Genomic DNA, 1,153,433 nt, shown 5'->3' with positions numbered 1-1,153,433 from the left:
CGAAAGCATCCATGTCCAAGTGGTATAAAATGATGCGTTAAGTAATAAAGGTAAAAAACTTCATAAAACCTCCAAGAAGGACTCTCCTGCTCTTCCTGTTGAACAGAGAATTCTAGAAGGATGTTATAAAGATCTGCCTAAAGTTAGGGAAGTGCTGTTGGCTGTGCATATATAGCACCAGTGAACCTCAATTGCTGTGAACACCGATTTTGGCCAGACATGTTGTGTGGTTCAGCTGTATTAAAAATAACAAACTAATGTGCTTTTATGGACCTGTCAATACATTTCAGATTCAAAAAAACATAGAATATAAAAAAGTCAGCCCTTTTCTATGAAGTGGCCCCAACACTATGCCAAAGTGGTGCTGATTTCAGAGGTATTTTCTCTGGGGTTCTGGCATTTCTTATACATCCTTTCTGGGAATATTATCATGAAATTTGAGAAATTGTGTGAGAGGTCTTCTAAACAGCTTGAAAGAACACGGGAGTGAAAAGATGGAGAGGAAAGTGGGGAGACTTCCTCCTGCCCTTCTCTGGATGCCTCACATCTGTTCCCTTCTGCTCATCCCTTAATGAAGTGACCCCAATAAGCCGAGGCAGTGGAACTGATCTCAGAGGTGATGGGGGCAGTGAGGGGAGGAGCTATTCATCTGGTGCTCTAGACAGGGCGCTGGCACCAGGGAAGCTGGGCAGAGAAGCAGCCTCGATTCATCCCAAGCTCTTGACGCTAATATGCTGTGGCTTTGCGCGAGCATCACTGGCCGTGAGGTTCAGGCAGGGGCCCAGGCTCAGGCCAGGGTGTACTGGAGAGAAGACAGGAGAGCCATCTTATCCCTCCCCTCCTCCTGTTCCACTTTGCCCTGAGAGCTAACTGCAGGGCACAGGGCTCTGCCCTGGAACACGAAATAAACAGATCTTATTTGTTACTGAAAGCAAAGGAGCACAGCAGCTTAACTGAAACACAATCATTTAGACGTTTGTTGTACTTAAAGCACCTAAGACTTCCAAGGAGGGAGTTCTGACCTAGTTGATATCTGATTACCACTACAGAATTTGAGGTGTTTTCACCATTTCATTAAATTGTGTTCTCATTTGTGTATGACAACTGTCTTAAGCTACCATAACAAAATACCATAGACTGGGAGGCTTAACCAATAAAAATTTATTTTCTCACAGTTCTGGAGGCTGGGCATCCAAGTGCCAGTGTGTGGGTTTCTGGTGAGGACTCTCTTCCTGGCTGGTACTTCTGCCTTCTTGCTGTGTCTTCACATGGCAGGGTGGGTTGGAGGGAGAGACAGACAGACAGACACACAACACACACACATACTCCAGTGTCTCTTCTTATAAGGGCACTAATCCCATCATGAGGGCTCCACCCTCATGACCTCCTAACCCTCATTACCTTCCGAAGGCCCTATCTCCAAATACCATTATATTGGGGTTAGGGCTTCAACATATGAATTTTGGGTGAACACAAGTCAATCTATACCAACAACTTTTTTTTTTTTTTGTCTTGCGGTACGCAGGCCTCTCACTGTTGTGGCCTCTCCTGTTGTGGAGCACAGGCTCCAGACGTGCAGGTTCAGCAGCCATGGCTCACGGGCCTAGCCGCTCCGTGGCATGTGGGATCTTCCCAGACCAGGGCACGAACCCGTGTCCCCTGCATCGGCAGGTAGATTCTCAACCACTGCGCCACCAGGGAAGCCCTATACCAACAACTTTTAAGCCAAACCTATTTTATATGTGTAAAAGTAATAAAATATATTTTTAGGATTAATGAATATGGCATAAAATATCCTAGGTATATTTTAATTTTAAGGTAAAATGAGTTTCCCAGTTTATTTTGGGTTTATTAAATATCAAAAAAACAAACTCACACGTCCCTGGAGGCCCTCCATGAATTCTGACCACAGACCTTCATTTAGGTGGTGTCCCTGGAGGCTATTTCCCTGCTAAGGGAAGTGTGGGGACAAGAAGCAAGGCACTGACTCTGGGTCTGGACAGGATTCTGGCCCTTGGGGAGGGGTAACTACAGCAAGGATATCCTAGAGGAGCTTTGAAGGCCATGAAAGTTTGTCCAGGCAGCAGGGTTTAAAGCATTATCTGACTCCAGAACCCATTTTTCACAAGGTATGTGTACTAGCTTTCTTTTTTTTTTTTGATGGTTAATTTTATTTTTAATTCCCCCCCAGCTTTATTCAGATGTAATTGAATACAACATTGTGAAAGTTTAAGTTGTACAACATGTTGATTTGATGTATTTATATATGACAAAATGATTACTACCATGGCATTAACTAGTAACTCCATCTTGTTACATAATTACTATCTCTTTTTTGTGATGAGAATATTTAATATCTATTCTCTTCACAACATTCAAGTATATGATACAGTATTGTTAGCTGTAATCATCAGGCTGTGCATTAGGTTCCCAGAACTTGTTCATCTTATAATTTATAACTTGTTAGTCTTATATATACTACATCTTCTTTATCCATTCATCTGTTAATGGACATTTAGGTTGTTTTCATATCTTGATTATTGTGAGTAAAGCTGCAATGCACATGGGATTGCAGATAGTGCTATAAGATCCTGATTTTTAACTCCTTTGGATAAATACCCAGAAGTAGGATTGCTGGATCATATGGTAGTTCTATTTTTACTTTTTTGAGGAACCACCATACTGGTTTCCATAATGGCTGTACCAACTTGTATTCCCACCAACAGTGCACTAGGGTTCCCTTTTCTCCACATTGTCGCCAACATTTGTAATTTGTGTTCTTTTTGATTCTAACTGGTGTGAGGTAATACCTCATTGTGGTTTTGCATTACCCTAATGATTAGTGATGTCAAGCACCTTTTCATATAACTATTGGCCATTTGGATGTCTTCTCTGGAAAATCAGTTAGTCCACTGATTTAAAAAAAATTATTTATTTATTTGTTTATTTTTGGCTGTGTTGGGTCTTTGTTGCTGCACGTGGACTTTCTCTAGTTGTGGCAAGCAGGGGCTACTCTTCATTGCAGTGCACGGGCTCCTCATTGCGGCAGCTTCTCTTGTTGTGGAGCACGGGCTCTAGGCACCTGGGCTTCAGTAGTTGTGGCATGTGGGCTTGGTAGTTGTGGCTTGTGGGCTCTAGAGCGCAAGCTCAGTAGTTGTGGTGCATGGGTTTAGTTGCTCAACGGCATGTGGGATATTCCTGGACCAGGGCTTGAACCAGGGCCCCCTGCAATGGCAGGCAGATTCTTAACTACTGCACCACCAGGGAAGCCCTCCACTGATTTTTTAATTGAGTTGTTTGGGTTTTTGCTATTGATTTATATGAATTCTTTGTATATTTTGGATATTAAGCCCTTATCAGATCTATGATTTGCAAATATTTTCTCCCATTCAGTAGGTTGCTTTTTCATTTTGTTGATGTGCAGAAGCTTTTTAGTTTGATATAGTCCCACTTATTTATTTTTGCTTTTGTTGCTTGTGCTTTTGGTGTCATGTCCAGGAAATTGCTGCCAAGACCAATGACAAGGAGCTTTTTCCTCTTTGTTTTCTTCTAGAAGTTTTGTGGTTTTATATCTTAAATTTAAGTCTTTAATCCATTCCAAGTTCATTTTTGTGAGTGGTGCACATTCTTCTGCATGTGGTTATCCAGTTTTCCCAATGCCATTTATTGACAAGACCGTCCTTTCCACATTGTGTATACTTGGTGTCTTGTCAAGTATTAGTTGACTGTATATGCATGGGTTTATTCCTGGGCTTCCAATTCTGTTCCATTGGTCTATGTGTCTACTTTTATGCCAGTACCATGCTGTTTTGATTACTACAGCTTTGTAGTACGGTTTGAAATCAGAACGTGTGATGCCTCTAGCTTTGTTCTGCTTTACCAGAATTGTTTTGGCCATTTGGGGGTCTTTCGTGGCTCCATACAGATTTTAGGATAGTTTTTATATTTGCATGAAAAATATCATTGGAATTTTGAGAGGAATTGCTTTGACTCTGTAGATGGCTTTGGGTAATAGGAACATTTTAACAATATTAATTCTAAACCATGAACATGGATTATCTTTCCATTTGTTTGTGTCTTTTTCAATTTCTTTTATCAAAGTCTTATAGTTTTCAGTGTACAGATCTTTCACCTCCTTGGTTAAATTTATTACTAAGTATTTTATTGTTTTTAATACTACTGTGAATGGGATTGTTTTCTTTATTTCTTTTTTAGGTGTTTTGTTGTTAGTATGTAGAATCACAACTGTTTTCTTTTTTTAATATAAATTTATATATTTATTTATTTTTGGCTGCATTGGGTCTTCATTGCTGCGCATGGGCTTTCTCTAGTTGTAGCGAGTGGGAGCTACTCTTCGTTGTAGTGCACGTTGTTGCAGAGCATGGGCTCTAGGTGCGTGGGCTTCAGTAGCTGTGGCACGTGGGCTCAGTAGTTGTGGCTCGTGGGCTCTAGAGTGCAGGCTCAGTAGTTGTGGTGCATGGGCTTGCTCTGCTCTGCGGCATGTGGGATCTCCCCAGACCAGGGCTCAAACCTGTGTTCCCAGCACTGGCAGGCGGATTCTTAACCACTGCGCCACCAGGGAAGTCCCGCACAACTGTTTTCTATGTGTTGATTTTGTAACCTGCAACTTTACTGAATTAGCTGATTACTTCTAGCACTTTTTTTTGGTGGAGTCTATAGATTTTTAAAATGTAAGATCATGTTATCTGCAAACAAGGTCACTTTTACTTCTTCCTTTCCTACTTGGATACCTCTTATTTCTTTTTCTTACCTGATTGCTCTGTCTAGGACTTCCAGTACTAGGTTGAATAGGAGTGGTGTCAGTGGGCACCCTTTTCTTGCTTCTGTTGTTACAGGAAAAGCTTTCAGTCTTTCACCATTGAGAATAATGTTGGCTGTGAGTTTGTCATATATGACCTTTATTGTGTTGAGGTACGTTCTTTCTGTACTCAGTTTGCTAGGAGTTTTACCATGAGAGCCTGTTGTGTTTTTATCCAATGCTTTTTTCTGCATCTATTGAGATGAATACATAACTTTTATCTTTGATTCTGTTAATGTGGTGTATCACATTGGTTGTCTTGTGTATGCTGAAATCCCACTTGATCATGCTGTGCATTAGTTTTGTAAGGATGCCACACAAATTACCACAAGCTGAGTGGCTTAAAACAACAGAAATGTATTGTCTCACAAATCTGGAGGTCAGATGGCTGAAATCTGTAAGTCTGAAAGCTGTGGGCAGGACCATGCTCCCTTTGAAGCCTGTAGGGGACAGTTCTTCCTTCTCTTTTCCTAGCTTCTTGTAGTGGTGTTGATTCTTGGCCTTTCTTGGCTTTCAGCTGCATCTTTCAATCTCTCCAATATCTGTCTCTGTTGTCATGTGCTCTCCCTGTGTCTGCACATCGTCCTCTTATGAGGACTCCAGCCGTACTGGATTAGGGACCCATCCTATTCCATTGACCAGTTGATTCCAGTGAGGTGACCTTATTGCATCTGAAAAGACCCTGGTTCCAAATAAGTCACATTCTGAGGTACTGGGTATTAGGACTTCAATATATCTTTCTTTGTTTTTGTTGGGAAGGAGGGACACAATTCAACCCATAACTATATGCTAGAATATTTTCCATCTTTGGTGTGGATGGGAGTAGTATGTTTATTAAGCTATGGGTGTAAAAGGAAAGGAGTGAATTACAAAAATCTTCCAGTTACTTGTACTACATTAAACATCTGTACCTATCCTGTCCTGCAGACTTCCCAACATGATTAGTGAGGGTATGTGGTTGACCTGGCAAAGACACCTCAATTCAGCATGGTAATCAAGTATGCTCTGGGTCAAAATTCCCTCTCTGGAAATTTTAAATAAGTTAGACTATATTCTACTTTTACTAGCCCCCAAACTCCCCTTAAAAAAGCTTTCAGCAGAATGCATAGTCCCTCTGCTGAGGTTGACAGCAAAATAACGGGGAGAATTTTCTTAGCATTACTGAAGTGTGGGTGTTTCAGCTTTTACTTGAAGGTTCTTACACTAGAGATGTTGCCATATAAAATATGGGGACGCCTAGCATCAGTTCTTGTAGGTAGCCAGTGGTTAAAAACAGAAGTATTTGAACGTATCCTCCAAAAATGCATCCTCAAGATGCAAAGAAAAGGTATTCCACATGTTAGGTTTATTCCTGGCAAATTCTTTTTTGATGCTTCTCTTAAATGTTTTGCCATTTGGTTTGGAAAAGTTTTCAGGCATCTTTGCCACCTCATCATGGACTATTTCCAAGGCTTTTGAGGAGCTGCCGTAAACAGCAGATCCAGAGTTGAGGATAAAGCACTTGTTTTATATGGGTTATATCATGCCTATTAAGAATGGGAACATAAAATGGGCTGTTTAAAAATTTAAGATGCCAGTAGTTTTTCAAGGTAGATGTGTTATATGACTTTTGATTATGTTAAGTTTCATATGGCAAGTTCACGTGGATGCAAAAAAATATGAAATTGAATGACTTCTTTCTTCAAGAATTTTTTTGCACTTTATTGCCCGAATCTTTGTTGAGTTAATGAACTTATCAAAACCATTATATCAACATGCAGGTGTGAAGTGCTGCTTTGACATAAATATAGTAAGAGAATATCTTTAACTGTGAAAATTCAAGCTATAGGAGGTGTAATAATATACAGTAAAATCTTTCTTCCCATTATTCTGGTGCTCTAGTTTCCATAAAAAGTGTTAGAGAACATCTGGACAAGTTATAGAAGAAGGAAAAACCCAGCTCTCCCTCCCCTTCCCTCTCCACAAGTTATGGTGTCTTAGAAATAGTACAAAGCAATTTAGGACTGCACAGTGTTTAAATCTGAGAACTGTGTTAAAGCAAATCCAGGAATGTCAGAGGAAATGCCTGTATGTGGCAAGTGGTCACTAGAAGACATTTTTTTTTTTATCTTTAAACTTCGGGTGTCCTCCTGCCTTTGAAAGTTCATCTTAGTATATTAAAGATGAACAGACAAATTTTGCTTTGGCTTTTTCAAGCTCAGTGTATTTCAAGTTCCAAGTCGTACCAACCTTGCCTTCAGCAATAGGAATGAATTGTTTTAAAGATTTTTTTTCTCTCTCTCAAGGTAGCCTTTTTGTGTGATTGGAATTTCTGAGAATGACCATTATGGGCTAAATCCTGGCAGTTTATTATGCAGTTTATTAGAACTTGCTTTTTTACTTTAGGGAGTTGAACATTGTGCTTTTAAAAAATATATACTTGGTTTAAAATAACACTGAGATACCACTCCAGACCATTAGAATGGATGAATCTAAAACACGGACAACACCAAGTGCTGGCGAGGATATAGACCAACAGGAGCTCTCATTTGTTGCTGGTGGGGATGCAAAATGGTACAGCTGCTTTGGAGACAGTTTGCAATTTCTACAAAGCGAAAGATGTTTTCACCACATGATCCAGCAGTCACGCTCCTAAGTGTTTTCCTAATGAATTGAAAACTAGGTCCACACAGAAACATGCACACAAACATTTCTAGCACTTTTATTCATAATTGCCCCAAACTGGAACAAATCAAAAAGTCCTTCATCAGTGAATGGATAAACTATGGTACAAACATACCATGGAGTATTCATTACTCAGTCATAAAAAGAAAGGAGCTAATGATGGACACACGTCCATATACATCTGTCATAACCTGGTGAACCCTAATGTCAAAGTGTGGACTTCAGTTAATAATAATGTATCAGTATTGGTTCATCAATTACAACAAACACACCACACTAATACAAGTTGTAAACTGTGAATGTGTGGGGAGAGGGGGTTTGTGGGAACTCTCTGTACTTTCTGATCTATTTTTCTGTAATCCTAACACTGCTCTTAAGAAAAAAGTCTATTAAAAAAATCTCTCAGGTCATGAAAAGACATGGAGGAACCTTAAATGCACATAGCTAAGTGGAAGAAGCCAGTCTGAAAGGGTTGCAGACTGTGTGATTCCAACTCTGTAACATTCTGGAAAAAGCAAAACCCTGGAGGCAGTAAAAAGATCAGTGGTTGTCAGGGCTTGGGGTGGGAAAGGATGAACAGGCAGAGCACACAGGATTTTTAGGGCAGTGAAACTACTCTGTGGTTTTGTGATGGTGGATGTGTGTCATAATGCAGTTGGCGGAGCCCATAGACTCTGTAAGCAAGAGTGAGCCTTAATGCAAAGTGTATTAATAATAATGTATCCATATTGGTTCAGCAGTTGTAACGAATGTTTCACAGGAATGCAAGATGTGAGTAATAGGGGCAACTCAGTGGGGTGGTTGGGAACATATGGAAACTCTGTACTCTCTGCTCAATTTTTCTGTAAACCTAAATCAGCAAAAAGGGAATTGAAATTCAAATTTCGGTGTCCATAAATGAAATTTAATTGGAGCACACACACATAAATACACAACTGCAGCACTTTGGAGGATGCCTCTTCTGACATGGTAACCGTGGCTGCATCACTGTCTATTAATTTAAAAAATCAGCAAAAAGTGAAATGAAATTCAAATTTCGGTATCCATAAATGAAATTTTATTGGAGCACACACACATAATCAGGCTGAAGAAGACCATCTGCATCACCGTCTGCATAGGCTGGATGGGAGGAGTCCTCCCAGGGGCGTCTGTTCTGAGGTGGCCTCCCCTGAGCTGCACTAGTTCTGTTTTGGAATCTTCCTGTGGTTCTCTCCGCAGCCCCCGAGTCGCTTCCCACGCCCACCCGAGGGGGCAGCCCAGGTTCTCATCTAGAAGGCGGGAGTCATTGTTCTTCCTTTTTCTCTCGAGTTTTCTTCTCATTCGACTTGACACCCACAGGGATGTTGTAAAGAAAATGATAATCAGAAACATGGGTTAACTTTCTGGATGAATCGAGCTCCTGAAAGATCAGCCTGGTAGGGTATCAGGGGAAATGGAGCCGATGTAAAACCAGGTTTCCACACTTTGAGGGATAGATATTTTTGCAGCTGGAAAGGACCATAATTGATTTTTTATTTCTAATGCCAGCAGGCAGAGGACTCTTCAAATCCTTACTTCTTTGAACCTAGCAGAGTGTGTCATGTAGTGGAAAAGTCTGGGCTTGAAGGCAGAAAAACATGGGCTTGAACCCCACATGTTCACCCTGGCAGCTGAGGGGCTTAGGGTGGAAGTCGGCCTCTCTGAAGCTCAGTTTCCTCATCTGTAAAATGGACCGGCCACACCTACTTTATAACCAGCTGATTCAATCAGATAGCATGTATTACGTGCCCTCCACGGGGCCTGCACAGCATGGGGGTGGGGGACTGTCCACACAGGTTTAATAGTGAGCAGGGTGAACTGCCAATTTCATGCTTTCCTCCTCGAAGGTCTCGGAAGAGTCATCTCCCTCTAATCTGTCCTAGTTTTCTCCCTCCTCACGTGGTCGGGAAGATGTTTTTTAATGTCAAACTAAACTGTCTTTTTTCAGTGTAAGTCTCCTTTCCTTTGTCTCATATCCTCTGGACACTCTCTCAAGAGCCTTCATCAAGGTGGTAATTAAACCACCTTCCTGACTTCCTCTAGATTAAATCACCTCTATTCCTCTAACTGATCGATGCCCCTTTGAAAGTATCCCTTCCCTCTCTCCAGCACCTCCTCAGTCCATAGAGACATGTGGGTCAAAAGGGACCATGTGTCCTCCTGGACACACACAGAGCAGTGAGGAATGACCACACTGGGGCCTTTCCTGTTGTGTCCATTGTACTCTCTTTGTGTCCTTTTTCTTTCCTTCCATATTATTGACTCCTGTGCTGCCCTTTTCTTTGACTTCCTTTTTTTTTTTTTTTTTAAATACTGCTTATTAGCTAAGGCTCTGGGGCTGGCCTTCCTGGGTCTGAGTCCCACCTCTTTTACTTACCTAGCAACTGCATCCTTGCCCAAAGTACTTAACTTTTCTGAAACTCATCTGTAAACTGTGATGAACACAGTGTCTACTGTAAAGATTCAACTAGTTAATGTGTGGATAAATATCAAGTTCTCAGAATAGTATGGCTACACAGAGAGTACGCAACAAATATTAGCTATTTTTTTTTTTTACATTTTGTTTTGAAATCATTGAGACTCACAAGAAGTTGAAGAAATATTATAGAAAGTTCTGAATCCACCCCAGCTTCATCTAATGATAATATCTTCCATAATGATAATGCTTTATCAAACCCAGGAACCTGACATTGCTATAACACTACAGATCTTACTTAGATTTCACCTGTTTTCCATGCTTTCTTTTGTGTGTTCATGTGTATGTGTGTACAGTTCTATGAAAGTTCATGACACGCCTTTGTGTAACCACCACCCCGGTCAGGATGCAGAATTGATCCGTTTCCACAGTGGCTGTCCCGGCGCCGTCACACCCTCCCCCCGACCATCCCCCAGCAACCAAGCATCTGTTCTCCATCGCTCTTGGAGAACGTCGTACAAGGGGAGATCATACCTTTTGGGATGGGTCTTTTTCACTCAACATAACGACCTTGAGGGCCATCCAGGTTGTTCGAGAGGTGGCAGTGCCTGACTTTTCACCGCTGAGTAGCAGCCCATTGTATGGATGTCCCAAGTTTGTTCATCCATTGACTGCTGGAAAGACGTTCAGGTTGTTGGCTATTCTTTGGCTGTTACAAACAAAGCTGCTATTAAAATTCATGTCCATTTTGTGTGAGCGTGTTTTCATTTCTCAAAGGATAAATACCTAAAATTGTGATTGCTGAGTCATATGTGAAGTGTATGTTTAACTTAAAAAAAAAAAAAAGTCAAGCTATTTTCTCTAGTGGCTGTACCATTTTACATTTCCACCAGCAATGGAGACATCCAGTTTCTCTGCATTGCTGTTTTTTATTTTTGCCATTCTAATAGCTGTGAAGTGGTATCTCACTGTGGCTTTAATTTGCATTTCCCTAAAGGCTAGTGACTCTGGACATCTCTTCATGTACTTATTTGTCATCTGTATATTCTCTTTGGTGATGGTCTGTTTTCAAGTCTTTTGCTTATTTAAGAAATTGGATTCTTTATGTTCTTACTATTGAGTTTAGAAAGTTCATATATTCAGCATACAAGTCCTTTGTCAGATACATGATTTGCAGATATTTTCTTCCTTTTTGTGGCATCCTGTTCGCTGGATGTTTTGCAGAGTGAAAGTTTTTAATTTATTGATTTTTTTCTTTTATCGATCATGCTTTTGTTATGTCTGAGATTTCTTTGCCTAACCCTAAATTATAAAGGTTTTCTCCTATGTTTTTTCCTAAAAGCTTTATATTTTTAAATTTTACATTGAGATCTAGGATCTATTTTGATTTAATTTTTGTTTAAGTTATGAGGTTTAGATTGAAATTCTTTCCTTCTTTTTGTATATGGATAAACAATTATTCCAATGCCATTTGTTAAAAGCACTGTACTCCCTCCATTCAGTTGCTTTCGTGTCTTTGTAAACAGATTCATTGGCCATACTGACGCAGAGCTATTTCTGGGTTCCAAAATCTGTTGTATTGATCTACCTGTTTGTTCCTCTGCCAGTAAATCCCACACTGTCTTGATTACTGCAGTTATAGAGTCAGTCTCAAAATTGGGTATTGTGATTCCTCTCTCTGTAGTCTTCTTTTCCAAAGTTGTTTTTAGTTATTTTAGTTCTTTTGCCTTCCCCTATTAATTTTAGAAGCAGCTCATCTTTGTTTAAAAAAAAAAAGGCCTTGCTGGGGTAAGCTGTTATTTTAAATGTTCCTATTACTTTTTTCGTTCTGTATTTGTTTTATTGCCTCACTTTACAGTTCTCACATTATCATAGAACCAAAGTGGGCTTTCAAGATCATTTAGCCTGGGACTTCCCTGGTGGTGCAGTGGTTAAGAATCAGCCTGCCAATGCAGGGGAGCCCGGGAAGATCCCACATGCCGCGGGAGCAACTAAGCCCGTGTGCCACAACTACTGAAGCCTGCGCGCCTAGAGCCTGTGCTCAGCAACAAGAGAAGCCACCGCGGGCTTCCCTGGTGGCGCAGTGGTTGGGAGTCTGCCTGCCGATGCAGGGGACACGGGTTCGTGCCCCAGTCTGGGAAGATCCCACATGCCGCGGAGCGGCTGGGCCCGTGAGCCATGGACGCTGAGCCTGTGCGTCCGGAGCCTGTGCTCCGCATTGGGAGAGGCCACAACAGTGAGAGGCCCGCGTACCACAAAAAAAAGAGAAGCCACCGCAATGAGAAGCCCGCGCACCGCAACGAAGAGTAGCCCCCGCTCACTGCAACTAGAGAAAGCCTGCGCACAGCAACGAAGACCCAACGCAACCAAAAATAAACAAACAAATACATACATAAATAATTAAATTTTTTAAAAAAAGATCATTTAGCCTGATTCCAATGTTTTCTGGTGGAGAAAATGTCATCTTTCTTTGGAACAGATTCAGTGTGGGTGAGTGGCTCCTAAGGTCACTCAGGAGGTTAATTGGTCAAGGACCAGTGTCCATGGCTTCTGACTGTCGTCTGCAGGATTTTCAATTTTCCACAAGGCCTCCCCTCTTAAACCTACTGCATCTTTTCTTTTTCCCATGCATTGTTCTCCTTTCTTGGAAGGGATTATTTAGACTTTGCTGTTGAATTCCAGGGGTAACAAGATGGAGTCCCTTGGAGACTTGTTAAGAGTACAGGTTCGTGTACCCAGTGGTTCTTATTCAGTAAGTGTGGTGCAAGGCTCAGGAACCCACAATCTGAAGAGGCACCTCAAGGGCTCTGATGCAGGTGGGCCCAACCTGAGATGATCGAGAAAGCACATGGCGTTGGAGTCATCGAACTGGATCAACTCCTCACTTGCCTGTTTACTAACTCTGTGCTTTGGTTTCTTCATCTATAAAATGGGGATAATGGCATCTGGCTCACAAATCTTCTTTCTGTTTAAACACAATGTGTGTGAAATTGGTACTCACATCAGTCAAGGCCACTTCCTTCCTCCTTCCTCCTTAATGGCCTGGGAGGTTTGATGTTCACTTGAGGCTGGGACAGCGTTACAGGTTTAACAGACCATTTCACTTTCCTCCTGATCACAGGGGACCACACCTGCCTGCCCCTTGACATCGGGGTAGGGTCATGTGACTAGTTCTGGCCAATGGAATGTGAGCATGGCCAGTGTGTATCACTCCAGGGCTGAGAGGCTAAGTCTGACCCTGTCTGGTCTGACGTCCCTTGTATGCGTCTGCTTCTGCTGCACAATACCTGGATGACACTGCAGCAGCAAGGTGGCGGTGGCCTGAGTCCCCGAGTCACTGTAGTGGTTTGAAAGAGAACTAAACCTTTGTTGTTTTAAACCACTGAGATTTGGGGGGATGGGTTACAGCACTTAGTGGTAATTACTCCAATTAACGTACTGATGAATGTTTAAAAACTTAAAATAAAATTATCTTTTGAATATTATATTTGTTATAATACTCTAAATGCTTCATGATTTTAATGAGCTGCAGGAAGTACATTAGGAAGCCTGCAGGCAATTTAGTAGGAGGCTGTAACACAAGATCTTCATTTGTGATGAATATAAAATTTCAAACTAAAATATTTCTGAGAGTTTTATGTGATTGTGGTTTTATGTGTGTTTTATGTGATTTTCAAGCATCAGAAGGCAGGTCCTTTATCCAGGTGAAAGTCAAGGCAGTAGTCCCTTAAGGATAAGGGGCATCAGGAGCCAGAGTGGCAGAAGGAACCAGAGTCTCAGAGGGCCTCCTTTGCTGAGGAGGTCGTCTGGATGGTCTGATGGGGGTGGGCATTCTTCTCCTGGGAGAGTAATGCTGGGCACCAGAAGGAAAGACTGTACCATTTCTCACTGTAAAACAGTGTGTTCCATTGGGGTGGCTACCCAGGGTCTATATCCAAGGTATTTAACCATCTGCTTCCAGTGACCTCCCAGACACAAGCAGGAGGGAGGCCTCTTCTCAGGCGGAGGCTCAGAGTGTGCTTCGTTAATAAAAATGACCGATGGGCTTCCCTGGTGGCGCAGTGGTTGAGAGTCCGCCTGCCGATGCAGGGAACACGGGTTCGTGCCCTGGTCCGGGAAGATCCCACATGCCGCGGAGCGGCTGGGCCCGTGAGCCATGGCCGCTGAGCCTGCGTGTCCGGAGCCTGTGCTCCGCAACGGGAGAGGCCACAGCAGTGAGAGGCCCACGTACCACACACAAAAAATAGACCGAGATCTCAGGACAGCACGTCTTGAGGGGAGCAGACCTCTTCACCACTTTCAGTGGATAGATCAAAAGATGCTTTTGATTTAGAGGTTTTTCCGCCTGGAAGAATTTATATTCTCATTATCATTCAGTGCTAAGTAGTTTTTGATGATGAATTATTTAAAAGTTTATTGGTTAATATCCAGACACCTGGGGATTTTTCAGTTCTGTTCTTGATTTCTGGCTTAATTTTACTGTGATCAGTGAATGCACTCAGTGTAATTTCCATCTTTAGAGATTTGCTGAGACATGCTTTCTGGCCCAGCATGCAGTCAGTTGTTGTAAACATTCTATTTATTCCTGAAAAGCATGCGTATCCTACAGTTGTTGAGTGTTCAAGAGTGTTAATAGCATTGTTTAATTTAAAAAATGTGTCAGACCAACTTTATACTGCTTATAAGAGATAATTCTTGAATTAAGGACATAGAGAAGTAAAAGGGTAGAAAAATTGAATTTTTCAGGTTTATTCTATTAGCTCCTGAGAGAGGTATGTTGAAATATCTCACTATGATTATGGATTAGTGCTTGTGATTATTTCTCCCTCATTTCTTTTACTTTTTGCTTTATATGGTTCAAGGCCTGTTACTACCTTTATACAAAATATAGAATTGTTTTACTAGTCTGATGACAATGATTTTTCCCTTAAAGTCTACTGTGATTAACATAGCTCTTCCAGCTTTCTTTTGGTTAGTGTTGGCATGCTCTATGTTTTTAAAAAATCCTATTACTGTCAAACATTTTCATCCTTATGTTCAAAGTATGTCTCTTACAAGCAGCATAATTAAATTTTATTGTGCATCTAGTTTGTCAGTCTTTGTCTTTTAATTGGACTAGTCTGTTTGCCTTTGAAGTTACATATCTATTTTGATTTCAAGCTACCGTATTACTATTTGATTTCTATTTGTCCCACCTCTTCTTATATGCTACTACATTCATGTATTTTGAATAACTCCATGAGCAATGATAATGCTGCATTGTGGTAAAATTGATAGGAAGTAATGGTTCTTGATTATTTAATATCTTTGTTTAAAATTTTAAAATATAACTTATTTAATTATACATCTATATAATTTATTTATTAGTAATGGTTGTATTTAACAACCAGTTTGCAAAATCCTTAAAATTATCTTTTTTGAGCCAGTATGAGCTGGCTCAGGCACCACTGAGTGAGGTCTTTTTTTTTTTTAAGATTTTGTTGTTGTTGTTGTGGACCATCCCTGGAGTCTTTATTGAATTTTTTACAATATTGCTTCTGTTCCATGCTTTGGCCCTGTTGGCTGAGAGGCATGCAGGACCCTAGCTCCCTGACCTGGGATTGAACCCGCACCCCCTGGAAGGCGAAGTCTCAACCGCTGGACCACCAGGGAAGTCCCTAGTGAGATCATTTCTTAGACTGATAGCCAAGTTTAATAAAAGTAATCCTTGGAATTCCAAACATCTCAGCATCTAAACATGGGTATAGATGATCCCTAAACAATGAAACAAACACCATGTTTTGTCAAGTTCAACAAATAGGGCACATTTTTACTGATGACCTGGATGAAGGATTGAGAAGGAGTTTGTAAATGTGCCACAATGAGGTACCTGCATGGTGGAAACACCATATAACCATGTGCTGCTGCCTTCCTTCCAAGCCCTGTTGAGTGGTGGGCATGCTGTGGATTGAAACTGGCCTCGGTGGAATATTTACTTCTTGGGAGTATTGGCTCTACGTCAGAGCATGATTTGTTGTTTTGTTTCCTAGACTTAAGAAAATTGCAGATTAACTTTAATAATGTCTCCTGGGGCTTCCCTGGTGGCGCAGTGGTTGAGAGTCCGCCTGCCGATGCAGGGGACACGGGTTCGTGCCCCGGTCCGGGAAGATCCCACATGCCGCGGAGCGGCTGGGCCCGTGAGCCATGGCCGCTGAGCCTGCGCGTCCGGAGCTTGTGCTCCGCAACAGGAGAGGCCACAACAGTGAGAGGCCCGCGTACAGCAAAAAAAAAAAATAAATAATAATAATGTCTCCTGTCTGTAGCGTTACATCATGAAAAGCACGAAAAATTGTGGAAATATTCTTCTAATATTAAAAACAGTTATCTGACTCAGCAAAAATGCATTCTTGCCATTGATAAGCGAGTGATGTGTTGTCTTGCTCTTGATGTAAAATAAAGTATGGACAAGCATTCATCTTGGAACTAATACACTCATTTGTCAGCTGCAGCCATCATAGGTTTTCTACAGATACGAGAATTTAGCAAAAATTAATGAATGAATTGGCTATATGGAATTTATAATAAAGAACAATGTATATTTTATTGTTATTTGTAAATTGTGTACTAATACTCTACATCAGTAAAATTCATAATTTACGTATGTACATAGGTATAGATATACAGGCAATTCCTCTTTTTCCAGAGAGCTGGTTGCTAACATTCGCCAGCACACCACTGAATCATTCCTCTAAAACTAGTTAAAAGTGTTGTTATTGTATCTGCTGACTTAGGAATCCTCCGATGAAAGGTGACAGAAGTTACTGACTTAAATACGGCAATTGCTTCTTTGTACATTTCTTTTTTTTTTTTTTTTTTTTTTTTTTGCGGTACGCAGGCCTCTCACTGTTGTGGCCTCTTCCGTTGCGGAGCACAGGCTCCGGATGCGCAGGCTCAGCGGCCATGGCTCACAGGCCCAGCCGCTCTGCAGCATGTGGGATCCTCCCGGACCGGGGCACAAACCCGGGTCCCCTGCATCGGCAGGTGGACTCTCAACCACTGCGCCACCAGGGAAGCCCTTTTTACATTTCTTTACTAGCGTTTCCCCCGAACTTGGACACGTTGTCCTCTTATCACCTCTGTCAAAACTACCCAGGCCTCACTCAAGGTTTTCACAATATTTACAATATGTTTTATAGTAGTGGGTTTCTCTGCTTATCTATTCAGAATACAAAGTAGATAATCCCTCTCCTTTTGCTTAAAAGACTTTTCTGTTACTCTGTCAGCGCCTTCTAAAGGTGCGCTTCCCTGAGTCCTGCTGGCAGATTCTGGATGGGAACGCCTCACCGTCCCCCGTGAGGACCTTTGCTCCCTCTGATGCCCCTGCTTGAAACCAGGAAGGAGCATCTGACCGTGGCCGTTAAGTCTTTGCTACCTGCTGGGTGTTCATGCTCTCTTTCTTGCCCAATGCCCAGAACTCAGGATATCTTAACAGTAAAAGCTAATATTGTAAATTAAAATGTTATTCTTTTCCAGCCCTAGGAAATCCTCTGGTACTATATAATGATAGCAATCACTTGAGGGGCACTCACTGGGGTCAGATCCTGCATTTTGCACTTTCTCCTTATATCAACCTGCTGACTGACCTCCTTATGTAGACCCCATCCTTACCCTCATTTTAAAAATGAGAAAACTGAGATTTAATAAGGAAAACTTGCCCGAGGTTTCAAGTGGCCAGCCTGGGATTTGAACTCAAGTTCACCTGTCACTCTAACCGCTATGTTGTCCTGTGACTGGTCAGCGGCCTGTGCTGTTTCTCCTTTGTCCCTCAAGTAACCTCACTGGCCCCTGCTTCCCTTTTTATTGCCAGAATTTAGTCAGGATTCCTTGAAATTTAGAGTCTGAGGACAGGACCATTTTGTTGTGGTTACACAAGAATGTGTAAATGATTCAAACATGTGTTTTGAAAAAGAAGAAAGTTAAGTTTGAATAGCTTCCTCCTTTCCCTCACCCGATGGGAGAACCATCATCTGTCCCGAGTGCCTGCCTGGATGTCCCCTCGACCTGCCCCATGGCACCTACCCCCCTCACCTAGCCCCCAGTCCTTTCGGCTGGGTGATGCTGGAGCCTTCTGGAATGTTCCACACCTGGGGTCCTCACCTCTCCAGCCCAGCTGTGTCACAGCCCTACAGTGAGCATTTTAAAACACAAGTCTGACCATTTCCATCTCTCAATTTAGTTCTGTTAGTGGCTGCATGACCTTTTGGGCACAGTTCCTTCCTGTAGGGAGGCTCCCAGCCTTCTCTGCCCCCTTGCCTGCTTCCAGGGCCCCCAGGCATCTGCACGTCCAGCCATATTTAATGCTGTTTTCCTCTCTCTTCTTCCCTCCCACCTGCCTGTCGCGGCTCAGGTGTGAGTCTGAGCCCCCTACTCTGATTAGATGCTCCCCCGGCAGCTGTAATGCACCTCCAGACCCCACAGCCTTCTGAATTTTGGATGGTGGTGGAGCAGAGGGTCTGTGAGCTCCCTGAGCGCAGGGGCTGTAGCCCCACCATAGAACTGGACCCTTGAGGGCCCTCGGGACATTTCTGTTGCATGAGTGAGAAATGGGAGGTTTACCTGTTCAAGCACCTGCTCTCCACCCCATTAAACATTTCTCTTCTCCTTTTGAGGTAAAGAGTTCAATGTGGATGAAAATGGGTGGTGGTGATAATTACATTATGTAGCTCCAGCAGGGGGGGGGGGAATTCTGAAGGCATGACAATGCGGCTACGCTAGGAAAGAGCTCCAGCTAAGAACTTGGACGAGTCATTGCCCTTCCTGGGCTGTGGTTTCCAGGAGAAGGGGACACTGGGCGCCGTGATTGCCGGGATTCTTTCAGGTCTGTGGCCCTTACTGCCACACCTGATAGCCGATGTATTATAATTTGGGGGGGGGGTATATTCTGCAAAGATACAGAACGTCTCAAAAGATCTGGAATCTGATTATTTCCTAATCATGATAGTGAGTACAAATCTCATTTTAAGCATATAGGAATATAATGAATTTTATTGAGTCCGTCTTGTAAAAGCTTATCTATTCTTCCTTCAAACTGTTAAATAAATGACATGGTAACATAAATCAGTACAATTTTATTTTAAGATACCCTAACATGTAAAATATGTACATCAAAATGAATGCAAAGTAATTCAGTGAAGTTATCCAGGATGCTGTTCCCAGGAGACTGCCTTTGCTTAAAATACGTTTGGAACTTCTGTTCAGAATCATCCTTGAGAACTTGCACATTCTTGTTTCTAATGCAGGCAAATCTGTCTTTGCAGGATTGATTTGTGAACAAAGTGGGTGATCGAACTGTGTTACTGCTTTGTTTACTTATTAGTTTACTTGTTCTGTGTTCATTTGGAGAACGTAGAATAGAAAAGAAAATTAACATAGTTTATATTCCAGTTAAAAATTAGTCAGTCCTTGGAAGAAAACACTAAACATCATGGTTTTAGATCTTGAAGGTGCTGTGAGGTTCAGAATTCTCATCCTATACAAAAAGTCTTTTCTTTAACTCTCTTGCCAGTGCCCTGGGACAGGGTTTGTCTGTGTCAGGAAGTCTGGACACCTGAATTCATTTAAGGAAGCAAAGTCCCCTCATGCTATCTTTTCATTTATCTTGGACTTCAGGCCCTCTTTTTTTTTTTTAATAGGGAAAAATAGTGTAAAAAGTAACTAAATATCTACCCTAAGTTAACCAGAGTATTATTTTGGTATACTTTTTCTAATTTAAAAATTATCTCATGTATATTTTATTTTATTTTTTTCATGTATATTTTATTTAAGACAAATAGAGATCCTACTGCCTGTATCTTGCCTCTTTTATTTAGTATTGTATGATGAGTACATTGCCATTCATTAAATTTTTAAAAGGTGATTTTTAGTGGTTACATTTTATTCCATCATATGTATCCATACTGTATTGACCATTTTCCTATTGTCTTATTAATAGTAGCTCCTGGATGTGTCTTTTTGCCTGTACACTCAATGATAAAACTATTATAATTAAAGTATATTCACCAATTTGATAAATTAAACTGCTTCTTAAAAGCAAAATTTTTATTATTAGTACAGTTGAAATTTTTTATGTAGTCTGTTTTGTTAAGTGTTCTTTTGCCTCAAACTGTGCCTTATTTGGTATAAATATTGCTATCTAAACCTTCCTTCCATTTGTGTTTTCTAGAAACATCTTGCCCTTCTTTTTATGTTAGATTTCTGAGTCATTTGGTTTTAGGTCTGTCTTATAAACAGCATATAATTGGATGCTGGGAATCCTTGTCTTTGTTGGGGTCTGTTTAACCCATTCATATTTATTGTCATATTTGATAAATTTGATATTTTGTCATTAAAAAAATTTCTTTTACTTTATATGTTTCTTGTTCTCTGTGCTTTTGTTATATGGATTATATTTTTGTTCTCTTTCTAGTGATTTGAAAGGCAACATCCAGTTTTTATTCTGTTGTTGCCAATTTTATAGCTTTAAAAGTAAAATTGACTCATTAGCTCTGAAAGTTCTTGTAAAAGAGGGCGTTTGAAAGAAGTCATGAGCAATGGAGCATTATTGGAGTAAGTGTCTACCCAACCAAGGAGGTTGCTCTGACAGGCAAACTCATTTGATTTCAAGTGTTGATACTTTTATGTAAAAAAAAATAGTGTTTTACAGTAAGGTCAGCTTACTGTAATTTGACCCTTTGGTTACTTAAAGACTCATTTAAAATAAAGATAGCAAAACAAAATCTTTGTCTAGGCTCTCTCTCTGCTGTGCACCCTGCCTTTTCTGTCAGCCTCACTGTGACTCCTGTGTAAGGAGTGGCAAGCAGCCATCCAGACCTGCGTGGGCAGCATGGTGAGGCAGAAATAGCTCTGAATATTAGGTCCTTTCCTTCTGGGCTTCAGTTTCCACACTGGAAGTTTAGGAGGTTGGGACACATAATCTCTGAGGTCACTTCTAGGTTTCAACCTTCCATGATTAAAGAAAGTTTATTAAACGCTTATTTGCATAGCTTCAGTACCAGGCCCTATGGAGAATGAGAAGCACAAAACCTGTCTGTGTTTAAAAAGTAGAGAAAAGATCCTAAGTTGATAAAAGACTCTTGTGTCTTGATCTGTGTGGTGGCTATATTGTGTATATGTATGTAAAAACACATTGGCTGTACCTTTAAGATGAAGGCAACTTAATCACTTTACTTGTATGTTTTATACCTCGATAAACAGGATAGATAAACCAAAAAAAAAAAAAGAGAGAGAAGAAAAACTGGCAAGATGTTTAAAGGTTGTGGTTATAAGGCAGGATGGTGTATGGAGAATTCCCAGGAAGTAGATAGTGAGTTTGAATCCTGACATCAACTCTTAGCCTTCAAATCACATTATTTAACTTTTTGAGACTCAGTTTCTTAAGTGAAAATGACATTTACAGTGTCTACTTTATGAGGCAGTCAGGGGTATTAAGTGAGTTACAAGGCACATAAAGCACCTGGCATGTAGTAGATGATCAATACCTATTTTTAAGAAGAGGCAGTAAGAGTATTAAACAAACATATGACAGATTCAAAGAACTAAAATACTTTACATTAATCTTTTGAAATCACCCCAAAATAAATAAAACCCAGAAAGCCCAGTGTTAAAGAGACTATGAAGAAAAAGCTAGACTCATAGTTTTCTGGTGACATTGCAAATTGGTAATGCTTCTTGTGGAGAGCTCCTGGCAACTTGTAATAAAAATCACCCAGCTGATTATGGCCTTAAACTGGTAATCCCACTTTTCAGATTACAGCCTGAGGAAACAGCTCAAAAAGGAAAAAGAAAATTTATTTATTTAAAAATGCTTGACTGAATTATAACGGGTGGAAACAATTAGATGAAAGATGGCTTAATTAAACCGTTTTAGCAATACAGTGGAATATTTCTCCATTTAAAATGACAGATATGAGGACCAAGTAGATGCATGGAGAATTCAGGCAAAAAAGTTAGAAAATCGTGTGCACATCTGAACACAACCATGTAAAACCCATGCCTGTGCAATGATAAAGGTTGGAAGCAAACTTTGTGAATCTCCAGTTTTATGTGGGAAAGAGGTGATCTATATTTTAATTTTTGGTTCATTATATTGATAGTATAATGATTGCTAAGTCAGTCAATAAAAATATAAATTATATGTTCTGAGATAGAACAGAGTGTCTATGAAAAGAGAGTGTATGAACTACAGAATAAAAATGTAGAGCAGAAATACAGGTCGAATTATAGAAAAATAGACATTATGCTTCCCTTAATTTTTAAGCGTTTGCCTCACCGGTGAAAGTAGTTGTCACACTTGATAACTGTTACCACACACACTTTTCCCAGAAATAATTTTAAAGGCAGCTAAAACCCTCAAATTTGGAGAAGAAAACTCATAGAGAAGTTGTTTTTAGGATATCTGGTTCCCTGTTAGTTGCATTTTTTTCCCAGCGGCTTTTCCTTCTTTTCTTTTGTGACAAAGGAGGCAGTTTTATAGATGCTGAAATGGTTTACAATTGCCTTACTTAGTTGCCCTTATTTTTTATGTCTCTCCAAAGAGTAACAAAAATTCATCATTTAAAAAGAGAAAATGATCAGTTTTTAGTGTAAAGAGAGAATAGCCACTTTAGAGAACCAACAGGAATGGAGATAAATGGAGCCTGGCCCCATGGCCACAACATGCTGAGTACTTTGGATCATCTCAGATGTTGGAAGCTTTACAGGGAAAATGGAATGAGCCACGGGCAATGGGGTGCCTCCTTTTTAACTACCTGAAAGCCCAAACCAACTTTAAAAAAAATGTATTTTTAATTTTTTTAATTGAAATATAGCTGACATACAACATTATGTTAGTTTCATGTGAGGTATACCACATAATGATTCAACATTTGCATACATTATGAAATGGTCTTCCTTATGCTGTGTATGACATCCCCTGACTTTATTATATAACTGATAAAACTGGAAGTTTGTACCACTTAATCCTCTTCACTTATTTCACCCAGCCCCCACTCTTCTCCTCTCTGGCAACCACCCATTTGTTCTGTGTATCTAAGAGCCTGTTTTCATTTTGTTTTGTTTGTTTATTTTGTTTTTTAGGTTCCACATATAAGTGAAATCATGTAGTATTTGTCTTTCTCTGACTTATTTAATTCAGCATAATACCGTCTATATCCATCCATGTTGTCGCACATGGCAAGATTTCATTTTTTTTTCATTTCATATATATATATATATACACACACATATATATATATGTACATATATGTATACACACACACACACACATATATATACACACACACACACACACATATATATATAAAACCACATCTTCTTTATCCATTCATCTACTGATGGGCACTTATGTTACTTCCATGCCTTGGCTATTGTAAATAATGCTGCAACGAACATAAAGGTGCATACATCTTTCTGAATTACTGTTTTTATTTTCTTTGTGTAAAAATCTACAAGTGAAATTGCTGGATTGTATGGCAGTTCTGTTTTTACTTCTTCAAGGAACCTCCATACTGATTTCCACAGTGGCTGCACCAATTTACATTCCCTCCAACAGTGTAGGAGGGTTCCCTTTTCTCCACATCTTCTTGTTATTTCTGGTCTTTTTTGATGATAGCTATTCTGACAGGCATGAGGTGGTATCTCATTGCAGTTTTGACTTGCATTTCCCTGATCATTAGTGATGTTGAGCATCTTTTCACGTGTCTGTTGGCCATCTGTACATCTTCTTGGAAAAATGGCCATTCAGGTCTTCTGCTCATATTTCAATCGGGTGTTTGTTTGTTTTGATGTTGAGTTGTATGTACTTTGTATATTTTGGATATTAACCCCTTATCAGATATTTCATTTGCAAATATCTTCTCCCATTAAGAAGGCTGTCTTTTCATTTTGTTGATTGTTTTCTTTGCTGTGCAGAAGCTTTTTAGTTTGCTGTAGTCACGTTTATTTTTGCTTTTGTTTCCCTTGCCTGAGAAGACATATCAAAAATATTGCTAAGACTGATGTCAAAGAGCATACTGCTTATGTTTTCTTCTAGGAGTTTTATTGTTTCAGGTCCTCCATTTAAGTCTTTAATTCACTTTGAATTTATTTTTGTGCATTGCATGAGAAAATAGTCCAGTTTGATTCTTTTGCATGTAGCTGTCCAGTTTTCCCACTACCATTCAATGAAGAGGCTGTCTTTTCCCCATTATATAGTCTTCCCTCCCTTGTCTTAGGTTAATCGAGCATATAAGTATGGGTTTATGTCTAGGCTTTCTAGTCTGTTCCATTGATGTATATGTCTGTTTCGGTGTCATACCATACTGTTTTGATTGCTGTAGCTTTGCAGTATAGTGTGAAGTCATTTCTGTGAAAAATATTCTAGTTTGCTAAAAATGACATTGGGATTTTGATAGGAATTGCATTGAATCTGTAGATTGCTTTGAGTAGTATGGTCATTTTAACAATTCTTCCAATCCACGAGCATGGTACATCTTTCCATCTGTTTCTATCATCTTCAATTTCTTTCATCAGTGTCTTATAGTTTCCTGTGTCTTTCACCTCCTTGGTTAGACTTATTCCTAGGTATTTTATTCTTTTTGATGCAATTGTAAATGGGATTATTTTCTTAATTTCTCTTTCTGATAGTTTGTTGTTAGTGTGTAGAAACACAACAGGTTTCTGTATATTAATTTTATATTCTGCAACTTTACTGAACTCATTTATTAGTTTAAACAGTTTTTTGGTGACATATCTAGGATTTTCTATATATATCATCATGCCATCTGCAAACAGTGACAGTTTTCCTCATTCCTTTCCAATTTGGATGCATTTTATTTCTTTTTCTTGTCTGATTGCCATAACTAGGACTTCTAACACTGTGTTGAATAAAATTGGCAACCTTGTTCCTGATCTTAGAGAAAGTGCTTTCAGCTTTTCACCATTGCATATGATGCTAGCTGTGGGCTTATATATGGCCTTTATTATGTTGTTATGTTCCCTCTATACCCACTTTGTTGAGCATTTTTATCATAAATGGATTTGAATTTTGTCAAAAGTTTCTTCTTTATCTATTGAGATGATCATATGATTTTGATTCTTCAGTTTGTTAATGTAGTGTATCACATTGATTGATTTGCAGATATTCAACCATCCTCGTATCCTCAGATAAATTCTACTTGATCATGGTGTATGATTCTTTTAATGTATTGTGAATTTGATTTACTAATATTTTGTTGAGAATTTTTGCATCTGTGTTCATCAGTGATATTGGCCTGTAATTTTCTCTTTTGTTGTCTGGTTTTGGTATCAGGGTGATATAGGCCTGGTAGAATGAGTTCAGAAGCATTCTTTCTATTCAGTTTTTTTGGAATAGTTTGAGAAGGTAGAATTCATCTGTGAACCCATCTGGTCCCAAACTTTTGCTTATTGGGAGTCTTTTAAATTACTAATTTAATTTCCTTACTGGTAATTGGTCTGTTCATGTTTTCTATTTCTTTTTGATTCAGTCTTGGGAGAGTGTAACTTTCTAAGAATTTGTCCATTTCTTCCAGGTTGTCCATTTTATTGCTGCATAGTTGTTGTAGTAGTCTCCTATGATCCTTTGTATTGCTGTGGTATCAGTTGTAATTTCTCCTTTTTCATTTGATTTTATTGATTTGGGCTCTCTCCCTATTTTTCTTGATGAATCTGGCTAAAGGCTTATCAATTTTGTTTATCTTTTCAAGGAACCAGCTCTTAATTTCATTGATCTTTTTTATTGTTTTTTTTTTTTTTAGTCTCTATTTCATTTATTTCTTCTCTGATCTTTATGACTTCTTTCCTTCTACTAACTTTGGGTTTTGTTTTTTCTTCTTTTTCTAGGCCCTCTAGGTGTAAGGTAGAGTTGTGTATTGGAGATTTTTTGTTGTTGTTCCCTGAGGTAGGCTCATATTCCCTTTCAGAACTGCTGCATCCCACTGATTTTGGATCAGTGTGTTTTCTATTTTCATTTGTCTAACTGTGATCTTTTCATTCTTCTAATTTCTAATTGTGGTCTTTTCTTTTCCACTTAGAGAAATTTAGCATTTCCTGTAAAGCCAGTTCAGTGGTGCTGAACATTTTAAGCTTTTGTTTTTACATAAAACTCTCTATCTCTTCCTCAAAACTGAATGATAGCCTTGCCAGGTAGACTATTCTTGTTTTTTTTTGTTTTTTGTTTTTGTTTGTTTTTTCTTGTCATCATTTTGAATATATCGTGCCTCTCCCTTCTGGCCTGCAAAGTTTCTGCTAAAAAATCAGATAGTCTTAGGGGAGTTCCCTTCTATATAATGAGTTGCTTTTCTTTTGCTGCTTTTAGGATTCTGTCTTTATCTTTAATTTTTGCTGTTTTAAGTACAATATGTCTTGGTGTGGACCTCTTTGGGTTCATCTTGTTTGGGACTCTCTGTGCTTCCTGGACCTGGATGTCTGTTTCCTTTCCCAGTTAGTGAATTTTTCAGCTATTATTTCTTCAAATAAATTCTCCATCCCTTGCTCTCTCTTCTTCTGGGATCTGTATAATGTGAATGTTAGTATGCTTGAGTTGTCTCAGAGGTCTCTTAAACTGTCCTCATATTTATTTTTTTACTTACTGATTTAGATTCTTTTTAAAAGTTATTTTATTGAAATATTGTTGATTTACAATGTTGTGTTAGTTTCAGGTGTGCAGCAAAGTGATTCAGTTATTCATATATATGTAAATATATATATTCTTTTTTTTACATCCTCTTCCATTATAGGTTATTACAAGATATTGAGTATAGTTCCCTATTCTATACAGTAGGTCCTTGTTGGTTATCTATTTTACATATAGTAGTGTGTATATTTTAATCCCAAACTCCTAATTTATTCCAAACTGTCCTCATTTTTAAAAATTCATTTTTTCTGTTCAGCTAGATGATTTCCACTACTTTGTCTTCCAGATCACTTATCTGTTTCTTTGTATCACCTAATCTACTGTTGAGTCCTTCTAATGTATTTTAAATTTTAGTTACTTTATTCATTGTCTCTGTTTCATTCTTCTTTATATTTTTAAACTGTGTTAAGTTTCTCACTGTGTTCATCTATTCTTTTCCCAAGTTCATTGAGCATCTTTATGGTCATTACTTTGAGCTCTTTATTGGGTGGATTGTTTATCTCCACTTCATTTAGTTCTTTTTGTGAGGTTTTGTCTTGTTCCTTTGTTTGGAACATATTCCTCTGTTTCCTTATTTTCCCTAATTCTCTGTATTTATTTCTATGCATTATTTAGGTTGGTCACATTTCCCCGTTGGAGAAGTGGCCTTATGTAGGAGATGTCCTGTGGGGCCCAGCAGCACAGTGCCCTCACCAGAGCTGTGTGCTCTGGGGTGCCCCTGTGTTTGCTGTGTGGACCCTTCTGTTGTGATGAGGCCAACTTCTCTGGGTGTGGCTGGTGAGCTAGGCTGCCTCTGGCCTGGTTGGCTGCCGGGCCCTGCCTCGTGCAGTGGCTGGTTGCTCGCTGGTGTGTGGGGCCAGGTCTCCCTGGCTGCATGGCCTGAGTGGTGGGGCTGGAAGTGGTGCCAGCCCACTGGTGGGCAGGCAAGCCCCTGGCAGTAATAGGCTAGAGGGAGGGCTCCAAAATGGTGCTCACCAGCACCAGTGCCCAGGTGGCAGAGAGAGCCCTCAAAATGGCTGCCTCCAGTGTCTATGTCCCCGGCGGTGGGGGGTGTGTGTGTGTCCCAGTTGCCTCCTGCCTTTCTCAGAGGCTTTCCAAGATCACCAAGAGGGTCTCACTCAGGCTTCTTTCAAATTACTGCTTCTGCCCTGGTTCCCAGAGCATGTGAGATCCTGTGTGCCTTTTAAGAGTGGAACTCTATTTCCTACAGTCCTCTCATTCTCCCATATACAAGCCCTGCTAGCCTTCAAAGCCAGACATTCTGGGAGCTCGTCTTGCCAGTGCAGGAACCCTGGGCTGAGGAGCCCAACGTGGGGCTCGTACCCCTCACTCCATGGGGAGACTGTGGTTATCGTCCAGTTTGTGGGTGGCCCACCTGGGGGTATGGGTCTTGACTATAACACGTCTCTGTCCCCCACCCATCTCATGATTCCTTCTTTATATCTTTAGCAGTGGAAAATCTTTTCTGTTGGTCTTTAGGTTGTTCTCATCAATAGTTGCTCTGTAAATAGTTGTAATTTTGGTGTGTCCATGGAAGGAGGTGAGCTCAGGGCCTTCCTACGCCACCATCTTGGCCACACCTCTCAAGTCAATGTTTTAGTGTTTTTGAAGTGGAAAAGATTGTTAGTGTGTACAGGGGAACGTGGTGGGCTCTGATTGAGCGACCGTCCTCCTTTTCCTTGGGCCTTCCCTTAGCACTGTCCTTTGGGAACAGAATGCCTCTGGGAAATAGTGAAGGGATTTGCTAGGTGCGGGTGCTAAAAGAGATGGAGGAAGGTTTGTACCGGAAATGTGTTTGGTATCATGGAAAAGTTTTGACCCAGGTTACAAAATGCAAGGCGTATTACCCCAAAGAGGACTGGCAAAATCACCAATCTGGAAGGAGCCTTAGAAATTGATGAGTCCAAACTCTTGATTTTACTGAAGAGGAGACAGACTCCAGGAAGAGAAGTGACTTGCCCAAGTGTATACTCATCGCTGAGGACATGGCCAAAACCAAATCTGTTGATTTCCGGGTATTATTTTTCCTGCTCCCCCTGCTGCAGTTCCCCTGCCTTCCACCACCGCTTCATTACTGACCTTTTCTGTGCTACCACAATTAGACTTCAGACTTAGAAATGTAGCTGTTTAATGCACTGTTTCTTTAAGCCATCAGAGGTGTGAATCAGCAAATTGTGACCCACAACACTGGTCCAGGATCCTGTTTGTCTAGCAGAGGGTGAGAAGTTTAATTTCAGGAGCTCAACCTGGGTTCATATCCCAGCTCCACCACTGGGCTGGTGAAGGACGTGAACTTCTCTGAACTTTGGTATCCTCATCATAGTAGGTAGTACCCAACTCTTAGGTTCCTTAGGTGAGGATAAAATGGCTCAATGTTAGCCATTGTTATTGAGACTCTGAGGGTAGTTAGAACTATTTCTGTGAAAAATCCTAAGGAAATAAAAATTCTCTCTATATAATATACCAACAATCAGAAATCTTTCTTTGGTAGTCTTTTATGGGTCTAGTGTAGCCTATTTTTTTCTGTAGCTTTTCATCCAACAGGTATCTTAATTGCCTCAAAATATAACTACTCCTAATCTTTAAAGTTTTTTCCCTATTTTTGTCTCTCTACTCAATAATTTTTATAGCTTTATTGAAGTATAATTGATATATAATAAACTCACATATTTAAAGTACACAATTTGATTAGTTTTGATATACACATGAAACCACCCCCCAAATCAAGATAATGAACATATGTACATCATCAGGACAGTTTTCTTCTGCCCCTTGGTAATCCCACCATCCTACCCCTCCTGCTCCCTCCTGGCGCCTCCCAACCCTCTACACCCATCCCCAGGCAAATGCTAGAATGGTGTGATCTGCTAGAATTTTATATTATGCAATCATGCAGTACGTTTACTATTTGTTTGGCTTCTTTTAATCAGCATAATTATCATCCTGTTGATATGTGTACCAATAGTTCATTCCTTGTTACTGCTGATTACTCCAATAATATTTTCTTTGTTTACTCTTTACCCCTGTCTTGCTTAACTGGCCATGGTATGGAATGAAAACATATTTTAATGATTTTTAAATACTCCTTGATTAAATATGTATTTATCCTTCTTAGTTTTCATTTTGTTGTTATCCAGTATACTTAGTAAATAGTATATAGGAATTGTACGTTCCCTGAGAGCAACACGCATTATATTCTGTATGCATATTTAAAAAAATTGATATCCATAAGCAATATTACTATTTATTTATTTGAACACTGAGATGAAAATTTTCTCCTGTGTTGTTGGCTCTCACTACACAAAAAAAGCATCCTTCCATTGGCTTGACTCAATAAATTGATTGAAGAAATTCAATTATATGAATATTTACACATAGTTTTCATTTTTATGGTGAAATATTTCTTCTGTTAATGTTATAGTTTTTTTATGAAAATGTGGACAGTATGTTCTCAATTCCCTTGCAGCTGGAGCATAACATGAAATAAACTAAAAAAAATTGATACAGCAAAAGTAATACATTTGCAAGATAATAAAAGATCATTTGGGCAGCAAGTCCATTTTTGTAATGACTTTTTACCAACATCATAGTATCTCTCAACTGTTGACATTTCTGCATCTGGGAAGGGAGAAGATAAAAATTACCATTCAAAACGCCTGTTCAAGTTTGGCGAAAGGTTTAATTTCTTCATCTATCACAGTGTTACGAGCCCTATGAAAACTACAGATCAAAACTCAGTGCCAGGAGTGCAGAGACTTGGCAGCGGCGAGGGCAGAGTTTAGCCATAGGGGATCATAAAGAAAGCCAGAGAAAAGAAACTTCACCCATTCTGCACCTCAGACTTGTGTTCTGGTCGGTTGTCCTAGGAAGCCTGGGAACGCACTAATTTAAAAACTGAGCCCGTAAATGGAGTTGTATATACTGGCCTTAAAGATGCTGAAAGGATTCTAGGATCAGATAAATTTTTATGTAACACGGTAGAAAGTAAGTCAGTTACTTTCTGTGCTGGAAGGTTAACATGGAGATGATCTGGTCCAGACTTTTATTTTGCTGGTGACCAGCCCAAGGTCACACAATAACTTAATGGCAGAACTGGGACTAGATCTGGGATTTCTGAATCACACACTCATGCCCTTTCTGTGTTGCTGCTTCTGCTGTGTTGGGGCTGGCTTGTTGGTGTGTACGGGGCAGGAATGTGTGATTTGTTCTCTCTGAGCTGCTCCGTGTAGGGGTCCCTGTTCCCTGGGGCACCTCAACCTGACAGTCTCTTCTTCCTGAGCATCCTGTCTTTGGGGGGTGGGTGTACTTCAGTGAATGGGGGGTTGTGCTTCCGGCTCTAGCAATTATGTGAGATGTGACGTTTGGTTAATGGACAAACGCATGATTTTATTTTTTTTTTGTTTTTTTGTGTGTTTTTGCGGTACGCAGGCCTCTCACTGTTGCGGCCTCTCCCATTGCAGAGCACAGGCTCTGGACTCGCAGGCTCAGCGGCCATGGCTCATGGGCCCAGCTGCTCTGCAGCAGGTGGGATCCTCCCAAACCGGGGCATGAACCTGTGTCCCCTGCATCAGCAGGCGGACTCCCAACCACTGTGCCACCAGGGAAGCCCCTAAACGCATGATTTTGATCATCAAATTACCCATTATCAACTAGTCTGGTAGAATCTTTATACTTAGGAAGGCCATAACTTTAAGTCTTGCAAGAGCTTGTGCTTTTTAAAGTTCCCTTCCCTCCCCTTCACATCGAAGTCTAGATGCTGTCCTGCCTCATCTTCCTCTGTCTGTGTTGCTTGTTCCTCTCTGCAATGTATCTTTTCCACAGATGTAATCCTAGTGGGGAGGGGAGGCAGCCGATAAAGACCATCCTCCTTCACTGAGAACCATGGCCTGGTCCAACCCCTTACTTACAAATCTGGAAACACAGGCTAAGAAGTTATGAACTTGTATACAATCTCACAGCAGATTTAAGATGATGGTTTAGCTCAGGCCACTGTAACAAAACACCACAGGCTGGGAGTCTTATCAGCAACAGCCACTTTTTCCTCATGGTTCTGGAGGCTGGAAGTCCAAGATCACGGTGTCAGCATGGTCTGGTTTTGGTGAGGGCCCTCTTCCAGACTGCAAACAGCTGACTTCTCACTGTGACTTCACGTGGCAAAAAAAGAGCAAGCTAGTTCTCTCGTGGCATCTCATGAGGGCACTAATCCCACTCAAGAGGGCTGCACCCTCATGACCTAATTACCTCCCAAAGACCCCACATCCAAATACCAACACACTGGGATTAAAATTTCAAATATGAATTTTGGGGGGGGGGCAGAAATATTCAGTCCATAACAGATGAAAACCTGAATCTCTTGCTCTGCTCAGGGTTTAAGTGCAGCAGGTCCCCTCATTAGCATCTGTGATGTTGTCTAGCATGTGCTGGCAGCTGCAGCATCTCATAGGGGCAGGGCTGGCCTTGGAGGAATTTCCTGGGAGAGGGCGTTGAGTGTAACTGCAGACTGTGCTGCGAAAGAGCTCTCTTTTATGAAGGAGCATCAACTGTCTGTATCCCAGCTGATTTAGGAGAAAGATTGTGTTATTGGTCTTACGATCAACGGCAAACAGAGCGCTTTAGTTTCTTTCCAAGAGGTAAGATGGAACTCCGATTCTCTCCAGTCCTAGCCCATCTTTTCTGATGCTTTAATGGCATATTATTTGTGTCTATTCAGCATGTGAGTCATTTCATTGTCTCTCGTATTGGTGGTTTACATGTTGATTGTGTGGAGACGGCTCACACAGGGGCCTCACAGGGACCCCATGGCCTAGGGTAGGAGGCACTTGGTAAATCCTTGGAGCATAAGGAAATCTACTTGATACCTTTAAGGTAATATTAGACCAATGCATTTTAAAAGAGGCTTCAAATAATTTAGCATCATAATTCTGTTCATCATCTTCGTAGTTCTGGTCATAGTATCTGTGCTTATCCTCACTTACCAGAGCGAGAAACTGAAGAAAGTGAGGGTGGCCGACTTCACGGGCAGGATTAGGATTAAGAAAGGGGCATCTTCTCATTCAGTCCACATCTGTACACACAAGACCAGAACACAGAGACCCTGTTTTTCATTTCACAGAAGAATAGAAGACAACATTTTGGGGGAAGAACTCATGACTTTTAAAGTCAGTTGAGTCCTAAAGCATATTGTTTTCAGTAAAATTATTTAATGTGGAAGGAATCTTGTCAAGCCTGTAATCACATGCCGCTTGTAACATGTAGCATGCAAGGGCACTTTCTTTTCTGAAACATATTCTTGAGAAAGATAATTTTAGAAGTTGGCTGCGCAGTTCCTGACCCTAACCCTGCTATGTCTCCCAGTGCTGCTACCCAGGGGACTCCCATCGTTTTATACAAATGAAAACACTACCATCAAGATTTTAAAACATGTATATTACTATCCACATTTGCACAAAGAAAATCCCACCAGGCAGCCTGAGTCGGCAGACACGTTTCTGGTCTTTCGGTGCTTTTGTTTGTTATTTTAGGCACACTGATGATGAAAGGGCTTTTTCGTCTTCCCGTCTTACTTTTCACATTTCAGGAATCAATGTGTCTGACACAGACGTGGTTTAGATGGATTAAAGATTTAGATTTACATTTATGAATATGAGGAAGCCTTGGAACTTAACCTACACAGATGGCTATAGTCACACCATTGAACCAATTGTGCCTTTGAAGTTCTTTGTGAGTGCGGGCGACTTTCGCTTATTCATTGTATGTTGAATAGCACGGCTTCCTAGATTGTTAAAATAGTATTGATCTCAGTGTGCTCGTTTTCAACTGCTCTTTTCCATAGTTGATTTTTGGCGGGCTTCTTTGGCATGATTAGAAGCTGACTTATTTATGGAGTGTTGCTAATTGACGGATGTCAAACTCTATTACTGTGGCTGTGGGGTGAGGCAGGCTTCCCAACCTTTAGAATCCCAACTGGGAGATTTCCAAAACCGAGTGTGTGATTTTCCCATGGACGCTCTCCCAGCCACTCTCAGGCGCATCCTGCCTTCTCCTGCTCACTCTTTACCATAACTAGAACTCGGGAAGCCACAGAAGCCCCTCTGTAATCCACAGAAGCCCCTCTGTAATCCTCACTCTCTAGGCCAAACTGTTGAGAACAGCAGGGCATCAGATGACAGGAGAGGCGCCCTCAGACCTGGATTTAGCCTGAGGGATGTCGACGAGAACTATTTTCTGAATTGGACAAAGAAAGGTACTCTCTCTACTCTGTACCTGCAGTTGCTTCCCTGGATTTAGCTTTTATTTTTGGCACATTGTTATTGTCTATTTCTCTGATACTCAGGAAGGCTCGTCCAAGAGTGGCTTTGTCACTGTGATTTCTTATGAAGGATGAGGGAGGCTCTTTGTTCCCAGTACCTCACGGGCAGCCTTTGGATGCTGGCAGCATATCTGCCAGGTTACCACTGGCGGCAGCCACCCACCTGTTGGAGAACCACCCGTGAGGACTAGCGCTTGCAGACAAGGCCACGTTGCATCCTAGAAGAAGTAAAGGCTTGCGTTTCTTTCTCTTTTTCGAGCTTTGGTTTTGAAGTCAGAAAAATCCTGGCTTTACCATGTACCAGTCGGAGAGGTTTCTTAACACCTTTGAGCCTCATTTTCCCCATTTGCAAAATGGGGATGTTAACGCAGACATCCATGGCATCGCTGTGGGGATGGGGGGAGCGCACACGCAGAGCCGCTCACTCAGTGGGAGGCGTGTGGGAGGCGTGTGGGTGATGACACTTCCCTTCCTCCTAACAGGGTATGTTAGCTGGACACGCCCACCTGTCCTTTGCATACTTGTGGTTCACCTCCAGTAATTTTCCAAGATGCTAATTCCCATCCCACCCTGATCTCTAGGGAGTCTTGCCAGTGGTTCTGCCTTCCTGTCTCTTTCCTTTTCCATCACCAGCTAGAGATGACTACCTTCCCAGGGCACATGATGTTTGGAACTGCTAAGGAGACAATGTACTTCCCAGAGCCAAGGATCCGAGTGTTAATGAGTTCTTTACTAGGAAAAGAGGAGGCGCTGGGTTGTCCTGTGGCTCTTAACCTGCAGTTTGGCATCACCAGGATCAGGCACTGAGGGGCCAGATGAATGGGGCCTCTGTGTGGAGATGAAAACACTGAGCATTTCTCTTCAAGTTGCTGGAGTGAGAAGAACAAATTAGATTATTAATGATCATGTGGTAGTATGAGCCGACAGTCTATTTAGTTTCACTGTTAAAACAAATGTGGTTTTGAATGATGTGGGCTTTTCCTCTTTTTATTTGTTTGGCAAAGAATATTCATGACGGATATCAATGAAGACCACGTCGGTGATTCAGCCTCCAAAGCTGCCCCCTGCATGCTAAAAGGCAGAAAAGGACATTTAAGTGGTTGAGAGTGAGAAGAGAGCCTGGAAGCCAAATTATAAACTCATTTCAACTCCTGGCCCCGCAGGCTCCGGAGGGTAACATTATTTGTTGTCAAGGATGGAAACAACTCAGATTCGGGTCCAAGTGATTATTCGATCTTGGCATTGCTGCCGTTCTGCCAACTGCAATTCCATTTCAACACAGATTAATTCGCCAGGCAGGGACGGAAGTGGCTTTTAGGAGAGGCGTTGCCGTGGGGCCCCGGCTGGCCCACTTGCAGGAAAGTGGTGAGAGTGTGTGGACACGGATGGCTTCCCAACTTCTACGGTGACGCTCCTCACACTTGTACTGACTGAGTGTCAATGCCGCAGAGAAAACCTTCAAATGTAACGGGAGGGGGGAACAAACACGTGACAGCCCCGCTCTAGCACCAGGAGGCCAACGCAGCGGAGCAGGGGGACTAGTTAGTGGTCGCAGACCTCAGCAGCTTATCAGTCTTTTCTTTGTCCTCGTATAACCACCCTGGGCCTTTTTTAATTCCTGCGTGTGAAAAGGGAACCATATAGTATTTTTTATTTTTTGCTATGACTTAAATCATAAAGACAAATGAGATGAAATCACAAACTCGGGAAAGACGACTCTGCGTGAGAGTTGAAGGTAGCATTACTAACATCTACTTAGCAGGGAGGCTCAGTCCCCTCCAGAGTATTTTCCTCGCCTTCGCTTCCCGGGTGTTTTGCTCTTACCTCTTCCCCATCTGCGTCGATCTCCGTGGACCCAGGGGCGGCTCGGTGGGTTCCTGCAAGGCCGGGCGCGGGGGCGCGGGGGCACGGGGCGCGGGGCCGGGGGGCATGTCCCGCGGGCCAGGTCCCGCGGGCCGTGCGCGCCCCCGGGTCGGGGCGCGGGGGCGTCCGCGGGGGCGCGCGTCCCGGGGAGCTGGGCTCTCCAACTTCCCGGGGATTTGCTGTTTCGTAACATTTCAGTCCCTACGACCATTAAAAAAAAAAAAAAAAGTGCCGGCGCAGTGCGCGGTCCCCTGACCCAACCTGAGCTGCGGCTTCCGTGCGGACGCAGCGCCCAGGCCCCAGCGGGCGGCGGACACCCTGCTTCGCTGCGAGGTTTGCTTTTTGGGGTCTTTTCCGAGCATGTGACTCTGCTTTGCTTTTACACACACTTCTGCATGGCTCTCAGCATTTGTTTTAAACCTTGATTATGTGTGTGTGTGTGTGTGTGTGTGTGTGTGTGTGTGTCTTAACAAATATTTTGCATTTTACCCATTAAGATAGAAAAGGGAAAATACCATCCTGCTTTTTGGGGCAGAACTTTGGATGAATTGCATTTTATCTCCTAAATGATTTAAAATTTCGTAATTTAAGACATGGAAATTCACAAGGGCGACTCCTATTTTTATTTTATTTTTTTGTATTTTAGATTCCTTTCCATTTCAAGGAGAGAAGTCAAGATATTATTACCCAGTGAAAAAATGATGTAGTTTCCTCGTAACCTTCTTTTCCTATACTTCAGGTAAGTGAGTCTGTTAATCATGAATTACTTAAGAAATGAACCTCTGTATGATCTGAGTTTATTCAATATTGTGGCTGTGTTTGAAATGTGCTAAATTTCATTTTACTTTCCATTAATAACAAATTACCATTTTAAGATATGAGTACTTTTTCAACGTAATACAATTACTTGGCTGCTTTGGAAAAGCCTTTTCTTCACTTGTAAAGCCTGTAATCAACATTTAACTTTGCCAACTTCCTCATAATTTGTCTCTTCTCAGAGTAGCAAATGCCTGAAACCAGTAATGTAAACAGTTAGAAGAACTGCATAATTCTTTTTAAAAAAAGTTCACTTAAGTAGGAACATTTGTTCTCCTTTTGGAAGTTGTGACAAAATGTTAAGCTTTCTCAAATATTTAACTCATAATCAAAAGGGCATCGTAATTTTCACCATGCTACAAAATAATTATTTAAATAAGATGTTTAGGAAATTGAAGGATGATCTTCCTTTCTAACTTATAATATCTTAGGGGAATACTTTCTAGAATTCTTGGAGAATAATAGTACGCTGATGGATTGTACGGTTGGTTTCAGACTGGGGACGCATGTAAATCTCAGGAACGTTGTTTTAGTTCAGCTGTTGTAACCAGTCATTTTGAATTTCTCGGCAATAATTATTTTATTACATCTGGCAATACTAAACTTTGAAAAAAACAAGAACCTCGGGGACATCATGAGTTGAAATGGAACAGCATGAGGTGGGAAGTCGTATATGTGGTTCTTACCTTCGGCAGAGCTAAAACCCTTTTTTAGTTTCCTCTGGACATGATTCTGGGGCCATAAAAATGAAAATAGGTAAGCTGTGCTCAGCCTTCGCATATCTTCAAGAAAATGCCTTCACCCTCCTTCATTTAGCAGACTTCTATGGAGGTTTTGTTCATGATTTTGTGTTTTTTGTTTTTACTTTTGTTACACTGATTAAGATAAAAGAGTGAAAGTCAAAACACAGGATGTGATTTTGGGTTAATGTACCACTTTGTACTCAAACAGTAGAGAATGAGGAGTTAAAGGCACTGTATCTGAGTCACCAGTAACGAAAAATAAAACCAACCTTGGCCAAAGTTAATAATCAAACAAAAATAACTAAAGAATAATTCTTCACAAGTTCTTTTCTGAGTAGAAAGTCGAGTGGCTAAGAGGCCTAAGTCACTCAAGGCCGGCTTAAGGGTCATAATGGAATTCTTCTAATCTGAGGTCTTGCGATGTTTAATGTTTTTGAGAATTACTTGGATGATGTAGAAGAGAGCAGTTCGTTAGAACTCCATGATATTAAAGCCTTGAGGTAATAGTAGAAAAGAGCCAAAGTCAACTGTACAAAATAGAGAAGTAATCAGAAGCCGATTAAGATGTTTATCCTTCAGGACGAGCAATGAGGGCGGCGGACCTGGGTTTTGGCAGCGGCCTGGGGGCTGTGCATCCCGCTGCAAAGACTGGATATTTCCAGGGAGTCAGGCTCCCGCGGGGCAGTACGAGCTTGGGAAAGCCTTTGGTTTTCCAGGAACTGCTTCTTGCAGACTGAGTCCTTTATAGACGCAGGGACTTGAACGTCCCTCGGTAGTGGAGCTTCACCAGACCTGTGGGGAGCAGTGGTGTCAACTGGGGAAAGAGTGTCTGGGGTGTTGGTCGGCAGGTGTGCCACCCCCATGCACGGTGCTCATGGATACCAGCCAGGAGAGGTGACTGATTCAGATGCACACCAGCACGAGGCCTTGAAAGGCTTGCCGGGGCATCTCCCGGTGGCCCCCGCGTCCTCCCCGGAGCCTGTGCTGCCGCCAGTCCTTCTCGGTGAAGTGCTGCCCTCCGTGTTTGTGCCCCACTCCGTGCCCCGTGTCTCCACACTCTCCTTCCCACCAGCAGCTCTTCCTTCCTTGCCACCCCCCAGGGGACGTTTACTGGTCCTTCAGCAGCAACCCACCTGTGGGGCTTCCGGCACTCAGAAGCAGGGCCTGGCACCTGGAGGCACAGAAGGAAGCAATGAATGGGTGAGCGGGTGCGTGGGAAAGGGAACAAGCGGGGTCCCGGCCCAGCAGGAGCCACTGGCCCCTGGCCCTCACACCCTCTCGGACTGGCGCCCGTCACTGCCCTGTCATCCCTGTTCCACGACGGCCTCCCGAGCGCCCCGCCCCCGCCGCCGCCCCCCGCAGCAGGCCGCAGACCCGTCTGTTCTCACCTCTGTGATCCACTTAGTTCCTCGCCTCATGTCTGAGGGATACAAACTCTGTCTGTGGACGGATAACCCCGTCGTTCTCTGCAACTCTACAAGCCCGTGACACGCGTCTACCAGCTCACGTAAAATGGTAGCTGATTCCGTTTTATGTTGGAACGAAGCGGGTATTATAAGTAAATACTAATATAAAGCTATAATGGAGACACTTGGCAAGTTGCGCATTTTTGCAAAACTAGAGAATTCAGTAGGGCAGTTTGTGTTTTATAAAGTAGGCTTCTTTGGGACCTGTTTTAGACTCTCAAAATCTTTCCATTTAATGGAATGAGACGTAAAGTCTGTAGGCTTTTCATGAGTGTCAGTGTTTGCTGCTGCAATTTTAACTCATCCTCCTGAGCACAGTTTACTTTCCGCAGATGAGGCTTCTCCGGGCCACACCAGGAGGGTCACGCTGGCACCAGCGTGGGTGTCCACTGGTGCACGCCTGCCAGTGGACCGCCATCTCTCCCTGTTGATCGACACTTCCTTAGGCCTGGCCTTTGTCTTTTCTGCCCTGTTCCGGGGCTCTGCTCTTTGAGACGCTCTTCCATCCCGTTGGTTTCTTGCTTCAGCCTCTTAACGCCTGCGTCTTGTCCTGGCGGCCCCTCCCCTCCCTGCCTCCTCTGTCCTCTGCCCTCCAGACTGCGTTCCTTCTCTGGACTCAGGACTCAGCCCTGGAAAGCCTTTTCCTGAGCCTTTGCCTGGCCTGGGGCTGGGCCTCTGTGCCCCCCTGCCACCTCCCACCTTATTTCTCCATTGCCTACAGTTGTTTACCTGCTAGATGTCTGTCCTTTGGCTGCCATTGTCCTCAAAGGGAGCACTGTCTCTACATTCGCAGCCTCTAGCGTGTTTGTTTATATTTATAAACAAATGTTGGGATGAATTTCCGGTTGTGAGTTTCGGTCTCAGCGTTATTGCTCCTCTCACTGTAGTCTGATAAGGCATCTTAGCTCTTAGCTTAGTACCTAGGAAGTCAGATTATGGAGATGCGTGTGCCCCGACACGCGTCTCTCCAGCATCCGACACTCCGACCACTGCCCTCGAAACTCTCGCTCCCTTGGCTTATGTACGGCGACAATGAACTTTCCCTGGTTTTCTCCCTCTTTCTGTGGCTGATCCCTGTGGCCCCCTTTCCCGTCTCTTGTTCCCAGCATTCCATCCTCTCTGCCCTCTCATTCTGTATTATCCATGCAGTTTCCTCTGCGCTAAATGGTGAACTTCTGCTGACTTCACATTTGTTTCCCCAGGTCCCACTGCCGTCTGGCACCGCGGACTCTCGGCCATCTCTGCCACGTGTCCTGTCAGCACCCTGCACTCGTTACGTCCCCTCGGGCTCCCCCTCAGTCACCAGCCAGAGCCCCCCAAGGCATCCTGACTTCCTTACTGTTGCTCAGGTGCTCATGCGGTCCGTCGCCGAGTGCCTGCCTCCCACCTACCCCTCTTCCTCGTGCGTCAGGCTGCACTTGGACTCCCCAGGCTGTCCTTACCTCACCTCCACACCTTCACCCCCACCCGCCCCCCGTGGTCACAGCGGCCCTTCTGAGGTACGTCATCTAGGCTCACGTTGCTCCTGTTCAGAATCTCCCAGTGGCCTCCCAGCACCTCCAGGTGGCCTGCGCGCTGGTGCACCAACCCTGAGGGCTCTCTGGCTTGACCTGGGGCCTTTGCTGGGACCTCTCCCCGGGACGCCCTTCCGGGCTCATTGGCCGGGCCGGTTCCTACTCGTTCTCCGTGACTTGGCTCAGGCCTCTCCCCCTGGACTGACTTGTGGGTTAACCTCCCGATTTTTGGCACTCACTAAATGGTGTTATTCCATTTGATTTTCTTGCCTTTCTTTCCTGTTAACTAACCTGAGGTGTCTGGAGGGTCCTGAGCCCCATCGGGACCACTTGACACCTTTGGTGCCTGGCATAGAGCACGTGCTCAGCGGCACGAGTGGTTGGGTTAGGGGGTGAGTGTGAACCGGCTGGGAGCGGGCCCACCTGTGCTTCTGACAAGGACGGTGGATGCGTGGATGCGTGGATGCAGAGGACCCGAGCTGTCGAGGGATTCAAACCAGCGTCTTTCTTCTCCCCTCTTCTCCTGCTCCGTGGCTTCCCCTCTAGGAAGGGCTCTCATTCTTCCTGAGTAAAATCATGGGAGAAACTTAGGACAAAGGACGATATGAATGAAAGAAGATAATTAACTTAAAGAGTCAAAAGTGCATCAGAAAAATAGCTTCTTGTTTACCCTACCCACTGCCCTTCTCACTCCTGTTTCCAGGTTTTTTACTTTGGTTTGGGGATCATAAGTACGTGGCCACCAGCCTGGCAACTTGCGGACTGCATGTCTCCCTAAGATGTCTTTGTCCTAACGTGCGTTTCTTCCCATTAGAAGCAGACTAAAGGTGTACCTAGGCATCCCCTTTCTTCTGAATTTCTTCTTCTTCAATTCAGGGCACAGGTGGCTCTCACCCTGGCCCTTCTGGTTGTTCAGCCAATTGGCGTTGAGGTCTACATTTCCCTGTTTCTAGAGGCAAGGCAGTTGGCTTCACAAAGACCCTAGAACTGGGATTGGAGCCTCAGCTCCATCCCTTATTAATCCTGTGAGCTGGACAGGTTGCGGAACCCCTCTGCCTTCTCCTCTTCTGGAAAATGAAACGAATGGTACCTTTTGGAGTTGTTGTGAGGATTGAAAAGTTCCTGGCACATAGTGGGGATGCAAGAAATTATCAATATTAACTAACAGCATGTAAATGTTTACATTATTCTAAAATGGAAAAGAAAATCTGTGGTCCCTGCTTCCTCCCTTTTCCTTTCCCAGCTTCCATAATTGAAAGAATTCACTTGTTTGTTGGTTAATTAATTAATTAAGCAAACGTTGGCTTGGGTGTCGGCCATGAGCCCTCCACTGCTAGACGCTGGAGATTTGGTGGGATGGACGGTCCTTGCCCTCCAGGAGCCCATGGCGGGGTCCTTGAGCCACTGCACTGAGTCATCTGGGATGCTGGGGACCCACCCAGAATCCCAGGCTTCACTTGGAATTGGAATCTTTGGGGAGCTCCGGTGTTCTGGCTCTGCCCACAGGAGCCTCAGGATAATGCCAACTTCACCTCCTCGTGGAGAACCTCTCAACCAGGGCCCCCCGAAGGAGGCGTGACCTTTGCTCCAGGCTGGCTGTCTCCAGTTTTTTCACTGTCCCTGCACCTCACTCCAGAGCCTCCAACAGGCTGATGACTGGAGAGCCTCTTTCGACGTGCTCTGCTGTCATCACACTTGGGTTATGGTGAATGTCCTGCCACCGAGACCACACACTTCTGATATGCACATTCTTTAGCTGTGGTGCATGTGTCATGTTTAGTTATTTAAGCAGTTGTTTTCTTGTGCCCAAATGTGGTTCAGCACTTTACTGTTTGAAAATACGTTATTTGGAAATAATTTCAAATTATCAAAAAGTTGTAAACATAAGAATAGAACCATGAACATTGTGGTACATGACTCTTTTTGAATTATGGTTTTCTCAGGGTATATGCCCGGTAGTGGGATTGCTGGGTCGTATGGTAGTTCTATTTTTAGTTTTTTAAGGAACCTCCCTACTGTCCTGCATAGTAGCTGTATCAATTTACGTTCCCACCAACAGTGCAAGAGGGTTCCCTTTTCTCCACACCCTCTCCAGCATTTATTATTTGTAGATTTTTTGATGGTGGTCATTCTGACTGGTGTGAGGTGATACCTCATTGTAGTTTTGATTTGCATTTCTCTAATGATTAGTGACATTGAGCATCCTTTTGTGTAGTGTCCATCGACAGATGAATGGATAAAGAAGATGTGGCACATGTATACAATGGAATATTACTCAGCCATAAAAAGAAATGAAATTGAGTTATTTGTAGTGAGGTGGATGGACCTAGAGTCTGTCATACAGAGTGAAGTAAGTCAGAAAGAGAAAAACAAATACCGTATGCTAACACATATATATGGAATCAAAAGACGCAGAGGTAGAGAATGGACTTGAGGACACGGGGGGCGGGGAAGGGTAAGCTGGGACGAAGTGAGAGAGTGGCATGGACATATATACACTACCAAATGTAACATCAATAGCTAGTGGGAAGCAGCCGCATAGCACAGAGAGATCAGCTTGGTGCTTTGTGACCACCTAGAGGGGTGGGATAGGGAGGGTGGGAGGGAGATGCAAGAGGGAGGGGATATGGGGGTATATGTATATGTATAGCTGATTCACTTTGTTATAAAGCAGAAATTAACACACCATTGTAAAGCAATTATACCCCAATAAAAATGTTAAAAAAAAAAAAACAGAACCAAAAGTACATAAGGCCTTTACCCAGATCCACCTATTGTTAATATTTTGCACCGTTTTTTATTTGTGCATTCTCTTCCCCTCTTTCTCCTTCTCTCTATCTATATAGTATATATACACATAAAGATTATTGTACATTAGGTTTTTTTCTGAACCATTTAAGTTCATACATCATAGCCCTTATTCCTAAATAGTTCAGTGTGTATTTCCCAAGAATAAGCATGTTTCCTAATATAACAATGGTGCAGGCATCATTCAGTCAGTTTAACATTTATTTCCGTTTATCTTATTAGATAACAGACTGTACTCTGACTCTGTAAGTTCACTTATAATGTCCTTTATAGCATTTCCCTCTAGTACTAGGACCAGGCATTCCATTTAGCTGTTATGTCTGTATCTTCCTTAAATCTGAAACGTTTTCGTAGTCTTTCTTTTGTGAAATGATGTTTTTGAAGAATACAATCATTTTTCTTTTAAAGAATATTCATTTGGGGTTAGATGAATGATCTTGTGGTTGGATTCACGCTGTGCGTTCCTAGCAGGGCTTCTGCTTAGGGATGTGTTCTCATCAGGTCCCCATCTGCCCCTCACTGGTGATGCTAATTTTGATGACCCAAGCAAGGTGATGATTCATTTCTTCACTGTATGGTTGCTGTTTTTCTCCTTGTAACTAATGAGAAATACCTTACTTTTATCCCTTTTGTTTTGATGCCTATCCATCAACTCTTTGCCCGTAATGAAGTTAGCAGTCTTAAAGCCTACTCTGTACAATTCAGATGCGAGGCTCCCGCATGATCTTAATTTTATGGCAGCAGTTGGATGGACTGGAGATTGATGAATAGGAGGCCTGAAAAGGAACTGAAGTAACCATCAGTGATGTTTTACAGATGCTCTCATGGTGAATTATTTCGAAGAGCTCACACTCCTAAATTCATGATAAAAAATTGCAGTGACAATGTGGAAATCCATCTTTAGCTTGTAGGCTGTGTTTATTGTACATATTCAGTCATTCTATCCTTCTGTGTTTGAACCCCAGAAACAAAGGTGGCAGTGGCCAAACAACGTGGGGAGCTGGTGGTCCTGGCGGTCCTGGCTGTCCCACGGGACGCACAGCAGCGATGCCGTCACCGTGACGCTTGAGGAGGCCGCCCAGGAGTGGACCTCTTTTTCCAAAGATCTGCCCTTTGCAAAAGAAACTTTCCTGTTCCCTGCCTTGTTTTAGAGATTGACCGAGATGTTTAGGTCAGAGGTTTAACAGTGTCGTTAGTGTCCCATTCATTTTCCCAACACCCCTTGGCTAAGAAAATGGCTAACGTTTTTTTTTTTTTCCCCACTAAGTAGTAACATTCATTAGCTTGTGAGTGTTTATGTCCTAACAACTTAGTAGCTGTTTGAAAAAATAATACAATAAATTGAAAGAAAAATACTTGCTTTATCTCGTTCTTAACCGCAGTTACTTAATAATGGGATGTGTCTCTCTCTAGGGTGCTGCACAGCTCCCCAAACCTTGGGGTCAGATTAGACGCTTCATCTCATGTAGCCGTTGCTTTTCATCACAGGAACTGCTCAAAACGTAGTTTCACAAAGCTGTGATATCTTCAAAAGGAATGTAGCTCAGTCTAACGTTGAAAGTGTGAATTACCTGGAGCCAGCAGTTTGCATAATGTTCAACAGATGTCTAGTATCCAGTGCTTTGCTTGAAAGTTTAAAATATTCTGAAGCACAGCTCTGAGCTCCCTTTGGTGCCCCGGGGTGCCTCGGGACACAGTTGTGAACCATCAAGTTAGGCGTAAGAATCTTTCTGGGGATGCTTTATAACCCTTCCATAGCCTTTAGCCGCCCAAATCTGTGCCTCCAGGGCAAGTTAGGGGTTGAATAACTGTTAGCAGCAAGATTATAACTTCACAGCACACGGGCCAGGAGACAGAGATGGCATTTCAACCTAATTGGCAAAAGGTGAAAATGCCTTCTTTTTTTTATGGTATGGCTCAGGTAGGAGGCCTGATCTCTGCCTTTTGGTCAGTACTGCTTTATACCCTGCTTACCATGGATAAGCAGATAGCTGTTTAACTACATTGTTTATTTGATAAGATTTTCTTATGTAACCTTTTTGGTTTGGTTCACATGTTATTCTCCCCACAAGCTGCTTATTTTCTATGGATTAATGATTAGCTTGTCTTCAGGCTTTGTAAGAATGGTGAAAATCATCTCAAAACCAAAGTTGTCATAAGGTTTATATCTTTGGTAACAAGATGCGGATTAACTAGCTCCTAGTAGAAATTAGATCTAGTTGACATAATAATTGCAATTTTATATATTTGAGCTTCAGCTATGAAAAGGCTTTTGTGAGAGGAAGGCGGATATTTTGAAAATCAGTGTAGCTTTAAAACAGTGACGAGGGGCACCTGCTCTACCCAGTGTGGGGACTTCAGGGTAGAGGAGCATGGCAGGCGGCCTCCCCATCAAAGGCCGAGACTGTCCTTAAAGAGAGGAATGGCCCGGTGTCCGGAAGGAGCCCCCAGCCATGTGTAGCGATCTCGGCCCTGTGCCATCTCTGTGCTCACAAGCTCCGTGGCCCGGGCGAGGCTTGTCCGGGGACGTGCAGGGTGTTTGGCGTTCCTGGGCCCACTCAGCTGTTGTGTCAGCCAGGATCTGCCCCCTCCAACATTTCCAAACACCCTCCACTCCCGTGCTTGGGTCAAACTCGAACCCAGTCCTTGTTTAACAGATGAGGAAACTGAGGCTCAGAGCAGGAAAAGGGTCATCTGAGGTCACAGGTACGAGTACAGCCAGGATCTGGTCCCCTGCCCGCCTGCCTGGAGTCCATGCCAGGGACAGAGCGGCCCCGGTCATTTCCTTCAGCTGTGATAATCCAAGATTTTTGTGATCAAAGAGAGATGGGAGGTTTTTTTTTCTTTTATTGAACTATGTTTTTTATCTACAGTGTTGTGCTAGTTTCAGATGAACAGCAAAGTGATTTTTTTTTGCAGATTATATTTCATTATAGGTTATGACAAGATATTGAATATAGTACCCTGTGCTATACAGTAGGTCCTTGTTGATTATTTTATACATAGTAGTGTGTATATGTTAATCCCAACCTCCTAATTTGTCCCCATCTCTTTTCCCCTTTGATAGCCGTAAATTAGTTTTCTATGTCTGTGAGTCTGTTTCCGTTTTGTAAATAAGTTCATTTGTATTGTTTTTTAGATTCTACATATGAGTGACATCATATGGTATTTGTCTTTCTCAGTCTGCCCTCCTTCACTTAGTAGGATAATGTCTAGGTCCATCCATGTTGCTACAAATGGCATTATTTCATTCTTTTTTATGACTGAGTAGTATTCCATTGTAGATATGTACCACATCTTCTTTATCCATTCATCAGTCAATGGACGTTTAGTTTGCTTCCATGTCTTAGTGCTGGTGTGAACATTGGGGTGCACGTGAGATTGGAGTTTAATAGTGAAGAAACCTTAGAAGAAAATGGAAATGGCAAAAATCCAGTTAACTTGCTAAATATTTAGATTCCTGGATCTAGAATAAAAGCTTCAGGAGGGCGGGGATTTTTGTCTCATTCACTGCTGCATTTCAACCTCCTAGGATACTGCCTGGTGAAGAGGAGACACTCCGGAGATGTGTGGATTGGGAGCAAAGGCACGCTCTAACTTATAGGTAAAGTTTGTGGGTAATACTATACTTAGGTAGTCAGTACTCTGGCAGGATATAAGTTACTGCATTCTTTTAAGTTTGCTTAGATGAACTTTATTTCATGTTACAATCAAATATTAATCTGCAGAAATAATAATAATGTCTGTGCTGAGTTCTCACTGGCTAGAATGTGATATTGAAGGTAGTATTATGACATTAGTATTTTTGTCATCACCAACTGAATACCCTGCCTATGACTTTATTCTGTTGCGTATTTGCAGTGCCGGCCACAAAGGAAGTGCAAGTGTGATCCGATCATAGCCGGCGTCTGTTGCTTATGTTGAGTTTAAAATTCTGACCCCCCAAGAGGGGAAACAGAGGAAAGCTGTGCCCCTGTGTGACCTGAGGTTGGAAGGTGCCTCCCTTTTAAGGATCTCTCTTGTGATGCAGGGGTGTTTGTGCCCTTGGCACTAGCTCCTAGAATAACAGCTTACAGGGCTTGTACAGCATCATCTTTTTGGGAGGAGGTCCGCACAAGTTTGCAGTATCATTGAGAACGTGGATATACCTGGCAACTTTATTCCAAGAAATTTGGTGCTGTGTGCAGAGGCTCACTTTCATTCACTGCTTGGGAGTCATTATTACCTATGTGTGTTTCTGTTGGGACCAAGTTAGAAGAGTGTTGCGCTGTGTAGAGCAGCATCCCAGGCGGGGAGACATGGGAAAAGAGGTCCTCGTCACCGGATTCTCGACTAATCTCCGAGTGGAGTCGTCATTGCCCCTCCTTGCGTTCCAGCCTTTTCACTGTACTGTTCTTTCAGGAAACCTCTAGAAACAATTAACGGAGGACAGTTTGTCAGACCCAAAGTGTTTCCCAGAGATTACTAGAGCTACCAGACATTTTTCGAAGGGAGAGTTTTCTGATCAGATAAGTTTGGAAAATACCATATAGCGTATTCCTCTCTTGTAGTGTACAATGAACCTGGGCCTGTTAAAGGTTCTGGAAATTCTAAAGGGAAGACTTAAGTTTGGCTTAACCTCATGGGTCCCAGCTTTCTTCTCCACAGAATCCTTTTCCAGCATGACAATTCTTAACTTTTTAAGAACAGTGTTCCACCCACCAGCCTTGAAGAAACACTGCCCATGATGGGAAAACCTGATTCTGAGTTTGATTTGCTCCTCACTAATAGGCACAGATTCAGCCAGTTTTTCTCAGCCTTTGTCTTGGAGCTTTGAAAAAATACCAATGCCCAAGCTCATCCCAGAGTTTCTGATCCTGAGTGTCTGGGCTGGTGCCAGTGACGTGTATTTTTAAGATGCTCTGCAGGTGGTCTCAGATGTGCTGGACGTTGAGAGTCACTCTGCTTGGAAGAGGTTTCTAATTCTGTTTTTTTTCTCTAAGGCTGTAGTAGTTGTCTCCACTTCACGCTCTTTGATGCTGGGATGTTTCCTCGAGGGAAATGGTTTCGTGTTGAAAAACATCTGATGTGACGTGTGGCTCAGAGGTTCTCAGCCCCTGGGCCTCCTGCTGTTGTGTGCCGGGGGTTTGGCCCCGGTCTCTTGAAGGTGTGGTCCTGAGGTTGCTGGAGGGTGGAGGGAAGTGGTGAAGAGGAGGGCATGTTGAGGGTCCTGCTTCTGAGCCCTCAGTGCTGTTTAGACCTGGATCTCTGCCCATCAGTCAGCTGGTGACTTGGTGACGTGGAGGTGGGTCTCAGGTCCTCTTGGAGGAATGTCCTGTTAGGTTCTTCTGCTCTTTCCCCTCAGGACCTGACATCCTCTCGAATCTCTGTTCCTCTGCCTCGTACCATGAGAAGCCAGGTGGGAAATGGCTCAGTGAGGTGGGTGGGTTTTTGCAGTAGCTCCTCAGGGAATTAACACAGGGAGAGTAAGGTAGGTCCTGCAGCCACGGGCTGTGTCCCCCGGGAACTTTTCCAGGAAAGGGCCCAGGTGAGAACATAGGACACAGAAGCTGTCACTAAACTCAGGTCCAGCTGCTCACGGCTCACAAGCCAATACTGGAGACACAAGTGTTGGTAGAAAGGAAAGGTTGCTTTATTTTGGAGGCTGGAAACCAGGGGAGAAGACAGACTCATGTCCAAAGGCTGACTCCCCCTGCTGACCAGGGGGCAAGAGCTTTGAAGGGGGAGCTTCAGGGATGTACAGGCGGAGGGAAGGGGCTACGTGTAGAAACAGCACCGTCAGCTCGAAATTGGTCCTGCGGTGGTCTGATCAGCGTCAGGTTGATTGTTTTAAGTACAGTTAATCTTCAGTTCCAGGGTCGGTTAGTTCCCATTTCCTTGAGGCCAGTTCTCCGAATTGCGGCAGCTTATGTCATGGCTACAGCCTGGTCAGTGTGTCGTTGGTTAACTTCTTCCAGCTGGTGGGAGTTTCAGTATCTACAAGACAACTCACAGGACATGGCTCAGATTATCATCCATAGCCCTTGAGGAGGAACTAAAGGTCCTTGACGTTGTTTAATGACTAAATTATTATTATTTTGTCCTGTTTAACTGCTTTTCTTTGCTTTTGTATTCTCTCACTTCTCTGATTAAGTTTATTCTTTGGCTAGAGGTTTTCTACAGACAAAAGGCAGGAATAGGACATGGTGGGTAGGGGTCTGTCCTGGGAAGGCCGCATAGGGTCCTGCTCGGGTTTAAATCCAAGTCAGCGTCCACCAAATTGATCCACGCGGCATGGGGTGTGGGACAGGCCCCAGCAGATAAATCTTGGATCAGAGGCAGGCGAATCAAGCTGTCTTCACATGGTCAACGTGGGGTCACTGGCCTCACCACAGAAATGATGCCAGTTGTCACCAGAGTGTGTAAACTCAGACAGAAAGCAATCCCCGTCCTGTGAATTTATGGGCAGAGGAAAGAGCCCTCACTGTTCTCTCTCTGTGGTGCTGGGAAGTGACCAGCCCAGGGGTGGGCCAGAAGGTGAGAAAAGGGGACCACTTTCTGCACGGGGTTCCAAGCACTATATAATCTACTTCACATATACTGTATAATCCCCCCATTTGTTCCCCGCCACAGCTATGGACAGTACTTCTTATTAATTCTCTAAGTAAAGATGAGAGACACGGAAGCTCAGAGGTAAAATATCTTGTCCAAGGGTACACGGATGACTTGAGAGTGACAGGCCTAGAATTCAAACTTAAATCTATTTGATTCCAAAGTCCACTTGGATGTTCCCAGCCTGTCCTGCTGTCTGTTGCTGGTCTGCATGTCAAGGTTGCCATCACTCTTGCTTCTGAATATCTTTTTTGTGGTTGAGCTGGATAACAAGTTCTTAAAAACATAAAGAGATGCCTTGTAATGCTTTATTGCGTATCAGATACTACTGCAGCCATGGGACAGAGCACTTTTTGTCACCAGTCATTCTGGGACAGACTCTGAAAGGAAAGGACATGGTGGCACAGGATCCAGCCTTTTTCTCCTCTGAGTATATTTAGATTGTGCTTCTTCTGATTTTATAAATAGATGATTGGTTTTCAAATAAGCAGTCAATAGTGCTCTCTGGCAGTGTGCCCTACATCTAGAATTTGTGGCATTAGCTAGAATTTTATAATGGCATAAAAAATTTCCTGGAGGAAATAGGATATCACCATGTGATATAAAGCCAGCATTAGTAAGATAAATATTAATCCAAGGTTAACTGTTAGCCTAAACTTTCTCTTAATTCAGAATCCAAGCTAAACCTTACTGTGTTAAAACAAAAAAAAAAAAGAGAAAGAAACCTTTATTTCAGCTCAGTTTGAAATTGCAACGTGAAAATCACCATAGACTTGCAAAAGCTCAGTGTGAGTAATGTTAACTGTCTCCATAACTTAATTCCAGAAGCCAGATACCACTGCCTGGGAGGCACGTGGCTGTAAGCTTTCAGGCTTAGGGAACACAGATTTCTCAAATGTTAGCTCTGGAGGGTGATCATTTAGTTTGACTAAACTTAAGTCATAAGAACATAAGCCTTCTACAGATGAAAAAAGTGCAGAGGTGAAGGGTCTTTTGAAAGTTGCAAGGTTGGTGGGTAGCAGACACTAGCCCCCTACCCCCAAATATATTTCCCCTAGTTGTGGTTCACAGAGCATCTTGGATTTGCAGCTCAATATCCTTAATTGGTTTTGGAAAACTCTGGGTGAGTATTTCTGCAACTATTGCTTCTTTCTCCTCTTTTCTCCTTTTGGGATTCAAGTTACAGGCATGTTAGTTCTTTGATCCATGTCTCAGGTGCCACTTCAGCCCTCTTCTGTATTTTCATTCTTTTGTTCTCTCTGTGCTTTTTATGTGGATATTTTCTCCTTACATCTCTTTTACTTTAGGAAATCCCTCTTTTGCTTTGTCTAATCTGCTCTTAAACCTGTCTATTGCATTTTTAATTTCAATTATTATATTTCCATCTAATTCTTTTATATAGATTCCAGGTATCTGAAAAATTCTTCATCTTTAATCTATGTTTTCTAGCACACAGCAATTATAATTATATCAAAATTCCTTTTTGATAATGATTGTATATCCCCTAGATAGTACACCTAGAGTGTATATATTATCCGTCCTTTCTCTTTAGTTTTTGGTCATTTGTTCTTGTCTCTTGTTGTGCTTTGTAATTTTTCATTAAGGACCTGACATTGTATATGAAAATCGTAAGGTCTCTGGATGCTGTTACCTTCCTCCAGAGAAGACTTAATTTCTTTCTGCTGGGCAGTGGAGTAAATCTATTCATCTAGGTACAGTCAGTGATCACGATGATTGGGGTGGAGTTCAGGCGGGTGTGTTTCTGTTGACCTGACTCCTAAGGCATTTGGCAATCAGGGCTTTGTAAAGGAGCTCAGAGGTGACCTCAGGAGGGTCAGTGTGAGTGGAGTGGTGGTGAGGCAGCCAGACTGAGGGGCTGAGAGGTGAGAAGACAGAGACAGCAGGGTGGATGCTGTTCTGAGAAACCTGGCTGTGCGTCAGTATTCACACGCACACTCAAATGTAAATTCATGGATGGCACAGAGGTGGTAGGGTCTGCAGTCCTGTAGAACAGACTCTTCATTTCATGTGAGTATTAGAGACTGGGCTAAACTACCCCCAAATACAGTGACTTAAGTAATAGTTAATTTTTTAACTTAAAATCCAGGGTGATGGTTCACCCTAAATGCAAGAGATCCTGGAAAACTAAATGTCTTCGTTGAGGCAGAAGATCATAAGGTTGATTCCTCAGTATAGGAGGTGTGTGCACAAAGCCCAGGGCATGGCAGGTGTCCACTGCATTGGCTTATCCTAGGTCTCTCGGTGGCCAGGGGCTGGACTAGCTCTCATAACAGGACTCGGCTTTTGGGAGAGATAATATTAGAAATTGTGATAAATTGTCATCCTGAATGCCAGTGGCAGGGTGAACAGCTAGGGGGAGTAGAATCTCAGGGCAGCTTCTGCAGCCCACCTGCTGCCTTGTGACTTGGGCGTGGGCTGTGCACACCACCTGATCTGGACCCTGCACCGGCCTGTAGGCTGTGGCACAGTGTTTTCCACCACTCCATTCAGGGAACCACACCTACAGGGCCCACACCAATGGGCTCTTCACTTTTGAATCAGCTGTGGCAGAGGGCTGGGATCCCAGAATGCCAGGAGTTTCGTTCGTCGGCCTCCAGGCCTCTGGGTCAGGGAGTCATCTCGGCCACCTCTCCTTTCCTGGTGACAGGGGCAAAGTCTTCACAAGGCTCCAGAGTCTTCCTCAAGGCAGAGCCCTGGGAAGTGTCAGGTCCTGTGCCCACATTCACTCCCTGTGATGTCAAAGCCAGTGTGGCAGGTCTCATTTGCCTTCATATTCTCATTGCCTGATGCCTAGTAGATGCAGCAGGGCAGTGGGAGGTGCTGGCTGAGATCTTTTGTGCCGCACCCCCCAGCCCCAACAGTAGAGCTAGTGTCCTGTTGAGAACAAGTTCTAAGTTCTCCAAGGCCCAGTACACCCCCAGTTGGTTTCCATGTGCAAGGAGGGACACTGGGGACTTCCCTGGTGGTGCAGTGGTTAAGAATCTGCCTGCCAGTGCAGGGGACATGGGTTCGAGCCCTGGTCCTGGAAGATCCCACATGCCACGGAACAGCTAAGCCCGTGCGCCACAACTACTGAGCCTGCGCTCTAGAGCCCACGAGCCACAACTACTGAGCCTGCGCTCTAGAGCCCGTGGGCCACAGCTACTGAACCAGCACTCTAGAGCCCGTGGGCCACAGCTACTGAACCAGCACTCTAGAGCCCGCGGGCCATAGCTACTGAACCAGCACTCTAGAGCCCACGGGCCACAGCTACTGAGCCTGTGCTCTACAGCCTGCGAGCCACAACTACTGAGCCTGGGAGCCACAACTGCTGAAGCCTGTGAGCCTAGAGCCCGTGCTCCGCAACAATAGAAGCCACTGCAGTGAGAAGCCTGTGCACCTCAATGAAGAGTAGCCCCCACTTGCCGCAACTAGAGAAAGCCCACGCGCAGCAACGAAGACCCAGTGCAGCCAAAAATTAAATAAATAAATAATAAAATAAATTTTTTAAAAAAGGGACACTAGTTTGTCAAACTTCTGCCAGTGACAGATAAGAAGAGGGACTTCTGGAGACAACCTTTGTGAATCTCCCAAAGGAGAGCAGAGAGGCTAAGGGGGCTGGGAGGGTACCACGCTTCTGAGCTGAGGCGGAGGAGGGGCCAGAGGATTGCTCATCAAATTCCTGGGGTCTTCAAGAAGCGAAGGCTGCATGTGTGCTATCTTACTGGATGTCTGCTGAGCTACCGGGCCTGCTGACCTGCCCCAGGGCTGATGGAGCACAGAGCAGAGCATTGATGACAGAGGGTGTGGTGGGGTAACATGCAGAGGACACAAGACAGCCCCCTCGAATTCAGGGTCCCTGAGAAATAGGCAGGCAGGCTCCCACCATGAGCAGGCCCACGTCCTGGCCCACAGAGGGAAGACTAGCTTGGGCTGTCACGGGCGTGGAGAGAAAGCTCTCGTATCAGCGCAGAGTGGCATGATGCTGCTGGCGGGGGTTCACCTGGAAGGTGCATTCGAATCTAATGCCATCGATGCCCAGTTACTGCTCGGGATTGAGCCTCCTGCCAGCAAGCCTTGCTGGGGCCTCCACCCATCCTTCTGTGTCCATTGTGTAAAGGAATAGGACACCAGCACAGAAGCAACTAACCACGAACCTCTCTGCTCTGCGACCAGGGGAGCGGGTGCAGGGAAGAGGGAGTGGTGTGGGGAGCAGACTACCCATTCCTCTGCCTCTGCCCACCCACCTCTTCCCTCCTCAGCCATTAGGACCAACAGCTTGGCCTGCTTTACAGAGAGGAGGGAAATCTTAGAATTGAATGTGAGATTGAAATGTTGCATGGACTTAAAAAAAACCCTTTTATTGTGAACATATTTAAATATACACAAAAGTAGAATATAATGAACTTTCATGAGCCCATCGCCCAGTCTCAACAGGTATCAGCATTTTACCCATCTTGTTTCTTCTCTCCTTCCCCAACTTCTACTTTATTAAAAATTTTTTTGTGAGAATATTTTAAAGCAAATCCTAGCCATTATGTCATTTCACGTGTAAATGCTCTTGTGTATATTTCTAACATATGAGGACTTTTTTTTGCAAAACCATTATGCCATTATTGTTTATAACAAAATTAATATTAATTCCTTACTTAATATTATATAACACCCAACTCACATTCAGATTTCCCCAGTTATTTCAAAGGGATCATTTCACAGTTGCTTTTCAAATTTGTATATAAACAAGGCCCACATTTTGCATTTGGTTACTGTGTTTTATGTCTCTTTTATTATGTTGTTGTTCCCCTAGTGAACTCTCTCTTTTTTCTTCCTGACATTGACTGATGGAGAAGCAGGTTCATTTGTCCTGTAGAACATTTCACCCTCTTGACTGATTCCTCTTGGTGACAATTAACTTGTTTCTCTATCCCTGGTATTACCTGTAAGCTGGTAGGTAGATTTAGAAACTTGACTAGATTCAGGTTCATTTATTTTTAGACAAGACACTTCATAGGTGGTTATTTTAATATATAAATATTATTATTAATATTAATGTTATTAATATTTTAATAAGCAGAGGAGATTAAAACATTTGGGAATGGACTGAGAATAAAAATCACTCACTTCCCAAGGGGAAGGGGGCACAGTGTGCAGCTCGCAGTTACTGGAAAAAGTAAAACCATTGGCTGTTAATCAGCTGAGCCTATTAAAGTTAATTCCTGCTGCTGTACAGGAAAGTGATTCGGTTATACACATATATACATTCTTTTTTTAATATTCTTTTCCGTTATGGTGTGCCGTAGGATATTGAAGATAGTTCCCTGTGCTATACAGTAGGACCTTGTTGTTTATCCATTCTCTACATAAAAGCTTACATCTGCTCACCCCAGCCTCCCCCTCCATCCCTCTCCCAGCCCCCTCCCCCTTGGCAACCACCAGCCTGTTCTCTATGTCCGTTGTGTCTTGATCACGTTCTCTGGTTGTGCTTATTCAGCGTGCTGGTTGCTCAGACAGTGCATATTTGGATGGAGTGGGTGGGAACTAATTTGCTGGGTTGGGCTGGGTGAAGAGAGTATGAACCAAGCTGACTTCATCTTTTTCATGTCTTGAATCAAAGTAAAACCTCTGAAGAGCAGCCGAGGGAGTGTATCCTTCTAAATGATCTGCTGGTGGGAGCGCCAACCCGCTGTCTGTTAATTTCATCCTCTGTCCTCTGTGTAGTTCTCCTTTGATGTCATTTCCATAGGTTGAAACGCGTACAGTTTTGACATGAATTCCCTTGTATTGTCTTCTTTTCTAAATATGATTTTCAGGGCCATGGCAGTTTTCTAGAGAACGTGCACAATTATATTTCATTCCAGGTTATTTATCTTAACTGGAACAAAATGAAAAGTAGTGTCTTTTGTCTTTCATAGACATCCATGAAAAGCTTGAATTGTCACAAGTGGCCCGATTAATAAAACATTGTGTGTAAACATTTAATAGTCCTTATGAAATGCCATTTTTAGCATTTGCTATCCAGTTTCCTCCCTTTTGCATAAGAAGTGTGCCTTGCAAATTATCCACCCAAAGGGTAAATTTATTTATTTGTAGTTGGGTAAATAGAATTAATTTGAACTGCTGAAATAATTTATTATTTTTGCTGAATTTAAACTTTTACTTTGTGAGTAGTGTACACACAGAAAGTGATTCTTTTGCTGGTCAAAGAAACATTTGATATTTGAGCCTGAACCATTCTTAAGGCTAGTTTCCCAGAAGGGACTCTTGAATCTTGTTGCTTTTTACTTTCTTGACTTCCGTGTTAACCTGTTCTGAAAATTACTCTGATTTTTTTTCTTAGAATCAGTGTTAAGCCTAAAATACTACTCTTCTCTCACTGCCTCATATCCATGAAGAATGACAAGAAAAGGAGAAAATTAATCGTGTGAATTTTAAAGTTTTCATCCCTTTCATCAGGGGAGATGAAATTTTATAGATGGATAAACATTTAGGTCTTTGGGGGAAGTGACTCGATAATATTTTAAGGGGAAGTATTTACATTTTTGTTGTTGCTGACATTTTTCCAGTTGATTGGCAGATTTTCCTGTTTTCAGTATGAAGAAAACACTTGATGGTGGATGATTTTTCTATAGCCATTTAAAATACGCAATTATGAGGTGATACATGATGACTGTGTTTCCCGTTCAAGCGGGAAGTCGGCTAAAGGGAAAAAATGATGTAATGACTTTTTTGTTGATGAAAATGAGGCCGGCAGTTTTCATCTAAATATTTTGAAATGAATCCAACTTATCTATCTAGACCCCACTGAAAACTTAACAGCATCTTCATAGAATTCAGAGGTATCATACCTTAGCTTTTCAGGTAGCCAGTTCTGGTAGCAAAAAGGGCAGAGGTCTTTCCATTTTGCTGATGGACTGTAGGTTTGCTCGAAAGCTCTGAAAGTCAGTGGCTGAAATAGCCGAGGCCATTTTCCATGGGCTTTGGCTGTGGAAGCTGAAGTTAATGCCTTTCTCTGTGGCTTTTCAATATTATTTTTATCCCAAATGTTGGTTATTGTCATCTGGAGTTTCTTAAACAACAATAACAACTCCTTTATGTTTAATCATTAACTTAAAATATGTTTAGCACCTTTTTCATGCAAATGCCATCGTAGCCACATCAGTCAGTGAGAAAGAGGTGGCAGCTAACAGCGACCCTTTCCCTGGTTCTGATTTCTGTCTGCTTTCCGCTGCCTTTGTCTTTCCACCATAGACACACCAGGCTCATGTCAGCAGTAATTCTCCTGCTCTAGTTTCTGTAACTTCCTGACTAACAGGTCTTTAGCTGGCGACTGGCTCATATAAGACAGAGGGTCTGGCCAGTGAGTGTCTTATGCATCTCAGATGTAGAGTTTCAGGAATCAGAGGCATCGCTGTACACGTCTTATTACATTAGGAGAGTCCTCAGGGGTAGCAAGAGCAGTGCCCTGAGCCCCTGGGGCCCCCCAGTCGCAAAGCTGGAGATGCTTCTCATTTCGGTGCCTGTCCGCATTACCTCCTGCTCTCCGTTGATGTCTGGATTTTGATTAGGTCTTCTTTGAGATGTTAATGAGGACCAAACTATTGAGACAGAACCGCTTAAATATCTGAGTTGGGAAAGAGTCCTGTTCTTTATTTTGTTGGCTAAAAGTTCCTTCCAAGTGTTTAGATGTTCAAATTATTGCCAACAGCAAATATATGTTTAAAGAAAATTGGCTTCTCATAATTAAAGTGATTAAAACAAATTTTAAACATTGATAAACAGCCACCATTTTTTCTTATTTACCATTTTGATGAGGTATAATTTATATAAAGTACACAAATCTTAAGTGTGCAGCTCAGTGAAGTTTTACATACAAATATACCCACACAGATCACCACACAGATCAAGATTTAGGACATGTCTAGCACCAGAGAGGCTCCCTGTCCACCCCTCTCTCACACTTAATACCCCTGCCCTCAAAGATAACTGCTATTCTGACCTCTGATCTAATCCAACATCTTGGATTAGTTTTGCCTGTTTTTGAGCTTCAGGTAAGTGGCATCATAAGGTCTGTGTTCCTTTGCTTCTGGCTTCTTTCACTGTGTGAGATTGATACAACGGTTTGTTCTTGTTTGTTGCTGTGTAGTGTTCAATTGTAGGAATATACAGCAATTTATGTATCATTTTACTGTTGATGGACAATTTGTGTCCATCATACAATGACTATTACAAATAAAGCTCTGGTGGACACATCTATTCTTGAATTACTGGATCACAGAGCCTATGTGTATCTTTAGAACTCACTAAGAAACAGTTTTCCAAATTGGTGGTGTCAGTGTAGACTCCCACCAGCATTGTTTGTGAGTTCCAGTTGCTCTATATCTTTGTCAGCACTTGGTTTTGTCAGCAGCCAACTTTTAACATTTAAAAAAATGCTATCTCTAATTTAAACATATAATTTTTATATCCCCAGAGCTAAGTTACTTGCTTTTAAATGAATTTTCAATTCACCAAATGCTATTATTGAGTATTATTGAGGGCTTTATTGTGCCTTAGGGTCTGTAAGAGAATAAAACATAACCCCTGCTTTCATGGGTTTACCATATTCCACTGGGGTGCTGTAGAGAGCAGGCCATCAGCACTGCAAGTCAGGTTGTGAATAAGTGCCATATTCAAGTCACTCAAACACATCTTGACAGCAGGACTGTGTCCTCAGCTACACTGTCAAGTGCATTATGCTTGTCTCTGGCGTCTTTTCACTTTTCCTTTAGCACTGTGATGTTGTCAACTTTGTACTTTCCAGCATGCCTCACTGTGCCTGCCCATCTGGCTAATGGTAGCACTCTGTACTCCCTAAAAGTACTGTGCCTTTCTCCTGTGCATTGTCAGATTTGATTCCCCAAAATCTTGCTTATGAGTCAGGTAAATTAAGTTTTGTATTAAAATTGGATAATGACTCATATATATTACCTCCTCCAAGAAGTATTTTTCTTTTAAAAATGGATCCCAGGAGGCATAGTGTCTTAGCTCAAAGGAATTACCATTGATGCTTGGATTTTTGATGTTTTCAGGCTAATGGAGAATTTTGAAAAGTCTGCTTTATAAATATCACATTAAGGGAAGCTATCCATTCCACCTACATTTAAAGGTAGCTCTAACAGGGGAATAACTAAAAATTACGGCAGAAATTTCAAATAATTCCCATTAAAGGATGAATTGGCCCCATTATATATCCATTGGTTTGGACCACTTATTCTAAATAGATTGGAATAGAGTAGATGGAGTAGAATCTCAGATGTGTTAAAATCGTATACGTATCTTTAGGTATGTGTTAAAGTCACTTTAGAGCTTATAATCCAATAGACTTTTCTGTATATTCATTGTAAAATTAAAGGACTTAAAGTCCTTTTGTTTTTCACAGTTAATATAGTACTTAGTGTGGAAAAGTATGGTAATTCAAATGTTTCTTCAATGTTTACTTAAAACATGGGATAATGATAAGAAGTCTTTCTGGTCTACAATCAGAACCTACATGGTACCTGTCTGATCAGAATTCTTATTTAATGCGTCAAGATACCTCTAGATTTCAAAAACCAATTTTGAATGAGAAGATATGGTGATAATCATATCCAATTTATTTTTCTTTCATTTGTTATGACTAAAACCCATGCACACACCTGAGTTACTTTTAGAAAACTCAGTAAACTTGATAATTTTCCTTGTATAGGTTTTGCACATCTTTTGTTAAACCCCTTTCTAGATACTTTATATTTCTGATTATGTAGTCAGTGGTGTCTTTTAAATATTTCATTTTCTGACTCTTTGTGCTGATATATTGAAATACAGTTTATTTTTACATACTGAATTTTGTATCTAGCAACATTGTTAAACATGCTTATTAGTTCTAATATTTCATCTGTGCTTTCTTTTGGATTTTTGACATATATAATCACACATCAGTAAATAATGACACTTTTATTTCTTCGTTTCCATCCCTTATCATTTTTATTTCTTTTTCTTGCCTTACTGCATAGGCTGAGATCGTGAGTACAGTGTTGAACGGAAGTAGTGGTGGTGGGCATCCTTATCTCACTCCTGATCCTGAAGGGAAAACTTTTATCATTTCACTGATAAGTCTGATGCCTGTTGGAGGGTTTTTGTAAATACCCTTCATCAAATTAAAGAAGCTGCCTCCTATTCTCAGTTGTTAAGAATTTTTAACCTGTTTGGGTGTGAGTTTTATCACACACTTTGTCTCTATCACACTTTCTCTTTAATGGGAAGATGTCAGTGCTGACTGACACTCATTAAGATGTGACCTTTTGGATTGTTTATTACCTGGGATGGGTTCCAGGCAGATCCTTTCGATCTCTTTCTTGGCTAACTGATGCTGGAAGAATTGATGTTTACAATCGCCTGACACCTCCTTTTTGTGCAGGTTCTGTGTAGGGTCTGGCTCATTATCCTCAGAATACATTTTGGGTTTTTGTTTTGTTACTTTTCCCCCCATCAGGCCTACGCCAGAGTCTTTTCAGTGGAAACAATCTGTGTTGCAGTCCCATGCACGGGTGAATTGGGAATATTGTCCTTATCCTTCTATAGGCAGCACATCCTTGTGCAAAGGGCTCTTGGCAGAGTCAAGGTACCTAGGGTCCCCTGGCTCTCGCAGGGCAAGGGCCTCACCCCGTGAGTTGTTGTGTTTCCCTCCCTGGATCGAGGTTGGCGCTAAATTCTCCTCTAGGGCTACTGTAGCTCTAAGACTCTGTGAATCTTTGAGGGGTTGTCTGTCATCGTCTTTTTTCTCATTATCCTTACGACCGTGAGGGGGTCAAGAATTTTAATCTTGTATTTTCAGGTGGAAAACTGCCTTACAGAGATCAAGCGATTGGCTTCAAATCATGAGGAGAACAGAACACCATATTCTTGATCTGTCCTGCAAATGGAAATTGAATATATTTAAATTATACTTATTTAAAATGTAAATGTCAAACTTTATTTACTTTAAAACAAAAACATTTTTTGGATAGCTGTCAAACTTCTTGTGACGTGCTTTTCATAGTGTCTAGCACATCTTAATGGTCAATTAAGTGACCATTATAACAAATGTTGTGAAATGACCACAAACTGAAAGCTTAAAACAATAGAAATGCATTGTCTCACAGTTCTGGAGGCTGGAAGTCTAAAAGAAAGGTGCTGGCAGGGCTGTGCTCCCTCTGAAGGCTCCAGAGGGATCTGGTCTTTGTCTCTTGTAGCATCTGCTGGTTGTCGGCCACCTCGTTCCAGCCCCTGCTTCCATGACCACATTGACTCCCCTGCTTCTGTCAGCATCTCTCATCTAAGGGTACATGGGTTTGCATTTGGGGTGCAACCAGATAATTCAGGAAAGCACCTCCTCTCAAGATCATTAACATAATCACATCTTTTACCATGTAAGGTGATATTCACTCTTTTGCCATGTGAGATAATATTCACAGGTTCTAGGGTGTGGATATATCTTTTTGGAGACCACCATTCAGTCCCCTAAAAGTAAAGCTATTTTTTGGTGGTGATTTTCTTGGTGTAACTAGAAATGGACACTTAAAGACTAGATCAGCCTTGAATTTCTTTAATATATGAATAGAGATGCCTCTACTTTTAGTACCCAAAAAGTGGAGCTAGAGGAAATAATATTTGAATATATCTCTCATTTTTCCTTTGGACTACCTGTTTATTTCCACTAAAATTGATTATTAGGGGGACTTGAGTTTGAAAGATTCTCTAACAACCCAATTATATGAATAAATGTCAAAAATACAGAGTAAAAGATTTAATTCAAAAAATTTACACGATGTCGAAGAATGTAAGTCAACAGTCATGCTGCACTGCCTGGGGAGGTGACAGTTTTTGCCAAAGGAAATTGAAGGGATGCTTTATTTTAAATGTATTCACTCTGGGAGTCACACAGACTGGTAATTGTTTTATATGATGCGTATCAATTTTACAGTTTTTCTGAAAGATGGATTTTAGTCTTCAATATTTCATTCTATAGATATGGGAAAAGGATATTTTTCAGGAAGGCTGACTGTAATGTTTAAAGTTTGGCTACGTTTGTAACACAGTGTTGATTTTCATGAGGCATGGTAGATAGAGGTGACCTAGATTATTATTTTGTTTTTTTGCTTATCACTCATTTATTCAACAGATATTTACCGAATTGCTGCTGTGTGCCAGGCACTGTCCTAGAAGCTTGGGAAGCTGTGATGAACAGCACAGATAAGGATTTCACTTTGGTGGAGAATAGACAGAAAACAGCCAAGAGAAATTTAGAGAAGGATAAGTGCTCTGCAGATAACTGAAGTAAGAAGTGCTACAGAGTGACCAGTGGCTTCTTGACTGGGGGATCCAGCCAAGAAGACCTCTCTCAGGAGGTGATACCTACGATGGCACAGGAAGGAGTGAGCCTGTGGGTGGGCTAGAGAGGGTGCAGAAACATACAGGGCAGTGGCAACAGCTCTTGCAAAGGTCCCAAGGGCAAGAATGAACTTGATGTCTTGGAGGAACCAAAAAATGAGCAGAGTGAGTGAGGGGTTTATGGGAGGGAACGAGGCTGGAGAAGGGCTTAGAGCCGGTCACCTGGTTCTGCGGTTCTCAGCCCATAGAAACGTCTGCAGGGGCCTGAAACCTTACCTGGACCTCACCCTAGAGAAACTAAATGTGAATCTATGAGGGTGGAACCGGCATCCATTTTTGTGGCTGTTTTTATTTGTTGTTTTTTTTGTTCCCAAGGTGTTATCGGTGAATTTAACAGTAATTCTGCCACTTTTTTACTGTCTGGGATCCTTTGTTCTAAGACGGCCCTCAGAAATTACTTTATGATCAATAGCCAATTAGAACATCTGATATAAATGAAATGTTCCTTAGTACCAATTTGAATTGCTGTAATTCCAGCCCAAAGCAAAGGATCTTTGACTTATTACCTGCTCTCTCATCGGCTAACGTTGGGGAATAGCCCACGAGGCCGCACTGCTCTCTGGGGGGAGTCACTGTGGGTGTGGCGACTCTCCAGGGGTGCTTATGGGTTTCGCACATTCTCATGGTTATTTTGTTTCTGTTTCTAAGAAAGTACAGCTAAGTTCTAAGCTAAATGTGATTAATGCAAGATCAACAGTTTAGTTTCTCTTGATTTATTTCCTTTACAAGTTTTGGTTTATTTTTAATAAATGCTGATTTATAATTGCAAAAAAAAAAATCCTCATCTAATCTAAAGCCAGCATGGTAATTCGGGATTCTGAAAATGTAAGGAATTTTATTTTAAAATCAGTGGAAGGTCATGGAGTCCTTTAACAGAGGGAATGGCATCATGGGCTTTATGTTTTTAGAAGGTCTCTCTGTGTCCTTTGTGGAGAAGGGATTGTAGGCCGCAGAAGAGACGGGGGCCACAGGGAGGCTGTGGGAGACATGGGGGACTGCAGGCAGTGCCAGTGGGGCCGCTGATGGATCGCATGTGGCGGGGAGAGAAAGGCATCCCAGATGCCTTTCCAGTCTGAGTGACCAGGTGGACCATAGCTCTAGGCACTGGATGGGAAGCCCAAAGGAGGAGCAGGTTTGGTGAGGGAAGTTAGGAGTTTGGCTGTAGACATGTTAAGTGAAATAAATACCTCAACTGAAGCTTAAGCAAAGTCTTGTGGGCGCACAGAACACAGAGGGGTCAAAGCAGGCTAGGGAAGTTCCCAGCGGAAGGCACGAGATTTCAAGGAGGAGGTGTTTGGTGAGTAGGGCCGTGAAGACACACCTTCCAGGCTTCAGAGAGAGCCGGTGTGGGGTCATCGGGAGTGGGGCAGCATGGGGTGCCGGAGCAGTGTGGGGTGGAGGGGCAGTGTGGGGCATCACGGGGCAGGACGAGGGGGGCAGCGTGGGAGCATCGTGGGGCAGGATGAGGGGGGCAGCATTGGGGCATCGTGGGGCAGGACGAGGGGGGCAGTGTGGGGGCAACACAGGGCAGGACGAGGGGGGCAGCATGGGGACAACACAGGGCGGGACGAGGGGGCAGCATGGGGGCATCGCGGGGCAGGACGAGGGGGGCATCGTGGGGGCATCGTGGGGCAGGACGAGGGGGGCAGCGTGGGGGCATCGTGGGGCAGGACGAGGGGGGCAGCGTGGGGGCATCGTGGGGCAGGACGAGGGGGGCAGCATGGGGGCATCGCGGGGCAGGGCACACGATGGAATGGGGGCAAGATGAGTGGGGGCGTCATGGGGTGAAAGGCAGTGTGGGGTGGAGGGGCAGCGTGGGGCAGGGAGAGGCAGGAAGAGGGGGGCAGTGTGGGGGAAGAGGCGAGGGGGCAGGCCGAGGCCCCTGAGTGGTACGCAAGGAAGCTGCTGGGAGCCCTTGCATGGAGCTGAGGCCGCGAGGGTCTGAGCAGGCTCGGAGTGGGAGGCCTGGGGGGTGAGCCTGGAGCGAGAGTGAGGCTGCGGGGCACGGGCCTGCTGTGGGAGCGGCGGTGGAGCTGGGGTGAGCCCTGCATGTGGGGAGCAGGTGGGCGTGAGGGCGGTGCAGTGGCGTGGATGGTGGAGGTGGGCTGTCACCCAGTGGGGGCCAGCAGAGGTGAGTCCGGGTCATCAGGGACTCGCCAGTTGCTGCTGTGGCTGAAAATGACTTTTCTTTCTAAGTTCTTACTACTCTGTGCAAGGGAACTTCAAACTGATCTTTTGGTGTGAGCCTAAAGAACTTGTACTAAATGAGCAAGTCATCCTAATTGGAAAAAATACTTTAAATCAGCGGTCCGGGGCTTCCCTGGTGGTGCAGTGGTTGAGAGTCCACCTGCCGATGCAGGGGACCCGGGTTTGTGCCCCGGTCCGGGAAGATCCCACATGCCGTGGAGCGGCTGGGCCCGTGAGCCATGGCCGCTGAGCCTGCGTGTCCGGAGCCTGTGCTCTGCAACGGGAGGGGCCACAACAGTGAGAGGCCCCAAAAATAAATAAATCAATCAAATAAATAAATAAGCGGTCTGCAACTTTTTTGGCACCAGGGACCGGTTTCGTGGAAGACAATTTTTCCATGGATGAGGGATGGTTCAGGCGGTGATTGGAGCCATGGGGAGCGGCAGACGGAGCTTCGCTTGCTCACCTGCAGCTCACCTCCCGCTGTGGGGCCTGGTTCCTAACGGGCCGTGGTCCGGGGGTTGGGGACCTCTGCTGTAAATGACCACAAGTGGCCTTTTCAAAGTTGAAAACTGAAGGAAGTGTCTTAAAGCCTGAGGTCCTTTGCTGTAGGTGGAGGTGGGGGATCAGGAGTGACGAGTGGGGAGCCGGCCTTGAGCTGGAGTAGCGACCTGTCCCCTGCCTGTGTGGCCCCGTGGTGGCTCAGGTCCCCCTAACTCCTCGGCCGGCGGCCCCTGTGGCTTCCCCTGGCCGTCCTCACCCTGTTGGTTCCTTGCAGGTAGAACCAGTTTCAGCGCGTGTTTTTCCTGCTCTTGGCCTTGTGATAGTTTCTGGCGTCCAGGCAGATGGGGTCATGGTGTCTTCTCTTTTGTGCCCCCTGCCCATCCCCCCACTTCTCTATTTGCCCATGTGAAGGAAGACCAGGCTGACACATATGTCCTGACCCATGGACCACAGCACAACAGGCTGAGGTCAGCTGTAGCAGAGATGGACGCAGCACTTAGACGTGAATTTTTTCTGTGGTTCAGTGGAGGGAACACAAGTGAGAAGCCAAGGGGGCTAAGAAGAGGGACAAGTAAGTAGGGAATAGCTTCCACTCTTATTTGTAATCTATTTCTTATCATTCTCCTATCATCCTGTACTTGCTTATGACAATGAAACTTTAATAGCTCCAAATCAAACTCTAGAATTTACATATTTTTCAGTAATTTTCATTATAAAATATAACAGATGTACGAAAACCCCATAGACCATAAATATATAGGTTAAAGAATAATTAGAAAGTAAACACCTGTGTAACCGAAAGCATGGACAGCCTGCCGGTCTTTTCCTGATCGTACCCCTTCCTCCTCACTCAGGTAACCATTCTCATCTTTATGATAATAATTTTCTTGCTTTAAAAAATAATCTCACCACTCTTTAAATAATATCATTTGGTTTTTCTTGTTTTGGGATCATAGGTAAGTGGAGTCAGACTGTACTTCTTTTGTGTCTTCTTTGTTCTGCATTAGGTTTGTAAGATGCATCTGTTTTGTTGTGTGTAGCTATAGTTTGTTAAATTCTGCTGCCATATAGTGTTTCATTGACTGAAAATATGACATGTGCTTCTCCACCTCTTGCTTTTGCTAACAGTCTGGGGAACACAGATGAAGCAGCTATGACTATTCTGTGCCTGTGTCCCGTGCACAGCTTGATGTTCTCTGTCAGCCGAGAAGGGGAGTTTCTGGCTGTCTTCACCTCTGCTGTGTTCCAGAAGGTCATCTGACTTTGCCAACACTTAGTGTTGGCAAACCTTGTTTTTTGCTATAAGAGAGTGTGTAGTCATATCTCTTGGGGTTTTTCTTTGCTCTTCTCTGTTTACTCTGAGGTTGATCGCTTTTTCATATGTTTATGGCCATATGGATTTCTTCTTTTGTGAAGCAGGTCATTTTTCTGTTGTGTCGTCTCTTTTGTATTGTTCCAGAATTCTTTACACATTCTGGATCCTAGTCTCCTCTTGGTTCTACATATGCCTTATCTCTTCTCCGGCTCCCTGATGACATTCCTATGGTGTTTCTTGGTAAACAAAATTTTAATTTTGATGTAGTCAGATTCATAAATTATTTCCTTTATGGGTTGTGCTTTTTGGACCTTGTTTAAGACATCCTTTCCTACCCCAAGATAAGGAAGTATTTTCTATATTAAATTCTATATTCAATGTATTTTCTATTAGGAACTTCAGTATATTTAATGTATTCTTTTTTTGAATTTTATTTGTTTATACAGCAGGTTCTTATTAGTTATCCATTTTATACATATTAGTGTATATATGTCAGTCCCAATCTCCCAATTCATCCCACCACCACCACCCGCCCCCACCACTTTCCCCCCCTTGGTGTCCATATGTTTGTTCTCTACATCTGTGTCTCTGTTTCTCCCTGCAAACTGGTTCATCTGTATGATTTTTCTAGGTTCCACGTATATGCGTTAATATACGATATTTATTTTTCTCTTTCTGACTTACTTCACTCTGTATGACAGTCTCTAGATCCATCCATGTCTCTACAAGTGACCCAATTTTGTTCCTTTTTATGGCTGAGTAATATACCATTGTATATATATACCACACCTTCTCTATCCATTCGTCTGTCGATGGGCATTTAGGTTGCTTCCATGACATGGCTATTGTAAATAGTGCTGCGATGAACATTGGGGTGCATGTGTCTTTTTGAACTATGGTTTCCTCTGGGTATATGCCCAGTAGTGGGATTGCTGGGTCATATGGTAATTCTATTTTTAGTTTTTTAAAGAGCCTCCATACTATTCTCCATAGTGGCTGTATCAATTTATATTCCCACCAACAGTGCAGGAGGGTTCCCTTTCCACCCCACCCTCTCCAGAATTTGCTGTTTGTAGATTTTCTGATGATGCCCATTCTAACTGGTGTGAGGTGATACCTCACTGTAGTTTTGATTTGCATTTCTTTAATAATTAGTGACGTTCAACAGCTTTTCATGTGCTTCTTGGTCATCTGTATGTCTTCTTTGGAGAAATGTCTATTTAGATCTTCTGCCCAGTTTTTAATTGGGTTGTTTGTTTTTTTAACATTGAGCTGCATGAGCTGTTTATATATTTTGGAGATTAATCCTTCGTCCCTTGATTCATTTGCAAATATTTTCTCCCATTCTGAGGGTTGTCTTTTCGTCTTGTTTGTAGTTTTCTTTACAAAAGCTTTTAAGTTTCATTAGGTCCCATTTGTTTATTTTTGTTTTTATTTCCATTTCCCTAGGAGGTGGATCAAAAAAGATCTTGCTGTGATTTATGTCGAAGAGTGTTCTTCTCTAAGAGCTTTATAGTGTCCAGTCCTACATTTAGGTCTCTAATCCATTTTGAGTTTATTTTTGTGTATGGTGTTAGGGAGTGTTCTAATTTCATTCTTTTACATATAGCTGTCCAGTTTTCCCAGCACCACTTATTGAAGAGGCTGTCTTTTCTCCATTGTGTATTCTTGCCTCCTTTATCAAAGATAAGGTGCCCATATGTGCATGGGTTTATCTCTGGGCTTTCTATCCTGTTCCATTGATCTATGTTTCTGTTTTTGTGCCAGTACCATACTGTCTTGATTACTGTAGATTTGTAGTATAGTCTGAAGTCTGGGAGCCTGATTCCTCCACCTCTGTTTTTCTTTCTCAAGATTTTTATGGCTATTCGGGGTCTGTTGTGTTTCCATATAAACTGTGCAATTTTTTGTTCTAGTTCTGTGAAAAATGCCATTGGTAGTTTGATGGGGATGGCATTGAATCTGTAGATTGCTTTTGGTTGTATAGTCATGTTCACAATATTGATTCTTCCAATCCAAGAACATGGTATATCTCTCCATCTGTTGGTATCATCTTTAATTTCTTACATCAGTGTCTTAGTAGTTTTCGGCATACAAGTCTTTTGTCTCCCTACGTAGGTTTATTCCTAGGTATTTTATTCTTTTTGTTGCAATGGTAAATGGGAGTGTTTCCTTAATTTCTCTTGCAGATTTTTCATCATTAGTGTATAAGAATGCAAGAGATTTCTGTGCATTAATTTTGTATCCTGCAACTTTACCAAATTCATTGATTAGCTCTAGTAGTTTTCTGGTGGCATCTTTAGGAGTCTCTATGTATAGTATCATGTCATCTGCAAACAGTGACAGTTTTACTGCTTCTTTTCCAATTTGGATTCCTTGTATTTCTTTTTCTTCTCTGATTGCTGTGGCTAGGACTTCCAAAACTATATTGAATAATAGTGGTGACAGTGGACATCCTTGTTTTGTTCCTGATCTTACAGGAAATGCTTTCAGTTTTTCACCATTGAGAATGATGTTTGCTGTGGGTTTGTCATATATGGCCTTTATTATGTTGAGGTAGGTTTCCTCTGTGCCCACTTTTTGGAGAGTTTTTATCATAAATAAATGGGTGGTGAATTTTGTCAAAAGCGTTTTCTGCATCTATTGACATGATCATATGGCTTTTATTCTTCAATTTGTTAATATGGTGTATCATGTTGATTGATTTGCATATATTGAAGAATTCTTGCATCCCTGGGAGAAATCCTACTTGATCGTGGTGTATGATCCTTTTAATGTGTTGTTGGATTCTGTTTGCTAGTATTTTGTTGAGGATTTTTGCACCTATATTCATCAGTGATATTGGCCTGTAATTTTCTCTTTTTGTAGTATCTTTGTCCGGTTTTGGTATCAGGGTGATTGTGGCCTCATAGAATGAGTTTGGGAGTGTTCCTTCTGCTGCAATTTTTTGGAAGAGTTTGAGAAGGATGGATGTTAGCTCTTCTCTAGATGGTTGATAGAATTCACCTGTGAAGCCATCTGGTCCTGGACTTTTGTTTGTTGGAAGATTTTTAATCACAGTTTCAATTTCATTACTTGTGATCCATCTGTTTATATTTTCTAATTATTCCTGGTTCAGTCTTGGAAGGTTATACCTTTCTAAGAATATGTCCATTTCTTCTGGGTTATCCATTTTATTGGCATAGAGTTGCTTGTAGTAGTCTCTTAGGATGCTTTGTATTTCTGTGGTGTCTGTTGTAACTTCTCCTTTTTCATTTCTAATTTTATTGATTTGAGTCTTCTCCCTTTTTTTCTTGATGAGTCTGGCTAATGGTTTATCAATTTTATTTATCTTCTCAAAGAACCAGCTTTTAGTTTTATTGATCTTTGCTATTGCTTCCTTCATTTCTTTTTCATTTATTTCTGATCTGATCTTTATGATTTCTTTCCTTCCACTAACTTTAGGTTTTGTTTGTTCTTCTTCCTCTAGTTCCTTTAAGTGTAAGGGTAGATTGTTGATTTGAGATTTTTCTTGTTTCTTGAGGTAGGCTTGTATTGCTATCAACTTCTCTCTTAGAACAGTTTTTGCTGCAACCCATAGGTTTTGGATTGTTGTGTTTTCGTTGTCATTTTTCTCTAGGTATTTTTTTGATTTCCTCTTTGATTTCTTCAGTGATCTCTTGGTTATTTAGTAGCGTATTGTTTAGCCTCCATGTTTTTCTGGTTCTTACGGTTTTTTCCATTTAATTGATTTCTAATCTCATAGTGTTGTGGTCAGAAAAGATGCTTCATATGATTTCAGTTTTCTTAAATTTACTGAGGCTTGATTTGTGACACAAGATATGATCTGTCCTGGAGAATGTTCCATGAGCACTTGAGAAGAAAATGTAATCTTCTGTTTTGGGTGGAATATCAATTAAATCTATCTGGTCTATTGTGTCATTTAAAGCTTGGGTTTCCTTATTAATTTTCAGTTTGGATGATCTGTCCATTGGTGTAAGTGAGATGTTAAAGTCCCCCACTATTACTATGTTACTGTCGATTTCCTCTTTTATAGCTGTTAGCAGTTGCCTTATGTATTGAGGTGCTCCTATGTTGGGTGCATGTATATTTATAATTGTTATATCTTCTTCTTGGATTGATCCCTTGATCATTATGTAGTGTTCTTCCTTTTCTCTTGTAATGTTCTTTATTTTAAAGTCTATTTTATCTGATACGAGTATTGCTACTCCAGTTTTTTTTTGATTTCCATTTGCATGGAATATCTTTTTCCATCCCCTCACTTTCAGTCTGTATGTGTCCCTAGGTCTGAAGTGGGTCCCTTGTAGACAGCATATATATGGGTTTTGTTTTTGTATCCATTCAGCGAGCCTGTGTCTTTTGGTTGGAGCATTTAATCCATTCACATTTAAGATAATTATCGATATGTATGTTCCGATTACCATATTCTTAATTGTTATGGGTTTGTTTTTGTAGGTCCTTGTCTTCTCTTGTGTTTCCCACTTAGAGAAGTTCCTTTAGCATTTGTTGTAGAGCTGGTTTGGTGTGGCGCTGAATTCTCTTAGCTTTTGCTTGTCTGTAAATCTTTTGATTTCTCCGTCAAATCTGAATGAGATCCTTGCCAGGTAGAGTAATCTTGGTTGTGGGTTCTTCCCTTTCATCACTTTAAATATAACATGCCACTCCCTTCTGACTTGTAGAGTTTCTGCTGATAAATCAGCTGTTAACCTTATGGGAGTTCCCTTGTATGTTATTTGTCATTTTTCCCTTGTATGTTATTTGTCGTTTTTCCCTTGTATGTTATTTGTCGTTTTTCCCTTTTTGCTTTCAATAATTTTTCTTTGTCTTTAATTTTTTTCAATTTGATTACTGTGTGCCTTGGCGTGTTTCTCCTTGGGTTTATCCTGCCTGGGACTCTCTGCACTTCCTGGACTTGGTTGGCTATTTTCTTTCACATGTTATGGAAGCTTTTGACTGTAATCTCTCCAAATATTTTCTCGGGTCCTTTCTCTCTCTCTTCTCCTTCTGGGACCCCTATAATGTGAATGTTCTTGCATTTAATGTTGTCCCAGAAGTCTCTTAGGCTGTCTTCATTTCTTTTCCTTCTTTTTTCTTTATTCTGTTTTGTGGCAGTGAATTCCACCATTCTGTCCTCCAGGTCACTTACCTGTTCTTCTGCCTCAGTTATTCTGCTATTGATTCCTTCTAGTGTATTTTTCATTTCGGTTATTGTATTGTTCATCTCTGTTTGTTTGTTCTTTAATTCTTCTAGGTGTTTTTCTTTAATTCTTCTTGGTCTTTGTTAAACATTTCTTGCATCTTCTCAATCTTTGCCTCCATTCTTTTTCAGAGGTCCTGGATCATCTTTACTCTCATTATTCTGAATTCTTTTTCTGGAAGGTTTCCTATCTCCACTTCATTTAGTTGTTTTTCTGGGGTTTTCTCTTGTTCCTTCACCTGGTACGTAGCGCTCTGCCTTTTCATCTTGTCTGTCTTTTTGTGAATGTGGTTTTTGTTCCACAGGCTGCAGGATTGTAGTTCTTCTTGCTTCTGCTGCCTGCCCTCTGGTGGATGAGGCTATCTAAGAGGCTTGTGCAAGTTTCCTGATGGGAGGGACTGGTGGTGTGTAGAGCTGGGTGTTGCTCTGGTGGGCAGAGCTCAGTAAAACTTTTAATCAGCTTGTCTACTGATGGGTGGGGCTGGGTTCCCTCCCTGTTGGTTGTTTGGCCTGAGGTGACCCAACACTGGAGCCTACCCAGCTCTTTGATGGGGCTAATGGCGGACTCTGGGAGGACTCACGCCAAGGAGCACTTCCCAGAACTTCTGCTGCCGGTGTCCTTATCCCCACGGTGAGCCACAGCCACCCACTGCCTCTGCAGGAGACCCTCCAACAGTAGCAGGTAGGTCTGGTTCAGTCTCCCCCGAGGTCACTGCTCCTTTCCCTGGGTCCTGATGTGCACACTACTTTGTGGGTGCCCTCCACGAGTGGAGTCTCTGTTTCCCCCAGTCCTGTCGAAGTCCTGCAGTCAAATCCTGCTGGCCTCCAAAGTCTGATTCTCTAGGAATTCCTCCTCCCGTTACCCCAGGTTGGGAAGCCTGACGTGGGGCTCAGAACCTTCACTCCAGTGGGTGGACTTCTGTAGTATAAGCGTTCTCCAGTGTGTAAGTCACCCACCCAGCAGTTATGGGATTTGATTTTATTGTGATTGCGCCTCTCCTACCGTCTCATTGTGGCTTCTCCTTTGTCTTTGGATGTGGGGTATCGTTTTTGGTGAGTTCCAGTGTCTTCCTGTTGATGATTGTTCAGCAGTTGTTCTGATTTAATGAATTTTCTATATTAAATTATTTTCTTTATGTAGCCTTTCACATAGGTCTGAAGTTCACCTGAAATTAATTTTGATGTGTGATGTAAGGTTAAAAATCCAGATTGATTTCTTCTCTATGGATATGTAATAGTCCCAGTTCGGTTGAAAAGACTACCCTTTCTACTTCTGTGATGTATCACATATCAGTAAGAATGTGAGTCTGTTCTGTTGGTCTATTCTATGCCTATATCACACTGGTTTATTATTTTCTGTAATATCTATTTATTTATTTATTTTGCCTGCACTGGGTCTTCGTTGCGGCACCTGGGATCTTTGTTGCAGCATGCCGGATATAGTTCCCTGTCCAGGGATTGAACCCGGGCCCCCTGCATCGGGAGCGTGGAGTCTTACCCACTGGATGACCAGGGAAAGGCCCACACTGGTTTACTTTTTTTAAAAATGTTGATATGTGAGAGGGCATGCTTCTTCAAGAGAGTCTTGATGTGTCCTGGCCATTTACATTTCCATTTAAAATTTTAGAATCGACTTAGTGAAGTTCAACACCCCCCAAATAAAGTTTTGGAATTTCGAGTGGGATTGCATTGAATCTGTGAATTAATTTGAAGAAAATTGATATTTATAATACTGAATCTTTCTCTAAGTCTTTTAAAATGTCTTTTAATAAAGTGCTGTAGTTTTTTCCTTAGAAACCTTATGTATCTTTTGTCAGATTTATTGCTAGGCACTTCACAGATTTTTTTATACTCTTGCAAATGTTATTGTTTTTAGGATTTAATTTTCTGTTTGCTGCTTATATAGAAATTTAATTGGTTTTTCTGCATTGCTAATTGATTTTTCTGCATTGTGAAACTCTCCTAACAGCTTATGTGTAAATACCTTTGGATATTCAACAAACATAATCATGTCATTTGTGAAGAATCCAATTATATAAAGCTTTCTTTCCAAGCCTTATACCATTTATTTACTTACTCCCATTATGCTGGCTGGGGTCCATTTACTATTGACTAGGAAGGTGGACATCGTTGTCCTTTTAATTTCAAAGGGAAATTTTCTGCATTTAACCATTCAGTATGATGTTTGCTATAGCATTTTGGGGGAGGGCGTAGGTAATTTAATAAAGAGGAAAGATGTGGTATTCTATTCCTACTTTTCTAAGGATTTTGAATCATGAATATTGAATTTTACTAAATATATTTTCTGCATTTGTTGAGAAGATTATATGATATTTCTGCTTTAGACTGCTAATGTGAGAAACTAGATTCCTGATTTCACTGTGTTAAACCAACTTAGTATCTGGAATAAAATCAACTTGATATTTTATATGTTTGTGAATTCAGTTTGCTGACATTTTGAGTGAGGGTTTTTGTATCTGTGTTCGTTAAAGAGGTTAGTTTCTGATTTTTTCCTTTTTCATACCTATGTTGTTAAACTAAGGCCTTGAAATACCGAATTTCATTCTGAAATTCCCTGAGGAATAAAAATTAAGCTTTTTAATATGAAAGGTACCGTTGCAATGAAATAGAACTATTTACCCATGCATGTAGTGCAAGGAATATCAAGTATTTGGAATTGATTTCCTTTGGAAAATTTCAAATCATGTTCAGAATTTTTTTGTTTGGCTAATAATGAGCAAATTCCTTTATACAAATTTTTCATGGAGGAAAAGAGTTCTTTTCAAAATCGTTACAAGAATGTTGTTGACATGTACGTAATGGCCTCATCCTTTGAGGAACCAATTTTTAAAAGATAATTAAGATTTCAAACTTGCCCATGATTCCATTTCAGTCTCTAAACTAAATGTCAGTGTGGAAAGAGCTTTTCTTTTCCTGGATGACCAGTGACACTAACAATTTGAGTATTGAGTCAGTAATTGAGTGGTGTATTTTCTTTTTTTTTTTTTTTTTTTTGCGGTACGCGGGCCTCTCACTGTTGTGCGGAGCACAGGCTCCGGACGCGCAGCCTCAGCGGCCATGGCTCACGGGCCCAGCCGCTCCGCGGCATGTGGGATCTTCCCGGACTGGGGCTTGAACCCGTGTCCCCTGCATCGGCAGGCAGACTCTCAACCACTGCGCCACCAGGGAAGCCCTGAGTGGTGTATTTTCTAAAAACAGTTTTTAGAAGGAAAAGACAAGTGTTATAAGTTTAAAAAAAAGTAAAATCTAAATAAAAGCCACATGAAGTAAAATATATGTTATAATTTTGATTGATGTTAATTAGCTTTCCAGATCATATATATCTTTCTCTATGTCAATACATTCTTTGTGAGAGTGTTCAGAAACCACCTGGAAACCCTGATGATATGACTTGCTCAGCTACAGGGACCCTTGCATCCCTAATTACAAATCCCCCAAATTTCTGAGATAGTTTTGGGAAGGACAAAGAGCTAGGTAGCCAGCATGAGAAAAGGGTTCCTATCTCCCTGGAGTGGCTGTGCAGGTGAGTATATATGTATAAACGGATATTACTGACAATTGAAACAAATCGGATGTTAAGGAACCCCGAATCCATAAAAAAGGAAGGTGTGCTAAGAGGTAGTTTTCGTGAACACCTGCAAACATGTTACATACTAATCGGATGGTAGCTTCCTGCTGTTTCATGGTGGCGATGAGCTGATGAAGGAAATATTAGCATCTTAGAATAAGAGGAGACGTCAGCAACCATGCAGTATTACTTCCTCATCCCAGAGATGAGACCAGTGACGTGCCTATTTATTAGAGTTGGGACTAAATTTGTTTGTTTCTTCATTCCTTTATTCAACACACATTTACTGAGAACCTATTATGTGTGAGAAATTGTTCTGTATACTGGGAATATGGTGGTGAACAAAGTCCTTCTCTTCCTCCCAGGATTTATATTCCAGAGTAGAAGACTGGCAGTAGCAGAGAGCTATGTGATAAAGTGACAGGTGTGGAGAAGTGGGAAGAAGAGAAATGAAGTGGGGGGTGGGAGTGAAGGTGACAGGGATGCTGTTGAGTAGGTGGTCAAGAAAAGTCTCACTGAGGAGGTGACCTTTGAAATGAGGGAGTGAGCCCATGGTCTTGGAGAAGAATGTTCTAGGAAAAGGGAATAGGAAGCACAGATGCTCCGTGTTCTGGACAGCCAGGTCAGGGGGTGGAGGCAGGTGGGCAGGGGAGGTGGGCCAGGAGGTGGGGTGAGGCCTGGGACATGTCACCAGGGCCAGAGGCCTGCTGAGAACCTCAGGATTTACTCTAAGTGTCGGAAGGCTTTGCAGAGTTTTGAGCAGGGAAATAACGCAGTCTGACTGCAGGTTTGAAGGGTGCCCTCCGGCTGCTGTAGAAACGTCTGAAGAGAGGCCAGGATGGAAGAGGGCTTGGTGGGGAGGGGAGGTGGCTGCAGTTTGATGGCGCGAAACCAGGAGTAGCGAGCGAGAGAGACAGTGTGATGACTTCTTGATATATTTTAAAAGTTCAGCAGCGAGATTGGCAGAAGAATTGTGTGTGGGATACAGGGGGGATCCAGGCCCTGCACAGTTCTGCCTGTTCCCTTCCACCCGACTACCCCTCCTTAGAATGCTTTGCCGGAATGTGCTTTTGCCCGTCTTTCTCAGGGATGTTTTTGAGTCAAGCCTTAAGGCTGTTTGCTGGGCAGATGTCCTTCTCATCTGCGGTGATGGAAGGTTTGTTTACAGCCCACCTGCCCACAGGTGTCACTAACTTGGCATGGGATTGACTTTAAATGCCTGCACCCGGTTCAGTTTCAGTTTACACCTGAAAACTTCGTAATGTTTTCCTTTAATCTCTGCATTGACCTGAAAATTGCTAAGTCTTTTTGAGGCTAGATTTGCTTCAGGATAGATGGGGCATTAATATGGCTATTGTAGCTTGGCGTGTTGGCCCTAAAGAAATTATCCTGGAAGGAGAGAATCTATTAGTTTGTGCCTGCTCGCAGCAGAGAGGAGTTTGCGTACAGAGCAGTCCCAACAATGCAGTGTTCCAATGGTGCCAGCTCATTAAACAGACCGGAGGACAGTGCTCTTGGAAGGCAGCGTCCCTTGCTCTGGTTCAGTGACACTGAGTCTTGACTCTGAATTGATGCCAAAGGCAGATCCGTTAGGTTTCGTGAATGCTGATTGCCGGCTGTTTTTTTCCTTCTTCTAATTAAATACAAGGAACACATACTCAATCAGGATTTCTTCACTAATGGAATATTCCTTTTCATGTAGTCTGTTAACGCCAGATGTTATTATTGCTTCTTATTGTAACTTTCAGTGTTATTGTTGTTCTTATTTTTGAGGGGAAAACACACCGCAGCATAGACATTCCCGATGGCTGGTTTTTGAATGGGACTCCAGAATGGACATGAGCGTTTTACTTCTCCAATTTCTGACCCAACCCCACTGCTGAGTTACCAAGGGGAGGAATGCATGGAGTTGGTGTGTTTCCAAAAGTGGCATTTTCAGTAGTTTATACACCAGGTTGAGGGTTCCTCACAAAGCAGGCATCCCATCTTTCTAGGCAGAGTCTGTAAAGGTGACAGTACCTTTCATTCTGAAAGCAAGTATGAGTGGAAGTGGATCTTAGTTGTCCTGGAGCCCAGCCACCTGTTAGGTGCAGGTGCAGTCTAGATGTGTAGGGTTTGGAACACGAAACAGCACCTTAACCACGAGGACGGTTTGAATGCTCAGAGATGCTTCCAGTTAAGCTGACGTTAAGGTCCTGTTTTAGCCCCTTATTAGCTGTGTGGGAATTATGCTTCAGTCTATGCATAGACTTCAGATCCTTATAACAGAGTGCTTGCAGGTAGCATAGGAGACCTTGAAAAGTGTGGGAGTTACGGCCCTTTAAAGCGACCTCTCTTTTGCATCTGATACGTTTGTCAGTTTCCTTCTTCAGACTCCACCCCTCCAGCTCCCGTGACAGCAAACCTTCCTGGGTCTCCCTCCACATCACCTGGATCTTCTCCAGAGTTTACCCTTGGCCACTCCTTTGATCCCACCGCATATTCTTCCCAGATTGCCTCCCTCCCGCCTTTTTAACAGCCTGTGGACAGATGCCTGTGAGATGTCGGCTCCAGCCCATGCCCCTCCCTGCAGCTTTGGCCTGCGTCTCCAAGTCCCCTTAGTCCTGTCCTCCTGGCTGTCAGTCACCCCGTCCTCTACAGCTTCTCCACCAGAGTCTTCTTTTTTATGACGGTCTTATCTAGTTATTTGGCTGCGCCGGGTCTTCGTTGCAGCATGTGGGGTCTTTTTAGTTGAGGCATGCAGGATCTTTGCTGCCATGTGCGGGATCTTTTCATTGTGGCATGCGTGCGGGATCCAGTTCCCTGACCAGGGATGGAACCCGGGCCCCCTGCATTGGAAGCATGGAGTCGTACCCACTGGACCACCAGAGAAGTCCCACAACCAGGTTCTTCACGTTGCCCTCAGCCTGGTCTACTCTCTGAGAGCTGTCTTGGTTGGGGGCCCTGCTACCCGTCCCCCAAGGCACTCCCAACCTCCGCTGCAACAGCACATCAATAACTGACTTATAAACGTGTTTTATGGTATAGCTTCGTTTAAAATTTTTATCGAAGTAACTCACGCCCATGGTTAAAAAGTCAAATAGTGCAGCATGGCTTAGTCCCCTTCCCTTCCTGCCAAAAGGAAACCCTTTTAACACCTGTAACTGCTTTTTCTGGTGGCTCTTGCCATGTATCTGAGTTCTACACTCTCGCTGTTATTTCTTCATCCACCAGTTTGGACAGTGTCTGCTGGTTTCCTGCCATACTTTCCCATCTCTCCTTCCCCCTTTACCCAGTGTGGTTGTATCAAAATCTTTCATTCCCCTATTTCAGTAATTTAAGTAACATAGTTTTATTGTGTATCTTGTTTCATCTCTCCTGGTGGAGTCACCTGGTCCCTGACTTGTAGGCTGAGGTCCCGGCACCTCTCCGCCTTCTTCCTGTCCCCTTCTGTCATGTCCACGGACTTTCCAGTTGCCCATATTGATACAGTTTATTTGATAAGTTGATACATTGCTTTTCTCTCAGAGCTTTGAGACACTGCTCCACTTTGGGGTCTAGTACTGCTGATAAGCCTGATAACAATCTAGATGTCTTTCCTTTGCAGGTGAGCTGTGCTTTCTCTTTGGAGACCTTTAGAATATTTTCTTTACTTTGGGGTCCTGAAATTTCTCCATATTGTGTTCAGGAGTGTGTGTCTGTGTGTGTGAGTGTCTGTGTGTGTGTGTGTGTGTGTGTTTTATTTCATTAATTTTCCAATTTCTCCTACTAACTTTCTCCCATTTTCTCTGTTCAGTTTTTCTAGAACTTCTGTTAGATGATGGACAGTTGGACAAGCTGAAAATCATCTTTTAGATGCTGTATTTTCTTTTTCTATATTCTGGATGGTTTTCTCTGCTTTATCTTCCAATCTTTTATTGATTAAAAAGATTTTTGTGCGTGTATTCCTTTTTTGTTCTGTGATTGATTTTTTCATAACATCCTGTACTTATTTTATGGATGCAGTATTTTCTCAGCTCTGTGAGAATAATAATTACATTTTAAAAACTTCTTTTAAAGGTGCAGAGGGCTTCCCTGGTGGCACAGTGGTTGAGAGTCTGCCTGCTGATGCAGGGGACATGGGTTCGTGCCCCGGTCTGGGAAGATCCCACATGCCGCGGAGTGGCTGGGCCCGTGAGCTGTGGCCGCTGAGCCTGCGTGTCCGGAGCCTGTGCTCCGCAACGGGAGAGGCCACAGCAGTGAGAGGCCCGCGTAATGCAAAACAAACAAACAAACAAAGGTGCAGAAATTTCTCATATACCCTCTGTTCCCATGCATGCATAACCTCGCCCATTGTCAACATCCCCACCAGAGTGGTACACATGGTATAGTTGATGAACCTACATTGACACGTCATAAGCACCCTTGGCGTTGTATATTCTGTGGATTTGGACAAATGTATTGATATGATGACACGTTTCCATCTTTATATTATCATACAGTGTATTTTCACTGCGTAAAAATCCTCTGTGCTCCATCTCAGCATCTGTTCCCCCCACCACCATCCCTTGCAACCACTGATATTTAATTGTCTCCATAGTTTTTTGGTTTTTCTTTTTTTTTTGTAGCATTTCTTGTAGTTTGACTTATACTACAGTGTGTGTAGCCTTTTCAGATTGGCTTCTTTCACTTAGTAACATGCACTCAAGTTTTCTCTATGTCTTTCATGGCTTCAGAGCTCATTTGTTTTTAGCAGTGAATAATATTCCATTGTCCGGATGTACCACAGTTTATTTATTCACCTACTGAAGGACATCTTGTTTGCTTCCAAGGTTTACAGTTATGAATAAAGTATCTATAAAATCCATGTGCAGGTTTTTGTGTAGACATACGTTTTCAGCTCCTTTGGGTAAATGCCAAGGAGTATGACATTTGGATTCTATACTAAGAGTATGTTTAGTTTTATAAGAAACAGCCAAACTATCTTCCAAAGTGGGGCTGCACCATCTTGCGTTCCCACCAGCGGTGAATGAGAGTTCCTGTTGCTCCATATCCTTGTCAGCATTTGGTGTTGTCAGCGTTTGGGATTTTGGCCGTTCTAATGGGTGTATAGTGGTATCATTGTTGTTTTAATTTACACTTCCCTGATGACATATGATGTTGAGTATCTTTTCATGTGCTTATCTGCCATCTGTATATCTTCTTTGTTGAGGCATCTGTTAAGACTGTTGGCCTGTTTTTTAATCAGGTTTTTTGTTTTCTTCTTGTTGAGTTTTAAGAGTTCTTCATATATTTTGGGTGACAGTCTTTTATCAGATGCATATTTGCAATTTTTTTCTCCAGTCTGTGGCTTGTCTTCTCATTCTTTTGCCATTCTCTTTAGCAGAGCAGAAGTTTTTAATTTTAATGTAGCCCAGCTCATCAACTTTTTCTTTTATGGATTGTGCCTTTGGTTTTGTAGCTAAAAAACTCATTGCTACATCCAAGGTCATCTGTGTTTTCCCCTATGTCATCTTGTGGGAGCTTTATAGTTTTGCATTTTACACTTAGGTCTGTGATCCATTTTGATTTAATTTTTGTGAAAGGTGTATCTAGATTCATTTTTTTTGCATGTGGATGTCCAGTTGTTCCAGCATTATTTGTCAAAAGACTGTCTTTGCTCCACTGTATTGCCTTTGCTCCTTTGTCAAAGATCAGTTGACTGTGTTTATGTGGGTCCATTTCTGTGCTATCTGTTGTGTTTCATTGATTTATCTGTCTATTCTTTCATCAATACCACAGTCTTGATTACTGTAGCTTTATAGTAAGTCTTGAAGTTGGGTAGTATCAGTCTTTCAACTTTGTTTTCCTCCTTCAATTTTGCATTGGCTATTCTGGGTCTTCTGTCTCTCCATATAAACTTTAGAATCAGTTTCTCAATATCTGTAAAATAACTTGCTGGGATTTTGACTGGGATTGCATTGACTTCATAGATCAGGATGGCAAGAACTGACATCTTGACAATATTGAGTCTTCCTATCCTTGAACATGGAAAATCTCTCTATTAATTTAGTTCTTTTTTGATTTCCTTAATCACAGTTTTGCAGTTTGCCTCACATAGATCTTTTACATTTTTGTTATATTTATGCCACAGTGTTTGCTTCACATTCGGGGGCACTAGTGTAAACGATACAGTTTTTAGTTTCCATCTGTGCATTGCTTGTATACAGAAAAGTGACTGACTTTTGTATGTTAACCTTGTAACCTGGGACCTTGCTGTAACTGCTTATGAGTCTCAGCATCCTCACTGGAGTTTGGATTCACTCAGATGAATGACAGTGACATCTCCTTGTAGCCTTTCTGCAGTGAGTTGGTGTTGTATGATTCCATTTTGGATCCCTTATCAGTTTTTTTTTTTTTTTAAGTTATAGAAAAAGCATGCAGGCACATCTGGAAAGAAACACACCAAATTGTTAACAGTAGTTACTTTGTCAGTGTGGGGTAAGGACTCAGTATCTACTTTATGTAATGCTGTATTTGTTTTCTTTGACTACTTAGATTTTTAAATAAAAACTAATAAAGAAAAGTAAATCGTACATGTACAGCTCAAAGAGTTACTTAAAGTGAATACCTGTGAACCACTGCCCAGATCAAGACACAGGGCAGCCCAGCCCCGCAGAAGCTCTGCCGTGTCCTTCCCCAGTCACAGTGCCTCTGTCACCCTAAAGTAACTGCTGGCCAGATTTGGATTTCTTTATAGTTTTACCTAAGTATGGATTCCTAGTGACTTTTTGGGAACTGATTTAAGATGAATCATGATTTAGAATCACGTTTAAATGGAGTCATCGTTTGGGCTTCTTTTGCTTGCCTTCATTTGTGTGGGGTTTATTCCCATGGTTACCTGTAGCTGTAGTTCATTCATCCTCATTGCTGCAAAATATTCCATTATGTGAATATATGACAGTTTCTTTAGCCAGTCTACGATTCGTGGACATTTGACTAGTTTCCAGTTTTACACTGTTGTGATGCTGCTAGGAGCATTCTTGTACGGGTGTCCTGATGAATGTGTCCTCGTGGTTCTGCCAGGTGGATACTGGGGAGTGGAATTGCTGGTCATGGAGTATGCATGTCTTCAGCTTTACTAGATGCTGCCAACAGTTCTGAAGGGGTTTTGCCAATTAATGCAGCGTATTGTCAGATTTTAAAAATTGTTATTCTGATAGGTATAGAGTGGCATCTGTTTGTAGTTTTTCTTTATATTTTGCTGATGGCTGAGTTGAACTCATTTTTACATGTCATGTGGCCATTTGGATTTCTTCTTCACTGTTGGGTTATCTTTTTCTTTTTGATTTGTAGGTTTTTTTAAAAAATGTGTTTTGGGTTCAAGTTATCTGTCAGTTTTATGCGTTACAAACAGCTTTTGCCACTCTGTGACTTGCCTTCTTACTTCCTTTGGGGTATCTTTTAATAAACAAATATTTTTACTGTGGTCTAATCAATATTTGTGGTTAGTTCCTTTTCTGTCTTATGTAATAAATCTTTTCCTAATCAGAGGTCAAGAAGGTGTGATTGTATTTTTTTTTCTAAACCTTTGTCTCTCACATTTAGGTCTTCTGCCTGGAATTGACTCTTGTGCATGGTATGAGGTCAGGCTCAAATTTCTATACTAAAAACAAATAGACACAAACCTATGTTTCTTTAGCAGCAACATGAAAATCAAGCACGTGATGGAGGCAGGGCCATGTGGTTGAGCCTTAACCTGACCTTGCGATGTGGTTTCCGTCCATCGTACATGCATCCTCCTCTGCCTCTGTCCCTTCCGGTAGCCCCTTAGTAGCCACCGTTCTGCCCTTGGTCAGTGTGTTATCGAAGGTGAATGGGAAAGGAAAAGTCTTATAATAAGCATTCTGTTTAGCTGTAGTTCGACTCTGTCTTCATGAGTCTTTTTACACATAGAAACTAATACTTTGTAAATGTGCATCTTATTGCGAAGCAGAATCTAAAACTTTAGCAATGATGATTTTTGTCTCAGTATTGAAGTGGTCACCCACATTTTGAATGTAGTCATGCTTTTAATGTGTAGAAAGTCAGTCTTTAATTTCGCTAAAAAATTATTGGAACTTGCAAGTATGAATCTTGAAATTGAACTGAACTTACTTTAAAAATAATCTTTCTTATTCCCAGAAGAATGTTTCTATTAGCAAAAAAAAAAAAAAAAAAAAAAAGCTTGAAATAGCAGTGATTATTTTCTGCATGCAGGTCTATTGGAAAGAAAAGAAACATGCAGCTGGAAGAAATTTAAGAGGTCATCTAGTGCAGGATCTTACCTCTAAGAAGTGGACTATTCTTGCTTTTAATATAATTCCAGAAAATAAAATTCCACACTCTCCCCTGGTAATGTTTAATATACTTCACTGTCAGTGAATTTTCCTTATGCTATGTCTTAAGTGCATTTTCTTACTCTGCTTCAAAAGGAAACAGAGAAATTGGGCCAAGCTTCTTGTGTCTATAATAATCCTCCACCTACCTGATGGCCATTGCTAAATCCCACACCATCCTTCTCTTTGTGGCATAATCTGTTTGTTTAGCTCTTTCTCTTAAGCCAGCTTCCAACTTCTCTAATTACTGTTTTTTTCCCATGTAAATTTTCTCCATATCCTCTATAACTTATGATTTATAGATTCAAAAATTGAACCTAATACTTTTGCCAACATATGACCATTTGGTCATACCCTCAATGAGGGTGTCACTCTATTTAGAGAGTTCTCTAACCGAGACTTCTAACCTGAGGTTTTTTTTCATGATAAAAAGATTTTTGGACTGAAGGCTCTACATGGCAGTTTGAACACACTTGTTTATGTCTGCTTCCTAAGATTACCCAGATTAGGCAGCAAATAAGAAAGGCATAAATCCACTCGGACAAGGAAGTTGGGAAATGAGGCTTAGTGGATGAAGAGTGTCGGCAGAAGTTCGGAGGCTTGACAGGGAGGTTTGGATGGGTGGGAGTTGAATTGGCAGAGGAGAGGAGGCTGAGAGCCAGGTGCCCACAGGGAGGGAAGCAGCCTGGGAAGAGTGACTGTGGTTGGGACCTAGAGGCTCTGCAGTTGGCACCCCAAGCTGTACAGAGGGCGGGTGAGGGAGAGGTCGGGACTGGGGAGGGTGGGAACCCAGGTAAGGAGTAGTCGGACTCCTTCTCTCCCCAGGCTGCTGGACGGACACCCCTGGTAGGTATATTGTCTGGAGAAACTAGAGCAGAGACGTGCTGGACTTGGAAACAGCTGATACAGGTGAGAGTGCAGGTGAGACACTTTGGAGCAAATAGGAGTGTTATGTAAACGTCTACATGTAGAAAGGCGCCACCTCCCTTCTGGGCACCCAGAGCTCTGAAAACCAGGCTTGTATCCCTCCATCCCTGGATTAGAGGACTAGAAGGTTCTTCTCTTGGAAACTGACCAGTTGAGGAGATAAGACACAATTTCACCTTTTTTGGGTCCCACGGGCACAGCCAAGGATCACCACACATTGAGGGTCATCTCTAACACGAACGAATGGGACCAAAACAAGTACACAGTCAGGGAAAACAGAGAGAAATGCAGAGAGGAGAAAAAGGTCAACAAACTATAATTGGTATTCTTTGAGAGGTTAGAGAAGATATTGCGTCTGTGAGAGAGGGCTTGGAAATTGATAGCAGAAATTAAAAATTCAGTGAAGAGTTGGAATGTTGACAACAGAAAACATGAGAGAAAAGAGGAGGAAATGAGAGACTCCTTTCAGGAAGCCCAAAATCTGATTAGTAAGAGGTTTAGAAAGAAAACAAAAATGCGGAAAACAAAACTAAAGGAGAATGATATAGAATACTCTTTCAAAATTGAAGGACATAAATTTCCACACAGAAGGGGTACATTAAGTACAATATATAACAAAGGACCAATTCCAAAACATATTTGATAAAGTCTGTGAATAACAGACATTTTTGCTACAAGTTTTAACAGAGAGAAAAAGTAGGTCACATACAAAGGTTCAGGCACCTGACTTCTCAACTGCAGTAGTGCAATGTAGAAGAAATAGAGCTTTACCCCCAAATTTGAGGGAAAATAACCTCCAGTCTGGAATCCTGGAACTGGCAAGATTGTCAGCCACATGCAAGAGTAGAATAAGGCTATTTTCAGATAGACATGAAAGGTCTCAAAAATTGGCCTCCCATGACTCTTTCTTGGTGAGTCCCTGGAGGAAGTGAAGGGGACTTCCTTCTAGGAATACGCCAAACACTGTGCGGGGAGCAGGAGAAAGGGAGGGAAGTTCCCTGATGGGAGGAGAAGGCATGTTCCAGGTGACACCTGCATAACACCTGCGTGAGGCCTGGAGAACTGCCTTTCCAGAACAGACGGGGATGGAGAGGCAGGAGAGAAGGAAACAGCAGCAAATCAGAGAGATCACCTAGGGTGTTTACCTTTGATGACATGAGAATTCTGCTTCTGTACTAGAGTATCAGGGGAATGAGTGTTAGAGACCTGAAAAAATTCAATCAAATGGAAAATTGAGGTAATTATTAACATTAGGAAAAACAAAAGGTTGCACAAGAAAAGAAATATAATTATAGTACATCATGGGGCTCAGCTTTTTTTCCCCACATCTTTATTGGAGTATAATTGCTTTACAATATTGTGTTAGTTTCTGCTGTATAACAAATTGAATCAGCTATACGTATACATATACCCCATATCCCCTCCCTCTTGTGTCTCCCTCCCACCCTCCCTATTCCACCCCTCTAGGTGGTCACAAAGCACCCAGCTGATCTCCCTGTGCTATGCGGATGCTTCCCACTAGCTATCTATTTTACATTGAGTAGTGTATATATGTCAGTGCTACTCTCTCAGTTCGTCCCAGCTTACCCTTCCCCTGCTGTGTCTTCAAATCTGTTCTCTACGTCTGCGTCTTTAATCCTGCCCTGCCACTAGGTTCATCAGTACTGCTTTTTTAGATTCCATATATATGTGTCAGCATACGGTATTTGTTTTTCTCTTTCTGACTTCATTCTGCATGACAGACTCTAGGTCCATCGACCTCACTACAAATAACTCAATTTCGTTCCTTTTTATGGCTGCATAATATTCCATTGTATATATGTGACACATCTTCTTTATCCATTCATCTGTTGATGGACATTTAGGTTGCTTCCATATCCTGGCTATTATAAATAGTGCTGCAAAGAACATTGTGGTACACGACTCTTTTTGAATTATGGTTTTCTCAGGGTATATGCCCAGGAGTGGGATTGCTGGGTCGTATGGTAGTTCTACTTTTAGTTTATTAAGGTTCCATACTGTTCTCCACAGTGGCTGTCTCAATTTACATTCCCCCCCAACAGTGCAGGAGGGTTCTCTTTTCTCCACACCCTTTCCAGGATTTATTGTTTATGGATTTTTTGATGATGGCCATTCTGACCGGTGTGAGGTGATACCTCACTGTGGTTTTGATTTGCATTTCTCTAATGATTAGTGATGCTGAGCATCTTTTCATGTATTTGTTGGCCACCTGTATGTTTTCTTTGGAGAAATGTCTATTTAGGTCTTCTGCCCATTTTTGGATTGGGTTGTTATTTTGATATTGAGCTGCATGAGCTGCTTGTATATTTTGGAGATTAATCCTTTGTCAGTTGCTTCATTTGCAAATATTTTCTCCCATTCTGAGGGTTGTCTTTTCATCTTGATTATGGTTTCCTTTGCTATGCAAAAGCTTTTAAATTTCATTAGGTCCCATTTGCTTATTTTTGTTTTTATTTCCATTACTCTAGGAGGTGGGTCAAAAAAGATCTTGGCTGTGATTTATGTCATAGAGTGTTCTGCCTATGTTTTCCTCTAAGGGTTTTATAGTGTCTGGCCTTACATTTAGGTCTTTAATCCATTTTGGGTTTATTTTTGTGTATGGTGTTACGTAATGTTCTAATTTCATTCTTTTACATGTAGCTGTGTAGTTTTCCCTGCACCACTTATTGAAGAGGCTGTCATTTTTCCATTGTATATTCTTGCCTCCTCTGTCAAAGATAAAGTGACCATATGTGCATGGGTTTATCTCTGAGCTTTCTATCCTGTTCCCCTGATCTATATTTCTGTTTCTGTGCCAGTACCATACTGTCTTGATTACTGTAGCTTTGTAGTATAGTCTGAAGTCAGTGAGCCTGATTCCTCCAGCTTCGTTTTTCTTAAGATTGCTTTGGCTATTCGGGGTCTTTTGTGTTTCCATACAAATTGTAAAATTTCTTGTTCTAGTTCTGTGGAAAATGCCATTGGTAATTTGATAGGGATTGCATTGAATCTGTAGATTGCTTTGGGTGGTATAGTCATTTTCACAATATTGATTTTTCCAACTAGGAACGTGGTATATCTCGCCATCTGTTTATGTCATCTTTAATTTCTTTCATCAGTGTTTTGTAGTTTCTGAGTACAGGTCTTTTGCCTCCTTAGGTAGGTTTATTCCTAGGTGTTTTATTCTTTTTGTTGCAATGGTAAATGGGATTGTTTCCTTAATTTCTCTTTCCGATCTTTTGTTGTTAGTGTATAGGAATGCAAGAGATTTCTGTGCATTAATTTTGTATCCTGCAACCTTACCAAATTCATTGATTAGTTCTAGTAGTTTTCTGGTGGCATCTTTAGATTTTATATGTATAATATCATGTCATCTGCAAACAGTGACAGTTTTACTTCTTCTTTTCCAATTTGTATTCCTTTTATTTCTTTTTCTTCTCTGATTGCTGTGGCTAGGACTTCCAATACTATGTTGAATAATAGTGGCAAGAGTGAACATCCTTGTCTTTTTCCTGATCTTAGAAGAAATACTTTCGGTTTTTCACCATTGAGAATGATGTTTGTTGTGGGTTTGTCATATATGGCTTTTATTATGTTGAGGTAAGTTCCTTCTATGCCCACTTTCTGGAGAGTTTTTATCATAAATGGGTGTTGTATTTTGTCAAAAGCCTTTTCTGCATCTATTGAGATGATCATATGGTTTTTATTCTTCAATTTGTTAATATGTTGTATCACATTGATTGTTTTGCGTATATTGAAGAATCCTTGCATCCCTGGGATAAATCCCACTTGATCATGGTGTATGATCTTTTTAATGTGTTGTTGGATTCTGTTTCCTAGTATTTGGTTGAGGATTTTTGCATCTATGTTCATCAGTGATATTGGTCTGTAATTTTTGTGTGTGATATCTTTGTTTGGTTTTGGTATCGGGATGATGGTGGCCTCGTAGAACAAGTTTGGAAGTGTTCCTCCCTCTGCAGTTTTTTGGAAGAGTTTGAAAAGAATGGGTGTTAGCTCTTCTCTAAATGTTTGATAGAATTCGCCTGGGAAGCCATCTAGTCCTGGACTTCTGTTTGTTGGAAGATTTCTAATTACAGTTTCAATTTCATTACCTGGGATTGGTCTGTTTATATTTTCTAATTCTTCCTGGTTCAATCTTGGAAAGTTGTACCTTTCCAAGAATTTGTCCATTTCTTCCAGGTTATCCATTTTATTGGCATACAGTTGCTTGTAGTAGTCTCTTATGATGGGGCACAGCTTTGAACAGTACTTAAACAGACATAATAGTGTAATGCAAATGCTGAGTGTTATTGCAACCAAAAACTGATATAGTTAAATTGAGAGGATTTGGGGGGGTTGCTGGGAAGTGTGTGTAGAAGGCAAGAGAGCTAAATCCTCACTTTCTACAGTAGGAAGCCCAGAGACAGTAAAAATGGGTCAGAAGGTGCAGTTGAAGAATATTTGTTAAAATGTGAATGTAAATACTACAAAAACCCCATAAAACAGCTAAAAGGGCTGAAAGTGATTGCCTTTGGTTCCTGGGACTCAAGTGTTTGGAGGGCAGGGAAGGCAGAGCTCTGCCATTTTAATTGTGAGCTTGTGTTGCCGTTCAGTTTGGAAATTATGTGCATGCATTATGTTGATAAAAGTAAAGTAAACCATTTACATAAAAGTATGTTTACACATGTAAACTTTCATGTATTTCACAAAATACTTTATTCATTAATATTTAAGAAAAACTAACAGCAATGAGTTTTTGGAATATATTGAAAAGGTCATATTTTTTAGTTTGTTTTGAATCCTGGATTCAGAGTCATGGTTGGTTTGATATTTGACATTGGAATTTGTGAGAACATAGCTTTATTATTCACACATGGTGTGTTCAATTTACTCTCTAATATTTATTAAGCATTAGAAAACGGTGCCAGAATCATTGGAATTCAAATTTGCCTTCCTTGAGGAAAATTCCAGTTATAGTGAAATGGGCAAGTTGCCTCTTCTGAGTTTAATGATTAGTGTTGATTGTGGTTTGGCTGAAATATACTCCAGATGCACTATTTATTTTAAACATTTAACGAGCCTATAGTGGTCTCCTTCCAGCTCTGGAATCTTCAGGCTTTCAACCTCACAGAGTCCGGGTGACCGATGTGTTACATCATACATAGGATTTCGTAACAAGGTTCTTGGGACAGGGTGGAAACTGAGCCAAGAACCTTAGCTGCTTTCCCCTGTCCCTCCTCCATCACCACGGTGCCCCCCAAACACACCCCAGTCCCTTGGGGCCCGGTGGTGGCCTTCTTGTCCTGTTTGTCTTTTATATAAGTTTTGCTCTTTCCTTCACTTCTGAGAATTATTTACTAGTCAAAATTTATTTTCCATATCAGTGATCTGTGTCTTTTTCCAAGGAATTTTAAATTATTATTCTTAATGTGAGTTGAAAGTCCCTAGAATACACTGTTGTTTCTTCTAAATATGTAAGTGCATTCTGATCCCAAATGACCAGGCCTGGACCATAAATAAAAGATTTTTCTTCTCTCCCTCAACACGTTATATAACCAAAACATGTTATGTAAACATGTACCTTAAAACATGTTACATAAAGCCTCAAAAAATCCAACAAGTGATGAGCAGACTTTTGGCAAAACAGTGCTTTTATTGTTGCATCATCTAGAACCTTCATCTGTTGGCTAACAGATATTTTTTTTAGCGAGTAAGACTCCGGGTGTCTTTTTGTATCTGTTATATTTTGGGTGAAATACCAGGAGATTCTCCTTTGAGGTACTGGTGAGCTCTCAGAAGGTGTTTTTGGAAAATCACTGTCAGGTATTTCTAGGGAAGAGGCTACTGATGAGTCAGCTGCTGTCAGCTCCCTCTGGGAAGAGCATCTTGGCAGTTAATGGACTTTGTGAAGCCACAGGAGTGCCCTGCACCCTGGCCCTTAATGTGACACTGATTCAGGGACCTCGGTTACAGTGGCAAGACCTCAGCTTGGTTGATTTAAAGTTCTTTGCAAGGAACAGTTGGGTTTGTTTTTAGTTTTCATCTGAGTTTGGGTAGAGAACAAGACGGCTTTTAAGATATCAGTTTATTAGCAGTTTAGCAGGATATCTAAATAACTGCATGATGAAACAGTTAAGTGGAAGCATGCAGTGTCTGGCTTTTTATGTCTGGCTCATTTCACCGAGCATAATGTCTTCAAGGTTCATCCATGTTGCAGCAGGTGTCAGAATTTCCGTCCTTTATAAGACTGAATAATAGTCCGTTGTATGTATAGACCACATTTTGCTTATCCAGTCATCTGTCAGTGGACATCTGATTTCTCTCTTTTGGCTAATGTGAATGATCCTGCTATTAACATTGGTGTGCAGATATCTGTTCATGTCCTGAAGGGCCAATTTCTGATCTATAGGTCTCCACAACTCAGTAGACTAAAAGAGAATTTAACTTATATTCTTAAAGAATTTCTGTTGTTGTGCATTGTCAGAGGATATTCCAAGTATTTATTTTCTAAATGATTTGATGGCACGTTTAGTGAAGGAAATTCTAGTAGGCTTTATGACCTCCTTCTAATTCTTAATGATGCGTTCCTGCCTCATTGGAGAGTGATGAGGCACAGTTGTTCCAACACTTCTCTTGAGGTTCACAAATTTCGTCGAGGTAAAGGCAGAGCTCTTATTAGAAAGAATAGTGTCTAGGGCTTCCCTGGTGGCGCAGTGGTTGAGAGTCCGCCTGCCGATGCAGGGGACACGGGTTCGTGCCCTGGTCCGGGAAGATCCCACATGCCGTGGAGCGGCTGGGCCCGTGAGCCGTGGCCGCTGAGCCTGCGTGTCCGGAGGCTGTGCTCCGCAACGGGAGAGGCCACAGCAGTGGGAGGCCCGCGTACCTCAAAAAAGGAAAAAAAAAAAAAAAAGAATAGTGTCTAATAATTTGTGTGTGGTCAGTAACTTGCACAAAATTGATTGTTGTAGCAGGAATAAGTTGGACATGTGGGCATTTTGTTATTTGGGGGAAGGAAAAAATACAAACCTTAATATTGAAACACAGCCCCTTAAGCATACATTAAAGCCATATTTAACTCATTTATCAAAATATGCTTAAAGAAATACTTTATTATGTTGGAATATTTGATATACAAATATCAGTGAGTATAGAAATTGGGTAAAATATTGAAAGTAAATATTCTACTTCACTAAATTTTTCTGCATACATTTATTTGTATAATTGAATTAAACATGTAAAGCATATTGAACGTTTTCTTGTTTCCTCGTAAAACCTTTTTTCCTTGCGTTAAATGAAGGGAAAAGTACTCTAGTGATTTTATCCAACACTACAGCAACTGCACATCCTGAATTTCAAACTCTATCACACTCCGAAACTATACTTACAATTTACACACTATGTGCCTCGCTTATTTGCTTTTTTGTGTTTTTTTAAAAATGGGGTTGTTGTGTTGGTTCCATGCCAGCTGCTCTCAGCATCTTCCATCCTTGCCTGTCTGGAGACTTTGGGAGGAAAAGTGCGTTGTGGTTTAGTCTGATCATTTGACTTGTTATACTACCTAATCTCTTTAACATACCCATTTCATTCATCCAGAAACATTTACTGAGTGCCTTTTATGTTTGAAGCCCTGTGCTAGGCACTGGGAAGGAAGGAATAGCAAAAGGCAAAATCCTTGCTGTCAGCAAGAAGCCGTGCACGATGGCATTTTATACTTTCCAGCGTCCATTATCATCAAAGAAAAAAAGAGCCGTTGGCCAGGGTCTGCCTTTCTGGGATACGTCTGTGAGAAAATTCTCAGCATCTCGTTTTCCATGAGAGGCTTGTCTGTGAATTTACATCTTCAATTAAATGGTGACTGTTCTATAGAAAGTCTTTTCTTGATATTTCATACATTTCATCTCAGCTCAACCAGGAGGGTGGCCACATCCTCCTACAGCAGACACCCAAGGTGGCCACTTAACCACTGTGAACAGGCCTCCCTGACAGGCCAGACTCGGCCTTGGTCGGTCAAGTCCAGAAATAGGACTTGAACGGTTTCACTGGAGACAAATGCATCATTTGTAGCCTCAGGGATGACCTGGGAGTGACCTTGCTGTGCTCCAGTCCCAGCCCCAGGAATCCCTGTGCAGCTGTGGTGTCACCCTCGTCCTGGGAGATAAGCTGTTGAAAGTAGAAAGTGTCTGAAAGAATGGCTGGTTTCTCCCATGGTTCCTGCCCTTGAAAGCTGCTCTTTTTGAAAGTAAAGAGGCTCAAAGTCCCTTCCATAAAGCATAGTCTATTTCTTTGCTGTCTTCCCAGGGGGCTTTTCTTGTTTCTTAGATTCACAGCCTCCATTTGGAGGATGAGGTTGGATGTCCATAGTTACTGAGTGGGATGGATGAAGATCAGACCTACTGTGTAATCTACATACATATTCTGTGTAATCTCCCAGCATGGCTCTGGGGCCATTTTCTGTATTTCTCTAGAAATGTAATGAAATATTTGGATAGCCAGTTGCAGATCCTCTCTACAGTTTGTAACGTCAGAGTGGTTAAAAAAGGAAGGTCTTCCAAGCTGGTGCATGTTTATTTGGGATCAGCTTTGGTTCAGTTCTGTGTATTTCGTCTTTTTTAATAAAGATTTTTTAAAATAAATTTATTTATACTTGGCTGCATTGGGTCTTCGTTGCTGCGCGTGGGCTTTCTCTAGTTGCGGCAAGTGGGAGCTACTCTTCTTTGCGGTGCACGGGCTTCTCATTGCGGTGGGTTCTCTTGTTGCGGAGCACGGGCTCTAGGTGGGCGGGCTTCAGTAGTTGTGGCTCATGGGCTTTAGAGCGCAGGCTCAGTAGTTGTGGCGCACGGGCTTAGTTGCTCTGCAGCACGTGGGATCTTCCCGGACCAGGGCTCAAACCCGTGTCCCCTGCATTGGCAGGCGGATTCTTAACCACTACGCCACCAGGGAAGTCCCAGTTCTGTGTATTTCTAAAATAGTGAAAACAGAGTTTTGTTCTTTCAGAGTTATCAGGAAGCTCTGTGTTTTTTTTAAATTGAAGTGTAGTTGATTTACAATATTATATTAGTTTCAGATGTACAGCATAGTGATTCAGTATTTTTATGGATTATACTCCATTTAAAGTTATTGCAAAATAATGGCTGTATTTCTCTGTGCTGTACAATGTATTCTTGTTGCTTATCTATTTTTGTACAGCTCTATAGTTTTTTTTCTTTTCATTATTGGAGAAGAAAATTAAAATCTTATGTCCTTATTTTGAACATCTGAATTTTCATGCTTATTATGTTCCGTGTTTCAGTAATAAAAATTAGTGATAATTTGTTCCCAATATCTTTTAAAGTATATATATATATTTCTTTTTCTTTTTTCTTTTCTTTTTTTTTTTTTTTGCGGTACGTGGGCCTCTCACTGTTGTGGCCTCTCCCGTTGCGGAGCACAGGCTCCGGATGCGCAGGCTCAGCGGCCATGGCTCACGGGCCCAGCCGCTCTGCGGCATGTGGAATCTTCCTGGACCGGGGCACGAACCCGTGTCCCCTGCATCGGCAGGCAGACTCTCAACCACTGTGCCACCAGGGAAGCCCTAAAGTATATATTTTAAAAGTAGTGGAGATGAGTCTTATTAAGTTATATTTTTCTTAAGATTGAATTAGAGAAATAAAGTCTTGGTCTCCTTGGTGGCGGTCCATATCCCAGCTGTCTGCTCTGCTTTATTTTGTTGCCTCTGGCAGAGAGCAGATTTATCATTTGGGTTCTTTCTAAATCTATAGTTTGACAGCCATGTCCTTGTGGTTACCAAACTCTTCTTTTTCCATAAACTAAATTGCAACAAACAACTAAATGGCAAAACACAAAAAAGTTACAGTTGTGTCTCCATAACGAAAAACCCATTACGTTAGCAGCATCAGGTTATTATGTCAGCTGGATTTAATGACGGCAATCTAATTTTCCCTTTAGAAAAATTAACAAACACAAAGTCTTTATCCAGTAAGAGCTGATATTTTGTTTTAAGCCTTTTGGAGGCGTAGTTTGGTGATTTACTAGAAGGGCTCACAGGATCAGCATGTGGCCACACTTACGTCTGGGGTGTTTACAGTGACACAGCAAGGGTTGTGCAGTCTTCCTGTGCCGTCTGTGTGAAAGATACCCAAGCTACACCCTCCCGAACAGCGAAAACTACAGCTGACTGTCTGCAGAGCTTTCTGCCCAGAGAAGCCCGTTTGGGCCTGAGTTTAGGGTTTTATTGTGGGGATGGTCAGGTAGGCACTGTCTGCCTAGCACGCCCACTAAAATTCCAGCCTCCCAGAAGGAAAGCAGATGTTCACCATAAATCACATTTTTTATGCTGACAGCCTGGACACAGCAAAACCACGTTATAAGTTAGGAGAGGCTTCACATCGGTTTCGGGAGTTTTGTACAAGCCAAGTTCCCGGACACCAGCCAGGGGCCAACCTTGTAAGCAGGCCTTTCTAAGGACAGCAGCCTCGGGCCTGCTGTGTGAACGCTTTCCCACACAGGCCTGCATTCCATTTTTGTAAACTGTTTGCAACAGTACGCTGAACTCTTAAGTGACAGTGATGGGGAAAGCGATATGATTGTTCCTCTGAACTGTCATCAGGATCAGACTTTGCATTTTATAAAGGTACCTGGAGCCAAAGATGAAAAACTGTGAGGTTCTCTGTGTAATATACTTCTGTTTTTAGAGGTCTCATGAGCCTAATATTTTTAAGTTATAATTCAGTCACCGTCAGGGTTACATTGTGCAGATGCAGGCAATTGCTTCTGAAATGCTCGAGCTTGGGCATCATACGGTTTAAATTGGTTTTATTGCCAGTAGTTTATCTTCGTGTTCCTGAAGGATTACACCTGTGGGTGAATATTCTAGGAGTAGCTGTTACCTCTCTGATATTTCATTATTGAAGCTTGCAGAACTAAATTGGATTTATCAGGACACAGAATTGGAATGTAAGGAAGGGCTTCATAAAGTGCTTACAATGTTACTCTTATAAATTAACCCAATCTCTTTAGAGCCATTTAGGCAATTAAAACAACTTAGAAATTATGTTTTCTTCTTTTCTGGTTCTGTTTTGAATAACAACTGTTCTAAAAACTCAAGGGAATGACGAGGTTTTAGGTAGGTAAATAAATAAAATTGACGGAATGAAGAAATGGCAAGCAGAAGGGGACTGCCTATTTGTCTTCCTATGAAAGGACATGGAAGTGTGTTTTGCTCCTCACTACAAAGGAATCATCTCTGGTCTCCGTTACTCCTTTAGTGTAGTTTCACGAGGTGTGACTCAGGACCCGACTTGAAAAGAGGGAGGATGGCAAGCACTTGTGAGGAAGGGAAGAAGCAGGTGAGAGGGGAGGCCTGGGAGGGCATCCTCAGGAGTGCCAGCCAGCCTGGGGTTTTAGAGTCAACCATCCCTCTGCCACTAACGTGGTTTCAATCTTCTGTGAAATGGACAGTCTTCCCTTCTTGCTGTGGCTGAAGTGACACAGCCCTGGTTTGGCTGACTGTTTTCTTTTTCATTTTTTTGGCGATACGCGGGCCTCTAAGTGTTGTGGCCTCTCCCGCTGCGGAGCACAGGCTCCAGACACGCAGGCCCAGCAGCCACGGCTCACGGGCCCAGCCGCTCCACGGCATGTGGGATCTTCCCGGACCAGGGCACGAACCCGTGTCCCCTGCATCAGCAGGCGGACCCTCAACCACTGCGCCACCAGGGAAGCCCTGTTTTCTTTATAAGGAACCTAAATGACCTTCCTTTGGGTTAATCTAAGAGGCTTCAGTTACACTGTGTGTGTGTGTGTGTGTGTGTGTGTGTGTGTGTGTGTGTGTGTGTGTGTGTGTGTGTGTGTGTGTGTGTGTGTGTGTGTGTGTGTGTGTGTGTGTCCCCATGTGCCTTCCGTCTTCTTTCTTGGATACTTGGAATGAAATCCTTGTCAAAACCAAGTGGCCGGACCTCCCTTGTGGCACAGTGGTTAAGAATCCACCTGCCAATGCAGGGGACACGGGTTCGAGCCCTGGTCCAGGTAGATCCCACATGCCATGGAACAACTAAGCCCGTGCGCCACAACTACTGAGTCTGTGCTCTAGAGCCTGCGAGCCACAACTACTGAGCCTGCGTGCCACAACTACTGAAGCCCGTGCGCCTAGAGCCTGTGCTCCACAGTGAGAAGCCCGTGCACCACAACGAAGAGTAGACCCCACTCGCCACAACTAGAGAAAGCCCTCACGCAGCAACGAAGACCTAACACAGCCAAAAATAAATAAATAAAATAAATGAATTTATTTAAAAAAAAAAAACAAAACAAACCAAGTGGCCCACAGAAGAGAGCATTCAGAAAATGCTTCTTTGTCATTTAAATACTCCTTTTCCTTCCTCCACCCAAAACTAGACAATCTTCTTGGATTGGAAATATTTTCCGTAGTAAAATCTACCTGTGCCGAAGTTGCCTTTCTTTTGTATAAAGGTGTCTTGTCTCCACTCCAGCGTTTGTTGGTTACTGAAGACCTTTCCTGTCAGATGTTGTAGGGTTCCAGCGGGAACTGCCAGCAGCAGTGTTAGACCGGAGCGTGGAGGACCCTCATCTAGAGCCTCGTACTCTACTGCAGACACTCACTGGAGGGAGTGGGGAAGTGGAAGCATTCAGGAATTACATTTACTCTCTACTACAAAATACATTTTTATGAAGCTAAATGTGGAAAACCTGTAAGAGTCAAACTAACCACAGAGAAAATTCTTTTATTGTCCTACTACCCAGAGAAAATATTGACACGGGTGATTGTCCCATATGTGCTGATATAGGCCTGACAGCATGGAGGCAGCAATGAATAGGACAGAGCTCTTTCTTTCAGTGACGGGCAGTCTGGGGATGGGGTGGGGTGAACAGGTGGCCACAGGACAATGTGAGGGGGGCTGTGTCAGGTGACCACTCGGGGGGTGTTTAACCAGAGGTCACACGAGGATTCCTGGAGGCCAAACTGATGCTGAAGGATGCACGAGAATATTCAGGCAAAGGTACTGGAGGGAGAGGACAGCCTTCCCAGGCAAAGGGAACAGGACGAACAGAGCTCTCCAGGCAAGGAGAAGGCGTGAAGATTGAGAAACCTCCAACGTAAGTCAGTAGGGCTGAAGCGTCAAATCCAAGAAGTGGGGGCTGAGAGTTGAGGTTTCGAGAGGAATGTTCCAGGCAGAGATGTGTACAAGGCTGGGGGCAGGAGTGAGCTTGGGGGACTCGGAGATGACACAGCCTGTCAGTGTGGGGTACTGGGGAGCGAAGGGGCAAGGGCGGGAGACGTGCTTTATAACCTTGACCCCAGTACACAAAGAGCACCGTAAAGCCCTGCCCTTTCCACTAATCTCACAGTCACCTGCAGCTTGCCCTGCCTGAAGCACACCTCGATGTTGTTTTCTCCAAGCCTGTCTCCATCAGCTCAGGAAATGAAACCATCCAGTGGCTCCCAGAATCCATAACACCTCCTGCCTCCCACATTACCATGCAGTCGCCCAGTCCTTCAGTCTTACGTCCAGCAGAGAGCCCAAGTTCCTTCCCTTCTGCCCCACCCGCTCCCTCATGCTCATCTGGACCACTGTTATCTTGTGCTTGGATCACTGCCTTGGCCTCCTGGCTGATTTCCCACCTTGCAAAATGTCTGTTCATGTCCTTTTGCCCATTTCCTAATTGGATTATTCGTGTTTTTCACTGTTGAGTTTTGAGAGTTCTTAGTATATTCTAGATGCTAGGCCTTTGTTGGATATGTGGTTTGCAGATATTTCCCCCAATCCGTAGCTTATCTTTTCATCCTCTTGACAAAGTCTTTTGCAGAGCAAAAGTTTTAAATTTTGATGACATCCAATTTATTAATTTTTCCTCTTATTCATTGTACTTTTGGTGCCAGTGAAAGAACTCTTTGTCTAGTCTTAGATCCCAAAGATTTTCGCCTGTGTTTTTTTCTAAAATCTCTATAGTTTAACATCGTACATTGAAATTTGTGATCCCTTTTGAGTTAATTTTTCGTCGACATTGTGGGGAGGAGGGACTGTGGATAGTCAATTGCTGTAGCACCCTTGTTGAAAAGGCTGTTTGTCCTCCATTGAATTACTTTTGCACCTTCGTGAAAACCCAGGTGGGCATATCCATTGGGTCTATTTCAGGTTCTCTGTCCTGTTTCATTGGTCTGTGTGTCTGTCTCTCTGCCAGTATCACACAGTCTTGATTACTGTAGTTGTATAATAATTCTTGAAATGGGTAGACTGATTCCTCTCATTTTATTCTTTTGCAAATTGTTTTAGCTATTCTAGTTCCTTTGCTGCCTTATATAATTGTTAGAATAATCTTGTCTGTATGTATAAAACAATTTTGCTGAGATTTTTATGAGTTGCAGTAAATCTGTATATCAGTTTGGGGAGAATCTGTATCTGTCCTATGTTGAGTCTTTGAATCCATGAATACGTTTTCCAATCCATGAATCAGTTTATTTAGATCTTTCAATACTTTTGTTAGCATTTTGTAGTTTTCAGCACATAGGTCGTATATATGTTTTGTTAGATTTACACCTAAGTATTTCAATTCTTTGAGTGATTGTAAATGCTGTTGTATTTTAAATTTGTGTCCACATGTTCACTGATAGTACGTAGAAATATGATTGATTTTTGTATTTTCTAGAGACAATCATGTCATCTACAAATATGGGCAGTTTTATTTCTTTACTTCTAGTGTGTCTGCCTTTTCCTGACTGTTGCACTAGCTAGAATTTCCAGTACTAGATCTAACAAAAGTTACGAAGGTGGACATCCATGCTTTGTTCCCAGTTCAGTATTTCACCATTAATGTAATGTTAGTCGTAGTTTTTTGTAGATACTCTTTATCAAGTTGAAGTTCCCTCTATTCTTAGTTTTCTGAGAGTTTTTTTTTTTTATCATGAATGGATGTTGAATTTTGTCAGATGCTTTTTTTGCATCAATTCATCAGATCATGTGATTTTGTTCTATAGCATGTTAATATGGTGTATTACATTAGCTTAAATGTATGGGTTCAATCTGCTATCTTGCAACTGGAATCATGTTTAGTTTCTAAATTTCCAGACACTGAATTGGAACATTATGTTTCCCTCAGTTATAAGAAACAAAACCTCACTTTTCAGTTGTTAATCTGGGGCTATTAATCGTTGTTTAAATAATTGCAAATGTTTAAAATGTTAACACTGTTATTAATGGACATTTAGTTGAACCAGTAATTTTGAGATCGAGTGTATATTTTTTCGAAACGTTCTAATCAGGAGAGCTCAGTTGATGAATCACCCATTACAAGAAGGTCTATTTTAAGTAGTAATCAACTTTTATCCCATTTTTTTACTGTTGTCATTGGAACAGAAGTTGTCAATTATTAAGTTATCTTAGACCCTTGATTTTGGACATAGTTTAAGGGGCAGCTTGGATGATGAATCCTTCTTTGAGGTGCTGGGAGAGCACCCTGAAATTTTTTTTGCAGGCCTTTAGAGAACTGGAAGACTTCACTAATTGTTCTATAAAATTAAACATGGGAAAAAAACATGGGAGAGAATGTTTCTATTCTTACGTATTGTATGATCTAGTCTACTCACAGATAACAGGCACAGGGCTTATAATTTGGAAGTCGGTTTAACATTTTTTAAAGTACTAGAGACCTCTTTCCACATTCTTTTTCTCTCCACGGATGGTTTCGAGCCTTTGCTGTTCTCCTTTGTAAACGCTTCTCTGCAGACTCAGTGCCCTCACCTTCTTTAACCAGCAGCATCTTCGGCCCTGTCAGCCCCACGCGCTTTGGCAGCTGCCTGTGATCAGAAGCTTCTCCTGGGAGGAAATATTGGGAAGTGCAATGGAGAGGCACAAAATATAATATATTGTTATAATCACCAAAACTGTTTGGATTGCAAACTCCCCACTTAACCGGAGGAGGAAAAAATATTGCCGCTTGCAGGATTAGTCCTGATCAACTGCCTATTATTATTATTATTCGATTTCTTCCAGACATTTCTTATGCCTCTTTAAGCAGTCATTCCCTGTGCATTTTAGGTACCTGTGAGAGAGTTTAGGTCACTTGCGGCTTTTCCATTTCTGATTCAGTTTTCTGTTCCTTCTGCCTTGAGTTCTGACAAGAAATAATTCTTGGTGGATTTCATTTAACTTCCCCGGCCCCTGGTTTAGCGGCCTCTGCAGGGTAGTGATGGGTGTTTTCCTGCTCACATACCACCATCTGCAGCAACTCAATAGGCTGGCGTTTGATTTCCCTGCAGTTTGCTTCTTTGTTATGTAACTGCTCTCCTGCAGCTGAATATCTCACCCCATATGAGCTTGATAATAGCAAGTGTGTTTTGGGTTTTTTTTTTTTCCAAACTTTATTCTGATTTTCACACATCACTGAATAGGATATATTTTCATATTATACTTACTTTAATTTAGGCCTTTAGGAAAGAAGACAAAATGCTGGATCTGAGTTTTTTATGACAGTGGATTTGGTCGGGGGTGGAGGTGCTGGGGAGACCAGCCAGAACATTTTGCGAGGCTGTATTTTGATCTAATACAAAAGATTCTTTTTTTCCTCCTTTCATGCTTTTGAGTATCTTTTCATTTTAGCCATTTTAAGAAGTTCTGTCTAAGCTTTGTCATATATCTAATTTTTTTCTTTTCAATTATACTGCATATTCCTTGAAGAAAAGAGAAGGATCTTTAAAATTCTCTTCTATACTCCCCAGGATGGAGGCTTCCAAATATATTGTAGATGCTCAACAGATTGAACGTTATTCTGTGCCCTCTGTGCTGTCGATGTACAGAGTGGGCAGGTCCAGTCCTGCCCTCGAGGGGCTTGCAGTCCCTTAAGAGGACATGAAGTGCCTAGAAATATGCGATTGGAGACAGGATGTCTGCGCCACGAGAAAGATGAAATCAAGGGACTTGAAGGCTAAGCAGGAGAGAATCTGTAGCAGTAAAGAAAAGCTTCGTGAACAGTTAGGTATTTAAGATGAGTCTTGAAGAAGGAGGCAGATTTGGAAAGGAATAAATTAAGAGTAAGGAATGGGGCTTCCCCGGTGGCGCAGTGGTTGAGAGTCCGCCTGCCGATGCAGGGGATGCGGGTTTGTGCCCCAGTCCGGGAAGATCCCACATGCCGCGGAGCAGCTGGGCCCGTGAGCCATGGCCGCTGAGCCTGCGCGTCCAGAGCCTGTGGTCCGCAACGGGAGAGGCCACAAAAGTGAAAGGCCCGCGTATCACAAAAAAAAAAAAAAAATTTGGCAAGCAAGGCTTGTGCCATCTGGCCCCCATTTCCAGTGAACATGCAGCCTATATCCTTGTGATTTCTAACAAGTCAAAGGAGACTCTAGCTACACACTGTTCCCTTCCCTGAATCAACTTTTCTTCACAGGGTGTTCAGCATGTAGCGAACTCGCTCATCCAAGGAACGCTCTAGGTAGGCTCTCGGGCCTTAGTCTCTTCTTAAATGCTGCAGTTTAACAGGAAGAGCTCTGCTTTAATTACAGTAGGAATGCATGCCGGCTATGTCCTCATGGTATGGTGTCTTTGGGTATGAGTTCTTAGAAGGAATGCGAAGCAGATTGTTTTTCTAAGTGCAGCTCAGATGAGGGCAATGAGGCAGACTTCCATGGCATGTAGGACGTGAGAGAACAGATTTCCTGGAGCTGTTGGAGTGCTGAGGAAATCTAGCTGTCCCAAGGAAGAGTGCAGTGTGTTGCCCTACACTTGGCATACACAGAGTGACTGGGAAGGGCTTCCGGGCCTGGATTTCTGAGCAGGCCAGCGGAGCCTGCCGCTACTCAGTGTCCTTGCAGGGAATAGGGTGCCCACGCGAGTGTCCTAAGTGTCCGGAAAAGTGTGCTAACATTAAAATAATGCAGAACTTCGGGCTTCCCTGGTGGCGCAGTGGGTGAGAGTCCGCCTGCCAATGCAGGGGACGCAGGTTCGTGCCCGGTCCAGGAAGGTCCCACATTCCGCGGAGCAACTAGGCCCGTGAGCCATGGCCGCTGAGCCTGCGCGTCTGGAGCCTGTGCTCCGCAATGGGAGAGGCCACAACAGTGAGAGGCCTGCGCACTGCAAAAAAAAAAGAGTAGGGAATGAAGAAGAAAAGACCGTTGTAGACTAGGGTTACACCGTGAACAGGTACAGCAGGAGAGTGCAGAGCATGATGGACAAGCGGCTTGCTTTCCGTTCCAGTTGTGGTCCAGAGGTGGAGCACGGCCCTGGGGGTGGACGGCCCTGGATCTGGGTACGTTAGCCGACGCCTCGCTCTCTACGCCGGCTGCCAAGGGCTGAGCAGCCTGAACTTGCGCGTCTGTGGGGCTGGAGGGTTCACCACCTGCCCTCTGGGCACGCCCCTGGCTAGACTGTGGAAGAAGGCAAGGCTGGAGGGCGGCAGGGGTCTGCATTAGCGGGACCCTGAAGGTCAGCGTGAGGGGTGTTTCCAGTTATTTATGATTAAGATCATAATTGAAGATGTGAGTTTAGTAAAACCCTAATGGCAGCTGTGGAGGAGGGTAATGGAGTGGGAAGACGGGCTGGGGAGCTCTTTGTATGATCAGAACCTGAAAGAGAGATGTTTAAGGGCCTAGAAAAGAGAGGACATATACAAAAGCCTTTCGTAACATGGATGATGTTTTGAAGATACCAATGTGTCTTGTTCCCAGTAGCCCCTGAGGGTTCCTTGCTGCCCTGCAGCTTCCATCCATTGAAACCAGGACCTTGATTGTTTCCGGAGGAGGGTGGTGCTGCCTGGGTGTAGCAACCACGGCTGGGCTTCCAGGAGCAAAATGAGAGTTGTTTCAAGGTTCATAGTTGAGACAGTAACCTGAAAGTACACACTGAATATTTCCAAAAGCTTGGCTTTGTTGAGAGGGAGAAAGAAGGAAACAGTCCAACAACAGATAGCTAGTGGGAAGCAGCCGCATAGCACAGGGAGGTCAGCTTGGTGCTTTGTGACCGCCTGGAGGGGTGGGATAGGGAGGGTGGGAGGGAGGGAGACACAAGAGGGAAGAGATATGGGAACATATGCATATGTATAACTGATTCACTTTGTTATAAAGCGGAAACTAACACACCATTGTAAAGCAATTATACTCCAATAAAGATGTAAAAAAAAAAAAAAAAAGGATCTGTGTTTTCCTATAAGCCCAAGCTGACGGCCTAAGAGTAGAATTTACAGTAAACCAGGGTCTTGACGTGGGGCGTGCTCTCCAGACTGTTTTCTTGGGAATGGAAAAGAAAACTCAGGCAGCAGCAGGAAGCGGAGAGGTTTCCAGGGGCCGGACCTTCCATTCCCCCCAGGAGCCTTGCCTGCAGGAGAAGGGCAGGAGCGGTGGGGAAACCTCGGGGCACTGCCTGCTGGAGGAGGTGCAGCTCTGGGCTGCACAGTGATGCACAGGCCTCGTTCAGGTGTGCAGCGGTGCTTGAGCTGGGTCAGGCCGTGGCGAGTGCACCAGAACAGACGGGAATCTGAGGTCTGCTCCCTGCAGGTGGGGGCCCTGAGAGCAGATTGAATTCAGCTGCAGAAGATAAAATTCTTTTCTTCCAAAGAAGTCATTGTTGATATACAGTTTCACCTTGGCTACACGCTCCAGAGGTGAGACGTTCAGGCCTGTAGCCAGAACACTCAGGGAGGCTGTATTTTGGTTGATACTTAAGATTCTCTTTCCTCCCCTCCTGGTTTTGAACATCTTATCATTTTGCCATTTTTAAGAAGTTCTGTTTAAGCACTGCTTTCCACATATTTAATTTTTTCCCCTCGAATTACATAGTCCTTGAAGAAAAGGATCTTTAAAAATGTCTTCTATCCTCCCATAGCAAGGAGGATTCAGAATATATTTTTTCTTCATTATGTGTAGATGTGAATGAATATTCTGGCAGGCTGATTCATTAATTATTTTACATTCATCTAGAAAGCTCGTGCTTTGGGGATTTAAATTTTTCCTTCTCTCAAATAAGGATAATAGATATCTGATCCCTTAGTAGCATGTCATGAGGATTAGGGAAATAATCTTGTCTGTGATGAGTTTCGAGCTCCCTGGAATTAGTCAAAGGTTTTAAATTTATCATCGTCATGTTTTCATTTGATGGGAATGGCAGCTTTACCAAGTAACCACTGACTGGGGTTCTTCAAGCCCAGAGCGCAGCCCAGGTTCTAGGTTTGACCTTGAGCACCTCTGACCTGTCTTTTTTTTTTTTTTTTTTTTTTTTTTTTTGCGGTTCGCGGGCCTCTCACTGTTGTGGCCTCTCCCGTTGCGGAGCACAGCCTCCGGACGCGCAGGCCCAGCAGCCATGGGATCTTCCCGGACCGGGGTACGAACCTATGTCCCCTGCATTGGCAGGCGGACTCTCAACCACTGCGCCACCAGGGAAGCCCCTGACCTCTGTCTTGAAGCAGCTGCTTCCGGAGAGGCCGGGGCATGGCTGCAGCCTTGGTCCTGCTGTGTGTGTGGTGGGAGAGCAGCTCCTGGAGGCCCGAGTGCAGGGAAACGCTGTGCTGAACAAAACTCCGTGGCTGCTTCCAGGGGCCTCTTGTTGTCACCAGCCCCGTTCTCATTCGAGCCTCTGTGAGATGAGACGTAAACTCTGCGAACTTTGTGGACAGTTGCCTTTTTCTGCTTTGCTCTTGGTTCCACAATTTTATGGAAACGAGATTTTTAGCGTCTGAATTACGGTGAAGCATATATAACATGGTTATAATTTATAAATGTAGAGACTAAACTAAATACAAAGTCTATTACTGATCTATGTTAATGAAGGAAAGAGTTGCAGATATTATGAAATTTCATAGATACAATCTTCTCATTCACTCCTATCTGTGATACTTGGTAATGGGGAAGCGGGGATTTGTGGTGATGATAGTTGAACGTTGATCAGAGACCAGAGCCTAAGGGCAGAGGCAGCCGCAGGAGGCAGGGTCTTCTCTTCTCCATGTGGCTCCCCTTCCTTGCTGCCTGTCCTGAGTGGAGGTCCATAGGTCTCACCTGTCACATGACATCACGCACCTTTCCAGCTCTCTCTGCCTTCTCCCTTGCAGCTAAACTAGAAAACGTTTTCCATACTCATTGTCTCCATCTCCTTCCCCCTCTGTCTGTAATCCATCCTAACCTGCCGTTCACACCCATCAAGCCAGCAAGAGAGCTTTCGCTGAGTTACCGTGACCTCCTTTTCTCAGCTCTTAGCTTGACAGCTCAGCAGCATCTGACATTGTTATTTTGCATCCTCCTTCTTAAAAGTATATTGTTAAAGATTCCAGACTTAAAACATGTTATTAAGAATATGACAGCCCCACATACCACCCACTATAAGAAAAAGAATCTTAACAATATCAACACCTGTTTCCTTCTAGAGCTTCCCAGGCTCTCCATCCTCCCTGCTTACATTCACCTGCTCCCTCCTGAGAGGTAACTGCTGTCCTGAGTGTCCTGTCCTGGGGCCCTAGGGCTCAGTGTATTCATCTTCTTCACCTGAGTTCCGTCAGTTGTCTCCAGCCACAGACAGGAAGGCGGTACTTGGTCTTTCTGGGTCTGTTGCTCATTACAATAAAGACACACTGTGGAGAATCCAGGGGGCGTCAGGAGAAGGCTGTTCGAACCTAGTATATGGATTTGGGTTTCAGTTGGAGGACCTGCAGGTGGGTCTGAGGAAGGGGAGATTTGCTCCAGATTGGATGCTGTCAGAAAGCGGGGTTAATTCTCTGATTTGGCATCTCAATAGATCTTATCCATTGCGGCAGTGGCTCAAATGGGGAACTAGGAAAGAAGTAGCGGTCGGTCACTTTGGCCAAGAAAGGGGCTGTTTGGTATTTTGTGGGTGACACTTTCTTTGTTTTTGTCTGTGATTAGACAGAATTATGAAGTGGCCTTATTTTGTTTGTGTTTGTTGGTTCTTATCCTGGTCTCAGAGTGACCTTGTGGGAGGCTGGTGTTCTTCAGATGGTTTATGTCTAGTACGAGGGTACATGGCCTTGCTGGGAGGGTCAGGGCAGCTTCTGAATGTCCGGAGTTGCTTTCTTTTTCTCAGTTCTGAACAAGTGGAGAAACTGTATTCAGGCAGACGGAGACCACGAGATCAGCTTTGTTAGAAGGTTAGTTTGCAGGACATGGTTTGAGTATGTGGCAAAAGTGGGCTACCTGATATTGACCCTAGAACAGGCAGACTCCCACCCATTCGTGGATGGCGCGGGAGATGCGTAGGCCCAGCGGCCCAGGGTCTTTGTCTCTAGATCGAAACAGTGCCGTGAACTCGGAGCTCCTGGGAAGTCCCTTCTCAGCTCCTTTGCAGCTCCTCTCCTTTTCCTGGCCATCTGGTGCTGGAGTTCCTACACTGGTGTGGGGACCACCTTTGCTTGCTGCTCTGTGCTCTCCCCACATTATCCCCTTCGGCCTCAGGGTTTCAGTACCGTCTCTACAGCGATGGCCTAGATGCTGTACCGTCTGTATGCTAGACTTCCTCTTATTCCCCATCTCCACCTGGATGTTTCCGAGGCATTTAACATGCCCAAGGCCAAAGCCAAATTTATAATCTCTACCCTAAACTCGATGTTCTGCGCAACCTGATCCCATAGCTCCAGCCCCTGCTCCAGCCACCCTGATGGCCTGCACGGCCCATGTGCACCATGTTGCTTCCTGCCTCCAAGCCATGGGGTTATTTCTGCCAGGAATGCTCTTTCATCCTTTCTCTCCCTGCTAAGTCCCTCCTTCAAGACCTAGCTCAGGTGTCACCGCCTGCAGAAAGCCTTTTCTCTAGCCTCAGTGCTGGCTTGGCTGCCCCTGTCTGTGTCGATCCTTTCTTGCTTTTGCTCCTCCAGCAGTGAGCTTATTGTTCATGTGCTTGCCTCCTGCAGGGTCTCTAGCTTGTGCATCTTTATGTCTTGAGATGTATCTGTACATCTATACTTTGTCTATACTTAGATATCTGCACTTACACTTGTATCTAAATGCAGACATGTAGCTACGGGTCTGTATGATATAGGTAGTTGATACCATGAACTAGACTTGTCACTTCATTCAGTATATTCAGTGCATGCTTGTTGTCCAAAGACTCTGTTAGCATTTTGTCCAGTCCTGGAATGACCAGAGCTTTGGTGACTTTAGTATTGAAAAGAGTAAGCCAAATTTTTTTTTTTTTTTTCTGTACGCGGGCCTCTCACTGCTGTGGCCTCTCCCGTTGCGGAGCAGAGACTACAGACGCGCAGGCTCAGCAGCCATGGCTCTCGGGCCCATTCGCTCTGGGGCATGTGGGATCTTCCCGGACCGGGGCACGAACCCGTGTCCCCTGCATCGGCAGGCGGACTCTCAACCACTGCGCCACCAGGGAAGACCTAAGCCAAATATCTTTTATCTGGGTGTCTTTTACTTTACTCAGAATATAATTCAGAAAAGTAGTATCTGGATTGAAGTTTGTAAATTACACAGTTTTCCCCCATTAAATTACAGGATATTTTCAGGAATGCTTTATTTCCGTTTCTGACGGACTGCCATTGGGTTATGACTCCTGAGAGTTTAGGTAATATCTTTATCAGTCAAATAAGCATTTTTCATTTTACCTGCAATTTTTATCTATAAACCTTAAATGTATCTATACGCTCAAAGTTAAGGGTCCTTAAATAATGGCTATCGTCCCCTCCTAGTTGAGGGAGTGCAAGCCTCTGGGTGGAACCGGGGCTCCAGCCTCCTTATCCTGTGTTCGTTAGACCCCGTTGGATTTTAGGGGCGGGGGCGGGGTGTGGGATTGTACAAGGAGCAGCTTTACGGGACCTGACGGCAATCCCTCCGCAGGCAGCAGGGAGGAACTGCCTCTGGCCTCACCGGTCGGGTCTGACGAGGCGCTCAGGTTATGGGCCTGCAGCTCTGGACATCCTGTGACTCAGCCACGTGCCCCAGCTGCCACTCCCAGTGGGCAGCTTCCCCCTGGGTCATTGACTCCAACCTTCTGAGCAAGGCCTCTGGTGGTCTCGGCTCAACCTTTTGAGCCAGACCACACACCAAGCCGTCTCTCCGGCTGCCCATCTCTGGGGGAGGGGAGGCCTCTCAGAACACACCTGGTGCCAGGTGAAGGATGGGCCAGGTGAGCGCAGGTCGGGGGGGCGGCAGGAGGAGAGAGGAGCTGGGAGGGAGAGTCGGAGGCCAGTGATCTGAGAACAGACTTGGCCTTGAACTTCCTGTGTAAACAAGAACTTTTGTTCCCTGATTATCACCTCCTAATTTGGTTTTCTCCAGCGTTGTTCCTTTGAAATTTCTGCAAGTTCTTAGTGCCGGTCATAATGAAGCTGAAAGCAGTAATGATCCCATGCATCGTGAGGGTTTTAGTTGGTACTCTGCATTTTCACATTTGTTTAAAGAAAATTGACGTTACTTTTTCATCAGCTTTGCAGCTGGGATTGTGTGCCCTGGAGGGAGACCTTGACCTGGCAAATAATGGGATAAAGAACATGAAGTTTCCGTGCTGAGGGGCCTTGCTTGCTTTTCTGAATTGCTATAGATAAAGACATAACGGAACAGTGAATTATATGCAGTGCTGAGGCCTGAAGGTGTGGTCAGTGTGTGCTTTGCCCTGTTTGTAGATTCCCTGGAGGCTTCTCAGAGCCAGCATGCTGGTGACCACAGCCGCAGTGCTGGTGAGCAGAGCCTCAGCGGGGATGGGATGGCCTCCTTTTGTTCTTTTCAGCATCTTTCGTCTGATTCTGAGGCTGAGGTTGTGCCATGTTTGACAGAGGTACCCTTCGTTTCGTTATGTTTTTGCTTATGTCAGCCCTGTCCGGGAGCCAGAAACTCAGAAATAAACATCTGCCAAAGGTAGACAAGCAACAGGGTCAGCCTCTGTAGCTCAGGAAGCTCCTTAAAAATCTCATCTCGTTAGAGGCTTTTAATAGAGATAAAGCAACATTCATTTAAAGTGGAGCCCTCCTCAGACCCACTTCTCCACCGGATAATGGCCTTTGTGTCAATCTTGAGACCCATTAGCTTGGTTTCAAGGAAAAAAAATTCAACTCTTCTTTCTATGTAGAAGGAGCTGATGTTAAAAAAATAAATAAAAGAGGGCTGTGACAAGGCCATGGAGTTTTCACCTGGCTTGGGACACATGAAAGAGATTTGAACACAGAGAGACACACTCAAAGACACAATCTGGGAGGGGGGAAGGATAAATTAGGAGTTTGGGATGAACATATACACACTGCTGTATATAAAATAGATAAACAAGCACCTACTGTATAGAACAGGAAGCTCTACTCAATATTTTGTAATAACCTATAATGGAAAAGAATCTGAAAAAACTAGGAAAAACTAGAGACTGTGAATAAAATGCTGAATTTTTTTTCTTTTTTTTTAAATGCTGAATTTTTATAGTTCTTTATCTTTTTCCCCTTTTAAAAATTAAGACAATAGGCATCCTAAGTAGTGGAATTGGAGGAGTGGAAAACCTTAACTAGGTCTGCATGTTTTATAACCATGGTCATGGAGGGATTCTCGGAGGGTCCCCAGCTCGGCCATCTGGAAGTTTCCTCTGATCCAACTGTTCCAATCAGAACAGTCTCTCCTCTGAACCACAGTGACATCTTGTTTGTCTTAATGATGATTGATCACATCCCCCTGGCAGCCAGCTATTTTTCACCTGTCCCTCTCTCCCCCTTCCCGGCACCTTGTGAGGACGGGGACCTTGACTAACCCCTCCTCTGTCGCTGTCATAGTCCAAACGGTCTCCTTCAATATGTATTCAGTGACTGGGTGGATAAAATTCATGTTAATTATAACATCGTTGCTGAATTTCAGGAGTTATTTTCTGTGCTGCTGTTACTATGGAGAAAATGCTTGTCACGAGGGTTCCACGTGCTACCCTCCGGTGGGAACTGGTGGGCGTGGGGAGAGTGGGGGTGGTCTCAGAGCCCCCGGTCATCTTCCACCTGTCCCTGCTGCCCGCAGGTCGCTGCAGCTGGGGTGAAACGCTGTGTGTGTTTTGCTCCTTTGAGATGGGGTCGTGCAGTTGTAGTCATTTTAGCAGGTGTTGCAGACTCAGTGTGTAATCAAAAGGATAGTATTCCAGTTTATCTTTCAGGAAGAGGCATTTTATGCCCACCCTGAGCAGCTTGGAACTGAGAACTGTTATGTGTCAGGATGATGATGTGCAGTCAGAAGAGGGCATCTTGAAGCCTCATTTAGAGAAGCAGGTTTTATTGTTGTTTAAAAAATTTTTTTGAACCCCAGGAATATCTCTAGTACTGGCAGCTAAAATTAGAACACTGCCGTATTGAGTCATGTCATTTTGAGCTACTGGAAAATTGCATTTCAGAAATATCTTAGGAGGGTCTGAGATTTCTCCCAAATGGCGCCTGCTGACCTTTCACCAGGGACCTGGTGGGTCTGACCTTGGCTGAGCTGTGCCCGTGGTCCAAGTGGGCAGTCCGCTGGTCGGACAGTCTGCTTGCTGCTTACAGCCGGGAGGTGTTTGTCCCGAGACCTGAGTGATGTCTAGGAAACGTGATGACCCCCCACCCCCGCCCCGTGCCTGGGCACCGAGCTGAGCCTTCACATGCAGTGGCCTTTTAAAACCCCCCGGCCGCCTGCCTGGGGTTCCCGCCTCTCTGTTTAAATGCAGTGTGGGGAGAGCTTTTAAGATACACTACAGTTTTCATCTTTTTTAAAAAAAATAAATAAACTGGGCTTTGGGGGATGGGAAGGATGTGAGAGAACTACTTTGATGTAAAATTTCTGCAGTGCGGGGCAGAGGCAGGGACCGGTGTCCATCCAGAGCCATGGGCTCTGGTTCTGACGGTGCTTCACCCGAGCCCTCTCACTGTCTAAACACCAGCTGTTTCTCCGAGGCTAAGCTTCCTGGTGAGTGAAACAGTGCCAGTGCCGGCTCGGCTCTCTGATCAGGTTCCGCCTGCGTTCGGTTGACTGCTGGCTGTGCAGGTGTGATGCTCGGGGGGTCAACGGGGCGACCCCCCGCCCCTGTCATTTCAGCAGCAGCACCCGTCGGGCCTGTCCAGCACCAGCCCATCTTTGCCCTGGATCTTCCCCTGTGCCTGTTCGCTTCCAGCAGTGGCTCCGTCCTCCACCCTCGTGCTCCCTGGATACTCTCTATCCCGTGTCAGGCCGGTCTGCAGGCCCTGGAGATGCACCTGACACGGCGCTCTAGGACCACAGTCCACGTTTACGGCTGCTATCCCCACATCCCTTATTTGGACACCGCAGAGGTGCGCTGGCCACGTGCCCATCTCCCCGAGGCCGGTCTCCCCTCTCCAGTCCCTCTTAGCACTGCCCGTTTGCTGAAATTCAGTTCACATCATGTGGTTCTCCTATTTAAGAAGGTAGCTGGCTGGCTAACCCATGCCTATAGGCTACCGTACAAAGTCCCCGTCGTGACAGGAGGCCTGTCTTAGGCCAGACCACTGTTCTGACACCACAGACCAGGTGGCTTAAACAGCACACGTTTATTTCTCACAGTTCTGGAAGCTGGAGGTCTGAGGTCAAGGTGCCAGCCTGGCTGGTTGGTTCCTTCTTTTCAGGCCCTTCATGCTCCAGCACTGCTCCCTGTGCACCCCTCTACAATGGCCATGCCTCTGTTAAAGCACGTAGAAAATTGTAGAGAAGCGTAGGGCCCAGTGATGAACGCTGCCTGAGCTGGACACCCAGTTCTGCTGTTTTGTTGCTGAACACCCAGTTCTGCTGTTTTGTTGCTGGGTGACTTGAGCCAGTGACTAACCTTTGCCTCCATGACCTTTGCTACGAAATGGGTATGATGTTAATAGAACCTGCCCCATCGGAGGCCTCAGAGAAGCAGGAAGAAGATGCAGAGAGGGTGGGGTCCTAGAGAGGAAGGTGAATGTTTCCAGGAAGTGCAGGGAATATTTTAAGAGTGATGCAGAGGAATATTAGCATAATATTAAGTAATATTAAACTGAAAAACAAACTTGGATGAAGTAAGCACTCTGTGCTGTGTACCTTGTGTAGAAATAGGACAATTTCTATTGCAGGTAAATTTCTTTCTGGGAGTAATATCTTTTTTTTTTTTAATAAGTTCATTTATTTTATTTTTGGCTGCGTTGGGCCTTCCTTGCTGCGCGTGGGCTTTTCTCTAGTTGCGGCGAGCAGGGGCTACTCTTTGCTGCGGTTTGCTGGCTTCTCATCACAGTGGCTTCTTTCGTTACGGAGCACGGGCTCTAGGCGCGCGGGCTCAGTAGTTGTGGCGCATGGTCCCAGTTGCACCGCGGCATGTGGGATCTTCCCGGACCAGGGCTCGAATCCATGTCCCCTTTATTGGCAGGCGGATTCCTAACCACTGCGCCTCCAGGGAAGTCCCTGGAAGTAACATCTTGAAATGCTTTAGCTAATCCCTTAGTGATCAGTTGACCCCCGCAGTGGGTATAGTGGGCAGTAGGAGAGTCTTGGCACTAGTGTGGGGTGCAAGCCGAGGAAAGGCTGGGACGCCAGAGGAGGGGCCTGTGGCGTGGCGGGCCGCAGCTGGACCACAAAATACAGTCTGCAATCAGCTCTAGGTTTTATTTTTGCGAAAATAATACGACACCTTGCATTTATATAATATTGGACTAATATTTTTCTGCATTATTGGTTCTACTTCTCTGCTCAGATAGACGGCTCTGCTGATCTAGCCCCATGGGGTTTCTAAAGTAATTCTGTACCATCCGCACTTTCTCCAGTCCTGTTCTGTAATAGCCACTTTCTAGAAGCCAGACCCTCGTTTTGTGTGCTGATGCCTCCTTGTCGGTGGGGAAGAAAGAGGAGAATCAGGCAGAATCAGTCCGGTTATTTTGTCTTGACTCAAAGTGGCGGTTTCCTCCTTAACCCTCTCGCTTCAAACATGCCAGCAAAACACATCAATGGGCTCGAGGGCGTGGGTCCCAGCACCTTCGATTCAGGATGTGTCCAGGGGTTGTTCCTTCGTGGCCGAGCTGCAGGGTAAGGAGCTGCTGTGCTCACCCCCTTCTTTCACGACACCTGGGGTGACCACACTCATACATCAAGTTGGCTGATGCCCGGGGTTGCAGTGACACCCCTGGGAGGGGCAGCACACACCAGCCGCGGGATGACCACAAGGGCCAGAGGAAAGCCGTGGTCGTCACTGTTTGCAGTGAAGCCGAGTCTTACCCAGGGAGCCCAGGATGGGGAGCGGGGAGAGCTTCACGCGTCTCCCCAGCTCTCACCTCCAGGTCCAAGGGGCTCCATCTTGCACTTTTAGAGGCTGGTGTCTGGTTCTGCTCCTCTTTAGGGCCCGTGTTATATCCTCTTTGTGGGGCTTTCCCTGCTGCGTTGCTCCCTGTGGCCCTGCTCGTGGGCGTGGCCTCCCCTTTGCTGGTGAGGTTTAGTTCTGTGCGTGTGGCAGCTCTGTCTGCACTCTGGAGCGTCAGGCTGATTGGTGTCGATGACTTTGGGGGTGTTTGGGGATGTGGAAATCGCTGGCTGTGTGGGTAAGTCTCGGGCCTCCCCACGTCCCAGATCCTAGTCTCCAGACTGGGATCAGCCACTCACATGAGGTTCAGGTGAGACAGCAGGCGGTGCTCGAGGTGGTCCAGTGATTCTCGGAAGGTCCTCAGTGCAGCCCCTGGGGTTGCCTGGAGGGCCACCAGGTCCCTGTCTTGGACTTTCACCTGCTCTGGGAGCTCTGTGTCTAGAAGTGTTATAAAGGCATTGGCTGGGACATGGTGGGGGCATTTGGGGAACCTTATTTCTCATCCTCCTCTTTCCTTCTCTGATCTGCTAGTGAGGTTCACGGATCATCTTACCAGGAAGCAGAGAGCCCCGCTTTCCCTCTCTGTGCTGCCCTCGCTGTAACTGAAGTGGAGCCCACCTCAGCCTTCACGGCACAGGGAGGGTGAGTCACAGCTCCGACCCACCCTTGGAGCTGACCTTTGCTGCCCAGCAGCTCCACCCAGCATCTGCTTGGGGCCCTGTGCTTGCTGCTCAGCTGGAAGGGCGCACGAGCACCACTCACTTTTAATTACCCTCTCCTGTGAATCAGTAGCGCGCCTTTCCCTGGAAGCTGGGGCCTGGTCTCCCCAGCGGCACACTTCCCTGAGTCTCCAGCGGTGTCACCAGTGGTCGGGGTGACTTCTGCCTGCATGGGAGCACGGTAGGGGACTCGTGGTGCGTGGCACTGCATGGGCAGCTCCTTTTGCCAGGCTCTGGAGGACGGAAGGGAGAAGCCAGTGTCGGGCAGGAGAGAACTCATGGTGAGGCCAGCCAGCAGCTTGGTTAGCCTACTGAGAGATGTCCTGTCTCTCTCCTTTCAAAGAAGAAATTCCACTTGCCAGGAGGCTTTTTAGTGGGTGATAAGTGGGTGTAAGCTTCTGACATCTGCTCAGAAGCCCTTGGATGTCGCAGGGGGTGTTCTGTCCCGAGCCCACCGAGGGGCCAGAGCAAGGCTCACACCAGGCACAGCTGGGATCGGCATTGTTTCCAGGGATGGTGTGAGTTTGCAGAGCTGGTAAGGGATGTGGACATGCAAACCACAGCTAAGTGGGGAGGCAAAACATCATATAGAGAAGAGAAGATTGCTTTATGCTACATTTGAGGGGCCAGGCAAGATCCACTAGGCATTCAGAAACAAGAAAAATTGGACAGGTTGGGTGCAAGACGAGGAACGGGTCTTGGCAGGCAGTTCGGGATTAGCGAGGGTGCTGAACGGTACAGCCTGCTGGGTAAGAGCAAGGGTTAGCATCAGACTGAGCTGGATTTGAAACCAGGCTTGGCCGCTTGCCAGCTGTGCCCCTTGGGTGCGTTACGTCACTGCTCTAAACCTCAGTTTCCTTATCTTTAATGGGATAATAAGACGTAGCTCATAGGATTGTTTGGAGGATTAAATGAGATGATGTTTATAAAGTGCTTAGTCTGGTGTCTGGCCCGGAGCAGATGCTCTCTAAGCGATGTCATCGTGAGCATCAGGAGGTGCTGGGAGCCTGGTTTCTGGGGCTCTTGCTTTGGGGGCAGGGTGACCCCACCAGCCTCAGAGAGCCCGCAGCACGGGGCAGACGGAGGCCGGGCAGGTCTCTCAGCAGGGTTTGGGCAGCTGACTCAGGTCTGCGTGTCTGCTTGGGGCATCTTCCTGCGGGAAAAGGTTCTTGGTTCAGCTTATCCTAAGTAGCATGTGTCCTGCCCTCTTGTACCAGTGCCCTTCTCTCTCGTCACTCCCCAGGCCCCATGGCTGCCACCTGTGCCGGTTGACCCCCTTAGATGCTTCCTGAAACAAGGTTGGAGGTGGCAAGGGCCGGAGAATAGAAAAATCTACGTGTGTTCAGGAAGACCCTCTCTTTCAGTTCTTCTCTACAAAGGTTCACCAGTGAATTAGAAACCAAAATCAAAAGAGACTAGCAGAAAGGGCTTGGGCCTGTTTCCTGGCTTTTTGGCTTTCAGAGCTGTGATTAATCTCCGTGTGTTCATTTTCTGATTAGCAGACCCCAGTTTCTTTTTCCACATTTCCTTTTTTCTGCTTCCAAGTAGGGAAAAAGGAACCAATGATTCTTGCAGAGCAGTGTAGAGATGAGGGGATTTCGGTCCCTCTGGGCCATGGGGAACCCGGATCTGGTTACAGGGAGGACCTCAGAATGGACCCTCTAGGGTGTCTTGAAGGCCACGTCCAGGTCCTCTGGGTTGGAAGGGCGGGAAGCATGTACCTGGCAGGGCCCAGGCAGTGTCTGGGGAGCAGGTATTGGGGACCCTGGGATGGAGCCAGAGGTCCAGAGGCAGGAAGGTCACCCTGAGGAGTGGGAACCTGCGATGGGGCCCTGGGGTGGGTGGGGATGCAGCTCTGTCCCGGGGACACTGGGATGAAACTCAGGGCGGAGGGCAGTTACTTGGGAGCTGGAAGCGGGTCCCTGGGGAGCCTGGGACGGTTCCTCAGGGTGAGAAGACATTAAGAACAATTTTTTCGTTATTTTAGGGGTATTGTTTTGGGAATACATACTACAACAGTACTCTGACTTATCAATGAGCACGTTAACATGTGGTGCTCGTCCACTAGTTATTTCCTGCCTGGAACGTGCTATTTATGTTGGTCAGTTTGGAGACCCCTGATCCGAGTGCCAAGGGCGAAGGAGGAGTGCGACCCTCGGAGCCTGGTTCTGTGTCCGGGCAGAGCCTCGGGCCGGGCAGCCTAGTGTCAGGGTGGATGCGGTCCACGAGGACGCTTCTCGGCAACGTTGATGCTGTGATGGCATGTGGAGGCCTGTGCCCCCCTGCTTGCCCATACCTTGTCCAGTGTGGACAGTGACACAGGGCTTCCCTCCGCTCCCCAGCTGCTGTCAGAAGTACCCCGAGGATAAAGCATTTGGCCCGTGATGGATGCTGACTCAAGCCCCAGTGGAGCAGAGACGCCTGCGTTCCGGAAAGGTCTGCCACGCCTGAGGAGCCCTGCTCCGAAGCCCCCGGGGGTGTGGTTTGGGGAGACTATGCTCATCCTTAGGCTGCTTGAACTTCTCTGCAGCGTCTCGCTCTGAAGCAGAGGTGTGCACAAGAGCCAGGTTGCTGTGGACCCTGCGGCGGCACTGCAGACGTTGTGTGTAGACGCTCGTCTCTATTAAGAGACCAGATAGAGAACAGTTAGGAGGAATTTGAACAGGAGACAGCGAGCAGGGGCTCGGGGCTGGGGGGGTCTTCGTCTCCTGCAGTGGCTTTGGTCTGTGTTCTGCTGGATTCTGCAGAATCCCCCCACTCCGGCCGTGTGGCCCCGGGCTGATGGCGGGAGGTAGACGCCGTGGTGGGAAGGCAGGGACGCGGAGGCCGTCCTGGGGGCCAAACGGAGGCGGAGGGGATTCTAAATGCAGCACTGAGGCCGGGTGAAGTGTACAGAGTTACTTTATATATGTTTCCGAGACCATCTCTGAATAAGAATCTTTGCAGGTTGCCTTCTCCACACACGTTCAGGATGGTGTGTTTACCCAGGAGATAGGACCTCGATTTATGTTTTGTTAGTACAGCTAATCCTGCCGCTGAAGGTTAGCTGTGCCCCTGCTGTCAAAGAGCTGATTGTCTGTGCCCAGGAGGAGCCGATGCACACAGCGGCCTTGGGGCCCTGGCCCGCCACTTCCTGGCTCAGGACACACTGCTGGTTTTCTTCCCCACCATCCATTTTGGCTGTGTGTGTGCACAGGGTGGAGCTGTCCCGTGGAATTTATTGCCACTCCCTGAATGGTCTCCTTTATCACTCACAAGGCCTGTCATTGTGGTGTGTTGTGCCTCCCGACCTGGTCTCGCCACAAAGCCACCGTCCTTTCCGCCTACCGCTGCCCCGGCAGCATCTCACAGCCGGGCATGTCCTGCGGGCCTCGTGATTTATGAGCCTTTCATGGACGTTCTGTCACAGGACACAGCCCTCGTGACCAAAACGTCCCCTGGGGTCTACAGAGTAAAATGAGTACAGCCGTCCTAATGGTGCCTCTGTCCTAGCTGTGGAAGTTCTCATTTCCACTGTCCTCATTTTGGTTGAGTGTCAGACTCTGGACCAAACTTAGACCTGTCTTAGTCTCACTCTCAAAGAGTTTCCACTCTTAAGATGAAATGATAAACAGTACCTTTGGCCACTTGCCTATCTTATTTTAATGAATGTTGTTGATTCCTAACATTTATTTTAAGCTTTTCTCATTTGGAAATTTATTTATTTATACTTTTCTTCTCAATCCCCACATACACCCCCTCCGCCCCCCCCCGCCCCGCCCACACATTTGGTAGGTGGGAGCATGGCATTAACACTTTGTATTTGTTTTAATGACGTTTGCCTGCTGGGGGCTCATGTTATTTACAAAGGGCTTAATGCCTCTACAAGCTCATGAACTTGCTGATGGAATTTGTGTTTGGTTCACTTTTCATCTCCTGTAACAACTTATCAGTGTATGATAACAATAGATGCTCAGTAACAGCAAGGATGAATAATGACAGTATCCTGGATAGCATGGACTGTGATTCTGTCCTATGGTTGGGCCATCGTTGTGTTATTTGGAGATGCGGGGCTGCCCAGGATGCTTGCTGGTCTGGTCAGGATGTCAGGGCTGCCGGACAGCTTTTGCACCTGGAGTCTGAGAAACCCACCCATTGCTGGACCCCTTGGCCTAGGGCCCCCTGCTTCTTTCAGACTCTCTTCCTTAAATGTTCAGAAAGAAATTCCTTATGCAGCCCCCTACCTGTATACCCCAGGGCAGAGCTCTTAGGGTTATTCAGTCTGTCCGTAGATCCCTTGTCCAACTTGAGAGTTTGGGGAGTAGCGCTGCGTTAGGTTGGCTCACCCTGGGGCATCTGGCGAGCATTGCTCTGCAGCGTATTCTCCCTTCACAGAGGACCGTGGAGGAGGCTCCGCCCACCGTTTTGTTGCCCAGAGAGGTTGTAAGAATGGCAGCAAAACTGCTGGGCTTGGATGTCTCTTCAGTCTAATCAATAAGTTCAGTGTTTTGGACAAGGTGCATCACAGAACATCCTCGGGGATTTGGCAAGAGGCAGGAAAGCACTGGGGAGAGCGCTTGAGAAGGATGGACGTTTAAAGTGTAGGTGGCAAGACACCTGACGAGCACGAGGGATTTTCTGTGGTTAAAAAATAGGAGCACACACCTCCCTTCACCCACACTTCCTAACGTTGGTCACTGACAGGGCTGTATCTCGCACTCCAGCCACCCCAAAGATGGAGCTCCTCTGAAATCTGGGTGCCTTTTCTAAGTTTTTAAAATAGTAGCACAGTGCTGCTGGGATGGTACAGTTGTATTTACACTGTCGTCTCTAACTTGTAATAGTGCTTGGTAATTACATGGTGTTCTCCATCTGCAGCTGTAAACACATTATAAAAGTTAACTCTTTAATTCTCCCAGCATCTCTGCCGAGAGCGGGAGAGGTTGTACAGGTTTGGCTGTACGTTTGGTCGGGGTTACATCTCATTGAGGCCATTCTTTCCTGTATGTGGTAGAGCTGGGAAATTCAGATCTATGCTGCAGATGAAAAACCCGATGTCTCCACAGAAGCAAGAGTGCGAAGGAGGAGCCTCCTGACTCTAGCAGACAAATGTGTGGCCAGGTGTTACTATTATCATTACAGGTTAGATTGCTAGAAACATCCCCAAAACACTGTGTGTTAAAAGATCTAGAATTTTGTTTCTGACATACATTATCTGCTCTTGACATTTAAAAGGAGAAATCCATCACTGCTCCTTTGGCAGTAATTTTTACAGCTTTTATTACTTTTAAAAAGTCATTTCTTCCTAGATCTGTTTTTTTCTCCTTTTACATCCAGAAGAATGGAATACCAAATAACTTTGAAATTTATACTAGTGAATTTCAAAAGCCAGACTAGACTTTCAAGAGACTTACGGAACAGAACTAATAATTGTTGTACAGTTTTAAACTTCTTTAGCCATTGCTTTAATACATTGCTTTGGTTAACCAATGTGATTTCAATTTATTATGCAAACATAACCATTATTCCGTTAAAAATATGTTAGAAAGATTGCATACTTTGTTTCCACAGTACAACAAATGGTGTTAAACCTTCCATTTTTGTTATTTGATTTGCTTATTTTGTCTTTAATGACAGTCCATTTAAAGTAAAAGTCTTTAAAGTAGCCGCATAACATGATAGCATGTCTTCACTGGTAATTTAATACTTGGATATAGTGAGTTCATCGGAGCGATTTCCTTAAAAACAGCAAGGTGCCTGAATACCAAAGCTGAGATGTTTTAAATCACAGAATTATAGTAATTATACAAAGCCTGAGATTTTCATCAGACAGAAAAGGCTTCCACGGCTAAACATACACTTTAAACTCAGCACTGATAACCGTGTATTGTGCTAAATTATAGGAGAGAGAAAATCCTCAGGCCAAGGGAAATATTGGAGTGAATGTTATGTGTTGAATTTTAAAGGAAAATTGGGAAATAAACTATTTTGATAGCATAGTGATATATGTAAGAGGCACATCACCAGGGAACTAGGAGAGGAACTCGAGAGTGTGGCCATAGGACATGGCAGGTGACTACTCAGACCATCAGTGAGCCTTACTGTTTACGGTATTTTCAGTGTAGGGAGGATGCCAGAAGGATCATCTCTCCCTACTCCCAGGGGTCCTGAAGTTGCTAATTGACTGGAGTCCTTCCAGTCAGTAAAGGGGACAGCCCACCAGTAAATGAGGTGAGAATCTGGGTTTCTAGGTCGGGTGAAGACCGTAAAAAGTAATTTAGGGAATTCCCTGGTGGTCCAGTGGTAAGGACTCTGTGCTGTCACTTCTGAGGCCTGGGTTCAACCCCTGGTCAGCGAACTAAGATCCCACAAGCTGCAAGGCATGGCCAAAAAAAAAACCCCAAACAAACAAAAAACCTTAAAAAAAAAGGTAATTTAGTTTTCATGGGGATTTTTTTAATGTTGAATTTTTATAAAATGGCCAGGACACAGTACCCTCAGGGAGGTTGTTTCAGAGAAGTGATATAAAAAGATGCATCTAGGAAAGTTTTATTAAAATCTCCCTACAACAAGAAATCTTATTTGATCCATTTATCATTCTTTTTTTCAGCTCAGATGGGCAGGGGAGCTGAGGAAAGGGGATTAAGGAAGGGAGGGCACTGAGGAAGGAGTGCCAGGTGGAGGAGGGAGGGGCTTCCTGGGGGAAGGGGACAGCGGGTGAGAGCCAGGTGGCTCCTCATTTGTTTGGGGGGGCGGTGGAGTTGGATGAAAGGCCCTGTGGTCTGGCTGGGTGTTTCTGATGAGCCGCCAGGACACGAAATTGCTCCCAGAGGTTGAGCAGAGGCGTCCTGGGTTTGAGTCCTGACAAAGCAGTATTTCTGGTCTACTTCTCCCAGCTCCATCCCTTTCTGTGGTAAACTCATCATCCCCTGTCCTGGAAGAACTGTCCGGATGCATTCTGAGTGTTATCATTCCCACTTAGCATTTGCATATTTGGGCCTCCAGGTGCTTCTTCACTTCCTCATCAGACAGTATGAGGACCACCCTGAGCCAGCTTGCAGGTCTACCCTGGTTGGGTGGCCTCAGGAGCCTGGGATGCTCACTGTCTGCATCCTCGGGTGCTGGGAAGACCCTGTTCTGCAATTTCATTGTCATTCAAGTTTTGCTTTTTCCTTTTAACCATGAAAATAACATGTGCCATTGTGGACAATTTGCAAGATAGAGAAAATTACAGAGAAGCAGAAAAATCACCATTAATCCTTCCCCCCAGAGAGAATTCACATTTTGCCATGTTTTCTTCCAATCTTTTTTCCTCATCCTTTGTTCTTTGTGTACGCTACTCTGCAGATGCATATTTGCATTCTGATTTAGAAACACTGAACAATATTTAATCACCTGTTGTAAGCATTTTCCGTAAACTCCATTGAATATTGATTATTGATTGCTGTGGTGAACACAAGGGGGTTATTGTCCTAAGTGTTATTGTCATTGGTCTCCCCAGGTTCCCTCTGGAAGGCTATGATGGGAATGAGCGTGACAACTTGGACGGTTCCCCTGGCTCGTTGCCTCTGCCTGGAAGTTCATCCTTTAGAAGTCAGGAGCCTGCTGCCCTTGGTGGTGGACTCCCAGGAACAAGACGCTGTGTAGACCGAAATGGATGAGAGCAGCTCGGGGACCCCCGGACGTGTGCTCCCTGTGGTCTAGTCCAGGGACGCCCCTCACAGGCCGGGTGGTCTGGGATGAACGCCGTGGCTGCTGGACGCGTGGCTGATCCCTGAGCGAGGATGGTGCGCCGGGGGCTGCTCACCTGGGTCTCCCGGGTTGTGGTCTTGCTTGTGCTCCTCTGCTGCGTCGTCTCTGTCCTCTACATGCTGGCCTGCACGCCAAGGGGTGACGAGGAGCAGCTGGGGCTGCCCCGGGCCAACGGCCCCACGGGGAAGGACGGGTACCAGGCGGCAATGCAGGAGTGGGAAGAACGTCACCGCGACTACATCAGCAGCCTCCAGAGGCAGATCACACAGCTCCAGGAGGAGCTGCGGGAGAGGAGCGAGCAGCTCAGGACCGCGCAGCGTCTGACGGGGGACCCCGCGGGCCCCCCCGGGAGGGCCCAGGCCGACCTGCTGGCCTTCCTGCGCTCCCAGGTGGACAGGGCGGAGGTGCACACCGGCGTCAAGCAGGCCACCGAGTATGCCGCTGTGCCCTTTGACAGCTTCACCCTGCACAAAGTGTACCAGCTGGAGACGGGCCTGACCCGCCACCCCGAGGAGAAGCCCGTGCGCAAGGACAAGCGGGATGAGCTGGTGGAGGTCATCCAGCTGGCCGTGGAGGCCCTGAACAGCCCGGCCGAGAGCAGCCCCGACCAGCGTCCTTACACGGCCTCGGACTTCATCGAAGGTTGGCCCGCTTGCGAAGGGGGTGGAAGGTGGTTGGAGGGGCACCCGGGTCTGGGCCCAGGCAGAGCCCGGCTGCAGAGGCTGGCGGTGGCTTTGGGGATGACGCATAGGCAGCTCTGAATGAGCGACTGAAGGCAAGGCTTGGCTTTTTGTATTTTTCAGAAATATCTGCTTCCACTCACTTCCTCGTGGAAACTGCAGTCACTGAGTGGACAGGTTCATTGTTTCTTGGCAGAAGGTGGAACTTCCTGCTCTCAATAAAAAAGAAAGAAAACAAAATATAAACATGAAATATTGAAACCCAAATAGAGTGTGATAGGCAGTTTTCGTTTTATGCCTTCTCCCAGGCACGTCTAGAGACGTGCCCTGTCATCAGGCCCCGGACAGGACAGTAGTCGCGAACATGTACTTGTAGCACTTAGGTCCGCCCAGCTCTGTTCTGGGAGCTTTACACTGGCAGTGACCCCTTTTGCGGGGTGCGGGAATGGAGGCTCAGATTAATTAAGTAAATCACCTAAGGGGGCTCTGTTAGCAAGTGACAGAGCTGGGATTTGAACCCTGAAGTCTGATTCCAGCATCCACGTCCTTAACCACTAGGTCATATTGTAGAGGTGGGCAGAGCACCTGGAAACTAGGAGCGTGAATGCCTCACCTTTCTTCATGGGCACAGAACAACCTAGTATTAATTGTGTTTGTGTCAATTTTAGAAGAAAGCAGCCTCGTCTTGGAGTTTCTTGGAAGACTCTTCTTACCAATTTTTCCGTTGTTACTGATTCAAAAATCAACTAATAATTTGGAAGAGGAACTGCCTTCGAGGGCATCCAGCTCTTCCTCCTGTTTCCGGAAAGGAGATACTTCCCAGACACATGGCTTGTCCACCTTACCCTGCTCCCTACTTGGGTTCTGTAACAACCGTCTCATCAACCTGTGGGAAGACAAACCCTCTTTAGTCATACCAGAAACCCTCCCTCTGCTATTTATGCCTGTTCTCTCTGGATGCTTTCCTGTCTTATGGTTTTTTCCCCTTTACATGTGAACTGTAAATTAATGCAATTTTGGTATATTATCATTTTTCATATACCTAGACTAGGTAAAGAAATCTTTTGCAAGATCAAGCTTTTGGTCTGTCGACTGAAAAAAAAAAAAGTACAATGTGAGAGTAGTGAGTTAAATTTTATTTGGGGACAAAATGAGGACGATAGCCCGGGACAGCATCTCAGACAGCTCTGAGGAACTGATCCGAAGAGGTGGGGTGGGGTCAGCATATGTGTGACTTTGGTGAAGGGGGTCCATGCAGTGAAGCACACGTTCTGGCAGAAGGTGGCTGCCATTCATGAGGAGCAGATGTCACCATTCATGATTTTAGTGCTTTTCTATATATGAGAAGATGCAAGAAATTGGGCTCATAAAATCTCCTGAAAATCTCTATCTGAAGGCCTGTTCTGCCAGTGTTTCCCAGAGCACAGAGGGCCTCGTTCCTGATCTCCACCCTGAACTCCTTTCAGGGTGAGTTGAAGGTCAGCGGCTGCCGTGGCTATTGACCTCATCCTTGTAGAGGCGGATGGCAAGTGACAGGTTTTCGTTCACCGATGTCAGGATTTTACTCATTTATATGAGGTATTAAAAGTGCCTAGTGCACTAGGGAGCTAGCAAGTATATAACACAAGGTAAGCACTCAGTAAGCGTTTAAAGTATCATGAGGGTGTAGCATCCCATTTTATAGTGCTTTAGAGTTTATGAAACATTTCCACAACTATTACTTGCCTAGCTGACCCCCAGGGAAAATCATTAAACATCCTTAAAAAGGAAACCCTGGTTGTGGAGTACGCTGTCAGAGCTGCCCTCGTACAAAACACTTTCAAAAGAACTTGATTACAAATCAGTGATTTTTAATCTGCATTCATGTCTGAAATCCCCGTCCGCTTTTCTGTGTACAGGATCTAAAGTGCAAGGCCTGTGCTTCTCGGTGACTCGGGCCTCTTGTCCCTGAGCTGAGGTGCTCTGTGGTACGTCTGACTTTCTGTCCGAAACCCTCTTGTCATGCTGCCCCGTGGGGCTTAACACAGCCTGTGCGTGAAGGCAGATCAGTCCACACACACCTTCCAAGTTTGGGGAAAGTCTTGTCAGCTATGTTCATATGATGAGTAAATAGACACAAACACTTTAAATATGTTTCTATGTATTTGACTGTCATACACAGTTGATCTCACTTTTTCATTCTTATCACAAAAGATGGTGGAGGGGATCTTTTATATTCCCAGGAATTGGGGCATCATAAAAGGCTTCACTAGTCAGGGAGCTGCAGGAAGGCAGAGTTAGATTCAGCAAAAGGAGTAACTGTCAAACAGTGATGTTTCGGAGCAAAGTGGGATTCCCGTCACTGCAAGGGTTCTGTCATCAGCTGGATGGCCAGGAGGTGATAATTCATGACTCTAGCATCAGAGACGTGGTTGGACTGAATTACATTTGAAGACCTTTGCAGTCCTGGCTCACGATTCTTTGACCTACACCTAGTTGAGGAGAACGAAGGGAACGGAAGGGTCTGATTTGTAATCTGTGTTTTATAACGTGTGAGGACAAGCAATGGGACCCTGTAAAGATGAAGTGTATCTTTAACATAACGTATTTGGGTTTTTAAACATAACCTTGGAGAGACCGTTTTGTGTTTGGGTGTCAGTAGTCTAAACGTTGGGGCAGTTGAGTGGAAGTCCATGGGCAAACCTGGGTTCCACACCCTCAGAGAGCTCTACACGAGGGCCACGGATTCACTGAACCCTGAACTAGTGTGATAAGGATGGGGGTTCTTTGTGTTTAAACGAATAATAATAAAACCCTGTGGAATGCTTCTGGATGATAACAGTTGAGTAGACTTAAAGCCAACCGTGGGGCAGGAGGCGTGATGACACAGCAGAGGCTGTGTGACTCTGACCCAGACCCCTCACCTCCTGGTGGCTGGGGAGAAGTTGACTTTCATGTCCCCCAAGGCCCACCCGGCCCAGCCTTCTGCAAAATACGAAGCACCGCTTTGGCTTTCTTCTTGGCTTTGCCGAGGAACCGTCCCTGAGGGGTGTCCTGCCCCCCCTCTGCTGGGTGACAGGATATGCCCCACCCCTTGGGATTCTGCTCTGTGGAAGAAGGGATTCAGACAGATGATCTGTAAGGTCTGCTCTGACCATGGCCACTTCCTGCGGTTCTGTGAAGCCTGCGGAGGGCGAATGCCTATTGATGACCATCTAATTTATTATCCATGTTGATTGAATTATTATCTATCTCTGAAACATAGAGGGAACAACATTTGCCCCAGCTTCCCTTCACCAGATGTTTCACTGGCACTGATTCTTGCATTGGATTCTCACATAATAACGTGAATTTTTTGTACAACCGTCTGGGAAAAGAAGATAAAATAGAAAAGCATGATCAGATCCTGTGCTTTCGGAAACCTAACTGTTCATCTCCTCAAGTGAACAGAAAAGCTCTCTTTGTGTTTGTGGCTCATGACTCCTGTGTGGGATACACAGGCTCCTGTTTAAGTCTGAGTGGCACAATTTGGGGCTTTGATGGTACATTTAAATAGAGCTCCGGGGCCTACATTCGACGTCATTTCATAAAAGTTTAGCCTCCTGAATTATTCCCCTTTTACAACCCAAACCCCCAACACCGTGAGTCCTGTGTGAGGTGCTGTGTCTGCTGTCTCCATGGGGAGGTTCTGTACCAGCCTGGGCAGCTCCCCTCCTCCAGCTTTTGCAGGGTTAGTGGTGGCAAGAGTGTCTCAGACGCCAAAAGACTTGATTTTACGGTGAGATGGAGTCAAGCCACCAGCCACAAGAAACTGAAGGTTTTGAAGGCACCCTGAGATGCGTCTTAAGGGGATACGGGAATAGCTCTAAAGCCTTGGTGACCGCCGCCTGCCCAGTAAGCTCCCACCTCCTGGGCTCCACAGCCAAGACCGCGTGCTTCCTGAGTGGCTGAGGCACCGGGTGAGGGCCCGGAGATTTGTATGTCCATTGTTGGTGCCTCCGCATAACCTCCAAGGATGCCCGGTGACCATGTTGCTGAGTCCAGCCCCAGGGCCAGGTGCTTGGAGACCCGGGTGCTCGGGACCGTGATGCTCGGCGTGCATTTCAGGGAGATGCTCCTTTGTGACTTGGGGAGGAAAGGTAAGGCAGGCGTTCAGGTGCATTGCCGGGCCTTTGGGGGCGCCTGGGGATCTTGGTGCAGAAATAAGGGAGAACAGGTATTCCGCGCAGTGGATGGGGTGTGGAGGGAAGAGAGCAGTGGTGCAGGGAGGTTGCTGTGGGCAGGACATAGGGCTTCAGGTCCTGAGCGGGGCCCCAGTTCTCAGCCAGCATCTCCAGGGAGGCGAAGGCCGTAGAACCCAGGACAGCCCTTCCCACCCGCCCTCTCGTCACGTGCACGGAAGGACCATGCGTGTTTACTGTCCAGTTCCCACCGGGCCTGCGTGGTGTTAGTTTCCTCTGTCACCGCAGCCCGTTCCATCTGTCTGCTTCCTCCCTGAGGTCTCCTCGTGTGTTTGCTGATGCTTTACGTTCCTAAAGCGGGAGAAATGCTTTTTATTCTGAAATCAGAGATAAGAGGCTTAAATGCCAATAAATGTTTTGAGGCTACACTATAGAGGGATTCTTCCTGGGGGGCTGGCGAGAAGGAGGGTAGCGGCCTTGCCCTTCTGCAGGGGCGGGACCCCAGCCCCCCTTCTGGGGAGTGGCTGAGCCTCCTGCCAGGCTAGGTGCTCTGCTGTCTCAGAATATTTTGAAATTCTCAGTAAGTTGTGAACAAGGGGCCCTACCTTTCCATTTTGCTCTGGTCAAACTGGGCAGCCAGTCCTACCGCCGAATAGAGAGGCCAGGAGGGAGGGTGAGGCAGGGAGACGGAACTAGGACACTGTGCAGCCTGACACCATCGCTGAGGCCAGCTCTGTGGACCCACGGCAGACCGGGACAGGCGCGACCTTGGTTTGACACCCATCCTGTGCGTGTGGAGTACTTTCTAGCAAGACTGCAGAAACCGGCAAGTCTTAACTTTGTTTTACGATAACCTTGTTGTTAGAATTTTTTATTGGACTCATTTGAAGCACTTTCGTTCCCAGGGGATTGTTCTTAAATTGAGGTGTCACTGTTCTTCCTGCCTCGCGTTTCCTACTAGGGATGTGCTGTAAGAGGGAGCTGGGGATGCTGTGGGAACGTCCAGGATGAAGGAACGTGGCTGCGTTAGCGGGAGTGCTGAGCAGAGGCGCGATGGGCGGAGGCCTGGACCCGGGCCTCGGGCTCCGTGGGAGGTGCGGCGGGGAGACGGCAGGCAAGGGGTGCAGCCCAGCGGGCCCAGTCCGTCAGCCACGTTGGGGAGGAGCTGGTGTTTGCGGAAAGGAGCCATAGTTTTTTAGCCAGACCCCGAGTTTGTCCTGTGCGGGGTCGTGGATGAGGCCCGGTGCCCAGGCTTAATCGACATGCATGAACGGGACACCTGCTCTGCGGGCAGAACGTCCCCAGTGGCCTGAGGGGCAGGGGAAGGAGGATGAAGCCAGGTCTCTGGCCTGAAGGACCCGGTTCCCCACATGGGGTGACAAAGCTCTCAGTGACTGAGGTTCAGTGGCGGAAAGTGGCCGTTGGTCCGAGAGCGTCAGAATCGGTGCCTGAAGGCCCCTGGGGCTCGGGAGAGACCTCAGAGCAGGTGGGACCTGAGCCAGCCTCGAAGGGGAGACGGGGTTATGGGGAGGGGCGAGCGAGAGGGGAACAGATGGCAGCAGAGGGCGGGGGCCAGAAAGCCGACTGACCGGGAAATAGGACCAGGGTGGGGTTAGGGGGAGATCAGCCCAGCCAGCAGGCGGGACCCAAGAGTCACTGGGGATGTTGGACACAAGGACCCTGAGGCCTGGGCCAAGGGCTTTAGCTCACAGGGTCGCCTGGATCTGTAGTCAGACGGTCCCTCATTTGGGGGGCGGTGGGTAGTGAGCTCAGCTCCTGAGTCCCGCTCAGCCCACCGCTGCCTCCTCACACTTGCTGTGGTTCTCAGGTGCTCAAGCAGCATGGCATCTTGGGGGTCCCGTGGTCGGAGATGGGGACCCGTGGTTTATCGTAGCTGGTCTTGTGTCTGCGCACCAGGCCCTGTCCTGACATCTCACCAGCACTGGTTCATCTCATCCCCTCTTCCACCAGCACCTGGATTCATTTTACCTCCGTTTTGTCAGTGTGAGTCTGGAACTCAGAGGTTAAGTAACAGCCTCCAGGCCACTCAGGTGGCAAGTGATGGGCCCAGATGCCAGACCTTCAGATCGTAGCTCCTGGCCATGCCACCTCGGACCTCCGAGGGTCTCTGACCTGTCCACACGCTTCTCTGGTCCCGGATGGTATGGGGGAAACCTAAAAGCACGTCCAAGGGGTGCAGACGGTTGGGAGAGGCCCCACCCGGGTGAGCTGTATAAATGTTCTTGGGAAGAAGTTTTTAAAGGAAGAGAAGGAAATTCATGAGCTCCTGGGGGAGACGGGCAGACAGCGGCACGGGAGGGGCCGCATCATTCAATTAAGGGGAGGGGGTCATGCGGGGCTGGGCGCCTTCAGCATGAAACGCTTTACTTGAACTGATCGGGGTGCGTTTCTTCTGAGACTCCTACAGCAGTGTGGAAGAGGGGTGGGAGCTGACGAGTCAGGAGAGAAGATGGAGTGCAGAAGAGCCAGTCGGGAGCTGTCAGGGAGCCGGGTGGCGGGCGTGTCCCGTGCTTAAGGGAAGAGACGGGGTTTACCGTCCTGTTTTCTTCTCCAACATGCGCACTTTATGTGAGTTCTGGATTGGATGAAAGCCCACGGTGCCGGCAGTCCTGGGGGCCCCCGCCCGCCTTCTGATCCCAGTTTGCCTGCCAGCTCTGTTCCCGCTGCTTCTCCTGCCCTTCCCCCCCTCGCCCAGTGCCCAGCTCTCCTGCCTGCCCTGACCCTCCTCCTCCCCGTGCGCCATCCTCTGCACCCAAGGCCCTGTCCCCTGTAAGCCTTTCCCCACTGCAGTCTTCAGGTTCTTCCAGCCAGAAGTTCCCTGTCATCTTCCCGAGGCCGTGCGATGAGCTCGCGGACCCTTTTCCCTCTGTCGCTCTTGGTTTATCAGACTCAGCTCGTCTTCCTCACCACATCCAGCAGCAGCGATGGGTGCTCAGTGCTTTCCCTGTTCAGTGGCTGCAAGCCCTCACAGTGGTGTTCCCCATTCGGGAGCCTAGCCTGGCCAGAGTCTGACTCCCTCGAGGTCCCCCCCGACCCCACTGGCCCTGGGGTCTCGGCTTCCCGCTCCCCGTGTCGGGTGAGCAGCATGGGCCTGGGGCACCAGACCCGCGGCCCATTCAGCTCCTGTCTCTGAGTACACCCTGCCCAGTCCGTGTGTATAAGAGAGATGGCTCGAACCTTGTGGAAGAAAGTTTACAGAAAACCCAAGGTACCCAGTTCTCTTCAATTTCCATTGTAAATTAGTTCTCGGCTCTTCAATTTCCATTGTAAATTAGCTGTTTGTGGGAGGATATTTTCCATCAAAACAATACCATAAAGAGTACTTGGGTTCCTGGGACCCATCACAAATCAGATTTAAACTCTAAACTCAAGAACATAAATGCCAGAGGTTGGGGATGAGTGGAGAGGACGTCTTTAGAAAGTTATCTTCATTTTCTGCCCTGGGTGTTACTAGTACATTCTCAACAGAGTACCTAACACCAAAACCACTTTTAAGAAATGCTGTATTTTGCAGTCATTTTGGAATTACAGGAGAGTTGCAGGAACAGCGCGGGGTTCCCGCCTGCCTCTCCCCAGCTTCCCTGCGGTCAGCATTCTGCACGTGTGCAGGCAGCAGCCCTGGGAGGCAGCGCGGGTACGGCACTGTCTCCTCGGTTGTGCCTCAGCTTTGCTTTGTTTTTGTGTTTCTCCTGCCTGGTGTTCTCGGGACTGCTTTGCTGCGTGGTTTGGTGTCTGTCATTCATTTGGGGAGCTTCTGAGCCAGTATTTCAGCCTGTCCTTCTTTGCCCCGTGCCTTTTGTCTCATTCTGGACTCCACCTGTGTGAATGTCTCACAGCTAGTGGATGTTCTGTTTCTTTTTTGTTTTCACTTTTTTTTTCTCTTTGTGTTTGGTAACTTCCATTGACCCACCTCAAGTTAACTGATTCTTCCTCAGCAGAGAGACTACCCATCAAGGCGTTCTTTATGCCTATTACTGCGCTTTTAATTTCTAGCATTTCCATTTATTTCTGATCATTTCCATCTCTCTGCTGAAGTTGCCCATCTGATCGCATGTGTTGTCCACTTTTTCCACCTTTAACATATTAATCATAGCTATTTTAAATTCCCTATCAGATGACTCCAGCATCTGTGTCATCCCTGAGTCCGGTTCTGATGATTGCTTTGTGTCTTGGATTTTTTTCTTGTCTTTTCCAAACCTCATAACTTTTGTTGACTCTGGTGTAGCTAGTAGAGACTGAGATAAATAGTGTTTATGCCTGGAAATGGCACACTTTTCCCTTTCCTGTGCCGTGTGTATGCATGCACGGGAGCAGGAGTGGGCGGGGCTTGAGGTTTGTGGTTGCTATGGTTACCCTCAGTGCATCCCAGGCTCCAAATTCTTCGGTCATACCTTGTGTTAGGGTGGAGGTGGTTCTGCCTGAGGGCTGTCCGTCCAGCCCTGTGACCCCTCGGGGAAGGTCTCCTTGTGCTCCTGGCCTGTCCCCTCCCAGCATTTCTGCTGTCACTTGCTATTCAAGCTTGTTCGCTTACTGCAGGGCAGTGGGGAGTGGAGCTGTCTCTGATGTTCTGATTAAATCTCAGTCCTACCAGGTCTTTGGTTCTTGGGGTGTCTCCTGTCCCACCCCAGGAATAAGGCTTTTTATTCCTCCCTCCCCAGCTGCAGGGAACTTTCACCAGTTCCTGAGGGTGAGAATGTTTGTTGCACTTTCCCCAACAATAGGTTTTGGTTCCAGAGAGGGGGACAGGAGGAAAGGGCCCCCCGCCCCCGGGCCTGCACCTCGTGGACACTTCTAAGGCTCTGATTTTCTGTGAGTACCCGAGGAGGCTTCTGGAGGAAGAGCCGGGGGTACAGACCTCCCCATTCTCTGGAGCCCCAGGGCGTCCCTGTGCCGCCAGCCTGTGCTCAGCCTTCTTTCTTCCGCCCCATGTCCTCCGCCCCTCTGGGCCAGCGCTGCCCGCTCTCCCCTCCCTGCAGGCTCCTGTCTCTCCTCAGATTTGGGACCAGCCCTTTGTTCTGTGGCCTCAGCTCTCCGCGAAGTTCAGAAAAGTCCTGCATTTGAAGGGAGTCTGGCTCTTTTTCATTGTGAGCAATGTGTCTTTAAACTCATCATACCCTGGAGTGGAAGCAGAAGTGTGAAACCACTTTTTAAAATAATAATTTAAGATCTATTGATTACTTCATCTGCTTCCATTTCTCTATGAATCAGTAACCTCTTCTCACAATTTGTTGATGGTTTCACCCATCGTGCTCAAGCCAACAGTTTAAAAGCGCTGAATTGCATTGATCTCGCTCATGAGCGGGAAGTTTGGGACATCCCACACCTGGGTCCTCTGAGCGGAAACCTTGAATGCCGTGGTCTCTCCTCTGTGGCCATGAATCAGAGAAATGCCAGGTTGCTTAAGCCTATCTGGTACCATATGTCTATTCTTTGAGTTTTAATGTTTCAGTGTTGGCCACTTGGATTTCTTCTATCAAATGTCACACGATCATAAAAAGTAACAGTATTGTGACAATCGATCATTTCCAAGCACACTTCCCCAAACTGGCGTGTGGAGCTATCCCTGCCTTCTGCGTTGTCAGAACTTGGGGTTACTGTTTTCCATCCCTTTCTGCCTTTCACCTTGATCTGCCTGGGATCCCCGTCACCCTCCTGCTGGTGTTGATGCGGGTCCTGTGTTAGCTGGGTGGGGGGAGTTAAGGGGAAATGGGGGAAAGGTGCTGTCCTGTTCCCACATCAAACATTCGCCTTCTTCCTGCATTCCACCCTCTCCCACATGTCCCTGCAGGCCTGGGGACACTTTGGTGGCTGAAGCTGGCACCTGCCACCCCACCTCTTTGTCACTCTACACAGACCGTTGTTTAGGAAATAAAGCCAAGACTTGGAAGCGCTGGGAGGCTGTGCTCTCCCCTCTGTGTCCTGTCCTGCTGCTTCCTCTGGGGCTCTGTCCCTGGCTGTCACCTTCCTTCCTTCCCTGCAGCCAGTGCCGCTTGTCCCCGGTCTTGTGGGGGAGGGAGGGATGGTCCCCTGTCCCATCCGATGTCTGTCGTGCTGACTTGTGGAGCCGTAACTGGGACTGGACCTCACGACCGTGGACTCGGGCTGGTTCACGGCACTGGGTGCATCTCCGCAGGCGCGTGGTGGATCAGGGCCCTGTGGCTGGCCCAAGGACGTCACCACCACAGATCCTAGCGTTCCTGTGCCTTCGGAGCGATTTACACGTGCACTCTTCAACGCAGCCCACTTGTGGATAGGGGATCCCCCCCCATTTCCTTTGCACTGTAAATGTTTCTGTCAGCAGCAGCCAGCGCTTCCTGCATTACAAGTCAGACCCCATCCGACTCACCCAGGGAAAGGGAGCATATGGGTGACAGTGATGAGCTTCTCTTTTATATTTTGCTTAGAGTTGTAAGTGGTCACCAGGGTCTGTGAACCGTCTCTCCTCTCTCTCTATCTGTTTCCACCCAGGCTGCTGATCAGAAGTCGGCATCCGCAGGGAGATGAGCTGGCAGGGCCGCTGAGCCTTTGCCCCGATGACTTTATTCTCATTGTAGGACTCACAGGAGCTGAGGTGGGGGAAGAGAAAACACCAAGGGGCGTGGCTCCATCTCGGAAACGCTGGCCTGCGTCCTGCCCGGCTCTCCTTCTGCCCTCAGCCCCCCGTCTTTGCTGTGAATGTAGATGAAGGGAAGGAATAGACTTTTCTATCCTTGGAAGTTCCATTGGTTTATCAGTTGGTCTGGAAAACACGATTTTGTGAGGTTTCGTCACGTGCAGGTTCTTGTAGGGAGGATGCTGAAGGTAGAGGACAGAGCCGAGAGGAAATGAAGTTCCAGGAGGAAGTGATTATGTTAGGCGTGACCTGAAGCGTCGTAGCTTCTTAAATGCAGGACTAGATGGGTAACGGGAGAGTTATGCTTTGAGGTTTTGAAAGACTTGGGTGTTCAGTCTGTTCATCCATTGGCTGTGCCCTCTGTGCCGGCATCGTCCATGCTAGGGGTGGACACAGTCACACGCCAGGTCCCTGCCCCTCACAGGCGATGACGGCAGAGTCACACCTTAAACAAGTGGTACAGGGGGGAGAGATTGGCCGTAGGTGGCGGGGTCAGAAAGGGCATCACGGAAAAGACTTTTGAAAGACGATTCGAGTTGTCTCAGGTCAAGGGCGTGTGCTCTGGGGCGGGGAAGTGCTCCAGGCAGGGGGAGTGACATGGGCAGAACCCGGAGGCATGTGAAAGCTTGGGACAGTCGAGGACCTGCAGGCAGTCAGAGGATGCTGGAGTATTAAGTAGGAGGATGTTGGTCTGGGTGGGAGGAGGTGTGGCCAGATGACGACCCTGAAGGATTAGGACCAACATCATCAAGGGTTTATATGCATTTTAGAGTTTCTAGTTTAGCCTGCAGGCCATAGGCACTGTTGACCATTTTTAATAGTGGTTAGATTGGCTTTCCAGCTGGGTCACTATGACAGCAGGGTAGAGGGGATATTGGAGTGGGCTGGGAGTCAAGGCAGGTTTGGGAAATAATTTGGCAGTTCCTCAACATGGGAAATGTAGAGTTACTGCATGACCCAACAGTTCTACTCCTAAGTATGAACCCAAGAGAGAGGAGAGCATACATTCACACAAAAACGTGTTCAGGATAGCCAGATGGTGGAAACAACCCAGATGTCCACCTGTGGATGGACTGATAAACAAAATGTGACTTATCCATACAAAAGTATTTGCCGTAGAAAGAAATGAAGTACTGATACACGCTACAGCACAGATGTCCCTTGAAAACATGATGCTGAGTGAAGAATTCAAATACAAAAGACCACATATTGTATAATTCGCTTACATGAAATGTCCAGAACCACCTAATGGGTAGAGACAGGAAGTAGATTTTTGGTGGCCTAGGACTCCAGGTAGGTGGGTGGGTGGGTAGGTGGGGATGAGCAGTGACCACTAATAGGTACGGGTTTCCTTTCAGGGAGTTGAAATGCTCTAAAATTAGATTGAGGTAGTGGTCACACAACTCTGTGACTATAGTAAAAACAGTGACTTGTGTGGTTGAAGTGGTGAATTGTTTGGTAGGTGAATTATATCTCAATAAAGCTACTTATAAATAAATAAAAATAAATATGACATAATCTCTGTCCTTAAAAGAACGTGAAGGCTGGGAGACTAATGACAAGGCATTATAAACAGTTGAGGTGGTGACGGCTCCTGTACCGAGGCTGCAGCCGTGGGACAGGAAGGCGGGGCAGGGGGTGGGGGTGGGGGGGTTGTGGAGCTGAGTATGTTGGGAGGTGGTAACTCCTTGGGTCCAACCATAGAATCCTGGGCTCTTCCATAGGCATTTCTCCGGAGTGTGTAATGAACAAGCTACCAGGAGCATATGTACTTACATCATGGCTTTTGCAAAAGGGAATTTAAGGCAGCAGTGGTATTTATTGATGTCAAACCTCTTTCCCCCATATGTAAGTGCTAAATCATGTCCTTCTTATATGAGACACTATTATGGGCAGACGCTGGGTGGGGAAGTAGAACAGAGGCTGAAAAAAGGAAGACCCACATCTTATTTTTACTATAAGTTTAATTCAACAGACAGAAATACGAAAAATCTCTGTTTACGTGTTTCTGACCATAGTCAACTGACTGCCTTAAAAACGAATTTCCAGTTTGGGAATCATCGTCCAAACACGCTGTCATTAGTCTGAGGCCAAACATTCAAGCATAAGAACCAAAAGCGTGTGTGCCATCGCTGGTCAGTGGCCATCAGCAGAGGCCTGGGAGCTGGGCTGCAGGGTGGACCCGCTGTGAGACCAAACCACAGCTGGGCCTCCAGCTGGTGTTGAAGGGGACAAAAGCCTTTAGGGCAAAGCCTGGTCCAACTGGGGTGTCAGGCCCAATGCAGGCAAGGTTTGGCACCAGTTGGCAAGGAGGCCCAAGCAGGGCAGGAGGTACAGAGTTCAAGGGGCTCAACAGGGATGAAGGCCTGGGGTTCAGCTGGACACAGGGAACAGGCAGGAGATGTGATCTGAGTCAGGTCAGGAGCAGTGAGCTCGGCACCCTGGGACAGTTATTTATTCAACAAACACTTACTGAATGTCTACTGCGTGTCAGGCAGAGCCCAGGGGTATGTTGGCTGATCTCAGGGTGAGGACTGTGTGCTTCTCTGAAAGGAGCCTTCACAGTTCTCACGTAGATAATATTATGTTACTAAAATCCTCTAAATTTCTGGACATTTTCTTAGGGATTCTCACTAGTTACCAATGTTCCTAAAAGGCTGTAGTTTAAACATGTTATTATTTTCAAGTTCATGGCTGAACCTCAAATTATGAATATGTTGATGGTCAGTAAGTAGAGTTTATTAATAGTACGGAGTATACTTTGGCCTTCTCTACATGTTTAATGAAATCATTAATCTCAGTAACCTCTAGCCACAAACTAAATTGCACTGGAATTCATGAAAAATAGCAGACTGTGTGGCCTCACGTCAAGTGTGTGGATATAAAAGTATGTCTTAGTACCCTTCAGTTATGTACCAGATTTATTCAGAATCAGTCATGTCCTTTGCAGATTATTGGATAACAGAGAGACACACATCAAATGCTAAGGGTGAAATCTAAACAGACCCTGCTTTATTTGGCTAAAGGTACAATGAGCCTCATATAAGTTCTTGCTTAAACTTAAGTCCAGACAAATATTATGAAAGATAAATGCGCTAAAGATATGTACAGATCACAGAAGAAGAGACGCGGGTGCCTGAAATACACATTAAAAAGTGAAAAACAGTTAAAAATGAAAACAAAAGTTGAATATTAAATTGCCATAATTAAAAAAATGGCAATACGTGGCATTGGTGACGGTGAGGTGAGATGAACATTTATACCTAGTAATGTGAATATCTGTGGGTCCAACCATTCTGTAAGGCGGTTTGTATCAAGAGCCTCTGAAATGTGCATACCTTTTCCCAGTATTTTCATTTCTGAAAACTTATTCTTGGTGAATATTTATATCAAGAATGTACGCCATAGAAATGGTTATAATAGTGAAAAAGTAGAAACAACTCAGATGCCTGACGGTAGGAGACTGGTAAAATCATGTATCTTTAAAGTGGGATGTTGTACAGCAACTAAACATCATTTATTCAGTAACTATTAAGTAAAATGGGGCAAAGCCTATGTCATGAGCAAAACTGTAATTTTAGCTGTGAAAGTGATGATAAAGTTTACACCTAACTATGTAAAGAAAAAAGATTAAGAGGATGAAAATGCTATATCAAAGCATTTATGGATTTATTCGCAAGTGGTGGAACTATAGGTGATGCTTTATTTCCAGATATTCTACTTTGACAATCTGTTGCTCTTATATTTTGCAAAAGGATATAGCAGTGCTTGAACGATGTTGACATGATTAAAAAAGAAAGTAGCGTTTGATCTCCTCAAAGTGACAAAATCTGGTGGTTGAAACAGAGAATCCAAGGTGGTGGTGGTAGTGCATTTCTGTCCTGCTTCTGGAGACTCAAGAAGAGGAAAACACATTGTAGGTCGCTTCTCAGTCTTGACCAATCGTTACCCTAAATACCAAGCCTGGAGAAGACAGCCAGCCCGCAGAAGTGAGGGTCGTTCTTAGAAAGGCAATGGCCAGCCTCTCGGAAGAGGCTTGAGCACAGCTTCTTCGTGCCCTGAGTTGGGTGTCCATCCTCATTATGATGGATCGCAGATGTCCAGGCTGGAGGGAAGGATTCGGCAGAGAGCCATATGTTCACCCTCGTCACCAGCTCTGCAGGACGGTGGCCCTGGGTCCTGTGGCCCCTGGACAGCAGTTTGGTGGAGCCTGTGCTCCCGACATCCCCGCGTCTCTGGGGCTCTCCGTCCGAGTCCCTGTCCGCATGACGTCTTACTCTGTTATCTAACTTTCTTTTTTTTTTTTCCGTATCAGACAAAATAGATTTTATTTTTTGTTGTTGTTGTTATTCTGTATACATAGCTTTTTTTTTAAAAAAAAAAAACCTTTTATTTTATATTGGAGTGTAGTTGATTAAAAATGTTGTGTTAGTTTCACATGTGTGACAAAGTGATTCAATTATACATATACATGTACAGTATCTATTCTTTTTCAAATTTTAACTTTCTTCAAAGCCCTCCCAGGACTCCTGTGAGAGGAACAGGAGTTTCAAATGTCAAGAAGGAGAACAAAACACCTCTTCTTCCTCCTCTTGGAAAAAGACCTTACTGTCAATGGTGCCTTTTTTTTAAGCCTGTCTCTCCCCTTTCCCTTCTTTTCCAAAAATATGTCTTGCAGTCAGTCGGTTTGTGAAAGACAGCGTGAGCTGCGGCAGCCTCGCATATGTGGCTCTCCATCTGTAGCTTGGTGTGTATGATGTGCCATATATTTAGCTGCCTAAATTGGGACTGTTCCGTGTGCTGTTTCAAGAGTAGCTGGGAAGTCAGATGGGAGAGCAGGGCTACTGATGGGATTGGCTGCTGAATGCTGTTGGCTCTTACCTGCGAATCCAGAAGTTCGAGACATTTCGGGACATCAAGAGAGCAGTTGGCCCGTGAAGGCAGCTGGCCCAGGCGGTAACTAGTCCGTGGAGGCAACTGGTCATTTTCTGGGCTTGGCACAGAATTTCGCGTCTTTGCTGTTCAAGTTGTGGACAGAGGCTTTGGGTAGAAAATGTGTGTAAGTGAATCACCACAGCTGAGAGATAACAGCTCTTCTTGGCCTCCCAAATGAAAGGTTCCTAGCGAAAAGATGGAAGGAGAGGGGTTTTGTTTGTTTGTTTTAAATTTGAAAGTAGAGATTCTCAACTCTTTAATTGGGGTAGAGAAAGATGTCTTTGTCAAGGGAGCCAGCGGAAACCCAAGCTGGGGCATTTGGTGCTGACCCCATGCACTTCTCTTTCATAGCATTTGTGTCCTGTGATTGCTAAGTTTTCCCACTAGCCTGAGATGAGGGACCATTTCTCATACCACTTTCTAGCCCTAACACTAAGTGAGGTGCCTGGTACATAGACGCTGACAGGTGTTGGTTGGATGAGTAAATTAATTCACAGGAGCACAGGTAGAGGGATTAGCCTGCCCAGGAAGAAGGAGGATGCTTCCTTTGAACTGGAGGAGGGGGTGGCCCTGCAGTGTGATGAGTAAACTTTTGCTCATTTGATTTTTTTCCTCTGAGAGAGAGACTAGCAATTTAAGGTCTAAACACATAAAAATAACCACTGTACTTACTATTCAATAAATGTTTGACAGTGATGATTTCATATGCACTTTTATTCTTCCATATCTCTATGTATTTGAGTGTTTAAAGTAGAAAGCTAATTTAATGTGTGTTTGGCATTTCTATTTTAGTAACCATCCTGGTTCTTGCCCTCGGTCCATCTTCCTTCTCTTCCAGGGATGCCTCACCCCGCTGCGATTCACAGCAGTCTCTTTGCTGTTAACCTGTCTTAGGTGACCTGGCATTCTCTTGTTCATCTCCATACTGCACCAGTAGGAGATGCATCTTCTGCCCTTCAAAGGGGGGCCAGTGTGGGCCAGTGTCATAACTGCATATAACTAATTTTTTACAACCTTGGTCTATGTAAAATGCAAACCTTCTCATTCTACTGTAACTCATGGACAGGTAAAAGGGTTCTGTGCCCAATTCCAATGTGTGTGTGGGGTTTTTCCCATACATCCAGCAAGGAATTCTCCGACACCAGCTGGGCATCATAGAATTCAACTCAGTTCTGATACTTTCTACCTGGAGAGCGCATCGGATCCCACAGGTTGGGGGCTCAGTCCCACAAGCCTGCCCCCTTCCGCAACTTCAGACGCCAGTCGAAACCCAGGTTACCACCTGTGCTTCCGACTGGCCAGCTATAGATTGGAGGTTCCAATGCCCCCACTGGATTCAATTAATTTCCTAGAGTAGCTCACAGAACTCAGAGAAACATTTTACTTACTAGATGACTAGTTTATGATAAAAGGATATGATAAAGGATACAGATGAACATAGAGATTGGAGAGAGATGTAGGGTAGGATATGTGGGAAGGGACAGAGTTTCCATGGCCTCTCTGGGTGCCACCTAGCATCTGTACCTGTTCGCCAGCCTGGATGCTCTCTGAACCCCCATACGTTTGGGATTTTTATGGAGGCTTCATCACACAGACATGATCAATTATTAACTCCATTTCCAGCCTTCCTCACTTCTCAAGAGAATGTGGAGGTGGAGCTGAAAATTCCATGCTTCTAATCATGACTCTGTCCTTCCGGTGACCAGACCCCATCCAGAAGCCCACCCAGAGTCACCTCATCAAAACAAAAAACACTCATGTCACCCAGGAAATTCCAAGGGTTTGAGGAACTCTGTGCCAGGAACCAGGGCAGAGACCAATATATATTTTCCATGATCTCACAGTGGGAAACATGTGTTGATATTAGACTATCCCATCCCTCTGCTGTCTTCTTTCATAAGTATGGCTTTGGAGTCGAGATGCCTGGATTTAAATCTCAGCTGAAGGGACTTCCCTGGTGGCGCAGTGGTTAAGAATCCGCCTGCCAGTGCAGGTGACGTGGGTTCGAGCCCTGGTCCGGGAAGATCCCACATGCTGTGGAGCAACTAAGCCTGTGTGCCACAACTACTGAGGCTGCGCTCTAGAGCCCGCGAGCCACAACTACTGAGCCCGCGTGCCGCCACTACTGAAGCCCACGCGCCTATAGCCCGTGCTCCACAACAAGAGAAGCCACCGCAATGAGAAGCCCACGCATCGCAACAAAGAGTAGCCCCCGCTCGCTACAACTAGAGAAAAGCCTGCGTGTAGCAACGAAGACCCAACACAGCCAAAAATAAATAAATTAATTAATTTTTAAAAAACTGTTAAAAATCTCAGCTGAGCCATCTAACTAATTGTACCTGTAGACGTACAGACAGAAACCACTCCCGTTTCTCTTATCTGCACAGTGGGCATTACTAATACCTCATGAGATTGTTGCAAGGAATATATGGGTTAATACACATAATGCTTTTATAGTGGCCCCTGGCACAGTAAATGTTAATTATTATTACTGCTTTTGCTATTTGTTGGTAGGCCTGGGGGAAGCATTTTTATAGCCCCAGAAATTTCTTAGACTCCTTCCCTGGTTCCTCATACCCTCCTGAATTATAGTTGATTTTCTCTAAGACGCCATTGAGATAGTGGTGAGTTCATTTCCCTTTCCTAACTCATCTCCAAAATATCATTTAGGGCTTCCCTGGTGGCGCAGTGGTTGAGAATCTGCCTGCTAATGCAGGGGACATGGATTCGAGCCCTGGTCTGGGAAGATCCCACATGTCACGGAGCAACTAAGCCCGTGAGCCACAACTACTGAGCCTGCGCATCTGGAGGCTGTGCTCCGCAACAAGAGAGGCCACGACAGTGAGAGGCCCGTGCACCATGATGAAGAGGGGCCCCCACTCGCCACAACTAGAGAAAGCCCTTGCACAGAAACGAAGACCCAACACAGTCAAAAATACATAAATTAATTAATTAAAGTACCCTTAATTAAAAAAAATCATTTAGTGCAAGCAAAATTAAAAGTTTTCCAGTGAAGAGGTTTTGAAAAGTTCTCTTCACAAAGTTAGAGTTCTCATCTAACCCAGTGTTAATATTATGGTTATCAGTGGTCATCTTTAAATGTCAGTAGTATCCTAATCATAGTTTTGTGCATCAGAATCTATTGAAGTAAGAGGGTGTCTCTTGGGAAAGGTGTAATGTGGAGAATTGTGGATCTCGGATGATTATCAATACATTGATCTCAGCACATCCTGGAATGTGAGTTTGCGTTCTCTGTCATTTCTCTCTTTGGGCAGCTGTGTTCCATTCTCAAACCCCAAGCCTCCTGTTGCTGGAGAGCCCAGTGATTTCGCGACCCCTGCAGGATCTTCTGGATGAGAATCCTCTTAGGAGATGGTGGCAGAGGAGGGGTCTCGCGGTTGGCACGTGAAAAGGCACTTCTGTGCTGAGAGCTACTGTCAGCAGCGGGCGTGGACCACGCCCTGTAGCTGAAGCTGCAGGCAGATTTGTTAGTGCTGTGGCTTCTTGCCTGTTGGAGTTTATGAGTAGCTGAGTCTTTCAAAGCCTGACCATTTTTCTTGTCTGGAATTTCACCCATTAGTCTTACTGACTTTCCATTCACCGTGTTCATTGCGATTAGATGCTCCTTTCTCTGGCCCCAGACTCATGTGTTCCGCCTGTTGAACTCGGTGCAGGTTCGGCCATAGCGGCCCCTCCTCCACGGGGGGCTGTGTCCAGACCTCTCTGTCATGAGACTGGGCGGCCAGTGCTCTTGGGATCTGGGACCAGTGGGACTAAGCCAGAGCAGAAATAAAGTAAATTCATTCTTTTATTTCAGCACCCCACAGCTACCGTGGGGAGGTGGAATGGTCATAACTTTGGGGTGTCGGTTGGAATAAAACTGTTTGTCTTTCTAAAGCAGTACTGTGTTTTAAGATACAGTTTATTTCATAGTGCTTTTCAAGTATTAACCTGATAGATGAGTCTCCGGGGCAGATGATGGGTAAATGTTAAAGCACAGCCTTTGGAAATAAAATCCAAGCTCTTCAGAGTTGTCAGCCTGAGGGAAAAAAATGAGGTAATAACTTCAGAAAGGAAGCATCATATAGAAGTGTGAGTTGGCACCTGAATATAGGTTAACTTTCTTCCCCAGAAATAATGGTGAAAGGATTTCTCTTTACCCTGGCTTCCTGACGCGGCGTGGTAAATCCTGAGACGTTCGCACAGGCGTTAAACAGCAGACAGCCTTCCCGCTCCCGTTCATCCCGCGGCATCACTGGGTGCCTGCTGTGTGCCAGGCGCCATCCCAGGCACTGGGGGCCCAGAAGTGGAAACCCAGACACGGAGCCTGGCTCGTGGAGTTTACGTTCTAGCTGGTGAAGAGAGTCAACGTAAACCTAAAGGAGCAAATTATGCGGCAAGAGTAAAGACAGGCCCCTCTATCGGGGAAAAATAAAGGAGTTTAAGAGGAGTGGGGGGCTGCCCGGGAGAGTACTGCAGTCTGAAATAAGGCGGTCAGACGAGGCCTTGCTGAGCCGGTGACAGGTGGACAGAAGCGTGCAGAAGGCGAGGGAGCTGGTCCTCCACGTACCTGGAGGGAGAGGGGTCCAGAGAGGACAGGCGGGGGCGCTGGCGCTGCCCGGTGCCTGGGAGGGAGGTGTGGGCAGCCGGCGAGCCGGGCAGAGCTGCGCGGGAGGAGAGGGGAGATGGAGCCGGGGGGAGGGTGTGTGCGCCGCATCTCACGGACCGTCGTGGGGACTTGGCTTCACGTGCCTCGGTGAACTGGGGAGAGCCGGCTGGCTCTCAGCTGAAGGGTAGCACGGTCCCACTTGAGTTGTGGAAGGGTTATTTTGGATCCTGTGTTGGGAGTAGACCGTGGGGTGGGTAGAAGCCGAAGGCCTGTCGGGGGCTGTCGCAGGGACCGCGCACAGGTGGAGTGGTTGGACCAGGGTGGTGACAGGGGAGCTGGTTGACAGTGGTCGGATGCTGGGCGTATTGTGAGCGTGGAAGTGGCTCATTGGCCGGAGGATTGACGAGCAAAATAGGGGAGTCAGGGATGGTGCGGGGACTTCAGCCTGAGCATCCAGAGGGCACGCTGCAGTTGATGGAGATGGGCCGACTCTGGGCAGAGCATGTGTGTGTGTGTGTGTGTGTGCGCGCACGCGTGTGTGCTCTAGTGCATATGTGTGTATGTTAAAGAGGGGTCTGTTTTGCAACTTGCAAATGTCTTTCTCGTGTCTAAACTACATGAAGCTTGTTTTTGAGAAAATGATAAGAAGCGTACTCTGATAATAGATTTCCTGAACAAGTACACACACGTGTGCGCACACATGAAGCCCAATATGTTCAGGGAAGGTAGAGCCCCGTGTAACTGATGGTGGTCATTGTTGACCCCAGGGCTGCACGACAAGTACCATAGATGGGGGAGGGGCTTAAACAACAGATGTTCATTTTCTCACAGGTCTGGAGGCTGGAAGTCCAAGATCAAGGTGTAGGCAGGGTTGGTTTCTTCTGAAGCCTTTGTCCTTGGCCTGCAGGCTGCCACCTACCCGCCCTGTCCTCACACAGTCTCTCCTGTGTACACACATTTGTGTTGTCTCTGTGTGTCTTAATCTCTTCTTTAAGGGCACCAGCCTCTCTGTAACATAATCACTTCCTTAGAGGTCCTGTCTCCAAACACAGTCACATCCTGAGACACCCGGAGGTGATTAGATATGAATTTTTGGAGGACAAAGTTCAGCCTATAACGTTGGTCATCTTTGGTATCTGGAAATCTGAAGGTGTGTGGTTAGACTGTCTTGCAGCTGGGAGAAATGACCCCTGGAATGAGAATGTCAATAATATTCCTTATGTTAAAGGACAAAGCATTGAAATAAATGCTCTTGCTGCATATATTCATCTCACTCGCTCAGCACTGTATTAAGTATGTCTGACGAGTTAGGCATCGAAACAGAGATGAATGAGATAGTGTCCCTTGTCCAGATGGGCAGCCAAGTCCACAGTGATCACTGACAGTGGCGAGATTCCATAGAAGGAAGGCCACCAAGCCCACTCCTGTAGGGTGTGGGGAGGACTGGCTCCTGCAAGAGATACTCTGTGCTGAGTCTTGAGGGATGAATGGGAGCTGGGTGGGGACTGGGGGAAGGCAGACTGGAGGTGGGGGGCCAGGGCCAGTGTGGAGATATTCAGAGCCCTGGGGACAGGCAGAGCTGGGTGAATTCATGGGCTGGAACCCATTTTGACTGGAGCTTTGGGTTGGGGTCAGGTGTGTTGAGATCAGGCTAGAAACGTCACTGAGAACCAGATGACCAAAGTGCCTTAGCTTTACATGCCTGGGAACTTGACCTTGATGACACCAGAAAGCCACTGGACGGGGCTAAACAGAAGGGTGATACTGTCAGAATTTAGAAGTATCACTTGGCTGCTGTGTGGAGGATGAATCAGAGGGACTCAGCCCAGTGGGACAGAGATCTGTTGTAGTGATTCGGGGCTGGGATGATGTCAGCTGATCTGCGCTAGCAGAATTGGTGATATGAGATGTGGACGGTTCCAGAAATGGTGATTGATTCCATGATAGTAATACCCGACATTTAGCTGAAGCTCACTGTGTGCCAGGCAGGGCGTAGAGAGGGAGGGGTTAAGGTTGAACCTCAGGTTTGGGCAGCTCTTTTAATGCTGGTGCCATTTACTGTTCCTCAGAAGAGGGAGAGCAAGGGGAGACGGTCAGCCCAGCTTTGGTGGTGACTTTGAGGTGTCTCTGGGACCCGTGAGGGGAGATGGTCAGGACTGTTGGAATATGGGTTTGGAGCTCAAGACAAAAATCAGGTCTGGAGCTACAGAGGTGGGACTTACTAGGGTGTTGATGTCTATCCAATCTATGGAGCGGAGTGAGATGCTCTGGTGAAATACCTGAGACCAGAAGTCTGGGCACCCAAGACCCACATTGAGTGACCAGCAGAGGGAGGGCACCTGTGCAGGAGGCTAGAAAGGAACAGCCAAGGAAGCTGGCAGAAAACCAGGAGAATTTGGTACCTTGAAAGCCAAGGAAAGGAGGCAGTTTTTGATGGAGAGAGTGGGCATTCTTGTGGGATGCTGGTGAGAGGCAGGGCAAGATAGGGACTCACAGCATCCCTGGATTTGCCCCAGGAGGTCACCGATGCCCTGGGCTAACAAGAACGTTTTCGGTCGTGTGGTGGGACAAGAATAAGATCGCAGTGGGTGGAAGAAAGGGAGGGGAAGAGATGGAGTCCTCGGACACAGACATGGTCTGGAGCGGCTCTGCCAGCACAGTGGCCACTCACATATGTGGCTACTTCAAATGAAAGTTAAGATGCTATCAGATTAATATTCAGTTTCTCACTTTCACTAGCCACATTTCAAGTCTCCAGTAGCCATCTGACAGCACAGATTCAGAACATTCTCATCATCACAGAAAATTCTGTTTGACAGTCATGGTCTAGATGCTGAGCAGTGAAGGAGTGGAAAGAAATGGAGCAGTGGCTGTTCTGAGCTGTGTGTGTGTGTGTGTGTGTGTGTGTGTGTGTGATGAGAGAGACATAAGATATTTAGAGCTGGGTGGGAAAGAGCTCATGTGTGAAATATATGTTTGCCTCTGCCCCATCAGGTAGCTGTAGTGAATAGAAAAAAGATCCCCTCTACTCCTGCCAGCATTGTGATACCCTTAGAAAATTATTTTGAATACTTCTAGGTGTGTTTAAAAGTTTGCTTGGGAAGAGAAAACATGGTTTTATCCCTGTACCTTGATAATTTTTAGCTTTTCATGTAAAGCGGGGTTGGTACCTGTCTGTTGACTTAAACTCTGAACTCCTCCTGGGGCATTGGTGCTGGGTGACATACTGCACGGCGTGATCACATGGCGTCGTGTGCTGAGTGCGTTCTGTCCTCCAGCTCCTGAGCTGGGCGTTGAGGACGTGGAAATGAATTTTGACCATAGGAATGCATGTGTGTCCCCAGTTTTGCACTCTCTGTCCCCAGGGTGGTTCCCAGGTCCACTTGGGTGTTGCCCTATGCCATAGTTGGGGGTCTAGAGACCTATGATGTTACATCCCTGACTACATGGCAACCCCTAAGGTCACCCCTGTCTGCACATGTTTCCTGAGCTCTGGCTAAGTGCCTACCCATTTACTTCTCAGCCGCGGACCTTCCAGACCACAAAGTTTCAGCATCGCTGCTCTTTGCTAGGTTTGTATAAAATATACTGCTTATTTCCTAATCAGAATTAGAGAAGGAGGCAACTGAAATATGCGCTGCTGTAGGTATTTATAATTCGAATTTGAGAAAATAAGCCTGCTGTCCTGAGAATTACTCTTTAAGGCTCTGCTATCAGGTATCTGTCCTTCCTTTGTTTACGTCACTCCTGCTTATATATATATATATATATATATATATATATATATATATATATATAATTTCTTTATTTTTATTTTTGGCTGCATTGGGTCTTCGGTTGCTGTGCGTGGGCTTTCTCTAGTTCTGGCGAGCGGGGGCTACTCTTGTGGTGCGCAGGCTTCTCATTGCGGTGGCTTCTCTTATTGCGGCGCACGGGCTTTAGGCGTGTGCAGGCTTCAGTAGTTGTGGCTCGCGGGCTCTAGAGCACAGGCTCAGTAGTTGTGGAGCATGGGCTTAGTTGCTCCGCGGCATGTGGGATCTTCCAGGACTAGGACTCAAACCCATATCCCCTGAATTGGCAGGTGGATTCTAAACCACTGCACCACCAGGGAAGTTCATGCCTGCTTCTTTAAGAGCTTCTTTATAGCTGTGGCCCTTGAGGTGTCTTATTCTGTGTCAGTGCTGTGATGACCTCCATTCTTTTTTTTTTTTTTTTTTTGTGGTACGCGGGCCTCTCACTGTTGTGGCCTCTCCCGTTGCGGAGCACAGGCTCCGGACGCGCAGGCTCAGCGGCCATGGCTCACGGGCCCAGCCGCTCCACGGCATGTGGGATCTTCCCGAACCGGGACACGAACCCGTGTCCCCTGCATCAGCAGGCGGACTCTCAACCATTGCGCCACCAGGGAAGCCCATGACCTCCATTCTTATTGGAACGGATGGGACCCTGGGCCCAGAAGACAACTTTTGCACAAGCTTTACGGATGGGTCCCTGTCCTGAAGGATGATATTTTTTCCTATCTCTTCCCAACTGCGTCTCTTCACCATGACAACCCACATCCCATAGTAGCCATCAGGAATAAGACTTTTACCCTGCAGGGCTTTCATGCTGAATTCCATGTCTAAACACCATCAGACAAGCCGTCTCCAGGCATTCATGGTGTCCTTGTGCCCCCAAGGTTCCCCTCCATTTCTTCTCACAGAAATGTCCACCATTCACACACTGGCAACCTAAAGTGGGTTTTATAAAATGGGGAAACCCGGGGCTTCTCAAGCCCCTTATTGTTACACGCGGTGAAGGTACACAGCGTACTGAACAGCCATTTTAAGGAGGATGACAAGCAATGAGGGCAGGAAGCTCTTCTTGGTTTCGGGGTTGTTCACACCAGTTCACGTGAACACCAGGCCTCCAAGGGATGAAACCTCTGCCACATCAGGCCCCTGCAGCCGGGATGCTCCTTTCCTGGTGCAGTTTAGAGTGAAGCGTCAGAGTGGTTCAGGGTGGAGAAGGGGGCATTGTTCCTGTCCTTACTCACCTCCTAGAACTGCTCTGCAGTGCAGACCCCGCTCCTGCGATGGCCTTGCTCCATTTGGAAATCACTGGCTTGTGGAAGCACTGACGTCATAGTCTCTAAAGCAGTGCTTTCCAACCCTGGCTGCACGTTGCAATCTCTTGGGGAATCCAGGGCACGCTACAGACTAACTAAATCGGGATCTCTAGGGGCAGGGTGTGGGCATTGCTGTTTTTAAAGCTCCCCGGGTCACTCCAGTGTGCAGCCGTTGTTGTGAACTGCTGCCTTGAAGGAGTCGCCAGCCCTAGAACTGGAACATCCTCCCAGGTAATAGTTCTCAAGCCTGTGCCCGTTTGGGGGCTGGTCTCTGGAAGTTGTGATACTCTTTGTGGAACATTATGAAATATATTTGACCTTCTCTCTGTAACTAGCACATGACCTTCATTTGGTCCTTTCCTTCTCCCCAAATAATACTCTAGCTAACACTTACTGAGTGCTTCAAGCATTTTGTGTATTAAGTGCTCTATGTGTACTTCAGTCCTCACGAGGACCCCATGAGACGGGTCTTATATTACAGTCCTGCGTATTTACAAGCGAGGACACAGGCAAAGAAGGCTTCAGTCGCCTACCCAGGATTACAGAGCTGGCACTTGAACCCAGGTGCCCTGGCTCTGGGGTCTGCACTCCTGCCTCCTGCCTCTCAGTCCACGGAGAGAAAGCCAAGCACTGATTCATTCAGTAGGCATTAACAGAGCCCCTACAGTGTGAAAGGCCCTTACTCATACTTTTCATTGTCATTAACTAGGGGTGGCTTAACAGATAACAGACCTGTGTAATGCTGTCAGAAAAAAATGACTTAAAATCAATTTCAAAATAATTATTCTTGGTTGATGTCCTATAACACCAACTCTTCTATATCTAACAACCTCAAACAGCAAGTTAACTATCTAATTGAATGTACTTTGTTTTACTTTCTTTGAGATGCCCTCTTTGACGCATGGATTATTTAGAAATGTGTTGTTTAATTTCCAAGTGTTTAGTGATCTCCTTGTTTTTCTGTTACTGGTTTCTACTTTGAATTCATCATGATCAGAGAACACACTCTGTATAACTTCACTTCTCTTAAGATTGCTGGTTTGTTTATGGCCTAAGATATAATCTGTCTTATTGAACGTTCCATGGGTGCTTGGGAAATATGTGTATCATGCTATTGTTTGGTGGAGTATTCTATATACGTCAGTTAGATCCTGTTGCTTGACTGTATCGTTCACACCTTCTGTACCCCCTTTTTTTTTTTTTGCGGTACACGGGCCTCTCACTGTTGTGGCCTCTCCCATTGCGGAGCACAGGTTCCAGACGCACAGGCTCAGCGGCCATGGCTCACGGGCCTAGCCGCTCTGCAGCATGTGGGATCTTCCCGGACCAGGGCACGAACCCATGTCCCCTGCATCGGCAGACGGACTCTCAACCACTGCGCCACCAGGGAAGCCCTGTACCCCCTTTTTTTTTTTCTTCTGTATCCTTTATGATTTTATGTCTAGTAGTTCTATTAGTTGCTGACAAGGGGATTGAAGTCTCCAATCATAATTGTGGAATTGTCTGTTTCTCCTTTCAGCGTTATTGGTTTTTGCTCTATGTATTTTGAGGCTCTGTTGTCTGGTGCGTATGTAATTAGGGTCATTGTGTCTTCCTGGTGGATTGATGCCTTTATCATTTTATAATGTCCCTCTTTGTCTCTAGGATTTTCTTTGCTCTAAAGTCTACTTTATCTTATATGGCCACTCCTGTTTTATTAATGTTTGCGTGGTACATCTTTCTCCACCCTATTTTCTTTCAGTTTATCCACGTCATTTGTCAAATTTGAAGTGAGTTTCTTGTAAACAACTGGAGTTGTGTTATGTTTTTATTAATCCACTCTGCCAATCTCCTTTTTAAAATTGGTATATTTAGGCCATTTAGACTTGAGGTAATTATGATGTGTTAAAGTTTGTCTCCCAGGTTAACAGTTTACATAACCAGGGTACATTTTCTTTAGAGAGCTCACCAAGAGATGAAATTAACAACAGCTGTCAGTGGGTACTTGACCAAGGGATCTTTGTTTATTTGCATGATTTTATGGCCAAAGTAAAAGTTTGATGTCACCCTCTTGAAAAGTTTTCTAAGCTAAATTTATTGAGATCACACTTAATTGCATGGGGTTTTAGCATCTCAGCTAAACTCAGCTAATGCCCATTGGTTCATGTGTTTGGTGGACACAGAACTTTCTTCTGAGGAATATTTGGTCCCATCTGGGGACTCCCTGTGTGCAGCTCCTTGCTGAGGTCAAGTGGCCGTCTGTTCTGGTATGTGCCCTGTGTGTCATAGGAGGATGTCATTAATACTGCAGTCATGGTGGCTGACAGTGTTTGCATCTGCTCGTGGTGACCAGCATGGTGTATTTTCGTGTCTGCACGCCCTTATCAGTTGCTCTCACTCCATTATTACTGCTGCATTGCAAACTATCCTAGAATTTAGTGGCTTTTGATCCCCATTTTCACATACTGACGGATTCTCTGGGTCCAGAGTTCAGAAAGGAGCCAGTGGGGACGACTGTCCCTATTCCAGCTCCTCTGGGGCCACATCTGGGAAGGTGGGAAGGTTGGGGTGACTCAACCCTTGGGAGACAATCACCCAAATGTACCTTCCCTTGCAAATCTGGCAGCTGCACTGTGGTGGCGTGAGCACCAGGACAGTCCCTGGAGCTAGGCGACCCTGGGGTAGTTGACCTCTTACGTGGTGGTCTGGGCTGTAGGAGAAAATGTTCCAGAAAACAAAGTAGCAGCTGCATCACTCCACGGTCCTCTTTTGGACAAAGTAGCCACAAGCCCACTCAGATTCGAGGGCATGGGCCCTCCCTTGATGGGAACCTTGTCAGATAATTTGGGGGTCATGACATACTTGAGAAAAAATATTTATGGAGTACTGCCACCTAGATAGGTTAAGTGGTATCTGTTCTTTTACATTCTCTAAGTTAAAAAAAAATTATATTAACTATCATTTGAAAACTGCATAGCCTAACAGACCACCTTGTTTTGATATGCTGTGGAATTACTTTATGCTTGACTAGTAGGTCAGTTTCAGGCTATGTGAGTAAGGTTGCTGTAGGAATTCTCTAGAGGTTCATAACCCTAAGATGTGTTTCGCTGGGTTTATTGTGATTTCACAGACGCAGTGAGTCATGTGCTGTTTGTTGTGTGTCCTGTGCAGTTGGAGAAACTGAAGCTTTGAGAATTGACTTTGTCCAAAGTCACAGAGCAAGTTAATCGTTGACTGGAATTAAATTCAGTGTCTTTTTCTCCTGGGGCAGTGTCTATGTAAGAACGTCCCTGGCTCTTTCATCTAAGGTGTCCCTTTATGACGTGCCACCTCACGGGGTGATGGACACATAGCTCGGCGTTCTGAGCAGATTGTTTTACTAAATGGGAGGTTCCTATTGGGTGACAGACCTCACAGCTCCCAGTGGTTGGTGTTCCATTAGTGTGCTGTTCACCCCAGAGGAGAAGCATGTTCACTTCCTCACAGTGTGTGTTTCCCTGGTGATCAAGCTGAGGCGTGTGTCCATGTCTGTTTCTAAGGATGGGGAAGAAAGTGGGGCATAGGATTCATTCTTCTAAAAGAAAGCTAATCTCAACGGGGTTTTCTTCACAACCCGTTATGGAGATTAGGACATACTTTTTTGCAGTTTAGGATCGAGATTGTTATATTTTAGCTAGAATGATTGTCAAAAAGTAAAAGAAAATCCACAAACCAGGATCCAAGCAAAACCAATAACCTGTGTGTTCGTCTGGGGACCCACCTGGACCCTCTCCCAGCCTTAGGACTGTCCGAAGCTTTCTGCATGGACACGTCCACCTCCTCTCCGTTACTCAGTCCCCACGTCTCCTGCACAGAGCCAGGGGCTTCTCACCGCCACCCCCCACCCCCGACCACAGTGCTCTCCAGGCAGGCCTGGGTCTTATTCATCTTCATGGCTCTAGTCTGTTACCGTGATGGAAGGTGCGTATCAAGGGACCGTGGAGTGAAGGAGCAACTGGATTGATGGTTCACAGAAGCATAACCCATCACTCACTAGCCTCTTGCCTTTCCTTCTGCCCTTGTGGCCCCAGTGTTTGCAAGAAATGATCCATTATTCACATTTCATTTAAAATACTGCTAAAGTTTGGGCCATAGCTCCAAACTCTCTCATGTTATGAAGGAGATGTTCAAATAGAAAAAAAAAAAAGGGGGGATTGGGGTCTGAAAAGTGCTTTCTTTCCGTGTTAGTTTTCCAGGCTGTTGTGGCCTCAGTTCCTCTCCCTTTCTGTGACCCTGGAAGCAGCAGGGGTCGCAGGCCAAGCCGTGCTCTGGGGCCTGCTCCAACAAAGCTCCGTCCATTCAGAGCATCATTATTTATTGCAATGGCTACTTCTGGTGTTTACTGTCTAATGTTGGTACCAGTTTGGGGGTAAACCAGTGGTTCCCCAATTTAACAGGTCTGGTGGGGGGGCCCAAGAATCTGCCTTTTCTAAGGCTGACCAGTTCCTGCCAGCAAGGACAAATGCAGGTGGACCCGTGTCTGTTGTGGTGGAAAATGGTGACCTGTGTGCCAGGCCTTCTGATTCTTTTACTCTTCCGCTTGCTGTGGTTGATCTGTCTTGTGGCAGTTCCACAGAAACATACATGCTTTCCCCCGATAGCCAGTGGTTCCGTGTTACAGCCTATCTGTAAAGCTAAAGTGAATTCTTACCACTGACTAATTGGATAAGTTAGCCAAATAAAAGAAATGCTTACAGGAGGTCCAACTTAGGATACTCCTTGAGGCACAAAGCAGTCGACATGGATGCTTTGACCTTACCCTGTGATTCGATTTTTAAGACCAGGAAGTAAGAGCTTGGTCTCGTGAAGTATCTTGTTTAAAGTGTTGTGAAGTGAGTGTGAAGCCAGGGTTAGTCCGGGGTCTCTGGCTTAGGTGCTGCCAAGCACAGTGACTGTCAGGACAGCTCGGGACCTGGACGTGTCCACAGCGGGAAGGAGGCTGCTCTAATTGTGTTGATGGAAGGGGTGTAGGCATGCTACGGTGCAGGGTGGTGCTAACCACCTCTGTGTAGGGGTGTAGTCAGATAAAGCGTTGTGGTATCTGATAACTACAGGTCAGTGATTTGAAAATTCCACTTGATATTATACATTAGAAATGGGTTTCTCAAGCAACGGGTAAAAAAATTCTGTTGCGATATTGCTAAGAATGTGCCTTGACTCAGATTTTATATATGCTAGCTTGTATATCACCAGGCCTTTTACCAGAATATCAAGAATCCTGGTCTCATACAGATGGCCAAAAGGCACATGAAAAGAGCTCAACATTGCTAATGATTAGAGAAATGCAAATCAAATCTACAATGAGGTATCACCTCACACCAGTCAGAATGGCCATCATCAAAAAGTCTACAGATAATAAATGCTGGAGAAGGTGTGGAAAAAAGGGAACCCTCCTACACTGTTGGTGGGAATGTAAATTGGTGCAGCCACTATGGAAAAACAGTATGAAGGTTCCTTAAAAAACTAAAAATAGAACTACCATACATCATATGGTAGTATATGCCACTACTGGGCATATACCCTGAGGAAACCATAATTCAAAAAGAGTCATGTACCACAGTGTTCATTGCAGCTCTATTTACAATAGGCAGGACATGGAAGCAACCTAAGTGTCCATTGACAGATGAATGGATAAAGAAGATGTGGTACATATATATAATGGAATATTACTCAGCCATAAAAATGAATGAAATAATGCCATTTACAGCAACATGGATGGACCTAGAGATTAGCATACTAAGTTAAGTCAGAGAAAAAGACAAATATCATGATATCACTTATATGTGGAATCTAAAAAATGATACAAATGAACTTATTTACAAAACAGAAATAGACCCACAGACACAGAAAACAAACTTATAGTTACCACAGGTTGGAAAGGAGGGGAGGGATAAATTAGGAGCTTGGGATTAACATATACACACTACTATATGTAAAATAGATAACCAACAAGGACCTACTGTATAGCACAGGGAACTATACTCAATATTTTATAATAACCTATAATGGAAAAAAATCTGAAAAAGAATATATATATGTGTATAACTGAATCACTTAGCTGTACACCCAAAACTATCACAACATTGTAAATCAACTATACTCCAATAAAAAAATAAAATTAAAAAAAAATAAAGAATCCTGGTCTCTGGGTCCACAGTGACTTAAAAGAATGAGTTATTGGATCCAGCTTCCAAGCATATTTGATGCCATTGTATTGATATATAACACAGCAAGAGGAGGGCTTGCCCAAGCCTGGACCCATCTGACTGAGAGCAGTGATGCAGTCAACGACGAATGGGGCAAAGGGGCATGATGTCATAGTATTGATAATAATAGTAATGACGTCGTTATCGTTATTACCACTGCTGACATCACCGAGTGCTTCCTGGGTGCCAGGCATGTTTACATGTGTTAATTTATTTAATCTTCACAACATCCGTATAAAGAAATAGGGCTGTATTTTTATTGATCCCGTTTCTTAAAGATGAGGAAAGTGGTATCAATGAATCAGTCCATAATACATTATCTCAATCTTCAAAAGTGAGTCTCGAGACTGACTTTTCTGATATACTTTGGACAGTTATTGTCTTTCTGAAGTATCTTTATTGATGTTTTTCTGTTCTCAAAAGTCAATCTCAAAAAGAAAGGAAGAACAGAAAAGAAAGAAGACTTGTAAACATACTTTTGAAGGTGAGGTTGATCGACCTTTAAGAGCTTGGGCATGACAGGCTCTTGGATTCACAGCCGTCCTGCCCGTCACCCTGTGAGCAGCATGTCATTCGTAACGTGGAACAAGTTACTCACTTACCTTCTGGAAAGGCCTCCATTCTCCCGTCTGCAAAAGGACGTGGTAAAGGGCGGACCCTCTGGAAGCCTCCTTCGAATCGAGGTGGTAGTTGTGAACGTGGTCTGAGCAGCCACGAGCAGGCACAGCTGTTTGGGCTGCGTGGCCTCTGCTTCGGGATGAGCTGGACGAGTGGTCGTGTACACACAGCTCACGGTCCCCAGAAAAACGGCGAGGTCACACATGCCCTGCTCTCTGACCCTTAACCCCTGCGCATCGCTGCTGCTGTATCTTGAGTTGCTGCTTTTCCCACATCCTGGACGTGCCGTCCGCAGCTGGTGGGAAGCGTGATAACGGCGTCCGAATTCCTGTCCCCGGGTTGGCTCTGGAGCCTTGAGACCCCCTCCCTGGTCCCTGCTCCAGGCCCCTCAGACTCTGCTCAGTCGGGCAGCGTCGCTCTGTGTGGCTTCCACGTTGGTTCCCTAGAGGGAGGAGAAGGGTGCATCCCCTGAGACCCCGTCCCCGCAGAGTGAGAGCTCGGGTGGGGTTGCGGTCTGTCCTCCCAGTGTGGAAGCCTGGCCTCCCCGGGAGCCCGCTTTTCCACGAAACCTAAACGTCCTCAGGAGCCTTTTCCCGTGACTCCGCTGTCACTTCTGACCTCGGCCCCTGAGCTGCGGATGCTCACTTGGCCCGATGTCCCCCCCTCCGATCCTGCATTGCCTTCGGCTCTCCCCCGCACCCTCGGCCGGACCCCAGTGAGTCCCCTCGGCTACTTTCTTCGCGGTGCCGACCCCCTGGCCCTGCACGTGTGTCCTGCAGAGCTGGGCTGGATCCGCAAGTCCTGTCTCCCCGTCCTTGCTCTGCTCCTCCAGCTGCCGGGGACAGTCCCCTCGTGCACGTGCTCTGTCGGGGCTCATGGGGGCCCCCTGTGCCCTCGTGCCCGGCTGTGGGCCCCTCTCACCCTGCCTCGTGCCGCCCCGGCTCTCCCGTGTCGCTCCTAACCCCCGTTCTCAGCCTGGCCTTCCTCCTGCTGCATGAGAAACTGGACATTCGTCCTCGTGCTTCCTTGAGTTCCTCGTCCCACCCCTGCGTGGTCCGCACCCCGCTGGCCTCCTGCCCTGTGCTAGGGGGTAGGTTGCCCCCTCTCTGTCCCTGGTCCTTCCCTGGGTGGGGCCCCACCGGGGCCCCACTCCTCCTTCCATCCGTGTGTCCTCGTGATCTGTTTCTGTTTGCTTCTTCCTCTCAGCGCGTGACGGACTTGTTCTTTCTACTTTTCAAGTCCTTCATGAAGGACTTGAAGGACTTTCCAACCCTCTGAGTTCCTCTGGCTGCCACTCTGCTGGGTCCACCCCTTCTTACCCAGCACCTCCCCACCCCACCTGCCTTCTGCGCCACAGAAACAGAGCTCTGGCTCCCGTGGAGCTCAGCTATGGGGGGGCACAGGGGTGAGGAGGGTGAACACCCTCAGGTAACGGGCGGCGACGGCGCTAGAACAGGGCGCGTGGAAGAGAGGACCGAGGGGGACGAGAGACGGCCTCGTGGAAGAGGTGCATCTGGGTTGAGACCTACAAGGGGGGAAGGATCCGACGGTGCCCAGCCTGGGGAGGCATCCCAGGCAGAGGCGGAGGAAAGGGCAAAGGTCCTGGCGCAGGAAGGAACTTGACAACTTCCGGGAAACAGAAACAAGATGCTTTCCTCACCTAGCTCACTCCTGCCCCTCGACCTCTCATCCTCTTTCAGATTTGCTGCAGACCCTGTTGCTTCCGGGAACGTCATGGCCGGGGCCACCGTTGGGCCGCTTGCCATCCAGTGGGCTTGCCCCGTCCTCATCTTACTTGACCTTGACGCAGCAGCGGGCGCTGAGCTGCCCTGGCCCACCGTGAGCTTCCCTGCCGCCCAGTCCTGCGCCTGACCTGGCAGCCTCCCTGCTGGCTACGCAGGACCGGCCTCCGGGGCCCCTCTTCTCACTCTCTGCACTTCTGCAGCCCCCCAAACGCTGGGGCATCGCACTCTGCAAAGGGCCCGTCTGCTGAGCTTCAGACAAAAGCTCCTCAAGTCAGCATTTCAGACTTTGAACTCATAGGCCTCGCCTCACCTGCAGCTCACTCCCCTCGCCTGCCCTCTCACCTCTAACCGGTTCTCTCCAGCCTTTGCCACTTGCCCTCCTCTCGCTGGCGCTGTCTCAGCTTCCTGCTGAGTCACAGTCTTCCCTCAGTGCTCTGACCTCACCCCCGTCCTCCATCCACACCTCTGTCAGGCGATGGCACTAACGCCACTTCACCTCTCCCGAGCTCGGGGAGGGTTTGCTCCCTAGGAGGCCCTGGTGGCCAGCGTGCTGTGCCCTTACCTCACTGCCCAGCTTCACCCCCTGCACCTGCCTCTTGTGCCCCAGCCTGGCTGAACTGCTGCAAGTTTGCCAAACATAACAAGTTGGTTTTGTTTGTTCAGTATCTTTATTATCTTTCCGTGGAATGTTCTCTCTGATTTTGTAGTCTTGGCAAACACCCAGTCTCCAGTTCTGGTGAAATATCGTCTGTCAGCGTGTCCACACCCTCAGCAGGTGGAGACGCCCTCCTTTCTGCTCCTTGCACCGTGGGCAGACTCTCAGGTGCTTAGTATGTTATATGTGCCTCTTTGGTTTACCTGTCTGCCTTCTCTCTAGAATGTGAATTCTGAGAGCACAGTGATTTTCTTTTTTAATCTTTAATTTATTTTTGGCTGCATTGTGTCTTCACTGCTGCATGTGGGCTTTCTCTAGTTGCGGCGAGCGGGGGCTACTCTTTGTTGCGGCGTGTGGGCTTCTCATTGCAGTGGCTTCTCTTGTTGCGGAGCACGGGCTCTAGGCATGTGGGCTTCAGTAGTTGCAGCACATGGGCTCGGTAGTTGTGGCGTACGGTCTTAGTTGCTCCACGGCATGTGGGATCTTCCTGGACCAGGGCTCGAACTTGTGTCCCCTGCATTGGCAGGCGGATTCTTAACCACTGTGCCACCAGGGAAGTTCCCACAATGATTTTTTTTTATCACAACCCTCTTTATATCTCTAATGGAGAACACAGTCCATGGTGAATGATACCCATAAGGAAAATCAATAAGGATAAAAATAACCATGTCATGTGACTATGAATTGTGCGTGGCTGGTGGTACACCTGGTGAGGAGCCCAGCCCGCTGCTACGCTGGGATCATAACACGTCTTCGCTTCCCACTTAGTATCAGGTACATGATTGTCCTCATGGAGATGATCTGTAGCTTTGTGGGGAAAAGATGGCTCTGAAAAGAAGTCGACTGCCAGTATCAGTGATGAAGTAAGGAGCAACCCTCAGTAAGTGAGGTTCTTAGAAATTCTTGATGGATTAAGAACTAAGTGTTGGAGCCCGTGCTCCACAACAAGAGAAGCCACCGCAGTGAGAAGCCCGCGCACCGCAATGAAGAGTAGCCCCCACTTGCCACAACTTAGAGAAAGCCCGCACGCAGCAACGAAGACCCAACGTAGCCAAAAATAAATAAATAAAAATAATTTTTTTAAAAAAAGTAGCAAGTGTTGAGTTTGTCTGCATGGATCTACAGCATGAACAAATGCAATAAATAGGAATAAAAAAGGGGATTCATGAATTGTTTCAAGCAAGGACATCAGTCGGTGCAGCCGTTTCTTATCAATAGAAATGTTTAGTGAAAGTTAATGGGGATGAACCTGAGTCAGGACGAGTACAGAAGCGGCTGTGAGCTGATGCCCTGTGATGCAGGAGAAACAAGGTGTGTGGGCGTCCCGTAACCTGGCAGAGGAGGAAAGCTGTAAAGTGGTTACTTTTTACTGTCTTTATGGGGAGAATTATTTACATTGTGGTCTCTGAGCATTTGGGGATTCACGGCAGTCTTTCGCAAATGTCAAATGTCTGCTACTTTCCCTAAGAAAATAGAGCTGACAACAGACGGCACTGTGATGATGTCTTGTTATCCCACGTGGCCTGAGAGTGAGACGTTTCATCTAAGTGGAATTCTCTAGATAACTGAAGTACCACAATAGTAGAAAATTACCGTTGTGAAATAAAATCTTTCTCAGGTATGTCCCAGTTTCTCTTTCTGAACAGACTAAGGAGATTAGGCTCCTACGCTGATGTCTTCAAAGGCAGTTTACATGGGTGGAGTTTTTTTTTTTTCTTTATATTAGATGATCCCAGACATTTCTGTTAAATTTAAAAAAAAATAACGTTCTGTCTCCCCCTGCTGTTAGGAGGTGACCTGTCACTACTTACTACTGTCAGCATTTCTGCCTGTTACACCTTTTCTTTCCGCATATACTCTCCTTTTTCTGGAAATTTTTTTTTTTCATGAAAATCCCCCCCCCCTTTTCAAAGTTTACTACTTTTAATGTGTTGTAGACTCTGAACTCAGATAATTGTTATTTAGCAGCTGTTAGAGCTATGGGTAAAAAAAGAGAAAAGCTCCAAGGGGGCCTGTAAGGGTTATCTGAGGGTAAAGGAGCTATGAACCGTGGTTTTTACCACAGACCTTATGTCGTTTGTCTGACTTCTCAGACGCTGCTGCTTCTTCCTTTGCTCTGAGGGGTTCATGTTGGGTATGGAAGATGACCTCGAGGGAGGAAACAGCTTCCCTGTCTCGATGTACTCGTCTGTAAAATGAGAGGCTGGACGAGACCATGTCCAGGGGCACATGTGTCACGGGCCAGGAGAGCAGCTCCACACAGAGGTGTTTAAGCTCTCAGATCCGCGTGCCTGGAGGAGCCGAGTGATCACTTAGGATTGAGAAAATCTGGGAATCTTCCCAGGGGACGAGGGTCCTGTTTAGAAGGGGTGAGGGGGGACCGGTGGGGACCTGTGTCTTGAGAAAGTGCCAGGCCTTTTCACAGGACAGCAGTTATTGTGGTAAAATACACATAACGTAAAATTCACCGCTTTAAGCTTTTTTTCTTTTGGCCACACTGCGCAGCTTATGGGATCTTAATTCCTCAACCAAGGATTGAACCCGCGCCCTCCGCAGTGAGAGCACGGAGTCCTAACCAGTGGACCACCAGGGAATTCCCTATTTTAACCATTTTTAGGTGGCATTAAGTACACTCGCATTGTGTGTAACTGTCATCCCCACGCATTTCTAGAACTTTTTCATTATGGCGGACTGAAACTCCGTGCCCATTAAACGCTAAGTCCCCTCCCCCTGTCCCGGCCTCTGGTGAGCCCCAGTCCACTGCCTGTCTCTGTGAATTTGACCACTTTAGACTCCTCGTACGAGGGGGTTCATACAGTCTCTGTCCTTTTCTGTCTAGCTGACTCCACTTAGCTCGTGTTTTCGGGTCCATCCATGCTGTAGCATGTGTCTGAATGCCATTCCTTTTTAAGGCAGAGTAACAGTCCATTGCATGTATAGACCACGCTTTGTCCACCCATTCACCTCTTCATGGAGGTTTGAGTTGTTGCCACGTTTGGCTGCTGTGAATGATGCTGCTGTGAACATGTGTGCACACGTGTCTGTTCAAGCCTCTGTTTTCAGCTCTTTTGGGTGCACACCCAGAAGCGAAATGGCTGGGTCAGATCATAATTCTGTGTTTAACTTTTGAGGGAACTGCCAGGCTCTTTTCCATAGCTGCACCATTTAACATTCCCACCAGCGTTGCACTTTCGTTGCCAATTTTTCCAGGGGGAAGAGTAGTTGTATATGCTACATGCTCGACGTAAACCCAGTTTCATGTGAGGCAGGGGCAGGACGTACAATTAGGACAGGAGTCGGGAGCCAGATGAGGGAGGGTTTGAAGGCTTGGCTGTAGTATTGGTGCTTTGCTCTCTGGGCTGTGAGAAGCTGCGGGGCTTCTGAGCTGGGCCAGAGCAGGAGTAGTGTGATGCTATAGGAAGCTAAGGGCCCCAGGGTATGTGCAGGCTGGACCGGGCCCTGGAAGTGGGGCAGGGGTGTCAGAGGTGGCAGGTGTCTAGCTGGGGGACCTGGGCTCCATGCGGGAAGGTAGGAAAGGCGGGGATGAAAGTGGAGATACCTCTGGGCTCAGCAGTGCAGCACTGGCCGCAGCCATGTCCACTCGTCCTGAGTGAGGGTGGGGACGTGAGGGCGGGGACCTTCAGCATCATGATTTCTGAGGTCCTTAAGTGGAAGGCAGGATGGAGGGAGTCACGTCCGCATCTGGTAAGCTCCTCGCCTACTGAAGGAGCAGACACTTGCAGCAGACCGAGGAGCTGTATCTTGGATTCCTGAAGGTGTCCCCATCTAGTTGTTGGTCCTGGGGCCTGGACCCCTGGAGGAGAGCAGGTCAAGCACGGGTCTGCCTGCACAGGGAGCAGAAACAGCAAACTCACAGGAAGGTCGGCACCTAGTGGCGGAAAGAGGGAAAAGGCGTTAGACTAAGCTCTAAGCCAGCTCCAGAGTCCTTATTTATTTATTTATTTATTTATTTATTTATTTATTTATTTATTTATTTATTTATTTTGCGGTACGCGGGCCTCTCACTGTTGCGGCCTCTCCCGTTGCGGAGCACAGGCTCCGGACGCGCAGGTTCAGTGGCCACGGCTCACGGGCCCAGCCGCTCCGCGGCATGTGGGATCTTCCCGGACCGGGGCACGAACCCGTGTCCCCTGCATCGGCAGGCGGACTCCCAACCACTGCGCCACCAGGGAAGCCCAGTCCTTATTTTGATCTTTAATTTGCGTAGTGGATAAGAATGATACTGCCCTATAAAATATTACTAGGGAGGTATTCGCGTGGCCAACCTGCTTTGCCTTTGCCATTGTGCGTGCAGCTCGTTGGCTGAAAACCCGATCCTGCCGCGGTGCTTCTTTCTGCTCCCTTTCTCTCAGAGGGAGACTGTCCGAGTTTCCACCCCTGGGGGTTTCCAGGAGGCGCGGGCTTTGTTTAGGTGCTGTCCTTATGTCACAAGGAGACTGGGGTGGGGGGACGTACCTGTGGGTGTGGTGGACGAGGGCTGGTGCTGGGTTCTGGTGGACACAGGCTGCAAGAGAGCTTTAAGTAACTTATTTAAAATAGATGGGATTAAGGGATCTAAAATCAGGTTTATAAGACATAATGAATTGAATTAGGCAGAGTAGGGGGAAATATGCTAAAAAGTTGCTGATGTAATAGCTGTTTCAAGGCACAGGATGCGGGTGATACCGACAAAGCAGCTGGAGCTGTGGCTGAGATCAGCCTGGTCCACTGGCTCCTGGTGGTCCCGGAGGCGTTGGGGGAGGGTGTGTCCGGGAACCAGGAAGGCAGGCTGCTCCTGTCCCCCGGGATGCTGGTGCGGCTCCCTGCAGGCATGGTCGTAGGAATCATTATTAATAAGGACTGCTATGTTCTCTCGTTCTTTATAAATGCACGCCCATCTCTTGAGACAGGTGCATACCTGCATCTTCAAATCTGTGGATTTAGATTTTAAAAGTTAATGATTCTGATCCTGGTGCTGAGAAAGAAAATGACTCCAATTCTGAGAAGCCATCGCGGCCCGCATACTTGCTATCTGCAGGTTCAGCTGTAGCAGCCTTGCGCGGGGGTTGCCGTGGAGAGCAGGGGTACTTGCCGGCCCCGGGTCACAGCTGTGTTTCCGTCCAGCAGAGATGCTGTTAACTGAGCCGGCTGCTTCCTGACTCAGCCCCACCTCACCTGGGCCCCTGGGAGCTGGTGGCTGCCCAGCTGCTCTGGGCAGCAGAGGTGGGAAGAGCCCATGTCCTCTGCGAGGACCAGTTGCCTGAAAGGGTGAACAGGCTTCGAAGGGAGCCACTTCACGTTTTCAGAGACATCCTCCGAGCCTCGTGAGAAGTGCCCCTCCCTTCTCCCATGAGTGGTCCCGGTGGGGATGCTGGGACCTCGTCCCAGTAGGAGCTCGGCAGACCTTCTCTCAGCTTCCCCGACCCGCACTGGGGAGCCCAGGGGGCTTCAGGAGGGAGCTCTGCCCCATCCTCGTAGCCCTGCGCCCAGGTCCTCGAGTCCCCGAGCCGCCGGTGTTGGGCTGTGCGTGTGAACCTCTGGGCGGTGGCAGGTGAGGCCCCCTGGAAGATTCGCAGCCCAGGCTCCTCTCTGCGGCCCTGGAGGGAGATCAGAGAGGCCGCAGAGCCAGGGGTGTGGGGTGAACAGCTCCTGGAACGGGAGGAACAGAGGCGTTTGTGCAGCAGACCTGTGGCCCCCACAGAAGAGAGGAGAGCGGGGGTGAGGATGAAAAGAGAAGAGCTCGGAGAGGCCTGGAAACCGGCGAGCCCAGGAGGATGCCTTCTGTGGAGTCGCCTTTGTAGCTACTCAGGGCCCAGGGTGCGTCCCAGCCAAAGTAGGGGCTCAGAGGAAGGGAGGACGAGAAAGAGAAAACCTGGCCAGTCAAGAGAAGAGAGACGAGGACGCTTCTCTGGTGACTTGTCGAACTGGATGGGTTTTTCTGCCGGTAGGAAAACACCCACAAGCCCAGTGACACGGGGAGGTGTGGAACTTAGGCCCCAGGCGTTGGTTGGCTCGCGAGGCGGGGAAGTTCCGTCTGGTCAGGCCTGCGGAGCCTCATCCCGTCGTTGAGCGAAACGCTGGGTCACACGGTCCGCCCAGCAATGAGACAGTGGAGTTCCAGTGACGGCGACACTTGGGGGGCCCATCGTCGCCCCAAGTAGGCTGGCTCTGAGGTGCTGGCTGTGCTGCTTCCCAGAGGGGAAGTTACGCAAGACGTGCACCTGCCGCTGTACTGGTACTGTACATGCCGTGTGCTTTAGTGCTTCCGGAAGCTTCCTTGGGGCCACATGACCCATGGGAGCGGCCCAAGTGGCTCCCAGTGCCCCGAATGGACCACTGTGGTCACTTCATATGAAATGGCTGTCGTTTCTCAGAGATCGTTTTAACACACTTCTTAAATTAAATATAATATTAAAGTATGTATCTTATCATATTGTAGAAATGTAGATGAATAGCAGAAAAGAAAAAACACATAACCCTTCTCCACAGCACAGCGAGTCTTATTTTGACGTATTTCCTTACAGTCCTTTTTTAAATGCCTCTGAGTAGTATAAATGCAGCTTTGTATCCAACGTTACAAACTTTTTTTTTAACATCTTTATTGGAGTATAATTGCTTTACAATGGTGTGTTAGTTTCTCCTTTATAACAAAATGAATCAGTTATACATATGTTCCCATATCTCTTCCCTCTTAGGTCTCCCTCCCTCCCACCTTCCGTATTGCACCCCTCTAGGTGGTCACAAAGCACCGAGCTGATCTCCCTGTGCTATGCGGCTGCTTCCCAATAGCTATCTATTTTACATTTGGTAGTGTATATATGTCCATGCCACTCTCTCACTTTGTCACAGCTTACCCTTCCCCCTCCCCATATCCTCAAGTCCATTCTCTAGTAGGTCTGTGTCTTTCTTCCTGTCTTACCCCTAGTTTCTTCATGACATTTTTTTATTTTCTTAGATTCCATATATATGTGTTAGCATACGGTATTTGTTTTTCTCTTTCTGACTTACTTCACTCTGTATGACAGACTCTAGGTCCATCCACCTCACTACAAATATTTCAATTTCGTTTCTTTTTATGGCTGAGTAATATTCCATTGTATATATGTGCCACATCTTCTTTATCCATTCATCCGATGATGGACACTTAGGTTGCTTCCATGTCCTGGCTATTGTAAATAGAGCTGCAATGAACATTTTGGTACATGACTCTTTTTGAATTACAACGTTACAAACTTTTTGCCATGTGTTTTTTTGAGGTCTTCATAACCGATTTTTAAATTGATGGTATTTTCATTTCTTTTGCTATTTAAGTGGGAGCATTTTGAGTTTTCTAATAAGTATTAGGCGTGGAGATTTAATCTTAATTTTTTAAAGTAAGGCATTTTGTGCTAGCTCTTGGCTATTAAAAACACTCAGCAGCCACGGTTAATTTTTAGAACTGTCTCTCCTTGTGTCTGTTAACAGGCATCTACCGCACAGAAAAGGATAAAGGCACTTTGTACGAGCTCACGTTCAGAGGAGACCACAAGCACGAGTTCAGACGCCTTGTCTTGTTCCGACCGTTTGGCCCCATCATGAAGGTGAAGAAGGAGGATTTGAACATGGCCGGCACGCTGGTCAATGTCATCGTCCCACTGGCCAGGAGGGTGGACAAGTTCCGGCAGTTCATGCAGAATTTCAGGTGGGCCTGTTGGCACGTGTGTGTGAAACGCTGATGGTGCGTCCCGTCCCTCCCTGGCCCCTGTCTCTCCCTGTTCGACTCTATTTTCTTCCTGTAAAGTTTATCGTTGTATCTGCCTTTCCCTAAAGCAATTAGAAAGCTGCCAGATAAGCGGATTTACCTTCAGAAGCGAAGGTTAGGAGGACTGGGTTTTCATCGGGATCTGTAGGGTCATGCCTGCTGGGTTCCATTCTGACTGCAGTTGGGGGACCATGAGGCCGTGCTGTCCCCTCACTGGACTGGGCCCCTCCCCGCCTCCGAAAGGCCGGCACCCGCGTGGCCGTGGACCCGTGTGCTTGGCTGCAGCCTGGCTTCCTTTGGTGTCCTGCCCTGGCAGTGGCTGGAATGCATTCAGTCAGAGTCTTTTTTATTTTAACCTGTGTCTCCTCGGAGATTACATGTAAAATTATGCCGAGAAGCCTCCCAGCACTCATTTTTGTAGCTACTCAAGAAGATTTAAGCGGGTTTTATGTTCCGATGCGGTGTGTAGTTTTTACACGTGTCTTCAAGCTCCTGACTGTGCGGTGTTGGATGTTACACTCTTGTGGACGACACTCACGCGCTGCTTGAGGTCAATCAGCCAGCTGACTTAGCCAGCTTATTTTGAAGATAGAACGTCATGCGTGCCTAATGATAAATATCGGAAGATCAAACTTATTTTTAATCTTTTATCATCAAATTCACTTTATTAAAAGCCAGTAAGGCTCAGTATAAGGGTGTAGTTGATGCTTCTCAAAATTCTGGATGATGAACACATTTGAAGAGTAACCCGTTTCTGGCCAGGCTTCAGAGATGAGAGTAAATGAAGTCCAGCACTTATGTATCTGGGTCCCTTTCTGTGTTGTAACCTCAGTCTGAATGTGTCCTTCAAGCAAAGATGACAGCTCCTCTCAAGATGGCCCTTCCCTCAAGATGGTCTCATTCCAGCTTCCAGAACCTTCTCCACTAGCATATTCAGGGCTGGAGATGATAACAGCTCTGCAGTCAGTAGGAGGGGATATTGCTCTCATCCCCGTGTCCTCCTTACACCCTATCATTAAGCTTTGTAAATAGGTCCTTAATACATCTTCTCCAACTAAAAAGAGTAACCCTTTTCTAGCTGCATTTTAAGGTCAGAACCCGAGTCTTTGGGGGGCCCTCTGACCTGGTCTTCCGTGAGTTCAGAATCGCTCAGCGGCACTCCTGATACGGCTGTGTGCGTGTGGTGTGTGCGTGTGGTGTGTGCGCATGCGTGCCAGGGCGAGCTGCAGCTCCGGGTAGAAAGCTCGTTGTTACTTGCACCTGAAGTCTGCCTCCCTGTAATTTCTACCCAGTGGGTCTAGTTGTGGCCTTTGAAGCAATGGCTGCCTTTGTCTTCTCCGGGTTTGGGAGCTGGGCCTTCAGCATGACGTCCTGTGGAGTTGGCTGAGCTGATCTTCCCACACCCACACCCCATCAGTTTGGAGAACACCCCGGCGCACAATCCCACGACTGTTGGCAGCGCCCCTCTGGCTCTGGCACTGAAGTGTCTGTGTGGCTGTGGCTCCCTTCAGCCCCCCTGGGTGCGTCTGTGTCCCTCTTGCCTTCTCTTCGGACCGGCCGAGTGCACTGGCCGATGAAGCATCCATCCTGGGAGGACAGACCAGGCCTGAAGGCAAACCCTGACTCCCCGCAGCCAGTGTGCCTGTTCCCAAGACAAGTTTATAGAAAGTTCCCTCGGCCAGGAAGCTGCCTGGAGCCTGGGGCAGGGCCCTGAGGTTGGCTTTAGCACACAGGCCGGTCGCTAGAGAGCTGAGCTTGGCGAGATGGTGCCCCCGCCGGAGGGCTGTCTGCTCAGGGGACAGCCAAGCCCTCCTTGCAGGACTCCGGAGCCTGGAAGAAGGATTCTCTTGGGTGCATATGACTAATTATTATGACTGATTATTGCCTTAGTGTCACAAGGATGGAAAGTAATTAACAGTAGGAACAAAATTAGAAGAGAAATATTGTTGAAAAAAGAAAAACCTTTACAAGTCTCCAAAGTGGAAGTGCTGAAATGAATGTCATTCTAGTTAATGTTTTAAAAACAAAAATCCAGGGGTCCTTTCTCTTGCCTGTCACTGTTCAGATGCCTGCTATAGCAGGTGGGCAGGAGAGGGTGGTCAGGGAGACTGGTTCCTTGGGGACAAGGAGGGCCTGTGTGTGCACCGGACACTGGACCAGATGGAGGGATAAGAGGAACCTGGCTTCATGGAGAGAAGAATCTTAGTCCCACAGAGATAGAAATAGAGACCAGGACAGTGGGCCAAGAAAGGCTTTCCAGATGGAAGGCACTTGAGCAGAGGCTGACAGGGGAGTCTGCTCCGTGGACCAGGGGCTTCCGAGCACGTTGAGGTCTCTGAAAAATTGGCATGATAGAGGGTACTCAAGCCTAGGGTATTTAATTCCGGGTCAGAACTTGGTAAAGGTGGCATTTCAAGTTGGCCAGCAGAGAATGCATTGTTCAGAGCGTGGCTTTAGGACAACTAACCAAACAGCAGAAAAGATTTAATTCTGACTTTACACCAAAACCCAAAGTAACCTCTGGTCAATTAAATATTTAAATGCCATTAAATTGACCATAAGAGTATTGGGAGAAAATATAAGGGGCTAATTATTCAATATTTGATGTTGTCTTTATGAAGTCCTTTCCATCTCAGGAGTGGAAACTGTTAACTGTGGTTGGCACTGAATATGGAACTATGAGTGATTTTTATTTCCTTCTTTTGGATTCTCTCCGTTTTATAAATTTTTGTATTTTGTAAATTTTTATATAGTTAGCATTTTTTAATGTTTTCTTTAAAAATTCAACAAAATATATCTTTTTGCTTTTATAATTTAAACCTGACTTTTAAGTTTATAAAAGTGACACGTGGCTATTATGAGATGTTTAAACAGTAGAATACAACCAAGAGTAAATTATTTAAAAATTCACTTTTGGCCCTGCTTCCCTAAATTAGCCATTTTTAACATTAATTGAACATTCTAGCCACCTTTCTTTGCATATACACAGATAGAAAAATAACATGCTTGAAATGTAATTAAGCATGAGACATGCTATATGTTCTATTTTTAATTAAAGTATTAAATTTTACTTTACTTAAATTTATAGAAGAGAATCTGAAGTATAACAGAAGAAATTGCTGATCTTTGAGAAAATGTTTCTGTGCTATAAAAAATCCCTCTAAAATTAAAAAAGTGACTTTACAAACCAGAACATATTGGAATCATTATGTATTTTTACTCCATATTTTAGTTTTAGACTACATTGGTTGAAAAATTATAATAAGAAGAGGAGAGCAGCGCAGTTATATTTTCTCGCTCTCCTGGTCCCATCTCCCCATTTACTCTATCATTTTTTTTTCCTTTAAAGTACTTTTTTTTTTTAACATCTTTATTGGAGTATAATTGCTTTACAATGGTGTGTTAGTTTCTGCTTTATAACAAAGTGAATCAGTTATACATATACATATGTTCCCATATCTCTTCCCTCTTGCGTCTCCCTCCCTCCCACCCTCCCTATCCCACCCCTCTAGGTGGTCACAAAGCACCGAGCTGATCTCCCTGTGCTATGCGGCTGCTTCCCAATAGCTATCTATTTTACATTTGGTAGTGTATATATGTCCATGCCACTCTCTCACTTTGTCACAGCTTACCCTTCCCCCTCCCCATATCCTCAAGTCCATTCTCTAGTAGTTCTGTGTCTTTATTCCCGTCTTGCCCCTAGGTTCTTCGTGACCTTTTTTTTTTTTTCTTAGATTCCATATATATGTGTTAGCATATGGTATTTGTTTTTCTCTTTCTGACTTACTTCACTCTGTATGACAGACTCTAGGTCCATCCACCTCACTACAAATAACTTGATTTCGTTTCTTTTTATGGCTGAGTAATATTCCATTGTATATATGTGCCACATCTTCTTTATCCATTCATCCGATGATGGACACTTAGGTTGCTTCCATGTCCAGGCTATTGTAAATAGAGCTGCAATGAACATTTTGGTACATGACTCTTTTTGAATTATGGTTTTCTCAGGGCATATGCCCAGTAGTGGGATTGCTGGGTCGTATGGTACTTCTATTTTTAGTTTCAACATTGTGAAAATGACTCTACTACCCAAAGCAATCTACAGATTTAATGCAATCCCTATCAAACTACCACTGGCATTTTTCACAAAACTAGAACAAAAAATTTCACAATTTGTATGGAAACACAAAAGACCCTGAATAGCCAAAGCAATCTTGAGAATGAAAAACGGAGCTGGAGGAATCAGGCTCCCTGACTTCAGACTATACTACAAGGCTACAGTGATCAAGACAGTATAAAAACATAAAAACAGAAATATAGATCAATGGAACAGGATAGAAAGCCCAGAGATAAACCCACGCACATATGGTCACCTTATCTTTGATAAAGGAGGCAAGAATATACAGTGGAGAAAAGACAGCCTCTTCAATAAGTGGTGCTGGGAAAACCGGACAGGTACATGTAAAAGTAGGAAATTAGAACACTCCCTAACACCATACATGAAAATAAACTCAAAATGGATTAAAGACCTAAATGTAAGGCCAGACACTATCAAACTCTTAGAGGAAAACATAGGCAGAACACTCTATGACATAAATCACTGCTCTATCATTTTTACCTCGTCACGGTTTGCAGCCCTTACACTTTGCATTGTAACCACAGTTCCTGTGTGTTAAGTGGATTTAGTGCATTCATCAGCTGTCCTCCAACAGCGGCTTCTTCATTCCTGAGGTTTGGGTTGTCTGGATTTCATGGTCAAGACATTTCTTCAAGAAGGGTCATGAGTGCTTGAGAATAGAATGTCTGCTTGTTATCTGCACAGTTTAAGGATGACGTGACTGGGCTTAAAACTCTGGATACACTTTCTTTCTTTAGGACCTTGTAGAGGTTCTTCTGCATCTGATGATACAGTGGTCTGATGATACCGTGGAGGAGTGTTAGGAAAGCTTTATTTTGTCTCTCCTGAAAATGATGGAAGAATGCCTTCCTTCGTTGCGAATCGTGATCACTTAATCAGCATATGTCTCACTCAGCTCAGTGCCTGTTGTTCTCTCTCCTGTAATTCAGTTTCCTTGTTTGTTTTGTGGATTCTTTCATTTCAGGGAACTTTTTCTGGTGTTCTAATTTTGAGTACTTCTCCTGCTTTGGATTTGATTTCTCTGCTTCTCAGACCCAGTTGTGCATCCCATAGGTTTTCTCCACTTACTAGCTTCTCTCTAGTTTTTAATGCATTAGTCTTTTATCTGCTTTCATGTAAGCCTTTCCTTTATGTGAGTAATCTGATTTTCAGATACATCTATTCTGTACCTTGCTGTTTCTAATTTACTTCTTCTGTTTCTTTTGGTTATCACGTTATTTTTCTGAGCACAGAATGTGCTTCTTCATCATAATCTGTTATTCATATCATTTCCTCTTTGAACTTTTTTTATTGAATTCACATTTTTATTAAGAAAGTGTGAAACATTTGTAAGATGTTTTCTTCACTTAGAGTTATAGTTTCTCTCAGACTAGGTTTTGCTTTCGCGTTTTGAACACTTGCTTTCTGAATGCCCTCTCTTTCTTCCTTTAACTTTGCTGCTGTCCATCAGATGTGGCTGTCTGCTGTTTGTCTTCGTCCCCCTTGCGTGCGGCGTGCTTTTTGCCGCTCTGCGTTGTAGTGGTGGGTTGTCCTTGGCTGTCCCCCACCCTGACTGAGGGCTGTGTCACACTCCCAGCTGTATTTTGTGTTCTCCTCACGTTCTTTGTGGTCTGGAAGAGCAGGTGAAGGAGGAGACAGCTCCGCTGGCCTTTGTGCACCTTTCTTAGAGGCTCCAGATTCCTGCAGCCCCTCTGGGCCTTGGGGCAGGCGTGTGGTGGTACCAGCCTCACTCTACCTGGTTGTGGGTGGACCTTCGTCCTAAACCGTGGAGGGGGGGACCCTTTGGCTCCCAGCAGGGGCCTCTGTTAAGGGCTGAGGCTAAAACGTCAGAGGGAATCGGCCCCCGTTCGTTTTCCTCTCTCATCTTACCCACCGGTTGTTTTCAGCTCTTTCCACTCCCACAGGTAAAAATGGGGAATAAAGATGAGGTTTTGGCCCTGTATTTGCTGGGTGGCCGGGGAGGGGTCTTGCTGTCAGTGCCCCTCGCCCCGGCTCCTCTTCCGGCTCTTACGAAGGATATTGACTTAATGCGATGCCTTTTCCCCTCTGGTCCTGCCACACCTGCCTCTTTGCGGGGGTTAGTTCACCGAGCATCATTAGGATGGCCCTGCTTCCTTCACCACTTCCCACGCGATGTGGAGGGACCAGATACCCCGCTGTGGCCGTCCCTGCGTGGAGACCCTGCCCCGGAGCCGGGGCCCCTGTCCCCCAGGCTTCTCGTCCGCTGCACACCTCCAGCCCCTCTTCTGCAGCACTTGTGGAGTTGGAACCACGAGGCTACTGTGGACTCTTCCACTTCTTTCCTTGGCCTCCTCTTTGTGATGTTTATGGCAGATTGTATCTCTTTTCTTGACCATTTGTTGGTGGCGAGATTTTTGCCATTTTCCACTATTTGGGGCACCTGGTTGCAATGATCACCACTTGAGGTTATTTAACACGTTATTCTCCCAGTGCATCTCCTTTAAAATGTAAACAACCTTTGCTCTGACACCATTTGGCTGAGGACTTTTACAAGTCACTTCATGCATCTGGGCTTTAGCATCTTCTGTAACATCAAAGTACTGGTCCACGTGAGTCCCTTTCACCTCTGATGCTGGTTGTTAGGTTTTTTATTTCCCACTTCAGTATCAGTTTGCTAAGTATTCAGCTAGAAAAGACCCAAATGGCTAAGAATTATAAAAAATATGTCTTCTTGGACAGAAGAAATCGATGTAGAGCCTGGAATCCCCCAGAGAGAGCAGGCCTGGTCGCAAGACACAAAGAGCTCTGGGGAAGGCTGGACCTGAGAAATCGCTCACTTGGGGTGATGGCTGGGCATGGGGTACCATCTGCAAGGACCAAGGACCAAGCTTTCCTGGCCCAGAACTGTGTCTGGTGTGGGGTGGACCCCTGTGACAAAATTGACTCCTGGGTTTATGGAGTTCATGGCCTAAGGTATTTATGATGATTGCTCTTCTATTCTCATGATTATTAGAACCATCTCAACAAATCCTAAGAATTATGTGTGTTTATAAAAAATACAAATTCCATAAAACCATTTTTATAAAGGTCAGTGGACAAGTACTCAGTAACGGTGCGGAACAGGGGTGAAGTACACCTGGGCGCTGGGACTGAGGGGAGCAGTGCAACTTGTCAGAAACACCAGCTCTGAACCCCCTGGCAGGCAAGGGGGAGAGAGAAAAAGAAAGCCTAGTTTCCTTCAGCCTCAGTGCTTAATGAGAAGGAAGCTGCTATTTGTTGGGTGAGACAAGATTTTCCTAGCCCTAGACCCTACGGGCCTTTATTTAAGAGGCCATGAACAAGAATGGGTGATGTTCTGGGATTTACAAGCAGTTAGGAGTCTAAGCACAGGGAGATCATCTTGGTGCTCTGTGACCGCCTAGACGGGGGTGGGGGGGGAATAGGGAGGGTGGGAGGGAGACGGACGAGGGAGGGGATATGGGGATGTATGTGTACGCATAGCTGATTCACTTTGTTATAAAGCAGAAACTAACACACCATTGTAAGCAATTATACTCCAATAAAGATGTTAAAAAAAAAGAAGTTAGGACGCTAAAGCTCCTCATAACTTGTCCCCTTCCTGAGTGGCAGTGACACCCGGATGTGCCCTGAGGAGAGGTATGGACCCTCTGGTCAGTTGCTGTGGGGCTGCTTTGGGGCCTTCGTGCTCCGGGCTCCACTGTTGCTATGGAGATAAGATGGCGCTTTGCTCCAGCAGCCTCTTCCTCCCTTGCTCTCTGGTGGTCCTGATCCCTGGATGAGCCTCGCAGGCTCCACGTGCCATTTCCCCTCCCAGGACGGCTTTACGCATGGCCAGGGGTAGAGGGGGAGCCCCCAGGAGAACTTGCTTCAGATTCAGTCCCCTTTGCCCAGTGGTGTGTTGCTTAAACCCCCCTCCCCCTCCTCCTTCTCTCTTTTTTAATCCCCTCATTCTGCCTTTCTTGAAACTATTCTCACGTTTGCTTTTTGGCTGCTTAGTTTCCCTTGGCATCTGGCTTATCGGTTTTAAGCTCATCTATTGTTTTATTGTGTACTTTGTTCGCAGTAGCAGGAGGAACCTCACGGTAACAAAACTATAGACGGTCTTAGTGTCTTTGTCTCTGAGCCTCTCCTAGAAAAAAAGGATTTCTATGGAAATGATTTTTTGTGATTTTCAAAGATCTTTCTCAGTTCATTCCAAGTTTGCTTGATTTTTATTCTGACTCCTTCCAACTGGACTGAGAACCCTTTTCCATGTTGCTGTGGGTCTCCTCAGACTTTGCTGTTTATTTCTGTTTTAATCTGTCCCTTTCTCCTTCCTCTGAAACTTCTCTTGGTCCCTCTCTCGGCATTTATAACATTTAAAGGTAGTATCAGGGACATCTTTTACTTGAATTTTCTTCAGCAATTTTTAAAATCCTTTTCCTGCTTAGCGCCATTAAGATGTTTTTGTGGACACTTCTGGATCTTTAAAAAACATTGACTGTGGACTCTCTGAGACTGAAGTGGGGCTGCAGCGTGGGCTCAGCCGGCGTGTGTGCTGTGGACCAGCTCAGCCCTGCCGTGCGTTGTGCGGGGCCTCACCCGCAGGCTGCGATCCAGGAGGTGCTCGGTCTTCGTTGTGTTTCCCAGAAGGAAACCTAGCGTACCTTTCCCAGTACCATCCTCCACCCCTGCCTCGCTCCACTAGCTTTCGTCAGGCAGCCCCTTCTCTGCTCAGACCCCAGTGTTGCACCCAGGAAAGTTTTATGGTTTACATGTTTGAGAAACACGAATCTACATCATTCACCTTATTTCCATAAAAGTTTCTCTGTGGGACCTGCTAAAAGTTGTTTTTCACTTCATTTGAGCCACAGATTATGTAGAAACATCCATTCAAGAGAAGAAAATGGTCAGTTGGCAATGGTGCCATTTGCTATTCTGAAACGTGCAACCAGGAGGGCAGGTCCCGATGGCTTGGTTGAGGGTCCCTGTTCACTCTCACATCTCAGCTTGTCAGATAACGGTGTCCAGGAGTTGTGTGTCACTTCAGCGTGGGCTGCAGGAGCGGGGAGAACCCACCAAAGCAAAAGAAGAACGTCATTTTCTAAAGCCTGATGATGACAGGCCCCCACCACTCTCTGTTCCCTCCTCCGTCCCTTTGTGCCTGAACACGTTTCTTCCTGGTGTCCTCAACGACCAAAGGGAGAGATGGTAGCCTGACAGGCTGTTATGTGTTATTTCATTTGCATGGGACATAATTAAGGCCTGAACAGGGTTTCTTCTCATACCTGATATACCTGAGTAGCAGATTGACTGAGAATAATCAGGACGTGATTTCCTTGCATCTGCGCCTTCTCAGCCAGGAGAGCCCTTTCCCTGGTCCTCTCCACCTGCGTGGCATCTACTCACCTGTCCAGGCTCGGCCTGGATGCTGCCTTGACCTTGGTACCCGTCCCCATCACCCATCAGAAATGAGTCACGTCTCCGCCGCACTCCCCTGGCTCATTAGACCTGTTACTGCCGTTATTCTGTCCCGCCTTGTCCTGTGCTCTTCAGATGCCCATTCCTTCCTGTCAAGTCCCTGACGCAGGAAGGGTGACCAGTTGTCCCAGCTTGCTTTGAGGTGTTTCCTGGGATGTGGACTTTCAGTGCTAAACCCTGGAGAAACCCAGGCAAACCTGGATGGTCCCCCTACGGGGCCATACACGATGATTCTTTTAAAATCTTACTCCAATGAGAATTACGCATCACACAACGAAGGGACTCAATAATGTTTGTCATTGAAACTGTGTTTCCACAGGCTACTCAGCCCAGGGTATAAGAACAGGTCCCGTAACTATGAGAAACATGGTTTTCCTGCTCTCTCTCACCTTCTGTGGCGAGATGTTCAGCCTCCTGTGCCCTCTGGTCTTTGTCCGACTTACCAGGGAGGTCTCACACAAGGTCAGATACACTTCAGCCTCCGCTAACTGCCAGGTCAGCTGCGTGGTGCAAACTCAGTGCTTCTCACAAGAACAGCGTCGTTGGTCCTCACGGATGCCGAGGGGCTTTGGTGCTGCCATGCTCACTGCCAGCAGCATCTGTCCTCCACGTGGCCATGCCCACTACCCAGTTTTGTGCTGGGGTCCTGAGTGGTAGGACCAGAGCCGTGAGGCATCCTGGGTGCATCCCTCACCCTCGCCAAGGAAACCTGAGGTACCAATACCGGGCTGGTCCTGAGGGAAAGTGGGCTGCATGCCTAGGTGTGCAGGACATTGGAACCCCTTTTCTTACCTGTACAGGTAGGGTGTGAATGACAGTCAAGGGTTTCTTTCCACGGTGCGGTTGTACAGATTAGTAGCAGAACTCAGAGACCGTGACGTGCTCTCAGCCTCTTGGGAAATAAAAATATAGGTGTTTAAGTGGCGGTGATCCATGTGTTCTGGCTGAAAAGATATCTTATTTAGTCTCTATACTCTGTGTTACAATATCCTGGGTGAGAAGGAACTGTTGTTTCCTCTCTAAAGTCCTAAAAAGATAAGGTCTTGGTGACATAGAAACAGAATTTTTAGGCTTCCAGGTTAAGGTGGAAGATAGTCCAGTGCGGAGCTAAAGCAGTGGAGCCCGTCGAACCGAAGAGCTTCCCAGAGGGTTCTTAGGAAGTTGGGTTCCCTGAGGTTCGTCCCAAACACCGCCATCCTGCTGTTACAGAAACGAGCTAGCAGGGCACCTGAGTGTGGGTCCAGGTACAGATAATTGCACCAGAACACACACCTCTGTGCCCACAGTCACCCAGCTGCACAACTCCTGCTTACACATCTTTCTGGGGGTGGAGTCCAGTGAGAAGTGTTTTGAAAAATATGAAAGTTACAAGATCATCAGACATTTGGTGATGGTGTTTCTCTCCAGCAGTGTGTGTTGGCTGCAGTGCAGATAGCTTTAAGCATGCAGTCTCCAACCAGATGGAGAACTACTCAAAGGTAGAAACGGCCTACTCCTTTTTTAAGATTTATTGTTTGGTTAAGGAATGAAGGAAGGAAGGAAGGAAGGAAGGAATAAATGAATAAATAGAAAGGGCCCTGGAGGTGGCCCTCAGAACAAATTCTGCTTTGCCTTTTCGGGAAGCCTGAGCTGGTGAATGAAAAGTAAAGGTCCAGCGTGTCTCTGTTTTATTCCTTGAAAACAGGAAGTCCTTTGATGGATTTTAAAATGCCAACAAAGATGTTACTAGAAAAAGCAAGAATGCTTTTTATTCAGGCTCAGCGGGTGACCCTCTGCTGATTCTGGGATGGATTTGTCCAACTGCCCACACTTTTAAAGCATAGTTTTTCGAGCACTTGATGCTGTGTGTGGGCTTTTATTCTGCCCTGGCAAAGGAAGTTACAGCGTCATCTGGCAGGTTTGCAGAAGGGATCTTTTATGTACAGGGAATTTTGTGCTCGGTGGGTGGTAGCTCTGTCTGCAGGGCTGAGGCTGGGGGAGCACGCAGTTCTGAAGCAGGAATAGCACCTGGCCCCATTCCTGGTCCCTTGTCTGCTTCTCGGAGCCCCGCCCTCCATCTGCTTTTAGAATCAGCTCTTCCCTTCCTTCCTCTGGAAAGAGAGGGAATTCTCTGAGCCAAACCTCTGACCAGGTGAGCCCTGGTGCCTCCGCCCAGGGTCAATAGAATCTTCCCCAGTACTTCTTCCCTCTGGATTCTCTCCTCCTCCTCTCTGCCGTCCCAAACCCGGCCCATCCTTCAGGGTTCCAGCCATCCAGCCCACAGGCTTGGCCGTGCTTTCTGAATTCTGTGAACTTTTTTTTTTTTTTTTTGTGGTACGCGGGCCTCTCACTGTTGTGGCCTCTCCCGTTGCGGAGCACAGGCTCCGGACGCGCAGGCTCAGCGGCCATGGCTCACAGGCCCAGCCGCTCCGCGGCATGTGGGATCATCCCGGACCGGGGCACGAACCCGTGTCCCCTGCATCGGCAGGCGGCTTCTCAACCACTGCGCCACCAGGGAAGCCCTGAATTCTGTGAACTTTTATCAATGCCACGATGTGTCTGATAATTTCATTTGAGCTCATTTATTTCTCAAGTAAGGTTTTTGAGTGCAGGAACAGTATCTTCTCTGATCTTCCCAGAAACCCCAGGTAGGCAGTCCCTCCTTCTTGATGTCACGATAAAAATCACTGCATAAATTGGCTTCTGCAGTTAGAGATCAGAGACTCTGAAAGACTCTGACGTGGATTGTTGTCAGGGGTTCAGGGAAGTTGCAACACAGCGATAAAAGGAATGACGTGGGAGGGCATGCAGAGCATCAGCGTATCACAAATACCATCCTGCCAGTAGAATCGTTCCATTCATCTGCTTTCAGAAATCTGCTAAAATGACACACACACGTACATATCTGTACACACATATGTTTTACACGTAAACACATTTTTATACACATATATTTACATATACATCCATATACACACATCAACACACATTACGCACGTGATACACACATGTATATGAAGTAAACCCTCAGCAGAGGACAGGGCCCGGGCAAATAACAGATATGCTTTGGTGGGGAAGGCAGGTGTAGGCCTGGCCCCGCCCAGGAGGGCTGCCGGGAGCCTGGCGTGTGTGTGCCGGGTGCCTGGGACCAACAGCCACAGAGAGGAGCAGTGAAGGAATCTGCCTAGGGAGGGTGAGGTACAGCAGCTATGCTTTTGGACCATTGCCCCTCCACACAGCCATGACACTGGGTGTCCCCAGGGTTTCTAGGGTTCTAAACAAATAAATGTCTTTTTACCTTTGCTCGTTCAGTCTCTAAGACTATTTGTGTCGCACACACGAGAAAAGGCAAGGATGAGGAATCCAGTCTCACCCTCGCTGGACTTCAGTGTTCTCATCTGTACATTGGGCTTTGTGTCTTCTGTACTTTGTAGATTTCTTGTGGCAGAGAAGGGTACAGACCCAGGGCCATTCTAGACACTGGATCCAGGCCCTGATGGGCTGGACCTGAGGCAGGTTGAGCCTGTGGCCTCTTGCATCTGAGTTTTCATTGACCAGATCTGCATGTTTAAATTTCATGGTTTTCTTGGTAAGAGAAATAGGAATACAGGTGATAGCAAGAGCCAGCCAGAATGTCCTGTCCCCTCTCTGCTCTCCTGGCAGCCCAGTTCCCTCCCTGGACCCTTTTGCACTTTACAGAATAGGTATTTGTTTCAGCTTTGCCTGTTGCTGTGAACACAGGGCCAGACATCCGTGTTTTGTTTTCTAGGGAGATGTGCATCCAGCAGGATGGGAGAGTTCATCTCACCGTCGTTTACTTTGGAAAAGAAGAAATGAATGAGGTCAAGGGAATACTTGAAAACACTTCCAAGTAAGTCTGATGTGGAGCCACGGTGGGGAGTCTGGAACCTTAACGCGGGAGGAGATACCTGAGCTCATGCAAGCCGTTTTCACTGTGGGCGACCCAACCCGAGAGAGTGACGGGCTGGCCTTTTGCGTGTGGTAGTGTCGGGGGTGGGAGTTCTGCGCCCTCCTTCCTGGGGACCACCTGCCTCACACCCGCCCTCATTGTGAGGAGTGTCAACTTGGACAGTGGAGACAACTGCCCGGAGCACCCAGGGTGGGGGGCAGGGCTCCTCCAGCCCCCGCCTGACACAGCAGGTTTGGGGACCGCACGTGGCAGGGGTGGACTTGGGGAGCACAGCCATGCAGGGAGCTCCTTCTCAGTCCCCGCTCGTCAAGGTTCGCTCTCATCCACTTAGCAAATGGCCTCACCCTTCTGACTGTCACTCGTTCTGCATTTTGAGAGATCAGGGGCCAGTGATGCTGGGGAGGGACCCTAGATTAACAGAAGCTGTTTAACCAACACTTTTGGACCGAGAGCTCTGGATTTTTACCTCGTTCATCAGTTACGTGGAGGATTAAATGTATTCAAAAGCAGAAGAGAGGGGTTTTTCTTACCAGAGGAAATGAACAAGCATGTATTTAATGAGTACGTATCTGTGGCATTTTCTACTGGTGAGGAAGCTGGCAGCACTGCCCACTCCCTCTCGTTCACAAGCTGCAGGTGAACGACGAGGTGGGTGGTTTCTCCATAGGTGCAGCTTGGAGGGTGGTCAGAGGTGCTGGGGGCAGAAGTCGTCTGAGTAGGTCCGTATGGTCTGAATATAAACAAGTCCCTCTGTTTTGAGTCTTTGGTAAATGGTAATAGGATGATAGTCAAAGGATAAGATGCCGAGACTGAGTGCACTTTTTGTATTTATTTTCAGGCTTTATTACCAATTTTGTGTTACGAGCACAGGATCAGAATGCTAATTATTATTCAAACATCTGAAGCAGTGCACTGGTCAAATTCTGTCCACACTTTTGTAAATAAAGTTTTATTGGCTAGCAGGCGTGCTCATCTGTTTCTGTATTAGTTATGGCTGCTTTCGGGCTACAGCTGCAGGGCTGAATAGTTGTGACAGATACAGTGTGACTCGCAAAGCTGAACCCTTTACTGTCTGGTCCTTTACAGAAAAAGTTTGCTGACCTCTGTTCTAAAGCAATAAGGAGTTAAAAGAGTTTAAAACTAGTACCAGCTTAAAGCTATGGTACCTGTTGAAGGGAGATCAAAGGGAATAAAATAATTCAATATCCTAAATGTAAGTGAAATAGAAATCTCTCGACTCCAATGCATTGCAATATCCTTTTCATCTCTGCTTAGGAGTGAGGAGTGTGTTACTAGAATTCACATCCTCTGCCCAGTGGATAGGGTTTAACATCTCTGCAAGTAGCCACCCCTGTGGATCTTTTTCAAGTTTCCCAGATGATTCTGACATGCAGCCAGGATTGAGAACGATTGTTTGGGAAAGTGGCGCCCCCCCCCCCCCGCCCCCAGGGGCTGCCCGAGGGAGGCCTTGTTTGCCGCCAGCTGCCTCCTTTCGGGATATTTTGAAGTAGAGATCCAGGTGATTCGAAAGCCCAGCCAGGACTGAGATATCAGTCCTGTTGGCTCTGGCACCTTCCGAGGACATCAGAAGGTGATCAGATGTCTGATAGATACGTGTAACCAACTTTCCTCGGGTCTGATGGACGAGTGGAAGGCCAGTTGAGACAGTGTTACAGGAAATACCCTTTCTGGTGACCGGAGCGCCCAGGATTCTATCAAGGCATTCTCCGCCGTATCACATGACCTGGCAAGCTGAATTCGCAATCAGAAGGTTGTGTGGTGAGCAAAGAATGAATCTGAACGAGAAAAGTAAAATCATTTGAGGGGTAGGGGTGGCTTGGAAAGTTTCCAGAGGTGAAGCTACCCGTGATGGGGACGTCGTCTGGAGCCCGAGTCAGTCTTTAAAGCAGTGCGGCAGAAGCTTCGGCGAATTCATTGCAGCGCCATTTTCCGTGTTGATTCCTCTTTCTGTTCACTGGCGACACTGCAGCGTTGATGTCGCTGATGCCGTGGGGTGTGTCCTGCCCCTTCCAGGGCGTTGCTCTAGGAATGCCCTGCCCTCTGCCACCAGCCTGAGCTGATTTCCCACGGCCACCTGCAGCCCCACCGTCCAGATGAAGTTCCTCATCACCCACTGTCCCAGCCTGGTACCCAAGCTGGCTCTTACTTCTAACTTTGTTTTGATGACTTACTGCCCCACAGCCAGATGGGGGCTCAGTTTACCCTTTGTCTTCACGCCCATTATTCTCTCAGGTTTTGCCTTCCCTCCATCCTCCTTCCTATTTCCTCAGACCCTCTACCTGTGCATCCGCACCCAGGTCCCTACTCTGGAGCTCATCCTGACCTGTCCTCTCCTCCCTGAACTGTAACCATACACCCCTTCAGCATCTCTTACCTGTGGCACTTGGCATATGACTTGCCTGTTTACGTTTCTTTCTGCTGTCCTCACTAGATTATACGCTGCTTAGTAGTACTGTGTCGCATGCTTCTGAAACTCCAGCTCTTGGCACTGGGCCTCACTCAGGTTTAAAATGTCCAGTGTTCATTCATCAGGAGAAGGACAATGCCAGGTGTGTAGTAGATTTGTACACATTGTAATCTATATAAAACGCATATACGAAGCTTTATTTAAATACCATTTTTATCATTCTCTTAAGATGCTAGAGCTTTTATTCAAATGCATCTTATCTTTGAATAATATAATAACCATTGTTATTAACATGAGTGATGTCATTTAATATTCACAGCAACCTTATGAGATAGAAGCTGTTATTAACCCCACTTCTTAGATGAAGAAATGGAGGCTTAGAGAGGTTGTTACTCAGGCTGCCACCCCTGCCCAGGGGCACAGCCAGATCTGAACCTCGTCTGTAACTCCCGGACTCCAAGTCTTAACATTGCACCAAATTCTCACTCCAAAAACCGATCATTGTTCATTGAGAATAATAAGATTTAAAACCAGTTTAAATGAAATTTATTTCATTTGGCTATCAGCATTGTGATCAAACTGTTCTAAATGTAGCTAATGTATATATTTTAAGAATATCTTGAAAAACCCCAGTTTAGTGACTAGCATGCAGTGTCTGTCTCTCGGTTTACGCTTACTCTGTCGAGCTTTACATCTCAGTTGATTGCTGTAGAGCAGTGTTTTGCAAACTACAGTTTGTGATTCATTAGAGGGTTGTGAAATTGATTTAGTGGGTTAGGTGCAGTGTTTTCAAAAAATCAAAATAGAATAGAAGATTATCAGAATACATCGCAAGTATTAAAGATAAATATTGTTTCATGAAACTTTAATTTCAGAGTGTGTGTGTGTGTGTGTGTGTGTGTGCACGTGTGTGCGTGCGCTGTGTCATGATTTATAATATATTCTTTTGAAAGGGTAAGGGTTGTGGTCAAAATATTTAGAAGCCACTGACATAGATAACAGTACAAATCAGTTTTCAATATCTGATTTTTATTCCACAGAGTTTTTCATACTAAGCTTCAGTTAATCTCAGATTACACCCTAGCTCAGTGGTTCTCAAATATAAATGTACTTTGAATAACCTGGGGTGCTTTTTAAAATACAGATTCCTGAGATCCAGCCCCAGAAAGTCGGAGTCATTAGGCCTGAGATGAAGCCTGGGAACCAACACTGAGAATGAGCTCAACCTGTGATGCTGATGTGGGTGGTCCATGGCCCACATTTTGAGGAATTCTGGCCTAGGTGGACATTTGCTTGGAGCTGTGTATTAGGAAATTTTAAAAAATTCATACTGGTTGGTGGATTTGCATGAGTTATAATTTACTGCATGGTATCTTCATCTTTGTCCACTCGTCAGGACACAAAGGCATCTTTCAGTAGAATCACCTCTGACATTGAAGCACTAGAACTGAGATACTGCCCTGTCCTGTGAGTATGTGTCTGAGAGAGGGTTTTGTGTGTGTGTGTGTTGTCAGGAAAATGCCCTGTTGCCATGGTGTTGTCCACATTTCATGCCTCTTTGAAGGTATTTGCTTGATGTGTACCCTCAGGAACATTTTATCAGAACATCCCAAAAGAAAATTGGGGGGAAAGTTGTCTGAAATTTGAGAATTGTTGCTTTGTTTTAATATTTTTTCATAAACAAGGACGTTTTAGATAAGAATCTCATCTGCTAAAATGAAAAAAGCTACACAATGAATTCCTTCCTAGAAGATAAAGAGTCTTGGATCCCGGGAAGCACCTCATAGGTGAAGGCAGCACCTAGGCCTGTGGCCATCTCACTGGGCATCTGCCAGAGAAGGGGCTAAGCATGACTCTGCTTGGTGACCAGCTCTTTGTGGAGATGTGCCTGTATTTTTAGGTATTCCAAGTTGTTCTTTGGGGGATTCAAACATGGCACATAGATTATAGTATTGTGACAGTGTTAAATTTCTTGAGTGTCATTATTACATTGTTATAATGTTATAAAGGAGAGTGTCCTGGTTCTTGGGGAGTACTTATCTTTGAAAGTGAAGTTGCCGTGATGTCTGTAACTTCAAATGGTTCAGAGGAGGGAAGAAAGGGAGGGAGGGAGGGGGGAAATATGGCAAAACTTTAACACTTGGTGAATCTGGATGATGGTATATGGGTACTTTACTATGCTTACAACACTTCTAAAGGTTTAAATTTTTTCCAAGTGAAACATTGGGGGAAAATATATTATGGAAAAAATTAAATGATATTAAGTTCATACAATGGAATATAATGCAACAGTTAAAAAAAGGTGATATCAGTGAAAATGGTGGAATAAAGAGCTTGCAAAATTCTCCTCCATAAAAACAGTGAGAAAATTACTAAAAATTCTCAGAATCAACTTTTTTAAGAACTATGGAAATTAAAGCTTGCAACAGTCTGGAAAGTGTTTATCCAAATGACTGAAGTTTGGTGTGAACAGGGAGCTTTGTGAACTTTGACTTGCCCCATTTCACCTCCGCCCCCAGCTCTTCAGTAGCCTTGAGGACCAGCAGCGCATAAGAATCACAGCCGGGCAGACCCTGCTCACTAGGTTGTCTTCATTTGACCTGACTCAGAGGCCTCCCCGTGGAACCTTTTATCCAGGGGTATTTGACAAAAAACAATTATAGGAAGTCTTTACCTTTGTGGCTGCCTGAGGTGTAGACAAGAGTTGGGGCAAACAGTAGACTAACCAAAAAGCTCAGAAGGTGAATCTGAGGAGTGAGATCTCCAAAGGGGCTTTGAAAGCTCCAGCACATTCCTGGGGATCCAGAGGCTGTGCTTATACTTAGGAAAGACCTGAGCAGGCCCTTACTTTTTACCTCTGACTGATCTTGAGGCTCTGTGCAAGAAGGAAGTAAAGGCTCAGGTAAGTTGTTACCTGATTGGTTGTGTGTTGATGACATGCCCCACCATACTCACAGAGTCCCCACCATGCACACAGAGTCCCCTGGCAAAGACTGGGAGACTTGTTGGTTCCAGACATTTAAGGAAATCCCTGCTTAATCATTTGCTTACCACTAAGTGGTCACACACAAGAGTACACTTTACAGAATTAGTTCAGGAAAGTCACTAAACAAACAAACAACAAACAGCAACAATAGCAAAACCCTGAGGGGGGTGGAGATTCTGATTTCCAGGGCTGCCACATTACATTATTTAAAATGTTTAGCTTTAGGGCTTCCCTGGTGGCGCAGTGGTTGAGAGTCTCCCTGCCGATGCAGGGGACACAGGTTCGTGCCCCGGTCTGGGAAGATCCCACATGCCGTGGAGCGGCTGGGCCCGTGAGCCATGGCCGCTGAGCCTGCACGTCCAGAGCCTGTGCTCCGCAACGGGAGAGGCCACAGCAGTGAGAGGCCCGCGTACCAAAAAAAAAAAAAAAAAAAAGTTTAGCTTTAAACAAAAAATTATGAGGCATGCAAAGAAACAAGAAAATATGGCTCATGCACAGAGAACAAAATCAATCATTAGAAATTGTTCCTGAGGAAGCACAGGTGTTGTACTTACTAGACAAAGACATTGTCAACTGTATTAAATATGTTCAAAGAGTTAAAAGAGACCATGTTTAAAACACAAAGAAAAGTATGAGAACCATGTCTCACCAAATATAGAGAGATCAGTTACAAAAAGAACCAAATAGAAAGTCTGGAGTTGAAAAGTACAATATTTAAAATTCACTGTGGGGCCTCAACATCAGGTTTGAACAGGCAGAAGAAAGAATCAGTGAACTTTAAAATAGGTCAATTGATATATGATATAGTTTGAGAAACAAAAATAAAAAAGAATGAAGTAATAGAAAACCTCAGAGACCTGCAGGATACCGTCAAGCATGCCAACATAGACACAATGGGAGTGCCAGGATAGGAGAGAAAGCGGCAGGAAAAAATATCTGAAGAAATAATGGCCCCAGACTCCCTGTATTTGATGAAAACATTAATCTACACATCCAAGAAGCTCAAAAACTCCAAACAGGAAAACTCAAAGAAATGCACATTAGACATATCAGAGTCAAATGGTTGAAAAACAAAGAGAGAAAGGATCTGTGTTACTGAGTCCAAGCTCGTACTGCTTACTGCACAACAGGCCAGTAAATCAAGAGACAAATTGTTGGGGCAAGGAAGGAATAACGACTTCATTTGGAAAGCCAGCAGACCTGGAAGATGGTGGACTAGAGTCCTAAAGAACCATCTTTCCTGAGTTAGAATTCAGGTTCCTTTTATACTAAAAGGGGAGGGGGTGTGGTTAGTTGTTGAAAACTTCTTGGTGCTGGAATCCTTCGTTCTTGCAGCTGTCCATCTAGGTCAGGTAGGTCAGGTAATGTTGTTCCTGTAAACCTCCAACAAGACAAATGTTGTTCTCTGTTCTGCAACTTTTTATCTCTATATGAATGGAAAAGAGTTATACCTTTAAAGGTCAGAGCCTTGAGAATGGGCTACCCTGTATATTTCAGGCTATAGCCAACGTATTTAATTTCTAGCAAAAGCAGTATACAAAGAAAGTAAAAGAAACAGATCCAATATGGAGTCAGATTTGTTCTTCCCTATTACATAAGCAGCAAGAGTGAAGCAACTCATCAGGTCCATGGGATCCTTAATGAGATGGAAAGTGGGGTGGCATATTCAAAGTGCTGAAAGTAAAGTACTGGCAACCAAGAATTCAATATTCAGCAAAACCATCCATCAAAATTGAAAGAAAAATTAAGACCTCCTCAGTTAAGAACTGAAAGACTTTATCACTAGTAAACCTACCCCACAAGAAATAATGAAAGGAGTCCTTGAGGCTGACATGAAAGGACACTGGACACAAACTCAAATCCATGTGAAGAAATACAGAGGGCCAGTAAAAGTTACTACATAGGGAAATATGAGACACAGTATAAATGTATTTCTTGCTTATGCTTTTTTCTTATCTGATGTAAAAGTAAAAAGATAACTTCATAAAGCAGTAACTATAAATCTGTATTGATAGACACACAACTGATTTTTTTATATGTTATTTTGTTCCCTGAAACTTTACTGAATTCATTTATTAGTTAAAATGGTTTTTCTGGGAAGTCATTAGGGTTTTCTATAGATAGTATCATGCCATCTGCAAATAGTGACAGTTTTACTTCTTCCTTTCCAATTTGGATGCATTTTATTTCCTTTAGTTGCTTAATTGATCTGGCTAGGACTTCCAATACTGTACTGTATAAAAGTGGTGAGAGTGGACATCCTTGTCTTGTTCCTGATCTTAGAAGGAAAGCTTTTAAATTTTTACCGTTGAGTATGATGTTAGCTGTGGACTTATAATATATGGCCTTTATTATGTTTAGGTACATTCCTTCTATTCCTAATTTGTTGAGAGTTTCTATCATAAGAGGATGTTTGAATTTTGTTTGAATTTTTTCTGCATCTATTGAAATAATAATATGATTTTTATTCATCATTCTGTTAATGTGATGTATAACATTTTAAAATTTGCAGATGTTGAACCATCCTTGCATCCCAGGGATAGATCTCGCTTGATCATGGCCTATGATCATTTTAATGAACTCTTGAATTCAATTTGCTAGTATTCTGTTGAAGATTTTGCATTATGTTCAGGGATATTGGCCTGTAATTTTCTTTTCTTGTTGTGTTTTTGTTTGACTTTGGTATCAGGGTAATGCTAGCCTCATAAAATGAGTTTGGAAGTGTTCCTTCCTCTTCAATATTTTGGAAGAATTTGAGAAGGATTGGAATTACTTCTTTAAATGTTTGGTAGAATTCATCTGTAAAGCTATCTAACCCTGGGCTTTTATTTGTTGGGAGGTTTTCATCTCCTTGTTCATTATTTGTCTGTTCAGATTTTCTATTACTTCATGATTCAGTCTTGAGTGTTTCTAGGAATTTATCCATTTTTACTAAGTTATCTAATTTGTCAGCATGTAATTTTTCATAGTTGTCTCTTACAATATTTGGGATTTCTGTGGTATCAGTTGTAATGTCTCCTTTTTTTGTTTATAATTTTATTAATTTGAGTCATCTCTCTTATTTTTCTAGATAATAAGCTAAAGGTTTGTCAATTTTATTTATATTTTCAAAAGAAACTGCTAAAACAATTGTATAAGCAGGCTTGTATATAAGCTCAGAAACTAGAAAACTCTAAATTGTTTAAAATGCCTACTGTGAACAATTGGCTGAGAATATATTTAGCCTTAAATTACTTACCGCATTCAGATCGCTTTAGTAAATAGAACTCATAAGAAATGTCAATATTCAGGGCTGTTAGATTTAAATTTTTAAGTTATACATCAAATATAATATTTCTATGTAAATTTTTAAAGGTTTTTTCTTCTTTTTTATGAAGGGCTCTTGTGGGAAGTGTCACATTAAGAGAATTTCCTTGCAGGGGTGGGAAGAAATTTGTATTAGAGTAAATCACATTAGACAGCAAGATCTTTTATCATTTTTAAGGCAGCAGTTCTGGGAAATGCATGTCAATTAGAGAAATTAAATCTCCGGTTGAAACAGTGGCTGCCTCAGGTCATTTTAACCTCTGTCAGCATGACTACATACAACCTGGAGGAGACCCAGTGCATCAGACTTATGATATAAAAGAAAGGAATTGAATGAGAGACTCACGAGTTTCATCAGTTGATAATACAATTCAAGAAGAAAAGAGAAGAAATAATTATAAGTAATCCTGGGGCCATTTGGAACTGCAGACTCTGATTCATAACAGGAAATTACATAGTAGAGAGTATAATGCCCACATTCTACCATGAAAAAGCCCATTCCTCATGAGGCCATTACTCTAGACATGCCGCTAAATATTTCATTTCTTTGTATGGCTAAATTAAATATTTCAAACCAAATTGCATTTTATTTTCTTCAGCTCTCTTTTTTTCTGTTACTTACATATTTGTCATCTTCTTAAAAGCTTTGTTTGTGCCTGTCCTTGGGAACGTGTTGGCTGGAGCCTCTTTCTGATGGGGGAGGTGGGCTTAGGATGTGTGAGGGCCTCTCCGGTGCCCACCTGAGGGGATGAGGTGGTGTCTTGGGGCAGCATCTCCCACAGTGACAGGTCTGAGACACACTCTGTGTTTTACATTGACTCGTCTCTTGATTCACCCAGTGTTTATTGAGCTGCACTGTGTCCCCGTGGGCGCCACTTACCGCACAGTGCTGATAATCTCTGAAGACAGAGATAAGAAAATAAAGCAGTCCCTGTCCTCCAGGGTTTAGAGGACAGACCAGGTGGTCCAGTGCACAGGGCACGAGAATGCACTGGGCCCAGGAGAACGGAGGCGGAACTGGCCCAAACGCCTGGGGGCCCAGAGAGGGCACCTTGTTTCACAGGAGGGTGAAAGGCAGTGACACTCGATGTGGGCCATGAGGATTGGGTGGGATCTTCACTGGAGTCAGGGGAGGAGGTGGATTCCAGGGAGAGACCACTGAGCTGACACAGGAGGCCCCAGTGCGTCCATGCTCTTGGTGCCCATCTTCCGGCTGGTCGCTGCGGAGGGGATGGGGATGAACAGAGAACTAAACAGGGCCCCTGCCCGTGTAGCTCTGCGGCCTGCATCTGGGGTTGTGGCCCTGTGGTCGTGTCATGCACATTCCCAAACCCACGACCCCACGGGCCAGTCAGTGTTCTGTGTTGAAATGTGTCCTTGCTTCTGCACAGCCTCTTAGTATGCTACGTGCTGCTGGGCAGGACGCTTGGGCCCAGCGAGCAAGTCCCTCTGCGGGAAGGTCGGGGGCCTGGTTATCCTGCAGAAGCTGCTGTCCCTTCATCCCGTGCACCCTGTGCTCCGGAGCTGGTGCTGATGTGTCCGAGATGGGAGGGGGCGTCCCACTCCCAGCCCAGGTGCTTCGCAGTGTGTTCATCTCGCCATTCTGGAGAAGAGGGGAGGGAAGTTGTTCTGATTTGGTTTCTGGTGTCTCCCGCTTAGCCCTCTTTCTCAGCAGAGATCACGTGTCAATTATCAGAGGTCCTTCCTGATGGCAAGAGAGGAGAAGGAGGGGTCCTGGTTAATTATAGGGGGTGCTGGGCTGAGTGATCAGGAAGAGGGCAGCACCGATATCCACCTGCAGACAGACGTGTAACTGAGCACAGTGACCTGGCCGCCCCACTGGGAACCACGGATGGTGACAGAGTTACCCTGCGCCTCTCCAGGGCCCAGGACCAGCCGATGGGGCTTCCCAGGCCAGCAGGGACTCGGTGTGCAGTCTTGTCCAGGTCCCTCATGTCCCCTGCCGGCCGGCGTTGATCAGGGTGGATGGGAAGCCAGGGTTCTGTGGGGCGTGGGAAGCAGAGACGGCCGGGGCCCGTGGGGCAGAGGGGCCGCTGTGTGGACAGCAAGTGGCAGGAACTGTGTCCTGGGGCTTTGCGTCCGGCCTGTGGACGCGCTGGAGAGTGGGTTTAAAGTGCACAGTCAGGTTGGGTGGTGCCGTGGGTGTAACATGGCTTATCTCATCCTCGTTGGGAGGTTGGACAAAGAGGAGGCAGATTGCGTGTGCATCCGGCCATGGACCTGGCACCCGTTCCCCGAGAGCTCTTCCTCTACAGACCACACACTGAAGCATGGAGGCTGATGTTCTAAGACTTTAAAATAAATTCTACCTCAAGGTCATCTCAAGCACTAGGACGGTGAGCTGTCCCAGCCCCCTTTCCCAGGGACGGTGACCAACAGGCAAGCTCCCTTCCCTGCCCTCCCCTCCCCCACCCCTCCCCCGCCCCTTTCTTCCCTCTTCCTCCCCTCCCCTCCCCCCTCCCCTCCCCCTCTCCTCCCCTCCCTTTCTCCCACCTCCACCCACTGCAGCAGGGCAGAGAAGAGCAGTCCATCAGCAGAGTTCAGGCCAGGGCTTGGGGCATTGGGGGACAGAACAAATGAGACAAAGCTCTGTGTGGGGTACGTGTGTTCCCCCAGTCACTACTCTCCCTGGACCTGTAGCCCTCTGCTGCCTCCCGACCACTCACTCAGCCCCCTGGCTGGTCATGCCTTCGATGCTGTTAGTTCAGCTTCTAATGCTGCCTGTATTCTTATGTAAGTATTAAACACGACTCCACTTTGTGTAAATGTTTGATATTCTACACAGTAAATAGCAAATATACTATTTGTGTGTAAATATTTGATATGTCAACACAAATGGACTGTAAGCTGTTTGGGACAAAAATCTTGCTGGTCTTTAACACAGTGAATTAAGGACCTGCCTTCCCCTACTCTTGGAGAAAGTTTCTTGCCATCGTTCAAATGTGAAGCATTTTTCTATTTGCAATCTCTAATGATAGACCCTGGGAAACCTCTGGGAGGAGCCACCTGGGTCATGAGTCAGATACACGTGAACAAGGATTTGGTGCTTGGGCACGTAAGCCCTCCCTGCCCTGGAAGTTAGTCCCTGTGGTCTCACAGAGTATGAACTGTGAGACAGTTGAGAAAAGAGACCTGCTACAGCTGTGAGAGAAAGCCAGCCCACTGCACAGTGGACAAGTTCTGTGAGGCTAGCTAAGATGAACAGGTGAAAACCCAGGCATCTCCCAAGGGTAGAACTTTCCTGAGAACTGATCAAGTAGGGCAGGGGGAAGTGGGCTGTAGAAACCTCCAGGGGATGCAGAGATGCTGCGAGGGTCTCACTCCACCTGGATGTCTTCTTTGCGGACAAGGGGGCAGCGCTGTCCCTACCAGGGAATGCTGGGGCATAACCCCCAGGCGACTCACAGAAAATAGGAACTGGGGCCCGCCTACCCAGAGAGAAGAGTCAAAACGGAGTTCTGAAAGAGTAGAACCGGGTAGAGCAGTGCTGGGCTGAATCATCCAACAGCAGAACCTTAGCATGTAAAGGGCCTGAGGTCTGTACCATGAGGCTTTGCAGCAAGGAAACTGAGGCCAGAGGAGTGAAGTGACTGCCCCAAATAATGAGAGGCAGTGCTGGATTGCAGTCATTCGTCTGTGGACACGGTTAGTCACCAGCATCCACTGGGTACCCAATGGGGCTGGGCAGCTCCAGGCCCTGGACCTGGGCTCCTGGCTTACACTCCAGTTCTCCTCCAGGCACCAGGCCTTCTGCCTTAATCTGAAAAGCATGTTTGGCCTCAGACTCAGACAAACTTGGGCCCAGATTCCCAGGATAAAAAACCCAAGCTCACTGCCAGGTCTGAAAGGAGGTGACAAGTCAAGGAAGGGGTAGCAGAACTAGTTCCACCGATTAAACTACCAGATACAGTTGAAAAGTTTATGACTGTATTTGTGGTGACCTTTACCCGAGATAGTTACAGACTTTAAACAATGGAGATGGGTTTTGAACCTCTTTTGAGGCATCAGGATTAGAGAGAATCGGGAGATGGGATAGGCTGGGTGGGGGGAGGACTCTGAGCTGCGGGCGAGGAAGCCATCAGGACAGGAAGGGTGTGTCGCGGGAGAGGGGCTGGCCAGATGCCAGGCCTGTACAAGTGGAGTTGGGAGTCCAGTAGGACCCAGAGTGGGTCTCTGGGAGAAGACAGTCCCTGTCCCACTAGGTACTAGATGAATTCCTGGAATTTTTGCTCAAGATGTGCCGCATCTCAGAAGGTTCTGGGAGAGAGCAGCCAGGTGAAGAAGCACCTGGACTCCATTCCCTCAGGCCTGTGCTGGTAACAGACTGGCTGATGCTCCCCTGGTGCGCGTTATACTCTTAGCGTCACTTACCACGCTGATCACCCTGAGAGCAGTTAAGGAAGGTGTCGTTATTTCTGTTTTGCAGATGAGGCAGCCGAGGCTCCAGGAGATTAGTGGGCTTGCCTAGATCACAGTGTTAATCCACAGGGGAGCCAGGTCCCAAACGTCCCCATCTTCTGAATCCAAGTGTCATTTCCTTACGGTGCTCGGCTGTTTTACCTTCGGGTGGGGAAGGGATCCAGGTGTAAGCGTGTCTGGGGATAGACGTACACCCGGACCACGCTGCCGGCTTCCTGGAGGGAACCCCGATAAGAAGCCGCTCAGTGGGGCCATTGCAGTGCGGCTTTATTTCCTTGGCCACTGGTTTCATTGGCTCCAGAGGCATTGGGATTGTCCCGGGTTCTGTCGCCTGGTCTTCACTGGCTCACGTTCTCCCCCGCATGAGGAGCACACGTTAGCCGTGACAGTAGTTTTCAATATGGGGAAACTGCTAGAAATAGAAAAAATAAATTGGTGCTAAAACTTCTCAAGTGTCCTTGGTACCCTTAATCCCAGTGCCCTCGGGTCACAGAAGACACGTGGTGAGATGTCGTGGGCCTCGGTTGTGTGTTTTCCAGGGGATTCCACCGGCAGCAAGCCCGGGCACCTGAGTGACTGTGTGTGGTCTCACCTTTCAGAGCCGCCAACTTCAGGAACTTCACCTTCATCCAGCTGAATGGGGAGTTCTCTCGGGGAAAGGGGCTGGACGTGGGTGCCCGCTCCTGGACGGGGCGCAACGTGCTGCTCTTCTTCTGCGACGTGGACATCTACTTCACCTCCGAGCTCCTCAACACCTGCAGGCTGAACACGCAGCCAGGTGGGGCTCCGCTCCCAAGCACCTCTTAGCTCGCCCCGCCGACCCGCTCCTGGATCTGCCTTATTTGCCCCCCTGACAAAGACAGGGATGCCGTCTGCTTTGATTCCTCCTTTGGTGTCGTGCTGGGGGCCTGCCAGCCACCATAGCTCTGGGACTCTTGGTCCCAAGTTCGTGTGTACAGCCCTTTTCCATTCTCCCCTAGAAGGTCAGCTTTAGGGGATGACCAGGGAGCAGGTGTGGTGGGGAGGATTGGGCCTGGGAGACACCACTGAAACCGAAGGGAAGGAGTGGCTATGGGCATTTGCCAGGGCAGGAGGGGCTCCAGACAGAAAGAACCCACAGTATGAAAATTGTTCTCATAGCTTTGACTCGGCGGCAAGGCCGATACTCAGCTGATAACCACTGGAATGGCCATGTCCGTTGTTCAGATACTGAAATTCTTCTGTGAAAATTGGTAAAGAGCAGCTACCCGGGCCTCCCAAAGTCTTTTCCTGCTGCCTGAGGTCACCCTGGCTGACTGCCCCACGAGCCAGCAGTTAAAGGGTTAAGGTCTGGCAGGACGGGGGCACTGGGGCCCTCTTTCACACCCACTCCCACTAGTTGTGCCCAGTGCCAGGTCCACTGGCCGTCAGAGCTTAGAACATTACCCTTGGGCTGGGAAGTCGGGAATCCGTGTGTGTCCATCTGGTCTACCTGCCGCAGTACTGCTAAGGTCTGTGTCAGAGACCAGTGGAGGCAAAAGGGACAGTGGACGCAGATCCCTAGGCTGTTTCTGATGGTCGCATATAAATGAACAAACCTAACAGCTTTATCTGTCGCTTAGCGCATATGTTTGTTTTCTGGTTTGCAGGGAAGAAGGTATTTTATCCGGTCCTTTTCAGTCAGTACAATCCTGGCATAATATACGGCCATCATGACTCGATCCCTCCCTTAGAAAAGCAGCTGGTGAGTGCTCCCCCGAGGGGCCTTGGTGGGGCTCTGTTTCATGTCTTTCGTCACCAGGGGCACCTGACCATGAGTGGAGGTGAGTGGAAACCTGTGGATTGCTTCCCAGAGTAATTTGTAAGTGTGACAGGTGTTCTGGCCTTTGTTCCCAGCGCCTCGTTGATTAAAAGGCTTGCAGTATTTAAAAGTGGAAAATAAATAGGAACAGTACCTTACAGAAAGGTAATTTCATAGTTTTCTTCTACGGTTTTGGAAACCAGTATTATTGCATTATGGTTGCAGCACATTTCCCCTTTATTATTACAATCCTCTGAGGTAAGAAAGGTGAGATTTAGGTTCCCATCTGACAGGTGGAAAACGGAAGTCAGGAAGAGGTTCCCCCCTCCAGGCACACAGTGGGGCAGGGGCTAGATCCCTGCTCTCCGTCACCATTCCCACATTAGCATCAGAAGTGTCACCAGCAAGGTGGCTTTCACAGGAATATGGGAGGGACTTCTGTGCTAAGATCCCAGCCGCACAGGTGATGGGTAGGGGACCCACACAGCACCCAGGCTCTCTGTAAGCGGAGATGTCTTCGCTGGTCCATTCCGCAGAGAGTACAGGCAATAGGAGGACGGGGTGAAGCCAGCAGAAGGTCCCTATGCTGCTGGAAGGTGTGCCCCTCCGAGGCAAAATGTCCCACTGTTGTCATCGCCAAGCTGGGCTGTGATCTTCTGTAGAGACGCCAGCAGGGCTTATCTGAAGCTGTTGCCAGCTCAGGCTGAGCCTGGGGGGCGGCAGTAGGAATTGCCTCAAGCGGCTGTCTCTCCTGTTGAGGTGGCGAAGCTGTGTTTCTTTACCTCTCAGGGTGGAGAAAGGAAGCTGCTGTCTGACCATGAGGAGGTGATGGGACTCAGTCTTCCATGCTTCCCTGCAGTGGGAAAGTAAACTGATTTTCATTGAAAATGTGTTCTGTGGAATTCTTTGGGAAGACTGATTCTGTGTTGAAGCTTCCAGAAGTAGGAAAACCTGTTCCCTCCCACCCCATCCTGGGTCCCCTTCCAGTTAACCTCTGGCAGCTGATGTAATGATCTTTTCCAGCCTGGGTTCCTCTAGGCTGCACCAGGTTCATTTCTCACCATGTCTTAGCGTGGCTTCACTTGCGGCGTGAGGCACACAGCACAGTAATAACACCGTTCTCTCTTCCCCCAGCGAAATTGTAATACTGCACATTCGTTGTGTATCTGTACATACTGTGTGTATGCATGTGCTTTATACGTAAACACAGTAAGAGTTTTCCACTCCTACTTAGAGGTGATATCACTTCTGTTGAGACAGAAAAACTTCATGTTTCCTTTCCATAGAGTTCTAAGCTTCTAATAGGGATTGAGGCGGGATTTATTTTCTTTCAACCAATCAGAATAAAAGTTCCTTTGATTTTAAATAAAGTACTGCTTTACATTTGACATTGAATAGGATTAATGTTTCAACTTCAAATCAAGACCTTATTTGCTTTCAAGGAATTCATTTAATTTCACAATTTAAAAGTTTTATCCTTTTATTGCCATTCCTGCAGGGAAGCTCAAGGTCTGGCATGGTCCAGCCAGCTTCTCAGGTCCTCAGAATTAGTGGTCAAGTCAGAAACAGAACTCAGATTGCTGTGTCCACAGCTCCGAGGCCTCTGAGTTATCCTGCAGCCTTTACCAGTCACCTCCGAATACAGCTGAGACCTTCCACAGAGCGCACGGGTCTGGTATTTTAGGAGTCAGTATTTATGGCTCTTTATCCTAGAAAGAGCAATTGTCTCTGAGACAAAGGGGTCTCTGTCAAAAAAGAAAAGCATCCATTATGTTCTTACTGGATGAGCCATTTCAGGAGCACTTGCTGCCCATAGAGAGCTAGTTGAGGTGTGCGTGGGGCAGTCAGGGACTGGAGCAGTTTCCTATGCGTGGCAGTGGTGCCCCAGGTCATTTCACTCACTCACTTCTTTCTCCTAGACTCGCCCAGGGTCACACAACCAGCTAGAGCTCAGGCCAAGACCAGGATTCCCTTATCTAGTGTGGCAGAGACAGAGTTGCTTAAGTTCTAGGTGAGAGCGGAAATAGAAAGGGAAATGACCAGAGGAGAGCCTCAAACTCCTGAAGTTAATATGGTGGAGAGAAAACATGTGGGTGCAGAGAAGGTATAAAATAACAGGTAGTGATTGGAGGTTGGTAAATTAGGAGAGACTTCCTGCCAGGGGTTCCTTTTGGCTCAGTCTTGAAAGATACGACACATATATATTAATAAATTCTTGAGAGCCTGCACTGGAGTACATCAGTATCAAGGTGACAGGAAAGCCCAGGTCCAGAATGCGGCTGTGACAGATGACTGCCATGTGCAAATGGGAGCCTTGGCCAGCAGCCCTGAAAATACAACCTTGGTAGTCAGTGTACCACTTATTGCTTCTGGCTGTTGCCACTGACAGTTGATAACGTTTGCCTGCAGATAGAGGCGAGAAACCAAATTTACAGGGATTTTTTTGTGTGTTCAGGTTACTTCTTTCTTTACATTTGAGTACAGACCGTTAGTAATCAGTAGTAAGTGAAATCATGGGGTTTCATACTAATATTTAATTTGTAGAGTTTTAAACCTGAGGTGAAACTTGCTGATGCTTTAATGTAGAAACAGCCTTCCGAGAAAGGAATAACCCTCATTTATGTAACCGCTAACTTTAGACATCCCCTCTCTTGGTTTGAGCCTTGTCAGTTCCTGCTGAGGCCACTGCAGGAGCCATCTAGATCCATCTCTCCCTCACACTCCAGTCTCTCCTTCACCCTCGGCCAGAGATGCGTTTCCAAAACACAGATTAATTCCACTAAAAAAAAACCTTTGAAGGCATAAAGTCAGTGGTGTGCTCAGAAGTGTTTAAAGCCCACTCTCCGAAGCGGGAAGGAGCTGGCTCCCAGTGCTGGCTGTCTATCTTCAGGGAGTCAGTCCTCCCGCAGGCTGGTGCAGGCTCCCCCATGGCGTCTCTGGACAGGGCTGGGAAGAGACTTCCTTGCCCAGGTGGTGGGCTGGTCCAGGCCGTGCCAGCACAGCCCTGAATCCTGATTCTTTGGGGGATGAACTGCCCTCCACAATCTGACTCTCGTACTGATCACCGGGCAACTGTCTGCAAACCCGACCCCAGCACCTGGGCTTGATGCCAGCCGGAGCACCCCTGCCCCGTGTCTCCTGCGCTGCCCTCCCCCGAGGGCCATCTCCTCTCCGGCGCTGATGCCCACAGTGCCTGGCCGCTCCCTCTGCCACGTGGTCCTGCCTGGCACTGTCTGACGACTGGTCAACGTACGCCTGGTCTGCGGATCCTGTCCTCACCTCTCTCTCGTTACACCCTTCTCTCTCCTTTAGTCCAAAGAGTACTACACCACTGACCTGCATTTCAGTTTAAATTTCTAAAAAGTGCTGACTGGGCCTGGTCCGTCCTTTTAGTCTGTTTCTGTTTGTTCAGGAAGCAGACATTCGCTGAGAACAGAAGTCACATTAACAGATGCCACGTCCGTGGCCTTTGGGCAGCCGGCACTCTGCCCACGTTGTCGTGTAACAGTCAGTAAGGTGAAAAGGAGTGCTACGCTCATGTCACGGGTGAGAACGTTGAAGCTCAGAGGCATGTGTCACTTGCTCAGACGCCCTCAGCGCTGGGTGGCAGGTCGGGAACTCAAGTGATGGGACCAGACTGCGACAGCTGGGGGCAGGGGCACGTTCTCCACATCCGCGTGCTTCCAGGGGGCAGAGGGTCTGACTTTGGGTTGCAGGCTCCCTGGGCAGAGTCCTGGTCCAGCAGGATGCCCTTCAGAAGACACTTCATTTTTTTTTTTTAATTTATTTTTGGCTGTGTTGGGTTTTTGTTGCTGCATGTGGGCTTTCTCTAGCTGCAGCGAGCGGGGGCTGCGCTTTGTTGCCGTGCGCAGTCTTCTCATTGCTGTGGCTTCTCTTGTTGCAGAGCACAGGCTCTAGGTGTGCGAGCTTCAGTAGTTGTGGCTTGTAGGCTCAGTAGTTGTGGCTCACGGGCTCAGTAGTTGTGGCTTGTGGGCTCTAGAGCGCAGGCTCAGTAGTTGTGGCACATGGGCTCAGTTGCTCTGCAGTATGTGGGATCTTCCCAGACCAGGGCTCGAACCCGTGTCCCCTGCATTGGCAGGCGGATCCTGAACCACTGTGCCACCAGGGAAGTCGCAACACTTCACTTTTTCATGCAGATGCCGATGAAAGGAGACTTGTAGAAAAGTGTGGGTTAGTACAAATCCTGGAGGAGGTGGCAATTGAGTCCATTCTTAGACCAATTCTTTGAAAGCCGTGGCTTGAGAAACACCTTATTTGTCAAGAAATGGACACCGTCATGGCCACCCTGGTGCTGGTCTGGGCTCGGCCTCGACTGGCTGAGTGATCGTGGGCAGGTCATGCTGCCTCCCAGCCTGAGGCCCGTGCACACCACACGCAGCCCCTGGGATCCTGTGCATGTGACCCCTGAGCCTCAGGGCCCAGCCCACGCAGGGTGTATGGGGGGCGGCAGCCCGGCCTCGGGACCCCTGCAGCCCAGGCTGTCTGCCGCTCACTGCGTGACTGCACAGCCCAGTGCACGGTGAATTCACAGGCCCAGTACTCAGGATTTACTAAGACTTCAAGGCAACAACGGCAGAGCCTCACATCAGGCACAAGGCCTGTAAACCCGGGGCCCATGGGGTTTCCGGTGACGTGAGGCGGGCCAAACGCAGCCTCGGTTCCTGGGAGACTCTCTCCGGTTTAGAGGAAATACTCTGCCTGAGAATTTGTAACTGATTTTATTTTCCAGCCCAGATTGCTTCCCTGGCATTTGCCAAGTCAGCCACGTGGAGCCCCACAGGTGTGGCTGAACCTGTGGGGCCTCAGGGAGGAGCCTTCCCACATCTGTGGGGAGAGGCACTGATTTGTGCTTTGTGTTTTGGTCCTGATAGGAAGTTATCACTCCCGTCACATGACCTCCCTCAGAGCGCGTGTCTGGGGGCTCCCCGAGGGAGGGCGGACGTGACCACTGTCCGGTTGTCCGGTTGTGGTGTGTCGTGCCGGGCAGAGCCTGCTGGAATCCGGGTGCAGAGGGTGCTGGGGGTCGGAAGGGGGCATGGTCTTGAGGACACAGCCCTGGAAGCAGAGGAGTGAGATCCAGGGCAGGGGGATGGTCCTCTTAGAGTATCTTCTCCATCTCCTTCACGGTAGTAGACGTCACGCGCATGTGTAGCTCCGTGTAGGAGCTTGGGGCAGAGGTTCTAAGAAGTCGAGCCGTCTGCTTAGAGCCCAGGAAGGGGAAAGCGTTTCTGCCTGTGGGTCCAGAGCCCAAGGTTCTGAGAGCTTCCTCAGTGGACTCCGAGGCCTGGGCTGAGCCCCTCACTGCTGAGAATTCCCTACCCCAGCCGTCTCCGTTTCCACTGGCCGGTTGTTCCTCACTTGTTCCTTGGAGAAGGAGTGACTGAGTGCCTGCTGGGTGCTGGATTGGACCTGCCCATCCAGCCTGAACGAGACCAAGGCCCTGAGCTTACGTTCACCAGCGGTGGTGGGTGAGGACAGCAGGCGGAAACAGCCCCTCGACAGGAGGGTTTCAGAGAGCCCTCACGTTACAGAGAAAATAAACCAGCTGATGTGACGTGACACTGGCGGGGGGTCAGGGTGACTGCTCTGAGCAGAGCCCAGTGGTGAGCAGGAAAGGGTGACCCCAGCCGGGCAGACTGCGGGTGTCCAGCCTTGGAGACCTGTGAGCTGGCGCATTCGAGGGGACAGGGGATGGACAGGGCAGGCAGGGGCAGGTCACGTGGGGCCTCTGCAGGCCGGATGTTCCTGTGGATTTTATTCTGATTGCCTGGGGGAGGGTGCAGTTAACCCACCAAGGGCTCAGAAAGGGGCTGTGCTGTGGCCTGCCGCATGCTAGAGGCCTCATGGGCTGTCGAGGGCGCTGCTTCAGTTAGCGCCCAGCCCACCTGAGGGGCGTGGACTTGGCACGCGCGCCCGTCTTGCCCGCACGGTACATGCCGAGGGCACCACTGGATCTCTTCCCACCAAGGGCTGAACTTCGACGCACTGTTCAGATACTGGCTTTTCATGGCCTGCGAGCTTTAAAGCCCCCGTTAGTAAGTGTTTGTGTAGCTCATTCCCTGCTCACAAGTTAGTTTGCCTCTGTCACACTGTCCCCAGGTGAGGGTCATACCTTGCCGGGCACTGTGTCCACTCAATGGTCCTGGGAGGCTGCCTCTGCAGTCCCTCCAGGGCTTCTCCCTAAGCGCTGGCCCGTTGTTTTCCCTGTGTGGATGGGTCCTGGGAGGCTGCCTCTGCAGTCCCTCCAGGGCTTCTCCCTAAGCGCTGGCCCGTTGTTTTCCCTGTGTGGAGCTTCCTCTCTTAAATGCCAGGTAGACCACTGCCAAATATTTGAAGTTCGAATGCTGCACGACTCTTTGACTGCATTTTTTATATATATAAATTTATTTTATTTATTTTTGGCTTTGCTGCGCACGGGCTTTCTCTAGTTGCAGCGAGTGGGGGCTACTCTTTGTTGTGATGCGGGGGCTTCTTATCGTGGTGGCTTCTCTTGTTGAGGAGCACGGGCTCTAGACGCGAAGGCTTCAGTAGTTGTGGCATGTGGGCTCAGTAGTTGTGGCTCGCAGGCTCTAGAGCATAGGCTCAGTAGCTGTGGCTCACGGGCTTAGTTGCTCTGAGGCATGTGGGATCTTCCCGGACCAGGGCTCGAACCTGTGTCCCCTGCATTGGCCAGGCAGACTCTTTAACCGCTGCGCCACCAGGGGAGCCCTCTCTGACTGCATTTTTACCCAGGCCATGTCTGTGTCCCGGCCACCAGAAAGGACAGTGAGCCATTAGCTGTGGCAGAGACAGTGTACCTGCCATGACTGGGATGGAACAGAAACCATTTTTTAAAAATGACTCAGTGGAAAATTTTCCTGACTTTCCTGCCCTGTGAAATCTTTCCAGTTGATACTAATGACACTTGTGGCTGGGGAGCTAGCGTACAGCAGGCCTTTGTTCTGGAGTCGAGGGGGAGAGACAGGCCTCTCCCGGCCCTTCTTCTCCTTGGTCTTGATTTGTGCTAACCATAGTGTAAGTGACATCCATGTGTAGGTTGTGGTGAAATAAGATGGTTTCATAGGTTGCAGAGTACAGGAAATGTTAAGTCCATCGCCGCTTCTGCAGGCCATTTGTCAAGTGTAGTTTAGCCTGTGGTACAGGTGGAGTGAGCCCTCGGGAAGGTGGAGGGCAGCGGAGGGGTATTTGGGTGTCAGGCTGGGAGAGTCCTTGGGGCGACTTGGCTGAATCTCCTCATTAAAGGAACAGAAACAGAGAGACTGAGGGGCCTGCCTGAGGCAGACATGCCGGCCAGAGGCCCCCCCCGGGCGGGATGAGCTCTCTCCAGTTAGCGGGCAACAGGCAGCGCGGGGGCCCTGCTGCGGGACCTCATTTCCTCCTAACACCTACGCGAGCGACCAGGACAAATCCGGAAAAACAGCCATTAGGGTCGCAAACCCACTCCCAGGATTAGTGCAGCCAAAACTACGTAAACGACAAAAACCATTTTAAAATTAGTCTTGCTGCTCCAGCAAATACATTAGAAACGTATTTGCAGAGTGAGACACGGGGCAGGGCCAGGCCCGGCTTTTCATAGCCGGTCCCTGCCTGGAGGCCCCGCACGTGCGTGGGGAGCAATTGATGTTAAAACGGACCGCGGATGAATGGACAGAGCGTGTCCTCAGGACCTGGCCTCTCGGTGCCCTTGTCCAGGGCCAGCAGCGCAGCCTCGGGTTTTCTTTTCAGTCTCTGAGGGAGTCCAGTTCGTGCCCCGGGCCAGGGCGCCTGAATTCTAGGTGGTTCTCTCTCCTTCTCTCAGCTTCCTGAGCCCTTTGCTGGCCGCCCACCTGGCCTGTGGGCCCCAGGCCTCCTTCTCGCCCGTGCAGGTGTCAGGCCAGATGTGTAGGTGGCTTTTCCATGGCGCCGCCCCAAACTGGCTCCCCACCCCGGACCCCACTGCACTGTGAGAGTGTGTGTGTGTGTGTGTGTGTGTGTGTGTGTGTGTGTTCAAGCCTCTGCCCTGGAAACATTCCGGCCACAGGTGCCCCAAATCACAGAGCCCCTTGGGGACGGGTAGCTTGCTGTGTCCTGACTGTTGTCCACGTCCCCAACCAGGGGGTGGCTGTGTGTCAGCGACGCGCCCCCCACGTGTGACACCCCCATCCATGTTCACTCTGTCCTCCTCCCTCAAGTGATGGTGCCCTCCCTGCAGGTCATAAAGAAGGAAACTGGGTTCTGGAGAGACTTCGGGTTCGGGATGACGTGCCAGTACCGGTCCGACTTCATCAACATAGGTGAGCCCGGGGCCCTGGTCCCTAAGGAGGACGCTCTCCGGCCACGGATGTGGGTGCTGGGCTGAGGGCGCTCGGGCAGTGGGGACCCTGTCTTCTCCTTCAGCATCTCTCAGTGTCCCTGGGGGAGGACAGAAATGAGGGCAAAGTCAGGCTGTTGCATAAAGGCGGCTTCGAAGCAAGTTGTCCAGGGCCTCCCTCCAGCCGGGCCGGGCTCCTGTGTCCTCCGCACAGAACGTCCTCCACGGAGAGGGGATCCACCAGAAAGAAGGGCAGCACGGAGGACTGGGGAAAATCACACAGCAGGAGGATTCCGGTTTCTCTCTGCTGAACCTGTGAAAATTCCAGATGTCACTTCAAGTCCGGAGTGCGCAGTCACTGTCAACAGGCACACATACATGTACACAGATGCATGGACACGTGCACACGCACACACATGTACATGCACAAGCGCACTCAAACACACACACACACACGGCTCCCAGAACACAGAGAGGAAAGGCCTTCTGGTTGCAGATGAGGGACCGAGCCTCTCAGAGGCAGATGGACCTCACAGCCATTGGGGGACATAGTCAGGCTCAGCACCGAGGGTCTCCTGTCCCCTGGGAAATAGCACACCACCCCCCCCATGGCAGCACCTACTCAGGTGCCTCTGGAGGGAATAGATCTGTGGATTGTACATGACCGGGGATGAGTGAACAGGCCCAAGCCTTGACCTTGGGCCCAGAGGCTCGGGTGGACCCTGAGCGGGGTGGAGCTAGAGGCCCGCCCTCACGTGGAGATTCCCACCCCTGCGTCCCCCTGGGGCCCCTTAGCCCCCTGTCTTGCTCTCTCCTGGCCCTGTCCCATCCTGCCCAAGGCTTAGGGCTTCTCTCTGTAAGGTCAGTGAGTCAGTCTGAGGAGGCCAGTTTCTTTCGCTCAGAAGTGCGGTGGACATCAGGGACTACAGGACCCTCAAAGAGACCACCAAGTTAAAAAGATTAAAAAACCCAAACGTCTTGAAGTCAAGTCCTGTTAGAAGCAGCAGGACGTGGGGGACATGGGTCTCTGAGTGGTGGGTTTGCTCAGGTTCCCAGCAACTCACCACGGGTGCTCCTTGATTTCTTTAAGAAGTCGTCCTAAATGATTATGTGCAAATCTAATTTCCAAAAGTGACGTATTTTTAAAATGTTCTGAAGGAAATTTCCATTTTGAGAAACTCTTGTTTCCTCACTCTGTGTACAAGCAAAGGTGATTTTGAGATGATGTACGTTTATCAGTTTTGGAGTTATAACACACTGGATTTTCCTAACGATAGAGCATAACTGTCACCGACAACCATGGGGGTGGCAGGCGGGAAGGGGGCTCGTGCTCAGAGCCTCTGGGTCCCATCTGGACCCCCTCGCTCTTTGCCATCCTGTGCATATTTGCAGGTGTCTCACTTGTATGCCTTCTATTTAATAAGTAGTAATGATACCGGTGATGAGAAATCCATCACAGCCAACCAAGCACTGCCCCTTACCCTACTGCCTCATCTGGTTATGGCACCTGCTGCATTTCAGGGTAAAGAAACTAAACTTAAGAGAGGGAAAGTGGCCGCCAGTATGATAACCAAGGCTCAAATTCAGGCCGTGACTCAGGATCTTCCTGTCCCACGTCCGGGGGCCACACGGCACCCATGTTCACCGCCAGGGGTGCAGGCTGGCTTCCCCACTTCCCCCTCCAGTGGAGGTCTGCATCGGAGCCTGGAGACTACAGGGAATCAGGGGCTGCGCGACAAAGACACTGAGTCACTTCTCCACAAAAGGTCCAAGAAACCTCCTCAGTGAGAAAGGAGCGGTGACGACAGCAAGGCCAGTGCTTCTTGGTTGTCTGGGACGCCGTGGCTTGAAGTGAAGAGAAGATGTGAGGCCGTCTCAGTTTTCAAAGGTGACCCTTCCTCACTGTGTGAAGGAGTCACTAGAACGTGAAACGAGATTCTGTGAGTCAAACTTCAGAACTGTGAGGCCAGTCCCTTTAAAATGACTCCTTTCACCAGCCTGTGGAGGACACACAGCTTCGGGGACCCCCTTTAGCCGATAGGAGGAACAGTGCTTTATCGGGCTGTGAATTTTTCACACTGCAGGGCCCTGGTCTGCAGGAAGAGGCCACGTTCAAAGAATCCCACGAGGTTTCGTTCAGAGGTTCTGGTTGGGACGTTGGGACGCTGCGGCAGCCCTTGGTCTAAGGCTGGGGTATCGCTGACCCCAGAGCTGTTATAATTGCGGCCCGCCACGCTGCTGGGGCCTCCTGGGAGCAGGCGAGGCTGGGATGCTGTGTGCAGTCGCGCTGTCTCGGAGCTGGAGCCGCTGCCAGCAAGGCCGTCTGTGTCTGGGGTGTCTGAGCTCTCTGACCCCGGTGGACGCTCATCACTTGGCGGGGCGGGGAGACCTCCCCGAGATGCTCCTACTCTCCACGCAGCGTCCTGTGCTGGCGCGGATCAGGGGGCCCCCGGCAGCGTGTTCAGCAGTGTGTTCTCTCCCACAGGTGGGTTCGACCTGGACATCAAAGGCTGGGGTGGCGAGGACGTGCACCTTTACCGCAAGTACCTGCACAGCAACCTCATCGTGGTGCGGACGCCCGTGCGGGGCCTCTTCCACCTCTGGCATGAGAAGCGCTGCGTAGACGAGCTGACGCCCGAGCAGTACAAGATGTGCATGCAGTCCAAGGCCATGAACGAGGCGTCCCACGGGCAGCTGGGGATGCTGGTCTTCAGGCACGAGATAGAGGCCCACCTCCGCAAACAGAAACAGGAGACAAGGAGCCAGAAAACATGAGCTCCCGGGGGCCCATGTGGCGAGACGGTTTATTTTTTTCCTTTTGCAATTACCAAATGAATGGCTGCAACAAGGAAAAGATTGCCCTGAAGAGCAAGAAAAGAATTTGACTGATGAAAAGAATTTGATGAGTAAAGCAGGCGAGGGGAGAGCCTCCCGTTTCCCTCTGCCTGTTTAGCTTCTGCAACAGGAGCTGAAACCCCTCAACCTGGCTTGCAAAAACAGCCCAAACGCACCCGTCCGGTGTCTGACAAAGGCGGCCTGATCGTGAAATTGTGAGCCTAATGGTGTGTTTACAGCAAAGCAAGAGCTGTTTGTTTTCTATGCTTACTGAAATATTCATGAACAAAGACCAGTTTTGTAAAAAGTTCATTAGAATGGAAGGCCAGCACATCCCTCCCCATCTGAGTGATTATCAGCAGGGCTGTAGTGTCTGGGATGCTGAAATGTCAGGAGGCCGGTGAGGAGAGACCGTGTGAAATTCAAAGATACGCTCATCGTGATCTTTGTGAATATATCAAGCAAAACCAAATGGACTAAAAATGAAAAAGAACCCATAGCTATTGTATCATCTCTGCCCAAGATTAACCAAAAATAACCTGCTCATCCATATTTTTGGTTGTAGTTTTAACAATCTGTTAATTTTATTTAAAATGCACTTTTTTGGCTTATGAGTTATATTCTGCTTATTTAATTACCAGTTCGCAAGCCTTACTAAGAGAGCATAAGTAGCTACATTTTTACATTTTTTTGAGAAGATACTTTTAGCTGCATTATGAGAACTTTCAGTTCAGAGCATGGGATTGTTACCCACATCCGAGGACGTGGCAGTGCCCTGCGGGCACTGGACGGCAGACGGTCACCGTGGGGAAGGCATGGCCTGGGGCTGCTGACCGAACGAGACACACGGATACTTTATCTGAAGAGTATTTCCGGAGAGGAGCAACTGAACACTGGAGGGAAAGGAAAATGTACTTTTTACCTTAACAGAAAAGGAAACATTCAGACTGGTGATAGAAGTCAGAAAACACATTTTCTCCTCAGGGGAACTGGGGACCACTTTCTTACCTGTTTAAATAAACCAAAGCTGACTGTGTGAACCAAACATTCTCTTTTCCAAGCAGGGTGCTGTTCCTGGCTTCTGGCTTCCACGAGAAGAAACGCAGGAAAATGTCTTTTGTGAAAGGTCGCTCCATCTGCCGGCATCACCAACCCCAGCCAAGGGGCAGTAACTAATTATTTTTTAAATTAAGCTGTTCTACCCAGTCAACCAAGATGCTTCTGAAAATTGCCTTTTATTATAGTTTCCAACTATTTAAAAACAAAATAAACGCAGTTAACATTGAGTGGTTTCTACATTCATGTGAAAATGATTAGCCAGCACCAGATGCATGAGCTAATTATCTCTCTGGGTCCTTGCCTTCTGTTTGCCCGCAGTCAACTCATTGTTTAAAAGCTTCAGGAACATTCAAGCTGTTGGTGTGTTAAACAAAAAAAAAAATGCTTTGTATTGATTTGTACTGGTAGTTTATAAAATTTAATTAAAACCCAGGACATGAATGGAAGGTGGCGTTGGACAACTAATAAAATGTGATTTGTGGGTACGATTTCTTCTTGGATTAAGAACACCACATCTTTAGTTTTTGTGTGTAGACCAGGGTTCCCTGGCTGTGGCCCTATAGCGTTTCAGGCTAGATCACTCCCTGCTGGGGGCTGTCCTGTGCCCCCAGCATCCCTGGTCTCTCCCCCCTCGAAGCCAGGAGCACCTCTCACCCAGGGGGACACCTAAACTGGCTCCTGTCACCGCCAGGTGTCCCCTGGGGGGAACTGGTCTAGAGAGAGGAGAGAACTGTAGTGAAGAACCTGGCAGTTAATACAGTCCGCTCGTCTTTTTGATTAGGAAACGTTGAGGAATGGTTTCCAGGAGCCCTTTTGGCTGTACGTGCGTTTCGTACTTCCGGAGCTGGGAGAGGAGGCTCCGGGCACCTGTCTGTCTCTCCACTGGGTCCTGGGCTTGGTGGGGCCGACCTTGCCCACTCCTGCTGTCTTTCTCTGGGTCGGGAGGTTGCTGTCCCAGCAAGGTCCACAGCGGGAGCGAATGTCTGATTGTGGAATGAGGTCTCGGGGTCCCGGGATGGGGGCTCCAGGACGCACTGTGGGGGGACCAGCCATTTGTGCGGGTTTAAATTGGATATCATGGGTGCCTGAGGCAGGGGTTAAAAATGGGATTTTTTTTTTTTTTTTTTTTTCGGTACGTGGGCCTCTCACTGTTGTGGCCTCTCCCGTTGCGGAGCACAGGCTCCGGACGCGCAGGCTCAGCGGCCATGGCTCATGGGCCAAACCGCTCCGCGGCACGTGAGATCTTCCCGGACCGGGTCACGAACCCGTGTCCCCTGCATCGACAGGCGGACTCTCAACCACTGCGCCACCAGGGAAGCGCTAAAAATGGGATTTTAAAGGATGCTGAGGGTGGCTGAAGAGACAACAGCATAGTGTTAAACTATCCCGCTTTTCAAAGCTTAGGTAGGTAAACGGTTTTATCAAGAGGCAGGAGCCCTCGCAGAGCACGTGCAAGAGGGGTCTGTCTCAGCTTGGTCTGTAACACATACCACAGACAGGGTAGCTTCATCAACCGACGCTGATTTTCCCAGGTTCTGGAGGCTGAAAAGTCCAAGGTCAAAGCACCACAGATCAGGTGTCTGGTGAGGACCCCCTCTTGCTGTTGTCCTCACATGGCTGAGAGCAGACAGAGGGCTAGCTTTCCTTCGTATTCTTAAAAGGACACTAATCCCTCCATGGGGGCTCCACCCTCATGACCTAGTACCTCTCAAAGGCCCCACCTCCAAATACCATCTCATTAGGCTTCAACTTAAGAATCTTATGGGGGCACAAACATTCGTTCCCTAGCAGGGCCTGTCCCGTTCCCTGCCCAAGATACTTATTTATAACAGAAGGGTTGGTGATGCCCCGCTGGAGCATTATAATCAGGAACTTGACATTTAAAATTTAGACAGCAAAGGATGGCAGTGATGAATGACATCTTCTAAAGGAGGAAGGATGCTACCAGGGAAGCACTGAGGCTGGGGCTTGTCTGAGGTCCCTTCCAGCTCTGCATCCTCCACTGTTGTGACTGTATGTAAATCGCCCAGGAACTGGCCCCAGTCACCCCGCTGGAGCAGGGTCCCTAGTAGAACCTGGGGTTCCGTCCAGCAGCCGTGCACCAACCAGCCTTGTGAGAGCCAGTTGCTGGCACTCCCTCCCGCTCCGCACTTGTAACCTAAAGACACGTTGGCAGCTTGCAGTCAGCTCCGGTGGGGGGGACAGTCCTCTGCTGGCATCCACGGGGCTGCTTTTGTGCAAGTCTCTTATGTAGGATGCATCGTATTTGCAGTTTCAGTTCAGCGTGGGAATTAGTATCAGGGTTTCCCCAGCCACATGCCTGGGTTCACGTGCGGTTCTTTCACTTCCAGCCCATATGATCTTAAACTTGACACTCATCTCCACCCGTTTCCTCGTTCAGGTTCATGAATGCAATCACATTTATATCATACGACTGACCATGGAATTAGGACACGTCATGCACGTAGCAGGTATTCAAATCCATTTGTTATTATCTGATACCAATTTTGCATTCACGACTGTGTCTGCTGTACTTGCCAGTGCACCCTGCACCTCTTGGGTATAATCAGACAGTGGGTCACACAGTAGAGATCATGAACCCATCATGCGTGCACCACTGTCATTTATTTCTGTCATTCTGAAAACAGTTTCAGTCTATCCGCAGAAGTGTTAGTAGGAGTGTACAATATAATGAACAGCTCCTCCCTTAAATTCTGTGCTCAGTGATTTGGAGTTGGTGACCCCCTAGGCAGTTGAGAGACATTAGAGGTTTTTGAAGTAAAAAGCATAGCCAGGCACCTTATATACAGAACGCCAACCTTCTAAGGCAGCTAATGTCATTACTTCCATTTTCCGGGTGCAGAAAACCAAGGCTCAGAAATGGTCAGGAACTTGCCCAGAGGCCTGGCCAGAAATTGGCATCATGTTCCCTCCCAGGACCAGCTCCAGAGGGCTTGATGGTCTCAGGGAAGGGGCAGGAGCTTTGGCCCGGGTGGAGTCCAGCACCTGTCCTCTTGTGCCTCAGGTTCCCACTGCCCCTCCAGCTCTGGGTCATCACTGGCAGGTTGGAGGCCTCAGAAGCCAGCTCTCCAAGCAGGATCCCAAGGTGTTAGATGTAAAGTCTACCTTGGGTTGGAGGGGAGGGTAGGTGGGAAGTCTTGCTTTTTGGAAAGGATCTGACACTGTTTCTGAGGATTGCTGATCAGAGAGAATGCCCTTGGGTGGGCCCTTGGAAGGGTGGGTGTGTTTTACTCCCAACACCCATCAAAGAGCTGGCAGCTTTGTGTGGTCCCTATTCTGATGAGCTTCATATCTGAATTCAAAGCTGTTTCTCTTGGCAGGACTCAGGGCTTTGCTGTTGATGCTGCCAAAAACTATGGGGCCTGTGCCAGTTGGTTGGGGGATTTGGATGGTGTTCTTTTTCAACATAGAGAAAAAATGTTCTCTTCAGTCAGCAGAGGTGCCCTTCAAACATCTCTGCATCACTGATCCTCTGACACACCCTCTGGAGTAGCCAGCCCAGTGCCCCTTGGCTGTGTCTGCCTTGTCCACTCTTCCAGAGGTGGGGAGACGAAGTGACACTGTGCTGCCTCAGGCTGTCTTGGCCTCCATCATCACGCAGAGGTTCAGAGAGGGCCAGGCCACATCCATGGCCTCTGCTCAAGACTCACCTGGTGGCTGGCTGTGCAGATGGCCTGCCTTCTACACACAGGCAGTACCCGGGGTGGCAAGTGGGGACGCTGGGTGAACTGTACTTACTCTTCATCTACTTGAGGGTCAGACATGTTAGCTTGAATCAAGGTGAGTACGGCACCACTGGCAACTCCCTACCTCAGTCGTCAATCCCCCAGCTTGTAACCCCACCACCAAAACCACCTCCAACTCCAGTGTTTACAAATCTACAACAATTAACATCACCTCTTTGGCTGGGATGTCAAACCTCATTTGAAAAGGGTAAGAAAAATAAATGAAAATTAAAGACAGACCCCACAAACATGTCTTGATAAATTTAAGAGGATTGAGATCATATCGAAGATCTTTTCTGGCCATGAAAGTATGAAACCAGAAATTAATTACATGAAGAAAACTGGAAAATCACAAATATGTGGAGATTAAGCAACATACTACTGAATAACCAATGGGCCAAAGGAGAAATTTAAAAAATACCTTGAGACAAAAACGGAGACATAATATACTAAAATCTATGGGATGCAGCAAAGGCAATTCAAAGAAGGAAGTTCAAAGCGATAAATGCCCACCTCAAGAAACAAGAAAAGCCTCAAATAAAAAACCTAACTTTACACCTCAAGGGACTAGAAAAAGAATGAAGTTTAAGGTTAGTAGAAGGAAGGAAATGACAAGGATCAGAATGGAAACAAATGAAATTGAGACAAAAAAGATAATAGAAAAGATCAATCACATTAAGAGCTGGTTTATGGAAAAGATAAACAAAATAGACCAACCAGTAGCTAGCCTCACCAGGAAAAAGAGAGGACTCAGATAAAATCAGAAACGAAAGAGAAATTACAACTAATACATCAAAAATACAAAGGATCACAAGAGACTACTGTGAACAATTATGTGCCAACAAACTGCACAACCTAGAAGAAATGGATAAATTCCTAAAACATATAACCTACCAAAACTGATTCATGATGAAACAGAACATTTGAACAGAATGATTAACAAAGAGATTGAATCAGTAATCAAAAACTCCCAACAAACGAAAGTCCAGGACCAGATGGATTCACTGGTGAATTCTACCAAACATTCAAAGAAGAATGAATACCAATCCTTCTCAAACTCATTCAAAATATAGAAAAGAAGGGAGCTCTTCCAAACACATTTTACAAGGCCAGCATAACCCTGATACCAAAACGGGACAAAGATGTCACAAAAAAAAAAAAAAGAAAGAAAAGAAAATTACAAGCCAATATGCCTGATGAACATAGATGCAAAAATCCTCAACAAAATATTAGTAAATCGAAATCAGCGGTACATTAAAAGGATCATACAACTGTGACCAAATGGAATTTATTCCAGGGACGCAGGGATGGTTCAATACCTGCAAATCATTCAAAGTGATACACCATATTAACAAAATGAAGGATAAAAATCATATAATCATTTCAATAGATGCAGAAAAAACATTTGACAAAATTCAACATCCGTTTATGATTAAAAACTATCAGCAAAGTGGATATAGAGGGAATGTACCTCAACGTAATAAAGGCCATATATGACAAGTCCACAGTTAATATCATACTTAATGATGAAAAGCTGAAAACATTTCCACTAAGATTAGGAAAAAGACAAGGATGCCCACTTTTGCCACTTTTATACAACATCGTATTGGAATTCTTAAAGCAGTAAGGCAAGGAAAAGAAACAAAAGGCACCCAAATTGGAAAGGAAGAAGTAAAACTGTCATTATTTTCAGATGACATGGTACTATATATAAACCCTGGATATTCCACCAAAAAAACTGTTAGAACTAATGAATGAATTTCGTAAAGTTGCAGGATACAAAATTAACATAGAGAAATTAGTTGCATTTTATACACTAATAACAAACTATCAGAGAATTTAAGAAAACAATCCCATTTACAATTGCATCTAAAAGAGTAAAACACTTAGAAATAAATTTAACCATGGAGGTGAAACACCTGTATATTGAAAACTATAAGACATTAATGAAAGAAATTGAAGAAGACATAAATAAAGGGAAATATATTCTGTGCTCATGGATTGAAGAAGTACTGTTGTTAAAATGTCCATACTACCCAAAGCAATCTACAGATTCAATTCAATAGCCATCAAAATCCCAGTGGTATTTTTCAAAGAAATAGAACAAACAATCCAAACATTTTTATAGACCCATAAAAGACCCCAAATAGCCAAAGCAATCTGGAAAAAGAGGAACAAAGCTGGAGGCATCATGCTCCCTGATTTCAAACTGTATTACAAAGCTAAATTAGTATGGTATTGGCATAAAAACAGAAACTTAGATCAATGGCACAGAATAGAAAGCCCAGTAATAAACCTACGCATATATGGTCAATTGATTTACAACAACAGAATCATGAATATACAATGGGGAAAGAATAGACTCTAATAAATGAACTTGCAAAAATTGGCCAGCCACGTGCAAAAGAATTAAACTGGATTACTCTCCAGCACTGTACACAAAAATTAACTCAAAATGGATAAAAGACTTGAACTTAAGGCCTGAAACCATAAAACTCCTACAAGAAAACACAGGTTGTAAGCTTCTTGACATTGGTCTTGGCAATGATTTTTTAATTCTGACAGCAAAAGCAAAAGCAACAAAAGCAAAAAGGAACAGGTGGGAGTACATCCAACTAAAAAGCTTTTGCACAGCAAAGAAAACCATAAACAAAATGAAAAAGCAACCTACTGAATGGGAGGAAATAATTGCAAGTCATATATATATATATATTTGTGTGTGTGTGTGTGTGTGTGTGTGTGTGTGTGTGTGGTACGCGGGCCTCTCACTGTTGGGGCCTCTCCCATTGAGAAGCACAGGCTCTGGACCCGCAGGCCCAGCGTCCATGGCTCATGGGCCTAGCCGCTCCTCGGCATGTGGGATCTTCCCGGACCGGGGCACGAACCCGTGTCCCCTGCATCGGCAGGCGGACTCTCAACCACTGCACCACCAGGGAAGCCCAATAAGTCATATATTCTGATAAGGGGCTAATACCAAAATATGTAAAGAATTCCTACAACTCAATAACAAAAACAAAAAAATCTGATTTTTAAATAGGAGGTAGATCCGAATAGGTATTTTTCCAAAGAAGGTTTACAAATGGCCAACAGGCCTATGAAAAAATGCTTAACATCATTAATTATCAGGGAAATGCAAATCAAAGCCACAATGAGATACCACCTGTTAGAATGGCTATTATAAAAAAAGTGTAGAAATAGTAAGTGTTGGCAAGGATGTGGCGAAAAGGGAATTCTTGTGCACTGTTGGTGGGAATGTAAATTGGTGGAAAACAGTACGTATGTTCCTCAAAAAATAAAAAATAGAACTACTACATGATCCAGTAGTTCTACTTCTGGGTATTTATCTGAAGAAAATGAAAACACAAAATTGAAAAGATATATGTACCCACACATTCACCACAGCATTCTTTACAATAGCCAAGATAAGGAAACAACCTAAGTGTCCACTGATGGATAAAGAAGATGTGGTAAATATACACAGTGGAACATTATTCAGCCATGAAAAAGAATGAAATTTTGCCATTTGCAACATGAATGGACCTTGAGGGCATTATGCTAAGTGAAATAAGTCAGAGAAAGACAAATACCGTATGATCTCACTTATATACGGAATCTGAAAAAAAGAACCAAACAACAACCCAAGCTCATAGATATGAAGAAAAGATCGGTGGTTGCATGTGGCAGGGGGTGGAGGGGAGGATAAATGGATGAACTGTTTTAGTTTTTTTGGGGGGGTGGGTATAAAAAAATTAAAAGCAAGCGTTAGAGCCTGCATATGCCTATACTTTACCCCAGTCAGGACAAACAGAATAGATAAAACAGAAAAAAGCTCACACCCACAGTGTGTGGGCTGCCAGGAATGTAGGGAGTGGCCTGGTTAAGAAGCCTTCTCCAGAGCTCGGCCACACCATCAAGAGCACCTTCCAAAGGTGAGGCGCCCACGGTGTTGCGGGGTGTTGAGGCCCAGAGCGATGGATGGGTACCATGTCTGGACTCAGGTGGTGGGAAGACTCATGAAGGAACATCCTTTCAGTGGGAGAAAAGTAAAAGCTGACTTAGACTGACAAGGGTGTTGGGCCTTGCCCCCTCCCTGGCCATCTGGCTTAGCACCAGCATGGCCTGACCTCTTCGCAGGCAAGGCAGAGTTAACTCCCAAGCGATCTGGGTTTGTAATAAGTCTTCTGGTCAAAAAGAGAGGCAAATACTTGCGGATTTGTGACCAGGAATGCCAAGGCAGCTGAATCTGTTGTCAATGGCCAGCTTTGGGGTGAAGACTGGTGACTGCTAACTTGGGTGATGTCAAAATCAGACGTTAGAGAATGCCCTTTCCATACCATTTCAAATCCAAACTAAGTGAGCCATTTCTCTGCAAGTCGACTGGCTGATATATTGTGTGATTCACCATTAGGTCCCTTACTCTATAAAAGTTTCCCTTTCCCCCTAAATTCATCCCAGAAACTCTAGCAAAGGGGCCATTAGGATACACAGCCCATTGGTTATATGAGCTGAGCTGATAAAGGGGGAGATGGATCCTGGGCTCAGGACTCACAGGAATAACTGCTATTTGTGGAGAATTTTGTATGTTCCAGGCACTTTACAAATTTCTTTTCTAAACCTCAGAACCCAAAGGGTGACTTTAGAACTCCTGTTTCGGAGATGAAGCTGAAGCTCATACAGCTTAGCTTTTTTTTTTGAAGATTCCACACAGCTGGTTAATGAAGTAGCCAGGATCCAAACCCAAACCTGCTGGGCTTTCCCTCTACTATACCAAGCTACCTCATTACCAAATAATGCATTTTTACCACACAATAAAAAGATCTTTTATGCCTCCTGGTGGCTTTCAGTCTGGGGCAGTAGTAGGACATCTACAGATTCCCTGAACAGGAAGGTAAAGAGGCAGAGCCAATAATTCTGGAAACAGAATTATTAATGTCCACACTGCAGGCTGTACGGGCAGAATTAACACTGCGGAGAATGTAACCTGTGAGTGGAAAAGAAAGAGTGAGCAGTTCTCCTAAAATACAAGGAAGAGGATGGAGAGAGGAAAATAATAATGAGGAGATTACAACAATGGAAGGCAAAGGAGGGAAATCTAAGTAAGATGTATAGTGATAAATGGAATATTTATGAATGGAATATTTCCTGCCATATCAGTAAACAAAGGATGTCACAGTCACCAATGATTGCAGCCCTGCAACGAGAGCCGGAGGAAACTCAGGGCTGAAAAGAATACCTACCATCTAGCAGCCAACGGACCGCAGTCACTCCCTGGGGTGAGCCCCGAGGAAACTCAGGAGGTGAAAACGAAGGATACTGGCCCCAGATAGTTCAATGCATGTCAAAGGAATGATTTCAGTGAGCCCAGACTCTTGCATCTTCCCATGCATAGAAAAGCGCTAAATTCTTTAACTTGAGATATCTGGTTTTCTTTAATTAACAATAATCCTTTGACGTTCCCGACTACCTGCCCTTCGTTGCAAAACTCCTGTGTCCTGGCTCCCCCCTCGCCTCCTTGGAGCAGTTTCTCAGAGTTATCTGAAAAGCCGTGTCCTGGGCTGCAGTCCTTATTTTGCCCCAAATAAAACTTAACTCACAACTCTCACGTTGTGTATTTTTTTAAGTCAAAAATAGTTACTCCGGAGGACGGGAACACATAATTCAAATTGAAGTATTATTTAAAGATATAAATGTAGAAAACTGATGTTCTAAAACAGAAAACTGTGCAATGCAGTCTGGAACATGTTCTTGACAAAATGAAAGCAAAGAGGCCCCATGAAAATACATCCGAGCATCCCCCACAAATCATTTCTGTGTCTTCTCTGTGCACCAAATGCAGGAGTCCCAGGGTATATATATGTGAGATATGTGAGGACATAACCAATGTTTGGATGCGTGTGCGTGAAGAAAGCCGCCCCTGCAGAGGTGGCAATTGCAAAAACGTAGACCATAATTTTAAAAAATTAATATTTATTATTGGCTGCGCTGGTCTAGTTGCGGCGAGCGGGGGCTACTCTTCATTGCTGTGCGTGGGCTCCTCATTGCGGTGGCTTCTCTTGTTGTGGAGCACGGGCTCTAGGCGTGTAGCCTTCAGTAGTTGTGGCTCGTGGACTCTTGAACACAGGCTCACTAGTTGTGGCGCATGGGCTTAGTTGCTCCATCGCATGTGGGATCTTCCCAGACCAGGACTCGAACCTGTGTCCCCTGTATTGGCAGGTGGATTCTTTAACCACTGCGCCACCAGGGAAGTCCTGACCTTAACTTTTTTAACCTAAAAACAGACCTCATGCCACATCAGCCATGACCTTACGCTAAAAGGATGGTCAATTCCAAAGCATTAGCTCAGAGAGGCAATTTCTGGTGCAAATGCCCCTGAGATGTCTCAAGTGATCTGCCTGTGCCCCGGGTTCACTTTTTCTCTGGCTGTTCCTGTGTCTTCCTCTTCTTGGCGTAAGGTTTGAGCCAACTGACACTTCTGCTTGTCACTTAGCCTGCTGGGGATGCCAGAGTACAGAGTGACTCTCTGGTGCACCCTCCTGTGCCTTGATGGAGGTTTGGTGGGAGTGTGAGGTTCTGGCAGTGGGGAGGGGCAGCGGAGGGTCTGGGGCAACTGTAGGAGACCCGCAATCTCCCTGGGGGAGAGAAGAGTCACCACGGTCAGGGAGCGGTATTCAGCACAGTCCCACGGAGGTGGGCACGTTGCAGCGCCTGGGGCTGGGGAGCATCCCAGACCAGGAAAGCTCGACAGGCAGGTCTGGGTGCTGGCCTTATCGAGGCCACAGGAGGGCGAGAGCAGGCCAGAGGCTGGACGTCCTCTCCTTCAGCCTTAACCAGGCTCAGACCCTGGGACACTGAGTCTAATTGCAGAGCTGGGATGAGAATTCAGGCCTCCCCAACCCTATTTAGTGGCAAACAGTTTCTAAGTTATGTAAACCACTCTCCCTCGGAATATCAAGTGCTACTCTTGGCCATCTTATCAGCAAACACTGGACAGTTTCTTCCTCTGAATATCAATAGCCAACGAGGTAAAAGTGTAGAGAACTCAAGTCTGCCCCTCCTGGTAATATTAGGTTAATTCAGTCTGGTCACCTGTTTTCTAAGTCTTCCTCCGGTAGGGTGTCACTCTGTAGTTACATCCGGATAGGACTGTACTTATTTCCTCCAAAATAACTGTAGGCAGAGGGTGATGCTAGAATCTTATATGTCTTCATAATTACTAGTGGCTATAGGGTATTTTTCTATTTATTCCAGAACCTTAAGATTTCAGAGATGGATGAAAATAATAATTACCTGGTTATCCCACCTTGTTTTGCTAGAAGTGAAAAACTGAAGTTCAGAGAGGTAGAGGGACCTGTCCAAGGTCACACAGCTAATGGTGGGAAGAGATGGGAACGCAAGTTTTTCTTTTCTTTTTAAAATTTTTATTTATTTTTGGCTGTGTTGGGTCTTTATTGCTGCACGTGGGCTTTCTCTAGTCGCGTGAGCGGGGGCTACTCTTTGTTGTGGTGCACGGGCTTCTCATTGCGGTGGCTTCTCTTGTTGCGGAGCATGGGCTCTAGGCCCACGGACTTCAGTAGTTGTGGCCCGTGGGCTCAGTAGTTGTGGCGCACAGGCTTAGTTGCTCTGCGGCATGTGGGATCTTCCCGGACCAGGGCTCGAACCCGTGTCCCCTGCATTGGCAGGCAGATTCTTAGCCACCGCGCCACCAGGGAAGCCTGGTAGCAGAAGTTTCTGACTTCCAGCCCTGTGTATGTCTGCAATTTTATAATGTCATGACTGCCGGACTACTGTTAGAAATGAAAGCTAAGAGATAGGTTCTCTTAGACAACTGACCATTGTCTCTCAGACAACAGAAACCACACGGAACATTTCAAGAAACACCTAACAATGATCAGTTTAAAAACTTTCTCATTAAAGCACACATACACCCATGCACACTCACACATATACGTGTACCCCACCCTCTGGCTACATTTTACACTGTCCAGGTGTGTCTTGCACAGCCAACAACTTCACGAACAGACTGCTACAACCCTATGCGTCCTTTAAATGAATGCCACCACAGGAGCCAAGCCTGGAGTACCAGCAAACCCCATCCTCCCGCGTGATCCTGGTGGCCGCCCAGAGGCTGTCACCCTGCTGGGCTGGCCTGGGAGCTCCTGCATGAGGGGCCTGCCTGCCTGCCTGACTGAGCAAGTCTGCGTCGAGAGCCGAAGAGCCAGGGGGAGTTATCTCCCGCCTTCCCTTCCTCAGGAGGCTGGCGGGCTGTACGGCAACCAGAGGTACACAAGGCACATCAGGGTCTGCAATTACATAAACGTCTGTATTAGTTTCCTAGGGCTGCCTTAACAAATTACCATAGACTCGGTGGCTTAAGACAAAAGACATTTATTCTGTCATAGTTCTGGAGGCTACAAGTCTGGAATCGAGGTGTCTGCAGGGCCATGCTCCCCTCCAGGGCTCTGGGGAGTCTGCTCCATGCTGCCCCCCCGGCCCCCGGCGTCCCCTGGCTTGCGGCTTGTCACTCGGGGCCCTGCCTCTGCTGTCCCCTGGCTGCCATCCCCTCTGCTTACACACCTCAACTTCCCAACCCCTCTCTCCTTATAAGGACGCCGGTCGTTGGCTTTGGGACCTGCCTTAATCTGGTCTGACCTCGTCTTAATTTGATCACATTTGCAAAGACCCTGTTTCCAAATAATGCCACGTTCACAGGTGCAGGGGGTTAGGACTTCAATGTCTCTTTGGGGGACTCGACCCACAGCACCTAGTGTCCACAAAGCTCACTCTTCTGCCCTTGTCTATCCAAGGCACGCATGTGGCTTCACCCTCCTCGGCAAGGTCCTGGGTAGAGCCCTGCCCCGCTCCCCAGAGCCAGCGAACCCCTCACACAGGGCCCCTCACCCCCTGCCGTCGTCCGGAGTATTTCTGTACATGTGAAGGCTCTCGTCCTACACCTTCAAACTCCTCATTCAGTTCACAACACCCGCAACTTGTGTTCCCTGTGTGTCTTACACCCTGGCCCACACATGCACCGCAAGTGAGGTGTGCAGGGCCATGGGCTCAGCCACTAGTGCATGCTCTTTCGCCAGTCCCTGACGCCACCGAGGAACTTCACAGGAACAGGACCCCGAGACCTTCCGAGATGAGGCAGAGAGGGAGTGCCAAGGCCATGGAGGACTTCTGGTTTTGAGGTGCTCCTTAATTCCTAAAAGGTTCCAATTTCTTCTTCGTTTATTCCATACATCACTAGGGTTGTAGCCTTCATGTTGGGAGCTGCAGAGATGGGGGTTCTTCTCCCTTTATTGCTGGGGTGCGTACAATGCAGAGGTGATTCCCTCTTAGCGTTAATTAAACTCCAGCATTTGTGCAAAAGAGAGGTCGCCATGGGACCCCCAAGGGTCCTTTCACTTGATCAGGATCGGCTCGCTGCAGGGCGATGTGGCTTCATACACAAGTGTCCATCTCCGTGGTGTCTGTCTGTCCAGAGGATGGCCCAGCTGGCGGCTGCAGGATGACACGATGAGGTTGTCACTCAAACAGGCCCTGGTAGTCGGGCGGCTGCTCCTGCTGACCGCAGGGGTACAGAAGGAGCTCCTTCCCCAGGGAGGTGATGGGTTCCTCCTGTGAAGCAGAGGGTACAGGTCAGGCTGTGCCCAGTGACAGCAGCACAGGTATCAGGCGGCTCCGGAGTCTTATTTATCAGACAGTTTAGTAGGAAGCCCTGCCTCCCTACCCCGCCGGAGCACACAACCTCTGGTCTCCCTTGGTGTTCACAAAGCTTCCAGAGCACATAACCTCTGGTCTTCCTTGGTGTTCACAAAGCTTCCAGAGCACACAACCTCTGGTCCCCCCTGGTGTTCACAAAGCTTCCAGAGCACACAACCTCTGGTCTCCCCTGGTGTTCACAGAGCTTCCAGAGCACACAACCTCTGGTCTCCCCTGGTGTTCACAGAGCTTCCAGAGCACACAACCTCTGGTCTCCCCTGGTGTTCACAGAGCTTCCAGAGCACACAACCTCTGGTCTCCCTTGGTGTTCACAAAGCTTCCAGAGCACACAACCTCTGGTCTCCCCTGGTGTTCACAGAGCTTCCAGAGCACACAACCTCTGGTCTCCCCTTGGAGTTCACAAAGCTTCCAGAGCACACAACCTCTGGTCCCCCCTGGTGTTCACAAAGCTTCCAGAGCACACAACCTCTGGTCTCCCCTTGGAGTTCACAGAGCTTCCAGAGCACACAACCTCTGGTCTCCCCTGGTGCTCACAGAGCTTCCAGAGCACACAACCTCTGGTCTCCCTTGGTGTTCACAAAGCTTCCAGAGCACACAACCTCTGGTCTCCCCTGGTGTTCACAAAGCTTCCAGAGCACACAACCTCTGGTCTCCCCTTGGAGTTCACAGAGCTTCCAGAGCACACAACCTGTGGTCTCCCCTGGTGCTCACAGAGCTTCCAGAGCACACAACCTCTGGTCTCCCTTGGTGTTCACAAAGCTTCCAGAGCACACAACCTCTGGTCTCCCCTGGTGTTCACAAAGCTTCCAGAGCACACAACCTCTGGTCCCCCCTGGTGTTCACAGAGCTTCCAGAGCACACAACCTCTGGTCTCCCCTTGGAGTTCACAAAGCTTCCAGAGCACACAACCTCTGGTCTCCCCTGGTGCTCACAAAGCTTCCAGAGCACATAACCTCTGGTCTCCCCTGGTGTTCACAGAGCTTCCAGAGCACATAACCTCTGGTCTCCCCTGGTGTTCACAGAGCTTCCAGAGCACACAACCTCTGGTCTCCCCTGGTGTTCACAGAGCTTCCAGAGCACACAACCTCTGGTCTCCCCTGGTGTTCACAGAGCTTCCAGAGCACACAACCTCTGGTCTCCCCTTGGAGTTCACAAAGCTTCCAGAGCACACAACCTCTGGTCCCCCCTGGTGTTCACAAAGCTTCCAGAGCACACAACCTCTGGTCTCCCCTGGTGTTCACAGAGCTTCCTTGGCTTAGGCAGCCTTGAAAGAGATTTTTCTTGCCCGCAAACTGCCACGTGGTCTCCCTCCCTCCTGGGCTTGTGCTCTAACTTAAGAGTGTTCTCATGATGGAAAAGAATATATTAAAAAAAAAAAGAATGTATATATATGTATAACTGAATCACTCTGCAGTACGGCAGTAATTACCACCACACTGTAAATCAACTATACTTCAAAAAAAAAGGAGTGTTCTCAGATGTGATCAGAGTGCACAGATTTTGTAGCATCTCCTGCATGCTCTGCCCCAGTGGGTTCTCCCTGAGCATTTGAGGAGGAACTAGGTTCAGTGATAAAGGAAATGCCATTGACAATCCTGATTTTCAGGAGGGGTCATCAAAGGCTAATCCCCCACTGCTTGTGTCAGTCATTTTTCTTGGAATTGCCTTTCACTGTCAGAGCTGCTGCAGGACCCCTATCACGAGCCAGTGAAGTCTGCGCATCGCTTCACCTTGTGGTACTCCACCAAGTCAGCCAGGCTGGCATGCTGCAGCTGGTCGGCACCCAGGAAGCTGTACGAGTCCGTGGAGGCATCTATGAGGAAGTGTTTGCAGCCGTCCTTGGACAGATAGGACAGGACGTAGCCCTTGATCCTCTCACTGACCCGGATCAGAAAGCTGCCAGGCACGCACGTGCTCAGCAGCTCATTTGCTCTCTGTACGGTGAGAATTCCTGTGGGAAAGAAGAGGTGTTTCAGCCAAATCATTTCCAAAACTCCCCTCTGTTAAACACAGCCGCGTGGATAAAGCTAATAAAAATCTGAGCAAGTTTAAGTCCAGTTTGGACTTCTTAGGAATACGGTATAGTATCATTCGTCATCTGGTATTTGGTGACTGGGCCGGGGTAGGTTACATAAGCAAATGGATAGTATAAACGAGAGCTGAAACGTTTACCCCTCAGAACACATTCCCACTCGCACACCCACTGACAACAGCACAGGCGTCAGGTGGCTTCTGAGTGTCGTCGGACCCTTGACGGTCGTCCTGGGAGGGTGAGCTCTCCCCAGGTGACTGATGGGGACTCTGTGGCCTGGGAATGATCCTGCTTGATCTGGAACGGTAGTTCTCACCCAGGGCAATGTCTGGAAATGTCTGGAGACATTTTTGGTTGTCCTGGGCGGGGGGCTACTTTCCTCCAGTTCGTTGAGGCAGGGATGATGCTAAACTTCCCACCGTGAACAGAACAGCCTCACTACAAAGAGTGATCCAGCCCCAATGCCGTCAGTGCCGAAGGTGGACACCCTGGTCGGGTGTCAACAAGTGAGTGACAGAAGCGGGATGGGCCCAGGCCTACCCAGTGCCCTCTGCTGTGGCTACTCCTAAATGAGGCTTCATTTACAGGAATGAGGGTAGATATACAGGTATATGCATGTGCATGGGTATATATATGCTTATCTATTAATATTTATGTCTTCACATACATTCAGAAGAATGAAACCTTCATGTATATACACATGAGCTTTATACACCTATGTATACATGTGTATAGTTTGGATGCCTCATGAATTCACACTGATTCAGACCGGCCTTTCCCCCAATGAGTCCACACTCATGACGTCTGACCCGTATTCCCGGTTCCCCTTCTCATGCCTAGTGTAATTCTTCAGATGAACCAGCAATGTGATGAGACGGCCAGAAAGCGCACAGACACGTCTTGGCAGGGTGGTGAGGGCGGTGAGCGACTCTGACCTCTGACCTGGGGAGCAGCGTTCTCTGCGCCCTTTCCCGCGTCAGCAGATGGGACCCCCTGCCTTCTCCCATGCTGGTCCTCAGTATCGTTATCAGGAAAACCCAGAAAACCTCCTGGTGGAAAGGCAATGGATTATCACAGCCCTTTAGTCTAACATGACTAAAGGTGGTAAAGTTAATTGAGAATTAAACCTAATTATCCAGGGTGAAGCCTAAACTAAAACTGCTTCTATGTTCTCCCTTGTAAGCAGACCTTTAATAACGGGAGGACTGGAAATCCAGCTGACCGGCCCGCCTCCTGCCCCGTCCCCCCCTGCAGGGCCCGCACCTGCACGTCCCGGTGCGTGAGGCCCAGCCCCAGGGCGACGCCAGGATGGGGGTGGGAGTGGGGGCGCTGGACAGGAAGTGAGCCTGCCGCCTCTCCTCTGGCCCCAGCTCTGCTGTGTCCCTGCCCCATGGGGCACCTTCTCTGTCCTCTCCAGTCACCTTCCTGCCCTTCCCCAGCGAGACTGAGCCACTGGACACGGCAGGCACCGTGACCCTGAGGAGCCCCTGGGTCAGCTGCTGGGTGTCCGCGTCAGGTGCCCAAGTGACGCCCAGGTGAGCTCCCCCAGCTACGACCGCTTCTGTCTGCCTGTTGTACCTTCTGCACACACCGGTCCCACGGAGGGCAACCGGAGGCTGAACCAAGGCCACAGGTGACCAGCCTGCCTGGGGCCTGCAGGGCACCAAGGTTTGAAGACTCTGGGTCTGTCTCTGAAACCAGGGGTATTTTTCACTGACTTCAGAATCGAGCTGAGGGGCTCATTCTGAAAAGATTTCTCTCCCCTCCCCGACTTACTGACAGGCTGACTCTGAGATTCCAGATTACTTCAACAGATGGGACAGATGTTATAATGTATAATGTCTGGATTTTATTAAGATGGATTTGGATTCCTAAAATGAAAGCTATTCTGGAAAATTATAACCAGAATAAGGCAAATTCCTCCTAAAATCAGGTCATGTAGTAGCTGTAGATCAAACCATCCGAGAGCCTCCCAGTCTGTAACTATTCCTCATTACACACAAGTCCTGGTGCTGTCTCATCTCCAGAGACACCAGAACTTGGTCCTAATGGGGCCTCCTTCCACTCGGTGGTACCCACGGCAGGTGCAGAAGGTGAATGCTACGGGAACTAGGCTTTGTTCTTTTTGCTTTACAACAGCGTCACCACGCCTGAAGGGCATGCTCTCTTGGTGCACCTGTGATACAGGTCGATGGACAATTTCTCACGATTCCATCGAGGGCAGCGGGTGCCTTCAGGGAGGCCTGACTGAGGTCACTGCCAAGCTCCCCCGTAAAGGGAGCTCTTGAATGCAATGCCGAAGTCCAGCATCAGATATTAATCACCACGGACTCGTGCCCCGTGCACAACTCTAAGAAATTAATTCTAGAGCAGTGAGTGGCCTTCCTCCAGTCCCTGAGGCTGTGACACCTCCAGGCCACCACCCTCGCACCAGCTCTCCTCACACAAGAATCAAACCTGTCTAGGAGCATAGAAGGATCTCCGCACTAGTGGAAACGGATACATAAAAGCTTCCTTCTGCTTCACCAGTTTTTTGAAATGAACCAGATCTTCACCCAGCGGTCTATTTTGGAGCTGAATCCAGGCCAGGTGGGGCAGAACGGCGGTGGCCCGGGGGACAGCAGAGGGCATTGTGCCAGGGGAAGGGGCTAAGCTCCCGAGAGCCTGGACCCCCGGCTTGGAGGGGAGCAGAGAGAAAGGTCTCACTTGTCCCGGTCGTCTGCGTGATGCCCGGCGCCCTCAAGAACAGTCCCATTCAACAGAACTTTCTGTGACAATGGAAATGTTGTCTGTGCCGGTCATGTGTGGCTACCGAGCACCTGACATGTGACTGAGGGACTCAAGTTTTCATTTTAATTAATTTTGCTGTAAAGAGCCAGGCATGACTAGTGGCTCCATATCGGAGAGCACAGCCCTAAACCCCTGTGAGTGTAGGTTTAGCGCTCCAGGCCAGGCTCAGGAAAACTGTGTTTGCACAGGAGACAATAAATGGACCCCAGGAGACCTGAAACAACTCAGAACCCCCCGCAGGACCCTCACTGGAAAGCCAAGTGACAGCGACTCCCCTACAGAAGGAGGGCAGGTAAACGGGATGCCCTTTGCCGGCCCTTCCTCCGTGTTCTCCAAGATTCAGCCCAACAGCATGAAGCGTTCTCATCTCTCCCTGAGCAATCTGAGGCTGAGGGTCCTCAGGCCCGGTGAGCACTCACTCAGCCTCTCCAAGGGCTCACCTGGCCCGACCTCCACCTGGGCAAGCGCCGTCCACAGCTCTGAGGGGACCACGGCACATTCTGCTTCGTGTCTCCCTGCTCCACCGCGCGAGCAACGAGAGGGCAGCCACCACTCCTTATTTATTTTCACAGCCTCAGCACCTGCCACTCAGGATGCCCAGAAAAGGTCTAACGAATAATTTTGTCTTACTTCTTTCTCTAGGACACTTCTAGCAACCACTGCCTCTGGTCTGAGAATTGTTACCACGGGGACAGGGCTGCACTCATGTTTCTCCAAGGCACCACCAGGTCTAACTCTGCTGATACATGTACATCTGTGTGACCTGCTTCCAGTATCTGGAAAAGCTGTGTTTAATAACCAGACGAAAGATACCCAATAACAACAGCACTGAGGGTTCTTTGTGTCTGCCTGGCACTCCTCCAGGTGTGCATCCCCTCATTTAATCCTCACAGTGGCCTGAGGAAGAGGCACTGTCACTGCCCTTCAAGGACAAAGGGGAAGGCCCATGTTGCAGAGTTCCTGACATGCGTAAGGTCTCTCGGGTGGGCCCTGAGTGCTGGCTGGACCAGGTGCCTGACCCGAGGCCAGGATCACACACACCCATCTGGAACACCTGTCCCCGGCGGGCACGTTGGTTCTTCCAGGCAGAGCCCTGCAGACTGCGAGTGTACACGTTATCCCCGGGGAGTCTTAAACTTGGGAGAGAGCTCCTTCCTACTTTACACTCTCTGACCCTGCAGCATGTAAAGGAAGCACTTTCAGAGAGGCTCTGGGTCCTGCCCTGGTCCTCTGTGTAGAAGGAGGCGCACCGTGATGCTGACATTCACCCTTGACGTCTCAGGCACCTTAGGGATGATGAAAAACGGTCAGAGCTCTTAAAGTATTATTCATAATGTTTCCTTAATAATTCAAAGGTTAAAATTACATCGTTTGTTCTCACCTCATCACCATGGCTAACACTTACTAACCAGGCCTGAGTATGCGTCACACACAGTTCTAAGTACTTTATGTATTTTACCTTGTTCAGACCAGCCCTGGGAGGCAGGTAACGTCGTTATCTGCATCAGACTGATGAGAGTCAAGTGCAGGAGTCGTGCGACTTGCTGAGGCCACACAGCCGGTTGGTGGGGGACCGGGAGCTGAGCGCAGGCGGCCAGGCCCCAGAGATGCGCTTGTCGCCAGTGCGCGTGCTCGCCTACCCGCACCGGCTCAAGAAGCAGCGTCTAGCCTGCTCTGGCTGTGGCAGCAGAAGTCCAGGACACAAGGCACGTGACAAAGAAAGTCTGACAACAAAAGCGTGGACTTAAAGCTACTTCTCTAAAGAGTAGAATGCCCCTTTCCAGAAACGCATCACAAGTAAACCCCCAAGCAGAGCCACTCCCTTTGGTGGGACCCACCCACTGCCCTCTCTCTTGCCTCCGAGGTCCCTCCAAGACCACAGTGGAAACCGCAAACCCAGAGCCGCGGGCGTCAGTGATGGGAAGCGTGAGGCTCCGAGTGCCGGCAGGCCCTGACCCCGGTGGCCAGCAGCGTCAGGGTGAGGACCCAATTGCATCATTTGAAAAACTCAAGGAAGAGAGGGTTTGGGGTTAATGGACTGTTCTCAGCATTATTGGAATAACATACTAAGCCCTGGGTAATTTATGAGAAAAGCCAGGGTCTCCCAGAAAAAAAGCAATGCGTAGTATTCGCTGCAGAAAAGATAGCTCTTCTCAAATCTGAATAAATACCGTAGCTTTCACCTCTTTATGTTTCATCTTCAGGTATTTCAGAAATCTGAACTAACACTACGCAGGCACATAGGAGAACCGCAGAGAATAATTTGGACAAAGTGCTCTGATGCCTCGTTGTAGATGAAGCTTTGATGCTGAATGGAGGTGACTCCTGGGGCTCGTGGCTCAGGCCCTGCTGGTTCCTCCCAAGGTCAGGGCTTCCCCGTGCCCTCCCCTGCAGAGGCTGGAGATAGCCAAGCCAGGCATTTACAAGCCAGGCATTTACAACTGGCCTCCCGTTTACATTTCAGGGGGCAGGAAAAAGTGGGCTTCAGGCCAGACTAGTCTTCTGTTTGCATTTCCGGAGACAGGAGATAGACAGGTTCTAGGTTAGACATTTAAAATCAGCCTCCTGTTTGCTCTCCGCAATGGAAGTGACAACAGAAACAGTGTAAATAGCCAGACTCTGTCTCCTGTGGATGCCTGAAGATAACAGCCGTGGCAGGAACAGAGAGGGGCTAAACTTTGTGTGGGTAAAGGATCAAGAGGTCACATATGTCCCACCCTTGGGGCAAGGGAGATGCTGCACATGTGCAGAAAGCCTCCTTGAGGGTCAAAAAGGAGGGGGCACTACTCCATAATGGGTGATGCTAAGGCCGTCCCATAGGCCTCTGGGCTGGAATCCATCTTGGAAAAAAGTTGTGCACACACGTGTTAGGGAGGGTCCTAGGGCAGGGCAGGTGCGGAGAAAGAAACCAGATAACTAGCCAGAGGTAAACAGAGACCCAGAAGAACTGCCCTGTATAAGTGACTTCACCGCCTCTTTACTGAACTCCTCATTAGGGAGGACGCCCACACCCGTTCTCTCCGGGTGTGCATCTCTGCCTTGTTTCTGTCTTAACTAAACAAACTGTTTCCCTGTGTGCTCTCCCACTTGCTGTGCTGTGTCTCTAATAATAAAATTGTACCTGTTTTTACAGTTTTTGCCTCTGTGAGAAATGCATTTTTCACTGCGGGCAAGAGCCAGGGGTGTGGTGGCTTGGATTCCTGGTTTTCATCCAGGCTCCCCAGGTTCAATTTCTGGGCAGGGAACTTAGATCTCCCTTCACGCCACCACTCCCTGCTGCCTCTGCGAGATCACTGCCACGCACAGGCACCGACGTCCTCCTGCTTCCGACCACAGCCTCTTCCACTCCATGAGGCAGCCGAATCATAGATGTAAGTGAGGCAGGGTGAATACATTTGGGTGACTTTGAAAAGTCACACAAATCAGTAATTTGTGCTTAAGACAGAAGCTTGAAAAATCCCTTTGTGAGAGATGGGTAGAATTTTGATGGCCCCCCAATTAAGAAACCTCCACTCCTCAGCAAAATAGCTGAAGGACAGATTATCGCTTATGGATGCCAGTTTCCAGGTTAATTAAGGTTTTAGCCTGAAAGAAATCTAGGGAGGCTTCTGTGAGACTTTCTCAATGCAACCCATCCAGGTATATACACTCAGCCCTGGAGGACTGTGTTGATGGAGCGTGCATGGCACACTGCAGGTATGATGGAGAAGAACAAACCTGACTCCATATTGGACCTATTCCTTTAGCTCTAACTTTTGAGCTCTGTGGCCTGTGCTTAATCATGCAGGCTCTGCACCTTTGTAAAAAAGAATGCTGCCTATATCCTGAAATATACAGGGTAGCCCATTCTCAAGGCCTGACCTTTAAAGATACAATGCTTTCCATTCATATAGAGATAAAAAGTTGCAGAACAGAGAATAACCTTTGTCTTGTTGTGACCTGACCTATGTGAACGTCGTGACCTATGTGGACAGCTGCAAGAACAAAGGATTCTGACACCAAGAAGCACACCACCTCCCCTTTTAGTGTAAAAGAAGCCTGAATTCTAGCTCGGGTAAGATGGTTCTTTGGGACACTAGTCCACCATCTTCTCAGTCTGCTGGCTTTCTGAATAAAGTTACTCTTCTCTGCCCCAACACCTCATCTCTCAATGTATCGGCCTGTCGTGCCCTGAGCAGTATGAGCTTGGACTCGGTAACACCGGGAAGACAAAGACACAGGACTCCTCCTGGACAATCATCTCTAGGGAACTTAAGTTCCAGAGAATAACTGCCTCCACAGAAATGGACAGGATTTACCCCCAATGGAGGATGAAAATTTGGAGGGTGTAGCAAATATGGAAAGGATCAAAATAGTTGCAGTATGAACTGTGTTGGTAGCCCATGGATGTTAAAAGGATTTGCTTTTTAAGTAGCTTAAAATGTAAAGTTTTAAAAAAATGTAAAGCATTTGGAGGGCACGTTCGATCATATGCCACGACAGCAAAGACATCCATAAGAAATAAATCAGGTGGAAGTATTTCATCAACAGTCTAAGCATTTCCAATTTCGGATAAGGAAGCATAAATTACATTTCAGAGGAATAACGATCAGCTGTTGATGCATAAAGCAAGCATGTGACTTATCTAACAACAACAGAAGTAACTAGAAATTTCCTAAATCAGAAATCTGTTTATACATTTACTTCTATCTTTTTCCCACCTTCCCACTCCTAGTTCCTGCTGGCTCCTAAGCTCCTGACACTGTTGCATATTTAACAGGGGTAGGAAAATGGACGGAATGAAGAAATAGGTCTGTGGGTTTCTGGATGGACCTTCAAACTTCAGTTTTATTTATTCCTTGGCCCTTTTCTCCAAGAAGTGGTACGATTAATTACATATCTACCCACATTGAAGCCTCACAGCAGGAAACAGAATGAGTGAAATGACTTTGCTCAGAGGGGTGTTAAGTTTGGCCAGGAAGGCTCCCCAACACTTATCACCAACTGCACAAACGGTCCAGACCAAAAGGCGCTCTAATAGGGTGGCCACACGCAAGAATGAAATGGATAAAAACAAGGATATATTCGAGTGTGAAGACAGTCCTGAACTCAACACAAGCATGCGAGGAGATAAGCAGTGAGGAACAGAGAAGAAAACAATCCCTCTTAAGGAAACAAAACCAAATAGACTTAACAACTACACTACTCAGAAAATTATAAATCTAGAAAAGAGAAGACACGCTTCAGTGACCCTAGGACTCACTGCCATCTCACCACATCCTCCCTCCTAACCCCACACTCAACCCTAACTGCTTGTTATGCTGAACTTTCCACACAGCTTTATTCCCTGTTTGTGGGGTGGCTATCCGCTGGTCCTTCCAAATTACTGTTGCCTTCTGGGGTGACCTCCAGGGCTCTAGGCTTTTAAAGGACAGGCCCTAAGTAAATACTTGAGGAAACAGCGTAGGATGGTTTGGGCAGTAATTAAGATCTATTTTGTTGAAGTGCTGCCTCTTCCTCGTATGTGACGCTGCTACTCAAGACAATACTTTGTGGTGGGGTGAGGGTGATGAGGAACAGAAGGGCAGGGAGGACAGGAGGGGTGAACTTCCAATAGGAAGCTGATCGGTTCTGCTTACAACAGAAACACTGCACCAGGCCCTAAGCACTTCACGCATGTCAGCTGACTTACTTAAAAAACAGTGCTGTGGTGTAGATACTATACCCATTTACAGAGGAGAAAACACACCTGAAACCCAGTGATCCATCTTGGAGTCTGGTACTAAGCCTGCACCATACTACCTTTCCGAGCTAGGAGCTAAGAAAACTCTGTGCTGCTTTGGGGCATTAAATTTTTAAAAATCAGTTTGAGATATCATTTACATGCAATAAAATTCACCAATTTTAAGTGTGTCATAGATCAATTCTGACAAACGCATAATTTGGGTACCTACTGCCACAATCATAATAAGATTGCACTTCTGTTACTCCAAACCCTGTGGCCTTGGAGCATTTGTATGTCAAATAACTGCTTCCTGGAATCCCACCTGGAAGTGAGCAAAACAGTGTCCAGACAAAAGCGTGCTTTTCCCTTATTCTCAGAGGCAAGGATGGGGCAAGACATAGCTGAATGAGGTCTCTTTGACACTCCCATTTCACCACTGACTGTGAGACTGAGTGACCTCGTTCATTTATCAGAGAAGCAAATCTCTGTGGTATTACTGTTCACTGATTTAAACTTCACAGGTTAATAAAAAGCACCACATGGGCGTTCTCACTTGTCCTAGTGCAGATACACTGTGGCTTTGAAGTCAAATAGATCTGGGTGGGAATGCTGCCTCTGCCACCACAGGTGGGGAAAGAACCTACCATCTTAGTTCCTGGGTTCTTCTTCTATGGAGTGGGAATGAAAGTTACCTTCTTCAAGAGTGCAGTGCAATGCTTGGCCCACGTTAGCCCTCGAAATATTACAGCTCCAACAGAATACTCTGACAGTAGAATTAATAAGAGTCCAACAGTGTTACTGGACTCAAGATCAATATATAAAAACATAACTTCTTTACACCACCAACAACCAATTACATACTTTAAAAAATCTCTTTCAAAATAGAAACAAAAAATATAAGTACATACAACTAAAGTCTGGTTTGCTTTCTTTAAAGTGCATGCCATGTATGGGGAATTTATTTAATGATTTAAAAAGAAATATAAGGAGACATTTACCATGTTCACGGGCGGAAAGATATGATAACATAAAGATGGCAATTCCCTCTCCAAATTAATCTACAAATTCAATGCAATTCCATTAAAAATCCCAACGAGCATTTTAAAACTTGACATTACCAATCAGTGGAGAAAGGAAGGACTATTTAAGGAATGATGTTGGGACAACTGGCCACTCGTATGAAAAAGGATAAATCAAGCCTCTATACCACATATCATATATAAAAATAAATTACAGGGTGGAGTCAAGATGGAGGTGTGGGAAGACGCAGACTTTGCATCTCCCCACAACTAGGGTACCTGCCCCAATGCCCAAGGAGATGAGAGGAACCCCCAAGCGAACCGGTACGATGTGCAGGGACTGAGAGGGCAAGAGAAATGGAGGCTGGACAGGACCGGTGCCCCTGAGGGGTGACTGAGAGGGGGCAGGGGTTCCCACACCTAGGGGGACCCTCAGAGGCTCAGATCGGGGGGATGCGAGCCCAGCGTTTCCCCTGCCCAGTTAGCCGGGGAAGTCTGCCTGGCTCTCAGGCCAGGTCCTACGCCTTCAGAGGTCCCCCTGGGGCTGGGTTGGTGCTGGGGACATAGAAGGGAGGCGGGGAGAGAACAGGAGAGGCAGGCGGGAGGGGCCCTCCAGGACCAGAGGAGTGGGAGAGGATCACAGGGCGTTTGCCCTGCCCACTGGGGCCTGGGGAGCCTGCTAAGCTCCCAAGCCGATCTCCCACCCTCTAAAGCCCACTCCAGACCACGTGGGTCCTGGGGACATAGGAGGGAGGCTGGGGAGATCAGGAGAGGCAGGCGGGAGGGGCCCTCCAGGACCAGAGGAGTGGGAGAGGATCACAGGGCGTTTGCCCTGCCCACTGGGGCCTGGGGAGCCTGCTAAGCTCCCAAGCCGATCTCCCACCCTCTAAAGCCCACTCCAGACCACGTGGGTCCTGGGGACATAGGAGGGAGGCTGGGGAGATCAGGAGAGGCAGGTGGGAGGGGCCCTCCAGGATGCGAGGAGCAGGAGAGGAGGGTGTTTGCACCCCCACTCGAGCCCAGGAGGCCTGCTAGGCTCCCAGGTGGGGTCCCCCACCCACTGAAAGCAGGGGTGGGGGCATTCCTGGGTCCCTTATGTTCCATTGAGCCTAAGCCCCACCCCCCTACCCCCCACCTTTTCCAGCCCTGTGGGTCCTGAGCATAGGCCCCGCCCACTGCCCAACCCTCACCCTTGCTTAGGCACCACCCTCCACAACCAAGGCCTTTTCCACCTTTTTTTTTTCCTCCTCCTCTTTTTCACTATTGTGGTTCTGTTTTACCTTCTGGTTGTTGTTTCATCTATATTTTAATTTTTATATTTTTTCTAACATAGCTGTTAGTTTCCTAGTCTAATTTTATTTTTTACATCGTTTTGTTTTGTTTTTTTGCCACCCAGTGCGGCTTGCGGGATCTTGGTTCATGAGCTGGGGGTTGGGTTGAAGCTCCTGGGGTGGGAGCTCTGAGTCCAAACCACTGGACTAACAGAGAACCTCAGGCCCCAGGGAATATTCATCGGAGTGAGGTCTTTCGGAGATCCTCATCTTAGCACCAAGACCCAACTCTACCAAACAGCCTACAAACTGCAGTGTTGGAAGCCTCAGGTCAAACAACCAGTAAGACAGGAACACAATCCCAGTCATAAAACAAAGGGAAAAAAAATGAGATGCAAAAAAATATGTCACAGATGAAGGAGCAAGGTAAAAACCTACAAGACCAAAAAAATGAAGAGGAAATAGGCAATCTACCTGAAAAAGAATTCAGAGTAATGATAATAAAGGTGATCCAGAATCTCGGAAATAGAATGGAGGCATGGATTGAGAAAATACAGGAAATGTTTAACAAAGATCTAGAAGAACTAAAGAACAAACAAACAGAGATGAGCAATACAATAAGTGAAATGAAAAATACACTAGAAGGAATCAATAACAGAATTACTGAGGCAGAAGAACAAATAAGTGAGCTGGAAGACAAAATGATGGAAATATCTGCTGAGGAGAAGAATAAAGAAAAAAGAATGAAAAGAATTGAAAACAATCTCAGAGACCTCTGGGACAACACTAAATGCACTACAGGGGTCAAATTACAGGGGTCCCAGAAGAAGAAGAGAAAAAGAAAGGGTCTGAGAAAATATTTGAAGAGATTATAGTTGAAAACTTCCCTAACATGGGAAAGGAAATAGTCACCCAAGTCCAGGAAGCACAGAGAGTCCCATATAGGATAAACCCTAGATGACACACACCAAGACACATATTAATCAAACTAACAAAAATTAAATTCAAAGAAAAAATATTAAAAGCAGCAAGGGAAAAACAAAAAATAACATTTAAAGGAATCCCTATAAGGTTATCAGCTGATATTTCAGTAGAAACTCTGCAGGCCGGAAGGCAGTGGCAGGATATACCTAAAATGATGAACGAGAAAAACCTACAACCAAGATTACTCTACCAAGATTACTCAACCAAGGATCTCATTCAGATTCGATGGAGAAATCAAAAGCTTTTCAGACAAGCAAAAGCTAAGACAGTTCAGCACCACCAAACTAACAACAAATACTAAAGAAACTTCTCTAGGCGGGAAACACAAGAGAAGAAAAAGACCCACAAACCCAAAGCAATTAAGAAAATGGTAATAGGAACATACATATCAATAATAACCTTAAATGTAAATGGACTAAATGCCCCAACCAAAAGACACAGACTGGCTGAATGGATACAAAAACAAGCCCATATATATGCTGTCTACAAGAGACCCACTTCAGACCTAGGGACACATACAGACTGAAAGTGAAGGGATGGAAAAAGATAATCCGTGCAAATGAAAATCAAAAGAAAGCTGAAGTAGCAATACTCGTATCAGATAAAATAGACTTGAAAATAAAGACTGTTACAAGACATAAGGAAGGACACTACATAATGATCAAGGGATTAATCCAAGAAGAAGATATAACAACTATAAATGTTTATGTACCCAACTTAGGAGCACCTCAATACATAAGGCAAATGCTAACAACCATGAAAGGGGAAATCAACAGTAACACAATAATAGTAGGGGACTTTAACACCCCACTTACACCAATGGACAGATCCTCCAAACAGAAAATAAATAAGGAAACAGAAGCTTTAATGACACAATAGACCAGATAGATTTAATTGATATTTATAGAACATTCCACCCAAAAGTGGCAGAATATACTTTCTTCTCAAGTGCACACAGACCATTCTCCAGGATAGATCACATCCTGGGTCACAAATCAAGCCTCAGTAAATTTAAGAAAATTGAAATCGTATCAAGCATCTTTTCTGACCACAGTGCCTATGAGATTGGAAATCAATTACAGGGAAAAAAACAGTAAAACCACAAATACATGGAGGCTAAACACTGCGCTACTAAATAACCAAGAGATCACTGAAGAAATCGAACAAATAAAAAAATACATAGGGCTTCCCTGGTGGCACAGTGGTTGAGAGTCTGCCTGCTAATGCAGGGGACACAGGTTCAAGCCCTGGTCTGGGAAGATCCCACATGCCGTGGAGCACCTAGGTCTGTGAGCCACAACTACTGAGCCTGCACGTCTGGAGCCTGTGCTCCGCAACAAGACAGGCCGTGATAGTGAGAGGCCCGAGCACCACAATGAAGAGTGGCACCCACTTGCCGCAACTAGAGAAAGCCCTCACACAGAAACGAAGACCCAATGCAGCCAAAATAAATTAATTAATTAATAATTTTTAAAAAAGAGTAGCTATTATCATCACTGAAGGGAAATAAAAACTTTAAAAAAAATACATAGAAACAAATGACAACAAAAACACAATGACCCAAAACCTATGGGATGCAGCAAAAACAGTTCTAAGAGAGAAGTTATATCAATTCAATCTCACCTCAAGAAACAAGAAAAATCTCAAATAAACAATCTAACCCTACACCTAAAGCAAGTACAGAAAGAAGAACAAAGGAAACCCAAAGTCGGTAGAAGGAAAGAAATCATAAAGATCAGAGCAGAAATAAATGAAATAGAAATGAAGAAAACAATAGCAAAGATCAATAAAACTAAAAGCTGGTTCTTTGAGAAGATAAACAAGATTGATAAACCCTTAGCCAGACTCATCAAGAAAAAAAGGGAGAGGACTGAAATCAATTAAATTAGAAATGAAAAGGGAGAAATCACAACTGACACCACAGAAATAAAAAGGATTATAAGAGACTACTACAAACAACTATATGCCAATAAAATGGACAAACATGAAGAAATGGACAAATTCTTGGAAAGGTACAATTTTCCAAGATGGAACAAGGAAGAATTAAAAATATAAACAGACCTATTCCAAGTAATGAAATTGAAGCTGTAATTAAAAATCTTCCAACAAACAAAATTCCAGGACCAGATGGCTTCACAGGCAAATTCTATCAAACACTTAGAGAAGAGCTAACACTGATCCTTCTCAAACTCTTCCAAAAATTTCCAGAGGGAGAAACACTCCCAAATCCATTCTATGAAGCCATCATCACCCTGATACCAAAACCAGAAAAAGACATCACAAAAAAAGAAAATTATAGACCAATATCACTGATGAACATAGAAGCAAAAATCCTGAACAAAATAGTAGCAAACAGAATCCAACAACATATTAAAAGGATCATACACCATGATCAAGTGGGATTTATCCCAGGGATGCAAGGATTCTGCAATATATGCAAATCAATCAATGTGATCCACCATATCAACAAGTTAAGGAATAAAAACCATATGATCATTTCAATAGATATAGAAAAAGCTTTTGACAAAATTCAACAACGATTTATGATAAAACTCTACAGAAAATGGGCATAGAGGGAACCTATTTCAACATAATAAAAGCCATATATGACAAACCCAGAGCAAACATCATACTCAATAGTGAAAAACTGAAAGCATTTCCACTAAGATCAGGAACAAGAGAAGGATGTTCACTCTCGCCATTTTTATTCAACATAGTTTTGGAAGTCCTAGCCATGGCAATCAGAGAAGAAAAAGAAATAAAAGGAATCCAAATTGGAAAAGAAGAAGTAAAACTCTCACCGTTTGCCGATGACATGATACTATACATAGAAAGTACTAAAGATGCAACCAGAAAACTACTAGAACGAATCAATGAATTTGGTAAGGTTTCAGGATACAAAGTTAATGCACAGAAATCTCTGGTATTCCTATACACTAACAACAAAAAATCAGAAAGAGAAATTATGGAAACAATCCCATTTACCATCACAACAAAGAGAAGAAAATACCTAGAAGTAAATCTAACTAAGGAGGCAAAAGACTGTACTCAGAAAACTATAAAACACTGATGAAAGAAATCAAAGATGACATAAACAGATGGAGAAATACACCATGTTCTTGGATTGGAAGAATCGATATTGTGAAAATTATTCTACTACCCAAAGCAGTCCCTATCAAACTACCAATGGCATTCTTCATACAATTAGAACAAAAAATTTTACAATTCGTAGGGAAACACAAAAGACCCCACATAGCCAAAGCAACCTTGAGAAAGAAAAATGGAGCTGGAGGAATCAGGCTCCCTGACTTCAAACTATACTACAAAGCTACAGTAATCAAGACAGTATGGTACTGGCACAAAAACAGAAATATAGGATATGGTATAGGATAGAAAGCCCAGAGATAAACCCATGCACGTATGGGCACCTAATTTATGACAAAGGAGGCAAGAATATACAATGGAGAAAATACAGCCTCTTCAATAAGTGGTGTCAGGAAAACTGGACAGCTACATGTAAAAGAATGAAATTAGAACACTCGCTAACACCATACACAAAAATAAACTCTAAATGGATTAAAGACTTAAATGTAAGGCCAGACACTATCAAACTCTTAGAGGAAAACATAGGAAAAACACTCTTTGACATAAACCACAGCAAGATCTTTTTTGACCCACCTCCTAGAGAAATGGAAATAAAAACAAACTTCAACAAATAGGACCTAATGAAACTTAAAAGCTTTTGCACAGCAAAGGAAACCATAATCAAGATGAAAAGACAACCCTCAGAATGGGAGAAAAATTTGCAAATTAAACAATGGACAAAGGATTAATCTCCAGAATATATAAACAGCTCATGGAGCTCAATATCAAAAAAACAAACAATTCAATTAAAAAATGGGCAGCAGACCTAAATAGACATTTCACCAAAGAAGACATACAGATGGCCAAGAGGCACATGAAAAGACACTCAACATCACTAATTACTAGAGAAATGCAAATCAAAAGTACAAAGAGGTATCACCTCACACCGGTCAGAATGGCCATCATCAAAAAATCTACAAACAGGGCTTCCCTGGTGGGGCAGTGGTTGAGAGTCCGCCTGCCGATGCAGGGGACACGGGTTTGTGCCCCGGTCTGGGAGGATCCCACATGCCGTGGAGCGGCTGGGCCCGTGAGCCATGGCCGCTGAGCCTGCGCGTCCGGAGCCTGTGCTCCGCAACGGGAGGGGCCACAACAGTGACAGGCCCGCGTACAGCAAAAAAAAAAAGAAGTTAAAAAATCTACAAACAATAAATGCTAGAGAGGGTGTGGAGAAAAGGGAACCCTCTTGCACTGTTGGTGGGAAGGTAAATTGATACAGCCACTATGGAGAACAGTATGGAGGTTCCTTAAAAAACTAAAAATAGAACTACCATATGACCCAGCAATCCCACTACTGGACATATACCCTGAGAAAACCATCATTCAAAAAGAGACATGCACCATAATGTTCATTGCAGCACTATTTACAATAGCCAGAACATGGAAGCAACCTAAATGTCCATCGACAGATGAATGGATAAGAAGATGTGGCACATATATACAATGGAATAGTACTCAGCCATAAAAAGAAACGAAATGGAGTTATTTGTAGTGAGGTGGATGGACCTAGAGTCTGTCCTACAGAGTGAAGTAAGTCAGAAAGAGAAAAACAAATACCGTATGCTAACTGGACTCTAAAAAAAAAATGGTTCTGAAGAACCTAGGGGCAGGACAGGAATAAAGACTCAGATGTAGAGAATGCACTTGAGGACATAGGGAGGGGGAAGGGTAAGCTGTGACAAAGTGAGAGAGTGGCATGGACTTATATACATTACCAAACGTAAAATAGATAGCTAGTGGGAGGCAGCCGCATAGCACAGGGAGATCAGCTCGTGCTTTGTGACCACATAGAGGGGTGGGATAGGGAGGGTGGGTGGGAGACACAAGAGGGAGGGGATATGGGTATATATGTATAAGTATAGCTGATTCACTTTGTTATACAGCAGCAACTAACAACAACGTAAAGCAATTATACTCCAATAAAGATGTTAAAAAAATAGTACATTAAAAAAAATCATGGTGAATAATATTTGATTTTTTTAACCAATAAAGAAGTCAATATAAGGCTTTTCATGGAAATTAATGTAAGAATTGGAAAAATAAATTCTTTATAAACTAATTAAAAAAAGGCTAACTGGACAACAAATCAATGCTAATTAAATTAAGGTGGTTCCACCGCAGGCTGTTAGATTAACAAAGAAGTCTGGCAATACCACGTATGTCAAGTATATAGGAAGAAAAACTCTCAAGTATAGCTGGTGGGAGTATAACTTTGTATAATCACTTTGGAAGGCATTTGGCAATATTTAATATAATTAAAGATGCACATACCCTACCTCCCAACATTTCCACTTCTAGATGTATACCCTGAAGAAATTATCATGAATGTCTACAATGAGACATGTTCAGGGTGTATACCACATCATTTTCTGCAATAGCAATAAAATGTACCAAATGTAGGAGAAGGGATGAATGAATAATGATATGTGTGTGTAATAAAATATATATCATCGTTAAACACAAATAAAGCATTATGTGTTTTATAGTGTGTGTATTATAAATATTTAAATAACATATATCATACAACACTGCACTACAGGTAAAATGAATGAGCCAGTCTACATTTATAAACAAAGAAAAACCCAGATAACATAATGTTGAGAGAAAACACACATTGCAGAAGAATGTCTATAACATGATACCCATGTAAATGTTAAACACAATATTCTGTTTTATAGAAACATATATATACCTATGTTTTATATTTTTAAAATATATTTTATAGAAATACACAGGTATGCATATATATAATAAGAGTATAAAAATATGGATGGAAAGGACAGCTTCAGAAGAGTGGTTCACCCATTGGGAAGGAGAGAATGAAATAGAATCAAAAAGGGAATAAAAAAGAAGCCTTAATTCTCTCTGTCAGGATTTATTTCTTAATAAAAGCAGATGTGAAGTAAATATGGTTTTTAACATTCACTGTATCTGGAGAGTAGCTATAACATGTTTCATCACTGGCACTAGATATATTTCCCTCTGTACTGTTCTTGTTTAAAATATTTCATAATTAGAAAAATCATGTTTAGGGACCTCCCTCATGGTCCAGTGGTTAAGAATCTGCCTGCCAATGCAGGGGACACGGGTTTGATCCCTGGTCTGGGAAGACCCCACATGCCACAGGGCAACTAAGCCCATGTGCCACAACTACTGAGTCTGCACTCTAGAGCCGTGAGCAGCAACTACTGAGCCCATGAGCCACAACTACTGAAGCCTGCATGCCTAGAGCCCGTGCTCCACAACAAGACAAGCTGCTGCAATGAGAAGTCCGTGCACCACAACAGAGTAGCCCCCGCAACTAGAGAAAACTCACGTGCAGCAAGGAAGACACAGTACAGCCAAAAAACAAAAAAAAGAAAGAAAAAGAAAGAAAGAAAGAAAAGAAAAATCATGTTTAAACGAGGAGAGAAAATCCTCCATAATGTGGGTGGGCCTCATCTAATCAGTTAAAAGCCTTCACAGGACAAAGACTGACCTTCCCTGAGCAAGAAAGAATCTGCCAGGGGGTGGACAGCCTCTGGATCTGAGCCACCAATCTGGCCATTCTCCCTCTGGCTGGCCTGCCCAGCAGGTTTCGGACCCACCAAGCCTGGGACAGAGACGGAGGGGTCTCTGCTCCTCTCTGCCACTGCGCTGAGTGGTGGCTGGCACTCCCTCAGGTTCTGTGCCTGGTCTTCCTCTCTTACCATCTTCCCAACTCACCCCTGGAAAGTCTCATCCCCTCCATGCTTTTAATTATGGGCTAACGATCCAATCTATTATCTCGGAGGGTTGGCCCATTAACCTGTTGCCAAATGGATACTTTCACACAGCGGCCCCCCAAAACATTCACACTCATCATATCCCAAACGAGTGCACTGTCCCCCCCAGGTCCCTGCATCCTCCTGGGCTCCTGTCTCACCAACAGCGTGCAGCTGCCACCCGCCCCACACGCCAAAGGCCCAGCAGCCCTCACTTCCCTGGTCTCCTCCTACCCAGCCCCACCTTACCCAAAGCTAATTAAGAGAAAGGGGTGAAATAGAAACTTCTGTGGGGTGGAAGAGTAGGTGGCCAAAACAGTAATTTAGGAAGGGTGATTAACGGAGTGCATGAAAATGAATGGAATATGGCAAACCAATAAAGAAGAGCTTCCATGCCGCTATTTCAAAACAGGCTTCCTGATAAATAAACAATTATATTTCCAAAAGATAAGATGTGATCCATCTTCTCTTTGTGATAGAAATGTGAAATTTTGTCTTCTTAAAACTGAAGATAATGATTTACATTGACTACCTGGCTGTGTATTTATTTATTATTACCTTATTTTATTGTATCATATTATTTGCTTTGTTTATAACTATGATGTTTGTATAAATAAAAATAACTCAATAACAATTAATAAATTATATGTAAAACTCAAGAGTCTTATTTTTTAACCAAAGCTTCAACTAGATTTTTAGTCTGACTGTGTCTTCCTAGCTTGTAGCAACTGTTTCAAACAGATCTGCCCATTGAAGTATCAGGATTTTTAATAACACCAACACTTTGAATTTCTCACTCCCTGCTGTTAAAAAAGCTACCACCCTTTCAATCAGGGATGACAGCATCTTCTGCCCAGTGACACAGAAGCTACAAAGTGGCTGATTTCCTCACTGCTTATCTTAAAAAGGAAAAAAAAAACAGGCAATGTGGGGCAGCGGAGTTGACCATGACAGACGGGTCACTGACCATGTTCTTTCTATTCATCTTCTGATGCTGTCGTCACTCTTTCCCCCAGTGTCTTCAGAGCAGAATGGAAAGGAAGGACCTGGTCCCGGGAGGGCTGGGCTGGGGGGCTCCTCTGGGGATGGACAATTACAAAACCTAAATCGCCAAAGAACATGCACTTTCCAGGAAAACTAGGCTGCTGTGCTGTACCTGTAAAGGCAGCTCTTTGGCAATGAGCCTACCGCAGATAACGTGGTTCTTTTTAGAGGAGTTTGCCATGCTGTGTGTTTGGGAGCTTGCTTTTGTGGCTTTATTTATGTGTGAGACGATCCTACTGAAAAGAGAGTAAGTAGCCTTAAACATAACTCAAACCGAGATACCCGTTAGGACAAGTGTGTTCCATGAGAGGATGTGATCTCTGTCTTAAAGCTGTCGTTGGGACTTCCCTGACAGTCCAGTGGTTAACCCTCCGTGCTTCCACTGCAGGGGGCACGGGTTCAATCCCTGGTTGGGGAACTAAGATCCGGCGTGCCGCACCGTGCGACCAAAAAAAAAAAAGCTTTTGTTGTCCACGGGACCAGTGAGTCCAACCCAACCACAGACCTCGTGGAAGCCAGTCGAGGCAGGAAGGCACCTCCTTCTCTTGAAGTTCAAGAAACGGAGAGGTCGGTGAGGCAGGCGCTGGGTAAACAGAGTCTTGGATGAGCCTAGCTTCAAGGGTCGAATGAAGACGTGCTTTACGAGCTGACCTCTGCTCAGCCCCCAACAGACCCACTTCGCAGCCTTAACCGCATGGGTCAACTTTTAAGTTCAAGATCACAAAGTCCCACCCCTTCCCTTAACAGATGAGGAAAGTGAGGCTCAGATAAATGGAATCACTGCGGAGAACGATGATCTGCTCAAGGTCACTCAGCCCGAGACCTTCCGGCCAACCACAGAGGCCACACCAGCCCCTCCCTGGGTGGGGGACGGATGACAGCGCTGCCATCTGGGGCCGTCCCAAGGGGCCTGCCTTCCCTCCGCCCTGAAGATAACTACTGGCCCCACACAAAAGGAGATCTTTGTTTTTTATTTTTCCATACTCCTAACAGAGAAGGATTTTTAGTTTTTATTTCAGAGGAAAAGGCTTTAGACAGTTGTGTTTCATTAAATCAATATTTGGTTTCTCTTGGTTATTTTAAATATCATCTTCCTCCACACCAGAATATGAAAAAATCATGTAATAGCAATAACCAGGAGAAAATAATTTTATATTTAGTGAAGATAAGGGATGGGGGTTTCTGCTGTGATATCACTGCATTTTTCTTTTTTCTTTTAACATCTTTATTGGAGTATAATTGCTTTACAATGTGGTGGTGCCCGTCCGGGGTGATGAATCACCCCCGTGCTGGGAGCCACCGTGGCGTGGGCCTCTGGTTGTGAGACTGCAGCTCCCTGAGAAAGCCGGGAAAAGCTGCTCTGTGAGAACAAGGTCAGAGCCTCTTCGGGGGCAGCTCAGGTGAAAGGCAGCCCTGACCCTGCGTGCCTGGAGGCCGAGCCGGCTCACCCACTACCAGGGGCGGGGCCGTGCACTCACCGTGGAACCATGGGGCGATGCTGTCCGAGGTGCCCAGGTAGCCGGCCCGCAGCGGGAGCTGCTCCTCCCGGAACCAGCGCACGATGTCCGCATGGGCCGAGTGGGACGCCGGCCTTGCCGCTGCCTGGTTTCTGACATTCATGAAGGGTTTCAAGTTAGATTCAACTTATTGGAAAATAATGCTTTCAAAAATCACACACACACGCAGAGAGTATAACACGTCTGAAGATCTGGCCTCGCAGCTGAGCTCACGGGGTGTGACCCTGCGCACAGTTGTCACACGGTTCCTTCAGGGCAGGGAATAGAAGGGAGCAGATCTGTCACCTGCCCTTCCAGTCCTGCAGGCTAGCCGTGAGCTGCTGCTGTACCGACACACAGATTTTAATTCATTTTTAATATGAATGAGAAGCTCCATTAATTAAAATTTGACAAAATGAGCATTAAAAAGTGAAATACACCCCCAGCCATATTTTCCTGGAGAGCATGTACTTGCAAAAGGAGGAAACCAGATGCAATAGAATAAACTTTCTCCCTAACACTTTCATCATTCACTTTCCTCTTCTTTCTGTTGCCACTAACCTCTCTGACTTGCTTCCTTCTCTCCCATACTTTGAAGAGTTCTGCTAAAAGGCAGTCTCAGAAATAAAAAGTAAAAGCAAGAGGAGTGTTTGAAGATAGGTTAAGAGAAAGATACAGGCAGCAGAATGGATTTGAAATAAATTCAGTAGCAGAACTTAAGTCAATTTCCACTATAAAAACTAATACTGCAGTGTAACAAATGTATTCCCAAGTTCCAGACCCACAAATTCTGAGCAGAATTCAATGTAAAAACAACAAGTTTGGATGAGCTACCGGAATATCCTGCCATGTAAATTACGTTCTTTATGCTCTTTTATGGTAACACATGCTACCAGGAGTTACATGTGACATACATGTCAGATATATACACATGATGTATATGCATGTACATACATACATAGCATTTTGGAGAAAACAGCTTATAATACTTGACTTTCCAAGGGAGCAGACACTGCACACACATGAGATTACATGTTAAGTTCTCCTCCCGGCCTTCAGATTAGGTTCTGTTCTTCGGGAAATCTTTGGAGGTAAAGCAGAAACTCCAAGGACAGCCTGTGTCTGTCTTTCCCTGGGCTGGCTCCTAGCTGACCTTGGTCATCACTGTTTGAAGTCCCAGCCCTGAAACCATCCGGTCTGGCCACCTCACAAAAAGCACTTCATGCAAGTGGCTTAAGTTGGAAAAAATGAGCTACTGGAGCTTAAAACATCGTCTTAAAACCCTCATTAAAAGGCACCTTCAGGGCTTCCCTGGTGGCGCAGTGGTTGAGAGTCCGCCTGCCGATGCAGGGGATACGGGTTCGTGCCCTGGTCCAGGAAGATCCCACATGCCGTGGAGCGGCTGGGCCCATGAGCCATGGCCGCTGAGCCTGCGTGTCCAGAGTCCGTGCTCCGCAACGGGAGAGGCCACAACAGTGAGAGGCCCGCGTACCGCAAAAAAAAAAAAAAAAAAGGCACCTTCATTGCTGTCAGTCACATAAGCTGTGCTCTAAAAATACTGTGGGTGCGGGTGTATGACAAGCTGTATTCCACCCTTGGGGGAGCCTGGAGAGGCACATAGCCTGCGGGGACCTGAGGCCCGACACAGTGACAGGCTCGGGTGTGGGAGGCACCTGCGCAGGAGTTCACACTCCGTGCCCCAGGCACAACGTTGAGGGGCCTCTCTTGTTGTCATAAGGAAAAAATGGTTCCCCAAACTGTCACTCTGTAGAACATGGTCAGTTAGTGCTGGTCCCCAAGTCCCCAGATGGAACCTTTCAACTGAGTAAGTATAAATAATCATAGAAGAGAAAATGGTCCACCTCCTGCTTCCTCTGAGGACAGAATCCCCATTAGGAAAAAGCCCTGAAGATAACTACTGACCCCACACAAAAGGAGATCTTTGTTTTTTATTTTTCCATACTCCTAACAGAGAAGGATTTTTAGTTTTTATTTCAGAGGAAAAGGATTTAGACAGTTGTGTTTCATTAAATCAATATTTGGTTTCTCTTGGTCATTTTAAATATCATCTTCCTCCAGACCAGAATATGAAAAACTCATGTAATAGCAATAACCAGGAGAAAATAATTTTATATTTAGTGAAGATAAGGGATGGGGGTTTCTGCTGTGATATCACTGCATTTTTCTTTTTTCTCTTAACATCTTTATTGGAGTATAATTGCTTTACAATGTTGTTTTAGTTTCCGCTGTATAACAAAGTAAATCAGCTATATGTATACATGTATCCCCATATCCCCTCCCTCCTGAGTCTCCCTCCCACCCTCCCTATCCCACCCCTCTAGGTGGTCACAAAGCACCGAGCTGATCTCCCTGTGCTATGCTGCTGCTTCCCACTAGCTATCTATTTTACATTTGGTAGTGTATATATGTCCATGCCACTCTCACGCTTTGTCCCAGCTTACCCTTCCCCCTCCCCGTGTCCTTAAGTCCACTCTCTACGTCTGCATCTTTATTCCTGTCCTGCCCATAGGTTCTTCAGAACCTTTTTTTTTTTTTAGATTCTATATATATGTGTTAGCATACAGTATTTGTTTTTCTCTTTCTTACTAACTTCACTCTGTATGACAGATTCTAGGTCCATCCACCTCACTACAAATAACTCAAATTTGTTTCTTTCTATGGCTGAGTAATATTCCATTGTATATATGTGCCACATCTTCTTTAGCCATTCATCTGTCGATGGACATTTAGGTTGCTTCCATGTCCTGGCTATTGTTAATAGTGCTGCAATGAACATTGTGGTACATGTCTCTTTTTGAATAATGGCTTTCTCAGGGTATATGTCCAGTAGTGGGATTGCTGGGTCGTATGGTAGTTATACTTTTCGTTTTTTAAAAAACCTCCATATGGTTTTCCATAGTGGCTGTATCAATTTACATTCCCACCAACAGTGCAAGAGGGTTCCTTTTTCTCCACACCCTCTCTAGCATTTACTGTTTGTAGATTTTTTTTTTTTTTTTTTGCGGTACGCGGGTCTCTCACTGCTGTGGCCTCTCCCGTTGCGGAGCACAGGCTCCGGACGCGCAGGCTCAGCGGCCATGGCTCACGGGCCCAGCCGCTCCGCGGCATGTGGGATCTTCCCAGACCGGGGCACGAACCCGTGTCCCCTGCATTGGCAGGCGGACTCTCAACCACTGCGCCACCAGGGAAGCCCATTTGTAGATTTTTTGATGATGGCCATTCTGACCAGTGTAAGGTGATACCTCTTTGCAGTTTTGATTTGCATTTCTCTAATGATTAGTGATGTTGAGCATCCTTTCATGTGTTTGTTGGCAGTCCATATATCTTCTTTGGAGAAATGTCTATTTAGGTCTTCTGCCCATTTTTGGATTGGGTTTTTTGATATTGAGCTGCATGAGCCTCTTGTATATTTTCGAGATTAATCCTCTGTCAGTTGCTTCGTTTGCAAATATTTTCTCCCATTCTGAGGGCTGTCTTTTCGTCTTGTTTATGGTTTCCTTTGCTGTGCAAAAGCTTTTAAGTTTCATTAGGTCCCATTTGTTTATTTTTGTTTTTATTTCCATTACTCTAGGAGGTGGGTCAAAAAGGATCTTGCTGTGATTTATATCATAGAGTGTTCTGCCTATGTTTTCCTCTGAGAGTTTTATAGTGTCTGGCCTTACATTTAGGTCTTTAATCCATTTAGAGTTTATTTCTGTGTATGGTGTTAAGGAGTGTTCTAATTTCATTCTAATTTCAACTGTAGCTGTCCAGTTTTCCCAGCACCACTTATTGAAAAGGCTATCTTTTCTCCATTGTATATTCTTGCTTCCTTTATCAAAGATAAGGTGACCATATGTGCGTGGGTTTATCTCTGGGCTTTCTAACCTGTTCCATTGATCTATATTTCTGTTTTTGTGCCAGTACCATACTGTCTTGATTACTGTAGCTTTGTAGTATAGTCTGAAGTCAGGAAGCCTGATTCCTCCAGCTCCATTTTCCTTTCTCAAGATTGCTTTAGCTATTTGAGGTCTTTTGTGTTTCTATACAAATTGTGCAATTTTTTGTTCTAGTTCTGTGAAAAATGCCATTGATAGTTTGATAGAGATTGCCTTGAATCTGGAGATTTCTTTGAGTAGTATAGTCATTTTCACAATGTTGATTCTTCCAAATCAAGAACATGGTATATCTCTCCATCTGTTTGTATCATCTTTAATTTCCTTCATCAGTGTCTTATAGTTTTCTGCATTCAGGTCTTTTGTCTCCTTAGGTAGGTTTATTCCTAGGTATTTTATGCTTTTTGTTGCAACGGTAAATGGGAGCGTTTCCTTAATTTCTCTTTCAGATGTTTCATCATTAGTGCATAGGAATGAAAGAGAGTTCTGTGCATTAATTTTGTATCCTGCTACTTTACCAAATTCATTGATTAGCTCTAGTAGTTTTCTGGTAGCATCTTTAGGATTCTCTATGTATAATATCACGTCATCTGCAAACAGTGACAGTTTTACTTCTTCTTTTCCGATTTGGGTTCCTTTTACTTCTCTGATTGCTGTGGCTAAAGCTTCCAAAACTATGTTGAATAATAGTGGTGAGAGTTGGCAACTTTGTCTTGTTCCTGATCTTAGTGGAAATGGTTTCAGTTTTTCACCACTGAGAATGATGTTGGCTGTGGGTTTGCACTGTAGTTTTATTCAGGGATTTTCCAAAACAAATTGTTGTGCCTAATTCCCCCCACAGCCTAGGAGGCAAAGGGACCACCATGGCCAAATAAAGTCTTCATTTAAAAAAGAAACATTTCCAGCTGCTGCATAGCACAGGGAGATCAGCTCAATGCTTTGTGATGACCTAGAGGGGTGGGGTAGGGAGGGTGGGAGGGAGGCTCAAGAGGGAGGGGATATAGGGATGTATTTATACATATAGCTGATTCACTTTGTTGTACAGCAGAAATTAACACAACATTGTAAAGCAATTTTACTCCAATAAAGATATTAAAAAGAAAAAAGAAAAGAGACATTTCCAAATTCTCAATCTATGAGCTTGGCTGTATATCCCAGAATGAGAATTATCATCAAATCTTTAATCCTGAGCAGAGGAAGTGTAGCTCTGCTCATGATGTGAAGCCCGGCAAGCCTGGGTTCCTACTGTGATGACCCCCCAGTTGTCCCCCCTCCCCTCACTGGCTGTCACCAGGTGGGGGTGAGCTGGGCTGGTGGCACAGGACCTCGCTGAGCATCTTCACGAAATTCCTGGCTGTGTTAATGGTACCCACAGTGGGGATTTTACAGATGAGGGGAGATAAAGGGCTGCCCAGGTGTCTCAGAATCACAGACTCAGAGGTGGAGCCGGATTGAATGGCACCAGTAGGCTCTCTCCCCGCAGCAGCCATGCAATTCATCTGTTTTAATCAGCCATTTCACCGCTTATGCTTAAAGCCACCTGCATGGCTTCTTACCTGAGAGGTCTGCAGGGGTGTCCCGAAGGGCTCAGGAACTGAGGCTTGGGTGGAAGGGGGGGCCTCCGAGGCTTCTGGGGGCCGCCGAGGGGGCTCTGTGGCCCCTCGCCGCCTCTCCCCCTCTGGGACAGCCTCTTGTAGTCCTCCCGCGCCTGTTTTGCCAGGGAGCGCCTCCTCTCATCAGCTGCCTTGGATTTTCGCACTAGAAAAACAGTGGGGTTTGAGAAAGGCCCTCATGAGCCACGGAGATGTTTAGAAGAATCAGCACCTCAGACGGTGAACAGAACGGACTCTGGTAACAATGAACAGGCACCAGCAATGCCTAGCATTAAAGACCCTAATGCAGGATGTAAGAATAAGCTTTACTGAGTGTATCTGTACTTCAGACATTATTGATCAGAATCTGTTATGTTTGATTTCACAGAAATGCCTGAAGTCTTCCATTACACTAAGATTTCACTGCATATAAGTGATTGGATCTGGTAAACATTTTCACTTCACAAAAATTGTCATTTTAATGGTGTTGATTGTGATGGAATTCCCAACATTCTGCAAACACAGCCGCCCCTGTTCTCCTCCTGTTGCTTCAAGGGATGACCATGCAGTTAGGGTGTCTTTGTCCAAGTCAGATGGAAGCTCTAATCCTGTTTCAAACCCAAATCCTCCCAGCATCCTCACACATGCTCTGCTCTGCCTTCATCTGCACTGGCCTCTCCCTAGGAGGACGATCTCTGGGAAGTGCTAACTCAGAATGGGGCAGGGTTGAGCCATAGGTGTGGAAGGGACGCTGACACATCCAGCCTGTCACACCTGTGTTCTTCTGATTACAAAGTTAAGATGTGTTCACGGTTGAAAACTGAGAAAAATACAGAAAAACGAGAAGAATTCCAATAAATAACCTTGAATCCTGCCTCTCTAAGAAAACTAATGTTAAGATGTTAACCTGCCACTTCTTTTCCCTCATATACTTAGACATTTTTAAGTAGGGATATTTTTCATACTATTTTATAATGATTTTCCTTCTCCAAGCTAAAAAGATATAAACACATTCCAAGGACTTTAAACACTCTTCCAAAACATTTTTTCATAGCTAAATACCATTTCATCATATACATACATCATAATTTTGATGGTACAAAGATGAATTGAGAACCTTTCTGCCATTCAATGCTGAGATGAGAACCTTTCTGCTATTCAATGTTTAGATGGCTCTGTAGCCTTTGAGTAATAGTTTAGTGTTAAAACATCTCTCAGGCTTCCCTGGTGGCGCAGTGGTTGAGAGTCCGCCTGCCGATGCAGGGGATACGGGTTCGTGCCCCAGTCCGGGAAGATCCCACATGCCGCGGAGTGGCTGGGCCCATGAGCCATGGCCGCTGAGGCTGCACGTCTGGAGCCTGTGCTCCGCAATGGGAGAGGCCACAACAGTGAGAGGCCCGTGTACCGCAAAAAAAAAAAAAAAAAAAAATCTCTCAACAACCACTCTAAGTGCTTCCTAGATGGATCATCTTATTCTGTGAACAAACTAGCTTAGTGTCACTGTTATGGAGGCCTCTGGGTACTCACAAGAGGCCTGCCACTCCGAATCTTCTTTCCAGCTCTTATAAATCTGCTTGGTTCTCTCTTCATCTATTTGTTTTACTTCTTCATCTTGTGTTTTCTTCACAGATTCTTTCTTCTGTTTAAAAAACCAAAAACAAATACTGGTGAGGGACTCTGGCAGTTTCCAGCAGTGAGGCAGGCACTAGGCATGGTATGGGCACAAAAATGGGCATATAGATGAATGGAAGAGAATAGAAAGCTCGAAAATGAAAACACAACCTTACAAAATCTATGGAAAGCAGCAAAAGCAGTTCTAAGAAGGAAGTTCATAGCACTACAGGCCTTCCTCAAGAAACAAGAAAAATCTCAAATAAATAACCTAACTTACCACTTAAAAGAATAGAAAAAGGACAAACAAAATCCAAAGTCAACAGAAAGAAGGAAATAATAAAGATCAGAGAGCAGATAAATAAAATAGAGCTCAGAAGAAAAATAGAAAAGATCAACAAAACCAAGAGCTGGTTTTTTTGAAAAGATAAACAAAATTAACAAACCTCTAGCCAGGTTCACCAAGAAGAAAAGAGAGAGTACCCGGATAAACAAAATAAGAAATGAAAGAGGAGAAATAACAACTGATACCACAGAAATATAAAAAAATCATAAGAGAATACTATGAACAATTATATGCCAACAAGTTGGACAACCTAGAAGAAATGGACACATTTCTAGAAACATGCAGCCCACCAAAGCTGAGTCAGGAACAAACAGCTAATTTGAACAGACCGATCACTAGAAGTGAAATAGAATCTGTAGCTAAAAAAAGAACTCACTGCAAACAAAAGTCCAGGACCAAATGGCTTCACTGGGGAATTCTACCAAACATACAAAGAAGAACTTACACTGATCCTTCTCAAACTCTTCGAAAAGACTGAGGAAGAGGGAACACTCCCAAATTCATTCTATGAAGCCACCATCACCCTGCTGCCAAAACCAAAGACACTACAAAAAAAGAAATTTACAGGCCAATATCTTTGATGAATATAGCTGCAAAACTCCTCAACAAAATATTTGCACACTGAATCCAACAACACATAAAAAGGATCCTATACCATGATCAAGTTTGATTCATTCCAGGGTCACAAGGATGGCCCAACATATGCAAATCAATCAATGTGATACACCACATCAACAAAAGAAAAGACAAAAAACCCATGATTATCTCAATAGATGCCAAAAAAGCACATGACAAAATTCAACATCCATTCACGACAGAAACTCTCATCAATATGGGTATAAAGGGAACATACCTCAACATAATGATGGCTAGTTACAACAAACCCACAGTCAACATCATAGTCAATGGTGAAAAGCTGAAAGACTTCCCAAAGGAACGAGACAAGGATGCCCACTCTTACCACTTCTATTCAACATAGTATTGGAAGTCCTAGCCACAGCCACCAGACAAGAAAAATAAATAAAATGTACCCAAGCTGGAAGGGAAGAGTAAAACTGCCACTATTTGCAGATAACATGATACTCTATATAGAGAACCCTAAAGTCATAACACAAAAACTACTAGAACTAATAAATGAATTCAGCAAGATAGCAGGATACAAGATTAATACACAGAAACCTGTTGCACTTCTTTACACTAACAATGAAATTTAAACATGATTTTAAAATCATGTCAAAACAAAAACAAAAACTTAGGAATAAACTTAAGCAAGGAGGTAAAAGACCTATACACCGAGAACTATAAAACATTTATAAAGGAAACTGAAAATGATTCAAAGGAATGGAAAAATATCCTATGTTCTTGGATTGGAAGAATAAATATTGTTAAAATGGCCATACTACCCAAAGCAATCTACAGATTTAATGTGATCCCTATCAAAACACTCAGGACATTTTTCACAGAACTAGAACAAATAATTGTAAAACTGATACGGAACCAGAAAAGACCCAGAATTGCCAAAGCAATCCTGAGGAAAAAGAAAAAAGCTGGAGGAAAAATCTTCCCAGACTTCAGACTATACTACAAAGCTAAAGTAATCAAAACTGCATGGTAATGGCACAAAAGCAGACACATAGATCAATGGAACAGAATAGAGAGCCCAGAAATAAACCCTCGCACCTATGGTCAATTGATCTATGACAAAGGAGGCAAAACTGTACAATGGAGAAAAGACACCTTCTTCAACAAGTGGTGTTGGGGAAAGCTGGACAGCTACATGTAAATCAATGAAATTAGAATACTCCCTCAAACCATACACAAAAATAAACTCAGAATTGCTTAAAGAACTACATATAAGATACGACACAATAAAACTCCTAGAAGAGAACATAGGCAAAACATTCTCTGACATAAACCGTACCAATGTTTTCTTAGGTCAGTCTCACAAGGCAAAAGAAATAAAAGCAAAAAATAAACAAATGGGACCTAACCAAACGTATAAGCTTTTGCACAGTAAAGGAAACCATCAACAAAATGAAAAAACAACCTATGGAATGGGAGAAAATATTTGCAAACGATGCAAACAACAAAGGGTTAATATTCAAAATATACAGACAGCTCATAGAACTCAATATCAAAAAGGTAAACAACCCAATCAAAAAAGGAGCAGAAAACCTAAACAGATTTTTCTAAAGAAGGCATACATATGGTCAACAGGCACATGAAAAGATGCTCAACTTCACCAATGATTAGAGAAATGCAAATCAACCACAATGAGCTATCACCTCACACTAGTCAGAATGGCCATCATCAAAAAGTCCACAAATAATAAATGCAAAAGAGGGTGTGGAGAAAAAGGGAACCCTCTTACACTGTTGGTGGGAATGTTAATTGGTACATCTACTATGGAGAACAGTAGAAGGTTCCTTAAAAAACTAAAAATAGAGCTACCATATGATCCAGCAATCCCACTCCTGGGCATATATCTGGAGAAAACTCTAATTCAAAAAGATACATGCACCCAATGGTCATAGCAGCATGATTTAAAATAGCCAAGACATGGAAACAACACAAGTGCCCACCAACAGATGATTGGCTTAAGAAGATGTGATATTTATACACAGTGGAATATTACTCAGCCATAAAAAAGAATGAAATATTACCATTTGCAGCAACATGGATAGACCTAGAGATTATCATAATTAGTGAAGTAAGTCTGACAGAGACAGACAAATATTATATATCACATATATGTGGAATCTAAAAATTAATACAAATAAATCTATATACAAAATAGATTAGAAATAGAAACAGGCTCACAGACACAGAAAACATATTTATGGTTACCAAACGGGAGAGGGAAAGAGGGAGGGAGGAACAAATTAGGAGTATAGGATTAACAGATATAAACTGCTATATATACAACAGACAAACAACAAGGATTTACAGTATAGCACAGAGAATTATACTCAATATCTTATAATAATGTATAATGGAATGTAATCTGAAAAAAAAACTTAATCATTTTGTTGTACACCTGAAACTAACACAATATTGTAAATCAACTGTACTTCAATAAAGAAAAGAAAAAATAAAATATACAAAAATATCTTTTAAAAGCATCCTTTTTGAGAAGGAAAAATATAGAATAAGAAACATGAGTCTTCCTTAAAAAGGAAATATCTTATTGAAGTATAGTGGTCTTACAATATTATTTACTGTGGTAAAATACATATAACTTAAAATTACCATTTTAAATTTTTTAAAAATTGTGGTAAAATATACATAACACTAAGTTTACCATCTTAACCATTTTGACATGTACAGTTCTATAGCCTAAGTACACCCAAGGGAATTCGTTTTTAACCAAAGAGAAAACTAACACACCAAAGCACTTAAAAATTCCTTTGTTTCTTTGAGGACAACCTTCTGAGTGTTCATGAGAAAAATGAATTTACAACTTGGTGTGGCAAAAAGCCTCGTCAGCTGAGTCATGAAACAGGCTGAGGGGCGGGAAAGACGGGCCGTGCTTTGCTCTGCACCACAGAAATGGTTTTTTTCTCTTGTGTTTTCCTATAGAAAGATAAAGACTTTCTTGTGGTTAAATTATTTCACCACAAGTAAAATACGAACCTCGATGCTGTGAAACTGGTTTCAATCACCATTAAAGCACAGTTAGCACAGAAGATGGTGATAATCATATTATGCACTTCACCTCAGATGCAACGAAACTTTTGTGGTTTCACTGTTTTCACTTTTTTTCTTACATTCTTTTCCTGCCTAGAGCTAAGCCCCCCTTCTTTAGTTAATATTATAAAAACCAAAGAGCAGCTTTTGGTGTTTGAAATGACTTAAAATTTGCCATTGCCTTATTGAAGCTGTTGGCAAGCCTGAAAATATCAAAAGTGCTGGTAGAAATTTCTAAGCTCAAACAGAAAAAAATTCAAAGGGAGCTTTGTTTGTCTTCCACACACATATTTTTAAATGATTTTAAATAATTAGAAAAATATAGCTACAATATTAAACTATGCTATCATAGCATACTGTTATACTAAGGATACTGTTGCTTAGGAAAAGCAAGAAGTTTACCAAGTGAGTCTACTTAAAGAAATATATTAAGTAAATAATAATTCGGGTGGTACTTGGCTGCTAAGTTGATACTCCAGTGTCTGAGAGAGCTGTGTTTAGTAAGTCTCACTCCTTTTTCATCCACAGTGTCATTATGTATGAGCACAGTGAGAAAGGAGACAAAATTAATGTTTCACAGAGTAATAGCAGATGAGAGCTGACCCTGGCCACTGTTTTTATTCAAAGCAGCTAGAACACTCAAGAACTTGTCCCGAGTTTCTCTAAGGATTCCTCCAGAAAATTTACTTTTAGAAATGTCTTTACAAGTTGATCTTTACTTTCCCTGTTTAGAAAACCATCATTTCTTCTTTAGAAGTGTTCTGCTGAAGCACACAGGTCCAGGATGAAGGCCAGGGAGTGGAGGGGCAGCAGGGCTGAGCCTGGACACTGGTCCAGACGCCCAGGGGCCGGGGTGTGGAGCCAGAGATGGGAAGACGGAGCTGTCAAAGGTCCCTGACACAAAGCCGCTCGTCCCGGGCTGCTGATGCAAATACTCCCACCAGCTCCCTCATCAGCCCCTCACTACGTCTCATTACTGACTTCTGTGCGTTCCTCCACCATGTCCAAGAGCTCTTGCCTCTGTGCCCTCCTACGTGCTGTTCCCTCTGCCTGGAACACACTTCCCCAGCCATCCCCATCACCCCGCCCTCATTCTTCAGGTGTCTGCTCCAATGTCAACTTCTCTGGCCACCTCTATAAAATCCAATTCCCACCCTCCCTGCATTCCTCAGCTCCCTCATCCTGCGTGATTTTCCTGCAGAGCTCTTAGGACCTGAGTTCACACACAGATGTATCATCTGTCTCCCCATCAGGGGTAGAAGCTTTCCAAGGGCAGGGACTTTATCTGTTTCGTTCACTGTGTCTCTAGTGCCCATAGCAGAGCCTGGCACGCAGGAGGAACTCAACATAGGTCGTCTGAACGAACACACAGATCTTCTGTCCTTTCTTCCTCACCTGCCCTCATTTAAAATGGCATAATGTAATCAGGGCAGGGTCACTGGGGAGTTCCTTTAGGGACTATTGCTGCTGTTTTATAAAGAGGCATGTATTACATCAGCGTCTGCACACCAGGCCCACAGCTCCAGACCTCCCCATGACTGACGCCTCAAACGTGCGAGCTCTCCAGCTCACACGTGGCCCTGCAGAGGAGTCCGGGCCTGGGTCACCACCCAAGGTAACCAGCCCCAGCCGCCTCCTGACAGCCTCCATCCCAGCCTGTGGCCCCCAGAACCTTCATTTTACAGCCTCATCTCTCACTCCACTTTTTCAGACCATCTGTGGGCCAAACCCTACAGGGTTTCCAGTCTCTGCCTCAGTTATCCTGAGCCGCATGTATGGTAACACGGCAGTAGGATGGAGGGAGCAGAGAGGTCCCTGTCCGGATGGACCCGGAGACCTGAGCGCCTGGAGGCCCTGCAGGCACCGTGGGCACAGTGACCCAAGCAGCTGCTCAGCGCAAAGGGACAGGCTCGAGAAAGAGTGAACACCTAGGGAACCTAATGTGAATTCACGATTTCCGCCAAGTTTCATGCTTCGTTTATCTCTCTCTGAAATCAGTCTCCCCAGCGTTTGCCTCTGTCCGGGATGCTATCTCACGTCAGATCTTCAGGGAGGAGTCCGATATGTCCTGACGAGCAGATACGTCCTGGTACATCCTTTCCATGATACTCAAGACTCTCCAACTCCAGATAAACAGGTAAAGATGAACAGCTGTGCTCACAAGCTTTTCAAAGATAGAGTTCACAGTCTGCTGCTTAATTTCATTTCTGCATGAGGCTAATAAAACAATTTGTGAAACATTAGTGGAACTGGCTCTGCACTTAGCCCCTGAGACGGAAGGTAAGTCTTTTACCTGGTGAAATCCATATTCCTTCATACGACTGATAGAATCTGCCAACATTTGGTGAATACTTCTTGAGGAACTGGAGGGCAACTAAAAATTAAATGAAACACATTTTTATGCCATTTAGAGCTGCAGTGCAATTCCAGAAGATAATCTGTTAATGCTTCCCTCATGTCGATGTTCCCAAATGCTGCCCCCCCACCAACTGGATCCATCCCTTTCCCACCAGCAAGTGAGCTCCTGAGCCCATCCTGACTGAGGGGGCAGGTATATGAAGCCCCAGCCTCTGCACTCAGTAGGGTTAGAGATGAATCACTGCCCAGCAGCCAGGAGCTGGTGGTTTGCTCATGTCTTGTTCCCAGCTGGCCCCAAGGTCCCTGGGATGACTTTAAGACATCAACACTACTCCTTAATCTCAATTCCCTTCCTTCTCTCTTAATCCCTGCTCTACCCCAACCCGTGTTTTGGGTCGGACCAGAGAAACACCTTAGTTTCGGCCACTTAACTGCATTCGCCTCTCTCCCCTTCTAGGGCTGGAGACATACCTGGAACACCCAGTGCCTGGGAGCCCTGCCCACCCTCCCTGCCCGCTCACATCCCCCCTGTCCCCCCACTTCCCCCACTTCCCAGTTCCGGCTTCTGCTGCTCTAGACGGATTTCCCAGGAGCCAGCTCCTGCCAATGGGATTCCTAGTTCTGCTGCCTGGATTCCCTGGGACCATCCTTGTGGGCCGCCTGCCAACCCCTCTGGCTCAGTGACTGAGTTGGCATAGCACACGGGGTGCCTCGTAAGACCAGGTCAGTTACACCGGCCCCAGTCACCCGGTCCCTGGCCTGAGTGCAGTCTGGGCCAAGGCCAGCATGGCAGCCACGTGACCTGTGTGGCCGATATTAGACACCCTCAACCCACGGTACCACGACTCACGAGCCTTGTGCCTGAGGACTCCTTCCTGGGTCCTGGCTTAGATGAGAAATTGCCTGCAAAGTTTCAGCCAAAGGTCTGTACCAAGATTCAGCGTGGAGCACAGTGGGTACTCTAGGGTCACTTCTATGCCAGCATGAAACGAACCAGCACGGCTACCTCAATCCTGCCCCTGCAGTTAGGTGCCCATGTGAATAATTATCTCCAAAATAATACAGGTGATAACTGGTATTGGCCACTTCTATCCAGGCCCTTAAAACCTCCTTCACATGTGTCTCCAGGCCATTTCCCCCTTCTTTGGGCTGGAATGGTGTCAGCAGTCATGCTACTAGAAAAACAGCAGAGCCTCCAAAGCCTGAGTCCCTGAATGGCTGTGTAGACCTGAGCCTTCCTAGACCAGAACACCCATCCTGGACGTTACAAGGGAGAAAGATGAACTTCCATGACGTTTTGACCATTGCCTGTTTGTTCTATTCTATCTTAGCTGATAAAGCTGGCCACAGCAATCGCTGGCGGCCCTGGACTCCGGCTCTCTGCTGAGGTCATTTACTGATCACAGGAGTACAGTCGATGCTGATTTCCCTGATGGCTGAGGGTCACTGGAGCCTGTCCTGCCCAGGCTCTGCATCAGGGCCTTAGTAAGTATCATCTTTACTGCCCACAGCATCGCTGCTGGAGGGGCAACATTACGCCCATTCTCAGGTGAAGGAACTGAACCTCAGAGGAGTTGTGCAGCTTTCTGGGATCACACGGCCAGCCTGTGCCCGAGTCCACGCTTCTCCCACTATAGCAATATTGTCATGACAGGGAAATGAGTTGCAGGTCAAAAGATTTCTTATACCTACTACTTGGCAAAGTAATGAATCCTATAGGTTTCACAATTGCTACTTGCCATATTCTGTCTCCTTTTTTTCTTATTCTGATACTATAAAAGGATATGTAGCTGCCCTGCATCTAAAGTAGAATAGGACAATAACCAGTTCCTCTACTGATGAACAGATTAGAACTCTTCCAACAGGTTTTGTATGTCTGTCTGTTCAAAAGTCTGAGATGGCTTTGAAGGGCTCAGGCTTGTGGTGTCTGAATACATTTCCACTATAAGCACTGTGAACTTTAAAAACAGGCTCACTCTCCCTTCTCTCAATGATATAAGATCTGTGGGGCATTATTTTTCAAAAAGGATGCTTCTTCTATGCTGAAAATTAGGAGGCAGGTGACTGTGCTCCACGGATACCTCCTCAAGTGCTGTAGACAATGCTGCAGCCCCCGCTTCTCCACTCATGTTTCAGAGGGACCTGGGCTTTGCCACTAGCAGAGCTTTGGACCAAGGTTTCATCAGCAGCACCTCCACCACGATCAGCTCCTGAACAAACTCTTAGTTGTTTCCTGAATTAGCGTCAGGCTAATAGATATCTGACGTTGCTCTTCTAAGTCATATATCCCAAAGTGTGGTCTATTTTGTCAAGCATTTTCCCCCATCACTTGCCAATTACTGTCCTCTGCTTGGACATAAAACCTTCAACACACTGTACAAGTTATTCTTTGTCCCTTAGCAGTATTCCTTCAATGGAACTATCGATCTCATGTATACACACAGAAGTGTTTTCTCACCACTTGCTTTTTAAGAAATTACAATCTGGGTTTTTTCCATCATCATCATGTGCCCTCTCTCACTAGCACTTTCAACATGCTCACTGCTTCTTCACTTGTCAGATATTACAGGGTCATCAATATTGTTAAAAGAGCTCAAATCTAAGCACAGATGCAGGAACAAGACAATTTTCAGGACTTGGTGCCAGGGACTGAAGGGACCTCTGTGACCGTCAGCACCGCCTACTGGTGCCGCTCAGAGTTGACAGCCTTTCCTTGTCTGAAGGTTTAGGTTTTGTTTTTAGTACATCAAAGCTCACAAGTTGGTTCTTGAGTAGATAAGATTTAGCATAAACAGCTGATTAATTTAACAACCACCCCAGAGATCAGTACTTCTATTCAAATCCTTCCATGTGTCCAAAACATACTGTCAACTCTAAAACCATTCACATATACTAAGAACCACATTTATAAAAATTCTCATTTTAAGGGTGAGCGAAGATTCGCTCTTATTCCAAAATGTTAAAATAATATGAAGAAGTTAATCAAGACTTGCGCAGAGCTTACCCTTCCCCCTCTGCATATCCTCAAGTCCATTCTCTAGTAGGTCTGTGTCTTTATTCCTGTCTTACTGTGACAAAGCGAGAGAGTGGCATGGACATATATACACTACCAAATGTAAAATAGATAGCTAGTGGGAAGCAGCCGCATAGCACAGGAAGATCAGCTTGGTGCTTTGTGACCACCTAGAGGGGTGGGATAGAGAGGGTGGGAGGGAGGGAGACACAAGAGGGAAGAGATATGGGAACATATGTATAACTGATTCACTTTGTTATAAAGCAGAAACTAACACACCATTGTGAAGCAATTATACTCCAATAAAGATGTAAAAAAAAAAAAAGACTTGCGTAGAGCAGTTCATTCAGATACACTTACATGCTTACAAATCCACAAAGCACACCATGTACAATGGAATAGACTGAAAGCAGTGTGAGCCAGATCTCCTTTACTAAAAAACAGCCAGATCCATGGCTCAAAAGTGATGATTCGCAATGTCAATACCAGAAGGAGACAGCCTCAGGAATAGCACTCTGAGCATCGCCAGCTCAAGGATGAAGAGAAGTCCTGAAGAGGGTGCCGGGCCCTCTCTGAAGCTTCCATAGGACGCTGGGTCCCAGGGAATAGACTCTTTAGCTATTCCAATTTGCAACTCAAGGAAGGTTGGAAAACTACCCACCTCCCTGCATAATTTTTTCTTACAAAGAACTTTCAAGTCCATGCATCATTTGACCTTCATATCAACACCATAAGGGTATCAAAGCAGGTATTATCCCTTTACCAAAAATGTAAGGCGACCTGTTCATAGGTAGGAAAGCAGGGTCTGAAACCCTCGCCCTGCTCCTTCTGTGGGTTGTCCCGGAGAGAACATCTGTCTGTTCTCGTGCACAGAAGCCATGGCAGTCCCCTCCCACCTGCTGCATCACAGAGACTTCTGCAGCTGCTGAAGCCCTATGGGCAGAGTTAAAGCTATTGTATCCTCTACATATTTGTTTTATTTAAAAATGAAAACTGCCATGGAATATTTATGCAAAAGCTCCAAAAAAATAGAGAGAAAACTTGGAAGGCAACGACATCACAAGCTAGTGGACTCTCTGCAGACACCAAGTCAGAATGGTGACTCTCCAATCAATGTGGACCAAGGAAACCTGGGAGTGGAGCCCCTCCACAATGACCAAAGGATTTTATAAGTATATATAAATTACCATTAAACTTAGAAGTATGGCCATTCAAATCTATATAAGCAATGGGTAAACAAAAGACGCTGCCAGCAACGTCAATATTATATGGTTACAAATTGTATTTCCTCCAGAGACTGTGTGTCATGTGAGAATTATTCTAATTATATTCACTTTTTAAACTGGTCTGAAAAATGGTTCATTCTGGCTTCTAACCTAATATTCACTCTGTTTAAAAGTAGGACTATACAACCAAACAAACATCAACAGCCTTTGGAATAAACAAGAAAGCTCCAGTGAACAGAACATTTTTAGCGCTTATATTTTAATGGTGAAGAAGAAAATGATGAATTAAGGCAGGCGTCCCCAAACCGCAGGCCGCAGACCACTAAGGGTCCCGGGCCCGTTAGGAACCGGGCCGCACAGCAGGAGGTGAGCAGCGGGCTAGTGAGCGAAGCTGCATCTGCCGCTCCCCATCGTTCCCCATCACCCGCATTACCGCCTGAACCATCGGCCCCATCGCTCGCATTACCGCCTGAACCAACCTCCCCATCACCCACATTACTGCCTGAACCATCCCCCATTCACCCGCCATCTGTGGAAAATTGTCTTCCATGAAACCGGTCCCTGGTGCCAAAAAGGTTGGGGACAGCTGAATTAAGGGGCTAAAATCAAGAGTTTTCATTTGAAAACAAACTGCTAGTTTAAGTATTGGCTCATCCTGATCTTACACCTCTTAAATCCATGGTATCCCTTAACAGACTGATGGTCAGAATAGTAACCTCTGTGAGTGCAAAGATCACGTCAGCTTAATTAATTCAAGATACCTGGAGCCCCAGCAAAGAGAACAGTGACTGGGCACTTACTAGGGCCTCAATAAGTATTTGGTGAATGAATGAACACGCTATATATTCATGAACACGTTCTCAATCATTAAAAGATATTCAGTCTAGGGCTTCCCTGGTGGCGCAGTGGTTGAGAGTCCGCCTGCCGATGCAGGGGATGCGGGTTCGTGCCCCGGTCCGGGAAGATCCCACATGCCGCGGAGCGGCTGGGCCCGTGGCCCATGGCCGCTGAGTCTACGTGTCCGGAGCCTGTGGCCACAACAGTAAGAGGCCCGTGTACCACAAAAAAAAAAAAAAAAAAAAAAAGAAAAAAAAAAAAAAAAAGATATTCAGTCTAGTTTTAATACTAATAAGAGAGACTTAATTCAAATTCTCCAAAAATCGATGGCCTGTCCCCATGCTTTGCTAACCAGGTCGCTGGAATAATCAGATTCCTATTTCTTTTCTCAGCCATTTTAAGTGAAAAGGGAATTTCCCAGTGATGACTATAATAGTAAGCTTTTAAGCATACTGGGGTTTAACATTGTTTTTTTTTTCTTTCTAAAATAGTGAGAGAGGCAGAATAATGAAACCATGCTTTGATAAAGTGACAAAGAATAATAATATAGAGAAAGTGGAGATACTTTCCTAAGGCCAACTAGACTAACAGGATGAAAAAGGGACATTGAGTTTTACTGCTGAAGGTATGTCGTGTGGTCCCTGTGGAGAGATTTTACTGAAACATGAACTAGGACAACGGAGAACTTAGGGAATCTTTTCCCCATTTCTCTAACATTGTTCCTAGCAAAATCTATGCACAAAGACTACTGGAGAGTCCGGCTTGAAAATACGGTGGACTCTAGTATGATGTGCAACTTTATGGCACCTCTTTAAATAATGCATTAGTCTTTAGTGCCTGAGTTTATTCTGGGCAGAGCAGAGCATGGAACTGTCATGCTGCATGAAGGTCTGTCCGCCGGCGTCGCAGCTCACCCACGACTCCTCCAAACGACGTGCAAACAGCAGAACTGGGCAGTAACATCCTCAGGAAATGCAATAATCAGAACTAATAAGGGTTGTTAGGGCAAAGTGTTTCAGATATGAAAGAGTTTCAGAGGCCGCTCTTACAATTTCACTAGGGAGAATGTGATCCATGAAGGAGAAAAGGAAGACAGCAAGAGAAATAAAGTAATCGTTAAATGTAAAGTTTAAGGATATTATAAATATATAAATATTTATATATTCATTATATTTATACAGCTGTAATATACATAAATATAAAGTATAAGGATAGCAACAAAGGGTTGTTAGGACAGTAGTCAAAGAGTCTTAAAAACATGGTTGATTTGGGAAGTCTTGACGTAACATAAAATAGGAGCCTAACAATAAATAATAATAGAAAATAGTATTTACATATATAATATGTTACTCACATCCAACCCAGTGATTTGTAGCTACTGTAACCTCCATTTTTCAGACCAGGAAACTGAGCCCCAGAAAGGTCAGCTAGGCCCCACAGGGTTCCCTATTTTTCTTCCCAGCATGCTACTCCAGTGAGGGATAAATGAATCATCGCCAACATCACGTGCATCACACAAAATGAAGTTGTGTTACCAACTTTGTAATGTACAACTCTCAACACCAGAGCTGTTTTTCTCTTTTGTAATTCACTTTATATGAAGCTTTTAATATAACATACTACTTTTAAAACTCCAACAGCTTAAAAGGCTTTTATGGGCTTACGATTCTGTGATTCTATCTTATGTAAAATTTTATTCTACAAACTACCATGAAATTCTATTACAGTTATACAAACACTACTGGGGTAATTGTGTAACTCTCTGATTGTGGCTCTTCTCTTGAATTAATAAAATGAGCACGGTTAATTCCTCGTCTGTTTTTACCTGGTATACGCAATAGTTTCATCTCTCACAAAAATAATACTGAAATGCTTCCTTCATGTATACTAGGAGGGAATACACATCAAGAGACAAACGGTTACTGGTTTGGGATTATCTCTCTTTTTTTCTTCACATTCAACTCAACCCTCAAAATTCCACTTGCATTTCAAGAATACATTTCCCCTTCTGTTTGCAGTGGTGTCCTCATTATTAGCGTGACCCCTACTCCCTCCGAGGGACTGGCAACATGTCTGTCTGCAGACGAGAGCCAGCCGTCCCGCGATGGCTCCACCAGGCCCTGGCACAGGGCGTCTACCCCTCGGTGGGGGAGGGTTCTCCACCCGCCTACTCCCCTAGGTTAAGTCACCTAAGGAGCTGTGCGCTAATACTACTTTTCACTCTTAATAGAAAGCCGGTGCCACATAGAACCCCAAACTTTGGTTGCTATGTAGAAGCACCTCGAGATGAATAAGGGTCCAAAGGTAGCAATCAAGCATATTCTTTTCCATTCTCTTCAAGTGGTCTGATCTCAGTACCTTGCTTTTGAATCTCTCCTTTATGAAGGCAAACCATCAAAATCCAGTTTTAGAGAACTGCTGGCTTCTGAGTAGACAGCAAGCTTAACAACTTCAGTCTGGAAGGGATGAAGGAGGTAAGGAAGAAGGAAAACCTAAGTGGAAGCCTTCCATTGTGTCTGAAAATCATTTCCCAGGTGCCCCTTCACTGTTCTCTACTGAAGGGAACATAACGCTATGAGTGAGAATAACACCTAAAAACACAACTGAACACTACCACAGTTTCAATGTCAACTTTACGATTCAAATGCACATTTTAGTGGCATGTTTTGTTATCAGTTGTTATAGTGAAATGACAGATGTAAAAGCAGGTGCCAGAGCCTTGGGGCAGTGTGGGAGGTGTGTGTGTGTGTGTGTGTGTGTGTGTGTGTGTGTGTGTGTGTGTGTGTGTGTGTGTGTGTGTGTGTGCGCGCGCGCGCAAGTGCCCGTGCATAGTAGAGGTGGAGAGGTGAGAGGTCTCATCTCTAGCTCCATTTGGTTAAAGAAGGTACTATGTATGACGGGGAAGACTCTTGCTCAAGGGTTTTTAATCTGCTAGCTTCGAGGTCCTTTTTGGGGTTTTTTGAACACTTTGAATTCCAAATGTTTGTGTTCTAATTTTTTTTTAATCTCCTGGTTTGCAATGTGGTCCACTTTGAAGGCCATTTCTGTTAAAAACAAGTAATTCTCCGGAAATAAAAATCTAAAAGTGAGCAGATAGTTTTATCCAAGGTCCCCTTTGGGGCAAGGACAGTCAGTCTACTGATGAATGAGTCCCCAGCCCACAAATCACCTGACACAGAGACACACAAGGGCTTATCTCTTTTTTTTTTTTTTTTTTGCGGTATGCAGGCCTCTCACTGTCGTTGCCTCTCCCGTTGCGGAGCACAGGCTCCAGACGCGCAGGCTCAGCGGCCATGGCTCACGGGCCCAGCCGCTCCACGACATGTGGGATCTTTCCGGACCGGGGCATGAACCCGTGTCCCCTGCATCGGCAGGCGGACTCTCAACCACTGCGCCACCAGGGAAACCCAAGGGCTTATCTTTTAATTAGCATCCCACCCACCACCCTCAAACCTGTTCTTTTCCCTCCCAAATTCTCATGTGGGAAGGGGTTAAACACTGACTGCTTTGGGAGGGCTGTCCACGCCAAGGGTCCCTAAGGATCTCTGCTCAGCAGAGGGGTACTCCTAGTTCTTACCCAGAATCCCCCAGGGAGGGGCGCCTGCTCACACAGTGCCTCATCTGTCCTCTTCTCTGGCTCTTACTAACTGCTCATCAGACTTGTCTCTGCCTGGGAATGACCTCTGCTTCCCAACCTGCATGTCTCAGAACATGGCTGGGTGACAGCTAAATTCTCATATTTACCATCACCTCCCATTGAGGGACAGGCTCCCAGCAACACTGAATGTTTGCTGTGATCCACTGAGAACCAGAACACTCTCACTAGATATTAAGCAGAACATCATTTCTGAGTTTCCCAAGTGCTGCCACTGCTGCCAAAAACAAGGAAAGGGCAGGCATTTTGTAGAGGGCAACAGCTTCCAGAAAAGAAGCCATGCAGGCAGCTCTAATCTAGGGATCATTTCTGTCTCCTCAGATTGCACCAGCCACTCAGCCTCCCTCTGCCTCTACCTCCTCAACTGAAAAATGAAAAGGACCAAGCCTGGGCTCATGGTAAGAATAGCATCTCATAACTGAAGGACTTCAGGGGCAATTCTTGCTGTCTCCATCAGATGATATTAGGCAAGCAACCTCATAAATTTTTTTCAGCTTCCTTTGTAAAGAAACAATGTTGCTAATTTAATCCCTATTCTATAGAGGGAATTGATTCCTGTAGGATGGGGCCCGCAGGTCACAGAGCTGCTTCTAAGGATGGAAACCTCCATTCCCAGACTAGAGGTATTCTATGTCAGCTGCACTGTTTCAAGGTATCTGGTACTTAACTGGGCAGTCTTACTTTTGGTTACCCATTTGTTAAAATGAAAATTTTAAGTTAACATAAATGTATAAGAAGTATTTTGTAAAGATTATCCTCAGTGTGTAAAAAGATGCTGAGACTGGACCCCAAGTTTTCCAAACCCTGAGGCAGGCATCAAATAACTCTTCTCAAATCCCCCAGGTTTGCTTCTTGTGGATCTAAGGGTTAAGCAGAAATTCTCTACCCTTAGGAATTGAGACAAATCTTTCACTGTTCTAGAAAAGATCTCCTTGGATGAAGCCATCTGCCAATGAAGGTATAAAATGAATCATTGTTACATTGGTATAAAATAATCCAAATGCAAACCTAAAGATTGGGCTGTTTACTGTTCTGGTTCCATGGAGGGAAGGGTACAGGTCTCTACAATTTTTCATATGTGAGAAGATTAAGTAGACCCAGGTGAGTCAAGAGGTATCGTTTACAATCTGGGGCTGGAGGGCTGTGGTGAAAAGCTGAGGATAGGCTAGCCAATTGACTAAGGAGGACGTAATATGCACTTTATTTCCAGAAATGGGGCTGGGTTAACCTCAGCCCTGTACTGCTGGGCTTGGACCTCACACCCCTGCCTAATTCCTGCTTGGATGTGAAAGTCCAGCCCTGGTGATGTGATTTTTCCAGTGAAACTGCATGGAAACCCTCCTTAACAGCCATAAAGACATGAGAAAATATTCGCCTTCAGGCCACACAGGCATGGGTGTTGTTTAGGATCACCGGCATTTACAGCTGGAAGGCTAGGAGGGGTCATCTCAGCAAATAGATTCCATCTCTAGCGCTCGCTCCCAGGACTGAGCACGAGACATCTGTGGACAGGACGCGAGGGCGCATGTGCCCTGGGTCGGGGGAAGGAGAGCTGCGATCCATTAGTGATGTCTGCCCAGGTGTAGGTGCGTAAGAGGTCTTATGCTTTGTGTCTACATACCTTTTAAAAGCCTCTCATTTTATAGATAAGAAAAAACGAAATCCTGCAGACACAGAGAATGAAAGCCCAGTTCTTCTGACTACATTTACCATGCTTGCTCTCATTATGTTAACACAGAGCAAAAACCTACCATAAGTCCACAATCCCTTATTAACAATTCTGAAATCCAACAAGCTCTGAACGTACATAACTCATATTGAGGGGAAAACCTGACTTGGACTAACATGAGATCATTTACAGTATTTACAGTAACTGATTGCAAAGTGTAACCAAACCCTGCCGGGGACACTATATATTATACAGTATATACACAGCATTTCTTCTATAAAATCTGAAAAAATCTGAAATCTGAAACACATCTGGCCCAGGGGTTTGGATAAGGGAGGGTAGGCCAGTGGTACTGAGTCCACCGCCTAGAGGGTGTGGCAGGTAGAGTAGCCCCCAAATGTCTACACCCTCATCCCCCGGAACTTGTGTCTGTGTTATGTGACACAGGAAGTTTGCAGGTATTCATTATAAGCTACAGACCTTAAAATAGGGAGACTTTCCTGGATTGTTCTAATGGCCTCAACTAATCACATGAGCCCTTAAAAGCAGAGAACTTTCTCCAGCAGGAGTCCGAGAGATGCAGCAGAAGGTCAAGTCTAGAATCTTAGCATCTCTCTAAATTCCAAGCAGGAGAGAGACTCCACCTGCCTTTGCGGGAGGGGCCCCACTGGCGGCACGAGGAGGCAGGCAGGCAGCCCCAGGACTGTCCCCAGGCTGACGGGGCTTGCCGTGGCTCATTCGCCAACGACCTGAATAAGCGTGGAAGCGATTCTTTCCCAAAGCTTCCAGATAAGATCCCTTCTCAGCCAACACCTCGATTTCTGCCTCGTGAGAACGGAAGACCCAGCCAAGCCATGTCAGATTTCTGACCTGGGGGCTGTGAGATAACAAGAGGGTATTAAGTTCATAGTAATTTGCTACAGCAGCAACACAAAACTAAACAGGACGAGCCTGATTCCTCCCCCATGATACAGCCTCTAGACACCCTCCCAAAGTGCCTTCCCCGCGTCCCAGCCAAGCCCCGCCTGGGTCAGGCCGCTCCCTCCCTGGACCCACTCAACTTGCTTTCACTCTGACACCCTGCTGGCCCCCAGGCTTCCCCCGGCCAGCTCCGCCCTCCCTGGCCAGCCCCGCCCTCCCCACCAGGAACTTGACTCTGTCCTGCCTCACTGGGTGCAGTGCTTTCCAGGGGGTGTCCCTTCTTCCTCCCAAGTCCTGAAACACCAAGACCCAGTCGGGTGCCTCCCTTATGGCCCCGTAACACCTATCACTACACGTATGGAGCCCCTGACAAGGCTTAGCTCACAGAAGGACCGATTCACCTCAGTCGGCCTCACCGTGCAGGGTGCACGCAGGGCAGGCCGGGTGTAGGACACTGTCACGCAGACCAGGCAAGGCTTCGCGTGTTTCTGGTTAAAATAACCCCTTGGAGTTGTAGTGGGATTTGCAGTTTTCCAAGAGTTTCCAAATATATTATCTCATGTAATTTTTACAAAATAAACCATGAGATAAAACAAGGCAGGTATTTTTAATTCCCAGTTTTTACAGGTGAGAAGACAGAGGCTCTAAAAGGTTCTGAGGTTTGTCCGCTAGCCCACGTGAGAAACCCTGCCTCACAGACTCAGTGCTACCACGCGCAGCGCAAACGCAACTCTGAGAATCTGGCCGAGGCAGCAGCAGGGCCACATTGCGAGCTCTGGGGACACTGCCGTGGATCCGCTCTGGCAGGTGTCCAGGCAGTTAGATCTCATTGCGTCTGTTTCTCCACTCTCCTCTTTCTCTTTCTCCGTGTTTTCTTACAGAAAAAAGTCTACGGTTTAATTTGAAAGCCAACAACATCTGGGTCTAAAGCACTCCTGCTTTGGGGGCACAAAAGCAAAACCTCTCTTGCCAGCAGTGTGATGGTGACGATGCAGCCATGATAGCTTCCCCGGGGCAGACGAGATGGCCCAGCTCTGCCTCTAACACAGGCTCTGCACAAGCCACTGCTCTCTTCCTCCCCTCGGAGAACAGACCCTGTTTCACATCTCCGACAGCTGCTGTGAGGATGGAGTGAGACAGTGCATCTAAGTCATTTGGCAACTGTCCAGGGATGCATGCACGTGAAGTGTCAAATTCCTCCCCCTCGCTGTGATCACCCCAGTTACCCATACGAAAGCAAATCTGCCTTTTCACCAAAGAATATCCCAGGCTCCTGGCTATGCTCTTAGGATGTGCTGTTTTCTCCTCTTGAAGCTGGCTTTGGCATTCTTTTAAGCTGATTTCATCTTATTCAAAATATTAGTGGGTAAAGAGGGAGGATAATGAAGGAATTAACTGTGGGATTGGCCCCCAAGTCCTACACAGGCCCAAAGGGGTCCCTGACTACATGTTCTTCTCCATTCACAAGATAATCAGAGCAGAGCTGAAAAGACACTGGCTGATACAAATGCAGAAACCCAGTCCACTCTTATACCCCAGTTAAATCATTAACTAAGAAGCACCACCTCCTATGAGTGACTAACTCTTACACAAGAGCTTCCACGGTGCTGAAGGCACATCAACATTTGGGTTGAATTTAACTTTTATCTCTTCTTCATAACCCTTCAGAGATTTTAGATCAGACTAGTAAGGAGTGCTTTCAGATTCAGGTCTGGAGAACTTTCTGAGCATATGGGGCACATTTTCTGGTGATGATCTGTCATGTGGAAATTCATTACAAGTCCAACAAGACCATTTTATTTTAGTAAATCTATAGCTGATTTTCCTTGAATACTTTTTATAATTCTGGAAAACTGATGGCTCTTTAAATCCTCCCATGGTTATTCAGATAAGCATTATGATCACTAACATCAATAAAAATGGCTTGATGATTTTTCCTTTTATAATAAACTTTAGGCCTTGTGTAGGCAATGCAATTTTAAAGACGTGACAATATCCTTCTAGATACTATGGTTAAATTATGGCCGAAACATTGAAATCTTTACAGCGCAAGCCTGGATTGCATTTGGAAACATGCACTGGGTGACTTCCAAAGCTCCTGCCTTGGTTTCTCACTAGAGTTCTTGTCCAAGGAGCAGATCTGGAGAAGACAATCTGTTTTAAGTACATCAAAGTTATGATGGGAGTGGAAGTTCAAGTAGATATACAAAAATGAGGACTTTCTGAGATATGGGGGGCAAATCAATCTCTCTTTGGGCATTAGTTTGTTCATCTGTACAAAAGAAATCATACTTGAATTGTGTTGTAAAATGAACTCAATCCATGAGGAAAAGCTCTGTGAACGCTAAGTCAAATTGTGTGTGTTTTATTCTTTTGTATAAAATCAACTTACATCTCCACCTGGAGGAGAAGTCCCTGATGTTTCTAAACCAGACTCATCTTCTTTAAAACCAGCAACTGCTCCAGCAGTTCGTTCCTGTTTATGCTGATGACACACCCACACCCCCAGGCATCCAACCTTGGAAACATGGGCTGTGCTAGAAACCTCACTCCCCTGCCCACTGGGATGCCCGGTCAGTTCCTTTCAAAATATGAATCTGCTTAGGTCAGCCCCTTGCTCAAAAATCACTGACAATTTCCAGCTGTTCCTGCACAAAGGGTCAGAACACGTAAGTCGCCCCCAAGACCCTGTCCTGTCTGGCCTTGCCCAGCCCCTCACTCTGTCATTCCCTCTGCATTCCAGCCACACAGCCCTGCCCAACTGTCCCTTTGCTGGAACCTCCAGCCCCAGGCAGCCTCTGTGGTCACCTCCAGCTCTGAGTCCCCGGCAAAGCCATTATGCACGCCGCAGTAGTGCTCACGTCCTGGGGTGAGAGAGGCACAGAAACATACCCCAGTCCTGGAGCACAGCCATCGTTTGAAATGAGATTTTATGTGAAGTCTTTCCCTGCTTCCCCAACTACGAAATTCATGACAGCAGTGATTCTATTTTCACTCCTGAATTGTCATCTCAAGCCTAGCACATAATGGGTACTTGTTCATTGCATGAGTAAATCAATCAATCTTGGGATCTTCTCCTCAATACACCTCCCACTTAACAGCCTCCAAGAGGTAGAGAGCACACGCAGCGTCATAGAGCCAGAGACCTAATGGAAGCCACACAGCTGCAAATCCCCTGTTAGTTCTCAGGGTAATTAAATCGTTGGCAGAAGAAATACTTCACCATATAGTTTCATTATTCTTCCAAACCATAATCCAAGCCGCAAATTATGTTTGAGCTTTTTAAACCACCTGACCTAAGAGAATCATCCTAGTTCTGAGTATAGAATGCTGTTGTGTTGAGGCAACAGCTGTTCCACAATCCCAGGCAGAACCTACGAAGCCAAGAGACACTGATGCTTTGTCCTCAACAAAAGAGGGGACCCATTAGGACATATCTAGGTCCCAGAGGTGCCCGTGTTACAGGCAGGCCCAGCAAACTGCAGCCCGAGCACCAGACCCGGCCCCAACCATCCTGGTGAGTAAAGTGGCCACAACCTGTACACACCTGCGACAGAGGCCGCAGGGCCCAGGAGCTCCATGGTCCACCATCTGGCCCTTCAAGAGTCTGCCGGGCCATTAAAGAAGGCATATAACACGGAAAAATAACCCCGGAAATGTCTTAAAATGCAGTTTTATATCTAGAGTTCTTTCCTCACACCTTCTCCCATGGAAAAGGGCGCCTTATACTGTTTGTGAAAAGGCAGGTGAGCCAAACCCCCGAATCTCCCAACAAGGAGTAACAGCAGGGCCTTCAAGCTGGGAGGGATTTGTCCCAGAAAAGCCAGTTTAGGATCCTGACGCTCAGTGACCCCAATACCTCCATCTCCCCCCTCATGAAATTCCGCACATTTACAGACAGGAAAGACTCACAGGCGTTTTCTGCTCTTCTAGGGGTGAAGCTGGCCCGCGGCCACGCCCGTGTCCCCCCTCTTCTGCCGCCTTCTCACACACGCTCCGAGGCTCCCGGTCACCTGGTGCCCGCACATCGGAGGAGTGTGACTTTGGTTTCAAGCTGCTGGTGAATTCTCTGGACTGAGTTTTTCTGAAGAGAAACAAATGTGGAATTATCAAAAACAGTCTTCAACAAAGACAGCTTTCCCAAAGTAGAGGTCTGCATTCAAATTACATGGAAACCAGTAATGGGTACCATTTACTGAGCGCTGATGGTAGGCTGAGCCCTTTGCTAGGTATTTAAAGACATTAACTTAATCCTCATAACAACCCTGCGAGGAAGGCGCTGTTATCCTTGCTTTGCTGTAAGAGGCTCAAAATAATGGTATCACTCATCCGAGGCCACGCAGCAGCCAGGACTGAAACCCAGGTCTGCCCGGCTCCTGGTTCGGAAGCTAAACAGCCAGGGCACACGGCCTTTGTGTCATCAGCAGCAAAGAGTCCCTTTCTCTCCGTGTGCCCACTTACGGCTGTGAAGTCACAGGACCGCGGCACGAAAGAGAGGCCCACGTGTCTGTTCCTATTTCCCCGCTCGCACGGGGCTGCCAACACTTCGCAGAGGCCACCCTGGCACCCAGCCCAGGGGACCCATCCCCTGCCTCACTGCTCCCACCCAAGCTACCTTCCTGTCTCTGCAGTTGATTATGTCGCTTCCTCATTCACCACCTCCTCACTGTCACAGAATAAGGTCCAAACTCCTAAACCTGGCCTTCCAGGCACTTCAGAGCACGGCCCCCCTCACCCCTGTGCACCCCAAACAGGCAGAAGGACGCACCATCACCCAAAGCGCCATACATGCCCCATCGAGCGGTCTTGATGACCCCTCTGCCTGCATTGTCCTGCCTGACCTTCTGTAGCTGGAAAACTACTTACCTTTCAAGGTTCACCGCCGTGGATCAGGATGATGGGCTCGGGGAACCCTCTGCCTGACCTTAGTCCCAGCGCACACCACAGCCTGTGTGTCTGCCTGTTTCTCCTCCTGAACTGCAAGCTCCTGGCCCGTCCCTGAGCTCCCAGCACCCAGCACAGACAAGCACCCTCGGGCCCACTTCCTTCGGGGCCCCCGGAGCCTGAAGCCCGAGGGGTCCCCGCGCCTCACCCCTCCCACAGCTGCACTGTTCCAGCGCGAGGCTAGGGAAGCCCAGGGTCACCAGGGGACCACCTCCACACCCAAGCAGGAAAGCGAAACGGCCGACATGGTGGCGCTGTGAAAATGAAGGGAGTCGCCAGAAGTCTGAAGGAAATTTCCAGAAACTGGGAGTCACCGTGCGCCCTCAAGTCCCACCAGGCCCCCCACAGGGTCTGAGAGCGAGAGGCCTCGCAGCCCCGTTGTGTGGTGCCTGGCCAGTCCCTCACGGGTCTGCAGGTTCATACCTGAGCTCCCGCACCTCCTGCCCCGACTTCAGCCGTGCCCTCTGGGCACGGATCTCATCACAGAGCGTGTCGTAGGGTTTATCGAGGTGGTGCTCACCCATCACCCACACCCAGACTTCCTCGTCGGCTCCCAGTTTCCAATGAACCGATTTGCCGTTGTCTGCAGGCAAAACAGAATTTGGATGAACAAGTATCTTTAGCCATGGGTTAGGATGTTTTCCATCATTAAAGTATCTGAAAATCAGATGAGGCAAAGCCCGTCCAACCTGCTCAGAATGAGCAGCATTCCCAGGGTGCCGGCAGTGGGCTGCAGTACGTTTGTTTGAAAATATGATGAATGTGGTGCCCCTTTTCTAAGTGAAGATGCAAGATGGGAAGAAAGCAGGCATTGTCTGCATTATGTTTAGGGTAACAAAGCAGCATCAGGCACCAGAACATCTACAGCCTAAGAATCTCCCTGCAACCCGGCTGCTCCAGGGCTTGGGGTGTCCACTACATTTCTAGGTTTCATTGCTGAGTACAAGGCAAACACTTGAGAGTCAGACCGGCTTTAGTCTAAATCCTAGCCCTGCCACTTAGCTGTGTGGCTTGGACAAATTATTTAATCTCCCTAAGCCTCAATTTTCTTATCTGCAAAATGGGATCTCCCTAAGCCTCAATTTTCTTATCTGCAAAATGGGAATGCTAACATCTACTCAGGAGGATGGCTGTGGGGAGGCGGTGACAGCCGTGCAGGCAGGTCCCCAGGTGTCTGACACACGACACGTGACGGACTCACGGGAGAGGCTGGCGCCACCGTCCCTCTGTGCTGTTGACAGACGGACGTGCCAGCTCAGAGACTCGGGCCAGCCCATGAGAGATGACACGCCCGAAGTGTGAGACGCGGGGAAGCTACTTGAGTAACCGAACTTGCGCCTGCTCCCAGCAGGGGTTGTGTTACATTCTCTCTAGTTCCTGCTCCTCAGATGCGGCCACACAGGTCATGTTCCCTGAAACCTGGGACGGGACCATTCCCAGGAGAGGGGGTGGGCAGTCCTAAACCTGAAGGCCCCAGAGGGGACTCACCAGGGCTATCATGGTCCACGGCTGGTCAAGATGCCTGGGCCTGAGGACCCACACTAGCCAGTGGTGTTGAGTGTGTGACATGGGCAGCAGCTGGCATGCAGGCCGGGCCGTGGCCATGCCACAGGAAGTAGAGTGAAGGTAAAGAGGCAGAGGTTTTGGGGCAGGAAGAAAGGGAATTAGATAGGATGTGTCAGATTTAGCGGCCCTGACAGGGGTCTCTGCTCTGAAGACACTGGGGTCCTCCAGGAGGCCCACACAGCTCCCTGAACCCAGGGAGGGGGAATCATTCCCGTAAAGTGAGTGTCGGCCTGGTGCCCTCTGCTTCGTACCAAGATAGGGGGGCTAGCAGGGCCTCTGTGTAGCTCCTTCCACAAAATCCTACTGCGCTCCTAACGCTGGCAGGATGCAGAGCTGGGTGCTGCGGAGATGTGGGGTGAAACATCGTCCTGCAGGTCACCCAGAGCCTGGGAGAGAAAGACTAGGGTGGTAGGTCACTGACTTAATGAACTTCACTGCGTATCTGCTATGTGCCAGGCCCTGAGGTAGACACGCATGAACACTTACAAACAAGACAGACCAGTCCCTCCTTCTAGCTGGGGGAGGCAGGTGCTGACCAACTAGTTACCTAGAGAAGTCGCAGTAACTGGGGAGGGGTGTTGAAGTGCTGTGGGATGTGTGGAGGGCCGGGGACATACACCGTAACCACGAGAGATTTAAGTCCATTGAGGATTCAGAGGACGGAGGATGCTTCAGAAGGACAGGGAAGAAATAAGAAGTTCTTTGTGTTCAGTTTGGGAGGATGGATATGGAATCTGGACAGAGAATAGGGGTGGGTTTGGTGCTGGACACAAGGAACAGCATGACCGAGATCAGAGAAGGGAATCAATGTGGGGCCACGGGGAACAAGGGTCTCCATCAGAGCCGGGAGGCATTAGAAGCCACCTGGCCGTGGGCTGAGGCTCGTGCAGGGGGAGCAGGTGGCCGCCTGGCACAGGTCCCAGACACCAGGCTGAAGAGTTTAAATGTAGGCCCTGTGCTGCATAAAGCCAGAAAGTGGTACTAAAATCCCAGGGCTTCTACCAACTCTTTACGTGACCATGTATATATCACAATATTTCTCTGAGCCAGAGTTCCCTCTTTGATAAAACAGAGGTAATGAGTCTGAACTCACAGGCCTGTCACATGACAAGTGTTCAAAAAGCATTAGCTCCATGTTCTTGGTCTGAGTGACCAAGCAAGAGTCCACACCTGTAAGACATGACACCATAAAACTCCTAGAAGAGAACATAGGCAAAACCTCCTCTGACATAAATTGTACCAATGTTTTATTAGGTCAGTCTCACAAGGCAAAAGAAATAAAAGCAAAAAATAAACAAATGGGACCTAACCAAACGTATAAGCTTTTGCACAGTAAAGGAAACCATCAACAAAATGAAAAAACAACCTATGGAATGGGAGAAAATATTTGCAAATGATACAAACAACAAGGGGTTAATATTCAAAATATACAGACAGCTCATAGAACTCAATATCAAAAAAATAAACAACCCAATCAAAAAAGGAGCAGAAAACCTAAACAGATGTTTTTCTAAAGAAGACATACAGATGGTCAACAGGCACATGAAAAGATTCTCAACTTCGCTAACTATTAGAGAAATGCAAATCAACCACAATGAGCTATCAACTCACACCAGTCAGAATGGCCATCATCAAAAAGTCCACAAATAATAAATGCAAAAGAGGGTGTGGAGAAAAGGGAACCCTCTTACACTATTGGTGGGAATGTAAACTGGTGCATCTGCTATGGAGAACAGTATGGAGGTTCCTTAAAAAACTAAAAATAGAGCTACCATATGACCCAGCAATCCCACTCCTGGGCATATATCTGGAGAAAACTCTAAGTCAAAAAAATACATGCACCCCAACGTTCATAGCAGCATGATTTAAAATAGCCAAGACATGGAAACAACGCAAGTGTCCATCAACAGATGAATGGCTTAAGAAGATGTGATACATACACACACACACACACACACACACACACACACACACACGCACACACTGGAATATTACTCAGCCATAAAAAAGAATGAAATATTGCCATTTGCAGCAACATGGATGGACCTAGAGAATATTATACTAAATGAAGTAAGTCACACAAAGAAAGACAAATACTATATAATATCGCTTATATGTGGAATCTAAAAATAATACAAATGAATCCATATCAGAAACACACTCATAGACATAGAAAACAAACTTATGGTTACTAAAGGGGAGAGGGATAAATTAGGAGTATGGGATTAACAGATACAAACCACATAACAGGTACATAAAATAGATAAACAAGGACCTACCATATAGCACTGTATAATTATCGTACTGCATAATTATACCTACTGTATAATTATATTCAATATCTTATAATAATCTATAATTAAATCTAATCTGCCAGAAAACCCCAAAACCAAACCCTATGATGTACACCTGAAACTAACGCAGTATTGTAAGTCACCTCGACTTCAGTTATAAAAAGAGTCCAGGACAGTACTGTGCAGGTGGTGCCAGGACCAGGAAGCCCTGCAGCGCGTCCACACGCAGGCAGGACCTGGACCAGGCGGTGTGCAGCGGGTGTACAATGATGTTGCAGGAGACAAAGGGTGGAGAGAAGAGGGGTGAGGCCAGCCGGGCCTGCGCGAGGGGAAGACGGCCTCCAATAGGGCGATGGCGTCTGGGCGGCCGAGGCAAGGAAGGACTCAAAGATGAGGCCGAAGGTTTGAGAACGTGGGATGATAAACAGTGACGTCAAGAAAATACATGTGTTTGAGGCGTTAGGTAGTGAACGTTTTGGGAAACGAAGAATAAACTATTTTCAATTTTACTAGAAACCCAGATGGCAAGGTTGAGCACATACCTGAAACATGGAATTGAAGTTTAGAGTGAGGTCAGGATGCACAGTGTGAATGTGGGGATTACTTTACAGATGCCATCGTGGATACCGCTGGCCCAGAGAATGAAACCCAGGAGAGACCCTCGGAAAAGCATGTGCTTCGTCAGGACACAGAAGAAAAGACAGGGGAAGGAGAGTCCTGATTCAAAAGGAAAAAGAGGGAGAGGGAATTCTGACTCCTAAATAACTGGAAGGAGAGTGGGGAGGATGCCTTGCCTCCAGGAGAGGAGAGGTTCCGACCTCAGAGACGGTCACTTCAGACAGACGGGGCAGGCTGCACGGGGCACAAAGGACTGGGCACAAGTTACTAGGGGAGGAACAAAGAGGGTTCGGCGGGGCTCAGCAGGCATCACTGAGCTCCTGCCACAACCCGCTGTGCCCGCAGGCAGGACAGAGCAGCCCAGGCGCTCAGGGGAACGTGGACACTTCCACTGGGTTGCTGGGAGGGGAAGGAGTATGGACTCCAGGGACCAGGCCGGGGATGGGGACACAGGGACAGGAGAGAGCAGGGAAAGAGGGTGCTTTTGAGGAGAGAGAAAAGCTCAGCTGCTTAGAGTTGAAACCTGGCTGCACGGAACCACGTTCAGTTCCCAGTGTGCCTCCTTAAGGTAAAGGTACAAGCATGAGGGGTGTTAACAGGGCAGGCACTGCAACCCTTCCTGACTTAACGCTCTCCAGGTGTCCTGGGCCTCCTGCTGACTTCAACTCAGAGGACAGTGAGAGAGGGACCTGTTACAGCGCCTCCACTGAATTATGAGCTTGTTTCCCAGTCTTCGACTCACGTTTCTATGCTGCAGTGCTCTCAAGTTTGCTCTTAGGGACTCAAGAGGCAGTGCTGTAGAATGTCACACAAAAACAGTGACGGGTCACGCACGTCCCTGGCAAGGCCACGGCCAGGCCCATTCCGCTCTGACGGGGGAGGGTGATGCCGCTCATGCAGTGCGTGTCGGGCCCGCAGGGAGCAGGAGGCAGCGCCCGGAGGTGTCAGCGGGGTCGCCTCCTCCACTGAGGTCAACGCGACCCCCGGGGCTATGACTGTGCCTCAGAGTCAGCATCTGGTCTCCACTCCGACTGATCCACTTGGAGGGACGAGCGCAGTAGCAGGTGAGCACGAGAGGGAGAGGGATGGAGAGAGGGAGAATTGCATGCTCTATCCCCACTGAGAGAAGACCACGGACTTGGAGAACAGAAGCCAGAAGAGCAACAGAACCAGGGCCCCTAACGCATCATGCACGAACTACACCAGGGCTGACGGAAGCAGGGCTCCTACCAACCCCAGGCTGCCGTGTCCATATGCTCCCTGAACTCACAACATCCCAGGACTCTCCCACCACTCTGGCCGCTCCTCTAGGTCACCCACCTCCAACCCAGAAACCAAAGGGTGAATGAATGCCTGGCCGGGGGGGCCTCCGGGACTCAGGTGCTATGGCCATGTCCCTTCTGACTGATGCCCGTGCCAGGTCTGCCTTGAAATACTTAGAGCACCACTGAGGCTGTTACTAACCCTACTTGACCACAAGGAAATTGAGGCTTAGGGAGGGTAACTTGCCCAAGATCATAGAGGTGGTGAAACTGGAACCAGAATTCAAAACTCGGCTGTGAGATGGTAAAAGCTGTGTTTAGAGCCACCTCTGACGCATTGTCCAAACGGAAATACTTTTGAAAGCAAGAAAGGAAACCCACCAACAGGAATGGCAGGAAATGGAGAACGTGCAGGGCTCTGCTGAGCAAGCTGGGTGTGGGGTCACTGGCATGTGCCCTCACGGCCCTGCAGAGCTGGACAGCTCCAGCCTCACGTGCATTTAGTGAAGGACAAGGCCCAGTCCTACAGGCACTTCCTGAAGTTAACCTGGTAAGAATCCTGCAGTTACTAACACAGGTCCATCCTTGAAAACTTCAAAAATATTTATGCTTACTATAGAGACAAAAGGACAGGAAGGAAGTTGGAGAATGTGCATGGCACCATGGTCCAGGGAAGCAGGTGGTGGCACAGACAAGTGAGAAGGTGAGCCAGGAGGGAGGCCCGCTGAGTCCACAGCTCGTGGAAGTGAAAGGGAAGGGCAGCCAGTGAGCATCTGCATCCGGTGCTCAACGCATAAGACACCAAGTCCGTTACACTATGCAGCCCAGAGTGAGGGGCACAGACAGGGCTGGGACCAGTGGCTCAGAACAGACCTGGAGTAGATCTGGACCTGAGTTCAAACCCTGACTCCACCGGTGACCCACACAAGTTACTTTCTCCAAGTTTGTTTCCTTATTTGTAAGAATAAGGGGGACAACGTTCACCTCCCTGGATTCTTGTGAGGATTAAATGAAACAACATAAATACAAGGCTTCTGGCTGGCACACACTAACAGACAAGCAGGTTGGTGGGGAAAACCTCCCTGGGATGGAGCAGGTGGGATGCAGTGAGGTCAGGAGTAACCAGGGGACTCCCGGGTTTCTGGCTTTGGTGACTCAGGGCCACAGATCATGGTGGAGATTGAGAGGCAGGACCAGGCCTGGGGGTGGGGAGAACCATGGTGATGTTGATTAACTTGGTTTTGCATCAAGTTTGTAGGGCCTAAGGGTCTTCTGAGCGGAGATGCTCATTGGGTAACTGACATGGAAACCAAAGCTCAGGTGAAAGGTCTGGCTTCGAAATACGGGTGTGAGAGTCTGGCATAAAGAGCAGAAGAGATGCCCCAGGGAGAGAATACAGAGACCCTACCCTTAACCTAGTCTCTGAGGTTAACCTAGTGAGTTAACCTAACCTAGTGACTGAGCCTCAGGGAGTCTGTGAACATTGGGAAACTCTACACGAAATGTCCTCTGTGTGCATTTTCCTGGTCCAAGCTTCTCATAAGTGTTCCATGGAGTCTACGGGTCCCTCAATCCCACCTCAAGGTTACCAACCACCGGTGTAGAGTGAGACTCCCCTGGGGAACACGGGTATTCAGGGTCAGGCAGAGACGAAAATGAAGCCGTCATGGAGACAGCAAGTGACCATGACACCAACGAGAGACTCTGAGAGGCAGCTCACAGGGTCAGACGCAGCTGAGGAATCGACTGAGGTAAGAACTGACTCTAGCAGCAGACGTCACCGTGCTGGGTCAGGAATGAAGGGAGGGGAGGAAGTAGACACGGCAGGTGGCACAAAGCAAGGCTTTATCATCATTTCATGAAAAAGGGAAGGTTTTGCATAAAGGAACTTGCCTGAGAATCCACAAATGAAATTTCACAAGCCCGAGTCTATTTCAGGGGCACACGTGGAGCCTCTCGGGCACCACACACGGCGCCCAGAGCCCAGCCTCCTGCGTGAGGCTTCTGCCAGCTGGAGAGAGGTCCATTGCTAGGCAGCCTCCTTTGTGTGTGTTACCAGAGAGAATCTTACAGAATAAATGCTCCACGGCAGGATGCCGATGCAAGCACGTGTTCAGACGCGAGCAGGGCACCTGAAGACAACAGGAACTGTTACAAAGCTCCAGGTAAGCTGAACGGGTGGAATGTTTGTTGACAGCATTGGCTCCGGGAGAGTCAGACTCAGGGCCACTTACTAGCTGCTGCCCTGGGCAAGTTATTAAGTCCCTCAGCCTCATTTTCCTCACCTGTAAAAGGTGAACGGTAACTCAGCTCCAGGCTTGGCTGTGACTATTTAATGAGATGATATATTTAATCACAGAGTTCAGGGTCTGACACGCCTTCAGCTCAATCAGTGCTGGCTGGTGCCATGTTTACTGTCTAGAGCAGTGCTGTCCAGTGGGCGCTCTGCCTGTCATTATACATTTTCTAGTAGCCCAACTAAAAAATCAAAAGAAGAGTTTGCCCAAGATGATGGAGTAGAAAGACCCTGAGCTCACCCCCTCTCACAAGCACACCAACATCACAACTATCTGCAGAACAACCATCGATGAAAAAGACCAGAACCTTCAAGAAAAGATATTCTACAACTAAAGACATAAAGAAGGAGTCACAACGAGACATGTATGCCAGGTGGGTGACCCATAGGCTGGAGAATAATTGTACTGCAGAGGTTCTCCCACAGGAGTGAACATACGGAGCCCCCGTCAGCCTCCCCAGCCCAGAGTTCCTACACGAGGAAGATGACCCCCAGAGCATTTGACTTTTAAAGGCCAGCAGGGCTTAATTTCGGGAGCCCCACAGGAGTGGGGGAAAGAGAGACTTCACTCTTAAAGGGCACACACAAAATCTCACATGCAGCAGGACCCAGGGCAAAAAGCAGTAATTTGATAAGAGCCTGGGCCAGACCTACGTGTTGGTCTTGGAGAGTCTCCCACAGAGGTGGGGGTGGCTACGGATCACCCTGGGCCCATAAATACTGGTGGCAGACATATTTGGGAACATTCTATTGCGAGAACATTGCTGTTGGCGGCTGCCATCTTGGCTCCTGAGCGCCAAGATCTGGTCCCACCCAACAGCCCGTAGGCAGCACTGCTAGGATGCCTCAGGCCCAACAACCAGCTGGATGGGGACACAGCCCCACCCATAAGCAGGCTGCCTAAAGACTTCCTGAGCCCACAGCTGACTCGAGACACACCTCTAGACTTGGCCCTGCCCACCAGCGGGCCAAGACCTAACTCCACACACCAGTGGGCAGGCACTGACCCTTCGCTCCAGGAAGCAGGCACTAGTCTCTAGACCAGACTCATTGGCCAGGAGGCAGACACCAGAAGCAACAAAACTATGATCCCACAGCCTGCAGATCCAGCCCACCCACAGCTCACCAGACCCTACTGTGGGACCAGCTGGGACCTGGCCCTGCCCACTAGCAGGCCAGCACAAGCTTCAGAACACCCCAGACCCCAGACCCAACTGTGCCAGCAACTGGCTCCCTAACCACCAATGAGTTGAAATGAGTTCTGGGATCCCTGGGCCCTGCAGCCAGACTCCAGGACCTGGCTCTGCCTGCCAGCAGTCCAGCACTAGTGCCAGAACCTACGTTCACCTGTCAGTGGGTGCACAACATCCCTGGAGTCTTTGGTACCCTGATTCCACTCACCAGTGAGCCAGCACTAGCCCCAGGGCCCCCTAGGATTCCTCAACCAGTCACCTCATGGCCAGATGCATCTACACAGCAGCCGGCAGCATCCACACAAGGCAGGGCCTGAGAACCAACCAGGCTGGGGACCAACCAAGCCCCCCAGATGGCCCGCACACTCAGCCCCTATGACAGAAGGGCCGACACAGTCCTCTTAGGGGGCACCCCTAGAGCCTATACCTTGAGTGACCAGGTGGGAGTGCGCTGCTGGGACACACAGGACATCTCCTACAGAGGGCCACTTTTCCAAGGCCGAGAAACATAACTAACCTACCACATACATAAAAATACAAATAACAACTTAGACAAAATGAGGCAGCAGAGGAACATGTTCCAGATGAAGGAACAAGATAAAACCTCAGAAGAAGAACTAAGGGAAGTGGAGATAGGCAATCTACCCAAGAAAGAGTTCAGGGTAGTGCTCGTACAGACGATCAAAGATCTCTGGAGGAGACTGGATGCACAGAGCAAGAAGTTCGAATTTTTTAACAAAAGAGTTAGAAAATATAAAGAACAACCAAACAGAGAATACAATAACTGAAATGAAAAATACACGAGAAGGAATCAATAGTAGACTAAATGATACAGAAGAATGGATCAGTGAGCTGGAAGACAGAGTAGCAGAAATCACTGCTGCTGAACAGGAAAAAAGAAAAAAGAATGAAAAGAAATGAGGACAGTTTAAGAGACCTCTAGGACAACATCAAATGCACTAATATTCTCATTATAGGGGCCCAGAAGGAGAAGAGAGAGGGAAAGAGTCTGAGAAAATATTTGAAGACATAATAACTGAAAACTTCCCTAACCTGGGAAAGGAAATAGTCACCCAAGTCCAGGAAGCACAGAGAGTCCCATACAGGACGAACCCAAAGAGGAACATACCAGGACACGCTGTAATTAAAATGACAAAAATTAAAGATACAGAATATTAAAAGCAGCAAGGAAAAAGCAACAAATAACATACAAGGGAAGTCCCATAAGACTATCAGCTGATTTTTCTGCAGGTCAGAAGGGAGTGGCACAATATATTTAAAGTGATGAAAGGGAAAAACCTACAACCAAGAACACTCTACCCAGCAAAGCTGTCATTCAGATTCGATGGAGATATCAAAAGCTTTACAGACAAGTAAGAGCTAAAAGAATTCAGCACCATGAAAGCAGTTTTACAACAAATGTTAAAGGAACTCCTCTAGGTGAAAAAGGCCACAACTAGAAACAAGAAAATTACAAAATGAAAAAGGCAAACATACAGTAAAGGTAGGAGATCATCCACACACAAAGCTAGCAAGGAGGTTAAAAGACAAAAGTAGTAAAATCATCTATATCCACAATAACCAGTTAAGGGGTACACAAAACAATTAGATGTAAAATATGATATCAAAAATAGTAATTGTGGGGGAGGAAAGTACACAAGCAGGGTTTTTAAAATGCATTTGAAATTAAGAGATCAGCAACTTAAAACAATCACATATATATATATATATATATATATATATATATATATATATATATATATATATATATATATATATATATATAGGCTGCTATACAAAAGCCTCCTGGTAACAGCAAACCGAAAATGTATAATAGATATACACATGAAAAAGAAAAAACAATCCAAACATAACACAAAGACAGTCATCAAATCATGAGAAGAGAACAAAAGAAGAAAGGGTGAGGGGGAAGACCTAAAAGAAAGAATCCAAAACATTAACAAAATGGCAATAAGAACACACATATTGATAATTACCTTAACTGTAAATGATGGACTAAATGCTCCAACCAAAAGACGTAGGCTGGCTGAATGGATGTAGATCAAGACCCGTATATATGCTGCCTACAAGAGACTCACTTCAGATCTAGAGACACATACAGACTGAAAGTGAGGGGATGGAAAAAGGTATTCCATGCCAATGGAAAACAAAACAAAACAAAAGCCAGAGTAGCAATATTTATATCAGATAAAATAGACTTTAAAATAAAGACTGTTGGGCTTCCCTGGTGGCACAGTGGTTGAGAGTTGGCCTGCCGGTGCAGGGGATGCGGGTTCGTGCCCCGGTCTGGGAGGAACCCACATGCTGCGGAGCGGCTGGGCCCGTGAACCATGGCCGCTGAGCCTGCGCGTCCGGAGCCTGTGCTCTGCAACGGGAGGGGCCCCAACAGTGAGAGGCCCGCGTACCGCAAAAAAAAAAAAATTTAAAAATTAAATTAAATAAAGACTGTTAAAGAGACAAAGAAGGACACTACATACTGAGCAAGGGATCAGTCCAGGAAGAAAATATAACAACTGTAACATTGTTACAGTTGTATATGCACCCAACGTATGAGCATCTCAAAATATAAGGCAAATATTAACAAAGGAGAAATTGACAGTAATGCAATAATAGTACAGAACTTTAACACACCACTTACAGCAATGGACAGATCAGCCAGACAGAAAATCAATAAGGAAACATGGGCCTTAAATGACACATTAGACCAAACAGGCTTAATGAACATACAGAGGGCTTTCCATCCAAAAGCAGCAGAATACACATTCTTTGCAAGTGCTCATGGAACGGTTTGCAGGATAGATCTTGTGCTAAGCCACAAAACAAGTCTAGGTAAATTTAAGAAAACTGAAAACATATCAAGCTTCTTTTCTGACCACAATGCTATGAGACTAGTTCTATCAGTTTTTCACAACAGAAGTTCATTACTCCCTTAAATTTAACACTTGGAACAATATGTTTTGCACCACAGTGGTTCCTCTTTGACTACAGAAAAGGAAAAGTTCTGAGAGTCTTTCTCCACTTCCCCCATAAAGACAGGCCTCCTCTGCGTCTCATCTTGCTCTGTCTTCGGTGATCAAGCCACAGAGAGTCAAGGCCGTGTTGTCATGGCTGAGGCTCCCCAGGCTGAACGAGGCCCCAGCTGCTGCTTGTCGAGCCCTCAGCATGTGTTCCTCCTCGACGGTCTGGATGACTTAAGTGCTACTTTTCCTTAGTGGTTCATAGCTGGGCTGTGGCTTTGAGCTTGTCCTTTTCTTGGCTCATAAATATATCTATGTCCACCCCATTCCTTTACCATTCTACCTCACCACTTAGCACTTCTTTCGCTGTCATCCGGTCATTATTTTCTCTATATAGCCTACTGTGGTGAGTTTTCAAAAAGCATCACTAGACTTTTAGTGATAACTAGCATATTATGTATCCCAGGAACCTGTCCACCTTACAGTAATCCTCAGGCCAAAGTAGGAGAGGCTAAAAAACAATCAGAAGTATGGATTTAACTCAGTAACAGATCAGAAAATCATTTCGAAATGTAGCATGAAAATATGATTGTTAGAGAGGGACAGAATTCTGGACCTCGTCTGCCTGCTGGGGCGTAATGAGAGGGCGGAAGCTGCAGGGTCCAGTCTGGTAGCCGCTGGCCACAGGTCACTACTGAGCACACGAAATGAGGCTGCTCTGGGCTTAGGTGTGCTAGACAGGTAAATGACCAGAGACTTGGTAGGAGGAAAATTAATGCAAAATACCACATTAATACTTTTATATGCATTATATATTGATATGATCATATTTTGGGCATCTTGGGTAAAATAAATATATTAAAATTAATTTCACCTTTTTCTTTTGATTCTTTTCTGATTTTAATTTACTTTTTAAAATTTTTAAACAATTTTAAAGGTTACACTCCATCTACAGTTATTACAAAATATTGGCTCTATTCCCCGTGTTGCACACTACACACTTGTAGCCTGTCTTACCCCCAGTAGTTTGTACCTCCCACTCCCCCTCCCCTACGTTGCCTCTCCCCGCAACCGGTAACCACTAGCTTGTTCTCTACGTCTGTGAATCTGCTTCTTTTGTTATATTCACTAGTTTGTTGTATTTTTTAGATTAGTTAAGTGATCATTAAAAAAGTATGTTGATATACACCCATTCCACTGTGTAAATCAACATACATTTTTATGATCACTTAACTTATAAAGTAACATAGGTTTTTGAAGAGGTAGATTCAAACCCTGCAAAGGAAGAACTTAAGCAAAGAAACGGAAATTATTGTCTTAAGTCAGCACGAGGAGAACAATTCAGCAAACATGAGAAGCCCAAAGTGTTTCAAAGAGCCTGGGCCAACGATTCCAGGGGCAAGAGCCCTTCTGCTGTCACCAGGCTTCAGAGTCACGCACCACATCTGTGTGTTATGTTCACAACCAGCATGGTGCCCAGTGGCCTGGTTACACCTGGTAAACTCTGACTGAAGGATGCAAGGAAATGAAGGAGCCAGTTCAGAAAGATAAAAGCTCATGCTTCAGTTTGGACGCGTTACCTCTAGAAGGAAAAACAAGTATCTATTTGGAGAGTGTAGGGTACTGTGAAACCCAGAAGATCTGGGCACTAACTGGTGGTGTGACCTTGCATTTATTACTGAACTTCTCTAAGTTTTTCCATCTGTAAAACAGGACAACTGATACCTATTTTGCAGAAATATTGTGAAGATGACATATAATGTATGTAAAAGTGCTTTGCGTGGTGTCTGACAAAACAGGTGTTTAATAAATAGCTGTCATTGATGATAGTAATAATAAATGAGATACTCATATTTGTTTCCGTATCACTATAAAGGCTTAATTCTAAAAGATGCCGCATGCTGCAACTAAAGATCCCACATGTCACAACGAAAATCCAGCACGCAGCAACGAAGACCTGGCGCAGCCAAATAAATAAATATTTAAAAGAAAAATAAAGGCTTAATTGGAAAAAGGTTTTAATGAAAGGCAGTACAAGGTAAAGGTCACTAAACTGACTTCCTTTTTGAGTCTGTGTATACAAGTTAGATTCATGTTCTCAATCTTTGAAACCCTGAATGGTTTTATCAAATTTAAGTTTTCCTGGCTTAATGAAAAATGAAGAGAGATTGATCTTGAATACCTCTCTGTAAGTGACCTTGAAAACTGTGTTGTTTTTTTCCAAATGATAACATTTTATTACAGAAAAAGCATCCCAAATATAGGATTTCATAAACACTGATAAGTGAACAAGTGCAACTTTAAAAGTAAATACAAAGTAAAGAGGCAAAACCTACAAGCATTTTGCCTTTAAGAGAAAATGTAATGCTCTCCTACAGAGGTGATCCCACCCAGAGCACAAATGTGGCTCCATCTCCTGTAAAGACATCAGGTTTGCTTTCTGAACTATGCCCAGTTTAACAATTTCAAAATGATAGCAAGAAGTGACACGGAATAGATCACTAAGACCAATTAACTTTCTATTGACTATTACTCAATAAAGGCTCCCCATCACACTTTGACAATTTAAAGCCGAAAACTGTGCTTTTTTAAAACAAAATAGGTATTCATCCATAACAGAATGTGCGTGTGTGTGTGTGTGGTGGGGGGGTGTTAATGTGTGCTTTTCCACATCTGTGTGTGTATATCCTGATGTACAAGGAATTCCTCCTCACCCATGGTCCCAAAAGGCCTTCTCAAGTTACCAGGGATTCCTTGAGTCAGGAAGACGTAGTACATCTGAAAAACAATCTCACACTAAAAAATTAGTATTATGACTTTTTTCCTGTTAGTAGTATTTGCATTTTAAGAGTGAATCTCCCTAAAAAAGAAAACTCAAAGAAACATCTCTTAGAATCTAGGAAATGCAAACAGCACTGCTACGAAGATTTTGACACAAAGACTTTGTATGCTGGTAGCAGAATATTAGTTGTCTGTGACAATATGGGGATAGAACTCTTCCTTAATTCCCCTCAGGTCCAGCCCCACGGGTGACTTTTTACTGCAGCTTAAGATCAGCCTGGTTTCGAGTAAGAGATCTGCTTTTGGCCGCACAACTCCAGGGTAATTGCCATGTGCGTGCGTGCGTGCGTGTGTGTGTGTGTGTGTGTGTGTGTGTGTGTGTGTACATGCACGAGCATGGAGACTTCAAGTCAATAAACTGCACCATTAAAATCTCAGTAACACTGAGGGTCCACCTGCCAAATTAGACCTCACACCTGGCTTGCTTCTGACTGGTGTGAAACGTGGGAAAGAGCGGGGAGGCATCCCACGTGCAGGCTCCCAGGCAAGGCGGGCTCCGCTTACCTTTCTTTGGTCTGGGTTTCACTGGCAAGGACTCCTGTTTTTCCATTGCTGCTTCTCTTTCTTTCCATCGGCGGACCTGCTCCTCCCTCATCTTGAAGAACAGGATCTGTTTCTGTTCTTCGCTGAGCTCTGCCAGCAGATCAGGATCTATGTACATCTCCGACAGTATCTGTTTCAGCATCTTTGCAAGGGTGGAGTCTTTTACACCTGTGGCAAAAGTTCTTGAAAATGGCTTCCAGGGCTGCCTTCACCTGGGCTGGCCCTGGGAGGCACCCGCAGACCTTCCCCGAGACTCGAGGGGCTGGGACAGTAATTCAACAAACTGGCTCTGGGTTCCCGGCACCAAGCATCCTGTCCAAAACGCCACTCATGAACCTGCAAAGAGCAACAGGCAAAATGCAGGCCGTGTTAAAAAGTGTTAAAATGTGCAGACATGGGGCCAGGACAGGCTTAGGAATAAAGCTTGGAGGAAATACAGTATTGCTTTTCATTTCACAAGAAAGCTGAATCAAGCTTTGTTAAGAGTTTGTGTAACCTGTATCCTGTAATTTCCAAAGATACTTTATCAAAAAACAAAACAAACCCTAACAGGTCAATCTCAGGGAAACAAAAAAATGAACAGAGGTTTGGCCTTCTCCCAACTAAGCAAACATACTATTACCTCAGAGCCCAACAACCCACTACGTCCATGGCTAAGAACAGAGTTAAAGAGACAAAGGCACAGGGAAAAATTAAAAGAAGTTATTTCAAAAGGAAATACCGTTTTTGAGATTTCTCAGAATTACCCACCCAAACCCAAACCAAACCTAAGCCATGCTCAAGGAAGGAAAAAGAAGAAATAAACATTAGACCACAGTGCCATTTTCCCATTTCTCCTTAAAAGTAGCACTAAATAAATACAATTATGTACTTTCATCTTCACAAAAGGACAATACAATGTTCAGACAACACACTAGAACCATGAAAACTGTGCAGGTGCAGGAGAGAACATTCATGTACATTTTGGAAGGTCACCAGGTTTTAGGTGTACCTCTTCCAGATAACCTAATTTAATAGGATCTAAATTTACAGACCAGATAAACTGGGGGAGTGGAGGTGACCAGGCTCATCACAAAGGGTCCTGGCTCTGTAAGAGAGTTTCTCAGAGGAAGGAACCTTGGACCTAAGCACACAGGTTGTTTCATGGGGGTGCTTACCCCACTGCGGTTTCATTCTACTTCACATGTTTCTATTTGGTCTATTTAAAAAAATATACCAAACCTTCATATTTTTGTAATCAGAAGGAAATAATGTATAGATTTCCATTCTGAAAAAAAAAGATGTTTATTTGCTTCCAGTATAATAGGATACACAAAAAAAGCTTACTTATTTCGACTTTCCAGGATCACCTATGTTCTAAGAAACTGACGAATCCTTTTGTGCTTACAATGCCTCAATAATCCCACCACTTAGCCACGCCCTCTCAAATATCTTTTTCTCCAAACTAAGTTCAAATGCTCTTAAACCTCAGAGTAGTCACTTAGCCACACCATGGCTCTCCCAGTTCCATCACCTGGTCCTTCTCCAGCCAGACTGTGATGCTCCTCTCACCCCTGGGAGGCCCCTGCAGCTTCACCTTTTCATACTCCTCATGAATGTTTCTCCATTTACACCAGTCTTCCGAGAGAAGCATGAGCAACAGCCCAAGAGCCAGGGTACCCAGAGTGGTTTGCATACACAACACATAGCTCGATTCACTAACGAGTCATTGTGTAGCAGGGACCTTTACTGAGGCTACCACGACTCCCGTTAACTGCATCCTACAATCTGCCGCATTCAACTACCAAAACTCAAATGGAACACAACGTTAACAGAAAATTTTAATTAAAGGCACTGTCTGACTTTAACTCAGTCAGCCATGCCCGCCCCCGGCTCCCTGGCTAGCTTTGTATTTTGCTTTGAGGTGATCTTCAAAGGCTGTAACGGCCACAGTACTGAAGTTCTGTGATGCTTTCTTGACTCTTGGGTCTCACAGCTTCTCCAGGGGTGGGCCAACTAAATCCACACTAAAGGGAGGTTTCCTGAGGCTGAGCTCTTAACTGTAGGTGTCAGAACCGCAGGAAGAATGCAGGTCCTCAGCTCACTGGACTCCGGTGCTCCCAGACCAAGTGGTAAGAAACCAAAGGGAAAGAGTCCTTGACATTCCGGTAAATGTCCTTATGCTGGCACGTTCCTTGAGCAGGGGTTGACTCACAGAAATTAAACATGCGGAGGGAAGCAGCCCAGTGAAGCTGGAGGCTTCCACTCTGTTTCCCAGTTTGAATTGGGTGACTCCCAGCAACAGGGACAGTGTGGGTTGAGCCTAAAAACTAAAACCCTGAAAGGGCCAAATCCCCCCCCACTTCCCCACCCAGAGCGCTCCTGGTCACAAGTGCTGACACCTGCCGCGCAGCCGCTACCTTGAGCGCTTGACATGCAGTAACTAATGAATCTTTGCCATAATCTTGGAGTTCAGTCCCTCACTATCCCCATTTTATAGAAGATGGAAAGGCGTACGCCGGGCGGTCTGGCTCCAAGTCAATACAGCAGAGTCTGTGAACCCAGAATCAGAGCATCATCGGGATGCGGTACCACTGGTGAAGTTTTAGAATGAAAACCAGCAAGTTCTCGCGAAAGCGGAAACGAACCAAAAGCACATGAAGCAGGGTCCCTCTCAGGGGCAGAAGCCTCACCCCTGCAACTGCAGGTGAGCTCAGGGGAGGCCAGGTATTGAAAAGCCCCCACCCCAGGAAGGACAGCGGGAAATGCCCGCCATGCCGGCCCAGGCGTGGGCGATGCTGCCCACGGCATTCACCGGGCACTCAGTCTCCTGGCTCCCCCTCCCACTGTCCCTGGGAGCAGCACGGGCGGGCAGTGGGGTGCAGGGCTGCTCTGCACCTCGGGGATGACACCTTCAAGCTCTCACAGCTTCCATTTTGTGCTGTTTCGCCTTTTGTAGCAAACATGGGTTTTTTTGGCATTAAAGATAACTAATGGACCTTAAGGGAAAGACACTGGCTTCCCTCTGTCCTCAGAGAAAACTAGGGGACCCAGCTGACAACATTCATGTGGGGCGAGGCTGCTGAATAACATGCACTGCCTGCCACGCTGAGGCTGTGGACTCCCAGTGGTGTGAACGAACGCCTTCCTCAAATACAGCTCAGGCCACTTACGGGACGGCCAGCTCTGCCTTGCGGGCTGTGTGTCTCTGGGTTGTCACTTCACTTCCCTGTAGGGAGTTTCCTCACCATGAAATGAGCCTGAACTGTGACCCTTTGTAATCTGAGGTCTAGGCCATATAATCTAGCGGGGAGTTACGGAGACAAGTGGAGCCGGGGTAGAGGAAGTAGAAATGAGGAAATTAGCTGACCAGGGTTTCCCCACTTTATCCCGGACAATCAGTGCTGCTACTGATTCAAACGGGCATGACTTTCCGTGTCTAACACACTGAGGGCAGCAGGCTTCCACTTATGCAAGATCCAGTAAAAAGGAAAGCTCGGCTAACTCGGTTTTCTTCTTGTACAACACTTTTCTTAAAAGACAGAAATGACAAGCAACAAGTCCACATCTGCTACTTTTTCCAAAAATAAATTTCTAATGGGTCACAGTTGTCTTTCAGGATGCCTAGAGATGTGGCCTAGCTCTCACACTTTCCAGAGCCACTGTCCTATTTTTTTTTAATTGTATTTTTAATGACTCTGAGACCTTACCCCAAATGCCAGAGATACAGCCAAATCAATAATAAAAATAGTGTGATATGGACGGTATAACTTTAATGGTAAGAATATAGTTTGAATTCTAATTCTTTTAAAACAGCCAGCTCTGTTTTCAGACTTTCAGTTATCTTACTCAACTTTATGTTATTAATCTATCTGCACACGGGCTATCTTTGAGGATAAAATGAATTGCCAAGGGTGACAGCAATTTGGTAAATTTTGTAAATATACACCCCTCTTCAGAAATTTGAAATCACTGTACACGGATTTACCCAGAAACTCCACTCATGCCAGATCTATGCCCGCATACGCCTTCCACTTACTTCTTCACTCAAAAAAAAAAAAACAAAAAACCTGTATCCAAGTCGTTCTATTAAGCAGGCAGTCAAACAAAGCCCTTTAGGAGGCGAGCAGGGACTAAGTTTAGAAAGAGGGGAGCTTGCCTGCCTCCTTCCTGTGACTCTGGCGGGGGAAAGACGACTCTGAGCGAACCTGAACAGTGACTCGCCGCGGCCCCTAACGCCACCCCGGGGGCGCCCGGCGAACCCGAGGGCGGGGGGAGGTCACCGCCGGGCCGCCTGCGGCCACCGTCCGGGCCCGTCTTCCGGGGGCGGCGCGCCCACCCCGGGCCCCGCGCCTTTCCCCCGCGCCCACGGTGCCCTCGAAGGAGGGAAGCGTCCCCGCCGCCCGGCCCGCGCGCGCCTGGCAGGGCGTCCTTCCCCGCCCGCGACCCCCACGCGACCCCACCCCGCCGCCCGCGCGCTCCCTCCCGGGCAGTCCCGCGCGCGCCCCTCGGGGACCCGGCCCGGAGCCGGAGCTGCCCGTGCGCCCCGCGGCCCCGCGCGCCCCTCACCACGACCACCGGCCTGGCCCTCGGCGCCGCGGCTCTCCCGCCGTTGCTGCGACACCGGACACCCGACACCGGACACCGCTCCGCCGGCACCTGAGCCCGCCGGGCGGAGGAGCGTGGGGCCGGCCGGCGGGACCCGGACCCGCGGGAACCCCCGCGCACGCTGGCTCCTCCCGGCCCTTCCCGGCCGCCTCCAGCCTACGCGGGGCTGGGCCGCCCGGGGCCGTCGGGCGCCGAGGGAGGGGAAGGCGTGGGCCGAGCACGTCCCCGCCCGCCCCGTCCGTGGTCCAGGCCCGCCCGGGCCGCCCGCACCTGCGGCCGCCGGGGCTCATCCCTCCACGCGTGTCCCGCGGGTCGCGGCGGGTCCCGGCCGAGCGCCGGGCGTCCTGGCAGGTGGGGCCCAGGCAAGGCGGGCGGGACCTTCTCAGCTGCACGGGCTGAGCTTCTGCTACGGCGTCGCTGGAGCTCACTTTTTTTTTTTTTCTTTCCCTTTTGTTGACCTGAAGTAAATTATCAAACTCTCCGGCGCTTGTCCGTACGGGTGTGGCTTCCTAGGGAGCCAGGACCAAGGAGGAGAAAGGTTGGAAAAGATGAAGACAGCGGAGAGAGGGGAGAAAATGAAAGAAACGCGGCGAGAAGGAAAGAGGGTAAAGGAAGGCCGTGGACTGCGGCCAGGCCAGGTCGGGGTGTCGCACGGGGGGAGGAGCTGGCTGCGGACGGAGAAGGAAATCTGGGAGGACAGTTCAGCAGAAGCAGAGCGGAAACGTTGGAGGGCATTTTACGTCTAGAGGAACGTTCAGAATGTGTGAAGCAAACAGCCTGCTTTGGTGACGCCCAGGTCGCAGGTGTCCGGGAGAGAGGCTGTAAACGGCGAGTGTGGACCTCGTCTACGCAGCCCACCTGACTTGCTCCTTCAGAAATGAAACCCATTTCTAGCCTCTCCAGACCTCGGAAGATACTCAAAGGTAGAACCTGGGGGCAGAGGTCAGGACTGCCTAGGAGCTATTTAAGAACTTTTCTAGGGATCCTATCAGGGAAGAATTTCTGGTTGGGTTTGGTTCCCACTGCTTATTAAATGAATGGCCTGTAGGGTGTTTCTGGCCGGGGTGTCATTTGCCCCCCGGCTAGCTGCTGTGGCCAACTCAGAGTGAACCCTAACACTGTATGGTGGAGCAGTTGAAGAACTACAAAGTTAGCATTTGACACATCCGAGAAGCATTTAATGAATACCTGCTGGGGGCCCGGCCCGTCGTGACACTGGGACCCACAGGGAGCAGACAGCCGGGCCCTGCTGCTGTCCTCGGGGCAGCACTGCCTTGTACAGTAGCTGTGTGTATGTTTTATGCCTCTTTGAAATCATAAACGTGATGCCAGGACTCATCCCAGGCAAGTTTGAATCCTACCTGACACCCAGGCACACAACAGGCACGCAGTACACATTGGTTGAATGGATGTTAACAGCCCGACTGAGCACAGACTGTACACTGCATCATTCTCTCAGTTAGGAGCCCCGTGTGTCTTTCCTTTTCTCTGCCGCCTTCTCTACATCTTCCTTGCCATGGGCCTCGCTCCTGTATTGGTAAAATATCTCTTCTCTCCTTTCTCTGCTTCCCCCTTCATCCTCTTCACCTTGTCCCCCTCTCCGCCACCACCTTCCCTTTCTGTTCCTTCTCTCCCATCACCCGTTATTTCCTCTTTCCATTGGCATAATCTGATACAGAAAATATATTTTTTCATTAATTTCAAAAACAGACAGCTAAAATGTTTTCTATTGCTCTAAAAACAACAATGGCTCTGTTACTTAATTATGAGGCCCTCAATTATCTTCCCTCTGGGCCCATGCCCTCAGAAGAAAGCATGTACCCACCCCGTGATCCAAGATGAGTTGTGGGAGGGTTGCCACCTTCACATGCTGGCAGTGCCCCTGTCGAGTGTGAGGTCTGGGCATTGGCAGGGGCTGGGGGCTGAGCCTCTCCTGCTTGCTGGCCACAGGCGAGTCACAGACCCCTCTGAAAGGAGTGTTCAGGAGTTCCCTATGCCCATCCAGGGCAGTGTTCCAAGAGAAGAGCTAAATATCTATTTACTTTATACTAATTTTTAAAATTAGTCATTTATTTGTAGTAATGGATACCATGAAGCAGATGGCCTATGTTTTGATGAACACGTTCCGTGGCATTCCTTTTAGAATTTTGCTTAAGATCCCTGCTTGTAGGCTGCCATGTACAGCCACGCGGCTGGCTCTGTGCAGCTGGAGGGGCGCCGAGCAGAGGCGACAAAGCATAGGTCATCCCCCAGCTGTGAGACACAGCAGCCCCAGTGCTGCCAGGAAGACCAAGAAGACCACTTTTCATAAGTGTGTGAGTTTTATAGAAAATGAAAGTTACCTTCAGATGTTTTCTTTAGAAAATAGCATAAACACCAATAATGTTTTTCCTGTCATACTTTATCATCAGTAACAGAAAGTCCAGCCATGCTTTTAATTCTCCAAGAAGTAAGCTATACATGTGTCCCTTAGTGACTGTGAAGTAGATGTGAAAGAAAAAGACTAAGAAATTTCAATTTTACTAAAAATTGACCAAATCTCAAAATAAATCTTAGTCATCAATTTTTTTTTTTTAACGTATTGAAGGGCTACTTTGTCTTCAGTTTTTTGCCAGCAGTTAGATTTTATTTTGAACGATTTTCATTCCTTTATGACTCTGTGTGGCTTTTATTTTTTCATCTTCATGAATATCAAGATAAATTATTGGTCTTTACATCATTTTTAAATTAATTCGATTACTCTAATTTTTGATGTTTCTGCTGAATGACCGTTATGGAATTGTTTCCTCCAAACCCACCCTATGGGCTGGTGACAAGACCATAGCGTTCCTCATTTCTTGTGTTTCTGTAAAAGCTGTTGCTAGCATCCTGGCATCCTTGGATCTTCCCAGGCAGCTTGGAGTAGGTCTCCTAATGCAAATAAAACCAAAGTCTCATCGCTTAATCTTGGACCAGATTCAGAATCAGGTTTTGATTTCCTAACCTCTTTCTTACGTACCATCTTTTCAAAAATTACACAGATTCATTTTAGTTTTATAAAGCTTTACTGCCGGGATCCCAGAAGTAATTCTCAAGCACATATTAAAATAACCTAAGGGAGGTTTAAAGTTTGCCCCTTTGTCCCCTCCCCCAAGGGGTTCTTTTTTTTTTTTTTTTTTGCGGTACACGGGCCTCTCACTGTTGTGACCTCTCCCGCTGCAGAGCACAGGCTCCGGACGCGCAGGCTCAGCGGCCATGGCTCACGGGCCCAGCCACTCCGCGGCATGTGGGATCTTCCCTGACCGAGGCACAAACCCGTGTCCCCTGCATTGGCAGGAGGACTCTAAACCACTGTGCCACCAGGGAAGCCCCTCAAGGGGTTCTTTTGATGGGGATGGGATGGAGCACAGACATCAACATTTTTCCAGCGCATCCTAGGAGGTCCTAAGGTGTGGCCAAGGGTGAGAACCACTAAAATATGTGGGAACAAAGTTAATTGGTTAAGGGAGATTTTGAAGGAGTAGTAATGGCAGCCCCTAGACTTTCTTAAAATAAACATAAAACTGGATGTTCACCTTCTTGGTTCTGGTCTTGAAGTTAGTCCCACAACCTTGTCTGGGGATGGACAGCCTCACATTTCATAAACGCAGTGTCTGGCTCGTCACTGCTGCTCAGTAGGCCTGAGTTTTGCTTCTTTCCTTCCCTTTACTACTTCCTGGTTGTGAAACCCAGATGTTCCCTCTGGCCTTTTAGTTGAGGACAGGGCTTCGCACTCTGGCCCAAAGACTCCCACCTAGGCTCCTGGCTCCAGACGTTCTTCTCTTCACGTCCTTGCCTTTCCTGGGGATAGCTCTTTAGTTCTGCCCTCTAGGGCCATCTCCCCCATTATACTCTGTTTGCCTAAAGACTCTTCTTTAGCAGCAAGGAGAGCCTTACCCTGGGGTAAAGTAAGCTACTATGCCTCTTCCCCTAAGTGTATGTTTGAAGAAGAGCCAGTTTATGGCCTCAACGGTGAATGCCATTGTTTTAAGTTTGAAACTGGAGAGTTGATTTTTATTGGCATGTCAGCATTTTAACAAGGACATTTGTATAGCATCCAGTATTATGGAAGGTTATGGCCAACAGATAACAGATCATGCTTTATAAATAGGGAATATGAAAGAGGACAGACTCCCTTTGGAGAAAGGAGTCTGTATTCAGAGTTTATATAGCCACACTGGGAACCGTCATTGGGAGTGCATGCTACAGCTCTGTCCTCACTAAAGGATAGTACATCATATACAATGTTTAGGGCTGGAAGGAATTTGGACGTTAATCTGGACCTCATTTTGCAGCTGAAAAAAATGGGGGGGAAAGCAAGGTTAACCATAACAGAGCTTTATTGGTGAAAACAGAATGAAAACAAAGAGTTTCTGACATACAGTCTTTACAGAGTTATTATACTGTAATAAATTAACCAGATCATTTACTTTACTGAGTTCAGGAGTAAGAATGAAGGGAACCATCACCTGTGTTTCTCTTCCAACATAAGCACCTCTGTCTGGTAATGAAGGGGCAGACAGGAGCCTCTTCGGGGCTGCACCAGCTCGAGGGCAGCTATGGGGCACAGGTCTTCCCTCTGGGCTCTGCTGGCCATGCTCATAGCACTTGCAGAAGGAGACCTGCAGGTGCCACATCGAGATTTTCAGCCCCTCTGGAGAAGGCAGACCTGAGGCTGTGACCCTCCCTCTTTCTTCAGTGCAATAAGCAGGTACTGATGGAACCACCAGTCAATTCTGAGTGTTTCCTTGGGTCAAATTCTGCCCAGAGGAAGAGACGTAAGAAGAAGGAACAGAGGAATCAACGCCAGAAGAATAAAGAGAGTGGAAGTGATTTTTTTAAAACGTCTACATGACTCAGCTGATTTCCTAAGTGAGCTTTGCTTCCCATTGGTGTTTCCTGTGGAGCCTCAAATCTGTACTCCTTCCTAGCAGGGGAGGGGTTCACACATGAGGGGGGGAAGAATGCATCCAGCATCCAGAAATTACTTTGAGTCTTTAATGCAAGAGGAGGAATTTCTGGTCAATACTGGGCTTGAAAGCATGAATTTTATTGCTAGTTTTGCTGTGTGGTGAGCAGCCCTCCCAAAATGGCTGAAAGAAAAGTCTAATCAAATGCCTGGGAAACAAAAGACTCAAATCCTACTGTTTTTTCCTTTCAATAACATTTCCTAGTTAGACTCCAAGGAAGTAACATATGTCACTAAAGAGATGACACGTAATGTCAGATAGAAATGGTTTCTAGTCCTCCAAGTGTGCACTAAATCATCATGACACCGTAAATCTGTACAGACCAACATTTCAAAGCACTTTCAAGCTATGATTTCCTTCAGTCCTCCCAACATGTTTGGTGAGATAGGCCTTTTGATCTTAATTGACAAATGGGAACACTTGGGTTCAGGGCAATTCCATGATTTGCCTGGTTTATACATTAGCTTGGGTAGTAGTGGACCAGGGCTGGGACTCGGGTCGTCCCACACCTAGTCCAAGGCCCTTTTCCCCACACCCTACTGCCTCTGTCACCCTGTCATTCTCCCTGCGTGCATAGGATGGCTGGAGCTTTGTCTCATTATTTTTGCAGCCCCCAAGCCTAGCCCAGGCTGTGATATAGAGTAGATACTGAACACATGTTTGTTGACGAGCTGAAGGAATCTAAATTTGGGCTTGCCCAGAGAGAATCAGTGCCTCCCTGCAGAGTCTGGGTAAGCTTATTTTTGGAAATTAAGGTTAAGTAGCTTTGCAGCCTAAGAACTCATCAGTGTGTTTTGAGGAATTATCTTAACCCCAGGAATGGCTCATGTAACTTGAATGTTCTGACCTGAGATGCTAGTCTGTATGAAAGGAGGGGATAATCTCATGGGGATTATATTATTATCCTGCCACAGAATCATATGCCTTATTTTTATTTTCCCTTAATGCTTTATTATTTTTCAAACTATTATTCATTATGTGCAATGATGTAAATCTTTTATCCCTATGATGTGAATGACACACACGTGAGCAGCTATTGTTTTGAAATACATAGCATTTGCTGACCCAGAAAGATGATTATTTACATGATCAATCTTGCAATTTTAGGAATGCACCATCTTGAGTTATTATTCAACTGTTTCATTGCTGTTGGTTCTCCAGCTAGATTATAAATTCCTTCAGATAGACTCGTGCATTTTATGTATTTTATCTCCCTCATGCCTAATGAAGGACCAACACAAAACATGGATTTCTGAGTACACAGATCACGGCAAAGAATGTAGATTCCCTTGATGGAGCTCTTGGTGTAGTCTGGCAATGTTCACTAGAGAATTTTTTTTTTTTTTAGTTTTCATCTTGATCCAACTTAATATTGTAGTTGGGATGGAATTCTGTTTTATTAAACTCCTCATAGTATTTCCTAAGAGTTATATATTTGTATAATGAAACTTTCTGTTGGTAGGGCAAAAAAAGTAGACGGAATTGAGGGAGCTGCTTCTAGGATATTTGCATTAAGAAGAGAAACCACATGTGACCTCACCTTCTCTTCCTGCTTTTCCCTCTCTTCCTTCTCAAATAGCATGTGAAAACCTACAGATGGGAATTTCCATTGCTAAAATGAGAAGGAAATGAATGATTGCTTCTGCTGGCTTGTCAAACATTTTGTAAACACGTGTCTTTGGGGGGCAGGGGGTAATGAAAAGAAACAGTCCCTGATGGCCATTAGCAAATACCTACAAGAGAGAGATGTCATGAATAAAAACAATTAAAATAATTTTAATAACGAGGTTGAAAATATAAATACTACAAAGGCCACAGAGATAAAGGTGTGAGCATTCATGAGAAGACAGATTACATCAACCTGAGGGACTTTGGAAACTCTGGTGGTTATCAGAGAACTCATCGTACATTCCTTCCTCCTTCCGGTAGCTTAGTCATAGGGGATGGTGGGAATTCGTGGGGCAGTCACAGAGGCACTTGGGGTTGTCAGTGAGGCTGAACACGTAATAGGATTTTATGAAGGTTTTCTTAATTAGAAAGTTTTAGTCCTCTGGTCTGATCTTTCCAGCTTGTGTCAGTTATCTCTTGCTGCATAACAAACACCAAAAACATAGTGACTTTAAACAATAACCTTTAACATTCCTCATGGGTCTGTGGGTTGCCGGGAGGGTTATCCTGCTGGTCTTGCCTGGACTTGTTCTTGCGGGGCAGCTGGACCCTGGGGCAGGCATGTGGCCTTTGACTGTCATGGGGTCCAGGCGGATTTCTCCACCAGCAGCAGCAGCATTCCAAGAGGCCATGGCCTGGTGTGTCACAGCACATGTGCTCGTGTCCTGCTGGCTGAGGCAAACCCAAGGCCACCTCCAGAGTCAATATAGGAGGGGCTACACTGCACAGATTGTAGAAAGTATGACTCACTGGGACCATTACTGTTACAGTGTACCACACAGTCCAGCACAGAACTCTCTAGAACATGGACAGCTTGCCCAGGAGAGCTCAGAGTTCCATAGGAGTTTATTCCGCTGTTTCCTGCATTAGCTTGTTTCTGTAGATGTCTCATGTGGAGTGTTTGGACGGCCCCTGGACTGGGATAAACCACTGGTGACAGTACCTGCAAGAACCTTTTCTTCCTTTTCTTTTCTTTCTTTCTTTTCTTTCTCTTTTTCTCTCATTCTTTCTCCCTTCCTTCCTTCCTTCCTTTCTTTCTTTCTTCCTTCCTTCCTTCCTTCCTTCCTTCCTTCCTTCCTTTCTTTCTTCCTTCCTTCCTTCCTTCCTTCCTTCCTTCCTTCCTTTCTTTCTTTCTTTCTTTCTTTCCTTCCTTCCTTCTTTCTTTCCTTCTTTCTTTCTTTCTCTTTCTTTCTTTCTCTCCTTCACTCTCTCTTTCTCTCTCCCTTCCTCCTTCCCTCCCTCCCTCCCTTCCTTCCTTCCTTCCTTCCTTCCTTCCTCCCCCCCCTCCCCTCCCTCCCTCCCTTCCTTCCTCTCACTTGCCCGTGCTAACTTAGGGAATGTTAAAGACTAGAATTCAGATCTCAGTCTAATGATCTCTGCATAAGCCACCTCCCTCCCTCTCCAGCCCCTGTGGATATCTTGTCTCCAGTTTCATTTACTTTGTAACATTTGAGGACTTCTTGTCTAATATTTTATGTGCTTTTCAATATTTATAATTAATTTATTTGCTGTTTCCTCTACTTTGCAATGCTATGAATACTCCTTATTACTTCACAATCTCTCATTAATTTCATTTTTACCATGTTTAACATTAACTAGTAGAGACACTACAGAGGAATGATCCCAAACCAGATCCTGCAGCCCTGAACCTTACATTCCCCAAACTGTGTTTCCTCCTGTTTATTATTAACTTTGATTTACTTTGCTTTAGCTGGTATTCTGACCATGAGACTATGTCTGACACTTGATAATGTCAGTTGTTTTTCAGAAAAGAGGTGATAATTCCACATCAAACTTACAAAGCTTACAAAGCTCAGCTTGTAACTGTAAGTGAATTCAGAGCACATTTCTTACAGGCTTTATTTTTCATTAAGCCTAAGGGTTTAACTTAACAAACAGCAGAGTGCTGAATAGGAACAGGATGTTGAGTACTTCTTTCTGTTGTGCCTTTTCTCTGACTCTCAGTTCCCCAGTCTGTCAGCCACTGTGCAGGGATAGGTGGGCATCTCTGGGAGCCACAGTAGTGCTCTCAGCTTGCTTGCACTTCTGACTCAAGCCAGGAAGTAAATTGGCATTAGGATAGCAGGTCCCTGAGCAAGGCACATAGTCTTTGTTCTGTGTGTAAGGTTCAGGTTAAATAAGCAAACAGATCCAAACCTATGGGTTCCCTTCCTCAGGAGCGCTGGTGCTGGGTCTATGCAGTGCTGTCATCCATGGGTTGCCTTGAGCCTCGTCATCACCCCCGTCATCATTATTCATATTGTTCTCACTTGTCACCAAGCAGCACATTTTTGTTCAGGCTCAAGTGCATGTGAAGGGCATGGAGAGAAGAAGAGGGGGTGTCACAGGAAATGATGTCAGGGTTTTTCTTTTGGCTCAGTTTCAGGCTGTTGGAAGGAAAGGTTGACAATTTCACTGTATCCTCCTTCGGTCAGGTTGCCTTTGGGAAATTTCGTTTGAATTTGAGTGCCACAGTTAAAGGTGACATCAATCATGGACAAGTGTAGTTTTTCCAGGGAAGAATGGATAAGTTAAGTACAGTTAAAGGAATTGGGGGGTGATTAGCCTGAACCCAAGAAAGCTTGGGGGTATGTGGGAACCTCCTCAAATATCTGAAGGAGTCTCATGTACTAGAGATACCTTGGACAAATTAGGACATTTGAAATTTGAGGTCAGTTATTGCTCACGACATCTCATCTCTTCTGGTAATCATCATTTAGCAAATGAAGGACAATGGAAACTTACCACCACCTTCACTCTGTCCTGGTCCATTTTCTTATTTATGGCTACACTGGGTTTCACAGATGTCAGTTCTGGCTGTGTCTCCTTTCAAGATATGTTCACCTACAACTGCTGTTTCTAATCTATTATGTTTCTTGCATTAAAGCTCATTTTACGGTGTCAGACTGTTTCATTAAGCTGTCCCATCTCATCCCTTTCACCACTGTCACCTACTCAGCTCCCAGGCACTGCCCCTCACTCACAGACTTTGAGACCTGTTACAAAGTCTTCCCCTCCACTCCCATTCCTGCCAGCGACCTGGAAAATCTCACCGTCTACCTGATAGATGATCCATCCCACAGCACAGCTCACCCTTTCCTGGGTCTCTTTAATTCCGAAGACATCCCCTGCTCCTTTGGCTCTGTCCACAGCCTGGATCTTCTGTACCTCTTAAATTTGGTATTTGAACATAGCAATTTCTGGCCACAGCCTGCTGTTCTCCCAATTTTCTCATGAACTCACACTGCACTGCTCTTTTAGCTCAAAGGAACTTTTATTCCCTGATTCCTTTCATTTTATTGGCTTATCAGCTACCTCAGCCCCTTCCTTCTTCTCTCCCCAGCATAGTCCTCCTTTGCTGATTTCTCACCGCCACTTTCCATTCCCTTACTCCTCCCTCATTTTGCTGGAGAAGGAAAATCACACAGTGATGAGGATAAGGGCTACCTAGAGTCATGGCTCTAACTTCAGCTGGACCTTAAGTCTGCCGCTAGTCTTGGGTTAGCTTCCTCTCCCGCTGTTCCCACCAACTACTCTAATAATACTATCATAATCACACTCTTCAGGCCTCCATCTCTCAATTTCAGCAGATGACCTGCCTCCTGTCTTGAGAAAACTGATGCTTTTAGATATGTTGGCTGCATCAGTCAGGGTTCTTTGTTACAAACAACGGAATCCAATCCACTGGTTGAATGGCATGTTTGTTAGAAGTTACTTTGCAGTTCAGAGAATCTGCTCTCTCTGAGAGCCCTTGGAAGCTATTCGGCCCCAACCATGCCATGGGGGCTGTTATGGTAAACACCACTATCAGAATCCAAACCTTAGCTCGCACCATGCACTGACAATGCTCACAACCGAAAGCCGGAAGTTCTGTTCCTACTGTGCTTGAAGAGATAAACACTTCTCCACTTCATTTGCTGAAATATGGAGTCTGCGTGTACCTACCTCCTTATGCTGCTCCCATCCAAGTCAACAGAAGCATCTGACCCGTGGGAGGTGGATTCACATGCCTGCCTCTCAGCAGCAAGGGATGCCAGAGTGAGTTCTGGTTTCTACCTTGTGGAGGCAGGATTCATCATATGAGAAATTCTCCAATACAAGAGGGGTGACCAAAGACATCACATCTGATGTCAGCTCTCATCACACACACAGGATTAACATTTCTCCTTTATTCTAATTTCTTTTGGTTGGTGATTTCAACCAGTCCCTCAAGTTATTCTTACCATTTCCTTTTTCTTTACTATCCCCCATGTTAATTCTAATCTGGCCATGTCGATCCTAATGCCATTTCTCGAATTCATCACAGCCTTTCCAGCTTTGCTGTCATTGGTTGAGGGTCTCATCATCTCTTTCTGAATTTCTAACTGTCCTCCTTTCTTCCCATCTCATCGTCTCTAAATCCATACTCCACATAGCCACAAAACAGGATATATTAACCAACTGTGCTGTGACATCTCAAAGCCCATCACTGACGCCCAGGGGGTGTCCTGCCTCTCCAGCTTCATCCCTCACACTATGTGTCCCATAGTTTCGACCTCAACAGCACTAATGATTTATCTAGTTTCTTGCATTTTCATGCTATTTTTGGCTTCTCTGTCATTGTGCACGCCCTCTCTCTTGCCTGGAATGTTCTTTCCTTTCTCCTCTCTATATTGACACCTCACCCCACCCCCCAAAACCACCATTTAACTCCCCCTCATCCTTGCATGCTCAGCTCAGGCATCAGCTCCTCCACAAAGCTTTTTGGGCCTCCTTTTTCGTCCACTGCAGAGTTAGAGGCCCCTCTGCCTGCTCGCATAATGCCGGTTACATGCTCCTCAAAGCACTCACTGGATATTTTATACGATCAAGTTATAATAGGTCTTTTTCCCTGTGAGAGTGTAACTTTCTTAAGGGAAATAGTGGTCTCATTCCTTGCTGTAACCTCAGAACCTGGTAAAGTGCCTGACAGCTGGTAGATACTTCATTAACGTTTGAGAAACAAATGAAATAATGGATCTCCTTTACAAACCCTAGAGTCAGGTGTTGGTGCCAAGATGCTAACCCTCTCATTGTCCCCTGTCACCTCCCCGATAGCATATGAAAAATGGTTGTACCGTTAGACAATGGTTAAGACTTGCAATGCTGCCTACACACACTTCTGAAGGTACTTTAAAAGCTAAGTTTACACAGTTGCCCCATCAGTATCAGAAGCGTGGCAGAATGAAGACAACCCTTGGTCTAAAATCATGAAGCAACGCTAACACTGACCCATGGGCTCAGTGGGTAATCAGAGCATGTCCAAGGTTGGAAGGTAAAATAAAAAGAAAGACTATGCCAAGGGAGAGGAAAATAGCTGATGTGCTGCGCTGCAATCTTTGGGCTGAAATTAGAGCAGGTGAGAGTTTCAAAGATCAGTTGTTAAATATTCCAGCCTGTAAATATTACAGTAAAATGAAGATAACAAAAATGTGTTACGGTGAAGTAATATAAAGTATTTTAGGCACACATTTTATGTTTGAATTGGAAACGTATGATTGGCTTCCACTAAGGTAGCTTGAAAGGGTTGGTGGGTTATTTTAATCTACAGGATGCATAGCTCAGGGCGAACTGGCCGCTCTAGGCCACGATTGCAGGAGCCTTTGCTCTCAGCCTGTGGAATGACGTCCACTCTGGTTCTTGCTGTTTTGTTAAGCTCATTGGAACCCCCAATGGAGCCACTCCTTCCACTCCCTGGGGACATGTCAGCTCTTGGCCTGAGGCCACCGTCCCCACTTCCCTGCACCGCCACCATGCACTACCCTCTGCCCGGCATGGTGGGAGCAGTATTCACCATGGCTAGGAGCGCCCCCTTCTCCCCCCAGCTGGGTCCCCGTGTGACCAAAGACACCACTGGGACTGGCACCCAGCGTGGCTGTGTCTCTGAGAGGGAACGGACTTCATCGGAGGACAGAAGCAGCTTTCTGCAGCCCCTTTTGGAAGTGGTGAGTTAGTCATTAACTAAAACACCTCTGCTTCTGGGAATCAGTCCTGACAAGATGAATGCTGTTCTCTTGTAGAAGTGGCCCGTGACTGAAAGAGGGATGGCAGCTGGGAGCAGAACAAAGACCAGCTGAAGAGTGGAGAGAGGAGTAGGACCACGTGGAGACTCATCTCAGCTCTAACAGAGCAGAGGGGGCCCAGGGCCTGGCAGCTCCTCTCTCCCTCCCGTCCTTACTACATAACGAAAGGCTTATAAGGGAAGGGGCCTAAAAGTCCAAAATTCTACATACCCATGAAACTTGAGAAGCAGACAACTAATTAGCCTGAGAATCTGAGTTAAATGTAATTAAGGGCATATGCAATGAATTTCAAGTTCCAACAAATATTCTATACAGATTTATAATAAAGAATAGTTGGGGAAATTTTTGAAGATGCCAATAGTCTGTTTTTTCTGGCCCATGACAGGGTTTATCCAGTTGTCAATCTATTTCTTGTTCTTTTCATAAATCAGACACCTAATGGTTTGAGGTTCAAGTGTGGAACATTTCAAGACTAGAAAATTCGGTTGTGTCAGTCGGACTAGAGCTGTGTTCTTATAACCACTTAACTTTTTTTTTTCATTCTTAAAGATCAATCTGAAATCCAAAGGCTGGCCAATTATACTTATCAGCAATGGCAGTTTGCTGAAGCCTCACTAAAAACAAGGATCTGGGAGGAACTAAAGGTCCTTCCGACGTTTCTTGTGAGGAGGCACCTGGATGAATTTCAAAACTACTCTGCCATCTGCCAAGGTCAAATGACATCAGATCCAGGCCCCATCGCACGGTGGTGGTTAGCAAGAGGCTGGTGACATATGAGGCTTTGGAGACCAGTTCCCCTGATGGGTTTCCAACACTTGGAGAGCCTTCCCAAGTGCACTGCCTGTTCTCCAGCATGTCCCCCAGCCCTTCCAAGGGAAGGGGTGCAAATGCACGGGCTCCTATGTAGAGCTGAACTATTTGGATGATTCTGTTACAGGTTTTCAGGATCCGATCCAGCAGTCAAAAACGATGTGCCGAGCGCTAGCACGTCTGAAGCACAGTGCCAGGTTGGGGAAGATGTGAAAAAGCAAGAAGACAAGGCTTCTGCTCTCAGGTTTTCAGAGCAGTGGGGAAGGATGCCATTCTCCAGGTTGACGTGACAGATTCCAGGTAGATTTCTACGAGGCTCCCGTAGCAGAAGACCAGGATTAATTGGGTAAAAACATCACTCAGACTGTAAATGTCCTGGTCACCACCTACCCTCCTAAAAGGCCCATTGGCCAGAGAGATGGCATGGGATTGATTTAAGAACTCAAAGCACTGGGGAGGTGGCATCTTCCCTCATCTCGCTCAGGCTCCCATGCCCCCTCTTCTCTCTTTGCCTGGCTCTACTTTTGTCCTCTGTGTACACATACTTTGAGATGGAAAACATTGACTCAATGACTGTGGTCTATTAGCTCCATCCTGGAGGTTATCTACCTTGCAGGTGGTGTGGTCCTGGATCACGTATTGTGGGTAGACAACAGAATGTAAACACCAGTGGACAAAAGTCACGTGTAAAGGGGATGCAGGGAATACTCACACGGACTCTGTCATTCCTCACCTTTCCTTTTCTCCAGCTGATTTCTACAACTGGATGTAGTCCTGAAGAAAAGGGGTAAAAGGTCCAGAGACCACTGCCCCATGTGGACCAGTGTATTCTTTACGAAACAATTCAAATAGCCTTCAGTGAAAAAACAGCTTACATCGATGGCGTGTTTACCGTGTGCCAGGCACCACATGTCTCATAGTTAAACCTTCTGTTATCTGCACATTACAAATGAGGAAACTGAGGCAGAGAAGTAACTTGCCCAAGATCACACAGCTAAAGAGTGGTAGACTTGGGAAACCAATTCAGGCCATTGAACTCCTAAGTTTGTGTCCTTAACCATTACAGGTTCTTCCATCCTGGAATGAAAATAGATTGGGAGTCTTCTTTGTCACATTCCACATTCCTCTTGAGTTTGTGTCAACCGTGTTGCCATCTGACGTATGCCTGGCGTCCATGGGAACCAATCAGTCTGCAGCACCAGCCTCCCCTGCCGTGAGGCAGCGAACATGACCCTGAGTGGGTCACAGTGTGAGCATCTGGCTGAGCTTGTGCCTTCCGGGCCAGTGAGTCTGGGAGTGAAGCCGTCTAACTGGCTTTTCCACTGACATCACACAGGGAAATAATTTTTAAGGCATCTCTGTACTTTTCCAACTTCCTTGAATAATGGTGTTATTTATGTGGTTATGAAACATGGCTTGAGAATTATTCTTCTTTGATTTAAATAAAAATGTCATTAATGAAGCATGTCAGTTTTTAGCGTCATTGCATAATGTGTTGCCTTCATAAAGTGTGCTTCATAATTTGGATTGTGGAATATTCCATCAGTATCATGCTTTTGAGAGGGAACCAGTCTCTGAAAATCATAAGCAGTTTTATATAAACATCTCCTGCTTCTTGACCTCCATGGGATACAAATCTATCCATCTTAGGTTGTTATTTGATTGTTTTAGGTGAATTTTAAACTCCTTAAGGATACCTCAAGATAGCTGGGGACACAATAAGTGCAATACCTAATAGATATTGTTGCAGAACTGCACAGGAAATATACAGGTACTAACTTATCATTAGGTACTAAAAATCAAGACTTGAATGATAAAACTTCAGAATTAATTTTGAAAACAAATATTCTCCTTCACTCCCCAAGGGACCACAAGTCTCCTTTTCTATTTCTGTTTTAAAGTTCAAATTAAATGACCCATCTTTGTGAATATAATGGAGTAGTTATTGTAAAAAGGGATCTTATAAACTCAGAGTGAGTTTCTGAAAGACATTAAGTCCAATGAACAGATATCCTACCTTTCTCACAGAAGAATTTTAAATAAATAAGTAGTCAGAGTTTATATTTTAATCTATTCCATTTTATTATTTTTACAGAGAGGGAAGTTTCATTCCCTTCCGTGTTGCAGCCCCACTCCCCAACCTTGGTAGAGTTGGAAGCTTTGAAGGTGGCCTTGAAAGGAGGGCGGTCTAGACATAATGTTGTCCTTCAGCCACAGTCCTACAAAAAAGGAGAGCTGCAAATAAAAACGTAAATCTTCCAGCTGGAAGTGTCAGCTATTGTCTGTTGTTATGGAACCCAGAACTTGGCTGTTAATTCTTGGGGCCGGCAAAACGCATGCAGATCAGCGATGGAGTCTTGTTCTTAAATAGTGCTTTTCACGATCCTGGATCTCAGCTCGGAAGCTAGTGAGCAAATGGCCTTGAAGGATGACCGGTGATGGATGGCTGTGGGGAGAGCAAGGGCAAAAGCCATAAGGCAACGTGTTTTATAAGCTGCCTCCCTCGAGAAACAGGCCCGGCAGTGGGGGAGCGGAGTGAGGTGCAGCATATGTGCCCAAGGACAGCCCAGGCTCAGCCGGGAGGAGTGCACGGTGGCCTGTGCGCGAGCTCGCACCAGGGCGGGTGGTGGGATGTAGGCGAGGAGGGAGACGGCAAAGAGACGGGTGCCAACTAGTGCACGAAGAGAGGACAGACCTGCCCAAGAAGGGAAGGCAGCTGCCTCCAGGCCTCGAGTTTTCCAACCTTCAAAACGAGGAGACTGGCTTATGTCTTAGCTTGATAGTAGTTCATAGGAACTCACTCTCGCTGGCTAATGCAAAAGCGAGAAAATACTGGAAGGATGCTGGGGTGTGGAGAATCCAAAGAAGGGGAGAAAACCCAGGCCTCGGAAACAACAGGGACCAGGAGGCTGCAGGAAGCTAGGCCGCTGCATCTGTGGCATTTCTCTTTAGAACATTGCTGTGGACGAAAGTCAGCAGCCAGGACCCTCGCCTCAACTGCCCCCACTCCCACCCCCAGAGCTCCGTGTCTCTCAACTCGAAGTTTCTAGTTTCTGGGAGAGACAACCGACAAGCTTAGGTTGGGTCAGCCGTCCACGCCTGGACTGGTCACTTCTGACCAGGAGATAGGGTCTCGGGAGCACAGCCAGAGCTGTTGGGTCCCACCCTGTGTCTTGGGATGGAACAGAGGTGGACAGAAGCAAATAGACGAGAGCTGGGTGGCCACACCCATATCTTTCAGTTCCACCTAAGGTTCTAGTGAAACTACTGCAGCTCACAGGGATATTTATGTAATAGCTTTCACGGTGCAACTAGAGCCAGGTGAGTAGATCAGGAAGGAGTTCTCAGAGGGGAGCAGGTCTGAATGGGGATTTAAAGGGCCCTGCTCGGTTCAATGGTGGGAAGAGTGCACAGACGCTCAGAGTGAACAGAGCTTACAAGCGTAAACAAGTCATGTTTGGGGAGAGGAACCACTTTGTTTGGTCAGAAAAATTATAGACTAAAGCATTGAGATAAAATGGCTTAAAGGTGAGCCTTTAGTTGGGAGGCAGAGCCTAGAGTTGGGAGGCAGCCTGGAGGAGAAGAAAGAGCAGTGGCATGGGAGCCTGGGAGCCTGGGATCCGCCACGAATTGGCAGTTTCTCCTTGAGTAATCGAGTTCCCTTGGCCTCAGGTATTCACCTGTAAAAGGAGTCTATGTTGCTACCACTGGCAATCGTGTTTCATTTATTCATCCAAAAAATGCTTATTGAGCAACTACTATGTGCAGGCACCTCTAAGTGCTGAAGATTTGACAGTGAACAAAACATAGTGCCTTCTGTCCTGGAGCTGTGTACCCAACTGATAAAGTAACCATCAAAACAAAGTTTGATTCAGACTGAGGATGGTAAGTCTTGCCTTATTGTCCTGCCCCTGCATTTCCTGCACACACTTCCTTTCATGGAGCCCCTTCCTGGGGCTGCATCATTCCTTTGCTAGCTCTCCCTGTCGTGTCAGATGGCACAGTCATCATCGCAAAATATTGACCTGACTCTTAAATTGAAGTGTTTGAGGAGTCCTGAAATAACACCTTTCTTTCCTTTCCACGTTCTGAGCCATTTCAGAAATAAGACAAGAGTAAGGCAGACGGGAGAACCAATCTTAACCCCTAATCACTGATAAATGCCAGGCTTAGTTTACGTCTGCTGTGAAGCAGGCTTTCTGACACTGAGCTCCAGAACCAGACACCCCCTCCCCCGCTCCATCTGCCGGCCTGCCCTGAAAGGTCTCCTGGCGGAGGAGAGGGCAGATTGCATGCTTCCTGCGGGCAGCAGGCTCCGGGACAGGGGACAGAGCCTGGCCTGGGCATGCCCAGTGCCCCTCCCCCATCCCCCGTCAGGAAGTCACTCCTCCCCCTGAACTTACTCCCTATTGCTATGTTATTATCCATTTGCTAAATTCCTTCCTATTTGGATAAAGGGGGAATTTTGTTGCACTTCCCCAATGGAAACAAGGCAGAGATGGGGACGCCAGGAAGCAGGTCCTGTGTCACACTGCTCCACATCCCCGCCTGCAGGAGGGCCAGGGTCTCATAACTACTAGGGCACAGCCCGCTTTGACGCGTTGTCTAAACTCTCGGGTAACGTTGTTGTAAGTTCTGGGGGTTACGGTGAGTTTCCCATCAAAAACTTGGAAATTAGGAAAACTGCTTCCGTAAGAGATGAGACACAGATATGTCACCTGAAGGACAAATAAATAACTACCAGGCCAACAGTAGTTGACTGAGTGAGCGGCTAGCCCTGGGATGTCCAATATGGTGGCCACGTGTGGTGACTTAAATTAAAATTAATGAAAATGGAATAAAATTAAACCGTTCCCCAGTTTGACTAGTCGCATTTCAAGTGCTTACGTGGCCAGTGGCTATTACGTTGGACAGTGCAGATCAAGGACATTTCCATTGTCACAGAAAGCTCTGTGGGTCAGCGCTGACCTAGAAAAGCTCCCGTGATCTGGAGAAGAGTTGGCCAGCTGACTCACCTTGCAGACAATGGAGAATCTCCAGTTAAACACTGGTAGTGAGGTTGCATCTGCCTGGGTCCTGGGAGAAGTCAGATGGCGCTTGAAGGGTTAACTGAAGAGGGTGTAGTAAACAGATTATTGACAAAGATAGGGCTACACTGATCTAAAATCGAACCCACAGAGCTGGTGAAGCATCTGGGGCCTTTGCACAGCGGGGAGCTAGCACCACGCTGCCGATGAGAGGTCTGAGGGGGTATGATGTCACTGGGCCCAGTAGCTGCTGTCAAATTGATAGTCCTGCCGTGGGCATTTTGAGGGAATACCCTGCTCTTCCTGCCCTTCATCTGTCTGGCTGGCGTCTCCTGCTGGCGTCTGACTGGAGGCCTGAGGGCACGAGAGCCTGGGCATGAAGGCTGCCCCCGGGGTGGGGGGGGGCCCAGAGAAGAAAGCGAATAGAAACGGAGGGGGCAAGGAGAGGGGCCAGCCCTCCCTCCAAGCGCTGCCCTGGGGCCAGGGGGTTTGACCTGGCCGAGAGTGGTCCAAAGCTCAGGCGGGGTTCCTAACGTGGAGATGGAAGCCGGAAGGTTGTATGATGCTGCGATGGTTTAGTTTCCACGTGGGTCTGGCTACACGGGAAAGAGTATCCACGGCCTGTGGTGCTCACGCTTGCTGGTGGGGCAGTTTTCTCTCTTGCTGTGAATTTGAAGTTTGAAACACCTGGCCAAGCGTCTACAAGGCTGCAACGCCGCAGGCCTTGGGCCAGAGTAAATGGACCAAAATGACGGGCATGGCCTTGTGAACGCTTTTGGGAAACATCCAGCTGGCCTTGCCCTGAGAAGGACTCCAAAATATCACATGGGCTTAAGGACAAACATTTAAATTCCTAAAATAACACCTGCCCCACGGAATTGCTGAGAGGGTTCCAACACATGACTTAAGTGAAGCACCCGGCACAGACCAAAGAACACAAAGGGCATTTGTTCATTCACCTGATAATGTCTGATAAGCGTTTATGAATGCCTGCCATGTGCTGGGGATGGAGCAGTAACTAAACAGGCAAAATGTCCTGCCCTCGTGGAGTTGGCATTTTGGTAGGGGAGAAGGATGGTAAACAATGGAGGTAAGTACACCATATATTATGTTGGACAGTAGTAAGTGCTGAGGGCAAAAATAACGCAGGGCACAGGGATATGAAAAGGGGTGGCCTTTTATACAGAGAGATAGGGTGGCCGGGGAAGGCCTTCCTCAGAGCATGGAACTGGGGAAAAGCCAAAAGAACATGAAGGAACAAGCCAGGGAGACCTCTGGAAGAGGGTGCCAGACGGTGAGGGTAGCTTGTACAGGGCCCTGGCGGGAGGGCCCTGACATGCTCAGGAACAGGGGGGTGGTCAGAATGATTGGAGCAGGGGAGGGGCAGGGAAGACCAGGTCGGAGCCATGGCAGGAGTTGGGTGGAAGATCACGTGGCCTTGCAGTGGATGGGTGCTTGTGACTGCCACGTGTCAGCCTTATACCCCGCGACCTGTCCTCACATATGGGACTCAATTCTCCTGTCCTTATGTAATGTTCCTTCTGATCTAAGAGGCTCACTCAGAGTACTCTGGAAGCTAGGCTCCTGTCGTGTGTGTGTGTGTGTGTGTAATGTGTGTATGTGAAAGTGTATGTGTGTGTATGTATGTAAGTGTTGTGTGTGTATGTATGTGTACGTGTGTGCACGTGTGTGTGTATTAACCTGCTTTGTCCAGCATAGTACCTGACATCAAGTTGATGCCCTGTGGATGCTGACTGACTCATGTAGAAATTCCCATGTGGTCTTCAATTTGCTTAAAAAAAAAAATCTGTGATGTCCCTGTCCCAGTGTCATATGGACTCCTGGAAAAGATAGCACAGCTTTTTAATCTGACAGCAGATTAAAGTAAGCTTTGTTTATCTGCATAGTAATAAAAACCCGGGCCATATCCTGCAGGAATATCTTAGGTTATCACTCAAGTAATAAAAAAACAGAATAATTTTAGTGTCTATTTAAGCTTTCAAATAATCTTTGACCAGGACCAAAGGCATCTCCAGCAGCCTGACAACAGGGGCTGGATGTACCAGCTGCGGCCGAGATTGATGGGCTTGGAGCTGGCAGGGCAGCGAGCACACGGCTTGCGGAAGGCGGCTGCACTCATACATCACCTGTGTCTCTCAAAGAAATGACAACTTGAGTGCTGTGCTATGCTAAGGACTTGATTGAAATTTCTCCGGTAAATCAAAATGAACAAGATATGTTTGCACTTGAATCAAAATGAGGTTTCCTAGTTCCCCAAATGGAAAGCAGGACCATGAAGCCAACTAAACTAAACTCCATTTAGTTTATGTGATGCTCTTATGTCTCCGGGTTCTGTGGTCCACAGGCTCCCTATCTTCCCAGGATGTCTTTTTTATGTCTCCCAGCCCTATGGGCCATTGTCCCTTCTCTTCTCATTTCCTTCTCCTCCTTTATCTAGTAGAACGCTGGTCTCATTCGTTCTTTTCTTGCTTTACCTTCATAGCCCCACTCTCGTAGCCCCTCGCATCCACCCTGTCTCCCCTACCAGATGTTAGGCACTGTGAGGGCAGGTGCCTTGTTTAAGTGTCTACCACTCAACCCCACCGGAATGCCTTTGATAGTGCTGGGCATACAGTAAATTCTTGTTGTTGTTTTTTAAATCTAGATGTTTTATTTATGTAGATAATCATCTTGCTGCAGTGGGAATTTGAGATGACTTATAGAAATACACAGAGTTCCGTAGGTTATTTTTCATCAGGATGTTGTAGTGGAGATTGGAAACACTGGTCTTTATCCCACATATGATTCTTCTTTGGGTCTTTCCCACACAGCGTCCTCCCATGATACAGCAAAACCTCGGATCCCCTGAGGCAGGTCTCCTCCTGAGCGCTGCCCTCCCCAGAATCCACCCCTCGTGGGGAAGCAGCACAGCCCCCTGGCTTGACTGAAGCTGAGCGGGTGTGCAGGCCGGCCTGCTCTATGCAGTGGCCGCTTTGAGACAGAATGTTTGCTTTCATTTAATCTGTTTGGTTTCCAAGACATTCCAAAAACGTTCAAGAAATGTTTTTTTCTTCTTTGGCACTGTGCCTGCAATTAAGGAAAAAAACTAACAAGTGAATAGTGATATCTGGCAGGCCAAAACTTCTTGCCTTTCATTTTTGATGTAGTTACTCCAATCATAAAGAACAAAGTATGCTTTTCTAATTCAACTTTGCCCTGATTTTACTTTCTTTTATTATACCAGGAAAAGTGTACCACATTTAGTATGGAGAAAGTCACCTGTTACTCTAACTCATAAAGTGTAATTTTTTAAACCTTTGCTTCTAAGATGTTTACTAGTTTTAACAATAGAGCCTTGTATTGTGCTTTGTTCCTTGATGTTATTTTCTGTTCAGTAATTTTAATATCTGCATAACATTCTTTCTATGATGTACCATGATCATTCTTCATTAATTGGCATTTAAATTGCTTCCAATTTTTCATCGTTATAAATACTGCAGTGAGCAACTACGAGCATATGCTTTTTCTTATAGTTTGGATTATTTCCTTAAGATAGATTCCCAGAGGTGAGATTATGGGCCAGAGGGCTTTAATATTTTTATGATTCTTTACAGATATTGCCAGATAACTTTCCAAAGGATTGTACAGCTTTACAAAGCCACCATTGATACAGGAGGTAGCCGACTTCATAGCTGCCTGCCAACTCTGGAGTTGTATTAAATCTGTAAATTAAATATGGGGGAAAATTTACTAAATTCAGTCTTGCAATTAAGAAGTCTACCTGTTGCTGTATTAGTTATTGTTCGTTTTTTATTTGGCTATACATATGCCTATGTGGAATATATGCATCTACATACAACTGGCATCAGGGAAACCCCTGACTCTGTTTTGGAGCAGGATGGACCCTGGCTGCCCAGAGTGTCCCCCTCAAGCCTCCACCTGTGGCCCTGGCCTGGGACTGATCCCAGGGAGCCCAGTCACCCAGCCCGAGGGGAAGGGCGCATGTGCAGTTCCCTCCCTGCGCCTCCCACCCTCAGGAATCTCGTACCTCCAGGCTGTGTGAACAGGAGCAGAGCCAGCCCGGCAGGTGACACCCTGGAACTAGGTGCAGAGTGGGGAGGTCGTCGGGTCAGAGCCCAGACGATACACAAGGCCTCCATGGGAGGCAGGTCTCCCAGGTAACTCTCACTGAAGGGCTCCCCGGGATTACTCCCTAGAGGTCCCATGAGATCTGGCATCAGTGGAACCGGCAACCCTGTTCTGGAGGCTGTGGTGGACCTTGGCGTTGCTGAGAGTCCCCAGAAGTCCCGACCGGTGGCCTGGTCTATCCCCATAAGTCCTGGATCCGGAGAGGATCCCACGGTGCCTGGATGCTGAGTCACAGATGCCTGCACCTGCGCAGTTCACTCCAGCACCCCTGCCCTCAGGCATCCTGGATGGCAGGCCTGTGTGGACAAGGGCTGCTCCCGCCCAGTGGGCGTGTTCCTGGTGCCAGCGTCCCAGCACTGAGCTCCTGATGCGGAGCCTGGAAAGGTCCTCCGGGGTGACCTCCCCTGACCCTGCCGCAGGCCGTTCTAGGGCTCTGGCCTCCCCGGGATCTCACGCGCCTGCTGGCACTGCACGGCTCCCCGATATCGTGAGATATGCATTCGGGCGAATTGGCATCTCTGTTCAGAGCAGGCTGGACCTTGGCAGTGTGATGTGCCCTCCAGAAGCCCCTGCCTGCCATCTGGCCTGTCCTTACCCGTCCCAGACTCAGGGGCAGCTCTCAGGGAGACGGCGCCCTTGCGTGCGCTCGCGGAGGTCGCTGCAAAGCCCCTGCCCCGCAGCCCGGCTCTCCCACCCGGACTTACATATGATCGGATGTGGGCACAACAAGGTCCCTGGGGCCACACCCCCCTCTCGTCTCCTTGCCTTCTACGTGCTCCCTATCCTCCTGTCTTCGCCCACCAACTTCTCCATAGCAATAATTAAAACACAATAACCCACCCACCCCCCCAAAACACCCCCAAACACCCACAATCACCCAGTGGCAGAGACAGTGATTGCATCCAGCCTGGTAAAGCTCTGCTAGAGGCTGACTATCTGGGACACACGTGTCTTGAGTAGGTCATGCCCACCTGGAATTAGATGGGGGGGAGGTCAGATTCACAGCAACATTGGCTGGCACTGGAAACTGTCGTGTCCTCAGGGAGGTGTCCCATTGTACCTGAAAAGAATCTTGGTCCCCCTGGCGTGAACGTGTACACAGGCTGCATATGAGCGTGAACTGATGAAGGTGAGTGTTCTTCCTCGGCGCCGTGCTCTAGTCTCAGGGGCAAACTGTGTTCCGTTGGCAGGATGGCACTTCGCTGCTCTGGGCCAAACGATGAAGGAGGTCCCCTTTGTGATGCTCGCATACCTGCCTCGCTTCCCCTTGGCTGGCTCCTGACTCTCCTCTCTTGCTCCAGCCCAGGTAGAGAATGTCTACACAGGGCAGCGTCCCAAGGTCTGAGTTGCAGAATCTCAGGGCTGAAATGTGTCTCAAAACTCACCTAGTCCAATCCTTTCCTTTTGAATAGATGAGGAAACTGAATCCAAGAGAAGTAGCGTGGCTTGACCCAGGGGAGTCTGTGGCAAAATCAGCCCTAGAACCAAGGTGTCTGGGAAGAAAGGGCCTGAGATAAAGGGTCAAAAGATGGACTGGGTCTGAGCCCTGCCTTGTAGGAAGCGCATGGCTTAGGGTAAGTCAGTTACATAGACTTGCTAATTTCCATAACTGTTCTGGACCAGATGAAATAATGGATGTGACAGAGGACTTTAGAAACTGTAAAGCATCCCACCAATGAAAGGTTTTACTATGCCCGGTCAGTGGTGTGCCAAGGTCAGCCATCAGGAAGGTGCATTGTCTGTAAAGAACTTAAAAACAGTTATAAAACCAACTAAAAGTGAGCTTCCTTTTTGTTATCACTGTGTTTGGCAATTCTAAATAATGTCAGTGATAAAATACTCTTTCCTGAAAAAGTCTTTCATAGGTCTGAATTCCAAGCAATTCTTATGGTTACTATTGAATTTTAATAACATATATGAATGCTTCAACTTACCACATTTTTGTTTCTTATACTTTAATAAACCTTGTCTTCTCCATGAAAGTTGGTCAAAGATCTCCCAGTTAGGGTTGACAGATTGATTAAAGAAAAACAGAGGGCACCACATAATTTTAATTTCAAATAACAATGATTAATTCTTTAGTATAGCTACGTCTCATGCTTACTTGGGACATACTTATACTAAAACAAATTTATTGTTTACCTGAAATTCAGATTTAACCAGGCATCCTGTATTTTGTCTGGCAACCCTACTAGTTATACGTGAGGATGCAGCTACCCGCTTAGGTTCAGAGAATGAATTCATAATGGTTTAGAATGATTTGAACTTACTTGGAGCACAGTTTGTAACTCCAACCCTGGTACCTATACACATACTTTATTTAAACAGTAGATTTTAAATAACAATAGCACAGGAGTGGTAAAAACAAAGAAACAGAACGTGAGTCCTTCAACTCTGTCATTCCACATGACCACTTGGAGTTTTTATAGGGTTTTAAAAATTTAAGAGTAAAATAGAGTGTGAACTGCGAGGTGTAATATTTTTGTTTGGTAAGTGCAAATTTTATTTCGCATGACATGTAAGATTGTTTTAAATTAATTGATTTATTTATCTAGGCAGTGCCGGGTCTCACTTGTGGCGAGACAACAAAGGGATCTTTGTTGCGGCATGCAGCCTCCTCAGTTGCGGCCTGCATGCGGGATCTAGTTCCCTTACCAGGGATCAAACCCAGGCCCCCTACATTGGGAGCACAGAGTCTTACCCACTGGACCGCCAGGGAAGTCCCAACACTTAAGATATTTTATTAAATGCTATGGGTTGAATTGTGTCCTCCCAAAAGATATATTAAAGTTTTAACCCCCAGTACCTTAGAATGTGACTTTAATTGGAAAGAGTATTGTTGCAGATGTAATTAGTTAAGATGAAGTCGTACTGGAGTGAAGGTGGGCCCTTAATCCAATATGACAGGGGTCCTTGGAAGAGGAGAGAGACACACATGGGGAGAGGAAAGCCATGTGAAGACACAGACACCCACAAGGACGCCATGTGACAATGCAGGTGATGCAGGTGACGATGAGAACGATGACATTGCATGGCAAGGAACATGGAGGCCTGGGGACCCGCCAGGAGCTGGGAGAGGCAAAGAAGGGCTCTCCCCTGTGGTCTCACAGGGAGCACGGCCCTGCCCACACCTTGACTTTGGACTTCCAGCCTCCAGAACTGTGAGAGAATACATTTCTGCTGTTTTAATCCACCTAGTTTCTAGTACTTTTTTATGGAGACCCTAGGAAGCTAGTACACAGAATCGGAATGACGTCTTTAAAGTTAAATGTGTTCCTCTCTTTAAAAATCGTCATTTTCTCTAATTTGTTGTTTTTGAACTTCAACATTATTATTTATCACATGTTCATTCCCTTAAAAAACCCATTAATATAGTTAATATGAATCTATTTTTTTCCTTTTTTTGTACTGTACTATTTCATCTTTTATTTATTTAAAAAATTTTTAATGGCATAAATAAGTATAAGGTTCGATAAGAGACAATTTTCATTGCCTATTTCTTTTCTGGTTTTAAAATTCTTTGTTTTGTATCATAATTATTACTAAACATAATTTTGCCACATAGAAGAGGGGTATAAAAAATGACCCCCTCGGGAGTGTTAGGTGAGCCACATACACAGCTGTGCCCGTTCAACCATCTGTTCATTGTGGGGCTTTGTCAAGTTTCTTAATCTACCTGAAGCACAGTTTCCTTATGTACAAAATGAAGCTACTAATACCCACCTCAAAAGTTGTTAGAATTAGATGAGATAATGCATGCAAAGGGCCCAGCACTGAGCAGGGCATAAAATGAGAATGTGAATAATATTGACAGCTCTCTTTACGGTGCTGCTATTTTAATAGCTGAAGGTGTGATTATCTAAGAGTAGCACATTTTTGAAGACCACATGCTCAAGGTGCAGAAAGATGTACCGCAGCTGGAAGAACAGGAAGAGGTGACCTGCCTATGAACACAGCGCTGGAGAGGAGGGTCACTACCTGGACCTGAAGAGGGAGCTCTCTGACCACACGATTCTCCTTCCCACACTTCACACAGGGCCTCCAAATGGAACAGCTCTGAGCAGTGGTTTGAAATGTTCCTACCCCCAAGAAGACTGGTCATTATGCTTGGGGGCGCCCTGAGACTGGGGAAGCCACTGGGAGAACAACATAAGCAGCATGAAGCCAGAATAATAATAACAGTAATAACATTATGATAATGAAGATGACAGCCAAAATGCTGGCGTTTATTTTGCTTTTACTGTATACTGTGCTGTATTAAATATATATTACTGAACTTAATCCTGCCAACAGCTCTGTGAACTCATTACTTCCACTTCACAGATGAGCGCCCCGAGCCTCAGAGGGGTAAGTGATCTGCCCAGGGACCCAGGGCTGGTCAGCGGCTGGACCATTGCCACTCTGAGTCATTGTCCTGAGTGGCCAGACGAAGAGGAAGCATCAGAGCCACCCAGGGCCTGGCTCTCTCTGCTCACCCTTGTGCCCTGGACCAGCGACTCCATTTACCATGTCCCACGTGTCCTGTGCCGTGCCTGAAAGGACCTCGAGGAAGCCCGGGATCCAGGGCTGACCGCCGTGGCCCCTTCCTTTATCCTCGTCCGGGGCCCTTCAGACCTCCTACTGTTTGAACCTCAGTCTTTTCCTCCACCTCATCAGCTGCTGGCCTAGCAAGCCCATGCAGGGAGAGACCAGGTGGGATCTGCTGTCTCCAAGGAGGTACCTGGAAGAGGCTCAGGGCAGGATTCAGGGGGTGGCACGTGTGCCAGGGGACCTGCTGCCTGGCCTCACTCTGCCAGCAGCTCCCAGAGGGGTGGCGCTCCGGCTTGTGTAGGTCCACCGGCCCCAGCGTGTCTCTTGACCTCTCTTGCTTCCTTGGCCATTTTGCCCAGCGAATCAGGAGAAGAGCACCACCAATTTCCTCCTGCTGTCCTGCACTAACCTCGTATCCTCCGGACCATTACCACCCTCCTTCCACAAGCCTGGCACCAGGCTCTGCATATCATATGCTCTCTCACTGATTTCCCCAGGAAGAACTCATGAGACAGGCACTGTATTATTCCCATTTTGCATATGAGGAATGATGATGTTCAGAAAGATTAACTACTTTTGCCTGAGTTACCCAGCTGGTAAATGTCAGAGCTGGGATTTGAACCCAAGTCTCCCTGACTTCAAAGCTCACATCCTTTATGTTACCCTACACTGATATTTAGACCTGTTCAAGCTGAGAGTAGCAGAGGAAGAAAAGGAGTACGATTACACATGGATTCAACCTTTAAAGTTATTTTCAGTGGTCTGCCCTTGCCTTTTCTTTCAAGGCTGGAGTTGCCCAGCCAGCAGCAATAGGACACATCCTAAGTTTTTTTTTTTTTCTTTACCATTTTTTAAATTGGAGTAGAGTTAGTGTACAATATTGTGTTAGTTTCAGGTGTACAGCAACGTGATTCAGTTATACATATATGTATATATCTATTCTTTTTCAGATTCTTTTCCATTTAGGTTTTTACAAGATATTGAATATAGTTCTCTGTGCTATACAGTAGGTCCTTGTTTATCTATTTTATATATAGTAGTGTGTATCTGTTAATCCTAAATTCCTAATTTATCTCTCCTCCTCTCCCTCCCCTCACCCCCGCGCTATCCCCTTTAGTAACCATAAGTTTGTTTTCTATGAGAGTAAGTCTGTTTCTGTTTTGTTAATAAGTTCATTTGTATCATTTTTTAAGATTCCAGATATAAGTGATATCATATGATATTTGTCTTTCTCTGTCTGACATAACTTCACTTAGTATGATCACCTCTAGGTCCACACATGTTGCTGCAAATGGCATTATTTCATTTTTTTATGGCTGAGTACTATTTCATTATCCACATCTTCTTTATCCATTCATTTAGGACACATCTTATTAAGTAACACCACAGAACCTGAGGGAGGTTCCAGATCCTTCTAAACAAATAAAGTGGCACAGTCTGAGAGGCTGGGGAAGCTCTTGAGAAAATAGGGACTTCACAGGAATTTCAGTCTCTGTGGAAACTCTAAATAACCATCGAAGGGCCTTAGATTTTCCTAATGCGCAATTTGAGAGCCAAAGATCCTTTGTTTTGAAAAATTCTAACATTTTCCCTCCCCAATCCACTCTATTCTCAATGGCATTCTCAGCCCAGTCTTTCGTAGTAATTCAGTTACTGTTGCTGTCCTTAGGAAATCTATGCTACTGAAACGGATAAACAGAACGAGTAACTGTAGTAGGTAAGCATGAGGAAGTAAACACCAGGTTTCAGCTCCTGCAGCGCCCAGGCCCAGATGCAGCGGAAAATAACCAGCTGTTCCAGCAGGCGACGCTGTAGGCCGCCGGAGGCTTCGGGACCAGGTGCGCGTCCTACAGTCAGGAACGAACTCGCTTTCCGGGTTCATTCAAGGACAGGGTGGCGTGCCCAGGATTTCATGCTGGGATCCAGCAGCACTGTCGTGTGATCCTTCTACAGACAAGACAGTAGCGGCCACGTGGGGACGGGTGCCCGCAGCCTTCCTAGGACTGCAGTCCTGGAGAGGGAAGGGCACGTCAGCCCAGGTGCCCTGAGGATAATCCCGTGAGGCCCCAGAGATGCTGTGTGGACAGAAACTGCGCTAACAAGCGAGCCGACTAAACCAAACAACTTCAGTGCAAACAAAGCCTCTGGTGATGCAGCGGTTCTTAATCAGAGGTTCGCTTCAGAATCACCCTGAGAGCAAAATAAGCATCCCTGGGTCCCGCTGTTGAGCTCTGGTGGGTCCGGGCGGGCTGGGCGACTGTGTTCTCAATCTCCACGGTGATTCCCGCGCGGGATCCCGGCACCTCCGCAAAGCTACCCGCCGTCGTGTCATCCGTGTCCCTCGGTTAGTGTGATACAACGGGAAGAACACGTCACAGCTGTTTCCTCATCTGTAAAATGGACCAAGTGGCCGAGATGGGCTAGTTCCTCAAACCGAGAGATCAGACCTGAGCTATGATCAGGGGTCAGAACTCTTGGTGTGCCCCGCCCCCACCCTTGAAGCAAAGCTCGGCACCATGCTGAGTGGAGAAACATCGCTGTTGAGATCGCTGCCTTCCTCAGTAACCGACTGTGATATAGTGATGTCAGCAAGGTGAGCTTGGTCCCTTCCCTGAGGCTGGGAAGTATTAGGAAACTGAGCCTCTTTCATTTTAAGTCTTAAAAACAGTGCTCATTCGGGTCACCCATTGTTTGATGATTTGGGACTCAGAGACTCCTCGAAGGAATAATTAAATCTGTTCACGGTAGGAGGAAAAGAGGAAAGGAGAGGACATTTATGATTTTGCTTACTCTTTTCAAGAGAAGAGAGGAGAAGAAAGACTTCCTGAGGACACAGGAACGGGGACACCTCCAGCTGACGGCCGCCAGCCCCGGGCTAAGCCCAGTCCCCTTGTGAAACCGTCCTTCCGCCTTTCCTCCGCTCCCCCTACCCAACACTGGCCTCCACACCCCTCACCTGGGAGTCAGAGCTCAGCATCCCGGGGGGCCTTCCGCCTCCGCGCCTCCCCCAAGCCTGGTCCCACCCATCCTGGCCGGTTATGTTGTAAAGGCGTCTCTCCCTTAGACTTGGAGCTCCCTGAGCGCACAGGCTCTGACTCATTCGAAGTAGAATGAATGAATTAATGACGCAGGATTAACAGACAGGGAGAGTTTTCCTTACCTGCAGGGAATGTGGCTGGTCATGTCAGGGCTATGCCTGAAATAAAGAGAATTTACAACACCCCACCTCCCAGTATCCCGTATAGTAGCCTAGCAGGTATTTAATTTTGCCAATAATTTATTTCTTTGGGTTAAACTTTGCCCGTGCCTGAGGGCCTCTTTGAGAATAGAAACATCCCCAGGAAGGATGGACTACCCCCTTGGAATAAGTGTGATTCCCAAATCTCAGGTGGGAGAAAGGGCTTAGGATGACTCCTTGAATCATGCCTGGGAGCCAGGGTTTGAAAGACAAGTGTCACCCGGGATTCTGCAGGGAACCAGCTCTGGGCAAAGGGGTGTCCTGCTAGGAAGGCCCAGCTCTGATCCTGTGGGGCGTCGGCGGGGAGGGAGGGCCTGCAGTGGGGTTGTGAATGAGTAGGATTCCAGGTGGAAAGAGAATCAGAACCTTCATTTCGTAGAACCAGCGGCTGAGGCCCAGGGAGAGGAAGGACTTTGCCCAGGGTCGGCATGGGGATTCAGAACCCCCAGGCAGGACGCTTACAGCAGTGGCATCTGCAGTGCCCTTGTGCTGCCCTGGTGCCACCAGGTGGCCACATTCCTGATGCCAGAGCTTTGCTGGGTATACCCGCAGGCTGCTCATTAGAATCCTCCAGGGCTCTTTTTTCAAAACCCAGGGACTGTATTTTTAACACAAATCTGCATTTTTAGCAAGTGCTCCCAGGTGATTCTGATGCACAGCAGGTGTGGGAACTATCGGCCCAAGTTATCAGGACTGTTTGTATAGATGACCATAGAGTTCTTTTAACTGCTTAAAAGGACCTTAGACATAGCATGGATCCTCTTTTTTTTTTCCTTTTAATTACAGAAAAGTTTTTTTTGTAAATTTTATTGGAGTATAGTTATTTACAATGTTGTGTTAGTTTCAGGTGTACAGCAAAGTGATTCAGTTATACATACACATATATTCTTTCTTTTTCAGATTCTTTTCCCATACAGGTTATTACAGAATATTGAGTAGAGTTCTCTGTGCTATACAGTAAGTCCTTGTTGTTTATCTATTTTATATATAGTAGTGTGCATATGTTAATTCCATAGTCCTAATTTATCCTCCCCCCCACCATGTTTCCCCTTTGGTAACCATAAGTGTGTTTTCAAAATCTGTAAGTCTGTTTCTGCTTTGTAAATAAGTTCATTTGTATAATTTTAAAAAAATTAGATTCCACATGTGAGTGATATCATATGGTATTTGTCTTCCTCTGTCTGACTTACTTCACTTAGTATGATCATCTCTAGGTCCATCCATGTTGCTGCAAATGGTAATATTTCATTCTTTTTTATGGCTGAGTAATATTCCATTGTATATATGCACCACATCTTCTTTATCCAGAAAAGTTATGCATTACTAAACACAGTCTACTTCCATGAAAAAACTATAGAGACCAAAGAAGGCAGACTAAAGAAGAAGTCAGAGAAAAAAATAAGCTTATGAATACTGTATCTTAGTGTCTCCTTGGCCCTTTTTTTTTTTTTTTTTTGCGGTATGCGGGCCTCTCACTATTGTGGCCTCTCCCGTTGCGGAGCACAGGCTCCAGACGCGCAGGCTCAGCGGCCATGGCTCACGGGCCCAGCCGCTCTGCGGCATGTGGGATCTTCCCGGACCGGGGCACGAACCTGTGTCCCCTGCATTGGCAGGTGGACTCCCAACCACTGCACCACCAGGGAAGCCCTCCTTGGCCCTTTCATTTCCCAAAGGAGAAAACCGGATTGAGAGAAGTTAATGATTTTTCTCAAAGTCACACAAGAAGCTTGTGACAGAGCTGGGCCTGGAAAGCCAGGCCCTCAGGCTCCACTCCCCCAACCCTGAGGGGCTGTTTGAGCTCAGAGAAAAGGCCTGTGGGAAGGAGACCACGAGGTCGCAGCGGTCACCTCTGGAGGCCGAGATCACCCACGCGGCCTTTCATTCTGTCTCGTTTGACCCTAGTCCAGTTATAAGCAATGCAGAAGGCTAGGTTACCTGAAATCCTCCACTTCAAACACTTCACTGGGCGGTATCGCCTGTTGCAAACAGCCCTGTCAACACAGAGCTGAGTGTGCAGAAAAGTAAAGGGATGCTTCAGCGCTGAAAACCAGGCGGCTTTGCCTGGTGCCTCCCTGCCCTGGGGGTGTCGGCCTCAGCCGGGAGGTGATGCTTCTGGCCCCGCAGCAAGCAGACGTCTGGGTGAGAACCCCACACAGGCAGGCCTGGGAGGGCTGAACCCACAGGAAGAGGAAAGGTATCCCTGAGAACTTGCAACCCATGATTTATTCAAGTAGAAATTGTAGTTTATTCAGGAAAATTAGAAGTTAATAACAAAGGTATAAGTTTTTAAAAAATCCTCTATGTTTGGAAATTTAGTAAACCATTACTAAATAAGCCTTGGTTTTAAGAGGAAATAAAGTAAACAAATACATGCTCATAATTAAAGGATAATGAAAACACGACATGTTAAAATGTGTGCAATAGCTAAAGAAGTACTTTTAGGTGAAATTATAACCTTAAATATGTTTAATAGGAAAGTTTAAAAGGTTAAAAATTACAAGCTAACTGTTCAACTCAAGAGTTTGGAAAAGGAGCACTGGAATAAATACAAAGAAACATCACGAAAGAAAACAAAAATAAGGACAGAAATCAATGAGCTGGAAGAGGAAAAATAACAGAGATGAACAAAAACAGCAGCGGGTTCGTGAAAAAGATTAATAAGAAAGGTATCTGGAGGTAAAAAGGGAGAAAATGCAAATATGCAAAATGTGTAATGAAAAGGGGGGACACTTGAAAAATTTTAAAGGTGATTGTAAATGAATATATACAAATGAATTTGAAAAACTACCTGAATCAGATAAATTCCTAGAAATGTAAATGTGTAAAAATTGGCACAAAGAGAAATTTTAAAATTAAACCAACCACTGAGTACACAAGGTTTTCAAATGGAATTAATGAACCGTCACTCTCAAGGCACAAGTGCCCATGTACACACGCACACGCACACACACACGCACACACAGGACAGATGGGGCTAATCAAGCCCCTCGGAGTCAGCGTCGAGACTGTGTCACAGCCCCTCTTGTTTCCGCCGTCCTGAGACATACGGTGGTGGGTGGCCTCTGAAGTGGCCCTTGTGACCTGTCTCCTGGGGTTGGTGCCCTTGAATGTGGGCTGGACCTAGGGACTCTCCTAATGAATCGAGTATGGCAAAGTGATCGGACGTCACTAGGTGTTTGGCCACAGGGAAGCTAAGGCCCATTCTGCTCCTGCTGTCCTCCTCTCCCTCTCAGCCCTGCTCTGGGGAAGCAGGGCGCCTCGCTGGGGGTTCCCCAAAGGAAAGGCCCAGAGCCAAGGACTGAGTCTCCTGCCAACAGTCAGTGAGGACCCGTGGCTTCTGAGCAGCCGTGCGATTGGGCTGGGAAGTGGATTTCTGAGTCCTGCCAAGAACCATGTGAGTGAGATGAAAAGCAGATTCTCCCTCGGGAGAGAGCTGACCCACACCACATCGACGGCTACTTTGTGAGAGACCCTGAGTGAGAAGCAAGTAGGCCCACAAAGCTGTGAAGTGACAAATGTGTGTTGTGTGAAGTCACTAAGTTCTAGGGTAGTTTGTCACATGACGAGAGATAACTCATACATACAGAGACAACACACCTGATTGATTTTACTGGTGAATTCTGCCAACGTTCGATGAGCACTTGTCTCCTGTCTTATAAAAGTTGATCCAAAAAATAGAGAATGAAACTACGCAGTTCATTTGTGATGTTAATATCATCATTTCATTATGATGATGACGACAACGATGATAAAATTTAAGGCAGACGTGCACAGACCTTCAGTGTGCAATCAGGTGGGTGATGACGAACACATACTCCTGTGTATCGATGCGCCAATTAAGACAGAATATTTCCATTACCCCAGGAAGTTCCCCTGTGCCCCTTTCCAACCAATCTCCCTTCTCATAGGCAGCCCTACCCTGATTTCTATCACCATAGGTTATTTTTGGCTGTTCTTTGGAGGAATCGCATAGATATGTACTCTTTTGTGCCTGGTTTATTTTCCTCAACACAATGTTTTTAAGATTAAGCCCCATATTCCCCTCTCCTATATTAATGCCAACTTCCTTCTATTTTCCAGACCCATCTCTGCTCACAAAGCCAAAGTACCAAATTAAAACGAGATCAAATATTCGGTCCAATTGAAAAACATTTAAGCTGGTCTTTTAACTACAGACTAATGACTAAGTTGGAGATGTACAAAGAATTAAAATTGTCTGGTAGCTTAAAGTCAGGTGTAGGGGCAGGAAATTATTAGAGCAGAAGGTTAGAATTTTCTATCTTTGTGTAGAGCACAACACTATGATGAAACAAGGCAGGTTGTGTGAATAAGACTGCTAGTCAAATTATACTGAATAATTTTGTCTTTGGCATATACTAAAAGTAGCTTATCTATAGAATTTTATCTGAGAATTAGTATGTGGATGTGTATACCTCCTTGTAGATTGTTTTTTCTTTTTTTATAACTAGAGTTTTATTTTTTTAATAGATCATTGAGGGAGGTGAGGGGACCACTGATCATTGTAGAAATGTAAGTAATTAAGAGTTAGTAATCTTGTGTTATCTTACAATAATCATGTTGGGGATGGAGGATTCTGGGCACTGAGGCCACAGCACCTCCCCTTCCATGCACATGATGGACGTCACTAGCCCACCACAGCACTACACAGACGTCACTAGCCCATCACAGCACTTCGCTTTCACAGAGCTGCCTAAGAACCCTTCCCAGACAAGTGCTCCAGGCAGCCACCATCCATCTATGGAGTTGGCACGGGGGTGGAAACCTACGGGACAACTATTCCCAAACCTATGAGAAACCTATGGGAACACACTGTGCACAGGAGTATGTTGAGATACAAGTGCTACTTCATTGAAATGTTACAGTGTAAGTGTGTCGAGGGAAAAGCAGGGACATTGGCGTCTAAGAGCCCTGCATGTGAATCCTGCCTCTGCACTTGATTTTCCAGGTGACTTTGGCCAACCACACCCCCTCTTCAAAGGAGAAATGATCACTGTTATCTCACTGAGTTCTTGTGAAAAATGGAAATAACTTTTTAAAGTGCTGAGCAAATAATAGGGGTTCATTAAATGGTGACTGTCACTCTCATCACAGTGGAAAGAGTATAGGTTTGGAATCAGGCACAGCTAAATTCAGATCCTGCCTCTGCTCTTTTGCTGTGACTTTAGATAAGTTACTCACTCACTCTTAGTCTGTTTCCTCACAGACAAGAAAAGGATAATAATAATGGCCTTTATGGGTTCTTTTGTAAGAATCAATGCTAATATGTGGAAATTGCCTGAAACTTGGCCAAAGCTTGACCAATAACAGCTTTTATTTTTATTTTAATGGTACTGTTTTTATTATTCTTCCCTCCTCCCTCCCCCCAAAATATGAAAAAGAATTGAGAGGATGTGCTAAACCATTGATGGGGTAAGTGTGCAGGCGGGGAGGGCAGAGAACTTAGAGAGCTTTCAATATCTCCAACTGGTGTTTCTGTATTGTTTGAATTTTCAAGATTTTGATTTATATCTGAAGTTAAAACCCAATATAATAGTAAAAGTTAGAAAAGTAAAATGCGTATTAACTATCTATAAAGAGTTTTTCAAATATTGACTCAACCATAATAAATAAGACTCCAAAAAAGAAAAGATTAAGCCATGTTGTTGCATGTATAAGTAGTTCATTGTTTTCTTTTTGCTTTTAATTCATAAGTTTTTTAAGGTTTTATTTATTTTATTTTATTTTATTTTAATTTATTTTTGGCTGCATTGGGTCTTCATTGCTGCATGCGGGCTTTCTCTTGTTGCAGCGAGCGGGGGCTACTCTTCATTGCGGTGCACAGGATTCTCAATGCAATGGCTTCTCTTGTTGTGGAGCATGGGCTCTAGGTGCATGGGCTTCAGTAGGCTCAGTATTTGCGGCACGCCAGCCCTAGAGTGAGTGGGCTTTAGTAGTTTTGGTTCGCGGGCTCTAGAGTGCAGGCTCCGTAGCTGTGGCGCATGGGCTAAGTTGCTCCACGGCACGTGGGATCTTCCCAGACCAGGGCTCGAACCCATGTCCCCTGCATTGGCAGGCAGATTCTTAACCACTGTGCCACCAAGGAAGCCCAGTTCATTGCTTTTTATTGCTATATTCCAAACAATTTGTTTATCCAATTTCCTCTTGATACACATTTGCATTGTTTTCATATTTTGGTTATGATGAATAAAGCTGCAATAAACATTCTTGTACAAGTCTTTTTGTAAATATGTGTTTTCATTTCTCCTGGATAAATTCCTAGGAGTTGAATTACTGGTTTATATGGCAGATGTCTATTTAACTTTATAAGGTATTGCCAAAACTATCAGTTTTCTAAAGTGGTGAAACCATTTTACTTCAGCCAGTAAAGTAGGAGAGAGTTGTTGTTCTACAACTTCACCAACATTTGATGTTGTCAGTCTTTTATATTTTAGCCACTATTGTGGGCATGAAGTAGTACCTCATTGTGGTTATACTCTGCATTTCCTTGGTGACTAATAATATTTAGCTTCTTTTCATGTGTTTATTTACCATACAGAGATCCTTCTTTGTGAAATTAATTTCAAGTCCTTTCCCCATGTTTTAATTTGGGTTGTTTTCCTTTTATTGTTGACTTAAAGCTCATCACATATTCTGGATAGCTGTATCCAAGTCTTTTCTATATGTATATCTTCCCTCAGTCTGTGATTTTCCTTTTCATTTTCTTAATGGAGAGATAAATTTTAAAATTTTTATAAGTTCAATTTATTTCATAAAGGTCAATACCTATTTATAAGTCTTTTTTGTAACAGTAACTTATGAATACAATAGAACTTCTTTACCTTGGTGAAGGTTTTATCCAAAACCTATAGGAAGAATTATACTTAATGGAAAAACTTTGAAAGAATTCCCTTTAAGATAAAGTCCACAATCCCCAGTATAGTTCTGGCCAATACTATAAGGGGAAAAGAGGAAGTATAAACTGTGAAAGAAAAAGAGATAAATTTTTACTAATTGAAGATCATATGATTATCTATTTACCCAATGAAAACCAACAGAATCAATATACAAATTAATAGAACCAATAAGAGAGTTCAGCAAAAGTGCCAAGAAAACATCAGTGCAACAAGAACTACATTCTTCACACCACTGATATAAAACTAGAAAAATATAATAAAAATGAAGTATCATTTACATAGTAACAAAGATGGATAAAGTGTCCAGGAACTAACCAATTTATTCATACAAGTTCCCAGTAGAAAACAGATGATACACTCAAATTTGATAATTGAGAACAGATTAATAAAACGATTATTTATCAAGGTGGGAACAGAGTGTAGGGAAACCCCCAGGTTTGGTAAAACATTTTAGAGCTTGTAATATCAGGAGGCCACCACTACTCCTAGGGCTACAGTTTTTGAAGTTCTAATTTTGCATTTCGTTGCTGATATAGTTCAAGGTGGCTTATTTCCTTGTGTGTTTTGTGATTTTTTATTGTGAGTTCATGTCCCTTGGAAATTTATTTGTGAAAATTCAAAAAGACCAGGATTTGAAAATGCTTTCCTTGTTTTTGACAGACACCTGTCATCCTGAGACTTCCTTAGACTAAATTTTGACTTTTCTCCTCCATGAGTAATGTGGCTTCGGGCCCCAGATCCACAGTGGTCTGCTGTGGTTAGGGATTCTGAGTGGAGAATTGTTTTCTGTTTCTTGTTTTCTCTTTTCCTTCAGAGCCCAGACTTACCCAGGCAAATATTCTTACCCTCTCACTCTGCACGACAGATTGTTGTAATTCCCGTTATTGTGTACTTTGTTTTCTAGTTTACCAGCTGAGGGTGTGGCTGTCAAGGGGTGAATGTTCCCATGTTTGGCTTCCACCCACCTGCGTGGCGGGACCTCCTCTTCCTCATTGCCCTTTCTTGACTCCCCTCCCTGCTCAGCTTCCTGAGCTCCTTTGACAGTTTGATCTTTAGCAAAGGCTCTTGCTCAAACCTGCCTCATTCTGGCAGATAGTTTCCTTCTAGCCTTATCTACGTCCCAAACGTATTGATTGATTAATTAATCCAATGAATATCTGTTAAGAACCATTCTGGGGATATAATAGTGAACAATACAGACAAAAATTCATAAATTTATGGATCTTATATTCCAGTGAGGGCAGATAGACAATAAATACATAAAAATATATAAGTAAAATAATTTCAGATACTGATGAATGCTAACTATTTCTAAAACTAGGTAATGGTATAAAGAGTGACTGGACAGGGATGGGATGACCTTAGTTAGAATATTCAGGAGAGTTCTCTCCAGGAAGATGATACTTGCTTTGCTTTGAGAAAATGATGAGAAAGAGACAGATGTGAGACAACCTGGAAGGTAAAGCTCTCTAGAAAGAAGAGAGAACAGGCAGGAAAGCACTGGTGTGTGAGGAATGCAGAGGAGACAGGTGTGGGAACCTAGTGGTGAGAGTGAGGAAAGGCCGGGAGATCAGGGGATGCTTGTGAGCAGGGTAAGGAGTTTGGGATTTTCCAGTGCTTAGAAGTAAATAGTTTCAAGAAGGGGTGTGGCATGATCTGGTTTCTGTTTAATAAACATATCTCTTGCTGCTGTGTCTCGGAGCGTATTTGGATTGTGGTGAAAAATGGAAGATCCATCCAGAAGCTCAAAGACAGCTTCTAAGTGGCTTTACAAGCATGTCTGCTGACTGAGGAGAGCTGTGGAACGGGAACAGAAAAGGGGAGAGCTTCTGCTAGGTGTTGGCAGTTGTGCTTGCCCAGACCCCTTGGAAGACTGAAGGAAGACTCTTCTGACCGCCTTGAAGATGTATAGGAGTATGGAAGGTCATTAGGGCTGTCACCAGTATTCTGCATCTCCTCCTTCCTGACACCTCTCATGATAGGTGTGGCCATGTGACTCTGTCCAGTTAGTGGAAGTATGTGATTTTCCACAGCCATTCCTCCAACATAGTGACTGGAGGCATTCCAGACAGTGGAAGCTCTGTCACCCTGAGTCCCTGACTGAAGATGAGTATATAGCATGAGCAAGAAACAAAATTGTGTCTTTAAGCCACTACGATTCTAGGGTTTTCTGTTGTCAGAGCATAACCTAGCTTATCCTGACTAAATAGGGAACGACAGTGATAGGAGACTTTGTTGTAGTTCGGACTAAGGCTCAGTTTTAGTTCAACAAACCCTTCTAAAGAGACAAGTCTGGGGAATTCCCTGGTGATCCAATGGTTAGGACTTTGCACTTTCGATGCCAGGGCCTGGGCTCCATCCCTGGTAGGGGAACTAAGATCCCACAAGCTGCGCAGCCAAGGAAAATAAAAATAAAGAGGCTACTGTGCGCAAGACACAAAAATATGAGTCTAGACTCTCCTCACGGTGCTTGCAGTCTACAACTGGAGAAAGACACAAAAGCACAGTAATTGTGTTAAGTGGAAAGATTTATAACATAGCCTTGTCCCTCTCATCTTAAAAAACAGACACCTATTTATAACTCTATGTCACCCAATAGTGGTGTGGTCTACACCGCCAGATTTCTTGAGTTATTACCTTCTGTTCCCCAGCTCTGTCTTCCTCTGACTATGCTCTGACCTCTGAACCTGCTCTTCCCAAAGTCATCAATAACAGGCATTGCTAAGTCCGATGGCATTATTTTTTCAGGTTTTATCTCATCTGAGCTCCCAGCAGTGTTTAACTCTCTTGAGCACCCCTTCCTTCTTGAAATACCTTCATCTATACCACAACCCTCTCCTGCTTTATGTCCTGTCTGCCTGGCTATTCCTTCTCAGGATCCCCTGACTGTTTTTTGTTTTTGTTTTTACATCTTTATTGGAGTATAATTGCTTTACAATGGTGTGTTAGTTTCTGCTTTATAACAAAGTGAATCAGTTATACATATACATATATTCCCATATCTCTTCCCTCTTGCATCTCCCTCCCTCCCACCCTCCCTATCCCACCCCTCCAGGCGGTCACAAAGCACCGAGCTGATATCCCTGTGCTATGCGGCTGCTTCCCACTAGCTATCTATTTTACGTTTGTTAGTGTATATATGTCCATGCCTCTCTCTCGCCCTGTCACAGCTCATCCTTCCCCCTCCCCATATCCTCGAGTCCATTCTCCAGTACTGTGTCTTTATTCCTGTCTTACCCCTAGGTCCCTCCTGACATTTTTTTCCTTAAATTTCATATATATGTGTTAGCATACGGTATTTGTCTTTCTCTTTCTGACTTACTTCACTCTGTATGACAGACTCTAGGTCTATCCACCTCATTACAAATAGCTCAATTTCGTTTCTTTTTATGGCTAAGTAATATTCCATTGTGTATATGTGCCACATCTTCTTTATCCATTCATCCGATGATGGACACTTAAGTTGTTTCCATCTCCTGGCTATTGTAAATAGAGCTGCAATGAACATTTTGGTACATGACTCTTTTTGGTTTTTGGTTTATGGTTTTCTCAGGGTATATGTCCAGTAGTGGGATTGCTGGGTCATATGGTAGTTTTATTTGTAGTTTTTTAAGGAACCTCCATACTGTTCTCCATCGTGGCTGTACCAATTCACATTCCCGCCAGCAGTGCAAGAGTGTTCCCTTTTCTCCACACCCTCTCCAGGATATATTGTTTCTAGATTTTTTGATGATAGCCATTCTGACCGGTGTGAGATGATATCTCATTGTAGTTTTGATTTGCATTTCTCTAATGATTAATGATGTTGAGCATTCTTTCATGTGTTTGTTGGCAGTCTGTATATCTTCTTTGGAGAAATGTGTATTTAGGTCTTCTGCCCACTTTTGGATTGGGTTGTTTGTTTTTTTGTTATTGAGCTGCATGGGCTGCTTGTAAATTTTGGAGATTAATCCTTTGTCAGTTGCTTCATTTGCAAATATTTTCTCCCATTCTGAGGGTTGTCTTTTGGTTTTGTTTATGGTTTCCTTCACTGTGCAAAAGCTTTGAAGCTTCATTAGGTCGCATTTGTTTATTTTTATTTCCATTTCTCTAGGAGGTGGGTCAAAAAGGATCTTGCTGTGATTTATGTCATAGGGTGTTCTGCCTATGTTTTCCTCTAAGAGTTTGATAGTTTCTGGCCTTACATTTAGGTCTTTAATCCATTTTGAGCTTATTTTTGTGTATGGTGTTAGGGAGTGATCTAATCTCATACTTTTACATGTAGCTGTCCAGTTTTCCCAGCACCACTTATTGAAGAGGCTGTCCTTTCTCCACTGTACATTACTGCCTCCTTTATCAAAGATAAGGTGACCATATGTGTGTGGGATTATCTCTGGGCTTTCCATCCTGTTAAATTGATCTATCTTTTTGGTTTTGTGCCAGTACCATACTGTCTTGATTACTGTAGCTTTGTAGTATAGTCTGAAGTCAGGAAGCCTGATTCCTCCAGCTCTGTTTTTCGTTCTCAAGATTGCTTTGGCTATTCGGGGTCTTTTGTGTTTCCATACACATTGTGAAATTTTTTGTTCTACTTCTGTGGAAAATGCCAGTGGTAGTTTGATAGGGATTGCATTGAATCTGTAGAGTGCTTTGGGTAGTAGAGTCATTTTCACAATGTTGATTCTTCCAATCCAAGAACACGGTATATCTCTCCATCTATTTGTATCATCTTTAATTTCTTTCATCAGTGTCTTATAATTTTCTGCATACAGGTCTTTTGTCACCTTAGGTAGTTTTATTCCTAGATATTTTATTCTTTTTGTTGCAATGTTAAATGGGAGTGTTTTCTTGATTTCACTTTCAGATTTTTCATCATTAGTGTATAGGAATGCCAGAGATTTCTGTGCATTAATTTTGCTTCCAGCTACTTTACCAAATTCATTGATTAGCTCTAGTAGTTTTCTGGTAGCATCTTTAGGATTCTCTATGTATAGTATCATGTCACCTGCAAACAGTGACAGCTTTACTTCTTCTTTTCTGATTTGGCTTCCTTTTATTTCCTTTTCTTCTCTGATTGCTGTGGCTAAAACTTCCAAAACTATGTTGAATAAGAGTGGTGAGAGTGGGCAACCTTGTCTTTTTCCTGATCTTAGTGGAAATGTTTTCAGTTTTTCGCCATTGAGGACAATGTTGGCTGTGGGTTTGTCATATATGGCCTTTATTATGTTGAGGAAAACATCCCTCTATGCCTACTTTCTGCAGGGATTTTATCATAAATGGGTGTTGAATTTTGTTGAAAGCTTTCTCTGCATCTATTGAGATGACCATATGTTTTTTCTCCTTCAATTTGTTAATATGGTGTATCACATTGATTGATTTGCGTATATTGAAGAATCCTTGCATCCCTGGGATAAATCCGACTTGATCATGGTGTATGATCCTTTGAATGTACTGTTGGATTCTGTTTGCTAGTATTTTGTTGAGGATTTTTGCATCTATGTTCATCAGTGATATTGGCCTGTAGTTTTCTTTCTTTGTGACATCCTTGTCTGGTTTTGGTATCAGGGTGATGGTGGCCTCGTAGAATGAGTTTGGGAGTGTTCCTCCCTCTGCTATATTTTGGAAGAGTTTGAGAAGGATACGTGTTAGCTCTTCTCTAAGTGTTTGATAGAATTCGCCTGTGAAGCCATCTGGTCCTGGGCTTTTGTTTTTTGGAAGATTTTTTTTTTTTTTTTTTGTGGTAGGCCGGCCTCTCACTGCTGTGGCCTCTCCCGTTGCAGAGCACAGGCTCCGGACGCACAGGCTCAGCGGCCATGGCTCACGGGCCAAGCTGCTTCATGGCATGTGGGATCTTCCCGGACCGGGGCACGAACCCGTGTCCCCTGCATCGGCAGGCGGACTCTCAACCACTGCATCACCAGGGAAGCCCTCTTGGAAGATTTTTAATCACAGTTTCAATTTCAGTGCTTGTGATTGGCCTGTTCATATTTTCTATTTCTTCCTCATTCAGTCTTGGCAGGTTGTGCATTTCTAAGAATTTGTCCATTTCTCCAGGTTGTCCATTTTATTGGCATAGAGTTGCTTGTAGTAATCTCTCATGATCTTTTTTATTTCTGCAGTGTCAGTTGTTACTTCTCCTTTTTCATTTCTAATTCTATTGATTTGAGTCTTCTCCCTTCTTTCTTGATGAGTCTGGCTAATGGTTTATCAATTTTGTTTATCTTCTCAAAGAACCAGCTTTTAGTTTTATTGATCTTTGCTATCATTTCCTTCATTTCTTTTTCATTTATTTCTGATCTGATCTTTATGATTTCTTTCCTTCTGCTAACTTTGGGTGTTTTTGTTCAACTTTCTCTAATTGCTTTAGGTGCAAGGTTAGGTTGTTTATTCGAGATGTTTCCTGTTTCTTAAGGTAGGATTGTATTGCTATAAACTTCCCTCTTAGAACTGCTTTTGCTGCATCCCATAGGTTTTGGGTCATCGTGTCTCCATTGTCATTTGTTTGTAGGTATTTTTTGATTTCTTCAGTGATCACTTCGTTATTAAGTAGTGTATTGTTTAGCCTCCACGTGTTTGTATTTTTTACAGATCTTTTCCTGTAATTGATATCTAGTCTCATAGCGCTGTTGTCGGAAAAGATACTTGATACAATTTCAATTTTCTTAAATTTACCAAGGCTTGACTTGTGACCCAAGATATGATGTATCTTGGAGAATGTTCCATGAGCACTTGAGAAAAATGTGTTTTCTGTTGTTTTTGGATGGAATGTCCTATAAATATCAATTAAGTCCATCTTGTTTAATGTATCATTTAAAGCTTGTGTTTCCTTATTTATTTTCATTTCGGATGATCTGTCCATTGGTGAAAATGCGGCATTAAAGTCCCCAACTATGAATGTGTTACTGTCAATTTCCCCTTTTATGGCTGTTAGTATTTGCCTTATGTATTGAGGTGCTCCTATTTTGGGTGCATAAATATTTATAATTGTTATATCTTCTTCTTGGAAGGATCCCTTGATCATTATGTAGTGTCCTTCTTTGTCTCTTCTAATAGTCTTTATTTTAAAGTCTATTTTGTCTGATATGAGAATTGCTACTCCAGCTTTCTTTTGGTTTGCATTTGCATGGAATATCTTATTCCATCTCCTTACTTTCAGTCTGTATGTGTCCCTAGGTCTGAAGTGGGTCTTTTGTAGACAGCATATATATGGGTCTTGTTTTTGTATCCATTCAGCCAATCTGTGTCTTTTGGTGGGAACATTTAGTCCATTTACATTTAAAGTAATTTTCAGTATGTATGTCCCTATTCCCATTTTCTTAATTGTTTTGGGTTCATTATTGTAGGTCTTTTCCTTCTCTTGTGTTTCTTGCCTGGAGACGTTCCTTTAGCATTTGTTGTAAAGCTGGTTTGGTGGTGCTGATCTCTCTCAGCTTTTGCTTGTCTGTAAAGGTTTTAATTTCTCCATCAAATCTGAATGAGATCCTTGCTGGGTAGTGTAATCTTGGTTGTAGGTTTTTCTCCTTCATCACTTTAAATATGTTCTGCCAGTCCCTTCTGGCTTGCAGAGTTTCTGCTGAAAGATCACCTGTTAACCTTATGGGGATTCCCTTGTGTGTTATTTTTTGTTTTTCCCTTGCTGCTTTTAATATGTTTTCTTTGTATTTAATTTTTGACAGGTTGATTAATATGTGTCTTGGTGTATTTCTCCTTGGACTTATCCTGTATGGGACTCTGTGCTTCTTGGACTTGATTAACTATTTCCTTTCCCATATTAGGGAAGTTTTCAACTATAATCTCTTCAAATATTTTCTCAGTCCCTTTCTTTTTCTCTTCTTCTTCTGGAACCCCTATAATTCGAATGTTGGTGCGTTTAATGTTGTCCCAGAAGTCTCTGAGACTGTCCTCAGTTCTTTTCATTCTTTTTTCTTTATTCTGCTCTGCAGTAGTTATTTACACTATTCTATCTTCCAGGTCACTTATCTGTTCTTCTGCCTATGTTATTCTGCTATTGATCCCATCTAGAGTATTTTTAATTTCATTTATTGTGTTGTTCATCGTTGCTTGTTTCATCTTTAGTTCTTCTAGGTCCTTGTTAACTGTTTCTTGCATTTTGTCTATTCTATTTCCAAGATTTTGGATCATCTTTACTATCATTATTCTGAATTGTTTTTCAGGTAGACTGCCTATTTCCTCTTCATTTGTTAGGTCTGGTGTGTTTTTATCTTGCTCCTTCATCTGCCGTGTGTTTTTCTGTCTTCTCATTTTGCTTATCTTCCTGTGTTTGGGGTCTCCTTTTTGCAGGCTGCAGGTTTGTAGTTCTCATTGTTTTTGGTGTCTGTCCCCAGTGGCTAAAGTTGGTTCAGTGGGTTGTGTAGGCTTCCTGGTGGAGGGGACTAGTGCCTGTGTTCTGGTGGATGAGGCTGGATCTTGTCTTTGTGGTGGGCAGGTCCACATCTGGTGGTGTGTTTTGGGGTGTCTGTTGAGTTATTATGATTTTAGGCATCCTCTCTGCTAATGGGTGGGGTTGTGTTCCTGTCTTGCTAGTTGTTTGGCATAGGGTGTCCAGCACTGTAGCTTGCTGATTGTTGAGTGAAGCTGGGTGCTGGTGTTGAGATGGAGATCTCTGGGAGATTTTCGCCGTTTGATATTATGTGCAGCTGGGAGGTCTCTTGTGGACCAGTGTCCTGAAGTTGGCTCTCCCACCTCAAAGGCACAGCACTGACTCCTGGCTGTAGCACCAAGAGCCTTTCATCCACATGGCTCAGAATAAAAGGGAGAAAAAGTAGAAAGAAAGAATTAGTAGAAGTAGAAAGAAAGAAAGAAAGAAAGAAAGAAAGAAAGAAAGAAAGAAAAAAGAAGGAAAGAAAGAAGGAAGGGAGGGAGGAAAGAAGGAAGGAGGAAAGCAAGGAAGAAAAGAAAGAAGATAAAGTAAAATAAAATAAAGTTATTAAAATAAAAAATAATTATGAAGAAAAAAATTTTAAAAAAGAAATGGACAGATAGAACCCTAGGACAAATGGTGGAAGCAAAGCTATAAAGACAAAATCTCACATGGAAGCATACATATACTCACTCACAAAAAGAGGAAAAGGGAAAAAAATAATAAATCTTGGTCTCAAAGTCCACCTCCTCAATTTGGGATGATTCGTTGTCTAAAGGAGGGAAGGAAGGAAAGAAAGAAAGAAAGAAAGAAGATAAAGTAAAATAAAATAAAGTAAGATAAAACGAAATATAGTTATTAAAATAAAAAATAATTATTAAGAAAAAAATTAAAACAAAACAACAACAACAAAAAAAAAACAAAAACAGACAGATAGATCCCTAGGACAAATGGTGGAAGCAAAGCTATACAGATAAAATCTCACACAGAAGCATACACATACACACTCACAAAAAGAGGAAAAAATCAAAAATCTTGCTCTCAAAGTCCACCTCCTCAATTTGGGATGATTCGTTGTCTCTTCATGTATTCCACAGATGCAGGGTACATCAAGTTGACTGTGGAGCTTTAATCCGCTGCTTCTGAGGCTGCTAGGAGAGATTTCCCTTTCTCTTCTTTGCTCTCACAGCTCACAGGGCTCAGCTTTGGATTTGGCCCCGCCTCTGCATGTAGGTCGCTGGAGGGCGTCTGTTCTTCGCTCAGAGAGGACGGGGTTAAAGGAGCAGCTGCTTCCGGGACTCTGCCTCACTCAGGCCAGGGGGAGGGTGGGGTACAGAGTGCCGGGCGGGCCTGCGGCGTCAGAGGCCGGCGAGATGTTGCATCAGCCTGAGGCGTGCCGTGCGTTCTCCCGGGGAAGTTGTCCGTGGATCCCGGGACCCTGGCAGTGGCGGGCTGCACAGGCTCCCCGGAAGGGGGGTGTGGAGAGTGACTTGTGCTCGCACACAGGCTTCTTGCTGGCGGCAGCAGCAGCCTTAGCGTTTCATGCACTTCTCTGGGGTCCGTGCTTTTAGCCGTGGCTCGCGCCCGTCTCTGGAGCTCCTTTAAGCAGCGCTGTTAACCTCCTCTCCTTGCACACCAGGAAACAAAGAGGGAAGAAAAAGTCTCTTGCCTCTTTGGCAGGTCCAGACTTTTCCCCCGGACTCCCTTCCGGCTAGCCGTGGTGCACTAATCCCCTGCAGGCTGTGTTCACGCCACCAACCCCAGTCCTCTCCCTGCGCTCCAACCGAAGCCCGAGCCTCAGCTCCCAGCCCCGCCCCCCCACCCCGGTGAGTGAGAAGACAAGCCTCTCGGGCTGGTGAGTGCCAGTCGGCACCGATCCTCTGTGCGGGAATCTCCCCGCTTTGCCCTCCACACCCCTGTTGCTGTGCTCTCCTCAGCAGTTCCGAAGCTTCCCCCTCCGCCACGGCAGTCTCCGCCCGCATAGGGGCTTCCTAGTTTGTGGAAACCTTTCCTCCTTCACAGCTCCCTCCCAATGGTGCAGGTCCCGTCCCTATTCTTTTGTCTCTGTTCTTTTTTCTTTTGCCCTACCCAGGTACGTGGGGGGTTTCTTGCCTTTTGGGAGGTCTGAGGTCTTCTGCCAGCCTTCAGTAGGTGTTCTGTAGGAGTTGTTCCACGTGTAGATGTATTTCTGGTGTATCTGTGGGGAGGAAGGTGATCTCCGCGTCTTACTCTTCCGCCATCTTCCCCTTGTCCGCTATGGTTTCTATTTCTTCATTGAACTTATTGTTTTGTTCATGCACTGTCTTCCTAATTTTGTTTAGTTGTCTGTGTTTTCTTGTAGTTCACTAAACTTCCTTAAGAGGACTGTTCTGAATTCTTTGTCCAACAGCTCATAGATCTCCATTTCTTTAGGATCAGTTATTAGCACTTTATTAGCTTCCTTTGGTGGTGTCATATTTTAATGCTCCTTGATTCCTTACATTGGTATCTGCACATTTGAATAATTGTTCTTCTCTTCCAGACATTGAGGGTTCTCTTTGCAGAGACAGTTCTTTACCAGTCAGCTCAATTTGGGTTTCTGGACATGTCTTCTGGTAATGTCCTTGAGCAGGCGGGGCCTGCTATTATGGTCTATTTTGGGGCAAGGCAAATATTCAAGCTCTGAGATTGGGGGTAGGGGTGGGTGTCACTGGCTGAGAATGACTGGATAGGATGGCTGGCTTGGTTCTCTGCCCAAGTGAGGCTATAGGATGGTCTCTGTGGTTGCCTAGATTCTCTGGTCAGGCTCACTAGACGATTGGGAGTGGGTATCATACTCAGCAGTAGGTGACTTTTTTCCTGGGATGCAATAATAATTCAACGTACCAAATCAATAATTGTGATACACCACATTAAGAGTGAAAGATAAAAATCATATTATCCTTTCAATAAATGCAGAAAAAACATTTGACAAAATTCAACTTCCTTTCATGTTTCAACTTCCTTTCAAATTTCAACTTCCTTTCTCCATAAATTGGGTATAGAAGAAACATAATCCAGCTAATATTATACTCAATAGTGAAAGGTTGAAAGTTTTCCCTCTAACATCAGGAACAAGGCAAGGGTATCTACTCTCACCACTTCTATTCAACATAGTATTGAAAGTCCTAGCCACAGCATTTAAAAAAAGAAAAAGAAATAAACAGCATCCAAATCAGAAAGAAAGAAGTAAAATTGTCTCTATTTGCAAATGACATGATTCTATGTACAGAAAATCCCAAATACTTCACTGAAAAACTGTTAGAACTAGTAAATGAATTCAGTAACATTGCACAATACAAAATCAACATGCAAAAATCAATCAAGTTTCTGTACACTAACAATGAACTCTCTGAAAGAGAAATTAAGAAAGCAATCCCACTTACAATAACATCAAAACCAGTAGAATACTTAGGAACAAATCTACCCACGGAGGTGAAAGATCTGTATACTGAAAACTATACAGTATTGATGAGGATTCTTGTTCAGGATGGTGATGATCGTGAACTCACCTCCTCCCGTGGGCACACCGAATCTACAGCTATGTATGGAAAACTTCCTTTGAATAAAGCCCTAAAAACTGGCAGAGCAAACCTTCACACTGGGCAAACAAGAGGGAAACCACACTGAGTGGTAGGAGAGGCAGAGACACTCTCGCCATAAAGCCCACCCCACACAGTGCCCCACAATCGGGAGGGAACTCAAAACCCAGAGCTCCTCCCTGAGGAGGGAAGGATTCCTACCCCACCTCAAGAACCCCAACTTTTAAGACTGGTGCCTGAGAGAAGAGCTCCCAAAACATTCAGCTTTGAAGTTCAATGGGGCTTGTGTCCAGGAGACCCACGGCGCTGTGGTGAACTGAGGGCTCACACACAGACTCACACACCCTGGGGCCCAACACAAAAGCAGCTCTTTGAAAAGCACCAGGACTTCATGTGAAAGAGACACATTTCCTAAATTTAAAGCATGGGTCTGTGGGGCGGGGACTGAGGGGATACTCTCCAGGGCAGGGGCTGGTGGGCACCATCTTCCTGTTCTCCCTCTGCCTTGCTACAACCAGCAGGTGCCATCTTTTTTTCCTTTTTTTTCTTTATAGTTCCCTTTTTTCTCTTTTTCTCTTCCTTTTTGTTTTTTCCCTTTTATCAGTCAGTGCAATGTTTTCACTCTCCCTCTGACATGCTCCAGAGTGCCAGTATCTGTCAGAAGGGAGCGTCAACACACATCTGGCGCCCTGGGTTTTATGACTACCATGTCTTGTTCTGGAGGCCGGGGGGTGGGTTGTGTTCCTGGGTACCACAGGACTGCAACAATTGGAGTGACAGTTCTTGGCAGGCTACCACCTCCAGAGCACTGCACCGAGGACTGACACACCCCCAGCCTTTCTGTGGAAGAGGTCTACTTGCTAGTCCTGCTTGGAGGCAGGCTTCAGGTTTGCACACATGTAGAAGATACAGAGGTGCTCTCAGGGAACATAGGCCAAGAGTGTCAACTTTGTGCTCTCCCTCTGCCTCACTATAGCTCACCAGTATCTCCCAGAAAGGAGCTTGTAAGCCCATCTGGAACCCCAGTTTTTGTGACTGCTGCCCAGGGAACACCTCAAGAGCACCCAGCTCTGGGGGCCACTAGGGCTTATGGTCCCATAGGACTGTATATATATATATATATTTTTAAGTTGCTACCTGAAGGTCTGGCTTTCAATCAGCCTGAATCTAGGTGCTGACTAAGATCCTCCCCTTTGGGGAGTGATGTTGAAATCATGACAGAGTGAGATGCTTCCTTTGTTTCCCACAATTCAACACATGTGTCTCTGCCCAACACACCAGGATGCAGGAGAATTCCACACATCTGTACATCTAAAGGTGAGTGGATTGTAACATATAGAGGAGGTGGAATGAGGGGAACAGTGGAGCACTGCCTGGAATCCTGCCCCCCACTGCCAGAAGTGGCAGCTGAGCCCACAACCCCAGGTAGCAGCAGGGGAGGTGGCATACTGGCCTACCAGCTGCCATGGCGCTCATGGCCACACATAACTGGGCAGCAGCAGCAGCAGGACCTGTGGCCCCATCCCTCCAGCCACGGGGGCACCAAGACTCTGGCCCCCAACCCCCACTTGCAGCCGCAGCACCCAGGAACCCAACTCAGGCAGCTCAGGTAAGAGAAGCCAAAAATTTGTGCTATAGCGCCACCTACTGGAAACAAAAGCAAGCCTTTTGCTTCTAACCTGTTGTCTCATTAGAATCAAAGGAAAACAAAAACTTTACCTAAAGAAGAAAAGCAGAGGAACAATTCATCAAGCACCATGAAGGACCAGAGTAATACTGTATTACAAAAAGAAAATGACAATTTTCCAGAAACTAAACTTAAAGTCACGGGATATTGCAATGTATCTGATAGAGAATTAAAAATAGTCATCATGAAGATACTCAATGAGCTACAAGGAAACTCAGAAAGTCAGTTCAATAACCTCAGGAATAAAACTAATTAATAGAAGAAAAACTTTACAAAAGAGATTGAAACGCTAAAAAAGAACCAAACAGAAATACTGGAAATGAACTACTCAATAAACAAGATAAAAAATGCATTAGAAAGCCTTGAAAATACAGCAGACCATATGGAAGAGAGAATTAGCAAGCTTGAAGATAGAAAGCTAGAAATAATACAGATAGAAGAGGAAAGAGAATTAAGATCTAAAAAATTTCGGAAATTCCACTACAATTATCTGACACTTTTAGGAAGTGCAACATTATAATAATGGGTATTCCAGAATGAGAAGAGAGGGAGAAGGGAACAGAGAATTTACATACAGAAATTACAGCTGAGAACTTCCCAAATCTGAGGAAGGAACTGATATACAAGCCCATAAAGCTAAGAGAAAAACCAGTTATCTCAATGTAAACAGACCTGTTTCAAGACACATCGTATTAAAACTGTCAAAAGTCAATGACTGTCAAAAGTCAATGACAAAGAAAAAATTTTAAAGGCAGCAAGAGAAAAAAGGATGGTAACTTACAAAGGAACCCCCATTAGTCTATGAGCAGATTTCTCATCAGAAACCCTATAGGCCAGGAGGGAGTGGAATGACATTCCCAAAATACTAAAAGATAAAAATTGTCACAAAAGGATACTCTATCCAGCAAAGTTATCATCCAGATATAAAGACTTTCCCAGAAAAAAGCTGAGGGAATTCATCAACACTAACCTGCCTTACACAGTGTTGAAAGGAGTTTTCTACCAGAAACAAAATGGCCAAAATATACAAACCTCTGAGCAAAGTGATAAATAGAAACAGAAAATTGCAACTGTTTATTAGAATAGGTTTTAAAACACTTTATTACAGCATAAAAATTAAAGGGGGAAAAGGCAGGAAAAAAAATAACTATACCCATTTCAATTCAGTAATAAATTCACAACATAAAAAGGGATAATTTGGGGAAACAAAAACACAAAAGGGGAAGAGGAAAAGGATGGAATCTGTATAAGCAAATGAAGATAAGATGCGTTAGCCAAAAAAAGGACAATTTTATCTATGAGATATTTTATACAAACCTCATGTTAACCACAAAACATAAATCTAGAGCAGAGACACAAAATATACAAAAGAGGAAACTGAGAAAAATACTATAGAAAACCACCAAAACAAAATGGCAGGCAGAAACACAAGAAAAAGAAACAATGGAGGGACTTCCCTGGTTGTCCAGTGGGTAAGACTCCGCACTCCCAATGCAGGGGGCCTGGGTTCAGTCCCTAGTCAGGGAACTAGATCCCACATGCATACCACAACTAAGAGGTCTGCATGCTGCAACTATGAGCCTACATGCTGCAACTAAGGATCTTGCATGCTGCAATGAAGACCCAGTGCAGCCAAAATAAATAGAAAAGAAAAAGAAAAAGAAACAATGGAGATATGGAGCAACCAGAAAACAAAAGATTAAATGGAAGTACTAAGCCCTTGCTTATCAATAATCACCCTAAATATAAATGGATTTAATTCACTAGTCAAAAGACACAGAGTGGTAAGATGAATTAAAACACAAATTCCAACTATATGCTGCCTCTGGAAGACTGATCTCAGCTCTAAAGACAAATATAGGCTCAAAGAGAAGGGATGGAAGATGATACTCTGAGCAAGCAGCAGCCAAAATAAAGCATGTGTAGCCATACTCATATCAGACAAAATAGATTTCAACCAAAAAAGGTAACAAGAGACACATGTGGACAGTATATAATGACAAATGGAACAATTCATCAAGAAAACATAACAGTTATTCATACACAGGCACCTAACATAGGAGCACTAAAATATATAAAGCAAATACTAACAGACTTTAAGGGAGAAATAGATAGCAATACAATATTAGTAGGGGTGTTAAAAGTCCCCTACATTTTTGGAGACAAACAAAAAGGGAAATACAACATACCAAAACTTACAGGATGCAGCAAAAGCAGTTCTAGGAGAGAAGTTCACAGCAATAAATTCCCACCTCAGGAAACAAAAATCTCAAGCAACATAACTTTACACCTCAAGGAACTAGAAAAAAAGAACAGACGTAGCTCAAAGATCTGTAGTGAAGTCCTCTTTCATTTCTATTAAAGTAATTTGTGTCTTCTTTTTCTTAGTTAGCCTGGTTAGAGGCTTATCAGTTTTATTAATATCTTCCAAAGAACCAGCTTTTGGTTTTGTTGATTTTCTCTGTTGATTTCCTGCCTTCAATTTCATTGACTTCTGCTTTAATTTTTATGATTTTTCTTACTTACTTTGAATATAATTTTTTATTCTTTTCCTAGTTCTCTAAGGTGAAAGCTTAGATGATTTATTTTAAATCTTTCTTCTTTTCTAATATATGCATTAAATCCTATAAATATCCCTCTAAACACTGCTTTTGCTTCATCCCACACATTTTGATAAGTTGTATTTTCATTTTTATTATTTCAAGGTATTTTAAAATTTCTCTTACAATTTCTTCTTTGACCCATGTGATATTTAGAAGTGTGTTGTTTAATTTATAAGTATTTGGGGATTTTCTGGCCATCTTTCTAGTATGAATTTCTACTTTAATTCTATTGTCACCTGAAAGCATGTATTGTATGATTTCTATGCCTTTAAATGTGTTAATGTGTATTTTATAGCCTAGAATATGATTTATCTTGGTGAATGTTCCATGTGAGCTTGAAAAGAATGTGTATTTGGCTGTTATTCGATGAAGTAGTCTGTAGGTGTCAGTTATATCCAGTTGATTGGTGGTGGTGTTGAGTTCAACTGTGTCCTTACTGATTTTCTGCCTGCTGGATTTCTGATGAGGCGTGCTGAACTATTCAACTATGATGGTGGATTTGCCTATTTCTCTTTGCAGTTCTATCAGTTTTTGCCTCACGTACTTTGATGTTCTGTTGTTAGGCACATACATGTTAAGCATTGTTATGCCTTCTTGGAGAATTGACCCCTTTATCATTATGCAATGCCCTTCTTTATCATTGATAATTTTCCTTGCTTCAAAGACTGCTCTGACATTAATATAGCTACTTCTGCTTTCTTCTGAGTAGTGTTAGCATGGTATATGTTTCTCCATCCACTTACTTTTAATCTATATTTAGCTTTATATTTAAAGTGGGTTTCTTTATATTTTTTCTTATACATTTATTTATTTTATTTATTTTTGTTTTTGGCTGTGTTGGGTCTTCCATGCTGCATGCAGGCTTTCTCTAGTTGCGGCGAGCAGGGGCTACTCTTTGTTGCTGTGCATGGGCTTCTCACTGCAGTGGCTTCTCTTGTTGCGGAGCATGGGCTCTAGGCTCGTAGGCTCAGTAGTTGTGGCTCGTGGGCTCTAGAGTGCAGGCTCAGTAGTTGTGGCGCACGGGCTTTGTTGCTCCGCAGCATGTGGGATCTTCCCGGACCAGGGCTCAAACCCGTGTCTCTGCATTGGCAGGCAGATTCTTAACCACTGCACCACCAGGGAAGTCCCTAAAGTGGGTTTCTTAATTTATCCCTCCCCTCACCCACCTCCCACTTCTCCCCCCATATGTTGGGATTAACATACACATGCTACTATATACAAAATAGATAACCAACAAGGGCCTACTGTATAGCACAGGTACTATACTCAATATTTTGTAATAACCTATAAGGGAAAAGAACCTGAAAAAGAATATATATAACTGAATCACCGTGCTGTACACCTGAAACTAACACAATATTGTTAATCAACTATGCTTCAATTAAAAATTTTTTTTTAAATAAAGTGAGCTTCTTGTAGACAGCATATAGTTGGGTAGTGGTTTTTGATCCACTCTGACAATCTCTGTCTTTCAATTGATGCATTTAGATCACTGACAGTCAAAGTGATTATTGATATAGCTGAATTAATATCTACCATATTTGCTATTGTTTTCTATGGTTTGTTGCCCTTTGTTCTTTGTTCCTCCACTCTTTTTCTTCCTTTTGTGGTTTTAACTGAGCACTTTATATGATTCCATTTTCTCTCCTTACTTAGCATATCCATTATACTTTTATTTAGTGTTTGTCCTAGAGTTTGCAGTATATGTTTACAATTAATTGAAGTCCACTTTCAAATAACACTTTATTGCTTCACAGGTAGTGCAAGCATCTTATAATAAAATATATTCCATTCCTCCCTCTCATCCCTGTATCGTTGCTGTCATTTATTTCACTTGTACATAAGCATATATAGCCTAATATATTGTTTCTATTGTTATTTTGAACAAACTCTTATTTGTTAGATCAATTAAGAAAAGGAAAAATAAACATTTTCACTTATTCCTTCTCCAACACTCTTCCTTTCTTTATGTAGATCTGAGTTTCTGATCTATACAATTTTCCTTTTCTGAGAAAAACTTCTTTGAACATATCCCACCAGGCAGGTTGACTGGTCACAAATTCCCTTAAAATTTGTTCATCTGGCAAAGTCTTATTTCTCCTTTACTTTTGAAGGATAATCGCACAGGGTACAGAATTCTACATTGGTGGGGATTTTTCTTTCAATATTTTAAACATTTCACTCCACTGTCTTCTTGCTTGCATGGTTTCTGAAGAGAAGTCAGATGTAGTTCTTATCTTTGCTTCTCTCTAGGTAAACTGTTTTTCCCTCTGGCTTCTTTCAAGATTTATTTCTTTATCTTTGATTTTCTGCATTTTAAATATGATATGCCTAGGTGTAGGTTTTTTTTTTTTTCTTTTTTGGCATTCATCCTGCTTGTGTTTCTTTAAGCACAGCTTCCTGAACCTGTGATTTGGTGTCTGATGTTAGTTACTGGAAATTCTCAGGCACTATTGTTTCAAATATAGCTTCTGTTCCTTTCTCTTTCTTCTCCTTCTGGCATTCCCATTCACTTATTTACTCCTTTTGTTGTAGTCCCACAGTTCCTGGATATTCTGTTCTATTTTTTTAAAGTCTTTTCTTTTTAGTTTTGGAAGTTTCCATTGGAATAGACTCAAGCTCAGACATTCTTTCCTCAACCATGCCAAGTCTATTAATGAGCACATCTGATGAACTCTTCATTTCTGTTAGTGTTTTTTACTCTTGTATGTTCTTGATTCTTTATTAAAATGTCCATCTCTCTTACATTATCCGTCTGTTTTTGCTTGCTGTCTACTTTGTCCATTAGATCCCTTAACATATTAATCATAGTTTTAAAAAATTCCTGGTTTATAATTCCAACATTCTTGCCATACCTGATTCTGCTTCTGCTATTTTTTCAGTTTCTTCAAACTGTGTTTTTTCTCAGTTTAGTATGCTTTGTGATTTTTCTTCGTGGCCAGATATGAAGTACTGCGTAAAAGGAACTGGTAAATAGTTCTTTAGCAATATGGTAGTCAAGTGTGTGTGGAGAAGAAATGTTCTTTAATCTTATGATTAAATAAATCTTACTCTTTTAATGAGACTGTGCCCCTGAACGTCAGACTTCAGAAGTGCTTCTCCATTTCTGCTCTTCCCGCCCTTGCATGTGACAGAATAGCTAGAGGGGGATGAAATCTTGTATTTTCTGTCCCCCATGTGGAAGAATAGAGGGAGCTGGAGTATCCCCTTCCTGCAGCTCAGTTGGGAAAAATGATTTCTCCTGAGGGCAGCCCTTGAATACTCTGGGGGGCAGGACAGAGAACTCAGACATGGTTCAAAATGGCTAGCCTCCCTCCCCCCATCCCGCCACCAGAAGCATGAGGAGGTCTTTCTCCAGTCTTCACTTCAAGAGGGTAGTACTCTTAGAGGTAAAGGGAGGCCCTCCTTGACTGTGTCCCTCTGGAGTTTTTAACTCAGAATTACTCACACTGAGCCTCCAGCAATTTGTCAATTTAAGTTCAGTTTCCCCTACCTTGGTATTGGTTCCTGAGGGGGCTTCTGCTCTACTAAGCTGTGATTCTCAGTATCCACATGTCTGTCTCTCTGATTTGGGGAGCAGCAGGTTACTTTGTGACCTCACTTCTCTGATAGACTAAGAACAGTTGCTGATTCAGTTTGCTTAGCTGTTTACCTGTCAGAACACAGTGACAATTTCCAAGCTCCTTACATACTTAACCAGAAATGGGAAGGCTCTTCTTACTCTCAGTGCATGTATGTAATGTCAAACAATGTAATAGTCATCTCTTTAGATTTAAGCATGTCTTACAAAACTCATTGCTCACCACTGTTTCTTGTACTCTTTAGTTTCCTTATCTAAGCCCTTTGTTCAGATTTCTTTTTCCTTTGGTTAGGTTACTTCCTGAAGTGTTTTGCTTGGATAGAATATGTGGGTGGTGTGCAAGTGTAAAGGACGATGTCTTCACTGGGTATATGATCTTGGGACTTATACCTGTTCACTCAGTAGCTTACAATGATTGTCCACTATCTTCTAGCTTCCAATCCTGCAGAGAAGTTGAATCTTCTTTTCTTTATAGGTATCCTGTGATTTCTGGCTAGAAGCTTAGACATATTTTTTTTCTTTATCATTGAAGTTCAGAAACATTGCCAGAATATGTCTAGGCGTGTGTCTTTTTTGCCCAATCCTGTTTGGAACTCCCTTTCAGTAAAATGATTCGAACACTTAAAAAAACTTTAGAATAGTTTTATATTCTATTTTACCCTTAATCATCACTTCTCTATTTGTTCTCTTTTCCCATAAAAATCCTATTATTTGTATAATAGATTTCTTAGGTTTGCTTTCCAAGTGTCTTATTGTTTTCCTTATGATTTGCAATTCTTTCCTTTTTTCCTCTGCGCTGTGAGTTGTGAATTATTTGTCCCTTTTAGTTATCTGCTCCATCAATTGAATTTTCACAAGAGCCATAATAATTTTTAGTGTTTCTTGAATTTTTAAATCCAAAGTCATGTTTTGTACTTACAGCAAATCTTTTTTAAAATTGTATAATTGCATCTATTTGAGATTCTTGTTAAAGAATCTATTAAATTTTCTATTAAATTTCTATTAAATTTTCTTTTGTCTTTTTTGCCTCAGTGAGATCCTCCTTCTCTTGGACTTGGTATTAATTATCTATTACTGCATAACAAATTACTCCAAAATGTCGTGGTTAGAATTCTAAAACTCACAGAATAGCTCACAGAAATGAGCAGAAATGCTCTAAACACAGCTCACAGTTGCTGTGGGTTGTCCAGGAATGGCTGAGCTGGGTCGTTCTGGTTCCAGGGCTCTCACAAGGCTGCAGCCAAGGTGCTGGTCAGGGCTGCTGTCCTCTCACGCACAGCTGAGAAAGGATCTGCTTCAGGCTCCCTTACGTGGCCTCTCCACAGGCTGCCTCAGGCAGGGCAGCTGGTTCCCCCAGGAGTAATCCAAGAGCATGTGAGAAGGAACACCCAAGACAGAGCCACAGCATGCTTCTAACCCAATTTGGAAATTATATCTCATTTCTTTTTTACATCCTATTCCTTGGAAGTCAGTCAGTAAGGCCAGGCCTTCCACACAGGAGGGGATTACACAAGGATGTGAACACCAGGAGGTGAAGGTCAGTCCTCCCTCAAGCTATGAAGACCCTCCTTAGAAAGCTGTACCTTACCCTGTCTGTTCATGAATGTGAGTTCCCTTGAGCCTGTTCATGTCAAGCTCATGGGAGGTTCTTGGGCAATGGCAAACATGAAGAGGTTGAAGACAGGATGGTCTTTGTTCTAGAGGCAAGTAAGCTGTCCCTGGACTTCAGTCAGCCAGAATCCTGGCCTCTTATCCCACCCAGAAATAGAACCAGAGCAGCCCAGAAAGCCACAGGGAGTCCCTGAAGAGCAACACATCAGGTTTGCTTTTCAGGAAAAAAAAAAACTTTAGTAAAGTTATGGAGGATGGATTGCAGAAGAGGTAGGAGAATCCATTGTGGGGCTTTGGCAATAGTTCAGGTGAGAGATGATGGGCTGAATTAGTGCAGTGGCATTTGAAAGGGGTGTTTTTGATATTTAGGAGGGAAATTTTACTAAATGTGAATCTGGATGTTGGGTGTGAGGGAGAAGAAACATAAATGAATTCCCAATCATTTGGCCTCAGCAGGTAAGTGCAAGAAGGAACTATTCATTGGAAAAGGACATGCAATTAGAAGAACTCAGTATTTTGTGTGGGCTGTGGGGAATGATTAATTCAGTTTATTTTTAAAATAAATAAATAATTTATTTTTGTCTGCGTTGGGTCTTCATTGCTGCGCACGAGCTTTCTCTACTTGTGGCGAGCGGGGGCTACTCTTCGTTGCAGTGTGCGGGCTTTTGGTGTCTTCTGTTGCGGAGCAGGGGCTCTAGACGTTTGGGCTTCAGTAGTTGTGGCTCACGGGCTCTAGAGCGCAGGCTCAGTAGTTGTGGCACAAGGACTTAGTTGCTCTGCAGCATGTGGGATCTTCTTGGACCAGGGCTTTAACCTGTGTTCCCTGCATTGGCAGGCAGATTCTTAACCACTGCACCACCAGGGAAGTCCCTACTCCAGTCTTTAAAATGGTTTGCTTAGATGCTGGTGGAACATCCAACTGGAATTCTTCAATAGGAAGTTGTGTTACAAAAACCTGCGTTTCCGGGATTCCCTGTGGAATCCCAAGTGGAAGCTGTCGGTGGGAGTTCTCACTAAGCTCCAACCCGCTAAATAGGGGAGTAGCATTTTCCTAGGAGAAGACACTTCAAGCGGTAGGCATGTGCCCAGGGCTGCGTCTTCTGGGCTTTCCGCTCTGTAATGCAGATAGTGGCTGAGCTTTCTGACTTTATTATTGTGAAACCAGCACCTCCTCCGCTTTAGTTCTGTGGCAGGGCAGACACCCAGAGGTTACAGAAACGTTTACTGTCTATATAGAGGCATCATATTCTCATGAATGGCACCTAAAAACCACATGCCAGGCTCCCTGCTACACAAGTGGACGAGGGAGGGTGTGCTGGCTGTTCTGTGGCCACCAATTTGGTATTAATCAGGTTCTGTATTCACAAAGCCTCCCAATTTCATTTTTGCTATGGTCTGCTTCCGTGCCTGGGTTTTCCCCACCGTGAGATGTGCGAACGTCCTGCTACCCAGAGCTTTCGAGCACCTTGCAAAGCCTGCTAGTAATGAAGAGTGAGGTCTGTCCCTGTCTTTGCTTGCTTCCTGCATCCAGTTAGCAGCAATTGAACGGTCAGCTGGTGAGTCACTGGCCGCTATTTAGTTTGTTTTGTCAGCTGTTTATTCATCTGTATCTTCCTGTTAAGATGCAGGGTGTGCTTTTTAAAGAAGCCTTACACAGCATAAGTTTTATTTTGGGACTGGATGTACTAATATATAAAGAGGATCTCTGAGAGTTATTTAGCCCTGTAAGCTATTTTCTTTCAGCAAAATTTTGTGGGCGCTCACTAGGTGCCAGGCACTGTTTAGGGCACTGGTGGTGCAGCAATGAATGAGATGGTCTCAGCTTCCAGCAGCTTACCATCCACTCCAGGGAGATGAGCATAAGAAAGTGCTGCATAGCACAGGGAGATCAGCTGGATGCTTTGTGATGACCTAGAAGGGTGGGATGGGGAGGGTGGGAGGGAGACGCAAGAGGGAGGGGATATGGGGATATATGTATATGTATAGCTGATTCACTTTGTTGTACAGCAGAAACTAACACAGCATTGTAAAGCAATTATACTCCAATAAAGGTTAAAAAAAACGTGTGGTGAGTGCAGTAAAGCATGGTAGACAGAAAGAGGGTATGCAGTGGCGATCTGAGAGTTTCTACAACAGGAGGGGATGGTGGGAGGTGAGGAAGAGTCTAGAGAAGGTTTTTGTTTTGGACGCTTGGTTAATGGTGTTGCTGTTGAGAATAATGGAAAAGAAGCAGCAGGTGTGTTAGGTGATGGCTGTGGAGACACGGGCTCATTTTTGGACCTGTTGCAATAGTTTGAGAAAGAGGACTGGGCGGGAAATGCAGATGTGAGCTACATGTAACCATTTGGAAATGTGTTTCTACTAAAAACAGATTGTACTTTATGTTTATGGCACCTGACAAATGACTAGCACTTCAAAAGTATACGGTGTTTATTTTAAAATGTAATTTTCAGATAAAATGTAAGTGGATTCCAGATCATGGCTTTTTTCTTTAATGGTGTCATCTTTTATGTCGGGGATTCAGCATATCAGGAGGGGAAGCGGGCAGTACAAACTGAACACAACCTACAAAGTGAACTTCAGGGTGTTAACAATGACATTAAAAGTGTTACTTGCCCTTTCAGGATTAGAGATTTAAAAAACACTCTGATGAACTATGGAAAACTGTATATTGAATTTGATCTTGAAATGCTGTAGAATGAAGGTTCTTTTCAACAGTGCCGCACTAGTTCCCGGGAAGTCGGTAAAAATGTGTCCTTTATCATACAAAGAATTTTCAAGAACACGTTTTTGTAAAATCGTCCTTGTATCCAGGAATCTAGCCTAACCCTAACCTTAACTCTAACCCTAACCTGTCCCCTTAACCCTAACTCTAATCCCAACCCCCAACCTGCGTGTCGCACTGTCGACTTAAAAAAAGGCACCGTCTGACAGTTGCGAGTTAAGTTTTATTTGGGGCAAAATGAGGACTGCAGCCCGAGAGACAGCATTTCGGAGAGCTCTGAGAAACTGCTCCAAAGAGGTATGGGGGAATGTCAGTATATATGTGATTTTGGTGAAGGGGAATACATGTAATCAAGCACAGATTTTTTGTAGAAGGTTTCTGCTAGTCTCGGGAAGCTTACTGCTAGTCACGAGGAGTAGATGTCACCATGAAGGATTTTAGTGCTTTTCTAGATATGAGGAGATACAAGAACCGGGCTCATAAAGTCGGCTCCTGAAAATACCTAACTATCTGAAGACCTGTTCTGCCAGTTTTTCCCAGAGCACAGAGTGCCTCATTTCAGCGCTCCACCCTGAACTCCTTTCAGGGGTGTTGAAAATCAGCAGCTGCAACAGCACATAGTTTAATCCTTGTAGAGGTAGATGGCGAGTGCCACTTGTAGTTGACAACACTAACACCAACTCTGGCATGAATCTGCATCTGCACATCTAAACTGACGCCTCATCCAAAGCTGAGCCTTAACTCTGACAGTAACCTGAACTCTAACCCTAAATGCAGCACTAACCCTTAACTCTAATGTGAACCCCATTTCTTGTCACTAACCCTAACCTTATCCCTAGAACTGGCTTTTTTAGGGGTAGACCTATTAGGGTAAAATGTTCTTTAGGTCTCTAGAAAACAGGTAATCAAAACTGAGAAATGAATTTCAGATTAAATGAGTAATTTACGAACAGATCATCAGTGGACCATCTTCAACAGCATTTCATGGTCAGGTAGCCTGATCTTTCTGATAAAGATACCCAAGGTGTGGATATTGTTCCCGGATGTCTACAGGACATCCTTGCCTCTGTTCTCTGATGTCACTAAATGTACTTAATAAGGGTCATTGTGAAAATTCAGTGAAAGTCTCTGGAGAGGCAAGATCCAAATTGAGAGTACATTTCCGTAGACTCACAAAGGCGTATGCTAACCTTGATCCCAGTCTTCTAGGACTCCCCAAAGTGTAAGACTTTCCTACTCCAGAAGACCTGCAGAAGCCTGGGCTCTTCCCTTTGTATCTAAATTCCACTGTGACCCGAATCCAGCTAGAACTCATGTGGATTAGACGAGCAGTCTTTAAGACAGCATGCTGTGTTAGGCTCTGAGGGTTATGGAAGTGAGGTAAGGTACTGCCTTGCATTCAGAGACTTCACAGCCAAGTTGAGGGAAAATGATTACCGTACATGAAACAACGAGAGAGTCTGATGGGACAGGACGTAATTCAGTGCTACACTGCGTGGTGCAGACCTGGATGCTGAACTGGCCCAACACATGGACGGTATTGCCTCACATTTGCCTAGCACTTTGCTGCTACCAGACCTTTGTGACGCACATTCCGTCCTTCCTAGGGTTCTGGGAGGTTGACAAAGGGCAAGTATTAGTATAATCATTTATCTTTGTATATGCAAAAATGACTCAGAAAAGTTAACTGTTTCTTCCCAGATCCCCCAGCAGAGCTTTGATCTCAAGTCAGCCAACTTCAAATCCAATGGGAAGCTCACTCTATTTCATGGAGTAAATGAGACTTGAGCTGGGCCTTAGAGGCCTGAGTAAAATTTGAAGAGATGAGGGGAAATGAGAGTATTCTTCTTGGGGTAAAGAGTATAAGGAGAAGGCAGGGAGCCAGGAATGGGAGGGTGAGCAGATGAGGGGCGGGGCCAGTGGATGAGGTAAGACTGGAAGGGAAAATGGGGCTTTGAGAGCCAGGCAGGGGTTCATGTTTCATGTAGGGTTTCACTACCTACATGAGGAGTCAGTGAAGCTTTGAACTGGCTTAGTGGCTTAAAGAAAGACCCATCTGATACTGGTGTGCGGGGAGGTTTAGAACAAGGGGGGTCCAGAGACAAGAAACCCATTTAGGTGGCTTTGGGGTGTGGCTACAAGGACAGGCCTGGAACCGGGTGGCAAGAGCTGGTATAAAATAAAAATAAATGGGTTTGAGAAAAGGAAGTTCAAAAGGACAGACTTAGTGTTTGATTGAGCATGAAAGATGGAGAAAGTGAAAAAAATCAAAGACTCTAAATTTCAAATAACCAGTTACGTGGCTTCAGGGAAGTGATAGAATCTCTCTGGGCCCCTCAACGGAAGGAAATGCAAGTGCAACCCCTCACCTCACAGGGGACTGAGGCTTGTATGTACATAGAAGGACTGGATTAATTGGTTGTTTTGAGAAAGAGGGGCAATTTTATTTATTTATTTTAAAAGATTGCTTTTATTTATTTATTTATTTTTGGCTGCGTTGGGGTCTTCGTTGCTGTGTGCGGGCTTTCTCTAATTGCGGCAAGCTGGGGCTACTCTTCGTTGTGGTGCGCGGGCTTCTCATTGCAGTGGCTTCTCTTGTTGCGGAGCACAGGCTCTAGGAGCGCGGGTTCAGTAGTGGTGGCTCACGGGCTCAGTAGTTGTGGCTCGCGGGCTCTAGAGTGCAGGCTCAGTAGTTGTGGCGCACGGGCTTAGTTGTTCCGTGGCATGTGGGATCTTCCCAGACAAGGGCTCGAACCCATGTCCCCTGCATTGGCAGGTGGATTCTTAACCACTGCGCCACCAGGGAAGTCCCGAGGGGCAACTTTAAAATGTCTAGAGAGACATTCTCAACGACATTATTTAAAATAAGGAAAAATTGGTAAATGTCTAAGTGCCTCCCATGGGGGGAGAAGTAAATACATTATGAGTATTGTATAGAAATTAAAACCACATTTAAATAACATGGGGACATAAGTATTCAAAATATAAAAGTAGGTGGAGGAAAGAGGGCATAATACTATCTGAATATTATGAAGAATAAATACATGTAGAAAAAAAGGACTGGGAGAGTGATTGTCTCTTGTTGATGGTAATGTGGCTGATTTGTATTATCAAGTTTTGTACTTTGGATTTTTCCAAATTTTGTGCAATGAGCCTTATCACTTTTATAATGAGAAAAAAATATTTCGGAAAAAAGAATAAGAAATGAGTTCAACTACTACTGAAACTGTGCAACTCAGATTGGGACTTCAACCCATGGTCTTTTAAATAAGATCACACACCTGGTCTCAGGACTTAATGAAACTCAGGTTCTTGATGTCTCCTTGCAGAAAGAATTCAGTGAGAGACAAAGTGATAGGTAAGAAGTGGATTTATTTAGAGAGAAACACACTCCACAGACAGAGTGTGGGCCATCTCAGAAGGTGAGAGGCCCCAAAATATGGGGTGGTTAGTATTTATGGACTGGGTAATTTCATAAGCTAATGAGTGGGAGAATTATTCCAACTATTTTGGGGAAGAAGTGGAGATCTCCAGGAATTGGGCCACTGCCCACTTTTTGATCTTTCATGGTCGGCCTTGGAAGTGTCATGGCACTGGCGGGTGTGTCACTTAGCTTGTGCTAATGTATTACAATGATGCTAACGTATGAGGCTCAAGGTCCACTGGAAGTCAAATCTTCCACCATCTTGGACCTAGTTGGTTCTAACCAGTTTTTATCTTGTCCTATGGATATGTCATTCTTTTAAAGGTTGTACCCTGCCCCATTCCCTCCTGTTTCACTACTGTTTAAAATCTTTAGATATGTTGTCTCCCTTATAACTGTTTCAAAAGAAAATAGCATATAATAGGTAGAGAGGTGGCATCCTTCTCTATCTGAGTTAAAAAATATCAGTGGAGTGGAATAGATCCTGAGACATGACAGAGAGGGAGAGGTGACCTTCATAGGAAAAAGGGAATAGGGCTGAAGAAAATAAAATACAGCAAAGATAGAGCAGAGATACATGCCTTCACAGACAGGAAATCAGAGTTCTTCCCTGTAAAGTAGTCTGACCTTTGGAAGCTGTTTACAACTCAGATAAATACAAAAGCAACTTTGGAAGTAGATAAGAATGCAGTTAAGTCACAATTGCAAACAATGCTTCATTGTACAGTATTTTATTATGTTTGCTAACCTCCAGGAAACCTCTGCCAGGATTCCTCTTGGTTTTCCACCAGGGCTGCAAAATGTTTTCAGTGAACCTGCATTCAGGCATAAATGAAAACTGACCATCCAGTGACATCATGAAACATTTATGTGTTGAGAATTTTTTATGAATTTACATGTAACTAAATAAAATACTTCTAGGAAATAAGACCATAATTGTACCCCGAGGAAAATAATAATTGAAAACCTATAGAATAATTATCATAAAATCTTGGATCTGTGAAGGTTCCTGGCTTTGTGCTTAATAAACAGATAATATGACATGACATGGCTACTGACTGGAGGCAATATGAGGGGGAAAATGGTCTTTGACACCAAGTTTTCTGCTAAATGTATGATCTCACATGACCTTGTATTATCACTTAAATTGAAAACCCTGGGAATTACCTTTAACAGTTGAGTTTCTGACAAATGGAGCCTTCCTTTTGGCTTATCGTTTTTTTCGTTTTAATTTATTTATTTTTTATTTTATATTTTGGCCTCGTGGCGTGCGGGATCTTAGTTCCTGGACCAGGGATCAAACCCGCGCCCCCTGAAGTGGAAGCGTGGAGTCTTAACCACTGGACCGCCAGGGAAGCCCCCTTTTGGCTTATCTTTGACTGTATTTTACAGTTACCTGTGTATTGTTGTTTTCCACCAAAGACATGCTACTCAAAGTTCAGAGAACTCTCCTGAAATATTTTTTCTTCTCCCTACAATTTACATTGGCCCACGTGTCCCCTCACTGTTCTGGATCTCACTCTACCTTATCACAGGTGAGCACACGAGGGTCTGCCTGGTAGAGGGTCAGAGCTCTCTGAATAGCATGGTCCCCAAGCCCCAGTAAATACTAGATCTGAAAAGGGTAAGGGGGCACCCTCTCTGGTTTTCTTTAGGATCAGCTTGTTACTAGGTTTTGGGTAGACCCGCATGTGCTAATTTTCTTAGCTATGCTCACATTTGTAAAAATGGCATAAAAGAAAAGAAATGAACATAGCAAGGATTGGAAGAACCTGAGTTTCTCACTACCTCTCACCATCCCCCAGTGTGTGTGCTGCCTGCCTATATTTTATGTGGCAAGTGGGCAAAACTGCTCCATGTAGAGATGGAAGATTTTTCCCGGTTATAAGATACTTTTCTAGGTTGTCAAAGTAAATACTGTAATATCTTTTTCTTATGATATTCCTATGGTAGAGAATGCCAGAAACATTAGGAAAACAAAAATTCACATGTCGATACTAATTGTTTAAAAGTTAAACCTCATTAGAGTATGTTTGCATATTTAAAATGTCTCCGAGGAGGAAGGTAACACGCTGGGAAGGAAGGATGAGGATAAGAACATTATGGAACTTTTGGACTTTATTCATAAAAATGAAATAATTAGGCCTGAGATGGCTTTTCAGTTGTAGGCCTCTCATCCCGTATTTCCCTTTGAATGACTGTCACAATAAGCTACCAGTCACCACACCGTGTGTAATCAGTGTGACATCTGGCTCCATAAGAGGCCACTGTTTCTCCAGCGTTAGCTAAACCGGTGCACTTCCTGTTGCTGGATTAACTGTCAGAGCCACAGGGTCTGATTTCCCTCCTGCTGATTTACAGTCCCTGTCCCGTTCTCTGTCGGCACTTGGATATCATTCCCGCTTTGAAAAAACTTACTCCTTTGACAAATATATACAAAACAGAGAGCTAATGGGGTGACTAATCTATTTGAAGAACCTTCTACATCCTTTTGTGATAGATGATTCCTACTTGGCTTGACACATGTACATTTGGCACCTTTTCCTTGACAAGTAAACCAAGATTGTGTGGTTTTCATTGTGGCCTATGGTGTAGAAGCGGAGAATGAGGAAGAAAATAATTTGAAGATTTGCAGAGAGAAGGGATTGGATTTCACCCTGTCGTGGAGTCAGTCCATTGGGATAAACCAAGTCACTAATACCAGGCAGAGGAAGTGACCGAATTTTATATTTTGTGTCAGACACAACCTCAAAACAAAGAGGAACCACTCCAAGGACCTGGCCAGATGCAAGCCTGGTAAGTCGCTGCTTAAGATGGAAACTTTCTTGTGAAGCAAAACACCAGCAAGAATATATTTTAGGAAGAAATGTTTGGGTCTTTGAAAAGTTTTATACTTTCTATAACTGTGACTGTGTTAAAATAAGAATTCTGACATGGTGGGAGATGTGATTTGGGGGTATTTTGCTGGGCTGCTTTGGGATATGTTTTCCTTTGGAGGAAGAAGAGTCAGAAAAATATTCTTGGTTTTACCATCTAAAGCTATTCTAGCATAAAGTCAAATTGCCAGAGACTTGGTGTTTGAGGATCTAGGCAGGTTGATGACCTTGAATTGTGCTTTTCTTCAATATATTCTGAAATGTCAACTGGTTGGATGTGTAGAGTTCTCGCTGAACATTCACTGACGGAAGATTTTATTGGAAGACTCAAGTCTATTCTGATTTAAAGAGCTATAGTTCCATAAAAAAAACAAAAAACAAAACTTTGCTTTTTGCCCTTTATTTAATAATATCTTTAGTGTTAAAGAGACAAAACCATAACCAAAGCAGTTGATGGCAAATACATTACGAAGAAAACCTGTAAACAGTAAAAATGTTAGAATAAGATCGTGTATTTCCAAAGAAAAGCTGAAGATTTAAACTTCAAAAAAGCAGAGATAGAAAAGGTAACTTTTTAGTTCTGCTTATCCATAAAAATTGCCACTATTTTTGCAATCACACCTACTAAGATGGCCTTTATATGGTGCTTTTGCCCTTATCAAGCAAGGGGGGAAATACCTAAATGTGAAATCACTGCAGTTTATTAAATGTCAAAGAGGAACTTGTTAACCAGACAATTCAGATAACCAGCTGCTGTGCAGAGCAGTTGCCAGCCATGGGAAATGTCAGCACTCCCTTTAGAGAAAGACAGCTGATGACTACACGAAATGCATAGTTTATAAATAATTAGAAAAAAAGATTAGAAGGTGTGCCACTCGTGTTAACCTATATGTTCCTCAGAAGAATAAATATTAGAATGTGTCATTAATAACAATGATCAAATATGATTGTGTTAGAAAATGAGAATGTAGACTACATTTCTGCCTAATTCCAGAATCTCAATTAGATACATGGGCAGGATATGAGCAGAGGATTGAGATTTCAAGGACAAGTGTTGGGGGAGGGGAGGCTGTCCAGGGAGTGGTTGAGGCCCCTTTGTGTTTATGAACTGAAAAGACAAGTTTCCCAGGAAGAAGTCTTTGTCAGGAGATGGGATTTTTCCACTTTCTCTCCCGGGAATTTCTCTTCCCTGAAATGAGGGCAGATGGAGCCTTCCATCTCCTTTCTGGATGCTTTCTCTCTCTCTGTCTTTGAAAAGGAGGAAATAAAATTCCCAGGAACGGATCCTGGCCAAGAAACCCTAAGGGAATCTATGGGATTCTAAGAGGTGGACCTAAGAAGGCCTATGACCCCCTGCAACTTGTGCAGAATTGCTGGTTGAAGAACGACTCCTTTGCATGAGTAGTGTGTTCGAAGGGAAGGACTCACACAGGTGGAAGAGAGACATGTCTTTGAACTACGCTGCCTTGGAAGCTGGACTTCTACTGCTCCGGCATCTCAGGATATTTAGGAGAAGAGCAGGCCCAGTCCAAGACCCTTGTGCTTTGTGTGCAGTGCCTGTGTAGGAGAGAGAGTAGAAAATGTTTCTTGCCCTGTGTGAACAAGTATGGGTCATCCAGAGAAATCTGAGAACCCTATAACGGGGTTAGTCTTGCCCAAGCGGTGGTAGAGAGGGTCCTGACCATGGAAGGAGCCAAGGCTTACTGAGGCATCCCTGATCTTCACCCAGGAGGGGTGAGCGGGAGACTCACGTGGAGACCCAGAACACTGAGCGTTAAGAGCACAGTAAGGACGAGAGGTGCGTGGCTCTGAGGATCAGGGCAAGGACAGAAGTAACGTTGGTGACGAGTTCAGAGCAGAATGGGGCTGGTGGAAAGGAGGGAATCATGAGAAATGACTCTGAACTGGTTCTGCTCACAGAGCCTGTGCACTGAGGCTGGGTGAGCGGGGCAGGGCCACCGTGGCCTAAAGGTGCTGCAGCACTTGGGCAAACTGGATAAAATCTCATATTATGGACTAAAAGTTACCCTAAGAAATCTTCTATTCCATGTCCCTCATTTCACTCACTTGGAAAGTGAAGCCTAGAGATGAATCCACGATTCCATAACTAATCATGGCAGAGCCTGGCCAGAACCTGCCCATTGAGTGGTCAGCTGTGCCTTGAGTCTGTCATGACTAATCTCATTGTTCCTTTTCCCTTGTTTACGTCTGTCACCACGAGGAGCCCAGCCCACAGGGCCCTAGTCCCCTCCTGGACTCTATTTACCATGTGGTTCTGCAGAGCCCCTCTTCCCCTGTCTCTCAGTCCTCCCCAACTCCTGGAACCTTCCACAATGCCTCTGCAACTCGCTGCAAGCCATCAGCTTATTTCTTTGTATCCCTCAGCTTTCCTTTCTGGATGGTCCCCTCACTGCCTAACTGAACCCAAGTCTTCCCGGAGGACCCTGCAGCTCCTCAGGTAGCAGGGGGTCGATGTCCTCTCCACCCCCCCTCCATTGCTCCTTCCACACCCTTTCCCCCTGTCCTGACATCTCCCAGCCTTAAACCCCATCTCATCAGACTCTGCCACCCACTCCCTCTCATTGTCAGAGTCATCAGCTGGGGTCAAGTGTACTGTAAAGCCTAAAACTTCAAATGCCGCCTTGATGCCTTGGAGCCTCACAGGCCCCAAAGGCCTGATCCTGAGTTGCCCTGCTCTTGCCAGATACGCCTCCCACCCCAGTGGGAAAGGCTTCCTGTCAGTTGGGTCAGCTGCGCCCCACGTGGTCCTCAAGCTGACAAGTTCACTTCCCTGAAAAATTACCCAAACAAGCCAATCAGCCCCTCCCACGGGGTACAGGGGCACCACACCCTCTTGTTACTACAAAGCCTGCCCCCAGGCTTCGCTGGTTCACTGTAATCTTGAGAGCAGCCCCCGTGAGACCCTGCATGGCACGCGGTGCCCTCCTCCCCCAGCTGTGAGTGTGTGTGGCTGGTGAACCACTGCCCTCTCCTCCGTCCCATGTTGAGCATCCTGTGTCCCATGCTATTCAGACAGGGACCCCTCCCTCACCCATGAGTGGATGGAAGGGGATCACAACAGTCAAGTCCCCTCATTTCTGGATCATTTTATTTCCCGAATCACTATCACTCTTTTCAACACTTTTCTCATATTAACTCTTGTTGATTTCAATGTACACATCTGTGATCCTTGCAGTGCCCTGGTCTTCAGGTCCTTTCATTCTTGTTCCCTATAATCTTGTCCTCCACCCTCCGTCAGCCACTCACTTCCACGTCCTTACCTCCCATGACCTTCATCTACGCCTCCCACTTCCCGCCTCCATCCCCTGTCTTTTCAGTTACTCATACAGCACCTTGAGCCCAAAAATCCTTTGACCCCAATGAGACCTTCATTCCATCAACTCTGTCACCTATTCCCTGTCCCTCACCCCCTTTCTTCCCTCTCTGCCCAGTTAAATGGCCAATTGTTACAATCACTCTCTTGTGCACACCCTCATCCCCCCTTGTTTTTGTCTTTTTCATCCTTCTCATTCAACAAACCTGCCTGACCCTGCCCTCATTCTCTCTGTACTGTGTCTGCGCAGCTGAGAGTGGCTCACGCACATTCACACTACACATGACTTTCAAGACCACCGTCCCCAAGTGGGCCCTGATGCTGCCTTGAGAACATCCTATATTTCCCTGGTCCGTGTGCTCTCCTGCTCACCTAGAGAAATATTTCACGCCTTTTCCTCTCCTAAAACCCCCAACACCTTTTCCCTGTGCTCTGTCTCAGCTGATGGCTTTGTTTTCTACTCACTGAGAAAACTGAGGTCGTTGGAAGAGAGCTTCCAAACTCCTGACACATGTCCAATCAGGAAGCATGTGATCCCATGTTCCTGCCCCTTCACAGGGCGTCCAGGCTCCTGCGGCCAGGGGCCCTCCCTGGGAACTAGATCCTATCAGCATCACTTCTCAAGGACGCTCCTCCAGCAATTGGGCCCTTTCTCTACTGGGTCATTCTCACCAGAAAGCAAATAGGTTTTGTTTCTCCCAAGTTTAAAAAAACAGCAACTTTTTATTGACGTCGTTTTTTCCTCATTATTTCTCTGCTCTCCTTCAAAAAGAAATGTCTCAAGAGTGTTCTCCAATTTTTCTCACCCTATTTCCTCTTGAACCTGCTGTAATCAGATTTTACTCCACTTCAGCAAATCCCTCTGGAAAATGTCAATAATAATAACTTCAAGCACAGCGGTCATCTCTCAGTCCTCATCTTACCTGACACGGTCGATCTCGGTCTCCTCCTGACATTCCTTCTTCCTTCACCTTGAACTGCGTGTGCTCTTCTGGTTTTCCTTCTATCTCACTGGTAGCTCTCAGTCTTTGGCTGTTTCCCCATCCGACGTTTTTACTGTGGAGCTCCCAGGGTCTTGGGCCTTGGACTCGTCTCCTGTTGGAATGCTCTCTCTTTGGGTGATCCAATCCAGTCTCAGGGCTTCAAATACCAGTCATATGACGACAACTCCCAGATTTACACATCCAGCTGGGACCTTGACCTTGAGACTCATGGCCAACACTTACCCAGCATCTCACTTCGATGCTGTAGCAGAGTCTAATCAGAAGGGCAGGACCACTATGAGTGATAGGAAATTGGCAGGGCGGGGGCGGGATTCATTGCAGGGATTCGAATTTTTGCAGTTGTGGAGTTGCTGAAGGGTCTGTGAAGAGCTGTTGACTCTGCCCCTGGGGGCCTTCAGGTGCCATAGGTCAGCTGTACCTGCAGTTGGGAGGAAGAGCTGGACCTGGAGTAGGAGGGAGCCGGATGACTGGGGCCACATCTGCCTCTCGCTGTCTCTGACCTGGACCACACGCCGGCCTGCACCCCGGCCCCGGGGGTCAGCAGAGCTGGGGAGGGGTGGGGCTAGGGAGGCTGCAGGATCTGCTACCCGCCCTGGCAGCGCAGTGGCCAGCGTTTTGGCCACAGTGCAGGCAGGTCGTGGCCTAACCTTAGACGCTACCTCATCTGCACCTTCCAAACTCAGCGCAGATTTACCTGCAGCCTGACCAGGAGCCACAGGAGGGAATGGGCTCTGTCTTAGCTCAGCTGATGCAGCTCAAAGCCCTCATCGTGTCTAATGGATTCTCACGCGACATGTTCCAAACTCTCCCCTTAAATCTTTCCCATCTACCATCTTTCTCCATCCTTCCGAGAATCTGAGTCATTCTTGATTCTTCTTTTTTTCTCACCTCCCTCCCCCATATTCCATTTTCCAGGAAGTCTAGTCAGCTGTGTCTTCAAAAAATCCAGAATCTGACTATGGGGTCCAAGCGCCATAATTTCCCACCTGGACCATTGCAGGGACTGCTCTCTGCTCCCTCACAAACCCCCTCCCCGTATACTTTCCACCTGGCAGGCTGGGTGGCCCCTTTGAAGCAAAAGTCAGATCACACTGTGCTGCCACACAAACCCTCCAAGGGCTCCCTGTCTCACTTGGAGTGAAAACCAAAGTCCTGCCAGCGAGCCGCCTCCAAGTCCCTACATCGGCTGTCCTCCGGGCCGGCGTCGCTCCTGCCGCACTGGCTCCCGGGCTCCTTCCGGCTCTCCAAGCGCGCCAGGCACGCTCCGGCCCGGAGCTTTCACGCTGGCCTCGGCCTCGCCTGCCTGGGACCTGATGCTCCCTCCCCTCCTTCAACTCTTCACGCCCCTGCGATGCCCACCCCGACCAGCCTGTTTTCAATTGCAGTCTCCTGTCCCGGTCACCCCTGGCGAGCTCTATTTGCTAAGTAGCTCTATTTTTTAGGAGCAATTATTACATTCTAAGACAGGCTCTGTGCATTATTACGATGATTGTCTGCCTCCACTAAGTAGAACGTAACCGAGTCAGGGCAGGGATTTTGACTGTTTTGTTTACTGATGTACCCCAGGGGCTTCGTCGATGTTTGTTGTATGAACTGAATGTTCTTAGTGTTTGCTTCCCCCTAATTGGAGGAGATGGATCTTAAGAAGGTTACCTTGTGCATTTCTCCATTTTTAGGAGGCATTCTTTCTACATCATTCCAAGGAATTTCTGCGGGAAAGAGAACCCTCCCTATTGTTTTAGGGCTTCGATTATAAACATCTTTTCTTTTTACCTAACTAGATCTTAACTATAAGAGTTGTCATCACTTTAACTCACCCTGGGAGCATGTGATTAAGTATTAGAGACGTACAGAGATGTAGTGGGACACACTCCTCAGCCTTCTTCTAAGGACTGAGTTCTGGGTTCCTTTCACCTAAGCCCTTGAGAGAGCTTTCAAAGTTGGGAAAAGAGGTCACTTGCTCGGGAACTTGATGCAGTTCGCTGTCCCTGCAACAGTGAGGTCTGAAGGAAGAGAAACCACTACCTGATGTGAAAGGAGGTTCCTAGAAAGTGAGGTAGGTGCCTTGGTGCCAGTTATGAATCTCCGAGATAGCGTTCTCTGGCAGCGGACGCAGAACAAGGAAAGGTTTAATCACGGAGGGTTTGCAGCTTGAAATGAAATGTTACTGAGCCTTTTTAAATGTCATGTGCCTGTCCCTTGGGGCGCTGCATCACACTGTACTCCGGTGACACCTTTATGGGACTGTCCTCTAACCAGTCCGAGTGCCACTCCAGAGCTGGGGTGATGTTTTTCCTCTCACCTCCCAGAGCTGGCAGGTGCCAGGACCAGGAAGCAGCTCGCTGAGGGCCTGTTGGGTGGACAGAGAATGAACGAGACATCTCCTGGATCAGCATCAGGAAAGAACAAGGAAAGGGAAGGGGCAGGGGGAGAGGAGGTGGCTCTTTGAGAGCCCCTGTGGGATTTGTGTAACGTAATGTAACTCATGCATTCCTGGCATGTGCTAAACGGTAGCTATTTGTATTTCATTTAATTTTACTAACTTCATGAGGTGTACGTTATGGCCCCTTTTTGACATGTAAGGAAACATTGGATCTGTTTAAGTGGCACTTTAGTGCCACTTAACTAGCGCTGGTGGAGCCAGGATTCAGCCTCAGGCCACACACCTTCCCTGATCCTATCTCTCCATGTGGTCCCCAGAAAGGACGCCCGGAAGCACAAGGCAGGCGTATGTATGTGTGTAAAACGCACACTGTGCACGTAGGCGGGCAATCTTCACCACAGACATGAGTAGGAAACTGGAGAGAACTTACCTTCTTTTAATCACCAACTTCCACCTGGCCCCTGGACCGCCATGCACTGTCTTGTGGTTCCAGATGTCCTCACCCTGGGATGGAATGCAGTCGTATTCCATCATTTAAACTCCGAGCCTCAGTCCTTTCACCTGTAAAACTGAAATAATTATATCCCCCCACCATGGGTTCATTGTGAAGATTAAGTAAGAATACAAGGCAACATTATTGAGGGCTCCCTATATACCAGACACTATTCTAAGCACAGTGCGTGGATTAGTTTATTTAATCCTCACAACCAGCCTATGTGGTGGGTATAATTATTGTCATCATGATCATTTAGTGAGTGAAGGGCTGGACATCAGAGATTAAGTGACTGGTATAAGGCTACCCAGCCAATGGCAAAGATTCAGACCTGGGCTGCCTGACTCCATGGGTCCCTGTGCCATTTCACCTCTGCTGTCTTAAAAAACAACAACAAATAAACAGAACCTCTAAAATAAGATAATAACTAAAATAATAAAGATCATAATAAAATAGCTACCACTTACTAAATGCCAAGTTGTACAAAGCTCCATGCTTGCTACCCTCCCCTGGTCTCACTGTGAGCCCCCAGCCCCTCACAGAGTTAGCGGGGGTAAATGACATGACAAGTGCCTCACATAATAGGACATTAATAAATATTTGGTCTGGTTTTCACCCAGAGATAACCAAAATTAATACCTTTATATAGAAACTTATAGATATTTTTTCTATACCTATTTACAAGTAAATAAATGTGGATTGTATCATACAACCTTTTTTTTTTACTTTCCCAAATATCATAAACATTTTTCCATGTCAATACATTTCAATCAACAACATGCTTTCTCAATGAGTGAGAATGAGCCCTCAAGTTGGAAAATACTGGCTCTTAGGGGTGAAAAAAATCTTAGATATTACAATGTATTGTGACCCTTCAAAGGACCACAGTACATAAACAGATGTACATCATGGTATTAAAATTTCATGGGGGCTGGGACTTCCCTGGTGGTCCAGTGGTTAGAACTCCAAGCTTCCACTGCAGGGGTCAGGGGTTCGATCCCTGGTCAGGGAACTAAGATCTCCACAAGCTGCATGGCATGCCCCCCGACCCCTACCAAAAAAAAAAAAAGAAAAGAAAAAATTTCATGGGGGAAGGAGGTGGGTGAGAAACTATTAAGATATTAGGGTAAAAAAGTCTAAAAAGGCTCCTTACAGGGACAATATTGGAAAGAGGTCGAGAAACAATGATCTACAACATCATTTTACATAATGGATAGTATTCCTTTGTATGAATGTGCCATGTTTATTGAAATGAAATATTGTTCAATCTGTTATTGAAAACTGAGGATGTTTCCAATTTTTAGCACTATAAACAATGCTGCAGTGAGCATCCTTGCAGCTAATATTTTGTACATCTTTTTAATTATTTAAGATCAATTGCTAGAAGAGAAATTACAGGTCAAAGGATGTCTCGAAACTTCCGATATATGTTCAAGACTCTACTTCAGGCAGTTTTCAGAGCAATTTCCAATTATGTATCACTTACACAGAAACTGGAGGAAGGGGTAAGACATTTCTTCATACAACTAAGGTTAATAAATTCACTATTAGTGTGAGTCCATGCTTTAAAAAGTCACTACAAGTAAATGTTTCTCAAGATGTCTTTCGTCCGGAATGTTCTGAAATATATTTTTGCAGCAAATATAAAGGCAGACTAGTGCACTTCTGATCCCCGATCTCATCTTGCTCTCCAGCTGGGGCCCCACCTGACACCCAGAGAAACTGGTGTGACCCACCCAGGAAGGGGGGGTGAGGTGCATATAAGCTCTCGTGGTCCAGCTCCAAGCTCGTGTGTGGTTGCTCTCTAAGTGTGTGGGTTCCTACAACTGTGGCCTTTTGTTGGGGATGAGGGAGCGTCCATGCTTTTTAAAAGAATCTGCTCTGGGTACTTCCCACTGAATTCTGGTGAAGAGGATCTTGACTCGCCTGGCTGGTCATTTTTAACCTCTTTTAACCCTTGGCCCCTTGATGGAGGTCCTCCTCCAGTTTGGCTCTGCTGAGGCGCCATAGGCCTGCCCCTGGAAGAAGGCCTTGGGCAAACACCCCTTTTGTCCATGACACCGTCCACTACCATCTCTGGGCATCCTGACCCACGGGAGGAAGGTGCACCTGTGCCTGCAGGCGGGGGGAGGCGCAGCGCTGCAGGCATCTCTTCTTCTGCTCAGGCCAACCCAGCGACACCATCTCGGCACCTTTGCGCTGGCGCCAAGCTCTCCACGTGGTTCTGCTGGAACCCCTCTCCCACTTGGCTTGTGGTTGGGCTGAAGCATCCTCTCCCCTTCCCCACGGCAGGTGAGGGCAGTGGAGGGGAAGCCCCCACACACACACCTACATCCAATCGTCTTCACATTCAGTCTCATTGCAGCCCGCCTTGGGGGCGGGCGAAGCTTTATAAAAGCGGTCTTCAGCTCTTATGCATCTTGCCTAGGTGTGAAATTTGGCAGTCCCTAGAACCTATGATTTCTCAGTCTTAACTAAAGCAAGTCAAGTCACATCCTAATTTTCTGTTAAAATTAAAAGTAAGAACAACACCCATTAAATATGACGAAATGTGCTGAGACTCCAAAAGCTTTCAGAAGAAAAACACATGAACCATCTAGAAGATTAAACACTTTTTTTTGAACAATTGAATTACAGCAGCAGTGACATCTAATGCCTCAGTAATTTAATGCCATTTCTATGCTCACAAGGCAGCTCACATATATATCTCCTCTGTATCAAAAGTGTATAACCCAACATTTTTATTGTTGCTTACTACTTCAGTCAAGGTAAGAGTTGGTGCTATTTTAAATACAATAGAATAAAAGTATTGGAAAATATACCCAGTGACTGTGTTTTGGCTCTTGGCAAATCAAATGATAGAGATTAGGGCTTTCAAAGCTTCTGTCAAGTCCCAACTTTTTAAAGATAAATTTGGCTAGTTATGCTTAAAATGGATATTTTTTGATTCACAGAATAATTTCTATCCACTGACTTCTTTAACATTTCCATTCAGAGCAAAGCTTATAATAACTGATGAATCTCTGAGAACAGTCGTTCCAATTTTGTTCCTAGAGTATGTTCGCTTTTGATAATGTTGTTCTTATTATTGGTTATCCTAATTTGTACTGACTAGATTTTTTTAAAACCTAGCTTAATTTTATGGGAACAATTGAAATCTCATATCAAGTAAATAAATGTTGACTAGAAAATTCAGGCATTAAGTTCCATCGTTGTAAATTGGAGCGTAAGGCAGTCAGATAACTTTAAATTACAGATGATGTGTAATTTTAAATTAAATTTAAATTAACCAACATCTCTTGTGCTCCAGAATGAATTTCTAAAATTTGAGCTGTTTTTCAGCCACCATTCCTGAGGGTGTTTTGTTCTGTATTAGTTTAGTTTAAATTTAGTAGAGAATTAGATTTTTTCTTACTTTGAGAGCAGGGATCAAAATCTGTTCCAGCTGTCTAGTGCCCAACATTTCGTGTCTGAAAACAAGGACTCTTGTGTAGTGTTTCTCATGGATTTTGTGGATCAGGGTTGGGTTGGCTCAGCTGAGTAGCTCTGGTTGGCAGCACCTGGTGTGGTCAGTCTGAGGGTGGCAGCAGTGGGATTAGCAGTGTGTGGAGCATCTGGGGACTGGCCAGGTGTTTCTCTCTTCACACGGTCTCTGCTTTTGACTAAAGAAGTTTGTGCTTCTTCATAGCATGGCAGCCTCAGACTTCTTACATGTGGTGCAGGGCTCCAAAAGCTACTGTCCTGAGAGAGAGAGACAGGAGGAAATTATATTGCCTATAATGACTTTGCCTTGGAAGTCATTCTATGTCACTTCTTCCATAGTCTATTCATTGAGACAGTCATCAAGTCCCACCCAAGATCCAGTGGAGGAGACATAGACTCCATCTCTTGATGGGAGAGCTGAAAAGTTCTGAAAGAGCATGTGGGGGTCAGGAGTGTTGTCATGGCCATTTTTGGAAAATACAATATGCTACAGTTTGTCCTCTGGCTACTGTCATCTGCATCCCTTCCATATGCAAAATGCATTCATCCCCTCTCAGAAGACCCCTAGATCTTGTGCATTAAGGTATCAGACTCAGGCTTGAGGTTCAGGATCAAGTTATTTAAATCAAGCTTATGTACAGCTGAGGCTTCTCAAGTGCGTTTCTTCACATACAGCTCGTTGTGTAATATTCCTCTCAATCTGAAGTCTTGCAAGCTAGAGAGAACTTACCTGCCCTCTGCATGTGCAGCCTACAATAGTGAGACAGCATAGGATAACTGCTACAGATGTTCCCACTCAAAAGGCAGTAACAGGAGAAACACAGCAATTCTAAAATCCAGTCCCGCACCTGCTGCCAGGTTCTTGGTTAGGGGTCAGGCCTATGACTCTAGGAACAATTCCTGACAGCTCTTGACTCTGCCCTCCAGGCTCTTCATTCCTCCCTGGGAGTAAAATGTAGCTCATGTTTGCAGCTGAGTGGTTTTCCCATCCTGCTTTTTGTGTACAGAAGTTTGTGGGTCCAAAGGGGTCTCTTTATTTTATAATATTTCTATGCTTTTCTGTCCCAGTCGATATTATTTTCTGCTACCACAATTCTCCTAAAAGCTTTGTGGGTTTCCTATAAATCATACTGAAGTCTATTCGGTAGGAAAATGGCAAAATATTGAAACAGAAAATTCCACAGAAAAACATACAAATGGCCTTTAAATATATGAAAGGAAGCTTACCCTTGCTCAAAGTAAGAGAAATGCAACTTGCAACTCACTACGTCAGCACGAGGGGGCTTCTGCAGTGCTAGTAATTTTTCTGTTTCTTCATTGGTGTGCTGATTACAAGAATGTGCTCAGTCTGTGAAAATTTACCATCTCTGCACTTCTGATAGGTACACCTTCTGTATGTACATTGTACGTAAATAAGTTAACAAGCAAACTGCCCTGAGATACCACATCTCACTTACCAGGCAGGCAAACATACCAAAGTTAGACAACACATCCTGTAGAGAAGGTGGTGGGAAACCGGCCCACTCATCCAGTGCTGGCGGGTGTGCCAGCTGCTGGCACCCCTGGGGGGCATTTCACAACATCTAGCAAAGTTATGTGTGCGCTCATCCTTTGACTTTGCAGTGCCATCTCTAGGAGTCTGTGTCAGAGACATGCAGGCAAAGTTATGACATGACAACATGCACATGGCTGCTTATTGCTGCTCTATTTGAAATGGCAAGAGATTGTCAAAAACCCAAATGTCTGTCAGTAGGCGTTGGTAGCTGTTACTTTCACACAAAGGGTCACTCTGCAGCTGTAAAAGGAATGCGAATGGCTGTACACCCACCCTGGAGGGAGCTCCGCATGTGGTACCTAAAACCCTGAGCTATGGAACAGTGTTAAAGAGGGACAGAGTGAAACAGCATATGAGTTCACCCATAGTTTCAAAAAGAAACAAGTGAAGAATAAACAAAACTAATAGAAAATGTTTACCTTTGGGGAGGGGGGAATTAGGGTGGAGGGAACCAAGATGAACATTTACTTCAGAAACATGAAAATGTTTTACATAATTTTAAGAAATTGAAAAGCACCTTTAAAACAATACAAAAGGAAGCAAATGAACCTAGTAATTGTATATCAAGTGCATGAAGGTTAGACTGAGAGTGAGTATAGTGACCATAAAGTGTGTCATCCTAGTTGGGACACTTTTGAGAGTGAAAAGGGGTAGTTTTAATAATTATTCCCAGACAACGGGTATAAACCAGACTGACCTTGGCCAATCGGGACTGGTGACTACCCCAGGTTGGATGTTATTAAGGAATTACTCATTTCTGTTTGATGCAATAATATCACTTATAGATGCATATTGAAGTGTTTACAGGTCACATGACCTCATGTGTGGAATTTGCTTGCATACATTGCTTCTCAGAGTGTGCGTGCATCAGGATTACCCGGAGAACCTGGGAAAACATAGAATACTGAGTCTCCCCCCAGAGATTCTGATCCAGTGGGTCTGCAGTGCAACTAAGAATTTGCATTTCCAAAAAGTGTCTAAATATGCTGGCTTTGCTGGGTTTTAGATAGTTTTGAGAAACTATGTATCTGCACACACAAACACATCAGCTCGTCCTCTCTGCCCGTGTGTGTGTGTGTGTGTGTGTGTGTGTGTGTGTGTGTGTTAGTGGGGGAAGGCTGCAGTGAGATTGGCAATGTGTTGATCATTATTGAAGTTGGGCCATGAGTCCATGAAGGTATTTTCCTATTCTCTCCACCTTTGTGTATGCTTGAGAATTTCCTTACTATAAGTTTATATATGTTTTTCAATTCAGGAGGTTGAGGTCCAACTCAAATGGAACCTCCTGTATTGCCTTGATTCATTTAATTGGATCACACTGATTTTTCTTTATTATTATAAGAATCATATTTATACTTCTGCCAAAGTAAAAGCCAATAAAAATGAAACACATAAAAAATTCACCCTAAATGCTCTTATCTGTGATCCACATTTTATGATTTTACATACAACTGTGACCCAATGCAATTAAAAAAACTACAGAATTTAATCAGAAAATGAATTTGAAATAGATATAGAAAATCATTTTCTTATTTTTCTTTAATGCAGAAGCAACTCTTTTAATCATTCTCTTGTATCGCTTGTCTCTGTTATAACTTTCCTAAAGTTTTCTCTTCCTATACTTCCTCTTCTCTCCTTTTTCCTTCTCTTTTCTTCACCCCCTTCTGCCTCCTTTGTCTTTTCCTTCCTGCTCTCTGCCTTTCTAAATATATTTTACATTTTTGGGGTTTTTTGTTTTTAAGTAAGGTCCTGCATCATTTGGTTTTAGTTTGCAAAGTGATTATGTTATCTTATATATTTCTCTCAAAAATTGAAATTGCTTTGAATTTATGTGAACTCTTTAATTGATTTCTTTTCTTTTTTTTTTTTTTTTTTTGGCTGCGTGGCACATGGGATCTCAGTTCCCTGACTGGGTATTGAACCCAAGTCCCCTGCAGTGTAAGCACAGAGTCTTTTTTTTTTTTTTTTAAATATTTATTTATTTGGCTGCACTGGGTCTTAGGTGCAGCATGCAGGATCTAGTTCCCTGACCAGGGATGGAACCCGGACCCCCTGCACTGGGAGCGTGGAGTCTTAACCACTGGACCTCCAGGGACTTCCCTAGTTGGTTTCTTTTTAAACACCTGAGTATCATCAGTACCCCTCCATAGGAAATAAAATCCCATCATGCGGTGAGAGACCACATCTTCGGGCCTCTATAAGTGGTTTGGTTTCTTCCTAGGTGTGCTCCCGGGGAGCCTGTGGTCTGACTGAAACATGTACTTTTACACTAAACCCCGAGATGCCCACTCATGACAGGCTTCGCTGCCCACTCCCTGCATTCTAAAGACTGTGTAATTTAGCACAGTAAGGGGAAATGCTGCAATACTTTATATTCTTTACAAAACTTCATATTTTGTAGCAGTTACGAAAGAACAAACCATGACTCACACAGTTTTACTGGCGCCGTGTGGACTTGAGGTGAGCTCCCGAGTAACGTGACCTCACTGTGTTCTTTTGGCTGAAACATCAGCAGAAGCTGATAATTCAGATACTGAGAAATCTGTTTAGGAGATAGTGGCACACATAAAGTCCCTCTGTAGCTCACAGCCTTGCAGTCTGTTCTATCCTACATACGTTTGTCCGAAGTTTTAACAGGAAATGTTTGGTTAACCACAGTCCTGCTCAACTTTAAACAACTAATTTAATATCTTTAAAAATCTGGCTTTGAAATAGCTTCTCTGAAAAAAGAAAAAAAGTCATAGATTTCTTAGATAGAAAATACAGGCCAACTATCAGAACAGGTGATCACTGTTTTCTTAGTCACTCCTGAAATGATGGTAATAGCAGCTAAGAGTTTTATAGCCCTTGCTCACTTGTAAGCACTTTCCTAAGTGTTTTACATTATATGTAATTAATTTCCATTAATCATATAATTTTCACAGCTCTCTTATGAGGCAGGGACTTTAAATAATGATTAGAGATAAAAAATAAATTTGCCTCAGTAGATAAATAAATTTAGAGGGAAGTAAATTCGCCTGAATGTACTCATGTGTAAAATAGGTATAGTCAACAAATTTGATGGTGGGAAATAACGGAAGGTATAACAAAATGGCTTAAATTATTTTTTCTAAATAAGTATTTTTAAAAACTACTGAATAGCTTGGCTTAAAATACTTCTCGGGTGTGGTTTTATCTTAAAATGTTCAGAAAAAGAGAAAAGGTTTGACCCGTTTGGGAAGTCTCTTAATCACTTCACAATATATGAAATGAAGTGAAATGAAATCATTATGCTGTACACCTTAAATGTATATGGTATGTCAATTACATCTCAATAAAACTGCAAAAGTTAAAAAGAAGTCTCAGCACTAAACGTTGTAAGGTTAAGCAAGGGAATTCTTCGATGTAACATACAATTTGGAAATAAGAAAGACATTCAAAGGAAGTTAGTAGTGTATGCCATGTTTTTTTTTCTTTCTCTCTTTTTTTTTCCTTTTTTCCTGCTAGCCATAAGGAAGTGAACACACAGGAAGAAAAGTAACTTTCTCCTAGAAAAGAAGATTCAGGGAATTTAGATTCCTGGGATAATTAGGAAATAGATACAGATAAAGTCCTAGTAATTAGAATAAGGAAGTAATTAAAGGCCTGACAGCTAAAACAATAAGCTTTCTTGTCAAGTGAGATTGTTCTGTGTGTATAATGTCTTAGGTAATTTCTGATTTTAAGAAAAGGCTCAGTCAGTCTTACCTTAAAGTCAGAAGTGTTAAACTTGAATTCTAGTTCATGTAGTACCAAAATATATCTGGGTGTTTGGGTTTCTTTAAATCTTGCTCTGTATCAGCTTATGTTGGTTATAAATGAGTTAGTAAACATTTTTCCTCTCTTACTATATTTTTGGAAAAGAATATTTGGCTGAATTGTGACTAAGTGTATTACTTCTTAGCTAAACAGTATACCCAGCTCACCTGTGTACCCAAACTTAAAGCATCACTCTTTACCTCGTGGCAGCTTTTCCATTGGAAACATAATCAGAGTTCTAGGCAAGTGTTCGTATACTCAACCCTTTTGTGATAGTGCACATTTTAGGCTTAATATTTTATAAGGGGTGGTCGCACATGCTGTGTCAGTATCTATATGGGAAGCTGAATATTTTCCTTTTTTTTTTTTTTTTTTTTTTTTTTTGCGGTACGCGGGCCTCTCACTGTTGTGGCCTCTCCCGCTGCGGAGCACAGGCTCCGGACGCGCAGTCAGCAGCCATGGCTCACGGGCCCAGCCGCTCCGCGGCATGTGGGATCTTCCTGGACCGGGGCACGAACCCGTGTCCCCCAGCATCGGCAGGCGAACTCCCAACCACTGCGCCACCAGGGAAGCCCCTATTTTTAATAGCTTCTTGGAGCTTACTGTTTTCTGAGTGTGGCTGGAAGCACCAGAAAGCAGTGTCTGTTACCTGGTGCTCTGTCGAGACTTGTTTATTTACTTGGGCTCTCGACTGAGGTTCGCATAGTTTTCCTCTTGCCCCGGCAGAATCCAAAAACCAGAGCCTCGAAGGAGGTGGAAATGTGGCTCCTCAGTTGCCCCTTTCAAGCCAATCAAGCAGGCCAGGGACACCTGAGGTGAGGCAATGACACGCTTCCTCCGCAGTTCTTGCCGAAAGAGTCCAAGAATGAAGGTAATGATCACCTCACCTGGCAGATGTCCCTTTGTCCCTATGAGAGCAATTGAGACAACCACATCCCATGTTCATACCTAAGGCCGCAATTAGCTGTTGTGTCTCTTTCAGAAAAAGTGGTACCTGTGAATGTCACTCTGCTCTGGCCTGAGCATCACTTTTCTCCTTGTTTTAAGTGCTGTTTTACCAGGAAATGTCGTAATTGAAGGAAGAAGCTTTAAATAAATAGCAAGGTTTTTTTCCTTTTCTTAAGATTTGGTCCCTAAAAACCAGTTTCCATAGCATCTCTGGAGCTTGTTACATGAACTCAGTTTCCTCTTGTTCCCATCCCCATGAGCACGTCTGCAGAGAACCTGCTCCCTGGGCTACTCAGAAAAAAGTGTCAAAAAAAATAATCAATAAACAATAATAGCAATAGAAAAGAGTTTTATTTGCGTCAAACAGGACTAGCCTGGAAGCGCACTTCCCACAGTAGTCTGAGGAGCTGCTCCAGAGAAGCGGGGTTTCCACCACAGTCTTATATCTTGTCAGAACAAAGAACATTAAACAAGTCAGGGATATATTTCTTCAAGGTCAAAACTAAACAAAACACAAGCAAACAAACAAACCAAAAACGGTCACACAGGCCAGCACATACACAGCAAGTCAGCATGGCCTTGGCACCTGGGAAGGGGGTCTTATCATCAGGGAGGACCAGCAAGAGATGCCAGGAAGAGATGCGTTTAATCTTTATTTTTAATATGAACTTTTTTTTTTTTGGTTGCATTGGGTCTTCGTTGCGGTGCACGAGCTTCTCATTGACGTGGCTTCTCTTGTTGCGGAGTACGGGCTCTAGGCGCACAGCCTTCAGTAGTTGTGGCATGCGGGCTCAGTAGTTGTGGTGCACAGGCTTAGTTGCTCCACGGCCTGTGGGATCTTCCCGGGCCAGGGCTTGACCCCGTGTCCCCTGCATTGGCAGGTGGATTCTTAACCACTGCACCACCCGGAAGCCCTGGACAGTCTTTACTTCTGGTCAAAGTTCCCTTTTCTCTAATAATTAAAGCAGATGTACAACGTATGTTTGATAGGCCACAAACAAGCTGTTTTAGTTAGCATAACGTTCAAGTTAGCTCGTGTATAAGAATGACTTCCCTATCTCTCGACATGTGAAAATTTCTTTTAGCAGAAGCTATTGGGCAGCTTCATGCCTCAGTTTTCGTCTTGTCCACTTCCTTACCCATCTTACTCTCCCTCCTATCTTAGAGGAAAAGAAATCCTTCATGTCCCTCCAAAGCCAACTGTTTTCATCTTTGCTAATGGTCTTTCTCTTTTCCTACCTTCCCTTGGGATTTATTTCATCAATTTCCTACTCTGTTTCTCTCATCTATTTATTCCTCTCCCCCAGCCTATAACTGTGTACAACACCCCCAGGTCACACTCTCCATCCAGTTACTCCCCGCATCCTCTCCTTTGTTTCACTAAAGGGTTTTCTACCGTCTCTGCTCCCTCTCCTCTCCTGTATTTCCTGCTCCCTTGAAACCTGGTTTCCGTCCTCACCGCTTGACTGAATTGTCACAGCAAAGGTCATCTGTGACCTCAAATCCAATGTCCTTCTGAGTGGTCACCTTACAATGTCCTTCAAGTGGACCTCTCGACAGCCCTTCCTCCTGACACCTCCTCCCTGGGGAACATGGAGCGCTCTTCCCCTCCCTCTCTGGTCCCAACCTCAGGTGTCACCATGATTCTTTGCTGGGGTCGATTTTCCCTGGGGCTGGGGAGAGGGGCTCAGTCATGGGCTCCTGTCGTGTTCTCTCCAGTGACACTTCAGGCATGGCTCGTCTCTTGGTTCCATTTCTCTTCTTCCCTAGGGTATTAGAGACATGAGAAGGCTTCGAAATATCTGACACAAATTCAGAAGTTGCCATTTTTGTTGCCCTGCTTGCCTTGCCCTAATAAAGGAAGGAGGTCACTTTTAGTGGCAAAGGCCTTGGTCATTCTCTGTCCTGTACCGGCTATTGACATGAGTCACAACAAAAGAAGATTTTATGAGGACATGTTAAAACTCAGAGCAGCTCTTGTTTCTGGCCCTTTAGGTTTCTGCTGCCCCATCCACGTGCCTCAGTGCATCACGGGTTCCTGCAGGCGAGGCCCACACTCCCTCACGGGGGAGAGTCACTGCATGAAATAGTTTTGAGGCACAAGTGCGTATCTTCTATTTAGGAAACGGTGGTCCTTATTACAAGGCACACAGCACCCCTTCACCACGGCGTTGAGAACTGTCCAGGGAAATCTATCTGTGGGCTTGGGGTAATCCCTGAAAGGCAGTCTCCAAAGTTGGACCATTCATGCTACGGATTCTGGGCGGAGACTGTAGATACTTGCTCACTTCTCCTTTCAGCAAAGCCTTCCTTCCTCTTCCACATTTTTTTCCTTTCTGCCCTTCCTTCCTTCCTGCTCATGGGCTGTTTTACTGGAAACCATGAATAACCCCTAAAAATTGCATTTTCATCTTTCTTCTGAAGATCAGAGGACACAGATGACAAAAATCATGCAAATACTGAACTGAAAGTAGCAAAGGAGCCTGAGTAAGATGTGAGCTTTGTGCCCTGAGGGAGACGGGAAGCAGAGAAGCTGTCAGGGTGGTGCTGGGATGCCAAGGCCCTTCCTGCCCTCGAGGTATCGGGAAAGGGGACACACACCTGGGCCCCCCCCATCCAGGGAGGTGGATGAGAGTTTCAGAGTCTCAAAACTCAATGCCACACTGACCCCGTGTCTTAGTAAAGCTTATTTCCAGCACTCGTTAAAACTCCAATGTACTGGTTTTTGGAAGATACTGATTTTATCAGGCTCCAAACAGTCCTTTGGTTTTCTTTTCTTTAGACTTAATTTTTATAGGGATGTGAACACTTGATAATTTTCCAAGGAGCGCTTATCCACAGGTACACTGTGAGGTTGGAAACGTTTATCAGAAGACTCCTCTTTTTCTTTACCTTATTTTCCAGTTTTGCATATTCCAGACAATTTCAAGTGTTTACCCTGGAATAAAATGCAGCTTTAATTTAAAATGGAAGTGACCTGGGGGGAAGAGGTTGGTCCCACTAATGATACTGTAAGGCGCTGTGCTTCCCTTCAGTATCCTGAATATTCCCATCCATTTATATGCAAACAAAAAGCTGCGGAATTCCCTGGTGGTCCAGTGGTTATGACTCAGTGCTTTCACTGCCAGGGTTCGGGTTCTATCCCTGGTTGGGGAAGTAGGATCCCACAAGCCGTGTAACGCGGCCAAAAAAAAAAAAAAAAAAGCTGCGATTTGTTCCTGTGTTGAGTTTTGTGTCATGTTTCTTTTTGGAGTCAGAGCCCTGGCCAGTTACTGCCCAGGACAATGAAGTGCCATCCAGCATCTGAAACCGTGTAACATGCATCCTTTAGAATAATCCTCAATGTTGGCAACTCAGCTGCGAAGGTTTTTTTTTGGATCTAATGTCTCTGCAGAAGCTGAAAGGCAAACAGCAGGAAATCTATTGTTTCAGAATTCCATTTTCAGTGGAGTGAGTCCAGGATTTATGTTTGAGATACATGTGGACACAGCAATTCCAAAATTATCTATCTTGCTGAATAGCAGATGTGAGAACAGACCCCAAAATGTGCAACTCCGTGGTTTCCTTTTGCTTAGTTTATAATGATGTCACGGTAATCACTAATAAACAATGACAAGGTTTTCCTCAAACTTTGCCTTGTGTCAGGATCGCCTGGAGGACTTGCTGGTGTAGATGGCTGGGCTCCACCTACAGGGCTTCTGAGTCAGGGGTTCTGGTAATGCTCAAGAATCTGCATTCCTAACCGGTTCCCAGGTGGTGCTAATGCTGCTTGTATGAGACCGCGCTTTGAAAACCACTGCTCAGATTACCAAGTGCCAGTATGATCATTACACATGGGCATGGAAATCTGTTTTATTTCACTCTCTGCATATGCAAGAAAACCTGAAAAATTACTATGGGGACTGAAATACTTTTTTTTAATTTAATTTATTTTTTTATACAGCAGGATCTTATTAGTTATCTATTTTATACATATTAGTGTATATATGTCAGTCCCAATCTCCCAATTCATCACACCACAACCAGCATCCCCCTGCTACTTTCCCCCCTTGGTGTCCATATGTTTGTTCTCTACATCTGTGTCTCTATTTCTGCCCTGCAAACCAGTTCATCTGTACCATTTTCTAGGTCCCATATATATGCGTTAATATACAATATTTGTTTTTCTCTTTCTGACTTACTTCACTCTGTATGACAGTCTCTAGATGCATCCACGTCTCTACAAATGACCCAATTTCATTCCTTTTTATGGCTGAGTACTATTCCATTGTATATATGTACCACATCTTCTTTATCCATTCGTCTGTCGATGGGCATTTAGGTTACTTCCGTGACCTGGCTATTGTAAATAGTTGTGCAATGAACATTGGGGTGCATATGTCTGTTTGAATTATGGTTTTCTCTGGGTATATGCCCAGTAGTGGGATTGCTGGGTCATATGGTAATTCTATTTTTAGTTTCTTGAGGAACCTCCATACCGTTCTCCATAGTGGCTGTATCAATTTACATTCCCACCAACAGTGCAAGAGGGTTCCCTTTTCTCCACACCCTCTCCAGCATTGGTTGTTTGTAGATTTTCTGATGATGCCCATTCTAACTGGTGTGAGGTGATACCTCATTGTAGTTTTGATTTGCATTTCCCTGATAATTAGTGATGTTGAGCAGCTTTTCATGTGCTTCTTGGTCATCTGTATGTCTTCTTTAGAGAAATGTCTATTTAGGTCTTCTGCCATTTTTTGATTGGGTTGTTTGTGTTTTTAATTTTGAGCTGCATGAGCTGTTTATATATTTTGGAGGTTAATCTTTTGTCCATTGATTTGTTTGCATATATTTTCTCCCATTCTGAGGGTTGTATTTCCGTCTTGTTTGTAGTTTCCTTTGCTGTGCAAAAGCTTTTAAGTTTTATTAGGTCCCATTTGTTTATTTTTGTTTTTATTTCCATTACTCTAGGAGGTAGATCAAAAAAGATCTTGCTGTGGTTTAGGTCAAAGAGTGTTCTTCCTCTAAGAGTTTTATAGTGTCTGGTCTTACATTTAGGTCTTTAATCTATTTTGAGTTTCTTTTGGTGTATGGTGTTAGGGAGTGTTCTAATTTCATTCTTTTACATGTAGCTGTCCAGTTTTCCCAGCACCACGTATTGAAGAGACTGTCTTTTCTCCATTGTATATCCTTGCCTCCTTTGTCATAGATTAGTTGACCATAGGGGCATGGGTTTATCTCTGGGCTTTCTATCCTGTTCCATTGATCTATATTTCTGTTTTTGTGCCAGTACCATACTGTCTTGATTACTGTAGCTTTGTAGTATAGTCTGAAGTCAGGGAGTCTGATTCCTCCAGCTCCCTTTTTTTCCATCAAGACTGCTTTGCTATTCGGGGTCTTTGGTGTCTCCATACAAATTTTGAGATATTTTGTTCTAGTTCTGTAAAAAATGCCATTGGTAGTTTGATAGGGATTGCATTGCATCTATAGATTGCTTTGGGTAGTATAGTCATTTTCATAATATTGATTCTTCCAATCCAAGAACAGGGTTATCTCTCCATCTGTCTGTACTATCTTTAATTTCTTTCAGCAGTGTCTTACAGTTTTCTGCATACAGGTCTTTTGTCTCCTTAGATAGGTTTATTCCTAGGTATTTTATTCTTTTTGTTGCAATGGTAAATGGGAGTGTTTCCTTAATTGCTCTTTCAGATTTTTCATCATTAGTGTATAGGAATGCAAGAGATTTCTGTGCACTAATTTTGTATCCTGCAACTTTACCAAATTCATTGATTAGCTCTAGTAGTTTTCTGGTGGCATCTTTAGGATTCTCTATGTATAGTATCATGTCATCTGCAAACAGTGACAGTTTTCCTTCTTCTTTTCCAATTTGTATTCCTTTTTTTTTTTTTTTTTTGCGGTATGCGTGCCTCTCATTGTTGTGTCCTCTCCCATTGTGGAGCACAGGCTCCGGACATGCAGGCTCAGTGGCCATGGCTCGCGGGTCCAGCCACTCCACGGCATGTGGGGTCTTTCCGTACCGGGGCACAAACCCGTCTCCCCTGCATTGGCAGGCGGACTCTCAACCACTGTGCCACCAGGGAAGCCCTGTATTCCTTTTATTTCTTTCTCTTCTCTGATTGCCGTGGCTAGGACTTCCAAAACTATGTTGAATAATAGTGGCCAGAGTGGACAGCCTTGTCTTGTTCCTGATCTTAGAGGAATGCTTTCAGTTTTTCACCATTGAGAATTATGTTTGCTGTGGGTTTGTAGTATATGGCCGATATTATGTTAATGTAGATTCCCTCTATGCCCACTTTCTGGAGAGTGCTTTTTTTATTTTTTAATAAATTTATTTATTTTTCGCTGTGTTGGGTCTTTATTGCTGCACGCGGGCTTTCTCTAGTTGTGGCTAGTGGGGTTAGTCTTCGTTGTGGTGCACGAGCTTCTCATTGTGGTGACTCCTCTTATGGTGGAGCATGGGCTCTACGCATGTGGGGTTCAATAGATGCAACACACGAACTCAGTAGTTGTGGTTCGTGGGCTCTTGAGCACAGGCCCAGTAGTTGTGGTGCACGGACTTAGTTGCTCAGCGGCATGTGGGATCTTCCCAGGCCAGGGCTCAAACCTATGTCCCCTGCATTGGCAGGCAGATTCTTAACCACTGCACCACCAGGGAAGTCCCTCTGGAGAGTTTTTGTCATAAATGGGTATTGAATTTTGTCAAAAGCTTTTTCTGCATCTATTGAGATGATCATATGGTTTTTATTCTTCAATTTGTTAATATGGTGTATCACATTGATTGATTTACATATATTGAAGAATCCTTGCATCCCTGGGATAAATCCCACTTGATCATGGTGTATGATCCTTTTAATGTGTTGTTGGATTCTGTTTGCTAGTATTTTGTTGAGGATTTTTGCATCTATATTCATCAGTGATATTAGTCTGTAATTTCCTTTTCTTGTAGTATCTTTGTCTGGTTTTGGTATCAGGGTAATGGTGGCCTCATAGAAGAGTTTGAGAGTGTTCCTTCCTCTGCAATTGTTTGGAAGAGTTTGAGAAGGATGGGTGTTTGCTCTTCTCTAAATGTTTGATTGAATTCACCTGTGAAGCCATCTGGTCCTGGACTTTTGTTTGTAGGAAAATTTTTAATCACAGTTTCAATTTCATTACTTGTGATTGGTCTGTTCATATTTTCTATTTCTTCCTGGTTCAGTCTTGGAAGGTTATACTTTTCTAAGAAACTGTCCATTTCTTCCAGGTTGTCCATTTTATTGGCATAGAGTTGCTTGTAGTAGTCTCTTAGGATACTTTGTATTTCTGTGCTGTCTGTTGTAACTTCTCCTTTTTCATTTCTAATTTTATTGATTTGAGTCTTCTCCCTTTTTTTCTTGATAAGTTTGGCTAATGGTTTATCAATTTTGTTTATCTTCTCAAAGAACCAGCTTTTAGTTTTATTGATCTTTGCTATTGTTTTCTTCGTTTCTATTTCATTTATTTCTGCTCTGATCTTACGATTTTTTTCCTTCTACTAACTTTGGGTTTTATTTGTTCTTTTTTCTCTAGTTCCTTTAAGTGTAAGGTTAGATTGTTTATTTGAGATTTTTCTTGTTTCTTGAGGTAGACTTGTATTGCTATAAACTTCCCTCTTAGAACTGCTTTTGCTGCATCCCACAGGTTTTGGATTGTCGTGTTTTTGTTGTAATTTGTCTCTAGGTATTTTTTGATTTCCTCTTTGATTTCTTCAGTGATCTCTTGCTTATTTAGTAATGTATTGTTTAGCCTCCATGTGTTTGTGTTTTTTACATTTTTTCCCCTGTAATTGATTTCTAATCTCACAGTGTTGTGGCCAGAAAAGATGCTTGATATGATTTCAATTTTCTTAATTTTACTGAGGCTTGATTAGTGACCCAAGATGTGATCTATCCTGGAGAATGTTCCGTGTGCACTTGGGAAGAAAGTGTATTATGTTGTTTTTGGATGGAATGTCCTATAAATATCAATTAAATCTATCTGGTCTATTGTGTCATTTAAAGCTTGTGTTTCCTTATTAATTTTCAGTTTGGATGACCTGTCCATTGGTGTAAGTGAGGTCTTAAAGTTCCCCGCTATTATTGTGTTACTGTCCATTTCCTCTTTCATAGCTTTTAGCAGTTGCCTTATGTATTAAGGTGCTCCTATGTTGGGTGCATATATATTTATAATTGTTATATCTTCTTCTTGGATTGATCCCTTGATCATTATGTAGTGTCCTTCCTTGTCTCTTGTAACATTCTTTCTTTTTAAGTCTATTTTATCTGATATGAGTGTTGCTACTCTAGCTTTCTTTCAAGTTCCATTGCATGGAATATCTTTTTCCATCCCCTCACTTTCAGTCTGTATGTGTCCCTAGGTCTGAAGTGGGTCTCTTGTAGACAGCATATATAATGGGTCTTGTTTTTGTATCCATTCAGCGAGCCTGTGTCTTTGTTTTTCTTTTAAATATTTATTTATTTATTTGGTTGCACCAGGTCTCAGTTGCGGCAGGTGGGCTCCTCAGTTGTGGCATGTGAACCCTTAGTTGCGGCGTGTGGGATCCAGTTCCCCGACCAGTGATCGAACCTGGGCCCCCTGCATTGGGAGCACAGAGTCCTATCCACTGCACCAACAGGGAAGCCCCGAGCCTGTGTCTTTTGCTTGGAGCATTTAATCCATTCACATTTAAGGTAATTATTGATATGTATGTTCCTATGACCATTTTCTTAATTGTTATGGGTTTGTTTTTGTAGGTCCTTTTCTTCTCTTATGTTTCCCACTTAGAGAAGTTCCTTTAGCATTTGTTGTAGAGCTGGCTTGGTAGTGCTGAATTCTCTTATCTTTTGCTTGTCTGTAAAGCTTTTGATTTCTCTGTCGAATCTGAATGTGATCCTTGCTGGGTAGAGTAATCTTGGTTGTAGGTTCTTCCCTTTCATCACTTTAAATATATTGTGCCACTTCCTTCTGGCTTGTAGAGTTTCTGCTGAGAAATCAGCTGTTAACCATATGGGCATTCCCTTGTATGTTATTTATCGTTTTTCCCTTGCTGCTTTCAATAATTTTTCTTTGTCTTTAATTTTTGTCAGTTTGATTACTCTGTGTCTTGGTGTGTTTTTCCTTGGGTTTATTCTGCCTGGGACTTTCTGTGCTTCCTGGACTTGGGTGGCTATTTCCTTTCCCATGTTAGGGAAGTTTTTAACTATAATCTGTTCAAATATTTTCTCAGGTCCTTTGTCTCTCTCTTCTCTTTCTGTGACCCCTATAATGCAAATGTTGTTGCATTTAATGTTGTCCCAGAGGTCTCTTAGGCTGTCTTCATTTCTTTGCATTCTTTTTTCTTTATTCTGTTCCATGGCAGTGAATTACACCATTCTGTCTTCCAGGTCACTTATCCGTTCTTCTGACTCAGTTATTCTGCTATTAATTCCTTCTAGTGTATTTTTCATTTCAATTATTGTATTGTTCATCTCTATTTGTTTGTTCTTTAATTCTTCTAGGTCTTTGTAAAATATTTCTTGCATCTTCTCGATCTTTGCCTCCATTCTTTTTCCGAGTTCCTGGATCATCTTCACTCTCATTATTCTGAATTCTTTTTTCTGGAATGTTTCTTATCTCCCCTTCATTTAGTTGTTTTTCTGGCATTTTATCTTTGTTCCTTCATCTGGTACATAATCCTTTGCCTTTTCATCTTTTCTTTCTGTAAATGTGGTTTTTGTTCCACAGGCTGCAGGATTGTAATTTTTCTTCTGCTGTCTGCCTTCTGGTGGATGAGGCTATCTAAGAGGCTTGTGCAAGCTTCCTGAGGGGAGGGACTGGTAGTGTGTAGAGCTGGGTGTTGTTCTGGTGGGCAGAGCTCAGCAAAACTTTAATCTGCTTGTCTGCTGATGGGTGGTGCTGGGTTCCCTCCTTGTTGGTTGTTTGGCCTGAGGCAACCCATCACTGGAGGCTACAGCCTCTTTGGGGGGGCTAATGCTGGACTCTGGGCCGGCTCACGCCAAGAAGTACTTCCCAGAACTTCTGCTTCCAGTGCACTTGTCCTCACAGTGAGACACAGACACCCCCTCTTACAGACAAGCCTCTGTATGAGACCCTCCAACACTAGCAGGTATGTCTGTTTCAGTCTCCTATAGGATCACTGCTCCTACCCCTGGGTCCCAGTGTGCACACTACTTTGTGTGTGCCCTCCACAAGTGGAGTCTCTGTTCCCCCCAGTCCTGTCAAAGTCCTGCAATCAAATCCCACTAGCCTTCAAAGTCTGATTCTCTAGGAATTTCTTCTCCCGTTGCCAGACCCCCTGGTTGGGAAGCCTGACGTGGGGCTCAGAACCTTCACTCCAGTGGGTAGACTTCTGTGGCACACGTGTTCTCTAGTTTGTGAGTCACCCACCCAGCAGTTATGGGATTTGATTTTATTGTGATTGTGCCCCTCCTACCATCTCACTGTGGCTTCTCCTTTGTCTTTGGATGTGGGGTATCTTTTGTTGGTGAGTTCCAGTGTCTTCGTGTCGATGATTGTTCAGCAGTTAGCTGTGATTCCAGTGCTCTCACAAGAGGGAGTGAGTGCACGTCCTTCTACCTGGGGACTGAAATTTTTGAGGAGGAATACATATTGAGAAAAGTTATATTTTTAAAAACCTACTATCTCCTGTGACCTCAAAAGTGTAACACAGCATGTACAAAACACCTGGGACAAAGAAGCCAAATCACCTTTTTCTCAGTGATTTGCTGCTATGGGTCATCTCTCTGTGTTTTTGCCTTTGCAAACAGACCATAGATTTTGTGTCAGAGAGTTAACTGTTGAGGCTGGATCTATTTACATAGGAAGCCTGTCTAACCAGCAGTCCCATTGGCCTTTTGACATGACAATATTTCATTCACTGCCCTCCACCCCTAACAAGCTTGAATCACTACCTCCTCTGTGGCCAAGGGACAGGGTACTACATGTAATGCTCTGGAAATTTCGCCTTTGGAATTCAAACCCAACTAAGATTCCCTGCATCACTGTTCAAGGAAATGGTACAAGAGTACCCCAGAATACACTCTTCTTGGTTTGACCTCACTTTCTCTTTTTTAAGTTTTAGTTATGTATGGCTTTTGTAGAATCCTCAGAGCATCAGTTTTCTCTTTTAATAACCTCCACACGATGTTTCAACTTTGCTAAAACCAAGTGCCAAAAGAGGTAATTGATGGTGGAGCTGTCCAAGCTCAGCTCAGACATCATAAAGGAAGTAAGCCATGACCCCACAACTGAGCCCCAGGTGGCTGAGGGCGTCTGCAGCAGAGCAGGAGGATGAGGGCCTGGGGGCCGTGCTCCCAGGGCACACTAGCTCCACAGGGGCTGATGAGCAGCAGTGGCGTTGGTCTGAGTGTTAAATGCACACAGCAGTGGAGTGCCTAAATATTTTTCTTTCGGAACACTTGGTGTCCTGTGGCCTGTAGCCTGAATCTAAGAGAACGTGCAGCCCTACAGTTGGGCCTGGGTCTATGTTAGCAAAGTCGTCTCTGGGAAACAAACAAGCAATATTACATCTGGTTCCAACTGTCAGGCGTGTTCTTTCTCGACCTGCCTCCCTTCCCTTTACAGTGGGAACTGAGTGGAAAGGTAACGATTGCCACCAGGAAGAGGCGAAGAGAGCCGAGGAAGTCCTCCAAGCCAGAGCCTCTTCCCTTCCCTTTACTTTGGTCTCTTGTTCTCTCTCCTAATTCTTCCTCTTCTGACAGAGAAAATGACTACCAAGTCTTATACTGGTTATCCCAACTGCACATGAGAAACTGTCCCTTTATCTTATAGCCGTGACTAGAATAGACCTATTCTCAATTATGTTTTCCAGGTTATTCAGTCTCATGGTTTTTATTTTTGTTTTTTTCATTTTTTCTTTTTTCTCAGTCTCAAACTGAAGTCTCCTCTGGTTCCCAACAAACTCTCAGGTCACTTTCTTTATTGTCCAAGTTTATGTGCTCAAATAATGTAATTCAATACTAGCCTCTCCAAAATACAACTTAAAAAATAAAAGATCTGCAAGCATTATATGCAAAAGCCAATAAATGTATGACTTTTAATATTATCTGTGATTTTAGCTTATGAGTGACTGTTCTCTATGATAATTGATAATAGATATTGCCTCATATTTTTAGTAGGCATTTAATTATTGATTGGTTGATTGTCCCTCTGTCTTACTAGTTTAATGATGCAGAAACTGAAAGAATATGAGTGTATTTTTATAATTGTTCTCAACCCAATGGTTTATTTAGTAAACCACATGGTAACAAATTTTTTTTTTTAATGTATTGCACAGATTCATTAACTTCAGAGTAGCTGTGCAGGAAATTCTCTAATACAAATGTAATTTATATTTATGTTACAGTACATAAATACTGTAGCCTACATCAAAGCCTATGATTATTATACAAAGATCCCAAGTGACCGAGTACTGGTACCACAATTAACATTTGAGAAGAGTAATTAGTTGACTCTTCTCTACACAAAACAGATTTCTTGTTTTTTTTCGTTAAAAACAAATTTTAAAAATTGAAGTATAGTTGATGTATAATATTAAATAAGTTACAAGTGTACAACATAGTGATTCACAATTTTTTAAGATTATACTCCATTTATAGTTATCATAAAATATTTCCTGTGTTGTACAATATGTCCCTGTAGCTTATTTATTTTACATATAGTAGTTTGTACCTCTTAATCCTCTACTTCTATATCCCCCTTTCTCTCTTCCCACTGGCAACCACTAGTTTGTTCTCTATGTCTGTGAGTCAGTTTCTTTTTTTATTATATTTACTAGTTTGTTTTATTTTTGATACCACATATAAGTGATATCATACAGTATTTTTCTTTCTCTGACTTATTTCAATTAGCATAATGCCCCTAAGTCAATCCATGTTGTTGCAAAAGGAAAAATTTTGTTGTTTTTTATGGCTGACTATATTCCATTGTGTGTGTGCGTATGTGTGTGTGTGTGTGTGTGTATTCATCTGTTGATGGGTTGATGGGCACTTAGGTTGCTTCCATATCTTGGCAATTATAAATAATGCTGCTATAAACATTGGGGTGCATGTATCTTTTCTAATTAGTGTTTTCATTTTTTTTTCAGATATATACCCAGGAGTAGAATTGCTGGGTCAGATGGTAGTTCTATTTTTAGTATTTTGAGAAATCTACATACTGTTTTCCACAGTGGCTGCACCAATTTACATTCCCACCTATAGTGTATGGGGGTTCCCTATCCTCACATCCTTGCCAACATTTGTTATTTATGTTCTTTTTGATGATAGCCATTCTGACAGTTGTAAGCTGATAGCTCATTGTGGTTTTGGTTTGCATTTCTCTGATGATTAGTGATGTTGAGCATCTTTTCATGTGCCTGTTGGCCATTTGCATATCTTCTTTGGAAAAATGTCTATTCAGGTCTTCTGCCTATTTTTTAATTGGGTTGTTTGTTTTTTGATGTTGACTTGTATGAGCTGTTTATATACATAACAAAATTTCTTGGGCATGACAAAAGGATAAATTATTTTTCTTTACCATCTCCAAAGGCTATAGTTTTTCAGTTATTTAAAAACAATGTCCTTTGAGAGTGCTAAAACTAAAGACCAATAAGCAAATCAAGTTGAAAACAGAAATAACATGGATTCAATCTATTAATGAGATATTAAGGAATAGCTAATAGCCACTAGACTCACATATTTGGGCTTGAAGTAAAAAGTCAAGTCAGGAAATTATCTTTCTTTCTTAAGCATTCCTATTTGGAACCACATAGGCAACCCATAAAAATTTTCAATCATCTCCACACAATTTGCTGCCTTGTTCTGACTTGACTTCACACCCAGTGACTTTGAAGGAGTGATTGCTCAGGGAGGAGACCAACCATGAAGTTCTGTTCTGTCCTGACAGTGAAGCTGAGCAAACCTTGAGCAGTGGAAGGTCTCTCCTGAGACTCGCTGGGGGCCGTGGGCCCTCCCCGGCCTACTCAGATGCACGTGGCACACCACCTGCTTGAGAAGGACAGCTCTTGCACTCTCGTGAAAGAGGGGCTCTGAGTTAGGCTCAGAGATGCAGACCAAGACTCTTTGGGGAGAGATCCCATAAGCCCTGAGAACTCTCCGAGGTGAAGGAGGGCAATGTCAGGACAGGCTGGAATTCTCCAGAAGTGACGTTTTGGAGAAGGGCTCCGGGTGAGGACCAGGGGCTGAGGTCGTCGGGGCCAGGTTTCTCAGATCCTGCTGGCTTAACTTGGAAGATACTGCCGCTAGGGCCAGCCTTTCAGGATGGTGGCTTGTGATCTTCAGAAGTTTGAGAGTGACTTGTCGGAATGAGGTACAGTGGTGGTAACACACTACATGCTTCCAATAGAAAGAAACAACTCATGAGATGAGTGTGAGGTCCCGAGTTGATTTAAAGTTACCTTTTCCATCAAGAAAAAAACCTGGTGTCCACTGGTTTGATGGCCAAAAAGGGAAAATTAGAAAGTCTGTTGTTTTTTCTCTGGGCTGTAGGACCGGAAGAGACTGTGGGGCAGGCTGGTGGTGAGGGACAGGGAAGGGACTGAGGAAACTTAACCCTCCGAAACATTTACATTCTGTGTTTATTTATGGAAGATGCAGATTATGATGCTGAGAAATACTGAGAGTGGAAAGGAAAGAGCAGATTTTGTACATTCATTATTGGAGAACACTGCAAACACAGGAGCTATGCCCACTCTTACAAAGGAAAATAGCAGAAGATGCAGAGCCTAGCTGAGGCCAATGAGACGCTCACCTTGCACACTTACAGGGGATGCCAGAGACCTCAATGATCAAGATAAGTAATGTCTATCTAATATATTAGACACACAGTACCTAAGATCTAGTAGATTACTTATCTTGATCACTGAGATTTTGGGCACTCGCTTAAATTTTGTGCCCTAGGCAAGTGCCTCAGTGCCGTCACCCTATTCCCAGTGATGGACCCTCTGAATGAACTGGACTCATCTGCCATGGAGAGTGTTATAGAAAGCAGACTTCTCAGGGCAGGGGCCAGCAAGGCTGTCCTCAATTGGTTTTTAATTTGTAACGGGGACATCTGGGATATAAGTATGTCAAGTGTGAGTGACTCAACAGGATCTTTAAAAATGTAGCACAGAAATCCCACACTTTCAAAAATAAAATTAGAAAATGTAAGCTTCACTTAATATGTGTAGTGGGTTAAATAGTGGCCCCCAAAAAGATCTGTCCAAGTCCTGACCCCTGGGACCTGTGAATGTGACATTACTTGAAAAAAACAGCAAAACAAAGTCTTTGCAGATGTAGTTAAGGATTTTGAGATCAAGAGCTCATCCTGTATTATCCCGGTAGGACATAACTCCAATGGCAGGCATCCTTATAAGGATGAGACTGGGAGCTTAACATAGACAGAGGAGGAAACCTCGAGGGGAAGAGGCAGAGACGGGAGTGAGGTGGTGACAGCCGGGAACACGAGGGCTTCTGCTGCCAGGGGGAGCTGGAGAAGGGAAAGATGGGCTCCCCTCCGAGCTTTAGAAGGGGTGCACACCAGCCCACACCCTGATTTTGGACTCCTAGGCACCAGAACTGTGAGCCAACCAATGTCTGCTGTGTTAAGCCCCCAAGTCTGTTACAGCAGCTGCAGGAAGTTAATACAACGTGGCAATGAACTGACAGACGACAGCACAGACGTCGAGATTTTAATGTCAGCGAAGGTGCTGCTTGAGCATTGTCATCTACATACCGAGAGTCTTGAAGATCAGACTGATAGTGGGTCTTAAGTAGGGCGACCATATAACTTATGGACCAGTCAGAACACTTCTGAGAAAGGGAGCGGGGACTACCAGTGACCACAAGTCCTGGGCCAACTGCCCTGGGTGATTACTGGCTTAAGCAATTCATTTTCAGCAAATTGGTGGTCGCTGGTGAGTTTGCAGCTGGCGCCGCAATCTCGGTTTATCAGCTTCAGATGTGCCAGGCGTTTGGGTGTGTGATGCAAACCCTTCAGGGCATTTTGTTAAATAGCCAATTAGAGAAATGCATACTGAGTGGCCTTTAAAGTAAGGATTTCATGCTGCAAAAATCACCACACGGACACACTTATAAAAGCGGAGAATCTGACTGCTGGTGAAAAGAGCTTTGGAAACCAGAGGACCCACAGTACCTGTTTGGGGAGTTCTGGACCCACTCTCTGCTTTCTTCAGAGGTGGTGAAGCTGAGGCATTTGGGCGTGTCTGTCATAAGTGGTGCCGTTTGTCATTTTAAGTCTCACAGTGATTTAATTACCCAACAGCCTGAGGAGCTTCAGCATTTGGGCAAGAAAAGTAGAACAAAAAATGTATTTTTCTAATATTAAGGAGTATACAGGATCCTTATTGGAATCCATTTAGTAGGGAAGGATTATAACCTCATACTCATACAGCACTATATACCTTGGCTATAATATTCTTAAATAGAACAATGAATTTTAGGTTTTGGTTTAGAAACCTGAGTTCCTTATGACAACATAACACTTTAAACTTTGATCATATGTTTGGTACTTCTCTGGTTTAAACTGTGATCAGTATGCTGTAGCAATGCTAAAAATGTTTTCTACCATTCTAGGGTACATCAGTGAGGAATATCTAAGATTCAGTAATTCAATCAGAAGTATTTCTGTCCACGGCTGTGTGCTGAGCGCCCTGCTACATGCTGGGAATGCACAGATTTGGGCACGTCCTCCATTTGTCCTGCTCTCTGCCCTGCCCTCCCCGCTCTGCCCTGGGAGGCTGACCCTTGCCTTCTGGCTTCTGGTTAGGGTCGGCTCCTGTCAGCAGCTGTGCCCATATAGCTTTCTCTGTTCTGGAAGGGTTCCACTAACGGGTCAGGTCTGGGGGGGGGGTGTGTAAATACATGGGGGGGGAAGGAAAAATACTGTATGATTTCTTTCTTTTGCTTAAATCCTGGTCCCATCTTTGTAAACAGTCCCTTTCTTAAACTTGCTCCAAATTATTAATTTGAGGGGCCAGGGTTCTAATAGAAGAAGATATAGACCCACCATTAAGGAACTCATTCTAGCTGGAGAGACAGAACTATAACAGCTAACTGTAACATGAAGTGAAAACTTTTAGTAAAGTCCTGTGCAGAGGGATGTCAGAGCACGGAGGGAATGGTGACGAGTCTTGCCTGGAAAGGGAGAGACAGGGAGGTAGGGGGAGAGCAGTCTTCACCCAGAAGGTGGCATTTGGGCTGTTGGGGATTCGGAGGTCATGGAATTTCCTTGCATTTTATAGACCTCAAGACCTCAGAGATCTTGTGCTATTTGCCTGAAGAAAGTGGTACAGACCAGGAAGAAAGAGGAAACTCCTGGAGACCCCATCATGCTGGGGTTTCCACCATCACCATTTTAGGATAATGTTACAAGGTGACACGAGCAACAAACCAAGGCAGAAGGCCGTGCAAGTCCTGAAGTCACTAAATGACTGCATGGATGGAGGCAAGTTTCCTGAACCCTGTTTCTCCACTGCCCCATCTGCCTAACACAGAGGGCAATTCCTGCCCTTCCCCTTGAAGGATTGCTGCGAGCCTCAGAATGAAAGAGTGTTTGAAGACATGCTGGGACTAAAGCACTCGGCCATTGGGGCATGTGGGGTTAGTGAAGGATGGACTGGGAACAGCCATGAGTTGATAATAACTGAAGTGAAAACAAGTGAAGCTAGATCATAAGATTGTTACGAGGATTAAGTGAGATGATATTTGTAGAGAACACAGCACAGCACCTACTGGAAGTAGGTGCTGTGTATCTAGGTGTAAATTTGAATATGTTGTTAAACTAACTGTCATTTACCTCTTAGAATCATTTTCTCTCTGAATTCTGGGGTATTTCCTCAGGTCATTCTTCTCTTCCATTGTATCTGATTTGTTATTTAACCCATATTTTGAATTTTTAACTTCAATAACTACATGTTTCATTTTTAGTTCTGTTTTGATTCTCCTTTCTTTAGTGCCTGATCTTTCATACGGCTTCTATTCCCTCTTTTTAACTTTTTAATGATTTAAACATAATATTATATAGTCTCTTTCTAATATTTCAATTCGGTGGGGAGCACACAGTTTCCTTATGATGATTCATTTTCTTTTGTGGTTTGTAACTTTTCACCATGAGTTCATCTTCAACTGAAGTTGTTTGTTTCTGTGGGTGTCCCATGAGCTTGGTAGGAAAATGTCCCTACAGACTTGTTTTGCATTTTCTTTTGCCAAGTGCTCCATGGGTTTCAATGATCTGGAAACCACTTTTGTGTTAATTATACGGGTTATGAGCCCATAAATGAGGACTCTATACTTTGCGGGGGTTTCAGGATTGGATTTTCATTCTCACGGAAGAATTTTCGTTGTTGTTCATTTATTTGATTTTTATTCCAAAATCCTTTCAAGGAACAAGCTACTAGTAGAGTTTTTCTAGAACTTCTTTCTAGGGACTTAGCTGTATAAGGTATTTCCCAGTTTCAGCTCCCTCCTTTGCAGAGCCTAAGACCGCATCAAAATGCCCTTCTGGGAGCATTAAAACCTCACTCTTTTGGACCTGTATTCAGGTTGATGTCTCGGGGGCCACCCAAGGCAGCTTGTAAGCTTCTCACCCTGCCCAAGACCTTTCTGCTATTGCTGATAATTGAAGAAAGTCCATTTGTTTTTTTCAATATTGGCTATACGTTTACAATCTTTGTTATATTTTATGTTTGTAGATGAGATGGAGCTTATTTTAGTTCAAATGCCCATGTTGCCAGAACCAGGACTCTGTCACTTAATATACTATAGATACATAGATACCTGGATATGGGTATAGATTCACAGACAGACCCAGCATGGACATCTTCTTTTTCTTTTTCTTTATTTATTTTTGGCTGTGTTGGGTCTTCGTTGCTGCACGTGGGCTTTCTCTAGTTGTGGCAAGCAGGGGCTACTCTTCGTTGCGGTGTGCGGGCTTCTCATTGCGGTGGCTTCTCTTGTTGCAGAGCACGGGCTCTAGGCATGCGGGCTTCAGTAGTTGTGGAACACGGGCTCAGTAGTTGTGGCTCGTGGGCTCTAGAGCACAGGCTCCGTTGTTGTGGCGCACGGGCTTGGTTGTTCCGCGGCATGTGGGATCTTCCCGGACCAGGACTCAAACCTGTGTCCCCTGCACTGGCAGGTGGATTCTTAACCACTGCGCCACCAAGGAAGCCCCATGGACATCTTCTTGAAGAATATGCAAACTATCCTTTTTCCTGGGTCCCCAGCTTGCTGGCTGACCCTGTAAACCTCGGGGCTTAGCCTCCATCATCACATGAGCCAATTCCTTATAAAACATCTCTTAATACATATATTACAAACACAAAAACACACACACAGTTGGTTCTGTTTACCAGGAGAGCCCTAATGCCTGACTACACATTCTCCGATCTCCTGCTGGTACTTTCCACTGACCAAGTCCAGCCATTGGGGGACCCAGGTGATGTCACCTGCTGGGGCTCAGAGCAGTGCCACAGAGGATGTGCATGATTCCCAGGTTTTGTGTGTGTGTGTGTGTGTGTTGAGGGGATGGCAGGGGTTGGGGGACAAATAGAGACAAATAAAATTCTATGGTGGTTCAGAGAAGAAAGAGATTGGAACCAATGGAGAAAACTTTATGTAGAGGTGGATTTTAAGGTATTTTTCTGAGGATCAAATGGGATTATGACTGAAAATTATTTAATAGCTGTAAAGTTCTGTAATATGCCAGCTCTTATGAAGATTTGGGTACATAGTATTACACACTGTAGGATAATACTACTTACACAATAAGAATCATAATACTTATATTAATAGTTAATGGTACCTACCACTTACCATGTGCCAGGCACTGTGTTAGATGCTTTGCATTAGCAGTTGGATATTTCATTTTTAAACATTAGGTGATGATGCAGAGACATGGACCCCTTCACAGAGCCCTGGGTGTACATGTGAAGATTCGGGGGGCAGTTGGCAGGGTAGTGGCTGTCTGCCCAGGCTCCCAGGAAGCAGGGCCTCTGAGGACTGGGGACACTGTGCTGGATTCCGTGTTTATTGGCTGCAATCTGGGTTACGCCAGAGCAACACTGCCTGGTGGTCTAGCCAAAGGCACTGCATGTATGAAGAAAACAAATACCCACACCAGCTCCAGGGATGGTTCATCTCCCCATTGGGTGTCCTGTTCATCACCCCCCTGGCTGTGGCCTGAGGCCAAACCTAGGAAGTGACACAAAGAAGAAAGCTCAGAAGGGCACTAATGAAACATATATTGTCCCGGGAAGGAGATGGGAGCCCAGCTTTCTGCTGATATGAATTCTATTCTACCTGTTCTGGCTGCGTCCTGCCAGGTCCTTGGAAGAATGAAGTGGTGTCGTCATGCTCTCAGGTGCCCAATGGGAAGAGAGAAAGTGCAAGGGAAAGGGAGCCCAGTGAAACGGACCAGGTGGTCCTGTGCTGGGTGATGATCCCGTGGCGAGGCAGGGGAGCTGCTCCTCTGTTTCTAGGCCTCTCGTAGGCAGATTGCTCTGAAGGTCAGCCCAAGGTCAGCCTGAAACCAGGTCTGACTCACATGTGCCCTCACAGGTTCTCGCTGCTCACAGACTGGAAAGAAATGTGGGCTTGTTCAGGTTCTCCAGATGCAGGTCAAGAACATCCCGATTCAGAGCTCACATGACAAATGACACTACTTTCCAGGCTGAGCCCTGACTGGGCACTTCAGAGTTGCTTTGTTGCTGTTCCTGAATTTCAGTGCACCTGTGAGCCACTGGACCCTGAAGGACAAGAGGATGTCGGGCCTTTGACACCAAAATGAAACAGGAACAGAACCAGTGAGTGTAGATGGTCAACAGCCCAGAGGCTGAGTATGTCCACTGCTTTAGGGCTACTCTGTTGTGGCTGTGAAGGACCTGGGACGAGTGTGCAGGTGGGGGGTTGGGGGGGGAAGGTCTGGGTGCCAGGGAGCTTGGGGTCTGGTCCCAACGCTGCCTCTAAGTTGTCTTATGGCCATAGTGGGTGAAATAGCTTCTCTTGCCTGAGCTTCCTCATAATCGAAATGATACAGTTGTGTAAAAAGACCCCTAAGGCCTCCCTGTAGTGGATACGGCTCTATTGCATTCCAGAGCCTAAGGAGGGGGGCGCCTACAACATGGGTTCCTGGTCTCTTGCTCCCTTTAGGGGAGGAGCAGAGAGTCTCAGCCCAGAACCCCAGTCCTGGATGTCCACACTGCCTGGAGTGTGTTGGATCCTGACCAGTAGCTGTGGTCCAGCAGCTTTGCAAATGGCAGACAGGCTGTCGCTGGCTTGTCCTAAGCCTTGGCAGACGTCACTGATGGATCATGGTATTATCTTTCTAAACCGAGAGCTCCAAGCAAACACTACTACTAAGTTAGAGTAGGCTTGCTAGATGAAGCTTACTTGTCATCCCTGCTCTCATCTTTTTCTTCCCAGCTTGACATTCTTCATTGGACAGCATCAAATTAATTGGCTTGCATGGAAAATTCAGCTACTGTATGAGATGACTGCATTTTAATTAGGGCTTTAAGTAATTAAACTCCCTAGTCAACAGTCTTTACATTTAAGTATTATATTAATGAAGAAATTTGTTCTCATAATTTAGCACTGGGTAAGAAAAGATGCGGTTCCCACAGAATCATAGCTTGTGGAAAAAGAAAGAGTAAACATGTATCTGGACATCCCTTTAGTGCCCTGGAAGAAGCACAGCAGAGTTACTCATAACACATGCAGTGATAATATTGTTTTTTCAGTTCTGAGTAATGGTGTTATTTGCATCTCCTTTGGGAGATTTCCATAACCTAATGGAGTTTCACAACATTTGGCCCTAATTATTTTTTACTTAATTTAATTCACTGATTGAATTTAGATTGCTTTGCACCAAGCAAAGTTATTCATCCTTTTCCTTGTAAGTAGACACAGCAATTATTGAGGGCAGCTATCACATCCCATCTCAAATGTCACAACTGGGTTAAAAAATCTTTTGGGTTTGCATTACATCATCTATGCTGACGTTTGATGCTCTTCCCAGAATCACTTACAACTTATCTACATTATGATAAATCACATTATATACTTGGGAACTTTCTTCTCTTGTCGTCAACATGCAAAGTTTGTGTAGCTTCCTGGAATTTTGCCTGAAAAAGTTTGTTTAACTTTTCATGGTCTTCGCCTAATGATAGTTTCTTCCATAACTCAGAGCAAGGACCAAGGGAGCTCTGGTTATCAGAACAGGCCAGGAAGGGACATGCTTGCACTAAGCTGTTGCCACCTGGGAGACATTGGCAATGCCATGCCGAGGTGGGAGGGAGCTTGGAGATAGGGCCCCTCCACGTTGATGAATGCTCCTGCATACAAGGAAGACAAAAGGTGCCCCCATCTGGGTAAAGGGCACAGGGGCTGGGCGAGGGATGCCCTGACACAAGGGAGAATTCAGACGTCTGGGCCAGTCCTGGAACCCAGCTCAAGCTGACCTCAGAGTAGGGGCGGACCCACTGTGAAGCTAGTAAGGCTTATGCATCAGGGACCCTCACTGTGTGGGCCTCTTCCGAGACTCTGGGAGGGGCCCTAGCAGTGTGCTCACATGGTCACATGTTCTTGTAAAATATACCCGCAAAAGGAAAAATAAGATATTTTGAGCACCGTTGGTCCAGCCCTCTGTCTCTGTCCCCTCCCGCTGTGCCTCTGTGCTTTCTCTCGTGTCCAGGGTGTGACGGGCATGCAGGGAGTCTTGGTGCTCCATCTAAGGGGCCGTTGAATTGGGGATGTGTGCAGCTGGGTCGTGACGTATATTTATGGGGCTCACTGTCACATTTGTGCAGGGTTAAGTGACAGGGAGCTGTCCCCTGGGGTTCCCTGCTTCCACCCCAGCTTGCCTGCTGTGATGTCACGGTGCAGGGTCAGGTTGTGATAAGTGTGTGTCCCACGGTGCCTGCACTGGTACAACCAGATAGCAGAGCAGAAAGTAGGATTTAAACACTTGGAGACAGAAACAGGTCCTTGGAAAGTTCTCCCAATTATCAAACGTGTAAGATGGTAGGTAGAGGATTCCACTTTCAATAGCACCTGGTCAAAAGAGAAATGTTCTTCTCTCAGGAACAGACGCAATAAGCCAGTGTATAAAATGATAAAATCCCTGTGCAGTATTTTTCTTTGTTGGCGGAAACCAGTGAGAGGAATTGATCAGACTTCTTGTGCGTGAGGACACAAACCTACCCACGGGGAAACGTGTGTGTGTGAAGCCATGTGCTCATGCATCTTGACAAGCCACACCCTGTGGGCAGCCTCCTCGTAGGTCTTGTCCTAGCAGAGTCTGGTGGTTCCAGAGGAGATGATGTGCCAAACACTCACTGACACAAGTGGTCCAGTGAGAAAACTCCTGAGCTTAACCATCAGTCAGTCAATGTATGCAGCAGAAGAGTGATTTGATTAAACAGCTGCACAGCTCAATGCAACAAAGCAGCATCATAACCATTTAAAATTGCCTTTGGGACTTCCCTGGTGGTGCAGTGGTTAAGAATCCACCTGCCAGTGCAGGGGACACGGGTTTGAGCCCTGGTCCAGGAAGATCCCACATGCCACGGAGCGACTAAGCCCGTGCGCCACAACTACTGAGCCTGCTCTCTGGAGCCCGTGAGCTGCAACTACTTAGCCCATGATCTGCAACTACTGAAGCCCACGCACCTAGAGTCTTTGCTCTGCAACAAGAGAAGCCACCATAATGAGAAGCCCATGCACCACAATGAAGACCCAACACAGCCAAAAATAAAATATAAATAAATAAATAAATTCATATTAAAAAAATAAAATTACCTTTGCTCTACTGTAGGCCTTGATTTCAAATTAATTAGGTATATTTCTTCAGATTTATTGTTCATACTAAAATTCAAATACAATAAGAAAGAAGTAGCCCAGTGGAAGCCCACATTGTAAGAAAGAAAAACTGACAGAGTTTAAAATGTCAAAACCTCTCTGATATAGCACATTGGGAACTAAAAAACTCCCAAAACTTTAATAATTGAACTCGTGACAATAAGGATAAGATGAGTTAATAAAGGCAAGAAAATACAGGTAATGAAAATGATGCAGAAGAATTTTTAAAGATAAAGAAGGTCAGGACACTTAAGTAGGAAAGAAAAAAAGAAGAAGGAGGATTAAAATAAGAACAAAGTAAAACAATCTGTACAAACAGAACATAAAGGCCAACAGCAGCTTAATTTTGATGAATTCGCTGACTGATAAATTCTGTGACCTCAGCTTGTTACAATGAGAAATAATTTTTGACACCATTTAATGAAAACGTTGGTTTTCTTTTTTTCCCCCAAGTTATTATCCCATTAATATTTACAGAAAATCAAACAGCACACACACACATACACACACACAAAGATGTTTTGAAAATAGACATTCTGGAAAAAAATTTTAAATGATCAAAACTATCATGAGACTCTGGCTGGCCTATTCCAAGACTGCATGTGTCATTTTATTTCTAAACTGCTTTGAAAGGGACAGATATTCCTTATAGGAGACCAGTTGTTAGACTGGATGTGTATGTGAAGAAAGAACCTTCAAAAGTCGTAAAGATTCTATGAAGCACTAGAAGGCTGTACTTGGATCACGTATCAATCAAATAAAAATGTTATATGTCTCAAAGAACAAAGAAATACAGTATTACCTTGATTGCTTGACAGAGTTGTGTTTATTATTTTTTAATGAAAAGTTTGTTCTGATGTTGCAATGAAAAGTGGCTGTCCTCAAATAATGCAACTTCCATGGGAATTGTTGAGGTAATTACTGAATTTGATTCACTTTTGCATGAGCAATTGGCAGTTAAAAAATTTTAAAAGTGACTTGCTTATCCAAAATAGCTTACATAATATTAACAAAAATAGCTTGAAATGTATAAAAAATAAATAAACCAGAAAACAAATGGACCCCATTATTATAAATTCTCCATAGGAGATGACAGATGCTTTATCAGCTGCTATATTACTCTTATAATAGAAAACCCTATGCATGATTTTTAACTTTTTTGCCAACTGAAAATCATTTATCTGTGACCTTATTCAATAAAGTAAAAGAAACGGTCAGACAACACGTAGAAGGAGAATACAACAGCTGCAAGCACTGTTTCAAAATATTAATGATTACGTAGCGCATGTGACATACGCAGCTGGCTTCCTAATCTCTTCAGAGAAAAAGCTGCCCCAACAGTATGACGCTGTTGATGACTGCGGTATTCCTGTAATAGTTAGGATCTGTGCCTTCCAGGTTTGTCTGGCACAGTGCGAGCCACTGGAAATACAATGTGAGCCGTAGTAAATGTTTCTAGTGCCACAACTGAAACAAGTAAAAACGAACAGTTGACGTTTTTTCATGATATGTTTTATTTAACCCTATGGATCTTAACATGTAATCAACAGAAATATATTTGAACATTTTACATTCTAATTTTTTTGTATTAAGTCTTTGAAATCTGGGGTGTATTTTACGTCACAGCACTCAATTCCGACCTGCCCCATTTCAGGTGCTCACAACCTTGTGAGGTTAGCACCTGCCCTGTGGAACAGTGCAGGTATAGCAGGTGGTGTGTTTCAAGCACAGATGACATCTCGGATTTTTCTTTAAAGGGTTTAAAATGCAGTGAAACCGTTTGCTCATCACAAACTTGCAACTGGGGTGCAAGGTACCAGCAAGCTGAATTCACTGCCGGCAGAGCATGCGGCTGACTCCAGGGGCTGGACCTCCCCGGGGGATGAAAATGGAAAAGCGCATGCAGCTCGGTGGGGCTCTCAGAGGAGAGCAGCGCGGGGGCAGGAGCATTAGCAGGGGGTCCCAGGGAGAGCTGGAGACCCCTGCAGCCGAGCCCCAGGCTCCCAGAGGGGCGCCCTGGGCGCTGACAAAGTAACAAGGCCGGGAGGAGACGCCGGGCTCACGGGGACCAACAGACGCCAGCGAGGGGCGCCGGGGCCCTGGATCCTGTCTGGGTGCTCCTGACTCTCGGGACAGTCCTCAGTTAGGCGCTGTCATCCTGGATTGACAGCCGACACCCGTGGGGGGGGGGGGCCTCTGACGTCCCCCGGGAGGAGCGGAATCGGGGTTTGAACGCTCGGCGAGGCGGGGCGGGGGTACGGATGGGAGGGGGCGTGGGTCCCGAGACGTGCAGAGGTCGCAGAGCCGAAACACAAGCCGTACAATCCCAGCTTGACTCCCCGTCCCTCGTCCGGCGTTGCCTGAAAATCAAGGGTTTTCTTACGGCTACACTGTGCCTTTGACCAGGAGCGGCCTGGGAAGCAAGGATTAGGCACCTCCAGGTACCAACCGACGCCGCTTAGGGGCTTCCTAGAGACCCTGTGTCCTGGGAGCAGGGACCACCTCCGCGTTGCTAAATTCCATTTGAACTAGGTCAGCTTTTATTTCCCTCAGACCCGTGTTTTCCAGAGCTCTTCTGAGAAAATTGAATCCATGGAGTACAATTGAATTGAATTGAATTGAATTGAAGCCTTCTCACTTTTCCCTCTTGCTTGTAGATACACTTTTTAAGCAGGAAAATGCTTCCAAAGGAAGAGACGGTAAAAGCACATGAAATGAATCTTCGTCTGAGAGAACAGCCTCCAAGTAATTAAAAGCCGATTGTCTCCTCCTGGGCCCTTTAGTTTCTGGTTTCTGCCTGAGGACTTTAAGGTTTAGGTGTGAATAAAAAGACAAAAGTGGCTTGGACGGTCACCTGGATAACTGTTGATCTGAGCCTTCACGGACTATGTCTCCAGGGAGAGGCATGAAGAACATGGACCCCCTCCTGCTTCCCTGCTAATGAAATCAGGTAAAAACTGCAGGCACCAGTTCTGCCGTTGGCTGGGAGGCATGTCAGGTGGGTGACCGCCTATCCTTGACTCCGCTGTAAATGAGAAAAAATCGCCCATTCTGGGATTATCGGGCGCATTGACCGAGATTAAATGACGTGGCACGTGAAGGGCCTCCAGCTGTTCCCAGCTCATGGGAAAGAAACCTCGAATGAATGAACAAATGATCATTTGGGGCTTTTCCCCCTCATCATTTAAAACCATTTAAAGAATAATTATACCAATTTATTATTAAAAATACTCAATCCATTTCCCACATAGCTTTCCTCCCTTACAATATATAGTTTATTTTCCTTGTAGGCTGGACACACTTTTGTTGAGCGCCTCTTACGGACAGGCGTTGTCAGTCGCCCTCAGTGTTGGCTATAACATTCTTTTTTTTTTTTTGGCCACGCGGTGTGTGGGATCTTAGTTCCCCGACCCGGGATGGAACCCAGGCCCACGGCAGTGAAAGTATGGGGTCCTAACCACTGGACCGCCAGGGAATTCCCGGATCTAACATTTTGATGTAGGAAAGATTCAAGGGCAGAGTTCTGGTTGTGGGAGAAGGGTACACAGAGGACTTGTCCTTTTATTATTGAGTCATAACATACAATATTATATTAGTTTCAGGGTACAACATAGTGTTTGGATATTTATATACATTATGAAATGATCACTGCAATAAGTCCAGTTACCATCTGTCACCGTACAAAGTTGTTACTGTATTCTTGACTATATTCCCTATGTGTACATTACATCCCCATGACTTATTTATTTTGTGGTCAGAAGTTTGTATCTCTTAATCTCCTTCACCTGTTTCATCTGTCCCACATCCCCACTCCTCTCTGGCAACCACCAGTTTGTTCTTTGTATCTATGAGTCTGTTTCTGTTTTATTTTGTTTGTTATTTTTTTTAATTTTAATTTATTTATTTGGCTGGATTGGGTCTTAGTTGTGGCAGGCGGGCATCTCTCTAGTTGCGGCACATGGGTTTTCTAGTTATGGCTTGTGGGCTCCAGAGCACACGGGCTCAGTAGTTGCGGCATGCAGGCTTAGTTGCCCCGTGGCATGTGGGATCTTATGTCCCGACCAGGGATCGAACCCACGTCCCCTGCATTGGAAGGCGGATTCTTAATCACTGAACCACCAGGGAAGTCCCTGTTTGTTATGTTTTTATATTCCACATATAAGTGAAATCTTACAGTATTTGTTTTTCTCTGACTTTTTTTACCTTAGCATAATACTCTCCAGGTCTATCCATGTTGCCATAAACAGCAAGATTTCATTCTTCTTTTATGGCTGAGTAGTATTCTATTGTATATATACCACATCTTCTTTATCCATTCATCTGTCGATGGACACATAGGTTGCATCCATATCTTGGCCATTGCAAACAATGCTGAAATGAACATGGGGATGCATATAAATTTTTGAGTTAGTATTTTCATTTTCTTCAGATAAATACCCAGAAGTGGAATGCTGGATCGTATGGTAGCTCTATTTTTAGTTTTTTGAAGAACCTCCATACTGTTTTCCATAGTGGCTCTGTTGAGTTTCCTTCACCATGCAAAAGCTTTTTAGTTTGATGTGGTCCCATTTGCTTATTTTTGCTCTTGATACCCTTGCCTGAGGAGACATATCTGAAAAAATATTGCTGACACCAATGTCAAAGAGGTTATTGCCTATGTTTTCTTCTAGGAGTTTTATGGTTTCCAGTGTTACATTTAAATCTTTAATCCATTTTGAGTTTATTTTTGTATGAGGTTTAAGAAAGTAGTCCAGTATCATTCTTTTGCATATAGCTGTCCAGTTTTTCCCAGCACCATTTATTGAAGAGACTGTTTTTTCTCCATGATATATTCTTGCCTCCTTTTCATAGATTAATTGCCCATGTGAGTGTGGGTTTATTTCTGGGCTCTCTATTCTGTTGCATTGATGTACATGTCTGTTTTTGTGCCAGTATATTACTATTTGGATTACTATAGCTTTGTAATATAGTTTCAAGTCTGGGAGTGTGTGATACCTCCAGCTTTGTTCTTCTTTCTCAAGATTGCTTTTGCTATTTGGGGTCTTTTGTGGTTCCATAGAAATATTTTTTTATACAATTTTTTTTTTTTTGGCTGCACCATGTGACATGCAGGATATTAGTTCTCCAACCAGGGATTGAACCTGGGCCCCCTGCGGTGGAAGCGTGGAGTCCTAACCACTGGACGACCAGGGAATACCCTGTATATTAATTTTGTATCCTGCAACTTTACTGAATTCATTTACTAGTTCCAATAGTTTTTTTGGTGGAGTTTTTGGGGTTTTCTATATGTAGTATCATGTCACCTGCAGATAGTTTTACTTCTTCCTTTCCAATTGGGATGACTTTCATTTCTTTTTATTGGCTAATTGCTGTGGCTAGGACTTCTAACTATGTTGAATAAAAATGGTGAGAGTGGGCATCTTTGTCTTGTTTTTGATCTTAGAGGAAATGCTTTCAGCCTTTCACCATTGATGTTACCTGTGGGTTTGTCATATGTGGCCTTTATTATGTTGAGGCATGTTCCCTCTATACCCACTCTGCTGGGAGTTTTTTTTTTTAATCATAAATGGATGTTGAATTTTGTCAGATGGTTTTCTGAATCTATTGAGATGATCATATAATTTTTATAGTTCTTTTTTTTAATGTGGTATATCACATTGATTGATTTACTTTATTATTTTTTTGATTGATTTACTTTAAATCATCCTGTACCCCTGGAATGAATCCCACTTGATCATGATGTATGATACTCTTGATGTATTGTTGAATTTGGTTTGCTAACATTTTGTTGAAGATTTTTGCATCAATGTTCATCAGGGATATTTGCCTGTAATTTTCTTTATTTCTGGTGTCTCTTTCTGGTTTTGGTATTGGGTAAATAATGCCAGTCTCATAAAAGGAGTTTGGAAGTGTTCCTTCTTCTTCAACTTTTTGGAATAATTTGAGAAGGAAAAGCATTAACTCTTCTTTAAATGTTCGGTAGAATTCGCCTATGAAGTCATCTGGATCTGGACTTTTGTTTTGGGGTTTTTTAAAAATTCATTTATTCATTTACTTGACTGCATCGGGTCTTAGTTGTGGCACGCAGGATCTTCGTTGCAGCACGTGGGCTCTTCATTGCGGCATGTGGGCTTCTCTCTTGTTGTGGCACACGGGCTCTAGAGCTTGCTGGCTTAGTTGCCCTGCAGCATGTAGGATCTTTGTTTCCTGACATGGGGATCGAACCCACGTCCCCTGCATTGGAAGGCAGAGTGTTAACCACTGGACCACCAGGGAAGTACCTTGGGGGATCTTTTTGATTATTATTTCCTTTTTTTTTTTTTTACTAGTAATTGCTCTGTTTAGATTTTCTATTTCTTCATGATTCAGTCTTGGAAGATGTATGTTTCTAGAAATTTATCCATTTCTTCAAAGTTGTCTAATTTTTGCCATATAATTTTTCATATTATTCTCTTGTGATTCTTTGTATTTCTATGGTGTTAGCTATTTCTCCTTTTTCATTTCTGATTTTATTTGTTTGGACTCTCTCTCCTTTGTTCTTGATAAGTCTTGCTAAGGGTTTGTTGATTTGTTTATCTTTTCAAAGAACCAAGTCTTAGTTTCATTTACATTTTCTTTCTTTTTTTTTTTTTTTTTTTTAGTTTCTATTTCATTTATTTCCACTCTGATTTTCATTATTTCTTTCCTTCTACCAACTTTGGGCTTTGCTTGTTATTCTTTTTCTAGTTCCTTTAGGTGTAAAGTTAGATTGTTTGAGATTTTTCTTGTTCCTTTTTAAAAAATTGTTTTTACTGGAATATAATTGCTTTACAATGCTGTACAATGAAGTGAATCAGATATATGTATACCTATATCCCCTCCCACTTGGACCTCCCTCCCACCCGCCCCCATTCCACCCCTCTAGGTCATCACAGAGCACCAAGCTGAGCTTCCTGAGCTTTATAGCATGTTCCTGCTAGCTATCTATTTTAGTGGTATATAAGTCAATTATATACATTGTATAGTATATATGTAAGTAGTATATATACACTCTACATAGTAGTATAGTAGTATATAGTGTATATGCATGGTAGTGTATGTATGTCAATTCTAATCTCCCAATTCGTCCCACCCTCCCCTTCCCCCTCTGTGTCCACATGTCTGTTCTCTATGTCCACCTCTCTATTCCTACCCTGCAAATAGGTTCATCTGTACAATTTTTCTAGATTCCACATATATGCATTAATATATGATACTTGTTTTTCTCTTTCTGGCTTACTTCACTCTGTGTGATAGACTCTAGGTCCATCCACATCTCTACAAATGACCCAATTTTTTTCCTTTTTATGGCTGAGTAATATTCCATTGTATATATGTACCACATCTTCTTTATCCATTCATCTTTCATTAGACATTTAGGTTGTTTTCATGTCCTGGCTATTGTAAATAGTGCTGCAATGAACACTGGGGTACATGTGTCCTTTTGAATTATGGTTTTCTCTGGGTATATGCCCAGTAGTGGGATTGCTGGGTCATATGGTAGTTCTATTTTTAGTTTTTTAAGGAATCTCCATACTGTTCTCCACAGTGGCTGTATCACTTTGCATTCCCACCAACAGTGCAAGAGGGTTCCCTTTTCTTCACACCCTCTCCAACATTTATTGTTTGTAGATTTTTTGATGGTGGCCATTCTGACCAGTGTGAGGTGATACCTCATTGTAGTTTTGATTTGCGTTTCTCTAATAATTTGTGATGTTAAGCATCTTCTCATGTGCTTCTTGGCCATCTGTATGTCTTCTTTGGAGAAATGTCTATCTAGGTCTTCTGCCCATTTTTTAATTGGGTTGTTTGTTTTTCTGATATTGAGCTCCATGAGCTGTTTGTATATTTTGGAGATTAATCCTTTGTCCGTTGCTTCATTTGCAAATATTTTCTCCCATTCTGTGGGTTGTCTTTTCGTCTTGTTTATCGTTTTCTTTGCTGTGCAAAAGGTTTTAAGTTTAATTAGGTCCCATTTGTTTATTTTTGTTTTTATTTTCACTACTCTAGGAGGTGGGTGAAAAAAGATCTTGCTGTGATTTATGTCAAAGAGTGTTTTTCCTATGTTTTCCTCTAAGAGTTTTATAGTGTCTGGTCTTATATTTAGGTCTTCCCTCTTAGAACAGCTTTTGCTGCATCCCATAGATTTTTGAAAGTTGTGCTTCCATTTTTATTTGTCTCAAGGTATTTAAAAATTTCCTCTTTGATTTCTTCATTGACCCATTCATTGTTTAGTAGCATATTGTTTAGTCTCCATGTGTTTTTGTTTTTTTCCAGTTTTCTTCTTGTACTTGATTTCTAGCCTCATACCATTGAGGCTGGAAAAGATGCTTGATATGATTTCAGATTTCTTAAGTTTATTGAAACTTTCTTTGTGGACTAACATGTGATCTATCCTGGAGAATGTTCCATGTGTACTTGAATGTATATTCTGCTGCTTTTGTATAGAATGTTCTCTCTATAACCATTAAGTTCATCTGGTCCAATGTGTCATTTGGGGCCAGTGTTTCCTTATTGACTTCCTGTCTGGATGATCTATCCATTGATGTAAGTGGGGTATTAAAGTTCCTTACTATTGTATTCCATCTATTTCTCCCTTTATGCTGTTAATATTTGCTTAACATATTTAGTTGCTCCTATGTTGGGTGCATAAATGTTTATAAATGTTATAGTCTTTGTTAGATTGACCTCTTTATCGTTATGTAACACCCTTCTTTGTCTTTTATTACAGTCTTTTTTTTTTTTTTTTGCGGTATGTGGGCCTTTCACTGTTGTGGCCTCTCCCATTGCGGAGCACAGGCTCCAGATGCACAGGCTCAGCAGCCATGGCTCACGGACCCAGCCGTTCCGTGGCATGTGGGATCTTCCCAGACCAGGGCATGAACCCGTGTCCCCTGCATCGGAAGGTGGACTCTCAACCACTGCACCACCAGGGAAGCCCCAGTCTTTTTTTTTTTTTAAGTCTATTTTATCTGATAGGAGTATTGCTTTCTTTTCTTCTCCCTTTGCATGGAATATATTTTTCCATCCCCTCACTTTCAGTCTGTGTGTGTCTTTAGATCTGAGGTCTATATGTAGGTGTAGTGTAGATTCGGTGTGTCCGAGGGAGGAGGTGAGCTCAGGGTCTCCCTATGCCACCATCTTGGGCCCCTCCCAGAGGACTTGTCTTAAGCTGCTTTACATAACATTCTGCTTCAGAAACATCAGTTTTACACACCAATGACTAGGGAGGGTAGACTGACAGAAACTATAGGTGCTGCTCCTAAACCACCACTGTGGCCACAATAGTAGGTTCTATAGAAAATGCATACGCATGCCTATGTAACTGCCATTGTGCTAGAAAAGAATATGGTATAACGTCACCTTTAAGAGCCTAAAGTGTACATGCAAATAAATCATATGGTAGGAGACTTTCTGAGGAAAAGAACTTACCAATCACTGTGGCAACTTGGCAGAGGGAGCTGACAATGTTTTGCGGTGTTGGCTTCAACATCACAGATGTCATATTTGAGTTGTGTCTTGTAGGATGTGTAACAATATGCTATGTGGAGAAATGCAGGGCCAGCTAAGCAAAGAAAACAGCATGAACAAAGGCCTTACAGCATTTAAAGGACTGGGAAATTCAGGAAATGGAAACTTGGGGAACGGCCTAGGAGTCAGTGTGGCTGTAATTTAGGCTATAGATTGGGGGGCAGAACACCAGGAGATTAGCCCACAAGGATAAGTTGGATGAGATAGTCTGCTGGGGTAAGGCATTTTGACGTCACTATTTAGGCAATGGCTAGCTCCTGATAATTTTTAAACAAGGAAATGCTACGATCAAATTGTTCTTTTAAGGATATAAAAAGATCAGCGTATAGGGCCAACTGAGAGAACCCCTCCAATTGTATTAGTCAGAATATGCTAGTTTGTGCTGCAATAATAAACAAGCCCCAAACTTTAAAGACTTAAAAAATGTTTATTTCTCTCTCTCACAAGACATGTCTCACATGAGTCAACAAGAGTCTTGCAACATATAATCCCTCAATATTCTATCTTGTAGCTGCACCATCTGCATGGAACACAAGGCATCCATGTCTGCAAGGAAAGAGGGAATTAGTCTCACAGCCTTGCTTAACTGCTGGAGAGCTGGGATTGTCAAGGAGCAAACAGAATACTTGGTGAGCCCTAACTGTCTCTGCCCCACCAGAAGAAAAGGAATTTTAGAACTACCCAAATAGGGCACCATAAGAACCACTGGAAAGGCAGTGGTGAGGTTGGCTGTAACACCTAGAACTTGTGGAGCTCTGCCGGGGCCAGCCAGCAATGGAAAAGTCAGTCCTTCTGTATCCCATCCACATGTCTCTGCTCTTTATCCATCCCTGCTCACAGATGGGTGTCTGCTAACCTCTACAGAGATGGTTGTGGGAAATTAAGAAATAAGCTGATCAGGATTCTAGGTTATCGGGGCTGGGAACACATGGTGTGTGGAGATCCAAGGCCAGGTGTGTGGATCCCATTGTACCCGTTTCCCTCTTTGCCCTTCTGTCTCATCTGTGAGGGAAAATGAACGAGGCAACCTCTGGATGAGAGAGTGAAAGAAGGGGACAAAAACAGAGGAGAAAGAGGGAGAAAGAGCAAAATACTTATATTGGGGAAAAATAACATGTTAATAGTGGTTGTCTGGAGGTGGTGAGATTATGGATCACCTTTCCTATCTCTGTTACCACCTTCCTTTTCTGTATTTCACATTTTAGGCAACTTTAAATGTTTTCATCATTTAAAGGTAACTTGATTTATTTAAAACACTATGTAGAAGTTTTACTGTTTATTCTGAGATGGCTTGTGAGGTTGACACTCTCATCATTTTGATTTAATTATTTACACTATGCAAGTGAAGATTAGAAAAGATTAGCAAAGAATTCTCTCAACTTCTCTGCTAGTCGAGTAGTAGGTTTGATTAAGGATCTGAGGACACTTTGGACCACTGCCTGAGAGGGGTGTCTCCAGGGAGGGGATGGAGCCTGGCCTTGGTGCAGGGTTCACAAGCCACTGACTGTGGTACGGATGGACGAGGCTGAACCTTCAGCAACTGAATCAGACTCTGCCCCACCGTGAGCACATTTCTCAGGGCTGGGTCAACACCAAGCCCTGTATTGTCTGGAGAAACTCCTCTCCCCTCTGCTCGTGACTGAATAATGGAAATAATTGTTTTTGATTGTTAAAAATTTTATATTGATATGCATATTTTTTTAAAAACCCTTTGTAAAGATAAAAAGGATGTTAGTTATGTAATAATTAGCACTGTGACAGGAATTGGCAGCATGGGGTAATATTAATTTGAACAGACGTAAAAATGAACATTGAAAGGATGAGAAGTTTGGGGCTTGTAACTTAGTTAACGCAATTTTTCCACGTGTGAGTCAAGCCAGGGTGGTGACTTGTGGTTCTGTCACTTGAACATTCTTTCCCTCTGCATCACTGGAGAGGTTACGCAGTCATTCTGATCTTCCAGCTGTTTCTAATCAAATTAAATGAAAACTTGGAAACAGGTTCTGAATGAACCCACACCATCTCCAGACAGGTCTTGCTTCAAGGAGCCCTGGGGGAGTGGAATCTTCTTATCACCTGTTTACACACATTTATTTCATTTCTGATGCAGAGAAACACATACTAAGAGCCTTTAACTAAACCGAAGATCTGTTCTAATCGCTGTCCAGCCCCCTGTCCTTTGTAGGTCCCACTAGAGGGACTGTGTACAAGCCTGTTTGAAGCAGGCCAATCAAATATGATAACTGAGGCCTCAGAAGACACAGGCAGAGCCTAAATGTAGCTCAAACACCACGGTTAGGAAACATGTCCATTAGGAAAACTGCACCACAGCCTCACCTTTGACGATAGATGCAAACATCTCAAATAGAATGCTAGCAAAACTTCTTCTATAATATAATAAAAATAAAACAATTATGTTCCATGTAAATCGGTACAGCGTGGTGTCCAATTCCAGCTCCATTTACCAAGTACCTCTGCACAAGCAATTTCCCCTCTCTAAATATCAATTTTCCCATCTGCATATTGGGAGTGTACTTCTCTCACTGCATCGTTGTGTGCCTGGCTTATAAGTGAGGAAACAGAAGGAAGGGAAATTCTCACAGCCAGTGAAGGGCAGAACCAGGATTCAACTTCACCTTCACTGGACTCAGAACCTGGGCTCTTAACCTCTAAGCTGTAAGGGAGCCAGGAAGCAGATATAAAAAAATATAGGGCTGCTTTTCTGAACTAGGATAGAAAGAACTTTTTAGTAATATAAACAAATGAAGAAAACATAAGGTGATTTAACAACATGAACTTTAAAAACTTTTAAATATAAAACATACTTTTTTAAAATTTAAGAAGTTAATAACAAACTGAGCCAAACATTCACAACATATATTGGTTAATATTCTAAGAATATTAAAAAGTGCTTAAAAAGATGAATATTCAATTTAAAAAAAAGACAAAATATGTACACTGAAAATTCACAAAATAAGAAATACAACTGGGCAATAAACAGAAAAATACTCTAAGACAGAAAGACTCTCCAGAATAGTTCCTAGGTTGAGAGAATGTCCACGTTCCGAGAGTCCTTCTCCGGTCCCGTTTGTCCCCAGGCTCCCAGCCTGTGGCGAACTGGGGATGTGAGGCCTTTCAGCAGGACACAGCAGGCTCCTGCGGTCCTGCATTTCACTTTCCCGGTATTGACTGTTCGGGGCTGCTCTGCTGAGGCTTGAATCTGGATCACAGTTATTCAGCTGGTGAGCGAGCCTGCCTGATGCTAACATCCAGGTAGCTGTGCTTCACTGCTTCATACTCATTGTTAAGCGTTCTCATAAAGCAGTAAAAACTGTTTCTTTATGCAAAGGGATCAAGAAAGAAAGAAAGCAGCATGGTAATGAAAGTGAAGTCAAAGTGTGCAGGTTTTAGGAAGTTTTGGTTCTTGGTCAGAAGAAGAAGAAATCTTGAGTATAAAGCCTACCATTGAGCAGCAGCTAATACAATATTCACAAGCAGATATTCTAGAGGCGTCTGGACTTATCCCTTTAGCACGTTAAGGGGTCTGTTGCACTGCCCTTCCCTGAATGCATGTTCCTTCAGGATTCTGTGCCTTCTCTTTTCCTGTTTCCACCCGCCTTGCTTCCTTTCTCCACCTCAAGGCCAAGCCCACAGCACGTCCTCTAAGAAGCCTGCTCTGCAGCGGGCAGAGTGGAGTGCGTCTTCTCCGTGTGCTTGTCACACTTTGTATCTGCACAGCGTAGCCGGAGGGTGACAGCCTGGACTTGGGAGCCGGACTGTCTGCGCTCAGTCCCAGCCCCGCCACTGATCAGCTGTGTGATCCTGACCCTGTTGCTTCACCTTTGTGTCTCAGTTTCCTCACCTGCAAAATGAGGGTAAAAATAGCACCACCTCATGGGAATGTCTAAGCCTTAGACGAGTTAACGGACGCTCAGCGCTGGGGCAGGGTCTGACATGGCAGCAAGCATGGTTCTGTCACTCTCCCTCAACACTTCCCACGCTTCATCGTGGTTACCTGTTTACATGCAGTGCACGGTTCAAAAACAAAGACTGCCGTAACTCAGTAAGGCAGATAAAGTGTAGTTTCTTTCATTTGTTTATAGATTTTCCTGGACTTCCTCATGAGCTGGCCACCTCTACCCCTCCTGCTCTGGGAGAGGAAGCTTTGTAGACCGAGTGTGATCCAGTAATTTAAACAGCCCATTGATAATGCTGTTTGGGGGGTAGTTGCTTAGACTCTGACCTGAAGTTCTCCAAACCCCATCCAGCTCCTCTGAGAGAGAGGGGAACGTCCTGCCTCTGATGGGGGAGCTTAGGGGCATCCGATCCAGGCCATGCTCTCTGTTATCCCAGCTGATAGGGGCTCTCCCTCGTGCCCTGGGGGGCTGCTCCCACTAGCCTCACTGTCTCTCAGCTCAGGAAGACCTAGTGCCTCTTCCTATGACTTAGCCCCACCAGCTGTGGACTTTCCAAACCTCTGTTCCGTCTTCCATCCTGTCCCCTGTTCCAGGGTCTACCCCCAGCTCTTCTGCTGTGAGCTTGCTCTCAATTCACCATCCCCCCACAGGAGACGGGCGGGAAGCTTAGCTTCCCAAACTAGACACTCTCTCTGCCCTTTGATCAATGCTGGGACGGAGACACTGAACCCCTCCTGCCCCCGATTCAGGTTTCCAAGTTCTATCAAGCACACAGCTGCCTCTGATGGCCATGTCATCCCCACCCCGACTACCCTTGGGAGGAGAAAGGGGGCTGTCCTCGATTCTTCCTGATGGGCTGTCTCCCACCCCCATGTGGACGCTGGGCTGGACAGCCAGCCAGGCTCTAATACAGCTTCATTCCCTTCATGTCATATTAAGCCTGTCTCGTAAGCAAAAAATCCTACTTTGAATGTTAGAATTTAAATGCTAATATTTTCTTTTCCCTTTGACATTCATGTAACAGCAATTTAAATCCCCTCAAGGCAGAGAAAGAAAGTAGGTTAAATACAGTAAACTCCATCCCCACGCCCCCAATTCCAAACATCCGCCCCGTGGTTTGAGTTGGTCTCCAAGTTTGCCCTTGAGCTCCAGGGACAGACTTTGTCCAGTGCATTGGGCTGGGCTCTGTCTAGACTCAAATTCTGACCCTGCCGTTTACCCTGAGACCTTAGACAAGTTACCTATCCTGTCTGTGTCTGTATTTTCATCTGTAAGAATATTACCTTGTGAGGTTATTTTGAGGGTTAATTGACTCATGGGAAGTTTTCAGGACAGTGTCTGGCACATAAGTACTCACAAAAATTGTGCTTGAACGCAAACTACCAATACTGTTACCTGCCCCAAACTCATCTCTACCTTTGAATCTGCCAGTAAAGCTCCATGGGAATAAAAGGACTAGGCAGTGGTTTGCACTGAGCAGTCTCTGCTGAAATATTATTGCTTCTCTTCCTGATGGAAAAGCCCGCTAACTCTCTCTTCTCTGAGTGACCCACAGTCACTTGTAATCTACGGGGCAGAGTTAACTGATCTAAGAGGCAAGTCTGCAGAAGATGACGTGGTTCTTCCAGCATTAACACCCCCTTTGTGTGTGTGTAACTATAAAGATAAATTCTGAATCAACCCGTAGGAAGATGAATAAAATTAGCTCCAATGGACTTTGAACAAAACATATGTTATTAGGAGAAAAATATTTTTAATTCTAAAGGATTCAGTCATCAAGCTATGAATCTAAAAGTTTCATGAAAAAAAAAAAGTGGAATCAAAGAGTGGCAGCTGGAAAGGGCCTAAAGATTATTTAGAGGCCCGTGCATTTCAAGGATGAGGAAATGAGCTCCAGAGGCAGGAAGGGACTTGCCAGAGCCTCAGGGGAATTCCTGGTGGAGCCAGGAGTAGACCCAGGGCCACATCAGTGCTCCCCACTGGTGTTGCTGGAGATGCCAAAATCAGTTGCAGGAGATTGTACTGACCCTTCTGGAGACCTAGAGATTATCCTAAAATTGACTGAAAGAAACTGGAGAACATATTTTCCTATTATTGTGACTTCATAAAAATGTACCGAAGTAAAAGTTAAAATCCAGACTGTCAAAAATGCCTGTGTAATTTCCACCATGGTTTTGAGTCTTTCAGTGTGTGTGTGGTCTGTTTTAGTACATCATGTTAAAGGTACATTCAGGTTTTCTTTATTACAAATGTACTTGAAAAAAAAAAAAAGTGGAGTGTGTGAGTAGAGATGTTTGTGTTTTTGTTTTTAGGGTTTTTTTTGGTAGAGATGTTTTAATAGAAACATTTGGGAGGAACTTCCTCATTTCCAAAGCATGCCTTCAATATAGAAAAAAGCAAGGGTGTTGATTTTTCTTTAGGGTTTGATGTTTCTTCTTGGCTCTTGGTCACAGCACAATATATGGAAAACTCGTCAGCCTTTATTTTAGCAAATGGAATAAAATGGAACAGTTACCTAAAGGAACAAGACATCTGGGCAAGAACCCAAGCATCTGGCTCTCTGAGATTATGGCCTCATTTGGAAGAGCTGCTCCCTTCCTGTGTGCAGTGTGTGACATTCAGGGGCACAGAAACCTAACTGCCTATATTTTCCTATAATTACAACTCAAGTCTACCTAAGCCCCCATCCTTCCTGAATCTAGAAAATCTAGTCAGTTTCAACTAAAACTATCACCACAGGGCTTTCCCAGTCACTTTATGATTTCTCTGACCCCTTCCTCCTGCTCTGAAGGGCGACATCAGCCCCAGAGGCTTGTCTACATTGTAGCCAGGGCAGAGGGTGCCTGTGGGGAAAGCAGGAGCTCTCCAGCTCTCCTCTGTCTACAGTGGCACCCGGTGAGAACAATCTATATACTATTGGGTTTTCATTTCCTAAAATAACTGATTATGGAAATGTCACCTCTTTAAAGAAGTTCTGTGATTCCTCTGAGTCAGAAATAATCTCTTTCTGCTCTACAGCTCTTACATTTTATATTTCTTGTGTCACTCACCACATATTTTGTATTTTATTTGTGTCTTTTCCTATTTTACCTTCTAGACGGAAAGGTGCCTGAGAATAGAAGAGATTGTCTTATTCCTTAAAGAATAACCATGAAATCTAATGCATGGCAGTGCTCCAAATATGTTTTCTGAATGAATAAAGTGATGGTTGTATCAGTCAGCTTTCACTATGATAACGCTGCGTAAAGAAAATGTCAGCAGCTTGCAGCACTTATTTCTCCCTTGCAGTCATGGGCAGTCAGGTAGCTTCTATTCTGCCCCATGTCCTCCATCTGGGACTCATACTGAGGGAGACACTATCTTGTATGCTCACTTCCCACGGTGGTAGTTATCAGAGGGCTGGTGGGAATTCTCTCAACGCGTTTTCCAGCATCCACTTGGGATAAGCAGGAGCCACTGCTTCCCTCACTCAATTAGCCAAAGTGACCCACCCAGCCAAACCCAACTTCCCTGGGAAATGCACTTCTCCTGGCGTGGGGGAGGGATGAGGTAGGACAGACTTGGAGGTGAGAGGGAATATCTGCTGAAACATAATGTAACCCACCACAAAGACATGAGGAATATAGAATGGAAAAGAAGCAGATCCATAGGGGATATTCCTGCTGCAGCAAAGGTACCACTGAGCCAAACAACAGCCCTGAAAAGGATTTTTCACATTAATTTCCCATCCTTGTAAATTTTTTGATTGGGCAGTTGTCATACATATATAGTTCTAGCCTGCATGGAAAATATACACCGAGGAACTGAAACCTCAGCTGTAGAATGACATGCAGACTTTCCCAGGAGACTAAGATACAATAGCTCCTTTTCTTCTCACAGAAGAAATGGATAGGGCAGTCTTAATGGAATGAAGTCTCTTAAATTATTTCAATATCTTTATTGAGATATAATTCATATGCCATAAAATCCACCCATTTAAAGTGTACAATTCAATTCAATGACTTTAACATATGGAAAGAATTGTGCAAGCATCATCACTGTCTAAATTTAGAACATTTCTGTCACCTCAGAAAGATCCCCTGTACCCATTAACAGTCTCTGCCTATGAACCATCCCCCAGCCCGAGGCAACCACTAATCCACTTTCTGTCTCATTAGATTTGCCCATTCTAGACATTTCCTAGAAATGGAATCATATGATATGTTATCTTTTGTGACTGCCTTCTTTCACCTAGCACATGTTTTCAAGGCTCACGGGTGCTGTAGCATGTATCAGCACTTCATAATTTTTTTGTGGCTGAATAATATTCCTTTGTGTGGATGGACCACATGTTGCTTATCCATTCATTGGATGACGGATATTTAGGTTTTTTCACTTTGGGACTACTGTGAACGTTGTGTATAGGTTTTTGTGTAGACATACACTTTCATTTCTCTTTTTTTTTCTTTTAACAATTTTTAAAGTCTTTATTGAATTTGTTACAATATTGCTACTGTTTTATGTTTTGGTTTTTTGGCGGAGAGGCATGTGGGATCCTAGCTCACTGACCAGGGATCGAATCCGCACCCCCTGCATTGGAAGATGAAGTCCCAGCCACTGGACCACCAGGGAAGTCCCTCATGCCTCTTGATTATATACCGAGGAGGGGATTGCTGGGTCATGTGGTAGCCCTATGCTTAACCTTTTGACGAACTGCAAACTGTTTTCCTGAACAGCTGCACCATTTTACGTTTTCATCAGCAATGTACAGGGCTCCCAATTTCTCCCATCCCCACTGACATTTGTAATTATCTTTCTTGATCCTAGCATCCTTAATGGTTTTGATTTGCATTTTCTTAATGGCTAACGATGTTGAGCATCTTTATTGGCCATTTGTATCTCTCCTTCGGAGAAATATCTATTCAAAGACTCCTCATTTTTAGTTAGGTTTTTTATTTCTTTATTATTGAGTTCCAAGAGTTCTTTGTATATTCTTAACACCTGTCCCACATCAGATAAGGGATTTGCAATTATCTTCTCCCATTCTCTGGGTCATTTATTAACCTTCTTGGTGGTTTCACAGAAGGAAGCCCTTTTGCCTGAACTCTTAAGCTTCCTTTGTGCCAGCACCTCTGTGCTTCCTTAACTGGACTTCAGGGCAGCCAGAGCCTTTCAGCTTAAAGTAGAAGCATCACTGCTAGCTCTCCTCAGGGTCATATCATCATCAGAACTTGCTTTCTGATGTGTTAAGAAATTATTTAACTCTCTCCATCCAGTCCCAGATAGTCTTACTGGGGACAGCACAGTGCACGTCGCCTGGACTTTATTTATTTAAATTTTGATGAGGTCCGATTTATTTTTTTATTTTTAATTTTTTGGCCACGCTGTGCAGCACGTGGGATCTTAGTTCCCCGACCAGGGATCTAACTCGTGTCCCCTGCCTTGGAAGTGCAGAGTCTTAACCACTGGACCGCCAGGGAAGTCCCCAAAGCAGGGGGTTTTGTTTGTTTGTTTGTTCGTTTGTCGCCTGGACTTTAAATCCAGTTCCTCCCTTGGAGTGGTTCCCAGGTACCCGAGAAATTGTCATCAATCCCAATAAATGTCCAGGACCTTACCTGCGTGTTCTCAGTGCTCCTGATCTACAACCTAGAGATGAGATGACCTAACTGAAAAAACTAAACCTATAAATCTCCAAGCACGAATGTGCCTTTGTAAACCTGAACTCTACTGAGAGCCCTTTGTTTCCGACATGTAAGAAGGCTTTGGTGTGCAAAGCCTGCTTTTAGTGTCAAGCAGTCTTTCAATCAGCAAACTGTAAGTGCACACAGAGCTTTTATAGATCAGGTGTTCTTCAATTCTCTGATAAACTGACCTGTAGCACAGAGGATGGAGGTGCCAGTTATGGGGCTCTCGGAGCTGTCCATCTGCTGGCGGATTCATGGGTGTCAGTTTCACCACCCTTTCTTCCCAATTTCCTTTTTTAATACATTAGAAACTTATTTAAAAACATGAAGTTGTATGCGAGTAGCCAGCCTCCACGGACGATGACAGTGCTTACTGTCTTAAGGAGGGTTTCCCGGATCATGTCCTGAGACAGAGACAGCGCCGGAAGGGAGGTTTGTAGGGAGTCTCTCCGGGGCCACTCCCGAGAGCTGTGGTCCAGTGAAACCACAGAAGAGTGAGGCATGCAGGCTCATGCACACAGGCTCATGCTGTATCCTCAGGGCTGAGTTATGCTGAAGCTTAACCCCAGTTATAGGACTAGGATCAAGAGGTGGGTGGGAGCAGGTCCTGATGGGACACGTGTCTTGTGGGTGGAGGTCTTTGCATTGCCTGCAAGGTGGTGGTGAGGGGGCAGGAGGGCCACTCTTTATAGGGAGGGTGGCTTGCTTCTGCAGGCCCGGAGGGTTTGGGGAATTAGGAGTTTCAAGACAGAAGGGGGAGCTGAAACCATCCCAGGGGTCCTTGGCTGGACCCTTCCCCTTCTTGGTTCTGCTGTTCCGACAGTTAGGTCCTGAGTCTGGTGGTCATCTTTCTCTGCCTTCTCCCTCTGGGAGGTGAGACCCTCGTTGCTGTTGTAAGGAGGGTCCCTGGCTTCCACATTGACTCTCCATCACCGTAAATCGCTCGCAGGTTTTCATGACGCGTGTCAACTTTGCCATAGTAATAGCTGTTGAATTCCACTGTCATTAGAGTCGCTGTTTCCTCCAAACTTTTCACACATCTGGCACTTTACACCAGCATTTCCTTCCACCCTCTCAACTGGTCCCTGGCAAAAGTTTTAACGACTAGACCGGGCATTAGTTTCCCTGGGCAGCCATGACAAACTGGGTGGCTTAAACAACAGTCATGTGTTGTCCCCGGGTACTGGGGACCAGAGGTCTGAAATCAAGGAGTCAGCAGAGCGGGCTCCCTCTGAGGCCCCGAGGGGAGAACGCTCCTCGCTTCTTCCCGTTTCTGGTGCTCCTGGCGCTCCTTGGCTGTGGCTACGTGGCTCCGGTCTCTGCCTCCATCTTCACACGCCTTCTTCCCTATGTCTCTCTGCCTGTAGGTTTCCCCGCTTCCCCTTGGCAAGGATGCCATCATTGGATTTAAGGCCAATCCTAAATCTTATTTTGAGGTCCTTAGCTAATTACATCTGCAAAGACCCTATTTCCAAGTACGGTCCTATTCTGAGGTTCTGGGTGGACGCGAATCTCTGGGGACACTTGTCAACCTACTACCAAGAGCCGCTTTGTGGCAGGGGCTATTCGTGCTTGACTCAGCACCAGTGAGAGGTAAGTCAGGTAGCGAGTGAACCAGTTCCAAACCCCACATTATTTTTGTCACCCCCATCCTGGTACCAGCTTCACGGGGTGGGTTCTCCAGGAAGCAGACTGGTTGTTCACTGGGGAATGTGCTCAGTGCCTGCGGAAGGAGGGCAGCCAAGCCTCAACAGCCTCGACCCCACCCCCACACCCCGCACCCAGGGAGCTTTGGAGCGAACACCACCTGTCTGAGCTGTCCTGGGTTGGGCCAGATTGTTGGCTGTTCATGCACCCACCTGTCAGTCACTAGGTATGGGCTGCCCTGGAAAAGGCTTGACCTTGAATGAGGTAGCTCTTTGCAGCCGAGGAATCCGTGGACGGCTGGCAGCTGAAGGCCGTCTGCTGAGAGTACTCAGCAGCGGCAAGAAATCCTTCCTTCGGGGAGGCCCAGAGGTCAGGGTAATGGGGTGAAGATGGAGTCAAGTCTCCCTGAGCACCCAGCTCACCAAACCCTGAGCCTTCTCCTCCCCGTCTGGGCCCCCCTAGCTGATGAGTCAGCCAACCAACCTCAGTCAGAATAGTTCAGTAGCTGACAAGGTTGGACACACAGCAGGAAAACCTCTGTAGAGTCAGGAAATGCAGCAGCCATGACTCTACGACTTGGGAATTAACACCGTTTAGAGAAAAATGAACTGATTCAGGAAAAGTTAATTACCTTGCCCCAAGTCATCAGCTATGGAAGTGAAGATGAATTTTGTTAATTTTTCTTTTTTACTCATTTTTTTAAACTATGCTTATTCATATGGAAGAATAACAAATGATCCAAATATTTAACAATGGAAGAATGGGTGAAATAAATTTGATTACAGTTATATAATGCTATATAGCTACAAAAAAACACATCTGAAAAAAATTTAATGACATGGAAATAAGTTAATGATAGAGTCTTAGGTGAAAAAGGCTAGTTAGGGCTTCCCTGGTGGCGCAGTGGTTGAGAATCTGCCTGCCAATGCAAGGGACACGGGTTCGAGCCCTGGTTTGGGAGGATCCCACATGCCGTGGAGCAGCTAGGCCCATAAGCCACAACTACTGAGCCTGTGCATCTGGAGCCTGTGCTCTGCAACAAGAGAGGCTGTGACAGTGAGAGGCCCGCGCACCGCGATGAAGAGGGGCCCCCGCTTGCCACAAATAGGGAAAGCCCTCGCACAGAAACGAAGACCCAACACAGCCAAAAATAAGTAAATTAATTTTTAAAAAAGGCCAGTTAAAGCAGTGTATATAGTTTAATATTATTTTAGAAAAAAAAGGTAAATAGACAAAATAATCTGAAAAGTTATTTATTGAACTATTAACAGTTGTTATCTCTAGGTCATGAAATTATGAATGGATGATTTTATTTTCTACATTTAATGTTTTACTTTTTAATAACAAAAATGGAAAATTATTTAGAAATAATCATTCCAAGGATTGATTCGTGTGTGATTAATGAGGAATAAGTCACCTTTTTCACCTGGTACTACGATTAGAAGATCAAAAGCCCAGAATCTTAATGACAGAACTGAAGTCAAACACCCTTCCCGCAGTCCTCCCTCCTTATGTGGCCACTTGTCCTGATGTGGGGTTCAGAGGATGTGATTCCCATTTCCCAAGGTGATGGACGCAGAGGCTGGCTCAAACCAGGTTGAGCCTCAAGGCCACATTGTAAACCCTTTAAACCAGATTTATTTTTACAGAAGTAGGATTCAAACTTGTGTCGATGCCTGGAGTTTGGAGGTAAATGTAGGCATTCTAGCAGCTGTGAAAGATGTTTTCTTCTTAGAAAAGAGGCAGGAAGCTTCTTATCACATAGGGAATGTCATATATGATTTGAAGACATTAGCCGTTGAAAATGTGTAATAAGTAGAAGGTCCAAAGTTTTCTCCCAACCCAAATGAACCAGGTTTTCTCAAAAGCCTGACCTTTGGTTGGCTCTTTCTGAGAGATGCTTTATTTTTTCACCACCAGCAAGACACACCTTCAGGATGCTTTGTGCAAAACGCATAATCCTGAAAAATTAGATATAGAATTTTAATTTTTATATTTTGAAAAGTTTAAAAAATATTTAAAAGTTCTAAGATTAATTTAGTAGGTACCCAGTGGTCAATGTTAACAACCAACTCTCAAGAGGAAAACAAAGCTCTGATTTGTAGGACTTGCTGATTTCTGTGAATTGGTGTGAATACTTCCAGCTATCACGGTGATATCACTGAATGGGGAGCTGGGAAGATCTGCACACAATCTACCCTTCCTGGGGTGATCCAGCTGTAGCTCACCACTGAGCGGACCCAACAGCCATAATTAACAAATGTTAACAATTTTCACATGACATCTTTTCACAAAAGAAATAAAACGTTGTGAGTAATGTTGAAACCCTCCTTGTTTCTCTCCACAGATCCATCTAACCTTCCTTCCCCAGAGACAACCGTCTCAAGAATCTGGTATGTATTCTTCCAGATTACACTTTTATACTTTTACCACATATATATGTAGTCAAAGCAATACATCGTTATGCTTTGCCTACTCTGAATTTTACCTAGTGCTGTCATATTATACATATTCTTCAACTTTCTTTTCTCTTCAATATTGTGTTTTTGAAATTTATTCATATCAATGCATGTAGAGGCAGTGCATCCATTTTAAGTGCTGATTGTGCTCAATTATGTGAAAATATCACAACTTATTTATCTATCCCCTTATTAATGGACTTTCAGGTTGCTTTCAATTTTGCTAATAAAAGTGATGTTGGAATCACCCTACAGACGGTCTCCATATGCAAGTTTACTGTCCCTAGAAGTGAAGTGAACAGATTGTAGGGAGCTCATTTTCTACTTCAGTAATATTGACAAATTGTTCTCCAAGTGGTTATACCAATTTACACTCCTGGCAGAACTATATGCAGGTTTCTCATTTCCCATAGTCTTGCCGATTTTTAGTATCATCAGACTTTTAAAATGTTGCCATCCTTAGGGCATGAGATGACATCTCATTTTAACCTGAATTTCCCAATTACTAGTTAGGTTGAACATTGTATTAGTTAGGGTAAAGCTAAGCTGATGTAACAAAGAGGCCCCAGGTACAGTAGTTCTCTCTTGCGTAACCACCTTGCGTTGGGCAGTCAGGCTGGTATTCAGGGATCCTTCCCTTTGTCACACTGCCATCCCTTAGATCATCCTCTTCGTCCCCATGGTTGAAGTTGGGTAGTTGCCACACACTAACTTTTGGAAAAAAATAGAGAGTTTCTGAGAAAGCAATTGTCTTATAGGCAAATAAGGCAGAAGCTGCACACACTCCTTCAACTCACGTTCCATTGGCAAAAGTTAGGCACATCCTTAGGAGGCGCTGGGAGTCACAGTCCCTGGCTGGACAACTATGTGTCCAGGAGGAAGGGGGGAGGGGGACTAGCTTTCCTTCTCAAGCAGGTATTTGTGTGTCTTCTGGGCCTCCTTTTCCATGACTCAGCTGGTAAAAGTTTTTGTCCATTTTTATTTTGTTTGCTTTGTCTTATTGATTTATAGGAATTCCTTACATAGTCTAGTTTGCCTGTTTAATTTATACAATGAATCTGATCATTTAAATGCACCAGTGCACATACATCAATAAAGATATTTTAAAATATTTTAGCATACATTTAAAGGAGTTTGTTATTTAAACAAGTCATATATTCTTTTGATAAATTAAGATTCTTTTTATAAAATGAATAATTACCATTTTAATGGCAAGATCTTTAGGCTAATATAAGTTATTCAAAGTTAAAACTTAGGGAAAGTGGTTTCTTAGACTCAGTTAAACCTACTGAACTGAACCCACAAGAGAATCTGACACCTATGACATTGTGGTCAATTTCTTAACCACTCGGAGCTTCCATTTTCTTGACTGTAAGGATGATATTATTTGCTCTGCCTCCTATATGAGATTGTTATAAGGATCAACAAGGTAATGTAGAGAAAATGCCCCATAGGGTGCAAAGTTTATACCGTTGTTAGGAATTAGAATTACAGATAGGACTTCAGTAGATGCGTTGGATTTCATCTGAAGGTTCCTGAATCTCTTTTCTGGTTCCCCTTGACACTCTCTATGCACTGTCTACACCTTACTCCCTACTCCAGACCAGGGTCGTCCTGGGTTTGTGGGCTGTATGGTTGGAGAATCCATGTGAGATTTGACGCCCCTGAGGGCAGCCTGGCAGCTTGGCTTTCCAGCCTGTTTTCAAGCAGTTCTCAGCTAAGCCTCTCGTCCAAGTGGGGCCGTGCAGTTTCTCTCACTGGTTCAGGCCAACCCAGCTTGTCATCCATTACCTCCGTCACGGGGAACAGTTTTCAGTTTCTCAGCATTTGCACCCAGCCTGGCACACACGCTCAGAGCCCATGCCGCTGGGGGGTGCGCAGTGCCTCCGCCTGATCCCCCAGCTCTTCTCCCCGTGTCTCTGCTCCAGCTCCATGCTACATGGGGGCCCTCGGGCTCTGCCAGGGGAGTGGGGGCGGGCAGAGAGGGAGAGTATGGAGGATGCCCTGGAATGTGATTTGGCTTTATTCGTGATAAACCAACTTTTAAAAGTTAGAAAGGAAAATTTTAACCATGTGTTGAAGAAATGAGTATATAGTATAAGTCTCGATCTTTCATTGCTGTGTTTGAATTTTGTTTTAAAAAGGAGAACAGTGGTGCTTTTGTGACAAAATGCAGGACATCTTTTTACACTGTGCAGCCTAAACCTGCAGGTGTTAGGCAGGCCCAGTGGGGTAGGGGCTGTGAGCTGAGGTGGCCATGTGGCAACCAAAGAAGGGATGAGCAGGGTGGGGGTCTCTGGCCTCCCTCCACCCGGCGTGGGGTTCACACTCATTCATTTCCTAAGCGTTTGCTGAGCAGCTCCACATGCCAAGAGATGTCCCAGGTGCTGTAGCACAGGCTGAGCAGGTGACATCCTGCTCTCATGGAGCTTAAATTGTAAGGCCAGAGACAGAAAAAGACACATATGATAATGCAAATATGAAAGTGTCAGTTACTGGTAAATGCTCTGGAAAGATTTTTAAAAGGGTGATGAGAAAGAGACTGGGGTCATCAGGGAAGGTCTTCTTGAAAAAGTGACATATGAGCTGAGATCTGCACAATAAGAAGGAACAACTCATGTAAAATTGGGTGGGAGAGCACATAGGGCAGAGGCTCAGCTACTGCAAAGGATCAAAACTAGGATCAAGTTTAACAGGTCCCCGTGGGATGAGGAGGGAGGTCAGTGGGCCTGGAGTGAGGGCAGAAGGTAAGGAGGTGTGTGTACAGAGGGGGCTGGGGCCAGGCCATACAGAGTTGTCGGGGAGGGCCTGAATCACAAGTCCAGAAGTTTAGTTCAGAATGGGATCCACCCTGTGGTGGGGGGCGGGGGGGGGGTCCTGGAGCCATGAGGGAGCCGTGGTTCTCAGAATCAGGGAGTTGGCTCAGGGAACAGCCTTTGGGGGTCAAGGACAGATACTGGGAAGATAGGAGCTCTTACAGCAATGGTACCTGCCCTGGAGGAAGGGACTAGCAGGTACTGGGTGAGTTGCTGATGGCCTCATGTGGCCAAAGTGAACCCCCAGGACAAGGCAGGACAGACAGACTCCCCCTGGGTGAGGACTGAGGAGGGGCCCGTGGCTCTCACCTCCAGGAGCATCACAGAAGCATCAGCTCTGCCCCTTGTAGCCTGCACCACAGGCCCGGGGCAGGGAACCAGCTCCAGAGCCTGCTTGCTTGAGCACAGAGCTCCAAGTGGACTGCAAGCCTCCTCACCTGGGCCAAGCCTGACGCTGGCAGGACACTTTGGCAGGGAGGTGGCAGCTATACAGTGTTGGGCAGACTGGGCGAGACCACCAAGATGGAAAGCATCTTGCTTCTGAAGAGTCGGGATCAAAGTCGGTGTTCTACACCTTTGGGTTGAGGCACAAACCAAGCCAAGACTTTCACATCCTTTGACATTGTAGGTCAACCACCTGGTGAAGGTGGGTGTTCATTTTCAGGTTTGATTATGCATCTCACCTGGTGAAGGAGCACAGGTGGATGGATGTTCACCTTAAGATTTGATTATGCATCTCACCTGGTGAAGGGGTGCACGGGTGGATTTGGTCATGCATCTCACAGGCAGATGCCCTGCATTAGGTCAGGAACAAACTGAGGCTTTGCATGCTGAATAACACCCCAGGATTCCAGAACATGTCTATTTCAAAGGCAGCACCATGTCTAACTACAAGGTCCTTAATTTTTGCAGCCAAGAAGAACTCCAGACAGCCCCAAAGCTCATACTCTTCTTACTAGACTGTCCTGTTCTCCTGAGTAAATGTGTCCCTAAACTTTTTATTTTTTGTAGTAAAATTAGTCCATGATTTAGGAGTTCAAATGAGGCATCTTTCATGGAGAGATACTATACAATATTAAATTAAAAGTATATTCCTGTTTGCTCAGTGGAAACTATACAGACAGATAATATACATGACTATGACATCACATTAGGAACTTTCTATAAAAAGTTAACAATGGGGACTTCCCTGGTGGCACAGCAGTTGAGAATCTGCCTGCAAATGCAGGGGACACAGGTTCGAGCCCTGATCCGGGAAGATGCCACATGCCGCGGAGCAACTAAGCCCGTGCACCACAACTACTGAGCCTGCACTCTAGAGCTCATGAGCCACAACTACTGAGCCTGCATGCCACAACTACTGAAGCTCACGCGCCTAGAGCCCGTGCTCCACAAGGGAAGCCACTGCAATGAGAAGCCCACGCACCACAACGAAGAGTAGCCCCCCACTCACTGCAACTAGAGAAAGCCTGTGTACAGCAATGAAGACCCAGCAATGAAGACCCAATGCAGCCAAATATTAATTAATTTTTTAAAAGTTAACAACAAAACTATTATTATTTTTAATAGCAGCTCTCACTTCTTGGTGCCTGACTGTGTTCTCGGCCCTGTGCTGAGCACATTTTACATGACCTCATACTCCCTCTCTTGTGCCATTGTTTCTGAGTAAAAGTAATGTACTCAAGGAATCCCAGGGCTTGGACAGTCATCTGGTCTGACTTACATCATTTGACTTACAGTAGATTTTCCATTAATGTAATCTTCTTCACCTCATGGGACTTGGGTAATCACTTATTTGTACTTCTTTCTTTTTCTTGGGAGGAATAGTGCAATAACAAATTAACTAAGTGCTTGGATCATAGAGATAGAAGGGGCTGTGAGAGGCCTGAGCTGGCCTCCTGCCTTTAGATGACTGCGCCTGGGGCAGGGTGGGTGGCAGGCAGGAGAGGTTAACTCACCTCCTCAAGGCCACAGTCTGGGTCTCCTTCTAAGATCCTGTCTCCTGCTCAGATCTCCTTCCCCTAAACTGAGCTTCCATGTGGCAGTGAGTGTCAATATGTGTTGAGATGTAGCACATCTGTGCCCTTGGTTCTCCTTGACAAGCTACACTTTCAGAGCATGGATTGAAGAGGTGAGGCTGAAATAAAAAATGCTTCCTGCAAATGGTATATTGTGCTTTTAACTGGCCAATTTGGAAGAATTTAGGAAAGGCAGCTAAAATTAAAGCCATAGCTCAGAATAAGCATCACCCCAGGGACAGGATCACAGCCGTCTTCTTCCAGCCCCACCTGTGACAACATTCTACCCAGATGATGAAACAAACATGCTCCCTCCGGCTTCACTTCTACTCAAGCACATCTGCTCCATCCCTCCCATCTGCTAACACCCCAAACCGCAGGGCAGGGCGGCCTGAGGATACAGTGCAGGATTCAGGGACGGTGTTGAGGGGACCTTTCTGCCAGTCTCAAGTGGTTTTTAAATTGCAGAAATGGTATTTAGCATAGAGAGGGCTCGTTTTATGGCATGTGTGTGGGGGGGGGGGGGGGCGGGGAGCACTCTCTCTGATGATTGTGCCTAAAAGCTGGTCTTTCCTGACCCACTAATGAGGTTTCCTGAATGGCTGAGAAATAGCCTCTCTGCCATGAAAAAAGCCAGTCCCAGAAAAATCTCTTGCGAGATAGAAAAATCTGAACAAACATAAATCAGACATAAATTTAATGCAGATGCTGACACCACAAGGAGCATGAGGAAAAAGGGAAAATTTGGGGAGAAGCAGCGGCATCTCCTGAAAGGAAGGAGAAAGCAAAAGAATAAACCAAAAGACCAACAATTGGTAGCACGTAATTTATCTTGTACCATTCATAACCCTGTCAACCAGAGGATGTGCAGAAGTGACTCTGGAAGGGGTAGGGGAAGCATGGGGCTTTAGTAGAGGACGAAGAATCCACCCAAAACATGAGGTCCACTCACCCAGGCTGTGAAGCTACCATCTCCCTGCTTAGGAGGGATGAGGCTCAAACTGCACTTACGCTAGCGGATTTATTTACAGATAACTTATATCCCTGTAATTAAGCACATAGACTGAACTGAAATGTGTAGTCACAATATTACCCATCCACACTTGTTGGTTTATACTTAAAAGACCCCTTTGTGTTTAAAGTGACATTAGAGAGCTGGGTAGTTGGGTGGAGGGCAGGAGGAGGGGATGGAGAACCCCAAGGACAAGCTGCATTCTGCCCAGCCAAAGGCCATCCTAGGCTGCAACTCTCTTTACCAACTTGCTGGAGAGCAGGGTGGGACGGAGTTAACGCCCCACATGGAAGTTCCATCAGCAGGTCTGGGAGGCGCTGGGGGTCTGAGTCAGTGGGTGAGTCACATCCCCACTACACCCAGGATCAAACACACAGTGGAGCCTTTCAAGGCAAAGGTGTGAGTCATGCCTGCACGTCGAGCTGGCAGTGCACACCACGACCTCACCTCTGCAGTACTACTGGCCCACCCGACGGCTGCGGAAGCAGTGACTGAATCTGAATCAAATTCAACTCTATTAAGTGAACCTCTGCAAGGTCAACATCTGCTACTTGCTTTTTGGCCAGCCGGCAATCTCGAAATGAGTGCGGATGGCTTGGCTAATGAGGCTTTGATAATGGAAACCTGGGTCCTGATTAAATTTTGTGCAGCCTGTGTTTGTGGACACCAGTGTGTCCTGCTGGGTTTCTCAGACTTGTCAATTATATATCAAAAATTATAACAGCAATTGCCCATTTGAAATGTATCTTACAGATAATTAGCATGAAGGCTGTATATGAACCGTATACACATATATATCTATATATACATATACATACAAATACATATAGTAATATGTATACATACAAATACCTATTGTACTTAATGCTAATGTATCTGTATATATAGGTATATATATGTGTGTATATACACAAAGTTGTTCACTGTAGCATCTTTTATTGCAACAGTAAATGTCTAACCGTGAATACTCAGCAGTAGGATGTTTTAAGTTAGGTTATAGCCCATCTATACAGTGGGATGTTATGGAGGTATTAACGAGAAAAAAGTATACTGATATGTATTAGCTATTTTACATGCTATAACTTTTTAAGCATGCTTAAGATATGTTAAGTGAAAGAAAACTATGTGACAGAAAAGATAACGCAGTAGGGGCCCATTTATGTAAAAAAAAGGATAGACATAAATATAAATTATGAAGGCTTAGTTCTGAAAAAAAATGAGGAAAATAGCTGTTAACTGAGTGCAGAGAGGGACTGGAGGTCTGGTGAAGGTGGAGAGGTGTGGGTGAGAATTTGTTTGTTAAAATTAGTTATTTACTTCATGTTTCTTTTAAAATATGCCAAACACTAAAGAAAAACACGTTAAATGCATCCAATATTCAGAGGCCAAACTATCATAACTAACTCACTGGCTGCTGAAAAAATACTTTAAAATGGTTCCAAGTTTCCATAAATAAGGCTTCAAGTGCCCCCAAAGCAACTTCACTGTTCATTGTTTATATGGCCATGTGTTCTCTTTAGCACCATTTTCAAGGAATTGGGGCATTCTCTTTCCAGATAGTTCCTTTCTCAAGAATTCAATCATTGATCTAATAATAAAAGGAAGCTATTAGAGACTCTGTGTGCCAGATACTACTCATGCTTGATAAATCGCATGCCCAAGGGAATATGAAGAAAAGCACACCAACAAAAATAGAATTTAATTCACATTGATTAAAACAATGTGTGCCAAACAGCTCTTTTTGTGGGAGAGAAAAAAATAGCAACATATATCAAGAAATCTAACAACTGAACATAGGAGATTATGGCCCCAATAGGTTTGAATTATTCGATAGACTTTTCTTGATTATTTTGTATCAGGCATTATGCTGAGGATGAGTAGCAGGACAGTATGATGAAAGGAAGAGAAAAGATAAAACAATAATTACAATGCAATGCAATAAGAGGTAAAGTGGAGGCCAAAAGGAAAGTGCATTTAAGCAAGTGCAAAACCCACATAAACACGAAAGAATGAGGTAAGGAGGGAAAGGTGAGAACACTGCTATTCCTGGGTGTGAAGGGGGCGCACCTCAAGCTGCCTCTTCAACATTCATCTCAAACCTAATACCCCCCAAGTTGAACTTCTTACCCTTTCCACCTCCTCCATTGGCCCATCCCATGGTCTGCCTCTTCTTAGTCATGGCAGCTGCATCCTTTAGTTGCTCAAGCCACATGCCTAGGAGTCACGATTGAATCCTCTCTGTAATCCTCTCTCCAAAGTGTCAACAAATCCTTTTGGCTCCACTGAAAGGATCCAGAATCCAATCACGTCTTACCAGCTCTGTTGCTTCCACCTTCATCCAAGCCACCATCATCTCTCGCAGGGCTGCCCCACTTCAATCCATTCTCAGCAGAGCGGACAGGGCAATCGATCCACGTATATGGTAAGACAGATCATGTAATTCTCCAGCTCAAAAACCCCCATGACTCCCATTTCACTGAGTAAAAGCTGAAGTCCTCACTGTGGCCGACCAAGGCCCTGAATGCCTGAATGACCTGAACCCCCCATCCCTCCTACCTCCTTCTACTCCCCGACTGCCCACTCCCCCCCCACCCCCGGGAGCCTAGCGCTCCCCCCAGACTCCCCGAGCCACACTTCTCTCCCCCTCCATTTTTTATTCAATGACCCTTCTCCGTAGGCCTTCCTAATCCTCTTACAGAAACTTGCCATCCCTCCTCTTACACCCTATCCTCTTATTTTTTATTTTCTCATATCACATATAACTATCAAACACTCTATATTCTACCTATTTAGTTTATTATTTGCCACCTACAACCCATCCCCAGAATATAAGCTCCAGAAAGGTAGACATTTTTGTCTGTTTTGTTCACTGATGAGTCCTCAGAACCTAGAATAACACTCAGAATATTACAGGTTTCAATAAAAATTTGTGAAATTCATGAATGAATGAGTGGGGTCTGAATGGGGTTTGGTATTATCAAAACTGAGGTTGAAGGGATAAAGAAGGGCCCAGCTCTGGAAGGTGCCACCGTAAGAGCTTTGAACCTCATCAGACAATAGAAAATCACAGGAACAAGAGAGATGGTTATACCATTTGTTTGCATGTAAATATATACAAAACATTAAGAATGCAGTGGGGTGCGGGAAAGCACGTCTGGTATTTTTGCCATAAACATCTTTGCTGTGAGCAGTTTCATTGCACAACTATCTGGCTGTAGGACAGTTTTGCTCTAAAAGGTAAACCAGCTGGTTGACAGTTTGGTTTCAGTGCCATTCAAGACAATATAAAAGATGCACCTAGTAATTCACAACAGTCTTCAAGAGCATTAATGATCCATCCTTTGGCTGATTTAGATACACTGCTTGTTCTCTCCTGTACTTTTAACAAAATTTATGAATATTAACAATGTTAGAAGTTGGAGGCAAAAGAAGCACCAAGGTCCTCCTACCCACTCAAAAGAAATAGTTATGTGATTCCCGATGAGTGTAGGTTTCTTGAAATGCGAAATTTTTTGCCATTTGATAATGGAGAACATGATGTAGATGGAATTTTGGTATTTGGCACAGAATGTGGCTTCCTTGATTTAGTGGAATATAAGGACTAGGCATGTGAGAGAACATTTCAATATAGCCCAGCTATGTTCTAGCGGTTACATATGTTCCATATACTGATGAAAAATAGCAGTGTCCCTGTCTGTTTGTTTTACTTCCAGGAAAATCTGGAGAGACTTGCAGCAAATATTTTTATATCATAAAGAATTTATGTCTGACATTAGATCCTGAATCCTTAATGATCAACATTGAGAAACTATCATCACTTTCTCTAAGATATACCCCAATACAACATAACCCTGAATCTACACATTTTAAAGGTAGTCAAATTTTTTTGTGTGTTTTCATTTTTTACAATAAAATCTTAAAAATTTTTTGTTATTAATTTTTCATGTTTCATTATGTCCTTTTAGTCTTTTTTTATTATGTCCTTCTTATCTTTTACAATAAAATTGTCTTACGGCCAACTAGTTATGCAGCAAAACTCCTTGCAGCAAAGATTCTTACCACAAAAATACCTGGAACTGGGGAAAAGGCAGGGAAAAGAAAAGCTTAAAAATTATTGCAATGATATTTGACAGTGAGGATGGAAATTGTGACAGATTCCAGAGACATTTCAGAGTAGAATTCATGACATGTAGTAGCTAAATTAATGTGGAAGGTGAAGCAGAAAGAGGATCCAAGGTAACTGAGTTTCTAGCCTGGGTGAAACAGGAGGGGAGGGAGCAGGACACAACTTTTGAAAGAATGGCATAGCCCGAGGACATGACATAAACGGATTAGAACCAAATGGGTCCAAGGTGGTGGACAAGTCGACTTCCACTAGACCTTGAGCCTCAGTATATGCTCATTGTAACACATCAACGAGCTAAATGACACACCCACAGGAGCCATGACAGTTCCAAGGCCAACCATAATCAAAAAAATGGGCGGTGGCACAAATCCTGGAAATCCCTGCCCTTCCAGAAATAGCTGGAATACTCCTCCCATTCATTAGCCTATAAAATTACCCACCACTATAAAAACTGACAACCCCATACCGAGGTGCCTTTTCTCACCTTCTGAGATGGCCCACGCTCTGTCTGTGGAATGTGTTTTTCTCTAAATAAATCCACTTCTTACCTATCACTTTGTCTCTCACTGAATTCTTTCTGCGATGAAACATCAAGAACCCGAGCTTCATTAAGTCCTGAAACCAGGTGTGTGATCTCAGTTGGAAGGCTGTGGGTTTTGGCCGGGTTCAAGTCCTGGCCGTGTGGGTTCAAGTTCCAATCTGGCTTTAAGCTGGGTTTGAGTCCTGGCACATGGGTTCAAGTCCCAATCTGAGGTGCACAGTTTCATGGGTGTTTGGGAATGTGTTTAAATGCCATTAAGTAAAGGTAGAACATATGACCTGCAAGGAATGTAGTCAAGGCCAATCAGGAGGAAATTCAGGCTGACAGGCCTCTGGACTTTATAATCGATTTCATGCTCTGAGTCAATTTTTACATCTTGCACAAGTGACTTCCTGTGGCAGATGGTAGACAACTGTCTGTCGTTCTGGTCCTTAAATTCATATTCCCTTACATGAACTGGAATTTAAGGCTGGAAATGTGGGGAGGTTAAAAATAAGCAATTCACACTTAAACTGGAGACACTTGATACTTACTGGATAATACTACAAAAATGTTATGATAGAGGGCTTCAGGGTCGCAGAGGGATGTAATGACTGTAAAAGCAATTCCTATCCTGCTAAGTAGAGAGAGGAGGAGAAATAATAGATAAGGAGACGCTGACATAATATCGCTAACACTGCCTGACATGTCGAGTCGTGTCACAGTATTCAGGCTGGGCTTGTTTCATAAAGGCATCTTAGGACGTGCTTGGAATACAGATAGACTTGTTTACATAGTAAACACATAAACATTACTTAGCTTCTGCAAAGAAACTCACTTCCTCTCATTTTTTCTGAGCCTTGCAACCCTCTCAGTCTTTCATTTTCTAACTTTTGATGAAGACTTGAATCTAAGAAATGCTTCACTATTTCTTCACTCCATTACAAGAAAAATTTCAATGTAATAAAAACAAGAGGTGGCCCGATGAGGAGCGGTGGCCCCATGATGAGCGGTGGCCCGATGAGGAGCGGTGACCCCATGATGAGCGGTGGCCCGATGAGGAGCTGTGGCCCGATGAGGAGCGGTGGCCCAATGATGAGCGGTGGCCCCATGATGAGCAGTGGCCCGATGAGGAGCGGTGGCCCCATGATGAGCAGTGGCCCCATGATGAGCGGTGGCCCGATGAGGAGCGATGGCCCCATGATGAGCAGTGGCCCCATGATGAGCGGTGGCCCGATGAGGAGCGGTGGCCTGATGAGGAGCGGTGGCCCCATGATGAGCAGTGGCCTGATGAGGAGCGGTGGCCGGATGATGAGCAGCAGCTCTCACCTGGTCTCCGTGTTAGGTGGGCTGTCCTGAAGCTCCTGCTCCCTGGAATGTCAGTCCAGGGCTGCCAAGTAGAGGCAGAAATCCAAGTTCCATATGAAAGCCCCTTTCTAAAAAGGTTAGCAAGCAGGTAAAAAATGGTAATGCATGGTGTAGGTCAACAGGGTCCACGGAAACTAAACAGGCTTGAGCAGAAGTTTGAATCCGCTTTAGAGTTTATGAAACTCCTTCAGGTACGTTCTCTTGCTTGACTTCACGACATCCTGGTGAGGCAGGAATCTTATCGTTTTTCTTTTCTGATACAGTGGTAACCTGAGGGAGAACAGCTTACCCCGATTACATAAATCCACCCTTCTCACATCTGAGCCTCCCAGCCCAAACCTCGTGCTCTTTCCTCTACTCCATTTTGTTGTTTTAAATGTTGAAAAAGTTTGAGACAAACTTTACATTCTGGTTACCTTCCTTTTCTTTTCCTAGTTCTACAAGTTATTTGAGACCAAAATAAATTGTATATTGGGAATGTAAATTGATACAGACACTATGGAAAACAATATGGAGTTTTCTCAAAAAACTGAAACCATATGACCCAGCAATTCCACTCCTGGGCATGTATCAGAAAAAAACCAACAACACTAATTTGAAAAGACACGTGCACCCCAATGTTCATAGTAGCATTATTTACAATAACCAAGATACGGAAGTAAAACCTGTGTCCATCAACAGATGAATGAACAAAGAAGATGTGCTACATATATACAATGGAATACTACTCAGCCATAAAAAAAACAATGAAATTTTGCCATTTGCAACAACATGGATAGACTTGGAGGGCATTATGCTAAGTGAAATAAGTCAGGCTGAGAAAGACAAATACCGTATGATATCACTTATATGTGGAATCTAAAACATACAACAAACTAGTGAAATAACAAAAAAGAAATAGACTCACAGATACTATAGAGAACAAGCTAGTGGTTACCAGTGGGGAGAGGGAAGAGGGGTGGGACAAGATAGGGGGAGGGAATTAAGAGGTACAAACTACTGGGTATAAAATAAATAAGCTACAAGGATACACTGTACAGCATAGGGAATAGAGCCAATATTGGATAACTATAAATGGAATATAACCTTTAAAAAATAAGTTGTGTATGTGTAATTTCATTGAACTCACCTTATAGATTATGAGAAAAAAATAGATTAATCATGAAAAATGCAGCAAAGTTTACTATTCTTCAAAATCTTAGATAACTTGATTAGTTAAGCACTTGCTACTCTTGTCACTAGCCACAGGTAGGTAAGTTAAGTCTAACCTTAGGGGAGTGATGTGTGTTTGTCTCCTCCTGTAACATGTAGACTTATGTCTCAAAATATAAGCACAAGAAAAATAAGGTACTTAACTATCTATAGCCTGTCAAGAAGACAAATGAGAGACTTCATATTACATTGCATTAAGACTTTAGACATCCTTCCTGCATACATGATCGTATTTAATCACATTGATCCTATTTGAGGCTATTGCTGTCCCCTGGAGGGAGATGAGGAAGGTGAGGCTCAGAGACATGTGTTTGCTGAGTTCATACTGTTTGTGAGCAGAAACCAGAGACTAGACTCCAGGCTCAGATTTTCATACAAGCTCTGCCACTAAATAGCTCTATAACTGAGGCAAGACACTTTCCTCTGGGCTTAGTCCCCTTTTAAATTAAATAACAGATTTTAACAATACAATCTCTAAGCTCCTTCGAGCGCTGACATTTGCAGGGTTCAGTGACCAGTCCCCAGGCCTCTGATTCCTGGTCCATCCCTCTTTCCACCACCCCATCCTGCCTTCCTTGCTCCAACCTGACAGGATTTTACTCAGCTAGGAGAACTGTGATGTCTCGGACCAAACTTGGACACAGAGGCACTGCCCTAAAACCTGAGGAGCCATGGGGTCAGGACAGTCCAAGAGGGCTTCCCACTGGCCACAGCTCAGAAGAGTTATAAGTAAGATCCAGAAGAACAAGGCAGCAACGAAAAACACTGGGTTAACAACAGCCAAAACAAGATAAACACTGAAAGCCAAGGATCTCAGCTAAGACTGACGGTCCTGTGCAGCTGCCAGCCATGAGCCGGCCAGTGGTCAAGCAAGAAGGGCTCATGCAAAGAGGGAGGCAACCATGTGTCGGAAATCAAGAAAGAAAAGTGGCCAGATGGACACCAGGTGGAGAGCTGACCCGTGATGCCAACAGTCAGATGGCCAGTGTGATTCAGGTGCTGGATCAGGACAAGGATGGTCTCCTCTCTGCTCTTTTATATTTTGCTTTTAATCTTTTAGAGTGTAGGGTATAAACTAAAGTGATCATGGTGACCTAGCAAGCCAGAACTTTCTGGATACAGGAGCAGTGGAATTACAGGTGGAGAGGAGTGGGATTGCTAAATGTACGCGGTTCTTGTCGCTTCCCACACCCAGGCACACCACACCACGTGCGCTATTACAGCCTTCACGTGGACGAGACTCTGCGCTCCGCCGAGCTTGGTGAGGGTCTGGCGCGCTGGTGACCCGTGAGATAAGCCTGCCTGCCTGCCTCTGTGACAAGGTCAGTCTTCCTTCCGCTGAAGCCAGTTTCCCCTGAAGTAAACAAGTGTGGAGAAAGGACTTGAGAATTTGGGGTTTGTGAAGAAAGCTTCGCAGATGTGACTGTGAAATTATTTACTTAAGAAGCCTACTTCTTTGGGGGCAGGGGAGAAAATCCTACATCTACTGGACGCTGTAGGGGACGCTGTGATGCACGACGCAGACCCCGCCCGCCAGGGACTAAAGAGCTCCTCCCCGCCGCGGAAAGCGTGGGCGGCGGCAGCTAGCAGCTCACTCCCTGCCCCGGACCGCCGGCCTCTGCAGGGGCATCCTCGTCGGCGGTCACGCTCCCCTCGCTGGGGAGCCCACGTCCAGTGACTGGCTGCTGTGGGCGTCTAAAAGTGCAGCCCCCTCGCTCCAGCTGGGGCCACTCTAGCTCCAGAGCCCCCCACCCCCATCCCCGGGGGCTGTAGAACTGGTCCTCCCGGGCCCCCTCTGTCTGGTCCTGCCTCAGTGATTTCCCCACGTGATTCTCTGCAGCAGACACTCCATCAGGTGAGGAATAATGACTTAAAACAAGATGACTGACTGGGATTTATCAAGTAACAACAGCAAAAAAAACACCAATAGTAGTAACAGCTACTTTAAATGAGCTCTTACTACGTGTCAGGCATAGTCTGTTATCCCATAAAATCCTCACAGCAGTGCTACTGAATAGATATTAGTATCTCCGTTTTACAGATGAGAACACTGAAGTCTAAAGAGGTTGAAGTACTATTCCCAAGGTCACAGAACTGATAAGATCTGTCTGGCATTTGAACTCAGGTCTGTCTGGTCACAAAGCCTGTGCACCACCTCTATTCCAGTATCCACACTGGAAGAACTTTTGCTGTCAGAACTGTGAATCCAAGCAGTTATTATGCAGTGATCACCTCGATATTCTAAGAATCGCATTGCATTGGGAAAGCAGGAAGGGTAGGAGAGAAAGGGAGTGTAAGCAGTGTTTCCTGTGCTTTGTTCTAATTGAAATCAAAGATAAACAGACTTCATTAAGTTCGATCTTATAAGGAATCTTACCTAAATCTATTCTTCGTTAGTAATTGTTGAGTTGAATTGTGTCCCCCCAGAAGCTATGTTGAAGTTCTAACCCCCCAGTGTGTGACCTTACTGGAAACAGGGTCACTGCAGATGCAATTAGTTAAGAGGAGGCCATCCTGGGGTGAAGGGGCCCTACTCCAACATGGCTGGCGCCCTCAAGACAAGACAGTGTGAAGGCCCAGGGTAGAAGCCATGTGACCGCAGAGGCAGAGATGGAGAGGGGCAGCTCCAAGCCAAGGAGCACCAAGGATCACCAGCCGCCCCCAGGAGCTAGGACGAGGCAGTGAAGTGTTCTACCCAGAGCCTCAGAGGGGGCATGGCCCTGCTGACTCCTTGGTCTCAGACTTCTAGCCTTCAGAACTGTGAGAGAGTGAAGTTCCGTTGTTTTAAGACACACTCTTTGTAGTACTTTGTTATAGCAGCCACAGGAAACTAGTACAGAATCATGTAAACACAGAGAAAAACGACAAGGATGTAGCATTTTCTGCCATCAAGTTTATGTCCACCAAACTTTTTAATTGGAAAAATTCACGTCTGATAAAACCACCACAAGCAGTAGTGTATCAGTAGATGTTTAACAACCAGCTCCAAAAAAAAGGTATTTGTAGGTACGTGTGTGTCAATATATGTGTATAACTGATATAAAGGATATGTAACACAATTTAGAAATAATAAAATATACAGTGCTCTTTATCATCAGTTCCATTTAGCCAACTGATTCTCACAGAAAACTTTCTGTTGATTTTTGCTAAATTCTGAATCCGTAGCCAGCCCGGAGTTATAACTGATGAATGAGTCATGACATGAATGTCACTGGTAAGATTATATTTAATTCAAATTCTAGTTAGTAGGCATCTTTCACTGAAGTGAAATGGGTTTTAATAAATGATTATTGTTGCTACTCTAAAATAATAATGGATAACACTTACTGAATATTTACTATGTGTCAGTCTCCACACCAGGCACAGAGGACACAGCAGCCCCCAGACACAGTTCCTCCTTTGTGGAGCTTAGTCTAAGAGAAGACAGACACTAAAAGAAAATTTAGTGTGCAGGAGATGCATGGCACCATTCAATTTAGGATGCTAAGATACTGAGAGTTTCCTCCCCAGCTGAGGACTGAGTCAGAGGACTGACACTGCAGTCCTAAGGAGAAAGGATGGGTTGGAGATACCTTTGGTGGGATTTTTGGACATGATTTGGTGATTGGATATAAACACAAAGGAAAAAGAGGAAGGATTAAATACTCAGCTTTGTGGCGTAAAGTACTTTCATTCAATTATCAATTCAACGAATATTTATTGAGCACCTACAAATGCCATGCAGCATTCTAGGTATTGAGGGTGCAGTGCTGAGCAAGAAAAGGCACCTTAGTGAGACGTGGGGAGGAGACAGACAATCAATGGGTCAATTACTCAATAAATCGTTAAGTGATGGCTGCTAAGCAAAGCATTAAAATAGGCTGATGTGATAGAGGAGGAGACTTTGGATTGGACTGGGCGGCCGGGGGGACCTGTCTGAGGAGATGACATTTAAACTAAGTTCTGAAGAACAAGAACAAGACAACCGTGCAAAGTAGGAGAAACAGCATGACAGGAAGAGGTGAAATTCTCCAAGGCAAAAATGAGCTTAGTGAAATGAGAAATTGGTAGGGTTGCCAGATATAGAAATAAAAATACAAGATATCCAGTTAAATTTGAATTTTAGATAACCAGCTATTTTTATTTTAGTATTAATATGTCCCATACAATATTTGGAACATACTTATACCAAGAAAAAAATAACTTTCTTGTTTATCTGAAATTCAAATTTAATTGGGTGCATGTAGAAAACTCCTAAAGAATCAACCACAAATTCTTAGAACTAATAGAAATTACATGAAGATTTGTGGACACAAGTTTAATATACAAAAGCCAACTGCTTTCCTATATATCAGCAATGAAAAATTGGAATTTTATTTTATTCTATTTATTTTTTAATTTTTAATTTTTTGGCTATACCACACGGCTTGTGGGATCTTAGTTCCCCAATCAGGGATCAAACCCCATGTCCACATTAACCACTGGACCACCAGGGAATTCCCAACAATTGGAATTTTAAATTAAAAACACAATATCATTTGCATTACTACCAAAAAAAAGAAAGAGAGAAAAAGAATAAAGAAAGAAACACTTAGACTTAGGAATATATAAACCTAACAAAATATGTACAAGATCTATATGAAGAAAACTAAAAAGAGCTTTGATGAAAGAAATCAAAGAAGATCTAAATAAGTTCAAGGATAGGCAGAGACTATTGTCAAGATGTCAGTGCTTCTCATCCTGACCTATAGAGTCAGTGCAGTACCAATGAAAATACCAGGAAGTTATTTTGTGGTTATCAAGAAACTGATTCTAAAGTTTGTATGGATAGGCAAAATGCCCACAATATCCAACATAATATTGAAGAAGAACAAAGTTGAAGGACTGACATTACTCAACATCAAGACTGTAAAGCTACAGTAATCAAGACAGTGTAGTACTGGTGAAAGAATAAATGGCCAGTAGAACAGAATAGAGAGTTCAGGAATAGACCTGCATAAGTATAGTCAATGGTTCTTTGACAGAGATGCAAAGGCAATTCAACAGAGAAAGGATAGTCTTTCCAACAAATGGTGCTAGAACAACTGGACATCCACATGCAAAAAAATTAATCTAGACATAGACCTTACACTCTTCCCCAAAATTAGCTCAAAATGGAACATAGACCTAAATATAAAATTTAAAACTATAAAACTTCTGGAAGATAAGATATAAGAACATCTAAGTGGTGCATTTGATGATGACTTTTTAGATACAACACCTAACAGCACAATCCATGAAAGAAAAATTCGTTAAGTAGAATTTCATTAAAATTAAAAACTTCTGTTGAGGGCTTCCCTGGTGGCGCAGTGGTTGCGAGTCCGCCTGCCGATGCAGGGGACATGGGTTCGTGCCCTGGTTCGCGAGGATCCCACATGCTGCAGAGCGGCTGGGCCCGTGAGCCATGGCCGCTGAGCCTGCGCGTCCGGAGCCTGTGCTCCGCAGCGGGAGAGGCCTCAACGGTGAGAGGCCCGCGTACCGCAAAAAACAAACAAACAAACAAACAAAAAAACTTCTGTTGAAAGATATGGTTAAGAGAATGAAAGAACAAGCCAAAAACTGAGAGATAATATTTGCAAAACATACAAGAACTTGTATTCAAAATAGCACAAAGAACTCTTAAAACTCAACAATAAGAAAACAAATAATCCAATTATAAAGAAGGTAAAAGATCTGAATAGACACTCACCAAAGAACATACACAGGTGGCAAATAAGCCTCTGAAAAAATGCTCAACATCTTATGTCATCAGGAAATTGCAAATTTCCTAACAAACTATACAGCTATTAGAATGATTAGAATCCCTAACACTGACACCACCAAATGCTGGTGAGGCTGTGGAGCAATGGGAACTCTCATGCATTACTGATGGGAATGCAAAATGGTACAGCCACTTCAGAAGACAGTTTGGCAGTTTCTTACAATGCTAATCATACTCTAACCATACAATCCAGCAATAATGCTCCTTGATATTTACTCAAATGAGCTGAAAACTTTTATCTACAAAAAACCTGCACATGAGTGTTTATAGCAGCTTTATTCATAATTGCCAAGCCTTGGAAGCAATAAAGATATTCTTCAATAGGTGAATAGAAACGAAGTTTGATATATCCATACAGTGGAATATTGCTCAGCAACAAGAAGAAATGAACTATCAAGCCACAAAAACATGGAAGAACCTTAAATGTATTCTGCTAAGTGAAAGAAGCCAGTCTGGAAAGGGTACATACTGTATAATTCCAACAATATGACTTTCTGGAAGAGGCAAAACTATAGAGAATAAAATGGTCAACAATTACCAGGGGTTGGAGGGGAATCAGAGGGGAGTTGAGTAGCTGGGGCACCCGGGATCATTAGGTCAGTGAAACTATTCTGTGTGATAATGTAACTCCAAAAAAGATAAACACGTGCCATTAAGCACATGTCATTATACATTTGCCAAAACCTAGAGAAGTGTACAACATAAAGAGTGAACTATGGACTTTATTTAATAATAATGTGTTAATATTGATTCACCAGTTGTAACAAATGTATCACAAGATATCAACAGGGAAAATTGTGTGGGAAGGTGGAGGGGGTATATGGAAACTCTACTTTCTGCTCAATTGCTCTAAAAGTCAAAGTATATTAATTAAAAAAAGAATTTAACTGGGCATCCTGTATGTTATCTGGAAACCCTAGGAACACAGAGAAACCCCTGTGGTTGGACTTAGTGGGTGAATGGAGAGTGGAATGGGATAAACTGAAAGAAGTAGAGAAGGGCCAGAGTACAGAGAGCTTTGTAAACCAGGAGTTGTGATTTCATTCTAAGTGTAATGCGATGCCCCTGGAAAGATCAGTATTTAAAAAATTCTCTCTGGCTGCCATGTGGAGAATGGATGATTCCTGCTGTGGAAGCGGGAGACCTTTCCAAGGAGCTTGCATTTGCCCAGGCAGGAAGTGAGGGTGCCTTGGCTGGTGGCAGAGGAGGTGAAGAACAGTGGTCAGATCTCTAAAGTGGGGACAGAAACAACAGAGTTTTGTGCTGGGATTGGGGACGGAGAATGAGTGGAAGAGAGGAGACAGACCTTTTTACAGAGATGGTAAAGACTAGGTGTAAAAAGTCGAGAGTTTTTTGTCCTTTGAGATGTCTATTAAATATCCAAGTGGAGGTGTCAATTTTACTAAGCTAGGGAATGATGTCATTAACTTATACTGGAAACAATGGCAAAGGAGCAGTTTGCATGGGAAAGGTCATAAACTGGATTTTTGACATGTTAAATTTGTGACACTGTGAGAGATCTGAATGCATGTGTTGAGTAGGCAGCCACATGTCTTAGTCTAAAGTTGAGAAGAGAAAGTTTGGCCTGGAGATACCATTTGGAAATTGCTGGTACGTAAGATACAACTGGAGTCGTGGTGTTGAATGAGGTTGCCTGTTGAGGCTCACATGTCCTAATCTTTGCTTTATAACCCAAGATGGCACAGAGTAGGGTAAGCAGTCTCTCCAAGGCTGGCTACTGGTCCCCATAGGCTACAACCCAGGTCTTTTCTCCTTTGGACCCCCAAACTATTTTCCACTGGGTCCCCACCAACTTGTTCTGGGGGGTGGAGATGGGGGCACAGAGCTTGGCCTTTGCACTACTTCTCATTGTAGTCTTCCTCTCATCCCCTCTCTCCCTCTCTCCCTCTCCCCGAATCTTTGAGCTCTTTAATGAGTCGAGGGGATGAAAAGGGACCTGTTCCAGAGTCACCATCACCTCACCCTCAGGTTATTAGTGCTTAAAATTTGCCTCATTTCTGACAATACTCTTCCCAAGGCAAGTGTTGGTCTGCATCACATAGTCCGAGTAGGGCTGGGGTAGAAGAACACAACAAGCTGGTTAAATCCCAAGTACAATTTCACTAGCTATCTGTTCCTTATTGTGGGTCCCTTCTCCAGTCTGCACATGTGTCTCCTTCCACCTTCTTAAACAGCCAACTTTTTTGTTTATCAGTGCACTGACAGAACCCTCCCATCATTCTTGAGATATATTCTCCTTCAGTTTCTTTAGAGTGAGAATCTAAGGTGAGGATTCTCTAGGAATGAGATAATAGTTAGTAGGGAGGTACAATCTGCTTCTGTCAAATCACTCTTGCTTTTATTGACCTAGACAATTACCTGGGATCTGTGCAGCTACTTATTTTCTAATTCTTCTCTCTACCAGAACTCTTTTTTATGTCCAAATTTTAAAATTACTTTTCAATTGAGGCATAACATGAGTATAGTAAAGTGTCTAAATTGCCCCGTTCTTATATGTACGATGAATGATTTTTAAGCTTGTATACAACTATGTAGTCCATACTGTTTTTAACCTTTTGTTTTCTTTCCAGAATAGCGAAAATAAAACATGTCACAGAAAATATAGTTAGTTATGTTATTTAATCTCTTTAGACCAACATTTACAAACTTTTGGATCTCTGGACCACTTTACACTGCTAAAAATTATTGAGACCCTTAAGAGCTCTTTGCTTGTGTTACTTGAGAGATAGGTAGGTAGGTAAGTAGGTGGATAGATGATAGATAGATAGATGTATATTAGATATATATTATAAATTAAATCTGAAAAAGTTACAAAACACAAGAATACAAAAGCACACATTCCATTAGATTTTGTAATAATGACACCATGGGAAACTTTTCTGTATACTTGTGAGAGGATGAGGGTGAAAAGGGCAAATAATGTCTTAGAATTATTATGAAAATAGTTATTATTATTACGGAAATAGTTTTCACCTCACACACTCCATGAAAGAGCCTTTAAGCTCTCAAAGGCTCTCAATGTCAAGAGACAGCACTTTGAAAATGACTCTTCAAGACCTCAGTTTTTATTTCTACATAATATGACATTAGACTAGATAATCTTTAATAGTATTTTTACTCCGATTTCTATGATCTCTGACTTCCATTTTTTGATGCCGCTTTAAGTTCACAAAACACTTTCCCACATTCACTTATTTTCTTTCTCACTGCTCTGAGACAGTAGAATAACCCATGTGTTATGTAGATCACTGGGAAAGGTGAGGAGTGCAAAGTTGATATTTAGAGATCATCTCTAAAAGCTTCCAGGACCTCATCAGATGCCATAGAACCTGATGTGCTGGAAAGCTTCCTGCATGATCAGATATGAGATCCCCATTTCTGCTTCACCGGAGCGCTTTTTATATAGTGGCGTTCCACATAGATTTAATTTTTTTAAAAGAGGGTATTCCAAGCAAACAAACAAACAAATGAAAAAGATAAACTGAACCTCCTCAAAATTAAAACCTTTTGTGAATCAAAAGACACAATCAGGGACTTCCCTGGTGGCGCAGTGGTTAAGAATCCGCCTGCCAATACAGGGGACATGGGTTCGATCCCTGGTCTGGGAAGATCCCACATGCCATGGAGCAACTAAGCCTGTGAGCCACAACTACTGAGTCCGTGAGCCACAACTACTGAGCCTGCATGCCACAACTGCTGAAGCCCACGTGCCTAGAGCCCGTGCTCCACAACAAGAGAAGCCACCGCAATGAGAAGCCCATGCACCACAGCGAAGAGTAGCCCCGCTCACCACAACTAGAGAAAGCCCACACACAGGAATGAAGACCCAATGCAGCCACAAAAAAATAAAGTCACAATCAAAAAGTGGACAGAACAGGAGAAAATATTTGCAAGTCATATATATGACAAGAGTCTAGTGTCCAGAATATGTAAGGAAGTTGTCAACTCAATAATAAAAAGACAAATAATTCAATTTTTTAAATGGACAAAAGATTTGAATAGACATTTCTTCTAAAATATATATACAAATGGCCAAGAAGCAGATAAAAAGATGCTCAACATCATTAGTCACTAGGGAAATGCGAATCAAACCCACAGTGAAATACCACTTCACACCTACTAGGATGGCTATAATCTAAACGAGAGGTAATGATAAGCGTTGACGAGGCTGTGGAGAAACTGGGACCCTCCCACATTCTTGCTGGGATTGTACAATGGTGCAGATGCTGTGGAAAACAGTTTTGCATTTGTTCGAAAAGTTGAACATAGAGTTACCATATGACCCAGCAATTCCACTCCTAGGTATATATCCAAGAGAATTTAAAACATATGTTCACACAAAAACTTGTACACAAATGTTCATAGCAGCAATATTTCAAAATAGCCCCAAGTGGAAACAACTCAAATATCTGTCAGCTGATAAATGATTAAACAAATTTGGTATATCCATACAATGGAATATAATTCAGCCATGAATAAAGTCCTGATTCATGCTACAACATGGATGAACCTTAAAAACATTATGCTAAGTGAAAAAGCCAGACACAAAAGGCTACATATTGTACGATGACATTTATGAAATGTCCAGAATAGACAAATCCGTACAGAGAGAAAGTAGATTAGTGGTTGCTAGGAGATGGGGAGAGGAGAGAACGGTGAGTGACTGGTAACAGGTATGGAGGTTTTTTTGAAATAATAAAAATGTTCTGGTATTATACAGTGGTGATAGTTGCATAACATTGTGGATAAACTGAAAACCACTTTATTAGTATATACTTTACTATATGAAAACTACTTTATTCGTATATACTTTAGTATATACTAAAAAACACTTTAAAATGATGAGTTTTGTGTTCTATGAATTATATCCCAAACAAGTATTGTGGAAAAAGTGTTGTCCTCCAGAAATTATTATTTGGAGCTTTAGAGACAACTTGAAACAAACTTTGTGATCCAGAAAATAAACAAATGGGTGGAGGAGACTGTAGTGTAGATTTCTGCTGAGGAGGAGTTTGTGGAGAATCCCTGTTGCCAGATTGAGTGCAGCATTGGGCTTAGTTCCTGGGTCACTTCGCTCCCAGGACAACTGCTGTTGAGCTCAGAGTTTGAAAATGCAGTTGTCTGGGACTTCCCTGGTGGTCCAGTGGTTAAGATTCCAGGTAGGCTTCCACTGCAAGGTGCGTGGGTTCAATCCCTGGCTGTGCCGCATGCTGCACGGCACAGCCAAAATATAAATACATAAAATATATTTTTTTAATGCCGTTGTTTAAGCTGAGTGAATACAGTGCTGGTGGGGCAGATGCAAACCCGCAAGAAAGTATAGACAAGCCAGTTTAAGGGCTGCCTACCACGCCCTAAGCCTGGGTTAGGGCAGAACTTACATGTGTTCTTGTGAAACTCAGGCAGAAATGAAACTTAAGAAACTATTAGAAAGAAGGAAACAAGAACAAAACCCCAAACACCAGCTTAACCATGACAGCACATGGGTCCCATACATCATGGAAAAATCATCTGCTTCCTCATGGAGTGCCTTTTCTCTGGTCACCTGTGGAGTTTGGGAAGCGTGATCCAATCAAAGCAGCCCGCATTTGAGTTCATTCCCCAAAGAAGAACACAAAAGGCAGAAGAATGGAGTTTAATGGCAAAAGACAAATTTTTAAATATGACAGAAACACATTAGATGGTGTGAGGTGGGGTAAGTCCAGGAGCGAATGGACAGATGAACTTTCTCCTGAAGCCATGCCTGGATCTACAGCTGGAGTAAGAACTGGGAGACGGGAGAAGCAGAGTGAGACTCAGGCTCCAGGTGGTAGCTCCATGGGGAAAAGGAGACCAACCAGTCCTAAGGTAGAGGGACTTCCAGAAAAGGACCACAAGGGCGGGTCTCGACATCCCAGGTAAGGGACCGGCCTGGTGTCAGTGGGGCTGCGTTCAGGTGTCGACTTCCTGGGGTTGCAGAGGTGCCACATCAGTAGGTACCCTGGTCTGAATTTTCAAGGCACGACTAAGATGACCCCACGCAGGTGGGAGGGAGAAGGCCCCAATAGGCTGGCATGCAGGACTTCTGCAAGGGGCACAGAGTTTGAAAGCTATGTCATGTCTTGTGTGTTACCTAGGCTGATGATCCCAGAGTTCTGAGTTTACACTGAAGCAATGATATTCAAATACAAACAAAGAGTAACTGGACAGATATATGACTGCAACCACTGCATAGCATAAGCTATATATAGATTTACGTATTTACACTCCCAGGGAGAGAGAAGTGGAAAGATTTCTTTAAAAAAAAAGAAAGAAAAGTATACAGCCTTTTGATTAGTTTTCTCATGTTCTGTCTTCATGTAAAATGAAATTTAGGGCCAAAGGCTGTAAACAGTAACAAATATGCAACATCCATCTGGAGTGGTATATGAATAGTCACTAAGGAAACGTTTCCAAGAAAGAAACCATAAATGCTTTCACCAAAGCCAGATAATTAGAAGTGTTGTTAAAGAAACAGTGTAGGATTTAAAAAAAAAAAAATCCCTGGTTAAGATAAAACAGATTTGATTACATTTTAGTTGCCAGGTCTTCCCCAAATCCTTAAAATCTTTCATGAAAATGAATTAAAATCGTAATTCTTAATAGGAAATTTGAGAACAATCAAGCTCTCTCAATAGATTAGAATGTTGCAAATTTCTGAAAATAATGTATAATCTTAAGAGTACAATACGTCACACATTATTTTCTTCTCCCAACTCATGGGATGCTTTTTTCCTTTGCAGTTATATGAAAAAGACCCTCTATATTCTTTTTCTGTTTAAGTAAGTTTAGAGAAGGTAAATTTCATTACTATAATTTCATGTAGGCTTGCAAACAAAGACTGGCCCACATCATAAAGAGAACCACGGGGTGTCTGAAACATATCTGGCAACTGTGGTTATCCACAAAGTGCCCTTTGAGTTGGGGCAGGATTGTGTGGACGAGGAACTAAAGCACAGAAGGGAAAAGTAACCCTGGGATAAGAGCCTGAGTCAGGAGAAAACCCTGGTAGGTGGAGAGGTCTGGTACTCCCTGCCTTCTGGGCTGTGGTACTCGCAGGTAGGCTCACAGTCCCTTCTCTGAGATTCATGGGGTCAGATGTGTTTCCAAGTTCTGAATGTTTGGGGCTTCATGAAGGTAATCTATTTTGGATATACTGTGACAGATGGTGTGACACCCCACGGAGGCTGGGGCAGCAGCTCACAACCCAACACAGCAGCACGTCTGCAGTTTCTGTATGAACATCACACTAACTGGGATAAAGGGAGACTAAGAATAGCCTCCAGTCAGTTCAGACCAGGTTTTGCCTTCAAATGAATTCTGAAAATCTCTTGGTTTTCAGGAATTTCTTTGGAATTGTGGGCAAAAGATGGTGAACCTGTAATTAAATGTAAGAGTCTGTGCCCTCTTCCTCTGCACGGAGGGAAACCCTCTCTGGGCTCTGGGTGGAAAGTCCTCTCCAGTGGCTCCTTCACTCTGTCCCCCTCGGGCTCCACAGCAGAGCTTGAACAAGAGACAGCAGCGCCCCGACCCCTGTGCGACCCTGGCTGGACCATCAATGAGTCTTGAAAGAGATGTATTTGACTTTTAGTCAAATGTGGAGATAGATCCTCGTTAGTTACACCCCAAGAGAAGGATTTTGTATTTGCTGGATCTGGTGCAGCATGGTGAGTATGTGAGTATCCAAATAATCCTGGGGAATCTTTCACTCTATTGCTCACTTTTACCTAAATTAAGTGTATCGTTTGTCTCAACAGTTGATTAAAAAACATCCTAGTTTCCTAATGAACTTAGATGGATAAGGATCCCTGTCTGTTCTCCTTCTATCTGCTCCCTTTCTCTCCCCACTGAGCCCTCTGCCCCCAATCCAAGTTCAATGGAATTAAAAGTATGAGCAAATTTTGAAAAACCTTATTTGGGATATTGAGATAACTAGCACTTTGTTTTCAAGCATTACAGATGTAGCCAGTGTGAAGTAAAGTCATCTTTTTGGCTGTGAACCAATTTTTAAGTTTGAAATGGCCAAGTGGTCAGTTTAAGAACTGAAAATGCCATTTTCTTGGTCTTCAGACCTACTCAATGGAGGAAAATAATGAAGGAAAGAAATATGTGAGCTACACTTGCCACTTAAAATGTTCTAGTAGCTGCATTTAAAAATGTTAAAGGAAGCAAGTGAAATTAATTTTAATAATGTTTTATTTAAGCTAATATATCAGGAACATTAACTTAATATAAAAAATAATGAAATAACTTACATTCTTTTTTTCACACCAAGGCTTCAAAGTCTTGTGTGTATTTTTTACTTAAAGACCATCTTGAATTGTACCAACCACATTTCAAGTGTTCAGTCGCCACATATGACCATCAGCTACTGTGCGGGGAACGTGAAAGTTTAGAAAATAGAGCCAGCACCCAAACACTCAGCAATTTGTGATTCTTCTGGGGAAAGAATTGCTCCTACTTAAACTAACGAAGCACACAGGATTCAGGAAGAGAATCGCATGCCATTCCTTGGCTAAGCAGAAGTCACAATTTGAACCCCAAATTGGAGGAAACAGTGCAATGGAAAAGTTTTGCCCATCAATTTTTTTGCAAACCCAGGTATCTCTGTTGACTTTAACCCTGGTAGCAATGTAAACCGCTTTGAGGAAAGCAAACGTGAACATGGTAAATAAGTGTTGCAATGGTTCAAAAGTAAAATTCAAGCGTGTTTATGCAGTTATGCTTCCTGCCCTCAGGAGCCAGGGAATTTAGATTTTGCAATCTTGTTTTAGAGTAACCAGCTGCATCTAGATTTTCACCACTATAAAATGAGAATAATATACAGTGTTTGTTACAGGCATTGTTCTCAGTGTATTACATGCACTGATTTGTTTAATCCTCACGATAATTGTATAAGGAAGACACTATATTTTATTTCCACTTGAAAGATGAAGAAACTGAGACCAAAAAGGTAAAGTAACTTCCTCGCAAGGTCACAGAGCTGAGGAGAAATGAATGAGAATTCAAACCCATGTTATTAATCATTATTCTCTAAACTACTAGATCTACAATGTTAAAATAAGATGAAACCTCATTATCTTAAATAGAAATTAAAGTATAAATGCAATATATTAATATTCAGAAACAACCCTTTATTAATGAAAATGACATTTGTTAAAGGAAATCCTATTCCATTTATGTTTAAATTATATGTAGTTTGTCTCATGTTGTACTCAGACAGCTAAAGTTTAAACTCATCCATTCATTTATTCTGCTCAAATATCAACTCTCAGTGAGACTTTCCCTGATCACTTAAGGTAAAGTAGTAAGAACCTCCCAGCCCTTGGCAATCTCAATCTTCCTTAATTATAAATTTATACATATAAATTCCTCATTATAAATATGTACATTATAAATTTATATATAAATTCCTTATTATAAATTTACTTACATGTTTGTGCTGTCTCTCTCCATCCTTAATAATATAAGCTCCACACAGGCAAGACTTGTTTTCTGTTTTGTTCACTACTATATTGCCAGTACCTAAAAACAATGTTTGGATCTTAGTAAATTCTCAATAAACATTTATTAATTGAATAAATGAATGATATTTATATTTATTCATTTATGCTGAAACAACACACATAGCAATTATGTACATAGACTGTGGAGCAAAATATACTTGTGTTAGGGGTATAGTTGCCATTTACTATTTGTAAAATATACAAATAATAATAAATATATTGACCTTGTAAGGTTATAGGGAATAGGATACCACTTTCTAAAAGTGACATAGAGGCTGACACACTGAATGTGGTTGTGTTGTTATTTTTGTAACATTTTTATTACTTATCCATTCCTTAAATAAATACAGTGTCAAACACTGTGCTGGGTGCTGAAGGACTTTGCATTGAAGAAGACATCTCTTTTGAGATACCTCGTAGATTGTAGATAGATTGCTGGACTGATGAGAAGGAAAGGAACTCTTCAGGATGCCACAGCCCTGCAGGCTTTAGCCCCGACCCCAGCCCTTAACCACAGAGTGAGCTGAAAGCAGAGTCAGGAGCTGGGAGCAGTAAGCAAATGAGATGTGCAGTGTTTCCCTGAGGGCAAAGGCTGAGAGCTGTACTGCAGTCCGGAGCTCCAGCCTTGGGCCAGTGCCAGGTGGGCGAGGGAAGCCTGTGTTCTGACATCAGCCAGGGGGTTTCAGAGAGGACTGAAGTAGACAGTGCCAGCTTCAGTAGTAGCAAAAGGAGGCACAAGTTCTCTCTGATGAAGTTTGCATGACTTCCATGCACTCAAGCAAAAAGAGTTCAAAAAGTTCACCAAACACACAAATAAACAAGACATCATGTCATAGAAAAAGAAGATAAACAGACTTAGACCCCAAAGGATTTCATATTTTTAAATTCTCAGGTAAAGAATACATAATTCTTAAATACAAAGTATTTATGGAAATAAAGAATGGGATCATAAATTTGATCAAGAAACAAAATGATGGGTTGATTTACAAAACAACCTAATAGAACTTTTTTTTATTTTTAGTTGATTTACAATGTTGTGTTAGTTTCAGGTGTAGAGCAAAGTGATTCAGTTTATATATATATATATATATATATTTATTTATTTTTATTTATATTTATATATATTTATATCTATATACACACACATATATAATGTATATGTAAGCATCTATGTAAAGTATATATATAAGTATATATATAAATGTATATATATATACATACATATACAAAGTGTATATATATACTTCTTCAGATTCTTTTCCATTATAGGTTATTACAAGATATTTAATATAGTTCCTTGTGCTATAGAGTAGGCCCCTGTTGTTTTTCTGTTTTATGTACAGTAGTGTGTATCTGCTAATCCCAAGCCCCTAATTTATCTCTCCCTCCGCTTCCACTTTGGTAACCATAAATTTGTTTTCTATGTATGTGAGTCTGTTTCTGCTTTGTAAATAAGTTCTTCTGCATCCTTATTTTTACATTCCACATGGAAGTGATATCGTGTGATACTTGTCTTTCTTTGTCTGACTTCCTTTAGTATGATAATCTCTAGGTCCATCCATGTTGCTGCAAATGGCATTATTTCATTCTTACTTATGGCTGAGTAATATTCCATTGTATACATGTACCACATCTTATATATATACCACATCTTCTTTATCCATTGATCTGTTGATGGACACTTAGGTTGCTTCCATGTCTTGGCTATTGTGAGTAGTGCTGCTTTGAACATTGGGGTGCATGTATCTTTTTGAATTAGAGTTTTTGTCTTTTCCAGATAGATGTCCAGGAGTGGGATTGCTGGATCATATGGTAACTCTATTTTTAGTTTTTAAAGGAATCTCCATACTGTTCTCCACAGTGGCTGCACCAATTTACATTCCCACCAACACTGTAGGAGGGTTCCCTTTTCTCCACACCCTCTCCAGCTTTTATTATTTGTAGCCTACTTGATGATGACCATTCTGACCAGTGTGAGGTGATAACCCATTGTAGTTTTGATTTGTAATAGAACTTTTTAAAATGAAAAGTACAATTGTTGAAATTGAAAACTCAATGGATAGATTAGTGTATTAATAATAGCTGAAGAGAGACTATATGATTCTAAACGTATAAACTATGGGAAAGAGATAAAGGGATGTGGAAGATAGAAGAAGTCCACCAAACGTATAAGCGGAGTCCCGGAGGGAGAGAATAGAAAGAGGTGATACCTGAAGAGAAAAGGGGACTTCTGATGAGAGAAAACTTACCAACAGGATAAATGAAATTATTTGGATACGCCATAACGAACTACAGAATATCTAAGCAAAGAGAAGGCCTGATAAGCAGTGAAAGACAAAATGCAGGTTTCCCACAGAGGAATAACAACTAAACTTACAGCAGCCTTCTCAACACACAAAAAGGAAACAGAAATGGTGGAATGGTATCATCAATAGCTGAATAACAACGCAGAAAAACTATTTTAAGAATAAGAGTGAAATAACAACCTTTTGAGATGAAGGTCCAGTGTTCCTAGGAGCAGAACTTTATGAAAGAAACTGCTAAAGAACCTACTTCAAGATCAAGGAAAGTGATCCCAGAAGGAAGGTCTGAGACACAAGAAGGAATTGCAGGAAAATAAAGTAGAAAACATGCAGTTTATAATAAAAATGATGTCTAATTGTGGAATTAGAACCAACACAATGTTCTTGCATTTGGGGGAAAAGATTAAGATATTGACTACAGTTAGGCTTTGTTTACTCCAGAAATTTCATTGGCAAAAATAGTAATAGAATATTTAGCTTCCAAACCAGAAGAAGAAAAAAAGGGGATAAAAAAAGTGAATAAAAGTTCTGTTAATTTTTTTAAAAGGCAAGGAAGGGGGAAAAAGTGGCATAGAAAAAGTAAGACCCAAATAATAACGTAAGATCATATAAACAAATCTAAATATATCAATTATCACAATGAATATAAGTGTTATCATCTTACAAGTTAAAAACAAAGTAAACCAAAGAGAGAGGGAGGGAAAAAATTCCAACTATATACTATTTATGAGACATACCTAAAACATTAATACACCAACAAGTTGAAGTAAAAGAATAGAAGACAATATAACAGATAAACACTTATTTAAAGCAATATTATATTCAATACCTTTTTGAATAAAGAAAACAAAACACTGCCCCAAATCTTAACCACAATTATTTTCATTTTTATAAATCCCTCTATCTTTTGTCCCAAGCGTCCATATTTTTATATTACTGTATTTGTAATATCCATTTAATTTTAATTCTGTTTTTTATTTTTAAAATTATAACATCATAATTTCCCAAGCTTTTATGTAGTTTGTATAATATAATTTCATAATAGCTATTTTGACCCTTTTTATAATTCAATTATGTTTCCTGCCCGAGCTTTCTAGTAGTGCATTTTATAAGTTTACTACCAACTCAATGAAGTAAAAATTCATTTTATTTGTTGCTTAATCATTAAACTTTAGAATCCATGTGTCATGTGAATATGTCTAGATTTGGGGGGTACCCATGTTTCTCTTACACAGGCCACTCTGATTTTGTGGGTTTTGTGGTCCCTCTTGCAGGCTGAAGCCATGCCCTATTTTGCACATCCTCACGTAGCACCACCTGTCCTGCTGATCATCTTAACTGACTCTTCCTGTTCTTTTCGAAGAGGGTAGAGGGCTGCTCAGCTGGTTGGGAGTTCGAGTGGGGATACAGGGCCTTTGGACCAAGTCTCAAGACAGTACAAGACTGAAGCAGAGGCCCTCAAAATACCAACACCAGGGACAACAACAAAAATGAGTGTTATCTGTGCAGGACTTCCTATGTGCTGTGCACTGTTTAATCATCTTACAGACAGCATTGCTTAGTGTGAGTCCATGAAGGCCTTGAATACCTGCTCAAGTCCTCTTTCTACTCCTCCCTTCTTTGTTTCCAAAGAAATCAGAGCCAAGTGACTAGGCATTCAGGCCTCTTGCCTGTTTGTAGAAGCTGTAAAATTGGCATCAATACTTCCATTCATCTGCCTCTCTTCTGGGTCCAGAGGGCATGATGACAGGATGGATTATGAAACAAAGGGGTGTTAACTTGGGAGCAGAAGGCCAAAAAGAAAACTCCAAACAAACAAACCATAGAGGTCAACGCTAATGAGTAGAGAACCAGCTTGTAACTAAGACTCTCCCAGGCTTTGAGGAACTTAATAAAATTAGATTATGTTTCAATGACAGGCATTGCAGCAAAGCTGAATAATAATAACACATTTAGTGCAGCACATAGAAATTACTTGTGTGCATAATTATGGATTTACACAAACTAATGGACCAGTTGAACTCCTCCCTGATCTCTGACTACAAACCTTTGTTTCCCTTCTAGGAATTGGAAAAAAGTCAACATGTCAGCAGTTCATCTATTTCTGCCTGTTGGTTCATCATGCAGAAATTAAATGAGGTGCATAATGTAAATTTAGATGTCAACATTCTGTTGAATTCTAGAAAGATGCATTAAAATGTTTAGTTTGCATCATATTTCAACAGATTTGTGTCATTCTAAGTTTGTTAATTTTGGCTTATGGAACACTGAACATTTGCATAAATCTAAATTCTACTGAGGACCCTGTGCTAATACCCTGTGCTTCATATTATTTTTCCAAAGAACAAGCTTGATCTGTTCAATCCAATCTTTAAAATCTTCATTATATACTTTGGAAAGCAATATTCTCTTCAATCTTCAGTATTCTGCCATTAAATCAATCTTGTGAACTGGTCTTAGTAGTTTTATCTTGCAGGCTAATCATCTGACACCAACATTATCACGATGTATTAAAAACTAAACCAAATCAAAGCAAAACAAAAAAACAAGGTTCATGTTGCCAATCACACGCTTGGTCTCTGCTAGAGTACCTTGGGACCTCCTGACAAAGGGCACACGTCTGGGAGCAGGGGCTCACCAGGCTGGAGCTCTGGAGCTCGGCTGTGGACGAGCACGTCTAAGTGGGCTGTCCTGGGCCCTGCCCAGCCGATAACAGCAAGTATCATGATTACTGTGTAAAGAAAGTGAATTTTAATGTTGTGCAGCACGATATGAAATGATAGCTTATGAAAGCAGCCGACAGCGTGTGCTGCATGAGGGCTCATGAATGGAAAGCTTACCTTGAAACGGGCCCCCTACCCTCTTAACATCCCCACGTATCTAATCTAAGCCTCATCCCCAGACTAAGGCCACTGTAACCCTTCCTTTGCCTTCTTGCTTCAGCCTCATCCCATTTCAACTGCTCTCCACAATCAATCTTCCTACAATAAAGCTACTGTCCTGTCCTGTCCCGATGGGACGACTGGAGTTCACATGTTTACCTGTTGAATCAGGTCCAAGTGCCTCGATCTGGCTTTACATCACTCTCCCTTTCTCCCTTCCTTCTTCCTTCCCTTTTTCCTTTCCTCCCTCCCTCTCTTCTCTTCTTCTTTACTTTTGATCTACTGAATTATAATCTACACACAGAAAAGTGGACGCATCGTAAGTGTTGCCTGGCTCAGGGGATTCTCACAAACTGGACACACCCAGGTGACACCCAGATCAGGAAGGAGAGCCTGACTGGCCCCCAGAAGTCCCTCCTTGCCCCATCACGGGAGCTACTCACACAGTCTAAAGGGAAACACTGTCCCACCTTCTAAGAGCAGACATTAGTTTGGTCAGGCTTCCTACATGCAAGACTCAGGGGACGGCTCTGACTTGGGGGCCTGAGGATGCCTTGGCCCCCAGGCCTGTGGCAGCGAGTCTAATTCAAGGCCCTGCTCTGGTGGATCTGGATGCCCTGTCATCTGCCTTCATCAGAACTTGCTCAGGAACTGCCAGCCGGAAGTGTCAGGGTGACAGCTGGTGAGAGCTGGGCAGGGAGGGACTGGAGTTGGGTCTGATGAGGAAGACGTGGAGCTAATGTCATAGGCAGCATGGTCCCCTCCCACTCCCAGGCCTGCTCTTCAGCCACTTCTCTACCCTCCCACACAATTGCACGTCCCCGAACAAAGTCACAAAAGGCAACTGCAACAGTGGCATTCAACCCATAGAGTCCCCAGTTGACACCAGGGCTTTTGCATCCCAAGTGGAATGCCTCCAGAGAGGGGCTGGGGATTCCCTAACGCTGCTCCCATCTCAACAACTGTCTTCCTGTCTTCCAGCAGCAGAGACAAGAAAATATTGTTTACCTGTGATTCTTTTTAACAGCAATTCAACAAGTGCTATTAGTTGTTGCCTTATTCTAAAGTTGAGATTTTCTTAGGCATCTATTGAAAATGTAACATAAAAATAATAAGTTAGGTATCAAAGAAAAGTCAGGAGGTTTATCATAACCCCAGCCTAACTCTACAACCACTTTAATTTGCAGATCACCTCCCGGTCCTGTCCACACTCACTCCAAGTCTCACCCTGTGGTTACCACAGGTTCACATGAGGACATTGTCTTTAAGTGGCCTTTTGTTTATGCAAACAAAAGGGATGCTTTACAGAAAATGATCTCTCTACCAAAGGGATAATTTTAATACAGAATCATAAAATTCTGCCTTTCTTTTCTGACATAGCCTCAATCGCTGTTCAGGGAAGCTATGTAGCTGGGGAAAACAAATGGCAATGACGCCAGTCCCTGCGGAGCCTGGGTTTTGTTCCTGTCAGTTACTGTTTAAATAAACATATGGATGTCAGCTTAACCTTCTTATGCCTCAGAATCTCCAGCAGTAAAGTGCAGAGGATGAGACCTATCCCACCCACCTCACAGGATGTTTGCTTCACTCAGTAAACCTACACGGAGTCCCAACCGCACAGGCACCAGGCCCCTCGCTGGGGACTGTGGACACGGCAGTGCCAGCATCTGCATCCACCGGGCATCGGACAGGTGCCGGCTCCGGTCCAGACGGACGATGCCCCCTCAGGAGGGGCTGCAGTCAGTCCCTGCCCGTCCTCACCCTCGTGCTCCCTGAGAGCAGCTCCCAGGCCTCAGGATGGACGCAGCCACGTGAGCTCTCTGAGCGGCCCCTGTCCCTTTCCCCGGACTCCCTCCACAGTCCCTCCCCAGTTCCCCCCGACCTGCCTCAGCTCTCCTTCACCACAGCCTCAGGGGGAGCCCAATGCTCCCTTGGCCTGGAACCCCCATCCCAGGCAATACAAAACCCGTTCCCCTCCCCAGAAGGGAAGCATGGGGGCCTTAGAAACACAGGGGTCCCCCTTTGAGATACATCACCTCCCTCAAAAATGCACAGAAAAAAGGTTTTCTGCTGAGCAGGGGAAAAATTGTTTTGAAACATTCCATTTCAAATTCCATTTCAATCCACTGACATAAATCCAGAAGCCAGAGAGGTTGTTTCTGATTGGAAGTGACTTGCAGGATTTTGCAGAAAGGGTGGCTTTTGTGTCAGGCGTTGAAGACAGATGGGACTGAAATAGGGCATCTCCCGTGGGGCGCTGGGGGCAGAGGGCAGAGGTGGGAGGATCCAGAGTGTGCTTGGGGACCGTGAGGACCCAGAAGCACACAGGGCACACTGGAAGGGCAGCCGCCCTGGACGACAAGGGCTGTGGCCCAAGACGGCCAGGCTGAAGCCCATCCTCTAAGAAGCCAGCAGGCTCATCGCTGTGCACGCAGCCAGAGGCCCTGAGTCCCCACCTCCCTTCACCTGAGCAATCACCGTACACCTCTGTACAGACCCTGATGCGCCTGAGTCTGCCTTCTGTTCATGGCCTCTCCTCTGAAATGGGGATGTTCTCTGAGACGGCTCTCCCACGGACACTCAAGGCTGTTTTTCCTCCCATATGCCATGTAACCGGGGCCCACAGGAAGGGGGGTGGCTGCCTCCGTGCCCACCTCTGCTACCTCCACACAGTTGCACCCATTTTCCTGTCAGACCTTTGCCTCTGATGTTCATGTGACTCGGACATGCTACCCACCCCCTCCCTGGGCTTCTCCCCGGTTTCTGTCATCTCTCAGTCACCCTCTTCACTCACTGGTTCCTGGGCTTCCTTCCACTCAAATTCCATCCTTTTTGTGACTTAGATATTCCCAGGGGAGGCCATCTAGGTTCCCCAGCATCTCGGTTTTTTCATGTCGTGTCTCAAATGGTCTTTTCTTCCCTCTCCAGCAGCTGCCCACTCTGACAGCTGCCCCCAGACACTGCCCCTGGACACTGCACCACCTCTGAAAGCTTGAAGGCCAACCTCCAGCTCCCAGACCATCCATGTCCTTCTAGTTTAGTTATTCAAGTATCCCTCCTAGTGGGCTTCCAATCTCATCATGACTCACACTTCACTGAATCTCCCATTTCTTCCCTGTCCATCAGTAGCCTCATGAATGGCTCCCCTCTTGCTTAGATTCAATCCCATTCTCCACCATTCTAATCATCGTTTACAGATGCCATAAATTCCTTTATCTGTCATGGCTTCATGCATGTGCTATGGGCAGGTATCCCAAGCAGTAGCATAAGGGATGGATTAAATTAGAAAGAAATTGGAGGCAAAGCTGCTGGGAAGAAAAAATTATTCAGCAGATAAGTATATTTATATACATATATATTCTTTGAATATATATATACACATGTATTCTTTAAAAAGGTAAATATGCTGTGTAAACGTACGGTTGAACTAAGTTACATATAGTAATTAATTATATTCTTCATGAAGAATTAGCAATATTTGACTTGATCAAATAGTTCAGCCTTGGATATGTCATGTTCAAATGATCAATTTTTGAATGACTGCCCCAAATTATCTCAAATATATTTATGCCCACAAGCTGTACAACATTTATAGTTGTGGTATGGGGGCTAATCGGGCCTGAAAGTATCTTTCCACAGTAATTGGAAAAAGCCTCCCATATTCAGCTGGCTATTTTTAAACACAAGCAACGTCTCTCTCCTTCCAAATCAGATTGCTTTAAACTTGGAGAACAAGGGCCCTTATTCAGGACATGTGTGTGCCAGCTCTAAGGCCCGGTTTCTTCAAAGTATCTGGATTGAAACAGTGCCCGGAAAAAGCGATTAAAGTAGCTATGAGTTTTGAAAACTTCGAAAACAGTCATACAGATTTTAAAGATGTATTTAAAAACAAATAAACAGAAACTAATTCTACCCAAAGTACCTGGAAAAAGAAAAAGGCCAAGGAACAGCTTAACTCTAAGTGCCAAGAGAAATGAGCAGCGAGAAAGAAAGGGGTTTCATTGACTCAATGCCCAGAGGCCACCTCTGGCAAAGCGCTTTAAATGGCTATTTTATTCATGTGTTGTCTCTAAATCCAAAAATGTTAAGTGAAGCCAACACACCCCGGAGTGTTTGGTTCTACGTGGTGATGCTGAGGGCAGAGCTTGCTGAAGCTGCTGCAGGGTTAGGGTACCCGTCTCATGCCCACCTCCTGGGCATCCCCAGCACGGTGGGAACCAGGGAAAGTGCTGGGAAAAGAGCAAAAATGACAGAGCGCCTGTGAAAGGCAGCTCAATAAATTAGTTTTTGTTTTAATTGTTAGGGCAGAAAGCATTATATTAATCTCTGGTAGTTCTGGGACTAAGAGTGGTTTATATGAAGAAACTGTAGTGAAAAGAAAGGGAACAAAATAGTTCTGGTAAAAGAAACTTGAGAGATTTCTACCACAGATATTCAAGATCTGACTAAGTAATTTTGTGCTGGTATAAACGCTGTACTGATGACGTGCCTTTGCCACGTTCTCGGACCAGGACTACCTCCCGGGTGTCTGGATGGCAGTGGGACCTGCAGAAGGCCCCGCCGCCGCAGCTGAGACGGGTTCTAGCCAGGCCTCCATCTATTTCAACTCTGTGACCTGGAACAGGTAGCCTCCCTCCGCTGACAGTTCTTTCCTCTTCTTAGACTGACATGTTGGCGTCCACCCTAGGAAAGAGGAACGCCATCTCTGGAAGTAATTAGGACAGAGTGTGCAGACGTGGATATGTTAGGATGTAGCCAAGGGCCAGCCCAGCTTGACTTCATCCTTTTTGTACACTCATCCACTGGGGAAGAAGCAGGGCCCTTGAGAAGAGAAGGTTGGGACGGGGTCTTGGCGAGCAGACAGAGGGTCAGGAAAGGTTGGAAAAGCACAGTAACATTTACAAGCACAGACATGCAGTGACCCTGACGCTGGCTCCCTGAAGTGGCAGCATTTCCCAACTGTGGAGCTAGAAAATGGAAACCCTGGTGCAGTGGGCATTCCAGAGAGGGCAGGGTCAGAAAAAGATCCTCCTGTCAAACATGAAGAAATACGGCAGAGTGCCTGCCCTTGTTGAAGCTTCATGGAGCACCTTAGCATAGTAAAGGCTCTGACAAGTCCTGCAGCAAAGAAACAGGATTTACTGTTTAATCCTGAACTTGCTGGACTATAGAAACTTTAACAGACATGTCTGTTAACATTTCATTGAACACAGTAGATAAACATTGCTCTAGGGAATAAAAATCCAAGCTCCCTAACATGGCACGTGATGCCCTGTGGGGTCAGCTCCCGCTGCTGTCTGCCTCAAACCTGACAGGGCACCGAGCCCAACCCCCTTGAGACTCATCGCTACCCTGCCTCGCAGTTCCGCAAGCACCGGCCGGCCCTGCACATTGCAGACCTCGGGTTTCTTTGCATGTTTTGTTCATTGCGAACACAAATGCTGTCCCTCCTCTTTCACTGGCTAATTCCTATACGTTTTTGTTTGTTTGTTTTTTGCGGTACTCGGGCCTCTCACTGTTGTGGCCTCTGCCATTACGGAGCTCAGGCTCTGAACGCGCAGGCTCAGTGGCCATGGCTCACGGGCCCAGCCGCTCCGCGGCACGTGGGATCTTCCCGGACTGGGGCACGAACCCGTGTCCCCTGCATCGGCGGGCGGACTCTCAACCACTGTGCCACCAGGGAAGCCCCCTATACGTTTTTAAGACTGGTGTGAGCCACGTGCAGGAGGACACGTCTTTCAGGGATATATTGTAACCTTGAGTAGAGCCATCTATGCATCCGTGCACAGCAGTATCCATCCTACAAACTGCTTCCTTGTATAGTATCTCATTTAGTCCTTGCTTCTATTCCGCAAGGGAGACATCATTACCATTATCATTTTACAGATGAGAAAACGAGGATCAGAAAGCCCAGTGACTCGCCCAAGATCACCTGTCGGGTCCGGAAGGGGCAGGGCCTTCTCCCTCCGAGCCAGGGCTGCCAGGGCGGCTCCTCGGTACTGGAAACCCTCAGCCTTGAGGCGCCTCTTCCATCAGGACTCATCAGGAGGCTCTCTCTCCCTTCTCTCCTCCGACACCATCCCGCCCACACCATGACCGCCTATCCGATGGGCCTCTGGTGACTCAGAGGACTGAGGACAGAGTCTCGGGGCGGGGGGGGGGGGGGGGGGGGGGGGAAGGAAACTCATTTGTACCCGGTGTGCACATCTCTTCTCACAGCTGCTGCTGTTCCCAATTTTCTGCTTGGCTGGATTTTTTTTAGTGTTAACTGGTTTTTTTCCTCTTGCTAAACTCAAAACAAACCAAAAAAGCACAGTCACATAAGTGTACACGTGCAAACATGTTTCTTTCAGAAGCAAATATTTGTAATAACAAAGAGCTGGAAAGGATGAAAATTATCTTTAAAATTTTTACATCACTTACGCTATTTTAGAAGTAGAAAGTGACTAAAAGAAAAGGCTGCAACTACAGCTGGAAACACTGAGCTCATTAACCCTTTATCTTCCTCAGCTGCCCCGGATCCTCGGCTTGTGGGGAGCTCCCTGGGGCGGTGAGTGAGGCTTGTTCCTCCAGTCTGCACGCCTGGGCCCTCCTAAGGATGCAGCCTAAGAAAACCACTTGCACCGAGACACTAGGGTGTGGTGGGTTTGCTCTTCCCAGAGTAATTAGTGTATTAAAGGAGAATCCACCCTCACCCCCAAGGCAATGATTAACCCAGAGAAATGAATCCATGGGGATAGATCTTTTGGGTCTATGTCACTCTGATAAGCATAACTTTTAGGCCAAGTAGGCCTTCCTGGCATCTTCCAAGTTGCTTCACAAGCAAGGACCTTTTCCTCTCCCCTGACTACCAGGTGGAGATAAGTGAAGCAAAGTTTAAAAAAAGGGGTTTTAATGCCTATGTGTGTTAAATGGAATAAACAGTCATTTTCCATTATTTAAGCAGCTGCACAGACCTAATGAAAAGCATTCTGTTTTCAAACAGTTGCACTTTTAAGTGTTTCTTGCTGCCCTCTACCCCTCACTCCTCTTGTACTTGACATGGCCTTTCAGGATAAATAAGGCCTTTTTTCTGCTATTGCAGGATTTCCTTCTGAAATGCAGAGAGCATGGGTGAGAAGCAAATCCACGCATGCCTGGTTGAGGTTGCTGATTCTGCCTGGTCCGCCAGGCGAAGGTGAACCAGACCTGCACACCTGAGTCATCTGCACCTGCCTGGTGGGCATGACTACGTGCCCACCACACCTTGGTGCTCCATGCTGGCTCTTATCTCACCTATTTTATACACAGTAGTTTGTGTCTCTTAATCCCATACCCCCATCGTGCCCCTCTCCCCACTGGTAACCACTAGTTTGTTCTCTATATCTGTGAGTCTGTTTCTGTTTTGTTACCTACAATTGTTCTATTTTTTAGATTCCATATATAAGTGATAACATACAGTAATTGTCTTTCTCTGACTTATTTCACTAAGCATAATACCCTCTAGGTCCATCCACATTGTTGCAAATGGCAAAATTTCATTCTTTTTTATGGCTAATATTCCACTGTATACATACACCACATCTTTTTTTTTTTTTTTTTTTTTAATGCGATACGCGGGCCTCTCAGTGTTGTGGCCTCTCCCGCTGTGGAGCACAGGCTCCGGACGCGCAGGTCCAGCGGCCATGGCTTATGGGCCCAGCCGCTCCGCGGCATGTGGGATCTTCCTGGACTGGGGCACAAACCCGTGTCCCCTGCAACGGCAGGCGGACTCTCAACCACTGCACCAGCAGGGAAGCCCTATACCACATCTTCTTTATCCATTCATCTGTTGATGGACACTTAGGTTGCTTCCATATCTTTGTCATTGTAAATAATGCTGTTATGAACATTGGGGTGCATGTGTCTTTTCAAATTAGCGTTTTTGTTTTCCTTGCATATATACCCAGGAGTGGAATTGCTGGATCATATAGTAGTTCTATTTTTAATTTTTGAGGAATCTCCATACTGTTTTCCATACTGGCTGCACCAATTTATATTCCCACCAATTGTGCATCACGAGGGCTCCCTTTCCTCCACACCCTCACCAACATTTGTTATTTGTAGACTTCTTGATGATAACTATTCTGACAGATGTGAGATGATCTATCATTGTAGTTTTGGTTTACATTTCTCTGATGATTAATGATGTGGAGCATCTTTTCATGTGCCTGTTGGCCATCTGTATGTCCCCTTTGGAGAAATGTCTATTCAAGTCTTCTCTGACGCAGTTCACACTCATACTAATCTACTTATCAGTCGCCTGGCCACACCCTAAGTGTTCTCTTCCAAACATGCTTTCTCATTTTCTTTGTAATATGATAATTTTTCAAATCTTCAAGTTCTAGTTCCTTTTTGCTTAATAATACCATCTTCAAGCCATTTCTCTCTTCTCACAATTTACTATAAGAAGTCAAAAGGAGCCAAGCCTTTCCTTTAACACTTCACTTAGAAACCTCCTCAGCTAGGAATTCCCTGGTGGTCCAGTGGTTAGGACTCCAAGCTTCCACTGCAGGGGGCACGGGTTTGATCCCTGGTTGGAAAACTAAGATCCTGAAAGCCACACGGACAAGAAAAACCCTCCTCAGCTGAATATTCAATTTTATCACTCCCATGTCCTGCCTTCCACAAAACACTAGGAAATAAACACAATTCAGCTAAGTTCTTTGCCAATTTATAAGAAGGATTGCCTTTTCTCCATTGTCCAGTAACACGTTCCTTGTTTCCATCTGAGACCCCATCAGAACGGCCTTTTCCATCCATATATCTGCCAACATTCTGTACATGATTATTTATGTGATCTCTAAGGAGATGGAAGCTTTCTCTACAGCTCTCCTTTCCTTTCTGAGCTTGCACCAGCACTGCCTTTAAAAGTTCCTTTATTGCCCAGTTTCAAAGCTGCTTCCACATTTTTAAGTATTTATTATAGCAGCACCCCATTTCCGTCTCAGCTTGGGCTGCTATCACAAAATACCATAAACTGAGTGGCTTATCAACAATAGAAACGTATTTCTCACAGCTCTGGAGGTTGGGAAATACAAGATCAAGGTGCTGGCCAACTTGGTGTCTGGTGAGATCCCTATTCCTGGTTGCCCACTGCTGACTCTTGGTGTGTCCTCACGTGGCAGAAAGAGCAGGAACTGCCCTCTGGCCTCTTCTTGTAAGGACACTAATCCCACCAAAGGGGCTCCACCCTCATGACCTGATTATCTCCCAAAGGCCCCACCTCCAAACACAATTCCTCTGGGACTAGGTTTCGATGTGAATCTTGGAGGGACACAAACATTCAGCCCACAAAGGCCGTCTTCTATTGACTCTCCCCACTCTAATATGATGTCCTTTCTTCTGAGCCCTGTGGCACTTTGGTTTCATGGCCTCTAAGGACGTTTACTTGCTTGTGCAGTTTGCACTCCACAGGGTCTAAGCTGCTTTGGGCACTGACAGTGCAGTCTCACCTCTGTAGCCCTGTCACACAGGACTCACAGCACCTGGCACACAGGAGATGCTTGGTAGCATTTGTTAAAATAGTGAACTTGTGTCACTTCCTGGCAATGACATCAGTTGTTCAATCTATTTGTCTTATATTAGAAGAAAGCGTCAGGATTCAAATTCCCTTCTATGGTCCTAACATGGTAATTATTCAGTAACACTATGAAGTAAAATATATTCAGTAACATTCTGAAGTTAAAATATAAAAATTAAAAAAAATTTTACGTGCAGAAGTTGAACCCTCACATCTGTGCTACTGGTACGGTGTGAGGCTAGTACTGCAGTCTGGTCCACGGCTCCTTCCTCTCCATCACTCTCTCCAGACCAAAGCCTAGGTCTGTCTCTGTTAGGGGACAGTCCTTCAGCCTGAAGCTCCTGTCAAGAAGTACAGCAGAGGGCTTCCCTGGTGGTGCAGTGGTTAAGAATCCACCTGCCAATGCAGGGGACATGGGTTCGAGCCCTGGTCCGGGAAGATCCCACATGCCACAGAGCAACTAAACCCGTGTGCCACAATTACTGAGCCTGCACTCTAGAGCCCGCGAGCCACAACTACTGAGCCTGTGAGCCACAACCACTGAAGCCTGTGCGCCTAGAGCCCATGCTCCACAACAAAAGAAGCCACTGCAATGAGAAGCCCGCGCACTGCAACAAAGAGTAGCCACTGTGTTTTGCCAACTAGAGAAAGCCTGCGCACCTGAGGACCCAATGCAGACAAAAATAAATAAATAAAATAAATAAATTTATTTTAAGAAACTTAAAAAAAAAAAAAGTACAGCAGAAGCTGGGAAATCCTAAAACTGAAGCTGGGAATCCATTGGACAAGTAAGGATCCCCAATATTATCCAGCCTTATTAATTCTAGATTTCTCCCTCCCTATTGCTTAAGTGATCACATTGTACCTTTTTTGGGACAGAGGTTCTGTTTAACACTGATCCAGGGGACTGGTTCTTGACTTCTGGATCATTCTACCCTTTCAGGAATTAGGGAGTAGTGCAAAAGATCAAACTCCCCAACAAGGGCTGAGGATCACTGTGTTTTCCCTTCAAAGCCTTCATGCAGGGCCGTTACCAGAGGGTGAAAAGAGGGTGCTCATCATATGGGTACAACTGTTCCTATTAAGACCTGATAAAACCTTCACTTCTATGTAAACGGTGCCTCACTATGCAAGTATAACAAACACATAGCTTTTCAAGCTCACTGCTGAATTAGTCATAGTTCCATAGAGTCTCAATAAACTTTGTAGTCTGGTGTATATTAAAAAATTACCAATATGTAGTTCTGATCTGAGTTTACAATTGAGCCTAATATTTTACTTATGGGAGAGGAGTTGCAACATTAAAATATTTCAGATGGCTTTTGAGACTGTGTCAGGAGTTAGAAAAAAAAATTCTAAAGCCTTTTGAAAACTTCCTTCTTTCCTGTCTTTTCTTTCTTACTTCTACCATTGGCATCAGAATGAATGTTTTTGGCAGAAAGTGCTAGAAAAGGAAGTATTACTGATGGCCAGAGTGTCTAGCAAGGATGGGGAGGACAGGGAAGGGGAGAGCTCAGCCAGGGTCGGGGTGGAGGCTTTGCACAGTGGCCCTGGGGAACTCACCTGTCCTGTCTGAGGGGACCCCACAGAGGAAGAGTGGGAGGAGAGTCTGGGAAAGCAGGGGTGGTGCAGGCAAAGCACTGTCTGTGGAGTTGACAAGGCTGGAGACACTGGGGACCTAGGCTCATGGGCGTGCAGACCTGGGGCTTGGAAGACGGGTGCAGAGCGTCAGTATAGTCGGCTGGCCAGGATGGGCTGGGCACTGCCAGGATGCGATGGGGTGGCAGGGAGTGTGGCCTGGGTGGGTCTGGGAGGCACCTGGTGCCATCAGGGCCCTGTGTGCAGTTATGACAGAAGGGCTGAGGGCTGGCTTTGCCTCTGGTCAGCAGCAGTGGACAAGTTGACCCACCTCCCTGGGCCTCAGGCTCTGCATCCCGAGGACTAAACAGGAGAGCAGATGGGAGGTGCCGGGCACGTGGGATCAAACTGCGCCGTCACCAAGTTCACCTGGAACTTACAAAATGTGCACTTGAAATCATTGCTACTCAACTAATCAAGCTTCCATGAAGCCTCCTTCCAGTAAACTCACAGCCCTCTGAGGATGGCTTCCCCAAGGGACAATTACAGACCAAGTGAAGAGGTACAGACTCTGGCTCTGGCCCGGACCTCAGCGAACACAGACCCCAAACACACTCCTCCCCTTCAAGCCGCCCTTCTCCTCCCCCCACCCCAGCCCCTCGGTGGAGTGGTCCTGCTCACTGCAAGGACCCCACCTCTAACTGCCCAGCGCCTCGTAGTAGAAAGTGTCTCAGAACTGTGAACGAGAGGATGGCCATCTAAGCTCGACACAGGACAGAGCGTTCGAGTTCCTCAGGCCAGTGCTCTGATCTGTTCAAGAAATTTTTCCATTTACTTCAAAAGCATCAGCCTGTGTGATCAGATGCCAGTGTAGACACATAGCAACTTAACATACAAAGAATCGCTCAGAACACACCCATGTGTGTATGGAGTTGGGTGGCAGGCAGTAAAGGAAAAAGAAGCAGGATGGAAATGAAAGCCTCTTTCTAATCAGAGCATTTCCCAAGCGTTTCCATCTGGTTCCTCCATAAATAGTCATCACAAGGGGACTATCTGACACAGTGTCATCTCCTGAAGAAATGAGCCCAGCTTGCTTTTGGAGGAGAGGAAAAAATAGTCACAGGGGACTGGGTTTGGAGAAAGTAAGGAGTGGAGGAGTTGAGGGGACCACGTGCCCCTGGAACCTGGGGAGGATGTGAGAAAATTTTCTTTTTTTAACCTCTCCAAATCTCAAGTCTTTGTCTGTAAAATGGAAGATAAGGTTGTCCTCTAAATATATTCATTGGGAGGCAATGTGGCATTGTGGAAAGGGCATGGACTTTGGATCCTGAAAGACCTGGGTCCACCTCATTGCTATGTCACTTTGGGAAAGCAGTTTAACTTCTGCAGATTTTGTGTTCCTGTCTTTGAGACAGAGTCTAATATTTACCTTGTTCTGGGGGTGAGAAGTCATATATATAAAGTGCCCTTGGCCGTGTCAGGCATAAAAGAGATTTTTCGTAGATGGCAGCTCTCACTGTCACCACCATCAAGCTCACTATTAGGCAAATCTCCTTATGATAACGGAGGAAACCAAGCTACAACTGTGAAGGTGCATTTCTAACCAGTAGACAGAATATTCTGGAAAGTCCTGAAGCTTTATTTGTACAGCCTGAGCAGGAATGCTCAGTGCTGATTCCTGCCATCACTCTTGTTACTGATCTCAGGTCTGGCTGCTCACCACCCAAAAATCAATACCCGAGTATGGAGGTTCCTTAAAAAACTAAAAATAGAATTACCATATGACCCAGCCATCCCACTACTGGGCATATACCCAAAGAAAACCATAATTCAAAAAGACACATGCACTCCAATGTTCATTGAAGCACTATTTACAATAGCCAGGTCATGGAAGCAACCTAAATGCCCATCAAAAGATGAGTGGATAAAGAAGATGTGGTACATATATACAATGGAATATTACTCAACCATAAAAAGGAATGAAATTGGGTCATTTGTAGAGATGTGGATGCAATGCATCTAGAGACTGTCATACAGAGTGAAGTAAGTCAGAAAGAGAAAAACAAATATCATATATTAACGCATATATGTGGAGCCTAGAAAAATGGTACCGATGAACCAGTTTGCAGGGCAGAAATAGAGACACAGATGTAGAGAACAAACATACAGACACCAAGGGGGGATAGTAGCAGGGTGGTGGTGGTGGTGGTGTGATGAATTGGGAGATTGGGATTGACATGTATACACTAATTTGTATAAAGTAGATAACTAACAAGAACCTGCTGTATAAAAAATAAATAAAATAAAATTCAAAAATTCAACAAAAACAAACAAACCAAAAAATCAATACCTGAGAGACAGTGGTTGGTAGAAAGGAAAAATGCTTTAATCAGAAAAGCCCACAATCTGGGGAGAAGGTGGACTCATGTCCCAAGACCAATTCTGAAGATTCTACTAAGCCATGACAGTTTTTAAAGGGAAAAAAAGGGGCATAATTTCAGTTAATCATTTAGATAGGGGGTCAGAGTCATCACCCTCCCCCACTGCGTGCAGGCTTCTCAACTTCTTGTGATTTTCTTTAGATGCTGTGTTGTTCACACAGTCTGTTCACAAGATTACTGAAGGGGAAGCTAGGGAAGAGATCTGATCATCTGTTAATTACTTATTCTTCATTTCTACTTCTCTGATCTAAGGAAAGAACCAACAAGTTAGGCAAGGTATTGTGTGATCAGAAGATTTGAAAAGTGTGCTTGGGCTGGAGATGAGCAGAGCATGTGGGTGCCTGGTTTAAGGTTAGTTACAATATATTGGGTTAGCCAAAAAGTTTGTTCGGGGTTTTTCCATAAGATGCTTTGCTAAAGTAACAAGAAAGGGGGTTTCCTGCTGAGGACAGTTTCCTGCAAAGAGCTACTTACAAATCCCCCCCACCCCCACCCCTCACCCCCGCCCCCATCAGATATCATTTCTTTTCTATGGGATTAGGAACGAAGGTACATCTTCTGTAACTTCTTCATGCTGAGAAAGGGCGTTGAGGTCTTAGAGTGGAAGATGTTGACATGTGTCTGTAGTATCTCTTTGCTGACAGTTTTGGTTGCCTGCTTATGTATACGGGCAGAGCAAGCTATAATTACTTTGATGCCCACAAAGGTATAGATGATCATGAGCAACAGTGCTAATCCCATTCTCTTGAGGCCAGTTCTTGGAATTGTGCTAGCCATAGACTCAGTACTGCTCAGGGTGTGGCAGTTATATCATGGCTGCAGTCTGGTCATCATGCAGTGAGCTTTTTCCCTCTGGTGGCAGTTATAGTATCTGTAAAACAGCTCAGGAGTGTGCATCAGACATTGAGTCTGGGACCCTATTGTCCTGATCATAACCTGCTTGGGCTCACTCTTTTGGACTCAGGGAGGCCTGGGAGACTTCAGCTTTTCTACAAACAAGAGGCAGGGGACATGGAGAGGCCTTTGTAATTGGGGGCCCCACAGAGTTCTGCTCGGGTCCACTCTCTCTGCCTCCCTAACCATTCAGGCTTCATTTCTGCCAAGCTCTCCCTCAGGCCCACCCCCACCTCCGCCTTGTCTCTCGTTCTTTCTTGAATCAAGAATGCATTTTCCGGGAATTCCCTGGTGGTGCAGTGGTTAAGAATCCGCCTGCCAGTGCAGGAGACACGGGTTCGAGCCCTGGTCCGGGAAGATCCCACATGCCACTGAGCAACTTAAGCCCGGGCACCACAACTACTGAGTCTACGGTTTAAGCCCGCGAGCCACAACTACTGAAGCCCGCACGCCTAAAGCCCATGCTACGCAAGAGAAGCCACCGCAATAAGCCCACACGCTGCAACTAGAGAAAGTCCACGCGCACACAGCAATGAAGACCCAATGCAGCCAAAAATAAAAAAGAAAAATTAAAAAAAGGAGGAAGAAAATTCTTGGAAAATTATTTTTAAACAGTGCATTTTCCAAAACATATCCTTTGGCAGGAGAGGACTATAGTTACCACCTTCTTCTCTTCTTATCAGGCGCTAATGCCGGAAGGTCACAACCAAACTGGGCACAGGGACTCCAGAAGGCTCCAAATTTAGTTGCCAAGGACGGGTGGCGTGAACTCCCCTGAGAGAATGAGTGCGTGTGGAGAGGATGTCACTCCTGAATGGAATATTTCCAGGAGCCCTTGGGACCCCCGGGACATGGTCCTCTAACACTCTTTCTCTGGAATCACTACTCTTGGGAGAATTACTTTTCTTCAATTCAGACAACAGATCTTGATAAGGTACCATTTTGTACAATCTTAAATCATTTAAGCTCTTAAGAAAGCTAGAGAAACAACTTTAGCGAGTAGCTCCCTGGGCAGCGAGGCAGCTCATGTGGGTGGATGGGCCTTTCCAGGGAGCCCAGGTTTGGAGAGAGGAGCAGACGGGCTGGACCAGCTGTGTGCACCATCCACCGGTCTAGAGAGGGGAGGAGGGAGCCAGACCCGATGAAATCTCCGCTGCTGCGCCCGAGCCCCGGACCCCGGTGCTCTCAGTCTCTTTCTGCGTCTCTGGAAGGGGGCTCAGCTGCCGACTGCATGAGGTTGTCACAAGGTTGGAGAGAGAGAAGCCCTGACATTCTCCTCAGTGCCCACTCCCCGCTCCACCCATGTTAAGTTTCTAGAATCTTCTTTTCTCGCTAGAAGTGATGAGAAGAGGTCATTAGCAGAAATAGAGTCCAGTTTAAATTATCTGTTGTTTGCCTTCACACCTTATGAATCTTGAAGGTCAGTGGTGGTGGAGAAATATGAAATCAATTTAGAATCCTCTCAGACAAAGAGATCTTGAGTTTTCAGAGAAATCAGACGATGGTTAAGTTTAGAGTTATTATTAATGATATTATTATAACAACACCCATCCTGATGTAAAGACTTAATAAATATTAATTTTGTGTTTACAGAGTACTGTTACACAGATTATCCCCGTTGACCTTCAAAACAATTCTGTAAGACAGAAAGGGCAGAAATATATTTTGCTCAGGTAAGTCCACTGAGGGTCAGAAACTTGCTGTGAGTCACAGCTAATAAATGATCATGTCAGACCTCCAGACCCCAAACTCACTGCTAACCCTAACCTTAACCCTTCCCTCATCGCAGTGACTTCTTCAGTTCTCAGATGCTTACCCATCAGATAGGAAGCATACAAACTTGCATATGATTGCCATTGCAGGTTTAAAAAAAAAAGATTTCATGCAACAGCTCAAATTGTTCCATTGGGTCAACCAAACTTCCTAGGCCTGAAAAGTGTGTGCATATGCATTCTAAGAAATGCTAACATTTATCGAGAAACCTTTTTGTGCCCGATACTATGCTAACAAGGCATTGACAGACACTTCCACTTCATCCTCTCAGCAACCCTATGAAGTGGGTATTGTTAACGCAGAGAAGAGGAAACTGATTATCAGAGAGGTTAAGTAACTTGCTCAAGGTCACAAAGCCACACAGTGGGCTCAGAAAAATGTCTGTGTAGCACCAAAGCTCGTGCTCTCAGTCCCTCTGCTATTTACATCACAGCAGAAATCCATGTTTTTCTGGCACCTGCCCCTACTTCTCACAGAGAACCCCAGCTCCCTAAAAGTCCCCCCAATACTAAGGAGGTGTCTTACACGTGTCCTCCAGGTAAGTCCCTCCGCCCTCCTGTCAACCCCCCAGTGGCATCCCCGCCATTTGTTTACTCTCCTCCCAGGCCAGCCCAAACAACCTAGACATGAAACATTTGGCAGTAATCATCTCTGCGGCAGCCTTGCTAATAACAAGTCGGAAGAGAGAATTGTCCTGAACTCACCACCACCACAGACTTTGTGGTACTTTGTTGTTGTTGTTTTTTTTTTTTTTTGCAGTACGCGGACCTCTCACTGCTGTGGCCTCTTCCGCTGAGGAGCACAGGCTCCAGACGCGCAGGCTCAGCGGCCATGGCTCACGAGCCCAGCCGCTCCGCGGCATGTGGGATCTTCCCGGACCAGGGCATGAACCCGTGTCCCCTGCATTGGCAGGCGGACTCTCAACCACTGCGCCACCAGGGAAGCCCCTAGTACATTGTTTTATTTGCAGGTTGGAGTTGAAGTGAAACTTCTCTTCTGATGGTTCCTTAAGCCCCTGCCCATCTGGGGCAGTTGTGGTAAAAAGGCAATCATTTCCCCTCCCCGAGCTCCACCTTCCTCACCTGTGCAGTGGAAACACTGCCCCCTGCCTCTCAGGATGGGGTTGAACTGTGAATAACAGAAATGCAGAGCACCTAGTGTGATGCTCGAACCCCTGGAAGCTAAGACAAGACAACGGTACTTCTCCCCAAATTCCTGTTCTGCAGGAAGACAGAGCTCCCCACTGGCCTTATTCAGAGTTAATCGGTTAACCAACTAGTACAATACTTGTTGAGTGGTTACAATGTCCAAGTAAGTTCTTTTATAGGAGAGTGAGTTACATAAAGAGGCCTAGACATCACTCACATGGGATTTTTGTTGAAAATAAATATAATCAGATCAATATGTCATAATTTCAATGGATAAGTCTGAGACTTGGCCATATGTTTTGCTGCAATTTTCTCTGTCATGGTGTTTGTTATAAAAGGGCTACAGCGCCCAGAGCCTGGCCCAGACAGCTCTTGACACATGTAGACTGAGTCATTTGTCAGCTGTCTGGAAACAAGGAGAAGCCTCCATAAACTTGGGTGGAAAAGCTGTGTGAAGATGTTTAAGAAGGAAAACAAACACAGGGCGCCATCCACCCAGGCTGAGAATTTCCAAGGAGCCGCCCCGGCCAGCCAGGGCCGGTGCCCTCGGCCACTGAAGGTACGCTGCCTGTGGGAGGTCATGGTCAGGAGTTGGGAGGCTGTGGCTCAGGCTAGTTTGCTGCCAGCTCTCCAGGCCACGTGCCAGTTTGTCTCAGAGGATCATTTCCTGGTTCCCTCCCAGTCAAGCTCAAACTGATAAAGAAAAGACCTTTTCCACTCACTGCTATGCTGTCCCCAGGATCAAGGTCAGCAGGACTCAAAGGGCTCTTTTCCATTGTGAGGGATATTGAGCCTGTAGTAGCCCACTAAATGTGAATTACTGGATGAATTTTCAGGTGATTTCCTATTGTTCTCACAGTTTTAAGAAAACTAAAGTATTTCTTAAAATAATTTAACAAAAAACCTCCTGCTTGATTTGTCACCTGGATAGATTTTCTTATTTCATCTTTCTCTCTTTCTTATTTTCTCTTTTTCATCTTTATCTCTTTATTTCTACTTATCTATCTGTGTGTGTGTGTGTGTGTGTGTGTGTGTGTGTGTGTGTGTGTATGTGATGCCTAGTATTTTGCTGTGGGACTATGGGACTACCCCCTGGGGAATTCCTGAATAACCACATGATTTCAAGTGGAAATTCATTAAAACATTAAAGTTGTCTACAACTGTGTGTCACTGATGCGAGAAAGGTAGATTGAAAGTGAGCTTTGAAGTGTCCTGGGGGCTCATCTTTACATGCATCCGTCTCAGTGTCAGACACCAAACAACAGGTGTCGCTAATATGGAGTTTAGGATAAGCATGGAAACTAGTAACTTTAGTGTCTTCAATTCAAACATGGGGAGGGGGCCGGATAACAGAAGGAAAGCCATCAGACACACCAGGGAGAGGGCAGCCGAGTCCCAACTGTCCCCTCCCAGCCTCGCTCCCCCAGCCTGTCTGTTCATGCACAGTCCTGACCCGCGGCTGGGTCACCTCCATCCCCACTCCTTCCCCACTCCAGGGGGAAGACTCCCCCTGGGCTGAAGGTGTATCATTTGCTTCCTCAGGCCGTCGTGGAGCCATGGGGCCAGGTCACGCCTGCCCGCAGCTGCCGGCCTTCGCATCCCTGGGCACCGAGGTCTGAAAGTCGACCCGGCTGGACCAGCCGAGCCCCTGGAGGACATGGCTGAGCAGCAGCAGATGAAAACTTCCTTCCTCTCCGTGCAGCTGCGGCCCACCCCGGCGCGCGCCCGCCCCGCCCTGGCTCCCGCCCGGACTGCGGCCGCAGGGGGCCCGGAAGAGGGACGCTCTCTCTCGGGTCCCGGGACCGGCTTCTCGGCAGGCCGGGCCCTCGGGCTCCCGCGGTGCCCGGCTGCCCCTCCCCCGCAGAGGCAGGGCCGTGGGACAGAGGCACCAGCTGCTCCCAGTTGCTCTGCTCCCGACGAGGGGAAAGAGGGAGAGAAGAAAACCCGGGACGTGGATGCGAGGAGGGGGCGCGCTCGCAGATCCCCTGCCTCCGGGACCCGTGGACGGCGGCAGCCCCGGCCATGCAGACCCCCTAGCCCGGCTCGCGGCATGGGCGACGGTGGCCGCAGTCCCTCCGCGGGCTGGAAGCCCTGGCCGGGCGGTCCTGCCCCGCGGCACGTGTGGGGCACGGACCCGAAGGCTCAGGACGCCGTGGGAGGCTCCCTTCCCCAGCCCCTGGCTGCCGCCGCCGCCGCGGCTGAAAGTCCCCGGTCCGGGGGAAGTGGCGAGGCGCCGGCACCCTGCCCGGAGCGCCCGCGGAGCGCTGAGGGCTCGGGCACGTCCACGCGGCCCAGGAGCGCCAGGCTCGGCAGACATCGTGCGCTCCTCCAGACCAGCAGGAGCTGCCCGGCCCCGCCTGCCGCCCTGCCTCTCAAGGTAAGAAAGTGCGCGTGGCTGAATCCCTGAGACCCGAGCTCTTCCCAGAGAAGCAAGAGTGGAGAGAGGGGGCCGATGTGCCCGCAGGGCCCCCAGTTCCTCACACTGGAGTCTCCTGTCCGCTGTGGGCCTGGCTCCTTCTTCTGTGCTCCGCCACCTTCCCTGCACGAGCGGCTTATCCTGCGGAAGGAGAGAATGTATCGCTCCTTCCCAAGATTTCTGCCAAAGACTAGCGTCCTTTATGGGAAAGCGGAGAGGGAGGTTGGTGGCGGTGCACGGACACTTGTTGAGCCCTGTGCTGTGCCAGCCCTTATGCTGGGTGTTAAGCTGCATAGCCACCCGAAAGACAAAGGCTCCTATCCCCAACTCCAGATGAAGGAATTGGGAAGTGATTAGGCAAAAATCCTCCTCTTGCTCCCAAAAAGGAAAGGGCAGAAGCAAAACCTGTTCTCCGGAATGGGCGAGGGGGACTTGGGGAGCCTTCGGTGGGTTTTGTCGAGGTTTCCAGAACTGGAGTGCAGTCTTGGAACTCAGCCCCATCTGTACCCAGTGGACCACCTTCCACCCCTGCCGGCAGGTCGATGTTTTTCTTCCTGGCGTCAGCTTCCAGGCCCTGCTTCCCTTCCCACCAGAAGGGAAAGGGTAGCACTGGGTGGTTTCCAGCGTCTCTCCCAGCTCCAGTCATGGCCAAGCCTACTCTTTGCTCTTCGCATTTTATTCTCTGCATCTCCACTCAGCCTCCTCTCTGGGCTGGTGCTTGAGCCCAGCCTCCCCTCTCCACCCAGCTCAGATGTACTGATCCCAAAATGGGTGGACAAAATTAAAAATTATGCTTTTGTTTTCTCTTTCCCGATAGCACGGACATCTTGCTATACTTTGTCCATATACAGGCAATGAGGGTGAGGGAGGGGTTGGTGGGATGAGATGGAGGAGGGGCCTCTTGCTGGACTGTGTGGAAGGTCCACATGGAGGGACGCTTGGGGAAGTCACCAGAGAAATGGATGAAATTCACAGCATCGGGAGAGGGGCCTCCCAGAGGTGTGGACGTGATGCTGCATTATCTGGAGCCTGTGCCTCCCTCCTGCGTGCCTCTACACCCTCCTTCCTGCCCCTTTCCCCGTAACAGGCAGCCCTTACAGCCACAGTAGAGAATCAGGGAGAAAAGATGAGCTCAAGTTCTCTTTGGAGGGAAACTCTTGGAGAAGAGAAATGCTAGCATGCTTCCTTAAGAAATGGTTTACATTCCATCCTAGTCCTTGTATCTTGCGTTTCCTACAGGGATTTAAGAGGAATGACATATCCATGCGTCAGAGCCCAGTCTCTGAATGTGGGGTCACACGGTAGTTGTTTGTGTACTTTAATGCTGCTCTGATGACTTGAAAACTCCATCTCCCCTCCTTTCTCCTCCGCCTTCCAGGTATAAGAAAACCTCAGAGCTGTTGCCAGTCCTCTAGGGAGAGGCACTGTGGGACTTGTTCCAAGTGGGTAGATTTCTGCCTGTCTGCCCCATTTAGCCACTTTTGCTAATGGATCCCCAGACATCTGCCCCATCTAAAGCAAGGATGGCAAGATTCCTGGCTAAAATCCTGGAAACCCCAGGTTCAACTCCTAACCTTGAGCAAACCACCAGAGCTCTCAGTTTTCCCATCAGAAAGCCCTGAGGATGCCACCTGCCTGGCAGTTGCCACGGGGCCAGTGAGGGTCCCTCAGTAGCCCTATCTTAGGGGAGAGAAGAGAAGCAAAGTCAGTGGGACAGCAGGTAGGACCGGGAAGCATGGAGTTAGAGGGGTCAGTTTGGGGACTCTGGGGTCAGGGGAGAATGCAGGGCTAAACTTAACCTTGACCATGCTGGTCAGACTGTGTGATGGTCTCTGTCACAGCAAAGAGGGAGTTGGAAAATCAGCACCTTCAGAACTACAAGTCCCTCAGGTGCCTCATGGCTGTTATTAGCCAGGTGACCCCTGCCTGGCCTTGGGTGTTAGAGAAAGGAAGAAATCAACAAAGAGAGGTTTCCATCCACCCAGCCCTGGGCACATGACGGTTTCCCTGGGTCTGATAGATTGGTGCGCAAGCACCGCCCTGTCCTCACATGAGTTGGAACTTAGCTGTGTGAGTCACCGCATAGTGACAGCAGACTGGTTAAAAATGTCTTCTGTGAGCTACCAGTGAAGAGGCCTTTCACTCAATACACTCATACAAATGTGATTATTTACTACATTTATTAAAGTGAAATATTGCTTACGTGGAAGCGAAATCTATTCCTACATGCGTATCATAGGATGGAGGTCCTTGTATCAACTTCTCAAGCAAAAAAGTCTGGATCCTAAGTGTAGACTTTCTTCTCCAAATGGCTAAATTTACTCCTTTATTGTTGAAACAAATGGGGTCCAGAGTGAGCATTGCTGATGTATCCAAGTATCACAAGGAGCGGGTACAGCAATCACTTAGTTCTTCATCCAAACCATGACTAGGCTTTAGTGAAAACTACAGCTCTCTGTGCCCTACAGAGAGCTTCCAAAGCATGATTCCTTCTTATCAGAACCTCACAACTCTGTGAAGTTATACATTATCATTGTGCCCACTTTGTGGATGAGGACACAGATGCTTGAGGACGGTCAGTGACTTGCTACGTCCTGAGGCCAGGATGCAGCAGCTTGGACAGAGCTCCTGTGGTCCATGCAGAGGCTGGAGCTCTGCTCTCACTGCCTTCTGAGAGGGCGAGGCTTCCTCGGAAGGCAGCCCACCAGCCGTGGGACTGGGGTCCTGTAAGCACTCCTGGGACACGGGAGAAGGGGCTTCAGGACTATCAGGTCTAGTGACCTAGCCTTGCTGATATGTGACTTGAGTTTGGGGCTAAAGATACAAAGACACAGAAAACAGACACAAGTCAAATGAGAGGGGAAAATAGCTTTCTCTACAATCATTTTGGGAATTTTCCATTTTTTAAACTGTCTTCCTATCTTACATATTTTATGTTTTGAAATTACAATGACTTTGGGTGTGTAAATGACATTAGAAAGACTTCCCTGGTGGTCTAGTGGTAAAGAATCCGCCTTCCAGTGCAGGGGACGTGGGTTCGATCCCTGCTCAGGGAGGTAGGATCCCACATGCCGTGGGGCAACTAATCCCGCGCGCCACAACTACTGAGCTTGCATGCCTCAACGAGAGAGTCCACATGCTGCAAACTAAAGAGCCCATGCGCCCTGGAGCCCACGTGCATGCCACAGCTAGAGAAGAGAAAACCCGCACGCCACAACTAGAGAAGCCCGGGCGCTGCAACAAAAGATCCCGCATGCTTCAACAAAGATCCCGCATGCCACAGCTAAGACCCGAAGCAGCCAGAAAAAAAAAAAAGAGCCATTTCACAGCTTCCCTTCCCAAGAAAGCAACTTAAAAAAAAAAAAAAAAAGGAAAGAAAATTAGCAGTAAGTAATATTAAAAATTCCCCCCAAATGCCATTTCTACAAACCCCACCTGTAGCTTTAAATTTCCCAAGGATTTTACCTCTTTATTTTGGTCTTCCTCTTCTCTTCCTCTCTCATCTCAAAAACAATTAGCTTTTTGAGTTTTCATCACCAGCTGCTAGGAGTGTTCAGGGTTTAGAAGGCAGAGTGAGAATAAGCAGGGCAGAAAGGGACTCCCTGGAGGCTGGGGGCGGGGGCACAGGGACGGGGGTAGGGAGCAGTTATTCCCTGAGGTGCTGGGGGGAAGGGGGGTCCACTTGTACACAGCAGATCAGAGAGAATAGCTTTAACCCTCTGTGTCTTGGATTGTTTCGCCTTAAAATAAAAACAGGGTCTGAAATATGTCTGTAAAGTGTATCAATTTTTGATAGAGAGATTTTATTTAGAGAAAAGGTCACTGTCACTGGGATTCAGGAGATGAAATGAAGCTCTGGTTCTGCCAGCCAACTAGCTAAGCGCCCTGACGACTCACTGAGCAAAGCAAGGTTACCCCGTCTGACCTCTGAGGTCTTTCCAGCTCTGACCTTCTGGGATAAGTATGAATCTTCGAATCCAGAAAGGTAATGAAACTGTTTAAGGAAATAAAAGTATGAAAATAATTTAATTTCACCTACCTCCGCTTGTCTCTAAATATTAATTATTTTGTCAAACGGCTCCAGGGCAGGGAAGCTACCCTTAGTGGGCTTGCATCTCTCAGGGGATATGGGATTTCAGCGGGAGCTGGGATGTTCTCTATAGGACCAGCACTGAACAATCAGTTGAATGAATGAAACTTGGAAGGGGGTTAACATCCAGTGATAGGAGTCAGTGCCATCTTTGGGCAGTAACACAAATCCCCACCACAAAATTTTAGGGCCACAATCGTTCGCTGTCTATTCCCTAAAGCCTGATATTTCTTTCTCTGACGAGATTCGAGTTGAATGAAGTTCTCCTCTGAAGTTCAGTACTGACCCCCAGGTACACCTAATCCCCAGGAGGAGGTCGTTGATCTCATCTGGAGTAAATGCTTAATTTCTTAAGCCAATTTGACTTTTCTGGCCTGTTGTGAGTTTAGAAACTGTTCTGCTCATAGAAAGATAAAATTCTAGATAATTCTGTCATTATATTAGTCATTCTTGGTGAGCAATTTAGAAGTTTTAAAAGAAGCTAGAAGAGAGAGCTTGCATAAATGCCATATAGTAATTTGAACAGTGATGTAGATAAATGTGCAGTGGTATCACTTTTAAAGGATTCTGGTATTTAGAAGACAGTGCTGATCAGATTCAAAAGCTTATCTTTAGTCTGTTTTACACTGCATTGGTTTTGACACAGATGTCTTGATTTATTATTTCAGTAAATAAAACCTGAGGTAGCAGAATGGGTTTCAACTCTTTTTCATCTTGTGGTTTGCCTCGGCGTTCCCATGACAATGTTCTCTCACTCTTTTTCTCTCCTTACCCCTTCCTTCGACGTTCACACAGACGTCCTGTCGTCATTGTGCAGGAGCTGCCCTCATGGCCCCATCTCACCTCCACATCTTGATGGGACAAGAGGGCGGAGAGCACACGGACCACTTCACACATTGCCTCTGAGACTTGTAGAAACGATTTAGGGTGGGAGCTGGGACCCAGGTCTGGCCCCCTCTTTGGTTCAAGTTAGCTAAGTAAGGGCGACCTCCTCACGCTGGGTCTCAACTTCTCATCTGAAATGTGAAAAGATCAGACTGTGATTTGCTTCCCACTAGCTCAAGATTCTAAATTCTTGCCAATCCATTTGCACCTGTGTTTGTGAAAACTCTACCAAAGCTACAGCTTTTGATGACAAATCTCTAAAAATCCATCATATTTAGAAGTCACTACTGTTGGGAAACTCCTTTATTGGTAAAATTAGATACCTCTCCAGGATCCAGAGGTTAAAAAGGAACCAAAATACATTTTTAAACAATTTACACCAACATATACCCAATTTTCTAATCTCAAGTGTTAAATTTCTCTACAAAATATTGGTCGCACGAGTTAAGTATTAGGTTTGCCCTGAGAGATTTGGACAAAATACTGAATTGAGTTTTTTATAACTATACAAAAAGGAGTTGTGTTTTGTTATTCTCCCATATTAAAAGGAAATACATTCGCTGAAAGGGATTGTTTTGTGTTTTTAGTCCCGTGATTTAATTACTTAGCAAAGGGAATATTGGAAATCGATTCCAGAATTAAGGCCCAGAATGAAGAAGAGGCTTGTCCGCACTCAGCCAGTTGGAATCAGTTCCAACAATTGCCTCAGTTTAACTTTCAAGTTTTGTGCCCTTGAACAAAAGTGTTCTATCACTTGTAGATTAGTTAGGATTCTTGGTTGTGTGTGATAGAAACCCTCAAGGCTACTTAACCCCAATGAGGGGGATTCATTATGAGGAGAACCCTTGCCTGTAAGTGTTGGGTGTGTAGAACCAAGGGTGGGGGTGCAGCTGCGTCAGGATCACCTGGCATGAGGGCTCCAGGGCATCCAGTTCTCTTTTTTGTTTCTTTTTTTAAATTTTTGGCTGCGTTGGGTCTTCGATGCTGCACGTGGACTTTCTCTAGTTGCGGCGAGCAGGGGCTACTCTTCGTTGCAGTGTGCGGGCTTCTCATTGCGGTGGCTTCTCTTGTTGTGAAGCACGGGCTCTATAGGCGCTCAGGCTCAGTAGTTGTGGTGCACAGGCTTAGCTGCTCCGCGGCATGTGGGATCTTCCTGGACCAGGGCTCGAACCCGTGTCCCCTGCATTGGCAGGCAGATTCTTAACCACTGCGCCACCAGAGAAGCCCCAGGTCTCTCTTTTCAACTCACCTGTTGCTCTCTGCCCTTACCAGCACTCTTCTCTGAACTATTCTTTCTCTTTTTGCACATCTGCTTCCCCTATTCCAGGGGGAGGAATATGGTCACCCACAATTCCCAGATTTATATCTCCTCTCCTTAAAGACTGGGATTCCTCAGACCTGCTTCCCAATCCCCCTGCAAAGAGGCTTCTTGGTCCAGTGCAGGTTGGGGGTTGGTGCCCACCCAACCTACTGTGGTGGGGACAGCTCATATGGTGCTATCAGATCTACTGAGAGCCCAAAGGTGGTTATAACCATGTAAACCTGTGTGAGGGACAGGTCCTAGAAGTTGATGGGACATGGAGAGAAGGGGGCAGGTGTGGACGGCCAACCCAATAGATGACAAAGACACTTTCAGGGAGTTTCACTTAAAATTTATAAAGTCACTGCTTTCTATAAATGTCCTATCTGAGCCCTCTCTGATTTTAGGGAAGCCAGTTTTTATAGCTCTTAAGGAGATGTTTTTAAAAAGCATCCCTGAACAAGCAATGTATTAGAATCAAATTATTGCCTGATATGATTTATAAATAGATTTGTTTCCAGAATCTGCTACTGGGCATAATATGGTAAGTTTTCTCTTTCAAAGACTCTTTTCCTTGCAGACTTTTAGAGACTGTAAAATGCTACATGATTTACATAAATATAAGTCCTTCAGTGAAAGCAGGGTTCTGTAGCCCTTTGGGTTCTATGTGTGATCTGTTCAACATTACAGCCACTCCCTGGGCTACTCACAGAATCCGAGAAGTCAGGACAGTGAGGGGAAGCCATGTTCCTTGAACTGAACCGTATCAGTGAAAACACGAGATGGGCAAAGGAAAGAACCCTGGCTCCACCGTGTCACCACTGCTGGGCCGCTGCAGCCTGCTTTGTGAGGAAGTTCGCTCTCCTTCGTTCTAAAGGAATCAGCAGCTGTGGCTCTTTTTTGGCTGCCCTTTGTGTTGTGCACATATCCTGTGATTATATTTAGTCAATTTTAACTTTTTGGAATTTAACTTTCAATTTTCAGGTTGTGTGATTTTGTATTAACCTTTGAATTACCAAGTCCAGCAGATCGTGAGCTAAAAAGCTCCAGGACCCTATTCAAGCACTTACAATGTTCTGTCATTTGAAAATTCCATTTTGTCTGCAAGAAGCTTGGTTACTCTTGACTGAGTTATCAATCTGATTGTATGATGAAGTAACAGTTAAAATGTCACTCCATCCATCTCATGCCACAAGCAGAGAGATCTCAATCTTTTTCCATAAAGGATTTAAAGTGCCCTACAACTATAGCACAAATAATAAAAATAATAATAAAAATAACTATAGCACAAATAATAAAAAATAATAAAAATAATGGTGAAGGTAAACAGTAATAAAGAATCAGTTCTAGGAAAACATAAATAAGTGTCAAGATGAAGAAAGGTCAAAATCAGGAAAAGAACCCAAAAGAACATAAAGGCCAACAGAGCCAGTATGTTTGAAAGTCACATTTGGCTGTGTGCTTTCTAGCTGCTCAAGGTAAAAGAGACATGGTTAGCTACACAGTTCTGTGAGAAGGGATGGAGAGAGGGAGGGAGGGAGGGAGGAAGGAAACAATGGAAGGAGGGAGGGAGGGAGGAAGAGGTCCTCTAACATGTTCCACAGAAATCAATTCTCTTAGAAAACCGAATTTTGCTTGCCCTTTAAAATAACCGTAAAAATAGCATTTTGGATAAAAACTTTTCGAAGGAGGACTTAACATTTACTATTTCCCTGTTTCCTTAGATACATATACATGTATACAACATAACTTAATTTTCTTGATAACTTAAGCAATTACTGTAACTGCAGTATTGCTTGCTGGCAACTTCAGATCTGTGAGACTGTTTGCTTCTACGCTTAATGCCCCAAATACTCTGTTTTCTCAGTTCTTTTTGCCTTTTAGTAACTTTTTAGTTTTCTCCATGCTGGCCTATCCCTTCTTGCTGCTATTAGTGTGTCTACCTCTAATATACTTTTTTTAATATACCATAGGCCAGGAAACTAGACAGCAGATTTGTTTAAATTGTAAGGCAAGTTTGTTAATTGCATAAAGTAAAAGTTGAGTGGCTCATCTAGCAGAAGGACTGAGTGGGCTCCTCCAGCGGAAGGATTGAGTGGGCTCATCCAGCGGAAGTTCTGAGCGGCTCATATAGCAGAAGGATTGAGTGGGCTTATCCAGCGGAAGGTTTGAGTGGGCTCAACCAGTGGAAGTTTTGAATGGGCTCATCCAGCGGAAGGATAGAGTGTCTCAGCTAGCAGAAGATCTCACAAGTTTTAGAAAGGATTTTTTTTCCTCTGATATTTAAAAAATTAATTAATTTATTTATTTTTGACTGCATTGGATCTTCGTTGCTGCTCGGGGGCTTTCTCTAGTTGCAGTGAGCGGGGGCTACTCTGTTGCAGTGCGCGGGCTTCTCATTGCGGTGGCCTCTCTTGTTGCGGAGCACAAGCTCTAGGCGCGTGGGCTTCAGTAGTTGTGGCATGCGGGCTCAGTAGCTGTGGCTCGTGGGCTCTAGAGCTCAGGCTCAGTAGTTGTGGCGCATGGGCTTAGTTGCTCTGCGGCATGTGGAATCTTCCCGGACCAGGTCTTGAACCCGTGTCCCCTGCACTGGCAGGTGGATTCTTAACCACTTTGCCACCAGGGAAGTCCCTCTTCTGATTTTGTGTGTTCAGAGATGATACTGTTGCTTTCTGTGACTATGGCCATGCTAGGGATGAATAAAGTTGCTGAAGAAATAACTTCCAGATTCATTCATTCAATAAGTATTTCTTGACCACCAGCTATGTGATGAGCAATGTTCCAGGCACGGGTGGTACAGCAGTGAGTTGACAAAGTCCTTGCTCCTACAGGGAATGATGAACAAACAAACAACACACGGGCATAGGACTTCACATGGCCACAAGAGCTTGGAAGAAAGTAAAACAAGGGGTGATGAGGGGAGGGTGCTCGAATGAATGGTTTAGTTTGTGTGATGACAGAAGGTGACCTCAGAGTTAAGCCTTGAGTGACAGACAGGAGGCAGCCACGAGAAGATCAAGGAGGGAAGGTTCTAGGCAGGGTTAGCAGAAGAGTCCCCTGTACCTGCAGGGTCACTGGGGAGCATAAGTTACTGTGAAGCTTACTCAGAGCTATAGGCAGGGCCAGATCACACAGGGCCTCTTAGTTTTCAGTAAGGATTTTGAAATTTATTCTAAGTAAAATAATAAATTTTTAAATTTATTATTGGGGAGCCTTTGGAGAGTTTTAAGCAGGAGAGAAACACAGAAATTAAGGGAACGGTGGGTGTGTTTATGAAGTGACCCCCCTACAGTTACTCTGCAGATTACATGTTTGAATCTGCCTCTCATTTCCTAATCTTGTCAAAGAAACCTTGAGGCACACAGCTTAACTCCCTCTGAACACTGGGGGCTCTAATTTTCTTCAGAGTCTTTAGTTCTGAAATGTAGAGGTTTGATGAGGTCCTGCGGACACAGACAGGTGAAGGGGGAGAAAACTCCAGTTACTCAAGGATTTGAGATTTCCCCAAATGAAGCTGTGTTCTAACGATAGACAATAGAGTAGATCTTTTCCATATTTGTAACCTCAAAAAGTTAAACTTATGGCAGCGCATAGAATTTATGATTTAAATAGAAAAACTCCCCCCCCCCGCCTTTTGAGCATTACAAAATGCATTGCACATAATAGGTGCTCCATAAATATTTCTCAACTTTAGATTATGGCAAAACCACACTAAATGACCTCTTTTACCAATTCCTTCTGTTCTTCCCTCAGGTGCTTTCATCCCTCCGGTTCACATCTGTAGGCAGTGAACTGTGAGGCCATCCATGCCAGGAACTTGGCAAGCAAGTGGTGGTTGGCACTCTTGGAGTCCATCCAAAGTAGAATAAAATTTTGAACTATCTTTGGGGTCATAAATTTAGCCTAGTGGTGTTTCTATGAAAATGTATTGTGGCTTAGACTAATATTAAAGGAGTTCCTGGGTGGCCCCGTAGCCAAAGAATTAACAGTGGTATTTCTGGCTGAGCTTGGTGACCTAGTTTTCTGGATCTGCTTTGTGAATAATCTTTATGAATAATGACCCCCAATAGCGGTAACTATTCTCCTAATGAACCAGCTTTACTCCATGCTTTAAACAACCTGTAAAATAACTTTTTTCTATTTAAATAAATCAGTCTACTTTTCGTGCCATATTAGAAAGCTCATGGCAAAATTCTTTCCCTTCTCATCCTCGATCTGTTTTACTAAATGAGCTTTTCCTTATAGTTCTCTGCAAACTGCTTTCCTACCACCTTTATGCTGTTTTGTGAGCCACTGAGGACCGGCTGCCTTTGTTTATTGTGTCGTCTTGTTGTTTGCAGCTTCTGGAGCCCTTTGAGAAAAAAGCATCACATAAAGCCAGTTAGAAGTAATGGCAGGAATTACACTGTTGACTACCTGTAAGTTACTTCAAGCATTATTAAATGTTTCTGTAGGTCCTTTATAAAGCACAAAACAGAGGCAGAAAATTCTTTTTCTGCTTTCTATAAGCTTAACGTTTGTGGTAGGCAAACATATATGCAAAGAGGCATTTTTAGACATATATATACAAGAAACAGCAGAATAAAGATAAAGGTCTACTACTTTATGTAATAATCAGTGTAGGCCTGCAGTGGGGTGATTTAGTCAGGAGAAGATTCTTAATGGAGATGGGCCATCTGAATGAAGGGAGGAAAGCTTGGATTGATAGAATGTAGAGAGGGTTTGAGTTCGTGGTTTCTCCTGAGTTCATGTGTGAATTTCATGATTCATTATGAAGGAACGTAACAACTATGTGGTCACATATTTAGAGAGTGAATGCTTTTCAAACTGAAAATATTTAAGGTTTCTGGCTTGTTAGTTTATATCTTTTATTCGAAAGTATAAAAAATAAATTTAAATTAGTCAACTACATTTACTGAAAAGAATAAAATATCATGAGAGACGCACACATTCCAGGATTTAAAAATAAGCATAATTTAATGCCACACTGGAGAATTTGCAACCAAGACCAGAAAATCTGGACACAGAGTCCCATGTCTGTGCATTAGAGAGTGGTGGCTCCGCACCGGAACTGGCCGGTTTCCTTTCCCAGGTGGCAGGTGATGATGGCAACTGAACAGGGCCGCTTTGGGAGGCGTTGCTAAGAGACACAGAGACGCAGGAAAGGGCCCTGCATGCCGGACCAGTCGGTGAATCAGAAGCTATTTCTTGCAGGAAGCAGGGGAGGCAGTTTGACTCTGGGACGATTCTGTGAATGAGCAAATGTGCAGGGAGTGTATCTTGCTGTAGACACGAAGGATCCTGCTGTTTGGACAGCAAATCAAAGCAGGTGATCCAGGCTGGGAGCAGGCCCCTGTGACTCCTGAACAAAAATGACGTTTAGAAATCTGTGACGGTAACAACCTGTCGGTTCACAACAGTAACGTGTAGATTGGCTTTCCTGCCTCTTTCCCACCCAGAGGAATCGTTATGATTATTAAGACCTCTTAGGCCTCTTAATCACGAAGACCAGGCCAAGAACTTGAAGCACTCATTTCCCTCCCTTTATAACCTCACTGGGCCTGTCTATGCTGCTGGTGGAGCAGTCTTTGCCTTCTCTTAAGGGCAGGAAAAAGACAAAATAAGTTATTCCTGACTGTAGCAGGCCTCAGAATCCATCAACATGCTCAGAGAGAGAGCCATTTCATTCTTTTGTTAAAATCACATTAAAAGCTAGCTGCAAACCCCCATCCTATTGGAACTCAGCTATGCTCAGGGCTCCCTGTCTGCTAACTTTGGGCCAAGGATCCAGAAAGGTCATGACAGGAGAAGTTAATGAAGTCTTGCCCTCACATCTGTCCTTCAGCACGTGGTCAGCATGAGCGCAGCCTTGAAGAGCTGCCCCAGGGCCCCGACTCTGGTGAGAGGCTGGCTCTGCCTGCCCCTTCCTCCAGAGTGGCCTTGGTGAGTTACTTAATCTCTCTGTGCCTCAGTTTCATCATCTGTAAAACAGAGGTTAAGTGAGGACCTGCCTGATAGAAAATAAGGATTAAGTGTGTACTAACATTTAAAGTACTTGGAACGATGCCTGGCATGGAGTTTGCAGATGCTGGGGGACCCCTGCTTGGATTAGCTCTCTGTCTGCTGGAACTTTCCCCAGACTGCGTCCCACCCCAGGCCCTGTGCTGCTTCTGTGCCCCAGGCTGGGGGCTGGACTCTGCACTTCTGGAAGAATGACAGCACAGAAGTAGGGGGTGGGGTCTTCTCTCTGAATGCCTGAATACCCTCCCCCATCTCCACCCATAAAGATGGGGCTATATTTTCTTTGTTTAATCATAAATTCTGTTATATATACGCTTAATATCTGAATTCACTATGATTTCATCACCCACTATCCAGAACTGATGGGACCTTGAGAAACAGAAAATTGTTTAAGCTTAGAAATGTAGGAAAGCAAAAGAGCTCTCTGTAGTTGGAAGAGTAAAGCCATGTGCCTCAGGGTCCTGAAGACAAGGTTAGCAAGTGGGAGGTAAGATAGCAAAGCCTGAAAAACCCTGGCCAACAGCTTCATTGCACCACTTCATAACCACGACGGCCTCCCCTTAATTCCCGCCCCTTTTCCCGTGCTTAAAACTCCCCACCCCTGAGCTTCCCTGGTGCCGCAGTGGTTGAGAGTCCGCCTGCTGATGCAGGGGACGCAGGTTCGTGCCCCGGTCCGGGAAGATCCCACATGCTGCGGAGCGGCTGGGCCCGTGAGCCATGGCCGCTGAGCCTGCGCGTCCGGAGCCTGTGCTCCGCAATGGGAGAGGCCACAACAGTGAGAGGCCCGCGTACTGCAAAAAAACCCCAAAACAAACAAACAAACAAACAAACTCCCCAGCCCTCACCCTCACCCGCACCCCCCAGGAGTCACAGGATTCTCTTTCTGCCCCTTTCCAGGAACAAGCATCCTCTCCTCCTCTCCCCAGACACTTGTTACCGCTCTTCAGTGTGTCTAACCGAAGGGAAGGGTCCTGAGGAGACCTGTGCTCCTGACACAGAAACCTCCCTGGGCACAAGTGCGTGTTAATAAAGTATCCTGCCACTCAAGAATGTTTCGAAGAGGTTTTCATTGTTAGACCACATTCTAAAAGTAAAACACTTCAGCCAGGTGTACCTAGAGTTAAAAAAAGAGTTAAAGAAAACTTGGATTTTACAAAAATGTATTGGATAAAACTCTAGTGGTTCTCTGGGTTTAAGTTTGCTTGGTTAGTTCCAGTGTCCTTTTTATTTATTTATTTATTTATTTTTTGAGGAGGGAATACCAACCTTTATTCATACTTGGGTTCAGGTTCAGAGGTATCTTAGAATATATAGCAAAGCAGGAAAAAGCACAGATTCTGGGATCAAGTCTCAGATTCCAAAACAAGCATATTAACTGTGTTACAACAGGCAAATGTTACCCACAGTTTCTTCGGTAAAATGGGGGGAGCATCACCCCAGCTTCCAGCATCTGGTACAGCTGCCTCCCCTCCCACATCAACTCCCTCACAGGCAGCCCGGCTGAGAGAGCACAGCTCTGCAGGTCTCAGCTCTGCTGGTTAGGGTGGGACTCGGTGAGCCACTGAGACTCTGAAGTAGCCCCTCACCCCAGTATTCACCAAAGGCAAATAGGGGCTCATGAACTGGTACAAGGACCAAGTGAGAAAACCACACATAGGTGTTCACTAAATCTTAGTTATTATGAGTCTTGCCCAGGACAAGGATGGGGCCAGAGTGTCCAAAGGGGGTGCTCAGGACAGTCTATTGGGTATAGAAAGGAAGAGGTGGTACTTCTTCTTATATTTTTATATCTCATCTTTAACATTTTTATTTTGTGCTTTAAAATGTACAAGATATATTAATATGAGAGTATTAACGTATCAATCATAAATAAATATGTGTATTTGGGGGACAGATGCTCAAATGATTTTGCTGATGGTGTTGAGGGGAATGGTTTAAACATTGTGAGGCTTACCACACTCAGAGCTGTTAAAAAACAAAATTCAACTTAGTAAATTTTAAAGATCTTAGTGGTTTTCTTCAATGGTTCGTGAATCAGGCAGCATCCCATCTAAGCAGATAGAAAGGGGCTCCAAGGTGCTGTACAAAATGAAAGACTTTTATAGGCCCAAGGGAGTGGGAACAAGGAAGTTATACCAGCCAACAGTGGGGTGCTTGTGTCAGGTCACTTTCCTGTAGGGGCTGCAGGGGTCTATCAGGCAGATGACCTCACTAGTGCTGACCAGGTGATCCTGATGGATGGGTTTAAGACTCTATTCCTGGGAGAGGCTGAAACTGTAGTAAAGTTAAGCCTGGGTTTGGTGATGTGAAGCTCAGCAGAAGTAATTCCATTTGGGGCCTGTTGCCTTGTGTTTAACAGAACAAATATTCAAAACAAATATCATCTACATGACAATTTTGTCTAAGTCTTATGCCTCTTGCAGCTACCACGATTCATCCAAAATAGGGCTGGAGCACCTATTTTACTATGGCCTACTTCCACTCCAAATTCCGCCCTGCAGAGGTTTTTCCCGCACCACCAAGCAATTCTCAGACACCAGCTGGGTGTCCTACAGTTCAATTCAATTCTGACACTACCGACATGGAGATGGCGTCAGATCCCAGAGGTTAAGGGCTCGGTCCTATAAGACTGCCCCCTCCCCCGCTTCAGACATCAGTCAAAGGTCTAGACTGTCACTGGTGCTTCTGACCCACCGGCTACAGATGGGAGGTTCCAGAGGGCCCCTCCTCAGGTTCAATTAACTTGCTCAAGTGGGTCACAGAACTTAGAGAAGCATTCTACTTACTAGATCGTCAGTTTATTATAAAGGAGATAACTCAGGAACATCCAGGTGGAAGAAATGCAGAGTGGACAGTCTGGGGAAAGGGCACGGGGCTTCCATGATCTCTCTGGGCACCACTCCCCCGAATCTCCAGGTGTTCACCAACATGGAAGCTGTCTGAACCCAGTCCTTTTGGGGGTTTATGGTGGCTTAATTACATGGGTATAATTGATTAATCATTGATTGAACTCAATCGCCAGCCCCTCTCCCTCCCTAGATGGGGTGGCGGGGAGGGACTGAAAGTTCCAACTCTGATGGAGAGAGAATAGGTTCCTCTGGCACCAGCCACCTTCTTTGGGAGCCTCCCCCAAGTCACCTCAATAACATAACAAAAGACACCTCCTCGGATCTTACCTTAGGAAATTCCAAGGGTTTTAGGAGCCCTGGGCCAGAAACAGGACAAGACCAAAGACATATTTCTTACTATAAATCACAATATCACATATAGGCAATAGACCATTTCACTCCTAACCAGAATTCCATACTAATAGCTTCAAAGGATGAGATTTGGAGAAGGGTTGCCAAATTTAGCAAATAAAAATAACAATATTTGGGACATACTTTTTAGTACAATTATTTGTTGTTTATCTGAAATTCAGTCTTAAGCAGTGTCCTGTATTTTATACAGCAACACTTGTTTGGAGTTGGGTCTGGTGTTGAAGACCCATTAGCTAAGAGACCTTGGGCAAATGACTTAGCTTTTCCGAGCCTCACTTTCTTTGTGCCCTCCGTTGCTGTGAGCATCCTTTTTATAGTGGATATCAGCACTTAGCATGGTTCCTGCACAAAGGAGATAAAGGTCTAAGTTATAGGTATCATCATGATAGATGGCCCTGTTAGTTGCAACTCAGATTCAAGTATTTACTATAAATCTTACCTCCTTTGCTTGAAGGTGGGATCCACATTTGCACAGACTTGCACTTAACTTGTGCACAGTTTGTTGAATTTTGCATAAGTACAGCTTCTGCCCAAGCACTTCCACTGAGTCTGGTTGACTGGCTCTTGGCTGGCCCCCTCTTCCTATTCTCCTATTCCCTTTTCCTTCCCCGTAGGAAGAATGAAGCTTTGTTCTCAAGTTATTTCAAGCAGGCTAAGCCCTTGTGGAAACTGCCTCAATCAGTTTTTATAGGCCAGTAGGTCCCACAGGATGTATAAGATTTATCGTTCATATCAAATTGAAAAACTCCCCTGTGTAAATCTTTGAAACTACAGATGAAAATGAATGGCATTCACTGCAACCACTGTAAAGATTTAATGACATTTGCATTCAAGCTGCTGAAAGTAAATGATTATGGATGCCGGGCGGCTATTCTTTTGCTGAGTTTAGACCGTTTAGAACAACTTGCCCAACGTTAGCTTGATATTAATTCAGGGTGTGTGAAGTGTCCCCCTCAGAGCTGTGGGTTGGATATGATGGAAACTTAGACATTTCTATACAGTCATGAAGCATAACAAGGGTTTGGGGGAGGGAACCCAGGACAGCGATAGGGACAGTGGGAAAGACTTCCTGGAATGCTCACCCACCCAGACCATCCCCTGGGAGGAAGCAACGGTGCCCAGGAGAGAGTGCCAACACAGGCCTCACAGTCACAGCACACCAGCTCCCAACGGTCTGTGTGTCGCTGCACTGAGGCACTTCGCCCGCCTTCCGCTTGCTGTCAAGAAGGAAGGTTAAAGTGAGAATTAAAGACTCTCTGAGTCTGACTTTATTTTTAAAAGTCCCTGACCTTAGCTCCCCGCCATTTCAACTCTGCTATTACTAAGCATCCCCCTGGGCCACCCACTCTGCTCAGGTGTTCTGGGGCCTCTGCTAGGTAGGTATCCCCCATATGCAGGCTGCAGAGGAGTCAAAATCAGGGGACTGGGCAGTCAGTCCTGTATTCCCAGTGTGTGGGCAGATGAACTGGACTGAACTTTCAGGCATGTGGAAGACCATTCTCTTCCACATCATTATCAGAAAGCATTTCCCATGTGCCAAATGATGGAGGGATTTTCCTTCGGACCCCCGGGTGTTCCACGTTGGGAAGCTAAAGGGAGGTATCTGCAGTGGACAGAAGAGACAGAATGCCGGGCATGCTGCTCCAAGCCAGCTAGATGATGCACAGCGCACTGAGCTGATAAGCCCAACCGTCACCTATTGGCTCATATGAGGGAGATCAGTCACCCAGCCGCAGCTGCTGCAGGTTCCTCTGGAGCAGCTCTTGCCTGCATGGCCCTGGGGGCTGTGGTCCACTTCAGCATCAGACAAAGCTCCCACCCTGGGCCTTGAGCATCACTCCTTATCTGCACCATCCGATTGTATTTCCATCTTCTAGTTCCATCCACCCATTTTTGTGCAATTTCTTATCCCTTCACAAGTTATGATTCAAGATTTTGAGCTCATAGAACACACGGTCAGAGTCCAAGGGCTTTCCTTGTGCTCTTTCTGTAGGAGGCATTTTGGAGGATGCTGTGACTCTGGGTAAATGACGGCTTTCTGTTTCCCTATCTCTCACATGGAGCTTTGAATGAGATGGCTCTGGAGTTTCTTCCAACTTTCGTATTCTTTGAGCCTCTGAGATGGGGTAATAGGTATGAATACACTATAAAGCAAAGAGGGGACAGAAAACTTAGGTACCACTACTGTTATTATTATTTTTCTTCTGAATTATGTCTCAAACTGAGGTGTGGCACAATACCAATTTCTCTCAATTCCTAGTTCCTACAGATTGACCAATTTTAAAAACTGATAGTTGAATGTCTGCCCAAAGAACCCATTAGTTTTACAGCTTCAGCAATCAACTTTCACTCATTTAACAAATATTCAGTTTCAGGCTCTGTGCTAGACACCAGGGAATTAAAAAAAAAAAAAGACAGACCTGCCCTTGTGGTGTGTATAATCTAGCATCTAGCTGAGAAGATAGGTATTGAATAGGTGATTAAAAGTATAACAAATGTTACAAGGAAGGTCAAGATGCTGTAGCAATGTGTAGTGGGAGCACCCTACCTGGTTTGAGTGGGTAGGAAAAGCTTCCTGCCAGGAGGAATTCTCCAGGTTAATAATAAGAGCTAACATATATTGAGCCCATTTTATATGTCATCATGTTATGTGCATTATTTCATTCGGTCTTCATAAGAACCCCATCAAGTAGGGTCTATTCTTGTTTCTACTCACAGACAAAAGAAATCAAGGCACAAGTGGTGACAACCATGCCCTCACAGCTAGTTGGAGATAGCCCTGCTTGTGGGTGCAGGAAGCTGTACCCCAGTCTCGGCCGACTGGTAGGAAGGAAGCTGGACAAGCCAGGGGCAAAGGCTGGGGCAGGCCCCGTGCCACCTCGTGGGCTTCGTGAGCTGACGCTGCAAGGAAGCTCCAACAGCCTCGTTGTCCGTTTGTCCTTCAGATAGCAACGTGCTTCTGAAGGAACAATTGCTTTTCTAATTCAGGAAAGAGGCAGACGGAATGGTTCATACACAGTCAGAGGTTACTAGGGTTTGTGAGAAGTAAAATATCCTTAAAGTAAAATTTCCTCAGACGTGGGAGGGGTTGCATAATCTAATTTTCTAATAAGCCTTAAGTGAGAAAACTCTATAATGATTTTAATGCAGTTCCACCTGGTGTTCAATCAGGTGGCAATAATAGTAGATGTTCAGTGTTTTAATGATAGAATGATTCTAGCCACAGTCACAAAGGCATTGATTCCAGCAGGTTATTTTTCTCCATTCTTGGAATCACATGCTTAGGGGAAATGTAGAAATAGTGAGGAAATATTATAACGGTAGGAGGAGAACTTTTCGTCCTGACACTGTGAGCGGTTCTACAGGGTTAACCTGGACATGTCTTGGCTCAGGACGACTTCACAACATTCAGGAGAAGGGTCTGCTGGGCCACGTTTAGATTCCTCCAGTGTTATTAAAGCGTTTCCACCTTAACTTCAAAAGAAGCAATATAAGCATGACCATGTCCAATATTACTTTATCTGGGTGCACACAAAAGCATCTTTAATTATTAGGAATGACATGCTATTAAAACTTAATTAACTAGAGTTCCGCTACCTGGAGTTCTCAATTAACTTGAATTACTTTTTGTATTGTATCTAAGGCTTATGGGAAATTGCCAGATGATAACGGGTTAAAAGAAAAATAAAACCCAACTCAAACATTTTAAGACGAATGAATCTCACGTTGATGGGGCACCTTAGGCCAGGATTCTGGGCACACCTGTTCTGCTACACTTGGTATTGTGAACTTGGAAATCAGATGGGTGTGTCTGAGAGTCCTCGTTATGCTCACTGTTTTGTCTCCAGACGAGTTATTTCATTTTTCGATGGTTCAATTCATTCATCTGCACAAAGCGGGTCATAGTATCTGTCTCACTCTAATGTGGGAAAAGCAGAATGGGATCACATGGGGAAAGCAAAGGGCCACTCAGAACAGGTACTCAGGAAACAGAAATCATTGAAAATGATTTAGCCTGGGCCACCACAACATCACAAATCATCAAAGAAATGTTACTTACATTTGCTGTTCTGTGCTAACTTTGACAGAAATTATGCCTTCATATTTTCAAAAGTTATTTTTGATAATGACTTTTGAAAATATGAAGGCATATTAAAATTCATTTAATAATGAATTTTAATATTTTTAAAATTAAAATATTTTCTGGTTAACCCTTGGTAAGCTATAATTAAAGTCAGCTAACTAGAATGCCCAATTTAAAAATATTCAGATTAATAAACACTTGATTTTTCCTGTATCAGAAACTACAATGTTTTATCTATAGAGAAATAGGAGTATCTCTCAGATACTGTCTGCTCTGATTTTAACAAAGTTTATTTTAACAAAGTTAAATAATAGAACTGTCAGCTCTGATTTTAACAAAGTTTAAATAAAGTGCCAGCCAGGAATTAGTGCTGTTTTTCTCTGCCTTTTAAAGCTAATTTGGAATCCTTCAAGTCCAACTGTCTCACACATGTTTTCTACTTGATGTCTTAGTTTTGTTTTTTGCTGAATACCTATTAGCATGTTTACTTTTGTAGGGCTAATAGACTTTTTTCTTGACTAATTTTGAGTGGTAGCAAATTTTCTTTTCTCTTGCATTTGGGGAAAAACAGATCAAATCAAATAAATATGACTCCTTGAAAAGGTTGATTTTTCAAAGGTGGGTCCTAACATATGTATACAGTAATATCTATGTGAAATATAGGCTAATCTATCTTACTGGTCAATATGGATTTTGATGTAATATAATGTTTCCCAAAAGTGTGGACCTTAGGTAGTAACACAATTTTACTATTTTTATTTTTAAAAGTTTTGTATTTTAAAGAATATTTGTATATACCTTCTACTTACAGAAAACGATACTGGTTTGCCATTTATTGATAAAAATTCTAAAGATTCCTTTTAAAACTATTTAAGTTAGGGACTTCCCTGGTGGTCCAGTGATAAAGAATCCGCCTTCCAATGCAGGGGACGCGGGTTCTATTCCTGGTCGGGAACTAAGATCCCACATGCTGCGGAGCAACTGAGCCTGCGCGCCACAACTACTGAGCTCGCACGCCTCAACTAGAGAGAGAAAAACCCTACGCCACAACTAGAGAGAAGCCTGTGTGCTGCAACGAAAGATTCCACATGCTGCAACTAAGACCTGACACAGCCAAAAATAAATAAATAAATAGTAAATAAATCTTAAAAAAAAAACTACGTTAAAAAACATTGGGGGGGCTTCCCTGATGGCGCAGTGGTTGAGATTCCGCCTACCGATGTAGGGGACATGGGTTCGTGCCCCGGTCCGGGAAGATCCCACATGCTGCGGAGCGGCTGGGCCCATGAGCCATGGCCGCTGAGCCTGTGCGTCCGGAGCCTGTGCTCCGTAACGGGAGAGGCCACAGCAGTGAGAGGCCCGTGTACCGCAAAAACAAACAAACAAAAAAAACAAACAACAACAAAAAAAACAAAAACATTAGGAATTGAACAGATATTATCCCTATGCAATAAAAATTGGGCAGATGGCACATAAGGGGTGAAACTGGGGAAACAGTGGTCTCTTGCTGCATCTGAGGAAACAGGCCACAGTTTACTCATCCTCCTCCCCCAACTACCAGCACAGTGCGAGGACCACCGCAGCGCAGCTCAAGGCAGCACTGGAAGATTCAATACATTAACTGTCCCCTCCACTTCTGCCATTTGGGGGCCCCTCTATGTCTAGAGGAATCAGCACTTTCATTTTCTTTCCAGTTGTCTACTGAGAGAGATACATCGTGTAGCCACAAGCTTGAATATTTAACAATTGATTGAGTTTATTTGTGCCTTGGACGTACAAAGCGCAATGAAGGAAACCAGAGAAGTGATAGGAATGGTGACTGTCCCCAGAGAGTTTGCAGTTCCCTTGTGAAGGCACTTAGAGGGCAAGTTAGGCGTGTAGGTCAGCAAATATCACTGGATGTGGCGAATCTTATCCAGGATGGGGGAAGGAGTTATCAGTTATCGACAAGTTTGGGGAGGAGATGGGACATGACTTTGAAGGAAGAGGTGTTTAAAATAAGGGATAAGAAGAAGGAGAACATTCTAAGCTGGGTTAGCCATGTGTGTAAAGTCTGCAAAGTGATGTTTTTAATGCATATTTAACAAATTCACCAGCAGACAAACACAATAGTAATACCTTTCTCCTCCTGATTGAAGCCCAGTATTTATGATCTAACATACTTATTGGTTGAGACATTTTGTTAATTTCGTCTTGCTGCCAATGATTAAATTATTGGCCATGTTCTTTTTTTTTATTTTCTAAAATATTATCTAGCTGTAAGGCTCTTGACCAATTAGATTACTCTATCATCTCTTTGGCCTGTTTGTTTTGTAAGTGTGGTGTGGTCATGTGTGTTTATTTATAAAGACTGCCAACTATGATTTCACTTATTTCTTTTAGGAAGTTCTCTGCTGTGATGGGAAACTGGGAAGCGGTGAGGACAAATGGGGCATGAGCAGATGCCACTGGTGGGAGGCATGCACCTGGCTGATGTCTGGGAAGCCTGCCAAGGCTATGGAGGAAACCCAGGCTGATGAATGTGCCCTACTATGCTTTGTGGATGATTGAAAGGGGCCAAAGAAAGGGCCAGTCAGAGAAGGTAGAAGCCAGGACCCTTCAGCTAGGGGCAGTTGTCACCTTGCCAAAGAGACATCTAGACACCAGGGTGGGCACCTCTGAGCCACCTGCCATTCCTCAGCCTTAGGCCCTTGCAGGCCTGTTGCTTCTGTGTATTACATGTCATGTCCCTCTTTCCTCCTTTAGTTGACTTTATAGTTGAGGATATCATAAAGCAGAATTCCATCTTAGCAGTGAAAAATAGCAGTGAGATGAGACGATGGTCAGTGGGGCTTCAGTATGGACACGTATGTGACACTGATAAGCTCTGCTGGTTGTATTAATAGGCTGATGTTGAGCTACATATGACGATCCAGGTCTCCATGATGACAGACGCAAGGAATTAGTAATCCTACACATGAAGATGCAGTTTTCCATATATTGATAAATAAGAGGTAGTGACAGCAAAATCTCTATATAGATATTCCTACACTTCTTGGAAACTCAAATTTTACAGTGTTTTTTAAAACTTTTCCTCTCGTCACCTGAAACACATATTCCTTAAATCCCCAAACTTCAAAATGCACGCACTTCCTTCAGCTGCCATTATTCACAAATAAGGAGGAAGACAAACCCCACCTCCACAAAACCTGACGTTGCAGGGAGTCAGGGCCCTCCAAGCATCATCTACAATATAGAGGCTGTCATCTAAAAGTCAGCTACATTTAGGGCTCCTCTGGTCAAAAACACTCACATCAAGCACAGGTGCGACAGCAGCCCACGTAGACTTGCTCTTCCATCGGTTCTCAAGGCAGTGGCTCGGGATGCGGCGCTGGGCACAGAGCAAGGTCAGAAGTTTCCATGGTTATAGGAGACAGAAGTTGGCTGGGCGGGTACCCTGGACGGGAGGCCAGTCACAGAGAGCTGCAGGGGACTTGGGCAGGCTGGAAAAGAGGAAGATGATCCAACAGAAAGGAAAGCCTGGCACTTGTCATTTCTTTCCCATCTCTTGCTTTTTGTTTTCTCCAGAATCTCTTCCCGAAACTTTCTGCTTTCTGTCATGGGAGTGATTGAAGGTCTCAACTCAGCACTACACAAACACAGAACATTTTTAATGGTTTTGAATACCTGATCATCAGCTTGCTCTCATAATCTCCCTAGGTACTGGGGCAGGTGGGGAGGGGTCCGTTTCATCTCATTGAATAAAATAATAAAATACCTCAGTCCCATCTGATACTGGTTTAAACCCTAGACTTTTCTAAAAGCTTCAGTCTCTCCGCATCCTGCTCAGGCTAGTTTTCTGTTCTGGAGCAGCTGCTGCTCTGTGTTGGAAATAGACAGTTGCAGAGCTTGGCATGCCCTGCTTACCTGGTCCTGTTTTTCCTTTGAGCTGCACTGTCTACAGAAGCAGCAATAGAGCTGGAGCTCAGGGGACCATCTTCTTATGAGGCTGATGGCGGTCTACAGAATCTAGCAGCCTGGCCATGGCCACTCCTTTCTTGGCCCCTGCTCTGGTACCATTCCCTGGTCTAGCTCCCGGCACAATGATGCAGACTTGGCCACAGCTGGATACCACCTGGGTGGAGGACGCGCTCAGGACTTAGACCTTGATTATTCTGTTTTTAATGGTCTCTGCTAAAATGGAGATTTCACTGTAGGTGGCATACAGAGTGTTCATGGTCAGCATTCAGCTCCAATACAGCTAAACCAAAAGACCATTGGAGGGTAGTCAAACTCTCCTGTGGCTTCTGCCCTCAGTACGCGCTATATCCTTTCAGGCCCCGCAACTCTGCTTTGCAGAGTGATCACAAGGGCAAGCTCTGGGCTCCTATCCCTCAGTTAACCTCACTTGGGTCACAGAAACCAGCTGGGTTTTCGCCTTGATCCCCAAAGCTCTGGAGAACTGGGATGGCCACGTCCTCACTTTCCCTTTCCTAAGCGTGCTCCACACTGCGGACCCCTGTCACTCTCCTGGCCTAGGTACCGATCAGCCACTCACCATCAAAAATATCTAGGTAAGGAGCCGGCACCATTCCCTAATTTCCAGAAACATCTCCAAACTTCAGAGAACTTTTATAACAATGTGCTTAACACTTCAGTTCAGGGAAAGGGAAAGGATACCTGGTAGTATTTTAGTTGGGCCTCACTGGTAGAGTAGGCAACACTTTAAAAAAATTATCATAAAGTAAAATTAGCATGTGTGCATGTGTTTGTGTGTAGTTCTATGAATTTTAACACACACACATATACATATATAATACACACATAATTATGCAAACACACTCAAAAAACACATGCTCTCCCTTTATACTTACTCCTTCCCCCACCCCTAGTCCCTGGAAACCATTCATCTGTTTTTCAGTACAATAGTTTTGTCTCTTCAAGAATATCATAAAATGGAATCACAAAGTATGTAACTTTTTGAGACTTGCTTCTTTCACCCAGCAAATCTCAATGTTTTGAGATTCAGCCGAGTGATTAGTTATGGCACGTTGAAGAGTTTGTTCCTTCTTACTGCTAAGCATTCCATTGCATGGACGTTCCCCAGTTTGTTTATCCTTTTACCCTTTAAAAGGCATGTGGGTTATTTCCAAGCTTTGATGGTGTGAATAGAGCTGCTGTAAACATTCACACACAGGTTTTGTGTGAACATGTTTTCATTTCTCGGGGAAAATAATCAGGAGGGAGATTGCTGGGTCATATGGTAAGTGTATGTTTAACTTTATAAAAATAACTGCCAAGCTGTCTTTCCAGAATGACTCTACCATTTTGTACTCCCATCAGCAATCTATGAGAGATCCAGTTTCTCCTCATCTTTGCCAGCATTTGGTATGTTCACTGTTTTTTATTTTTGCCATTCATGATGGTATCTCATCATGGTTTAGTTTGCCCTTCCCTAATGGCTATCCTTATAACCTCTTTAGCGAAATAATTGTTCAACTCCTTTGCCCATTTTTTTCTTTGTCCATTTATTGAGGGTTTTTTTTTTTCTTTTTGTTGAACTTTGAGTGTTCTTTATATATTCTGGATACAAGACCTTTGTCTGATATATGGCTTGTAAATATTTTATCCGTCTGCCACTTGTCTTTTCATTTTCTTAACATTGTATTTCAAGCATGAAACTTTTTATTTTTTTGACGAACTGCAATTTGTCACCTTTTAAATTTTACAGATCATGCTTATGGAATATCATGTCTAAAAACTCTTTACCTAATCCTAGGTCATGACATTTTTACTTGATTTCTTCCAGAAGTTTTATAGTTGTAGAGTTTACATTTAAGTCCATTTTTAATTTTTGTTTAATTGTGAGATTTAAATTGAGGTACTTTTTTTTTTTATAAAGATGACCTACTTTTCCAATATCATTTGCTGAAAGAGCTACACTTTCTCCACCGAATTGCTTCTGCCCCTTTGTCAAAAAGGAAATAGCCATATTTGTGTGGGTCTATTCCTGGGTTCTATTCTGTTTCTTTGACCTAAGTGTAGCTCTTCAACAATTCTGCTCTCTTCTTATTACTGTAGCTTAAAGTCTTAAAACTGGATACTGTGATTCCTCTAACTTTATTCTTCTTCAAAAGTGTTTTAGCTTCTAATTCCTCCACCATCCATATAAATTTTAGAATCAGCTTGTCTAAATCTCCAAAAAATTCTGCTTGGATTTGGACTGATATTACATTAAGTCTATAGATCAGTTTGGGGAGAATTGGCATCTTTACTCTGTCCTCCAATTAATGAACACAGTATGTCTCCATTTTTTTTGGTCTTTGATTTCTTTTATGGACATTTTGTAGGTTTCAGCATCTAGCTTCTAAACATTTTTTTAGACTTTTACCTAAATATTGAAATTATTTTAAACAGTATATGTTTTGTTTTAGTGCCGGTTTTTTCCTTTCTAAAATTGTCATGAAATACATGAAACATAAATTTTACCACTTTAATCATTTTTTAAATTTATTTATTTATTATTTATATCTTGAATAAATATACACAAATATATATTAGGAGAGTTGAGTCAAACTTATTCATAGATTCTACCTTTTAAAAATTTATGTTTAGTTTTTGTTTGTTGTGGTTTTGTTTTGCTTTTTTAATATTTAATGGATTTACGTTTGTACATGGTGGGGATAGAGGGGTTGCTGATTCAACTAGCTAATTTTTATTGGAGTTCTAAATGAAATGATAATAATAAACTAATTGTTTTCCTATACTGTCTAAAACTCTTTCACTTACTCTTTAATTGTACAACTCTTTCATTTATTCTTTTTTTTAAAATTCTCATTGAAGTATAGTTGATTTACAGTGTTGTATTAGTTTGCGGTGTACAGCAAAGTCATTCAGTTATGCATATACATATATCCATTCTTTTTCAGATTCTTTTCCCACATAGGTTATGACAGAATATTGAGTAGAGTTCCCTGTGCTACACAGTAGGTCCTTATTGATTATCTATTTTATACATAGTAGTATGTATATGCTAATCCCAAACTCCTAATTTATCCCTCCCCACCTTTCCCCTTTGGTAACCATAAGTTTGTTTTCTATGCCTGTGAGTCTGTTTCTGTTTTGTAAATAAGTTAATTTGTATCATTTTTTTACATTCTACATATAAGTGGTATCATACGGTATTTGTATTTGTCTGAAAGGTGCATTTACTTTGCTTAGTATGATAATCTCTAGGTCCATCCATGTTGCTGCAAGTGGCATTATTTCATTCTTTTTTATGGCTGAGTAATATTCCATTGTGTGTGTGTGTGTGTGTGTGTGTGTGTGTGTGTGTGTGTATACACACACACACACACACACTACATCCTCTTTATCTGTCAATGGACACATAGTTTGCTTCCATGTCTTGGCTATTGTGAACAGTGCTGCAATGAACATTGGGGTGCATGTATCTTTTCAAATTAGAGCTTTTGTCTTTTCCAGATAATATGCCCAGGAGTTGGACTGCTGGATCATATGATAACTCTATTTTTAGTTTTTTAAGGAACTGCCGTACTGGTCTCCACAGTGGCTGCACCAGCTTACATTCCCACCAACAGTGCAGGAGGGTTGCCATTTCTCCACATCCCCTACAGCATTTATTATTTGTAGCCTTCTTGATGATGACCAGTCTGAGGTGCTACTTCATCGTAGTTTTGATTTGCATTTCTCTAATAATTAGCAATGTTGAGCATCTTTTCATGTGCCCATTTAGGTCTTTTCATGTGTATTTAGGTCTTCTGCCCATTTTTTTGATTGGATTGATTTTTTTTTTTTGATATTGAGTTGTATGAACTGTTTGTATATTTTGGAAATTAAGCCCTTGTTGGTTGCAGCATTCGCAAATATTTTCTCCTAGCCCATAGGTTGTCTTTTCATTTTGTTAATCATTTCCTTTCCTGTGCAAAAACTTGTAGGTTTGATTAGGTCCCATTTGTTTATTTTTGCCTTTATTTCTTTTGCCTTGGGAGACTGACCTAAGAAAACATTGCTTTAATTTACATCAGAGAATGTTTTGCCTATGTTCTCTTCTAGGAGTTTTATGGTGTCAGGTCTTTTATTTAAGTCTTTAAGCCATTTTGAGTTTATTTTTGTGTATGGTGTGAGAAGTGTTATAATTTAATTGATTTACATGTAGCCATCCAGCTTTCTCAACTCCACTTGCTGTAGAGACTGTCTTTTCTCCATTGTATAGTCTTGCTCCCTTTGTTGAAGATTAATTGACTATAGGTGTGTGGGTTTATTTCTGGGCTCTCTATTCTGTTCCAATGATCCATATGTTTGTTTTTGTGCCAATACCACACCATTTTGATTACCGTAGCTTTGTAGTATTGTCTGAAGTCTGGGGGGGTTATGCCTCCAGCTTTGTCCTTTTTCCTCAGGATTGCTTTGGCAATTCTGGTTCTTTTATGTTTCCATATAAATTTTGGGATTCTTTGTTCTAGTTTTGTGAAAAATGTCATGGGTAATTTGATAGGGATCTTATTAATTCTGTAGGTTGCTTTGAGTAGTAGGGCCATTTTAACAATGTTAATTCTTCCAATCTAAGAGCATGGAATATCTTTCCATTTCTTTCAGTTGTCTTTAATTTCTTTTATCAATGTTTTGTAGTTCTCAGCTTATAAGTCTTTCACCTTCTTGGTCAGGTTTATTTCTAATGTTTTTTTTTTTTTTTTGGATACCATTTTTAAAAGGATTTTTTTTTTACTTTCTCTTTCTTATATTTCACTGTTAGTGTAAAGAAATGCAACAAATTTCTGTATGTCAATCTTGTGTCCTTCTACCTTGTTGAATTCGTTTATCAGTTCTAATAGTTTTTGTGTGGAGTCTTTAAGGTTTTCTATATGTAGTATCATGTCATCTGCCTATGACAATTTTACCTCTTCCCTTCCAATTTGGATACCTTTTATTTCTTTTTCTTGTCTGATTGCTGTGGCTAGGACTTCCAATACTATGTTGAGTGGGCATTTTTGTCTTGTTCCAGATTTTAGCAGGAAGGCTTTCTGCTTTTCACCGTTGAGTTTTATGTTGGTTGTGGGTTTGTCCTAAATAGCTTTTATTATGTTGACATATGTATTCTCTATACCTACTTTAGTGAGAGTTTTTATTGTGAATAGATGTTGAATTTATCAGATGCTTTTTCTGCATGTATGGAGATGATCATGTGGTTTTTGTCTTCTCTTTTGTTGATGTGGTGTATTGCATTGATTGATTTGCTTATGTTGACACATCCTTGTGAACCTGGCATGAATCTAACCTGATCATGGTGTATGATCCTTTTTATGTATTATTGGATTCGATTTGCTAATATTTTGTTGAGGACCTTTGCATCTATATTCATCAAAGCTATTGGCCTATAAATTTCTTTTTTGTAGTGTTTTTGTCTGGTTTTGGTATCAGGTTGATGGTGACTTCCTAGAATTACTTTGGGGAGGGTTCGGTCTTCTTCAATCTTTTGGAAGAGTTTGAGAAGGATTGGTATAAGTTCTTCTTTGTATGTTTGGTAGAATTCCCCAGTAAAACCATGCAGTCCTGGACTTTGGTCTGCAGGGAGTTTTTTTAATTACAGATTCTATTTCATTTCTAGTGATTGGTCTGTTCAAATAATCTATTTCTTCTTGATTCACTTTTGGTGGGCTGTATGTTTATAGAAACTTGTCCATCTCTTCTATGTTGTCCAATTTGTTGGTGTGTAATTGTTCATAGTATTCTCTTATTTTTTTTGTAGTTCTGCAGTATCATTTGTTATTTCTCCTCTTTCATTTCTTATTTTGTTTATTTGGGTCCTCTCTTTTTTCTTCTTGGTGAGCCTCACCAGAGGTTTGTCAATTTTGTTTATCTTTCAAAAAACCAGCTTTTGGTTTTATTGATTTGTTTCTATCATTTTCCAAAACTATTATATTTATTTCTTCTCTGATCTTTATTATTTCCTTCCTTCTGCTGATTTTAGGTTTTGTTTGTTCTTCTTTTTCTAATTCTTTTATGTGGTAGGTTAGGTTGTTTATTTGAGATTTTTCTTGTTTTCTGAGGAAGGCCTGTATCACTATGAATGTCCCTCTTAGGACTGCTTTTGCTGTGTTCCATAGATTTTGTATGTTTGTGTTTTCATTGTCATTTGTCTCAAGAAATTTTTAAATTTCTTCTTTGATTTCACCATTGACCCATTGTTTCATTTTAACCATTTTAAAGTGTATAGTTCAGTGGCATCAAGTACATCCACAGTGTTATACAACCATCAGCACTCTCTATTTCCAGAATTTTTATTACCCCCAAAGTAAATAGTATTGTTTTTTATAGTTCAGTTTCCAACTGTATATTGCTACTATATAGAAATAGGACACGTGTGTGTATACTTTGTATCTTGTGACCTTCCAAAATTCACTTATTAGTTCTATGAGTTTTATTACAGATTCCTTGGGATTTTCTACATAGACAATCATGCAGTCTAAAAAGAAAGATAGTTTTATTGATTCCTTTCCATCCACTGAGTTTTTAAATTTAGATTATTTTACTTTTCATTTTTTAAATTCCCACTTCGTTCTACTTTATATTTTCTGATATGTTCTATTTAATATTTCTTTCAAGAATGTTTGCAATTACTTATTTGAGCACTTTTATAATAGCTGCTTTAAAGTCTTTTGTCAAATAATTCCAGGATCTATGTCATCTTATTGTTGTCATTTGTTGATTATGAGTTGAGATTTACTTGGTTCTTTGTAGGCCAAGTAATTTGGGTTGTTTGTATCCTGGATATTTTGCATATTACTTTATGAGACTCAGATTTGTTTAAATCATATGAAGAACATTAATTCTGTTTTAACAGATAACCAACCTAGTTAAGTTCAGGCTGCAAATTCCAACCTTCTTTTTGTGGTCTGTGAGTGAAACATCAGTTCAGTTTTCAAAGCTTTTGCAGTGAGCACTGATTGAATCTGTCCTATTCGTGCACCATTCATATCAGTGTGGGACCTGGGCAGAGTCTATGCTTTAACTTAGTTCTCAAAGTCTTTGGTATGCTAATTAGGACCAAACCCATACATAAGCATGTCAGGATTGAGCCTAAGGGTTCATAAACAATATGTTCCCTCTTCACTGTCTCTCTGATGTTTTCCAGTTCACTAGTCTCCCCTTCTGGTCCCTTAGCCAGAAACTCTCCACTTCCACAACTGCATCATGTCTGGGGTCATGTGGTAGGAGGAGTGGGAGTGGGGGTCAGGGGAACTATGTATTTGGTTCCACCTCTTAGAGCTGCAGCCCCACTGAGCAGAAAGTTGCCTCTCCTTGTAAATCTTGAAGTTCTTCTCAAGCCAGACCTAGAGTGCTTCTCTTGATCGCTCTCTGTCTGCACCATAGTGCTTACTTCCACAGTTCCAGCTACCTCAAGTTCAGGTTGGGGAATACTGAGGGGAAATGAAACTGTAAACTCACCAACAAGTCCAGCACTACTTTGAATTCTAACATTTTTGCCTGATCTGCCTGCTAGTATATACTTCATTTTTAAGGTCTTCAAACATCTGAGAGAGGCACATTGTCTAGGTTTTATAGTTGCATTCAGTGAGAGAAAGTGTGGCATGCACTTACTCCATCACACCTGGAACCAGAACTTCTAGCTATTTTTTTTGCATGACATAATTTTTTTTTAACCCAACCAATTTTGTTTCAAAGAAGAACTGTCAATAAGGCATCATTATTGAATCAGAATAATAAATTACTAGATCCAACTGGAAGAAAAAAATTACTAGATCTATAATCTCTCCATGCCTCAGCTTTCTCTTGTAAAGTGGGGATAATAATAATTCTCACTTTACAGAGTTGTTATAAGGTTTAGATGAGGTAATGTATGTGTATCTCTTAGAACTGTGCCTTAAATATAGTATCATACAGGCACTTGGTATCATCACCATACAGCATTAATCAAAAAGATATTAATCATTTTTGTAAGATGAGATCTATTTTTGATATTTCAAATATATATGCAATGAGAGGTAAAAAGACAAATTTTAAGTAATTATATAGATTGTAGGAAAAATGTACAACAAACAAAATATCAATTTTGTACTTACGTGTGAAGGTTAAGCATGTAAAATTTATATGTGAAAGTTAAACAACTGAAACACAAATGAAAATTTGGAGTTTTTCCTTTACTATAGTTGCCGATTTATAAAAACAAACCATGATTTTCCTTGAAACTTACTGCATATGTGAGTTTTCTTATTAGATGAATATATAACTTACTGTTTCTCTGAAGAACAATTTAGCAAGAATCCAAAAGTCACTCAATTCTAAATGCTGAAAATATTAGGATTCCCTATAACCTCTCCCCTGATTTGGGAAAGCACTAACAGACTTACTTTTCAAATCTACAACAGTTATATATGTTCAGTTGCATTTCCCTAAAAATGTTCCGTCCGTCTATCATGTGGGTGTCGCTCTCCCTTCTGCTGATGCCCACTTTGTACCTAGGCACGGTCACAGTGATAGTTCTCTCTCCTGTCGCTCTGTCTGCTGCTCTCACGCGTTCCTGGGCATTGGTCTCAGGTCATCTACAGGGCACCGATTCGCTAACCCATAAAGTCTCCAAATTGTGCCTATAGTATGTACAGTCTTGGTGGAAAAAATGACTGGTAATGGGAAAAATTCACAGACACAGTGTGTATTTTGGAGTCTGAATGGAATGCTTGCTGCCTGTTGAAATTTTAAAATGATACTAAGTGCCTTACTGACTTGGACTCCACTTAGCCATAGCTTGGTCTGCCCGAGCATTTCTCTCTGCTCATCAGATTGCAAATGAGGAATCCGTCCAATCTTTCCATCAGGAGCCTTCTCTTTACCTTGTAATTGTACAACGAGTCAAAATTCTGGCTTACTTCTCTTCTACTGAGAGGAACAGTTCCAAGACACATTTTAGTTTTAATACAAATGTCCCAAATAATACAAACATGCAGATTCTGCCTGGTCTGATTAATTATGGTAGAGGATGGTCAGATTTCCTCATTTGCAAAGCTGCAACATAGCAAACTACCCAGAGACCGGAACTGGTTTCCTCTGTGGCTTCTGAGTTTTAGATTTTGCTCTGAAATAACATCTTTTGTTGGCCTGTATTTGAGAAAGATGAAAGGGAAGTTCTCCCATGAGAAAGTTGCTGTAAATGATCACATTTAAATGAGATTAAAACAAACAAAGAACAGCCACAAGAGGCAGTATTTAACATCAAGGAAGAAAAAACATCAGACCAAGAAACATAGATTTTCAAGATAATAGAACTACCTTTCATAGACTGTATCTTTGATAATTCACGTGGCAACCTTTTTAGTATGAGAGCAGATGATCTTGGGAATCGGTGTGTTCTCTTGCCACATCATTGGCATGGAGAATAAAGCTGAACTGTGTTGAATTCTGTGTCTGCCTTTGTTTGGTGGAATGTCTTTCCAGTCATGTTTAGTGTAATCTGAACACAGGAACAGGGACCATTGAGAAGATTAAATCTCTGTGGCCACAGGTCACAGAATGAGGTGTGGATTCTGTTGGGTCTAAAATTTCAACATACTGGTCCTAACTGTGTAATTTTGCTTTGTCAACACCCTTTACCCTGAGCACCATCTACACTTAACATTTCTGAACCTTTGCCTTTCCTTGCTGTCTCGAGACTGAAATACGTAGCTTAGTTCTTTCAGCCTAGGACTAGGGATGTAGATCAGTGAAAAAGGCTACAAGTCGTCTAGGACGTACACGTGTCGTGGGTTATGTATGAACTCCCGTTTCAGCTGTTGTATTAGTCAGGCTAGGCTAAACCGTTCCTTGGCAACACAGCAACCCCTGAATCTCAGTGGATCAACACAACCAAGGTTTACTTTTTGCTCATGCAAAATCAAATAGGCAAAGAGAAGAGAGATCAAGAGGTCAAGCAGAGGATTTTCACTGTTGCAAACCCAGAAGTGACACGCATCTCTTCCACTCACACAAGCTGAGGCTAATCACATGGTACCTCCTACCTGCCAAGGAGCTGAATGTGGCATCTTCCACATGCCCAGGAAGGAGGAGAAAACAGGGTAGAGAAGCTTTCAACACAAATGTTCCTTCTGCTGACAATGTATGTAATACCACATACGTCTATCATGTACAATGTATATAATATCATATACATCTACAATGTATGATATATATACATCTACAATGTGCAATGTACATAATATCACATACATCTACAATGTACTGTATAATATCACATACATCTGTAATATATAATGTATATAATATCACATGCACCTACAGTGTACAATGTGTATATTACATACACCTAAAATGTATAATGTATGTAATATTCTTGCTTTCTAAATTATTTAGTTCAAAAGTCCCTCAAGCCTAGAACTGCAGATATATCAGGATTGAAAATTGTTTGCATTATTAGATGTTATTAAGGGGAAAATTTATGATCATGATTCCTGTTTGAGAATAGGCCTTTTAAAGATCCTATTTCTATAAAATAGGTTTAGATTCATTTAATCAGCTCACAGGTATTATTAAAACCAAATTTACCAAAAATATGAATTCCCCAGACTACATTTGGCAAATGCCCAGGTGAAGATTCCTCACTGCATTTTTCAGTGTAAAGAGAAGTTGAGGAGATGGGAGGAAGCAAATGGAGGCACATGGGGCAGAGGAGTTGGCTCCATGCAAGACGATTACAGAGCTCTGGAGACACAACTTCTTTGCTCCTTTCCTTCCTCCCTTCATCCCTTTCTCCCTCCCTTCCTTCAACAAATATTATTCAGTCTCTGTCACATGCCACAAACTCTGCCAGGCACCAAGGAGATAATCATCAATGAGTAGTCACTGTTCCTGGATGAGTTAGGGTAACACTGGGTGCTTGACAGATAAATCCCCAAATCCTAGTGGCTCAACACAATGTTTACTTTTAATTCATGTACAATCCAAAATGTATGTGCAGGGCAGGGGGAGGCTGTTATCAGTCATATGATTCACATGGCTCCACAAATAGTACATGAAGCTTCCAAGATGTGTGACTGCAACAAGCCAGCAGAAGGGGGAAGAGTGTGGATGTTTCCAGATGGGAGATTTCCACAGGCCTGGCCCAGCGGGGCTGTACACCACTCCATGTCCCAGTGCAGGTGGGAGGGTCAGAGTGGAAGAGACTTAATGGACCAGAGAGACACAACTGAAGGAGTCCACTTTTAGCTTAGGGAAACAAAAATAAAAATTTTATTCATTAGTCCAACAAAAACTCGTTTGCCTTATTTTCTTTTTTCTTTTCTTTTCTTTTCTTTTCTTTTCTTTCCCTCCCTCCCTTCCTTCCTCCTTCCTCCCTCCATTCCTTCCTTCCTTCCTTCCTTCCTCCTTCCTTCCTTTCTTCCTCCTCCCTCCCTCCCTCCCTTCCTTCCTCCTTCCTTTCTTTCTTTCTCCCTTTCTTCCTTCCTTCCTTTCTTTCTCCTTCCTTCCTTCTTCCTTCCTTCCTCCTTCCTTCCTTCCTCCTTCCCTTCCTCCTTCCTCCCTCCCTCCCTTCCTTCCTTCTTTCTTTCTCCCTTTCTTCCTTCCTTCCTTTCCTTCTTTCCTTCCTTCTTTCTTTTTCTTTCTTTCTTTCTTTCTTCCCTTCCTTTCTTCTCCTTTCCTCCTTCCCTCCCTCCCTCCCTCTCTCTCTTTCTCTTTCTTTCTTTCTTTTCTTCTTTCTTTCTTTCTTTCTTTCTTTCTTTCTTTCTTTCTTTCTTTCTCTCTTTCTTTCTTTCCCTCCTTCCTTCCTTCCTTCCTTCCTTCCTTTCCCTTTCTTCTTTTCCAGGCAATACTCTAGGTACAGGGGCTACTACAGTGAACAAAACAGACAAAAATCTTTCCACTGTTCCTAACCTCAAATTCTATTTTTAGGTCTTATACTCTTAAGAAAATCTTGTATATGTAAGCAAGGAACCATGTACAAAATGTTTATTACATTATTGTTTGTAAAAGAAAAAAAAAGGAAACAAATGTCCATTGATGGGAAAAAATGGATAAATTATAATGTGTTTATTTAACAGAATAATACTACAAAGCAGATAAACTGAAAAACTTTGAGCTACAACTATCAACATCTCAAAAACAATTTCAAAAAATCTCAAAATCAAGTCTGAAAAACGATCTCAAAAAATTTTCAAAAACAAAATACTGTGTGAAAAAAGCAAATTGCAGTTGATTAGTAATAGACCCAGGTTACATTTAAAAAAGTTTTAAAACCCTGAAAAACAATACCACATGCTCTTTATGGATGTGAATTTATATTAAAAGTTAAAAACACGCATGAGCAGGATGAACACAGAATTCAGGATAGTGGCTGTTACTCCGAGGAGGAAGCAACAGAGAGAAATGGATGAGGAAGAGATACACAGAGGGCCTTAGGTGTATCTATAAATTATGATCTCCCTTAGAAAAATCTGAAGCAAATATGACATAACGTTTCGATTGGATAAAGCCGGAGGTAAGCATGTGTGTGTTCAGCATGTCGTTCTCTAGTTTGTTTTTACATTGGAACTGTTTTTGGTACCCTTTTAACTAGACTCATTTCCTCCTAGCCTCTTCCCAAATTGCCCCGTCCCCAAACATCCTACGCATCTCCTGATTAGTGTCTCAACTACTGGTCCTGACCAGGGGAGATATTTTCCCTTCTTGCCCTTAGGTGATGCATCTGAGGCAGTGCAGGGAGGCCACTAGTGGGAAGGAGAGAGGGAATTTGGCTTCCAAGTGGGGAGAAGGGGGTAGGTGGGAACAGGGTCAGGCAGCTTACCTCCCCTGTCTGGCTGCAAAAAGGTCATCCAGAATCCAGCACCCTGGGTGCTTCTATAACTCTTCTAATGGGAGGGACCCCACTAATTTTATTATTTTCAAAGGATTCAACAAATTGTGGCTTTAAGGGTTCCTGTCACCAGTCTGTTCTCCTTGGAATATCTATCTTTTCTCTGGGCAGGTGCCAAACCACCGCAGTCACCTTGACTGCAAGTAAACTCTTGTATCAGCAAAGTGAGTCTGGCTCCTTGATCTCTATTACATAACCGTGCTCGCCACCAGAGTGACCTTGTTCTCCTTGAGCCTAGGACAACACAAGCACAAGCCGGGTGATCCGAGGTAACTTTGTGGGCAGACACCAGTTTACCAGCTCCAGCTCCAGACATGTAGCCCTAGACTAGATCAGCCAAGATGATCTTGGTCCAAGCTGCTTCTTAGTAAAATGGTTTCATCATGGGGTATGTTCTCTCTTGATTGTGCTTTGGGTGTTTTCCATTTTACTGTACATCTCTTTATATCCTCACTTCATCTCTTAATCTTATAAGAAACTTGCCTTTCTTTAAATAACTCTGTCCTGGGACCTGGGATTCTCTCCCATGAGGACCTTATGTTCTCCTATTCTCTCTGTCAGGAGGAGAGGACTGTGTGTGTGTGTGTGTGTGTGTGTGTGTGTGTGTGTGTGTGTGTGCATGTGCATGGGTGGGCTCCTCCCACTTCCCATGGACCATCTCTCCCCTGCTGGAGTCACTGGTCTCCTTCCCCAGCTGGGACCCCTTGATGAGCTGTATTAACCCCGAGTCTCCACCCCATTTGTCAAGCTCTGGATTTAGGTATTGAAGCACAGCTGAAGAAATCCCAAGAAATGGTACACATATTTATAGCAAGCCAATTCTCAGCCCTTGACACTTGCTTTCATAACTAACTCTCTATATTTTTCATGAACCTTCTGGCTTTCTTACACAGTAGCTTTCCCAGACCGTCTCTGCTCTCTTCAAGTATGTCTTTTTTCCCATCCACTCTCACTCCCACTTGAGGATCTCACCAAGGAAAGACTGGAAGGAGGCAACATAGGCACCTGGAGCAAATATCCCCATCCCCATCATCTTTATTTTTATTTCTACAATTGTTCCCTCTTCCTTTGTTGTGGTATCAAGGGAAGAGACTTTCCTATTCCTTCCTCGAGTTAATCCAGCTACGTGTGCTCTAAATTTCTTGACATCTGAGCTGAGAGATCTTATTCCTGTATCATGCCATCTCTTTCCAGCATCTTATGTAGCTGTCATTTTCAGTTAGCTCTTTGTGTTTTTCCTCCTTCAACAAGTGTGTGAGTGCCTGCACTGTGCTAGGTGCAGTGCATCTAATAAAGGATAAAGTATGGCCCCTGCCCTCAGTTGAACAGGGGTAGATGGTAATGTGCTATTCACCTGATTGTAAGTCAGCACGACACAATGACAAATAGTCCTACAGGCATTCCCAGGGAGGAGCAATTATTGTGATGGGGCATTTTAATTTCTTCAAGCCCTTCTACTGCCCCAGAGCCAATCTCCCTATTCCAGCAGCAAAATAAATAGTAAAGGAGAAAAAGCATGCAAATACACTCATTAATCCATTCAAAAAATATTTATTAAGTGTCTACTATGTGTCAGCACTACCGGGGTGCTGGAGGCCCCCTAATGAGTGAAAACAAACAAGGTCCCTGCACTCATGGAGTTTGTAGATAATCAAAGACTAGCCTTAATCACACAAATAAGTATGAGCTGTGGAAAGTGCTGGAAAGGAGCAGTGCTGGGTCATATGCAAGTGCATAATAGAGGGTGTGGTCTAATCCCAGAAAGCAGAGAAGTCTTCCCTGGACCTGGGACAATGGAACTAAGAACTGAAGGATGAGTGCTGGTCATCAAGGTAAAGATGGAGGCCCGAGGAGGGCCAGCCTGCACAGAGCTCTTGTGCAGGGAGGGGGCTTGACCAGGACTCAGGCCTGGAAGGAGGACAGCAAATGGAGGGGTGCAGACATGGAAGGTGAAAGACTCCAGGGAGCAGGGTCTCACAGATCAGGATAGGAAGCTGTGTGTTTATTCTAAGAGCCATGGAGCTGTTGAAGGCCTTGAAGCAAAGAGGAGACTTGATCAGACATGGGCTTAAATGAACACTCCAGCTGCAGGGTGGGTAGCAGGATGGAGGGCTTGGGGTCAACTCTGGTGAAACTGGAAGAGCACTGGATTCAGAATCAGACATCACAGGTCGTATTCAAGTCTTATGAGCCAATGAACTTGGGCAAACTCTTCCTGAGGCTTGGTTTCCTCCTCTGGACACTGAGGCAGTTGGGAGAGGATGTGTGTGACTAAGTCCTGGCTCACAGGAGGCCTTCAGCCCATTTGTTTAATCCTATACCTTTTTCAGTGTTTCCTAAGCCTCATAGCCATTATTTGTCTGCCAGGAGGGGATGTAGGTGAAGGGTGTAGACCCAGTGCATTTCTATGTCTAGTTCAAAGAGCACACTGAGGCTCACCTCGCAGGCCCTGGGGTGGCGGGATCACTTAAATTATATCACTTTCTTTTTTCTCATTTGCAAATTGCAGACCTCAAAGACTATCTAGGGAGAGCTGACATGGCCTCCTTGACCTGCATCCTAAGTACTGAACTCTTGATCTAAGAATTGTTGGAATCTCTATCACAAATTGGTTGGCTTGTTCAAACAAAAGTGTTATGTTTTGGGACTTCCCTGGTGGTCCAGTGGTTAATACTCCACACTCCCAATGCAGGGGACCCGAGTTCTATCCCTGGCTGGGGAATTAGATTCCAAATGCCACAACTAAGACCCGGTGCAGCCAAATAAATAAGTAAATAAATATGTTTTTTTAAAGTATTATGTTTCCAAAATCTGGGCTTCTTTAAGAGTTTCAACTCTCTGCTAGGTGCTGGCTGGAATTGAGGATTTTAATTGTTCCATCCCTTCCCTTGTCATGATTGTTTTTCACTAATGAGTTAAGCTAATACGTGGCAGGCATAGGATTCAAATGCAGGGAGTCTGGCTTCACACCATGGGTTTTTCCAGGACACCCTGCTGTCCCACTATTCAAAGCAGGCTCAGGAGCTGAGGAGAGAAAATATCTAGGTTTCCACCTTTTAATTAGATGACGAAATAAAGCCATCTTTGTCACCATCCTCTGTCACAGATCTTAGAGGCACAGGAAAGTCTTAGAAGCATCGGAAGCTCATCATACGTGTGATTTAGGTGTAAGGGATTCCTGGTACAGTGATGGGGGAGGTTCTCCTCCCTCCTCCTTGGAGAATGTCCCCTCCTTTTAGGGCCTGAACTATTTCTCCACCCACCTACCCAAATTTGTATGTTGAAGTCCTAACTCCCAGTGCCTAAGAATGTGACTGTATTTGGACACAGGGCCTTTAAAGTGGTAATTAAGGTGAAATGAGGTCATATGGGTGGACCCTAATCTAATAGGTGTCCTTATAAGAAGAGATTAGGACACAGACAACACACAGACGAGGGCAACCCTGAGAGGACACAGGGAAAGGTGATGCCTACAAGACAAGGAGAAAGTCCTCAGAAGGAAGAAACACTGCTGACACCTTGATCTTGGACTTCCAGCCTCCAGGACTTTGAGACAATACATTGCTGTTATGTAAGCCAACCAGTCTGTGGTACTTTGTTGTGGCAGCCCTAGCAAACTGTTACAGAGCCTAAGGCAGCTCTACCAAATCTTCATAAAGTGAGAAAACCTGATTGCTCTTTGCTTCCCTGCTCATATAGACTAGAGTGGACCCTAGCAGTGAATTTTCTCTATTTTGTGAACGCAGCTGCTTACGGATTCACAAGCATCTTTCAACCCAGTATCTCACAGGTCTCACGTTTACCCACCACGCTGTTGATGTGGGGTCTCTTCCTGTCTTTCTTCCCTCCTTTCTCCACAAGGATATATGAGGATATATAGCATTCTGGCAGTTAAGCTGCTCGGAGTACATAAAGTATTAATTCAGCAGCTGAGCACCTTTCACTACTTTATCCATATATCTTTGTGAGCTAAATGGTTTTCACATGCTCAAAGCTATATACCATTTCTTCAGGAACCTGACTTTCAAAGGTGTGGGCTTTAGATGGGGAGAAAGTACACTCTGCCCTCATAAAAGATCCCATAAAAAACATCTCTAGGGCTTCCCTGGTGGCGCAATGGTTGGGAGTCCGCCTGCCGATGCAGGGGACGCAGGTTCGTGCCCCGGTCAGGGAAGATCCCGCGTGCCGCAGAGCGGCTGGGCCCATGAGCCATGGCCGCTGAGCCTGCGCGTCTGGAGCCTGTGCTTCGCGGCGGGAGAGGCCGCAGCGGTGAGAGGCCCGTGTGCCGCAAAAAACAACAACAACAAAAACAAAAAAACCAAAAAACCCCACCTCTAACTGCTCTTTCCTCCTAAGTGATAGGTCTGCCAGGACTCTGTGCCCTGTAGGAGAGGGCGGGGCCGCTTCTCAGTGAAGGGCCAGGAGGTTGGCTCCATCGTCCCACCAGGCCCACTGGCATTTGGGTTAATTTTAGTCCTGGGGGCGGTCATCAAGCCTGGCCTCACCCTGGCTGCCACTTCTTGTAAGGCTTCAGGAGAATGAGTTAGAGGCATCTGCCCTGTTCTTTGGAAACTCTGGATGTGCAAACGCTACTTGTCTCCAGGTTTGGGCAAGCCAAGGGTGCTGCCACGCCGTTCCGTGGAGAGGCTGCATAAGCAAGGATAGAAGGCGAATGTGCATGAAACTTCACTGAAAAAATCCAACCACAAGACACTCAATGACACTAGGCTGTGTGTAGGTGTTACCTGACAGCAGAAACTTCAGAGCAGGAGGCCCACCTGGCCACAGCATTGGCCCTGGGGGAGATTCTGCCAGGAGCACAGGCACCTTGGGATCCTTGTTCTGATGGGTTCCTGTTCTTAGGCAGGAGAGAACTCGTCCTCTGCCTTTTAAGTCACGTCATTCAGCACGTCCCTATTGAATACCCACCTTGTATTATGCAAGAAGCGGGGGAATGGCTGATAGACAGATGTGCTCCCTGCCCCCTGGGCTCAGCAGTGTGCTTGTGCATGCAGCATAGGCTGTTTCCTTCCCTCACCACACTCTGTGTCTCCCTCTTCTTTGTCCTTTCTTCTATTCATCTGTCCCCTGCATGCTCCACCTCCCAGAGGCTTGCATCGGAGGAAGACGCTGCAGGAAGAATGACGCTTATCTCAGGGCCTGAGTCCCTAATGGCAGGATTATATCATCCGGCTAGGAGATATTTTACGATAAATGACCATTTTATAGCCTCTCCAATTACAGGATCCTGAATCCCTTGCTTGTAATGAAATCTGCACAATGCATCTTACTGCTATAGCCTGGAGGCACAAGAGAGCTACCCCAGAGTGCCAAGGACTGCGCAGTTAGAGACCTCCATGCTTGTAAATCAGCAATGCATTTTGTCATTAGCAAATAAACAGCTGAGTAGCACTGCATTGCTCACCTGAGGCTCTTAAGTACTTCATCTACTCAAGCACCTAGCTTAGTTCCTGCTTCCTGCAAACAGATTCATGTCCCCACATACACAGGAATAAGAGGCCTGCTGGCAGTGAGCCCCAGGGAGGTAGTGGGGTTTGCAGAGGGTATGCTGACAAATGTAATTGCTGGCAGCTGTTGGTCCCAGGGCTGCCAACCCTAAGATTTAACCCCTAACTCTCCAGGTGCTATGTGAGCTGAGGATAGATAGAGATCACTCTTGATCAAAAACAGGTGCTCACCTGAGGCTCGAGATCACTCCTGATCAAAAACAGGTGCTCACCTGAGGCCCACACCTGAGAACTTTGTCCCTGTTCCTATTTAATGCCTTTTCTTCTATTGCAAGACCAACCAACCATTTCACTTGCCAAGACTTGAATGATAGTAAGCTTCAGTATTAAATACTGTTCAGCAGTGTCAACAGTATTTCTTTGAAACTTCCTTTGTCAGCTTTAACAAAACCTCATCAGATCTTACTAAAAAGATTAGCATCCTGGTGTTTTACTTGGGTAATCCAATATTGCATCAAACTTGGAAGAAAAAAGAGGTTTAGCTTGCCTTGGAAATTCAAGGCAAAGTTACACTTGGGTGTTTTAAGAGGCAGACGGGAACGATAAGGGGTAGAGTGCCAGGACTGAGTGAGAAAGAGTAGGCATGGCCCTTTGCTAAGTCTGACCTCAGCCAGATGCATGGTGCCAGGAACTCAGCTCATATTTGCTGAATGAATAAGTGATAGCCCAAGGAAGGAAACTGATCAATGCTAAAATCAGAGTCCCTGTCAGGTCCGAAAGTATAAGATCTAGTTATTTCATCTTTGTTCTACACATATTTTCTTATTTCCTATTGGATAATTCCAGTAAAATTTGTACCCAAACTAAACTTGAACAAGATGTAAGGGATGTTGGTTATGGACAAAAAGAAGATTTAAAGGAAAATATTTGAGAAACTAGTAATTAGACTGATGAAAGCCCTGAATTCAACTGGGAGTAAAAATGCCTACTTGGTAGGTTATTGTGAGGATTAAATGAGATCATGTGTATAAAGCATCTAGCATAGTGCTGACACCTAGAAGGTGCCCAACAATTGTTAGTAGCCTCCTCTCAACACAGCCAACCTCAGTTGATTTTGAGCTGAATCAGAGGGCTGGTTTCTTTTACTTTCTTCCATTTCTAGAATTTCCTTCCCCTCTTAATGGAGAAATGTTACAGAGGAAAGGGATTATTACCTTTCTTTTGTTATGTAAAGAGACCTCATCTTTGCAAGAGCAAAGAGTTTTCTAATCACTTGGGTAAACTTCTGTAGAATCAGTCCTAGAAAACAGCTACTGGGAACTGCTATTTTCAAGAGCTTTATGCTGTTGCTTAGAAATGCTTCTTATTTTTCCAGGAAAGATACTTGGCTGTGTTCAAGGGAGTTTGGCTACTGTCAGTCTCAACTCCGTTAGCACTTCTGATATATTCAAAATAAAAGACATATAAGAGAAATACCCTTTGGTGAACTTTTTCAATGGAACTGTGAATCTCTTGGTTTCATTTCATTCTCTCCTTAAAATGTTCTCTCAATTGCCTGTAACAAAGTCCTAAACCTCTATAATGGTATTCAAGGATTTTCACAATTTGGGCCTTAACTTCTTCAAAAGTCTCATCTGCCTGTCTCCCCGGGTCATACCTAAGCCTTCACATTTTTCTATATAGCCTTCCCCATCTCTCCACCAAACTCCTATTCATCCTTGGAGAATCTCTTCTGTGAATCTTTGTGGTACACCACAGAGCAAGGTTCTCATAGAACTTTCATAGTTCTTTTGCTTTCACAGTATTTTTCATGTTTTATTGTATTTCATGTTGATATAGTAGGCTTGTACAGTATCTAGTATCTAGTTGACACTAACTCTGTGTTTGTTGAATAAATGTTGTCTTGAATTTGGTCCGAAAAGTGGGGGAATACACCAATGTTTTACTGTTTGCACCAGACTGCAAACTCTAGAGAAAAAGACCTGGTCTTGGTGATTAGATTAAAGACCATGGAATGAGTTGACAAAGAACAGTAAATATAGTGAAAAAGAATAGATAATAATTTACATTCATTTAATATCTGCTATAAACTGGGTACTAGATGTTTTCAAGGATACAATTGATATAATCTTATTTAATCTATTTGATAACCAGGTGGGGATTAACACACTTACAAGTCAGTAAATGGGTTTAAGGGTAGAGTGACTTGGTTAGTGACTTAATTAATCATGGAGCCTAGATTTGAATCCCATCTGTTGCTCCAAAGTCCAGGCTGTTTGCATTACCCCAGTCTGGCTTGGAGAAGGGAGGCTACCTTTGAAGCTATAGGCTGGCACTTGTTCGCAGCACGGGTTTGAGGGGGGAAGGCAGCCAGGAGATTGCAGGAATTAGTCAGTTGTGAGGTGATGAGTGCCTGGGCAAGAGTAATAAGCAGAGAGCGATCAATACATGTGATAGGCCCTGACAGGGAGGAGCCGGGTGCAGCACAGCATCTTACTTGGTCCTGAATGCAGTTGTTCGAGGGGTGGGGTGGGGGGACTGCAATAGGGGCAGGGCACAGTCCTCAGCACAGATCCCCAGATGCAGCTGCTCCAGGCCCTGAGCTGGGAGACTGGCCAGCAGCGTAGGGAGAAGGAGACAAAAAAGACTCAGGTCCTGCAGAAAAATCATAATGTGGTTAATGCCTCTGAGTATCTGAGCCCTGACACAATATGTGGTCACGGTATTTCCCCCCAGCTATGAACCTAAACATGGCCTGCAAAAGTAATAGGTTGGATCCCATTTTCCTCCCAGGTGGGAGGGATTGTAGAGTCCACAGCCCCACAAAACCATGACCAGATGAGAGGATTGTGTGGGAGCTGTTTGGCTGAATATCACAGTAAATTGAAAAGCTTTTGACCCTGAGCTACCACTAAAACTGCTTTGAGATCCTGTTTATGTAGCATGATTCCATACCTGTGAATTCTTACCACAATCATTTTGGCCATATATGCTGTTTGCCAGTCTATGATATTTGGCAAAATGTGTGGTCTGATGCTGAACGTAGAACTGGCCTCCTGGTTAACATGCGTCAAGTCTTGGGTCTTTACTCTTTTTTTTTCTACTCTTTTCTGTTCCACCCATTTTCTATAAGGTCAAAGTAGTTTATGGACATGTACCAGATTCCTGGGGAGAGGCGGTAGGATAAGTAAGGACCCGGTCTTTTTGTAACTCCCTCCCTCCTACCTGCATTACTGGCCAACTCACTGGCAGCATATTCCTTTATTCAAATTTACCAAGATGGAAGTTGTATTTAACTGGAGATGAGAGTCATCATTCTTCTCTTGTAAAGTTGTGCTTTCTTTTTAGGAGGTATGATTCCTTTATAGGTATTTCATTCAATTAAAAAGAAAGAGAGAGAAAATTGAACTTTTGGCAGCAACATCAAGTGTTACGAATGAAATGAAAACACCCAAGCCAGTGCTCAAGCCTTTCATGTGGATTTATGATATTCCTTTGAACTCTTCATAAGTTCAGTGATTTTGAGTTTCAGTGACCCATGAAAAAAGTACTTTCATGAGGTGCTTTTGTTTATGTCCCAGACTTTTTTTTAAAGAAAACTGAAGAAATTCTGTTGGTGTCTGGACCTGGTCAACTTATAGACAACCTTTGCTGGCATAGAATTGAAGGTTTTTGATATGTCAATCATTGATATTCTGCTGTTATGTATGATTTTCTTCACTTTATATATTATAGACCTAGATTTATCATGCCTGACATTTTGGTTTTATACATACACTTAGGCTTGCTTGGAGAAGAACATGTTGGGGGCTCACTCATCTGGGAGGCTCACCCCGCATTTCACTAAGCATGTGGAGGGAAATAAGTTTGCAGAATGTAATTCTAGAAGGTGGGTCACCTGTGAAATCACTTTAGAATTTGATATCCTTTAAAAAGTGGGGGGAGGGGTGCTGTAGGGATGAAATACCACATGTTAGGTGCAATGTGGGAATCTGAATCTTTTCCTCGTTTATTATGTAATGGTTTTGAAACCACATGTTCATCCAGCTGTTTCTCATCAGATTTGTTTTGTTTCCATATAAACACATACACATAAAATAAAACAATTTTAATGAAAAGAGAAATTCTCTTTTCCCCTTAAAGTTTCTTTGATGATGAAATTCATGTAAAGGTCTGAATTATGACAATGTACAAGTGACAGAATTCAGAAGAGAATTAGAACAAAATTCAGTTTTGATTATCTCTTGTCTCCCTTTTTCAAATATGTGTCTTCATTCCTTTGCTCTCTATAAAACCACATGGGAGGGCTTCCCTGGTGGTGCAGTGGTTAACGATCCGCCTGCCAATGCAGGGGTCATGGGTTCGAGCCCTGGTCCGGGAAAATCCCACATGCCGCAGAACAACTAAGCCCGTGCACCACAACTACTGAGCCTGCACTCTAGAGCCCGCGAGTCACAACTACTGAGCCCGCATGCCACAACTACTGAAGCCTGCGTGCCTAGAGCCCATGCTCTGCAACAAGAGAAGCCACTGCAATGAGAAGCCCGCGTGCCGCAACAAAGAGTAGCTCCTGCACGCCGCAATGATGAGTAGCCCCCACTTGCCGCAACTAGAGAAAGCCTGCGTGCAGCAATGAAGACCCAACACAGCCAAAAATAAATAAATAAATAAACTAATTAATTAAAAAAAAGGATGTTTTTTTAAAAAACCACATAGGAAAAGCACAATTTTGAAATAATATTAGAAATCACAGTTTTTGGTTTCTTTTTTGTGAGAAAAGATAAAATGGCAGAAAAAGTGTGCTGATGACATCAAAACAGAGGAATTCTGGTTCAGAGCATGTTGGGAAACACTTACTTCTTACTCTTACCCTTGTCTCATTACTGGAAATTTGCCTGGGCGTATAGTCCTGTGTGTTTGTCTGACACATATTAACTTTGTATACAAAGACACGTAGCTGTCCTTGGGTCTGGCCCAGCAAGTTCAAGAATTGTAGCATTTCCAGCAGTTACAGCTTTGCAAAGGGACAGAGCACATTGTAAGACATTTTATTGTACTTTTGCACTGAATTTCATTTAAGTAAGAATAGTAACTTAGATTTCTATAAAAATTTATACTTTTAGTAACTTAGATTTCTATAAACTTTATGCATTCCCTCATTTAATCTTCACAAATTGATACCCCTTTTACTATGAATTTAAGGCTCAGGGGATTCTGACTCCACATAGATAAGTAAAATGGGTGTCATGCATTGGGGCTCATTCGTTATGGCAAATCACCCTACTACACTGGGGACCAGTCAGCTCCTAAAGGTAGGATAACTAGCTAGACCAGCTCCAGTTAGCTCTGACCTCTGCGTTAATGCCTGTCCCTTTTGTCTTCTGACTTACAGGGTTATGGGGCCATATAAAAAGTAGATAAGGCAGATTCTACATAAAATGGAATCAAGTCTCATAGAGTGTAGAATGTTGGCGGTAGCGAAACCTTCCATACCATGTTGTCCAAACCTGACTCATGGGCAACATCCCTGACTTCCCCCCCTTTCAGGGTACTTCCAGTAATAAGGGACACAGCCCCTCACATGTAGCTTCTTCAGCAAGCTCGTCACCTGCATGGATATTCTGCTCCAAGCCCCAAGACTCTCTTACCTGACAACTGAATCTTATAGGTCCTCCTGTCATCACTCTTGTCCTGCTGCAAACTCCATGATCTATTCTCCACATAGCAGTAGGTGATCTTTTAAAATGTAATCAGGCCAAGTTATTCTCAGGCTTAAAATCCTCTAAGGTATCCCCACCAGTTAAAATCTAAATCCAAATTCTGAGCATGGCCTTCAGGCCCAAAGACCTGGACTCCCGCCTTCATGCTGAGCTCTGGTCCTTAGTGCTCTGCACCAACCACGAGGATCCTCTCACTGCTCCCATTTCACGACCTTTGCCCTCTCCCCAGGCTCCCCTCCCGTCTTTGTGGTACGTTCCCTCATTGTCAGGTCAATGCTCCAACATCATCTCCTCAGACTACCCTAACTAAAACATTTCCCACCAAGCCGCTTGCAAACCCTTGACCTGCTTTCTTTTTCGTCACGGCTCTTTTTGTTCCTTTCTATTATTTAAAACGTTTATTCATGCAGATGTTTACTGTCAGCCTCCACTCACTCCATGAGGTAGGGACTTTTTCTCATTCATTCTCCACTGTGTTTCCCAGTGTTGTCATCTTGTAGGTATTCTATAAATAAATTAAATTAAAATTAATTAATCAATTATTAGAAAAATTTCCTTTCCATTTCAAGATTGAATATATGCAGGGGTGAAAGATGACTCTAAGATTCCATCCCTGGGTACCTGAAAGAGTGATGGATGTGGGACATGAGGAGTTGTAGGAATACAGAGTGGATGGCATCTAATGCCACCCATTGAACACCCCCTTACTCAGGAGATAGGGTTCATACAGCCAGCATGTCAGGGACTGGAATCCACGTCCCCTCATTTCCCTGCTTTGTGTTCTTTCCAGGACATGACATCATTTCATCAGCAGGAAGTGAGGTTGGTGTACAAATAAAGGAGAGAGATGAATTTGGCTTTGGACATGCTGAGTTTGAGGTGTCCCTGGGACGTTCACCAGTTAGATATAAAAACTGAAACTCAAAAATGAGCTCAGATACCTGCATTGATTTTGTATCTGAAATGTGGGAAAGGATGAGATTGCCAAGGTAGATAAAGAGCAAAAAATAAGAAAAGGGAGAGAAGAAGATGGGGAAAAAAAAAAAAAAAAGCAAAGGCCAGAACATTTGCATAAGGAAGAAATTTGCGGATAAAAAAAAGGATGCACATGGTCTCATGAAGTCAAGGAAGAAAGAAGGTCAATGGAGGGAAGGTCAAGTAGGACAAGGACAAAGCTGGAGGAGGGGCAGTTTCAGCAGTGCAGGGTCAAAGGTCAGATTGCCAGGGACCCAGGTCCTGAGGATGAGGCCTTATTGGTTAAGATCACTGGAGTTAAACTGCCTGGATTTGTACCCAGACTTCAGCATTAACTGTAGGGCCTCAGGAAAGATTTTTAATCTCTCTAAGCCTTATTGCCTCATATACTAAATAGGGATAAAAGTATCATATTAAAATATTATGAGAAATAAATGAAATAATCCACTTAAATTGTTAAGCCCAGTTCCTGATGCATAGCAACTGCTCAATAACTTTAGATATCATTTCTCTCTCTCTCTTTTTTTTTTTTTTGGCTGCGTTGGGTCTTCGTTGCTGCGCGTGGGCTTTCTCTAGTTGTGGCGAGCAAGGGCTACTCTTCGTTGCAGTGCACGGGCTTCTCATTGCGGTGGCTTCTGTTGTTGTGGAGCACAGGCTCAGAAGTTGTGGGTCGCAGGCTCCAGAGTGCAGGCTCACTAGTTGTGGTGCACAGGCTTAGTTGCTCCGTGGCATGTGGGATCTTCCCAGACCAGGGATAGAACCCATCTCCCCTGCATTGGCAGGCAGATTCTTAACCACTGCACCACCAGGGAAGTCCCAGGTATTATTTCTTTTGGTAAGAGTTTGGAATATAAAGGAAGGAGAAAGATAAGATATAAATTGGGGAGATTAACGGAGTTCAGGGAAGACCTCTTGAGTGAACAAAATCCTGTAAAGAAAGGAAAAAGGTTCATATATTTAGACACAGGGCTTAGTGTTAGGGAAGAGAAGATAGATGTTGAGATAGGAGCACAAAACGGATGATAAGGATGAGAAGAGAGATGGTATTTTGATAAAGAGAAGGTCTTTCAGTGCCATCTTGTTAGATCAGCCCATGGCCCCCACTTGTTGAGAGCTTGTGAGTGCCTCTTTCTCACTACGCCACATGGGGCTGATAATTCCAACTTCCTGAACTGATACTGTTTGATAAGCACTGCCAGAGCTAAGGACAGAGCTCTGTAGAGGTGTAAGAAAGCCTTTACAAGTGGCCACTGACCAACAGTGAATCGAGCCGCCATTCATGCAACACAATCATTAAGAATCTCAGGGCTGGAGGCATCTGAAAGGCCATCTGGCCCAAGGTCACCTGAATTCCCTCCACAGCATCTCCAGCAGGCAGTTACATATAAGCTGCATTTGAACAGCATCCCATTTGGTATCTTGCAAGCCAGACCTTTCTTTCTCAGGTTAGACTGTTCAGCACAGGAATTCTCCCACTGATCTGCCATAGACTTGAAATTGCCATTTTCAATCACTCCTTAGGCTTAACAGACTGAAGGATTCTTTTAAACCACAAATACATAACCTGGGGATGGAGATGCTGGTGATGCCTTTTCTGTAAGAGTCCTTGTCAGTCACAAAGGATGACTCCAAGGAGGGGTAAATCTAACGTGCGGTGGGAGGGCTGCAGATGTTAACATCTGAGGATGCTTAACACCAAGGGATGTTAAAGAGCATAAGACGCTGCTACAAAAGCCAACATGAAAGCACAGGGTATTCAGAGGAAGGGAAATATTGAAGTCATGTTCATCCTTTGTCTTATTCTGGCCCCAGGTGGGCACTGGGGTGTGCCACCATCTAAAGAGGAGCCCGGACTTCCCTGGTGGCGCAGTGGTTGAGAGTCCGCCTGCCGATGCAGGGGACACGGGTTCGTGCCCCGGTCCGGGAAGATCCCACATGCCGCGGAGCGGCTGGACCCGTGAGCCATGGCCGCTGAGCCTGCGCCCCCGGAGCCTGTGCTCCGCAACGGGAGAGGCCACAACAGTGAGAGGCCCGCGTACCAAAAAAGAAGAGGAGCCCAGGCCTGAGCATTCACTCCTTGCCCTCATGTAAATGAGGACATTTCAATTACTGGCAATGAGGTAGTCCATTGAATCCATTTAAATGGACCCAGCCAGAGGTTCATGGATCTGGTTTAAGCTAGGATAGCGGAAGGTATTCTCAGTCTACCTGAGGATAAGACTTCCAACCAGCCATGTAACCCCACCACAATCCAAATGGAGCCCAGCCCAGCCCAGCCCAGCCCAGCCCAGCCCAGCCCAGCCCAGCCCAGCCCAGCCCAGCCCAGCACTCTCTGAGTTCAGCTAACTCTGAACTTTGTTTTTCCTCATCTGTGAAATACCTCACCTATTAGAATGCAGGGAGCTAGAGTAGAGGGCCTTGGGTGGGTCTTCCCACTTCTAAATTCCATGATAGAAGATCTCCCTGGAGACTCAAGAGATCATAGCAAGGAGGCAGGTAGGAAAGGAGCAACGGCAGCTCCAGAATTTCAACCTGTGGCAGACCTGGAGCCCATCTGTTTGGAGGTTTGACAATCTGGAGAGCTTGTCACATAGTTCCATCTGCATGGCAAACAGCGGTTTTTACTTCGATTGCATAAGCATTGGTGGGAGTTAAGGGAGGTTGACAAGCTCCCTGCAAACAACCCTTGTGCCATTTTGGGAAATAGGTCCTGGGGGATGATGCGGCCATTCCTCCAGCTCTCACTCGGGACAATCTCCATACCCTGCATTCAGCTTTAGGAAACGGAAAGGCTCAGCAGTGGCATTTGAGTATTGTCACCACCATCAGAAGATATTCCTTTTTCATCAGGAAACTTTGATTATCACTAATTTTCTCTTCTGCCTGAGTGTATGATGTGAGTTGGTTAAGATTTGGCCAAGAGAAGCATAAAAGAGAGACTAGACAATTTGTTAAAAATAAAAAGGGTGATAAAAGTTTTAAAAAATCCTTTTCTTAATTCAATGATGAAATATGGCTGTTAATGGAAAATGAATTGGTCTACTCCGGCCATAAACACTTTACGTTTATGTTAATCACACTAGCGTTAATACCAAACACTGTGAATCTATTAATAGCAGTCTTCATCTTCATAGTACTTTACCAACAACTAATTAATTAAGCAAACCTGTTTTAACTGGTTGCCATGGTAGCAGAGATGCACAGAAATGGTTGCATCCATGAAATTCATTCTTAGCTCCTGAAATATAATTCAGCTTGGGCAATAAGTATCATTATGCAGCACTATAATGTGTTTAGAACGATAATTACTATGTTAGTAATGAAAAGATTTGCGAGTACACATAAATACATGCAGTAGTAAATATTTAAAAAGATAATTTTTATGCTTATTACCTATAAAATCTTTTCCTCCACTGAATCTGGTAGCCAAAACATGACAATTTCATCTGTAATTATTACTCTGTTTATACCTTATCTACTGTGTTTGCTCTTCAGTACCCATCCTGAGAAGATGGTCATCCAGATGAAAGAGGCTTCCAAAAATTTGCCGCTGAATAAGCAGTGAGGAGAGGAGTTGCGGGGCAGGGTGGGGAGATGACAGTTGCCATCTTCAAGGGTCTGAAGGCTATTGGAGTGGAAGAGGAATGGGAGTGGTGGCTTGACCGCTGGTGTCGAGACCAGCGTGAATGGCGAAGCTACAGGGAGGCATGTGTGACCTGCGGCCCCATGGCACAGGGGTTACATAGGATGCTCTGGAGTCAGGCTGGACCTAAATCCAGATCCCGTCCTTGCTGTGGTGGGGTTAGTTGCTCGGAGCCACTGGCCTGCTGCATGGGGTCGTGTGGGGATTCCCAGCTAATGCACGGAGGCCTCTGCCTAGCACAGAGTAAATAGAACATGAGTGTTAGCTCTTTATTAGTGGAGGATTTTTACCTGAAGTTTGTTAAAAATAGAATGGGCTGCTTTGTGAAGCAATGACTCACTTCTCTGTCAACTGGAAGTAATGAAGCAGAACCTGGATGGCCACCTGTTAAAACTGCTGTATAAGGGCTTCCTGCCTTGAGGGTAAGGTTGAAATAGATGATTTCCAGGTCCACGATTCCATGAATTTGGGGAGGAGGGGAAGGAGGAAGGACTTCTATTTTCATCCTTCAACCTTTGCTTCACTGGATTCTTACTATAATGTAATACTTGGGTGAACTAGGTTTGTGACGTAGTGTTATTGGTAAAATGGTATTATATGGAGCAAACTGTTCTGTTTCAGAAAGAAAGTCCTGAGCTAGCCTTAATTCTAAGAAAGATGCTCACTAATTTGACTGTTTAGTCTCTGCCAAGTTTTCCTCCGAGACCCTTTAGGTCCTTTTCAAATGGAGATGTTTTTCCAACTAGTTTCCTTAAGTCTGTGGCTCACTGTGTTCTAAAATTACGTTATTTCCCTTATTATCCAGAATGTCATCTGTCTACAGTCATATTTCTCTAAATATTTGTACCTATCTTTACCTTGTCCTTTAAATCCTCATCAGTGAGCAGGCAATGAACCAGCCTAGGTTTGTTTTTTTTAACGTCTCAGCAAAGGTGTTTTTAATAAACACAGCCTAAGCTAAACAGCTCTGCTTCAGAGAATTCTTTCTTGACTAGAGTGGCAGCCCTGAGCTCCCGGGTGGCGGGTGGCGGGGCTCCCAGCTTACAGTCTTAGACCTGGAAGGTTTTCTGTTCAGATTCAAATGCAGCCTTGTTAATTCTGGTGAGGTCTGTGCTCAGAGCATCTGATGACGGTGCCTACCCCCCACCCCCACCCCCACCCCGCGTCTCTTCCTGCCTTGTCGACTGGGCCAGGCCTCAGCTCTCTGGGCCTGTTTCCCGATCTCAGAAATGGACACGATCTTAATATCCACCCTGCTAGGAGGACCCCCGAGGTTCCGCGGTGAGGTTCAGTGGGCGGTAAGGTCACAGAGGGACCAATGCGTCCTTTCTTCTTTCAGAAACAAACGCGCCTCATCGCGCTAACTGCCGACACCAGCAGCCTAGTGGGACCTGCCCGGGGGAGGTGTTTGGAGGGTGGGGAGGGTCAGGTGGACCTCGTATTGCTGCTTCGCGTTATTGCCCTTCGCAGATGGTGCGTTTTTCACAAACTGAAGGTTTGTGGCAACCCTGCGCCGAGCAAGTTTATTGGCACCATTTTTCCAACAGCATTTGCTCACTTCCTGTCTCTGTGCCGCATTTTGGTAACTCCTGCGATATTTCAAACTTTTTCATTATTATTATTCTCTGTCGTGATGATCTGTGAGCAGTCATCTTTGATGTTCCTACTGCAAAAAGATCACGACTGGAAGGCTCAGATGACGGCTAGCAGTTTTTAGCAATAAGATGTTTTTTACCGTACGTGTGTTGTTTTCGACGTAATTCTGCTGCACGCTTATAGATGAGGGTACAGTGTAAACGTAGCTTTTATCTGTACTCTCGCCGGGCTTTCCAGAGGAACATATCATCGGTGCAGCGGAAGGCTGCTCGCAGGGCCCCCGCAGGGTCAGTGGGCATCTCCGGCTGGTGGGCAGCAACAGCGTGCATGTGCACAGACGCGTACCCCGCGGCGTCCACCCCTCCGTGCCCATCGAACACGGCAAAGTAGGCGCGGTCCACAGAGTCCGATAGGCCAAAGAGCAGGTTGAAGGCTGGGAGGCACACGTGCTTGTCCTCCATCCTGAGGCGCGCATTACGGATGGCATGCACGGAGACGAGCCACTGCCGCTGCGGGACCCAGGCAGCCACGGGCACCTGCTTCTGCCACTGGCTGCACACTTCCCAGAGCCGGTCTAAGAGGCTCCGCACCAGGCCCGCAGCGTCCAGCAGGCTCACAGGGGCCTCCTCCTCCTCATCGCGATCCTCCTCCACCTGCTCCGGCAACTTCCGCAACTCAGAAAGGTCCGTCCGCAGCAGCCAGGCAGGCAGCAAGTGGCGGCCGAGCGCTCCTGCTGCTCAGGAAGCCCATGGCCAGCTCAGCTAGCTCATGGCCAGCTCAGCTAGCTCGCCTTTCACCTCCTCCTGGATCAGCATTGTCCCTCGGACCTTCCATGGCAACAGGCTCTCCGGGCCCAGCAGGGCTGGGAAGTCGCGGAGGAGTGCGTCCAGGAGGCTGGGGTTCTCCTCTGCCTTCTGGCTGTTCTGCTGTGGGGGTCCTGAGGCCATGCCCAGAGCATCCCCGGGGGCTGCTGCCAGGTCGTTGGTCTTCATTCTGCCACTCGGCCGCCCGGCGCCCGCTAGCCGCTCCCCCCAGCCTAGGTTTTTAACAGTGTGGGCTTCTTTCTCGTTTTTCTTTTTTTCTCTCTAACAACACCGTATGGTGACAGCTCTGGCCTAGCTGCTAAACGTCTGCCCAGAGCCGCTGAAGTCCACACAGTTACAGGCTTGTTTGTGGGACCTGGTGTCAGGTCCATCCCAACCACTCATGAGACTGCTACTCCTGGGAGTGTGGTTGTCACTATGACAACAGGCTGAGAAGACCAGGGATAGACTGAGAACTTTACAGCGAGGCTGAGAGGGAGCCCAGGGAAAAGGAAAGAAAATAAATCCTAGGGAGGTCACCAAGGCAAGGGTGCAGGGCTGGGTGTAAGCAGTACAGGTAGAAAGGAGACAGAAGGAGAAGGAGAGCAAGAAAGAAGAGGTTTAAAATCTGTCCTGATTCTCACTTTTAAGCCCTATGTCTACATAGATCCTTTAGATGCAATAGAAACCCTACTCCTTAGAAGAAATAAAAATTAAGGTTTGAAAAACAAAATATATTCTAAAAGAGAAAAGAAAAATGTCCTTTTACGGATAACCATTCTAGAATCAATCATTTACTATAAAAGCACCATAACAGCATCAGCAATATAAACTAGTATGGGCAATTTCTATAGAAAACCACAAAGGAGAAAAAAATTAAACGAGAAAACAATCTCATATCCAAAAATATGATGATTGTGTATCTCTAGCTATTAAATAACTTTCAGAAATCACATACAAAGTCTTTTTTCTGAACAAAATGGATTTGAAGATGTCCTGTTGTTTTGTGTGTGTGTGACAACTACGTGACATTTTAACCAAATGACAAAATTTAGAGCATTAAAGTAGCCCTCCTTATTGTTAAAAGTTTCAGAAGTTCTTCAACTGTAATATGTGCATATTCAACTTATAGTCACAACAAAATGAGAGGCAAGTTCTACAGTCTGACATTAATGTTGAATATCCATCAACTACAAATTACTAATCCGTTTTTGGAAATATTTTTCATCTGAAAAAATCAGTAGCAGGTTAATATAGCTTAAATTACAAAAGAAATCAACTTGGCTTTCAATTTTGTTTCTAAACGTTATATTTAACAAATAAACATAAGGGATAGATAAAACCATGTCTCATTTCTGAGGTGTGTGGGTGTGTGTTTGGGGTTAGTGTAAGAGGATGAAATGTTGATTTTTTAAAAATATTAAATTGCTCTACAAATCTTAAAGCATTTTATTTGTAACTCATTTGACAAGTGAAGACAGTGGCTGGAGTGAAGGGCCCAGATAGGACCCACTGCCCCCAGGTTGGCCTCCTCCAGTGGTCCCCGCTCTGGGGTCCAGTGGCCTGAGCATCCATCCCCAAGTCACGCTGAGCAGCAGGAAGGCCCCCCTAGAAGGTGATCATTGCTCCAAAATAGAGCAGATCATGGGACGTGTCCACCTAGGACATTTATAAAGTAAAATATTATGATGACGGTACTCAAATAAGTGTCTTTCAAGCTGTGCCAAGAGTCTGTAAAGGGTTTCCCCACCTGTAAGGCAAAGAGGTCGGGTTACATCATCTCTAGTGTTCCTCCTAGTCCCCTCTATGACGCTGAGACTTTGACTCGTGGTTTTATCTTCCACTCTTATTTACTTAGCATACACAAAAGGCCAAAATTTTTTTTTAATTGGTAAGATCAATGCAATAGAAGAGAGTTCAAAAATAGACCCACACATATATGCTCAATTGATTTTCAACAAGATAATTACATGAGGAAAGGGTAATCTTTTCAAGAATGGTTTTAGAACAATTGGCTATCCATGTAGGAAGAAAGGAACCTTGACCTTTAACTCATACCACATAAAAAAATTCAGTTGTAATGTAAACATAAGAGTTAAAATTATAAAACTTCTAGAAGCAAACATAGGAGAAAATCTTTGTGACATTATATTAGGCAAAGATTTCTTAGGAAACAAAAAAACACAAGCCATAACAGAAAAAGTGGCAGATTGGACTTTTAAATTAAAAACTCTTGCTCTTCAAAGACACTTAAGAAATTGAAAAGACAAGCCAAAAACAGGGAGAAAATTATATGTATTTACAAATACAAATAAATTTATAAATATGTATTTACAAAATACATACCTGACATAGAACTTGGATTCAGGATATATAAAGAATTCTTACAACTTAATAAAAAGAAGACAAAAAGATTCCATTTTAGAAAATGGGCAAAAGATTTAAATAGACACTTTACAAAAGAAGACATATGAATTGAAAATAAGCACATGACAGGATGCTCAATTATTATTTATCATTAAGAAATGCTAGTCAAACTACAATGAGATACCACTCTACGTACACAAAAGGCCAAAAATTTTTAAAAACTGATAATATCAAGTGTTGGCAACAATGTAGAATACTGGAACTCTCAAACATTGCAGATGGGAAAGCAAAATAATATGGCCACTTTGGAAAACTGTTTTGCATTTAAAAAAAAAAACATACATTAACCATATGACCCAGAAATATCGCTTCTGGATATTTATCCAAGAAAAAAATATATGCACTATACACAAAAACTTGAATATCGAAGTTCATAACATTTTCTTTGTAATAGCCAAAAACTGGACACAACCCAAATGTCCATCACCTGGTGAATAAACAAATTATATTGATATATCATATAATGGAACACTACTAAATAACAAAGAGGAAAAACTACAGATCCATATAAAAACATGCATGAATCTATGTGAACGCAGGCAGACAACAAATGATTTCATACTGCATGATTACATTTATGTGGGATTCTAGAAAAGGGAAAACTACAGCGGAGAGAAAAGCGAGTTAGTAGTTGTTAGGATCCAGGGTCTGGAGGGAGGGGTTGACTGCAAAGGGGCATGGAAATTTGTGGGGGGAGAAGTTGTGAAATGTCTTTTTTTTTTTAATTTATTTTATTTTTGGCTATGTTGGGTCTTCGTTGCTGCGCGGGTTTACTCTAGTTGGGGTGAGTGGTGGCTACTCTTTGTTGCGGTGCGCAGGCTTCTCATTGCGGTGGCTTCTCTTGTTGCAGAGCACACAGGCTCTAGGCGCACAGGCTTCAGTAGTTGTGGCACGTGGGCTCAGTAGTTGTGGCTCGCGGGCTTTAGAGCGCAGGCTCAGTAGTTGTGGCACACAGGCTTAGTTGCTCCGCTGCATGTGGGATCTTCCCGGACCAGGGATCGAACCTGTGTCCCCTGCATTGGCAGACGGATTCTTAACCTCTGTGCCACCAGGGAAGCCCCGGTGTGAAATATCTTGATTGTAGTGGTGATTTACAGAACTAGATACATTTGCCAAAGCTCACTGAACCCTGAACTTAACAATTCTTATCATCAGTTCCAACGTGTGTGGGTTTTTCCCCACACCACTAAGCAGTTCCCCAGTGCCAGCTGGGTGTCCTACAATTCAAGTCAATTGTGACACTATCTACCTGGAGATACCATCAGAGCCAACAGATTAAGGGCTCATCCTTAAGGAACGAAAGGCAAGATTGTATTCCTTGTGTTCTCCAACCCAGAACCTCATCCTTTTGTTTTTTTTAAGGAGGCTTCATTACATAGGCACAGTTGATTAAATCACTGGCAATTGGCATCAATTCAACCTCCAGCCCCTCTCCCCTTCCCAGAGTTCAAGGGGTTGGGACTGAAAGTTCTAGACCTTTTTTTTTTTGCGGTACGCGGGCCTCTCTCTGTTGTGGCCTCTCCTGTTGCGGAGCACAGGCTCCGGACGTGCAGGTTCAGCGGCCATGGCTCACGGACCCAGCCGCTCCGCAGCATGCGGGATCTTCCCGAACCGGGGCACGAACCCGTATCCCCTACATGGCAGGGGGACTCTCAACCACTGCGCCACCAGGGAAGCCCAGGTTCTAGCCCTTTAACCACAGGGTTGGTTCTCCTTGCAACCAGCCCCCGCCCTCAGGTGAGGTTCTAACGTCATGCCATCAACATAACAAAAGACGCTTTTGCTCTCACCACTTAGGAATTTCGAGATCTTCAGGAGCTCTGTGTCAGGAGCAGAAGGAAGACCAAGTATATTTCTTATTATAAATCACAGTACCACAGCACTAACATTGGTGAGTTTTACAGTATGTAAACTATCCATCAGTAAAGCTGATTTTGAAGGAAAGAAACCCTTTTCTCCAGGGTTCCTGACTGTGGATTTATATGAATCAATAGGGCCAAAATAGCTGGGCTCACAGAGTTCAGAAGTGAGGTGACTCGAAAAGAGCCACTCGGTCAGAATTCAGCCCCAGGAACTTGTCAACTCTTGAAGGTAATTCAGCAGATGTGTCCAGAATGAGGGTTTTTAACGGGAAATGGAGAGAGAACGGGTAGATTTCTCTCCTTTCATGAACACAGTTACAGAAATTTTCAAATGTAAGAGTTCCTAAAGCAGATATTTTGAGATGAGAGTTCTATTGGAAGTTCTCTTACCTGCTTTGTTGACAGTGTTCACCAACATTTCTCTCTGTAGAGCCACTGAAATCAAAGGAATCCCTAAACCACATGCTAGTCCCTCCCAAAATAAGGAGAGAGAATTCATTCATCTATGCATTCAGGGAACACTTGATGGGCAACTCCTCTGTGCTGGGCAATGTGCCTTGGGCAGGAGATAAAAAGGAAGTAAATAAAGAAGGTGTGGTCGTCTCTGCACCTGAAGGCTAGTCTGGTCTGAGTTTCTTGGGGTCACAATTCAGAACATTTACAGATTCAGCTTCTGGGATTTGCCATTATCACTAAAGCATTGCCAGAAAGATTGTGAGGATTGTGACAATAAAGACTGCTTTTGAACACCAGGGTACTTTTACAATGTGGACGCACTCAGGCATTGGTAATTTTCATAGGTCATGTCTACTCTGGAAAAATATTATACGTGAAATGCTTATTTCAGCAAAGTAGTTTTTATATGGAATCCCCCTTCAATACAAACACTGCTTTTGAAACAATTCCTTTTCACTGGAATAATTCTGAAAAAGTAATTTGTTTTTTGAGGGAAATAGGGACTTTCCCCCAAATATTTTCAGTAATTATTTGGACGGTAAAGCATTTTCTAGTGGAGTAGGAGGATGCAGATAGGTTTTCAAGTGTGAAATAGAAAAGCAGCTATACCTATGTACCTTGGTTTTTGTTCTTTATGGTTGAGTCAGTACTTAGTACTGTACTAAAAAGCTTTATATTCTCAGAAAAATAAACCAGGGCAATCATGTGGTATTGTTAGGGAACCGTTGGCCGAAACCACTCACCTTGGCCAGGCACGATAATAACCACTTGCATGAGTTGTCTCACAATAGGAGGTCCTGATAAGGAACATGGTGCTGCCACCTAAAACCAACCTGGAGAATTTGGGAAGGGCCAAAAGGAGGGAGGAGATGCCAGCCCGTAATATGTCCTGCCGACCTCCCAGAAACCCTCGTGCTGGAAACCGTCTTGGCTAAGAGATGCACGTACCATCAGGAAGGACACTGAGTCAGACCAAATATGGGCACAAGCAAGATGATTGGCCAGAGACAACCCCCAAAGCTAACCCCCATCACCAGAAAACCTGAGACTGCAAGCCGCATGACAGAGCAGTTCTACTGGGTTCCCCTACCCTGCCGCTCTCCACCTAGGTGTCCCTTCCCAACAAAGTCTTTTGCTTTGTCAGTAAGTGTGTCTCCTCGGACAATTCATTTCTGGGTGTTAGACAAGAGCCCAATTCTGGGTTCCCCTTCTGGTAACAGTATCTTTGGACCAAACTTTCACTTGCCATTCAGTGCCTCCTATGTGCCAAAGCCCTTGTGAGGCCGTGCTGTCCAGCAGAACTCTGCAATGATGGAAAGGTTTTCTATGACTGCACTGTCTAAATATAGTAGTCAGGCTCAGAAACTGGGTTTTAATTTAATTTAATTCTTTTACATTTAAATGGCTACATATGGCTAGTAGTTATCAAGTTGGACAGGTTGGGTATGAGGAATAGGTAATATGAAGTGTCCCAATATGCACAATGTGGTCGTGGTGAATTGGGCTAGGTGTAGATGGAGGATTTTTTCAGTGATTTCTGTCCACAAGGGTACCAGTCTTTCAGTCATCACCTTCAAACATATAAATCTACAATGGAGGTGATTAAGGCTATATCAAGAGGTACAATATGTAAGGTATATACTTAAATGTCCATGTAAATATAAGTGCACATGTATTTATAGCAAGAAAAAAAATGCTTTGACTCTTTCAAGTCAAGATAGGTAAGAGGGGCTTCCCTGGTGGCGCAGTGGTTGAGAGTCCACCTGCCGATGCAGGGGACGCAGGTTCGTGTCCTGGTCCAGGAAGATCCCACATGCCGCGGAGCGGCTGGGCCCGTGAGCCATGGCCGCTGAGCCTGCACGTCTGGAGCCTGTGCTCCGCAACGGGAGAGGCCACAACAGTGAGAGGCCTGCGTACCGCAAAAAAAAAAAAAAGATAGGTAAGAGGATGGTAGGTAGAATGGGGCTCTTTCTGTCTCAGGTTCTACTGAGGTGTCAATGCATTAGATATGAAAGTGTACAAAGTGAATGTGAAACAGACGTCCACCCCATGTACAGATTTTGAAGGAAATGGTCCTGAGATCCTGCTCCACAATCTTGGATCCCATAGTTAGATCAAAGCTGTAAAAAGAAGTGAGTGTGAGGAGATTGGGAGGACATGGTGACTAGAGCGGTCGCCTGGTTCTACTCCCCATTAGGGGAAGGTGGGAGGTTCTACTCTATGACCCCAAGACTCATAAAGGGACTTCAAAGAGACTCGTTGGAGAAATTTGAAGTTGTTCCCTGTAGCTGGAAAACACTGAGGATAGTGGCCTCACTCATGCCCCAGAAAGCTAATGGAGACTGTTGCTTTCCAGGAAACTCAGTGTGAGAGAGAGTTGAGTGCTCTAGGGGCAGGGCCTGAGATCCCCTGCTGTGTGGTTGGGATTAGCTTGCACTTCCAGAGTTTCTGAGCAAGGGCCATGAGTGTTCTTGTGGACCAGACGTGGGCCACATGCAAGAGAGTTGGCCTGGGGTCTACCTTCCTGTGGTCTATCCATTGGGGTGGGCTGGAGAGTATCAGTAAGAAGAGGAGGTGTCCCAGTGGGTACTTAGGGCTGTGGAACAGGAGCAGAGGTTGTCACCTACACTCTCCTTCCCATAGCACACTTCCAGCTAAGCAGGGAAGAAGATCTGATGTCAGGTCAAGTTTGGGCTTTCCAGGATGGGGTAGTTTAATTACTGAACTGACCCTGTGTCTAGAGTGAGCTGAACAATTTCTGGGCCTGCCAAGTTTTCATTTAATGACAGGGAAGACACCGAATGAGATGATTGTGGAGGACAGTTTTGGTTATACCAGGAATGGAACTTATTCAACATCCTGGTTCTAATGTATATAGTCATTCCATTCGATTTTTCTTGGTATAATTCCAAGAAGCTGTGGTTGACACTTCTTTTCTTTTGTAACAAAAAATACAGAAATTAAATACAAATTAATTAATAAACAATTTCTATCAGCCTGGAAACCTATATATTAATTAAATATCTTTTTAAATGAATTCTAGAAGTAATTATTTTTGCAAAAAATAGTAAACAAATATTAGTAGCTAGGTCAGGCATAACAAATTAGCTTGAGACAAGTGAGAAATTGCTAGAACTATAGGTATAAACACTCTCTTCCATTCTTCTTGAAAATGATAGAATGAACGTGTTGATAAAAAGAGAAGTGATGATTGTAGTAGGGAGACAGTAGAATAGAGAAAATGCTAACTGAAAACTTTAGAGAGGAAAAACTTTCATGTAAAAATAACCTGACAATATTCCATTAAGAGCATCTACCTGCTCTCCTCCTATTTTTTCAACCTCCTCTGCTGGTTCTTACTCATCCCCCTAACTTCTTAGTGTTGCCTTGGACTTTCTCTTTCTCTTTATCCGCCTCTTTGTGGATCTCATCTCATTTCATGGGTATAAATACCACTTCTACTCTAACTTCCAAATTTATAGCTCCAGCACCAACCTCTTCCCTGAATTCTGATCTCCAACTGCTTATGCAGCACTACCATTGGGTGTCTGAAAGATGCCTGTAACTTACCATGTCCACAGCTGAGCGCTGACGTCCCCCGCCTAGTCCTGCTCCCCTGCAGGTTCTTCCCAGCTCAGTTTCCCAACTCCATCTTTCAAGCAGTTCTCCCCCAAACACTTGGAGTCATCCTTGACTCTCTTTCTCTTCCACCTTCCATTGATCAGAAAATCCTGTCAGCTCAGCCTTCAAAATACGACAGAATCTGAACAATTCTCACTACCTCCTTTGCTTCCACCCTGGCCTATGCCACCCTCATCTGCTTGGATTGTTGCATTAGCCTCCTAATTCACTTCCCTGTTTCTGACACCCCATACAAGGTGATCCTGGTAAAAGAGAAATCAGATCCCGCTACTCCTCTGCTCAAAAGCTTCCAAAGTCACTTAAAAGCCCAGATCCTCTCAGTGGCCTGTAAGACCCCACACACCACACCTCCTGCCGTCACCCGTCCTCACTCGGCTCTTGGCACACTGACATCTTTGCTGTGGCCCGAACACGCCAGGCGAGCCCTCGGGGCCTCTACACTCACAGTTCCTCATCTGTCTGTCTGTGAGGCTGGCGCCTCACCTCCTTCAGGTCCTCACTCAGATTTCCCCTTCTCAGGCGCATCCTTCTCCAAACACCCTTTGCAACCATCCACTCCCCACACCCACACTCCTTACTCCTTGTCCCTCTTCCTTGTTTTATTTTTCTCTAAAATGCTTATCACCATATCAGGTCTTATAAATATTAACTTATCTTGCATATTTTCTGTCTTCCCAAGGTCATTAGACTGTAAGCTTCATGAGGACAGGGATGTTTCATTTGCTGCTAAAGTCAGTGAACTATACCTAGTACAATACATGCAAATGTTCAAGAAATATTGGTCATATGAATGAATAAAAGAATAGCTATCCATGAGAAAGATAATAAAAAATAAGCTGAAACCTTTGTTATTTGTGTTTCTTCTTCTCCTTCTCCTTCCTCTTCTTCTTCTTCCCAGACATAGCCTAACTTATTTGGATCCTGGGGAAAAGGTGAACTGGGTCCAGCCTATGATCTAACATTTCTGTGCATGCAGCACAGGGAGCCAATGTCACTTCCTCCTTGATCTTCCCCTGATTCTCTGCTCTTTGAAATCACCTCAGCACAGTGACCAGATTTTTACTCTTTGCTTCTTGTCTCCCAATCCTCTTATCCATCCAGCATCCATTCAGTATTCAGTAGAGTCAGATGCCAGGTGAATTTTGTCTTAGATCTGTCCTTTCAGTTTCACTTTGGGCTACTGAAATTCAAGGACAACATGATTTTAGATTGTTGTATATTTGAGTTGAATATTTGTTGTGTATGTAAGTTGAATAATTCTACCTTGGATAAGGGCAAATTTCAACTCAACAATTATTCACTGAAGTCTTTACTATGGACCAAGAACAGTGCTAGAAGCTAGGAATTTAACAATAAATAAGCTAACGTTCTCCACTCTAATATACCAGTTATTTGTATACAACTGATAAATGATTAATGTGTTAAGAGGTCTTCTAATTGAAAATATTGTAGAGGTTAGAGTTTGTGTATTTCAAATAAAAACTTTAAAAATGCATGTTTTAAGACTCTTGGATTGTTTGAGAATTCAGGTAAAAACGAGGAGTGAACCATAGAACGCAATGAGAAATTTTCTTTTTCTCTTTTGACATGAAATAACTGACATCTATGAAATGATAAAATTCACAATATTAATAAAGATGAATTTAAGAGCACTTAATGTTAATCATTGCCTAAATAACTTGAAATGTCCCCATATCCTACGGCTCACATATGAAAGAAACTTGAGACGTCTTCCTAAATTTGACAACACAGTAAAATTGTACATGTTATTTTCAATAATGAATGTGAGACAGGAACTTTTCTAAAGTGTCAATTAAAAAAACCAAACAACTTTTGATCAACTATGCTGGAGAAAAGACTTTTTATTCTACCCATCAGAAATGATGTTACAGAATTATTCTACCACTTCACACTCATTAGAACGGCTATAAAATCAAAATACAGACAATAACCAGTGTTGGTTAGGATGTGGAGAAATTGGAACCCTCATACATTGCTGATGGGAATACGAGATGGTGCAGCCACTGCGAGGCACAGTTTGGCAATAAAATTAAACAGAGTTACATATGACCCACGAATTCTACCCAAGAGAAATGAGAATATAACATCCACACAAAAACTTGCACAGGAGTGTTTATAGCAGGAGTATTCATAAAAGCCAAAAAGTAGAAACAACACAAATGTTCATCAGCTGATGAATGGGTAGTAGAATATTATTTGGCAACAAAAGGAATGAAGTTCTGATATACGCTGGTCCCGGATGAGCACTGAAAACATTAGGCTAAGTGAAAGAAATCAGTCACAAAAAGACCACATAGTGTATGATTTAATTTATATGAAAAGTCCAGAATAGGCAAGTCCATAGAGACAGAAAGTAGATTAGTGGTTGTTTGGGGCTGAGGGGGTTAGAAAGAAAAGAGCAGTGACTGCTAAGAATATAGTGTTTCTTTTTGGCATGATAATATTTTTATAAAATGCACAACTCTGTGAATATACTAAAACCCATTGAATTGTACAGTTTAGATGGGTGAGTTGTGCGGTGTATGAGTTATATCTCAATAAAGCTGTTAAAAAAAGTCATTCCAAAGAGATGATCAAAAGTATGCAGCCAAAACACATGGGGGAAAAGTACTGTAAAGATATTTTAGGAGGTTAATTAATAAAAATATGTGATTTTTCTGGATTTGGTGGTGTGCGCGTAACTTGTGAACTTTTAGAAATTTGTATTAAAGTTTTTTTCATTCTAAATAAATATTCACTCTTGTACAAAAAAAAAAAAACGAAAAAAAAATCCACAATCTGGTTCTGCAAACTGGCCTTCAGAAATAGTGGGGATTGGGCTTCCCTGGTGGCGCAGTGGTTGAGAGTCTGCCTGTCGATGCAGGGGACACGGGTTTGTGCCCTGGTCCGGGAAGATCCCACATGCCGTGGAGCGGCTGGGCCCTTGAGCCATGGCCGCTGAGCCTACGCGTCCAGAGCCTGTGCTCCGCAAGGGGAGAGGCCACAGCAGTGAGAGGCCCGCGTACCACCAAAAACAAACAACAACAACAAAAGAGAAATAGCGGGGATTAATTGTGTGCATGAATCATGCATGAGAGAATTTCCATTTCCTTTTCATTTCTTCTTTTGACTGCTGGTACCTAATGTCTTGCCTAAGTTATCTTTCTCTCTTTCCACAACACAATACGGGGCTCATGGGCAGAGTTCAGGGAGGGATATGGCATTGGATAAATACAGACCAGCCCATACCTCTTTCGGAGTGGTTGCTCCTCCCTGGCCAGTGTGCCTCCTTCCTACTTTTACAAGGTGGATGTCTGTGTATTCTGACACCAAACTTGAGCACAACTGTGATCTTTTGAGCTGGGTGCCTGGGATCTCTGTGGGCTAGAGTAGCAGAAATGCGAATTCATACTCTATTTCCAATATTTCAAGAAACCTAACAAAATATTTATCCACAAAATACATGCTGGCAAAATGCGATGTCAACCTTTGTTTGATTTGCTTTGGGCTTTATCAAATCAAAAGTGGCAACACTGGCTAATTTATGCCGATCAGAGTCTCCAACAATTATGCCTTTGATTATTTAAGGTGGGAAGAATGAATGATCATTTAATAGGTGTGACCAGCTTTGTAAGTAAAATCTTAAAACATGTTGAATTCAGGGAGAAAAAAATAAAAACTTTGCTTTGTGATGAAAATGTTTCTGTTGCCTAACTTTTGAAATGCCTCTTTATTGAACATTTACTATGGGCCAGGAACCTTACATAACTTGTCATGCTAATAATAGTTCTTCAAGCTATTATTATCCTCTTTCAGTAATTGAGGAAACAGAGCCTCAGATTATAGATGTCCATTACCACGTCCCTTAACTAGTAAGCTCATGCAAATCTCCGTCTACTCTGCCTCTTCTATGAAGAGTTATGTCTGGGCATCGTTGGTATGGGTTTAGATTCAGCTCAAAATCCTGACCTTCTTCCATGTATGAGCTGTTGGTTGATTTTCCAGGTAAAGGCCACCAGGCCAGCGGTCAAGCCCTAGGTAGCAACAGCATTTCCTACTTGGTTTTACTCCTGATTCTTTGCCAACAAAGTCATCAGACCTCCGGGTTCAAGGAAGGTAGGAGTTTATTGAGAATAGGCACACAGGGACTGTCTTCTTTGCGTCATTCTGTTAAGAGGGGAGGATCCATAAAAGAGAAAAATGCCCAAGTAACTGGGGTGCTTTAGAACCTACACATCTGACCAAACTTCTGCTCTGGCCAGGTAGCATGGACTACGACCATTTTCAGAAGCTGGACTGGATCTGCATAAATGCATCCACCCCCTCATTCTGGTTCCGCTGGTGGGCGCCGCTGGCTGACCGGCAGCTGTGAATGGGGCAAGGCAAAGCAGGAGCCTCAGGGGCCTCCTGCACCCTGACCTGGTGGGCTGCCTCCTCGGGCCACCAAGGAGCCTGACCCTCCATCCTCGACTCAACGCTTGGCCATTGTTAGCCATTTCCCTTTATTTGGGCATCTTCCACCGGTCACAGAAGCCAGACTTTAAGGCTGCAATATCCTCATACCATAGCACCGTGCAGCCGGCCATGCGGGTCTCTGCTCCAGGTGCTGAGCGCGCTCTCCGCGGGTAACGGACCTCTGGGGGCGGGGGGTCTTAGGTCTCCCCCTCCCTCGGCCAGAGGAGGGCGCCTTCCCGGCCCCGGTCTCTGCCGCAAAAGCTCGAGGCGAACAGGAAAAAGGGCATCGGTGTGCGGCACTTCGGTTGGAAAATGCAGTTTTACGCCGGGATCCCCTGGCACGCGCATTCGGAGCCGGGACCGCGGTGGCCGCGAGCATGGGATCTGCCTCGAGGGACTGGACTTGGAAAGGGTCGGCGGGTCGCTGGCGAGCAAACCCCTACACGGACGCCAGAGGCCCCTCGCCCGGATGCCGCGACCCAATGGGACGCGTGGGCGTGTCGGGCGCTAGTCCCGGGAGCACGCGAGACGCCGCTCCCCTCGCGGCGCTTCCTGACAGGAAACTCCGTCGGAAGCGCGGCTCACTTTCCTCAGGGAGACGAACGAAGCAACAGGCAGGCTTCCGCCGGAGACAGGCGACTGCGAGTTCGGCGCGGGGCCCGCCCCTCCCCCTTTCTTCCCCCTCCCCCTCGTCTCTCCCCTCCCTTCCTCTGGGGCACCGCCCACCTCCCCGCTCCTGCCCGCCCCCTACCTCCCCGGCTGCTCCGCCCCCTTCCCGCTCCCCCGCGGGGCCCGCCCCCATCTCCCGCGCCCCTCCCACCCTCGGCCCCGCCGCCCTCCCCCTCTCTTTCTCCTCCCTCCACTAGCCCCTCTGGCCCCGCGCCCGCCCCCGCCGTCCCTGGGCCGCGGCCCGGCCGCAGCCTCCGCCAGGGAGCGCGCCCGCCGCCCGCCGGTGTCCCGGGAGCCCGACAAAGAGCGCGCCTGAGGCTCCAGCAGCTCGGCGGGCGATGGGAGATGGAAGGAAGCGACGCCGCGGTGAGGCTCGACCCGGAGGGCGGGCGGGCGGGGGCGGGAGCGCGGGCGGCCGTCGGGGCGGCGGTGCTTTGTGGCTGCTCGGTCCCGGGGTCCCGGACCGCTGGACGTCGGGTTCGGGAACTGCTTCCTTTCTGCCCTCTCTTTGTGCGGGTGAGGAGGCGGAAGGCTCGCTCTGTGGGGTGGCGGTTCGGGGGGTTCACCCCGACCCCCGAGGCCGGGACGGCGGGGGAGGCGGGAGGGGGCCCGGCGGCCGAGTGCGCGGCGCTCTGGTTTCTGTCAGGAGAACAGGGAAGCCCAGCGCAGCGAGCGGGCGCGCGGCCGGCGGTGGGGATTCCGCACCTTGAAAGACGTTGCAGCCCTTCGGTGGTACTTGCGCTTAACTTTGTCCGCCGGTTTCTGCAGCGAGTTCTGGCAGGCGATGTTGTGAGATGTTAAAAAAAAAGCAGGCACCACTTGGAGGACGTGGGTTTAAAATGCTGTCGGTTGCTTGGATGACAAATGTGTAGTGTTACCGCTCCCCTCGGAGGACGCGACGCATGCGACGACGTCATTGTCCACAGACACTGGGGTCCCGGGTTTCCACCCCGGAATAGCTCTTAAGTGGGTCCAGGTGCTGGTGTAGGGAAGACGAGGTCTGGAAAATTCCGCTCACTGGGATTCTGGGAGCAAATGCTTGCAATTCATGAGCCATAGTTGAGTATCTGCAGAGGATTTTGCGGAGTCCCGTAGCCAGGTGAGTGCGACAGGCTTGCTGCTGTCAAGGAGCTTGTCTTCTAGGAGGGGCGGCTTGGGCAGAGCTGTGAAGGAGGAACCCAGAGGAGGGCGGGGTTCTGGCGAGCGAGGGCCTGGACGGCCTCTGCGGGCATGTTGGGGTGGACCTTGAAGGGGAGGGTTGGGGCGGCCGTCGCGTCGTGGGGAAAGGATGCTCCCCGCTGGAGGAAAGCGAATGCACTTTCTAGTTTCTTCCAAGACAGGCTTTACCGTCCCCTTAGAGTGTTTGCAGATCAAGGGATATTCTTTTAAAAAGTCGTTAAATTCCTCTTCACCGCTTAAAAATAAGTGCGGCATGCTAAACAAAACCAGCAAAACAAAGCAAAATAAAAGAACACCTTCCCAAACAATTGTTTAGTGGCTCGATGCATGTTCTTCTACAACTCTCTATATCCTCTCACAAGTCCTATGGCAGCTCTGTGGGTTTGTCTTGTCTGATATTTCATTAATACACACTTTTTGTGCTAACAGGAGCAGAGTGGGTACCATGGAAAGTGCTTAGACACCTGGCTTGTAGGTTATATCACTGACTGGGTGAGTCTTTGCCACTGTCTTTGTCACATCCTTTAGCCCTTGGAGCTGAAATTTCCTCCTCTGTAGGATAAGGGGATTGGGTGGATAGGTGCTCCCTCGGAGTCTTCCAGCCCCAGCATTTTATGGTTTCATGCCTAGACGTGTACATGCATTCCTTATTCAGTGATGTACTCTCAGCTTCACCTTCTGAATCGCTCTCAGTTTATATGTTCTGTGAACGGATCAGCACATCCTGGCCATTGAGTGGGGGAGAGTGATGGAAGCTGCAAAGCTAAAATAACCTTATTTTAAGGTGAAATTCCACAGTTGAATTTTATTTTTTAAAATGCAAGTGTAAGAAACTTGATTTGCCAATCTGAATGAGTGTTGGCTTTAAAAAAAGGTTTTGTTGACACTGTTCATTTCATTTGTGACCAAAGAATAATACGTGCTTTACTGTGTACGTGTGTTAAGAGCTTCAATTTTGCTCTTAATTAACTACTAGCACTTAAAAAAGTGAGATATCTCAGAAATCCTTTTAGGCTAGTAAATCTTGGGAATTTGGAAATAAAAATAATATAAGACGGCAAATAGTTCCCTGAAAAAGGGAAATTCAGTGATACTTTCCATCCATGGTTCTGTTCACTTTCTAAAACCTTGGTATTTGTTTGCTGACCCTGGTGGAAAATATGAGTGGGATTTAGCCTGGCATTTTTCTAAAAAAACATGTCTAAGGCATTACTCCTTTTAGAGGTGATTTTTCTTCTTTAGAAATTCTGGAGTCATCTGTCATCATTCATAAACTAAGACACCAGTGTGGTAATGGATTAGGCCCAGTCTTGATTAAGAAGTGCTGGGGCAAAAAACGTGTGAATGTTAAAATGTGTATGTACTTTGGCTTCCGGACTGGTTTGTTTGAGGTTTACCTGACGTAATGTTGTCACTTGCCAATTATGAAAAGAGCATTTCTTTGCGTTTGGGTTGGATTAAGAAATAAGTAATGGATGATGATCCTTCTCAATTTTTAGAAACGAATTCAGACACGATTGAGGTTTAGGCAGCCTGTGAGAAATAATCTGGTGATCAGTAGGTGACCAAAGCCCCCTTACCTGAGCATGTGACTCAGGCTTACAGATACCTTGGGGTCCAGGCTCACCTCCAGTCACTGCTGCTTTGATAGTTCTCAACATTTAGGACTCTCCCCATGCAGTGGTGGCCAGGCGCAGAGGTCCTTGGCTTCCCTTTGCTAAGAGTGGAGACATTTCCACCTAGGGTACTGCCTCTCAGCTCTTCCTATGTTCTTTCACAGTTAAATCAGCTGAACCTTAGTTTAGGGTAGTGCACCATCCAGGTGAAATCCCCCAGAGCATTTGTTCATAGTGTCCATGTCTGGACAGCTTTCGTTTGTGGTATTGTTTGCAGTTTCAGAGATTTGCTGGAAAGAATTTTAGCAGTGGCATTATTTTTTGAGAGCGTGTCCCTTTGTACCTTTCCTGTGTTTCTTTTTTCTTTTTTTTTTTCTAAATTGGAGTATAGTTGCTTTACACCTTTACACTGCTGTGCCCAGAAGGTCAACAAACTGGGGCCCTGTTGGTGCTGAGCAGGCAGGATTTTGTTGACACTCCAGGGCACAGAGGTGGTGAGGCGTTTTCTCTTTCGGGCACACCTGTGGTGTGAGGGAGTCACCAGCTTCTCTCCCCATCCTCCGTGTAAGCGCCAGGCCCTGGCCACAGCTGACCACTCATTCTCCAGGCCTGTTTAACTGTGAACAACCATCTAGTTTGAAATTCCCTTTTCGCTGGTCACAGGCCAGTGAGATGAATCAGAATAACTTGTACATGTCGATGGACATTTTTGGAAGTTTATCCTTGGGGTTAGGGTAAGAGGGAAAATGAACATTTTGGCCTGAGCCTCTCTTTTTACCTAGTAGCTTCGTGTGGGTTGTCTGAGAAGCAGCATTTTCCTTTAAGTTTCAAATTATGGCCTAACTTTTGGAAAGTGCTTATTTCATGTGATATTTTCAAGCGTGATGCATTGTTACAGTCACAGCTAATATTTATTGAGATCTTATTGTGTGTTTTCACACAGGTTACCTCTAGTCCCCATGACAGCCCCATGCGGTCAGTACTGCCATTATCTCCAGTCTGAAGTCTGGAGAGGTTAAGTAACACAGCTAATAAGGGGCAGAGCTGAGATTTAAACTTGGCAGTCCAGTGGTCTTAACCACCATTCTGCTTCTATGTACTCAAAGTTAGCATTGTGTTGGGGCTTCCCTGGTGGTGCAGTGGTTGAGAGTCCGCCTGCCGATGCAGGGGACACGGGTTCGATCCCTGGCCCGGGAAGATCCCACGTGCTGCGGAGCAACTAAGCCCGTGCGCCACACTACTGAGCCTGCGCTCTAGAGCCCGTGAGCCACAACTACTGAGCCTGCGTGCCACAACTGCTGAAGCCTGCGCGCCTAGAGCTCGTGCTCCACAACAAGAGAAGCCACCACAATGAGAAGCCAGCGCACTGCAACGAAGAGTAGCCCCCGCTCGCCACAACTAGAGAAAGCCCGTACACAGCAACGAAGACCCAGTGCAGCCAAAAAACAAACAAACAAATAAATTTATTAAAAAAAAACATTTAGAGGCACTAAGGTCATATTTCAGAGTGTCAAACCTCACAGCCTGTAAATACTGAAACTACTGTATTTAAGAACCCTTTCATGGAATACTTTCATAGAATCAGTGAGTTACCTCCAAATCAGTATTGTTCAATAGAACTTTCTGCTGTGATGGAAATAGTTTATATCTGTGCTGTCTAATATGGCAGTCAGTAGCTGCATGTAGCCACTGAGAGCATTTGAAATATGGCTAGTGAGATTTAGGAACTGAATTTTAAATTTTATTTAATTTCAGTGAACTTAATTAGCCTCATATGGCTAATGGCTAATATATCGGGACAGCACAGCTCTAGACCAGAAATGCTCTACTAGATGCTAATGGTTGTCCTGGGCAGTCAGTTCCCACTTGACCGTCTGGTTGCTTATGGTATGTTTACTGACTGGGCTTTGCTAAGTTTTTAGTTTTGTATGTGTTTACCCCATCATTTCTGATAAGTACAAAAGCAGTGAGAGTATATGGGGGCATGGGATTTTAATGGAAATGAAAGTGGAGATAGAATCACTGAAAGTGATGAGAAGAAGAAAAATGTATTCAAGAGTAAGAACTATACTAAAGAAAAAAAATTGTGTAACAGGTAGCGTGCAGTTGACAGTACTCAGCAAGATGGAGGAAAAGCTTTTGATAAAATAGAAAAACGAGTGTCTGGCTGAGATCCACTATTATATTAATTCATGAGCTGGCTGTGAGTTGTTTGAGAACTTACAGAGATGGTGAGAGCACTGCCGTTGACTTTTTTTTTGTTACAAGCTGTGGATAGTTCAGTAGCTCCCAGCTCCCTTTGAATCTGCATAGCATCACAGTCCAGGTGGGTAGTGCTGGATATTCAAGTGGCTAAGGTCTTTCCTGGGACCCCTCAAAGCTGTCTTGGAGGCCCAATAGATTTTCAAAGTAGATGAAGCTGAGTAGGAAAGATTTCTGTATTGCATGAATTTTGGCAAGGAGCATGCCTAGCTTTAAAAGTACATGTTAGTAGAGGTGCTTCAGACCACAGAATGGAGAAAAAAATCTTACTCTTTATCCCCAAATACTTTTCAGTCTGGGAGGTAGACAGCCACATTTACAGATGCCAGGGTTTCTCCAGGGTCAGGCGTGTAGGAATAGCCTTGAGTATAATAGCATGTGTGAAATCATGAGAGAATTCTCATGGTTAGGCTTCTGTTGGAATACCTGACTATTTTGAGTTTTCTAACTTGTGGTGAAAACACAATGATATCAAGGCATAACACTGCAAAAATGTGGGGCTAGGAAGAGGAGAAAGAATAACATGTATTCTGTATTTACGGTGTGGCAGGCACCATGTGAAGCAGTGTGTGTATATGTGTGTGTGTGTGTGTGTACGTGAATTTACATATTCTTTTTTTTTAAAATAAATTTATTTAATTTACTTATTTATTTTTGGCTGTGTTGGGCCTTCGTTGCTGTGCCGTGGGCTTTCTCTAGTTGCGGCGAGCGGGGGCTACTCTTCATTGTGGTGTGCAGGCTTTTCACTGCGGTGGCTTCTCTTGTTGCACAGCAAGGGCTCTAGGCATGTGGGCTTCAGTAGTTGTGGCGCGCAGGCTCAGTAGTTGTGGCCTGAGGGCTCTAGAGCGCAGTCTCAGTAGTTGTAGCGCACGGGCTTAGTTGCTCTGCGGCATGTGGGATCTTCCCGGACCAGGGCTCGAACCTGTGTCCCCTGCATTGGCAGGCGGATTCTTAACCACTGCGCCACTAGGCAAGCCCAGTTTACATATTCTTATATGTTCTTTACAATGTTGTAAGCTAGGTAGTATCCCCATTTTCAGAGGATGAAATTGAGGCTCATGGAGGTTAAATGGGATTCCTTTTTAAAACAAGTTTATTGAGATAAAATTCACATACCACACAGCTCATCCATTTAAAGTGCATATTCATTGATTTTTAGTACATTCACAGAGTTGTGCATTCATACTCGTAATCAACTTTAGAGTATATTCATCACCCCAAAACAAACTTTGGATCCATTAGCTGTTTCTCCGTAATCCTGCTATTGCCCCCATTCCCTGACCGAGGAATCACTATTCTATTTTCTGTCTCTATGGGTTTGCCTATTCTGCACATATCATATAAATGGAATCATACAGTATGTGGCCATTTGTGACTGGTTTCTTTCATTTAGCAAAATGTTTTCAGTGCTCAGCCATGCTGTAGCATGTGTCAGTACTTCATTCCTTTTTTATTGCTGAGTAATATTCAATTGAATAGCCAGGACATATTTTATTCATTCATCAGATAGTGGTTCCCTCCCCCGCTTTTGGCATTTAGGAATAATGTTGCTGTGAACATTCATGTGCAAGTTTTTGTGGGGACATATGCTTCCATTTCTCTTGGGTATGTACCTAGGAGTGGAATTGCTGGGTCATATTGTAACTCTGTGTTTGACACTTGGATGAACTGCCAAACTGATTTTCACAGGGGCTGCACTACTTTACATTTCTATCAGCAGACTATGCGAGTTCCCATTTCTTCATATCCTCATCAACACTTGTTATTTTCTGTCTTTCTGATTTTAGCCATCTTAGTGGGTATTAAGTGGTATTTCACTCTGGTTTTGCGTTTCCCTAATAATGTTGACCATCTTTTCACATGCTTTTTGGCCATTTGTTTATCTTCCTTTGAGAAATGTCTATTCAGATCATTTGCCCTATGAAAAATTGGGTTGTCTTCTTATTGAATTGTAAAAAAGTTCTTTATATTCTGGATGCAAGTCTCTTGTCAGGTATATGCTTTGCAAAAATCTTCTCCCATTCTGTGGGTTGTCTTTTCACTTCCTTGTTTCTGTCCTTTGAAGTAAGTGAGGTTCTTTTTCTTAAGCAAAGCTTGGGTGGGCATAGCACACTTATAGGTCCTCACATATTTGCTGAAGTCAGTCACCACAATAATTTGTAAAATAGTTTGTATAATGAATATCATTGTTTTGGGGTTTCTGGTTGGAAAAAAGGATGGATTTAACTTTTGCCTAAGTTACTTAAGAGGAAAGCAAAGCTCTGAGGATTTGAGACCTTTGTGTGTATTGAAAAGAAATTTTCGAAGTTGTTTCTTTGGAGTCTTTTATGTACAGAAAATGCTGCTTTCCTCTTGGATTAGAGAACTGCTTGAAAGGAAAAGGACACCCTGCCTAAAAGACCCCTCTTGTAGGTCCTGTAATTTTATGATCTGAATAGAGGTTCCCAAACTAATTTGTCACAAGAATCACCTGGTTTTAGATTTCTAGGGCTGCCTGAAGGTCTGGTTCAGTAGTTCTGAGGCGGCACTTTTCATAATGACCCCACATGATTAAGATCAGGAACATTTGAGAAACTCTCATCTAAACTGGTGATAATCATGACCTTTTAGTGGTTGCCCCTAGAACTTAAGGGGCAAGTTAAGTTCTTGGTCTTAGTGGGTGTGGTCTCCGGGTGGCAAACATCCCTCCCTGAGGGTGATTACAGAGAGCTGATCCAGCCAGTCTGGCTACTTTGCTTAGGGAGCTACGGATCTTGATCCAAGGCAACCCACATTCTCTTTCCCTCCCCTCATATAGTAGAGGTGGTTCCACTATAAAAATTTAAACCAGGTTCACAAACATTTCAAGTCATAAGGTTGCCACTACCCTCTTGAAAGTATTCCTCCCTCCCCTTTCTTCCCCTTTAAGATGTGTCCCTGTTTTCTTACCATTGCTGAATCCCTGGCGGCCTTCCATAGCCGCACAGATCTCTGTGAGACCCAGTGGTGAGAAGAGGTCATGGAAAGGAAAACAGTTCGAATTTTACATAATCCTTACTTACACTTTGCTTGTTTTGGGTGGGTGGTCAGGGTCTCCTAAAGGATTTGATAAATGTGATGTTGGGCCAGCTTCATTTAACAGGGGATGGGGACACTCCTGTGCCTGGGTCACCAAGTGAGAGGCAGTGCAGTATATGGTTAGAATGTGGCCTTAATAATGCTTGAGAGGGGCTTAGTGCCTGCAGTAAAACAGTAAGTGGACAGTAAATGTGACCTGGATGGTAGGTTATACTTATCTGGGTAGGAGGTGGAATTATTTCCATTCTTAAAATCACACAGCTGTTAACTAGTAAAACTGGTTTTTCTTGTTCGCTATATTGTGATTGCTTGTAGATACGCAGTGTGGCAGCCAAGAGGAAAATTCTGGCACTTTGAATGGTGCTTTGGCACATAGTAGTCACTCAATGAGTTAAACACCACAGACTATTGAATCGCTAAGCCCAGGAACCCTTCCAAGCATGTGTGGACAGAATAGGTGCTCTGATACTGACCCTGGTCTTGTGGTGGAGTAGAATTTCCAGAGTCAGCAGGGTTTCTGGCCTGATCGTTTTTTGCCGTTGCTTTGGTGTGTGGTCTTCTTGTACCTCCTGCTTTGGGGAAGTGGAATTTTCCCCACTTTGCAGATGTTCATGGGCTGCATTTAGTGCTCCAGGTGTGTGACTTTCATTACAGCCTTCTTGCAAATGACAACCTAGGGCATAAAGGTAAGAGTAATGTGTTAACTGTGAACTTCCTCACATAGGTCTTTCCCTTCTGGCAGAGGCATTTCATAGAAGTAGATTACAGGTGTAGGCTGTGTTTGCATGGTGTGATATAACCGTCTCAGAGACCTGATTCATTCATTCTTTTGATTTTATCACTTTTTAAAATTCTTGATTCATTTCTTCCTACCTTCCTTGTGTGGCTTATATGTCAGTCGATTGTCTCTTGTATTGATAGGTTCTATCTGGGGAAAAAAATCTAATTAAATATAGTGTAATATTCTAAAGCTGGAGCTTTAAGTAAAGATATATTTACTTAAAATACTTTAAATTTTATTTTATTTGTATATAAATATATTTATATATTTAAAAGAACTTGATAGCTTCAGAGTAATTAAGGTCAATATTTTAGAAGCACTACTAAAATAAATATCTGTGATTATTTAATGAGAAAATGTTTTAATTTATAATATCATTATATACCAAAAAGTTCACAGGGGAGTTAAAAGGATAATGGTAATTTCTTGGTGTATGTAGGGATAATTGCATTATGAATCCTCATATATGACAAATATTTTATAAATTTTATTTTGCCTCCATTTAGTAAAAACAATTAAAAATAAACCGCTGTTGGTAGAATTCTGTTATGGTCATTTAATGGCTTATTTCTAAAGCATTCCATTTAGCTTTCATGGAAACAACTCTTTCTTGTTATACACATATATAATCGCTCTACATAATATTTAATTAAATTACATAATATTGGCATAAATCAGTTTGGGAGCAAACACAATTGATTCTGGTAACCATCAGCTCGGTGATCAGAGCAGAATTTCAGAGCCTTGATTACTAGCCATGAGCACCAGGTTATAATGGGCTTCAGCTCGGATGTTTCACAGGGTGCCTGATCATCCTGGAGCTGGCTAACTGCCGGCTGGTGAGAACTTCTGCTGTATATGTAACTTTAGAAACCTGATAGACTATGTGAGTATTGATAAGGTAGAGAAATTGGGACACTTTCCATTTTGTTGTAGAATCACTTTTAGCTTTTATCTGCCTCATATCACTTCCATTTGTGTACACAGTTACTAAACTCCTAAATAATTTATTTCTGCATCTAAATGTTTTTGAAATTAGTTGGCTTTCTTTTTACCTGGAAGATACTTTTAAGTTCTTTTAAACTATGGTTTATAAAAATATGACCCACCCATTTCTTTCTGTTAACTGAATGCACTGCTAACAACAAAATAACTTTTTTTCTGTCTCATACCGTTCACTGGTTACACCCAGATTTTATACAGCATTAAAACATTAAGTGCTTTGTACTTTGTGTCATAATTTCTCTATCATTTGAAGAAATTAAAGTCCATTATATTGGCCTGGAGACTTTCACCTGCTTCAGGAAGGGTGTACCTATTGAGACCCATCTTTTCATTGTGCTCTGGTGAAGTAAGGTCTAGGGTTTTGAGAAATCCTACTACCCTTGGAGTGTTTTAGAGTATCTCTCAGTTTAGAGAACTATTTCTTTACAGTTATTCAGGTTTTGTATGAGATTAATTTAATTATCAAGTTGGAGCACCTTTGTTTTTTCTACAGTATCTGAATATTTATATGCATACAAAGTGCCATATTAAGATACAACCCTTTTATAAGGCTGCAAGATATACTATCATAGTTCACATGCAGCTCTGTATTACTGTAATCTTTCATTCATTCATGTATTCATTAAACAAATATTTATTGAGTGCCTCCTAAGTATCAGGCATTATTTTAGGTACTGGGGATACTGTGGTCAACAAAATAGACCCCAAAATTCTAACTCTTGCAAGGTGAGACAGACTCTGTGTGTGTGTGTGTGTGTGTGTGTGTATGTGTGTGTATGTGTATGTATGTATGTGTGTGTATGCACGCGCGCTCCTGTATATGTGTGTATAGTACTTTGGAGAAAAATAAAACAAAGGAGGGAGGTTAGGAATTGGGAGGGAGTTGAAATTTTAACTAGGATGGTCAAGGATGGCCCCCCTGTGGTGACTTGTATAATGAAAGGCCTGAAGAAGGTGAAGGGAGTCATGTGGCTGTCTTGGGGGAAGAGGGGCCAGCAAATGCTAGTCTTGAGGCTGAGGCATGCTTTCCGCCTTCTGGGAACTGCAAGACTGGTGTGGCTGGCGTAGTGCAGGCAGGGAGGAGAGCAGACACCAATTCCTGTAAGGCCACTGGTCCCATAGGCTGTTGCAAGGCCTTTGGCTTGTACTCGAGTGAGCAGAGAAGCTGGTGGAGAGTTCCACATAAAGATTTGACATGATCTGGCTTATGTTTTAAGAGGACGCATTGCTGTTGTGTCTCATGAGACTAGACCTAAGTGGAGAAGGGCAGAGATAGGGAAAGCAGTTAGGAAGCTATTGTAGTAATCTAGGTGAGCGATTGTGACCGCTTGGACCAGGGTGGTCTGTTTTGAAGATAGAGTGCAAAAGATTTCATGGTTGACTGGATGTGAGATGTGAGAGAAGTCAGTGGTGAATTGCAAGGTTTTGACCTCTGCAGCTTGAAGGGGGTAGGGAGAAGCTGATTTGGAGGGAAGGATCAGGAGCTCAGTTTTGGAGATTCCCAGTGGGCAGTGGATATGCTAGTTTGGATTTCAGAGGAGAGGTCTGGGCTACAGATAAACATTTGGGAGCTGTCAAAATGTAGAGACTGGAGAAATCCACAAGGGAGTGAGTGTAGATAGAAAAGAGGTTCAGGGCCAAGAACCTGGGCTACTTCTGCACTGAGGTTGGGGAGATGAGATGGAACCAGTAAAGGAGAATGAGAAAAAGCTGCTGATGAGGTAGGAAAACCAGGAGAGTGCCATGCCTTGGGAGCCAAGTAAGTGAAGACACTGTTTCAAGGAGGATGAGTCAGATACTGAAGAGGGGAAGTACAGTGATGGTCAAGGTCTCGAATTGACTTAGGGATTTAGCAATGGGGAGGTCATTGGTGAGCTTGACAGCAGCAATTGTGGTGGAGTAGTGGGGACCTACAATTGATGGTGAGGACAAGAGACAACAGGAGTAGGAAATGGGAACATCAAACGTGGACAAATATTTCAAGGATTCTTGTTGTAAAGGGAAGGTGAATAAATACGGCTGAAGGGAAAATGAGGTCAAGAAAGGTTTTAAAATGTGGAAAGTAGCAGCATGTTTGCTGATAGCAGACAGTGAAGAGGAAAAATGGAATGATCCTTCATGTAGCAGCATAATTCCCTTTCAGAAGAACTTTGGTTTAGTTTAAAACAGCTAAAATCATTTAGCTTACTATTGTGAACACTAATTTTTGTTAATGTAGCCTATATTTTCAACGTACAAAATTCTTATCTTCCCATCTCTATCGAGGGAGGTCCAAGCTGGAGAGGATATATGTATACATATAGCTGATTCACTTCGTTGTACAGCAGAAACTAACACAACATTGTAAAGCAATTATACTCCAATAAAAAAAAATCGAACTTTTTCTTTTCTCTGAGCCTTTAAATAAATGTTTTTTTTGTTTGTTTGGATCGTTTCTGTTCATCTTTTTCAACCTAAGGGAGTCCCTAGTTCTGCACCAGTATGCATGGGCCTGAAGTATACTCTGTCCATACACTTCAGTAACTGCTGACTTTTTTTTCAGACTTCATTTTTTTTAAGAGCAGTTTTAGTTTCGCAGCAAAACTGAGAGGAAGGTACAGAGATTTCCCATGTACTTCCAGCCCACACACATGCATAGCCTCCCCATTACCAACATCCCCATCATACGGTACACTTGTTGCAATTGATGAACCCACATTGACACATCGTGATCACCCAAAGTCCACAGTTTACATTGGGGTTCACTCTTGGTGTTGCGCATTCTTGGGTTTGGAAAATGTATAATGATGTGTATCCTTCATAATAGTAGAATATTTTCACTGCCCTAAAAAGCCCTCCCTTCTACCCCAGCCTCTGGCATCCACTGATCTTTTTACCATCACCATGGTTTTGCCTTTTCCAGAATGTCATACAGTTGGAATCATGCAGTGTATTGCCTTTTTCAGATTGGTTTCTTTCACTTAGTAATATACACTTAAGGTTCCTCCATGTCTTTCCATGGTTTGATCGCTCATTTCTTTTTAGTGCTGAATAATGTGCCATTATCTTATGTACCAAAATTTATTTATCCATTCACCCAGGACAGTATGGTTGCTTCCAGGTTTTGACATTTATGAACAAAGCTACTATAAACATCCATGTGTAGGTTTTTGTGTGGGCATAACTGCTTGGGCAAATAACCAAGGAGTATTGTATGGATTGCTGGATTGTATGGTTAGAGAACGTTTAGATTTGTAAGAAACTGCCAAACTGTCTTCCAAAGTGGCTGTACCATTTTGCATTCCCATCTGCAATGAATGGGAGTTTTTGTTGCTCCATAGCCTCATCAGCATTTGGTGTTGTCAGTGTTCAGGATTTTGACCATCCAGATGACTGTGTAGTGGTATCTCACTGTTTTATTGATCTTATCTCTGGCACAGATTTCCCACAGTCCTTTAAGCAGGTATGGAATCCTCTGGGTTTTCCAAGAATATATTTAGTCAACAAAATAGTCATTGCATGCATTATACATATATGGTCCTGTGTTTACAGATAACAGCCACAGGGCAACAGATGGCTGATAAAAAACAGGAAGAATCTAAAGATACAGATGTCTCTGGCTCTTGTGTGGATTAGTAGTGGCTTCTGTGCATGCTGTGCAAATCATCTTGGGACACTGTAGAAATGCAGATTTTGACTCTTTAGGTTTGGGGTGGGGCCTGGGATCCTGCATTTCTAAAAAACTCCCAGGTGATGCCAGTGATGCTGGTGCACCTCATTTTGAGTAGAGAGATATCAGAGGTACTACTTCTGAGCTTAAGTTTTTTCCTTAAGGTTTTGCTTTTGTTCTCTTCCTACTTTCTCTTATTTCCATACTGGGTCCTCTCTAGTGGGAATTCTCAGAACATACAGCATTTCAGTATTTTCTGCTTTCTAACTTTGCATTTCTTTGATCTCTGCAAAAAGCCTACTGGCTTCTGGGTGTTTGTTTAGTAAATAGGTAGTAATGAGGCAAGTGTCATACGTATTATCTGTGGAAGGCCAGACTCTCAGGCTCGTAAATCCCCAGGCCCTTTTTCTCTTGGGCATCTGAACATACGCTTCTGTGCTTTGAAGACCCAGAGGCAGGGTCCAGCACTGGGGCCAAATTGCCAGTTCAGGTGTGTGTTCAAGCGTGATCAGCTGTCTAATGCTCTGGACACTTCTGTGCTAAGTCTAGCTCTCCTGATGGAGGTTAGTTGCTGAGCTGTGTTATAGAAGTAAATTCTGTCAGCTTGTGGAAAGTAGAGGAAATCTCTTAAATTAGCACATGCTGATAAAAAGCTTCTCAGACGGCTCTAAAATTGAAGAGTCACTCATCAAAGGTCATTTTTGGGGGGAGTGGGGGAGAGTTTGAAATTAATTATATGTAAACTGAAAATTTATTTAAGTTCTATGTTTCGTTTCTGCTGTGATTTAGATCATATATCTTGTCCTGAATCTAATTTTCATGAGGCATATTCTTTAGGATCATCTGTGTCAGTGCTGTCCAATATAAATATGTGTTATATATATAATTTTAAATTTTCTAGTAGTCACCTTAAAAAAGTAAAAAGAAATAGGTGAAATTAATTTAAATAATATATTTAACCCATTGTATCAGAAATGCTGTCATTTCAATATGTAATAGGTATAAAAATTATTAATGAGGTAATCTGTTTTCTTCTTCTTCTTACCCTAAGTGTTAGTGATCTGACATGTATTTTTTATTCACAGCACTTCTGCCATATTTCAGGTACCAAATGGCTCCATGTGGTGCTGTATTGGACAGTGCTGATCTATATGCAGAGAAGTTGCAGGTGTAATAAATACAGTTTTGTTTGTACCTTTATTTCATCATTCTCTGTGAATCTCAACATATTATTTGCTATAGTGATAGCATTTATGGCTAGCTAAATATTAAAATTGGGGTGGAATTTTTAGTATTAATTTAAAAATCTACCCTAAAATGAATAGATGAATGTATGGAAAATAGAAAATTATAAATATGCAAAAAAATGCTAAGCTGCCAGCTGACTTCAGCAATGGCTAACAGAGGTGAGGGTCTATATAAATTAAAAATGGCTGAGACTTTCAGATAAGTTTTAGCAAAATTATTTAGGATAATTTGCTTCTTCAGATGATTTCTGAGAAGTAGTTACAACAGCAACATCAGTAAGAGTTTTGAAAGGTGAGAAGCACCATTCTGAACACACTTCATGTCCATTTTCATTTGATTCCCACAAATCCCTATAAGGTAGGTAGGTACTGTGATGACTTGCATTTTGAAGATGGGGAACCTGAGACCAGAAAGGTGTAGTAATTTGCCCCAGGTCACCAAGTGGGTAGACTGTGGATCTAGGATTTGAACTCTAGACAGTCTGATCCCAGAGCTTACTTATTTCAAGTCTGTGCCAGATGGCTTCCTCAGTATGTCCCAGTGATGCCTTGTTAAATTGTGTGATTCAGGGGTAAAGAGTGGGGATTGCTTGATTTATGAAATCGTTGTGTTCTGAAAACTTGAGTATAAATTAACTCTTTAAATAAATCTTTTGCCATTAATTTGTCTTAATTTCAGAATTGCTTTATCTTGACTTCTGACTGATCTTCAATTTAAGTTGGGCCTCAGCACTTAATTTCTCTGCCCAACCCTGACTTGGGGAAAGAACAGCTAGTGATATATAAGGGAAACCTTCCTTGTAGTAGAGGACTAGAGCTTACAGCTTGATTGGGAGGATACGGCTCTAATACTAGTAAAAGATGATTATAACTTACAGTTAAGTGCAGTCACAGCAGCAGTCATTTATTTTTATACTCATTATCTTTTTTAATCATTAAAATGATGCTGTAGGGTTGGTTTTATCTTCCTCAATAAATAAGTGCCAAAAACAGTGCATTGTATCTGAAACAGACTCCATGTATTCAATTCTGGGTGTCACCTTTCAAGACAGACATTAGCAATGAAAGGACAGCTAGGTATGTGAGTGGTGGGTGAATGGTCAGAAAATCATGTGATATTAGGAGAGGTTGTAGAAACTTTAATCTTTAGCTTAAGGAAAGAAGACTTAGTGGCAGAATAGTTGTTTTTAAGTATTTGGAACAAGGACTGTGGTCTAAAGAGAAACCTGACTACAGGAAAGGAATATGTACACTTACTCCATCTTTCTCCAAAGAATTATGGGAGAAATTTACAGAAAAGCAGATTTTTACTTCGAAATAATAAAGCACTTTTTCACAGAGCTGTTTGAAAAACCAAACCACTTTCTGTTTACATGTGTTTGGACAGAGAATAGGTCCCTACCTGGATATTTAGATTAAATGCTTGCATTTGGAAGATTCGGATTATAGGAATTGGCTATTGGGTGAGTTGTCCAGTTGGTCAAATGAAAGACCCTTTAAGTTCTTTCCAGTCTTGGGGGTTTGTGATAAATTGTGTTCTAAAATCAGATTTTTTGTAATGTAAATAATTACTACCTCAGTTTTGGAAGTTAAGTTGGAGATTGGAAATTAAGTTGGAGATTGTGATTTAATAATAGAATGTCAGAGCAAAGAAGGACCTTAGAAATCTTGAGGTCTAACCTCATTTTGCAAATGAGGAAACTGAGAAAGTTAGAGAAAATAAAGACCCAGTTGGACAAGTACTCAGCTCGTATTGACTTCAGCTGCACTGCTTTTTTTTCTCACTACAATTACTACTGTATAGGTGGAACAGACTAAATCACCTACAGCACATTTTGAAAGGTCCTTTTTAATCTTCTCTAGAGCTAACAGAATAAAGCAGCCTTAAGTTCATTTTGTTCTAATTGGGGCACACTTGAGTCCTTTTTTTGTTACCTCATCTGAACTTGAAACTCAGTGATTTTCCTAAAGACAAGCTTTCTGTTTCTTCAACTTATTTAATGCCACAGTGTTTTATTTCACTGAAAACATAAGCATCTTCACATTGAAGGCAGAAAGAAGGCATACAGTGGCTCTGATAATTTATCGTTCCTTCAACAAATATTTATTGAAGGCTTCCTGTGTGCCACATGCTTTTCCAAACACAGTTGTGGGATTTTTCTCTGAGTTGGGAAGCCATTAGATAGTCTAGAACAGAGGATGAGGGGATGTGCTTTTTTTTTTTTTTTAAAGTATCACTAACAATCTAAAAGGATTATCTGGGAGTTTCAGCCAGCTGTAGTCTGCTTTGATTTAGTAAAACACCTTTTGTCCAGTTGGCACACGTTGGAATTACTGCAGTTAGAGCTTTGATCCTTGTTAGTTACATAAGCAAGTTATTCTACCATTTACTGATTTGAAAAACATTATAACTTTATGATGGAATCTGACAGACCTACGTTTGAATCCCATCTTTCAATGGTGATCTGATTCTGAGCAAATGTATTAATTGTGAGCTTCAGTTTTGTCATTGGTGAAATGGGGTTAAAGCTGTTTCATGGGGCTTTTTTGATGATTAAATGATTAAAAGGAGAACGTGCTTATGAAGTGCTCAGCTCATTGCTTGGAATGTTGTAAACATTCAATAAAAGCAGAGCAATTACTATGATAATTTAGAAAAGGGAATTTTAAGAATGGGTAAAAGTTATTTTAAAGATAGATTTAGGGTGCTAACTCAGCCTTTATGTTTAGTTTAGACTAAATGTATTAACTACCTTTGTCTAAAAGTCCTAACATTGAAACAGTACTTAAAATAATACCTGTCTTAGCACTATTTCTTTTACGTGTGTATGAATTAATTCTTTTAAATGTCACTAGCAGTTTTTGTGGTGTCACAATTTGGCACATTCTAGAACTCTCTTCCCATTCCACAGGCATTATCAGTTTTGGACAATTCTGGAAATTTGGCTGTTGATTAAAGCAGGCAGAGAAGGTCCTGCCTGTGGGTCACAGTTACCTCTAGCCAAAGGACACGCAGGGAAGTGGTTCACTGTGCGTGTGTGTGTGTGTGTGTGTGTGTGTGTGTGTGTGTGTGTGTGTGTGTGTGTGTGTGTGTGTGTGTGTGTGTGTGTGTGTGTGTGTGTACTCTGTTACGCAGGATCTTCGTCCTCCCAGAGTGTAAACACAGCATCTTATGATTCTATGGACAAGTTTACCTCTGATGTTTTTTCTTTACATATGTTTTACACCTGGAAATTCAGTCTGACTTTTACTTCAGTGTTGTATCTAATAGCAGTGTCTGGTTAAAAGCATTACAAATTTGATTTGCCAGTCTGCAAGTGATATTAGGAGAGAGTCCTATGTGTAATTGGATTGGACCTCTGTAAAACTTGTCTTTATGTTGCCCTACTTTTTTTGGGTGATGGCCTGCTCATTTCTGCATCTCATTTTCCTGGGTCTTTAGGTGTCACCTAGCTGACTTGAGAAATACATCTGGGTTATTGGGAGAGGGATCGGGGACCATGTGGACATTTTAACTGTCTTTGGAGGCAATATTTTGTCTCCCTCTCCTCTTAATTATTTGACAGAACTTTGGCAAAAATAAGGCCACTGTCTTAATGTAATATTTCAGCATTATTTTCAGTTGGCCCATGAGTGAGTGTGATCATTATGAGAATTCTAGATCATGGAAAAGGTGGGTACATGGCAGGCCTCTGGCGAAGATGTGGGCATGTGCAGCTTTTTTTCTTGGATTGTGTAATTAATTGTTAAAATTCCATTTTAAAATATAAAATTGGAAATGTTTTTCTGATTATGAAAAAAGACCTGGTAATTGTAAACAGGTTGGGATGTACAGAAATATTTAAAGAAGAAAACAAAAATCAACTATAATTCCTCTACTTAGAGATAAAACACTGTTAACCTTTTTTGAGGCATTTCTATTTCTTATTCTGAGCGTGTGTTTGTGTTCATACAGTATATATGGTTTTATGTGTTTTACTTTGCTTAATATTGTATTACAGACATTTCCTCATGTTATTAAAACTACTTGCAAATATGCTTTTTAAAATGGCCACCTACTAATTAGTGTTAGGGCCCTTCTGTAACTTATTAAACCAGTTCTCTATTGTTGGATACCTAGGATGTTTCCAGGATCTCATTGTGATTTTATTTCTACATATATTGAATATACACACACATACTTTATATATAAACTTTTGTCTGTATCTCTGATTATTGCCATAGAATATTTTCCTATAAGAGGAGTTTGAGAGTTATAGGTGTGAACTTTTTAAGTCCTCCACATCTATATTTCTTTCTGGAAAGGTGGCACCATTTACATTTATATTTTACTCACCATACTATAGAATCAGAAAGAAACTTTTGTGATTTTTGAGTGATACAGGTTAGGACTAGCTTTGTCATAGCCATTATCTAAGTTCACATCTTTAAAAGGAGGTTATGGAACCACAGAGCTGAAATCTTTAGATCTATATCTAGTACATATTAGTCCTACTATGATATTTTACAGATGAGGAAACTGAGAGCTACAACAGTTATTTAATTGATTTACCCAAGTTCATGTGGTTGGTAATTGGCTGAGCCAGGATTAGAGACTTTGACTCCTTGTCCTGCATCTTTTCTTTTTCATCTAGATCTTGATACACCAGAGATAGTTGTTCCCCAGGACTGAATTAGAGGGTGACATAAATGTCACCAAACATTTTTTTGCCATGACAGCCTCTGCTAGGCATATAGAACCATTCATTACCTATCATCTGGCCCAGGACATGCCTCTTCCCTATATCTCCCCCAGAATCTCGGCTTAATTTTGATAGGCCTGGCTTGACTTATGTGTCTGTCCCTGTGGCCAGTGTCTTAGCTCGGCCTGAGTCACATGCCCAGAGGCATGGCCCTGGGTGAAGATGAGGGGAAGATGCCAATTTAAGCCTAACACATGGAGTGAGACTAGAGGAGAGATTATTTAAAGAAGAAAAGAGGTATTCTGTTATAAGAAGAAAGAGTGCTGGGCAGGCAGAAACAACAGCTGTCCGTGGCTGATGAAATGGGGCTGGCCAGAGGAAGCGTATGCCTTATAGAGGGATAACAGTGCAGAAGGCAGGGGCAGGCAAGAGCTTAGCACAGGAGGGACTGAGGAAGGCCTGGGGCCTGGCCAAGTGCGGAGGTGTTGGGAGGGGGAGATGGGGAGGGAGGGAAGGGAATTGGAAAGGTAAGCTGAAGACAGATTGGGCAGTGAAGTAGGATGCTTGGATTTTGTCCTATGAAAATGAGAATTCAAGTCGTTGAAGGGGTTTAAGCAGTTTAGCTTTTAAAAAAGATCACGCTCCATTCATTTCTCCTAGGCAGAAAGGAAGAGGGAGAGTGTTAGGAGGCTTTGTAGGAGAGAGATGAAGGTTTCTTGGATGGGAATACAAACAAGTGGAAAGATAAGTGAGCCACAGTTTGTGTAGATCAACAGAATCTGTTGAGTGATGGGTAAGGAGAGGAGGAATGACAGATTTCCAGCTTGATTAGCACAGTGGATGGAGCTGCCATTGTTGAGATTCAGCTCTTTTATGTAAATGGAATTATTCAGTATTATATTTTGTGTCTAGCTTCTATGCTCAAAATTGGGAGGTTAATGTGAGTCATTGCATAATAGCGACACCACTGCTATTACCCTGGATAGATATTCTGCCAGTCATTGAGCCCTTCTGTTGAGGGATATTTGAGTGGTTTCCCACTTTAGCTAGCACTGCTAGTGGTGCTGCCAACACTTACGTATATGGTGCACATATATGTGCATTTCAGTAGGTATATGTATCAGGTCATAGAGTGTATGTCCTGGGTTGAATAGTGTCCCCCCAAATTCATGTCCACCTGGAACCCCTGACTTTATTTGGAAAAAGGATCTTTGTGAGTGTAATTGGTAAAGATGAGGTCATAGTGGAGTAGCGAGCCCTAATCCAGTGACTGGTGTCCTTATAAGAAGAGAAAAAGAGACACACAGACACAGAGAGGAGAAGGCCGTTTCTCATTGGATACTGCTTTGTGTTACTCAGTTCTTCCCACCCAGACTGTAAACTTCTTGAGAACAGGGGTTAGACACGTCTCGTTTTTCTTCGTTGATTCTAGCACAGTGCTGAGGTGTATAATAGGCACTTGGTCGGACATAGATCAGGGGGAGCTGATCCTAAACCCCACTCTCAGGGTGGACCTTGAGCGGAGGCTTAAAGGAATGAGAACAAATCCCATTTATTAGCATATTTTTTGTTGATGGTTTTTAAACTTGTTTAAAATGGTATAAATTATGTGGGAAGAGGTGCATGAACTGCATTTCTTACAAAATAAAGAAATCTGCCCTAGATAATCTTTTGATAGTGCTTTAACATTTTCTAATCCCTGGTATTCTCATTAAATCATCTGCCCTATTTTTGTGCTTCCAGGTAATTTTTTTCTGTCTAAATTAGTGTTTCTTTTTTCTTTGGTGTTATTCCACATAGTGAAAAGTAAAAACATCAAATAACTAGCTATGTCATCTCTGGGTGGTCTCTGCCCCTTCGATGCTGCTTTGATTCTCTCAGTTTCTTGGTCTCTTTTTTTTCTCCTTTACTAAAAAAGCTCATTCTGAAGTGCCTGTGAAAAGAGGTCAAGACTGGAAGAAATCAGTCCAGTGGCCCAGCTCCCTGAGGTTATAGGGCAAACAAAACCTCTTCACAGAATGTGCTCCTGGCCTGGAAGCCCAGTGCTTCGCTAGGCTCAGGAGATGCTCAGCGATGCTGGTTTCTCAAACTTAACCACTGCTGTGGTTTGCTTGGCCCAGACTGGTAGGTGGTTCTGCAGGCCAAATGGTGGGCTCCAGCCCAGCAGGTACTAACCACCTGGGGCAACAGTGTGCTTTTTGTTATGTCATTTCTCCATTTACTACAGATTTTAAAAACGATGATTAGGAGAGTCTCAGAAACCAAAGTTATTTTCCATACTCTTATTTCCCTACTTCTGAAGGACTGTTAGAAATTTTAGTTCTGTTCCTTAAGTTTCTAAGGAAAAAAGTCCCCAAATGTTGGGGTCACTTTTACACCTCCAAATCAATCCTTGCTTTTTACATGTGGTCGTGTCATTAAATGTTCCTGTGGAAGCATTGTTTAAGGAAATAGAGGTGTGGAGGGGCTTGGCATATGGGGGTTGGGGGAACATTTTTAACTTGGGTAGTTAGGCGGCTACAACCATGTGGAACAGAAGTGGTGATTAGACTAATTAGTTAAGCCATTTTGTAAGTGCCCTGTCGACCCAGGGGTAATGGCCTAGAAATGCTGCCTTTCCTGATTTATTTGATTGATGGAAAGCAGGTTTTACACTTGGGAATTTTCTTGTTTTTAAAATTAGAGATCTTTTTGCCTGGTTTTCATCTGTTTCAATTTTGTTTCTCTGGTAACAGAGAGGCAGGCGTATCTTGGGAGTTTTGGGACAGGGCTTCTCTGCTTTTTGTTTTCCTCTCCTTCACACACTGTTCTAGTGGAGCAGATTTAACTGAGCACCTTTAGTCAAGTGTATTTATCTAACATCCCTTGTTGCCTACTGTGTGTCAGGCACTGTTCCATGCAAAAGGTACAGGGATATCTAGCAGTTAAAAGAGTTTGTTTTATTCAGTGTTACTTCCCCAGCTGCTTGGTGCATGGTAGGTACTACGTAACTAATTTTTGAAAGAATGAGGGGGTTAAAGGGTTGGCCCTTGTTTTGTGTTTTGTGTGTATGCTCAGATTTAGCTCATGCAGTTGTAGCTCATTTTGCAAAACAGTTTTCTTTAAAAAAGGAAAACAAATTTCTGTGCACTTAATCTCATTTCCCTGTAGTTTTAAAATTTAAGCTAAGTCTTTTCAAGGAATTTGCTTATAAAAATAATAAATAAGAGCAGGAATACTGTAGACCCTTAAACATAAAAATATGAAGTGAAAAATGTTTTGCCCAATTTTAATACGGTGCAATACTTTTTGCACACGTTGTGTTGTTTGATCTTGCCGTCATCTCTGAGGTAGGCAGGGCGAGCATTACCATCCCTGCCACAGCACTCGTGTAGTGGGCGTGTTGTGTGGGTTAGAAGAGTTAGCTGGCTTCCTCAAGTGTCCGCAGCCAGAACATGACAGAGACAGTACACCCCCTCCTCTTCTCACTCCTGGCCCATGTTAGTCTTCCCTTCAAGGGACAGCCTCTTGTGTACCAGCTCCCAGATGGCTGGATCAGCCCCACTGGGGTTAACGAACCCTTTAAGGACGGGCATTCAGCAATAAATAGTGTCTGACTCTTCAAAAACAGCATTAGTTATATATATACTATATGTATATATATATTGTATATAGTGTATATACACACACACGCTAATCAGATAAACAGAATATTTAAAGATGCTTGTGAGACTTTTTACAACATTGAACATTTTGTGATGATTTGACTATTCTCCTTACCTCAGATAAGAGCTTATGGGCTTGTAATGAGGAAGTGAGCCAGAGAGACCTTTTTGAACCCTTTGATCCCTGAGTATGTTTTAAAATGTATAATGGGGTAATAATACCAACCTTGCAGAAGTGTTCTGAGTATTAAATGAGGAAATCCATGTAAGCATAGCACTACCATATGAAGCACTTAGTATTTGATAGCAAAAACAAAATAAGACAAAAACAAGAAAAAAACCCCTAAATACCAAAGGGTAAAATAAAACTATTTTCATGTGCCTTTGTATACTTTATAGTTAAAATTTTAATTATAATAACTTATCTATTTATTAATGCAGTTTCTCCAAGGACCTCTACTGTTAACCTAATTTCAATTATCCCATGTATGTGAAGGATCAAAATAATTTTCTTTTTAAAATAAAAACTCCCAATTGTGTGTGACCTTTAACAGTTAATTAGCCTTTATTACCTCATTGCCAGTTGAGTATTTTTTTCTTTTAATTTTTTGCTGTAAGCGGGCCTCTCACTGCTGTGGCCTCTCCCGTTGCAGAGCACAGGCTCCGGACGCGCAGGCTCAGCGGCTATGGCTCACGGGCCCAGCTGCTCCGCAGCATGTGGAATCTTCCCAGACCGGGGCACGAACCCGTGTCCCCTGCATCGGCAGGCGGACTCTCAACCACTGCGCCACCAGGGAAGCCCCAGATGAGTATTTTAAAGACCTATTGCTGCACCTACACTACATATCATGGGTTAGAGGTTTAAGACACAACTGGAATTTCTTAGTCTTTAAAATAGAATATTGGGTAATAAAATGAGGTAGATTATCAGAACAAAGCTTGATAAATGTGATTATTAATTTAGAGTTACAAGATATTCATTAAATCAGACTAATTAGGAAATATTTAATTGGCTTCTAGGAAAAAATTGAAAATGTTATAGAGCGAATTGCCACCCAAAATCAGGAGCAGAGAAATAGAATTGATTCTGAGACCTTTTCATGCTACTAAAATACGTCATTCTAATATTTTATTATTTTAGAGAGAAAAGAACTCCAGAAAAATTGTTTAAAATTTGTCATCTGTGACATGATACTATACATAGAGAATTCTAAAGATGTCACCAGAAAACTACTAGAGCTAATCAGTGAATTTGGTAAAGTTGCAGGATGCAAAATTAATGCACAGAAATCTCTTGCATTTCTATACACTAATGATGAAAAATCTGAAAGATAAATTAAGGAAACACTCGCGTTTACCACTGCAACAAAAAGAATAAAATACCTAGGAATAAACCTACCTAGGGAGACAAAAGACCTGTATGCCAAAAACTATAAGACATTGATGAAAGAAATTAAAGATGATACAAATAGATGAAGATATGTACCATGTTCTTGGATTGGAAGAATCAATATTGTGAAAATGACTATATTACCCAAAGCAACCTACAGATTCAGTGCAATCCGTATCAAATTACCAATGGCAGTTTTTACAGAACTAGAACAAAAAATCTTAAAATTTGTATGGAGACAAAAAAGACCCCAAATAGCCAAAGCAGTCTTGAGGGAAAAAAAACAGAACTGGAATAGTCAGACTTCCTGACTTCAGACTATACTACAAAGCTACAGTAATCAAGACAGTATGGTACTGGCACAAAAACAGAAATATAGATCAATGGAACAGGATAGAAAGCCCAGAGATAAACCCATGCACCTATGGTCAGCTAATCTATGACAAAGGAGGCAAGGATATACAATGGAGAAAAGACAGTCTCTTCAATAAGTGGTGCTGGGAAAACTGGACAGCTACATGTAAAAGAATGAAATTAGAAGACTACCTAACACCATACACCAAAATAAACTCAAAATGGATTAGAGACCTAAATGTAAGAACGGACACTAAGAAACTCTTAGAGGAACACATAGGAAGAACACTCTTTGACATAAATCACAGCAAGATCTTTTTTGATCCACCTCCTAGAGTAATGGAAATAAAGACAAAAATAAACAAATGGGACCTAATGAAACTTAAAAGCTTTTGCAAAGCAAAGGAAACTACAAATGAGATGAAAAGACAACCCTCAGAATGGGAGAAAATATTTGCAAATGAATCAATGGACAAAGGATTAATCTCTAAAATATATAAACAGCTCATGCAGCTCAATATTAAAAAAACAAACAACCCAATCCACAAATGGGCAGAAGACCTAAATAGACATTTCTCCAAAGAAGACATACAGATGGCCAAGAAGCACACGAAAGGATGCTCAACATCACTAACCATTAGAGATGCAAATCAAAACCACAATGAGGTATCACCTCACACCAGTCAGAATGGCCATCATCAAAAAATCCACCAACAATAAATGCTGGAGAGGGTGTGCAGAAGAGGGAACCCTCTTGCACTGTTGGTGGGAATGTAAATTGATACAACCACTATGGAAAACAGTATGGAGGTTCCTTAAAAAACTTAAAAATAGAACTACCATAAGACCCAGCAATCCCACTACTGGGCATATACCCTTAGAAAACCATAATTCAAAAAGAGACATGTATCACAGTGTTCACTGCAGCACTATTTACAATAGCCAGGACATCATGGAACCAACCTAAATGTCCATTGACAGACGAATGGATAAAGAAGATGTGGTACACATATACAATGGAATATTACTCAGCCATAAAAAGGAATGAAATTGAGTCATTTGTAGAGACGTGGATGGATGTAGAGACTGTCATACAGAGTGAAGTAAGTCATAAAGAGAAAAACAAATATCGTATATTAACACATATATGGAACCTAGAAAAATAATACAGATGAACCAGTTTGCAGGGCAGAAATAGAGACACAGACACAGAGAACAAACGTATGGACACCAAGGGCAGAAAGTGACGGGGGGAGGGTGGTGGTGTGATGAATTGGGAGATTGGGATTGACACATATACACTAATATGTGTAAAATGGATAACTAATAAGCACCTGCTGTATAAAAAAATAAAATTCTAAAATTAAAAAAAAATAATGTTAGAAGTTTAAAAAAATAAAATTTGTCGTCTGTCTTATGGGATAATAATGAATAATTGATTTCACTATTTGGATATATTTTTGGAGAATGTGGAAATTTAAAACACTCAACACTTTTTATAACTACAATTAAGGAATTATAATAAAATTCAGTAAGACTGCAAAATTCACAAACATATTACCTCAATAAAAAAATTGAAACTTGTTCTTTCAAATGCTCAAATGGTTCTTTTAGATCATATTTTGATAGAATTCTTTAAACGGTATATTATTACTCCCTTTTCTGTATTTTTAATGCATGTACTTAATGCTGTTTAACTTTTTTTAGTTATCCATGTTGATTTCCAGTATTGAATTATAGTGATGTTCTCCTCATGGGCTTATAGGTCTGTACCTAATCATGTCAAGGCGTTATGGTAAATTATTATAATGTATGAATAACCTGGTTTTAAATAATAACCTGGTTTTAAATAAGAGCCTAATAACCGTTTTAGTTACATTATGCTCTTTAACAACTAGACATTCAGCAGACATGCAGACAGAATCTTAAAAGGTATTTTAAGTACTTTTCACATATTAGCTTATTTATTCCTTAAAACAACCTCATGAGGTTGGTTTCTTGTTATCCCCATTTTCCAGAGTCACAGGGAAGTTAAGTACTTGTGCAAGGTCACCTACTAGTAAGTGGACAAGTCAGGATTTGAATTCTTTCCATCTGGCACCAGAGCCTGCCTCTTTATCACCATGGTGGTCTTTTTGTTTTACAAGGAGCGGACTGTTTTTTGTCTGTGGCCTGTTTTGCTTTCATCCTGATTTTTGTATGTTTTGAAACTTGCATTCACTCATTTGTTCATTCAGCAAATATTTACTGAGCACCCATCATGTGGTGCAGCAGTGATCCAGCTGGGCCCTGATCTGCGGGACTCTGGTGACCTGCAGGCCTGATGTTGCAGCTTAACGTCTAGGAGGGAGGGCAGATGGAGCAGAGTGAAGCTTACTGTGTTACTGAGAGACAAGGACCTGAGAGGTGAGCAGGATTAAGCCAGATTGGAAAGCAGGTGTGAGGAGAAGAGGAGGACATTCTAGGTAAAGGGAGCAGCCATGTGCAAAGGCCAGAGGATGTATAAGTAGTTTAGAGAACTTCAGACAAATCCATTATGGCTGAAGTCCAGTGTTTTGAATTGGAAATGGAGTGAAGAAGGGTGTAGATAGTGTTAAAAGTGTTCTAAGATCAGACAGAAAACTGAAAGGATTGATTCACTTTATACTTTATTGTAATTTCTGACAGTAAAAGCATAGAAACCAAGTGTATAGCTTCCAAACTTGTGGGGGCATGGGATAATAAATCACTTCAAAAGGAAGCAAGAAAGGAGATTAAAATAAAATAGATGGGACAGATAGCACAAAATAAGATGATAGATATAAACCCAAATGTGTTTGTAATTACTTTAAGTGTATATGGACTAAATGCACCAAAAAAAGACAAGGATTTTCAGACTGATAAAATCCAATCAAACAGGGGCTTCCCTGGTGGCGCAGTGGTTGAGAGTCCGCCTGCCGATGCAGGGGACATGGGTTCGTGCCCCAGTCCGGGAGGATCCCACATGCCACGGAGCGGCTGGGCCTGTGAGCCATGACCACTGAGCCTGCGCGTCTGGAGCCTGTGCTCCACGGCGGGAGAGGCCATAGCAGTGAGAGGCCCGCGTACCGCAAAAAAAAAAAAACAACACAAAAAACCCAAAAAACTAACCAAACAAATAAACAGATATACTTGACAGAGAATACCACAATACAGGAAATGACCAGAAGTGACCATGAGATAATATACCCCCATCTCCTCACCTCTCCCTTTATCCTGAAGCCACTACCTTCCTGGGAAGGGTACTGGACGTTCCCCTGCAAGTGCAGTGGAGGTCACACTGGGAGCTGGCAGGTTAGCTGTGCCTGGGTTATGCAGTACTGGCTCCCACCAGCTTGTGAGAGCTTTATGGCAGAGGGGGAGTCTTATTCACATCCCTAATGAATTATGTAGTGTTCGGCAAACATAAGTATAAATAGACCTTGACTTTATTTTGTATATACATTGATTTCCATGTGAGATTGTAAACTCTTTGCAGGCAGGGAACCTGTAATACTTCTGACTTTTCCATAATACCTGCTAAAACATATGTGAGTAAATAATAAATATTTCTTGTTTAATTAGTTCAGTCAAGGTTAAATCTGACTTCTGCATAAGGATACTATTGTACCTCTCAGTGCTTTGGAGATTTGTTTTCACAACAGAAGGAAAAAAAACATGTTTTTATGCAATTAAGGACCAAATGACCTACTTTTTCATAAATACATTTTACAAGTAGAAGAGAATTCTTTTGTACTTTGAAAAGCATGATTTATTTAATATCAAAGAAATGCTTTACTCATATAAAAGCTGTAATAAAATATTGGTAGTAAAATAATACAAATATTTTTCTATTATTTGGAGGAAAAATTGAGCAGAGCATACCAAAACAGCAGTTCCTTTTCTTTGGAGTGAAAGATACTCTTGATTCTATTAGTACAAATGCCTGAAGTTCTCTTGTTAAGGAAGAATGTGCTGCTGAAGAAAAGACTCAGTTGATCTCATGTAAGAGCTTCTCATTATGAATGGAAAGAATGACGGAATTCAGTTTTTACTTACAATGTATAAAAATTAAAACATGGAGCTAGGGTCTAGTTGGATATATTTCTTTGCAATAGATATTTTGGAAACTGAGAACTAAAGATGCTGTATGCTGCTTCCCCCTAGCATCCTGGTGGTTCTCCTGTTTAGTGACCTTAGTTAACTGTGGTGGAATCACAGAATTTTGAAGCAGGAAAAGGATCTCAGAAATCTCTTCTCATCCTCTCATCCTCCAGATGAGCAAAATAGGCCCACAGTGGTGAAGGGACGAGACGGGGGTCATATGGCTAATTCTGGAAGGAACTAGGCACTCGGACTCTATCTGGCTTGCTTGCTTTGAGACTGCACTGTGTGTTGCTGCCCAGCAGTTCTGCTGTGGTTGCCGACCTTAGTGTAGTGATAAGAGGGGTGGGAGGTGGGGGAAGGAAGGGAGAGAGTCAACATCAGTGAGGGAGACGAGAGACTGGAATTGAGGGAAGGAGAGACGGAAGACCATAGAGAAAGAAGTATGCCTGCTTTGCTCCTTTCTCAGCAGTGGTACCAGTAAAAGCAACGGTCTGAAGCAGGGTCTTGCTGCACACATGAAGCGAGGGGAGACTGGTTCAGGTGGGACCTAGGAATGTCCTATACCTGCAGCATAAACGCCATTCTGAGCGTCTGTGTCTGTAGGCTTGTTGATGTATCTCAGTCCAACCAGTAGAGCCAGCCTCTCAGGTTACAAAGAGATGTTGGGGAGAGAAGAGTCAAATCGAAATTTGTGTGGCTGATAATTTGCCAGTTTTCAGGTTTTTCTTAGCAAGGGGGTATAATCTCACATTTCCCTTTCTACTTTCAAGTCTGAGCAAAATCCTGTGACACTTCTTGCTTAGTTAGTTGGGGTTTGACTTTTTAAGAGAAGTCAAAATGCGAACTGATTTTCAAAAGGTATTTGGAATGTTTCAGTTATCCTTTCCCAGTTCACTCAGGGTCTATTACGGATTTGCTGGTGTAAAACAAGTGTTGAAACACCAGTGTGTGGGCGTGTGGCCCACAGTGCCCCTTGGACTTTCACCAAGCTTATGCATTTCCCTCGGGCCGGATTCAGGTTCTTAAATCCCAGCACACCTCCCTGAAGTCAGGTGGGAGCTTGGCCTGATCGAGGTCCCCAGTCCTAGCTACTGATTATCAATTGTGTTCCTTGGTATTAACGTGATATCTGACTTACGGTCCTCAGGAAGACATGTTCTGTTCACTTGTTTTTACTCTAAAGCCCGTCTTTGGTTATACCATTAGAAGTGTCTCAGTTCCATCTCTTTCTTTGTAGGTTCTATAGTTGGAAATAAATTATGACAGTTAAAATTTTATTATTATACAAGTAATGTATGTTCATTTTAGGAAAATTAGAAAATAGGGAAAGCAAAAAGAAGAAAACATAAATAATCTATAATCTACCTCTTAGAGAAACCACTGCTTGGTAGCATTTTAGTGCATATCAAAATGCTTTTCTATGTACATTTATTTGCATAATATTAAATATTTTAATAAAAATGAGTTTGAGCTGTACATACTGTTTTGTGCTGGGATTTCTCATTTGACATGTTCTCTACATTTCTCATATCAATAAATATAATTTTGAATTTTCAAAAGATGAATCTCTTTGTCTCTACCTTTTAAGATACAGATAAGTACAAAAAACCCCAAAAAGTCACATAATCTCACAACCTTTGTTGACATGTTCAAATGGTTAGTAATAAGACAACTAACATTAAGTGGTTGCTTACTGTATGCCAGGGACTGTTTTATCAGTTAGCTCCTTTAACCCTCACAAAAGCTATGCAGTAGATACTATTTTTAATCCTGATTTACAGATGAAGATACTGAGGCTAAGTGTTTAAATACCCTCCCAAAGCTGTAGAGCTGGTAAGAAATTAGCTTGGATTAGGACCCAGGCAGTCTTGCTCCAGAGCCCATTTCTCCACATTCTTAGCAACACCTCTTATCTCTTGTCTTTTTTTTTTTTTAAGTGTAATCGACCTACAACACTACACTATTAGTTCCAAGTGATTTGATATTTCTGTACTTTACAAAATGATCACCATGGTAAGTCTAGTTACTATCTGTCACCATACAAAGATATAATTATTTGCTGTATTCCCCATGCTGTACATTTTATCCCCAACTCATTTATTTTGTAACTGAATTTAGTACCTCTTAATCTCCTCACCTGTTTCCCTCATCCTCCTCCCCTCCTCCCCTCTGGCAATCATCTGTTTGTTCTCTGTATCTATGACTCTGTTTCTGTTTTCTGTTTGTTCATTTGTTTTGTTTTTTTTAGATTCCACAGATAAGTGAAATCATACAGTATTTGTCTTTCTCTCTGACTTATGTCACTTAGCATAATACCCTCTAGGTCCATCCATGTTGTTGCAGATGGCAAGATTTCATTATTTTTGATGGCTGAGTAATATTCCATTATGTGTGTGTGTGTGTGTGTGTGTGTGTGTGTGTTAGACACACACATACATATATTAATACATACCACATCATCTATCGATGGGCACTTAGGTTGCTTCCATATCTTGGCTATTGTAAGTAATGCTGCAGTGAACAGGGATGAGTTTATCTTTGAATTAGTGTTTTCATTTTCTTTGGATAAATACACAGAAGTGGAATTGCTGGAGCATATGGTAGTTCTATTTTAAATTTTTTGAGGAACCTCCATACTGTTCTCTATAGTGTCTGCACCAATTTACATTCCCACCAGCAGTGCAGGAGGGTTCCCTTTTCTCCACACCCTCTCCAACACTTGTTTTTCTTGTCTTTTTTTTTTCCCATAATGTCAGATTTTATTATACAGTTACATTTGTCAAGAATGTGTTTAGAATAAATAGACATACACATCAATGGAACACAGTAGAAATTCCAGATATAGACCCATACATACTGGGTTAATTGATTTTTGAAACAGGCATTGAGGCAATTTAATGGGGAAAGGACAGTCTTTTCTTTCTTTTAATAGCTCTTTATTGGAGTATAATTGCTTCACAATACTGTGTTAGTTTCTGTTGTACAACAAAGTGAATCAGCCATATGCATACATATATCCCCATATCCCTTCCCTCTTGAGCCTCTCTCCTACCCTCCCTATCCCACTCTTGTCTTTTTGATGATAGCCATTCTGACAGGTGTGAGGTGATATCTTAATGGTTTTGGTTTGCATTTCCCTGAATACGAGTGATGCTGAGCATCTTTTCACATATCTGTTGGCCATTTGTATGTCTTTTTCAGAAAAATGTCTATTTGATTCCTTTGCATTTTTAAATTGGATTGTTTGGGTTTTTTTTGCTATTTAGTTGTATGAGTTCTTTATATCTTTTTGATACTAATCCCTTAATAGATATATGATTTGCAAATAGTTTTTCCCATTCCATAGGTTGTCTTTTCATTGATGATTTCCTTTCCTGTGTGGAAGCTTTTTAATTTGATGTAGTCCCACTTGTTTATTTTTGTTTTTGTTGTCTTTGCTTTTGGTGTCAAATCCAAAAAATCATCACCAAGATTATGTCAGGGAGCTTACCCTTTATGTATTTTTCTCGTAGTTTTATGGTCCAGTCTTTAATCCGTTTTGAGTTGATTTTTGTGTATGGTGTAAGATGAGGATCCAATTTCATGGATAGTTTTTTTTTTTTAGTTTTTTTTTTAAATGCTTTTTATGAGCTGTCTATAAAATAAGGAAATTAGCCCTTCAACTTTCCTATGCTTTGCAAATATTTTTCCAACATTAGCATTTTCGATGGCTGTATATTTTCCATTATATGGAAATACTGTGATTTATTTGAATGGTGGGCCTTTTGCTTCCAGTTTTTCATTACAGTGCTGTCAAGAACATTCACTTAATAGTTTCTTAGGAAATTTCTTAGAATTGTAAATGATGAGTGGAAGGGAATCCACATTTTTAAGGCTTTGATTCATATTGTTCTGTTTCTCTCTAGAAAGATCGTGTGCACATTGACTGGCAGTATATGATAGAGTGTCTGTGTCCCAATAACTGATGATAGTACTCGGTGTTATTAAAAAAAACTTGGCTAAAGTGTACTCCTTTGATTATGAGTTAAAGTTGAGATATTTCTATATGATTATTAGGAGTTGGTAATTCTTCTTTTGTGGCCTCTTTTAAGGCCTCTTCATGCCTTAAGGAAGATTTTGATCACGTACAATTTTTTCAGTTCTATAATTCCAGTTATCTACCAGTGGAGCAAATTGCCTTCCCTTCCTATCACTGATGGTGTTAAAGCTGATGTTAAAGATATTAGAACTGTTTAAGGCTGGGGAGTGAATATTTATTAACTTACAATTAAAAGTCAGCCTTTAGGCCTGTTATCTCTTTAATCTTTCTGTTTTAATCTTACAGATAAAGAATAAGAAGTTTAGATAGGCCAAGTAACTTATCCAGGGTCCCCTAGTTGTAAGTGGCAGAAAGAGGACTTAAGCTCTGTTCTACCTGACCTCATAGTACAGGTTTCTTCCACTCCTGGGCCATACCTTGTTTATAAGAAGACATACTTACTTTAGGTGGTAAATTAGCTGGTTGAAACCTACGGTACATTTTGACCAAAAAGACAAAATTTTCAGAAAATATCTGTTTAGAAATATTCTAATGTGATATAGAGTACTTCAGAAACTTGATGTGTTTTTATTTTTATTTTTCTGCTGACTGTTCCATAAGAACCCTGATCTACTAGGGGTGTGTAGAAAATGAGTAGGGATTAGGCAAAAACCTTTTCCTTAATAGCTCTGACCTCTTCCCCTTCCCCTTGCTTCCAGCTCCTGCCACTTTTGAAAGCTTTCCTTCCTGCCTGCCGCCCACCCTGGGAGTGAAACCTCTATGCCTTTTGTCATCTCCTCACTGCTGCATTTCTCTTCATGCTCTGGTGGTGGAATGCTTCTCTCTCTGTTTCCTCAGTGCTATGGCAACAGTTCACAGATAACTACTTTCCTTGCCTTTAAGGAAAAAAGGCTTCACCCATTTCTTTCTCTGTGACCCGGTGTTTGCAATTAGCACTGTGGTCCACCCTTTCCTCCAGTGAAAAGCAAGGAAGTACTGAACTGTAGTCAAGGCTATAGGGCCTGATGGATGTAATAGCTAGCAGGCCTGCTGCACTTCTGTGCAGCTGTTTAACCCCCTTCCCCTCTCCAACAACTGGTTGTAAAACAGCACCTGCTGCATCCTCTGACCGTGCTCCCATGCCCCTTCACTCTCTTTTTGTATTAAACTTGTCGTGTTCTATATTAGAAGTTTGTTTAGTCTCCCCCCACTAGAATGAGGGTCTGGGTGAGTGGGATTTAATCTGCTTACTGCTCTCTGCATGTTCCCTGGGACTAGCATATAGCAGGGGTTCTGTTAGTATTTGTCAAATGGGCCACAGGACTTGGTGGAGATAAGCCTGATTTTGTTTCCTAGGGTTTGCTCTCCTTGGCTCTCTTGCCCTTGAAGGCAGGTTTGGAATATATTTGCCCCTCCCTGTGACATTTGGTCCACCCCATCAGGTCCCAGAGCCTGAGCTAAGTGAGAGCCCAGTAGGAGTGGAGGATTATAGTTGACATAAATAATTTGCACGTGGAATAGCCCAGACTGGTTTGAGTTCTGACCCCAGATGTTTTTAGTCAGTGTATGAGTTTGAGGAAGACTTTCTGAGTCTGTTTCCTCATCTGTGAAATGGGCATAATACCTGCCTCCTTGGTTTGTGGTGAGATGAACTCTGACAGTGTATGGAAACAACTGGTATCTAGGAAGAAAAATAAGCATTGGTGGTGATGTGGTTGTTAATGTTATAGTTTTCTTCTGTGTGATTTTCTATTGATAATTGGAGTTATTTACTCAGTTGTATTTACTGTCCTTTACTAATTTAGGGAGACTGTTCAGTTTAATGTTCAAAGGTGGGTAGGTGACTTTGGCATTTGACTGCCTAGGATCTGGTGCTCCTTCTGCCACTTGCCAGCACTGTGACACTGGGCAAGAGTGAGCCTAATTTATAAACAACAACAAATGGCCATAATAGTAGGATTTACCTCTGAGTGGGTGGAAAGATTCAGTGAGATAGTACTTAACACAAAGTTTGGCCCATAGGGAGCACCGAGTAACTTATAGCCTATAAATGACAGTTGCTGTAATAGTTGTTAGAGTTGAAAGAAGCTTAGATTTCATTTTGTCCACATCTAGTACTCTTACCCTGTTTCTAATTTTTCCTTATAGAGTAATAAAGAATAAATTCGTATCATTTTCAGTCAGTCTTTCATATACTTAAGGTTGGATGCTGCTGTGGACTGAATTTTGTCCCCCCAGATTCATGTTGAAGCCCTAACTCCTTACATGACTCTGTTTGGAGACAGAGCCTTTAGGGAGGTGACTAAGGTCGAATGACGTCATGAGGGTGGGGCCCTAGTCCTATAAGACTGGTGTTCTTAAAGAAGAGGGACAGACACCAGAGATTTCTTTCTGCAAGGGCCTTATGAGGACATGGCCAGAAAGCGACAAGCCAGGGATAGAGGCTTCACCAGAAACCAACCCTGATGGCACCTTGATCTTGGACTTCCAGCCTCCAGACCTATGAGAAAGTTCTGAAGGCTGGTTCTTAAGATACCCAGTCTGTGGTATCTTGTTATAGCAGCCTGAGCAGACTTATGCAGATCCTTTTTTCTTTTCTTGCATCATCATATCTTCTCTTAGTTCTCCTCCTGCGACAGTTTTTACATCTTACCATCCTGGTCACTACTGTCTAGATACTTTCTTGTGTGCACATGTCCTTTTTAAAGTGGGGAACCCCAAGATAAACTGAGGACTCCTGTGTGGCCTCAGCAGTTTGGGTACTGGACTCTACCCTTCCAATGAAATCTAAGATTGGGTTAGGTAGTCACCTGAACAAGCCTTTAACACTCATGTCTACCCCATCCTGTACTTGGTCTGATATTTTAGTACAAATTCAGAATTTTATCTTGTTCACTCCAACTCTCCAGCCGCGACCCCCCCCCCGCACCGCCCCCAGACTATAGGAATCAGTTTTTTAGAACCCGAGTTCTAATTAGAAGCCTGAACCAACCAGCCCACCCACTTAGTGCTGGCAGTTTTCATGCTGTTTAGTTAGTTTGGGCTGCTATAACAAATTACCATCTACGGGGTAGCTTAAACAATAAACATTTATTTCTCACCATCTGGGAGGTTGGAATTCCCAGAGCAAGGTGCCGGTGTGGTCAGGTTCTGTTGAGGGCCCTTTAACTGGTTTACAGGGGCTGTCTCTTGCTGTGTCTTCACATGGTGGAAAGGGAGCTACCCAGCTTTGTGGCATCTTCTTGTAAGGGCACTAATTCCATTCTTGAGGGCTCTACCCTCATGACCTAATTACCTCCCAAAGGCCCCACCTCCTAATACCGTCCCACTGGAATTAGGGTTTCAACCTATGAATTTTGGGAGGACACAAACACATTGCACTGTTTCTAACAGCAGCTGCCTAATCTGCTCCTATACTTCCAGTGGTTGGGAGCTTGCTACTTTGCTATGGAACTTATTCATTCCATTGTTGGGTTCCTTCACGTATTTGGAAGAATTATGAATGTTGAGTCAAAATCTGACTCTGTAGCTTCTATTCTTTGATCACACCTTTGTTCTCTGGAGTATCAGAAAATGTCTGTTCTGCCTGCACATGACAGTTTCTTATATAGATTGCCCCCTTCTCTCCTGTTATTTGCTCTAAATATTATAACAATATTTTACTTTAGTATCATTGGGGAAAATCAATTCTGCTTGGTCTTCACATGCCTGAGTTAGATAGGTAAGTGAATCTATAAACACATAAATAAAAGAGGAGCCTAATTGACAGAGGAGTACTGTATTTCATTTGTTTTAGTGAGTAGCTTCCATTAGATAATTCTCTATGAAAATAGATTGAGGAAGTAGGCTATTCATTCTTCATTATTTGAATCGGTATGATTCATATCTTTCTTCTCTGTTTAGTATGATAAGCATTAAATCTTTATCTGAACTCTTCATAGTATTTTAGTCCTGGAAGATACCCTGTATACAAGCTTGATACCGCCTACTCTTTCCAGTGACATATGTACTTCATATTGCAATAATGTGGCCTTTATATTTTAGCCATAGCAAAGCCTTAAAAATACTGCTATTTCATTAAGTTTGGAATGCTTTTAATAAGTTATTTATACCTGAAACATGGCTACTGTCTATTCATTTCCCCCACCCCTTATTTCTTATTTGTTCCAAGCTATGTTATGTAGCAGAAATTCCTGGGCAAGATGAATGTAAGGAACTAATCATGGATTCTGATTTTTAAATGTTTTGATGGTCTCTACTTACCTTTCCGAATAATTTTGAAAAAAGAGAATTGAATTTGTCTTCTTGATGCTTTGCATTTTGTTTCTTGCTAGTCAGGTATGTATAAAATAAGAAGAAAAAACAACTAAGGTTCATAAACTGGGAACCCATAGAGAATGTGGTATGTGCCTAAGAAAAGTTTTGAAGGAAATTTTTAGTTTCAGAAGCAGAAATTAGGGGGGTCAAGTTCTCTGTGGTTTGTAATGTATGGGAATACATATGGTATCTAACCATAACTTTTCCAAAGATCATGGCAGATCTTGGCTCCACTGGACCTGGCCTTTAACCTTTCTATGTCTCCTTGTCTTCGAGACAGGTGTGACAGTAGAACTCAAGGGTTTGTGAGGGTTAAGAAGATAATTCATGTAAAGTTATTAGACAGTGCCTGGCTCATAGTCTGCAATCATACATAAATTTTTTTAATTAAAACATATTTTTTAACTAATAAAAGCTGTCTAGGCTAGTCAATTCTTCAGCATTTGGAGATATTTGAACTTTGGGATGCTGTGGAAGGATTCAAGCACCAGCTTGATAGACCGGAATAACTACATTACCCTGTTAAAAAAAAGAGACATCTCACTGGGGATACATTAGCAATATGATTTGCCATTTTTTTCTACAACAACATTATTTCCCCCCCACCACCTGGAAAAAAAATCCCTTTTGCTGTATGTCTGTATTGTCGTAGATTCCCAATTTGAAAGCAAACCAAAGATTTCTAAGTTTTTTAATCTTGGAGAGGTTTTTTTTTTGGCCGCCTCACCCAGCATGCGGAACTTCCCCATCCAGGGATCAAACCCATGCCCCCTGCACTGGAAGCACGGAGTGTTAACCACTGGACTATCAGGGAAGTCCCTTGGAGAGTTTTAAAAGGGAATTCCTGATAGGTATGATGGTGCTGATGGAAGCTGACCTATCTTCGTTTTGAAACTAACATAAAAGTTTTGCGAAATGAAACTCAGTGTCCTAGATTTTACATGATTTCATCAGAAAAGCAGGCATAGTTTGGGGCTTGAAGTCATGAGCTCCAGGCAGTGGAGGAAGCACATACCCATTGACTAGGACTTAGAAATAGTTTTGTTAGGCAGATACCTGATTTATCATGCCGTTTGACTCAGGACAAATAAAATACCTTTACGGCAATTTTGAAGACCGAGATCCCTAGAGGACTATTTATATCTACAGATACCTTCTGTATATATTTACTTTTTATGACTTTTCTATTGTTGTGTTTTCGTCTTTTGTCCTTAGATAGCTTAAATTGTAACCTTCTCTATCTTATGTTGCTGTTCCATCGTGTTGATCACTGTGTAGACTCCAGTACTGAGTTGACTAATTAAAAAAGATAGTGTTGTTTCTGTCACTGCTTCATTAACAGTGCTTACACTTAGTTCCTCCTTCATATTTAGCTAAAATTTCTCTGTTGCTGAATTTCTCCATTTTTCAGTGCACTTGTAAAATGTCTAATTACTATGTTCTAACTGCTAGTCTTCAGTAGTATGATTGCATCTCAGAAAATTTTTTATATTTGCTAAACCTTTTTACTCCCTCCAGAAGTCTCATTTTCAGCCCCTTAAATCAGCGGTCCCCAACCTTTTTGTCACCAGGAACTGGTTTTGTGGAAGACAGTTTTTCCACAGATGGGGTGTGGGGAGGGGCGGAAGAGGGGGGATGGTTCAGGTGGTAATGTGAGCGATGGGGGGATGCGAGTGCATTAAACAAGCATTTAGTTTGAACATGCCAAGGATTATTTAATGCAAATCCAGTATCTCCATTTGCAAGACTGCTTTACAGACGTTCAGGGTTTGCTCCTGGAGTGTTCACCAAACATCTCCTGGGAGGGCAGTGTTGTCCTCAAGCCCTGCGGTGGGGGGTGGAGCACACCGGCCAGAAGGCTCAGGTCCCTGCGTCCAGCAGCCCTGGGCTGACACGGGCCCGGGGCTCCGCCTCAGGTCCAGGCCCAACATTGCGAGAGAAGAGCAGAACCGGAGCTCTGGCCTCACCAGCTGCCAATCCCAGACTGGCATAAGCTGGCCTGAGAGTGGCCTTCACTAAGCTCTGGGCCGGCCTCAGGGGAACACCAGGAAAGGCCTGTGGAGTGGTGGCTGTGGATTCACGGACCTGCCAGCACCTCCTCGGCATGTGTGCACTAGGTAGAGCCCCCAGGGGAGGTGAAGTTGCAGTCCTCCCTCTACATAAGGACCTCCCCCTGTGACAGAATGAGGCAGTGGTCGTTTCTTACAGAGATGAGCAAGATGGGCATCTGTCTGAATTCCTAACACTGAAAGGATGGGACAGCTGACACCATGGCCCGGCCCATCATCTTGGGGTCCCTGAGAGGGAGGGCTCAAGGCCTGCAGAGCAAACACACACCTTACACACACTGGGGGCAGGGACCACCCATGCTCCTGTCTGCCAAGTACTCGGGATGGTGACAAAGCGGGACACACAATCAAGTCACACTCACTCTTCAGGGATAAGTTGAATCTGGCTTCAGTAAAACCTGACTATTCTTAAATCAGCAGTCACTGAAAAGGGACACTTTTCTAGATTTAGCATACTGATAAACTTTAGCATACTGGTAAACTTTTTGCCTTTTAAAGAAAATACACAAATCCTAAACATCCTCACTATTCTAAATTGTGTTCGCAACAAACCCTGAACAACTTGAATGAAATTCACTATTGATATCATTAGATGGTTGCTGTGGAGTTCTAGAAAGCCCTAAAATCAAGATGGGAACATGTGTGAACAGAACAGGAAGGCAACACGGATGTAGGCCACCTCGGTGCTGACTGATGAGCACGAGCTCGTGCGCACGAAGCACCCTGTCGGGCGAGTCTGGAGGCCTCTCCACAGCTCTTCAATGACGAGCCTTGAGAGATGCAGAATTCTTTTGTATTTCAAACTGATACCCAAACACGTCACACTTATCTTCCCATTACAGGATGCAGGGGGGGATGGTTCAGGCGGTAATGCGAGTGATAGGGAGCGATGGGGAGCGGCAGATGAAGCTTCGCTCACTTGTCCATCGCTCACCACCTGCTCTGCGGCCCGGTTCCTAACAGGCCAGGGACAGGTACTGGTCTGTGGCCCTGGGGTTAGGGACCCCTGCCTTAAATCATCTTCATTGTTCTTTTCAATTAGGCTTGGAACTCTAATAAGGATCTAATTGGGATCTGTTAGATATATACTTAGAGAGTATAACAATGACTTATTACCCTCCATTTTTAACAGCCCTGTTATGTTAGCAACATCACGGAAGCAGCATTTTATTGTCAGCTAGTGACCCATGGCAATCCTTAGTGTATATATGTATTTCCTAATCTGTTTTCATGATTTGCTTTTATTCAGTTGTTCTTTATTGGACAGCTTTCCATTATTTTATGATTTCTGCTTTAATTTAGTACTCTGATATCTGAAGAACCTTTTCCAGATGACAGGTAAATAGCTGTAGTTTCCCTCTTGCTGCTTCTTTGTGTCTTGTATTCTAGCCGGATCTGCCATTGAATATTAATGTTTAGAAAACACTTCTTGATTATGTTTCCCCCTTAACTGGGATTCCTTCTTACCTATCAAAGACTGCACTCCACATTCTTACAATAATAGTTTTTCAAAATCAGTGGATAGCTGAGTGTTGTCTTTGTTCAGTGGAGGTGAGAATTCAAAGAGAGATAAAATAGAGTCTCAGGATCAGGGGACTTACTGCCTATTTTATCTTAATAGACTTCTCATCAGTACAAGAGATGTTATTGTAAATGTAGAAACAAGAGAGTAGCACAGGCATTAAGTGCTATAGGAAATCCAAGGAAAGGATAACACGGTAAGTGTTGTGTGGGATGGGATGGTTTTCAGGTCAGGGTGGGATGTGTACTGTGCCTTGAAAAAAAAGCAGTTGATACTAGAGCTAATCAATGAATTTGGTAAAGTGTCAGGATACAAAATGAATGAACAGAAATCCCTTGTACTCCTATACACTAACAACGAAAAATCTGAAAGAGAAATTAAGGAAATACTCTCATTTACAATTGCAACAAAAAGAATAAAATACCTAGGAATAAACCTACCTAGGGAGACAAAAGACCTGTATGCAGAAAACTATAAGACACTGATGAAAGAAATCAAAGACGATACAAACAGAAGGAGGAGATATACCATGTTCTTGGATTAGAAGAATCAACATTGTGAAAATGACTATACTACCCAAAGCAATCTACAGATTCAGTGCAATCCCTGTCAAACTACCAATGGCATTTTTCACAGAAATAGAATAAAAGATTTCACAATTTGTATGGAAACACAAAAGACCCCAAATAGCCAAAGCAATCTTGAGAAAGAAAAACAGAGCTGGAGGAATCAGGCTCCCCGACTTCAGACTATACAACAAAGCTATAGTAATCAATAGAGTATGGTATTGGCACAAAAACAGAAGTATAGATCAATGGAACAGGATAGAAAGCCCAGGGATAAACCCATGCACATATGGTCACCTTATCTTTGACAAAGGGGGCAGGAATATACAATGGAGAAAAGACAACTTCTTCAGTAAATGTTACTGGGAAAACTGGACAGCTACATGTAAAAGAATGAAATTAGAACACTCCCTAACACCATACACAAAAATAAACTCAAAATGTATTAAAGACCTAAATGTAAGGCCAGACACTATAAAACTCTTAGAGGAAAACATAAGCAGAACACGCTATGACATAAATCACAGCAAGGTCCTTTTTGACCCACTTCCTAGAGTAATAGAAATAAAAACAAAAATAAACAAATGGGACCTAATTAAACTTAAAAGCTTTTGCACAGCAGAGGAAACCATAAACAAGACGAAAAGACAGCCCTCAGAATGGGAGAAAATATTTGCAAATGAATCAACGGACAAAGGATTAATCTCTAAAATATATAAACAGCTCATGCAGCTCAATATTAAGAAAACAAACAACCCAATTAAAAAATGGGCAGAAGACCTAAATAGACATTTCTCCAAAGAAGACATACAGATGGCCAAGAAGCACACGAAAGGATGCTCAACATCACTAACCATTAGAGAAATGCAAATCAAAACCACAATGAGGGATCACCTCACACCGGTCAGAATGGCCATCATCAAAAAATCTACAAACAGTAAATGCTAGAGAGGGTGTGCAGAAAAGGGAACCCTCTTGCACTGTTGGTGGGAATGTAAATTGATACAGCCACTATGGAGAACAGTATGGAGGTTCCTTAAAAAACTAAAAATAGAACTACCATATGACCCAGCGATCCCACTACTGGGCATATATCCTGAGAAAACCATAATTCAAAAAGAGTCACGCATGGGAATTACCTGGTGGCGCAGTGGTTAAGAATCCACCTGCCAATGCAGGGGACATGGGTTTGATCCCTGGTCTGGGAAGATCCCACATGCTGTGGAGCAACTAAGCCCCTGTACCACAACTACTGAGCCTGTGCTCTAGAGCCCGTGAGCCACAACTGCTGAGCCCACGAGCCACAACTACTGAAGCCCTCGCACCTAGAGCCCGTGCTGCGTAACTGGAGAAGCCACCGCAATGAGAAGCCCGCACACCGCAACGAAGAGTAGCCCCCACTTGCTGCAACCAGAGAAAGCCTGTGCTCGGCAATGAAGACCCAACACAGCCAAAGATAAATAAATTAAAAAAAAAAAAAAGTCATGTACCACAATGTTCATTGCAGCACTGTTTACAATAGCCAGAACATGGAAGCAACCTAAATGTCCGTTGACAGATGAATGGATAAAGATGTTGCACATATATACAATGGAATATTACTCAGCCATAAAGAGAAATGAAATTGAGTTATTTGTAGTGAGGTGGATGGGCCTAGAGTCTGTCATACAGAGTGAAGTAAGTCAGAAAGAGAAAAGCAAATACCGTATGCTAACATAAATATATGGGATCTAAAAAAAAAAAAAAGGTTCTGATGAACCAAGGGGCAGGACAGGAATAAAGACACAGACGTAGAGAATGGACTTAAGGGCCTGGGGAGGGGGAAGGGTAAGCTGGGACAAAATGAGAGAGTAACATTGACCTAGATCCACTACTAAATGTAAAATAGATAAGATAGTGGGAAGCAGCTGCATAGCACGGGGAGATCAGCTCTGTGCTTTGTGACCACCTAGAGGGGTGGGATAGGGAAGGGATTTGGGGATATATGTATGCGTATAGCTGATGCACTTTGTTATACAACAGAAACTAACACAACATTGTAAAGCAACTATACACCAATAAAGTTGTAAAAAACAATGAAATAGAAAAAGGAAAAAAAAAAAGCTATGTACTTGAAAAAGAAAAAAAGCAGTTGAATAATTAGTGAGGCAGCCTTCGTTTGCCTGGCCTGGTGTTTCTAGGCAGAAGGATCTCCGTGGAAGTGGAGTTGCTTGTCTGATTGGGGAATTGGGAGAAAAAGTGAAGATCTGCAGCTCATTGCCTGCCGGCCCTCTCTGTTCAGAGTCAGCCGGCACTTGGCTTTTTCTGCATTAACAGACTTGGCCCTGCTGGGGTGGCCTGGAGTTGTCTAGCTGTGCCAGTGACTGGGGAAGTCAGGTTGATTCTTGCCACAGGTCTGTAGCTGTTTTCTCTTGTCTGCTTCATCAGTGATAAGGATGGTGTCTTGATTCCCATTTCGCTCTTGGTTGGATGAGAGCTTGGAGAGGGTTGGAAGGACAGGTTTGGTGGAGTTACACACAGTAAACCCTTGAATGGATGAACACTGTTGTTAGTGTAGGGGCAGTGCTGTAGCTCACTACAGATTGGAATGGAGATTGGAGTCAGATTGTGCAGGGCTGCAGAATGTATCCTTTATTTTGTAGGCTGAGGACCCATTCCAGTTTTTTGAACACTTTAAGAGTATAGTTTTGTTTTAGTAACATGAATCTGATAGTGCCGTGGAATGGGTTCCTCATTTTACAGTTAAAAAACCCTTTTTTAAAAACCTTAACATTAAGGCTTCTTCAGTTGGGATACATGAAACTTCTGGCTTTGGAAGTTCTGAAGGAAGATGCCATGAAATCACATGTAGGGTCTTTTAAAGGTTTATCTGCCAAAAACTGGTTAAGAGCTACCAGTAAACACTTTTGTATTGTTTACTTATAGGACGTCTAGGAAGGGAACTTCACCAGTAAGTATGATGTTTATTCTGGATTGTGTTGTAGGGCCTTTATCAGATTATAGAAGTTCCTTTTAATACCTAGTTTGCTAAAGCTTCTTTTAAAAGTAATGAATTGATGTTGCATTGTATCAGATAGTTTTCTGCATATTCTGATAATCATGCAGGTTTTTCTCCTTTGATTTGTCAATGTGATGAATTATATTAATTGAGCTTTAAAAGTAAAACAGCTTTGCATTCTTGGGATAAAGCCAAGTTGGTGGTAATGGATTATTTTTTTAATATATCGTTGAATTCACTTTGCTAATTTCTTGTTTAGGATTTTTTTTTTCTTTTTTTTCCCGGTACGCGGGCCTCTTGCTGTTGTGGCCTCTCCCGTTGCGGAGCACAGGCTCTGGACGCGCAGGCTCAGTGGCCATGGCTCACGGGCCTAGTCGCTCCATGGCATGTGGGATCTTCCCAGACCAGGGCACGAACCCGTGTCCCCTGCATCGGCAGGCGGACTCTCAACCACTGCGCCACCAGGGAAGCCCTAGGATTTTTACATTTAGTTTTGTGAGATTGACCTGCAGTTTTTCTTCACATGAAAACATGTAAATGTTTTCTGTAACTCCTGAATGCTCAGAAGGAATCCATGCTTTGGGGAAAAAACCAAACAAACCAAAGAACCTCCAAAATTGGAATAATACATGGTGCATGATAAATAAGTAAGTAAATAATCAATAAATACAAAAAGGTAGGAGCTATAAAATGAAAGTCTTTCTCTAACCCCAGACACCCAGTTCCCCTGGCAATCTGTTACCAGAGATTTTGTGTGTGTGTGTGCGCGTACGCACATGTGTGTAATGTACACACCTCCTCTCCCATATATGTTGCATATTCTAGATACTGTTTTCCATTTTACTCTTCTTACTAATATATCTTTTATATGTTTCATTTTTTTATTAAAATTTAAAAAAATTGAAGTATAGTTGATTTACAATATTGTGTTTCAGGTGTACAGCAACTTACTAATATATCTTGGAGATAGTTCTTGTACAGTACATGAAGTCTTCCTCATTCTTTTCTTAATATCTCTATTGTGTTTCATTATATCCCAGTAGAGTTAATTAGGTCCTTTAGATAGACATTTAAGTCGTTTCTCATTTTGCTGAAATGAACATCATTTCACCATCTTATTTGGCATGTAGATTTTTTTGTGGAATAAATTCCTACAAGTAGAGTTGCTAAAAGGATATGCACTTTTCAAATTTTGATAGAAATAGTCAAATTATCTTACAAATGGGTTACATCTCTTTACACTCCAACACTGTATGAGCTTGCCATGGCAAATGTCTGAAGTGTCGTGGCCTCATAAGACTCCTTTACCACTGCACAGGTCACTCGGTTTTGTGGTCATGCTGGCTGCACCTACACTTCTGCCCACGTGCCAGTGCGTTCATCATTAACTTTGTGATCTCATGAGCTTTGGCAGGCAGGGATTTCCTGCTAGAGAGCCTCACGAGAGCCTTGGAAACTGCTGTGTGTTCTGAAGTATTACTGTGAAGATGAGAGGAAGTCCAGCAAAATGCCGAGATCAGGTGTTGAGTTCAGCCTACCTACCTATCTCTCTCTCCTTTACATCCCCCCGCCGCACCCCCTTTCCAGGCCGTAATGGAGCAGTGGAGAGAAATTCAGCGAGTGCTGGCTTCTGTCCCTGTCATCTCTCCAGTGCTAGTGATGGATGGAGAGGACAGAGGAGGATGGGATGGCATGGAATGAGCTCTTGGGGATTTGGACTCTATTGAGGCCGTTCTTATCTTTGTGTTTCCCTGAGTTAGATTAATTTCTTCGGTTGTGTGCAATCAATCACCCTTCTTTCCTGAGTTATTACTCACTCTGAGGCTTAGGCATCTTGAGGTGATATGTGCTCCAAGAATTGGCACTCATCTCTTACTGAATTTGAAGTAGTTGTAGTTGTAGTCATGGTTGGGGGGTGGGGACGTGGTAGGGGAGACTTGACTGTTGGTTTACCCCTGTGTCATTTTTATAAACAGGACCCCTGGTTGCCACCAGAAACTGTCATAAAGCAGTGACCAGGAGCTTTGGGGTATGGCCTGTGCTGAATGGGCCAGAGAAGATAGGGGTGGGGAGGTAAGAAAGAGCAAAACCCTTCATCCTTCTGCTTTTATTTGTTGATTGTCTCTTCCATTATTAAAAAAAAAATTAATCTAGAGAGGGATATATGTAAAGCACTGATACTTTGCCAAAATAGCCTCAAGTTTGTGTACAATATTAAGCAAAACTGAGAAAATATTAAAGTGACAAAACAAAACAAGCCATCTCCTAAGAAAGACTTGGTAGGTAATTTGGTATAAGGATTTTTCTTACTTGATTTTTGTCTGGTGATTAGATCTGTCCTGCTCAGAAGTTTCTAATATAACCCCTCCCTTAAACTGATGACCAAATAATTGAATACCAAAGTCCAAACTGTTTAACCTGACGTTTGAAACTCTAGTGCTGATCTGCCTCTTCACTGCTTCTTTCTTATTTGAAGTACAGTCCATGGACTAGCAGCATCAGCATCACCTGGGAGCTTGTTAGAAATGCAGATTCTCAGCCCCTACTTGGATCTGTGGAATCACAACTAGAATTTTAGCAGATCCCCAAGTGTGTGGAAGCCCACTGCAGGGTGAGAAGCACTGATCTGCCTCATTCTTCTCAGCCTCCATTTTAGTCCTGCAGTCAGCTTGCCTGGACTAGCTGTCATTTTCTGAACACGTTCTGCATTTCTCCAGTGGCCTGCCTTTCTTCAAATTATATCATTTTCCCAGAAATGTCCCTTTCTATCAACTTCCTGTCTTTCCTTCCATTCATCGGATTTACTAGGTGTCTAAATGTGCCAAGAACTGTGATTTGGATCGGGTTTCGGACATGGCTGGACACACAGTTCCCCCCACTGCTTGTACAGGCTCCCTGGAGGACAGCTCCTTTGACCCCAAAATTCCACTTCTAGGAGAGTTTCCTGAACTAATCATCAGAAAAGAATGTAAAGAAATGTGTAGAAAGTTAATCACTACAATATTATTTATAATAGAAATAGATAAATTAATAAATTCTGTTAGTCATATGGTAGACTTACATATTCAAGAAAGTAAGATGTATATTACTGAAATGAGAATATATCAACAATGTTTTTGAGTAACAATTATGTTATTAAAGAATACACACTTAATTCCTGTGGTCCAAGGGCTTATAGTTGAATAAGTAAGAGAGACATATAAACCAAATAATACAGAAATACAAATGCAGTAATAATGATAATGATAACAGTAGCAACTAACATCTCTTGGACACTTGAAATGTTCCAGACACTTCTAAGTGCTTCACATTGTTATCTTCCTTTATCCTTTCAAAAACCTTATAAAGTCAGACTACTGTTAATTCCATATGAGGAAATTATGTTATTTTCATATATTTTAATCTTTGCCAATATGATGGGTGAAGTTTGGTAACTTTTGTTTTAATTTGTATTTCACTGATTATTAGCAAGGTTCAACATCTTTTAATGTATATTGGTCATTTGTATTCACATTTCTCAAATAGTCTTTTTATCTTCTGTTTTTCTGTTGTGTTTGTCTTTTTCTTATTGATATGTTGGAATTTGTTATATTTTGGATATTTAAATATATGTTGCAAATATTTACTCCCCAGTCCATGCTTGTCTTTTATCTTTGTTTATGTTGTCTTTTGTTATTTGTCTTTCCTGTCAGACTTGTGTTTGTCATTTTTTATTTTTGATAGTGTCTGCTTGCTGTTAGTCCTTCTCCCTAATAAACTGTTTGGAGTCTTTTAAGAGTTAAAAAATAATGAAATTTCCCCAAATTGTCCATTTTTAAGGACCCCCCCCAAGGGGAGAACCTTGGGGCTCTCCTGAATTATATATATATATTTAATTGCATGGATTTTTAAGATATGTACTTTGACCATTCTGAAAAATCTACTTTCTATGTTCTGAATATATGTTTGCTGGTTTATGGTGTTCCAAATAAAGGAAGTGTTAATAATACTACCATTCCTTATGTTTTTAATTAATTTTGCTCTTGTACAGAAGATGACTGTTCTTGGCTCCCCCAGGCAAAATTAGGGATCTGTAATCAGAGTCACATGAGTAGTCTTTGCTCATCAATTGATGTGAGCTGTCAACCTCAGTTAAATGTATAGGTAAATAAAATGTGTAGGTAATCTCTAACTTTCATATGTGAATTTCAAAAGTTTATAGTTTAATTAATTGGAACTCTACTTTTATTTTTGCATAGAAACAAGTCAGTTTCTAGGTTTCCAGCAAGCCCAAACGAGCATTCTTAAAATTAACTTTTAACAATATTTAATAAAGCACTGTTATTTGAACTTAACATAAAAAATATAGTGTATCACATTAATTTTATATTCCAATTATAGATGTAAAAATAGCACAAACCTCTCATCTTCAGACGCTCTGGTGATCAGACTGTGGGATGTGTGGGTGGGTGTGTGGGGAGTATGGTAAATGCCTTTAAAACTATAAAGTGCAGAAACCTTTGGTGAGTCATTTATTCTCCAGTGTTCTGCATTTAGGAACAAGAACAAAGGTAATTTGCATTTACTCATTATTCTTTAGCTCATGCACTGTCTGTTGAAAATCCAGCGTTTTTGAGGATGATTTGGCCTGGTTAGTGCAGCAGGAGCATTTCCTCATGCTGTATTCCTTGCATTGCTTGGGTCCGAAAGCAACTTTATAACTGATAGCATTGTTCTCACTCACTACACAAGTTTAAGGCCATTGGTAAACAGCTTTAACATCAGTTGTAAAATGCCCACAATAAGCCAGGAAGCTTGCTAGTACATTTTCCCAGGTATTTTGTGGTTGTGGTTTGTGTTGTAGGGATGATGGAGGTGACCTAAGAGGAATGGGCTTCTTCATTCCTTGCTCTCAGCTGTCCTGCTGTTCCTTAGTCTTTTTGAGGGCTCACTTGTATACCTCATAGAGCTCCAGAATAGTAGTGCTCAAACTTCAGCATACCTGAGAATCAGCTAGAGGAGTTAGGTACAAAGTCAGCTTCTCCTGTGACCCCTTCAGGAGTCTGATTCAGTGGGCCTGAGGAGTTCAGCAGCCTGTGGTTTATCCACAAGCACCCTGGGGACTATGTTGCCAGACATCCCTGGGCCAGCAGAAATAATGCTCTAGAGTGTTTCATTCCTCCTGTGTTCTCTCTCTCAAGTATGAGTCAGAGCAAGACAATTCTCAGATCCCTTGCTTCTGTGAGTGAGGCTGATGAACTCTGTCAGGGCACCAAGCATACATAGCTTGATGTCTCCAAAGAGGTAATTGACCAAATGGGACCTAAAAGTCCTAAAGTCCTGGAAGAATTATTTACTTTTATCATGTTTACATAAGCAGTTTGTTTCAGAGAAATTTACTTATTTTGGCTTATGATGAATAGTTTGTGTCTTTTTTTTTAAAATAAATATATTTATTTAGTTATTTTTGGCTGTGTTGCTTCTTCATTGCTGCGCACTGGCTTTCTCTAGTTGTGGTGAGAGGGGGCTACTCTTTGTTGCAGTGCGCAGGTTTCTCATTGCGGTGGCTTCTCTTGTTGCAGCGCACGGGCTCTAGGTGCACGGGCTTCAGTAGTTGTGGTGCCCGGGCTCAGTAGTTGTGGCTCATGGGCTGTAGAGCGCAGTCTCAGTAGTTGTGGCGCATGGACTTAGTTGCTCCGCAGCATGTGGGATCTTCCAGGACCAGGGCTCGAACCCGTGTCCCCTGCATTGGCAGGCGGATCCTTAACCATTGCGCCACCAGGGAAGTCCCAGTTTGTGTCTTTATTAAAGCTAAATATGTAAAATGGGCACATTTTAGTATTGCAGGTAGTGTGGGTATCCTGACAATGTTTAAGTTTAAAGAATGGGGATCTTCTGAAATCAAAATACAGGTCACCATGTCAGTTTGTGCCTTTTACCTATTGACTGCCCATCGGACTTGCCTGAAGCTGGGATGCTGAGAAATCATCAGTGGAAAATCGGGCAAATGCCTCGTCAGGTCACTTTGAAGAAATGGCTTTACTGGTAATTAACAGGGCTATTAGGCACCCACATAATATATTTCACTTTCTGTATCATTTTAAATTAAAATTAAAAATTTTGGGTCTTCCCTGGTGGTTCAGTGGTTAAGAATCCACCTTCCAATGCAGGGGACATGGGTTCTATCCCTGGTCGGGGAACTAAGATCCCACATGCCGTGGGGAAACTAAGCATGCATGCTTACAAGTAGAGAGCCCACATGCCGCAGCGAAGATCCCGTGTGCTGCAGCTAAGACCTGATGCAGTGAAATAATAAATAAATAAATATTAAAAAAAAAATTAAATCAAGACTATAGATAACTAGCATTGTTTATCTGAAAATTGACTTGGAATTTTTGTTAAATTTTTATTTTTAGGACCTTATGCTATGTTCTCTTTGGTGTCCTTCTTTACCTTGATATTGACAGATACGTGTTATATAGATCCTTTTACCTTAGTGCATGCACATTTCTTCATAATAGACATCTGTTAACACCACGATGAGATGCTTGTATCATCTGGTCAGGGTTTATGTCCTGCAGGCAGAACCAGATGCTTTCCAGGGGGATGACCTGACTCTTCTGATTTTCTTTGTGATATCGAACTTGTGGTCATTTGGTGTTTTTCAAGAGGGGTCCGTACTTGGAGATAGTTTACTTTGGTAAAATTTCGGTGGATTGTATATTTTCTTGTAGAAATTAATGCAATGATTATATTATTTCTAATATTTCATGTGCTGGTTTAGCTTAAATTACAGCCTGGATTTTATGACTTTCAGAATGTTTGTGTTTGTCCTGAGACACTTTTTTCTCCATACATGCAGTAATTTTCTATATACATACAAACATAAATATATATATTGGGTAAATGACTTATATTTTGCACGTAGAAACTAATTTATTTGATCACTCACATACCTTCTTTGAGAAGAAAATTATGGCTGGTTTTCTTACCTTAATCAAGAATAGTCTTTAGCATGTCTTATTGCAAGATCCAGTTCTAGGTATTACATGTTCTACTAAAACACAGGGCTGCCATCCAGGGGTGACTTTCAAGTTAAGGGAAATAAAAATGTAGCAAACCAGGTGAGAAGACACTTACTTTTCATGATTCCCACCCATAATTCATAGTTAGCACCTATTTTTCCTTCTTGGCAAAGTACCAAATGACATGTTTTTAAAAAATTAGAGTAGATTTAATTTTGTTTCAGAAGTTAGTAGAAAATTTGAAAAAACTGAAGATACTTCCGTATTTGTGAAGCTTAGATTTTGGTGAATAGGCTGATACTTAGTTTTCATTTATGTAATTTGTGGTATTCTGCCAAAGTTTCAAGACTTTTTTAGGTTGCTGAGTTTATAAGGACTCAGCAAAAATATTTATGAACGCTCACTGTGAGCCTGTAGTCTGTGTCAGCTTTGCGACCACTTGTTCTGATTGTTCTCAGTACCTAGCCTTCCTCCGTTGTTTTTTGAGTACACAGAGGAACATTTGTGAATGTTGTTATTCAAAGTCTGGTTGATTTCCTCCCAGGGATCCTAGTTATGCTGGGCTGACTTTTAAAGTTCTCTGTGGCTTTCCATCATTCCCTCTTGTTACCCAACTTAAATCCTGACTTGCTGTCAGCATGTGGAAGGCTCCAGCCTCCTGGGTGAGAGCTCTAGCAAGTAAGGACATGTGTTCTGAGGCTTACAAATGTGTGTTTTTCTTTTTAAAACCTGGACCTTTATATTGTCTGTTTCGTTTATTAGTTTTAAACATTATCAGAAGCACACAGATCCAGAGCCTGAGGAAGGTAGAAAGGTAGGTAGTAGTAGGCAGGGAAATGAGAAAAGCAGAAGGAAGACTTAGATCGCTGGGTCTGTACACTTGCCATCAAGGGTCTCACCCTCTGTCATTATGGATTGTGAAATGGTGGGAAAGGCAGAGGATGTATTGTGAGTGCATAATATATGATTGCTAGTTTTCTTTTAAATTCTTTCTTTGAAGCTCTCCAACACTTTAGTCCCTTGGTGCCTTAGTGAAGGAGCCGTCAGGAAAACTGGATCCCTGTGTCTTACGCTAGTTTTATGGGAGGCTTTGCTACAAATGAATGTTTATCATCCTAGTTTCTTAGCCCCTAACTTTCTACATCACACTCCAAAAAAAAAAAAAAGAAAAAGGCACTATCACCATTTGCAATAAGCCATAAAATATATTGTGAATAAGCCAGGGAAGGCGCAGTTCCTAAAAGGGCATATAATCTTTCCATTTGGTCGGAAGACAACTATAAAATGGGCCCAAGATGCAGATTATCAAAGAAGGAGCCTTTGCGTTGGCCAAAGGCTTGCTGTCATACCCCTTCCTCTGCCTTTACATGCATGTCAGTGGCAGGAGGGGTGGGGACTCTGTGTCTCTGCTCTGGTGCCTCCTGCACCCCACCCCCCAGACTGGCTTCTGTGTCTGGAGGAGCAGCAGAGCCCCCACTTGCCCTTCCCAGGGGAGTGTGCTTTCAGGAAATGGGCTGAGTAGATGGATGGCAGCTGGTGGGAAGATGAGAATGGACCTCCAGGGGCTTTTAAAAAGGCTGTGAATTCAGCCCTTGTCTCTGCGCTCACACAGTTAAAACAGACTGGCAGCAGGTCTGGCTAGTGATGAGATGAGTCCTGCCTTTTCCCCCACAGTCTTCTCCTTAGCCTGGTAGTCCATTCCTGCTTTGCCCTTTGCTTTGGATGCTGTCTCTAACCTTTAGAAGTCAGGATTTGGATGTTCTGTTATCCCATTTGTCCCCTGGCAGTTTTTGGACTCTTTCTGCTCTTGAGAGGCTCTCAGTCCCAGTTTTACTTGGTTACTGTTCCTGGCTTTTGGACTATCTATCCAATTAGCCTTTCAAGGGAGTAGGAGCTGGTTTTAGGGAATTTCAAATTACGTGGGCCATCCCCTTATTCTCAAACACTGGTGTTTTTTCCACTTGTTTATGTGCAATCGTATGTCAAATATATTTTTAAAGGGAAAAATGCTGCACATGACAGGATTTGAATCTCTCTCTTTATAGCCAGGCAAGCTGAAGGAGTGGATAATTTTGCTTGTTTGTCTTTCAGCTATACAAATTTCTTAATTATAGTGGAAAAGCAAAGTATATTTGGATGAACTTCAATAACAGGGAACAATATAGGTGGAATAACAATTACTCATTAAATCTTTGATTATTTCATTAATAACTCATTTGTACTTGAAAGCATTAGAAATATACTTACAGTATACGTGTCAGTGTGAACTCACAGTTTTTTTATTAGATAGATACAGAAATAAACAGATATAAAAGTATGTATTTGTATATACATATTTTCTGTGTGTCTGCATTACTTTCCTATGGCTGTTAAAGCAAAGTACCACTAACTTGATGGATTAAAACAATAGAAATTTATTCTCTCATAGTTCTGGAGGCCAGAAGCTTGAAATGAATTGTATGGGCTAAAATCAAGGTTCCAGGAGGGCAGTGGTTTTTCTGGAGACTGTAGGGAGAGTTTGTTTCCTGGCATTTCCAGCCTGGAGTTCCATTCCTTGCATTCCTGGGCTCTTAGCTCCTTCCTCCATCCAATAGCGTGGCATCCTTTCTCTTACTCTGCTTTCCTCTGACTTCCTTCTCTCCTGCCACAAATCTTGGCCCACCTGGGTAATCCAGGTATGAAAGAACTTAATCACATTTTGAAAGTCTTTGCCATATGGTGCAGCACTCACAGGTTCTGAGGATTAGGATGTGGACATCTTGGGGGACCCTTATTTAGCCCACTGCAGTGTGTGAGAGTGTGTGTGTGTCTGTGTGTGTGTGTGTGCGCGCGCGTCTGTGCGCGCGCGCATGCATGTGCAGGGTCCTATTTAAAATTTCTTAGGTCTGAGCTGGTCGACAAGCAGGTACCCCCAGTAGCAGTGGGCACACCCAGCTGCTCAATGTCCAGTTCTTATGTATCATACTAAACAATATTCTTCATTGAAAGGGACCAGGTTTTTGGGTTGGTTTTTGTTCGTAGAGAAATGGCTGATTCCAGGGAGAGGCCTGGAACGTCCTGTTGTACCAGAAAGTGAAGAGGTGCTCAGAGAATACTGGGGATGTGTCAAAGAGAACAGAAGCCGGCTGGAAAGAGCTTCCACTGGCCAAAATCAGGCAGCTTGAACATTGAAGTAAATAACGAAAGTAGTGGATCACAGCTCATTGGATAAAATAGTAAATTCAGTCCTTATTGATAAAAATAAATTTATAATTTGCAGGTTTGATGAGGAACAGAATATTTATAGTAAGTCCCCTATATGCAAACTTTCAGAGATGTGAACGTGCGTTCCATCAACGGCAGGCGTAAGTGAAATTGCAGCTTTCCGTCTGTCTCCTATTGCTGACGATCCTTCAGCTCTACCATCTCCCACCTCCTCTCCCTCCTCCAGTCAGTAGCTCTTCTTGCCTGTTCACTTGATGCCAGCCTCTGTATGCCAGCTGTTGTACTGTACTACTATAAGATTAAAAATGTTTTCTTTACTTTTTGTTTTGTTTGTTTGTTTTTTATGTATCATTTGTGTGAAAAGTATTATAAACCTATTACAGTACAATACTATATAGTCGATTGTGTTAGTTGGGTACCTCGGCTAACTTTGTTGGACTTACGAACACATTGGACTTATAGATGTGCTCTCAGAATGGAACTCGTTCATATGTAGGGGACTTACTGTACATAGTTTCTAAGTCTTTCCACAGAATACTGATTAATTACAGAGAGAAAGTTCTCAGTTGACAGTAGAGAGGCCTGGCAGATCAAAGTGAATATGATCAGGAATGGGACAAATTGAAATCCTGTGTCTCTAAATAGGATGCAGAGTGGATAGCATCACTTCTGTGACATTCCTGTCAAAGATGCATAATCTGAATGTAATCATGAGGAAATGTACCAAAAACACCTTAAATTTTGTATGGAAACACAAAAGATGTCAAATAGCCAAAGCAGTCTTGAGAAAGAAAAACAGAGCTGGAGGAATCAGGCTTCCTGACTTCAGACTATACTACAAAGCTATAGTAATCAAAACAGTATGGTACTGGCACAATGACAGACTTATAGATCAATGGAACAGGATAGAAAGCCCAGAGGTAAACCCATGCACCTATGGTCAGTTAATCTACAACAAAGGAGGCAAGAATATACAGTGGAGAAAAGTGAGTCTCTTCAATAAGTGGTGCTGGGAAAGAATCTAAAAGAATGAAATTAGAACATTCTCTAACACCATACACAAAAGTAAACTCAAAATGGACTAAAGACCTAAATGTAAGGCTGGATACTATAAAACTATTAGAAGAAAACATAGACAGAACACTTTTTGACGTAAATCGCAGCAATATCTTTTTGAACCCACCTCCTAGAGTAATGAAAATAAAAACAAAAATAAACACATGGGACCTAATTAAACTTAAAAGCTTTTGCACAGCAAAGGAAACCATCAACAGAATGAAAAGACAACCTACAAAATGGGAGAAAATATTTGCAAATGATGCGACCGATAAGGGATTAATATCCAAAATATACAAACAGCTCATGCAGCTCAATATAAAAAAAAAAACAAACCCAAACAACCCAATCAAAATCAAACCCAATAGACATTTCTCCAAAGAAGATATACAGATTGCCAGCAAACATATGAAAGGATGCTCAACAGCACAAATCATTAGAGAAATGCAAATCAAAACTACAATGAGGTATCACCTCACACCGGTCAGAATGGCCATCATCAAAAAATCTACAAACATTAAATGCTGGAGAGGGTGTGGAGAAAAGGAAACCCTCTTGCACTGTTGGTGGGAATGTAAAGGGATACAGCCACTATGGAGAACAGTATGGAGGTTCCTTAAAAAACTAAAAATAGAACTACCATATGACCCAGCAATCCCACTCCTGGGCATATACCCTGAGAAAACCATAATTCAGAAAGAGTCTGTATCACAATTCATTGCAGCTCTATTTACAATAGCCAGGACATGGAAGCAACCTAAGTGTCCATTGACAGATGAATGGATAAAGAAGATGTGGCACATATATACAATGGAATTTTCCTCAGCCATGAAAAGAAATGAAATTTAGTTATTTGTAGTGAGGTGGATGAACCTAGAGTCTGTCATACAGAGTGAAGTAAGTCAGAAAGAGAAAAACAAACACTGTATGCTAACACATATATATGGGATCTAAGGAAAAAAAAAAGGTTCTGAAGAACCTAGGGGCAGGACAGGAATAAAGATGCAGACATAGAGAATGGACTTGAGGACACGGGGAGGGGGAAGGGTAAGCTGAGACGAAGTGAGAGAGTGGCATTGACATATATACACTACCAAATGTAAAATAGATAGCTAGTGGGAAGCAGCCACGAAGCACAGGGAGATCAGCTCGTACTTTGTGACCACCTATAGGGGTGGTATAGGGAGGGTGGGAGGGAGAGGCAAGAGGGAGGGGATATGGGGATGTATGTATACATAGAGCTGATTCACTTTGTTATACAGCAGAAACTAACACAACAATGTAAAGCAATTATACTCCAATAAAGGTGTTAAAAAATAAATATTGACCTTTAGGTGATTATATGCATATTAAATTTTTTAGAAGGAAGTGTACTTGATGTCTACAGATATTTTTTGAAATATACTGATATAAAGGAAGGATTGAACTATACGTAGATGGAAGGATAAATAATAAAGTAAGTATAGTAAAATATTTTAAAAAATGGGCAGAAGATCTAGAAGACATACAGATGGCCAAAAAGCACATGAACAGATGCTCAGTATTGCAAAGTGTTAGAGAATGCAAATCAAAACTACAATGAGATATCATCTCACACCGGTCAGAATGGCCATCATCAAAAAGTCTAGAAACAATAAATGCTGGAGAGAGTGTGGAGAAAAGGGAACCCTCTTGCACTGTTGGTGAGAATGTAAATTGATACGGCCACTGTGGAGAATGAACTTATGATTACCAGCAGGGAAGGATGGGGGAAAGGGATAGTCAGGGAGTTTGGGATCGACATGTACACACTGCTTTATTTAAAATAGGTAACCAACAAGGACCTACTGTATAGCACAGGGAACTCTGCTCAGTGTTATGTGGCAGCCTGGATGGGAGGGGAGTTTGGGGGAGAATGGATACATGTATATGTATGGCTGAGTCCCTTTGCTGTGCATGTGAAACTATCACAACACTGTTAATTGGCTATACTTCAATATAAAATAAAAAGTTAAAAAAAAAGTCTACAAACAGTAAATGCTGGAGAGGGTGTGGAGAAAAGGGAACCCTCCTACACTGTTGGTGGGAATGTAAATTGATAACAGCCACTATGAAGGACAGTATGGAGGTTCCTTAAAAAATTAAAAATATAACTACCATGTGATCCAGCAGTCCCACACCTGGGCATGTATCCAGAGAAAACCATACTTCAAAAAGATACATGGACCCCAGTGTTCATTGCAGCACTGTTTACAATAGCCAAGACATGGAAGCAACCTAAATGCCCATTGACAGATGAATGGATAAAGAAGATGTGGTACATATATACAATAGAATATTACTCAGCCATAAAAAAAGAATGAAAAAAAAGAATGAAATAATGCCATTTGCAGCAGCATGGATCAATCTAGAGATGATCATAGTAAGTGAAGTAAGTCAAAGACAAATATCATATGATATCACTTATATGTGGAATCTAAAAAAATGATACAAATGAACTTGTTTACAAAACAGAAACAGACTCACAGACATAGAAAACAAATTTATGGTTACCAAAGGGGAAAGGTGTCAGGGAGGGATAAATTAGGAGTTTGGGATTAACATATACACTACTCTGTATAAAATAGATAGTCAACAAGGACCTACTGTATAGCACAGGGAACTCTACTCAATATTCCGTAATAACCTATATGGGAAAAGAGTCTGAAAAAGAATGGATATATGTATAACTGAACCACTTTGCTGTACACCTGAAACTAACACAGCATTGTAAATCGACTATACTCAATATAAAATAAAAATTAAAAAAAAAGTATATGACTGTAATCATGAGGAAATGTAAAGACAAACCCACGTTGAAGAACACTCTGCAAAATAATGGGCCTGTAATTTTCAAATAACTCATAGTCATGGAAGTTAAGGAATCTAATGTCATGTAATAGTGGGTCTAAATAGCCAGTTGGAAGTTCTGAGCTTCACTGTGGGGAGGAGCTGGTTAAGCCATTCATCAGTGGACCCCTGACATAACTATTTAGGTCTTTCTTCGTGAGGTGGTTGCTTTCTGCAGAGAAAGCTCTTCAGATCTCTTGCCTGCAGGGTAAAGTCCAGGGTGCAGCACTCCATAGGTTGGGTGAAATAAAAGAACTGGATATTGAGTGGCTGGGTGTGCTCATTGCTACTGGGGGTACCTGCTTGTAGACCAGCTCAGGGAACAGAGCTGGAGAAGAAGTCTAAGCATCTTAGCATACAGCAGCAAGTCCCCTTGCTACTCTGGTGTCCTTGTATCAGTTGTGCTTCGTGTCCCCCAGGCCAGAGATGTTCTGTGAAAAATCTCACTCATGAATAAAATTCCAGTCTTTTGCCTGAATGAAGTGGGGGGGTGGCAAATTTTCCAGTGAAACAGATCTGGGGATCTAACTGCTTGATAACCTTTCCTTTTCACCAGTCCTGCTTGTGTTGACCCCTCCTCCTTCCACCTTCCCCCTTCCCCCTTTCCTTTGCCTTTGAGTATTCTTTGGTGTGGCTTGGTTGGTTCTGTTCCCTTTTAACAGACCTAAGTTACCTGTCATCTTAAACAACTTCCCATTTGCTCTTAACTCTTTCAGCTTTCCCTGATGATAGGCTGCTGTAATAAGGTACCACAGACTGGGTAGCTTAGCCAGAGGGAAAATTATGCTCTCACAGGTCTGTAATCTAAGAAGTCCAGGCTCAAGGTGTCAGTAGGGTTGGTTTCTTCCGAGGCCTCTTTCTTTGGCCTGCAGATGGCTGGCTGCCTTCTCCCTGTGTCTTTGTATGGACTTCCATGTGTGTCTGTGTCCTAATCTCTTATAAGGGCACCAGTCATATTGGATTAGGGCCTACCCTAATGACCTTATAGACCCTGTTTCCAAATGCAGTTACGTGTAAGGTGCTGGAGCTAGGACTCAACATATGAATTTTGGGACACAGTTCTGCCCATAACACCCAGCCATTGTCTTTGGCAGCATTGGCACTAAGCTTCTAGTGCTGCCTGTACTTGAGTTGCCACACTCGGTGCCCTGCTTCCGTGGGCCTGACTTCTGGGTGATGGAATCAGATGGCACTGAGTGGGATCAGGCATGGAGTGTGAATGTTGGAATCATATTAGTTTTGAGTGAGTTGTGAAACATTATTTTTATAGTCGTTAGTTTAGCTTTTAATATTCTCTGGCTTAAAGCACTTTATAATATTCAGCCCTGACTGACTTTAGAGGTCTCATATCCTCTGAACATGATCCTGAAATTGAAATGATAAGGATGTGAAGGAGCACGCCACCCTCCTCAGACTACCCTCAAGCCCTGTCTCCACCTCTCCCACCCCTGACCCCATACGTCCCCTCCCAAGTCAACTGAAATTACTTCTAAAATTTGCCTGCAGCTTTCTGCTTTCTCCTCTTGATTTTTTATAGTTAGGCAATTAAAAAAATTAGTTTACGTCAGTAGTGTTTCTCTTGTATCTGAAATTGGTAATTATAATCAGCAACATCTTGAGACTTGGATGATATTAGGTGAAAACTCTTTGTAAATTTGAAAAGCTATGTAAAATGTAAGGTTGAGATTTTACTTGTCCTGTCCATTTAAAGATGGACTGCCAACTTACATATTATGGTGACCATGTCATTGTAACTTCATCACAAGGAAAAGACTTGTGTTATTCCTCCTTAATGAAATATCTGTGAAGGTGGCTCAGAAGTGTGAAGAATCTTTGTGCTTCAGAATTAGAAGGGACCTTAGAGATGAATTTGAATATCTCTTTTTACCAAGAAAAAGAAGCTGAAGTCTAAGACTGAAGCTGAAGTCCAGGACTGAACATTAGTGTGACTGAGTGGGAGTCTCACCTGGGATTCAAGTCTGGATCAGCCGACAGTCCATTTGCTAATGTTACTTCATATCCCATACTTTATCACAGTGGCTGTGATAAAAAAGAATATATATTTTTCAGTTAGTAATACAGAAGAAAAAGTAGTGCTGAGTATTTCAAGTAAAATTTTTTTGACCTGCAAAAATTGTTGTGGAGATAGGTGGGTGAAGAACTGTAACCCTTGGCATGGGAAGGGCAGTGGGGCACCTAGCTTTAAGAATAACTAATATAAGCCGAGTGCATTTTATTTCACTGGGCAAGTCAGGGGAATGGTTGTGCTTTGACTGGGCCTGAATGTTGGGTTTTGGGGTTCCCCACAATTTTCAGAGTATGGAGTGCTTTATTAGAGTGGAGCCCTGTAGTATCTTTTACTCGTGGTTAGAGCATCGTTTTAACAGGTGTTTCTCTTCTGTGAGAGTCTGTGCTTTGAACAGTGCTTCACTTCCAAACCTTAGCACAAGTGTGCTCTGTGGACCAGCATCAGCATCCTCTGGGAACGTCTTAGGAATGCAGAGTCTCAGGCCCCACCCCAGACCTGCTTGATCTGTGTTTTAACGAGACTCCCAGGCAGTTCATATATACAGTAAAGCATGGGAAACACTGGTCTAGAGCAGTGGTTCACAAAATGTGGTCCCTGGACCAGCAGCATCAACATCGCGGGCAAAGTTGCTAGAAAACACACATTCTCAGGCCCCAAATCCCAGGCCCCCTGAACCAGAAACTCTGGGTGAAACCCCAATATGTGCTTTAACAAGCCCTGTAGGTAATGCTAATTCATGCTTAAGTTTGAGAACCACTCTGGAGCACTGTGTTTCCACAGTTTTGATCTGGACTCACGGTGAAAAATATATTTTACATCATGACCCAAAACACACACACACACACACACACTCTAGAAGTTTCATAAAACAATGGTTATCTTACCAAGTTCTATATCTACTTTGGTATTTTCCATTTTATTCTGTTAAATATATATGTGTGTGTATAAACTTATTTATAAAGAAAATCTGGCCATAACCCACAAAGCTGCTTACAAAGCCACTAATAGACCATGCACTGCAGTTTAAGGACTGATGCTCTTGAACAGGGTCTCTTAACCTTCTTCTGTGCTGTGGCCCCTTTTGACAGTCTTGTAAAGCTCTGGATCTCTTGTCAGAGTAATGCTTTTTAAGTGTATACAGTAATATACATGGAGCTGTAAAAGAAACCAATTATATAGGGTACCAATATATTAAACAAATGTGTGATATGGTGATATATTGTATTTTCTTATTCATAGTGAGATTTAGTGGTGGGTCTTGTAACTACTGTCATTTCAAAGTAGGAATGGGTATAAATGATAGTTCAAGTTATTTGCAATAATTGTTATATGAAGTGAAAATGGCTGTGATTTCAATTGGTGACAAAGTTACGGTTACTGATAATAATACTGTGGTTTGTTGAGTACATGCATATTTGAAAAAAAAAAAGCTACATTTCGGTTTAAGTTAAGTGAAAATAAAGATGTAATTTTTTTCCCTAACTTCAGACTTCCAAAATTCTGAGGTTAAGCACTCTTGCTCAAGAGGAACCTTTCTTTGGAGAATAGTTCCCAGGCTTTAAGACTGTGTGTCAAAAAATTACCTTCCTGGAATTCCTTAAAATTGCTGCTTCATCGATGGCATTTCTTATTTTCTAGCACCATGGTAATGGAGTTCTGTTTTGTTTTTTTCCTCACCAACAGGGTAGGAGGTTTCCCTTTTCTCCACATCCTCACCACCATTTATTTTTTGTGTTCTTTTTGATGTTAGCCATTCTGACAGGGGTGAGGTGATAGCTCATTGTGGTTTTGATTTGCATTTCCCTGATGCAGAAATCAGCATTTTAAAATTTAATTTAATTTTTATTTTACTTTGGAGTATAGTTGATTTATAATGTTGTTAGTTTCAGATGTACAGCAAAGTGATTCAGTTATACATATACACGTATCCATTCTTATTCTTTTTTTGTTTTTGGCCACGCTGTGCAGCTTGTAGGATCTTAGTTCCCTGACCAGGGATTGAACCCCAGCCCTCAGCAGTGAGAGTGCAGAGTCCTAATGACCGCCGGGGAATTCCCCATATATCCATTCTTTTTCAGACTCTTTTCCCAAGTAATGGAGTTTTCCTTTAAAATCTTCTTCTCTATTGTTTTCCTGAGGTTACCTCAGGCCCAAATGCAATCTATTGACAATGTTTCTTCTCTAGTCTCCCCCATCTCAACACACCACCCAGCTGCTCAAACCAGATTCCTGGGATCATTCTCTGGGCCATGGGTTCTGGATTCAGGATCTGAATCTGGGGTCCACGGTTTACTAGCTGTGTCACCTTGGACAAGCGACAAGCCTCCCTTTCTCTGCCTGTGAGACTGGGATGGCAGCAGTGCCCCCACCTCATAGGACTGTTCTGAGTATTGCATGAGACATCCCAGGTATTGCACTGGAACAGCCTGGCCTGGAGTTAAGTGGTTAGTAAATGTTATCCATTACAGTTATGCTTGATTTCTTCCTTTCCCTTATTCCTTAAACCCAGTTTGTCAGAAAATTTATATAGAGTTTCCCTACAGGTATATTTCATATTTATCTACTTCTGTCTGTTTCCATTGCCGTCATCCTACTCGAAACTTTCATGCATTCTCATTGGCACTTCTGACTGGTGTCTCTCCTTCCTCTTGACTGACTCCAATCAGTTTCCCCTATAACAACCGTATGATTTTTTTTAAAGTGTAAGTGAATGATCTAATAAAAACGTTAGTGACCACCGTACATTTAGAACAGTCCAGTGGCTTCCCGTCAAGCCTTTCCCTGACCTGCAGCCTGTGTTTTGGCCCCTGCGTCCTTTCAAGTGTTTGTTCGTGCTGTGCTGTTTCTCTGGTCTGCCTCTGAACTTGCCCGTGTACCCACTGTTCTGTGGCCACATTGGCTTTCCCTCAGTTATTTGGGTAGCCTGGTCCTTTCATACTTTGAGGCCATTGTGTGTGACCCTCCCTCTGTTCAGCTGCATGTTTCTGCCCTTCCTCAGCTCCCATCCTTCTCATCTCTGTGGGAGAGAGCCTTTCTTAACCACCCCTACCTAAATTAGGGCACCAAATTCCTCCTTTATCAGCCTGAGGCTCCCTGAACACATCAACAAGTGAATATTGCCTCTCCATCAGGGAAAAGGATAATTAACAGCCTGTGATTATGAAACATGCAACTCCAAGAGGAGTGGAATAATTTTACACATTGTGAACATTAAGTGATTGTAGAGCTATTTTAAGAAATTGCAATCCTGAAATTGTTCAAGAAGGTCTTTGATATTGTTATTCAAGAACAAAGGCCGGCCCACTGAACCTGTCTGCAGAGGGTAATGGAGGTACTCATAACCCAGCCATGCGCCTCCTCACTGCTGTCAATCATTTCTGCTCCAAAGGGTAAAGCAGATGTCATAAAATTTCCCTCCTTGAAGTAGCTGCCTGGTTGCTGATAGAACCCTTCATGCTCCTCTCTCCTAAATTGAATGGTCAGTTGCTGCTCAGACATGAGAAAGATGCCTCATGATTAGACGATAGAAACCAGTGTGGTAATATCTGGATCCTGGTTTTAATTTTTGAGTTCGGAGTGAAGAGGCAGCATAATGACTCCCTGATTGGACTTGGTCAAATTTCTTTGTGTTTTGAAATTTCTGCCTTGTTACTTATTTTTAATTAATCCTAGGCCAGAGAAAGGAGGCACTCCTGATTTTTGGCAGTTGCCTAAAGCAGCCAGGAAAAGGGTGATAGGAGTTGAGAATCATGTTGTGAACCACTTCAGTGACCTTTGTAGTTTTTCTTTCAAATAAGTGTCCCAAAGGACACTGGGACAGATGCTTGAATTTAGGATAATAAGTATAAACGCCTGGTACTCCTGTTTGGCTAAATGGTGTTCCTGATTAAATAAAAATGTGGTCTCTTTTGGGGAAAGACTACCTTTTGTTTACATACTTTAGCAGAACCCATGCACAGAAGTATTCCTGGTATGGACTGTGGGTAATGATAATCATTTGGAAAATGATGTGTCTAAAAATAAAATACAGTTTTCTTATTGCAAAAAAGTAACATATACTTAATTTTTAGAAATTCTACCATAATTCTGCCCTCCAATCAAGCCAGCCTTTTCATATTTTTCTTGTTCCCCTATAGATGTTTATATGTTTATCTTTCTATATAGTTGTAATCTTGCTGTGATCATCTTGTATTCTGATTTATGTTATGTTATGATTTTCATGTTTCATTTTTAATGGCTGTATAGCATTCTATCAAGTAGAAATGTCATAACCATTCTCTTGTTGGTTGATTTGCTTTATGATGTATTTTTTATGATATACTTTTAATGATGTCTTTGTTTTGCTCTAATTTTGCAGGCAGAGACATTTGTTTGGGTTAACAGTGCATCAGCACATTCCCAGAGTGTTGCCAAGGCCAAATATGAATTTTTATTTGGCAGATCTGAAGAGAAAACTCCAGATACTAGTAAGTGTATCCCTACCTTCCTCTTTCAGGTAACAGATAGGAAGTGCTATTGAAATTTCAAATCTCAGAAGCTGAGAATTCTTCAAATCAAGAAGTGACTTGAAATTACCTAAAACAGGCTACTAGAATCACATCCTGTATTTCTGAGTTCTACACCTTAGGAAGATGTAGAATTATTAGTGAATAATTAAAGCAACAGGTTTCACAGAGGTAGGAAGGCAGCAGTGCGGATGGAGAAAAGGTACTCAATCAGCAGGAGATAAAGGCCATAGGAGTCCTGGGAGTCAGGCAGAGAAGGGTACTGAATGTGGTTAAGAGCTTTGGCTCTTTAGCTAGGCTTCTTGAGCGTCAGTTCTGGCTTTGTAACTTATGAGATGCATGACCTTGAGTAAGTTGTCCAAGCTATTTTTGCCTCAGTTTTCTCATCTGTAAAATGGGATTATAGTGATATATGTGTCAGAAATCTTTTGAGGATTAGGTAGATTGACATATGTAAGGATCTCAAAACCATACTTGGCATGTAATAAATGATATGGAAGTGTTTGCTGCCATTATTATTTATTATGATCATTATCATCATCATATTCCTGACCTTTGAAGCTGACATTTAGAAAAAATACAATCCTGACTCTCCTCAACTCCATCACTGTCTGACACTGATTTTCTGTTTTGGGTAAACAAGGAATCTGACCTAATGTATTGGTAGCTGTTGTTCAGTTGAAGAAGTCAAATGCTAACTCTTCATTTTGATTTATGTGTTAGATGGGATTATATAATAGGCTCCCTAATACCTGGGGCTAGCAAGAATGCAGTGTATATCAATAATTCCTTTTACCTTAATAATGAATATTTATTAGATATTTCAGTAGTTGGGGACTCTTAATGAAGTATAAAACAGCTAAATTATTTAAAAAAATCATTCTGCTTTTATTATGTAGCATAAATACCTAACATTCTAGGCTAGAGGTTTGGGGCACTTAATCATTTATTCACTTTGTCTCAGGGAGTACTGACTGTCATCACCCCAAGACTGTGTAAAACTCCTCCTTGGCATAGCCTTAACTTTGTGATTTTGTGCTAATTAAGCTGTTTTTAACTTCGATAAAACATGATTTTTACTTCACTATATAGAGATACTATCAAATGTCTACATAGTCCTTTGACTTATTGGTGGGTGGGTTTGGGTCTACCTTACTGATAGGTTTTGTAGTTTTCCGAGTGTACCTGAGGAGAATCAAAATGACATTTTAAACCTCCTGTTCCTTATTTGCCTTGGTAAAAATGGTTGGTGTTATTTATTTCTAGTGTGATGTTATTCTGCAGGTGTGTAAGTGTGCATGCATTTATTAAATCTATTTAATGAACACTTATTATGTGCTAGTCACCTGTGCTGGGCACTGTCATGGTACAAAGAAGCAGAAGACAGTCCTTACCACATGGGGGCTAATTCTTTGGTCAGAGAGAGGGAATGATCATTTTCAGCTGTGCTGGTGATGGCTTCATGGAGGAGGTGAAAGTTGCACTGTTCTTAAAGAATGACTAGTATTCTGATTAATTGAGTTTTGGGGAGGGCATTTCAGACTGAGGGAAGGGTATGACCAAGGGTGTGGTGGCAGAAAATACAAATTTTTTGGAGAACATGGAGGAAACTGCCCAGGTTGGTTTGCAAAGCATATCTGTGAGAGATAGGTTTAGAAAGATAACCATTTAGAAAGGGGCAGAATCATGGAGGGTGAAGAGTGTGCATTTTAATTTAGGTATGCGGAGATGAAGTGCCAGGTACTGTTTTTTTTTTTTTTAATCTATTTTTTATTTTTATTTATTTTTTTGGGTATAGTTGCTTTACAATGTCGTGTTAGTTTCTACTGTAAAACGAAGTGAATCAGCTGTATGTGTATATATATCCTCTCCCTCTTGGACCTCCCTCCACACCCCCTAATCCCACCCATCTAGGTCACCACAGAGCACTAAGTGGAGCTCCCTACGCCATACAGCAGGTTCCCACTAGCTATCTGTTTTACATATGCTAGTGTATACATGTCTCCCAATCTCCCAATTCATCCCACCCCCACTTACCTCCCCCCTGCCCCCCCCCGCCCCCCAGCCTGTGTCCACACATTTGTTCGCTATGTCTGTGTCTCTATTCCTGCTCTGCAGATAGGTTCATCTGTACCATTTTTCTAGATTCCACATATATGTGTTAATATACAATAATTGTTTTTCTCTTTATGACTTACTTCACTCTGTATGACAGTCTCTGGGTCCATCCACGTCTCTGCAAATGACTCAGTTTCATTCCTTTTTATGACTGAGTAATATTCCATTGTACATATGTACCATATCTTCTTTATCCATTCCTCTGTTGATGGACATTTAGGTTGCTTCCATGTCCTGGCTATTGTAAATAGTGCTGCAATGAACATTGGAGTGCATGTGTCTTTTTGAATTATGGTTTTCTTAGGGTATATGCCCAGTAGTGGGATTGCTGGGTCATATGGTAATTCTATTTTTAGTTTTTTAAGGAACCTCCATACTGTTCTCCATAGTGGCTGTATCAATTTACATTCCCACCAACAGTGCAAGAGAGTTCCCTTTCTGCACACCCCCTCCAGTATTTATTCTTTGTAGATTTTTTTTTTTTTTTTTTTGCGGTATGCGGGCCTCTCACCGTTGTGGCCTCTCCCGTTGTGGAGCACAGGCTCCGGACGCGCAGGCTCAGTGGCCATGGCTCATGGGCCCAGCCACTCCGCGGCATGTGGGATCTTCCTGGACCGGGGCACGAACCCATGTCCCCTGCATCAGCAGGCGGACTCTCAACCACTGCGCCACCAGGGCAGCCCCTCTTTGTAGATTTTTTGATGATGGTCATTCTGACCAGTGTGAGGTGATACCTCATTGTAGTTTTGATCTGCATTTCTCTAATAAGTGCTAATAATAATTGCTAATAATTAACAATGTTGAGCATCTTTTCATGTGCCTCTTGGCCATCTGTATGTCTTCTTTGAGACATGTCTCTTTAGGTCTTCTGCCCGTTTTTTGATTGGGTTGTTTGTTTTTTTGATATTGAGCTGCATGAGCTGTTGGTATATTTTGGAGATTAATCCCTTGTCAGTTGCTTTGTTTGCAAATATTTTCTCCCATTCTGAGGGTTGTGTTTTCATCTCGTTTATGGTTTTCTTTGCTGTACAAAAGCTTTTAAGTTTAATTAGGTCCCATTTGTTTATTTTTGTTTTTATTTTCATTACTGTAGGAGGTGGGTCGAAAGAGATCCTGCTGTGATTTATGTCAAAGAGTGTTCTGCCTATGTTTTTCTTGAAGAGTTTTATAGTGTCTGGTCTTACATTTAGGTCTTTAATCCATTTTGAGTTTATTTTTGTGTATGGTGTTAGGAAGTGTTCTAATTTCATTCTTTAACATGTAGCTGTCCAGCTTTCCCAGCACCACTTATTGAAGAGACTGTCTTTTCTCCATTGTATATTCTTGCCTCCTTTGACATAGATTAGTTAACCATATGTGCGTGGGTTTATCTCTGGGCTTTCTATCCTGTACCATTGATCTATATTTCTGTTTTTTGTGCCAGTACTGTCTTGATTACTGTAGCTTTGTAGTATAGTCTGAAGTCAGGGAGCCTGATTCCTCTAACTCTGTTTTTCTTTCTCAAGATTGCTTGGCTATTTGGAGTCTTTTGTGTTTCCACACAAATTGTAAAATTTTTTTCTAATTATATGAAAAATGCCATTGGTAATTTGATAGGGATTGCATTGAATCTGTAGATTGCTTTGGGTAGTAGAGTCATTTTCACAATATTGATTCTTCCAATCCAAGAACATGGTATATCTCTCCATCTGTTTGTATCACCTTTAACTTCTTTCATCAGTGTCTTAGAGTTTTCTGCATACAGGTCTTTTGTCTCCCTAGGTAGGTTTATTCCTGGGTATTTTATTCTTTTTGTTGCCATGGTAAATGGGATTGTTTCCTTACTGATTTTTTTGTTGTTAGCGTATAGGACTGCAAGAGATTTTTGTGCATTAATTTTGTATCCTTCAAGTTTACCAAATTGATTAGCTTTAGTAGTTTTCTGGTGGCATCTTTAGTATTTTTGCTGTATAGTATCATGTCATCTGCAAACTGAGAGTTTTACTTCTTCTTTTCCAATTTGTATTCCTTTTGTTTCTTTTTCTTCTCTGCTGTGGCTAGGACTTCCAAAACTATGTTAAATAATAGTGGCAAGAGTGGACATCCTTGTCTTCTTCCTGATCTTAGAGGAAATGCTCTCAGTTTTTCACCATTGAGAATGATGTTTGCTATGGGTTTGTCGTATATGGCCTTTATTACGTTGAAGTAGGTTCTCTCTGTGCCCACTTCCTGGAGAGTTTTTATCATAAATGGGTGTTGAATTTTGTCTAAAAGCTTTTTTCTGCATCTATTGAGATGATCATGTGGTTTTTTTCTTTAATTTGTTAATATGATGTATCACATCGATTGATTTGCTTATATTGAAGAATCCTTATAATCCTTGCATTCCTAGGATAAATCCCACTCGATTGTGGTGTATGATCCTTTAATGTGTTGTTGGATTCTGTTTGCTAGTAATTTTTTGAGGATTTTGGCGTCTATGTTTATCAGTGATATTGGCCTGTAATTTTTGTTTTTTGTGATATCTTTGTCTGGTTTTGGTAGCAGGGTGATGGTGGTCTCCTAGAATAAGTTTAGGAGTGTTCCTCCCTCTGCAAATTTTGGGAAGAATTTGAGAAGGATCGGTGTTACCGCTTCTCTAAATGTTTGATAGAATTCACCTGTGAAGCCACTGGTCCTGGACTTTTGTTTCTTGGAAGATTTTAAATTACAGTTTCAATTTCATTACTTGTGATTGGTCTGTTTATATTTTCTACTTCTTCCTGGTTCAGTCTTAGAAGTTGTACCTGTCAAAGAATTTGTTCATTTCTTCCAGGTTGTCCATTTTATTGGCATATAGTTGTTTGTAATAGTCTCTTATGATCCTTTGTATTTCTGTGGTGTCATTTGTAGTTTCTCCCTTTTCATTTCTAATTTTATGGATTTGAGTCCTCCTTTTTTACTTGATGAGTCTGGATAAAGGTTTATCAGTTTTGTGTATCTTCTCAAAGAACCAGTTTAGTTTTGTTGATCTTTGGTGTTGTTTTCTTCATTTCTGTTTCATTTATTTCTGCTCTGATCTTTGTTTCTTTCCTTCTACTAATTTTGGGTTTTCTTTGTTCTTCTTTCTCTAGTTGCTTGAGGTGTTAGGTTAGATTGTTTATTTGAGATTCTTCTTGTTTCTTGAGGTGAGATTGAATTGCTATAAACTTCCCTCTTAGAACTGCTTTTGCGTCATCGTGTTGTCGTTGTCATTTGTTTCTGTGTATTGTTTTATTTCCTCTTTGATTTCTTCAGTGATCTCTTCATTAGTAGCATTTTTTTAGACTCCATGTGTTTGTATTTTTTACAGTTTTTCCCTGTTATTGATTTCTTTTTTAAAAGAATTTTTAATTTATTTATTTATTTATTTTGGTTGTACTGGGTCTTCATTGCTGCGTGTGGGCTTTCTCTTGATGCAGCAAGTTGGGGCCACTCTTTGTTGCGAGCTAGTCTGCACAGGTGTCTCATTGCAGTGCTTTCTCATTTTGGAGCAGAGATCTAGGCACATGGGCTTCAGTAGTTGTGGCATGTGGGCTCAGTAGTTGTGGCTCGCTGGCTCTAGAGCGCAGGCTCATTAGCTGTGGCACACAGGCTTAATTACTCCACGGCAAGTGGGATCTTCCTGGATTAGGGATCAAACCCATGACCCCTGCATTGGCAGGTGGATTCTTAACCACTGCGTCACCAGGGAAGTCCCTGTGATTGATTTCTAATCTCATAGCTTTGTGTTCAGAAAAGATGCTTGATATGATTTCAGTTTTCTTAAATTTACTGAGGCTTGATTTGTGACCCAAGATGTGATCTATCCTGGAGAATATTCTGTAAGCACTTGAGGAGAAAGTGTACTCTGCTGCTTTTGGTTGGAATGTCCTATAAATACCAATTAAGTGTGTCTGGTCTGTTGTGTCATTTAAAGCTTGTGTTTCCTTGTTGAGTTTCTGTCTGGATGATCTGTTCATTGGTGTAAGTGGGGGGTTAAAAGTCCCCCACTATTATTGTGTTACTGTCAATTTCCCCTTTTAAGCCTTATGTATTGAGGCAGTCCTCTGTTGGGTGCATAAATATTTATAATTATTATGTCTTCTTCTTGGATTGATCCCTTGATCATTATGCAGTGTTCTTCCTTGTCTCTTGTATCAGTCTTTATTTTAAAGTATATTTTATCTGATATGAGTATTGGTACTCCAGCTTTCTCTTGATTTCCATTTGCATGGAATATCTTTTTCTGTCTTCTCAGTTTCAGTCTATGTATGTGTGTCTAGGTCTGAAGTGGGTCTCTTGTAGACAGCATATATACGGGTCTTGTTTTTGTATTCATTCAGCCAGTCTATATCTTTTGATTGGAGCATTTAAACCATTTACATTTAATGTAATTATCGATATCTATGTTACTATTACCATTTTCTTTATTGTTTTGGGTTTGTTTTTGTAGGTCTTTGTCTTTTCTTGTGTTTCCTGCCTAGAGAAGTTCCTTTAGCATTTGTTGTAAAGCTGGTTTGGTGGTGCTGAATTCTGTTAGCTTTTCCTTGTCTGTAAACCTTTGGATTTCTCTGTCAAATCTGAATGCGATCCTTGCTGGGTAGAGTAATCTTGGCTGTAGGTTCTTCTCTTTCATCACTTTAGGTATATCCTGCCAATGCCATTCTAGCCTGCAGAGTTTCTACTGAAAAATCAGCTGATGACCTTATGGGGATTCCTTTATATGTTATTTTTTGTTTTTCCCTTGCAGCTTTTAATATTTTTTCTTTGAACTTAATTTTTGTTCGTTTGATTAATATGTGTCTCGCTGTGTTTCCCCTAGGGCTTATCATGTATGGGACTCTCTGTACTTCTTCGACTTGGGTGACTATTTCCCATGTTAGGGAAGTTTTTGACTATAATTTCATCAAATATTTTTCAGACCCTTTCTCTTTCTCTTCTTCTTCTGGGACCCCTGTAATTCAAATGTTGGTGTGTTTACTGTTGTCCCAGATGTCTGTGAGAATGTCCTCATTTCTTTTCATTCTTTTTTCTTTATTCTGCGCCTCGGCAGTTATTTCCATCATTCTTTCTTCCAGCTCACTTATTTGTTCTTCTCCCTCAGTTATTCTGCTATTGATTCCATCTAGTATATTTTTCATTTTAGTTATTTTGTTGTTCATCACTGTTTGTTCTTTAGTTCTTCTAGGTCCTTGTTAAACATTTCTTGTATTTTCTTGATCTGTGCCTCCATTCTATTTCTGAGATTTTGGATCATCTTTACTATCATTACTGTGAATTCTTTTTCAGGTAGGTTGCCTATTTCCTCTTCATTTTTTTGGTCTTGTAGGTTTTTACCTTGCTTCTTTGGCTGTAACATATTTTTTTGTCATCTTATTTTTCTTTTGATTGGTGGGGCTGTCTTCCTGTCTTGCTGGTTGTTTGTCTTGAGGTGTCCAGTACTGGAGTTTGCCAGCAGTTGTGTGGAGCTGGGTCTTGGTGCCGAGATGAGGACCTCTGGGAGACCTCACACTGATTAATATTCCCTGGGACCTGAAGTTCTGTTAGTCCACTGGCTTAGACTTGGTGCTCCCACCACAGGAGCTCAGGCCAGTGGCCTGAGAACCAAGACCCTGTAAGCTATACAGTGCAGCAAAAAAAAAAAAAAAAGCAACAAACAGAAAAGAGCAGAACAATAACAAAGAATAAAAAATAGAATTAGAAAAGTTAAAAATATATTAGAAAAAATAATAAAAATGAAACAACAAAACAGAACCACAACAGCAAAAGCAAAAAAGAAAAAAGAAAATAAAGAAAAAAAAAGATAAAAAAAGTAAAAAGATAAAATATTCCCTGGTGCCTTCTCTATCAGTGTCCTTCTCCTGATTGTGAACTACAGCCAACCCCCACCTCCCCAGTGGGCCCTCCAAGACCTCTATGTAGGTCTCTGGACTCACTATGTCAGCCCTACGTCTGTGTGTGTTCCTTTCACCAGCGTCTGTTCCTGGAGCTGGCCTGGAGCACATGTGCCCATGCAGGCCAGCTGGGGCACAGGTGTTCACAGGCACACCCACAGGGGCTGGAGGAGGCCTTGGAGGGGGGCAGCGTTTGGCCCACCTGGACCCACGTGGCCAGAGGAGGCTTTGTCAGGGGCGGGCCTAAGACCTGGGACCCGCGCAGTCGGAAGAGGCTTTGGCCAGGGCCACTCAGGTCCGGAACTCATGCGGCCAGGTCCAGAACTCATGCGGCCGGAAGAGGCCTTGTGTTGGGGGCTCAGGCCCAGGACTTGTGCAGCTGGAAGAGGCCTTGGTGGGGAGGAGGAATTCAGGCCCAGGAACTGTGCCACCAGGAGAGGCCTTGGTAGGGGCAGGAGTTCAGGCCCGGGACCTCAGCAGGCTCATGGGGGCCCGAGGGGCTGGGGGAGGTGCTGGCCGCATTACCCTCCAGTCCCCTGATTCCGTGAAGGTCCCTCTCCTTCCCTGCTGATCCTCTTGCTGTGAGTGGGTGCCTCTGAGCATGAGAACCTCTCCCTTCCCCCAGCCCCCCCACAGGGGTGCCAGTCCCATCCCACCTCCACTTTTCTTCCCCCCACTCCTTCCTTCCCATGTCCAACCTGATCGAGTGGGGATTTCTCCCATCCTTTTAGGGGTCCAAGGTCCCCCACCAGCGCCTAGTTGGTGCCCTTTTGGAGATGCGAACTCTGTGTCTTCCTACTCTGCCATCTTGACTCCACCTTTCTTGTTGTTTTTCTAACACTCCAGCCTGGGGTAACTGTATTTCTCCAGGTACCATTTTAGAGAGATAAATCAAGATGGGTTGATCTGGAAATTGGAAGGGGCAGCAGAAGTTGTTGCTTATCGTAGGAGGGATGTAAGATGCAAGTTTATATTGACTTTTGGAAAGTACTTTTTTTTTCTAATCTTCACAAAGAAATGATGGCACATTTTTATCATTTCAAAAATACTCTTGAAGTTTCATTATATTGACCATTCATCTATTGTCAAAACACTGCCCAAACTCAGAAGACCATAGGGAAAGGTAGTAGAGAGAATAGGACAGTGTTTTTATTTGAATTTGATTGATAGGCATACCTCTTCCCACTTGTTTTTGTTTTTCCAAGTGGATTAAATAAGTGACTGAAACTGACTAAGTGCTCCAGAAACAGCCTGCTGGAGAAATGGAAATGCTGACATTGCGTTTTGAATGCATCCCCAGTAATATTCAGGTGATAGCCTCGTAATAATGCAGCCAAATCAGTGAAGGTCAGTTGACTCATGACTCCAGTTAGGCCCAAGGAAAGTGTCGCTGCTCTAGGGACAGGAGGCTTAGGCTTTGCCACTCAGTGGGGACTTAACATGGGCTGTGGGTGGGAGTTTCTAGGGAAGACAATACAAGATAATTTGCAAAGTGTTGCTTATTGCAGGGGTTTTGAATCTGTGACAGAGTTTGGAGGTGTTGGATGGGGTATGGGAGAACATGAGAACAGAGGAAAGAGTCCCCTGACTGGGAATTAAGGTCTGGATTCTGTGATCTGTTCATCAGTGTAGTGAAAGAGGTGACCTTGCTTCTCTCTATTCCCTGCTGCTTTATGGGAGCTGTCGCAGCTTTCAGGAGCTCTTCAAGGGCAAGTCCGTAGTTGGTAATTGCTGAGAAGCTTTGAGCTAGTGTGGCATCAGTTGTGCTGTGACTTAATGAGGAACAGGGAGGCGAGTCACCAGAGGTTCCCCTCTTCCATTCTGATCAGCTCTTGGAATATTTGTGGAGCTACATTGAACTACAAAGAGGTAAAAAAGAGGTGCCACAGGAACCCACCTGGGGCCACCTGTGAAGCAACACCTCCCAGACTTACCCCTTGCCCCTTGTTTTCTCTCCTGGCTGTTGCACTGAGGCTGCTGGCTTCTCTCAGCTAGGCAGATGGAGTCCGCTCTAACAGGAGGAGGCTTCATTTTGGGGAAGTACATTCTTTGAAGTGTTCCTAAGGCAGTATCAGATGGCTGAGGTTGGTATGTCTTTTGGGGCGAAATCCAGAGGGAAGAAATGCTTGAGAAAGTCTTTGAAGAAGAGTGAGACTGTTCCTTGGCTTGTGGGGAGGACACGTGACTTGTGGAAGCGTGTGAGGGAGCAAAGTGCCCGTGGTATCCTGAGAAAGGGAACAGACTTCTTGTACTAGCTCTTGGAAATTTACAGACTCTCACTCCTACCTTCTCTGCTGATTTTTAAACTTTGAGATAAGTAGGTAGGAAATAAGCTTCAACAGTATTGAAGAAATTGTCCAAGGGCATGTAGTTTAGATGCGTTCAAGTCAGGTGGAGGCCAGGGAAGAGTTGGGGGGTTGGTGGTTGATGAACTGGTTTTCCAGAGCTCTGATGGGCAGAGTCACTCGTGTGGAATTGAAGCCCCAGCCTGCCCAGATGGGGTAGACGTCCAAGTGTATCATCTCTTGACATCTGGAAATTGACACAAACATGCTGGGCTGGTGAAACCCCACGAGTTACTGCTGAAGTACATGCAAAACCGCCCAGAGGGGCTCTTTCACAGCCCAGGACATAGAAGACCCTCATATTAATGAATAGATCAGTGACCCTAAAATGGACAAGCTCACAATAAAGTGGTATAAACTGCAAAAAGGAAGGAGCTTCCATGGGAGGGAAGGTCAGCATACACAGCAAGCAGGGAAATCAAGACCCACAGAACCAGAGATAGTAGAATATTCTGAAACTATAATAGGTTTGTTTAAAAGATAAAAGAGGGAACCATTATGATAAAAGAGGAAAGTATGAAGTAGAGAACATACATATATGAACAAAAAAATAACTTACAGAAAATGAAAAATATAAATAGTGAAATTTATTTATTTATTTATTTATTAAATTTTATTTATTTATTTATTTTGCGGTACGCGGGCCTCTCACTGTTGTGGCCTCTCCCGTTGCGGAGCACAGGCTCCGGACGCGCAGGCTCAGCGGGCATGGCTCACGGGCCCAGCCACTCCGCAGCATGTGGGATCTTCCCGAACCGGGGCACGAACCTGTGTCCCCTGCATTGGCACGCAGACTCTCAACCACTGCACCACCAGGGAAGCCCCATAAATAGTGAAACTTAGGAAAGCACAATGGTTGAGTTAATTTTACTTTTGGTGGGGGCTGATGAACTTTTTTCTGATCCCTGCTTTTTTTTTTTTTCTGCTTTTCAAATGTTATCTGCAGAAAAGTGAAAAGAAGGAAAAAAACGAGCATTTGTAATTCCAAGCAATGTGTTCTCATCTTGGCAAAGCTTACTTCCGATTTTTTTCTGTTTGTCTGTTCCATCTCCCAAAGGCACACACATTTCTTCGTTATTTAGTAAACATACAGGCGGTTACTCTTTGTCAAGCATTGTTCTAGGTCTCGGGGTGGAGTGTTGAACAGAACTAAAATCCTGGTTTGACAAATTGCTTCACAAAGATTGTTCCAATTCCGAGTCTCCTCTGTGGTACAGGTGTCACCTCCTCTTCCTTATATTACTGTCTGAGACAAAGCACTGCACCACATTTAATAGGGGAAAATGCACTGGTTAGGTTTTATTCCCCCAGATATAGGTATTTATTTTTTATTTTAAATATGAATTTAAAGTTTTTATTATCAAAATAATATGAGTGTATAATCTGAGAAATATAACTGTTACTAAAGTATGCACGGCCCATGTGCAAGTCCCCCGCCTCGCTTTCTTCCCCTAGTGGCAGTGACTTTTGACTGTTGCTGTTTTCTTCTACTCTTTTTCCTTCTACTTTTGCTTTTGTTTTTTAAGCTTTAATGGTAGTTGCCTTATAGATAATATGCTTGCACCTGTATTTCTTACTTATTCAGAAAAAGTATAATAAAAATGAGGAGTTTGGCTCACTTTCATCCCCCCCCCCCAGCACCACAGGTTGTATTCTTACTTTTAGGTTTTTACTTGGTTACATTATGGTTGTTAAATCTCAGGACACTCTTGTGTAAAATGAGAATGCAGCACCCCTGCAGCCTGCCTAGCTTTCCTTCCCCCAACTCAGCCTCCTTGCGTCTCACCTTTACTTTTACAAGGCTGTAGGCATTTATATACTGTTCTGTAACTACAGGATAGCAAAATCTTTTATGCTTTTACTACAGGTTGATTCTGAAAATTAAAAACCTGGCACCAGCATTTACAGAGTGCAGAATCCAGGTGGTGTAGTTGGAACCGAAGTGAGAGAAGCGAGTCCTATATCCGTGACCTCCGCTGCTCAAGGGGTGATACAGTCAAGGAGAGCAGAGAGGAGACAGAGTGAGGTTAACTGTATTATTTGTAACAGGCAGGTTGTTTTCATCTTGAAGGCTTTCTTAGAGTCTTCTGACAACCTGTTCTCAGTTGTGCCATAAGTTTTCTAGGCCTCTGTACAGCTGTTCCCCTTTGACTTTGACAGAATTCTTCATTGCATTCTTGATTAGATGCACTGTATCTTGGATTACATGCCTCATTCTTGGAATCTGTTTTTTTTGAGAGTATATCTATCCTTTAGTAATACTTCCTGAGAGGTTCTGGGGTTGGTAACATTCCTAAAGCTTTGTATGTCTGGAAATGACCATTTTGTTTTTATGCTTCATTGCTCACTCCCCTGGAACTGAGTCTAGATCCAGCTCAGTTCCCCTCAGAATTCTGAAGGCGACCCCGCTTTCCTTGGCATCCACTGATCCTGATGTGACTCTGAGGCTTGCTTCCTTGTGCGGGACCTGCTCTCTCTAGACACTTTTGAGGTCTCCTCACCTCAGCCCTCTGAACTGTCAGGAGGCACACATCGTTAATTGTTCTTTCTGTGCACTTGGTGAGCCCTTTAGGTCATACCTTAGCTCTGGAAATATATGTTCTATTTTTTTTTTTATTATTTCCCCTCCATTAAAAAAATGCTTTTTACTTCTAAAATTCCTGTTCATTTTTTTTCCTTTTTTTTTTAAAGCAGCTGTTGAAAGCTGAGGAGCAGGATTTGACTTTCTTGAGATCAATTTTGGAGCAGCACTGCAACAGTGCATCTCAATTAGAATAGAGAGCTTTTATCTCCAGAAACTTGCGGCACCAAATGTAATTGAGGTCAGACTTTTTAATGTACATATTAGCTATCAAGGCTTTGTTTAAGATTTTCTTCTTCATGTGTTTTTTATTGGAGAGCTAGTCTTTCCTTGACGTACAGAACTCTTTGAGTGCCGTGAGGGTGTTTTAGAGTAAATTTGGGTCCTCAAGATGGGTCCCTGAGCAGAATTTTTCATTTTCAGGTGTAAGAACTACTTTTTTTTTTCCTTTTTAAATTGTTTTTTTATTTTTCCCCTTTCCTTTTATTGGCGCACCATGTGGCTTGCAGGGTCTCAGTTCCCTGACCAGGGATTGAACCCTGGCCACATCAGTGAAAGACCAGAATCCTAACCACTAGGCCACCAGGGAGCTCCCAGAACTACTTTAGAAAGTCTGCTTTTAGCAGAACCTCCCTTCACCATTCCTAAATCAACTATCCAGTCTTAAGTTTCCTTTTATTTTTAGGTAGGAGGTATCTTTTCCCTTTTATTTTGTAAAGGAGAGGTCATATACTGGCATCTGGCATGCATGTTTTATTTGACCTGGCCAGTGTTTTAATGAAAAATTGAGCTAACCTGAAAAAAACATTGGGGGATTTCATGTAAAAATCCAGACTTCAAGCGTCTGTGGGGAAATCTGGGGTGCACCACCGTGTGGGTGTTGCAGCTGGCCCTAGATAGAACTCAGGTGCTGCAGGCTCCTACTTTGCCTGCTTTCCTTTTGTGTTGCCTCCTGAAGCTTGTAGGCGTTTGGGCTTAAGGTCTGTGCTTTAAATTCATACTAGTGTATGGCTTGTTATTTTGATATGTTTTCCAGTAATGATTCTCATTATGTCCTGCTTTGCAACCCTGACTAGCATCCAAAGGTGGATATATCATGAAGTATGCCTGGGAACTTTCCAAGGCCTTCTGAGGCCTAGCAATTTTTTCTTCTTTCGCTTAAAGAGAGCATCCCAAATTTTGTAAATTTCAGGAGCCACAAAACTGGATCTGCCCCTGCCAGCATGAGAACCACCTGTAGACTTTTTAAAAGAAAAAAGATTCTTGGGCCTATGCAATCAGAATCTGTGGGCAAGGGATCCAAGCATCTCTCAGTTTTTAGGCGGCTCCCCAGTGGATGATTATGATGCACATACAGGCTTAAGAACTTCTGTATTTAAAAAGGTAGTCACCTGAGCTATTTGTAAACTATTTTAATATTAACAAGATTCATTGTGGGATCCTTTAATACATTTGAACTATAGTTTGATGTATTTTACTGACATTCGAAACTGAAGTGCTTAGGAACCACTCCCAACTGAAGATCAATCAGATAAGTTAAGAGGACATCTCTGAAATTAAAATTGTGATGTCAGTATGAAAACATGATTTGATTGTTAAGAAAATAGTGTACATTATTAGTTTTTCAGGAATTTTTGAGGTTTCCTATATCTGTAATGTTTGTCCACTCATGTGGAATTTCACTGGCAATTTCTGTTATCCTAGTAGTCACGTAAATATTTGCTTTGGAAAACATTATTGTATAGGTGAAATCAGGCAGAGATTCTGGAGTCATTGTAATGAAGATACAGCAGACAAGGAGATATGATATTGCAGCCTGATACAAGTGCCTCTGCTCTTATTGCTTGGGTAGGTTGAATGCTTGTTTTAAAGCAGTGGTTTTGGAAATTTGTGGAGATGATTTTAATTGTTACAGTGACTGGGAGTGAGGCCTGGCTACTGGCCTTTAATGGGTAAGTGCCAGGGATGCAAGGCATCCTGTAGGGCATGGGATAGTACTGCACAAGGAAGAATTGTCCCAAGTGCTCATGACTTCGAGTGTCCTGTTAGACATTCTCGTAGGGGAAAAACATGTTTCTAACAATCTGGGCATAGGATATGTAACCAAAAGGTTTTTCATGTCATTTTAAATATCAGTGAATTTTCTAGAACTATAACTACCATGTGAATCGAGGGAAGATTCTACTTCTTTTTGTTTGGAAATTCACTAAAAATTGTTCACCATTTCAAAAGTCATTACCACAAGGTAATGACTGTGCTGTTGAGTTGTCAGTTCAACACACCTGCGGTCTGTGCTTGAGCCTAGCTTTCAGGGTGAGGCTGCATGTAGATACAACCTGAGCATGTACATCATGAGGAACATTTTAATTCTATTTCTCCTTTGTGTTACGTTTAGTAAACCACTGAAGGCGCGCCTTTAGTAAGTCATGATACTGATTTTTTTTTGATATTGATTGTTTTGATTTTTATATTTATCTTTGAATTTCACTTGAGGATAATAAAGGAGGCATTGCCAAATATTTGTTGTGAAAAGGTATTTTTGCTCTTAAAAAGTTGAGAATTGCTATTTTAAAGCAATCGCTCTTAACTAACAGTGCACATCACATTGACCTGTGGACGTTTTGAAAATGATCATCGTGAACCTCCCCTGGCAGTACTAATTTAATGGTTTCCTAGGAAATTCTAGGAACTCTACAAGCCTTTTCCAGTTCATGGCATACTTAGAAAATGATATACTTCATATCGTACACTAGGGTGAATGAAAGCAGCTGCTTAAGGCTGCAGGTGACCACCTGGGGATCCTGGCAGCTCCCGCCCTGCCCTGCCAGCAGCGATGTATTGACACTTTGGAAGCTTGGGATGCTTATTAAAAATTCAGATTTTTCTTTGCACAATGTATATGTATATCAAATCATCACCTCATACACTTTAAATTCTTAGAATTTTATTTGTCAGTTACACCTCAGTAAAGCTGAAAAAACAATTTGGCTTCTTGAACCTCACCCCAGTAATTCTGATTTTGGTGTGTGACCCAGAAATCTACTGTAATGAGCTCCCCAGGTTATTCAGACCGGCAGTCTGCTTGTAGGGGTAGGTGCAGTAGCCATGTGTTGTCTGATGGACACAGAACAGGAGGGGCTAGGCTCCTTTCTGAGGACGTGTGAGGTGAACGTCAGAGACTTCTGAGAGAAAGTGGGGAAGTGAGACCCCTGCTGGAAACAGTGGAGCAAACACTGCTGAGAAGCCCAGGGAGAACTCCCCTTGCTCCTTTCTCATGAGGGAGCTCTGAGGGAGCTGAGCACATCTACAGGTGAAGAACAGACCCACTCAAGGTACTCTTCAGATGTCAGGAAGAAAGGGGTAGATGCTAACATATTTTGAGAGATAAAACGTCTATTTTTAGAAAGGAGAATGGAGAAGATTGTAGAGACTGGTGAGTTTAAGGATGATCTTTAGCCAAATTTTAGAGGATTATTAGAAGTACGGGAGAGTAATAGTCCTCCCCAGGTGAGAGCTGGTGCTGGAGTGGAAAGGATGAGAGGTGGGAACGGGGGTGGGGGTAGGGCGCTGAGGTGATAGGCCTTCTGAGGGTGAGGGACTTGGGTGGATTGGTGGAACTGAAAGTCGTTGGGGGTGGCTGGAAACCCATGTGTTATTAACGTTATTAACATTCCCTAAATGGATGTTATTGGAACACAGTTAGGGAAATGCTGATGTACTAGCAACAGGCCTGGGCAAACAATCTAGAGGCCTGGGTTTTCATTTATGTCAGGTATCAGATGCCACAACTTGCTTCAAGATGAGTGAAGGCACTCCTGAGGGTGTTTACTTGTTCAATATACAGCAAATACCTGTAGTTGCTAGGCTGGAGGTGTGGAGATAACAGTGTACAGTGTGACTGTGAAGGCTGGTTGGGGAAACAGACAAGTAATGTGATGGTTCTAACATTATATGATTCCTGCTACAGTAGAAATAAAAACAGGGAGTTTTGGGAAGCTGGGACAGCTTCCCAGGAGAGGTGACTATCTGAGCAGAGTTTTGTTTTTTGTTTTTTTTTGCGGTACGTGGGCCTTTCACTGTTGTGGCCTCTTCCGTTGCGGAGCATAGGCTCTGGACGCGCAGGCTCAGCGGCCATGGCTCATGGGCCCAGCCGCTCCGCGGCATGTGGGATCTTCCCGGACCGGGGCACGAACCCGTGTCCCCTGCATCGGCAGGTGAACTCTCAACCACTGCGCCACCAGGGAAGCCCTGAGCAGAGTTTTTGAGGCTCAGGTGGAATGGGTGCTGGCAAGACAGATGTTTCAGACAGTGGAAGAAGTATATGTAAAGCTGTGGTGCTGTGAAAACCATGGATTGTTCAGAGCAGCTGGTGTCAGTGGGCGTAGAGGGTGGGTGTGAGGGAGAAGGCTCAGGACAGGCAAGGGCCAGGCTATGCACAGTGTTATGTGCCCTGCTAAGGAATATGTGTTTCATTGGATTTTTTAAAATAATGGATTGATTCTTTATGTTTGGGATTTAGGGAATCAGTCTGAAAGCAGGGTGGAGATTGGATTGCAGTTATGGAGAAGTGAGATTGGAAGCAGTGTGCCTTGTTAGGAAGGTGCGTGCGCGCACACACATGCACACACACACGTACACACACACACGCACATACAGCGCACACATGCACGCGCACGCGCAACACACGCACACGCAGCACACACACGCTCACATGCGCGCGCACACATCCCCCTGTGGCTTAAAGAAAATACAAGTTTTCTCTTCCGTGAAAGGGATCCAGACAGATGATAGAGAGCTCGGGCGGTGGTTCTACAGTGTCAAATGAGCCACACTCCTGTGGGCTATTTGGTCTGCCATCCTTTAAGCATTTCTCATCTTCTAATGTGGTTGGTTGAGTTCCAGGCAATTCCCGAGAGCACAGAAGAGGAAGAGGGCAATCAGAAGGGCAAAGGGGCATGTGTCATCTGTACTTTAAGGATATTTTGGAGAATATCCTTACCACAGAACATTTTCAGTTACAGCTCATTGCTTATAGTGTGGTGCCATGGAAAATGCAGAAAATGTAATCTTTAGCCATGTGCCCAGCTAAGAATTGGGCGTTCTGTTTGTAAGGCAGGGGAGGTGGGCAGTGGGCTCAGACCACCTGTGTGATTGCCACAGAGAGTAGTACGGGGATGCAAGGGGCTCATGATGATGACGGGGCTGAGGCAGTGGCAACAGGGAGGAAGGCAGAGTGCAGAGAGGGAGGTGCTGCTCTCGGCACCTGATGGGGTGTGGAAAGGAGGAAAGAGGGAGGCACTGAGGGTGGTTCTGCTTTGGGCAGCTGGGTGGATGGTGGTGCCTTTCAACAAGGTACAGGCTGGAAGGAGGAGCAGGTTTGGGGTGGTAAGGAGAATGGTGACAGCCCACTATGCTGGGTTTCGGACACTGGCACTTTCATGTAGGGATGTCCGGTGGGCAGGGGGTGTGTGTGGCTCCTCCAGGGAGAAGAGACTTTGGAAGTGGATGTATTGCCCAGGGAACATGTGCACCATGGGAAGACTGCAAGTGGCACCTTGAAGAAGATAAATATTTAAAGGGTGTTTAAAAGGAATTCAGGATGATGAGCCAGGGAGATAGAAGGAAAAGCAGAACAGAAAGATATTGGGAAATAAGAGGGAAAAGATTGTAATAAGAAGGGAATAATTGGGCCCAGTAAATAAAGGCTGAAGTGTCTAGCAATTAAGAGGTGATTGAATGCAGTAAAATAGAGAAATAGATGTTTGTGTGTTTCAGTATCTCTGTCTATATGTATCAGATATGGGTGTGTGTATATGTGTAAAGTTGTTTAGATCAACAGCATGATTCAAAATGATCATAATGACTGTCAAAATCACTCAGGGTAGATGGCTGCTGAGCTGATCTCTAGGAGTAGAGTCTGCATATCCTGTGCCCCCGCTTCCCCCTTGGCAGCCCACTTTGGGTTTTTGTCACTGTGATAGGGCAGTAACTAGGTCTCTCAAGCTAAAATTCTGTATATATTTATTGCTAAGTGAGAATGTTTTTATGGGCAGAGAGGGGTAGCTATTTAATACAAGGACTAGTGTGCCTTGAGAAACATGAAATGGTTTAAAAAATGTGATGAAATTAGGGTCCCAACTGCCACTGTTCACCCCCTTCTTTGAGCTTTAGCATCAGGCTGTGAGTGAGGATGGGGGACTGCTTAGGACTGCAGCGGCCTTGGTCAGGTGGAGCTGGACATGATGTTTTTTTTTGTTTTTAATTTATTTTTGGCTGTGTTGGGTCTTTGTTGCTGCATGTGGACTTTCTCTAGTTGCGGCGAGCCGGGGCTACTCTTCATTCCGGTGCGCGGGCTTCTCATTGCGGTGGCTTCTCTTGTTGCAGAGCGCGGGCTCTAGGTGCGTAGGCTTCAGTAGTTGTGGCACACGGGCTCAGTAGTTGTGGCTTGCGGGCTCTAGAGCACAGGCTCAGTAGTCGTGGCGCACAGGCTTAGTTGCTCAGTGGCAAGTGGGATCTTCCTGGACCAGGGCTCGAACCTGTGTCCCCTGCATTGGCAGCCGGATTCCTAACTACTGCGCCACCAGGGAAGTCCCAACATGATGATTCTTTGTTCCATTTAGGACAGTCCTACATCTAAAGGTATGACAAGTTCACAGGCACAAGTGATTTTGAAAGGTGTACTGTATTTTATGGTATCATTTTAACCTGATTTACAGATACCTAATGGCAGATTTCTGCATTTTCCTTCAATAAGTATATATATGTTTTTTCCTGAAAGCTTGGAAAGAAATTGTTGGGTTGGCCAAATCGAATTTTTTTTGTACAAAATTCTATGTTTAGGTTCTGCTGATAGTTAGACAACACTTCCCTCTGGTGGACGCAGTTTGTGACACTTTTTTATTTTTATTTATTTATTTATTTTTTGATTGTTTATTTTTTTGCATCTTTATTGGAGTATAATTGCTTTACAATGGTGTGTTAGTTCTGATTTATAACAAAGTGAATCAGTTATACATATACATATGTTCCCATATCTCTTCCCTCTTTTTTTTTTAACATCTTAATTGGAGTATAATTGCTTTACAATGGTGTGTTAGTTTCTGCTTCACAACAAAATGAATCAGTTATATATATACATATGTTCCCATATCTCTTCCCTCTTGCGTCTCCCTCCCTCCCACCCTCCCTATCCCACCCCTCCAGGCGGTCACAAAGCACTGAGCTGATCTCCCTGTGCTATGCAGCTGCTTCCCACTAGCTATCTACCTTACGTTTGGTAGTGTATATATGTCCATGCCTCTCTCTCGCTTTGTCACAGTTTACCTTCCCCCTCCCCATATCCTCAAGTCCATTCTCTAGTAAGTGTGTGTCTTTATTCCTGTTTAACCCCTAGGTTCTTCATGACATTTTTTTTCCTTAAATTCCATATATATGTGTTAGCATACGGTATTTGTCTCTCTCTTTCTGACTTACTTCACTCTGTATGACAGACTCTGGTCTATCCACCTCATTACAAATAGCTCAATTTCGTTTCTTTTTATGGCTGAGTAATATTCCATTGTATATATGTGCCACATCTTCTTTTTTTTTTTTTTTTTAACATCTTTATTGGAGTATAATTGCTTTACAATGGTATGTTAGCTTCAGCTTCACAACAAAATGAATCAGTTATATACATACATATATTCCCATATCTCTTCCCGCTTGCGTCTCCCTCCCTCCCACCCTCCCTATCCCACCCCTCCAGGCGGTCACAAAGCACCGAGCTGATCTCCCTATGCTATGCGGCTGCTTCCCACTAGCTATTTACCTTACGTTTGGTAGTGTATATATGTCCATGCCTCTTTATCGCTTTGTCACCATTTACCCTTCCCCCTCCCCATAACCTCAAGTCCATTCTCTAGTAAGTCTGTGTCTTTATTCCTGTTTCACCCCTAGGTTTTTCATGACATTTTTTTTTTTTAATTCCATATATATGTGTTAGCATACGGTATTTGTCTCTTTCTTTCTGACTTACTTCACTCTGTATGACAGACTCTAGGTCTATCCACCTCATAACAAATAGCTCAATTTCGTCTCTTTTTATGGCTGAGTAATATTCCATTGTATATATGTGCCACATCTTCTTTATCCATTCATCCGATGATGGACACCTAGGTTGTTTCCATCTCCGGGCTATTGTAAATAGAGCTGCAATGAACATTTTGGTACATGACTCTTTTTGAATTATGGTTTTCTCAGGGTATATGCCCAGTAGTGGGATTGCTGGGTCATATGGTAGTTCTATTTGTAGCTTTTTAAGGAACCTCCATACTGTTCTCCACAGTGGCTGTATCAATTTACATTCCCACCAACAGTGTAAGAGGGTTCCCTTTTCTCCACACCCTCTCCAGCATTTATTGTTTCTAGATTTTTTGATGATGGCCATTCTGACTGGTGTGAGATGATATCTCATTGTAGTTTTGATTTGCATTTCTCTCATGATTAGTGATGTTGAGCATTCTTTCATGTGTTTGTTGGCAGTCTGTATATCTTCTTTGGAGAAATGTCTATTTAGGTCTTCTGCCCATTTTTGGATTGGGTTGTTTGTTTTCTTGTTATTGAGCTGCATGAGCTGTTTATATATTTTGGAGATTAATCCTTTGTCCGTTGATTCATTTGCAAATATTTTCTCCCATTCTGAGGGTTGTCTTTTGGTCTTGTTTATGGTTTCCTTTGCTGCGCAAAAGCTTTTAAGTTTCATTAGGTCCCATTTGTTTACTCTTGTTTTTATTTCCATTTCTCTAGGAGGTGGGTCAAAAAGGACCTTGCTGTGATTTATGTCATAGAGTGTTCTGCCTATGTTTTCCTCTAAGAGTTTGATAGTTTCTGGCCTTACATTTAGGTCTTTAATCCATTTTGAGCTTATTTTTGTGTATGGTGTTAGGGAGTGATCTAATTTCATACCTTTACATGTAGCTGTCCAGTTTTCCCAGCACCACTTATTGAATAGGCTGTCCTTTCTCCACTGTACATTTCTGCCTCCTTTGTCAAAGATAAGGTGACCATATGTGCGTGGGTTTATCTCTGGGCTTTCTATCCTGTTCCATTGATCTATCTTTCTGTTTTTGTGCCAGTACCATACCGTCTTGATAACTGTAGCTTTGTAGTATAGTCTGAAGTCTGGGAGCCTGATTCCTCCAGTTCCTTCTTTCGTTCTCAAAATTGCTTTGGCTATTCGGGGTCTTTTGTGTTTCCATACAAATTGCAAAATTTTTTGTTCTAGTTCTGTGAAAAATGCCAGTGGTAGTTTGATAGGGATTGCATTGAATCTATAGATTGCTTTGGGTAGTAGAGTCATTTTCACAATGTTGATTCTTCCAATCCAAGAACATGGTATATCTCTCCATCTATTTGTGTCGTCTTTAATTTCTTTCATCAGTGTCTTATAATTTTCTGCATACAGATCTTTTGTCTCCTTAGGTAGGTTTATTCCTAGATATTTTATTCTTTTTGTTGCAATGGTAAATGGGAGTGTTTTCTTGATTTCACTTTCAGATTTTTCATCATTAGTATATAGGAATGCCAGAGATTTCTGTGCATTAATTTTGTATCCTGCCACTTTACCAAATTCATTGATTAGCTCTAGTAGTTTTCTGGTAGCATCTTTAGGGTTCTCTATGTATAGGATCATGTCATCTGCAAACAGTGACAGCTTTACTTCTTCTTTTCCGATTTGGATTCCTTTTATTTCCTTTTCTTCTCTGATTGCTGTGGCTAAAACTTCCAAAACTATGTTGAATAAGAGTGGTGAGAGTGGGCAACCTTGTCTTGTTCCTGATCTTAGTGGAAATGCTTTCAGTTTTTCACCATTGAGGATGATGTTTGCTGTGGGCTTGTCATATATGGCCTTTATTATGTTGAGGAAAGTTCCCTCTATGCCTACTTTCTGCAGGGTTTTTATCATAAATGGGTGTTGAATTTTGTCAAAAGCTTTCTCTGCATCTATTGAGTTGATCATATGGTTTTTCTCCTTCAGTTTGTTAATATGGTGTATCATGTTGATTGATTTGCGTATATTGAAGAATCCTTGCATTACTGGAATAAACCCCACTTGATCATGGTGTATGATCCTTTTCATGTGCTGTTGGATTCTGTTTGCTAGTATTTTGTTGAGGATTTTTGCATCTATGTTCATCAGCGATATTGGCCTGTAGTTTTCTTTCTTTGTGACATCCTTGTCTGGTTTTGGTATCAGGGTGATGGTGGCCTCGTAGAATGCGTTTGGGAGTGTTCCTCCCTCTGCTATATTTTGGAAGAGTTTGAGAAGGATAGGTGTTAGCTCTTCTCTAAATGTTTGATAGAATTCGCCTGTGAAGCCATCTGGTCCTGGGCTTTTGTTTGTTGGAGGATATTTAATCATAGTTTCAATTTCAGTGCTTGTGATTGGTCTGTTCATATTTTCTATTTCTTCCTCATTCAGTCTTGGCAGGTTGTGCCTGTCTAAGAATTTGTCCATTTCTTCCAGGTTGTCCATTTTATTGGCATAGAGTTGCTTGTAGTAATCTCTGATCTTTTGTATTTCTGCAGTGTCAGTTGTTACTTCTCCTTTTTCATTTCTAATTCTATTGATTTCAGTCTTCTTCCTTTTTTTCTTGATGAGTCTGGCTAATGCTTTATCAATTTTGTTTATCTTCTTAAAGAACCAGCTTTTAGTTTTATTGATCTTTGCTATCGTTTCCTTCATTTCTTTTTCATTTATTTCTAATCTGATTTTTATGATTTCTTTCCTTCTGCTAACTTTGGGGTTTTTTGTTCTTCTTTCTCTAATTGCTTTAGGTGCAAGGTTAGGTTGTTTATTCGAGATGTTTCCTGTTTCTTAAGGTAGGATTGTATTGCTATAAACTTCCCTCTTAGAACTGCTCTTGCTGCATCCCATAGATTTTGGGTCGTCGTGTCTCCATTGTCGTTTGTTTCTAGGTATTTTTGATTTCCTCTTTGATTTCTTCAGTGATCACTTCGTTATCAAGTAGTGTATTGTTTAGCCTCCATGTGTTTGTATTTTTTACAGATTTTTTCCTGTAATTGATATCTAGTCTCATAGTGTTGTGGTCGGAAAAGATACTTGATACAATTTCAATTTTCTTAAATTTACCAAGGCTTGATTTGTGACCCAAGATATGATCTATCCTGGAGAATGTTCCATGAGCACTAGAGAAAAATGTGTATTCTGTTGTTTTTGGATGGAATGTCCTATAAATATCAATTAAGTCCATCTTGTTTAATGTATCATTTAAAGCTTGTGTTTCCTTATTTATTTTCATTTTGGATGATCTGTCCATTGGTGAAAGTGGGGTGTTAAAGTCCCCTACTGTGAATGTGTTACTGTCGATTTCCCCTTTTATGGCTGTTAGTATTTGCCTTATGTATTGAGGTGCTCCTATGTTGGGTGCATAAATATTTACAGTTGTTTTATCTTCATCTTGGATTGATCCCTTGATCATTATTTAGTGTCTTTCTTTGTCTCTTCTAATAGTCTTTATTTGAAAGTCTATTTTGTCTGATATGAGAATTGCTACTCCAGCTTTCTTTTGGTTTCCATTTGCATGAAATATCTTTTTCCATCCCCTTACTTTCAGTCTCTATGTGTCTCTAGGTCTGAAGTGAGTCTCTTGTAGACAGCAAATATATGTGTCTTGTTTTTGTATCCATTCAGCCAATCTGTGTCTTTTGGTGGGAGCATTTAGTCCATTTAATTTAAGGTAATTATCGATATGTATGTTCCTATTCCCATTTTCTCAATTTGTTAAAAAAATGGGAATAGGAACATACATATCGATAATTATTGTAGGTCTTTTCCTTCTCTTGTGTTTCTTGCCTAGAGAAGTTCCTTTAGCAGTTGTTTTAGAGCTGGTTTGGTGGTGCTGAACTCTCTCAGCTTTTGCTTGTCTGTAAAGGTTTTAATTTCTCCATCAAATCTGAATGAGATCCTTGCTGGGTAGAGTAATCTTGGTTGCAGGTTTTTCTCCTTCATCACTTTCAATATGTCCTGCCACTCCCTTCTGGCTTGCAGAGTTTCTGCTGAAAGATCAGCTGTTAACCTTATGGGGATTCCCTTGTGTGTTATTTGTTGTTTTTCCCTTGCTGCTTTTAATATGTTTTCTTTGTATTTAATTTTTGACAGTTTGATTAATATGTGTCGTGGCGTATTTCTCCTTGGATTTATCCTGTATGGGACTCTCTGTGCTTCCTGGACTTGATTAACTATTTCCTTTCCCATATCAGGGAAGTTTTCAACTATAATCTCTTCAAATATTTTCTCAGTCCCTTTCTTTTTCTCTTCTTCTTCTGGAACCCCTAGAATTCGAATGTTGGTGCGTTTAATGTTGTCCCAGAGGTCTCTGAGACTGTCCTCAGTTCTTTTCATTCTTTTTTCTTTATTCTGCTCTGCAGTAGTTATTTCCACTATTTTATCTTCCAGGTCACTTATCCGTTCTTCTGCCTTAGTTATTCTGCTATTGATCCCATCTAGAGTATTTTTCATTTCATTTATTGTGTTGTTCATCATTGTTTGTTTCATCTTTAGTTCCTCTAGGTCCTTGTTAAATGTTTCTTGCATTTTGTCTATTCTATTTCCAAGATTTTGGATCATCTTTACTATCATTATTCTGAATTCTTTTTCAGGTAGACTGCCTATTTCCTCTTCATTTGTTAGGTCTGGTGGGTTTTTATCTTGCTCCTTCATCTGCTGTGTGTTTTTCTGTGTTCTCATTTTGCTTATCTTCCTGTGTTTGGGGTCTCCTTTTTGCAGGCTGCAGGTTTGTAGTTCCCGTTGTTTTTGGTGTCTGTCCCCAGTGGCTAAGGTTGGTTCAGTGGGTTGTGTAGGCTTCCTGGTGGAGGGTACTAGTGCCTGTGTTCTGGTGGATGAGGCTGGATATTGTCTTTCTGGTGGGCAGGTCCACGTCTGGTGGTGTGTTTTGGGGTGTCTGTCGAGTTATTATGATTTTAGGCAGCCTCTCTGCTAATGGGTGGGGTTGTGTTCCTGTCTTGCTAGTTGTTTGGCATAGGATGTCCAGCAGTGTAGCTTGCTGGTCGTTAGTGAAGCTGGGTGCTGGTGTTGAGATGGAGATCTCTGGGAGATTTTCGCCATTTGATATTATGTGGAGCTGGGAGGTCTCTTGTGGACCAGTGTCCTGAAGTTGGCTCTCCCACCTCAGAGGCACAGCACTGACTCCTGGCTGCAGCACCAAGAGCCTTTCATCCACATGGCTCAGGAGAAAAGGGAGAAAAAGTAGAAAGAAAGAATTAGTAGAAGAAGGAAAGAAAGAAAGAAAGAAAGAAGGAAAGGAGGGAGGGAGGGAAGAAGGGAGGAGGGAAGGAAGGAAAAAAAGACGATAAAGTAAAATAAAATAAAGATAAAATATAATAAAGTTATTAAAATAAAAAACATAATTATTAAGAGGAAAACCGAAAAACAAAAAAAACGGATGGATAGAACCGTGGAATAAATGGTGGAAGCAAGACTATAGAGACAAAATCTCACACAGAAGCATACACATACTCAAAAAGAGGAAAAGGGGAAAAAATCATAAATCTTGCTCTCAAAGTCCACTTCCTCAATTTGGGATGATTCATTGTCTAAAGGAGGGAAGGAAGGAAAGAAAGAACAAAGATAAAGTAAAATAAAATAAAGTTATTAAAATAAAAATTAAGAAAAAAGTTAAAAAAAAACAAAACAAAAACAGACAGAACCCTGGAACAAATGGTGGAAGCAAAGCTATACAGACAAAATCTCACACAGAAGCATACACATACACACTCACAAAAAAAGGAAAAGTGGAAAAAATAATAAATCTTGTTCTCAAAGTCCACCTCCTTAATTTGGGATGATTCGTTGTCTATTCATGTATTCCACAGATGCAGGGTACATCAAGTTGATTGTGGAGCTTTAATCCGCTGCTTCTGAGACTGCTGGGAGAGATTTCCCTTTCTCTTCTTTGTTCTCACAGCTCACAGGGGCTCAGCTTTGGATTTGGCCCCGCCTGTGCGTGTAGGTTGCTGGGGCGTCTGTTCTTTGCTCAGACAGGATGGGGTTAAAGGAGCCGCTGATTCGGAGGCTATGGCTCACTCAGGCCGGGGGTAGGGAGGGTCATGGAGTGCAGGGCGAGGCTGTGGCGGCAGAGGCCGGCGTGATGTTGCACCAGCCTGAGTCGCGCCGTGCGTTCTCCCGGGGGAGTTGTCCCTGGATCACGGGACCCTGGTAGTGGCGGGCTGCACAGGCTCCCCGGAAGGGGGGTGTGGAGAGTGACCTGTGCTTGCACACAGGCTTCTTGGTGGCGGCAGCAGCAGCCTTAGCGTCTCATGTCTGTCTCTGGGGTCTGCGCTTTTAGCCGCGGCTCGCGCCCGTCTCTGGAGCTCCTTTAAGCATCGTTCTTAATCCCCTCTCCTCGGGCACCAGGTAATAAAGAGGGAAGAAAAAGTCTCTTGCCTCTTCGGCAGGTCCAGACTTTTCCCCGGACTCCCTCCTGGCCAGCCGTGGCGCACTAACGCCCTTCAGGCTGTGTTCACGCTGCCAACCCCAGTCCTCTCCCTGCGCTCCGACCGAAGCCCGAGCCTCAGCTCCCAGCCCCGCCTGCTTCGGCGGCGGGTGAGCAGACAAGCCTCTCGGGCTGGTGAGTGCCGGTCAGCACCGATCCTTTGTGCGGGAATCTCTCCGCCTTGTCCTCCACGCCCCTGTTGCTGTGCTCTCCTCCGCGGCTCCGTATGTCCCCCACTCCGCCATCCGCAGTCTCCGCCCACGAAGGGGCTTCCTAGTGTGTGGACATTTTTCCTCCTTCACACCTCCCTCCCACTGGTGCAGGTCCCGTCCCTATCCTTTTGTCTCTGTTTTTTCTTTTTTCTTTTGCCCTACCCATGTTTATTCTTTTTTCTTTTGCCCTACCCAGGTACGTGGGGGGTTTCTTGACTTTTGGGAGGTCTGAGGTCTTCTGCCAGCGTTCAGTAGGTATTCTGTAGTAGTTGTTCCACGTGTAGATGTATTTCTGGTGTATCTGTGGGGAGGAAGGTGATCTCCACGTCTTACTCTTCCACCATCTTCCCGGAAGTCGTGACACTTTTTTAGTAGCAGTTCTCAAATTGTCAAGTGCTGTTTCCTTTTCCGGCTACAGATTTCTTTTACATTTGTTTTGGAGGTCAATTAATATACTTTTATTCTTTCTGCTTAATCTAATCTGAAGGTTTATAAAAATTCCAGTGGTGTACAAATATGCCTTAAATATGTGATGCTTTAATCTCATTATGATGTTATGAAATTAAAGATTTGGAATTTTCATGCAAAAACATTCATGTGGTTGAAATAGAAATGTTAACCACCCATACTCTCAGATGGACATTTTGGTATGCCTCTGATAATTATAATGCTTGAATATAAGATGCATTAAAATAATATATGATCCATGGCTGCTGAGCCTGTGCGTCCAGATCCTGTGCTCCGCAATGGGAGAGGCCACAGCACTGAGAGGCCCGTGTACTGCAAAAAAAAAAAAAAAAAAAATATATATATATATATATATGTATATATATATATACACACACACACATATGAAAGCTAGTCTGGAGTGTTCTGTTTTTCTTATACGTAAATTTTGCAGAAACTTCTGAAGAAGTCACTACTACTGTAATAATTGAAAGACTAATGTGGAAGGTCCTAAATTGGCTGTTTCTTAACTGATAGTTTTTTAGTTGTTGTATTTGTTTGTCCTGTGTTAAATTATGGCTGACAAAGTGAGTGGGATATTTTTATTAATTTTTTGGTTCAATCCTGAGTTCTCTGTTTGTTTTATATATGTATACACACACACTTACTACGTAACAGATACTCTGCTAGGAAATTTTTATGTTAGCTATTCTTTAGACCTCAGAGGAGTCCTCTGATGCTAGGTCCCCAGTAAGGCTTAAATAATTTAACCTCAGGTTACACAGCAAGTAAGTTGTGGAACTGGCATGTCCACTCGAGTGTGACTTCAGGGCCCAAGTCTTCCCACCACATCCTACAGTATCACAAAGAATCAGAGTGAGATGCCACTGTACCCCAATTGCCAGCCTACTAACTTCAGGTGAAAGTGGGCTGTAATTCTGACTTTGTCATTAATTGGTAGTATGATATTGAGTAATTGACTTTCCTAGCTCCACTTTTTAAAAAAATCTTTAAACCAAGGTCTTTGTGTCTCCCTGAGGGTTGGGGAATGAGGAGATGGTGGTATGAATTCATGCCCCACTCCAGTCAACTAAAGGCTCCCCCTCTTATCTGTTGTACATATTGGGCTTCTATGTCAGACATCATTTGAAGGCACAATTTCTCTGCTTAAAAAAAAAAATTAAACTGTTGGTCAATATGATTTCCCAGGTCTTATCCAGCTCATTCTTTCTTGAGGGATGTTGATCAGCACAACAGCTCCTTGTTATTTTTCCTTTGGCAGGGAAAGCAGGTGTGGCCTGAGGCACCGGATTATTTAGTACCTGCTCCTTTCACTTGACAGCATTAGGGTGCTGAGGACAGGGCCATTAAATTAGGAAAGCAGGCTCTAGATGGGCAGTCCTCCAAATCTCAGAATACTGAAGCATTTAAATTCTTTACCCACTGTAATCAGAGCACCCAGCTGCCCCTTTACTTTGCAGTGAAACTTTCAACAATGCACTTCCCACATCCGAGCAGAGGGAAATTATGTGAGGAAGATGACAGAAGTAAAAAATACATAAAACACTGAAACATAAATTTCTGTTTGCATTCAACATTGTAGAATTAGAGAAGATTTCTTGGCAACATGCCAAATAACAGTGAGCAAGACCCAGCACTCTTTCATCCATAGCTACGTTGTCTCTGCCTTCCTGAAAGTTTCTGTTCCTTGTTGTGCTCATGCTGTTCATATTGAAGTATTCAGTCAGCCTTACTTCACTGATACAAACAGTGGTATCATTGAGGACAGGGTCAAATCTTAACTTTTATTTCAGTACACCAGGAACATTGCAAACTATTTTAAAAAAATGTTTCTGTTGGTTAAAAGGGAGTCTAGCAAATGAGTAGGGACCACTTAGTGCACTATCCAGCTGTACCCGGAAAAGCAATTTAGAGAGCTCGCCCTTCCAATGACAGATTGTTAAATATCTTAAATTGGGCCCCTTAGCTGTCCTTGGAATAACTGCATGGGGAACTCTGATCAAAATGAATAGAATGAAAGAAAGAATATTAAGAACCTGTTTTAATTTTCTGGTTAAAGGAAAAATGATTAGAGATTCTTTTTTTTTTTTTTGTGGTGGGAGGCTCCCCAGAATTTTTTGGGAACTGAGATTTGTATAGGTTTGGTTCTCATATCTAGGTATAGTGGGGGAGAAGAGAAGGGGCAGGAAATAAGTTTTTCTTGTTTAATACATTTAATTAATTTCTACAGATAGTTACTGAGTATTTGCTATGTAGCCAATTCTGCTAATCACTGCTTATGAGAAACTTATGAACTTATAGGCAAGATAACATTCACACTAGGAGCCATTAAATAGATGATGATGTGTGATTGAGTGCCAGATAATTAGTATAAGTCTCATGAACAGATGACTGATTCCATGCTAATGATCCTGCATGGAGATAGACATATGTTCTTATCAGGAGACAGACTATTGAGATCAGGAGCAGCCTGGGAGGTCAGGGGTGTGTGGTCATCATATTAGGTACAGTAGAGGGAGAGCACAGCAGGGTATGAAGGCACACTCAGAGGCTTCTAGGAGGGATGTTCGTTTGTTCTGTGCCTGGCAGGGTAGGTAGTATTTGAATATATGGAAAGAATAGGCAGGATGTTCTGTTCTAGGAGGAGATGAGAGTGATGTTGTGGAGGATGGCAGAAAACTGGCTTAGGTAGAGAAATGGATTAAGATGTGATCGTGGAAGACCTTAAATCAGTTCAGCAAGTTGCCATTGGAAGTGTATGTCTTGAGAAGCTTTATTTAATCCCTATCAGTTTGATTGATGACCCTTTCTTTGGGGGGGTCCCCGCTGTACCTTAGAGTCTGCCTCTGTTATTGAACCAGTCATTCTGAAAGGCTCAAATTTATTTACAGGTTTTTCTTTCACTAAATGTGACTGAGACTATACCTGGTTACCTTGATTGGAATTTGGCTGTTTTTGAAATTCCATATTCATAAATTTACCTATCAGAGTGGGTTACTTCTACAGATAGTTTGATTTTAACCATTTTATTTTCAATCTTAAAATTTAGATTTTTGTGACATCTTGCTTTCATTGTCATATGCTCAGCACAAAAGACATAAAAATTAAATCCTGTTTAGCAATACATTTAACAAATTTGTTTTAAATAAAAAGATTAAATGAAAGGGAATTAGAATTCAGCAGCTATGTATGTATCATTAATATTATTGTGTTTGTCACTTAGGTGCTGTTGCATTCACAGTGTGTGTGTGTTACTCCACTGGTATTTATTTTAGGAACTCATTTTTATTTCCGAATTTGAGTTTTATTTATTTAAAAAAATTATTTATTTATGGCTGTGTTGGGTCTTTGTTGCTGTGCATGGGCTTTCTCTAGTTGCGGCGAGCGGGGGCTACTCTTTGTTGCGGTGCACGGACTTCTCATTGGAGTAGCTTCTCTTGTTGCTGAGCACAGGCTCTAGGCGTGTGGGCCTCAGCAGTTGTGGTGCGTGGGCTCAGTAGTTGTGGCTCGTGGGCCCTAGAGTGCAGGCTCAGTACCTGTGGCACACGGGCTTAGTTGTTCCGCGGCATGTGGGATCTTCCCGGACCAGGGATTGAACCCGTGTCCCCTGCATTGACAGGCAGATTCTTAACCACTGTGCCACCAGGGAAGTCCCCCGAATTTGAGTTTTAAAGGACATTTTATTATTAGTTGCTCATGCTGATTTTCTTAGCATGAGTGTTTTAGGATGTGAAATTGCCACTTCTGCTGTGCGAGGTCTTATGGTGACGTGTGCTACCCTAGGAGCCCGGGCTGATGCTCCTCCAGCGTGGACGTGTGTCCAGGCCACCAAGTTTTCCTTGCAGGCAGTGAAGTGAAATTGAAATCTCTGTCATTGCTGATATTTCCCCTCTCCCCTCCCACCCATTTGCTCTTAACCATAAATTTCCCCATTTCCGCTGTTTATGATCTTTGACATCTTCTAATTTGGGTGTGAGTTTTCTCTATAAAAATGTAAAAATAAAAAAAATTGCTGCCAGATCCTTTTGGTGCATTGAAATTTATGTGAATAACTTGAATTAAAAGGAAAATTTCTTAGGTGAGTGAGGGCCGTGAGTGCTTAACATGAGACCCTCTGAGAGGGTTTCTTAACTTCAGAGCGTCTGTGAGCCCCCAGACATTTAATGCGAAGTTTGTATGAATATTTATCTGGATTTTTTTTTTTTTTGGCTGTGTTGGGTCCTTGCTGCTGCACGCAGGCTTTCTCTAGTTGTGGCGAGCGGGGGCTACTCTTCATTGCAGTGCACTGGCTTCTCATTCCTGTGGCTTCTCTTGATGCAGAGCACGGGCTCTAGGCATGCGGGCTTCAGTAGTTGTGGCACATGGGCTTAGTTGCTCCGCGGCATGTGGGGTGTTCCCGGGCCAGTGATTGAACCCGTGTCCCCTGCATTGGCAGGCGGATTCTAAACCACTGTGCCATCAGGGAAGCCCCTATCTGGATGTTTTTATTGGGAGAGGATCCATAGCTTTCTCAAAGAGGTCCATGATGCCAAAAAAGTTAAGAACCACTTCTCTGAGGATTATATTTTCCTAGTCCTACAGATTCAACTATTACCCTAAATCAACTACATTAATGAGGTGTTTACCATAAAGTAAGCTCTTTTAAGTACTTGAATTAGTGAATCTATTGATATATTGTCATAATTGTTTTTGCAAGATGTACCCCATACCAGAAAGGTCAAAGGGATTAATTTACACTTTTAGTTTCTTTCCCCATTAAATTGACATATTTACTGTACAGAGACCACTTGACATAATCTTTATAAATATGGGGTGTGATGAAAATTATTTTAGGTTCATATATCCATGGATTACCTTGTAAGTTAACATCATCATCCTAGTAAAGAATTAATGAATATCTTTTAACTTCTGAACACTATGATACTTGTCTAGTCTATAGAAAATGTAACATAAGAAGTAGGTTGGGAAGCCAGTATGAAATCATGAGTATATAAGGACCCAAAGAAAAGTGCAGGCAATACATGTTTTAAGAGTAGAAAGGAGGGAACGGTCACTGTGAGTTGGGTCAAGCATGCAGGACTTCAGTGAGAAGGGGGATTTGAGCGGGGACTTGAAAGATGGGTAAGACAGAGTTTGGGGAGGAGGGAATAACTGGTTGAAGCAAGGTCCACAGGCGATTTTGCCCCTTAAGGGGACACTGAGTTGACCAATGGAGAGGCAGCAGTGGGTAGTGGCTCTTTCCCTGGCTTCTAGTCCTGGCTGGAAGCTGCTTAACCACTCTGTTCTCAGTATTTTAATTTGTAAAACTAGTACTTTTCTTATAACATTCTTAATTTATTTGGTATGTGTTATATTTGAAAAGAAAAACCTAATATACAGAGCCATCAAGATGGCAGTATGGGAATAAGGTGAGAGTAGTTAGTGGCCAGATTGCTAAGGATCTTGAGTAACAGGGTTAAGCAGGAGTTGGCAAACTATGGCCCTTGTACTCATTTCTTGTCTTTGTAGATGACGTTTTATTGGGACACAGCCATGGGTTAATTTATCATCGTCTCTGACGACTTTTTCTACAGTGGCAGAGTTGAGTGTTTGCATCATGACTTTATGGCCCATGAAGCTTAAAATATTTACTCTTTGGTCCTTTACAGAAAAAGTCTGCTGACTCCTGAGTTAAAGAATTACAACTTTAATTTAGTTGCATTGGGGATCCATTTAAAATTTCTGTTTTGTTTTGTTTGGGGGAAGGAAAGGTATGTAGTAGACAGTAGTAACAACAATGCCACCGGAAAAGTGTATTAGGAAGATTAATCTAGTGAAGTTGCCTAGAGTGCATTGGAGGGTATGAATTCGTGTTGAGGTGTGTAGGCTGTTTAGGACCAGTAGTTAATTCCTGAAGCACGCTAGAGAAGAGATGGTATCCACTGTAGGAAGAGATAGTAATAAGAAGAATGTAAATGGAGGGATAGATGTATGAGACTCTAAGAAAATAATAATAGTCTTGGAGACGATATGGGGAGATACGAGGGAATATATGAGGATCTAAAGTATGTCACTGAAGTGACCGGAGGGGTTAGTGGTGCATCTGAAATAGGAGCTAGTTTTATAGGGAAGTTCATCACTATGGTTTTGGCATGTTGAGTGTGACGATACATCTGTCAAGTAGTTAGAAGTTATTGACTCTTTGCTTTTTCTGCTTCTCTGGCCAGACCCAACTTTCCGGGAATGGTAGGCACAATTCAGAGAGTAGGCTGCCCTTAATTGCTCAGAACTCCCCCTACAGGGTCCCAGGAAAGAGGGAATCTGTTTCCTTAGTCCAGTTTTTCTTCTTCCTGGTAGTGCCTTCCAAGAGTGACGGCGGTGGGTTGCATGGTGAAATAATGTGGATGTGTAGCACATGGCTTGTAAATGCCAGCGACTTGATCACTGTCTGTGGGAGAAGCACGGGGCAGTTCCCAGAGGCTCTCTTGAGCATGTTGGCTCAAGTTAGTTCTTCAGACAAAACTCACAATCTTCCCTTCTACTCTTAGCCTGAGACACACATCCCTTCTAGACTCCTGAGACCTCCACCAGAGGTGAGCTAATTAGACTCTATGTGAGCTGCTTCTGGCTGTGGTTTACTTTGTATTTTTTTCTTATTATGTTGTCATTATCATAAGTTGGGTGGTTCTTTTGCCAACACAGATCGGAATGTAGCCTTGACACCTTTAACTTGGTAAGATTTATTTTCTGTTTGGCTTTCTTGAGGCTTGTAATTAAAGGATACAAACTGGTCTAGAGTTACTTTGTTTTTTCTCCTTGTTCTGTCATCCCGGTCCAAATCTAGACCCTTGCCTCAGAGGTCTGGTCTGGCCAATTACATTTTCTTCCGAATTAACTAAATTCTTGACATCTTTCCCTTTTCCTGTATAGTAGTCTCCGTCTGACGAGCACTTCCAGTCAATGGAAGTGTGAGGTGGACTGAAGCTCAGGGCAGATGTCAGATCTGGGAACCTGGAATGATCAGGGCAGAGCCTTCCTTTCAAATACAATTTTGTAGTTTTCAGTTAACTTTTCAGGCAACCTTCTCAGTTTAATCTTACAACAGCCCTGTGAGGTAAACATCTTGTAATTAATTGTTCAAATTATGTTGAAAATTAATTGCAAATTTTTATTTTAGTGAGTACAAAAGGCTGGATAAGTTGACTTTTAGTGAGAATTTTTAAAGTAATAGATGAAAGCTGAGGCTCAGGAAGGCAAAATTACTTGTTCCAATCACATGGTAAGTAATGGAACAAAGGCCGATCCCCAGTAGTAATAGTAGTGACATCAGCTAGATCTTACTGACTGTTCCCTAAGTGCTGGGCACTGTTTTAAGTATTTTATGTGTATTAACTCATTTAGAATACTTTTGCCACAATACCAGTTTGTCTGTTGGGTGATAGATGTTTCTTCCAAGCTCTTGCATTTTAGAAGGTGAAGAATACAAAGTGAGAAGAGCAGTGAGCTGAGAACTAATCAATTTTTGGGACAACCTATAATTTAAGGGCAGAAGAAATGCCAGAAGCCGGGGAAATAGCAGAATGGCAGAAGCGATAGAACAACGACTAGGGTAGCATATTGTCACACGAGCCAGTGGACGAGAGGGATTGTAGAAGAAATTCCTACCCTTCCATCCCTTGACTGACTGGACTGCGCTCTGCTCTTAGGGCTGGATCTAGAGTCCATGTGGTCCTGCTTCCCTGCCAAGGGGTGGGATGTTACATTTTATTGTAACATAGCTGATACAAGGTGAGAGTTTATGAACAGAATCTCTTACTGAAAGAAAGAAAATAAAAAGAAATGGCAAATAAATAAAGGAGTTTATAGGAGAGAGAATTATAATCCTAATTTAACTAAAGGCTAGCCAGAAATCGGCTTGATGAGTACAGATCCTAGGGCCCTCTGGCTACTTCAGTTGCCCACTTCAATGTCATTTGGATAATTATTGACTTTTCTACTTTGGGGAAGATTCAGTTCCTCCTAGAATTTGCTTTCAAGTTTTACCTTTGCGTATGGTGTCCCCTTTAGCCCAAGACTCCGGAGCATTCTTTCTCCTCCAGTGCTATTCTTGCACCCTTGGGTTCTGATTCCATCCCAGGACCCATACATGAGGATGGCAGTTTCCTGACTGACCATAGAAATTCTCCTTGCCTGTTACATGCAACCTGAGTTTTATGCCATCTTAACCTGACTTTGCAGTTTGACATCTGTGCTTCCTGGGTATCTCAGTGATATGGGGGTACAGCAGTGAACAAAACAGATACAAATCATTTACTTCGTGGAGGTTTCCTTTGAGTCAGTGGGGCTTATAGTTTGATTACATTCTGAATAATATTAATTAGCCAGTTGTAAATATAAGAATCTACCTAAGATAATATTGGGAATAACCAGAGTAGTCAACAGTAACTGAATTATATTACTAAATGGCACGTTGTATGTTCATTATAAATGATGTTTACATGGTTTATATATAATAGAAAATAACATAAGTATTATTGTAAATAAGTTAATATGCGCAACAAGGGAAAAATGTTTAAATTCCCAAACTGTGGTAGAATAAAAGACAGGAATGAAGTACAGCCCAGTGTGAAGTAGAAGCTTTGTTTCCTTCTGCTCTTCTTAGACTCACATTTGGGCTGCCAACTAAATTCCTTTCCTTCTTTTTTTTTTTTTTAATTTGATCTGAGGGATGTTTCTTGCCCTTCTTATCTTCTAATTGTATGTTGGCCAGGTGGCTTAAACTCTCTCTATGCTCTTATCTGTAAAAAAGGAGTTAATATTCTCCATACCCTGAGAACCCTCTTACACTGTTTGGTGGGAGTGTAAATTGGTGCAGCCACTCTGGAAAATAGTATGGAGGTTCCTCAGAAAACTAAAAGCAGAGCTACCGTAGATCCAGCAATCCCACTTCTGGGCATATACCCAGACAAAACTATAATTTGTAAAGATACATGCACTCCTATGTTCATAGCAGCACTATTTACAATAGCTAAGACATGGAAACAACCTAAATGTCCATCGACAGATGAGTGGATAAAGAAGATGTGGTACATATGGAATGGAATATTACTCAGCCATAAGAAAGAATGAAATAATGCCATTTGCAGCAGCATGGATGGACCTAGAGACTATCATACTAAGTGAAGTAAGTCAGAAAGAGAAAGACAAATACCATATGATATTACTTGTATGTGAAATCTAAAAAATGACACAAATGAACATATCTACGAAACAAAAACAGACAGATGTAGAGAACAGACTTGTGGTTGCCAAGGGGGAGGGGAGTGGGGGAGGGAGGGACTGGGAGTTTGGGATTAGCAGATAAAAACTGCTAATAGGGTGGATAAACAACAAGGTCCTACTGTATAGCACGGGGAACTATATTCAGTGACCTGTGTTAAACCATAAAGGAAAAGAATGTGAAAAAGAATACATATACATATAACTGAGTCACTTTGCTGTACAGCAGAAATTAAACACAGCATTGTAAATCAACTATGCTTCAGTAAAATTTTAAAAAATTAAAAAAAAAATCCTCTACACCCCCAAATTATCAGAAAAGGAGGAGTGGCTTTATATTCAAGTTTTTACCATTTCTGAATTAGGGATGTTTGATTGTTTCTGAATAACAAAGAACTTTTGGAGAATACGTATTAGCTTGAAATAACTACAGATAATTCTAGTTGGGATGCTTACAGAGATCACTAAAACAGGTTTAAACAAAGAGGAGGAAACAAATTTAACACACATTTATTAATTATACCTGAAGAAATGATCCTGGAGTTGTAGGTGTTGGATGTCACTGTAAACTGGCTTTTAAAGGTGGCTTTTAAAGGTCAGACAGTGAGTGTAGCACTGAATGGATTCTGTGCATTAGGATAGAATTTCCAGCTACAGCATCACACAGCTTTAAAAATTGCTGTATCTCAACTTAAAGCAGAACCTAAGATGTAATATAACTGAAAATGAGACTGTGGTGGTAGCAAAGATTCTAACGACAATTGCATGTGAAAAGCTTGACTCTGATAATTACCAGAAATGTAAGTCAGAGCAAGTATTTTTATTGTTTTATGTAGTATGTTATTTTATATATGTACACAATTAACATAAAATATTATGAGAAGCTATTTGATTATTTAATGTACATCCTTAAAGTGTAGCCAACGACTTTTTGTCCATTGGGTTGCCTTATATTTAGGTATACCTGGTCTTTACTTCTTAGGAGATTTTAAGGGTTAAATGAAACAGTTAATTGGGTGTCTGCTGTGTAGTAAGCACTGGGTAAATAGGGACTGACAACAAGACCTGCTGCAGTTCTGTTTCCTGCTCTTTCCTTGTCATCACAGCTGGTGGGGGAGCAGGAACACAGTGGGGAGTGACTTGGAGGGTGACAGGGTAGCTTTATAGGTAAATAGCATCTTGCCCAGTCTCTCCTCCTCCAGGTCTCCACCCTCCACCCCCGCCGCCTCCCCACACAGTCTGTAGTGCAGAGAAGGCGCAGTGGTTCTGCACTCTGAGACGGCTCACCCTCTCCTCACCAATGCAGACCCTCAGGTCCACTGACTGTGGTCGTCCTGCCAAGCAGTCCTGGGAGAGTTGGAGAGTTTGTAGGTGATTTTAAATTATATCTTTACTGAACAGGAGGTTTCAGACATACACACTTTTTGTAAGGTATGTTTCCCTACAAGCTTACTAGTAGGGCTGTGTATATATTTCTTATAAGTTACAAGTGAATTTTTGTTATTTTTTTAAAACAATGTTCAGAGTATAAAGCTCTGGCATAACTGTCATTATTTCTAGTCTTGGTGTGCACACCTGTCCTCTCTGCTCACTTGGATTTATTTTCATGTTATGTCTTCCTGGATTCTGTTTTCTATGTTAATCTTAAACATTCAGATGTACCTTATAATAGAGACAGTAGACTAATATGTAAAAACTAAATTTTTATAATCCTGAAATTGGCACTGCGTATATTTGTTAACATCTAAGAACCAGAATTAAAAAATAAATAACTTGAGATAGGAAAACTGGCTTCTTCTTTTTTTTTTTTTTTTTGCGGTACGCGGGCCTCTCACTGTTGTGGCCTCTCCCATTGCGGAGCACAGGCTCCAGACACTCAGGCTCAGCGGCCATGGCTCACGGGCCCAGCCGCTCCGCGGCATGTGGGATCCTCCCAGACCGGGGCACGAACCCACGTCCCCTGCATCGGCAGGCGGACCCCCAACCACCGCGCCACCAGGGAAGCCTGGAAAACTGGCTTCTTATTTGTTGAAATTTGCTCAATAAAACGAAGTTATTTCAAATAAGGAACTATTGTTACCAGTTCTTCTGATAATCTTGTCTCCTCATGGATTTAGTAAGTAATAAAGGCAAATAATAAAATATCATATGTTGTGACAAAATTGGCATTATACAGTCTTTATTTGTAAAATATTTTTAGTTCTAAAATTTTATACTAAATTGGATAATAGTAGTTTGCTTGCCTGTTTGTATTACTTTGTTGGAAATTTTTGAGAAGTAACACGTTATATCAAATAGCAATTTATTACCTACAGCTTGTCAGTGCTAGTGACAATAAAGTCTAGAAATACATTACTGATTTTAAATTTTGTTATTCAAGAATAATTAATTATTCATTTCTCTTAAAACTTTCTTACAAGATTTGTATTTAGGATTTGTTTTAATCAGGTATGGTAAGTCACACAGACATGGGAATAATTGTCATGAAGAAAGAAGTGTACTCACAGATCTCTAGAAACACCTGCAGGGCCACATGGGGATAGAGGGGGGTGGGGAAGAGCACAGCCCAGCCTTTAATGGGGTTTTTGCTGGAAGGAATGGGTAAGGCAGGGTGATACCTGTGTAAGCTTAGGATTATATAGTTTGAATAATTTCAAGGGTTAAAGTCTAGGGGTAGTTCCTAGTTGTCCCATGCCAGGCCCTTGGGTGATGTAGAGCCGGGGAATATTGGCTTAGGTGGGAGAGGTTGAGGAAGGAGATGCATGGGGTGTGGCTCTGGATTGGTTGATTGGTGCATCAGAAGTGTACTCCCAGGGGAGTCCTTTGCTCTCTTCAGGAAATAGCTAGCCCTGGGAGGGGCTGACTCTCCAAGATCAAGGCCCCAAATGCCAGAGCGTCAACACAGAAAATAAGATACAGTCAATACAAACTTTATGTTAACACTCAAAATACTTTATAATTTAAATTTCATACTTTCTTCATTAAAAAACATTGGTTGCAGTTGGCTGTTGTATACTTTTGTTTAGAAGATCTTAAATTTTAATGAAAAAGTGTATTTTATAAATCTAGCTTTTTTGATTGGTACAGTCTGTCAGTGATATTTCTAGAAAAACAAATTATCTTTTACAGAGGAGATATAAACAGAATATTGGTTGGTAAATTTTTTAATGGTTCTCTCATCTGAATATTATTGATATTATCTGTCTTTCAAGGATAATGGCAGCTTTATTAGGTTACATTTCAGAAACAAAACAAAACCAGACAGTCAAAGACTTCAGGATGTCACTGCCAACCCAGTCGTAGACTCAGGTGCTGTTTCCACATGTATATTTTTTAGCGATAGTGTACATGAGAGACTAGAGAATATGTAACAAATTTATTTTCAAGCTTTACTTTTTAAAATGGTGAGTTTTAGGATGTCTGTCAAAGATATTGTTAATTAAAGCCTAATGTGAAACGCTAGACATTTGGAAATGAGACAGTTGTGTGGTTGAGACAGTTTCATTTCCTCAGTCACTGGTAGATGCATTTAAGGGGATCATCTTAGTTATGTAGCCTTTTTATAATCTCAGTAACTTTATTCAGCACCCTCATTCATGTATTTGAGTTTTTTCCCCTTGTAAGGAGCTTTCTTGGAAAGCACACCCAACAACTTCAGCTTATATCTCACAGAGAGTTGGTGATTCATGGGTTGGTTAATGTTTGTATGACACCAGCAAAGGTTGTCCTTTCTGCTTTTCCTACCAACTCTGGAAAAATTGCAGCTCTTCTTGGAGAAGTTTTTGAAAAGGGAGGAAGCTGGCAGTTGTAGTTTAAAAATGCAGTAATAATGCTAAAAGTAATGATGATTATAGTAACAATAATAATAATCTTGAGCTTTTATTATATACTAGTTGCTAGTATGAGTGCTTTATATATTTATATGAATAGTTAATTTAATTCTCAGAACAACCTCATTGTTTTCCTCATTTTTTTTGGATGAGAAAATTGAGCCCCTCAGAGGTTAAATCTTGCTTGAGGGACATAATTGGAAAGTGATGGAACCCAGACTACAAGTCTAGATTGTGCGCTTTAACCGTGCTTTTATAACTTAAAAATCTATAGCTCAGAAGTAAGGAAACTAAAGCCGAAAGATTTAAAGCCATTGGCCCAAGGTCACTGGAGCAGTCAACACTGAAATTCCTCTCCTGGGTGTCATTTTCACTATCTTCGTATGCTTTCTCTAGGTGTACTCTCTGCCTTTATCCTCTTATATTTGGGTGAATCTTCTTGCTATTTTTGACTTGCTGTGGTTCCAAATTCTGAAAATTATATTCTTCCTTTGGAATTGTTTTACTTGACAAGGAAGCCCCCAGGAGTCAGTGTAGCTTTATGGACTGAGAGGGTGGACTTTGCAGCCTTAGTGCCTGTAATTGAATCCTGCCTGTGCCGGTTTTAGCCATGTGAACTCATACAAGTCAGATACTTCTTATGTTTCAGTAGTTTTATCTGTAAAATGGGTTAATTATGGTAGCTATCCCACAGGGCTGCTGGTAGGAATAGATAAGTTAATACAATAAAGCTGCTTAGTGTGGTGCCTGGCACATAGTAAGCATTTTATAAATATTTTCTATTCTGGCTATATTATTTATGAGAAATGTATACTCCAAATTAAACTCAGCACATTATCTCACACCTATTAGGTACTCAGTAAATGCATACGGAGTGAATAAAAATAATCATCAATTGCTTTGTATTGGCCTTTGCTTTTTATACTAGTTGGAAAATTAAGGTTATAGAAGATGAGATATTTTCAATGTTTGTATTAACCTCTGTTACTAAGACTAAGGACCGATATTACACTATGCTCTTCATCTCGTGCTATTTTTCACTTCACTTTTCTCATCTACAAAACCATTAGTTTTTCATTTAGTATTTTTATTGAGATTGTGTAGAAAGGTATTGCATACATCTGAGGTACCATTGGTGATGTAAAAGTTTATGTCATCATATTTAAAACTAAATGTTAATGTCTTCGAATTTTTTCATGTCACATTTTCCAAGTAATATCAGCTACCCATTAAATAAGAATTTAATTGCAGGAATGGTAATGCAGTCGTCAGTAAAATGACTTTAGTTGGCAGCATCATTTAGCCGTGAGATGAGGACTGGGAAAGCAGGATTGAGATCCTCCCACGGCAGTTGTTCAACATTACATTTGCTTTTGCCTTTTCTGGTTAAATAACACAAGAATTAAACCCTTTAAAAGGGAGCCCATCCATCTCCTTTCACGCGTGTCCTTCTTGCATCAGAGAAAATGCTGCATAATTCTGAGATGACAGCCCCACCTCTGATGTCACCCGGGGTGGTACAGTCCTCTCCGAGGCTTTGCTGGGGTTCCTGCTGCTGCACTGGGGAAATGGTTACATTAAAGCTCACTCCCGTCATCTCCATTATCTCCTTGGAAGTAGTTTTCGCAAATATAGAAAGGCCCTACGGTGGTTGTTTTCGGTAAGCTACCAAGGTGGAGAGCGCAGAGGCAGACGGGAGCGTGAGGGCAGGCTGCTGTGCCTTTGTGACACAGGGAGAGGCGGCAGCTCGCTCAGCCGGGCTCCTGGTGCTCAGAGCGCTTCCATGGACATCACCCTGTGCATTGCAGGGCCACAGGGGCTGCCAGGAAATCTGAAACTCATTTGCTTCCAGTTACTAGAACGGCAGATTTTGAATTAGCCAGCTTCTTTTCTAGCTAACTTTTCTCAAGCGTTAAGCTGATGAACTGGGCATTTTCTATGATCAATGGGTAACTGCTGGAGCTACAGTAATCTCTGTGAGTAACCTCTATTTGTAGGTCTATGCAGGCAAATATATTTTGTATATTTATCTTTTGTAAAATGCTGCTGTAAAATGATCCGTCTGTATTATTGACTGCTTTTGCTTACTAGTCTTGTCTTTTGACCATCCCAGTAGGAGACTGCTGGGGCTGGATGAGGTTTTGCTGAATCCTGACTAGAGAAGCACATACTGCATTTATCCGGGGTGTCCACACCAGCCGTTCTTTAATTCCCCAGCCACCAGAAAGACACCACCTGCCCTCCGAGTGCTGTTGCCCAGAACCTCCCCTGGCTTTAACGTGGAAGGTTTATTTTAGCATCTGACATTGGATTTTTCAAAATTTTTATTTTTAAATAGAAAACAGAATATTATTCTTACCTGTAATTTTATTTCCTTTCATTGTTTTTTGTTGTTGTTCAAACGGCTTTCCTGGGAACACAGAATTCTATCATCCTGTTTCTCCCTGTTTCTGATGTATTATATAGAAAGAAAGAGGAAACCAGCTACCCCTGTAGTTTTAGAAAGCCATCATATTGTGGCACTGGATGGGAATGGGGAGGAGTTTCTCTTAAAGAGCTCAGACTGCTTTCCCCCTGCTCTGCCGGAGTCTCTGGAGGAGAGCGTGGCTAGCCCCAGGCAGCACCACAGCCGCTCCTTGAGCACTGTCCTTGAGGCTGAGGTGGCCTCTGCTGGAGGTTTATTTTTCCTCAGTTTACACATGGGGGTGTGTTTTTCTTATCTGTGGAAAGTGTCACTTTTAGAGTAGTTCAAGATTTATTTCTCTCTCACCAGGGAACTTGACTTCGGTGAAATTTGCATTTTCAGAGACGCTTGGAATTATTGCTCATGTCAATTTGCAGCCTGAATCCTTACCAAAACTGTGGGTCTCTTATTGAGCATGAAAACTACTGAATGCAAATATGGATCAGCTGAGGCTTGTGACAGGCTGGAGGCTGAGTGCAGCTGTTGTTTTCCACTGCACTTGACATCTGTCTTGGCACACAGCGGTTTAGGGAAGTCCACAGCTGTAGTGGATCATCACTGCTAGGCACTCCAGCCGCTTGGCATTTGTGATTTTTAAGAAAAAGAATTGTATAGTATTTTGAATTTCAACTTAAGTATTAAATTTCTTTAATATTTCAATTTTAAAATATTAAAATATTTAATAAAATATCTTAAATAAGAACTTATATTAATACCACCACATCTGTGTTAACTTTAGCAGAAGAGAGCCTGCTATAAACAAGACTGTGGAGTTCTTTAAAAGCTTAAACTTTTGCTTTTAAAAATAAAGAGAAAACAAAAAAAATCAGTGAAGATCAGAGAAATTTAAAAATTGGGTTTTCAGAGAGTAAAGTGGTGGTGACCAGGGGCTGTCAGGGTGGGGAAAATGGGGAGATGCTGGTCAAGGGTACAAACTTAGAGTTACAAGATGAATAAGTTCTGGGGCTCTGATGTAAAGCATCGTGATTATAGTTAATAATATTGTATGATGTACTTTGAAGCTGCTAAGAGAGTAGATCTTAAATGTTTTCACCACAAAAAAGGAAGTAATTGTGTGATGTGGCAGAGGTGTTAGCTCAAGCTATAGTGGTGATCATTTTTCAATCTCTAAGTTTATCAAATCAACACGTTGTATACCCTGAACCTACACAATGTTATATATGGATTACATCTCAATAAAGCTGGAAAAAATTAGAACATAAAATTGGGTTTTTAAAAGTGTGGATTCCTAACAGGAAGAAGTAGAAAAAGGATAGAATGGATGAAATCAGAGGAGCAATGATGATCAGAAGCGCTAAGACTGGAAGGAGAAGCACAAAGTGTGGATATAAGAAGAAACAAATGAGAGTGGATGATAGGTCAAAGTGGAGAATCCTACTGATTGAGAAAAGGAAACCAGCTTTTAAAAACAATGATTTTAAAGATAGATCTAAATTCAGCTCTTGCAGCTTAGAATTTCTCCTCCGTGATGAGTGCCAGGTCTCTGCACGCTGGCAGAGGCCTGGGTTAGGGTCACTGGGCTGCTCCTTAGCGCACTTGTCTTACCTACCGTGTGTTGTGTGCTGCTGCTCCTAGCCCACAGAGCTCCTCTGCAGTTGACTGGAATGGAAAGCTAGTCTCATTTCCCCAGGGACTACAATTGAAGGAGAAAAATTGGGTTCTGAATCATTAGTATGTGAAATTTAGTTTGTGATGAGCACAGCTGTAACTATTAATCACTTGGGGAAAGAGTGTCCAATTAATAGAACTGTCTCGTGTGCACATGCTAATAGCTTGTGTAGTGGTCGGCAGACCTTTTCCTGGGTTTTGTAATATATAAATACCTTAAATATCTGTGCTTTTAGAGAGTTATTAGTGACCAGGTAATAGCCAGCATCCTCAACTACATACTGTAGCCGTCTCCAAAGTGGGACTTTTATTAAGAGTGTGTAACAAAGTATAATGTACTTAGATTACTCATTTAGCAAATTATCATTACTCATACTCATTTTATATCACCTTTATCATACTAAATGTATTTTCTATTGCTTAGTAAAAATGGATTATTCTCCTGTTTGTTTCCTTTTTTTAAATAAAACTTTTTCTACTGCACTGCAAATCGAAACCATGCATGCATCACTGTGATACTGGAGGGGTTTATTGATTGTTAGAAACATTGATCATTGTTATTCACAGTTAAGGATTATGATTACTTATAGATAAAATGTATTTGAGATTTTTTACTCTGCAAGCCTTACTTTTTATGTTGCTTTGTAAATTGGACCTTTGTCTTCAATTTTTTTTTATTGATTTATGAAATTTCAGACTAAAGGGGACAATTAGGCACCCATCTGTCCATGGGATTGAATTCCTTCCTGACAGGTCGGGGGCAGTGTGTCTTTAAGGTTGTTTCTGTAAGTTTTCCAGTGTTGAAATAACTTAAGAATTTATAGTTCTTTTATCACACTAACTGATTATATACGTTTTAATATGTTTGGTAGCTGATATTCATTAGGGAACAGAGAGCACCAAGGGCATTACTGCATTTATGAACAACCTACAAGGGAAGGAGAGAAACTGACTTCTAGTGGCTGGGTTAGCCATGATTTGTAAAGGATTGAAAATGTGCTCAACTGTACTTATAAAAAATAGTGCTGTCTTGAAAGTGCCACACGAGAGTGAATTTGCCTATGCATTTTTATTTTACAAGTGATATATCCAGTGACATGAACCTTGAAAGTCTGGGAAAATCTCCCAGTTTTTAAAACCAGAAAAACCTTACCTTTCCCTCAGCTTCTTTCTTTTAAGCTACAATGTAATTTCTTTAAGGCTATGTACAGATGTTAATGTACAGGCATTTACTAATGCTCAGTTTTACATTTGTGGGTTTTTTTTTAGGACTTTATGGTCTTTTGCCTAAAGGTAGAGTCATTGACCATTCACTGTGGGAGAAATTCACTGTGAGCTGTAAACTAAAGACAGGTCCCATCACAGTCGAGGTGGTTCTCTTCCTCTGCTGAAAGGATCCTGGACCAGCTGGATGGCAAACCCAGACCAGAATGCACAAGGCTTTCTCTTGATTGGAAGGAGAGGCTGCATGTTTTCTTTACCTCTTGTTTACTTGATTGAACACTTGGACCTTTCAGTTAGGAGGTAGGAACTCTTAAGATTATCTTTCAGAATAAAAATTAACCATTTAAATGTAGTCAGAACAACTTCTAGATATTGTTGTAGTTCTCTGGAGAAGTACTACCATATTTTAAAGTGTATACAGATTACCTGGGGTTCTTTTTAGAAATACAGATTCTGATTAGGAAGGTCTGAGATGGTACTTGAGTCTGCATTTTGAACAGACTCCTGGGTGATACCTATGCTGCTGTCCCCTGGCCACATTTTGAGTAGGAAGGTTCTAGGGCAGTGCTTTCAAACAGACTTCTCTGTGAGCATGGAAAAATATTCTGTATCTCTGGTGCAATATGATAGCCACTAGCAACATATGGTATTGAGCACTGGATTTTCAGTTTAATTTTAATTAATTTTTAAGTAGTTATATGTGGCTGTGGCTACCATATAGGGCAACATAGCATTTAGAGAGTAAGTTAAACAATTGAGAAATTAATGTTTAATGGTAACAACCCATGTAGGATCATGGTGAATTCTAGAACTATGGCCAAGGTTGTCCCCACTTAACTTTACCACTGCTTTACCACTGCTCTCTGCAAGAGAACATATATGCAGATAGAGTTGCTGGACTGCAAGCTCCTTGTTAGGAAGGACGACCCCGCCCCCCACCCCCACCCCCCGCAATGTTTCCAGCATTCTCTTCAGCCTGTACTTGGGAGTAGGGGACAGAACTTAGGTGGCATTGACGTGTAGTATTTTGCTTGGGTTTTGGGAGGCTTCTTTCTGTTTCTCTTTTGAGGTTCTATTAAATGGTATCCTGTTGGTTATAGGACATTCTTCATTCATTCATTGATTCAACAAATATATCCATTTTGCTCGGTACTGTTATTCTAGGCTCCGGGGATATAATGGTAAAGAAATCAGACAAAGTGCTTCTCTTTTGGAGTTTATATTCTAGTGGCAACAACACAAAATAAGACAAAACAAACAAAGAATCTTTTCCTAAAAATGACTGGGCCTAGTTCCTAGGGAATGTGTGTATGATTCGTAATTGTGGTTTCATGGACGTGGCCCCCATAGTCTTTTGGGAAACCTATATCCAGTTGCTCAGAATCCCTTATGATAAACTTCTTTACTTCACATTTCTACTGTGAAGCTGTGACCAAGTCTGCAGAAGACTTGCCAAATAGTTCTTTTTCTTCTTCTTTTTTTTTCCTTCAGCCATTTTCTTTTAAGGAGTTTGCTACTCAGAGTAGAAAGAAATCCATTTCATTTACTGGGCCTCAAGCAGGGTCAGTCTTAGAAGGGCCACGGTTTTTCTGAAGCTCATCTTTTGGAGCAGGCTTGTTTCTCCATGATTTCGAGAATTCTTTTTTGAAGTATAATTGACATACAATATTATATTAGTTTCAGGTGTACAATGTAATGATTCATTATTGTATATGTTGTGAAATGATCACCACAGTAAGTCCATCACCATACGTAGTTACAGAAATTATTTTTCTTGTGATGAGGACTTTTAAGATCTACTCTCTTATCAACTTTCAAATATGCAAGACAGTATTATTAACTATGGTCCCCGTGCTGTATATTACATCCCCATGATTATTTTATAGCTGGAAGTGTGTACCTTTTGAATCACTTTACCCGTTTCACCTCCCCCCACATCCTTCTGACAACTTCCAGTCTCTCCTCTGTATATGTGAGCTTGTTTTTGTTTTTGTTTTTTTTTAAGGTTCCACATGTAAGTGAGACCATTCAGTATGTGTCTTCCTCTGACTTATTTCATTTAGCATAATGTCCTCAAGGTCCAATCATATTGTTGCAAATGGCAAGATTTCATTCTTTTTTATGGCTGAATAATATCCCATTATATAAACTATATATAATATATATATATACCACAGTTTCTTTATCCATTCATCCATCTATGGGCACTTAGGTTGTTTCCATATCTTGGCTATTGTAAATAATGCTGCAGTGAACATAGGGGTGCAGATATCTTTTTTTTTTGTTTTCTTCAGGTAAATACCCATAAGTGGAATTGCTGTATCATATGGTAGTTCTATTTTTAATTTTTTGAGGAACCTCCACACGCTGGAGGTTGCGCTAATTTACGTTCCATCAACAGTGTACTAGGGTTCTCTTTTCTTCACATCCTTACCAACACTTTTTATTTCTTATCGTTTTTTTTCTTTTTTTTTTTCTTGAGGTGTGCGGGCCTCTCACTGTTGTGGCCTCTCCCGTTGCGGAGCACAGGCTCCGGACGTGCAGGCTCAGCAGCCATGGCTCACAGGCCCAGCAGCTCCGCAGCATGTGGAATCTTCCCGGACCGGGGCACGAACCCGTGTCCCCTGCATCAGCAGGCGGACTCTTAACCACTGTGCCACCAGGGAAGCCCTCAGAAGATTTTTTAAATTTCAGGGAAAAGATTGAAGACACATACTAGGGTATCTCACTACCAATAAAGATGGAGGGCAGGGGAGGGATGTAAAGCTTAGTAGAGGTAAAATAGATAAGCTCTGGTTTTTATTTGTTGTATCATGTTGGCAAGTACATCATTCCTTTGAGCCTGTTTTCTTGCTAATTATGTTAGGTAGCCAAATTAATTCTTTGATTCCTTTGACTTTTGCAGTTTTATATTCTATGATCCTCATTTTTTGTAAAGGCATACTCTAACTTAAATAAAAGCATTATAACGTCTATAGGAAGTATTTCCCACTGTGATCTAAGTACTTCTCTAACAATTTAAAGCTATTTTACTAAGTTAAAGAAAAAAGCCCATGCTTTTGGATTGTATACTTTTTTCTTTCATTGCATTTTAACAATAAATTTATAGCTTTTAAACTACGGAGGAAATTAAGTCCCCTGAATTATTAAGGAAGAGAAAACTGTTAAAAGCCTAAAAAGTGTAGAATATGAAAAATGTTTTTTAAAAAAGTGTAAAAAGGTGTAAATAAATGCCAATATAGAATATTTCCCAATTCATTTTGTTAAGCCCACATTACTACCCAAACCAGAGATAGCACAAGACAACTACAGACCAATATTGTTTATGAATATAGGTGCAAAAATACTAAAAAGCTGAATCTAGCAACTTTTAAAAAAGGATTATGCACCATGACCAAGTGGTATTTATTCCAGGAATGCAAGGTTGGTTCAGTATATAAAGGTCAGTTAATGTAATTCACTCTTACTAGATTAAAAGACAAAACCCACATGGAAATCTCAATTGACAGAGAAAAAACATTTGACAAAACTTGGCACCCTTTCATGATAGAAACACTTGACAAACTGGGAGTAGAAGGGATCTTCCTTACGCTGATATATAGCGCGTTTGTGAAAAACCCACAGCTAATATCATACTTAATGGTAAAAGACTGAAAGCTTTCTCTTAAGATCCAGAACAAGACAAGGATGTCTAGCTCTTACCACTTCCAGTCAACATTGTACTAGAGGGTCTGGCCAGTGCAGTTAGGCAAGAAAAAGAAATAAAAGACATCCAGATAAGAAAGAAAAAAAGTAAAATTATCTCTGTTCACAGACAACATGATCTTATAGGAAATCCTAAGGAATCCACAAAAAAGCTATTAGTACTAAATAGTAAGTTCGGCAACCAGTTGTATTTCTATATGCTAGCAGTGAATAATCTGAAAATGAAAAAATTTCTGCATATTATAGTATCAAAAAGAAAATACTTAGGGGAGTAAGTTTAACAAAAGTAATGTAAAACTTGTACATTTAAAACAAAAACATGTTAAAAGAAATTAAAGAAAATTAAATAAATGGAAAGACATCCTATAGTCATGGATCAAAAGACTTAATAGTACTATTGTTAGGATGCAGTGCTCTACAGATTCATCCCAGCCTCTATGAACATTTCGGGTGTCTGGCAAGCTGATCCTAAAATTCATATGGAAAATGCCAGGGTCCCAGAGTAGCCAAAACAACCTGGAAAAGGAAGGACAAAGTAGGAGGACTCACACTTCCTGATTTTACTTCTGCAAAGCTACAGTAATCAAGATGGTGTTATACTTGCTACTAGCTCAAAGGAATAGAATTTAGAGTACAGGCATAAACCTTTACGTTTATGGTCAGTTGATTTTCTATGAAGGTATTAATGCAGTTCAGTGGGGGAAATAGTTTTTTTCAACAGTAGTGCTGGGACAGTGGATATCCACATGCAACAGAATGACGTTGGAGCTCCACTTTACCCCATATACAAGAGTTAATTCAAAATGGATCAAAGGTCTACATGTAATAGCTAACACTGTAAAACTCCTAAAAAAAAAGGAATAAATCTTTGTGACCTTGGATTAGACAATAATTTGTTGCATATGACACCAAAGACACAAGCAACAAAATAAAAAAATAGATGTTGGATTTTATTAAAATTTTTAAAAATTGTGCTTCAAAATAAACACCATCGGGCTTCCCTGGTGGCGCAGTGGTTGAGAGTCCGCCTGCTGATGCAGGGGACACGGGTTCGTGCCCCTGTCCGGGAAGATCACACATGCCGCGGAGCGGCTAGGCCCGTGAGCCATGGCCGCTTGGCCTGCGCGTCCAGAGCCTGTGCTCCGCAATGGGAGAGGCCACAACAGTGAGAGGCCCGTGCACCGCAAAACAAAAAAACAAGAAAACAAAACACCATCAACTAAGGGAAGAGACAACCCACAGAATGGGAGAAAATGTTTGCAAAGTATATATATGATAAGGAACTTCTGTCCAGAATATACAAAGGACTCTTACAACTCAATAATAAAAAGACAAGTAACCCAATTATAAAATGGGCAAAGGATTTGAATGGATATGTCTCTGAAGAAGACATACAAATGGCCAATAAGCATGTGACAAGATGCTCAATATCATTAATCACTACCACAGTGATTAATGATATTGAGCAAAATCAGAACTACAGTGAGATAGCATTTCACATCTACTAAGACAGCTATAATAAAAAATATGGGCAGTACTAGAACCCTCAGACTTTGCTGGTAGGAATGTAAAATGGTGTAGTTGCTTTGGAAAACTGGCAGTTTCTCCAAACATTAAAGAGAGAGAGTTACCATGTGACCCAGAATCCACTCATAGATATATACCCAAGAGAACTGAAAATAAATGTAGACACAAAAACTTGTACACAAATGTTCATTATTTATAATAGCTAAAATGTGGAAATAACACAAATGTCCATCAGCAGATGAATGGAAAGAAACTGTGGTATATCCATACAATGGAATATTATTTGTCAATAAAAAGAAAAGAAGTTCTGGTACATGGTACAGTGTGGATAAACCTTGAAAGCATTGTGCTAGGTGGAAAAAAAGACAAAAAATGCCACATATTGTGTGATTCTGTTGATATGAAGTAGAACACGTGAATCCATAGAGACAGAAGGTAGGTTGGTAGTTACCAGGGGCTGAGGAATGGTGGCTAATGGATTGGATATAGATTTTATGGTGGTGGTAGGAGGTGATGAAAATGTTCTGGAATTAGGTTGCGGTGATGGTCACACAATTTTGTGAATATATTAAAGACAACTGAATCTTAAAAGTCCTATCACAGTCTTTATTGAAAAATTTAAAATGTCAGTGTGCCACAGGAAGAGGAATCTTTATTGCTTTTAACTGTCTTCCTTTTCAAAATCAGGGTTTGAAAGTTGCTTCCTCCTCAGATTTCAAGCAAGCCGCATCCTCTTACTTCTGTCTTGTGAAGGTACTATCAATACTACAATCACAGAGAAGTGCTTCTTGGATTCCATCAATACTGATTCAAATTTAATTTAAAAAATGTATTTCAAATTATTTCAAAAATGAAATGTGAAACTGAATACACTCTTAGATGTATTATTATTTATCAGATTTTCCACACTGTGGGATACTATACATTAACTTATGTTTCCAAGTTACCTCATTTTGTACATGCCTTGGAATCAAGTCTTTCATGTCATTTCATTGTATATATTCAGACAGTCATCAAACATTTCACTGAATAGGAAGGTGGTAGCTGGCAATGCTTTAAAAGCAATAACAAAAACAACAGGTGTCCTCTGTCATAAAGTTGTCCAAGTGAGGACCCTACATTTCCAGGGTAGATGAGGATATTCTCGATACAAAGTAACCAAAACCAAGTTCAGAAGGAAATTGGATCCTGGGGTGATAGGACTGTAACTGTTATCCATAAATCCTCAATTTAAAATTCTGTTATCAGAGTGTCTTCATTTTTCTCATTGACTGCCGTTTTAATAAGAAAAGGATGTAAATTTGATCCTACATAGTAAATATATGCTAATTGTTTTTACTGCTTCATATATTGGGGTTCTGCATATGATACCATTTAAATTTTATTCATTTGGGATCCCAGAGATCTTTCTTAACATACTAAGTTTCCTATTCCATTTTGACTTCAGTCTCATTCCCCAGGGATGTTCTGAAAGCATTCCCCCCCACAACAGAAATCCAACAGTGAAGGGGAAGCTTCCAGCCAAAAAAATATTTACTGACTTTAAATAGATCATATCTTTTTTCTGAGGCTTCCATCTCAGAGATTGCACTGCACAGGTATTGTTGGCTGGATCGTAAGACTATTTGTTGTTGTGCCCAATATAAATACTTTAGTTGCTATTTCATGAGTGGTATTTGGAAAATGATACATATCCTTATTTTCATCTGTTCTTGCGTATGCAGCAACCGAGGTGTGTGTGTGGGACTTCATCAGAAGCAGGGTTGAATAGGGCGTGTGTCATTAGATCGTCTCTGTCTGTGCCAAAACCTTTGTGGGTACTCTCGTGTAAGCTAAGTGGAAGGGACCACCGGCAGGGTTATGAGAAGCAAGTGTTGCAGAGGTGGGGGCAGGAGACAGTGAAAGGATCCCATAAGGATGACTGAATGCCTGATGCGTATGGAGATTTATTAACACACATTGGAATCTGTTGTTCAGAACAAGTCATGTGTCCATTCTGTTCTCTTTGTAGGTGATCATGGAGGAAGCACTTTACTCCCCCCGAATGTCACAAATGAATTTCCAGAATATGGGACCATGGAGGAAAGTGGAGAAGGCCTAAGAGCCTCTCTCGAGTTTGATGCCGAGTCTCTGCCGTGCTGCCCTCAGGTGCAGCAGAGGGTCCAGTCTCTTGCTGGCCATCCCTCTGGGCTTCTCAGTGTTACCGGAGGACCAAAAGATGTCAGAGAGGTCCCCTCTCAGAGTCATCTCAAGGAACAGAGTTTACAACCCATTGACTCTTTGATTTCAGCTCTGAAAGCCACAGAAGCCAGAATAGTTTCAGGAACATTGCAGGCTACAAAGGTACTGGATGGAGATGCGGTTTCTACTTTTTTAGTTCAGCAGGTGGAACAAGAGCCAGACCCTGCCAGTCATAAAACACAGAGAGCCAACACACTGTTCCCTGCTGGCCGAGAAAAGTCACCCGATATACCTCTTTCAGCTGAAGTTACGACTGAGGAAGGTTTTTATTTGAGCATCCAGGAGGACCTGACTGCACTATTAACTGGAGAAACTCAAGCAGAGCTTTCCCTAAGAGCTAATAATGGGAGAAAGGGGGCTGTCCATGTGCAGGAGCCAGCTTGTCCAGCATCCTCCGTGGGGAGCCCCGTGACCCACAGCTCAGTGGGAAGTGCTGGTTTATTGAGAGAGAGGAGATCTGATCAGGGGAGAGAGCACCCAGAGCAATGTGGTCGAGGCAGCTCCTCAGGACGCCCAGGCCAGGTCAAACATGTGGAATTTCAAGGGGTGGAAATATTGTGGACAGGAGGGGAGAAAAGAGGGACATGGCAACCTGTGGATTTTCAGACATCATTGGAAAGGACAACCCCTCCTGAAAGCAAAGAGTTTTCTAAAGTGCCAAGCCATCTCATCTCATCTGCTGGTTTGTGTGATTCAGCTGGTTTAACTGAGAGTGTTTGGGATGACACCTGGAGAGCTCCTTCAGAGAGGCTGGCCACTGGCTCAGGGCCATTTCTGCCTGAGCCTCTTCATGAGAGTGGAGAGGATGAAGTCTTCCTAAGGGAAAACAAGGAACATCTTGAGACGAAACCTGAATTGGAGAGAGACAGGGAAAGGTGAGCTCGCATAGTATCCTGCTGTCTGTGATGCCAGTGAGAACTCGATTCACAATATCCTGGGTCCTTGTTTACCACAGAATGGAAGAGAAGTGACTGTAAGCTGTGTTGCTTCTAAGGTTCCGAGATGTTAAAGTGGTCTTGTTATAAAGTTGTCCATATGGGGAGACTGTGAACTCTAAACTAGGTGACTCCATTTCTGATGTTTTATTGTATTTGACAGGTTGCAACTTCTCCAACATCAAGGTAACTAAATACCCCACGATTATCTTTAACAATGTGGAAAGGTTTGAACTCTTTTTGACATCCTGTAGTCATTACATCCTAACTCAGGCATTTCTTCTGGGTGCAGCACCGTTGCCTGCATACAGCCTTATACATGTAGGAACACAGAGGCTGGCTCAGTTTTCTAGATTGAAAGAGATCAGGAGGTCAGAATTCAGTTCTTCCATGACACTCACATGGGTCTCCCTTCTCACAAGCAGCATGTTTTGATTACAGCCCTGATGAGTAAACTTGGCATCATATGGTATTTCCTGGTCTCTCCCTACATTTCTGGCATCCATACCAGCTGTGAGACTGGAAAAATGGAAGCCATACCCGTCTGTCTTCACTTCCTTTGCTTGTAGTCTGACTGTAGAGTGTTCCTCTTGGCAAAGTCATTTCAAATGTGTGCCGTCTTGTCAGTCCTCCACCTGTGGTAGTTTACATGGGAAAACATCTGTGTCATGCCTGAAGGGTTTTGTTTGTTTGGTGTAAGGAGATGCCGTTTTCTCCACAGTTAACTAACAGATCCACGAAGAGATGCTCCTTTAGGATGGCTGTCAGGACTCCTCTCCCTCCCGTCCCCATCCCCCCTACACAGAAAATCTCCAGACTCCCCTCAAAAGGAGCCCTGATATGTGGTACATGGCTCGGTAATTATATTCCCACTGGGGTATGCACTTCTGTGCCTGTGCAGATTATTAATTCATTCCTCCTTTCCTCCCGCCCTCCTTCCCTTCCTGTCCTTTCACAAATGGTTTTCAGTTGTCTGCTCTGTCCTTGATACGGCTAGAGATGCTGGGCATAAAGGAATGTTCAAAATAGACATGGCCCTGGGAATTCCCTGGCGGTCCAGTGGTTAGGACTCTGTGCTTCCGCTGCAGGGGGCATGGGTTCCATTCTTGGTTGGGAAACTAAGATCATGCAAGCTGTGCGGTGAGGGCAAAAAAAAAAAAAAAAACAGTGGAAAATAGACATGGCCTGAGGTCACTGACCTCATGGAATTTACTTCTGAAGATCAACACATTAATAATGCTGGGACCTCTAATTGTGCTGGGTTCCGTAAAGGAGAAGAAGGGAGACATACTAGAAAGAATAGTTTTGTTTTAAAGTTTTTTTTGACGTGGACCATTTTTAATGTCTTTATTGAATTTGTTACAGTATTGCTTCTGCTTCACCTTTTGGCCCTTTGGCCCCGAGGCGAGGCACGTGGGATCCCAGCTGCCCAGCCAGGGTTCAGACCCTCACCCCGGCATTGGAACGCGAAGTCCCAACCACTGGACCGCCAGGGAGGTCCCTAGAAAGAATAGTCTGAATGCAGGAGAGAGGCTGATTCGGTTGATGGCTTGGGGAAGGCCTTTCTGTGGAAGTGATAGTTATGCTGAGACTTCAGGAATGAATACGTGTTTGCCCAGCAGAGAATGGGGAGAAGGATATTCCAGGCAGAGGGAACCACCTGGGCAAAGGAGGACTGCTTGTCGCTAATGGAGCATGCTTCCTGGGCACTGCGAAGCAGAAGCCTCCAGGTGCCTTTTAAGATGTGACCCTCCGTCCGCCCTTCTCCCCGTGTGGCTGGAGCCTGGGGGCTGGGGGAGGGTGGGAAGTAGGTGAGCAGAGGTAGGGAGGGGCCTCATCCTGAGCTTCCTGTTTCACTGCAAGTGCCCTGAGGAGCCATTTAGAGGTAGAACCCAGAATAGTACTTGGTGTGGGGTAGACCTTCAGTAATTTAAAAACAGCAGAGACAACTGTACTGTTGAATGTGAATCCTGGTAATACCTAGAAATGTGGGTTACCTACCAGGTAGTTTTATTCCTATTTCTGTTTTGTTCCTGAGGCTGAGCTAGTAATTGGCACATCCAGATTCAGCTCCACGTTTTTCTGTCTCTTGTCTTCTTTCTCTTACTGAGTTTTAAAATTTTATTTAGTTATTCTAATGTTCATTTTTAATATTTGAAGAACATGCTGCATATTAATTAATTAACGCCCCAGGTATATTAACTTGTACGTTTTTTGTAGGTTGTCACTGTTTTGGTTAGCCCTGTAGTAAACACGTTTGTTGGCTCTTATTTATTTATTTTTTCTTTTAAAAGGTCGTTTACTGGCTGGCTGTTTCTGGACCTGAACTCTCTCTGCAGTGCTGTCTTATTGTCACCAGGGGACAGCCCTTGGATTATAGAATATTTATCTTCTTGAGGGCATTTGGTCTTATTTAAATCAGAAAATATTAACAGACTGATGAAAGTTTAGTGTATTTTCAGTCCATTAAGTTTACACAATATATTTATCTTCTAACAGGTCATTTACCTGTTAATGACCTCTTTCTGTTAAAATTAAGAATGATAGTAGCTGTTAATTTGGATTTGTGGAGTTTAGTTGGCTAGATGAAAATTCATTATTTTAACATTTTATTGAAATATTCTTTGGACCTGATTCACATATTAATTAATTAATATAGTTCAAAACTATATTAAATTATGTAGAGGGTAGCATAGCGTATGTATGCTAAAGAGTTCTTTCAGCCTGAATATGTTTCTATGAAATCTTCCTTCCCAAATGTATTGACATAAGCCCACTGAATACAAGTGTTAGCTCTATAGAATGTTCCCTTTTTTATATGGTTGGAGGGGAAAAAATAACCTGATATTGAAATTCGTCCGTTTTATGTGCTTTCCAGGATTCTTGAGCAAGAGGAGCACTTTCGGGCCAGAGATGATGATATCCTTGGGTCTGGTTGTGCAGAGGACTCCACTGATGTGTACAGCTCCCAGTTTGAAACCATTTTGGACAACACTTCTTTATACTACAGTGCTGAGTCCTTGGAGACTTTATATTCAGAGCCTGATAGCTATTTTAGCTTTGAAGTGCCCCTCACTCCAATGATACAACAGCGCATTAAAGAAGGTGGTCAGTTCCTGGAGAGGACATCAATGGGAGGACAGCAGGACGTCCTGAGCATCTCTGCAGATGGTGGAATAGTGATGGGCTATTCTGGTGGGATCACCAATGGGCTGAGTGGCTCCAGTAACTCCACCTACACGAAAGGCACCCCAGAGATTGCTTTCTGGGGCAGGTACTGGTCCCATTCTCTTAATTTTGTGCTGGTGGTTTTTGTAGCAGTTTTTTTTTTGGAAATCTGAGTGTGGAACATATTTGAAAAGCATTTGGCTGGTTTCTGTGGATATAAGTGAATGATGTGAGTGAAAAGTAATTTGGGTTTTGGGGGCAGGTAGAGTACAATTTAGTGGTTTGCCAAATTGGCAACCTGTGGACATTCTATTTGGCAGTATTTCTTGTATTACCATATGTAAATTGGATCCTGAACAAATACTTGTGGGTGATGAGTATGTATTAGGTCCCATGATGCAGCTTTGGTAGCAGTGGCCTGGTGCTGGGAAAAGGACACTGGGAGATCTTGGCTTTCATTCTGCCACTGGCATTGGTTGATTACTTGGGGCAGGTTGTTTGATTAGGCCAGAGACTCCTTGATTGTAAGTAGAGGGTGTTGGATTAGATGGTCACTATAATCTCTCTTGGCCGTTTGCCCTGTGAGGTCCCATTCTGCTGGGAAGTCTTCATGTTCCTGAGATGGTGGGGGAGGATCTAATTATATGGGTGCTTGGTAGAGCTGATTCCTTGGTCAACGCCATAAATACTTATTTTCTCTCTCTACTTTAGGATTTAACTCTCCCTAGAACACAGAATCACAAATTATGTAGGTTTTATGTGCTGTACCTGTCATTTAGTGATTCCCTGTCTCTTTATGGATTATCCAGCATTTCATCTCTTGTCATTCATCATTCTAGGGTCATTTACCTGTCCTTCAGCATCTCCATAAGTGGGAAGAGAATGCTAAACTTCTTAATCATTTTATGAATTTAGTTTTAATATATTTTTCCTGAATTAAAATGTGTCAATTCACATGTTTGGGGAGGTGCAGGGGAGGTTAAATGGGGATAAACTATTTTAAAGTTGTATGAAAAAACGTCAGTTTTTTTTTTTTAAAGTCAGTATACATATTACAGAATTTTTTTTTAATATATAAATTTATTTATTTATTTTTGGCTGCGTCGGGTCTTTGTTGCTGCGTGTGGGTTTTCTCTAGTTGCGGCGAGCAGGGGCTACTCTTCTTTGTGGTGCACGTTCTTCTCATTGAGGTGGCCTCTCCTGTTGCGGAGCATGGGCTCTAGGCGCGTGGGCTCAGTAGTTGTGGCATGTGGGCTCAGTAGTTGTGGCTCGCAGGCTCTAGAGCCGCGGGCTCAGTAGTTGTGGCGCACGGGCTTAGTTGCTCCGCGGCATGTGGGATTTTCCCAGACCAGGGCTCGAACGCATGTCCCCTGCATTGGCAGGCAGATTCTTAACCACTGCGCCACCAGGGAAGTCCCCATATTACAGATTTCTAATGAGCCTGTTTTTATGATCAGTCTGTTCTATGTTAAGTGTTTCCTATAAGCAGTTTATAGGTTTATAGTTCATTGGCTGAGCACATTCAAGACTGGCACATGGTAACGTTGCAGCTATGCATTTCCATGTGAAATAGACCATGGATGTTGGTTGTCTTCTTGGGTCACACAACTCTCAGAAGCAGAAGACCTTGGTCTGAATTTCTTGGACAAGCCACTTATTCTTTCTGAAACCCCCTTTGTTTATTTGCATAGTAGGGTTAATGATACTTAGTATGCTGTGTGGCCATGTGATTTAAAGAGTTAATATAGATTAAAGCACCTAGCACAGTACCTGGTACCAAGTAGAAGCTGGAGCAAATGTGTGAATCAGAACTGGCTGATAAACCCGCATTTATACCCGATCTCTAAGAGGTGGTATCCCTGAGGGAAGGGGGGCATCCCTGAGAAGGGGGTGTTTCTAGAAGGGGCCAGAGAGAGGGGTGTCTCTGAGGGGACATCCTTGAGAGGGGGTGTCCCTGGGTGGATGGTGCTACTTTAGTCGTTTAGTTTCACCATCATCTCGGGTAACTGTAAGTTGTGGTAAAATGCAGGTAATTTCATTGAAATTCCAATTCAACTTTCTGGAGTGAGTTGAAGTTGTTGGGGACCTGAGGTGTTTTTGGCTGAGAGGCTTTGCTGCAGAAGCCACAGGGAGGGTAAGTAAGTAAAGACAAGAAGTAAACATCAGCAAGTCAGAACAGGAAGGTGAAAGGTTTATCAAAGGTGCAGTTTGCACACTCAGAATAGGAAGCAGCCATCATTGGGGCCAGTGTGAGTGCCAGTCATTAGTAGGGCAGAGCTGGGTAGTTAAGAGAGAGTATTGGGGTAGGTTATAGTATTTTAGCATCTCAGATGTGGACAGTGGTATATACTTCAGGCCAACTTGAGATAAGGTTTCAGCTGTGTTACCTGCATTGTCAAACCATGAGATCTTGCCCAGCCATGAGACCGAATTCCAGTACTGAATGAGAAGCATGTTAGAGATGGGCTCTGGCACTGTCCACATGATTCCTGACCAGTGGTCATTCACCCTTCCTTGAGCACTGCTAGTGATGTGGACAGACCAGCTTGGCAAGGGCACGCCATTTGTGTTCTTGGACTTGGCATAAGATAATAAGCAGTTACAGGTGGAGGAGGTTTTTTGTTTGGTGATTCACGGTTAAAAATTAGGATGGGCTCAATCATTCTAAGAAATTTTAGGGAATCGGGAATAATTTTCATATTCTTCTCTACGTTCTCTGCCTTCTTAGTGCTTTGGAGAAGTTGTAGCACCAGAGGAATCGTGGGTTGAAGAATAATGATATTTTCCAGCTTAAAGGGGGTCTTAGATAACCCTGTTTCACAGTAAAGAATCTGAGTCCCCGTTGGGTGGGATAGAATTACCTGGTGACAGATCTTGCACCAGAATTCAAATTGCGTGACTCCTAGACCAGGTACATTGACTGTTCTAGGCTGACTGGTTTCATATTTGTATTCTTTCTTTTGATCTAATTCCTCTCATGCCATATATTCATGGAGCCGTAAGTCTGAGTTGGTAATTGTAGAGCTGGTGGTTGGTGATGGTGTATGTGTTCAATTTTAGAAAAAAATTTCCAAATTGTTATCTAAAAAAAAAAAAAAATGGTTTTGAAGAACCTAGGGGCAGGAGAGGAATAAAGATGCAGACGTAGAGAATGGGCTTGAGGACAGGGGGAGGGGGAAGGGTAAGCTGGGGCGAAGCGTGAGTGGCGTGGACATATATACACTACCAAATGTAAAACAGATAGCTAGTGGGAAGCAACTGCATAGCACAGGGAGATCAGCTCTGTGCTTTGTGACCACCTAGAGGGGTGGGATAGGGAGGGCGGGAGGGAGATGTAAGAGGGAAGAGATATGGGGATATATGTATACGTATAGCTGATTCACTTTGTTATATAAAGCAGCAACTAACACACCATTGTAAAGCAATTATACTCCAGTAAAGATGTTAAAAAAAAGAGAAAAAATTCCCAAATTGTTAATAAACCTGTCTCCATAAATTTTTTAATGTAATCAATGATCAGGCTTTTAAAAATTTCTTCTGCATTAAAACATCCCTCTGCAGAGGTAAGGAGTAGATACTGAGGTACTGAGTCTGTTAAGGAAGTCCAGACTAGGACGCTGACTGCACAACTGTCACCCCGATTGACTCCCTTCTGTTAGGCACTCAAGGCCAAAGTGTTAGGCTTCAAGGAGAAAAAAATTCATTTATTAATAAATGTTGTGATAAAGCAACACAGCAAAAGTGATAAATAAAACAAGTGCACGTGCTTAGCATTCCACCTCTACTCACTGGTCTCTCCTGTTTCCTTGGCAGTGGACTGGGGGGTCTGACTGTGTCGGATAAAGTGAACTCTGAGGAAAGCACAAAGGAAAGGGAATGATAAGACTAATCTGCGCTGATAATGCTGCTTTGATTCTAGCTGGACTTGAACCAAGAAAATTAAGCCCATTCCTATTGAGTTACTGCTTTTGATGTATAAAGTGTTAGACAGTATTATAAGATCATTTTAGGTTGTCTCTAAACACCATCTTATGTCCTATGCATCATATGTATTCCATAGGTTTTCTTTCTTTAGTAAAGACATGGTGCTTAATTCGCATAATAAGCTAAGAGAAAGGAACATTAATGTTCTGATTTTCCAGGTAAGGAAACTGAGGCTCAGAGCAGTTGAGTAACTTGCTCAAAGTCACACAAATGGTAAGTGCCACACCCAGTATTTGAACCCAGGCAGTCAGGCTCCAGAGACCATTTACTTTTGATCTCAAAACAAAAATATTTTTGCTTGACATTGCCTAGGTATATTTTTAAATACTTTTCTATATCAGTATATGCTTTTACATCATTAAAGATTATTTCAGTGGCGGTATCTGACAGTGATTTCTTTTGAACACAGGATGACACTGTTCTCAATTGTGTTGCTTCCTGTAAGAAAGGTGGAGTGGTTGGGGAGGGTGACGAGGACCTGTGGCACTTCAACACACCTTAGTTCCCTCTCAGGAACACCCCCAGGCCTGGATTTAGCCAGGCTTTGTGGCCAGAGCGGGACTGAGCTCCACTTAAGTCAAAGAAGAAAATACTTCAAATCTGTAATATTCTAGAATAGGGTTGGAAAGGACGTTTGTAGAGAGTATGTGTGCTGACTCTGTCTTTTAAAGGGTTATGTACCTTTGCAGTATCAAATAGATCGCTCATTATAAGCTGAAAACACCTCTTAAGATCCTGGAGTCCATTTGGCAGGAATAGTTAATTCTCTCAGATGCTCTGAACACTGATGTTGACCAGAGAGCTGCATGCCAATGCGGAAATAGCGCACCCTGTGAATGTAACACAATAGTTTAATGAAGGAGCAAAGAGTAGCATCCCCTCCCTTTGTGGTCCAGCTGCAGAGCACTCAGGCTAGCTAGCGGGTTCAGTGGTGCTGTGTGGAATCCAGTCACGTGGCTCCAAAATTAGAAAGGATAATTAGAGACTTACAGATACCCAGGGCCAATGGGTTCCTTTGTGTCTGGGTGCTTCTCCCTCTCCGGCCCATCAGCTGAAGACTGCAGCTCCAGTCAGTAAGTCCTGACCTGAAGCCTGCAGGGCACAAATGTGGTCACTGTGACCATTAGCAGGGTTGAATATTGTTTATTTCTATGGAGCTTGGGTTTGGACAGATGGGAAAAGGGACAGCAAATACAGCCATATGGCAGGGATTTCTCTTTTGATTCTCTGAAATACACACAACTGCCTTTTAAGATTACATTTTTGGTGTAACAGATATATATACTCCACGTCTCGGCTTCCCAGTTTTTCTTTCGGAGGGCGCTCAGGATCCCGAGGAGCCCCGCAGAGGGGGTGGATTACGTCTGTGTGCAGCTCTTACGCCTGGGGAGTGCTCCGCTCAGTTGGGTCCACTCCAGCTGGTAGTTGCCGGTTTTCTGCCTTCTCACCTTTCTCAAATGAAGTGCAGACATTGGAAGTATCTTTTTTCTTCCTGTTTTTCTTTTTCTTTAGTGTCTTTCTGTCTAGGAAAAGTCACATGAAACAAGATTAGTACTTAGAGAAATTTGTTGAAGTGCGATTTCAAATACATTTTGACATCCCAACTTAAAACCTGCAGGTATTTAATTAAGTAATTAACTAATTAATTAATTATTATTTTTGGCCGTGCCACGCAGCTTGTGGTGTCTTAGTTCCCCAACCAGGGATTGAACCTGGGCCCCGGCAGTGAGAGTGCTGAGTCCTAACCACTGGACCGCCAGGGAATTCCCTGCAGGTATTTTAGTATAATGTAAAATATTAAAATCATGTGACATTAGTTAAGCTGGTGACAGGAAAAGACCTTGATCTTGTGAACTTGTTTGGGGGGATCTGGCTGACCTCCTCTGTCCTCTAGGTGGGGAGCTCCTGCCTCTCAGGTTCATTCCTGCTGCTCTGGTGATCTCTTCAGGCCTTTTCTCTCATGTTTTAAAACTTGTTCTGTAGAAGATAGGTTCTTATTTTTCTCTTTCTAGCTTTCTGAAGCAGTTGTGATGATGATTTTTTTTTTTTCTTAACTGTAAAGGAGCCCCTGCTCATTGCTGAGGGCAGGGGCTCTCCTAGCTTCAGAGCCGGTCATATCTGGGTTCAGATCCTTCCTCAGGTACTTACTGGGGGTGTGATCTTGAGTAAGTTACAGAAAACCTGGGAACCTTTCCAAGTGTAAAATGGAATGAATAACACCTATTCAAAAGCAAATGAGATTAAGTGAAAAAAAATCAAGAATAGAAAATCAAGTGGTTTCACAATGCCTAGCATGTAGTAGGAGATAACTGTAAACTAATGATAATACGAACAGCAGTGGTAACCTGGAGAAGAGTTGTTATGCCAGTCTACCGCCTGCTCAGGCCCTGGGTCAGCCTCTGAGCTGTCTGAAACACCTGGTACTGGATGTCCTGAATAAAATTCAATGTACTGTGGTAGGGTGGCATAAATATGGGGATTTGGGATCAGAAGACAGGAGGTCAGATCATCCTCTCTACTGGCTGCTTGGTCCAGGGTAGGTTATTTCACTTCTAGGAACCTCCCGTTCCTTACTGGTAAAATGGAAATAACCTTATCACCCAGTTTACAGTTCTGTTGTAAGAATTTGCTAAGTTCTAGTTTGTGGATATTCATTTTTATCATGAGTTTTGCAGTAGTCTGAGTAATAGTCTAAGGAATATAAGAAAATAAATAAGAAAAAGCCTGATAAAGAAGGAAAGACGCAAGAATTTGGTGAGTGAGTGAATCTAGGACATGGGGGCTGCATCAAGGTGACTGTGAGATTGCCAGTGTGGATGACTTACCAAGTCAGGAAACAATCAGCGGGAGTTGGTGGGAGCAGCAGGGTTTGTAGGAGGGCGCCTCCCAGTGGGGTCTGTTTACACAGATTGAATTTGAGGAGAGGGAGGACCCTTCATATGCAGAGACACGGAGTCACCATTTGGAGGGGAGGCTCGCAGTGAGCTCTGGGAGGGCGAGGAGCGGCTGAGGCCGGGCTGGAGAGAGGTGCACACGGGAGCCCTTGGGTGCTGCCCGTGCGGCTTTCTGATGCCACCTGGGTAGGACGTATGCCTCTGACCGGAGTTTCCAGGCGGCTCTTTGGTGCTCACCTTCAGTCCCCAGCAGTGTCCGATCGTCAGGGAGCCGGTGTGGCTGTCCTCTCAGGCAGGCCTGGCTCTGGCTCTGGGGGTTTGGCCTCTCCCTGTTTGCTGGGGTTTCTTGTATAACTCGGTGATGACTTCAGGAAATGGTCCTGGATTTGAAACAGGGTTTCCCAGAAGCATTCTAATTCTGTAGTTTAAACCTTAAGACATACAAAGTAGTGACCTGGACGTTGGTGTGAAGAGTGCTGTGGAGTGCTGGCTAAGTGGGTGATCTTTCATCCAAGACTATATTGCAAGACCTCAAATGATAGAGGACATTGGAGTTACATGTTATTACAAGGAGAATCATAGCTCTAAATAAAAACTGGATTGGCGGTTATTTTAACTGGTCAGGGTGATGCAGCAATCTTTCTATTCATATATCAGTGCAATATTTAACTTTTAAAGGAAGCAATAACGTTTTCTCTCAGCAGAGGTCACTTAACACAAGACTTGCAACATTGGATGAGAAACGTTATCCATTGATCCGCTGGGGAAGAAAAAAGACAGAGACCTTCTCCAAATAAAGTTCTCTGAAAGTCTTTTACGTAGAAGTACCAATTTATCAGAGCCCCAAATGGGTATGTTTCCAGTGCTTTAATCTTGTTTTTCTTTTTCTCCCGTGTGTCTTAGACACTTTCTGTAAACTGTATTAAATTGGCACAAGCTCCTAGCAGAGCCCTGCTATTCAGTACCGTAGGGCCATGGTGCCAGGCGAGTTGAACATAATCTTTCTCATGCATGCTAATGAGGATTAATGTAAACTCCATCTAAACCATCTAGCGTCTAAATGTTAGAGAAATCCCTTGACAGCTTCTCATGCCCTTGTGCTTGGGCCTCTGTCCCCAGGCACTTTTCTCTGAAGCTGGAATTAGGAGGCACTCTCCATGCTTTGCCACCACAGATTATGACTCTGCTGGTCGAGGGTGGTACCCAGGCAGTGACAGCTTCGGAAGCTTTTCGTGGAAAGATGCTCATGTTCAGCCTAAGTTGTCAACCTCTGATTTTTGAGCTTGTTAGAAATGTGTAATGCAGACCTCATCCCTGACCTACTCAGTCAAAATGTGTATTTTAACAAATTCCCAGGTGATTCATGAGTACTTTAAAGTTTGAGAAGCACGGGAAACTGTTAAAGGCAGAATACAAAGCTGAGTAAGACAGTCCGTGTCCTCGGGGGCGGGAGGGCGGCAGGCCTGTTATATGTCACTGTGCTACTGGCAGGGAGAAATTTCTTAACAGAGCTTCATAAAAGTGAGTGGCCCTGGCTGTGAACTTTGAAATGATTTCTTGTGTCACCTTTGGTGTAGTGATCACAGGGTGCCCATTCCTGCTCTAGAAATATAGAGGTTGACCCATTTTCCTGCTAGGAAACAGTATGGTTTCCTAGTGAAGAGTGTAGGTTAAGTCAGACTGCTTTGGCTTATATTTTGTGAATTATCTCTACTAAACCTCAGCTTACTTATCTGGGAAAAGGGATAATAATTTACTGTCACTTGATGATTACTCAGAAAATGTTGGCTCTTATTTTCAGTAATAACACTGCTTGAACTGTTCTCTTTAAAACTTCCTCAAAGTCACCTGCTGTGAGTGTACCATGGTCAGATCAACTTAGGATGTTGTTTATCTGTAATAATAATTCTAAGAGCCTTAGATTACTTGAAGGTGAGGAGTTTTAATGATAGTTTATTTTCTTCATAATTATACAGCAGCTGTACCTCGACACAATGGTGACATTTTCTAGTCAAGAGTAGTAATATGAAATCTTTAGTATAGAGAAATTAAGAGGTATTGAATAATTATTATTGTGAAACAAAATTATAAATGTTCATTATTCACACTCCATTCACTTAGCAACTATTTTAGGGTTCATCATATAATATTATACTTAGGTCTGAGCCTGTCCCTCCTATTAGGCAGTGAACTTCACAAGTCTTTAGATTTAAGACTCAGAGAACCTGTTACAGAGTCCAGCACATGCTGGGTGCCCAGTTTTTGTTGAATGAGGAACTCAGTTAGCAGCTGCTCTATACTAGGTACTAGGTGTCTCCCAAAGAGGGGGCAGATAACTTCACAGATCACTCTGGAACAGGGCCTAGTGGGTGGGGCACTAAGGTTCCGAGGCCAGGACTACTCCAGCATGGGCTTTGGAGGACCCGGTGGGTGTGTGGACATGGTTGTGGGCTGGGGGAGACTTTCCAGGTGGAGGTAGAGTTAGGAACAGCTGCTTGGATTGGGGGCTTGAGAGTGGGGAGTTCAGGGCTTATTAATCTCTTTGCCTCCTGTTGTGTTAATTTTCTAGATTGAGGCCACTGAATCCACTTGAAAGGCAGTCATCATGCAATTGACTTTTACAACTTCTGCACGTCCTAGGCACACCCAGAAGTGTAAAAGTTAATAAACACCTTCCATCTCGCCAGCCAATTTGAGAAATAAAATGTTGCAGTCAGTGCCTCTGTGGTCCCATCTCTCTTGTTCTCTTCCTAAAGGTCACCATGACCTGTGGGCGTGTATTGTGCCTATATAGGTGTCAACCCATAAACAATATATGATATTCTTTCACATGTTTCTGAACTTTATATAAGTGCTATCTTGTTTCCTTTTGTAACTCACTTATTTGCTCAACATTTCAAATTCATTCTTACTGATTCATAACGCCCTAGTGTATTAATTATTTGCTGAATAATATTCATTGCATGAATATACACTGTAACTAATTTTCCCATTTGTCTAGTTATGAACATTTTGGCTGTCTTGTATTTTTGTTATTTTAAATGGCATGGCAGTGAACATTCTAATTAGTGGCTTCTTGTGCACATGTGGAGAGTTTCTCTAGGCTAGGTATATATTTAGGAATAAAATTGCTGGACAGTAAGTTATAATCATTTTCTGGGTGAACCAAGGCATTCTTGAAAGGGCATATTACATTTTCTTTGAGAGTATGTAATTTTATCTACTTCTGTTTATAAAGTAATTTTTAGTTATTTTACCTCCTGATCCTTATAATTCCCAAATCCCAACAAAAATAGCAGGAGCTTAAAGAGAAAGCATGGGAAAAAAATGAAGCGAAGCCAGTCTCCTTTCCCTTCAGGAGCTCTGATGTGTACTCTGTTATCCATTAGTTAGGCCTGGTGCGCGTCCATTCCGTCCGCCCCGCCCCCGCCCCCCACCCCCAAGTCCCGTAGGTCCCAGTTTCTCAGATGCCTTGGTGGCAGTTGTTGCCTGCGTCTGACAGCTGTGAGTGTTGTCAGTCCGCTTCTGGCCGTCTAAAGCAGGGTTTGAGCAAAAGGCCAAATGAGTCTTTTCATTTAAGGATAGCAGAAAAACAGAAACAAAACTAGAAAATAGGAAAACACAAATCACACAAAATTAGGTGTGAATTTAACACAGGTGAATTTTATATAATATAAATGAATCAGATCTATTTATTGCCTATTTCAGCCATTCCCTTATAGCCAGAATGTGTGTGCTGTAGGAAATGACGGTCTTTAAAAATAGGACCTCAAAAACTGTAGTGCTACTTAAGAAAAACAATGCTGAGATTAACACTTTTGTTCTTCTTTTTCAAATGATGTTGGACAAACTCTCTTTCTCACATAAGCAGCAACCACTCCAGATAAGCTAGCACAGCTGTCCTTTCTCCCTGTAGTCAGCTGGCCTCCTGGCTTCTAAAGAGTTAAGCTGGAGGTTTGTGAGGTCACGCGTGGCTTCCCAGGATCTGGACTTCTGAAGCTCTCTTGGAGGGGGGCTGCCTGCGGAGAGGGGAGGCGGGGCAAGGGGAAGTACTCCTTCAGCTTCTTCAAGTTCTTACCCCGCAGTCCTGAGGGAACAGTGGCGTTCTGGGAGAATGTCGCTGCCGAGTCAGGGTGCAGCAGTCTGCGCTCCCAAAGGAAGCAGCTGTAGAAGTGCATTGAAAGAGCCCTTGCCGATGATGAAGTTCTGCTAAACAGATGGGACCAGGGGATGTTCTTTGTATTCGTGACAAAATTACGGGCAGGCTGTTTGCTGACAAAGGTAACTGGAATTGACTTTATGTTCTTTGTCTGGTCCCAGGCAGTGCTGGATTATGTGTGATTGTACTTACAGAAAATTCCTTGGATTTTAAACTTTTATTTCAAGTGAAAAACATTGTAAGAAAGTCTTAGAAGAAACTTAGGAAAATGATAATTCCTGTATATTGTTTTCTAAACAAGGATGTCCGAAGTGCCGAGGGTGTATTTGTACAGGGCTGTGATGTTTGGGCAGTGAGATGCTCCCTTGATGGAGCTGTGCTGCCCTTTGAGGCCAGCAGGTGTTGCTCTGCGCTCCTGCACTCAGGGCGGTGCCAGCCGCCTTCTACTAAACTTCAGGCGTCGGGAGGTCACCAGCTTGAGCTTTGTCATTTCAGTGGAGTCCATTCTGACTGCTGCGCAAGGCTCCCACTCTTATTTTGGTGTATCACTGCTCTAAAGGGAAGTTGGCTATGCTGTTAGTGTAGAGACATGATCTGTCTTAGAATTTGGCGTTGGTTTTGAAACTTCAAAGACTAGTCCGTTATCTAAAGAAAAAAGGTAAAGGGAGTTTTTATCTGGAGCTGAGGGAACGAGCTCCACAGTTCTCTCTGGGAAGGTCTCTTTTCATGTTCAGGCCAGGGCATATGCTGGGCAGCTCTAGGGTCAGATGGTAGAGAAGGGCCAGAGCCAGTGCGTTGATATTACTTCCATTCTTGAGATGCTTGGAGTTAAAAGATTCATGGACACCCCAAGGCCGGTGAGAACCTCAGGGCTTGGATGTCTGGGGTAGCCAGCTGAGTGTAATTGGTGTGTTGGTGAGTATGTATGAGCCTGGACTGAGGAGTCATAGTCTCAGCGGTTTAAGTTTTACCTCCGTTTCTTACCGTTTGACCTCTAGTGAGTTACTGCACTACCCTGACCCTCAGTCTCTTCACACGTGAAGTAGGAACGGTGACCGGAGCGAGCTCGGGGTGGCGGTTGTGAGGGTTAACAGAGGTGCAGTGCGTGGGCGAGTTCAGCAGCCTTTCTCCTGTCTTAGTCAGAGCTCAGCAGGTGTGAGTAAAGCACGGCTATTACTGTGTTTAAGTCGTTCTCCCTTACGTCAGACGTGAGAGGGCCTGGGCTTGGGCCTGTAGACCGGTGGTCACAAACATGGACTTGTGGGTACGCTCACACAGTAAACGTGTCAGGGCTTCTTTGTGCCAGGGTTCCAGGCGGTGCCTCCTCAGCGCCTGTGGCCTCTTGTCCCGCCCTGCCCCTCTCCCCCAGTCATCTCTCAGATGGAGCCTTTGTGGAAGGCTCCACAGAGGGAGGGAGGAAGATGGGTAGGTTGGTACAAAACCATCAACGCTGTGAAAACGTCTTTATGCTCAAGTCCTTTCAGTGAGGGTTAGTTTCATCGTCTTTGAATGGGGAGAACAGCGCTGTGCGCTCACGTGCCGCTCAGGGGCCACGCAGCCCACACTGGGAGTGCAGTGGAAACGTTGTCGGGACCTGGCCGCTCCTTCTGGTTCTTCCTGTAGGTGCAGGTCGTGCTCTGCCTGGAGCGGTGGCCGCTCTTACCGGGTTTTTCTATGTTCACAGGTTGACCCGTTCTGTCTTCATGCTCCAGGAGTTAGTGGCTGGGCGAAGCTCCTTAGCTCCTATTTCCTGGACTATAGCTTGTGGATGATGTCTTTTTTCCGTGGTTATTGAAGACATTAAATGAGATAAAATATGTGAAAATGCCTAACAATTTGTTTGCTCCTTTAAGAATTGCTCTATGTTTTTCCGTTACTATGAGGGGAAAAATCATACAATTTGTAAATGAGTCTCTTTTCCCCTGTTTTGCTTTTATAAAGGTTTCATGTTTAGATTAGTGTTTCTAAAGCTTTTGTTTAATTTAAAATAGTTTAGTCAGTTTCTGTTTGCCTGCATGACTTTCCAGTGCAGCTAATCCTTATAGCTTTTAAATTTAATTTTGAACTAGTTTTTTTCAGAAATACAAAAGGAATATGTGCCGATGGTAACAATTCAAACTGCAGTCCCTGTGGTCCCACTTTGCCGAAGGGACCTCCTGATGGTTCGTAGGGTGTCCTTGCAAGGCATGGTCTGTGCAGCTCTTTGGGGACCAATTTTAAACTACCTTACAGTGTGAAAGCACAAACGATGGAAAGTTCTTTCGGAGTTGCCAGCCTCCTGAAACGTGGTTCCTCCCTACAGCTCTACCACGCAGCGCTGGAGTGTTTAGCAGCCCCTTGGGGGGCGCGCGCCTGCACAGCTGGGCTGTGTCACCAGAGCTGAGTGCATTCGACAGGGCCAGCTGTAGCCACACCGTGGTCCCTGCCATCAGGCCAGAGTTCCTGCAGGAGAGTGAGCCATGGGCCTCTCTCAGCAGATGCCAGGGCTGACCCTGCTCTGAAAATGCCCAGTCCTGACGTTCTAGGGAGGCAGAGCCTGTGTTGGGTTCCAGCAGGGCTATTAGTGATTATGTAGCTGGCCTGAGGGTGTGATTCAGTCACCCCACTGGTGTACGGTTGTGTTTGGCTTTTTGTCATTAGTAACGTTGGGTTGAGGGAGCGTCAGAGAGGTGTGCTGAGTGTGGGCTTGGAAGATACGGGCTCAGCTGCCAGCCCGGCTGCTTACCAGCTGTGAGCCGGGGCAGAGCTTCCTTGGTCCTCAGTTTCTTTACTTGGAAACTGGGACCATTGTGAGGTGTGAAGTAAAATAATGCACGTGACAGTGCTAGGTAGACTACGAAGTGCTCTGTGGATTCTTTAAGTCTCTTAAGTGTTTGGTGTCCTTGACCTTACCCAACCTCTTTGTGAGTATCGTGTGTCCCATCTGCTCCTGAGTGGTCCCGGCATGCCTACAGCCTGTCTTCAGAAGCAGGGCGGGCAACAGAGTTTCTGCGCTCAGCATGTTCTTCAACAAGCTACTCCCTTTTGTTGATTCAGCTGGTCCTCTGTGGAGGCCCTGCTTTTCAGCCAGGGAGACACTGGGGACTGAGGCCCAGAGCACCTCTGTTGGCCCAGCTCTGCTACTGATCCTGAGACCCAGTCACTTCCTCTCTTGATCCCTGCATGTCCTCATCTTTAAGACATTTGTATTTGACATGGAAATGATGATTCTCTTCCTTTTTCTGTCTTTCCTCAACCTTGCTGTATCCATCAAATTACTGAACAATTTCTGCTTCCCCTTTTAAACAGCTTGGGACAGTTATCTTCAAAAAGATAAGACAAGTGAGTAATGAGGCTGTGAACAGCAAGTTGAGGAATGCTGTGTTGACTTTTGAGCCCTAAATGTGGAAAAGGGTGATGGGGTGTTCAGGGTAAGTATCAAATTGTCCTGCCCATAAGCCACTGACCTTGACATTGGTTTGTTTTATATTCATCCAGAATTGGTCACCTTTGATTAGGGCTTCTGTGTCTCAGACCTGTTGTTATGGGAGCTGTGAGAACCTGAAGGGGAAGAGAAGAAGGATGCCCTGGCAGCTGAAATGGAGATGCCACCAGGAGAAGAAATGGAGAATGAATTTCTTGGAGCTGGAGACAGTGATCCCTTTGGGTCAGGGAGGGCCTTTGGCCAGGCTGTGTGTGCGAGATGTTTGCGTTGCTGTGGTTTGGTTCTCAGTGCTGTTCATCCATCCTGGTTTCCTAAGTTCTTTGTCTAAATCTTGTTGAATAGAGGAGCACATCTAGCAGGTGTGGACATTTTAGTCTGGCTTTCCCAGGACAAGACTGCATTTCTGGGTGACAGAATGACAGGGAAACATTTGTATTTCTTCAGTGTTTTGCTGCTAAAAGATAAGCAAAAAGACAGTTAAAAACTTATCTCTGCAGCTTACAAATCAGAAGGCTCAGGACTGGCCCAGGTAAGGGGAGACAGTCACTGACCGTTGGAACTTGTATCTCTAGTGAGTCCCTTGGGGGACCCATCAGATGAGCCGGCTGTTAGAGACTCATGAGTTGTTCTTCTGGTTGAAATAGGTCACCTAGAGAATTCCAGCACTTCTGGCTTTTAAGGCAGTGGTTGATAGGAGGAACACAGATTTGTCTGTGATTGGCTGAATGATCTGAGTGTGTGACTGTGTGTTACAGGAATTATCTCTGCTCTAGACCCTTCCAGTTGCAATGTGAGTGAAGAATCTGTTGCTCAAGACTTGACACTTCTTGCTAAATTCTGAAGGGTGGGGTCTCACAAACTGACCTACCATAAACGTTGTAACAAGCAGATCAGTATCTATTTAAGTGCCAGGTGTTATAAGTGCTGCTTCAGGATTGGAGGTGGGGACATGGCCAACAGGTTTAGAAGGTAATGGAGAGTACCAAAAGTAATGGAAATAAAAACAAAAATAAGCAAATGGGACCTAATGAAACTTAAAAGCTTTTGCAAGGCAAAGGAAACTACAAACAAGACAAAAAGACAACCCTCAGAATGGGAGAAAATATTTGCAAACGAATCAACAGACAAAGGATTAATCTCCAAAATATATAAACAGCTCATGCAGCTCAATATTAAAAAAACAGACAACCCAATCAAAAAATGGGCAGAAGACCTAAATAGACATTTCTCCAAAGAAGACATACAGATGGCCAAGAAGCACATGAAAAGCTGCTCAACATCACTAATTATCAGGGAAATGCAAATCAAAACTACAATGAGGTATCACCTCACACCAGTTAGAATGGGCATCATCAGAAAATCTACAAACAACAAATGCTGGAGAGGGTGGAGGGTGTGGAGAAAAGGGAACCCTCTTGCACTGTTGGTGAGAATGTAAATGGATACAGCCACTATGGAGAACAGTATGGAGGTTCCTTAAAAAGCTAAAAATAGAATTACCATGTGATCCATCAATCCCACTACTGGTCATATATCCAGAGAAAACCATAATTCAAAAAGAGACATGCACCCCAATGTTCATTGCAGCACTATTTACGATAGCCAGGTCACGGAAGCAACCTAAGTGCCCATCGACAGACGAATGGATAAAGAATTTGTGGTACATATATACAATGGAATGTTACTCAGCCATAAAAGGAACGAAATTGGGTCATTTGTTGAGACATGGATGCAGCTAGAGACTGTCATGCAGAGTGAAGTAAGTCAGAAAAAGAAAAGCAGGTATCATATATTAACGCATGTATGTGGAATGTAGAAAAATTGTACAGATGAACGGGTTTGCAGGGCAGAAATTGAGACACAGATGTAGAGGACAAACGTATGGACACCAAGGGGGGAAAGCTGTGAGAGGTGGGGATGGTGGTGTGATGAGTTGGGCGATTGGGGTTGACATGTATACACTGATGTGTATAAAATTGATAACTAATAAGAACCTGCTGTATAAAAAAATAAATAAAATAAAATTCAAAAAAACCCGACAAACATATGTGGCCAATGGTAACTTTTACAGGTACAGAATCTAGTCCTGTGGCAGCCATGAAAAAAAGAAAAGACACATGCACTCCAATGTTTACTGCAGCACTATTTACAATAGCCAGGTCACGGAAGCAACCTAAATGCCCATCGACAGACGAATGGATAAAGAAGATGTGGTACATATATACGATGGAATATTACTCAGCCATGAAAAGGAACGAAATTGGGGCATTTGTAGAGACGTGGATGGATCTAGAGATTGTCATACAGAGTGAAGTAAGTCAGAAAGATAAAACAAATATCGTATATTAATGCATATATATGGAACCTAGAAAAATTGTACAGATGAACCGGTTTGCAGGGCAGAAATAGAGACACGGATGGAGAGAACAAACGTATGGACACCAAGGGGGAAAGCGGCAGGGAGGTGGCGGTGGGATGAGTTGGGAGATTGGGATTGACATGTATACACTAATATGTATAAAATGGATAATTAATAAGAACCTGCTGTATAAAAAATAAAATTCAAAAAAAAAAAGGTAATGGAGAGTAAACCTAAGGAGGAAGTTGGTGTAAGGTGGATTTTGCCTTGAATTTTCTGGCATCTTGACCTTGAGAAGCTGGTGTGTCCCATCCTTGGCTGTGACTTTGAATTCACCATGGAAATTGCATAGCTGAGCATTTTCTGAAGTTTAAAAACGAGGGAACTCAAAAGTCTCCACCTGAAACACAGCCGAAGAATGTTACTTGTGGCATTTAACGTAATGACAGACTGCCCAGTCCACGGCCCCACCTTCGCTGTGGGATTCTGTCATCCTGGGCTCCTCAGTTGGTAAGCAGTGTGGATTTCACAACCCATTCCTTGGAAAGTAACCTTTTCTTTTTAAATGAGAAAAACATTTTTGCTAACAAAATATTTTACTGGGAAATTTAGGTTGAACAAAACAGATACCCACCACACACACACGCACGCACGCACGCACGCACACACACACACACACACACACACACACACACACACACACACACACACACACACACACACACACACACACACACACACACACACACACACACACACACACACACACCCTCAGGCAGCCTCAGTGCAGCGTGTGAAGTGTCATCTTGCCCTGCTGCTCCTCCTGGGGAGCTGCCCCTCCTGAGTCAGTCGAGCCCTTCCTGTGGCGCTGGGTCTTCTTGGGAGGCTGCGAGGTCCATCTGCAGGAGCTGGGCCTGGTTCCCAGGGTGGGCCTGCCCCGCCCAGGGTGTGGTAAGGATCCCGACCCACCCAGGGTCGGCCGGTGTACAAGTAATATTTATCTTGTGTTACACTCAGTTTTATGAAAACAGCTGAAGATAGCAGTCTGCTGTAACTGTACACCAAGTTGGTTAAAAGTGTCATTATAAAGGAAGTAACAGCATTTAGGGATATTTTTTTCTCACAGTACTGTATATATTATGTGACCAGTGGTTGTCCTTTCTGTGCTTGGATGCCATTCTTTTCACCTGTTTTCTTGATGGCGTATTTTCTTTTCCTGCTTCCTTTCCCTCTGTCTTCAGGGCCTTTCCATCATGCTGAGCCTCCACAGGCACAGATGGACAAGGCCTTTAAGCTGCTGTGTTGCCGTGGCCATTGCACACGTGAGGCCAGCCTGAGTCTCATGAGCCCAGGGGTTGCCTCCTGACCCGTCTGTGCAGGGTGGGCCTCTGAGGTTGTCCCGTGTCTGCTGGTGATGCCGGGGGGCCGTAGGAAGAGCGTCGTGCTGGGAGTTGGGAGGCGTGGGCTGTGGCCCTAGTTCTGTTCATATCCAGATTCTTAACCTCCCTCCGAGGCCTTCCTTTACTCATCTGGGAAATGAGATTAGATTCAGCAATTCACGAAGCATATTCTCAACTCAAAAAATTCATTATTTGGCTCTATGAAATCGTACTAATTCTGGCTCCTGAGATTAGCTCTTTGTGACCAGTTAGGACCTTCTACACAAGAACAGATTGAAAAGCAGCTAGGAGACTGGAATTGGAGCGGGTAGAACTCCAGGGCTGAGCACCGCATGTGTCGCTCGCTGGCCGGCTGGGAGGCCAGAAAGCAGGTGCATGAGGGAGCAGGGTCCACTCTTCCCCGACTTTCTTGGGCGGCTTTGCACAGCCTGACTTTCTGCATGTTCTTCCATGAAAGCAACAACCACTCGTTACCCTTCCTCAGTCTGAACTGCTTGGGAAGAAATACTTATTCTGAAACCCAAATGCCCCTCTTCTAGGAAGACGAGTGCAGAGATGGTAGGAGACTAATTCTTCTTCTCTTGGCTGAAGTAAGGAACTAAAGATTGCGTCTTTTCCGCCCCTTATCAGAGGGTCCCTGTTTCTCACATGAAGGCAGAAGTGTGGGCCCCAGCGGCTGAAATGAAACCAGGACGGAGGAGGTAAATGTCTCTGGAGTCTCAGTGTCCAGTGCGTGTATGTTGCAGGCCTACACTTAGGGGACATATTCTCTCCGTTTCGAACTGAAGAAGCGTGGACGTGACCATCTGGAGCCTGGGGCTTTATCGTGCCTCACATTAGGTCTGTGACTCCGGGCATGTCCCTTACTCTTTTTTTTTTTTTTTTTTTTGGTGGTACGCGGGCCTCTCACTGTTGTGGCCTCTCCCGTTGCGGATCACAGGCTCCGGACGCGCAGGCTCAGCGGCCATGGCTCACGGGCCCAGCCACTCAGCGGCATGTGGGATCCTCCCGGACTGGGACACGAACCCATGTCCCCTGCATTGGCAGGCGGACTCTCAACCACTGCGCCACCAGGGAAGCCCCCTTACTCTTTTCTGAGCTGGTGTCATGTTTAAAATGAGGGAGTTGGGCTAGGCAGGGCAGTATTTACGGTTGTTTCCGGATCCAGTGTGCCAGGAACTTGAGATCCCCCTCTTCATTTGCAGGTTGTGGGAGGGGAGTGGCCATGCAGGAAAAGGAGAGGAGCAGCCAGCTTGTGCGGACGCCTTGTATCCAGCCTGCAACCTCCTTGGGCAGAGGCTGTCTCATAATTTTTGTGCAGCACTAACTCCCAGTTACCACAGAGCGTCTTACAGTTGATGTTGTCTTTGGTCAGTGTGCAGATTTTGGTGTTTATTTATCAAGGTGTCACAGCCTGAGGCGCCCAGTTAGGAGCACAGCCGCCCAGGAACAGGAGAGGCCTCCCCGTCTGAGTTGTTCCTTTGTGGCCATGGAACTTTTGAACTGTCTGTCCCTTCACAAGGAGTGTCTCCCTCCAGGGGTGGCAGAAACGTTTCTGTCCATCTCCCTCTTTCTGTTTCTTTGTTTACCTTCAACATAAGCCTTAAGGACACTCGTCCCCCAGCCCGTGTTAACTGCCTGTTCACATTCAGGTTGAAGAGCTGCTGGTGCCTTTGAACCTCGAGGGGAGGTTTAGCAGGGACAGCTATGCTTCTCCAGGGAACTGTCTGCCTTTGCCTTCTTGTTTTAATGGTAGTGCCAGTCAGAATGCTTGTATTCCATCCGTAAGGCCCAGCACATGCACTGAATGGCTTACTGAGCATATTTTCTGGTCACGATGGGATCTGAAAATCTCCTTTTCCTATCCTGATTCTTTCAGTACCACAGGGCAACTTTAGAGTTGGCAAATTACCTTGTTTAAAATACATCCCAACTCGGTGAAGGATCCCACTCTTCCCAGTCCTGGAGAATACTTTTATTGAGGCTCATCCCACTGACTTAACTGAAGGAGATCAGTACGAGTGCAGGTCATTACAACTGCATTTAGTTATCTGTGCTGTTGGTCAACAGAGTTATAAAGGATTTCATTTATATATGTTTATTTTATTCAAAACAATAATTTTAGTATTCTCTCCTGTCAGATTTTTAGACAAGGAGATAGTTTGATTCATCTGAGTTTCTCTCTTCTGACATTTCCTAACTGATGTAGTAATGAGACCTTGGAACTTTCACCTGTGGGCAACAGGGAGGAAGAGGAGAGAGTCAGAGGGCTCACGGAGCCCCCAGCCATCCCACGGGCACAACTGACAGGGTGCTGATGTGGTGATTCCAGAGCCCTCTCAGCTTGGAGTACTCGAAACCCTGAAACCCTGTCCTGTTCCCCTGGAAGTGATGACTGAGGAGAGAGTTGCCACCCCGCTTATGTCACTAACTTTGGGACCGCAAGCAGGACTGTGTCGGTGGGATGGCACAGCTGCCAAAGGCCCCGGGTGTCCGCTCCAGGAGACTGTGTGAACCCGGCTCGCTCCTGCTGTGACGGCCTCTCCCCGCCAAGGTGGTGTCTGCCTCCATGTGCCAAGGACCTACAACTAGTATAGTCTCAATCAGAATGGTATTAGTGCAATATGCTATTTACTTTTGAGGAAATGTTCTAGTTTACTAAATATCATATTCTTACCTCCTGCTTTTTTTACATTTAGAACAAACTTACCCTCAAGTTAAAACTTTATTTAAGCAACAAGGTTTTAGAAAATCTAGGTTAGTTTGTGAACTCATATGACGTGCTTTGAGGCTTCCATGGCTGTACATTCTTAGATTTGAGTGCAAACCTTTCCCCACCGATTTGGAATGAACTGGGCATTGTAGCTGGTTTTGTATGGAACAGTTGTTTCAGATCCCAACCCTGTAATGACGTCATTTTCTTTATACCCAAAGTAAATGCTGTGCAGACTAGATGATTCTGGAATTTGACCTCCCTGTATTTCTCCCGATTAAACTCTTCTCTTGCAGAGGAGGCATGCTAGTGCACAGGCCCTTATACGTTATTGTTTTTGTGCCTCTAACTTTTCTGGTAATAAATCTTATTTTTCTGTGAGAAAGCAGCCCATCCTGTTTGAGGGGGCGTAGGGGTTGTGGCTAAAATTGCAGATGCATCCAGTGTTCTGTTTTGATTTTCTAACTTCAGAGTGCCTTTTCAGTGGAAGTGATTCAGTCTTAATTGTTATTATATTTAGCCAAGATAAAGCATACTTTAAGTTGTTTACATGTAAGGCCTTGAATTAGAGAGAGGAAAAGTGCTTGAGCCCCAGGGAGTCATTCGTAGGGTTTTCAAGTTTCTGAGGGAAGACAGAAGTGTATCTACCTCAGATTTTTTGTATGTGCTTGAAAAAGAATAGGGGAGAGATCAACCTGTAGAAAATTCCATCCTCTCTAGAATTCTCAGGGGCCTGAAGTAGGGCCATTCCTTTACTTTCTTTCTATGATATCTTCATATTTTAAGAATAATTACTCTTGTAGTTTTTCCCTGTGTAGATTTAGATCTTAATTATGGGTAAATTGTATGATTCGAAGGGTATTAATGCAAGTCTTCCTATGATTATGTTAACATTTGTAATCCCATCAAGCTAACTGCTGGACCTCTATTAGGGCCAGAACTCTATCTATGCAATGGATAGAATTGTGTGTAGGGTTAAGAACCTAGTTCTTTACCAACGGATTTGTCTTCACAGCCTAACTTGGCCATTTCCTGATAGTGTTACCTTGGGCAAAAACCCCTCCTTTCTGTCCTTTTTGAAGAGGTCGCAGTAATACCTACTTTCTAGAGGCATTACCAGGATCAGTTGAGATATAATGCTTATGAAGTACTTGACACAGTGCCTGGAGCTAGTAAGTGTGCAGGAGATGTTGGCTGTCATCAATGTCTTCGCTGTCACCGTCACTGCCAGGTCCTTCCACAGAGGCACATGTGCCTCTGCTTTTTTTTTTTTTTTGCAGTACGCAGGCCTCTCACTGTTGTGGCCTCTCCCGTTGCGGAGCACAGGCTCCGGATGCGCAGGCTCAGACACCATGGCTCACGGACCCAGCCACTCTGCGGCATGTGGGATCCTCCCGGGCCGGGGCACGAACTCGTGTCCCCTGCATCGGCAGGCGGACTCTTAACCATTGTGCCACCAGGGAAGCCCGTGCCTCTGCTTTTATCACGCCTTTTATGTTAACCCCATCAAGCTCAAAGCTCAGTTAGCAACAAGGGACAGTGTCCCATGCTCATTCCTTTCCTACTTCTCCTCTCTACCTTCTGCCTTTTTTGGTGCTCTTCTGTCAGGGATGCTAGGTGAGGACTGAGGTTATATCTCAAAGCTATTATTAGAAGAGGAGAAAGAACTACAGATCCAGAATACGGAATGTCTGCAGGTGTCCCTCCAGGAAGAAGAAACTTCCTAATGCCTCTTTATTGTACAAAGGGAAAAAAAGAAAAGAAATTCGAATAATGTCTGACTCTTGCTCAGAGTTTTAGGTACAGTGATTCTGATTCCTCATGCTGGAAGTTGGCTGTATAGAAAATTAACTCTCAGTAATGGGTCACTGTAATCCTTCTGATGATTTTATTTTTTTATTAACAACTGTAGCAGAGACATAGTCTTCTAGAGAGTTGTCTTGACAGTGGAAAAACCAACACGGAAACTGAATATCTCCTGATAAAAGTTAGAATAATAGGAAAATTTATGGTTCTCTGCTCAAGTGAAATCCGTGCCTAGTTCCACATGTTCTGGCAAAAAGGAACATCAGAGGAAGGCTTCTGTGCCTTCACATTGTACCAGATTTTCTTTAGTGAATGTCCTCCTTCTCTGATATATGTTATATCTAAATCCTTTGCTGAAGAGCTCTCATTGACTGGATATTAACAAAGTCTTTGTGTAAATAACACCACACAATTTTTGTGAGGTCTAACTCATCTTAAAAGAAGACTAAACAAAACATCCGCTTGCTGTGAAGAACCAAAAAAGTTTTTTTCCACTTAAGCCCCTGGTGGGAGCATTTTTATGTCAAAAATAGATCAGCTCGGTGCTTTGTGACTACCTAGAGGGGTGGGATAGGGAGGGTGGGAGGGAGGGAGACGCAAGAGGGAAGAGATATGGGAACATATGTATGTGTATAACTGATTCATTTTGTTGTGAAGCAGAAACTAACACACCATTGTAAAGCAATTATACTCCAATAAAGATGTTAAAAATAAATACATAAGGGCTTCCCTGGTGGCGCAGTGGTTGAGAGTTCGCCTGCCAATGCAGGGGACATGGGTTCGTGCCCCGGTTCGGGAAGATCCCACATGCCGCGGAGCGGCTGAGCCCGTGAGCCATGGCCGCTGAGCCTGCGCGTCCGGAGCCTGTGCTCCGCAACGGGAGAGGCCACAACAATGAGAGGTCCGCGTACTGGAAAAAAAATAATAATAATAAAAAAATAAATAAACTGCCTTTGATAGATGGCCTCTAAGCAGTCTCTGCAGCACAGAGGAATTACAAAAAGGCGTGTAACTTTGGCGTTGTGTGGCCTTGAGCTGCTGTGGGCTTATGGGGATTCACACAGTGATGCTGCAGAGAGTAGCTGTGGTTTAGGTAAAGGAACCCTGGCTGTGGGCTAAACACTAGCTGGGGTGATACTCAGTCAGCCGGCTCAAGTCTCCTTGTGTATCCAGCAGTGGACTCTAGGTACTTCTCCCTTACTGAGAGTCTTAAGAATTTCAAGTACTGGCTAAAATGGGAGAAGAATGGGGAAGTCCATTGTATTGTTGGAAACAGCAGAAGAGGGCTCCCTCAGTTGCCCTTCTGCTCCTGTGACTTGTAGGTAGGTTTCTTTATCAACTCTACCTTTTCTACCCCTGCATTGGTCTCAAGTCCTCTGCTTACAGATAGAGCAGGTTCTGATTAAACAAAGGAAGGGACAGGTACCCTTTGTTGGTTTGTGCTTTTAAATTCATTCTGTTACCCTCCTGCACTGAGTTAGGCAGGGCTTCTCTCCCGGTGGTACGGCTCAGGGTGGCAGACTGCCTGCCCTGCTCTTAGACTTCCTGAGGGTAGCAGCAGACAAGGGTCTCTCAAAAAACTTAAAGAATTTTGGCCTTCATCATTATTGAGTCATCTGGGCATGACTGGTTGATACCAGCTGGCTGGGTGCAACCCAGAAAAGCCTACCCACTCACCAGCATCCTTCCTCCTACCCAGTTCAGACAACGCCCGTACTTCCTCTCTTCCTAACATGTGGCATCCAGGCAGCCCTTTCTCTTTATAGCGAGTAAGGGCACTTACTCCATGCTAGCGGGTGTTAAAACTCGTGTGCTTGTGTGTGTGTGTAAATAGACTTTTTTTTTTCACTAAGGGATTACAAAGAACTCCCAGTTTTATCACATGGTTGGAAGTGAACCTGCTTTGTCAGAAGCTTGACTGGGGGTGATACTGTGCTTTACCCTGGGCACCCCCAAGGGGCTGCTTTAGTGGGTTATCCTCACTAAGAACACTCCGTTTCCGTGCTGGGCCATGAGCATGCACAAAGACAGGTACCAACAAGTAGCACATCCAGTTAGTGTGGGCATGGCCAGGGGTTCACCAGGCAGTTTAGGTTGTAAACTTGATTTTTATCCAACAGAAATCATGAGACTTGTTTTGCTTTCTCTTCCCTCCTTAGGTTCTTGTTTATTACTTTTTAAATGTCATACAGTAAGTAATATAATAACCTTATCAGGTGTAGTAGGCGGTTGTGGAATTTTAGAGGTAGAGGGGATATTCATCCAGCCCTGCACACCCCCAGAGCTGTGCAGATGAATGAATATACTGAGGCCAAGGAAGTGAGGTGCTTGCTCCGAGTCTCATGGTTAATGATGACACTGAAACAGGAATTCACCTCTCTTGGCTTCCATATATGTTGTGCTCTTCCGGAGCGTCTTTGCCATGTGCCTCCCGTCTAACCACTGTTGGTGAGTCTGCGGTACTGCACTGGCGCCACGGACCTCTCCCAGGGAGACGAGACAGCAGTGGCGCACAATGTGGTGTATGGAACCACACTGCCTGGATGCACATCCCAGCTCTGCCATCCTGCTCACGCGTACCTCAGTTTCACCATCTGTCAAGAGGACTTGTTAATACTATCTACTTCGTAGGGTTGATATGAAGATTAAATGCGCTAATTAATGCCTGTAAACTTCTCAGAACCATGCCTGGAACATTGAAAGTGCTTAATACATATTAACTGTCATTTTTGCCTGAATGCTTTGAATGGCAGTGGAGAGGAATTAAGTAGAGACCATTATGGCCTGAACACTGAAGTGTTTACCTCAGCCTGGCAGACCAACTGGGGTTCATTTAGTAGCAAAATATACACCAACCGCCCAGGTCGTCTCTGGGAGGCCACTGTGTTTGTCACAGGTGTTCCAAGACATTTTGGCTTAGCTTCTCCTCCAGCAACCCCTCCCAGGGGGAGTGACTGGGGCCATGTGACTTAGCTGTTAGCATGATATCACAGGACATTTCCAGGCAAAAGGTAGTTCTCACTAAGTTCTTCTGGTTTATTCACTTGGTAGTCACATTCCTTTGAAATAATGCAGGCTCATTTTGTTCAAGATCTAGAGGACAAAGGGATCAGCAGTAGGATTCCTAAAGGCCCATGGGATGATTATTTTCTGCTGACCTCAAACCAGTGTTTTGTTCCTCAGTGTAATAATGTATATTATCATGTGGAGTTTAACAGTGTGTGGGCGGAGAGAGAGAAAAGCTTTTACGGAACGATGGCACAGCGTTGTCTGTGAGTGACGTGGGGTGAGACGGCCACCGGGAGTTGTAAGTAACTGCCGCGCCTGTCAGTCCACTGCCATAGGCAGTGTGGGAGCTGGGGAGGCACCGCGTGCGTTGGCTGTGCCATCACTGCGTCACGGGGGCCACAGCCAGGCTCAAGCCTTGCTTTGAGTAAGACACTTGGAGACAACCCGTCGCTACTTTGGGCTCAGTGTTGAGTTGATTTACAGCAGGTGATGGCTGTGGAAAGTGAGGTGTCCCAGAACCACTGGAACTGCAGAACCTTCTTAGGAAACTGTTTTTCTCCAGGTGAGTAATTCTGGTTCCCACACCATTTGCGGAAGTGACTCCTTGGCAGCAGGCCCCCTCTGGGGCTGGCCATAGCCTGTCACTCTCTTTGTTTTTCTGTATGGAACAGAGGCTCCAGCTTTAAGGGCCAGGAGCTGCATGAGGAAAGCCAAGCTCGGGGTCCTGGGGTGGAGAGCTAATGCTGGGGGCTGGAGGGTTGATCGAGAAGCCAGGGAAACTTGCTTTTTGACAAAGGATCTTTTAAGAGGAAAGCTTTTGCTCTACTGTTTTTGGTCTTTTTTCTCTTTCGTGCTTAAGAAAATATTTTCCCTTAAAAATGCAGTTAGATTTGTGTATAAAGGTTCAGTGGAGAAAATGTATTTGGACTAGGGGTGTCTTTTCTGCCTATGCTCTGATGAAATAACAACGCCAGAAACTGATGGACTAACCTTTGGAATTTGTGTTTCTTCTGGTTAGAATATCGTTGAGAGAGCTGAGCGCAGGAAGTGCTGTTTTGAGATTTAGTTCCCTTTTTAAGGACCTCTCCCTTCTGTTTGTTTTAAAGTGGGTTTTGAGTTTTCCATTTCTATGATAAGCCCATTTCCTCTGGGACATTTGTAGAATATTCAGACACAGATTGAAATTACTGAGAAACAAATAGGGCGCAGAGTCAAAACATGTTTGAAATGCAGTTAACTGAAATAGGTTGTCAGCCACTGAAGGCTTACATTTGTTTTGCTGAACATTATTATTTTAAAAAATTGAACTTTGGTTTGCACTTTCTTAAAGTTTCACAAAGTCCATTCAGGTTTTTAAAATTTTTTATTTATTTATTTTTTTTAAAGAGGCCAGGACACATTTATCAAATAATTAGACTTAACCAATATACAGAAATGCTTATGGAAAGCAGAAGAACTGAGGAAGGGAGGGTCAGACCATCTCTTTTCCTGGAAACCCACGTTCTCTCTCTTGCCCAGAGTGGTAAAACAATGCAGACCTTTAGGTAATTTTTTATACTTAATGTTTCTCGATCATACCATGAAGCTATAGCTTTACATGAAATCAAAACTAAATCTCTAGTGTTATTAGCAAAATGTTGTTTTAGAAATAAAAGCCCTGTTCAGGGCTGTGAGGTGATTCCATGTGTGAGCTTTGTCAGATGGCATTACAGGATTAACTAGCTGAGCCATATGATTCATTCAATACATGAGCCAACTTAAACCCATTCATAATTATGTTCTTTATTAGAGAGATGGGAGAGCTGTGTCTAAACACAATAGGCATTTAGAACAGTCCTCTATTGTGTCTTTCCCAGAGTGACTCTCCCATCCCCAGAAGCTGTCTGCCTGATGTACAGCAACAATGTCTTGCAGACAGAGTTGTGGATCTGATTAGGTTAGAGGAGAGTCATCCTAGCTCTTAAGCAAGGTGGAGGATTACTTGAAAACCTCAGAGCTTTACCAGAGCACTTTTAAAGTTTAGTCTCATTTCATTTACTGTGTACATTTATGGTCTTTTGCTAGTTAATAATAGAGAGTCAGGAACAATGACACTTTGATAACCCAGCTAAGTGGTTTGACCTAAAAACCTCCACTGAATCCTAGTTACCTATGCCAATATACCATTAGGACAGAGAAGGGAGGCACAATCAATTTCTTTTAGAGCCCACTCTGATTTTTATTGAACTTGCTCTACACCTCTTGAGGTCTGTGTATGCATACTTATGTTTATTTTACCTGGGTAGGGTAATGTTTTAGATGATGTTTATGTAGAAGAATTTGAGCAGTTTATTAAAATATGCTGTCATGGGTCAACCGTGTATTAAAAAATCCCATCCACTTAAAAAGGAGTCTCATTATAGAATTAAAGTATATGTTCATTAAAGACAATTTGAAAAGCACAAAGAAATAATCTAGGAACCACCACTGAGAAATCAGTTACTCTTGCCATTTTGGTATATGCATTTTCAATGTGTGTGTGTGTGTGTGCGCGCGTGTGCGCACGTGTGCACTTCAGGTTTATTTAAATGAGTGCTTCCAAAAGTCTGGTGCAGACACTGTTGGTGGCACATGAAATAATTTAGGAAATATATGAATGAGCATGTTTTGTTAATGGTTATATATTCTAATATATATTATAAAATTATAACAACACATCAAACCTATGATTTCATGGTTACAGTTACTCTGGATGACCTTTAGATGTTGGGAGTCCTCAGCCCCTCTTCAGCACCTCACTCATTAGGTGATTTCACTAGGTCTTCAATATCCAGCACATCAGTGATCTGGTCAGCTCTACCATCAAAATCTGTTCCTGATTCAACTCTTCACCACTCCTAATGCCACCAGGATTCAAATGATCCAGGTCACCATGGTTTATGACAATATCCGTTTTTTAAAAAATTATTTATTTGGTTGCGCTGGGTCTTACTTGTGGCAGGCGGGCTCCTTAGTTGCGGCTCACTGGCTCCTTGGTTGTGGCATGCGAACTCTTAGTTGTGGCATGCATGTGGGATTTAGTTCCCTGACCAGGGATATGACAATATCCTTTTAACTAGTGTCCTACTTCAGTCTTTTGTCAATCTCTGTTGGCTTCCCATCTCAGAGTAAAAGCCCGAGTCCTTACCACCAACCCACAAGTCCCTGCATGGTCTGCCTCTTCCCCGTCCTGTACCTCTGTGACCTCATTTCCTCCTATTCTTCTTTCTCACCTGCTTCTGTCACATCTTTGAACATACCAAGCATGCTTCCACCTTGGGTCCTTTGCTCTTGCTATTACATCTTCCTGGAATGCTTATCCCTCAGGTACTCCCATGGCCAGCCCCCCAACTTAAGGTCTTCAAAGGTTCCTTTCTAGCAAGCATTTCCCTGGCTACCTTCTTTAAAATTCTGACTCCTTCCCCCACAAGCCTCATGTTCCTCTTGCTTGTTTTATTTTTTCTCGCTAACCATGTCACTAATGTGGTTATCTTATTTTATTATGTTTCCCCACTTAAACATAAGCTCTTCCAGGTCAGGGATTTTTGTCTGTTTTAGTCATTACTGAATCTACAGCACCTAGTATAGTTCCTGGCATATAGTAGGCATTTAGTAAAAACTTGTTGAAAGAATAGCTTAAATAAAAGTCATGGGCTGACTTAATGAACAATATTAAATAAATCAGTACCTCTAGTACAGGGATATGCAAAAGTCATGAAAGTGATGAATGGATAATCTTTGAGAAACACTGATTTAAATAATCTTTGAGTCTTTTTCTTTTGTGTTATTATAAATAGCACTGCAGTAAATACCCTTTAGTAGTTTTCTTGTATATATTTATGATTATTTCTTTAAAATAAACACTTAAAAGTCTTTTTGCTGATTCTTAGGATATACATATTTTTAAGACTTACTGAAGCTAGACAGCTTATTGGTTCATACCCCTCTCCAATCTGTGAGCACTTATATTTCTTCCTAAACCTTGCGGTGCACTATCTCAGTGCCTTTTTATCTTTGCCAGTTTGATAGCTGAAAAAGCTGAGTGCCTGAGCTTGTACTTCATTGATAACTTATATGTATAAGTATTTTCCCACCTGTTTAATTCTGATCTTTTAATCTTTTTTTTGTGACTTGCTTGCTCTTGTCTGTTTGGGCTGGGCTCTGATTGCAGGGGACTGAAAACCTCCATGAGCTGGTTTTATTGGATGGATGTCATAGGCACTCTGGTTTATGTACAAGGAAAGAATACGAAGGACAGGCAGACCTCTCAGAGACAGGAACGGGAGGGTTCCTGCTTCCTATCATTTCCACTCCAGCTTTTCTTTCCCTACTGGGTTTCCCTTTTCTCTGTCTCTGCAGGGCCTCTGCTTTTCTGTAACTGTTCATACCACCTGGCTTTGGTTTGCCATGTCACTCAGTTCAGCCCTGACTCTTAGCAGGACCTTTCAGTTCAGATACCCATCATCATCCAGGTGCCGTGGGCATCTGTGTCCCAGATTTCTAGGAGTGAGCAGTCAGTTGGCTCCATTTCATTAGGTGGTTGCGTCTGGTCCAGCTAGCTGAGATTAGGGTTGGCGGGGGGGGGCGGTGGTTGAGGCACTTGGGGACTGTTCTGTCCAGGGGCTGTGGGTGAAATAGCTTCTCTAGGAAGGATGAAGTGACTGGAATGTTCAGTACCATGTCTTTTGCCCATTTTTTCGTATGATGTGTTCATCTTTCTCTTATGGGTACACAGAAGCCCATTACATACGACGACTAGTTTTGTCTTTTGTCTCATGGGTGTTTTTCCCTCTGATTACCTTTTTTTTTTTTTTTTGCGGTATGCAGGCCTCTCACTGCTGTGGCCTCTCCCGTTGCGGAGCACAGGCTCCAGATGCGCAGGCTCAGCAGCCATGGCTCACGGGCCCAGCCGCTCCGTGGCATGTGGGATCTTCCCGGACCGGAGCTCGAACCCGTGTCCCCTGCATCGGCAGGCGGACTCTCAACCGTTGCGCCACCAGGGAAGCCCCTGATTACCATTTTAATTTTGCTTGGTGTTTTCACCATTTAATTAAAATAGTCAATTAAATCATGATTTTTGCTACTGTAAAGTTTAGAAATACCTTCTTTATGAGGAAATTATATATTCAGCTATACCTTCTAGTTCTTTACAGTTTTATTTTTTATGTGCCCCTTGAATTACATTAAATTATAGGGGAATTTGGGAGAGAAATAGTATCTTTGCCTAATTCATTCTAGGAGCATAGTGTTTATTTAGTATTAATTCCTTTCAGCAAAATTTTATAGCTTTTTTTATTCTAGTTCTGTACCTTTCTTAAGTTTAGTCCTAGCTACTTTATAAATTTTATTCTTATTATGAGTAGAATTTTTCTCAATTATATTTTCTATCTGGTCCTTCATGGTTTATTGAAGCTATTGTTTTCATATTTTTATTTTACAACTGACCACTTTACTAGTTCTAATAACTTTTTTACTTAATACATTTGGGCTTTGTATGTAGACACTTACAACATCTGCAAATAGTTATTTTATTTCTGCCTTCTTCTATCTTTTCATTTTTTTTTCTCATTTTACTGTAGTAGATCTTTTAGAATGAGGATTATGGTGATTGTAATGGAATGTAAAACAATGTCTTATACTGTTGTGTTTTGTTAGGAATAATTGTTCTGACTAGATAGTCAGAATAGGGACTTCCCTGGTGGCGCACAGTGGATAAGACTCTGCACTTCCAATGCAGGGGGCCTGGGTTTGATCCCTGGTCAGGGAACTACATCGCACATGCATGCTGCAACTAAGAGTTTGCATGCCACAACTAAGGAGCCTGGGAGCCGCAACTAAGGAGCCCATCTGCTGCAACTAAGGAGCCCATGTGCTACAACTAAGGAGCCCAGAAGCCAAAACTAAGGAGCCTGCCTGTCTCAACTAAGACCTGGTGCAACCAAATAACTAAATTAATTTTAAAAAAAAGCAGTAGTTGTTTAACAACTTTTAGATAGTCAGAATATTTGGGAATGTAGAGGTAAATGAAACTAGTGGAAAACTGGTCTTGACCCAAAAGTTGATCTACACTGGCTTGTCTTGGAGCTTGAATGTTTCACTTGTTACTCTCTTTCTGACCAAATCATTGCCTCCAGAAAGTCCCTGTTAAAATGCCCATGTGATCCTCCCATTAACACAGACTTGCTAATATAGCATGTCACTGATGTGGTTCTCTGATTTTCTGGTAATTGATACTGGTCTACTATTATGGAAAATGAGAAATGGACCTTAAAGAGATAGGATAGAAAGTGTTTAAGGTGGTGATGGCAGCATGAGCCCTTGTAGTTAGCAGCTGCTTACTTCAGCTTTAGCTTTTCTCTGCTTTGTGTTCTGTGTACCTCCCACCTCCACCCCACAAACTCAGCCACAGTGAACTTCTTTTGCTTTCTTAAATATGTTTTATTCTCGTCTTGAGCTTTCCTGTTCTTACCCCCCACTCTTAGCATCCTCGTCCTCAGGGTCAACTTCAGTGTCACTCTTCGCTAGGAGACTGATTTCCTTAGAGTAGGTTATGGTCCTACCATGTACTCTGAATGTACCCTGTATTTTCTTTAAAATGGCATTATTATAATTGCTTTGAAAAATAATCTCTTTTAAAAATGTTAGAGCTATTTAACTATAACCTCAAATTGCAGTGCCAGAGAGCATGTCTCCCTTACTGATCATTGTGTCTGACACCTAAGTAGTCACTCAATAAATGCTTCCAAAATTAATGATGAACAGGGGAGTGGAGGACAGTGAGCATGGGTGAGAGACTGCAGGGAGCTGCCTTGATTAGTGAAAGTGATAGCAAGAGGGAGTTGGAGGAGTTGGAAGGGAAGGTATTGTGTACGCCTGTGCCAGAAAAACTTAGTTTCTGAACCTGTGTGGAACTGAAGGGAAGGCCTGCCTTCTGTTACTGAATTTGAGCAGAGTTCTGAGAGATTTGAAATGGAGTTTCATGTACAGGTGAACTCAATGTACCCTTGGACACGGAGAAGAATACAACTCTATACTTCATGCTTTTACCGTTTAATTTCTTTGCTTTTCAGGGTTGAAGTAGTACAGCCACTAGGATTTTACAACATCTAAACTGGCAGACTGGCTCATAAAGTTTAGGACCCCACCAACAATGAAGACCATATTTAAAAAGCTAGAGTGGTAAAAGGCAGTAGGAGGAAAAAACAGGAGTCTGTACAAAAAAAACAGGACTTGGTGCTTTTTCGTTGGCAAAAGCAAGGAAAGTTTGCTTTTGTGAGCCTGGATGGTACCAGTTCATGAATAAAGAATTACCGTACAGTTTTCACTGTTTCTCAAGTTAGAGTAAACTTGTATTCCTATACTTCTGTTTTTTGTATTATCATTCTATTATAAATTATAAACAGTGAACTCAGAGCCAAATGTAAATAGGAGACCAAATACATTTATTACTATTATTTTCTTTATCTCATTTATTCAAACTATGTATTCCTGAGGAAAACTGCTCTTTGACATAATGTTGAACTGAGGGTTGAACTTTGAGTATTAATACTTGGAGTATTAAAAACAAATCCATGTCAATTGAGCTGAGTTTTCATGAGATTACTATATGACTAATAAAATTAAGCAAGTTGAGGTGCTAATTTTGGTAGATTGGGTTGTAGTGATACTGCATTTAAGTTTAGAGTAATCTGGCCATTTTTCATATCCACTTGAAGTCTTCCTCTGGCTCCCTTGCCTAAGTACTCACACTACTGCCCTTTTTCCTGTACCCTGTACGATGCCACTGGCCTCATGCTTTGAACAAGCCCTGGCGTCTTACACCCCTGCGACTTGCTGTGCATTGCCTGTGCTGGGAGAGCCTTTCCTTCATCACTGTCCACCTGGCATACGCCTCCTTTTGGTTCAGGATTGTGCAGGATGTACTCTTCTAACAGTTGGAACACTGATTGCTCCGTGATTTCTGTCTTGTTTGTAGTTATTTCTACAAACTTTGTCTGCACTACCCAGACTTTAAAATCCATGATGTTGGGAGCTGTGCTTTGCTCTTTATTCATCTTTGTACACACTGTACCTACTGTGAAGTCTGGGTGCTCAGTAATTGATGTCAGTGAGGGAACTTCGTAGGTGGTTAGGCATCTCTGTCCTCCTCTTAAGCCTCTGCTCTTTATTTATTTAATTGACATACAGTTGGTTTACAGTGTTGTGTTAGTTTCTGGTGTATGGCAAAGTGATTCTGTTTTACATATATGTGTTTACATATATAGATATATATTCTTTTTCAGATTACTTTCCATTATAGGTTATTATAAGATATTAAATATAGTTCCCTGTGCTATACAGTAGGCCCTTGTTGTTTATCTATTTTATATATGATATTGTGTATCTGCTAACCCCAAACTCCTAATTTATCCCTCCCCCCTTTCCCTTTGGTAACGATAAGTTTTCTATGTCTGTGAATCTGTTTCTGTTCTGTAAATAAGTTCATTTGTATCAATTTTTAGATTCCACATATAAGTGATACCATATGACATTTGTCATTCTCTGACTGATTAGTATGATCATCTCTAGGTCCATCCGTATTGCTGCATACGGCATTATTTCATTCTTTTTTATGGCTGAGTAGTATTCTGTTGTGTATATGTACCACATCTTCTCTATCCATTCATCTGTCGATGGACATTTATGTTGCTTCCATGTCTTGGCTATTGTGAATAGAGCTACTATGAACATTGGGCTGCATGTATCTTTTCAAATTATAGTTTTCTCCGAATATGTGCCCGAAAGGGGGATTGCTGAATCATATGGTAACTCAATTTTTAGGTTTTTTTTTTTAAAGGAATGTCTTTACTGTTCTCCGTAGTGACTGCACCAATTTACATTCCCACCAGCAGTGCAGGAGGGTTGCCATTTCTCCGCACCCTCTGCAGCATTTATCATTTGTGGTCTTTTTGATGGCCATTCTGACTGGTGTGAGGTGATACTTCATTGTAGTTTTGATTTGCATTTCTCTAATAATTAGTGATGTTGAGCATTTTTTCATGTGCCTGTTGGCCATCTGTGTGTCTTCCTTGGAGAATTGTCTGCTTAGGTCTTCTGCCCATTTTTTGATTGGGTTGTTTAGTTTTTCAATATTGAGCTGTATGAGCTGTTTGTATATTTTGGAGATTTATTGCGTGTTGGTCACATCATTTGTAAATATTTTGTACCATCCTGTAGATTGTCTTTTCATTTTGTTGATGGTTTCCTTTGCTGTGCAGAAGCTTATAAGTATGATTAGGTGCCATTTGTTTATTTTTGCTTTTATTTCTTTTGTTTTGGGAGATGGACGTAAGAAAACATTGGTACGATTTATGTCAGAATGTTTTGCCTGTGTTCTCTTCTGGGAGTTTTATGGTGTCATGTCTTGTATTTAAGTCTTAAGCCATTTTGACTTTATTTTGTGTATGGTGTGAGGGAGTGTTCTAACTTCATTGATTTACATTGGTGTCCAGCTTTCCCAACACCACTTGCTGAAGAGACTGTCTTTTCTCCATTGAATATTCTTGCCTCATTTGTTGAAGATTAATTGACCATGGGTGTGTGGATTTATTTCTGTGCTATCTATTCTGTTCCATTGATCCATATGTCTGTTTCTCTGCCCCAAACACAGTGTTTTGATTACTGTAGCTTTGTAGTATTGTCTGAAATCTGGGAGGATTATGCCTCCAGCTTTGTTCTTTTTCCTCAGGATTGCTTTGGCAATTCTGGGACTTTTATGGTTCCATGTAAATTTTAGGATTATTTGTTCTAGTTCTGTGAAAAATATCATGGGTAATTTGATAGGGATCACATTAAATCTGTAGATTGCTTTGGGTAGTATGGCCATTTTAACAATATTCTTCCACTCCAAGAGCATGGGTTATCTTTCTGTTTCTTTGAATCATCATTAATTTCCTTTATCAATGTTTTATAGTTCTCAGCATGTAACCTGAGAACCTGTAACATGTAAACCTCCTTGGTCAGGTTTATTCCTAAGTATTTTATTTTTTGTTGCAATTTTAAAAGGGATTTTTTTTTACTTTCTCTTTCTGATATTTCATTGTTGGTGTAAAGAAATGCAACAGATTTCTGTATGTTACCTGCTACCTTGCTGTCTTTGTTTATCAGTTCTAGTAGTTTTTGTGTGGAGTCTTTAGAGTGTTCTATATGTAGTATCATGTCACCTGCATATAATGACAGTTTCACCTCTTCCCTTCCAATTTGGGTACATTTTATTTCTTTTTCTTGTCTGATTGCTGTGGCTAGGACTTCCAATAGTATGTTGAAAGGAAGTGGTGAGGGTGGGCATCCTTGTCTTCTTTCAGATTTTAGTGGGAAGCCTTTCAGCTTTTCACCATTGAGTATTATGTTGGTTGTGGGTTTGTCATAAATAGCTTTTTATAATGCTAAGATATATACCCACTTTGGCAAGAGTTTTTATCATGAATGGATGTTGAATTTTATCAAGTGCTTTTTCTATATCTGTTGAGATAATCATGATATTTATCTTTTCTTTTGTTAATATGGTGTATCACATTGAGTGATTTGTGTATGTTGAACCATCCTTGTGACCCTGGAATGAATCCAAATTGACCGTGGTGTATGTATGTATTTTGTTTTGTAATGTATTGCCAGATTCGGTTTGATATTTTATTGAGGATTTTTGCATGTGTATTCATCAAAGATATTGACCTATAATTTTCTTTTTTGGTGGTATCTTTGTCATATTTTAGTATCAGGGTGATGGTGGCTTCATAGAATGAATTTGAGAGTGTTCCCTCCTCTTCAATCTTTTGGAAGAGTTTGAGAAGGATAGGTATAAGTTCTTTGTATGTTTGGTAGAATTCCTCAGTGAAGCCATCTGGTCCTGGGCTGTTGTTTGCAGGGAGGTATTTTTGTTTGTTTTTGTTTTTTTTCATTATAGATTCTATTTCACCTCTGGTGATCAGTCTGCTCAAATTATCTATTTCTTCTTGATTCAGTTTTGGTGGGCTGTATGTTTCTAGAAACTTCTTCATTTCTTCTAGGTTGTCCAGTTTGTTGGCATATAATTGTTCATAATATTATATTTTTTTGTATTTCTGTAATATCAGTGGTTATTTCTCCTCTTTCACTTTTTATTTTATTTATTGGGGTCCTCTCTCTGTTCTTGGTGAGTCTGGTTAGAGGTTTGTCAGTTTTGTTTATCCTTTCAAAAAACCAGCTCTTGGTTTTATTTTTTCTATTTTTTAAATCTATTTTATTCATTTCCTCTCTGATCTTTATTATTTCTTTCTGCTCACTTTAGGTTTTCTTTTTCCTTGTTTTCCTAATTCTTTTAGGTGGTAGGTTAGGTTGTTTGAAATTTTTCTTGTTTTTTGAGGAAGGCCTGTATTGCTGTGAACATCCGTCTTAGGACTACTTTTGCTGCATCCCATAGATTTTGTATGGTTGTGTTTTCATTGTCATTTGTCTCAAGGTATTTTTGGATTTCCTCTTTGATTTCATCATTTACCTGTTGGTTTTTTAGTAGCATGTTGTTAAGTCTTCATGTAGTCTTTTTTTTTTTTTTCTCATTTCTCTTTCTGTGGTTGATTTCTAGTTTCATGCTGATGTGGTCAGAAATAAATGCTTGAAATAATTTCTATTCTCTTAAATTTGTTGAGGCTTGTTTTATGTCCTAATATATTGTCTATTTTAGAGAATGTTCCATGAGCATTTGATAAGAATATGTATTCTGTTTTTTTTGTTGTTGTTGTTTGTTTGTTTTTTGATGTAGTGCCCTGTAGATATCAGTTAAGTCTAACTATTCTTTTTTGTGTCATTTAGGGTCTCTGTTGCATTATTGATTTTCTGTCTGGAAGATCTGTCCATTGATGTCAGTGGGTGTTAAAGTCTCCTATTATTATATTCCTATCAACTTCTCCCTTTATGTATGTTAGTATTTGTTTTACGTATTTAGGTGCTTCCATATTGGGTGCATATATGTTAACGAGTGTAATATACTCTTATATTGATCCTTTTATCATTATATAGTGTCCTTCTTTATCTTTCTTTATGACCTTTGTTTAAAGTCTGTTTTGTCTGATATGAATATTGTTTTAAAGTCTGTTTTGTCTGATATGAATCCTGCTTTCTTGTCATTTCCGTTTGGATGAAATATCTTTTTCCATCCTCTCACTTTCAGTCTGTGTGGGTCTCTTGTATGAAGCATATTGTAGGTTCTTGTTTTATTATACAGTCTGCCATTCTTTGTCTTTTGATTGGAGCATTTAGTCTGTTCACATTTAAGGTAATTATTGATAGGTATGTATTTACTGCCATTTTTAACTTTATTTTCCAGTTGATTTTTTACTTCTTTTTTGTTCCTTTCTTTTTGTTTTTCCTTTTGTGGATTGATGGTTTTCTTTTGTTTTATGCTTGAGTTCTCTTCCTTTTGGTTTTTATGAATCTGTTATGAGCTTCTGATTTGTGGTTACCATGGTTTTCAAGTATGTCAGTCCACCACTATATATACTTGCTCATATAAGCTCAAACACATTCTGAAAAACAATCTACATTTTCTTACTCCCCCCACCCCTGTTTTTATGATTTTAATGTCCTATTTTACATCTTCATGTTTATCATTTTGCTGGTCATTGTAGTTATAATTGCTTTCACAAAAATTGTTTTGATTGCTTTTTTTTTTAATCTATACACTGGTTTATTGAAGTGATCTACAATGCTTTTACATATTTGCTTTTCCTGTTGTAATTTTATTTTTCCTATCGATTCTTGCTTCTTTTCTATTTAGAGAAGAACTTTCAATATTTCTTCTAGGATAGGTTTAGTAATGCTATATTCTTTTTGTTTTTGCTTATCTAAGAAATTCTTTATCTCTCCTTCTATTCTAAATGATAATCTTGCTGGGTAAAGTATCCTGAGTTGCAGGTTTTTCCGTTTTAGGACTTTGAATATATCTTTCTACTCCTTTCTGGCCTGCAGCATTTCTGTAGAGAAATCAGCTGATAGCCCTATGGGGGGTTCCCTTCTAACTAACTCTTCATTTTTCTATTGTATCTTTAGAACCTCTTTTTATCTTGAACTGTTGCCATTTTAATCATAATATGTCTTAGAGTAGGTCTGCTTGGGTTCATCTTGTTTGAGACCCTCTGTACTTCCTGTACCTGGATATCTGTTTCCTCCTTTAGGTTTAGGAAGTTTTCAGCCATAATTTCTTCAAATACATTTTTGATTCTTTTTTCTCTTTCTTCTACCTCTGAGATCTGTATTATGTATAGATTGGCATGCTTTATATTATCCATAGTTCTCGTATATTGCTTTTATTTTTTTTCCATGTCTTTCTTTTTATACAGCAGGTTCTTACTAGTTATCCATTTTATACATATTAGTATATACATGTCAATCGCAATCTCCTAATTCATCACACCACCCCACCCCCCGCTTTTCCATCCTTGGTGTCCATACGTTTGTTCTCTACATCTGCGTCTCAATTTCTGCCCTGCAAACCAGTTCATCTGTACCATTTTTCTAGGTTCCACATATATGTGTTAATATACGATATTTGTTTTCTCTTTCTGACTTACTTCACTTTGTGTGACAGTCTCTAGATGCATCCACGTCTCTACAAATGACCCAATTTCTTTCCTTTTTATGGCTGAGTAATATTTCATTGTATTTATGTACCACATCTTCTTTATCCATTCGTCTGTCAATGGGCATTTAGGTTGCTTCCATGTCCTGGCTATTGTGAATAGTGCTGCAGTGAACATTGGGGTGCATGTGTCTTTTTGAATTATGGTTTTCTCTGTGTATATGCCCAGTAGTGGGCTTGCTGGGTCATATGGTAATTCTATTTTTAGTTTTTTAAGGAACCTCCATACTGTGGCTGTATCCATTTACATTCCCACCAACAGTGCAACAGGGTTCTCTTTTCTCCACACCTTCTCCAGCATTTGTTGCTTGTAGATTTTCTGATGATGCCCATTCTAACTGGTGTGAGTTGATACCTCATTGTAGTTTTGATTTGCATTTCTCTAATAATTAGTGATGTTGAGCAGCTTTTCATGTGCTTCTTGGCCATCTGTATGTCTTCTTTGGAGAAATGTCTATTTAGGTCTTCTGCCCGTTTTTTGATTGGGTTGTCTGTTTTTTTAATACTGAGCTGTATGAGCTGCTTATATATTTTGGAGATTAATCCTTTGTCTGTTGATTCGTTTGCAAATATTTTTCTCCCATTCTGAGGGTTGTCTTTTTGTCTTGTTTGTAGTTTCCTTTGCCTTGCAAAAGCTTTTAAGTTTCATTAGGTCCCATTTGGTTTTTTTTGTTTTTATTTCCATTACTCTAGGATGTGGATCAAAAAAGATCTTGCTGTGATTTAGGTCAAAGAGTGTTCTTCCTATGTTTTCCTTTAAGAGTTTTGTAGTGTCCCGTCTTACATTACATTTAGGTTTCTAATCCATTTTGAGTTTATTTTTGTACATGGTGTTAGGGAGTGTTCTAATTTCATTCTTTTACTACACGTAGCTGTCCAGTTTTCCCAGCACCACTTATTGAAGAGACTGTCTTTTCTCCATTGTATATCCTTGCCTCCTTTGTCATAGATTAGTTGACCACAGGTGCATGCGTTTACCTCTGGGTTTTCTATTCTGTTCTTTTGATCTCTATTTCTGTTTTTGTGCCAGTACCATATTGTCTTGATTACTGTAGCTTTGTTGTATAGTCTGAAGTCAGGGAGTCTGATTCCTCCAGCTCCGTTTTTTTCCCTCAAGACCGCCTTGGCTGTTCAGGGTCTTTTGTGTCTCCACACAGATTTTAAGATTTTTTGTTCTAGTTCTGTAAAAAATGCCATTGATAATTTGGTAGGGACTGCATTGAATCTGTAGATTGCTTTGGGTAGTATAGTCATATTCATAATATTGATTCTTCCAATCCAAGAACATGGTATATCTCTCCATCTGTTGGTATTATCTTTAATTTCTTTCAGCAGTGTCTTACAGTTTTCTGCATACAGGTCTTTTGTCTCCCTAGGTAGGTTTACTCCTAGGTATTTTATTCTTTTTCTTGCAATGGTAAATGAGAGTGCTTCTTTAATTTATCTTTCAGATTTTTCATCATTAGTGTATAGGAATGCAACAGATTTCTGTGCATTAATTTTGTATCCTGTAACTTTACCAAATTCATTGATTAGCTTTACTAGTTTTCTGGTGGCATCTTTAGGATTCTCTATGTATAGTATCATGTCATCTGCAAACAGTGACAGTTTTATTTCTACTTTTCCAATTTGTATTCCTTTTATTTCTTTTTCTTCTCTGATTGCCGTGGCTAAGACATCCAAAACTATGTTGAATACTAATGGTGAGAGTGGACAGCCTTTTCTTGTTCCTGATCTTAGAGGAAATGCTTTCAGTTTTTCACCATTGAGACTGATGTTTGCTGTGGGTTTGTTACATATGGCGTATATTATGTTGAGGTAGGTGCCCTCTATGCCCACTTTCTGGAGAGTTTTTTATCATAAATGGGTGTTGAATTTTGTCAAAAGCTTTTTCTGCATCTATTGAGGTGATCATATGTTTTTTTTCTTCAGTTTGTTAATATGGTGTATCACATTGACTGATTTGCGTATATTGAAGAATCCTTACATCCCTGGGATAAATCCCACTTGATCATGGTGTATGATCGTTTTAATGTGTTGTTGGATTCTGTTTGCTAGTATTTTCTTGAGGATTTTTGCATCTATATTCATCAGTGATATTGGTCTGTAATTTTCTTTTTTTGTAGTATCTTTTTCTGGTTTTGGTATCAGCGTGATGGTGACCTCGTAGAATGAGTTTGGGAGTGTTCCTTCCTCTGCAATTTTTTGGAAGAGCTTGAGAAGGATGGGTGTTAGCTCTTCTCTAAATGTTTGATACAATTCACCTGTGAAGCCATCTCGTCCTGGACTTTTTTTTGTTGGAAAATTTTTACTCACAGTTTCAATTTCATTACTTGTGATTGGTCTGTTCATATTTTCTATTTCTTCCTGGTTCAGTCTTGGAAGGTTATACCTTTCTAAGAATTTGTCCATTTCTTCCAGGTTGTCCGTTTTATTGGCATAGAGTTGCTTGTAGTAGTCTCTTAGGATGCGTTGTATTTCTGTGGTGGTCTGTTGTAGCTTCTCCTTTTTCATTTCTAATTTTATTGATTTGAGTCCTCTCCCTCTTTTACTTGATGTCTGGCTAACGGTTTATCAATTTTGTTTATCTTCTCAAGGAACCAGGTTTTAGTTTTATTGATCTCTGCTCTTGTCTTCTTTGTTTCTATTCTATTTATTTCTGCTCTGATCTTTATGATTTCTTTCCTTCTACTAACTTTGGGTTTTGTTCGTTCTTCTTCTCTAGTTCCTTTAGGTGTAAGTTTAGGTTGTTCATTTGAGATGTTTGTTGTTTCTTGAGATAGAATTGTGTTGCTATAAGCTTCCCTTTTACAGCTGCTTTTGCTGCATCCCATAGGTTTTGGATTGTCGTGTTTTCATTGTCATTTGTCTCTAGGTATTTTTTTATTTCCTCTTTGATTTCTTCAGTGATCTCTTGGTTATTTAGTTTGTATTGTTTAGCCTCCGTGTGTTTGTGTTTTTTACGTTTTTTTCCCTGTAATTGATTTCCAATCTCATAGCATTTTGGTCAGAAAAGATGCTTGATATGATTTCAATTTTCTTAAATTTACTGAGGCTTGATTTGTGACCCATTGTGTGATCTATCCTGGAGAATGTTCAGTGTGCACTTGAGAAGAAAGTGTAATCTGCTGTTTTTGGATGGAATGCCCTATAAATATCAATTTGTCTGGTCTGCTGTTTCATTTAAAGCTTGTGTTTCCTCATTAATTTTCTGTTTGGATGATCTGTCCATTTTTGTAAGTGAGGTGTTAAAGTCCCCCACTATTATTGTGTTTCTGTCAATTTCCTCTTTTATAGCTGTTAGCAGTTGCCTTATGTATTGAGATGCTCCTATGTTGGGTGCATGTATATTTATAATTGTTATATCTTCTTCTTGGATTGATCCCTTGATCATTATGTAGTGTCCTTCCTTGTCTCTTGTAACATTCTTTATTTTAAAGTCTATTTTGTCTGATATGAGAATTGCTACTCCAGCTTTCTTTTGATTTCCATGGAATATCTTTTTCCATCCCCTCACTTTCAGTCTGAATGTGTCTCTAGGTCTGAAGTGGGCCTCTTGTAGATAGCATATATATGGGTCTTGTTTTTGTATCCATTCAGCGAGCTTGTCTTTTTTTTTTTTTTTTTTTGGTTGCACCAGGTTTCAGTTGCGGCAGGTGGGCTCCTCAGTTGTGGCATGTGAACTGTTAGTTGCGGCATGTGGGATCCAGTTCCCCGACCAGTGATCGATCCCAGGGCCCCTGCATTGGGAGCATGGAGTCCTATCCACTGCACCACCAGGGAAGTCCCAAGCCTGTGTCTTTTGGTTGGAGCATTTAATCCATTCACGTTTATGGTAATTATCGATATGTATGTTCCTATTACCATTTTCTTAATTGTTATGGGTTTGTTTTTGTAGGTCCTTTTCTTCTCTTATGTTTCCCCCTTAGAGAAGTTCCTTTAGCATTTGTTGTAGAGCTGGTTTGGTGGTGCTGAATTCTCTTAGCTTTTGCTTGTCTGTAAAGCTTTTGATTTCTCCATCGAATCTGAGTGAGATTCTTGCTGGGTAGAGTAATCTTGGTTGTAGACTCTTCCCTTTCATCGCTTTAAGTATATCGTGCCAATCCCTTCTGGCTTGTAGAGTTTCTGCTGAGAAATTGGCTGTTAACCTTATGGGAGTTCCTTTGTATTTTATTTGTCGTTTTTCCTTTGCTGCTTTCAATAATTTTTCTTTGTCTTTAATTTTTGCCAATTTGATTACTGTGTGTCTCAGCGTGCTTCTCCTTGGGTTTATCCTGTATGGGACTCGCTGTGCTACCTGGACTTGGGTGGCTGTTTCCTTTACCATGTTAGGGAAGTTTTTGACTATAATCTCTTCAGATATTTTCTCTGGTCCTTTCTCTCTCTCTTCTCCTTCTGGGATCCTTATAATGCAAATGTTGTTTCGTTTAATGTTGTACAGAGGTCTCTTAGGCTGTCTTCATTTCCTTTCATTATTTTTTCTTTATTCTGTTCTGCGGCAGTGAATTCCACCCTTCTGTCTTCCAGGTCACTTATCTGTTCTTCTGCCTCAGTTATTCTGCTGTTGATTCCTTCTAGTGTAGTTTTCATTTCAATTATTGTATTGTTCATCTCTCTTTGTTTGTTCTTTAATTCTTCTAAATCTTTGTTAAACATTTCTTGCATCTTCTCGATCTTTGCCTTCATTCTTTTTCCAGGTCCTGGATCATCTTCACTATCATTATTCTGAATTCTTTTTCTGGAAGTTTGCCTATCTCCACTTCATTTTGTTATTTTTCTGTGGTTTTATCTTGTTCCTTCATCTGGTACATACCCTCTGCCTTTTCATCTTGTCTATCTTTCTGTCAATGTCGTATCTGTTCCACAGGCTGCAGGATTGTAGTTCTTCTTGCTTCTGGTGTCTGCCCTCTGGTGGATGAGGCTATCTAAGAGGGTTGTGCAAGTTTCCTAATGGGAGGGACTGGTGGTGGGTAGAGCTGGCTGGCTATTGCTCTGGTGGGCAGAACTCAGTAAAACTTCAATCCACTTGTCTGCTGATGTGTGGGGCTGAATTTCCTCCCTGTTGGTTGTTTGGTCTGAGGCGACCCAACACTGGAGCCTACCCGCGCTCTTTGTTGGGGCTAATGGTGGACTCTGGAAGTGCTCACGCCAAGGAGTACTTCCCACAACTTCTGCTGCCACTGTCCTTGTCCTCACGGTGAGACACAGCCACCCCCCTGCCTCTGCAGGAGACCCTCCAACAGTAGCAGGTAGGGCTGGTTCAGTCTCCTGTAGGGTCACTGCTCCTTCCCCTGGGTCTTGATGTGCACACTACTTTGTGTGTGCCCTCCAAGAGTGGAGTCTCTGTTTCCCCCAGTCCTGTCAAAGTCCTCTAGTCAAGTCCTGCTAGTCTTCAAATTCTGACTCTCTAGGAATTCCTCCTCCTGTTGCTGGACGCCCAGGTTTGGAAGTCTGACGTGAGGCTCAGAACCTTCACGCCAGTGGGTGGACTTCTGTGGTATAAGTGTTCTCTAGTTCGTGAGTCACCCACCCAGCGGTTATGGGACTTGATTTTATTGTGATTGCGCCCCCCCCATCTCATTGTGGCTTCTCCTTTGTCTTTGGATGTGAGGTATCTTTTTTGGTGAGTTCTAGTGTCTTCCTGTTGATGATTTTTCAGCAGTTAGTTGTGATTCCAGTGCTCTCACAAGAGGGAGTGAGAGCACATCCTTCTACTCCACCATCTTGAACCAGTCCCTCCCCCCACTCCATTTGTCTTTCTGTCTGCTGTTCTGATGGAGTGGTTTCCATTATTCTATCTTCTGGATTGCTTATTCGTTGTTCTTCATTACTTAGCTTGCTATTTATTGCCTTTATCTTTATTTTCGTCTCAGCAGTTGAGCTGTCTATTTTTGATTAGCTTCCCCTTATAGTTTCTAGTTCCTAGTTACAGTGGTCTGCATTTCTGTCAACAGCCTTTCTTAATTCCTTCAGCACTTTTATTATCTCCTTTTTGGACTTTGGGTCTAGTAGACTGGAGTGGTCAATTTCATTGTTATTTCAGGGGCATTCTCTTGATCTTTTATTTGGGTTGGTTCCTCTGCTTCTTTATTTTACTCATTTTTCTCTCACTGTATAAATTCAGAAGAAACAGTTATCTACTGTGGTCTTGAAACAGTTATCTACTGTTTTTATGTGGGAGCTTCCCTGGGTAGCCTGTGTGGCTCTAATATTTTTGGTGTGAGGGTGGTTTTTAGTATGGATGCCTGCCACATCTTTCCTCAGGGTGTGCTGGCTCTTATCCCCTTGAGAGTAGGTGTGATTAGTGTTGTGACCAGAGCCTGCCCTGGATTTTGGATTGGTCCTCCTCTTTCCTCTGTGGTTGTCACAGCTCTGTCAGCAGCAGGGTCTGCTTCCCAGTTGCTGGAGTAGACATCCCTAGATCCGGTTCTGAGCGGCCGTGTGAGGTAGGCAGGACTGGAGCACTCCCGCTGTGAGAGGAGCCACTGAGTATTCCTCTGCAGGAGTTGTCTGTCGGGAAGTGTACTCTGTGATGTCACCTGTTACCTCTTGTGTGTGCTCACAATGTACACTGTTCTTGCCATTGACCTCGGCCCCGCCTTAGTCATGAGAATGCTGGCAATCGGCCCAAATGTCCCTCAGGTGCTGTGCTCAGAAGGCTGCAGATGCAGATCTGCCGAAGTCCGGCACCTGGACACGCTGTAGTGGTGCACCTGGACCTGCTGTGGTAGTGCAGGGAATCAGCCCAAACCCCAGCCCCGCCGTTGCGTGTGCCTACCATAAAGCCCACCACTGCCGACACTGGTCCTGCCCCGCCCAGGGGGGTGCCTGTCATCTGCTTGGACGTCCTACAGGCGCTGCGCTCACAAACCTCCTGGTGGCATAAATCCTCTGAAGTTGTGCAACTGGAAGAATTGGCTCAGATTTCAGCCCTGTCTTCGCGTGTGGGCAACCCGCCTGTGCTTGTGTGCTCCCAGAGCTTGTAGAGGTGGAGCCGTGCCTGCCCATGAGCACACTGAGAATGAGGCTGCTGTGACTGCACCACGTTCTACCCCTTCCTGCGTGAGTTGACAGTGGAGCTCCTGTGGTGCACCTAGGCTCTGTCCAGCACACCCCCCCACCTGCAGCCTGGACCACACTGTGGGCCCTTTGGGTTGTCTCTGCACAGCCAACCCCAGTCCCGTCCCTGGGTCTGTTAGCTGAAGCCGGAGTTTCGGTCCCCGGCTGCTGCGCAGCAGGCACGTGTCTCGGGCTGGGGAGTGCAGCAAGGTGGCCAGGACCGTCTGTGCTGGTCTCTCTTTGTCCTGCCTGCTGCAGGCCAGCTGCAGCACACTCCTCCAAGCCTCTGAGGCTCTGTCTGTCCCAGCTGATCTTCCAGCTGTGAAGGGGGTTCAGAGGGCGAGGGAACCTTTCTTCTCTCACAGCTCCCTCCCAGAGGCATAGGTCCCGTCCCTGTTCATTTCTTCCTGCCTAGTTAGGTGGTTTTCTTTCTGGCAGCTTTGGTTTTGTGAGGTCTTCTGCCAGTATCATTAGGTGTTCTGTGAGAATTGCTCCACAGGTAGATGTATTTCTGATGTATTTGTGGGAGGGGGTGAGCTCCACGTTCTTTTATTCCACCGTCTTGATCTCTGCAAGGCCTTAAGCCTCTGCTCTTAACCGTGATGTTAACATTGTATAAAACAGTGTCACAGCCATCATACTCTTTCTGTCACTTTAGTGTGAGCTGATGTTAATTGTCTTACAGTGCTTATAGCTCAGAATTTACAGTACATCTGAAAGATAGAAGACATACTCTCTCTGAATAGAAATATTCATATCAGAGTTGTGAGTATAAAATGGAATTTGACCCTTGGGTATGTATAGCCAGAATAGGATTTTTAAAAAATACAAACCAAAACCTTCAAAAATTTTCCAAAGGGCCTTTGCCCAGGCTGACATTCATTCTCATACTTCAGTGATAACACAGTACGTGTTTCTGGAATCAGTTTTGTGTAATATAACTCTATTCCTCCTTAACAGTAACATTTTTATTTCTCTAAGAGAAAGGTACAGAAGGAACTCATTTACATCACAAGGAATATAAAATAATAAGACATTATACCATTTGGTGAGTCCTACAAGAAGTTGGACTTAAGTTAGAAAGAAAATTGCTGCTGATATTAATTTGTTTGGATCCAACAATTGTACCAATTCTGTCAATCTGAATTTTTAGGGGTGATGTCCAGTGATATGTGTTTTTAAATGAGCTTCCCAGGTGACTCTAACAGATATTGAATTTTGAGAGCTACTGGTGGTCTTTACAATGAGAGATAACAGATAATACTCGAACTACTGGTACAGCAGTTTTAAATTTGTTATAGCCTGTGATGCTTATTTGAAATATAAGTAACCCTTTGGTTCTCAAACTTTAGGTCTGGGGTAGGGCTGGAGAAGTTGCCTTTATAACATTTTCCCGGGTGATTCTAATGCACACATACGTTTGAGAAACTGTGCTAGTATATGACAGCATAGCAGTAAGTCAGGGTTTTCCGAATTGTATTTCTCTAGGTGTTAATAGATGTTCTTGGCACAAAAGGATTCATGTCAGATAACTTTGAGAAATGCTGGAAAGGTAAAAAGTGTTTTTGGTTTTTGTACAGCTCTAATTTTCATAGCCTGAAGCACTAGGGTTTTGTGGAATACTGTTTTGGGGGACACATGGAAAGAGGGTGACTCTTGGCCCTTGTTTGTTGAAAGTCTTGGTTAAAGAGGTGGCGCTGGATTGGTGTAAGCCCGGGCGCACTGTATGTTACTGGTGCTCTGACTTGGGGCTGGTTTGCTGCTTTCCAGTGTCTGCATCACAGTCAGGTATGTGTTGAACAAAGCACCTATCTCGTTCTTCTTTTCTGAACTTCTCCCTCCAAACACTGCAGATTTCTTTGGCAACGTTTATCATGGATAATGAAGTGTGTGCTTTAGGCATTGGTACATAGCTCTTAGATTTATTCTGGTGAGTTGTGGGGAACTTTTTTTCTATTTCTATTTTGTAAAGTTAAGAATTCTGGGAAAGAGAAACCACTGAAATCTTCAAAAATTTTCAATAGTAAACACTAGTTTTGAGTGGTTGATTTTTAAGGCAGGTATTATGATCCTCATTATTTGCAGACGAGGAAACTGAGGCTGAGAGAGGTGACACAACTTGCTGGGACTGAGACCTGAGACTAGGTCTGTTTGAGTCTCCAGACCCGTAATTTTTTTCCTCAGTGGCTTTGCCTTTCAGTTTTATTCAAGGTTTATATTAGTGCAGTGGATTGTTTACTGTGGAAAGTATTCTAGGATTGGAGACAGATGTGGGTTCAATTCCAATTTTGTATCTAAGCAGCTTTGTATCTTTGGGAAAGTCATTTATTCTCTCTGAGCCTCACTTTTTTCCCCTCCATTAAATTGATATGTAGTGTTTTCCAGGCCTTATCCCCAGATATTAGTAAAGATTTATGAACATGGGTGTGTATAGTGTAAAGCACCATCTGTAATTGTGAGGGCAGAGAGCAGGTAGTGGTATCCACATTTTTAGTAACGAGCTTTCCCCAAACTTTGGCAAGTTTTAAGTGGTATCAATGGGAATTACTTCTGCAAGTCTTTTGGTTGCTCTGAAGTGACTAGCATGTGACAACACTGTGACAAGCTGCAGAAACGTCAGCTCTTCGGTGACTTGGGGCTGGTGGCATTGCAGCAAATTGCAGAATTTAGGATCTCCCGTGGCAGGACCAAAAAGCCAGGCTGATCTCCGGTAGGGCAGGACCTTTAACACCTCTGGTGCATAAAGGGAGAAATCACACCTTTGCTATTTTTGCTACTTGACTGGTATTTTCTTACTTTAAGTGATTGGGGTAAAGATCTTTTGAGAGGACTGGCGAGATTGACTTAAAATGTATTTAGGTTTTATTTTATCAGCCCTAGTTCCAAGGATAGGAATTCAGAATGTGAAAGTAAAACTGTCTAGGCGATTCGACTCTGTAGTCGAAGGAGAAATTTAAAAATGAATCTTAAGAGTGGTGCCAAAGGGCATTCTGTTTTCTTCAGACCCCAAATGAAGGAGTGTGTCCTCCAAATGGAAGTTCCAGACTGGTAGGATTCTTTTTCTTTTTGGCTTCTTGGGAGTTTTTCTGGCTCCTGGCTTAGTTTTTTCTTTTCTTTGTCCTCCTTCCCTCCCTCCCTCTTTTTCTTACTGCTACATAAAACCAGAGTGATATTACTTATATACTTCAGAAATAAAATTAAAGAATAAAGTATAAATAAAAACTTCATAGAGCTGAATGACTGGGTTGAATGATCATCTTTGAGTGAGTTTATATGCTGAGATAGGAGCTCAGAGGTGCCAGGACTCAGGAGAAGGGTGGTCAAGCACATGCTCTTGTTCTCTAAACTTTAAAATATCTGAACTGGGTCATCTGACATGTTTTTTTTTTTTTTTCAGATTTACTTATTATTTATTTATTTTATTTACTTTTGGCTGCGTCGAATCTTAGTTGCAGCACATGGGATCTTTGTTGCAGTGTGCAGGATCTTTTGTTGTGGTGCGTGGGCTTCTCTCTAGTTGTGGCATGTGGGTTTTCTCTCTCTAGTTGTGGTGCATAGGCTTCAGGGCACATGGGCTCTGTAGTTCTGGCACGCAGGTTCCAGAGCGCGTGGGCTCTGTAGTTGTGGCACGTGGGCTCTAGTTGAGGTGCGTGAGCTCAGTAGTTGTGGTGGCATGTGGGATCTTAGTTCCCTGACCAGGGATCGAACCTGCATTCCCTGCATTGTAAGGTGGATTCTTCACCAGTGGACCACCTAGGAATTCCCTGATATGTATTTTTTATTTTAGAAAAGAGACAAGATCTATATGAAGTTAATGTACTAGTGAGGACAGTATATTTTATATTTCTATGGTGAATTTCATTCTGAAATGGCTGTGTTCTCTGAAAGTCACAAAATCTAAATGCATGCTGCCTTCTGGGTTCATCTCTGATATGCAGCTTCTTGCAGCAGGTAGTTGGGAATTGCTAAGTGCATCACATCCACACCTTATGGTATTTAGGTAAGGAAGCAGAGGGACTGTCACTAGGGGGATATTGGCCCAGGACATCACAGCTAGGTCATTCCCTCTTGCCATTTAAAAAGTTGAGTTTGAGGATGTTTCTGCTTTTTTTCTTGCACCGTGGCGTGGGGTATTGCTCTTAAGTGTGTTGTGGGGTGAAAGGATATTAGGAACACACTCTGGGGGATGGACTGTAGTACTGAAGAAGGGACACAGGTTTGCCCCCCTCCTCTCAAGCGATGCCCAAGTGACACCGTCCGAGGAACTGGGCTGGATAGACAGGTGCTGTCTGGGGCTCTGCATAGTGATTCCTTTTTAAGAAGGCATATATATGACCAAATCTTCTCCCTGTTTGCTTTTCTTCTTTGAAGTCTGATGCTCACTCAGCCTGGGCCATCTAGTGGTTTCAGGCCACTAAAGACCCTCTCATGGCCCCTCCCAAACCTAAGTTTTTCTGGTAAAAAACATCTTATTTTGTAAATTGAATAGCTTAGTGAAAGTTTGAATGCATGTTTCACAGAGTGTGTGTTCCATGTAGGATAGAAATTAAAAGGGTAGTAAACAAAACAAAACAACAAAAGTGATTTTATCAAGGTTAAACTCTTTTCTGAAGAACTTCTAAGTCTTTAGTACGAAGAGTACTCACCTGCATTGTGAATCTGCAAGGGGTGGGTTTAGAAGTTAAAGAATACTCAGCTTACTGGCCATTCGTATTTTTTATAGTATGGAGTGTATTTGTCCTCGAGGAAAATTTTCTTTTCCTGCTATCTCTTCCTCAAAATGAAGTTTGAAGTGATGGAATAGATTATGGTTCAAAAAATTATTTGAAGCCATGAGCATAGAAGTTCATAAGCCATATGGAGTAAGCTCTGTGTGTGTGTGTGTGTGCGCGCGCGCGCGTGTGTGTGTGTAGGGGGGTTATTTGTTTGTGTATGTGTGTGTAAAAGTCCAAAAGTTTGGTATTAAAGCAATATGAAGCAGTGTTTGAATTACTGGGGGAAATATTCTTCATTTCCACAGAAACTGGTCAACAAGTGAGGGAAATTGTTAATATTCAGTTTTTTTCTTTTTATTTGAAGTGAAGTTGATTTACAATGCTGTATTAGTTTCTGGTGTACAGCAGAGTGATTCAGTTATACATATATAAGTTATATATATTTTTTCAGATTATTTTCCATTATAGGGTATTACAAGATACTGAATATAGTTTAGTTCCCTGTGCTATACAGTAGGACCTTCTTGTTTATCTGTTTCGTATATAGTAGTGTGAATTTGTTAACTCCGAACTCCTAAATTATCCCTCCTCCCCTTTCCCCTTTGGTAACCATTTGTTTTCTGTGTCTGTGAGTCTCTTTCTGTTTTGTAGATAGGTTCATTTATATCACTTTTTTAGATTCCACATGTAAGTGATATGATATTTGTCTTTGTCTGACTTACTTCACTTAGTATGATAATGTCTAGGTCCATCCATGTTGCTGCAAATGGCATTATTTCATTTTTTTTTATGGCTCGGTAATATTCCATTGTATATATGTACCACATCTTCTTTATCCAATTATCTGTCGATGGACACTTAGGTTACTTCCATGTCTTGACTATTGTAAATAGTGCTGCTGTGAACATTGGGGTGCATGTATCTTTTCAAATTAGAGTTTTCATCTTTTCCATATGTATGCCCAGGAGTGGGATTGCTGGATCATATGGTAACTCAATTTTTAGTTTTTTAAGGAACCTCCATATTGTTCTCCACAGTGGCTGCACCAATTTACATTCCCACCAACAGTGTAAGAGGGTTCCTTTTTCTCCACACCCTCTCCAGCATTTTTATTTGTAGTCTGTTTGATGATGGCCATTCTGTTTGGTGTGAGGTGCATACCTCATTGTAGTTTTGATTTGCATTTCTCTAATAATTAGCGATGTTGAGCATCTTTTCATGCTCCTGTTGGCCATATGTATGTCGTTTTTGGAGAAATATCTATGTAGATGTTCTGCTCACGTTTTGATTGAATTGGTAGCTTTTTTTTTTTTTTGATATTGAGCTGTACGAGCTGTTTGTATATTTTGGAAATTAAGCCTTGTTGGTTGCATTGTTTGCAAATATTTTCTCCCATACCATATGTTGTTTTTTCATTTTGTTGATGCCTTCCTTTGCTGTTTAAAAGCTTATAAATCTGATTAGGTCCTATTGGTTTATTTTTGTTTTTGTGTTGGGAGATTGACCTAAGAAAAACATTGGTATGATTTATGTCAGAGAATGTTTTGCCTATGTTCTCTTCTAGGACAAGAAGACATGTTGTCATGTCTTTTATTTAAGTCTTTAAGCCATTTTGAGTTTATTTTTGTGTATGGTGTGAAGGAGTGTTCTAACTTCATTAATTTACACGCAGCCCTCCAGATTAACATTCAATTTTGTTAGAGAAAAATCAAGAGTTTTCATTCGATTTTATTAGGTATTGATTATAAATACTGGTCTTAAATTCATGTAACCTCCCTTTACTTTGTAATTTTTCTCACAAGGAATATTTACCCATAATTTTAAAGTTTAGCATTTTGGAACTTGGTATGATTGTGTTTTCTTGAAATTGGAGAAGGAAAGTTTTAATACTAGTTATCTTAAATGTTTTCTTGGTGCACTGGGATATAGCAAAGCTTTAAAAATATTAGATAAACTTTAAAATATTATTGTAAAAGGCATTGGTTAGAGAGTGTCTGTGACCTTTTGAATGGTGATGTTTCAGGAGTTGGCCATAAACTTCTAGAATTAACTGTAAAAACCAGGACTTCAAAAAAACTCTAGTCTTGTCTAAAACAGAGGGAATAAAAAATAAAGAATTTCGTGCCATCATTATTTTACTATAAGGCACGAGGCGGATGTGCCAGCAGGACAGGGGCCTGGGGGCTGATGTGCAGTTCTGAGGGCACCAGAGAGGTGCAGCCAAGCTGGGCACGGATGGGACAGTGGAAACAGGTATTTGTAAGAATTTGAAGAGAGGGCAGAAAGCACTAATAGAGATGGTAAAAACTGGATGATATCTAACCACAGAAAGTATCCATAAAGCCTCTTGTTCTTCACAAGATGGAACAGTTAGAAGAGAGAACAGAGGAGAGTGGAACCCATATGGTTCTCTGGCTGGATAATGTTATTTAGAACCTTGACATGCGAGGGGCAGAGGTATGTGGCCAAACTAACTTCATGTTTACAAGTATACTTTTGAGCACTTGTAATGTTTAGTTTAGGGGTAGAATACTTAAGTTTAATGAGTTAATTTTTACTTGTTTATTCCTAATGATTGCTATTCTTAAGCAAATTAAATTAAAAAGAAGTAAGTTCTAAGTTGAGACCTCTAGCAGGGGTAGATTAAGAAAAACAACAACAACACACACACACACACTCAACTGGAATTAGGATCTGTCTTCTAACTCTTTGGCTACTGCTTGTGAGGTAGAAGAGGCCAGCTATCCCAGACCGGCTTGGGTGCATCTTGACCTGTGTTCTGGAGGAAACAGGGATTCACAGGAATGGAGTAGGTACACCAACTCTTGATATGACACTATGTAGCAAACTGCTTACAATATTAACTTAGTAGTCATTATCTATGGAAGGATTATCTACTTTGTAGAGTATCTGTTGACAATTATGTTGGTCAGAGTTCAAACATTCCCTCGCTGGCCAGTCCTGGACCACCTTCTGTTGCCCAGCTTCTGATGCCCAGTGAATATATACTAATACTAATTCAACTCAGCACAAATGTGGACAGAAGAGAAATTTTTGCATAAAAATTATTCATTGCATTCTAAAATGTATGGAACAATCCATTTATTATATTTATTTATATTTATTATATTATATTTATTATACTTATTTAATACAAATAATTGGAAGACGGTTTGAGATCTGATTAAAGGTAATTCAGTGCTTCATATTTTTTAAGTTGAAATTAAGCATTTTTTCTCCTTAGGGGTAGGAAGGGCCAGAATATGGTACGGTAAAACCATTATTTTTTAGCCATAACTTTTCCTCAATAATATAACCCTAGTGATAGAAAACTGATTATTTTCAAGTATCAGATAATCACACATGCAAAAAAAAAACCTGTAAGAAACCAGAAAAAAACTAGATAATTAGGATTTAACCAGTAATAATAAGGCGTGTATTGAGTCTTCAGATGGCTGTTTGGGAATTTATTCTTTTTGAATGACTTTTAAAATGATAGATTAAAATGTGAATCTCTAAGGAATAATGTTGTTATAAGCATTACACCAAAACAGACATTGTCATTAGTTTTCTTATATAGGAATTGTATGTGACTATTATTTATCTGTCTGTTCCTCTCTTTTTATTTGGTAGGAATTTCAGAGAGAAAAAGCAAAGAGGAGCTAGCCCAGACAATTTTTTAACTTTAAAAACCCGTGATAAACCATAATGGAAAATAATATGAAACAGAATGTATATATATATGTAACTGAATCACTTTGCTGTACAGGAGGAATTAACACAGCATTGTAAATAAACTATACTTCAATAAAATAAAATTTTTAATATCTGATGTTTCTTTCTATAAATTTTCTTTGGAAGGTAGACTTGATCTCATTCTGTGCTATAGTGAGTATTCTGCCTAAGGGTATTAAACTTTCTTGATAATACTTGTATTGAATTAAGCAATAAGAGTGTCCTTTCTGAACCCCAGCAGGGAGATTGCTGGGCTCTGGCAGTTAGAGCCTTTTACAGAATGTCCTTCTTCATGTGTTGTGAGGCCAAGTGGCACCTCCTTTCTTCCGCCTCATTCAGAGGAGGGAGGTTTTTGGTGAGTTGATGATTGATTGATTGACTGATTGGTTTATTTATTTACTTATGAATAATAAATTATACCTTCCTTTAAATAAAATATTGTAAAATAAGATAACTTGAATTTGGAGAGACAGGAAGGGATGTGATATCTTGGCCTGGATAAGCAAGTGTTTTTCTGTGTAGAAATACGGGTGTGTTGTCTAAATTCAGACTGTTTTGTTTCCTGAAGAGTGTGAGTGTGCAGTGTATTTTTTTTAATAGATCTTTATTGGAGTATAATTGCTTCACAATACTGTGTTAGTTTCTGTTGCACAACAAAGCAAATCAGCCATATACATACACATGTCCCCATATCCCCTCCCTCTTGAGCCTCCCTCCCACTTTCCCTATCCCATCCCTCTAGGTCATCACAAAGCACCGAGCCGATCTCCCTGTGCTATGCTGCTGCTGCCCACCAGCTAACATTCGGTAGTGTATATATGTTGATGCTACTCTCACTTCGCCCCACCTTCCCCCTCTCACCCCATGTCCTCAGGTCCATTCTTTATGTCCTCCTCTTTATTCCTGCCCTGCAGCTAAGATCATCAGTACCATTTTCTTTTTTTTTTTAGATTCCATATATATGTGCTAGCATACGGTATTTGTTTATCTCTTTCTGACTTACTTCACTCTGTATGACAGACTCTAGGTGCATCCACCTCACTACAAATAACTCAATTTCGTTTCTTTTCATGACTGAGGAATATTCCATTGTATATATGTGCGACATCTTCTTTATCCATTTATCTGTCGATGGACACTTAGGTTGCTTCCATATCCTGGCTATTGTAAATAGTGCTGCAGTGAACACTGTGATACATGTCTCTTTTTGAATTATGGTTTTCTCAGGGTATATGCCCAGTAGTGGGATTGCTGGGTTGTATGGTAGTTCTATTTTTGGTTTTTTAAGAAACCTCCATACTGTTCTCCATAGTGTCTGTATCAATTTACATTCCCACCAGCAGTGCAGGAGGGTTCCCTTTTCACCACACCCTTTCCAGCATTTATTGTTTCTAGATTTTTTGATAATGCAATTCTGACTGGCGTGAGGTGATACCTCATTGTAGTTTTGATTTGCATTTCTCTAATAATTAGTGAAGTTGAGCAACTTTTCATGTACCTCTTGGCCATCTGTATGTCTCCTTTGGTAAAATGTCTATTTAGGTTTTCTGCCCATTTTTTAATTGGGTTGTTTGGTTTTTTTTTTGATATTGAGCTCCATGAGCTCTTTGTATAGTTGGGAGATTAATCCTTTGTCCGTTGATTTGTTTGCAAATATTTTCTCCCATTCTGAGAGTTGTCTTTTCGTCTTGCTTATGGTTTCCTTTGCTGTGCAAAAGCTTTTAAGTTTAATTAGGTCCCATTTGTTTATTTTTGTTTTTATTTTTGTTATTCTAGGAGGTGGGTGAAAAAAGATCTTGCTGTGGTTTGTGTCAAAGAATGTTTTTCCTATGTTCTCCTCTAAGAGTTTTATAGTGTCTGGTCTTACATTTAGGTCTTTAATCCATTTGGAGTTTATTTTTGTGTATGGTGTTAGGGAGTGTTCTAATTTCATTCTTGTACATGTAACTGTCCATTTTCCAAGCACCACTTATTGAAGAGGCTGTCTTTTCTCCATTGTGTGTTCTTGCCTCCTGTGTTGTAAATTAGGTGCCCATATGTGTGTGGGTTTATCTCTGGGCATTCTATCCTGTACCATTGATCTCTGTTTCTCTTTTTGTGCCAGTACCATACAGTCTTGATTACTGTAGCTTTGTGGTATAGTTTGAAGTTGGGGAGCCTGATTCCTCCAACTCCGTTTTTTTCTCAAGATTGCTTTGGCAATTCGGGGTCTTTTGTGTTTCCATACAAATTGCAAAACTTTTTGTTCTGATTCTGTGAAGAATGCCATTGGTAGTTTGAGAGAGATTGCATTGAATCTGTAGATTGCTTTGGGTTGTATAGTCATTTTCGCAATGTTGATTCTTCCAGTCCAAGAACATGGTATATTTCTCCATCTGTTTATGTCATCTTTGATTTCTTTCATCAGTGTTTTATAGTTTTCTGAATACAAGTCTTTTGCCTCCTTAGGCAGGTTTATTTCTAGGTATTTTATTCTTTTTGTTGCAGTGGTAAATGCAATGTTTCCTTAATTTCTCTTTCTGATTTTTCATTGTTGGTGTATAGCAATGCCAGAGACTTCTGTGTACTAATTTTGTATCCTGCAACCTTACTGAATTCATTTAGTAGTTCTAGTAGTTTTCTGGTGGCATCTTTAGGATTTTCTACGTATAGTATCATGTCATCGGCAAACAGTGACAGTTTTACTTCTTTTCCAATTTGTATTCCTTTTATTTCTTTTTCTTCTTTGATTGCTGTGGCTAGGACTTCCAAAACTATGTTGAATAAGAGCGGCAAGAGTGGACATCCTTGGCCTGTTCCTGATTTTAGTGGAAATGCTTTCAGTTTTTCACCATTGAATATGACGCTTGCTGTGGGTTTGTCATATATGGCCTTTATTATGTTGAGATAAGTTCCCTCTATGCCCATTTTCTGGAGAGTTTTTGTCATAAATGAGTGTTGAATTTTGTCAAAAGCTTTTTCTGCATCTATTGAGATGCTCATATGATTTTTACTCCTTAATTTGTTAATGTGGTGTATCACATTGATTGATTTGCTTATATTGAAGAATCCTTATATCACTGGGATAAACCCCACTTGATCATTCTGTATGATCCCTTTAATGTGCTGTTGGATTCTGTTTGTAGTGTTTTGTTGAGGATTTTTGCATCTATGTTCATCAGTGATATTGGTCTATAATTTTCTTTTTTTGTGATATCTTTTTCTGGTTTTGGTATCAGGGTGATGGTGGCTTTGTAGAATGAATTTGGGAGTGTTTCTCCCTTTGCAGTTTTTTGAAAGGGTTTGAGAAGAATTGGGGTTAACTCTTCTGTAAATGTTTGATAGAATTCGCCTGTGAAGCCCTCTGGTCCTGGACTTTTGTTTGTTGGAAGACTTTTAATTACAGTTTGAATTTCATTACTTATGATAGGTCTGTTTATATTTTCTAATTCTTCCAGGTTCAGCATTGGAAAATTATACCTTTCCAAGAATTTGTCCATTTCTTCATGGTTGCCCATTTTATTGCCATATAGTTGTTTGTAGTAGTCTCATAATCCTTTGCATTTCTACAGTGTCAGTTGTGATTTCTCCTTTTTCATTTCTAATTTTATTGATTTGCATCCCCTCCCTTTTTTTCTTGATCAGTCTGGCTAAGGGTTTATCAATTTTGCTTATCTTCTCAAAGAACCAGCTTTTAGTTTTATTGATCTTTGCTGTTGTTTTCTTCATTTCTATTTCATTCATTTCTACTCTGATCTTTATGATTTCTTTCCTTCTACTGACTTTGGGTTTTCTTTGTTCTTCTTTCTCTTGTTGTTTTAAGTATAGGGTTAGATTGTTTATTTGAGATTTTTCTTGTTTCTTGAGGTGAGATTGAATTGCTATAAACTGCCCTCTTAGAACTGTTTTTTGCTGCGTCCCATGGGTTTTCGGTTGTGTTTTCATTGTCATTTGTTTCTTTGTATTTTTTAATTTCTTCTTTGATTTCTTCAGTGATCTCTTGGTTATTTAGTAGTGCACTGTTTAGCCTCCATGTATTTGTGTTTTTTACAGTTTTTTTCCTGTAAGTGGTTTCCAGTCTCATAGTGTTGTGGTCAGAAAAGGTGCTTGATATGATTTCAATTTCTTAAATTTAGTGAGTCTTGATTTTTGACCCAAGATGTGATCCATCCTGGAGAATGTTCCATGTGCACTCGAGAAGAAAGTGTATTCTGCCACTTTTGGGTGGAATGTTCTATAAATATCAATTAAATCTATCTGGTCTATTGTGTCATTTAAAGCTTGTGTTTCCTTATTTATTTTCTCTTTGGATGATTTTTCCATTGGTGTAAGTGAGGTGATAAAGTCCCCTACTATTAGTGTGTTACTGTTGATTTCCCCTTTCATGGTTGTTAGCATTTGCCTTATGTATTGAGGTGCTCCTGTGTTGGGTGCATAAACATTTTTAATTGTCACATCTTCTTATTGGACTGATCATTTGATCATTATGTAGTGTCCCTCCTTATGTCTTGTAAGAGTCTTTATTTTAAAATCTATTTTATCTGATACAAGTATTGCTGCTCCAGCTTTCTTTTGATTTCCATTTGCATGGAATATCTTTTTCTATCCCTTCACTTTCAGTCTGTATGTGTCACTTTCAGGTCTGAAGTGGGTCTCTTGTACACAGCATATATTTGGGTCTTGTTTTTGTATCCATTCAACAAGTCTGTGTCTTTCGATTGGGGCATTTAATCCATTTATGGTCAAGGTTGTTATTGATATGCAGGTTCCTATTACCATTTTCTTAATTGTTTTTGGTTTGTTTTTGCAGGTCTTTTTCTTCTCTCATGTTTCCCGCCTAGAGAAGTTTCTTTAGTATTTGTTGTAAAGCTGGTTTGGTGGTGCTGATTTCTCTTAGCTTTTGCTTGTCTGAAAAGCTTTTGACTTCTCTGTGTAATCTGAAAGAGATCTTTGCTGGGTAGAGTAATCTTGGTTGTGGGTTTTTCTCTTTCATCACTTTAAGTATATCCTGCTGCCTTCTGGCCTGCAGAGTTTCCACTGAAAAATCATCTGATGACCTTATAGGGATTCCTTTGTGTGTTATTTTTTTGTTTTTCCCTTGCTGCTTTTAATGTTTTTTCTTTGAATTTTGTTAGTTTGATTAATATGTGTCTTGGTGTGTTTTTCCTAGGGTTTATCCTGTATGGGACTCTGTGCTTCCTGGACTTGGGTGACTATTTCCTTTCCCGTGTTAGGGAAGTTTTCGACTATAATCTCTTCAAATATTTTCTCAGACCCTTTCTTTTTCTCTTCTTCTTCTGGGACCCCTATAATTCGAATGTTGGTGTGTTTAGTGTTGTCCCAGGGGTCTCTGAGGTTGTCTTCAATTCTTCTTTCTTTATTCTGCTCCTTGGCACTTATTTCCACCATTTTGTCTTCCAGCTCACTTATTTCTTCTTCTGCCTCAGTTATTCTGTTATTGATTCCTTCTAATGTAGTTTTCACTTCAGTTATTGTGTTGTTCATCTCTGTTTGTTTTTTGTTTAGTTCTTCTAAAATGTTAAACATTTCTTGTATTTTCTCAATCCGTGCCTCCATTCTATTTCTGAGATTCTGGATCATTTTTACTATCATCACTCTGAATTCTTTTTCAGGTAGATTGCCTATTTCCTCTTCATTTATTTGGTCTTGTAGGTTTTTATCTTGCTCCTTCATCTGTTACACATTTTTTTGCCATCTCATTTTTTTTTCCTTTTTTTTTTTTTTTTTTAATGAATGGTATTGCATTCCTGTCTTACTGGTTGCTTGGCCTGAGGCTTCCAACGCTGGAGTTTGTAAGCTATTGGTAGAACTTGGTCTGGGTGCTAAGATGAGGATCTCCTGGAGACCTCACTCCGATGAATATTCCCTGCGGTCTGAGGTTCTCTGTTACTCCAGTGGTTCAGACTTGGAGCTCCCACTGCAGGAGCTTCGGCCCAGGCCCAGCTCATGAACCAAGATCCTGCAAGCCGCGTGGGGTGGCAAAAGAGAGAACAATAACAAAGTAGAAGATAAAATTAGACTAGGAGACTAACAGATATATTGAAAAGAATATAAAATTAAAAATATAGATGAATCAACAACTGGAAGGTACGTCAGTACCACAATAGTAAAAAAGAGGGGGAGGGAAAAGAAGAAAAAATGGGAAAAGGCCTTGGCTGTGGAGGGTGGTGCCTAAGCAAGGGCAAGGTTTGGGTGGTGGGCGGGGCCTATGCTCAGGACCCACAGGGCTGGAAAAGGCCCTGGGGGCTGTGGGGGGTGGGGCTTAGGCTCAAGGAACAGAAAGGGCCCAGGCATGCCCCCCACCCCTGGTCTCAGAGGGCAGGGGACCCCACCTGGGAGCCCAGCAGGCCTCCTGGGCTCGAGTCGGGGGGGCAAACGCCCTCCTCTCCTGCTCCTCCTCTCCTGGATGGTTCCTCCCGCCTGCCTCTTCTGATCTCCCCAGCCTCCCTCCTGTGCCCCCAGGGACCCATGCGGCCTGAAGGGGCTTTGGAGGCCAGGGGATCAGCCTGGGAGCTCAGCCGGCTCTCTGGCCCGACTGGGCCAGAAGATCGCCCTCCACTCCTCTCCCACTCCTCCCGGAGGGTCCCTCCCCCCGCCTCTCCTGATCTTCCCAGCCTCAGGGGTGCCGATCCTGTCTGGCCTCCACTTCTCCCCCCCTCAGTCCCCCCTACCTCCTACTGGTTCACTTGGGGGTTCCTCCCGTCTCCTTGGTCGTCACAGTCCCCCCCAGTGGCTGGCAGGTGCCCTAGTTGTGGGAAGACTCCAACGCCGTGTCTTCCCACGCTGCCATCTTGGCTCTGCCTCCCTGTGCAGTGTATTTTAATCACATTATTAAAGGAGATGATCAGCTTCAGACCATCTACTGATTAGTTTACAAGGGAGTGGAATGCAGTTGCCCCTTTATTTTCTTTTGTCAGGGTGGAGAGTGATATGGTGTTATCAGAAATTTTTAATGCCATATCAAGGCAGTGAAGCAACATAGCCAAAAGCTGTTTCTCATGAAGTTGTAAACTCAGAATTCCAATGATATTTTAAGAGTATCTCAGGAAAACAAGTTAGTCTATCTGCAAATGATTCACTCTTCCTTTCCTGCCCACTGGAATTGGGATTCATTGATCCCACTTTGCACAAAGAAGCTTCTGTGCAGAGTGAACATGTAAATGTTTTTGCATCATTTTTTTTCTCCTTAGTTTTCACGCTCAGTATTTAGAAATAGTTGCTTTGCAAATGATTCATTTCAAATTTTTATAATGTGGTTGTATTAAAGTTGATAGTATTGCAGGTATTACATGCTTATTTGAGAGCTGGCCCAGAAAAGCTGCAGCCTAGTATAGAAAAACAAAACAACCCCAAAAAGCAAAAAAGTGAAAACCCCCGTCTTCTGGATCATGCCCAGAGGAGCCTGAACCTGTAGAAGGGTGATGAGTCCAATTGTTTCCTGGAAATTAGTGCTGCTAAGGCACGTTCAGCCTGTCTCATTCCGTTGGTGAGCTTGGTCGGTCTCTGTACACTGCCTCGCACACGGGTGCCCTCTTCTGGAACACCGAAGGCAGGACTGAGAAAACTGAGTGAGGTGAAAGGTTCCCTGAGGAGGCAGACCTTCTAGGTGATGCTTACTAAAATTCATCATTGGTAAAGACTGAATCTTGGCCTCTGTGCTGAGTTTTGATTATAAGGTTTTGTTTATGGTTCTCTTATAAGGGCCCTGAAATCATTTGTAGGTAAGATGCAGTCCCATTGAGAGAAATCTATTCTATATAAACATCAAAAATATGTTCATTTGAGGCAGTTTTCTTTAGAAAAATCAAGTATTCATTCATACTGAGAGCTAACATTTGTATATGATTACTAATAGCAGTTTACGTTTAATAAAATGCTGATCTCGCCTGATCATCCAAATAACCAAGTAGTAATCTTAGTGGTGCAAGGGGTGGTGTAGTGATGAAAATGGGTCTGGTGATGGCAGCTGACATTTATTGTTTACTGTGTGCCAGACTCTTCCCTAAGCATTTACACAGATCTTCTCATTTAATCTTCATAGCACTTCGTTCTTTCCATTCTGTAGATGAACAAACTGAGGCTCACGGAGAATAATGAACTTACCCACAACTGGTGGCTGATGGAACCCATGTTTGAACTTGGCAGTCTAACTGGAGCTTTTCAACAGATACTCGCTTTTAGCATCTTCTAAATTTATAGTTGTTCCTTACTGGCAAACTGAGTGCTTGCCTGGAGAATCTCATTAATAAATTAAGGGGACCTCCTAATTCTTTCACTGTAATGGAGTTTTATTCAGATGAATACTCTGCTAGACATGTTTTTAGGGTGGCACATTTCAGAGTTCCTTGGTCATATAGACTCTCACCCTGTGAGGGCACCCATCAGTGTGTGGGCAAGTGCTGTGCCTGTCCTGAGTTCCCACAGGTAGCTCTGCCTGGGTGTACTGTGGGCACTTTATACTTATCATGTCTTCAAGTCTTTGAATCAAACTCAGGGTTTTTCTCCTCTGTCTCCTGTTTTTCCCCATATGCTTGCACACTCTCTGCTCTCTCTTTCTCTAGCTCCCTTCCTCTCTTCTTATCCCTCTCACCCCCTCCCTCTCCCTCCTCTCCCACCCCCTCTCTCCCACCCCCTCTCTCCCTCCCCCTCCCTCCCTCCCCCTCCCCCTGGTATATATTCCTTCTTCTTCCTGAGGTAAGAAGAGTGCTGAGGCCTGTGTCAGGCCAACACTCTGCCTGAGACAATCTCTAGAAAGCACTACTCCCAGGCTTAACCAGTATTAGATACTATTAGGTAAATGGCACCACTGGAGGTGCTGTAGCTGTTCTGAATAACCTCATTTACGTTTCCCTCAAGATTAGGTGTAGAAAACTGCTAGAGCTCATCAATGAATTCAGTAAAGTTGCAGGATACAAAATTAATACACAGAAACCTGTTGCATTTCTATACATTAACAATGAAAAATCAGAAAGAGAAATTAAGGAAACAATCCCATTTACCTTTGCATCAAAAAGAATAAAATACCTAGGAATAAACCTACCTAAGGAGGAAAAAGACCTGTACTCTGAAAACTATAAGATACTGATGAAAGAAATCAAAGATGATACAAACAGATGGAAAGATATACTGTGTTCTTGGATCGGAAGAATCAATATTGTCAAAATGACTATATTACCCAAGGCAATCTAAAGATTCAGTGCAATCCCTACAAATTACCAATGGCATTTTTCACAGAACTAGAGCGAAAAATTTAAAAATTTGTATGGAAACACAAAAGACCTCAAATAACCAAAGCAATCTTGAGAAAGAAAAAAAGAGCTGGAAGAATCAGGGTCTCTGACTTCAGACTATACTACATAGTAATCAAGACAGTATGGTACTGGCACAAAAACAGAAACATAGATCAATGGAACAGATTAGAGAGCTCAGAAATAAACCCACACATCTACGGTCAATTGATCTATGACAAAGGAGGCAAGAATATACAACGGAGAAAAGACAGTCTCTTCAATAAGTGGTGCTGGGAAAACTGGACAGCTACATGTAAAAGAAGGAAATTAGAACACTTTCTAACACCATATACAACGATAAACTCAAAATGGATTAAAGATCTAAATGTAAGACTTGATGCTATAAAACTCCTAGTGGAAAAAGTACACAGAACACTCTTTGACGTAAATTGCAGCAATATATCTTTTTGGATCCATCTCCTAGAGTAACGGAAATAAAAACAAAAGTAAACAAATGGGACCTAATTAAACTTAGAAGCTTTTGCACAGCAAAGGAAACCATAAACAAAACAAAAAAACAACCTATGGAATGGGAGAAAATATTTGCAAACAATGTGACCAACAAGGGCTTAATCTCCAGAATATACAAGCAGCTCATGCAGCTCAATATCAAAAAACCAACAACCCAATACAAAAATGGGCAGAAGATCTAAATAGACGTTTCTCCCAAGAAGCCACACAGATGGCCCAGAGGCACATAAAAAGGTGCTCAACATTGCTAATTATTAGAGAAATGCAAATCAAAACTGCAATGATGTATCACTCCACACTGATCAGAATGGCCATCATCAAAAAGTCTACAAATAATGCTGAAGAGGGTGTGGAGAGAAAGGAACCCTCTTACATTGTTGGTGGGAGTGTAAATTGGTACAGCCACTATGGAGAACAGTATGGAGGTTCCTTAAAAAACTATAAATAGGACTACCATATCCTGCAGTCCCACTCAGGGACATATATCCAGAGAAAACCATAATTCAAAAAGCCACGTGCACCCCCGTGTTCATTGCAGCACTGTTTACAATAGCCAAGACATGGAAGCAACCTAAATGCCCATCCACAGAGCAGTGGATAAAGAAGATGTGGTTTATATAAACAATGGAATATTACTCAGTCATAAGAAAGAATGAAATAATACCATTTGCACCAACATGGATGGACCTAGAGATTATCATACTAAGTAAAGTAAGCCAAACAAAGACAAGTATTGTATGGTATCGCTTATATGTGGGATATTAAAAAAAAAGTGGTACAAATGAACTTAATATACAAAACAGAAATAGACTCACAGCCGTAGAAAGCAAACTCAGGGTTACCAAAGGGGAAGAGGTGGAGAGGGATAAATTAGGAGTTTGGGGTTAACATATACATACTACTATATATAAAAAAGATAACCAAGAAGGACCTACTGTATAGCACAAGGAACTATACTCAATATTTTGTAATAACCTATAAGGGAAAAGAATCTGAAAAAGGATAGTTATATACGTATGTATAACTGAATCACTTTGTCATACACCTGAAACTAATACAACTATGCTTCAATGAAAAATAAAATAAAATAATTTTTAAAAAGTTTTGATAAAAGGAATATGTTTTTAAAAGATTAGATTAGGTGCTATCTCTACTCTGCCTGAGACATAAAGGCCATAGATAATGGTGGCCAAGAAGATTTCCTTTCCTTTCTTAGAGGCGATTTATGCTTCTGGGTTTTAAGTGCATCTCACTTACAGTGTTGTACTTAGAGCTCTTCTTGACTGACTTCATTCTGGCTTCCCTGGGTCTGCTGGTTTCAGGCCTCTGTGACTGCATCCTCAGCTTGCAGAATGGCAGCCGGGTCATAGTGCTCCCTTCCAGTCCTTTTATTCCACTTGTGACTGGAGTTGTTTCCTCGCCCTCTTTGGGATTCTTCTGACTTGCCTCTGACTAGCTTATGTATGAAATTGAACTAGGTGACTGTGGTTGTTTTCTAAATGCAGGGCATGCACCTTAGCCTAGTTTATTTTTTTATCCTAGTTTTATTACCACAATTAAATAAAAATTTAAAGACATTTAAAAAATTTAAATTCAAAGAAAATATGAACTAAGTGTATCTGGTACCCTCTGCTGATGTCAGTCTCCTTAGAACTTTTCAGGATCGGTTATACTGAACTAGAAAGTTAGTGCCCCATGTCATTGCTGGCAGAACGCAGAAGACCTCAAAGGAAGTGGAAACAGCTGCTTGCTCAGTTCTGCGTTCTTTCAACAGATGGCTGTTGAATAACCTCAGCCTACTCTTCTGATGTGGATACAAAGTGAAGTTTAAGATAGTGGTAGGTGAGAGAGGTGGGACTTTAAAAAAGCAGAGCTGTAATATCCAGGTGCTCTGAGAATGCAGCCGGGGGGTTGGAGTACGAGTCTTAGAAAAGCTGTTATTTCACTTGGGTTCTTGTAGGATCATTGAGTTTGCAGAATTTTTGGGAACCCCAGGATTTTAGGGTGGGGGTGACAGGAGCAGCAAAGGGAAGGACGTGGGAAAGGGGTGTAAGAGCACAGCTTACATCTCTGTGCAGCCCAAGCATGAAGACGATGGAGGTGACCAGTCTAAACGGGCAGTTGGGGTTGGCTTGTGAAGGGCCTTAACGACATGCGGCAGAGCATGGGCTTTTACCTTGTGTAGGATATTTGTGAAGGAGACGTTTTATCACATCCATGGTGGCAGTATGCAGGCTGGGAAGGAAGGGTGAAAATACAGAGAAAAGAGGGTTTTCCTTTTGTATTTGAAGGACATTAGGGAAGAATCAGCAGATCGTAGTCAATTGAGAGAAGATCTTGATAAGACAATAGAAAAATAGTAGGAATAAAAATTAAATCACAGAAGCAAGTTGAAACAAACCCAGAAGGAGTCTGATCGAGAACAAGCATTCGGGAGATAGGGTTACCAGGTAAAGTCAGGATGCCCAGTTAAATTTGAATTTTAGATAAATAGTGAATAATTTTTTTAGTGTCAGTATGCCCCATGCAATTTTTGAGACATACTTTCACTAAAAACTGTTTTTTGTTTATTTGAAATTCTGATTTAACTGGGTATCCTATTAATTTTTTTTGGAAAACGCAGTAATCAGTATGATAAAAAGGTTATGAAAAGACTTGGTGGTCAGACTCAGTGATCTGATCCTTCTTTTGATGATATTGATGATAGAGTGTAACCACATATGTTTGGAGGTGTGAGGTATAGGCCTTAGTGAAGCATTTATATATATCACAGGGAGAAGCTTTTGGGAAGTCTCTTCTATATTTAAGTGACTGGTAAGGATTTCACCTTAGGAGATTTAAGTTACTTGATCAAGAAGAAAAGCGGAACTGTAGAAAAGAAGGGAAAATTCAAACTATTGGAAGCATCTAACACTCAGCAGACTAGATGGACAATGTCTTGTGTATTCCAGGAAACAAAACGGGGGTGTCCCTCCTGCTGAGAGGGGTCATCCAGTTTGCTTTATCAAGTGTGAACAAGGCAGGGCTGCCATTGTTGTGTATGCTCTTGGTACACAGTGGACCCTGTGTTCTGGCTTCTGTTTTTATTAGTACTGTAAAAACATACAGAAACCCCAAGAGTAAACACTTGCGAGAGTGTGAGGTCATAGTCAAATGACCTCACAGGGAGCCAGGTCCTTGGAAGCCCTAGTGGACCAGCAGACAGTGGAGATGGGGGATGAAGAGTCCTGGGAAGGGGCTTGTGAGAGGAAGCATGGCCCAGGCGCACCCTTTGCTCCAAGATATGGGTTCTTGGTGTCTGTCGTACTGCTGGTGAGTTGGTATTGCCATCATACCGCCAGGCTTTCTGACTTAAAAGGGGCAATCTCTGTTCTTGTTCATGTTCTTTCATAAATTGTGAATGGGGCAGAATGAAGCCATCTAGGAATGGAAGTATTTATCTTCATTTTATTCCTTATTTTCCTTTTTACTGAAGGTTTTCTCAAGACGATCCAGAGAAGTCTGATCCATACACATTTTTAAATTACCTCCTTCTGGTGAATGTGAGGAAAATTAGGTGAAATAGACTGGGCAGGATAGGAGAAAGAGGCAGCAAACATGCGGAATGAGAAACATAAGGAATAGGAATCAATACCGCATTTAAAAAATACAATGTCGTTAGGGTAAGTCTGTTGTATTTGAACAACATCTTTGCAGTACTATGTATGTGGTACAATTCCTTTTTTTTATGGAGTGATTAAATACATGCCGTGAATTTGCCCTGAGAAGTGAACAATGCTAAGTAGCAGTTTAATTGAGAAGAAAATCCTTTCTTTGACATTGTTTTTTCTACACAATAGCTAATATGCAGAGTAAGAGAATGCGCGGGAGCACAACTCCAGGGATTTTCTTTTCATAATTATAAAAACTACTTGACTGTAACTCAACTAGTTCTTAGAGTAAATATTTTACATTTTCACCACTTATTTAGGAAAACACAAAAGTGTGAGCTGACCTTTAAAAGAAGTGTCCTCTATGAATTTACTTACAGGTTTGCTGTATATAAAAATTAAATATTCAGTTTTCTGATAGCGTAAATTTCACAAAACTGGCTGGTAATGTGAACTTTATAAAGTAAAGTTTAAGATGAAAAAAATTTAAATGTATTTATGTGAAGAATTCATCATAATGAAGCAATTTATTTTAATTGGTGGGTATTTCTTTTGGAAAATTGTTTAAGGTGGCTGATTGCTTAGGGAGGGTTACCAAACATCTTGGTTTGCCTGCGTCAGTTCCGGTTTGTGTCTGTTGTCTTGGTGTTGACTATGGTTTAGCATTTGACTTTGACTTTAAAAAAATGAAGTATTATCATTAATAGTTGCAGTAGAATAAGTCAGCATGGGTTTGTAACCCTCCACTTTGTACTTCCCGCTTCTCCACAGTCTCATCTGGAATGCGTGAGTTGACATGTGCATTGAACAGAAATTTCACATAGTTGAGTCTAAAAGACTATGTGGGATACTCTCTCTCCCTTTTCCCTCCCCTTAAAGCTCCTTTCAGAGATAGCTTGTGCAGTGCTTGCTGATAAGTGAGCTTGGAGAGGGGCTGCTAGAGTCTGGCAGTGGTTGGGGACTCCGGGGACTCTGCAGCCCCCAGGCGCTCCTTGGTGCACCAGCTGGTTGTGCAGTAGCCCAGCTGCACTGAGTGATAGTGAAGCTGCCAGGCTACCACTTAGTTGGTGGATCAGTGGGAAATGGGAAATTGTAAGTTAGGTAGAACAAGTGACAAAATAGAGATTAAGCAGTTCTGTTTAAAAATGTCTTCACTTTGCTGTAATGATTTTTATAAGTTTACAACTATTTTTTTTATTGGTAATGCTTTTTTTTTTTTACCTTGTAACAATTATAACTACATATTTAATGATTTTATCATCCCTGTTTCCTTTTCAGAGTGTCCTCGTTTAGACAATAAATTGTTCTCTACTTACAATTCAGGCCAAGTTAAAGAGCTATGGGATAGGGCAAGGGCCTGCAGACTAGGATTCAGTGTAGCCTGGAATGGCTTTTACATTTTTAAAGGTTGTGAAAAAACAACAAAAACAAAGAAGCATGTGTGACCAGGGTCCTTATGTGGTCTGCAAGTCTGAAATATTTACTCTCTGGTTCATTGCAGAAAAATTCTATGTCTGCTTTACAGTCTACAGTAAGTGTGTTGGAAGACTACTTAAGCACAAGTAGTTTACCATGAACATAGCTTTGTTCTGTTAGAAGTCCAAAGGAAGGTCTGGAAATCACAGTGTTATTGGTTTTAGTGTTACAGATGCATGCTGCAGCACCTGGCTAGAGCAGAGGTTCTCACAGTGTGGTTGTGCAGCTTCCTGAGACCCTTTCAATGGGTTTGTGAGGTCAAAATTATTTTTTTAATAACAGTGCAGCATTGTTTTCCTTTTTCACTGCGTTGATACACACTGATGGTACAAAAGCAATGGTGGGGGCCTTAGCACAAATCAAGGTAGTAGCACCAAACTGTTCTAGTTGTTACATTCTTCATTGCCATGCATTCAAAATAAAAATAAAGGGCAGTTTCACCTAAAGATGTCCTTGATAAAGCAGTACCAATTAATTGCTTTTCAACAGTTGGGTACCTGCCTTTTTAATTTCACATGCAATGAAATGGAAAACATGCATGAAGCGCTGTCTAGGAACAGCACTCATGTAGTTTGAGTTGTGAGCTATAAACTAGTTGCTTTTTTCATGGAAATGCCTTTTTCCTTCAAAGTCTGACAAACTGTGGTTTTGGCAAACATTTTCTTGAAAATAGAGTTACTTAATTACTTTAAGGAAAACAACCATCAATTTTTGTTGCCAATGGTAATACTTAAGTTTCAATCAAAATTAGAATTTTGGAAAACTTGTATCTACCACCAAAAGTTTGGCAGCTTCCCAGTACTTAAAGACTTTTCTGAGGATATTAGTGGTGACATTAATAAATGTTATTTTTTAAAATAATAAAATGTGTCAACAGATATTTTGCAAGTGACCAGTTCATGTGGCAGAATCATGCCTGGGTAAGATGCATTCAAAGTGTGAGACTTTTTTTTTTTTTTTTTTTTTTTTTAATTTATTTTTGGCTGTGGTGGGTCTTCATTGCTGCACGCAGGCTCTCTCTAGTTGCGGCAAGTGGGGGCCACTCTTCATCGCGGTGCGCGGGCCTCTCACTGTCGCGGCCTCTCTTGTTGTGGAGCACAAGCTCCAGATGTGCAGGCTCAGTAGTTGTGGCTCACGGGCCCAGTTGCTCTGCAGCATGTGGGATCCTCCCAGACCAGGGCTCGAACCCGTGTCCCCTGCATTGGCAGGCAGACTCTCAACCGCTGTGCCACCAGGGAAGCCCATGTGAGACGTTTTTAATATGAGTACAAAAAGTTCATTGATACAAGTTTAGATTCTATATTGCAGCTAACTTTTAAGAGACTACCACTTGTTTTATTTTGGCATCATCATATGAAAAAAGAATATCCACAATTAAGGATATTAAAATGCTCCCTATTTTTCTAACTAAATATTTCTGTGAGGCCAGATTTTCTTAATGCTTTCAACCAAAATGATGTATTATTACTGAGTGAATGTAGAAATGGCTGTGAGAATCCAGCTGTCTTCTAGTGTGCCAGGCATTAAAGAAATTTGTAAAAGATGTAAATCACTGTTGCTTGTCTCATTAAATATTATGTTATTGTTTTGGAAAATATAGTTCTTTTTAATAAAAATGTATTATTTATATTCATGAAATGGATTTATTATTTTTAAATGAATATTTAAATTTTTCTGTTTTAATTACTCATGCAGTGAATATCACTAGATATAACCTACATACATAGAGGTCTTTGGAGTTCTCTATACTTTCAAGAATATAAACGTCCTGAGACCAAAAAGTTTGAGAACTGCTCATCTAGGGTTTAAGTAATCACTTCTCTAGTATGTTAAAATATAGCAACTGAAAATATTTTTATGAATAATTAAGCATAAGATGCTATCATTTAAAATAGTTTTTTCATTTGTTCTACAATATTGTGATAATTTCATTAGCTACTTTCCTTTTTGCCACACAAGAACAATCTTTTCTGTTCTTTTGTTTCCTTCTTTATCAATTCTCACAGCAATGCTGGGATGAAAACAACACTGCTAGAGGCTCATTCTGAAATGGGGAGTACTGAAATTCTGGAAAAGGAAACCTCAGGAAGTCTCAGTAATGGTACCAGCAGCAACGTAGAAGCAGCCAAAAGGTTGGCCAAACGTCTTTATCAACTAGACAGATTCAAAAGATCGGATGTGGCAAAGCACCTAGGCAAGAAGTATGTCCCATTCCAAGGATGGTGTCTGAGTGTATCCTTGTAGGGGTATGTGTGTGTTCTGATGGCTTCAATTTTAATAACCAAGTCTATTCTGTTTTCTTATAGCAATGAATTTAGCAAACTAGTTGCGGAAGAATATTTGAAGTTTTTTGATTTTACAGGAATGACACTGGATCAGTCTCTCAGGTATGATTAAACATCACTTCTGTTCTTCTTTGCTTCTAAATAATTAATTCTGAGAAGAGAAAATAATGTGCTGAAGCTAAAATCTGATTTTTATTTTTTTAAACCCACAGTTACTTTGTGATCTTAGCTCAGATTGTATTACAGATATTAAACATGGTGGAAAGTGGGAAAAATATATTGTTTTTATGAAATCACACATGAATTCATATCCTGCACCAAATAGACGACCTAGTAAAGAATGGTGGCAAAGTAAGTCTTGGAGAAATGGAATCTGTGGGAATCTGGTTTTTGAATGCCTTAAAAAGGCACAGTTTACAGACTGTAGATTTTCCCTAATCATTTTTTACAATAGCCAAATAGCCCTTTAAGACAGTACTTTGGAATTAACTAATGAATGGGATAAAAATGAATATCAACATAATAATCAGCAGAAAGTATCTGTAAAACTGTTTCAGACAGTAGCACTTTTTGCTGATCTGTTCAAGTGAAGGTGTTGGAAACACACTGACCCTCATGTCTCACACGATACCATAGTATAAATTTCTAAGTGCAGCTGAAGGTAAAACCCAGTAAGCATTTAATCTTATAAACTTTATAACGTGTCACAGCCTGGAGGAATTCTGAGATCATCTTGTGTAATGCTCTAGTGTTACAAATCAGGAAACTGAGGCCTGGGAGGTGAAGGGAGGATGTTCCGTTAGAATGCACAGCAGTGAGTTAGTCTCTGGCTCTTTGCGTGAATCAAGGGTACTCATAGGTTTGTCAATGAAAACAGGTAAGGGTGGGGGAGGGATCTGTATTTTTGCTTTACTCTCTCATATGGTTTATAAAAAAAAGTTAAGAAAAATTAAAGTTAGATCAACATAATTTAGATTAACTACAGATAAGGAAGACAGCAACACTTTCATCATTGAAATATGTTTTATTGTATGTTTCTTTCAAAAGTAAGATTTCTTAGGGCATTTTAAATGATTTTTTCCTTCCCATCTCATGTTTAGGTAAATGCATCTACTTTGTCAAGTGAGGGTCCTGGATACATCTATAATAGACAGTACTCTCAGTGACTCTGATCTAGATTGGTATTCCTAATTTAAGAAATAAATTAGGGTTTTATTTTCCAATTTCTTCCTCATGTAGCAAGTTAATAATATATGGTGGTGATAATAGGCAAAATAAAATTAACAGAAATCTACTGTGCTAATGGAAAACTGATGAATTCCTAAAAGTGCTAACAAAAGTTCAAGATGAAAAAAAAAATAACATGGGACTGAGTGAACTGATGAGGATCATTATAATTTTTGCAACTTTCTGTTTGAGTAATAATAAAAAAGAAATCTACTGTGCATAAGACAATATAATTGTAATTTTAATAGTGGGTCGGTGGTGATTAGAGTCAAGTAACAAAATGACAAAAACCTGTGATCTTTGTCAAGCTTTAAAACATAGTCTACAGGGGACTTCCCTGGCGGTTCAGTGGTTAAGACTCCGCACTGCCAGTGCAGGGGGCGTGGGTTTGATCCCTGGTTGGGGAACTAAGATCCACATGCCACGTGTCATGGCCAAAAAATTAAAAAAAAAAAAAAAAGTTTAAAACATAGCCTACATGGTTATGCATCCAGACTTGTGTTCTTTAGTTTTTGTCTGACTGATCTTTTAAAATGGCTACTTGACACTTAACATATGTGGAAATCATCCACCTTCCCAAGGCTTTTTTTGATGTATTGGCCACCATGTTATTGCTCTGTCATCTTTTATATTGACAGTTCCTATAATATAAACATCAATATAAATTTATATTGAATGGCCATCTAGTAAGTGATTTTTTAAAAATATAGAATATCTTACTTTGTATTGTTAATTTCTTATGTTTAAATGAATTAACTTTTAACTATCAAACATAGAGAGTATGGTAACATTTTCTAAAAATTCACCTTTTCCCCCTTAATTCTTTTTTAGGTATTTCTTTAAAGCATTTTCTCTTGTGGGAGAAACCCAAGAACGAGAGAGAATTTTAGTACACTTCTCCAATAGATATTTTTATTGTAACCCAGATACCATTGCTTCACAAGGTAATCTGATGGAAATGCTTGAATTTCTTTCTTATAACAAGGGCTATTTTCCTCAATGTGTGAAGGTTACATTTTATTATGGAAAATATGGAAACTTATGCAGAAGAAAATGAAAATCACCTAGTTATCTCTAATTACCTAGGGATAACTGTTACTAACAGTTTGATTTACTTCCTTCTAGTCTATTTGTACAATATTTTATGTCAAATTGGAATCATTACAGAGTTTTGTTTCCTACTGTCTTTCTCTTTCATTGTGAGCATTTTCTCATGTTATCAAATATTCTTTAAAAGCCATGATGTTTAATGACTGCATGATATTCTTTACTCTTGTTTTAGTTACTTTTACTCCATTTTCCAGTTCCATAGTATGACAGTATACTTTCTTTAAATTGCTCATGGTTTGTCACTGAGATTTTATGTCAGTGTACATTGTAATAAGTGAAATGCTAGTTTTCTTCTTTCTCCTTCCTATACACCTGATCTCTAAGCTTCTTGATGAAGGGCATGTATAGTTTTATGGTTAGTTTTGGAAACATTTGCAAATCTCACTGGAGTTTGTGGTGTGTCTCTGGTGCTTTTTTTGGACATTCATTATTACAGCACTGACCACTGACTCTGGTTTATGATTTTAATGGTCTATATTTGTATTTACTATTTTAAAAAGCAACTTTAAACTATTTAATTTTTGATATACCTTATGAAGATAGGTCATTTCTCCGTTTCAATTCTTATAATAAAGCAAAGTTTTCAGGGTTTGAAGTCAAGCATTTTCACTTACAATTGGAGTATCTTTCATAAACTTACAAGTTCTGGAATAAATCACTGAGACTAGATGCACTAGAAATTATAATTATCTCTTAGCTTCCGTATTGCCAATTAACATTGTGTCAGTGTACTTTATATTGACTAAAGTGATTGCTCCTGCTGCCTCTGCCCTGAAGGCTGTAGCTAAATTAACTGATTGTTAAAGTCACATTCCTATCCGTAAAATAGGAACTGTCTTTATTCCTTTGACTATATGTAGACCATTTATTCACTGTCTGTATCACTGTCGGCCTTGACTGGAGAATGAAAGGTATAGAAGTGGATTGTTTTTATTAGAACCTTCTTCAAATCTAAGAAGACACTGACATTACTAAGTGAAACAAGGACTACGGATTTGTGTACTCAATTGGCTGTTGATAAGGATATTTGAGAGTTAGCTGCTGAGTTTTAGAAATACATTCAAGAATTCGTTTTATATGTATTTAGAATACTGGAATACATACACTTTTAAGCATTTAGTAGCATCTACTTAGAGATAGTCCACTTAGAGAAATCACCTACTCAGAGGCATAGTTTGGAAGATAAGCTATCTTTAATTCATGAATTCAGTAGTGGGACAAGCTTTTTTGTACATTTAGTATAAATTAATAAGATTTTTCTGCATCTGCAACTGCTATTGTCTACTTTACTTGGATTGAGAATTGCAGGGAGAGAATAAGGAGAACTAATCCTAAGGTTTGGAAGTAAGAAGCTTAACTCTTAGTGCTTTTTCTTTTCCTTTGTAAAGTAAGAAGAGAAAGTGATGTTTCCGTATAAGTGTGAAATGACCTTGCTGGTTTGGGTAACGTTTTTCCCCTAAATATTAATTTTAAATCTTCAGTGATTATTTCAGTATTTCACTTTTGTCTGATCCATAGCATCCTGGACCAGTCAACCTAAATGTTGCCTTTAAAGCATGGCAAGAAAAAGGATAACTATTTCTGTCTATATATTTTTAGCCAGAGAACTAATACCCAAAGAGTAAACATTGGAAGATGCAAATCTTGGTTTTCTTTAACTTTTGCTTCTTTCCTAATTCACTTTCTTCCCAGAAAATAAAAAAGTAACAGTATCAAATAATTTATTTTCATTTGTATATCTTATAGAAAATTGAGAAACTTTAAATAAAAAAGATAACAATTATAATTTTACTATCAAGAGATAATCTCTTAATATTACATTATATATCATTCTAGATGTATTATATTTAAATAGAATCATACTGCATATAGTGTGTTTTTCATGTAATACTTTATTGTAAAATATCTTTCCATTTCAACATGTATACTTGGACCACATTTTTAATGACTTCAACGTAACAGAATTGTGTTTTAGGTGGGTTATATTTACTCATTCCCCATTGTAAGCAGTCTTTCTTTAGGTATCCTTGTGTTTGGGGTAGCTCCTTATTTCATTAGTATAAAGCCCTAGAAGTAGGTTTGCTGTGTCAAAGGACACTGTTTCAAAGTTTTAGATATATACTATCGAATTGTCCTCCAGAGGTAGGAATAATTTACTTCATCACCAGTAGAGTCCAAATCTGTGCATTGAGATCATTTTAATAACTTTTTCTTTATCTATTTTGTGTTTCCCCAAATGAATATGATTAATTTTGCCTAGCCACAGTATTGCGTTTTCATAGGTTCTTAATTAAGCATAGGTATGCTATTTTAATGATACTGAGGAGTCCAATAGGAAATAGTGAATTAATGCTTTCTGTCCTTGTCTCTTTTGTTAGATGGAGTCCATTGCCTCACCTGTGCAATGATGCTTCTTAACACAGATCTCCATGGCCATGTAAGTGTAGGTGTGTGAAGAGCTGTCTTACAGAGCTCCAAAATATTTTGGGCTTATCTTTGCTTTTGTGTTTATCCTCTGCCTCCCTTTACCTCATTCTCTACATGGCAGGTAGGTAAACATAAACCTTTGGAAAAAGAAATAACTTATTCTACATGCTAGCACTGAACATAATTTTAAGTGAATTCCATATGCCTACACGTCTGGAGTTGTTCTAGCTGTAATGTGTGTTCTTGTATCTTCTTTCTCCACTAGGTGGCAGAGACAGAGCTTTTACTTATGTTTTTTGTTTTTGTTTTGTTTTTTGGTTAGCTACTAGGGTTGATATAGAATAGTGGAAAGAGGATATAAGTTAGATCTGAAAGTGTCAACTATGTTTTCACTAAATATAGTAGTAAGTCTTAAAACTCAGACTTCTTTACACTCCTCAACTTACCTGGTCTCTTGCTAGTTGAAATATCAAGGTAATCTACTGTCTCATCTTCTATTTAAAGTATAGGATGAACTTATAGAATTTAGAATTATATGTAAACTTTCACCTTTCATAGAAGTGGAATTTTAGCATTTACTTGAACTGTTCATATTAGAGAAAATGTTTTAGTTAAATATAGATCAACATGTACTTAGCACAAAAATTATTTCATAGTCCCAGGTCCATTTATTTTGAAGAGAAAATCATGTTTCTTATAATTAAAGAGTCTAGATCATCCCTTGATTTGATATATGATTTATCTTCCAATTAAGAAACCACATTAAAAGAACTAAAACTTAGATATTGGTCCTAATTTGTTCTACTACTATTCCAAAAGGTCACACCTTATTTTAAACATGGTGCTCCTCTTTAAGAGAGGCAAAATGGAGCTGTATGGGGTCATTAAGATGGACTGAGGGGGGGGAAGAACGGTTCTACTGTCAAGAAAGTGAAGGAGAAGATACAGTGATAGAATCATAATTTCAACATCGTCTTCACAAATCTCACAATACTCAACTAGGAAATTCCTTCTGCAGTTTGCAGGAGGTGAATTTAGAACACGTTAGTGACTTGTAGGCATATGTAACTTGTGTCCTGAGATTATATAGACTGAAAATGTAGATGTTCTCAGGGGACATTCGTGGATAATATGTCTTGTGGAAATGAAGGTACTGGGATTCCCACAGTGTGAGCCTTGAAATGAGTGTTAGAGTCTAATATTCATTCAACTTGATATGGGGATGACCAATCAGTGTACTGTCCTAACCTCTGTTTTCCTGTTAACAGTGAAGCACGTTTTCATTGCTTTCTTTTCTGTTCATCTGTGATAACAGCTGCAACTCTGTCCCCTTCTTTTCCTCCCACTCAATTTCTTAACCTAACTATCAGCTGAAGGAAACACTTTTGATTATGCTTGTCCACATACAAACATTAATCCAAGCCAATGCGTCCCAGCATGAGGAATCTTCTTCACATTGGATATCTTGAGGTCCCATCCACATATGATAGTTGTGCATTTACTCTCTTTTGACTGAGAAAATGTATAATAATGAAAAAGAGAATCCAGTAATAGTTCGATTCTTATTTAAAGGTTAGGGATGTCATAGTACTTCTATGGAAGTTGCTAGATTTGTGGGGATTTATTTCTATTAAAAGCTGGATTGCTTTTTAAAAAGCTAATATTGCTTTAATAATACTTTCAAATAAGCATGTGTCTTATTAATCACAATAATTTGAAGTATAGCAGTAAGTAAAGGTGTGAAGTTTGTTATTTATTCAGATAACTCCGCATGCTTGATGTCCAGACAAGCCATGGGCACCCCAGGGCCTCTTGTACACAGGTTCAGAACCACAGATCTTGGATTTGCTTTTGTCTTCCACCCTTGAGGAATTGAAAGGAGATTAAATGATGCGTCGCACTTCTTTTTGGCAACTAGGATATAAGAGACAGTTTATATAAATGAACAGTTTAATATTATCTTGATTTATGCCAATCGTACATAATAACAACTGGCTACAGTGGCAGAATTACATATGAGGGAGAAAATTATGAATGCAAGTAAATCTCTCTGTATCGCCTTCAAAATCATGTTGTTATTGATTATTAGTTCTTAGGTTTGTTTTTAAAAATGTGTGCTACATACTTCGGATTGTCTGTTGTTTAAGTTTTGTATATTAGACTTTTTTATTCTTATATACAGTGCATGCTGTTTCAAGTCTGTTGAAAGTATACTAGCTATCATAAAAACTAACTGTGTGAAAATGTGTTTCTCTTCTTTTCCTCCTCTGGATTCATTTAAAAAATAAATTTTCCTTCTAGGTGGTAAGTTTTTAATTCATAATTCTGGATATAACTTCTCTTGCATTATGATTGCCTGAATTATGTTACAGTGTCTGACTTATTGAAAGTGAATCATTCATGAAGAGTATACAGTGAATTATTTCTAGCATCTTCCCCTTTTCACCTTCTCCTTATGCTGTACTGCCTAGGTCATCCCCTCTCATTACTTAGGCCAAAGCCAGAGTAATCCTCTTGGGAAATGAACCAATAAACCACTTCCCTTTTCTTCCCTACCATTGTGTCATAATAGCAGTACAACAGCATGACATTTCTAAGAAGTGCTGAGACAAGCTCATCCCTTCCTCATGCTTTCAGTGGGGGAGGTATAACCTGGGAGGTTCACTTCTTACAGCTGTTCTTTGTGAATCTTCCTGTGCTTAGGAATGATGTGTTGAAAATGCACTGGAATGGGCCTTTGTTCTTCCTGCTAATCTTAGTAATAGAATGGTAGAAGGTATACTAATATAGTGAGTCTAATACAGTGTCATATGTTGGAATGTCTTTCTAGCTTCCTTTTTTCTAATTTATTCTGTCGTTAAAGAAACACTTGTAGGGCTTCCCTGGTGGTGCAGTGGTTGAGAGTCCGCCTGCCGATGCAGGGGACGCGGGTTTGTGCCCCTGTCTGGGAAGATCCCACATGCCGCGGAGCGGCTGGGCCCGTGAGCCATGGCCGCTGAGCCTGCGCGTCCGGAGCCTGTGCTCCGCAACGGGAGAGGCCACAACAGTGAGAGGCCCGCAAACCGAAAAAAAAAAAAGAAAAGAAACACTTGTAGCATGTACACTCCATTCCAAGTTCCCTGCCATCTGGGTAAGGATCAGAGGCCATATCTCACTCTGGTAGGGCTGGTGAGGCTAACCTCCCTTAGGTTACCTGCAGAGGTGGTGGTAGGTAACTAAGGTGCTGTGGTGGAAAAGCACTGGGGTTCTCTTAATTACACACCCTTCACTAAGTGGGCTCAGATGTTTTAGTCATTTTACTGGAGCTAAGAATGGTGATTCCCTTCTGAACTTACTTTAAAAAATACGAATGATTTATCATTAGTTATCATTATTTTAGCAATAGTATGGACTTGCTTTTACTTTTCTGCAAGTGGTTTACTCAGATTAAATAAGTATTTTATAATTGTGGTCACATTTGCTAAGTGATCTCTTATTTTTAAAATGCCTCTTCATATCTGAAATCTATATGTAAGTTAGACTTTTGCACATACAGATCAATATCTATCAAAACAAACCCTAAGGTTTATTTTTCTCTTGCTATGTTGGAACTAAGGTGTATTGAATATTGTAACTATCAACAAGGAAAGAGTTGAAACTTTTTTTTAAAGCCTTGTATTTTATTGGAAAGGCATGAATAAAATGATTTATCATTTTAGAATAAACTCAAACCTGTTCCTTTTCTGGACTTATCTTCAGATGTGCTCTGTTAACTAAAAGTAGCTCTCTTGTACTTCAGTCCTAGTCGAGCTTCAGCCTCCTGAATCTGAGGCTGAGGCTGAAGACAGGTAGCAGGGCCAAGACAGTAGTCAGGAGCTTCTTACCAGGACTGGATCCTGAGATGGGAGGAAGTTTTAGAAATAGAACTGAGTTGCAGCAGAGACTGGGGTGGATAGGGGCACAGTAGTTGGCCAGTGTCACAGCTAAAAGTTGGAAGAGATCCACAAGATGGTGCTGCCCAGGTCAGGCCATGGTCAGAGGCAGTAGCCAGGGCATTATTTTAAGTCAAGATTTTGTGACAGAATCTACCCTTTAACACTGAGGCCTGGGATTTTTAGCAGCAGTTTTATCTGAGGTGTTGTCTCCGCTTTCTAGCATTGACAGAGCCAGCCCACCCTGTGCATGGGGTGTAGTGTGTAGGGTGTGGTTTCTCTGGAGTGGTGGCTTCCTGTCTCGGGCTGGGCATCCTGCAGATGCTCTGTCCTTGGGATACTTGGCATGCATCATCTTCAGTAGTCTGGCTTTGTTGTGTGAGGCAGGACCTTACTGGCTCTTTTTGGTGTTGGGTTATAGGTTGGATAAGGGGTAAAACCAAGGCAAGTATACCATACTGGTAGGGGGAAGAAAGAAGTCAAGGAATAAAGTATAGGTTTTGTAACAGAATAATGTTAAGAAGGTGTGTGTAGTGTGTAGTTCACTTTGAGATAGGTCATAGGAATTCATTATTTTTCAATCTGTAAACTGCATTGATAATTGTGAGTTTCTAATTCGTAGGTTGGCTTTCTAGGATCCTAGACTTTTGAATGGTGGGTAAAATATTTGGTTTATTATCAAAAGTGGAAAATGCCTGTTGTAAGAATTGTGATTAAAGACTTTTAATGCTTTTACTTTTCATATTGTGCTATCTTATATTTCCACCCTTAAAAGCAGCACAGATCTCCATGAGGTTGCTAGGGATTATTTAATAACTAAGGGATTCTCTGTGGGTTTAATAACTCAGGGATTCTCTGTGGGTTTCTGCGGCCGTCATCATTGTAACTGGCATCCGCTGTGAGTGCGTTTTGCTTCTGCTGTCCCTCTCTCCTGCAGAGCTGTCTTCTCTGTGGACTCCTCTTCGAGTCCATGCTACCCCATTTCCTCAGTGTCCTCTTCCAGGAGAGCCAGCCCTGGCTCTGAATTCTTTTTCTATCTGATTTCCAGCTGTGGGTGGTATTTATTTCCATAAGTCTCCTTCCCTTGGAGTCCTCTTTTCCACCTCCCTGATGTGGAGTCTTTCTTTCACCTCGTGGGGGCTCCCCAGCCACAGTGCCTCCACCAGACTCTCATCACTGTCAAATTGGCAACTGCTGAGATTTTAATAGGAATCCTTATTTAAGCATGTCAGAATTAATCATGCACTGGTGGATTTTCTTGGCTTCCAGGACTCCTCAAAATGAAAGCCTTCCTTTACTTTTTTTCTTTCCTCCATTCCTTTCTCCCTGCCCTTACCCCCTTCTCTTTCTTTTTTCACCTTTTTTTTTTTGTGGTAGTTTTACTTTTCTTAGAATCAGTTCATACTTATAAAATACAACAAGGATAGCTTTTATCAGTTGAGTCAGTGGGGCTCATTTAGGGGCCTCGGATTATCTCATTGATACATTATTCAGAAACTTCATCCCTTCTCTTTCTTACCATTATGAGCTTCTCACATTTGCACTGCTCATTTGTAGATGGTGATAAAGGAAAGCAGATGAAACTCTGTTAAGTCAGGTTTTGCTCTTTCTTCCTGCAAATAGTTTGGGGAGGGAGGGGGAAATGAGGATGAGGAAGGTGACTGAAACCTCTGACCTCTAATACCATTATTTTCTTTAATGCCTGTCTAGACAATCAAGTTAGAAGTAGAGATTAGTCTTTGTAATTTGATAATGAGGGCAGTCTTTCCTTTATCTTCTCAAATTTTAGAGAAACTACTTTCTATGAAGCAGTGATAGAAGATGCTACTAAATACTTCTCAATGTTCTCAGGATTCCTTTATACTCTTAAAATATTTTGAGGACCACCAAAAAGCTTTTACTTATATCTGATTTACCATATTAGAAACTAAAATGGATAATTTAAACATTTTATTAAATCATTTAAAATAGTATTAATGAGGGCTTCCCTGGTGGCGCCGTGGTTGAGAGTCCGCCTGCTGATGCAGGGGACACAGGTTCATGCCCCGGTTTGGGAAGATCCCACATGCTGCGCAGCGGCTGGCCCTGTGAGCCGTGGCCGCTGAGCCTGCGTGTCCGGAGCCTGTGCTCTGCAACGGGAGAGGCCACAACAGTGAGAGGCCCGAGTACCGCAAAAAAAAAAATAGTATTAAGAAGCCAATTAAATGAATAACATATTTTTTATGAACAATAATTATACTTAAAATTTAGTGAAAAGAATAGCATTTAAAATTTTTTGCCAGTCTCTTTCATATTTGGTTTAATAGTAGACTGCTAGATTCTCTGCTTCTGCATTTTGTCTTTTGCAGTATATCACAAGTCATGTAGCTTCTAGAAAACTCCACTGTAACTTGTGAGAGACTGAAAAACGTTTTTATTATTATTATGAAAATAGGTTTGACCTCATGGACACCCTGAACAGGATCCCTGAACCACACTTTGAGAAGCACTGTGTTGTAACATTATTTTCAGTTACCATATATCTATTTTTTCTTTATGCCATTTCTGGCTCCTTTTTCAATGGCAATGTGTTACACAAGTGGTAGGAAAAATCCCAGTAATACTTCAAATATATCTAAAAGTTGAACTTTTAACACTTACATTAGCCTTGTGTTTAGGGTTTATTAAAGAATACTTTGAATATTATAGCTATAGTTTCCTGGTTTGGAAATTTACAAAGGATCCTGCTTTGCCAACTAATCATGTATTCATGTATAATTTAAAAAATGGACACCTGAGGGCAGCAGAACACAATTAAGCTTATTTGATAGAGATGCATACAAAACAAAAGCAAAATAGGAGCTTTTAGCAGAGCTCCAGAAGTAAAGTAATTACCAGATCAGTAGTATGCTTTTTCAGCACTTACTGTAACATGTTGCAGGAGGTGGAGTTGTCATGTGGGAGGGTATGCCTGCTGTGTTTTAATATTTCAAGATTTATGAAGCCAGATTTTACCAATGGATCATGAGAGCTTTTAGTTTCTCTGAAAGCATGTTTTCCACAAAGTTTCCAGACTTTACGCTATTAAAAATGAAAAATGTTAGGATTATTTTGCTCATTCTTCAACCTTTCCATCAGAGTATATGCTGTGGGCTGCTTCCTGGTGAATGTGCAATTGAGATAGCCACCCTATCAGCAGCTTCCCCTTAGGGCTGAGTGTGGGTCAGGTCTTGGCTGGAGCTTGGTAGAAGGTTCCATTCTCCTAGTTGTCAGGGAAGCATGCTCAAAGCAAAGCCTTGGTCACGCTTATGCTAAGCTTTAGATTATAGTTTGTGTGGTGTCTAAGTGACGTTGTTAAGAATGAAACTCTTCTTCTTAACTTTCCTCCTTTGCTGTCAGTTACCACTAAAGTTGGGAGTTGATTATCTGCTGGGGTGGGAAAAAATGCCACAATTTTAACAAAGGGAAAACCTGAAATTAAGGCACAGAATACATCAGGACGCCTAATCTGCTTGCATGCCCACTTGTGGTTTGTCCTCAGTACCAGTGCCGCTCCTTTTCCTTTTCTCATAGACTGGGCCGGCAAAGTGTGACCCACAAGCATGGTCGCGCTGATTTTCCCAACTTTTATTGGAACACGGCCACACACATTTGCAAACTAAAATGACGATGTTCAGTAGTCACAGGGACCTTATGGCCTGTGAAGCCTAAAATATTTCTTATCTGGTCCTTTACAGAAGTTTACAGAACTTGTCTCTTCCAGATTCTTGCCCCTTAGTGTATGAAACCTTCTATTCCCTCTCCCAAACATAGTAGGGTTATGTTGAGGATGATCTTTTTACCTAACGTTCTAAATGTGAAACGTGTCCGAGTTACGTTTTTCAGACATGATAAATTCATCAAAGAATTTCTCTCTAAAAGGAAACAAATGGATAAAAAAACTCTTTCTTTTGTAAGAAAATATATTTGTTAATGGCAGTATAATGATGTTGGGAGAATAGCCTTAAATTTGTTTGGGAATGTGAACCCCCAGTTTTGGGTTTTTTTTTTTTAACTTTTTGATTAATGTTTTGTCTCATTAATAATGGTACCTTAATTGGCTAAGTAGTCAAGATTTGGGCCTACCTGGTATTTTGGGATTTCAAATAGAATTCTTTTTGTGGCTTTTCCATTTTATATTTGGTTAAAAATGCCTCCTGATTTTAAAGATAATGATCTACAGATTTATACTTATTGAGCGTCTCAGATTTGATTGGAAATGTTGCATTGATTTCAAAGGATAATTTGTGTGCCTCTTAATGCATAAGGAGGCCTTTTCAAATCTCTATGCTTTATTCATTTAATGGGAAGGAATTCAGAATATAAGAAAGTTCTATGAAAACGCTGCCTTGGCATGCAACTGCCAGCGTTTGTTTCAGAGCAGGCCTACTATTTTCCAAAGTCATGATTCAATTTCAAAAGAAAACAGAATAGAATAGGAAGAAGAGGATAGAACCATGATACTGTATCTTTGATACCTATGAATTGTTGAGATACAAAATCAGTGATTAAAGTTCACTTTGTTCAGTGGACAGTATTTGTTTGAATAACAGTCTTTCAAATTAATTGATACAATTTGGTATAACAAGGAGAAAAAAAATGCAGGTCTCATAAGGACTGTTTCTTGATGATAAAGACTTCATTTTATTTATTTTTTATTTTATTTTTTGCGGTACGCGGGCCTCTCACTGTTGTGGCCTCTCCCGTTGCAGAGCACAGGCTCCAGACATGCAGGCTCAGCGGCCATGGCTCATGGGCCCAGCCGCTCCACGGCATGTGGGATCTTCCCGGACCGGGGCACGAACTCGTGTTCCCTACATCGGCAGGCAGACTCTCAACCACTGCGCCACTAGGGAAGACCCATTTTATTTTTATTCCCTGATAAAAATGGTATAAAAACATGGGGAGTGTTTAAACACTGATGTCAGTAACACGCAAAATGGACTGACCTGACCCTTTGCTTTTGCTCCTAAACCTTACCTAGAAGAATTACCAGTGAGTCAGAGGAGGACAATAAATGGCAGATTTAAAGAGCCTCAACTAACCAAGTATTCCAGAAGTTGTTGGGCATCTTTGACCTATAGAAAGCCATGTATTTTGGTTATCTTTATTCCCTGCATTGGTCAGACAAATCAAGGCAAATTGTTCCAGTTGATTGCACCCAGGACACTACCTTACTGTGGAGGACCCAAAGTGTTTGAATTATCTTTTGTTGGTCTGACTTTACATACCCATTTCCCCCCCAATTGCTATTTTCCTAATTGCTGTTTCAAAGTCCATGTGAGTCAAATTGATATCTTTATACTAATATAGGCAATGTTTAGTCACTGTGAAAGTATACAAAAGGCAATACCAAACAAGCAAGTAAATGAAATAAAACTGAATTTAGAATGAGTGTGATTTTATAAACTAAAATAACACCAGGGACTTTACCATTATTTTTAAATGTTGTAAAACATAACAATTGTTAATTAAATGATGAAAGTTTTATTTACACCTTATAATAGAAATTCCTGGTGTCCTAAAGAAGCATTTTTGACTGAGTGATCTTTACACATACGGCTCATGAATCTTCCAAAAGAATTTGGAAAAAACTAGTAGCTTCTCATCCAGTTTAAAGTTGTCATCTAAATATTTTATTGTGTTAAGTAAATAAAGCTTATGAAAAGAGATAATTTTTGATGTGGATGTTAATTATTGATATTAAAAATTGTCTTTCATTAGGGTCTAAAGATCACAGGGAGAAATATTTCTAAATGACAGTACTTCTGAAAATCCGTTCCTCCAAAAAACAGTGAGAACACTAGCAAAAAATGACCAAAATAAACATTTTCAGAACTCTGGATATTAACCAGAATGCTTGTAACAATCTAAAGACTTTATTGGAGGAAAAAAATAAAACCCAGCTGAATTTCCATAAGAACAGAAAGCTTTGTGCTGTTTTCACTTATCCTGTTAACCATTCCCCTCTCCCCCGCTCCAGAGTAATGTTGAAAACCAATAGCCTCACAGTCACGGTAGCTTTGAAAACCGAAAGCCTAGCATCCACTGGAATGGGCAATTTGGAGTTCTCCTCAAAGTCCCATTCCCAGGGAATTGTCATTACGTGTATGTGACTTGTCTGGCAGTTCCCTGGAAAATTGTCACTTGCATAGCTTGTCTTTCTTTGATCTGACTCTGCACTCACTCACTGAAAGCACACTTTTCCCCAGAGTATGTGGCAGTTGTTCAACACTGCTGCTGCCTGGGATGGTGGTAAACAAGAGGCTGACAAACAAGAGGCTGACCAAAAAACTCAAAAGGAAAAGCTGGGAAATAAGATACATAAAGGGGGCTTTGGTAAGCTCTGAATATATTTGGGAATCTGTGTCTACATGCCCAGGAAAAACTTGGGAAGGCCCTAAATTCTCACTTCTTCTTGACTTTGAGATTTTGCACAAGCAGAAAGTGAAGCCTCAAACAGATTTGTGAACAACCTCCTGGAGCCTCAGCACATGCAGAACCCCACGGCACAGGCTGACTACTTCCTGATTCAGAGTGTTTAGGGAACCTCTGTCCAGTAATAGGTTGACTGCTGAGCTAACTGAGCAGAGACTTCAGTGGCCACACACAGCAAAGAATATAGACTTTACAGAATTAGTTCAGGAGAAGCAAGTAAACAGTGACATCAAAAGCTGAGGAGGGGAAGGAACCTGATTTACAGAGTGGCTGTATTATGTTATTTAAGATTTCTAGTTTTCAACAAATAATTTTGAGACAAAGAAATAGGAAAGTATGGCCCATACATAGTATGAATAACAGTCAATAGAAACTGCCTCTAGGAGAAGCCAGGTATTGGACATGAAAGATTAGAAAAATGGATTAAAAGCATCTAACTATGTCTACAAAAGACACACTTTAGATTCAGAGACAAGTAAGTTGAAAGTAAAAGAATGGAAAAAGTACTACTGGGCTAACAGTAATTGAAAGACAGGTGGACTGGCTCCATTAATATCAATAAAATGTATGTTAAGACCAGAACTGCTAGAGGCAAAGACAGACATTTTATAATGATAAAAGGGTCAGTCCACCAAGAGGATAAAACACTAATTCTAAGGTATAGGCACTTCGTAACACAGCCCTGAAATACATGGATAAAAAGCTGACAAGTGGAAGGGAGACTACGTACTCAGCACCAGAGCACCTACACATATAAAGCAAATACTAACAGAGCTAAAAGGTGAGAGAGTGATTCAGCTGACTCTTGAAACAACGTGGGAGCTGGGCCACCGACCCCTGCGCACAGCTGAAAGTCTGTGCGTAATGTTTAACTTCCCCGGAAGTTAACTACTAATAGCCTACTGTTGACCTGAAGCCTTACCAGTCAGTTAACACATATTTTGTATGTTGTATGTATTACATACTTTATTCTTACGATAAAGTAAGCTAGAGAAAAGAACATGTTATTAAGAAAATCATAAGGAGAAGAAAATACATTTACTGTACTGTAAGTTTATGAACTTAGTGGTATCAGTAAATGCAGTACAGCAAATGTATTTTCTCCTCCTTATGTTAAACTTATAATTATCATTAAGCTTATCACCTGTTTATAAGATGAATCCTCTGTCAGTACCTACATCAATATTGTCTTATGTGGTACAAAATGCTATAGGTGTTACATGTATTAATAATGCCGGACATCAAAATGAAAAGATAATGTGGAAAAGAAATTCATATTTATTTACAGGTGTAATGATTCATGCATTGATAACAAAGAAGCAGCAATAAGATTGCTTCATGGTAGCCTAGCCTGTACACTAATGAATAACTTGTTATAAAATTTTTATGGCATACAGCATTATAGTCATTTATAATATAGTATTAGAAACATTGCTACATTAAAAAAAAATCACTTCTCTGTGATGATAGGCTGTGAGCCATGTGGTTTGTCTGTGAGTTTTTTACAAATTGCTGCAAATCTCCAAAAAATTTTCCAGTGTATTTATTGAAAAAAATCCATGTGTAAGTGAACCCATGGAGCTCAAACTCATGTTGTTCAAGGGTCAGCTGTATAATACTACTTGGAGACCCCACTCTCACCAATGGATAGATCATCCAACAGAGAATCAAAAAGGAAATAGTGGATTTGAACAACACTATAGATCAATTTGATCTGACAGACATATATAGAATATTCCATTAAACAGTAGCATGATACATATATATTTTTAAGCACACATGAAACATTTTCTAGGATCATGTTATGCACAGAACAAGTCTCAACAAATTGAAGATGATAAAAATTATATCAGGTATCTTTTCAGACCACAAAAGTATGAAACTAGATATCCATTAATAGGAGGAAAGCTGGAAAATTCACAAACACATGGAAATTAAACAACATACTTCTGAGCAACCAATGGATCAAAGAAGAAATTGAAAAGGAATGAAAAAGTATCTTGAGACAAACAAAAATGGAAACACAACATACCAAAGTGTATGGGATAGAGCAAAAGCAGTTCTAAGAACAAACTATAGCTATAAGAAAATAGGAATATCTCAAACAATCTAACATTACACCTCAAGGAACTAGAAGAAGAACAAAGTAAGCCAAAGTTAGCAGAAGGAAATAATAAAGAGTAGAGCTAAGATAAGAGCAGAAATAAATGAAGTGAAAAATAGGAAAACAATAGAAAAGATTAATAATACTAAGAGTTGGCTTTTTGAAACAAAATTCACAAACCTTTAGCTAGACTAACCAAGACAAAAAGAGGACTCAAATAAATAAAATTATAAACAAAAGAGAAGACATTACAACAGATAACACAGAAATACAAAGGATCATAAGAGACTACTGTGAACAATTATATGCCAATAAATTGGGCAACCTAGAAGAGAAATAAATTCTTAGAAACATATAACCTATCAAGACTGAATCAAAAATAAATAGAAAACCTGAACAGACCAATAATGTGTAAGGAGATTGAATCAACATCAAAAACCTCTCAACACAGAGAGGCCTAGTACCAGATGGTTTCACTGGTGAATTCAAATATTTAAAGAATAATTAATGCCAGTCCTTCTCAAACTCTTCCAAAAAATTCAAGAGGAGGAGGGACTCCTTCCAAACTCATTTTACAAGGCCAGCATTACCTTGGTACCCAAACCAGATAAAGACACTACAAGAAAATCACAAGACACTGATGAATATAAATGCAAAAATTCTCAACAAAATACTAGCAGACTGAATTCAGCAGTACATTATAAGGATCATACACCATGATCAAGTGCCTCATCCCTATGAGGCAAAAGTGTTTCAGCATACACAAATCAATAATCATTAATAGACTGAAAGGTTAAAAATCATACAGATCATCTCAATAGATACAGAAAAAGCATTTGACAAAATTCATTATCCTTTCATGACAAAAATTCTCAATAAATTGGGTATAGAAAAGTACCTCAACATAATAAAGCCCATACATGACAAGCCCACAGCTAACATCATACTCAGTGGTGAAATGTTCAGAGCTTTTCCTCTAAGGTCAGGAACAAAACAAGGGTTTCCATACTCCCCACTCCTATTCAGCTCAGTAATGGAAATCCTAGCCAGAGCAGTCAAGCAAAGAAAAGAAATAAAAAGCATCCAAATTGGAAAGGAAGAAGTAAAATTATTTCTTTTCTTAAATGATATAATCTTAAAGATAGAAAACCCTAAAGACTTCACACACAGAAAAAAAAAACTGTTAGAATACAATATACAAAAATCAGTGTGTGTTTCTATACACTAAGGATGAATTCTCTGAAAAAGAAATAAAACAATCCCGGTCACAATGGCATCAAAAACAATAAAATACTTATGCATAAATTTAGCCAAAGAGATGAAAGATCTATATACTTAAAACTAAAAGACATTGAAGAAAGAAATTGAAGACACAAATGAGTGGAAAGATGTCCCATGTTCATGGTTGGAAGAATTAATATTGTTAAAATATCCATACTACGCACAGCCATCTATAGATTCAGTGCAGTCCCCATCAAAATTTTAATGGCATTTATTTTTTTTTACAGAAATAGAACAAACAACCCTAAAATTTGTATGGAACCTCAAAAGACCCCAAATGGCCAACACAGTCTTGAGAAAGAACAACAAAGCCATATGCATCACACCTCCCAGATTTCAAATTATACTGCAAAGCTGTACTACTCAGAACAGTATGGTACTGGCATAAAAACAGACACATAGACCAATTGTACAGAATTAAGATCCCAGAAATGAATCCACACATCTATATAATCAATTAATATTTGAAAAGGTAGCTAAGAATGCTCAGTGGTGTAAAGATAGTCTCTTCATTGAATGGTGTTGGGAAAACTGGATAACCACATGCTAAAGAATGAAACTGGACCCTTATATCACTCACAAAATTAGCTTGAAATGGATTTAAAGACTTGAACGTAAGACCTGAAGCTATAACACTCTTAGAAGAAAACATAGGCAGTAAGCTCTTTGACATTGGTCTTGGCAGTGGTTTTTTGACTCTGACACCAAAAGCAAAAGCAATAAAAACAAAAATTAATAAATGGGACAACATCAAACTTAAAACCTTTTGCACCGCAAAGGAAATCATCAACAAAAAGAATAGGCAACTTACGGAATGCGAGAAAGTATTTGTAAATTGTTTGTCTGCTAAGTGGTTAATGATCAAAATACATAAAGAGCTCATACAACTCACTAACAATAATCTGATTAAATGGGCAAAGAAACTGAATTTTTCCAAGGAAGATATACACATGGCCAACAGGTACATGAAAAGATGCTCATCATTATTAATCATCAGGGAAGCACAAATCAAAACCTCAGTGAGTTATTACCTCACAATGAGCTTTCTCTTCACACCTGTTAGAATGGCTGTTCTCAGAAAGAGCAGTTAACAAGTGCTGACAAGGATATGGAGAAAAGGGAGCCCTTGTGTACTTCTGGTGGGAATGTAACTTGATACAAGCCATATATGGAAAACAGTATGGAGGTTTCTCATAATTAAAATAGAACTACCATATAATCCAGCAGTCCCAGTTCTCAGTATATAGTCAAAGGAAATGAAATCACCATCTCTAAAAGATACCCATGCTCCTCTGTTCACTGCAGCGTTATTTACAATACCAAGGCATGAAAACAACTTAAGTGTCCATCTACGGATGAATGGGTAAAGAAAATGTGAGATAGATAGGCAGGTAGGTAAGTAGATAGATACGCACACAATGAAATATTATTCAGCCATAAAATAGAAGGAAATCCTACTGTTTGTGACAACGTGGATGAACCTTGAGGGCATTATTCTAGTGAAATAAGAGAAAGACAAATATTGTATGATCTCATTTATATGTGGAATCTAAAAAGAAAATGCACACATATAGAAACAGAGCAAATTGGTGGTTGCCAAGATCAGGTATGTGTGGGGGAAATGGGTGAAGCTTGTCAAAGGGTACAAACTTTCATTTATAAGATGGATTAGTTCTGAGGATCTAATAATGCACAGCATGATGACTACAGTTAACAGCACCGTATTTGGAAGTTGTCAAGATCTTCAACGTTGTCACCACACACACAAACATGTAAATATATGGAGAGCTGTATGTGTTAATCTTACTGTGGCAGTCATTTTGCTATATGTACATATGCTATATGTACATATGTTAAATGATTATGTTGGACACCTTAAACTTATAGAATGTTATATGTCAATTATATCAATAAAGCTGGGAGAAAAGAAAGAAAATGCACTCATAGAAACAGAGAGTAGATAGGTGATTGCCAGGGGCTGCAGGGTGGAGGAAATAGGTAAAGGTGGTCAAAGCTTACAAACCTCCAGTTATAAGATGAATGTGTTCTGGAGATGGTGCAGTATGGTGACTACAGTTAACGATACTGTACTGTGTACTTGTAAGTTGCTAAGAGAGTAGATTTTAAAAGTTCTCATCACACACACACCCCAAAGGTAACTATGTGAGGTGATAGATGTGTTAACTAACCTTACTGTGATCAATTTGCTATACATGTGTAGAAAAACATCACTTTGAACACCTTAAACTCACACAATGTTACATGTCGGCTATATCTCAGTAAATCTGGTGGTGGGGGGGGAAGAATTAAAGGGAGAAATAGACAATTTAACAACAATAGTTTGAGACTTCAGTACCCCACTTACAAATATCTTTAGAATAACTAGGCAGAAATCAACAAAGCACACTCTGTAGCACACTCCGCTCAGCAGCAGCAAAATATGTATTCGTTTCAAGTACACATGGGATATTTTCCAAGATAGAACAAAAACTAAGTCTCAGTAAGTTGAAAAGGAGTGAAAATATACAGAGTATGTTCACTGAGTACAATGGAACGGAATTATGTCATTAACAGTGAAATTTGTAGAAAATGAACAATACTGAATAACAATACTGAATACTGAATAACTATGGGCCAAAGATGAAATTCACAAGGGAAATTAAACAATACTCTGAGACAAATGAAAATTAAATGCAGCATAAAACGTATGAGATGCAGCTCAAGCATTGCTAAGTGGCATATTTGTTGCTGTAATTGCTTATATTTAAAAAGAAGAATGATCTCAAAGCAATAAAGTAGCCTTCCAGTATAAGAAACAAAAATAAAGCAAACTAAACCCAAAGAAATCAGAAGGAAGGAAATAATTTCGAGAAGAAGCAAATAGAGAATAGAAAAACAATAAACATTTTAATGAAACTAGAAGTTTTTTCTTTGAAAGGTCAACAACATTGACAAATGTCTAGCTAGCCTGACCATGGGGAAAAAAAAAGATTTAAATTACTAAAGTCAGTAATGAAAGAGGGTGTCAGCAATTGTATGTTAACAAATTAGATTACCCAGGTGAAATGGACAGATTTCTAGAATGATAAATATTGTTTGAACTGAATCAAGAAGAAATAGAAAATCAAAGTATTTTTCAAAGTATTCTATGAGGACTGTATTACCCTGATACCAAAGCCAGTCAAAACTATCACAAGAAAACTAATATCCCTTATGAATAGCCCTTGTGAACATAGACACGAAATCCTTAAAGAAATAAAAAGGAAACCTAATCTAGCAATATATAAAAAGGACTATACATTATAACCATTTGAGATTTATTACGGGCATACAAGATTGGTTCAACATATGAAAATCAATCTAATCACCTTATTAATGGAATAAAAGAGAAAAGCCACATGATTATCTCAGTAAACACATAAGAAGCATTGCCAAAATCCAACACCATTTCATAACTAAAAAGAAAACATCTAATAAGCCAGGAATAAAAAGGAATTTCCTTAATTCCTGAAAATGAGCTCTATGAAAAACTCATAGCTAACATCATACTTTATGGGAAAGATGGAAAGCTGTCTCCAGATCAGAAACAAGACAAGAATGTCTGCATTTGCCACTTCTTTGTAACGTATTGAAGATTTTATCCAGGGTAATTAGTCAAGGAAAAAAATAAAACATAAGAACATAAGAAAGAAATAGGTCAAATTTTCTCTGTTTGCAGAAGACCTGATCTTTTATATAGAAAATCCTAAGGAATCTACAAAAAAAGAAAAAAAAAAATCCAAAAATGATTAGAATCTAAAAAACACATTCAGCAAGGCTGTAGAATAAAAGTTGAATATACAAAGATCATTTGTATTGCTGATACTAGCAATGAACAATATGAAAATGAAATTCATTTCATTTACAATATCAGTCAGAAATACTAAGATACTTAAGAATAAACTTAATATAAGATCAATACATTGACATTGAAAACTATATAACATTGTTGAAAGAAGCCAAATAAGTGGAAAGTAATTTCATGGTCATGGATTGGAAGGCTTAATGTTAAAGTGCCATACTCTCCAAAGTGATCTTCAGGTTGAACACAACCATTGTCAAAATCCCAGCTGGCTTTTCTTCCCCCCCCCCCAGAAATTTGATAAGCTAATACTGAAATTCAATTACAACTCCTATCAAAATCCCAATGACATTTTTTGCAGAAATAGAAAAATTCATCCTAAAATTCATATGGAATCTCAAGGGACTGTGAATAGCCTAAACAGATTTGAAAAACAACAAAATTGGAGGACTCACACTTCCTGATTTCAAAACATATTACAAGTCTACAATAATCTAAAGAGTGTGATGTTGGCATAAAGACAGAAAATAGACAAATGGAATAGAATACAAAGCCCCCAAATAAACTCTTGCATATATGCTTTAACAGTCTTCAGCAAGGGTGCCAAGACTACTCAATGGGGAAAGGTTAGTCTCTTCAACAAATGGTGCTGGGAATAAAGGATATCCACAAGCAAAAAAATGAAGTTGCACCCTTATACCATATAAAACATTAACTCAAAGGAGATTAAAGACCTAAATACAAGACCTAAAATTACAAAACTCCTAGAAGAAAACATAGAGAAAAAGCTTCATGACATTGGACTTGGCAATGATTTCTTGGATCTGACACTCAATGCACAGGTAGCAAAATTTAAAATAGACAAATGGGGTTACATCAAACTTACAAGCTTTTGTACACCAAAGTACACAATCAACAAAGTGAAATGACAACCTACAGAATGGGATAAAATATTTGCAAGTCATATATCTGATGAGGAATTAATATCCAGAATATGTAATGAACTCCTGCAACTCTACAACAACAACAAAAAATCAAATAACCCAATTAAAAAGAGGGCAAAGGCTTTGAATTAGACATTTACCTGAAGATACTATACATATAACCAAGAAGCATATGAAAAGATGCTCAACTTTCACTAATCATCAGAGAAATGCCAGTCAAAACTACCTCACACCCATTAGGATGGCTACTATAAAAAAAAAAAAAAAGGTGGCAAGTATGTGGAGAAATTGGAACCCTTATACACTGTTGGTGGGATTGTAACATGGTGCAACCCTATGGAAAATAATATGGCAGTTCCTTAAAAAATTAGAAATACCACATGATGCCTCTATCCTATTTCTGGTTATATATCCAAACGATCTGAAAACAGGATCTCAAGGAGATGTTTGCACACCCATGTGCATAGCAGCACTTACAATAGTGCAGAAGTGGAACCCCCAAATGTCTACCAGTGGATGAATCGTTGAACAAAAATGTATACGTACAGTGAAATATTCAGCCTTAAAAAAGGAAGAACTTATGATGTATGCTACAACATGGATAAACTTTGAGAACACTATGATTTCACTTTCATGAGTTACCTAAATATTCAGATTCATTAGAACAGAAAGTAGAATGATGGTTACCAGAAGCCTGGGGGAGAGAGAAAAGGTGAGTTATTTTTTAAATTTTTTAATTTTTTGTGGTACGCGGGCCTCTCACTGTCGTAGCCTCTCCCGTTGCGGAGCACAGGCTCCGGACGCGCAGGCTCAGCGGCCATGGCTCACGGGCCCAGCTGCTCCACGGCATGTGGGATCTTCCCGGACCGGGGCATGAACCCGTGTCCCCTGCATTGGCAGGCGGACTCTCAATCACTGCGCCACCAGGGAAGCTTGGTGAGTTGTTTTTTAAATGAGTATAGAGTTTAAGATTTGCCAGATGAAGGAGTTCTGGAAATCTGTTTCACAGCAGTGTGAATATACATAACCCTACTGAACTCTGCATGTAAAAATCATTAAGGTGCTTAATTGTTCATGTGGTTTTCTTAACCATATCAAAAAGAATGCAGAGGTGTAAATAACTTACTACAAATGTACAAGAATCAAGAGAGTATTATACTGGCATCAAACCAAACATCTAGATCAGTGCAATAGAATTATGAGTTCAGAAGTAAACCCTTATAGTTACAGTCTTCTAATTTTTGACAAGGATGCCAAGGCCATTCAGTGGAGAAAGAATACATATGGTGCTGGGACAACCGTATAGCACATGCAAAAGAATGAGGTTGGATTTGTCTTTCCTACCTTGTACAAAAATTAACGCAAGGGCTTCCCTGGTGGCGCAGTGGTTGAGAGTCCACCTGCCAATGCAGGGGACACGGGTTCGTGCCCCAGTCTGGGAAGATCCCACATGCCATGGAGCGGCTGGGCTCCATGTTGCATTTGACATTTGCCACCAAAAGCACAAGCAACAAAAGAAAAAATAGATAAATTGAATATCATCTAGTTAAAAATTTTCTCTGCTTCAAAGAACACCATCAAGTGAAAAGACAACTCTCATAATAAGAGACAGTATTTGTGAAGTGTGTATATGATAATGAGCTTGTATCCAGAATATACAAAGGACACTTACAACTCAACAATAAAACACAAGTAATAAGAAAAGGGCAAAGGATATAAATATGCATTTCTCCAAAGAATATATACAAATGGCCAATAAGTGCATGAATGGATGCTGAACATCATTAGTCATTAGGGAAATGCAAATCAGAACCAGAAGATACCAGTTCACACCCACTAGGTTGCCTAAGATAAAAAGAGCAGGTAAGTGTTAGTAAGGATGTAGAGAAATTGAAACTCTCATACACTTCTAGTGGGACTGTAAACTGGTGCCATCAGTTTCTCAAATGATTAAACATAGAGTTACCATATGACCCAGCAATCCCACTCCTGAGTTATACACATAGAGGAATGAAAACATGTCCACACAAAAACTTGTGCACAAATATTTTTAGCTACATTATAATAACCAAAATTTGGAAACAGTCCAAGTATCTACCAACTTCTGAATGGATAAACAAAATTTAGTATATTTATACAATGGAATATTATTTGGCAATTTAAAAAGTTAAATACTGATTAATGCTACAGTATGGGTGAACCTTGAAAACGTTATGCTAAATGAAAGAAGCCAGTCATGAAAGACCACATTTTGTATGATTCCATTTATGTGAAATGTTCTGCATAGGCAACTCCATAGGGTTTAGTAAATAAAAAGTTTGTCAGTGGTTGCCAGGAGATGGGTAGTGGTGATGGGAAGAGAGATTTGGGGAGTGACTACTAATGGATATGAGGCAGCTTTTTGGGGTGAAGAACATGTTCTGAATTTAGGTAGTGGTGATGGTCATACAACTTTATCAGTATACGAAGAATTATTAAATTATATAGCTCAAAAGGGTGAATGTTATATGAATTATATTTTAATAAAGCTGGTATTTTTTTAAAAGTTACAGTAAGTTGACACTCCATCATATTAAAAAAACCCTCTTTTTTGCTCCTTGCCCACTTTTCCATAGTTTTATTTTTATGTTTTTATATTTCAGTCTTCTATTGATATTGTTTTGATACTTATTTTAACAAAAATTATGTAAGTTGAAATGAAAGTTTCAATTTCTTATGACTAAAAGACTTCAGGTGTTTAAATATAAATCATTCTAAAAGAAATTTTTATCATTATTAGCAATGCAAAATTGATTAAAAGCAGATAATGTTACAAGTATTTGAATTCACCAAATTATATATTTAAAAACACTTTTGTTCTTAACTGATGATTAAATTACGTCCTCTTTTAATTTTTTTAAAAGCAAAGAACTGGAATCACCTGACGTGGAAAATAATTTTTTACCTGGTCATTATTCATTCATTTTCTTAAATCCTTGAAACATATCCCAAAAAAGCATTGCAAGTCATATCAAAATGACTATTGATTATACTTGTTACATTTCACCTTGGGGCATGTTGTTTGATCTGATACACTAGATAAGGATTGGGAAAATTGAGACATTGCTTTTTCAAGACATTTTCTTTTTCAATATAATGTTATTTTCTATTGTGTTGTCTATTTCAGTATAGTGTATTTTCCATTAAAGTTCCTTTCTGTGCTTTAAATTTTCATCAAAACTTAGGACTGCAGATGCAATTTATTCAAATTATAGGAATTATCTACCAAATACATTTAATTGGCAAAGCTAGTTATCATTGTTAAAACATTCATCCAGTCTTTCATGTAAGTGTGACTATATGCCCTCTTTGCTGATGGAAGAGGCAAAGTTTTTAACAAAAGTTATTTAGCACGTTCACTATAATTAATTAGCTAGCACATGTTGGACAGATTGTTCCATGTTGTAAGGCAGAAGGGCAGTTGTGAAAGGAGAAGTGGGAAGTGATTACTTTTTTTTTTTTAACATCTTTTTTGGAGTTTAATTGCTTTACAATGGTGTATTAGTTTCTGCTTTATAACAAAGATACCCCATATTTCCTCCCCTTTGCGTCTCCCTCCCACCTTCCCTATCCCACCCCTCTAGGTGCTCGCAAAGCACCAAGCTGATCGCCCTGTGCTATGCGGCTGCTTCCCACTAGCTATCTATTTTACATTTGGTAGTGTATATATGTCCATGCCACTCTCTCGCTTCGTCCCAGCTTACCCTTCCCCCTCCCCATGTCCTCAAGTCCATTCTCTACATCTGCATTTTTATTCCTGTCCTGCCCCTAGGTTCTAGAGAACCTTTTTTGTTTTTGTATTTTAGATTCCATATATATTTGTTAGCATATGGCATTTGTTTTTCTCTTTCTGACTTACTTCACTCTGTATGACAGACTCTAAGTTCATCCACCTCACTACAAATAACTCAATTTCATTTCTTTTTATGGCTGAGTAGTATTCCATTGTATATATGTGCCACATTTTCTTTATCCATTCGTCTGTCGATGGACACTTACATTGCTTCCATATCCTGGCTATTGTAAATAGTGCTGCAATGAATATTATGGTACATGCCTTTTTTGAATTATGGTTTTCTCAGGGTATATGCCCAGTAGTGGGATTGCTGGGTCATATGGTAGTTCTATTTTTAGTTTTTAAAGGAACCTCCATAATGTTCTCCACAGTGGTTGTATCAGTTTACATTCCCACCAACAGTGCAAGAGGGTTACCTTTTCTCCATACCATCTCCAGCATTTATTGTTTCTAGATATTTTGATGATGGCCATTCTAACTGGTATAAGGTGATACCTCATCATAGTTTTGATTTGCATTTTTCTAATGATTAGTGATGTTGAGCATCCTTTCATGTGTTTGTTGGCAATCTGTATGTCTTCTTTGGAGGAATGTCTATTTAGGTCTTCTGCCCATTTTTGGATTGGGTTGTTTGTTTTTCTGGTATTGAGCTGCATGAGCTGCTTGTAAATTTTGGAGAGTAATCCTTTGTCAGTTGCTTCATTTGCAAAAATTTTCTCCCATTCTGAGGGTTGTCTTTTTGTCTTGTTTATGTTTTCATTTGCTGTACAAAAGCTTTGACTTTCATTAGGTCCCATTTGTTTATTTTTGGTTTTATTTCCATTTCCCTAGGAGGTGGGTCAAAAAGGATCTTGCTGTGATTCATGTCATAGAGGCTTCTGCCTATGTTTTCCTCTAAGAGTTTTATAGCTTCTGGCCTTACATTTAGCTCCTAATCCACTTCGAGTTTATTTCTGTGTATGGTGTTAGGGAATATTCTAATTTCATTCTTTTACATGTAACTGTCCATTTTCCCAGCAGCACTTATTGAAGAGGCTGTCTTTTCTCCATTGTATATTCTTGCCTCCTTTATCAAAAATAAGGTGAGCATATGTGCGTGGGATTATCTCTGGGCTTTCTATCCTGTTCCATTGATCTATGTCTCTGTTTTTGTGCCAGTACTAAACTGTGTTGATTACTGTAGCTTTGTAGTGTGGTCTGAAGTCTGGGAGCCTGATTCCTCCAGCTCTGTTTGTCTTTCTCAAGATTGCTTTGGCTATTCAGGGTCTTTTGTGTTTTCATATAAACTGTGAAAGTTTTTGTTCTTGTTCTGTAAAAAATGCCATTGGTAGTTTGATAGGGATTGCATTGAATCTGTAGATTGCTTTGGGTAGTATAGTCATTTTCACAATGTTGATTCTTCCAATCCAAGAACATGGTATATCTCTCCATCTGTTTGTATCATCTTTAATTTCTTTCATCAGTATCTTATAGTTTTGTGCATACAGGTCTTTTGGCTTTTTATGTAGGTTTATTCCTAGGTATTCTATACTCTTTGTTGCAGTGGTAAATGGGAGTGTTTCCTTAATTTCTCATTCAGATTTTTCATCGTTAGTGTATTAGAATGCAAGGCATTTCTGTGCATTAATTTTGTATCCTGCTACTTTACCAAATTCTTTGATTAGCTCTAGTAGTTTTCTGGTGGCATCTTTAGGATTCTCTATGTATAGTGTTACGTCATCTGCAAACAATGACAGCTTTGTTTCCTCTTTTCAGATTTGGATTCCTTTTAATTCTTTTTCTTCTCTGATTGCTCTGGCTAAAATTTCCAAAACTATATTGAATAATAGTGGTGAGAGTGGCCAGCCTTGTCTTGTTCCTGATCTTAGAGGAAATGATTTCAGTTTTTCACTATTGAGAACGATGTTGGCTGTGGGCTTGTCATATATGGCCTTTATTATGTTGAGATAACTTCCCTCTATGCCTACTTTCTGGAGAGTTTTTATCATAAATGGGTGTTGAATTTTGTTGAAAGCTTTTTCTGCATCTTTTGAGATGATCATATGGTTTTTATTCTTCAATTTGTTAATATGGTTTATCACATTGATTGATTTGCGTATACTGAAGAATCCTTGCATTCCTGGGATAAACTCCACTTGATCATGGTGTACGATCTTTTTAATGTGCAGTTGGATTCTGTTTGCTAGTATTTTGTTGAGAATTTTTGCATCTATGTTCATCAGTGATACTGACCTTTAGTTTTCTTTCTTTGTGACATCTTTGTCTAGTTTTGGTATCAGGGTGATGGTGGCCCCATAGGGTAAGTTTGGGAGTGTTCCTCCCTCTGCTATATTTTGAAAGAGTTTGAGAAGGATAGGTGTTAGCTCTCCTCTAAATGTTTGATAGAATTTGCCTGTGAAGCCATCTGGTCCTGGGCTTTTGTTTTTTGGAAGATTTTTAATCACAGTCTCAATTTCAGTGCTTGTGATTGGTCTGTTCACATTTTCTATTTCTTCCTGGTTCAGTTCCGGAAGGTTGTGCCCTTCTAAGAATTTGTCCATTTCTTCCAGGTTATCTATTTTACTGGCATATAGTTGCTTGTAATCTCTCATGATCCTTTGTATTTCTACAGTGTCAGTTGTTACTTCTCCTTTTATGTCTAATTCTACTGATTTGAGTCTTCTCCCTTCTTTTCTTGATGAGTCTGGCTAATGGTTTATCAATTTTGTTTATCTTCTCAAAGAACCAGCTTTTTGTTTCATTGTTCTTTGCTATTGTTTCCTTCATTTCTTTTTCATTTATTTCTGATCTGACCTTTATGAGTTCTTTCCTTCTGCTAACGTTGGGGTTTTTTTTTCTCTAATTGCTTTAGATGTTAAGGTTAGGTTGTTCATTTGAGATGATTGTTGTTTCCTGAGGTAGGATTGTATTGCTATAAACTTCCCTCTTAGAACTGCTTTTGCTGTATCCCATAGTTTTTGGGTCATCGTGTTTTCATTGTCATTTGTTTCTAGATATTTTTTGATTTCCTCTTTGATTTCTTCTGTGCTCTCTTGGTTATTTAGTAGTGTATTGTTTAGCCTCCATGTGTTTGTATTTTTTACAGATTTTTTCCTGTAATTAATATCTAGTCACATAGCATTCAATCGGAAAAGATACTTGATAAGATTTGAATTTTCTTAAATTTACCAAGACTTGATTTGTGACCCAAGTTATGATCTATCCTGGAGAATGTTCCATGAACACTTGAAAAGAAAGTGTATTCTGTTGTTTTTGGATGGAATGTCCTATAAATATCAATTAAGTCCATCTTGTTTAATCTATCATTTAAAACTTGTGTTTCCTTATTTATTTTCATTTTGGATGACCTGTCCATTGGTGAAAGTGGAGTGTTAAAGTCCCCTACTATGGTTGTGTTACTGTCAATTTCCCCTTATGTATTAAGGTGCTCCTATGTTGGGTGCATAAATATTTACAATTGTTATATCTTCTTGGATTGATCCCTTGATCATTATGTAGTGTCCTTTTTTGTGTCCTGTAATAGTCTTTTTTTTAAAGTCTATTTTGTCTGATATGGGAATTGGTACTCCAACTTTCTTTTGATTTCCATTTGCATGGAATATCTTTTTCCATCCCCTCACTTTCAGTCTGTATGTTTCCTTAGGTCTGAAGTGGGTCTCTTGTAGACAGCATATATATGGGTCTTGTTTTTATATCCATTCCGCCAGTCGATGTCTTTTGGTTGGAGAATTTAATCCATTTACATTTAAGGGAGTTATCAGTGTGTATGTTCCTATTACCATTTTCTTAATTTGGGGGGGGTTGTTATTGTAGGTTTTTTCATTCTCTTGTGTTTCCTGCCTAGAGAAGTCCCTATAGCATTTGTTGTAAAGCTGGTTTGGTTGTGCTGAATTCTCTTAGCTTTTGCTTGTCTGTAAAGGTTTTAATTTCTCTGTCGAATCTTGCTGGGTAGAGTAATCTTGGTTGTACATTTTCCCCTTTCATTGCTTTAAATATGTCCTGCCACTCCCTTCTGGCTTGCAGAGTTTATGCTGAAAGATCAGCTGTTAACCTTATGGGGATTCCCTTGTATGTTATTTGTTATTTTTCCCTTGCTACTTTTAATATTTTCTCTTTGTATTTAATTTTTGATAGTTTGATTAATATCTGTCTTGGGTTGTTTCTCCTTAGATTTATCCTGTATGGGACTCTCTGTACTTCCTGGACTTGATTGAGTATTTCCTTTTCCATATTAGGGAAGTTTTCAACTATAATCTCTCCCAGTATTTTCTCAGTCCCTTTCTTTTTGTCTTCTTTTTCTGGGACCCCTATAATTCGAATGTTGGTGCATTTAATATTGTCCCAGAGGTCTCTGAGCCTGTACTCAATTCTTTTCATTCTTTTTTCTTTATTATGCTCTGTGGTAGTTATTTCCACTATTTTATCTTCCAGGTCACTTATCCATTTTTCTACCTCAGTTATTCTGCTATTGATTCCTTCTAGAGAATTTTTAATTTCATTTATTGTGTTGTTCATCATTGTTTGTTTGCTGTTTAGTTCTTCTAGGTCCTTGTTAAACTTTTCTTGTATTTCCTCCATTGTATTTCCAAGATTTTGGATCATCTTTACTATCATTATTCTGAATTCTTTTTCAGGTAGACTGCCTGTTTTCTCTTCATTTGTTTGGTCTAGTGGGTTTTTAACCTTGCTCTGTCATCTGCTGTGTGTTTCTCTTCCTATTTTGCTTACCTTACTGTGTTTGGCGTCTCCTTTTCGCAGGCTACAGGTTCATAGTTCCCGTTGTTTTTGGTGTCTGCTCCCAGTGGCTAAGGTTGGTTCAGTGGGTTGTGTAGCCTTCCTGGTGGAGGGCACTGGTGCCTGTTTTCTGGTGGATGAGGTTGGATCTTGTCCTTCTGGTAGGCAGGACTGCATCTAGCGGTGTGTTTTGGGGTGTCTGTGACCTTACTATGATTTTAGGCAGCCTCTCTGCTAATGGGTGGGGTTGTGTTCCATCTTGTTAGTTTTTTGGCAAAGGGTGTCCAGCACTGTAGCTTGTTGGTCGTTGAGTGCAGCTGGGTCTTAGCGAAGTCAGCTCTCCCACTTCAGAGGCACAGGCCTGACACGTGCCTGGAGCACCAAGACCCTGTCAGCTGCACGGCTCAGAAGGAGAGAGAGAGAGAGAGAGAGAGAGAGAGAGAGAGAAAGAGAAGGAAAGAAGGAAAGAAGGAAGGAAGGAAGGAAGGAAAGAAAGAAGGAAGGAAGGAAGGAAGGAAAAAAATAGTTATTAAAATTAAAAAATTATTAAAAAATTAAAAATAATAAAAAAGAAAGAGCAACCAAACCAAAAAACAAATCCACCAATGATAACAAGCTCTAAAAGCTATACTAAGAAAAACAAAAAAAAGCATAATAAAAAAAACTGACCGACAGATCCATAGGACAAATGGTAAAAGCAATGTTCTATAGACAAAAATCACACAAAAAAGCATACACATACACACTCAGAAAAAGAGAAAAAGGAAAAAAATATATCTATATATATAAAAAAGCAAGAGAGTAACTAAATGAATAAACAAGTGTACCAATGATAATAAAGTCTAAATACTAAACAAAGGTAAACAAACCAGAAACAAATTAGATGTAGAAAGCAAACCCCAAGTCTACAGTTGCTCCCAAAGTCCACCCCCCTTAATTTGGGATGATTCGTTGTTTATTCAGGTATTCCACAGATGCAGGGTATATCAAGTTGACTGTGGAGATTGAATCCTCTGCTCCTGAAGCTGCTGGGAGAGATTTCCCTTCCTCTTCTTTGTTCGCACAGCTCCTGGGGTTCAGCTTTGGATTTAGCCCTGCCTCTTTGTGTAGGTTGCCTGAGGGCATCTCTTATTTGCTTAGACAGGGCAGGGTTAAAGGAGCAGCTGATTTGGGGGCTCTGACTCACTTAGGCCAGTGGGAGGGAGAGGTATGGAATGTGGGGTGAGCCTGTGGCGGCAGAGGCCAGCGTGACGTTGCACCAGCCTCAGGCACGCTGTGTGTTCTCCTGGGGAAGTTGTCCCTGCATCACGGGATCATGGCAGTGGCGGGCTGTACAGGCTCCCAGGAGGGGAGGTGTGGATAGTGACCTGTGCTTGCATACAGGCTTCTTGGTGGCGGCAGCAGCAGCCTTAGCGTTTCTTGCCCGTCTCTAGTGTCCGCGCTGATAGCCGCGGCTCATGCCCGTCTCTGGAGTTCGTTTAGGGGGTGCTCTGAATCCCCTTTCCTCGCGCACCCCAAAACAATGATCTCTTGCCTCTTAGGCAGATCCAGAATTTTTCCTGGACTCCCTCCCCACTAGCTGTGGTGCAGTAGCCCCCTTCAGGCTGTGTTCACGCAGCCAGCCCCAGTCCTCTCCCTGGGGTCTGACTCTGAAGCCTGAGCCTCAGCTCCCAGCCCCCATCTGTCCTGGCTGGTGGGTGAGCAGAGAAGCCTCTAGCGCTGGTGAGTGCCGGTCGGCACTGATCCTCTGTGCGGGAATCTCTCCGCTTTGCCCTCTGCACCCCTGTGGCTGCGCTCTCCTCCGTGGCTCTGAAGCTTCCCCCTCCCCACCCAACCCCTGTCTCCACCTGCGAAGGGGCTTCCTAGTGTGTGGAAACATTTCCTCCTTCACAGCTTCCTCCCAGAGGGGCAGGTCCCATCCCTATTCTTTTGTCTCTGTTTTTTCTTTTTTCTTTTGCCCTTCCCAGGTACGTGGTAATTTTCTTGCCTTTTGGGAAGTCTGAGGTCTTCTTCCAGCATTCAGTAGGCGTTCTGTAGGAGTTGTTCCACACGTAGATGTATTTCTGATGTATTTGTGGGGAGGAAGGTGATCTCCATGTCTTAACTCCTCCACCATCTTGAAGGACTCTCTGGGAAGCGATTACTTTTAAGACACACAGGTGAATCTGTTCTCAGGCAGATTTGTATTTTTTAAGTTCTGTATAAATACTCCCTTAAAACTATCTACGGTTTTGCATTCCTTTTAAAGTCTTTGTCTCCAGAAATATTCTCCACCAACTTGAAGAGTACTGTTCTACCCTATTCTTATTCTTTTATGCATAAAATAGGCTTGCAGAGCATGCCTTTTATTCATACGTGTATTGTGTGCAGGGATGTTACTGTGTTGGTGAACTTTGTGTTCAAGTGAACTTGACCACCCCACTTGACCACATTTACCAGAAACTCCCTGCCTGTGCACTTGTGTTCTATCAATACATCCCTCTCGTGCACGCATGATGGGTTTCTGTTGGTGCCCATATTCAACCTCAGAATACTTTACAACTGGCAACTTATACTAGTTGATTGGAGCTGGCATTGGAGGCAATTCTCTGTCCTAGCAATTTTATTAGTTTTCTCAGTCAGCACACTTGTATCTTTTCTCTTTTTACAGTTCAGATTTTTAAATTTTTGTTTATTAATGAGGTTTTCTTTGGTTAAACTTATTATCCTTAAGTCAGATTGGAAATGTGTTTGTAGACAGTCCTCCATGGGTCTCTTGCTTTTCTTATATTTTGTGAACTGAAGTTTGGTTGCCTTTGATCTGGTTTGTTTTTTCAGTGTAATTCCTATAGTGAGCAGTATTGGAAGACGTAGTGATTCCCAGAGCAATGGTTAGATTTGCATATGACCTTGGAAGATAAGAGCTGGTTTCTCACTTTAGAGCAAAGGGATAGGTATGGTTACTGCCCCACTGCAGGGATTCATGTTCCCAAATCTCAGGGTTTCTGCTGTGTGTGCAGGTGTCAGCTGGCCCCACTTAAGTTGCTCTGTGAAAATTGGGACTCAGGGAACTGGAGCAAGAAAACACTGGGATTCTGTCCACTTCTGTTGTGATAAATTCCTGTGGTCCTGCTTCTGACTGCATTCAGCAGGTTGTGATAGACTAACTTGTTAGCTTGAAGTAGTAGGCTAAAATCTCAGGTCCTTCATTGTTCTTGGCAATAGGTAGGAAATACAAATAAAGAAGCAAATAAATAGCTATCAGAGTTCAGTTCAGAAATGTCATTTTATTCATGTTTTTCCTTTAAAAACTACATTATATATTATTTTTATAAAAGTAGCATAGATTTTTCAGATTTTATCTTAGGCTAAAATAAAGCTTTAACGTAATTTTGCTATTCATATTTAATGACAGTTTTAAAAGCATAATAAGCCATCTGTTTTTTCATATGCATATAAACTTGTATGTATATATATGCATATATTGGGGTGTGTGTGTTTGGTTTTGAAAAACCAAATCAGTCTTGCTTTGCTTTATCACATTTTCAAGAAATAATCTTAATTCCACATATGCCATCATGATGTATTATTTGCCTCTATTCCAGAATATTGGAAAGAAGATGACCTGCCAAGAGTTCATTGCAAACCTCCAAGGGGTAGATGAGGGTGGTGATTTCTCCAAGGATCTACTGAAAGTAAGCATTGAAATACTGGTATTTATTTATTTATTTATTCATATATTGAAGTATAGGTGATTTACAATATTATATTAGTTTCAGGTATACAACATAATGATTCAATATTTTTATAGATTATACTTCATTTAAAGTTATTATAAAATATTGACTATATTTCCTTTGCTGTACCATATATTCTTATAACATTTTTTTTATGCTTAGTAGTTTGTACCTCTTAATCCCCTACCCTTAAATACTGGTTTTTAAAATATGCTTATATTTTCTACTTACCTTTTAATCTAAAATAGACTAAGATCACTTAAGTATTTTGGTTTTTTCTTTTAGTTTTATTGGTGATGTTTCTGTTGGGCATTGTCCTTGATGTCCTTGATTAATAATTCCTAAAAGTCCACATTGTAATTGATAATACTGAGATAATAAGTAGATTTGGAATAATTGCTGATACAAATAGTGGGCATTTTTTGATTTACTTGACTGTCAGAACTTGAGAAAGATCACAAAGGTATATTCCTTATGGAAACAAAAAGCATTTGCAGACACTAAAGGAAGGAGTTCTGACTCTTCAGTTCCTAGTCAGAAATCCACTCAGGTCATCTCTGGAAAGAGATTAAATTAAATCTGAGTAATTGTAGATTTCCTGAATTATTTGCACTCAGCTTTATTATTGGTAACAATTAGCATCTTTTTCCCTCTAGTCAGATTGTTTTCTAGGAGACAGAAACATCAACTTTGGAATTCATAGCATCCTGCAGCAGTATAAATGAGATGTGCATTTGATCAAGTGATTGATAATGGATGTGAATATTTTAGAAGTTCAGGATAAGATGTGTATGTTGAGAATGTGATTTTTACAGATTTCTGTTTGATTCTAACTTTCTTTTTAAAAACTTTATACACATGTATATTTCTTTTGGATTCAGTTATTTTGACTGAATTTGCTAAGAAGGGCAGCACATTTGAATCATGGTATAATATGGAAATGTACCAGCTGAAGGATAAGTCCTTTATTATGTTTTTTTGTGACTTTTAAACTACATAATATGTAGAATCAAGTTCTGCCAGATTTGGAAAGACATATATACTTTGAAAAATGAAAGAAGGTGTAAAAATGGCATTATGAGATTCCAAGTCTTACTGGCTTTAATTGCAGCTCATTAAAAAATTATATTATGAAAAAAGCAGGAAGAAATGTATCTTCAGCTTACTATATAAGGAAGGTATTTTTTAAGCCTTTTCTTTATAGAATAAATGCTGCCGTTTCTGAAGCTACAATTCCAAATGGGAATGGGAAGTAAAAGGTGTTGGATTGAGACTTAATAAATATGTTCTGTGCATCCATGGAAGTTATACAGTAGACACATGTTAACAGGTCTTTTTTCAGTCTAGTGGTACTAGCATGGAAAATAACAGTCTTTCTAGGAGAGGATTTGTGAGGCTTTTATCAAGTTATGTCAGCAATGAAAATTGACAGGTATAATTTTTACAATGAAGCTCTTAGACTTTAGTGGTAGGCTTATGGTAATGTTTGTGACTGTGGGTACATAGTGGGCAGATTTAGAGCATGTTTGATGGAGCTTTCTGAACCAAATGTAGTTAATGTACAGTGCAGTGGCTACCATTCTCCTTGGGGTAAACATGTTCTTTGATTTAGTCAGCGAAGAATTTGCTGGCTGATTTGTCACAGTTGTACAGTTTGAGATCACGTTTACAAATCTCAGGGAAAAATATGTGTTATACTGTTCTTTATTTACTGTGTGGGAAGATGACAGTGAAGTGACACTGAAAATGACAGTGGCATTTAGCATGGAAATTGTCAAGTAAAATATTGATTCCTTTTTATAACAAACCCCAGCCACTCACCCATCCAAGAGGAGAGTTTTCCATTTCAGTAGGAATCTGGATTTTATTGCAGTTTCTTCAAACCGTTGGTTTCGTTTCACTCTTCTGTGTGGCCAGCCCTCTTCCCTGCTCCTTCTCCCTTTCCCTCCCTTTCTGCCTCCCTCTTTCTTCCTCTCTGTTTCTCTTTACTTCTGTCTTTTCCTTTCTCCTTTGTTTTCTCTTTCTCTCTTTCATATCTTTCTTTCTCTCCTCCCCTCCCACCAGAACTCTCTCTCTCTCTCTCTTTCAATAGCTAACTCTTCATTCCTTGTTGAGATAAATTATTGGGTGGAATATTAATTGGCATTTAGGGGGACAATATTATACACATGCCACACAGACAGATACATACGTACAGATAAACACAAACATGTTTGATATCATCTTACAGGTTCTGACTAACCCCTTTCTGTCTTCTGCCACCCCCTCCCCAACTTAAAAAATTACAGGCATATCCTACATGCAGTTTAATTTATGACGTAAGATATTTAAAGTTACATGGATCAAACCAATAAATGGTTATTGCTACATATTGACCTTATTACTTTTAGATTTCTTTGGATCAAAAGTAGCATTTGGATTTATGTCTGTTGTTCAGATTTCTTTGGACCAGAAGTAACATTTCAACTTACATCTGTTCAGTGTGGTTGTGTAGTCAGGAATATTTATTGAAGGTCCACTGTGTGTTCAGGTGTGGACTTGGAGAACGTGTCAGAACCAAATGGGCCCCTGTCCTCAGAGATCATAAACTACTGAAAACGATGGAGGGTCCTTTCTCCCTTAACATGGACAGTTATTCCATATTAAAATAAAAATATAAACTGAATTCTGCTGTTGTCAATGGAAATGGTTACAGAAAAATAGACCTTAACGTACTTAAAGGTATGCACAATGAGGAACTTGTTTCAAGCCTTCAAATTCAGAGACTTGAGTTAATATTTTGCTTTAAATTTGCCTTAAGGTACATGAAAAGGATAGATAATGGTATATTGAGCCCTTTTTACAATTTACAATTCCACTGCTGTTTCCCTTTTCACTCAAATGACCTAAAACAGATACATGAGTATATGAGTGCTTTGTGCAAATAAGAGTTCTCCCCCGACAGGTTGCTTAGAGCATAAGTTATAGATATCTATGGCATAAAATGGAAAAAGTTGGGTACCAAAAGACAGCCAGTGATAGAATATTATTTAGGTTCTTTAAACTTGAAACTGGCTGGGAGGATGTGATGTTTGAGATGGGTCTTCATTTGAAAAATAGGTACAGTTTTAGTAGGAGACTTATTCTGATTTTTATTTAGGTTAATATTCCACTTCATCTCCCCCCCCCGTTTCCTCTCCATAGACATTAATGTTCTTTCTTTCTTTCTCATAAGCACCCCTGACTATTTCCTCACCAAATCAAGACCAAACTATGCCAAACCATCTGGCGTGTTTTATGGCTCCACAGGGCCTCCCCATCCCAATGCTTGGATGTGGTTTGCCTTCAGGCATCATTGGGGATGAGGTGGAAAAAGTTCTGATAGATTTAATAGGACATCCCTAAAACTCTAATAAAAATCTTCAGGACATAAATAGAAGAGGATGAGAATGTGAAATGTGGGCCAGCTCTGGGTTGGAGGCTGAACTTCCTGAGAGACATGAAAGCTTGAGGATTATGACTATGGTCTTGGGAACTGTACGACTGGATTCCAGTCCCAGCTCCTCTCTCTGATTAGCCTAGTGATTGTGAGCAAATTCACTTAAACTTTGTCTCTTGATTTCCTCATCTATGAAACGGGTGGTTTTATTAGCACCCACCTCATCTAGTTGTTTTAATAATTGAATGAGTTAATAATATATAAACTCTTTAGAGACCTAGCATGTGTTAGGTATTATAAGTTTTTATTTTTAATATTACTTTATTCTTTACCTATCTCAAAGTGGACTGGACAAGGACTCCACCCCTTCCTGTGAGTATTTGGACCCAAGGTGTTTTACATGTCCTAGGGTTGAGTGGGATTAGCGTCAGTAGACAAGACCTCTATCCCCCATCCCTTTTCAGCCTAAACACACACATCATCTTGGTCTTTAACAGGAAGCATTTGTGACCTTGACCTTGAGCATTGCCTCCTTTTGTGGTAAGATTTTTAATCCTCGTCATTTATGGCTTCCTTTCTTTCTAAAGACTTGTTGGTTCCAAAGAATGGCCATTGAAATCCTTCATGGGAGGCATTATTCAGTGAAGTCTGTCTTGACATTCTGTAGGCACCTGACAATGAACCTTGGTTAACCCTATGTTTTCTGCCTTTTTACCTTGTTAGCAACAGTGCCTTTCTCTTGCACCTTATCCCTCTTGGAACATTTTTATACCTTAGGTTTGGTTTGGGTATTGGATGCTGCAACAGCGGAGAGACTAAGGAGAGTTTGGAATTAAACTGGTCCTGAGATCATGAAGAACCTTTGAGGAAGCAAATAAGTTCTGGTCCTCTTAAAGATCCCAAGAAAATCCTGGGATATTAATGGGGATGTGAATTATTTGAAGTGACTTCAAATCCCTGGGGAAGAAGTGTTGCTGTATGTCTCCCTGCTCTGTGCGTTCTCCAGATAGAGAGCCCTGGGTCAGAAGGCTCATCGGTTTAACGGTCTTGCCTGTCAGTTTTTATAGATTCTTGACTGTGTTATCCTGAGGATCTCTTCCACCCAGTCTCATCAGGGGCAGATTCTAAGAACTAGTGAGAGTGTTGACATGTAATCATATGCATGTTTCTGAAGCGCTTTGTAGAATAATCTTTAAAAATTTTCTTGATCATCCTCTATCTCATGCTCCAAGTGTAGCACCTTGCTTCTTTGCCTTTCTGTTTCCCAAGTTTTTTTCTTCTGAGTTTCCTATTAACCTCTATTCTTGATTTTAACAGAAAAGCTACATTTGAATCTTTAGTCCAGTTTGCTTTTCATTTCTAACTTTGGTTAGAAATGGTACATTACATGTTGGAAGAGACTTCAGAACTTTGGGGGTGACTACCAGTTATTTACATGTCTAGAGGGGAAGTAGCCATTTCATAATATATTTACATGAAAGAAGAGAAGAAACAACAGGAAATAAGAGAAAAGGAGCCAGTGAAAAGTGGCATAGGAGCACACTGGGTGAAAAGTCAGTCAGTTATTGGCTGCACAATAATATCATTTTGAAGAGCTCCAGACTGAATATTTTTGGCAATGAAACATGAAACCCATGTTTTCTATCCGAGCTTCCTTATTGCCCCCTACCATTTGATACTCAGACAATGGTCTCCTTAATATTTTTGTCCTGGTCATGGTTAGGTTTATATTTTTTTTTCCTTGAGCAGCAGTTGAATTCAGTAGGTGCCAACAAGAATTAGAAGAAAAATAAGGCAAATAATCGAATTTAGGAGTTTTTACATCATCTTAATTATAGAGAGGACAAACAAGAAAACGCCCAAGTCTTTCAAAATGATTTTAATATAACTAAAAAACAAAACTGAATACATTTTGCAGAGTATTTTAAAACATACCTTCTCCTAAATCAGCTTAAATACACAGGTAGCTTTAAGAATAAAGCAAGGTAAATAATCTTGCTTGGGTAAGTCAATGACATGTCCCCCTTTCAGGCTATTGCTTATGATTATATGTTTGACTTCAGAGTATTTTTCAGAAATTTAATTTTTTTTTAGAAATTGTTTGCTTCCATCTTTCTTACTTGGGAATTTATTAACTCTGAAATTAGTTGCAGTCTCTTAAGGGAGACCAAAAGTTTTTTCACTCTCTTAGGTTTGTAGTTAATGGTGAAGTGTGTGTGTTGGGGGTTTAGGGGGTGTGGGGTAAGGGGGAGTAGTAATTAAATTGAAATAGTGTAAATCAGTGTGCCTGGCTTAGTGGAATTCACATGATTCATTCCACTAGTGGAATAATAATAGTGAATTAAATTGTTACATATTCCAATTCAAGAACATGGTATATTTTTCCATCTGTTTGTGTCATCTTCAGTTTCTTTCATTAGTGTCTTAGAGTCTTCGGAGGCAAAGGAGTCTTTGCCTCCTTAGGTAGGTTTATTCCTAGGTATTTTATTCTTTTTGATGCAATGGTAAATGGGATTATTTCCTTAATTTCTCTTTCTGATCTTTTGTTGTTAGTGTATAGAAATGCAACAGGTTTCTGTATATTGATTTTGTATCCTGCAACTTTACCAAATTCATTGATGAGCTCTAGTAGTTTTCTGGTGGCATCTTTAGGATTTTCTATGTATAGTATCATGTCATCTGCAGACAGTGACAGTTTTACTTCTTCCTTTACAATTTGGATTCCTTTTATTTCTTTTTCTTGTCTGATTGCTGTGGCTAGGACTGTGTTGAATAAAAGTGGCAAGAGTGGGCATCTTTGTCTTTTTCCTGATCTTAGAGGAAATGCTTTCAACTTTTCACCTTTGAGTATGATGTTAGCTGTGGGTTTGTCATATATGGCATGGCCTTTAGTATGTTGAGGTTTGTTCCCTCTATGCCCATTTTCTGGAGAGTTTTTATCATAAATGGATGTTGAATTTCATCAGAAGCTTTTTCTGCATCTATTGTGATGATCATATGGTTTTTATTCTTCAGTTTGTTAATGTGGTGTATCACATTGATTGATTTGTGAATAATTGAAAAATCCTTGCATCCCTGGGATAAGTCCCACTTGATCATGGTATGTGATCTTTTTAATATATTATTGGATCTGGTTTGCTAGTATTTTGTTGAGGATTTTTGCACCTATGTTCATCAGTGATATTGGCCTGTAATTTTCTTTTTTAATCAATATTGTTAAAATGGCCATGCTACCCGAGGCAATCTACGGATTCAGTGCAATCCCTGTCAAAATAATAATAGCATTTTTTTTCACAGAACTAGAAGAAATAATTTTAAAATTTATATGGAAACACGAAAGACCCTGCATAGCCAAAACAATCTTGAGAAAGAAGAAGAGAACTGGGGGAATCACATTCCCTGACTTCAGACTATACAACAAGCTATAGTAATCGAAACAGTATGGTACTGGTGCAAAAACAGATACATAGATCAGTGGAACAGATTAGAGAGCCCAGAAATAAACCCACACACCTATGGTCAATTAATCTATGACAAAGGAGGAAAGATTATACAGTGGAGAAAAGACAGTCTCTTCAATAAGTGGTGCTGGGAAAACTGTATAGCTACATGCAAAAGAATGAAAGTAGAACATTCTCTAACACCATATACAAAAATAAACTCAAAATGGATTAAAGACCTAAATGTAAGACTGGATACTATAAAACTCCTAGAGGAAAACCTAGGCAGAACACTCTTTGACATAAATTGTAACAATATGTTTTTGGATCTGTCTCCTAAAGTAAAGGAAATAAAAGCAAAAATAAACAAATGGGACCTTTAAACTTTAAAACTTTTTCATAGCAAGGGAAACCATTGAGAAAACAAAAAGGCAGTATACTGAATGGGAGAAAATATTTGCAAATGATATTATCAATAAGGGGTTAATACCCAACACATATAAACAGTTCATACAACTCAACATCAAAAAAACTAACAATTTGATTTAAAAAGGGTGGAAGACCTGAATAGACATTTTTCCAAAGAGGACATGCAGATGGCCAGTAGGCACATGAAAAGATGCTCGATATCACTAATCATCAGGGAAATGCAAATCAAACTACAATGAGATAACACCTCACACCTGTCAGAATGGCTGTCATCAAAAAGAACACAAATAACAAACGTTGGCAAGTGTGTGGAGAAAAGGGAACCCTTTGTACACTGTTAGTTGGAATGTAAATTGGTGTAGCCACTGTGGAAAACAGTAGAGAGGTTTCTCAAAAAACTAAAATTAGAACTACCATATGACCCAGCACATCCACTCCTTAGCACATATTTAAAAAAAAACAAAAACACTAATTTGAAAAGATACATGTACCTCACCATTCATAGCAGCATTATTTACAATGGCCAAGTTATGGAAGCACCTTAAGTGTCCACCAGCAGATGAATGGATAAAGAATACGATGGAATACTACTGAGCCATAAAAAAGAATGAAATTTTGCCGTTTGCAGCAACATGAACAGACTTGGAGAGCGTTACGTTAAAGTGAATAAAGTCAGACAGAGAAAGACAAATCCAAACACTGTATGCTGTATCTAAAAAAGACAACAAAGTAGTGAAAAAAGAAGCAGATTCAGGCTTCCCTGGTGGCACAGTGGTTGAGAGTCCGCCTGCCGATGCATGGGACACGGGTTCGTGCCCCGGTCCGGGAAAATCTCACATGCCGCAGAGCGGCTGGGCCCGTGAGCCATGGCCGCTGAGTCTGCGCGTCCGGAGCCTGTGCTCTGCAACGGGAGAGGCCACAACAGTGAGAGGCCCGCGTACCGCAAAAAAAAAAAAAAAAAAAAAAAGAAGCAGATTCACAGGTACAGACAAGAAACGAGTGGTTACTGGTCGGGGGTGGGGGGGGATGGCAATATGGGGGTGGGGAGTGAGAGGTACAAACTGTTGGGTGTAAGAAAGGCTCAAGGATGTATTATACAATATAGGGCATAGAGCCAATATTTGGTAATAACTGCCAACGGAAAGGAACCTTAAAAATGATATAAAAAATTTTTTTAGAAAGTTAAAATAATTGTTACATATTCTATTAGTTAGAATCCCAATAAAATGTTACTATTTAGATGTGTTTGTTTTCCTTTGCTTTCCCAAAAAACAGAATTTAGATGTGGTTCATTTAAAAGAAGTTTCTGAAAATGCATGTATCCATTACTTAACATATGTAGTTGGCTGAAACCATTGTATGTTTTGTTTTAAATACAATTTTCTTATTTGCTATTCTTAGGAAACAGTAGCTTGTGAAAATGATGGAGAAATTAGCCAGGAGGGTAGCACTTAAACAAACAGATCCAAAACATCAAAAGAGAAAAACACATTTTAAATAAAGGTTAATGTATCTTGTTGGAAAAAGGAAGAAACGTAATTAGGAAATACAAAAATTATACTATGCAGGTTCATAACCATTAGGCTTTTAATCAATTACAGTTGTATATAGGGGTAAGCAAAAAAAAAAAAAAAAGATTAAACCATTAAAGATGGTTTAACCAGCCATTAAAGATTCAAACAATTTTGTAAAAGCTCGAACTCTGAAAAGTACCTGTTTGCACGTAGTGACAGCAAGAGCTGTAGGATTTTTCTCAAAAAGAGAGAGCAAAGCTAGCTCAGCTTTCAGAGTTCCATTGACCTATCTAATTTGACCCTTTCAGCTAGGGAGAAGATTAACAGTTTAACACTGACAATTGCCCTATTTTTCTTTCTACCAAAAGGCTGACCCTAAGCAGCATTTCTCCCCCATTTTGCTCTCTCCTCTTTCATCTTTGCTTCCAGTGTTATCAAATTAGGACAAGTATAAATGGGGAAATCTGAGTAAGATCGGGGTTTTCAATGTCAGTACTCTGGTTGTGATATTGTACTGTAGTTTTGCAAATGTTACCATTGGGGGAAGCTCGGTAAAAGGTATAAGAAATCTATTATCTCTTACAACTGCATGTGAATCCACAATTATTTCAATAAAACTTTCAGTGAGAAGGAAGTTCCATTTCCCTCCGTTCAGCCAGAGATTTAGGCATCATACAAGGATGAGTTTCATGAAGTTTTCCTACTCTTTCAAACTTTACTGCTCTTTCATTACTCTTTCACAGCAGTGAGTGTCACGATGCTTAAGCTTAAGCTATAATGGTGTAGCAGCATTAAAAACAGTGCTTTTAAGAAAAAGGCGATGGGGAATTATTTTAAAGAGTTGAAAGGCAGAAAGTCACATGAGTCCATTTAAAAAGATTATTATTATTACTCTGGGATCTGTGGAGAATTGTTTGAAAGGAAGTGGGAGTGAAGATGGGGAAGATGGTGAAGAAATGGTTGCAGTTGTCCACGCGAGAAGGGTTGGCGGCTAGGACGTGGGTGGCGACAGTAATAAGGGAATGATTTTAAATTGTTTTGAGATGTTATTAGCATTTATGTTACTAAATTATTTTCCAAGTTGCCCCTCTGTCCCTTCCTATATCACCTGTGTTCTAAACTGCATGAAATAAAGAGCAATAAAAAGTAGGAAGAGCCTGTCTGCTTCTTCTGAGTTAATGCTTGGTCTTTGTGCCGCTTTGTGCCTCTGTGAAGACCTCGGCCTGGCCACGCAGGCTTTTCAGTTTTCTCGTGTGTAACGTGGGTAGTAAGGCCTTCCTCCAGGAGTGATTGTGAGGATTGGCAAGTGCATCCCCGTGTTGTCACATGGCTCTCGTCTCTGTGACAGGGTTGTGGGAGTCCTGGGCTCCACACCTGTCCTCTTGCTGCTGCTGATGAGTGATGGCGCCTCAGTCATGGTTTCTTGGTTTGTAAAATGAGATATGTGGGCCGTGCCCATAATTTTCAGGTTTTCAGTTCAGGCTCCTTTTAGCCCACAGTATCTGGGGTCACCTTGCCCTGTCCCCACTCCCCACTGGGACCAGAACTCCTTGCTCTGTTTTTTTGTTGTGCTCAAACTTACTCATGTACAGTGTCTTCTGAGCAAAATATTTTGTAGCAGAGAATAAGCTGGAAAAACTCTATACGTGGTCTTCACGGATTCTCAGTCTAAGTATTAGGAGTGTTCTTAATGTCATTTTTTTTCTTTGTAAACTCAAATCACATCACTCAAGTTTTAACTTTTATGTTATATTTATTGGTTCAGACAAGTATGTATTTAATAGTGAAAGTTCAGATTTAAATTCAAGAAAATTACCTTTGTTGTGTCAGCATTCTCAAAGGATTACTCCTGAAGAATTATATGAGAGGAAGAAACAGGCCACAGTCTGAAAACAGTCTGAATTTTTTATAAATGAAAAGCCTGAAGTGAATTCTCAGAAATACTTGATCTGAGTTATATTTGGAGTTTGCAGTTGAAAATAGGAACTGAGGGGTGGTATTTAAGTGTAGCTAAAAAAAGAGCATCAACTGTTGCCTGGAGTAGGTGAGCTCTCTCCAAGAGAAGGTCCTGGAGACCTGGTAGCAACAGTCTCTATGGAGGAAACGGGCTTGAATGCTTATTCTGGTATAAGCAGGAGAGCCTTTTAAGAGAAAAGCTATGTTAGCAGCTTTTTAAGAGAAAAGCTTTAGAGGTTCTGGCTTAAAATATGGAATGTAGCTTTGTTCAGTAAAACGCATCAAGCTGAGGTGTGATACAGGGTTCGTGGTGTGTTTCTGCTCTGGTTTCCCTGTGGAGATCTGGTTGCAGGCTGTTGCTTCCAGTCGCGTGCTGGCCTGGACAGACAATGCTGCTGCTTCTGGTGTAGTTCAGACCTTGAATGGAAGACGGTGACGATGAGGAAGATAATACTTGGAAGCTGCTGAAGGTCTATATCTCGTGTTCATGCTTTAAAACAATCTATTAAAAAGAATTCTCTTAGAACATTTTGACAGAACAGATGCTGCTTAAAGAGTACAAACAGATTTTTAACCAAAAAAAAAGAAGAAGAAGAAGAAAAGAAAAGAGTTAGTCAGTCATTAAGAGGTAGTCATTAAGGGTCATTAAGGGTCCTGTAATGGAGTATTAATGATTCCCAGATAGATTCCATTTTAATTTGATCATAAAGAAATGCTACAGAATTTCATATTCAGATGCATCCATAGAAGTTAGAATGGTCACATGTTTGGAACATTTTTAAATTTCATAATATAGTCCACCCAGGTTGGTGCTCCTGTCACTCAGGCATGAACATGTGGTATTGATATGAATGTAATGGGTCACATTGTGAATTTAAACTGTCCTCCTTTTGCTTATGATATACCAGATGGGGACAGCAGTGATGGGCTTCTTTTAACAGGCCTGCAATTCAATGGCAAATGAAGTATCACAGCAAATAGTCCATCCTAAACACAGGGTTTACCTGTCCATTGAGGACACAGAGACACAGATTTTAATTTAAAGGCATTTGTAGCTGTACAGTACAGAATTTCACAAAGGAAAACAATTTGTTTTGTGGTTGTATTAATGCTTCACTTATGTAAAGGTCAGTTGTCTGGAAAAGACTCAGAAGTTGAAAACACAAAAAAATTAAAATAGAAGTAACTCTGAACAGCCAGAATAAATAGGTGTTATACAGAGTCTGTGTAACAAACCTTACAAATTTTACTCAGACCCTCATTTATGGTCTATTTTCAATAATAACCAGAATTGTTACTTCTTCAAAATTTTGGCCTAATCTTCCTCCCTGGCGTATCCTAAGCCAATGGGCACTTAGATGCCATTATACAGACAGCTGCCTAAAACCGCGCGCTATACCTGCCACTGCTTATCTCAGAGTCAGCTCACCTTTTCTAAAACAAATTTAATAAAACACAGTATCCAGGTTGTTATTTAAATTTTTAAATTGAACTTATTTTGAAGAAACAATTGTTTTCCCAGTTTAGCCAGGAATTAAAAGGATAATGTTGCATGGAGTGCTGTCAGTTGGATAGATGGACCTTAGCAAGAAGTGATTTGATGATGAGGTGAAGAGAAAGAGAAAACTTAAAAAGCTCTGGGTCTCCACATGGAGCAGCTGGAGTTGTTTTGATGAAGGGCAGGCAGAGCTGAGTAGGCAGCAGCTTCTCAGAGTGTGTTACAGCCCAGCGGAGTAATGGATGGACTTAGAGAGCCACCAGGAACGTTACATCATGTTTACTCAGTTTGATTAAGGAGACAGGAGAGTGAAATGATTTGGAAAGATTGCCAGCAACTATTTTATAAAGGTTTTTCCATTTAAAGAAATTAGCTTCAATCAGAAAATCCACTAATATAGAATAATTCATTTCTCTACCGAAAAACATTCTTGAACTTCATTTTTGGTCAATGTTGGATTTTTATTGTTGCTATTTTAAAGCTTTTTGTTTATTCTAGTTGTTTTAACATTTACCCTCCTCTCACACTTCCCCCAGATAGCGGCATAGTTTTTGTGCTGTAATGCTGCTTTTTCAGAAACACCAGGAAACACCTCGCAAGGAGGTATCTCTGGATGGTGCAGTGCACTATGCCCCTGACCAGTGGAGGCACCTTCTCCTGTGGGTCCTCAGCACCTCACCAGACCACCTGTGGGGAGGCCCCCTCAGCACCTCACCAGACCACCTGTGTGTCCCCTCTGCACCTAATGAGACCACCAGTGGGGAGGTCCCATCCCTTCCCGCTCTTTCCCAGATGAATGAGCTGCTGTGCCTATCCCCACACACTGCCACGTGAGGATGACCACCACGGATGTCACACCTACTCCTGGGGCAAGTCATTTCACCACAGGGTCTCTTAATGCTGGAAGCAACCGGAAGCATTTATTCCTTGAGAGTGCAACATATATAAGTTGTTACTCTTCTTCCCCTCTTTTTCTTTCTTTTTCTTTCACTTCCAGAAACACAAGTCAAAGGTAAATCTCTATACCCAAAATACTACCTTGAAGGGTTATTTGCATTTCAGGTTGTTAGTCATATGTTGTAGACTTGGGCAAAAAAGTCATCTTTGGAAAGGGTCATGGATTCTGAGATGCCTGACTTTGGATTAGATGGTATTGCTTGTTATTTGCGTGTGACGTCCTCCCTGCCCCTATTCTTAAGGGCGGGGACTATGTCTTGCCCTTATACCTAGTATAATTCCAGGACAAATCAGATATTCAACAAATAATTTGTGAAAGAAATGATTGCAGTTTTATATAAAACCCAGTACTGTGATTTCTGACCATGTGAACACCATGTGACCAACTTGATGTTGTATGCAGAACTGTCAATGTATACATACAACCATCTTTTCTTGTCTTTTATTTTTTTGAGGGGGGATCCATAGTTTTAATCAGATTTTCAGAAGGACCTTTGTTTCCCCCAAATATTGATAGCTATAGACCTAGGACTCTCCCAGAGTGTAGACTTGTACCTTGTTTCAATTAAAATAAACAAAATATTTAGGAGAAAGGATTTTTCTTTCCCCTCTGTACTTTGTTCATTCATTGAGGCCCTGATATGCGCCCAGTCTCTGTGCTGGATTCATGGGTGCAGCCCTTAATAAGACAGACACAGGCCATGCCCTCTTGGAGCTTAGAATTGGCAGAGAAAACAAATATTGAACCCATGATTATGCAGATCATGAAATGCTTTACTCAAAATTACACACTTATTGTGTTTAGTTACGGAGGGCAGACTTAGTAGATTTGCCATATATGGCGAAAGTGAGAAGCTGGATCAAGGTGAAATCTGAGATGACTTCGTTGGCATTAGCTCTCCTTTGCTGCTCGGGTTTAGCTGCCATGTGGAAATTGGCGGCATTTGGCACCTCGGGGGTCATGGAAAGTCAGGCCTCTGTGCGTGTTTCTTGAGCACTACCTCTACGGTCAGCGCCTTACGTTTGTGGATGAAAAGCCTGGGGACGCGGAGAGGGGGCGGCCGGCGGGGTGCGGGGTGTGGTTTTGCCCGAATCAAAGATGGCCGCCGCGAGTGTAGCCTCGCGCAGTTTCACGTCAGGTTCTGGAGCTGGGGGAGCCTCCGGGTTGCTCTCAGCGCCTCTTCACGAAGCTGGCGTAAGGCAAAGAGGCGCCTCTGGAAGAGGCCAGACGGGGGTGGCTACGCTCTGGGCAGGGGCCGCGTCCACGCCTCCGCTCCTAGCTGCTGATCTGGCGGCCTTGCGAGTGTAAGTGGAGAGAGGCTTTGAGGCAGCCGTCTGTGCTCCCAGTGCGTCCCCGTTTCCTCAGCTTCCTTGGCTTTAGGAGTGAAAAGTGAGATTAGGCCCTGGTTGCCCCGACATTGCCCTCGCGCTGTCACTTTCCGGTGGCCAGGCATAGCCAGGAGGTCGGCGGCTGCAGCTTCCACTGCGGACTCTCCACGGTCACACTCGTATTGGCTCAGCGTGTTGGTGCCCGGCTCGGTCCTCCTGGCGCTCACACTCTAGTTGCGGAACTGAATGGACACACGTGAACTGTTGGGTATCAGTTAAAGAGTAATTAAAGGTTAAAAGGTGTGGTCTCATACTGTTAATTAGCAGTGAATGTCGCTTGGCCGTTGGAGCCATCCCCAAATATTTTCTAGCGAAAGTAGCCTCATATTGCTCAGAACAACCCGTGACCTTTTGTACCTTTCATAAAAACTAATCGCTGCCTTCGTTGTATAGATCATGCACACGTATTATCTTTCCTGGTAAACTGCATGTTATGGAATATATACATATGTAGCTATCGTGAGCCCGCACGAGAATGTTCATAGCAGCATTGCTTATATTAGTGAAACAGTTTAAATGTCCACTTACAGGAGACTGGATGAACAAGTTACATTATTGGACAAATTGCCATACACAGAATGCTAAAAGATGGAAATTAATGAACTAAAACTATTAGTAATATTGATTTAGAGTTCATTAACATAATATTGAGAAAAAAGCAACTTACAGAAAGAGGTATATGGTATACCATAGATAAATAAATGTTTAAACACACAAAAAAAGGTGAAATCTGATAGGATTCATGAGTTCCTACTTTGCTAAAGACTGTGCTAAATATATTGGGGGAAGCAAGGATGACTAAGATGTGCAACCAGCCTTGGAGAAATTCTTAATCTAGCCTAGTGGTTCTCAACTCTGGCTACACATTAAGATCATTTGAGACGAGGGGAGAAAAAGTAGGCAACTGACATATTCTCACTCAGGTAGGAACTCTTAAAATGGTATGGACACTTTGGAGAAAGGTGTTTAACTAAACATACATTTACCCTATGATCCAGCAGTTCAAGAGGAATGAAAGCACGTCACAAGAATATTCATAGCAGCTTTATTCATAATAGCCCCAAACTGTACACAACCTAGACATCCATCAGCTGGGAATGGGTAAACTATGGTATAGCCTTACAGTGTGATACTCAGTAGAAAGGAGTGGAGTACCAATATACACAACATCATGGAGAAAGAAACCGTAAACCAGTGTATGCAATGCATGATTTTGTTATATGGAATCCTAGTATAGGCAAAACTAACGTACGGTGGAAAATAAAAATCAGAACCATGGTTTACCCTGGGGATGTGAGGATGGGAATTACCTGGAAATGAGCTTGCAGGAACTTTCTGAGGTGATGCTAATATTAAAAAATGTTGGGAAAAGTGTCACTTGCAGAGCTATAAATAAAAATTTGATGTTTTCTTCCTGCTCTCCCCTCTTCTCCCTCAGAAATTTTAACTGGGAATGGGGTCCATATGCATTTTAAAAGCTCCTCCGATGATTCTGATGTCCACTGAGATTTGAACTGTTAAATAGGATAAAGTACAAAAGAAAGCTGTTGTTAACAAATTACCACAAATTTAAACAACACAGATTGATTATCTTACTATTTTGTAGGTCAGAGGTTTGGGTTGGCCTGGATTCTCCTGTTCTGGGTTTCACAAGAACAAAATCAAAGTGCAGGTAGGCCTGTGTTTCTTTCTGGGAACTCTGAGGGTGAATCTACTTACAAGTTCATTCAGGTTGTTGGCAGAAACCAGTTCCATGTGGTCGTAGGACTGAGGTGACTGTTTCCATGTTGGCTGGGGGTCATTCTCAGTTTCTAGAGGCCACCCACATTCCTTGGCTTCTGGACTCTTTCCTCCATCTTCAGACCCAGCAATGATGGGTCAAGTCACTCTTTGTATCTCTGTCACCACAGCTTTCACCTCATTGTTCCTCTGTTCTCTTCTTTTGGCACATCTCCTGAGTGACCGTTCTGCCTTCTTCTTTGCTTTGAAGAGCTTGTTTAATTACGTGAGCCCACCCGTGTAATCCAGAATACTCATCCTATGTTAAGGTCAGCTGATTAGTAACCTTAATCTACCTGCAGAGTTCTATCGCAGCAGCACCTAGATGGACGTTTAGCTAAATAACCAGGGAACGAGAATGCTGGCAGGATGGCGTCTTTAGCATTCTGCCTACAGTAGAGAGTTACATTGAAAATGCTGGGGTTTCAGAATAAAGAGAAAAGACTTTCAACAGGAGAGCCTCCAGGGAGCCTCTTTCGAGGAGGTGGCGTTTAGTCACTCAAGGCAGTTCTAATGGATGCTGCAGAGCCAGAATAGGAGAAAGAACTGGAGGTGGGCTAATAGTTTGAGTGCCAGCGTGGAGAAAGGAAGCGCGACAAAGTGTGATCCCCTCAGAGCAGCCTTTATTCCATAAACGCACTCCGTGTGTGTTAGTTATTATTTACACTGAGTCATTCAGGCCACTGTCAGATTAACATCAGATATTTTTAGATCAAAGTAGAAAAATAGGAGGAATGTCAAAAAGTTACCCACTTAATGGATAGAAATATTTTTAAAAGGACTGGGGGAATTTCATAATGTGATTTATCTTTCACCTTCTGTCTGGCTGTTAGAACCCAGTAGAATTACATGTGAAAGTCCAAAAAGTTATTTAAGTATTTCCAAGCACTTTAAAACTCCATATCTACTGATGAAAACCAGAGAATGTGGCCTTCCTTTATATGCCCCCACAGTATGTACCTCTCTGACCATTTTTAGTGGACTTTGTACCCTAAAGTACAAAGCTTGGTTGGATGATGACATCAGTACCATTGCAGCTTCTGTGGAGAGATGCTGTGGCCTAGTGGCATCTATCTAAAAACTGCAGCCTTATCAACTGATTTTTATAATAATCCACATAAAGGAAAAATGCTTTTTGTAAGCATTAAGCATTAACTACTCTATACCACTTACCTTCTTTTTTACTTTATTTATAAGCTGTTAGAAAGGATTGTGTATATTTTGAAAGGCAGGCATGCATCTCTACAAAAAGTCTTAACAATACTTCCTGCCAACCTTTTAAAAATACAAAGGTTTTAACTGCCTGTGGTCATTTTTATTCACCCTTCTAAAGGATGTGTACATAAGGGCTAAAATACTGAAATCAGCAAGCTAGTTATTTTATTTTATTTTTATTTTTTGCTAAAGCTGGATATGAGAAATAGAGATCAAAAGGGAAGGCTTGGTGGCAAAAAGCTGAGGCGTCTTTTAATGAGGATCAACAAATTACGCTTTTCTTTGATGACTTGCAGTTTGCTCTTTAAACTTCTGGAGCAACTAAGCATTCCAAACCTGTGAAAGTCTTTCCAAACCTGTCTTCCTATCCCTTGCCAGGGTTTGTTTTCTTTCCTTCTCTTCCCACCTTGCACCCACCCCTGAAGAGTTGGTCATGATGATCAGAGGCCTGCTAAAGGAAGCCCATCCTTTCTTGGAGTTGCTTTGTACGTTCTGAGTAAGTAGTGAATAGGCAACTCGACAGCAGTTGACTGAGCTGTCTGCACCTGCACAGGAAGCCCTGCTTTCTTCACCATGCTGCCATCCTGCCATGATCCCTGCTGCCTGGTGTTCTGGTTAAAGCTTTGTACTTTCATATTCAAAGATACGGGGAACTGTTTCTGATTTCATCTTTTTCCATTCATTTTCCCACCTTAATATGCTAAAATATATTTTCTGATAGCTCTAAGAGATTGCTGTTGTTTCACTTATTTTTTCCTCTTCATATTTCCACAATGCTGTTGACTTTCAGGATATATATATATATATTTTGCCTCTCTACTGTATCAGTTTCATGTTTTTCTTTAGGAAAAATTGAATTAAAAACATGTGAAAACAAACCTTTAGAAACTCAGGCAGTTTCTTCCGGTTCTTAGGTTCTTATATTTTCCTTGTTTGTAACACTGAATTAAAAGCTTACTGTAAAGATCCTTCCAGTGCTGTTAACTTCCATTAAGTGGTATAAGTACTCTGGGTTTTTTTTGCCGTACGCGGGCCTCTCACCGCTGCGGCCCCTCCTGTTGTGGAGCACAGGCTCCGGACAACGTGCAGGCCCAGCGGCCACAGCTCACAGGCCCAGCCGCTCCGCGGCACGTGGGACCCTCCTGGACCGGGACATGAACCCGCGCCCCCCGCATCGGCAGACGGACTGCCAACCACTGCACCACCAGGGAAGCCCAGTGTCAGTACTCTTATAGGTACCCACATATATTTTCATGAAAAGGTCAAATTCAAATTTATGTTGTTTTTATGTTATTATTAAAAAGTAGAGAATTATTTGGCAATATTTGCATCTGAGGAGAACTTTTCAACCTTAAAAAGTCAGTAGATTTCTAAACTTCACTTTATTTCCTGTGAGCAAAGGAGGCTATGAGCTGGCAATTCTGAGACTGTATAACTTTATGCATATACTAGGATTAACAAATAAGCAAATAAAGTATACATGATGAGAGCCAGGTTTCTCTCTATAGGAGAAAGAAATTACAAATCAGGAAAAGAAGGAAGGTTAAAATGAACCTGTGGTGTTAGATTGGAATTGGAGTTATAAGTGTGTATTCATAGTTTCTAATGTGTAGACGGATACAGAGGTGTACTGAGTGATAGGTGTGAGTCAGTGTACAGACAGAGGTTTCCTAGCTCTGCCTGCTGAGAGTTTCTAGAAACAATGACACCCAGTAGCCATGACCAGTCTAGCGTCCAGACCTGGGTTTCTAAATACCATTCGCCAATAAAAGGACCAGGGCTCCTTGGAGAAGTGTTTGGCTCTAGGTCTGGGGCAGGGAAAATACAAGAGGCACAGAACATCTGTGGTGCCAGAAACCTACGTAAGTGCTCAGGAAAGGGGAGACCTGCCGAAAGGGCACTCTGGACATCTGGAGGGGCTGCGAATGGCCAAGCCTGGGCAGTTAGAGCAGAGAGTGATAGTCTTGGATTATGCCCTATGGAGCAAGAAGGGACAGCTTTTTCTTACAGAAGAATTTCAGTTAATACCTATAAAAGCAAAGAGGGAAATAGAATATCACCATTAGGCAAATACCACAGTAATTCTTGAACACAAGGTCCAGTGATGGGTGCTCAAATTTGTGGTGAAAGTTTGAGGAGAAACAGGATATTTGCATAGTCTCAAATTGTCTCTTCCAGATATTAACTACAAAGGGAAAAATAGGAATTTTACAGTGTAGACACCAGCACATACCACCTTAACCAAGTGATCAGGGTTACCCTGCCAGTGGTAAGACGTGGATGTCACAAAGCCTGTGATATGACACGCTGAGAAGGACACAGCATCACTTCTGTGCTGTCCTGCCTCAAATGCCTAACCTCACTGTGAACATGAGAAAACACCAAGCACACTCTAACTGAGGACTATGCCACACTATAACCGATCAGCCCTCCTCTGAGTGTCACGACCATGAAAGACCGAGCAACTGTCACAGATTGGGAGAGACCAAGAAAACACAACTACTAAATAGAGCATAGGATCCTGGATAGGGTCCTGGAATAGAAAAGGACATTAATGGAAAACCTGGTGAAATTCAAATAAGATTGGTAGTTTAGTTAATAATACAGTACCAATGTTAATTTCCTGGTTTAGATAATTATAGTACAGTTATATAAGATGTTAACATCAAGGGAAGGCTGGATGAAGGGTATACAGGAACTCTGTACCATTTGTACAACTTTTTTGTAAGTCTAAAATTATTTCAAAATAAGAAGGATGCTGGATACTTAAATGTACAAAGGTGTGTGTTCAAGGACATTAATTATTGTTGACTATAGCAAGAAATTAAAAATAACACAGATGTCCATACTCAGGGATTAGGTAAATTATGTTATATTCATGTAGTTAAGAGTTATTAGAAAGAACCACGTAGCACGGTGTGTACCTGATATGGATGTCACAGTGAGGAGAGGGGTGCAGAGCGTGTCAGCATGACCCCGCCCCACTTTGTCTGCCTGGACTCTCATCCCACCTCCAACACTTAGCATGAATTCTGTGACCCTTGGGAAAATTATTCCTCTTTTCGCTGTTCATCAGTTTCCTCATCTGTAAATTGGGAATAATAATAGTATCAAGTTATGGACTGGCTGCAAAGATTAAATGTGAAAACCCCTATAAAGCACTCAGGATAATACTTAACATATAGTATTGATAAAATATTAATACTTTTTTATTTTCTAGGAGTAAATGGGGAAAACCCCCAATATAACATTAAGTATCAAACAATGCCATTTCTGTTAAAAAAAATCTTGTGTGTATGAATCTTGGAGATTAGATACTAATGTGTTTAATGGTGGTAGTGTTGGAGGTGGCAGTAAATCAGGGAAATTCCACTTTCTGAGTTAAATATTTAAAGTTTTCCATAAAGTACACAGTTAGAGAAGTATACATGGCAGCTTTTTAATAGAAGCCTGCTATTAAATAGAAATTATTAAGAAACGAAAATGGTATCTCTCAGGCTAACAGAATTGGGTAGTCATTCTAGATGGGGGTCCAAGATCATATGACTTGGCATCTTCATAGTGGAAAGTACAAGGGCCTGACTCTGCTCTTGGCCAGTATCTATAATTGCCTGGAACATGATTCTTAATTTGGAAAGTGAAGAACTTAATGACTCCAGCCTATAATTCTAGGCTGTGAAAGGTTATTGTGAGAATGGGTGTAACAAGCTCTTTGTCTTTGTGGGAAATAAACCAAAAGGCCTAAATTGTGGAGTTGAGCCAGAAATAAGTAATTCTGATAATTTTCATTAGAATGATTTAAACCCTGGAATAGAGCACCAAAATGATGTACTCTCCAGGCTTATAGTTATAAATAGGATAGATTTCAATTGCTTTTTGACCCCTGCGTCAAAAAGCCCTCCCGAGTTATGGTGGGGGCCAGAATTCACTACTATCTTAACAGAAGCCTTCTATATTTATGTATAGCATAGACAGAATATATAGAAATGGACATGTAAGTAACTACATATTTTTAGAGATATGCCTATGTTCATAATTTGGCTATGACATCAGTTTTTTTGTGATTATAAAGGTTTTTGTTTTTGGTTTTTTTTCCCGATGCTTGCTTCAATGCTGGTGGTTCTTTGTAGTGCTGGAGCTCTAAGCCTGGCCATTCTGATTTAAGTGTGTAGAGGTCTCTGCAGCAGATTGAAGACCCATCTGTCTTTGTGATTTTGAACTGCACAGGGTTTCTGAAAGGACCATGAGTGGAACTAGGATGAAGTGTCAAGTGTAAGTGTATGCTAGGAATGTAGGAAGACCATTCCAAGAAATGAGAATAAGAGGTAAAGTGATCTGCTGTTCTCTTGCATTTGTAATTCTCTTTCATATCTTCCCTATGAATAGGCCTCTCAAAGTTGAATCACCAAAGCTTTCCAAGGAAAAAAGTGATAATGTTGAAAGCATATTTTCCTCATTTGACTCTTGGTAATGTTTTAACACATCTTTTATCCTTTTTTCCTTTAATACTTTTGTTTAAATATACAATACTGGTTGACCTGCTATTTTAAAATCATTTAGATTTCATTTACATTCCACATTTTCCTTTGGGACGGCACCTGCTTTTTCCTTCTGTTTGCAGTCTTCACTGATTCATCTATGGTAACTGGATGTCAGAGCATTTTCCTTTTATGATTAAGTTAGATGCAGTGCATTGAAGCCCATATCGTTATACTGTAATCTCTGGAGAGCTTAAAGTAGATGAGAGAGGGGAACCCAAAATTGATTGTGCCACGAATACCGGTAGATAATTTTAGCACAAAATTGGGTTTTAGAATATTCCATTTTAAAGGTACTGCTATATACAGCAAGTGCCTACTTGTAAGTGTAGAGACTATACATTGAGTAGCACAGTTCCAGTGTTTGTGGAGTTTTCCATGTTTTCCCAAATACTTTGGTTTCTTAAATTCTAGGATTTTAATATCAGATAAAATTGACGAGCTGCAGTGGACACTGCTCTGAAGGTGGATCATGACAGTAACAAGCTTCAGGGAAAGAGCAGTGGACTCTTGGAGTCACACCATCTTGGGTGAAGTTCTGACCCTGCTATTTACTGGCTTGTGACATTGGGCCAATTAATGAAGCTTTCTGAGGCTCCTTTCTCCAAGTGCAAAATGGAGATAACGTTACTTCCTTTGAACAGTTGTTATAAGGATTAAATTAGGTTGCATATGTCAAAATGTTTAGCACATCCTCTGGCTTCTAACTAGTATCTACAAGCCTTTCCCCCAACCTGACTTGTTCTAGTCTACTTTTTGCTCAGCGTTTTCTAAGATTTAACACACAGACAACAGAAAACATTCTTTAATGTATTTGGGTCTGAACATTTTTATGAGTTTTCACTCTTCCTTTCATTGCTTTATTCATTGTTCACTGTGCAGAACATCTTTCTGGAGAATGAGATCAGCCCTCTGCCCTAAGGAGGCACTCAAGCTGGTTCACACTTAGGAGACACTGGGGGAGGCCCAAAGCAGAGAGAGCTGGACCCCACGGGGGCTACAAGGTGTGGGTGCATTATGGCCAGCTTCACAGGGGAGGTGGAAGTGATGTCTAAGCAAAATCAGGAGGAATCGGAGACAAAGTAGAAGGGATGGAGGGAGTAATGTGCTCACTGGCTCTGTGGATGCATGAGAGAGAGGATTTCCAGGTGACTCCTGGGATTTAGTGTCTGATGGTGCTGTTTCTCTGAAATTAGGAATGCAGGAGCACTTTTATTAGAGCTGGAGGTAATGTTAAAGGTGGTCTAGTCTGATATCCCTGAATTTTTAGGTGAGAAAACCGAGGAACTTGTAAGGGGTGGCTCAAAGAAGAGCTGAGGCTTGTTCAGGGTCGCTCAGTTCAACTCTCCCTGCTTTAATAGGAGTGCAGTGATTTGATTGCTGAAAGAGGCCCTAAAAAATAGGACTCAAGGTGTGCTGCGTTCTACTTGAGAATTTTACACATGAAACAGCAAGGCATTTCTGTCTCTGTAGCAAGAGAAGGTCACTGCAAGCTGTCAGAATTGAGGGGGAATAGTGAAGTGGAAAAAGGGTACAGCTGAGGTCAGAATTCTTAGGAGAGAGTGACTGGGTTGCCAAAACCTGGTGCTGGTAGAAGCAGTGTGGGGATCCAGACTGAGTGAACACAGCAGGAGCCATCAGCTTAGGGCCAGTCAGAGATCAGAGTCGGGAACAGAAGACAGTAAGCAGAGGCACACTGCGTGGATGAGGAGTCGGCCCAGAGACACCGCCTGGACAGCAGCTGTGGAGTGACCTGAGGTCGGACGCCTCCTGAGGGCTGGCCGGCCTCCACTGCTCTTGCACATTTGGCTGATAGCTCACACCTTGCACTTTTGTTCCTCTGAGCTTTTTCATGAAGAAGAATGTTACCAAGCACTCTGTTATCCCAGATTTGATGTTACATTATGAGCGGTGTCTTAAAATTTCTTTTGGAAAGAACCTGTGTTCTAAAATTAGCTGATAGTGTTAACTCCGTCTGATGTCTTATATTCTTTAAAAATATTTGGCTTATACTTTTGCTACTAAAAAATGGCATAACTTAGAGTTCTATGACTATGTTTATTAGTGGTGCAAGATACGGTATTTATAAAGTGGACCCCTTATCTGTAGACTATTAGACACATGAAAAATGGAAGTTTAAAAAATAAATCTCAAAGTATATCATCCTCTTCTTCATATCCAACCCTGTAATAAAACACAGGTGTTTTAGGACATTTTATGGTTCACCACAGAGTTCAAACAAATGCACTGTATTTACGTTTGATGTTTTCCAGGTTTGCCCAGCCCTCTGTTTCTTTAAATACTCATGGTATTTCAACAGTGAGCCTATAACTAATAATTAAGCAAAGGAACACCCATTTTTTCCCCTTATATATCCTAGTCTTCTTTCTTCCACAAAGATTTGTTTATTGCCTAAAGCCTTTATTTCTGCTGGAGAGTCATGTGCCTTCTTGTTACTGTTTATAACTGAGCATAGTTTTCAATCTAACTTGAGTTTTTCAGTTGTTTAATATTTTCTTTCTTAAAGATATTTATCACTAAATTTTCATCCATTTGAAGTTTTCCTAGTTTTCCTTATGTGCCTTCCAAAATGATTTTTGAACATTGAACTTATTTATTAATTAAATCACCAGGTAAAATCAGCATTTAGTTTGAGCTGTTCTGAATAATCTGTGATACCTAGGTGCCTAAGGATCTTCTTAAAAGGAAAAAAACCATCCTTAGGGTAGTTTTTATCTTACAAATATATTAAAAGACACAATTTTAGAAAAAAAATGACTAACATTTCTTATAGAACCCTTTTGGGGGGTTGGTTAGAGAATTCCTATTTTTGAGTAGAGCTTAATCTTGTCTGCTTCTTAGCAATCCAAGAAAACCATTTCTGGAAAATGATCAGTTCATTAAAGGCTAATCAGCCCTTTAACCCATGTGATGTTCATATGTCTCTCATGGGGTCATCCTTCTAGTGTCTAGTGTGAGTTTTCATTTTGGAGCTGAGAGAAAGGTGCCCTTTTGGCATTCAAACCTATTCATGCTGTTGTTTAATCTGTGATGAAATTTACATTTCCAATAGTGATTAGAGTTTTCCAAGTTTAATGTGCAGTGTGTTTGGTAGGCACCCTTTATAATACGGGTTTCTGTGTGGATTCAAATGTATCGTCTGCTGGATTGTATCCCCAGAAAAAGCAGCTATGTCCAGTTAAACATGGTAGACCAGCCCTGTTGATCTTGATAATGTGCATGTTATCTAATCATAGACCATTAGAGTTAGACGTCAGCCTTGAGATGCTCCTGGTGAACCCCTTCATTTGACAAATGAGAAAACAGGTTTCCGAGAGCAATAGTGACCTGTTCAAGACTCTGGTTAGTGTGGACATGTGAAGCCAGAATTGAGACGAGTAAAGGTAATTTTCCTTCCCACTGCCATGGTTTTCGCACACGCCAGGATACCTCCAATTAGACGTATCATGCAAAATCAGTTACTAGAAAGTCAGGATCATTGTCTGTGATGCACATGCTGAGACAGGGAATGAACACTCAGGTCCTGGTTTACTGGGCTTTGCCAGTGACCCGAAGTCAGGGATTCATATTTCCCGATTCCCATTCCGTTGCCCTCCTCCCAATATCACATTGATTTAAGACTTTTAAAATCAAGCAAAGATAGCTTTTAATATTTTTCACCTGTAGGTAGAAAAATATTACAAGCAGTTTCTCTTGGTCACCAGTTTGAGTAGAAGGAGCAGTACTAGTAACATGTGATAAGGCTCTGTGCAGGGGGCCACACACATCGAACAATAAGAAATCGGATTCAAGCAGATCAAAATCAAAGTTAAAAGTTAACCCCATGGTATGAGATTAGTTTTGTGTGTCTTTTTTTAACTAAAGTTCAGTGATATCATAGCTATAAAATTAGAAAAGGCAAAATAGACCTGTACCCTGGGAAAAAAATTTAAAATATCAATACATACTTTTTATCCCTCTCAAACCGATATCTGCAAGACTGATTTATAGTCTTACACACCTCATAAAGCCATACACTTTTTGAGTAATGCATTGAAAATACCTGAGTTCAAACAAGAGTTCCATCATTTTCTAACAGTGAGCCCTAATTTTCTCATTTGTGAACTAATACAGTGTTTCTCAACTCTATGCATGTTAGGATTGTCTGGGGCAACAACATAAAGGCAACACAAGGCAAACTAAGGAGGTAGTACAAGCCCCCACCCCCAGAAAGCTCTGATTCTAATTGATCTGGGTTGGGACTGGTATTGTTTTTAAAGCTCCCTGGGTGATTCTAATGGACTGAGCCACTAGGCCAGATAACCTTGAAGTCCCTTTAAAGTTCTCATATTCTGCAATTTTGAGAAGTTTTAATGTCATTTAGTCCAACAGCTCACTCAGCATAACCATCCCTGGGTATTTGAAAAGCAGTCTCTAGTTTTTGTGTCAACATTCATGTTGAAAGAATACTCATTATCATCAGAATCTTATTATTCTTTAAAAGTTTTTCCGGATAAGCAGGCAAATTTTCCTTGGGGAAACAGATAATAAATCTAATTCCTAATATATCTGATGACCTTTCTGATATATGAAGATTACTCTTATGATTCAGCCAAGTTGTCTCTTAGGGCAAAATACCCCCAATTTTTCATCTCTGTTCATGTGACATTATTTCTGTATCCCAGCATCCTGCTTATCCTGCTCTAGGGATAAACTGGGTTGCCATCATCTCTGTGAAGTGTGTTCCCCAGAAGTGAACACAGTCCCTTGATGATCAGAGTAAGAAGCCTAGAGGGCTTTGGTGATTGTCCTCCTGTTAGGCTCTTACTGAGTCCCTAGTTTGGATAAATAGCTAATTATTTACCGATACTCACTGATCTATAGATACTACCCCAAGCAATCTACAGATTCAATGCAATCCCTATCAAACTACCACTGGCATTTTTCACAGAGCTAGAAAAAAAAATCTCACAATTTGTATGGAAACACAAGAGACCCCGAATAGCCAAAGCAATCTTGAGAATGAAAAACAGAGCTGGAGGAATCTGGCTCCCTGACTTCAGACTATACTACAAAGCTACAGTAATCAACACAGTATGGTACTGGCATCAATGGAACAGGATAGCAAGCCCAGAGATAAACCCACGCACATATGGTCACCTTATCTTTGATAAAGGAGGCAAGAATATACAGTGGAGAAAAGACAGCCTCTTCAATAAGTGGTGCTGGGCAAAATGGACAGGTACAAGTAAAAGTATGAGATTAGAGCACTCCCTAACACCATATGCAAAAATAAGCTCAAAATGGATTAAAGATCTAAATGTAAGGACAGAAACTATCAAACTCATAGAGGAAAACATAGGCATAACACTCTATGACATAAATCACAGCAAGATCCTTTTTGACCCACCTCCTAGAGAAATGGAAATAAAAACAAAAATAAACAAAGGGGACCTAATGAAATTTCAAAGCTTTTGCACAGCAAAGGAAACCATGAACAAGATGAAAAGACAACCCTCAGAATCGGAGAAAATATTTGCAAGTGAAACAACTGACAAAGGATTAATCTCCAAAATTTACAAGCAGCTCATGCAGCTCAATACCAAAAAAACAAACAACCCAATCCAAAAATGGGCAGAAGACCTAAATAGACATTCCTCCAAAGAAGATATACGGATTGCCAACAAATACATGAAAGAATGCTCAACATCATTAATCATTAGAGAAATGCAAATCAAAACTACAATGAGATATCATCTCACACTGGTCAGAATGGCCATCTTCAAAAAATCTACAAACAATAAATGCTGGAGAGGGTGTGGAGAAAAGGGAACACTCTGGCACTACTGGTGGGAATGTAAATTGGTACAGCCACTGTGGAGAACAGTATGGAGGTTCCTTAAAAAACTAAACATAGAACTACCATACGACCCAGCAATTCCACTACTGGGCATATACCCTGAGAAAACCATAATTCAAAAAGAGTCATGTAGCAAAATATTCATTGCAGCTCTATTTACAATAGCCAGGAGATGGAAGCAACCTAAGTGTCCATCATCAGATGAATGGATAAAGAAGATGTGGCACATATATACAATAGAATATTACTCAGCCATAAAAAAAAACGAAATTGAGTTATTTGTAGTGAGGTGGATGGACCTAGAGTCTGTAAGTCAGAAAGAGAAAAACAAATACCGTATGCTAACACATATATATGGAATCTAAGGAAAAAAAAAAGGTCATGAAGAACCTAGGGGTAAGACAGGAATAAAGACACGGACCTACTAGAGAATGGACTTGAGGATATGGAGAGGGGGAAGGGTAAGCTGTGACAAAGTGAGAGAGTGGCATGGACGTATATACACTACGAAACGTAAAATCGATAGCTAGGGGGAAGCAGCCGCATAGCACAGGGCGATCAGCTCGGTGCTTTGTGACCACCTAGAGGGGTGGGATAGGAAGGGTGGGAGGGAGGGAGACTCAAGAGGAAAGAGATATGGGAACATATGTATACGTATAACTGATTCACTTTGTTATAAAGCAGAAACTAACACACCATTGTAAAGCAATTATACTCCAATAAAGATGTTAAAAAAAAAAAGAAAAGAATGTTAACTTCTAAGTACCTTGCCACCGCCAAGTTCTTTCCATTCTATGTAAATATTCTAATAAGAGTATATTTATACCAATCACTTTAATGTAATATATCCAAATAAAACAGTCTTCAGCCCCTTAGACCTACTTCTAAAGTAATAAGAAAGCCAGGGGATTTCTCATTTATTTTATTCTAAATCACAAATACTATTGAATTTTCACAAGAAAATAGCCTTTTTATTTTATAGCGGTACATGCATATGTACATAAAATAAAGTAATTTAGGTTTTATTCATTCATCTGTCACCTCAGAGTCTGAGGGAGTCTGGTTTGAACATTGATGTATTTCACAGAATTCTAGAACTCTAGAGTTTAAGCCTTGTGACTCATAAAGTCAATTACCCTTGCTTCATATGGGTGGAAGTCCGGGGTTGAAGAAGTTATGTGGAGGGATAAGGTTTCTGCTTATACTTAAATAGGTAAACTAGATTATAGGAGATGTGCTCAAGTTTGTTATAGTTACATGCCGTTTTAAGAAACCTGGAGTATTTCAGAAGCTGCTTTCCATAAAAACAATTTATATGCTAATTTTGTTTATTTATTCTTCAAAGTAGATTTTTAATGAATTCTGCTAGACAATCTTTGTTTAATTTGCCAAATAAATTTCCTGAAACATAATTTTATTATTCAGATGGGTGTTCCTTAAATTGACTCAAACAGAAAGTTTCTGACTACACTGAAAAATCATTTGAAGAACCCTTGTTGATATCCAATAATCCTTTGTGTTCTCACAGTTTCATCAGCCTGAAAAATCTGTACTGATTCTCTTTATGAGTACTATTTTTTAGTCCTTGTCTGATTCATTCTGAAAGGTCAGTCTTTCTGTGTAAGGCTTATACAAGGGAGCTTGCCAGTAAAAACCGTGCTGCAGGGGCATAGAAACAATTTCAGAGAAAAATTGACCTTGTAAACCCTACTGTCCATCTGATTGCTTTTAGCTTCAGATATGTTTGTATGACTATAACAGAATATAAAGTATACAGGCTGCAAATGAAGCATTTCTGTCCTCTGTGAATCTTAGCCTGGAGAGCAGTATATTTGCCTGGGCTCATCTGCGGTCCATTCGTCAGCTCAGCTTAGTTTTTTCTTGAACTAGTGTTGTGAGCAGCTCAGCCATCGGTTGTGATTGTGTATGCTAAGGCTTGGTGGTCAGTATTACTCTCTAGATTACTGGCTTTAGGGGTATAAAGAAAAGCATAGTCTTTGATGTGAAGATCAGATTTTCCCTTTAACAGCAAAGGCTTCCCTTTAACAGCAGAATTTTAAGTTTTCGTCTCAAATGAGGAGTGTTGCTTTTGTAGTACAGAAGGACTTCATAATGACACCGCTTTTCTTTAGAAGCCTTTGATTTTTAGTTTTTGTGTGTGTGTGTGTGTGTGTGTGTGTGTGTTTTGGGGTTTTTTTTTTTGTGGTACGCGGGCCTCTCACTGTTTTGGCCTCTCCCGTTGCGGAGCACAGGCTCCGGACGCGCAGGCTTAGCGGTCATGGCTCAGGGGCCCACCCTTTCCGCGGCATGTGGGATCTTCCCGGACTGGGGCACGAACCTGTGTCCCCTGCATCGGCAGGCAGACTCTCAACGACTGCGCCACCAGGGAAGCCCTGTTTTTAGTTTTAGGAAGAATGATTTAACACCTAACAAAACTTCAGAATGAGAAATTATTATCTTCCTTTCCTTTTGTTGACTTTCATTGTTACAGTCATAGATTCATACACTTAAATCAGAAGGGGGAGGCTTGAAGATACCTAACCCAGTCACCTCCTTTTATAGATGACACTGCCCAGTTACTGTGCATTTGTTTCTTTTACGTCTTCCCGGGACAGGGAAAGCTCCATGAGGGCAGGGACTTGCTTTACCTTGGTGGCTGCTGTGTCCGCAGCTGGTACACATTCAGGTTCCAAGCACTGAAGAACCTAGGACGTGGGGAGAGAAAAGGCTGAACCAGGACTGTCCAGTCAGTGAGCAAAATCTGACCCAGTAACTTTATCTGCTGACTACAAATTTTGTGCCTTTTTCATGATGTAAAAAAAATTGGGAATCTTAATTATTTGGGAGCTTTAATCTGTAAAAGATGAGAATCATATACAGTTTATATTTATTGGGTACTGTTTTTCATACGTATAAACTACTTATTTCTTTGAACCCACATAGTCTGTAACTCATGATTGAAGGTATTTTTAATCCATATTTTTTTATAGATGAATAAACTTGGGCCTTGAAAGATTAATTTACCAGGGGTTATGCAGAGTTAAAGCCAGGATTCAGGTCTCTTCCTTCTGCTTCCAAGTTTAGTGATCTTTCTACCTTTGCCTTTTATGTGGGGATCGATATTTGTCAATATGAAGAATTACCTAGGCCCACGGTAGCAGTTATTTAGCTCAGTGCCTTCCGTACTGCAGACTTTAATGCCTGTAGGATGTAAGTAAGTGCTGGCTTAGCTAGAGGTCTGTATTTAAAAGGCAGCAAAGGAAGCATTACTTCCCACTTTCTTTCATCTGCGGTGATCGGTCTTGGCCCCCTGTGTGGTCTTATTTGAGGGGCTTTTCTGCTCCCTTACCTTTTTCTCATTTTCCCATAATTGGACTTGGATTTCTCAGTTTGGTCCTAAATGATTTGCAGGCTTCAAAGCTTTCCTGCTAAATTTTTAGTGGATACCCCTGAGATGGAATGTACTAAGACTTAGTTGAGGATTAACATCTATAGCTGGAAGAAAGATACTGCCTTTTTTTGTTTCTATTAAGGAGAATAGAGAGGAATGATGACAAACTAGGAAATGGGTAGATACCACTGTAAGCAGGATGCGTTTGTCCACCTTCTGTGAAAGCGATAAACCTCCTCTTATCCAGTGACATTTTTGTCCAGGCTCAACTGGACTAGTTTCTTGGGACTCGGGATAGTGCCATCACATTGCCACTTTGGTATATAACTCACCTGCCAACCACTTTCTGGCAAAAGTCATGCATGAGTAATACAACTGTTTCCTATACATGAAGAGAGGAGATTTAAGAAGAGATGGTGTTCTGTAGCACTGCAGTTCAGTGCAGGAAAGAAGCAGCTGCCTGTCCACAGCAGAATATACCAAGTTACTACCTCCATTTCTCAGTTTTCTCTTTCTCTCTTTCTCCCCTCCCTCCCTTCTTTCCTTCATATATATATATATTTTTTTTCATATATATATATATAAGTTTGGGTTGTACAGCATCATAATTCAACCTGTGATTACCGTCCATCACCATACAGTTGACCCCCTTCACCCATTTTGTTCACCGTCCAACCCCTTCCCCTTCTGCTAATCTGTTCTTTGTATCTCTGAGTTTGTTTTTGTTTTATTTTGTTTATTCATTTGTTTTTTTAGATTCCACATCTGAGTGGAATCATATGGTATTTGTGTTTCTCCATCTGACATATTTCACTTAGCACAATAGCTTGAGGTCCATCCATGTTGTCGCAAATAGCTGGATTTCATTCTTTTCTATGGCTGAGTAGTATTCCATTGTATGTGTCTACCATATCTTCTTTATCCATTCATCCACTGATGGACACTTAGGTTGTTTCTATATCTTGGCTATGGTAAATAATGCTGTAATGAATATAGGGGTGCATATATCTTCTCAAATTAGTGTTTTTGTGTTTGTCAGATAAATACCCAGAAGTGGGACAGCTGGATCATATGGTAGTTATACTCTTAATTTTTTAAAAACCCTTCATACTGCTTTCCATAGTGACTTCACCAATTTATATTCCCACCAGTAGCGTATGAGGGTTCCCTTCCTCCACATCTCTCCAACATTTGTTATCTCTTGTCTTTGTGATAATAGCCATTGTGACAGGTGTGAGGTAATATCTCATTGTGGTTTTGATTTGCATTTCCCTGATAATTGGTGATGTTGCACATCTTTTCATGTGCCTGTTGACCATCTCTGTGTCTTCTTTGGAAAAATGTCTATTCAGGTCCTCTGCCCATGTTTTAACCGGGTTGTTTTTGTTGTTGAACTATGTGAGTTCTTTATATATTTTGGATATTAACCCCTTATCAGACATATGATTTGCAAATATCTTCTTCCATTCAGTAGGTTGCCATTTTGTTTTGATGATGTTTTCCTTCTCTATGTGGAAGCTTTTTGTTTTGGTGTAGTCCAGTTTGTTATTTTTGTTATTGTTTGCTTTTGTTTTTCTTGCCTTTGGAATCAGATCCACAGAAACATTTCTAAGACCAATGTGAAAGAGTGTACTGTCTACGTTTTCTTCTAGGGTTTTTATGGTTTCAGATCTTACATTCAAGTATTTAAATCCATTTTGAGTTCATTGTTGTGTATAGTGTAAGATAGTGGTCTGTTTTCATTTTTTGCATGTGGCTGTCCTTTTTTCCCATCACCATTTACTGAAAAGATGATCATTTCTCCAGTGTGTGTTCTTTGCTCCTTTGTCATAAACTAATTGTCCATATATGTGTGGGTTTACTTCTAGGCTCCTAATTCTGTTCCATCGACCTGTGTGTCTCTTTTTGTGCCAGTACCACACTGTCCTGATTCTGACAGCTTTGTAGTATAGTTTGAAATCAGGGAGTGTGATACCTCCAGCTTTGTTCTTATTTCATGTTTCAACTGTGGGTATTCCAATGTTTATTTCTTCTAGAAAGATATGTTAGAAACTTTGACCTTTAAAAATCATGACACTTAAGAAGTAGAACTTACCATTTTTTAACAACAACTTTTCTTTTTTTCCTAACGGTATATATATTCTTTACCTCGTACCAAATCCTTTTATCCTTTTGGGTAAAGTGTACATTTATCTAAAGGTACTAAGAGATTCAGTGGTGGTTCTATTACTTCATTTTTTTGTTCTCTCTCTATATTTTTTTAAATATCCTAATTAGATGTTGTGATCAAGGTTGCTCTCTATGAAGGTACAGTCTTCACTGCATTTCCATTCTGTTCTTTCTTCTATGTTTTTCATTGGTTGAAGAGTCAAGGGCAGAAGATGGAGTGTATTGGCAAGTAAAGGCACTTAATTTGGATCATCTTTTCTTTTCTTTCTCTTGACTTCCTTTGTGTTGTTGTGGTTTCCAGTTCTGGGGTTTATGGTAGATTGTCTGCAGAGATGGTCACCTGTAGTTCTTCCATCCCCGTGTGCACATGCTGTCCTACCCTTCTAGAGGGTGGAATTATCCCCACCTCCCTCCCCCTTGAAGGCAGGGCTGGCATAGTGTTACAGAATGTGGCAGAGGTGACGCTGTAACAATTACAGATCTTAAGAAGGGGCGGTTCTGAGCCCCTGTGTAAGGAAGGAAGTGCAGGCTCTCCTGCTGCAGAGGGAAGCCTGTTGTGGGAGCATTGAGGCTCTGCAGCCTGCAACCGACACCATTCCCAGATGCGGGAGCAAGGTCCTTGAGCTTCCAGCCCCATGGGAGCCCCGCCAGTGCTATGAGGGCAGGCAGAGTGGTCTCCTGAGAGTGGCCCCACTCTGCACACCCACAGAGTCACGGGCAGATTCAGTAGTACATGGTGTAAGCTGCTGACTTTGGGGCAGCTTGTACAAGACTTTTATGTCTATCTCCTTATGTCTGGTGACTGTCCAAGTACACCAATGACCCTGTATTTCTGAGGGACCTTCTAGCTGATCAGTATTTTTTGTTGTGGTAAAAATTTGTTAAACATTCTTTAGCAGCTGTTTCTCATTTTGTTTTCACCAGCTTTGTATTTGTCCTCACTTGGAGCAGATTCTGTGTCTTTTGAAATGCCCCTAGATGTCATTTCTCTGGGGCATTCAGTGACACCACTGTCTTGTAGTTGTTTTCAGGAAACAAAAAATTATTCCTCTCTTGCAAAAGAAAACCAATGAAAAAAAATTGACTGATTTCCTCTGAAGAGTAAATTTCCTGCTACCAGACTAGAGCATTCTCACTTCTCAGACTCTACATGTAGCTGGTGGACAAAGAGCAAAACAGAAGGCTCTGAGATAAAAAACTAAAGCAAAGGCCAAGATCCAGGGGGAGTTTGTAATGTACATTTTCTGTTCAAATTGTAAGTATTCCAAGGAAACACCAGAAGGTAGTTATTTCGTTTTATTTTAAATTTCTGGAAGGATCTGAAACCATTTTTAAACGTATGACTTTTAATTTCCTGAGTAGAATGAATGCTTGTTCTGAGGTCCTCGTATCAGCTTCTGTAAGCAATTTCCTTTGAAAGCTCAAGGTAGTATTTTTCTCATTTTGTTGTTAGTGTTTTTGTACTTTAATTAAAGGTTTATCATTTTTCCTGTTGTCTTTCTGCCTAACAGTTCCTTTCCTCAAACTCTTCCAAACAGTTGAATAAAGGAATCACTGGGATTATATTTCATCCAGGGATGTAAAGTTTAAGTATCAGACAGATAGAAGATGCTGGGTTCAGAGGATCTAGTTGCTTTTTTTAACTTAACGAGAATCACATCAAGCCCACCTTAAAGCTCTGTTTACTGTTTCCAAGCTTGTGTCATTATTAGTGACACTGATTCCTGAAGTCATTAGTCAGTCGTTATAATACGTGTTTTGCTGTGTAATGAAGAGGCTTTTTGAGGGGTCGGAGGGAGGAGAGAATTTTCTAGAGAGGACGAGGGGAATGGTTTTTAGGAGCAAGTTCTTTTTCCTTAGTTTCATTTAAAAATATTATTTTCAACCTTAACTAGGTACATGGGAATTTCTACTTGGTTGTCACCTCTCTAAACCAAAAATGCTATTATAAGCCATTTATGTATTTTTTCCAGCATATTTCAAGTATGTGTATCTTTTCTTTCAGTTATGTTTTGAATTTCTGAAAAATGGTGGCTACATACTCTTAGCTTCTGAGACCGAGGTTCCCACAGGACACTGGGCACTGCTTGGAGGTGTTCTGGTTGTTGGCACTTTGGGCAGCACGCTGCTCAGCCTTCTGTACTGTGTCGTGTCTGGCACACAGGAGGTGATCAATAAGTGCTTATGCTTGCGCGGAGGAGAGGCCAGTGAATGTGACAGTAGATATGGGGTGTCTTTTCTTTCTCTTTCCTCAAAGGTACTGAGGATGGGCTTTGTTAAGATCAAGTTGATAGTTCAGATATAAACTATGGTGGTCTTGTTAATATGCATATATACAGGGTTTTTGCATTTCTTCCAAACAGTGACAGAGATCAAAGCTAGATAAGTTTTTAATTATGATCTGGGGTGTGTGTTTATATTGGAGAATACTCGCTGCTTAGCCTGAGAGAGAGAGACGCATTGACAGATGAGAATTACGGTGAGGTTGATGATCACGCCATGTGTCTTTATCCCTAAAACGTCAGGTCCTCATTTTGTTGTCCTGTGGTTGCGGAATGAATGTGGTTTGCAGAGTTGTTCCAGAGTAACGTTCCATATTAAGAACATCTCAAAAGAAGTGGTACACTTGGAAAAAAACACAGTGTACTCCTTGTAATTAGAAAAAAAAAATACTTATCGTATTGCTTACTTTTGAAAGTGAAGGACTAGAATTCCAGATAAGGCCCCTATTTTAGGAAAGGGGAAGTTTCTTTGCTTTATGATGCTTTCTTTTCTAGTCTCCATGGAATTCAGGTTTTGCTATTTTAATGAAAGAGGAAATGAATAATGAATGAGATAAATAATGAGAGTTGTTTTTACTGGGGGGAAACATCTTTTAAAACACGGTAGCAACAATACTAAGAAAAATTGCGTTAGCAACTTCCCCACGAGGAGGGTTTAGCAGGGATTTATTTCCCTCTCCTGTGTGGTAGGCTAGAGATAGGGATATGAAGGATTTCCCCCCAGAATGGCATGTATGGTTTTTCTTAGTGCCCTGATTTTGTTCATGGCCCAGAGTGAGTGCTAGCTGTTTTGAGGAAGAACAGTGTTTAAAGGTAACGTATGAGACAAATGCTGGGTAGCTCTTCTTAATACACCATTACTACAAATTGTCTCGTGAAAATCCATACCTTTTCTAAGCCATACTTAGAAAACTAATTAACTTGAAGTAAAAGCGGAAGGGAAATCAAAACCAGTTTGAGCTTTTTCTTTAGCTCATTCCTTAAGCTTTACAAATTGCCTGGTAACTGTAAGAACTTACAGGATTGTGGATTCTGAGGGGAGTCCAGTTCAGAAATCTTGGCTGTCTAGCAAAGGAAGTTCAGAGTCTCAAAGGGAAAAACCAATTAAGAACTTAAGGTTCAAATAGCTGATGAAATCTCCTGCACTTAAAATTGTCTATTAGTCTCTTTGTTTAATGGCTACATTTTAAAGTTACTCTTTTTTTTTTTCCTTTGGGATAGAAAAGGGGCAGGAAGAATCAAAGTTTTCAATCAGCTTTTTGAACACTGCATTTTTTGAACAGGGAGACACAAGGAATTTATCTTCTGCTTTTCTTACAAGGAATTTATTCTCTAGACCAAGAGACAGAACGGACACATAGGCCCTTTCCTGTGCCCCTTCCCAACTTCCTTTTCATATTCGTTTTGATGGCTCATACTTCTTTTTCTTCTTCGGACAGGAAAGGGTCACCCAAAGGTGATTTCAGGCCCTCAGACTCCTGTCCCTGCCAACCCTGCAGCTCTGTGCTCTGGACTTCTTAGCTCTGCAACACTTCCACTTTCCCTTCCCGCTCTTCACCCACGCTACTCCCTCTGCTTCCAAGACTCCTCTCTGCTGCTCACCGGCCAACTCAGACTCCTCCCGCACGTCCTCCCTTAGATGTCCCTTCCTGAGAAGCCTGCCCTGTTGTTGAAGATCAAATTAAGCATCCTTTTTGTGTGTACTGTAGCATCTGATTTGTAATTGACTCTAATGCTTACACTAGACTGCGGGATTGGAGAAGGCAAAGGCCCTGTCTGTTGTGGCCACCACACCACTAGTGCCTGACACAGAGAGCTTGGCACACAGTAGGCCCTCAGCTACTCACTGGACACTTGGGATGAGTATTTTTACATGCTGAATTGTGTGACCAGAGAAACCAGTGAAGACAGAAATGATCAGTGAAAGTGGGTCCTTGACCTGAATGATAAACTCCTTCATGGGGACATTCAACACACACACTCTACCTTCCTCCTTCCCTTCTGTTTTTCTCTTTTTCTTATAATAACTAATCATCCAGCGAATATTTTTTGAGGGCCTAATATGTTTCAGTATTATTCTATGTGCAGAAGATAAAGCAGTGACAAGCCCCTGCCCTTGTGGAATTTACATTTTAATGGACTAAATGGATAAAAATGGGTTAAATATGAGTATAGAAATAAGCTGGTAGGGCATTGAGGAGGCCAGCTTGGTGGGTAGGGTACGTTGCAAAGTCAGACTTTGAATGGTTCCCCTTAAGAGCATAATTTTACTTTGGAAAGTAGGTGGGTAATGGAGAAGTATATATAGCTTTCGAGCAAAGGAGACTTTTAGTCTCTGATTAGTATGCAGAAACTGAAAGTAAAAAGGCCAGTTTACACAAGATTGCCAAAATAGGGGAAATGATACCCAGCTTGGAATAGGGCAGTGGCAGAGAGGTAAGATGACTAGAAGAGACATTCTTCTGTGGGGTGTGTGTATGTTGTGAGTGTATGTTTGGATTTCTTTTAAATTCAGCAATATAGTTTCTAAAGAAAATTTCCTAGATGGTGGACTATCTGGATAGAGGTGATGAAGGAGAGATAAATTAGGACTATTTAGCGCCCTACATTTAGAGCCCAGACGAGCAGCAGGAACACTGAGAAAGACGGGGCAGTAGTTTTGGATGGAATTAAGATATTTTGCATAAGTTGCATCTGAGATTTCATCAGAGTAGGTTCATTCAGTTGATGCTTATTAAGCTCCCAGGAACTCTTTATTAGGCTCTGGGGTCACAAAGACACAAGACAGATGAGACCTCTGCTGTCATGAAGTTTACATTGTAATGGGCACACAGAGGAGAGGATGGGATTGCAGGTCAGAGTTGGGAAATCTTCTGTGACAGCATGACTTGAAGTCATGGGAATGGATGGGGGTTTGGGTCTACGTAGCAGATAATCCTGAGTGTATAAATCTTTATATCTAGGGTTTGGTATAATAATGCAATAATTGTCATCAGTTATACAGCAATTCATAGCACAATAAAGAAAGAGATAAGAGAAGATCAGGGAATTACTGTGGCTCTTTTAACCAGCTATATTCCTTTTCCATATGTGGAAGAAAAAACATACTTCTTTGTCTTTAAGTTCTAAGCTGTCATGTTATTAAAGTTCAGTAACTTAATGTTTCTGCCTGCTTATTACTTGGCAACATCTCACTAACTCACCGACGTCAATTTAGGCTGGTCTCCAACGAATGCATGAAAGAAGCAGAGGCCAGCAATTCAGATGACTTTTTAAGCAGATTTAGCATGTGAGTACATCTCTGGGTTTGGGGAGGTGGTGTTGGAATCAGGAGAGATCTGCATCATAGCTTCCCCTATCAGCCTTGTCTCTCGGTAACAGTCATGAACTGCGAGGTTAGTGTCTTGGCTCAGAGATAAGGATGCTTTTGCACTGACTCTTCTGTTGCCATCTCAAGCTGTTTTTTTTTTTGTCCCCAAGAACAGCACTTTCAGTGGGTGTGGAAGTGGGCGGGACGTGAAGCAATGGTTTGCATAGCATTGCCTGGCTACAGCTTGGCATTTCTTCCTTTTTTCTTTCTCTTTGCGTCATTGCCACTGGTGTCACTAATTTTACTTCCCCCTCACCCTTGTTTCTCTGGGAGTATCCCAGAGTCTCAGCATGATGTTTTCTTTCGAGCTGTGGCAGTGTTCTCAAGCAATAACCTCGGAGCTGTTATCTGTCCCATCTTACAGGCTGAATACTAGAGGAATTCATAAAAGAAATAAAGTTCCTCTCACTGGAACTTCTGCTGTCTCTCTCTGGTTGTCTTTTACTTTTGGACATATCCTAAATGAATATGCATTAGATGCCCCAGTCACCAAAAGGAGGGGAAATAGAACATAAGGTAGGAGGGTGGTAGAAAGGAGTGCCAACCCCATTGCCTCGAGTGATTCCAGAAATCAAAAGCCACCCTCCTTGAAGGAAGTATAAAGGATTTTACCCCTTAGGACACCGTGTGATAGAGAGACCTGGTTTTCATCCTTCTTCAGGTCGCAACCAAGGAAATCTGTAATATTAGTTTCTTCCAAGCTCTGTTCCTACTTACATCTCCTCCTTTATCTATTTCTGTCCCTTGTCTGTAGTGTCTCTTTTCAAAGCTGACTGTTTTCTGAGTTTCCTAAAGAAGAAAGAATTCTTGGGGCTTGTGTTGAGTTAGACCTTAAAGGATGGATAGGATTCGGGTGTCATAGAGGCTTATGCCAGACATGGTTTCAAAAGAAGTAACATGATTGGGAGCCAATAAATAGAACATGTTTTCTATACTGAGAGCTTAGTGAAAGGTTACTTGGCAGAAAAGAACTAGGAAATTGGGTTTTGCTTGATGACCTCCTACATGGGAGAATTCAGTTCACTTTGTCTGTGTCTCTTATGAGTTTTTAATATACGTTCCCCCCACCTCAAGCTGGTAACTTTGCCCGAGCCCACCTGCCTCTCCAGGTCTTATCAGTGTTCCTGTCCACTGGTCAGGGTTGGTCTTTGTCCATTTACTCCTCCTTCTTCCAGGAGCTCACACTACTAGCCGTTTGTCCCCTCACTCCTTATTTTATCCATGCATTCATTTATTCCTCTCTCCATTCATTCATATGTTCATTCATTCTAGAGTCGTTTGTTAAGCAGTATTTACCTTTCTTCCACTGTCCATTACATGCTCACATTAAATTTTATACCAACCCTGGAAGGAATTATAAGGAGATTTCTAGCCTTAACATTATTGCTCTTTGTTTTGGCTTCTCAGTATATTGTTGCCTCATTTTTCTTCTAGTAATAGACCCTGTAACAGTCCTTGAGAATAGACGTGCCCCTCCAGTTGTCCTGATGCCAGGATCTCTGCTCCACGTGTACTTCCAGCCTCACCTACTTGTTTATGACCCAAACCCTAGGCTCATTTTTTGTCTTCTTTTAGTATATCCATTCTTTTTATGTCTATTATCATTAACTTTTAAAAGAATAATTTTCCGTGTAACTTTCAGTCCTTTACTTGTATTAATATGGCTGTGATAGCAAATCACTGCTGTAGGAACAGCAGGCTTCCAGAGGTATTCTGGTATGTATAGATACAGAAGTTGCCTCTCAAATTAATTTCTGCTTTAGGGAACATGAGAGGAGATTTAAAATCAATAAATGGTTTTTCAGTGACAGTGTGTGGGAGAATCAACTCTCCTCCAGAAATTAAGTCAGAAGAAAAAAATGTGTTCTTAAAATATATTAATTTATTTTTATGTACTTGGCTTTCATATGATTGTTTATTTATAAAGGGCTCATGTGCTTAGCTATGTTTATACCTACAAATTTCATTATTTCATAAACAATGCCATGCCCCTGACACACTGTGAGCTATTACTGTACGTGCAGTACCAGAGGAAGTGGTGTTGGACATGCCGAAGGAACGAGCTTTGTTCCTTTCCTTGAGAACTCTGTGTGTGTGTGTGTCTGCCTGCTTCTTACATTTGAGAATTAACAAAATAAAAAGGGAACTCTGTTGTGTGTCTTGTATTTCTTTCAGGATGTTGCTTGGTGCTGGGCATTTAATAGATCATCAGCAGAGAAATGCCTATGGAACTAACTTGCATTACATTGAAATAGCTAACTAAAGGATCCTCTTAACAACCTGCTGTAAAATGAGAAAGTGCACTGGATGATGAAATACAGAAAAGAAAGAAAAATTACATCCATATATGCACAAAGGCACTTGAGGAATGTGTGTGACAAGTCGTGCCTAAGTGTTCCTGTTAGGCACTGAAGATGAAGATGAATAACAGCCACAGTAGTGTTGATGATTATATCTAGTCTTTTCAAAGGAGCTGGAGCATAGGTGTAATTTATAGCCATACACCTTCCACTCGCACGTGAGTTCATGCACAAAGGAAGAGATGTTGTGGGTTAGTCCTGAGAGGCAGGGCATTGACTGTGTTAATTCAACGCAGCAGGATTTTTCCCAGGTGCCTATTTGTCTGCTTGCATGCTAGTGCAATGGAAAACATTTTAAAAGTATGAGTTCTAGTGTGTGCCCTTAATCTTACAGTTTAAGTGGGAAAACAAAACTGCTAACATACATACGGCAACTAGCAAAGGATACAAGACATTTTGTAATTGGTGCAAATTATGGAATTTGCATAGCAATGTTTAAGAGTTCAGAAAATGAGAGGCTGGTGGGTATATAGCACTCCAGGGGAGCTCTATGGGGGGCATGAATTTGGACCGGGCCTTACAGTTAGCTGAGATTTAGACAGATGGAAAGGCTACCTATGGCAAGGAGGGAAGGGCATTCTCAGGTTAGAAAAGAGCAGAATGGGGAGGTAGGAGGGAGTGGGGTGTGAGTTGACGGCGCCACCAAGGGGACGTGGTACTGGTGGGGACACTGGGAGAGCCCCCCAGGGTGAGGAGGCCGATGTGCTGTCCTGACCCGGGCACAGCTGCTGCTGCTTCCTCCTCCTTGAATGAGACTGACTCTGTCTCCACTGATTATATTTAGATACATTTATTCACATCTGTACTCCCTGTGAGGATAGAGAGGATGAAGGGGGAGGATATGGAGGGAAAGATTTAATATTTGTCCATTTCTTAAAGATTAAGTTTATTTTTAGGGTATCTCACTTATTACCCAACTGAGGGGAAACTTTCTAAGGGACTTCTCGGTAAGAGAAATCTCAGGCTATCAGGTGTGACTAGTGTTTTTACTGTGCTGGAAAGAGAATATGTGCATTTTAAAATTCGGATTACCTTTTTACTTGTAATTGTCAGCTCTATAAAGTAGACCAGGCAAAGGAAGGGCTAGTGGTGCTTCTTTGAAAGAGGGAACAGCCCGCTCCTCGTCGAGTCAGGGCATCTGTGAGCCTCTGCCGCATATATCTCAGTCCTCCTGGCATATAACCCCCACGTCCTTGTGGGTAGTAAAGTTAAAATTTTAAAAATGTTCTTTGATCTTCCACCCACTGATTTAGTAGACATTTAAGTTCAGTACTGCAGCTGGGAGAAAGGGAGGTTGAAATATAATTTCTCCTGCAAAAAAAAAAAAAAAAAAACCTCAAAAATCACAGTCTCTATGTACTGGTTTAGAAATTATAACAATAAAGTTGTTTCTGTTTTAGAAGGTGTTGTTAGTCATCACGCTTTAATCTACATGGCGTTACTATTTGTGACCTACTTAAAATAGGTTGTCCCTGCAGTGGGAACAGTAAGTGTGTAGCCCTCGGTTGACTTGTAGGCCTTTTTCAAAGCTGTCTTTTAATTGCAACCAAGAGGTTAAATACATACTGACTATAATTTTCTGTGGGCTGGACTTTATCGGGTGAAGACGTGTGATAGGTCTTAGTCCAAGGGAACCACTTCGTAAACAGTTACCCTAGTAATTAAATAGCTCCTCCCCATTCTGTGTTAAGATAGGACACGTTGTCCAGAGTGATCTTCTATCTATGCAGAATGATTCCTGGAGCAGGAGTCAAGAAATCCAGGCCCTGTGTTGGCCACGCTGGTGCACTGCTCCGCGGCCTTGGGCAGGTCACACACATCTTCGCTTTCCTCGTGTGTAAAATGAAACATTGCATTACCATCTCACTAAATGTCAGTTTTTTAACTTCTAAGGTTTTTATGATCCTAACTATGCTACAGAATGTGCAGAAATATAAAAGGATAAATACAGTGGTCCTTGGTCTCCTAGTTACCTGGGGCACAGTTGATTCATCCAGGTAGACCTTTGTAGGCATATCTCAAAATGAATCTTATAGCAAATAGCACTGTTGCTTCCCCCAACCCCTTTGGAGCCTCTATAGAACTTTGGCAGATTTTAGTCCGAAATAATTGATCCTGAAAAGGAAAACATTAAGATTACTTGAAAAACATATCAGAAATTGCATACACCTTGTTTTGCCAGAGTGAATGTTCTAAGAGAGCGCCTGCCGGCCGGCGGCAATAACATAATTCACTGGGGCTCCAGGGCCAGGAGGACTTTGTTCTAGAGGGACATGGACAGTGGGCAAAGGCTTCTTTCCCCAAGAAAACCAGTACAGTGTTCGTGATTTGATCTCTTTGTTCACATTGACTGATGAGGCTTACCCCTCAGTATGAATATTTCTGTCTTCATGCTTTCTTTTAAAATAAAGGCTCATTTTGGTTTCCCCAAATCCTGGGGAAGAGTGATATAAAGTAAGAAAAATCAAAACCTTTAGAGGTTTTAAAACATCACTACTACTAATAAATCACTGTATTTGAAAGTGACCTTTGAACCTTCTTTTCTTTTCTGGAAGATGGTTGTTGTAGCCATGTGTGTGTTTAGAGTGTCATTACACGAGTGTGTCTGCACCCCTGTGATGGGTTGTAAGCCATGTGCAGAGCACTATGGAGGTGGCCAGGCAGGGGGTGGGTTCTGTACTAAAGGCCAGATTTCTCCTTCAATCTTCCCGGCAGATTTAATGTGTACTTCTTTAAGAGTCTTTCACTATTCATCTCTTTTTTTGGTCAGTTTGCATATGATATTTTATATTTCTGTCCCAATCAAGAGCTGCTAATTCTTGCTACTTTTTGCCAATTGTAAATAGCTGTAAACATATATAATTCCAGGTAGTTTGAGGATGTGGATACAGTTTTTTTCTTTTCTTTTTTTTTTTTTAAGTTTTGCTTCCTGCATCACTTGTCCTTTACTCAACAAAACTGTTTTCCTTTTTCCAGATATTTTATTAAACATCTGGAAATTCAAAGAGTCTTCCTAAGAGGCTCATAGAACGCAATTGTGCCCAAATGTGTGATCCAGGAAACACCTGGTGGCTTAGGTAGGGAGGAGTGATGGGAATGTGCCTGGGTATTTGATGCCCAGTCCAACAAAACAAGGTTATGTTTTTGTATCCAAAGCCAGAACTTTGGTCCTCCTTGCAGGGACTATCTCTGTAGGTTTTCTCTGTATGAATGAATTCTGCTCTACTGGGTATGGCAGTAGTCCTTAATGGACGTGTCACAATGGACAGTCATAATTGCATGTAGGTTTTTATTTTACACTATCTGGGCATTAAGGATAAGAAAACTTACATATCTTCACTTTTCTGTGTTTCAGTGAGAGAAATACACTACTTGTATCACTATGAACACAAGAAGTATGAGTAGTACTTTTTAATCCTGTGTTTATGGTATACAGAATGGTTTCTTAACTATTACCTCAAAAATGTTTGGCAAAACAAAACATAAAATACTGAGTTTTGCTGTACACATTGTGTGCTATATTCCTGAAAAGCTGATTGGTTAAAATGAAACCACTTGACCATAAAATAGTAGATGCAGGCAATTTTAGGAATGGACATAAAATATCCTGGAACAAGCAAGTCAGTCTTTCTCTAGAAGGTGTCCATAGATGAGATCTACCACCTCACTAAATAGTGCTTCCTTGACCTAAAGGTGTTCAAGCAGTAACTGGGCAGTTAGTCTGAATATTGAACAAGGGGTTCAGCTAAAAGAATATTTGGACTAAATGACTTTTAAAGTCTTGCACAAATGAGCTTCTGTGGTATATATTTTGTTATGGTTTAGCACAGATATGAATGTTGTTTTAAATTAAGATGACCAGTAGCATATAATAAAGGAGGAGATGCCTTTGAAGATTGCTGCTTCTGCCAGTGTTGCTTATGTGACTTGAGAAAGTGCTTTTCTTTGGAGTCCTCTAAAAGTGGGTAATGCAGAGGCCTGGGTTTGGTCATTTTTTCAGGCCAGACACTCGATTTCAGATTTTTTTTTTTTTTTTTTTTTTTTTTTTTTGCGGTATGCGGGCCTCTCACTGTTGTGGCCTCTCCCGTTGTGGAGCACAGGCTCCGGACATGCAGGCTCAGCGGCCATGGCTCACGGGCCCAGCCGCTCCGCGGCATGTGGGATCCTCCCGGGCCGGGGCACGAACCTGTGTCCCCTGCATCGGCAGGCGGACTCTCAACCACTGTGCCACCAGGGAAGCCCTCAATTTCAGATTTTTTAATTTTTCATAAGGACTTTGTCTTTTGTCAAATACCCTAATAGAGTTTGATTCAGAGGAACTTTATATATGCTACAAATTGAACTTATTACTTTGGCGGTCTCCATGGAGCCCACTCATACTCCTCTTCCAGGTGCCTTCCAGAAACTGTTTGATCAGGGAGAACAGGGCAGAGTGGTGTGAAGCAGGCTGCCTGACAATCGGAAGTCACAGCCACCTACATTTCAATCTCTGTCTTCATTCTTCCCTTATAGCCTCATTCTCCTGGCCTAGAATAACTCCGTTACCGCTCACATTCCTTTATCCTTTATGCTCACAGGATCTCTACGTCAGCTGCCTGACAGTTTTACAGATGTCTGTGGCAGTTGGGTGGATCCTGAAGTTCTGTGATATCTGTTTTTGCACATTGTCTAAGGATTTGTGCTAAACTCCGCTCTCCTCACTTGCCTTTTTGTTTTTAACCTGCTTTTCCCATTTTAGTTTTTTGGTTTTTGGGTTTTTTTGCATCAAACCCCTTTGCTTTCAAGCTCATTATATCTCTAAATTAGAAAATTTTTCTGACTTGCTACTTTCTTCTACCATCATTTCCTGTTTTCCTCTTACCATCATATTTCATCTCCTCAGGGATTTTAGGGATTTTAGCTCCAATTGAATAACATTTCAGGTCCTGGAAGGACTTGTGCCCAAGAACAAGGCTGAGACATGAATACATGCTGTAGCCATATTGTCTTTCTGTTAATATATTTTCTGATTATAAAATTTATTAAACATTTGATATAGAAAATCTTTAAAGTATTAAAAATGCTTTCAGTTTTCCTGTATCCCAGAGAAAATTAAAATTTTTGAATATTTTCTTCTAGTTCTTTTTATCTGTCTGTGATGCTAAATGATCTGACCTCTTTGTAATCCCTGTTCATGCCTGCTTCCTACAAAAACGAAAAAGAAAACACACATAAAGAGTGTGCTAAAGCTGAAGATCTTCTTTTATAATTTCTTGTGGGGGAGAAAAGTAATGTGAGCATGGAATGGATAACATGGGAAATAAGTAAATGCTGCTCTCTGATTCTAGAGAAATGGACATGTGTGAATGGAGGAACAGATGAAATAAGGAGTGTGAGGGTAAAAGGCTGTTAGCTGCACAGGAACCTTGTGAGGGTGCTCTGTTAGGAAATGGGGGGGGGAAATGGTGAGCAGGTGTAGGCCAGCTCACAGGGGAAGGTGCATCAGGGCCACTGGAGCAGATATGAAACAAATCTTCGTTCTACCAGATACACTTGAACAAAGTCTATTAAAGCCGGGTACGAAAGTGGGAAGTGACGTACAAGGCAGTGAGTCCCCAAGGCAAGACTCCTGGGTGCCCTCTTGGAAGCTGACTGCCACACACGCTTCTGAGCTGTCTTTGGCCTTTAGTCCAGCCCTGTGGAATATTGTTTGGTGTCCTTTTATTTACTGGATCTCGTAGGGGAGCTGGAGCAGGTGAAAGTTTGAAATGGAAAGAGAAGGTTTGGTTCTGATTTAATTTACATGTAAAAAAGTCACCAAGGCAGTCTGTATGGAAAGAAAACAAAGGAAGTAACGTTTTTTTTAATCTTTCAAACTCAGTCATAATGGTAGGAATTCATTAAAGCCAGTATTGTGGCAGCTTTGGAGAAAAACCTAAAAGAAATTATGTAAATAACTAATATACAAATACTTAAAAAGATAATATATCAAGTATATTTAACACTGAAATTGCAGTATGTTTCTGCAATTTTGCTTCATATTTTCTTTTAAAATTCGAGCAAAATATGTTTGGCTCAAAAGCTCAAAACATTATTGTGAAAAGAAAAGCACAGTTAGAGTGCTTAGGCCACGGTTACGATGTGTGACCTCCAACCTGGCTGATGGCAGTTGCTAGAATTGCACTGTGCACTCGCCGCCAGCTCCCCTTCCTCCCATTCTGGAGCATTTTTAAAATTTTTCTTTTAAATGGCTCTTTACAAAAAGTAGGCCTGTTGTAGATGGACAACACGGAGTGAAATGCTTACTCTCTGAAAAATAGTAGGGAGAAACATGGTTTCCTTTGGTGATTTGTTTATTTTTATTTCATCCTGTTGTTCTGGTTTTAAATTATATATTGGAGAAGAAAACAAAACTTCCTAGATCTTGGGACTCCTTTAAAAATGTCTGATTTCAGTGCTGTTGGCTAACTTTCATTTTCTCTTCTGACTAGCAATATTTTGTTCACATTTGAAGAACCTCAGGTTAAGTCCAGAGGTCTGAATTTTGTTTTTAGAGGAAGGTGCATCCTTGATCGGTCTCGTCTGTTTGGAGTCTGGCAGGAGAGGGGTGCCTGGGGCTTGGCCTGCTGCTGCTGTGCCCCCAGCTCTGTCCTGCAGAAGGTGGAGATGGCTGTGCTCACACACTGTCTGCGCCAAACACAGAAATGGAGAGATGTTACCTTGGGGGCCTTTGTTTTGATTTATAAAATTCTCATTCTGTACAAGATCAAATTAGCTGTTTTAAAACTGTGTATTTTTAAGCCATTGATTCAAATCAGATGAAGAATAGTTTCTATAACTAGATTGGTCTGTCACAAAGGTTCGTCTGATCATGCTACTCCTCTGCTTAAAACCCTTCATCCCATAACTTCCCTCAACACTTAGAAAATAAATTTAGACTCCTTACCAAGGTCTACAGGGCTTGCAAGGTCTGGTTCCAGCAGTGTCCCCCGCTCTGCCTCATCTCTTGCCAGTTTTTCCCTCACTGCCCAGGCTGAGCCACCTGGCCTTCTTGCCGCTGCGTGAATACCCGCAGCGCCTTCTGCCCTAGGTCCCTTATTGCTGCACACGCCTGGGACATTCTCCCTTCGTTGGCTGCTCCTCCTTAGGAATACGTTGGCCTGCCCACGTACTCCACTGCATCTGTGCCACTGCAGTGCCTAGAAAGGTGAAAACTACTTCCCTCACCCCTTCTGCTGCGGTTTCAGTCTGTGATTTAGGTTTAACCATCAGAGATGCCGTGTGAAATGTGCCAGGTGAACCTGGGCCACAAGGAGGCCAAGTCCACTTGCGGTGACGCTGCCGTTTCTGCTGGTAGTTCATTTTTCTGTGGCTTCTGTGGCAGACGTCTGCATGCATCTCTGAGGCAGGATGTGGGGTGCAGGTTATGTTGCAGTCCAGGTGTTCTGGTGGCAGCTCCAACCTGATCGTGGTGAGGCTGGTGGCTCCGTGGCAGTCCACTTCTGCACTAGAGCTCTGGAGGTATTTCCTGGACACGCAGCCTGGACTTTTCCTTTGGCCTTTCCAGCAATCTGTGAACTAATTAATGTCTGATAAATCACAGTCTTGGACTAGCTAAGCAGGTCCGGTTCTCCCCACTGATGCTCTGACCAGCGTTGGCGCCGTGCGTCCCCTCCCAGCCAGCACTTACCCCTGCCCTCCCCGCCCTGTCTCCCCCGCTGCAGTTCTTCAGGGCACTTTGGCATCCCGGCATTATGCATGTTCTTGCTCATTCTCTTACTGGCTGCTTCCCTCACTAAAATGTATGTTCCCTGAGGGTAGGTGCTTTATATTTTTACAGCCATGCCCAGCCAGACCTAGAACAGCGCCTGCACGTAGTAGGGTCTCAGTACATACTTATTGAATGAACTTACGTGCCAGCTCTAGTTTGGGGCTACCTACCTAGAGAAATGAGATAGACACTGAAGACTGACCGCATGGGGTTCAGTGGAAGAACAGGGTTATTAGTAAGCGGTACTTGTCACGGGCTGTGGAGCAGCAGCCAGGCTGATTACAACCACTGAGGCAGCGCATGGATTGATACCTGTGTCCAGAAACACTTGCAAGTGATTTCCTTTTAAAAAAATTCTGTTATATTTAGCATATCGTTTTAAAATTATTGTCAGTTTACAAGCTAGGCAATTTAGAATTTGTAGAGCGCTTACCTTTCTTGAACAATCTGAATTAAGATGATTCAAAGAATAAAAGATTATTGTCTTTCCTTAAAGTGTTCGAATTTGTAGGTGGACAATAAACAAACACATACATGAATACATTAATAAAATAAATGCCCTAAAATTGCATTTTTTAGATCTGATTAATCTAGACCAGTGCTTTTCAAATGGCAGGTTAATATCCATTATTAATGATCCATTAAGTTAATCTAGTGTTTTGTGGCTAGCATTTCTTTCATTAAAGTGGAATAGAAAAAAAATGTAGTCCACTTAGGACAGGTAAGTATTACTTCCTGAAACTTTTGTTTCAGATACATATGTGTATCTTACATATACCAGGTCATGATGAAAATGTAATTTCTTACTGAAGATTGGAGTAAAAACTTGAAAAACATAGAGACACAACTGGATTATCTACAACTCATTAATGATGGCTCTACCCAGAAGTGCTGCTAAGGTTGAAAGTTAGAAGTTTATCTACGGAGAGACCTAACTTACTGTTTTTTAAAACCCTGGGCCTGGAGCCAACACGTGAAGCCATGGTCAGTGCTTGCGCAGTGGCAAGTGAGGAGAGAGCAGTAGGCCCCCCTGTAATCCACTTTAAGAGTAAATATCCACTTAAAGACAAACACTAGACATTACCAAATAAACCCAGTGCATTTGGAGAAAATTCACCTTGACAGATTGATGTGTATATCCTTTTAAACATCTTGGAATTTATTTGTTGTGCTCTATTTGGAAGCTACTTTGTTTGTGTCTTCCTACAGTAAAGGACTTAACTCACATGGTGATGACATTAGCACACATGTATTTGGTTTAACTGGACTGTAATATAAATGATCAGCTATACTCTACTGATAATCGTTATGATTCTGTTTTGTCCTGTGTAGGAGGTTCCTTGCTAGGAATGCTAGGTTTTAAATCACGGTCTTCACAGAGGGGCTTGTTAAAATAGGTTACTGTATATGGGTTTAAAATTTATAGCAAGCTGAATGTACCTTGTTTTGTCACTGAAATTATTTATGCCAACTCAAGATATATGTCATGTCCTCTGACCAAAATATCTTTATAGTTACAGTATTTAAGATAAAATGTAATTTTATGAAATTGTAGAACTTGAAACCTGCAAGGACCTTAGAGCTCCTACTTCTATACCGATGAGTACACTCAGGCCTATACTGAGTTTCGCTGGAGATTTTCTCACTCTTTTCTTCGGGCCTTTCACTGCAACTTTGAGGAATTGCTATTATAATTATTTTCTCATTGCCTTAAGTGTAAAGGAGGAAGAGAGTAAGTCTGAGGATTGAAGTGAGCCCATTAAACTGTGAATTAGACGTGATTCCTCGGTCTCTTTCCCACTTCCCCTACCTCCAGGGTGAGGCTGGGCACCTTTGCCAAGATTGTAAATAAATATTTTTTAAATAATTGTCATTACAGCAGCAAGGTTGTTTGTTACCTGGGCCAGGAGCAGAGGAAGAGGATGTTGGTGGCAAAGCCCTGTCTGTCCTTAGAAATTAAGCTCTAGCCCAAAACTTTCCTGTTGTGCTCGACCAGACAAAAACCACAGTCCCTGCCCTCTGTAGGCCATCGCAGGTAACTGACTTTGTTTATTCAAGTATGCCTCTTTGGGGCTCTTACGTCCTGTTCCAAATTTTCCAGTCTCACACTGTATTCTTTTGGGGAGGTGTGTAATAATTCTTCTCTATCTTATGACATTTCTAGTGAGTCTTACATTATTATAATGATCTAGAATTAGCAGAAGGCAATACACATAAGACCAATAAACCTGTGGGCTCTGAATTCCAGCTGTGCCACTTCTGACCTTGGGAATGTTGCAGTCGTCTGAACCTTTCTGTCTCATCTGGAACTATGGAGTGATGATCATTATCTATCTCACAGTCTTGTACATTTTGTCTTAATGAGGTCATTCATGAAACAGTGCTCATAACTCTGCCTGGCAATAGTAGTAAATGTGTTTGCTGCAGGGCTGCTGCCTAAAAACCCTAAACCTCCCTGGCCTGAAGCTGGCAAGTTACTGTGGTCAGCAGTCACTTGCACAGCTGTTTTTTGAGGATCTGCTACTCACTTGTTGCTGTGGGGAATCCAGGAGAAGGTTTCCGGGAGCTTCTGTACCTCTGTGTGGGGAAGTCTTAAACTTGACCCATGAGCAGAGCAGTGTGCCCGGTGGTGCTGCTGTGGGTTAGGAAGGAGAGTAGGTTTCCTGGGAAAGAGAGGACAAGGAGTATGAGGAATTTTTTTTGAATGATCTCTCGTCGCTCTTTACTAAAAAAGAAATCTATGCCAATTTATTAACTCAAGGTACTTCTTATCTGAGCCTATTTTATCAGCACATTCTTTCCCACTCGGTGAAACTACGAAGAAACCATATAGTACTCAGAACATTATTTAGCTGGGGTGGCATCAGGACAAAGGGAGTTATTTAGATGAATGTTTCATGTCATTGATCTAAGGCAGCTCAGTGTAGCCATTTCCCATGGAGATGAGTTTGCCAATGGACCACCACCCTCAGAGTTCCTGAGCTGCCAGGAGATTGCCAGCTGGGCCAAAATATATCCAAGCCCATTAGCTAAGGCTTCTCCCCGCCTGGACTGTGTGTTTGTATGGGCACCGCCAATGCTCCTGCATGTGGCTTTTTTGCCCTTTGTCCTTGGCTGACAAATAGCTGACAATGAGTATTTCTTTAGCTATTGTAACATATTCAGTCAAGTTAAAGTGAATCCTTCTAGCTTGTTGAGCTATACTGTTTCTTTTTTTGAACTACCATGTGATTAAGTTATACATAGTTATGATAGAAAAATTAGGAAATGACAAGCAAAATAAGAGAAAAATATTCTCCCATAATAACATTTTATGGAATAGCATTGCATCATGTATTTATATTATTATATATTATGGAGTGTATAATATAATATTGGGATATAATATTATCCCATTATATTATGTAATTATACATTATTATGTAAAACATTATGATATTATACTATAATATTATATATTGTGTTCCTTATATAGCTTTGCTATGTAACAAACACCCCCAGAATCTCAGTGACTTAAACTAGGTATTCGTGTCCCTTTGGGATGGATATGGCTGAGTGTTCCAGTGTTGTCTCTTCGGAGGCCCAGCCTGGAGGAGCTGTCCCTCTGCAGACAAGCCCATTCCTGTGTTAGAAAGAAGAAGAGGAGAGGCTGAGCCAATCACACAATGCACTGAACGCTCCCCGTGCAATGTGCATATCTACTCTTATTCTGCTCGCCAGCGCAAGTTACACAGCTACGGCCACATCTGTGGAGGGGTAGGAAGGTTTCCTCAGAAACCTTGGGAGTAGGTTGCATGGTAGGCATTTTGTGAAAACTAATACAGTGTGTGATAGTTTTGGTCACAGATACTCCATTTCTCCACACAAAATACTCGTGTGCTGTACTACAGCAACCATTCTTCTCTTTCCTGTTCCTGAGGGCTTCCCTCCTCCTACAGGCAGGGTGCACTCACCCCGCCCCAGAGAGATACAGTACATGCCGCCTTCTTTAGGGCTTTACAACAGCTGTAATGAACCTGGATACAGTGGTTGTGGTCTGCTTTTCCCTTTCGTGTGTGTGTGTGTGTGTGTGTGTGTGTGTGTGTTTCATTAATTTTTATTGGAGTATAGTTGCTTTGCAACGTTGTGTTAGTTTCTGCTGTACAGAAAAGTGAATCAGCTATACATATACATATATCCCTTCTTTTTTGGACTTCCTTCCCATTTAGGTCACCACAGAGCACCAAGTAGAGTTCCCTGTGGTATACAGCAGGTTCTCATTAGTTATCTATTTTATACATGGTATCAATAGTTTATATATGTCAATCCCAATCTCCCAATTCATCTCACCCACCCCTTCCCCCTTGGTATCCATACGTTTGTTCTCTACATCTGTGTCTCTATTTCTGCTTTGCAAATAAGTTCATCTGTACCATTTTCCTAGATTCCACATATAAGCGATATTATAGAATATTTGTTTTTCTCTTTCTAACTTATTTCACTCTGTATGACAGCCTCTAAGTCCATCATGTCTCTGCAAATGGCACAATTTCATTCATTTTTATGGCTGAGTAATATTCCATTGTATATGTGTACCACACCTTCTTTATCCATTCCTCTGTTGATGGACATTTAGGTTGCTTCCATGTGCTGCAGTGAACACTGGGGTGCATGTGTCTTTTTGAATTATGGCTTTCTCCGGGTATATGCCCAGCAGTTGGATTGCTGGGTCATATGGTTAATCTTCACATGTCAATATATATTTCAATAGAATGTTAATGCTTGCACTGTACTTCATTATATATGCTATAAGTTATTTAACTTATAAGTTGGGATTTTTATCTTTTTTCTAATTGATGTCTGAAAATTTGTATTTTAAGGATTTTTTTTTACCCTTGTCTGTCATATATGCTGCTTATATTTTTTCTAGCTTTCCTTCTAACTTTATGTGTGTTATTTTTTAAAATTTCAGCTTTTAAATATTAAGCAGGACAGAGATACTATGGATGGTATATTGTACAAAAGCAAAATGGGGTAGAATAGAGGTAATGGAAGCAGTAGGACTGTGTAGGAGGCCTCTCAGTAACAGGGCAGGACTGAAATGGAAATGCAAAAAGCGCAGAAAGCATTGAGATACACTTATTTTCCTTTACACTTAGTATTTAAGGTTTCCCACTGTTGAAGTTCATCTTCCCAGAACCGGCCCTCTAAAGGGAAATTCTCCGTTTATAGTCTAGTAAGAGAAAAAAATGTTTGGAATAAAGCAAATGATCTTTATTTCAGTGGCAGTAAAGTCAGTGTTTGAAGAGAAGACATAAATGTATTTGTTTTCAATTGGGAAGCAACATTTTGCTACATTATGCTTTGCTTTTTGCTTTTTCATCTTTTTGGCATCTTTGGTTTTAGATCTTATCTGCCAGGAAGTTCCTTTTTAATGAATCAGCTGCTTTTTGAAATCATCACCACAATTTTAAGAACAGGCTAGTGATATTGCAGTATTTTCAGGGTTAAAAGCACTTTGATTAATGTGAAATTCATTGTCAGTATACTTCAGGCCAAAATGTGAAAATGATTGCTTTGAGATTCAATTGCATTCATTTCTATTCATGTAGTTTTCAAATGCAAGGTTTACTTACTAATTTTTAGGCTTAGTGTTATATATTCTTAATAGAAACACACTCATGTTTTTTTTACTTTTTGTAAAAAAAAAAGAAAGAAAAAAGACGGAAGATTAGCAACTGGCCTTTTAGAAATAGCATCCATTGTACTATAATCACCTGTTCTTCTGTGGCAGTCCTTTCATGTTGTTTGTTTTAACCAGGAATTCCACTTCCAAGGGAATTCTCTATGTGGGAGTCTATCTTCTGTGGGTGATTATTTACACCAACAAAAAAGACACATTAATTGTTTGTATTATTAGAAGTTTGTTTCAAACTTTTCCTTGAAATGTAAATATTTGATCCTCTCAGATTTCAAACATTCTAGTGATAATGAAGAATTGAAGGAAAGCAATTTTGATTTCAACCTCTTGAAAATCTGATTGAGCATCTTCAGGTGCCTTGGAGGGGACAGTAATACAGTCTAATTCTAGGTAAGCCCTTCCTGAGTGGATGGGTCTGTGTAGCTGCAGAGTCATTCACGTGTTGGTCAGTGAGCTGCATTCTGTCTTACAAGCCACAGAATGCGCACCAGAAAAATCTCTGCCTTGGTCCGTTCTTCAAGGGGAAAAGACCCTGTAGCCAGAGGAACAGTGAGGGAGCTCAGGCCCTATGGTAGTATTGCCTTCTGATTGGTGCAGTGCTAGCAGCAGAGAATTAAAGGACATTTCACCCAGCTATTGACCACTGGCAAATAAAAGAGTTTTCCAGCTAGGATTTCTCACAGTTCTTGTCCTCAGAAAAGCACGAAAATCAAGATAGTCTCAGAAAAGAGAGAAAGACATTTTAGGAGAACATGAAAATTGCCCTGGCAAGCAGTGCATGAAACAATAGAGTGCCTCTTGTAAAGAGTATCACTTAAGGTATAGGAGTATATACCTTAACATTTTAAGTGATTTCCATCTTGTAACTCTTAGAAGAACCTGTAAGTAGTTTACTTACATATACATACACGGGCACATAAAATGTGTCTATTTTACAGAATTGAAAACTGAAACTTAGAGAGCATAAGTAGCCAGAGGTTCCCCAGACAGTTCCGCCTCCATCTTTCATCACTGCCGTTTCTATGGGCTCAGGATAGTTTACTGAACTCTCCAGGTCATGTTTTGAAGTTACTGGGGAGAATATGGATCAGAGAAAGAGACTTACAAGTAGTTGCGTCTTTTTCCAGATGATCTTAAACAGTAGAAAGAACTGTTAGTTACAAGTAGGTTGTCTCAGCTTCCTCTGCAGATGGATGAGTGATAGGGAGCACAATGCCTGGCAGTGGTATGTGCCACTCCAAGTACTGGAAATCAACCTCAGGATTCCTGGGAAATATTCTACCTCGGGAAATAAAATGTTAAAATGAATGGGATCTGAAGGAGTTTGTTTTTGCTTTTATTTTCAGTTCTTTCACATAATTTTCATATAATTTGTAGGCAAAAAGTCCTACGTTCCATAAATGGTCCTGTGAACATAGTGTTTCACATTCAAGACACGTTCGTGATTGTTTTTTGGTTAGATGGAAAAAGATTAAGATGAAATGTTGTTTATAAGTTTCTACTTCGTAAGAAGATGTTTACACCCTTGGGAAAGCTGTTGGCTATGCTATTGTAAAAGGTCTTGCAATTGGTGAATAATTCCACTCTAAGTAAATATCCACTTAAAGACAAACACTAAACATTGCCAAATAAACCCAGTGCATTTGAAGAAAATTCACCTTGACAGATAGATGTGTATATCCTTTTAAACATCTTGGAATTGATTTGTTGTGCTCTATTTGGAAGCCACTTTTTTGGTCTTTCTACAGTAAAGGACTTAACTCACATGGTGATGACATTAGCACATATATATTTGGTTTAACTGGACTGTAATATAAATGATCAACTATACTCTACTGGTAATCATTATGATTCTGTTTTGTCCTGTGTAGGAGGTTCCTTGCTATATGTTAGGTTTTAAGTTACAGTCTTCACATAGGGGCTTGTTAAAATAGGTTACTGTATATGGGTTTAAAATTTATAGCAAGCTGAATGAACCTTGCTTTGTTATTGAAATTACTTATGCCAACTCAAGGTATGTGTAATTTCCTGTGACCAAAAAATCTTAGTTACAGTATTTAAGATAAAATGTAATTTTATGCAACTGTAGAACTTGAAACCTGCAAGGACCTTAGAGCTCCTACTTCTGTACAGGTGAACAGACTGAGGCCTGGGGACGTGAAGGGGCCTGCAAGGTTGTGCAGCAGGATGGTGGCATTGTTGCAGCATCACTCAGGTGTTCTGAGTTCTGTTCTACTGTTTCCTCAGACATAGGCAGAGGGAAAGACAGAAAAGACAAGAAAGGCAAGCTGTTTATGCCCTTGTTTTGGTGTCTCGGGAAAATTATTTAACTTTTTGGCCTTTTTTTCCTCTTAAATAAAAATGAAACTGCCTTTTCTGCATCGTATTATGTATCTAGTCTGTTTTGGGGTTTTTTTTGATGGGGAAATGAGCCTTGGATATATGTATACATATAGCTCATTCGCTTTTCTCTACAGCAGAAACTAACACAACATTGTGAAGCAACTACACCCCAATTAAAAAAAAAAAACATTCTTTTTTATACAATGAAGTTTCTTTAAGTCCTTATGCTCCAGAGTTCAGATAATTTATAACAGGTGACCACGTCTATTGATATAACTACAGACCTAGAAGCTGTCATCCTGTCTTTCAGGCCTGCAGGGGGAAGGCTAAATGACCAAGCTGTGCCCATGCTGATGGTTAGTTTCCAAAGCAAACTGCTGATTTCCACAAGTGTAGCAGAAAGGTTTAAGGTGATAAGTGTGGCATACAGCCTTTAAGCAATGTTCATACTGTTTAGAGGTGTTTTATATCTTTAAGAGCTTGATCTAAAAGAAAACAACCATGCTCTAGAAACTACATCATGTTCCCTATTATTAATATAAATATATACTCTTTTGATGACTCATCCATGGGAATCTATAAAATATTCATACTTCTAACAGCCTATAATGAATTCATGGATTGTAGGTACCTTTTATATTATATCTAATTAAGTGCTTAAATTAAGAAATCTGTTTCCAAAGGGAAACACGGAGAGTTGCTGCACTGTTATTTGTTTTTTGTTTTTCATTTTTTATTCTTTTAACGTCTTTATTGGAGTATGATTACTTTCCAATGTTCTGTTAGTTTCTGCTGTATAACAAAGTGAATCAGCTATATGTATACATATATCCCCATATCCCCTCCCTCCTGCATCTCCCTCCCACCCTCCCTATCCCACTCCTCTAGGTGGTCACAAAGCACCAAGCTGATATCCCTGTGCTATGTGGCTGCTTCCCACTAGCTATCTATTTTACATTTGGTAATGTATATAAGTCCATGCCACTCTCTCACTTCATCCCAGCTTACCCTTCCCCCTCCCCGTGTCCTCAAGTGCATTCTCTATGTCTTTATTCCTGTCCTGCCCCTAGGTTCATCAGAAACTTTTTTTTTTTTTAGGTTCCATATATATGTGTTCGCATACGGTATTTGTTTTTCTCTTTCTGACTTACTTGACTCTGTATGACAGACTCTAAGTCCATCCACCTCACTAAAAATAACTCAATTTCGTTTCTCTTTATGGCTGAGTAATATTCCACTGTATATATGTGCCACATCTTCTTTATCCTTTCATCTGTCAGTGGGCACTTAGGTTGCTTCCATGTCCTGACTATGGTAAATAGTGCTACAATGAATATTGTGGTATGTGACTCTTTTTGAATTATGGTTTTCTCAGGGTATATGCCCAGTAGTGGGATTGCTGGGTCGTATGGTGGTTCTATTTTTAGTTTTTTAAGGAACCTCTATACTGTTCTCCACAGTGGCTGTATCAGTTTACATTCCCACCAACAGTGCAAGAGGGTTCCCTTATCTCCACCCTCTCCAGAAGGGGTTCCCTTTTCTCCACACCCTCTCTTTTTGATGATGGCCATTCTGACTGGTGTGAGGTGATACCTCATCATAGTTTTGATTTGCATTTCTCTAATGATTAGTGATGTTGAGCATCCTTTCATGTGTTTGTTGGCAATCTGTATATCTTCTTTGGAGAAATGTCTATTTAGGTCTTCAGCCCATTTTTGGATTGGGTTGTTTGTTTTTTTGATATTGAGCTTCATGAGCTGCTTGTATATTTTGGAGATTAATCCTTTGTCAGTTGCTTCATTTGCAAATATTTTCTCCCATTCTGAGGGCTGTCTCTTCGTCTTGTTTATGTTTTCCTTCGCTGTGCAAAAGCTTTTAAGTTTCATTAGGTCCCATTTGTTTCTTTTTGTTTTTGTTTCCATTACTCTAGGAGGTGGATCAAAAAGATCTTGCTGTGATTTATGTCAGAGTGTTCTTCCTATGTTTTCCTCTAAGAGTTTTATAGTGTCTGGCCTTACATTTAGGTCTTTAATCCATTTGGAGTTTAGGAAGAGTTCTAATTTCATTCTTTTACATGTAGCTGTCCATTTTGCCCAGCACCACTTATTGAAGAGGCTGTCTTTTCTCCATTGTATATTCTTGCCTCCTTTATCAAAGATAAGGTGACCATATGTGCATGGGTTTATCTCTGGGCTTTCTATCCTGTTCCATAGATCTGTATTTCTGGTTTTGTGCCAGTACCATACTGTCTTGATTACTATAGCTTTGGAGTATAGTCTGAAGTCAGGGAGCCTGCTTCCTCCAGTTCTGTTTTTCTTTCTCAAAATTGCACTGGCTATTCGGGGTCTTTTGCGTTTCCATACAAACTGTGAAAGTTTTTGCTCTAGTTCTGTGAAGAATGCCATTGGTAGTTTGATAAGGATTGCATGTAAACTGTAGATTGCTTTGGGTAGTATAGTCATTTACACAATGGTTATTCTTCCATTCCAAGAACATGGTATGTCTTTCCATCTGTTGGTATCATCTTTAAATTCTTTCATCAGTCTCTCATAGTTTTCTGCATACAGGTCTTTTGTCTCCTTAGGTAGGTTTATTCCTAGGTATTTTTTTCTTTTTGTTGCAATGGTAAATGGGAGCATTTCCTTAATTTCTCTTTCAGATTTTTCACCATTAGTTTATAGGAGTGCAAGAGATTTTTGTGCATTAATTTTGTATCCTGCTACTTTACCAAATTCATTGATCAGCTCTAGTAGTTTTCTGGTAGCATCTTTCAGATTCTCTATGTATAGTATCATGCCATCTGCAAACAGTGACAGCTTTACTTCTTTTCCGATTTGGATTCCTTTTATTTCTTTTTCTTTTCTGAGTGATGTGGCTAAAACTTCCAAAACTAGAGTGGGCATCCTTATCTTGTTCCTGATTTTAGAGGAAATGGTTTCAGTTTTCTACCATTGAGAACGATGTTGGCTGTGGGTTTGTCATATATGGCCTTTATTATGTTGAGGTAAGTTCCCTCTTATGCCTGCTTTCTGGAGAGTTTTTATCATAAATTAGTGTTGAATTTTGTTGAAAGCTTTTTCTGCATCTATTGAGTTGATCATATGGTTTTTCTCCTTCAGTTTGTTAATATGGTGTATGACATTGATTGATTTGCGTATATTGAAGAATCCTTGCATTCCTGGGATAAACCCCACTTGATCATGGTGTATGATCCTTTTAATGGGCTTTTGGGTTCTGTTTGCTAGTATTTTGTTGAGGATTTTTACATCTATGTTCATCCGTGATACTGGCCTGTAGTTTTCTCTCGTTGTGATATCTTTGCCTGGTTTTGGTATCAGGGTGATGGTGGCCTCGTAGAATGAGTTTGGGGGTGTTCCTCCCTCTGCTATATTTTGGAAGAGTTTGAGAAGGATAGGTGTTAGCTCTTCTCTAAATGTTTGATAGAATTCGCCTGTGAAGCCATCTGCTCCTGGGCTTTTGTTTGTTGGAAGATTTTTAATCACAGTTTCAATTTCAGTGCTTGTGATTGGTCTGTTCATATTTTCTATTTCTTCCTGGTTCAATCTCAGAAGGTTGTACTTTTCTAAGAATTTGTCCATTTCTTCCAGGTTGTCCATTTTATTGGCACAGAGTTGCTCATAGTAATCTCTCATGATTCTTTGTATTTCTACAGTGTCAGTTGTTACTTCTCCTTGTTAATTTCTACTTCTGTTGATTTGAGTCTTCTCCCTTTCTTTCTTGATGTGTCTAGCTAGTGGTTTATTAATTTTATTTATCTTCTCAAAGAACCAGCTTTTAATTTTATTGATCTTTCCTATTGTTTCTTTCATTTCTTTTTCATTTATTTCTGATCTGATCTTTATGACTTCTTTCCTTCTGCTAACTTTGGGGGTTTTTTGCTCTTTTTTCTCTAATTGCTTTAGGTATAAGGTTAGGTTGTTTATCTGAGATTTTTCTTATTTCTTGAGGTAGGATTTTATTGCTGTAAACTTCCCTCTTAGAACTTCTTTTGCTGCATCTCATAGGTTTTGGGTCATCATGTTTTCATTGACATTTGTGTCTAGGTATTTGTTGATTTCCTCTTTGATTTCTTCAGTGATCTCTTGGTTATTTAGTAGTGTATTGTTTAGCTTCCATGTGTTTGTATTTTTTCCAGATTTTTTCCTGTGACTCATATCTAGTCTCATAGCATTGTGGTCGGAAAAGATACTTGATATGATTTCAGTTTTCTCTAACTTACCAAGGCTTGATTTGTGACACAGGATATAATCTATACTGGAGAATGTTCCATGAGCAGTTGAGAAGAAAGTATATTCTGTTGTTTTTGGATGGAATGTCCTATAAATATCAGTTAAGTCCATCTTGTTTAATGTGTCATTTAAAGCTTATGTCTCCTTATTTATTTTCATTTTGGATGATCTGTCCATTGGTGAAAGTGGAGTGTTAAAGTCCCCTACTATTGCTGTGTTACTGTCGATTTCCCCTTTTATGGCTGTTAGCATTTGCCTGCGTATATGGAGGTGCTCCTATGTTGGGTGCATAAATATTTACAATTGTTATATCTTCTTCTTGGATTGATCCGTTGATCACTATGTAAGTGTCCTTCTTTGTCTCTTCTAATAGTCTTTATTTTAAAGTCTATTTTGTCTGATACGAGAATTGCTACTCCAGCTTTCTTTTGATTTCCATTGGCATGGAATATCTTTTTCCATCCCCTCACTTTCAGTCTGTATGTGTCCCTAGGTCTTAAGTGGGTCTCTTGTAGACAGAATATATATGGGAGGTCTTGTTTTTGTATCTATTCAGCCAGTCTATTTCTTTTGGTGGGAGCATTTAATCCATTTACATTTAAGGTAATTATCAATATGTATGTTTCTATTACCATTTTCTTAATTGTTTTGGGTTTGTTATTGTAGATCTTTTCCTTCTCTTGTGATTCCTGCCTAGAGAAGTTCCTTTAGCATTTATTGTAAAGCTGGTTTGGTGGTGCTGAATTCTCTTAGCTTTTGCCTGTCTGTAAAGGTTTTAATTTCTCTGTTGAATCTGAATGAGATCTTTGCTGGGTAGAGTAATCTTGGTTGCAGGTTTTTCCCTTTCATCACTTTAAATATGTCCTGTCACTGCCTTCTGGCTTGCAGAGTTTCTGCTGAAAGATCAGCTGTTAACCTTATGGGTATTCCCTTGTATGTTGTTTGTTGCTTTTCCCTTGCTGCTTTTAATACTTTTTCTTTGTATTTAATTTTTGTCAGTTTGATTGCTATGTGTCTCAGTGTGTTTCTTCTTGGATTTGTCCTGTATAGGACTCTCTGTGCTTCCTGGACTTGAGTGACTAGTTCCTTTCCCATGTTAGGGAAGTTTGCAACTATAATCTCTTCAAATATTTTTTCAGTCCCTTTCTTCTTCTCTTCTTCTTCTGGGACCCCTATAATTCGATTGTTGGCATGTTTAATGTTGTCCCAGAGGTCTCTGAGACTGTCTTCAATTCTTTTCATTCTTTTTTTTTTTATTATGCTCTGTGGTAATTATTTACACTGTTTTATCTTCCAGGCCACTTATCTATTCTACTGCCTCAGTTATTCTGCTATTGATTCCTTCTAGAGAATTTTTAATTTCCTTTATTGTGTTGTTCATCATTGTTTGTTTGCTCTTTAGTTTTTCTAGGTCCTTGTTAAACGTGTGTTGTATTTTCTCCATTCTGTTTCCAAGATTTTGGATCATCTTTATTATCATTACTCCGAATTCTTTTTCAGGTAGAATGCTTATTTCCTCTTCATTTGTTTGATCTGGTGTGCTTTAACCTTGCTTCTTCATCTGCTGCGTATTCCTTTGTCTTCTCATTTTGCTCAACTTACTGTGTTTGGAGTCTCCATTTTGAAGGCTGCAGGTTTGTAGTTCTCGTTTTTTTTTTTTTTTTTTTTTTTTTTGGTGTCTCCCCTCAGTGGGTAAGGTTGGTTCAGTGGGCTGTGTAGGCTTCCTGGTGGAGGGGACTGGTGCCTGTGTTCTGGTGGGTGGGGCTGGATCTTGTCTTTCTGGTTGGCAGGGCTGCATGTGGTGGTGTGTTTTGGAGTGTCTGTGAACTTAGTATGATTTTAAGCAGCCTTTCTGCTAATGGATGGGGTTGTGTTCCTGTCTAGCTAGTTTTTTGGCATGGGACATCCAGCACTTGAACTTTCTGACCGTTGGGTGGAGTTCGTTCTTAGTGTTGAGATGGAGATCTCTGGGTGAGCTCTTGCCGATTGATATTACGTGGGGCCGGGGGGTCTCTGGTGGTCCAGTGTTCTGAACTCGGCTCTCCCACCTTAGAGGCTCAGACCTGACATAAGGCCAGAGCACCCAGAGCCTGTCAGCCCCATGGCTCAGAAGAAAAGGGAGAAAAAAAGAAAGAAAAAACAATTAAAAAATGAAATAAAATAAAATAATTAAAATAAAAAAATTTAAAAAGTTATTTAAATAGGGCTTCCCTGGTGGCGCAGTGGTTGAGAGTCTGCCTGCCGATGCGGGGGACGCGGGTTTGTGCCCCGGTCCGGGGGGATCCCGCATGCCGCGGAGTGGCTGGGCCCATGAGCCGTGGCCGCTGAGCCCGCGCATCCGGAGCCTGTGCTCTGCAGTGCGAGAGGCCGCAGCAGTGAGGGGCCCGCGTACCGCAAAAAAACCAAAAAAAAAAAAAAAAAAGTTATTTAAATAAAAAAAATTAAAAAGTAATAAAAAGAAGAAAAAGGAAGAGAGCAACCAAACCAAGAAACAAATCCACCAGTGATAACAAGCACTAAAAAGTATACTAAGATAAATATAAAAATCAGAAATAACTAAGTCACAGACAGCAAACCCCAAGTCTACGGTTGCTCCCAAAGTCCATCGCCTCAATTTGTGATGATTCTTTTACTATTCAGGAATTCCACAGCTGCAGGGTATATCAAGTTGATTGTGAGGAATTAATCCACTGCTCCTGAGTCTGCACAGAGAAATTTCCCTTTCTCTTCTTTGTTTGCACGCCTCTTGGGGTTCAGCTTTGGTTTTGCCCTGACCTCTGCCCTCAGGTTTCTGTTCCCAACCAGACAGGATGGGGTTAAAGCAGCGGCTGATTGGGGGCTCTGGCTCACTCATGCCGGGGGAGGGAGGGAGGGGTACGGTAATTATAATTGGAATGCAGGGCAGGCCTGCAGTGGCAGTGGCCAGCGTGACGTTGCAACATCCTGAGGCACGCCGTGTGTTCTCCCGGGAAAGTTGTCCCTGGATCACAGGACCCTGGCGGTGGCAGGCTGTACAGGCTTCTGGGGTGGTTATGGATAGTGGCGTGTGCTTGCACACAGGCTTCTTGGTGGCTGCAGCAGCAGTGTTAGCGGTTCATGCCCGTCTCTGGGGTCCGACCTGATAGCCACAGCTTGTGCCCATCTCTGAAGCTGGTGCTTTCCCTTCTATGGGCAGTCAGGGAAGGAGTCCCCTCTCCTCCCGCTCCCAGAAACAATGGTCTCTTGCGTCATATGCAGGTCCAGACTTTCTCCCGGACTCCCTCCCATTTAGCTGTGGTGCACTAGCCCCCTTCAGGCTGTGTTCACGCAGCCAACCCCAGTCCTCTCCCTGCAATCTGTCCTCCGAAGCCTGAGCCTCAGCTCCCAGTCCCCTCCCGCCCTGGCGAGTAAGCAGGCAAGTCTCTCGGGCTGGGAGTCCTGGTCGGCACCGATCCTCTGTGTGGGAATCTCTCTGCTTTGCCCTCTGCACCCCTGTTGCTGCGTTCTCCTCCATGGCTCCGAAGCTTCCCCCCCCTGCCCACCCCCATTTTTCCACCAGTGAAAGGGCTCCCTACTGTGTGGAAACTTTTCCTCCTTCGCAGCTCCTTCCCAGAGGTTCAGGTCCCGTCACTATTCTTTTGTCTCTGTTTCTTCTTTTCTCTTTTTCCCTACCCAGGTACGTGGGGAGTTTCTTGCCTTTTGGGAAGTCTGAGGTCTTCTGCCAGCATTCAGTAGGTGTTCTGTAGGCGTTGTTCCCCATGTAGATGTATTTTTGATGTGTTTGTGGGGAGGAAGGTGACCTCTATGTCTTACTCCTCTGCCGTCTAGAAGTTCCCCCCTGTTTTTTGTGTTTAGAAGATATATTATGTACAATTTTCTTTTTGAAAGAATTAATTTATATTTGGCTGTGCTGGGTCTTTGTTGCGGCACGTGGGATTTCTCTAGTTGCAGCGAGCATGGGTTACTCTTCGTTGCAGTGCACGGGCTTCTCATTGTGGTGGCTTTTCTTGTTGAGGAGCAGAGGCTCTAGGCATGTGGGCTTCAGAAGTTGTGGCACGTGGGCTCAGTAGTTGTGGCTTTCAGGCCCTAGAGCGCAGGCTCAGTAGTTGTGGTGCACAGGCTTAGTTGCTCCACGGCATGTGGGATCTTCCTGGACCAGGGCGCAAACCTGTGTCCCCTGAATTGGCAGGTGGATTCTCAACCACTGCAGCCCCAGGGAAGCCCAGATATATTATGTTTAATGTTAATATGAGAGCCCAAAAAGATGGTGGTTGATTTCAGATCCCATTTCTCTAATTCTTGGCCTAGGAAAATGAAGCACATTTGACTCAAGCAAGATTCCATCAAATGCCCTTGCAAGTGAGGAAGCCTCACATTATCACAGTTTTCCAGGAATCGGGTTGTTGATTAACTGCCTGTGGGGAAAATTTTATTCTTAGAAATAAGTAGGAAAAGTTAACCATTTGCCAATGGGCTTAGTAAAGAAAGGAGGGAACTAGAGCAAAATCTATAGCTTGATTTTTGTTTTTTAAGGTCTCCTTACAATTTGTGCAATCTGTAACACTGGAACTTTGATTTAAATAATGCAAATAATTAAAATACACCACATATCACTTTTTCCCTGTCTTACCACACACCCATTCTGTATCTCAGTATACCTATACAAGAGTTTATGATAAATTTACCTTTCACACTGTTTGAATTCCTTTTATTTTTCTCTTATCATCATATATTGCCCAGAAGTACTGACACTACCTTAAATTTTTTACCAGGATTTATAAACATCTCAGCAAACATTTTCTGAGGAAACTATCCTTCATATAGAGTAATTGACCCAGTGAGTAGAAGATTAGTCAGTTCACTACACACAGAGCTACAATTTTTACCACATACAATGAATTTGTCACCATGGAAGTAAACTCAACAACCAAATGTTGGGTCTCCTTTCTTAAATGTTAATAGATGTATCAGTCTGAGTGGGCTAAATTGCTATAGTAAATGATCCCAAGTTGCATCGTGGCTCAGACACAGTAGAGATGTATTTCTTGCCTATCCAGTTGTCTGAGGCACACATTCCTGGTGAGTAGGTTCTTCACAGAAACATAGCAGCCTCTTTGCATTCTGTGCCTTCATCATCCCCAGAGACATCTTAATTGTTCTGTGTCTGGCTTGTAAAAGGAGAAGGAGCATGGAGGGGCCAGTGGTTCTTGAAGGACCTGGACTGCAGGTGGCATAGGTTCCATCACTCACACTCTGTTGGCGGGCGTCTAGCTGCAGATGGGGCTGGGAGCAGTGTTTGGATCTTCCCAGCAACAACCCTGTACCATGGAGAAGAAAAGGGATTTTGATTGACAACAGGATATCTCTGCTGTACCAGATAATCTTTTTATCCATTTCCTGAGGAGCCTATTTGAGATTTTTTTTAGGGGGTGGACAGTGTGGATCTTCAGATGCTCTTAGATGCCTTGTTTTTTTTTTGTTGTTTTTTTTTGTGGTACACGAGCCTCTCACTGTTGTGGCCTCTCCCGTTGCGGAGCACAGGCTCTGGACGTGCAGGCTCAGCGGCCATGGCTCACGGGCCCAGCCACTCCGCAACACGCGGGATCTTCCCGGACTGGGGCATGAACCCGTGTCCCCTGCATCGGCAGGCAGACTCTCAACCACTGCGCCACCAGGGAAGCCCCCAATGCCTTGGTTTTAATATAGACTTACTATCTTCATTAATGGTAACTTAAAATTTTAATATTTCTGCATATTTTCCAGAAAGAGGAAGTGCTATTTTTATTGAAACTTATATACTGTTATTGTTCTCACATATAAGAACCAACATAAGACCTTTCAACCCTAATGAAATAGGAAGATTAGTTAGAAATCAGTACATCTACTCCTAATAAAGAAGGCACATAACATGCCATCTGGGATGATACTAGCATGATATATTAGGTGTATTAGCTTCCTGTTGCTGCTGTAACAAATTACCATAAATTTAGTGTCTTAAGACAACACAAATGTGGTAAGCTCTCCTTCTGTTGTTACATGTCCTCTGACTCTGACCTTCTACATCTCTCTAAGAACACTTGTGGTTCCACTGTGCCCACCAAGATAACCCAGGGTAGTCTCCCCACCTCAAGGTCCTTAACATAATCACAACTTGTAAGTCTCTTTTGCCACGTAAGGTAACATATTTACAGAGGAACATAAAAATCTCCTAATCCAGGGATTAGGATGTAGACTTTGGGGACCAATATTTAGTTTAACACTGATAGGTAAATAATGTGCAACTTTTTCTCAGGAAGAAGCAAAACAACAATGAAATGAATTTTTGGTTGCTTTTCAGAAGACAGTTTGTTCATCACACTCTGCCATGTAGTCACAAAATGTTGGTTCTGGAATGAACTATAGAGATTTCTCATTCAACACCCATATTTCATAGATGAGGAATGCAGGTCCCTAAAAAATTGAGACTTGCTGGAGGTTACTCAGACCATCAGAGGCAGAGCTTTGGGACATTCTGGGGATTTTAAGATAAAGGAAGAGAGAAGGTACCTTGTTTCTTTCTTGGAACCCTCCATTTAAGAGGGTTTTTGCTTGTTTGTTTGTTTTAATAATACTAATACTCTGAGATGACAAAATGGTCCCAAGTCTGCTGATGGCAAAGAAATGATGTCTTGGTCCATCAAGGACCTCAGACCTCAGTAATATAAATAAATGAAAATTCTCTCTTGTTTAAATAGATCATCAAGGAGACAGGCTTCATATTTGAGAGAAAATTTTTTATGACAAGTCTTACTGAATGTCAAGTACTTTTATTGTTGCCTGGAAAGGAGTGGAGAGTAGAAATACTAGAAATTCTCACATCTCATCATTAGCCCTTTGTTTCCAACTCTTCAACGTGCTGAGTCGAAACTGAGATGCTTGTGAGTGTAAAACACACACCAGATTTCAAAGACTTAGTATACAAAAAGGATTTTTATTTATTACAAATTTTATACACGTTGAAATGATAATGTTTTAGATAATGTCGGGTTAAGTAAAATATGTTTTTAAAGTTAACTTCACCAGTTTTCTTTTTATTCATTTTAATAAGGTTACTAGAAAAATTTAACTTATATATGCACCTTTCATTACATTTCTTTTGGACAGTACTGCCCTAAACTTTGCCCCGTAACTAATGATGGTGTGATGTGAGGCTGAGCAGCTCTCCCTTATCCTGGTCAGAATGATTAAAGGTGGTGGAGCCAGATTTCTCAGAGCTAGCTCAATAAAAATTAAATATTTCTTATTTAACCTTATGTTCATAAACCAGTAGACTCATCATGACTTGGTGAGCGATTGTGATGCTGTATTACTGTAATATATAGTAAAATATATTTATACTGTAATATATAGTAGATATATAGTATTTTATATAACTGTATAGTAGAATGTAAATATATAGTAAAATAAATATATAAATATATAGTAAAATAAATATATGCTGTAATATATTGTAAAACCTTGATAATTCTGGAGAAAAGTTACAATTAGGACTTGAATCAAAGAATACTTTAAAAGAAATGCAGTTCTCTTTGCTTCTAGGAATGTATACAAAGACAAGCTAAGCTCAGGCCCCACAGAGTAATAGTAAGAGCATAGCTTTTAGGAAACTAGTAGAGTCAACATTGATTCAAGTCCTGATTTCAGCTGAATGACTTCAGGCAATTTAGCTAACTTCTCTGAAACCCATCTCTAAAGTGAGATTAACAGTATCTACCTAGTAGGGCTTATCCTAAGGATTACAAGAGTAAGGTAAGTGAGGTAAGTGAGGGCCTGAGTAAAGATCCCTGGGCAGCAAACTCTGAGTCACATATTAACTCATAGGGAGTATGTTGGGAAGTGCTCTCCAGATGGTACCCGGGAAGGGTGGGGTGCACTTTGGAGGAGAGAGGAAAAGAAGCTAGGCTGTGATGCAGTCTCCCCAGGGGCCTCCGCTGCCTCAGCAGAGGTCTGAAGCAGAGAGGTGCCCCTTCAGAGCTGTCCTGCAGTGCAGCACAGTGTCCACCAGGAATGTTCCTTACCCTTTCCCTCACAATAGGAAGATATGCTGTTGTGTTGTACGAAGTTACCATAATTAATTTAACCATTTGAAGGGTTTCCCATGCTTTCCTGTTACAAACAATGACAGTTTTTGAACTCATCTCCTGGAGCATATATGTAAGAGTTTTTCTAGAGTATAGTACTGGGAGAAGAACTGCCAGGTCATAAGGTGACAAATTCTACTTTACGAGATAATGCCAAATTGTTTTCCAGAGCGTTTAGATGGAGGAACAGCAAAACAGGTGGAATGGGACCCCAGGAAGCTTTAATGGCCCTGTTATATTCTATTTCACATATTGGGGGTGGCGGTTTGAAGGGTGTTTACTTTGATTATTATTAGTTTAATATCTTGCATGAACATTACTTTTATGTTTTTATGTGTTTTTGTGTGGTTTGTATGTATACAAAATGTGTTTTATGTATTTTATATGTTATTTTGTACATATCAATGATTACTTCGTAAAAATACCCCCTACAAGAGAATAGACAGAAGTTGCCCATTAGTTCTGTGCAATCCCTCTGGGTCTTCTAAAGTACGTGGAAGGGAACTAATAGTGTGTTTTTAAGGTATTTGATATCTTACCCAGTTGTGTTTCTAACATATTAGAGCAGGAGGCATGAAAGATGCTATTGACCTCTTATTTTTTACCTCACGCTTGCACTTTCCTGTCTACCAGGCTTATTTGGGGCTGTCAGGTGTCAATGACTGTGTGTCTGCAGCTGCCTCTAAGAGACATTAAGATTTACTTTAGATTGTCAACCCAAGTTGGGATCTCAATCTCACTGTCATACTAGCTCTCATCAGCCCTTGGTTGTTGCTCTTCTTTGTAAGGAGGTTTTTCCCTTCTGCTAGAGATTTTTAGTCTTCTTAGGAGTGGTTTTGTCCCTAGAAAATTTGAGAATTGAAAGCCTAGCTCTGATCCCTTTTGAATGCTATTTGCCTTAGATTCTGTGTTTCCATTTATTGGTTCCTCTTACATAAAAATGTGTATTGGACTGTTTTTAACATCTAATGGTTAGCATCCCCCATAAAAATGCTACTATAAATTTCTAGCACATACTTGGCCAGCTCTGAGGATCCCTTGAATGAGCACTGCTAAGTTGAAAACCATTTCATTTATCAGAATAATTTTAATTTATTATCTAAGTAAGAAAGGAAAGATTTCATCTAGAGAAGGAACCTCACTTTCTAATTAACTTGCATTGTGCAGAATGTTTTCTCCAGAGACTTGGAGAGCACTGTGGTAGTGGGAACAGATGAGCAGACACTGCTGTGTGGAGTAGGGTTGGGGTAGGAGTGGTGGATAGATGTTTAAGGCACAGGAAACACAAATGTTTTATTGATGATTATTTGTATTTGGCCACTCAGGCTTAAATAGGAACCAGGATCTTCGTAATCTTTGTTACTGAAGTGAAGCTCTAACTTGAGCTATTTTATTGTTTGTTTCATGAAACTTGGACAGGAGTATTTTCAGATCTCAAAATCACAAGTCTTATAGCATATCGGGATCTAGCTTTACTACCCAATTATCACAGATATGCCACTTACATATCAGATGCTATGCTAAGTGCTTCATCTGTGTTTCCTCTCCACTGTCTCCAATAATGTCATTTCTTATAGCCAGGATTCTTGGCTACAAAATAAATGGAAACTGACCCTGGATAACTGAAGTATAAAGGAATTTATTGGAAAGTCATCAGGTAGCTCACAAACTGGAGGGGGAGGCTATTTAAGAATCATAGTAGGAAAATAGCTTCCCACCAAGGAATGCTGACAGCAGAGGAAGCGCCAAGTGGCTTCCATGGGAAAGGTGTGGTGAGGACCCTACAGCTGCCACCACTTCTGCTACAGGGATGCTCTGACCCTGTGTCTGTGTCATTCCCTTGGCAGCATCAAGTGGCTGGCTTAGGTCACATGGCCTTCGCTGCTAACTTACAGGGACAGGGACTATTTGTCCCCCACTCCAGCACACAGTGGGAGTTTCCCCTAAAGTAGGAAGTTCTTGGTGAGTAGCGTGAAATCATCAAATGTCCATTGAGTCATGTTTCCCCCATTTTTCATTGAGATTTAGAAAATTTAAGTAACTTACCCAAAGTCATACATTCAGTCAATGACAAACCCAAGATGTAAACACAGGTCTGCTTGGCTCAGAACCATTGCACTTTGCTGCCACCTTAAGTGCTATTAACCTTGGTGAAGCCACCGTTACTGTCTTGGCCACATTGAAATTTGGATGAGGCAGAGAGTATTAAGTAGAAATCTGCTGGTTTTGTTTGTTTAGTTTTTTTTGACTAGGTTAGAACCCGTGGAGACACAGAGTACCTCATAGTGGCGCACTACTGTTTTACATTTGCTTGTGTGATTATTTGATTATTTTCAGTGAATGGTTCTTTAGTTGATGTCTATCTCAGCGTAAGCTCAGTGAGAGCAGGAATCTGTCTGGTTTTGTTTAATATTCTGTTCTTAGTGCCTGACATAACAAATGAGGGAAATCATGGTGGTGAACAGAATTAAACAGGTGTTTTGTCTTTTGCACTATAGAGCTTATAGTTACTCTTATGTAACACCAAGTGGTGACCATTTTTGGTGAAATTATAAATATGATTTGAAATTATTAAGTACAGATAGAAACTGATAAGTGACCCAGACTACCAAGTGAACTAAGCAAAGAAATGGAAAATGAAAATTTGTGGGTTTAGAGGACTTTCTGATAAATGAAAGTGAGGCAGCAAATGCTCTCTCTGTACAAATCATCTTTTTTTGGAAAAAATGCAAGTACAGTCATGTACTGTAATTGGCATCGTTTCTTGCTTAGAGAATAATTTGCCTTTGGCGTGAAGCTCCACGAGGGCAGCGATATCTGACCGTTTTATTTCCTTCTGGACGGTGTGTCTGGCATGACTTAGGTACTTAGGGGATATTTGTTGAATTGACACTAAATGAGATTATTATGGGTGGGTTTATTGGATTGGCTTCTGGGACAGAATATTTTCTCAGCACTTACCATCCCATCTGTAATTACTGGTTTACTCACTGGTGTTGGTTCACAACCTGGCCCCATATGAGGAGGGCAAGGAGAGACCAAAGAAAGAGGCAGTCACTCCGGACTGGTAGGTGGCAGGTTTAATACGCAAGGGAACTTATGAGGCTTGTCTTGGGCATCTGAGACACAGCGGATCTCTGCACCAGCCCAGGGTCTTAAAGTTTATAAGCAGCCTTAAGTGGGTTCCCGTCAGGTAGGCCGTCCAGATGGTCCCAACACTACCTTACTGTCTCAAGGCCGCGTCCTTGAGCAGCTCCTAGCACGGGGAAGGCAAGTGGAATGCACATTCCGAGGGTGGGGGCTGGATGAGGAGCCTCTGGGTGCCCAGGTCCGGCTCCAGGGTCAACTGGTAGACGTGTCCTCTTGATGACTTCCTCCAACAGCTAGAAGAACAGCTCTGGGAGGTCTGAAATGATACCACTTCTGTATCTGCATTTTGTATGTACTTTGGGATAGAATGAAGAGGACCTTCTTCCAGCACAGAACAAGGTTTTAGTGTCTTAGTGGTACATGAGAGGTTTTCTGCCCCTCCAGAAGGTCTAGTGACTTCAAGACAAAGTTCTTTGTTGCTTTTCCATGTGATGGTTTGAAAAGGTCTGAGCTGAATGTGGCAGTGTCAGTTACACAGAATTATGTCTTATGAACACAAAGATGCAGTTTTCCTTCTGTGTTTCTGGGCTTCTAAATAGCAAGTCTAATATATGACTCTTGTCTAAATGTCTTACATGACTGGATTTGGTTTATGAGGGATAAATAATGTTTTTTTCAAGTTTGGAACTATTTCATGCTTACAGGGTGGTTTCTCCCCCCGCCTCCCCCTCCCCCCAGCAAGAATGTTATTTAATTTTAAATGTAAGAAGGTTCTATTTAAAGATTTTTTTCCCATCCTGTTCCTTTGTGTGTTTAAGGAACAGATGGAACTAGAGCCTGTGAACCTACAGGCGAGGCTGAGGGCCGCTGGAGGGAAGCAGCACATCCTCGTGGGTTGAACGAGTCAAAGACAACTTCGACCTTCAACTGCCAATTACCGAAGACAGTGATTGTTCATTAAAATTGGGCTTAGTTTACATTTCAGATAATGACTTATGAGTGAAGGAAATCTTTAGCCCCATGGCTAGACAAAACTTTTCACTTTTGTGTCCACCTGAGATGGGCAAGGATAAGCATTATCAGACCTTTATGAAAAGTATTAGTGGACAAAGGGAATGGGTTGTGAAACTAGCTCCTCAGGCTGGGATTGAAGGATAAGGGACCAGAGGGCAGGTCCAGTCTGTATTCCGAGAGAAGCTGTATGAGTTCTGTTTTGGAAAGTAGTCTGTGAGGTGTCTAATCCATTAAGGTGGTAGATTGGTGACGCGTGGCAACAGGGTCCTGGCACAGACTCTTAGCACAGAACAGAGGCAGGGGAGCCTGCGTGAGGTCTCATGTGGCTGGACCACCTGGGGATCAGGATCTAGTCCTGCCATGTGGGACGCTAGATGGCTGCCACCCTCTGCTGGGGTTTAAAATTGGTCCTCAGATTAGAAAAGGATCAGCTGGGAAAGCCTGGAAGAAGACAGGAAAAAAGCAGGGAGTTTTTATCTAATTTATCTCTTTTTATTATTTAAAGCCATTTGTTGTTTGTATGTACTCTCAATGACTGTGGTAAAGTAGATATTGTTCTCTGGAAGACTGACTAATTTTGTGATCATGTTGCTGTATGGAAAGGAATAGTACCCAGAGAATGGAACGATACCTACCTCACTCCTGCCATGTTAGGGGCAGGAAGCTTCCACACATTTTTCTGGCCCCCCAGACTGTTCCTAAGCTGTTGGTAGAGTTGATTTTTCACGCCTCCTCTCTGCAGTTATTACATGAGTGGCTGGCCTCCATTCACTTCTGGAGTCAGTCTCCTCATATTGGATTTCAAGGTAACCATTTTAAGCCTTAAAAGCAGTGTGAAAAGATGTGTGGTTGTGGAATGTTTAGCTTCAAGAAGCAAATAGCACAGGAGAAAAACAGCTTCTATTGGAAATTAGGAAACCTGGACACAAGTCTCAGTTCTGTCACTTAGTTATGAGGCCCTGGACAAGCCGCTTCATGTTTCTTGGGCCTCAGGAATCTTCATCTATAAAATGAAGAGACTGAAGGTGATTATTTCTAAGGTTCCTTCCAGCTCTCCCAATGAGATTAAGTGCAAATGAATGGCCTAGAAAAGAAATCATTTATTAGCACCTTCGTGACAGTAGCACCAGCCTCTTGAAGATGTCGGGCCATGTGACTTTGACTCCCAGGTCATATTCGCTCACTTTACTCTGTTCCATACAAGCCAGTGTGACCTAAAGAACCTAGGAGAGCCATGAGATCCTTTTACGGCCATCATTCTGTTCTGAAAATAAACTGAAGCTGGTTTCCTCTTGCATCTCATGCCTCTCTTCCCTCCCCTACTGTGTTAATTGTACCTCTGGACAGTTGATATTTAGAATTCATTACCACTTTGGCTTCTCTCCAGAGTGCTTAACTCAGTCTTCGGCCTTTTCTGCTAATGGTTCCACAGTGGTTTTTTGTGTTTTTTTTTAAACATCTTTTTTGGAGTATAATTGCTTTACAATGGTGTGTTAGTTTCTGCTGTATAACAAAGTGAATCAGCTATACGTATACATATATCCCCATATCTCTTCCCTCTTACATCTCCCTCCTGCCCTCCCTATCCCACCCCTCTAGGTGGACACAGAGCACCGAGCTGGTCTCCCTGTGCTATGCGGCTGCTTCCCACTAGCTATCTGTTTTACATTTGGTAGTGTGTATAAGTCCATGTCACTCTCTCACTTTGTCCCAGCTTTATAAAGAGGAAGGACGCACCTGCCTAGAAGCCACTGTCATCCTCCCAACTATCTCACTGGAGTTCTGCCAAGTCTTTAGTTCATGGGTATCCAGAAGGTACCATTGTAATTGTGGCAGAATTTCCTGCTGACCCCGCCTCCCACCCCCAACTGGGTGCCAGCCGCATGTTAGGGCCTTACGGTATTGGTGCTGTACGTATCCCTGGCACCTGGTAGGCACACATGAGCAATGTATTAGATGGGGTTCAGTTCTCTGGGACTCTGCCTTTTGAGAGGTTTAGAGAGTTTTTCTTTTGACCATTAACTGGGACACTTTTTAGAAACTTGTTAGGGCTTGTGTACCAAATAGTGTCTTCAGTAAGAGAAAGCATCAGAAGGTACAGTATGGATTCCCAGCCTTCCAGTTAATTTGCGTAATTAAGTTTCTTCTACAATTTTTATTTGATATGGAAGTCACCTTTATTTTCTGCTAAAGCTTTTATGAAAAGTTATTTTGTACTTTAAACAGCTGCTGCTCTCCAGGAGGCCTGCCTCTATTTTATAGCAAGCAAGCTCCTCTGCACAGGCTGGCTGATGTCTAAAAACGGTCAAGCCTTCTCAGAGCAGGATGGGGCAGGATGGGGCCATCATTAAATATTGAATCTAGTTGTGAACCCCATATGTGCCTAACACCACAACTGTGGGTGATATAAATGTAAGGGGAGGAAAATCAGACTTATTCAGAAAACAATTGGAAAACCATATTGTTTAAATGTTATTTAAGGTGTGCTACATTACAGGCATATTCACTGCATCCTTATTTATGAAGCAAAGGACTGCAAACTAAATGTCCAGTAATAAGACCCAGATACATCTGTATGCTGGAATACTGTGTAGCGATGAATCAGAGAGAGGGAGATTTATGTGTGCTAAAGTAGAATGATCTTGATGGTAAGGAAAAACAAGAAACAGAAAGAATATATATCATGCTTTCATTTGTAGCCCATAAGAAGAAAAAGGATACATATACACACTCACACAGTGTCCATGGATGGACTGTCTCTGGAAGGATGCTTAGGAATCTGGCAATATTGCTTCTTTCTGGGCAAAGGGACTGGGAAACTAATGTGGGAAGGAAACTTAAAATTCACTGCATGCTCTATTTTACCTTTAGGAAAGAAGTTCATTTTGCATTAACTATAGTCATTTTTCAGAAAAAAAGATTATGCTGAATTTTCTTAAAAAGAAAATGACATGAAATACAATAGAGAAGGGAAACTTCCTGTACATTTAAGGAGTTTATTTGACAAGTAGTCATTGAGCTCCTGCTCTCTGCAGATGCTGTTATAGTCTCTGCGACGCGGAGGACTTCAGACAGCCAGGGATGCCCTACAGACAGGAGACGGCAGTCGTGATGGAGAGTGACTGGGGTCGGGGTCGGGGCTGTTTCAGGAGGGTGGCCAGAGAAGGTCCCTTGGAAAAGGTAACATTTGAGCTGAACCCTGAATGGTGAAAGCCAGGATCAGGGTGCAGCAAGAGAGTGCCCGGCGGGAGGACACCAGCAGGGACCATTCAGGAGAGCCTCGGCAAGCAGGCAAGCATGTGTTGCGTGTGCAGGTTGAGTGAGGCTGCAGTCCTAGGGAATGAAGACACAGGCCTGACTGAAGGGGACGGTGGTGCTGGGAAGAAGTGGGACTGAGTTCAGGTTGGTAGGGTGGGGTCAGAGCACCCAGGGGTCCTGAGTGCTAGGGGTCCCCGCCAGCTTCCTCACGTGTTCCCTGTGTTGTTCACCCTGACCCTGTGGAGGCATGGCTCTGTGCTCTTCACTCTGTCCCGATACGAGAGTGCTGGGAACAGTATGAGGAAACTGCGTGGTGTGTGGTGTGGCTCAAAGTGAGGATTTGAATGCGGCTCTGCCATCACCTCCCGACCTGACTTCTGCCGCCTATGAAGAGGGGGTTTTACAATCCCCACTCACCTCGACCCCCTCACAATGTTTTCAAGTTGAGAACCCAAATGAGATAACCTGTGCTACTGCTGTAAAGTATAAGGTGTTAAACAGGTGAAAGTTGTTATTAGGAATGACATTACAGGAGGAATAATACCAGCTGGGCAGTCTTTGGATAAAGGTAACATATTTGGGTAAAGATAGGATATTTCTGCTAAACGTCCCAGAAATCAGGTTGTATATCAGATTCCATTTCTGTACATGGCAGTACATGGTTTTCATTCTTTTTATGTAAGCTTTTTGGTGGGGAAAAGGAAATTAAGTTCATCAGGAGGTGTCTTCTCACTCCTCATTATTCTGCCTGGCAAATACCCAAACGATGTGCTGCTTTTACAGCATGTTCCCTGCTTCTGACACGTTGAAGCAGGGTCTCATGTCTTCCACTAGTACTTTTTGAATTTTTATCTTGGCTCTGCTGCTAGTTCCTTCATGGGTTCTACCTCAGGCTTATTTGTGTTAAATGGAGATATTGGCCTATAGAATCACCATATGCTTAAGTTAGAATTATGCATGTTCTAAACGAGCGACTTTATCATCATTTTTTATGTCTTTGGAACATGCTTTGTAAAATATAAAGTCACTGCAGATTTTTTTTTTTTTTTTTTTTGCGGTACGCGGGCCTCTCACTGTTGTGGCCTCTCCCGTTGTGGAGCACAGGCTCCAGACGCGCAGGCTCAGCGGCCATGGCTCACGGGCCTAGCCGCTCCGCGGCATGTGGGATCTTCCTGGACCGGGGCACGAACCCATGTCCCCTGAATCGGCAGGCGGACTCTTAACCACTGCGCCACCAGGGAAGCCCCACTGCAGATTTTTTTTTTTTTTTTTCTTGCGGTACGCGGGCCTCTCACTGTTGTGGCCTCTCCCGTTGTGGAGCACAGGCTCCAGACGCGCAGGCTCAGCGGCCATGGCTCACGGGTCCAGCCGCTCCGCGGCATGTGGGATCTTCCCGGACCGGGGCACGAACCCGTGTCCCCTGCATTGGCAGGCGAACTCTCAACCACTACGCCACTAGGGAAGCCCCAGAATTTTTTTAATTTAAAAGGTTCAGTAGCTTCAGATTACCTGGGAAGAGAGGAAAGTTTACCTTAAAGTAGCCAAAAATGATGTCATAGACTCTAAACTCTGCATTCTTAAAGCAGAGAAGATCTCCAGGATCGTCCAGAAGCGATTATCTATTATCATCTTAGACCAGACTCTACCAAAGTTCTCTAATGTCTTTGTTTCGCTCGTAGCAGAGTTGAAGCATCATGGGCTTCAAGGGTGGGAGATGGGAAGTGGAGAGGCCAGAGGAGGTAGGAGGTAGCCCCCGACGTGGGGTGCAGCCCAGCCCAAGTCCAAGCTTCACCTGCCAGGCTCACTGTCAGCAGAGGAGACAGCCCACATTCCTGAATAGTGCTCAGGAGCTGTGCCTTGTACTGTACAAAGTTTGTAATCCTGAGTCATCAAAGAAAAGATCAGATTTGAGGAGTGGGGTCGGTTGAGGCAGCACTGTCTTCCGGATTGGCATTTTACAAACTATTTTAAAATTGTATTTATATTAACACTAAGCCCTCCTTTATCTGGAGGCTTCTGTGACTGACCCTGTATACCCCAGGGATTCCAGATAAGTGAGGTATTGCAATCCTGAGTATTATACTCAGAACTTCACATGTCAGGAACTAAAATTCTCTGGTCTTCTATTAGCTTCCAATTTGTAATTCTCACTCAAGGGGCTGCATGCATTCTTGTGCTGACAGAGCATTTCTAGCTCTTAGAAAAGCTTCTTGCTCCTTCTTGGTCAGAGTTGGCTTTATGTGTCTCACTCTAAGCCATATTTAAAGCTAACATGTGCTAACCGATGGATTTTTTTTTTTTTTTAAGTTTTCAGTATGAGAGGGAGGTGACACACCATCTTTATTCTGGATTTCTCATACGGGCTGACCACATTCCTGGTTAAACGTCTGGCTGTAGTAGTCTGAGGCTGTAAGAAACATTTAGTTCTTCAAAAGGCAATGCAGTTTGAATTACTGTTAAATGATATGTGGCCTGGAACAGGAAGGGGAGAGGAAAATAAATGCTCATTGGGATGGCTTTGTGGCTGTCATCCTTTTCCTTGCTTGGAATTGACTGAGCCTTTTGATGCCCATCGTATTTTTTTTTTCTTTTTGAAAATTTATCTCTGTTCCCACCCCACGTAGTGCCTGACAGATTACTTGAGGCTTTTATTTGTGGTCTCTCTATTTTGTTGTTGACATTAATAAGCTTGCTGCACAATCACAAGAGAAATAGTGTTGCTATTTGGAATGTTAATGAATTGCTTGCCTGGCCAATTGCCATTTGTTCCAGTGTGTGAATATGGTGTGTGTGTGTGTGTGTGTGTGTGTGTGTGTGTGTGTGTAACAGAGAGACAAGTAGCAGGGCTGGGGTTGCTTTTTTTCCTGTTCGCAGCCAGTGACGTGAGCTGTGCCTGGAACAATCAGAGTCTCTGCGAGCAGGGTAGTTGACGCTGGAGGAAGCAGCCTGGTGTTTCCTGGGCTAAGGCGATCTCGGAGCTCTGAGCTGCTCAGGCGCGGCCCAGCGGAGCTCCTCCAGCATAAGAGCCTTGCAGCGGCTGGAAAGTGCCTTTGTATTTCTCCAAGCCCCTTCCCCGGTCAGCCTGCAAAATGATTGGCGTGAACAGTGTTCAGAGTGCCAGCAAGGTGCGGGTGAGGACCTCAGGCTCTGTGAAATATTCCCGGGAGGATTCCATCCGGCGGCAGTCACACCGGTCAAAGTCTATGAAAATTTCCAACTCCTCAGAGTTTTCTGCCAAGGAGACCAAGGTAAAGAGACACCACGTTCAAGCATATTGACAGTTGTATGTTAGGATAATGAAATTTGGTACAGTTTTTGCCAGCATCTAATGTGCAATGACAAACTGAGAAAGTACAATGCATAAAATGGCTCTAAGGTAATAGGTGAGAGGGTGGTATCTGAACTCCAGATATTAAGATTGTGGCGTGGGTCAGTTTTCTAAAGAGCCAGTTTGTGGAAGACAAGGGTGAAGCAGGGCTCAAAATGAAATGATAGTGGAGAAGTGTTGGTTGGCACATTGATCGCGTTTTAGTCTCAGAAAGGTTGCCTTGACAAATGACTTGTCAGTGCAGTGTATTTTTAGAACATCAGGAATACAGAGACAGTGTGTGTGATTTTATCGTTCAGATAGATCCTCTTGCCTTCCCTCCTCTGCTTTCCCCCTAATATGTGGAGGGCAGACCTGGTCCTATTACACTACATCTTTAGCTCATTCAGAGCCTCAGGTGTATGTAATTGGGAAGAATTTCTTCTTTCATGTTCCTTACACATATGTATGCTGATGCTGTGCTGCCATTATTCACTTGTCTTTTTGTGACTGTCTGTAAGATAACATCATCTCTGCTCATATGAGATGTGAAGGGGGTGATTACGTAGTGAAATGGGCATTTACTACATGCAGTATATTCTTGAGATTCTTCCCACCACCATCTGTGTGAGCAGGGTACTCAGAAACACTCCCACTCCACAGGTTTAAAAATGGAATAATGGAATCATGGGATCACAAAACTCTGGGGCTGTAGATGTAGATGATTATGCTGGAGACTCGGAGGTTTGATGTGTGCAGGGGAAGCTTCAGGAGCAGAGCTCGGTGTCACCCGGTCTCCTCACAGGTCCCTCCCAGCCGCCGTCTGTGACATTTACCTATTGAAAGACTTTGGTAATAACTGGGTGCCCTCGAAATATGGTGGGGGTAAAGGGAGGGGGCAGAATACCTCATATGACTTTAAGAAACATGTTGGCTTCTTACCCACTCCCTTAGGCTGTGACACAGTGGGATCTAACACCATCAGTCATTAGCAGATTTTCTAGTTAGAATGTCTTCAGATGTAACTCTTTCCTCCTTGTATTTTTTTTTTAAAGCTGTAGCTTTAGGAAGAAACATGTGTTTCTTCGTCCATGTGTTCACCGTCCTGTTAATGTGACCTGCCTGGGGATGTATTGGTTTCTACTGGAACTGTTAGGAGACCTCCTGTGGTGTGATGACTGCTGTTTCCTGCTGAGATAGACCTGGATGGCTTATTATATTTTTAAGTAGCTAAGTGTATGTGGGCAGGTATGTGATTCTTAACATGGCTCTGATTAGCTTCTATTAAGAGTGCTAAGAAGCATGTTTAGGTTTTGTTTTAATATGGATTGTACCTACAGTATCAGACCATCATCATCTACCAACAATCCCGATGATAATTTAAGCATTGTAATATTAGTCTATTTGCCCAGAATTATGGTTGCGTACTGTAATGTAGGAATCTAGCATACATGCCAAATGGAAGGACGCTCTAACTATCTTCTCTGTTTGTCACACAGTACAGGTTCTTCTGTTTGATTTGATTCTATGCAAGAGAAAGCCAAGCATTTTGACGGGGGAGGGGGAGCATTGCAAACATAGCAAGGAGAGAACAGCATAAAAGACTTCTGGTAGAATTGTAGGCAGTAGGCCATCACATGGTACTTTGGAGATTATAGTCAAATTTTTTTAAATTATATTTTTTGAGGCATAGGAAGTTCTGGAGGGTGCATTCACCCACTATCTCACAAGAGATATTTTTATAGCATTATGTAGTCTTTTAAAATTAAGCCCCAGAAGTAACTAACAGAAAATCATTAGAATGGGAAATTAGATAGATTAAACATAATCTTTCACTAACCATTTTTGTTCCCTAAATGAGGTAAACTGAATAACACTATAGGCTTATACCCTAAATGTACTGAACCAAACTATATTATAGATGTGTATAAATACATATCAACATGAATTCCTGTCCACAGTGTACATGTTTTACTCTGGGGGTTAATAATCAGAATTTTCATTCACCTTACTTTTTTAGCACTTAAAAAAGTGCTTCTTTTTTAAGAAGCTTCTTTAAAAATGGAATAATGGAATCTTGCTTCTTCCTGCTAATCATGTAAATAACACGTTTTCATTATCTGACTCTTCATCCAAAATGCAAGATATCTAATCTAATGATTAGAAGAGATACCATCACCACTGCCCGAAAAAAAAGCCAGTAAGGTACCATTAACTTGGGGTATGCTCCTGGGACTTACTTTTGTGTCTCTGGAACTCTGGCGTTTTCTAGAATAGGTGCAGTCATTGTGGTCCCTTGTCAAGGAGCTGGAGCTATGTAACATGTTTTGTATCCCTTGAAAGCTTTAGAAGAACACGTACGCGTTTTGTGGAGAACACATGCGTTATTTAAATGTCTTAGTGAAGTCTGACTTTGATGTGGCTCTTTATCCGCTAAGGGCCTGCTGGCGGAAGGGTACCCATGAGCTCCTGGCCGTGAGGGGGCGGCCCAGCTGCTCGCTCTGCTTCTGACCCAAGGAGCATTTCGGGTCGGTGTCTAAAGACTGGCACTCCTGAGTCAGGCGTGCGCCATGGAAGAAGATGCCGATCAAGCCTTGGTTCTGCCACACGTTTCCACATCCCCCTGGAAATATAAGTTATTTCAGCACTGCGCAGTTTTCAACTTGAGTAAGCCAACTATCGGTTTAAAACATAAACCTGTAAAAGCTCATGTTGACAATATCGCTTTCTCCTTCCCTGTCTCTTGCCAACTACACTATGCATTATAGATGAGGGGGTCTCAACGGGACGCTTTTCTATTGTGGTTGTAGGTCAGTGTGACGCGCATGGTTGACTCTTAGGCATTTTTTAAGAAATAGTATGAGGCTAGAGATTAAACCAGGAGTTCTTTGGTTGGTTATCATCTGGATTCAAGCGAACTGTTTCAAGCTATTCAATAGTACAGCAAAGAAATCAACTTCTCCAACAGTCAGATTGCAGAGCAGAACCCCTGGCACTTTGGGTGGTGCCAACTGAAAACGGGGGCCTTTTGCTCTGTGCTGTGACAGCATCCCTGTGGCGGGCCGGGGTTTTGCTCACTAGTCAGCAGTGTGCACCTAGACAAGTCACTTCTCCTCCCTGACACTCACCCATAAAGAGCAGGGGTTGATGAAATGATACCCTAGTTCTGAGCAATGTTAATCTTAGAAACCTTGTGGGGATTGGTGATGGTTATTCCTCTGTATGAGGAACCTAAAGACTGAGCTAGATTCAGGGAAGGTGAGTTTATATATATTTTGAATAAACCTCTTCCTGTGCTTGGTGTTAACCATAAACACATGAAAGGAAAGTGGAAGGGCCTAATTCATTGCTTTGCAAAACTCGCTGCAGTGGTGTGAAAGACACCATCAACTCTGTCCTCTCCCTTCTGCAGAGGCTTTGCTGTAGTATTGTTAGGTAAATGTTAATCATTTCTCCCTCTGGGAACCAAATCTATACACGAAGGAACCCGGAAGAAATCATTACCGTGCCCCTTTGCGACCTGAAGTTTTTCTTGAGAGGCTTGTGGATTGTCATTCTTGACCAGATCTCTTTTTGTTCTTTAAACTAAGGCTTAGAGCCCGGGAACGAGATTCTGGTTCAGTGGGTCATTTATGTCTGCCTATTCAAAAAATGTATTTCTCATATAATATGGAGAAAATCCTTAGTCATAATTTGGAAAATTTCCTGCGAATGTCTTTTTGTATTTTTTTATTCTTAAATTGAAGTAGAACATCTTTTAACCTTGTAGATTCATCCTTCAGTTGGATCCTTTCAGAAGGACAGTAGATCTAAACTATTAGAGCCAGAATATGAAGAACATCTCGCATTACTAGTTATGACCCTGGCACATGAGAGAGTCTGAGAGGAGGTGTCTTTCACAAAGTAAATCTGGTTGTGCAAGGATAAAAACAGTTTTATCTCCAGACTCTCCTTTTCTTATATCGGCTCTACTGTCTTCACGCTGGAATCACTTCTTGTGATCCAAGAAGTTATGCTTTTCCCTCAGGTGTGATTCTGAGAAACTAATACATTTTGATATTTTAACGTGGTCTTTACCCAGAGGAGGCCTTAAGATACCTGGCCCTTCCGGAAGGTAATGCTGCAGACTACGTAATTATCAATAGTTGTTTAACCCTTTTCAGACTTGACTCAGCCTTGCCTGCAAATAGAAGCTTTCACCACTTTTAGTTTTCTTTTAAATTCTAAAGCTAGCACAGTGATACTGGTTTTTGTTGTTAGGTTTGTGTTTTTGGATTTTCCTCCAGCCCCTAACTCCCCCTCCCCTCACCCCAAGTTGTTTCTGAATTTTTCAGATCCTGCCAGTACTTTCATGTAAATTAGTACCTTTTTAAAGGATGGTTATTTAGGACATTCAGCAAACTATGCTTATGATGGGGTGACACCTGTTGACCCTTGAATGTAATTAAAAGCGGATCTTCACTATCCTCCTATTTACCTATTTTCATTTGCTTAAGGTGCCCGTGGTTTTGTACTTGGTTTGAGTGTCCTTAGAATAATCCCAGTGTCACACTGCATCCAGCTCTGCTGCACTCGTGCCTTTCTGTTTGAACACGTTCTTCCAGGGATGGTGTACTAGGCTGGTGTTTCAGAGCTTCCAGGAAGTATTTGAACATTGTAAAGAAGATGCTGGTCTGTGTCATCATTCCTGGCAAGCTAGTATATTAGCCTTGTCAGAATCAAGGGAAGGGAAGAAGAGAAATCTGTGAAATAGTGTTAAGATGGGAGTTACGGGAGAAAACAAAAAAAAACTTGCATTTTTAAGATAGTCTTTGTTGAAGATGCAAGGAGGTTAGCATGGCGATAACCTGAAGTCAACCCTCAGGAGCCCTTGTGTGGGAACATGCATGGTGACCAGATGTCCTGTGTTTCCCAGGACGATGCCTTCCTTTATTGAAACCTGTTGTTAGATTATGCTTGGTTGCCTGGTTTACATTTCAGGGGTTGCATTCCGCTTAAGGACTAACGGGAAAATTTTGGAGAATGTTTTTTATTTACTCATGCATAGCGATACAGAAACCATGAGCAGCCGGGCAAAGTAGCTCCTCCTCAGTAACTTATTATGGGGTTTCTCTTCTATCTTTGGCTTTTAATTAAGATTTTTGAGCATTATCTTATCTTCCAAGCAGTACACTCTTTGAAAAAATCTGGTCTACCACGTTCTGATGGTACAACATTTTGGTTTACACACAGATCATCTGATTTCAGTGGGATTTGTATTTCTACGTAGATTACTCGGAATGCTTCATGTCAGAATTTTCAGGAAAGTACTGGGTGAGGCCCTCTTCCTAGCCTGGCTCATCCCCTGACACGACAGGGGTTGCAGCCTGCAGTGAAGTGTTGGAACATGAGGTACCCAAGGCAGCTGGAGACATCAGTATACTTGTAATCGCTCTATTCAGATCTGGCAAGCCAAGTTTCTTTTTGACTCCAGTAAATCAGGCGAGAGTATGCAGCTCTCCCAAGCCCAATCGCTGGTCTCCTCCTTGCACCCAGGTGCGGTTTAGTGGTGTCAGCCTCAGGTCCACAGCTGAGAAGCTGACGGGGGTCTGGAGGGGCTGACAGAGGGCAGGGGAGCCCCTCCAGACCCTGCACCCGCAGTAGCCATGACAAGGGCGTCACTTCCTACTGAGCTTTTTATTAGAGCTGTCTCCTGAGATTTCACAGCATAAGTAAACCAGAAGGTTTGAGGTCTAGTTCACTAGCTAGACCTAATAGACAGAAAAGGAAAGCGCTTTGAGCGAAGAAGTTCTTTCCTGTCACTTAGAGGCACTGATAAAGTACCAGCTTTGTACTGATTTATGACAGTTTTCTTCCTCAGAACACTTTTTGAAAAGCAGTTAAAATAGAAAGCTCTCCAGAATGCTTTTATTATGATTGGGCAGTGTTTTGAGGGGGTTTTTGTATGCCTCATCAACCCCCTGCTGTGATGTCTGAGATCATGATTAAATGGTATTTATATGCTGCAAAAGCATAACTCTTAAAATTAAAATTTAAGATAACAAATGTGCTTTTATCCCTATGCCTACATAACCCCACTAAAATGACAGTAGAACTCACAGATCTTCAAGGACACAGAGAATGAGATAGATTCCCTGAAGATGTCAACAAAATTCAAAAGATGGAAAGACTTGTTAACCGCAGAGAGAGCTGAAACTCAGGTGCCTGCAGACCTGGAAGCCCATAGAACACAGGAAAGGCATAGGAATCAGAGTCACTGGCTACCTCTGAGGGCAGTGGGTCAAAGCAGAACAATCCCTTAAGTCCTTTAAAATTGGTTACTGGACCCTCTAGAAGCCTTCCCCTGCTTTGCAGAGCCTAGTGACCATATCCCCCATCTTCTGCAGCTCCTCTCAGAGACTTTGGACTTAGGAAATCAGGCTCAGTTGAGGCCAGCAGTGGGATTCCCACATTGAAAATAGGCGGGTTAAGTGAAAAGTACACACATTTCACAATGGGCAGTCTCTTCCTTCTCTCCTCACCCATCTTACTTGAAGTTACTGGAAGAAGAGAAGGCATGGTGTCCAGTACACAGAAATCTAATAGCAGAGAGTCAGAGGGGAACCCCACGATGATAGTAAAGGGGAAGCCCCAGAACAGCAGCTCTGCGGGAGATAGAAACCGACCAGTTTGTTTGTTTGTTTGTTTATTAGTTTGGTTGTTTTGGGTCTTAGTTGCGGTTCTTTGTTGGCAGCGCGCAGGCTTCTCTAGTTGCAGCGTGCGGGCTCCAGAGCGCACAGGCTCAGTAGTTGTGGTGTGCAGGATAAACTGACCAGTTCAGATTGGAGTGGGAGAATAGAGGATTCCAAGGATGCTTCCAGCAGTGTCACTGAGAGAATACGTGAAGTGTTGGACCATATGGAGAGGATATTCCCCATGTGGTGATGAATTAGAGATAGGCTCTTAGAAAATGAAGTCAGCAACAACAAAATGAGGTCATGATTAACATCGGGAAAAACAAAAAGTTCACAAAGAAGCAACTGTGGCCTACTGCACACATAGCTCAGCAGTGAATTACATCTGCCTAGTCATAACAAGGTAGGCACTGAAAATTGATGTACCTCTAAATTGTGATTGTGATATAATTTTAGTGGGAGGATTGGGAGTGGAGGGGGGAGTAAGAGCATACTGTGTGTGTGTGAGAGAGAGAGAGATGGAGGGGGGGAGAGGGAGAGATGGAGAGATGGAGGGGGAGAGAGGGAGAGATGGAGGGGGGCAGAGGGAGAGAGGGGGAGAGAGATGGAGAGAGAGGGGGAGAGAGATAGAGAGGGAGAGGGAGAGATGGAGGGAGGGAGAGATGGAGAGAGGGGGAAGAGAGATGGAGAGGGGGGAGAGAGATGGAGAGGGAGAGGGAGAGATGGAGGGGGGAGAGGGAGAGATGGAGGGGGGAGAGGGAGAGATGGAGAGAGGGGGGCGAGAGGGGGGAGAGAGATGGAGAGAGAGGGGGAGAGGGAGAGAGATGGAGAGAGAGAGAGAGAGAGATGCAGAGAGAGGGGGGGAGAGTGGGGGGGAGAGAGGGAGAGAGAGAGAGGGAGAGAGATGGAGAGGGAGAGGGAGAGAGAGGGAGAGGGAGAGGGAGAGATGGAGGTGGGGAGAGGGAGAGATGGAGAGAGGGAGAGAGAGAGAGAGATGGAGAGAGAGAGGGAGAGAGAGAGAGAGAGATATAAATGCTCTTCTCCAGAGCTCCACAGTTGAAAGTCAGTAGTTCATACTGAAAATAGAAAAAAAAAAAAAGGAGTTGAAAGAGGTTAACTCTGGATAACAAAAATCTGAAGTAAATAAATCAAAGGATTGTTATTCATTACATGCCTTTTAGTAATTTTAATTATGAAAATGATAAACATATTCCTTTGATAAAAGTTTAAAAATGAACAAAAAGGAACATGGACAACATATATAAGTACACATGAGACTGGAATAATTTCCATTGACTAGAATGGTTTGTGTATCTTAACTTTGTGTTTAGCAAATACCAAATAATAGGGACTTCTTTTTTAAAAATTTAATCTTTTCCCAGACACTGTATTCTAGCAGCTATAGGACTAGACCGTGTTCTGCTGCTGGTTGCTGTCAAAGTTTTCAGTCTATAGTGAAAATGTTAGTGAAGGTATGGTCCTTTCTTGGGAAACAGTGCTTTGTCTTGAGGTTGTCCTTGTTAATTATTTTGATGGAATGATGGCAGTAGAAGATAGTGTTTTGTTTTATTTCCTCACGTGACAAAATGAAAATCTGGCAGTTCTAGGTGGGTTCCCAAACCTCTTTTCAAAATTTTCCTATTCGTGAAATCCCAAAGCCTGGCAGCCACTGGATTAGATTATTTAATTTAGCTGTATTGATTGTTTTGGATGAAATCTGTTTCCATTTGGTTTGTCTTCATTACTTTGTCTAATGCATGGAAATGACAGAGAACAAATGCCATGCCTGATGTTCTCTCTAAATGTCAGAGTCCCCAGGAATCATTTTTATAAGCCATTTATAAAAAGAACTCTGCATGTTACTCAGCAAACAGTTTTTTAACTGTGTACATTAACTTTATCATCATGTCCATAATCATTAAATATAATTGATCATTTTCTCAGGTGTTTAAAAACTTACTGCATGTAATTTACGAGGTTATTTGGAATTTGTTTTTCTTTATGTACTAAAATTATGAAGCTTCCTTTATTATGGTATGTGCCTGCCACTTCCCAACAAGTAAGGCTTACAACAAGAGGGTCTAATAACAGATATGGCAGGTACAATCCAGAATCTTCTTTGAAAATATTGGTTATTGTTATATTTTTCAAAAGTATGGCCCAGCTATCCAAATCCAGACAAGTTTTTGATAGATAAATCAGAGGATTCGCGTATAAGAATTAAAAGCAAAATCAGGAGATGGCTATGAAGGCAATGAATTTGAAAATCATGATGCTTATACAGGTCAGAGAATAGTTACATATGCTGAAGAATACTTTGGAAGTTAACCTTAACTCTTATGGAAGAAGGTGGTGATTTACTAAGACTATCATTACATTAACTTTTTCCAAGCTATCAGGCTCTGACGATTGCCACATTAAATCACATCTACATAATGTTTTTGGACATTAGTTTTTAATGCCCACATTTGTTTGAAGATGAAGATCTTTTCAGAATATATGTTGTAATCTTTCCATTGGTACTTCAGTGAATTCCTCTTCTACCTGAGATACATATCCTCTTCCCAGGAGGGTTTTGACGTAGTCACAGCAAGTCCATCTTGGGAAGGACAAGAGGTGTAAAGCAGTGAATAAAAACCTGAGCTCTGGAGGCAGATGGTCCTATGTGTGAGTTCCAGTTTTGCCACTGAAACTCTGTCACCTGGGAGAGTTGCCAGATTTAGCAAATAAAAGTACAAAACACCCAGTTAAGCTTGAATTTCAGATAAGTAATAAATAATGTTTAGTGTAAGTATGCCTCATGCAAAGTTGGGGGGTGGTAATACCTATGCTTGAAAAAAGTTAGTCACTGTTTATCTGAAGTTCACATTTAACTGGCCTCCTGCATTTGATCTGGTACCCTACAACCTGCAGCAAGTAACAATCTGCCTACTCTATAGCTTTGAGATCAGTGAGATGGAATAAGTCATACTTATTTCATAGGTTGTAGAGAGTTAAATGAAATAGTACATATAAGTGCTCAGCATGTAGCAGCTCAATAAATGTTACCTGTATGGATCATATCTTCTCAGTTGTCAGACACCCAGCCTGGCATGTCCTAAAGCGCGACTGTAGCTGCAAACAGTTTTAGCCATCCAGGTTGGAGTTCTCTTGGGAGAATAGTATACTAGTCTGAGTGGTCAGAGACGTGTACTCTTATTGTTGTAGGTTTTAGAGGGAGAATTATATAACAGATTCAAGCTCCTCTGCCCCGAAGTGAAGACAGGAAGTGAAAGCCTAGATTTTTCAAGGGAAAAAAAGTCAAGGAAAAAATGTGAAAGGCTTTGGAATCAAACTGCCTATGATTCCTTTTTGAGATCTCCCACCTAATAACACTCTCTTTACCCTCTCTGCACCCCCATTTTCCTCATCTGTAAAATGGGAATAATACCCATGGGTGGTGGTGAAGAGGGAACAATGTCATACATGTACAGGTCCCGGCACTTGTTAACTACTCAGTAAATGTTGTTGCCATGTTTGTCTATAATGCCAAACTGCCAATTTGATTCAAAATAAGTGATTCTCCCCAGGCCCAGCATGCTTGGCATGGGGAATGGAATGGATGGATTCTGGATGTTTACTTCAAGTGTCCTGTAAAGTCTTGAGTAGGACAAGCATGGGCTGTATGTAACAATAGTACCTTTCATTCATATATTGCTTTACAAAGTACAGATGTTTTCATATTGACAATTTGATTTCATCCTCACGATTCTATGAGGTAGATTGTTGTTATCTTATCTTTACTGATGAAGCAACCAAAGGCTAGTGTTAGTGGCCTAAAGTCACACAGCTGATGGAAGGGGCACGTTCGATACAAGTGAACTGATTTCTAGTCCACTGTTCTTTGTTCTGTGCTGTGGCCTCCCTGATGGGAGTCATGGTGTCAGGGTCATCATCACCGAGGTCCTTGTCTTCTCAACACCTGTTTCTTTAAAACATGCCGTGGTCAAGACAATTTATGAGGTATCGTGGGGACTAAAGAGAGGCAGAGTCTTGATCACATGTGTGAGGAGTTTAAAATATAGTATCTAGATTTTTAGTTGAAGAAGTAAAGCATTTATGGTGTGGTAAACATTCAAATGGTACAGAAGGTTATCCATAGAAAATTCTCTCTACCACTCCATTCCCCCAGTTGCCTTCTACAAAGGAAATCTCAGCAGTGGTTTCTTCTGTATCCTTTCAGAGATGTAGTGAGAGCAAACGTAGATACATTTTTTCTACAAGGTAGGAACATACTAAACAGACTGTTTTGCACCTTACTTTTCCCCTTTAATCGCATATTCTAATATAGCTACCCCAGTTTTAGCTTAAATGACTTTAAATACTAATGGGGAGCAATCTGTCTCTGGTGCCACTGTTGAAACTGTCTTACCCAATTTTTTATTTGTGCTTAATGTGTGGGAAAATGGGCCATCCTTCTCCCACAATTTAGGAAAATGGTCTGATACATCCCCAGTCTGCACTGCTGCCCCCCCAAGCCCCGTCACACCACCCCTCACCAGACACCGCCAGTCTCGATGCAGCTTCCCTTGCTCTCTTCCAATCCTTTCTCCACTTGGTGGCCAGGGCAACCTTTAAGTACATGAATTAGCGCAGGTCACTCTACTGCTAAAATGCCCCAGTGGTTGCCCAACACACGTGGAATTAACCCTTGTTTTCTGGTCAAAAACCCTGTGTGACGTGGTTACCTCTTTGTCCTTGTCAGGACCCACGTCTCAAGCCACCGTGCTCTAGCCATGGTGGCCTTGTTTGTTTCTCAGACCCACCAGGTTCAGTTATGCCAGGAGCTCTTTCCCTTTATCTTCCTATGGCTGTCGCTTACACCCTAAATTTCCTTGCAGAGAGGCTTTTTCAACCATCCAGTCTAAAGCTACTTTTTGAGTTATTGTTACCTTATTTTAGTTACCTTATAATAATTATTTGGCAGCCTCCCAGAAAGTGAATAATCTTTATTTGTTTTCTTATTCTTTTACTGTCTGTTTCTACCCCCACTAAATCTAAGTTCTATGCCTGTGTTGTTCACCACTGGGCTTTCAATGCCTGTATGAGTACCTGACAACCTGCCCACCTGACAGGTAGTAGAGACTCAGTTGACTGAATGTATGAATGAATGAGTGAATAGTTTTAAGAGATTTATTTATACAATATCGTTACAGTTGTTACAACTGTTATGTTATACTATACTGTTCATGTCCCAAATATGAACTAGTCTTCTAATAGTTATAAAAAAATACTATTCTGTATAAGTACTTATACTGTATATAATACTATTATAGAAAAAAATGCAATCTTATCATTGTTTATTAGTTATAAAAAATACTTTCCCCTGACCTATCAGCATATGTTAGGATAAAATATTTGTTGTGGTTACTGTATGCTAGAGCAATACAGTGAGTCAAGCAGGCATGCCACATAGGCAGTTGGAGCACACAGGTGACAGAGATGCATGACAGGTTAAACGAGAATGGAATGAATAACCGTCAGCACAGGTACACTGTTTTCTCAGGTAAGAACTCAGGATCGTGGATATCTTTCCTTGTGAAAACATTACTTTGAAATAACTAAATAACAAGTCCTGAGCTGATGTAACAGAAAGTAAAAGGCAAAGAAATGGAAGAATCTGAATAGCGTTGTTCGTTTTTAAATTTGTAAACTAGCGTCTAGTAAGTTTTTAACAACAAAGCATTTATTGAAGTTGTAAAATCTATTGCTCAATCTATGTTAACTTAAAACATTTTATATATACTGTATATATACTACGTTATAGTATGGTATATATGTCAGTATTGCATCAGGATTAAGGCAGACTTTACAAGCACAGACTTTGGCTTCAGACAGACCTGTCTTCAGATCCCCAGCTCTGCTCTATGCCCTTTGGCAGATTACTTAACCTTTATGAGCATTAGGTATGTCATTTCTAAAGCAGGGATAATAATACCTCATTCATACAGTTGCCGTGAGGACTCAGATTAAATAGAAATAACTCTCTTAGCACGATGCTTCACGTAGTGTGGCCTCATAGATGGTTATATTATTATCTATCATCAGTGGAATATCAGCCATTGAGAAATGGCTAGAGCATCATCACAGAGTTAGAGAAATCTCATCAAGTGAAACATCCAATATCCAGAAGTGTTAAGTCTCTAAATCATAAACCAGGAAGTTTTGCTGTATCTATTCTCTATTTGGGATTCTCATTGTTCTTTCCCAGCAGTTTTCTGATAACTTCATTCTAATCAGAATTTCAACCCTGATGTCCTGTTGGATAACAGATGTGTTTAGTTTGGCCCACAGTGGGGGTTTTTTTGTTTGTTTTTGTTGCTCTTTTTGTTGCCACACTTGAAAATTTGTGAGCCTTGAGTAATTTGTACTTCTGAAAAATAATAAGAGCTAGGCATAGTGAATCCACACTCCCACCTGATTGAAATCAGGCTACAGCTGAGTGTCACCCGCCCCTCTAGATCAGGCTTTCTCTAATTCCCAAGAGTATCTCCCTGGCTACTGTACTCAGCTATGTTACCTGCTTGCTGATGAGTCTTAGTCAGTTTTTTGATATTGGACCAGCATTTAGACTTGATATTCAAATCAACTCATTAGGATATGTTTACAGGTTTTTTTAAATTGAGGTATAATTGGCATATAACATCATGTTAGTTTCAGCATACAACATAATGATTTGATCTTTGTATACATTGTGAAATGATCACCCCATAAGTCTAGTTAACACCCATCACCTTACATAGTTACAAAAAAATTTTTTCTTGTGATGAGGACTTTTAAGATCTCTGTTAACAGCTTTCAAATATGCAGCACAGTACTGTTAACTATAGTCACCATGCTGCACATTACATCCCCATGACTTATTTATCTTATGATTGGAATGTTGTACCTTTTAACCCCCTTTGCTCATTTCTCCCACTCCCCCATCCCTACCCCACCCCTCTGGCAACCCCACCAATCTTCTCTCTATATGAGCTTGGGGTTTTTGTGTGTGTTTGTTCTAGATTCCACGTATATGAGATCACATGGTATTTATCTTTTCCTTCTGACCTATTTCACTTCACATAATACTCAGAAGCTTCATCCATCTTATTGCAAATGGCGAGATTTCATTTTTTATGGGTGAATAATTTTCCTTTGCGTGTGTGTGTGTGTGTGTGTGTATTTGTGTATATGTGTGCATGTGTGTATGTGTGTGTGTGTGTGTATGGGTGTGGAGAGAGAGAAAGAGAGAGAGAGAGGAAGCAGTTTATCCATTTATGGACCCGTACATTGTTTCCATATCTTGGATATTATAAATAAAATAATGCTGCAGTGCACGTAGGAGTCCATATGTCTTTTCAGTATATGTTAAAATTAGCGTTTTTGTTTCCTTCAGTAAATACCCAGAAGTGGGACCGCAGGATCATATGGCAGTTCTAGTTTTAATTTCTGTGAGAAACTCCATACTGTTCTCCATAGTGGCTGCACCAATTTACATTCCCACCAACAGTGTATAGGGGATCCCTTTTCTCCACATCCTGGCCAACACTTGGTATTTCTTGTCTTTTTGATAACAGCCATTCTGACAGGTGTGAGGTGGTGTCTCATTTGGTTTTGATTTGCATTTCCTTGATGATTAGTGATATTGAGTATATTTTCATTTGCCTATTGGCCATCTGTATGTCTTCTTTGAAAAAATGTCTCTTCAGATCCCTTGCCCATATTTTAATTGAGTTTGTTTGTTTGTTTTTTGTGATCAAGTTGTGAGTTCTTTGTATATTTTGGATATTAACCCCTTATCAGACATACTGTTTGCAAATACTTTCTCTCATTCAGTTCATTGCTTTTTCATTCTGTTGATGATTTCCTTTGCTGTGCAGAAGCCTTTTAGTTTGAATAGTCTCACTTATTTATTTTTGCTTTTGTTGCCTTTGCTTTTTGTGTCAAATCCAAAAACTCATCACCAAGACCAATGTCAGGGAGTTTACTGCCTATGTTTTCTTCTAGGAGTTTTATGGTTTCAGGTCTTACATTCAACTCTTTAATCCATTTTGAGTTAAATTTTGTATATGGTGTAAGATAGTGGTCCAGTTCCATTCTTTTGCATGTGGCTGTTCAGTTTTCCTAACACCATTTATTAAAGAGACTTTCCTTTCCCCGTTGTATAGTCAGGGCTCCTTTGTCATAAATCAATTGACCATATATGTGTGGACTTATTTCTGGCTCTCTCTTCTGTTCCATTGATCTGCATGTCTGTTTTTATGTCACTATCATACTGTTTTGATTACTATAGTTTTGTAATATATTTTGAAATCAGGGAGTGTAATGCCTCTAGCTTTTTTTGTCCTTTCTCAAAATTGCTTTTGCTATCCAGGGTCTTTTGTGCCTCCACACAAATTTTAGGATTGTTTTCTTCTATTTCTGTGAAAAAAATGCCACTGGAATTTTGATAGGGAGTGCATTGAATCTGTAGATTGCTTTGGGTAATATAGGACATTTTAATGATATTAATTCTTCCAATTCATGAACACAGAATATCTTTCCATTTATTTGGTCATCTTCAATGTTTTTCATCAGTGTCTTATAATTTTCAGTGCATAGGTTTTTCACTTTATTAAATTTATTCCTATATATTTTATTCTTGTTGATGAAATTATAAATGAGATTGTTTTCTTCATTTCTCTTTCTGATAGTTCATTATTAGTGTATAGAAATCAACAGATTTCTGTATATTGATTTCATATCCTGCAACTTAATTGAATTTTTAAGTTAGTTTTAGAAGTTTTTTTTGTGGAGTCTAAGTTTTTCTATACATAATATCATGTCATCTCCAAATAGTGACAATTTTACTTCTTCTTTTCCAATTTGAATGCCTTTTATTTCCCTCTCTTGCCTAATCGCTCTGGCCAGGATTTCCAATACTATGTTGAATAAAAGCAGTGAGAATGGGCATCCTTGTCTTGCTCCTGACATTAGAGCAGAAGCTTTCAGTTTTTTAATGTAAATTGATGCAGGCACTTTGGGTGTTAGCTGTGGGCTTCTCATATATGGCTTTTATTGTGTTGAGGGATATGTTTACAGTATTAACAAGGAGAAAAAAATTCTTTCTACTTAAGTTTTTGCTCAAAAAGGAGCTTAGTACAAATATCAAATCATTATGTTGTGCACCTGAACCTAATATAATGTTATATGTCAATCATGCCTCAATTTAGAAAAAGGAACTTAGTGGCTATTTTGTATTTAAATACATTTACATTTTGAATAATGTTATTTGAACTAGCATAGTTAGGAAAGTTTCCTTAAGACACAGCAGCCAGTCAAATGGGAGGTAATCATAAGGTGTAGAAAAGACACTTTAGGAGGAATATGCTCTGTAGAAATACTCATGACACCTTATTGACCAATTCTACCCTCAGAATGAATGAAATGAAACAATATGTGTGTGTGTGTGTGTGTGTGTGTGTGTGTGTGTGTGTGTATATATGTAATAGTTTGGAGTACTGTGTCAGCATAAATGGTAATAAAGGGAACGTTTTTGTTCCCTTTCAGGTTTGGTTGAGTGCACCTCCAGAGCTGGTTACCAAATCTTTTGGTAGGTGTGCATATTTAGTATTATCTTTGGCTGCATCTCCCCCCCTTTGGTGATAAGGAAGGGTGGTTCCTATTTTAGCTCACAAAGATACATTTGACAGTAGGCAATCAGGCGAGCCCCACTTGCTGTTCCTCCCTCTTAGGGAATAATCAGTCTTCCTCCCTCTTTACCTTTTTCTTTTTTTTTTTTTTTTTTTTTTGCGGTACGCGGGCCTCTCACTCCTGTGGCCTCACCTGTCGCGGAGCACAGGCTCCGGACGTGCATGCTCAGCAGCCATGGCTCACAGGCCTAGCCGCTCCGTGGCATGTGGGATCCTCCCGGACCTGGGCACGAGCCCGTGTCCCCTGCATCAGCAGGCGGACTCTCAACCACTGCGCCACCGGGGAAGCCCCCTTTTTCATTTTTATATGTACAATTTAAAAATTACTTTTATTTCCTAATTTATAGAGTCATACCTGGGATCTGGGAGCAAATAGTGATGCTGCTAATCAATAACCATGGGGAAAAATAAGTGAGGGACACAGGAAAAGGGAGTAGGGACTAGGGAAAGAACTAGTTTGAGAGTTTGACCAGGTGATTTCTAAGATCCTTTTGAAGTGGAATCATAGAATGGTAGATCTGGAAGGGGGTCAAAAAAGGTAACCTTATGCAACCCTCTCATAGCACATATTTAGAAAATGAAGGCCAGGTAAATGAAATTATTTGTCTTGAAAGGGCAAGTTCATGATTGTCGAACCCCCTCCTCCCCTCAAATTCTTAGATCCTGAGACTGGATCTGTTCTCTCTTCTATTAAATATTTGTCTAAAAATTACTTGTCATATGATGTCACATATTAGATACTATGTGTGAAAGTGCCTTGCACATTGATGGCAGGAAATAAAAAGTTGATTCTGCTAGCTAATTCTCCATTAGGTCAAGTTCAGTCAGGATTAGCAGTACGTTTTGTTATCCTTACATAAGAGGCCCCAGAAGGCAGAGTGGATTCTTCTACACCTAGCATAATGCCACTGTGGCCTATAGATGTACTCACAAGTGTTTGTTATGTGATGAATCATGCATATTAATTATACTTCAGATTCCCTTTCAGTAAGGCGAGTGCTTTTATGTTACTGTCGTGGTATCTGTTATGGTTTGGCGTTGGCTCATCTCTGCAGTAGAGTCAGACACTTAATGGTTAGATGTTTCTGCCATTGCTGGCTGGGTTTGTAAGTGCGCCACAACCTGTGGTAAGTTAACGCTCCAGGACATAGATTTTGACCCTGTTTACATGGTGACTGGATCCAAAAAATAGATCTGACTATAGATGTGGGAAAAAGCCAAACTCAGAATAAGTTATTTATATTGAGCATGCTTTTGTCACCCTGAATGAGAGCTAAAGAGAGGAATGCCTGCAAGGTTGCTTGTTAATATGTGTTCTTTAATGTCGTGTTCTTTAAACTTGGGTACATGAAAACTTTCCACTGGATACAGGAATCGGTTTCCAGAAACTCATCTTTTATATGTTATTCTCCCTAAAATGGATCTACCTATGAATACTCTTGTGGTCAGAGTTTCAGGCTGTTTATCCTTTTTTACTTCTGGTTGACAATTGCCTTCTGCCACTTAAGAAAAAGAAAAAAAGAAGGCGGCGGCACAGTTCTCACCCATAACTTTATTTGGTATGTTGCACGGGTATAGCAACTTCCACGGGTAGAGGGGCAAACAAAGAGTCAATTCTAAATATTGGTTTTAGGGAAGCCCTCTTTAATGAGGTAGTAATGCAGTTTCTCAATATTATTTTAAGGTATAAGGAAGAAAATAAAAGTTGAGGGCCATTGATTTAAGATATTTTGAGTTTTTCTAACCAATTTGAAATTCATATGGTAACTAGATTTATTAATTTTTTTAAATAAATTTATTTTTATTTTTGGCTGTGTTGGGTCATCGTTCCTGCGTGTGGCCTCTCTCTAGTTGCAGCGAGCAGGGGCTACTCTTCGTTGTGGTGCATGGGCTTCTCATTGCGGTGGCTTCTCTTGTTGCAGAGCACCGGCTCTAGGCGCGCGTGCTCATTAGTTGTGGCTTGCAGGCTCCAGAGCGCACGCTCAGTAGTTGCAGTTCATGGGCTTAGCTGCTTCGTGGCATGTGGGATCTTCCCGGACCAGGGCTCAAACTCGTGTCCCCTGCACTGCCAGGCGGATTCTTAACCACTGCGCCACCAAGGAAGCCCCTAGATTTATTAATTTTTAACCAATGTCTTTTTCAAACACAGTCTTTCTCTGATAACATTTTCCAGAGTGTTGCATATTTAGTTCTATACTTAGAAGTCTGCTTGATCTGAATATCTGCATGAAGCAGCATTGCACTTGAACAAGATAGCCATGGCGTTGATGGTGTCATAATTCTTGGGTACAAATTTCACTGTGGTCACTGTCAGTCTCACGAAGGGAAACTGGAAGTTGTGTTATCCCCTATACTTTTCCTAGTAATTCAAGGAGGACAGAGAAAGAAAAATCATTGGAGTTGAGAGACGATTGAACAAAAATACATGAATTTCATAGATTGCAAAATGTGCTTCTGGAGAGAAAGAGACTCATGGTTACCTGATGCATGGTAATAGGGAAAGCTTCAGAGAACCGTGTGTGGGCTGTCAAAGATGGTGCTAAGCTTTGAATAAAATTGCATTTTATCATCTCGATGAGAAGCAATTAAAAGTTGAAGAACAAAGACTTAAAAGTAAATTTAGACCAAGATACCTTGATCTCTGTAATTTAAGCAAGTTACTTTGCTTTCTCATTCTTAAAACTGATGAACTTCAACTTTGAGGAATCATTCTGTCCTCTTTAGTCTCAGTGGAGGTATTTGATTATTGTCTAGCTCCTGGGTTAAGTTGCAGGAATTTCAGTTTGAAGAAGACAGGTAACCTCACAAAGCAGTGATTTTTAACCAAGGGTTTGTATCAGAGTTATGTGTGGATCCTTTGGAAATATTCATGTTTAGGTTCCTAATCTGTGAATCTGATTCAGTAGATCTGGGATGGGACTCAGTGATCAATATTTTAAAAAGTTCATTGGCTCATTCTGGCACATACCCTCATACTTTCAGTTGAGAGCACTCTGGTAGACAATTGTGTTTTACCTGGGGACTGACTTTGGAAAAGTTTCTGGAAGTCACCCTGTGGGTATGATCATTCTTTATTCAGAAATCTGTCTTCCATTTATACCTCGTGTGTTAATTTCCTAGGGCTGCTGCAACAAATTACCACAAACTTGGTGTTCTAAAACAACAGGGATTTATTCTCTCACAACTTTGGGGGCCAGACGTCTGAAATCAAGGTGTGGAGAGTGCTGCGCTCCTCTAGAGGGTCTAGGGGAGGATGTCTTCCCTGGTTCTTCCAACCTCTGGTGGTTGCCAGCATTCCTTGTGTTGTGTCTGTATCACTTCAGTTTCTCTGTCCATCTTCCTGTTACCTTCTCTTCTGTCTTTGTTAAATCTCCCTCTGCTGCCTTCTTATAGGGACACCACTCAGCCCAGATGTTCTCTCCCATTCAAGATCATTAACTTAATTGTGTTTGCAAACTTTTTGTGGAATGCAGAAACATTTGCAGGTTCTGGGGTTTAGGACCTGGATGTCTTTTGGGGGTCCATTATTTAGCCTGAGACAGCTGGCTATCACCTCACTGCATATAATTTATATGGGCTGCTCTGGCCCATTGAGATTGATTTCGTCCCTTTCCCCACTTGTCTCCAGCTACCAATTCATGGCCACAGGGAAATGGAAGCCTTCTGTGACAGTGTTTACCCACAAATCTTGCTTTCTTGGACCTAGATCAGATAACCCCTCACATAGCTAGAGATAAATTATTTTACTTAGTTGTCAAATACACCTCCAATTTCAGCCATTTGTATGGCAAATACCTTTGGTCATAAGTGGAGTGGGAGTATACGATCCGTGCAGCAAACCATCATCCTCACTGACAAAGGCATCCCAAGCATGTGTCCCAGCAACGGTGGCTCTTGTTTAAAGCTCATCCTTAAGAAGAGAATATCACAGTGACCAGCATTACATGACTCGATTCCAGGAGAGGCACGAGCCTTCTTCCCTTTCACGTGAGCCTTGACCTAAGCCAGGCATTTACAATGCTGTCAAGTTTGGTTTTAGGAGAGAGAATGTAGTTAGCTGTAGTTAGCTGATAGGAAAGAATTTAGTTAGTTGAAAGGATAGAATGTACTTAGTTGAATGTAGTCACTTGATTTCTGAGAGAAATGTAATTTCTGAGTCAAACTTTATGAAAACTAGCTATAGCACCTTAAGAGAATTTTTTAAACAAGGGGCTTCATTTTCCCCATCTACAAAAGGAAGAATTTATTTCATGACCTCTAAGGCCCCTTTCAGCTCTGAAATTCCATTTTGTTGTTTCTTGAGTTTTAACAGTTTGTCCTAAAAACACTATTACTAAAAGGCTTGTTCTTGTGCCATTAGTAGGCAGGTGCAAGATTGGTAGTAAAGATGATTTTAACCTGGAGCATCCTTGATTGTGTGGTAGAAATATATGTAAAAGTATTTTGAATGGAACAATTGATAGAAAAATTTTGGCATTCCTAGGATTCTGACTTGGGCATGTTTTATATCACCATAAACTACCCATCCTTGGGCTTTATGTGTAGTGTTTCTGTACTCCAGTAATTAAATGTTTTATATCAATGGGGTTTACTAAGATTGAGAGTACACTTTCACTATTAGGCCTTCATGTACTAGTTAGTTCCTTTTTACGGAGTTTGTGATGCTTTGTGACACATGAATCTGAACTTCACAGGAGTTCACATGGGCCGAAGATAAACCCTTAGGTTCAGCCACATTTAAGGGATAAGATGAGGAAGATATGAGTAAGGAGAAGGATTGTCAAAGGAGATAGGAGAAAATTCAGGAAACTATGTATTGTGTCACAGAAAATAAGGAAGAATATATTCAATGTTTGAGAGTATTCAGTGCTGCTGAAGGTGAAGAGATACAGAACACTAGAGTGGCCTTGAACGAGGAAAGCTGATGAATTTGTTGTGATAAGTTTTAATGGAGGAACAGGGATGGAAACTAGATTGAAGAGAATAGATCAAGCGGAGGTAAGAATTGCTGAAACTTCTCTCAGGAGAGGTTCTGAGGAGCAAAGCGTGGCAACTAAATTGCAGAGATGGGGTTTGGAGAGACCTGCACAGGTTTGAAAGCTGATAGAGGGGAGCAGGTAAAGGAAGAGCTGTTACCCCAGAAAGGGAAGGTCAGGACCTGTGTTAGAGGCTTAGCCTGGCAGGCATGGACCACTCCTTCCCTTCCTGTCAGAAAGGAGGAAAGAACAGATGCCAATGCAGATACATTTTAGGGAAAATGGCAAAAAAGTTAAAAGAGACTCATGAATGAATGCTCTGCGGAAGTGTGAGATGTTAGTGTGTACTGTTGTTAATGTTCTCTATTAATGTTGAATTAGTCACCTACCAGGAGCTCAGGAGGTCTGCACTTGCGGCCAGTCAGTGCCACCCCTCTGTAATAGATACCCCAGCCCCCTTGACTGCAGGGAAGGGCCGAATCATAACTCCTCATCTCCCAGGCACATGGATTGATCAGTGCGGAGGACAGGTGACCTACATCATACCAGTTGGAATCTTTTCAAACTGGAGCTGGGAGAAAAGAACTGTGGGTTTCTCTTATTCAGAGATACAAAGATGTGAATGGGTGCTGTTGATATGGACATGTTTATTGTTTCTTGTGTAGCAAAGAAACAGGGAGTGGGGATGTTTGGGATGGAAAGAGAAGAGTTGAAAGTAGAGGGGGCAGAGTTTATGTTTTTTTCCCAATTTTATTGAGAAATGGTTGACAAGGAGGTAGAATTTTAAATTCCTGTGTCCCTGTGGCCAGCTCCATCTGGATCTTTTTTATGCTTTGGCTACATAAACGTTAGGTCCCCCTTACCCTTAAGGTAGAGTTTAGATTTTTGAATTTGAAACTAAAGAAACCTTAACTAATATAATGTGAAGTCAGAATAGGATTGGTCAAGAGTTACAGTGTTTCTTTTCAGGTACAACAGAAAGGCCATGGGACAAAGAAGTGGAAAGTACCATCAAGACTGGTTGAGGTGATGGGCTGCCTGGGAAAGGATGTGAGGACTGTTGGCTAGAGATGAGGGGGAATCAAGGGACTTCAGTTCCTAACGAAGTGGATACAAGGGTAGGCAGTTGTGATCAGGGTATATGAGTGTTGGATGCATTTGCAAAGCAAATTTTCCTTTTTGAAGAGAAATAATGGACTATCATAAAGCACTAAAAAGATTGAGGAAAATCCCTTTGTAATTTTTTCATTGAAAAGGATAAGGCTAATATCCCGTGTTTAGATTTGTTGCGTTATCATTTACACAAAGAGGACTTAACCTACAATATAGCAAGTTTGTTGAATTTTACAAGACCCTTTATAATAGAGTTTGTTGTGTGATGTGCAGCTGACAGGGAAACAAGAATCTTCTCATTTGAAACTCAGTTCTTTCTTCAAGAAAATATTCTCACAGGCAAAAAATTTGAAAAAAAAAATGATCTAGGGCAGAATTGAATTTATTGGAAAATTTCTAGTTGCTTAGATATCATTTTCTACCTTTATGAACAGGTAGTTTTTTAATCTTTACCATATTGTTAAATTACTCTGGTTAGTATTGAGAGTGATAGTGTATAAAAAACCTTTAATGGTCTGTCTCTTCTGAAAAGCCCACTATTACTTGTGGGTTCAGGACGGCTCCTACAAGGAATAGAATTAATGTAAAGACGCTTATCAGCAAGAGTCTCCTGAGGCTGGAGCTAGACATTGACTCTGCACTTCAGTACATGCAGACTCAAGAGACATTAGCTATATAATAGGTTGTCCTAGTTCTTGAGTGAATTTGAGTTCTTCAAAAAGAACATCCAATTTATAGCATGGTCTTTGTGCCTTGATTTACCCCTTATTTTCTTTTGATGTTTTACCATTTCTGTATTTGAGGACACGTTTTACCATACCCTGATAATGATGAAATGTGTCCTAAGTTTTATTAGCTCCCATAATTATACAGTAGGTAAACTGACTACTGTAGCCACACTGAAGAACTCCCATGGAGTCTGTCAAGACACTGGCTAAGGATACATGTATCGCATCTTAAATAATATAAAATCTGTAACTAAGCATCTTTGTCCTGAATTGGGACGTGCTTTGCTAGAAAGGGAGTTCACTAGCTGGATGCAGTCTTTTTGATCACACACATGTAGACTTCCTCTCACACTTAGAAGATAGATCTACAAGGCAGTTCTGCCTCTGCTCTGCTGTGCTGCCTGGGAAATGTTATGAACTTACCATTTCCTCATGTGAAAGATGAGGGGTTGGATGGCATCTGATCCCCCTTTTCCCATCTCAGAGTGAATGAGATGAGTCTCATAAGTCCAAATCCTTCTTTAAAGAAAAATGTTCCAACTGCATCATGTTATTAGACACATAGTCCTCTCTTCAACGCAATTTGCTGTTATATCTTAGAGATGCACTTGTGTTTTCTTTATAACATCTCACTCAAAAGTAAGAAACTAGAGGTGTGGGTAGCATTTTCTTGGATTAGCTGTAGTGGAACAACGTGATTACAAGGAGCTTACACGTGACGCCAGAGCTGGGAGGTGTGGTGGGGCAGTCTTCTGCTGCCTGGACGGAGCCTTGGAGGCTCCAAGGAAGCTTTCTGTCTGCTGCACCACCGCACCCGCCAGTGCGGCACTCACCAACTGTAAAGCAGAGTCAGGAGGTGGGACCCATAAAAGCTGCTTAATCCATTCCTCTGTCCATGGACACCTAGCTTGCTTCCAGGACCTGGCTATTGTGAATAGTGCTGCAGTGAACACTGGAGTGCATGTGGCTTTTTTTTTTTTTTTTAAACATCTCTATTGGAGTATAATTGCTTTACAATAGTGTGTTAGTTTCTGCTGTATAACACAGTGAATCAGCTGTACATATACATATATCCCCATATCCCCGCCCTCTTGCGTCTCCCTCCCACCCTCCCTATCCCACCCCTCTAGGTGGTCACAGAGCACCGAGCTGATCTCCCTGTGCTATGCAGCTGCTTCCCACTAGCTATCTGTTTTACATTTGGTAGTGTATATAAGTCCATGCCACTCTCTCACTTTGTCCCAGCTTACCCTTCCTCCTCCCCATGTCCTCAAGTCCATTTTCTACGTCTGCATCTTTATTCCTGTCCTGCCCCTAGGGTCTTCAGAACCATTTTTTTTCCTTTAGATTCCATATATATGCATTAGCATACAGTATTTGTTTTTCTCTTTCTGACTTACTTGACTCTGTATGACAGACTCTGGGTCCATCCACCTCACTACAAATAACTCAATTTCGTTTCTTTTTATGGCTGAGTAATATTCCATTGTATATATGTGCCACATCTTCTTTATCCATTCATCTATCGGTGGACATTTAGGTTGCTTCCATGTTCTGGCTATTGTAAATAGTGCTGCAGTGAACATTTTGGTAAATGACTCTTTCTGAATTATGGTCTTCTCAGGGTATATGCCAAGTAGTGGGATTGCTGGGTCGTATGGTAGTTCTATTTTTAGTTTTTTAAGGAACCTCCATACTGTTCCCCATAGTGGCTGTATCAATTTACGTTCCCACCAACAGTGCAAGAGGGTTCCCTTTTCTCCACACCCTCTCCAGCATTTAATGTTTGTAGATTTTTTGATGATGGCCATTCTGATACAATGGAATATTACGCAGCCATAAAAGGAATGAAATTGGGTCATTTGTAGAGATGTGGATGGACCTAGAGACTGTCATACAGAGTGAAATCAGAAGGAGAAAGACAAATATCGTATATTAACGCATATATGTGGAATCTAAAAGAGTGGTACAGATGAACCTATTTGCAAAGCAGAAATAGAGACACAGATGTAGAAAACAAACATATGGACCCCGAGGGTGGGAAAGGGAGGGTGGGATGAATTGGGAGATTGGGATTGACATATATACACTACTGTGTACAAAATAGGTAACTAATGAGAATGTGCTGTGCAGCACAGGGAACTCAGTGCTCTGTGGTGATCTAAATGGGAAGGAAATCCAACAAAGAGGGCATATACATGTACATATAGCTGATTCACTTGACTGTACAGCAGAAACTAACACACCATTGTAAAGCAACTTTATCCCAATAAAAAAACAAAACAAAACAAAAAGCTGTTTAAGTCATTGGCATAGAAACTCTGAAATTATTCTGAGATAGTCTCCCATAATTGGGCTTCAGTCTCCTTTCCATGTGTCTTACTCATTAAGTTGTTATGAAAACAGTTATATTTAGTCCATTAATGAAAAGGTATGAATATTGAAATTTCCAAAGCAATGAAACTATAAGACCATATTTTGAATAAGAAAAATAGAGTACATGGTCTAATTTTAATCATGTCCTATATTTTACTGTGGTAAAATGTAGTACAGTGTTGTGTGTCTTACAAATGACGTTTTTTACTTCATGAAAAGTCTCTCTCTTTCACAGAGCTCTACCTGCCCTGTGCTCCTTAGCCTCACCTGTGTTTTCTTCATTTCTGCAGTACCAATAGGATGACCCACAAGGGCCCTGGGAGTTGCTTGCTGACTCACTCAAGCCTTTTGGCTTTGGTCATTTGCTGAACGCAAAATGTGAAACAGGGTGAAAAGAATAATTCCATCTTGTTTTCTCTCTTTACAGGCTCTGTACAACTCAATCAAGAATGAGAAGCTTGAATGGGCAGTGTAAGTATGCTGCATGTCAGCCATTTAGTAAATGAACTACTTGCTCTTTTCTTACTGTCTTTCTTTGTGCCTTAGCGGTGACCCTGGAGAAGGGTTAATTGCACCAACTGTTCTCATTTTACACCAGTGTCTTACCTACTTTGTATAAGACACATAAACCCTGAGTATCCCATGTCTTTTTCTTGGTACCCAGCATGCTCCTATTCTTATTTTAAGCTGTTTGCTATGCTTGTATGCAATCAATTATCTTTTTATAAAAAATAGCATTCAAAAAGAAAATATGGTAAAATTACATAAATTCCAGAATCTAACACAGATGATTTGGGTACCATACACTGATTCTGATTATCTCCTTCTTATCATTATAGCAAGGTTTTCTAATCCTGTTTCCTGTGACACTAATTATACCAGGATATTGATAGATAAGCTTAAGAAATGATGGATTAAATGAAGCTAATTTTTTTTTTAACTGAAGAACTTCCAGGAGCTTGTACAGTGCTGATGTTTATTGTCAATCTGTAAGAGAGAAATAGAATTTGCAATGTTTCCTGAACCTATTTTGACAGTAAAATGTAAGGTTTCAAGGTACATACTTTGGGGGAGATAGTATTACAGATAAATTATAACTAACTCTATGTAGACCAAGAAAACCACCCTTGGTAAATTTCTACTAATCAATATAGCAGTTAAGAATTTAATTTTTTAGAAATTGTTAGAGCAGAATCTTTACTAAATTTTTAATCCAGTTATCAAGAAAATTAGAGCCAAATATGTTTTTAAATTTGAACTACATGTGAATTTTATTTTTGATTTTCACTGATATTAAGCTTTCATAAATATTTTTCTGACATGTTACCTAACATAGCCATCTACAGTGAACTTAGGTTTACAAATCATAACTTGGGGGAATAAATCTTATTCTTTCATAATGCACACTGTGGAAAAATGGTTTACCAGTTGACTAGATCTTACATATAACATGCTAGAATGAATTAAAAAATACCAATACCACTTAAATTGTTTGACTAATTGTAAGGGAATGTGGTACTATTTTAAATTGGGGATTCAAAGTATGAGACTGTAATATTTGCAAGTATATGTGATGGCCTATGTTTCTGTGTATGTATATCACCAGACTCAAGTAGAGATAGTGTATCATTTCAAGGAAAACTCATTAAAATTAATATGAATTCATGGCCTGAGGTCCAAAGCGATTATTTTTGGACTTGTTTCTCATGAATGAAAGTGAGTTTCCTAGAAAAATTTCATAAATGATATACTTAGACCCTTGCTGAAATATGAAATGCGTATCTTGACCTATGCAAGATGTCTACTCTCGAAAAAATCAATAGAATGAAATAATTGTAAATATATTCATATTGTGAGAGAGAATATTTTGATGATTCTTTTATAAATTTATTTTTAAAAGCAAATAAATATACTCCTGAGGATCTGTTCTGTAAATCTAGATTTTTGATATATTGAATTTGCTACATTAGGTTTTATTTACATTTATATATAGTGTCAATTCGGTATAAGAAAGCTTTATCTTGGGCCCTATCCATGGATGAGGGTGGATGTTTACCCAAGAACTGGATTCTTCTTTGGCCCTCTTGTCAGGTCAACAGGGCATTGTGTTCAAGAGCCCAGATTTCAAGAGTAAGACAGATTTGGGTTTGAATTCGAGCTCTGCTGTGTACCAGCTGGACCACTGGCCATGTGATCCTTGAGGCCTCAGTTTCCTCTTCAGGATGACACTGTGAAATATTCTAAAACAATAAGCATAAAGCAAGTTACCTCTCAAATGGTAACTAATATTGTAGCTTTTAAAGCTCAGATTTCTATTTTATTTGTCATGTCCCTTTTTATTTCTCTCTTGTTCATACGGTTTCCTATCCACATTTATTCATCACCTACCAAGAATAAGGCAATACAGTAATTTATCATATAATTAACTTTCTTCTCGTATAAAATGAAGCGATTGGAAGAAATGATCACAGCTGTCCTTTTCAGTTTTAATATTCTGTGAATTTTGAAACGTTACAACGTATCAGTATTTCTCAAGCTGGCTCCTTGTCTAGATACACTGCTGTTATCTAGAGGATATAAAACAAAAAGGTTTTATGGGTCAGTGTGATGGACTCTTTGAATTTCTTCAGTAGATAAAGGGCCAATATCCTAACCTTTTTGATCCCTGAGTCCTGTTTTGATAATGAAGTACCTTTCAACAGCTAATAAAACTAGTGTTCCCTAGAACAGTGGTCCCCAACCTTTTTGGCACCAGGGACCGGTTTTGTGGAAGACAGTTTTTCCATGGATGGGGGCAGAGGGGGGTGGGGAGGGATGGCTCAGGTGGCAGTGCAAGCGGTGGGGAGCCGTGGGGAGTGATGGGGAGCGGCAGATGAAGCTTCCCTCACTCTCCCGCCACTCACCTCCTGCTGTGAGGCCCGGTTCCTAATAGGCTGCGGACTGGTATCCCCAGGGGTTGGGGACCCCTGCCCTAGAACACACTTTAGAAAACCCTGCTGTCCATATATCAACTTATGTGATCTTCAGATCAAGAGCTAAGCTTTTTCATTCATAAGTAAGTATATATGCATGTGTGTAACTGTATGTAATACTGTGCTCCCCCAGTTTTCCTTATATCTCTCCAGTCACACCTTCTCTGATTCATTTTCCTCCTATTAGCCATTAATGTTAGTATTTCCCGAAGATTAGCACTTAGAATTGTCTTTTCACTAAAGTCCCATTCTCATCAGTCTCATTCAGTCTTAAGAGTTCATCTGCCATATCTAAAAATTCTTACCTTATATGCAGCTCTGCCCTCTTTCCCAGATTTCAGTTCAACATTTGCATTTTTCTGCAGGACATTTCCTCTGCACTCAGCACTCATCATCTGTCTCTAGACTTCGTCACATGTTCTCCACTTCTATTAATGGCACCAGTATTTCCTAGATTCTGGGCTCCCATCATCCTTGAACCTCTCTGGCCCCTCGTTCGCTCCTGCGGAACTGGCCCCACCAGCAGCCCCACACCATTCCTGCTGCGGCACTCCGAGTTCAGACATCCCTGCTTCTGCCTCCTGACTGTCTCCGCCTCCAGCCTCTTTCCTCTACTTTAACCTGTTTTGAAGCCCTCCTCTGCTCTAAAATGTCATTAAGCTCTGCACATTGTGCCAGTAATCTATTTTATTCCCCGTACTTGTCTTCACACACCCTGTATGTCAACAAAGCTGCCACTAGATGCCATTCCCTGCACTTGCCCCATGGCTTCTGGCTTTTTGGACAGTGCTCATAAAGTAACCTCTGCTTAGAATCTACATCCCTGCCATTCTTTACAGCCCAGCTCATAACATGCTCCATGAATTCTTTCCTGATCTTACCAACCAGAAATAATCTCAGCCTTTAAACATCTTTACTTTATCTGATGACACAGTGATTTCTATTCTCAGTTATAGTTATTGATAGGAATGTTCCATTAAGACTGTAAGCTTAAGGAAGTTATACATGTCTGGATTTGTCCCTGTATATCCTCCTTTGAGGCGCATAGTGCTTATATGTAATGAAGTCTATATAAAAGTCTATAGAAAGAATAATAGCAACAGTGCAAGGAACTGCATTTCCTGAGAGATTTTCTACAGTTGTGTAAGTTTAGATAATAGTTACAGGAAAAGGGTTGCTACTTCAAAGTTTGTAGGATTTCGTAGTATATACTTGCATGGGGGAGATCTTGATATTGATTTATTTTATTTTTACTGAAGTATACTTGATGTACAATGTTATGTACATTACAGGTGTGCAGTATAGTGAGTCACAGTTTTTAAAGGGTATACTCCATTTATAGTTATTATAAAATATTGGCTATATTCCCCATGTTGTACAATATACCCTTGTAGCTTATTTTATACCTAATAGTTTGTACCTCTTAATCCCCTCCCCCTATATTGCCCCTCCCCCCTTCCCTCTCCCCGCTGGTAACCACTGGTTTGTTCTCTACATCTATGGGTCTGCTGCTTTCTTGCTGTATTCACTAGTTTGTTATATTTTTTAGATTCCACATATAATTGATATCATACAGTATTTTTCTTTCTCTAACATATTTCACTTAGCATAATATAATGCCCTCCAAGTCCATCCATGTTTCTGCAAATGGCAAAATTTCATTCGTTTTTATGGCTGAGTAGTATTCCATTGTATATATACACCATATCTGTTTTTATCCATTCATCTGTTGATGGACACTTAGGTTGCTTCCATATCTTGGCAATTGTAAAAAATGCTGCTATGAACATTGGGATGCATGTATCTTTTCCAATTAGTGTTTTTGTTTCTTTCAGATACTTACCCAGCAGTGGAATTGCTGGATCATATGGGAGTTCTATTTTTCGTTTTGTGAGAAACCTCCATGCTATTTTCCACAGTGACTGCACCAATTTACATTCCCATACACAGTGTATGAGGGTTCCCTTTTCTCCACATCCTCACCAACATTGGTTATTTGTGTTCTTTTTGATGATAGCCATTCTGACAGGTGTGAGGTGATATCTCATCATGGTTGTGATTTTGCATTTCCCTTACGATTAGTGATGCTGGGCATCTTTCCATGTGTCTGTTGGCCATCTGCATGTCCTCTTTGTAAAAATGTCCTTCAGGTCTTCGGCCCATTTTTTAATCCAGTTGTGTGTTCTTTTGATGTTGAGTTGCATGAGCTGTCTGTATATGTTGGGTATTAACCCCTTATTGGTTATATCATTTGCAAATATTTTCTCCCTTTCAGTAGATTGTCTTTTCGTTTTCTCAATGCTTTCCTTTGCTATGCAAAAGCTTTTAAAGTTAAGGGGCCCATTTGTTTAATGATGTTTTTCTTTCCTTTAGGACCAGATCCAAAAAAATATTGCCACAATTCATGTCAAAGAGTGTTCTGCCTATGTTTTCTTCTAGGAGTTTTATAGTATCCAGTCTTACATTGAGGTCTTTAATCCATGTTGAGTTTATTTTTGTATGTGGTGTTAGAGAATGTTCTAACTTCATTTTTTTACAGGTAGCTGTCCAGTTTTCCCAGCACCACGTATTAAAGGGACTATCTTTTCTCCATTGTATATAGTCTTGCCTCCTTTGTTATAGATTAATTGACCATAAGTGTGTGGTTTTATTTCTGGGCTCTCTATCCTGTTCCATTGATCTGTGCATCTGTTTTTGTGCTAGTACCATACTGTTTCGATTACTGTAGCTTTGTAGTATAGTCTGAAGACAGGCAGTGTGATTTCCCCAATTCTCTTCTTCTTTCTCAAGATTGTTTTGACTATTCGGGGTCTTTTGTGTTTCCATATAAATTTTGAAATTTTTTCTAGTTCTGTGAAAAAAATGCCATTAGTATTTTGACAGGGATTGCATTGAATCTGTATGGTCATTTTAACAATATTAATTCTTCCAATCCAAGAACATGGTATATCTTTCCATCTGTTTGAGTCATCTTCAGTTCCTTTCATCTGTGTTATATGGTTTTCCAAATACAGGTCTTTTACCTCTTATGTTCCTTATTCTTTTTTTCCTTTCTTTCTTTCTTATTAGTCATTCATTTTATACACATCAGTGTATGCATGTCAATCCCAATTGCCCAATTCATCACACCAACAGCCCCCCCTCCCTCCTCTTTCCCCGCTTGGTGTCCATACGTTTGTTCTCTACATCTGTGTCTCAATTTCTGCTCTGCAAATTGGTTCATCTGTACCATTTTTCTAGGTTCCATATATATGCGTTAATATACGATATTTGTTTTTCTCTTTCTGACTTACTTGACTCTGTATGATAGTCTCTAGATCCAACCACGTCTCTACAAATGACCCAAATTCGTTCCTTTTTATGGCTGAGAAATATTCCATTGTATATATGTACCCCATCTTCTTTATCCATTCGTCTGTCAATGGGCATTTAGGTTGCTTCCATGACCTGGCTATTGTAAATAGTGCTGCAATGAACATTGGGGTGCATGTGTCATTTTGAATTACGGTTTTCTCTGGGTATATGCCCAGTAGTGGGATTGCTGGGTCATACGGTAATTCTATTTTTAGTTTTTTAAGGAACTTCCATACTGTTCTCCATACTGGCTGTATCCATTTACATTCCCACTAACACTGCAAGAGGGTTCCCTTTTCTCCACACCCTCTCCAGGATTTGTTGTTTGTAGATTTTCTGATGATTCGCATTCTAACTGGTGTGAGGTGATACCTGATTGTAGTTTTGATTTGCATTTCTCTAATAATTAGTGATGTTGAGTAGCTTTTCATGTGCTTCTTGGCCATCTGTATGTCTTCTTTGGAGAAATGTCTATTTAGGTCTTCTGCCCATTTGTGGATTGGGTTGTTTGTTTTTTTAATATTGAGCTGCATGAACTGCTTGTATATTTTGGAGATTAATCCTTTGCCTGTTGATTCGTTTGCAAATATTTTCTCGCATTCTGAGGGTCGTCTTTTCATCTTGTTTACGGTTTCCTTTGCTGTGCAAAAACTTCGAAGTTTCATTAGGTCCCATTTATTTTTGGTTTTATTTCCATTACTCTAGGAGGTGGGTCAAAAAAGATCTTGCTGTGATATATGTCACAGAGTGTTCTTCCTATGTTTTCCTCTAGGAGTTTCATAGTGTCTGCTCCTACATTTAGGTCTCTAATCCACTTTGAGTTTATTTTTGTGTATGGTGTTAGGGAGTGTTCTAATTTCATTCTTTTACATGTAGCTGTCCAGTTTTCCCAGCACCACTTATTGAAGAGACTGTCTTTTCTCCATTTTATATCCTTGCCTCCTTTGTCATAGATTAGTTGACCATAGGTGCGTAGGTTTATCTCTGGGCTTTCTGTCTTGCTCGATTGATCTATGTTTCTGTTTTTCTGCCAGTACCATATTGTCTTGATTACTGTAGCTTTATAGTATAGTCTGAAGTCAGGGAGTCTGATTCCTCCAGCTCTTTTTTTTTCCCTCAAGAGTGCTTTGGCTATTTGGGATCTTTTGTGTCTCCATACAAATTTTAAGATTTTTTTGTTCTAGTTCTGTAAAAAATGACATTGGTAATTTGATAAGGATTGCATTGAATCTGTAGATTGCTTTGGGTAGTAGAGTCATTTTCAAAATATTGATTCTTCCAATCCAAGAACATGGTATATCTCTCCATCTGTTGGTGTCATCTAAATTTCTTTGAGCAGTGTCTTATAGTTTTCTGCATACAGCTCTTTTCTGTCCCTGGGTAGGTTTATTCCTAGGTATTTTATTCTTTTTCTTGCAATGGTAAATGGGAGTGTTCCCTTAATTTCACTTTCAGATTTTTCATCATTAGTGTATAGGAATGCAACAGATTTCTGTGCATTAATTTTGTATCGTGCAACTTTACCAAATTCATTGATTAGCTCTAGTAGTTTTCTGGTGGCATCTTTAGAATTCTCTATGTATAGTATCATGTCATCTGCAAACAGTGACAGTTTCACTTCTTTTCCAATTTGTATACCTTTTATTTCTTTTTCTTCACTGATGGCTATGGCTAGGACTTCCAAAACTATGTTGAATAATAGTGGCAAGAGTGGACATCCTTGCCTTGTTCCTGATCTTAGAGGAAATGCTTTCAGTTTTTCACCATTGAGAATGATGTTTGCTGTGGGTTTGTCATATATGTCCTTTATTATGTTCAGGTAGGTCCCCTCTGTGCCCACTTTTTGGAGAGTTTTTGTCATAAGTGGGTGTTGAATTTTGTCAAAAGCTTTTTATGCATCTATTGAGATGATCATATGGTATTTCTTCTTCAGTTTGTTAATATGGTGCATTACATTGATTGATTTGCGTATATTGAAGAATCCTTGCATCCCTGAGATAAATCCCACTTGGTCATGGTGTATGATCCTTTTATTGTGTTGTTGGATTCTGTTTGCTAGTATTTTGTTGAGGATTTTTGCATCTATATTCATCAGTGATATTGACTGCAATTTTCTTTTTTGTAGTATCTTTGTCTGGTTTTGATATCAGGGTGATAGTGGCCTCATAGAATGAGTTTGGGAGTGTTCCTTCCTCTGCAATTTTTTGAAAGGGTTTGAGAAGGATGGGTGTTAGCTCTTCTCTAAATGTTTGATAGAATTCACCTCTGAAGCCATCTGGTCCTGGATTTTTGTTTGTTGGAAGTTTTTTAATCACAGTTTCAATTTCATTACTTGTAATTGGTCTGTTCATATTATCTATTCCTGGTTCAGTCTTGGGAGGTTGTACCTTTCTAAGAATTTGTCCATTTCTTCCAGGTTGTCCATTGTATTGGCATACAGTTGCTTGTAGTAATCTTACAGGATGCTTTGTATTTCTGCGGTGTCTGTTTTAATTTCTCCTTTTTCATTTCTAATTTTATTGTTTTGAGTCCTCTCCCTCTTTTTCTTGATGAGTCTCACTAATGGTTGATCAATTTTTTTTATCTTCTCAAAGAACCAACTTTTAGTTTTATTGATCTTTGCTATTGTTTTCTTTGTTTCTATTTCATTTATTTCTGCTCTGATCTTTATGATTTCTTTCCTTCTGCTAACTTTGGGTTTTGTTTGTTCTTCTTTCTCTAGTTCCTTTAGGTGTAAGATTAGATTGTTTATTTGAGATTTTTCTTGTTTCTTGAGGTAGGCTTGAACAGCTGTAAACTTCCCTCTTAGAACTGCTTCTGCTGCATCCCATAGGTTTTGGATCGTCATGTTTTCATTGTCATTTGTCTCTAGGTATTTTTTGATTTCCTCTTTGATTTCCTCAGAGATCTCTTGGTTATTTAGTAATGTATTGTTTAGCCTCCATGTGTTTGTGTTTTTTACATTTTTTTCCCTGTAATTCATTTCTAATCTCATAGAGTTGTGGTCAGAAAAGACTTGATATGATTTCAGTTTTCTTAAATTTGCTGAGGCTTGATTTGTGACCCAAGATGTGATCCATCCTGGAGAATGTTCCTTGTGCACTTGAGAAGAAAGTGTAATCTGCTGTTTTTGGATGCAATATCCTATAAATATCAATTAAATCTATCTGGTCTATTGTGTCACTTAAAGGTTCTGTTTCCGTATTTATTTTCACTTTGGATGATCTGTCCATTGATTTAAGTGAGGTGTTAAAGTCTCCCACTATTATTGTGTTACTGTCGATTTCCTCTTTTATAGCTGTTAGCAGTTGCCTTATGTATAGAGGTGCTCCTATGTTGGGTGCATATATATTTATAATTGTTATAACTTCTTCTTGGATTGATCCCCTGATCATTATGTAGTGTCCTTCCTTGTCTCTTGTAACATTCTTTATTTTATTTTATTTTTTTATTATTTTTATTTTTTTGCGGTACACGGGCCTCTCACCGCTGTGGCCTCTCCCGCTGCGGAGCACAGGCTCCGGACGCGCAGGCTCAGCAGCCATGGCTGACGGGCCCAGCCGCTCCGCGGCATGTGGGATCCTCCCGGACCAGGGCACAAACCCGTGTCCCCTGCATCGGCAGGCGGACTGTCAACCACTGCGCCACCAGGGAAGCCCATGTAACATTCTTTATTTTAAAGTGTATTTTATCTGATATGAGTATTGCTACTCCAGCTTTCTTTTGATTTCCATTTGCATGGAATATCTTTTTCCATCCCCTCACTTTCAGTCTCTATGTGTCCCTAGGTCTGAAGTGGGTCTCTTGTAGACAGCATATATATGGGTCTTGTTTTTGTATCCATTCAGCAAGCCTGTGTCTTTTGGTTGGAGCATTTAATCCATTGACATTTAAGGTAGTTATCAATATGTATGTTCCTATTACCATTTTCTTAATTTCTTTGCATTTGTTTTTGTAGGTCCTTTCCTTCTCTTGTGTTTCCCATTTAGGGAAGTTCCTTTAGCATTTGTTGTAGAGCTGGTTTGGTGGTGCTGAATTCTCTTAGCTTTTGCTTGTCTGTAAAGCTTTTGATTTCTCCATCGAATTGAATGTGATCCTTGCCGGGTAGAGTAATCTTGGTTGTAGGTTCTTCCCTTTCATCACTTTAAGTATATCATGCCACTCCCTTCTGGCTTGTAGAGTTTCTGCTGAGAAATCAGCTGTTAACCTTATGGGAGTTCCCTTGTATGTTATTTGTCATTTTTCCCTTGCTGCTTTTAATAATTTTTCTTTGTCTTTAATTTTTGCCTATTTAATTACTATGTGTCTTGGCATGTTTCTCCTTGGGTTTATCCTGTATGGGCCTCTCTGTGCTTCCTGGACTTGGGTGGCTATTTCCTTTCCCATGTTAAGGAAGTTTTCGACTATAATCTCTTCAGATATTTTCTGTGGTCCTTTCTCTCTCTCTTCTCCTTCTGGGACCTCTATAATGCGTATGTTGTTGCCTTTAATGTTGTCCCAGAGGTCTCTTAGGCTGTCTTCATTTCTTTTCATCCTTTTAGCTTTATTTTGTTCTACAGCAGTGAATTCCACCATTCTGTCTTCCAGGTCACTTATCCGTTCTTCTGCCTCAATTATTCTGCTATTGATTCCTTATAGTGTAGTTTTCATTTCAGTTATTGTATTGTTCATCTCTGTTTGTTTGTTCTTTAATTCTTCTAGGTCTTTGTTAAACATTTCTTGAATCTTCTCGATCTTTGCCTCCATTCTTTTTCCGAGGTCCTGGATCATCTTCACTATCATTATTCTGAATTCTTTTTCTGGAAGGTTGCCTATATCTCCACTTCATTTAATTGTTTTTCTGGGGTTTTATCTTGTTCCTTCTTCTGGTACATAGCCCTCTGCCTTTTCATCTTGTCTCCCTTTCTGTGAATGCGGTTTTTGTTCCACAGGCTGCAGGATTGTAGTTCTTCTTGCTTCTGCTGTCTGCCCTCTGGTGGATGAGGCTATCTAAGAGGCTTATGCAAGTTTCCTGATGGGAGGGACTGGTGGTGGGTAGAGCTGACTGTTGCTCTGGTAGGCGGAGCTCTATAAAACTTTAATCTGCTTGACTGCTAATGGGTGGGGCTGGGTTCCCTTGCTGTTGGTTGTTTGGCCTGAGGCAACCCAACACTGGAGCATATCTGGGGTCTTTGGTGGGGCCAATGACAGACTCTGGGAGGGCTTATGCCAAGGAGTACTTCCCAGAACTTCTGCTGCCAGTGTCCTTGTGTCCACAGTGAGCCACAGCCACCCCCTGCCTCCGCAGGAGACCCTCCAACACTAGCAGGTAGGTGTGGTTCAGTCTCTCCTGGGGTCCCTGCTCCTTCTCCTGGGTCCTGATGCACACACCACTTTGTGTTGCCCTCTAAAAGTGGAGTCTCTTTTCCCCCAGTTCTGTCAAAATCCTGCAATCAAATCCCAGTAGGCTTCAAAGTCTGATTCTCTGGGAATTCCTCCTCCCATTGCTGGACCCCCATGTTGGGAAGCCTGACGTTGGGCTCAGAACCTTCACTCCAGTTGGTGAACTTCTGTAGTATAAGTGTTCTCCAGTCTGTGAGTCACCCACCCAGCAGTTATGGGACTTGATTTTACTGTGATTGTGCCCCTCGTACCGTCTCACTGTGGCTTCTCCTTTGTCCTTGAACATGGGGTATCTTTTTTGGTGAACTCCAGTGTCCTCCTGTCGATGATTGTCCAGCAGCTAGTTGTGATCCTGGTGCTCTCACAAGAGGGAGTCCTCCTTATTATTTTTGATGTGATGGTAAATGGGATATGACGTTGATTTTAGAGCCTTAGAAGAAATCAAATCATAGAATTATGGGATGCTTTAGCTAGAGGGAACTTAGAGTTCATTGGCTATCTAAATGGGTTCCATGGAGCCTTAGCATTCAGGGAGATGTCTGGGGGCCTCCCTAGGTGATGTGAATGAGGGAAAAGGGGAGGATGACAGGGACACAGTTCTACCTCACACAAGTGTCACAACTGTTTCAAATGACCAAAGCAGCCCCATTTTTATCCTTTTAAAAGATGTATTTGGCGCTCTACTTATTATTGCTTTTCCTAAGTAATCAGTACTGAAGAAAAATTTTTTGAAAAGTACTACTCCAGTCCAGTGTTCTCCTTTCATGTATTAGGCAAATGAAGTCAAGAAGCACTTATTAACAGATGCAGAGTCACACAATCAGTGTAGGAGCAAAGCGAGGATTAGTTTTTCCAGCCACCTCTCTCCCCGTGGCATCGCCATGCTGCTTCACTTTTCTGTAGCCACATAACTCTTATCAAAGTCTTTGCTGGGCAGGTGTCACATCTGAATGTGTATTAAGAGAGATTTATATTAAAGTTTTAGTCTCGTGAAATGCTCCTAGAATTACTAATCATTCATCTATTCCACAAACAACCTTTGAAACAGCTGCTTCTGTGCCTGGCCCAGTACTGAGCTCTAGATACAAATATGAAAAAGAGAGAGGTTCTCTGCCTAAGAAGAACACAACATGGGGGCGGTTGGAGGGGGCAGACTGTACAAAGACTAAAACGTAAAAGCTGTAGTGAGAAGTGCAAGTAGCCAGACTGCCTGTGGAAGGTCTCGGCTCCCTTGTGCAGGAGAATCACCATTTCTTCCCCACTTCCTTTGCTCAGTTATTCTTTATTCATAAAGCTTCTTTGTGCTAAGCGGTATGCGGGAAATTTGCAGAGAAGAAAAGGCATTAAGACATTTTCCCTGGCCTTAAGAAATCTTACAGCCTAATAGACGTGTTTATTTATTTTTAAATGAGGAGTGGTTACTCTGTCTGATTGGGATGGGATGGTAAGGTGAGTTGAAATGGATACAGGCACTTATAACTTATGTTAGAATTGCTTAAAATTTAGCTACCTGAGGATTTTCAGAGAATACAGCAGTTAACAGAAAAGCAAAATAAAAGTGCAGTATTATTCATTAGGAAAATTAATGGTCGTCTTCTACTTTGGACTTTCATGTGTACTGCTTTATTGTATTTTATTGTATTTAGGATTGTAGGAAATCTCCCTTACCCTAGTTTTAAGAAATATTAAAAATTCACATATCCAGCTTCATTTTTAAAAGACCCAACAGTATTTAATGTAAATAATATACTTTTGGACCCCTCCACTCGCATGCTTCTTCCCTCAGTGTGTAGGTTGCAGCATTATTGACCTTGCTTATCATTATGCATAGTTGTTCTTTTAGCTCTGAATAAGCATTTTTACAATGCCTGTATCATGGAATAATTTTTGCTATTTTATGTTACTCTATAACTCAGTTTAGCAGAGCAGTTTAATACCTTTGCCTTTGCTTCTGAATTAAATTGTTTTCTATTTGCCCTCTTATATCAAATTGTCCTGGCTCTGATAGGTGATATCCTGGCACACTGGGGCCTTTCTGTCTTTCAGATCATGTGTTATGGAAGCCCTCAGCTTTCAGAAGTGTGGTTTTAAATACCAATAGTTCGTTGTTTGGCCTCTTTATCATTTTTTAAATGAACTTTAGTTATGACTAGTCTTTTCAGGAAACCAGTGCTACCCGTTTATTGGTTAATTTTAGGAAGTAGAGAAAGCTCTGCAAAGATTTTCTCCCTCTTCTTTACCTGGGTGACACTGCCTGTGAGTACCTGTGGGTGTGTGTACCTGTGTTTATGTCTGTGTGTGTTGTTAGAGAATGATAAAGGCAGTGGGACTGCTTTGTCTTTTATGTGGTGCTTTAATTCTTTGTCCAGTCCAAAGGTCTGAATCCAACATTAACAACTGCTTCCAAAGTCTCTTTGCTATATAGTCTCTGATAAAAGCCTTTTTCTAAGAAAAGAACTCTTCTAGAACTCTTTTATTTTTATTACCTGGTCCCTATTTGTATTTTATTTAACACAGTGTTGATTCTAATTTTATTTTAGTAATACATATCAGTTAAAATGTAGTCTCAATTCTTGCTCTTTAGGAAACGGCCATCTCAAAAGGACAGTTTATTTTCTCTCAACAGAGTCTTTCAAACTTAGACTGATTTAGATAAGGCACCTTTAGCTGATGAATATAATTTATCACCTTGCATTTAAGTTTTATCATTTTCTCATGTTACAATTCTCCCTGATTTTTTATTTGCCAACATTAGAGTCCTCCAGGAAGAAAAATTGAAATTTCCTATGTATACCTTTTAGGTTTGAACTTGTATCCTAAAGAAAAGGGCATTTCTTTGTCTTATTTTAAATTTTTTTTTACCTTGAAGTAAAATTGTTTTATTTCTGTAAAAGAGATAAATCATGGTAATTCATTTTTGCAGTTACTTATTCTGTTAGATAACTTTATTATCCTAATGTCCTAGTGAATCTAGATGTATGAAATTGTTAATCACAATAGTGTTTCTTAATAGTAGATGTAGATAAAGGAAAACTTTCTTACTCAGACAAGTTATTTTGGATCAAGACATTTATGTGGCACTTTGATCTAAGATGTTCAAAGATTAGTTCTTGTTTTAAACTTCAAAATAGCCATTTGTAGGTTGATCGTAATTACTAGTGAGAAAACTAAGACAGAGAAGTTGCCATAAGTTGGACAGTGGTTGTACATACAGTGAGTATAATAAGTATATAGAGAAATATTGGAGTGTGTATATTTGGAGAAAGAGGTAGGAGGGTTGGCATGAGGAATTATTGGTAGAGAGACAACTAACCATGGAAAAATTAATGAAACTGTTTGTGTGAGATATTTGACTATAAAAAAGGGTTAAAACTCAATTATCCATTTGGGGTGCTCATACTATTAAACATTGCACTCATTAAAATACTAGAAAAGAATAAGATTTGACAAGTCCACCATCATTGCTCGGTTAGATCACCCTAACATTCCTAACTGGAGAATACTAATCATGCTGCACTCTTAGCGTAACAATAATTCTAATGTTAATATTAGGTGGAATTCACAAATTTAGAAGACAACCTATATGAATACTAACTAAGGGTAAATGTGTAAGGGACGTGTAAAGGATGTTATTGGTTTGATTGTTCTATATATAAATTCATTGAAAATAGTTTGAATATAAGATAAGGAAAGAAAAACAATGCCTTAGTTATAAAAAGGTGATCATTAACTTGAATTAGATTTTGAGGTGAAGAATTGATTTCACTTAAAAATTTGTTGGCTAAAAATGATATTGAACATGGATCAGTCTCCTGGATTTTGGTATTTGAAGGAAGATTTCAAGGTTTAGAGTTAGGGAAGAGTCTCTTACACAGCTCTGTGAAGTATAATTTTATTAAGAATCTGAATCATAGTTCACACTTAACATTTAATCTGTAAGTACCTATTTTTTTTTAATCATCTCGAATATGTTGAACTCAGGTAGATAGGAAACTGGACACATTTGTCATCCAATGTTTAGCTTTAAAAGGGCAAGTTAAAAAAAAAAGTCCACCCTCTGTGTAAGTGGCATCTCAATGATGAGACTGAGATGGATACTTAGAATTTTTAAGGATTTTATTGTTGTAACAGCGTTAATATCCACAAAGATTATGATGAAATTGATGTAATTTACAAATATTATCTTTAACTGCAGAATATGCTGAGCAGACAGGTTGGAGAGCAAATGGAATGTGGCTGTAATGTTAGTAGCCCACTCATCCCAAAGCAATTTTAAATCCCTAAGGTGCAAAAAGTTATAAAGGCTGGGGTATAAGGAAAGTGTTTTTTCCTAATATGCTGATGATTTAGAATTTTATGTCATCTATATCAATTGCTAAGCCTTTGCTTTTTGTTAAAGAATGATACAGAGGAAAATACAATAAACATAATTTCTACATGGAGCATAATATGCATACAATGGCTCACATAGTGCCTGGGACATTTTAGACCATAGGTGTTTGGATTTCATTGAGCATTTTGCATGTGTGCATTGTGATATACACACAAACCTACATTTTCATAGTTGAAAAATTTAGCCTGATCAGTAATAAGGAAGTTATTTTTAGTTGCCCATTAAAAATTTCGTAGTACATCTTCTGAAACATCTGACATCTGTCTTGACCCCAGTGTATTTCCAACAACTTTTTGTTAAAACCATATTAACATCTACAGTTAAGTTTTTCTTAGTTTGGAAGGGGTGCTACAGTCATCAAACATGCAGTCAGATCCTTTATTCCAGAAAGCCTACATCCTCCTCCCAGCTGGCAGCATTCTTGTTAGTGTTAAAGGGCTAATGATGAAGCTTGACATTTTTAATAAAAGCATATTCTCCTTTTTACAGTTAAGATGCCTGTGTCAGAATAACGTAATATTAGAAAATAAAATGTATTTCCTGTTTTCATCAAAATTTTAAAATTTAACTTCATGGTTATTTTTTATTTTTGGTAAGTGACAAAGACAGATCCATTTTAAACTCATCCTGCCTTGTGCCATATGATGTAAAATCGAAGCCCCATGACAAGTCAGCACATTTTTTATAAGCTTATTCTTCACTTTATTTTCCAACAATCACCTGTTCACAATATTGGGTTGATATTCAACTTAGTATTCTGTGCCTGCACTCAACCACTATATTCATTTTTTAAAAGCAAATTTATTGAGGTATAATTTATATACTATAAAATTCACCCATTTAAGTGTCTGATTTCATGGTTTTTGGTAAATTTACAGAGCTGTATAATTACTGTCACAATCCATCACCCCATTAGACTCCATACAGATTCCTTGTGCTTGTGATTCAGCATATTTGATATGAAGTCTTCCCTCTTCTCTGGTCCTACACTGTTTTGTGCTCAGCTCTATTGAGGTGCATATTATAATACTCTTTTTTATAAAAACATTACCCATTATTATTTGTATTTTTTTCCCCTACTGGACTATGAGTCCCTCAAAGGGTCTTAATCATTTTGATCTTCCCACCGCCTAGTGCACTGCCTGGCAGCTAAAGGCTCCTTGTAATCATTTCTGAGCTGGCAATGACTCCCTCCTATAGACAAGAAAGGGCTTGGCCACTTGCAGGCTACTGTGCTCAACAGGCATCCCTGTGGATGGTGCAGTGACTTTCAAATCTTTTTAATCAGGGAGGCCCCCTGTTACCTGCCATGTGAGGTTGACTTGTCTGAAGCTTGGTTTTTCAGTGAGTTGATAACCTCTATCTTTTTAGGGTGGTTGTGAGGTTAAGAAATTAAGTTAGGATGATATGGTATTGATTAGATGCTCAAGGTGGATGACCTGATTCATACCCCACTCCTGTCTTTAATGTTCTGGCAAGAGAAGTATGTACACAAAATACTGAGTCAAATGAACTCAGTCATCCACTGTGTAACCCAAAGTGCAAGGCACCCTAGAAAGTTAGATTGGAAAATGCAGTGGGAACCTGAGTGACTGCCAGGCTTGCTGAGCTCAGCCCACCTAACTTGAATACAGACTGAGAAACCAGAACTAAAGGAGCAGAGGGAAAGCCTGATCCTCTGGGTTTGCCACACAGTTAGGCAGAGGGTAGAGGGTGTTCCGTTTGATGCTGGGGGTGGGTACTGAGGCGCTCATGTGAAGTTCACAGTTCAGAGCCACAGGCTGACGAAAGACTGAGACCAAACCAGAGAACTGTAGAATGCTTCCCTTCCCCACCTTACCATTACGTTACTAAAGCCCTATTTATAGCAGTTCCTTTTACTCACTACATTGATTCTGACTTTCAAGAGAAAATTACAAGCCATACTAAAAGGTAATAAACATGGTTTGGAGAGACAGCCAGCATCAGAATCAGACTCAGATATAGCAGGGATTTGGAATCATCAGACCAGGAACATAAAGCAGCAATGATTAATATGCCAAGGGCTGTAATAAGTACAGTACACAGCATGCAGAACAGATGAACCATGTGAGCAAAGAAATGGAAATCTAAGAAGAATCAAAAAGAAATGCTAGAGATCAAAAACACTATAACAGAAGTAAAGAATGCTTTCTATGGGCTCATTAGTAGACTGGTCACATCTGAGAAAAGAATCTCTGCAAGCTTAAGAATATGTCAGTAGAAACTTCAAAAATGGAAAAACAAAAGAGAAAATTCACTAGGAAGAGGAGAAGGAACAAAATATCCAAGAACTGTGGGACGACTATCAACGATTAAAAACAGATACATAATGAGTGCCAGAAAGAGAAGAGGAGAGAGAGAGAGACACGGGGTGGGGCAGGGGAGGACAAAGGACACACGTGAAGCAACAGTGATGGAGAATTTCTCCCAAGTTAATGTCAGACACCAAGCCATCGATCCAGGAAGCTCAGAGAAAACCGAGCAGGATAAAAATTAGAGGTGTGACAAAAACTACACCTAGGCATGTCATTTACATACCGCAGAAAATGAAACATAAAGAAAAAGTCTTGAAAGAAGCTAGAGGAGAAAAGCACCTTACCTATGGAAGAACAAACACAAGAACATCTGACTTCGCAGACTAGTAAGCAGGAAGAGAGTATTGTGACACAGTGTTGAGAGAAAAAACTCACCAACCTAAAATTCTGTATTCTGAAAAATTACTAATTCAAAAAGATACCTGCACCCCAGTGTTCGTAGCAGCATTATTTACAGTAGCCAAGATATGGAAACATCCTAAGTGTCCATCAACAGATGAATGGATAAAGATGTGGTACACAAACATACACGCTGAAATACTACTCAGCCATGGAAAAGAATGAAATTTTGTCATTGGCAACAACGTGAATGGACTTGGAGGGTATTATGCTTAGTAAAATAAGTCATACAGAGAAAGAAAAATACTCTGTGATACCACTTATATATGGAATCTAAAAAATAAACTAGTGAATATAAAAACAACAACAAAAAAACAGACTCACAAAGAGAACAACCTAGTGTTTACCAGTGGGGAGAAGGAAGAAGGGAGGGGCAACAGAGGGGTAGGAGGTTAAGAGGTACAAACTACTATGTATCAAATAAGTAAGCTACATGGATATATTGTACAGCACAGGGAATATTACCAATATTTTATAATAACTATAAATGGAGTATAACCTTTAAAAATTGTGAATCACTATATTGTATACCTGTAACTTATATAATATCATACATTAACTATACTTCAATTTTAAAAAAAGACATCACCCAGATGGCAGCATAAGTTGTTCCTGACTTTACTCCCCCTCACAAGAACAACAAGTAACAGCTCTTCGAAAAAGACACCACTGAGAGATTCCTGGAACATAGAGGGGAGTCTGAAGCACCTCTGTGCCTCAGAGACGAGACAGACTGTATTAGAAGGGTAAAAGGAAAGGCTACAGGCCGACTGCATGGCCCTTCCCCCAAGCCAGTGCAGCACCCACCATGTAGAAATGTCTCCCCTGAGCCTGTGGTTCCCCCAGTGAGAAAAGAGAACCAGTGGCCGACCAGAACCCCCCGCCCCCCAGCATTGTGCATTTCTTTTCAGGAGCCTGCTCTGATCTCGCACCTGGGAATCACCTGCGAGTCTTGGGTCTCGATACTGGGCATCTAATTGAGATGGGAAAGGGTCAGGGGCTTCCAGTAACCATCACAAGGATCTTGGCAGACTGATTTCCTACCCGCAGGGCCAATTGTTAGTCCCAACCAGCAGCTTTGATCATCTGCAGAACCAAGTCAGTGGCTCAGTCTGACCAGGGCAATTCAGCAGGTCTGCCTAAACGAGGTCCCCAGAAGAGGAATTCTGCGGCCCTGGAACCTGGTCTGCTCAAGCCCAGGCAGAAGAGCTGAGCCCTAGTTGCACCTGCTGCAGAGTGTGGCCCCCAGCCCCATCTGACAGGAAGGGCTGCTGAGAACACCTGGAAGCTGCATAACCCACCAATGCTCAAGCCGAGAGGAGGAGGGTAAGCAGAACTGATCACCCCCTAGAGCAAAGCCATTGACCCTGTTTGGCCAGGGAACTTGGGGCACAGGTCAGCTTGAGTCAAGGCTACATACAAAGAGCGTCAGTGGCCTTGGAACTGCTTTTCCTGCTGAGTTCAGGCAGAGAAACTAATTCATAGCCCCAGTTTCTGCTGAAGACAGCTTTCAGCCCACCCAACCAGGGAACCTTACCAGAGCACCCAGGAAACTGTACAGCCCATCCACAGCCCTGCTACAGTGGTACTGAACATGGAGCGTAGCCCAAAGCTTCCTCCACCCACAAAGCAAAACCAGTAACTTCATCTCACTAAGATTATCAGGGCACACTCTTGACTGGTTCAGGGTCCCAAACAATGAGCCTTGCAGGCCCTGGGTCCCATCCTGCTGCCCCTCCATGGCAGGGAAGCTAATTCATAGCCCCATCTACTATGGAGTATGGTAACCAGACCTGACCATCTAGTGAGCCTAGCCAGAGAATCCAGGCAACTGTGAAGCCCATCTGATAGCCTTGCTTGGGCAGGGAACCAAGCCAGCCATCTTATCCAGCTGTTCTCAGCCAGTGACACCCATCCCCTTCCCCAGTCTCAGAGCTCAGGCGGCTCGCCTCCAAATAGGCCATAATAACAGCCCCCACCTGCCTGAGGATGTTACCAGCAGACATGTCCAGAAATCAAACTGAGCTGACTAATGAAGAACTGTCTCTGCCAAAGTGAATCTGCAAAGTCTGAAAGAGGAGACGACTTACTCAAATGTGCAGATACCAACATGAGGAATCAAGGATCATGAAAAATCAGGTAAATATGACATCACCAAAAAAAACTAATAAGGCTCTAATAACTGAGTCTAAAGAAATGGAGATCTATGAACTGTCAGGCAAAGAATTCAGAACAGTCCTCTTAAAGAAGTTTAATGAACTACAAGAAAACAGACAACTAAATGAAATTAGGAAAACAATGCATGAATAAGTTCAACAAAGAAATGGAAACCCTGCCCCTTAGTCCTGAGCCACAGGTGCACGGCACCAAGAGAGGTTGTGGGCAAGCTGCTCCCTCCATGGCACCAACAGTCCCAGTGGGCAGAAGGTTCTGAGCCTGACCCTGCGCCACCTGCATGTGGCACTGACAAATGTGGAGGGCGAGTAGCCTCCTGCCACTTGTGTGACCCAGCCAGAGCCAATGAACAGACAGCTCCACCACCCCACACCATTCACACCACCCACCAGAGCTGATGGGCACCCCCAGCCCACACAGGAGACATACCTTGAACGACAGGCTCAGCCCAACAAGGGGCTGTGTTTGTGGAACCCCATGGAGCTGACACAAGCAAAGACATAGTTTTAGAGACAGCTAAGAACTAGGGCAAGATTATATAATAAAGTTCATCTCCCACGTGGGGCCAGTCTTTCATGACAGGGAGAAATAGCTGTTTTGAATAACAGAAATAGGGAGTCAAGCAAAATCAGGAAATAGAGCAATATGTTCTAAATGAAGGAACAAGTTAAAACCCTGGGGGAAAAAACCTGCAATGAAATGGAATTAAGTAATATACCTGTTGAAGAATTCAACGTAATGGTCATAAAAATGCTCAGTGACCTTAGGAGAAGAATGGATGAACACAGTAAGAAATTCAACAAACAGAAAGAAAATATTAGAAAGTTTCAAACAGAATTTTAAAAGCTGAAGAATATAATAGCTTTCTTGAAAAATAAACTAGAGGGAATCAACAGCAGACAAGATGATACAGAAGAATGGATCTGGAGGACAGGGGAGTGGAAATCACCCAAACAAAACAGAAGAAAGAATTTTTTTAAATGAGGACATTTTAAGACACCTGTGGGATGACATCAAGTGCACTATAGTCTGCATTGTAGAATCCCAGAAAGAGAAGAGAGAACAAAAAGGAGCAGAAAACAGATTCAAGCAAATAATGGCAGAAATAGATGAACAGATATTTTTTCCAAAGAAGACATATAGATCATCAACAAGCACATGAAAAGATGTTCAATATCACTAATTTTTAAGAAATGAGAATCAAAACTACAGTGAGATATCACTTCACACCTGTCAGAATGGCTAGTATCAGAAAGTCAAAAACTGGTAAGTGTTAGGATGTGGAGAAAAGGGAACCCTTGTGCATTGTTGTGGGACTGTAAATTGGTGCAGCCACTATGGAAATCAGCCTGGTGGTTCCTCAGAAAAATTAAAAACACCATACAATCCAGCATTTCCAATTTGGGGTATTTATCTGAGGAAAACAAAAACACTTAACTCGAAAAGATATGTGTACCACCATGTTCATTACAGCATTATTTGTAATAGCCAAGATATGGAAGCAATCTGAGTGTCCATTGATAGAGGAATGGTTAAAGAAGATGTGGTATGTATGTACGTATGTGTGTGTGTGTGTGTGTGTGTGTGTGTGCGTGTGCGTGTGTGTGTGTGTGTGTGTGTATATATAACAGACTATTATTCAGCCATAATAAAAAATGAAATTTTGCCATTCGTACTGACTTAACATGGATCTTGAGGATATTCTGCTATGTGAAATAAGTCAGACCAAAAATGTTAAATGCTGTGTGATTTCACTTATATGCGCAATCTTAAAAAAGTAAAATGGACAAAGACTCATAAATACAGAGAACAGATTGATGGTTCCCAGAGTTGAGGGGTGATAGGAGGTATGAGAAATGGAAGAGGAGGGGATCAGGAGGTACAGACTTTCACTTATGAAAGGAATAGGTCATGGGATATAATGTACATCATGGGAAATATAGTCAGCAATACTGCATTAATTTTGTATATTGACAGATGGCAACTAGACTTATTGTGAAAATTGTATAATGTATATAGACATCAAATCACTAAGTTCTACTCTTTAAACTGACATAATGTGCATGTCAATTATACTTCAATAAAATGAAATATTAACCATCAAAACCAAACAAATCCTAGAGCAGAAGAACACAATAACTGAACTAAAGAATTCAATAGAGAGCTTCAAAAGCAGAATTCACAGTGCAGAAGATAGTATCAATGACCTGGAAGATAGGAAAATTGAAATTATGCAGTCAGAGGAGCAAAAAAATTGAAAAAGAGTCAAGAAAGCCTGTGGGACTTACGGGACACAATGAAAAGAAACAATATTCTTATATGGGAATTCCAGAAGGTGAAGAGAAAGAGAAAGGGACAGAAAGCATATTTAAATCAGTAATAGCTGAAAAGTTCCCAAACCTGTAAAGACAAATAGACATCCAGATCTTAGAGGCCCAAAGGACCCCAAGTAGGTTAAACCCAAATAGGGCTACCCCTAGACACATTATAATTAAATTATCAAAAGTCAAAGACAATGAAAATTTTAAAAACAGTGAGAGAAAAGAGAGAAGTCACATACAAGAGAACCCCCAAAATACTTAGGCGGATTTCTCAACAGAAACTTTTCAGGCCAGAAGAGAATGGGATGGTGTACTTAAAGTATTGAAAGAAAAATGCTCAACCAAGATTACTGTACCTGGAGAAATTGTACATACAATTGAGGATGGATTAAGACTTCCTGAAACAAACAGAAGCTGAGAGAACTTCTTAGGCTAGATCTGCCTTACAAGAAATGCTAAAGGGCGTTCTTAGAATGGAATTTCATGGATAGTATCATTAAAACTCATTGGTAATTGTAAATATTTAGTCAAATTTGGATTCTGTAATACAGTAATGGTGGTGTATAATTCACTTACAACTCTATTTTAAAAGTTAAAATACAAAGGTAGTAAAAATCATAACTGCAGTAATCTGTTATTAGTTATGCAGTATAAAAATATGTAAACTGTAACATCAATAATGTAAAATGTGAGGGGGAGGAAAAGTAAAAGTGTAAAGCTTAGGAATTCTATTGAATTCATGGTAAAAGCGCTCAAAAAAGTTGGTGTAGAAGGAACCTATCTCAACATAGTAAAGGCCATTTTTTCAAAACCATAGCTAACATCACACTCAATGGTGAAAAACTGAAAGCTTCTCTAAAATCAGGAATGAGACAAGGATGCCCACTGTTGTCATTTCTATTTAACATGGTATTAGAAGTCCTAATCATAGCAACAAGACAAGAAAAAGAAATGAGTCATCCAAATGGGAAGGGAAGAAGTAAAACTGTCACTCTTTGCAGATGACATTATGCTAAATACAGAAATCCTGAGCGTCTCTATACCAACTTTGTTGAGAACTTCTGTCATGAATGGGTGTTGAATTTTGTCAAATGCTTTTTTCTACAGCTATTGAGATGATCATATGATTTTTATCCTTTGCTTTGTTAATGTGGTGTACCACATTGATTGTTTTGTGGATACTGAACCATCCTAGCATCCATAGAATAAGTTCCCCTTGATCATGGTGTATGGTCCTTTTAAATATATTGTTGAATTTGGTTTCCTAATATGTTGTTGAGGATGTTTGCTTCTGTGTTCATCAAAGATATTGGCTTGTAGTTTTCTCTTTTTTTTGTAGTGTCTTTGTCTGGTTTTGGTATCAGGGTAATGGTGGCCTCTAAGAAGAAATTTAAGAGTGTTTCCTCTTTAATTTTTCGGGAATAGTTGGAGGACTCTTCTTTACATGTTTGATAGAAATCCTCTGTGTATCCATTCAGTCCTGAACTTTTCTTTGTTGTGAGATTTTTGATTACTAATTCATGTTCAATACTGGTAATCTGTCTGTTCAACTTATCTATTTCTCCCTGATTCAGTACTGGAAGATTTTATGTTTCTAGGAATTTATCCATTTCTTCTAGAAATGTGTCTAATTTGTTTACATATAACTGTTCTTAGTATTCTCTTATGATTGTATTTCTTGCATATTGGTTGTAATTTCTTCCTTTCGCTTCTTGTTTTATCTGTTTGGGTCCACTCTCTTTTTTTCTTAATGAGTCCAGCTAAAGGCTTATTAATGTTGTGTATCTTTTCAAAAACACTAGCTCTTGGTTTCAGTGATTTTTTTTTCTTTTGTTTTTCTTCCTTGTTTTGTTTATTTCCACTCTGATTTTTGTTGTTTCCTTCCTTCTGCTGACTTTGGGCTTTGTTTGTTCTTCTTTTTCTTATTTCCCAAGATGGGAGACTAGGTTGTTTATTTGAGATTTTTCTGGTTTCTTGAGGTAGGTCTGTATCATTGTAACCATCCCTTAGAATTGCTTTTGCTGTTTCCCATATATTTTGGAAAGTTGTGCTTTTGTTTTCATTTGTCTCAAGGCATTTTCTGATATCCTCTCTGATTTCTTTGTCGAGCCATTGGTTTTTCAGTAGCATATTGTTTAGTCTCCATGTATTTGTGTATTCTCCATTTTTCTTTTTGAACCTCTTAAATTTGTTGGGACTTGTTTTATGGCCTAGCATGTGATCTTTAAAATGCAAATGTTAGTTTGCTTGATGTTGTCCCAGAGGCCCATTAAACTATTCTCATTTTAAAAATTTGTATTTCTTTTTGCTGTTCTGATTGGGTGATTTCCATTGTTCTGTCTTCCAGATTGCTTATGTGTTTTTTCTCTATCACCTAATCTCCTGTTAATTCCCACTTGTGTATTTTTCATTTTAGATACTGTATCTTCAGCTCTGATTGGTTCTTTTTTATATTTTCTATTTCCTTTTTAAAGTTCTCTTTGTGTTCATCTGTTCTTTTACCAAGTTCAGTTAGCATTCTTATTGCTACTTCTCTGAACTCTTTATCAGGTAAATTATTTATCTCTGTTTCATTAGGTTTTTTTAGGGTTCTTTTGTTGTTTTGTTCTTTCTTTTGTAACATATTCCTCTATTCTTATGTTGTTTAACTTTCTCTGCTCTGTGAAATTAGGTGAAACGTTTACCTATCCCAGTGTTGAAGGCATGTCCTTGTGTGGGAGCATCCCTCTGCAGTCTGTGTGTACCCAGTGGCTTTGGTGACAGAGCTAGATCTGAAGTGAGCTCAGACCTCATCTTCTTCTGGGGTCCTCTGGCAGATGCCATCTTGGTAGGAGGTAGTACTGGAGTTGGAGGGGCTGGAGACAGAGCCAGTTGTGAGCCAGCTTTTTTCCTCTATTTCATGGCAGTCACATCTGTATTGGAGCCTGGTTCGGGGCCTGTGGGGCTGGAGCAGGAGCCCTGAGGTATTTGGATTTTTCCTGGGTATGATGGTGGTCTCTGTCTTGGGTGGGGTCATTTCCAGGGCTCGAGGGTTTCAGGCTGTACTTCTGGGCTTGTTTCACTTTTTCCTCTTGGTGTGCTTGCTTTGGTTCAAGGCTTGGTCAATGCCAGAGAGGTTGATGCCACACTGCTGAACTGAATCCTCCCTCCCAAGTGTGTGCAGAGATGCGTGCTCTGCCAGTGGCAGTCTCAGCCCTGGAGCTAACCTCACTTACTTCTAAGTGTGTACAGTGATGCATGCTCTGGTGGTGGCAGTCTCAGCCTTGGAGCTAGAGCTAGTGTTGCTCCCTCCTGAGTGTGTGCACCAGTGCATGCTCTGGCAATGGCTACCTCTGCTCTGGTCAGAGGCAGGGCCAGGGACCATGCTGGCTCCATTCCCTACAAGTGTCCTCTATCATTGGCAGCAGTGGCCTCCCCCTTTGTGGAATGCAGCTCCAGAGCAAGAGGGGCTGGAACCAGAGCCTGACGCGGGTTGGTGGGTGCACTGGGGCAGTGCTGGAAAGCCAGCCAGAGCTCCAGGCAGTTTTCAGTCTGCTGTCCTCATTCTGTGTCTGAGAGTAAGCAAGTCTACACATGTGGTATTTAAGAGTGGAGTCTCAATTTCTATAAGCTGGTAAGCTCCGCTTGTTTTCAAACCAGCAAAGAGAGCTTGTCTTCCTGGTGTCAGACCCCAGGGCTGCAGTGGCTGATATGTGGCTTGAACCCCTTGGTCCCCAGGTAAGATCCCCAAGCCTGTGATATCCCCTCCTTTTCTCTGTCCCCCACTAGGAGTGTGGGTCCTGACCAGATCGCTCCTCCTCCCTTTTACCAGACTCCATGTGGATCTTTCTTTATAGCCTTGGTTGTAGAAGTGCCATCCTACTAGTCCCCAGGTTGATTTCAGCAAGAGTCATTCTGTATGCAGTTGTAGTTTTGATGTGTTTGTTGAGGTAGCTGAGCTCATCCTCGTCCTCCTATAATTTTAAGATATTTTATGTAAGTTGCATAACCACAAGGGGAAAACCTGTAGTAATTACACAAAAGAACATGATAAAGAAGTAAAGCTTATTGATACCACATCAAAACACAAAAAAGACAGCAGTATAAAAATCAAGGAACAGTGGATCTACAGTAAAACCAGAAAGCAATGTGCAAAATGCCAGTAGTACGTCCTTACTTATCAATAGTAATTTAAACCTAAATTGATTAAATTCTCCAATCAAAAGACATGGAATGGCTGACTGTATTAAAAAATAAGATCCGGGCTTCCCTGGTGGTGCAGTGGTTGAGAGTCCGCCTGCCGATGCAAGGGACACGGGTTCGTGCCCCGGTCCAGGAAGATCCCACATGCCGCAGAGTGGCTGGGCCTGTGAGCCATGGCCGCTGAGCCTGCGTGTCCGGAGCCTGTGCTCAGCAACGGGAGAGGCCACAACAGTGAGAGGCCCGCGTACTGCAAAAAATAAAAAAATAAGATCCAACAATATGCTGCCTAAAAGAGACTCATCTTAGCCTTAAAAACACACATAGACAGAGAGTGAAGGGATGGAAAAAGATACTTCAAGCAAATGGTAACCCCTCCCCCCAAAAAAAGCAGGACTAGGTCTATACTTCTTTCAGAAAAAATAGAGTTGAAACTAAAATTTATAAAAGTATATAAAGAATGTTATGTAATGATAAAGTAATAATACCTCAAGAAGATATAACAATTGTAAATATTTATGCACCCAACATCAGAGCACCTAAATACATAAACCAAAAACTATAACAAGAGAGCTAAAAGAGGTAAACAGCAACACAATAATAATTGGGGACTTTAATGACTCAACCTGTCGGCAATGGTTAGATCATCCAGACAGAGAATCAATAAGGAAACAGTGGATTTGAGCAACATTATAGATCAGATGGACCTAACAGACATACATAGAATATTCTTTCCTACGGTGGCAGAATACATGTTTTCCTCAAGTGCACATGGAACATTTTCTAGGACAGACCATATGTTAGGCCACAAAAGAAGTCTTAGAGATTAAAATCATATCAACTGTCTTATCTGAACACAGTGATATGAAGTGAGAGATCAAATAACAAAAGGGAAATTGGAAAATTCACCAATATATGGAAATTAACAACACTCTCCTGAACAATGAACGGATCAAAGAAGAAATTAGAGGGGAAACAAAAACGTTCCTTGAGACAAGTGAAAATGGAAACACAACATACAAAAACTTGTGGGATGTAGCAAAAGGAGTTCTAAGAAGGAAGTTCGTAGCAATAAATGCCCACATTAAGAAGTAAGGAAGATCCCAAATAAAAAACCTAACTCTGTGCTCTAATGAACTAGTAAAAGGACAGCAAACTGACCCCCAAGTTAGTAGGAGGAGGGAAATAGTAAAGATTAGAGGAAAAATAATTGAAATAGAGAATAGGAAAGCAATAGAAAAGATTCCCCTAACTTGGCATTGGTTCTTTGAAAAGATAAACAAAATTAACCAAGGAAAAAAGAGAAAGGACCAAATCAACAAAATTATAAATGAGAAAGGTGACATTACAGCTGATTCCACAGAAATACAATGAATTGAAGAACAACTATATGCCAACAACTGCACAACCTAGAGAAAATGGAAAAAAAAAAAACTTAGAAACATACAAACTACCATGACTGAATCAGGAAGAAATAGAAAGTCTGAATATATCAATTACTAGTAAGGTGATTGAATCAGTAATCAGAAGTCTCCAGAGAAAATCCAAGAACCAAATGGTTTGACTGGCAAATTTTGTGAAACATTTAAAGAAAAGTTAACGCCAGTTCTTTTCAAACTCTTCCAAAAATTCAAAGAGAAGGGGACACTTCCAAACTTATTTTACAAGGCCAGTATCTCCTCAGAACCCAAGCCAGGAAAGGACAATTCCACGAAAGAAAACAGACTAATATCCCTGATGAATATAGATACAAAAATTTTCAATAAAGTATTAGCAAACTAAATTCAACAGCACCTTAAAAGGATTATTTAACATGATCAAGTGAAATTTATACCTTGGATGCAAGGATGGTTCAACATACAGAAGTCACTCAATGTGTTACATCACATTGAATGAATGGAAAAATGTAATATGATCATCTTACAGATGGTGCAGAAAAAGCATTTGACAAAATTCAATATTCGTTTATGATAAAAATTCTCTTAATGATTTAGGTATAGAAGGAAAGTACTTCAGTGTAATAAAGGACACATAAGCCAAAACTAATATCATAGTATTGAAGATTGAAAGGTTTTCCTTTAATCAGGATAAGAAAAGGATGGCTACTCAAACCATTCCTATTCAGTATACTACTGAAAGTTGTTACCAGAGCAATCAGGTAAGAAAGGGAAATAAAAGGCATCAGAATTGGAAAGACAGAAGTAAAATTGTCTCTCTTTGAAGATGATGTGATATTATATTTAGAAAATCCTAAAAACTCCACCAAGAAACTGTTAATTCTAATCAATGAATTCAGTAAAGGATACAGTATTAATATAGAGAAACCATTGGCATTTCTATAAACTTACAATGAATTAATCTGAGTAAGAAATTTTTTTAATTATACCATTTAAAACAGAATCAAAACCAATAAAATACTTAGGAATAAGCTTAACCAAGGAGGTTAAAGATCTCTCCTCTGAAATCTCTAAGACTGATGAAATGAATCAAAGTGGACACAAATAAATGGAAAGGAACTTATATCAGTGGATTGAAAGAATTAATATTGTTAAAATGTCAATACTACCAAAAGCCATCTATAGATTCATTGCAAACCCTGTCAAGATTCCAAATGGCATTTTTACAGAAATAGAAAAAATTTATATGAATTCACAAAAGACCCTGAACAGCCAAAGCAATCCTGAGAAAGAAGAACAAAGCAGGCAGCATCACACTTCCTGATTTCAAGCTATACTATAAAGCTATTGTAATGAAAATAGTATGGTAATGGCATAAAGACAGACAAATAGATCAATGGAACAGAACTGAGATCCCAGCATAACCCAAGTATATACGGTCAACTAGTATTTTACAAAGGATCCAAGAATACTCAATGGGGAAAAGTCTCTTTAGTATGTGTTGCTGAGGAAATTGGATATTCACATGTAAAAGAATGAAATTAGACCCTTGTCTTACACGACTCACAAAAATTAAGTCAAAGTGGATTAAAGACTTGAATGTAAGACCTGAAACCATGAAATTCCTAGAAGAAAACATAGGAAAAAATCTCCTTGATGTGGGTCTTGGCAATGATTTTTTGGATATGACACCTAAAGGACAAGCAACAAAATCAAAAACAAGTGGGAATACATCAAACTAAAAAGCTTCTTCACAGCAAAAGAAATAAAGTGAAAAAGCAAATATAATAAGGTAAATCAACTAGACTTCAATTAAAAATAAATAAACTTAAAAAATAAAAGGTGCTAGAGTGAAGAACAGAGATTCAGCCATTTTACTTAGTAACTTGTTCTGAATAGAATAAAATTAAGTAAACCAAAAACAAAACGCAGCCTGCAAAGGGGAAAAAATATTGCATATGATATATTCTGATAAGGGACTAATATCCAAAATACATAAAGAACTCCTGTAACCCAGTAGCAAAACACCAAACATTCCAATTAACAAATGGTCAAAAGACTTGCATAGACATCTTCCCTAAAGAGGTTATCTTAAACGGCCAAGGTACATGAAAAATGCTCAACATCACTAGTCATTAGGGAAATAAAAAAACACAATGAGATATCACCTCATGCTTGTTAGGGATGGCCGTCATCAAAAAGGCAAGAGATAGTAAATGCTGACAAGAATGTGGAGAAAAGGGAACCCTTATGCTGTGTTGATGGGATTGTAAACTGGTACAGCCACTATGGAAAACAGTATGGAGGATTGTCAAAAAATTAACACTAGAACTACCATAGGATCCAGCAATTTTAATGCTGGGAATATATCCAAAGGAAATGAAAACAGTAACTTCAAAAACTATCTGTACTCCCATGTTTGAAGCGGCACTATTTATGATAGTTAAGACACGGAAACGACCTAAGTATCCATCATGGATAAATGGATAAAGAAGTTGTGGAATATACATAATGGGACGTTATGCAGCCACAAAAAATGAGGAAATCCTGTCATTTGTGATAACACAGGTGGACCTTGAGGACATTCTGCTAAGTGAAATAAGGCAGTCACAGAAAAACAAATGCTTTCCACTGATATGTGGTGTACTGAGAGTCATCCAATTCATAGAGACAGAAAGTGGAATACTGGCTGCCAGTATTTGGGGGAGGAGGGAATGAGAAGTTGTTATTTAATAAGTTTAGAATTTCAATTCGGATGTTGAAAATATCTAGAGCTTACAGTTATTGTCCAACTCCACTATCACAGGGGTCCCCAACCCGCGGAACTGGGCCGCACAGCACGAGGAAAGCAGCGGGCAAGTGAACGAAGCTTCATCTGCCGCTCCCCATCACTCACATTACCACCTGAACCATACCCCGCATTGCTCACTCACATTACCGCCTGAACCATCCCTCCCCACCTCATCTGTGGAAAAACTGTCTTCCATGAAACCAGTCCCTGGTGCCAAAAAGGTTGGGGACTGCTGCACTATCATATTCTTCATGATTATTTCTCATTGAATTCAGCATAAGTAAATAATCCAGTTCTGCTCTGGAAAATGTTTTTGTTTTCTTTTCAACTGTTATTCCCTCCCTTCCCCAAACACACACACACACACACACACACACACACACACACATACACACATACATTCACAAAAGCCCCACCAATTTATATTTAAATTCAGAATTTGGATTTCATATAATTCAGTCCCTTGAAGATAACATAATTCTTGAGTTTGGTGCTAGCTTAACAACTTTGGTACACCTGAAACACAACTATACTGAGACTTGCCAAAATGGGGTATTTTAAAATCTGTTCAGTGGCTGAGTCAATGTAATAATATTCAGCTCTTGTCAATCTTAAGAAGCAGTTGTTGGATTGGTTCAAGATCGCGGGGTAGGAGGACGTGCGCTCACTCCCTCTTTTGAGAGCACCAGAATCACAACTAACTGCTGAACAGTCATCAACAGGAAGACAGTGGAACTCACCAAAAAAGATACTCCACATCCAAAAACAAAGGAGAAGCCACAATGAGTTGGTAGGAGGGGCACAATCACAATAAAATCAAATCCCATAACTGGTGGGTGGGTGACTCACAAACTGGAGAACACTTATACCACAAAAGTCCACCCACTGGAATGAATGTTCTGAGCCCCATGTCAGGCTTCCCAACCTGGGGGTATGGAAATGGGAGGAGGAATTCCCAGAGAATCAGACTTTCAAGCCTAATGGGATTTGATTGCAGGACTTTGACAGGATAGGGGAAACAGAGACTCCACTCTTGGAGGGCACACACAAAGTAGTGTGTGCATCAAGACCCCGAGGAAGGAGCAGTGACCCCAGGGGAGACTGAACCAGACCTACCTGCTACTGTTGAAGGGTCTCCTGCAGAGGTGGGGGGTGGCTGTGGCTCACTGTGGACACAAGGACACTGGCAGCAGAAGTTCTGGGAAGTACTCCTTGGCATGAGCCCTCCTGGAGTCTGCCATTAGCCCCACCAAAGTAGGCTTCAGTGCTGGGTGACCTCAGGCCAAACAACCAACACGGAGGGAACTCAGCCCCACCCATCAGCAGACAAGTGGATTAAAGTTTTACTGAGCTCTGCCCACTAGAGCAACACCCAGATCTACCCACCACCAGTCCCTCCCATCAGGAAGCCTGCACAAGCCTCTTAGATAGCCTCATCCACCAGAGAGCAGAGCAACACCCACCTCTACCCATCACCTGAGCAATACCCAGCTCTACCCACCACCAGTCCCTCCCATCAGGAAGGCTACACAATCCTCTTAGATAGCCACATCCACCAGAGGGAAGACAGCAGAAGCAAGAAGAACTACAATCCTGCAGCCTGTGGAAGAAAAACCACATTCACAGAAAGATAGACGGAAGGAAAAGGTAGAGGACTATGTACCAGATGAAGGAGCAAGATAAAACCCCAGAAAAACAACTAAATAAAGTGGAGATAGGCAACCTTCCAGAAAAAGACTTCAGAATAATGATAGTGAAGATGATCCAAGACCTCGGAAAAAGAATGGAGGCAAAGATCAAGAAGATGCAAGAAATGATTAACAAAGATCTAGAAGAATTGAAGAACAAACACCTAGAAGAATTAAAGAACAAACAGAGATGAACAGTACAATAACTGAAGTGAAAAATACACTAGAAGGAATCAATAGCAGAATAACTGAGGCAGAAGAACAGATACGTGGCCTGGATGACAGAATGGTGGAATTCACTGCTGCAGAACAGAATAAAGAAAAAAGAATGAAAGGAAATGAAGACAGCCTAAGAGACCTCTGGGACAACATTAAACGCACCAACATTCTCATTATAGGGGTTCCAGAAGGAGGACAGAGAGAGAGAAAGGACCTCAGAAAATATTTGAAGAGATTATAGTCGAAAACTTCCCTAATGGGGGAAAGGAAATAACCACCCAAGTTCAGGAAGTGCAGAGAATCCCAGGCACGATAAACCCAAGGAGAAACACGCCAAAACACAGAGTAATCAAATTGACAAAAATTAAAGCCAAAGAAAAATTATTAAAAGCAACAAGGGAAAAATGACAAATAATATACAAAGAAATCCCCATAAGGTTAACAGCTGATCTTTCAACAGAAACTCTGCAAGCCAGAAGGGAGTGGAGGACATATTTAAAGTTCTGAAAGGGAAAAACCTACAACCAACATTACTCTAACCAGCAAGCATCTCATTCACATTCGACAGAGAAATTAAAAGCTTTACAAATAAGCCAAAGCTAAGAGAATTCAGCACCACCAAACCAGCCCAACAGCAAATGCTACAGGAACTTATCTAAATGGGAAATACAAGAGAAGGAAAGGACCTACAAAAACAAACCCAAAGCAATTAAGAAAATGGTAATAGGAACATACATATTGATAACTACCTTAAATGTCAATGGGTTAAATGCTCCAACCAAAAGACACAGGCTTGCTGAATGGATACAAAAACAAGACCCATACATATGCTGTCTACAAGAGACCCACTTCAGACCTAGGGACACATAGAGACTGAAAGTGAGGGGATGGAAAAACATATTCCATGCAAATGGAAATCAAAAGAAAGCTGGAGTAGCAATTCTCATGTCAGATAAAATACACTTTAAAATAATGTTACAAGACACAAAGAAAGACGCTACATAATGATCAACAGATCAATCCAAGAAGATAAAACAATTATAAATATATATGCACCCAGCATAGGAGCACCTCAATAAATAAGGCAAATGCTAACAGCTATAAAAGAGGAAATCAACAGTAACACAATAATAGTGGGGGACTTTAACACCTCATTTACACCGATGGACAGAACATCCAGACAGAAAATTAATAAGGAAACACAAGCTTTAAATGACACCATAAACCAGATAGATTTAATTGATATTTGTAGGACATTCCATTCGAAAACAGCAGATTACACATTTTTCTCAAGTGCACACAGAACATTCTCCAGGATAGATCACATCTTGTGTCACAAATCAAGCCTCAGTAAATTTAAGTAAATTGAAATCATATCAAGCATCTTTTCTGACCACAGTGCTATGAGATTAGAAATAAATTACATGGAAAAAAACGTAAAAAACGCAAACACATGGAGGCCAAACAATACATTACTTAATAACCAAGAGATCACTGAAGAAATCAAAGAGGAAATCAAAATATACCTAGAGACAAATGACAATGAAAACACAATGATCCAAAACTTATGAGATGCAGCAAAAGCAGTTCTAAGTCAAGCTTATAGCAATACAATCCTACCTCAAGAAACAAGAAAAATCTCAAACAATCTGACCTTACACCTAAAAGAACTAGAGACAGAAGAACAAACAAAACCGAAAGCTAGTAGAGGAAAGAAATCATAAATATCAGAGCAGAAATAAATGTAATAGCTGGTTGTGAGGGCATCTCACCCTGTCGGCCACAGCTGGTTGCAGCCTGCACCTTCTTTCAGCACTTCCAGAAGCAGCCTACTGGGAGGTGCCTCCTTCCTCAGGAGCCCCTTCTCTAAACCTCTGGACCCCACAACAGCCGGGTAGCAGCACTGTCTCCTCCATAGCATGTGGCTGACAGTGTCTTGGTGGTCTGGCTGGGTGTCAGGCCTGTGCCTGTGCGGTGGGAGAGCCAAGTTCAGAACATTGGTCCACCAGAGACCTCCTGGCTCCACGTAATATCAGACAGCGAGAGCTCTCCCAGAGATCTCCATCTCAGTGCTAAGACCCAGCTGCACTCTACCACCAGCAAGGTACAGTGATGTACACCGAATGCCAAACAACTAGCAAAACAAGAACACAACCCCATCCATTAGCAGAGAGGCTGCCTAAAATCATAATAAGGTCACAGACACCCCAAACACACCACCAGACGCGGTCCTGCCCACCAGAAAGACAAGAAGCAGCTTCATCCACCAGAATGCAGGCACCAGTCCCCTCCACCAGGAAGGCTACACAACCCGCTGAACCAACGTTAGCCACTGGGGCCAAACACCAAAACAACGGGAAGTACAAACCCACAGCCTGTGAAAAGGAGACCCCAAACACAGTAAGGTAAGCAAAATGAGAAGACAGAAAAACACAAAGCAGATGAAGGAGCAAGGAAAAAACCCACCAGACCAAATAAATGAAGAGGAAATAGGCAGTCTACCTGAAAAAGAATTCAGAGTAATGTTAGTAAAGATGGTACAAAGTTTTGGAAATAGAATGGAGAAAATACAAGAAACGTTGAACAAGGGCCTAGAAGAACTAAAGAGCAAATAAACAATGATGAACAACACAATAAATGAAATTAAAACGTCTCTAGAAGGAATCAATAGCAGAATAAATGAGGCACGGATAAGTGACCTGGAAGATAAAATAGTGGAAATAACTGCCACAGAACAGAATACAGAAAAAAGAATGAAAAGAATTGAGGACAGTCTCAGAGACCTCTGGGATAACATAAAACCCACCAACATTTGAATTATAGAGCTCCTAGAAGAAGAACAGATAAAGAAAAGGACTGAGAAAATATTTGAAGAGGTTATAGTTGAAAACTTCCCTAATATGAGAAAGGAAATGTTCAGTCAAGTCCAGGAAGTGCAGAGAGTCCCATATAGGATAAATCTAAGGAGAAACATACCAAGGCATTTACTAATCAAAAATTAAATAAAAAGAAAAAATATTAAAAACAGCAAGGGAAAAAAGCCAAAGTAACATACAAGGGAATCCCCATAAGGTTAACAGCTGATCTTTCAACAGAAAATCTCCAAGCCAGAGGGGAGTGGCAGGACATATTTAAAGTGATGAAAGGGAAAAACCTACCACCAAGATTACTCTACCCAGCAAGGTTCTCATTCAGATTCGATGGAAAAATTAAAAGCTTTACAGACAAGCAAAAGCTAAGAGAATTCATCCCCACCAATCCAGCTTTACAACAAATGCTAAAGGAACTTCTTTAGGCAGGAAGCACAAGAAAAGGAAAACACCTACAATAACAAACCCAAAACAATTAAGAAAATGGTAATAGAAACATACATATAGATAACTACCTTAAATGTAAATGGACTAAATGCTCCAACCAAAAGACATAGATTGGCTGAATGGATACAAAAACAAGACCCATATATACGCTGTCAACAAGAGACCCACTTCAGACCTGGGGACACATACAGAGTGAAAGGGGAAGGAAAAAGATATTCCATGCAAATGGAAATCAAAAGAAAGCTGGAGTGGCAATTCTCATATCAGACAAAATACACTTTAAAATAAAGACTATTACAGAAGGCAAAGAAGGACACTACATAATGATCAAGGGATCAATGCAAGAAAAAGATATAACAATTGTAAATATTTATGCACCCAACAAAGGAGCACCTCAGTACATAAGGCCAATGCTAACAGCCATAAAAGGGGAAATTGACAGTAACACAAACATATTAGGGGACTTTAACACCCCACTTTCACTAATGAACAGATCATCCATCCAAAATGAAAATAAATAAGGAAACACAACTCTTAAATGATATACTAAGCAAGATGGATTAATTTATATTTATGGGACATTCCATCAAAAAACAACAGAATACAGTTTCTTCTCAAGTGCTCCTGGAACATTCTCCAGGGTAGATCATATATTGGGTCACAAATCAAGTCTTGGTAAATTTAAGAAAATTGAAATCATATCAAATATCTTTTCAACCACAATGCTATGAGACTAGATATCAATCACCGGGAAAAATCTGTAAAAAATACAAACACTTGGAGGCTAAACAGTACACTAAGAAATAACCAAGAGATTACTGAAGAAATCAAACACGAAATCAAAAAATACCTAGAAACAGATGACAATGAAAACATGATGCCCCAAAACCTATGGGATGTAGCAAAAGCAGTTCAAACAGTTAAGTTTATAGCAATACAATCCTACCTCAAGAAGCAAGAAACATCTCAAATAAACAACCTAACCTTATACCTAAAGCAATTAGAGAAAGAACAAAAAAAGCCACAGTTAGCAGAAGGAAAGAAATCATAAAGATCAGATGAGAAATAAATGAAAAAGAAATGAAGGAAACAATAGCAAAGATCAATAAAACTAAAAGCTGGATCTTTGAGAAGATAAACAAAATTGTTAAACCATTAGCCAGACTCACCAGGCAAAAAAGGGAGAAGACGCAATAGAATTACAAATGAAAAGGGAGAAGTAACAACTCACTGCACAAATACAAAGGATCATGAGAGATTACTACAGTCAGCACTATGCCAATAAACAGGACAACCTGGAAGAAATGGACAAATTCTTAGAAAAGGACAACCTTCCGAGACTGAACCAGGAAGAAATAGAAAATATAACACACCAATCACAAACAATGATATTGAGACTGTGATTCGAGATCTTCCAACAAACAAAAGCCCAATATCAGATGGTTTCATGAGCAATTTCTATCAAACATTTAGAGAAGAGCTAACACCTACCCTTCTCAAACTCTTCCAAAATATAGCAGAGGGAGGAACACTCCCAAACTCAATATACGAGGCCACCACCACCCTGATACCAAAACCAGGCAAAGATATCACAACGAGAGAAAACTACAGGCCAATATCACTGATAAACATAGATGCAAAAACTCCTCAACAAAATACTAGCAAACAGAATCCAGCAGCACATTAAAAGTATCATACACCATGAACAAGTGGGGTTTATCCCAGGAATGCAAGGATTACTCAATATACGCAAATCATTCAATGTGAAAAACCGTATTAAAGATTAAAGGAGAAAACCATATGATCATCTCAATAGATTCAGAAAAATCTTTCAAGAAATTTCAACACCCACTTATAACAAAAAACGCTCCAAAAAGTAGGCATGCAGAGAACTTATCTCAACATAATAAAGGCCATATATGACAAACGCACAGCAACATAGTTATCAATGGTGAAAACTGAAACTATTTCCACTAAGATCAGAAACAAGACAAGGTTGCCCACTCTCACCACTATTATTCAACATAGTTTTGGAAGTTTTAGCCACAGTGATCAGGGAAGAAAAAGAAGTAAAAGGAATCCAAATTGGAAAAGAAGAAGTAAAGCTGTCACTGTTTGCAGATGACATGATACTCTACATAGAGAATCCTAAAGATGCTACCAGAAAACTACTAGAGCTAATCAATGAATTTGGTAAAGTTGCAGGATACAAAATTAATGCACAGAAATCTCTGGCATTCCTATACACTAATGATGAAAAATCGAAAAGTGAAAATAAAACACTCCCTTTTACCATTGCAACAAAAAGAATAAAATATCTAGGAATAAACCTACTTAAGGAGACAAAAGATATATGCAGATGTATGCAGATGATGTATGCAGAAAATTTTAAGACACTGATGAAAGAAATTAAGGATGATACAAATAGATGGAGAAATATACCATGTTCTTGGATTGGAAGAATCAACATTGTGAAAATGACTCTACTACCCAAAGCACTCTACAGATTCAGTGCAATCCCTATCAAAATACCACTGGCATGTTTCACAGAACTAGAACAAAAAATTTCACAATTTTTATGGAAACACAAAAGACCCTGAGTAGTCAAAGCAATCTTGAGAAAGAAAAACGGAGCTGGAGGAATCTGGCTCCTGGACTTCAGAGTAAACTACACAGCTACAGTAATCAAGAGTGTATGGTACTGGCACAAAAACAGAAATATAGATCAATGGAACAGGACAGAAAGGCCAGAAATAAACCCACGCACATATGGTCACCTTATCTTTGTTAAAGGAGGCAAGAATATACAGTGGAGAAAAGACAGCCTCTTCAATAAGTGGTGCTGGGAAAACTGGACAGCTACATGTAAAAGAATGAAATTAGAACAGTCCCAAACACCATACACAAAAATAAACTCAAAATGGATTAAAGACCTAAATGTAAGGCCGGACACTATCAAACTCTTAGAGGAAAACATAGGCAGAACACTCTACGACTAAATCACAGCAAGATCCTTTTTGACCCACCTCCTAGAGAAATGGAAATAAAAACAAAAATAAATAAATGGGACCTAATGAAACTTCAAAGCTTTTGCACAGCAAAGGATACCATGAACAAGATGAAAAGACAACCCTCAGAATCAGAGAAAATACTTGCAAGTGAAACAACTGACAAAGGATTAATCTCCAAGATTTACAAGCTGTTCATGCAGCTCAATACCAAAAAAACAAACAACCCGATCCAAAAATGGGCAAAAGACCTAAATAGGCATTTCTCCAAAGAAGATATACAGATTGCCAACAAATACATGAAAGAATGCTCAACATCATTAATCATTAGAGAAATGCAAATCAAAACTACAATGAGATATCATCTCACACCAGTCAGAATGGCCATCTTCAAAAAATCTAGAAACAATAAATGCTGGAGAGGGTGTGGAGAAAAGGGAACACTCTGGCACTACTGGTGGGAATGTAAATTGATACAGCCACTATAGAGAACAGTATGGAGGTTCCTTAAAAAACTGCAAATAGAACTACCATACGACCCAGCAATTCCACTACTGGGCATATACCCTGAGAAAACCATAATTCAAAAAGAGTCGTGTACCAAAATGTTCATTGCAGCTCTATTTACAATAGCCAGGAGATGGAAGCAACCTAAGTGTCCATCATTGGGTGAATGGATAAAGATGTGGCACATATATACAATGGAATATTATTCAGCCATAAAAAGAAACGAAATTGAGTTATTTGTAGTGAGGTGGATGGACCTAGAGTCTGTCATACAGAGTGAAGTAAGTCAGAAAGAGAAAAACAAGTACCATATGCTAACACATATATATGGAACCTAAGGGAAAAAAAGGTCATGAAGAAGCTAGGAGTAAGACGGGAATAAAGACACAGACCTATTAGAGATTGGACTTGAGGATATGGGGAGGGGGAAGGGTAAGCTGTAACAAAGTGAGAGAGTGCCATGGACATATATACACTACCAAACGTAAAATAGCTGGTGGGAAGCAGCCGCATAGCACAGGGAGATCAGTTCGGTGGTTTGTGACCACCTAGAGGGGTGGGATAGGGAGGGTGGGAGGGAGGGAGATGCAAGAGGGAAGAGATATGGGAACATATGTATATGTATAACTGATTCACTTTGTTATAAAGCAGAAACTAACACACCATTGTAAAGCAATTATACTCCAATAAAGATGTTTAAAAAAAAAAGAATGTAAATGGAAACTTGATAATTGATGGTGGAGTTATAAAAATAACATGTGCCATACAACTGCGTAAAACAGAATGGTGTCATTTTGAAGAGCTTTAAAAATCTTTCAGAAAAAAGACAAGAATGTCCACTCTTGCCACTATTATTCAACATCATTTTGGAAGTTTTAGCCACAGCAATCAGAGAAGAAAAAGAAGTAAAAGGAATTCAAGTTGGAAAAGAAGAAGTAATGGTGTCACTCTTTGCAGATGACATGATACTCTACATAGAGAATCCTAAAGATGCTTCCAGAAAACTACTAGAGGTAATCAATGAAGTTGTTAAAGTATCAGGATACAAAATTAATGCACAGAAATCTCTTGCATTCTTATACACTAATGATGAAAATTTTTCAAGAGAAATTAAGAATACACTCCCATTTACCATTGCAACATAAAGAATAAAATACTTAGGAATAAACCTACATAAAAAGACAAAAGACCTGTATCCAGAAAACTATAAGACACTGATGAAAGTAATTAAAGATGTTAAAAACAGATGGAGAGGTATACCATGTTCTTGGACCGGAAGAATCAACACTGTGAAAATGACTATACTACCCAAAGCGATCTACAGATTCAAGGCAATCTCTATCAAACCACCAATGGCATTTTTCGCAGAACTAGAACAAAAAATTTCACAATTTGTATGGAAACACAAAAGACCCTGAGTAGTCAAAGCAATCTTGAGAAAGAAAAATGGAACTGGAGGAATCTGGCTCCTGGACTTCAGAGTAAACTACAAAGCTACAGTAAACAAGACAGTATGTTTCTAGAACAAAAACAGAAATATAGATCAATGGAACAGGATAGAAAGCCCAGCGATAAACCCAGGCACTTATGGTCAGCTTATTTTTGATAAAGGAGACAAGAATATACAGTGGAGGAAATACAGCCTTTTCAATAAGTGGTCCTGGGAAAACTGGACAGCTATGTGTAAAAGAATGAAATTAGAACACTCCCTAACTCCATACACAAAAATAAACTCCAAATGGATTAAAGACCTAAGTGTAAGGCAAGACACTATAAAATGCTTAGAAGAAAACATAGGCTGAACATTCTATGACATAAATCACAGCAAGATCCTTTTTGACCCACCTCCTAGAGAACTGGAAATAAAAACAAAAGTAAACTAAAGGGACCTAATGAAACGTAAAAGCTTCTGCACAGCAAATGAAAACATAAACAAGACAAAAGGACAGCCCTCAGAGTGTGAGAATATATTTGCAAATGAAGCAACTGACAAAGGATTAATCTCCAGAATTTACAAGCAGCTCATGAAGCTCAATATCAAAAAAAAACCCAATCCAAAACTGAGCAGAAGACCTAAATAGACATTTCCCCAAAGAAGGTGTACAGATTGCCAGGAACACATAAAGGATGCTCAGCATCACTAATCATTAGAGAAATGCAAATCAAAACTACAATGAGATATCACCTTACACTGTTTAGAATGGCCATCATCAAAAAATCTACAAACAGTAAATGTTAGAGACGATGTGGAAAAAACGGAACTCTCTTGCACTGTTGGTGGGAATGTAAATTGATACAGCCACTATGGAGAACAGTATGGAGGTTCCTTAAAAACTAAAAATACAAGTACCATATGACCCAGCAATCCCACTACTGGGCATATACCCTGAGCAAACCATAATTCAAAAGGAGTCATGTAGGGGCTTCCCTGGTGGCGCAGTGGTTGAGAGCCCGCCTGCTGATGCAGGGGACACGGTTCGTGCCCTGGTCCGGGAAGATCCCACATGCCTCGGAGCAGCTGGGCCCATGAGCCATGGCCACTGAGCCTGTGCGTCCAGAGCCTGTGGTCCGCAATGGGAGAGACCACAACAGTGAGAGGCCCGCGTACCGCAAAAAAAAAAAAAAAAAGAGTCATGTAGCACAATGTTCATTGCAGTTGTATTTACAGTAGCCTGGACCTGGAAGCAGTCTAAGTGTCCATTGGCAGATGAATGGATCAATAGGATGTGGCATATATACACAATGGAATAATAGTCATAAAAAAAATGATATTAATTATTTGTAGTGAGGTACTGGACCTAGACTCTGTCATACAGAATGAAGTAACTCAGTAAGAGAAAAACAAATACTGTATGCTAACACATATATATGGAATCTTAAAAAAATTGTTCTGAAGAACCTAGTGGCAGGACAGGAATAAACACGCAAATGTAGAGAATGAACTTTAGGACATGGGGAGTGGGAAGGGTAAGCAGGGAAGAAGTGAGAGAGTGACATGGACATATGTACCCTACCAAAGGTGAAATAGATAGCTAGTGGGAAGCAGCCACATAGCACAGGGAGATCAGCTTGGTGCTTTGTGACCACCTGGATGGGTGGGATAGGAAGGGTGAGAGGGAGGTGCAAGAGGGAGGAGATAGTGGGACATATGTATAGCTGATTCATTTTGTTATAAAGCAGAAACTAACACACCATTGTAAGGGAATTATACTCCAATAAATATGTTACAAAACAAATGAAGTTCAAATGTAGAAAACAATAGCAAAAATGAATAAAACTAAAAGCCGGTTCTTTTAGCAGATAAACAAAGTTGATAAACCTTTACCCAGATTCATCAAGGTAAAAAGAGAGAAGACTCCAATCAACAGAGTTAGAAATGAAAAAGGAGAAGTTACAACTGACACTGAAGAAATACAAAGGATCATAAGAGACTACTACAAGCAACTATATGCCAAAAAAATGGACAACCTGGAAGAAATGGACAAATTCTTAGAAACGTGTAACCTTCCAAGACTGAACCAGGAAGAAGTAGAAAATATGAACAGACCAAACAGAAGTAATGACATTGAAACTGTGATTAAAAATCTTCCAACAAGCAGAAGTCCAGAAACAGATAGGTTCACAGGTGAATTCTATCAAACATTTATAGAAGAGCTAACACCCATCTTTCTCAAACTGTTCCAAAAAATTGCAGTGGAAGGAACACTCCCAAACTCATTCTGTGAGGCCACCATCACCCTGAAACCAAAACCAGACTACAAAAAAGGAAAATAACAGATCAATATCATTGATGAATATAGATGCAAAAATCCTCAAAAAAATACTAGCAAACAGAATTCATCACCACATTAAAAGGATGATACACCATGATCAAGTGGGATTTATCCCAGGGATAAGCATTCTTCAATATACACAAATCAATCAATGTGATACACCATCTTAACAAATTAAACAATAAAAAGCATATGATCATTTCAATAGATGCCAAAAAAGCTTTTGACAAAATTCAACACCCATTTATGATAAAAACTCTCCAGAAGTGGGCATAGAGGGCACCTACCTCAACATAATAAAGGCCATATATGACAAACCCACAGCAAACATCATTCTCAATGGTGAAAAACTGAAAGCATTTCCTCTAAGATCAGGAACAAGGCAAGGATGTCCACTCTTGCCACTATTATTCAACATAGTTTTGGAAGTACTAGCCACAGCAATCAGAGAAGAAAAAGAAATAAAATGAATACAAATTGGAAAAGAAGAAGGAAAACTGTCACTGTTTGCAGATGACATGGTACTGTACATAGAGAATCCTAACGATGCCACCAGAAAGATACTAGAGCTAATCAATGAATTTTGTAAAGTTGCAGGATACAAAATTAATGCACAGAAATCTCTTGCATTCCTATACACTAATGGTGAAAAATGAGAAAGAGAAATTAAGGAAACACTCCCATTTACCATTGCAACAAAAAGAATAAAATACCTAGGAATAAAACTACCTAAGGAGGTAAAAGACTTGTCCTCAGAAAACTATAAGACACTGATGAAAGAAATCAAAGATGACACGAACGGATGGAGATATATATACCATGTTCTTGGAATGGAAGAATCAATATTGTGAAAATGACTATACTATCCAAAGCAGTCTACAGATTCAGTGCAATCCCTATCAAATTACCTATTGCATTTTGTACAGAACTAGCACAAGAAATCTTAAAATTTGAATGGAGACAAAAAAGACCCCAAATAGTGAAAGCAATCTTGAGGGAAAACACAGAGGTGGCGGAAGCAGACTCCCTGATTTCAGACTATACTACCAAGCTATAGTAATCAAGACAATATGGTACTGGCACAAAAACAGAAATATAGATCAATGGAACAGGATAGAAGGCCCAGAGATAAACCCACACACCTATGGTCAACTGATCTATGACAAAGGAGGCAAGGATATATAGTCAAGAAAAGACAGCGTCTTCAATAAGTGGTGCTGGGAAAACTGGACAGCTACATGTAAAAGAATGAAATTAGAACACTCCTTAACACCATACACAAAAATATTCTCCAAATGGATTAAAGACCGAAATGTAAAGCCATGCACTATAAAACTCTTAGAGGAAAACATAGGAAGAACGCTCTGACATATATCACAGCAAGACCTTTTTTGACTCACCTCCTAGAGTAGTGGAAATAAAAACAAAAATAAATGGGACCTAATGAAACTCAAAGCTTCTGCACAGCAAAGGAAACTATAAACAAGATGAAAGAACAATGCTCAGAAAATATTTGCAAACAAATCAATGGAAAACGGGTAATCTCCAAAATATGTAAATAGCTTATGCAGCTCAACATTAAAAAAACAAACAACCCAAGTAGAAGATGGGCAGAAGACCTAAACAGACATTTCTCTAAAAAAGACATACAGATGGCCAAGAGGCACATGAAAAGCTGCTCAACATCACTAATTATTAAAGAAATGCAATTCAAAACTACAATGAGTTATCACCTCACGCCTTTTAGAATGGGCATCATCAGAAAATCTACAAACAACAAATGCTGGAGAGGGTGTGGAGAAAAGAGAACCCTGTTGCACTGTTGGTGGGAATGTAAATTGATACAACCACTATGGAAAACAGTATGGAGATTCCTTAAAAAACTAAACATAGTACTACCATATGACCCAACAATCCCACTACTAGGCATATACCCTGAGAAAACCATAATTCAAAAGGAGACATGTACCACAGTGTTCATTGAAGCACTATTTACAATAGCCAGGTCATGGAAGCAACCTAAATGCCCATAGACAAATGAATGGATAAAGAAGACATGGTACATATATACAATGAAATATTACTCAGCCATAAGAAAGAACAAAATTGGGTCATTTGTAGAGACCTGGATAGACCTAGAGCCTGTCATACGGGTGAAGTAAGTCAGAAAGTGACAAACAAATATCGTATATTAACATATATACATGGAATCTGAAAAAATGGCACAGACTGGTTTGCAAGGTGGAAATAGAGATACAGATGTAGAGAACAAACGTATGGACACCAAGGGGGGAAACTGGGTGGGGGGATGAATTGGGAGATTGGGATTGACATATATACACTAATATGTATAAAATAGATAAGTAATAAGAACCTGCTATATAAAATAAAATAAAATTCAAAAAAAAAAGCAATTGTTTTCTGTTCTTTGTGGAATTCCAGTGAAATATAAGACTCCAGTGGACTTGCATGGTTCCTTATCTATCTTTTTCGTTTAGAAATAAAAGCACACCTGTCATAAGTAACATAGGATATAGGAAATTTGTGATTTACAGTTGATCTTTAGAAAGAACAGAGAAATAGAAAGATTATCTTCTGATAGCACCAGAGCTTTTGTTCTCCAAATAGACTGCATCTTAAGCTGTGGACTTTGACCACCCAGTGACTCATACATGATTACACAGTGGACAGATTAAAGAATGTTTTGGGGAATTTTGTAGGTTGTAAGATGTTAAGATGTCTGGAATCTCAGTAGAATATACTATTCTTTTTTTTTTTTTTTTTTTTTTTTGTGGTACGCGGGCCTCTCACTGCTGTGGCCTCTCCCACTGCGGAGCACAGGCTCTGGACACACAGGCCCAGCAGCCATGGCTCATGGGCCCAGCCGCTCCGCGGCATGTGGGATCCTCCCTGACCAGGGCACGAACCCGTGTCCCATGCATCGGCAGGCGGACTCCCAACCACTGCACCACCAGGGAGGTCCTACACTATTCTACTTAATGACACAATAAAAAATAAAGTGAATTTAAGTGTAAGGTGACATGGTCATTTCATTAACCTTTGTAATTTGAAGAATACTGTTTCTCAGGATTGAATATTTTCAGCCCTCACTTATTGTCAGGGTTTTAGTGAGCTGTACTTTGTTGAACATTTCTTCAATTATTCTTCATCTATTTTTGTCTTTGGTTTTAATATGTCTTAGAATATACAAGCCCCTCTAACAACAGCCTTTCTAAAAGAAATGTGATGCATGCCACATATGTAATTTAAAAATGTTTAGTTGCTACATCATCAAAGTTTAAAAACGGTAAAATTAATTTTATAAAGTACTTTTAACTTATCCCAGTTATCCAGAATATTATCATTTCAATATGTATTTGGTAGAAAAATTATTGGAGTATTTTCCTTTTTTGTACTGTCTTTTGAAATATGGTGTGTATTTTTTAAATTTATTGTACATCTCAATTTGGACTACCCACATTTTAAGTTCTCAGTACCCATATGTAGCCAGTGGCTACCATGTTAGACACTGTAACTGTACTTCTTTTGCCTGATGTTTATATAGAGAAAAATAATTTCATCCCCAAAACTCAGCAGAACGTTTTAAATGAACCAGTATAGAGACTCAAATAAAGAGGACTCAGATAAATTAGAAATGAAATGGGAGACATTTAACTTATTCCACAGAAATACAAAGGATCATAAGAGACTGTTATATGACAACAAATTGGACAAAGTAGAAGAAAAGGATAAATTCCTAGAAACATACAACCTACCAGGAGTGAATCATGAAAAAAAAAAAAAAACGGAAAACTGATGAGACCAATTACTAGTAACTACTTGGACAGGTATTTGATTACTGATTAAATAAACAAAACAAAAAATAAAAGTCCAAGACCAGATGGCTTCATTGATGAATTCTAGCAAACATTCAAAGAAGAATGAATGCCAATCCTTAAACTATCCATACAATGAAAAGGAGTGATTCTGCCAAACTCATTCTACGAGGCCACCATCACCCCGATGCCAACGCTAGACAAGTATGCTTCAAGGAAGGAATATCACAGGCCAGTAACACTGATGAACATAGATGCAAACAGTCCTCAACAACATACTAGCAAACAGAGTCCAACAGCACATTAAAAGCATCATACATCAAGATCAAGTGTGATTTATTCCAGGGATGCAGGGGTGGTTCAACATCTGTAAATCTATAAATGTGGTACACCACATTAAGAAAATGAAGGATAAAAATATAATCACAACAGATGCAGAAAAAGCATTTGACAAAATTCAACATCCATTTGTAATAAAGACTCTCAAAAAATTGAGTATAGAGGAAATGTACCTTAACATTAATAAAGGCCATATGTGACAAGCCCACAGCAAACATCATATACTCAACCTTGAAAAGCATTTCCTCTAAAATCAAGAACAGTATAAGGATGACGTGGCAATTAGGCAAGAAAAATAAAAGGCATCTAAATTGAAAAGGAAGAAGTAAAATTGTCTTTATTTGCAGGTGAAATGATACTATATGTAGAAAACCCTAAATAGTCCACCAAAAAACTATTAATAAATGAAGTGCACAATATAAAATCAATATACAAAAATCAGTTACATTTCCGTATACCAACAATGAACTGTCAGAAATAGAAATTAAGAAAACAATCATTTTTACAATAACATCAAAAACAACAAAATACTTAGGAATAAATTTGACCAAGGAGGTTAAAGGTCTATACACTGAAATCTATAAACATTGATTAAGAAATTGAAGAGAACACAAATGAAAAACATTCTGTGCTAATGGATTTGAATAATTAGTATTGTTAAATGTTCATAATACTCAAAGCAATCTAAAGATTCAGTGCAATCCTTATAAAAATTCCAATGGCATTTTTCACAGGAATAGAACAATGCTAAAATTTGCATAGAACCACAAAAGACCTCAAATAGCCAAAGCAGTCTTGAGAAAGAAGAACAAAGCTGGATGCATCACAATTCCTTTCAAACAATAATATAAACAAAACAGTATGGTATTGACATAAAAACAGACACATAAGTCAGTGGAACCCAATAGCCCAGAAATTAACTCACACAAGGCAGCTAAGAATGTACAAGAGAAAGAATTGTCCCTTCACTAAATGGTGTTAGGAAAATTGATAATCTACATGCGAAAGAACAAAAGTGGACCTCATCTTACACCAAACACAAAAATCAACTCAAAATGTATTAAAGCCTTGAACATAAGACCTGAAACTATAAAACTAGAAGAAAACATAGGGAGGAAACTTCTTAACATTGGTCTTGACAGTGATTTTTTTGATTCGGCAACAAAAGCAAAAGTGGGTCTAAGTTAAACTAAAAAGCTCTGCACAGAAAAAGAAACCGTCAACAAAATGAAAAGGCAACTATGGAGTAAGAGAAAATTTTTGCAAATCCTATATCTGACAGGGGGTTGATATCCAAAATATACAGTGAATTCCCACAGTTCATTAGCATAAAATCAAATAACTCAGTTTAAAAATTTGGAAAGGACCTAAGTAGACATTTTTTTCTAAAGAGACATAAAAGAGGTCAACAGGTATATGAAAAGGTGGTCAACATCACAAATCATGGAAATGCAAATCAAAACCACCTGAGATATCACCTCATACCTGTTAGGATGTCTATTATCAAAGAGACAAGAGGTTACAAATGCTGGCAAGGATGTGAAGAAAAGGGAACCCTGGTGCACTGTTGGTGGAAATGTAGAGTGGTACAGCCGCTATGCAAAACATTATGGATGTTCCTCAAAAACTTAAAAATAGAGCTACCATATGTTCCAGCGATCCTACTTTTGAATATATAGCCAAAGAAAAGAAATAATTATTTCAGAGATATCTGTACTCCTGTGTTCAGAGCAGCATCATTTACAATAGCCAAATATGGAAACAGCCTAAAGTCCATCTGTGGATGAATGGATAAAGAAGATATGATACACACACACACACACACACACACACACGCACACGCACACACACTGGTATACTATGCAGCCCTAAAATAAGAAAGAAATCCTGTCATTTTTGATAACATGGATGAACCTGGAGGGCATTATGCTAAGTGAAATAAATCAGATGAAGATAAATACCATATAGAATCACTTATATGTGGATTTTTTTTAAAAAGTCTAACTTACTGAAACAGAGTAGAAAAGTGGTTGCCAGGGCATATGGTGTGGGGGAAATAGGGAGAGTTTGTTCAGAGGGTACAAACTTGCAGCTGCAAGACTAATAAGGTCTGAAGAAATAATATAAAACATGGTGACTACAGTTGATAGCAGTGCATTGTATAACTGGAATTTACTAAGAGAGAAAAACTTAAATTTCTTACCAAAAATAAATATATAAATAAGTATGTGAGGTGTTGGATTTGTTAACTCAATGTTGGGGAACCTTTCATGATGTATGTGTATATCAAATCATCAGGTTGTACACTTATAATACCTTACAATAAATAAATCAGTTTTACCTCAGTAAAGCTGGAGGTGTGGGGTAGGGGAAAGTAAATGCATAAATAAACTAGTATGTCCATAAAATAAAATAGTACTCAGCAATGAAAGTGAACAAACTATTGATTCTCACAACAATATGGATGAATCGTAAATATGTTTTGCCAAGTAAAATAAACCATTTATGTGACATTTTGAGAATGGCAAAACTATTGGGAAGGAAGGGAGATAGGTAGTTTCCAGGAATTGGTCAGGGAGAGGAATTGACTAAAAGAAGGCAGCAGAAGGAATTTGGGGGTGACAGAACTGTTCTGTTTGATATTGTGATGGTAGATACATGATGCATTATGTATTCCCATAGAATTGTACATCTCAAGGAGTACATTTTGTGTATGTACATTTCTTAAATATCAGCCACAGTATGGGGAATGCAAGATATATTTCAGACTATGTGAAATTAATTTGTTTACCAAATGAATTGCATAACCGTTGTTATATATAACAAACAACCCGTTGTTTACTCGGGTTGAACATATAAATAAATAAATATATTGTAGGTAAGAAAGCCAGGTTTCTCACTGTTGAAGAAGTACAAATAAGCAAAAGGCAAAGGCTGGGATGAATTTTGTCTTGCTGGCTTGGGTTGGAGATAACAGTATGAGCTCATGGGAAGGGAGGGAGGATAGCTGGATCATACATATATATATATATATATATATATATGCAATATCTATGTATTTCCCTAGGTGTGTCTGTTGAGAGGGCCTAGAGGCAGTGAGCACACCTAGCACCTGGATTTGGTTTCTAAATACCATTCTCCAATAAATAGAACTGGGACTCCTTGTAGAGTTGTTGCTTCCGGGGCTGAGACAAGGAAAATACAAGATGAGCTTGGAGGTAGCATCTTGTGGTACCTGAAAGAAAGGAAATACTTACAAAACAAAAAGGAAAAAGGATGAGGCATGATGAAAGGACACAGAAGCCTACTTGATAGGACTCCCAGTGACCAAAGCTGGAAAAATTTGAACAACAAATTAAATAATGGTAGTGTTTGATTACAATCCAAATAATAAATATCCATGTGTCCATACTTACAGAAGAATTCCAATGAATAATGTAGAAGAAATTAGGGAAATTTAAAAAAATCACCATTAGATCACTACAGTATAATTGTCTTAGTCAGAATACACAGATGAATGCTAAAATTAGTGGTCAGAAGTTTAAAGAGAAACAGCATATTTTCATAGTCAGAAAATATCTCCCCCAAATCATTTGCAAAGGAAAATAGTAACTTTACAGTATAGAAACTTGACAGAAACCACCTTAACCAAGTGATCCAGGTGCATCTCACTAATAATAAAACACATACCTCCTGATCTGGTGTACTGAGAGGGTGTATCACCCATGGTATCCTTCCCGAGAATGTATAACCTCAATCTAATGATGAGAAGACATCAAACAAACCTACAGAATCACTGGCTAGTACTTTCTAGCTCATGAAGGACAAGTAAAGGCTTAAAAGTTGTCACTGTCTGGAGGCGACTAAAGAGCCATGACAGCCAAGTGCACTGTGAGGTCATGGATAGGATTCTGGAAAAGAAAAAAACATTAGTGAAAAAAATGGGTGAAATCTGAATAAAGTCTGAAGTTTACTTCTTAGTATTGTATTGTTAATTTCTCAATTTTGACACTTTTATTATGGTTCTATAAGGTGTTAACATTGGGGGTAATTTCCTGGCAGTCCAGTGGTTAGTACTCTGCACTTCCACTGCAGGGGGCCCGGGTTTGATCGGAACTAAGATCCCACATGCCACGTGACATGGCCAAAAGAAAATAAAAGTTGTTTACATTGGGGAAACTGGATGATGAGCATAAGGGGACTCTGTACTATCTTTGCAAATCCAAAATTATCTAAAAATAAAATTAAAAATAAGGTATAGTTGCCTGAGTTCAGTGTTATTTTCATATATCTCACAATTATTTATAAAATACCAATGGGGAGAAATGTCTGTTTTACTCTGATAACCAAATAAACACTTTTTTTTTTTTTTTTTTTTTTTTTGTGGTACGCGGGCCTCTCACTGTTGTGGCCTCTCCCGTTGCGGAGCCCAGGCTCCGGACACGCAGGCTCAGCGGCCATGGCTCACGGGCCCAGCCTCTCCATGGCATGTGGGATCTTCCCGGACCGGGGCACGAACCCACGTCCCCTGCATCAGCAGACAGACTCTCAACCACTGCACCACCAGGAAAGCCCCCAAATAAACACTTTTGATGATTGTTAAGCTTTGTGGTTTATTTTAAATATATTTTGGTGGTGGTTATTTTGGTTGAAGTTTTATAAAAAGATTCAGTATTCAAAGCTTAATAAACAATGAAACCAGAGATGATTCAGGACATTAAAACCAGAGAACTAAGACAAATGCTCTTATTCTGGTTATGTGTTTTCCAGCAGTATATCAGAGCTTATTAGCTTTCTTCTAATCTTCCCCTCTCTTTATTAGCTGAATGTGACCACCTCCTTCATACTTCATGTACATTATAACCTCAGCGTTCAACTTTCCTTGCTTGAAGGAATGGGGATTCAAAAGGGGGGCTGGGCAGTTAGGGGTTTTCTCGGTCAGTGATAGGGTGCGCCAAACTTTAATGGCGATTGGAAAGCTGTAAGATGCCAAAGCACTGTGGATGGCACCCCCATCCTAACCCATTGGTAGCTTTACCTGAGGTTTTGATATTAGAGATTACCTGGTTATTTGGCAGATATAGTCCAATATTGTTTACTGGACTTAATCTGTACTTGTCGTATTCTGTATGCTTGGTACTATTCTAGGCCATGCAGAAATCAAAATCAAAATCATGATCTCTGCCAAAGAACTTGTACTTGTTTGAAAGAAGACAAACATGAAGGCTCTGTAGTAGGTGTAAAGACCAGAGGCTTTAGAGTTTTGCAGTCATATCCTCACTGTTTCTTCCTTTAATTCCTAGGTCTGTGCTTTGGCATATTTATTTAAACTTTGAGTCTCTTTCCTTACCTGTGGTATAGGATACTAATATCAGTCTTACAAGACTGTCATGGTCATAAATACCTGGCACACAGGAGATGTTTAGTGAACCACAGTTATTCTTAATCATGGTCGTTGTTATTAAGACTGATAGACCATTAGAAAATATGATAGTTTATTACACCAAATAACTCTGTTCATTGAATATTGTGTTACTCACAGTGTTCACATTGAATATTGTGTTACTCAACCTGTGTGTTCAATCTTTGTTTTATCCTTTTAGAGATGATGAAGAGAAAAAAAAGTCTCCGTCAGAAGGTACTGATGAGAAGGCTAATGGAACACATCCAAAGACCATCAGCCGTATTGGGAGTACTACCAACCCATTCTTGGACATTCCTCACGACCCAAATGCTGCTGTGTACAAAAGTGGTTTCTTGGCTCGGAAAATCCATGCAGATATGGATGGAAAGAAGAGTAAGCATCATTTGTTGACATTTTCTATTTCATTTATTTCGTCTTTAAGATAGGCTCAAAATTTAAAGTGAATTTATCTGAAGTAAAGTGAAGGGATAAAGAAAAATTGTATTATGTTTATTTAGAAAAGTATTATTGAAATTTGGTAAAGCCTCTAACCCTAAATCTGAAAACCATTATGCACCTTATCTTCTGCAAGTAGAATTACAGAACTTCAGAACTGGAAGATTTCTTACAGACCATTTGTTTCTAACCTCTTATTCATTTATTTATTCTCACCTTCAACAAATAGTTTTTAGTACCTGCTATGTGCTAGGCATCAAAAATACAGTAGTATATAGAATGGACAAGGGCCCTGTCTTCATGGAGTTTACATTTTCTGGTGGTTGAAGGAAAGGTTGGATATATAACACATAGAATGATAAATAGTGTGAGATCCTTGAGACAAAGCAGGGAGGGTTAGAATTGAGATCCAAGCACACGTGGAATGCTGACCTCTGTGGAAGATGGACGGGTGCAGTGTAGGTGAGTGTAGTGTGCTTCGTCCTAGGAAATGGAAGGAGGCCCATGTGACAGGATTATCTACTGACACATGATGTTGGAAGTTTGAGTGGAATGGAGTCTGTTTCTATGTTTAGAATAGCCCTTGCAGAGTATGAAATAGCAATTGTATATAGTTGGATAGACTAAGATAGCTGTTAATGCATGAATTAACAGCTTTCATGCAGAATTAATGCAGAATTAGGCTATAGCTCTAGATTATTTCTATCCACCTCCAGACACAGACATGCAGTGCTGGGATGGACAGTCCTGCTGTTTCCTCCTGTGCTGGGCCCTTTTTTCTTAATGTATTAGCATATTCTATTAGGGTACAATCAAGAGAAACGTTGTAACAGTGTAGCTTTACACTGACTTACAATGCTGAGCAAGCCTTGCTGTCCCCAGTTCTGTAGGAGCACCCCACCGTGTTTCTGGGCAGTCTGTACACTAGCCCGCTAGGCTATGTCATTTTCTCTGTCAGCACTCCAGTGGCTGCAAGGGACAGTGAGTCTAACAGCTTAGGAGAAAAGGGCAAGGAGACGCCTCAAGATGAAGAATTGTCTCCAGGACATTTTCTGCATTTCTTTCTCTTTATTGTTTTTGCATATCATATTTATTCTTTTTTTATTGAGGTATAATTGATTTACAATATTTTATTAGTCTCAGGTGTACAACATAATGATTCAAAGATTTTATAGATTACACTCCATGTATGTCAATAGTTATTATGAAATATTGGCTGTAATTCCCTGTGCTGTACAGTATATCCTTGTAGCTTGTTTATTTTATACATAGTAGTTTGGATCCCTTAATTCCCCACCCCTATTTTACCTCTCCCCCTTTCCCTCTCCCCACAGTAAACACTAGTTTGTTCTCTATATCTGTGAGTCTGTTTCTTTTTTGTAATATTCATTCATTTGTTTTATTTTTTAGAGTCCACGTATAAGTGATGAAACACAGTATTTGTCTTTCTCTGTCTTGACTTACTTCACTAAGCATAATACCCTCCAAGTCCATTCATGTTGCTGCAAATGGCAGAATTTCATTCTTTTTTATGGCTGAGTAATATTCCATTGTGTGTGTTTACATTTATATATATCACATCTTCTTTATCCATTTATCTGTTGATGGACATCTAGGTTGCTTCCATATCTTGGCTGAAAAGTTAGCTGATAGCCTTATGGGAGCTCCTTTGTAAGTAACTTGTTGCTTTTCCCTTGTTGCTTTTAATATTCAGTCTTTATTTTTAATTTTTGCCATTTTAATTACAGTGTGTTGGTGTGGTCCTTTTTGGGTTTCAGACTCTCTGTGGATTTTCAACCAAGAAGTCTATTTAACCTTTCCCAGGTTAGGGAAGTTTTCAGCTATTATATATTCAAATATTTTGTCTTCCACTTTCTCTCTTCTCCTTCTGGTACTCCTATAAGGTGAATGTTTGTATATTTGATGTTGTCCCAGAGGTCTCTTGAACTGTCCTCATTTCTTTTTATTCTTTTTTCTTGTTTTGCTCAGCAGCAGCGATTCCCACTGCTCTGTCTTCCAGCTCGCTCATCCGTTCCTCTGTATCATTTAATCTACTGTTGATTCCTTCTAGTGTATTTTTTCATTTCAGTTAGTGTATTCTTTATCTCTGTTTGGTTGTTCTTTATGGTTTCTAACTCTTTATTAAAAACTTCTAATTTCTCACTCTGTTCATCCATTCTTCTCCCAAGTTCTTTGATCATCTTTACAATCATTACCCTGAACTCTTTCTCAGGTAGGTTGCCTGTCTCCACTTTGCTTAGTTCTCCTTCTGGGGTTTTATCTTGTTCCTTTCTTTGGAATATGTTCCTCTGTCACCTCATTTTGCCTTATTTGCTGGTTTCATTTCTGTGTATGTAAGTTGGTTACATTTCCTGACCTTGGAGAAGTGGCCTTCTGTAGGAGACATCCTGTGTGTGCTGGCAGCACACTCCCCTCGGTCACCAGGGCTGGATGCTCTAGGGGTGCCCCCTCTGTGGACTGTGGGTCCCCCTGTTGTGGTAGGCTGACAGGTGTGGGCAGTCTCATAGGCCTGGCTGGCCCCTGGTCTGGTTGCTGGCCAGGCCCTCCTTGTGTAGAGGTTGCTGGTCATTGGTTGGTAGGCCTGAGTCACAAGGTGGCTGGCAGCCTCACTCCTGGTGAGCCCCAGAGCTTGTGCTGGCCCACTGGTGGTCAGAGCCAGGTCCTGGGGTCTAGCTGCAGGACCCAGGGGTGCCAGAGCTGGTGTCGGACTGCTGGTGAGTTGGGCTGGACCCTGGGGCAGCTGGCTGAGGGGCCCAGTGTGTCTCAGAGCTGGTGTTGGCCTGAAGGTAGGTAGGGCCATGGCCCAGCTGGTGTGTGGGCTGGGTCTGTAGGCTCCAGGGCTGAGGTTTTCCTTGGGCATGTCTCTGCCTGCTGGTGGGTGATGCTGGTCCCAAGGCTAGAGCAGGCTCACTGGTGGATGGGGTCAAGGTCCAGGAGATTCTGGGGCTGGTGCCTGTTCACTGGTGTGTGGAGCTGAGTCATGGGGTCTTTGGCTGCAGGGCCCTGGGGTTCCCAGGTCTAGTGCCTATGTACTGATGTGTGTGGCTGGGTCCTGGACCCTCTGGTGGACAAGGCCGTGTCCAGGGGCAGCTGTGGGCTCGAGGGTCTTAAGGCAGCCTGTCTGCTGGTGGGTGGGACTGTGTCCCCACCTAGTTAGTTGCTTGGCCTGAGGTGTCCCCGTACTGGTTCCTTCAGGTTGGTGGGTAGAGGTGGGGCTGGGTCCTGAGGCTAGTAAGTTAGAAGGAGGATTCCAAGAGGTGCTCGCTAGACCAGCATCCACATGGTAGAACGAGCTCCCCAAATAGCTGCTGCCAGTGTCTGTGTCCCCAAGGTGAGCTGCAGTTGCCTCCTGCCTCTCTGAGGGGCTCTCTAAGATCAGCAGGAGGGTCTAACCCTGGCCCCTTTCAAATTACTGCTTCTGTCTTGGGTCCCAGAGCATGTGAGACTCTGTGTGTGCCCTTTAAGAGTGAGGTCTCTTTCCCACAGCCCTCTGGGCAATCTCCTGAAAGTCAGCCCCACTGGCCTTCAAAGCTAAATATTCTGGGGGCTCATCTTCCCAACGCAGGACCCCTGAGCTTGGGAGCCAGATGTGGGGCACGGACCCCTCACTCCATGGGGAGAACCTCTGCAGTTGTAACTATTCTCCCGTTTGTGGGTTGCCCACCCCAGGGTGTGGTCTTGGCTGTACTGCGACTCCGCCCTCAAACCCATCTCACTGTGGTCCGTTCATTATGTCTTCAGTTGTAGAAGATCTCTTTTGATAGGTTCTGGTCTTTTTCGTAAGTGGTTGTAATTTTGTGTGTCTGTGGGAGGAGGTGAGCTCAGGGGCTTCCTGCTTTGCGCTTGTGGGAACCCCACTCAGCTTTATTCTTTGGAAGGGGAGGCTTTCATGTGGCTGGATGAGTGATTACTAGCAGCACGGCCGAGCATGTGTTCAGTTCTGTCTCCTGACCTCCACTGTAGTGTATTCTGTGGCACGACTGTGACCTGTGTGACTGACCCCCACGTGGTTGCTCTGGTGAGAGGAGAGTTCCCTCCAGCAGGGGTGAGATACAGTTCTCGGAGAAAGGGTGATCTTCTTGGTAGACAGAGCCAGCGACGTTCATCTCTTTGTCCCCAGCACACACACACCCCCTTTCTCCATACATGGAGTTCAAACAGTGCTTTTGCCCAACATGGCACAGTTTCCCATCTCTAACCACAGATCTCCTCACCTCTGTCCCCTGTGTCTAGCTGTGGCTCCCGTCTCCAAGGCTGGTTGGTGTCCATTCTCTTCAGGTAGGGATGTAACTTAACTCTACAGGCTAACTGAAAAATACAGAATATCTGACATACTTCATATAAAGTACTAGAGGCAAAAAACAGAATAACTGCACTTTAAAATGCCAGTTCTAGAAAAGGCAAAAGAGGCAGCAGAACAGCTGTCACTGATTCAATGTCTGTTGCTACATCAAGCAGGATGGGCTGACCACGCTAATGTACTTGAGCGTCTTTTCACTGAGTCACTTCCCTGGGTAACTTATTCCAGAGCATCCCCAGGTTCAACCTGTTGACATTTGCTTTGTCCATGTTTTCCTGGGCCACCTCTGAGAATTTTTGGAGAGAATCCCCCTGCTGGAAGCTCTGATCACTTAGCAGCCCTATGAGTAGGAGCACAGGCCCAAACCATCGCAGTCCCCTTGCACCAGGCCAGAGGTTTTCCTGCCAGTAAAACTCCTTTAAAAGCCTTAGTTATCCCCTTTGAGAACTTCTGGCTGGTTAGGGCAGTTTTAAGTGTCACAGGGCTTTTTTTCTGTTTAGCAGCTTAAGAAGTTCTGCCTGTTACCTGCCTCTGCTTCAGTCTCTATTTCTGTTCCTGCTTCAGAACGCAAAATAGGTGGGAAAACAGATGGATCAGGTAAGATGGGGCTAATTGGGCCCAGTCTCCAGACTTCACTCCAGCTGGTTGCTTTATCACGGAGGGCTTCTTCACTTCTGCCTTTGAGAGAGGGTTTTGGGGAGGAGTCTTGAAGTTTCATCCTTTAATTCCTCAGGCTCTTCCTAGATATTCCCATTTCAGTTTTTCATGGTTTTTAAAATCACATAAGTATGGGCAGATAATCCAACTTTTTCAGTAGAAAGTGCATAGTTTCTAATGATAATTTACATACACTAAAATTTACCAATTTAAATTACATAGTTTGAGTTCTGAAAAATGAATACAGTTGTGTGACTACCATCACTATCAAGATACATAACATTTCCATTACCTGCAAAAGGTCTTGCTGTTAATTCCTTCCACCTTTACTCCCAGCCCATGGCAACCACTTATCTGTCCTTGGGCACTCAGCTTTTTCTTTTTATAATTTCAATAAATTGAATCATGCATATTTTTTTGTGCTTGGCTTCTTTCACTTGGAAGTGTTCTTTGCAGATTCATCCATATTGTGTGCTGCGTTAGTTTGTAGTTTGTCTCCTTTTATTGCTGAGTAGTATATTCATTCCATTGTTTGAATATCTTACAGTTTACACATACACCAGCTGGGCATTTGTGTTGTTTTCAGTTTGGGGCTATTATAAATAAACCTGCTTTGGATATTCTCAAACAAGTCTTTGCATGTACATATGTTTTCATCTCTTTTCAGAAGGTACCTAAGAGTGAAGGAGTGAGCTTGCTGGGATGTGTACTAAGTATATATTTAACTTTATAAAAAACTTCCAAACTGTTTTCTAAAGTGTCTGTAATGTTTTGCATTTCTGCCACCTGTGCATGTTACGTCCTCTTGAAAAAAATGATCCCTTTGTCATGAAATGACCTTCCTCATTCCTGGTCACATTCCTTATTTTGAAATCTACTTTGTCTAATATTAATATAGTAACTCTACCTTTCCTTTCAGTTTTTGCTAGAAATTTTTTCTAGCTTTTTAATCTTATTCTGTGATCTTGTCTTTAAAATTGTTTTCTACAGCATACTTGTGGGTCTTTTCAACCAACAATCTTTTGATTGGAGTGTTTATACCATTTATATTTATAGTAATTACTGATATACTTGACTTTATAGTAATTTATAGTAATTACTGATATAGTTGACTTTAATTCTGCCATCTTGCTCTTTGATACTTACTCCATACTTACTTTGATACTTACTTGCTCTTTTTACTTACTCCATCTTTTATTTTTTCCTCTTTTCCTGACTTGTTTGGGCTTGTGTGTGTTTTGTGGCATCGGGGGGTTCGGTCTTTCTTCACTGTTGGCATATTAGCTGTACCTCTTTGTTTAATCATTATAATGAGTGCTGGAGGGTTTACAGTATAGTCTTTAACTTGTCACAGTCTGCCTTCAAATTTTACCACTTCATGTGTAGTTTGGAATCTTTATAACAGGTTACTGTGCTATTGTCATACATTATAATTATGTATATAAAACTCATACTCCATTGTTATATTTTTCCTTTAAACAGAAAGGTATTCTTTACTTTTACTCACATATTGACCATTCCTGGTGTACTGGGTTCCTTTTTGCAGTTTCACATTTCTATTTAGTATCTTTTTTTTCTGCCCGAACAATTTCTTTCAGTATGTCTTATAGTAAACTGCTGGTGAGAAATGTTCTCATGTTTTATTGTTTTTAAAATTATATTAAGGCTGCACCTTAATTTTAGGAATTTATGGTCACTTGTATGTAATTCCTTGTCAGTGTTTTCTTTTTTGTTCAGTAATTTTAAAATGTTGTTCTGTTGTTCTCTACCCTGCGTGGTTTCAGACAAAGGGTCTGCTATCATTTTCTGTTCCTCTGTACCTAGTGTGGGTTTCTCCCCCTCTTGCCACTCTCAAGATTTTTCTCTTTATATTTGATTTTAAGCATTTTTATTATGAGGTGCCTTACTTTATGTTTTCCTTGTCTTTTTTTTTTTTTTTTGAAGTTCTTGGATTCATTGGTTTACATTTTTTACTAAGTCTGGAAATTTTTCAGCCATCATTTTTATAGCACCCACCCCTCTTCCTGGGACTCTAGTTTCCTGTATGTTAGACTGTATTACACAAAACGTTCGTTGAGACTCTGCTCAATTTTTTTCCTACTCTTTTTTTGTTTTTTTCAGTACTTTAATAATTTTTGTTGCTATATCTTCAAGTTTACTACAGTATTTTTATTCCATATATAGTATTTTTATCTTAGAAACTGCAATGTGAAACTTTTATATCCTTCATTTCTCTCCTTATCGAGTTTGTATCTTTCTTAATATCCTTGAGCATATTTTTCATATTTACAATAGCTGTTTTAAGGTCCTTCTCTTCAAATTTCTTTCTCTCTGTGCTTTTCTGGAACTGTTACATTCTTTGCATTTCTAGTAATTTTTGTTTTCATGCCAGACTTTTTGACATTTTTGTGGGTGGATTTGGTTTTATTCCTTTAAAGAATGTTGTATTTTATTCCATTGTCCAAATGAGTAACTTGCAGATTAGCTGAACCCTTTAGAGGCTTGTCTTTACCCTTTGTCATGGTGGATCCAGAGCAGCCTTTATTTGGAGACTTATTTAGCTCCATTACTAAAGCATTATTACCCTTCTTTAGACTCTCTTCAATGCCCTGGTGTTAATGAAGTCTTTCCACTCTGTCTGATAAGAACACAAGCTGTTCTTAGCCCTCTGTGAGCTCTTAAAATTACTCATTCCACTACTTATTTCTGAAGAATTGGACCATTTCCGTTCATGTGTGTTCAGATCAGTGCTCCAGCCAAGACCTGGGGATTCCTCTGCAGAACTCCAGAGCTGTCACTTTGTGCAGCTTTTCTCTCTCTTTTATTCTGCTCCATAAATTCTAGCCACCTCAGCCTCACCACACTCCCTCTTCAGCTCCTCAGCTCAGCACTACTTCCAGGCACCTACTTTTACTGCTAGATCTTAGACACTGCCTCCAAGCAGTAATCTGGGCTTACCTTATTTGTTCCTTTCTCTTCTAAATCACAGTTCAGATCTGCCTATTGTACAGTGTTTGAAAACTTTTGCTTTACATATACTGTCCTATTTTCTAGTTGTTATGATCGGAGGGCAGTTTCTGTAGCAATTAATCTTTAATGAGCATAACTAGAACTAAACTGATTATTGATCCCTGTTGTTAAGAAATTTCTTTCTAGTTGCCTCAGACCTCAAGACCTAATATTTACTGAGTTATGAAAGTGATAAGGAATTCTAGGTATTTGAGTATGACCAGGTGTGTATTTGGAGTCCCAGAACAGGATTTGTCTTCTTCCCAGCTGATCTTTTCCATGCTTCCCAAATCCCTTTTGTTGGACTTCCAATCGTGTCTGGTTGAACTGGTTTATCTCACTGCTAGATGGCTACTGCTTCTTGGAAATGCACCAACACCTGACCTGCTTCTGAATGCATCCTTCTGTTTTGAGAGGTAGTCACCATAAGCAAATTTGAAGTATGTTTTATATTACTCATATCTAATGTGCTTTAAAATATATCACTTTTCATTTCTAATACATTAAAAAATTAAAAACAGCAGTGGAGCTTTTCTGGAATAGGAGATCCAACTAATTTTTGAGAAATTTGTGTAATGATACCTTTTGGGCATATTATCCTGCTAATAAGTCTGTAGAAATTTATTCAGATTCATCGTGTTCACTATAGCCAGCGCTGTATTACATTTGCATGTATATGTAAACATGGGGAGGTGATCTGACGATAGATACTACTAAAAGTTTTTCATAAGTGAAGATTTGGGTCAAAACTCTATGGAAAGATTAAAACCCTGATTAACTTGTCTCCAAAAGACCACTTGTCCAACTCAAGGTTTGTATATTTCATTTTTTTAATTAACTCTAAGTACTAAATTTGTCAGAGTATTTCCATAATTCCTCATATAAACATTTTTTAAAACTTGGAGATATTCTTTGCTCTTATTTATTTATTTAGTCTTTTAAAGATATGGTCAGCTCGGGCTTCCCTGGTGGCGCAGTGGTTGAGAGTCTGCCTGCCCATGCAGGGGACGGGGGTTCGTGCCCTGGTCCGGGAGGATCCCACATGCCGCGGAGCGGCTGGGCCTGTGAGCCATGGCCGCTGAGCCTGCGCATCCGGAGCCTGTGCTCCGCGACGGGAGAGGCCACAGCGGTGAGAAGCCCGCATACCGGGGAAAAAAAAAAAAAAAAAAAAGATATGGTCAGCTCAAAAATTTGTCCAGGAGACAAATCATCATTAAAAGCAAATGTTTTATCTCATAGAAGTATAGGTGTTTACCAAACCCATTAAATCTGACATTAAGCGAAAGCTTTGAACGGTCAAATTTAGAAAACAAAATGTATCTTCTGCATTTTGTCAGGTAGAATGAAAAATAAAGTTCAATATAAGCTCTTAGCTTTATTAACCTGATGCATGATATTTGCGGAAATCAAGAAAGTGATTGGAAACAACAAGGTACTCAAAATATGAATGTTCTAAATCATGATGAATAACGAGATAATTAAGTGATTACTCAATATTAGTACTTTTTCCTAAGCACTTCATGCATTGCTTCATTTAATCTTCACCTTATGAAGCAGGTATTATTACTATTATCCCCATTTTACTGAGGAGGAAATTCATCTTATATTTGTTAGCCAAAGCTGTAATATAGAATATCAGGATATCTCGTGGGACTAAAATCTGATTATACCAAACTAATTGTGGCACATTATTCAAAGCAGTGCCCATGAGAAAATATGTTTAGAAAACATTTAAGTTCTCCATGTTTTGTGCAATCAGTACCATCTACTACAATGTAGCATGTATTTAGATGGCTAGAGGTCTCAGTCGAGGGCCAGTGGGGCCTGAACATTTCTTTTACTTAGCCAACCTAGCACTTTTTTGTAAATTGAATTGTGTGAATTTAGTTAGGCATTTTCTGGTAAACCATAGTTTCCGCAAGCCCCTATATCATTATGCCAGGCCTCCTTACACAATAATTGCTACTTTTCTAACCCCAGAGTCTTTTGAGGTTGTGACCCACCTCCCCTCACCCCTGCCTCCCATTTAGACTGAGGTAGCCTTAAGGAGACGGGGGCAGACAGATGGGCAAGACCATACCTAGTGCTAAATTTGTACTTCAATGGTATCAATGTGGCAAAAAATGAAGTGCTTATCTAGTTTTGCTACCACAGCCTATATAAGCTGAGGTGCAAGAAATTAATTTTTTCCCTACATGAATTAAACACTCCACAAGTACCTAAGACTGTACATGTACAAAGACTGTGTTAAATATAGCCTCTCTCCTCTTAGGAGCTAACATTTAGGTGTACCATACAGAGAATAATTACCATCTAGAATCCACAGCACAAGTTTCTAAATACATATATTGTTAGCTAAGGTAACATATAAAACATTCAAAATTGAGTGGGAGAAGTACAGTTGGGACCATGCTGACATTCTCCCAGATAACAAGATATCCAAAGGACAGTGGAATAGATAAGAGGGCCCAGAAGCAGCAGTGTCCAGTGTTTATGGTAACTTGATTATACGACAGAGGAAGTGATTCAGATATTGAAGACAACAGAACTATTTCAGTAAATGGTGCTGAGGGTGTGGGCAGTGATATGTGTGGTCGGGGGAGGTATGTGGTGTCTGTGGAGGGGGTGAGGTGGGTGTGGTGTGTGTGCTTATGGAATGAGGGGGGGTGGGTGGTATGTGTGTGTCTGTGTATGTTCCCCACCTCAGCCCAACCAGAAAAATCAGTTTCAGTTAGATTAAAGGTAAACATTTGAGAGAGAAAATCTAAAATGTTTAGATCAAAATGTGAAGCAACATCTTAATGACCTTTGGGTAGAGAAGGCTTTCTTAAGATTTAGAAAAACAAAAACAGTGAAAGGATATATTGCTGTATATGATTACATTAATGTGAAGACTCCTCTTTTAAAAAGTTAGAAGATAATCCACAGTATGGGAGAAGATACTTTGTAGCATATTATATTACTAATAATGGATTAGTATTGTGTGTGTGTGTAAAGGAATCTTAAATTAATTAGAAAGACGACATAACAGAAAAATGGACAACAGTTGGAACAGACCATTCACAGAAAAATAAATTGCAGTGATCCATAAATATATATGAGGAGATACTTAGCCTCCAGTAATCAAGGATATTCAGATTAAACACACAGTGAGATATCATTTCACGTATGTCTCATTGGCCAGAATGTGAAAGAGTGATAATACCAAATGCTGGCAAGGATTTTAGAGCAGTGAGCACTCTTCCACCCCATGCATGTGAGTGTCGGTGGTATTACCACTTTGGAAGACAGTTGGCAATAATCAATAAAGTTGGAAAAGCCTACACCTGTGTCTCAGTTAACCCAGTCCTAGGTACGTATCTACAGAAACTCTTGCCATTTTACAAGGAGGGGATTGTTCATAGCAACATTATGTTAGATCAAAATAAAACAACCTAAATGGCCCTTAATAAGAGATTGGAAAGGTTTCATATATTCATATAGTAGAAAACTATGTAACAGTGAAAAGCAAGTAACTAGAGTTACAATTTTTAACATGAATGACTCTCACAAAAGGTAATGTTTAATGAAAAAAGCAACTTGCAGAAGAATGTGCGTATATGGTAACATCTTAAAGCATGCAACACAGCACTATTTTGAATAGGAACACATCCACATAGGAATCATTAAATATGGCTTAGTGGTTACCTCTGGCAAGGGGAAGAACATGCAGTCAGTGAGGAGTACCTAGCAATTCAACTATATTGACAATTTTAAAAAATTAGGTACACATATGTTTCTTGCTCTTGATAGCCTTCTGATCTCTTAATGTTTCATTATAAAATTTTTAAAACTTGATAGAACACCTGATTGCATGGGAAATTTAGAAGCAGTTGGTATTTTTCTTGAAGTCTGTGCAAGAAAAATAATAATTATAAAACCGAAAACCCCAAAATTAGTATTCACCTCATAATATTTTAAACCTTCACCACAATAATAAAATTTTGTTTTTTTTGTTTTTCACATTTAGAAATGTAAAAGATTTAATTACGGTTACACAATGGAATGTAAATATTGTCCACCTTGACCCTGTAAGAATACAGATGAAAGAATTTGGGGTGTAAAAGTGGAGAGGGGAGAGCCCAAGGGAAACAGGGATAGAGCCATCATGCTGCTCTTAGAGAGAAGTGGAAAAGGGCTACCTAATACCCAAGAAGCAGGAAATAATGTTGTTAGCATGCTCTTAAAACTACTGGGACAACAAATAAGATGCAGATAAAAAGCCATACAAATGTACTGGGCAGGTGGAATGGAGCAGTCACATTTGCTAGTCCTCATCTCCCACAGCAGAAAATCAATAGAGAATTTTACAATCTATTATCACAGCACATTGTTTAGGGATATGATGCAAATTAACTACCCCAAGAAACAGTAAATGTTAAAAAGTGGTTTCTTTTGGAAAATGGTATTGGAGGAGTTGGGAAGAAGTGAATCAAAGAAGCTAATTATGTGGACATACCACTTTAGTAATTTTGAAATATTTGAATCACATTTCCAGTATAGATCCTTCATTGATTTTACCCACCTGAGATCTGTTTCTATTTGAAATATTGAAAAGTTAATTGCTTTTTAAGGGTGTGGGAGCCATATTTGTTTCACATTTTAGATCTCATTTTAAACGCTTTGGATGTAAGGAGTGTTGAGTAGTGTCTTGAGAAGGTTAGGGGGTTTCACTCACTTTAGAGGGGTTTACACATTGCCTGTCAGTGAAAGTTTTGAAAATTCAGTCCCACATGTCAAATTTGAGAGAGTAGATGATATTCTGAGTCACACTTACTGAAAATAGAGTTTATAATGGCACTGCAGGCAGAATTCTTTGTTATTGTATAACACTGGGAACAGCGACACTGTAATTAAGAGATAATAAAAGTGGAATATTTTTTCCCCAGAAGACAGTGTCTCCTCCTATTAGAGAAAGACTCTTTAAGTGGAGGCAAAGCAAAGCAATTATTTTAAAACTAGGCGAAGTTCCCCCTCCTTGCCACTTTGCTGTTCTGTGGCAGCAGGGTTGTATAATGAAGCCCTTTGACACAAGGCCAAAGAGCAGTGCCATGAGGGTGGCCATTTGAGTCCTCAAGTAGGAGTTTGGTGGCGGTCTAGTTCTGGTGGCATTTTATCTGTGTTCGATGAGGAGTGCCTCTTCACAATTCTACATTTAGACTAAATAACTTTTAGGTTTTTAAGTTTCATTTTGATGGCTCTTGTCTTTCATTTAAAATCCACCCTTTCCTTCATTAGTGTTGGTTAAAAGAGGTCACCCACTGTTCTCAGAAGCAATACTTTTGACAAGGAATGTGGAATAGAAACTATAATTTTTTAGCACCAAAAAAACTCTGTTCAGAATCTGAATATTTCTTTCTGAAAGAAGAATGCACAGTTTTCACTACATCTGATTTTTAGAAATTATTCTGTTTGTACTGTTGACTCATTCTATTTATATTTTCAGTATAGTTAAAATTTAGGAGAAAGAAGAAAATAATCTTCATTTCTCTATGTTTGTTTATTACAGTTTATCAAAGTCTTCAGTAACCTGATGTAAATTTGAAATTAAAAATGCAATACTGGTTTCCTAAAGAAAATAATTATGGTGATGGAAATTTATGTACCAAAATTTTATCACTGGATAGTACAGAATTAAGAATTTGAGCTTTGAAACTAGATAGATCATTGATTCATTTTAGAAATTTTTTTTTCTTTTTTGGACAAGAAAGTAGAATTTATTGGTGGGCAAGTAGGGAGGGGACAGTGCCAAGGCTCTCGTGAGTGCAGGGCCTGCCATGTGTCCAGGGGCCACAATTAGGGATGTATTTGACTTCACAGCCATCTAGGATGGGCCTCTTTTCTGCCACCATGCTTTCAAATTCATCCTCATTAAACTTAGTAAATCCCCCCTTCTTGGAGATGTGGATCTTCTGGCAGCCAGGGAACTTGAACTTGGCCCTGAGGAGGGCCTCAGTCACATGCTCCTTGTTCTGCAGCTTGGTGCAGATGGACACCATGACTTGGCCAGTGTGGGCCCTGGCCATTGCACCCTGGGGCTTTCCAAAGGCACCTCACATACCTGTCTGGAGCCTCAACTGGGGACAGTATACCAGTCACGAATGTCCACTGGAAAGGGCTGAATCCAACATCCCTTAGGGCAACCCATACTGGCAACAGGCTCATACACTACACTACCAAGGAGCCTGTTGTTTGCAGCCACTGCACACCAGGCCCCCATGGGGAAAAGAGCACAGTCGGCTTAATTGGCTGCAAAGTAGAAATTCTTTCGAGCACCAGCTGTGTGCCAGTCCATTCACTCTTGATGGGAAATAAGGGGAGGGAGGGGATATGCCTGAACAGGTGTCATTCAGCTGAAAGCTGAATTGCAAAAGGAAGTTCATAACATCTTTGGATACAAATGGCATATATGAGTATTCCAGTGAGGGAAATAGGTAATGCAAAAGCCTCAAAGGTGAGAATGCCACCTTAAGGTGCTTATTAGCACAGTGTCTGGCACATAGAAAGAACCTAATTGTTATTTAAGAACTTAATTATTATTTTAGGTAATATTAGCAGCAGCAGCAGCATTATTGCCATCATCATCTTGGAAACAGCTGAATGACCAGCAAGAGCAATACAGTGTCACTCTTGCAGTCATTTTTAAAATGACATATGATATATAAGTAGAAATGTTTAAAGGAAACAAGTATGATATCCCAATTTTGTGGCAGACGTGTGTGTAGTAAAATGATTAGGAGCTTATATACTGAAATGCTCTCTGGTGGTTAGACTGGTGATTTTACATATTTTTTCTATGTGTGTTTTTTTCTGTTATTTTCCATATTTTTTATTTACTTTGAAATTTTTTGCCATTAACACTGGATGAATATAACTTACATTATCAGGGAAAATCAGTGTTTTATGTTAAACATTTGTTATTTAAAATATAACATCAATGCAATAGAATATTTAAAGGCCTAATGAAATATAATGATGTCTAAAATATAGTAAAATGTTTTCAAAATAAAGACAAATGGAAAAAGGTATAACAAACATTTAAGCATGATTACCAATAAAAATTGACTGTTAAATAACAAAAAATGCAATAAAATAAATTTAAAAGATATAATTGGCTTTATTAAACCATCAGTCAATTGGGCAGCATCCCACCTTGCAAGCAGAGAGGAGCTTGGAGGAGCCGTACAAAGTCAAGGCTTTTATAGGCAGGAGAGAAGGGAAAAGGGGAGAGTGGTCACCTCATCTTCTTCTGGGGTATGGAAAGGGCCTGTGTAGCAGATTTCCTCATTGCTGCTGACAAGAAACTTCCAGACTAGTTGGTTAAGACCATTCCTGGAGGAGGTTGTACTGCAATTACTGCAATTAGGTTAGTTATTAAGCCTCGGTCTGGTGAGGTGGGCTGAGCACAAGTGACTCCATTTGGGGCCTATTGTCTCTTTTTTAAGATGACTTATGATAAGGTGGTGGGTATTAAACCTCCCTTTTAAAAATCTGCTAATGGCTGTTGTGGTACTGTTCTTACCATAAATAAATTGGGGATGGGGATCGTTGACAAATGTTTCATGTTGTTTTAGTAGCACTTAGTAATTTGTATCAAGGCTGCTTGTTGCAGTCCTCTTAGGAATGCAGTCCTGGTTACAAGGTGGGAAGTCCCAAGGTGGGAAGGGGTGAAGCTCTTCCAAGCACTGGCAGTCTAAACAAATGGAAGACGTTGGCCTGACATGGAAAAGCTGAGTTACACACATGGTGGCATCACTTCAGATGCAGTTCATGGCAGTGGGCTGTTTTCTGGCATCTGTGTCAGTGGTCTTGTAGGAAGGGTTGGGAACCGTGTTTTAGAAAGGGGAGCTGGCAGTCTCTCCTGAAGCTCCTAAGTTTGGGGTAAAACAGTCAGACTGCTGTCATCTTCCCTGAGAACAGCCTCTGTCTGCAGGCTGCTCTTCCTTGCCACTAGGAGTTATTTTTGTTGACCTGTAGTAGCTTTTGCCCAGGGGCGTGTTAAAGGTGCCAATGGGGCTTGGGCTATTTTACAGTTAAGGTAGCCTACTTGAATTCTATTTGTAGAAATGCATGCTCAGCAGCATCTTAGACTCTAAAGTTTATTGGTCATAAGGTGCTTGTGAAGTTGAACAAACTTGATTTGGTGTCACTTGATGAGCCAGATTCAGGCTTATCTGATTTAGCAGTTACCTGCGTTCCTCAGATAGACTGTAATAATTTACCCTTACATTTTATTTTAGTATGTTGCTCTCTGTAAGTTTGATAATGAATCCTGTAAATTGCTCAAAAAATTATGAAAAAACATAGTATGCTTGATTTTCTTGGAGTTCAGTGTTCATACCTTTCACATATAATGAAGTTATTGAACTTCAGTAACATTTTGCTATTGTCCAACTTTTTAAGGTGGTTATTAAAATAGCAAGTTCTCCAGCATCTTCCTTCACTTTATAAGAATTATGAGCATGGTGACTATGGTTAATAACACTGTATTACATAATTGAAAGTTGCTAAGAGGATAGATCTTAAAAGTCCTCATCACAAGAAAAAAACTGCGGTAATGTATGGTGATAGATGTTAAGTACACTTACAGTGGTCACCATTTTGCAGTATAGACAAATATTGAATCATGTTGTACACCTGAAACTAACATAATGTTACATGTCATTATATGTCAGTTTTTTAAAAAAAGAATTATGGGATGCTGTTTTTTTCCTAGAATTTAAAGTCCCTTTCCACAGATGTCCATTCTTTAATCATTATTGAAAACCCATAGCAATTTGTCAAGCTATGTTTGTTCCTTATGAGCCTGGGTCTTTACTGATATCCTATTTCCATATCCAACATCCTCTTGTTGAAATAATCTGTATGAAAATTTTGTCCTGCCTCTTCTTTGCTCTTTAACCAACCTGAGTTTTCAAATGTATTTCACCTAAATGATGGAGACACTTTTTAAAAAAATTATCTTCAATGTTTGTTGAGTTGCCTCATCTACATGCCTATTTAGGACATCTGATGCTTTTCTTCTTTTTCGAGTTTTTAATCTGTTCTCTGGACACAGTAACAAATAGTACTTGCTTGGAGATTCCATTCTAGTATAGGGGGAGCTCAATAATAAATAGGTGGTATTTCAGGTGACTGTTAAGTGATCCAGAGAAAAATAAGGCAAGGTGAGGAGAGGAAGCCCTGGGGGATGTGACATCTGAGCAGCGACCTGATTGAAGTGAAGGGGCAGAGGTCATGCTGGTATCTGGGAAAGCAGCAGCGAAGAAAATGTGCGGGATGTTCATCTGTCAAAATGCTAAAAAAGTTTATATGACTCTAGTATTTGTTTTTCCTGAAAAAAATAGCTGTATATTCTGGGTTATTTTTGTCTTTCTCGCTGCCTGCACACTTTTCCCGTAACCTTAGCTCATGATGATATGTTCTTATTATGTCCTGCCCTCTTCTCCAACCTCAGCACAAGTCCTTTACATTCTCCCTGTGCTTCTAGCAATGGCTAGCTGTGAAACCATCTCCTAGCTGAGTGGAGGAACGTATTTGTTTACAAGTTGGGTTTGTACATTTTTATGGCTTATTACTTGGGTAAAAATTTCTCCATCAGCTTTTGTTCCTCCTCCCACTGTTCACTTTTACTGTTTGCATTCATGTTTGATGTATCCAATGTCAAGACAGGACAGGACCTGGGACAAAACAGAAACAATAAATATGTTAATGAATGTGCTGTACTCCATCCTCCCCCCAATTAAATTAAGGGTGAAAGGTTACCCCTTTTCTATTAAAATGCATCAGGAATGTCTGGGGCCGGGGTGGGGGTTCTTCTCAAAATATTGACTTTAACAAAGAAAAATTTCTGAATACATGAATGATGTTTAAAAAGTAAGTCTTTGTGTTTTAGCATGGAAATTGGATGCATTTTCTTTTAGAAGACAGTATCCCTAACAATAAAAAATACACTTTTAAAAGATTCACACGTATTAACTCATCTGATTTTCAGAATAACCCTATGAGGTGTAGGTAGCATTTTATTATTGTTTTACAGAGACAGTAAGTGACGCATGGGGAGGCTGACTTGCCCAAGGTCACTCAGGTGAAACCAGAATTTCAAATCATGTGCTCTCTGTGGAAAATACTATGTTGGCTTTTGTCCAGAGGCCATCCTGATAAAGGATGGTGGTGATCAGTATTATGAGTCTTCTGTAATTGAGATCCATGTTTTGATTCAGTATCTTAGTCCAGATATACTGTAGAGAAGGTGGAGGGCCAAAGAAAACCCCCCTTTTCTATCTGCTGAAAACGAAATCCTCATTTAGAACCTTCTCTGACTTGTAAACCCTACACATGGGTAGAATTAGTGACTTCCTCCTCTCTTTACCTGCTTGAAACCTCCACTGTGGTTGCTTTCGGTTAGTGCCATGCTACCGGTAATTTGGTTTATACAACTTATCACTGTTAATGTGAACTGTTTAGGGGTAGGGTTTGTGTCCTAATAACCTTTATGAAACAACACTGTAAAGTAATTATTGTATGTTGTAGTGTCATTTTATAGATTTATAACCAGAGATGTTAGGCAACTTGTTGAAAGTCAGAGAAATAGTAGACAGCAGGGTATGAATAAAATCCAAGTTTCCTGGTTCTTGGTCCAGAGTACTTTCTGCCATTCCAGAAAGATCAATTTAGGGTAAAAGTCTTGACTTCTTAAAGGAATAGAATCACATCCAGAGTGAACATCATCCTGCCAGGGGCATCCTGGGGAGCATATTCTTCCAATTCTCTCTTGTGTTTCATGTTCTGTTCTCTACCAGTGATGTAAACCTATTTCTATTATAAAAAGAAGGAAATGTTTTTCAGGGAAAAGCAATCTGTATAGGTTGTACTTCTAGTTCCTGTAAGGCTGCCCCAGTTTTTCCTTTTATAAAATAGAGTTGACTGCAGGTAACAGCTCCCAGTCGTAAAGAGAAAGATTATAAAGATGAACTGATTTTTTTTAAATGTGTAAATTGCCTTAAATGTTTCGAAGGTAAATGATTTAGAAATATAAGATAGTAATAGTACTGTTTTATTTCTACCACTCTGTTATAAACCTGGAGATAATTAACACTATGAGTTGCTTAATATTGTGTGAGTTTTCTCCCAAAGGTAACTTTTGTTGTGCACAGCTGGGATTCCATTGCTTCAAGCAGTAATCTGAGTGTCTCAGTTACTCAACTAAGATTTAATGGTACTTTTTATGGTGGTGCCTGAGAATATTTTATGAAAGGAAGTTAGGGATAAATATACAAGGATTACTGTTAACTTCACATAATGATTTGTAGGGAGAGCTGTCATCCATGAATTTATCTAAATCCTTTGCATACCAGTCATAGAAAGCAAACTCCCCCTGCCTGGGGTGCACCTTCAGCTGCCTCAGTGACGTAGAATTGAAGAGCTTGCTTCCTACCAAGGTAGCATATCTCTTCATTCTATAGTAGAGATACTTTAAGAATTTTGCCCAGTTTTCAGATGCTGTCACTAGGGAATTAAACTTTAGAAATGTCTTGTGCCTTTTACAAATCTCGTACAGACATGTCCCAGTTGTACAGTGTAGAAGGGCTTTTGCTGAGCACATCTTTGTTTCCAAGATTTATTTTGGAATGCCCTCGGTGGTGTTGCATTATATTTTAAATGTCTTTCTCCCATTAACATAGAGAAATTGAAGGTATTTTACATGGAGCTTATTACATCCTCACATTTCCCTTGTTTCCTAGCCTGGCAGGGCCTCCATTGTTAGCTTTCAGGCCATAACTTAAGAATTGTTTCTAATTAGTGTGGATATGGCTTACTGACCTTCTCTACCATTTGGGGAAAAAATGATATTTTTGTCACTTTACTGGGGCAATGGAAGAATATTTTTCAGGCCAACAGACAGGAAAGAAAGGTTTGTGTATTAAAAGAAAAAATAGACACTGTCCATACTATGTCTTTCTATGCTTCTTAAGTCTTTCTGATATTAAACTTGAAGAAAAGGAAAAAGTAGATAATCAGGGAACCCAGTGTGGAGTGTTCAAAAACAGGCCAAGATTTTGATGAAAATAGAAAAATTGGAACAGTAAGATCTTAAACGCAATCTGTTCCCAGTTCGGTTCAGAAGAAATTAAAGTTGGAGAGTATAGCATGCAAATAAAAACCTTCGCATGAACCTTATACCTTTTGGTGAATTAAAAAAATAAATATCTTTATTTTCTGGCATATATCCGTCATTACTCTTTACTGAATATTTCATTGCTCGGGAGTATTTTATACCTTCCTCTTTATGAAAGAAGGGTGACAGGCTGTGCTTTCATTCTCAGTTGTGCATTTAACTATTTTTTAAAGATCAGTGGTAGTAACTGAAGCCAAAATATTGTTCATTGTACTTCATATTTTCAAGAAGACTTCTTCAAATGTATAATAAAGATAAGGTCAGAATACTAATAAGAACTGGTTTATAATATTGAAGATTTAATGATAGTTTCACCACTGCTCAGGTTTGGAACAACTGCGAATTTCTCTTTTGCAGAAATGTGTTGTGTGTGTGGTGTAAAAAGTCACAGAGGCCTGTTGACTTTTTTGTTTCTTGTTTTACTTTGAATATCACCCCTATATCTCAGAGTCTACCAACTCAGTGTGGATGAGTCTAGTTTGACCGCTCTTTCCCTGCATACAAACCAGAGTAAAAGTGGCCAGTGCGATGGGGAACCTAGTGCTGCAGGTTAGTGAAGTCTCAGAGTCCACATCTGTAAAATGAAGAATATAGAAGTGGCTCCTCACAGAGTTGTGGGCTTTAGTTAACATACATCCAGTTTTGGAACAGTGCTTAAAACAGTATGTTCTCGATAAATGTTAGCTGATGCTATCACTACTGCTACAATTATTACTGCTATTAGCCTTATTACTCTGCAAAATGCTAGGTGAGCTAGGGGGCAGACACAGGATCGTGGCTCAGTTCTGAGCTGCATCGCCATGAGCAGGGGTGCTTCTGAAGGCATCAGGGAGATCAGAGAACACACCTGACTTGCATTCCCCTGCTGTCCTATCTTCTCATTCCCTGCCGTCTGTGCTTACCTCACCGGAGTAGTACGCCTGACTATTGCAAAGGATTGTCACCTGGAGAGTTTCCCCTTAATGTATCCATAGAACATGTTTCCTCCTCCGAGTTGCACTAGACAGTAGCTTTGAAATCCGTATGTAGGTAGCCCCCTCAGTAGCTTACACCACCTCTCAGAGCTGCAGATGTAGTTATAATGGAGACATCAATGTGAAATAGAGGCAGTGATGCCTAACTGAAAGGATCATTTGGATCAAACAGAACGTTTATAATGCGTGCCCAGTGCTCAGAGCACTGTAGTATAGGTGCTCAGTTAGCACTGCTGCCTTCCCCTTTCTTTCCAGTTCTTTGTCTTTATTGTGCACCTCTATCCATATTTTGGGCTTTTTCTCTCATGTGGGCGATTGTAACAGCCTCCTTCCTTGTTCTAGTTTCTCTCATCCTGTCCTCCGCTCCTATCTCCTTATCCTGCTTCAAATGAATTCTAGATTATAAAATTTGTGAATGAATTCTTCAAAAGAAAAGAAAAAATGAGAAACTGTTTTTTGGCAACACGATGGCCTACAAATTCCAAAACTCGTACATTATGAAACATCTAAAAGTGATTAAAATATTTTTTTAACAAGTTTATTAATTAATTAATTTATTTTTAGCTATGTTGGGTCTTCGTTTCTGTGCGAGGGCTTTCTCTATTTGTGGCAAGCGGGGACCACTCTTCATCGCGGTGCGCGGGTCTCTCAGTATTGTGGCCTCTCTTGTTGCGGAGCACAGGCTCCAGACGCGCAGGCTCAGTAGTTGTGGCTCACGGGCTTAGTTGCTCCGCGGCATGCGGGATCTTCCCAGACCAGGGCTCGAACCCGTGTCCCCTGCATTGGCAGGTGGATTCTTAACCACAGTGCCACCAGGGAAGCCCGATTAAAATATTTTTAAACACCTTTTAAATGAGTGGATGAACCTGTAACAATGAAAGGGAAATGAGTACAAATCTAGGAAGTGAGCTAGCCCTGGGACTGCTAATCCCTCAGGGCATCTGTGGATCTGGGTGCCCAAGGAGTACTGGAGATAAAACTACCAGCTTTTAGCACAGAGGACAAAAAGATAGAGTATGAAGGAGCTGTGAAGCCGCCTGTGGGGTAGACTGAGAAGTTAGAGTATCAGAAGTTTCAATAGCGGAGACAATGGAGAGACAGTATTCAAACATATGATGACTGCAAGTGTTTGGAAATGATACCTGAGAAGCCCAGAGCTGGATAAACGTGAAGAAACCTGTACGTAAACAACATGAAGTAATGTCTTCATGAGAAAAGGTAATTGTCCACCTAGACTTTTTTTTAATTAATTAAGTAATTAATTTTGGGCTGCATTGGGTCTTTGTTGCTGCACACGGGCTTTCTCTAGTTGTGGCGAGCGAGGGCTACTGTTCTTTGTGGTGCTTGGGCTTCCCATTCCGGTGGCTTCTCTTGTTGTGGAGCATGGGCTCTAGGCGCGCAGGCTTCAGTAGTTGTGACACACGGGCTCAGTAGTTGTGGCTCGTGGACTCTAGAGCACAGGCTCAGTAGTTGTAGTGCACGGGCTCAGTTGCTCCGTGGCATGTGGGATCTTCCCAGACCAGGGCTCGAACCCGTGTCCCCTGCATTGGCAGGCAGATTCTCAGCCACTAAGCCACCAGGGAAGTCCCTAGAATTTTTTATGAAATAAAGACATTTTCATATGAAGAAAAACAGAAAAAGATTTGCCACCAAAAGACCCTCACTAAAAGAACTTCTAAGTATAGATTTCAATAAGTAGTTGAAAATGGCCTCCAAAAACAACCTGAGTTACAGAAGTAACAAATAAAGGTAATATTATAGTAAACATGAGGGAAAATCTAGGCAGACAGTGGCAATTTATACAAAATGTCTACTTCAGTAGTATTAAACAAGACAAAAGTAATAGACACTGTTATCATGTAAGGTTGGAGACAGTTGATGAGTTAAAATACACCAAGATTCTTTTATTTTCAAGAAGAAGGAAAGCAGTCTTTGGACTCTGGGTATGCATGTTAAAAATAGCCGTGGAAGTGTAGTCTAGTGCACAAAACGGTATCTTTTGATCAAGTTTGGCAAACACCTTTTCACAGTAGGCACCCAGATATTTGTTAAAATGCATCTACCTACCAACCCGCTACCACCCTTGTAGTTAGAGCCTTGCAGTAGGATACATCCAGTTTCCAGTCAGTGACTTCACTGATTCCTTCCACCATGTTCATTATGTAACTACAGTTATAGCTCTTTCCCCAGCCTTCTGTACTTAATAATGAATGTGCTATGATGTCAGATTTAACTCCCTCTACCGTTGTCATTATGAGGGACAATCCTCCTCATTCAGTGGGGTCCAGCCCTGTGTTTCACGTGGCAAGCCTCACCGAGGGTGCAAAAGCCATAGCTGCACTGTGTGTGTGTGGCTTTAAAATCAGGGCCGCTGAGGCTGCCTCTACAGCCTTCCCATCCTGTTTAGTGCACAGTGGTCCTTTTCTTCCCTGAATTCCACTGTAAAATGGAGGTAATACTAGTGTCTTATTTTTAGCATTGTGGTGTGCGTTAAACAACTAAGTTATAATTGACCAAAAACAAGATTAAGTTTTACACTTCTGTGGGAGCTGGAATAATAGAGCATGGCGCACAGGGTTAATGCTCCCTGACTCAGCATTAGTCACCCACAGGTGACTTGCGATCAGAGTTTGGTTGGAGAGATCTTTGGGATCCATTTCTAGGAGGCTTAGTGTGGTAAAGATGAAGATCTGTTAAAAGTTTTTGTGAACATGTACACCAATTTGTTACCAAATTGGTGGACTAGACCCACACTGGGGTCCTAACCCGGGTGGAGACTCCTTGTCTCCATCAAGGAGGTTCTTTTTCTGCTCGGATTCACACAGCCACTAATGAAACCAATGAAGAGCCTGGGACAGCACAGCCTTTATTCAATGGCCAAAGAATGGAAAGAAGCCAGAACTCGGTTCCCAAATCAACTTCTCAACCCAATTCAGGCAGAGACACAATGTACAGAGGAGGGTCCAGGTAAAAGGGTGGGAATTGGAAAGAGAGGGAGGAATATTCATGAATAGAGGTGTGGTTTGGATCCGGACCTGATGCAACACTCCTTTTCAGTCCTTGTATGGGCTTTTCCAGTTGTTGTCATGGCAGTTGTCAACTATCCTGGTGTCAGTGGGTGTGTCGATTAGCTAATCTGGCTCAAGGTCACTGGAAGTCAAATCTTCCCCCATCTTGGGCTTAGTTGGTTCTGACCAGTTCTTCTTTTTCTCCTTGCAGCTTCCTCCTGAAACTTAGATAAGAGCAATTGGTTTGCATTTGAGGGAGGGGCAGGGTTATGATTCTGGGGCAACAACCTTGGTAACAGATTAATAGATTTCTACTTGAAAAGCAGAAAACTAGATTTGTAAATCTTTAAACTGAAGGAATCTCAAGATGCCACTAAATTAGTTTTAGGGCTTTGGGGAAAGCCTTTCAAATCCAGGACCTGTGTTCCTCCTATAGAAAACAGAAGGGTTTCTCTAAGTTCTTCTCCAGCATTAGCCAGTGCTTTGCCTTAAGTTATATGAATTATCCGCATTTTAAAATGAAGCAGCTGAAGTCCTGAGAGGTTGGGAGACTGGTCGGGAGTTACCGAATTAGGGTTAGTGGGTGAGAGGAGAGGTTTGAGACAAGGTCTAGCGATCAGCTGGTCTGCCTTCCAGCAGGTACCTCCACCACACCGCTGCCTCTGTCCTGCTCTGCAGCAGCTCCTGCAGCCCGGGGCCACTTCTGTGTGCCCTGCTCTCACATGGCCCAGATCAGAATTTGACATCTATTGAAAAAGGCAGTCAACATTTATTTCATATATGTGTGTATATATATATATATATGATGATCTATGGCTTTCTTTATAGTAGCCACTTGTTTTTCTTTATAAAGAAGGTTATGGCGCTTCCCTGGTGGCGCAGTGGTTAAGAATCCACCTGCCAACGCAGGGGGCAAGGGTTTGAGTCCTGGTCCGGGAAGATCCCACATGCCGCGCAGCAACTAAGCTTGTGTGCCACAACTACTGAGCCTGCGCTCTAGAGCTGCGAGCCACAACTACTGAGACCACGAGCCACAGCTACTGAAGCCACACTCCTAGAGCCCATGCTCCACAACAAGAGAGGCCACCGCAATGAGAAGCCCCCGCGCCGCAATGAAGAGTAGCCCCTGCTTGCCGCAACTAGAGAAAGCCCACATGCAGCAACGAAGACCCAACACAGCCTAAAATAAATAAATTTTTTAAAAAAAGAAGATTATGGTATACATTTTTTGATCATTTATTTTTGAGTACACACTTTAAAACCTTACGTGATGGAAACAGATGGGATGAAATTTTTTTATTTCCCCTGGAAACCTACAGAGTGGATGTTTTGAGTCCTATTTTGCCAGGTGGATATCTCAGTATGGTGTTGGCAGGAGCACCCGTGTTCTGTAGGTGGCTATTCACCTACTTTCCAAGCCTAACAATTCTTCAGTCAAAGGAGATTTAAAAGATTTACTTAAGAATAATGCACTTCCTAATTTAATCAGGCATCCAGGTTAAAGACAGCCTAAAGACAGCCAAATAGTTGATAACAGAATAAGAATAAATGGCCCTTCCTGCATATTTGGTAGACATTAGAGAAATGGTATTCAGGTAATAACCTTTTCCAGTTACGGATTTTAATTTTATCAAGATTAAGAATAAATAGTAAACTGTTTTGCTAATCTGTGCTTTTACTTTAGGACAATCTGTAAAGTTTTATATAAGTCAATAGAGAAATTCTACTTTATACTCCAGGAAAATATAAATAAAGGAAATATAAGGACTTCCGGAAGAAACTTAGTTTGGAGAATTTTTATAAAGGTGCCTAATGTCTGCCTTGCACTATGCTAGGTTCTGTGAATTCTGAAGATGAAGGATATCTGTTCTCAGGTTATTCACAGTCTACTGAAAGAGACATTTAGAAAAAAAAAATTATGTTACAGGGCAGCGTGATCTGCAGCAGAGGTATCACAAATTGCCACAGGAGTAATAATAATTAAAGTTACAGTCCAGCTGGTGGATGTTTGGGAGAAAGACCAAGAGGAGTCCTTTTATATTCCGGGACTTTTTTCTTATGACTCCTGGAAACTTTGACGAAGTCATGAAGGCTCTGGTTCGTGAGCCCTTAGATTAATGTGTATTTCCAATATGCCTCTTGCTTTTTCAGTCTTTTAGTCACCTCTACTGGAGCACGGACCGCAGAGCCTTGCTGCTTGGGCTCAGAGTCCTGCTTCTCCTCTTCCTAGTTATGTGACCATAAGCAGAGTACTTCTCTGTGCTTCAGTTTTATAAAAAGACAAGAGTAATAGTACCTACCTCACAGTGTTATTGTGAGGATTAAATGAGATAATACTGCCTGTTACACAGTAAGCCTCAAGAAAATTTTAGTTCTCATTATTATTAGTCTCGGTAGCAAATAAACCAGGAACACTGAAGCATAATCACCATGTTGACCTTTTAGGTTCTCCTTTGAAAAACGCAAATTTCCATCAAATAAAATTTTTCAATTTTTTTTCCCTTTCTAGCTCCAAGAGGAAAGCGAGGATGGAAGACCTTTTATGCTGTACTAAAGGGAACAGTTCTTTACTTGCAAAAGGTAAAAGTAGATACAAAAAAATGAAGCCTGTAAAACTTTATGAAGTGATAATTAGACAGGTTACCTAGAAAATACTCACTTTGTACAAAGAGGCCACATCAAACACCCAAAAGACTGTTTAATTGATATCTAAATTCTCTTTTAGATTTTTTTTTTGTTTCTGGTGCAAAAATTGTTTTGGAAATTATTTATATATATATGTATATATATTACATTTTATAAATATAAAAGGTTATATACATGCATATGTGAGTGTATGTGATCAGAGGGAGTGGATGAGCTGTGTTCTAATTATATTCAATTAGAAATGCTGAATATAAGTTGATAAGTTAGACTTCATATTGTCTATTCAGGTTCAGATTGTGGTAACACTTGTTTCAATGGGTATTTATACTATAGATTAGTTTTATCCCTCATTTATTTAGTTATTTATCTTCATTTAGATCCTACCTAAATCTAGAAACACATTTTCTTTCAAGTCCTGGTATTTAACACTGCAAATGTATTCCAGTTACCTGGGTAAGTGTTTGACCATACCATTTCCTGTCAGGGTCCTTTCTTCTAATCCCCAAGTCTGGAAATTATTTTGGTATCAAGTTTATATATTCTGACCTTTGAAGGCTAGTCCCTGGAGCTTCCGCCTCCCTAGCTCTGTGTGCGTGGAGATGGGAAAGTTGTGTCTTGACTGGAATAAGTACACCACGTCCCAGGGCCCAACAGGACTCTAGCTCCCACCTCAAAGGAAAGCTTGGAAATACTTTTTCTTTTTAATGTGATAAAAAACATAATGTGAGATCTCCCTCAATAAAATTTTAAGTGAATAGTACAGTATTATAAACTTTATAAGCACCATGTTGTACAGTAGATCTGTAGAAACTTTCCGTCTTGCATGACAAACAATACCCCATGAACAGCAGTTCTCCCATTTCCCCCTCTCCCCAGCCCCTAGCAACCACCTTTCTACTCTCTGTTTTTTTAAGTTTGGCTCTCAGATACTTCACATAAATGGCAACAAGCAGTGTTTGTCCTTCTGTGACTGGCTGATTTCACTTAACGTAAAAGGTTCATCCATGTTACAGCATATGACAGGATTTTCCTCTTTTTTATGACTGAACAATATTCCATTGTTTACTTCATTTTCTTTTTCCATTCATTCGTCCATGGACATTTATGTTGTTTCCACCTCTTGGTTATTGTGAACAATACTGCAGTGAACATGGTGTGCAGATATGTCTTTGAGATCCTGATTTCAGTTCCCAGAAGTGGAATTGCTGGATCATATGATAGTTCTACTTTAAATTTTTTGAAGAACCTCTATATTGTTTTCCACAGTGGCTGAATCATTTTAAATTTACACCAACAATGCACAGGAGTTCCAATTTCTCCAAATGCATGTCAACATGTGTTATTTTCTGGGTTGTTTTAAAAAAAATATTTTTTAATAATGGCCATACTAACAGGCATGAGATGATACTTCCTTGTGATTTTGATTTACATCTTCCTGACAATTAGTGATGATGAGCATTTTTTCATATCCCTGTTGACCATATGTGTGTTGTCTGTGGAGAAATGTTTATTCAGATCCTTTGACCATTTTTTAATCAGGTTATTTGGGTTTTTTGCTATTGAGTTTAGGAATTCCTTATATATTTTGAATATTAATCCCTTATCATATATGTGGTTTTCAGGTATTTTCTCCCATTCTGTAAGTGGCCTTTTCACTCTCTTGATTGTTTCCTTTGTTGTGCAGAAGCTTTTTAGTTTTACATAATCCCGTTTCTCTATTTTTGTTTTTGTTACCTGTTGTTTTGGTGTCGTATCCAAGAAATCATTGCCAATGTAAATGCCAAGAAGCTTTTCCTCTGTGGTTTCTTCTAGGAGTTTCATAGTTTCAAAGCTTAAACATTTAAATCCGTGATGAGTTGACTTTTGTGTATGGTGTATGTTAAGGATGAACTTGCATTCTTTTTCACATGGACATCCAGTTTTCCTAGTACTATTTGTTGAGGAGATTATCTTTTCTCCTTTGTGTTCTTTTGGGACCCTGTGGAAGATCAGTTGATGGGATTGTTTCTGGGCTGTCTATTCTGTTACATTGGACTACATGTATGTCTTCATACCACTACCATAATTTTTTGATTACTATGGCTTTGAAATATGTTTAGAAATGGAGAAGTGTGAGGATTCTAAATTTGTTATTCTTTCTCAATATCATTTGGAGCATTCAGGATCCTTTGTAGTTCCATATGAATTGTGAAGGTGAATTTTTCAGTTTCTGCAAAAACTACCATTGGGATTTTGATAAGGATTACATTGAATCTGTAGGTGACTTTGGATAGTATGGGCATTTTGATAATATAAAGTCTTCCAATCCATGAACATAGGATGTCTTTCCATTTATTTGCGTCTTTAAATTCTATCAGCAGTGTTTCGTACTTTTTATTGTATAAGTTTTTCACTCCCTTTATTAAGTTTATTCCTAAAGTATTTTATTGTGTTTGATTCTGTTGTAAATGAAATTGTTTTCTTAATTTCCTTTTTGGATTGTTCATCATTAGTTTATAGAAATGCAACTGATCTTTGGCTTTACACGTTGACTTTTGTATCCTGCAACTTTGCTGAATTTATTTCTTAGTTCTAACAGTTCTTTTGTGTAATCTTTAGAGTTTTCTGTATTTAAGGTCATGGAATTTGTAAACAAAGATAATTTTACTTTTTCCTTTCCTGTTTAGATGTCTTTAATTATTTTTTCTCCTTGATGGCTGGGCTAGGACTTCAGTACTATGTTGAATAGAAATGCCAAGAGTGGGCATTTTTGTCTTGTTTCTTTTCTTAAAGAAAAAGCCTTCAGTTTTTCACCATTGAGTATGATGTTAGCTGTGGGCTTTTTATATATGATCTTTATTATAGTGAAGTAATTTCTTTTTATTCCTAGTTTGTAGAATGTTTTTATCATGTGAAAGGTTGTTGAATTTTTATTAAATGCTTTTTCTGCATCTATTGAGATGATCATGTGATTTGTAACATTTGTTATGTTAATGTGGTTTATCATACTAGTTAATTTTCATAAGTTGAAGCATTCTTGCATTCCAGGGGTAAATCCCAGTTGGTCATGGTGTATGCACCTTTCTTTTTTTTTTTTTTTTTTTTTTTTTTTTGCGGTACGCGGGCCTCTCACTGCTGTGGCCTCTCCCGTTGTGGAGCACAGGCTCTGGACGCGCAGGCTCAGCGGCCATGGTTCACAGGCCCAGCCGCTCCGTGGCATGTGGGATCCTCCCAGACCGGGACATGAACCCGTGTCCCCTGCATTGGCAGGTAGACTCTCAACCACTGCGCCACCTGGGAAGCCCCTGCACCTTTCATAATATGATGTTGGATTTGGTTTGCTGATATTTCGTTGTGGATTTTTGAGTCTATATTCATCAGAGATATGGCCTGTAGTTTTCTTTTCTTGTAGTATCTTTTTCTGGTTTTGGTATCAGGCTAATGCTGGCCTCATGAAATGATTTTAGAAGTGTTCCCTCCTCTTGAATATTTTATAAGAATTTGAGAAGGATTGGCGTTAATTCTTTAAGAGTTGGGTAGAATTTACTTGTGAGGCTGAATGGTCCTCGACTTTTCTTTGTTGGGAAGTTTTTGATTACTGATTTAATCTACATGCTAGTTATAGGTCTATTCTGATTTTTATTCATAATTCAGTTTTAGCAAATTGTGTTTCTAGGGATTTATCCATTTTTTCTAGATTGTCCAATTTGTTGGTGTATAATTGTTCATAGTTGTTTCTTATAATATTTTTATTTCTCTGACATTAGTTGTAATGTCTCATCTTTCATTTCTGATTTTACTTATTTGAGTCTTCTCTCTGTTTTCCTTAGTAGTCTAGTTAAAGGATTGTCAATGTTATTATTTTCAAAAAACCAACTCTTAATTTCAATGATTTTTTTCCCTCTACTGTTTTTCTGATCTCTATTTCATTTATTTCTGTACTAATCTTTATTTTTTGAGGGAAGTGAATTTTATTTGAGCTGCTGGCGTTTTGAAGATTTACTCTTTTCTTCTATTACAAATAGGTTTTTAAGACAACTAAGGAGAGATTATCACCCTTGAGGTATGATACTAAAATTAGTGTTTTCACATCTAAGACATTATTACTTGTAAGTCAGTCAAAATTACTGCTATTTAATTTTTTTTTTTATTTTAGCACATAAAGATAGGTTTTTGTTTTTAGGACAAATTATCTCAAATGCTTGTTTTAAAAATGTAGTTCTTTTTTTTAAATTTATTTATTTTAGTTATTTATACTTGGCTGCACTGGGTCTTCATTGCTGCTCGTGGGCTCTCTCTTTGCTGCAGCAAGCGGGGGCCACTCTTCATTGTGGTGTGCAGGCTTCTCATTGCAGTGGTCTCTCCCATTGCAGAACACGGGCTCTTGGCACGCGGGCTTCCGTAGTTGTGGCACGTGAGCTCAGCAGCTGTGGCCCGCAGGCTCCAGAGCGTAGGCTCAGCAGCTGTGGCACACGGGCCCAGCTGCTCCGCAGCATGAGGGATCTTCCCAGACCAGGGCTCAAACCCACGTCCCCTGCATTGGCAGGCGGGCTCTCAGTCACTGTGCCACCAGGGAAGCCCAAAAATATAGTTCTACTTTGTACCAAACTTGAAATATTTAGCAAAAATTAGCATCATGATCAGTATTCCAGCTTACGTCTTCAGAATTTCACAGTTGATGCAAAATGTTTATTATTTTTCTTATTGTTATGTTGATATGAATCCTTTATGTATGTAAAGTCCACTTGCTAACAAGGGCTACACTGAAGCTATGTAAACTCCCTAATAATTGGATCTGTGTCCTAGCATGTGGCACACCAACATTTTAAAAAAGGGTCTCTGAGCAACTTTGACGAATATTGTTTGCTATCTTGTTTTTTTGAGGTTCTTCTCCCATTTATTATTATTTTTTTTAATTTAAGTATAACTGACCTACAACACTATGTTAGTTTCTAGTACACAACATAGTGATTCGATATTTTTTATATATTACAAAATGAACACCACAATAAGTCTAGTTACTGTCTGTCACCATATAAAGTTATTATATTATTATTAACTGTATTCCCCATGCTGTACATTTAATCCTTGTGACTCATTTATTTGGTGACAAAAGTGTATACCTCTTAATCTCCCTCACCTATTTTATTCACTCCTCCACCCTCCTTTCTCTGGCAACCACTTGTTTGTATTCTGTATCTATGACTCTTTCTGTTTTGTTATGTTTGTTTTGTTTTTTAAATTGTACATGCAAGTGAAATCATGTGGTGTTTGTCTTTCTCTGACTTATTTCACTTAGCATAATAACCTCTAGGTCCATCCATGTTATTGCAAGTGGCAAGATTTCATTCTTTTCTTTGCTGAGTAATATTCTGTTATAAATGTATATATGCCACATTCATCTATCAGTGGACATTTAGGTTGCTTCCATATCTTGGCTATTGTAAATAATGCTGCAATGAACATAGGGGTGCATGAATCATTTTAAAATAGCATTTTTGTTTTCTTCAGAAAAATACCCAGAAATGGAATTGCTGGATCTTATGGTAGTTCTGTTTTTTAAATTTTGAGGGACATCCAAACTGTTTTCCATAGTGGCTGCACCAGTTTACATTCCTGCCAACAGTGCACAAGGATTCCTATCTCCACATCCTTGCCAACACATTGTTTATTGTCTTTTGGATTACAGCCATTCTGACAGGTATGATGTAATATCTCATTGTAGTCTTGATTTGCATTTCCCTGATGATTAGTGATGTTGAGCATGTTTTCATCCATCTGTTGGCCATTTGTGTCTTCTTTGGAAAATGTCTATTTAAGTCCTCTGCCCATAATTTCATCAGCTTGTTTTATTTTGTTTTGATGTTGAATTATATGGAACCTTTGTATATTTAGGATATTAACCCCTTATCAGATATTATTGCTTCTGGGATCTTCTCTGATTTAGTAGACTGTCTTTTCATTTTATTGTTAGTTTTCTTAATTGTGCAAAAGTTTTTTCGTTTGATGTAGTGCCATTTGTTTATTTTTGCATTTCTTTCCCTTGCCTGAGGAGACGTATCCAAAAAATATTGCTTAGACCAATGTCAAAGAGCATACTGCCTGTGTTTTCTTCTAGGAATTCTATGATTTTACATCTTCCATTCAAGTCTTTAACCCATTTTGAGTTTATTTTTTATAGGTTGTGAGAAAGTAGTCCAGTTTAATTCTTTGGAATGTAACTGTCCAGTTTTCCCAGCAACATTTATTGAAGAAGCACTCTTTTCCCATCTTTGCCCTAGGTTTATTCTGAGATATTTATCCTTTTTGTTGCAATTGTTAATGGGATTGTTTTCTTTCTATTAGTTTGTTGTTAGTGTAAAGAAACACAAAATTGCTTTTGTATCCTGTAACTTTACTGAATTAATTTATTAGTTCTAATAGTTTTTTGTTGTCATCTTTAGGATTTTCTAAATATAGTGTCATCTGCAAACTGTGACTTTTACTTCCTCCTTTCCAGTTTGGATGCCTTGTATTTCTTTTTCTTGCCTGATTGCTATGGCTAGCGCTTCCAGTCCTATGTTGAATAAAAGTGGCAATAGTGGCCATTGTTGTCTTGTTCCTGATTGTAGAAGAAATGCTTTCAGCTTTTCACAGTTGATAATGATATTGGCTATAGGTTTGTCATATGTGGCTTTTATTAGGTTGAGGTATGTTCTGTCCGTACCCACTTTGTTGAAAGTTTTTATTCCAAATGGACGTTGAATTTTGTCAGAAACTTTTTCTGCATCTATTGAGATGGTCATGAGTTTTATTCTTCAGTTTGTTACTGTGGTGTATCATTGATTGTTTTGTGGATATTGAACCATCCTTGCATCCTAGAATAAATTCCACTTAATTGTGGTGTATGATCTTTTAATGTATTTTTGAATTCAATTTGCCAATATTTTGTTGAGGATTTTTGTATCTATGTTCAGTGGGGATAGTAACCTACAGTTTTCTTTTTTTTTTTTAACATCTTTATTGGGATATAATTGCTTTACAATGGTGTGTTAGTTTCTGCCCCATAACAAATTGAATCAGTTATACATATACATATGTTCCCATATCTCTTCCCTCTTGCATCTCCCTCCCTCCCACCCTCCCTATCCCACCCCTCCAGGCGGTCACAAAGCACCGAGCCGATATCCCTGTGCCATGCGGCTGCTTCCCACTAGCTATCTACCTTACGTTTGTTAGTGTGTATATGTCCATGACTCTCTCTCGCCCTGTCACAGCTCACCCTTCCCCCTCCCCATATTCTCAAGTCCATTCTCCAGTAGGTCTGTGTCTTTGTTCCTGTCTTAACCCTAGGTTCTTCATGACATTTTTCTTTTCTTCTTAAATTCCATATATATATGTTAGCATACAGTATTTGTCTTTTTCTTTCTGACTTACTTCACTCTGTATGACAGACTCTAGGTCTATCCACCTCATTACAAATAGCTCAATTTCGTTTTATTTTATGGCTGAATAATATTCCATTGTATATATGTCCCACATCTTCTTTATCCATTCATCCGATGATGGGCACTTAGGTTGTTTCCATCTCCGGGCTATTGTAAATAGAGTTGCAATGAACATTTTGCTACATGACTCTTTTTGAATTTTGGTTTTCTCAGGGTATATGCCCAGTAGTGGGATTGCTGGGTCATATGGTAGTTCTATTTGTAGTTTTTTAAGGAACCTCCATACTGTTCTCCATAGTGGCTGAACCAATTCACATTCCCACCAGCAGTGCAAGAGTGTTCCCTTTTCTCCACACCCTCTCCAGCATTTATTGTTTCTAGATTTTTTGATGATGGCCATTCTGACCAGTGTGAGATGATATCTCATTGTAGTTTTGATTTGCATTTCTCTAATGATTCTTGATGTTGAGCATTCTTTCATGTGTTTGTTGGCAGTCTGTATATCTTCTTTGGAGAAATGTCTGTTTAGGTCTTCTGCCCATTTTTGGATTGAGTTGTTTGTTTTTTTGTTATTGAGCTGCATGAGCTGCTTGTAAATTTTGGAGATTAATCCTTTGTCAGTTGTTTCATTTGCAAATATTTTCTCCCATTCTGAGGGTTGTCTTTTGGTCTTGTTTATGGTTTCCTTTGCTATGCAAAAGCTTTGAGGTTTCATTAGGTCCCATTTATTTATTTTTGTTTTTATTTCCTATTCTCGAGGAGGTGGGTCAGAAAGGATCTGGCTGTGATTTATATCATAGAGTGTTCTGCCTATGTTTTCCTCTAAGAGTTTGATAGTTTCTGGCCTTACATTTAGGTCTTTAATCCATTTTGAGCTTATTTTTGTGTATGGTGTTAGGGAGTGATCTAATCTCATACTTTTACATGTATCTGTCCAGTTTTCCTAGCACCACTTATTGAAGAGGCTGCCTTTCTCCACTGTACATTCCTGCCACCTTTATCAAAGATAAGGTGTCCATATGTGCGTGGGTTTATCTCTGGGCTTTCTATCCTTTTCCATTGATCTGTCTTTCTGTTTTTGTGCCAGTACCATACTGTCTTGATTACTGTAGCTTTGTAGTAGAGTCTGAAGTCAGGGAGCCTGATTCCTCCAGCTCCTTTTTTCGTTCGCAAGATTGCTTTGGCTATTCGGGGTCTCTTGTGTTTCCATACAAATTGCAAAATTTTTTGTTCTAGTTCTGTGAAAAATGCCAGTGGTAGTTTGATAGGGATTGCATTGAATCTATAGATTGCTTTGGGTAGTAGAGTCATTTTCACAATGTTGATTCTTCCAATCCAAGAACATGGTATATTTCTCCATGTATTTGTATCATCTTTAATTTCTTTCATCAGTGTCTTATAATTTTCTGCATACAGGTCTTTTGTTGCCTTAGGTAGGTTTATTCCTAGGTATTTTATTCTTTTTGTTGCAATGGTAAATGGGAGTGTTTTCTTGATTTCACTTTCTGATTTTTCATCATTAGTATATAGGAATGCCAGAGATTTCTGTACATTAATTTTGTATCCTGCTACTTTACCAAATTCATTGTTTAGCTCTAGGAGTTTTCCGGTAGCACCTTTAGGATTCTCTATGTATAGTATCATGTCATCTGCAAACAGTGACAGCTTTACTTCTTCTTTTCCTATTTGGATTCCTTTTATTTCCCTTTCTTCTCTGATTGCTGTGGCTAAAACTTCCAAAACTATGTTGAATAAGAGTGGTGAGAGTGGGCAACCTTGTCTTGTTCCTGATCTTAGTGGAAATGCTTTCAGTTTTTCACCATTGAGGATGATGTTGGCTGTGGGCTTGTCATATATGGCCTTTATTATGTTGAGGAAAGTTCCCTCTATGCCTACTTTCTGCAGGGTTTTTATCATAAATGGGTGTTGAATTTTGTCAAAAGCTTTCTCTGCATCTATTGAGATGATCATATGGTTTTTCTCCTACAATTTGTTAATATGGTTTATCACATTGATAGATTTGCATATATTGGAGAATCCTTGCATTCCTGGAATAAACCCTAATTGATCATGGTGTATGATCCTTTTAATGTGCTGTTGGATTCTGTTTGCTAGTATTTTGTTGAGGATTTTTGCATCTATGTTCATCAGTGATATTGGCCTGTAGTTTTCTTTCTTTGTGACATCCTTGTCTGGTTTTGGTATCAAGGTGATGGTGGCCTCGTAGAAGGAGTTTGGGAGTGTTCCTCCCTCTGCTATATTTTGGAAGAGTTTGAGAAGGATAGGTGTTAGATCTTCTCTAAATGTTTGATAGAATTCCCCTGTGAAGCCATCTGGTCCTGGGCTTTTGTTTGTTGGAAGATTTTTAATCACAGTTTCAATTTCAGTGCTTGTGATTGGTCTGTTCATATTTTCTATTTCTTCCTGATTCAGTCTTGGCAGGTTGTGCATTTCTAAGAATTTGTCCATTTCTTCCAGATTGTCCATTTTATTGGCATAGAGTTGCTTGTAGTAATCGCTCATGATCTTTTTTATTTCTGCAGTGTCAGTTGTTACTTCTCCTTTTTCATTTCTAATTCTATTGATTTGAGTCTTCTCCCTTTTTTTCTTGAAGAGTCTGGCTAGTGGTTTATCTATTTTGTTTATCTTCTCAAAGAACCAGCTTTTAGTTTTATTGATCTTTGCAATTGTTTCCTTCATTTCTTTTTCATTTATTTCTGATCTGATTTTTATGATTTCTTTCCTTCTGCTAGCTATGGGGTTTTTTTGTTCTTCTTTCTCTAATTGCTTGAGATGCAAGGTTAGGTTGTTTATTCGAGATGTTTCCTGCTTCTTAAGGTGGGCTTGTATTGCTATTTACTTCCCCCTTAGAACTGCTTTTGCTGCATCCCATAGGTTTTGGGTCATTGTGTCTCCATTGTCATTTGTTTCTATGTATTTTTTTATTTCCTCTTTTCATTTTGGATGATCTGTCCATGGGTGAAAGTGGAGTGTTTAAGTCCCCTATTATGAATGTGTTACTGTCGATTTCCCCTTTTATGGCTGTTAGTATTTGCCTTATGTATTGAGGTGCTCCTATGTTGGGTGCATAAATATTTACAATTGTTATATCTTCTTCTTGGATCGATCCGTTGATCATTATGTAGTGTCCTTCTTTGTCTCTTCTAATAGTCCTTATTTTAAAGTCTATTTTGTCTGATATGAGACTTGCTACTCCAGCTTTCTTTTGGTTTCCATTTGCATGGAATATCTTTTTCCATCCCCTTACTTTCAGTCTGTATGTGTCTCTAGGTCTGAAGTGGGTCTCTTGTAGACAGCATATATAAGGGTCTTGTTTTTGTATCCATTCAGCCAATCTGTGTCTTTTGGTGGGAGCATTTAGTCCATTTACATTTAAGGTAATTATTGATATGTATGTTCCCATTCCCATTTTCTAAATTGTTTTGGGTTCGTTATTATAGGTGTTTTCCTTCTCTTGTGTTTCTTGTCTAGAGAAGTTCCTTTAGCATTTGTTGTAAAGCTGGTTTGGTGGTGTTGAACTCTCTCAGCTTTTGCTTGTCTGTAAGGTTTTAATTTCTCCATCAAATCTGAATGAGATCCTTGCTGGGTAGAGTAGTCTTGGCTGCAGGTTTTTCTCCTTCATCACTTTCAGTATGTCCTGCCACTCCCTTCTGGCTTGTAGGGTTTCTGCTGAGAGATCAGCTGTTAACCTTATGGGGATTCCCTTGTGTGTTATTTGTTGTTTTTCCCTTGCTGCTTTAATATGCTTTCTTTGTATTTAATTTTTGACAGTTTGATTAATATATGTCTTGGAGTATTTCTCCTTGGATTTATCCTGTATGGGACTCTCTGTGCTTCCTGGACTTGAATAACTGTTTCCTTTTCCATATTAGGGAAGTTTTCAACTATAATCTCTTCAAATATTTTCTCAGTCCCTTTCTTTTTCTCTTCTTCTTCTGGAACCCCTATAATTCAAATGTTGGTGCGTTTAATGTTGTCCCAGAGGTCTCTGAGACTGTCTTCAGTTTTTTTCATTCTTTTTTCTTTATTCTGCTCTGCAGTAGTTATTTCCACTATTTTATCTTCCAGGTCACTTATCCATTCTTCTGCCTCAGTTATTCTGCTGTTGATCCCATCTAGAGTACTTTTAATTTCATTTATTGTGTTGTTCATCGTTGCTTGTTTCATCTTTATTTCTTCTAGGTCCTTGTTAACTGTTTCTTGCATTTTGTTCATTCTATTTCCAAGATTTCGGATCATCCTTACTATCATTATTCTGAATTCTTTTTCAGGTAGACTGCCTATTTCCTCTTCATTTGTTAGGTCCGGTGTGTTTTTATCTTGCTCCTTCATCTGCTGTGTGTTTTTCTGTCTTCTCATTTTGCTTATCTTACTGTGTTTGGGGTCTCCTTTTTGCAGGCTGCAGGTTCGTAGTTCCCACTGTTTTTGATGTCTGTCTCCAGTGGCTAAGGTTGGTTTAGTGGGTTGTGTAGGCTTCCTGGTGGAGGGGACTAGTGCCTGTGTTGTGGTGGATGAGGCTGGATCTTGTCTCTCTAGTGGACAGGTTCACGTCTGGTGGTGTGTTTTGGGGTGTCTGTGGCCTTATTATGATTTTAGGCAGCCTCTCTGCTAATGGGTGGGGTTGTGTTCCTGTTTTGCTAGTTGTTTGGCATAGGTTGTCCAGCACTGTAGCTTGCTGGTCGTTGAGTGAAGCTGGGTGCTGGTGTTAAGATGGAGGTCTCTGGGAGATTTTTGCCGTTTGATATTATGTGGAGCTGGGAGGTCTCTTGTGGACCAGTGTCCTGAAGTTGGCTCTCCTACCTCAGAGGCAGAGCCCTGACTCCTGGCTGGAGCACCAAGAGCCTTTCATCCACATGGCTCAGAATAAAAGGGAGAAAAAGTAGACAGAATTAGTAGAAGTATGAAGAAAGAAAGAAGGAAAGGAAGGAAGGAAGGAAGGAGGAAAGAAAGAAAGAAAGAAAGAAAGAAGGAAGGAAAGAAGGAAAGAAAGGAGGGAAGAAGGAGGGAAAGAAGGAAAAAAGACAGAAAGAAAGAAGATAGAGTAAAATAAAATAAAGTATAGTAAAGTTATTGAATTAAAAAATACTTATTTAGAAAAAAAAAAGGGATGGATAGAACCTTAGGACAAATGTTGGAAGCAAAGCTATACAGACAAAATCTTACACAGAAGCATACACATACACCCTCACAAAAAGAGGTAAAGGGGAAAAAATCATAAATCTTGCTCTCAGAGACCACCTCCTCAATTTGGGATGATTCATTGTCTAAAGGAGGGAAGGAAGGAAGGAAGGAAGGAAGGAAGGAAGGAAGGAAGGAAAGAAAGAAAGAAAGAAAGAAAGAAAGAAAGAAAGAAAGAAAGAAAGAAAGAAAGAAAGAAAGAAAAGTTATTAAAATTAAAATTAAGAAAAAATTTTTTTAAAAACCATGGACGGATAGAACCCTAGAACAAATGGTGGAAGCAAAACTATACAGACAAGATCTCACACAGAAGCATACACATACACATTTACAAAAAGAGGTAAAGGGGAAAAATCATAGATCTTGCTCTCGAAGCCCACTTCCTCAATTTGGGATGACTCGTCTATTCAGGTATTCCACAGATGCAGGGTACATCAAGTTGACTGTGGAGCTTTAATCCGCTGCTTCTGAGGCTGCTGGGTGAGATTTCCCTTTCTCTTCTTTGTTCTCACAGCTCACAGGGACTCAGCTTTGGATTTGGCCCTGCCTCTGCGTGTAGGTCGCTGGAGGGCATCTGTTTTTTGCTCAGACAGGATGGGGTTAAAGGAGCCGCTGATTCGGGGGCTCTGGCGCACTCAGGCCAGGGGGGAGGGAGGGGCACTGTGTGCAGGGCGGGCCTGTGGCGGCAGAGGCCGGCGTGACGTTGCACCAGCCTGAGGCCCGCCGTGCGTTCTCCCGGGGAAGTTGTCCCTGGATCCCAGGAACCTGGCAGTGGCGGGCTGCACAGGCTCCGCGGAAGAGGGGTGTGGAGGGTGACCTGTGCTCGCACACAGGCCCCTTGGTGGCGGCAGCAGCAGCATTAGCGTCTCCCGCCCGTCTCTGGGGTCCGCGCTTTTAGCCGCGGCTCACGCCCGTCTCTGGAGTTCCTTTAAGCAGCGTTCTTAAACCCCTCTCCTCACGCACCAGGAAACAAAGAGGGAAGAAAAAGTCTCTTGCCTCTTCGGCAGGTGCAGACTTTTCCCCGGACTCCCTCCCGGCTAGCCGTGGTGCACTAGCCCCTTCAGGCTATGTTCAAGCCGCCAACCCCAGTCCTCTCCCTGCGCTCCGTCCGAAACCGAAACCCGAGCCTCAGAGCCTCAGCTCGCAGCCCCGCCCGCCCCGGCGGATGAGCAGACAAGCCTCTTGGGCTGGTGAGTGCCGGTCGGTACCGATCCTCTGTGCGGGAATCTCCTCGCTTTGCCCTCCGCACCCGTTGCTGTGCACTCCTCCGCGGCTTCGAAGCTCCCCTCTCCGCCTCCCGCAGTCTCCGCCCGCGAAGGGGCTTCCTAGTGTGTGGAAACTTTTCCTCCTTCACAGCTCCCTCCCACTGGTGCAGGTGCCGTCCCTATTCTTTTGTCTCTGTTTTTTCTTTTTTTCTTTTGCCCTACCCAGGTACGTGGGGAGTTTCTTGCCTTTTGGGAGGTCTGAGGTCTTCTGCCAGCCTTCAGTAGGTGTTCTGTAAGAGTTGTTCCACGTGTAGATGTATTTCTGGTGTATCTGTGGGGAGGAAGGTGATCTCCGCGTCTTACTCTTCTGCCATCTTCAAGGTCCCCCCCCCCCCCAGTTTTCTTTTTTTGTGGTGTCTTTGTCTGGTTTTGGTATCCAGGTGAGGCTGGCATCGTAGAATGAGTTCAGAAGTGTTCCTTCATCTTCAGTTGTTTGTAATGGTTGAGAAAGATAGATGTTAACTCTTCTTTATATCTTTGGCAGCATTCACCTGTGAAGCCATCTGGTCCTGGGATTTTTGTTTGTTGGGAGTTTTTTTGTTTTGGTTTGGTTTTTGTTTGTTTGTTTTTACTAATTCAGTTTCAATTCTGGTAATTGGTCTGTTCCTGTTTTCTATTTCTTGCTGATTCAGTCTTGAGAGATTCTGCATTTTTAGGAATTTATCCATTTACTCTAGGTTGTCCATTTTGTTGACATATAATTTTTCATATAATATCTTTATGATCCTGTGTATTTCTGTCCTTTTTCATTTCTGATTTTATTTATCTGGGACCTTTATCTTTTTATCTTGATTAGTTTAGCTAAAGGTTTATCAGTTTTGTTTCTTTTGAAAGAACCAGCTCTTAGTTGCATTGATTTTTTTCTATTGTTTTTTAAGTCTCCATATTATTTATTTCTGCTCTGACCTTTATTACTTCCTTCTACTAACTTTGGGTTTTGTTTTTCTTTTTCTGTTTCATTTAGGTATGAGCTTAGATTGTTTATTTGAGATTTTTCTTGGTTTTTTTTTGAGATTTGAGAGGTAGGCTTGTATTGCTGTAAACTTCCCCTTAGAACTGCTTTTCCTGTGTCCCATAGGTTTTGGATTGTTGTGTTTCCATTTTCATTTGCCTCCCAGGTATTTTTTTTACTTCCTCTTTGATTTCTTTAGTGACCCATTGCTTAGCATATTGTTTAGCCTCCAAATGTTCTTTATTTTCGCAGTTTTTTTCTTGTAGTTAATTTCTAGTCACATACCACTGTGGTGTGAAAAGATAGGACTTTATATGGCCTCAGTTTACTTAAGTTTATTGTGACTTGTTTTGTGGCCTAATGTTTGATCTGTCTTAGAGAATGTTTCATGTGCACTTGAAAACAATGGGTATTTTGCTGCTTTTAAATGGAATGTTTTATATATATCTTTTAAGTCCATCTTGTGGACTTATATCATTTAAGACCAGTGTTTTCTTATTATTTTCTGTCTGGATGATCTATCCATTGATGTAAGTGGGGTGTTAAAGACTCCTACTTTTATTGTGTCACTGGCAATTTCTCCCTTTATGTTATTATTATATGCTTTATATATTTAGGTGCTTCTGTGTTGGTGCATATATATTTATAATTGTTATATCTTCTTGTTGCATTGATCCCTTGATCATTATATAATGCCTTTCTTTGTCTCTTGTTACAGTCTTTGTTTTAAAGTCTATTTTGTCTGATATAAGTTCTGCTACCCCAGCATTCTTCTTTTTATTTTCATTTGAGTGGAATACCTTTTTTCATCCCCTCACCTAACTCTGTGTGTGTCTTTAGATCTGAAGTGAGTGTCTTGTAGGAAGCATATACATGGGTCTCTCTCTTTTTTAATCCATTCAGCCACTCTGTGTCTTTTGATTGGAGTATTTAGTCTATTTCCATTTAAATAATTATTGATAGGTTTATACTTATTGCCATTTTGTTAGTTGTTTTCTGGTTGTTTTTGTAGTTCTTTCTTGTTCCTTTCTTCTTTTGCTTTCTTCCCTTGTGATTTGATGACTACCTTTAGTGTTACGTTTAGATTCCTTTCTCTTTTCTGTGTGTGTATCTGTTACAGATTTCTGCCTTGTGGTTACCATGAGGGTCATATAAAACGAGTGTGTGTGTGTGTGTGTGTGTGTGTGTGTGTGTGTGTGTGTGTATGATTATTTTAAGTTAATGATCACTTAAGTTTGAATACATTCCAACAACTCTGCACTTTTATTCCCCTCTCACCACATTTAATGTTTTGGACATCATTTTACATCTTTTTATGTGTATATCCCTTAACTACTTATTGTGGATATAGATGATTTTACTACCTTTTCTTTTAACCTTCCTACTAGCTTTATAAATGTTTGAATTTTTCTTTCATAAATTTCATATTTCTAGTTGTGGGATTTTCTTTTCTGCTTAGAAAAGTCTCTTTAACATTTCTTGTAAAGCCAGTTTAGTGGTGCTGAACTGTTTAACTTTACTTGTCTGTAAAACTCTTTATTTCTCTTTCAAATCTGAATAATAGCCTTGCCAGGTAGAGTATTCTTGGTTGTAGGGGGTTTTTTCTTCCCCCTTTCATTACTTTGAATATATCATGCCACTCCCTTCTGGCCTGCAAAGTTTCTGATGTAAAATCAGCTGATAGTTTTATAGGAGTTCCCTGATACATAACTAGTTGCTTATCTCTCTGCTTTTAAGAATCTCTCTTTATCTTTAATTTTTGCCATTTTAATGTGTCTTGGTGTGTTCCTCTTTAGTTTCACCTTGTTTGTGAATTTCTGTGCTTCCTGGATCTGAATGTCTGTTTCCTTTCCCAGTTTAGGGACGTTTTCACTCATTTCTTCAAATAAGTTCTCTATCCCTTTCTCTCTCTCTTCTCCTTCTCAGACCCCTATAATGAGAATGTTAGTATGCATTATGTTTTCTCAGAGGTCTCTGAAACTATCTTCATTTTTAAAAATTCTTTTTTCTGTTCAGCTTGAATGGTTTCCACTACTCTGTTTTCCAGTTCACGTCTCCATTTCTCTGTGTCATTGAATTTCCTGTTGATTCCTTCCAGTGTATTTTTTATTTCAGTGACTGAATTCTTCAGCTCCTTTGGCTCTTCTTTGTATTTTCTCACTTTTTGTTAAACTTCTTACTGTGTTCATCCATTCTCCTCCCAAGTTCATTGATTATCTGTATGATCATTACCTTGAACTCTTTATTGGGTAGATTGTCATCTCCACTTTGCTTAGTTCTTCTTCTGGGGTTTTGTCTTATTCCTTCATTTGGAATATATTCCTCTGTCTCCTTATTTTTCCCAATTCTTTGTTTATTTCTATGCATTAGGTAGGTTGGTTACATTTCTTAATCTTGGAGAAGTGGCCTTATTTAGGAGTTGTTCTTTAGGGCCCAGGAGCACACTCCTTTCTTGTCACCAGAGCTATGTGTTCTAGGAGTTCCCCCTATGCAGGTTGCATGGGCCCTTCTTTTGTGGCAGGGTCGAGTACTGTGGGTGAACTGGAAGGCAGGGCTGCCCCTGGCCTGCTTGGCTGTCCAGCCCTGCCTTGTGTATAGCTGCCAGCCTGCTGGTTGGTGTGGCCAGGTCCCAGTGCAGCTGGCTGCAGGGCCTGGCGGAGTCCTAGGGATAATGCCAGCCTGTTGGTGGGTGGGGCTGGGTCCCAGGGTGGCTGGCTTTGGGACCTGGGTGGCCTGATTTTTTGCTCTAATCTTAATGTTTCCTTCCTTCTGCTAATTTGGGCTCAGTTTGTTTTCATTTCTTGATGTGTAAAGTTAGGTTGTTTGTTTTTTATCTATAAACTTGCTTCTACTGTATCTCATATTTTGTTATGTTGTGTTTTCATTTTCCTTTGTCTCAAGATATTTTCTCATTTCCCTTATGATTTCTTTTTTGACCCATTGATTATTCAAGAATATATTGTTTAATTTTCACATATTAGTAATTCTGCAGTTTTCTTTCAGCTGTTAATTTCTTGTTTCATCCCATTGTGATTAGAAAACACTGGGTATGATTTCAGGTGTCTTAAATTTGTTAAGACTTGTTTTGTAACCTAACCTGTCATTTGTCCTGGAGAATATTCTATGTGCACTTGAGAAGAATGTGTATTCTGCTACTGCTGGATGAAATGTTCTGCATATGTCCTTGAGGTCCATTTTGTCTACAGTGTTTATCACATTCTTTGTTTCCTTGTTCATCTTCTGTTTGGATTTTCTGCTATTATTGAGAGTATGGTAGTGAAATCCCCTAATATTATTGTATTGCTGTCAGTTTCTCCCTTCAATTCTGTCTATATTTGAGTGTTCTGATGTTAGGTGTATAGATATTTATAATTGTTACATCTTCCTGGTGAATTGATCCTTTTATCATTATGTAATATTCTTCTTTGTCTTTTTTTTACAGTTTTTGACTTAACGTCAATTTTGTCTCTAATAAATGTAGCTCTCTTTTGGTTACATTATGCATGAATATCTTTTTCCCTTTCTTCACTTTCAGCCTATATGTGCCTTTAAACATAAAGTGAGTCTTGTAGACAGCATATAGTTGGGTCTTTTTTTTTTTTATCAATTGAGACACTCTATATATTGATTGGGGAGTTTAACTCATTTACATTTAAAGTAATTATTTTTTAAAGTAATTACTGATGGAGAAGTACTTACTCTTAGCATTTTGTAAATTGTTTTCTCCTTTGTAGTTTTCTTGACACTTTTACTTTGTTGCTCTCTCCCTTTGTGTTTTGTTGATATTTTGTAAAAGCATATTTTGATTTCTTTCTCATCTTCTTTTGTGTGTCATCCATCAGTATTTTCTTTGTGGTTACTATGAGGCTTACATAGCACATGTTATAGTTCTGATCATCCATTTTAAGCTGATAACAATTTTTTTTTTTTTTTTTGGCTGTACACAGGCCTCTCACTGTTGTGGCCTCTCCTGTTGCGGAGCACAGGCTCCGGACGCGCAGGCTCAGCAGCCATGGCTCACAGGCCCAGCTGCTCCGTGGCACGTGGGATCCTCCCAGACTGGGGCACAAACCCGTATCCCTTGCATCGGCAGGCGGACTCTCAACCACTGTGCCGCCAGGGAAGCCCTAAGCTGATAACAATTTAACTTTAATCACATACAAAAACTCTACACTTTTACTTTTCCCTCCTCACACATAACTTATTATTTTGATGTAAGAATTTATTTCTTTTTATATTGTATATCTAATAGCAAGTTTTGTGTTTACAGTTGTTCTTGATACTTTTCTGTTTTAACTTTTGTGCTAGTTAGATGTGATTTGCAAACTGCTACTACAGTATTTCATTATCCTGTATTGTCTATATATTCACCTTCCCAGTGAGATTTGTATTTCATCTTCTTTCTCTTATATTTCCAATGTTGCTGTTTCATTTCCTTTCATTTCAAAGTCTTGATTTGTTTTCATTACACTTTCTGTAAGACAGACTTAGTGGTAACATACTCCCTCAGTTTTTGCTTATCTAGGAAATTCTTCATCTATCTTTCATTTTTAAAGGAGTAATTTTCTGGGTATAGTATTCTTGGTTCACAGGCTTTCCCCCTCCACCCGCCAGCATTCTGAATCTGTCATCCCACTCTCTTCTTCTAATCTGGAAGGTTTCAGCTGAGAAGTCCTATGATAATCGTAAGGAAATCCCTTGAATATGACAAATCACTCTTCTCTTGCTGATTTCAAAATTCTGTCTTCACTTTTTACTTGACAATTTGATTATAATGTGTCTTTGTGTAGATTGGGGGGGGTGTATCCTAATTTGAGACCATTGGACTTCTTGGATCTGGATGTCCATTTTCCTCCTTAGATTTGGAAAGTATTTGGCGATTATTTCTTTCAATAAGCTTTCTGCCCCTTTGTTTTCTCTTCTCCTTCTGGGACTCTGATAATAGGTATATTGTCCAGTTGATGGTGTCCTGTAAGTCCCTTAGGCTCTCTTTACTCTTTTATGTTCTTTTTTCCTGTTTGTTCCTCTGACTGCATAATTTCAATTTCCTGTCTTCCATTGCTGATTCTTTCTTCTGCTTATGTGTGCTGTTGAATGATTCTAGTGAATTTTTCAGTTTGTCATTGTATTCTTTAGCTTCAAAATTTCTGTTTTAGTTTTTTAAATCTTTTCTTTGTTGATATTCTCTTTTTGTTCATGCATCATTTTCTTAAGCCCATTGAGAATCTTTATGATGGTTATTTTTAATTCTTTGTCAGATACATCATATACCTCTCTTTCTTTAGGGACAGTTTCTGGAGATTTATTTTGTTCCTTTGATTGGGCTACATCCACTTGTTTCTTCTTTATTCTGGTAAATTTGTGTTGAGATCTGTACATTTTAAGGGGTAGCCACCTCTCAGTGTTTACAGACTGCTTTTGTACAGTGGAAGACCGTCATCAGTCTACTTGGCTAGAGATTCTGGGGGCCTCTGTAACATTTTTTTTGAGAGGTGCAACTTCTCTGGGCCTGTGCATGCAACTTCTCAATTAGAGAGGCTTGCATGTTTCTTTTTCCAGAGCTCATAATATTTTTTCTTTCTGATATCTGTCTGTGGCACTGCAAGTTTTCTGGTTCTACAGCAGCAAGCTACCCAGCTCTCCCTTATTCTGAGTGGCAACTAGGCATCCAGAGTATGCCAGCTCCCCATCAATACCCCAGGTCAGGCGAGACTGATAGCATTTCCCTTGGGCAGCCCTCTGATGAGCCAGAATGTGAGATGCATACTTCACTCCTCTTTGTCCCTCCAAGAGAGAAGACTTAAGTTGTGTACCTTTCTCCCAATCTTGACAAGCCCTGCCAGCTGCAGCAAGCCACCCACCTTTTTCCTTGGTCTCAGCAGCCTCCAGGCATCCAATCTATGTTGATTCACTCCGAGGTCTGAGTGAAGCAAGACAGAAACCCATTCCTCAGGCAACTTTGCAAAAAGCCAGGATGTTGGAAGCATGCTCCACTCTTCACATTCCCCGCACTGACATTACATTACAAAACTTCACATTCCCCTCCCGCACAGGGAGGGGCTGGCATGGTTACAGTGAAGTTGCTCTTCTCATACCCATCTTATCTATTTCAGTGAAGCTGTTCTTGCCTTCTGTTCAGTTGGAGTCCTGCTAGCTCTTGACTGCATTCTGGCATTCTTGTAAAGGTATTTTAATCCGTGTAGCCTTGTTAAATGGGTGTTCCTGTGTAGGAACAAGAACTGAGACTTCCTGTTCTGCCATCTTGCTCACGTCACGCCTAGGAAAAGATTCTGAAATTTGCTTGGACAATGATTTCCTTTTCTTTTACTCTATTTATTATCATAAACATTTTTAAATTAAAAATTCTTCAGAAGTATATTTTTTGGTCAGTCTAGTATCTGGTGACTGTGAAATGATAAGTCATATGGTTTTAATTTTTCCTTTTAATAGGGTTTACAAAAACATTCAATTTTAATTGCTTACAATATTTTCCATTAAATAGATTTATCATAATTTAATCTTTTCCCATTTTCAGACATACCCTCATTTCAGTTTTTTACAGTTATAAATAATGGTATATTGTGCACATGTCTGTTTATTTCTTAAAGGTAGATTTCTGGAAGTATCATGGGTCACAGGGACAGAGTAGGAACTGTTTAAAATTATTGAGACCTATTACTTAATTACTTCTGGGAAGACTGAACCAACTTTCACCCACTACAGCAGTTTCTAACAATACCTGTCTCACCACAGCCTTTCCTCGCCACACTAATTACTAATATTTGCATATTTAAAGAATCAAGGTCTCATTCATTTTGGGCTTTTTGTTTTCAGTGTACAAACGCATGCCCTTACACACTTTACACATTCCAACGCTGCCTTTCCACACTTGTGTTTCTCTGGGGAAGAAAGTACATTTGAAATAACATCAACAATACTGAATCAGATGGCAGCCCCTGTGTGATGGCGTCCACACTTGCACTACTGAGATAATAAACTGCTTTGGAATGGAAATATAATTATTGAGGAAGAACATATTTGATTTATTTTTATTTTAAACATTTCAAAATGTTATAATAATGCCCTATGTAATAAAATTGAAAGAATTATTCTTTTTTAAAACCACCCTTCCTTAAGAGTCACCCAGATCAATATTTAAAAGGACCTTGACTATCGTATGTCAACATTTTACATACTGCCGGAGCAGCTTTAAAAGGAGCACTATTATAATTCTCTTTCGTTCTATTTCTTTATTGGCACTTTTTTCCAATGTCTAGATTGAGAACTATATCTAATGTTAACAAAGCCTTTTGTTTTCTTCCTTTTGGAATAGATTAGGTAAGGAATATTAGAGTATGGGATGCTTCACCTTGGACTAGAGCTCTTTTTGTGGCTAAATTACCTTTGCAGAGAGATGTATGGAGATAGCTGAAACCCAAAGATTATAAAGAAAATGATCTGTGGCATCCTTCTAAAATTTACACATTACTTAGAAGGATCAAACAACTGGAGAAATGGAGACTGTTGTTGATGTTAGGAGATCATCCATTTTCTTCGGTGGCCAGATATCTTGTATTATCTTTATTTCCCTATGGAGCCAGCACAGCTTCTAATTTATAAGTCAACTGCTTTGGCCTCTGCCAAAGCACCATGTTGTATTCATGCTGGGCCTACATTGGTCCTTTCAGCTAGATTTGTCTCTGCAGGGAGCAGCCCTTTGAAATTAGACTTCACATATCACAGCTGTTTCCCCAGCATAAATCCTATTCTCTTGGCTTACTTTTTCATTTTCCCTAAAATCTCTATGAGGGACATGGTTGTCTTTGGCAAAATCATTTCATTGAATACCTAGTCACAGGATTTCCACCCACTCCACCCCAGGGTAAGCCTGGGAAGGGAGAAAAACACTCTTGCATTCAACATTTGACAGAGGTGATGCAAAGAGAAATGCTGTTTCCAAGTCAACTGCTTTTCCTTTCTCATTGTCCTCTCCCTCAGATAAGTGAATTGGATTGAATTTGACTCATCCAGATACAAAAGAGAATGGGGTAAATGTTGACAAGGGAATGACTTTGTAAATTCTGAAGTGTCAACATCAGTTTGGATTAGAGCTACAAAATTAGATTGCACCTCCATATTTATGGTACCTCTGGAGTGTGGCCCATGTGCACTTAGGGAAAATTGGATGAGATTCCTTTTGTAAAGTGAAAAATGGGACACAAGGAAATGATACATTTGTTTAGGACAGTGCAGGTAGAGCTGTGGGTTATCTCTCAGTTTGCTGTTTCATACTGAGATGGAGAGTAAGGCTGAGCAGGGGCAGCCGGGTTTTGTATCCAGGCTCTCCTCCCTTGTTATTGTTGTTAGTGCTCTTTAAAAGAAAAGAAAAAGGAGGGGCTGGAAAAAATGTGACAAGTGATTAAAATCTCAACATAGCAGTCAGCCAATATCTATTCCCAGAACTTTGCACAGATCCTAGAGACTAGCTCATCAATCAGCAGAAGCTTCGTCATACCAGGCCAGGTTCTTCTGTGGCTATGTCTACCCTGGTGTTTTAATTAGGTTCTTCCTGATTTGTAAAATTAAGAAAACAAAAAGGCAGAGAGGCAATAAAAACATGAAGACCCTATGGGCCCCTACATCTGAAAATGCCAAGGACTGTAAGGTTAACGGGGCACTGTCTGATATCCACTGCTGTAAGGGGACCTCTGGGATACTGAGCTGCCTACCAGAATCGGCAGGCATCGGTTCTTAGACATCTTCCCCTTTAAATTACCTCTGGATTGTAGTGTATATCAGAGGCTCAGTACTGATACAGCATGTATCCTACAAAGGGCTCTAATGTCCCATTGCTGGCTAATCCTTAACCTTGCCGGAGTCCTGATTTCCCAGCACATGATGGCAGATGCTACACCAAAAGTAAGTTATATGACTGCAGGGTGATTTGGGGTTTATACAATTTGGGGATTATGTCTTCACATAGCCATTTAGAGCTTATCACGTCAAGGACTCTGCTAAATGCTGGGCTTCCAATGATGACTAAGACACAGTCTCTGCCACATGGAGCCCACAAAGCAAGAGGGGAAACAGGTACATTGAACCTTCCCCAGACGGTGGTATAAACTAAAGGAGGGATGCAAAGTCTTACAGAGTAGGCCCTAGTCATACTTGCAAAGGTCAGAGAATGCCTACCTAAGGAATTAACATGCCTTGAACTGATACCTGAAGGGTGACCAGACATTTGCCAGGCAGGCAAGGTAATAAAAAGCATTTTAACCGGAGAGGGGGAAATAACAGATTTAAGGGAATTGGCGTGTTCAGAGAATGGCAAAACAGTTTTTTCCATTTGGAGTACAGGATGGACGGAGGGTAGCCAGCAGTAGAAACATGATGAAAAATTATGTTTCAAGTGCTAGTGTATCATGAAAATGAAAAAAATGGTGTCACAATGTCATAAACTGTCCACTTCACCAAAGAAGCAGTTTTCTTCCCCAAAAGAATTTCAAACCCTTTGAGTGTGAGTTGGGTGCTGCTCCCACTGACACCCAGGTCCCCAAAGGATTTAGACAGCATCATCCCGAGCACTGGGCAGTCACTCTCACAGGACCTGCTGGCTGGTGGTGCTCCCGGGAGGGGCGTGTTGCTCTTTCCTCTGTGCCCTGAGAATGCCGTGCAACCTGCTGGGATTCAAAGCAGAGAAAACAGTAGTCACCCCTTCCTCTCCTTAACTCCTGCCACTCTTTGTTGTTTGGATGATGGGTAAGGAGAAAGGGCACACTTTTCCTCTAGCCCGAGACAGGTTTGATTCAGACTGGCAGGGACTTGCTCAGCCAGGGGTCAGGATCGGGGTTGTGCCAGGTCCGAGGTGCAAAGATAATAGGACCAAGCGTGTTCTTACGGGTCCGGCTAGCACACAGGCTTTCTGCCGCCATCCTGATTTTGACGCCTTTCCACCCCATGTCAATTTCTCAGCATAGAAGATTCCTGTCCAGAGGCTGCCAGGATTCCTCCCTCCTGCATCCCTTGTTCTCCTCAGGTGGGCAGGTGCTGCATGTCTGCTCCACACCCATCGTGGCTGCCAGAACTTGGCTTCTAAAAGAGGGAGATGGTGTTGCCCTGAGACAGAAGGGAGCAGGACCTCTGCTCCCCTGATTAAAGGAATCCAGTCAGTCTTCTAAAGATACCGTAATGGCTGGGAACTCACCCTCCCTTCACTCTAAACACATACACGCCACACACATCTCAAAACCCCTCTGCCATTGGAGTAACAGTCTGTTTGGTGTCTCATTCCATGATCAGTTGCTCATCAATTACTTAAAATTTTCATCAAGATTTCTCAATTATGAAATAGACAAATGATTTTTACCCAATTAGTATTTCCTCATTAAGAGTGAAGAGTGAAGAATTATAGTAAAAACCACCACCACCTCCAGAAAAATACAGTCACCAAAAAGAAAACCAGGCACAGCTGAACCTACACCGGGCAGGTGCTCCAAGTCCTCTTAGTCCCCACTCACCCAGGCTTCTCCCTCTTCTCGTCCCAGGCACAGAGAGGCTTAACACAAAGCTTTTCAGTGACTGCTCTAGGAAACTGAAGAGATAATAAAGATCTCATGCCTCTAAAGTTCATAACCCTACCTGTGTGCTTACAACCCTCTCTGCTGCATGCCTGCTGAACACACACACACACACACACACACACACACACACACACACACATATCCTTACAGGGCATTGCTTTGTATCTAATATCTAAGAGAATCATCATCCCAGATCAGAGCATCCCACCTCACAAAGTTAGGAAGGGGCTGGCAGACTTATTGAGCCAACTTACTTGAGTGATCATTCAGCCAGAAATAACATGGGTTTGTTAGTGTGATACAGTTTTTAGGATACTTTTTATATTTGAGCTCCACAACTTCATAGGAGGATATAGTTCCCATTTTTTAAATTAAGAAGCTGAGGCTCAGAGGTTGGTTAACCTCCTCAGGATTGTGAAGGGTGGTAGGAGCCATGCTAGTATTTTTTCCATTAAACCATTCTTGTATAAACACTAAAGCTCTATTTTATGACTTTCTTAAATACTAGAAGTTTAAAACAAGTGATTTTGGAGAAATGTTTCTTTTACCACCTCAACCAGATTCAATTAGCTTTTGTCTAATATGAAGCAAGTATGCAATAGCTTCTTTCCTACAGGTAGCTTCCTGCTTTGTTCAGGACTGATGGTTAACCTGTCTCAGATAGCAGTCTCCTGACTGCAGCCTCTCCTCTATTGGAATATGGGGCTGTCTCTAATCACCTTCCATAATTAGTGTAACTAACCTTTTAAGATTTTCTAATCCAGACCCACTTTCAGATATTCTTCCTTATTGTTCCCAGAAAATGTGGTAAAGGAAATGTCAACATTTCAATCATTTCATGATTCCCAGATTGGCACTTAAAAGTAACCCCAGCATCTATTATCAGCTGAACTTAGGTTAACAAACTACCATCCTGACACAGAGGACCATCATGGGAAGCAAATCATTATCTATCTGAATGTATCTATTAGGTTAGGACTCTGGCAGTTTTTCAGAATGCTGTGCACTGCAGATCTGACCGAGGCAAAATATAGTCCCTAAAGGAGCATATGCTCTGTCTGAAGAGATCAACAAATAAAAAGCCATTTCAATGCCATTTAGTATGTGCTACCAAGAGGGAAGTGTGCTCTGGAAACGCTTTGGAAGGACAGTTAGCTGAGCCTCAGGAAGAGCAGAGAAGATCATGGAAGAATTCATGAAGGAAGTGATGTCTACACCTACACTTAAAAGGCAAATGGAAGTCACATGGCGGATTTAGACAGGGAGGAACATGTATGGATGCCCAGCTGTGAGAGACCATAGCACATCCAGGGAGCTGTGGGCTCAGCGGAGCGTAAAGGGTGTCCAGACCAGACTGCAGAGCCCAGAAAACCAGGCTTAGGAGTTGAGCTCTGAGAGCAGTGTGGGACTGTCAAGTATTTTTAACGGGGTGTGACATAATCAGATTTATATTTTAGAAAGATCAGTCTGGCGATAGGATGGAGTATGGATTGGGGGTGGTGTCAGTCAGAGACAGAGAGACCAGACTAGCTTGACGATGGTAGGGGTCACAGGAAGGGGGAAACACAGTCTGACTGGACAGTTCAGTTTGTGGTGTTGAATTCAAGGTGTCTGTGGAATAATAAATGGGCATGTCCAACAAACAATTATAGATATTCAGATCCGGAGCTGAAAAGGGAGCCTGGAGAGTCATCAAAAAAACATGAGAGTAGATGATGTCACTCAGAGGCTGTAGAGTGAGGAGAAGACGCAGGGTAGGACAAGTGGGACACAGACATTTCATATGTGCCCTGTGAGGAATGCAGTGTGACCAGACCCAGGGGGACAATGTGGGCCGGCGGGGGGGAGCTGCTACAGACTTCAAGAGGTGGCAGAAATGTTCCATGTTGTAAAGAGGTCAAGTAAGATAGGAGTTGGAAAGTCACACTGGAATTCAGCAACCAGGAAATTATTGATAAAGCAGCTCCAGTGGAGTGGTGGGCATGGAAGCCAGATAGAATGAGTTGAAGACACAGGCAGAGTGTACAGACAGCTGCTTTCAGGAGGCTCCATGCTGATCATTCCCCCACCCCCTGCCTGATATCCCCCTTCCTGTGACTTTTGCAAAGAATGGATCCCCCGTGTCTATCTCATTTCTACTGAACCTCTTTTCTTTCCTGTTATTGATTTCTCTCTCAAGTAAAATAAGTCCTTTTCTCTCTTTCCATCCCTTGGACAGTTTCTGATATTATCCTGAGCTCTTGTTTTGCTTCTCCAGGTTATACACAGCCTTCCTCATGACCACCTCATTTCCTTTTCTGGCCCCCTCACTTAATGTCACTTAATCACATTTGCCTCTAACTTTCAAGCAGAAAGGAAATCCATAGAGAATTGCAATAGTAATGTCAGAACCATTTACAAAATGTCATCTTGGGAGGAATAAACTTGGTCTCTATCCCCAAAAAGAGCTTGGGCTTACGGTGGTGGGTGAGAGACAAGTCTTAGGCAGTGAATGGCTAGTGACATGATATAAACCAAGGATATGGGTGAGCTGAGAAAGCATCAGTGAAAAGGGAATACCGCTGTGCGGGTAGTGGGCTGCAGTCTCTGAGAACTCTCTTGGGCAGGGCACTGAGAGGCACCTGCGGTGGAGTGAGTGGCTCTGTTTTCCAGCGGGGCAGGAAAGCACTCCTGTCCTTGTTTGGTTCCAGTACTTGCAGTGCCCCTGAGCCCAGGCTTGGGAAATATATTACCTGATGGAGAGTTAATTATTATTATTGGAATATAAAGCCTTTGTGGCAGAGGAGTCTAATATCATTTCAATATAACACAGTTTATATATGCTTTGAAATTTTGAAATTGCTATGGATTGATGATAAAATGATTAAATTTTTGGTGGTGAAGATCCATCATTGTCGACATTCAGATATCAGCTTTATATCCTTTTGTTAACCGAGAGTGAGTCATCTGCTGGCAAATGCTGAGATAAGCCTTTGCTGTCACACAGCTTCAGAAATTCTCTGTCGGTTTCAGTCAAGGGCTTTGTGTCTGACACTGCTAGTCTCTGCCTTTTTCTTGAAAATATTTTTTGGTAAGCTTTATGATGGTATTTTTGTTACAGGTCTGGTTGTAACAAAAGTTAACTATGTTATCCTTAAAATAAATTGTCAGGTGATCGATGGAATGGTTAAGAGAGATGGTTGCGGGTGGCTGGTTAGTGCATGGCCGTGAATTACTTGATGATCGTATTCTCCACGCCAGGCTCTGGATAATGTTCTAATGTCTTTTATCTCTAGAGTCTAGAAAATAGGTATTCAGACCTGAATTTATTTGCCTTTACCATGTCTTTCAAATGTTTGTTAGCTAAAAATTTAGTTTCCTGTCATAGTATACTGGGAACTCTATGTCCTCGATGCAAAATCTTCCATTCTTTCCTTCGATTACTGAGATTTGTTCCACCTGCCTATAAGGTTTTTGGATTGGAAGGGGAGTTGTTTGTTTGTTTGTTGCAGTGTTTGAAGTATAGGTGGCAACAATAGAGTGAGCCTGGACCAGGCAGAAGGAAGTACTGAAGACCAGGCCTTCCAGACTGTGATGATGGCAGCCTGGGCTGATGTGTCAAATACCAAGTGCCAGGAGCTGGCTGATCCTGGCCTGGGCCCCTGATAGCAAAAAGCTTCCCTGTGTGCTCAGGGCATTTGTATTTCCTTTTGTGAAACTGCTGGCTCTGTGTCCTCTCACACACTGAAGAGACCATGTGGACCCTCTCTCATTCTCCGAAACAATGGAAAGTGCAGAAAACAAAAGTTAACTAGGTTTTGAAGCCTTAGGAGAATAATGATCATATCAAAGTTTTCATTAGTTATAAGTTAAATGAATGACCCAGTTCAGCAGAGCGATGTAGCCATTATACAAGGTATATTTAGGACATAAGCATAATTTTTGAAGACTATCAATTCATGAAAAAAACGTTGCAGCTGGAAACACGTGGTCTCTGGATTTTAAGACCCATAGGCTGTGCTCTGAAGGTTTCTGTTTAAAAACACAATTCTCGGGCTTCCCTGGTGGCGCATTGGTTGAGAGTCCACCTGCCAATGCAGGGGACATGGGTTCGTGCCCCGGCCCGGGAGGATCCCACATGCCGCGGAGCGGCTGGGCCCGTGAGCCGTGGCCGCTGAGCCTGCGCGTCCGGAGCCTGTGCTCTGCGACGGGAGAGGCCACGACAGTGAAAGGCCCGCGTACCGCAAAACAAAAAAAAAAAAACCAACAACAACAAAACACAATTCTCATTCAGGGGTCTAGCAAACAGAAAGTAGTTTATTCCTATGAGTTGTTTTGTTCCCACATGAAGAGGCGCTGCAGTGTTTTGTGGCTTCTTCTAAGTAATTCGAGGGTAAGAAAGGTCCAGAACTCAAACCTCTTTTCCTGTTTGCTACTTGGGTCCCTAGGCAGTGCCTTTCTCTCCCTCTCTGTCTCCCTCTCTCTCTCCCTTCCTTGCAGTAAATATTATACCCATACCAATCATGTGAAAGTCGTAGCAGGAAACATATGAATTAGATACTAACTTGGTCTCCAGGGCTCTGAACTGAGTGGTGGTGGGTGAGTGCTGGGCAGACACTTCAAGTGGTCCAGACAGTGCCAAGTGCAGCTTTAACAGAACGTTAGTGAGCCTGGAACTGAGAGGAAAGCAGGAATAGCCTCCTATCAATCAAAACCCTGATCATTATGTTAGTTAGAAATATGGAAGAAGTATGCAAGGGTGATAAGATGTTTTTTTCTGCTTAAAAATGTTAAGAGCTCTTACGTTTCTTCAGATACTGAGTCATAGAATCCTATAGTCTTTTTCTAAGGGCTACTCATGGTTGTCTGTCTGCCCTAATTCTCTTCCAGTTCAGCTGTGTAATCATTAAAAAGATAGATCCTAGCTTCCTGGTTCACTCACCAGATTTGTCCTAGAAAATGTCCTGTGTCTCACTGAAGTCTGAGGCCTGACTGAGAAAGCGTTTCAAGTCCTTCAAGTCCTACTGTGTCCGTAAGTGCTCCCTCTGTATGTGGACCATGACGGGTTCCCGTGCTAACAAGGAAAGTCCTCCGCTACCCGCCCATGTGGCCCATCATCGCAACATGGAAGCGGCACCATGTCCACCGTAACCGAACAAACTAATATAAACAAACATAATCCTTTGACTTTAACTGGCTTATTCTTTCTTAATTCTCCTTACAGAAATATAAGACATATTTTTCTGACTTTAAAATTGTTTAGCTAACATGAGAAAATTAGTTGAAATGATCCTTTAGGCTCCTTTCAGCTTTAACATTCTGTGAATAAGTGATTTTCAAATATCTGATTATGTGAGTGATGGGCTAAAACATGCCTCCATTGGATTTCCTATTATGTCTTGTTCCCAGATTTATGGGAATACAGCACACTCTGAGCTCCCTGGTAAAAGAAAAATGAAGCTGAATAATTTTTAGAAAGATACCTAACCAGAAATACTCAGAATTTTTAAAAAAGATAGTCATCAAATTATGAAAAATGCTTTTAATGCCTTTTTTAAAATCAAGAATTAATGGACAGTTTAAAATCCAGTTTATTTTAATTACTGACATTTTTATTAAATCCTCATAGCCTCTCAAGGCTGTCCTCAGTTTTCCCATCTATATTCGCTCAGTGGAAATCAAGACTATTTCAGCTTTGTTTTAAATTGTTTTAATTAGGTATAGCAATTGTGCCTTATACTTTGAAAACTGGAATCTGAGCATTTTTTAATTGACATTGATGAATTTCAGTTTAGATTTGGTCACTTTCCAAATTGGACTTTATATTCACCTGAGGGTACAGATTTTCAGACTTGATGCCAACCAATTATTTGTACATATGTAGATGATCTGTGTGTTATGATCCAACTTCACAAGACATTTAATTAACAAGCTTCTTAAGAAAAAGAAGAAAGTTTTTCATTTCATGCTTTAAATGAATTTAAAATAAATAGCATATTGTGAAATCAAATTCTTGGTGCTTATTAGGGTGGTAGAGTGCTCTAATGAATCATCCTAGATAAAAAGACATAGATTGCAGTGAACACAGAGGAGCGTAACATGTTTTTAGGCATCATTTTCACCCTTCATTTGAGAAAATAGATAGTAATTAGGTGTCATAGAGCATTTTCTTTTCTTACAGAATTTCTTGATTGAATTTACCTTCCTCTCTTTTCTCATTTAGTTTGCACAGCCAAGAGTCTTAGGTTTGAAATGGTTTGATTACAATAATTTACCCCTTATTTCCTCCTTCCCAATACCGTCATTTAAACCATCTTCAATTTTAAGTAGTGAAAAATAAAGATGTCAGAATGAACTCCATAGGATAAAGTCTTTTCTTTTTATTCAATTGTCAACTCTAATTTTTCCAATCTACCCTGAGTTTTGCTCATTTTTTTAATGGACTTGGAGCTACATTTTCTAGTAGGAATTCAGAATGCCAAACATGTATGGTTTATATTTTGCCTTTTTGTTTTAATGGTAAAATAATATTACTATCAACTAAAAGAGTGGAAGCCCATGTTAGACTTGAAATTCCTAGACTTTGGTTTTATCCTAATTAAATAGATCTTATCGTCCATTTTTGGCCTGTGCAGTATTTTCCTTCCAATATTAGGTACCTTAAGAGTTTAGGAAACTGTCTTAGAGTCCTCTTCGGAAACCATGGTGCAATTCTTCCAAGTTGATAATTACTGTTCACTTTTACTTAGAGCTATAATGAATGTTGCATTTTAAAATTCTTCGCACTTTTAGAGAGGTCTAAGAATGTCATCCTTTAAGCTTGGTTTTAAAGGAAAATAACAGCAGAGAGAATATGCTCCAAGAATATGTGTAGTTGCTCCAAAGGTCTAAGTCATCCAATATTAATAGCTAAGGATTGGTCTTGGGTTTCTTATTCATCTGCAGCAGTTTGTTAGGCATCATGATATAGGTGGGACTTCAACTGATAAGAGTAGATTTGACCCTTGAACAACACAAATTTGAGCTGCACAGGTTCACTTTGTCAGCGGATTCTTCAATAGTAATGCACTACATACTACATGATTCATAGGAGGTTGAATTCACTCACGGAGAACTGTGGATACAGAGGAACAGAGGTTAGGGAGGAACTTCATAAATGGAAGGCAGACTATAAGTTATATGTGGATCTTCACTTGCCCCAACCCATGCGTTGTTCAAGCATCAACTGTAGTCGTAATCATCCCAAGACGCATTTATGGGATGAGAAAGGATGAAGGCCAGTGGCAGAACTGACAGCTGACAAACAGGCTAAAGAAGAGACAGCAGAGTCATGGTCAGAGTATAGGGGAGAAACCAGGAGAGAATTGTAAGGAGAAGCCATGGAAGAATTTCAAGAGTATTGTTGACTTCCTTTAGTGCTATAAGACAAAAACTTAAAAGAATCTATTAAATTTTGCAGTTAGGAGGTCATTGCTGACCTTTGCCAGAGCAGTTTCAATGAAGTGTAGAAATGGACTCCAGGTTCCAGTGGGTTAAAGGGTAAACTGGAAATTAATGTATAAAAGTAGTTAATGTGGACTCCTAACTCATTTTATATAAAGGAAAAAGAGAGGTGACAGCTAGAGGTGACAGCTAGCAGAAAGCAATATTCAGGAGGGACTGTTATCTTACAAATAATAGAGAGACCTTGAGGGTATTTATAGGCTGTGGGGAAGAAGCCTGTAGATAACGAATGATTTAAAATATAGTGGAAGGATAATAACCAACGCAATAAGATCCTAGGAAGGGTTGGTGGAGGTTGATCCTGGAGTACAGGATTAGCCTTGAGCAGGACTCCTCTGTGTAAGGAGGAAAGAGGATAAAGGTGGTCACAAAATATGCGTTTACAGGGCATGTAAGCAGAAAGTTTGAAATTTACAAGCTTGACCTTATAAAATACAAGTTCAAGCTATATGCTACTAAAAATTATTATTAGGGATTATATCAGCTAACATCTAAGTGCTCACTGTCTGCTGTGAGCATTATTTAGAGTTTTAGAAAAATAGTATCTCATTGAATTTCATCCTACAGCTCTATGAGGAAAGTATTATCACTACTCCTCAGGCAAAGAAAATGAAGTTTAATGAGTTTAAATAACTTGCCTCTGGTCATGGAAATGTTAAGTACCATAATAGAGCTAGACATTTGAAGAGATGGGTCTAACCCCAGGCACCTGTGCTCTTAACCATCTTTGTCGTGGGATAGGAGTGTTGAAGAGAATGGTGGACGTTTGGCAGAATGGACCAGAGGGGTTATCGTAGAGGAGTAAAAGCATTGTCAGTCGGCACTGGGTGCAGCCATAGCTGGAGACCATATGTCTGGGTGGCACACATCTGCATAGCTGGGTTGGTTGTCTTTAGCAGCTGTCAGCAGTGCAAGTGAGTGATCATATAAGGAGAACTAGGGTGGGATTTTTTTAGTTCCAGATCAGATAGATGAGAATGTTAGGGCATGGCTGAGCAAAAATTCCTAAATTCTAAGGATAAAAATAAAACCCTATGAGATTCCTGACAGAAAATATAAGAAAAGCAAAAGAGAATCAGACTGGTTTTGGACTTTAGTAAAACTGGAAGCTAGAAGACAGAATAGCATCTGCAGAGTACTGAGTGGAAAAAGACTGCAGCCCCAAAGCTCCATACCCAGTTCTCCACCTGAGAAAGAAAGCAAGAGACACTTGAAAGTAAGGACTGGAGGACATCACCCACCTGAGAAAAGTACTTGCAAGAAGAGAGAATAACAAAGGGATGAGAAAAGAGACCTCAAGATGGAGAAAAGATAGAAAGTAGGTGAGCAATGAAACATGGACACAATTAAATCTAAAAGAATAAGGAGAGATTCAGGGAATATGTAATGTAAGTGCAAGATAGGATTTCTTGAAACAGAAAATACATAATACAAGATAATTTTAATAAGATTGCAGAATAAAACATACTAAACTTTTATCAAAATTTAGGATTAATGGGAAGGGTAGGGAGGGAAGTGAAACTATTTTAAAAGTCTTGTTGATACAGAGAAATAGAGCATTTGGTGGGAGAAGAGAGCCTTTTAAGTTTCCATCTTATGTAAGTAAGCACTAACGTGGATAAAGAAGAACATTTTAAAATAATAAATAGCACACAGAACATGGTAGAAAAATACTGTAAGAACATAGAGGAACTGAATCAATAAACTTGAATATAAATACACACTCATCCCTCAGAGAATAACTTTTTTTTTTTTTTTTTTGCGGTACACGGGCCTCTCACTGTTGTGGCCTCTCCCGTCGCGGAGCACAGGCTCCGGATGCGCAGGCTCAGCGGCCATGGCTCACGGGTGTAGCCGCTCCGCGGCATGTGGGATCTTCCCAGACCGGGGCACAAACCCGTGTCCCCTGCATCGGCAGGCGGACTCTCAACCAGTGTGCCACCAGGGAAGCCCAGAGAATAACTTTTTTTTTATGTCCATGGAACAATAACAAAAACTAAACAAGTTGTTGGAAAACCTTGAGAAATTAACCTTAGCGAATTTTAAGTAAATAAAATACATTTTACAGACCACATTCTCTGGTCACAAACCAATAAAATTGGAAATATATAATGATAAATAACTAAAAACTTTAGGTGCTTTAAATTTGAGAAACATTCTTTGACATGACTAAGATTGAAGAAGAGAGAAAAAAATAAAACTACAAATCATCTAGAGAACAACGAAAAAATACTCTTCATTCCCAAGCTATGTGTATCCTGTACTCAGAGGAAAAATTATAGTCTTAAATTCTTAATTAAAGAAGAAATATGAAAAATAAAAAACTAATCGTTTTAAATTCAAACAACAAAAAATTAACCAAAAGAAACTAGTGAGAAAGAATTAGGATAAAAACCCAAATTATGGACCTGGAATATCAAAAAACGGTGCATACAAATTTCTAGGCTGATCTCTGTGCAAACTCAAATATCAGGTGTGTTAGAGATCAGTATGTACGGAAATGGACTTAGTGTATAAACTCTCTGAAGGTTTTGTCCCTGATCACTTATCCCCATTCCCCATAATTCATCCACCCCAGATTCCTATCTGGAGCTAAGTGGGTAAGCTGAGCTCACGGCCAGCCATGCGGGGCTCTATTGCAGTCTAATTCTGAGGCCGGGGGGAATTTGTTGTCATGCTGCCTCTAGCTGATACTCCTGCTCTAATAACAGTTCCCCTGGAAGGAGATCTGTGAAGTTTTGGAATGCTAAATCACTAAGAAAAATCCCATGTAGAAAAGACAAGATCCCAAAACATAGCTAGATTATAGTTTTATGCATTAATGGGAATTGTAGAACAGATACATGTAAATATATTGTATTTATTTTAAGATTTTAAAATAATTCTCCTTTATTCCTCATACTTCTCTGGTTGTCGACAGCAGTTCCTAATCTCTGAGGCTTAAGAAAATTGAGCTGTAGCAATCTTAAAGTAGTAATTTTATCATTTAGTATAATAAATTGTGTAATTTTTATATTGCTGTTGGCATTTACTGAGTATCTTAGGTTTTCCCACCTTTGTCTCAGCACTGTCACTGACAGTGATCACTAAGGATCAGCAGCTGCTGTTTATTTCTGACTCACTTTGAATCTATGGCAAGAGGACCTCTGAAGAGCTCGATTTGTGCTGGGGCCACGGGGAAGGGAGGAGGAGGTATGGGAGAGTGTAATTATCATTTTGAAAATTTGTAAAACCAGACTGTGATAACAGAATAAACAATGTCTTCCTTTAGGCTTTTAGTACTAATTAGAAGGTGAGGACTTGTGTGTGTGTGTGTGTGTGTGTGTTCTTTACAGAAGAAGTGCAAGTTTATTTAGCATCAAGTCTGATAAAATATGGGAAGCGGGGAGAGGAACTTAAACATCTAAAAACTAAAAAACATCTCCTACAACACTTTGTAATGTCTACTATATTGACATTAGTTTCCAGGCCTTTTTTATTCTTATGGACCCAAGGAAACTACTAGATAAAATAGTAATAATAATATCACATTTGTTTTAAATTCTTATTTTTCTACTAGTTGGGATTTTTTTTTAGTTACATTTGGAAGGACGCCATACAAAAGAACCTTTATAAATTCTATGAATTGTGTCTGGATCATGCCCAAAGATAAAATTGCATCTATCCATGACACCCTCCTTTTTATGTAATTTTACCCATTTTCCAAATTTATGATAATAGAGCTAGGCTTTCTCCTGATTTAAGATTAAACTGATTTTCCTCTTTTCTTTCAGAGAACAGCTGGAGAAATTGTTTTATTTTACTGTTCATTTTTCTTTTAATAATATTTGCCTCAAAAGAAAGTATTGGGAAAATGTAGTATCTTTTGGGCAAACACAGTGGCATGGGTTTTCACCATCAGTACAGTTCTGCTGATGCATCCTGGGGGCTTTTGCATAAGTCCTTTAGCTCTTGAAACCAAATCACCCTATTAGACCTAGCTTCATTTCAAATCACTATAAAACATGTGTGATAGATATTTTGTCTTTGATCTTCCTTAGCTCTTTACTTTAATTATTATATACCAGCTTTTTCAAAAGTGCCCCTTTGGTAAATGTGTATTTTCTCATTCTGAGCATACTTTTCAAAGAGCAGGATTTTTTATGACATTTATGAAGTAGCAAGGAGTTGTTTTTACCCACCATTCATTTCACTTTTTTCATGCACCTTCATGGATTCTCTAAAATTTTTCTTATAGTCTTAGATTTTAAAAAGAGAAGATGAAGTCTGAACATGTCTTTGCTTTCTTCGTATCTGCCCACAGGATGAATATAAGCCGGAAAAGGCCCTGTCGGAAGAGGACCTGAAAAACGCTGTGAGTGTGCACCACGCACTGGCATCCCGGGCCACGGACTACGAGAAGAAACCCAATGTGCTCAAACTGAAAACTGCTGATTGGAGGGTCTTGCTTTTTCAAGCCCAGTAGGTTTCGCTGGTTGGTTTGGTTTGGTTATTTAGTTTGCAGAGCACCACTTTACACCGAGAAATAGAATCGGGATCTGCAGGGGAAACTTTTTGAGTTGGAGTCAAAGTCATTAACTGGTTGCAGTAGAGAGACAACTGTCTAAGAAAAGTAGAATACGAAATAGAAACCCTAGGGCAAGCTTTTTGTTTGCTGCAAAGTAGCCCTGTGACCCTTTCTCAACCACTTACCACCTCTAGACTGTAATACCCTCAAGGGTGTTAGTATGCAAGTTCTATCACACAGTGAGTAAAATAGACCTGGATTCAGATTACTGTTTCCTAACTCTTTGTCCTATCGTGTAAATTTAACCTCTTTGAACCTCAGCTGGTGGCTAGTGTAGATAATGATAATAATAATGTTAATAATGTTTATTTCTCAGGGTTCTTGTGGAAGCAAATGACATGAAGCATGTAAAGAGCCTCACATAGTGCCTGGCACACAGAGGCTGTTCAAGAGGTGTAGATTTTCATTTTGCTCTCTCCCTTCTCTCTCCTTCTGAGCCCTAATAGTTTGTGATTAAACTAGAAGGAAAATATAAAATCATATTGTGGGCAAGGAAATGGGATGGAGTGCCCTTTTAATAAGGGGTCTGTGACAGCTTTTAGATTAAAAATGGAACACTCCACGTGGAGAATTCTGGATTTATGAAGTGAGAAACTTTGGATGTTTAGAACTGAGCCTCTAGAACAGGAATTTTAATAGCACACATAGCATCAGTGTCCGTGGCAGGCAGTGTTAATTATTCATGGCATGCCTTTTACAGCCTGAGCTTGACTTCAGAATCACTCTCAACACAGCACTACCAACTGGCTGCATTAGGCACTGGCATTAAATTTGACATCAATAGAGTAAACACAGGTATCTGCAGGCTTGCTGATCAAAACAGTGCAAGACTAGCAGAGGAAATGAGAACAAGAACCAGGTACTCTGGTGATTTGGGGATGCTGAGCTTGCAAAGGCATGAGATTGCTGACATCAGGTGAGGAGGAAGTTGTAAGGAAACCCAAGTCACACAGGAGTTTTTGGTGTGGGAGATGGCTAGCAGCACAAGGGAGCCACAGCCGGATGTGTAATCACAGCCATTAGTCATAAAGGACCCCCACGTTATTCTGTTCCCCAGCATTATTGTTTTTAAATGTCTAAAATGCTGGATACGGTAACTAAGGAGAGCTAATTACTCCAAGTGGGATTGATGCAGAAATCAGTCGATTGAAATAACAGGTTGGAGAGGCACACGGGTCAGAGAGGCATGCAGGGCATGATGAGGGTGACACCTGGGTGTGGTGTCAGGTTAGGGTGGTAGCTTTCAGCGTATTCAGTACAGGAAATGATTTTTAGATGGGCTGACTTCTTGTCCATCTTTTTATTGATTATATACATGGTAGGTATCTCACCTAGTTCAGGACTATTTCTTCCATTGGTTTATGAGTTCACAAGTGCTGTCAGTGCTGGGCTCTGCAAACATGACATATAAGTTAAAAGTATGATACCGACATCAGGAGATTTCCACACCCTCTCAGGTGGATTTTTTTATGTCCTACTGAAGTATACTGTACATACTTTTAAGTGTACAATGATGTTTAGCAAATTTGCAGAATTGTGCAACACACTCCAGTTTTGGAACACTTTCATCACCCCACCCCAATCCCCTGTGCCATTCTCACCCACAGCCCAGACACCACTAGTTTCCTCTTTGTATTGCCCTTTCTGGATTTTCCATATAAATGCAGTCACAGAATACATGGGCTTTTCTTTAACTCAGTATGAAGTTTTGGGGTCATCCATGCTGTAATCTGCCTCAGCACTCCATACCTTTGCTGCTGCGTGGTATTCCACTGTACAGATATAGATCGTGGTTTTGTTTTTGTTTTGTTTTTAATTTTATTTATTTTTATTTTTGGTTACGTTGGGTCTTCGTTGCTGCACATGGGCTTTCTCTAGTTGCGGCGAGCGGGGGCTACTCTTCGTTGCAGTGCACGGGCTTCTCATCGTGGTGGCTTCTCTTGTTGCGGAGCACAGCTCTAGGGGCGCGGGCTTCAGTAGTTGTGGCACACAGGCTCAGTAGTTGTGGCTCACGGGCTCTAGAGCGCGGGCTCAGTAGTTGTGGCGCACGGGCTTAGCTGCTCCTTGGCATGTGGGATCTTCCTGGACCAGGGCTCGAACCCGTGTCCCCTGCATTGGCAGGCGGATTCTTAACCACTGCACCACCAGGGAAGCCCTAGACCATGTTTTGTTTATTCATTCACTAGTTGATGGACATTTAGAGTGTTTATCCTTTTTGATGCTTATAAATAGTGCTGCTATGAACATTCACATACAAATCTTTTAGTGCCTATATGTTTTTATTTCCCTTGAGTGTATACCTAGAAGTAGAATTGCTGAGTTGTATAATAAATTTATAGTTTATAGTTTTTAAGAAACTGTCCAAACTACTTTCCAAAGGGGGTGTATGTACCCTTTTACATTCCCTCTATCAGTTTATCACTCAGTTGCATTTTAAAATCAAATTATGTGATTGGAAGAGATGAGTTAATTTTTAAATTAATTTTTGACCTAGCCTAGTATCAAATAGAAAGTAGGGGGTTTAGTAAATATTTATTGTGAAGTGATTTTGCTGTATTTCCTTCTGTATCCTTGGGGGATAATCATAGCCTTACACTATGATGATCCTAGGTTCCAGGGCCTTTTATTACCATGGTGATTGCTTTTGAAAATGTTAGTCTCCAATGAAGTTTTGTCAGGAATTATTTGTACCAAGAAGAATAAATGATTTTATATGCCATTTTAGATCAGTAATGAGAAATGGGCAAGATGTGATGCACTTAGATGCAGAAATACCCTAACATAAATATATCTGTTTCTCATAGGAGTCCAGAGGAAATGCAAGGGTGGATAAACAAAATTAATTGTGTTGCAGCTGTATTTTCTGCACCACCATTTCCAGCAGCCATCGGATCTCAGAAGAAGTTTAGTCGTCCACTTCTGCCTGCCACCACTACAAAATTGTCTCAGGTTAGTCATTTTGATCGTGCTTTGACCTTGGAAAAAAGCACTTTGTAAAATAATCTTCTTAATATTTGTATTTGAATAATACTCCATATTTTGGGGGCAGTGATGAGACCTTGCCCTGGAGGACAGTGTTGTACAAGTGGGGCAAAATGCAGTGTGCTGGCTTTTACACTTCCTGTGGGAAGCTGACACAATTGAGTCAGCTCAATTGTCAAGGTTGGTAGGACACATACTTTGAATTAGTTTCTAAAATTCATATTAGTTTACTACTTAGTCATTCCAGCCTCATTTTTTATTTTGATTTTTGTTTTTACTAACAGTGCATATTTTTTAAATAACTGGCTAATGTTAGACATCATGGCTTGGAAACAAGCTTTTTATTCATTCATTCATTCAACTTTTTATTTTATTGAGCTTTTCCCATATCCCAGACTGTATCTGATGCTGAGTATATAAAAATATTCCCAGGGATCCACTATTCACAGTGCAGTGGGGCAGAGCCTTCCCTACCTCTCAGGGAGGATCTAAGTGAACCCTGGTGGTTTTCCCAGCTAATCCAGACAAAGCATGCTAGAACTCTCTTCAGATGTATTCACATGAGCTGCTCTCCTTTTGTAGGAGTGATCTCTCTAAAGACCACATTTTATTGTGTTCCTTTCTTACTTAAAACTCTGTTCTAAGATATTGCATACAAGCCACATTTGCCAGTTTTAAACCTGTCTGCAGTGCCTCTATTGCCACTGATTAGTTAAGGATTTTGGAAGCTACTTTGATGTCTTTGTGAATTTCTTATTGGTGCAATAATAGAAATAGTTTCACCTGGCTTTAATCAACCAAGTCTTGATATTAACTAGCTCCTCTACACATCTGACATCATGAAGGGAACATTTAGTAATAAATATGTATCATGTGCCTGTGTACCTCAGAGACTATTTTTGGCACTGGAAATAGGAAGGCAAGTGAAACCCAGGCGGTCTCTGGGATCGAATTGGCAAATATAAACAAGCAAGTAATTGTAACGCAGTTTGATTAGAGGTACATGAAGGATAAATCCAGAGTACTGTTGGGGTGCAAGTTAGGGCCTGGCCTTGGAGGAAGGAGGAAGTGTGCTAGCTAATACGAAGCTCACAGGATGAGCAGCAGGTAGGTGTGCTGTGGGAAAGAGAATGATCCAGCAAAGGGTCCGAAAGGCCTAGAGGAGAAAGCACTGGGATGTAGGAGGTAACATAAGTTATCAGATGTGACTTGAGTGCAGAGTGTTGTGAAAAGGCAAGAAACGTTCCTCTGTGGAGATAAGCAAATGCCAAATGATGAAAAGTCTTGTTTGTCAGGTGTAGGATTTTGGATGCTTCACTGGTTCCCAGCATCCTTAGGATAATAGTATAAGCAGGAAATTAATGTGATCAAATCTGTGCTTTAAAAATTATTCTTGTTACAATAGGAAGAAAGTACTAGAGGAGGAAACTACTAAAGCAGGAAGGCACTTTCAATAATGCAGGGGAAAACTAAGTTAGTTAAAGAGGAGGTGGGCAGAAGTGGAAGGGTTTGGGGCATGTTGATGGTCCTTAGTGCTCCCTGAAGTGAGCAATAAGGGCTGTCACCTGGGCTTGGACACTGAGGACTGTGGTGTCTGATCTGGCTTTTGGGACCCCATGGTCTCCTGCTTTCCCTCCTGGTGCATCTTCCCAGGGTCCTTTCCTGTGTCCTTTTCCTCTTTCTACCTCCACATATTGCAATGAGTGCTCAGAAGCAGACCAAAACAGACACTTGAGAAACAATAGTTTTTAAGTTAGTCAAGAAAAAACCCAGAGAGAATGTTATGCCAAGAGAAGGGGGGAAAGATCAGGTACAAATAGGACCAAAAGATCTCCTGTGAAGTGGCAGGAGGTGACTGGGTCCTACAGTGAGAGCAGTTTCGGGAGTGATGGTGGAGCGGCCGCGTTGGTCATCCTTAAGGGGGGTGGAAGGCAGTGAGGATGTGGAGGGGGGGACGTGTGCAAGTCCTGCCTGAGTTCATAAAGACAAGCTGGCGCTGAGAACAGAGGAGGCATGATTTCAGTAGAGATTCTTTTGTATCTGTAAATTCATAATTATTATGGACATGATTTGGATGCTCCCACGTAAGCATTGCTATTCCTGTCTAGTTCATAGACTGACTACTGAAAAAGCTGTTAGGAATAGAAAGGACTGAGCCAGCTCACTTTACAAGGCAGAATGGCATTTAACTTTCAAGGAAAATAAATGTTCTAAGAGAAAAGGCAGGTTTTACCTCTTATTGATGACGAGAAAGTATGTTGGCAGACCTCTCCATCTACCCAACTAAAATACGAACTCTTAAAGCAAATGCATTTCCCCACTGTAATTTTGGGTACTTGACATAAATAGTAAGCCACATTACATAAGGTAAGAGGAGAGAAAAGCAATTGAATAACTAGAGGCAAAAAAATACTTTCAAAAGTTGAGTTTTATTCTATTAATTTCACTAGGAATTTTCCAATCGTTGTCTTTCAATAGATTGGTCTTTCTCACAACTACTCCTATAAAAGATCCGGGGGGAAAGGTGATCTGAAGTTAAAGACGAACATTAATAAGTATAGAGCAACATGAGAGCTTTTCCTTGTTCTTTCCTCACTGTAGAACCTACATTTCTGTTTATTTTCTACTTTGAAAAATGTGTTACTATCCTGCTTATGTATGGGCTGTACATTAGTTAAGTCACTTATACGTGAAAATGAATGTGTTTATCTATTTGTATATTTTTACCACAAGACCATACCACCTTTATCAAGGCAGAATCTCTTATTTTAAACAAATGTCCTACACTGGAATTAAAAATAGAATGCATAACTTTTTTGATATTTTTCCTCATTTTGAACATGGAGGTGCAAAAAATGCATATGTAATGTGATCAAAATGATGGGTTCAAGATTTTAAATATGCAAGTAGTAACCAGAAAGAAGCATCCTCTTGTGTCACATAAGATGACCAAACCCTTTTGGGAATTTAATTTCTTTGTAAAAGAATACGATGACTTCCTCCCAGACAAGTAAGTCACTGAGACTTTGTGGGCCTCAGTTTTCCATCTGGAAGATGAGGAAGTTTTCTAGAATGTTTTTAAGATTCTTTCTATCACTAGCTCTGTATTTTTTGCCCAGGTCGTCGTGTTTGTTTACTAAAAATGAAAAATGTGCTTTACCTTTGAGAGTAATAGGACAATTAGAAACGAATATGTAGAACCAAGCACATGATAAAGAACAGGTTAGAAAGAGGGAGAGAGCGTTGGTTTGCACACAGCCTGGTGCAGGTGTTTGGGGTACCCTCCGTTTCAGATGGAGACTCTTGGGGCATGTCTTGGCTGGAGTTACAGTGCACCTTCAGTGAACCTGGAAGGTGTGTCTGGATGCGCCCACAGGGCCTCCAGTGCCTTGAAGGTGAGGCCTCCTCCTTTAGCCCGGGCATTCTCAGTCTCGGCCCTGCTGACCTTTTGGCCTGGGTAGTTCTTTGTTGTGGATTGTAGGATGTTGGGCAGTATCCCCAGCCTCTGCACACTTGATGCCAGTATCATCCCCCTAGTTGTGACAACCAGAAATGTCTCCAGACATTGCCAAATGTCCCGTGGGGCCAGTCCCTGCTGTTGGGAGCCACTGCTCTAGCCTGGCCGTCTTTCCTTTCTCCGCATGCCCACAGCCTGGCTGCAACTCCCCTAAATGCCAGAACACTTGGATAATTTCAGTTTACAAAATAATGTATAACAGTGTGAGTGCCCTGCTGGAAAAAAGTCAAACAGTGTGAGGAAAAAACTAAACATTCAATTAGAAGATTGTTTGGTGCTTTTAAAGACACACTGTTCACCACCCTGTCATTTGCAGGCTTTTCTTTAATTTATTCTTGTCTTCTCTCCAAACCATATTAGCCGTCGTTATTGGAATTGATTATTGTCAGAGTAGCGTGGTTCTTTCTGAGCAACTCTGCTGTGTGGGAAGAGTTGCCTTCTTCTAGTTGTTTTTCATGACCATGTTCCCAGGGCACATTTTTCTTCCTCTGTCGCAGGTAGAGAGACTAGTATGAAAATGTAAGTTTTGTTTCTCCTTCTGGTGTAGCACTCCAAACTTAGGATTTCATGGTTGGCCGTCTTCAAGATCTACTGGACCTCCTTTTCTACTCATCAAAGTAGTCATTTTCAGACATTAATGTGCATAAGAATTATCTGGGGACTTATTTAAAGCGCACATTTCTCATCCCCCGGCCCCCCGCCTCGATTGATCAGGTCTGGGCCAGGGTCCCGGGGAATATGTGTGTTTCTGAGACACACCGGTGTCCTGCCATACGCAGTGCAGACCAGAGACCCTGCCCTGTGACAAAACCTGCCTCCGTTTCACTACTTCTCTGGAGACCTGTACCTCATGACAGTGTCATTTCCTCAGGTATCTTGTCCTGTTTTCTGCTTTGAATTCCAACCACTGTTCTGTAGAAGTTTGACTCAGTGGATGATCACTAAATGCTAACTACTGAGGGCCAGCCTTGTGATTAACCCAGTCGCAAACAGGAGATTCTGTGTTTGCTTCTCACCCTCGTGCTATCCTGTGCTTTGACCACATGGCAGTAGTGCTAAGGACAAGGTGAGTGGGGCAATGTTGGTTTACAAACTGGCCCCATATGAGGAGGGCAAGGAGAGATCGAAGAAAGAGGCAGCCACCCCGGACTGGTAGGTGGCAGGCTTAATAAGCAAGGGAACTTGCGAGGCTTGTCTTGGGCATCTGAGACACAGCAGATCTCTGCACCCGCCTCCAGGATCTTAAAGTTTATAAGCATCCTTAAGTGGGTTCCAGTCAGGTAGGCCATCCAGATGGTCCCAACACCACCTTACTGTCTCAAGGCCGCGTCCTTGGGCAGCTCCTAGCACGGGGAAGGCAAGCGGAATGCACATTCCGAGGGCGGGGGCTGGGTGAGGAGCCTCCTGGTGCCCAGGTCCGGCTCCAGGGTCAACCGGCTGACTCGCCCTCTCAACGCCCCTCTCCACAGGCAGACGTTAGGAGCAGAGCTTTCAGAGGATGAAGGCATTCTCAGAGTGTGTCCCTCACTGGCCAGAACCACACCCTTCCCACCCCACTCAATGTCATACTTTCAGTCCTGTCACTTCTACTTCCTACACATCTTTCATATCCTACCCACATCTCTTAATTCAGACTCTTATTATCTTGTACTCAGATCACTGGTGTCCTAATTTTTTGGTCATTTACCTTATCAACACTAAATATTTGAGCAGATATCCTTCAATATGTGTATTTTTTAAATAAAATATATTACATGTCCTACTACCAATATAACATGAAAAAGTGCTGAACATCATTAGTCATTAGGGGAATACAAACCAGAACCATGAGATACCATTAGGATGGCTATAAGTTTTTAAAAAATTTTTATGAAAAGTAATATATTGGTGAGGTTATGGAGAAATTAGAGCTCTCATATATTGCTGATAGGAATATAAAATGAAGCAGCTTCTTTGGAAAACACTTCGGTGGTTTATCGAATGATTAAACATAGAGTTAGCATGTGACCCAGTAATTTCACCCCACTTTGATAACAAGAGAATGAAAATATACATTCACATAAAAATTTTTACATGAATGTTCACAGCAGCATTATTCAAACGGCCAAAGGTAGATATGGCCATCAGCTGATAAATGGATGACTAAAACGTGATATATCCATACAACGAGGCTTTATTCAGCCACAAAACACTGAAGCACTGGTACATCCTACAGTGTAGATGAACCTGGGAAACCTTGCTAAGTAAAAGAAGCCGGTCACAAAAGGAACGTGTTGTGTGATTCTATTCCAAAAGGGTCTCTTTTAGGGGATCTAAAATGTCATAAAATTAAATGTGGTGATGGTTGCACAGCCCTGTGAATATATTAAAAAACTCTGAATTGTACATTTCAAATGGGTGATTTGTGTGGTCAAGTGTGAATTATATCTCAGTGCTGATTTTAAAAATTCATCCCAGTGGATCACCTTGCCTGGGGCGCATGCCCTGCCTTGGAAAACTCTGGCAGACCCTTCCTAGAACCACGGGAGATCTCCCTTCCTCTCATCTTGCTTCTCTTCAGTCCAGCCTGCACAGTTCTGGCTAAAACATGATTGCTTTGATGTCACTTAACCTTAACTGGCTCACTATTGCCAACAAGATGCAGTCTAGACTCCTTGGCATGAACTTGGACCACACTTTGAGAATAGACAGCTTTCGTATTCATTTACTAGAGGGTTGAATTAAATAGTTAACATATACTAGATACTCAATAAAACAATTAAGTTATTATGCTGAAGCTCACTAAACACTGCTTAAGGTCTTTAAAACCGTCTTAAACTTGAAATGATGAAACAAAATCTTTCTGATGGTGCTTTCAGCAATAGCCCCCCTCGGGCTGACTTGAAGGCAGGTGTTCTTTAGTCTAAACTCCTGCGGCTTGGGTTTGATGAAGCTGCAGTATTTAGCAATTTGACTTGTTAATTGCCTAGCAGATTCCTAGAAATGCCATTACCTTCTAAATCATGTCTACTTTAAAACAGCACAAGGAAACAGTCTGAGGTCTCCCTCTTTACCTTCCCTTTTTTTAAACAAGTAAGTCAATTTATTCCATTTTTAAAAAGTAAGTCACTTCCTGTTTCCTGAGAGACCCATATATCAGGTACTGTGTGAGGTGTGTGGGCATTACAAAAATAGCTCAGACTTGGTTTTGGCTCTTAGCTAATGGAAGCTGAAGGGGTCAGTTGATGTTAGGCAGGTCATGTCTACAAGGTAGAACGGTGCCTCTCGTTCCTTCCCCCGCCCAACACCATGCTAGACACTGGATGAGTTGAGAGAAGGGAAAATGAACTTGCTCTGCCTCCAGAGAGCTTATAAACAGTAGAGGAGACGAAATTCCCGCAGGGGTCAGGGTATGTTTTTTACTGAGCATGTGGTGTAGACTTGTAAGTGCTGTACACGCAGCAGAGGAATCGGCTGTGAATCCGGGGAACTCTGGCTTTGAGTGGGGTTTGCAGAAAGGACCTAGTTGTTAAAACTGGGTGTCTAAGAGCCACGGGAGAAAAGGCAGTTGAGAACCAATGCGTTTACCAAGAGCCTTGACGGCTCAGGTCAGCACTGATCCAGCAGGGAGCAGACTGTTTTGAAGCTTGTGTTTTCAGCAGCCCTTTGGATTTTATACCATTGTCTGGAGGCTCAGAGTTGGAAGAATGGGGCTGCTGCCCCTCTGCCTTTACCTCTGGGGCCTCAAGCAAGGACTTGACCTTTCTGGATCTCCATGGCCTCCAAGAGGAATAGGTTAGAGGGGCGAAGGCCAGGTTCTCTTTCACTTTAGAATTCCTGGGGTTCTGTATTCCACAGTGGGAAAAAGCACCCAGCACAGCACCTGTCAACCTAGTATGTGTCCAGTTAGAGTGCAGGCGGACAGCTGTGTCCTACCCACCAACCCTCAACCCTCTGCCCTCTCCCTCTGGTCTTCTTCCTTCCTCCCCTCCTTAAGTCTTATGCTTGGTATAAAAGGATGGAGAGCTGACTTCTGTGCCTGGCTGGTAGCTGAACCGTTGGGCTGTGCTTCGGAAGGGAAGGCTCTTGCACTGTCTCAGCCCTGGACTCACTGTGAGATCTGTGAACGCTGTGAACACTGGCTTGCCTGTCCCCATTGCCAAAGCAGCTAAGAAATACTTTCTTCATGAAATTAGAGTTTGGTTTTTTTTTTTAACATCTTTACTGGAATATAATTACTTTACAATGGTGTGTTAGTTTCTGCTTTATAACAAAGTGAATCAGCTATACGTATACATATATCCCCATATCTCCTTCCTCTTCTATCTCCCTCCCACTCTCCCCATCCCACCCTTCTAGGTGATCACAGAGCACTCAGCTGATCTTTCTGTGCTATGTGGCTGCTTCCTACGAGCTATCTGTTTTACGTTTGGTAGTGTATATATGTCCATGCCACTTTCTCACTTCATCCCAGCTTACCCTTGCCCCTCCCCATGTCCTCAAGTCCATTCTCTACCTCTGTGTCTTTATTCTTGTCCTGAAACGTTCTTCAGAACCTTTCTTTTTTTTTTTTTGTAAGATTTCATATATATGTTTTAGCATACGGTATTTATTTTTCTCTTTCTGACTTACTTCACTCTGTATGACAGACTCTAGGTCCATCCACCTCACTACAAATAACTAAATTTCATTTCTTTTTATGGCTGAGTAATATTCCATTGTATATATGTGCCACATCTTCTTTATCCATTCGTCTATTGATGGACACTTAGCTTGCTTCCATGTCCTGGCTTTTGTAAATAGAGCTGCAATGAACATTGTGGTACATGACTCTTTTTCAATTATGGTTTTCCCAGGGTATATGCCCAGTAGTGGGATTGCTGGGTCGTATGGTAGTTGTATTTTTAGTTTTTTAAGGAACCTCCATACTGTTCTCCATAGTGACTGTATCCATTTACATTCCCACCAACAGTGCAAGAGGGTTCCCTTTTCTCCACACCTTCTCCAGCATTTATTGTTTGTAGCTTTTTTGATGATGGCCATTCTGACTGGTGTGAGGTGATACCTCATTGTAGTTTTGATTTGCATCTCTCTAATGATTAGTGATGTTGAGCATCCTCTCATGTGTTTGTTGGCAATCTGTATATCTTCTTTGGAGAAATGTCTATTTAGGTCTTCTGCCCATTTTTGGATTGAATTGATTGTTTTTTTGATACTGAGCTGCATGAGCTGCTTGTAAATTTTGGAGACTAATCCTTTGTCAGTTGCTTCATTTGCAAATATTTTCTCCCATTCTGAGGGTTGTCTTTTCATCTTGTGTATGGTTTCCTTGGCTGTGCAAATGCTTTTAAGTTTCATTAGGTCCCATTTGTTTATTTTTGTTATTATTTCCATTTCTCTAGGAGGTGGGTCAAAAAGGATCTTGCTGTGATTTATGTCATAGAGTGTTCTGCCTATGTTTTCCTCTAAGACTTTTATAAGTGTCTGGCCTTACATTTAGGTCTTTAATCCATTTGGAGTTTATTTTTGTGTATGGTGTTAGGGAGTGTTCTAATTTCATTCTTTTACATGTAGCTGTCCAGTTTTCCCAGCACCACTTATTGAAGAGGCTGTATTTTCTCCATTGTATATTCTTGCCTCCTTTGTCAAAAGTAAGGTGACCATATGTGTGTGGGTTTCTCTCTGGGCTTTCTATCCTGTTCCATACATCTGTATTACTGTTTTTGTGCCAGTACCATACTGTCTTGATTACTGTAGCTTTGGAGTATAGTCTGAAGTCAGGGAGCCTGATTCCTCCAGCTCTGTTTTTCTTTCTCAAAATTGCGCTGGCTATTCAGGGTCTTTTGTGTTTCCATACAAATTGTGAAAGTTTTTGTTCTAGTTCTGTGAAATATGCCAGTGGTAGTTTGACAGGCATTGCATGGAAACTGTAGATTGCTTTGGGTAGTATAGTCATTTACACAATGTTTATTCTTCCATTCCACGAGCTTGGTATGTCTCTCCATCTGTTTGTATCATCTTTAATTTCTTTCATCAGTGTCTTATAGTTTTCTGTATACAGGTCTTTTGTCTCCTTAGGTAGGTTTATTCCTAGGTATTTTATTCTTTTTGTTGCAGTGGTAAATGGGAGTGTTTCCTTAATTTCTCTTTCAGATTTTTCATCATTAGTGTATAGAAATGCAAGAGATTTCTGTGCATTAATTTTGTATCCTGCTACTTTACCAAATTCATTGATTAGCTCTACTAGTTTTCTGGTGGCATCTTTAGGATTCTCTATGTATAGTATCATGTCATCTGCAAACAGTGATAGCTTTACTTCTTCTTTTCCGATTTGGATTCCTTTCATTTCTTTTTCTTCTCTGATTGCTGTGGCTGAAACTTCGAAAACTATGTTGAATAATAGTGGTGAGAGTGGGCAACCTTGTCTTGTTCCTGATCTTAATGCAAATGGTTTCAGTTTTTCACCACTGAGAACGATGTTGGCTGTGGTTTTGTCATATATGGCCTTTATTATAATGAGGTAAGTTCCCTCTGTGCCTATTGTTTGGAGGGTTTTTATCATAATTGGGTGTTGAATTTTGTTGAAAGCTTTTTCTGCATCTATTGAGATGATCATATGGTTTTTATCCTTCAGTTTGTTACTGTGGTATATCACACTGACTGATTTGCATATATTGAAGGACCTTTGCATTCCCGGGATAAACCCCACTTGATCCTGGTGTATGATACTTTTAATGTGCTGTTGTATTCTGTTCGCTAGTATTTTGTTAAGGATTTTTGCATCTATGTTCATCAGTGATATTGGCCTGTAGTTATCTTTCTTTGTGACATCTTTGTCTGATTTTGGTATCAGGGTGATGGTGGCCTCATAGAATGAGTTTGGGAATGTTCCTCTCTCTGCTATATTTTGGAAGAGTTTGAGAAGGTTAGGTGTTAGCTCGTCTCTAAATGTTTGATAGAATTCACCTGTGAAGCCTTCTCATCCTGGGCTTTTGTTTGTTGGAAGATTTTTAATCACAGTCTCAATTTCAGTACTTGTGATTGGTCTGTTTATATTTTCTATTTCTTCCTTGTTCAGTCCTGGAAGGTTGTGCTTTTCTAAGAATTTGTCCATTTCTCCCAGGTTGTACATTTTATTGGCATATAGTTGCTTGTAGTAGTCTCTCATGATCCTTTGTATTTCTGCAGTGTCAGTTGTTACTTCTCCTTTTTCATTTCTAATTCTATTGATTTGAGTCTTCTCCTTTTTTTTCTTGATGAGTCTGGCTAATGGTTTATCAATTTTGTTTATCTTCTCAAAGAACCAGCTTTTAGTTTTATTCATCTTTGCTATCGTTTCCTTCATTTCTTTTTCATTTATATCTGGTCTGATCTTTATGACTTCTTTCTTTCTGCTAACTTTGGGGGTTTTTTGTTCTTCTTTCTCTAATTGCTTTAGGTATCAGGTTAGGTTGTTTATTTGAGATGTTTCTTGTTTCTTGAGGTAGGATTGTATTGCTATATACTTTCCTCTTAGAACTGCCTTTGCTGCATCCCATAGGTTTTGGGTCGTCGTGTCTCTATTGTCATTTGTTTCTAGGTATTTTTTGATTTCCTCTTTGATTTCTTCAGTGGTCTCTTGGTTATTTAGTAATGTACTCTTTAGCCTCCATGTGTTTCTATTTTTTACGGATTTTTTTTTCTGTAATTGATACCTAGTCTCATAGCATTGTGGTTGGAAGGATACTTGGTACGATTTCAATTTTCTTAAATTTACCAAGGCTTGATATGTGACCTAAGATATGATCTATCCTGGAAAATGTGCCATGAGCACCTTAGAAGAAAGTGTATTCTGTTGTTTTTGGATGCAATGTCCTATAAATATCAATTAAGTGCATCTTGTTTAATGTATCATTTAAAGCTTGTGTTTATTTATTTTCATTTTGGATGATCTGTCCATTGATGAAAGTGGGGTATTAAAGTCCCCTACTATTGTTGTGTTACTGTCAATTTCCCCTTTTATGGCTGTTAGCATTTGCCTTATGTACTGAGGTGCTCCTATGTTGGGTGCATAAATATTTACAATTTTTATATCTTCTTCTTGGATTGACCCCTTGATCATTATGTAGTCTCCTTCTTTGTCTCTTGTAATAGTCTTTATTTTAAAGTATATTTTGTCTGATATGAGAATTGCTACTCCAGCTTTCTTTTGATTTCCATTTTCATGGAACATCTTTTTCCATCCCCTCACTTTCAGTCTGTATGTGTCCCTAGGTCTGAAGTGGGTCTCTTGTAGGCAGCATATATGCTGCTCTTTTTTTGTATCCATTCAGCCAGTCTGTTTCTTTTGGTTGGAGCATTTAATCCATTTACATTTAAGGTAGTTATTGATATGTATGTTCCTATTACCATCTTCTTAATTGTTTTGGGTTTGTTATTGTAGATCTGGGAAAAGTTCCTTTGGCATTTGTCGTAAAGCTGGTTTGGAGGTGCTGAATTCTCTTAGCTTTTGCTTGTCTGTAAATGTTTTGATTTCTCTGTCAAATCTGAATGAGATACTTGCTGGATAGAGTAATCTTGGTAGTAGGTTTTTCCCTTTCATCACTTTAAATATGTCCTGCCACTCCCTTCTGGCTTGCAGAGTTTCTGCTGAAAGATCAGTTGTTAACCTTATGGGGATTCCATTGTGTGTTATTTGTTGTTTTTCCCTTGCTGCTTTTAATATTTTTTCTTTGTATTTAATTTTTGATAGTTTGACTAATATGTGTCTTGGCATGTTTCTCCTTGGATTTGTCCTGTATGGGACTCTCTGAGCTTCCTGGACTTGATTGATTATTTCCTTTCCCATATTAGGGAAGTTTTCAACTATAATCTGTTCAAATATGTACTCAGTCCCTTTCTTTTTCTATTCTTCCTCTGTGACTGCTATAATTCAAATGTTGGTGCATTTAATCTTGTCCCAGATGTCTCTAAGACTGTCCTCAATTCTTTTAATTCTTTTTTCTTTATTCTTCTCTCTGGTAGTTATTTCCACTATTTTATCTTCCAGGTCACTTATCCATTCTTCTACCTCAGTTATTCTGCTGTTGATTCCTTCTAGAGAATTTTTAAATTCATTTATTGTGCTGTTCATCATTGGTTTTTTGCTCTTTAGTTCCTCTAGGTCCTTGTTAAACATTTCTTGTATTTTCTCCATTCTATTTCCAAGATTTTGGATCATCTTTACTATCATTACTCGGAATTATTTTTGAGGTAGACTGCCTATTTCCTCTTCAGTAGTTTGGACTGGTGGGTTTTTTCCTTGCTCCTTCATCTGCTCTGTGTTTTCTGTCTTCTCAATTTTCTTAAGTTACTGTGTTTGGGGTCTCCTTTTCGCCATCTGCAGGTTTGTAGTTCCCATTGTTTTTGGTGTCTGCCCCCAGTGGGTAAGGTTGGTTCAGTGGGTGGAGGGGACTGGTGCCTGTGTTCTGGTGGATGAGGCTGCTTCTTGTCTTTCTATGGGCAGGACCCCATCTGGTGGTGTGTTTTGGGGTGTCTGTGACCTTATTGTGATTTTAGGCAGCCTCTCTGCTAGTGGGTGGGGTTGTGTTCCTGTCTTGCTAGTTGTTTGGCATAGGATGTCCAGCACTGGAGCTTGCTGGTCGTTGAGTGCAGCTGGGTCTTAGTGTTGAGATGGAGATCTCTGGGAGAGCTTTCACCGTTTGATATTACGTGGAGCCAGGAGGTCTCTAGTAGACCATGTCTTGAACTCGGCTCTCCCTCGTCAGAGGTACAGGCCTGACACCCGGCTGGAGCACCAAGACCCTGTCAACCACACAGCTTTTGGGAAGTCTGAGGTCTTCTGCCAGCGTTCAGTAGGTGTTCTGTAGGAGTTGTTCCACATATAGATGTATTTCTAATGTATTTGTGGGGAGGAAGGTGATCTCCATGTCTTACTCCTCCTCCATCTTGATCGTCTCTTCTAGAGTTTGGTATTTTAAAGGAAAATATGAAATTTTCTTCAAAGTCAAAATATTATATAAGTAGGAAAAAAATTAAATATTAAGTGACATAATCTGAAACTTGCCTTTTGAATAAAATTTCATTATATGTGCTATCACAGGTACTACCAATGTACATCACTTGACATATAACAGTAGTTTTCTTGCATCTATTACTTTAATGCTACTACTTAAGCTGTGACTTCCTAATTTAAAACAGTTTAAACGAGTACATGCCATTTGCTGTCTCTGTTCCTTTTCTTTGAACTTTGTCAGGTGTATTTCTCTGCCTTCTGTGAAATCCCCTTTGTTAGCGTTGTCCCATGAGAATGGTCTGCATGCTTCCCTAATGGATTCTAAGGGCAAAGACAAAAGGGAGGAGAACAGCAAGCTTCCTGATTGGTCTTTCTTCATGGTGGATATTACAGATTTAATTGCGTGAGCCTAAGAACATCTTGTTGCGTCTTGTGGCTCCTGCCTTCCTCCTTCTCCATTTTCACATCCACTTTTGTTAGGAAAGTCTGTGTGTCTCCTGTATGGTGGGATTCTAGCATTGAAATAATTTGCGTGGTCTGTATCCATTTATGGCCGTAAGAACCACTTGGAATTTTTATTTCAGTGGTGAAAATAGACATTTAAGAGGCATCATTTTAAAATGCTTCTATTTTGAGATTATCTCCTTGATTCTTGCTTCATGAAGATGATGAAGCTGGAGTAAAGCACTGCACGTTGAATTTAGACATTTATTTGACTGTGAATAAACTGTACACTATAAACTGTAAACTGTGAGTCATTGTACTTACAGATCTGGACTCAACAGAAAAATGGGTCCAGTGTTTCAGCAGCCAGTTCACAGAATAGGAATTCCAGTAAACATACGAAAAGATGTTCATCCTCACTTGTAATCAGGAAGATGTAAATTCAAATCATTTTATACCCATAAAATTAGCAAAAATTTGCAAGTGTGATAGCAAATTTTGGCAAGGATGTAGAAAAATGGGAAGTTTCAAGCCTATTGTGAAAATGTAAACTGGTGGAAACACTTTGGAAAACAGTTTAGCGTCATTTTAAAGATATACATTTTCTAAAATCCAGAAATTTCAGTTCTTGATGATCACAGGCAGACTTCAGAGACATTGTGGGTTCAGTTTCAGACCACTGCAATGAAATCAATATCTCAATAAAGAAAGTCACACAGATTTTTTTGGTTTCTCAGTGCATATAAAAGTTATGTTTATACTGTACCCCAGTCTACTAAGTGTGCAATAGCATTCTGTCTAGAAAAACTATATACATTAGTGAAGAAATGCTTTATTGCTAAAAAATGCTAACCATCATCTGAGCCTTCAGTGAGTTGTAGTAGTAACATCAAAGATCACTGATCATAGACCACCATAACAAATATAATCATAATGAACAAGTTTGAAATATTATGAGAATTACCAAATGTGGCACAAAGACACAAAGTGAGCAAATGTTAGAAAAATGGCATCGATAGACTTGCTTGACACAGGATTTCCACAGACCTTCAGTTTGTAAAAAACACATTATCTGCTAAGTGTGATGAAACGAGATGTGCCTGTATGCTATAGGGAAATTCTTGCTCATATTCACTAGGCAACATGCATAAGAATGTAGCATCATTTATAGCAGCCCAGAGAAACCTGAAAACAACTTAAATATCCTTCAGTAAAATTTGAGGCTGAGGGAAGTCAGAACCTCTACTATTTTGGAGGGAAAAGCATAGGTCACTACATTTTTTAGAATAGCAGCTTTCAGAATAATTATTTCTTGATGGCATTGCTTGTCTCAAAAAGGAAAAAAAAATATGCAGGTAGGTCTTCATCTGTAGTGACAGACAGGACAGCACTGCTGAGGACGTGAAATGGAGAAGCCAAATTGTGCAGCCCTCAGGATGGGTGCTTGACTCTGCAGCCGGTGCCTTGCCTGCTTGAGTATCTCTCAGGAGGCCTGGTCTCAACTCCGTGGCAGTTACTCCTGACGCAGGGCTATGAAAGCATTTGGTTTTGTGACCAGAGGCCTGGTTAGGGGGGCTGGCCTTGGCCTTGGTTGCTGTTTTTCGAAGGTACACGTGGACCCTGGCCTGAGAAAGTTGGTAAGATGTGGCATCAGAGGCATGTTGGACTGTTTTGATGAATTAACGTCATTCATCATAAGGGATTTTTTAAAGTGTGCTACAGTTGTTTATTGATTTTTCTGGATGCTAAATGGCTTAATACTTTCCTGCAGGAGGAACAGCTGAAATCTCACGAGAGCAAGCTGAGGCAGATCACCACAGAGCTAGCCGAGCACCGCTCCTACCCACCTGACAAGAAGGTTAAAGCCAAGGAGGTAGATGAGTACAAACTCAAAGATCACTATCTGGAGTTTGAGGTGTGTTGAACCTAAATGTAATAATTGTACCTGAGCTACTTTATGATTTTTTCCATGAGGCAGGTTTTTTTATACTTACTGTAACTGTGGGCAATGTACCTTGACCCTGCCTCTCCCTGGGGAGCTCTGTGCAGGGTCTAGGTCATGGTGGCCCCTCATGTTCATGGTTCTGTTTAAGCGTCAAACAAGCATCAAGGAATAATTGGCAGTTTATGCACTTAAAAGCAAATAGCCTGCCTGTCGGAATAGCAGGTGCTGGCTGCAAGACAAAAAAACAACAAGTAGATGGACATGTCAGGGTGGGCAGCTGCGTTCTCTGTTTCTGCACCTCTTCCAACACAGTCTTAGTCAGAAAAAGTACCGCAGAGGAAATGAGCTACAGGGCGACATGATGCCTTTTCCTGCTGCTAGGCAACAGATGCATTTTTCCTCTTACCACTCACTGCCCTTCACAAGGAGGCTAGTTGTGCACATCCATATACTATAGCAAGTGTGGTCATTAAAAGGGATGGGGAGGATCCATAAACTCTGGAAAGACAGAAAATTTAAAAGCAAGTTGAAAGCCATATAAATAGTAAATGTTACCTTTGGCTAAATTTTCTCCCAAGTTAGCATCAGGGTTATGCAGGATCCTCTGACTCTCCCCCTTCAGCTGCCACTTTAAGACACTTAAAGTATCTCTTTTTTTAAGTTGATAGCCTGTAGTCCAAAATGAAGAACAATTATCTTTAAATTGTTTACAGTCTTTTTCTGTTGAGTATGTTGAATCCATCTTTAACTATTCTTTTTCATTGTAGCTCTAGTCTATTCTACTTATTCATCTCCTTCTTTCCCATCTTACAATCATGTTTCTTCCTTGGGCTTGAAATGTAGCATCATCTGAGCACCCTCGCCCTGGTCCCTGCCATCCCCCAGGATCTGATCAGGAGCCAGATCCCAGTGCTCTGCCTCTGCGATGTCCCTCCTGTCCCTTGCTTGCCACCCGTGTTGCTTTTATGCCTCTCTGCCCAAGTGCTGAGTTTTCATGTCTCACATGAGCCTGGCGGCTGCTTCCTGTCATCAGTTCATCCTGCATGCTCCTGTCAGTTTTCTAAGGCATGCTTCTGCTCGACAGCTGCCCTTGATTTTCCCCACAATTTACCTTCAGATAAAGTCCAATCCTTAGTCTGAGAGGATTTGGGTTCCTTCTGCCTTTCCACAACACGGGTCTTCCCACCACGACCTCCATGTATATCAGTCACATTTCTGCCCACTCTGCTCTCTCCAAACACGCTTTTTATGCCTTTGTTCATCTACTTAATTCTGCCCCAAATGCTCTTCCCCTTATTTCATTTCTGAAAATGCTGTTCATCTTCCAAGATGCAGCCCAAATCCCTCCTACGAAAAGCCTGCTCTAAATCTGCTGGTTACCGTCCTGCACGGTGACTCCCGTTATGGTGATTTCAGGAAGTCTTTGTATCTATGGCTTCCGCGCCAAGGCTGTGAGCCCTTGGAGTGCAGGCGCCTCAGGTCCATTTCTAATCTCTGCTCTGTGCTTGCTTTTGGGCTGCACAGGATTTCATGGAAGCTTTTAAAAGTCTTTTTCTGAGTTATAAAATTTCTGTTACAAAATAACATTTGGTCCCCTGCAGATCCATGTACTAGTTTTCTTCATGGTTAAGCAGGTCCTTGCTCTGGGCAGATGAAGAAAGATCTTTCTTTTATTAAAGGAGAAAGTTTATTAGCTAAAACTTTGGAAGCCTTACCAGCAAAAGACTTGAAAAAATACCTTTTAACAAACAAAAAAACTAAGCAGCTCATCTCTCCCCACACTTGTTCATTCTTGAGAGATGGGAGTTCTCAAAAATCAATCCCAATTCTTCACACGTCTGGAGTGGCTTTCAGCTGTAGGCCCTTTTAGTTTCACATGTGCTAATTAAATTTCCCAGCACCTCAGGCCCCTGCTGCCAGCTCTCAACACCTTGCCCTGAGCCCTTGGCTCAAAGGCTGCAAGTCTCTTCCCAGGAGGCAGGGGCGGTGGCAGGACCATAGAAAGGATGCCGCTGCTAGAAGCACTCCCTGCTTTTGCATCCACTGTGGTGCCCCTTTTCTGAAAATGTAACCCAGCAAAAGCCGGCATTTTCATTTCCTGACATGAACTTAGACCAACCTCTGTGGAGATAAGTCTTGCTTTGATCAAATTATCACATCAGGGCTTCCCTGGTGGTGCAGTGGTTGAGAGTCCGCCTGCCGATGCAGGGGACACGGGTTCGTGCCCCGGTCCGGGAGGATCCCACGTGCCGCGGAGCGGCTGGGCCCATGAGCCATGGCCGCTGAGCCTGCGCGTCCGGAGCCTGTGCTCCGCAACGGGAGAGGCCATAACAGTGAGAGGCCCGCGTACCGCCAAAAAAAAAAAAAAAATTGTCACATCAAGGAGCCTGAAGATTGCATTCCAGGACTTTGGCTCATTAAAATCTTCTCATATGGTAATATGTCAGGCATGCTGGATTGTCTGTCGAACTGTGTTGACCTGTGTCACCAGAAAGGCAGACGGGCACCTCACTTCATAGAGGTTATCTCAAAAATTTTTTGTAATCTTTTTTTTTTAAGTGAATCATTATTTTTCACTAACTTAAAATTGAAGTACTATATCTTTCGGGGTCCACTTTGCTGTTATTTCAGCCACCAGAATTTGTCTTGTGTGTGTGCCTTAGAGAGGCTCTGCAGAGAATTCAGTGCTTGGCTTTTTACAGCCTTCCCTAGCAGGCTGCTCTATTTCCTGAACAGGAGGTCTGAGTGTTACTGACCGTCTTATGTACTTTGTTCATTGCTCTATCCCAGCTTCTGGAATATGGACTGAGTGCTTAATACATACTTGTTGAGTGAATAAATGGAATTTTGTTATTGAGTATAAAAGATAACATCAGAGGAAGTGGTTCCCCGAGAAAGCTTAGTAACTCCCCTGAAAACTAATGTGATAAGCAGACAGCAGTGTCTGCAGTTCATTGTGACCTCAGATGGACAGTGACAGGAAGGGGAGCTTGAATCCCATCTACATCCTTGTCACCAGGGAAGAACACAGGCAGGAGCCTCTTCTCTCACCTGTTCCTGTAGTAAAGGGACTCGCTGTGGTTTCAGAGCAGTTCTTGTAATTTTTACATCTTGGTAAGAAAAACACCTTTATTTTGTTAGAATATTAAGCTGTTGGTAATAACACTGGGGTTGTTTCTAACTTAATGCGTTTCAGTTATTTATATTCCAAGTTGCTTTCAGTACAAACAGTTCTTCGTAGTGGGCCAAATTCACAGCTCTTTCTATGACTTAGAAATTCTCCAAACCCTGACTGACAGTAAATGATTAGAAACTCTGGTAAATAAGAAGGTTCAGTGGTTGTTTTTTGTTTGTTTGTTTTAACATCTTTATTGGAGTCTAATTGCTTTACAGTGGTGTGTTAGTTTCTGCTTTATAACAAAGTGAATCAGCTATACATATATCCCCATATCTCTTCCCTCTTGCATCTCCCTCCCTCCTACCCTCCCTATCCCACCCCTCTAGGTGGTCACAAAGCACCGAGCTGATCTCCCTGTGCTATGCGGCTGCTTCCCACTAGCTATCTATTTTGCATTTGGTAGTGTATATATGTCCATGCCACTCTCTCATTTTGTCCCAGCTTACCCTTCCCCCTCTCCGTGTCCTCAGGTCCATTCTCTTGTTTGTTTCTTTTTGAAGTCTATAAAAAGTCTACAGAGAACAAGGAGACTTCCATCAATCTCAGCCTTAGCCTGTAAGGATATTCACTATTACTGTAAGCAGCAAACTCCCCTCAGAATGGCTATTAGTTGACCAAGTTCATGCCTGTCTCTCTTTATTGCGTATTCATAGCGGGTGGGGAGGGGTGGCATTGCTTTGTTTTTGATTGAATTGGTTCCCCCAAGCTGTGGCTGTTACTTGTTTAGAAGAGTTCGTGTGGAGTCTGATCTCAGTTTTGAAAGGGTTGTTAGGCATCATAAGTCTGTGTAAGAAACTTGCCATCATTTCCCAGTTTCAAAAAATAAATATCAGAAATGGCCTCACTTCCTTATAACTTATTTCTACTTTATTCAGTTCCCTTTTCACTTAAAAATGTTTAACTGATCTCCATCTTTCTAGTACATTAGGAAATTTATCAGGATGTGGGACAGGTGGGTGGTTTGTGTCACATATAAAAACTTACAAAGCTCCAGCCACTCGAAGCACAGTAGGCAGGGCTGTGCCCGATATTCCTGGGCCCTTTAAGAAACAGCCCTTGCTAGCACTGTACTTGGCCCCAGAAATTTGTCTTTATGTCTCTTTAGCAGTTAAAGTGAAGATACTGTTTGATCCAGGATGTTTTTCATGTGACATTTAAGATGTTTTCAGTGGCATAAGTTATTAATTCTTAGACCTGAGTAGGGAAAGGGAGACCATAGCAACCCAAACCTGTGAGAAGCGTGACTGGGCTGTAAGAGGTTTGCTTACAGGAGGGAGGGATTCCTGAGGGCAGGCTAACAGAGGCTCCCGGGTTCACTGCAGAGCCAGGGCAAACCTGGCGGGCAGCACCAGACCAGTGCATTTCATGGGCCAGCAGACCTAAGGTCAGAATGTTTTCTTTGGCCATCGCAGTGCTGGATTTGTTTTCATTGAGATTTGAATGCATTTAGGGAAGACCTACAGGGCCCTCCCCACCACCCCTTAGTATATCAAGCCTAGCAGGCATCCACATTTGTGTTGCTGGCCTGGCCCCTGGGGGCGGTTCAGTTTGCCATCCCTGTACAGAGGCTGCAGACGGTTGGATATGCTTTGTGTCTTAGATCTTTGAACATGGGCTTTGGAATCAACTGTCTCTCTGTGGTTAGAAAATGGATACTTCCAGGTACATGTGTTCTCAGGTTCCAGTCCAGCAGGAAAAGAAGTCCACGTCCCTGATGGCTCTACCCAGATGCAGAATAAGTCCCCTTGGCTGAATGGGCTAGAAATCAGCCACATGCCCACTCCTGAATTTCGACTTGGAGTAGCACATGCTCATGGCTTAAGGCAGGCAGGGCCCACACGAACCACATGGCTGGAAGCTCAATTTTAGAAACAACAAATGTCCATTCTAGTAAGACATGTAAATCTCTTGGGACGGAATATTTTAAATCTAGAAAATCTAGGGCGTCCTTGAGGCGTGATGCATCTTTTTCTGAATTTCTAATTTTTGGTGGCATGTAAAATGGCGCGATTCCTTCTGAAATTGATGTATTTGAAATAAGAGCACATTCCATACAGCACCGTTCAGGAAATTCAAAGCATCTCATATCAAGGAGCGCACGTAATATGAATTTCTGGGCGCAAGCCCTCAGTTTTATCGTTGGGCTATTTGTTGCACGGTAGGTAGGTGGTGGTTTGATGTATTTCTTTTTGAACAGATTCTCTGCTTGTGATCTTAGCCCGGCTCCCTCAGATCGCTCAGTCTTTGTCAACATCAGATAAATAATTTTCATGTGACGGTCCACTTTTTCTCTCACAGGAGCAGTGCAAGGGCATATTTCAGTGCACTGCCAGCCGCCACAAGCTAATCCATCTCTGGAACAAGACAATCTAGCTGTTAATTTGTGAGTCGCCGTGTTTGTAAAAGTACAGAGATAGCTGTGATCACCATCGTCTCCCTAGTGAAGGGAGAGTCTCAGTTGAACGAGAGTCTCAGTCTCACTTGAAGAAGAGTCTCAGTCTCAGTAACAGGGTCTAGCCTGGAATCCAGCACTGTCTCCTTTATAGAAAACATCACAGAGGTGATCCCTGGTCTGGATCTGAGAAGCTAAGATGTGGCAGGTTAATAGAATTCTTGGGGAAGTTTAGGAATTTTATTTTTCTAATAGAAGACTAACTGTTAGAGTCTTGAGACCCAGGTTCAGCATCTGCCCAGGCATACAAGTCCAGTTAACTCCAGAGACAGGAGTCTTGCATTGCCGTTCGGAGTTGCATTTTGTATGACACAATGAGCGAGGTCTGCAGAGCGCTGGATTTTCATCTGTAAAAGATGGTGCACGCTTCTGAAGGGAGGAGAAGCTTAGCAACAGGATCCTTTGAATCACATTTTAAACAGATGATTGAGAAGCAGAACAAACAGCCAGTCACAGGACCCACAGTGACTCTGTCCCTAAATCGCTCCTTACACCTGAAATGTCTGCTCTGAGGAGAGTCACTGCTTTGGGTGAATGTACTGTCTGCCAGAAAAGGGAAAATACTTGCAATTATAAAATAGTAAAATTAGGAAAATGGATGGACTGGAAGTTAGGAGGCCACTTTAGTCTCATCCTTGATGTGTTTGGTACTAGTTATCCTCTCTGGACCTCAGTTTCTGGCTGTGGAGATGAGATGGGATTGGGTGAACTAACCTATAAGGTCGCCTCCAACTCTTTATTTTTGATGCGAGATACATACTAACAGCAAATAGTTTATTAGATTAACTCACTCTCATGATGATCCCTAAGAGTGTTGTTAAACGTAAAACAAGAATAGTTCAATTTGGGGATATCAGGGGATCTGGACCAGCTCTGTCCAATAGAGATATAGTGCAAACCACATATATAATTTTAAATTTTCTAGTAGCTACACTTAAAAATAAAAGGAAACTGGTAGAATTAATTGTAATAAGATTTTTCAACTTAACACAATATGTCCAAAATATTATCATTTCCACATGTAATCACTATAAAATATTAAGATATTTGACGCTCTTTTCTTCCTAAGTCTTCAAACTTTAGTATACCTTTACACTTAGGGCACATCTCAGTGTAAGGTGGCCACATTGCACGTGCTCAGGAGCCGCCTGAGGCAGTGGCTCCTGTGCTGCTCAGTCTCCCTAAAAGCCAGCTGGGACTGGGAGGCCTGGTCACAAGTGGGGTGCAGGTTTCATGCATAATGGAAGATGTGCAGCTGTTGTGCACCGTAGGACTCTACAGTAGTTTGTGGACGGTGTCGCTTCTGTCTAGCTGCCTGTGCGGTGCCTGTTGTTTACTGTTTTGATTGTTACTTCTGGGTGGGGATTCAGTAAAGAAGAGGCCCACCTGGTGTGAGTGCTGTCACCACAGTGACTTGTGAGAAGGAAGTGCCCCTTCAGTCTCCCCACAAAGCTATTCTCATGCAAATAGTGTGAGCGGCCTCCTTCGCAATTCCCTTGGACCTTTTGGTAAGTGACCCTCCCATCCGTTTTTTTGCAGACTGCTGGTACTGTCCGCCCTTTCCTGTGCTAACTCTGTTTTTTTCTTTTTACCCAGAATACTTTATCTCTGTCTAACTACTTTAGGTTTCTTCCTACTACTTTCCATAAGAATCTGTATGCTTTTGATGTAAGAGTTTTAAAAGCTTGTGTGCTTGAGCCCCTGCTCCGAGATGCAGAGGCTTGTTGGAGCAGGCTACTGCGCTTCTTTAGGTGTATCTAGTTCAGAATTACTCAAGAGACTTATAATGAAAACTTAAAATGTTTTCAGAAATGTTCTTCTGGAAATATTAGGGAAAAATCATATGCAAAAATCCTATGTTTGTACTAGCCTTCTCAGTACAGCCCTCACTGGAAGGCTGAAAGCAGGTCCCCCGGTCACGGACTTCTTGCAGGAGCACCTGTCTGCCTGGACAGCTCCTGGAGGTGTGGCTCATGTGCACGAGGGACACGTTGGGGCCTCTCACCTCAACCGGAGGTTTCCTGCCTGACCCGGTCTGGCCTTTGGCCAGTTTGTGGACAGAGTCAACCACAGCTGGTTTCCCATGTGCCTTCCCCTCCCCGGACCAGCACTGCATCTTCATCCATGTGTCATGCTTCCCTCCTTAGAGAGTCCTGGGAAGTTTATAGCTGCCCCTCATTCTGCCACTTGTGGAGCCTGAGACTGGAGGGGGCGAGGGACTTGCTGAGGCCTGGTCGCTCAGTGTTCTGACTCCACGGGTCAAAGATACTTTACCAAGACAGGCTCAGAATTGGACACAGAACTGGTGAGATGGAAGAGAGATATTTGAACTGGGCCTGCAGAAGGTGCAAAACTGCTTTGAGCTCAAAAGCAATCAATATATCTTAGGTATGAAGTGTCCTGGGAAGTCAGTGGGGAAGGTAGTTTACCTTCAAAGCTTCCTCAAATCCTACTTTTAAAATTTCCTAGAAAAACTGACCTGTCCCCTTATGACAGGCATTGGCGTTTTGGGACCTGTGCATGTGACAGGCCAGCTGCCACAAAGAATCCCGGGAGCGTATTTCTGAGAGAAAGCGTGTGCGACTCTAGGGAATCCTAGTACAGCCAGAAGCACAAACTAAATATAAACCAAGGATTAAGAGTGTGGCCTGTAGGTGTTTCCCTGGTGGCACAGTGGTTGAGAGTCCGCCTGCCGATGCAGGGAACATGGGTTCATGCCCCAGTCCGGGAAGATCCCACATGCTGTGGAGCAGGAAGATCCCACATGCTGTGGAGCAGCTAGGCTCAGAGCCATGGCTGCTGAGCCTGCACGTCCAGAGCCTGTGGTCCGCAACGGGAGAGGCCACGACAGTGAGAGGCCCACGTACCGGAAAAAAAAAAAAAAAAAAAAGAGTGTGGCCTGTATAAGAATGTTGTCATAACAAACTAAAATTTTGTTTTAGATGTGAGTTCCCTAAGGAAAAACTCAGTGTTAAATTTAGGAGTTAAATTTAGCCTCTTATCCAGATAAGTAGTATTTCTCTAGCTCAGATTACTTACCTTGGGTATGTAGAAACTTGACTTCACATCTCTGTGTTTCAAAGGACAATTTTTTTTTCCATTAAACTTTTTAATCCCATTGATCCAGAGTTAATTTTCTTTTTCCCGTTAATTTTACACTCAGCTATTGTCAAAACCCTCATGCAAGGCCACGCTGGGCAGGGCCCCCAGAGCCAGGAGCCTGGTGCATGGCAGGTCTGCAGGACTGACCCATGGCTAGGTGGGAACTGGACAATTCTTGAGTTTTCCACCTAGAAAACAAACTGTGTTCTGTTTTCTAAGTGAGCTTTGTGGACTTTTAAATTGAGAATTTTGAGTTTAATTTCTAAGAAGAGAAAAAAAATCTGGGTACTAATACAGACTGGGTTTATAGAAAGGGTTTCGAGAGCTGGAGAAACAAAGTGTGAAGAGTGAGAAAGGCAGCAGGGTTTTAAAAATTAGCTCTCAGAATTGGGAAAGCTCTCCTTGACACTGAAGTCCTGTTCTTCTCCACAAAGATGTTGCAAAGGGAAAAGCACTGCAGGGGATCTGCCTGCCCGGGCCTGGCAGCTGGGGGCCCTGGGAGGGACAAGCACGACAGGGGTGGCCATTGAGCCCTCTCTGTTCCCTGAAGGGCCTGTGGGAGCTCTGGGGGCAGAGACCAGACGCCTTAGGAGCATCAGACCAGGACCACAGGATGGAGACAAAGACACACTCAAAATGCTTTCTGCAGACCCAGTGCTTTTTGTCCGTATTAGAGTTTTTTGACCTCTTCTGTTTACATTATTATTATGAGTAAGCTTTTTATTTTAGTTTTGTTTTTAATTGAGGTCACAAAGTTCATTTAGAGAGCAGTCGAGCCAAAAGGTAGACTGAAATAAAACAATAGAATTCACACTGCCTCAGGTTTTCCCAGAAAGCCACGAATACAAACTATACAACCTAAAAATGTGTGTATTTGCTATATTTTGGCAGTGGGTTACCATTACATGCCGAAGCCTGATAGGGGAATGGCATAGGGAGAAAACGTTAAAATTTTCTTTTAAAAATGTAAGTCCTAGCATAGCTTTCAGATAAGAACTTATAGAAAGCTCTGTTTTTAATGTATTGCTTTCTTAAGTTAGCAGGTAGCAGAGGGTAAGCCAGCCGGGCAAGGAGAAAGTCTGCAAGTCAATTCTGCATCGTCCTATAGAATGCAGAGTGGAGATGAGCAGTTTCTTCCAGAGCTCCTTGTTTTGTTGGCTTGTTTTAATTGTTTTGGTTTGTTTCTTTGTTTTCCAATGTAGAGATCTAGGAGTAAAAAGTGTTTTGCTATGTACATGACATTATTGGTGTTCTTCTCCTTTCATTTTAAGCTGGCCTTTTACCCTTCCTGCCTGAGAAGGGAAAATGTCAGGAGGAAATGTATTCAGGACTCGATTGCTGGTGCAGTGAGGTCTGAAGGCAAATGGCAGTGCTAAGTTAGAATTGCCGTTGCAGTTTTCTTTTCATTTAGGCTGTTACTATTGTATTCATGTATCAGAGGTCAAAAGGAGATAGTGTTATATTAAATGAAATGAAAAATGGTATGCAGAACTCATACTCAAAAAAAAGAAACTGCTCCATCAGATGTGGATGTGATTAAACTTCTTTTCAAATAATAACAATACTCAGGATTTTTTTTTTTAGCACTTAACATTCAACCTAAGCCACAGCTTACTTGGCCTTGGATACTGTATTGTTTTGTTCCTCCCTAGTAAGCATTGCTGCTAGTGAAAGGGATATTTTTCCTACATGTTTGAGAAGTATTCTTACAGGTGATTAAAGACCAACTTAATAAATTAACGTTGCAAAACAATGTAGTAAGGAGGTTACAGAGTGAATAAACAACTTGATTTTAGGAGAAAAAGAAGCCATTAAGCATTTGAATTGTCTTTGGCTCTCAGCGGTCACAGAAGGTTTTATGGAAAGCACAAATCTTACGAAGGAAATTAAGAGAGAGAGCTTGCTGAATGGACAAAGCCACAAAAGCAGTGTTCAGATGCTTCTCTGCAGAGAGTAGCCACTGAGCTTGGATTTGGTAAAATCCCATCTCAGTTTTCTGATAGTGGGATCAGCTCACACAGTTATACTGCTATGAATCTATTCATACTGTCGGAGAATCTCTGAGCAAGGAAGCTGAGCATACAGCTCTGAAATTTTTAAGAATTGATCTGAGAATGAATCCACAGCGACTACGACAAAACCTTTAATAACGGGGCTTCCCTGGTGGCACAGTGGTTAAGAATCCGCCTGCCAATGCAAGGGACACGGGTTTGAGCCCTGGTCCGGGAAGATCCCACATGCCACGGAGCAACTAAGCCCGTGCACTACAGCTACTGAGCCTGTGCTCTAGAGCCTGCAAGCCACAACTACTGAGCCTATGTGCCACAACTACTGAAGCCTGTGCACCTAGAGCCCATGCTCTGCAACAAGAGGAGCCACCGCAATGAGAAGCCCACGCACCGCAACGAAGAGTAGCCCCCACTCGGCACTATAGAAAGCCCGCGCACAGCAACAAAGACCCAACGCAGCCAAAGATAAATAAATTAAATAAATAAATTTTTTAAAAAGGGAAAAACTGTGAAAATGATTTTTAAAAAAAAGACCTTTAATAACGTGACCAAAGGCAGTAACTGTCCCCAAAGCACATCGCATTCTCAGGCTCCCTCTGTCCTTCCTAATGAAAGTACACCCTGGAAGGGCCACGTAATGAAAACTAGCAAGGATTTAGGAAAGTGAATCAATGCCATAGTTAGTGGCCACCTGCCCCCAAGACTGCTCTTTTCACTGTCACATTGCTTCCCACAGACTTGCGTTCTGCAGCCCATCTCATCTTTAACGTGCCCGATCTGGAGCTATGTTCATGCTTGCACAGTGGTTACTTTGTGGCATGAATTATATTAATTAAAACATTCATGGTTTTTTGCTGTTTCTTCTTCCCTTTTTACTATCTGGTTATGAACATTATTGGCAGAGCAAAAGTGTAAAACCTCCATATTGTTATTATTTACTTGTTGAGTGTCAGCAGCAGTTTCCTTCCCATTAATATTGATGAGGCTGCTACTCTGACCCGCAGAGCTTAGAATCTTAGGTGAGTGTTGAAGTATTTACCCAAGGGTAAATGTGATCCTGGTGCGTTACATATAAGTCACATGCAAGAGTCATCAGGCAAAGGAATTCACATATAAATGACCATTGACAAACTCTTATCTTTTTAATGGATGCTTTTGTTAGAAGGTAAATTTAGAGGCTGCCCTTCATGTCAGAATGAGATCTAGTCACTAACAAATGAAGAACCACCACACTCCACACTCCAAAAGTCCAGTTTTTCACTTTTTTTTTTAAAGCTCTAAGTGGGTAATAAAATTTGGTCTTCATGTACTACTACATAAGAGACGCTCAGAAAATATGTCTCTGTTTTATGAACCTCAAAAGTATGATATAAACTACTTTTCTTTCTCTGTAGAGAGAGAGCCCCAGTCTTAAGTACGCAGCCTCAGTGCACTCTGCAGGGTTTGTGCGGGTGGCATCTTGACAGCCGTGGTCTGGATGTGGGGGGCATAGTTAAGTCTTTGCTGAGTGGTGCCACTTAGGGTCAGACCATAGCATTTTTGTAGAAAACATGGGAATGGGGAACACTGGAGGTGAAAGAGCATTCCCTAGAGGCTACTGACGGAGGGGCTCATCGGGCATCTACCTCTGCATCTATATCCATGGTTTTATTTTTCTAGAATTTGCCACATTAAGAGTTCAAAATATGTTTTCTATTAGACATGAGAAATTTATTTTCTCATTTGTTCCTTCCTTCCATTTATACACTCATCAAATGTTTACTTAGTGTATACTCTGTGTTCTCTGTGCTGGGGATATATTAACAAACAAAAGCCAAGTCCTTGCCCCCATGTGATTGCATTCTAGGATTGGCAGGGGGAAGATAGACAAGATTGTTTCATAAGCAAACTCTCAGGCTCATGGTGAGAATGCTAAGGAGAAAAATAATGCAGTGTCCAGTGCGAAGAGCAGGTGTGGCAGTTTTAGGTCTGGATGACCAGGGAAGGCCTCTGCATAAAGGAGACATTTGAGTGAAGACTGAAAGGGGTGACGGAGGCGAGGGAATATGCCCTGTAGGCTCCTGGGGCCATGCTTCTTGGGCAGAGAGAGCAGCAGGTACTAGAGGTCTAGAGCCAGGAGTGTGTCTGCTATGTTCAAGGACAGCCAGGAGGCAGGATGACTGGCACACAGCATGCCCAGGGGGAGCAGTAAGACACCAGACTGGGGGGTGGGGGGTGGCACTGATGGGGGTTTCCTAGGCCAGTGTATGGATTTGGGGTTTGGAAGGATTTTTAAGGATGAGAAGCCATTGGAGCATTTTGAGCAGATGACACACTCTTACAGTTTAGCCCATGACTCTCTTTCTAGAAGTGTATGCATGGGGGGCAGAGAGGGAGCAGGGGGCCAGAGAGGCAGCTATCGCAGTTATCCAGGCACAAGGTGATGGTGCTTGGTCCAGACTGGAAGTGGTGGCAGCAGAGAGAAATGGTGTTCTTCTGAATTTATTCTGAAGATGGAGGGACAGATGGATGTGGGATATGGGAGAAAGAAGGATCAAGGAGCAAAGTTTTTATTGTCAAATTTCCTTCCTCAGGATTTTAGAAGTATCTCCAGGCTGCTCCCTAGTAAATACTAGTATACTAACTAATCATTACCCAGATCCAGAAACTGCTGTAGGACAATTTGTTGGCTAACTGTTACAATCTTGATATCCTACGTGTTGTAGGCTTATAGGGGAGGACCAAGAGAACTGTACTCTAGCACCCACGGCGACCAAACAACTGGTATAAAACTATTAAAATAATAAAATAGTCAATGGATTTAATACTTATTATGTGACCACAGTATGGCTTAGAGTGGAATAACATCCATCAATAATTTGTTGAATATTCAGAGAAAACCCAACAAAACTATGTTATACCAAAGCCTATTAATTAAGTATATCTTTTGCTAAATAAAATTATGACAGGAAGTGCACATACAGCTCAATTGAGATACTGTTTTTTATTGAAGTACAGTTGATGTTGCATTAGTTTCTGGTATACAGCAATGTAATTCAGTTATAAATATATATTCTCTTTCATATTCTTTTCCATTATGGTTTACTATAGAATATTGAATATAGTTCCCTGTGCTATAAAGTAGGTCCTTGTTGTTTATCTATTTTATATATAGTAGTTATATATAATATTTGCTAATCCCAAACTCCTAATGTATCCCCTCCCCCTTTCCCCTTTGGTAACCATAAGTTTGTTCTCTGTGTCTTGTCAGTCTGCTTCTGTTTTGTAAATAAATTCATTTGTATCATATGTTAGATCCCACATATAAATGATACCGTGTGTGTGTGTGTGTGTGTGTGTGTGTGTGTGTGTGTACCCCATATCTTTTGTATCCATTCTGTTGATGGACACTTAGGTTGCTTCCATGTTTTGGCTATTGTAAATAGTGCTGTATTGAACATTGTGGTGCATGTGTCTTTTTTTTTTTTTTAACATCTTTATTGGGGTATAATTGCTTTACAATGGTGTGTTAGTTTCTGTTTTATAACAAAGTGAATCAGCTATACATATACACATGATCCCATATGTCTTCCCTCTTGCGTCTCCCTCCCTCCCACCCTCCCTATCCCACCCCTCCAGGCTGTCACAAAGCACTGAGCCAATATCCCTGTGCCATGCGGCTGCTTCCCACTAGCTATCTACCTTACTACGTTTGTTAGTGTGTATATGTCCATGACTCTCCCCCGCCCTGTCACAGCTCACCCTTCCCCCTCCCCAGCGTGTGTCTTTTTGAATTATGGTTTTCTCTGGGTATTTGTCTGATAGTGGGATTGCTGTGTCATACGGTAATTCTATTTTTAGTTTTTTAAGGAACTGTCATACTGTTTTCTATAGTGGTTGCACCAATTTACATTCTCACAACAGTGTAGGAGGGTTCCCTTTTCTCCACACCCTTTCTAGCATTTATTATTTGTAGACTTTTTGATGATGGCTATTCTGACCGGTATGAGGTGGTACCTCATTGTAGTTTTAATTTGCACTTCTCTAATAATTAGCGATGTTGGGCATCTTTTCACGTGCCTCTTGGCCATCTGTCTGTCTTCTTTGGAGAAATGTCTATTTAGGTCTTGTGCCCATTTTTTGATTGAGTTATTTGTTTTTTTTGTTATTGAGTTTTATGAACTGTTTGTCTATTTTGGAAATTAAGCCCTTGTCAGTCAATTGGGATGTTGTTTCTATGAGTGAGTCCAAGCTGAGTGTTGACCATTTTATTAGTCTGCAAATAATAGAAAACTTGACTAAGTTTTTAAACAGTATAAACATTCTTTATCTCATCTAAGAAAACTTGAAGTAGATGGTCACTGGCTGCTTGAGAGTTGCCACCAAAGATATATGATCTTTCTAAACTTCTGATTTGCTATCCTTAGCACATTGGCTTTTTTGTTTTCATGCTTATCGTTTCATGGTTTCAAAGTGCCTGCCATAGCTCCGAACATTTCATCTCCCAACTTTTATCAGAGCACCAAAAACTGCTTCCATGGAAGTACCCTAGTCGGCTCTCCTTACATGTCACTGGCCAGGTCTAGGTCACAGGGCTGCAACATTGACTGGCAATGTTAGACCACGATTCCTGTCCTGGGGTTAGGCTAGAACATGACACCCTCAGTGAAAAGCACAACTCCGTCAGCTGCAAGAGGAGGCCGCTAGGGAAGCAGCAAACAGTGTTTGCGCTCTGTGCTCTACCAGCTTCTTTGGCTGAGATTGCCCATTGGAACATGACCCTCAGGTTTTCAGTCTCTAAACTGGCACATCAGGTTAAAAAGTGATTGAGAAGTACACTTCCTGCTGTTGCTCTGCTTTTCCCTAAACACCAGCTCTAACCTAAAAAGAATTTCAGGATTGGTCTTAGAAAAAAGAGTCATGTCTTCTCTGAAAGGAAAAAAGGAAATAAACCCTCCCAAAGATGGCACATGGTTGCATTGTTAGGAAGAAGTCTGACTTTGCCACCCCAGAGGGGAGAAGTCAGGAGAGGTCTTGGAGAAGAATTTTGCGGGCAGTCCTAACCCTTCACTCCTCGGGCTGCATTCAGAGCTGCCTGTCTTTGCTCAGAGGCAATCTTTTTTTGGCCCCAAAGCCTCTGGATAGAGGTTTACAAATTTGGTGAGTCTGTAATCCCAGAAGAACGTAGATCACAGTCCTTCCAGTAGTACTGAAGAGTCCTGAGATTAAAGATAAGTTTTCCTAAAATATTTTAAAGAGGAATTTGGCTTGGCCACAGAGAATGGTAGAAAGCAAAGCTGTATTACTGGGTTTAGTAGCCTGTGTCCCTGTAAGCCCTTTTAACTCAGAAATAGAGCACAGCCATTGCAAGTTCCTAAACAAACCCACATTATTTTTTTCCTTATTTCTCTCAACATCTGAGCAGTCCTGGTTGCCGGCCCCCTTTCACCCTTTGCTTTGCTTTGCCTTTTCTTCTCATCTGATGATTCATGTACTGCCACTCCTCTGTGCTCTGCCTTTTGTTTGTTGATTGACACACAGATGTAATTTATGGGGGCAACAGATTTGCAGCTGGAGCTGTAAAATGAGTGGATGAAATTGCTTTAATTTATGCATGTTTTGGTGAATTTTCCCAATAATGTCAGTTTCTTCAAAAGCTAGTACAAAATGGCCCAGTCACCTTTTCTTCTTTTGTCCTCTTTCAAGTCATCTCAAAAAATTGTCCTTCATATCCCTCTTATTGTATAAATGCCCTAGTTTTGTGAAATAGTATGCCTTACATTGATTTTCTGAATGTATTTTTAAACTGTCTTTAGATCATTTTACTAAACCTTATTCATATTAAAATACAGTTCTTTCCTGCATTTTATTCTTGCCACCAAGGCAGTTTAGAGACAGATTAAGTCTCTAAATTCCTAGAATGAACATGACTTTAGATTTCACTGATGCATAGACTACTGTGTAATACTTATGACATATTTTATTAGCATATGCCCTTATTAAACCCTTATGTATTAATAGCTTTCTGAGAAAAGATTAATATTTTATTCCTTTGTTACTTCTATACTAAAATTGGAATGTGTATCAATTAGTGATGCTTTCATCTGCAATTAACAGTACTTGAGGCACAAGAAAAGGTGCTCAACATTGCTAATCATCAGGGAAATGCAAATCGAAACCACAGTGAGATATCACCTCACACCTGTCAGAATGGCTATCATCAAAAAGAACACAAATAACAAATGTTGGCGAGACTGTGGAGAGAAGGGAACCCCCCTACAGTGTTGGTGGGATTGTAAATTGGTGTAGCCAGCGGGGAGGGATAAATTAGGAGTTTGGGTTTAACAGATACACACTACTATATATAAAATAGATAAACAAGGACCTACTGTGTAATAGCACAGGGAACTATATCCAATATCTTGCAATAACCTATAAAAGAATATATATATTCTTTTTCAGATTTATATAAAACTGAATCACTTTGCTATACACCTGAAACTAACACAACATTGTAAGTCAACTCTACTTCAGTTAAAAATAAAATTGGTGCAGCCACTGTGGAAAACAGTATGGCAGTCCTTCAAAAAACTAAAAACAGAACTACCATGTGATCAGCAATTCCCCTTCTGTGTATATATCCAAAGAAAATGAAGACACTAATTCAAAAAGATAATGTACCCAATGTTCATAGCAGTATTATTTACAATTGCCAAGATATGGAAGCAGCATAAGTGTCCACCAACAGATGAGTGGATAAAGAAGATGTGGTATATATACAATTGAATACCACTCAGTCATAAAAAAGAATGAAATCTTACCATTTGTGACAACATGAATGGACCTAGAGGGTGTTATGCTTCGTGAAATAAGTCAGAGAAAGACAAATACAATATGATTTCACTTATACATGTAATCTATTAAAAACAAAACAGATGAACAAACGTAACAACAGAAACAGAGTCATAGATACAGAGAACAAACAGGTGGTTGCCAGAGGGGAGAGGTGTAGGGTGGGGAGAGAAATAGGTGAGGGAGGTCAAGAGACACAGACTTCCAGTTGCAAAATAAATGAGTCAAGGGTATGGGGAATATAGCCAGTAACTATGTGATATCTTTGAGTCGTGACAGTTGGTAACTAGACTTATCATGGTGATCATTTTGAAATGTATAGAAATGTTGAATCACTATGTTGTGTAATAGGAACTAACATAGTGTTGTAGGTCAATTATACATCAAAAAGAAATAAACGAATAAACAGACTCATAGAAAAAGAGAATAGATTTCTGGCTGCCAGTTGGGAGGGGGAAATTGGATGAAGGCAGTCAAAAGGTACAAACAGCCAGTTATAAGATAAATAAGTAGTAGGGGTGTAATGAAACACATGATAAATATAATTAGCACTGCTGTATGTTATGTATGAAAGTCATTAGGAGAGTAAATCCTGAGTTCTCATCACAAGGAAAAAACAAATTTTTCGATTTCTTTAGTTTTGTATCTATATGAAATGATGGATGTTCACTAAACATTTTGTGATCATTCTTTCATGATGTATATAAATCAAATCACTATGCTGTATACCTTAAACTTATACAGTGCTGTGTGTCAATTATATCTCAAAAGAAACTGGAAGGAAAAAATGTGGTGGAAAAAACCATTACCTGATTAACAGTGGCTTAACCCCAAAGGGTATTTATTATTCATACTTAACAAGACGGTCAGAGGCAGTAAGGGCTTTGAGAGTTGGATCCAGCTCATTGTGTCATCAAGAACCCGGGCTCTTTCTGTCTTTCCATTTCCCCTCAGGCCTAGCATGCTGTCCTTTTGCCTTCACGCCTGCTGCCTCATTTCACAGGGTTACAGCTTTAGGAATCACATCCATGTCAAGGAAGGAATAAGAGTGAGGGGCTGGCACCAGTGGCTTCTCCTCTCAACCTGCCCCTTTCATCAGAAAGCAAAATCGCTTTCGCAGAAGTCCCCCAGGAGAGTTCTCCTTATATCTCAGTGGCCAAAATATCACACAGCCCATCTTAGCTGCAAGAGTGTCTGGGAAAGTAAGTATTTGGTTTTATCAACAGTGGAAGGGACATAGGAGAAGAGGGGGGTTGAAAGTGGCTTTTGATTGGCCAAACCTACAGAGTCTCTCAGAGTTGTCATCCTAAAATACACATTCCTGCATATATTTTCATACCCAGGAAGGAAATGCAGCTTAAGAGTATGGATTCTAGAGTCTATATCCCAGCTTCACTTCTTTACTGTCTTGGACTTATCTCTCCCTCTATTTCCTTTACTGTAAAACAGGGATAATAACGTACCAATTGTATATGATTCTTGTGTTAATGCCCTCAAGTTAGCCTGGCACACCATAATGTAATCATCATCAACCAAAGCATGGCACCTCAACATGGCTACTGACCAAACCCAGAGCAAGCTTAATGACTAGCAGCTTTTCCCTACTTTTGAACAAAACAACTTGAAAGAGTAGCTTCAAGTAGCTTCACCTTCATAATTATTAATTTAAAACAGATATATAAAATCTCAATTTGACCAGAAAAATCCCTAAAAGACTTAGAGTTATAAAAGACTTTGCTGCCTTTGTTGGGACAATTTATAACTGAGCTGTTCTTTTGCTGAGAAAGAAAATACTTTAGGCCTTCTACAGATCCTTCATGTGTTGAAGCAGTATGATGAGAGACTTATTTTGACTAGAATCTATCAAATCGAGAATCTGCGACCCTTCTGTACTTTGCACTATGTACACAATAGCTCTATATAGTGACTCAGATACAAACTTAAGAAAAGAAAAGCAGCACCAGTAAAGGTTAGAGAAAAAAAATCTCTGCAGTGTTCTTCTCAATTATTCTTAGAAAAAGATACCCAGAGACAAGAAAATCAAGGAGCCATTCAAAACATAGTAGACACTCAATGAACAGTTGATGAAAAAAAATGTGTAGAATAAAGAACAGCATCAGGGGATAATTTGAAGTTTTTCAAGAAACCATAGTACTCTGAGAAGTTGGTAATCCTAGCAGAAAAGCCGTAGCAGGAAACCCAGAGCAGCTTCTAGGAAGTGTTAGTGGTCCCGTAGGGGACAGGAGTACAGGTTCACCACCAACTGCTTCCTCAAGTTGGGAGTAAAGAACCGCACCCCAGCCAGGTTCAGGGGAGGCCTTGGCCACGGCCTTGTGGGGCGGCCCCAGTGGCTGCAGGCCTGAGCCTGAGAGCCATCTGGTCCCCAAAACCGGAGGCCGCAGCTCTTCCAACTCACACTTTCTTGTGCTGAGTGTTCAGGAAGCAGGCTTCCTCCATCTCATAGCCATTCCTGCAGAATGCAGAATGAAGGAGAACTCACATTCTATCTTTATGTCTTACCGAATCGATGAAACCATCAGTCAGCCTCCTGAGCTGCCAGCCCTGCCCTTCGGGAAGTGAGCTCGCTGGCGCCTTGCGCCGTGTGCCTGTGACAGTATACTGACCCCTCTTCTCTGACTCCCTGCAGAAAACCCGCTATGAGATGTATGTCCGCCTTCTGAAAGAGGGGGGCCTGGAGCTGCTGAGTAGCAGCGGTGGAGGGGGCGCCGCGGGCCTGAAGAAGTCGCACTCCAGCCCCTCGCTGAACCCAGATGCATCTCCAGTCACCGCCAAGGTCAAGAGAAACGTGTCGGAAAGGAAAGACCACCGACCTGAAACTCCAGGCATTAAGCAAAAAGTCACTTAGAATCCATCTGCGGCCAGGAAGTGCTGGTCGTGGAGCAAAATAGAGTTTTTCAAGATCTTTCTGGTGAATCCGTGAATATATTTAAAACAAAGTCTGTGACTAAATGGTGCATTAGTAACCTTTCCTATTGTATATTTTTGTTAGTTTCTGTACAGATTGTCTCTTTGCTCTTGATTTCTTTGCTTTGATGATTTCTGCTACCTGATAACTAATGCACCTTTTGTGAGGGGAGGGGATCATGATTTCAGAATGGATTATGTATCGCTTCTCCCTCAGGGTTCTCTCATTTGCACTCTGCTCAGTTGTTTTGTGTGTTCTCAAATCAGCTGTTAACACTTTTTATAAAGGTTAAAGATTTAATCCATTGTGAAACACTTAACTGGACAAACTTTGTAGTTTAGAAAATTCTAGCCAGAGTTAATATAAGCCTTTTCATGTGAAATCTTGCCCAGTCACAGAGGTAGAATCCAGCTCTCGCGCTCGCAGAAGTTCAGTTAAGAGTTACACTCACGGGAGGTGCCACTCCCCTGTGAGGCCTCATGCACCTGAGTGCTTAGTGTTGAGTCCGGCCCTGCTGGTGGGGGTAGAGGGGGGCAAGGACCTCAGGCCTGGGGAATTTAAGAAGCACGTTAGCTCGCTTGAAGTGTAGATTCCATTTCAGCCAAGCAAGGAAGGAGGAAGTGGCGTCTTTTGAAGGCTGAGGCAAGGTGGCCCCAAGTTCATTTTGTTTTCTAAAGGATGGTGGCAACAATGGACTCTTGGGGGCTGCAGCAGCGAGATGTGTTTTTGATCTGCAGGAAGTTGTTACCCCACTCCCACAGGGTCTAGACAAGGAATCCAGAGCCATCTGTGGTGGATACCCTGCCATCCGGGAATTAGGTTCTTTTATATATATAGGCATGGTGTTGTCTCCTGGTTGTAAGAATTTGGGGTCTTCCTAACAAAATAATATCAAAATGGAGCCCCTTTCATTCTTTCCTTAATAAAGCAAAATAAGGAAGGAAAAAGTTGTTTTTCCCTATAGTTGTTTGGCAATAGAATGTTGATTCTTTACAATAAATCTGAAAGGAATAAAATCTGAAGGAATTATGGCTGGAAAACTGAGGAATCTCCTGGTGACAAACACAGAGTCCCTTAGTCTGTTCTTGTCTCTGTCTCTGTGAAGCCGCTTCACCCTAAAATAAACCCTTGATTCTAAATCATTTCTTTGTATCTGCTCAGAGCAGTCATAAGCTTATTCCAGGGACAGTCCCTTTGAAATTCAGGGTGATAAACAGAACATTCTCTTACTGAGGAGAAGAAAGGAGTGAAAATTGAGCCCACTGTGAGTTAGAACTTTCTGATTTTGGAACCTGAAAACTCTGTGATCCTTAAACCTAGAATCTCCACAAGTTCAGAGTGAATGGAATCACTTCGAATGTTCTTTTCTCTCCCACAGAGATTTGCTCTTTTCTACTTGGTTTACTAGTTAAGGTGCTGTGTGACTAGAGGCTCAGGGACTCTGTGTGGGTAGCATGGCTCCAGGGAATTAGAGAAAACCTGCTCCTGAACCATGGTACTTTCTAGTGGTATTTTGTTCTGATGCACCAGCATTTATACAGGACTATTTATTAACATGCCCTTCCTTCAGCTGTAGAAATGCCCATACTTGCTGGTGCCCAGAAAGGAGAAACCCCTCCGTAAGGTTGTAGCTGCTTGCTTTGTGGTGTTTTTGCCACACATTTGAAAAACTCCCTCTAACCCTCTATCTTGTTTATTAGGTAGAGGCAGTGACTAAATTTGTTTCAAGACCTAGAAACAAACAGGGTAGTTACCAACATGGCCCATGTACCTGATTCTTTCTTTGTAGCTTCTGACTGAATCCAAGGTTTCTACAAGGGAATAGTCTTTCTTCCTAGAATCTGAATCAACAGTGTGTGTGCTTTCTGCCTAGATCTTTATCCTAAGCAGAGGGGAGAGAGGTACCTAGACCATATCATCTCTGAGCTTCAATAACTAAAGAAGAATCAACATCCCTGACTGGCTTGAATGTGTGTGCTCCCAGTATGTGTGTGTCTGTGTATGTCGAATGTCTCCGTGTGTGTCACTTAGAGTCTGTACCAGACATGGAATGGTACCTTGCTGCAGTGTTTAGACACTCGAGCAGCTCTGAAATGCCCAGTGAACATCAGCACCACGACGGCGTTGTGCTCACTGTGTGACTCACTAATGTTATCTCCAAGAACTTCTGGATATGCTAATAGAGAGACAGATGAGAAGGGCACTTTTGAAGCTGTGGTATATACTGCATTCCCATAGTTTATCTTGAAAAACAACTGCAACGGTTATTTTGTGAGCCATGATCCCAGACTGCCATCGTTAGGGGATGGGCTGAGAACACCTCCCCCTGAGGCCTCTGGACTGTCTGGTGCCAGTGCTTCTTGCAGGCCAAGAGCTTATCCTGTAGGAGACAAGGCCCCTTCTGTGACAGGATCCTGAGAGCCTTGCCCATAGCCAACCAGGGTCTCCTTTGTGATCATTTCTTTCCCGTGGTGTCTAGTCAGGAGACATGACTGAAGACCTTCCCCTTCACAGTTCCTCCACGCCTGCCACCCAGTTCACGGTACAGGGGAGCCCCCTCCTTCCCTTCTGAAGGTACTGCCCCCCATCCCTCACCCATCCCTTAGTACTAGGAGCCTTGCGATCTCTCTCCATCTAATAAGTTATTATTCCTCTTTGCAGAAATACACCTAATATTAATTTTTAGTATAGAAAATCTTGAGAGTCATCAAAATACCTTGGTGATGGTCTTGTTGCCGAATTGTCCATAGAAGCAGCCGTGTGTGGAACCGGAACCAAAGTGTCTCAGAGTGTGTTCCCCCACCTCACATGTTGACATTTACAGGGAGGGGTCAGGATTTCCTTGTTAGCAATCGAAACCTAATTACTAGCATGCAAGAGTCTTTATTTTATTGCCAGCCATAGACATTATTTGAAGTATGCTTTTTACAGATATCATTTGCTGACTCTTAGTAATGCCTGATTAAACCAAGCAACACTTCTGCACATTTTAATTACCTCGTGTGGAGAGTCGTCTGGGGGACTGCAGTCCTGGACCATGTGAACCTTTTCTGTTGCTCTTGCGTAAAGAGGATGGAGAGCACCTGTGCAGGACCGTCTTTGCTTCTCCGGCTGTGATCCTCATTCCAAAGATGAGTGTTTCCTGGTCAGAAGTGACGTGAGGGAGTTAATTCTGGGAGAGAAAAATTGGCTGGCTCTCCAAGGCCAGTCTAGGGTTGGTCTCTTGTGTTTGTGTTTCACCCTGTGGCCAAAGCACAGAACCCCTGAGGCTGGAGAGGGGTTTACATACCCAGCAGGGAAGGAGCCTCCTGCCAGCCCTGGCCTGTTGTCCTTCCAGCACAGAAAGAGCCGGGGAAGACATTCTTAGGTAGGGCAGGGCTTGCTTTGGCCTCGAGCTGCACCTCTTCTCTGCCTTTATCCCTAATCATAGACAATTGGAAGAAAATTGACCTTAAAGAAGTTTCTCCATTGTCTTACTTTGAACACTTTCTTGGGTTTAGTTAGTGGTCACTGGAATTTGATTCTTTGGCATTTTTCCTTGTTAAGCTTTTTTAAGGCCAAGTTCACAGGGCATTCTCAGCCTTGTGGTCCAAAGCTCTGTAGTGTAGCTGTTGTGGACCGGGCCAAGGGTTCAGCAGGTGGGGAGCCACCTTCCTTAGCTGCAACAATGGACAACCTCCTGATCCCTTCACTTTTCAATTGTCAGAATTTTTGCAATTATAAGATTAGCGCTGTTAAACAGGAATCAAAGTGGCACCCAGGACTTGTTCACAGTAGAGCCTGGTTAATGACTAGTGTGACTTGGGCTTAACTAGCACCTGCTTTTCTCATGGAGCATCTGAGTTACTCTGACAGAAGATCAGCTTTTGTAAGGAGATGAGCCTCTGGGCCTTCCTGGTTCCAAAGCTTTCTGGCTGTCTCTTCTCCCAGGCCAACAGTCTGCCCCGGGCAACAGGTGTCTCCATTGGCCTTGGACATCTTATAGTACCAAGTTACCCAGAGGACTTCAGAGACCAGTAGCTCACACAGAATAACCCAACAGTGATGAAAGGTGCTTTGTCACCACTTCTGCTCTCTTCTCAGTGTCTCACTCTCAAAAGGAGGACCAAGGTCCAAAGCCATTGCCATTTTCCTTTTGTGCCCAGAGTACCCAAAGCCCGAGCGGGAAGCCTCTGCCTAGGACAGTGAGTGGCCAGTGCCTGCAGAGAGAATGTCTTCAGAGAGAGAGTGCCAGTAAAGGTGTGAATCTGCATGACAGTCTGTGGACTTGACTGCAACAGCAAGAAAATACCGCAAGTTAAGTAGTTGTATATACAGTAGGTTTCCTTAGGTCTCTTTGGCTCATTCTTTGTAATTTACGTGTGTGTCTGTAGTGTTGCAGGCTTTTGGAGAATATTGATAGTATGTCAGACATCCAAGAGTATGCCTTCTGTTACCTTCCAATGTCGTAGTTGTGGGTATTTATAGTTGTATGTATCTATATTGTATCAACGTGTAGATTGTACATCAGTATATGGCATATGTACATCAAATTTATTTTTGTCCTTAACCAGTGTGATATGAAAAGCAAGTAAAAACCTCATAGGATTGAATATATAATGCAGTTTTTGAGAGTCTATACAGTGGTACTGTTTTATTAAACTTAAATTCAAATGATATTTTGATTAATTTTTTTAATGATAAGATTTTATGCTAGAAAATTTCGTCTGTGAGCTTTGAATCACCAGAGCAAAAATGGCTCTGAACTAACTTTGTTAAACTATTTCAGTGTACTGTGTACAATACCCGGGGTGGGGCTGTAGCTCATTATAATTTGAAATATACAGAAAGAAAGGGGAAAAAAAAAAAAAAACACAGGCAGCCTGTGCAGTCTTAGCAACTTCAGTATTAAGAGCACTTAAACATAAAGTCAAACTGACAATTTGGGGCTTATTACAAAATGTGATGCTTTAAAGCACACGTTCTTTATTGTTGTAATTAGTCCAGAAAAATAGAGCTTTCAGAAGAATTAGCTAAGTGCCCAGCGTATCATTTATGTTCCTGTGTCAGTTTTACAGCAGCCCAAACCACCCTCCTAGCACTGCGTCCTCATCCTCTTCACCTTAAAGAACTATCGCCAGCCCTGCAGCAGATCAGGGCTTCCAGAGATCTGGGACTGCCCTCCAGGCCTGCGGTTGCACAAATTAGCATCTAGACACAGGTAAAAGAATTTTAGGACAGGCTATGGACCAGGTTAAAACTTTAGTATTTTTATACTTGGGTCTCTTTTCCGGCCTCTCCCCAAAGAAGAGCCACTGGCCTTAGTTGTCTGAGCTTACTGCCTATCTTAAAGTATATAAGTATTAGATAACTAGAGATTAAAACTTTATTAGCCAGCATGTTGGTATATTTAAAGCAAAACTGAGTGTGTGTGAGTGAGTGGTTGAGTGCAGTGTATTCGTCTACGCACACTGCCTGTCGTTCCTCGTGTCCAGTTCAGAGGGTGGGAGTCGTGGGCTGGGAGGCTCAGCTTCAGCTCCAGGCTGCAGTAGTAGTGGTGGTTACACTTGCGTTTTTTTAATTAACTCTGCAGTCTCAAACCGTTTTTGCCAATGTATCCTATTTCCTAATCTGTTTTTGACTGCGCTGTGAGTTGGCTCTGTGGCTGCGCAGCAGGGTCTCTGTTCCACAAGAGTGTGTTTCCTTCTAAGAACTATAGTGATTTGCAAAAGCGTCCATTTGACTCAGATGCAAAAGCGTCCATTTGACTCAGAAATCATATACAAAAGGAATATCAAAATTTAAAAGTTTCACTTTGGGGCTTAATCATTTGAAATGTTTGGACTTTTAATATAAAGCCAAGTAACCATTTGGCATGGATAATAACGTCTCCTCTGCGGAGAGGATGCATGCTCATTGATTTTTAATGCCATTAGGACCCTTTCTTAAGCTGTAGGAACAAGAGTCAAAGTGAGGATGTGGGGAGTGTGTGAGCCGCTTGCCTTCCGCTGAGGGAGACGTGCTGTGGCCTGTCCTCCGCTCTGAGAGATCTGGCGCACGTGGAGCCTCGGCAGTGTGTACATGCACTTGCACACGTGTACACAGCGAGTGTCCTAAGTGACATAAACTTGAGACCCAGAGCGCCCGAGTGTTGCGAGAGGTGTGGACCGAGGTGACAGCGGCCCGCAGGCCCCTCCCGGGCGGGCAGGAGTTGGAGCCCCGCATCTGACCTTGAGATGCTGTGCGGGGAGGCGGGTGGCTGGCAGTTGGGGGACGCTCATCTCCTGTCCGGTGGACCTTCGCTCGCCGGCGTCCCGCAGTGGCTGGCGTGGCCATCGTCCCCAGTGGCGCTGCTGCTCGCTCTCTAGCTGGTTCCTTTGAGAAGGGAATACGGGGGGGTGGGGGGTGGGCACAGCCTTCCCCCCGCCAGGCTCCCCTCTGAGCTGGTGGTGGGGCTGGAAAGGGGAGGAGCCTGGCCACGATGGGTTTCCCTTCGCAGGGTGGAGGCTCAGCTTTCACGAATAGTGCTATAAAAATAAGCACCTTACTGTCAGTTCCTGAAAATGCTGGTTACTAGGGAGAATTTTGGAGTTTCCCTTACCATTTCCCCCGAGCGCCCCCCGGGGAGCCCCAGGCACAAGCTCAGTTCAGGACCCACTGTGGGCCTGGGCTCCTGCTGGGACGCCCCCTCAGAGGCCGGCATGCACCTCTCTGCAAAGAGGGTTTCGTCCCAGCCTCCCTCCTCCTGGGCTCCTAGGAGCCCAGGGTTGGTCCATGTGCGCCTTCCCTGGCTGCAGGGATCCAGCTGTCCTCATTGGCTGACCCTGCTGAGGGTGACCGAGTCACTGCAGTGACGCTTGACAAAAGGTATTAAACAATTCTCTGACTGAAGACAAGACTGCATATTTTGCTTTGCAAGAAACAAGATGGCAGGTTGAACTATAACCGGGGATGGATGATCTCTTTGCCTTTGCACCTGGATTTCTGGAAATGGATAAGGTTTCGCTTCCGCGGAAGGGTCAAGGGACGCAGCCCGCTGCCGCGCGGTTCTCCCCAGGCCCCATGAGCCCTGCTGCGCAGAGGCCTGAGTGCCTCCGTGCATTCCTTCTCCCACCCCCGCCACCGGCTTCGGAGCCTGTTTCTAGAGCAGAAGTTGATGCAGTGAAGAGCTGGAACCGCAGCCTTGATTACTGTAGGGCAGGCAGAGGGCAGAGGTTTGTATCCTTTAATATAAAACAAGCTTTGAACTTTTCCAACCTATTAACTGGATTATGTTTACTGGGGTTCAAACTAATTGGCAGAGTGGGTCAGTCCCTTACCTTCAGAGCTTTCTCCACCAGTCACTTCAGTTTCATTGTAGTCCCGGTGCCATATGTCCCTGAAATCATGAAAGTAATTAGTGATAAAATAGCAGCCTGCTCCTTTTCAGTGGCCAGACTGTCAGCACTGGCAGACTTGGGTGAGCCCGTGGCACCAACTCCTTAGGAAACCTGTTCCTCCTCGCCCACCAGATTCGAGAAATGCTGTCTCCTAGAGAATCACGGTATTTATGGTGGTCATCTTTTGAATGGAACAGTAATTTATGTGGATACTGTTAAAGTGTTTAAAGAATATTTTGAAAATTAAGTTTACATTTTACGATCGCTTTATTTTTTATTAAAATGGTTGTATATAAATATTACCCTATCTCACCGTTGTTGAAGGAAAGCTAACCGTGCAGACCAGTGAGTCACCTGATGTGTATAGAAGCTGTGATGTATAGAGTACATTTCTCTACTGTATAAATGCTCATGAATATAACTCTTCCTGTGTTTTTATAAGTTGGGGATAATTTGTTGTTTTACAACAACAAAATTTATTGCATTTAAATGGTTTTTATGTAATAGAAATCATGCAAAATAGTGAAGGATTTAAAATATGTATATGATATATGTAAATGTACAAACTTTAGAAAGAAATAAATCCAACAAATTTCAGTCATTTTGGGGAATGTTCTTATTTGTTTATTTATTAAGCAGCTGGTTTGAACCCCAATTAATTAACAACTAACACAACACAGTACATACACCCCCTCGCATAAAAAGCCAACCACAAGCCCCACAGTGAGAGTTGGCTGGGGAGGTGAGAAAGTCACATTGTCAACCCTGCCTCCCTCCGCTGGGCTCTGTGAACCTGCGTGTGCGAAGCCTGCTGCTGCCTTCGTCAGGGGCTCTGAGGGGGGAAGGATGAAGCTTTTTGAAGTAATTTCAAGAATCTACACGCATCCCACTCCAGCCTTCCCACCAAGGCAGAGGGGCCGAGGGGTGATTGTTGCCCTAACGTGCAGTGCTCACCCCTGCTCTGTGGAGCCTCGTGTGTGCATGTGGGTTCTCTTAACCTAACTTGATGCCCAAAATAACATGTTAACTTGGAAAATTAGAAAAATAAAATTCCACCCCAATCACTTAACTTCTGCATACTGGAGATATTAGAGACCAAAACCCTGAGGAGTGACTCTCACAGGGATGGATGGATGGGGGGCAGAAGAGGGCCTGGGCTGCCACCAAAATCCCTCAAATGTGAATCCCCTTATACAAATACTGAATCATGTCACACACATGGAAGTAATATGTCATATGTCAGTTATACCTCGATTTTAGAAATTCAAAAACAAAACAAGCCATGAATCCTCACTGCCCAGTTGTCTGTCCTCTGGAGCTAGGAGTCTTCTGTATCTTGTCATATTGTTTGTTGCACAGTTAATAATATTAGAACGAAAGGAGCTAAAGAGATCATTTTTGAAAGATGACATTCATAAGAGAAAACTAAAACACAGAGAAAATTAATATACTATAATGAAAAAAGTAGCAAGTCTAAAAACATCTTGTCTCTAGACTAAGTCCCTTGCATACACTGTGGGATTTTCCGGTGAGACTGCTGAGTCACTGTCAGCTTTTATTGAGAGGCTGTCAGCAGCAGGAAATACCTCTCTCCTGTTAGAGAAGAGTGTGAATTCTGGATGCTGTGCACAGTGAGCTTGACTTTAACTCTGGTCGTGGCTTTAGCTTGAGTGATAAGGAAGCAGCGGTTCCTGGAAGCCAACATGGTTTCCCAAGAACAAACCATTTCAGACACATTCATTTTGAATTTTGTAAGATTAGGTAGATTAGAAAAATGCAGTAGGCAGAATATCTGAGCCATATCATCAAAGAATTTAACAGGGTCTTTAATGAAATATGTCTGGGCAAAATGGAGAAGGCTGATCTGGACATTAGTACAGCTGGTGAGAGTGTCACCACCTGAACGGTGCTAATTAAAGGCACACGTCCACCTGGGCAATCCTGCTGTGAAGCTTGCCTTTTGGCCCCATCTGTTGAACATTTTAATTAATAACTTGACTAAAGCTACAAAAGGCGAGTTTATTAAAAATGTGTATGTCATAAAGCTGGGAAAGAATGATTATACTGAATGACAGAATCAGGATTTGAAAAAAATCTCATCAAGCAGGGAAATGGTGCAGATTAACAATGTAAACTGTAAGAGTGAAGATCTTACACTTCAGTTATTAAAAGAACAATTATCAAGGCCAAGGTAGGCCCTGGTGTTGCCTAGTGTAGCAAACACCTGGAAAAGAAAGTCTGCGGCCTCCATCCCAGCGAGCTGGGCGCCAGTGCCAAGGGTCCCGGGCACCCTGTGCCGGGACACAGTGCAGTTCCTAAGACACTGCCCTCCATCAGGGAGACGGCGCCTGCAGAACTTGCCCCGAAGCATGGGATGCGAACACAGGGGAGGGCGTAAAAGCAGCAGCCAGGATGGCAGAAATATGAACAGTGACGTGCAAGGAGAACCGGACACGCATGAGCTGGAGACGGCCAGCCCATGACAGACCAGGGATGTTTAAATGAGTCGCGTGTAGGAGGGAAAGGAGAGCCATGCTGCAGCAACCTAAGGGGTGACTAGGATTGGTTAGTGGAACTTACAAGGAGAAACACAACAGTGAACCCAAGAGAGAGCTGTCCACTCAAAGCTGCCACGACAGACAGGTCCTCCGCCCACAGGCGAGTTGGGACGTGGGCTGGCGCCGGGGCAGGGGCTGGGGGCGGGCACTGAGGACCCAGAAAAACTTGCTGCGGAGGTTGCGTTGTAGAAAACACGGTAAGGGATGCTATTACTCGAATACCCGGCGCTCAGGTGCGCGGCACCCTGCTGACCCCTCCGCACCCGCCCCTCCTTCCATCTCCACGGGGCTGGGTGCCCGAGCACCGACGTCCCCCACTTCCAGGGGAGGAAAGCCTGCATCAGGCCCCATGTCTTCAGGTCCTCCGCGGCATTTTAACACCTCAGCAGCGTCCATCTCCACCTGCAGGAGGAACTGGCAGCAAACGGCCCGCGCTGGATCCAAACTCCCGGTCCCGCTGGGCACGTCTGACCGAATCGGTCTGGGGCGCGGCTGAGGCCCCGGGCTCACGCTCGCCCGACTGTGCCGCGCAGCCGGCTTGAGAACCGCCGCCCGCCGGCCCGGCCGCGCGTCCTTGGCCCCACGTGGACGCGCCCAGCCTCGGACCCTCCAGACCCGGGGAGGCGGAGGCCTGGGCGTCTTCCCCGCGCCCGGGGCTTGGCGCGCGCTGGGGCCTGGGAAGCCCTGCGGCCGTCCCGGAGGCTGAGCCCACGGGTGACGCTGTGCGCAAAGCTGGGACCTGAGGACTGCTGCTCCAGTCACTCGCGAGGCCACGGGCAGCCATCCGTCTGCTGCGTCGCCGGGCTCGGTGCAGTGCTGCCCTGTGCCCGCACCTCTCCCTGTCCCCACCGAGAAGGGAGGCCGGGCCACCACCCCCGCGTAGGGAAATGTCCGCTGGCGGCGCCGCGGTGGCAGCGGCCAGGGGGCCCCTCGTACGTGCACGTGAACCCGGAGCCCCGCTCACAGTTCTCTGCGCCCGCGGCATCGCTCCCCTAAGGCCCCCAGACCCAGTCTGAGGCCCGCGGCCCGGCCTGACCCACGCTCCCTCTGTTAGTCCCCTTTCCCACCCTCGCTGTCAGGATACCCTGCCCCTCCTGCCCCGACTAGAGGTACTTCGACCTCAGCTATGACTGCATTCTGGCCGTGCCACCAACATCCCTGAGAGGGGTTTGTGGCCTGGAAGAGTGTGCGTCCGGGGGAATCTTCCCCGCAGCCCGCCAGGTGTGCGACTGCCGGATGGAATACAGGATGCCCAATTATATTTGAATCGCAGATAAATAACAATACTGACTGTAAGTATGTCCCATGCAGTATTTGGGACATACTTAGGCTGTAAAAGTATTCAAATAGAACCGAGCATCCTATATTTTATCCGGCTGCCCTACCGGGGGGGTCCCTCTGGGTAGAATTTCCTCATGGAATTTACCCTTTCTTGGCCCAAAAGAGGATCTTGCCAATATCTTTGAGTTAATCAGACTCGTGGAAGCTCATTCACGCTGACCAAGCTCACGAGGGATGGGAAGTGTAAAGCCAAGTGCCAGCGTGGCCTGGAACGCTGCTGTTGTGGAGACAGACGCTTTCTGGCTCAGGCACATCTGCAGTGGAGTCAGATTATAATCTGTGTTGCACTTAGCCCCTCAAGGGCGGAAAGCTGTACCTTGCTCAGCTGCGTGCCAGGTGCTGGCCATGTACCTGGCGGCCCGAGCAGCTGTTTAATAAATATATACACGTCTGATGGACTCAGAGAGGCAGCAGGTGACATTAGGTGTTCTCGGCCAAGGCCGCCAGCCGAGATCATTTGCAGCACTTCTCCCCACTGAGGGGCCATGTCGCCAGCAAAACCACAGGGAACCACAGGGTCTGGGGTGGATGCTACCCTGGGCAGTGCTCAATGTACACGGCCTCACAAGACCTCTGTTCTTAAATGGTTAAGAACAGGGATTCTGGAGTCCAGAGGAGCTGCCTTTAACTCCCTACTCTGCCACTTACTGGCTGCGTGACCTTGAGAAAGTTACCTAACCTCTCTGTTCCTGTTTCCACAATTTAAGAATGTGAAGAATAATATAATAACCAATTCATAGGCTTTTTATGAGGCTTAAATGGAACAATACATATAAAATACCTAGCACATCATTTGGGCCTTAGCAAGCCCTGTAATAATAATAATAGATAATATTAACTAACATTACCTTACCTACAATATTAATTCCATTAATGATAATTGCCAGCTTGTTCATCCTGCTTCTGACCCAGGAAGAATTACGTTTTAGCATATATCTCGGCTCATCCACTATGCGCTGATTTTGTAATGTAACTCTTAGAACAATTTTGAAGAAGGCTGCTTTGACAACCTCCAGCCTGCATGTAGAGATCATTTAGCACTTATGCTGTCTACTTGTGTTATGGTCTCAGTCCTCTAGAAAAGTGGCTACTGATGTGGTAGCCACTAATCACATGAGGCAATTTAAATTCAAGTTAAATGCAATTAGAAATTCTGTTTCTTAGTTGCATGACATACATGTCTCAACATTTCCATCATCTATTGGATAGCACTGCTCTAGATTCATATTAAGTTGAGATTTTCCACACATTCACATAGCACATGATATCGTATCAATGAAAACTCATTTACGGATCAAGACTCAGGCACACCAACCACCCAGACATGATTCATTCATCCAACAAGTATTTCTTGTTGCCAGTAATACCAACAAACAATACAGCCAAGCATTACTTGTACCTGTACATACAAGACACAATACTGCCGAATAGCTTCAGAGGAAAATTCCAGTAAAAATGATATAAAGTATAATAGGGATCTAATTGAAAGTTAAAAACTAATGAAACTTACTGGAAAAGAGTGTACGGTTTGACCCAATGAGCAAGTCTGTTCTGAATTTTTGTTTTGGCTTCTACCTTTGAAATCTGGATATCGATTCCTCTCCTTGCTCCCCCAGAGCAAGGTGGGGATGACAACCTGGGTCTCCTTCCTTCCTTTTGTCCCCTGGGAGACCTAGAAGCAGGGCTGCCCCCTGCTGGAAATGAAGACAATTCGCAGCCCCGTTGTGGAGTTTGCAACCCGAAGACGCTGGCTGTTGGGCAGTGTGATCTGTGGCTCACCACTGTGTTTCCTGTTTAGATGACCCCACGATTCCTAAACAGGTTCTGCCCCCATAATGAGGGACATGCCCATGGACGGGGGTAGATGAAAGCTCAGATCTGGGAATTTTGGTTCTGCCTGAAAGCATCCTCAGCCCCCCTTCAAGGCAGCATATTCGCCTCAAAGCCCAGCTCAATTCTAAAGCTAGTTGTACCCGCCTGGGAGTCCATTTTCCTGAGGGGAACTTTCAGTCTTGACTTTTGGGGCTCAGTAAGCTTGTTGGATAAAAATAATGGTTCTGGTAACAATGGTGAAAACTAGTACTTATTGGAAACAATCTGTGCTAAGCACTTGGATGTATTATTTCATTTAACCCTTACAAATGACTTGCCCCAGGTCACATGTAAGTGATGGAGCCAGGATGTGAGCCCAAAGTTCCATGCCCAGAGCTGAGGCAGGAGATAGATGGGCTCCAGTCTAGACATTTACAACAGGCCTCCTGTTCACACTCCCCAGGGTGAGAAAAAGATGGGCTCCGGACATTCACTACCAGCCTCCTGTTTACATTTCCTGAGGCAAGAGACGAATGGGCTCCAGGCTACATATTTATGACCAGTCTCCTCTCTGCATTTCCAGATCTGCACTTTGATATAAGAAACAACAGGAATAGGGTAAATAACTGGACATTGGACACTTGTATGGCAGGAACAGAGAAGGGCTAAAACCTTCTGAAAGATCAAGAGGTCACACACTTCCCATCCTTGGGGCAAGGGAGACATTACACATACACAGGAAGTCTCCATGGGGTCAAAAAGGCAGGGGATGCCAGACCATAAAAAGTCTTGCTATTCTCCCTCCCAGACACCCTTGTGATGAAACCCATTTTGACTGAGGGGTGCGTGCGCACCTAGGGGAGGGTCCTGAGGCAGATTAGCCAGGGGGGACAAAACAATACGATTGGCCAAAAAGAAGACAAAGACCCAGAAGCCTGTCACCTTATAAAGGATTTAAACTTCCCAAAGGTGCAACTGTCGCAATTCTGTCGCTGAGTTCACATGTGCTTCTTTCCGCCTGTACTCTGAACGGTTTACTTTCCTCTATACCTTCTGGTTCCTTGTCAAATTCCTCCTTTCAAGGTAGACAAGGACTGGGGATTTAGATTCTAGACACTGCCCACCCTGGTCTAGTGGTTAAGATTCCTGGTTTCCACCCAGGCGACCAGGGTTCGATTCCCGGTCAGGGAGCTAAGGTCTTGCTTCCAGCCGCTGTTCACTGCAAGCTACCACTCACAGTTGGGTGCATCTGAAATCAGAGCCACAAGGCTAACTACCTGTATCAGACAGGGTCCAATCAGGAGAGAAACCGCACAGTAATTTCATCAGGGAGAATTTAACATTTAAAAATGACTAACTGTAACAGAGGATTGAAATAACATGTAAAAGGTAATGAAAGCACAAAAGAAAACAGGAGTTGCAGATGTAAGGTGCAGCAACTACCCCTAGGGCTGAGAAAGGGCACCCAGGGAGGAGTCCTTGTCTCCCCCAGGGCTGAAATCCAGACCTTAGGAAGATACAATACTGTGCCTCTGTGCCAGTGGACACTGCTGGATGTATGTCTCTAGAACATGTTAGACATCTGTCCTCTGGACTGCCAGGGAGAGCGTCTCATGGGGAAAACTGCCTGCCCAGGGGGATTTAGGAAGAAGCTGCTGCTCACTACGTGCTGTGACTGCTGTGCGCTGCAGGAGCCTGGCACTGACAGGCCACCCATCCTGCAGGAGCCGGGTGCATCCACTGCAGGAGCCAGGCTCGCAGAAACCGAGAGCTGGAGGAGATTCAGTCACCAGAAGGTGAGCACTGGGGCAGCGCATGAGCAGGAGCCTGTGGAACAAGCCCATCAGATCCAGAAAGGAAAGCCCCGCCCTCTGGAATCTTTCTCCGGCACCTCCCCTGACAAAGCTTTGTGCCACCTGGCAAAGAAAGACATTTCAAGGACTCAGACCCGTTTGCACAGAGCAGGCGGTGAAGGTGAATTCAGACTGGAGACAAGCACGGATAGCTGGCTCACTGCTGAGTCGGAAACCGTCTTCCCCGAGAGGAGCAACATGGCATGACGGCCAAGAGCTTGAGCTCGGAGGCCAGAGGGACCCAGGCCGACTCCTGCCTTCACTATTCACTGTTCCTGCTCTGTGGCTCTGAGCAGAGTACTTTTCTATGTGCTGATTCAGATTCTTCTTCCTCCCAGCATTTGTTTGCTTTGAAAACTTTTAAATCTTTGGAAATTTGAAAAATTAGCACAGTGAACACCTGCCACGTGATGGCTTCTCTGGAAGCAGAAGCCGAGACAGAGTTTGTCTGTGAGGTATTGATTAGGAATCAATACCTGTGGAGGAGGGAGGAGGACGAAGGGCAGGCAGAAGAGGAGCCCGCCTGTGGTGGAGCCTGACGCCTCCTTGTACACCCTGTGGAGCAAGCCCCACGCTGGGCCAAGTGGCTGGGCTTTGTACCCTAACCTCGCAGCACCAGGAAGAGCAGGACCACTGGGGCCAAGGTGCGGGGGGGGCTCCCTGCAGCCCGCAGGTCCTTCCTGGAGGAGATGTCAGTGGTCCACATCCATGCTCCCAGATTCACCAAAGGCTAACATCTTGCCAAACTGCCTTTCTACCTTTCTCTCTATAACCACTCACTCATTCACACACACAACACTCACACTTTTTATTTTAGATGAACAGTTAGAAAGACGTTTTTTTCCCCAAGCCATTTGCAGACATCATGAAACATCACCCTTTAATACATCAGCATGCATCTCCCAAGGACAAGCACATCCTCCTACATAGCCCTGTACCATTACACTCAAGAAATATAACACTGATAAAATTATATTACCTGATATCTAGTCCATATTAACATTCCTCAGATGTCCCAAAAATATTTAAAGCTTTATATAATTTTTATAGAAAAATATTTACACATTTATAGCATTTTTTTTTCTTCTAGCCAGGATCAATCAAAGGTCAAAGCAATTATATTTTCAGGTATTTATTCTGCCCTTTCCTCTCTCTCCTTCTAGGGTTGTGCTTATACATATGACGTACTTGACATTGCCCTCTAGTTCTCTGACTGTCTGCTCTGAGTTTTGGTTTTGTTTTGGCTTTTTACTCCTTTTTCCTTTGTGTTTTTGTTTGGGTATTTCTATTGATAACTTCAAGTTCACTGATTCTTTTCTTGGATGTCAGGTCTGTTTGATGAACCCTCTGAAGACTGTTCATCTCTGTAACTTTAGTTTTTATTTCTAGCACTTCCATTTGATTCTTAGAATTTCTATCTCTTTACTGAAATCTCATTTAATCTTACATATCAACCCCCCTTTTCCTTAGGGGCTTTAGCGTGATAGTTATCACTATTTTAAATTTCTTGTCTGATAATTCCTACATCTGTGTCACATCTAGGATTGCTTCTGCTCATTGCTTTCCCTCCTAACAGTATGGTTTTTCTTCTGACCTTTTCTTATGTCTCAAATTTTTTGTTGTTGAAAGCCAGAAACCTTATGCAGGACTGTAGAAATTGAGGTAAATACTTTCTATGCCAGGAAATAGTCGTGCCTTTCTTTCTTCTAAGAGAAAGAAGCAGGTTGACCCAAGTCAGGGGTTGAGCTGGTTTGGGGTTTTGTGTTGCCGTGGCCCCAGGACACCACTGGCTTCCAATGCCTCCAACTCTGCCTTGTGGATGACCTGGGAACCGCTGGACCTGAGGAGTTTCTCACTGTCCGTTTCCCTTTGTGCTGTGCCTCCAATGGGGTGTGTTGGGAAACTTCTCCATTCCATGCAGAAGCCAGGACTCTGAAAGCTATTGATTTTTGTGTGACAATTTTATACCCCAAATTTCCTATTCTGCTACTTTACTGAATTATATTCTTTTTATCAGTGATTCTCTTCAGTTTTCCAAGTATATGATCATATAATCCAAAAACATACTTTTACTTTCTCTCCAGTTTTCATGCTTCTAATTGTTTCCTCTTGCCTTATTTTGTTGATTAATACCTGTGGTTGCAGGACAGAGCAAAGAAAAATACAGGATGCATAGTTACATTTGAATTTCAGACAAGAAACAGTTTTTCAATATGAGTATGTCCCATGCAATATTTGAGAATTCAAATTTAACTGGATATCTTATACTTTATCTGGCAGCTCTACTTACTAGAACACAGTAATGTGGTCTGGGAGCACCTTTTACTTTCCCCTCACAAATGTTCCCACAATAATGCAGATGTTGATTTTAATACCAACGTGTGTATTTTCTATCATGTTAAAGATGTTTCTGCAATTCCTATTTTATTGTGTTTTTATCAACAAGCAATTTTGTTGAAGCCTTTTACATACACATGGAGACAATCACAGAATTTTTCTCCTGAGCTTTATTTACATGTTGTATTATGTAGACAAATTTTTAATCATTTTGTATTTCTAGGTCAAACCTAGATAACTTGGTCACAATTCATTATTTTTAAATAAGCTGCTAGTTTCTGTGCTAATTTTAAAAAAAAATTTACATCAATGTTTATAAGTGAAATTGGTTTGACTCTGTTTTGTGTTTATTCATTAGTGTTATCCTTGGATTGTAAGAAGAATTTGGAAGTTCCTTCTTTTTCTATATTTTAGAATATTAGAATTATCTGGACTTTGAAAAATTCCTGATGGAACTATATGGTCCAATACTTCTTTGTGGAATAGATCTTTGATAAATTCCTCTATTTCTTTTATGGAAAATGGTCACATACAATGTTCCAAGTCTGCTGGGGTCAATGTTGAAAAATTGCATTTTCCTAGGAAATTATATATTCTGTCTGCATTTAAAATTTTATTCGCATAAAGCTGTACAAGGTAAGCTCTTATGGTTTTTGTTTACTATCTTTGATGGCTTTTTATCCCTTGACACTTCTTATTTTGTATATTTGTGCTTTTTTCCAGGTTTCCCTTGATTAGGTTAGATACTGGGTTTTATATTTCATTGCTTTTTTCAAAGGATTTGTGTTTTGATATATGTTTTTCTGTTTATTTCTGCTTTAATTTTAAAATTATTGTCTTTCTTTTGCTTTCTTTTTATTAGTTGATTTTTCCTTTTCTAGCTTTTTGAATTGGGAATCTAATTCCTTTTATTCTCAAGTATTTACCCTTATTTATTATTTAATGTTATTAATTTTTCCTCTGATCACTACTTTAATTGTGAAATACATGATACCTAGTGTTTTCATTATCATAATTTAAAAGAAATTTTGCAGTTAAGATTTCCACTTCTGCTCTAACCAAAGACTTATTTGTTATAGGTATTTTAAATTTCCAGGTTGAAGGACCTGTTAAATGATTGTGAAATGTTTGTTATTAATAAATGTTTCTTATTAATGTCCTACTTCATGCATTGTTGAATCCCCTGTGTGACACAGTGTGGGCAGCGTTCATGATGGTTCCACGTGCTGAGAAGAACGGATCTCCTCTATTTTAGGGTGTAAATTTAAAAAAAATATTTCAGTTGAAATACAGTTGATTGGCAATATTGAGTTAGCTTCAGGTGTACAGCACAGTGATTCAGTTATATATGTATTTTTTTCAGATTCTTTTCCATTATAGGTTATTACAATATATTGAATATAGTTCTGTGTGCTATACAGTAAGTCCTCGCTGTTTGTCTGCGTTACATATAGTAGTTTGTATCTGTTAATCCCATACTTACAATTTATCCCTCACCCTCCTTTCCCCTTTGTTAACCACAAGTCTGTTCTCTATGTCTGTCAGTCTGTTTCTCTTTCATAAATATGTTCATTTGTGTCGTATTTTAGATTCCACGTATAAGTGATATCATATGGTATTCATCATTCTCTGTCTGGTTTACTTCACTTAGTATGATAATCTCCAAGCCCATTTATGTTGCTGCAAATAGCATTATTTCATTCTTTTTAATGGCTCAGCAATATTCCATTGTACATATATACCACATCTTCTTTATCCATTCCTCTGTCAATGGACACTTACGTTGCTTCCATGTCTTGGTCATTGTAAATAGTGCTGCTATGAACGTTGGGGTGCATGTATCTTTCTGAATTAGAGTTTTCATCTTTGCCCAGGAGTGGAATTGCTGGATCATATGGTAACGCTATTTTTAGTTTTTTATCAGGGTGTAAATTTTGATATATAGCTATGCCTTCTACCTGATTGATTGTGGCTTGCTTGTTTTAGTTCTTCTAAATTTTTAGATATTTCCCACTCATGATCTGCCTTGGACTATGAGTAACATATTAAAATCTCCTATTAGTGCAGTTTCTGCTTTGTGAAGGTGGTTGCTGCTTTATTGGTATATAGTTATTCATAACCATTAAATCTTCATTGTGAGGTTGAACATTAGCATTTAAAAACGTTTAATAATTTCCCCCTGAATTCTACTGTTTGCTCTAGGAATCATAACCCTTCTTCCTTACCGTTTGCAATTGCCTGATATAACCTTTTCCTGGACCTTTATATTCAACCTTTCTAAATCACTTTGCTTTCAGCGTGATGTGCACATCATAGCATTCGGTTTGCTTTGTGACACACTTGAAAAACCTTTTTCTTTTAATAGGTGAACCCATTCCATTTATATTGATTGATGTGACTAATATCTTTGGTCTCAAATCTGTCATATTATTTTAGGTTATATTTATTGTGGTTATGGTGTTATATATGTACTCTGTTTCAATGTGATCTGTTTCTTTGATCATTTTTGCATTTAATTTTTAGTTGCTTTTAAAAATTGAGGTAAAGTTCACATAATATAAGATCACCTATTTCTCCAAAGAAGACATACAGATGGCCAATAGGCATATGAAAAGATACTCAACATCACTAATTGCTAGAGAAATGCAAATCAAAACTGCAATGAAGTGTCACCTCACACCGGTCAGAATGGCCATCATCAAAAAGTCTACATGTAATAAATGTTGGAGAGGGTGTGGAGAAAAGGGAACCCTCATATACTGTTGGTGGGCATGTAAATTGGTGCAGCCACTATGGAAAACAGTATGGAGGTTCCTTAAAAAACTAAAAATTGAGTTAACATATGATCCAGCAATCCCACTCCTGGGCATATATTTGGAAAAGACGAAAACTCTAATTTGAAAAGATACATGCACCCCAATGTTCATAGCAGCATTATTTACAATAACCAAGACATGGAAGCAACCTAAGTGTCCATCAACAGATGAATGGATAAAGAAGATGTGGTACATATATACAACAGAATATTACTCAGCCATAAAAAAGAATGAAATAATGCCATTTACAGTAACATGGATGGACCTAGAGATTATCATACTAAGTGAAGTAAGTCAGACAAAGACAAGTATCATATGATATCACTTATATGTGGAATCTAAAAAAATGGTACAAAGGAAGTTATCTACAAAACAGAAACAGACTCACAGACATAGAAAAACTAACTTACAGTTACCAAAGGGTAAGGAGGGGAGAGATAAGTTTAGATAAGTTTAGTTTAGAGTTTAGGATTAACAGATACGAACTACTATGTATAAAATAGATAAACCAGGACTGACCTACTGTATAGCACAGGGAACTATGTTCAATATCCTGTAATAATTCATAATGGAAAAGAACCAGAAAAAGAATATATATATGTATGTGTATATATATACATATGTGTGTATATATATATACATATATATATGTAACTGAATCACTTTGCTGTGCAGTAGAAACTAACACAACATTGTAAATCAACTATACTCCAATTAAAGGAAATAAAATTGGGGTAAAACTCACATAATATAAAGTCAGCCATTGGAAAGTGAACAGTTGGTGGGCATTTAGTGCACCTCAAGTGTTGTGCCACCACCACCTCTGCCCAGTCCCAGGTGCTTCATCCCCTAAATGGAAGCCCTAAACTCACCAAGTGCTTACTCCCCATCTTGCTCTCCCTCCAGTCCCTGGCAACCTCCAGTCTGCTTTCTGTCTGGATTTTAATTTGCTTCTGTGAGTGTGTGGTAAAGTGCATATTAACAGAAAAGTTGCCATTTTAATCACTTTTAGGTGTACAATTTAGTGGCATTAATTATGTTAAGTGTTATGCAACCATCGCCAGTATTTCCAAAGCTTTTTCAACATCCCACATGAAAACTCTATACCCTTTAAGCAATAACTCCCCTTTCTCCTCTCCCCCAGCTCCCATTACCCTCTGTTCTATTGTACTCTCTGTCTCTATGAATTTGCCCATTCTGAATGCTTCGAGTGGAGTCATACAGTGTACATCCTTTTGCATCTCATTTATTTCACTTAGCACGATGACTTCAAGGTTCACCCATGTTGTAGTCTGTGTCAGAACTCCGTTCCTTTTTATGGCTGAATAATATTCCATTGTATGTATGCACCATATTTTGTTTATCATTCATCTCTTGATGGACACAGGTTTTTTCCACTTTGGGGCTATGGTAAATAACACTTGCATGAACATTTGCATGCAAGTATCTATTTTAGTCATTTTCAGTTTATTTGTGGTATATATGTAAGGGTGGAGTTGCTGGGTCATATGATAATTCTATGTTCAACTTTTTGAGGAACTTTCAAACTGTTTCCACAGAGGCTGCATTGTTTTATAGTCCCACAAGCAATTAAAGATTTCTCAGCAGAAATTGAGGGTTCCAATTTCTCTAAATCTTTGCTAATGTGTCATTTTCCATATTTTTGTTTATAGTCATCCTGGTAGGTATGAAGTGGCATCTCATTGTGGTTTTGATTTGCACTTCCCTAACGACACTGAGCATTTTACATGTGCTATTGGCCATTTCGCTATATCTTCTTTGGAGAAATGTCTATTTAAATCCTTTGCCCATTTTGTTGTTTGTCTTTTTGTTATTGAGTTGTAGGAGTTCTTATGTATTGTGGATATTAAACCCTAATCAGATATATAATTTGGAAAAAATGTTTTCACATTCAGTGGGTTATCTTTTCACTCTCAGGATAGTGTATATTTATTTTTATATTTATGGTATTTAAGTTTTTTTTATTTTAGTAGTGTTCTTTATAAGAATAAAAAATGTCTCCTCTCCCCTTGGCTAACTTTGGTATATTGTATTTGATTTGATATTTTTTACTACATTTCCTATGTGGCAATTACTAAATTTATTTTACATTTCCTTTTCTCTCTCCCTCCTCCTAGGTTTTTGGTTTTGTCATTTCTTTGTCATAGCATATAAGATTCATATTATTTCTCCATGCTTGTCCTTATGTTTGTCTTGGTCTTTATACAGAAATAAATTCAGTGCTCACCAACACATTTTTTGCCAAAATCTCCCTAGTTATCTCCTGGTTAGATGAAGTTCATGTTTAAGTGGACTCCTTAGGCAGGATTTCTGAATGTTGTGTTCCTAGAATTCTTGCATTTTAAAAACTTCTTCAATACCTTTGATATTTGAAAGACTATTTGGCTTAATATAAAGTTCCTTGGATCACATTTTCTTGAGACTTTAAAGATATACTTTACTTTTGCTTTGTGTATTGCTGCCAAGAAGTCTAAATCCAAATGATGTCCTCTGCTTTATAAACAGCTTGGTCTCTAACCTTGAGAACTGAAGGATTTTCCCCTTTATCTTTAAAGTAAGTTTGTTTCAATGAAGTATGTCTCATAGTTGGCTATTCTGGTTCAATATTTTAAGGTATGCAGTTGGTCCTTTCAAGGTATATATTTTGTTCTTTTATTTCAAGAAAGTTTCCTTGGATTATAGTTTTAAAGATTAGTGATGTTTAGTTTTTTCTGTTTTCTAGGACTTCAATTATATGTACGTTGGATCTTCTTTTCTTACCTTTACATCTATCTCACTTTCTCTCTGATCCCTTTTACCTTTTCTTAATTCCATTTTCATTGTTTTGGCTATATTTATTCCTTTCCTCAGTGCTTCTCATTATATTTTCAATAAAATATTTTCCCTTGTGCCCCTTATAATTTAATCTTAATTTTTGAGATTATTTTCAGTTTCTTTCCTGAGTTTGATCAACTCATATTTCTTTCTGTCTTGGAGGAAGTTTTTTTTTGGTTTCCAAATTTCTTGACACATATTCAGATATTTTTAGTACCTTCAAAATTTTGTTCAAGGATATCTATGATACTTGATGTTGGTTGACAGGTTGAGTTTTCCCCTGCTCTTTTGGGGAATTAGGAGAGGACTGGACAATTTTTATCAGATTCTCATGTTCCGTTTTCTTCTTACATGTTTGTATAAGAACTGCCATTTTCTGTTATTTGAAATGCATTATATTTTCCTGGACCAGCAATAACAGATGATTTTTTTTTATGTCAGGAGTAAGGCATTTGCATGGCTTACTAAGTTTCCTAATTCCAGTGTACCTCTTCTCTTAGTGTAGTGAAGTTCAATTTCTTCAACAAATGTTACCTTCTGGAGGAGGGGATGTTACGTGATTCTGTGATTTCTTTTTGTTTCTATAGGATCCTTAATTTCTACCTCTTGCTTCCTCCCTCTCCCTCACAATTAAGTTCTTCCCCCTCTTCTAGAATGTGCTTTCCCCAAATTTCCATCTCAAATTCCAAACACTTTCAAGTCCTTTCTTTCCTGTCCTTTTTAGCCAGTTCTCAGATCCACCAGGTCTCAGAGCTGTTCTCAGAATTTCTTCAACCAGGGTGGATGCATCTCTCTGAGGGTGACTTTATCCATGTTCTCCCGCAACTAGGCAGTCTCCTACTATTCTCTTCTATTTCCTGTGTAGTTTCTCTCTGATTCTCTACTTCAGCATGGATTCTAGAGCTGTCTCAAGTTTGTTTCTGTTACTTCTTTTCCTACTTACATGATAATTATAGTTTTAGGACTTTTCTCCTTTTGAGGACAACATGCTGTATCATGTTTTTAAGGGTAGTTTCACTTGAACTCCTTTGTTATTTGTATGTTTTTGTCAGATGTGTGGATATACTTTTATCTGGACAGCTGCAGTTATCCCATGAGAACCAGGAACTCTCTGTTCTTTATCCTTTATCTTATTCTTTGTCCTTTATCTTAAAAGAAGGATGTCCAGAACTTAGCCCTCAGTGTTGTTTCAGGATCAAATGAGGTAATGCAGATAAAATTCCTAGCCTAGTACATAGCATATTATGTGCTCAGCAAATTTTATTTGCTATTATTATTGTTATTGTCCTTGTTATTCTGATTCACGTTGTGAGTCTTCCACACATTGGATGTTTCACAGGATCCTCATGCATCAAGGATCCCCAGGGAAAGAGAATCTGACTTTTAGTTCTAGATTCTCTCTTAGTAGCACGTGTTTTCCTTCCCAATTCGAGTTTGACAAGCATCTACCATTTCTAGAAATGTAAATATTTTTAATGTTCCAATATTTTTCTACTGAGGATAAATGCTTCTTCAAAAGCAATTAACCATAAAAGGAGATGGGGTGGTGATGGATACAAATGCCTGTGGATCCCAGCAAGATGACCAGGGTGGTGGCCCCGTCTCTCCCTCTGCCTGAGCTGCCTGCACGTGGTCCCCCTGCCTTTTGGTATTTTATAAGATTCTCTTTTCTAAACCGAGCTGTCCCTCCTGTCTTCCACTTTGCTCTTGTCTCTCCCATTCCCCAATGCCTCATCCTTTTCTTGCTCTCTCTCCCGTTCTCTGCCCTCTCTTGCACCTTCCCCCACAAATAGATGATTGCTCTACAGTGTGTCACTTGAACAAATAGCTTATATTTAGAACATCCCTCCTCGCAGACTGGAGTTTACATGTGCCCTCTCATTTAGTTTCCACTTCTCTTTCCAGCTGCCTTGGCTAAACCATCCCTGCCTCAGGTACAGACTGTAGAACATGGCACATCCTGGCTAAAGGACTGGCTTAAGGTGGGGCCCTGGGAAACACTTGCCCTTGGACCTCAAGCCTTTAATGAACAATGTTGGTTCTCGTAACGCCCCTCAGGCAATGACATGTACTATGTACGGAGCAGTTGTGGCAGCACAGAAGTAAAGAATACTCAATTGTTATTGCTCAGGAATCCATGGAAATCATTCCAGTCCAACTTGCTGACTTCAAAGCAGGAGCTGCTCTTCGCAGTGCTCTTTCCCCAGGACTCAGTTGGGTGGTGAACATGCCCTGAGTTCCTGGGCAATGTGGTAGCTGAGTCATGGCCTCAGAGATGCCCAGTCCTAGTCCTGGAACCTGTGGATGTTACCCTACATGTCAAAGGGGACTTTGCAGGTGCGATAAGTTAAGAATCTGGAGAGATTATCCTGGGCCATCTGCAATCACGAGGACCTGTGTCGGGAGAGGCAGGAGCTCAGACAGGAAGTGGGGGGTTCAGACAGAAGCAAGAGGGTTGCAGTGATGTGAGGAAGGGTCACAAGCCAAGGAACACATGTGGCCTCCAGAAGCCAGAAAAGCAAGGAGACGGGTTCTCCCCAAGGGTTTCCAGAAGGAACGGGCCCTGCCAATACATTAACTTTAGCCCAGAGAGACTGACTTGGGACCTCTGACCTCCAGACCTGTAAGAGATACATTTGTGTTCTTTCATGCCAATGAATTTTTGCTGACTCATTGCGGCAACAATAAAAAACGAATACAGGCAGTGTTAGTTCCCCATTGACAAAATGCATTTATTCTTCACTTAAGATTCAATGCCAGCAGTTAAGGACTTGCCCAAGTTCACAGGGACAGCTATAGACAAAGTGCTGATTAGAACTAGAGTGACTGTTTCTATCAGTTGCTTTTGACAGATAATCAGTTGCATAACAGATAACCTGGAACTTAGTGATTTAAAACAGTGAACATTTATTCAGCTAACCACCCTACAGGTCATAACTGTGAGCTGGCTCAGCTGCGTGGGGTTTCTGGTGTTGACTGGACTGAACCACGCATCTCCTGGCAGGCGCCAGGTCCTGTGGGGCTTGGTGTGCTGGCAGGGCCTCAGGCAGGAGGGTTTACCTCTGCACCACCGGATCTTTCAGCCTCCGGAGGGCTTCTTCAGGCTTGTTCTCATGGCAGCTGGGCGGGGCTCCAAGAGAAACAGTGAAAACATACGAGGTAGGCTGAGGCCTCGGCTTGGAATGCACACATCACTCACACCCCCTCTGTGTTTTATTGGCCAAAGCCAGGTGGTAAGATGAATCTGGATTCCAGAAGGGGAAAAAGATGCCATGTTTTGATGGAGAAACTGAAAAGTCACATTGGAAAGGATGTTGAGACAGGGAGGAGTTGGGGTTTTTGCAACGTACATCTTCTTATAATTTACATCTCAAAGACTAGGTCACTTTGAGAAGAAAAGGGGATGCTTTTAGGAATTACATCAAGACAGCAGATATAAACCAGAGCTGTCCCAGGTGTTAGGCTGTTAAGGCCCTTACCTCCTGACTTCCAGCCCGAGGCTCTTTTTGCTCCGCACACTGGTATGATGCTGCTTTGCTGACCCAAGGGCAGGGAAGCCACAGAAGTCAGACCTCAAATCTGAGTCCAGGCCAAGGTTAGCATGAATGCTATTCCTGGTGTCCACGTAAACACCCATAAAGAATTTGTTTTCCCGTTTCTCCCTATGACCAAGGCGTGTCTTCTTCTCCCCTGGGACCCCACACATCCAAATGGTCATCAGAGTCTCATGGTCAATACCCATGGTCGCCGCGCTCAGCTTGGCTCTTGTGCACACGGCAACCATACATTTTATAAATATAAATAATTTATAGAGTTCCCACCCAAAGCTTTTCCTGTAAGCATGAATGTAGCAAGCTCGCCTCTGGGACTTTGAACCTTGGCACAGATTTTTGTTGACCTGACCTATAGGGAATCTGGCCTTTTTTTCTAATCCTGCCATCCCTTTCAAAGCTTATTTCAAAAGCCTATTTTATAGCTTGGTTTATAAAAAGCTCTATTTTTCCTTCAAATAATATAGTACTTTTGAAACATGGAGAATTTCTCCATCAACTTTAGAAATTTTTGTCCTGTGGTTTGAAGTCATGAGCTGGAGCATTTGGGAACTTATTTAGAAACCTAGAAATCATAATATATGTGTGGCGGCTTTTTAATAACCTCCCAGCAGGCAGGCCATTCTTGGAGGTCATTGAGCTGATAGCAGCTGACCTGTCTGGTTCCATCTTAACGTTCCCAGATCAGATTTCTGGAGAGCACTCACTTCCCCCTTGGTTAAGTCTAGAGGCCTCTGCTGGGCTTTGCAGCCCCTCTAGAGTCATCCCTCGCCTGCTTGTGCAGGCTTATCCTCGCTGCTCTGAGACAGGTAACCTGAGAAGTGCCTCCCCGAAGGATCTGTTGGTGCAGATGACATGATGGCCTGGGACGGGCTGCGCCAACGCCTCCCAGTGTCATGTATGTGGGGCCTCTTAGCTCTTTCCTTCCCTCTGTCTCACTCTGTCTCCTGCCAAACCATCATCCCTACCCATTCCTCACATGCTTGTTTTTGCGCCCCTTAAGGTAAAATCTACAAACAGAAAGCGTAGACGTGGTAAGCACGCGGACCCTCCATTGTAAGCAGCACTCAGATTGAGAGGCAGACTATCACCCGAAGGCCCCTCCTATTTCCTTCCAGGCTCTCTCCCCTCACCTCCAAAACTAACTACTCTCCTGATTTCTGTACCATAGATGAGCTCTGTCTGTTTTCTACCCTTTAACAGGACATCGTGCAGGCCGTGCTCTTTTGTGTCTGGCTTCTCCTGCTCAGTGGTCGTGCATGGTTGTAGGCTGTTCCTCCCTTCCCTTCAGGATATTCTTTTGTGTAAACACACCACAATATTGACTCATTCTGTTCTGTTAATGGGCATTCCAGTTGGGGAGTGTTAAGGATAGTGCTGCTGGGAGCTCCTTCTACATGGTTTCGGTGAGCATGTATGTGCATTTCTGGTGGGTGCAGGCCTCGGAGTGGGGCTTCTGGGTCATCTGAGCTGTGTGGCTGCAGTCTTATTAGATTCTGCCAACAGATTTCCAGGGTGGTCATACCCATAAGACAGCATGTGAGAGTTCTGTTTGACCCACATCCTGCTGATACTGGGTATTTTCTATCTTTTTATTGCAACCATCCTCATGGGTGTGAGTGGTACGACACAGTGGTTGTAATTCTCCTTTCCCTATTAGCTGATGAATTTGGGGGAACTGAGCTCTGGAGCCCACACCACCAGGCCCACAGGGTCCCCTGGAGCCCCCTGGGGTCTGCTGCGGAGCTGGCCTGCTCCCCACCGTGCTGGGGGCAGCCTCGTGGGAGTGGAGGGGGGCCAGTCAGCCAGGCTTGAGCTGTGACTGGGGAAAAACCTACACCCACCCCAACTCTAGGACCCAGAGCACTTCGGACGGCCCTGGAATCCTAAACCCTTCACGGCGGGCCACCATCCCTGTGGCAGGGGCAGCAGGCTAGGAAGACCAGAGGCCATTCCAGAGAGATACTGGTGGCTACAGGGCAGTGTCCCCCTCAAGGTGCCCCCCTCCAAGAGAGCCGAGTAGGTTAGACGGAGCCAGCTGCTAACTGAAACATTAGCAATGCAGCCTCTGCTGCCCCTGGAAACACACTAGCTTAACCTCTGACCTCCATCCATAAGGCTGCCCTGCTGTGTGGCCTCATAAATTTCCTGACAATATTCCTCATTTTGCCTAGGAAGAGACCAAGCTCAGAGGAATGGCTCCATTTAGGTCTCACTAGCCCCATGAAGTAGGTGCTGTTATCATAAGCACCTGGCTGACAGCGCTCCATCAGGGTAGTTGTTGTGATTCCAACAAGGCTGTCACGCTCAAAACCCTGTCATGCTCCTTCTTTGAAGATGGATGAACAAACTGGATAATCGTCTTTGCAAGAGAAACTTGAAGTGCTGAGATTATTTTTCTCGGATAGGCCAAAAAAGAGCAAAAAAACCTCTTCCTTTTCCACCCTCCCCTTCCTACCCGCCGCCAACCTCCATTTCCAAGAAGATTGCTCTGGATACTGACTCTCTTGTGGATGTTTAATTTCGATATGTCCTTGGAAAAAGCATCAGGCTTCCCCTTTGTAGGCAGCGTCTTGTCTGGAAGCGGAGGAGGTACATCCCTCACCTGGAGTCCCATCAGTTGCCTTGTCCTCCTGTGACTTGGCTCCAGCCCTGCTCACCTGTCAGAGCTGAGCCCTTGGTTGCTCATAAAGCCCTCATCGACCATGCGTCTTCCTGAACTACAACCTTAAGAGTTCAGATTGAACAATTTAGCTCCCAATGGCCTTCTGTCCTTCATCGATGACCCTTAGATGCATGTTTTTCTTTCTATAGCCAACAACGGGATTATAAGCTTCCAAGGGCTGGAGCATCTCACTCAGCCATATACCCATATGGGTCACAGACTAGAGGCTCCACCCTTTCCTACTGGTTATTTCAGCTGTGTTCTCAATCATATGAGTTAAAACATTTAGCTTTTTAAATATCTGTTCCTTTAGTATGGTCATTTTTGTGTGTGCTGAATTTTTTCTGCTGAATTTTTTCCTTACATAAAATATTTTTCTTTGGGTCTCAGGGAAGGTGGTACATCCTTGGGAAGGGGGTTTGAGAAGGGGGTTTCTGCCCTAGTTAGATGTGATCTGTGTTTTCCCTTTAACTCTTTCACAGCTCTGCCTTCCACATGTTTCTGGACATCTTCCATGCTGATGGTTCCAAGTCCCTAAAGCAGACCTTAGTAGCTGCTCAGCAGATCTTCAACTGCTGTGTGGGTTCCGAGGAACAGCAGGTTTACAACAGTTATAGTCAATTCACGAAACTGTCAACATTCATGCTATTGACAATGTAAACACTGTTCCCCAGCTCTCCAGACCCTTGATCAGAGAGGCTAATATTGGGCTGATGTGCTTTGTTCATGGTTGTTCACCACCAGGTAAAGGGCCTATGAGCAACAAATTTCCCCCAATGCAGGAAGAACTAGGATGAGAGGCAAGGTCTAGGCCATCAAGTCCAACCGTCAGCTCCTGGATAATTGAAAGCTAACTTCATTACATCCATAGTTTACCCTTACCTTTGGTGATTTTTGTCATTTTTCAAAGGCATAAACCCAGCTGGCCCACGGCAGCTGAGGACAGCTCTGTCTCCCAAGCACATGTCTCAGGGGAAGAACCCTGGGTCTGGGGCCTCAGACCTCACCTCTGTCCACCCACCTCCGAGCCCACGTCACTTCTCTTCCACTGGTCCTTTGGCTTTTCTCTTTATAAATTTCAGTTTTCCTTGCACTGAACATATTAAAATTTAATAGTCACAGTTCATGACACACCAAAGCTTTCCCAATAACTTCATTTCCTTCTGTCATTGAAGAGGCTGTTCTCAAAATCTCTGTGACCTTGAATAATCCCCACATGATGGTTCTTTGATTCTATTTGCACAAGATGATTTTTATTCTTCACAGACATGGTAGCTTTATCTCCCTGATTATGTTCCCCTTGTGCTGATATTAATAATGTAAGTGGGGAAATTTTTAAATGTTCTCATCTAAGAAGAGGCCAGTTCTGTAGAATGAATACTTGCTAAATCAGACCTCACCCACTCCGCTTCATTTCTCTCTATTCCTCCCCAAGTGGCTTCCAAGGAGAGGAAGGGTGAGCAAGCTAAGTGCCTGGCCTTTGCTTTTTGAGTGCAATGTAGCAGCTGGAGCAAGAGTAGAATTACTTTGGAGGTGACCTGAGAAACTATGGGTGTTAAAGGAAAAATCGTCCGTTGTTAAATTGTTAAAAACAGAGTCAAACTGTCGCTTGTTAAAGATGGCAATACAGACTTTACTCAGGGCCATCGCGATGGATATAGGGATCACTGTAATGGGATTTTATGGTGGGGAGAGAGACTGGGCTCCACCAGGAATTTGGTGTGGTCAAGTGGGAATTTACAGCCAAGGAGCAGAGAGGGTCAGTGGATGGAGGATTCCGAAGAGGAAACACCAGGAGTGAGGGGAATTCTGTTTCAACTGACCTAACCCGATCTTTGCTGAAGGCAGGCCTGGGCGACCAGACATCACCTGGAGGATGGTGGGGGAGAAATCTGACCAGAAATCAGGATGGAGTGTGGTCAGATACTGAGGTGGGGCTCTGTAAACGCCTGGTGGAGTTGGGCGCTTTGGGAAGGAAGTGGTTTAGTGCTGGGTGTGACTTCAAGCATGAGGAGAGTTAGGTTAAATTGCCCCCCGGCCCTTGACCAGGAAGCACAGAGGAGTCTGCAGCAGGAGTTAGTCTGACGTGAGCACCCTGCTGTCCCCAGAGTCTCTCCAGCCTGGGCGCACCGTGGGGTCTGACAGGCGCCATCTGCTGTGTCCAAACAGCTCCCTGTAAAGGTTGCTCCTGCCGTGCTGGTCTTCACTCATTAGACATGAATCACACATTTCTGGCTGTGCCCGGATAGCTGGATTTGGTTTATGTGAACTTCCTGTCACTTGCTTTGTAATTGTTCTACGTGTGCTGGCAAAATGAAAAGGGAAGAGTTCCAGGGCAGCGATGTCCAGCTGAGTCGTGACCTGGATTCCAGTCTCACATACACAGAGTGCCTGAAACTCGACAGTGAGAGGCTGGGGTGTTGCTGAAGCGCATTTCTTGAGGATCTCAAGAAATGATCTCCTTGGTCTTTTCGCTCTTCCTGGTGTCCTCATCAACTCCAGGCAGGAAGACTGTCCCCGGGCACCTGGGGTGAGGGGAGCGTGGGGGTGGGCAGCATTCCTGGTGATCCACACTCTGCCGGGGGCCTTGCAGGCTGCGGGGAGCAGAGCAGTGATGCTGCTGCCCGAGAGCATTGCTCCACAACTCGCTCTCTCTCCCTCTCTCTGTCTCTCTCTCTCTCTCTCTCTCTCTCTCTCTCTCTCTCTCTCTCGGCACCAAAGTTGGTTTGCCCATGAAAGGAAATGAGGAAATCAACTTGGAATTAAAAGATCCATAACAAGTAGTAAAACTTGGAACGGTCAGACTGAAGACACCTGTGAAAATATTTCCTTTGGAAATACTGATTCATATGAGGCTGCCAAGTTGGCTACTTTTTGATTTCATGGTTCAAGCTCCTAGGATGCTTCCCCTTCTATGGCCTCCCGCTGCATGAGGACAGAGACCAGCCCCACTGCCAGCTGTCCACCTCGGGTCTCCCGGGGTCCTCCTCGGGCACTCTCGCTGGGAACCTGCTGTTCTCCGGTTCCTCTGAACATCCCTCCTGAGCCCCTCTCTCTTCACCTGTCACTCTTCCTCCAGGTATTTGTTCAATGTCAACTCCATAGGAAGCCTTTCCAACAAGCTGCTTCTGCTCCTCTCCTCTCCCTGAGCACCTTGAGGAGCCGTGGTCACGGCTCGGGTTCGTGGTCAGTGTCAGCTTGCCCCACCCGCAGGGGTCCTGACAGTCCTCCTCTCTGACTCATTGTGTGGAAGCTTTGCCTTTTGGACAAACGTCTGCAGGTACCCTGTGGACGTCAGGATTGGTGCGACCCCGTGAGAAGGCATTCTGCGCCCTGTGTTCAGTAGACACTGGACAGCAGCCCTCAGACATGCAGACTCAGGGAGGCCCTGCCTTTCTCTGCAGCCCCCAGGTCCCCACTGTGCTCCTGGTGGGCTTGCTGGACTGGGAGTTCCTGTTGTGGGGGCTGCCTGCCACCTGCGGTCAGGCTGCAGCGTGAGGGTGGTGGACACGTACACTCAATGAGTACCTGTGAACGAATGAATGAAACCTCCAAACAGGAGCAGCAAGGAGCTTTACTGGTTCCGGGCTCAAAAGGCATCAGCAATCCGGGCCTGCACAGCTCCCCGCCGCAGCTCTCTTCTCCCTGCCTGGGGGCCAAGTGGGGTGGTGAAGTCCCCGAGCACACTTTCTTTCCTTCAGAAGGAAACCACCCGAGGTCCAGGGTCCTCGCACGCCTTTCTTGTTTCTGGTTGTTCACCGCTGAGCTGCTGCTCTGCAGTGGCCCATGTGACAGCCACTGGGACCCCAGTGAGAGCCCTGGCCGTCCTGGGTCTTAGTGGAAACTCATTCCTGGGTCCTCTGCGACCCAGGCGAGGGAGTCTCCTCCTGGGTCAGTTTCTGTTGCCACCAAAGTTCAGCCTCGTGAACAGCTGCCAGGATGGGTGACTCTAGGACAGAGAAAGACAAATATCCTCTGATATCGCATATCTGTGGGGTCTAAACAATGATACAAATGAGCTTATTTATGAAACAGAAACAGACTCACAGACATAGAAAAAACAAACTTATGGTTACCAAAGGGGAAAGGGGGTCGAGGAGGGATAAATTAGGGGTACGGGATTAACAGATACACACTACTATATACAAAATAGGTAAACGACAGGGCCTACTGCATGGCACAGGGAACTGTACTCAATATCGTGTAATAACATATCATGGAAAAGAATCTGAATATATTCAGATATATATACATATATCTGAATCACTTTACTGTACACCTGAAACTAACACAACATTATAAATCAACTATGCTTCAATTAAAACATGCAAAGTTAACAATAATGGGAAAGTATCAGTTGTGAGTTGGTACAAGGATACATAAAGCTGATTCACTTCATTGTACAGCAGAAACTAACACAACATTGTAAGGCAATTATACTCCAATAAAATAAAAGAGAGAAAAAAGAAGAAAAAAAAGGTCATGAAGCGGGTGCCTCATGTTCACGAATAGCTCAGTGCCCTGTCCCCACTCCCTCACACCAGCGTCCCCAGCTCAGTCCCATGTGGTTACTGGCCCCCAGGAGAAAACCACTAGGAAAGGAGGAAACGAGCAGCCACTGTCAATTTGGGACTTGAATTCTTACAGTAATCCCTTGAGGTTGGTGCTGGAACTCCGGGCTGACCCCAGATGGAGGCTGCCTCCCCCACCCTGCCCCGCCCCCTGCAGCTTAGTTGGGCTCCAGTCAGAGGCACAGTTCCAGGTACCAAGAAGGACCTCGGGTCCAGACTGCTTCTCACCCTTTCCAGCACTTGTGCTGGGAAAGCCTGCCAAGTCTCAATCCTTTGGGCTAAGGCAAAATTTTCCAAGCTACTCTTTGGAAGAACCCTCCATAGGAGGTTAATAGCTATTCTATGGGGAGAGAGGGATTCTATTTTCAAACGTTTGGGGAAAGTAACACATCACGATAAATGGACAAATGTGAGAAATATGTGAAGTCTTTAAGGGTGCTCTCCTAAATTCTTACCCAGCTCCTGTAGAGGATCTGACCTCAGTCATTGACATTAGGTAATCACTACATCAGGCTTGTTTTTTTTCTCATTGTGTTACCACTTCCTGGAACACTCACTTTTAAAGATGCTAAGCGGTGAATTAAAGTCAGATTCCTCTAAGGATATACAGGCACTGGGTGGAGGTATTTCAGGGAAGGACTTGGAGGGAAGACACCTAAAATCACATCCTGCAGGAGACCACCTAACCATGCAAGCCCCTCTCCCTCTTCCAGAGCCAGCCTCCCACCCTGGAAGCTTGACCCACCACCCTGCCACCTGTGAGCAGATGCTGCCCCCACCCCGGTCCAGGTTCCTGGCCACTCCCCCGCCATCTTCCACACACAGTTGTCCAGCTGCTTACTGGACTTCATTCAGCTCAAATTCAGCTTCTCCAAACGGATAGCCTCTTCTGCCTGCCCATTCCACAGAGTCGTATTGGGAATGGCATAATTTCCTACCCAGGTGCCCAAGACAGAAATGAATTTTAGGTCCAATTTATTGAGTTATGATTTACATACAGTAAAATTCACCTTTTTAGCACATTGCTCTATGGGTTTTAGTAAGAACACACAGTGGTGTAACCACTTCTAAAATCAGGGTGCAGAGCAGTTCCACCACCCCTAAAACTGCCCTCACACCTTTGTCATCACACTGTGTCCCAAGCCTGGCTCCTGGAAATCACTCATCTATTTTCGGTCCCTATAATTTCGCCTTTTCCAGAACATCATATAAATGGAATCACATACTCTGTAGCCTTTTGAGTCTGGCATCTGTCATTTTTTTTTAACATCTTTATTGACATATAATTGCTTTACAATGGTGTGTTAATTTCTGCTGTATAACAAAGTGAATCAGCTATACATATACATACATCCCTATATCCCCTCCCTCCTGCGTCTCCCTCCCACCCTCACTATCCCAACCCTCTAGGTTGTCGCAAAGCACCAAGCTGATCTCCCTGTTGCATCTGTCATTTAAGGTAACATATTTTCAATTCATCCCTGTTATTGTGGGTTTTGGTGTCTTCCTTTTTTATTGCTAAGTAATATGCCATCTAAGCCAGCAGTGTTGAGTTGCACGAAATTTTTCTTTCTCTTTCATTCCCTACCACATCCCAGGTCCTGGCAATTCTACTTTCTAATCTCTCTCAGATTCGTTCCTTGCCATCCTTTCTGCCCCCCACCCTCAGCTGGGGCCATCTCAGCAGCTCCCCTACTGATCACCCCCCCATTCCCCTCAATGCCCCTCCCCTCAAAGGCACGTGGGGCCTCATACTGAGGTTGCTGCCCCACTGCAGGGGCTTCAGTCACCCCCCTGCTGCTGGTCTTTAACCTCTGAACTCCTTCCAACTCCAGTGCTCCGTCTAGTTCACAGCCCTCCCCACACGCTGGCTTCCTCGTTCGCGTTCCAGTCATGTGCTATGTCTGATGACCAGCCCACAGTTCTGCCCTTTGGACATCAGCCCTTCTAACCTCGCTTGTTCCCCAGAGTCTGGACAGCCCGGGGAGAATCTGCTCATCTGAGTCCTAGAGGGAACATCTCAAATGGCTGTGAGGGCAGCATTCTATGAGCATCGTCACTGTTTCCATGCCTTGTAATTAGAGGGAGTTTAAGTGACAGAACGTCAGTACACTTGATCAGAGCTTATTAAAAAAGGAAGGTTAATTAAACTGCTTTACTCATTCAGACTTTCATCTTCTCCCAGGAATTCATAGTGACTTCTGGACCCTGACCTTGCATTTTCCTTCCTTTGGGTGTTGATGGGGACTAGAAATGTGCTTGGTGGGTGTACAGGTGGGGTGGACTGGCCCTGCCTCTCCTTTCTCCCCCTTTCCGTGATGCGAGCCTTTCTGGAGAACACCCAGAGCCAGTCTGGAAGCCTGGTGCTGAGCCAGCCTCTTGGGGCGTACACGTGATCAGCCAGTCTTCAAAGGAGGAGACAGAGAAGGTGTCTGATTATAGAGGGAGAGGCCCCTTTCAGCTCCTCTTTCTGAGTTTCAAAGTGGTCTGCCCCATAACACCCACAGTTTTTAGAACTACTGAACTCGATCCTTAGTGGTCTTTTTTCTACAAGTCAGGCCTGAACAGCAATCTGCGTCTAATAGCACTGGGGGCTTCTTCCTAAAACACCTTTGTCTTTGGGTGGAAAGGTGTGAAGAAATTTGAGTTTTATGATTGGCAGGAGCTGATAACTTTTAGAGTTTGGAGTCATTTGCTTGTGATTTTTAAAGGGGGATGCTTCATTATTAGCATCCACTTCTAATAATTAGTTTTATTAGGATTATTTGTTACTGAGAGCAGAGTGTTTGGAGTGAGTGTAGGCAGAGGGCATGTTTCCATCTTGCTCTTCCTCAGCTCAGGCTACTGTGCAGAGGATGTTTGCAGCTAGTGAAGGCCAGTACTGATCCGGCCGTGCTGGGCCGTAGGGATGGCCCCCATCTGATTGTTAGTGCCTGTGACATTCGTGGGGTTTATGAATTCAACTGCCACCTCTGCTGCTACTGAATGGCGTGGCTCAAGGAGGATCTCAGCTCTTCCTTCTTGCTGCTAAGAAACATGCAGCCATCCACTGACCTTTGTCTATCCCTTTAGTTTAAGGTTTCTTCCCCTGTAGGACACAGATCCCTGTTGAAGTGAGGGATGAAGGGACATATAAGCCTTCCCAGTAATTTATACAATCAGTAAATTGAACAAATGAAGGTTCAGAAAGCAGAGCTGGATTGAGGGTTTTAGAAGTCTTTTCTATGCAAGGTCAAATCCCTGTTCCTTCTAAGTGTCAGTCATGTACCTTCTGGAACTGGAAAGCCCAGTTCTCAGGCCAACCTAAGGTTTGTGGGCACAGTAGCAAGAAGGTGGAAAATGCAGTAGGAGAAGAATGCGTGACCTGCAGAAGCCTGAATTCTAGGTCTTTCCCAAGCACTGCCTGCTGGGTGTGGGAGGTTCTGGCACTCACTCTGCTGTTGATGGGGCCTCTCAGAGAGCTGCTTGTCCCGCCAGTGCTGCTGAGGGTCAGGAAGGTGATAGTGTGAAACGCTCTGTTGCATCTTCGGTCTTTTCTCCTCATCATGATTAGTTTGTTCATTCTCAGACTTTTTAGTTTTGAGACAGGCTTGGACCTGGGACCCTTTGCTGCAGTGCTTGCGCCTGGACAAACAAAATACAAAGAAAGTATAAGGGACTAAAAATAACTGTGTGAATGCACATTTGGGGCAAATTATGGACAACAGGATACGAAAAGACCAAAAAAACCCCAACTGCCACTTCTGAAGAGCAGGGAGCAAAAGTAGGGTACTGCGCATGCCCCCAGCACTCAATGCCACCAAGGGGGTAGGCAGACCACCTAAGCCACCCCTCCACCCCCCCAGACACACCCCTACCCTCACCCCATATAAGGAACCAGTTCCCCCCACCTAGGGGAGTGAACAAGGAAGCAAGGGAGGGGCCCCAGTAAAGCCTTGCCTGAATTTCTTGTCTGACCTCTTAGCAATTTCTGTTGATTAAAGAGGCCAAGAACACTGGTCAGTAAAAGTTTGATTTGGGTAAGGTATTTTTCAAGTTTTTAAAAATTCAGGTTTATTCAGGTTTTTAACGTGAACTTCCAGTTATTAAAGAAAAGTGTGCTCCATGTACAACCACCAGTACAATCAAGATAGAAGATTTCTGTCACCCTGAAACCCTAACCCTAACCATTGGCCCTTGGCAATCACACATGTGATGTTTGTCCCTTTGGCTTTGCCTGCTCCAGCTTGCCATACAGATGGAAGCAACAGTATACAGCACTTTGAGTCTGGCCTCTTTCTTGTAATGCCTTTGAGATTCATCGTGTTGCTACGTGTGTCAGTACTTCATTCTTTTCTAGTGCTGAATAGTATCCCATTGCATGAAGGTACCGCAATTTATTTATCCATTCACTAGCTGATGGACATTTGGGTTGTTTTCTGTTTTGAACTATTGTGAGTAAAGCTGCTTATAAATAGTCACGTATAGATTTTTGTGTGACTATAGGTTTTCATTTTACTTGGGTAAGTATCTCAAAGTGGGATTGCTGGGTCGTATGGTGAATGTATGTTTAAATTTGTAAGAACCTGCCAAAATGTTTTTCAAAGTGGCTGTACTATTTTTAAAATTCCAACCAGCAAAGTGTGAGTTGATCATTTATTTTTATTTCTTAATATTATTATTAGTTTGTCTCATGTGTATAACTTTAAATACATCCCTTATGTTTTCATAAGCAGTATACTGGTTGGCATTTTCTAAATAGCTTATTACAGTTTTGAATTACTCTCTTAAAAAACCACTCTCATGTTAAATAGTGATATAAAATTAAAGGTGTTTGGGATTTTATAACAAGTTTTTGTTAGTAATTTTGAGTTTTAGGCCATCATGATCTGGGAATGTGTCTGTGCCACTTTTGTTTTTTTGTATTTTAGGGTTTCCTTGTGGCCTGATATAGTAACAATTTGAATGTTCCAGGCATTCAAAAAGATATATTTTCAGTGTGTAATTCATATATAAGTGTGTGTGTGTGTGTGTGTGTGTATTTTTGAGGTATAATTGACATACAATATTATATTAGTTTCAGTTGTACAACATGATTTGATATTTATATATAAAGTGAAATGATCACCAGAATAAGTTTCATCACATACATAGTTGCAAAATTTTCTTTTTCTTGTGATGAGAACTTTTAAGATTTATTCTCATACAAACTTTCCAATACACAGTATAGAATTATTAACTATAATTGCCCTGCTGTACATTACATTCCCAGGACTTAGTTTATAACTGAAAGTTTGTATCTTTTGACCCCCTTCACCCATTTTTCCCACCTGCTCTCCCCTCACCTCTGCCAACCACCAATCTCTTCTCTGTATCTATAAGCTTGGTCTTTCTTTTTTTTTTTTAAGATTCTACATGTCAGTGAGATCATTAGTATTTGTTTTTCTCTGCCTGACTTCTTTCACTTAGCGTAATGCCCTCAAGGCCCATCCATGTTGTCACAAATGGCAAGATTTCATTCTTTTTTATGGCTGAATAATATTACATTTTATATATATGTAAAAATATATAAAGTTTTATTTTTTTATATATATATATATATATATATATATAAAATATTTTCTTTATCCATTCTTCCATCAATGGATGCTTAGGTTATTTCCATGTCTTGGCTATTGTGAATAATGCTGCTATGAACATGGGGGTGCAGCTATCTTTTTGAGTTAGTGTTGTCCTTTCCTGTGGATAAATACCCAGAAGTGGAATTGCTGGATCATATGGTAGTTCTATTCTTATTTTTTGAGGAAACTCCATACTGTTTTCCAGAGTGGCGGCACCAATTTACATTCCCACCAACAGTGCACCAGAGTTCCCTTTTCTCCTCACCCTCTCCAACCCTTGCTATTTCTTGTCTTTTTGATGGTAGCCATTCTGAGAGCTGTGAGGTGATACCTTATTGTGGTTTTGATTTGCATGTCCCTGATGATTAGTGGTGTTGAACAACTTTTCATGTACCTGTTGACCATCTGTGTGTCTTCTTTGGAAAAATGTCTATTCAGATCCTCTGTCCATTAAATTTTTTTTTTTTGCTATTAAATTGTATGAGTACTATATATGTTATCAGATACTTAATTTGCAAATATTTTCTCCCATTCAGCAGGTTGTCTTTTCTTTTGTTGATGGTTTTCTTTGCTGTGCAGAAGTTTTAGTTTGATGTAGACCCACTTACTTATTTTTCCTTTTGTTGCTTAGTCCCATTTGTTTTTTGTTTTTTGTTTTTGCGGTACACGGGCCTCTCACCGTTGTGGCCTCTCCCGTTGCAGAGCACAGGCTCCAGACGTGCAGGCTCAGCGGCCATGGCTCACGGGCCTAGCTGCTCCACGTCATGTGGGATCTTCCCAGACCGGGGCACGAACCCGTGTCCCCTGCATCAGCAGGCGGACTCTCAACCACTGTGCCACCAGGGAAGCCCCCATTTGTTTATTTTCGCTTTTATTCTTTTTGATGAATTATAAATGGGATTTTTTTTTCAATTTCTCTTTCTGATAGATTGTTATCAGTATATAGAAATGCTACAGATTTCTGTTGATTTTGTATCCTGCAACTTTACGGAATTCATTAGTTATTTCTAACAGTCTTTTGGTGGAGTCTTTAGGGTTTTCTATAGATAGAATCATGTCATCTGCCAATAGTGATGATTTTACTTCTTCCTTTCCAGTTTGGATGTCTTTTATTTCTTTTTCTTGCCTAATGCCATGGCTAGGACTTCCAATGCTATGTTGAAAACAAATTGTTATCCTCTTGTTGGATTGACCCTTTTACCATTATGACATTTCTTTGTCTCTTATTACAGACTTTGTTTTAAAGTCTAGTGTGTCTCGTGTAATTATATCTATCCCAGCTTTCTTTTGGTTTCTATTTGCATGGACTATCTTTCTCCATCCCTTCACATTCAGTCTGTGTGTCTTCATGTCTGAAGTGAGTCTCTTGTAGGCAACATAGATGGATCTTGTTTTGTTGTTGTTTTTGGTTTAAATACATTCAGCCATTCTATGTCTTTTGATTGGAGAATTTAGTCCATTTACATTTAAAGTAATTATTGATAGGTATGTACTTATTGCCATTTTATTAATTGTTTTCCACCTGATTTGTAGTTCCTTTCTTCTTCTCTCGCTCTCTTCCTTTGTGGCTTAATGACTTTCTTTAGTGGTGTGTTAGATTTCTTTCTCATTATTTTTTGAGTATCTACTATAGGTTTTTGCTTTGTGATTACCATGAGACTTATACATAACAACTTTCTGTTATTACCATGAGGCTTACACATAACAACTTTCTAGCACTCAATTTTAAGTTGATAACAACTTGAGTTTCAATGCATTCTAAAGCTGTACATTTTTACTCTCTTCCCCATATTTTATGTTTTGATGTCACATTCTAATCTATTTATCTTGTGTACCCCTTAACTAATTATTGTAGCTACAGTTATTTTATTACTATTGTCTTTTACCCTTCACACTAAGTTTATAAGTGATTAATCCACTAACTCTACTATATATTTACCTTTACCAGTGAGATTTATAATTTCATGTGTTTTCTTGTTACTAATTAGTACCCTTTCTTTTCAGTAAAGAAGTCCCTTTAACATTTATTTTAAGGCCAATTTAGTGGTAATAAACTTCTTTAGCCTTTTCCTTGTCTGAAAAACTCTTCTCTCTCCTTCAATTCTGAATGATAACTTTGCTAGGTAGAGAATTCTTGTCTGGAAGTTTTTGCTTTTGTTTTTCTTTCAGTATTTTGAATATATTGTGTCACTCCCTCTGCCCTCAAAGTTTCTGCTAAAAAATCAGATGATACTCTTATGGGGATTCCCTTGTATATAACAGTAGTTTTTTGCTTTCTGCTTTTAAGATTCTCTCCTTGTCTTTAACTTTTTATATTTTAATCATGTGAGTCTCTTTGGGTTCATCTTATTTGGAACACTCTGGGCTTCCTGGATCTGTATGTCTGTTTCCTTTCTGAGGTTAGGGACGTTTTCAGACATTATTTCTTCAAATAACCTTTTTCCCCCTTTGTTGCTCTTTTCTCCTTCTGAAAATCTCATAATGTGATTGTTAGTCTGCTAGATGTTGATCCAAAAATCTCATAAGCTATCCCTACCTTTTTCATCCTTTTTTATCTTTTTGCTCCTCCAATTGGGTAAGTTCCTCTGATCTGTCTTTGAGTTCACTGATCCTTTTCTACTTCATCTACTGTGCTGTACAACCCCTGTAGTGTATTTTTCAGTTCAATTATTGTATTCTTCTGCTCTGTGACTTCTGTTTGGTACTTTTAAATATTTTTATCTCTTTGTTGAAGTTTTCACTGTGTTCATCCATTTTTCTCCCAAGTTTGGTGAGCACTATAATGGCCATTACTTTGAATTCTTTATCAGGTAAATTTTAAATCTCCGTTTCATTTAGGTTGCTTTTTTTTTTTTTTTTTTTTTTTGCTTCTGACTTATTATCTTGTTCTTTCCAAGTAGTTGAGGGGGTGCCACAACTAGTCAGTTTCCCAAAGGGAAGGATCTCAGTCAGCACCTAGATTCAGGCTGATTGGAAGACAGACCCTCAGGCAGCAGATTTTAAAGAATGCAAATATTTAGATACAGTTCTGTGGGACTGCAAGCATACACCTGCTGGCCACTAGAACCAGGTGATCTGGAGGTGTACCCTGGTGGCAATTTAAAAAATTGGGGTTCCAGATGAGTGTATAAGCTCCTTTCTGGACAAACAATTGAACTGCAGTGAGGCAGAGGGAGAGCACAAAGATGGCATTCCCCAGCCCATGTTCCCTGAGCATACATCTGTAGCCTTCTGGATGTGTGCAAACCTGAGGAAGCCTGCCTCTAAGACCAAAGATTCAGGACAAGCAAGTAGCCTTCTTCCACAGAAAGGCCAGAGGTGTGTTTTAGTCCTCTGTCTGTCAGTGCTGTGGGAGTGGTAGTCTTCTGGGAAATGTCTCTCCAATTGTTACAGTCCCATGGAACCCAGGAATGCAAGACACTCTGGTTTTCAAAGCCAGGTTGTCAAGGGGTGTCCCTTGGGCCGCAGCCACAAAAACGGGAGCACCAGATATGTATAAGAGCTCCCCTCTGAGAGATGCTGGTGCTCTGGAGCATAGCAGGGGGAGAGAATGAGGGTAGTGCCTGCCCTCTGACATCTCAGGAAGGGCTTATGGTCAGCTTTCAGTTGTGAGTTTAATTGCAGCTATGACTGTGACAATAAATTAATAGACCTCTTTCACAGAAGACTGAGCTCTGGGTCTGCTGCCTCTTGCTGTGCCTAGGAGGGGTGGGGCTTAGATCTGATGAAGAACTTTTTCTCTGTTGGTTACAATCTTGTGGGACCCACCAGTAAAAGCCCCACTGGCCACTAGAGCCAGACAGTGTAGAGGTGTCCACTGGCAGCAGCCACAAAAATCAGGGCACCAGACAAGGGAATATGCTCCTTTCTGGAAGATACTGGTGAGCTGGAGTGAGGCAAGTGAGCACACAGATTAAGTCCATTTGTCTTCACTCCCTGAGAGCAGCTCTGTAGGTCTCCTGTGAGTGTGCCAAAAAAGTCTTTCCCTCAGACCAACCTTATGGACAAGCTAATAGGCCTCTTTCTCAGAAAGACCAGGGATGTGTCAGTCTGCTGTCTGTGCAGTGCCCTGGGCTGGAAGTCTGCCAGGAACTGTCTGTCTGGTAGTTAGAGTCCCATGGGACCCATGATTACAAGCCCCCTGGCCTCCAGAACTAGGTGCTCAAAGAGCATCCTTTGGGTGGCAGCTGCAAAAACTGGGGCACCAAACATAAAAACTGGGGCAGCAATGTAGATACTCCCTTCTTGGAAACACTGGTGCTCTAGAGTGTGGCAGAGGGAGAGCATGAAGATGATGGCCACTGGCTGGAGCAGGCTAGAGGGGCAGTGTGCAAAAAATTGCACCTGTCAGAAAAGGAAGAAAAAAAAAAGAAAAAGAAAGAAAATTTTAAGAAAGAAATAAAAAAGAGATGGTACCTGCTGGCTGTAGCAAGGCAGAGGGAGAACAGGAAGATGGCACCCACCAGCCCCTGCCCTGGAGAGCATCCCCACAGGTCCTGCCCCTCAGACCAATGCTTTAAACTTAGGCAGTGGGTCTTTTTCACATAAAGTCCTGACACTTTTCAAAGGGCTGCTTCTGCATTGGGCCCCGGGGTGTGAGACTGTGTGTGAGCCCTTAGGGCCATTTCTCAGTTCACCACAGCGGGTCTCCTGGACACAAGCCCCATTGAGTTTCAAATCTGGATGTTTTGGGGGCTCTTCTCTCAGGCTCCAGTGTTAAAAGTTGGGGTGCACAAAATGGGGTAGGAACCCTTCTCTCCTCAGGGAGAAGCTCCACGTTTTGAGTTCCCTCCCGATTGTGAGACGCTGTGCAGGGTGGGGTTTATGGTGAGAGTGTCTCATCTCTCCTGCCCACTTCAGTGTGGTTTTCTTCTCCTTTCCCCAATGTGAAAGGGTTGCTCTGCTAGTTTTTATGTTTCTTTTCAGAGAAAGTTGTTCTATATATAGCTGTAGATTTGGTGTGTCCACGAAGGAGGTGAGACCCTCCCTCAAGTTGCCCTCTTGTACCGGACTGTACATATTTTTTAAATTATTTCTATCATTAAGATATTCTACATGTTTATTTTTGCTCACTTACTCCATCAAAGACTGAGAGAGATCCATATATATATAAATATTTCTAACAGGTATTGCTTTATATATTTCAATGTAATATAATTTGATGCATAATATCCATGAGTATTATATCTTCTATGTTTATGATATTAAAAAATCAATATAAAATGACTTTTTTCTATTTAATTATATTTGCCTTGAATCCTATTTCCACAAATAATATTTTATTCACACTATTTGAGGTTATATTATTTGAAATTATATTATGAATTGTTTACATCCTCACTGTCAAGGACTAGAATTCTGTCTGTATCACCAGCACATTGAGTAGGACTGGACACAGTAGGCTCACAGTAAATATTCTTGAACAAATGAATTCATTAGTTTATATTGCACTTCTACTTTCTTTTTAGTCTCATTCAATCTGTATCCATCCATGGTTTTATTTTTAATTTACATCTTTTTTTTTTATAATGGCTCTTGGGATTTGTTTTTCACCTAATCAGAAGGTCTTTGTGTTTTTAATAGAGAATTTCATTCATTTCTAATATGGTTATGGATGCTCTTAGGTCATTGTTGGGCTGCACCCCACAGGTCTACAAGGCCAGCATTTGCCCAGCCTTAAGACCAAAGAAAGAGCCTGGAGTCAGCAACAGGGACATCAATGGTCTAATGGATGGGGGAGCTTACACGTCTGAAGCAAGGTCCTGGAGCGACACCCCACCATGTGCAGGGAGATGGCGGGCAGGACGTGGTGGCAGTCTTCCTTCTGGGGGGTTTGGGGGTAGGAAGGGGAGATTTCCAGTTACAAGAAGAATTGTTGTCAGATTGACTCATCAGTTACCAACCAGCAGAGGGGCATGCCCTCACTGTCCCTTTAATAAGAACAATCACTAACTGGGGCCTGGGGCAATTAGGTAGGAAGGTCAGTCATGTGAGTGGAGTGTAGGTGAAGCAGGCACTGGTCAAGCAGGGTATGTACAGAGAGCAAGAGAACAGCCATCTTGAGTGGTCTGACCATATAGTCATCTCCTTTTGTCTATTATCTATTAATATCTATTAATTAATTTATTAATATCTATTAATTTTGATTAATTCTTCCTTGCTGATTTGTTTTATCTCTCTCTCTCTCTCTCTCTCTCTCCATCTTCTCTCCTTCTCTCTCTGCTTCAAATGGACAATGTCCTTTTTGATTTCTCTTTTCCAAGGTTTCCTGGTTACAACTTTTCTAGTGGACACTTCTACTTTAAAAATTCATTTAAAATGTATATGTTTTTCATTAACAAAGAATAGAACTGTGTTAATTGAGTTGCCCTTGTTTATGTGGACCTCAGCTCCTCCTATGACAAATTTCCTGACTTTGGAATTAAAACCCCAGGTATTAACAGTGCATTTTGTACATTTACATCATCGCTTCAAAGGATCTTTTCAGTTTTGAAGCCACATTTCTTGTAATTATTTAAACACTTCCATGTTTATCTGCTATCACTCCTCACTACCAGCTTATTTATTGCATGCTTTTCTCATTCACTTTATGTTATCACTTCATTGATTGATGTATGTCTTCAAGTAACATTTTCAAGAAATGTACAAAAAGTCATCTTCTATATTGCTTTTTAAAAATAATTCATATTGTTTTGTGCTTTATGCTCTTATATCCTTAAACCACCTTTAATTCTCTGAATTTTAGCTTTAGTAAATCAAATATTTAAGATACTATGTAGCTTAACTGCCTGCTAACCAGACACCCCCATTTCAATGTCTTTGACACCTTTGACAATGCAGCAATATTTTGGGAGTTTTTCACTATTTTGATGGATTTTGCCATTCTTGAATACAATTGAATGGGCATTTAAAGATGGTTTTACATCAGTGATCTTTTAAAATTTACTCCTGCCCCCCTTTCTAGTGGCTTCATTCAGTATGTCTCTGCTGTGCCAAGGAAGGTATCTCTTTGCCTCTCTTTCTGCTTTTCTGATACTCTGACCCAAAGGACCAGTTTCCTACAAGCACCTCCTCTGAGCACTTCCTGTCTCTCCATCCATCTGCAAGGCTTTGTTCTTTGGCATCAAACTTCCTAGTATGCAATATGTGGCTATCCAGTCCCTTTCTTCCCACTATTGGAGTCACACTCTTGGAGATGTAGATAGATGTGGGAGGGAGTGGGAAACCATATTTTGACTGCCTCAAAAGCAGTGTTCAACTAGTAGAGGGAGAGTTAGCCCTGTTTTCTTTCTACTCTACTAGCTGTACTCTCTCCCCAACCTCTATTTTATGATGAAAATCCTGTTGGAATCTTGTCAATATCTAGCTGATTCGTAATTAATAGAATTCCTTCCAAGAATCTGGAAATACATTATATTATTTTTTGTGTTGTGATGTTTCTTTTTTCCTCATTTTCACTTTTGTTAGTGGTATTTAAATGCCAGCCAGGTATTTTAAACTGGAAGTGTCATTATGTTGCTGTCAATAAAACTATGAATAGGTGAGTCTTTCTTGACTAGATGAAAATATTTTTTAATTTCTTTACTTTCCAAAAGCTGTTGTTATAGAGAAGTTTTATTCAGGGCCATTACACAGAATGGATTCAAAGGACAATATTGAAATGAGATTGGTTCAAGATGGCAGAGTAGAAGGACGTGTGCTCACTCCCTCTTGTGAGAGCACCAGAATCACAACTAACTGCTGAACAATCATTGACAGGAAGACGCTGGAACTCACCAAAAAATATACTGCACATCCAAAGACAAAGGAGAAGCTACAGTGAGACAGTAGCAGGGACGCAATCACAATAAAATCAAATCCTGTAACTGCTGGGTGGGTAACTCACAAACTGGAGAACAGTTATACCATAGAAGTCCACCCACTGGAGTGAAGGTTCTGAGTGCCACGTCAGGCTTCCCAACTTGGGGGTCTGGCAATGGGAGGAAGAATTCCCAGAGAATCAGATTTTGAAGGCTAGCAGGATTTGATTGCAGGACTTTTTCTGGACTGGCAGAAACAGAGACTCCACTCTTGGAGGGCACACACAAAGTAGTGTGCGCATTAGGACCTAGGAGGAAGGAGCAGTGACCCTGTAGGAGACTGAACTAGACCTATCTGCTAGTGTTGGTGGGTCTCCTGCAGAGGCGGGGTGTGGCTGTGGCTCACTGCAGGGACAAGGACACTAGCAGCAGAAGTTCTGGGAAGTACTCCTTGGCATGAGCCTTCCTGGAGTCTGCCATTAGCTCCACCAAAGAGCCTGTAGCCTCCAGTGCTGGGTTATCTCAGGCCAAACAACCAACAGGCAGGGAACCCAGCCCCACCATTCAGCAGACAAGCAGATTAAAGTTTTACTGAGCTCTGCCTACCAGAGCATCACCCAGCTCTACCCACCACCAGTCCCTCTCAACAGGAAGCCTGCACAAGCCACTTAGATAGCCTCATACACCAGAGAAGACAGTGGAAGCAAGAAGAATTACAGTCCTGTGGCCTGTGGAACAAAAACCACATTCACGGAAAGAAAGACAAAATGAAAAGGCAGAGGACTATGTACCAGATGAAGGAACAAGATAAAACACCAAAAGAACAATTAAATGAAGTGGAGATAAGCAACCTTCTAGAAAAATAATTCAGAATAATGATAGAAAAGTTGATCCAGGAACTCGGAAAAAGAATGGAGGCAAAGATTGAGATGATGCAAGAAATGTTTAACAAAGACCTAGAAGAATTAAGGAATAACCACCTAGAAGAACTAAGGAACAAACAAACATAGATGAAAAATACAATAACTAAAATGAAAAAATGCACAAGAAGGAAGCAATAGCAGAATGACTGAGGCAGAAGAATGGTTAAGCTACCTGGAAGACAGAATGGTGGAATTCACTGCCGTGGAACAGAATAAAGAAAAAAGAATGAAAAGAAATGAAGACAGCCTAAGAGACCTCTGGGACAACATTAAGTGCACCAACATTCACATTATAGGGGTCCCAGAAGAAGAAGAAGAGAGAGAAAGGACCTGAGAAAATATTTGAAGACATTATAGTTGAAAACTTCCCAAACACGGGAAAGGAAATAGCCACCCAAGTCCAGGAAGCACAGAGAGTCCCATACAGGATAAATTCAAGGAGAAACACACCAAGACACATAGTTACCAAACTGACAAAAATTAAAGACAAAGAAAAATTATTAAAAGCAACAAGGAAAAAATGACAACATAAAAGAGAACTCCCATAAGGTTAACAGCTGATTTTTCAGTGGAAACTCTACAAACCAGAAGGCAGTGGCATGAAATACTTAAAGTGAGGAAAGGGAAGAACCTACAACAAAGATGATTCTATCCAGCGAGGATCTCATTCACATTTCATGGAGAAATCAAAAGTTTTACAGACAAGCAAAAGCTAAAAGAATTCAGCACCACCAAGCCATCTCTACAACGAATGCTAAAGGAACTTCTCTAAGTGGGAAACATAAGAGAAGAAAAGAACCTACAAAAAAAAAAAAAAAAAAACAACCACCCAAAACAATTAAGAAAATGGGAATAGGAACATACATATTGATAATTACCTTAAACGTGAATGGATTAAATGCTCCAAACAAAAGACACAGGTTCGCTGAATGGATACAAAACCAAGACCCATTTATATGCTGTCTACAAGATACCCACTTCAGACCTAGGGACACATACAGAATGAGAGTGAGGGGATGGAAAAAGATATTCCATGCAAATTGAAATCAAAAGAAAGCTGGAGTAGCAATACTCATATCGGATAAAATAGACATTAAAAGAAAGAATGCTACAAGAGACAAGGAAGGACATTACATAATGATCAAGGGATCAATCCAAAAAGAAGATAGAAAAATTATAAATATATATGCACCCAACATAGGAGCACCTCTATACGTAAGGCAACTGCTAACAGCTATAAAAGAGGAAATCGACAGTAACACAATAATAGTAGGAGACTTTAACACCTAACTTACACCAATGGACAGATCATCCAAACAGAAAATTAATAAGGAAACACAAGCTTTAAATGACACAATAGACCAGGTAGATTGAATTGATATTTATAGGATATCCATCTGAAAACAGCAGATTACAGTTTTTTCTCAAGTGCATATGGAACATTCTCCTGGACAGATCACATCTTCGGTCAAAAAGCAAGCCTCAACATTTAAGAAAATTGAAATTATATCAAACATCTTTTCCGACCACAATGCTATGAGATTACAAAAAAATTACAGGGAAAAAGCCATAAAAAGCACAAACACACGTAGGCTAAACAATACGTTACTAAGTAACAAAGATATCACTGAAGAAATCAAAGAGGAAATAAAAAAATACCTAGAAACAAATGACAAGGAAAACATGATGATCCAAAACCTATGGGATACAGGAAAAACAATTCTAAGAGGGAAGTTTATAGCAATACAAACCTACCTCAAGAAACAAGAAACATCTCAAATAAACAACCTAACCTTACACCTACAGTAATTAGAGAAAGAAGAACAAAAAAACGCCAAAGTTAGCTGAAGGAAAGAAATCATAAAGCTCAGATCAGAAATAAATTAAAAAGAAATGAAGGAAACAATAGCAAAGATCAATAAAACTAAAAGCTGGTTCTTTGATAAGATAAACATAATTGATAAACCATTAGCCAGACTCATCAAGAAAAAAACGGAGAAGACTCAAATCAATAGAATTAGAAATGAAAAAGGAGAAGTAACAACTGACACTGCAGAAATACAATGGATCATGAGAGATTATTACAGGCAATTATATGCCAATAAAATGGACAACCTGGGAGAAATGGACAAATTCTTAGAAAAGCACAACCTTCCAAGGCTGAACACAGAAGAAATAGAAAATATAAACAGACCAATCACAAGCACTGAACTTCAGACTGTGATTAAATATCTTCCAACAAACAAAAGCCCAGGACAGATGGCTTCACAGGTGAATTCTATCAAACATTTAGAGAAGAGCTAACACCTATCCTTCTCAAACTCTTCCAAAATATAGCAGAGAGAGGAACACTCCCAAACTCATTCTACGAGGCCACCATCATCCTGAAACCAAAACCAGACTAAGATGTCACAAAGAAAGAAAACTACAGGCCAATATCACTGGTGAACATAGATGCAAAAATCCTCAACAAAATACTAGCAAAGAGAATTCAACAGCACATTAAAAGGCTCATACACCATGATAAAGTGGGGGTTTTCCCAGGAATTCAAGGATTCTTCAATATATGCAAATCAAACAATGTGATATACACCATATTAACAAATTGAAGGATAAAAACTATATGATCATCTCAATAGATGCAGAAAAAGCTTTGACAAAATTCAACACCCATTTATGATAAAAACTCTCCAGAAAGTTGGCAGAGAAGGAACTTACCTCAATATAATAAAGGCCATATATAACAAACCCACAGTCACCATCGTTCTCAATGGTGAAAAACTGAAAGCATTTCCTCTAAGATCAGGAACAAGACAAGGTTGCCCACCCTCACCACTCTTATTCAACATAGTTTTGGAAGTCTTAGCCACAGTAGTCAGAGAAGAAAAAGAAATAAAAGGAATCCAAATCAGAAAAGAAGAAATAAAGCTGTCACTGTTTGCAGATGACATGATACTATACATAGAGAATCCTAAAGATGCTACCAGAAAACGACTAGAGCTAATCAATGAATTTGGTGAAGTAGCAGTATACAAAATTAATGCACATAAATCTCTTGCATTCCTATACACTAAAATGAAAGATCAGAAAGAGAAATTAAGGAAACAATCCCATTTACCACTGCAACAAAAAAAAAATATACCTAGGATTAACCAACGTAAGGAGACAAAGGACCTGTATGCAAAAAATTATAAGACACTGATGAAAGAAATTAAAGATGATACAAACAAGCGGAGAGATATACCAGGTTCTTGGATTAGAAGAATCAACATTGTGAAAATGACTCTATTACACAAAGCAATCTACAAATTCAATGCAATCCCTATCAAACTCCCAATGGAATTTTTCACAGAACTAGAACAAGAAATTTCACACGTTGTATGGAAACACAAAAGACCCTGAATACCCAAAGCAATCTTGAGAAAGAAAACCGGAGCTGGAGGAATCAGGCTCCCTGAGTTCAGACTATACTACAAAGCTACAGTAATCAAGACAGTATGGTACTGGCACAAAAACAGAAATATAGATAAATGGAACGGGATAGAAAGCCCAGAGATAAACCCACACACATAAGGTCACCTTATTGTTGATAAAGGAGGCAAGAATATACAATGGACAAAAGACTGCCTGTTCAATAAGTGGTGCTGGGAAAACTGGACAGCTACATGTAAAAGAATGAAATTAGAATACTCCTTATCACCATACACAAAAATAAACTCAAAATGGATTAAAGACCTAAATGTAAGGCCAGACACTATAAAACTCTAAGAGGAAAACATAAGCAGAACACTCTATGACAAAAATCACAGCAAGATCCTTTTTGACCCACCTCTTCAAAAAATGGAAATGAAAACAAAACTAAACAAATGGGACCTAATGAAACTTAAAAGCTTTTGCACAGCAAAGGAAACCATAAACGAGATAAAAAGACAACTCCCAGAATGGGAGAAAATATTTGCAAATGAAGCAACTGACAAAGGATTAATCTCCAAAATATGTAAACAGTACATGCAGCTCAATAATAAACAAACAAACAACGCAATCAAAAAATGGGCAGAAGACCTAAATAAACATTTCTCCAAAGAAGACATACAGATAACCAAGAAGCACATGAAAACCTGCTCAGCATCACTGATATCTAGAGAAATTCAAGAGTAAACTACAATGAGGTATCACCTCACACCAGTTAGAATAGACATGATCAGAAAATCTTTTTTTTTTACATCTTTATTGGAGTATAACCGCTTTACAATGGTGTGTTAGTTTCTGCTTTATAACAACGTGAATCATTTATACATATACATATGTTCCCAAATCTCTTCCCCCTTGCGTCTCCCTCCCTCCCACTCTCCCTATCCCACCCCTCCAGGCGGTCACAAAGCACCGAGTTGATCTCCCTGTGCTATGTAGCTGCTTCCCACTAGCTATCTATTTTATGTTTGGTAATGTGTATATGTCCATGCCACTCTCTCACTTTGTCACAGCTTACCCTTCCCCCTCCCCATATCCTCAAGTCTATTCTCTAGTAAGTCTGTCTCTTTATTCCCGTCTAACCCCTCGGTTCTTCATGACATGTTTTTTTCTTAGATTCCATATATATGTGTTAGCATACGGTATTTGCCTTTCTCTTTCTGACTTACTTCATGCTGTATGACAGACTCTACGTCCTTCCACCTCACTACAAATAACTCGATTTCGTTTCTTTTATGGCTGAGTAATATTCCATTGTATATATGTGCCACATCTTCTTTATCCATTCATCCAATGATGGACACTTAGGTTGCTTCCATCTCCTGGCTATTGTAAATAGAGCTGCAATGAACATTTTGCTACATGACTCTTTTTGAATTATGGTTTTCTCAGGGTATATGCCCAGTAGTAGGATTGCTGGGTCATATGGTAGTTCTATTTGTAGTTTTTTAAGGAACCTCCATACTGTTCTCCATAGTGGCTATACCAATTCACATTACCACCAGCAGTGAAAGAGTGTTCCCTTTTCTCCACACCCTCTCCAGCATTTATTGTTTCTAGATTTTTTGATGATGGCCATTCTGACCAGTGTGAGATGACATCTCATTGTAGTTTTGGTTTGCATTTCTCTAATGATTAATGATGTTGAGCATTCTTTCGTGTGTTTGTTGGCAGTCTATATATCTTCTTTGGAGAAACGTCTATTTAGGTCTTCTGCCCATTTTTGGATTGGGTTGTTTGTTTTTTTGTTATTGAGCTGCATGGACCACTTGTAAATTTTGGAGATTAATCCTTTGTCAGTTGCTTCATTTGCAAATATTTTCTCCCATGCTGAGGGTTGTCTTTTGGTCTTGTTTATGGTTTCCTTTGCTGTGCAAAAGATTTTAAGTTTCATTAGATCCCATTTGTTTATTTTTGTTTTTATTTCCATTTCTCTAGGAGGTGGGTCAAAAAGGATCTTGCTGTGATTTATGTCATAGAGTGTTCTGCCTATGTTTTCCTCTAAGAGTTTGATAGTGTCTGGCCTTACATTTAGGTCTTTAATCCATTTTGAGCTTATTTTTGTGTATGGTGTTAGGGAATGTTCTAATCTCATACTTTTACATGTACCTGTCCAGTTTTCCCAGCACCACTTATTGAAGAGGCTGTCCTTTCTCCACTGCACATTCCTGCCTCCTTTATCAAAGATAAGGTGACCATATGTGCGTGGGTTTATCTCTGGGTTTTCTATCTTGTTCCATTGATCTATCTTTCTGTTTTTGTGCCAGTACCATACTGTCTCGATTACTGTAGCTTTGTAGTATAGTCTGAAGTCAGGGAGGCTGATTCCTCCTGCTCCGTTTTTCGTTCTCAAGATTGCTTTTGCTATTCGGGGTCTTTGGTGTTTCCATACAAATTGTGAAATTTTTTGTTCTACTTCTGTGGAAAATGCCAGTGGTAGTTTGAAAGGGATTGCATTGAATCTGTAGATTGATTTGTATAATAGAGTCATTTTCACAATGTTGATTCTTCTAATCCAAGAACATGGTATATCTTTCCATCTATTTGTATCATCTTTAATTTCTTTCATCAGTATCTTATAATTTTCTGTATACAAGTTTGGTCTCCTTAGGTAGGTTTATTCCTAGATATTTTATTGTTTTTTTGCAATGGTAAATGAGAGTGTTTTCTTAATTTCACTTTCAGATTTTTCATCATTATTGTATAGGAATGCCAGAGATTTCTGTGCATTAATTTTGTATCCTGCTGCTTTACCAAATTCATTGATTAGCTCTAGTAATTTTCTGGTAGCATCTTTAGGATTCTCTATATATAGTATCATGTCATCTGAAAACTGTGACAGCTTTACTTCTTCTTTTCTGATTTGGATTCCTTTTATTTCCTTTTCTTCTCTGAATGCTGTGGCTAAAACTTCCAAAACTATGTTGAATAAGAGTGGTGAGAGTGGGCAACCTTGTCTTGTTCCTGATCTTAGTGAAATGCTTTCAGTTTTTCGCCATTGAGGACGATGTTGGCTGTGGGTTTGTCATATATGGCCTTTATTACGTTGAGGAAAATTCCCTCTATGCTTACTTTCTGCAGAGTTTTTAATAATAAACCGGGGTGAATTTTGTCAAAAGCTTTTTCTGCATCTATTGAGATAATCATATGGTTTTTCTCATTCAATTTGTTAATATGGTGTATCACGTTGATTGATTTTCGCATATTGAAGAATCCTTGCATTCCTGGAATAAACCCCACTTGATCATGGTGTAGGATCCTTTTAATGTGCTGTTGGATTCTGTTTGCTGGTATTTTGTTGAGGATTTTTGCATCTATGTTCATCAGTGATATTGGTCTGTAATTTTCTTTCTTTGTGACATCCTTGTCTGGTTTTAATATCAGGGTGATGGTGGCCTCATAGAATGAGTTTGTGAGTGTTCCTCCCTCTGCTATATTTTGGAAGAGTTTGAGAAGGATAGGTGTTACCTCTTCTCTAAATGTTTGATATAATTCACCTGTGAAGCCATCTCATCCTGGGCTTTTGTCTGTTGGAAGATTTTAACTCACAGTTTCAACCTCAGTGCTTGTGATTGGTCTGTTCATATTTTCTATTTCTTCTTCATTGAGCCTTGGCACATTGTGCATTTCTAAGAATTTGTCCATTTCTTCCAGGTTGTCCATTTTATTGGCATAGAGTTGCTTGTAGTAATCTCTCATGATCCTTTGTATTTCTGCAATGTCCATTATTGCGTCTCCTTTTTCATTTCTAATTCTGTTTATTTGAGTCTTCTCCCTTCTTTGCTTGATGAGTCTGGCTAATGGTTTATCAATTTGGTTTAATCTTCTCAAAGAACCAGCTTTTACTTTTATTTTTCTTTGCTATCATTTCCTTCATTTCTTTTTCATTTATTTCTGATCTGATCTTTATGATTTTTTTCCTTCAGCTAACTTTGGGGTATTTTTGTTCTTCTGTCTCTAATTGCTTTAGGTGCAAGGTTAGGTTGTTTATTCGAGATGCTTCCTGTTTCTTAAGGTAGGATTGTATTGTTATTAACTTCTCTGTTAGAACTGCTTTTACTGCATCCCGTAGGTTTGGGGTCGTCTTGTCTCCATTGTCATTTGTTTCTAGGTATTTTTTGATTTCCTCTTTGTTTTCTCCAGTGATCACTTCGTTATTAAGTAGTGTGTTGTTCAGCCTCCATGTGTTTGTATTTTTTACAGATCTTTTCCTGTAATTGATATCTAGTCTCATAGTGTTGTAGACAGAAAAGATACTTAATACAGTTTCAATTTTCTTAAATATACCAAGGCTTGATTTGTGACCAAAGATATGATCTATCCTGGAGAAGGTTCCATGAGCACTTGAGAAAAATGTGTATTCTGTTGTTTTTGGATGGAATGTCCTATAAATATCAATTAAGTCCATCTTGTTTAATGTATCATTTAAAGCTTGTGTGCCTTATTTATTTTCATTTTGGATGATCTATCCATTGGTGAAAGTGGGGTGTTAAAGTCCCCTACTATGAATGTGTTACTGTTGATTTCCCCTTTTATGGCTGTTAGTATTTGCCTTATGTATTGAAGTGCTCCTATGTTGGGAACATAGATATTTAAAATTGTTATATCTTCTTCTTGGATTGATCCCTTGATCATTATATAGTCTCCTTCTTTGTTTTTTCTAATAGTCTTTATTTTAAAGTCTATTTTGTCTGATATGAGAATTGCTACTCCAGGTTTCTTTTGATTTCCATTTGCATGGAATATCTTTTTCCATCCTCTCACTCTCAGTCTGTATGTGTCCCTAGATCTGAAGTGGGTCTCTTGTAGACAGGATATATATGGGTCTTGTTTTTGTATCTATTCAGCCAGTCTGTGTCTTTTGGTGGGAGCATTTAGTCCATTTACATTTAAGGTAATTATTGATATGTATGTTCATATTCCCATTTTCTTAATTGTTTTGGGTTTGTTATTGTAGGTCTTTTCCTTCTCTTGTGTTTTTTGCCTAGAGAAGTTCCTTTAGCATTTGTTGTAAAGCTGGTTTGGAGGTGCTGAATTCTCTTAGCTTTTGCTTGCCTGTAAAGGTTTTGATTTCTCTGTCAAATCTGAATGAGTTACTTGCTGGGTAGTGTAATCTTGATTGGAGGTTTTTCCCTTTCATCACTTTAAATATGTCCTGCCAGTCTGTTCTGCTGAAAGATCAGCTGTTAACCTTATGGGGATTCCCTTGCATGTTATTTTTTGTTTTTCCCTTGCTGCTTTTAATATGTTTTCTTTGTATTTAACTTTTGACAGTTTGATTAATATGTGTCTTGGCATGTTTCTCCTTGGATTTATCCTATATGTGACTTTCTGTGCTTCCTGGACTTGAATAACTATTTCCTTTCCCATATTAGGAAAGTTTTCAACTATAATCTCTTCAAATATTTTCTCAGTCCATTTCTTTTTCTCTTCTTCTGGGACCCCTATAATTCAAATGTTGGTGCGTTTAATGATTTCCCAGAGATCTCTGAAATTGTCCTCAGTTCTTTACATTCTTTTTTCTTTATTCTGCTCTGCAGTAGTTATTCCCACTATTTTATCATCCAGGTCACTTATCCATTCTTCTGCCTCAGTTATTCTGCTATTGATCCCTTCTAGAGTATTTTTAATTTCATTTATTGTGTTGTTCATTGTTGCTTGTTTCTTCTTTAGTTCTTCTAGGTCCTTGTTAAATGTTTCTTGCATTTTGTCTATTCTATTTCCATGATTTGGGATCATCTTTACTATCATTATTCTGAATTCTTTTTCAGGTAGACTGCCTATTTCCTCTTCATTTGTTAGGTCTGGTGGGGTTTTATCTTGCTACTTCATCTACTGTGTGTTTTTCTGTCTTCTCATTTTTCTTATCTTACTGTGTTTGGTGTTTCCTTTTTGCTGGCTGCAGGTTCATAGTTCCTGTTGTTTTTGGTGTTTGTCCATAGTGGCTAAAGTTGGTTCAGTGGGCTGTGTAGGCTTCCTGGTGGAGGGAACTAGTACCTGTGTTCTGGTGGATGAGGCTGGATCTTGTCTTTCTGGTGGGCAGGTCCACTCCTGGTGGTGTGTTTTGGGGTGTCTGTGGCCTTACTATGATTTTAGGCAGCCTCTCTGCTAATTGGTGGGTTTGTGTTTCTGTCTTACTAGTTGTTTGACATAGGGTGTCCAGCACTGTAGCTTGCTGGTCGTTGAGTGAAGTTGGGTGTTGTTGTTGAGATGGAGATCTCTGGGAGATTTTCATCATTTGATATTACATGGATTTGGGAGGTCTCTTGTGGACCAGTGTCCTGAAGTTGTCTCTCCCGCCTCAGAGGCCCAGCACTGACTCCTGGCTGCAGCACCAAGAGCCTTTCATCCACATGGCTCAGAATCAAAGGGAGAAAAAGAAGAAGGAAAGAAAGAAAGAGGATAACATAAAATAAAATAAAGTAAGATAAAATAAAATAAAGTTATTAAAATAAAAAATAATTATTAAGGAAAAAAAGTTTTTTAAAAAGTAAAAAACAAGGGCTTCCCTGGTGGTGCAGTGGTTGAGAGTCCACCTGCCGATGCAGGGGACACGGGTTTGTGTCCCAGTCTGGGAAGATCCCACATGTCGCAGAGCAGCTGGGTCCGTGAGCCATGGCCACTGAGCCTGCATGTCCGGAGCCTGTGCTCTGCAACGGGAGAGGGCACAACCGTGAGATGCCGTGTACCACAAAAAAACAAACAAACAAAAGACCACACAAAAAAAACCACACAAAACAACAAAAAAAGGATGGACCTAACCCTAGGACAAATGGTGAAAACAAAGCTATACAGACAGCATCTCACACAGCAGCATACACATACACACTCACAAAAAGAGGAAAAGAGGAAAAAATAATGAATCTTGCTCTCAAAGTCCACCTCCTCAATATGGGATGATTCGTTGTCTATTCAGGTATTCCACCAATGCAGGGTACATCAAGTTGATAGTGGAGATTTAATCCGCTGTTCCTGAGGCTGCTGGGAGAAATTTCCCTTTCTCTTCTTTGTTCGCAAAGCTCCTGGGGTTCAGCTTTGGATTTGGCCCTGCCTCTGCATGTAGGTCGTCTGAGGGCGTCTGTTGTTCGCTCAGACAGGACAGTGTTAAAGGAGCAGCTGATTCAGGGCCTCTGGCTCACTCAGGCCGGGGAGAGGAAGGGGCACTGAGTGCGGGGCGAGCCTGTTGCGGCAGAGGCCGGTGGGACGTTGCACCAGCCTGAGGCATGCCGTTTGTTCTCCCAAGGAAGTTGTCCCTGGATCATGGGACCCTGGCAGTGGCGGGCTGCAGAGGCTCCCAGGTGGGAAGGCATGGATGGTGACCTGTGGTTGCACACAGGCTTCTTGGTGGCTGCAGCAGTGGCCTTAGCGTCTCATGCCCGTCTCTGGGGTCCACGCTGTTAGCCGCGGCTCCCGTCCATCTCTGGAGCTCCTTTAAGTGGCGCTCTTAATCCCCTCTCCTCGCGCAACAGGAAACAAAGAGCCAAGAAAAAGTCTCTTGCCTCTTCAGCAAGTCCAGACATTTTCCCGGACTCCCTCCCGGATAGCTGTGGTGCACTAACCTCTTCAGGCTATATTCACTCCGCCAGTACTCTCCCTGCAATCTGACCGAAGCCCGAGCCTCAGTTCCCAGCCCCCTCCCACCCCGGCGGGTGAGCAGACAAACCTCTTGGGCTGGTGAGTGCTGGTCGGCACCGATCCTCTGTGCGGGAATCTCTCCGCTTAGCCCTCCACACCCCTATTGCTGTGCTCTCCTCCACAGCTCCGAAGCTTCCCTCCTCCACCACCCGCAGTCTCCGCCTGCGAAGGGGCTTCCTAGTGTGTGGAAACCTTTCCTCCTTCACAGCTCCCTCCCACTGTTGCAGGTGCCGTCCCTATTTTTTTGTCTCTGTTTATTCTTTTTTCTTTTGCCCTACCCAGGTACGTGTGGAGTTTCTTGCCTTTTGGGAGGCCTGAGGTCTTCTGCCAGTGTTCAGTGGGTATTCTGTAGTTGTTCCATGTGTAGATGTATTTCTGATGTAGCTGTGGGGAGGAAGGTGATCTCCGCGTCTTACTCTTCCACCACCTTCCTAGTTGTCCTCAGAAAATCTTTTAACAACAAATGCTGGAGAGGTTGTGGAGAAAAGCGAACCCTCTTGCACTGTTGGTGGGAGTGTAAATTGATACAGCCATATGGAGAACAGTATGGAGGTTCCTTAAAAAACTAAAAATAGAACTACCATGACCCAGCAATCCCACTACTGAGCATATACCCAGAGAAAACCATAATTCAAAAAGTCCCATGCACCTCAATATTCATTGCAGCACTATTACAATAGACAGGACATGGAAACAACCTAAATGCCCATCAACAGACGAATGGATAAAGAAGATGTGGTATGTATATACAATGGAATATTACTCAGCCATAAAAAGGAACGAAATTGGGTCATTTGTAGAGACGTGGATGGACCTAGAGAGTATCATACAGAGTGACATAAGTCAGAAAGAGAAAAACAAATATCGTATATTAATGCAAGGCAGAAGTAGAGACACAGATGTAGAGAACAAGCATATGGACACCAAGGGGGGGAAAGCAGGGGTGTGGGGCTGTGTCGGATGAGTTGGGAGATTGAGATTGGCATGTATACACTAATATGTATAAAATAGATAACTAATAAGGACGTGCCATATAAAAATAAAATAAAATTCAAAGCAAAAACAAAGGGCAATATCAAAACAAAATTCCAACATTAGCTTTAAGAAAAATTTATCCATGAAACATTTTTCTAGGTGCTCTTATATACACTGTTTCATTTAACCCCTGCCAAACAACCACATCATGCAATACTATTATTTTATGCAATTATAAAGAATGGATAATGAAGGTTAAAATGATTAAATAACTCACCCAAGGACACCTAATATTTTTAAGAGAGAGATTGGAAAGCCATCAGAGCAGAAGGACCATAGCCCTGTGTGCACATTTCAACAGAGAATAGATACTGGATGTGTGGCTATCACATCCATCACTGTGTGTGTTTTCTCCTGCCAGGATATTAGAGAATCTCAAGTAACTGAGCAGATGTAAAATTACTCTTATTATTAATTAATCTTTGAGAAATATGCTGTTCCAATATCAATTTGAAATAGATCTTAAAATTTGCTGCTAATGAGGTTAGCATGAAATAAGCAAATGCAGCTGTGAATATGATATTCCACATGGGCTGAGAAAGGATATGCAGGGTTCAGAGGGACCATAGTATCCCTTCTTTGGTAAAGGGCTTTCTTTTTGTCTGTTTTAAACTGTGAGATCCTGTTTTAAATCATTGCTTTTATTTGCTTTTTCATATTTGAAGCAGACTTGCTTCCCTCTTCTGAAGTCTACACTTGTCTCTCCATCCCTCTGCCTGGCCTGGCAACCTCCCAGATTCTTGCTAATTTTTCCTCTGTTGAATGCAACTCACATGTGTACTGAATATTTCCTGGGCTCTTCTCATTGTTGCAGATACAGAGGTGACTGAGTGGACAGCCCCCACTCTAGGAAGCACAATAAGCACCGTGAGAGAAGTGTGTATTCCAGAGCTCCAAGGAAGTGTCCACTTGTCACCCAGGCCTGTAGGAAGGGCACTCCCAAGTGGAGGGTCAAGCACAGCATTCAGGTAGAGAAGAATCAGATACACGTGTGCTGAATTCCTAATCCACCACTTCCCAGGTGACCTTGGGCCAGTGAGGAATGCAGAAATCCTGATGGGAAGGGTTAGCACAGGTCCTGGCCTGTAGCAGATGCTTAGTGAATGTCAGAGTTGGCATCAGGTGACAACGATGAATGCTCCTTTCTGGCATAGCTCCAAGCCTGAGTAGGAGCAACGCCTAGCAAAATATCCCACATACATGGGCATTTCCATTTGCCGTGACACACATCCTTATTTTAGTTTCTCATTATACAAGACCCAGCTCTTCATTTTTCCATTTCAAAATCCCGCAATTTTCTCCTGTCACTCATCCTCAATTTCCTTCTTCCAGGAGCCTCTTCCAAGGGGGAAAAAAATCTCCCGGTGTCTCAGTACTCCACTGAGTCCTGCCTATAAAAACACAGGGAGAAATCTCACTTCATTCTAGCCTCTGCCCACCGAGAAGCCCAGGAAGAGTGCTAAGGTGTTCAACTATGCATCTGTATCCTCTACTTCACTTCAGGGAACTCTTGAGAGAAATGAGGATAAAAAGCACAGGGCTAGTGTCGACAGTCAGCATCCCCTATGTACGGGGGGCACTAGAGACTCTGCTGCCCTTGGAATCATATAATCTCTGAAAGCAATTGTAGATGCCAGCTAGTAACTGCTTAAATGCCTTGCCTATACTTAAATCTCCTTCACAGCCATCCCTTGTGAATGACTATGCACTTCAGCTGGACCCCAGTGCTCCACACACCACCACTGGGATTGTGATTAAAATAATATGGCCAGGGGCTTCCCTGGTGGCGCAGTGGTTGAGAGTCCGCCTGCCGATGCAGGGGACACGGGTTCGTGCCCCGGTCCGGGAAGATCCCACATGCCATGGAGCAGCTAGGCCCGTGAGCCATGGCCGCTGAGCCTGCGCGTCCGGAGCCTGTGCTCCGCAACGGGAGAGGCCACAACAGCGAGAGGCCCGCGTACCGCAAAAAAAAAATAAATAAAAAATAATAATAATAACATGGCCAGGACTTCCCTGGTGGCGCAATGGTTGAGAGTCCACCTGCCGATGCAGGGGACATGGGTTCGTGCCCCTGTCTGGGAAGATCCCACGTGCCGTGGAGCGGCTGGGCCCATGAGGCATGGCCGCTGAGCCTGCGTGTCCGGAGCCTGTGCTCCGCAACGGGAGGGGCCACCACAGTGAGAGACCCGCGTACCACAAAATAATAATGATAATATGGCCAGACTCTCTGTTACCTGGAAATGGAATTTCTGCTATGCCGTCAGAGCCTAACCATTTATATCTTTCAACCAACTGAAATTCTGTTGGTTGAAATTACCTGGAGCAAAGATCCTATTTTCACATACTACTTTAGTGAACACCTGGGAAACTACAAGTAGTTCAATGTTCTTATCAGTGGAAGGAGAGACTGGGAGTCAGTTGGATGTGAATTTAAAGAAAAATAATCAGTAACATAGAGTTTGGCAACATATATTTTTATAAGCCTGGAACATTCATAATTTGCATCATTGGAACATTTTTACTGTGTGTACCAGTGATGACATGTGTTAAATACTCCAGTATATTTGTTTGTCGTGTATGGAAATGGACCCATAATAAATTTAATGTTGCAAATGAACCTAGAAATAAAAAGTTTGTATCCAATGGGAAGAGGAGCATCACTTTAGACATTATGGTCCTTTGGATTTTTGTTTCTGAGGGAAAGGAACATCTAATTATTATCTGAATTTATATTTCTATTTAATAAACCACTTCATGCTTAAAATTTATCTTATTAGAAGGGACGTAAACATTGCAGATTTGCTCAACAAACATTGGGCCTCAAGAAAAACAAAAACTAAATTCAGGTGTAAATTAAACTGTGTCAGAAGTAATTTCAAATAAACATCATTTCAACTACTTTAAGTTTTTTAAAAAAAATTTTTCAAAAGACACCTTTATTGCTCTTATGATGTAGGAGATTCCAAAAGTTTTAGGAGCTCTGTGCCAGAAATGGACAAACACCAATTTTTTTCTTTCTTTCTTTCTTTTTTTTCTTTTGGTTGCACCACACAGCTTGCGGTATCTTAGTTCCCAGACGAGGGATCAAATCTGTGCCCCCTGAAGTAGAAGTGCAGAGCCCTAAGCCCTGGACTGCCAGAGAATTCCCCCAGTTTGTTGTTAAAAGCAAAATACACCTTCTGGGAGGGTAGGTAAATGCTGGTAGACAACTTTGGGATCAACAAGATCAGAGTTAAGGAGGTGTCTTTTATTTGTTTCCAGAAATATTTGTCCACTGCCAAATAATGACATTCTTTCTAAGCATGCCACTTTCAGTTAGTGAGTTTTCTTTAATGTCCAAGGAATTTACCCAGGTCCCCAGATAATGTGTATGAGAGCAATCTGTAAACCCTGAAGCACTATACAAATGTAAATGGTTATTATTTTCTAAAATCACTTTCACAGTTTTTCACAAATCAGAAAGCAAGGAAATGGCTGGGGAGATGGTAAAGGAGGCATGGGAGCAAGCCCAGGGAGGAACTGACCAGGACTGGGTGGTACCTGCTTAGAGTATGGGCCATGTTCTGCCTGGTTCAGGAGCATGTAGACAGAGCACTGGATGGAGACAGGCAGCAAGCATAAGGATTCAATGTGAGGACCATTAGGAAATATCACTGCCTCATTTCCCTGCTTGCTTCCTGTTTCTGTCAAATGCTGACTGAAATAAAAACATACAACGTGAGAGCTGTGAGTTTCAGTTTTATTTGGGGACTCACTGAGGGCTATGGCCCAGGAGACAGCCTCTCAGAGAGCTCTGAGGAACTGCTGCCATGGGATAAGGGGAGAGGTCAGTATATATGTGATTTTGGCAAAGGGGGTATGTGTAACCAAGCACACATCTCAGGAGAAGGTTACTGCTAGTCAAGAGGAACAGATATCTTAGTTAACGGTTTTAGTGCTTTTCTAAGTATGGGGAGATGCAAGAATTTGGGTTCATACAAAATTTTCTACTGAAAATACCTAACTATCTGGAAGCCTATTCTGCCACTTTTCCCAGAGCACAGGGTGCCTCATTCTTGATCTCCACCATGAACTCCTTTCAGGGTGTGTTAAAAGTTAGTGACTGCGGGCTTCCCTGGTGGTGCAGTGGTTGAGAGTCTGCCTGCTGATGCAGGGGACGCGGGTTCGCGCCCTGGTCCGGGAGGATCCCACATGCCGCGGAGCAGCTGGGCCCGTGAGCCATGGCCGCTGAGCCTGCGAAAAAAAAAATTAGTGACTGCAGTGGCTAGTGACTTCATTCCTGTAGAACCAGATGGCGAATGACATTTTTCTAGCTGGCAGTGCTCTCACTTGGTCATAAACTCGACCATGGTTTGGGAGGCATTTCATGATCACTTGTCCCATGGTGTTAGGAATTTTCATTCCCAGGTCAGGCCAGGTTTTCACTGATAGGCCACTCAATGTGCTCTTACTAAACTAGGCCCTATGAATCAGTAGCCAAAAGTCTCTGGGTCACCTGTATTACTAGTCTATTATTGTTCAGGAAATGATTCCATCTTGTTGTTTCTTCCCATATCTAGAGTTACACTATTACAATCACTGGTCTTATATAGAACTATATATTTGTTCAATCATTTCAAGTCACCTGGTCATCATTTTATCAGAGAATATGTCACATATTTGGTAATGTAAGAAACAACAGTCTTGAAAAGTTGGCAGAATACAAGTTATAAAGCTAGTAGCATTAGTAAGGTAAGAATTAGTAAGATTTTAAGCCAAGAACTTCCACTAGGTGTGACCCAGTATATTCCCAGGTCATCTGACCTGGTCTGTTCCATACCAATCCCTATCTTTAAGGGAAATGATATGTAAGCATTGTTCATGAAGCACCCAGACCAATTTCCTAGTGTTGTTTCCTTACTATGGTTTAATTCTTCCCAACATAAGGGGGAGGCCTTTCAATTTAAATGACCATAGCCTAGTGTTAACCATATAAATCCATCCCATTACTCAGGGAGGTTATATTATTTGGTTGAAATTTGGCTCACTACTCTGATTGAGTAACTTTAAAAAAAATTCATATTTATGGTGATGGTCAGAGCAAGTGTGATTAATTATCCAAGTGAGGGAGTCCCATCTAGTAATATCAATAGTGGCCCAAACAGAACTATAACTTCTTTCTTCTAGAATACATTTCCTAAGGGCTATCCAATTAGAGCCTTGGAGAGGAGAAATCCACCAAGGTAACCCAGAAGTACTGGACATAGGTAATTGATCATAAACCCGCAATTGGATTAGTTTTTAAACTCTGCATGGGATTGTGCTCATGATAGAAAAATATATTAGATTTATATGCAAAAGTTCAAGAAATTAAGAAAACACTATAAATTATCATACGGGTCAGGTCAGCTTCTTGGGATTGCTGTCTACCTTTGATGTTGTCTTCTCTTTGCCCTGGTGTGGGTGTAGTTTCTATTCTGCTTGAGCATTGTTTTAAGGTAATTTTGAGGTCAGTAGTCCTCTCTAGAGACCAGTCTGGTGCAGGAGCCCTTTCTAAGTGGGAAATATGAATCCAAGAGTCAATTTCCTTCAGTTTTGCTGTGCATAAGCTAGTTAATAGTACTTGTTAAGCATCCTTCCATGTAGTTTGGAGACAGTCTTTAGATGATGTCTTTTTCAGTATACATAATCTTCTGGTTACAGGTCATGGGGCATCTGATCTTCATTCACAGAGAGATTACTGTGATAAGCTTAAGAAACAAACTTAGAGTGTCTTTTAATAATTCAATCAAATTTTACAATGATGTAACCTAGCCACAAGTAGCCATCTAGGAAGTGAGTCTTAGACAAACAACACTAGACTTTAATATCCACAAAGATATATTGCTGAAACATATTTTTTCTCTCTAAAATTACTATGAGTTCTACCAAATATAACCAAATTAGGACATTTGTTTGGAAAGTAAGTCTGGCTTCAATAAAGTTGGCCTGATTATTTACTTAAGTGTAATTGAGCATACAGGCTCTTTTAAATTTGGCTTTCCTGGAGTTTTTTTAATAAGGAATCTCAGATTGAATTTTTAAAATTCCTCTCAAGGCCAGGAAAGCCATTTACCGTCAAGGGTTTACCGTCAGATTCTGCCTGCAATATCTATAGATTTGGTGAATTTCTCTCTTCTCAAGATTCCCAAAGTATCTTGAGATTCTTGCACCTGTCAGGAGGTGGCCTTCTTGATTCACCTGATAAGGCTGCTGGGAACCTAAGAGTTTCCAATCTTGAGAGGGATCAGGTAGAGAGAAAAGATAAATGTTTCAATTCTTCTTACAAAGGTATAATTTGCCAAAATGCTGTAAGTCAAAATTAGCTTGAGGGGAAGAGTTTCCTTATATCTGGAAAACACAGATTAAAAGGCAGTAATATTTCAGACAGAAGCCATAAAAATTATAAACATAGTCACCAGTTCACTCAGTTTTATGTAACTAATTCTTTATCTCTTGTAACTGTTTTATGAAGCCATCAGTGTTTCCATTAAAATTCTTTAAATTTTTACCCAGTTCAGTGGTATGATTAGAAAGTTATCAGAAACCTATACTTGTCAAAAAGTCCTTTCTATGAACCTTCCTGAAGATGAAGCATTTTTGCAAAGACATCAAAGTAAAATAATAACTGTCTATGAATGACAGTTCAAAAGAGTTCAAGCATGATTAAAGACCTGATTACAATGCAATTGACAAAGAAACTTGTTTACTGTTGTGACAGATAATTTAAGATTGTAACTGATAACATTTTACCAGGACATAACAGATTTTTAGGAGTTCCATATAATTTCTAGAATATCTATTAATATTTACCCATACAATATAACCTAGGAAGGTTTATCACTCATTTGACAATGTTTCCTATGTGATTTAACATACCAAATAAGCCTAATTAACTTAATATCTGTTTGATTAGGAAAGAAAACAAATCTCTTGTGGTGTTCCAGGGGCCCATTTGGAAAAACCTCAGAGTTGGCTAGAGGTCACACAAACTTCATTTAGAATTTGACCTTTGGGAATTTTGTCAAAGATATCATAAAGGTTTTAAAACACTTGGTCAAATAAGATCATAGGTCGCTGTGAAATAATACTTATTCACTTAATCAAGGTGACAATAAAAGAGTTCAAAGGCAAATACAGAAAATAATAACAGATTGCCAGCTAAAGGTAAAGAAAGTTTACAATTTGTTATTAAAAGCAGATCAATATTCCAAGAAAACTTTGTCCTCCTAAAAGAGAGGAATCAAATTCTAGTTTTGTGCCAACTTACTTTTGATATTAAAATTCATTCCCTCAATTGAATTTATTATAATCTTAGTTCTAACCACACATAGAACTGTTTTCCCCCCCACCATGGTTTCTTTTCCACAAAACTTCTATAAATGCCTTTTTTACATTCAGATTTTGCCCTATGCTTTCTCTCTCTCTCTAACCTCTCTTTAGGACAAAATTACTTTATTTTCCCTTAGGAAAATTAACTTCTATTCCTTATGCCCTGTTTTGTTTTGTTTTGTTTTGTTTTTGCGGTACGCAGGCCTCTCACTGTTGTGGCCTCTCCCGCTGTGGAGCACACGATCCAGACGCGCAGGCTCAGCTGCCATGGCTCACGGGCCTAGCCACTCTGGGGCATGTGGGATCTTCCCGGACCAGGGCACAAACCCATGTCCCCTGCATCAGCAGGCGGACTCTCAACCACTGCGCCACCAGGGAAGCCCCAAACACGTTTTTTCTTATTAACTTACTAGTTTTAGTTACATATACTAGTTGGAATCCTCAACTCTTAAAAACCTTAATTTCTAGTGAAAACTAACAAGTAGCAATTTTGAAATGTCTTTTACATTAGCATCTTGCAGATTGGCAAACTTATAGATACTATTCATAATTTCTTTTAAAAAATGTGCTTTCTTAAAGAAAACATCTCAGTGTAGCATCAAATATATTTATTAATCATCCTAAATTTCTTTAGTTTCTCTGTAAAAGGAAGCCAATGTTCAGTAAATAATGTTTCAGTATCTTATTTTATTTGGGAATGACCTAGATATTTAATAAACTTCCATTATTTAACTTAATTTAGCAAAACTCTAAAGTTTCAAGTTACCCAGATCGGGAGAATCTATTTTTATGTAGATATTCTTGAAACATAATTATTCCTAAAGAGTTTGCCTAAAAACTCTTACCTCTTACCTTACCTCATGATTGTTTTGAATACAAAATTTTAAATACTCATTATTAGTGGTATGATAAGTTTTGGTCAATGAAATATTCTCTGAAACAAGCTCCATTAAAACACTTAGAATACTGAATACATTTTCTTTGCATCATAGTCAGCACCAACATTTATTTCTTTTCTTTTTTGTCTTGCTGAAATCATTTTTACTGGCATCAGTTCTTCACCTTTTATATTTTACAGTGATGAGGTTTTTTATAAATTATTTTTTCCCACATAGAATTTTTTTAGGCTGCTTGTTTTATTTCTGAATTAACCTATGGATGAAGGGGAAAAGAGGTGAGGGGAAAGGCCAGCAGAAACATACACGAATAGCAGAAAAGACAGGCCCCCCAAAAAGCAGCAGAACAGCCAGGAGAAATGTGGCAGCTGCTCTGGTGTAATGACTGCTAATATTTTGAATGCACAGTGGAGTCAAAGCATTCCAGAGATGGATGTGCATCAGTATTTAGGATGGAGCCTGCCCATCATCAAGGCCCAAGCAACAAGTCTGTTGTGATCTGTTATGTTATGATGGGATGTTACCTGTTGCTTCAGGTAAGTGTGTATGTGTGTGTGTGTGTGTGTGTGTGTGTGTGTGTTTTGTGTGTGTGTGAATGAGGGGTAGTGGTAATTTATCTTATTAAAGCCTACGGTTGAGCATGCTCAGAAATTTACAATGTCAGTAAAAATGTATACATACTACAATCTAAATCTTTATATATTTAAAGTTATATAGAAAGTCTGAAGAAATTATGCTAAAATACTGTCTGGGGGTGATTACTGCTTGTTGGGACTATTGGCCTTTCTTTTTATTATCTGTATTTCCCAAAATAATGTGTATTATCTTTAAAATTAATAATGCATGGGGGTTGGAGGGTGTGGTCCACAATGGTGGCATAAGAAGACCCAGAACTCACCTCCTTCCCCAGACACACCAAGTGTACAACTGAATATAAAATAATTCCCACCGAAAAAAACCCTGAAAACTAGCCAAACAGCCTCTTCCTCCACAACAAGCAATAAAAGGGCCACACTGAGATGGCTAAGAAAGGCAGAGATGTGATCTCACTAAAACCCCACCCCCAGTGTGACAACACAAAATAGGGAGAGGTCTCACAGACTGGAGTTTCTTCCTGAGGAGAAAGGGGTTTGTGCCTCACTTTGGGTACCCAAATCCTTGGAACCTGCACCAGAGAGATGAGGCCCCCAAAACATCTGGCTTTGGAAACTGGCAGCACTTAGGTCCAGTGAACCTGAGGGTTATGGGGATCTCAGGTCCTCCTGCTGAGGGGCTCACAAGAAGACTCACTCCTCCTGGGGAGCAGCACAAAGGCATCAGTTTGAGAGTGACTTGATTATGAATGAAGGAGATTCAGTTAAAGCCTTGATTATGAATGAAGGAGATTCAGTTAAAGCCTTTGAGGGGAGGGGCAGAGATTAGTTGGGATTTTCCTCAGGGATAGAAGTGCTGGAGAGCACCGATTTTTACCCTCCCCTCTTCCTGGCAAGTGCAGGCAGACATGTGCAGACACAACCTTGCTAAAGCCATAGCATGCCCTGCCCTCAGCACTTTGCTCCAGCCTCCCTAAAACTTGTCCACCCCCCAGCGACATTCTGCAGCTTTGCTAAAACTGTGAGCGTGCCCAACACCAAAGTTATTTGCAGGCCTTGCTAAAGCCTCAGGCGTGCCCGACTCTTACGACTCTCCAGCAGCCTTGCTAAGGCCAGTGGGCAAGCACAGTCCACACGGGGAACCACACTTGATCACCTGGATTTGGTGGCCAGACGGGCTTATGCTTCCTCTGGGACTGGAACAATTGGAGACATTTGTGGGCAAACTACCACACCCAGGATACCACACCCAGACCAGAAAACATAATGTCCAAGACGAAAACATATGTGTTAATCTCCTTGACATTGGTCTAGGTGATATTTTTTGAATCCGACTACAAAGGTAATGGTAATGAAAGCAAAAATAAGCAAATGGAATCACATCCAACTAAAAAGCTTCTATATGGTGAAGGAAACCACCAACAAAATAAAAATGCAACCTATTGAATGGGAGAAAATATTTGCAAATCATATATATGCTAAGGGGCTAATATTCAAAATATGTAAAGAACAAATGCAACTTAGTAAGAAAAAGCCAATCAATCTGATTAAAAAATGAACAGAGGTTCTGAATATTTATTTTTTTCCAAAGAAGACATACAGATGGCCAACAGGTACATGAAAAGATGTTCGACATCACTAATCAGGGAAATACAAATCAAAGCCATAATAAGATATTACCTCACAACTATCAGAATGACTATCATAAAAAAGACAAGAAATAACAAGTGTTGGAGAGATTGTGGAAAAAAGGGAACCCTCTTGCACTATTGGTGGGAGTGTAAATTTGTCTGTTATAATAAAGGACATCTTGCCATTTGTGACAACATGTATGGAAGGAACTTGAAGGTATTATGCTAACTAAAATAAGTCAGTCAGAGAAAGACTAACACTGTATGATTTCCTTATTTGTGGAATCTAAAAAACAAAACCAAGAATAAATAAAAGGAAAGAAAACAAACTAAAACTCATAGATACAGAAAATAGATTGGTGCTTATCAGAGGGGAAGGAGTTCAGAGGGCAAAAAGATTTAAGGGGGTCAATTGTATGGTGATGGGGCATTAACTAGACTTATTGTAGTGTATACAAATATCAAATTATTCTGTTGTACACCTGAAACTAATATAATGTTGCATACCAATTTTTACCTCAAAATAAATAAATAAATGGGAAAAAGTGTTTAGTGAAAGTATATTGAAAGATATTTACAGTTGGATCCACACACACACACACACACACACACATACACACACACACACACACACACACACAGAGATATATACATATATTTATTTATTTAGGAAACTGACTCAAAAGAAAGCCATCAAATGTTAACAGTGGTTTTCTCAAGATGGTAACATTATGGGTGTTTAATTTCAACACTGAACATATATTTTATAATGAGAAAAAGTAGTATGAAATAATGGTGAGTGATTCTCTCTTGCCTTCAAAATAAAATCTCATCATCTTAACATTCTCTCCAAGCTTTTCCAGTCAATCTGAAGCTTCTTCTCCTACTACTAACTTATCTGTTTTCCACAGTGGTGCCAAACTGAGCAATTTGCCACTCCTTATAAGCAGCCACAGTGGTGCGGTGGTTGTTGGCACACTTTGAATGTTATTTGTTCCTGGAATGCATGTCCTTCCCATCTCTGCCTGTTGAGAAAATGTCCTCTTATCAATACCCAGCTATCCTGACACCAACTGTTGTAGTGCAATTCAATTCTTGCACCAAACACTAAAGTTAGTATAGACCCCAGAAGGTAAAGTATATGGTCCCCAACAAGACTTCCCTTAATCAGACACCAGCTACACTTTAGGGGTTCCCTGGCCATCACATTTCTGACCAACTGGGCTATAAAATCTGAGGTTCCCCAAACCTCTCAGGTCCAGTAATTTGCCAAAATGACTCAGAATTCAGGAAAGCACTATACTTGGGAGTACAGTTTTATTTTAAAGGATATGAACCAGAACAAGCCAAATGAAGAGAGGGTCCCAGACATGGAACTTCCATGTCCTTTCTCTGTGGAATCAGTGTATGTCACCCTCCAGAACACTGATGTGTTCGCCAACAAAGAAGCTCCACTGAGCCTTGGTGTCCTGAGAGTTTATTGGAGTTTCATTACATAGGCATGACTGAATCACTGGCCACATGACTAAATTCAATCTCTAATCCCACCTTCTTGGAGGTTGGGTTGATATCTTTTGGCTCAAAGTCCCATCCCTCTAATCACATAGTTTATCTTTCTGGTGACCAGCCCCATCTTGAGTCATCTCTTCAACATAAACTCAGGAGTAATCCAAGGGTTTAATTTAATAATTTAATTTAATAATGAATAAAATCACATAGGAATTTCCAAGGGTTTTAGGAACTCCATACCAGGAACCCAGGACAAAAATTAGACTAATTCTTTATTATATGATACCTGCTCAGATGTCACCCTCTCCTGCTCAGTGTCCCCTGGGACTCTTGATCCAATAGTGTTTTGCACTTGTCACCCTCTACCATTTATTAGAGCTATTCATGTACATACCCTTCTTCCCTTTAAGCTAAAAGTTCTTTGAGTGCAGAAAACATGACTTGTCTATCTAATTCCTTCAGTGCCAATGTAGTGGCACTGTGCTTTGTTTTTAAGCAAATTTAATTAGGAGGCAACATTTCTCTCAGAAACCTTTGTCCTCTTCCAACCAAATGTTAAGAACTTTTGTGAAGATCAATTCTTTTCCAGTGATGTTGTGAGCAGAAATGAAAGCCATTATTTCTCATCTTCTTGAGGATTACTTGTGGATGAAAAATTTTTAATTCATACTTTATACTTTGTCAATTATTAAGTTAGATATGCAGTCAAATGCTTAAATCAATGTAACTGAAAAAATTCTTGTATTTCCTTTTGAAAGTAACATCTTTACAATCGTATCATTTTCATTTCAAAGCTTTTTGAGTTGTTCTTAATTCTCCAATTGTGGATAGCTCATCATTTAGGCCTCTTGGATGGATTCCTAGATTTATTGCAAGGAATCACTAGATTAAAAAAAAGATATTCTCAAAACAATGTATAGATTCAATGAAATTCCTATCAAGATTCCAATGGCATTTTTCAAAGATAGAAAAAACAACCTTAAACTTGTATGGAACCACAAAAGACCATAAATAGCCAAAGCAATCCAGAGGTCCTGCTGCATTTGTCCCTGTCAATTTGTCATTTCTCTAATTTAAAAATCTACCCGTAAATGATGAAAGAGGAGAAATTCCTGTGTTCTCTCCTCCAGACCATGTTCATAAATATTGTGTTTATTTTTTATGCCTTATTCATTTGTTCAAGACATGGGGAGTGAACTTGAATTCCTACAGAGGCAGGAAGTAATGTGAATGAAAGAAATGCACAGGGTGGGGTGACAGGGAGTCAGGGGGACTGCAGAAAGTGGGCCAGCTAGGCCTGAACTTCCTATTTTTCAAGACCAACCCAAATTCAATTTTTTTTAATAAATTTTTGAATCTTTAGGATTCTGTGTGAACCAGACTAAAATATCTGCAGGCAGATCAGACCTGCAGTTTCCAACCTCTGATTTTAGCCATTTCCTTATCCTTGACTTAACTTGTAAGCTCTATAATAATTTAAATGTTTCAATAGTCCTTTTTGGTGAAATCCTGTAACACATTTTTCGAGGCTAAATATATTATGTGTACCTGTTTGCCATGGTCTTCAAGATAACTTTTAAAATTCTAATGAGGTGGAATTCCTTTCTATCAAAACAACATTGCCTTTATTTTAACAGTTATGTTGTATTGTCTTAATCGTTTCCAAAATGGTGTGACCTCTCCCAAATACTCTGGGTAGCAAACCTACCAAAGATAGGTAGCAAAGACTTAAGAGACTTTCAATATAAAAGGGCTTGTAAAAGAGGAATATGCTTTGGCTATTGCTGCAGAGACACCAGATGTTTACTTTGCTCAACTTGACTAATGTAAATAGAATATATGACTCAGGTGTTTACGTAGATGTAGCTGAGTGATAGACACTTTTTCTATGATAAACCCAGCTAAAAATTTTATAGGCTCAAATAATTGTCCTTAATCTAATGCCTTTTGACTTGTGGGTAAAATCACACAATAGTGGACTATGAGAGAAAGCCATTGAAATCATTTAGTGCAACTCACTCATTTTTCAGCAGCAGAAAGTGAGGTCCTGATGGGGAAAATATGTTTGTCAAATGACAAATCTAGTGATAGGGCCAGGCTAGAATCAGCCTAGAACCCAGGTTTCCTGGCTCCTTTGACTCTCATGTGTCTGAAAATACATGCTTATACATTTATATTTATATGAAACATAAACATATGTCATTCATAATTTTTGAAAAGCAATATATTGAGATGTGAAAGTGACTTTCTCGATTATAATGTTCTTTAATTATTGGATATAAACTCAAGATGTTGGGGTCTTCTGTGTCTAAGAATGGGAACATTGGGAAGAAATCCCGGTTCTGGTAATTCTCCAGTCCTGCATGCTACATAAACCATTCAACAGAAAGCAGATAGTTTTATAGAATGATGTCAGCGTTCCTAAATCAAAATAATTTTCATTTCTTGTCCTTCGTAGGCCAGAATGAATTTTTTCTAATGCTTTGAACTTACACTGCACTGTCATAATGCCCCTTGATGAACAGGGACAGAACTGAACTGGATAACTTTAAGGGCACTGTGACATGAAAGAGAAACTGAAGTTGGTTTAGAGGCACCCTGTGCTAATACTGGTCAGGGATCTTCTTTGTCACAGAAAATTGCTAGTTTCATAAGGGAAAGTCAAATAGGGATGAAATGTAGAAGTATAAAAATCTTTCTGTTAAAGTTAATGAATCTTGGGAGTTCCTGGTGGTCTAGTGGTTAAGATTCCAGGCTTTCACTGCTGTGGCCTGGGTTCAATCCTGGTGGGGGAACTGAGATCCTACAATCTGCACAGCATGGCCAAAAAAAAAAAAGTTAATGAATCTCTTAAGCATGTTTGAGATGATAATGGCAAAGCCTCCGTAAGTATGGCACAGATAAACCATAACTGGGAGTAGAGATTTGGGTGTAGTTTTCTCTACTGGACATAGTGAACTATTTTATTCTTGTGTCCAAGTCTCTCAAGCTCACTCGCCTACCTGCAAAATTATACATCATAATTTCTGTAACCACCTCAAATTGAATGCATGGGATTCAAGCTTCATACCTAATCTCCCTTCTTAGAACATACATCCTCATCTGAGTGGACTGCAATTACACCCATGGACTTCAGAGAGAGGAGTATTGCCATTAGTAGTTGTTTCCTATTGCCTGTAGTATTTCCAGACAGGCTTGAGTGCTGTGGAGGACTGGCAGTTCCAACACAGAACACAGGATGTGGATCTGAATGGTAGCCCCAAAATGTCTAGTTCCAAGTGCCTGGAACTTGCATATGTTATATAATAAAAGAGACTTTGCAGATGTGATCAAGTTAAGGCTCTTGAAATGGGGAGATTATACTTGAATATGTGGGTAGGCCCTAAATACAATCAAATTTTTTTTCTTAATTTTATTTTATATTGGAGCATATAAAATTGATATAATGATTAACAATGTGTTAGTTTCAGGTGTAGAGCAAAGTGATTCAGTTATACATCTACATGTATTACTATTCTTTTCCAAGTTCTTTTCCCATTTGGGTTTTTACAGAATATTGAGCAGAGTTCCCTGTGCTATACAGTATGTCCTTTCCTGTTATCTATTTTAAACATAGCAGTGTGTATATGTCAATCCCAAACTGCCAATGTACTGCCCCCCCACCCGACCTTTCCCTCCTGGTAACCATAAGTTTATTCTCTAAGTCTATGAGTCTGTTTCTGTTTTGTAGATAAGTTCATTTGTATCATTTTTTTAAGATTCCTAATATAAGCGATATGATATGTCTTTCTCTGACTTCTGACTTACTTCACTTAGTATGATAATCTCCAGGTCCATTCACATTGCTGCAAATAGCAAAATTTCACTTGTTTTTATGGCTGAGTAGTATTCCATTGTATATATAAACACAACATCTTCTTTACCCATTCACCTGTTGATGGACATTTAAGTTGCTTCTATGTCCTGGCTATTGTACATAGTGCTGTAATGAACACTGTGGTACATGTCTCATTTTGAATTATGGTTTTCTCAGGGTATATGACCAGTAGTGGGATTGCTGGGTCATATGGTAGTACTATTTTTAGTTTTTTAAGGAACCTCCATACTGTTCTCCATAGTGGTTGTATCAATTTACTTTCCCACTAACAGTGTAGGAGGGTTTCCTTTTCACCACACCCTTCCCAACATTTATTGTTTGTAGACTTTTTGATGATGACCATTCTGACAGGTGTGAGGTGATATCTCATTGTAGTTTTGATTTGCATTTCTCTAATAATTAGCAATGTTGAGCATATTTTCATGTGCCTTGTAGCCATCTGTATGTCTTCTTTGGTAAAATGTCTATTTAGGTCTTCTGCCCATTTTTTGATTTTTTTTTCCCTATATTGAGCCGCATGAGGTGTTTGTAAATTTTGGAGACTAATCCCTTGTCAGTTGCATCATTTGCAAATATTTTCTCCCATTTTGTGGGTTGTCTTTTCATTTTGTTTATGGTTTCCTTCGCTGTGCAAAAGGTTCTGAGTTTAATTAGGTCTCATTTGTTTATTTTTGTTTTTATTTCCATTACTCTAGGAGAAGGCTTGGAAAAGATATTGCTGCAATTTATGTCAGAGAGTTTTCGGCCTATGTTTTCATCTTAGAGTTTTATAGTATCCAGTCTTACATTTAGGTTTCTAATCCATTTTGAGTTTATTTTTGTGTATGGTGTTAAAGAATGTTCTAATTTCATTCTTTTACATATAGCTGTCCAGTTTTCCCAGCATCATTTATTGGAGAGACTGTCTTTCCTTTATTGTATAGTCTTGCCCTCTTTGTCATAGGTTAATTGATCATAGGTGTGTGGGTTTATTTCTGGGCTTTCTATACTGTTCCATTGATCTACCATACTGTTTTGATTACTGTAGCTTTGTAGTATAGTCTGATGTCAGGGAGCCTGTTTCCTCCAGCTCCATTTTTCTTTCTCAAGATTGCTTGGTTATTCAGGATCTTTTGTGTCACCATACAAATTTTAAGAGTTTTTGTTCTAGTTCTGTGAAAAATGCCATTGGTAATTTGATAGGAATTGAATTGATTCTGTAGATTGCCTTGAGTAGTATAGTCATTTTGACAATATTGATTCTTCCAGTCCAGGAACATGGTATATCTTTCCATCTGTTTGTGTCATCTTTGATTTTTTTCATCAGCCTTTCATAGTTTTCAGAGTAAATGTCTTTTGTCTCCTTAGGTAGACAATGCTAATTGAGTTAATGCTAATTAAGTTTTAAAATATGCTTGAAATGGATGGTTACGTTTTTAGGAAAAGACAAATTATCACACTGACCAAAGAGTAGAAAATCTAAAGAAGGCACCAGCCATACTTTGTATGTTTTCTCACATGTGCACCCAGGCTGGTGAGGGCCACTGCAGAAAATCCTGCAGCTTAAGGTTCTGTGTCTCTTCATAATCATGGTCCTAACTTCAGTTAGGCTGTCAGTGTGGCCCCTTCTGTGTTTCTCTAATCAGTTCTTGCTCCTTTTCCACAGAGACCATTTCAGGCCTTCTCCACTAGCTTCAGTCTCCTCATCCCACTCCTCTTAGCTGATGGGCTTGCCTCCATTTTTTTAAAGAGGAGCCATCAGATGTCCTCAATCCTCTATCGCCCAAACCACAGATTCATTTCCTTCCCTTATTGGTTTTCTGTTCCTCCTTCTATACGGGAGAACATATCCCATCTCCTGGTCCACGTTCATCCTTCCTTCTGCACTTTGGGTCCCATCTGGCTTTGTCTTCTTAGGAATTTGGTCAATTGATTGTCTCCTTTTTTTCTTATAAATCCAACATTTTCCTTTCTACTGGCTCCTTCCTGTTAACTTGTGAACATGCTCAATATTTATATTTCAAAAAGAAACTCTTCAAACTCAAGTCTGCCTTAGTTACTCCTTCTTTTGTTTTACAGGAAACTTCTTGAAAGAAAAGTTTATTTCTGCTTCCTCACTCTGTATTCACTCTTCAAATGAATGTAATATGAATCCCACCTATGTGACTTTACTGAAACTGCTCCAGCTGCAGTCACCAATGACCTTCTGTTCTTGAATTAACTATCAATTCTGAATCCTGAATATATGTTTTCCAGTGGGACTTGATACTTTTTCCCTCCCCTTCTTCACTGATGTTCTGTTTTCCCACCTCTCTCTCTGTGTGGCCAGCCTCTTGTAAGCTCCTCTTTATCTGAACATCCCTTAAAGATTTATTTTATTGCCTTTGGCTCTTGACTTTCTAAATTCTTAGGTAATACCATAAATGACTTCCTACTTTTTCACTGCTGAAGTTACCATCAGCTTATGGGCCTCATGTCTTTGTTTCCAGCCAAGATATTCTCAACCTCAGGAGTCACATACTTACCTTCTTACTAAACTTTTCCTCAGCTACTCTCAACATCAAACTGGCTCAACACAGAAGTGATTAACCTATGAACCCTCCTCTATTCCTTCTTAGTGAATGGTGCCACGCCAATTTTGGTGCCTTCCTTCTCTTTCTCCCATAAGAAGACATCAAATATTCTCCCATTCTGTCAGGTTTCCCTCATATATATGTCTCAAGTCTGGCCATGTCACCTCATCACCACAGCCTGGTAGACTCTCCTTCAGGCTACTAGACTCTCTTACATGGATCATCACAATTGCCTCTTAATGGGAAACCCTCCTTTCCTTTCACACTAGTCAAGGTGAACTTAAACACAAGTATGATCACACCACTCCCCTCCATGAGACATTTTTTAATTGAGGTAGAATTGATTTACAATATTAGTTTCAGGTGTACAACATTGTGATTCAATATTTTTATAGATTATACTCCATTTAAAGTTATTATAAAGTAATGACTATATTTCCCTGTGCTGTACAGTATACACTCGTTGCTTATTTATTTTATACACAGTAGTTTGTGTCTCTTAATCTCATACCCCCTTCCCTCTCCCCTTTGGTAACCACTAGTTTGTTCTCTATATGTGAGTCTGTTTCTGTTTTGTCATATTCATTCGTTTCATTTTTAGATTCTACATATAAGTGATAAGATACAATATTTGTCTTTCTCTGTCTGACTTATTCCACTAAGTTTAGTACCCTCCAGGTCCATCCATGTTGTTACAAATGGCAAAGTTTCATTCTTTTCTTATGACTGAGTAATAGTCCACTGAGTAATAGACTGTTACTCAGTGGACTATATATATGTATCATATATATATATATATATCACACCTTCTTTGGCAATTCGTAGATTATTTCCATGTCTTGGATATTGTAAATTATGCTGCTATGAACATTGGGGTGCATGTATCTTTTCCAATTAGTGTTTCTTTTTGGTTTTTTTTTTTAGGATATACACCCAGAAGTGGAATTACTGGATCATATGTAGTTCTATTTTTAGTTTTTTTGAAGAACTGACATATTGTTTTCCATAGTGACTGCACCAATTTACATTTCCACCAACGGTGTACTAAGGATCCCTTTTCTACACGTCCTCACCAACATTTATTGCTTGTGGTCTTTTTGATGATAGCCATTCTGACAGGTGTGATTGTGGTTTTGATTTTCATTTCTCTGATGATTAACAATACTGAGCATTTTTTTTATGCCTGTTGGCCATCTGCATGTCTTCTTTGGAAAAACATCTATTCAGGTCTTCTGTCCCTTTTTAAAAAAATACACCTTTATTGGAGTATAATTGTTTCACAATACTGTGTTAATTTCTGCTGTACAACAAAGTGAATCAGCCATATGCATACATATATCTCCATATCCCCTCACTCTTGAGCCTCCCTCCCAACCTCCTTATCCCACACCTCTAGATCATTGCAAAGCACCGAGCTGATTTCCCTGTGCTATGTTGCTGCTTCCCAATAGCTATTTTACATTTGGTAGTGTATATATGTTGAAGTTACTCTCACTTCGCCCCGGTTTCCCCCTCCCCCACCATATCCTCAGGTCCATTCTCTATATTTATTCCTATCCTGCCACTAGGTTCATCAGTACCATCTTTTTTTTTTAGATTCCATATATATGCGTTAGCATATGGTATTTGTTTTTCTCTTTCTGACTTACTTCACTCTGTATGACAGACTCTAGGTCCATGCACCTCACTACAAATAACTCAATTTCGTTTCTTTTTTTGGCTGAGTAATATTCCATTGTATATATGTGCCACATCTTCTTTATCCATGCATCTGTCGATGGACATTTAGGTTGCTTCCATGTCCTGGCTATTGTAAATAGTGCTGCAATGAACACTGTGATACATGACTCTTTTTGAATTATGGTTTTCTCAGGGTTTATGCCTAGTAGTGGGATTGCTGGGTCATATGGTAGTACTATTTTTAGTTTTTTAAGGAACCTCCATAGTGTTCTCCATAGTGGCTGTATCAATTCACATTCCCACCAATGGTGCAGGAGGGTTTCCTTTTCACCAGACCCTTTCCAACATTTATTGTTTCTAGATTTTTTTGATAATGGCCATTCTGACAAGTGTGAGGTGATACCTCATTGTAGTTTTGATTTGTATTTCTCTAATAATTAGTGAAGTTGAGCAACTTTTCATGTACTTCTTGGCCATCTTTGGTAAAATGTCTATTTAGGTCTTCTGCCTATTTTTTAATTGGGTTGTTTGGTTTTTTTAATATTGAGCTCCATGAGCTCTTTGTGTATTTTGGAGATTAATCCTTTGTCCGTTGATTTGTTTGCAAATATTTTCTCCCATTCTGAGAGTTGTCTTTTGTCTGGCTTATGGTTTCCTTTGCTGTGCAAAAGCTTTTAGGTTTAATTAGGTCCCATTCATTTATTTTTGTTTTTGTTATTCTAGGAGGTGGGTGAAAAAAGATCTTGCTGTGGTTTGTGTCAAAGAGTGTTTTTCCTATGTTTTCCTCTAAGAGTTTTATAGTGTCTGGTCTTACATTTAGGTCTTTAATCCATTTAGAGTTTATTTTTGTGTATGGTGTTAGGGAGTGTTCTAATTTCATTCTTTTACATGTAGCTGTCCAGTTTTCCCAGCACCACTTATTGAAGAGGCTGTCTTTCTCCATTGTATGTTCTTGCCTCCTTTGTTGTAAATTAGGTGACTATATGTATGTGGGCTTATCTCTGGGCTTTCTATCCTGTACCATTTCTATCCTGATCTATATTTCTGTTTCTGTGCCAGTACCATCCTGTCTTGATTACTGTAGCTTTGTAGTGTAGTTTGAAGTTGGGGAGCCTGATTTCTCCAGCTCTGTTTTTCTTTCTCAAGATTGCTTTGGCTATTCGGGGTCTTTTGTGTTTCCATAAGAATTGTAAAATTGTTGTTAATTCTGTGAAGAATGTTATTGGTAATTTGATAGGGATTGCACTGAATATGTAAATTGCTTTGAATAATATAGTCATTTTAACAATATCGATTCTTCCAATCCAAGAACATTGTATATTTTTGTTTATCTTCTCAAAGAATCAGCTTTTAGTTTTATTGATCTTTGCTATTGTTTTCCTCATTTCTATTTCATTTATTTCTTCTTTGATCTTTATGACTTCTTTCCTTCTACTGACTTTGGGTTTTCTTTGTTCTTCTCTCTCTAGTTGCTTTAGGTGTAGGGTTAGATCATTTATTTGAGATTTTTCTTGTTTCTTGAGGTGAGACTGAAGTGTTATAAACTTCCCTCTTAGAACTGTTTTGCTGCATCCCATAGGTTTTGGGTCATTGTGTTTTCGTTGTCATTTGTTTCTATGTATTTTTTAAATTTTCTTTGATTTCTTCAGTGATCTCTTGGTTATTTAGTAACACACTGTTTAGTCTCCATGTATTTGTGTTTTTTACAGTCTTTTTCCTGTAAATGACTTCCAATATCATAGTGTTGTGGTCAGAAAAGATGCTTCATTCAATTTCAATTTTCTTAAATTTAGTGAGGTTTGATTTGTGACCCACGATGTGATCTATCCTGGAGAATGTCCCATGTGCACTTGAGAAGAAAGTGTATTCTGCTACTTTCGGGTGGAATGTTCTATAAATATCAATTAAATCTCTCTGGTCTCTTGTGTCATTTAAACCTTGTGTTTCATTATTTATTTTCTATTTGGATGATCTGTTCATTGGTGTAAGTGGGGTGTTAAAGTTCCCTGCTATTATTGTGTTACTTTCAATTTCCCCTTTCATAGTTGTTAACATTTGCCTTATGTATTGAGGTGCTCCTCTGTTTGGTGCATAAACATTTATAATTGTTGTATCTTCTTCTTGGGTTCATCCATTGATCATTATGTAGTGTCCTTCCTTATTTCTTGTAACAGTCTGTATTTTCAAGTCTACTTTATCTGATACAATGTTGCTACTCCAGCTTTCTTGTGATTTCCATTTGCATAGAATATCTTTTTCCATCCCCTCACTTTCAGTCTGTATGTGTCCCTAGGTCTGAAGTGGGTCTCTTTACTGAATTAATTTGTTAGTTGTAGTAGATTTTTGGTGGAGACTTTAGGATTTTTCTATATATAGTATCATGTATCTGGAAAGAGTGACAGTGTTACTTACCTTCCAATTTGGCTACTTTTTGTTTCTTTTTCTTGTCTGATGGCTGTGGCTAGGACTCCAATACTATGTTAAACAGAAGTAATTTTCTTCTTTGTAATGTCTCATCTGGTTTTGGTATCAGGATAATGGTGGCCTCATAGAATAAATATTGGAGTGATCCATCCTCTTCAATTTTGGGGAATAGTTTGAGAAATATAGGTATTAGCTCTTTTGTATGTGCTTGGTAGAATTCTCCTGTGAAGCTATCCAGCCCTGGAATTTTATTTGCTGGGAGTTTTTAAATTACAAATTCTATTTCACTGCTAATGTCAGGTCTGTTCAGATGATTTATTTCTTCTTGATTCAGTCTTGGCAGGTTGTATGTTTCTAGAAATTTGTTCATTTCTTCTAGTCTGTCCAATTTGTTGGTATATCACTGTTCATAGTTTTCTCTTATGATTTTTTTTGTATTTCTTGGTATTGCTTTTTATTTCTCCTCTCTCATTTCTAATTTTGTTTATTTGAGTCCTCTCCCTTTTCTTCTTAATGAACCTGGCTAAAGGTTATCAATTTTGTTTTTTACCTTTTCAAAAAAAACTCTTGGTTTTATTCATCTTTTCTATTGTTTTTTTCCTCATTTTATATATTTCCTATCTGATATTTACTATTTCCTTCCTTCTGCTGACTTTGTGCTTTGATTGTTCTTTTTCAAATTCCTTCAGATGGTATGTTAGGTTGTTTATTTGAGATTTTTCTTGTTTCTTAAGGAAATCCTGTATCCCTATAAGCTTCCCTCTAAAACTGCTTTTGCTGCATCTCATAGATTTTGAAGAGTTGTGGTTCCATAGTCATTTGTCTCAGGTTATTTTCTGATTTTCTGTTTGATTTCTTCATTGACCCATTGGTTTTTTGGTAGCATATTGTTTAGTCTCCACGTGTTTCTCCTTTTCCCACTTTTCTTCTTGTAATTGATTTCTACTTTCATACTACAGTGGTTGGAAAAGATGCTTGAAATAACTTCTATCCTCTTAAATTATAAGAGAATTGTTTTGTGGCCTAGCATGTGATCTATCCTGGAAAACGTTTCATGTGCACTTGAAAAATTTTGTATTCTGCTGTTCTTGGATGGAATGTCCTGGAGATATCTTTTCAGTCCAACTGGTCTATTGTATTATTTAAGGCACTATTGCCTTATTGATTTCGTCTGGTTGATGTGTCCATTGATGTAAGTGGGGTATTAAAGTCTTCTATTATTTTATTATTGTCAATTTCCCCCTTTATGTCTGTTAATATTTGCTATGTATATTTAGGAGCTCCTATGTTAGGTTCATATATGTTTATGAACTTTATATCCTCTTCTTGTGTTGAACCTTTTAAGATCATATAATGCCTTTTAAAAATATGTTATTATAGACTTTGTTTTAAATTCTCTTTTGTCTGATATGAGTATTCCTACCCTAGTTTTCATTTTGTTTCCGTTTGAATGTTATATCTTTTTCCATCTCTTCACTTTCAGTCTGTGTGCCTTTAGCTCTGAAGTTAGTCTCTTATAGGCAGCCTATAGATGGGTATTTTTAATCTAATCAGCCACCCTATATCTTTTTTAAATAAATAAAGTTATTTATTTATTTATGGCTGTGTTGGGTCCTTATTGCTGTGCACGGGTTTTCTCTAGCTGTGTTGAGTAGGGGCTACTCTTCATCGCGGTGTGCAGGCTTCTCATTTTCATGACTTCTCTTGTTGCAGAGCACAGGCTGTGGGCAAAAGGACCTCAGTAGTTGTGGCACATGGGCTCACTAGTTGTGGCTTGTGGGTTTTAGAGCACAGGCTCAGTAGTTGTGGTGCACAGGCTTAGTTGCTCCATGGCATGTGGGATCTTCCCAGGCCAGGGCTTGAACCTATGTCCCCTGCATTGACAGGTGGATTCTTAACCACTGTGCCATCAGGGAAGCCCCCCTGTATCTTTTGATTGAAGCATTTATTCCATTGACATTTGAAGTGAGTATTTATATGTATGTACTTGCTGCCATTTTGTTGCTTGCTTAAGGTTATTTTTGTAGTTCTTCTCTCTTCTCCTTCTTTTTGTCTCTTCCCTTGTGGTTCAATGATTTTCTTAATGTTATGTTTTTGTGCCTTTCTCTCTAGTTTTTTTGTATCTATTATTGTAGGTTTTTGATTTGTGTTTGTCATGGAGTTCATATATGTTGATCTATAATTATGTTTACTTGTTTTAAAGTGACAGTCATTTAAGTTCAAACACTTCTAAAAGATCTACATCTTTACTCCCCCTCCCATGTTTTGTGTTATTGATGTCATAGTTTACACTGTGTCTATTCTTTTTCTGTTTATTGTAGTTATAATTGATTTTACAATTTTTGTCTTTTGAACTTTGTAGTAGGTTCTTTAAGTAGTTGATGTACAGTCTTTATATTTGTCTTTTTCAAATATAAAGAATTTTTCTCTTTCTATAATCTCTTATTTATTGTTGTAGTCTTTTCTTTTTCACCTAAAGAAGATCTTCTCACATGTCCTATAAGATCAGTATAGTATTGATGAACTCTTAGTTTTTGCTTATATAAAAAGCTCTTTACCTCTCCTTCAACTTTGAATGATAACCTTACTGGTAGAGTATCCTAAGTTGTAAGTCTTTTCCTTTCAGCACTTAAACATATCATGCTTCTCCCTTGTGGCCTATGAAGTTTCTGCTGAAAAATTAGCTGATAACCTTATGGGAGTTCCCTTGTATGTGACTCTGTTTTTCTATTGCTGCCTTTGAAATTCCCTCTTTAACTTTTGCTATTTTAATTATGATATGTTTTGGTGTGAAACTCTTTGGGTTCATCTTGGTTGGGACGCTCTGTGCTTCCTATACCTGGATGTCTCTTTCCTTCTTCAGGTTAGGGAAGTTCTCAACCATAATTTCATCAAATACTTTTTCTACCCCTTTCTTTTACAAAGTTCCTTCTGGGAACTTTGTAATGCAAATGTTACTATGCTTGTTTTTGTTCCTGAGGTTCCTTCAAATATCATTTTTTAAATTAATTAATTAAAAATTAATTAATTAATTAATAATTATTTTAAATAATTTCTTTTTGGCTGTGTTGGGTCTGCATTGCTGCATGCAGGCTTTCTCTAGTTACAATGAGTGGGAGCTACTCTTTGTTGCCATACATGGGCTTCTCATTGAGGTGGCTTCTCTTGTTGTGGAGCATGGGCTGTAGGTATGCAGGCTTCAGCAGTTGTGGCTAATGGGCTCTAGAGCACAGGCTCAGTAGTTGGGGTTCACAGGCTTAGTTGCTCCACGGCATGTGGGATCTTCATGGACCAGGGCTCAAACCCGTGTCCCCTGCATTGGCAGATGGATTCTTAACACTGCACCACCAGGGAAGTTCCCAAGTATCCTTTTTAAATTTTGTTTTTCTTTTTGCTCTGATGGTTGTGTGAGAACATTGTTGTTATTGCTAATAATTATTATTATTCTATCTTCCAGATCACTTATGCATTCTTCTGTATCACCTAATCTGCTGTTAATTCCTTTTAGTATACTTTCCATGTCAATTATTGTATTCTTCAGCTCTGACTGGTTCTTTTTTATGTGTTCTAGTTCTTTGTTGAAATTTTTACTGTGTTCATCTACTCTTTTCTCAAATTCAGTTAGCATTTTTATTACTATTGCTTTGGACTATTTTTCAGGTAACTTATTTCTGTTTCACTAGGGGTTTTCTTTCTTGTTTTTTTTTTGGAAACATATTTCTCTGTCTTCTCACTTTGTTTAACTTTCTCTATCTTTAGGATAGTAAGTAAAACAGTTACCTATCCCATTCTTGAAGGCATGTCCTTGTGTTGGAGTGTCCTCATGCTATCTGTGTTTGTGCAGTGGCTTTGGTGGTAAAGTTAGATCTGAAGTGAGCATTAGCCACATCTTCTTATGTGGTGCTCTGGCAGCTTCCACCTTAGTGTAAGTAAGGCTGGAGTTGGAGGGGTTGGAGCCAGAGCCAGGTATGAAGAAGGACTTCTCTTATGTTCAGTGGCAGTCACAGACGAATTGGGGGCAGGATCAAGTCCCAAGGATCTGGAGCACTCAAGGATTTGTGTTTTTCCTGGGACATGATGGTAGTCTCTACTTTGGTTGGGGGCGTGGCTATAGCCCAAGGGCTTGGGGCTGCATTTTTGTGCTGGTTTCACTTTTTCTTCTGGCGTGAGCACCTTGGTTAGAGGCTTGGTCAGCTCTGGAGGCTTTGGAGCCACACTACTAAGCTGGTTTTGCTCAATCCCTTGTGTGCACATGGAAGCATGCACTGGCAATGGCTACCTCCACCCTGGACAGAGGCAAGGCTGGGGCCCAAGCGATTCCATTCCTTCTGTGTGTGTGTACTCTTGTTGGCAATGCAGACTCTGCCTTAGTGGGGAGCAGCACCAGCATAAGAGGGTGTGGAACAGAAGCCCGGTGCAGGCTGGGGGTGTGCTGGGGTGGTCCTGGCAAGCTGGCCAGAGCACCAGGCAGTTTTCAATCTGCTGCCTCCATGCTGTGACTTGGAGCAAGCAATTCTCAGTTTCTTACAGCCCTCCAGTAAACCCCATTGGTTTTCAAACTGGGTCAATGGGCTTGTCCACTGGATATCTGACCCCAAGGCTGGGTTGTTTAACATGTGGTTTAAATCTTCTGATCCCCAGGGAGGATCCCTGTGCCTGTGATATAGCCTCCTCTTCTGGGTCCCCCACTAGGTGTGTGGGTCCCAACCAGATCACTTCTCCTCTCTTCCTATCAGACTCAGTGTGTATTTTTCTTTACAGTTGTGATTTTAGAAAAGCCATTTTGCTAGTCTTCAGCTGAATTTCAGTGAAAGTCGTTCTATATGTAGTTTTGATGAGGAGAGGTGAGCTTAGCATCTTCCTATTCTGCCATCTTGATCCCACCTCCAGACCAAAGATGAAAATCATGAACTAAGTACAATGAATTCAATATGAGGTTAAAAAAAACAAGAGTGACCACTTTCTCTTCAGTTTCTCAATATAGCCCAATGCTTCATTTTTTTTTTCAGTCAGAATTAATTCAAAAGCAGCATTTTTCCTTGATCATCTCTTTTTAAAACTGCCTTTTGGCAAAGTTGGTAGCTGAAAACGTTCAGTGTTTGTGGACCTGATTTTTACAGTGGATAAAAACAAGTCTAAAATATTGCCCATAAAATATTATCTGAAAAGAAAGTTTCTAATATCATGGGAAAAGCATTAAAACCCAACATTTGTAACTGGAAGATTTTTACTTTTTAAATCCTGAGATCAAAGCATAGTGAAGGTTTTATTTTGAATGAACTTGATTGTGACAACCTTTATTTTCACTTTGTTGTGTAATAAGTTTTATTTTTTTATTATGTGCCCCACATGTCATTCTGGGTCCTTAGTAAACAAAGCTTGTTAGAGAATGGTTTTGAATTAGCTTTGTGAAGGATGTGATGGAGTGTTTCCCATGATTTCCTCTTCCCTGTATCTGCTACCTCCTGGCTTAGTGGTTGTTTCTTTCTGATGTATTGTGACTTAGTCAAAGTTCTCCAGTTTACATGAGAGGAAACAGTCTTTTAGCTCTCTACTACTTAATGCTTACTCAGCCCAGTATGAAGAAGAAGCATTTAGATTCTCATTGTTTCCAAAATTCAGATAAATCTAATGGATCTAGAACTTAATTTCTTTTAAATAATTAACAGATTTCCTAACTCAGAGTAAGTCAAGATTTTAGTTTCAAAAGTTTTTTTTACCAATCTTTTCAATACTAGGGAATCTAGAATTTTTAATGACCATCACATCATTTGCATGAAGGGAATCTTTTGATTACACCCTTGAGTCTCTCACTAAAGTTTTCCATTTTGAGGTGACCAGCAGATCCAGTCACTACATTCAAGTGGACATGGTCTACTTGGTTTTGCCAGATTGCAATAGGAAAGATGGATTAAATGATAACCTGACTGGGAAATTGTAGTAATTTTTTTTAAAAAAATTGAAGTATAGTTGATTTATAATATTATATTACTTTTAGGTATACAGCATAGTGATTCAGTATTTTTACAGATTATACTCCTTTAAAAGTTATTACAAGATAATGGCTATAATTCCCTGTGCTATATAATGTATCTTTGTTGCATATCTATTTTATACATAGTAGTTTGTCTCTCTTAATTCCATACCCCTAATCTCCTTCTCCCCCTTCCCTCTCCACTTTGGTAACCACTAATTTGTTCTCTATATATGGGAGTCTGCTTCTCTTTTGCTACATACATTCATTTGTTTCATTTTTTAGATTCCACATATAAGTGATATCATGCAGTATTTTTCTTTCTTTGACTTACTTCACTAAGCATAATATTCTCCAGGTCCATCCACATTGCTAAAATGGCAGAATTTCAATAGTTTTTATGGCTGAGTAATATTCCATTGTGTGTACATATATACATATACACTAGGCAGAAAGTTGGACTCATAGACCTTTGAAGTCTCTTCCAGTATTGAGTCAATGAAAGCTATGTAATGAAACTGGATTATAAATACATTTCACCAAGACTAGAGATTCTTCCTCAGATGAGAAGGAATGTGGAAGTGTAGTTACAGATGGCAGTTTGATCTCAAATGGCTTCATGCTAGGGAAGAAGTAATATGTGAGGCTTGCAAAATGACAGCCTTAATAGTCCTGGAGAGCAGCACCACAGCCATCAGAAGGGCTGTGGACAATCACTACTCTCACCCTTCATGGGTTGGAGCAAGCTGGCAGGGCTACAGGGCCAAAGTTGCAGGACACTGTGTGGATGTGAAGGACAAGGCTTGCTATGGTTTCCAAAGTGACCAGAGAGTGTTATTGTTGCTAGCTCTTCTTCTGATGTACAAATATCTGTTCTTTCTACAACTACAGACAAGTTAATTTGCCTGGGTATTCAAAACAGATTTTTACAATTGTTATCCAGGGCCCCAGACAACTGGTTTATGGGTTTTGGGGTTAAGCCAGGGAAAGCTGATGGTCTTGTCTGCCTGTTTTATTGATGTGGTTATCTTAGATACATATCTATTATGTTTTCAAGTGATTCCTTCTTTCCTCCCTTATTTCCACCTAAACGTACCCTCTCCTCTCTTTTTCTCATTCTAGGAACCATAGTAGGATCTTTCAAAGGAGGAAATAAATGGGAGAATATAATCATTAAAGTAGAAAGATTCTTGATAACAGGGGATTAGGTAACTGCTTTTCAATTTCATTTACCTCAGTAGTGATATCATGGTGGAACTGTCAGAAAAGGAAATAAGCATACACTATAAATTTACATGGTTGAATATATTTAGAGTTCTTAACAAGAAGCTATTGACTATATATGGAGGAGATATTGAGGAGAAGCAGTTAATTTGGAAATGTCTTGAGAGCAGAGGGAGCCACAGTGACTCCTGGCTTTGTCACTATTTGACACACTACTTGGCTATTTGTTGTTTGAGCTTGGGAGATGTGCTTCACAAATAGTACTCATTCATAGGAATGAATGAGGATGACACGAATGTGATGGTTAATTTTATGTGTAAACTTGGCTTGGTCATAGGGAGCCCAAATATTTGGTCAAACTTTATTCTGGATATTTCTGTGAGGATGTTTTAGGTGAGATTAACATTTAAATTGGTGATCTTTTCATAAAACAGATTGTTCTCCATAAGTGTGGGTGGGCCTCATCCAGTCAGTTTAAGGCCTGAATAGAAAAAGAGACTTGCCTCCCCTGAGCAAAAGGGAATTCTCCAGCAGCCTGCCTTCAGACTTCATCTGCAACATCAGCTTTTCCTAGTTCTACAGCAGACAGCCTTCAGGCTCAACCTAGCACATTGGCTCTGCTGGATCTCCAGACTGCCAGCCCATCCTGCAGATTTTGGACTTGTCAGCCTCCATAATCACATGAGTTAATTCCTTATAATTTTTCTCTCTCAATCTCTTTCTCTCTCCCTACACACACACACACACACACACACACACACACACATCCTATTCATTCTGCTTCTCTGGAGAACTCTGACTAATACAATGAGGTAATATTATTATTCTTATTTCACAGATATGGAAAATAAGGCTCAGAGAGGACACACAGACAGCAAGAGGTTGAGAGAAGATTCAAGTCCAGATGTGTCTGACTTCAGAACCTGGGCACTTACCCACTTTTCTCTTCTGCCTCATGAGAAAGGGAAACATAAGAGAAGTGATACCTCCAGAATTATATGGCCAATAAATCCAGATTTTGAGTTCTGGTTTCCAGTCCCAGTTTAAACTCCATCACACAATCTCTATCATGTCTTGCTGCCATGTTTCTTTTCCTTCTTTCTTTTGGTTCAGATAGAACAGGAGGTGCCAATTCAGTAAGGAAGTTCCCAGTATAGGGTAACAGAGACAATTCAATCCCACCCTCATTGTTAAGGATCATGTTTTGTGATTGACTGCATTACCTGGCAGGTAGCCCCTTTCTGTGTTCTCTGCCACCTGTATAAACAAACGTAGTGGAAGTTCCTCTCAGGCATTTTAGTGAGATGTGTGGCCTCTTTGAGGTTACCAGCCAAACAGTATATTTGGTTTACAAATCACGGCATCTGTAAAAACCAATTTGTCAGACCAATAAATGCAATTCTAAGTCACAAAGCCCTTCAAGAGAATTGGAGCTTTAAATTCTTACTTTTAAGTGTTTCATCTCCAGCCCCCAAAGGAAAAGCCCTTCCCTCCCCATCAAGGGTAAAACTGTCTCATTCCTGTGATTCATATTTATCTTTTAAGATACAAGGTTTTTCCATAGTTCTTTCCTTTTTGAAAGTGGGCGTCTTTTTATCTCAGATTTAAACAATAACTGCATATCCCCAGTACTTGACTGTTACTGGAAATCTAGTTAATTTCACAAAACAAGTTACCATACATACTTGCACAATTTCCATTTTAATAATATTAACTCTACCTGAAATTTAAATTTAGATGAATACAGGCCAATGCCTGGAACATTCTCTGTTTCAAACACTGGTCCTTTGTGGGAGAAATACTAAAATGCTTTTCTATTCAGACCATTTGGGGACTATAAAGAAGAAAATATAAAACTATAATATAACCCCCATCCCAATTGCTTTGGGTTTGTTAGAGAAATGGGTGAGCAGGATTAAAAATTGGCTAAATGAGAAAACAACAAGAAATTCATTTTGGGTAAAGATTTATGAGTTCTGCCAGATCTTAAGAAGGAGCTGAGAGCCATCAAATTACCTGTGGATTCTATGACATTTTTCCTTCCTCAATTGCCTTGCCTAAAATTCTTATCAAAATCAACTATTCTTATCAACTATGTCTTAACCCAGATCACTTGTATTCAGCCATTCACCTCTCCTTTAATCCTTTAAAGAAAAAGAATGCATTACTTGTATAAGCTCATTTCTTTTCTGTTAGTGAGCAAGTAACTTCTCAGAGAAGATATTTTAGTGATTTTGAAAAAGCATTTGCTTTTTACACTGATGGGGCATGGATAGCAGATGGATGATGGCATTTGCAATCAGTTCAAATTTTTGCTGTACTAATCAGGTGCAGATTCTGTTCACTAATTCCAACTCTGTGCCCAATTCCAACTTGTGTATGGTGGTTTCTCCCACACCATCAAGCAAGTCTCTGACACCAACTGGATGCCCTACAATTCAATGCAATTCTGACACTGTCTACCTGGAAATAGCATCAGACTCCATAGGTTAAGGGCTCAGTTCTACAAGACCACCCTCCACTTCAGATGTCAATTGCAAGCCCAGGTTGTAACTTATCCTTCTGACCAACTGACTATAAATCAGAAGATCCCATGACCCCACTCTTAGGGTTTGATTATTTTGCTGTAGTGGCTCACAGAACTCAGGAAATCCATTTACTCACTAAATAACTGATTTATTACAAAGGATTGAAATATATGAATCAAAGAGATACATGGGGTGATGTCCTGAACAAAGGAACTTCTGTCTTCTCGGAGCTTGTTGTCTGGCATAGTAGCATGTAGAAACATTCCGGTTCACCAGCCTGGAAGCTTTCCAAATCCAGTCTTTTGGGGTTTTTATGGAGGCTTCATTGCATAGACACAATTGACTAAATCACTGGCCACTGACAATTGTTTCAACCTCCAACCCCTCTATCCTCCCTGGAGGTCAGGGGAGTGGGACTGAATGTTCCAACTCTCTAATCACATGGTTGGTTCCCTTGGCAACAAGCTCACATATTTAGTGTTTTCCAAAAGTCACTTTATTAATGTAAACTCAGATGTGGTTGAAAGGGGTTTGTTATGAATATTGAGGCACGTTTATTACTCTCATCACTTAGGAAATTCCAGGAGTTTTAGGACCTCTGCATCAGAAACAGGGATGAAGACCAAATATACATTCCTTATTATTAATCACAATATCACATCAGATAATTTTAAGATTAAGGTTCTGAGTTCTCTGAACCTCAGTCTCCTCAACTGTACAGTAGGCGTAATGATACCTCCAGGATAATTTTGAGGAATAAATGGGTTTGCAAAGTGTGAGCACAGTGGGTCTTAAAGAAAGGTACTTGACACTCCACAAAACACTTTCAGATACATGATCTTATTTTACCTTTACAATATTCCTGTAGATAGATGTATCTTCTCTCATCATTATTTTTACAGAGATAGGAAACTGAGGCAGAGTGTTTAAGTGCATTGTTCAAGGTATAGTGAGTAACAGATCTAAATATGACATCCCAGTCTCTTCCTGGTTTATTTCTATGATTTCCTTCTGTCTGAGTCCTTTAATTAGGAAAAGAGCATGGTCCACATAAAGAAGACCATCAGCTCTTCTTTATCTGAAAAGGGCCAATGGACACAGGTTTATGAAAGTGAAACTAACTCTAAATGTCTTTTATGATCATTTTGTGGCTTTTCAAGGTTTCACATTTAACCAATTAAGTTCTGCTTCTCAGTTTCTTCCCTTAGATTCTCTCTCTATGATTATGTGTGTTGCTTTTTTCACTTTTCCCCCGGATAACTTTTCTGAGTAAAATTTCCCCAGTTATTGACCTTACCTTCTATATTCCCATCTCATTCTCTCTATGAGAAGAAAATTTCTATGTGTTTCTTTGATGCAAAAATAAGAACAAAATATTTGTGTACTAAAGCAATGAGTCGATTGATCATTGAAAAAAATTATGGCTAGTTAAGAGAAGAAGACTTGCAGAGGAAGATTCAGAGAGAGAATATGATGGTGTAAGGGTGAGACATGAATACTCACATAAATATGATCTAGTTCTTGCCACCAATCAATTTAAGGTGAGGTAAAAGTCACAAATATTTAAATTCCTGAAGCCCTTTTTTGTCTTTAGTTCTTTATTAAATTCTCCTGTATTAGAAAAATCAAAAGAGATAGTTATTATCCTTAAGGGGTCTATTACTCAGTTGGGGCAGTATTTTGAAACAACAGTGAGTGTATTGAAAGTGGTTACAGCTTTCAAGAAACTGGGAAATATTTTTGTTTATTAATTAATGAGCATTCAAATGAGAAATACAGTATTGGGTGCTAAGAGTGCTAGGTAGTCTTCAGAATTCTAATCATCTTTTCTTGGGGTCATGGGCTTATATTCAACATGGGTAATCTGGTGGGAAGAACAGATAAGGCAGAGAATAATTTTTTTTTTTTTAAGGAGAGAAGCTTCAAGCTTCTTTTGATTTAGGAATGAAGAGAAAATATCCTTAAATGGGTCTTTGTTCTGGGAAGAATCATTTGCATTGCCCTTCTTAGAAATGAAAGTGTCAGGCAAGTAGGCCTTGGGAAAAGATGTAATGGTTATGTAATTTTCTTAATAAATACTGCTCCAAATAAAATCTTTTAGTAGGCACAGATAGTCTGAGAGTTCTGTTGGTCAATTCACCTAATGTCTGGGGCTCTTCTCTGATAGTAGCACATAGAACCCAAACCCAGCAATTTGAAGTCAATGAAAGCTATCTTCTTAGATGGCATGGCCTTATCATAGACTGCTGGTAGAAAAGCACACCAAAGATCCCAAAGAGGAGAAAGAGGAGTCCGGGCTGGTGATCCAGAAACACACTGAAGGCCTGGGTCCCTGGAGGAGGAATGGTTTGGGTACACACGTGGCTGACATTGAAAGCACCTGTGGATCCACCTATTCTAACAGTAATTGTGCTTTGCAGAATAATGGCTGAGCAAGGGAATGTAAACTGAAAACTAGTTATAATCCAGTGCTCATGGTGGAATACTACTACCACCTGAAATGGTTTGTAGAGCAGCAACACTCAGGTTTGGTGAAATATCATCCTTCAGGAGAGGATCAGTCTTCAGCCAGGACACTGTCTGTAAGGGAGGATCAATGTATGTCTCCAGGATGACAGATGTCTCTTCACTTGGTGTTCAGAAAAGAACTAAATTCAAGTTAAGACTACACTGAGATACAATTTCTCATTTATTCAGATTGACAAACGTTTAACAGCTTGGCCCACACTCTGTTCGTGTGGCTGTGGGTATAACTGAATTCAGGTTTGGCCACTCACCACTCAACAACCAATACATTGAGGGACAAACTTTGGCAGAGAAGAAAGATGCTTTTTTCCAGAAAGCTGGCAATCTGAGGAGAAGATGGACTTGTGTCCAGAGACCAGTTCTGGATATTCTGCTCAGCCATGACAATTTTTAAAGGAAAAAGGGGGAAAAAATCTCAGTTAATCATTAAGGCAGGAGGTCAGATTCTTTGTCATTTTTCCATTGCATGTAGACCTGCTGACTTCTCCCAATCTTCCTTGGAATGCTGGCTTGCCCACACGGTCCACCTGCAAATTTACTAAGAGGAATCTAGGGGAAGAGAGTTAGTCATTCTTTAACTACTTAATTCTTCATTCTTATTCCTTCTAATCTAGAAAAGTAATCAACAGGTTAAGTAAGGTGTTGTGTGTATTTAGAAGAGCAGAAATCAGGAGCTAAGTTAAAAATTGCCTAATGAGCTCATCTTTATGATTAGAGTCTAAGGAAAACAGGGATGAACAAACAGAAAATGGGCGAAGGAGCTGCTTACACAGGGAAAGCAGATACTCTTATATAGCACTGCTGGGAGTGCAGAATTGTGCAGTCCCTGTGCAGAGGAAGTTGGTGATATCTAACAAATTATATATGCACTTGCCCTTTGACCCAGCAATCCCATTGCTATAAATTTATCCTGAAGATATAATACCAACAATGTGAAAAACACATGCACAAAGTTATTAGTTGCAGTATTTCTTATGTAGCAAAATATTGAGGAAAAAACTTGTGTCCATCCATAGAGACTCAAATAAACTTTGGTGCATCCACACAGAGGAATAATATATGCAGCTGTAAAAATTATGAAGTTGATCTGTGTAAACTGATATGTAGTAATTCTCATAGTATATTGTTAAATTAAAAAAAAAAAGGCTGAATTGGCTTTTATATTATACTAGCTTTTATGTAAGTGAAAAGGGGAAAGAGGAACACATTTGTTTATTTTACAAAAAGAAGTATAGAAAGCATAATCCAGAAACTAGAATATTGGTTACTCACAGGGGGCATGGATTTTTCCGAAAATATCTTTCTATGTAATATTTTAAAATATTGAATATTGAATATGTTTAACATATTCAGAAAATAAAATGAAATCACCAAGGAATTGTATCTTTCATCTCTAGAAGTTCCATTTATAACTTCCTTTTCCTCTCCTTATTATGTTTGTTTTCTCTTTCAACCACTAAAACATAGATGTAATGGCCATTTTAATAGCCTTGTCTGGTAGTTCCATCACTTCTATCATTTGGATGTCATCTTCCTGCTTCTTGGCATGTCTAGTAATTTTTGATTGTGCATTGTGAAACTTATATGTTCGATCATCTGATTTAGTTGTCTTCCTTTAAAGAGTGTTAGTCTCTATTCTGCTGGGAAGTTGAATTTCTGGCAGTACAGTTTAAGCCTTTGAGGCTTGTTTTTGTGCTTCAGTAGAGCATGTCTACAGAAACCTTTACTCTAGTTATAGTTAAGCCTCACTCTTAAGGCATGATCTTCTGTATATTCTGAATGCTCTGAGAGATCACAAGGACTCTCCACTGTGACCAGTGGGAGCTCAAGTCATTCCCAGCCCTGTGTGACTTCTGGGAGCTGGAGCTATTTACCTGTATCATCCCTTCTTATTCGGAAATCTGCCCTGTAACCAGCCATCTCGGACTCTCTGAACTCTGACATCTGTCTCTTCAATGTGACAAGACCAGCATGCTCTGCTTGGGATCTGCAGTGTGGTCTGCAGTGTGCTTCCAGACAGAAGGACAAGGAAATTGTTGGAAGCTATCTTGTTTGTTTCTCTTCTCTAAGGGATCACAGTCTGTGTGTTCCTTGTTGTCCAGTATCTGACAACAGTGGTTTTATATATTTAGTCCAGATTTCTAGTTGTTAAAAGTGTGAAGATAGGAACTTCACTGATGGCTCAGTGGTTAAGAATCCACCTGCCAATACAGGGGACATGGGTTCGAGCCCTCATCTGGGAAGATCCTACATGCCATGGAGCAACTAAGCCTGTATGCCACAACTACTGAGCCTGTACTCTAGAGCCTGTGAGCCACAACTATTGAAGCCCGTGTGTCTAGAGCTCATGCTCCACAACAAGAGAAGCCACTGCAATGAGAAGCCTGAGCCCTGCAAAGAAGAGTAGTCCCTGCTCACCGCAAGTGGAGAAAACCCACTCGCAGCAATGAAGACCCAACGCAGCCAAGAAAATAAATAAATAAAATTTAAACAAAACAAAAAAGAAAACATTTGGGGCCAGTCAAGTCCCTTAAAAAAAAAAAGTGTGAAGGTAAATCCAGTGCCTAATATAATCTATCTTGTCTGGAAGCAGAATATATACTGCAGTATTTCCTAGCACTGTCCATTGTAATGATCTAAAAGGAATAATATCCCAGTAGCAATGAGCACGCTAGTGACCAGATCCTGAGATCATTCCCCAGGAAACAACAACAAGAACAGCAGCAACAAGAAAACCAGAGCTCCTTGGAGAAATGCGTGATACCAGATTTGGGGAAGAGAAAGTACAAAGTAAATCAGGAACACTTTGCTGTGTCTGCCCAAAAGTAAGAAAGCACACAGAAACTAATGGGGACATGTCAAAAGGACAACAGAAGCCAGTTTTAAAGGGCTCACATTGGATAAATTTGAGACAATTTGAGCTTCACAAATGATAATGAGAGTAATGGATTTAAAAATACTGAATAAAAGCAGCCATGAATTCATGGTGATACTAAAAGAAAAGGGTTGGTTTGCAGAGAAGTACTTATTCACAGAAGAATGCCAGTTAATAAATGTAAAAGAAATATTAGATTTAGAAAATGACAATTTTGCACCACTAATGTAATAGGTGGCTACAGCATCCTCATCAAAAAATGTTTGAACCACTGGGTACAAAAATTGATGGGCCATAGTGTATTCACGTTTTTCAAAGTATCAGACAATGGATTATTAGTTACAATAATTACAAAGGAAAAATACACCTTTATAATAGAGAGACTTGGTGAGTATTACTTTAATGAAGTACCCAAATAGCATAATCAGTAACAAAACAAGCTAATATGAGTGCCTTCTAATGGAAGGCATTGATAAGGACAAAATGTCACCCAAGTAGTTGCCAAAAATAATTTAATTTGAATCTGATCATGAGAAAACAGACAAACCCTGAATGCAACCTTCTACAAGAAAATGACTTTATTCTTTAAAAATATAAATGTTACGAAAAGACAAAAAAATGTAGGGAAGTATTCTAGAACTAAGGAGATTAAAAAGACATGACAGGGCTTCCCTGGTGGTGCAGTGGTTGAGAGTCCACCTGCTGATGCAGGGGACATGGGTTCATGCCCCAGTCTGGGAGGATCCCGCATGCCGTGGAGCAGCTGGACCCGTGAGTCATGGCCACTGGGCCTGCGTGTCCTGAGCCTGTGCTCTGCAATGGAACAGGCCACAACAGTGAGAGGCCTGCGTACAGCAAAAAAAACAAAAAACAAAAAAAACAAAAACAAAAAAAAACAAAGAAGGAAAAAAAAAGACATGACAGAGCAGACGCAAGAAGAACTACAATCCTGCAACCTGTGGAACGAAAGCCACATTCACAGAAATATAGACAAGATGAAAAGGCAGAAGGCTATGTACCAGATGAAAGAACAAGATAAAACCACAGAAAAACAACTAAATGAAGTGGAGATAGGCAAACTTCCAGAAAAAGATTTCAGAATAATGATAGTGAAGATGATCCAGGACCTCGGAAAATGAATGGAGGAAAAGATCGAGAAGATGCAAGAAATGTTTAATAAAGACCTAGAAGAATTAAAGAACAAACAAACAGAGATGAACAATACAATAACTGAAATGAAAACTACACTAGAAAGAATCAATAGCAGAATAACTGAGACAGAAAAACAGATAAGTGACCTGGAAGACAGAATGGTGGAATTCACTGCTGTGGAACAGAATAAAGAAAAAAGAATGAAGAGAAATGAAGACAGCCTAAGAGACGTCTGAGACAACATTAAATGCAACAGCATTCACATTATAGGGGTCCCAGAAGGAGAAGAGAGAGAGAAAGGACCCAAGAAAATATTTGAAGAGATTATAGTTGAAAACTACCCTAACAAGGGAAAGGAAATATCCACATAAGTCCAGGAAGTGCAGAGAGTCCCATACAGGATAAACCTAAGGAGAAACACACTGAGACACACAATAATCAAATTGGCAAAAATTAAAGACAAAGAAAAATTATTGAAAGAAGCAAGGGAAAAATGACAAATAACATACAAGGGAACTCCCATAAGGTTAACAGCTGATTTCTCAGCAGAAACTCTACAAGCCAGAAGGGAGTGGCATGATATACTTAAAGTGATGAAAGGGAAGAACCTACAAGCAAGAATACACTAGCCAGCAAGGATCTCATTCAGATTCAATGGAGAAATCAAAAGTTTTACAGACAAGCAAAAGCTAAGAGAATTCAGCATCACCAAAGAAAATCTACATGCTAAAGGAACTTCTCTAAGTAAGAAACAAAAGAGAACAAAAGGACCAACAAAATCAAAACCCCCCAACTTAAGAAAATGGTCATAGGAACACACATATAGATAATTACCTTAAACGTGAATGGATTAAGTGCTCCAACCAAAAGACACAGGCTTGGTGAATGGATACAAAAACAAGACCCATATATATGCTGTCTGCAAGAGACCCATTTCAGACCTAGAGACACATAAGACCGAAAGTGAGGATATGGGAAAAAAAAATTCCATGTAAATGGAAATCAAAAGAAAGCTGGAGTAGCAATACTAATATCAGATAAAATAGACTTAAAAAGAAAGAATGTTACAAGAGACAAGGAAGGACACTACATAATGATCAAGGGATCAATCCAAGAAGAAGATATAACAATTATAAATATATATGCACCCAACATAGGAGCACCTCAATAAATAAGGCAACTGCTAACAGCTATAAAAGAGGATATAAACAGTAACAGAATAATAGTGGGGGACATTAACACCTCACTTACACCAACGGACAGATCATCCATAGCTTTAAATGATGCAATAGATCAGATAGATGTAATTGATATTTATAGGACATTCCATCCAAAAACAGCAGATTACAATTTCTTCTCAAGTGCGAATGGAACATTCTCCAGGATACATCACAATTTGGGTCACAAAGCAAGCCTCAGAGAATTTAGAGAAAACTGGAATCATGTCAAGCATCTTTTCTGACCCCAACGCTATGAGATTAGAAATCAATTACAGGGAAACAAACGTAAGAAACACAAACACATGAAGGCTAAATAATACATTACTAAATAGCCAAGAGATCATTGAAGAAATCAAAGAGGAAATCAAAAAATACCTAGAGACAAATGACAATGAAAACACGATGATCCAAAACCTAGGGGATGCAGCAAAAGTAGTTCTAAGTGGGAGGTTTATAGCTATACAAGCCTACTTCAAGAAACATGAAAAATCTCAAATAAACAATCTAGTCTTACACCTAAAGAACTAGAGGAAGAAGAACAAACAAAACACAAAGTTAGCAGAAGGAAATAAATCATAAAGATCAGAGCAGAAATAAATGAAATAGAGGCAGAGATCACCTTCCTCCCCACAGATACACCAGAAATATCTACACGTGGAACAACTCCTACAGAACACCTACTGAACACTGGCAGAAGACCTCAGACCTCCCAAAAGGCAAGAAATCCCCCACGTACCTGGTTAGGGCAAAAGAAAAAAATAAACAGAGACAAAAGGATAGGGACGGGTCCTGCACCAGCGGGAGGGAGCTGTGAAGGAGGAAAGTGTCCACACACTAGGAGCCCCTTCGCGGGTGGAGACTGCAGGTGGTGGAGTGGGGGAGCTTCAGAGCTGTGGAGGAGAGCACAGCAACAGGGGTGCAGAGGGCAAAGCAGAGAGATTCCAGCACAGAGGATCAGGGCTGACCGGCACTCACCAGCCGAGAGGCTTGTCTGCTCACCCGCTGGGGCGGGCAGGGCTGGGAGCTGAGGCTCCGGCTTCATTTGGAGTGCCGGGAGATGACTGGGGTTGGCAGCATGAACACAGCCTGCAGGGCGTTAGTGTACTGCGGCAGGCCGGGAGGGAGTCCGGGGAAAAGTCTGGACCTGCCGAAGAGGCAAGAGACTTTTTCTTCCCTCTTTATTTCCTGGTGCGCGAGGAGAGGGGATTAAGAACGCTGCTTAAAGGAGCTCCAGAGACGGGCGCGACCCACGGCTAAAAGTGTGGACCCCAAAGATAGACATGAGATGCTAAGGCCGCTGCTGCCGCCACCAAGAAGCCTGTGTGCAAACACAGGTCACTCTCCACATCCCCCTTCTGGGGAACCTGTGCAGCCCGCCACTGCCAGGGTCCCGGGACCCAGGGACAACTCCTCCGGGAGAATGCATGGTGCACCTCAGGCTGCCAACGTCACGCCGGGCTCTGCCGCTGCAGGCCCGCCCCGCACTCTGTGACCCTCCCTACACACCCACCCACCCCCACCGGCCTGAGTGAGCCAGAGCCTCCGAATCAGCGGTTCCTTTAACCCCATCCTGTCTGAGCAAAGAACAGATGCCCTCCTACAAAAACAGGCGGGGCCAAATCCAAAGCTGAGCCCTTGGGAGCTGTAAGAACAAAGAAGAGAAAGGGAAATCTCTCCCAACAGCCTCAGAAGCAGCGGATTAAATCTCCACAATCAACTTGATGTACACTGCATCTGTGGAATACATGAGTAGACAACGAATCATCCCAAATTAATGAGCCGTGTGGATGAAAGACTCTTGGTGCTGCAGCCAGGAATTAGTGCTGTTCCTCTCAGGTGGGAAAGCCAACTTCAGGACACTGGTCCACAAGAGACCTCCCAGCTCCACGTAATATCAAACAGCGAAAATCTCCCAGAGATCTCGATCTCAACGCCAGCACCCAGCTTCACTCAACGACCAGCAAGCTACAGTGCTGGACATCCTATGCCAAACAACTAGCAAGACAGGAACACAACCCCACCCATTAGCAGAGATGCTGCCCCAAATCATAATAAGTCTACAGACACCCCAAAACACACCGCCAGACGTGGACCTGCCCACCAGAAAGACAAGATCCAGCCTCATCCACCAGAACACAGGCACTAGTTCCCTCCACCAGGAGGCCTACACAACCCACTGAACCAACCTTAGCCACTGGGGACAGACACTAAAAAAACAGGAACTACGAACCTTCAGCCTGCAAAAGGGAAACCCCAAACACAGTAAGATAAGCAAAATGAAAAGACAGAAAAACACACAGCAGATGAAGGAGCAAGATAAAAACCTACCAGACCTAACAAATGAAGAGGAAATAGGCAGTCTACCTGAAAAAGAATTCAGAATAATGATAGTAAAGATGATCCAAAATCTTGGAAATAGAATAGACAAAATGCAAGAAACATTTAACAAGGACCTAGAAGAACTAAAGATGAAACAAACAATGATGAACAACACAATAAATGAAATGAAAAATACTCTAGATGGAATCAATAGCAGAATAACTGAGGCAGAAGAAAGGATAAGTGACCTGGAAGATAAAATAGTGGAAATAACTACTGCAGAGCAGAATAAAGAAAAAAGAATGAAAAGAACTGAGGACAGTCTCAGAGACCTCTGGGACAACATTAAACACACCAACATTCGAATTCTAGGGGTTCCAGAAGAAGAAGAGAAAAAGAAATGGACTGAGAAAATATTTGAAGAGATTATAGTTGAAAACTTCCCTAATATGGGAAAGGAAATAGTTAATCAAGTCCAGGAAGCACAGAGAGTCCCATACAGGATAAATCCAAGGAGAAATACGCCAAGACACATATTAATCAAACTGTCAAAAATTAAATACAAAGAAAGGATATTAAAAGCAGCAAGGGAAAAACAACAAATAACACACAAGGGAATCCCCATAAGGTTAACAGCTGATGTTTCAGCAGAAACTCTGCAAGCCAGAGGGACTGGCAGGACATACTGAAAGTGATGAAGGAGAAAAACCTGCAACCAAGATTACTCTACCCAGCAAGGATCTCATTCAGATTTGATGGAGAAATTAAAACCTTTACAGACAAGCAAAAGCTGAGAGAGTTCAGCACCACCAAACCAGCCCTACAACCACTGCTAAAGGAAATTCTCTAAGCAGGAAACACAAAAGAAGGAAAAGACCTACAATAACGAACCCAAAACAATTAAGAACATGAGAATGGGAACATACATATCGCTAATTACCTTAAATGTAAATGGACTAAATGCTCCCACCAAAAGACACAGATTGGCTTAATGGATACAAAAACAAGACGCATATATTTGCTGTCTACAAGAGACCCACTTCAGACCTAGAGACACATACAGACTGAAAGTAAGGGGATGGAAAAAGATATTTCATGCAAATGGAAACCAAAAGAAAGCTGGAGTAGCAATTCTCATATCAGACAAAATAGACTTTAAAATAAAGACTATTAGAAGAGACAAAGAAGGACACTACATAATGATCAAGGGATCGATCCAAGAAGAAGATATAACAATTGTAAATATTTATGCTCCCAACATAGGAGCACTTCAATACATAAGGCAAATACTAACAGCCATAAAAGGAGAAATCGACAGTAACACATTCATAGTAGGGGACTTTAACACTCCACTTTCACCAATGGACAGATCATCCAAAATGAAAATAAATAAGGAAACACAAGCTGTAAATGATACATTAAACAAGATGGACTTAATTGATATTTATTGGACACTCCATCCAAAAACAACAGAATACACATTTTTCTCAAGTGCTCATGGAACATTCTCCAGGATAGATCATATCTTGGATCACAAATCAAGCCTTGGTAAATTTAAGAAAATTGAAATTGTATCAAGTATCTTCCGACCACAATGCTATGAGACTAGATATCAATTACAGGAAAAGATGTGTAAAAAATACAAACACATGGAGGCTAAACAATACACTACTTAATAACGAAGTGATCACTGAAGAAATCAAAGAGGAAATCAAAAAATACATAGAAACAAATGACAGTGGAGACACGACGACTCAAAATCTATGGGATGCAGCAAAAGCAGTTCTAAGAGGGAAGTTTATAGCAATACAATCCTACCTTAAGAAACAGGAAACATCTCGAATAAACAACCTAACATTGCACCTAAAGCAGTTAGAGAAAGAAGATCAAAAAAACCCCAAAGCGAGCAGAAGGAAAGAAATCATAAAAATCAGATCAGAAATAAATGAAAAAGAAATGAAGGAAACAATAGCAAAGATCAATAAAACTAAAAGCTGGTTCTTAGAAAGGATAAACAAAAATGATAAACCATTAGCCAGACTCATCAAGAAAAAGAGGGAGAAGACTGAAATCAATAGAATTAGAAATGAAAAAGGAGAAGTAACAACTGACACTGCAGAAATACAAAAGATCATGAGAGATTATTACAAGCAACTCTATGCCAATAAAATGGACAACCTGGAAGAAATGGACAAATTCTTAGAAAGGCACAACCTGCCAAGACTGAATCAGGAAGAAATAGAAAATATGAACAGACCAATCACAAGCACTGAAATTGAAACTATGATTAAAAATCTTCCAACAAGCAAAAGCCCAGGACCAGATGGCTTCACAGGCGAATTCTATCAAACATTTAGAGAAGATCTAACACCTATCCTTCTCAAACTCTTCCAAAATATAGCAGAATAAGGAACACTCCCCAACTCATTCTACGAGGCCACCATCACCCTGATACCAAAACCAGACAAGGATGTCACAAAGAAAGAAAACTACAGGCCAATCACTGATGAACATAGATGCAAAAATCCTCAACAAAATACTAGCAAACAGAATCCAACAGCACATTAAATGGATCATACACCATGATCAATTGGGATTTATTCCAGGAATGCAAGGATTCTTCAATATACACAAATCAATCAATGTGATACAGCATATTAACAAATTGAATGAGAAAAACCATATGATCATCTCAATAGATGCAGAAAAAGCTTTTGACAAAATTCAACACCGATTTATGATAAAAACCTTGCAAAAGTAGGCATAGAGGGAACTTTCCTCAACATAATAAAGGCCATATATGACAAACCCACAAACAACATCGTCCTCAATGGTGAAAAACTGAAAACATTTCCACTAAGATCAGGAACAAGATAAGGTTGCCCACTCTCCCCACTCTTATTCAACATAGTTTTGGAAGGTTAAGCCACAGCAATCAGAGAAGAAAAGGAAATAAAAGCAATCCAAATCAGAAAAGAAGAAGTAAAGTTGTCACTCTTTGCAGATGACATGATCCTATACATAGAGAATCCTAAAGATGCTACCAGAAAACTACTAGAGCTAAACAATGAATTTGGTAAAGTAGCAGGATACAAAATTAATGCACAGAAATCTCTGGCATTCCTATTTGCTAAGGATGAAAAATCTGAAAGTGAAATCAAGAAAATACTCCCATTTACCATTGCAACAAAAAGAATAAAATATCTAGGAATAAACCTACCTAAGGTGACAAAAGACCTGTATGCAGAAAATTATAAGACACTGATGAAAGAAATTAAAGATGACACAAACAGATGGAGAGATATACCATGTTCTTGGATTGGAAGAATCAACATTGTGAAAATAACTCTACTATCCAAAGCAATCTACAGATTCAATGCAATCCCTTTCAAACTACCACTGGCATTTTTCACAGAACTAGAACAAAAATTTTCACAATTTGTATGGAAACACAAAAGACCCTGAATAGCCAAAGCATTCTTGAGAACGAAAAACGCAGCTGGAGGAATCAGGCTTCCTGAGTTCAGACTACAGTACAAAGCTACAGTAATCAAGACAGTATGGTACTGGCACAAAAACAGAAATATAGATCAATGGAACAGGATTGAAAGCCCACAGATAATCCCACGCAGATATGGTCACCTTATCTTTGATAAAGGAGGCAGGAATGTACAGTGGAGAAAGGACAGCCTCTTCAATAAGTGGTGCTGGGAAAACTGGACAGGTACATGTAAAAGTATGAGATTAGATCACTCCCTAACACCATACACAAAAATAAGCTCAAAATGGATTAAAGACCTAAATAGAAGACCAGAAACTATCAAACTATTAGAGGAAAACATAGGCAGAACACTCTATGACATAAATCACAGCAAGATTCTTTCTGACCCACCCCCTAGAGAAATGGAAATAAAAACAAAAACAAACAAATGGGACCTAATGAAACCTCAAAGCTTTTGCGCAGCAAAGGAAACCATAAACAAGACCAAAAGACAACCCTTTGAATGAGAGAAAATATTTTCAAATGAAGCAACTGACAAAGGATTAATCTCCAAAATTTATAAGCAGCTCATGCAGCTTAATAAGAAGAAAACAAACAACCTAATCCAAAAATGGGCAGAAGACCTAAATAGACATTTCTCCAAAGAAGATATACAGACTGCCAACAAACACATGAAAGAATCTCAACATCACTAATCACTAGAGAAATGCAAATCAAAACTACAATGAGATATCATCTCACACCAGTCAGAATGGCCATCATCAAAGAATCTAGGAACAATAAATGCTGGAGAGGGTGTGGAGAAAAGGGAACACTCTTACACTGTTGGTGGGAATGTAAATTGATACAGCCACTGTGGAGAACAGTATAGAGGTTCCTTAAAAAACTACAAATAGAACTACCATATGACCCAGCAATCCCACTACTGGGCATATACCCTGAGAAAACCAAAATTCAAAAAGAGCCATATACCAAAATGTTCATTGCAGCTCTATTTACAATAGCCTGGTGATGGAAACAACCTAAGTGTCCATCAGCAGATGAGTGGATAAAGAAGATATGGCACATATATACAACGGAATATTACTCAGCCATAAAAAGAAACGAAATTGAGCTATTTGTAATGAGGTGGATAGACCTAGAGTCTGTCATACAGAGTGAAGTAAGTCAGAAAGAGAGAGACAAATACCGTATGCTAACACATATATATGGAATTTAAGGGGAAAAAATGTCATGAGAAACCTAGGGTTGAAACAGGAATAAAGACACAGACTTACTAGAGAATGGACTTGAGGCTATGGGGAGGGGGAAGGGTAAACTCTGACAAAGCGAGAGAGAGGAATGGACATATATACACTACCAAATGTAAGGTAGATAGCTAGTGGGAAGCAGCCACATAGCACGGGGAGATCAGCTCGGTGCTTTGTGACTGCCTGGAGGGGTGGGATAGGGAGGGTGGGAGGGAGGGAGACGCAAGCGGGAAGAGTTATGGGAACATATGTATATATATAACTGATTCATTTTGTTGTGAAGCTGAAACTAACATACCATTGTAAAGCAATTATACTCCAGTAAAGATGTTAAAATGGAAAAAAAATGAAATAGAAACAAAGAAAACAATAACAAAGATCAACAAAATTAAAAGCTAGTTTTTTGAGAAGATAAACAAAATTGATAAACCATTAACCAGACTCATCAAGAAAAAGAGGGAGAGGACTCAAATCAATAAAATTAGAAATGAAAAAGGAGAAGTTACAACAGACACCACAGAAATACAAAGCATCCTAAGAGACTACTACAAGCAACTCTATGCTGGTAAAGTGGACAACCTGGAAGATATGGACAGATTCTTAGAAAGATATAACCTTCCAAGACTGAACAAGGAAGATATAGGAAATATGAAGAGACCAATCACAAGTAATGAAATTGAAACTGTGATTGAAAATCTTCCAACAAACAAAAGTCCTGGACCACATGGCTTCACAGGTGAATTCTAGCAAACATTTAGAGAAGAGCTAACACCTACCCTTCTCAAACTCTTCCAAAAATTTGCAGAGGAAGGAACATTCCCAAACTCATTCTATGAGGCCACCATCATGCTGATACCAAAACCAGACAAAGATACTACAAAAAAATAAATTACAGACCAATATAACTGATGAATATATATGCAAAAATCCTCAACAAAATACTAGTAAACAGAATCCAACAGCATATTCAAAGGATCATACACCATGATCAAGTGGGATTTACCCCGGAAATCCAAAGATTCTTCCATATATGCAAATCAATAATTGTGATACACCATATTAACAAATTGAAGAAGAAAAACCATATGATCATCTCAATAGATGCAGAAAAAGGTTTTGACAAAATTCAACACCCATTTATGATAAAAACTCTCCAGAAAGGGCATAGAGGGAATCTACCTCAACATAATAAAGGCCATATATGACAAACCCATAGCAAACATCATTCTCAATAGTGAAAAACAGAAACCATTTCCTCTAAGATCAGGAGCAAGACAAAGATGTCCACTCTCACAGCTATTATTCAACATAGATTTGGCAATCCTAGCCATAGCAATCAGAGAAGAAAAAGAAATAAAAGGAATACAAATTGGAAAAGAAGAAGTAAAACTGTCACTGTTTGCAGATGACATGATACTATACACAGAGAATCCTAAAAATGCCACCAGAAAACTACTAGAGCTAATCAATGAATTTGGTAAAGTTTCAAGATACAAAATTAATGCACAGAAATCTCTTGCATTCCTACACAGTAATGATGAAAAATCTGAAAGAGAAATTAAGGAAACACTCCCATTTACCATTGCAACAAAAAGAAGAAAATACCTAGGAATAAACCTATCTAGGGAGACCAAAGACCTGTGTGCAGAAAACTATAAGACACTGATGAAAGAAATTAAAGATGATACCAACAGATGGAGAGATATACCATGTTCTTGGATTGGGAGAATCAATATTGTGAAAATGACTTTACTACCCAAAGCAATCTACAGATTCAATGCAATCCCTATCAAATTACCAATGGCATTTTTTACAGAACTAGAACCAAAAATCTTAAAATTTGTTTGGATGACACAAAAGACCCCAAATAGCCAAAGCAGTCTTCAGGGGAAAAAGCAGAGCTGGGGGAATCAGACTCCCTGACTTCAGACTATACTACAAAGCTACAGTAGTCAAGACAATATAGTACTGGCCCAAAAACAGAAATATAGATCAATGGAACAAGATAGAAAGCCCAGAGGTAAACCCACACACCTATGATCAGCTAATCTAAGAGACAGGAGGGAAGGATATACAATGGAGAAAAACAGTCTCTTTAATAAGTGGTGCTGGGAAAACTGGACAGCTACATGTAAAAGAATGAAATTAGAACACTCCCTAACACCATACACAAAAATAAACTCAAAATGGATTAGAGACCTAAATGTAAGACTGGACACTATAAAACTTTTAGAGGAAAACATAGGAAGACACTGTTTGACATAAATCACAGCAAGATATTTTTTTTATCCACCTCCTAGAGTAATGGAAATAAAGACAAAAATAAACATATGGGACCAAATGAAGCTTCAAAGCTTTTGCACAGCAAAGGAAACCATAAACAAGATGAAAAGACAACCCTCAGAATGGGAGAATATATTTATAAATGAATCAATGACAAAGTATTGATCTCCAAAATATATAAACAGCTCATGCAGCTCAATATTTAAAAAACAAACAACCCAATCCAAAAATGGACAGAAGACCTAAATACACATTTCTCCATAGAAGACATACAGATGGCCAAGAAACACACGAAAAGCTGCTCAACATCACTAATTATTAGAGAAATGCAAATCAAAACTACAATGAGGTATCACCTCACAGCAGTTAGAATGGGCATCATCAGAAAATCTACAAAAAACCAATGCTGCAGAGGGTTTGGAGAAAAGGGAATTCTCTTGCACAGTTGATGGGAATGTAAATGTAAATGGATACAGCCACTATGGAGAACAGTATGGAGGTTCCTTAGAAAACTAAAAATAGAATTATCATATGATCCAGCAATACCACTACTGGGCATATATCCAGAGAAAACCATAATTCGAAAAGACACCTGCACCTCAATGTTCATTGAAGCACTATTTACAATAGCCCGGTCATAGAAGCAACATAAATGCCCATTGACAGACGAATGGATAAAGAAGATGTGGTACATATATACAATGGAATTACTCAGCCAAAAAAGGAATGAAATTGGGTCATTTGTTGAGACGTGGATGGATCTAGAGACTATGAAACAGAGTGAAGTAAGTCAGAAAGAGAAAACAAATATCGTATATTAACGCATATATGTGGATCCTAGAAAAATGGTACAGATGAAATGGTTTACAGGGCAGAAATTGAGACACAGATGTAGAGAACTAACGTATGGGCACCAAGGGGGGAAAGTTGCAGCGGGGTGGGTGTGGTGATGTGATGAATTGGGCGATGGGATTGACATGTATACACTGATGTGTATAAAATTGATAACTAATAAGAACCTGCTGTATAAAAAATAAATAAAATAAAATTAAAAAAAAAAGACATGACAACCAAGTTTAATATATGATTATTAATTGGACTTGGAATAAAAAAATAAAGAAAAGAAATAAAACAAAACCTAGTGATAATAAACATTATTAGGAAAATTGAACAAGGACTATAATGCTGTTGTATTAACGTAAAATTTCTTGGGCATGGTCAGGAGGAGAATGTCCTTGTTCTTGTGAGATGCGTGCTGAGGTATTTACTTTCAAATTTTTCGGCAATCACAGTTGTGTGTGGGTGGGAAACTATAATTTTCCTGGCCTGGATCAGGTACTTACATAACCTAGGGCTAGAGTCAACCCCCCACAATGATATTTCCTGTGGATGAAAACTGTAAAAAGAAAAACTGGACAACCAAACAGATGTCTACTACCTAGAAAATGAATAATCAGTTTGATATTTCAACAAGATGTATCTGGATTGATATGAAGGGTGGATTAGTGCTGGCAAAATCAAAGGCAGGGACAGTGGTAAGGTGGTTGTTAAAATAATTTAGGTGGGAAAAAATGGACATAAACCAAGGTAGTGGTAATGGGTATGGAAAAGACATATTTGAGCAATAATTATAGGCAACTGAAGGTCTTAGTGATTAAATTGGTGATGTCTCAGGATTGTGTGCATTTAAAAGGATGAGCTAGGGTCTATAAATACATTTTTGTTATTTTATTCCCAACGCTTATAATGGGGCTTGGTGTCCAGTATGGGGTGAATGTATGGCAGTACTAGGGACATAAGATAGAGTTGAGGTAAGATTAATTTAAGTCAACACATCTGGAAAGACTTCTTGAAAAAGGTGATACTTAAAATATAAGTGAGATGTTTACATTAGGTACTTCTGAGAGGTGACATGGCATGAATGGAAAGAGAACAGTGTTCAGTAGAGAACCAAATTCCAGAGCTCACCTTAACCCGCCATATGACCTTGAAGAAGACACATCCCCTCACTGAGCCTCCATTTGTACGTGGTTGGAATAAGGAAGTTGAGTTAGAAGATCTCAGTTTTTTCAAGCTTCAGTATTCTATAATTATTATTTTAATACCACACAGTTTTAGTAGATCTAATATATAATCACATTAACATAAAAATTGAATGATAGTGTACCTTTCCTCAAAAAAAATTTAATCCCCACCCTTGCCCTCCAACTAAAGACTGAGGGAAAACTCTTTGTCATGTACATCAAAAACATTTAGTCCCCACCCCTGCCTTCCAACTGAGGATAAACTCTTTGCCATGTACATCAAAGTATTCTATGATCTGACCCTAAAATGATGTACTGGAACAAGAATAGACTTGGAAAGGAGAAACCAAGATTTAACTGGGAGGTCTGGAGCTTGTCCAACTTTCCTAGACCTCAGTATCCTCTCAAGGAGGAGCTCCTAGTGAAAACAGTATGGTATTTAAAAAACTGAATTTCAATAATTGAACTGTTAAATTATCTCGGAAAATGGTTGTCTAAAAGTCATTTCAATATACCCACTAATCTTAGGGGCAAATGATACAAAATACATTGGGAAACTGTTAAGTGTCACGGTAGTTGGAAAGTGTCAGGGTAGTTTATTTTTTAAAAATTACTTAGTTAAGTTTTTATTATGTAGTTTGAGGTGTTCAGCCTTATAATTTGACATTTGTATACACTACAAAGTGATCACCACCACAATCCAGTTGCCATCCATCACCATACAGTTGACCCCCTTCAACCATTTTGCCCAACATCAACCCCTTTGTCCTCTGGTAACAACTTTTGTTTTATTTTGTTTGTTGGTTTGTTTTGTTTTGTTTTAGATTTTACATATTAGTGAAATCATATATATTTATTTTTCTCCATCTGACTTATTTCACTTAATCTAATACCCTTGAAGTTCCATCCATGTTGATGCAAATGCCGAATATTATTCTTTTCTATAAGTAGTATTCCATTGTATATCACTCCTTTATCCATTCATCCATCAATGAACACTAAGGTGTTTTTCTGTATCTTGGCTACTGTAAATAATGCTGCAATGAACATAGAAGTACATATATCTTTTTGAATCAGTGTTTTTGTGTTCTTTAGATAAATATTCAGAAGTGGAATAGCTGGGTCATATGGTAGTTCTATTTTTAACATTTTGAGGAATCTCCATACTGTTTTCCATAGTGGCTGCACCTAGTTACACTCCTAACAACAGTGTTACCTTTTCTCCACATCCTTGCCAACAATAGTTATTTCTTGTCTTTTCAATCATAACCATTCTGACAGGTGTGAGGTGATATCTCACTGTGGTTTTGATTTGCATTTCCCTCATGATTAGAGATATTGAATATCTTTTCATGTGCTGGTTGGATACCTGTATGTTTTCTTTGGAAAAAATGTCCCCATTTTAAAATCAGGCTTATTTTTTAAAATATTGAGTTGTATGAACTCTTTATATATTTTGGATATTAACCCCTTATTTGATATATGACTTACAAATATCTTCTTCCAT

The 1,153,433-nt window shown here is 42.2% G+C and overlaps 3 protein-coding genes, 2 long non-coding RNA genes, 1 other non-coding gene and 1 pseudogene across 10 annotated transcripts; 2 read left to right on the top strand and 5 right to left on the bottom strand.

The window, feature by feature from the left end:
* Nucleotides 1-34,715: 34,715 nt before the first annotated feature.
* Nucleotides 34,716-205,645, top strand: CSGALNACT1 (chondroitin sulfate N-acetylgalactosaminyltransferase 1). 2 transcript variants are annotated; one of them, XM_060136441.1, is made up of 11 exons: nucleotides 34,716-35,630; nucleotides 36,405-36,497; nucleotides 121,569-122,461; nucleotides 156,484-156,622; nucleotides 157,236-157,351; nucleotides 164,648-164,864; nucleotides 178,256-178,357; nucleotides 192,177-192,355; nucleotides 193,206-193,300; nucleotides 201,570-201,651; nucleotides 204,154-205,645. In XM_060136441.1, exons 3-11 carry the CDS (start codon nucleotides 121,852-121,854, stop codon nucleotides 204,441-204,443), a joined length of 1,830 nt encoding a protein of 609 aa, XP_059992424.1. In that variant the 5' UTR covers nucleotides 34,716-35,630; nucleotides 36,405-36,497; nucleotides 121,569-121,851; the 3' UTR covers nucleotides 204,444-205,645. The 2 variants fall into 2 exon arrangements, with proteins under 2 accessions (XP_059992424.1, XP_059992426.1); XM_060136443.1 differs by lacking the exons at nucleotides 34,716-35,630; nucleotides 156,484-156,622; nucleotides 157,236-157,351 and adding an exon at nucleotides 35,967-36,091.
* Nucleotides 205,646-217,677: 12,032 nt separating this feature from the next.
* SH2D4A (SH2 domain containing 4A) lies at nucleotides 217,678-292,569 on the bottom strand. Of its 3 annotated transcripts, none has more exons than XM_060136564.1 (10): nucleotides 292,462-292,569; nucleotides 287,566-287,940; nucleotides 272,437-272,596; nucleotides 270,982-271,153; nucleotides 255,684-255,764; nucleotides 249,274-249,385; nucleotides 247,711-247,912; nucleotides 242,241-242,371; nucleotides 220,762-220,982; nucleotides 217,678-218,926 (listed from the first exon to the last, which is right to left on the bottom strand). In XM_060136564.1, the coding sequence occupies exons 2-10, from the start codon at nucleotides 287,744-287,746 to the stop codon at nucleotides 218,834-218,836; spliced, it is 1,353 nt and encodes a 450-aa protein (XP_059992547.1). In that variant the 5' UTR covers nucleotides 287,747-287,940; nucleotides 292,462-292,569; the 3' UTR covers nucleotides 217,678-218,833. The 3 variants fall into 3 exon arrangements, with proteins under 3 accessions (XP_059992547.1, XP_059992546.1, XP_059992548.1); XM_060136563.1 differs by lacking the exon at nucleotides 292,462-292,569 and adding an exon at nucleotides 292,153-292,330; XM_060136565.1 differs by lacking the exons at nucleotides 217,678-218,926; nucleotides 220,762-220,982; nucleotides 292,462-292,569 and adding exons at nucleotides 241,880-242,098; nucleotides 292,153-292,330.
* A 130,545-nt stretch (nucleotides 292,570-423,114) lies between these two features.
* Nucleotides 423,115-463,680, bottom strand: LOC132512736 (uncharacterized). The gene is made up of 5 exons (XR_009538307.1): nucleotides 463,577-463,680; nucleotides 458,653-458,730; nucleotides 452,387-452,478; nucleotides 424,661-424,774; nucleotides 423,115-423,565 (listed from the first exon to the last, which is right to left on the bottom strand). It is a non-coding gene; the product is annotated as an uncharacterized LOC132512736 (long non-coding RNA).
* Nucleotides 463,681-524,356: 60,676 nt separating this feature from the next.
* Nucleotides 524,357-546,771, bottom strand: LOC132512563 (uncharacterized). Its single transcript, XR_009538225.1, has 5 exons — nucleotides 546,355-546,771; nucleotides 534,485-534,528; nucleotides 525,557-525,626; nucleotides 525,050-525,137; nucleotides 524,357-524,415 (listed from the first exon to the last, which is right to left on the bottom strand). It is a non-coding gene; the product is annotated as an uncharacterized LOC132512563 (long non-coding RNA).
* Nucleotides 531,545-532,327, bottom strand: LOC132512716 (protein phosphatase 1F-like; annotated as a pseudogene).
* PSD3 (pleckstrin and Sec7 domain containing 3) lies at nucleotides 545,883-1,042,073 on the top strand. Of its 2 annotated transcripts, XM_060136247.1 has the most exons (16): nucleotides 545,883-546,015; nucleotides 610,628-610,736; nucleotides 664,537-665,641; nucleotides 668,580-668,975; nucleotides 740,689-740,883; nucleotides 740,989-741,069; nucleotides 743,026-743,138; nucleotides 745,683-745,741; nucleotides 776,422-776,511; nucleotides 882,917-882,960; nucleotides 936,479-936,672; nucleotides 963,431-963,501; nucleotides 1,000,755-1,000,912; nucleotides 1,003,823-1,003,967; nucleotides 1,019,706-1,019,849; nucleotides 1,040,099-1,042,073. In XM_060136247.1, the coding sequence occupies exons 1-16, from the start codon at nucleotides 545,995-545,997 to the stop codon at nucleotides 1,040,315-1,040,317; spliced, it is 3,144 nt and encodes a 1,047-aa protein (XP_059992230.1). In that variant the 5' UTR covers nucleotides 545,883-545,994; the 3' UTR covers nucleotides 1,040,318-1,042,073. The 2 variants fall into 2 exon arrangements, with proteins under 2 accessions (XP_059992230.1, XP_059992231.1); XM_060136248.1 differs by lacking the exons at nucleotides 545,883-546,015; nucleotides 610,628-610,736; nucleotides 664,537-665,641; ... (4 more) ...; nucleotides 745,683-745,741; nucleotides 776,422-776,511 and adding an exon at nucleotides 856,608-856,850.
* LOC132512831 (small nucleolar RNA SNORA70) lies at nucleotides 950,878-951,016 on the bottom strand. The gene has a single exon (XR_009538352.1). It is a non-coding gene; the product is annotated as a small nucleolar RNA SNORA70 (small nucleolar RNA).
* Nucleotides 1,042,074-1,153,433: the final 111,360 nt, after the last annotated feature.

This window comes from Lagenorhynchus albirostris, chromosome 21, assembly GCF_949774975.1.
Source record: "Lagenorhynchus albirostris chromosome 21, mLagAlb1.1, whole genome shotgun sequence".
Taxonomy (NCBI): Eukaryota; Metazoa; Chordata; class Mammalia; order Artiodactyla; family Delphinidae; genus Lagenorhynchus; species Lagenorhynchus albirostris.
Note: the sequence above shows the minus strand (reverse complement) of the source record. Positions and strands in the feature narration are given on the sequence as shown.

What these genes read in the sequence shown, in the direction of transcription:
- SH2D4A (XM_060136564.1), bottom strand. Translation starts at nt 287,746, where the DNA reads ATGCTGAAACAGATACTGTCGGAGATGTACATAGATCCTGATCTGCTG. An exon ending in AGGAATATGGATTTCACCAG is followed by an intron (nt 249,386 to 255,683) that starts GTAAAAGACTTA and finishes TTTTTTAAACAG; the next exon opens with AAGAAAGAATCTGTGAAGAA. An exon ending in TTCGGAGTGGCAGGCCTCTT is followed by an intron (nt 247,913 to 249,273) that starts GTGAGTACCCAG and finishes CTGTTTTTCTAG; the next exon opens with TGCGAAAATCCAAGGCAGCT.
- CSGALNACT1 (XM_060136441.1), top strand. Translation starts at nt 121,852, where the DNA reads ATGGTGCGCCGGGGGCTGCTCACCTGGGTCTCCCGGGTTGTGGTCTTG. An exon ending in CTGAGCTGCCCTGGCCCACC is followed by an intron (nt 156,623 to 157,235) that starts GTGAGCTTCCCT and finishes CTGATTTTGTAG; the next exon opens with TCTTGGCAAACACCCAGTCT. An exon ending in CAGTTCATGCAGAATTTCAG is followed by an intron (nt 164,865 to 178,255) that starts GTGGGCCTGTTG and finishes TTTGTTTTCTAG; the next exon opens with GGAGATGTGCATCCAGCAGG.
- PSD3 (XM_060136247.1), top strand. Translation starts at nt 545,995, where the DNA reads ATGGAAGGAAGCGACGCCGCG. An exon ending in TGGAAGGAAGCGACGCCGCG is followed by an intron (nt 546,016 to 610,627) that starts GTGAGGCTCGAC and finishes CTAATTTTGCAG; the next exon opens with GCAGAGACATTTGTTTGGGT. An exon ending in GAGATTGCTTTCTGGGGCAG is followed by an intron (nt 668,976 to 740,688) that starts GTACTGGTCCCA and finishes CAATTCTCACAG; the next exon opens with CAATGCTGGGATGAAAACAA.